General features: G+C 35.1%; 54 protein-coding genes across 128 annotated transcripts; 28 read left to right on the top strand and 26 right to left on the bottom strand.

Moving 5' to 3' along the window:
• Window positions 1-3,090: 3,090 nt before the first annotated feature.
• LOC136409929 (fibroblast growth factor receptor 3-like) lies at window positions 3,091-12,671 on the bottom strand. The gene is made up of 16 exons (XM_066391787.1): window positions 12,363-12,671; window positions 8,810-8,959; window positions 8,502-8,655; window positions 8,372-8,448; window positions 7,538-7,691; window positions 7,315-7,474; window positions 7,065-7,243; window positions 5,873-6,081; window positions 5,771-5,812; window positions 5,489-5,639; window positions 5,090-5,330; window positions 4,949-5,026; window positions 4,460-4,716; window positions 4,189-4,354; window positions 3,422-3,633; window positions 3,091-3,370 (listed from the first exon to the last, which is right to left on the bottom strand). Exons 2-16 carry the CDS (start codon window positions 8,852-8,854, stop codon window positions 3,132-3,134), a joined length of 2,364 nt encoding a protein of 787 aa, XP_066247884.1. The 5' UTR covers window positions 8,855-8,959; window positions 12,363-12,671; the 3' UTR covers window positions 3,091-3,131.
• A 747-nt stretch (window positions 12,672-13,418) lies between these two features.
• Window positions 13,419-27,037, bottom strand: LOC136410040 (activating signal cointegrator 1 complex subunit 3-like). The gene is made up of 32 exons (XM_066391949.1): window positions 26,927-27,037; window positions 26,385-26,484; window positions 26,015-26,267; window positions 25,496-25,955; window positions 24,977-25,136; window positions 24,585-24,706; window positions 23,998-24,181; window positions 23,668-23,827; window positions 22,746-22,938; window positions 22,090-22,324; window positions 21,849-21,966; window positions 21,486-21,672; window positions 21,214-21,338; window positions 20,938-21,162; window positions 20,509-20,880; window positions 20,282-20,455; window positions 20,056-20,225; window positions 19,722-19,895; window positions 19,423-19,664; window positions 19,050-19,339; window positions 18,678-18,927; window positions 18,315-18,460; window positions 18,012-18,204; window positions 17,632-17,781; window positions 17,365-17,490; window positions 16,980-17,130; window positions 16,338-16,481; window positions 16,124-16,250; window positions 15,667-15,860; window positions 14,642-14,807; window positions 13,847-14,462; window positions 13,419-13,790 (listed from the first exon to the last, which is right to left on the bottom strand). The coding sequence occupies exons 2-32, from the start codon at window positions 26,468-26,470 to the stop codon at window positions 13,705-13,707; spliced, it is 6,279 nt and encodes a 2,092-aa protein (XP_066248046.1). The 5' UTR covers window positions 26,471-26,484; window positions 26,927-27,037; the 3' UTR covers window positions 13,419-13,704.
• Window positions 27,038-27,922: 885 nt separating this feature from the next.
• On the top strand, window positions 27,923-39,229 carry GTPBP1 (GTP-binding protein 1). Its single transcript, XM_066391967.1, has 13 exons — window positions 27,923-28,038; window positions 32,446-32,691; window positions 34,302-34,503; window positions 34,559-34,739; window positions 35,602-35,796; window positions 36,593-36,756; window positions 36,811-37,049; window positions 37,105-37,249; window positions 37,310-37,492; window positions 37,635-37,770; window positions 37,830-38,002; window positions 38,066-38,227; window positions 38,284-39,229. Exons 3-13 carry the CDS (start codon window positions 34,312-34,314, stop codon window positions 38,479-38,481), a joined length of 1,968 nt encoding a protein of 655 aa, XP_066248064.1. The 5' UTR covers window positions 27,923-28,038; window positions 32,446-32,691; window positions 34,302-34,311; the 3' UTR covers window positions 38,482-39,229.
• On the bottom strand, window positions 38,592-40,177 carry LOC136410055 (uncharacterized). Its single transcript, XM_066391989.1, has 3 exons — window positions 40,136-40,177; window positions 39,707-39,929; window positions 38,592-39,219 (listed from the first exon to the last, which is right to left on the bottom strand). The coding sequence occupies exons 2-3, from the start codon at window positions 39,917-39,919 to the stop codon at window positions 39,100-39,102; spliced, it is 333 nt and encodes a 110-aa protein (XP_066248086.1). The 5' UTR covers window positions 39,920-39,929; window positions 40,136-40,177; the 3' UTR covers window positions 38,592-39,099.
• Window positions 40,178-40,977: 800 nt separating this feature from the next.
• On the top strand, window positions 40,978-43,142 carry LOC136410053 (uncharacterized). The gene is made up of 3 exons (XM_066391987.1): window positions 40,978-41,135; window positions 42,534-42,729; window positions 42,791-43,142. The coding sequence occupies exons 1-3, from the start codon at window positions 41,049-41,051 to the stop codon at window positions 43,033-43,035; spliced, it is 528 nt and encodes a 175-aa protein (XP_066248084.1). The 5' UTR covers window positions 40,978-41,048; the 3' UTR covers window positions 43,036-43,142.
• Window positions 43,143-45,835: 2,693 nt separating this feature from the next.
• On the top strand, window positions 45,836-82,422 carry LOC136410030 (receptor-type guanylate cyclase Gyc76C-like). The gene is made up of 23 exons (XM_066391932.1): window positions 45,836-47,125; window positions 64,568-64,730; window positions 66,750-66,955; window positions 67,017-67,214; window positions 70,533-70,598; window positions 70,694-70,934; window positions 70,994-71,140; window positions 74,250-74,473; window positions 74,660-74,831; window positions 74,889-75,067; window positions 75,178-75,471; window positions 75,528-75,794; window positions 75,848-75,919; window positions 76,852-77,017; window positions 77,076-77,225; window positions 77,277-77,472; window positions 77,528-77,668; window positions 77,729-77,951; window positions 78,009-78,153; window positions 78,311-78,703; window positions 78,846-79,148; window positions 79,209-79,527; window positions 80,434-82,422. Exons 2-23 carry the CDS (start codon window positions 64,604-64,606, stop codon window positions 80,621-80,623), a joined length of 4,419 nt encoding a protein of 1,472 aa, XP_066248029.1. The 5' UTR covers window positions 45,836-47,125; window positions 64,568-64,603; the 3' UTR covers window positions 80,624-82,422.
• Window positions 82,423-83,912: 1,490 nt separating this feature from the next.
• Window positions 83,913-86,296, bottom strand: LOC136409996 (tetraspanin-33-like). Its single transcript, XM_066391886.1, has 5 exons — window positions 85,883-86,296; window positions 85,621-85,824; window positions 85,393-85,566; window positions 85,156-85,335; window positions 83,913-84,702 (listed from the first exon to the last, which is right to left on the bottom strand). Exons 1-5 carry the CDS (start codon window positions 85,994-85,996, stop codon window positions 84,514-84,516), a joined length of 861 nt encoding a protein of 286 aa, XP_066247983.1. The 5' UTR covers window positions 85,997-86,296; the 3' UTR covers window positions 83,913-84,513.
• A 1,147-nt stretch (window positions 86,297-87,443) lies between these two features.
• LOC136410031 (protein Loquacious-like) lies at window positions 87,444-93,353 on the top strand. 2 transcript variants are annotated; one of them, XM_066391933.1, is made up of 7 exons: window positions 87,444-87,603; window positions 88,637-88,798; window positions 89,207-89,508; window positions 89,797-89,956; window positions 90,212-90,349; window positions 91,156-91,305; window positions 91,863-93,353. In XM_066391933.1, exons 2-7 carry the CDS (start codon window positions 88,649-88,651, stop codon window positions 92,109-92,111), a joined length of 1,149 nt encoding a protein of 382 aa, XP_066248030.1. In that variant the 5' UTR covers window positions 87,444-87,603; window positions 88,637-88,648; the 3' UTR covers window positions 92,112-93,353. The 2 variants fall into 2 exon arrangements, with proteins under 2 accessions (XP_066248030.1, XP_066248031.1); XM_066391934.1 differs by lacking the exon at window positions 91,156-91,305.
• Window positions 93,354-95,668: 2,315 nt separating this feature from the next.
• Window positions 95,669-101,151, top strand: LOC136410004 (solute carrier family 25 member 35-like). Of its 2 annotated transcripts, none has more exons than XM_066391896.1 (5): window positions 95,669-96,016; window positions 98,708-98,961; window positions 99,024-99,262; window positions 99,624-99,849; window positions 99,906-101,151. In XM_066391896.1, the coding sequence occupies exons 2-5, from the start codon at window positions 98,718-98,720 to the stop codon at window positions 100,136-100,138; spliced, it is 942 nt and encodes a 313-aa protein (XP_066247993.1). In that variant the 5' UTR covers window positions 95,669-96,016; window positions 98,708-98,717; the 3' UTR covers window positions 100,139-101,151. The 2 variants fall into 2 exon arrangements, with proteins under 2 accessions (XP_066247993.1, XP_066247994.1); XM_066391897.1 differs by lacking the exon at window positions 95,669-96,016 and adding an exon at window positions 98,417-98,437.
• Window positions 101,152-102,713: 1,562 nt separating this feature from the next.
• Window positions 102,714-106,275, top strand: Hsepi (D-glucuronyl C5-epimerase). Its single transcript, XM_066391893.1, has 8 exons — window positions 102,714-103,086; window positions 103,165-103,754; window positions 103,806-104,058; window positions 104,115-104,275; window positions 104,333-104,496; window positions 104,671-104,788; window positions 105,329-105,491; window positions 105,687-106,275. The coding sequence occupies exons 1-8, from the start codon at window positions 103,027-103,029 to the stop codon at window positions 105,942-105,944; spliced, it is 1,767 nt and encodes a 588-aa protein (XP_066247990.1). The 5' UTR covers window positions 102,714-103,026; the 3' UTR covers window positions 105,945-106,275.
• Window positions 106,276-114,515: 8,240 nt separating this feature from the next.
• LOC136410052 (uncharacterized) lies at window positions 114,516-116,602 on the top strand. The gene is made up of 7 exons (XM_066391986.1): window positions 114,516-114,580; window positions 114,654-114,775; window positions 114,834-114,945; window positions 115,411-115,559; window positions 115,612-115,717; window positions 116,044-116,201; window positions 116,381-116,602. Exons 3-7 carry the CDS (start codon window positions 114,930-114,932, stop codon window positions 116,600-116,602), a joined length of 651 nt encoding a protein of 216 aa, XP_066248083.1. The 5' UTR covers window positions 114,516-114,580; window positions 114,654-114,775; window positions 114,834-114,929.
• Window positions 116,547-117,212, top strand: LOC136410054 (uncharacterized). The gene is made up of 2 exons (XM_066391988.1): window positions 116,547-117,030; window positions 117,085-117,212. Exons 1-2 carry the CDS (start codon window positions 116,685-116,687, stop codon window positions 117,105-117,107), a joined length of 369 nt encoding a protein of 122 aa, XP_066248085.1. The 5' UTR covers window positions 116,547-116,684; the 3' UTR covers window positions 117,108-117,212.
• On the bottom strand, window positions 117,139-121,581 carry PGAP3 (Per1-like protein PGAP3). 2 transcript variants are annotated; one of them, XM_066391979.1, is made up of 7 exons: window positions 121,380-121,581; window positions 121,032-121,183; window positions 120,815-120,967; window positions 120,559-120,683; window positions 120,357-120,496; window positions 117,884-118,088; window positions 117,139-117,380 (listed from the first exon to the last, which is right to left on the bottom strand). In XM_066391979.1, the coding sequence occupies exons 1-7, from the start codon at window positions 121,501-121,503 to the stop codon at window positions 117,299-117,301; spliced, it is 981 nt and encodes a 326-aa protein (XP_066248076.1). In that variant the 5' UTR covers window positions 121,504-121,581; the 3' UTR covers window positions 117,139-117,298. The 2 variants fall into 2 exon arrangements, with proteins under 2 accessions (XP_066248076.1, XP_066248077.1); XM_066391980.1 differs by lacking the exon at window positions 120,815-120,967.
• Window positions 121,582-122,693: 1,112 nt separating this feature from the next.
• RhoGAP19D (Rho GTPase activating protein at 19D) lies at window positions 122,694-284,454 on the top strand. Of its 17 annotated transcripts, none has more exons than XM_066391965.1 (30): window positions 122,694-122,960; window positions 136,460-136,522; window positions 192,082-192,129; window positions 210,211-210,342; window positions 211,416-211,661; window positions 211,780-212,133; window positions 212,357-212,663; window positions 212,716-213,160; window positions 213,220-213,258; window positions 213,490-213,809; window positions 214,482-214,610; window positions 216,889-216,972; window positions 217,128-217,349; window positions 218,041-218,088; window positions 218,302-218,419; window positions 218,762-218,848; window positions 220,246-220,387; window positions 222,429-222,509; window positions 239,553-239,789; window positions 241,110-241,265; window positions 242,394-242,542; window positions 242,734-243,043; window positions 243,138-243,404; window positions 243,469-243,595; window positions 243,650-243,831; window positions 243,917-244,136; window positions 244,637-245,016; window positions 245,519-245,576; window positions 245,687-245,811; window positions 247,431-247,568. In XM_066391965.1, exons 2-29 carry the CDS (start codon window positions 136,469-136,471, stop codon window positions 245,794-245,796), a joined length of 5,052 nt encoding a protein of 1,683 aa, XP_066248062.1. In that variant the 5' UTR covers window positions 122,694-122,960; window positions 136,460-136,468; the 3' UTR covers window positions 245,797-245,811; window positions 247,431-247,568. The 17 variants fall into 17 exon arrangements, 16 of the variants coding, with proteins under 16 accessions (XP_066248062.1, XP_066248047.1, XP_066248054.1 ...); XR_010752211.1 differs by lacking the exon at window positions 245,687-245,811 and adding an exon at window positions 284,313-284,454 and having other exon boundaries at window positions 122,703-122,960; window positions 247,431-249,726; XM_066391950.1 differs by lacking the exon at window positions 245,687-245,811 and having other exon boundaries at window positions 122,703-122,960; window positions 247,431-250,519.
• On the top strand, window positions 254,808-382,440 carry Cox10 (Cytochrome c oxidase assembly factor 10). 2 transcript variants are annotated; one of them, XM_066391977.1, is made up of 7 exons: window positions 254,808-254,818; window positions 380,199-380,415; window positions 380,475-380,670; window positions 380,903-381,098; window positions 381,154-381,329; window positions 381,614-381,928; window positions 382,226-382,440. In XM_066391977.1, exons 2-7 carry the CDS (start codon window positions 380,329-380,331, stop codon window positions 382,414-382,416), a joined length of 1,161 nt encoding a protein of 386 aa, XP_066248074.1. In that variant the 5' UTR covers window positions 254,808-254,818; window positions 380,199-380,328; the 3' UTR covers window positions 382,417-382,440. The 2 variants fall into 2 exon arrangements, with proteins under 2 accessions (XP_066248074.1, XP_066248073.1); XM_066391976.1 differs by having other exon boundaries at window positions 380,472-380,670.
• On the top strand, window positions 255,735-278,415 carry LOC136410049 (very long chain fatty acid elongase AAEL008004-like). The gene is made up of 8 exons (XM_066391978.1): window positions 255,735-255,968; window positions 268,220-268,288; window positions 271,923-272,113; window positions 273,017-273,097; window positions 274,034-274,090; window positions 277,047-277,289; window positions 277,475-277,645; window positions 277,726-278,415. Exons 2-8 carry the CDS (start codon window positions 268,228-268,230, stop codon window positions 277,918-277,920), a joined length of 999 nt encoding a protein of 332 aa, XP_066248075.1. The 5' UTR covers window positions 255,735-255,968; window positions 268,220-268,227; the 3' UTR covers window positions 277,921-278,415.
• On the bottom strand, window positions 278,555-281,777 carry LOC136409940 (uncharacterized). The gene is made up of 4 exons (XM_066391800.1): window positions 281,536-281,777; window positions 281,340-281,457; window positions 280,897-281,105; window positions 278,555-280,353 (listed from the first exon to the last, which is right to left on the bottom strand). Exons 1-4 carry the CDS (start codon window positions 281,628-281,630, stop codon window positions 278,916-278,918), a joined length of 1,860 nt encoding a protein of 619 aa, XP_066247897.1. The 5' UTR covers window positions 281,631-281,777; the 3' UTR covers window positions 278,555-278,915.
• LOC136410056 (acylphosphatase-2-like) lies at window positions 282,035-283,414 on the bottom strand. Its single transcript, XM_066391990.1, has 3 exons — window positions 283,206-283,414; window positions 282,745-282,871; window positions 282,035-282,475 (listed from the first exon to the last, which is right to left on the bottom strand). The coding sequence occupies exons 1-3, from the start codon at window positions 283,273-283,275 to the stop codon at window positions 282,361-282,363; spliced, it is 312 nt and encodes a 103-aa protein (XP_066248087.1). The 5' UTR covers window positions 283,276-283,414; the 3' UTR covers window positions 282,035-282,360.
• On the top strand, window positions 286,694-289,733 carry LOC136410044 (oocyte zinc finger protein XlCOF6-like). Its single transcript, XM_066391968.1, has 7 exons — window positions 286,694-286,710; window positions 286,772-287,020; window positions 287,129-287,633; window positions 287,692-287,982; window positions 288,071-288,397; window positions 289,084-289,248; window positions 289,418-289,733. Exons 2-7 carry the CDS (start codon window positions 286,808-286,810, stop codon window positions 289,696-289,698), a joined length of 1,782 nt encoding a protein of 593 aa, XP_066248065.1. The 5' UTR covers window positions 286,694-286,710; window positions 286,772-286,807; the 3' UTR covers window positions 289,699-289,733.
• nemy (no extended memory) lies at window positions 294,241-339,012 on the bottom strand. Of its 5 annotated transcripts, XM_066391982.1 has the most exons (6): window positions 338,773-339,012; window positions 304,128-304,351; window positions 301,965-302,173; window positions 299,607-299,776; window positions 295,166-295,289; window positions 294,241-294,343 (listed from the first exon to the last, which is right to left on the bottom strand). In XM_066391982.1, the coding sequence occupies exons 1-6, from the start codon at window positions 338,946-338,948 to the stop codon at window positions 294,320-294,322; spliced, it is 927 nt and encodes a 308-aa protein (XP_066248079.1). In that variant the 5' UTR covers window positions 338,949-339,012; the 3' UTR covers window positions 294,241-294,319. The 5 variants fall into 5 exon arrangements, with proteins under 5 accessions (XP_066248079.1, XP_066248078.1, XP_066248082.1 ...); XM_066391981.1 differs by lacking the exons at window positions 294,241-294,343; window positions 295,166-295,289 and adding an exon at window positions 297,011-297,822 and having other exon boundaries at window positions 338,773-339,009; XM_066391985.1 differs by lacking the exons at window positions 294,241-294,343; window positions 295,166-295,289; window positions 338,773-339,012 and adding exons at window positions 297,011-297,822; window positions 329,119-329,484.
• Window positions 351,130-354,183, top strand: LOC136409878 (trypsin-7-like). Its single transcript, XM_066391708.1, has 6 exons — window positions 351,130-351,282; window positions 351,578-351,779; window positions 352,987-353,140; window positions 353,468-353,599; window positions 353,733-353,846; window positions 353,979-354,183. The coding sequence occupies exons 1-6, from the start codon at window positions 351,228-351,230 to the stop codon at window positions 354,156-354,158; spliced, it is 837 nt and encodes a 278-aa protein (XP_066247805.1). The 5' UTR covers window positions 351,130-351,227; the 3' UTR covers window positions 354,159-354,183.
• Window positions 356,094-374,582, bottom strand: IA-2 (tyrosine phosphatase IA-2). Its single transcript, XM_066391966.1, has 20 exons — window positions 374,435-374,582; window positions 368,886-368,982; window positions 368,712-368,762; window positions 368,080-368,140; window positions 367,358-367,489; window positions 365,652-365,893; window positions 364,581-364,677; window positions 364,340-364,526; window positions 363,408-363,903; window positions 362,342-362,488; window positions 361,805-362,042; window positions 361,236-361,324; window positions 360,925-360,992; window positions 360,124-360,382; window positions 359,548-359,655; window positions 359,241-359,493; window positions 358,133-358,287; window positions 357,767-357,956; window positions 357,533-357,716; window positions 356,094-357,473 (listed from the first exon to the last, which is right to left on the bottom strand). The coding sequence occupies exons 2-20, from the start codon at window positions 368,977-368,979 to the stop codon at window positions 357,354-357,356; spliced, it is 3,171 nt and encodes a 1,056-aa protein (XP_066248063.1). The 5' UTR covers window positions 368,980-368,982; window positions 374,435-374,582; the 3' UTR covers window positions 356,094-357,353.
• TORIP (Torsin interacting protein) lies at window positions 377,356-379,670 on the bottom strand. Its single transcript, XM_066391759.1, has 4 exons — window positions 379,525-379,670; window positions 379,328-379,464; window positions 378,472-378,725; window positions 377,356-378,185 (listed from the first exon to the last, which is right to left on the bottom strand). Exons 1-4 carry the CDS (start codon window positions 379,525-379,527, stop codon window positions 377,482-377,484), a joined length of 1,098 nt encoding a protein of 365 aa, XP_066247856.1. The 5' UTR covers window positions 379,528-379,670; the 3' UTR covers window positions 377,356-377,481.
• Window positions 382,441-384,063: 1,623 nt separating the features above from the next.
• Window positions 384,064-391,518, bottom strand: S6k (Ribosomal protein S6 kinase). Its single transcript, XM_066391969.1, has 10 exons — window positions 391,281-391,518; window positions 389,648-389,688; window positions 388,067-388,331; window positions 387,377-387,510; window positions 387,121-387,312; window positions 386,969-387,059; window positions 386,597-386,845; window positions 386,114-386,221; window positions 385,843-386,050; window positions 384,064-385,787 (listed from the first exon to the last, which is right to left on the bottom strand). Exons 1-10 carry the CDS (start codon window positions 391,365-391,367, stop codon window positions 385,627-385,629), a joined length of 1,536 nt encoding a protein of 511 aa, XP_066248066.1. The 5' UTR covers window positions 391,368-391,518; the 3' UTR covers window positions 384,064-385,626.
• A 21,082-nt stretch (window positions 391,519-412,600) lies between these two features.
• LOC136409915 (homeobox protein goosecoid-like) lies at window positions 412,601-429,095 on the bottom strand. Its single transcript, XM_066391770.1, has 3 exons — window positions 428,600-429,095; window positions 422,311-422,561; window positions 412,601-412,897 (listed from the first exon to the last, which is right to left on the bottom strand). Exons 1-3 carry the CDS (start codon window positions 428,895-428,897, stop codon window positions 412,721-412,723), a joined length of 726 nt encoding a protein of 241 aa, XP_066247867.1. The 5' UTR covers window positions 428,898-429,095; the 3' UTR covers window positions 412,601-412,720.
• A 5,938-nt stretch (window positions 429,096-435,033) lies between these two features.
• On the top strand, window positions 435,034-455,053 carry stan (Protocadherin-like wing polarity protein stan). 3 transcript variants are annotated; one of them, XM_066391948.1, is made up of 19 exons: window positions 435,034-435,340; window positions 436,242-442,607; window positions 442,660-442,856; window positions 443,087-443,483; window positions 445,880-446,630; window positions 447,004-447,148; window positions 447,314-447,532; window positions 447,855-448,075; window positions 448,129-448,275; window positions 448,481-448,669; window positions 448,935-449,034; window positions 449,087-449,202; window positions 449,287-449,435; window positions 449,874-450,006; window positions 450,073-450,236; window positions 450,494-450,796; window positions 451,787-451,939; window positions 452,028-452,130; window positions 452,652-455,053. In XM_066391948.1, the coding sequence occupies exons 2-19, from the start codon at window positions 436,316-436,318 to the stop codon at window positions 452,683-452,685; spliced, it is 9,813 nt and encodes a 3,270-aa protein (XP_066248045.1). In that variant the 5' UTR covers window positions 435,034-435,340; window positions 436,242-436,315; the 3' UTR covers window positions 452,686-455,053. The 3 variants fall into 3 exon arrangements, with proteins under 3 accessions (XP_066248045.1, XP_066248043.1, XP_066248044.1); XM_066391946.1 differs by having other exon boundaries at window positions 449,853-450,006; XM_066391947.1 differs by having other exon boundaries at window positions 449,853-450,006; window positions 452,542-455,053.
• Window positions 455,054-456,213: 1,160 nt separating this feature from the next.
• On the bottom strand, window positions 456,214-458,700 carry LOC136409902 (uncharacterized). The gene is made up of 4 exons (XM_066391752.1): window positions 458,555-458,700; window positions 457,138-457,348; window positions 456,721-456,835; window positions 456,214-456,448 (listed from the first exon to the last, which is right to left on the bottom strand). Exons 1-4 carry the CDS (start codon window positions 458,589-458,591, stop codon window positions 456,245-456,247), a joined length of 567 nt encoding a protein of 188 aa, XP_066247849.1. The 5' UTR covers window positions 458,592-458,700; the 3' UTR covers window positions 456,214-456,244.
• Window positions 458,701-460,185: 1,485 nt separating this feature from the next.
• Window positions 460,186-462,315, top strand: LOC136409845 (uncharacterized). Its single transcript, XM_066391655.1, has 5 exons — window positions 460,186-460,301; window positions 460,750-460,960; window positions 461,235-461,470; window positions 461,525-461,887; window positions 461,939-462,315. Exons 1-5 carry the CDS (start codon window positions 460,235-460,237, stop codon window positions 462,313-462,315), a joined length of 1,254 nt encoding a protein of 417 aa, XP_066247752.1. The 5' UTR covers window positions 460,186-460,234.
• Window positions 462,316-463,287: 972 nt separating this feature from the next.
• On the top strand, window positions 463,288-472,712 carry LOC136410046 (mitochondrial enolase superfamily member 1-like). The gene is made up of 7 exons (XM_066391970.1): window positions 463,288-463,449; window positions 466,571-466,789; window positions 468,043-468,316; window positions 469,766-469,923; window positions 470,216-470,522; window positions 471,381-471,562; window positions 472,426-472,712. The coding sequence occupies exons 1-7, from the start codon at window positions 463,354-463,356 to the stop codon at window positions 472,540-472,542; spliced, it is 1,353 nt and encodes a 450-aa protein (XP_066248067.1). The 5' UTR covers window positions 463,288-463,353; the 3' UTR covers window positions 472,543-472,712.
• Window positions 472,713-473,190: 478 nt separating this feature from the next.
• centrocortin (cerebellar degeneration-related protein 2-like) lies at window positions 473,191-533,169 on the top strand. 6 transcript variants are annotated; one of them, XM_066391524.1, is made up of 11 exons: window positions 473,191-473,528; window positions 482,716-482,727; window positions 506,491-506,545; window positions 523,140-523,252; window positions 523,312-523,529; window positions 524,512-524,677; window positions 524,732-524,871; window positions 524,993-525,172; window positions 525,240-525,419; window positions 525,923-526,064; window positions 530,713-533,169. In XM_066391524.1, exons 3-11 carry the CDS (start codon window positions 506,503-506,505, stop codon window positions 531,901-531,903), a joined length of 2,373 nt encoding a protein of 790 aa, XP_066247621.1. In that variant the 5' UTR covers window positions 473,191-473,528; window positions 482,716-482,727; window positions 506,491-506,502; the 3' UTR covers window positions 531,904-533,169. The 6 variants fall into 6 exon arrangements, with proteins under 6 accessions (XP_066247621.1, XP_066247619.1, XP_066247618.1 ...); XM_066391522.1 differs by lacking the exon at window positions 506,491-506,545; XM_066391521.1 differs by lacking the exons at window positions 473,191-473,528; window positions 482,716-482,727 and adding an exon at window positions 488,039-488,123.
• A 357-nt stretch (window positions 533,170-533,526) lies between these two features.
• On the bottom strand, window positions 533,527-536,078 carry LOC136409834 (UBX domain-containing protein 1). The gene is made up of 6 exons (XM_066391640.1): window positions 535,918-536,078; window positions 535,553-535,857; window positions 534,757-534,950; window positions 534,192-534,429; window positions 533,965-534,129; window positions 533,527-533,666 (listed from the first exon to the last, which is right to left on the bottom strand). Exons 1-6 carry the CDS (start codon window positions 535,968-535,970, stop codon window positions 533,626-533,628), a joined length of 996 nt encoding a protein of 331 aa, XP_066247737.1. The 5' UTR covers window positions 535,971-536,078; the 3' UTR covers window positions 533,527-533,625.
• An 11,603-nt stretch (window positions 536,079-547,681) lies between these two features.
• Window positions 547,682-554,572, top strand: LOC136409832 (gastric triacylglycerol lipase-like). Its single transcript, XM_066391639.1, has 8 exons — window positions 547,682-547,799; window positions 547,860-548,086; window positions 550,057-550,264; window positions 550,799-550,913; window positions 551,739-551,988; window positions 553,087-553,245; window positions 553,705-553,935; window positions 554,397-554,572. Exons 2-8 carry the CDS (start codon window positions 547,928-547,930, stop codon window positions 554,553-554,555), a joined length of 1,281 nt encoding a protein of 426 aa, XP_066247736.1. The 5' UTR covers window positions 547,682-547,799; window positions 547,860-547,927; the 3' UTR covers window positions 554,556-554,572.
• A 2,897-nt stretch (window positions 554,573-557,469) lies between these two features.
• On the top strand, window positions 557,470-642,901 carry LOC136409830 (somatostatin receptor type 2-like). 2 transcript variants are annotated; one of them, XM_066391635.1, is made up of 5 exons: window positions 557,470-557,870; window positions 614,766-614,863; window positions 636,005-636,923; window positions 641,465-641,671; window positions 642,605-642,901. In XM_066391635.1, the coding sequence occupies exons 3-5, from the start codon at window positions 636,043-636,045 to the stop codon at window positions 642,801-642,803; spliced, it is 1,287 nt and encodes a 428-aa protein (XP_066247732.1). In that variant the 5' UTR covers window positions 557,470-557,870; window positions 614,766-614,863; window positions 636,005-636,042; the 3' UTR covers window positions 642,804-642,901. The 2 variants fall into 2 exon arrangements, with proteins under 2 accessions (XP_066247732.1, XP_066247733.1); XM_066391636.1 differs by lacking the exons at window positions 557,470-557,870; window positions 614,766-614,863 and adding an exon at window positions 619,428-619,562.
• On the bottom strand, window positions 616,210-631,266 carry LOC136409831 (somatostatin receptor type 4-like). Of its 2 annotated transcripts, none has more exons than XM_066391637.1 (2): window positions 631,001-631,266; window positions 616,210-617,337 (listed from the first exon to the last, which is right to left on the bottom strand). In XM_066391637.1, exon 2 carries the CDS (start codon window positions 617,320-617,322, stop codon window positions 616,468-616,470), a length of 855 nt encoding a protein of 284 aa, XP_066247734.1. In that variant the 5' UTR covers window positions 617,323-617,337; window positions 631,001-631,266; the 3' UTR covers window positions 616,210-616,467. The 2 variants fall into 2 exon arrangements, with proteins under 2 accessions (XP_066247734.1, XP_066247735.1); XM_066391638.1 differs by lacking the exon at window positions 631,001-631,266 and adding an exon at window positions 619,591-619,731.
• A 3,767-nt stretch (window positions 642,902-646,668) lies between the features above and the next one.
• Window positions 646,669-648,421, top strand: Rala (Ras-like protein A). Its single transcript, XM_066391902.1, has 3 exons — window positions 646,669-647,161; window positions 647,370-647,544; window positions 648,001-648,421. The coding sequence occupies exons 1-3, from the start codon at window positions 646,848-646,850 to the stop codon at window positions 648,112-648,114; spliced, it is 603 nt and encodes a 200-aa protein (XP_066247999.1). The 5' UTR covers window positions 646,669-646,847; the 3' UTR covers window positions 648,115-648,421.
• Window positions 648,422-649,153: 732 nt separating this feature from the next.
• On the bottom strand, window positions 649,154-655,727 carry Wdr24 (WD repeat domain 24). Its single transcript, XM_066391880.1, has 13 exons — window positions 655,595-655,727; window positions 655,105-655,221; window positions 654,618-654,734; window positions 654,109-654,331; window positions 653,307-653,520; window positions 652,827-653,075; window positions 652,376-652,664; window positions 652,102-652,323; window positions 651,817-652,044; window positions 651,639-651,763; window positions 651,292-651,463; window positions 650,981-651,238; window positions 649,154-650,435 (listed from the first exon to the last, which is right to left on the bottom strand). Exons 2-13 carry the CDS (start codon window positions 655,193-655,195, stop codon window positions 650,317-650,319), a joined length of 2,307 nt encoding a protein of 768 aa, XP_066247977.1. The 5' UTR covers window positions 655,196-655,221; window positions 655,595-655,727; the 3' UTR covers window positions 649,154-650,316.
• Window positions 655,728-656,373: 646 nt separating this feature from the next.
• Window positions 656,374-659,842, top strand: LOC136409880 (chloride channel CLIC-like protein 1). 3 transcript variants are annotated; one of them, XM_066391712.1, is made up of 6 exons: window positions 656,374-657,119; window positions 657,409-657,499; window positions 657,816-657,944; window positions 658,387-658,519; window positions 658,619-658,902; window positions 658,963-659,842. In XM_066391712.1, exons 1-6 carry the CDS (start codon window positions 656,490-656,492, stop codon window positions 659,001-659,003), a joined length of 1,308 nt encoding a protein of 435 aa, XP_066247809.1. In that variant the 5' UTR covers window positions 656,374-656,489; the 3' UTR covers window positions 659,004-659,842. The 3 variants fall into 3 exon arrangements, with proteins under 3 accessions (XP_066247809.1, XP_066247807.1, XP_066247808.1); XM_066391710.1 differs by having other exon boundaries at window positions 658,387-658,902; XM_066391711.1 differs by having other exon boundaries at window positions 658,387-659,009.
• A 3,130-nt stretch (window positions 659,843-662,972) lies between these two features.
• Window positions 662,973-681,701, top strand: DCX-EMAP (Doublecortin-domain-containing echinoderm-microtubule-associated protein). Of its 2 annotated transcripts, XM_066391614.1 has the most exons (23): window positions 662,973-663,299; window positions 664,916-665,114; window positions 666,595-666,772; window positions 668,305-668,472; window positions 669,479-669,572; window positions 673,169-673,354; window positions 673,409-673,583; window positions 673,639-673,818; window positions 674,979-675,117; window positions 675,187-675,336; window positions 676,170-676,341; window positions 676,542-676,637; window positions 676,910-677,047; window positions 677,711-677,799; window positions 678,063-678,234; window positions 678,519-678,647; window positions 679,208-679,336; window positions 679,775-679,937; window positions 680,129-680,311; window positions 680,366-680,461; window positions 680,527-680,641; window positions 681,135-681,288; window positions 681,344-681,701. In XM_066391614.1, exons 1-22 carry the CDS (start codon window positions 663,297-663,299, stop codon window positions 681,286-681,288), a joined length of 3,108 nt encoding a protein of 1,035 aa, XP_066247711.1. In that variant the 5' UTR covers window positions 662,973-663,296; the 3' UTR covers window positions 681,344-681,701. The 2 variants fall into 2 exon arrangements, with proteins under 2 accessions (XP_066247711.1, XP_066247712.1); XM_066391615.1 differs by lacking the exons at window positions 662,973-663,299; window positions 664,916-665,114; window positions 666,595-666,772; window positions 668,305-668,472; window positions 669,479-669,572 and adding an exon at window positions 672,188-672,391.
• Window positions 681,702-683,294: 1,593 nt separating this feature from the next.
• LOC136409938 (prestin-like) lies at window positions 683,295-691,495 on the bottom strand. The gene is made up of 13 exons (XM_066391798.1): window positions 691,207-691,495; window positions 688,227-688,382; window positions 688,012-688,122; window positions 686,959-687,140; window positions 686,706-686,870; window positions 686,517-686,621; window positions 685,908-686,041; window positions 685,654-685,816; window positions 685,355-685,531; window positions 685,027-685,299; window positions 683,890-684,045; window positions 683,632-683,830; window positions 683,295-683,530 (listed from the first exon to the last, which is right to left on the bottom strand). Exons 1-13 carry the CDS (start codon window positions 691,322-691,324, stop codon window positions 683,379-683,381), a joined length of 2,091 nt encoding a protein of 696 aa, XP_066247895.1. The 5' UTR covers window positions 691,325-691,495; the 3' UTR covers window positions 683,295-683,378.
• Window positions 691,496-694,034: 2,539 nt separating this feature from the next.
• APC7 (anaphase-promoting complex subunit 7) lies at window positions 694,035-700,901 on the top strand. Of its 2 annotated transcripts, XM_066391616.1 has the most exons (9): window positions 694,035-694,178; window positions 695,303-695,391; window positions 695,453-695,914; window positions 695,976-696,209; window positions 697,249-697,402; window positions 697,485-697,665; window positions 698,185-698,302; window positions 698,555-698,870; window positions 700,423-700,901. In XM_066391616.1, the coding sequence occupies exons 2-9, from the start codon at window positions 695,317-695,319 to the stop codon at window positions 700,590-700,592; spliced, it is 1,710 nt and encodes a 569-aa protein (XP_066247713.1). In that variant the 5' UTR covers window positions 694,035-694,178; window positions 695,303-695,316; the 3' UTR covers window positions 700,593-700,901. The 2 variants fall into 2 exon arrangements, with proteins under 2 accessions (XP_066247713.1, XP_066247714.1); XM_066391617.1 differs by lacking the exon at window positions 694,035-694,178 and having other exon boundaries at window positions 695,210-695,391.
• A 1,311-nt stretch (window positions 700,902-702,212) lies between these two features.
• LOC136410014 (27 kDa glycoprotein-like) lies at window positions 702,213-703,827 on the top strand. Its single transcript, XM_066391911.1, has 5 exons — window positions 702,213-702,509; window positions 702,566-702,681; window positions 702,742-703,018; window positions 703,143-703,299; window positions 703,577-703,827. Exons 1-5 carry the CDS (start codon window positions 702,473-702,475, stop codon window positions 703,704-703,706), a joined length of 717 nt encoding a protein of 238 aa, XP_066248008.1. The 5' UTR covers window positions 702,213-702,472; the 3' UTR covers window positions 703,707-703,827.
• Window positions 703,828-706,635: 2,808 nt separating this feature from the next.
• LOC136410152 (regulator of G-protein signaling 11) lies at window positions 706,636-723,274 on the top strand. 5 transcript variants are annotated; one of them, XR_010752217.1, is made up of 16 exons: window positions 706,636-706,823; window positions 709,616-709,803; window positions 711,111-711,210; window positions 711,595-711,645; window positions 712,134-712,240; window positions 712,715-712,903; window positions 713,075-713,260; window positions 713,315-713,490; window positions 713,545-713,748; window positions 713,804-714,025; window positions 714,082-714,339; window positions 714,489-714,663; window positions 714,885-715,320; window positions 715,799-716,051; window positions 716,166-721,698; window positions 721,751-723,274. XR_010752217.1 is itself a non-coding variant. In XM_066392163.1 (15 exons), the coding sequence occupies exons 2-15, from the start codon at window positions 709,750-709,752 to the stop codon at window positions 716,224-716,226; spliced, it is 2,472 nt and encodes an 823-aa protein (XP_066248260.1). In that variant the 5' UTR covers window positions 706,636-706,823; window positions 709,616-709,749; the 3' UTR covers window positions 716,227-723,274. The 5 variants fall into 5 exon arrangements, 3 of the variants coding, with proteins under 3 accessions (XP_066248260.1, XP_066248262.1, XP_066248261.1); XR_010752216.1 differs by having other exon boundaries at window positions 721,748-723,274; XM_066392163.1 differs by having other exon boundaries at window positions 716,166-723,274.
• Window positions 723,275-723,601: 327 nt separating this feature from the next.
• On the bottom strand, window positions 723,602-730,126 carry Gp93 (heat shock protein 90 Gp93). The gene is made up of 6 exons (XM_066392015.1): window positions 729,971-730,126; window positions 729,717-729,800; window positions 726,180-726,340; window positions 725,887-726,118; window positions 725,404-725,604; window positions 723,602-725,352 (listed from the first exon to the last, which is right to left on the bottom strand). The coding sequence occupies exons 1-6, from the start codon at window positions 730,014-730,016 to the stop codon at window positions 723,737-723,739; spliced, it is 2,340 nt and encodes a 779-aa protein (XP_066248112.1). The 5' UTR covers window positions 730,017-730,126; the 3' UTR covers window positions 723,602-723,736.
• Window positions 728,426-729,186, top strand: LOC136410064 (uncharacterized). Its single transcript, XM_066391994.1, has 3 exons — window positions 728,426-728,561; window positions 728,698-728,833; window positions 729,063-729,186. Exons 1-3 carry the CDS (start codon window positions 728,432-728,434, stop codon window positions 729,184-729,186), a joined length of 390 nt encoding a protein of 129 aa, XP_066248091.1. The 5' UTR covers window positions 728,426-728,431.
• A 1,509-nt stretch (window positions 730,127-731,635) lies between the features above and the next one.
• Calr (calreticulin) lies at window positions 731,636-735,764 on the bottom strand. The gene is made up of 7 exons (XM_066392029.1): window positions 735,546-735,764; window positions 735,262-735,366; window positions 733,160-733,458; window positions 732,612-732,936; window positions 732,395-732,537; window positions 732,087-732,308; window positions 731,636-732,008 (listed from the first exon to the last, which is right to left on the bottom strand). Exons 1-7 carry the CDS (start codon window positions 735,631-735,633, stop codon window positions 731,988-731,990), a joined length of 1,203 nt encoding a protein of 400 aa, XP_066248126.1. The 5' UTR covers window positions 735,634-735,764; the 3' UTR covers window positions 731,636-731,987.
• A 15,209-nt stretch (window positions 735,765-750,973) lies between these two features.
• On the bottom strand, window positions 750,974-756,099 carry Pmp70 (ATP binding cassette subfamily D member Pmp70). Of its 2 annotated transcripts, none has more exons than XM_066391757.1 (4): window positions 755,771-756,099; window positions 755,413-755,573; window positions 754,689-754,931; window positions 750,974-754,168 (listed from the first exon to the last, which is right to left on the bottom strand). In XM_066391757.1, the coding sequence occupies exons 2-4, from the start codon at window positions 755,529-755,531 to the stop codon at window positions 752,560-752,562; spliced, it is 1,971 nt and encodes a 656-aa protein (XP_066247854.1). In that variant the 5' UTR covers window positions 755,532-755,573; window positions 755,771-756,099; the 3' UTR covers window positions 750,974-752,559. The 2 variants fall into 2 exon arrangements, with proteins under 2 accessions (XP_066247854.1, XP_066247855.1); XM_066391758.1 differs by having other exon boundaries at window positions 755,413-755,583; window positions 755,775-756,099.
• A 591-nt stretch (window positions 756,100-756,690) lies between these two features.
• LOC136410081 (glutathione S-transferase LANCL1) lies at window positions 756,691-761,374 on the top strand. Its single transcript, XM_066392028.1, has 8 exons — window positions 756,691-757,002; window positions 757,056-757,220; window positions 757,828-757,973; window positions 758,122-758,269; window positions 758,590-758,810; window positions 759,271-759,382; window positions 760,570-760,716; window positions 760,889-761,374. The coding sequence occupies exons 1-8, from the start codon at window positions 756,910-756,912 to the stop codon at window positions 761,069-761,071; spliced, it is 1,215 nt and encodes a 404-aa protein (XP_066248125.1). The 5' UTR covers window positions 756,691-756,909; the 3' UTR covers window positions 761,072-761,374.
• A 77-nt stretch (window positions 761,375-761,451) lies between these two features.
• CrebB (Cyclic-AMP response element binding protein B) lies at window positions 761,452-784,965 on the bottom strand. Of its 23 annotated transcripts, none has more exons than XM_066392042.1 (8): window positions 784,731-784,962; window positions 781,297-781,385; window positions 774,291-774,365; window positions 773,485-773,631; window positions 771,229-771,358; window positions 766,955-767,047; window positions 763,881-764,012; window positions 761,452-763,539 (listed from the first exon to the last, which is right to left on the bottom strand). In XM_066392042.1, exons 2-8 carry the CDS (start codon window positions 781,363-781,365, stop codon window positions 763,316-763,318), a joined length of 870 nt encoding a protein of 289 aa, XP_066248139.1. In that variant the 5' UTR covers window positions 781,366-781,385; window positions 784,731-784,962; the 3' UTR covers window positions 761,452-763,315. The 23 variants fall into 23 exon arrangements, with proteins under 23 accessions (XP_066248139.1, XP_066248135.1, XP_066248137.1 ...); XM_066392038.1 differs by having other exon boundaries at window positions 784,800-784,960; XM_066392040.1 differs by having other exon boundaries at window positions 784,674-784,813.
• Window positions 784,966-788,429: 3,464 nt separating this feature from the next.
• Argl (Argininosuccinate lyase) lies at window positions 788,430-792,142 on the bottom strand. 2 transcript variants are annotated; one of them, XM_066391884.1, is made up of 8 exons: window positions 791,977-792,142; window positions 791,629-791,919; window positions 791,337-791,569; window positions 791,086-791,279; window positions 790,807-791,006; window positions 790,367-790,480; window positions 789,371-789,588; window positions 788,430-788,659 (listed from the first exon to the last, which is right to left on the bottom strand). In XM_066391884.1, the coding sequence occupies exons 1-8, from the start codon at window positions 791,977-791,979 to the stop codon at window positions 788,464-788,466; spliced, it is 1,449 nt and encodes a 482-aa protein (XP_066247981.1). In that variant the 5' UTR covers window positions 791,980-792,142; the 3' UTR covers window positions 788,430-788,463. The 2 variants fall into 2 exon arrangements, with proteins under 2 accessions (XP_066247981.1, XP_066247979.1); XM_066391882.1 differs by having other exon boundaries at window positions 791,086-791,569.
• A 1,176-nt stretch (window positions 792,143-793,318) lies between these two features.
• Window positions 793,319-851,157, bottom strand: LOC136410069 (serine-rich adhesin for platelets). Of its 3 annotated transcripts, none has more exons than XM_066392000.1 (12): window positions 851,038-851,157; window positions 828,187-828,456; window positions 811,059-811,250; window positions 806,927-809,414; window positions 800,036-800,331; window positions 799,736-799,982; window positions 799,067-799,662; window positions 798,128-798,395; window positions 797,758-798,070; window positions 797,551-797,699; window positions 797,251-797,365; window positions 793,319-794,062 (listed from the first exon to the last, which is right to left on the bottom strand). In XM_066392000.1, the coding sequence occupies exons 2-12, from the start codon at window positions 828,355-828,357 to the stop codon at window positions 794,017-794,019; spliced, it is 4,881 nt and encodes a 1,626-aa protein (XP_066248097.1). In that variant the 5' UTR covers window positions 828,358-828,456; window positions 851,038-851,157; the 3' UTR covers window positions 793,319-794,016. The 3 variants fall into 3 exon arrangements, with proteins under 3 accessions (XP_066248097.1, XP_066248095.1, XP_066248098.1); XM_066391998.1 differs by lacking the exon at window positions 851,038-851,157 and adding an exon at window positions 829,424-829,430 and having other exon boundaries at window positions 828,187-828,417; XM_066392001.1 differs by lacking the exons at window positions 799,736-799,982; window positions 800,036-800,331; window positions 851,038-851,157 and adding an exon at window positions 829,424-829,430 and having other exon boundaries at window positions 828,187-828,417.
• A 16,292-nt stretch (window positions 851,158-867,449) lies between these two features.
• DNAlig4 (DNA ligase 4) lies at window positions 867,450-888,504 on the bottom strand. Of its 2 annotated transcripts, none has more exons than XM_066392014.1 (5): window positions 887,994-888,504; window positions 887,005-887,387; window positions 886,504-886,949; window positions 885,658-886,448; window positions 867,450-867,615 (listed from the first exon to the last, which is right to left on the bottom strand). In XM_066392014.1, exons 1-5 carry the CDS (start codon window positions 888,455-888,457, stop codon window positions 867,600-867,602), a joined length of 2,100 nt encoding a protein of 699 aa, XP_066248111.1. In that variant the 5' UTR covers window positions 888,458-888,504; the 3' UTR covers window positions 867,450-867,599. The 2 variants fall into 2 exon arrangements, with proteins under 2 accessions (XP_066248111.1, XP_066248110.1); XM_066392013.1 differs by lacking the exon at window positions 867,450-867,615 and adding an exon at window positions 884,327-885,051 and having other exon boundaries at window positions 887,994-888,496.
• Window positions 881,117-891,261, top strand: LOC136410071 (uncharacterized). 4 transcript variants are annotated; one of them, XR_010752213.1, is made up of 13 exons: window positions 881,117-881,813; window positions 881,874-882,417; window positions 882,475-882,682; window positions 882,755-882,871; window positions 883,059-883,264; window positions 883,720-883,795; window positions 884,104-884,327; window positions 889,416-889,636; window positions 889,689-889,908; window positions 889,965-890,118; window positions 890,171-890,455; window positions 890,511-890,738; window positions 890,799-891,261. XR_010752213.1 is itself a non-coding variant. In XM_066392006.1 (12 exons), the coding sequence occupies exons 1-12, from the start codon at window positions 881,248-881,250 to the stop codon at window positions 890,681-890,683; spliced, it is 2,988 nt and encodes a 995-aa protein (XP_066248103.1). In that variant the 5' UTR covers window positions 881,117-881,247; the 3' UTR covers window positions 890,684-891,261. The 4 variants fall into 4 exon arrangements, 3 of the variants coding, with proteins under 3 accessions (XP_066248103.1, XP_066248104.1, XP_066248102.1); XM_066392006.1 differs by having other exon boundaries at window positions 882,761-882,871; window positions 890,511-891,261; XM_066392007.1 differs by having other exon boundaries at window positions 883,059-883,147; window positions 890,511-891,261.
• A 334-nt stretch (window positions 891,262-891,595) lies between these two features.
• On the bottom strand, window positions 891,596-894,611 carry LOC136409827 (nudC domain-containing protein 3). Its single transcript, XM_066391631.1, has 6 exons — window positions 894,435-894,611; window positions 893,914-894,146; window positions 892,635-892,868; window positions 892,454-892,577; window positions 892,135-892,236; window positions 891,596-891,779 (listed from the first exon to the last, which is right to left on the bottom strand). The coding sequence occupies exons 1-6, from the start codon at window positions 894,542-894,544 to the stop codon at window positions 891,662-891,664; spliced, it is 921 nt and encodes a 306-aa protein (XP_066247728.1). The 5' UTR covers window positions 894,545-894,611; the 3' UTR covers window positions 891,596-891,661.
• A 1,582-nt stretch (window positions 894,612-896,193) lies between these two features.
• On the bottom strand, window positions 896,194-902,801 carry LOC136409884 (uncharacterized). 4 transcript variants are annotated; one of them, XM_066391717.1, is made up of 8 exons: window positions 900,123-900,427; window positions 899,667-900,002; window positions 899,421-899,550; window positions 899,250-899,369; window positions 899,060-899,194; window positions 898,584-898,698; window positions 898,352-898,523; window positions 896,194-897,240 (listed from the first exon to the last, which is right to left on the bottom strand). In XM_066391717.1, exons 1-8 carry the CDS (start codon window positions 900,366-900,368, stop codon window positions 896,359-896,361), a joined length of 2,136 nt encoding a protein of 711 aa, XP_066247814.1. In that variant the 5' UTR covers window positions 900,369-900,427; the 3' UTR covers window positions 896,194-896,358. The 4 variants fall into 4 exon arrangements, with proteins under 4 accessions (XP_066247814.1, XP_066247815.1, XP_066247816.1 ...); XM_066391718.1 differs by lacking the exon at window positions 900,123-900,427 and adding an exon at window positions 902,367-902,801 and having other exon boundaries at window positions 896,203-897,240; XM_066391719.1 differs by lacking the exon at window positions 899,667-900,002 and having other exon boundaries at window positions 896,205-897,240; window positions 900,123-900,426.
• Between the last annotated feature and the right edge of the window lie 2,653 nt (window positions 902,802-905,454).

Raw genomic sequence — 905,454 nt, 5'->3', positions numbered from 1 at the left:
TTCATCATATATTCATATATCGGTTTGATTTGATTATAAATTCGTAACACATTCGCTCTAGAAGTGTTATACTTACGTCCTATTTCTGTTATAGAACACTTTTCGTACTCAACTAGTTCGTAAATTTTTAATTTTTGTTCAGAATTCATTTTAATATTTATTTATTAATATTAAAATAAAATTTTAATAACATTAACAGAACACTGACTATATAATCGTGCAACGTAAGTGTAACAGTAGTATAACAGATTAAACTCACTTTAAAATATTAAATTTCCTCTTTTAGAGTATTTTTTAGTATATAGTGATGAAAACTTTCATTTGAAGCAACAGTTACGTAATATATCGTTCCTTCTGAGGTCCCCGCAGGAGCAACGATTGTTTTATTAAAATCCACGTGAAGAATAATTTTGTTTTTGAAACCAGAGATATTGACAGGTTGGCGAGACAAATCTACACAGTAAATTCGTTGGATAAAATATCGTTAAATAACGCAGGTGTATAAAGAAAAACTGTATTACCAAGTCCAAACACTTTTTTGAAATTATTACTATACATATCATAAGCAATAGCGTATATTTCATTTTCGAAATCTAAGTCAAGAAATTCTTTCGGATAACGCTTGCTGTTAATTTCAAAGTAAAGATTTTTTACGTTTGCATGATCAAATAAGTTGTTATTTTTTAATTGATCGTTAGTCCTATCTGTTTGGAAAGCTACGAATGCAAATACCGGATTATTTACATTCCTATAAATGTTCATGATATCTAAATATAGTGTTTTTCCCGATGCATTTTTGTGCTGTATACATTGCCAACTTTTAAATACGTATTGATAAGGACCTGTAGTCAATTGATTGATAATTTCAACTTTAGTGTTATCGTCGTACTCTAGAATTGGTACTCTTAGTAAAAATTCTGTAATTACATTTTTTCCTGGATGAGGTAATGTACCATCGTCAAAAGTACCATCGGCCTTTTTACTTTTCCACCTGTATAACGCTTCGTTATCATTCTTAGAAATTAATATTTATTTTTTTGTGTTTCAGGTTTTAACTATGTACGCCTGTGCTTACAGGCGAAATTAATTTGAAACTTTGTTTTGAAGATTTTTTTCAGGAATTAACACAGAATTTTTACAAATTAATATTTATACGCGAATACTATACGGCGAATATATGTTTGAGGAAAAATATGTACACAGGGACAAAAACCACTTAGAGTGATCACCAACATAGAAAATAAATTTAAGCGAAGTTAAATTAGCTACAATAATAATGAAACACTAATCACTTACCTCAAATAAACCTTCTGAAATTAAGATTCGTTTGAAATCCTGTCACCAAACACTGTCATTCCTCGGCCATTGAGAAAAAAAGATTTTAGTTAGTATTTATTTTCGACACAGCATGCACTGCACTGTCCGGTCTCACGTTCGCCTATGACTTTTTTTTGCAATCGCCGAAATTTTTACTTTGACTCAATTTGAGATCTTCCTAAGCTTGCTACTCAGCGATCGTGTGACTTCGGGAGCCCGAACACAAACGAGACAACTTTCCGGGAAATGGCAAATAAAATCGAATTTTAAAAGTGCGATTTTTATTTGTTTTCGACCAAGCACAATCCCGTTCGAACACTCGTTACGTTTCTATTTAATTCGCCTTCAAAACCACAGGAATTTTTCTAAATGTTTTGCATTGTTTCAATCAAAATTTGATAATTTTCGCGAGCGATACAGGAGAAGACGCGGGGACGCCATTAACACTGACAGCAAGATGTTATTCTTTTGTTTCCAAGAACTTCTTAATTCAAAGTGTCACTTCCAGATGACGTATTATTGCAAATATACGTGTCGATTTGGGATCGAATATACGGGTATCGAATTTAGCCAAATTCTGTTTCCATACGAGCGGTTTATAAAACAATCTCGTAATTTTAAAACATAAATTTTCTGCGAGAACGACCTATTATGCCTATAATAAATAAAAATAGGCCTAATACATCGCAGACGGACCCCAAGCAAAAAAACGAATAACTTGAGGGAAATTTCCGTTGTTTTATTAAATAATAAAACATATGTATTTATGATATGTAAATTCATAACTACAAGAATTTTCTTAATAAAAAAAATTTAAAAAATCACGATAAATCGAAGTCCTCAATCAATCTTAAGTAACTCTCAAAAAATCCTTATTTTTTATGAACTGGATTGTAACATCTAATGTGCTAATTAATTCTTTACTACGATGTGTTCAGGTAATTAGGAATTTTAAATAATACTCACACTTCCCCACAATATCCTGCGCACTGCCGAATCGTGGAATCCTTTTTTCAAATTCCTGAATCATGTATTCCACGGTAGGTAGCAAGCAAGCTGTTTATTCGCACTTTTTAGGGGCATATCTTACAGGGATAAATAAAACATTTAATTTATTATTGTTTTTTTAATTTTAATAAGAGACCTTCTCTCTTTGATACCTTACGATTATAGTTCATTAAGCTCCGATTTTTATATGGGATCTATCACTATTATCCTTAACATTTTGTCTTAGTGTTATTAAAACTTGAGAACTTCGAGGGCCATATAATATAGTATAGTGTATCTAGCTTAAAAATGGTTGCACGTCCCAAGTGATATAATTTCATTGCCAACCGACATTACGCAACAACATGCGTCATTATAGGAATTTAAATTTCGCGCAATAAATTATGTTGGCAAAATATTGCGACGTTGCAGTTACTCAAACATTATTACATTTTTATCTAGTAAGCTACTAGGACTATACTAAATAGTAAAGAAAAAACACTTTTAAGCAAAACGTGTTTAACTAGTTGGAAGTTTAAAGTTGATAATGCGGTAAGTATTTAGGTATAATATTTACAAGTTGGCAACGCAGCGGATTTTCACCATGATGACGTACAACCATTTTTACGCTGGACATACTATATGCGACCTAATAAATTTACATTTTTCGGGAACGATAGCCGTAAGTCCTATATTTTGGTTATTTTTGAGATTTCGAAAAAATGTTACATAAAGAATTTACTTAGTTTTTTGAGGTCTATGTCGTGTTAAAAGGAAAACCCCTACTTAAGATTACCCCTGTATTTATAAATAATTATAAACCTCCATTATACGGGTGAGTGCCTAGACGGCACTTTACTTAAATCTACATAGAATTTGGTACTGGCAGCGTCAAGTTGTCTGGACAAGTCCGCAAATCTGGGCCGATCTTCCGGATTTTTCTGCCAACATTGCAGCATCACATTATATAACTGATCCGTGCACATCTCTGGCCTTTCCAACCGTTTGCCCTGCAGGACGTGAACTATCACTTGGTCGTTACCAAAGGTTTTGTAAGGGAAAGCTCCTGCAATATCACCGCTAACGACATGGTCGTAATAATGGGATAAAGCTTTACCCAAGCTGGCGATTTCCCAAAGCACCACTCCAAACGACCACACGTCCGTTTTGTTGTTGCATATCCTACTTTCAATGGCTTCGGGAGCCATCCATCGAAGCGGTTGTCTTTTGTGTACACTATTCACATACACCCCAGTCCTAGCCATACCAAAATCTGATATTTTTAGTACTCGGTCTTCGCTGATAAGTATATTTCTTGCTGCTAAATCTCTAAAACGAAAAATTTATATTTTTTCAAGGTCGCAATGGAGATGTTAAAAGGTCGGAGTTACACCAGATGATTTTCGACGTATTATGATCTTCAACAAAAAGATGAGGATGTCGTGTAACCCGACTGAATAGACGTGGCCGAAAGAATTGGTAAGAGCCGTCTAAATTTATTACTATGGACGCAGATGTATTCGCCTGAGAGGAAACTGAGGAACGAGCAAGCCTTGTTCTACACTACATTAGTACAGGGACAAAACAACCGATCCGATAACGCTCCATATGTCTTCTTTTTGCAAAACAGGGAGAAATTAATTATAAGAGAAATAATAGAGGATGAAGTGATCGAGGAATCCATTACATTTCACGTAGAGTACTTGCTCTCTTCAAATGGTTTTCAACTGAGGACTTGAAAAGTGGCTATTTTGGAGACCCATAAGAGTGACAAGGAGAAGACAGCATTTACCACTGGCAGTGGTTTATTTCAATTCAACCTTATGTCGGTCAATCTATGTAATCTCATAGGTATTTAATTCACACATAACGCTTTATACCTACCTGTGAGTGATATCTACTTTTTCAAGGAAAGCCATCCCGTTGGCAATCTGCAATGCAAAACTGCACAGTTCCCTGCTGTCCAACATTGGCTTGACATCCTCGCACATTTCCCCCGAAGTTTGGTCTAGAGGCGTTGTCGGGTAAGATTCTAACGGGGTTAGAAGGGCTAAAAAGTACAACTATCTAAAAATTAAGCCCACTGGAAAAGCCATAAATGTGTTACTAAACGACATAATCAAGTAAATGAAAAACCAAATAAATGAATACTTGCTTTCGGTTGCTGATGGAAGTCCACCGGAAGTGCTAGAATTGGGGGTAAGAGGCGCCAAACAAGCGGGTCTCATGAAAGCCATATTTTTATTCTTCACGTTATGCTTGACTAAAATCTTCAGGTCTCCTCGATCTGGCCCTTTTTTCCTCTTTGCTTTGATTACTTCCACGGGGGATCCCGGCGAGTTTGGAGTTCTCGGCGTTTCCGGAGTAATGTAAGAGTTTGTTTCTGAACTGCAAGTACTTCCCGTGTAATCGCTGTAAAAATTACTATTAGTACATGGTAATAATAGCGGGCGATCATTGAACAAAACCTCGTTGTAGGCAATGAACTGTAAATGTAGGGCGTTGATTAAGTCATTTGCTATTTATCATCAAATGCCTCAGATATGCCAACATTTATTCGAGGCTTCTTTTTACTGATCACCCTTTATAATCTCCTACAGAAGTGATTCTTTCAGGATCTAGAGCCTTCTTCATATCTACTTACTCAAAAACTAGATTGGTGTACTTTAGTTTCTCTGAGTCTGAGATAGATACAGGTAGATAGTTTTCCACCACCATATTGCTAAAACAATTGTTACTTCAGTAGTTCTTGTTCTTGCATACAAATATAAGCATCGCTTATTACTCTGGGAAAAAACGTTGGTTGTTCTCAATCCTCGTGTTTTCCTCAACACGGTTCCTCAACATCGTCAAATACGTTTTCAGCGACCCACAGGGTACTAGTTCCATAATCATCAAGTAAGGCGTCTCGTAGGTAACGCAACCGAGCAGCGTTATTATATTAGGATGAGAACCGCATTCGGCAATTTTCTTCATAACAGCTATTTCTGCTAGAAAGTCGCATATTTCTTCCGCTGGTGAGTAGTCTGAAGTTTTAAAAATTCATACATAAAGATTTTTATGAACCATACCAAACTATTAACGTGCTGGTAGCTTTACCGGAAGGATAATCTACATGGAGATAGCAAAACTGACTTTGCCAGCGTTTTAATAATTTACCCTTAATGAACCATAGGAACGTTACCGAAAGGTTTTTTAACGGCCACTTCGCAATATTCGTCTGTGGTGTTATAGATATTGGCTTTGTAGACTTTCCCAAATGCTCCTCCTCCAATCTCGTTTTTAAGAATGATCTTGTTTCTAGGGAGTTCGTATTTATCAAATTTGCACACGTTCTGAAAAAATTAATTCAACAGATTTTATGAAAGTATTTGCACGTTTCGCAATTGATAGATCTAGGGTATTCCGAGAATCGAACCCTACCCTGAAGTGACATGAATCAATTAGAACTATCCCCTTAACTCACCTCCATGAACTCCAGTGGGGTGTAATGAGTATTTATAACTTCCTTCCTATTAATAAAACAACACCTTTTTAAGGCTGCTTACATAGTGCTACATTTAAAAACTCGCCTTAAGTTTGAGACACCTATTGACGCACTAGTGTTGCTAAGTCGGGAACTATTGGTGTAAGGAAGGTACCGGTTCAGTTTGTCTAACAAACGAGGATTCTTCTTGAGTATAATAAAGAAGATAATGACAAATCCGATCAGCACGACAAACACGTATAGCACTCCCCTGGGGGTTGAGGATGTTTTGAGATCCGGTTGTTTTGGTACTGAAACATGAAACATGGATCTCATTTATCGAAATATCGTATGACTTGTATTTGTCGAGCAAAATAAAATATGTATGTCTATAGTACATACAGCGTGGCAACTTTAATTGGGATAAATTCGATGCCTACGCGCTCGAAATATTCACCGTTGACTTGGTAGAGTTTTTAAAGATGATAAAACTCATCTCTCACATTTTCTAAAGTATTTGGAGTGCTTTGCCTAATTTTATTTCTTATGTGTTCCTTGGGTTCATCCATATCGTGCGATTTCGTATTGTAAGCCTTAGATTTTCGGTATCCTCATAAAAAGAAATCAAGGGGAGTGAGATCGGAAGATATCGGCGGCCATTTTATTGAGCTTCTTCTTCCCTTCCATCGATTTAGAAAGGTTTGATTTAGGTATAAGCGAACATTCCGAGCAAAATGTGATGGTGCTTCATTGTATAATCAAATTTGTTCGGCTGGCATGCCTGGATTTACGTCACTAGGGAACAAAATGAAATAAAATCTTGAAGAAATTCTAAAAATTGTTGGCTATTCAAATTTTGACCGAAAAATATTAGTCCCATTATTCGGTTCCTTAGAATACCCGCCCAAACATTTGTTTACAAAAGGTACTAGGTGAGACCTTCTCTTATCCAATGAGGAATTACTGCTATCTGAGTTGCCAAACCACAAATTGTGTGTGATTCTGTTAAAACTGGTGCTGGAAGCAACTTTTTGCTCTGAAATCCAGACGCACAGAGGGTTTTTCGGTATTGAAGATATTCAGAAATTTTATTTGTTTTAAACAGATTTATTATTGCAAATTTTTAATTAGAATCAAAAAGTTTAGTAAATACACTTAATATTATCACCATTATCAGCGATAGCTTCAGACTTTTTTCATAGATAGGTAATTGAATGGAAAACTGAATTAGCTCTTAGCAGAATTAAGTGGCTAACTGCGTGATCCAGGCAAATAAGCAATTGGCTATGCTTACCTTGCATTGAAAATTTGTCGTGATATTCGCAGGTATCCAACATCATATCAATGAAAATGACGTATTCTTGACCAGCATTGAAAAGTCGGACTGGTAGAAAGACAACATTATTGTGATTGTCAAAGTCAAGTTGACTATGAGCGACTGTAGTCAATATGTCATTTGCAGCATTGCTGCTGCTGGAAGTTTATCAGTGTTGTCTATTAATAGTATGCAGTGAGGGAATTGAGATGTATTGAGAGATACTTACAACCAAATTTTATCAAATATTTGTTCCAAATTCTGATCGGACCGGCTATTGTTGCTCACATTGAACATTACTGCTAAAAGTCCGCTAGGCTTGATCTCGTAGGAATAGTAATCAAAGGGTGATGGTGTAACGCCACACGCGCAGACTGCACCTACACAATCTGTCAAAAAAATATATACATATGTATACACCTTGCAGTTGTATTCTCTCTGTCAATAGTAACCTGGAATTTTATAATCGCGGGTTTCTGTCAGCAAACAGCTACTATTATGCCACAGTGCCTCAGCGGAAAATTCGAAAAAATACCGACAACCGTGGGCTAAAGGTTCGGCAGGATGTGTCAGTCTCTCAATATCAGGTTGTATAACAAAGTTTCTCTGAAAGTTACTATTAGTATACAGGATGGCCTACCGAAAACATTCCATCGAAATTTTCTGTCGTATCATGTAGAAAGCAAGAAAACGCATGAATACAGCAACTTTAATTTCAAAGGGGTCATATTTCTTTGGTATAATCATTTTCCCAAGTCTAACCTCTAATCGGGGGATTTTCACCCTAAAAATCTTAAATGGAAAGAGATACTATGTTATACGTCATTTTAAATGGCATTCAATTGTCTTTTTAATGCCACCTTATTTTTTAATTTAGGATGATCAGTTATAGAGAAATTAACATTTAAAAGCCTCGTTATCGTTTTCACTTATCAATTATTTCAATTTATTAGATGTTGATAATGGCCACTATCGACCTCCATTTAGTAGTAGAGACATTATTCAAAGTAGCCTCTGACAATATTGAGCATTACTGTGTGTGTTTCATACACTTTTGACTTTAAATAGCCCTATAAAAAAAGTTCAGCGGAGAAAAGTCTGGGGAACATGCCGGCCCTTCAGTAAGTTCTTTTCCTAATACATCGATGAGGAAATGTTTTGACTAAAAACTGTTTTATAGTCCGGGCGTTTTCATACTTTCTACATTATAAGACAGAAAATCGGTGGAAAGTTTTCGGTGGACTATCCTGTATTGTATTCATAATATATTTTTCCCCAATGCTTACGTTAACGGGAATATTCCGATCGCCATAGAGCGCACTGCAATTTGTATCTATGGCCAGATCGAAGTCTGAGAAGTTAACTGAAAAAAATCAAGAGCAAATAAGGGGAAGATGTGGAATAAGTAATATTTACAAAGAGGGTTCTTCCATGAAATGTTTAGGCGGATGTATTTGTTTTCGTCGGTAAACGAATTTATAGTCAATTCGTCAAACAAAGCGGCAGATGGGTTTGAACACGAAATTCTGTCGGTTTCTGCAATGTCTTCAAAGCACATCACCAATGAGAGCTAAAAAATAGTGAAATTTGCTTTTATAATGTGAGATAATGAATGCATTAAGTTACTTCAACCAAAAACTCTGCAATAGATTATTGTTATTATGCTAAACACTGGAACTCAAACATTAATTTCTTCACTCTTAATAAATGGTGTTTATACTTGCCTCTGCTAAGAGAATAATTATCCAGAATGTGGACTTGAGGAGCATTTTTTTTTCTAATGGTCCTATATAATTAAATTCATAGCAATTCGATAAGCTACGTCCGTGAACGATTTTGAATTATGCAAGGACCAACAGCGTTTATCATCCATCCTGTAAGGAAAATAGAAATCTTTCTTAACAAGAGTATCTAAACATCAATTTTAATCTTTAAATTTGGTTAAGTGATGACGAGAAATATTATATTGATGAAAATTAAGAGATGCTAATAAGAGAGAGAAATTGTAAAAGAAACAATCATAATCATTTCGGAAATACCATTAAGGAGGATCAGAATAGCAGAATCGAGTAAATTGACCTCTGAAAATGCTTGAAATTGTGGTTACTTTAAGACTAAAATAAATTTCAGAGGAATGTTTGGTCTTGGATACTCTTCACAAGTAGTCATGTAAGTAGTCATTCCACTTAGTTCTCTTGTGAATCTCTAGTCCAAAATCAATGAACATCCTAAACTAAATAGTAGAAGAAGCTTATTGCCTATTGCTTCGGAAAAAGTCGCTCTTCTGACCAAGCTAAAAAGATGCTTTAAAGCCTTGTCAAATCACGATATTCAAATAATTGTCAAGTAAGTAGCCCTACAAATGAAATAATATTTTTCAAAAATGTTTCTTTCTCATTTTAAGTTTAGATTCCTTCACATGTCCTTTAAATTTTGAAACCACACCTTTAAAGGTAAATGACTTAATGCAACTCCAGAGGAAAAAATCGGGTTTAAATCAGGACTTCGCGCTGGCCACCTTATAGGTCCGTAACGTGAATTAGATTTTTACGGTTCCAAGGAAAAAATTTGTAACCAAAAAAAACGAATTTTGCAACGATTACGATTAAAATTAATTTTAAACAACACCGAGATTAGAAATGCAACTGATAAACTTGTATCAGGAAACAAAAAAGTGTTTGTTTTGTTTGCTTTTATTCAATTCACTTAAGTTTAACATCAAAGTCTTTTGGACAAAAATGACTGAAGCCAGACGATTCATTTTAATTAGAGGCTTCTAACAAAAATTATTCACCACAACGCCAACCTTTTTAGACCATTTTGTATCTACAAATTATTTTCATGTAAATAATTTTTAGAAGAGTTAATCCTGATTTTTTGTCTCTTTCATAAAATTGAATTTTTTTGTAGTTTCGGCAACGACAAGGAATGATTCTTTAAGAATGGGCAATTCTTGTCATATTAAGCAGAAAAAAAAATCAAATTTCCAAGGATGATAAGATACATTTAATATAAATACAGGGTGTCGCAATGAAAAGAGCCACCCCGGATATTTATTATACTGTCGTGTTTGGAATAATTTCCCGATTCCATTGATTTTTTTGGGTACATGTTTTAAAATACACTTGACGCCTGAACCAGTAACCCCCTAAGAAAGGGCGTTACAATCCTTCAGATTTTAATAGGGAAAAAGGGTTGTGTGACACCTAGTTTTAAAGGTCTTGGAATCCTCTTTACAACAGACTATGATAAAAATTCTTCTGGCGAGTCGTTTTCGTAAAAATTTAAATTTTATTTGTCATAGTTAAATTCGCCATTATAAGAAGATACCGTTTGTAACATTGTGAATAGTAGAGTCCAGTACTAGGAAATCCGAAAACATGTACTGTTTGGGATTAATGTCTCATATACCTGTGTTCAACAGAAATCGATTAAGTTAAAGGGGCAATAATTGTCAAATGCAGATCTGCAGAATCAATTCTTTTCTGTTCATGGACCCTGTCTATTATTTGAGGAAATTAGTACCATAATCATTTGGAGGAGAAGTCTGATCCTAGATCATTTCTTAATTTGTAATAAAATAAGATTGGACCAATCCTAGGTATAATTAGCCGCTTAAAGAAGTTTGGGGTGGTAAAGGGGGCCTGACCTCAACAAATACCTCCCTATAAATGTCAATAACTTTACGACCCAATTGAAATTTCATATCTGCATTAGAGAGAATTATTAAATTTCGAATATATTATTTCCTGCGTATCGATTTTTAAGACTTGTGAGCTGTATGTTTACAAAACGCCGTAAATTTTTTGTATGTTTCGAAGCGATATAATTTCTTTTATTATTCAGTTGAGTGTTAGCCGGGCTGCAAGCAGTGCGTTTCTTATGGGGGACAAAAGAATCGACGTTGTACCAGTGTTCTTGTATTCTAAAGACTCATGATGAGTTTCTAGTGCGACTCTGTTTTAATGAGTGGAAGTGCGTGTTTCCAGGGTTTGTTTTTTTCTGATTTTTCGAGTTTAGTTTGCTAAAGTAGCAAAGGTAAATGTTTGAAGATTTTCATTTTTCCATTTTGCGAACTTTGTTTTGCTCTTCTTTCGATTTTAATCTTATTTGCAAAATAAATGGCAACGTATTCGAGTTCCTTTGTTGCAAAAGAGTTACGTGGAATCGCCTGCTCAATTAGTGAGTCAAAATGGGTGTTGCCAAATAATAATTTTATATTAATAATGAGCGCCAATTTATCATCAATCGCCCGTCGTTTAATGAGTCGTGGGTAATATCTGTATGGTAACTTTTCTTACTTAAAAAAAAAAGAAAAAGTGACAAATCATCTCTTATTTATATGAGGCAAAACTCATTGGGAGCTCCCTTTCAGTAGAACACCCTGTACATAAAGTAATATAACATCATAGATAAATTCATGAGTTGATATCTCTCTGTCACATATTTGATGAGACGCAGCTAATAGCTTAATCAACGATTTACGTTAATGATTATAATCCATTATTAGAACGGGTGGTCATTGTATGGGCGGTTAAGAGTAAACGTAGGGCGTTGATTGAACCATTAGTTATTTACCATCACATATCTGTCAAATGGCTCTAATGTTCCAACGCCTACTTGAGGTATTTTTTTAAATGATCATCTCCTTATGTGCAAACAAATACTATAACATACCTATACATAATTCATTACATAGGTATTTATTTACTAGATAATGATAACTGAATCCTCCAATCAATCAATCTAGCTCTAAACTAATAATTATAATTTCATCTAATTATTGTTTCATAGCAAAGTGCTACCGATGCCTCCCTCTTCTGTATACTCCAAGAGTCTACTTAATTAATGTGTTTTTCCCAGGATGTGATATATCTACTTAATTGGCTTTCATGTCGTGCTCCTAATTTCATAATAATATAGGCGCTTGAGCTGTTTGTTTTTAATAGAAGTTCATATTACTACGGCAGAGATGATGAAAAGCTGATGAGAGTTTTACCTATTTAAATATTATCTATTTGCAAGTAAAAATAATGTCGGCGTCAATGTAGATAAAAATTTGTTATTCTCAAGGAGAATTTTTTTCAAAAAGTTATGGATGCTGATAATTAAAACAAAAATAAACATTTTTTTAAGGCAAAATAATTTTCAGCTTGGAATTCTCTTTCACGGTAAGGTGAAAACAGAGAAAAGCCACTAACTTTGGCAGCGAGAATTTAGAATGTGTACATGTACTACCTACTTAAAAATAACGAGATAAGATAAATAACATTGTACCTTTTAAATGTCTCCGATTTATACAATAATATTTACTAGCTCGTCAAAGCGACGAAAACAATCCGAAAATTCTATTTAGCCTTTATGAATTTAATACACGTGCAGTATTAAATAAGTTTTCTATGACAGCGATCACCTGTTTGTTCAATTAAATTGATATAGCTCTAGATTAAAAGCGCGTTTGATCTTGCGAAAAAAGCGTCGCGATGCGCGGCGTCCAAACTTGTGACGATTGAAACGAGTGTCGCCAAGCACGCGTTTTATGGGAAACTGATGGTGATGAGACATCGGTGCGATTGCTAAGTATTAAAAAAAATGAAGTACTGAATCGATTACTGATAATAGACTAAAGTTATAATTGCTTATCGTCGCTAATCAAGACAACAGTAAGAGTCTTTGAACTTTTGTGTACAACAATTTATTTATATTCGCCAAATTACTACAAAGATCTGCTTAAACAGAAACTAAATAACGTAATAAAGCTTTCAGAAAACTGAGGTACTCAAAAATCCGGTTGGTGAAAATGAATATAAAAACGCTGTATTCAAGCAATGAACATTAATCGGAAAATTGAAAAATGATGGATATTTGACAAAAAAAAACAAAAAATGAAAGTGCAAAAGTAAGTTTTGCATACTTCCACAGTGAGAAACACATCCGGATTGCAGAGCTAAGCCATTGCTTGCTTTTTTACTAACTTTAAGGTTTATAATAAATTTGTAAGTAGCCATAGATCTAGATAAATACGCCTCGAGATGGAAATTTCATACTAACACGAACTAACCCAAATCCATTGGCAATGTCATCCATGTCACTGCGAAATGCTAGCAATTTTGAACGACTCTTGTTGATTCATGGATTATGTAATGGTTTTTCTTGTTGTATTGAATAAATATAGAAATTCTTGAGAACATACTTCTGCGCTTGTGTCTATAGGTGTAAAACTGTATGGAACTACCAAAAATAAATAAAAAAACTATAATTCGGAATGTTATTAAATTTATTCTTTTATGAAAAAAAGTACATCTCCAGTAATTTAAACAATAGAAAAAAGTCACTTCTTTCAACTTTATGTAGATTATTTAACGACCTCCGATATTTTTCATACATTTGATATTTATTTATCCATTTGTAGTAGCAAATTTTTGTGGCTATAGTGAATAACACTTTTGATTAAAATGAAATAATTCCAGGTAAAACTGATCAATAAGTAAATATATGACGATAAAAATCATATAAATATAATAATTTATAATAAATAATAATTATTTTAATAAATATAAAACATAAAATTAATATGCAATTTCATATTTTTTAATGTTGCCTCTAGGAGCGTAAATATTTATCCTATTTTTAGATTATACGTTATCTGCTGATCCAGTCCTAAGTAACAATCACTCATAACATAGAGTATGTATTTGTAAAAACCTAAAAATAGTTAGAAGTAAAATAGCTGCCACAAAAGCCTGGGTAACACCTCTTACCTCTACGAAGTTGAATCGGAATCTCAATTTTCTTATTTCTCCTGCTGAATGAAAACTTTCGGAACACCAACTCATTTTCCATAACCAAAATAATAAACCAAAACTCTTCTTTTTGCTTATTGAACTTCTTGCTGTGCATGTTCGCCTTACTGGACCCTTGTCTATAAATATCCACGCTCAGAATATAATCCCCATCACTATTTCCTCGCACGTTAACACTCTGATTTTGATTCATTTCCATATCTAGTACTACACCCTCATGAATACTCTTAATACATGATTGAATTATTAACACCGGTAAATCGTTAATGGTTCTGATAACCTCCGAAGCTGCTTTCCTCCCTAGAGCATCTTGGAAAATATTGAAAATTCTGCCCTGCATTTCATCATTATCCATAGCTGCAAGGACAGTTACAATATTCAAATCTGTTGGTTTTGTTTTAAGTAGTTTGGATAGTTTGTCTCTTATAGACAATAGGTTTCCACAATTAATATATGGTAGCATTATTAGGTTAGAGTTGAGAGAAGTGTAGCCTTGAAGAAGCATTTGGCACAAGTATACTAGTTTGATAGTACAATCAAGCCAGTTTCGACCAGCTGCCAGATTCATCATGGCCTAAAAATGTAAGAATACTTACTCGAGGAAGTATGGAAAACAATGAAATATACATAGTTTACAGAAGTGGTACATGCCATGCAAAAACCGTGACTCGTAGACTTTATTACTAAATATCAATTAGTTATAATTTTGAATTTTTTTTTTTTATATTTTACTTCATCATAATCTTTACTTACGTGAATAATACGAATAATCTGATCTAAAACAGATTTCAAATCTAACACATACTCTTGGTTGGGCAAGTTGATATCCAATAGGTAACATTTCACCATTAATAAGACTTTTAAGCATGGGGAGTCAAATGGAAAGTTGGTTACAACGTCCAATTCTCTTGCCAATTCTCTGAAAATAAGAAGGGGAAACATGTACCCGACGAGTCAAAAATGTCATAAAATACCTATTTGATAATATAACTTTTTAATATTCTTTCTTCCTTTTGTTCACATATTTTGAAATACTCTGTATAAAATGAAAAAGCCTTACTAAGGAAATATCTTATCAAAATCAAAACTCTGTTGTTAAACAATGTGGAAATGCTATAGTTTTAGAATTTAAATTAAAATAATTAATGTTTGTTATGGTTATTAGTAGGCAATATAGGTGTCAACATACCGGACTTTTTAAATATTATGAAATAAGTTAACAATCAGATTTTCGTTAGGTACCTCGAATATTGAATAAATGTTGCATATTGGAATGTGTTCAATTAAAGAGGAACCCCTCATGTAGAAAATATTTATTATAGAGCTCGAACTGAAAATAGGTAAGTGTTCAATTATTACTATTATGTTTTTAAGAAAAACTCTTTGATCCTCAGTGTATAAAATTGTTATAATTTTATTGATTTTAATTTAAAGAAAAGTGTGCTATAGCGATGTAAATAGACAGTATAAAGGTTATTTACATAGCCCATTCGTTTTTCGGTGCAATATTTAATACGTTGAGATTTCAAAAAGTTGAAAATCGAAATAGGACATTTATCCAAAAATGCACGAATATACCAGGGAGTGTAATTTAAAATTAAAAAGTTAAATTCCAATGCACTTTGTTGAATTACCCCATATGGTTAAAATTATAGTCAACCCATATCCCAATCTGCTTCCATTTTACAACTTTTGTATTTAAGTTTTTCTTATATCTCTTGGTAATTTTGAGACAATGAGTATCAAAAATTAACACCTTTATAATAAGAAAAACATACTTATTGATGTTGTCTTCGTTGTGTCGCACCGGGAACAGCCTATACTCTTCCACTTGACATATAAGGGTAAGTAATTCGTCGATTGAATTGTAGTGCTCCATGTTGTCACTTAGGAAATGTATACTTTTGTACGAAAGATAATACTGGCAGCCGAGCAGTCCCAAGAAAGTGGGCTCATAATATCCTTTCATTGCCTAAAAAACAAGTAGAACATCTAAGTAAAAATTTGATTCGTTTTAAAAATGGAACGCGAAGATTTGATGAATAGGAAATACAGTTGCTATTAGATAAACCTACCCAACTTTTCACTCCGTATTGAGGTAAGGAAATTGTGGTACCAGATATTTACATATCTATTATGTAAAAAATTATCTGATTGCAACTGTATGATTTAGCTCCGCAACACTTGGAACAAAATATAAAACAATAAACAATTAAGAAAAGTGTATTCACTTACATCTTCTTGTATTACCACGCAATCATGTTGCTTCAATGTATCCACAACGGAATCAGCCAGATCCTTCACATATTGAATGGGATCCCCGTTCGCATATAATTTATAATAAACTGGATTTGCCAACAAACTGAAACGAAGCAACATATGTAACATTCGCTTAAATATCCAAAAGAACTGCGATAACAATCAACTGAATAATGCATAGACCACTTACCGTCTAAAAAAGAAAGTTGACTCAATAAATTCCACTAACTGTACTTTGGTCGTAATATTCCCATTCGCTATTTCAGCGTTCACGTGATCAGGTAAGGATTCTAGTAAATTGGATTCCACAGGGAACGGCTCAAATAGAAATTTCCTATGGACAATAATAAATTGCAGTCTTTCAATCGCGACATTTCAACTTCCATGAATTGATTAGATAAACTATAGAGTTTCGACACATATAGGAGTCGAACCATAAAGAAAGACTCACGTCTTGTTATCATCTCACCAGAGATAGGTAATTATACAATGGCAGCTAATTAAGGAATAAATTTGATACGAAATGAGATAATAGGTTTTGAGAAAATCTCTCAGACCCATCAATTACATGACATATTATTACGTGCATTGCTTGGTGCTCCTGATTTTAACGCAAAAAGTGAGCCTTTGAGAATTAAAAATTTGGATGAGTATTATGAACTACTACCTAAAAATCTTTCATTTTATTCTATACTTATGGAATATACTCCACAATTTGGTTATTTACTGTTATAGATCTTTTTATGTACACAGTTGATCTATTTGTTTCTAATGCCTTGCATTATTAAACTGTTTGCAATACGCCACAAGTTTATACCAAATGTATATTTACCTGTAAAAGTTTTTCTTGTTCTCTTGCACCATGACGCAGGCAACGCCGCTCGTATCAAATTGTGGTCGACCCGCTCTTCCACACATTTGAATTACATCAGTTATAGGCATGTCTACATAACGTTTGGTAGCTGCATCGAAATATTCAGTTCCTGTTAATAAAATTTCAATATCATTCGATGCAATCAATAGCATCTTCGAATTATATAGATTTAGTAAGTTTTTCAGCTAAGGGAAAATGCAACTGCGTTTCTTCTTTTTGAAGAATGGCAGATGTTTCAATCTTATATTAACTCTTTCTCAAAGCTATGCACGCATTTTCAAGGGCACTTTCGCTTCCATATCGCATTATTTAGTTAAATTATTTGTGATTTCAATTTACTTACCTTTAACTATTACTAATCGTGCAGGGAAATTAACACCCCAAGCAAGCGTAGCTGTGGCTATAAGCACTTGAATTTTTTGGTTCACATAGAGATGCTCCACTAAATTACGATCGGAATCACATAAGCCTGAAAGGAAGCCAAAGACAATCAATTTCAAGTTGAGTTTTTCAATAAATAATTTCACTGAAAGAGAAATGATTTTCTCAAGAAGAAAAAGAATTTAATCTGTGAAATATTAAATTAGAAAAATACGTTTTTATCCTTTACCTGCATGATGCATTCCTATTCCAAAAGACAACAATTGCGATAAATCCTGGTCGATTAATCTTGCTTTTGCGTCTTCTAGTTCGTAAGCATCGCAATGAAGCCATTTTTGAGGATTATTTTCAGATAAGAGGAATTTCATCAATTCGTAGCCTGAAATTGGGCAAAAACAATATACTAAAACTTATTCACACGGAAGTGACAATCACTGTCGATTTTGTTGAACTACATTTCTTATCAATATTTATACGTGGCAGAAAGGGGGAATTAAATATTCAGAAAGTCTCAAGATTTTCTGAGATGTTTATAATCTGGGGCGACAAGTTATAAATATTGGAAATACATAATCTATATCTGTGAACCAAAATAAACATGAAACTGACCTGTTATTCTTGTCTGTTTACGAGATGACACGAAAATCAATGCTGAACTCTCAGGTGCATATTGACAGATTGCCTGATAAACTGATTTGTTCATGACCGCCATTCTGGGACAGTAATGCTTCACCTCGAAGCCTTGGAGATGTATCTCTAAAGGCACAGGCCTCACTGCCGAACTGAAGTTAAAAAGACCACGCTACGGAAGTAGGAAATAATTGATAAAAAATATAGTAAATTAATTCAAAGTGATATAGTTTAAGCAATTAACAGAAGATGGCATCTAGATGTGTTTTAAGATAAACTTACCTTATCGCAGTTCAGCCAGAAGGCGAGATCTCCAGGATTAGCCATAGCAGTTGACAAACCGATTATTCTAACATTGGTATTCTTTTTGTTATTAATGTAGTTCATTCTCGATACAATCACTTCTAGAACTGGCCCTCTATCCTCCCCTAAGAAAAAAACATGAAGTATTATGAAGTTGTTACTACACTTTTTTATTCTAGGTAACCATTTAAACATTGACTGAAATTTAAAATTGTGTAAGTTACAGAAAACAGTAAATATTTCTATGTTTTAGTGTAAATTAATGACATTAAATAGCATCCTGTTTCATATTTAATAAAAAGTAAAGTGTTTTTAAATTCCTAAAAACACAGTGTAACTTACCCAACAAATGAATCTCATCGATAATCATCAGGCCCACCTGTTTAACAAAATCTTTCTCGGTCCAATTCCGGCTCATGGCGTCCCATTTTTCCGGAGTGGTAATGATAATATTAGCCGATCGTATAAGTTCTGAACGAGGGGTCACATCTCCGGTAACTTCTATCACTCTTTTATTAATTTTTGCAAATTTATCAGACCAGTCTAGTAGTCTTTCACGAACCAAAGCTTTCATTGGAGCAATGTAAACGACCTAAAATTACAAAGAATTGTCTTAAAAACGATTAATAAATCGCATAGTATTATTCATAATGTAAGAATCAAAATATCCTGATATTCTAGATTAAGTCTTTATATAAGTATCATTTTACTTACTTTTTGATCGGGATTCAATGAAAACATCCGTAAAATACACAATTCCGCCACTATAGTCTTTCCTGATCCCGTTGGAGCCCCCAAAATAATTGGAGTGTCTGTATAGTAGCAAGAGTGAAAAACCTGACTTTGAACGGCATTGAAATGTGTAAAAGAATACAAGTCCTCATATGTTTTATTCCTTAAAACCCGCTTGGGTAGGGGTTGCAAATCTAAGATGTTTGTCTGATAGGATTCGGAACTGAAGAGTTTTATATCGGTTAAGTCTAAAACCAACACTTCTTCGGCATCTAAAAATGAAATTTCGCAATTAGCAAATAAAGGCAAAACCATTTTTTTCTAACTTATAAGGCACGTTGTATGAGAAACTTACACATGAAGTTACTGTTGACAACTCGAATGAAATATTCCAACGATAATGGTTTAGTTAACGGCACCGTAAATACCAACTCGATAGGTTCAATCTCGCTTTGGCACATCCTGCGTGTAATTACAAAAGATTCTGTGTGATAAATGGCGTCGTGTGTGGGGTCTTCGACCCATGCATAGTAATGCTGGGCAGAGCCATGGATTTGATTGTCCCACTTGAATGCTGGCAATATTTGTAATTTAATGCTAAAAGACGAGAATCGTTAATTAATCTTGGGGATTCTAATAAGTTCCAACGCTTACCGAATGACGCCATCAGTAATGGGTTTGATTACGTATTTTACGTCAACAGTTGGAAATACGCTGCAATAATGTTTAACTCTATTGGCTAGATGGCGAGTTCTAAATAAATTTTCTAATTCTCTATCGGTCATTTCTTTGAGTTCGTCCATGTTTAGGTTTAAAGCTTCCATTACTCTATAAAAGAGCAATATTTAAAACATAGTAAAAATAAATTTAAGGAGCACTATTTTGTTCAATGATTAATTAAAAATAATTTCGCGTTTTATCTCGAGCATCTTGAAATGTTAAAAAAAAGCAGTAGGCATGACAGATCTACAAGAAGCAGAATACCTACCTGTGTGAATCCAAATGCGGCATCAATTCCTTAAATTGCTGAAGAGGATGTAAATGGTCCCACATCTGTTGCTCTAGCATTTGCGCAAATTTCAATGTCCTGGATACTTGAAGCGCATAGTTTCTATCTTTGGCTATTTCGAATAAGGCACGCGCAAGTCGCACTACAGTCTAGAGGCGCAAATACATAAAAATTAATTCATTAATAATAAATTTAAGAAACTTACCTGCATTATATATTGAGTGTCTGAACTTAAAGAAGAGACTCGTATCGGAGCTCGACTAATGTTTGCTTGAATTAGACATATGACTTTCGAGGTGGTATTTGCAAAGTCCAGAGTGATGTTGTACTCATTATAGTCTCGCAGTCGATCGAGTTCTTGTACTTCGTCCATTCTAACCTGAACGTAAATTTGATGCACTACAGAAAATATAGAAAATAATAAGATACAACCTGTATTTGTTGAAATTCCGACGCCTCACTTAGTAGTTTCAACAAATTAGCCTCGGAAATGTGTCTATTAAAACGCTCGTAAAACAACTCCATAGTTTTATGGGAGATGTAATAAAAACTGGCAATGCGCCCAAAATTTGTTGGTCTCAATTCACCTAGGGCCGAATCAAATCGTATCAATTGAGATTTTTCTAGGATGGAGGCAGCGCTATCCAGTTGTGCCTGAAGGAATTGATTGAACTGTAGAACATCAAAGATTTCCTTGAAAGTCAGCCCGTAAACCAAGGGATTTTTTTTTATTCTACAGAACAGGAAAGTGTTGGTCAGCCATTCCATTGCTTCTCTTAAGTTCGAAACTGTGCCTAGCACGATCTAAATAGGACATAGTCAGGAACTTTTTATTTTTATCAAATTATTGAAGTAACGTACCTCTGCATTTAAATTATCAGGAATGCAGTTCAAAAACTGACTCTCTATGGGAACTTGCGATAGCATAAGTCCCATATATTTAGACATGTTAGCCATAGTGGTAATCATAATGCCATGCCCAGAAGTGTCGTACTGTGGCCGTCCTGCCCTACCGAAAATTTGCTGAACATCTAACATGTCCATGTCAACGAACGAGGATTTTGTTGCGTCGTAATGAAGTGTGCCCTAAGGTATGTTATAATTAACTGTGTATTTAGATTTTCTTGTAAAAGTTACCCTTATAATAACAGCATGAGCAGGCAGATTCACACCCCAAGCTAATGTGGTGGTGCAAACTATAACCTTCAATTCCCCAGTTCTGAAAAGATGTTCTACTTCTAATCGATCGGACCTCACCATTCCTAAAATATCGCTGTTCTCAAATAATTCTCCATGCAATTATAAGAAGTTAAAGAGTTAAAAGAAATTGAATCGGTATACTCAAACTTCAAAGTCTATGGAACGTGAATTGCTGAAAATTTTTAGACCTTAATTTGCAAATAACTTGCCTGCATGATGAATACCGAACCCTTGCGGTATTAGATAGCTTAGATCATTGTTTTTGTATCCCGATTTATTAATCCTTATCGTCTTTTCCGGCTCGAATTGCTTAAGAGTGCCCTTTTCTTGAGCGACTTCAATCAGTTTTTTGGCTACCGATGCAGTTGCATTTCGTGACGTAACAAAAACCATCGCCTACAAAACCATAATTATAATTATTTTAGAAAACATCATAAGATAAAATACGGGAAAGGGTATTTTATTAAACCACTTTAATGTCCTGATCTACACTATAAGTAAGGTTGCTATAGAAACACTGTAAATTCTCATTTAATTGAGACTTAAGCCCTTTTGCTTTGTCACAAACCTACCTGATGCCCATTTCGGATGAAATCCTCTACTTTTTCGTAGCATACCATATCCATGATGTCAGCCTCGTTTCGCTTTTTCACTCCTACAAAGGTGGTGGTTAGTGGTACTGAACGGAACCTGAAATTATCAAATATTCCTAAGAAAATTCTCACATTTAGTCAAGACTAAATTGAAATTGTTTTTACAACTTTTGTATTTCTTTACATTTTTCTTCTCAGAATTTCATTATTTCTTACGTACCTATTATCAAAGAAGAACAATCCGCTTCGAGTGTTCACCTTAAGAAACTGGGCCACGTCTAAATATCCTGGCAATGTAGCTGAAAGGGCAACGATTCTAATCATGCTTTGACTGCTCACTACTTGTCTCAAAGTCCTTGCCACTAGGGCCTCGATTACAGGTCCTCTCGAGCCATTTAAAAGATGAACCTCATCAATTATGAGCAGTTTTACCAAACCTACCACTTCAGAATCAACTAAGGAGAAAAAGAGAAGACATAACTGTCAGTACAGAAAGAAAATTTTGTTTCCTGGAAATGTGTTCTTATCAAATTTGAAATATATTAGATAAATGAGCAGTAAGTCTAACAAATAACTTTTTAAAATCGCTTTCAATTAACAGTAATATCAGAGATCCTTGATTTCCCGACTGTACTTTTTATATATTAAAAAAAAAAATTATTTAGATGAAGACAATCTTTGTCACCAAATTGGAAATAAAATGGATTAGTCGTTATGTAGATATATTTAATAGGCCATCCACAGTGAATTTCCCTGTATAATACTTGTATATAGTAAACGATACGAAGTAGTGTTCGACAATGCACTTACGCGTTTTCCATACTTCCGAAAAATATAAAAACAGCAGATAAAATACGAAAATAAATCTTTACGTACCTGCTCCTTTCCGGGTAATCACGTCCCATTTCTCTGGGGTGGTTACCAGCATTTGCGTCTCCTCTATTTCTCTTTTGGTTAGTTGCATGTCACCTGTACATTCTTTCACGCTTATCCCGATTGGGGCTAGTTTTTTACTGAAATTAGCTACCATTTCGGTAGCTAGTGCCTTCATAGGACAAACGTATATCATCTTAAAAAGAATTTCAAGAGAAAACGATTAAAAATTAATACAAAACATACAGGCTGTTTTTTTATGATTGCGAAAAATTTTAACCACGGATTCTACATCGAAAAATAATGCCAGTTTGTTATATAAACCATATTCCGAAAATGCTTCGTTGAAGAAATACAGAGTGTTGAAATTTAATTAAAAAAATGGAAATTTACAAATTTCTCCAAACCGAATAGATATTTTAATGACATTTTGTAGGTTATCTTTTATTAACAAAAAATTACAAAAGCTGTTAAAAATAATTTCTTCTTACTTCAATACAAGAATCTATCTTCCGACGTATTGATTGTCGAATCCGCTCAAAAGTTCTAAGCGTATGTCGAATTGTCTCACAAGATGCTATAATACAATTTTTTAATCCATCCACGTTTTCAAAAACTCGAGGGTTTTTTTCTTCAGACTTGAATGAGGAAATAAAAAGTTATTTTTAATTTTGGAAAATCCAGTGCCGTATTATTAAATTTCAACACCCTGTATTTTTCGACGAAGCATTTTCAGAATATGGTTTACATAGCAAACTGGCATTATTTTTCGATGTAGAATTCGTGATTAAAATTTTTCGCAATCATTAAATAACATCCTGTATATGTAACGTAAATGTATGTTTAAATGGTCTAAAAAAAATTAAAATATTGCCTTATTAAATTTGCAAGTTTTAAACCATTCAGCATTTATAGAAGAAGTTACCTTAAAATCTGCTTTTCTAATTACATTCCCCTCCATATGCGAACGAATCTGATGCACAATACTCAAAAGGGCAATATTTGTTTTACCGGCACCTGTAGGAGCGCAAACTAACATATTTTCATTGGAATTATATGCAACTGGAAATACTTCTGATTGTATCCTGGAAGCAACAAGTTTATGTGAAAAATAAGAGATAAAACAAGAGAGTAAAATAATGATAATGGAACAACAGTTGCCAAAATCAAGATTCACGTTGACTTTATTATTTTAAAAGTGGCATGTATGCTAAAATCAATTCGAACATATTTTCTAAACTTAAATTGTACTCACCTGTTGAATTCTTTTATATCCTTAAAGACGAGCTTTCCCAACTTATCTAGTGAAGACACTTTGATCCGTTCGATATCTTTTACGTCACCTTTGCTACCTCCGGGTATAGTAAATTCGGCATAGTCATTGGTAATTCTTTTTTTAGCATTTTCAGGTTGTAGTATGGATATTCCGTCATATTTACCTAAATTATAATAAACAAGTATAACATAAAAATTACAACAAAAATAATCTGTAAGTTGGATTTATTTGAATAAAATTTAAAGAACCTTCAATTGTCAGATGTATACAGGGTATATCAGAATCCTTCTACCAATTGCTTACTGTAGGTTCCTATGACCAAAATAAGGTATAGGAACCACAGTAAGCGGTTGGCAGAACGATTCTGATACACCCTGTAGATAGTAATATGTAATGTGCTTCTGAAAAGCATGGCACTCAAATTCGATTTCTTTTTGGTTTCAAGACAAATGCATTGGTCTAAAAGAGCATAATATAATTAAATATTTTCTATTTTTTATTATAATACTTGTCAAGAGTCTTAATTCATAAAGTGAACTTTTATTTATAATTTTTCTAATACTTACTTGTAACCATGTGATTTCTTAACTGATCGTGAACATGGGGATAGTCCTCAGTGTTTAATTGTGAAGTTGCCTGTTTCTTGAATAATGGTGTGGTTTTGGCTACTGAATATTCAATTTCCGTCCTGAAAAAATGTGTAAAAGTGCTGGTAACAACTTTCATTAATATTCGAGTTCAATTTGTAATTTTTTCAGTCACATAAGAGAAAATGAAAAATATTTTACTATTTTAAAAAATTAGATATTTCAGACTAATGCAGATTTTCTACCACGTGCATAAAATTCATAAATATATTCTTTTTTCCAAATTGTTTACAATCAGGAAATCTGACTTATCTCAATAGGTAAGCAATTCTAAAGAATCGCGTAATGTATAAGACAAAATCGACACTTACTGTTCATGCTCAGTGGCAGATATTTTATTTTTATCCTTTTTCTCAATTTTTCTAAGCTTTTTAAGCAAGTTGCTTTCCTTTTCTGATTGAACAGTTACTGTACCAGCTATCACGGCATCGGAGGAGTTTTTAGGTTTTACCGTGTGGGTGGCTTTAGGAGCTAATAGAAAAAATATCACATGAAACTCTTCTGTCACAATATGAAATGTCCCATAAATAAATAGACAATTTTTCAGATGAGTCAAGTAAAGACGAAAATAATAGGAAATTGGTGGCAGTTCTATTTCTAAATTAAATAAGAGTTCTAATTTTTCTATGATTTTCAATGCAGTGCTTTGTATATCATTAGCTCTATCTCCAATGCCCCTGAAAATTTGTCAATTTATTTGTAGAACACCTGATATATTCATAGTTTTTGACAGCTCTTCCATGTAGTTTAAATCAGAAGAAAACATCAAATCTTGACATCCAATGGTGTCATAAAACAGTCAATAAACATTTATACACAAGCAGACTTACCTCTGCTTACTGCACCATAATTAATTTTCTTATGTCGATTTCTAACAATTTCTGTAATAAAATCAAATACATTGCATCCAAATGTATCTATTAAATAAGCCACCACTTCATCGTCGCTCCTATCTGAGTCCAATTGCTCATGCACTATGGCCCTAAACTCATCATAACTATAATTCAGCATAGAAATTTCATGGATTTGAAACATAGTCTCCAGATCATAACTGCTTTCATCCACACCATTTTGATGTAACTCTGGGATAGATAAAAAGGACAAACTATTTTTCTCCCCCTTTTTTAAGTATTTTTCAATATCTGATAAATCATCTTGAAGCGGAATGTAATAAATTGGATTTAATGGTTTAAGAGCTTTGCAGGGATCTAAATTTAATGGACTTGAACTTGACTTGTGGCGTGGTTCAAAATAGCTGTTGGGTAAACGTTCCACAATATTTTCAATGGCCTAGAACAAGTTAAGTATCTAATCTTGTATGGAGGATGTTTTCTTTATACATTACCTACCTCATTAATATGTTCAATAACAGCTGGTGGCAATCCAGAAAAAATATTACTTTTAAAATCTTTTTTCTTATGGCAATTCCTTAATATGTTTACTATATTACTGTATAAGACATTCTCAAATGGAATGTCATTATTTAAATCACCAATTTGTCTCTTCACAGCCTCTTGTAAATACTTTAGATAAATTAGGCCCTTCGCCACCTCAAAATCAGCACTGTACTTAAATGTATTCTCTATACTGTTATATTCGCACCTACAAATATGATATTGCTGTGGTACTAAAGCAAACTCTGATGTTAAAAAAAATATAATTACAATACACTTTTAACAATTATGGTACTACTTACAACCATTTCAGATTAATACTTACTCTGCAAATGTAGGGCAAACTTGTTCTGTTTCCTTCAACTGTTGCAGTCCATGGAAGTCTTTAAAATAATTAGATGAGTCACTCATTTTTCTGTTGTCAGCTGCAATACATAAAATTGAAACATATTATTGCTAAAAAGGTGCAAGACATATCAATGTCAAACAAAAATTGATCAATATCAAAGCTCTATTTTAACATTTTTATAGAAATAAGCTTGTTAAAGTTAATAAAATATTAATAATTTGGCCCTAAGTGGCACTAGATCAATGTGCTAGTAGCTTTACCTTGAAGATAATTTCAATGAAAACCATGAAACTTATTTAATTCAGGATTTTCTAGGATATTAATTTCTTGATAAAGTTGTTTGGTTCCTTTTAGATAAGGGATTTTAAGTAAAAGTTGACAGTAGAAAATAATTTGACCCTAAATAATTAACTAACGTTTCCTTTTGAGTAACCACATATATTCCAAAAATTTAAAAATATAAATAACAATAGTGAATCAGTGCATTAGTGGCTTTTGGAGGTACTTAACAAACCTACATTTCAGGAAGAACGTTCTCGGAAAGATGTGGATAGCTTATGTTGGTCAATATGTGGAAACAAAAAAACACCAAAATGTTAGGTCTTTAGATATAAATAGAAAATGTAAATTTATTCTCTTGTATTAAAGTTCAATTTCAATTTTCTGCTTTCAAAAGCAAAGAAAAATAGCTTATCTCTGAAAATACTGAAAATTTTCACTTCAATTTAAATCCACTTGACTTGAAATTGAGGTTAAGTCAGGGGGGTTGAAATCCTATAGTTGCCATTGATATGACCGTCGAGTAAAGAAATATGGCAACATTAGGGATAGGTCAACAAGATACCATTGTTTTTTTATGTTTTCTTAGATCATTGACGCAGAGACCTTTATAAGAAGTGACGATTATCTCTAGAACATACATCCCATGGATATTATTGTCTTGATAAGATTGCCAGGACCTTGATCTATTCTTTTCCTGGACACGACAAATGTCTAACATAGAAAGTCAACTAAGAAAGTAAATTTTTGGAGCTCGGACATGGGGTGTGAGCGCTGTTTGTCATTTCCAAATGCGTTCATTGCTATTTGGTAGTTTCCTTTTCAGGTTTTACCCGGAACACGCTTATTGGAAAGAATTCTCTTATATTTTGTAAAGGAATAAAATACTATAATTACGAAGTACATTAAATTTTGAGGTGATGGTACCTTTTATTACTTTTCCGGGGAGCGGAGTACCCATTTTGTACCTGAACGGTCCTAGAATGGACCACCGGTGTCCATTTTAGAACCTAAACGATCGCCAATCCATAGTTGAACTTGAATTACAGGGGTCCATCATTCAGATCTGGTCTGTCGGGGTCCTCTTTCGGACTTGAAATATTAATTGCAAATTATCGAATGTGATTGACAAAATCGGTATAATTAGTGCGTCGTTGCCATATTTTATTTGTGGGATTACTAAATTTAGATGGATATACTCCTTAATATTGATACGATTGACAACCCCCCAACTTGACAAAATTGGACACGAAAATTCTGACAACATGGATGTTAAAATGTCAAAAGTCAATCCATAATTAAATAAAATTCCAGCTGCTCCTGGGATCAGCTGCAGTTTGTCTTTAAAAAGGTAAAATTTATTCGTTTATTTTTTTATTTCATTAAATTTTTACAATAATAATTACAAAATGTATAGTTTTTAACGATTTAATAATGATTTTGTTGTATTTGTGTGAGAACAGAAAATTCTACCTTGATCTAGATGTGGCTAAGAATTTTGAGGTATTGAGGAGTAAACTAAAGTGTCATTTGATTGTAAGGTTCTATTTGAGGAATTGAAACTGAAATTAACTATTAGCAAAATATATTAAATATTCAATAAATTGTACAAGGTGGTTACATAGGTAATAACTATTACTATCTAATCATCATCTAAACATATGTTAAAGTTTGTAAAGGAGAAATTTCAACTGTATTCAATCAGCAAGGTCTTCAGTATTGTTACATAAACTCTTGGCTCAAACTTGCCTCAATTTCTGCTGTTCATTGCCCACCACAATCTATGTATGATTTTAAGCTCAAAAGTTCATATAGAAATTTACAATGTCGGACAAAATTAGAGCAACTTCTTAATTTCTAATTTTTTTATGTATGATTAAGTCTACATGTTTAAAACTATTTCATATAAATAACCCTTTTTGTGTTCTATAACAGATGAGATGAATGGGTTAAGGCCTTAATTAGGTTTACAACGTTATTGGTATTGCTCAGTCCCTAAGTGTATGTTTTGCCTTGGGGGAACCCAGGGGATACTTATTAAATGACCTTCCTGCTCTTCATCCCGTTTCCTTTCTAGCACTGCTGACAGGCATTGCTTCAAAAGAGGAGTGCTTTATACATACATATACTTTAATGTATCTCAGGATCTGTGCTGCTGTTTGTGAATCTCCCCTTCCTCCATATTTATCATTGCCTCCATATACCTTCCAATAGCAATTTTCAGATTTCAATAGGAGTTTCACACAGATTACCTTGTTAAATTCCTTCATACAAATGCTACCGTGTTTTTTTTCTCAGACTTGCTAATTTTTGACATCCAAATATTGTGTGTTCCGAGTTATCTGATTTCCCACAGAACCAGCGCTTGTCAGTCTCCTACTTACTAATCCTTTTCAAAAACCAGCGAAATCTCCATGTCTCAATTTCGCCCATAGATTTTGAAGAATTTTTTGTTTTATTTTTGAAATGTGATGTTAATGTTAGATATTTAATCACTATACTTGGCACATGAAGAACACTTTTTATTTTCTACAATAAAACCCAAATAATTTTAAGTGGTTTGGATTTTATCCCATTTCTTTTCAATTTATTCCAAATGAACAAATATGTAATGTACCCTTATGCTACAACTACGTGCATTGCTATTTTTTGTGATACACTCAACATAGGTAAAATTCTGATACCTTCTATTTTTAAGTAAGGGTTGTCTTGTGTAATGAAAATTCCGCCGCCTTTTCTTTTCGCCACTAAAATTTGAGCATAATTAAGTTTCGCTAAATCAGCATAATTGCAATACCCCGCTAAGAGATCAATCTTGCTATTTATCCAAGGGCTACTCTAACAAGGTGAGCAGTAATTTAGCCGATAATACCTTTTTGGCTGTAGTACGCCTGGGGGACTAAAATTTAAGAATCCTGCAACTTGTAATCACCTTTTTTCAAGATCTCTCTCAGATTCTTCTTCATACTCTTGATCAAATTGTCGCGTTGACTTCGTCAACCTAGTTTCTCTTTTGTAAACCTGATTCACACGATTAAGATGACTCTATAATATTCTTATTTTTCTCATGATTGAAATGTTAAAACAAATTACTGAACTACATGAAACTGCAGCTGTGTGTTGAAGCAGAACATATTTTTTTTCGTCATAAGAATGAATTTATTACGAATTTTTGTCATTCAAAAAACGAGGTTGAGGGACCCCCCACTTGGTACTTCTAGTAATCTTAATTTAAAGCGTCAAACCTCTCGAATTCAACTGTGTAAACGTTACCGGAGAGTAATTAGTCATGTTTGTTGTGTTCACTGTCTGTTTTTCTCTTTGTCCTTTTCTTTTTTCATGGGATTTCCCCACCTTACCTCTATTGAATGTTGAAACCTAGTTTCTATTCAATCCGAATAGAACTACTAAATGTGATTTGACGATAGAGAAACCAAATGTGTGGTGCAGCTCGAGGGACCAAAATTATATGATCCGGCTCGAGAATCAAAATGTATGATCCTTCCCGATGATCAAAATGTGGTGCATTCACAAAGTGGCAGCCAAAATAATTATGGACTGGATTTTTGACTGTACATACAATGCAGATGAGTAAATAATTCTAGCGTTCGAAACAGACTTCCAAGAGAAGGCTGTCAATGGAGCGTTGCTTACAATCTGTCCATGCGGAAAACCAAATGCAAGAAGAAGCAAGGGAAGGTGTCTTAGATTAGGGACCGGAACAACGTCCTCTAGCCAATTAGCAAAAAAGGAAATCAAAGTGTTATTTCTGCCCAAGGAACGTTGCCGCCAAAGTCAATATCAAGTATAAGAAATTTGTCTACAAAGAATCTCAAACAACCTCCATTATATTTATACAGTGTAATTCAATTTTTTAAGTATTTTGTGTATCAATGTTAATTTTTTTAATAAAGAACGTTTCGAAATATTTTGTAATTTATTGAATTTGATTTCTTTTATTTCCAGCAGTCATTACAGTTATTAACAAAAATAGGAGAATACAGGAGTGGTATTCCTGGTACACATACACCTGGTATGTTATATAAAATTTTCTACCCGGTATTTGGAAGGTTAAAGTGGCACTATTTAAAATAGTTTCCTGAGTTTGCTGTTCCTAGATTCATTATAAGTAATCTCCCGACTGTAAATGAGTCATTTGTTTATTTCTTTTTTCACGGCCCATTGTTTGTAGGAAAAGAAAAGTAACGCCTGCTAATTTTCTAACCCTCTTTTATTAAATAACTAGTGTTTCACATATTAAATACTGTACATCTTTATTCGCACAGAATTTACTCGAACAAATCACAAATTTTAGGTTGCAGGAATCGCACCGCCAGTAACCTTCGTTATCAGTTCTGCGTTTTTATTACAATCATAACTAAATATTAAATAATTTACACTGGAACCAAATAATTCCATAATTATATATTAACTAGACCTTAATCAATTAAAATAAATAATCGATAATAATTATTACAAGTGCAGGTTAATCACAAAAATATAATGAACAATAGTAAACAATAATAAACAATAACTACTCGGTATTTTATACTCTTAATTAATTTATAATACTATTATACTATTATAATTTGCATGTAAAACTTTGCATAAAATAATTAAATTAAGTAACAATTATGGAATTTTATTTTTTAGCTACATTATAGATAGATACATTATTTATTAAGTTAGATAGAAATATAATTTAATGATAAATATGTATGTATGTGAATATTAATCAGCTAAGTATGCAAGGTCTCTTCAGTTTAGTATATATATTTTTAAAAAATGCAGGGTGTTCCATTAAAAAAAGATCGAATTTGAGGCTCTTGAAATGTGGGAAAGTTTGGATATTTTTTTCACATTTTGTACAAAATTTCTCGAAATTTGATAGAATTTCTCTGGTAGAATGATAATTTATTTGTAACTGGACAAGTTTTCAAATTCAATTCAATTAATACTATATGAGTTTATTGAGAATTTTAAAAAGCTTTTTTATCTTTACTGTAAATTGAATGAATTAAAAAAACTGCTAAAAAAATTCATATTTTCTAATAACAAAAAACACATAGTCAGAAGCAGAATTAGTATCCGTTACAAAATATGAGATATTCCATTTTAAAAAAATGTGTTCTTGTCAAAACATGGTTTTCTAGACTAACCTGTAACTTCGAAAATAATAATTCATCAAAAACTGAATAACTTGTATATTAAACTTTTTTTCCAAACCTTACGGTTTTTGAGATAAGATAGTGGGTTATCTTACGTGGACCACCTTGTATCTATGAATGAGGGCTCCCTGCTCTATAACGGGCCTTCAATTTCGATTGCTGGTTTAATTTTTGTTCCGCTGTCTACACGTAAATAAGTGTTTCATTGTAATATCTCACAGTTACCTATTGATGTTTCATTGCGCAACTTGGCACCATAACTAATCTTTTCTTAAACAAGCGAGAACACGAAACTATTGCATTCCCTATTCAACTATTTCATCATGAATCTATTAGCATTACATCAAATTAATCAGAGATTAGATTCTCAATCTGAACATAAATCCTAAGTTTTGTGTTTAAAATACCTAAGTTAAGATTGGACAAAATTTTTATCTCTAAATAATTTTTACCTCATAATGGCATCAATGATGCAATGATTATTGAATTTGGGTTATTGATCTATAGTCAGAACCCTACCTTAAGCACCCATACTATGAATTTCCTGTTACTAATGTTGCATCTAAACTTGAACGTTTCATTTGTTTCAGAGTGTCCTGCATTGAACTCGTTTCGGGAATCAGTTAACCGTCATTAATGTATTTCCATAAATTAGGAATGCACTTGAAGAAAATCAAAGCTTCCAGTTCAGTGATCAAAGTGTTGATGCAGTGCATGCCACCACAGACACCATAAACTATAGTGTTATTCGCGTCTATTCACGAAAAGATCCATTTTTATACATAAGCTTGTGTGTTTGCTCTGTAGAATTGAGAACTTTCTGTTGAGTTTTAAAGGTAATAAGTTCTTGAAGTTTGTTTTTTAAGGGAGAGTATTTTTAAGTTTTCGTCATTATTTGAGGAAGTTCCATTTCGGATTTTCAGCATTCAAATTGAAACAGACATAAACTTTTTGTAAAATATATAATTTCCATAACGTTTTTAATAGTCAGACAGGTCATCTTCTAACCTCCACAGGAAACCACAACAAGTTGATGGAATGTTTCCGTCGAGGCGATTTAAAGAGGCTCTCTAGGAATATTAAAAAAAATCAAATCTATTTTTTTTTTTATACAGGGTGCAACATAGGATGAAGATATTTCAGCGAAAAATAGTACTTTGCAAAATAATAAAAAAATGCTAATAGACCCATGGTCAAAAACGCCCATTTTCTATATATATATATAACTTTGTTATACATTTTTTGAAGAGCATTTTTTAATTTTATTTAAGAAATTTGATTAAATGTCACGAATAGCTTTAAATAGTTGATGAGTGAGCCGGGCGATTATTTTTTCCTTACTTTCTTTACATTCTTAATTTGCATCGATAAATATTTTAGCAAATTCTACGAAAACTATGAAAGATACGAAAATACTCCAGGGGACCGAAAAGCAAAAGAATTGAAGAAGAAATTTAAATTTGGTATCAGAATTCATACGGGGTGTTTCAAAAACGGGTACAAAGCATAAAATAGTACATGACCGAAAAAAATATAACACCCTTTATGTAGTTACCGGCGATTTTGCCATTTTGTTGTAGAGAGTCTTAAAGAAAACAGGTGTATGAAATTTCAAAAATTTAACTCGAGGCATACGTGAGAAAAACGCAAAATAGGAGAAAAAATATTAAACTTTGCCACTCGTTATGTCGAAAATGGTGCGTTTTTGACCGTGGGTGTGTTAGCGTTTTTTATTTTGGAGAGTACTATCGCCCCCTGAAATATCTCCACGATGATATGTTACACACTTTATATTTAAACAAAACTTCTATGTTAAAGGGCTCATACAGGTCATGGAAACATTATTTATTGTACAGGGCGGCTCAAAAATTAAGAACTTCCAATTCTTTTATTTTCTTTCACTATTTCACAAAAATACGGATGTTACTAAACAGGCTATCAGTTTTTTTTCAACTCAGAATAACATCGATTACTTGGTAACGGATATAAAAAAAAGCCCCAGGTCAATACGAAACCAAAAACTACTACAACTCCACCACCCTTCAAAAAACTCATTGATTTTTTTACATTTTTGTATACCTACTTGAATTACGTTGAAGAGAATATCCTATCAATCTTTATCAACTTTTTGTGGATACTCGTCGAAGACCATAAAATAGCATATGTTTTTACAAGTTCATAACTGTTTAAATTTGAATGCTCATATTCAATATCTGTAACGACGCTCCTTGTACGCATTAGTACATAATTCAATGTGTTTACATTTTTTAAAACAATTCTATTCTGATATAACGCGATACTTGCGATAACATTTTATTGGATATTTTAGGTTTTTAAATGTATTTTTATCGAAATCCCTGAAGGATATCTGTATTGCTTTCTCGGTTGAATTGCATGTACAATTCGCAGGTAAGTATCTTGAAACTCTACTTTTTAATCGAAACAGGTATCTCGCAATGACCGACTCAAAAGAGCCACCCCGAGAATCTCTCAGCTCATTTGTAGACAAAACCAGCGTCAAATGCAGCGAGTATGACAAAATCCTAGGCAGAAGCGTGTTGGTAGCCCCCACTGAAGAACAATATGACTTACTTCTAAAAAGACTAAAACAGCAACTTGGGGAGGGCAGGGGAGAAGTAATTCTCGAAGTATGTAGTGTAGGGCCTAATTGCCCAATCAGAAGCAAGAATACTGGATTTCCAGATTGGGGCTTCTGAGGATGGCAGCGATAGCGGGCTTTTGGAAGATGAAATCGAAGCCGCAGTAGCCACTTTGCAATCATTGGCAGACAATTTGAGCTGCAGCTGTGTGAGACTCAGAGAGAGGAAAGAAACGAGGGGTGTGGTCGTGCAGTATTTGATTAGGAAGGTTTTGGATCAGGCCGGTATGTTTTAGGGGTTTCCCTTTAAAGTGTTTATTAAGTTTTTAATCCCACGTTGTTATCTTTTTTAATTTGTTGTTGTCAATTTTATATTTTACAATTAGATAAGGGGTAAACACGATAATTCTAATTCATATAAAAAATGTGTGTGAAAAAGTGTTTTTCTATTAAGTTGTAAATTCGGTTAAGCTATATCTTTACAGGATCATAAAAATGTTTTCCAATTATAGTCAAAACAAATATTGCTTGTAAAATGTACATTTATCATATCATGCAATTCTATATAAAGTGCTCTAATTCTCAAGGATCGCTGTCGATGGGAAAATTTGATAAAAAATAAAGATTCCAGAATAGTATTGCCATTGCAAAATTTTATATAGTTTTCAGAACAATGGGGAAAAACCAAAATTCTTTTTAAAAAATTTAAACTGAATTACGGTGAAAGTCCCAATACAAAATTTTGCTCATTTCTCCAGCTTGGCTTAATAGGTTTTTCTATAAGATAATTTTCTAAGACTTCAATGCGACCTTTAGAACTAATAAGAATTAAGACACAAAACTCTGTTGTATCCGAGCTCATCGGGCTTATGGAAAAGCCTATAGCTCTGAAAATGTTATATTATACATTCATCACTTGGGCATAGATTTGACAGAATTTGGGTGTCTATCACAAGTCAATGCAATTGATAGTGTTAAGGAGCTAATTAAGATTTCAATTCATCAAATTGGATAATTGAAATAGGCGAACCTCATCATGCATGAATAGGTGTCTAACCTGAACTACCAAAAAATATCTTTTTTAAGCCTATCTACTGATGGATTCTACTCCTTTGATGTTTCTAAACGGCCTTCCTGTTCGATCTAGATTTCTTGGAAATCCGCGTAGCTGTGGTGGGAAACGTGGACGCAGGAAAATCGACCTTATTGGGAGTGTTGACTCATGGCGAACTTGATACTGGACGCGGTACTGCCAGACTTAAGCTTTTCCGGCATAAGCATGAAATGGAATCAGGAAGAACTAGTTCAGTGGGAAACGACATTTTGGGGTTCGACGAAGAGGGTAATGTAATCTACTTTCTATTAACTTTTATTTTTCCCTTCAATGTTTCTCATTTGAACAAATCATAACAGAGGCATAAGTGCTATTTACACTATTTTTAGACATAAATTTGCGTATAGGAAAAATTAGCACCAAGTTTGGAAAGAATAAAGCGTCCAAATAGAAATGGAAAGACGATGCTGGACAATCCGGAGACAAGTGGTTCTCCTTATTGGCTTCATCGGGTGTAAGCGACCATAAACAAGCGTTTTAACGCTCAAAGTTTAATGCGGATGAATATAAATGTAAGAAAAGTTAACAGCGAGTCTGCAAAAAAATAGAGCGTTTAAGTAAAATTCCATGTCGCCAGGTTGCCCAACATTCTCTTTCCATTTCCATTTTGAACGTTTTATTCGTTTGCGAACTTGCTACTAACTTTTCCTACATTTATTTTCACCCATACATAAAGATCGGACTATTGAATGCTCTTTATTTCCAAAGAGTTCCTGTATCCATGGAGAATTTTCATTTTAGGCCTCTAATATAATAGGAATAAAATTTAAAATAAATGCTTCATCGGTTTCAACCCCTCTATTATCCACAACTTTTTCTTCAAACTTATTGTCATTTACGGCATTTGCATAAAATGGACTTGACCAAGTACGAAACAGCTGCCTTCAGAATTTATTTCATGTATCTTTATTTTATTCAAACAGCGACTGACATGAACAGCTTCCGATATAACACAAAAAGCTTCTGATTTTCAAGAAGAATTATGCAATAGAAATAGTATTTTTAATCTCTATTACATTCATAGGCAATGTTGTTAACAAGCCTGAACACGGCTCTCTAGACTGGGTGAAAATATGCGAAAGAAGTTCCAAAGTAATCACTTTTATTGACTTGGCGGGACACGAACGGTACCTAAAAACCACAGTGTTCGGTATGACTGGACACGCACCCGATTTCGGAATGCTCATGGTAAATATCAGCCAATAATCTCGCCACTTACAAGTATACATACCGTTGTTCCAGGTGGGTGCCAATGCTGGGATAATAGGCATGACCAAGGAACATCTAGGATTGGCTTTAGCGCTCTCTGTTCCAGTATTCGTGGTGGTAACAAAAATTGACATGTGTCCGGCCAATGTTTTGCAGGATAACTTAAAGATGCTGGTGCGCATTTTAAAATCTCCAGGATGCCGCAAAGTTCCCGTCATGGTGAAAACCCCAGACGATGTCGTCCTGAGCGCCACTAATTTTGTCTCAGAAAGGTACTTTTCGCAGGCGAGAATAAGTGCAAATTTTAGTTGTTGTTTTGCTTTAAAGGTTGTGTCCAATATTCCAAGTTTCAAACGTCACCGGCGAAAATCTCGACCTTCTAAAAACTTTCCTCAATTTGTTAACCACCAAGATGGAGTACCACGAGAATGAACCTGCAGAGTTCCAGATAGATGACACTTACTCAGTTCCAGTAAGTTTGTGAAGCAACCGAAATCGCCAAAAGCTAATTTGTTTGTGTTGGATTGTTTAGGGAGTCGGGACTGTAGTTTCAGGAACCACTCTTAAGGGTATTATTAGGCTGAACGACACCTTGATGCTTGGCCCGGATCCGTTGGGACATTTTGTTCCCATTTCTGTCAAGAGCATACATAGGAAAAGGATGGTTGTTAAGGAGGTGCGGGCGGGTCAAACTGCCAGTTTTGCATTGAAAAAGGTAAGCAAGTATCTCATATAAGAAATTGAACCTTCGAAAACATGCTTTATGGTAACTGAATAATTCTTATCGTGAAAATAAGTAACCATTTCTTATGTTTTTGTTCAGACTCGGTATATCACAATCTATTATCGCATTTTAGGTAAAAAGGTCTCAGATTCGTAAAGGCATGGTGATGGTCTCGCCTGCTCTAAATCCGCAATCTTGTTGGGAGTTCGAAGGAGAAATTCTAGTTTTACATCATCCAACTACCATTAGTTCCAGATATCAAGCAATGGGTAAATATAAAATATAAAATTCTCATCATCCAAAACTTTCTCGCATTTATGACCGTCAGTTCATTGCGGCAGCATAAGACAAACGGCGAGCATAATGACCATGTCTAAGGAATGTCTACGCACTGGAGACAAAGCCTTGATTCACTTTAGATTCATTAAACATCCAGAATACATGACTCCGGGCCAGCGAATGGTGTTCAGAGAAGGCCGAACTAAAGCTGTAGGCAATGTGGTATATCTGACACATATTTAGCCCGTGTACCCCAATCTTTAAAGTTTGATAAACACTTTTAAGGTCCGTCTAATAACACAAGCTTCTCCAAGTCATCTGGGCGCCAAAGCCAAGCAGAGTAAGCAGCAACAAAGATACGGTCAAGGACAACAAAGACCTAAAAAAGACCCCGAACCTCTCGAATCGGTGGTGGATGTGGAGGAGAAGGAAAACTTTTTAAACGAGGTGAATCCCCTCGTATTTTGACTTTATTGCTTATAATTTACGAGTGTACTTTTCAGGTTTCTGACATAGCCGCTTCAAAAACCAACAACACTTTTGAAGGAAGTTCTGACAAAAGAGACGCGCAAGGATCGAAGAAAGGACGAAGCAGAAGAGGCGGTAGAGGAAAACCAACTAACAGTAAATCATCCGTGGATGCACCCGTGGTTACGTCGCCAGTGCATATCGCTGCGCGGCCCATCGCGCGGGTACAGTAAAAAATCTTCGATGGTAACAACCTTAAAGTCCCTATATGACAAACTTAGGCTAGTCAGAAATAATTTCTAAATCATACTTTCATGTATTTCAATATTTGTCAAGCAATTAGTTTGTATTAATTGGTTTTATTATACAATTGTGTTAAAATATGTATTATATTTCTGTAAATTTCTTTCTACAGGTATCATAACCTTTGTAGCACAACAGAACCACTCAGCTTAAAATTTGCAGCGATATTGCATTGTTTACGCCCCACATTGACAGCATTTTTCAACATCGTTCTGAGCGTCAGCTCACGCTGGACCTTATAAATGAGCGGTTAAATTTTTGGCAAAGCCAGATTTAGTGGTTTTATTTTACCTGGGATAAAGTAGAAAATAAAACGTTTTGGACAAACATTTTACAAGAATATTTGCGATTATTTAATAAATTTTTTTTTACAATATATAGCCCTCCTTCTATGGTTACGTAACCCTCAACATTAGCTATTAGTTGTTTGCAAAGGAAAACATAGGCTGAAAAATATCAAAGCACCGCCGCTCGAGTGGTTCTGTTGTTTGTAATGTGATTTGAACTTGTCTGAATCAGATTCTTAGTTAATTAAAGCAATGTAAACCTTAGTCACTTTCAAGCTCCTCTTCGTCCTCCTCTTCTAATGATGGGGCCAGTCCTGTAGGTGGTAAAGACAAGTCTAATTGAATCTGATTAACTGAGTCGTCATCAATAGATCGTTGGACCTGAAATAATTTTAATAAAAACAGCAAATTGAAGATAATTTTTCCAACTTAATATATACATATATTATATACAACATAAAAGGTGATTCACAGCTGATGGTAGCCATAGCCAAGACTCCTGTGTAAAGGTTTGATGGGGTTAAATGCAAAAGGCAGAAAGTTTGCTTTTAGGCACAAATGACTTAAATTACATATTAAAGACATTTTCGTTACTATTACTTTCAACACTTGGTAAAAACAAATTCACTATATTTTAGTGCTTGAAAGTCCCATTGTCCTGCACCAGTTTTTGCCATTTACTTAAAAGCAATAAAGAGAGTTTTACACATTTTCCTCCTAATCCATGCACGCATTTTTTACAAAATCTTTAAATTTCATTATTTTAACTTTGGATTCCTAATTTTATAAAATCATGGAAGAATGAATTTAAGAATTTTGTGCAAGGAAATTGGTGTGAAACAGTTAAAGCTGACAGTGTTTTTTTTACCTTCTTTTTTGCTTCAACTGCTTTGCTGGCTTCAGATTTTGAATTGCGGCCATTGGTTTGATTAACCAGACTTTGTAAATGCATCCACTCCAGATCTGTCTGTGTTATTTCAGTATCTATTTTGCGTAACATTGCAGCTAAGCCCTGTTCTGCCAACTTCAATTTTTTTAAATGCTCTAAGTCCGGATTCGAACTGTTTTTAGTGGAGCTCATGAGTTGAGCACTATATTTAAAGTAATGTTAAAATTACCAAACTGAGGATTACATTTAGTTAATAGGACCACGTCTAAAAACTCTAACGAAAGCTGTCTCTGTATTCTACGGTATTGAAGATTAAGAATACATATACGTGGATGTAGTTTAAGTTAAAAAAGCAACCTACAGAACAATTTTGAAAATGTTAAGGGATATTTAATAAAAAATTATTACCTAAAAGCCGAACACAAATTGCACAAACAGTTAATGATGACCGACGTCAGGTGGTTGGATGTCAACATTGTCCTCAATTAGAGAAAATTCTTTAAAGATTTTTAAAGTTTTACGTCATCAGGTATGCACCTAATAGAATGTCAAGTTCCTGAAGTATTTCTAAACTGGCGTTGAGAATAGCTGGAAAGAACATGAACTTAGCCTTTCTCATTTAGTTTTTTGATTTTATATACAGTAAAAATTCAACAATTAATTCAACATTAATAAATATATGTAATAAAATAGCTCGCAAGGCACAGGGATTTAATTTTCCGCGTATTATTATTACGTATTTTCTGTGGCGTTACACCTCAAATATAGTTTCGCCAGGACAAAAATCGATGCACGTCTAATACTAAAATTCAGCGGTGTTGTCGATTGTATAACTAATTCAATATTTCTTATATAATATACAAATACCATAGGAAAATAGGTAAGTCGTAATGTCAAAACGGACAAACATACGGAAAATTTGGCAACACCACACTATGTTGTTAACATTATTAATATTTCCATTATTTATGTTCATGTTAAGGTTAAATATTTTACTAAGCGCTAACGGGTAGGTTACCATTAGGTTCAAGTACTATATATAGTTGCAGTTCACTCACACAATTATTGTTTACTTAGAGACGAATTCCTTCTTAAAAACTTCATATTTTGAACGTGAGGGTTGGCAATAAAATCACGTGGTTTATGACGTGCATCAGTTTTAGAACTGGACAACTCAGACGTCTCAATCACGGATGTCAGTTTATTTCAAAATTTTAAATTTTTTGTTATGATTGTTCGAAAATAGTTTTCGTTACAATTGTTTAATTAGTAAATATTAACGTTATTAAATATTTGTTGCTGTTTTAAAGTTTAGCTAAAAATGAATATGCAAGACACAAACGAATCAAATAATTTATTTTCGCATGACGGCTGGATAGTAGCAAAACATGAGGAAGGAAGCATTAAGGTATTAACATTTTCAATTGGAAACCTACAATTTAATTATTTAGACGATTTATAACGAATTAAACAAATGTTTATTGCTACTATTTGTATTAAGTTGTCTGTACTAACACAATGAATAAGTAAGCCATACACTAATGGTGCTTGGCAAGGATTCAGTGGACGATTAAGAAGCACCCAAATTGGGTGATAAAACTGCTTGAAAATTTGGAACTTAAGAATCGGCAAATTTTGTCTCGACCTTCAAGCAACTTGGTTCTTTGATTGTCAATGAATCATAGGTCAATTTTGTAGCCCATGTCTAAGACTGCTTTTAGTAAATACTTAATAAAGGATAGGAACAAGAGCAGTAGTACTTATTTTTAATCCAATGTAAGCAACGTCAAATAACAAAAAATAAGGCGTTTTCGAGCAGAAGATAGTTGCTTCAAAGGAATAATTTTTCAGAACACAACACTAGTCCATGAATATTGGATAAAATGTATAATCTAGTTAATACTCGATAAACATTTTATTTTATAATCTGGTTTAAGTATTATTTTGTCACTTATTTTGTAAAGGAAGAAAATACTCTACATAAATTCCATCCTCTAATAGGACTCTTCCTCTTCTTGATCACTCCCATCTTCTATTTTATTTGTGCTTCTACAGTAGGGAAACGCGTTTTTCCACTACCACTCATTAACGAACCAATGTAACTTGTTGCTTAGAGTTAAATAGGTGTTATAAAGCCAAAGAAAAAATGAGGAATCTAAGAATATAAAAGTCTTTGTATCCTACTTTATCCTTTCATGTTGCACATGTTGATACAACAAACCATAAACCTATTATTTACAATTTGAAAAACACTCACTGTTTGATGAGACAAAGTGAATTAAATCCCAACTTTTTTTATCTAATGAAAAAATTGAATTTTGACAGGATTATTGATAATATACGATTAGACACCAAAAAAAATACAAACATAAAGAAACGGCCTGATCTTGTTCTAGAAACTTCGGTCATGCACGTGCATTCACGAGTTATATACATAGATAAAATCTGTCAAACTGTGATACCTGTAAATCACAGTCCAATTCACTTCCCTTCCCAAACTTAAGAAAATACTCGGCAGCAATAATATCGCCTTTAATTCTGAAAAAATGAAAAACCTAGGTTTGCCAAGATCTACTAGTTAAGGGCGATAATATTTCTACAGTGACGGTAATTTCGGCAGCTTTACCCGACAAATTTCTTTACAAGTAATTTTTAAAAACATTTAAATTGAACTTAAGTAATGATCTTAATAAAATAAAACTCAGGTACAGTCATAGAACCGTTTTACCGCGCTTTTTATCAGGAATTATTACGTATTCCTTCATTTTATTGTACTTGAAGTATTACTATTACTATTATGGTTTAGATTGCTTGTGATGCTGCAAATGAAACGCATAATTTTAACAAAACCAGCTATAACTGGGTAACATTGACCAGTTCCAAGATTGGCAAATATGCTAGTAGTACTAGCCAGAATGAGAAGGGACCAGAAAATAGGAATATTAAAGCTCATTCTAAACAATTAAACAATAATTTTGCTGACAGTTACTACACTCAGAGACGTAAGTTTACAAGGTTGTTTCAAAAACGAATACCCAAGCTGTTAATCTTGTGCCATTCAAGAATTTTTGTTAATTAGAGATTTACTCAACTGCAAACCACAAAATGGGTTGTCTAAAAATTTCATTTTATATGGCACGCCCTTTCGGAAAGTAATGCTTTGTGCCAGAGTTACATCAATCCAAGATAAGGGAGATTTTCAGAGATTCATAGTAGATGATGGGACTTCAGCCATTTTGTGCATAGCCAAGAAACCATCTTTAGAAACTTCAGTTCAAGAGAGGTACTACATAATAAGAGTAGAATAATTACTGCTAGTTCTAATTAAAAAATTCTTCAGGGTGCCTTTCACTGAATCTGGACTAACCAATAATCAAGTACTAATAAATGCATTGGAATCCCGCTTTAAGGAACTTAAGATGACTTATAGCACCTCCGCATTTGATCAGACCTGCTTGGGTTTGCCTGTTGAGATAACCGCTTATGTGAATGAATTTAAGGGTAAACACTTTCTGTTTGCTGACTACATAAGAAAGATTCCAGAAGCTTTTTATATGCAATTTATGAAATTTGTGCTCGGTATTTATGGGTCTAGAGCAAAGGATGTTCTTGGGAAGAAGTAATAAAATTGATTTGTTTCTAAAAGAGTATTGTACCGTCTGTGTTTATGTTTACCCCTCAGACAATGAAAAAAAATTAAAGAAAGAAAAGTGGCAAATTTCGATCTTAATTAGCCAAACAAGATAGAGAACGTCTGTTGTTACTAACGAATAAAAGAGGAAAATAAAAAAGAAAAATTGCGAAATTAGTAGAAAATATAATTTTCAACCATTACCAATAACGGTACAAAAAATCCGCCTGTGATTCAAAAATTAGCCATCGTTCTTAAATTTAGCGGGTGGTATGGTGCTGTTATTTTATCAATAGCATGAAAAGTGTTTAGTCACACATAATAGTTTTCCTGTGTCTTATTGGTAGGTATATTGTGTATCAAGTATAAACAAGAATGTGTTTATAATTATAATTGATCATATTTTTATTTCGGCCAAAAAAGGTGTCTTCAGCGTAATTAAGCACGCCCGTAAAATTACTCTGGTCAAGGTTGAACCATGAGAGAAAAAACATGTCTAAAATAGTACATATAACCCTGACCCTGGCCCTTGCTAATCCCACTCGCATTTCTCCTATCGGAAGACATTTTGATGTAATTTTCTATAGATGTCCCGGTTCGCTTGTGGGCAAAATATAGATGATACATTTAGATGAATTTTTATGTATCCAAATTTGACCGCTCCGCCTTTGTAAACAACCAAGTGTTATCCATGCTTACTGAACAAGAGGCTCCACATCGGTGTTTTTTAAGTAAAATCTATACACTTTCTTGATTTTACGCCTTTTTGATGCAAACGAAAATGACGCCAATCTTGAAAAATGCACTAAATTAAATGTGAACACTATCATGGAGTTATTAACGGTTTGTGTGAGAACGACTTGGAATATCAAAATGATTGTTATAAGCAGAAGTCTGGAATGGCAATGAGAACCTCATTGTCTTCCATACTTATAATGATTTTTTCATGGGAAATTTTGAATTTAATCACGTCTACAATTATGTAATTATAATTTTAAACCTTTAGTGTGATGGAGGTATGATGATGATGCTTTTTCAATGTGCGAGCAGAATAATAGTCATTTGGATAGTTTTGTTTATCATTTAAGTTCGAAAGATTTTGATATAAAATTTACAATTGATAAAGAACAAAATAAAATCTTTTACAATTTGACGAAAGCAAAAGAAATTTATAAATTTATAAACAAATGTTTACTGGAAACTCGCACGGGCCGTTATTTGAATTATAACTCCAACCACGCAATTATTGTAAAAAGGGGATAGTAAAATGTCCAATCGGACAAATTAAATATGTTATAAACAAAATGTGAGAATAATTTTTACTTCGTTCAAAACTTACGAAGACCAAATTACGAAAGGAAAATGAATACAAAAAATGTCATATACAGGGTGACCATTTAATAGCCCCTCAGGCTCCTGTGAGTTTATTTGTGATTTCATAAAAAAGAAATTATGAAGATGTAGATGAGGTAACGGAGGTCTCTACAGGGGATCCTAAAAAAGTGGGGGATACTAATAATAAATGAATACTTACTAAAAGCATCTATCAAAAATCCAAATTAAAATATTTCAAAAACGATCAGAGGTATCGACCGTGACAAGTATATATATTATTTAGTAAGAATTATTTGAGAACAGGAATTTACATAAAAAATTATCTAGGGCACAAAAAAGATATTATATTTTTAATGGCTTTAGGACTACTAGCTATGACCAAACCAACAAACAATATGATAGGTATAAAAATGAATTATTCTTTACGTAGATATATCTTCTGAATATATTTCAAGTTCGAACGTTGTTTTGCGTTAGGGCTTGGAAGAACATTATTTTCGTCCTGTAGCTAAATAGTTTTAATATAGAGATACAGAGATTCGCATTATTTTTGCCTTACCTTACTTACTGTCCCTTCTTTATTTTCATGTACGAGTAGATAAACCTTGTCGCAGACATTTTGAAGTGAGCAACCTATTTTTTCGGAAAAAGAAGTTTCATCATTTTTTCCAATGAGCCTTTAAACTGCCTTTTCACTGTGTTCAAACTGCTTGTGCAAAAGGACAATGCGATGCGAAAAACACTGCAGTGGAAAAAAGAGGGAATAACTGTGGAGTGGAGAAATAAGCCCTTGTAGTATTTAGTGGAAAAAATTGTATAATATTGTTTTGCCATTTTTTTCTATTTTTGTAGGCCAATTCCTTCATGGATTCCCGAGATATTGACGCCTTTGGAAATTTTCATGCGCGTACTATTATAGCTGTTTTCAACCAGATAACGGGCAGCCGAATTTAGTGCCTCTGCCAGATGTCCATTCTATCCCTCCCAGAAAGCCATGGTTGGAGAGACAAGGTTATCAATAATCAAGGTGAAGAAAGTGATCAGCGTTTTAGGAGACATTAACTAGGTAGGTGGGGAAGGCAGCTATATATGTGGAAGTAATGATAAGTAAGGAAACGTAATAATATTTCCTTTATGATGTAAGTAACTGCAATTATTGGTGGTTGAGTTATCCCTTTAGAAGTTGGAATAATTATGCATGAGAGCGCGTACGTCTGTTCTCAGGTCTGTGGAAATTTCAGCGCGCCTGGCAAGAAGCGGCCCCGCCTTATTTTTAGATAGGTTCCGTCGATGGACCACCGAATAGAGTGGTTCTTGCAGGTACTTAAAAAAGTCGAAGACACAAATCAAATAATAGACTTACATCTGGCGGTCGCAGGCCAAAGTTTCTCTTTGATCCTTTACCGACACCGAGAAGTACAAGAGTTCGCGGTTCCATAGTAGGATTAGTCAGGCAGCAACAGTGCTCGCTACCATGCCCGATAATCGAGTAATCATCATCAGCTTGATTCGCGTTTGTATTTGCTTTCAGTTAAACAAGATGTAGACACCGGTTCTCCGAGAGAGGTTTAGAAGGAGAAGGAAGACAGAAATACACGCATTCAACAGGCGAGTCGGTGAGTACAGTGCAGCAGCAGTAGCATGCAGCTTGACGATTTTCGTACCGTGGTTCGAGATTTTAAAAACTGTCAGAGACTGAGTTGTTTAGTCCGTTTCGTATCTACGGAGAATGTATATGTACGTTGTACGTGTATAGTCGAACTTGTATAATCGAAAACTTTCGAACTTCCACCATTGCGGCAGGAAAACTCGCGTTCACACTGAACCAAATTGAAAAAATATTTGAATTGCCATTGCTTGGCAAAAAGTTAACCTTCCAGCCATACATCAGTGTTGTAAACTTTATGATCGTGGTGGTGTTTCCTGATAATAGTAATAATTATATTCTATATTTAGTTTACACGTAGTGTTATTGAATATTGTTGATTCAGCTAAATCATTTTCCAGTATCATTGGTCCAATCCAGGCAGTGTTAAACCTACTTAAAGCGTACCTGCTCAGATGTACAAAAATAGACTTTAGAGCCAGGGACAGTATGTGAATAAACAGCAAAAATACGAAATTAAAGGAAAGTGATATTTTGCTATCAAAACTAACACTGAATTAGAAAAATATTAGTGCTGCCGCAAACATCCGCGGAATCCGAGTTTAAATTGAAATACTTTATCGTTCAGTGCAAATAGTGAGCGCAAGTTAAAAATAGAATCGGTTCGCGAGAGTGTTTTGAGATCACGTGAATACTTAACAATCTCCACACAATAATCCAAAGAAGAAACGGCAAATAAGTGGAACTTTAAATGTCAGATGTTCCATGAGGACTTTGCAGTTTTTTCCACACCAAGTTTCTTCGCACGGAACTTTTAATACACATGGTGAGTAAACGTGACTTTTGCGCACTCTTCCAGGGATAATTTTGTTTCCCCTTTCAGTCATAGCGCTCCTAGTTCCATAAAGCCCTTTTCGCCAATTAATTATCCTCCTTACATTTGAAAGCGCGCTCAGTTTTTGCATGAAATCTCAACTCCAGAAGATTTCTTTTGTATCTCCGGAATTACTTTTTTTCGCTTTTTTTAATTCGTAAATCTGATTTTATTTAATCGCCAGATGATCCGTAATATAGTAACAAAGTTTATATGAGGTAGTATTCAGCAGAATCCACTTCCGCCGTTTAACTTTAGAACATCCTGCATCTATAATATGCTCCCATTACCTTATAGGGTCCATTATTAAGTGCTCTGCATCGATTGGTAAAAATAGAATTATTTTTAATTGACAAAATTCCGATATATTTCAGAGATATGCGGAAAAAATAATATTTGTGTTTATCTTTTGCGGATACATCTTAGATACTTCTAATCGCAGAGGCACAAAAAAACACCTCTCAAGGCACTTTTTGTAACGAATCAAAATTTGTTATCGTTATTTTACAAGCACTTAAAATGTAAAAATTAGAGTGCAATTCTTTTTTATTGCAGTCGCCATACGAGGCGACGTGCGTAGCCTACGTATGCCTCGTAATGTACGTCGCTGTACGCCTCATAACATACGCCGCTGTATGGCGCGACGTACAGAAATACAGTTTGATTTAAACCTTGCTTGGAAGCCTAGGTAATTTTATACTTCTGCAAAAACTTCTCGTTAAAAGTTCCTTTCAAATGCGCATACTTGCATAACTTTGTAGCGAATTTATTCGGTTTTGCTCACTAGCTCCTCACTTGTTCTTTTTCTTTATCTTCCACCATTTAAAGATAATGACATTATTTTCTTTTTTTTTTCGTCTTTAAAACTGAACGTTTCTTATGCCAATCAGCGACAAGTGTTGTAGGTATGTACCTAAATATGTATAAATCTTTTAGACCCCAGGCGGAGGTTAAGGAAACAAATCCATTATTGGAACTAGAGTTAGAACTCCGGCAATTATCGCGCCAACATGTTTGCTTTAGCCGAGTTACAAGAAAGCACATAAAAACTTCTTTAATATTGACTCAGTCATTTGATTCCGAGAGGCGGGTCTTTTATTGGACGTATTGGTCAAATAAATCACAAGTCTAATGCCTCGGATAATTTGCTTCGATCGCTTAAATCGTCGGGGTTTAAACCCCATTCTTAGAATTAAACTTGTTACCGAATCAAAAGCTGAAGAGATTAAAAACCATTTTCTACTACATCCGATACTAATCTGCACTGGCATTGTCTGAAAACTAGAAATGGTTATGTGCACGTATGAATGGTTTACATACGTATGTATGTGTGTGTGTACAGTCAACTTTTCACACCTTAATTATATCGAAGCAAGTCAATAGTGCTCTTGAATTCAAAGCCTAAAGCTTCGATGTAGGTATTTTTAAACGCATACAGACCTCTATAAGTAATAAAAAGTGAAGAAACAATTTATTTCGTTTTGAGTTAAATCAAGTTTTTCTATACCGGTCTTCGATCTTCGCTTCCAATGAGACTGCCGGAAATTTTGAACAAAAAGCGTGAAGAAATCGCTAAATTTGAAGACAATATCTCAGGTTTGATTGATCTCTTCATTCTCATTGAGATTTAGTAGTTTCAAACCCAAAAAGTTAAAGTGGTTGAGATCTTTTTTTTTTCAGTTAATTCAGGTTAGTTTATACTTTTCAATTTCCACTTCCCTACTATTGTGCTTGAAAAATCCAAAGAGGTAAGAAATCAGTAAGTCCAATTCGTATTTTCATGAGTTTCAAACTTAAAATTCGAAGAAGATTTTCAAAATATTTTTATTTAATTTTTGTCACTTTATTTTGGTTTTCTTTATTCATTTACTTTTGGCTCATAAACTACATAAAAGGATCGATATACAATATTTTGTTAATGGTTAATGTAGTACTAGAATCTGACGTAAATTAATCTGATTCAAAGTTGTTTTTAGATTGAGCAAACCTAACTTAGAGGTAGAACATTTTCTGGGATGTAGCGCTCATAAACTGTAAAAGTAAAAAATTTCAAATATGTATGTATAAAGAACATACATGATGTAACAAACCATCATGGATATATTTCAGAGGGCGATAGTACTCTGTAAAACAATTAAAAAATGTTAATAGACCCATGATGAAATATGCATCATTTTCGATATACAGGGTGGCAAACAATAACAGTTTTTCTCATATTTTGCAGTTTTTTCACGTATGCCTTGAGTTAAATTATTGAAATTTCGTACTCGTACTCGTACTACTTAAATGTACTATTTTCTTTAAGATCCTTTACAACAAAATGACAAATGCTTTAATGACACTTTGATAAGACAATAATTGAATTTGATACCGATGCGCGAAATGAAATAATATACAGTGTGTCCAATATACAGATAAACCAGATGTCGAAAATTTTCCTGGAATCTTTCAAATTCTCGTTCGTTAAATGACAGTAAACGATACTCTTTGTTAGTCAATAAATGTCAGCTATATTTGTGACGTAAGTTACGAGTCTTTGAAACAAAAGAATACCCGATTATGCGTATTAATAGTTCCGTATTAGGAACATCTTATTGGTCACCGCGCTAACACTTGACTGAATCATCTAAGAAACGATACCGGTACAAAAATACACATAAAGGTACGAGTCGTAGGGCGAATGATAACAACGATCTGATTGCCTCCAAACATTCAAATAATTTTATACCCTTTTTTGCAAACTTCCAGCTCATCGGTCGAACCACGGTACCGATGCACCACAGGAAATAATATAGTATTATATATATGTATATAGTATATATGGAACGTGTTCATTTTCAGAGTATTGACATACTTGCAGTTCTTAAAAATCTGCCGGATCTTTTGTTAGTGCAAGATGCTTTCAATCTCAAGCCCTTTGTAATAACGCCATGATTTTTATACAGGGTGGCAGTTTCACGTTTTTTCTCATATTTTGCGTGCTTCTCACGCGTGTCTCGAGTTAATTTTTGAAATTTCGTACACCTGTTTTCCTTAAGATCCTCTACAACAAAATGTTAAAATATCGTCGGTGGCCATATAGAGAGTGTTATGCCTTTTGAGGCTTGTAATATTTTATGCTTTGTACTTTTTTTTAAACACCCTGTATGATTTCTGATATCAAATTTAAATTCTTCGGTTTTTTAGCTTTTTAATCCTTGTAGTGTTTTCGTATCTTTCACTATTTTCGTAGAACCTGTAAAAATATCTATCGATGCAAATTAAGAATGTGAAATAATAAGGAAAAAAATAATCATCCGGCTCAGTTATCAACTATCTGAAGCAACTCGTAACATTTAATCAAATCTCTTAAAATAAAAATAAATTTGAATGAAAACAGAATTATAAATACTGGGGAAAATATCGTTCTACTAAGATGCAGGACTTTGCCACTCGCTATATCGAAAATAATGCGTTTTCGACCACGGGTCTATTAGAATTTGTTTATTATTTTACAGAGAAATATCGCTTCCTGAAATATCGCCATAATGATATATTACACCCTGTATAAAAAAATAAATAAAAAGTGATTTTAATTATGTGTTCCACTCGGCGAAAACGCAAATTTGCAACTTTTCCGCCTTACGAAAACAAACAACTATTTAAACTTGATAAATAAATGGTTAAACATTATAAGTAAACAAAATCATTATCAAAATCGACACACGGCACATAACCGCGAATCACTCGGAAGATTATTCAGCATAAGCCACAGTAAATTTTAATGTGAAATGAATTATCACTATCAGTAGGTACATTATATATATGGCGAACCCCTTGCCACATAATATTTTTATAAATGGTGTAACACAGTAAATGAATTATTATCTTGCTTTAAAATTAGAACTGGAATTGGTGTATATTTTTAGGAGGCTGATAAGATACCATATGCGTATCAATGCTAAGTTAAATCGCTTTATTATAAGATTCATGTCTTGCTGTGTGCAAACCCACTGCGGTGTACTTAGCAGGCCACAAGATTATTTAACACTCTGGTTATTTGCTTATTATCTCCTTGAAATATGATCGCCAATCGTGTTATGTTGATTATAGAGGCGTTATAGCAGTGAAATGAGAAACAAAAGAACTTGACACAATTGGATTGGTTCGCTTGTGAGTACTGTGACTCTCTAATTGGTACACTAAAGAATCATGAGATAATCAAGAAGATGTTTGAGTTAGTCGAGGTTGTAAAATCATGTCAACAGGCAATGGAAGGGATATTATTTAACTCTTGCTTGATAATTTCTGGTGTAGATTATCACAGAATAATTCAAAATATTGGCGAGATGAGAAGCACTTAATAGAGTATTTCAAGATGGTGCTAAATTCAGTACGTCCACTTAGAACGATTATTGCATGAAAAGGACTTCAAATGATTGCCAAAAAGGTGCAACATTTTTGTAAGTTCAAGTTGATTTCATAGTTACACTGGGCGATTCAGAAATAATTTGATAAATTTCAGTTAGTGATTACTGAGATAACATTGCTTGCTATGAATTTAGAGCCCAGATATATTTACTTTTACCTCACAAGTTAAACAAATATCTGACAATAGATTATAACGTCATCAACGGATCAATGACAAATCGCAAAAAAACACATTATAATTATTAAATTTTATTGAGACTTGGGTACTGTTTTTATTATCATTCCGCAAAAGCAAAAATAATTACTTTCTCTGTCGACAGGCCTTGAGGGGAAATATTATTTTTCCTAATTGATAACAAAATTTACGTTTAATGAGACAAAATAGACTTTGCTGCCTAAGCAGTAAAAGTGGCACTTTATTGCCTAGGCAGTAAAGTGTCATTACATTACATTAGGTACCTCATTTAAATCTTTCTCTCAGGAAAAGCTCTTTAATTTGATGGTAAATTTTGTGAACAGGATTTTTTACAGGCAAATATGTATGTATTTTTTAGGGAGACATTTTAGAAGCATTAAAATCTTTCTGTTTGAAACAAAATATACGGATGAATTAATGGCATTGTAATCTAAAAAAAGGGATAAACTTCTCCGTTTGTTTGGACTCTTGACGGCTCCCCAAAGGCTTATGTATTTTAAGATAAAATTTTACTTCTGAGGTAAATACACCTTTGTTTGTTCATATAGTGCTATTGTTGATAATAATAGTTTACCTAAACTTTATTCACTACATGTCTAAATATACTTTGCACGTGAAACCGAATTACCAGTAGGTAACAATGTTTAATTAATCATTTGGAGTAATTACTGTATTTACGAAATCTAGCTGCGTGTAAGATCAACGAAAGCCGTCAAGCAATTACTTTCGAACGTGGTGAAGTTGTCGAGTAGAACAACTACAATCGGAGAAGTTTGATTTTATACTATATCCGTAGAGAAGTGATATACTTGCACACTGACATCGAATGTGAAATATGTAATTTGGAAATCACCAATTCGCATGATATGAACTTTAATTGATTCTAAATGCAGATCTGTTGACGATTTTTCATTGGTTTGGTCGCAATTTCAGAATCAGCATCTTGAAATTAGCGTAAAAAAAGCCAAGACAGTAAAGCCTTAGCTGCCTCCCTAGCTACTTGTTAACACGAGGGATTATAAATAGATATTTGTTTCGCCAGGCAAAAAAGTAGCAAATGTACTGCCGCAGTGGCCTTTATAGCCGAGTCGGAGACGATGGTATGAAAGTAAGCTAATGCAGCAAATTTGCGTTTTTGTGGAGTAACATACATTGGTTTTTTCCGGTTGGAGCCCGATTGGGTACTCCGATTGTTACACATGGTTTCTTCTCCGATTGTTATGGGTTAAAATCTGTTTTCATGTGATTTTTGTGTATTTACACTGTTTGAATACTTCTGCTTCTACTGCCTTTAAAACCTGTTTGACAGTCAAAAAATACACTTAACAGCCTAGTTTTTCTGTCAGGAAAAGATCGCGTTTTTGCCAATTGAAGAAAAATGCTATTAGCTACGTACGTTCCAGGGGCGTATTATACGTAAAATGATGGCAGAATATGGAATGTTAAAAAAATATTAAAAAAACAGCATGTTAAAATGTTATTTTCTGGTACCAAGAAAAATATATCCTCAATGAACCTCAATAATGACTTGTCACGAATCGTACACAAATTTGCCTTGATGGGTTTACCTTATAAAATGTCCTAAATGATTTACATTCCCAGGATTGAAATTGATCATTTACTCCCTACAAGTGCCAAGTGGAAATAACACTTAACATTAGGTCAAGTACATGTTTCTGAGAATACTATCCACCCTATAAGCATATGCGCTTGTTATAAGATCCATAATATGCATCATACAAACTGCAAACTACTTCCCCTCCAAATTATTTTAATGGCAATAACAATAGTTATTATCGAAATGATTATTACCATTTATTTATGGCAGACAACACCTTGTAAACAAAAAGCAGTTAAAGATTAAGTATGCACCTTTATCGTTTAACTTGTGAGAGTCCGACTATAGTTTCATCTATTTAATTCCAAAGCAGATGGCTCGTTTTAAATATCTTGGAGCGATTTAAACGCGCGCTGGTTGCTAAATACTAGCAAATATTTATTCAATATTCATAAGAATGTGTATGTATATGAGTGGATAACTCCTTGTCTCTATTTATAGAAACACCCTGACCATGAACCAACCTATGTAGAAATAAGATTACCAAACGTTTGAATAATATGCATGTATCTAGCTAGTGGCTTGTTTCAGAAACTGTCTTGGGGCTCCTCGAGTTGGATATGAATATTAATGTCATGTCGCCATATGGAAATTAACGAAATGGTTGTTCCATTGAATTCCAAAGGAAATGTTACCAAAAGCTAGAGAACTAAAACAGTCGCAAGACATACGGTATGAACCGTTAAGTCATAAGCGTAGCCTCATCGTGGCGTTCTCTGTCTAGTCTGTAGGTACCCACACACCGTTTGATGGAAATCTTACCATTTTATTTATTTTCGTTTATAAAAATAAATGGATCTCAGAAACCGGTACCCATAAAATGCCATCGGTTCTATTTTTAGCTCTGGTTGGGTATTTTTAACCACTATTATGTGCTCATTCAGCACGGCGGATGAGCGGGTCGTTCAGATGCAATGCAAGAAGGCCGTTTTGATTCGAGTGGTACTAAGTAGTCCGAGAATGCCATAAATTACTCATCGAGTTGGTTGAGGATTCTGCGGACATTTGGTACTATTTGCAAGCGTGCGAGGGTACCAGAAGTATTGAGTTTTGTAGTCGTACCCCTGGGTTGGCTTTAATTTCGTTCTATTACTTTTCTAATTAATTAATTGTAAAAGTTATTTAAAAGCGACTGTTTAGTAAAGATTAAAGATATCAGATTATTATATTTCAGCAGACAAATATCACAGATCTGAGATTAAATCAACAACAGAGTCGTACTTTCCATTTTCTTGTAGGTAGGTTGTCAAATGAACTGCAAAACGCCATATATAACTTTTTGCCCAAAAGCAAACCAAAAAATAAACTTTCTCTCTCGTATTAACGCGAACATCGTTACATGCTCAGACCAATAAAAAGCATTTTATGCTTTTAGGAAACCTAATTCCAAATCCTTAGGTGCTTACAGAATACACATAGTGCTTAATTAAAAATAACTTATACCGTTGCCCTCCAAAATCGTTCCAAAATCTGGATTTTTGTTATTTCTCAAAAGGCCTAATTGAGATATTTTATTTATAAAAAGCATTTAAATTTCAGCTTTGCGTATCCACAAGATATTCATATAAAAACCTATAGAAACCTATAAGCATATAGAAAATTGATGTGAGGAAAGTATAATAAAGTTGAGGGTGTGGGATTATTTGCATTAGTAAAAATTTATATAATTCGCGCTGTATATTCTCTATTATTTAGGATTCATACTTGAATTGAAAAATTTTTTTGTTAATGTTTCTCATAAAAGATTTGTCTCTCAACCATTCTCTATTTGTTGACTAAATAATATCGTAATCTTTCTAATTTTAACCCATGTCCAGTACCGGCCCTATGGGTTGGAGGGGCGAGGTTGGGGAATGGCTCAAGACGACGAACTTTTCTGGTCGACGGTTTTTCTTGGTGGTAGGGGGCGGTGAAAATTTCGCGCATGGCGCAAGACTAGCCAAGTTCGGTCCTGACCATATCCACCCATGTCTTTTGTGATCACCTACGTATCAATGGCTACATCAACTAATCAGTAAACGTGCCATGCTCTTAAATATATTCCATTTTCACAAATTATGACAAAATGACATAAGGTACCACTATTGTTCGAATACCTCAGGTACCTACTTGTAAAATTAAAAAATATGAGTTATTATTAGACTATCTGGCCTGTACTGCAGTTTGATGCCTCTTCTTGTAAGTAAAATAGTGTTAATTAGACAAATTTCAAATCATAAGTATGTTCAAGTAGTTTAGGTGAAGTATCCAGGCATCCTCCTTCAGGGAATAATAGAAATTGCTTGTTGACTTAAAATAAAATACTATACTAAGTAATTCACCATTGAAGTACTGACATCGTTACTGGCTCACCGCTATCGGTAATTTGATCTATAAATAAAGTCGATTACTATTAAGAGTACTCGAGAGAATTCAAACCCACTGAAATTTACTTTTCTACACTGTTTAAACATACATATTGTAGCGAAGGCCAGATTGCCAGCTTAAGGTTTCCCTAAATTTAAGGGAAAACTAGTGGTAGACATATACAATTTTCTTCATATTAGAGAAAACTTTGCACAACCTAAGAACACTGGATTGAAGACTGTACCAAATTCACCGCTCTAATGCGAATTCTTCGTCTTCTAAACCTTCAAACAACTGAGATTTAAAACAATGAGAAGGACGAAGTGACGCGAATATTGACAGTTTGTTAAAAATTCATGTAGTGACGAGACGTGCGAATACCAAGCCGCGGTTCAATTAAAGATTGTGAAAAGTGACAGATACAGAACCGTTTAAAGTGGTGCTGGATAGCACCATGACGAAAGAGAAATTATTGGAAGGACAGCAGTCACACACAGATGCCGATCTACGTGTAATGAGGGAATGGCTAGAGAAAGAAGTAAGACCAGCTTACCATGACATATCGAGATATGTGCCAACGGTTAAAAGTTATTGGCTGCAATGGGATTCTCTTGAATTGCAAAATGAGTTAATCATTCGTAAATAAGAAAGATCGAATGGGAAAGCCTTTATTTATTAGATAACAGTTCCTAATCCTCAGAATGGAAGTTTACAGCAAGAATTTCATGACAGGTGTGATGGTGGTCATTTTCGAGTTATTCGAATCGGTTTTATTGGATCAACCGTAGTAGGAACCTAGCGGAATGTTGCAAACGATTCGAATTGTATACGTCGCAGAAAAGTCTGAAAACTCGATCAGGAGGAAGAATGACCCGCTTAACTGAATACTGAAGTATATCAGCGGCAGCCCCTGGAAAAGAGTAACAGTAGATGTAGCAGATCCAGTTTCTATAACTGAATCCGATACCAAATGGGGCGTAGTCAGAAGTTATACCTTTACCAAACAAGGAAGCAGATGCAGTTGTGGAATTTCGAATTCGCAATTTGAAAGCATTTAATGATCATCCAGGGGCGTATAAACATATGAGAACAGGCACCTGAGAATTCCCAGGTGATTAACGTATTTGAAACGATTCGACATCGTTCTGAAAATATCTCGCTAATGTCTCAGATTCGCAACGCAAAATAAGTCAATTTTTGATATTGAGTATTTTCCATATTACAGTTACCGAGATATTTTCCTCCAAAAGTTTCTTAGAAACTCGAGAAAAACTTTGCGTTTCAGTAATGCCTAACATAGAGGATAGAGGAACTTAAGTTTCAAAGCGTATTTTTTTAATGACATTTTTGATTCGCAGCAATTTGAAGTGACTAGTACCTTAAGAATGAATTTTTTAAATTAATTTAATTTGCAATTTTACTAGTTTTCTAGTAGCTTCAATTTCACACTTTTTTTATTTTATTTTTTTTTTTTCGAGAAATTGTTAGTTGTCGTGTTTCGAAGAAAATTACGATTTTGTGATAGAGATCAAACCCGACTAAATCTAACAAAATTAAAATTATGTTTTTTAAGGGTGTTCCAAAAATTGTTGATAAAGAATTCCATGGAAAAGATTGGCAACAAGCACTGCAACTCAACTTATTTCATAAAATTAAACAAAAAATGTTCAGCATCCAGAAGTCACATATATAAATCTGGTGATTACGATGGCCAGTGTTGAAGGCAGTTATTTCCACGACTTATTCATCGATTTGGAAACGTTTGAAAATTTTCATCCATTTGTCCAGAAGTGTCTATACTAAAATGCGAAGGCACTCTATCATGCATAAGCCACGTTTCGCGGCGTAATTGTAACGGCAAAATTTCCAGTAGCTTCGGAAGAGTATTTTGTAAGAGAAACAAATAAGTTGCGCCGGTCAGGCGGCTTGCTAAAATAACTGGACTTTCCAAAACCGTCCAACAGTACCTGCCCACACATTTATTTGAAACTTTGTGTGGTAATAATGGGTTACTGGAACATGTGGATTTTAATCCGAATATTCATGGCTGTTGTGAAAACTCGTGATCCGTCTCCTTGCAGAGCGAATTTGAAATGCATGGTCCCGTGAAAGTAAATATTCTGATCTAAGATGAAATTTAAAAATTCATCCTTGGCTCTAAGTCTTGGGTAACAGTTTCTTTTATCTTTTTTGTAAATTTTATAAATACAGAAGATTATAAATATTTCATATGAAAAATGAACATGTTTTGGTGTTCTAGACTCCCCTGTTCTGTGTCCATTGCGTGGCTAAGTGCACCCTGTATAAGTAAACGATGCGCAATAAGTTAAGTATTAGACGCTGTAGTGAAAAGACGTAATACAAGTACAAATGTTCTAAATAGTTCGAAGCCTTGTTTGTTATATCTATTTTTAAGTAAAGTTTGAAAACTACAATGCATAAGGAACGCACATGCTTCTTAAAGTCCTTAGTAAATCATCATTGTAATGAAATTGTCAATGAAACTAAAGCAATCAAAGCCGGTCAATAGCGCGCACCCAATCCAATTTAGCCGATTCAACTTAATTTAAAGTGGATTAAAACAGTGTTTATTAAATTTTATTATTGTTTCACACGTTGTACCGGCATTTATCTATCAAGTGGTCTCGAGGAAGTGTTCAACAAGCGGGCCAATTTATTTCATTTGCATACGTATTTACGGTTATCTTGTCTTTTAAGTTACCGTTCAAATAGGCTACGTATTACACTTCGGGTGACTTCATAATTTTCTGTCTGATGGTGATATGGTTTCGATTAAATTTCCGGAAAATTATGAAGCGCTCGTAATATCGTCTCTTAATTCCATAGCAGGTCCTAATAAAAGCGAACATTTGAATCCGTTTGCTTGAGATTAAAGGACATATATTGACTAAACAAGAGAGTTCTATGGATATAGTGGAATTGACTTGTTTCCACAACTGCCTGATTACCAAACATGCTTCGATTCCCGAATAATCCTAAACTTCTCGAGCGGTTTGTTTTCCACACATGAATCACTGAAACACGCGATACACCCACGTCGGACTCCGGCTGGCTGGTCTCTAGAATCCAGCAAGTTCGCATAAGGTCGTCGCGTAGGGGGTTTACCGTTTTTCGCAGCAATATACCCTTTTTCACTTAACAGAAGCATCCATTAATTGCTTATCATCTAATACTACATGCTTTACAATATTTACCTAGCATAAAAGAAAGTTTTTTTTTTTGGTGCAAAAGTAATAAAAAGTGTACCGATTACTCATACTTTATTCAAAATTGCTACGGGTAGTTGTCGGGATGAAAAGAACTTAATATCCAGAGATGATTAATATCTTAATAACTTAATACCCAGACGTGATTGGGAATCCGTTCCAGTCATGCATGCTGCATGCACTGGATCACGTGACGTTCGGTTATAAATGCGTCTGCATTCAACTAAAAGGTATGGAATTTCAATAAATCGTCTGATAGTAGTAGTTTTGTTTGTGGTAAAACGGGACCTAGTTATCCAAAAGTGGCATTTTTGGACGCTTCTGAATGTAGTTGATGAGAGATTTAAGGTAATCCAAATTTCCTTTCTTCTTCCTTGCATCTCTACAGTAAACTTGATAAAAACAAATAAGATAAAAATCAAACGAAAATGTGAGAAGAAAATGTTTGGTGGTTTTTGAAAAAAAAAATTTTTTTTCGTTTTTTCTACAGGGTGGGTCACTCTTGCCAAGATTGTAATTGAGATTTCCAAAGGGTGACATTTGCAAGATTGGTTAAATTGGGAAAAAGTTGTGTATTTTAATGCTCATTTGGAATTCACTTTGGAACTATATTTATCTGTTATGGTTAACAGTCGTTTTAGGAAGCTATAGTATCGTGAATACCATCAATTAATCAATATTGATAGATTTTTTCTATATTTTCTAAATTCTTTACAATCACGGTCAATTTTGAGTCACACTGTGGGTATAACGTTGAAATTATTGCCGATTTTCGCTTTTTCAAGCTATTTCACTAATTTTAAATCTCAAAATGCCAATGATTGGGCATGAAATTCTGCCCAAATTTACGCATTCAACGAAATTTTCATCAACATCAATAATTCCGTTAATCTAATAAAAGATATTGCCCATTTTAATGAAACATATGCTAATTTATTGCTACCAATTGCTCCATGCCATGCCAAGATATTAACGTTAGTTACGTTTGTTTTTTTTCTGAACAAGAAATACAGGGTATTTCCTAAGTATGGTCCGTATCTTCAGGGCACAATTTCTTATGGTATTTAAAGAAAAAAGTTCCGATAAACATGTGGCTGGAAACGCTTATATTCCAAGATATAGGGTGTTGAAAATTAAAAAATATATGTTACTATTTGAAACAAATTTGGAACAGTTCATGTATAGGAACAGTTATTATACATTGGTAAAGAGCTGCATTTTCAGTATAAAGTCAATTTTTATCTGCCACCAGTGGCGTAGTTAGACGTGAGTCGGCCGATGTTTTAGTCATAAATTGTATAACACCAGTGGATTTTTTAACGTTTTTATTATTTTCGGACTCTCCTAACATTTAACAACAACAAAGGTCTCTTGATTATTTTGCCTAACACTAACCTATTCTTAGAAAACAAACTTATTTATTTAATTCAGCTGCAAGAAAAATAAAGGATAAGTATAGTACGCATTTTTTGTTGTCTTAGTTACTTGCTCGGCACCGAGATTATTGGCTGTTGCTAGTTATAAGTTTTAAACCAAAACTATGGATTAGATAACAAAATTCGAAAATGAACAACTTTACTAACATTGAAATGACTCAGATGCATCGACTGGTTTACGCCACTGGCGACAGATAAACATCGACTTTATACTAAAATACAGCTCTTTATCAACGTACAATAACTGCAAATTTAAGAACGTAGCATTGACTGTTCCAAAATTATTTCAAATAATATACATATATTGTTTAATTTTTAATATTCAATATCTCGGAATCGTTTCCGGTTTTTTTATAGTAACTTTTTTTTAAAAAATACTATAAGAAACTGCGTCTTGACATTGTGAACCGTATTTAAGAAATACCCTGTATATTGAAATTTGCAAGAAACATTCCTATCTAAGGCTATGATTCCCCTGGCAAATAATTAGCACATTTTTGTCAGTCTACTCGTATGTATACTGTAAATCGGAGTAACCTCATCGAACCTAATAGAATCATTGCGTATTTAATGAATAATTTAAAAGGGTCTGGAACTTATTGTCTCACGCTGAATTTTTATTTTGCCACTGGCGCTGAAACAACTGTCGATATATTGTTAAGATATTACAATTTTGTTTTTGCTTGAATTCTTAATTGACATTATCAAAGTTAATCGTGAAACATCTGTTTTATCGAAAGTATATTTCTTGAAAATGCTTTGTTGATGTGCCACATCGTTTGCAGAGTTTCTGAATGTTCATAGAACTCTTGTTGCTATCTTTACTTACCAAGAAGAAGCTTATTCGGTTTTAACATATTTATGAGCCTATTTATTTTGAGACAGTATCTGTGAACGAGAAGTATTCACCTACGTAAGTAATGCGGATTAATCGACGCAAATCCGGAAATGTATAAACTAATGACGTCCATATTTATTATCTGAGTAAGTCTTTATTGCAGGATCTGGACTTTCTTTGCCTATCAAAAACGAGGCCACTGAAATCATTTATCGCTTATACTTAAATGAACAAAATCTCATATTAATTTTATACCAAGAACTAAAAATTACCATCTCCTGCGCAATCATTCAACATAGGATGTTCTAAGATGAGAGGAAAATATTTCAAGGGATGCTTATTTAGTTCATTTCCAATAGAAAATGTCATATAAGTAATGGTTTCATTTTCAACTGTGTTAGAGATATTCGAAAATGACGTTAAATATTCGTAGTTTGCACACAATTTATTGTTTCGTGTATGGATTGTCATAATTCTTATATTCTCCTTATCAATTCTTCTCTGAAGTTGATGGATTGCGAATACACTTGAAATATTAGATGATCTCAAACGTAAAAATCCAGAGATGCGAGGTCTGGGCATCGCAGGGGCCAAAAGGAAACGAAGAAATTAGCCAGTTACTCTCAAAGTTTGATAAACTCGACAAATGTCTTACGATGGGGAAGAATCTGTCGGTCTGGAAATCGACGTTGACACGGCCTAACAACTTCAAGTGCATTATCGTTAGAAAACCCGTGTTCGCATATTCTTCGTTAGTAAACATTATTGTAAATAAAAACATGCTTACTTTACTACTGTTACTGTTTTAACTTGATCCATTAGAGATAATGCATGGAGACTTTATTTTCTTCAGTAGATATGCAACAATATTGTTAACAGTCAAGAAAACCATAAAATCTGAATATCTCCAAAGCAGTTGAAAACCGGACCGTTCATTATATAATATTTTTTTATTGGAAATGAGCTACATAATCATCCCTTATACCATTTTTCTCTAGTCATAGAATACACTGTATACTACTTTTGTACGTACGTGTTTGTGTACCTACGTGTGCAACTAAATTTAGCCATCCATTGGGTTTACCTGATGGGTAAAACCGGCAAAATTAATGTGCCGCTAATTGCAGTATTCAAAAATTAACTTAAAGAAAATTGAACGACTTAACACGTTTATTATTAGGTATATTTAACTGGTGGCTATTTATAGCATTGCCTTAAGTAAATTTGTAAGGTCAAAGACGATTACTTTATATAGTCATTACACGGTTAAAAACAATTCGTTCGTACTTGTGAAAATTTTTATTACTGTCGTTCGGTCGAGAGGTAGTGAGTTGCACTTTTCCAATAAAAATCCATCGCTATAGGCTTATAATAAGTATTTTATGTGCGCTAAATTTATCTGATAATAATGGATAAATAAATACAGCCGGTAATGCAGGACTAATATCGGAGAGATTGTAAATCAAGTGACGTATAGTAATTTTGGAGCTTTGGCAAATGCACAACGTGAATTCTGAATTAGGCGCTAAATAGGACAAACGTTGGGCTAACTAGGTGCAAACCTGATATTTTCGATTGTTAGATAATCCAAATCCACTTCCGGCACAACCGGAAGTGTGACGTCAATGAAAATATTTTAGATGAGGTCGCCCCAAAGCTCTTACCAACTCACAAAATTTTCGCAACTTTGCAACATTCATAATTTTCCCAAAACGTCTAATGCCGGTTTTCGGCGGGACACCCCGTATGACTGTTGAAGATTTTTCGAATATTTCCGGAAGTAGTTGGAATTTTCTGAAAATGTATAACATCATCTGATCTAGCACTAAAATGCGTAAGTCTGCGTCAGTTTAACTGACTTTTCATCTGTAGTTTATGAGATCGCAATGGCGAGGATAACTTAGAAGAGGGACACTTTGGGACGTAAGTTTATGTGAACAACCCTTATTTTTCGCACAAATAAAGCAGTACTAAAGGCTTGCATAAGAGAACGTCTTATATGGCATGGGTGTTTAACTTTTACATGCGTTTCTGAGACATCATGCAATATCTGCTCAAGGTGATTAGGTCAAAATTGTCCAGACGTATTTCAGTTTATCAGTCAGACTTCTAAGATCACGCAATACACATTAGATACCTATTTATATCATTATTCTTAATTCGACAGAACAACAATAACATGGTCACTGATGATAGTGGTTCAAAACAAAGTGGGTATGGCCAATGGTTTTCACGTGGCTAAACTCGTTCGGACCCAAAATGGTTTCAACCTCCAACATTTTTAAAATGAAGAGATTTGACGACTTTATAGTGCAATTAACTGCAACAAGTGCAAAAAAGAGACTTCCCCGGGGGAACGAAATTGTCGCAGAAAATTGATGCTTGAATGGAAGGAAACAAGTTTTGCCATTTGCCCAACAGGCTTTTGAGGAAAATCGAAAAACTGGCCAGTTACACAACTTTGATAGGGAATATCGATTATTAATATTTTCTTTATTCCATCACTGCGCCTGCAATTTTACAAGTTTCTTCTGTTTTTCTTAGCTGATTAAATAAGCGCAGAAGCTCTTCAGCTCGAGCGATCTCGTCCTCATGGCCGTTTCGAAATAAAATCTCATATTCCAATCGATTCTTTACTTTACTTTAATTGGAAATTCTCGTGAAAAGTCAAGAGGAATAATTGTACACCGCGTAAGCACAAAATTAAAGAATCCGGTGTACTGTAAGATAGTGTTACCCGAAAACGTATGGAGACTTTACATAGGCACAAAAGATCTCTGCATGGAGCGGTCTCCTGATGGCTGTTTCGAAATTATGTCTAATGCTCCAGTCGATTCTTGACTTCACTTTAATTGAAAAATCTCGTCAACACCCAAAAGCAATCGTACACCGCGTAAACATGGCGGCACAAAATTAAAGAATCTCGTGTACTCTAAGCTATTGTTGCCCGAAAATGTATATAGGCTAAACACACACACATTACCATTTATTTATTTGTATAAAACAATGCTCCATCCGCTTAATTACCATTCTACAATAGACAACGTGTCGCGTTAGGTCTAAAAATAGACTGGAACATAATAACCTTAAGCTATTAATTGTCGATTGTGATTTGTGGGTTTTAAAAAAGGTAGATGTTTAGCGAAACATGGTGTTGGATGACGAATAGTCTCGATGGTAGATGATTGTAACCCGCCTATAAGCATAGGGTCAAGGTTGGGATAAAGTCAGAGGCGCGCGTGAGTGACTCTCGCACTTTCGAAGAGTACCTGGCTTGTAATTCCACCGGTACGATAAACCTAATTTCCTACTATTGATTCTAGGTGTCCCTGGCACTATAGTGAAAGGGGAGCCTGGCCATGCAACTAGGCCTGGCTTCTCTGCTGGTCACGCTGCTCCTGTGTTTCTCCGACGCTGACTCCGTCCTTCCCGAGTGGGATCCATCAGTAGCCACCCAGAGCTCCTATTACAACGATTCTTCCAATGGTAAGATTGGAGAAATCATTAACCAACAATTTCGCTTGTCCCCGGTCTTTAACACTCACTTCTCCACCACATATTTCTTCAAAAATAATGTAGGAAGTCTTAAAAATAGATTATTTTCTAAGAGACTCGCGCTTTGAACAATTTTTGTTAAAGCCTAAAATATCTGGAAAATGATCGAATTTCCTTTTAAGTTTTTTTACTTAATGATTTTTGTACTTTTAAAAAATGAAAATATCTCCATTTTAAAAATGTCTTTAAATGTCAAGAAATCACTGTAAGCCCCGCCAAAACAGGCAGAGATCTTCGAAAATCCTAAAAAAATCTCCATAGATCTGCAACAAATTTCCGAATTGTCTAAAAATTTAAAACATCAAGATCAATTTTTGAATTCTCTTTGATGTGTCTTGGAAATATTTAAAACTTTTGAATATTCTTTGAACGTTTCTAAGTGCGATAATTTCCTAAAAATACTACTTTTAAGGTCTAATTTTCCAATCTCTTGAAAGCATCAAAAAATTCCTTAGAACTCCATAAAGGGTGTCTAAAAATTAATTTCTGAGCAAGCAGGGAATTAATTTTGAGACACAATTAATTCTACCACCAAAAGTAAACCAAAAATCATTTATGTATTTTTTAAAATTTTTAAAATGTGTTTCTCGAAGAAATTATACCTATGTAAAGCTTCAGAATCAAAATATTTTTGCAAACCAATTTTTAGAATAGCCTAAGAAAAAGAGTTTATTATTGATTTGAATAAATTTGTTCTTAATGAAGACGGAATGTTACCCAATAACAAGTGTTGTTATCTGTTGTATTTATAAAATTCCAACACAAGTTACAAAAGAAATAATAAGCTATGGAAAAAAAAACGATTTTTTTCTACAGCTATAGCTAAATAGTAATTTTAAATAGACCATTATTGGGTGTGTTAAATGACACACCCAATTATGGTGTGAAGTAAGTTTTCTCGCCTTTTTTTCTAAAGCAGTTGAATAACAGGCTAATAATGACACGTGTATGACTCATTATTTACCTAGCGATCTAATCTCCCACACTGTCATCATCCTCGTTTTTTTTTTGTTATGGTTGTCACAGAAATGATTGTCAAGTGAAATATCACCATTACAATAACTTAGTTCACAACTTTGGTGTATAATGTACTATTATTTGCCCGTTGCACGCACGCATTTGAACAAAATTGCTAGTATTTCTAGCATTTTTCCCTGAAAACGTAAATTTTTGATATGAATTTTTATGTAGGTTCCCTTAGGCCCAGCTGTGTAAGCAAAAGTTGATTCGTCTGACAGGTACTTAAACCATTCTATATGAATGCCATTGTTGTCAAATTAATCTCATTTATGACAGCAATGGTTTTCTTATGGAACGGCTCAAATACCAGACGGGTTTAGTAAGTTAGCCTGAAACGTAATTGTACAACTAACCTACCGAATATATTTCGCCATTGTATCTTGCTATTTTAGGTAAAATATTCCCTTGTTAAATTTACGTTGAATTACTACAAGAACTTCCCACGGCTTCGTATTGGTATCCACTGCAACGAGGCAAAACAAACACCAACTGCCTAGTGGGCATTTTGGTGACAACTGCATCGAATTTTGTAGTGTGACTTGTGTGACTTACGGGACCGGCTTTTGCGCAACCGTCAAAATCGGAGGAAATGAGTAGCATTTCGTACTCGTTATGTAATATCCTATTATTTGTACGTGTGCGGTAAGGATTTTAAAACACGGTATTAAAGCACAAGTTTACAAAACGAGAAATGAAGAGTAGGGACCCTACCTAATGTTTTTTCCCACGGTTTCCCGATATTTTAGGTCCAATATTCCCTTGTTAAATATATGGTGAAACACTACAAGAACTTACAGTTTGTCTAATTTTAATTAACAACAATTTGTGAATCATCTTGGGGAGAATTGTTGAATCATGGCTTAAGCTTGGTTCACCTAAATCCGACCCTGGGAAATTTTGTCGTCATCAATGCTTTAATTTATGTTATAGAAAATTACAAGGACGAGGATGGAAAGGTCTTATCTTCAGTTGCCGAAGACGAAACCAGGGAAAACCTCACCGTGGGCGACCTCAAACGAGAACCAATGGCGGGTAGGGTAAAATTGGTACTTGGCTACTTGACGGCCGTCAAAGGAGACCTTAAGGAAAGGCAAGGCCTGGCGATTTCTGGTGCCATTTCAATGGCGGTAGAAGAAGTATGCATACAGCACCACGTTTTTATATGTATAAATCGAGAAAACAAATTTTATTTTATAGATTAACAACGACAGGTACCTTCTCCCCAATGTGAGCCTGGAACTGAAATGGAATGACACCAGAGGTGACACAGTCTTGGCCACCAGGGCCATGACCGACATGGTTTGCGAGGGGGTGGCCGCCTTCTTTGGCCCCGAGGGATCCTGTTACGTCGAAGCTATAGTATCGCAGGCCAGAAATATACCGATGATCAGCTACGTAAGTTGTTTATTGATTTTGCAATAAATTTTTCATTTCGCTCGCGGATTACCTCACAATGTCAATCTTGAAAAGCATCGCAAGGTTTGCAAATTGCTGTACGCAAAGCCTTGATATAAATTATTGAAAAGCGGAGCAGGTTTTAACCAACATGTGCAGAGAGGGAAAACGTTCTATTTTTATAAAATGGATATGCAAGATTTATCAAGTTATTGTTCGGTTTACTTTGTTTGCCTCTCCGGATGGCGCCGTATTATGAATATTTAGAAACGAGTGTTTTTAAAACTTGGGTTTACTCTTTGTTCCTGTTAAACTTTCTATCAGAATCACTTCCTGCAAGCCCATATAGTAGATTAATTGTGTAACTAATCATATATACGTTACCGCCTGCATAGTTTCCATCCAGGCCGTTTCGTTAACATTCAAAGGTATTTCTTCACTTTTAGAAATAGCCTTAGCCGCATCCCTAAAGTAGTATGTACTCTAGGGTGTCCCAGTTGTAAATGTTAAAAACTAAACGGAGAATAGAATATCTGATTTTGAGCCAAAATTTGCTAAGAACATGGGTCTGCAAACACGTTGTCACCGAGATACAGTGCGTCAAAAATTAAATAATTTTATTTTCTAGTGAACAAGTGTATTCTAAATGAAATAGAAAATTCATATTTGACACCAGGGATAGTGCCTGACACACAACAAAAAAATTGAGAGACCTCCAAAAAAATAGCACCCTGTAGAAGTTTATAATGGTTTGATTGGCACAACCGTGAGGACTCTCAAAAGTACCCAACAGTAAAAACTTGAAGTAAACATCTCAAAAACAGTAGGAGCTGTAATCGAAAACCACTAGAAATGATTTAAACACCCTGTATCTCAGTATTGAAGGGTTTAATGCCTTACAAGTTTTCAAAAATCCACAAATTTTACGTCTAATGTCAGTACAGAGAACCTTGATATTTGCGACCCGGCAGTTGTTGCTAAATACCAAAAATAGTTCCTGTGTTACTTATTGAGCAGTTTTGACCTTTGAAAGCATCTTAAGTGTCTCCAATTTTATGTCAATTTTATTGCAAAAATATACAAATATTCAAGTTAATAAATAACAAATTCGAACGTTTGGCAATATTGCTTCACTTTTGACTGAACTTTGCGGTGTTGCCGTTTACTAAACCCCAAACCCAAAACTAGGAATTTCTGGAAAATTAAAAGTCAGATAATCTTCATATTTTTTAGTAATTTTCAAAGCATCTGAATGAACTCCAGTTTCATGTTAACTTTTTAAGAAAAATAACGAATAATTAGGGGAATTAAAAATGAATTTCAAAGGAAACATTGCAAACTCTTAAGGCTTTCATTACGATCGATACTTTCCGGAGTGGTACTGAACGTTTGTTGATTTTTTTCAGGACAGGATCCCTGGAAAAGTTTTTAAAATGTGTGTTTTCTTTCATTTTATAACAGACTTGTCATAGCATTATTGACAATACACTGATTTTGATGGTAAACTCTTGTCAAGTTTGTTGGTGCCAGAATCTCTTATAGACATTCCAGGGCATTTAAACTTATTCAGAGAACTAAAGCTAACTGTCAACGTTGCGATTATCTGAGTCACAGAGACATTGGAGTCACGACCTGCCTTGACCGTGATTAAAAAACAAGAAAGCGACGCGGTGTTGCCAGTTCATTTACTGAATAATAAAGATACCTTCCGGGAGCCTAAGTTTCCCAAAATTTTGAGTAAAACCTATTAAGAAAATAGAGAAATCCAAATGCATTAAAACCAAAGGTCAAGGAAATTGTCACTTTTTTTATGTTTATCTTGCCTTATAGACAGTGCGATGTTATCACTTACTTACTTTCCGAATTCTAGACAGAATAAAATATGAAATGCGTCTATTATAACTCTGTGTCTATGTTAGTTTGACCTCATGTTATAGTCTAGAAAATAAGCATTGGCCATGACGTGACACATTGCATTTTACTTGACATCCATTTGATTGAACAGCTTAGCAAGGACAGAAACCTGCGACGTCACGGTCAATAAGTATTTTGGCTGTACACTCTTTTTCAATTTTTAAAAGTATGAGAATTAAAAGTAAATAATGTAGACTGTCAACATTGCCATTCCATACAGTTAACGAAAAATAAAAGATGGTCACCGTTTTGCCGTTTATCGCACATTTTCAAGCCTTTGCCAGAGATTTAGAAAACTCTTGAAAATACCCAGATTCACATATTGATAAAGGTTCTCAAATGATCTTATTTAACTGAATTGTATTACGTCAAAATGTCATGATTGGGACACAGAAAACATATACATAAAAAACTGGCAACATTGGCAGTATGTTGACGGATGCGACGACGTTCAAACTATCAATGCAAGCAGGTTTAACTGGACGTGTTTAAGACTAGATTGAGCAAAAGAAATCAGAAAATTATCAAATAACCCCGCCATGAAATTCTTCAATTTTACAATAAGCCCAAAACAATTTTGATGTTCAAAGATATCAGCTTAGACTGATTTCTCAAACATTATTTTTTAAATTTTATCTTTGGGATAAAATACACGACTGAATGCTGGCTCAGGACTAGGAAGCCACCCAATGGCAGTGGGTGAATTTAGTCCTCCTAAGGCATCCGGTCATCATAGCATAATACAATGCTGTAGGAAGGACTGGACACAGTGTACCGATCGTTGAGCTGAGTATTCATCAACAGCATGAGGAACGTCCCTTAAGTTTAGAGATGGGCAAACGAGATCTTTATTTCAAACGTGGAAAGAAGCGACTACAGCGTCGATAAAGTCTTTAGATCAGTGAATTTAACAACTTTTCTACTGAAAACGTTGCAAAATATTTTCTAATCTTAAAATCAGGTTGGTTCTAACGCCTACAAGATGGAAAAAAATTGGAACCGTTCCCAGATTTTGCCAATGTTGCACCTCAACTGTAATCAGCAGGCGTTAAAGTATTACTTGCGGCACTTGTTAAGTAAATACCCAGATATCCTAATCTCAAAATAAAGTTGCTTGGCACAGGAGTCTTCAAAATCCGACTGAACATGAGTATTGGACTGTTTACGACTGTTTGGAAAATTCATTTATTGAAATCGGCATTATTGCGTTACTCTAAAGAAAACAAAGAGATATTGCTATGCGAGAAGCCATATTTTATACTGAGCCACAAGACGATCGCTCCTTTTCTAATTCCCACTTTATAAGAGACAAAAATTAAATATATTTTCTTGTATTGTTGCATTTACCTTAAATTGTAATTTTTTTAATATAGCAGTTTATTTATATATAATTATCTTTTTCAGAAATGTTCAGACTATAAAGCCTCAACCATACCAACCTTCGCCAGGACTGAGCCTCCAGACACCCAGGTACACACTAGTAATCACTAAGCCCATCACTAAAGCACACCGCGATTTCAGAATTGTTTGCAAATTTGTGTTTTAGTATCTCGACGATATTTCAGGTCACCAAATCCATAGTTTCCCTGTTAAACTATTATAACTGGAACAAATTCTCGATCATCTATGAGGAGGGTTGGGATACGGTAGCGCATTCCTTGGAGAGACAGGCAGAAGCTCGGAACATGTCTGTGCAGCATAAGAAGAACGCTCGTGACCGACACAAGTGTTGCGAACAGAACTACAAGTGTTGCCAGACAGGGTTTTGGTACGAGTTCATCCAGAGCTCGAAGAACAAAACGCGAAGTAAGCACGTTTGCTTTTATGGCCCAGTGTATCAACATTCTAATCTAAGATTGTTTCAGTTTACGTTTTCCTGGGCACTTCAATTTCATTGGTGGATTTCATGGATACCATGCAAAGAGCGCAGTTGTTTGAGAACGGGGAGTATATCGTGATTTACGTGGATATGAATACATATCTGAAGAAGGAAGTTCACAAGTATATTTATAGTAAGTAGAGGTAATCATCTGACTAATCATGTATTACTGACATCGTTAAGGCTTTAACTTTTACCAATGATCATTGGGTTAAAACTAACATGTGGAGTCTGTTCCTAGATTGTCATTCTGTGTCATTTTGACAGGAAACTGAAACGATGCATTTAGAAAACGGTAACTTTTATTTTTCTTTTGCAGTATGCTCTAAACAAGCATGCAACAAATGAAGAATAAGAAAAGCATGTAACGTTATCAGCACATAATGCAATAGTTATTAAGAAATATCTCCCGTATAGACACTCAGAACATCTTTGGTCAGCCTGTTCTCCAGACATAACCTCGTTAGATTTTTTCTTTGAAGATACATAAAACAATCATGTTTAATGACTTAACCTTGAAACAGAAGAACTAGATAGGAAAATTCTAGAACGTTTTGATTTCTTTGGATTTCATAATATAACTCACGACAAAATAAAAAAGGAATTCGAAAATTTCGGTTTTTTCGAAATAATTAAGAAACCAAAAATAATTTTCTATACTTTTGAACTGTTAAATACTTGCTTGAATGCTCAACCTTTCTTTTATTCAAGTAAGTCCATTGACGAGATCTCCATGCAATACACCTTTATATTGGACACTGGCCTTCGTATTACTTAATATATTTATTGTAAATGATGGTAAATTATTGTGTATGATGGTGGTTTGATTGACACTTTTATTGTGTATGAGGTGGATTGACACTTATTATAGCATTAGAGAGTACAATTTCAGTTTTGTGAACGGTTCAAAAGTGATGCATAGTATTCTTTAGCAATAGTTTTCTCCTTTCGAAGTAATCAATTAGAAGAATTCCTTTTGCCTCCCAAAAAGCTACATCACCTTTCAGCTGATGGAACGCACTTGACCTTTTTCGTTACCGGTTCTCCGAGTGCGATCCATTGTCCTAATTACTACTGTACTTTTTTTTTTTAAAAGGCCAAATGCGTTCCATTAGCTGGAAAGGTGATGTCGTCAATTTTTTGGGACGCAAAAGGAATTCTCCTAATTGACTACCTTGGAAGGAGGAAAGCCGTTACTTGAGAACACCTACCAAAACAAGCGACTTATCAAACTACTTATGTATTTTTTCAGGTGTATTTACGTGTATTTATGTGTTCTATAGGATTTCAAGAAGACCAGTTTTCTGACTTACATACTTTGTTCCAGTTAATCGTAATGTATCATATAAAACCCAGCACCGAAGCAAGATACTTCGAACGACCAGACTTAGAAAATTAGAAAAATGTGTTTTTCAAAAAGGGCTTTTTTTTATTTTCGAAACCCATAAGGAACACAAAAATTGATAATGGTTTCAAAATCCAAAACGCTCTACCTAAAATGTATGTTCAAATGTCGTACTGTAAGAGATGCTTCAAATATTATCCCAGGCAGTGCGCCACGTAATAAATTAAGGATTATAGGAGAAATTTGGCTTTTACCGATTTACACTGTCTTTCTATTACAATAAGTAAAAAATGTAGGCCTGTTTTTTGCTGGAAGTGCGAAAAAATGGGGACTTAGCAATTTATTAATATATACAAGAATAATTATGCATTTTAAATGAGAGTCTAAAAAAAAAGGAAAATTTAGCAACAGTAGTTTTACCTCATATAAATAAGAAACGATTTATCACATTTTGTTATTATTGTTTTTTTTTTAATTTAATAAGAAAAGTTACCATACAGATATTACCCATGACTCATTAAATGACGAGCAATTGATGATAAATTGCCGCTCATTATTCTCATAAAATTATGATTTGGCAACACCCATTTTGACTCACTAATTGAGCAGGCAATTCGACGTGCCTCCTTTGCAACAAAGGAATTCGAATACGTTGCCATTTATTTTGCAAATGAGATTAAAATCGAAAGAAGAGCAAAATAAAATTCATAAAATGAAAAATGAAAAATGAAAATCTTCAAACATTTACCTTTGCAACTGCAGGTGAAACTAAACTCGGAAGATAAGAAGAAGCAATCTCTGGAAACGCGCACTTCCACTCACTAAAACAAAGTCACACTAGAAACTCATTATGAGTCTTTGAAACACAAGAACACTGGTAAAATGGCGACTCTTTTGTCCCCCGTAAGTAACGCGCTGCTTGCAGCCCGGTTAACACTCAACTGAATAATAAAAGAAATTATATCGCTTCGAAACATACAAAAAATTTACGGCGTTTTGTAAACATACAGCTCACAAGTCTTAAAAATCGATACGCAGGAAATAATATATTCGAAATTTAATAATTCTCTCTAATGAAAATATGGAGGTTTAATTGGACAGTAAACAGTTGTTGAAATTTATAGGGAGGTATTTTTTGAGGTCAGGCCCTCTTATGGCCCCAAACTTTTTTATGGTATGCCATTCCGATGCATAACCATTGTACCGGCTTATAGAAGGCTAATTATATCTAGCATTAATCTAATCCTATTTTATTACAAATTAAGGAAATATGTATACATATAGAATCGGACTTCTCCCTTAAATAATTATGATACTAAATTTCCTTAAATAATACATAGGGTCCATCAACAGAAAGAAAAATTGCTTGTGATGATTCTGTACTCATTTGACAATTATTTTCCCTTTAACTTCATCAATTTCTGTTTGACATAGGTATATGGGACATTAAACCCAAATAGTATATATTTTCGGATTTCCTAGTACTAGACTGTACTACCCACAATGTTACGAATGGTATCGCTTCCCCATTCATCCGAGCATACGTTCTAACCATGAGTTTCTGTCGTCTAACATTCAATGTATATTCACCTTTAATTACAAATGGCTTTTAATATTTAAACCCCGAAATTTATCTTAATATCTGTTGCAACATGCGGCTGAAATGTATAATATCCATTTTTTTTAATATTTAACATTTCTATTGTCATCTCAATATGTGAGAAAAATCTCGTATTTTTTTGTAATTTGATCACCTCCAAGAGTGAACGCAAGCGGTCTATTTTTCCCTCCGGATTTTTAAATCGACGCATCTTACCGTTCTGTTTCTTCTCTGTGTCTGACTTGAAATTTCACCTTTTCGGCTCACTCATTATTAGATATATTTTTTTGGTACCAGAATTCGATGAATTGGAGAAATACAAAAACTGCGCAGAACTGTCGGACTACCATAGCCTCATCAATCGGGTCAAATCGCTCTTCGTGGTGGTACCCACGGCGCCAACGGAAAACTACAAGAGCTTTTCCGAAAGAGTACGAGATTACAACAAAAAGGAACCGTTCAATTTCATGACATCGCAATTTCCCTCGGAAAATGGGAAGCTTTTCGTCTCATTCGAGAAAGTGAGTATGGTAGAAATACTTAAAATATAATACTACAGAGACGACGTAACCGAACGGTCTGTAAAAAGCATGCTGCCTTGACCAATGATTGCATCCCTGATAGGTGTAACGAAAAATGATTCCCTTGATCTTCATGATCAGAAATTTCCTTCTACTACATTCTTTTAATTGAATTAATATTTTCAGTTCGTCAGCATTTACGCGGCCTATTTATACGACTCAGTGAAACTGTATGCCTCAGCTCTGCATCATTTGCTCTCAGAACAACCAAATCTCGACGAAAATGCGATTCGAGAACTATCAAGCAATGGGACTAAGATTATCGAGACTATCATTAAGATTAATCAAACCTATCGAAGCAAGTCATTCGTCTTATTTCCTGTAAGCATAGAGATTTGAGGGGTGAATGTTACAGGTATAACCGGAGCTGTGATAAAACTAGACAAGAACGGTGATTCCGAGGGAAACTTCTCAGTTCTCGCCTACAAAGAATCTACCGATTTACTGTATTTGGGAGGCAGCAATAACTTTAGTTGTTCGTTCCACATGGCGCCCGTTGGCCAGTTCTATCAGTCTGAAGAGTCTGCAAATCCGGTAAGTAAGTACCATATCTGTCACCCTACTTTCCTACTGTTGTTTTAAGTTATTAGTACCTAATTACGCTTGTTGGTAACCAAATTTCAATACCGAAAGCATGTTTGCAGCAATACAAGATAAACCCAAACACTCAAATTAAATGGCCCGGAGGGAACAAGCCAAATGACGAGCCTAGCTGCGGCTTCGACAACAAACTCTGCCAGAAGGCGGATACGCACAGAAATAGCATAATAGCAGCAGGAGTACTGGGTATCCTGCTATTCTGCGCCATGGTGGTCACCGTTAGCATTTACAGGAAATGGAAAATCGAGCAGGAAATTGAGGGCCTGCTGTGGAAAATCGACAGAGATGACATTCACAATTACTTCGAGAGAGATAACATGGTTTCTAGTCCTAGTCGAGTAATTTTTTAAAATAATTTCGAAGTGAATTTAAGCGGTAACAAATGTTCTTTCAGTTAAGTCTGTGTAGTGCAAGTGTGACATCGTACGAATCCAAGGGCGGTTTGCAAGTGTTCACGACCACCGCGCAATATCGCGGGGTAGTGGTGCGCATCAAGGAATTGTCGTTCTCCCGCAAAAAGGACATATCTCGGGAAGTAATGAAAGAGATGAGACTGCTGAGGGACCTGAAACACGACAACGTCAATTCGTTCATAGGGGCCTGCGTCCTGCCCACTTCGTTGTTGCTAGTCACTGATTATTGTGCCAAAGGAAGTTTATATGTAAGTGCTGGGGACTGGAAAGGGTGGTTTTGGAATCATTTTTCGTTTTTCAGGATATTATAGAAAATGAAGATATTAAGTTGGATAAGATGTTTGTTGCTTCGTTAGTTCATGATCTCATTAAGGTAAGTTTGATATTGGTTGTTTATCTATAGTCTATGTTAAACAACGACAATTCATATTTTATGGTGCTACAAATACATCTACTACATCACATCTGAATAACTTCACATTTATCAATTTCCGAAGCGCTGCTTCGTGTGATTACTGCAGTCACATGTCTTTATATAAATATACAGAATTTAATATATCACCATGGAGATATTTCAGGGGCGAGAGTACTTTGCAAAATAATAAAAAAAATGTTAATAAACCCATGGTCAAAAACAACTATTTTCGATATGCAGTGTGGTAAAATTTCACACTTTTTAAAGGACATTTTCAACAATTTTTATAATTTTGTTTTTGTTTAAGCTTATTTGTATTTAAAAAAATTTGATTAAATGTTACGAATTACATAAGATAATTGATAACTAAGCCGGATAATTATTTTTTCTTTTACTTTCTTTACATTCTTAATTTGCATCAATAGATACTTTTCCAAATTCTACGAAAATGGCTATCAACCATTTAGTCTTTCTGCACTTGTAACAAAAAGTACTTGGATCTATATATATATAGTCATACATAAAATGCGAAGAAAAAAAAAGCTCCGACAGAGTGGTTGACGGAAAACGGAAACAGGATTCGGGTTCAGAGTAAACCAGTTGTGACGATCGTTTTTGCATCTTGCTTGAAATTGTTGCAGTCTTTCAATTATTCTTGTCATGTGTGTCCGTTCATAGAGTAATCTTATATTTTCTGATGTAAAATAAGTGATTAACGTGTATCAGTGTAGTTTCTGGACACTCTGTAGTATCTAGAACAATAGATATCGCTTGATTCTTATTCCTTCGGCGCCAACCATTATGAAGAGTTATTAAAAAAATTAGAAAATTGATTTGTCGTTGTTTTAACAACTGAATCTCCATAACTAAGTAAATTATATTTTCACCAGGGAATGCTATATTTACATAATTCCATGTTAGTGTGCCATGGTAATCTCAAGTCATCCAATTGTGTTGTAACTAGTCGCTGGGTGTTGCAAGTGACCGATTTCGGGCTGATCGACTTACGTCAATTGGCCGCGTTGGAGAGCGAAGAGGAACACCAAACTTATAGAAGTAACATTAATCATTCCTATACAATTAAAAATCAATCTCAGCACTCAAACATATTTAGATATGTTGTGGAAAGCGCCCGAACTCCTTAGGGATGGAGAGCTCTGTGCTCGTGGTACCCAAAAGGGAGACGTCTACGCATTCGGCCTAATACTGTACGAGATATTGGGCCGAAGGGGTCCTTTTGGGCCGGTGAATACTGAACCGAAAGGTAGAATTTGTAAACTTTATTTATAATTATTAACTTAAAAAACTCTTTCAGACATCGTAATGTCAGTAAAAGAGCCCAGAGAAGGTCAGCCTCTGACGAGACCGGATGTTGAACTCCTCTACGATTCAGAAATTGGCTGTGATGGATATGTGTTAGAGGTGATGCAAGAATGCTGGACTGAGAATCCCGATTCGCGGCCCGATTTTTCTAGTATTAGATCTAGGCTTAAGAGAATGAAAGACGGAAAGTGAGTTCTTTTCTGCGTTCAAACGGAATGAAGCATTGAGTTCTTGTTTTTAAAGGAGTAAAAATATTATGGACCAAATGATGGATATGATGGTGACGTACGCTAATAATTTAGAAGAGTTGGTGAACGAGCGGACGAGATTATTGTACGAAGAGAAAAACAAAACAGAGGATTTGCTCCATCGAATGCTACCCAAGTTAGTAATGCAGTCCTTCCTGGCCTTCAAATCACAACTGACTTAAATCACTCTTTTTAGGCCCGTAGCGGCTAGACTTACGAAAGGATACGGCATCGAACCGGAATCCTTCGACTTAGTTACGATATATTTCAGCGACATAGTAGGTTTTACTGCCATGTCCGCGGAAAGCTCCCCCTTACAAGTAGTTAACTTTCTAAATGATCTCTACACAGTATTCGACAGGATTATCAAGGGCTATGACGTATACAAGGTGGAGACCATCGGCGACGCTTACATGGTGGTAAGTAAGGATTCACGTTGGGTCAAAATGCTAGGCAACAAGAAAAAATTTACTAAGGTGTCCGGGTTACCCATACGCAACGGGGACACCCACGCTGGTGAAATCGCTTCGATGGCCTTAGATCTGCTGGCTGCCGTCAAAAGTCATTGCATTGCACACAGACCAAACGAGACTTTGAAACTTAGAATAGGAATACACACAGGTAAATCTGGAGGATCCAAAATCATGGTTAAAAGCTTGAGCTCAATGTTGTATGTTTCAATTTGATATAAAGAAGGTTCCAATATATGCCACGGTCTTCATTTTTTTACATGTATTTTAAAATAACACTTTAACCTCCACGCGACATTCCATTTCAGGTCCGGTGGTGGCCGGTGTAGTCGGACTGACTATGCCGCGGTACTGTCTTTTCGGTGACACCGTCAACACGGCCTCCAGGATGGAAAGCAACGGCGAACCTTTGAAAATTCACATAAGTATGCAGTGCAAAGAAGCGTTGGAGAAATTAGGTGGTTATATCATCGTGGAACGGGGCCTGGTGAGCATGAAGGGCAAGGGAAGCGTGAGGACTTTTTGGCTTGAGGGAGCGACGGAACAAGCCGTACAACCGCGGGAAGTGGATTTGACTGAATTGCCTCCGTTGTTCTGTAGACCCCGGAAGAGTCCGAAGCTCAACACCGATTCGCGACAACCTTCGATTATTGGAGGGTTCGGGGGGTTGAACAGCAGGAGGCATTCATCCGTCCCTAGAGGTGAGTTTTTTTTTCAGATAAATTGCTCAATAGAAAACTAAAAAGGGCGCATTTTCATTAATTTTTAAATTACGGGTGGAGTAGCAATTTCTTCGATTTTTGTAGATGCAATTGACATTCTTTTATATCTCTGTTCCTTTAGGCGCCAGTGTGGACATTGAAAGCTCCTCAACACTCCAAAACTATAGTCCCTTAGTGCAACCGCGTCATTTGGCTAAAGCCATCAGAAACAACTTGCACGTACCGGACTCGGTGGGTTCAAAACTCACCATAAATTCCACTTTTGACTGCCAAACTGCCGAGTCAAACGACGAACGAGCCCAGAAGCCGCAACCTAGAAGAGTACTGTCCAGTATAGCGTCTAGTTCCGAAGAACCCTACAAAAGTGTCAGCGGTTTGAGTAAAGTACGAGAATCAAAATCGTTGGATTTATTGCCATTGAATGGTAAATCAATATAGTTAGGTAGATAACATTATTTATAATAATCTTTAAATTGTTATTTAGTGCACCAAACAAACAAACCCATGGACTTATTAGATGCTTTCCTGAAAGGCAAGAAGCGATCGACGCGCAGCTTGGATAATTGCGACAAATGCGGTGGAGAGATCCAAATCATAGCAATACCCAAAGACAAAATGGTGAACAACAATTTTCCAAATGGTAACTTGATGAACTTGGCGCAGGAGGAACCATACTGTTACGTGGAGGATGCAGAAGTGCCGCTGTTGAACCCGCCGAAGATGCAAAACTCGGTTATAGTGAGACGCAGAGGTGGGAGCGACTTTAATGATCTACCAATTAGTGACTGTTCGAAGGCCAAGTTGTGAGTAAATTTTTTGATGATTTGAAGTAAAATTTTAAACAATCACCGGGACACATCGATTTTGTTAGGGAGGAGGAACAATTTTTATGTAGAATTCGTTACGTTCCTTTCGACCCCCTACTTTTTAAATATCTTAAATGTTAAAGAGGATTAAGTGAAACATCATTTTAAAGAGCTTTTCATTCTCTACATTTGCAAACATCTTGTTCATCGCCGCGCCAACATTCGATTGAATCACCTACGAAGTGAATCGATACGACCTGCCTTTTGTATAGGTCCAGCTGATCGGTCTTAGAAACGAAACATGCGATGTTCCCAGATTTAGTAAATGGGGGAAAAATTTCCAAATCAAGGCAGCAGTTTCATTATGCGAACATACTCCAACGGAATAAAAAATACATTTCCAATTACAAAGAGAACTTAATCGAAAAATAAATCAGAGATTTTTCGAGAACAATACTAACTTAAAATTTCATACGTTATGTTCATAATTGATATAATACAAAGATGAAGCCACTACCAATCTTAGCATTTTGTCTCAGACTGTTAAAACTTACCAGTTTGGGGGGATGAATAATGTGATCTAATAAATTGAATTCTTTTATGATCAATAGCCATAAGCAATTGTGTCGCGATTCTGTAGAGGAAAAACATTCTTCATCAAATTATCCAGAATTCGTAATTTTTATTAATAATATGTTTGTAGATAGTGTACTCGACATTTAAAAAAAAATATCGAAACGGCACTGCATTGAGAACCGAGGACATTTATTGATAAACATTTATTTGAATGACTGAAGTTTTCAAATTGACACCCTGTATATATATACATATATCACTTTCTTGCGGTTTAACGCAATCAAATCGACTTTTACCTACTTTTATAATTTTTTATATTTATTTCAGAACTCATTCACTAGACGCCTTGCCAACGATGGAGTATCAAAACCGGCTAGTGCCGAAGAGTTCGTTTAAAAAATGGTTGGCAGGAATATTCAATGCCAACAGCCTTAAGGCCAGTAACACCAACCTAAAAAAGGGCGTTTTGAGTGATTATAGTAACCTGCAGCCACCCGATAAAGAAAGTATGGTTTAGGATACTTCGTTTCCAAAAATTATTGCCGTGCAATTATTATAACGATATTCTATGGAATTCTTTGAAGTGCCAGATGATTTCGAGATGGACAAAGAATCCAGTTGGTTAACTATTTGATAGATACGTCAATACACAGAAGATGGTGTCCTACAAGGATTTGCCTGCTACTAAACATAAAAGACCTGCCAGTCCGAATCCGCTTGCTTAAATATAAGTGACTCCCGAAAACTGTAGAACTTGCGATTATACTGCAGATAGTCCATTTTCTTATTTTAACTAGAAAATTCGTATTACTATTTTTTTTGTTTTTCTACAAGACTATGAATGTGACGTATATACGTACAACGGGTCTCTCAAAATAAGTATACATGTAGGGCGAGGGTTTCTCAATTACCATATACCTATAGAGTCGGATAAATATCTAGTTTAGTTTTCATCGGTTTCGTTCACTTTAAATTCATTTAACATGTGGACAAAAAATAATTCGTAATTGAATGATATTGTTCATAAGGCCCCCAATATGACCTTTTGCGAGAATCGTTATAAACAGGACGAATTCTTCAGGGATTGTAGACACGTATCTTTCCCGTCTTAAAAAATAAATATTTCCATTTATTTCTCTATTATTACTTAATCGGCAAAGAGACCTATTATATTCAGATTTCTTTTTGTGTAAATTATTATTAGAGAGACTGCACGAAAATGTAACAGTGTGCAATGAATGAAAATCAAGCAGATATATCTTCATTTTCAAGCACTTTATATTTGAAGATGTGAGCATGGTTCGTAATCAATTAGTGTGTGTAAGAGGCTGTGAAAATGTGCTTTTGCATTTGTTGTTGAACTGCACGCAAAGGTTTCGCTTTTTATTAAAAAAGAAACAACATCTGCGAAAGCACAAAGAGATATAATGTGTTATCTCATTGTAAATAATAATTTTATGACTTTTTATTAGTAAGCAAGGGTTGTGCGAGGAGGAGCGCTCTAAACCCTTAAAAATTTCAAGCCCTTAAGCATTTCAACTTATGCCGTGTGCACTGCGTATGTATTATTATAGTTATTATCATAAGGACGTTATGCTACTTCTTGAATTTTCCACTGGTCACTATATAGTAATCGTGATTTTAAGAAATTAATTTGTAAAACCTGTCTCGTGCATCATTAAACGAACATTTTCCGATGTCGCAGGTCTTGAACCAACTTTTTTTCATATTTTGTTTTTCTTTATTATTATACAAAGTTCCGCATCATCTTATGGCGGATTACGTATGCGCGAGAAGGAGCCCAAAAATCAGCATGAGTTTGAAGGTTGAAGATTTATTTCATTAACCAAAGGTTCATTACCACATCCAGCAAGATTCTTTTAATGTAAATGTGCCATCATAACTTAAGTCAGTGTATATGTATTAAATATTATATCTCTCTGTACAAACTTATAGACGTTTTACCTGGATTTTACCGTGCATTTTTGTTAAGTGGTTGAAAACTTTTATTTCGGATTTACTTTGTTTTTGTTTAACTTTTACGTCGTTATAAAGCATTAAAAATGTGTCTAATCTTTATGTGATACAAACATATAATGTTACTGTTAAATAGTGTAGTCAAACTATTGGTTAAAATGTTCGCCAACGAATTAGTGTCAACTGTATATAGTAAATATGGATATTTGTAATTATTAGATAGGCGGTTCGTATGAATAAAATACAAGCAACATTGGAAGTTGTATAAGAAAGGCTGATAAATAGCTTGTATTTTAGTCATGTTGGTCAATGGTTCAAAAATTAAATATATTTATTTTAGACGAAGATTTTTATTTCGGATACAAATTCCTTATGCAGATATCACTAGTTGAAGTGGAAACATAAGGATTGTGCAAGTGGGAGAAGGACAGCATAAAGTTTTATAGGCCTGCGACAAAAAGCAACGAAGTAAGTTGAGAGACTAGCGGCTGAAGTGAGCCGAATAGTCCAATGTTTTGCTAAATCCCTCTGTTTAGATTAATCGTTTTTTTTTTCATTTATTTACATTGCTGCATTTTGCTCTGATATATTTTTTTTAATTCCATCGCAACGAAATTGATACGATCCTAAACATCGGGGTGGGGATACCGGCCGGATTGATCCTGCTTGCTTCATTGTCGGTCTTTGTCGGAGACATATTAAACCTTGTGCAAATCCTTCTCCCACTTGCACAATCCTTATGTTTGGCTTGAACTGGTAATATACATAAATATTTTAATTATATATATATATCTATTTCTATATTTCCTCATTTATTGCAATTATCTGCTAAAGATTAGATTTCATATTATATTCCTTCAATATGCTTTGCCAATCAGGCATGACTATTTGTTTCAAATTATGCCGATTGGGAGATTAAGAGTTTTTGTGCCGTATGGGTGAACCATGTTAGTGATTTATTCAGAGTGAATCCCAGAAAATTTATTTCTGTTGAGAACGGAATTGTTATCCTCAAAGGGGAAGGATTCCTTTAGAAATTCAGTTTCCTCCTGTTAGTAAAAGAAACAGTAATTGTTTTCTACGGATTGATTGCCAGTTTTTTTATAGTATCCATAGAAAAAAAAAAAGTTAAATATAAGAAATATTCAAACACAATTTTAACCATTACAATGCTGTATTGCTGCATGTTTAAACCAATGCTTCGATTCTATAAGCATTTTATAAAATGTTGCCGCATTTAACTCATTTTGGCACAAAATTGACCTTCTTCCTTTTTTTTATGTTATATTTTAATAGTAGTAATTAAGTTATGTTAAGCTTTGTTAAAGAGTATTTTTTCATTTGAGATAATAAAGCCCATTATTTATCTTTCTATCCATCAGTAATTGGGAATTCTCAGACTTGTACTTCATATTATCATTTATCTTTTATTTTTACTTAGATACTCCACCTTTTTTCTACTTTCTCAGCACCAACTGTATACAACGTCGAACACCTTCTAAAAGATCCTGGAGATGCAAGTAATACAACTGCCATTTCTCATAACTTAAGAGTAACCATCAAGTTGTCCACAAATAGTGACAACAGTAGAGAGGATAGAATAACCCCGCAGTCTGCCTCTCATCACTCTGGATTTGATTGTGCCCCTGAAATGCTGCTGCTAGGCCGAGAATGATGTAAATCCAATTAGAAGTGTTCTAAAGTTACGTTCGGTGTCAGGCACCCTTCCGTTGTTCGTGATTACAACCTGTGGTGGTGAAACAACAAAAACTGTGCAACTTAATGTAGTTTTCACCATCCAACACACAATTGAAATAACAATACAGATATTAGAGAGAAGATTCTTTATTTTGAATACATTAATTTAATTAATCAAATACAATTAACAATAAAAATTACTTTATCAATTAGATTGAATTATAATAACGATTTACTAAAATTAAAATCTGACATTAGCACTTCCCTATAATACGTTTACATTTTTAAAATGCCTAGAAATATAAAACTTCGAACACACACGTCAAGTCGTAAAATTATAATATTAGTCAATATCACAAAATCTTTAGATCTTTGTGTTTATTTGTAATGAGTTTAGAATAAAATATATATAAATAATAAAAATCATCACGATCTACTTGTCTGTACTTAGGAGCAGGAAAATGTGTAACCATACTGAAAAAGAAATTGCCTAAATTTCATAATTCAAATTTCTAAAGCATTTGGCACATCACGATTTGAAAGCAGTATTGTTCCTAAAGTGGCAATCATAAAAGCTGGCAAATCATTGAAACCCTGCAGCATAAACTTACAAACAAGAAGCTTACCTTAATCAAACATAATTCACAGATACATTATACATGATATATGGATTACATGCACACACACAGATTAAAATGGCAGGACATCATATTTACAGATATACCCCACGTTTCAACTGGCCCATCTTGATTTCTGCAGTTCAATTTGCCCTTCCAGTGTCTTGGACAGGTAGATTACAAATAACTGGGAGAGAGCTGCGCCCAAAGCTATACCAGCAATAGTGTACAAGTTGCCTTCGGCCCAAGAACGGACAACTTCTATGCAGCCTGAAGTCCAAACTTTTTTACCTGCCTCAGCAACCTAAAAAGAATTCAGCAGAATATATCCACAGGTGTTTATTATTATTTACAGCGCGAGAACTCTTCCAAACAAATTAATATGTATTTCAACCTTAATACGTCGATTTATGATTCATATACCCAAATTAAAAATGCTTCATTTACTCTGCGCTCTCTCTGCCATGAATGAGCTTTGGCTATGTTTTTTAATCATATGGATAATCTCAAATTAGTTTTAAGGTACCTATGCTACTTTAGTACTTATAGTCGTTAAGACGGCGTTGATATATTAATTTAGCTCGTAAATTCTGTAGATGGGGATTGCATTCTAACATTGTGACTTTTGGTAGGAGATGATTGATATAAACCCAGAGTAGTAATTGATAAATTTGATCATCTACTGGAGGAAAAATTTTTCTTTGATCTTTTATGCAAGCATGCCATTTCTCTTAGTCCTATTGACTACCTAACTCACCGATAAAGTTTGTACTCCATAGCCACACATAATGTTCACTAAACGTGAACTCAGATCTGTGGCATTCATACAACAAGAAAATGGTACCCCACAATGCTCCACACTAGGAGAACTGCAGTTAAAGTACTCATTTTTGGACCAATCCATATAACCTTCAGAACTAAGACCACAACATTTAAACTAAAATATAACAGGAATTTAAGTAACAAAGTTGTCATTCACAATAAAACAACTCACTTCTTGTTGAGCAAAGTCAATAAAATTTTGCAAATCTGGATCATCTCTGTAAGTGTGGATAATCTGATCGGTAAAGTTTTCTTCCAACACAGTTTGCATTCTGTGTGGAAATACAAAGCCCAAAATGGCAATGCCCATTTCAATTAAAAAAAATATGAGTAAACATAAAGAGTACTGAAAATATTTTCTTTTAAACACTTATAAATTGCTTTGAAACTAATAACTTACAAATTTGAGCAAACAAGTGTTTTCTCTAAGAGCTCCAACACAACCAGCAAAACTTACTATAAAAATCACTCCTCCCATAAGGACCATGACTAGGGATATATTCAATATAACATCATAAACAGTCTCTAGTTTCACCCACCCAGTTAGTTGCCATTTATCAACAAAGGCATACAATCCAATGCCTATTAATAGGCCTCCAAATAGCTAAAGTAATGATTTTTTTGGTACAATCTCTCTCAAAGTGACCTAAGGAAGCACTTACCCAGAAAATGAAGTTTAATAGAAATATCAAATATTTTACACAAGGACTAACATAGGTAAAATTGCTGTTTGGTTGTCGTCTGTAGTAACCCCTTCTATGATTACTCGAAGGCATATTTGATAAGATACTGCACAATGGACAATTTTGGGGTTACTCTTTCATTAAAAAGTTCACTGTTCTTTTAATTAATTGCTTATCCTTCCTGATGTGTTAGCACTTGAGTTGGGAACCATAAATAGAGTTGATATTGTGTATTATACAGATGTTTAACAGGGCAGAAATACTGTTTATCTGAGTGAATCAAATGGTAATTTTAAATTTTAGTTACGTTAACAAATAACGAAAAAATAGTTAATATATAAAATATTCGAAGAAAAAAGTTTATGTTGCCAACAAATTTGACATTAGCTTTGTTGTTTACTTTGATAGACGTAATGATTAACGTAATCATTGTTTGTACTTAGTCATACTCAATGCAGTGCTACCCAATAAATTCGAGATGTGGCAACATAGGGGAAAAAGTGGTGCATAATAATTGTATAGGTTTGATTGAATCAGCGATTTAATTACACATTTCGTGCATAAGCCATTTTTTTAATTAATAAACATACAGATTTGTTTAAAGGGACAAATTTAGGCAGAATTGTATACAAAAATTTCATTACTACATTCAGATTTAAGAAAAATTTAAGTATTCATAACATTGCATGTCTCATAAGGTATTTATTGTAAAAAGAATTACCAATAGATCCACAGAGGTGTATTCGTAAAATAAGCACATGAGGTAATTAATTTAAAATGAAACTTATCATACAGAGAAGGAACTTTTAGAGCTAGTCAAGTACGTGTAATTAGAATCTTTGAAACGGTGAGTTACACAGTTGAATTTATTGATTTCTTTAAATTAATTTTCCGTGAGGAATAGTTTAATAAGTTCGGAATTTTTACCGTTTACGCAAAAGCAGGTACAATGATAAATATTCACGTTGGGACTACCCTGAATTTGCAGTCTCAGAGATACCACTTCGTGCCAAAAAAAGGTAACAAATCATAAACATAAGTATACACATAAAAAATGTAAAGAATCTAAAAATTTTCTGGGAAAGTCTCAACAAATAAAAATAGCGAAATTGAAAATTTTGTAAAAGCTACACTGATGATTCCGCAGTTAAGCTGTCTTAGTCAAAATTAGATGTTATTTATGTTGAACTCGCACAGTTAAAAAAGGCAGGCCATTTAGGCGTACCGTTACCAATACCATATTAATCACAACATACCAATTGAAACACAATTAGAACTACCTAAACTTAAAGATAATGTTGTGACATCCGTGACCAATGTTGCCAGTTTTTTGAAAATTTTGGTTTTTTTCTGGCGCAGCGGCGTCATCTACCGAGAAATCGCTGAAAAGTGCGACAAAGAGAGTATAATACATGTTAGCTTCGAAGAGATGAGATACAAGATACGATTTTTAATAAGACAACTGCTATCTTCTTGCTCGTTTCTTCTTGTGTCTGCTTACACTTTATAAAGTTGATCTGGCAACATTGGCAACACTGATTTTACCTTCAACTGCCTGGAGAAGTGTGGAGGGTCCATTGGTATCTAGTATCGGCCATTTCAGGTTCTCAACTTCACTAACACTTAATTAAAATTAACGTTTGTTAGAAACTATTTGCATCGTCTCTTCGACAGCACGATTCCCAGTGACTGAAAAACTGGTAAGGACATTTGGAGCAATAATTATTAATAAACGGCACTAGGCACAGTACTCTGCCATGGGGAGAATTGGAGCGTGCCTCCCGGCACGGGTCATTTCATATTGTTGCATGCCATTTGTAACTTTTTTCTGAAAAATACTCCAAGAATAACTCAACTTGTACAAAGGGCAAACTCTACACACTTTACATTTCTATAAATTCCTCATCCAACTATTCTTTCTGCAAACCTGGAAACTGGAAGTGGAGAAATAGTACTTTAAAAATTCAATAGATGTTTTTTGTAGAATGAAATGTGCATACCATGTTCCGGTCTACTTCATTTCATTTGTATTTCATATATGTCCTTTTCCCCAAAAAATTGATAGTAATGTCAACTCAGTAAAGTGTGTGAGTTGGATAAGTACATTGCAGTATCATTATTTTTGGGTCTATTCCTCTGTAAATTTGGTAATAACATTTACTCACAACTCAACACGTTTTGACTACCCATAAATAGATGGGACGAATTAGTGTCATTGAGGCTGAGTAGCCCATTAAGATTAGCTGACATTGATTAACATTAAAGAAAAAGTCCACCACCTTTGGGTGTGAACCAGTGACCAGCTTTCCAGGCTATTGCTCTGCCAACTGAGCAATAAAGGCATATTGCTTCATTCAGTATATTGAAGTAACCTTTTTTTCATAACTTAGGTTACTTTCAGTTAATAAGTCATTATTATTTAGTCAGTCAAAATTTGCCTGACTTAAACACTTTGCCAAGTAGATGTAAATATACATCAAATTTTTAGGAAAGGGAACATGTGTGAAGTATTGTGTTTTCTGTATAAATGCATTTTCATTCACTAAAAAGTTCCTTTTTTGTAACTGGAAATGATATTAAAATTAAGCTTTCTAAATAGTATACTGAGTAAAATAACAACTGAAAATATGTCATCTGCTTAACTATTACTAATGTGCCACTATTTTGCTTTTACAATGAAACTCTATTATCATTTACTTTTTTTACTTATTAAATGAGAACTTGTTTCAATAGGATAATTACTTAATGCATCCTGTCAGCCACATGCAGCAGCAACCTGGAATGCCACCAGTACAACCTCCGCCAGGAGGACTTCATCATCCCCGTAAAACAAAACCTGTGAAAACCATGCAGCTCCAAAGTGAGAGGTTAACTTTAACTGAGGAAGCTAAACTGGTAAGGGCTTTTCACAATATTCAGCATACTTACTATGGGGTATCTAGAAAAAAGTTAATAATCAAGTGCAGAAAGTGATGTTTTTCTGCATTGCCACTGAAGTTAATGGTCAGATGTGGATTACTTTTCCACACTAGAGCAGAAAAATTGTATTTAACATAGATAAAGTGCTCAATGCTGTACTCAATTAGCCAACATGCATCAGCTGGTTATAGGACGTTGACTTAACTTTTATCTCAATTTATATAGTTTTTACGCAATTCATAAAATTACAAGTAACAAAATTTTTATGAATCTATGAGTTTCATGACCAAAATGGATAAATAAATTCCACTTTGATTATCTGGCTCACACATATTTCGAAGCAAATAAAATTAAAGTTTCCATTGAGATTGTTACTTTCTTTAGGTTTACACTCCTTCAGACGTCAATGGGTCTATGAACAAGACCCCGGTGTCGGTCTTGCAAGAATTGTTAAGTAGACGCGGGATCACGCCTAAATATGAGCTACTTCAGATTGAGGGAGCCATTCATGAACCAGTCTTCAGGTATAGAGTGTTTTTGAACTCTGACTTTCTAGCTACTGGTACTGGGAGGTCCAAAAAGGATGCTAAACATGCTGCTGCAAAAAACTTACTTGATCTTTTGGTGGGCAAAGTAACGCCTGAACAGGCCAACCAGACCAATGGGACTCCTGGGGCTGCTGATATGTAAGTGTAAAATTGAGCTTTTATTTTTTTCATTAAGTGTTACTTGTCATCTATTGAATTGTCTTGAAGCATTGGAAATAGTGTTGTTTTGTAAACATCAATTGCAGATTGTAATCTGAATTTCGTTTCAGGAATACGCTAGAACATAATTGAATTTAAGTTTGGTTCTAGTTATGCGTATACTCAAAGAATACAACCGAAAGGATATATTTGATTAGACTGAATATTTTAATGTTAAATTATGGAACATCTTTTATAATTCACTATTAGTTAAAGTTCTTTTGATAGAACTGCCCAAGTGGTGTCTCCATATGATGACAAAGTCATGGGAAATCCAATTGGTTGGCTTCAGGAGATGTGTATGTCTCGCCGTTGGCCACCACCGTTGTACGAAATGGAACATGAAGAGGGTTTACCGCACGAACGTCAGTTTACCATTGCTTGCCAGGTATGTTAATTTAGCTTATATCTTCACTGTCGCTTTTCAAGAAATTATTTGTAATATTTTGATTAAAGATTGTTGGTCTGGTAGATATTTTCTTACCATAAATGTATCAAGAGCTTCATCTGTAAATATTGCACTGTGTCAAACATTAATTATTTATAGGTAACTTATGATTGATATAATGCAATTTCTTCAACTATTATGTGTACGTCTTGTTACGTTCTAACCGTCTTAAGGATTATTTTTTATGCTCTTCAGGTCTTAAAATTACGTGAAATTGGTACCGGAAAATCAAAGAAGCTCGCAAAGCGTGTCGCTGCCAACAAGATGTGGCAAACTTTGCAAGACTTACCTTTGGACGGGAACAATTTTCCAGGATTTGATCCCGATGAGGAGGTATGTTATTTCTTGGTATTGTCAACTTGACATAACAATGATTTTTTTTTTAATAAATGGCAAATGCCCTTTGCTTCCATTTTAACGAGTAACTCTCTAACGGTATTCGATATTTTCATGTTTACAATTGAGTATGACCCATACTCTAGGTCGTAAACGAATGGCTGTAGACTCATACATGATAAAGCTCCCAATGAACCGCTCCATATAAAGGTGTTTCATGGCTATTGGAAAATTTTTTTAGGAAATTTAGACAATCGTTTTACGGCTGACGAATACTGTCGAAGCATCGAGGTAATAATTTTATTATCATGCGAGGCGAAATCATAATATATTTTCGAATTACAGTTGCATAGCTTCCAAAAATCGATACACATGTTTTTGTTATTTAGAACCACATATGTTGGTTTTTATTTTCGAAAATTAACAGATTTTGCTTTCATCAATTTGTCGTTTAGGTTCGTCGATAAAAGAGAAGAGTATTTAGAAGTATAGAGGGTGGTTTAAATTTCTCAGCAAACTGATATTGCGCTTTCGAGTTATGTCTAATTAACATTATGTGGTTGATTTGGCCAGCAGTTTAGATATCTTATGTGCTCGGGTATTTTGCTGTTTTTCTGTTATCCTGTGTACATAAAACAATGCAGAGTTGAAATGATTTTTTAAATTAATTTTCGGTTTTTTTCTTTTAATTTTTTCACCTATAGAAACGGGATTTGTGTATTTTTTCACTAAATTCAACAAGTTTGGAGAAAAGCGCAAAGTATCTTAGCACATATTCATTTCAATTTCATGTATTGTTTTAGATAACGGGAAAAGCGGGTAACCTTACGCAGCGTTACGCTGGGTTGAAAGACAGCAAAATTCCTATTCTAAACAACCAGCAGTCGCAGAAGGTGTCCCAATTCCATAAAGCCCTCAAGCAGTCAGCGGGCAAGAAACTTAATGACTTGCAGGTAAAGATGCAGATATTTTGCTTTTTAAAATTCTTTACTTTCAAGTATCTCAATCTATAGTTTTTGTATGTTAACAAGTTTTTCCAGATGAAGAAATACAAACCGAAGAAATCTGGGGACTACGCTTAAAAAATACCTTGTATCTCAGAAATGAAGTGATTCCAAATATTTATTTATACGGGCTTTTTTCATATTTAGACCCAAGGAATATTTCACTAAATCTATATTATATATTTAGGAAACACCTTGTGTAGGTACAACCGCTGAAATATGTGATTCTATTGTCCAAAAGCGAGCTCACCGTGCAAATAATTGACGTGACCTTAAAAATCATTTGCTGAACAATCAACGCAAAGCTTTTTTTCTATTAAACTGCAATCACCCTATTTTTATTATATTTCTATCAATATTACTTTCCTCACTTCTTAGGTAGTGCTATTTTATCAATCAAAGAGTGTTGCTTTTAAAGAACGGTTCAAAAGAAAACTGTTCAAATATCCATTGAGCTCATTACTTACCATACTAATTAAAGTTATAAGCTACATTTCAATTTTCAGACTGTCAATCTTGCTGGCAAGGACTTTAGCTCGATCCAATACCTGCAGGACATTGCCGTCGAGCAAAATTTCGAAGTTACCTACGTGGACATCGAGGAAAAATCTGTATTTGGTCGTTGCCAATGTCTGGTGCAGCTCTCCACTCTCCCGGTAGCTGTTTGTTTCGGTATCGGCAAGTTGCCCGCAGATGCGCAGGCCAACGCCGCCCACAACGCCCTGGAATACCTGAAGATAATGACCAAAAAATGAGCTGATTCTGCTTCGAGTTTCTATCCGGACATGTCCGAGATCTTAAAAATTGCGCCTTTTCAACCGCAAGATCTCCCAGCACAACGTTGCTGGGAATTTCACAATTTTTTGCTTTCTTCTCTTTATAGATTCATTTGACGGTTCCGTGCCGACTCTGGTTTAGGCGAAGCGCTGGCGACAGCGTTTTTTCATGTGTGTTGTTTTCACGGGCCTTAGCCGTTTGTAGTTTGTGCCGTTTTAGAATTTTCACTATTATTTTGAGTCTTAATTTATTTGTAGTTTAAATCTAATTCCGTAAAATTTTTCTGGAATTTTTTTCATTTTTATTGCGACGGTAGTGGATTATTTTCAAATAAGACTCATTTCTATATTTCAAAGGAAAAGCACAAATTGCGAACGGCTTTGGAGACTCAAACGTAACCATATGTAAAGGGAATGATAGCGTGTATTTTACAAGCTATACTTTGCATAGAATTAGTGGTTTTTTTCGAAATAAAAGCAAACTTTATTTGTTTGTCTCCGAACCCCCTAATAATATGCACTACATAAATATTGAAATAAGGCATAAACTAGTATTTTATGCTCTTTAATCTAGTAATATTTAACGGTGTTTATTATGAATATAATTGTAGCTTTGTTCTAGCCTAATCTGTAAAATGCATAGGCACTAGCGCGTATTCTAATTATATCGTGACGTGTGAGATGTAATGGAGCCCCAAACTACGAGATATACAACTGACGTATATGATGCGTAAAGGGAGCATTTATTTAATGCAAAGTATAGAGGTTGTACCCCATAATAATAATAAATAGTCATCGTAATTAACATATATGTCAATAAGCGAAGCAATGGTCTATTGATGCTGTGTAGGCCTTTATCCATTGGCGCACACTGACCTTCGCTCAGAATTCTACTTACATTCACATTGTTTGTTTCCCTAAAAATTAGGTTCTACATTTTTAGATGAACTTGATGGCCATAGACTAAAGGTGAGTTCCTAATCAATTTGAAATTGAAAATTTCTTATATACATATCACAAAAATTCATTATTAAAGAAGTTATAATATAATATGATGCTCTGTTACATTTAATACCACCGATAACTTTTTAATATTGACTTTTTCACAAGTGTGTATTAAATGTTTTCGGCTTGAAATTGGCTAAGAAACACCCTTAGACTGTCTATGGCCATCGAGTTACGGGGATTGATGTGTATGCTAATTAAATTAATAAATATCAAGGTTTGCGTTTTATTTTTATCTCTAAATTTCTCATATCCACTTGAAAGGAGTCCTCATTCTGTATCTTACAAAATTTCAGAAAGACTAATTGATCAGATATTTAGAATGATCCGAATTGATCTAAACATTTGTGCCTGATTTCCAATTCTATCTTGTTTAAATGACTTCTTTAATGATTAGTAGATACAGTTAATATTTCTTGTATCTAAATAAACCCATTTGAACATTAAGTTTTCAGCAAAATGTGTAAATAAATTAATCATTATTTTACAGAGACAACATAATTGGATTACCAACGTGGAAATTGAGGAAACTTCATTTGAGGCTGAGTGAATAATTGATATAAAAGGCTCAGTAGATGAGCTGCATTTGCAATCATGCATCTCTATAAGAGAAACATTTGAACGCCTGTAAGACCAAAGCTGCATAAATAATCATGTTTTTTGCTTAATAATATTTTTTCCCAACTCGATAAGCACTGCCACATCAATTTATATACTCAAAGAATCTAAATTGAGTCAAAAAAGTGGTGACCCAGAAGCAGTAAGAAGTAAATGAGACGGCTTTGTAAGTAAATATAATTTGAAAAATGTATATTAATAAGCATATAGGGTGTTTTTAGTTTTTTTTTCGTTTTTTCTTCGCAGTTCCTCTATTTGTAATATATTTTTCACATTAACTGGCTCTAAAATCCAATTCGAAAATCTACAGTGTGACGTTTTTTTAAGAATATAAGCGTTCGAGGAAAAATATTGTACCTAGCACATGGGAAAGTCTATTGCCATCAATTGCCTATGGAACTCCGCTTCTCGTCGTTCGATTAGTTGCATTGATTATGCCATAAAGTGCCACAGGGCTTTAAAATATGCGTGACTCAAACACCTATCTATAGTTGGATTCTTAATTGGCGAAGCGTCTGATTTTGCTACGACGTACTTTAAAATTTTGCTTGCATTTTAATTTCTAACATTTTAATTCTTTCTGCTTGTTTGGCTTTAATTCGTATGATCAGGGAACTTGAATGGGACCTGCTTATTAACACCAAATTGGGTTGTATCTAATTTATTCGTCTTCATTTTCTGTACCTTTCCATTCCATATATATTTATATTTAATTTATACCTACAAACCAAATACTTATACACTAATGCATTTGAGGCTACTCATTTTCAAGATCATCTTTCGCCTAGAGTGCAAGAGGCGAATGGTACACTGGTGGCAAGTTTTAAACATCAATCACACGTAATTGTTATAAAATACTAAACAGTAAAAGACGTAATGTAAAATCCTTAAACTTACTTGTCGCTTTTCTCTTTGTTAAAAAAAAAGTATTTTTTCCATACATTTAATCATACGTTTATCGGAGTCTAAATAATTATGCTAATTTCCGCAGATAAAATGTATTTTCTTTGTATTCCGAAAGAATCCTGCAACACAGATAGCTTCCGCATCGTGGCCTAGTTGTCATAGTTATCCTGATCCAGCATCATGTCCCTAACCTGGACATTGTTGTGTAATATTATTACGCACGATTTGATGCTTCATTACACACAGTTACCCGTGATTGCTGAATTTCTGTTATGCGCTATCCTTAAATTATTTGAAATTTACTGGCATAAAAGTGGAAAAACAATTTTATTTACAACTATAATATTTATTTATAATTTGGATTAATTCTTTAATGATGTTTTTTGATATCTGCCATTTGAAATTTTTAATGCACATGGATAGACAAATGTGAATCTAACCGAACGGTAGTTGTTTGCCAAAATGTTGAAGAATTTGAGCTTCAAAACAATAAAGTGAACAGAAGACCCGTAAAAACCTTGCGAGTAACGTACAGTAGAAGAAGCGAAGGTAGGTAATATGACATTTTCCAACCTGTTATGAGTATAGTAATGTCAACATTGCATATACGGTTGTACATAATTAATTCACAAATTTACGGCAGATTCGCTATAAACGGCTCTGTACATTTTAAACGAAAAAAAAGCAGGCCTTAAAATAATAATATCTAGTTAAGGTGGGTTTGAACATTTTAATATTTTGGCGCTTATCTTACCCTTTGTGCTCGATTACTTATAGCATATGTTTGAAAGAAAGCAAACCATTTATTGTCCAACTGTATTTCTAAGAATACAGAAAGAAAATCTAAACATTCTCCACATGGAAAAACAAAAAACAGTTCAGAGTGCACTTGGCAAAGCCGAAGTTTTCCTCCTGACAATGTATGAGATTGAAAAGCGTTTTGCGCACCCGCGCCACGCGCCTCTGGTCAACAGTGTGTATAGTTATAATTAGTCATTTCTCATTTTCGTCTACCGCTTGTGGTACAAGTGGAAAACGCCAGACTCAGTTCTCTTAAAAATTCCGATCCGAACATTTCTTCATCACGTTTTCGGCTATCACGAATCGACAATGAACCAAACTACGATCCGCGATGTTTTGTCTATTGCAAACATTCACGCATAAATTCTAATCAAATAGAGATTGTTTAAGCAACCGCACGTTTATACTCCATTTTTCAATTTCAAAATGTTAAGCATATATATAAACGTGGATTTGTTAGTTGCCGAAAGGTGTCCGAGAAAGGCATGTAGCTGATCCACACTTAAGTTACAAAAGTTGCAACATAGTGAGGAAGCTTTCACACGAATTTTAAGGTAAGAGCTTTTAAGTTCCATTCATAAATTTAACGCGTTAATGTTATTAAAATTACACAATATTAGGTACGCCAGTAACCTGACATGAACACGCGTTTATGTATAAACTTACGCTTACGTAAGAACATCAAATTACAATGAACCGGCACTTTGATTGCGATGAAACTCTAATCATGTCGAGTTGTAGCGCTAACGTATGGTTGGCGTTATCATTTCCACAAAGTAGGTAGTATAAAACTATCCATTTGTTTTATTCTCCGAAGAGCAATTTGACCATAGTAGAGTAATAGTGTTCTCTACTACGGCTTGAGTATGTTATTATTTAAAGCCTGACCTGCCTGACTAAGTTAATGGTGCCTGCGTCCTCCAATTCACTCCAACGCAACAGTGTACAGATTTAATCACTATGTGAGTGGCAAACGGAAATTCAAAATGTAAATAACGAAAAATTATAGGATGCTGGGCGCTCATTTTCAAATTCTGAAAAATCCAAAATGTTCACATTCGCTCCAATTAACCCAGTAATCCCTTACGGTTTTTGAGGTTCCTGTACTGACCTTCGAATTGTTAATACCCTGTGTAATCATATACAGGTATGACCAGTTCAAGTAGAAACATAGGAACTGTATAAGTAAGAAAAGGACCGCACAAGATTTAGCATACCTCCGACAAAGACCAACGAAATGGGTTTAGAGATGAGCGGCTGACGTGGGTGGAGTCAGTCCAGTATTTTGCCAGATCTCACCGTTCCAGAATATTTACTAATATAAGTTCTAGTGATGGATTAATCGTTTTTCCCATTTATTTACATTGCTGCATTTTTGTCTGATATTTTTAAAAATTTCCATCGTCACGAAGGCAATGAAATCAATACTAATTTAAACACCAAAGTGGAGATGCCCGCCAGACTGACTTCGCCACTTCGTTGTCGGTCTTTGTCGGAGGCATATTAAACCTTATGTGGTCCTTCTCTCACTTGTACCATCTTTATGCGCCCACTTAAACTAATGATACCTATATATATCTGGGTGGAAAATTTAGACAGATTAGACGTATCTTTTACTTTTTTTCCCATGAAGTAAAATCTTGCTCAGTCCCCGGTCTTCCGACGACCGGGGATTTACCAGGGTATAAATTTATGAAATCACGAAAAAGTTTCGTCTGAAAAAAATGAACTGGGACCCAGAAAAATTGTCACCCTGTAGATGTATCAATGAATTGCAAATACCGTCAATTTTATTTTATATCTCAAGAATTGTAGGTGATATAAGGCAAAAAAGCAATTGACCTTTAACCCTCGGCATGTTAAAGCTTTGAGATATGGGAAACCAATTTACTACCTTTAGATTTCTTCATAGTCAAACAATCGGTGATTAGCGGATTAGTCTCCTTTTTTCGGATACCCTATATATATCATGATAATTAATAAATCATATTAATATTGCCTTTAAAAATTACAATAAATATTTTCAAATTTTCTTCTATCTGCTTCACCTCTTAAATTCTATTGAATTTTCGTAGTTCTAAAAACTTGAAATATTGTCAAAAAGAGAAGATTACCTGGCAATTCAGATAATGGGGATAAAAATTAAATATGTAAATAACCTTATCATCTATAAATAAATGCAATATAATAGAAGCAATTGCAATAGGCCTCCGGCTTATGTACATGCCCGGAGACTATTTCCAATTGTATTTTGATGTGCTGTTAAAGCCTTCGGGATATCCTTTGTTATATGTAAATAGCACAGAATAGGACAATAAATTAAAGTTCTAACAACTTTATCTGGAAAATAATATAATTTCCATGGAAACCTAAAGAGTAACAATTCACGAACCCTTATACTGTGCGTTTTTTAACACTCAACATGGAATTTCAAGGTAGATCAAAGGCGATGAGATAGATAGGTCTTAGTGTTTCAAGGGTTATTCCCCGCCTACTGTGAGGCTTTTTTAATGATCACCCAGTATATTAGTTGAAACATAGCAGCAGTGTTCTTAACTTTTTGTTATTTAGTGTTTGTTGCATAAGAAGTGAGCAAGATTTATACAATTTACAGAAGAATTAAATTTTACAGAGTAATCACAGTTTTAATGCTGCTATTCAAGGAGTCAGTGACAGATAATTGACACTGACAAAAGCTACATGTGTAAGTGACCTTTATGTCACAACTGCTACAGCAAAAAGTAAACGTTGAAATTGTTTATCAAGTTTAATTTACAATTAGGCACCTTTAGTTTATAAAAAAGGAATGTTAATGAGTAATCTAATGTCACCCATTAACTCCACATATAAACAAACTGCTGGTATCAAATCTAAAATTTGTCTTAAAGTGATGTTAGGAGTGGTGTGAGTATCTAATGAATAACCTCCGACTAAACAGTGGCTGCTCCCAAAGCAGGAACATTTCTTACCCAAAGGTAACTAAACTGCTTATAAGAAGTTTAATAATTAACAACTCACCAAAGTGAGTCTAGCAAACTCTCATCTTGTTTCTGGACTCCCAATATTCTTTTTATATAATGTGATTCAACCACAGAATAGCAATATAGAAATGCTGTGTAGTATCCTAATGTGGTACTTACTATCGTTACAAAGCTATGACAACCACTGCAATTGTGCAGTGGTTGTCATAGCACAATAACTGCTAAATGTCTTTAATTAATGAAAAACAATATTTTTTCTCCTAGATTTATAGCTATGGACTTCATTTGCGGAGGCTTGGCGGCTAGTGGCGCCTCTATTTTCAGCAACCCCTTCGACGTCCTCAAAACCAGAATGCAGTTACAAGGTGAATTGCAAGCAAAGGGGCAACATGCCATCCATTACAAAAATGCATTCCATGCTGGTTATGTGGTGGCCAAAAATGAAGGCATTAGAGGGCTTCAAAGGGGCCTGGGGGTGGCGATGACTCTCCATGGGGTCAGAAATTGTGTTCGATTAGGTATTATCTTATTTTCTGAAGGCAAATCTGACATTCTCCTCTTACTATTTTGGAACTTTTAGGCTCGTATCAGACCTTAGAAAATCATGGATTTCTCACTGACTCATCAGGAAAGACAGTATTATACAAGAGTGCCATAGCTAGTGGAGTAGCCGGGGCCATAGGGGCTTTTTGCGCGAGTCCCTTATTTCTTATCAAAACGCAGCTTCAATCGCAGGCTGCGGAACAGATAGCAGTCGGGCATCAACACGGGCATAGAGGAACTATTAGTGCGATTACGAAGATTTACTATAAGTATGGGGTAAGTTTTGGTATTATGCTTATATTTCATAAATGTTCTATTAACAACGGACATGACGATCTCACCTTTCCTTCCAAATCATCAGTATTTTTCGTTTTATTTGTGCGATTCCGTTCTGTTTTCTTCTCAAATAGACTCATGACTTCCAGAAAATTAGTTCCCCATTGATCCTGACGAATGTTGCCCCTGGCAACAATGGTGGGTAGTGTTTCCACGTACTTTCAGACATGTAATTTGAAACTCTTCAAATTCCTTCTCTGTAACAAAACTCAACCTTTCCGTTCTTTTTGAGGACTCACTCACGCATGTGTTGATACAGGGAGTATCGTTTCTTTTTACACTGCGAATTGGTATTTTTTAGATAAAAGGTTTATGGAGGGGCGTGAATGGTACAATAATCCGAGCCGTGGCAGGTTCCTCTTCCCAACTGACCACTTTTGCAATATCAAAAGACAAACTTAAAGAGAATCTTTATTTACGAGATTCGCCAATGCTTACATCGCTGGTCGCCAGTATTTTCAGTGGGTTCATACAAACTATTGTGATAAACCCATTCGATGTAGTTTCGACGAGGCTTTACAATCAAGGTCTTATATCCGACACTTCCACAAGAAAAGAAATACTTAATTAGTTTGATTTTCAGGAGTCGACGCCAATGGAAAAGGGCTGTTTTACGCAGGGGTTATAGATTGTTTCATAAAAATGGTGAGAACCGAGGGTTTCGCTGGATTTTATAAGGGAGTTGTTGCAAATTATATGCGACTGGCCCCTCATTCGCTCTTCTGTTTACTGTTTTGGGATATACTTAAAGGTTTAAAAGTGCGGTACATTGATGGAGGAGCAAAACGATCGTTGCTGATAGAGCAGAACCACTAGCAGTTACTCCTCACGTTTAATAGTAGATTGATATTCACCTATGATATATCATTTAGCATCAATCATCTATGACTTGTTGACTACTCAGAATAGAACACGTTTATATTTTTATTAATTTAAATATTTTAAATATATACTGTGTAGGTACTTATATGTGATACAGGTACCTAATTACATAGATATAGAGTTCCTCAAGCTAGTCCAGTTGCACCAGTATGGTTCAGGTACACCCGATGATCATCTAGGCATCCCAGTTATAAATTTCAAAATTTATTGATGAAGGAAGATCTTATTTTCAGCAAATTTAATAGGAATGTGGTTCCATAAACGCCTTGTTAATACACAGGGTATTGAAAATGTTTCGCAACTTTTTATTCCATACGATATACAAGATAATGGGTGATAATTTTAAAAAAACCTCATAATATAAACAGTATGCCGCCTCAGTTGGTACAGAACATCTACATGGTGATCGCTGTTAAGAGACAAAAAGTTAGGAAAAAATAGATGAGGATCTGGTTTAATCAAGCACCCTGTAAGTTTTCAACACCAATTGAGGCATATCATTTATATTTGTAAGGCTAAAAATTTCCCCAAATTTAAAATGACAAGATTATCAGTTTAATTTTTATAATTTACAACTGGAAAGCCCTATATATATATATATAATGGTCGAGAGAGAGAAGAGAGCCTTTGATGCCCATAATGTTATATTGTGAAAATAACGTGACAATGAATTGATTTTTTGTGATTATCTATAGTAATCAAGTTCAAATACAGGAAAATTTCATTTAAGTCCATTTAATCTTAATTAAATATTAAAAAACCACAAAGACACATTGAAATACAATTTTCCAATATAGCAAAAGATATGTGAAATTATGGTTGTGATTTCAAAGATGTAAATTATGATATTAAGGGCTCCATCACTCATTAAACAATCAGTGATATTATTGCTATTGTTAAGCAAATATTTAGTTTAAGATTTATTTATAAATAAATTATTTTAAATACCTAATAGCTGATATTTGATCACCTTTTTTGTTATCTAGGTATTCTTTAATTCTTGTATTAATAATTTCCAAGTAGGATGCGTTGAAGGATCTGGAGTTTCTTGGAAACAGAACTTGGAAGGAGTCCGGAATAGCTTCGGGATAGTAGAAGTCAATGCCCCATTTAGCCCAATAAGTAGAAGTTATTGTCCCATTGTCTAAGGTTTCCTTATGCCCTGTTCCGTTACTTTTCTTGCAGGTCAGCGTAGAACCCTTATTTTAGACTGATCTTTTATTTTTCGACGGTTATACAATTCAAATAAGTAAAAATATACAGGGTGTTTAATTTAAAATAAAAAAGGTGTTATACCTATACTTACAGTCTAGCCGGAAGTGCCACTAATTTAAAAATATTTTAGTTGAATGACCCCTATCGTGTTTACTCCAGTATCCTCTGTATGCCCGTATGCCGAGCTTAAGTCTAAAAGTTTAATTGGATACTTCTACATGCATCCTGTTCCCGTTTTCTTAGCACAAGTAAGACCTGCAGCCTTTTCTTATTCTAATTTCTCAATTATTTTATATATAATTATTTATTCCTTAAAATTACCTGCATTTGCAGCCAAGTTGTGACCCATACGAATGTTTAGCGACCAATTAAAATACAATTTGTTACACGCGATAAATGGTGCACGCATTCATTTAAACATAAATCTTAGCCAAATGATTCACAAATGTTGGATTGCAGGAATCGCACTGCCAGCATCCTTCGTTATCGGCTTCTACGTTTTTATTTAAATAATTCCATAACTAAATATTAATTAAACCTTATTCAATTAAGATAAATTATTTATAATGAATATTACAAGTACAAGTTAAGCACAAAAATATGAAGAACAATTATAAACAATAACTAGTAAACAACAGATGCGCGATTCAATGATTTAAAGAAGAAATTTACATAATCAGGTTGGGGGTCGACATTTTGAACCTTTATTGTAATTTTTTTTAGTCATCTTTGATAAAAATAAATTAAATATCGAAGTCTTGGGGTAACAGCGAGCCAGCATTACGTTTTTGAATAAAAATGACCCTGGAGCCAAAATGGATCGTTTTTGACCAAGGGTTTCTTCGTAAAAATTGTTCACCGCAATGTCCTCTACAACCTTTTTGAAACACTGTACTGTCCGTTTTTTAATTTTGAACATGAAACTTTAAGGGGGATCAAATGCTATGAGATATCAAACAAAGTAATTGTTCGTTTTCTTAGTATTTCAGGGCCAGCGCAGTTGTGTTCAAAAAGTAATGACGCAGTCCTATTGAACTACGGCTTTTTTCATGCAAATTTACGCCTTATACCAAAAAGGATCCCAGATCCAGATCATTAATAATAAAAAACAAATGATTTAATTGACGCCCTACGTTCATAATTCACCGCCTACTGCGAGGTTTCTTTATGATCATCCAGTATATTAGCTGGAACGTAGCGGTTTACTTAACTTTATTTTAATTCGAAATGTTTATTAATGTAGATAATAGACAAAGATTATACAATTTGCAGAGAAATTGAATTTTACAAAGTAATCACAGTATTAATGCCGAAAGAGTGGAATCCGTTGGTTGCTTAGCGCTGCTATTCTAGGAGTTAGTGACAGATAATTGACATTGACAAAAGCTACAAGTGCAAACGACCTTTATGTCACAACTGCTACAGTAAAAAATAAACATTGAAATTGTTTATCAAGTTTATTTTGCAATTAGACACCTTTAGTTCATGAAAAAAAGGATTATTAATGAGTAACCGAATATCGCCCGTTGACTTCGCATATAAACAAACTGCTGGTATCAAATCAATAAATTTTCTTACATGAAGTGGTGTTAGGATGTGAGTAACTAATGAATAACCTCCGACCAAACAGTGGCTGCTCCCAAAGCAGGAACATTTTTTATCCAAAGGTAAATAAAACGTCCGCAAGAGCTTTAATAACTAACAACTCACCAAAATGGCACTATCAAACCCTCATCTTGTTTCAGGACCCACCAATATTCTTTTTTATAATGAGATTCAACAACAAAATAGCAATGCTCTTTTTAATTTCCTTTACGTTGTTTGCAATTGTCGTCCTTTATTCAATGTGCAATACTCAGGCCTCAAATTTGCAAAGTCCCAGAGATCAAAGCTTTAATGTGCTTGAACTGCAAAGTGTTGTGGATATACACTGTGATATTAATGGCGAATATTCAATTGGGTGCAAGAAGGATGATCAAGAAGTGTATGTTCCCGTCACCTTCTTGAAGAAATATTTTGAAATATATGGTGAACTGAGCAGTGACAATAGGTTCGAGTGGTCACATAGCTATAGTAAGGTCTATCACCCAAAAACTAATTATGACCCTCGAGGTGTTTATATGTACTTTGAGAATTATAATGTTGAAGTGAGGGAAAGGGTGAAATGTGTAAGTGCAACAGATGGAGTTCCAGTTTCTACTCAATGGGAGAGTCAAGGCTATTATTACCCAACACAAATTGCTCAGTTTGGTCTATCACACTATTCCAAAAACCTGACAGAGCCTGAGCCTAGAATTAAACTTGTCGAGGATGCAGATGAAGTGTTGGCACAATGGTAACTTTTTTGTAATATTCTATTTAGTCACTTAAATTGAAGGGTTTTTAGGGCTGTACCAGAATCAGCAAATTTGCAAAGAGGTTTTACTCAGGGGGCTAAGACTAAAGTCTTACACTTCAAAACTAGTGAGAATTACAATGAAGGGATCCACTTAAAAATGGATCATGTTTTAAGCTTTGTTTTAAAAGTTGATTTGTTATTGAGTGGCAATAGTAGTTTTACTGTTGCTTTACAAAATAGGGAAAATAAGGAAGTGTTTTTTCTTCACTACATTGTCAGCGATATTCTCATTACAACTGAGGTAAAATTGCTTTGCAATTTCATTCAATAATGTACTGAAAGTTTTTTGCTCAATAGGGAAGTAATATTTACCATGGTATTGGGTTAATATCTGAGTGGAAAAGATTAACAAGGGATTTAATAGTGGATCTGCAAAAGGGGTTGAACTATCTGACTAAAGAAAAGTTGAGGCATAAAGTGCCAAAATCGAAATTAAAAGTTGTGGGTATAACATTAAGGTAAGTGAAAGAGTAATATTAATGTAGTTTTGCTTTTAAAAAATTTTGTTTTTATAGAGGATCTGGTTCATTCGACAACTTAACAATCTCATCTTCTGAGCATATGCAACAATTTTATGATGCTGCAGAATGGTTTGTTAAGAACCAGGATTCTGAATCTGGAGGCTGGCCTATTCCTGTGAAAAGGAAAATTGCTGCAGATTTTGTAGTATTAGAACCTGGTAAGTTAGATGTTGCTAGGCAGTATCAAATATTAAATCAGCCATTTAATCTAGCATTGAAAATTGGAATATTTAAAACTCAAATATTACTTTAAAAATCATTAGCGCAGAAAGAATAACATTGTATGATTAAAGAGAAAAAACTCTATATTACTGTATATTATTGTTGTTTAGGTTGGTATTCCAGTATGGGGCAGGGTCACGCAATATCAGTTCTAGCGAGAGCATTTCATCACTCAGGTGGAGATCAACGATATCTGAATACTGCTCTTAATGGATTAAAACCGTTTAGGTAATAAAATAATCTACATTGTTTAGGTGTTTCAACACTAACGTAACTTTTGTTTTATTGAAAGGCTGATGGTTCAAATAACTTACAATTATATCTTGATATTGAGAAACTAGATAACTCTCTACTCATTTTCTATTGTTCACCTGAAAATAATTTTCTTTATAAAGTTTTCTAGATATTATTCAAAACCTGGTTTTTTAATCTTTTGGTAAATTAGTTATCAAGACAATTTCCATAAAAACGACAAAATCAGAGTAAAGAATTGGTCAATTTCTCCATTTCTGTATAAATTATCTTATTATCAAAGCCATTAAAAAGTATTACACATGTCCTAGAAAAGTTATTACTGTCCCCTAATAGCCAATTAATTACTTGCAAAATGTTATTACCACACTCAATTATTCAAATGCAGTGAGATGACTTTCTGCACTTGTTAGGTAAATACCCGAATGTAACTATCCCCTATTTAAATACCCCCTCAATTAAACTACCGTTTTTTTTTCATGAGATTTTTGTATACTGTAGAAGTCTGTATTTCAGAGTTTCAGCTGCAGACGGTGGCGTTTTAGCCACTTTCCTTAATAAGTATCACTGGTATGAGGAGTACCCCACTCAACCAGCCTCGTTCGTACTCAATGGCTTTATATTTTCCTTGTTGGGCCTATATGATCTTCTGAGTATTGCTCCGGTAGGGCAAGCCCAGGTATGACAATTTATTCAAAAATAAAGTATAAGTAGGGTTGTAGCAACAAAATAAGTAGATTTTGTAGTAAAGAAATATTTAATAATTTTCTCTTTCATAAAACTTGTAATTCGTGTCGTGGTTATGATTTACTGCGGTATTCGCCTAAAAATTGTATGAAAAATGTTGACAACATTCCCTAAACTTTCACTTCAGGAGGCCGAATTTCTCTACAACCAGGGCATAACCACCTTAAAAAATATGCTACCGCTCTTCGACATGGGCAGCATGACCGCCTACGACTTGCGCCATTTCACGTTGGGCATAGCGCCCAACTTGGCTCGATGGGACTACCATGCTACCCATGTTAATCAGCTACTACTCCTTGCCACCATTGAGGACGACCCGATTTTCCGCAAGACCGCCGACCGCTGGATCGGTTACATGAACGGTAAGCGAGCGGATCACAATTAGCGAGTGTTCCGACGTTGCCCTGTGTAATAAAATCGTTGTGTTGCCCTGATGTTGTTGAGGGCGAAATGTTGTTGAAAGTTGTAGGGGTCATGCAAACCCTTGGAGGTTGTTTATATCGATGAGACATATCGGATTTTTGCTTTCGTTCGTGTAATAAGAATGGAGCGTTTTGGAAATAATGAAATAAACTACAATCTCTATCTCATTATCTGCCACGATCTTATAAATCCTTATTTTGACATTTTTACGATTCTGAAAATAATTAGTTAAGCATTTCGTTTCACTGAATGGTTCATCACCAGAATTGGTTGTTATTAGTCTGTTCCATTATTTCCGATATGCTCTGCGTTTGCTACAGAGTTTTAAAGAGTCGTTGTTCGTAGGTTACCAACCCAGTCAAATAAAGTCTAATGGTTTAATTTCTGCGATTAAATGTTTTCGATTCGGTTGTTATTAGTATTGCGAACGAAAGAAGGGCAATACATTTCGTTTTTATTACAGATTTACTGATACATTCCATTGTTTTCTATCGAAAAACTATGAAGTATTGTTTGCATATTTTTACAGGGTGGCTCATGACAAAATTTTCATACGTTCCTATATTGTACTATGGTAAGTTTTGAACAAAAAAAGGACGTTTGAACATGAGTCTAGAAACTCTTGCCCATCCATACATTTTTCGTTACTCAGTTATAATATTTTTAGAGACCCGTTCTCTTAATATTGAAGATTTCCGACCTATATTTAAATTTATTTGCTGGTCAAAAGTGGATGACACCTTGGATTGACTGCAAACATGGATTGTTGTTAAGTTTTATTTTCAGCGGTGATTTGAAGGGCTTTCGACCGTGTTTGATGCCTAATTAGGTAATGCAGAACGCATTGAAGGAAGAACTCTGCTACAATCATCTTTTTCTCTATATATATTTTTTATTTTCTGGTAAATCTGTTTGGTAGTATGAACTGTAACCTAGTAGGATCTCGTTTAATTCTTAAAAAAAAAATGACTTCGTAACTAACTACATTTAATGTTTAATATATACTTGAAAACATATTCATGCAAAGTTGGTAAACTCTTCTTACTTTCTACAACTTGCCCTTGAAATTGTCTTCCTCATCGTTTTGTGGTAAAATGCAAATCAATTATTGAAAGTCCTTCAAATCATTCTACATTTTATTTTACCGGTATTAAAACTTGTTTTTTTATTAATTAATTTACATTATCCATCCATTCGACTGTATACAGGGTGATTAAATAGTGTGCTGCAAAACATTTAAATGAAAAAGATATATGAGTTTCTCCCGACCGCCGTGGTAACTTGAGTGCGAATCGGCGGCTTGTCGAAATGCTTAGTCGATGCTTGTCATATAGTAAATAAATCAATAATATAAACGAACATATCTGCAAACACGACTATGTGTTATAATGACTCTTTCTTGAAGACTGAAACCCAACAAATTTTCCACTGTCGTCGTTTAAGATTAGTTGCACTCACTGACTCATTATACGGACCAACTATCTTTGTCCTCCCAAGCAGAGTAGAACCTCTAATAGCCGTAGAATTCTAAAAGAAAATTCGTAGTGATTTTGTTTATTGGAGCGTATTGCTCGAGATCAGAATAGATGAATAGTGGACTACCAGTGAAACCGGAAAATGCTGAAAGTTATATTTAATTTGTAATAAATGTTTGCTTGTTAATATATGAGGTGCAAAAGAGAAAGTACCAGAATAGCCATGTACAGAGTGTCCCAAATTCGATTTTCAACATGGGAATCTAGCGTAACAGGACAGTAGACTAGGTCCCAGATTTTACTTACTAATCTACTTTTTCTCCTGTTTTATGCGACATCTTTAGGTTTACAAAATTCTATGATCATCTTATTTTTGCCTCTCTGCAATGGGTTCTTTTCATTTTCTATTTTTAAATTACAAATCAGTTTCGCTAATGCAAGAGGAAATAAATGATCTACCTCTATTGTTAGATCGATTCACCACTTGATATAGCTCTATTGAATGTTTTTCATATTTGAATAATAAGTAATAGTATGAATTTATTAATTTCCATTAAAAGCAAACGATACATTTAATATGTCGATAAAAAAACTTTAGGAAGCAATAAGCCGTGTCATTGCAGGCATTTGCATAAAACATATACAGTTTAGGTTCGAAAATACCACTAAATAACAATTCAAATTGATTAGAAATGAAAATGTAGTATTGTATGGATAATGTACCTATAGAAACTTTTACTTTTTTCTATAAGTATATTATTAATTCTGGCGGTATCAGTGATAATTTGATTGCTGTTTAGATATGCTGTTAGGTTTAGTCCTACTTCTAGATGTATCCTAAGTTAACTTTAGGGGAACCTATCTCACCGGGTACTTTCCACGTGAGCTTAGAAGAATTAAAATTTGCTATTCAAAAATCGAAGTTATTAAAAATTTACTTATGGACATATACAGGGTGTATAAGAAATAAATACGTGAATTTTTACTGGTGATAGAATTTTTCAAGGGCAACAACTTTCCTTAATCAAGGTAAAATTTTAAATAGTTTTGAACAAAATTCACTGCCCGGCATCGACCTATTCGACTGAACGATAAACGACTGTAAAAATGGTTGGCAGGTTTTTGTACTTACACCGAATTCTCAACGTCTGAAACGTGTTATGATTATTGGTTTTTTTTTTTTTTTTTTAATTTTACTTTTTGTACAGGATAAGGGTACAGTTGCCGTTGTTTTAATATTCCCCATATTGTCCAATGATATGTTCTGGATCGAAATGCTAACCTTTTCGTAGTAGTTTCTGGCCGGAGTTCAATATTCTCAAGAATTTCCTACTCAGTGTTTAAAATACCGCTGGAATGTCGTTTTCTGTATTCATGAGTTGAGGTTTTAAACATAGCGTAATCCCGAATATATTGAAGCACATGCATAAAGGGCGTTCGTTAGGATTTTGACTACTTCAGTACTAAACCAATGTACGTCAAACTGCTGAAATTCATCGATGTTGCAAATTGCATGAATAATTTAGTATTTGTTATATGTACAATATATAAATATACATTCTGTGAAATTTAATAAAAATGATAAACATACTTCTCTGGCGGCATTCCATGGCAACAAAGAGCCCTTGTTGCTCCTTTCCCGTTCAAAATACTCCAATAAGGAAACAACAAGCTCCTTACACTGGCAACTTAACTGCTTTGGCATATCGAAAAACACTAATAATAAACGTGGGATATATTCACACAAGCTTGTATTGTTAAAAGAACGGTTTGTGATAAAGAAATCACTAGTAGAACGGGAACTTTGATAGAATATGGAGAAAAGTTGGATGATATTTAAGTAAATACAACCGTCACACAAAAAGAAAATGGTGGAATGGGGAAGACATAACGTCAAGTGAACAAATGTACGACAAATTTGGCTAAACTGTGCTCTCTTGCCAACATTGTTGTTGATATTTTTATTATTTACAATCATGTTTAATTTAAATATTTTACTAAACGTTAGATTATTATTAGGTCTAAGTACTACATACATTTGCAGTTCATCCACACAATTATTGTTTACCTAAAGATGAATTCCTTGTTGAAAATTTTTCATATTTTGAACGTGAGAGTTGGCAATGAAATTACGTGCTTTGTGACGTGCATCGGTTTTAGTACTGGACGACCTATATCTTTTTTATTGCTTCTTACCTTGCGGTAGCAGTAAAAAATTAAATGGCGAAAATACACTTTTTGGCTCTAAATTTTCTCACCAATCTCCAATAAATGCAAATAAAGTAAAGTTGATGCAAAATATACCTACACTTGGTGAATAAAGTCTACTTTTAGAAAATGTATAATTTCAAATAATTATGAGAGTTGATTAAGCTCTCAATGCTATCATCGACATATTTCGGAAATCGACGGCGACTTCGACCGGCCCAGTATCATTCATTTTTGATACACCCCGTATTTAATGTTTTTTAACGTAACTCCCTGGCATTGATTTTCCGAAAATGACTTTACGCAACGGAATTTTCGGAAACAAAACATTAATGAGTTGTTCAAATCTTCCGGTTTCACTGGTGGACTCGTAATAACATGTCGTTGCTGCACATGCTTATGACATGAAAGTAAAGTCGCCATTGATAATCATTGTATTTAACCACTATACAGGTATCATCAGTTCAAATGGAAAGATAGGGATTGTGTAAGTGAGAGAAGGACCGCACAAGGTTTAATATATCTACGACAAAGACCAACAAAGTGGGTTGAAAGACTAGCGACCGATGCGGGCGGAGTCAGTCCAGTGTTTTGCCAGATCTTTCACCGTTCCAGAATGTTTACTATATAATATAATTTTTAGTGTTGGATGAATTTTTTTTTTCTTCATTTATTTGTATTGCTGCTTTTTGCTTTGATATTTAAAAAAATCCATCGCCACGAAGGCAGCGAAATTGGTACTAATTTAAACATCGCAGTGGAAACGCCCTTCGGACTGACTCCGCCCACTTCATTGATCTTTGTCGGAGGTATACTAAACCTTATGCGATTCTTCTCCCACTTGGACAATTCCCCTGGAAATGTTTCCACTGGAACTGGGAATACCTGTATTTCAGCATTATTAAGTTTGACTGAAAGCGGATCAATAAGCAGATTTTCCCATGAAAGTAAAACCTAGGGAATAAGTATTGACTAGGACATCGCAGGCTTTCTTCTCTATGAATCCATGTAGCTAAAGGGATAATGATGCCATAGTCGATGCATATTTCGTAGACCACTCTTATTACCATTCTGTTGACACACTGTTGTATTGTGATTTTCCAAATTAAATATATGAATGCTTGACAATGTTTTCCTATACCTATGTACGTATATGATGTAAAATTATCCCAAAAAAGAAACACACTGAGAGTCAATAATAATGTTAGTAATCATATAATAGAGTGAGTTAAGTTGACTTGTAAATTTGGCTAAGTAAGCAGATTTCCTTGAGTGGTTTGGGTGGTGGCGGCGTTTCAAGTTGTAAAAGCGTTACGTTCGTTTTTAGGCGAAATGGAGGATAGCTTAAAGTACAAGTTAGACATGGTATTATCAATAAATATGATATTTTTACACTCGCGATCAGTGGGATTTGTTCTAGTCACATTCACGATGTTCAGTAAGCTGGGCAATACCTAAATTCAGGGAAGTCTATTCTTAAATAAGCAAGGGACTTGTGTGGATAACCGAGCAAAGGAAGGTTTTCGCGCTAAGTTTAAAGTTTTTACACAATTATTAATTTTGACAAATTTTGAGGGAGATTCCCTGTCGTGAAGTACGGCAAAAAGTTAATATTAATATCTATCTAGGGTTTATTATATCTATTATATCTATATAGGGCCTTTCAACGGGACGCTCGATTTTTAAATGTTAATAAAACAAGTCGTATGTGAGATATCCAGTCAGTATTTTTTTAATTTGAAACAACATTTTATGGCATTAAATATGGAATATAACGTTGTTCAAATGTCCTACAGGGCTTTGCTTGGAGACACGTGTTCGGAAGATCCAATTTTCGATGATCTTGCCTCATAAATCTGCCTGAATCTGCTGGGTTTCGTTTGTAAGGTTGACTTTTAGGATATTAATTGTGTGCGGTTTATTCGCATAGACTTGCGATTTGAGATAGCCCAAAAGGAAGAAGTCTAAAGACGTTAAATCGTATGATCTCGATGGCCAGTTAACGTCGCCGCCCCGCGAGACAACCAAGCCCTCAAATTGCTGGTATAGAAGATTCATCGTGAGCTGCGCTGTGTGGCGCGCAGCGGTGTCCTTTTGGAACCACGTGATATCGGTATATCATCCAATTTAGGCCACAAGAAGTTTTTTATTTTCCACACGTTGTTCAACACTATAACAGTCCATGTTGATTTGCCATACACTACTGAACAATTTACAACAAATTCGACAGATGTTGTAATAACATGGTCGCGATAACCTAACAAGTTTGGAGCGTCCCTATTGAAAGACCCTTTATTAGTACCGCAAAGGTGAATATTGAACTAAGTCATCCCCCTTCGGCCAAAACTGGATTTCTCGAATTCCATTTTACCCGATTAGGACTTCAGGTATTGCCCAGTCGCATTGCTTGGTACTTATATAATTGTACTCTTATCTAAATTTCAAATAAATCTCCTGTTTTATATTTGTGCATTTTAATTTTTAAGTTGTATTTCTTTACTGGACGCAATAAAATTCACCGCACTAAGTATAGGTACATAAATATGTAAAATACTTAAGAAAAATTACAATACTCCTGACTGAAACAGAAATGATGAATCTGCACTTTATATAGCTGAATTTAAGTAGTTTTAGTAAATCCCTCAAATAATCGTATGTTATACAAAACAGGAGTATAAAATATGCCTGTTGGTTTTGAATGTTTTGCAATCCTTCCAAAAACATACCATTACTGTGCAAAATGCAATCATCATAAGAGCTTACTAGTAGTAAGAACACCTTGCCATTTGCCATATTTCTTACCTCGAATTTCTGTAAATTAAACTTTCTTTAAATTTACTAGGCAATTTGTTGTGTATAGTATTATTTAGGACTAAGAAGTTAGCACCCTCTCACGTTCCTTTATTTATTTATTTATTTATTATGCGTACTTATTGTAATTATTATGCATAATTTATTGTCCTAACTATTTTTGCTCCATTTGCCGGTATCCTCAGGGTCTGAAATAGGAACCTTTCGATACCACAGTAGTATTGTCCACATTCCGGGATATCAAAAATTGTCTAAAGTTAGATAGTGCCCAAGTTAATAAAGTTCTTGGAAAAAATCAGCGTTATTGTCAAGTTACAACTACACATTTGGGCGTATGATGCAAAACTATGTCCTGAAGTGGCAAAAAATGTCAATTGAGTTTTTTAACCTGTTTCTGTATTACGCTTTGCATACCAAGTTCATTACGAAATATATCCTTTAGAAGCGGGAACGCAAAGTAAAAGAAATTTGCATAAAAATATACCAAGATTGTTCAAAGGATAACTACTTATTTAATACTTTGAACTTCAAAAATGAATGCAACTTCTGGTGGGCACAATGCGAAACTAAAAAAGTAAGTTCTAACAGTAAATTTTCCATGCGCTTTGGTCATGCGCTGTCACTCGCCTCCTCGAGATTTAATAGGTATATGACATTTCAGATTGACTTAAGTACCTATGACGATTAATGCAATTTTTGATATCCTGGTAATTATTTATCTCCAGCCAATAGTAACATTATTATCAGATGCATTCCCGTCCCGTTCTCGCTGAAAGCTGTAGGAGAGATAATTTTATAGGTGCAATATTGTATTTTTATTTCGCTGAAGAATTGTTGAAAGAAAGTTTTAAAAGAATCCTTATACTTACCAAAAAAATTCAAGTGACTGTGACAATAAAATTAAGACGACTTAATCTGATTCGTTGTTTTATTAAGAAACCCTTGGACGATCGTTGGGTTGGTAAGTAGATTGTTGCGATAACATTTGATTCGTTGAAAGTGTCCAGAACAGTCGATCACGTGATCTTCTGGATATAAAAAGCCTGAGAGGAGGCATTTCGCATTCAGATCAAATTTCAGCTCACTGTTACGACTAACGAAAACCCAACAGGATTGGAGTTGCTTTGACGGTGAGAAATGAAATTCAGCACCATTGCTTGGGCGTTCAAGATACGGAAATTGGTTTTACTGATATGTTTTAGTGATGGACTAATCATTTCTTTTTCATTTATTTACATTGCTACATTTTGTTCTGAGATTAAAAAAAAATTTGTTGCAGGTATATTAAACATTGTGCGGTCTTTCTCTCACTTGCACAATCCCACTTTAATTGGTGATACTAGTATACTATCCGAAAACGCCATGCAACTCTTCAACCTAAACGAAGATTTTTGACTTATTTTTGACACATTGATAAAAATGCTGTTTTGACATGTTAAATTTCAAGACTCTCGCCGCCAATATGGTGCTCCTATGATGACAAAAAATAATTACCGGGTATTCCCAAATTTCCTAGGCGAATTCATCAACAAGCAATGGACCAGAGCTAAAAGTTCTGCCAGCAACAACTTGAAATCGATAAATAATCCCGACCATCTCGTTGAGGAAGAACAAGAAACTTTGCCAAAGGAAATTGATTATTTACCTTCAGACAAGAGATCCTACTTACGTTTTAAAAAGGATGGTTTCAATGCTGGCAAGTCCAGAGAGGATTTAACCAACATATTGAAGAATTACAACGAGGAAGTGTTGAAGAATTTCGTTGCTAAAGTCGACAAAAAGCAGATGAAGAACCCTTCTTGCTTATATAATCAAAGCGAATTGGTTAATTATGTGACTAAAATTATAGTTTCTAAACCAAAATATCATATAAGGCATTGCAAATGCCAGGTAGGTGATAGAAGGGATTCTGAGGTTCCTGGGGTAAGTTTGAGGGGTTGGAAAGAGATTCTCTCAAAAATAGGCTTTACGTACTGGATGTAATTTTAATAAAGTGAATTGCAGACTTGTTCAGTAGCAAAACTCAAAAATCAGAAAAATGGCAACAAAAGTGCGAGTGGCGATACGATTTTGAGTCAGAAACCTATTGACCTTAAGGCGTCAGGTAAAAGAAACACTAAAGATGATTTAGACTTTCTTTGCAAATCATGTTTTTCGATTTGTTTTCGAAAATTTAGCAGAACATGTTACAATCAAGGTCCAAACAAATCCGTGGAATCAAATTGGATCTTCAAGCAATTGTCCAGGAAATGAGTCCAAAACTGGAAAAACCGTAGACACACAAACGTCTGCTAATGAGGTACACTTGCGAAAATTTTATTTTTTAATATTTCATTTCTTTCTAATTTTTTTTCGAGACGCTGCTAAAAATCCATCAATTCAACCCTTCTAAGAAAAAGAACGAAAAGAAAAAGGAGGCAGAACCTATTTTGTCGGACACAACAGTTACGGAAATGACTTCGTTTTCAGGTTAGTAGTATTGATGTTAGTCATGTAGATGTAAAAAAATGAGTGATGTGTGAATAATATATAACTTTCATAACCATAGGGTTTTTGCCCACATCTCTATAAACCTCTCTTCTTGCTCGTTGGCTATCTCTTTTTTTTGTTGTTTCTGATTTTTTTATTCGGAGAAAAACATTGGTATCTCTTCAGTTTTCTGCTCTGGTTCTTCACTAGCTTTGGTGTGACTTGGTTTTGGTTTCTTCTTGCACTGTAAGTAATGCTGTCATATCTTGCATTGCTTTACTTCTCGCATGCCATAAATAATCATTATCTCTAGAAGGATAAGTTTCTGTTTATTAGATGAAGATTCTACTGATACCTATATTAAAAAACTTTGAATTACCTTCGATCATTAGTCGCCCCAATAAGAAAAGGAAATTAGATGATTTTGAGCCTTCTTAAGTAACTAAGTAAACTTCCACTTTCCAGACGGTAAAACCTCAAATAAACAAAATTATTTCAAAATAAGAAATGAGACTCAGAACAGACGAAGCACTGAACCGAAATCTCGACACACTGCCAAAGAATATGCATATGAAAGTGAATCTAGACGCCAAGGAAAAAAGGAGGACTGTCAGGTAAAGAAAGTAAATCATCTATTATTTTTTATATCATTTACTACTTTGTCAGACTTTGCCGGATTCAGGTACAGCAGCCGAAGTTTCCCCTTGTTCCTCTAAGGAGGAATCCAAATTAAGTTTCAAAAAAGATGTTGCAGCAAAAGGAGATAAAAAAGGTAATAAATAGAATATGACTTAATAAATTCTTTCCTTAAATTTATCTTTCCTATTTGAACTATGGAAATAATGATATGTATTAATAAACTTTTTGGGAAAGAATTGCATTAGCTCAAGAAATTTGCAAAAAAATGCGGATGGCCTCGCGTCCTTTTTCTCATCATTTCACGTTGCTATAAGTTTTGATTACAATGATTACAATAATTGATTTACAACAGCCATAAATCGAATGAATTTGAGGCGATGAGTATCGATTCATCTTGGTTTATGGATATTCGATAAATGGTCGTAACTTTACTTGCGTGTAAATGAATATTTGTTACAGCTCAAGGTTCACCAAAGAACGCAAAAAGAAAAATGAAAAGCAAGAAAGAGATCATTTGTAACAAATGTCGACGGCTGAAAAGGGGCTACGATAGCGGTGGTCACAATAATATCATTGTATCTAACTATCCGCAAAGCCATGGAACAGTGCTCATAAAGGTGCATATATCAATGATATTCATCCTAACAGAAGCATTTATCAAAAAGCAACTTATATACACAGCTCCTTTTCTTTCATTGATTAATATACATGTATAATCATTTCATTCTTCTTCCGCATCTATTTGTGTGGTGTCGATGAAAAGATATTTCAAAACGTCCTTTATTATTACATGTAGATGCAAAGCAAAGACTCAACCCGGGAATTCGATAGAATCATGGCCGAATTAAACTATCAGAAGAGTGAGATTGAACGACTAAACGATATGTACCAGAAGATGATAAAGAGCAAAGAATCACAAAAGTTCACAGGGAGTAGTAAGTATAACAGTAAAAAAGCATCAGACGCCTCCCCCTGTGGGTGCGGTCGCGGCTTCAAACCAAACAGGGCTCCCTCGTGATTGCGACCCTCGAGCTACAGGATTACTTTCGGCAATCTACAAGGACGACAAACGTCCCAATTCCATCCAACGAGAAGCCAGTATGGAGTCGAAAAAGGGGCATGTGAGTTTACTCGGAGACACGCCCATGGCAAGCAGTGACGAAGATTATTACGAAGAAGGGATGCAAATCTCGAAACTGCAATCACAAGCTAATGGCGTGGATGCAGATATTGAAACTGACACCAGTGAACCGCAAATGAAGGAAGCGAAATGGAAGTTTAAGAGTAGGGTATTGATGTGGCTGAAAAAGTCTTGGATTAACTTGAAACATAAGAGTGAGGAGTGTAGAAGAAATTGTAAGGGGAAGGAGGCGAAGGTTTATATTAGTCAGGTGTTCAGTTTCTGCCAGAATACCGCTAAGGGAGCTGCTATGGGTACCTGGAAATGTAAGTTTTCATATTGTTTGTGTATTTATTAAGGTATTACATTTTCAATTTTAGTTGTTAAGAAGAAGTTCCAGTGAGGCTTAGGACAAGCAATAAATGAAATGAGTGTTAATAAAAAATGTGACTAGTTTTATTCATGCGCAATTTTGTAGGTACTCAATATAGTAACAAGTGAACATTATTTCTCAACTGCACATGAGAACACTTTGGTAACATAACATTTTTTGAACAAAAACAATTGGCTCCACTTTGGTCTTTTCAGTCTTTTTCACCGGATTTTGGATCGGTACTTGTCGGCGGCTGCTTCGATTTCTGTTTTCCTCAGATAACAACAATCGTCAATTGCAAAACTGAAAAGATATAAATAAGTGTCAAATCACCAAACAAAGAATCCAGCAGAGCTAATCCAACAGCATCATCAGGATTAGTTTGGGGCATATTTTGAAGCAAATGGCAACACAGCCTTGTTCTTTTGTTTTTAAAGGTTTATGCTAATCTAAGGGTGGATTATCTAGGAAGGGGTATTAATCTAGGATGAGAAATAAAAAAACAAATTTGCGAATCAAAAAGTGTATCCGGCATTAAGTACTGGAGTGTGGAATGAGGTGATAAACCTTTTTTTGACAAATTGCCTTCTGAAATTTTTGATTATAAAACAAAATCAACAGAATTTTGAAAGGTTCGACTTGGGAACTTTAACTTAAACACTCACTTGTGCATTAAGGGTGGAGTTTCAGATAGAAAGCCTCGGATCGTCGAATTTGTTGTCTAATAATTATTAACATTTTCCAGACATTTGTCAAGTCAATAATTGTTCGATTCTTGTTTGGGATTGCTTAGAATGTAATCTTACCTGTATATCAGTACAATTAATGGTGCAGTGGCTAAATGCCATAAGGAATGACAGTCGAAGATATAAAATATCGGCGGTTGGTCGATGATTTCCAGCAAAAGAACCAGCCCAGTCATCGCTACATATACCGAACATTTCCACACGTAAGGTTGTTTGGTTCGTTTTAAGACAGCCCAAATAAACCAACAAATGGCTGTTATGGTTCCTACAAGTAATTATTGGCATTGTTTGAGATCATCCTGTATTTTAATATTTTTTAGGATTTTGCACGATAGAAATTCCAGGAAATAATTTTTTAATTAGTAAACTAGTGAAAGCATAATTGAAATTTGTGTACCAAAACTTATCAGCAAAATCTTGCGTGATTGGCTATATGTCGGTTCGTCGATGTCCTGCTAAACTGCATTTAAAATAACTACTAATCAAGGTTAACCATCAGGCAAAGTGTCTATCAATTACAAAGGTGCTTTAAGCTAAACTTCAGTTTGAAGAACACTTCATCTGCCAGTTAATTGCCAATAAAAAGGTGACAGATTTTGACAGGATATTGAAAAACCGGTTCTCATTAAGGTATTTTTTATTATCAAATTTTCTGATTTAGCAGAAGCAACAAGAGGGAAATAGGAATAGAAAAAGTGGCAGCTACTAGAAGTTTGAACCTAGGGGGTGGATGTTATTCTCAGTTCGTTTTAACTGCGAACGGTGTGCAACTCTACCGCTTCGGCAACCTCTACTTGTATGTGAGGCGTTATTCCCACACAAGGTAACAGAAATAATGAAAGATTCGAACTGAACATATTTATATTTTCACTACTACTACAATACGATTGATTGGTTTTGGTTGCAAACGTATGTCGTAACTTAATTCATATACTTTTATATATAGACAATTAACATAACAAAATCAAATGTATATTTCTAAAGCTTGAATTACATTTGGCGAATTTACTGGCTGTTGGTTTGCGTATTTTGTACCGACGACGCTCTATACAACACATATGTAACTTACTTTGCAACTGTGAGTAGTAAGAGGCTGTAACTCGCCAGGAACTAGCTATTAAGTTCGCTCAATGTACAAGACTCTTTAGGATAAGTTGATGACAAAGAAAAAAACATGAAAATTTAGTCTTTATTAAACAACACGCTGAATGTGTCTACCGTCTGCGTGAAAACCTTTTAAAATTCTTCTAACAAATGCCCTATCAAAGAAACGAATATACAATACGTCGGTTTATATTATTTATATCAGATGCTGTTATTTATGTAAGGCCAAATGAAGGAATACTGTTAATTCATCATGATGCAGTTTGTTGAAAGAAAGGCAGCACCATTTCTCGTCTATAGTGCAGCGATATAATTACCTGAAATTAGATAAACAAAACGAAACACCTACTTTAGTAATTTTCTGTTAATCTTTCAAAAAACATTGATTTTATTAATCTCGTACCACTAAATGCCATCCGCACAAAGATATTACTTCGTCCACACGCTGACAGCACGCCTAACCTCTTGAGTACTTTTTTGCCTGGATGCACAAGTTTGTTGTATTTTCATTATCAGCTCCTCTCTAAAGTTCATGGGATGAGATCACACTTTAGCTTTCAAGTAACTTAAAACTTATAAATCCAAAGATGTGAGGCCTGGGGAGTCTGGAAGCTCTCTGATGGGACTATAACGCCCATGCCGCTTCCCAAGTAATTTTCAATCGGCCACATAATCAACTGCCTACGACTATAAGCAGAACATCCGCCTTTTAATCCCCCAATTAATCTCACATATAAATATATGATATATTTAACTTAAATTCGGTTTCTCTATGGAATGTCAGAAGCCTGTTAGTAGAAACCTTGGTATAAACTGACGCACCCTGTTCAGTATGTTTCAAATACGAGCTTCATCAGAGATCTTGAACACAGCACGGTATACACAGATACATAAAGTAGGATTAAGTTACGCAAATTGTAGCCCAATAAAACGTAGCATTGAGATGTAAAACATTTGAAAAGTTCCGGAATAAAAAAACTTATTATTTCATTACAACTCTTGCAAAACATTACTATTTTCTAGGCAGTGATAATTTAATAACACAGGATGTTGCAACTTAGATCCCAGAATTAAATAAATTAAGGAATTTTTTACATTTTACAAGTGGGTGAAAATTACCTTGTATTGTTGTTGTTTTCAAAAAATTTTAAAGCATTTTTAAAGCTTAAATCTGTGTATTTTAACGGCGTATGACGCATTTAAGGATATTTGTCCTCTTAAAACAAAATATTAAGTATCTTGAGCCTTTTCCATTATGATGTTTGGTAAGAAACCAGAGTTCTAATTTGCAATTAAAGTGATTTAGGTTTCACCTAATATGCTGATCTTTTGAGGCATAGAGAGTAGGTATGTGGCATTAAAACAAGAATTTCTTGTTATTTTCAATAGATACCAAAATGAATAAATCATGGAAAAATTCATTACTTACCAACTATAACATTAAGTTGCATGTTATATTCATAATCAAACCTTCCCATACTCAAATACGAAGTGTGGTTGGCAAAAAACGCCAAGAAAAAAACAGTTAGGATAATATGCAGAAATTTAGGAAGGATATATCTAAAAACCCTAAAAATTAATATTATTAAATAACTATAAAATATATGCAGCAAATGGTTTTTACTACTCACCTGATTTGCATCACATAGCAATTAACTAATACTATAGAAAAAGCACAGGCATAGTCTAATAATTCAGTCAATGGAAAATCCCTGGCATGGAATATTGCTGACCAGAACCAAGCATTACAACATATCTAAAACAATTATTAACAAATTTAAAAAATAGACGAACTATCTGATGGATTTCTTTTTATCCTTTAAAATGATGAATGATAGTTTCCTTTACTTATTAAAGTCTGCCAACAATGATATATCAGTTTCTTACCAAACAAAAACCAAACCACAACCAGTACAATGGACTATCTGATCTCACTTGCCTATGGAACTTTTTGATCATCTTCAAGTGGACTAGTAAATTTAACAAAGAAAAGACAAAAGAAGCTGGTTCTTGAATCCCAAATAACCTTATAAAAGGCCACTGTAATAGTATTTTATTGTAGTTTAATCAACATTTATGTCTTCATATTGAAGTATTTAATTACTTTTCCATGAAACTGTGGAGTTTTCCAGTTGCGTTGGTGAAAGGAGTCCACTGTTTTCCACATACAGTTATATTTACATTCATCCAAGCAGGACCATGCTAATGTTTTTAAGTGAATTGCTTGATGATGGTCTGACACAAAAACTGTTCCATCTATAAGTAACATAAGGATTTTATATATTGGAAGATAAGAAAATTAAAAATGAGACTAGACTAGAATGTTTTACCATGTATTATTGAATGAAAACTCTAAAAGTCTTGAAGGAAAAACTTCTTAGAAATCGTGTAGCAATGATTACTTTTTTTGTATTTCAAAATTTACTTAATTATTGAAATTAAACCCTCTTACCTTCTGAACAATTTAATATTTGGCACCTATCCAAACATCTTTGGTAAACTGGAGATCTGTCTCCAATTGAGGCAAAAGTCACCCCTACCACCACAACAACTAAATAAGTTATTATTTTTAACATTTTGTTAAACTCTTTAATTTTAATTTTGAATGCCGAAGTAAAGAAGTTTGTTTACGTCCAGAATCACAACACGATCCAACGTTCTAGTATTATTGTCACTTTTGACAGTAAAACAGCTGTTTTTATACTGAAGTGAGGTGAGGCGGGGTGGCAGTGATAAAGAAATAGAAGAACAGAACTCGGTTTAAAACCTTTTCTTAACCAAAAAAGTAATATTTTTATTAAAGTAATAATCAATTCAATTGTGGTACAATTACGATCTAACCATTTCCAAATAACAATAAATTTCTTTACAACTTAAAATAAGTAGTGTTTCTTTGCCATCTGTTGTAAAGGAGCACAGGTAGACTTCAGTTTGAATTATTAGGCGTGAGAGGGCAGTAGCGATAGAAACACACACAGCCTTGCAATTTTTGATCACTTTTCAATTAGGTATTGAGTCAGTTTACATCAGATGATCCTGTCGAAAATCTGGAATAATTGAATCGGTTTTTACAGAGTGGCTTTCTTTCGCCTTGTTAATATACATCAAAACAAGTTATGATTTAAACATCAATTGACCTTTAAATCATATTAATAGGTTTGTTCCAAACAGCGAGGAAAGTCTCCTAATGTTTGCGCGACTCTACAAAATCTCTTTTTCAGAATATGAAAAGTGTTTAAAATATTTTCTGGCCTTATTTGACAAGGTATATGAAATAGCATTAGTGCGATTTTTATTCGATGTTTCGGTTTTATTTTCTTAAACACGAACAAAGATGTTAATTTTTTTTCGCATCTATTGAACCTGCTGCAAGACCTATCACAATAAGGAAAACAATCAATGCATTATGTAAAAAAATAGTTAAAAAACATAAATATTATGCGTCTTTGTTATATACAGTGTTTCCTAAATATACGGAACAAATTTAAAGGGATAGTGTTTGGGTCAAAATGAGAAAAAAGTTCATATGAATATGCGTGCGGAACCACTATTGGTCTTTTCGAAAGGGTTCGATAATCGTTTAGAAGAAAATTAGATTCATATCTATAGCTGGTGATGGTCATTTTTCATTTTCCACAGATTCCTAGAAATTTGTTGAATTGTGAATGCATTTCTGTGTTTGCGTAAAATAGCAGATGTAAACGTGGTTAATACAATCTTAAAGCGCTCCCATCGCCATCTTTCAGTTCATGGTTTGCGTTCACACAATCGCGTTACCGTTGGTTGTGTGAGACAACGACGTGTTCCGAGCGAGACGCGAGTATACGAATAATCCGAAAGCGCTTTTGCCGATTGTACCGATGACGAGCCTCTGTTCGTTGCTCGCGCTGTATTTCTCAATTTAAATCGGTTTTTGATCGATTACGCGAAGTGCGAAAATTACATTGAGTGAAACTGTTGATATATAAAGTGACCAGCTGCCAGGAATGGATCCAATCATTACGGCGAAACTTCTGTGAGCTGCTTTATTTCCGTGAGTAAAAAAGCGATCCGCTTCTCTTCTTTGGTTATGTTCGGACGTGTGTTCATCGTGAAGGTGTCTTTTGTTTTTTTGCGCCATTGTCATAGCCGTTGTCTCATTCTAAGATAGGGCAGTAAAAAGAGATGGCACACTTTACGTATGTCAACACTTTGTCGGAAGAGTGTTAAAAACCAAAACAGCGAACATATCCGGATGATGGTTGTTTATATCATCGGACACAAAAGAAGGTGAACTGAAGTGATTTCGTGTTTAATACACAACCTGAGTGTCCATATGCATCGGAAGTACTGGTTAGTTATTGTTTAATATAAATCTGTTATTCTTGTGAATTCCGGCAATTATTGGTCAACAGGTAGTTTGTTGTTTATTTTTCAGCCGGTCATTGGCCCTTGGTGTTTTAAAACTGTTAAAATCTCTGCAATTCCCTTACTTTCTGATCCTTATATTCGTGTCAGTTAGGCATTAATTAATAATAATTAGCTATAGGTCAGCATTTCATTGGGTTTGAGCTGAATCTGATCTAATTGTAAGTCAGTACAAAGTAGGTACCTATCAATCAATTGAATTGATTCACATGTAAGGCAAAGCCTCCAAACTGGTAAGAGGTGGAGTTTAGGCCTTCTGGAATCTCTTCAAGCTCTAGAAAGAAAACTCACAGAAATCCCTTGAAAAAACTGACTGGTTTTACTTTGAAGTTGGACTTCAGATCATTTTTATAAAAGTTATACAATTGTATATAGCAACTTTTTATAACATGTTGAATTCAGTATATCTTGCTATAATAAATTCTCAAATTCAATGGAGTGAGATTTTGTGACCTAGCTAGCCACATTATTGGACTATTTGTCCTAATTTAGTGTTCCCCAAATTTTTGATTCAGGTGCATTGCTACAACCTTTGCAGTATAGACATGAGAGCCCCATCCTGTTGGCAATACAGCTATGATAATTGGTTCAAATGTTGCCTAAATATTCGGGATCATTTATTTTCTGAGATCAGATTATACTCTTAGATTTCTTTATGTCCAAAAACTGTATGGGGATGAACTTCCTTCAGGACATCCTGTTGAAGGGGTCTCTTGATTTTTTATATAGTAAATAGTGAAGTTATAATTTAATTGAGACACTTAGGTGGAGTTCCAACATTTAGTAACTTTTATGCCCCATAGGTGAGAACCATTGATACAAATATTTAATAATCATATATTTTTGAAACCTGCTCAATATTTAAAGAATTTAAGATAGCATTGTATCGGTTACATTTAACATTTGTTACTAAATTTGATCACAATTCAATTTGCTGAGAAAATTTTCCAAAGAATATACGTAAAATAAGAAAGATGTAATTGCACTCAGAGAGACACTTCATTGGATGCCCCTACATAATGTGTGCATTTGTTGTGAAATTTTGAGTAGTTACATGTGAAGCAAAATTAATACTTTTGAAGGGGCTTCTCTAATATTTCACTGGTTCCATACATGGTTGATACATATCTGTGTGAGCTATGTCACATTTAAGAAATTGTACATTTCTGTTTGTCCTAAGAAATGTCTCATCTAAAAAATCTGTAAACACCATCAAGAAATCATTTGAAAAAATGCAAAAACGTATTTAAATGACGAATCCCAAGAATCATTAGATAGAAATGATAAGAAATCTAAAGAAATTATTAGAAATCCCAAGAAATGCATACATGTTTCCTGATAACCATTCTTGGCGGACAATCCTTGCGTCGAAGAAATCTTGGGAATGATTAATGATTACCAAGAAATACCTGTCTTTTGAGAAATCACTGTAAATTTCGTCGAAATTAAAGAAATTATTGAAAAACTATAAAAAATCTAAGGAAATTAGAAACCCCAATAAATCTAAAGACTCATTAGAAATCACAAGAAATCTAAAGAAAACATTAGAAACCCTAAGAAATTAATCCCTCTTTCCTCGCAATCATTCGTGTCAGAAAATCTTTGGAAACCGATGAAGTCGTGGAAATCCTTACCCTTTAGTAATTATTGTATAAATTATGGAAAGCTAAGATAACCTTCAGGTGTGTATATGCCGGGTATATGAAAAATCCTTCAAGTTTATAACTGGATTTTTGGGGTTGGATAGGTATGCTGGTCAGGTAGATATGCTGAACGGCGCAAAGGCGAAACAAGCAATACCAGAGTGCTGAGCAGAACGAGTTTTATGACGTTAATAGGTTAAAAGCTTGAGAAAATAGGACAATTATTTAAAGAAGTTAGGTGACGACGTCAGTTCTAATCATGCCGTCTAGCTTACTTGCGGCAAGTACTTTCCGCCAATAAACTGTTCATCTCTAAACGCCCCTTTAGATTCAAAATAACCATTTAAATCAGCTTCCTAGTCCATATTCAGAACTATTTCTTTTTAAAGAGCAGCGCAAGTTTATGTATTTTTTATAGACAATTTCTGTCCCATCCAACTTTATATTCATAGTATAATAACTTTCATGTAATTCTACCTCACAGGTTTCCGCCACAACAAAGGAATCATTATGTGTTATTATTTTACCAATCAAGGTCGGAAATAGTAAATAATAAAAATTAATGCTTGAACACTGTTTATAAGCCTCCGGCAGAGCAATGTCGACACATCGGTCCCCATCGGGTCAAGGATTGCTACACTTTGGGAACGTTGATGATGGTATTGTAACGATATTATTATGGAGATGTCGCCTGTGCCTACCAAAGAATGCTAAACAGGGATTACTCATGTTTGGAGGCCCATGTATAGGCCCTAAACACGAATTTCCTTTATACGAGGTGGTCCCCACTGAATAAGCCAAATTTTATCTACACAGTCTTTCTGCAAATACATTGCAACTTGACTAAATTTTCCAATTTCACTTCTAGCTTTGACAGTTTTTGATATATTTTTTTGAGGTTTTCGCATTGAAAATATTCATGTAGCGTGAATCCATTAGATGGATCAAGTAAACCCAACACCAAAAAAATCGACGTACTAGTTAATGTGGAAAAAATATGTATTGAAAATCTTCTGTTATATTATAATTTACAACTGATAAGATTAATTTTTCATTCAGATTTAAGGCAGTCAAAAAATAATTCCATAGTTTTTATTACTTTTTTTTTCATAAAATAGCAATAATGATTTTTAGATATTTTGCCGCAGATTACTTCCAAACGTATTGTGAGGCGATGTGATTTCTTTGGATAAACGTTACTTTTTGTTTTTGTTCGTATACATGAAGAAGAAACCTGAAATTTATTTTGTTATTTTGTTAAAATGTTCCCGTTTTTTTTTAAATAAAATATAATTTTTTAATTGGCAGTTTAAATTTTTAATTTTGTATTTTTTTCGAATTAAATATCATAAAAACTTTCCATTTCACTCAAAAAATGTAATGCCTCACAATTCATAGCCAAAAAAAATTATTGGTACGCCGGTTTTTTTGTTGTTAAGTTTAGTTTTTGCATGTATTGAATGATACTTTCCATAGAGTTAGATATTCTTTGACCCTCTAACTCTTTTGTAGGACGGCACTGACCAGTTCTTTACGAAGAATCGAATTCGCTGTCTAATTGAGAAAGTTTTTCTTTCTCTTTATTATGCTGTATAACTGTCATCGTTTTAGAGTTATTTGCAAAAGCATGATTTGAATGTATCAATCGTAAAAAATAATGTTTTACTAAAATTTTGGAACTTTTTCTTTTTTTGTGGATAAACATAATTTTTAATTAAAAAAAAACATTTTTTTTTTAGGGCTAAGTACTAAAACACAGCATGCAGATATTGACCAGAAAACATTGCTTGGTATATTTGCAAATAATTCTGTAATAGAATGGTGTCAGTTATATAATAAAATGGAGATATGGAAATTGTTTTAAATTAAATAAAGAATTATATTTTCGCAAAAGAAATAGGGTGAATGGAGAAAATAGAGGGCAACAGCGGATCCGAGCTCTTGGAAAATGTCCTATAGATTCTAATAATTTCTTGATCGGTCTACACCGGCTAAACCTATATGAAGATCCTCATGTAAATATTCTAATTAAATGTCTCAAAAACTGTCAGAGCTATAGGCAAAATTATAAAAAATAATTGAATTGTATAAGAAATTTGACTAAATCGTAATATGTTTGCAAAAAGACTATTGAGGAACTCTTCTCGTTATGTGGGGATCATCCTGAATAAAGTCTTTCATATACATAAACAACTGGCCATCACTTTCAAAATGCGAAGGCGGCAGAGAAGTTTCTCATCATATTTTCGGGAGTAGACTTGCCGAAATATGAGTCTGGAACAATAAAAAACTGAGGAATTACGAAACTGGTGAGTCAGTGGAAAATGGCACATACAACGGGGAATTGCTGTTTCTTAACGTTTGTGTCGCTTGTGTAAACCATGCAGATGATTAATTGGTCATTTCTCTGATGTACGTTGGCCTGAATTTTCGGTAACACTTAGAGGGAACGCATAGAAAAAATCTTTAAGTTAAATAATTCATGTGTGTGTTGTTTTCTGTTGTGACTAGGCTGCAAATCAACTGCCCACGTAAAAGACATCTATTAAGATGATAAATTAAATTTAGATTGCCAAAAGAGGATTGTTTAATGCGGAACCAACTGTAATCGTTATTAGAATAGCACGATCATGAAGAACCGGCGTAAAAGCGTCATTTTCTATTTTAGATTGTTGTTACGATGCTGAATGAGCACATGTACTTACCGTAAGAAGGTAATTTGGTATATGGAGGCTTTGATTGGGATTTAACTTAAATTGATTCAAAAGTGGGTTAATGTCTAAAGTAGTTTTTGGCAAAATTATTTAAAATCCGGAAGGGAATAATGAAAGTATTATTTGTTTATTGATAGTCTTTATTTGATAAGTCAACAGCCTTCGTATTATACTTTAAAGCAGTTTGAGATGAAAGAGGTAATTGAAAAAGAATCTTGTTCTTCTCAGAATTTTGATTGGAGAAGTATAATGATAGGCTGAAATGTACCAAAAACGGTTGAGCTTTAGCCGTTTTAAAGAAATACGGTTTTTGGCGTGCATATTTGAACAGTCGTACCTCGGACAGGGACATTTTTCGACCAAAGTTTATAGGAATTTTTTTCATGTTTCCAGTCGGGAAATTGACTCACAAACTTTAAATCTAATTATTATTATTATATACCATAAAGAGCTACTTTAGGATGTGAGATTTAGTGAATGATTTTGGTCTTATTACGAAACTTCATTTATCAGCAATTTTTATTATCTACCTTAAAATACGTTTGTAATTATCATTATTCTGGAACAAGCCGACTAAACAACAATTATCTAACAGAGTCAATGCAAGTAATTTAGGTAATTAGTCCCTCACATTATCATGACTCACCCCCTAGAGTTGTGTGTGTATATAGGCGAAATGTCAGGTGTGTGTTGTGACGAGTGAAATCCGGTTATTTCGGTCACTTCTCGAAATAATAATTATTTTTAAAATTGGCTTCCACCGGCATAATCTCCAGTCTTTTTTTCGGTTGAAAACAATGAGCCCATTTTATGTAGTTGTCATGTCGAAGCCGAGATGAAATTTTTTTATTCGAGACGAGAACACGAACAAAATCGCCCGGAACGAGGTTACCCAGTTTTTCTATCATCCGCGATGCATTCCATTCTATGCAGTCGAGTGCGGTTACATCATTCTTGGTGCATTTTTACGACATTGTGTGTGAAACGTGCGTTGATTTGCGGATAATGTTATCTAGCGCTTGCGGTTTGGGTCTTAACGTCCGGAATAGCGGCGACGGTTGTGGTGGAGAAGGGCGATAGAGCTGGCTTCCTGGCTAAGGCCTCGGATTTGGATTAAAAAAGTAAGATTTTCATTGGTTCACCTAAATTACTTAACTACCAAACAGTCGAATTTAGCCCTAGAGGTACTTTTTTTTAACGTAACATCTTGTATAGTGCCATAATGCCAGATCATGGAAAGCCAAGACAATCTACTGAATTAGATTCACTTATATTTACGATACAATTGCATAATGAAATCTTACATTGTAGTAATATTCTCCTAAGAATATACGACATTATAACATCAACAGTCATGAAACGTAAAAGAAGTTTTTCTAAACTAGTTAAAAAGTGTAAAGGATGTTGTAAATTCAAGGGAGACCATTGGGATATTGCACTTAAGGGTTTTAAAGAAGTTTTTATTGAGGCAAAGTTGGGCAATCTGATGTTCATTTAATGCAAACTAATTATCTATTTCTGAACGTTTTGAAAGCATTTCGGGACAACATGAAATTTTTAAAAGTATTTGAAGTTTTGACGTGGCGATGCGATGACGTGAGAATCATCGGCAAACGTCAAAATATAATAGATTTGTTATTAATTATAGAATAAGAAAACTGAAAAAAAAAAGGTTTAATTGTAATCTATTTATGCACTGCAATTTGGTATTAAAAGGTTAACAACAATTATTTCCTATAACGAAGTTATTTAAAAGATATTTTTTAATGAATTTGCCAAAACTATGGATGTTTAGTAGTGCACAAAAATAATACCATACTCGCATGTAAACAGTATCATCCCCTCGGGAAAGTTGCGTCATTCGCTTCGCTCGTGACGTAATCTTGGAATGATCACCGTCATTACATGCTTGTTTGATAATATACTCTGATTGAACAATATTATTCAAAAATATATTTATTATTATCCAGTTTAGGATCACTGCTGAGATCACTATAGAAATAACGCCGTTGATCTAATTCTATACTTTAAAAGAAATGTAGCAGAAGTATTCGACTGCAGATTATTATTTTTCTTTCTGAGTAAGAAACGTTTTTGAAGAACCTTCCAGTCTTTTAACTTTTCATGACTATAGAAATCAAATATCAAATACATCTTGTAGAAAATAACCGTTTCCTACTCGTATGACTTACTACACACGCCTGTGGTTGACATTCAAACCTCAAATTTTTTGAATAACTTTTCATCCTCGTTATATAATATACTATTTTGCACTAATTAAAGTTGATTACAATTTGGGTAATTTACGGGTCAAGTATTCGGATAAGTAAAATCTATTTTCTTGACTGGATATGCCAACAGAAAATAGTGACCTGCATATCCTATTTTGAAAGTCGATACGTAGAACTGCAAAACTGCTTCAGTTTTCATTGGGTAAATATTTTATAATAAAATATCTGTTTACTATCGAGTTTATTGAATAATAAACGCAGTATAGTTAATTACTGAAGGTCAAATGCATTTCTGTTTTTGCTTTTCTATTGAAGATAATTGCCGCAAATTTATTAGTTAATTAGATTAACAGTTTGATAAATTCAGTTATTAGCATACAGTGTATTTATTTGTAGTTTGTAGCCAGAAACGCAATGAAAGCCAATTTGCAAATATGCTTTGTTTGTCTATTAAATTAAAACTGATAAAAATTAATATGGAATGTAGTACGAATGCTTTGAAAATAAATCAAAACACGCTGGTCACATAACGTGATGGAAGGCATGTGAGTACACTTAGTTGGCACACTCATATTCGTGTCCTAAGTACACTCTTTACATGCCAATCATATAGGGAATTTTCATTTTTTTGCAATGATAGAAAAGTATATTGTGAACAAATATGAAAACTGTTATTTTCGGCATTAATACTTAACCTAAAACTATTCAGTGCAGGCTATTGTTTTTTTGGTGTTTTAATTCTATCAAATTTATAATTATGTCAATAATTAATTAATTATTTTCTATATTTTTTTGAGGGTTTTAAATAAATTCTATCGAGATAGTTACCACAATTCTTAATATAGAAATCAACAAGACTGAAACCAAACTTTAGTTAGCAATCCAACTACTTACAATGTAAGTATTGGCAAAAAAGTAAATTGCAGTCAACGCCATAGTATAATCATTTTATGAGCGAATTCAAGCAAATAGAATTGATGTCACGGTTTAGAATTTTTCAATAAAATAGTAGTACTAGATGACGCCTACGATTGGCGTGGGATTCTGGCATTGATGATGATGAGGAGATCTTAATTTTACGAATTATTCGGACCGGGCTTGCGAATGCCATGTATTAACTCGTAACGAAATAGCATGTAAGTGCGCTTTTATCCAGAAATATGCTTATGATAAAAATAGACTTTTAGGAACATTGAAAAGCATGTTTTTTGTGTTGTAAACTAATTTACAAAATTGATCTTAAATAATTACAAAAATGGTTGTGAATGGCATTAATGAGGTTTCCCTAAGTGTCTTTTTAGAGAATTAAATGTCTAACTGTTCCAGTAGCAATTCGAGTGATTAAGCAGTATTTATTTATTTTAAATTCCATTGCCAAGACACTGAGATCGGATTATTAATATAAAGTGGAGTAACAAAGATAAACAAATAAAGCCTTGATACAATTTATTTCGTCTTCAGCTCTAAATTGCTGATGATAAACTAAAGGACTGAAAGACAGATTTTTTATGATGTTAGAAGCAGGAGCTCTAGATATGGGTAATCGTAAATCTTCCTTGGTAGATACGTACGTTTTCCGGTTGGTGCTTGTTACAAAGAGACGTTAAATCGAGCAGAAAATATATTCCATATACATATACTTAACCGTATTTAAAACTGTGGTATTTTTTAATTGACTGATTCGCTAATCTATGAGGCTTTGTTCGTAGTTTTCCGCACAATTACATGGTTCAGCAGTAGAAGGCCATAGCGATGAACTCTACATGTTGGACAACTTTGGACTATTTTGATATCGTTTGTTACACACATATATGGTATTTTCGTAGTCCACATTTTGAAAGTTACATGAGGTCTATCAACTTGATAAAGTCGTTGGGTCTGGAAGTGCGCATCTCTTCATATAACAGTATTGATGTTCCATTTACCTTATCAAGCGTTGATCTGATTGGACTCGGGGGAGAAATCGTTAAAATGTTACCTATTTTCTAAGAGCCTTCTTAGACCGGGATTGGAGGACACCGAGTTAGAGACTGGGGAATATATTATATCAAGAGAGCTATATTTGGTGGTACATATATTTTTAGAACTCTCATTGGAGCTTGGAATTTTTGGTTGTATGTCATCTCTTAATAAGAGATATTCGATTGCACTCTTAAGGAGACACTGGGGAACCTTTGAGTCAGCCTAAAATTTCTTCCAAAAGTTTTGTTTGTGCCTCTTTCCGTCCTTCATTGCAATATGCCATTCCGTCCGTCATTACAGTGTATCATGTCTCGTTGTGTTCATGCAGACATCGAACATAGATTTGTTCAAACCGGCTAGGAAACCCTCCCAGAAAGGTACGAAAATTCTTCTGGGTGATTCATATTGCAGATTTGTACTCGAAATGAGTAATCAGCTTGCCCAGAAAGGTCCTTGAATCGTTCTGAGGCAGTTTCCTGGCTGGTTAGAACAAGCCTAATATATTTTTCGTAAAAAGTCACATTGGCTAAACGCCTGAATACGCTCTTTATAACTCATATATCGGTTGCCTCGTTCGACTCACCCATTGGAAGTTGTGAAAACAGAAACTTTATTTATTTTAGCGTGCCATCGAATGATAAGAGTGAGCAAAAATGTGTGACAAAATCATTAATAGACTTGGCTTTTTAGGATTTTATCCACGTTTTTCTGCTGTGATTAAATCGATGTGTCTCGGCGGAGTGAAGTTTCTGCGTAATGTACACATGTTTTATGACCAAGATGTATGTCCGTCCTGAAGCTACCATATTCCACGTTATGACCGAAGAACTGTTCGTAGTGTTTTCGCAGAATGTTCTCTGTCTGTTGGGTAGCGATTAACATAACACCACGATGCGTCACCATTGCTGATGTCTTCGGCGTTAGGTCCGGCTGGGTTCTTGTTTATGTGACCACGAGTCACCACGAAGATTAAAGGCCGTTTTACACTATAGCGACACTTACGCAAAGTTTAAAATTTAATACTTTGAAAAGTAATCAGGGTATTCACACTAAAGTCAGCAATGATCCGATCGACTAAATACTGATACGACAAACGACTACAAAGATAAAAATTTTCCGTTTCAGTTTTCTAGAGTGCCAGAAACCTCTTGTTGTCTTGAGTCAACGTTTGCAGGTTTGCTAAGATACTTAATCACCCAGTGAAAAAATATGTTATTATCTATGTCAGTAAACGCTCCATCTTGAAAATTAAAAACTAATTAATTAACATGTTTGTCAAATAGATGACCGTATGTTTTCGAAATGGTATTTGGGTAACGCATGAAACTCGGGAGAAACTATGGGGAACTTCAAAAATGAAAGTACCACTTGGTGGGCAATATGCAAACATGGAAAAACGAGTGTTACTGACATTAAATTTGTACATCCACGTACTTGCACTATGTGATTTGTGACTCGCTTTGATCGGTTGGTTTACTTTTCGCGGTGTACTCATGTCAGTATCTCATTTTCCAATACTTTCTTCGAATTTTTTATGGCCCTATAGTGCGTCGTTCTCAGCAACTTCCGCTGGCTAATCATACTTTCTTTGGCGTTAGAACTTTGAGTAGAGATATCTTCTCGACTCACGTGTTTTGCAAAAAATATGTAGTTTTTTAGATACTTCATAATCTTAAACTACAACCGCTTATCCTGTGTACATCTAAAACTGATTCCATCACAACTTGATCTTCACTCCGAAAAAAAAAATGAAAAAAAAACAATCCAAACTCATTTACAAGCTCGTTTTACAAGTGAAATTAAGTGTCTCGATAAGTGGCATCATTGACTGATATTAAGTACGTGTTCCGTTTGATTTACTTAATTTAGGCTCCAACCATAAACAAACATGCCAAGAAAAATTCTGTTGTTTGTATTGTAAGCGATAGTTAACTTGTCTGTGGGTTTATGTTTGAATTAATTTCGGCCGGCTGCGCCAGCGGAAACAATTGCCCCTCGTTGTCAGTTCGATCAGTTTTAGATCAGAATAGGGCGGAGGATTGGGCGCGCTTCGGGTGTACCGGGCCCCAAAACAAAAAGTGACAGTGAAAGTGTTTTATGTGACAGGTGGCTGTGCTGCACTTCTTGCAGGTATATGATCATATTTTGCAAATGTGAACTGTGGATATATGAAGCTGAAAATCGCATTGAACCAATTCGGACTAAGCAAGTATTATAGTAACAATAGTAGTCATAGTAATGCACATTAAGAGAAATTTTATCGCTATAAAATTTCTCTCAATCTCTACGAGTCAAATAAATTAGTAGATTCTCACACAAAATAAGTAGTATTTGGTTCATCAAATTCTCCTCCTAACATAACTGATCTGTTGAAAATGAATTTTTTCGTCCCAAATCGCATTCGTGTATATTTCCCTAAAATTTATCATAAGCAAGAAAATCTTACATTTTTGGTTTTGGACGGTAAGAGGAAAAACTCGTAAGTTACCAAGTTTTCCATAATGTTTATTCATCTTCAAAGAGCTAATATTTTTTTAACCTGAAAGCAGTATACAAATATAAAATTTAAAGACAATTTTCAATGCACTGGCCATATTACATATGAATATTCCTTAATAGGATTTTTAAGCCATTTGAGTTTTGGTACTTTAGCAAACTCAGCCAGGAGATTTAAATTGGTCTAATATTTGATCTTTCGAGTCTCGTGTCTTCATTTAATAGGTCAACGAACACTTAAATTGTTCTATAGTAGAACATTCATTAATTATCATTTAGCATTAAATTGGCATTTAGAGCTGCTGATGTGAACCAATTTGCGAAATGATCACTAATGGGATTCTCACTAGTCTAAAGATTGAGAACTTATTTTATTATCGAGTTTATGATATTTTCTCCTGTTAGTGGTTCGCCACCTGCTGCGGTTGCCGTGCTCAGATTTCATGGAATACTCACTAAAACTAAATGAACTAATTTAAGTATACCTCTGCTCTATTCGAAGCTGAACAGTCTAATTCGTTCCATCTTCACATGTTCGATATATACGCTTATAGATGACCAAAACAGACAACACACGTTTTAATTTCACATAATTGACGCTGTTACCGTGCATTAGGTGGACGTGCACTTAATTAGCTATTACGTTTCACTAGCCATTCCTTGCTGTTTTCGTTCGGTAACGGTAAAAATAGTAATTACTTAAGTATTTCGGTGCATGCCAGTTGTTTAGATCAAATTCCCGTAGTCGATCTAGTAGCCACTCAACTGAGACTTAATTCCCGAATATTAATCTTAATTTAAAAACTCGCAAACAACAAGAGAATTCTTTGTGGAACGTATTAATTGGATTTAGCACGAAGATTTATATCGTTTCATATATGGTTTTCGAAGAGATGGCGCTAAATATTGACACAGTGTGGTCTTAGAGAAGATGGCGCCACAGTCGTTCACTTCAGTGCCATCTCTGTTTCGAAACCTACATTTTGAACTTTCTCCAGTTTCTCTGTATCTCTTTTAACGTAATTTGAACTCTCGTCTCAATAACAATAATTAATCCGTTGCAAATCTTCCGTTTGCCTATATTAGCTCTTTGTACGTCTACCTACGTGTGTAGTAAGTAGCATTAAAATACATGCATTAAGAGCTTAATGACGCGGATATGAAAGCAAAGCAGTGAGAATAGAAATTGATATCTAATGCTAATGTGCATATAAACCCATTGTAAATTGATGCTTGTTTTCTATCGGCGATAATAATTTCTTTTCGCGGTGAATAAGATTTTTCCTGATTCTTTAGATTGCAATCGTGAAATTGGAATTGATAATTTGCCCTACGTGTGTATAGAAAACAGACAGTCATGTCTCTTTAATGCCAAGTTACTTTTTTATTTGTGTTGCTTCCCGCTTAAAACTAAAATCATAAATTCTAGTGAAAGATAATTATTGTTGTTTGAATCGAAAATAGGTGCAGCTTTGCGTACGCTAAATATGAAGTTACGTCATAACCCGAGAATACATGTTTTCGCATTCCAAGAATTCAAGAGAGAATTCCGGCAAAAACGCCTATCATAACACGCTTTAGCTGAAGTACAAGTTTACTGGACAAAAAGGATTGATTACCCCCAAATGTATTATTGGAAATTTCTATTTTCGTCCTATGCATTTCACGACAGTTCAAGGCTTCGCTTCATAGATTTTATTCGTCACTTGGAGGGTTTATTTTATTAAAGCCTATGCAGTGTGTAATTTACTTTAGTGATAATGAATTCTGAAAATTGATCAGTCAGCAGAATTATAATTCCACTGCTACTATATTTCTGGTTTTATCCAATCATTAACAAATTTTAAATAGTTTTTAGCGTGGTTTGGAAAGTTTGTTTCATAGCAATTCAGAGACGTAGATAATTTATTTTAGTGATACATTTCCTAGCAATAATCAAGGATTGCAATTTTATCCTTCCTCATGGCTACGCCTCTGGATTTATCCAATAAAGGAAATCATAATAAGTACGAATTTTTGTAACGCTATGAACCTTCTGTTTGCCGCTAAACCTTTTCTACATTTTTGTTTTCGTTTCAGAAATCACCAATGGAAGAAAATGACGACCCATCATCGGACGTTCCAAACGCCCACAAATCTCAGGTAAACTTCGTTAACATTCTCATTTCATTAGACGCTATGAGGCAATAGAGACAGTGGCGACTAAACTGAAACTGAGCATTAAATTGCGTTGTTAATCGTATTCAGTTTGCCATGACTTGGAAGATAAGGAAACATAATTGCGTAGGCGCAACTCTGAAAATTAACATTGACCAAGGAACAAGTGGTTATACATATTGTACGAAACTCAAGTCCAATGTCACACCCACTGTGTCTGAAAATCAAAACAGAATCTATTTCGGTTTATTACCTGATGCAAACTAGTGAAAGTTACAAAGTTTTAGCCATGGACCCAATTTAAAAGAATGTGGGAGTCGATTCTTTAAAAGGAGCTAAAGGCAACTGCTCCCGAAAATTCACACCTCAGTGCCGTAAAAGAAGCCCAAAATAAATCTATTTTTGGTTGGGTGAAAGTTTGCTTTTGATAGCAAGTTACGACGTGTTGATGCATTGGTCATGAACTTGTTAGTGTTTTTCGGAACTATCGTTTGAATGCTGATAAATGGCAGATATCAAGCTCATTTGCATGCCCGTTTGTGATTTACGATCGGCCCACGGCGTAAAGCAAGACGGGAGCGCCACGAGCATTTTTCGAATGTGTGCAAATTTAACGGTGGTGCCCATTATGATTTTTACGCCACGCCGGCAGATGGGTTCCTACCATTTATCATCGCGTCCGAATTGTACCGTTACGACGTCGAGTTAAAGGTACCACGGTCAGCGGAAGAAGAAAAAGAGAAAGGCTTTTGCGTATGGAAATGAGTGTTTTGATGCGTCTTCACCTTGGTCTACACACCAACGAGGAATATTTATTCACGCAAAAACTTTTACTCTGATTTGTGCAAACAACCACCCACCGTACAGGGCAAGTTTTTGAGCAAAGCAATAACACAAAAACCTCTTTATAATGTGACATCATTACATTGCAGGAGAGGAAAAGTTGCATTGATTGAGATCACTTTGAATTGCTTCGCTAAATAAGCTGAGAACAAAATTTAATGTTTCCAAAATTTTAATTTTTTTCGAATATTTTCGAAAGTTATTGAAATTTTTCAAATTTTGAAACGGTATATTCTTGAACGCCAAATTTCCCAACATTCCCTTAATTTAGTCGATTTTTTATCTTTTATGGTTACCAAAATCCGCATGGTTGATCACGAGAAACAGACACCCTGTATAGATATACGGAGTGTGCAGGTATCGAAATATGTACTTCTAATTTGACAACGCAAATCATGTTTTTAGTTTCATTCGCGAAGGCCGTAAAATTGAATAAACAGTGATAATAACCACGCGTTTCTTAAGTGTTTTTGTGGGAATCCCACTGCCAAAATCTGCACAGAGCTTTCTCAGTGGAAGCGAGGTGTCAGACGTGTTTTGTTAACATTGTTCCAACAATGGAAAAATAAACAAAAATAAAAAGAACAGAGAGTAAGGCGGAATACCCAAATGTTGTTTTAATGGTTCGCCAAGTTCGACATGCAAACGGAGAATCGGCACTTGATTACAAGATAATTTAGTGTCGAAGCAATGGGCATTGTTCTGACTTTCTCGAGGAAGTTTAATGTTTCGCGATCTGCGAAAACTTTCTACCTAATTTCGGCTACATAAAAGAAAGCATATCTGAAATTGAGAATAAAAAACAAAGGGGAATAATGCGAGAGTAAATTTTTTTAAAGGGTCAGAGAAAGTTGCTGAGTATCATGCCCCAGTGATTCAAGTTGCCAAATTTGAAATGCCTACAACGGGAACAGTTCCATAGGGACCGAATCTTATTTTCAAAAAAGGACAATAAGAACCAAATAAACAAACGGCAGCCATCGAATCATTTTCCACTTTATGATCTGAATTTTTATTTGTTTGTCGTCGACTATCTCGTTATCTGGTTCCTGGTCGCGCTTTCTCGCCTCGTATCACCCACACGTGTGCCTGACCAGGTACAATACAATCTGTCCCGGCTTGCAAGACGCGATCTTCTTCGTCTGCGCTCATTAGAATGACTGGTTGCCTACGCCCACGTGATAACGTTCGGTTGTTATATTACATGAAAGCGCATGCGAAACGGTATCAGTTCAAAACAATCGAAACAAAAGTACTCTATGCTCTTTTGTTCATAGTGTCTAATTTAATCAACACCTACCCCGTTAGAGACCATCGACTCTTGATAATAGCCCTTTGATTATATTGTGAGAGGTCAAGAGTAACTTGCAAATGTGACACTGTGACAACTTGACATTCAGCAGAAAACTTTCGTCGACGGTTGACCTCTTAGGGTTGTAGTTTGTGAAAACACAAAGATTACTCTGACGAAAGTCAATAGCAGTATTCTCAATATAAAAGTTCATATCAATAATTTTCATTTTTTAAATAACAGTCTGAGGATTTATGCCTTTTCGAGACTTATATTTTCTAAGTATGGCAACACCTTTCGGCACATCCTGACGGTCTGAGGAACCTGGTAGCCTCAAACAAGAATATTGATGTCAATATCCGCGAAGGTTCTTGGAGTCAGAATGCGATTCTCTTTGAAATTTTACATTTGTATATAAACCACGGTGGAAAGTTTCCTTATTGCCTCTAAATTCTAACCAACCTGGACGCTGCGCGTCTGGATAAACAAGCAAATCTCTCGACAGTAACGAAACACTTTCCACGTCGGTATATAATATATTATTGTCGTGATTTAGCAGACAGACATATCTAGAGTATTATCTAGACGTAAGAAGATAAAACTACAATCTCTATTGGAAAGAAATTTTGACTGAGCAAAACCTTACCTAAATATCCCGGTCAGACGTCGAAGTAAATCTCATGTGGAACGCTTTATTATTTACGGCCGAGGAATAAAGTGCCCGTTCTTTCTCTTTTGTCAAAACGGTGCGTGGCATCCATTACAAACAGGCCAAGCCATTGTCCCAGCTATTTTTACATACAATGGCGAAATGGCACAAGCCATAAATCTCGCTCCGAAAGTACTGTTTAACGTGGTGTTGCATGGATGCAGAAAAATACCAGATATTTCGCGGTTTAGCTCTAATTAATGTTTGCCCAACAGCGCTAATACTCAGTTTTCGGCACATAATTCGACCAGGTAACGAGGCTAATTTGGCAGGGCATTAAGAACACAATCAATCCCGTGTGTCAATAAACATCAAGGTGAGGCTGAATATTTATTAGCTGCTTTAGTCTAAACATGCCGTTTTTTATGTAATGTTTACGATTAATCTTCTATCTGATAGTAGTAGTAATAGTAAGACATTTCCTTGAAATTCTGAGTCAGATGTATGCATGCGTAAGGCATGCTCACTTTCATGGTCAAGATACTTACATATATTAAGCACATGTGTGATTGTTTCACATTATATATTTATCTGATCGTTACAAATAAGGTTTTCTTCGTAGATTTTTAGGATTTTTGTAGACTTTTAGAAAAATAATATTCTTTGAATATTCATATGACAGCTCTCCATGGAAGGTTCCCACAGCGCGTGATTGTTTCGGGCCGAGCGAGTCTGTCCTGTCAGACCGGGATCGATACATTTCAAAGGAGGGTTTTGATTCATGCCAACACACCACTTTCTACGTATTTAATTTAACGCGCGTAGATATCTTCTATTTCGCACTTCACACTTTTTAAATTATCCACCCTATATTTTACAATTACTATGATTAATTGAACCATACTTTTGATAAACCAGAAAATTATGTTTGTGTGTTACGAATGCCAGTTATTTTATCTCAAATGCCAAATGCAATTAAACCGCACTCGTTTGCAATTTCCTAACCCCAATAAATATTCATGTTGATCTGACCTTTGCCTGTCATATCTTTCCAGATTATTTAAATTAATTTCTGAATAAAAATTTTAATAAATAAAAGCTTTTCGGTCTTCGATAACACGTTGAGGATGTGTACTCGCTCTGAGTGCCCGGCCAATCCCAAAACGAGTTTTTCACATTTTACGAAACGTCCCGTCATAACAGCAATCAGCCCGCACCATAACGAGCGTTGTCAAATAAATCCGTTGGGCAAAGAGTGGTACCTCTATACCCGGTTCTGCACCGTATTAGTAGCCCGTCGAGTGAATTAAGTCCCGCATAAACCCCATTATTTCTCGTCACGTGACAATTACGAGTTAGTTGACAGCAGTCCGTTACCCTTTGCTATAAAACAGCCTGCGTTACGGTCGCCCATTCGGTTGTAATGCTTATTTTACGATGGAATTGTTAATAATAACTACTGTTACGTTGTTTTTGTGCCATATTGAAAATGCTTCTGAAAAGTTAGAGTAACTGTGAATTATACGCCTCTATTCTCCCATATTACTTTCACTCTGATAATAAAAGCTCAATCAATAACGTGTAATTGGGCGAGAAACTTACTTACGATCAGGAGGTCGGTCGGGAATCACACGTGTGGTTGGAACACGGGCCTGTTTGTACTATTTTAAACGTTAATGCCTGGGGCACGTGGGAACACGGCCGACATTGAGCAATAGGACCATAAAACGGACACACCATGAGCGTCGAAGACCTTTGGACTCTCAATGTGGAAAAAATGTACTTATGTATTTTTAAATATTTCATTAAAAATACAGTAGTGCACCATCTCGTTGACACCTTGTTCTATCGTGAGGAATATCTGGATCATCTGCGTTAGGAAAAAAAATTAAAAAACGGCTATTGCAAGCATTATATATGAAACTTGAGAAACGTAGATGAAATATAGTTTTCTGTTATTAAGAATTATGGTGATAGGCATATTTACATTTTAGAATTCGGACGTTTTAGATGTTGTGCCAAGGTCAAGAAATTTCAAACAAAGAGATCGTGAACATTTATACTATCTGTATATTAAAGTCTTGAAAATTTAGTGAGCATACCGGACGAATAGGAACATGAGCTCATGTCCGGAATGGATCTAACTGGTCGGTTGAGGACATTGATCCAGTTTCTGCACGTTTCTACCGTTTGTCATCCTGTCAATAGTTGATACAATAGATACAATCGGGGGAAACATTGCCGCCTGACTATATCTTTTCTTGTGTCCACTGAGTCGGTCGAGTTTTAGCCGACATAATAGCAACATCGGGCGAGGTTTTATCAAAGAAATCGTCGAAACAACTTCTGATGTGGAGGAGATATATTTATGTTTTGAAATTTGCCGATTATAATCAGTCGACTGTGTAAAGAAAAAGATACATTGGGCTGACAGTGTTTTTACCGATTGTTTCCAAGTCTATACGTAGCTTTAGGAATCACTCCAAACCGAATAATGAATAACCGTCATAAATGTTGACATCGTTCGGTAGAGTCAACTGTTGACATTTTTGTGAATAACATGCTACTTTTCAAATACTTTAAAATGGGAGTTGACGTTACTTTTTTTTGTTCCAAACTTCAAATAGTTGCACAATAGTTGTACAATGTTTACCTCTGCCGAAAGGTGCCATTACCACATCCCGCATGTATGTTGGCAAGAAAAGTTCACAAAACTGTGATTTATTGTAAAGATTCATTAGAAAATGTCTTTAGGAAATCCGATCTAACCTTAAACGTAAATAGAAATTACCTTTCTAGTTCTATTGAGTCTTTCTTTTACCTTACATCTACATCGTCAGCACAGGGGAGTTGGGTTTCAAAGTGGATGACACGGTAAAACGTATATGAGAAGTCGGGTTTATGCAGATAAAAGGGTAAGTGAGTCGATCGTCTGGCCGGTACGTGGGAACACAACACATCCATGCTAACGGTGTCGTGGGCGCAACGGCCATAAGTCGAGAAGGACCAGCGAGTCTTTCGAGAGAATCTAAAAAAATTGTCCGTTCGGGCTCGGAGGACCAGCTCGAGAAAAACCGAAGTTCCTCAGCCTATAGCTTTACAACAAAGAAGACAAATATCGATAATCGCACTCGCATAGTTGCACCTCCTTCCATTTAGCTTTGAGCTAGCACGTACTTGCCTAAGACAAAGACAATCACCTTTTTCTACGTAAGATAGAAATGTCACGCACCAAAGAAAAAATCGGAGAAAAACGTGATATATCCGAAGGTTCTCATTTCGTAAGACCTATAATTACTTCAAGCTAGATTAAACGCTTCTAGGGTCTATTTTTCCCCTATAATTATATCGGTACACAATGTTTTTGTTTGTTTTCTACATGTTTTGGATTCGTCATGCACGTTATTGTGTTTAGAGGAAACAACATTCATATCTAGCAATTACTGTTTTTGTTTCAAATCCAACAAATCGGCGCACACACCTCGAAAGAGTTCTTATGCAATGATGACAAGTGCAATTTTAGAAGCTGAGTCCAACTGCAGCGTAAAATGCGTTTTCTCCTTGACGACCATATTGGGGCGGAAAGTGAATTATTACCGTTGAATCATCCCGAGGGGACATACACACAACAGGGCTTTTATGTATTTTCCCCTGATTTCATTCTAATATATTGTTCATACAAAGTTTACCCTGCGAAAGCAGATTATCTGTGTGAATCGAAATAAATGTGACACATTCGGCAGATTGTTTATAAACAGCAGCGGTCTTGAAAAGTGATTAATGTCCGAGATATCTAAAGTATGTGTTTGAGTGGCTAATCAGAGGCAATAAACGTCTTGTAGAATGTGGAATGTGTAATATATGCCTGTTTTGGGAGATGTTGAAGCCCAGAATTGTGCTGAAATACAAGTTTTCATGAACTATTAGCTGATGCCACGCGATAGCAATTATCTATTATTTTTACTTTTTGTATTAACAAAATGAATTATGACACTTTGCTTCTTCCTTCACTATGTAAATAGAATTTGTTAGTCGTTAACCAACTCTTCTTCCGAAAGATTCTCTATAGACAAATTTGACCGTAAATTTAATGGTATTTCGTTGGTTTAGGGAGTAATACAAAATTGAATTTCTCGTTGGATCGACGTTTCGCATTAATTTAAAAACTTCCTCAGGACTATCGACACAAAATGCAGAACAACCATCAAATATGATGTAAAGGGGCAACCATTAAAAAACCACAAAAGTGAAATCTATATTAAAAGCATTCTATGGGTTGAGCACACTTACTCTACGAGGACTTCCTTATGTATAATCTACCGGTGACAATTCGGTGAGCATCAGTATCCCAGAAGTCATTTATGTTTTTTTATTAAGAGAAGAACTCATGTATCATAAACTTAATATAATAATAATTTAAATATGTCAGTTTATAGAATTTAAGGCGGTAACATTTGGATGTTTATTTGTATTAAAATGATCATTTATTAACTGATCAGGAATGCGTAAGAAATTACCTTTCAATACCCCTTTAGATAATGTTTATTTTGATGACTTAATCATGAAGATTCTGAAGAGCCATGCTAACATAGGTTTAATCAATTTAATTCAAAATTGAAATTTATTATTGAACAAAAGATTAGTAACAGAATTCCGTATTTAAGTGTATTTATTAAGAACTGAAAATCAAAGGATTTTGACAAGCTGATGTGAGAAATATATCCTCTGATAGACTATTAAACAATCATTTTCTCCCATCCGTTTATACAGGGTGTTTCCTAAGTGTTAAGCAAAAATTTAGAGGACTATACTCTGGGTAATTTTAAGAATTTTTTGGTCTTTGACGATTTTAGGAAAAATGCTTTGTTCCTTAGATACAAGGCCATAAATGTTTATTGACTAAATTTTTTCTTTTTTATTAAAATAGTCAAAATAAGCGTAGCAAAATAGTGTGAATCTCGAAAACAACACTAGTACACACGTTAAACGTCATTTAATTTGAATACGTTTCCAAATGTGTCACATTTCATTTTTTTTTTAATCATGAATGTCTATACAAACGCTGAGATGACTGATATGTATTTCATGTATGAACTTGCCTATGGAAATACCCTGTATAACAACACTACATCTTTCTCTATTATGCTAGCGCTGAAAGAATAAAATAATAAAGTACAGTTCAGAACAATTTGTAGAAGAAAACGTGAACAAATTCAAACAAAAATTCGTTGAAATTGATTTTCTGAATCTTTTTTGCATTTTTCTTTTATTTATCAACTCCTAAATTACAGTTCTTCTAATAAAATCGGATTTTAGGCGTCGGAATTTGCTTTGAGGTTGTGTTCATTTAGTCAAGTTCAATCAATCAATAAGACGAAATATTTACCTTCTGAAACACTTTAAAGCTCTCATTAAAAATTTGCTACAAACAGTTGACAGATTGGCGTGAATAGCATTGAAACATATTTTTTCAACGCATAATTTAAATAGTAAAAAGCGCGATTAAACCACTCTCACTGACGATGACTACAAATTAATATCTTAACTACTTCTCTGGTAATAGTAAATTAATAAATAAGTGGTTGGAAGCGGCCACTTTCGCACGACACTTTCTAAATTTGCCATCGCGTCCATAAAACATACCAGTAAGTAATCTTATATAAACAATCACTAAGTATTAAATTACCTGCTTGATTAATTAATGTTTATCACCTAGGTGTCAACGCAATTCCTGCTGCACTTAAGCAAACAGAATTATAAACTCTTCGAAGATTGCATATCGTTTAACCTGTGCTAGATAGGGTGTTCCATAGTAAACTGCAGAGATCGGTACCTCGGAAAATTAATGCTTTTGGAATTTAGTGTTTTATTTCATTTTTTACGTTTTTATTTATGCAACGTAAGTATTTTTAAAACGTGATCCAAAATATAATGCTGTTTAAGTACTCAACCAAATCAATTCTTAAAACGTCCCTTAAAACCCGCCTATTATTCGTCCCTTCTAACAGACATTTCGTAACTGCTCGAATTCTCAGCAGGGGATTACGAAGGTTTTATTTATGGTCTCGAGGGCCATTTCATCGCACATAGTTTAGTCCTTCGAGGGCAGACGGCTTGGCGCCTTAGTTGGCGCCCTAACAGTATAAAAGCTACTGGCGAATAATAGCTTTTTGTCATGTCTTATTCAATGAACTTCTAACCCTCTATAAAAACGACTGAAAGGGGCCGTTATGTGTGTCTTTGGTATATTAATGACGTATTTTGATTTCCTATTTTATCTATAAATGCATATTCTTTCTATTATGATTATTCAGGCATATGCACATTTCTTCGATAACTCCCGTTTACACATCATAACTGAATTAATCTGAAGAATTCCTAAGCAATTAGAATTCTAGCTACTACATATTTGGCTTTGGCTTATGAATAACGTAGCCCCTGACAGTTCTCGTACTTCTGGTGTTGTTTTCGATTACGTATAGCTGAAGTGAATAAAAATTTATCGATTCGATTTCATTGATCCAAAATTGCTATCTAAAATAATTGATGATTAATGGTGTACGATGAAGGATTATCTCTAGAGAAGAGCAGAAGAGAAGATTTTAAATAATCAGTGTGAAGGGTAGATGAATACATAAAGCAAGACCATGTGAAATTTAGACTTCAAATAAGGGAAATTATTGTATTAACTAGTATTTTCCGGTGTGTTTTATTTGCTTGAAACATTATTTCCTTTAGGAAAAGTAATTAGAAATTGGTCTTAGTTCAGAAGTTGGCGTGAGTAGACTGAAAAAGCAGCACCTTATTTACTATAAACGGGAAAACAAATAAGATATAATTAACAATAAAATAAAGCTTTTTTTATTCTTTCTCCAGGTAGTAAACACAACGTCCAATCAACAGACATCAGAGAGAGCATTAGTGTTGTTGACAAGAAACGGGCGCAATTTAAAATCGAAAGAAAAAACAAGGTGGTAGAAATTAAGAACATAATCTCACGATTAAAATCGCTTAATTAAAAGTAACTGTTCCTTAATTGCCATTTCACGACGTGCATCGCGTCGAGGTGTTACTACGAGATAAGTTTAAAATGGTAATTGCCCACTTTTATCCGTCAGATAAACGTCGGAGCCTCAAACACAAAAATAAATAATTTAGTCACGGTTTAATTACTCTTTGGACTTAGAACGGAATCGCTCGAAACAATTTTCATAATGATAATCATGGAAAAAGGAGAGTCGACACATTGAAAGTGAACACTTACCGAGTTCGATCACGTCCAAAAGATAAAGCTAATACCCCTTTGTGACCCATACTGTAACCCTTTGAGATCGTGTTTCACATACAAAACCGTAGATTACCGATCGCATTCAGAGTCATCGTTATAATGTGGCTAATTCGTTCCGCTCTGGTGCCGGTGAATTATTCAATTACTTGCTGCAAATACGGCATCGTAAACTCGATGGAGATGTTGACTTTTGATCCCAGAACTGACATAATGTACCAGAAATATTAAGCAGCTGAAGATATTATCTCGTTATGGGTGGGAAAAATGCATTAAAAACCCGGGTTACTACCGACTTTCTATCTATCATCTATATCCTCTATCTTCCCTCAATTTTCCCTGTCAAATATGGAGAAATCTAGGGAGTTATAAATCCCTGGTTTCCTTATTTATTTCTTCTATAATGTATGTACAGGGTAACGCCTTTTCGATGGATTTATAGGGTCTATTCAAAACGGTAGTAGATAGATGAAATCTGATTGCACATTCTCGGGTCCGATTTCCAACTGAAATTGATGGAATTTCTTCGTTTTGGATGTACAGGCAGTTTTTGAAGACTCTAAGAAGTCATTCATTAGACAGAACATATTACTCGTTTGACTAGGGGCAATTTCCAGAGCATTCTCTTTCTAATTCATTGCTGCAAACAGCTTCATGGCTTAGATCTCGGCCGGAATGATGAAATAATCGAATGTCACCTCTCAGTTTTTCTCATATTTTTTTAACATGAAAATTGAACCAATCTGGAAGGGTTGTCTAAGAATCTTTTTAGTAGCTTTAAATTTTTCACTAGATACATTTCATCCAGAATTATCTTGAAACAAGCTATTTACGTATCGAAACTAAACAACAGAATTTCCGCAATATTTTGTATTGCTATATTGCTATTTATATAATAAATATTTTCAGTTATATCTCACAGTTATGCTCGATATTCCGGACTTATTTCACCCGCCTTTATTTAACTTTCCTTCATTATAATAGCCTGAAGTGCACACACCACCTTATTGCCACACCTGTAGGGTGCACGTATGTATACCTTTAAATAGACAGTCTACGTTATTAACAGTACGCCAGAGGACACCGAATTAGCACACGGGAGGGAAACAGGGCGCACCCTGTCCCGCAACGCCCAGAAACGACAAGTTTTGCCTTGACCTTTGCCTGCTGTTAGTTTTAATGAATCTAGCGAAATGGTGTTGTAATCTTAAAAAAAAAAATGAAATCTTGCCTGGAAAATTAGGTTTTTCCGTTCACGTTTTATTGACTTTCCTTTAAGCAATAACGGCAACAAGGTCGGGCTGGATTTATGTCCTTTGGGTCGTAAAACGTCGTGACCTATCAAATATCAGGCGGTAACCTTCGGGATGGGGTGACATGAGACCTTCGTGAAGCGGGTTTGTATGTGACAGACGCGCCCTTTATGCTTGGGACCGACTTTGCTCACTTAACCTAAATTTTTGCTATTAACAGCATAGTCGCGAATTGTCTTAAATGGATTTACTAATGAACTCCTGACACACAGAGAGCATTGGCACCGTTGTTATTCCAGTAAGCAAGGTAATTTGCCAATGCATTTGAACTATGACCCCGATTTCCGTGTAATACCAGTACCACGTTTGCGTTCACATCTGGAGTATACGTGTCTAATTGTTTTCATTCGTGTGCCAAATATGGAGGATGGAATTTTGTTGGTACCTATTGTCTTAGTCCACTCATTTACATGATAGTTGACACTTTGCTATTACTACGGAGTGGAATTTCTACGTGGAAAAAGCCCCTATATGATACGAAGTCCTGTTGTTCATTAAGATTTCCGTCTCAGATTACTTGTACAATTTGATTCTCATCACAAATTTTCTAATCTCACGTATTCATCGTATGCGGCACTAAATTTTAACATTTGAAGTTTCCTTGATTGTGATAGAATCTAGAAAATTCTGTTGGTGTGGGTGCACCGAAAAACACTTCGAGATTACTTAACTGACGCATTTTTCCTAAAATTCGTGTTCTTGGCTTGTAATTTTTGGAAGAAAATTGGTATAATTTTGGCATCTTGCCGTCACATTTGTCAGTCGTTTACTTGAGATCCAACTGGTCATTTAACTTACTTGACAGCTTAAGTCGTTAAGGATATGGTCGTTAAGGATATCGGGCACTTACTTTTCGTGGAAATGTTGAAATCTAAGACGTGCGGTGGCCACTAATTCATACTATTAGGATAAATCTGATTTAATTGTGTGACCCGTCAAACCTCATTATTTCCATTCATATTTATTTCCATGCTTCCATTAAAACTTACTGTATTAAGAAAAACATTCTAGTTAAGCGTAGTTCTAAAATTGGTCCTAAAGAGAAGGTTAAAAATGCATTACAGATTGCCTTTGTTACCGATAGCCACTTCACGTTCACCATCATATCAAGAAAATTATAACATACTGACTAAACATTAGAGGCATGATTTTTACTTCTCGATTTTTAGCTGCGATACAAAACTATCTAAGTATTTAAGGTACAATCCAGACAAAAAGTGAAATTATGATATTAAAAGTTTCCTTTTTTCGTAGAAGAGATATTTCTGAGAGAGATTTATTAAACAGAAATGTAGGCAATAGTTTCATAAAAGAAATTATGTTTTATTATTCTTTATCCCTTAACCATCACCCGGGGTACCTTTAGGGGTATTTGTCATAAGAACGCTAGTGTATAGCGTCATACACTTGCCTAAAATAATGAATGATCTATACGGTGTCCCAACATGGACTTTCAATATGTGGGCACTTCTTGAAAATTACTAGACACGATGTTGGTTAAATGAAGTCAAAATTTTTCCTTTTCGAAACGAGTGTTTTCATAAATTATATTCGAAACTCCAAAAGATAACGCGTCTTCAATCATAACATCAACGGTGATGTTTTATTTGATCTTCATTTCCGTGTGAATCGCGAGCAAAACAGGAAGGGACGATAGGGGCATTAGATCGCTGGGCAAATAATAAGCCATTTGTGTGTCATTATCAATCTGTAATTTATGCATTTAATTTATATTTTAACCTGTTACAATACATGAAAGTTTTGTATTTGCAGCATTATTTGTTCCACTGTTAGTAAGGTTTTTGGTAGAAAATAAAAAAAATGATCATTATAGTTCTTTTAGACATGGCTTTAATTATTATATCAGCGTTTTACGATGGATTACCTAACGTCGGCGGGCAGAAGAAGAGTCGTAAGATGACAACGACGTGTAACCTCAATTGCAAACTTACGTAAACGTTCTTTAAGAAAAAACTTGACAAACCAATTACCGCCCTGCACTTTCTCCTGCGGCCCTCCCGTAATAATCGATCCACCCACGTACCGGAACTTGGTTAAGTACATACCGGTTCGTTGTTAAAAACTATCGACGTTTTTGCCTGTCACAGAGATAATATCGGCGACACCGATTACCATCCAACAATACCATTTCGAGCGAGAAAAATCGCCATTAATAATACGTAGGCGTCCATTTGCATTCGCATGTCATCTGTAAAGTGCACGGAATCTGTTTCCGGTATCGAGATATTCAATTATTCATTTTAATCGGTTGTAGTGGTCGACTTTGTTGACCGAAGATGCTGATAATTCTGCGCCTTTTTTTGAAAAAAAAAAACACGAGGATTGCGGGTACATTCATGGCCGCTTGATTGACATTAGTTGGCCTCGTTTTCGCGACCTCCTGCCTCAGTGACCTGACGTTTTTGTCTAAGGGGTGTTTCACCGATAAGCTGAACACAAATTCACCTTCAAACTCGTTTTACTGTCAAAAAAATTGCGCCACAAATTTCTGAATAATCTGATGTTGAAGGTGAACCTGTATCAAGTTTCTCCCTCTTCAACGTGGCAGAATTTACACTTATAGATGTTGCAAGAACGTTGGTTCGTCAGGTGACATCCACTTTACAACTTTTTATCAAAATTTAAGTTGCCTTATTTATAAAACTCGTTTCTTAGTTTTTGTGCCTGGAATTAAATTTGAACAAACCCTGACGGCGTCAGCTTTATTTATTTTTACGCTGTACCCTGTAGTAGCAACAACATTCACAAAAAAAATTTTAAATCACGCACCTTTCGTCAAATTCACATTGTTACTGAAACAATTCAATAAGCAGTTTAAAGTAATCCGACGTGTTTTACATAATTTTACCTATTCGAAAATTCAATGAGAAAATGTCGATTTCAGTCCTTAAATTAAGCCCTTAGTCTATACAGAATTTTAGGATTTTTTCCTTTGCCGTGAAAATTGACAGTCATGAATTACACGCATTGAAGTGAAGCCGTAAATTAGTTTTCAGTAAACTCCACAATTTCCTCTCCTGAATAATTGGTTATTATTTAAAACGCAAAACAAAAAATATTAAAACCTCATGAACCACTACCTGGAGAGCTGTTCATATTTTAAATACTCATTATAAAGTTTTGAAAGGAACATGCATTTTGTAGTGCTCAGTAAAACGTATGGGAACGTTAAGGCTCGTCAGATTTCGTGTCATTCAAACTTGCCTGATTGCCTAAACGTTATTGAACTCCTCAATGATACAGGATAAATCCTCTATAATTTCCGTTATCTGAACAATTTTACTATGTATTTGCTTTCAAAATGTGTACCTAACTTAGGATGTAAATTGAAGTCGTAAATTTCTTAGCCATCAGGAATTCAAATGTTTTTAACGCAAAGAAGAAAGGGGGGCAGCGAAGAGATAAGGGCCATTAGGAGATGCCGAACTAACGTTACTTGATCTCTTTATGTTTTAAAGCTTTAGTTACAGCAAATTTTCGGAAAGCTTTCTTTACGTGAACGTTTAAGCCAAAGTATGAGCTTTTATAGTCGAAATGAAATCGAGGGAACCTGTGTGGTTTGATGAGCATCAAATGCAATTCAAGGTTTCAGTAAGTGTAAACACTTTTTTGACGGTGCTTTTTATTGTGACTAAACAAAAACCTCGCTGTAGGCGGTGAACCGTAAATGTAGGACGTTGATTAAACAATTTACTATTTACCATCAAATATTTGACTAACAGATGAATTGATCACAGACGTGCCATACATTTGAATACCCACTTAAGGTGTTTTTTAATTATCACCCTTTATTAATACGTCGCTACTAATCTGAACTTCCAGGAAATAGTTACGGTAACCATCGAAATCAGTGTACATCACAGTTCTGAAATTTGTGATAATATAATGGTAGCCCATTGTTTCATATAGCGCTTGATCAACAATCAAAGAGTGTAACTAATTAAAATTTGTAGCGAAATAGTGCAGAAGTTCTTTTATGAACTGTAAATAGGATTTGAACGGTGGATTTTCTCTCTTCGCACACGAGCTCTCTTGAGAGTTAGCGGCTTGAGCTGCTTGTCTTCGTTACATCGTCGCCATTTGTAATGCAATGATTGATGTTATTAATGAATAAATTGGCGAATTTTATGCTGTCAACAACATAATTTTAATCCCATTTCTGAGGGCAAACTACTAGACGCTTCCTGGTCGGGAGGTTCCCGGATCGCCAATTACATACCGGAAGGATCTTTATACAAACAATCGGTATGTTAAGTACACAATTTATACATTTATCAGATCTCTACCAGAGCCGACGTGGATGCGAACGAACATTAATTTAAACGATAAACAGGACATTTAAAAAATCGACACGCACCATCGGCTGGCGATTTTTAATCGGTACCACCGGCCGTTCCGTTTTGACGTAATTAATCGTTGAGGTCCTTTTCGGAAACGGGCGGCCATTGCGGTGTCGAAAACAGACGCGGACCGAGGTCGCCCCCACGACCAGATAAATGGGCTCAATTATTAAATAAATACGTCGGGAAGTACTGCTTATTACATACATAAATGCGTTGTTCTTGGGTGGCGTATCGGGCCATTATTTCCAGTCGTATCGCTTTTTTGAGGGATATTAATTGAAGCCCATGCAGGCCGTTCGCAAGGATGCTAAAATGTCAAACCCAGACTTGAAATATTAATAATGCGAACGTTCTCTTTCGCTTAAAGTGTTCGCAGCCATTTCTTAATAAACACATTAAGCTGGTAATACTAAAACGAAAGATTTTCTCGCTTCTTACAAGGAAGAAAAAAGCTGATAATCCTCAATTCTGGTTATATTTTACGACGAGCATTAGCATATTGTGGACGTTGTAACCGACATGGGAACACTGGTCACGAAAGATATGCGCATTACGTTCAAATGAATTGCTTGTAACTCTCTGACTATTTACCTACCGCAGTTTGTGTCCAGAGGCTTAACTAAGGAACCCCTCCGTCGGCTATGCTCTGAAGAGATGTTGTATCTTGTTAACACATATTTTATTTTGAAAAATCTTGCAAGGCTGTGTGGAGGCCATGGTCAGACATAAACGATGATATGGTTTCTGAGAATCTGCATATTTTGGACAACTCGGCGCAATTACCAGTTCAAAACTTAGAAAAAACGAGAATCAATATATTTTTTTGAAGATACAGCCAAAACAATTAGCATAAACTTTTAGTCAGACGCTACGAAATATTTAAAGAGTTAATTAATTGCACCATTTGCATCTGTAGTTTGGAAAGTATCCACGCTCGTAGGAAAACATATGACGAAGAGTCCCTAAACTGCTGAGTAAAAGCTGGAAGAACGTAACCTTCTTCATTGAATTGGTAGGTTTTTGTGCATTTTCAAGGAAATCATAGAAAAAAAACACTTAAATTTCTATGGTATTGGTATACGTTTGAGGGTGTGCTTTTTAAAAGCATAAACTTTTGACTTATTTTTCATCAAATTTTCTAATTGATGCACCTGCTGATCAACGGTGCAATAATAGAATAATGAGACATGTATACATATATGGGAAGATAGTATCATTATCTCGTGTTTTTCCCAAAAACATCAAAATCATAAAAAAATAAGCACATATTTTCAGCTCTAGTTATTTTTTTATCTATCTGTAATTATAAAAAGAATTAATTTACGCAAGGCGGACAGTTTATTTTTTGACAAAACATTACCGGCTAGTTACGAAACCACTATTTTCAGCTTTTATTGCACCCTAAATTTAACACCTAGAAAACAAAGGTAGGCCTGCTTTTGTTGCTAATTATATTTTTTATCGGTTTCGATTGGTGTTCTATTTTTTATTGACAGTTTGATTGTATCGGCCCATAGATGATTGATTGGTGTTGGGTCGTCGCCTCCGTTATCCGACCCAATCTTGCCGACATTTGGCCACGAACAAATCAAACGTGTAGAAACATTGCCATCACGCTTTTCAGGAAGCCACATACTGAGAAATATCATCTTCTTAAGTGAAAAAAGGAATAAAAGGTTCGAGAAACTTGTTTACAGTTATTAAACCGTTCAATAATTGGACTCAATACTCATCAAAACACAACAATCGATTACACCATCGATTACAATTTTTCAGGAATAAAAGCTCAAACCTTTGCTTCGTCCAGCAAAAAGAAAATGGGTGGAGCCATCGAGCTCGCGGAAATAGTATATTACGTACGAGGTAGTGTTTCAATATAGTCGGGAGATTCTATAGTTAACCTCGATGCTGGACGTCTCGGTAAACCAGAGAACCTCTCCTAGACGCACAGTGTGGAGGTTAACTATAGAATCCCTCGACGGCAAGGAAACTTTCCATAGTGATTCGTATGCTATTTTATTTGCAATTATAACATGTATTTATATTTTGGATTAATTGTATAATAAGTTATTTGATCTTTTTTATCTGTTGTTTAAAATAACTATGTAGTTGACATCGGCAAATAAACGACGTGAGTCTAATCAAAGAAAAAGGTGAGCAAAAAGTAAAAAAATTTGACGTCCGAAAATGCTCTTAATGGCATATTTTGCAGAATAAAGCAAACAGAAGAAACCACAAATGTTGTAAGCTAGTATGTGTAGTTTGTTCGGCATAAGGCTAGCAATTAATTAAAATAGGCTAGAAAATGGGGACGAGAAATGAGGGTGGGAAGCAGAGGTATGTAATATGACATTTTCCAACTTGTAATGGTTTTATCAAAGTCGACATTATATCTACGGTGGTAAATAAGTTTAAGATTTAAATTTACGACTTCACTCATCAACCTTCAAATGCAAAAAAAGACATCGTTTTTATTCAGAAGAAATAGAGAATTACTGCATCAAAAACTTGAATCATATTTACACAATCCGGCAGACCTGTATGTCATAAAATTTGACGGGATTTAATGTTACTAAACGTTTCGTGCATAAACGACAAGACATGTGTTCCTTCAAAAATTTTTTAATTCGAATTTAAAATACCCAACTGAATTCCGATGAGTGATTTATAAAATGATTTTTTTTATTCACGTGTTTATACACGAAAGGAAATAATTGTTTGTGAGCTACCAGAGTATTAACATTCATTGTTTTATGGATAATTATTAAGCCATTTACTTGTTTTATAAAATCAAATTAATTTTGCGTCAATTTAGATATTGAAAATTTAAAGAATATATAAAAAATGGCTGGGAACCACCGTTCAGTTCTTGTCAATTTTCCATGTTTTCATTGAAATACAAAATTGTGTCACACGAGGTTCGAGAATTGGGGAAAGTTGAAAAGTGACAAGCAAGATTTCTAAACGGTTCGCGAAATTTCGATAGAGTCATACCAACGGGGCCTTAAGCACAGACTGTCGAAACTCTTATAAACACCCATCGAAAAGTGAAACTATTGCGTATAGCGGAACGCACTGAGAAATTACCAACGTTTAGAAATGTTTTGACTAGGTATCTCCAGTCTTTTTTACATTATTCGATAAATAAGTCAGTGATTCCTTTGATCTCAACTAAAACTGTTACGTTTGCTAACGTAAACATGGTTTGTTTCGTGATTAATCTTTGACAAGGGCTTTGGTTCATGATGACTTTAAATTAGGAGTAATTATTGATGTCAGTTCATTTTCTATACGGCATACAATAGTTCTAATGTTGATAACAATTTAGAGGTGACAGGCCACTCGCTTTAGTTCGGGTTAGTTTGAAACTCCCCAGTATTTGAATCCCCCAGTATAGACTTTATCACGAATTTAAAAATCTGCAAATTCTCCACCAAAACTGGGACTTACCAACTGAATCTAACAAGTGTACATCGGGTTTCGAATTAGTTTCACACTAATAATAAATCACAATTTTTTTTTCCATAACTGAAAACAAAACATTTCTTGATTTGGTTGTGAAAAGTAGAGTTTATACGTGAATATAAGCGTTGAAGTGTCGATTGAAGCAATTTCTGATTTGAAGATTTCCCGGTGGTGAATGGTTCTTCGGGTGCACTCGTGCATGCACTTAAGTAAAACTGTTAATTCAAAGTGATGCTACAGACTGATGCAAAGTGTAAAACCTGATCTTTCGTTAGCGAAATAAGCTAATCCCAACCGACACTTTTTCTTTCCTCGTGATTTACGATTTGGTATTCACACTTTCCTGTCTTAAAACACGTGAAATGCAGCAGATAAAACTCAGGAGGTGTCGAAATTCGCACATAATCTTCACCCATTCTTTGAACCGTGTTTTTTTTCTGATAGTGCCATTAAACAGCAGTAAAACATATTTAATTATCGTGCGCATATCTGCGGCACCTGCATTTCTTTCATATTCAAAAGCGATAATTTAATTAAAAACGTTTCATTTTCTGTTTCAGGTGAGGACTGCTTTCAATTTCTATCAGGCGAAAGCCCAGTGAATATGAGGACGGTAAGAGCATTTTTCTTTCCAATTCGAAGCCCGCATGCAATAACCGCAAGTTTAACAGCCAAGAAGCCACAGTAAGCTCGTAACAATAAATTGAAGAAAGACTATAGATAACAGGCAACGTTTTCCACACCGTAAATGCCCCTTATCTAAGACTATTATTGCCGCTTTCTGTTTGTGCAAACTTTCTGCTTTAAAAATTTAAATGTTGCGAGTTTCAGGTTATTATTTTCGTGTTTCGATCGTTTTAATATACAACTAAAAACTGGCCAGAAATAGTGGCCTCTCGAGGGAATAAATGGGATTCAGATATTTCACTCGTGTGTGCGATTCAAAACACACAAATTAAGAAGGCAATTTTCGGATTTTATTCAACGGCCAACGTAAACAACGTTGGAACGTTTCGCCAACGTATATCTCTTTGCAATTTACAAGTCGAATATGTAAACAAACGATATAGACGATTTTTAATATACATCGTAATCGGGCGAGAGGAATTTCGAGCAATTACACTATAAATTAAGCGATTTAATCCTTTTTAAAATGAACGTCGGGTTAAAAAATTTTTGCCAACGTCAGTCGGGAATTTATCGCTATTTATATCCCGAATTAACACTACAAATGTCTGTATTACATTAATGATTATCTTACAGACTTTCGATCGGAGATTAATTATTGATAAGCAATATGATTGTGAGGACAAAGTTGGGAAATGCATCATGTGTTTTGAATAAGACAGCCATAGTGTTTACCAATTATTGCATAAATTCAAGTTCAAATATCACATTTTATTGTAAGTTGTAGATAATAGTTAAGTATTTACGTATTATATAACTAGGTTAACCGTCATCTTTGAATAAATTATTCGCTGATTTAAAGAGTTGGGAGGGGCTCTCATATGCAGTTTTTCGCTAGGATGTCTCATGAAATGATACGAGGTGGGCTTAAATTTGAAAATTAAAATAAAATTAAAAAATACATATTATATACTATACGTATATAATGTCTTTGTAACCAGAAAGTGAAATAATTTGGAAATTCCACATACTAGATGTGTTGCCAACCTGCTGTGTAATTTTAAACTTCATTTATTCGAATATGGAAACACATTTTCACTTCGTTTTTCAAACTTTAACAGAGTGGGTTTTTTAACGTGCAACACTTTTCTACGTGTTAATATTTTAATACGATGTTGGCTTCTGTTTTACTGGAATTAAAGCTGTGAAACTAGGCAAATGTTACTTCAGCACTACTAACTTTACGCTAATAAATCAGTTGAGCTAAAAAAAATTGCGAGAAATCTTACAGACTTGAAGATAAATGCAGTTTTTGTCTTTTTGTACCCATTTTGTGTTGAAACTTGATAATGCCATCTTCAAGTGATGTACAAGTATTTTAAGCATTTAGATAAGAGGAGCTTAAAAGTTAAAATTCAAATTTGAAGACAAATGAATTTTTTAGGTTTTTTTCCAGGTTTTTTGACTCAATAGGACAACAATAAAAATTTTAACACGCGAAATCCTATTTTTTGCGTTAAAAAACTCATTTTGTATATAGACATGCTTCTAAACCAGTTTTTTTTAGAAAAATGTAAAAAAGCAGCAATTTGTAGAAAATTTAAACATGAATCTGAAGGTAGGAATGCTGCTAGCATAAATTAGTGGCATATAATTTTTCTTTTTTTTCTGAAAAATTTGTCAATACAAAAATCACGATCACAGTTCAGGTTCATCCTGATGCATACAAATTCTGAGATTATGTAAGTCTCTTTTTCTCTCTCTCTCTATCTCTCTCTGCGTCCATATAATATAATATGAGAAGTGTTGGTTTCGTCGCGCTAGACGTATGAGATCATTGTGACGTCATTTATTTCGATTTCGCCACCATAAATTATTGTCATATTTGACAAAAAAAGGGCACACAACTTCAAAAAACTATACTACGTCGACAGCTTTCTAGGGAGTAGGTTTTGATCTTCTGCGCGATGTTCATAGACAACTGAGGTATTGGGGAAATTCATGAGATATACTACGTGACAAAGAAAGGTAAACACCCATTAAAAACCATTTTATTTTGATAATTTTTTGCATGTTGACTTATCTTAAAAAAAGAAAGAAATTAACAAAATTTCAAGTTTATCTGTTAATTTTTTTTTAGTTTCCATGGGTCGTTCCTTAAAAAAATAAAATTTTGTTTAAACATTTTTGTTCACATTTGCATCGCAACTTTTGTGAAGTGTGTTGCAATCGGTCATAATTTTTACTCATTATGCCTAGAGTGCGTAGAATTGAACAGATCCGTCAGCTTAGTGACTTTGAGAGGGGGCGGATTGTTGGGTTGCGCAAAACAGGTCTGTCGGTCAGAGAAGTGTCTAGAAGAACTAGCAAATCCTTAGGAACCATAGTGCGGTGTTACCAGGCGTGGACTCAGGAAGGCCGTGGGCACAGAGGCAGAGGCACTGGGCAACTCAGAGGAACCACAGAGCGCGAAGATCGTCGATTGCGACTTTTGGCTCTTAGAGACCGATTTAGCAGCAGTCGAACTATTGCAAATCAGCGGTTTGAAGAACATGGGAATAGGGTTGGTATGCGTACAGTATATCGCCGAATACGAAGTTTTGGCCTTTTGTCCTATCGTCCACATTGGGTGCTGCCTCTCACTCGCGAACATCGATCTAACCGCTTACAATGGTGTAGAGAGGGGATTCAGTGGGACCAAGAATGGACTCAGGTGATCTTTAGTGATGAATCCCGCTTCTGTCTGGGGATGAACGACGGTCGGGCAAGGGTGAGAAGGCGACGGGGTGAAAGGCGAGATCCACAATTTGACAGAGAGCGTCATGTCCACCGTACTGTAGGCGTTATGGTATGGGGTGCTATCGCATATGGTAGCAGGTCACCCCTAGTTTTCATTAGAGGCAACATGACTGCCCAACGCTATATCCAAGAAGTGTTGGAGCCATATGTGATTCCATATTTTCGAACTATCCCGAACGCTATTTTCCAGCAAGACAATGCTAGACCTCATGTTGCTAGGCAAACAATAACGTTCATGGATCAACATCAAATCAACCGTTTACCCTGGCCACCTCGATCGCCGGATCTGTCTCCTATTGAACATGTCTGGGACATGATTGGCCGCAGACTGTTGAATTTACAGCACCCTCCACAGACTTTAGCAGCCCTTACTCATGAAGTTCAGATTGCCTGGAATGAGATACCTCAAGAAGACATTGACAATCTTATTAGATCCGAGCCCAGGCGTATCAATGAGTATATAAGGAACCGTGGATGCTCAACACACTATTGAAAAAAAAATGAAGTTCTTCCTCTGATCTTGCTGAAAATGTAATCATTGAATAAGTATGTGGTATTAAACACGTACAAAAAAAATTATCAAAATAAAATTATCTTTAATGGGTGTTTACCTTTCTTTGTCACGCAGTATATATGTATATGACATCAATGTCAAAGTAACGCAACAATTAATTTGTCAGAATTTTCGACGTTTTGACAGGTCATTTTGACATCAGATGGGGAGGAGTAGTCTCCGCAGTTTCAAGAATCTTTAACTTAAAGCGCAATTAAACCCTTCTGCCGGAGGTAGCCCTTTCGCTTTTCATCGCCATGTCCTGCAACTGGCCGAATATTGGTGCCTTAGGTTACAATATCGCCTCCTCCATTTCCTGCTGCCTCATCTGCGAGGCCGACGTTCAGCCGAACACTCCACTTATTGTTGTTCGGATCGCGGTGCTGGAAGCACAAGGCATAGTGCGTTCCTGCTGCGCGATTGCCCGCTCCTTTTTACGCTTTTCAGTTGCGAGTTTGCCTTTTTGGTTTGAAAGAAATACTTTTTGTGCTTCTAGTGATTTTTTTGTTTTTCCTGCATTTTTTTAATTAAGAGTTCTGTGCTTTTTTTGGATGTGTCTGAAGTGGATGAGAACAGGTGAGTGATATCTGCAGACTTTTTTCTTGTGGGTTGTGAAAGAATCTTCGTTATAGAAATCTTCCATATTAACAAAATGAGTATATAAATAAATGTATGTATGTACTTCATTCTAATGATCCCTTACGAATGTCCGTTTAACTATTTGCGTAGGAGATCACATTTGATTAAATTACCAGTCAAATACCGCGGAATTTCTCTTCCTTAATTGAGTGAGGTTGCAAAAATAGTTTTTTTTGCCGGATGATGATGAGGTGATGACGTGAAAGGAAACGATCTCATCTTAAAATTATCGACGATCTTTATCATAATATTAAATGTATGAAAGGACTTATTGTGTTGTTGTAACGAGCGTCCCAAAAAAGCTGGTTTTTAGAAAGGTAACTACACAGGGTCTGTCTAAATATTGAACCTAAAGGCGTTTAATTATTTCAAGGCCTTGTTGCTACTATTTATGGTCATCTTTTTCTGCTAGTTGTTATTGTTTGTTTACATTGTATTTGTATTGTGTTTTTTTTTCTTCAGTGTTAAGCACGTTGTTTACATTTCACAAAGGTGTTTTACCCTGAAATTGAGTTGACTTTGATAAATGAATGTCTCTTGTGAATATTATTTAGTTTTCGTGGTGGCCTTTGAAATAAGCAATGAGCTAGTGTCCAAATGATAATATATGTATAATAAAATATGTAAGTACATATTTTTATACCGATTTACAAATATCTTTAGCGTCGTTTTAGTTGTAAATAACATAATCTACCAATTTCTTTCAGTTTAATTAGGTTTGCTTAACTATAATTTCTTTTAAAGAAGACGTTTCATCTAATGTACATGTTTGCAAAAGGATGTCATATAACATGCATAACAAATTTGGGAAATTCTATTTAGTATTTAACATTTTGAAAAAGGGAATATTTTCAAATGATATGTTTGTTTTTTGAACTTACGCGGTTTTTTTTTCATAAATTCATTTAAAATTATATAGTTGAAGTTTGTTTTTGGAAAAAATGTGCCAAAACTGTGTAGCATTTAGGAGATATTTGACGGTTTTTGGAAACACGAATTTCAGAATTTCTGATGATGTGGGCAATACAATTGTAAGATTCGTATGTGCAATTTTGTTAGAGACAGGTATATATTCTAGGATATATGGGTTTATCATCCCGAGATACCTCTTATTTCAGTTGTCATTTATATGTTTGAATATTCATACAAATACGCTAAAAACGTTATATCATCTTCAAAGCTTATTTCTCAAGTATTACCCTATAGGAGTGCAAGGCGCTGAAAACATTAACACAGTTCTAGACTTTTATCGTAAATCATTTAGTAAATTAAATAAATAAAAACTAAAAGTACAAGCAATGCAACTCCTTATTGGTTCATTAAAAAAAAATTCTTATCGTTTTATCTTAATAAAAATAAACGATTTAGTTTTATGAATTTAATCTAGAGTTCCATAATATCTTCTTAGAAGTTTAATAGACATTTGGGAAATTCCATAAGATATTATTTATAATCAATTTAAAAAATTGATTTTTCGAATTTTCTTAAATGTATCAAAAAAGCTCTTCATGTGAAGAGTAATGAATCAAGGGCGTTTAGGCTATTTTGTGTAAGAATTTTTAAGATTTGCCTAATTTTACCTTGCCTACATTATTTTGTAATATTGAAAGATGAGAGGTTGCGTTTAAAACTCGCCTTAGATTATTCAATTTTTTGTTTATCTTGCTTTTAAACAATATACGTCTAGTGAAGGGAAATTTTAATAAGAAATTGAGTAACCTAAATCGAGCTTTAAATTCATTTATTGTATGTTATGTATTTCAGTACTAAAAATTTCCGTTTACACATTATAATACTTAAGTCTATCCCCGAATGTCTTGTCCCACAACTTTTATTACTGGCCGGATCGCGCTACTACGAAATAAAATTGGTGCAAATTATTCATCATGTTCTTTGCAGAACCTCCATTAGATCGCCTGTATAATGTTAAATTATGATCGATTTCCCTGATCACATCTACTGAATGTGAATAGAAATAAAGTACGTTAGCAAAGTATGAAAACGGCAGCACAACTTGACCCTGATTTTATAGGATCGTGTGAGAGTGAAAACGATTTTTTTCCACCCAACATTTACTAAAATTTCATTATCATTATATCAAAATGATATGTGTTTGTTAATCTTGTGCTTGCCCGAGTTGTTGTTTTTTTGTTTAAAATACATTTCAAACAAGGTCTAAGATTTTAAATAACGTTTTTAACATGTTTTAAAATTGGTTATTAAAAAACACTTTGTTTTCATAAAAAAAATTATTTCAAGAACATAGGGACAAGGACTATTCACTCGGAAATATGATAGAACGGCAATTTTTTATTATTTTGTCCGATCAAAATTGCCTGGTTGTTTAGCTGATAAATATTCGAACAAGGAAAATATATTTTCTGTGTATCTACTCGGAAACTAAAATTACAGAGGTCGTTTATCGATTATATTATGTTGCAAGTGAATCATCTTCCCATTGAAAGGCGAAACGACAAGTACGGGCCATGTTTGAACGCTTTAAGAATACCGCATTGGCTCAGCTAACTCGTGGGGTTGTGGTAAAATGATGAGGTAGAAGAAGTTCTTAAAGCTTTCGAACTCTTATTCTCAACACCAAGTTCGGAGGATTCGTTTGCTGTTTTTTGCCACGGTTTTGAAAATGCATTGTTGACATCTTTAAGTTGACATCTAAGCATTTTCTAAATTTACTTTTCTACTTTTATATCAGTAAATTAACAGTGATCAGCTGGGACACGTTCATAGATTGACATGTTACCAGGACAACCACGGCGCGGTGCGTGTGTTATATGTGTTTATTACAGATTCATGTTTTAAATGTTTTATGTTTAAAAAACAATAAACGGTTTCAAACCATTAAAAACAGATGTTTTATTTAAAAAAACATGTTTTTTCCAACTCTTATGAACCCGTCACGTTTAAGATATTCTTCTTACTATGTCCATATCACGACTAAATAATCAGGGCTATATCGAAATGATAATTTAAATGAACACATTACGATCTTTTTTCGGGTTTTAGTGTATCCCATATCGAGGCCCTCGTTCCAATTATAGCAACACTAAATTAAATTTAACCCGCGCGAAATGAGTAAACCGATTTAATTAACGAATAAATTCGCCGAAAATACATCACGCCCTGGAAATTTACGATCTCGATATTGTAACGGCGATTTTGTATGTTGTTTAGGCAATTTTCTAAACAACTTTTAAAAATAATTCGCAACGACTGAAAACATCTGTTCGACGTGAAAAATGCGTTTTAAAATAATAATCAGCTCTCTCCGTTCGCCACTGGCTAATGAATATGTTACTTAAAACGGCAATTAATTCATATATGCTCTGATAGCTTTATCAAGCATGCCCATTAATAAACATGTAACATATTTTATCTAACTTAGTTACAATAACATTTGTCTAGATTTACGCTAAAACTCCAAATAGGTAGTCGAATTCGCCATAAACTAGATTCTAATCGATACAAGTATTTAATATGCAATATGTATGTTTCGACACATACACACCGAAAACGGATAATTGTCGGCCTTGGTGCATTTACAAATTTACATGCTAAATTAAATATCTATCGGGGTGGAATATCGTAAAGCCATAAATATTCTCGAATTTCAATCTTTGTCGCATTCAATACTGGAATTCCACAGATTCATTTTACAATTTTTAATTGGCTTTAAATGGATGTCGAGTGATTTCATCTTTCGGTATCGGAATGTAAATATTATTCAACTCCAAATCGAAAGAATTTTTTGTTTGTTATAGTCGTTTATTTGGAGAACAATCATTCGAATATTTTTGGGTCGTCCAGAGGTCGCAGGGTAAACGTCTATTTTTTCTCAGCCAAATCAAGTGGAATCTGCAAGTTTAGTAGTCGTTGCCAAAGTTATCTGTTGTTGGAAAGTCGTAAATAAATGAGAACAGTCCAAGTACCATTCAATTTACGAGTAAATTGGACTATTTAGTGAATCATCCATCCACTGGGCAACTTTCCATTCCATTCACAAATTTGTGCGCATAGTTTAATAGCCCTATTAATGCGAAAGCGATAGTTAATATATACCCAAATTAGACATATACAGGGTGCCGTTATTCGAGGTAATCAGTAGAACTTTGTTCGAACTTATAATCGACTTCAAATGTTAGTTTTTCCTCTCGTTCCGTTTGCCCCTAGCAAAATATGGAGAGCAAGTTTTGCTCTATTCATTTACAGTCTAGACGAGCGAACACAAACCAACGCATGCACTTGTCTAGTGTGTACTATTTTCTGCGCGTTGGGCAACGCATGCGTTTATTTTTTGGCTGCGTTCGGCTCTCCGAAGATACATCAAAGTATACTCTTCGCACTGAAGAGAACCGTTCATCCGCTAGGGAGTGGACTAACAGTTGAGTTTCACATCTAATTGATTGGTATAAAGGTCAAGACATATCTCTGGAATCCTCGTGATGGTATACATGTATATGAATTTTAAAAAAAGATGTTTGTTGTGATACTGTACACACGAGGTTTAGAATGAAAATAAACAAACGTACACATATCTTTGTTGCGTTTATTGACCAGTGTGGTCAGGTGGAGGAACGCAAGAATGCGTGCGGAAACCCTTGCGAAAGAACGCATTGGGTTGTGTCGGTTCGCGTAGTGTGTACCCCGCTTAAAAATGAAGTTTTGACGTATCCGAAGTGTCTCTTTCCTCTCACATTGTGAACGTATCTAGAAGCTGCACTTAAAGCTGCAAAGTTCTCAGCTTACGGTGTACGCACACCTATTAAATTAAAGGTCAGATACCCCTTGATTGTGTAGATCTTCTACTCTGCCAATCATAATTTAGTTTACATTTTAGCAGTTTACCAGCAGGTAGTATCAGCAATAAGTAATCTAGATAAACGATTTTCAACAATATCAACAAAAATTGAAATCCACTTGATCAGGAGTGGAATCATGGTTGAATTCTCTGTGTACGACGCTACCCAGCGATTAGAAGAATTTGTTCAATAAATTTTTACCAGGGATAGAGGGGCACTTCGTTCCAATCAGCGCCCATAAAGCGGACGCGCGGGCTTAATCTCCTTTTGTTCCCAAGTAGAAAAATTGAAATCTGCCACTAATTAGCGCAATTAAGATGGGTAAGTCATGCCCACTGTCAGGTTCATGCGGGACTCGCATACAAGAGATTATTAGAAGAGCTCTCGTTAACCTTGAGACGTTCCAACGTACTTAAGGCGCCATGACTCGATATCGTCCCGTAAACGTGAAAGTGTCAATCAAAAACCTATTTTTAATGAGAACAAATAACCATTTAATGGATCCGGTGTGACACCTATACTTACAAGTTATCGAGTTTTTGTTAAGTCACAATAGAAATACACATAAATACATGTTGAGATAAGGGGACAAATAGCTGAACGAGTGAAAGGCGAACTAACTTTCATTCATTGGATGGATTGTATTTCCTTCGATTTGTTGTGGTTAGAATTTCAAGCTTTGGCTATTTAAAGACGACTTAATATCGAGGTTTTTATTTTTATTAATTATTATGGTTGCTTTGATAAAGGGTTATCATCTTGGTAGTAATGTTACACGATAAGTACTTGTAGGCCGATTGAACCCATTATGAATTATTAAATGAATGGGAATGATAATTTTGCTAGGGAGAACGAGAACCGCCTGAAGTACAGGTTGCGCATTTCACTTCAAAATATTAAGGTTATTTATTATAATATGTATGTTCGGAGTGCGTAATAGCTATTTGCCTAGTAACAAGTGTACGAAAGTGATACTTTACCGGACTCTGACCGCAGCTGATGGAACCGCACGAAGCCGAGAAAACTGATTTTTGACCCTGGCAAATGTCACTTTGTTTTGCGTGCAGACGTTGTTGATCGTTTGGAAGGCTTGAGAGGCATTTTTGCGGTTTTAGACCTGTGTCAAGAGGAGAAACTTTGGTAAAAACCTTCTTCGTATCTGTTATTTTCAAGTTACAAAGCTGTAAAACTAGGAATACGGACTCACGGTTTATTAAAAACTAAAGTTCTTTTCATAATATAAGTTGCAACTTGGTTGCAACTTTCTGCAAGTTAGTTAATTTATGCTAATTTCAAAAGTTGCGATGATTTCCAATAATATCGAAAAGGGGAACGCGCATAACCTTTTATATAATTACGACGCATCACTTTTATCGAACGTGCACGGATTACCTGTTATTCCTTGATCTGTTAATGTAGCGTCCGCGGCAAGATTACCATTTTACCATTAGACTCTGTGGTTCAAGGTTAATTTATTCCAATTGCATCCTGTTATAGGCCTAATTCTAAAGACATATGTCTTATATGGCGCGAGTGTTAGCTATCTGTTAGTTCGTTGGTAACCGCAGGGTTGTAGGCGCATAACTGGTTATTCTATTACCTGTTATCTTATCGCTAGATCCCATGTCAAATCTGATACTCTGTAGCTCGTGGGTGCTCACCAAAGGTGATGCGAGGTAATGAATTAACACGTTACGCGCCTGAGCTCGCGAACGGCGATCGGATCACGCGATGGTCAACTGATCGATCACGCGTTGCTCAACCTCCGCCATATTGCCCAAATACCTCACGGTTGAGGGTATTACGTGCCTTGAGGTGTGACCTTAAGGCAATGCAGATGTATTAACCTTGGAATAACTGGGTGACCGGGACCACGTGCGTGATCTCCCGACGGGATAACAGGTAATGGGATATTCAGTTATTCACATGCGTCTGCGACCCTGCGGTCACTCACGAGCTGCAGCTTATCAGATAGTAACACCCCCACTTTAGTTAACGTTTGATAGTTCTTTGGAGTTAGGTCTGTGAAAATGACCTGACATGAGATCTGTCAATCGGATAACAGATAGTACGGTAACCGGTTATGCGCACGAGTCTACGTCCCTGCGGTCAGCTCACGAGCTATAGTATATACAGTAGTACTCTCCCCATATTTGACATTTGCTGGATTGACATTTCAACTTAACTGATGTGGTGCGCTTGCAAACAGCGATCGGAAGACGTGGTTACCTGACTGATTTGCTTTATACACTCACTTTCACATGAAATGCACCACCCAGTAATAATAATAATTAAGTCTTGTAATTTTGGCAAAATAATGCTTCATAATAGAGTATCAAATGATCAGACTTTCAGTAAAAAAGAAAGAATGCTAGTGGTTTTTTTGTCATCGACCTATTAGATTTTTTATTCAATTGTAAATAAATAAAATAATATTTACATGGAAATGTCAGTTTATTTTGTTGTTGAACTGTGAACAAGACATCTCAAAATGCCCCCAGTGAGGCAGCGTCGAAATTTTTCCCACGTTTCGGATTTTGATAGAGGGCGAATTATCGGCATGAAGGAGGGTGGACTTTCTTTTCGTGAGATTGCCCGAAGAATGAATCGGAACCACACCACGATTGCGAGAATATGGTCTTCGTGGTCTGAAGAGAGGGTTCAGCGACATCGTCCAGCTGGATGTCCTCCCCGTAGCAGCAACGCACGTGAAGATCGACTTCTTAGACGGATGGCCATTGGTGATCGATTTCAAACAACAATGTCTGTTGCAGTAGTTTGGATGGGAGCTCTAAATCGTCGGGTGTCGATGGCAACAGTTTACAGAAGAATTTCGTCTTTTGGCCTGCATTCATATCGCCCAAATCTACGACTGCCACTAACCGCCCAACACCAAGCTTCCAGATTGGCCTGGCGTCAAGAACGAATTGATTGGAATCATGAGTGGAACAATATCGTCTTCAGTGACGAGTCGCGATTTTGTTTATGGATCAATGATGGTCGTAGAAGAGTCAGACGATACCGAGGTAAAAGAAGAAATTTGCAATTTTCTGAAAGGCGCCACACAGCTTTAACACCTAGTGTTATGGTCTGGGGTGCGATATGTGTTGGCCGAAGATCTTCTCTTGTGTTCGTTCCAGGCACCCTAAACGCACGTCGCTACATTGACAATGTTCTGATGCTAGTATTAGTACCTTTCATGCAAACTTTACCAAATGGCATTTTCCAACAGGATAATGCAAGGCCACATAGTGCGAACATTACTGGAAGATACCTGGAAGAAGCACAATTGGAAATACTGCCTTGGCCTGCACGGTGACCGGACCTATCGCCCATCGAACATCTTTGGGATATGATGAGTCGCAGTCTTCGAAATTTACCGAGGCCTCCAAACAATGTGGATGACCTACGACATCATCTTGAGGTAGCATGGAATGAAATACTCCAGGAAGATATTGATCATTTGTTGCAAAGCATACCACGAAGAGTACGTGCTTGCATTGCCGTACGAGGCGATGTCACTCATTATTAATTTTTCCATTATCAAATGTTGTATCTTTTAACTGAAAGTCTGATCATTTGATACTCTATTATGAAGTATTATTTTGCCAAAATTACAAGACTTAATTATTATTATTACTGGGTGGTGCATTTCATGTGAACGTGAGTGTATCTTTTATAGCATCTTTGGCTAATTCAGCATCGAATAGCAGGTAGTTTTCAAGGAAATCCAATTTAGCATTGATATTAGGAAGATTTTGCTCTTGCATTTTCTCAATTATTCCATAATTATGATGTGATAAAATCTGTTGAATTTCAAGTTACTTAATTAATATATTTTAGTATCGTGTCAATTCGTGAGTGAATATTGAAAAATGTGGAAGTCTAAAAACTACATTTTTCTTAGAAATAAAAAAGAATGCCTTGACTTGCCGGGAAGAGAGACCGTTTTATAACAATCTTATTTGTTTGAATGTACGCAAAGTAAATCTATTGCTTAATATCCGATTTTAACCATTCAACATTCGTTCTTCTGCCTGCCGGTTCTTATACCTTCCTCTCTCTCCTCTGGAGTTGGCTACCCGGACCCGGGGAAGCAAACATCCAGGCGTCACCACGTGGAGGTGTGGACAGGCCTTTAACCCCCTCACTTTTGACGGTCTGGGTTGGCGCAATACCATATAGGGTGCTTTATATTTTTTTGATTAAAATAATAGCCTTTCTATCCATTTAAATGCTAATTATTTTTTGATCAAAGCAATTTCTTATTCAAACTATTTTTATTGCTACGACAACTGCATATTGCTAAATCCCGGACCTTTATTTAGTGGATCCCATTTTTCTAATTTTAGTAACGAATCTCCGAGTCTGACCGGTATTTTTTTTCTTACATTTCGCACATTTACGGATCATTTTCTGCTATTTGTGTACAATGTGTTGGTATACAAAAGAAGCCTTTCAACCTATTTTCAGGATGTTACGGCCGGTGATTGAAAGCTTTCAATTTTCAAGTCACCGATACGATTTCGAGTATTACTCATCGGTCAATAAGTGAAAATTAGCCGGCTGAGGTGGTCCTGCGGCTTCGCACTTGTGTATCTAAAATTTATGCAGTCGCTAGACTTAAACACAATCGACATATTTGTCGTATTACGTGGACACTCGTTATACTAATACAAGCAATAAAAATATCACTTTATACGCCCACTTGAACAGTTTTTATTACGCCGTACACTTCTTCATCTCCAAACAAGTTTGGAATAATATACTAACGCTTGTATTACGACGTAACTCGGCTCGTCTAGATTGATGTACCGTTTGATAATGTTCTAGTTTACTCGACGTAAAGGTACGTCTAGTTTACTCTACTATGAAGGTACGAACCCACGAAAATAAGCGCGCGTTCCTAATTTGATAAAAAGCGCGGTTTAAATTGCTGTTTAATTTATGTTTTACCAGGAAGTTCAACGACTTTTAAATGTGCGTATTTCACGTTGACTTTTACTGGCGGTCGACCGCATAGAAAATGGCCTTCTCTAATCTAATAGATAGACAATGAACGATGGATGAATCTGGACTTTTGATTAGCTTAATTCGAAACTTTCATTTTCATTACTGCCTTCTATTAATGCCAATTCGGTACAAATTTGTTTAACGATGAAACGGCAGATACGTATTAAGTGCAGTTGATTGATTCTCGATATTAGATTTGTATTCTTTTTTTTAAATTTCGAAGTAACCTTTGTGTTCTGCAGCTAATGACGAGAGAAAGATGGAATCGTCTGACCATGAAATTTCTGTTGTCAGTTCTACCATTGTTGTTATTTCATAAAATTTTACATGGGTCGCACTCCATTTAACTCTGTACGCTGAAAAATGCAATTCCATACTGACATTGATCAAAAAAACGTTCCTAACTTGGAAGAAAAGTGGCAAACAAGAACCATTATTTACAACCGAAAGCTTTTAACTATTTTAAATTTCAAAATTCTAATTACTCTGTTCACGTTTTTGTCGCTGTGTTGTGTTATATTCGTTAGTAAATTGATTCTTGTATGTACTATTTTTATAGTAAAGCATTCTCCAAGATAATTAATTTTAACTATAGTCAAGCTTATTTAGAGATTTTTGACTGGGGGCACTTATGTTTCAAATACGCAACTATTCCTTCAACTTAGCAATAAGTAGCTAAATGTCTTTGACGCAACAATTATTATTGTGAAGTTACTATTGAATTAACAGTAATTTCTTTTATTTTTTTTAGGTGAGTGCTGAATTACCACGTAAAAGAAGGAATACGTGTAACCGCACGTACAAGTTTGTAAGTAGACCATTACCACACCAGAAGTGTTTACTTGAATACTTTTACCTTTAAGATCCGTCTATTAGGTGTCTGTAGGAATAGTACATTTCCATATGGTCAGTTTACACAGGTCACATCAGTTTTTTAAGGAAATTTTACTAAGATCACTTGAGTTTCTAAAGAGATTATTTAATTCAGATCAGTTACAGATCAGATCATGTAATATCATTCAGATTACTCGAACGAGAACTTTCGGTTACATAAAATTTGCCAAGATATTTCTTTCAGGTCAGTTTAGGCTTCTAAAGTTACAGATTAACTTCAAATAAACGTCCAGAAAAAATGAATACTAAAGTCCCAGTTCAAAATCGGCTCATGCAATGTCCTTTAGGGTAGTTCAGTTCTAAGGGCTCATATATTCAGGTCGTTATTTCGAGCCCCTCTAGGTTTTTGAAGAAATTTCACTCAAATCACTTCATACTAAAATATTCAAATAGCTTAGGGCTTGAGGTCCTCGGTGAGGTCAATTCTGATGTCGAACTAAAGTTGACGTAGAGTGTTGGCTTATTTCAAATTTAAAATTATATTTTATTCAGGTCATTTACGTTTCGTACACTTACGTCACTTATGTTTCTAAAGACATGTCATTTAAGGCAGCCTAGCCATCGAATTTCGCTTCATTATAGAAATCTACTACATAGTGGGTTTTTTTATTGTGCAACATAAGATTTCATGTGCTAAAATTTTAGCTCCATTTTGGCCTCTGTTCTACTTTAATTAAAACCATCATACTTGGTAAACGTTACTAAATTTACGTTAATGAATTAATGGAGTCAAAAAACTTGCAAAATGTAAACAAAAAAATTTAATTCTCTAATTTATGCTGTTCGGAAGTTTCGATCCTCGAAAGGGCAAAAACTGTCTCGAAATGTCGAAAATTGTTGACAGTCAAGATGAGTAATGTAATATTAAATATTCTTAAAATTTTGAGGAGTATCTGTACATGCAATAACATACAGAGCGTTTCATTTAAAATAAAGCAAGCTGAGATTTACTTGAAGAAATTTTGGGTAAATTTCCTTTGGTATGCCATCAAATTTTCAGATGTGTAACATTTGTAGTTTTTCGGTCATTTATCGAGGCAGTTCTCGAAACACCATCCTGTCCATGTATTATCCAGTCTTAGTATAGACCGATCTGTTTTGGTTTCTAAGAAATTTAATTCTAAAATAGAGAGCGATATATAAAGCAATTCATTTTTTTTTCTTTTGAGTGGATTGACGGACTCTCACAGGATTGGATGCGTAACGTTGATTATTTATTTTCATACCGAATCAAACAGTTCTGACACCTTCAGATCGGGGCATTAGCCTTACGTCAAAGTAGGCACCTAATTCATCGTCGGACTGAGGCATTAATCATTTCCACACAGATAGAGCCCCGATGGCCAGTGGAAACAGGAACAGAAAAACAATCAAAGCGATTCTCGCATCTGTCTTGTCTATTTTAATTTCCCGCTTCTACGTCAGCAAATCAGGAATAATAAACAGACCAGAGAACGTTGCAAAATAATTCTCACACGGCTCAATTCCATCTCGTAATTAGGCAACTTTATCTAAACGAACGAGACTCGCGTAATTTCTAGTTCGAGCTCCGTGAGAAGCGGTTTTTTGGTATAAATACCCGTTAATTTTGCAATACCCGTCATTAATACCGAAACCGATTTATTTGTTCTTTGAGTCATGCCCGAGTTATTAACGCCGAAGATGGATTGTTTGTTTGAGTTATTACAGAATGGTTTCGCTTTCTTTGGAAAGGCGCAGCTTATGAAGTAGCAAGAACGATCTTAATGCCACGGCAGAAGAGTTCGTTGGTAGTTTCTTCGCAATCCATAGACCGAAACACTATTCTATAAATAAGCGTAGATCCAATGATAATTCAGAGTTCAAATGCCCGCAGATATTTCGTTTTATCGGCAGCAATTAGTCACGAAGTCCAGTGGCTACGCGGCCAGATCGGCCGAGATTAGCCACCCACCGCGGGCTCTATGTCAGATCTACTACACTTTGAATGCAAAACGGTGGTTTTGGGTAGCGAAAACTATTGGATAATGCATTGTTTTAGCACCTAAGTACTAACACTTTTTCACACTTATGAGCTCATCGCAAGAATGATGGCAGAGAATCGAAAGTTTAACATACGAGAAGAGTATTGAAGGTAATGTAAAAAAAAAAAACAAAGACTCGTGATTGCAAAAGCTGCAATTGGGGTTCATATATCAATAAACATTTTCATAACAGGTGTGGTCATGACCATGGTCAACTTTCGCATTGCGATTGCGAGTTTAGAACAATATTCAATGAAAAATATTTGTCCATTAGGGTGTAGATGGTAATTGTGTGTCGTTGATAAGGGAAGGTAGGAATGTGCTGCAGGAAAAGTTATGATTATAAGAAAATCTTTGCAAAAATCCTGCTACTGGCAGTGTTAATAAAGGACGCTTTAAAGACCACTTCCCAAATTTGGAAGTGATCCCTGACGCGTTAATGTTCATTTGCCCTCCTACCCTCCACCTCTAAAAGGGTGATACAAGTCCAGGGTGTATTGAGAAGCAATTGTCTCTGCAAGTAATGTTTTAGACGCTATAATCTTTTCCGTTTGGAGATTAATTAAAGAGGCATCTCTTTACTAAGAATAATAAGACCATTTTAGGTTGCGTCCTGACCTCGCCTTCGTCTTTTTAAATGAGATAGATGGGGGACTCTTCTCTGGTATCGCTGGGTCAGAATTCTCTAATTGCATTTAAACCTGAAGCGTTCCCATTCTAAGATGAAGTGTAGAGAGTTCCCCGAAGTCGTCTACTTTTTCGTTTGCTATTTTTGTCGCTCAAATTTAAATTAATATTTCGACTATTTGAGGACATGAAATTTAAATTCACATTATGAATCCGAAACAAAAATTACCTCACGGCATCTTTTGTTTAAAATCGCGATGAAAGTAGGCTCAAATCCAACGCTTGGTAGGCGATAACTAAAAATATCGGAAGCTTCGAACACGAGACCTTAAAGCAGCAGGGCCGATCTGACAGTACCGTAGGTGTGGCTACTTTGTTAGTCCAAGACTTATCGACCGGTTCGGTTCACTATCGACCAGTAAATCGTGTAATTGCCCTGAAATTACGACCCGAGATGACGGTTTAGTGGTAGATTTAGATTTGTTCTCCAAATTGCGACACTGCCCCGGCGAATTCGGTAGTACCGGGAACTTTTAGAAAGCTGTGATAATGAAACAAAACAGAAAACACTCACAAAATGGGCAATAAATCGCATTGGGGCGATTCAATCTCGGTGTCGAGACTTTATTTATTATTTTCCGCTAATTGAACGTTTCGTGTCGATCCTGATTAAACGTATTGTATTTAACTTGAAATGTTTTCGTGATACCTCTTTTATTAGGGCAGCAGTTTCTCCAGACACGATGTATCTTTCGGTACGGGCCATAAAGTAAATAGAAACCGTTTTTAATTGGGATTCAATTTCCTGCTGCTCGCAAATCGGGCTTTCTTCTTCTGCATGAGTTACGTGACGTGGAGTGAATTTGAGCAAAATGAACCGGGATTGGATTTTACCCGAAGTAGGTACCTCTTCGGTAACAGCGATTATCTGCTTTAAAATTGTCATTGTCAGTTATTTTGAAATAATTAAAAGTAGTCAAATCGAATCAGATATTACTTGAATATACCTGCGTATCACCAGAAACAAACACCAAATTAGATACAGTAATAATTGTTAGTTGTTTACGTACGATAAATATTAAGTTATATATATGGTTGATTACTGCTTGTCCACCATCGGCTTATGCTTAATCACTTTGTCAATATTATCTTGATATTGAAATATAGCATCTTAGAGTCGGGCAATATGGCAGCCTATCACAGGCTCATTAAGAGACACAAAGCAATAATTAAAAGGCTATTTATTATATTTGAAGTACTCAACGGAACTGCCACTGACACCATTACAACTATCAGTGGCATCTTGGGTGAAACATTTAGATGGGCATTAACGTTTCATTGACTGTGATATTTGAATTTTAATTACGATTTCCTTGTCTGTATATAGGATGGATCTCATTCTTTGAATGTATTAAGTAAAGAGGTGCAACAAGTTCTAAGATTTTTTTTCTTAACTTGGGTCCGCAATTGGTAAGTCATGTTCTCGCGTATCCTCAGACAATTCACTTTGAGACTTGAAACGTAAACAGGTTGTTAATATTGTAGACAATTGTAGGGAATCGTACGGTGGTGCTCTGCCGGACTGGTCATAAGAAATCTCATGTAAATTTTGCTACTCTCAAATATTGGCTTCCCTATTGATTTTACACCAAATTTGACTTACTTCAAGGTCTCCATGTGATGGATTTGCACACAATATTTGTGTGTTTTCTCACGTTAAAACATTGAATATTCGATTTAAAATTATGCGATTTTAGTACTTTACAATGATTCCATACGTAGATACAAGATTACAAGGGCTGATCACGAATCGAATAGATGTGATCACCCGCACATTTGGGTGCATTTACAAATATGCAGTTGATCATATCTATTCTATTTAGTTCAAAAATATCAAATAGCCGAACGACACACAAACAAATGACTACGAACAGCAGTCTTTGATAATTATGATGGATTGAGCAATATCCCAAGCATTTTTACTATAAAAACTCATTGATAAATTATTGTATGTAAATTAGCGTGATTAACGCAGGTTGAAGACAATTAATAAACGGCGTTACATGTGTCGTTCAGAACGTACATGCCTACATCTCAGAATATATGAATAACTTTCATTAAAATGCCATGAATCAACTTCTACACTCGCCCAAGAAGTTAGTAAATAACCGTATCAATTACCCTCGCCGGCCATAACTGATTAATATTATATGATTGGACAAAACAATAATACATTGTAAGCAAGTGTGTCTGTATTTGTCTACTGCAGACTAGTTGTACTGGTACTCGGTACCAGAGCATAAACAATTCTAATGCTATAAACTTGTCAATCTTCAACTGGTCGAGGTCGAATCGTAAAACCAGAAGCCACTCGGCGGCAACGGGTTAATGAAAACTAATTACGCCATTTGCTATAAATGATTAGCCCTGGGAGGTTGTACTGAATAACTAACGTGTGGCTAAGGGAATAGCTTCTGTGAATGATAAAGAAGTTTCTCTACGTTAAGTTTGTGCGTTCAAGATGCAGGATGTTCCAAAATGATTGTACAAGGTTTCAACGGGACGTTCTACGTTAAAAAGCAGTTGGTAATAGGTCTGAAGTTACCTACAAAAAGTTGATAATTGTTGAATGAGATGCAGGATGTTAAAGATGAAAAAAATCTTGAGCATTCTGGCCGTTTTCGAGATATTTGCAAACATATCGAACAAACGCAATTAACGCGAAGTAACACTTAAGTTTCGCTGTGGCATTTCAAAAGTTTCCAAGGGTACACTTTTTCATACAGTACAAGCATGTCATGTTAAATGCTACACCCATTCTATTATAATATTTTATATTAATTTTCGGACACCCTGTATACGATAGCTAAAAGAACTATCCTAGGTCTAATGAGAGGTCACAGAACTCGTTGAACTGAATAAACTTGAAATGTAAATTTTTTTCAAGACTCGTTTCAAGACCATCTTCCCATGTTATTTCTTATGATAATTTCTTTATTGACCCGCTAAAATTGATAATCTGATTTTAGTCACTGGAAAAAGAAGTCGATTCTGTATGTCGTTTAAATACCGGAAGGCACCTAACGCTCAACGATGAGGATCTCTATTGAATTTTTAATGAGTAATGAAAGTAACATCCATTCAGATTCTCAAATCTAAGAAATAGCGTTTGGGCAGCTCATTTTGATGCTTTAGCCGTAGGACACGTTATAATCGTCAGCCTTTACTAGGAAAAAGAGACACTTAAAAAAGGATTAGTATTAAGCTACTAAGAGGAACACCGCATACACATATGTATAATAAACCGTTTTCAGACTTTTGAACAACCCTGTATATATATAATATATTGAAAGAAGGATCTTAAATAAATTAAAAAATCTGAGCCAAAAACGACCTGCCTACCTGACCGAATTATCGCCTCATGGGTTGACACTGCATAAAGAAACCATTAAATGCCACTTACGCAGATTATGCGAACGAGCGATGCATTTAGGCCATCAATTGACACACAAAGGGCATCGTCAATGGTTCTTCGGTCTATTGTAATGCGGATGAGCCGTAAAAACAACGCGCTTAAGAACTGTACCGCGTTGGTGTCGTGCATGTGTAATCTTATGAGGTTTTGGTGGTTTCAAGAAGGTATTAACCTTAATCGTGAGTTATGAGCAGTAGTAACTGTTTAAGTTTTGAAATCCAGTAGATGCAGCAGCCATAAAGAACTATCGGTAATTTATATATTCTGGAGAAACGCCAACATCACAAGTCGCGTCATTTATCTTTCTGCTTGAACGAAATACGAATATAGACGGACTGAGTGAACGTGTGCTAAGGTTGGTCCGCGTCTCGTTTGATGAATCTATTGAGGCTTCATTTCTCGGGACGTGGAAAATCTGAAAAATTTCCTATACAACTAGAAAACTAACGGAACTAATGAGCCGTAGAGTGCCGTTGCACTTTCACTTTTAAGCGAGCCTGTCATCCGGTGACGATCAAACGAGCGGCGGCATTATATCACTTGCAGTTAAAAAATGTTTCTGTAATAATTGAAAGACGCCAATTTAACTTAAAACATGGCTAATAACTCCATCAGAGAGGTATCCGCTTTGAACGCTCATGGTTTAACATAACTTCACGATTCACTATCCGGATTCACGGTTTGTAGTTCACAAACGTCTGTCTAGCGTGACTTCGTGCTAAATTTTTAAGCTGTCAGTAAATATCATCACTTTTTTTGAATGATAATTTGAGAGTCTCAAAGAGAAGTAACAGAAAATTTCACTCGGCTGTCAAGGAGATTCATACATTCAACCGCATAAAAAGTGGGTTAAGTGGCCGACGTTAAAATTATTGTTTGGTTTGGAATGGGATAAATGATGTCATTTTATAGCATGGTAATGAAATAGTATCTGCTATTCTTGGTTCTGAGTCAGGCGCACTGTAGAACCCTTAGAGCAGCGAAAAAAATATTTTAATGGCTATATTATTTTAGTAAAACTGACGAAGAAAATATCGAGAAAATAAAACGTTTTTGTATGAACGAAAAATTTCTTTTTTAGGCACTTATGAATAAGTATTTTCGGTTCTTAAGCGATCTTTGATGATTATTCAATTACTTGGACGTAGTTTTTGGAGATTATTGAATAATAGTAAATCTTGACTTTTTAGATGTTGTTTCTCTTCGAAGTTGTTGGATATGCAGTTTTTGCAGCAATTTTTATAAGTATTGTTCGAAACTGTAGAGGAATTATTAGAATATATAAGAGTAAAATTTAAAAGATATTTTAGTTGGAGAGGGGTTTTTATTTTTTTGCCAAGTATTTTTCGGCCATAACTTTGTTTTACTACAGAGTTTTTTCTCATAAACAGCTTCGAAGCTTTGGAATTATTAGTCCCATCCCATAGCTTTTATGAGTCGGAAACAATTTCTTCTTCTTTAAACGGGTATATTAAAGTCATGTCCGTCAGGAGATTTTCAGATTTTTTGAAGGAATTTTAAAAGCGACAGAAAAGCTTAAGAGCATGTCTATTATGCAAATGCAAGAAAATCAATTTGAGTTTAACATGGTTTTTGCAAGAGGTAAAAGGGAACAACAGCGTTGTACCACTTATCCAAAATGAAACTACGAACTCTTTGTAAAATATCTGGAAATTGCAGTTCCATGTTTTTATTAAAAACCAAAATAATGTTCTGCTTTCTAAGTTTTTGTAGACTTTCTTGTGACTCGTGTTGTAATGATTGTAACTTGATTTTTTTCTTAGCATTTCCATTATGTTGTCTCATTTCCTATTTTTTTCTTCTTGATACAGCGTGGCACCTCGCGTGTACAAATTGCCACAATTACGTAAAACCGTCTTTAGTCACGCTCATCTAACCCAATAGATCGACCGGGTACGCGTTCCGCGCATTTACTAATCCGTAAATAATCTGAATCCGAGTAAACGGTAATCGTGAATAATTAGTCCTCGTACCAGGTATTAAATTATTGTAAAACCGATACTTTAAGTTATTAATGTGGAGAGAAAGGTGCGTGGGATGGGGCTCCATAGCGCACTCGGAACAATAAATTCGAATATTATGCATTCGGGAACTCCCTTCGACATTAGATGCCTATCAATTACCGCCGAAGACCAACCCTAATAATAAAATATAGAAGTCACGGTTAGGAGTTTGGTGTTTACACCCCGCGGGCCCACGCTTTTGGTTAGTGGGTCAAGCATTTTCGGGGGAATTTTTATGCGGAGATTTAACGTTGGCTTTGTTTGTTTCAGGTATGTGGAAGACGTGTTAGGAATAACTGTAACGTAAATCAAATATATCGGGTAAGGGTAAGTGTGAACGGAAAGTTGCCATCTTCGTGAAGGAGGACATCTAAAACGGTTCTTTCAATGTTTTTCAGCTTTATCGTCTTAAAAATGCTGATTGATTGTCAATAAACTAACTAACTAGTAGTTGACATGGAAATTGGGCAAGTGATAGCTATTATTTTGTTGGAAAATAATCTATACGTTCGGATTTCTAAAAACCTAAAAAATGTCATAGAACAAAGGTTGGAAATTTTTGTGTTACAAGGGCATATGCAATTCATGGTCAAGAACTCAATGTAAAGCACAGGATTCGGGGGATAGAATTTTAGGACATATGTATATTTGAGGACGAAACACGAGACGCTGTCGTTAAAAAAACATCACTATGCTTTGTTCATTTTCTTATTAAAAATGCGTCAGCAAAGCTCATGGAATCTTGGAAAATTAACAAAATATAAGAAACTCAATTTTTTTTTGCTTTGAGAGCAGCCAAATAAATATTGGCGGCAACTTAAATATGTCACGAAACATAAAATTGCTACATGTATAACCCGAGGAACAATTTGTAAACTTCACTTCGCGAAAATTTGAACATTTCCCAACTCGACTAATCTCGTGGATGTCGAGATTCTCTGGAAAATAAATGACGATAGACAAAATATCTCGGAAACCAAAAAAGAATATAGACTTCAAAAATCACGCTACAGTTACAGAACTTAGAAGTTATACACAAAATCGGTTTAAGAAATTTGACCGTGTGACTCAAGATTCAAAATAGTAATACATTAGACGTTAGAATATGCAGTCGGGCATGTCAATTACTGCGCAAAAAGTTTAAAGTTTACATATTTGAAATTAATCTTGAATTGCAGAAAAAATAGTATGTGCAACTTGTAGGAAAGTCATATTCTTGGCCTCTGATCAATTTACGTCGTCGGCCGAGAATACGTTACTTTTCCTAGTAGAAACACAATATCTTATTTATTAATAGTGTTCTGAGATTTAGTTGAAATACTCAAAAGATTTTTAGAAAAATATTTTCCCCAGGTGAATTAATTTTCCTTGGTTCTTAGGATTTGCACACATTGTTAAAAAATTGGTCGATAATTTTCAATGCATTAGTTATACAAGGTGTCAATTTGAAAACTTCCCATTTCTGTTATTTCGAAACGGGATAGATTTTTTAAATATCACCGAAATATGTAGATTTTGTTATTGAATGGGAACAGCTTTTGTGTGAAATTCATTAGGTCTCTTTCAACACTTTACCTCGCAGAACTACCCTCTTAAATATCTTAAATGGTAAAGAAGGTTAAGTGATACATCATTTTAAAGGACGTTTCATTCTCTATTTTGTTACCTCATTTGTTGCATTCGACTTTTGCGTCATCTAGTTAGGAATATTTGACCATTCTAAAATCATTTTTCCTATCGGTGTTTTGATAGCGTTGAAACTAAGATTTTTTTGTTCAAATATGTCTTATGATTAGAAAATCGTTGTAATAAATCAATTTGCCATCAAAAGAAACGATGCATTAATCACTCAAGCAAACATTTATCAATCAAAATATCTATGTAGAATATGTATTTTTTTATTTTTGTTTCCAATGAAATGCCGTTTCGATAAATCTTGATATTATCTTGCATAGAAAATATTATTTATTTACTTGTGGTACTGGTCGATGTTAATAGCTATTCAAATCATTTAAAATTTATTCTGATAATTCGTGTGTTATTGTGAGTAATTTTAAAAATGGTATACGCAATTCAGCAAAAAACTGAATTTATTTGTATTTATGGGGAGTAAGGAAGATGCGCGAGAACAGCGAAAGTTTTTAATGCTAGAAATCTTAATTCTAATGTGAGTCACGGATACGTTTTGGACTTAACACACAGTTGAGAGTTGAAGCATAAAAAAATCAAAATTAATTCCTGAAAAAATCTTCAAAACAGTTAAGGTTTTTAGTTCAAGCACAGAGGCATGCGCAGTTGAGATGTAAAACACAAAAAAAAATTATGATCTTTGAAACAGCTCAAGTTCCGATTCTATTCTTCGGTCGCGTCCAAAGATGATCCTAAGTACTTTCCACAAGAGCCAAAATTGCAAATAATGTTGACTTTCAAGTAAAATTCTAATTAAATCGTTTTTATTGACTTGACAAACCTTAACTGTAAACCACAAGAAACAATAATTAGAACTGACCTCCGAGCACCAAAAGCCTGAGCCAGAACCGCATCAGCAACATCCACTTTCACTCACAAAATGACAGTTAACTGCCACTCATTTTCACTTACTAAGTCATGGAGACACTAACGACGACCCTCACTAGTCTTTAGGACACAAGGAAACCCGATTATCCCGATTATTAGTGCAGCTAGCATTACGAACGTCTTGTCCATCGCCACCGCTAACATTCGAGTGAATCATCTACGAAGTGATATCAGTACAACCTGCCTTTTGTAATGGTCCAGCTGATCGGTCTTAGAAACGAAATATGCGATGTTTCCAGACTTAACAAAACAGGAGAAAAGTTTCAAATTCAAGGCTGCATTTTCATTATGCAAACATACCCCAACGGAATAAAAAAATTATTTCCTATCGCAAAGAGAACTTGATCGAAAAAAAAATCAGAGGTTTCTCGAGAACAATATTAATTTGGAATTTCATACGTCGTGTTCATAATCGATATAAATATAAGGATGAAGCCACTACTCACCTAAACATTTTGTCTCAGTCTGGCAAAACTTAACAACTTGCGGGGCTGAATGATATATGTGATCTGATAAATTTAACTCTCTTACATATATCTTGTTTGTCGTGCTACCAACCACTCGACTGAATCATCTAAGAAACGATTTCGGTACGAAAAGGTACAAGAACACTTTACAATCTGCCTTTTGCAAAGGTACGAGTCATGGGCCGCACGATAACAATACGATGGCCTCTAAATATTAAAATCACTTTACACCTTCTTTTGCGAGCGTACAGCTCATAGATTTAGCCATGGAAACGATACGCGAAACGAAATAATATACGACGTGTATGCTTGCGGAAGGACATGTAAACAATGACAAAAACCACTTAGAGTGGTCACCAACTCAGAAAATAAAATTAAGCGAGGTTAAATAAGGTGCAGTAATCAAACACCGATTACTTACCGCAAATGAACCTTTTGGAATTATGATCCGTTTGGAATCCTCTTAACAAAAACTGTCACTTCTCAGCTATTGAGCAAACATGTTTCAGTTCTAATACTATTTATTTTCGACACAGCACGCACTGCACTGCCCGGTTTCACGTCCGCCTATGGTTTTTGTCTTTTCAATCGCCGAAATTTTTACATCGATTCAATTTGAGCTCCTTCCAAGTATGCTACTCGGTGATCGTGCGATTTTTAGCCGTTTTCAACCGAGTGCAATTCAAAAAAGATAATATCAAAATTTAGCAAAACGACATTCCATTAAGGACCGAAGAAATTTATTAAATTGATAAACATTTGCTTGAGTGATTAATGCATCTTTTCTTTTGATGGTAAATTGATTTATTACAACAATTTCTTAATCATAAGACGTGTTTGAATAAAACAAATCTTAGTTTTAGCGCTATCAAAACACCAATAGGAAAAATGATTTTAGAATGGTCAAATCTTCCTAACTTGATGAGGCAAAAGTCGAATGTAACAAATGAGGTATCAAAATAGAGGATGGAAAGCGCTTTAAAATAATGTATTACTGAATCGCCTTTACCATTTAAGATATTTGGAAGGGTGGACCTGGGGGAGGTAGAGGATTGAAAGAGACACAATGATTTCTATACAAAAATCGAAACCCCTCGATAAAAAAATCGACGTGTTCTCGCGATTTTTAAAAAATCTATTCCGTTTCGAGATAATAAGGGTGGAGAGTTTTCAAATTGTATATAGAATATACAGTAGTATAATATAGTAAATGTATATAGAATATTGGTTTCTTGTTGTTATGCTGGATCAATTATTGGCGAATTTCAACCATAATTTGCACTAGTGCAATTTTCGAGATAATTTCTCCCGTCCAGATTTTTTATAGCTTGTCATATTTTTTATAATTGTAACACAAACAGGTTCGTGACCGTAACCCACCCTCTCCTGGTCATGGACCTGGCCCACCAATTTGAGACACGCGATACAGAAAAGCTAGATAAAATCTGTTTTGAAATTCAGTCGGAAGTGCTATTTTGTTCAACTCGTGTCATATCTAATTGGTTACATAAATAGCTATTATTTTTATGTACTTATCCCTTTTAGTTTTCGGTAGGTACATGCTTTATGTAATTGTCAAGTCGATTAGAAGATAAACACAGGATACCACCACGACTCTGAATCCGCTTGGAGAACATTAAAAAAAATACCAGGTGGTTCGGATAAAGGACAAGATTTGAAATACTCTCAGCTGGCAATCAGGTGCTATATACTCCTGCTTATTATCGGACGTAGTCTTATTTTAGCAATACAGGTGATTTAATACGAAACATAATTAAAATCTAATGACTCATTAGCGTATTTTCTTCGCCTTGCTAACTTTATCCAACCACGAAACAAACAAATTATTGTCGCTTGCATTACTGAAGCAATGCTGGGCATGTACTGTACCTAGCCACCTGATTTCGAGGTTTCGTGACCGACCGAAGTGATTTATATTGCTTCCCCCATTTTCCGTAATATTATCCCAATACAGAATTGAACGGACAGGTGAAATGACTTTCAATGATTGCCGTTACGAAACCGAAAATGGCACCGATTTTTATTATTAAGCTTAGTTCTCTTTGATTAGACCGCCATCTTAATTACATCTACAGAGATAGTTTTGCGATAAAAACGATTTAAAAACTTTCACTTTTCGTCACTTAGAGCGTGATTGACGCGGGCACATTTCCATAATTCCCATGAAAAATCTCGACCATCCGCCTAGGTATTCCCATAAGGAGACTTGTCGGCAGACCAGTTTCGAAGCCGTTGGACTTATAGGGTTTACGCGCTAAGGCGGATCGATGTAATTATTTGTTACGGGGAATTGAGTCTGTTCATTGCTGCGACAAGTCTGTATGTTTGTCATTTAAAAATGTTGACTGCCCTGGTACTAATTCCAAACATATTTTCTAGTTTAGCGAGTATCAGTTTTACATCGAAGTTTTTGGTTGTTTCCTGCAGCTCTTTGATTTTTAGCCTCAATTAATTATATTCCTACATGTGTGGGATTTGGCAGACATTCGAAAATACCCCGTTTTGAATTGTATATGTATGCGTTACCACGGGTATCACAAAAAAGCTAAAATCTGCCAATTTTTGACATTTTAACATTCGATATTTTTAGCATAATTTCGGAATTTCTAGGACATGTTCGAATCCCTGGTGTGTCGGGGGTTTATGGTCTTGTCAGGCTCATGTTGAAGCGAAGTCTTGCAATAATGAATCTATCTGGATTTGACAAGACACCAACTAACCTGAACCAAGCCAAATAATGACTTTTGATCAGTGATGCTATTAACAACGATTTTTGGTATTTACTTAGATATCGCGTTTAGAGACGCTTGATTTCGATTGATTGATACCTGCTGCGTGTCTCTACACCAAGGTCGGTTCATTGTAGGCCATTCTACAGTAGATTTCACAAATTCCCTTGAAGTTTATATTTGTTGTCGTTTGAATTCAAGTACAAGTATTACATAAAACATAAGCTACAAATGCAGAAACGAGCAATGAGGATGACCGTCAGGCTTGTGCAATATGAACTTATTTCCCAAAAAGAAATTTTTGTTATTTTGGATTGGGCCTATAAAACTCTGACTCATGCCCATATAAATGGTGATGGTATGATACTTTTTGGTCGGTTTCGTCGTAAATCGGTACAATTATTTTATTAATCACGATAATCCAGTTTTGTGACCAAGTCATTAACTTGCAATTAAAGCGAATAGAAATCGAACTAGATTTGTTGTTGTCTAAAAACTGGACCATACTTAGTGGCAACTGCAAAAAAATGGGAAGACTAATTAGCGAAAAGGGAAAAGGTGTAGTACTGTTGCATGTCATTGGAGTGAAGAAAGTGCGGGCGACATGTTTAACTTAATTTAGAAAACACCATTAATTAGCTGCAAGAGCATTACACGCCTTGACTTGCTAATGCGTTGTTTTGCAGATTGAAGAAAAAAATCCGCAGTTTATTGAAGCAGTAATTCTTGGGGTATCGTAAAGGCAAGTTTAATGTATCGTATGTTGAATCGACTGCGATAATAATAATAATTCCGTCGAGGCAGTGCAACCGCATATTCGACATATCCGAATGACAAAAGTCCATAATTTATTGGTTGCTCGGTCTTGGCCACAATCTGTTAACGGTACGAACGGTAAATTATTCATGTAATTGCGTGTTTGGAAAGATATATGTTAATTATTAATAAATGCTGCTGTCAACCCCGGGTGACAAGCTTGAGGAAAACGATAAAATTCTATCTTAATACTGAATTTGTTGAATTCGCAATTGGCTCTCTAAAACTCCCACTTAGAATATTCGGTAGAAAGTGTTAACCTTTGGTGGCGTAGTTCAATTAGCCTTTCGAAATTTTTAAAAAATTTATAGAATCTTCAACATTATGCATTTTTTTGTCATTATAGGAAATATTTTAAAGTTAAAAATGTTGCATATTGCATTGTATTATATTGAATTGGGCTGGTAACAGTTCTCCATTGCGATTTGAGGTCTATTGCTACCCACTCAATGTAAAGCGCCCATTTTGCTTTACTTGAGTCGTCTCTCAGTACGTTCAGGTCCCTGGCGAACTTCAAGTAAGGCCTGCGAGGTCTTATTTAGGTCGTGTGGCCCAATAATTGCTCTTCCGAACACATCAAACTTTTCTCTGGCAATCGCTGGATATTGGCACAGAACGTGCTCTACGGTCTTTTCCTTACCGTCAAGACATGGCCGACATTCCGATTCCTCGGAGATGCTCATTCTGTATAAGTGGGCCAAGCTGGAATGTTGGAGCGGTGTGGTGATTAAACCGTAAATGAAAACTCTGATGATCTATTCTTATTTAGGGGGGACATCGTTGAAAATGTTACGTTAAAACACTAGTAATGTAGGTTCTGCTTACAAACGAATGAGTTGTAGCTTATAGAAGTTTGTAATTGACTACTTAAATAAAGTCATGTCGATCTTTTTTGAAGTAGTCAACATCAAGTTTCCTTAGTTGACAATTAATTCCCAATAAAACTTTTACTTGTATTTTAAAGGTACTTTCTCAACAGTGTTCCTATAGAAACACGGATTATCTAGGTTTCCATTTAAGGTTGATACATGGCGCCCGTGAAAACCGCTTTTTAACTGGTATTTTGCATGCTAAGAAAAATCTTACATGAAATTTAAGGTTTTTACAAAAAATGCCTTGATACTGCCTTTTTTCATGGTTTCAGATTTTTGAAAAATCATCATTCAAACACTCGCACGCTCGCATTTGCCCCTGTTTTAATCGAATGCGCATTCCTTACCGTTTTCAAGATTATGCGAGACATGATAAATTGGTATGGGGAGTCAACAAACCAAAGTTTGGCAAGCTTTGGTTTGTTGTGTTGTAATTTTCCAAACTTGACCTAAACGAATCAATGTACCGTGAGAAACCGGGTTTAGGATCTGAACGGATACCTGGATACCTTCGCTAGAATCGTTTTCTATGTCATAACCTGAAAGGAAAGTCGCCGTTTTCGAAATATTGAGGTGATCCGTGACTAGAGTAGACCTGGTTTTTGTCCACTTCAGTCAAATAAAGTTAAGCAACACAGCAACAGCATCAGGACAAACAACGGTTTTCGCTCAATTAAGCTTCAAATTATGCAAACCGTGCATTGTTGAAATGCATTCTTCGCATCTATTATACCGTACAATTCGACACTTCATAAATCCGAGATCCTCGAAGGCTCAACGATCAAAATGAATTAATAATAACAGGATGAATAATAACTTCTCGGGGTAGGAGAGTGAGCTGACATCTACACAAAGCCCCAGTCCATTTTCTCGAACAGAAATCACTCTATCCGCTATACGGGCGATAAAATCTATCTACATAGATACGGCACGACAAGTCGCTAAAACGAATGTACGGCTATTAATAAATGTCAAGAGCGCATACCTCGAGAATCATTTAATATGCAAAATAGAATTGAGTAAATGTGGAAAAGGCAAACTATTGAATAACCAAGATAAATTAGCTGTTAATAGAGCACAAATATGCCCATTTACGGGTTAAAGAATTAATACTTTACGGCCGGATAGTTGCGCAAAATTTTGCTGTTTGCATGTGAGGAAGGTTCGATTTAACGCGAGGTTTGACAGTGCTACTTGATGATAATAAAACTTGCATCGTCTATAAACGGGCGCATTCGGGGAACAGTAGCAGTGGTGTATTATAGCAATTGCGTTTCGCTTGCAGCGGTAAAATTTATTACACGAGAATGCTGGAAGTTTGAACTTTGAATTTTCAGAAGATCAAATTCATAACTCCTTGTCAAATCGAACTGTCCAGATAAAAAGCAATTAGCGAATGTAAGCTTCTGGTGCTGTAAACGTCGACCACTGCAAATTAACGTTGACATTTCCTGAATGCGCTCAACGTATTTTTTTTTATGTTTAGAAACCAGCACAAGATTATCCGACTTCTTTTCCTGCACTGAAATGAGAGTGTGAATTTACCGGTTCTTCGTACTTCCCCTAATTCCCATCTCCAAAATGACTTTATTCTTGTTTACTCCATTCTCTTTCAACCAGTTTGATTTGTTAGTATCTCCGAACGAAACTGTGACTTTTAGAAAAGCTAAATCCTCCAGATAACTCCTGAGCGGACGCCGTCTTCAATCTGGACTGCTTCTGAGCAGATTGACATCTTCAGAACCCGAAGGAACCACAACGTAACGAGAAACATAAAATCGACGTAATTAGCCGTTCAATACCTTAACGAACGTTGGCACATTTAGCATCGCATTGTCCGATGACTATCGGCAACCCCTTGCCGGGCCGGTACCTAACGGTACCTCTTACTGACCCGTATTTTTTCATATAATCTGATCGTTAGGTCCTTTATAAGTAGCACCATAGCTGCAACAGGAAAGCAGCCATATTTATTGCGCTCCAGCAACTTTTTTGCATCGGCCAGATCGTGCGGGGGAGATAAGGCAAATATGGGTTAATTACAAGGTGCGTGTGTATGCGGACGAAGGGAAATTGAATTAGAGAGTATTGGGGCGTTAAGAGATGGTATGATTGCGTGTCATGTTTGATTTTAAGGTTTTAATAAAGTGGTCGCGTGTTACAGTAAACCAGCCTGAGAGGAATTCTACCGCGTTTGAGAAGTAATGAGCGATAGAAAATAAGGTCAAGGGGAAAGTTAAATCTGTAGTTTGATATTGTTATAAAATACTGAAAATTGGAATTACTGTTAATGCTTGACTCTTCTCGGAATTAATTTAAAACAGTTTCGCGCTAATATCGGCTAGTTCAGGTTTGTTTGACGAACTTCCGCTGTCCAGAAATATTAGGTTAATTGCGCGAGCTTCACGTCAAATCAAACAGCTTGAAAATCAAATGAAGCCGTGAAGCTTTAATTTATTTTTGCTTAGAAAGGAGACTATTTTTATTTGAGTCTTTAATGGTTTCGCTTTTCTCTCAAAATGAATGCCCAACATCAAATGCAACATGACACCGCATGAGCAAAACACACATATTAAGTGACATGATTTCTAAATTTCCAAATAAAGCTTTGCACTTTATAACGTTTATTGCCTTAAAGGAGCTAAGATATTAATTAGCAGAAACATCAACAAAAGTAAACATTCCAATAAATCTGGATAAATTATGGATTTACTGCAACGTAACTAAACTGATGACCGCGGGCGTTAAGGCCGGAACGGGACACCGCTGCCTCGTCTCGTTCTCGATCCGTCTTAATATCTAATAATTTTATTACTACTGGCTAGCAGTTATTTTATAATAAATTGCAATATCAGGTTACACGGAATAAAATGAAATATTTATGAGAGAAAGTGAAACAATATGGATTTACGGCAGCAACAGCAGCAGTTTGATTAGCCGCAGACGTAGGTATACAAACGATCAGACACGATCATCAATTTGCATTATGCCGATAATGTTTTAGTCGAAAATCACAATTTCTTTCTAGGGGACATCGAATTTATATTTATTTTCACCCTGTATGTGAACGTTTTGAGACGTAGGAATCTGCTTTGCTACCCTTAAATTTTTTTAAGCTCAAGGGGTTTGTGACTAACGCATTGGCCTGCAGTTTTGGGGATTTCCCTTAGATCGAGTGACTAATATAATACGATTTTTCACCGGCAAATTAAAACGGATTCCGCAGCAAAAATTTCTTCGTTTTTAACATAGGCATTTTACATTGACCTTTATATTTAAATGGTTAATATTGGGGCTATTGCTGTTGACCTGGTTCGTACGTACATGCAAATGGAATGTCAATTCCAAGGATCTACCGTAAATAATAACAACAATTAGAACAATAACGAGGCTCCAGCATGTTCTAACGGCTTTATAATTATCTCCGCAGGGATCGCGGTCCAATTGATTGAGCCGAAAATCTGGCGTTCCGTCGTGAAAATACCAATCATTCTCATTACGTAATTTCCCTGAGTGAAAAATTGGAGTGAGAACAGTGGCGGGGAACGTGCAGTTGCAGACGAGTCGTCAATGAGCAAAATTGTGCCCAATAATTTGCGCAGTAAATCACGTTTCCTTATAAGTCGCAGACGTCTGTTGACACCGACAAGTCTCCGACTGTTTAGCATAAACAATTTCGATCTCCGTTGGTAGGCCGTATCCATCATCGGGTTCGATGGGACCGCTATGGGCTTTTGCAATATGGAAATGGCGACCTCGATGATGGATGGTGGTTTTGTCGCTGCCAGACACGCATCGCTTGAATTATTGACCGATAGGAAGGGTGCGTGCCACGAGAAACGAACATATTCTATTTTCATCATCTAAAATTAGTACAGAGCGGCAAAAAATATATATCCTAAATAGCCGATTTTATCTTCGAAAGTTTCAAAATTTCGGATTTTTAAGTACACATTAGAGTTTACGACTTTATTGTGTGGCGACATGAACATAGGCAGGATAATAAAATACTTCCAAAGCGGCTTACAACACGGGAGGTATTGTTCGAAATTTGAAAGTAGTGGTCATAAAAATTATGTAAATCAACTCGTTTCGGACATTTTATAACCTTGACTGAGGACAATTATTCAAATCCCGCATTAAAAATCACATTTTTTTCCAACTATTTTGGAACGTTGACCTACATTGTGATGTCTGATAGACGTCTAGTCGCGTTTGAGGTGCAAACGCATATTTTCAAATCCCACGTTAAAGTTGCGTTTTATTTTTGTGCCAAATTTTTAAACGTTGTTCATATAGTTAAAATTCTCAGAATTCTACGTTATTACATTAAAGAATTTCTCCCACAGTGGTGAGGCCAATTCTTGGAAACACGACACTAAAGACCAAAAAGGTCAAAATGGTGTATTTTGACCTCACCATTTTGTCGTCAATCTATGTTTTAGTCGAAGAAGTAAGGCAAGATTAAAATTGACTTGTTTAGTTCGAGAACCACGTTCGTCTGAGTTCTCGAGTCGAGAGTATAAAATATAAAAAACGAATAAAGCACCCGCTTAGATTTGATTGTAAAAAAATCTACACCACGTGACCGAAAATGCGTTTAGCACAGTTCTTCGAGGTTCCAGGTTTCGCCTATGGTTCGCCCTGCAAAACACAGTTTTCCGGTCTCGTAACGTAAATAGCTGTTACCATCTAGATTTTTTTTGTACTGCCGCTCAAAAAGTGTTTCCGCACTAATCCGATACATCTACAAAATAAAACTGATTATTAACGCAGCGAAACGAACGATGCTGATGACCGCATTTTAGCGTCCATCAACAAGAATATGTGTTTCCCAACATCATCACATCAACACCAGAAGAAAATTGTTTAGTTTACATGGTAGAGAATGTTTCTATTCCCATTCTTAACAACTACTAATCACTGAAATAAATTACATTGCCATTAGCGTCGACCTAACAGTATTCCAACCGTTTGAAGACCCAGCATATACCTACGAATGTAGTCGACATAATCTAGACTCGCGGATTGTTAATTAGCTACGAGCGAAAGAACTTGCAAGAAGACGAAACCCAGAACAAAGCACGACTCTGTATGTGATCTCGGCCAGTCACGATTGAACTACACTACAACAACAATAACAACGGTTCAATGAGTAAAGTAGGAAATTACTCGCTCATCTATTACGAAGGATAATCTATTTTTGATGCCCTAAAATTGTTTTGCTGTTTACCCACGGCCCCAATGAGGAGGCTCTGTGGGTAATTTTCAATTTGCCTTTAGAAAACGAGTTAGTAATTTGTATTCTGGCCGGGTAAACTTGGGTATCCGGCAATAGTTAAGCAGGAGACAAGTATAACGGACACGTTGCTTTTATTTTGCAGGAAATACTCCAGAGAGCGCAGGAAACACAAGCGGATCGCAGATTTCCGGTGAGTATCATTTTCCTATAAATGGCATTCATTAATTATTGAATATTAGAATTCGGAAATGTTGCACGACAGGTTAGAGATGGCTCAATTTCCAACATGATGAAATTGTGTTCATGAGTTTTAAGCAGCCGGAAATTAGGTTCATCTTGCTAGGGTTTCCTCCGTAAATTCAGACAGATTTTTGTGCTAGATGTGATTTAACCAAATTTTGTTTTGATACATATAGTTTTAAGTGAACGGAACCTCTTTTTTCGGAAGTTGAGAATCTGAAAACCAATACTGATGATATCCTCTTCTAACTCTCCCTTCAAAGTCTGGAATTTAAAGACACCGGAGTTAATAAGTTTATTAAACAACACTTCAAAGAGCGAGTTGTCGATATGATATAGATAAAATTTATAAGAAAGCTCTATACAGCTTTTTTATTAAACAAATTTTTTTTCAATTTTTCAAGTCTTAAAATAAAGAGGGGGAGGGGGGGGGGGGGTACATTTTCGTAGGAAGTACCTGCAGTTTATCTGGTAGATAATTTTCATGGAAACCCCGAAACTAAGCTACAGTCTGCCTTTATTTCACGATTCCATGGATATCGGTCCTTAGTATCAGTTTTATCTCTTTTTGACGCGTATTAGAGTTTTTTGGCATCCTCATATTGAAGAAATTGCAGTGATAAGTACCAAGTGAGTGCTCGTACCCTCTATTTTTAAGCACAAAATGAGCAATTTTAGGTAGATAATCTAAAGGCCATTGACATGTCTTTTTGTCACAATTATATGGAAATTGAACTCAAACGTTTATTGTAAAATTTAGTATTTATTTGCAAGTGAGTAGCAGTTCTATTTGTTTATGCAATGAGTGTAAATATTAATAAACATTAGAATGTTTCTTGGTCAAGCTTACGCAGAACTCGTACGCCAGATACGTTTTAATATTCACCAGGTGAAAAAAAATCAACGTTTGGTGACACGTTTGTCTGCGGTCTTTTGTAAGACTTCCAAATCGGTTTTAATTCGATTTGAGCCGATTTCGTCCTCCACAGGTCGTCGGACACGTTACACTTAAGTCCAGTTTAGAATCTTGATCGATTCCCCAGTGAGGTTTTTGTTTTCGTTTTGTAACGGTAAACTGGGATTGAGTTTGGTCTGAAGTCGGTTTTGGTTTAATTCTTCTACTGGAGAAAATCAAATAATTTGAAGACAACATTTCAAAATTCGGCATATTTGGGATTTAACCCGATTTACATATCCGAGATAACACCGTATTATTAAGTATAACTAATGATGTTTTGTTGCTTGAGGAGAACAATAATCAGTCATGTCGTGACTAATTTTATTTAATGAGAACATGTACCTGATTTGAATAATTTACGAAAATATAACGTAATATTCGGATAATTTTATCTTTGGCAAACACCACACGGTAACAAATTCAAGAAGTTAGAAGTTGAAACTTAGATGAAGCAACACAATCCCGTTCTTTATACGAGTCACGTACGCAAATTAACAATATGCCGAAAAATGATTTATTGAACAGTCGATTCTGGTTTTATGTCCTTAAAAAATAGGCACACATAAAAGTCAGTGGGTCAGGTCAGTCCGAATGGTGATTTTTATTATAACGAATAATAATAGTGTTGTGCGGTTATTACGGCGCATTACCTAACCCTAAGCTAATCAAAATATTTTCATGGTACGATCTGGAAAGCGTCTAGTCGTATGCGTCATCCTAAACTTTCCAAGTTTCCTATTAGTGTACGATAAACGACACGTTAATGCCATATTATTTTATCATTGTTTTATTAGTTTTGGCAGCTTCGCATATTGACAAAATTCGGTCCAAAAATACTCTCAATGCATTCAGTAATAATTCAATTTGAGCGCATACATCTCAGAACGCATTACCCAAATTTTCCATACAACAGCTTCACAATCATTGTGACCAAAGTAGGCGCAATAGCAATTTTAATAATTATTACAATATAATTTTATGCTTGGATTAACTTACAAAATTGATAATAATAATTGTTCATTATTCACGCACCAGGGTCCTTGAATACGCAAATAGTTTCAAACTATTAAACTTTGGCGGCTTTATTTTCAGTAGTTATCTATTTGCGTAAGCCGTGTCGTAGGACAGCAATAGTGGCCCAAAATGTGCAAACACCTTTTGTAATTAAGTTGCACAAATAAGCTTTTTGTATTTTCGCGGAGCACAGCAAAAACAATCTTTCAGATTTATGATTCCGATGATTGGGGAAATTAGAGATTCTTTCCTTTGAAGCTCTTTATTTTATACGAATGCGATGCGGTAATTTATCAACTTTTTAGAAACCCCTGTAGGGAGGAAAGTGAAAGAGGAGTGATGCATTAATGCTGAGTGACACATCAAAGAACAAAATTTTCAATGTGCGGGCAAACTTATCTGCCAGATTTGCATCAAGGAAATATTTGTCCTCTCGGTAAACATTAATGATTTGTATTTTTGAGTTGTGGCCGTGGTCATTTAAAGATAACAAACAATTATTGTTGTTCCGAGATGTTCGCATTAGACATTTATGCCCTGTATATGATGATTTGAATATTCTCCAGGACGAACTTGGTGTCAATCTGTAGGTGTGAGAGTTAATATAGTAATATTCTGGAAATTTAACCCAAGAGACAATTTCCCTGGAAATTGAGAAATTCACCAATGCTGGACTGTGATTTCATCCTTTCTACAGAAATTATCTTGTAGATATAGTTATCTAGAGATTAATGTAGGTACTGACTCGAAGAGGAAATCCAAATGAACCTCAGCTCTTGAATTTCGGCAATAAACGTATATACTACATCTAAGCCATAAAAAAAAACCATACTCTTTCCTGTGGTTCTCGGTTATAGCTAGGCGGTGATATATCTCTGTATAGTTATATCATGTTTATGGTTATTTCATCAATAGTTATGTAACTTATTTGGAATTAATTGTCTTCTTCCTATATTTGGTAATATGGTTAAAGTGAATGTATTTGGCAAGATCGTCAAAGGATAGTCGATGTTAATCGGGTCAGGCTAAGATGCTATATAGCGTGCCGCCCTAGATAAGAGCGTTAATGTATGGTAAGAAATACAATGTTTGAGAAAAACATTTCAAAAAAAGGTTTAGACCCCGAAGAACGTCAATATAAAAATGTCAACAGTTATCGTCTAACTCTACAAATAACGTAAGAAAACAATAGATACATTTTGGCTATTTAACACGTTTACTGCCGATGACCCAATAGTTGAGTCAAGGAGACCCTTAAGAGAAACCGATGACTTAACTGTTGAGTCAATTGTTGCGACCCATGCAATAGCCATTATTTGTTCGACTTTCGTGTAAGGATGAGCATCTTTTGTCGGGCTTTTAGTAAGGTATAAACTCGTATTTCCCTTTGTCGATTTTAGATTTGTCCATAATCGCATAACGCACGGCGGACGTTCGTGCTAGAGACATTTCAAGTCCAAAACAGATTGACGGACGAGGGGAAAACGGGTTCACTTAATCGAAATTGAGCTAAAAATGTTTAAACAATCGATATAAATTTATCCAATACCCAAACGAAAGCTGTAATATAACACTTATTATAACAATTGTAAAAGAGTCCAAATTGAATTTCTTTACAGTTTTTCAACAGGTTATTTTTGCCAATTTACGGAAGCCACCTACGCGTTGGATAATCTGGGCAGTTGCATGAGTATATGTATAAAGCACAATTAGCGGAAGTAAACAAAAGTGCCTAAATATTTTGTCTCAATTAAAGTGCTTTGGATTGCTTTAATGCGTTCCTCTTATCCTCTCTATTCCACCTAATGTATTGCCGTATTTTAGTGAGATGCATTTTCAAACCTAAAAATAGTCAATCAAAAGACTTGTTTGTAACGGCGAGGGCTATTATCACAACCAAAAAATGTTCAACAATCTACACATTACGAGCATACCTTTCATACTATGGTAAATATATATATATTATATATATATATATATATATATATATATATATATATATATATATATATATATGTTTTATTTAATTATAAGTTCATACATACACATAGGAATTTTCAAAGATTTTCTTTAAAATAGTCTCTGTGAATTTTGAAAATTATCCTTAGGAAGACCGGGGTATCATAGATATCTTGATTGTGTCGTATTATTCATATGATTGACCACTAAGTACAAGAATTCTGCATGATCTTTTTCGTTGTTGTTGAGGTTGTTACAATAAACGGCTGTTGGCCATCCAGTAGTTTTGCAATGCTCTAATTTCTAGAAAGCTCTAATTGGAGGCGATGAACCCAAAAGTGGCAACTAAGGAAAATTGACCAGTTAGCAATACCAATTAGGTATGAAGAAATGAGACTGAAAAGTCCGTTCTTCGGTTCATTGTGACAGCATGATTTGCTTTGCTGATAATTTAATTTAATCATCAACTCTAGGTTCTTTTCCAAAGTTCGATGAATTCGTTTGACCTATTCATCTTAAAATTTCAAGCTTTTGGCGTTTCTCCTCATCATTTTTTATAAATACCTCTCAGTTTTATTTGAAGAAAATGTGGTGGATAAATGGTGAATTTGATATAATTTGTTTGAAAAATTATTCAAACTTGTATTATGTTTTGCAATGTCTTGTCCTATTTGATGGATTAGGTTAGGCCCTACTGGGTTGTTCCAGAAAAATAAAGAAAAACCGGTATTCTTTCGACAGTCCATATTTGTTCTAGAAATTTGAGATTTTAAAGTACAAGGTTCGCAACCACGTCTTGCTCATCTTTCACGTCGATCTTTAATTTTATCTCAGCTTCAATTGTAATGGTATCTTGACCGTTACACTCTTCTGGTTTACAAAAGTCACAAGTTACAAAATTGCAGTTGTAAGTCACAACACCAATCATTACTGAAATCGCAATAACTATGATCCACCTAGCGTAAATTGATATTTATGGCCATAATTACAGGCGAAAGCCCATCAATTACGATTCCTCGCTACTATCCCGAGTAGACACCGACATTTGCCCAACAATTGACGCGAAAATGAGATGGACGATGAAGAATTACTTCCAATGCGGTGATTTACTGGAAAATTTATTCTCGCATCTGTCAGGTACCACCACACACAGGCAGTGATTTCTAATCGATAAATTACGACCTACGTGGGCCTTAAGTAGCCACCCGGTCACCATTACTGCCATTATCTACGCATCCATCTTGGAAGATTCATTTCGCTATTACGATTGTCATAACAGCGTAATCTTGGGGCGATAAGGGTATCTTCACCAGCGCTAAATAGATCTGATTAGAGCGTGATCACGTGATCGAATCAGAAAGAAAATTTTGAAGGTGCGTTAAGCCCACTGGGCTTAAGCCAATTATCCGTTAAGAAAGGACAAAAACTTGGGTACCGACTTGTGTGGTCCGTTATTGGGCACGTCCTTATTTAGTACCGAATCGGCAATACATCCATAATCTCATAATTGTTGTATGTATTTTTTAAACGGATGCGCGTGCAGACAATTAAATTGTTTTTTCGGCATTCTAACTCGTCGGATTTCGACCTTAAAACGGCCAGCACATATTGCGTGGGTCCCAAAAATAATTACGTCTTCATGCAAAAGTAATTTTCTCACAGCCAGTGCGTAGGAATCGCTTTGTTTATAAAACGATCACCGTATATGAACCAACCCGTCGATCGAATCGGTTTTTTTCAACAACCTCGCTCTAATCGAAAGTTAATAAGAATTGTGCAGGCTGCATTACAATGGCTTATGGAGATAATTTGTTATTATTAAATTTATCATGAGTCGGGGTAATGTAATTTTTCTTAACGAGCCTTTAGCTGTATGAATTCCCATGAGTGTGCAAGGTTTTTGAAAAATTTGCTATCATGTTTCAGGGTGTGGCTGTAAGTAAAGAGACACGAGAGATAATTTTTATGACGACGGCCACGAACGAATCGAAAATTGCTTTGAAGATAACTGTTACTTTCCACTTGTTGCGAGTTTCAGAGTGATATTATCTATTTAGTAAGTAGCTTCGGATAAATTCGTGCTTCCACTTAGGTAAATGCGCTAAAACTTTCCTCACCGGAAAAGTTACACCGATGCACATTTCGAATTTTGAACCAAATATATAGGGGTTTCAAAATTGTTCCGCATTTTTCGAAGATTCAACACATATTAACGGCTTTTATTTCTCCTTACCTTATGTTAAACTGAAAATGTTTAAAATGAGTTTATTCCCGGTTGGGTTATAGACGCAGGTATTGATAATGTTGTGGAATTCAAATATTATGAAAACCCCTTTTAATTTATCTTGTACATGAAACCATCAAATACGTGCCGCGATATCGTCCAGAACCCTTAAATGGCGTTACAATGAAAGTTCTAATATATGCACGTATCCAGTTATAATCTATGAAATTAATAATGAAAAACGCAACAGCTGCTCCAAAAACAAAAATTCGCCGAGCATGTCTCTAGATATCGACCAAAGCCACGAATGGCTTTACAACTATAATTTTGAATTTACCAAACCAAATATGGAGAATTGAAATTTAACTATAATTACGGATGGCATTTTCATTTACCCTGCCTACGGGATAAATAAAAATGCCATGTAAAATTGCCATAAAAACCTTTTTTTACGACCAATACTGTAATAATATTTTGTAATATAAATGTTTAAGAAAGCCTTTAAAGTACGAGCAGCGTATTGCAAAACACAGCGCAGCGGAGTGTTTTGTAAGGCGCCAGGACTTTGAAGGCTCCTATACACAAATATAATTTTTTTTTTAAATTAAAATAGCGTGAAAAAACGTGTTGAGACATGCCTAAATTCAGAGTTCTAATATCGTTTGCCTGGTGACCATACATGCATCTTAAATACCGTTTATGTATGTGTTATGTGTATGTAGGGTGTATGTATATGCCTCGATTATGATGCATGGTCTACACCAGAGTTGACCTGGTGTAGATCCTGGCTAGGCGTTCGGACTTCTTATATTTTTTGGAAGAGACAAAAATTAGTTGATGCTGGCTCCGGCTTTGCGACCCAATCGTGGCTGGGGTGTTCCCGCAGATCTGACCTCACCCCGGCATCACAATCGTTTAATCTTCTGCAATTGCTCGTAGTGAGGTACATATGCGACCCTCGCATCGCGCAAAATCAATCTTGAGATTACTCTGAACAGTCGCGTTCCAAAGCATTGACCTGGGGATGCTCCTCCCTCCTCCCTCGGTGGTGATAGTAGACCTTTTTGAACGCTAGATGAAATTTGCTTTGCGTTTCGTGACGGACATCAGAGCCATTATTCTTATTCGTATTCAGAGGGAATTTCGACAATTTCAATGTCAAAAGCTATGCGCATAAAAACTCGTTGCTAAGTTAATTACGTTGGTCGAGTCGAACGGGTGGACGGGTGGCGACTGCAAATCGTCACATTAATCCATCGGGGCTGTCAGAACGGACCGAAAATTTGCGTCATATATCGTCCCGGTGCTCGTTACGGCCCAGCAAAAAAGTCCGTTCCGACGGCCGCCTTCCTAAAATGGTCGTTTGGATATGAGGTGTTTATTGCTGCCGGAATTTATTGGCGGATCAGCCGTCGTTAAAATTAATTTCCTCGACCGTTTAATCTGGTTTACGATTTGCCGTTTCCGGACTTTTAACTCGAAATGGTCAATTTACGAAGTAGACATTTAAATGCATACGGGACATTCAAATTAGAAATTATCCAAATCTTGAAAATTTTCAATAAGCACGGATGATTTTCTCGCATTTTATTTGGATTTTATTTATTCGTATTAAATTTGGAGTGTAACGGTGGTATTGACAGACCCAGGGTAGTGACCGAAAAAATTCAACAGTTTTTGCGCTGTATGATTGCTAATATACACTTGATGACTTGCATTGTGCAAGGAGTCCGTTTCTCAAGCCCAACCATGGGCATCTCGGTAACCATAGAAAATACGAAGTCGGTTGAATTGGGGTCAAAATTGGGCAACTGGGAGTTCAAGAATGTATTGTTTCAAAGTTAAAAAAAAATCCAACTAATAGTCAGGTTTTGGTTCACCCTGTAAGGAGGTTTTGCAGGATAATTGAATCCAAATTATTTGTGGATATAAAACATGCTCTCATCCGCTATCTTTACCATTCTTCCTCTAATGAACTGCGCCATAACATTATATTAACTTGCAGATTGTAAACATGAATTTGTTTTTCTAAATGTTTGTATCATTACCTCTGACTTCCGAGAGGGAAGTTTTACCATTGGACTCGAACTTTTATTGGTGGTCAAAACTCTCACTTTAAACACCCTTGTCAATGTGTGGCAAGAAGCACCAAAATGAAAGACCAACATGATCGATAATGATCTTACTTAACCGAAAATCTGTCGGCTTGAATATGGGCGAAATGAGGCTCAATCTGATAAAGCCGCACCAGATTGCGAGTTTTAATTAGCCCAATTTGCGAGACCCCCGTGACGAGAGCACTGACTAGAGGTGTCTATTGTTCTGTCCGTCGTTTAACTCGGGAATGTCGAAAAAGCAATTAAAATAATTTATTGTTTATCATGTTGCAATGCAAGGGACTTTCACAGGAAAGGCAAGGTTGCCGGGATGTCGCGCTTGTCTTGCGCATTGCACGTCGCCTCCACTCGGCAAGCATTGGCTTCTCTTTGTCGCCCCTTTCGGGGACTTTCCGGTAGATATCGCTACTGTGCCGACAGAAAAAATAACACTGTCACGGAGTGGGCAACACGTTCACACGTTCTTGTGTCTTGGGCAGTGACGATTGTGTCTCGATTGACATTCTCTAGTCGATTAACGGTAGACAACGACAAATTCTATCTGATAAAGTTTAACCGCGAAACACATAGTTTAGCAATCCTAACAATATTTTCATTTCTTCCTTTAGTTCTGCCTCTACAATTTCTATTTCTTTTGACACCGGCTGTCTAATAATCCTATTATGCACTCTCGTTCCTTCTGTCTTAAGGACGTTATACCTGGAAACGGTTCGTGCAACTAGGGCCCCTGAGGGGTGTGGATAGGAAGGTGTGCCATGTTTGTGGCCCCTCTGAGGTCTGAAGAAGAACTGCATGTTTTTCCTCAAATATCGGACGGAACGTATCTTCCTGTCCTGCCACTAAGCGCTATTCTATACTGATGACGTGATCCTGATATCAGCCCTAAGAGTTAAACCGAGATTGTGAACCTATTGATTTTAATTTGGCAAAATTGGAATACTCCGGTGGTGTAAAAAATTATGAAGATATAGACGAAACTAGGAAAAAGAACAAGAGTGAAAAGATGGTGAAGAAATTTCAACATGCTTTGAACATCATGATACTATTCACTTACCTTATACTATAATTTGCAACAATTGGCACATTCAAGTTTTAAAACAGTGGGTGTTAAGAGAGGTGATATGCTTGAACCGAGCAGGGCATATTACGAAAGCCACTTCTAGATACTTCCTTGAAGAAAAGACAAGATAATAACTTTGTCCAGGAACTGATATTGGTAGAGCAGAAAGTAAATCATGATTAATATATTGACGAGTAATTATCAATACATTTTACTTCTAGAGCAACTATTCACTTGATCTTGATCTACATTCAGCCATCCAGATATCGAAAAAAGACCTCGGAAGAGACAGTTCAGCAAAAGGACACACGAACCCGTTATGGGCTGGATGGGGTCATAAGACTTGTGATTTATTCAACATTTCTTTTCGCTGTTTAATGATTTTCATTGAGTTGAAATTTTAATTATAAGAGATTAAGTTCTTGTAAGTAAGTATGTTAATTTTATTAGACTAACCAATGTCCAATTACTCATGCCTAGGCATATTTCAAATTCGTACTTGCATACTTAACTTGTTTTAATGTTTAGTGGTTGAAATTTTTATTTTAATACAATTTCTGTTTCCAACGAGATATCCATGGAAATATCTTCATTTTTTCAGAATGTTATTTATACATTGCGGGAAATAGAAACTTTCCTATTCCAATTTTAAGTTGTTTGTTGAAGTTTGTTGATTGTTTTGCAGTTTTTATTTGGTTCAGTTTAACTGTTTATTCAATCCGGTTCGTACATTTGGTACAATTTTATCATGAGATTAGTTCAAATATTTAATTATGTAGTTAACCGTCTACTGAATTAATGTGAATTTCTCCGTAGAATATTGACTTCTAAAGCTTTAGCATGGCGAGGCTCTAATTTATCAGTGTATAATAAAAAATATCTTGAAATGTACTAACATTGATAAATTCATTTTTTTTTAAGAAAATTGAAAATAGGTAGGTATCATTCCTAACATTTGCATTATTAAACTGTAATTATAACAATTTGTGTAATAGGTAATGGTTATTATTAATAGTGAATTAATAGTAATAGTGATATGTATTTTAGAGTATTTTATTGAAGGCTCCTAGATCTCAAGTAAATTAGTTCATACTAATTAAATTTTGTAGCGTTTTCTATTTACATATTTAGTGCAGAACTAGTGTGTTATATTGCCATATTATTGCTATTGACTTTCAGTAGATAGAAGTATGTTACATTTCCATTTCTTTTCCTGATAGAAAATAGTGTTAGATCTATACAGGGAGTTCGTTTTACGAACCCCCCTCTATTAGGATCTCAGCTGTTGAGAATACGAGATCAGTTAAATTGGGGGAAAATTACGCAAGTTAAAACTTAATAAGAATATGCTTTCAAATCGGCAATTTTGCTAATACTTTTCTCAATATCCGTGAAGAACCGAAATTTTTGTTTTTCATCTAGATATCCGATTATAAGTAAAATCCGACTTCGCAGCGAAAAACGATAAGAATCAGTTTTCCACGAATATAACGAAAAGTATTGGCAATATTGCCAAGATGAAAACTTATTCTTATTAAGCGTAATGTAACCAACCTTGTATATCTTAAGATAAGTGAGATCCCAATGGTAGGCGGCTTCGTAAAACGGACACCTTCTAAATTGCTAAGCTGCTTTGGATATTTTCCCATCATTTGTACTTGATGTGAATAAATCTCTATTAGGTACGACATATTTTATCACTGTATAGTGAAGTACTCTTAACTTTTATGTTTCTGTTCGTTTGGTAAAAGTAGACAGTATAATATATCTAAACTGGGTACTACGTACTTAAGGATGAAATTCACTCCGCAGTGGTATGGCAAGTCAGAGTTAAAGGTGCCATTTAGTTGTATGTGTTTTATACGTATCTATATTAGGTCAAGACACTTTATCAATACTTAATTGAACATTTTTTTACTTAAGCACCGTGAAAAGTTTTTTAATATATTTGCGTTAGTCCTAAACAGCTGGAATTTCCCTTCTTTTTTCCTAATATGCTGTTGGAGTTGAGTATATGAGTGGTATATTCATCAACATATTTATTTATTTGCTTAAACTACGTAAATCATTTTCAAATGTATTTATATGCAATTTCAGCAGCATACAGCTAAAAGTCAAAATAAAAGAGCAGAGTATATGACGAAGCGTGCGCCACTTTTGCCTATGTGAAAAGTTCTACTGCGACTGTAACAGACACATAACCTGATATGATCTTGCCATTTTGAATCGGAATTTTTTTTTCACGTATTTACCCGCTCGTCCTGTCCGTCTTAGGTATCTGATACTTTCCTTTAATAGATCAAAGTTCTGGTAACTTTACCAAGAAGACGTTTTCCAATGAAATGGCCAATGCCCTGCTTCGAGTTCATTTCCAAGGAAATTATCTCATTGGTAAGGTTACCAGGAGTTTGATATATTGGCCCTTAGTGCATTGTTCCAGTCCCGCCAAACTTCGCTTTTTGTAGCAAAAAATGCGCCAGACGTGGCATGTTCTTTTAAACTGTCCCAGGCGTGCTATTATGGACGGAAGCTCATTACAGCTCCATACCGAGACTTGCTATAAACGGGAACTTTAAACAAATATCTGTGTCTACTTATGGTTACCCTGTATAGACAGAGACGTGGAACGGCACAAGTCGCGTTCACCTCGACCAGACGGCTTGGCGACATCGCCACGGGCCTGCATACAAATAAGCCTCCGATTATTTTTATTTTATTTATGTAATAAAGCTTCCAAACCGATCGAAAGGTAATTAACTCTTATAACAATATTGGTTATAATATGCAAATTGCCGCACGGACGGCAGGGCATTCGAATAGCAACATATGACGAAATCATTTGGAGGTTGTTATATGTAATTGTTTGGCTTTCGCATTAATTGACGGTTGTTTATTGTCAGGAAGAATTTATATTAATTAAATGAATGTACCGAGGAAGAATGATACGTTTTATATATGCCATGGAATATTTAGGGTGTACCATTGAAAACTTTGCACCCGACTTGTTTCAAACTGCGATTAAAGTTAAAAGTAAATTAAATTTTAAAGTAGGTACAGGCTGTGCAAATTACAATGAAGTTTGAGATGGTTATGTGTAAAACCATTCCACTTTCAATTTATCAAAATTGTAGCCACGGCCACCCATTTTTTGCCTAATTTTTATTTTTTTTTTACCTTAAGCTTTTGGAAAACTACATGTATCTAATTATTATTGAAATTATGACAATATCTTAGAGAACAATGCATGGTTTCAACAAAATGGGACACCTCCACATTTTACAGTTTTAGCTCGTCAGTTTCTTAACGAAAATTTTCTAAATCAATGGATAGTAGGTCACTACAGATCTAATGAATGGCCACCCAGATCACCTAATCTGACACCCCTCGATTTTTTTTGTGGAGACATTAAAGTCCAAAATGTATGCCACTTAGCCGCAGTCTCTTGGAGAACTCAGCCAGCGTATCGTTCAAGAATGTCGCCTAATTACCCCTGAAATTCTGAGCAGTGTTCGTCAAAATGTTGAACGTCGTTTGTATTGTTGCATGCAAATAGGAGGTGGATATTTTGAACAGTTAATTAAATGATTAATACAAAATTGTCTTTTATTTTATATATCAATGTATGAATGATTTGAATGGTAAAGATTCTAAGGGTTTTCTTCAATCTGGATAATTCCTAATCATCAAAATCAAAACCAGAGCGTTACCTCTTAATTTTTGAAAGCATTTTTGTAGACAGTTTTTTGTCTTTGATATGGCCAAAAGCGCAGCTGTGCAGTAAATACCAGAGACGTTGTAGAAGTCGGTAATAAATCAAATGTTTTACTAAATTTCATCAACATAAAATAAAACAAATCTTTACAAAGGTTGAACTTTGCGAGGTAATTGTAATGCTTTGGTACTCTAAAGATCAAATTATTTAAAATTGAAAAGAGGCAAAGTACATTAACTCAATAGTATCCAGAGGCATGCAAAGTGTCTATTTAAGACTAAAATATAAAAATCATAAGAGACTCTAATTCCTCGTAAGTGTATTCTTCAATTGCTGTTCAATAAATAATAATAATTGTTACGCCAAAAGACTTTTGAAAATGGCAAAATTGGGCGTTAAGACTGAAAGCTAGAGGCGTACCAGCCGTCAGGCAAGAAGCAAAACTTTTTGTTAATTTAGTTAAAAAGTTTTAAAAAATCAAACTGTCGGTATAACAAATCATTCTGTGGTATGCAGTAAAGTTTAGCTTGGTGTCACATCTAAGTATTATTCTTAAATATTATTTCGAAGCTGGAAGGGAAGATTTGAAATTTTATATCTTAATACAAGAAAAACCAAAGTCAGGCGTGCAGAACTAAAAATTCTCTAAAATTCACGTATTTGTAAAAAAAATATATTTTCGCCAATAATACGAATCACATGAATGAATGTTTGCATGGTGATATTCCTAAATATATTTTTATTTGGTTAATTTATGCATATAAACACAATGAAACCGTTTTTTTTTCGTTCAACACTATAAAAGGATTGAAGTATAGTAGTAAGAAAGAAGACATTGCATATACCATTTGTGTCTTGTTGGTACTGTTGAGCAATCGGCGAACACAGGTTCCGGGAATTGGCGACTTTCTATGAAATCCCAATGGATGATGTGGTTCTTACTGTTTTTGTTTTTGTTCCTTTTTGGTCATCATAATATTAGGTCTACCCTCTTCTGTATTTTTTCAATGGAAATTAAACCACAATGTATCGTTACGAAAGGAAGTGGAACTTAGTTTTTAAGTCTCATAATTTATATAACCGTTGAATTCATGTTCTTTTTCACGCAAATGTTAAGACAGCTCTAAAACTAGGTACTTGGCAACCTTCTGGGACTTGAAATTTGTGACACACGTTCAAGTTACCTGACAGAAATTATTATTCAAAAAAGCTCTGGTCGGTCGACGCACTTACTCATTCGTGAAACTATAGCACAAACAGCAATTAGATCCTCATCCCACGAATCTATTTTCATTTGAACTAAGACCCAAAAAATATCGAAATTAGTGCCAAACCGATATGAGTTATCAAAACATCCGACCGATCGATACGATCGTATTTTCGCCGGCTTTACTAGTGGCAGTAAAAGATTTTCGACGTCTGCGTCATCTGGAAAGTAGGAAAAACAAGATTTCCAGAGCGCTAGAGGTTGAAAATGAGAATGTGGACCTCCGCTGAACCCGGAGAGTGCATTTCCTCCTTCAAACCTCCTCGCATAAATCCAGCGATGCCACAAATAAATTACGCGAATGTGAATATTCGCACTCGTCGTTTCAGTAAGCGGTGGCACATTTATTGCCGACCATTAGTCAAAAAGTCAAGAATCGGGCCGACATGAATTTAATTGCTGGGATAAATTACCTTTTAATATGTCGACTATGCGACCTCCGGTATATTTGGATAATCTCGTGTGGTGCATCAGCAGAGTTAATTATATCGAAATGCCCCTCTTCGCGGTTACAGATGGTCTTAATAATGAGTTATTACTGGGCAGCTCTATTTTTGACTATATCGACCGCCATAATTTCGGGTGGCCGAAGAGTTATGGAGACCATAAGTCTTTCCTTGAGCGCATTAAATTAACGTGACACTCTTGGAATTGCATAAACACGGACCATTTTAAATCCGAGTCCGTTTGCAGCTAAATTTATTACTGCGTTCTAAATGACGTAAATTGCCGCGAATTTATCAAATTAATAGAAAATAGGGAAATTGAGAGATAAATCTCACCTCAGGTTTTGCGAATTGAGAAAACTCTTCATACGGACTCTGCCGTTTACTTCCCACGCTCTTCAGACCAACGTTAGTGCCGATTGGTCTGTGCTATCACGTGAAATGGGAACTCTGGACAAGAATGAGTTTCTACTTGCCTAGCAGGACTCTCAAAACATCTATCTGATCGTGATGTCTTATGCCCCACCTACGTTACTAAAGCCGGGTTCGGTATTTAACGCTTAAACCGCCAAATTGATATTTAAAAACAATTAATTTGAGAATAGAGAAAGTGAGTTAGAGATATTAATCTATTACTTGATGATAGCTTTATGTATTCTCTGTAAATGCAAAAATTTAGAGGCAGCAATGTACCCGGTGCAGGAATCAGATTTCGAACAAGCGGAGCTTAGCTAGTGATCTTGTAGTTCAACCTAAAAATCATTTTTGTGACCGTCGTATTATACAGGAGATAATGTTTGTAATTTCAGTGACCCGCCTCGTACTCGCTATTAAATTGTTGGGAATGTAAATGACAGACACTTCAGTGATATACAGAGTGTTCCAAAAAAGTCAGGAAACAAAAAGTGTTAATTTTGTTTGTTTTTATTTTATCAACTTAAGTAAATATCGAAGTTTTTTAACAAAAATTACTCTGGAATCAAAACAGCAAATTTTGACTAGGAGCCTCTATGCAAAAATTGTCCATTGCAATGTCCTCTATAAACTCCATAAGTTTGAGACAACTTTCTAGGAACATCCTGTATATTGATTGAGGAATGGAGTGCACCAATGCAGTATTGGCCGTCGACTTTCCACGCCTCGTATTAACAGGTCTATGGGAATTCACCCTTATTTTTTTATAATATATTATATTCGTCCATTATGTTGTGCGGTTGAATCATAAGTTTATAACCATTAGCAGCAATATTCAATTGATCAACTGTTTAAATATTCACATGAGATTTTAGGAAGCACTCGATAACGCAGGTACGGATCATACTCTAAAAAATTCCAAATTTAAACTATTTCTCGCAGACAAAATGAAGCTTCTTTATTTATGTTTATGTGTGTATATGTGTGTATGTTATATTCGAAGACACCACAGTATCTGTATGTATTTTGAACGTTTTAGCCTCGGTTTTAGTATTTTTTTTATTCCGTGGGGGTTAATTTTTTCATTTGTACTCATACTTGTTCTTGTGAATTATAAGAGTATCTGTTATGAATCTCTCGCAGTACAGGAACTATTTATGTCATATAATTAATCCCACTGAATAAAGAAAACAACAACACAAAACTCAACCTTAATAAGCTGTTTGATTTAAGTTTTATGTATTTTCAATTGATTTACAACTGTGAATATCAAAAAATCAGAAATTACTTAAGTTTCCTATGAATGTGAGGGTCATTACTTTATTTAAGAATTTCCACTAAATTATTTATCGTTTTCGTTAATAAGGAACCAAAACAGTGATTTTTTTAATCTACACTAAAGATTGTATTTTTGTGCGACGTCAAGCAATAAACGGTTGATCGCCAATTTCGGAATCATTTTATTTCTCTTCAGTCAGACCATAAGTGTGAATGAATTCCGACATAGTCAAAATCAGTAATTTTTATTAAAGCCCGATGTTTGTCACTGAGAAAATGTTTACCGACCATATTACAAAATATGTTTGCTGTCGTGTACATACATTATCCGTTGATTAGCTCTTTGACTTGATATCTTATCTAGAAGGCAACGTTGCCGCTCCATTAAAAAATAACTATATGTGTTTTTTTGCACGCGTCCCTTTAACAGAAATATCTTCTCGGTTCGTTTTCTTCACTACGTCGATTAAAAACCGTTATTGCCACTGTTGTCTATAATAATCTGATGGATTAACTTACTAAAACTATTCCATTGCGGTAAAAAATATACGTTTCTTAGGTGATGTTGCATCACTGTTAACTATAGGTGTTGCATATGACAAATTGATAACGTTTTCCCAAACAGGTATCACAAATGACTTTTTACGTGAGTAATGTGAACGGAAGAAGGAAATATGCAAGTATTTAGTGACAGTAATAACGTGCATGAAAACTATCTCGCTGCCTGGCAAAATAGTAAAAACGTATGGAAAGCAATTATTGTGATTTGTGTTAATATTAAATTGCATAAATGTGTTTACGTAAAAGTAATGTTGTTTTCAGTGCCCCAAAGGTGTTACCTAACTTAATTTTACTTAAGGTCATTTCTCGAAAAGATGGTCGAATACAGTATAGTATAGTATAGTATATATATATATACACTATATATAGTATATATAGCATAGTTCTCTTACAGGTATTAAGTATCTGTGTTCTTTTTTGAAAAGTTTGGTTCCTGTCTAGACCAATATTCCAAAGTTAATCAACCTTGAAGTCAAACTAAACGGTCAGGAGTTGATTGTTATCTTAAAAATATGTATTCCGTATTTTGATTCGCAAAGATCGATTAGACAATGTTATTGAATGTAATTTAGTTTTAGAAGGTTTCAATGTTTTATAAATTTCAGTAATGGTTTAGGGGTAAACTGTCTTTAGTGTTTATGTTTTTATCTGTTTTTTTTTTGATATTTCACTAATGCGTTGCACGCCTCTAATTTCAATTTCTTCAAATTGATCATTTTTTCCACTTCAGAGAGGCATTTAGGCGTTGTACCTAATAAAAAATTATGATATCCATTTCGTTTTTTGGTTCCTAAGAATTTACGAAAAATTGAGATACTGTCATTTCAGCAATAAATAAACAAACCACCGATTTCGGTTTCCTCAACATACTAACTTTTCGCAATTCAAAGAGATAATTTGAGGGTACACGTCCCCTCAAAAAACATACAAATAGCATGGTTTTTTCTCATAACTCAAACCTTTGGCCCTAATATCTCTAATTATCAAAAGCAGTGTAATATATGTTCCTTTTTTGTTACAGATCAATGCAACCGGTATAGTAGCAGTTCCCCGAGGGAGCAAAGGTCCTAGAAGTCTCTATCTGCGACGCTATGGGAACAGCTTCGGGTTCACCCTTAGGCATTTCATCGTATACCCCCCGGAGTCTATAGGCGTAAGTATTCAAAGATAACACAGATCTAAAAATAAAATTTGATGCTGCTAATGCAAAACATAATATAGCATAGTGCACTCGATAACATTATTCAATTAAAAGTATGTACAGTAGTTTTGAGGGATTAAAATTCAGTTATCGTTCTAGCTAAAGAGACTTATTTTAATTTCTTTGCTCGGAAATAATATTACTTTTTTGCAAAGATATTAGTGGTTTCTGAACTAAAAAGATCTCTTAAATAACCAACTAAATGTATGGAGACTCTTTGTACACAGTTCCAAGAGTAGATTAAAAAGACTTTGAAATCCTTTACTCTTTTCTTGAAGATGATTTCAAACTTGGTCTTTCATGAAAGATAAGAATTTGTGAATTTATTGGAATGACGTAGAATCATCAGCCAGGGAGTAGTTCGTCAATGTTATAAAAGTCAATATCTGTGAATTTTCGAGATTTACGCTCCACATTCAGGAAATGCTGGGAAATTTGAGAAAATTGGAATGTTATAAAATAATATCAAGATCCATTACATCAGTAATTACTTGGGCAAAATACTAAAAAAATTCTTATAGTACGGAACAAACAGAGTTATTTCATCAAGCCCTAAAGTGAGGATTTCCTAAGAAAGTGTTATCATAATATAGCGGATGCTATATATATTATTTGCTCGTGCGTTTTAAATTCATGCTGTTTTTAGTTAGTGATAGACAAGATGATGAGGCCGTGATTAACGTTGAAAAGTATTATTGAACCCATATTACGGCCGTTATATTATAGCCCCGCTTTCCTAGGAAACCCTAGCTTAACAAAAGGTATGTAAGGGTTAAAACGAGGCTTTGTGTGTATTGAGTTTCTAGAGTTAAAAAAACTGTATTCTCGTGTCTTATCTCGAAAAATATGCTTACATTTATGAAAATGCACGTACCGTTCAGAACAATCATAACGAGCATATTAATTCAAAAACAATTTGATTTATTTGACACCAAATTAATTTAAATTAGTCTAAGCGGATAATTTAACTATTGCTGTGTTCTTGACGCTCTGTTTTTCTGTGGTATTATGCAACTTTTGTTTAGGACGACGATGGCAGACATGCAGCCTGCGGGGCGCTCAACGCGCCTATGGACACCATCTTCGTAAAAGATGTCCGCGAAAGAAGCCCGGCCAAACAGGCAGGTCTCCAACGAGGCGATCGGATAGTAGCGGTCAACAATATCGTCACTGCTGGAAGAACTTACCAGCAAGTGGTGCAACTTATCAGCAACAGCCCTGAATATCTTCATCTACTTGTCGTACCAAAAGAGGAAGACGTACTCCAAAGGGTAAGCATTGCTTTAAGACTCAGATCCTTAGTTACTCAACATGGTTACGTGCATTGTTTTAACGAAGAAATATACAGATCCCTTTTGTATGTATACCTTACATGACCTTAATTTTCAGTTTTTCCCGGACACGGCATACAATCCCTTATCTAACCAAACAGTGCCCTATCAAGAACCACTACCTCTCGATAGGGTGAGCGCCAAGCAGATTCTCACTCAGAGAATTGCGCAACAGAGGGCAATAGGTCCGCAGGAGTTTCGTGTCGACGCCGCCTCTTGGCGCTACCTGCACCAGCCGTACTTTCACGAGTACCCCGGCTATTATCCGCAGGGGGCGTTGTTGCAGGCGAGGCCGGTGCGCTCGAATAGGCAAGATTTCTCCAGAGTCGCGCATCAGCGCAGCGCAGAGAGTGTCCTTGATTCTAGGAGCAATCAGCAGGAAATTTACGCGGAGATACACCAGCCAAATGAGGTTAGAAAAGGTTTTGTTTGTCAGGTTCTTTCCACTAAGTTGGGATCTCAGTTCCACTCTAGATTTTTTGAGTCATTACTGTTTGTTGAAAAATCATCAAAACACATCAAAAGTAGACAAATAATTGACGAAATACCATATTTCGTTTTTCGTTAAATTCTCACATAACACAGTTCTGTTGATGAAAATATGATTGACTTGACTATGCTTCTGTATTAAACAGGTACAATATCGTCAGAAATCACGGGCACAACCCCAGGTGCCTCTCTATCGCAAAATGGGCCGCCGAGCGAGCGAGGGCAGTAACTTGTTATCAAGTTCCGAGTACAGTGGTCCCACTTCGCTGAACTCCGAAGGCGGCAGCTCTGAATATTACAGCATGAAAGCAATGCATAATGAGCCCTATTACTTGCCATCAAATGGCGAGAGGCTGAATATGGGGATTCCCGATGGCGGGTGCAGATTGCGGAGTTCGGATGTTGCGACGAGGAGAGAAAGCACCAGCTCACTCGCCTCATCCATTGCGGACAGTAAGTATTAGTTTTATCATGAGACTTCATAATTTTGGGTTTTCAATTTTAGGTAGCAAAGACAGTATAACCTCGTTCGGATCAAATTCGACCCTAACGGGACACGAAATCGACGACTCGGCGCGGATATCGCGAGTGCGACAAAGTGTACGACAGAAAGAAGAGTTTTTACGGACACCCGTGCTGCGTGAGTTCCATAGCCGTCCGAAGAAACTCGGTCGACCTGTTTGGCCACCAATCGAACCGATTCGGTCCGATAAACAGTCGAAACCATTAATACTTGGTTCAGTGCACGGGAAAAATGACGAACACGGTGCTCAAGGTGGGGCCACGTTCAATGGGGGCGTTCCCGACTTTGCCATGCCCCCGGCAGATGCTCATTCGCCAATGGGGAAAAGAGGTGCAAACCAGGGTGTGCGCGAAGCAGAGACCGCACCCTCTTTCGAACCAGCAGACGTCAACGAGACTGCGCGGCAGACTGTGGCGGAAGTCAGGAGGTAATAACCTCAGATTTATAGTTAGTAGATATTTGTTTTTCAATTTAGTTTTATTCCAGGAGTGTAATTAATTATATTTTGGCGTATTTGTTGCCCATGTAAGTTCTTGTAGTGGATGATGATTTTATTTCTTATTGGTGGTTGTTAATTTTGATTTATATTTGTGTTCTCCATTTGTTGGGAGTTGATAAAAGATCTTTTGCGATTTGCCGGGTGATGCGTGCTGTTTGTACCCCCATTATTAATTTTCGGGCAATATTTTACATCTTTAAAGCTTTCCCGCATGCTCTGGGTAGATAAACGATTTACTAAACAAAAATTTCAAATAGGATGAATCCCATTTTCCAAAACGTCCAAAAGAAGGCCAAGGAGTTCGAGAACTATCCAGAAGATACGCGAACGCACTTTTCACGCAGTGAATTGGCCCGATTGACGAAAAAAGTGCTCCTTCCGAACGTTACTGAACGAGCGCACGAATATGAAGTAAAAACCAATACTAACGAGCGGAAAGAGGTCACCAATGAAGAGCAGCGCAAACCAGTTGAGCTGCCTGAGCAGCCGACAAGTCTTCCGCCTACTTCGACGTCGAGCGCGGCGATTTCGGTACTGAAGAGGATTCAGAGGGATAGTCGGTCGCTGGACAGTTCAGGTGAGAATTTTGTGTAATTTTTGTTCGTCTATTGGGGAAAGGGTTGTCACTGTATTAATGAAAAATGATGTAATCTCTTGTTAAAGCCGTAATAATATATGCTAGTTGATATTTATCTCAAAATTGAATTGATCGAAATGTTTGTGCCCTTTCTTAATGCACAACCTCTCGCTAGAGTCTCACACGAAAATAAATTGTTTTTGTGTAAATGTTCTGTTAAAAATTCCGCCTACTCAGAATATCGGAAGTCGGGTGGGAAATTCTTATTTTTACTACGTGATACAAAGCAACATTTTCCAATCGCCCATGGAAACGCAACCTACCCATTGAAATGGGAACTCATCTGTTGTGTGCTAAGGATGCCACAAGCCTAGAAACTCTTAGATGTCGTTGTCGAGCTCTGACTTAACAGTTGAGATTTTGGATCGGACAATCGAGAGATAGATAGGCAAAAATCCGGCTTTTAAGCCTTTCATCCTATGCAAGGAGACAGTATGTCAAATTTCAATGACATTCTGAGGAAAAAAATAGTATGGAAGGCTGTACACACTTTTCTAAATTAAGTATTTGGGATTAGTGACTTATGACAATGTCCGACTTCGGTGACAACCTATATTTCCCACCTGTATATAGTGTACACAGTTAGATTAAGTCAGTGACACGAACGATTAGGTAGCAACAGTAGCATCTACGAGCCGCTAACCAGTCTGACCAGGCAGAGACTCTCCGGAAATGTGCTAATTTCCAGTGGGAGCAAATACATTCATTGTCCACCACCTGGAACCGAACCTAAGACTACAGGTTAGAAGCTCGAAATCGGTGTAATCTTGGGTGCGACTTAGCACTAACAAAGTCGATCGCGTATAATATTCTAATCGGTTGTTGTTTAGATGTTTATTTGTAGTCTTGTGTATGTTGGTTTTCATTGAGTAACAAACTAATACCTAGTGAAAACAGTAGATTGGAGGCAATCAGTTTGGTACTGTGAAATTCACGGTAGATTCCTTTCTCATGGATTTTCAGGGATCACTTAATTCGAAGTGTCAAAGCAAAAATTTAGCAGGTGGTTAACCAGAGGTCGGGAAACGATGCACACCCAAATTAATCTCAGAATCTTACCTTGAGTGCGCGTTAAAACGTCAATGTGTACAAATTATTTTGAATTAAATGATTGATTATAAAAATTAACCACCGTCACCCATCTGTGACAGACATAAACCATGGAATGCTCATTATCTATGAAAGATTCGCCCGTTGTTTACGTGCAAGTTGGTTCATTAAGGAAACGTTGGATACCTACAACTATCTTGGATGACGTACAGTACGTCATTAATAATAATAATGGCGATGTCCGAGGCGCGGAAATAATTTAGAATTTAGCTGATTTCCCGCCTAGGCCACTTCCTACGCCTCGGGTCCAGTGCGAAGTAACTAATGACGCTACACGCTCAGTTTCATTAACGCTATCGTTTCGACTTACGATGCTATTTAATGCTTTTTAGTTATCTTGAAAAGTTTTTGCATCCTTTGCCTCCGGTTTTAGTTTGTTTCCACATGGTAGTGTACTGTGATATTTATAGGCAATTCCGCAGTTTTCTGGGGGATAAAATCACTACAAGTTAAATCATTATATCTTTGTGTACAATGCAATCTATTGTCATTTTAATGTCGTCGACGATGAACCTTTTATTGATTATTAATATGTTACGTCGTCAAGTTTATCATGTAGTTGTCTTCTTTGGTTAAAGCCGTTCGAATGGCAGTCTAATTGGCATAGCACCACATGAGCATAACAAAAGAACTCTGAATCATGGGAAATAAGAGGGGCAATTTTCATAGTATGTATGATATGCACTTTGCGTCAGGTCATTCGAAAGCCGTTTCTTTTTGAACGGTAAACTAAAAAACTACAATAATAAATATGATTCAATAAAAACAAACATATATGGGTAAATAGTCTAAACCTAAAACAAAATGAAATAATCTAACTTTGAGATACCAAACAAATATTTAATATGTAATCACGCTGTACTTGTATTATGTAATGTAAGTAATTAACATGAAACTGACACCTTGCCTTGGCTGAACGGGGAACCCTACACATACAAGTTTACTTATAAAACCAAAGGTGTAACATGAAGTCAGTTAAACTATCAGAAAATTACTAAGTAAAATGAGTATGAGAACTTTGGCACATTTGTAGTGCGAGCTCTCAGAGGAATTTAATGAAAAACTTGAATTATATCATATTATAATACGCCAAATTCTTACAGTATGCACACGAAAATGATTGTACTATTGGCGATACAATGGCTATTGCGCTAGTGCATTGAAAATATGTCGTTAGACTCACATTGCTGAACATTTGTTGTCGTTGCTGTTATTTGTATTACTTAGAAACGTACATATATCTGAGATGTACGTCTTAAACCTGTAAGAAATATATTTCATCCCCCTACGTATATTCAGTAATACTGCAGAATGGAAAGGAAATATTATAGGGACGTGCTTACTTTAGGTATTGTATGGCATGCATGCAGATAATTATGGAGTTGGCTGTATTTCAGATTATGCTAGTGAAGTGGAAAAGAGCAAATGTTCATAGATGTTGACGATGCTTGAGAATCTTGAGATAATTTCTGTCACATAAAATTATTTCTAGTGATACAGCCTGTAACAGTGACAGTGAACTATAGTAACACTTTCTGAACTATCCTGTATTTTTAATAGTATTTTCAGTTTATAACCTTGGTACATTCTGCATCTTTTCCAAAATTTGAAATAGCTCCTGAGATATTTACTATAAACGAAAAATGATAACACCCTATATACTATTTATGTTAGTATTTTTCGAGTAACTGTTTGCGAGTTCCCACAGCAAAAATCAACACTTATTTGATCACCATCGACACAATCAAATTTTTAAATAACTGAACTCCCCTCAAGTATGTTAACACTGCGGTCCAATAACACTTAGCATATGGTTTCTAACATTATTGAATTTTTCTCACAGCCTTTGGATTGTTAATGATAATTTTTTTTTATTACTTGAAAACCAACGTAACTATTACAATTTCAGATGTTCCCTCAAATAATGAACCTCAGCAATTCAGAGCCAGATCCAACTCCGCCGAGTCGTGGACAACTGCGATTGGAGATAAAGGTAAGGTCCCATTTGTCAAGCAATTCATTTATCAAAATCACAATAATAATCATTTTCTTCCATTTGTATTCTCAATATTTATTTAATGAAGCTGAGCCAAAATCTCTTCGTTAATACTCCGCACTACACTTTCTGCCCGAACTGCACTCTTTCAGACTCGATAACCGCCACTCCACCGCCCCAAACGCCGATTTTCTTCCCCGCCCTTTCATGTCCCTCCCCACTTATCCCCGAGTCCGTTCTACAGATCCAAGCGCCGCCTCAATTCCCCCCTCCCGCTATCTCGGTGACCCCTCCGCGACCCCACACTCTGGACTTGGATCAACCGGAGAGGCCCGCCAGAGGGCACTTTAAATTGACATCTGACGGTTCGTCCTGTGAGTGTTATAACCGAGCAGGCTTTGTGTGATGTGATTGAGATACTAATTTGCTCCATTTTGTTTTGTTTGTATCAGTGATAAAAAGTATGTTCTGAAAAGACTAACCATTAATGTCAATCGTCAGCTAACTGACAATGACATTGATAATATATTCGAAATTAATAATTTAGTTTTCCGTTTTAAAAGCACTTTATATTCCAAAATGTGGTTGCTTAGATTTGTAAATTTATAGGGTATCTATATAGGAACCAGCTGATACTTTATTTTTACCGCCCTCTTTAGGAGACTATAGATGCGACGATAGGATATAACATGAATTAACCTATTAATTGATTCGAACAGTTACAAAAATTGAATAGTGGAAAAAGGTTAAATAAATAAATTCTCATTGTATCTAAAACATGGATAATAAATAAACGAAATTTGAATGTCTGACAATGTATGTTTGCGCTTGAATTCTCAATACTCAATTTATGTTTTAACCGTACTGTGCAGAATGTTTGTCAAAGACACATACATATATGCATTAGATAAGCATGCTGCCAACATCTTCGCACAAATTCCACTATTACCTAATCGAGAGGTATTCTATTTGTTCTAATTTCTCATGTTTTTTCCTAACTCTTCATATAACTTCTGACTAAATGCATTGCCTTTCTGTGTATTAACTCGCTACTTTTCCTTCTAGCTAACATCGAGCCTATTGTCGTTAAGCGAAGATTACAGAACAGACTCGGTAAGTTCTCTCTTAATTAGACGAGAAAATTTTCGTACAAAAGTAGAGCATTGACGATAATATTTCAGGCATAAGATTTTTTGGGCCCATTAGAAAGTTTGTGACAGTTTGTGTTACATTATCCATTTTCTATGTTTGCGTCTTATATTTGCAGTGTTAATAATGATTTATTTATGAAGTTTTTTTAACTTTTCTAATGTTTCTATGTCTTAGGTTATGATGATAGAGCTAAAAGGCCTGAGTCGTACCTTAGGGCCACCAAAAATGATCAGAATTCATTTGGCAGCGACTATAGCGATTACGAGGAGGTAACGCCCCAAGTTCTCAGAAAGTAAGTATTAACTATTCCCACATTGTTTTTGTTACTTTTATGTTATAAAGTACTTATTTTTTAAATTATCATATTGTGGTGAAGGGGAACTTTAGTTGATTAAAGCTTTATATGGGCGTATTTGTATCTCTGTTTTGTTAAGGCACTTCTTATTTATTTACCGCCGTACCGCTTGTAGCTTTTGGGTGATATCCGAATTCTTGGTATTTTCTACCGGCTAAGATAGACTTTAACATCCATTTTAGGTCAAGAATTGCCACGTTGCATTATTATAATTAGTTTCAAAATTATTTCTGGAGAGTTACGCCTGAGTAGGTAATGGTTTTTTGTTTCTGTCTGTAGCCGGTATAGGAAATGGCATCCCTCCCCGTTCCACGGGGACATCGAGCAGCTGCGCAAAATGTTCGAGGACGCCGCCTCATCTAAGGGGTGAGAACCCGAGTGTCCGATTTTTGCCTGCTTTCGCTGCTAACACTCTCCTTTAATTTAAGGCTCCTAACACGAAGTAATATAATCTAGTCCAATAAAAGTCATTCCCCTTACTTTTGGAAAAGAATAAATAAATTCCCATTTATACAAAGCAATCTGGTGTATTCGACAAAAACTATTGAACAGTTCGGCGGAAAAGGATAATAAACCACTTGGAAATGGTTCGGAGTCATTTAATGAACATTGTATCTCAACATAAAACTGAAATGCGGTTTTTCTTACACTGTACAACAGTATGGGTCCGCAGCGGCTAAGTTTGGAAGTAAGGGGGGTCCATAAATTAAAATTTTCCTTTTGTCCTTTCAAACTCAAATATTTGCTCACTTTTTACTTTTTTGTTTATTATCGGACAATATAGTAGAATCGCATATATTTCCAACAAATTTAAATATATTTTTTCTTGATAATTTGCCTTAGCTTTACAAGAAATTAAAAAAATAAATTATGCATAATATTAAAAGAAATATATTTTGCCAATTTTTACATTTAATATTCAAACATGCTATTAGGACACGGACATTTGCAGCAAGAAAAACAAATTTATAGTACGGAGTTTGGTATAAAACCGTATTTTATATTATTAGGAAAACTAATTATCACTTTTTTAATTTTACAAACTAAGTTGTTTATACCTGTCTGTCTCTTTAAAATCCCAATAAACCGACACTCGACATTTTGTATTTACCCAGACCGATATAAAATCGGCGACATCACTCTCGGATACCTCAATAAAATGTGGACGGAGAGGATTTTTTTCAGACAAACCCAATTGGCGCCGATCGCAAACTGACCGTTCTAAAAGTCAACATTTATCTTATGTAAGAAGCGAGAATTTACGAGGATCCGGTTAAAGGTCCTTTTATTGCACACTGGAACTCATATCTACTTTCGATAAATATTTTTTTAAAGTAAATCATTCTCCAAGATTTTCAAATTATCTTATGCTGCTTTGAAATAACAAATTGCATGGAGATGCCTTTTCTACTAACATTTCACTCTACATCTACCCCATTTAATACTAAAGACAATTTGTGGCGAGGCATGATGATTACCAAATTATTTTAAGAGGAAGTTTTAGCTGACGCAAATATGGTCGTTTGTGTGCCTATATACGACTTGTCTTTGGTTTGTTGCACATGTCATATGTAATTTAGTGTTCGTTGTAATAACAAACATAAACCACCGAAAGATCATCGCCCGAGAAAGCGAATCCGCATATATTTGGTGTGTTTCACTTAACTGAATCCCGCACGCATATTTAAATGCAAATTATTATTTTTCGGAGAAATGTTGCTCCTCTCTCTGCGTTTGCATTAAATGGTGGTTTGGCATTTTAGCGGCAGCGGCAGCGGAAATAGCAGCAACAGTTCTCTGGATAGGGACAAGACGACCTCCAGTCCGGGAACCGGGTTCAAGAAAGAGTTTGGGGTGATTCGTGAGGGACTTGTCAACTGCAAGATTTTGGAAGTCGATGGAAAGGTAAGAAAATAGTGGGATATGGCCTAGTTTGGGATGAACTCTCAAGATTTGTCCATATCGCTCGTATTTATCACAAAACAAAACCAAAAGCGACAACATTCAGTCCTTATAATTTGAGCCTCATCTCAAACTTTACAGTATATTAATTGTTAATGTCAAAATAGTTCATTTGCTGAATACAGCATTAAACTTGCTTAACCCTCATCAAACATTTTTGTAGATTACGAAGATGTCTAATTTCTTTAATTTTGCGGAATGACCGCTGTTTTAGTATAATAATATATTTGTACCGTAATCCGTAACCGTAGTCCGTCAATTTACGTCATTGCCCAAAAGTGTTAACACAAAGATTATTTTGATAAAAATAACAGTGATTTTGGAATTCTTAATTTCGCCACATCGCCATACTAACTGATCAATAAAGTCGTAAAACTTTAACACTATTTCTTTAAAATGTTATTGTATAAATATACACGACGAGGTTATCTAATGCAAGGATTCGACGAAATTCGATGAAGCCGTGATTTCGCGGAAAAGCCTTTCCGTTTTGACGTTTTATTTTCTCTATTTTGCCATATTTAAATTGTAGAAAAAATACGTAACCGGTTGTAAACATATTTTCAATTAGCTATATCCTTATGAGGAGCAACTCATTCGGGAATTTGGAAGTAGAGCTTTTAATTTCAACATGCAGTAAGATTCGCATGGAACGCAGTGAAATGAAGTTCAATTTTAATATTCCTAAAGGGATTGTGAAGTAATATTTCTAGATTTTTCGGTCTAGGTTACTCCAAAGGTAACTCCGAAGTTGTTTTACTCAAATCAGTGCGGGTTTGGATAAATTTTCCACGGCTTTCTTTCCGGTTGCTCGAAACATAAATGAATGACAATGCGGTTTCGTTTATCTGTTTAAAAGGAATGGTTGAGTGACGCCTTCTATCCAAGTGATGATATTCAATAATCTGGAAGAAGTGAATGTATAATATTATTTTTGTTGCTATCTCGTCATTTAGTGTTCTGTATTTATTAAGTGATTCTTCTAGTTTCTATTCGCATTTTTGTCATCTTGGTATGTAGGACTATGAAAAATTCTCTTGAGATTAGATACTTAAAATGTTTCTTTAGACTTTCACAAATCGCTCTTGAATGCGATCGTTGAAGGTACATTTCACAATATTTTCGGTTTATTTTCTGAAAAAACAACTTTGAATTTATCGATAAAATAACGGGTCTCGCTCGAATTTCAAGTTTTAATTAGAAAGATTGGATGAGAATTGTCCAATTGGTAAATTGCTACAGATATTTTTAACCAAGACGGACCAGTCATATTGAATTTTTCTGGATAATTAATAATAATCGGGTAATTTACTGATTAAATATTGGGACAAATAAAATATATTTTCTTCATTGAACATTTTACAGCCTTTTTAATAATAACCTTTCGGCATTCTTTAAATTTCTCTTTAGTTTCGGTCATAAAACTCTTCAAATAGAATAACAATCGCACAAAGAAATATAGTCACAGATAAATTCCATTGTTACGATTGTTACGATATTTGCTCTTACAGGTCTAAATAACAGAGGTGGATCAAGAATATAGTTAATCCCCATTTATATCGAAGTAGCTAAATTATTTTACAGTAAAAAAAATTATAGATACTGAAATTACACATTTATGGTTCTTGAAACAAAGGGGCTACTTTCGTGAATGAATTAATATTTATTTGATATGTGTGGTACAGATAAAATAAAACCGCTTAGGAATCATTCATGCTGCCACTGCTGGCTCATCCTTTAGTTATGATGCATACTGGAAGTTACTGTCATTATTACAACCTGTATAATTAATTGTATAAGAAAATGTGCAATTGGCTCCCTTGCGTAGGAATCAAAGATCAAAAGGTACCTAAGTGCGGCTCTGGCATTGTAAAAATTTCTTAATATCTTTGAGGGTGTTTGAAATGGTCATTCAGTTTCAGTATCAACATTTCGCAAGTCGCATGTTGAAATTAAATTAGTTCAATTTCGTGTTTTTTTTCAGCGTGCAGCCGATAGGTCTTGGAAGCAGGTGACCATGATCCTGAAGGGTCCGAAATTGTTCCTTTTCAAAGATAAGCATCAGGTATGTTAATTATAATTTATTGTTTTCGTTACATAATACGTTATTATTGCACTTGAATTTCAATATCCATTGTATGTTATTGAAACTTCAGAGGTTTTCCGATAGTCTTTCTGATATACATTATGCCTTCAAAGATCCTTTAGAAACAAAAGATGTACAATAATTGTTCTTACTGCAGCAAGTCTTATTATCGCTAAGGTTGAATTTCTGCACCACTAATGATTGCAGTGTCTCTACCTCGACCCAATTTCATTTTCATATGAATATGCGAGTGCGTTATCAATTATTATATACCGCGATGACCATGATATTTTTGCATTGCTTTCCGTTAAGTTTTTCATTTTAAACTTGTCAAGAAGTAGTATTTCCTTTAAAAGCGGTGATAACGTATCAAATTTGGAAAAAAAATGCAGGAAGGTACTTTAATCTGAATAGGCTTGTGATGAAAATGGGTACTAATTAGCCGAACATTCCAGTAGTAGCTGTAAGTTAGGTTTATTTGATTTGAATTTCAGACAATTCTTAGGTTTCTGACCTTGATGGAATACAAACGTTTAAATTTATGTAAATCCTGAATGCTCAATTAATATAAAAACAAGAGCATTAATTGAGTAAATCTTAAAAAGTTGAAGTCCGAAACTTCCTATAAAGGGTTATTCAAATTCGCTGATCACCATTGAAATATCCGTACATGTAAGAGATGCAAAGTTGCTAAAAATTTTCACCAAACACTACCGCCAAAAGGTAAAAGCAAGCCATGTTGTAATCGCTGTAGAGCCTTTTGAAGAAAATAAAGCATATATTTTGCTCATAAATGGAATCCTTAATCCAAAACCTCAATCACCAACTCGATATGAATTGTTTGAAAATTGCGCCTACGGTCCGTTTTTCAAGCAATTCCTTCCAGCAAGATAATTTCCGGGGTAATGAGAAATTTCGCTTTGCTTTTCTGGGTTCTATGGAAATGATCTTGCTAGCAACGTTTTAAAGTTTAAAAATCGAGCTTTAGACTTTCAATATTTTTATCCCTTTGTTAAATGTTGATTACTGTTATTTGCATCACTCAGCTGTATGTAATGTGTAGTTTATTGTGGAACTCATGATGAATTGTGAAAGTGTCCTTTTCAGCTATCACCTACTTCTTTTAAATTAAATGTACTGCTCCCCTATTTTGCAATATTTCCTGCAATCAGTTACATTTTCTTGAATTTTTTGACTAGTGAGAAAATAAAATAACATTTTTTCCCATTTTTCCATAGTTTGCAAATTTTTATTGCCTGATTTGTAATATATGATTTTAATATTAGGTGTACAACTTTGCTTCCGCCGTTTTTTTTCCGAATTTCGCGATTTTATTGTAAAAAACTAATTATACCTTTAGGATCCAAAGTATTGTCCATCGCTGGCCACTACTTTCTCCCATCTTTCGGGCAGCATACGAATCCCGTGTTGAAAAAATTGGACATCTTTTGAAGCGATCCACGATTCTATCCAATTTCTTACTTCTTCATAAGACCGGAAGTGTTGGTCAGCTAGCCCATGTGCCATGGATCGAAACAAGTGATAATCAGAAGGAGCTAGGTCAGGAGAATATGGCGGGTGGGGTAGGACTTCCCATTTCAATGTTTCCAAGTATTTCTTGACCACTTGCGCAACATGGGGTCGAGCATTATCGTGCTGCAAAATCACTTTATCATGTCTCTCGTTGTATTGCAGCCGTTTCTTTTTCAATGCTCGGCTCAAACGCATTAATTGGGTTCGATAAAGAGCACCTGTGATTGTTTCAGTTGGTTGTAACAGCTCATAATATATTACGCCGAGTTGATCCCACCAAATACAGAGCATGATTTTGGAACCATGAATAGACGGTTTGGCCGTCGACGTGGAAGCATGGCCGGGATATCCCCAAGTCTTTTTGCGTTTGGGATTATCGTAATGAACCCATTTCTCGTCCCCAGTCACAATACGATGCAGAAATCCCTTCCGTCTTTGCCTTGCAAGCAACTGTTCACAAGCGAACAGACGCCTGTCAATATCTCTTGGTTTCAACTCGTACGGCACCCAATATCCTTGCTTCTGAATCATTCCCATGTCTTTGAGGCGTTTTGAGATTGTTTGTTGAGTCACTCCCAATGATTGTGCCAATTCTTGTTGACTTTGACACGAGTCTTCGTCAAGTAATGCTTCCAAGTTCGCATCTTGGAAAACCTTCTTTCTTCCACCGCTATGTTGGTCTTCGACGTGAAAATCACCGTTCTTGAAGCGCTGAAACCACTCACGACATGTCCTTTCACTAATAGTGGCTTCCCCATAAGTATCTGAGAGCATTCGATGAGCCTCAGCAGCAGATTTCTTCATATTGAAGCAGAAAAGTAAAACCTCCCGCAAATGACGAGAATTTGGCTCGTACACTGACATTTTCAATTGCGAATAACTTTATGATGAAGACACAAATAGACTAATATTTTTATGAGGTTATGTTAACAGGTGCCCAAGGCTCCTGCATGCCCACATGGGGTTATTTATTTCGATCATTACTTACCGCTACATACATCTATTCAAAAACGGCGGAAGCAAAGTTGTACACCTAATATAATTATATTTGTTTTGGCAACACTAACGTCTGCCTACAAACATGATAATCGATTCCTTAGTTTGGAACCTTATACGACCTCAAAGCTCCATCCTCTTGCCGGTTTACGAAATCGCTAAATCTACACAATCAGAAAATTAATTTTACTGTATAAGCGTAACACACGTGCCCATTCTAAATATACCAATTAAAACCTTAAAAAAGCGTTGCTTTAGGATCGGCAACAATACGCATACCTTAAATTTATTCGAGTGGTAAATATTTATGTTTTACTGGGTCTCCAGTTCAAATTGTTTCGGAAACTGATTAATTGTTGCTGTTTAGGTGTGCGGAATTCGAACGGTGTTAGGTGTAAAGGTCAAAGGACATTAGGTTAGACCGGTACCTTGTGGATGTAGATTACAAGGTACAATTAATATAGCAATTTTTTTCAATTATTGAGCAATTAAATAATTTTTTCCGTTGTCTTAAGGTGAAAGTGTGTATTTATGGTGGCGTCCTCAAGCTTTGCAGCAATTGCAGCAACCGTGGCCATCCACAATAATTCTGTTGTTGCTTGTGCAATCCCACAACTGTTATTAATTAGTCGCATTTATGCATTTCCTGAACATGTGGAGAAATCGGTATTGGACAGAAAAACGGACGTGGCAAAAATATTTTCAAGGAAAAATCAAATTTGACTTGTAATTACGAGTGGAAACAATAATTATGTATGTTGTTAGACTATTACTCCAATGCATTGATAATTTATACAAAATATTACAGCTCAGTATCGTAATATACTGATAGGGGCCAACTCTAAATTCTGTTCAAATCAACTTTAAATTTAAATCTTTCTCAATAAACTGATTAATTACACTACCATGAAGATTTCGTTAGGCTAATCTGAAGTAATTCCGATTAACTTGAATTAACCAGCTTAAATTTTTCTGGAATTATCTTTCAGTTTTTAAAAATATTTTAGAGAAAATTTCCAACTTGGTTACTCCTGATTCCCTTCAGCTTTTGTTCGGCAGAAGTGCCCTAAAATTTATTAGTTTGCTAAAGATTTTCTTTTTCTTGCTGCTTGAAATCAATTTCCTGTGTCTTGAAGTGTTCATGATATGATCTTGAGTTTGGTTTTGTTCCATTCCTTTTCGTTCTATTCTCATTTTTAATTTATTTCGTTCCTCTCTGCTACTACTCAAATTTCTAAAGAAATTCTAGAAATATTTTCTAATTTAGTATCGTTTAGTTCTTGCATCATTTCCTATTAAGCTACAAGTTCCTGCAATTTCCTCCCTTTCCTCAAAACTACCAGGGGTTATTCTAAAGACGAGAGCTGCTCCTAAGGGATGAAGCTGTATCGAAATCGTTAATAAGCTTAATTAGCATATTGAAAACATTGAAAATCCTTCTCTCAATTTTTTTCAAGGAATCAATTATTTGTCATACGCATGAGAGATATGATCAAAATTTTTTAGATGTAATATTAATACAAACATTTGTTTTGGATTTTTCGTAACTGTTCAAAAATAGCATATTAAGTCATAATTGTTTAATTTTGACGGCACATAAGTGAAATTCACATAAATTCTTTCTAATATTTATATATGTTTAGAACGTGTCTACTGCTAAAATATAAAAGCTTAAATGGGAAAAAAAAACTCTTTTTTTTGTGAATCCTAAATGTGAGATCTAAATCCAAAAAAACTTAAATTATTAGCCACTCTACGAATTCCAGGGAAATGCCATCTGTGGCACTGTTAATTTTAATTCTTAAATCTTACTCTATCTTTAGTCAAAATGATCATGGCAAAAGATTTTCTAGGAGATAACTTATTAAATAGTGTTGGTATCTGGATGTTTATTTTTAGAATAAACAATCTAAGTCTTCGTAAAATAAGACTGAATTACTCTACAAGTAGCAACGTTTAGTCTATGAATATTATACTGAATAATGATTTATTGCATCAAACGCATTGGAAAAGTCTAAAAGAATCAACATCTCAACATTTTTCTATGGCACGATTGGAGAATATTACCAGTAACATTTCCTAAGACATATAAATGTGCTTCAACTCCTAAATCGGAATTGACTCTCCGACAAAATGACGTTAATCTTTTCAAAGACTATAAATTGCAAACAAAGCACTAAGTATTGTGAGTTGATTAAAGCTTTTAGAGTCAGGAATCTTTGGTCGACTAGTAAAAATATTTTTTGCTAGTTTTGGTTTATGTAAGGTGTGGCGAAAATATTAGTAGATTCATGAAAAACATCATTTAAACGAAAGGAGCCATTAGTATTTTTCTTGCCAACTGCATGGTTTCTACGTAAATACTTCATTGTCGAAATTCGTATCACTCTGTAGTATAAGCTCATTGTACCTTAAATCTTTTTTCGGATATTTCATAAACCATATCAACAGTGGCAACTTTATAGCTTCCCAGACCCAACGGTCGTTCTCGAATTTGAGACAGTCTGTACATACAGATGTCATCATATGAATTGTTTTGATCTCAGTACATCACTATTGCGCCAAGGCCCTCCTCAAAGTGAAACAAATCGCCAGAAGACGATTGATTTATTAATAATTAATGCCACCGTGTGTTAACGATGGGCGGAAGTTGCGGCCATATTGAGATGTTATTAAACGCTTAAACATTCGCATATTAAATCATTCTGACACCCTGTATAGGCAGGCCGGCTTGACGCAACACCGTTGGATGTTATCACGTCCCGTCGTTTGTGCAAATCCTCATGCTAATTCCTCGTGTGGAAGGTCTTCGAATCCCTTTTGAAAATTATTATTGAACAAAAACATAATAATGCGGATAACTGTTTAATGAGGCCTGTTATATTATATTGGGATGAAGTAAAAACTATTTTTCTTCGGGGTTATGTACCGAAATTAACGAGCGTCAATTGCAGGAATTAACGAGCGGTAATTAATGTTATGATGGTGGCTTTTACCGGCACTTACTTTTGGATTCTGCCTTAAAAGGACATGTTCGCACGTTTAAAGTAGGATGGCTAAATTTAGTATTTTTCGGCGGCGAATGAGCCACTCGTAAAAGAAAGTCATGCGTTCTTATTCCCAATTTCATCCAAATTTTCAATATGCCTCCTAGTTTTATTCTATTTGGTCTCAAAAACTATTCTATAAATTCTTGTTTTTCATATTTACCCCTTTCATAGTTACATGAAAGAACAATAGACGCTATTTTAGATTTAATTTTCACCACTTTAGACTTAATTTTATTTCTAAACACTGAATTGCAAAATCGCATAATTCTACCCATGCACCAGCAATGTGTGTGTTAATTAATATCGCATTCTCAAGTTCTTCATTACGTGGGTCACATAACGAGGAATCTAAAGCATTCGAATGCTATAGCGTTATGCTAATTACGAAATATTGTTGGTGGAGTATGGAATTTTTTTATAATTTGCTTTTCCTTTGGCTTTGCACCTGATAGTAACGTGTCTGGGTGTATAAACGACCTAAAAAAGGCCAGGAATAATGATTAAAATTGCCTTAGTTCTATTAGTTTTTTTCCATTCAAATGGTACTTTATTAAGATGACAAACATTCTGTGGTGTTAGTGTTATTTAGTCAATGCTATAAACATGCGGTAGCCCAATTTGAATAAATTCCTGAGTGTGAACGTCAGGTTTAGATTTAATTAGTAACGTATCAGTTTGCGTTCAGGATTTTAACTAGAAAGAGAAAATTATTCTTCTTTTTCTGAAAAACTTTTTTGTTTTTTATATATAGACCAAAAAAGCACATCTTTAGATTATCTATCTAATAGCATATAATATACATGCCACTTTAAGAGTTTGTTATAATTTTGAAATGTAAATTTTCTTATAAATTCTACAAACGATATAGTTATGTCAATAAAGAATTAGTGCAGACTTTTTTAACAAAAATCCTAAATAATTAATCTCTTTGTACACTGTTGAACAGAGTATTTTCCATTAAGAAATTAAATAATTAAACACTATTTTTTTAACTCAATGAATATTCTGACTAGTTTTAACGGAAAGCTTTTTGGCAAACACAGTGTGAAAATAATAGATTTACCGGATGTAAGAAGAAGTGTTGTTGTCATAGTATAGCACTGACAGCCTTAAAAAAAACTTTTTTGATAACATCGTAATCTCAATTTGGTAGAAATTCTTATCAAAAATCAGTGACGTTTCTTAAATAATGACGTATGATTATTACACCCTAGAACTTTGTATCTTGCTATCGGGATTTTCAGACATTTGAAAATTGTTGACTGTATGGCATGCCAGTAAAAAGTTTTGAAAAATAACGAAAATATCAAAAATTCATTTTTATTTAAGAGTAACGGACCGAATTCTCAGATCAGGTATCGTTATATTATCACTAAATATTAAGGACTTTAAGTTATTGTTTTGTGGTTAATTTATTTGTACGTTTATCCCTTAAGTTACGCCCATGTACATCGGCACTTATTTAGAGTATTTCATTTGGGTGCCTATTTGTACTATTGTTGTACGATCTGCAATTCGGCGGGTCTGCAATACTCCAATAAAAGCGACTTATATATAGATATTCACCTGATGGCTGCGATTTATGATGTAAGGCCTACCAGGAGCTCTTATAGGCTATAAGAGCTCCTGGTAGTAGTGCGCCCCTGGTTGAGGCCATTCAGGTTTAGCACTTAAGGAATGAGTGAAGTAGTTTTGCTCTCTTTGACCAGTGGCTCTAGACATGTGATCGTAAACATGTGGTTCCCAATCTGCCCAGCTAAGCAAACTCCCACTTCATACTTAGACCAATTTTTGTCATTATTAAAATAAGTGAAAATTAATACAGTCCACTTTCGTAAACCATATTGTTGTTTTCATGGTTTCGTTTATCAAAGGAACCCTAAAACTAAAGGAGTTTGAAAAAAAAACATTTTAATTGCCAAAAACCCTGATTGAAATACTAAAAATCGGGGACTCTTTCAAAGACATTGATAAAAAGTTTCTTACTATTTCACTGGATTTTGTTTAGAAAAAAAATGTGTGAAATAATTGCAATTTTTGAAAATGTCAAAAACGGTGTTTCATTTAAATATTTAAGACGCTTTTGAAAGAGTTGGATAAATTGAAATTGAACATTAGGCTTGTTTTTGAGCGATTTTTAAGTTTCTATCCTCGGAGTACGTTACTGAAATAGCCCCGAAAGATCCCCGGAGTACGTCCCTTTGTGAAAAAAAATCCAGCTATTTAAAATTGGCATAAACCTGCTTTAATAATTTGAAAAGAAAAAGATTGTTTCTAAATTGGTGATGAGGTATATTTCCATAGTATTAATTTATTTCTAAAATATCCTATCATCACGGTACGCCAGTGATGACACCTGAAAATTGAATGAACTTTCTGAACATGAATAGAAAAAGTAGATTTTTGTGCTCTCTCATTGCAACTTTTATTATACAAACTGGTTTTATAAACAGCTATTTCTATATAAAAAAATGCATTACCTTTTGGGATCATGTACCTACGTCAATGGATTCTGAAGATTTTATTTTCAAAAGAAAGATGTTCAAATTTTGGACATAAGATATATAGTACGTACTTTTTTAGGTTTCACATACTTTCAAGAAATTCTCGTTATTTCCTTTGATTAGTAGACATTCTATAGCTATAATCTGTCTTTCTTGCTTTCATTAGATTTAGTTGAATATTGATAAATGTTTATTACGGGCGCGATACATGATTTTATTGCGAGTTTAATAAGTTTATTTATTCTTTTAAGGAAATTTCTGATAGGAATTATAACATACTTTCATCAGGCATCAAGTGTAACCTTCTTTTTGCTTTAATTCTAATTTTGCTGAGATTTCTAAAAATGATAAAAAGTGCAGTTTTTTTAAAATTTATATCGTTAAACTAATTCAGGCGCCAGACTTAACAGCTGGTATCATCGTACCTAAGACAATACCTTTATTCGACCATCTGTTTCAACCCAATATATGCACAAGTCGCAATTAATCCTACGTTACATACAAAACGAAGAAAGGCAGATGTTAAACCATTGAGTCGTCAAGAAAACCTGGGGGGTCAAGCGCACGTACGGCACGTTGCTGCCCAGGAAGGGAGTGACGCATCATCAACAAGCACCATTTGGCACTACCATCACCACCACCGAATCTCCCCCCTGGTCGCTTGCTTGCCTGATTGACTGACACTCGTCGCGAATTATCCGAACCCAGTGTTGTTTCGCGCTAGTAGTACCATCAAAAAGTAGTACCAGCGCCGCCTACTTGGCGCGTTCGCGGGTCGTTCATTAACATTTAGCACTTGAAAATCTCGTTATGGAACCTGTTATCACGTATTTTTAGAAACAACCCCGGAGAGTTGTTGCAGAGTAGTACCGCGACCTGCCTTAATGCCACGTGAGTGCGCATCGCGTTTGTTTTGATTTGGTGCTGTGTTGCGTGGTCAAAGTCGAATCGTGAATTTTCGTCGCTTCAGCTGTATTTAGTTTTTGAGTAAATGTTGCTTAAAAGTGGTTTTTCCGACACGAGTGACGAGTGACATGTTGGCACCTCGCAGTATGTTGAGTCAAAGCCATCGTAGCAAATCGGGTACCGTATCCTGCATCCCCTTGCATGTGAACTTACATCTGTCCACACTAGGGATTTTTCCTAGGAAGTTGAAGAGATGGGGATCTACGGGATCTTGGGTAATGCTCACTTTAGGTTTACAAAGTATATCCGTTAAGCGTTACCCACTATGACTATCTTAGAAATTGAGAGAGATACAAGATCTATTAAATACGACAAAAATCATAATTTTTGATTAACATTTAAAAACAATCAAAGTATTATTGAGTTGTTACTAGGTTATTACTCATCAATATTAACTTTTTTTTAAATACAAATCTGTAGCTGAATATAGAGGTATCTATAGTTATTCATTTGATGCAAACTTGATCCACCAACGCAGTAGTGACACGCATTCACATTAACCTAGAAGAGTCTCATAAAGTTTGTTAAGATAACAAAAAATACCTAGGTCCCTACTTTGAAAATTTTATGATATATTCGTAAGACAAGCCTTCTAAAAATAACGTCAAAGTGGGATCAATGAATAGAGATAAAAAAGATTTTGCAAAAACGCAAATAAATAATCCAGGAACATTTTTGGAAAAAAGTTACTATTGATAAGTTATGAAACCAATAATACTTTAGCAACATCGTTATTGTATATGAAGAAAAAAAAATTACTATTTTTGTCTCATTTAACCTACCTTATATCTCTTATAGTTGTTGTATAGTGATACCACTTAAAAGAAATACTTTGTACCCAATTGTCCAAAAATTCCAAAGGCTAAACTGAGAGTAGTATCGATTTGTTGAAGTTTTATTTCACGTTGGTACTCAATTTTTTTATCTTTTTTGATAATTGAAATGAAACAAAAGCAAATCACTTCCATTAACTTTTAAAAAATTTTAACTTTTTAGGCAATCTAATCAGTGGTATCTTAAAAAAATTATAACACGTTTACGTAGGTATACACATATTATCGATATTTGTTAAGTCACCTTCTTTACGGAGGAGTTAACAATACAGTCTCTTCACTGCTGGTGCCCCCTGTTTGGAAGGGTTCCTCTATAAACATCTGTCCTCAAACGAAACATTCAACAAATCATTCACTGTTTCTTCCTAGCCTGCGTAAATATGTTTGAATAAAAGTCCAGGTGTGACTGTTAGAAATGCATGTTAATCAATTAGTTTACCGTTATTATTTAAAAACCTTGTAAAGATAGAAGAACATTTTAAATAAAGAAGGTATAAAATGGAAAGAGAGATATAGGCTTAGTATAATTTTAGACCGAATAACCTAAAAAAAAAATTGGGATCCAAGGTTTTTATTTTAAATCGAATCCCCTTTATATTGTTGCATTTCCAGATTTTTCGCAAATTTTTAAGATTTCGTTTAAAGTACCCAATGTAAAATTGATATTAGAAATTTGGCACTTTTTGCAATTTTGACAGTCATAACCCCGAACGGTTCGATGGCAAAATAGATTAAATATATAAATAGCACTAAAATAAAAATAAATGGTATGCTATCAAAACACGTAAACGCAATTAGCATTAGCACATATTTTACGAAGTAACCCGTAAAATATATGGTAACGCTGACACGCAAACATTTTATGTTTTTACAGGGTGTCAGGTTCCTTTTTACTTTCATAAAATGTTTTGTGTTCCACTACTGAGAATCGATTTCTCGAGATCTATTATTTTTTTAAATTGGGAACTTTTCGGTCGTATGCAGTTCATCCGTTTGTGTCATAGTTTTACGGTAGGTTTTGTACTCCAAAGTTTCTAAACCGGAATAGAAATTTAAAAACTTTAGATTTATTCATTAGGAAAATCGAATGCATTATTCATAATTTTTTTGCAAATAACTAAAAAATGGCTGGTTATATAATTAAATTACACAATTTTTTAAATTGAACAATGAATTGAAATTCCGACGAATAATCCTAAAACGGTTTGTGAATATTAAAAAAAAAATTAATTATATTTTATGTATTTTCCTTTATTTATTTTTTTGTTATTATGGCTAAAACATACGATGTAGAAGAGGTTAATAAATGACGTGGTTGAATTCTGCGTCACAACATAATCTGGGAAATATTTTTCACTTTTCTGAAACTAAAAAGCCACCGTACATAACGGCGGTAAATGGTTGAATCAACACCCTAATGCTCGTGGTTCACCGCCTACTTCGAGTATTTTTCAATATTCACCTGTTATTTTGCACTAATTGATATTACATTTAACATAAAAAGTTTTTCATATATTTTCTAATGACAAACTAATGTTAATTATTGGCTATGTAAGGCTCTCACTTTCATAAATCCATACAGTACCGATAATATGAGGATCTTAGTTAATTTAGAACGTGTAATTACTGAACGCTAAATTTAATAGCCTCTTGTGAATACACAATTGATTGTGAAAAGAGCGCGATTGTGACAGCAGTTGCTTTGGAAAATTTAATTAGCAATTAGGCAACGCTTTATTCACGTTATTTGCAACATTTTTAACGCAAAAAACGCTTTTTTTTTTATTATTGCTATCTACGTAGATTGATAAGTTTATAGCAGCATCTCTAGTCGCATAATAAGTATAAGTCTAATCTCGTAACATTTATATAAATCACACGTGTCATACTTTAAATTTTCAGGTATTTTTACTTTTCATTTCAATTTAAAAACTGAGGAAAAAGTGATCTTGATCTTACCATTTGTATTTTTGGAAGATATTAAAAACACATACTTTTTTACGTTTAATGTGTATGTATGTATGTATGTATGTATGTATGTATGTATGTATGTATGTTTACGCTCGTTTTACTAGGCTGATTGTCCATCATTAATATGTATTTAAGAGAGAGTTTGGTTTAAAATACTTGAAAATGTGCTTATTTAAACTGTTTGCTCTGTTTTATAATAATAGTGCAGGAAATTATACTTTCGATTTCGGTCATCTGCTGCCGAAAGGCCGGATGTTTGACTTCACAGTCAACAATCAACTGCAAGCTTAGAACGGACTTTAATAAGATGAAATGAGTTCAATTAGTCAAAGGTAAGGTGATGCCCTATGTCTTCAAGGTGTTGTATTTAGACATGCTCCGTATGCAGTAAAAGCTCTAAGAAATTGAGATTGAAATTCATATTGCATCCGTTCACTGTATTATTTTGATTTAGAATAAAACTAAATCGCGTTAAAGATATTCAATATTATACGCAAATATCGCTGTATACTTATCTTCAGTAAAATTTTGCAATTTGCATTATATTCTCGCTTATAGAAAAAGTGCATTTTACTACACTCATTTAGCTATGAAAAGGAGTGTAATAGTAAGAAGCATGTTACCATCGAGACGAGTTTACGACCGAGCCGCAAGCGAAATCAGTTATTTCGTCGAGAAAAGTAACATGCCTTGCTTTCGATTATTGTACAATGCTTTTTCTGACTTACCCAGCTCGATAACATCAAGAGAATAAGAACTGCATGGGCCATTTGATCTAAAACTTATTGAAGTTTTACTAGAAATACAGAATAGAATAATTTGAGAGTATAGATTATTCGTATTAAAACTCCCTACTTCCAAATTTGTTTTAAATTCAGAACAGTGTTTCACAGGATCATCTAAAACGTTAAAAATTTTAATAAGTTGGGTGATAAGTTCGCAGCGATATGTGAGTTTTTAAGTAAAAACAGGCATAGGAAAATTTGAGTTAAAATTGGTACTTGAGCACTTAATTCCTTTAGCGGACTTGTCGCTAATTCTATATTACATTTACGTTCATTCGCACTCACCTGCTAAAACGTTTTAAAAATAAATTTGAACATGTTAAAAATTTAACCAAAAATTAACATAAAGCAAATGCAGGAAAAAAATATATGTATGTAGGTATAAAGAAATCTTTGAAAAACTAAATTAAGCCTCGTAAATCTTTGTAGTTCTTCTAATTTCATCTGAAAATTGGACAATAATTATTAAACGTCCACTCAAAAGTCGACTCTGAAAAAATGCAGGAAAAGATTCGATAAATGAGACGTTGTGAAACTCTAAATAAATCTTTTTTAAGCTAATCTTCATCATGGATGATTTTATGTAACATATCAATTCTCCTCCTTTCTCAACTCTCTCTTGTTTTTCGATAAGCTTTCATGTTTTCATGAGAAACACATCGACCATGCAAATAACCATTTCAACAAGTACTGCGCAATGATTTAGAATTTCAAATATTTCAAAAATAAAATAAGCTCCAAACACACATAAAACTGCTTAATGATAATCCTTCTTTAGTGCACTACTTCCTGATCCATAAAATGGCATGGCGGATCGCAGCAGTACGATAACATGAAAACGACTATCGCTTATCGTGCAAAGCACTCATCAGCACCACTGTATACCTTGAAGTGGCATGGGCTTAGCTACTTAACAATAGCAGATAATTACCGTTATGACCAAATTTATCGGACTAAGGTTTCTTCTTTATCGTCACTACAATTGTTTATTATTCAACTACGTATACAATTTTTCTAATATACCACCTGTGACATATACAGGGTTTACCTAAAGTTGTAGTTACTGCGTAAACTCAATAAAATAATAAATTTTGCAATAAAGTTCTGATCCATACATTTTTATTTTTAATTGTGAGATTTTATGTAAATTGAAAGTGTACTATCTTAAAAACTTCCAGTTTACATAAGGCATCTTGCAAATAAAAATTTTAAAAATTGAGTCTATCAGGCTTTTTAAGATTCTTGATGAAAGTCGTAAAAGTCGTAGCCTAATCTGTTTAATGCGCGGATATGGTTAGGAATTTTCTCTTGCTGTACTTAGTCTACAACAAGTTTAAATAACTAATAAAATACAGTTTGCACAGAAAATATAATGCCAGATCATTAAAAAAAACCTAGACGCAGGTGATGGCCCGTAAACGTAAAATTTTGAGATTTTTTTTTCAACACTAGTTAAAAATAAATTCATTATTTATAAATTATTACGCTTATTCAAAAATGTTCTGTAAATGATCTCTATCGTTTACCAGAAATATATCAATAGGTGCCCCTTGAATTCAAAAAGCTATAATTGAAAAACCTAAAACACTCGATGTCACTTTTAGGACTTAATCACAAATTCCTGAAATGCCCGATTTGGCCGCGAAAAATTCCAACGGCCCTCGTTAACGCAAAGAATGGCACGACCACAATTTGAACGATTGGCTCTCGAGAATTTCCTAATTCCGTCAATTAACGGATACTCGAATTAATTGGCCGACAGGTTTTCGCTATTGTTACTTTTTCAGCCAATTTTGAGCTTGGAAAGAATTAAAACTGCCGTTTTTAGATTGATCTGCCAGGGCAAAACAAGATTGGAGTATATGCGCTGGAAAACATGATTTTGTTTTTCATATAACTATTAAATTTTGATTTTACACTCAACGACCATTTAAAACATACTTTTTGTCTTCAAACTCTAATAGGTGAAGAGAAATTGCTTATTTTTCGATCACTTTCAAAGGAATGTCGAAGTCTGTTTCTACTGCGACCATAAAAATCCGCGTTTTTACTGATCATGTCGCCCCCTTCTTCCCCGCTTCCTTTGTTTGCTTAATAAGCTTGATTTTTTTTGCCTACCGGTAGGCCAAACAGTTTTATCACCTCTCTGCACAGTATAATCTCCTCTTCTATTCTTACTGTCGGTAGTCTTACGTTACCCCATTTTTTAACAAACAGAACAGCTGTTTTCGCTCATTGTACTTTATTTTACTTTATTTTTTCTATGTTCTACATCTTTCTCACACCATTTTCTACTTCTTTCTTACACCATTTTCTACTTTTTGTCTACCTTTCTCACACTATTTTCCACCTTTGTTCCCTCATCTATGAACCCGGTATCAAGATTACGTGATCTTTCACATATGCCTAACTGTATATGTCCCTCATTCCCTCTAATTTTAGTATCCAGGGCAACCTTATATAGTTCCATATATTACTGTTACCACATTTCTGTAATTTATGCGTACGAAATTATGTATCTTACGTAGCAGAGTCTAATATTAATTGGCGAGTCCAAATTTCATTAAACATACGTACGACAATTGAACATACATATATATATGAGCAATCAAAATGTCTGTCAATTAATGGCACACATTAAAATGAAAGAAAAAATGAAAGTTCGTCGTAGAAATATCGTACGACTCATCGACATATCATCAGTGAACTTTGGACCAATCAGTTAAGACCAGATGTGGCATATACACGGCGGAATGTAAATATAAACTATACCAAGAATACTCAAGCTTATTCCTTAAAGAGGGATGGAATAATTATTAAGACATAAAGATTTAAGATCATAGAAACCTCTATCGAATGCTCTCAACGATAGCAAGGAGAGAACAACATTCGAGATGTGGATTTATTACCGATTTCTAGCAGCTGGATGAACGAAGATATGGGTAACTCTTCCATGAAAAATGACTGTCATAGAGAATGAGAATTCTGCAGACAAAATTAGAAACTGTCCCACAGCTGGCAATTAAATACAGTCTCATTCCATTATTTTGCGAAATATTGCTTTAAATTAATTTTAGTGTGTACTTTATATTCATAAAGTAGTGGATAAATATTTCTGATATAATGTAAAATACCATCAGTTAATTATTAATGAAAGTATCTCCTCCGTTAGTTCGTAAATCTTCCGAATTGGTTAGTCTTAATATACAGAGCACGAAACGAGCTGAAACACCCTGAAAACCTCCGATTATGGACAAAAACAAGTAGGTGCTCTTTAGCAATTATGGCCAAGGCCGTCGTCCCTCTGATCGCCGATCAAACGATGCACATCGCAATCATTTACTTCGTTTTTTCCATCGAAGACCCGCGCGCACCTCCGATTAAATCGACTAAAAATACGGGCAGTAGGTATTTCATGCGCATTCCCCGCTGAAAAGGAAATTGCGCGGATGTTTCGCTTACGCCAGAGCTGATTTATCGACCCTTTGAATCCAATGGCCTTAAGTCGGGCGGACGGGAGGGCCTACTCGTTACCAGCCTGAGAGAATGGTTTCATTAACAACGACTATAAGAGAAATCAAATGAAATATAACGATCTAATTGCACCGATGTAGATCGGTAATCTGGTTTTAATTAAAACCCACCGCTGCACACGTATTCAGCGCCGGTCAGAGACATATTGGAACCGACCGTATCCGTCCGATATTCATCTGTAATTGGCTATTTGCTCAGGAGAGAGTTCAAATTGTAGCTCTCCAACTGAATGAGACTGGTAATTGGTGCAGAATCTGCAACACTGCACATTTATAAACGTCAATTAAGTCTATTGTTTCATAGTGATAAGGAATATTTTAACTAATAAAGCGATAATAAAGCTTGAATTGTTCTCTCAACCATCGCCGGCAATTAAAACATGTTCGACCGAATCCTTCAAACTTACAGCAATCACGTGGTAAAATTTCTTCAAAACAAAACTTTCATTTTTTTATTAAAGATATCGTTTGGCCTTGTTGGAGCAATAACACACCGACTAATCGTATTTACTATTGGACGATGTTTCCAACGCCTGCGAGGCGAAAAAATTCGCGTCGGCATTCATTCATGACATTGTCGTCGGCGATAAGTCAATTTACATGTAAACATAGCCTTAATTAACATTTTCTGTATACAAACAGTATTTTTTAAGTAGATATATCTGTCATAATATAGTGTGAAATATATAGATATGGATGTGCAAAGAAGACTTCATTTAAAATAAGAACATTTAAGTTCACAGAATAAGTTCAGGTAATATAACTCCATTACTGCATTTGACGTATTTAATTAATTCTATCATAGATTTTTCTTTTTATTTGTTTTTATATGCATTTTTTTAATTTTTCAGAGCCCTCTTGGTTCTTCAGACATCTCCCTGGACCAATCGTTGGCCTCCGGAGTAGACATGCGCACCAGTGCGGTGCGTGTAGCGGGCGATTACACCAAACGAAAGAACGTTTTACGCATGTCCACGGTAAAGCCCTGCAGATCCGAATTTCTGATACAGGCGGAGAGCAGTGAAGATTTCGCTGACTGGGTGAAGACATTGCAGCAGCAAGTGGCTGTTAGTACTGATGCCGAACTGGTACGATTTATGACGTTTTTTTGACCTCAGAATTCATAATAAGAGCTCTAAGATTCTGAGCTTTAAAGAAAATATTTTTATGGAGGTTATGATAATTAATTACTAGTTGAAGTAAATAGTAATAACAATGTTAATTCTACAGTGGCAGTAAATGTCTAAACGTTATTACGTCCGATTACAAATATTAAGTGATAGATGACGATGGAACAGATTGAATGTTCAATTTTCGGTCATTTTGTTAGGGTTTAATTATCCGCAACGTTTTTTAAATGTGACATATCCTATTTATTGTTGGATTTTTGGAATTGTTTCAAAATTTTACTCCCATACAGCGTAGATTGTCGGTATATTATGTTCGCCTTTTTTCTGTTGTAAAGGACTAGCTCTGCCTTGGCAGGAACCAAACTGTTTTATTGATATTTAGTCGACTGGAATAACAATACTTTATTTTTGCACTAATTCTTTCTAGAGAAAATGCTATAGGCGTTTTGGTCGGCGATTGGCGGACGTGTGATACCTCAAATTGGTATGTTCTTTCCATGTTCCACTCATCGACTTAAATAAGGATATATTATACCAATTTGGACTATCAAATGCATACCGTTTGCCAGCCAAAATCGTCTCAAATAAATATTTCGCATAAATGATTATATTTCGATTTTTAACTGTTGCTCTCAAAACCCCGTTTTCGAACAAAATGTCTCCATAATATGTTTAAATTTTGAAAAATATCAACTTGTGTTGGAAATTTGAGTATTGATTCATTTACAGAGTACAACTTTTGTTGCCAGTAGTTTTTCCCGATAATTATGCCTTAACTTATTATTGTCACCTGGCGTAAGTTTACTTCCCAAACAATAATAACATAAATTACCACACGTACTTTAGCCGGATTTATTTTTAGCATCAAAAATTCGCAGGTTATTTGGAATTGTATGCGAGCATTAGCTTACAGATAAATCCGCATTAATGCGATAAGTGTTTTATCTTTACGCGAGCTCTTAAGATTTATGACATTGTTGCCCCAGTCGGTCCAGGGTTTTCTTTGAATAATGTTTCCGTATGTGGAGTAATATGTAATTTGAGTGTATTTATTAATGATCAAGTGAAATGTGGATTAATACCATGGAAGTGGTTGTTGATGATTATTTGGTTGTGCTTTGGGTATGTGAAGTTTTTTGCGATAAGGTTTATCAGTTATTAATTATAACGTGGTTCTCAGATGATAATTAGTTATGTTACATCAAATTTTAATGCTGGAGTCTTCTGACGATATATTAGGTTTTAGATTTATTATATTTTCATGAGGTCTTATTTTAGGACCATTCCGGTAGCACACAACAAGCCGTCCCACAATTACATCCAGCGTCAACAACAATCCAAGTCCAAGGCAGTCATTTGTCGCCTCAACCATCGGCCAAAAATGGGAAATCATCGAGTTCCAGTCGGAATAGGTCTCCGACAGGCCAGTCACCTGTAGGTTGACTCTTAATTTAGAATTTCATATCACCTTAGGTGGAATTTTCAATCTAGAAACGATTTTATTTTCACAAAGTGGATCACTTAGAGAGTTTGCTGCAGTAATTGAAATTTCTTGTTTTCGACCATATATTTGATCCGGGTTATTTATGTCTAAGGAGCTTCTTGTTAAGCTGGATTTATGAAAGAAATTTTATCTTTAACATTCATTTTAGTATTGGTCGGAAATTTAGTAGTAATTTTAAAGAAAGATGGTCTTTTTAAAAACTCCGTAACTCCAAAAATAGCTATCAAATCGAAATTGTCGTTTGACTCTTGGCAGCACTTAAAAATATTTTTTATTTTAACAGGCTATATGTTTTTTTTAAGCTTTCTCTATTTGTCTTTTCAGGTTTTAGTATTTGCCTTAAGGGAAATCAGAATTTTAAATAAATTGAAGATCATTTGCTAGGCTTACAATTAAAGTTGTAATTGTAATTGAAAAATTTAATGCGAAGGAACATAAATGCCATTAATTTTTCTGAAGATAAAATTAAATTTCCTTTATAATCGGTGCTAGATTATCACACGAAGTTAATTTTTTGCTACGTTAATACTAAAATAGATACTGAAAATAAGATTTCTTTTGTAATAAGATATTGGTATCAAAAGTGAAATTTAATATCAACGTTTTTAAGCTCACGATTCATGAAGTCTTATTGCCTATAAAAATTGAAAAAGAATTGTAGTGAAAGATACTTAAAAGTTCATTACTGGAAGTTCTAGAGTTACCTTCAATTAATCACATTCGGATATAATAGATCAGTCCTAACAACTTTGTCAAAAAGATAATACTCATTTAAACGTTGAAATGAAAACACAGTATTGGTTAGTTTCGTGGTTTCCATGAAAATTATCTTTCAGGTAAAATTGTCAGCACTTTGACCTCGTGGCCCTTAGAAATGCTACAACTTTAAGGAGTACCAAATGTACGGTGAAACAGTAGCTTAAACGAAATTTAATTTTACCTTCAGAAATATTAATGGCATTTATGTTCATCCGCACTAGAGAAAGCCTAAAAAAAATAACACATTACATACTTATATTGCGATGTTTATATTCAACACAGTTGATTTTAATATTTAGGTCAGCAAGACCAGGAAACCCTCACACCAAGAGAACTTGGTTGCTATGACCAGCCCGAAAAGCAAAACGTGGAGGGGAAGAGTGGCAAAACAGTTCAAGAAGTTCAACCAAGGGGCGAGTTCACCATGTTCGCCCACTGCACCTGATGGGTAAGTTTTGCAAGTGCAAAGTTGTTGTTACCTATATAAGCGGCCGTATTTTAAGTTATTATAATATAAAATAGTTACAAAATGTATTCACTTTCAGTTGTCACCCTGTATGCGTCAAGCAATAATAGAATTTTTCCGTATATTTCAAATCTTCATTTGGAAATATCCAACAGTCACTTTTCTAATTCTAGATCGACTTTCGGTGTTCCGATCGAGCACTGCATCACCTCCCACCAAAATAGTTATTTACCGCGTTTCGTCGAGGTGTGTACCGACATAATCGACGAAAAGGGTCTCCAAGTGATCGGCATATACAGGGTACCCGGCAATAACGCCTCCATGACTGCTCTCTCCGAGGAGATTAACCGCAACTTCGACGAAGTTCCGCTGGACGATCCGCGATGGAACGACCTCCATGTGGTCAGCAGTCTATTGAAGGCGTTTCTAAGGAAGATGCCCGAAAGTTTGGTTACTTCGGCACTGTATCCCCACTTTATTAAGGTAAGTTGGGAATGAGGTTTAACACTGAAAGTATAATTCCCCTTGAATGCCCGCTCTTACGAGATTTTTACCGTAAATATGTCTTTTCTTTTAGGCTGACAAAATCGAAGACCATAAATTAAGGTTAGAGGAACTGAGAAAACTAGTGCGAAATTTGCCAAAACACAATTATCACACTCTGAAACACGTGATCAGGCACCTGAAGCGGGTGGCTGATAATTCGGACGCAAACAGGATGGAGGCCAAAAACCTGGCGATAGTGTTTGGTCCAACTATAGTCAGGCCGGAAAGCGAGACGATGGAAAGCATGGTGACTAACATGACCAATCAGTGCAAAATTGTGGAAAGTTTAATCGCCAATGTACGTCCATCAGTATAGTAGATTTGTACAGTGAACATCCAACTAATTTAAATGTAATTTCTAGGCTGATTGGTTCTTCCCAGAAACCGACAATGAGGCTGTTCTGGTGCCTTTAGCCGTCCCTGATTACTGCGATGACTTTGAAATGAACAACCATCAGGCATTATTGAATAATATTAGCAAATATGAAGGTAATTTATGAATTTTCAAAAAATTAAAAATCTGCAAAACTAAGAAAATTGCAGCTTTAAAAGATCAAAAGGAAAAGAACGGAGCCCTTCTTTCATCTTTATTTACGGCTGCTCATAGAAAAGTGATGCGAAAACCCTCGAGAACACACCATCATGAATCGATTAAAGACGAGCCCACTACTCCGACTAATCAAAGGACCTTTGACCATTTCGGCATCATAAGTGAGGCGGATAAGGTGAGTTTTTGCTTGAAAGTTGATGTTGAAATGATCTAAATTTCTGTATTACTCAGTAAGTTTATTTGTCTTTTCCGTTTCCTAGACGTCCGATCGAGGAATGGAAAGTGGCAAAATCAACTCAATTCCGCCTTCGACAGATAGCATAGAAGTTCCGAATGAAAATAAACAACAATCAGCGGCAGAGAAAAATTCGTGGTTCAACTACAAAACTGACCAATCCGATTTTTCTAGGCGGATCGAGTTATTTAAGAAGGAGACAGAGGCGATGTTACAGAAACCCAGGATAACTGAAATATCTGTGGGTAAGTCTACAATAACATGAAATATTTATTGTTTTTAAGTAAATGTAATTTTTCGTATGACAAATTACATTTTATTTAATAAAACGAACTTTGACAGGATGTGTATAATTCCTAAACGTAATTTCTGTCATATTCACAAGTGAAATTGAGAAATTTCAATATTGTTCTTTATGGTTAGGGTATTTGTCAAGATGATTCATGGTAATGTGTTTTAGAAGTCTGAAAAATAAATCATTTTACCAACATAGTTTGTATAAAAATCACAAAATGATTTCTATGGTAGTATGCCACTGTTTTTTGTTTACTCCGACATATATTTAGATTATTGTAATAGACATGTGAATGCCGTGCAAGAATTAAGGGAGGTGACTATGTATTATTTTTTATATTACAAGTGAAATAATTATAATTTGTATAAGCAAAACAATACATTTTCCTTAATTAGCATTTTCAAATGTTGTTCACAATTCCTTGTAATAACAACTTTTTTGTTTGATCAGATCCGCGTGGTCCTCTAAGTTCCTCGGCAAGCAACGTAAACACCACTTCGCGTCTTGTAGTCAAACCGCATCACGATTACCTACTGACCAAAACGCACTCGGCCACCAATGTTTTTTCTCGCCCTATTCCCTCACTTAACCGCAACAGTCTAAACTCCATGGACCCTACGCAATACAGCACTAGTAGTGAAGTCACCCGGCATTCTTACGGCGCCGTGACCAATAACAGCGTTGGTACCAGAGCACAGGGTGACCTCAGTAGTAGTTTCGACACCTCCAGGTACGGAATCAGGAGGGGGAGCTCAGTAGAGAACATGAACTCAAGTGCGTTGGATTTGAACTCAAACGGAGGTTTGAAGAAGACTAAATTTGAGAGTGAGGTAAATGTTTTGTCTATAAAATTGTAGTGATTTTCACAGAAAAAATTGTACAGGGCTATATCTTGAATTACAGAAACTTCACGTTTGTTTCCAAATCATTAGTGTCTGCTACAATATAAGAGCATCGTAAATAGTTAAAATCAGACCAGTTTGGTTTTTTATTGTATCTCTCTTGTATATTTCAGACTAGAATGAGTCGATATGTTTTCCATGGTTTTAAAACTACAGGACGGTTGGTTGATGTCTTGTGATTTTATTTTTAAGGGGTATTAATACTACCTACATTAATACCCTATAAAATCAAAAATGATGTAATTTTGCTTTTTGTTGATTTGGAGGGAAGTGTGAAACTTTTTTAATTTAAAGATTTTTAGAGGACTGATAATACTAAAGATATTCACTGGTGCGAAGAACCTGACATTCTACATATAACTGAATTAAACGTTATGTCTAGAACTCCACGTTAACGGAAATTTTATATATATTTTTTTCTTTTTCCTAGAACGACGGTCAAAGAAGAGGCTCCCTGGATTCGTTACACAAATTACCCACGGATGACGGTAAGTCGATAAAAAAAGCTTTCGCCCTCTATTTCCCTGTTCACGTGCGTCCCCAAACGCATAAATTAGAAACGTGTGTTCGCACTTAGATTTATTGTGGCACTCTGTAGGCGCAAATGCTCAAAACTTGGCACCGATCCCCGGTTGGAGGCCTGTGCGGCCTCCCTCGGCGGCACCGCAAAGACCTCCCCGAACCCGACAATTATACAATCGTCTCTAAGTTGCTAAAAATAAGGTAGAACAACGACCCGCTGCGTATTACACGTAACTTGAAGTGAGATTTATTGGGAAAACTATCAAGTTTGTGTGTGTTATTAAAAATATATAATATTTTAAATCTTTAAGAACTAACACCTTTATTTTTGTATCGTGAGTCAGAAGTGTGAATTGAACATACTACTAGACTAGAGTTCTAAAACACATCAACTCCATTTTTGTTTAGATCAAGTCCTTCATATTATCGCGAATGAAGTAGAAAGCTAATAAAACAATTTATCTCCCTATATCGTGCAAATAGTGTCGGGAATAGTATTTTCCTAATGAGTGTGGAAAATAATTTTCACACCTGTGACGCACTTATTTTTTGTATGACTTTTGTAATGTGCTTACGCACGTTACCTATTTTTTGTATATAAGAAATCATGGTTCACAAGTGAGGTCAGATAAACTCTGCTGGTACTTAACTCATTCCATAAAAATAGAATTATTGCTGTTAAATTAATTTTATTTCTGACAGCAATGCTTTTTTTATAGGATAGTTCGAGTCCCTGTCAGGTATACCTAAACCAACTTAGTGTCTTTCTATTAAAATTGATTTAAAATTATTGTTTCCCATTGTCTCACTTCTGCTTAAGCAACTTGATATTTCTATTAGCGATTTCGACTGAATGATATTCACGAAATACTTACTGTCTATTTTTGTGTCGATTTGAAATCAAGCAAATCTAGAATTTTGATTTTACACAGTTAAAAAAGACCAAGCGTCTATATTTTCGATAATGTGTTACTAGTCTCGCCCATTATATCTGTAGGATCGACCTACAGTGGTGAGGTAGTTTAGGTGTGGTTCATGTGCCACATTTATTCTTTATGCCTAATTTATCCTTTTTTCATTAACAATCTATGCTCCAAGAAAATATTTCTTTAAGAAAACTGATCCGATTTCATTAATTTTTTCGATACTTGGAAGGCAATTTTATTCGCATTGTAGGGTATGAAATGGTGTTTTTGACGGTTATTACTACTTAGAATATACAAATACAGTTAAAATATACAGCACAATTAAACATCGTGTTGCGTCGGCTACATGAGATGTATATACGGATGCGGAGTATTCTGAATAATTTACGCATTGTAGAGCTATAAAAGTATACATATGTATGTATATGGATAATCTAAAATCCAATTATCCGCAAAATTTACAAATATTTCGTATACTGACCCCAGTCGAAATCGCTAAGTGCTTCCGTCCAGCTAACAAAAACACCAGTAACTTGTAACCCCGCATAGCAGTTTTCTCGATATTTAACTAATGTTTGACAAAAATAACATTGAAATTAAATAGACAATATCAAAAATCTTCTTATATACGCACAACTATTAGAAAATATCTTCGTTCGGACTGCAAAACATCGTACAATTAGAATTTTGTCTATTAAAGGATTCACAGTCCGAGTGGTGATAGGTTATTTCAGCACTCACAGTAATATCAAACATTTTTATAGTACAAATGATCGAACACCCTTTCAATAAAAATTTCACTTTTTTTACCAATATCAATTAACTTAACTTCTGCTATTCTCTAAACTATGTCTTAATTACCAAAACTCCGATAACGAATTATTCTTATTCTAGAATCCCTCCTGAGCACGATGACGAAACTCATAGATCAAAAACTGAAGGAGAAATCAACGGATGACATCCCGTACGTAGACGAACCGTCTCCCGAGAAGCCACCAACAAGAGCGATCAATGAGATCAAGGAGAGCAAACCAAAAACTAACGATCTCTACAAAAATCCCAGCCTGCATAAAAGCCAATATTCATCACTTAAGCTATTCAAACCGACGCTGGACCAAAGAAAAGAACTGAAAAACGAACTAACTGAGAAAGAAGAGGACACTAAAGCATTAGAGAGTGACGTGCCCGACAACGAGAGACACATATCTCTTACTCTAATTGCTCAAAGTAGAGCCGGTTCGAAACTGAGACGTTCTGAATCGCTAAATAAGCCTGAACGAACAATCACTCCGATCAGCGGCAAAGTCAGACGCAGCGAGAGTCTGAAACGATCAGATAGTTTGACCAAAACAGAGAAAACCGAAAGCAACATCAACAAAAGAAGGGAGATATTGGCGTCAGGGAGACGGTTGAAGGAATCGACAAAAAATAAGCGCAAAAACGGAATGCCCGATCGCTCGATCAAAAGGAGACACACGGTGGGGGGCACCAAGGACCCGGACAAAGTCACTTACTTGATGGACACCAACAGAAACCAGGAAAATGACCCCAACATCGAGAACAACAAAGACAAAGGGATTAGGACGAGTTCGCCGGACTTGAGTTCAACGCGCAGAGAGCGCTTTCTGTTCGAAATTAACCTGATTGGTCCGGATAACATGGTGGTTGCGCTACGGCAACACCTGATTGGCTCGAGGCCGCAGAGTTTCCCGGAATCGAACGTGTTCAAGATGCCTCTGGAATCTCATGTGTGACTCTGTGCAATAGGAGGGCGGTGCGACCATATTCGGTATTCTAAAGAATGTGATATTAGGTTTTAAGGTGGGCGACAGGTGAAGAAGCGTTCTGGACGATGTTTTAGCGGCCAAGGACGGTGTTTTAACGGTAAACAAGGCCTCGATGGGAGTGTGTATCATAGTCCCAGAGGGGCCGCTCCTGAATCGTGACGATTGTTTTTTTTTCCATTTCATGCTCCTCGAGTAGCGAATATGGGCGGATGCGTTATGGTTTCGGGTCGTTTTAGGTTTTTATAATTGTTGCAGCTTCCAAACACACATAAAATGTCTGCATAACAATATCAAAAATATACTACTACGTGACGTTTTGATTTTGAGTCATCTTCAACATTTTTTTAAGCAATTTTCTGTAATTTAGCGAATTTGAGGCATAACTATAATAAATTTTAGTCTCGATAGTTAGCAAATATTTTTACGAATGCAGGGTTGCCAATTCTAATAGATACTAGTGGCAATATGGAAATTCTGTGTGAAACACCCGATAAAATTTTATATTTTTTAAACGTATCAAAATCCGCGTTTTAAATGTTTTAGAGATATTCACGTTTCAAATTTTGCAATGCCTTGAATCGTAACATCTATACAGTTTGAGTTTGTGCCAAAATGATCATATATTCTCATCTTGTCAATTGAAGACTTGGCATTGTCAAAGCTATTGATATTTTATGTGATAGATGTCAAAGTTTAGGTTAGTTCAAGTGAGTTCAAAAACTAGAAATATTACGGAAACTAAAAAATATACAAGGTAGAAAAAAAGGGTTGGGAACACCCGAATATTTCATTAAAAATATATTAACGTTTCTTATTGACATATGTCAAAATGATGACATCATAATTCGTTTTTTTATATCGTAAGATTCTGTGAATCCTTGAATGAAAGATCTTTTAACCCTCGGGGCAGGGCGTCCATATTTAGTACATAAATGGAGGCGCCGGATCTCGCAGACTTTAATCAAAATGTCTTAAAAACGCAGGCAAGTTCAACTTTAAAATTTGTTGAGCATGCACTGAGACGCAAGATAAACAGCTATTTAAATCGTCCGACGGCTATCGCCTTTGACAGAAATTTGCCGAACAATAATTGGCGCGTCAGGTCTAAAAAACCCGGAGCCCTGCCCACAGGGTTAAATCTTATTACGCATGTAAAATTTTAAGTGACTTTGATTCTCTTATTTTATGAGTCAAAATACTTCAGAATTTTTTTACAATATAAAAATTATCTCCCAAATCACTATACTTGGTAACCACAATAGTTACCTTTTAAGAAACAATATACTCATTTTCCCTTTTAAGCTATAGTTTTGACAGTTACTACTACTATATCTTTAGTAAAATTGAATTCAACCCGAGAAAAATAACGCACCCCGCTTAGTTACTATCTTAATGAAGGAGAAGTCCATTATATAGTTCTGGCTAAATAAATTTATTTTTGCTTTATTATTTTTCTACGCTAATGGGTAAATTGTTATTTAGATTTCATCTGCGGAATGCAAAACCTTGTGAAGGAATTCAAAATAAAATATTAATTAAACAATCTGAATAATATTTTCATCAGATTAAAACTGCGCATTTATTTGTTTATTATTATTATTTCTATTCTTAGCTCGCTTATTTAAATTGTATTATTGTGATTCTTAAGATAATTCCAATATTCTGAGCAATTACTGAATTTGTGATACATGCAATGATAGTCCTATTTAATCATGCGAACACTTATTGTAAATAACCTTATTATTTTTATTATTATTATTATTATTATTACGTTGGTCTAAAGTCTTATTAAATAATTATTTCGCACTTAGGTTGTTTAAATAAAATTTATCTTCTATTTGTAGCAGTATGTAGATATGGTATTTAATTAAATTTATTTAGGTATATCGGTATTATTATTATTTAAAATAATAATTATTATAAGTTTTGAACGGGGCAATAAAGTGAAATCGTCTCAACGAAAAATTGTCGTCTGATTTGTATAAAATGATTTAAACAAGGAAACGCTGTCGACTGTTACAGAGGCGGGGCTACTCTATTATAGGCTGTTAGTGTCTTGCCTGATGTTATTGTTTTCTTAGTTCTAAGGATAAAATGTGTATGTGTTGTTGTAACTTGTGACATTTGTAAATACTGAATTGATAACCGGATATTTTGTATATAATAATAAAGATTTTCAGATTATGCACTCACAAATTGAGCCTTATTTCCCATTTCTTCTGAGGAAATATTTAGATCTAGATCATCGTTTCCGAAAAGGGCCATTGCTTGCCTTCTATAATTTGGAATTGTATCTGTTCTGATTTTTATCTCCTTTGGAAGACTTACAAAATTGTAATTACGACCACAATAACACAAAATCTTTCTGCAAAATTCTGCAAAAAGTTGCTAAGATATAGGAGGCTATCTGGTCATATTAATCTTTAAACTTGTATTTGAGAATCACAATTACGAACTTCTTAATTAAGTAGTTTGTGTAATGATATGCTACTATGAGATATTTTAATTGCACCTCTTAAAGGAAGTAAATGACGATAATGAATAATTAAAAAAGTGAATAACGCAATTTTTCAAGTAATGTGCGGCGACGTTAATGAGTCCTAAGGAAAATTACTGTTCATGAGTAATGTATGCATGTCTAACAAAATATCACTAATTTTTCTTAATTGCCGGAATTATTAGGAATCAAGGATCAAAATGGCTTTGCCGACTTTCAGAGATTTACAAAATTGATAAACTCTTTTTTTTTAACTATAGTAAGCTCAGATTATTGAATAGATATTACTAGCTGATCGATGGAAAGTGTAGATGTTATAATTACTATTAATAAGAAAACAAACAACTTATGCAACAACAAATCACGCATAAAAATAACAAATATTTCTATAATAGTATGTGAATAAAGAACACATTTTAAACATATGCTAGCGTAAAAATGACTTTAAAGAAGTTAGGGGACTTCTCACAAAAAACTCGACGGTTGCCACTGATCGATTGGGAAAATTTAAACTTTTGAATACTTTTGGTTATTTTTTTTAATTGCGATTATTTAAAAAGCTTTTTAATTCGTTTTTATCACAAAATAAATTTTGTTTTAGTTTTTGTGTATATTCTGTATATAAAAAAGAAATCGGAATTTGCTGTTTTCGACTCTAAGCTCTTTAACCACAACGTCTTTATCAACGATTGGCTATCATGCTTCCATAGCTTAAGGCATTGACATTGACATTGAATCAGAAGACGAAATCTACATCAACTGGTTGCTTTTAGAAATTTATTAAACATTTGTTATTAGTTGATTTAGTATGCGTTCATCTCAAAGGGTTCTGAAAATAATTCCAAATTTATTCTAAAAAATTCTAAGTTACACCCAAATCCTTGATGTTTAAACCACCTCTAAAATAAACTTATGACATTTTATTTCCTCTGAACTAAACTATGCAACAAAATATCACACTGCGTAATATTTTCGTACTATGGAAATATTGCGTAAAATGTGGTAAACGATTCAATTAGTTTTTCTTGAGATAGTGATGACTTTACTTCAGCCGAAAGTTGAACTTGTCGCATGAAAATCAATGCGATTTCTAAGCTATTTAATTTAAAATTTGTAAAATATTTTCTGTTGCTCAAAATTTATTCACGAGAGGAGTAGCCAGAACTACGTGGTTTTTTTTAAATATTAATATATTGATTATTAGGAATTATGGCAATAATTGAAACCTAAATCGCACGTAAAAAATTCTGCATGCTTCCGGAAATATCCGTTACTAACTATTAGCATATTGTATAGATTAACTTCATTTCGCGAATATGTACTGTAAAACAACTTACGACAAGCTTGTAGAAAGAAATATGTTTCCTCTTCTAGCTCTAGAAAAACCACCCTGTAGTCAAACTAAGCAAGAATGTTTATAAATACAAAACTGACTGCTATTAGTGACGATTAATTCATTCTTATTGTTATTCAGTGTAAAATCTGTGTAGTATATGTAGATGAAAAGCCTGACTTGATTTAAGAATGGACCACCCAAAGACGACAACTTCATTATTTTGCAAATGATGGGTATTTTATAAAAAATGTTAAATGGCTATTATTTATACAGTGAATAACACTCAGATAGAATTTAATTATAATGCTGTAAACAAAATAATTTTGCCTCTAATACAAATAACTGAAAAATAGTTTTTTTAAATCTACAATTGAAATCAAAATACAATTGAAAAAATGGAAATTGTTAAAAAAACAAAAAATATTCAATGTTCTCAAAATAATAATGCATGTTTTTTTTTAATAGAAAATGTAAATGTCAAGAAGTAAATAGCATTTGTGTATTATAATTGTTTAGAAATTTGCAATTTTCTACATTTGATTTCACAATAATATGTTTCAGTAAAAAATGAACAATATGACCAATTTAACCTATATAAATATTGTTCGATAAATATTTTCTAACAAACTTTTTTGGGTTGGTGTTATTTCAGTTTATATTTGAACATAATTTCGAAATAAAGATTGTATATTATTATTATTATCATTATTATGATGATGAGTATTATTATCGCTAATTCATCCACGTTACCGTGGGCAACGTGAAAGGTGAACGCGTCGCTTTATAAGTATTCTTACGTCGCGTATGTAAAATCTTGTCATGTTTTTACAGTTGCAGACAAATATTTCTTACTATTCTCTTACTCAGTGTATAAAAAATTCTATATTTTCTTATAAAACCAAAATTGGTTTACTATGTAGAAATGATACTGATTTGGCTTTAATAAAAAATATAGCAGTGACCCAAAATCAAGGAAAAATTGCTCCATCAAATAAAAAAAAAATAACACTTAACGTTAATGTTGACTTGAACATACTCGCAATGTTAAATGTTCTTCGATGTAGGTAGATATCTTTGTTTCGAGCTACACACATTGCTAAACGACAATGAAACTCAATGTCGTCCGCACAGTTTAATGATCTGTTTTTGAAGATTGCGCGGAATATAAAACGCTAATTATCTAACAATAGACAAAAAGGGTGGACGTTTACTACGCTATTCTCATTGAGACTATATATTATAATATTATTGTTGTCTTCCTTGTGGAAGGATTATTCCTTGCGGAAAGATGAGGTTTGTTATCATACGTTGTAATGTGAGAATGAGTTTTTCCGCAAATATGTTACATTGACTTTTTTGATAGAATACTTTAAACATAAGCTACATATCTCAGCCTACGAAGAATGTAGTAGTAGTTCAAAAGCCACAACATTGTACACAGGGTTAGCAAAAAAGCCAGTTTGAAAACATGATATTGCTCATTCACGAATTTGCCGATAATGTGATTGCGGTCAAATTTCGTCAATCGTGCTAATTGAGTTCCGTTTTTCAAGTTTGGAATTGTAATGAGTTTTTTAGCGTAAACGGAAAATTTAAAATAAATGAATTTTCAAACGGATGAATAATTCATATGAAAATGTTAGAATATTTTTTATAAACCGTTTTGTTCTCCAGCAAGATATTAGTGCCCCGAGAAATTGAATATATAGCAGACGAACGTTCTGTTTCACGTAATATGTATGTGAACTAGCGTAATAAAAAGTAAAATGTCAGCAATTTTCCAAAAATAATATAAATTTGATGTTTAACAACTTGTATGATCCCAGTTGCTTAAAAAAACTACAGCATAATCTTCCCTTGTTGGATGTTCTTGATTTAGTTTAACAACCGTTTATGATGTCGTTGCTTGACAATTTTCAGATTGAACGATAAAAATGGGTATTCATCATATTATATATTAATTTCATGACCTCTTTCCAATAACGAAAGAACTCCCGAGGATCAGGATAAAAAAATTCAGGCATAACATCGCGGAAGATCTTAAACAAAAAGAAACTAACAAACAAACGAAAAACAGTTAACAAGGACAAAGAATTGAAAATATAAAAAGCTGAAAATACAGAAAGCCGTGGGCATGAACTAGCGTGCAGTAAAGTACCCCTGCTGCAGCTATTTGGAGTTTACTTAATTAGGCATTTGCGGTCTTCGACCTTAATTTTACTTGTTTACTATTACACCTTACTTGTTACACCCTACTTATTACTTCACACAAGAATAGATAAGTCCGGTTTCAACAATTATTTGATTCTTAGTTGTAAAAACCCATGTCATTAAATTTTTTAATTTTGATAAATTTAATTAAAAAATATGTACATTTTTAAACAATATTGTCGAATTAATATTAACGGGAAGTACTCTGAGTAAAATTGAGCATATTTCCATTTACAAAATCAATTAATAAACGTTCATATTTGAGGTATTATTTTAAAATCTGATGAACCAAGAAGCTTTGAGGAAAATTTAACAGATGAACTTATTCGACTAAGTTAAAATGACAACGGTGCTGTTTCTGATAATTGCGTTGATATGTTATATGTATATAATTATTGTATTACAGTAAATAATGTTAAATATCAATATATATATATATACATGTATCCGGGTTAAGGACTTACCACCCTTGTAAAATCTTTATTTCTTGGCCAATTTGGACGTTTTTTTCTTAATGAGATATTCAAAATATGCATTTGTCCAGTAGGTACCATAATTCTTCACCCATAATCATGGCTAACTGCGTGAATTTTTATGGGATCAAATTTCAAAAAGTGCTATTAATTATATTTATTGTAAATGCTAATTAATATATTATTATAATGCTATTAATATATTATTAATAAAAAAATTTCAGGATAAAGATGAAAAAGTAAATTCTCAATTAGAATGACCTAAAACCCACCTGTACCGATTTTCATTTTTCTATTATAGCAGTTAGCCATGAATATAGGTGAAGTCATCGTACCCACTAAACAAATGCGCATTTTAAATATCTAATTAACCAAAAAAAAAAAAAAAACGTTAAAAAGAAACAAAGATTTTACAAGAGTGGTAAGTCCCTAACCCGGACACATTGTATATAGGATTTTGCTGAAGATGCAGATTGTGACATGGCTGAACTGAAAATCACAAGCTATTTCTAACTATATACTTCTTAACAAAAATTTAACTAGTAATAACTTGCGATTTTGCGTTCAGCCATGCTCCAATCTGCATTTTTAGCAAAATAATTTTTAAAACGAGTTTTAAAAATTTCGCAACTATACACAATATACTTGCACCTTCTGATAAACCGGCCAAGGAAAAAAATAACAATTCATTTTTACTTTTAAAGTTCTCCTTAAGCATACAAAATTGCTGCTTTTATATATTCAAAATTATTGCAAAAAATACGAAAAACCGCAGCATGATCATAAAACAAATTATCAACATATGAACCGGCGCTCAAAGTGGGGGCCCACTAGTACGATTTAATATAAATGTAAGCTTGCATTCTCGACGCAAGTTTTCTAATCGTCAAAGTGCGATTGTACTCTTATACTGTTTGGCTCAGCAGGATTTATGCTTGTACAGAGCAATATCAATAATTATTTCATTACGTCTAATGTCAGTTGTTAATAATAGTTGAATTTTTGTTGCTATATTGTTTGTAATAAGTTGAAAAGACCACAAGTTTGTGCGGATTTTAATCGGGTGTTTTTTGGAACAAAAGTGGCTGTGATTTTTGTTTGACTATAGTATTGTTGTGTAATTTGTTGGTAAGTAAGTACTTGTTTAGTTTTTAATATTGATTCACTATAGTCTTAGTTTCAAGAAAAACCTGTATTAATTTTAATGTCCGTTAATGAATTCAGGCATTTATAATAAAATTTTGCAACACAAATTTCAAGTCATGTATTTTTTATGTATTTTACGATTTTACGTAATCATTAAAACTCAAAATAATATTTCACTGACTATAAAATGCTAAAAAATTATTCTTAATCATTATTCATTTGTTCTAAACGAACTGTAAGTAATGGATTTCCTGAGATTTTTTGGTCTTTCGAGGAACAATTTATATTAATACAATATTGTTTTAACTAATTTGTCAACATTAAAAAATAGAAAATTTCATTGTATTTTAAAGATTGTTTTTTTTTTTCGTATTTGCGTTTTCTTTTTTCCCAAAGTTCAAATCATGTTTTAAGTATTTGCGTTTTATAATTGATAGTATTCATGTTATTCAATTTTAGAGTTTGTTGACATCACAGTGTGTTCAAATAGAAACAATTATAATTTCCATCTCTCCACGTTTTTTTCCAATTTTCCGGTTATTGATTTAAAACTAAGGCCAAGTGTCTTTCCACCTTTTATGCAATGTTATAAGATATGCAATTTTATCTCAGATTCTCGATAAAGTGTTTAAGAAGGAATAACACTTGATATATTGTATAACTTATTTAAAACTCAAAAATGCATCGAAAGATTTTAAAAAATGACATAACATGCATGTATGCAAATAAAATACTTGATATATTATTAGTGTATTAAATGCTGCATTTCGTTCTGATTTTAAAGATATAAACTTATAGAACATGTCGTGGCAATATTATCTGAAACTGTTTTCTCGGACTTAATAATTCTGTTTTTTAATGATTGTAATGATATATTTTATGTGGCATGTGTTCTCTCACAGATTTCAAGAACAGATGTTCTTAAAGTCAAAGAAAACGGTCAGACATAACACCACAAAACCTTGTGATACATTTCTTGATCTTGTTTGGTCACAGTCTTAGATAGTTTGATAAGTGATTTTGGCACGTGTTTCAAACTATATTTTTCCTACGACTAGGGAAAACACGTAAGATTTCTTTTCAATGCTGTATAATTTTGTTCCAACTTATTAAAAATTACACCAAAATAAGTCAATTACATAGTTAAAAAAAATTAATTTTTGTGTGTTGGTACTAAATTTCATAGATGTCAAAATTTTATAGAAGATAACATCGTTCATTAGAAATTTTATTCTAGAAAGATGCAATATCATCATTCATAAAAATTGTATTTCTTAATTCGCGTTAAAATACTTGTCTCATAATACTATAAACCATATATCAGAGTATTACGAGACAGTATTAAGCAGCATTAAATAATATTAAGCACGTAGCATGGCATGGGCTGACCACTCTCATTGAGTGCGCGTCTTTTAATGAATTACCGATAATTTTTGTTAAACGGCAAGTATTTTTAAATTGCAGCTAATACCTGCAATCCTGGTCAACAGCCGACTAGTCGTAGAGCGCGTTTTTGCAGGAGCTAGTTAGTTTTTCATGTTTGTTTTTAGATTTAGTTGTGTATTGCGTCTGATGTTTATTGTCTTGTGATAAGATGTACATAAGTGTTTTTTTCTATTGCTTAAATAACCACCCAGTCAGTGACCATGAGTCGCCATTACTAATTTCTATAGAAACGAAGAATCTGACCCATTCTCTATGTAAATGGTTCTATAAATATTAGTTTGTAGTTTAAGTTGAAAGTACATTGATCTAAAATTATCTAAAAAATTTAACTATCTAATCCGATTCAAAAACAAATAAATCGTATTATCATTTCAAGTCATCCTCAGGAGGCAATAACTCATAAACTACTCCATTATTTGGCCGGGATATTATTACTTCACATGCAACACAGTATATAAATATCACAAAACTGACCTTTAGTTAATGGCAAAATATTTACAATTAAATCAGGTAGATTTATGTGATACCTGTTTATGAGCCTATGGAGTGCGTGTATTGCTCTGAGTATATTTTAGGTGTAGCAATAATAAGTCTAAAATGTGTGTCAACGACTATACAAGTTAATCACTAAGGAAAATGCATTTAAATTCGAAAAAATCATCGACAATTGCATGGTTAATAATTAACAGGTCCGGATTGCTGCTTTTGCTATGTGGAACGCGGTAATGCAATATGTTCATTGCCTTTTACTTTATATCGGCAACAAAAATCTGACAGATGCCTGTAATTACATATTACTGAGTTGTTCATTCCAACGCGAATTTTTGCGATTATGGAAACCACATGCCGCTGATTACTACTGAGATGTGGAAAATTGATTTGGCATGAGAACTAGGCATGTATCGCAAAGATTGTATTTTAGATAGGATATGAGATTTGAAATGTGAATGAAAAAATAAATACGTTTTACTCAATCATACATCTATCTGAGGAACTTGATATTAACTTTACAGCAAATTCTCTGCTAGCTTTAATAAGGGCCAAAAAACTAGATTTTTGATTTTTAGTCATAAAATGGAATACAGAAATTTACTTAGCCTCTTTACAAGGTACAGAAAAATCCCTAAATCTCCGCATTATGTTTTTATTTTTTGGATTTCTTTTATTTTATTATTTTATGTCTTTGAATTCTTTCATAATTTTGCCCTGTCATTTTCTCCGTCTCTCTTCGAAATTCTTAATCCCAATCCAAATTCTTATTAAGTCAGCAATTTTTTTGTTGGGAGGCAACTTCATAAATGGCTAGGATAATATAGAAATAAAAGGAACTTTTTGATTAATGTGAATCTGTAATGCTTAACGCATTTTCCGTCCTTTTAACACAAATCGAATAAAACACCCCATTTGTTGTGTTGATGATACATTGAATGAGAGATGCTTAGTTTATTCAATTTGACAAAGCCAATTGAAAAGGTTTATAATAAAGGCTCATTCTCCATAAAATAATTTAACTGTAAAAAAATTCCTTTTTTTTCTTCAAAAATGTATAACCAAAATACATATGTATATGCATGGACCACCCAGATTCGCCAGCGAATGCTTGTATAATTTCAATAAATATAGTTTTGTTTATACTTTTAAAATCAATCAAGGTGAAACCCAAAATTTTTTATATAAACACCGTGCTATAATTAACATACCATTTGAATTCCCAAAACTTGCATTAATCGCCTATGAGACTTTTCATTCATTGCAAGTTTTCAATCAATCGAAATGTTCGATTGTTCTGGGAGTGTATTTGGACACTATTTGATTAGTCATTGATAAAAATGCTCATTTGCGAAACCTATTATACAAGTGCATAAATAACTCAAAACAAGATTTCTTACTGCACGACAATGACCTGGAAAAATCTTTGTACGGAGTATTCACGTTCTCTTTATCTAATGCGAAACGTACATGTACGACACCTTTTTTGTTGCCAAATATTCCACTTAGCCTGTACCTGGTGCTTATGCACTAAAATGCAACTTTGTGAAAGGGAATAATTTTAGCTGTAAGTCCAATAAATATGAAAATGTCACATATTTCCTTTTATACATTCGTTCATGGTACACAATAGTAGGAAGATGTTACTTGTTGCAAGAATTTACAAAACAGATAGTGTCATCAAAAAAACAGGTTCTAACTGTTTTTTTTTTCAAAACACATACAATGGGCTATTTGGGTTAGTAGTCCTTTTGTGGTTCCGAGATTGTCGTTAAGAAATCTAGACTGTTATGAACATTTGAATTATCAAGGCAACGTGATAACGTTAGTACTACATACTGGTACCTAGGTACTTTCGTACATAAAATTAGTTTAAATAAAGGTAATTAAGTTGAGAAGTAAAACGACATAAAATGTCTTTTATGAGCATAAGATAACGCCTTTATTGTAAGAAAAGTCAGATGAAAATTATATGGTACTTAACCACAAGCAATTTAATAATTTTAAAAAGTGTGGCAAGTGTTAGGATTTTACAGAAAATTTGTTATTAATAATGATATAGCCTTTTAATATACATATAATATACTAACGGGTTGTCATTAAAAAAAAATTCATAGTAAGCGATAAACCAAGTATAATAAATAGAATGTTTAATAAAGAAATACAAACCACGTGAGATGAAAAGGAAAATTAAAATTTGGAAATAAAAATGTACGCTAGTTTGAAGCAGAAATTTTGAGCCACAGAAAGTTATAAAGATATCAAGAAAAAGTGTAAGCAACCAATAAGGTAATTAAAGAAGTAAAAAGGGAAGAACATTAGAGGGGAAGAAAGAAAGTTTAAGTCTCTCCTGAAAATAGACTCCTATCTCGTCTACTTCAAATACTTTAAAACATGACATATGTGTAAAAAATTACAAACAGTACAAGCAAGGCAAGAGTCCATATGTATTATGTACCGTTTGCTTGCAAGAAGTACTCCAATAATTTATATGCTTAAACGGGTATATGAAATTCAACAAAACTGATATCCATAAACAATTGAGTCTTTTCGACATTTAGATTGTTCAAGTTCAATAATCTAGTGAGAAGTAACTATAATGCAATATAATACAACCAAATCGAAATAAACATCAGGGCAAACAAGTTGATTCACCGCGAATGGTCAGGCAGATTCGACCTTAACAGAACTGGTCAACGAGGAATTTTTTCGAAATCATGATCAGAAAGGACCAATTACCGTTTTTTTTTGCGAACAAGGTCTCCAGTATAAGAAAGAAATAGCCGGAAGTGTCTGATTTTTGGTCTTCATATTTAATTTATTAAATTCAAGAAATTTAATTGTACAGGATCAGCTATACTTGTCTGTGCGAAATCGGTTGCATTTAGAAAAAAAAAATCTTTTACGCCAGTATATAAGATGTTATAAAGTTAAAGGAAAATACTTTAACGTTAATGTCTCTGGTCAAAAATAACGTTACTTCAGGTTAAAAAAGCACGCAGAAGACGGTAAACAGTAGGGCATAGTTTAAGCCAGTTACCGTTTATCATCAAACAGCTGACACTGACAATAGATAGAATGAATGAATTTATTCAAGTTCTGTCTCTACTACACTACTTTTACATTACGGAATAAATGTCAGAACACTTTAATTTATTACAAAGCTATCACAATTAAGAAGAGGTTCACAATAGGTTTTGATTCCAAAAAATCCACAGGATTTTTAAAATTTTTTTAAATTATATTTTTATAATATTGGTACCACGTCTTTCACTATAGATAAAAATATTTCCATTCTAGTTAGGAACCTGAATTTTCAGATCAAAAATAAATTTTACTTTTTAAATGCAGTAATTTTCCTAATGGTCATTCATTAACAGCAAATAAGATAAGTATCAATTAAATATAGGGTAATTTAGTGCAATCAGACACCTACATCAGAATAGAAAAGTGTGCTATAATAAATTCATTCAAGTGCGAAATATAAATATTGTTTCGTTTTTTTATAACTTCTATATGCCCACAATTTCTTGCATTCTTCAAATTACATACTTATAATAGCAACGAAAAGTAATTGCTTTAAATTACTTATTAACGACGTTTGTCATTATTACGACATTAAATGAAATTGTTAGAAAAATATATACTTTTGGGCAATGGAAATTTATCTAGTTAGTTAATTATCTTTTGTAGAAATTTCGAGAAAATCAATATAATAAGATATGTTGACGATATTCTATATATGCCCCGTGAATTTCCAATCCTGACAAACGTAGCTAATTATGGTAAGTATTGCGTGTCTAACATTAGCATAGAAATGGTAATATAACCCCATCATTTCTAAGTACCAATTACGCAAAATGGTACCTGTCACACACACATATTTTATCCACTTTCTTCCAATAAAAGTTCAAGTTCTCGTTGTTTCCTAACTATTCATTAACAGCATGAATGGTGTCGCGATTGCCTTTTGGCGTTTATTTTTTCAATTGTATCTCAAGTGGAATTTCTGTCTAACAAGAGACAATAATTAATTATTTTTTGAATAATCATCGTTCATTTTTATTAAGAACATATGAGATTTAATTACTGTTATATTACCAATTCACATATTCGCACAAAAAAATTTTAATGAAAAAAAGTAGATGTAAATCATATTTTTATCACCAATTTTAAACCTTTCTTACCTTTAGATCCAGTTTTATACCTTTAGTTTATATTCTACCCGAAATTAAACTCAAGATTGTAAAAGATAGTCAATAGAATATGTGTTAAATCTGGACCTTAAACTTCAAATTGGGTGTAAACCTTGGCTATACAATTCCACCTTAGCTTGTCTACCATAAATGGACTTAACTCTTTATTTTTAGAATTTCTTCAGTCGTCAAAGTCTTCAGAATATTTTAGTGATCGAAGGGTTTCCACGAATGAAAATTCCGATACCTACTTTAGAAGATCAGTCAAAATTACAAATTTACAACAATTTTTATTTACAATCAAGGATGTCTGAAGCAGTTACACAGTAGTAAACATTTCTAAGAATCGATCGAAATATTTTTGATATAGGTATAACATAAACTAATCCCTTTCGCGTTAGAATAGTAAATTCGGGTAAAAAACAACAATAGTAATTATTCAGGTGAAAAGAAAATCGTTTTGAAAAGTGCTGCCGTCTAACCTTGACACGAACTAAACTACCAATAAAATCAAATATTTACATAGGTCATTAATAATATTATGTGGCAATCAGTGCATGTACCTGACCGATGTCCAAAGAGAGAGGTGGTGCAAGTGGTGATTTATCACCACATAGTGAGTGTTAACGATTTTTGTAAATTTTGAAGGTTGGAAGAACCGTTCTATAGATACATGCTAGAGCCTAGAGCATTAGTTACAATCAGCCTAGAAGTTTGTTTTTTAGTCAGATCTGGTAAGTCAGAGCTTTGTATACTTCTAGGGGGACGCTTTATGCTTCCAAAAGAAAGGAAAGACATGTATTTTAACATATTAAGTATCTCTCTGTGAAAAGATCTTACAAATCCCTATTTTTATTTTAAAAATAAATTTCTATGCTGTCGAAACTCCAAATTTCTGAATTGAAAAAGTGAATAACTTAAATTATTATAAGTTAAATCTCCTTCCAGTGAAACATTTACTATAACATACTATAATAGGATGATTTATTGTTATACTTTTCAAGTGGCATTATTTTCTATTATAGATATCCTCATAAAACGTATAGGAATTTTAAAAACCCTTTATAGTAGTGCTTTCTCACCTTAGAGTCCTAAAATAGCGATTTTTTTCAATTTTTTTGACTATTTGGCTTTGAAACGACTAGATTTCGGAAACTGTAAAATTGGTGGGTTGCCATGACTTGAAAGAAGATGACATTTTCTCTATATGTATAAAAAAAACTCATAAATGTTTTTCTTTAACTTTAAAGATAAATTTTTGTAGAGAGCCTGCTCTATAAAAATTGCCTTTCCCTTTGTTGAAATTATATCTTTTCACATAGTTGGGAAAAAGAACTTTTTCACATGAGAAATGTGTGAGTAGTGCCTATCTATATATTTGCTTGATCTTTTTTGATTCACTTCCTTTATGCAGTTTAGGTGTCGACATGTCCAAACAAAAAGATATTTTCACACTTGGGGAAGTAACAAAGCTGCGTAAAAAATCCCATTTTCATTAACTTTATAATAAAAATTTAAATTTTAATGAATTAATTTTTGATACTTTGTTGCTTCTAATTATTTTTGCGTAAAAATTAATATTTTTAACTAATTTGTTTAAAATTAATTACTTATAAACACATATTAAGGTTACTTATAGTAGTAATAAATTTAAAAATCAAAAAGAATTTCAATTAGTGCAGGCACTGACGTAAAGAGAATTGTATATGAATAGTCACATAGACATTTACTGATATCCCTTTTTCATGACAAATTAAAGACAATTATTTTTTATTTATACCAAGTATCTACAGGATATAATATCTCGTCATGGAGATATTTTAGAGGACGATAGTACTCTGCAAACAAATTTTTAAAACGCTAAAAGACTTATGGTCAAAAACGCACTATTTTCGATATACAGGGTGGCAAAGAATAGAGTTCCGTATCTTAATGGGACGAGGACATTTTCAACAGTTTTAATAATTTTGTTTTCGTTTAGATTTAAGATTAAACATTACGAATTGCTTCAGATAGTTGATAATTGAACTGGATGAATTTTTTTTCTTATTTTTTTTACATTTTTAATTTGTATCGACAGATATTTTTGCAAATTCTAGGAAAATGGTGAAAGATGCTAAAACACTGCAAGAAACCAAAAGTTTAAAGAATTGAAGAAGAAATTTAAATTTGACATCAAAACTTATACAAGGTGTTCCAAAAAAAGGTGCAAAGTATAAAATAGTACATGGCTCAAAAAAATAACACCCTGTATATGGCTACCGGCGATTTTGACATTTTGTTGTGGACGATCTTAAAGAAAATAGATGTATGAATTATAAAAAATTTAACTCAAAGCATATGTGAGAAAAACGCAAAATATCAGAAAAAATGTGAAACTTTACCACCCTGCATTTAGATCATGGAGTTATTCCAAAGAGCTTGAGATTGAAAGCACCTTGCACAAATTAAAGAACAGGTACACTTTTAAAAACAGCAAATATGTCACTACTCCTAAAACGAACACGTTCTATATACATGGATATGTATACTATAGTTTTGTGTGGTGCATAGATACCGTGGTTCGACGGATAAGCTATACGTGCATGAATAAGGATGTAAATATATTTGAAGGTTTGGAAGCCATCGCATCGTTGTTATCAATCATCCCATGACTCACATCTTTATATGTATATTTTCATACCGATATCGATTCCTAAATGATCAACCGAATGGTAGCGCGGCGACAAATAATATATTCATAATCCGAAAGTACTAATACACATAATACATATTTATTGATAGAAAAAACATCCAACAGACATTTTTGTCTTGTTCGCTATTGTTATAGACCTTACATTTTGTTGTGCATTTATGATTATAGATCTATTAGCATTTTTTATTATTTTACAGAGTACTATCACTCCCTCAAATAATACGATGAACAATGGGCAATCAACTAATAAATTTAATACTATTTCATACATACGTTCGCCACTTTCAATCAGCCCCCGTAGCGTAACATAGACAAGTAATAAGAGAAACCAATTTTAAAACAGCTCGTTATGGCATTGAACAGACATCCTAACAATTTAAGCAAATTAAAAATACTATCGGTATATTGAATATAAAAACAACATATTTTATAATTAGCTATTTGGCTTGAATAGAAGTTTTTGGAATAGGTTGAGTAGTATTTGGAAATAGTTGCCAACAAGTTATATGTACATCGTTTTTAATCATACTGCAACTGTCTTTCCGATGTAATTGTCCTAATTCGTGTCAAAAGCCAAACAAATTAAAATCTATCAATTAAATTAAAATAATCCAAAAGTATAAACAAGAAAATAATTCACTTCACACATAATAGTGAGAAGCATAGTTCCGAATCGATATGTTCAAATTGAACGGGACTGATGTATGTAAATTTTTTTTTCTATAAAAATCCACTATAGGAATGAGTTTTAAATGTTCTGTTAATTAAATTTTAAAGCACACCAGCACCTTCTTTTATAGTTTGACGGAGCCTTGAGGTCGAATTTATGACGCCTTAATTATTTAATACGCATTAAATTTAACTCACCTTCAATATCCAATGAAAAACCTTGTTTTCGAATTTATAATTATAAATATTAAATTGTATGTGTTCTCTACATTTGATGCGATTTAAGATCTCTTCAAAATCTGGAGGAAATATAGAAAAACTAATATACGTTTCCTACGCTCGATTTTAAAGAAAAAAATAATTGGTACACACTAATACTTATTTACACACAGCAAAGTCTATATGAATTTCTACGCTAATGTAGGTTCTTTTCGAATTTAAGAGTGCTCTTCTACTATCTTTTTGATATTAACTTGTAACAGATTATATCGAGCTTCGTAAGACTTTGAACTCCAGAATTTTGTAAATTCAATTTTCCTAACTTCTGCTAATAGCTTTCATTGCATTTTTATAACATTTCCTTTAAAATTATAATATTATTCGTTAGTATCTCATTTCTTCTTCCTAATATTTTTATTCTAATCGGAATATTTTCTTTTTCCTCCTCGTTTTGGCTTACCTTTATGATCTTTAAAATTACTGTGTTGATTGGAAATTATATTAATTGGAATCCGAGTATTGGTGAACGTTGTCGGAGTTTTCTAAATTCATTATTTGATTTATAACCATTTTCCTATTGAAATTTTGCTATTTAATTTTCATAAACGTCATAAAAATAAATTTTATAAAGTTAAGATAATATTTATCTTAACGGGACTTCAAATGGTAAGGAATGTGATAACGTCTTCAAAGACATCAATTTTATGATTTTTATAATTATTATCATTATTTGAATCTGAGTATCGTAGGATGTAATTTTTATCTTATATCGAGAGAAAAGGGCTATTGACCATTTGGTGTTTCTGTCCTTTTCAAATTATTAGTTTTCTGGCGATGTAGAATCATATGTTGAAATCTTGTGTTCAAATTACTGAAATGAAATTTGAAAACCTGAATTTTATGGAAACCTTTGAATTACTAAATAGCTGGCATCTGTCAATAAGAAGAGTAATGATGATTATTATATATATAATTTGTATTATGGTAGAATATAGCTAGAAACTAAATGACCGCAATAAAATAATTTAATTCAATACATATCATGTTTTTAATTAAATCAACACTCTCGATACCCGTTTAACACGGTTCGTGCGTTCTACGAGAATCAAATTAGCAAAAACACTTCAACCAAATAAACGCCATTTTGCAAAACTAACGTTGCTTCAGTTCTTCACTTAAATGATTAATAATCTGTTAAAAAAAGAAATGCGCCATATAAGAATCGTTTTAAAAGTAATTAGCTAATTTAACTATCAACACATACTTAATCCCCTTGATATGAAAAGCCAAATTATTAGGTTAATGTCTACTTTTTGTCACTTTGTGTCTTGATATTCTTTTGACTAAACAGCGTCTATGTAAATAAGTCTGCGAAAATTATGAAATTTGGAGATTAATAAACTCGCGCTTCGGATTTATACAATTTTAGGTATTTTTGGAGGGATCCAAAAAGAAACGGAATACTCCGATTACCAGTCTTCTTAAATAATGCAAAAACTACAATCAATCGCAAAAAAAAAAAAATCAAATATTATAAAAACAATTTGTTGTAAGGAATTAAAACCAGATTTCATATATCTTTCAAAATACAATAGACACAGGAAACATATTTTATGGGGTGACATATTGAATTTTCAAAGTTTTCAGCCAACATTCAAATCACTTTCTTGAGCATGTATATATTTCTATCAACAATTGGCACTTTCAATTTTTTAATTTACTTTATACTTTCCTTCATAATTGTGAACTAAAAAAAAATAAAGGTCGATACTCATCAAAATGCTGAATTTGCTGATACTCACAATACAAGTTTAATAGGATATTTAATTCAATTCCAGGATACATGAATCTGATAACATTAGATAAAATTATATATTTGTAATTGAAAGATATGTAAAGTTACATTTTTGAGAATTTTTGAACAATTTTGTATATGGTCGATAAGATGAATTAAAACAAAAATATTACATTTCTCATTTTCGTAATCACCGCATCAACCGAAACGAAAGTAAGTTCGATTTTTCGGTAATTAACATTGGATTAATAGGGACATTATCATATAATACGCATATAAACGATTCCCAATGCATGCAGTAGAAGCTACCTGCGTGACCGTTTTGCAATGAAAAATGTGCCACGCCGAAAACTCCTGCTAAGAATTAATTTGATTGCTTGTTTCTAAACTGACACCTTGTTTCTATATAAATTAATGCGATATTTGCACACCGGATAATGATTGAAATTCTTTTTAAGAAATTGTCCACGATGGAATTTTTGCAGAATTAATGGCGCGAAATATCTGCTCGATACTGTATTTTGATGGAACGTTAGGTAAAAAAACTCTACGAGTCAGGAAAGAAGTAATCGGAAAACAAAAAATAATAACCTCTAAATTAGCATTTCACGCAGTTGTGTGATTTATTAATTCCGCAAATTAATTATTCATTTACCTATCCACTTGACATTAGTTGAGGCCTTCGAAGAAAAATAGTTAAATGTTTTTCTTCTTATTATTACAGATTCAAAGATGACTCAGATACTTCATTATATCTACCATGCTTACCGAGACCTGATGGACAATAAAAGTGGTAAGTCTTATTAGCTATTTAATGACTATTTTTAAATATGTGTAAAAATATGCTGTACTGAATGGTGTAAAACGCTATAAGAAATTGTTCAAAAATCATGAATCCAAATTTGCCAGTTTTCCTGAAATAATTGAACATGCAAAAAAGTCAGTTATCAGGATTTAGTCAACCAACTTTAAACGTTGATTCAACAATTGATGTTTGGTCCGAATTTAGAATTCGAATCTGAGCGTGAGTATGCATTGAGTGTAGATTTGACATTTCCTTTTTATTTAAATGTTGTAGATTCATCACACTCATTACAAAACCTCATAATTCACCCATTTATTGTCAGTCCAAAGTTATCAGATTTTCTTGTAAGGAGGGAAAAATTGTTAGATTGTTGAAAAGTTTCTTATTAATTTTATCAATTTATACTTCAGTATTCCAACCGACGTCCTTTACTGGACATAAAATTTTTACAACTACAAATTTTAGTGGAAATGATTGTGTCATGTTAATACTTGTTCAAATACTTTTACCGTCCCAAATTATTTTATAGTAAATTTTTTTAATTACGATTATTTATATCTTAATAATAACTCTTTCTACATACGTGCAGAAAGTAACTATCTTCTGAATGCATTTAAGATCAGAGGTATATTTTTCCGCATGCAAGCACTTTCTGCACTCATTTGCATCAAAAGTGACTCAAATTAGCTCCAAAGTAATGACACCGTAAAATTTCTCTTGAATACCGGAGCACAGAATGTGCAACTGAACTGTATCTGTCATAAATCTATCGAAAAGGAGCCACCTTGAAAAACCAGGCCTTAGAATGGCAGTGACAAGATAGATTGGTGAACAGAAGCAACGTGTTTTTCTTTGCAGTAAAAAATTATTGAAAATTCTTCTCTTGAAAGTCGAATTGAATCTTTCCTTGTGGAGAATTCGTCTTGAAATTACTGAATTCTATTTAACCTGTCAGTAAAAGTAAAAGTAAAAGTAAGTAAAAAATTTTTTCTTTCCATTCTGCAAGTTCAGTAAATATAAAAATCATTATAATATCAATTTACGATAATAGGAAATAAAATTCTATATAATCTACATTCTCTACGCAGACCTGCACGATCATGTGAAAACTCTTTCTTCCGTCAATGACGATTTGATGGGAAGTTTCATTTCCAAAAAAAACGTAGAGAGTCAAGTGAATAATTTTCCCCACAGATTTTCTTTATCAAATGATGTAAAAAGACAGAATTTTGGTCTTATTATAGCTTTCATTTCTATTTTGTTGGTAATAATAGTATAAACTAGCAGATATGCTAAAATATTGAAATATCAGTTTACAAGAAATAATACTTGATTTCTGCTCTCAATATTGTTCCTGAATTTGTTGATATATATAATTAGAGCATTTCATTTACCACCTATTTGTTCAACGATAAAAAGACAACTATTTTATTATAAAATAAAAATAATAAGCACACTAACGTGTGACACTACGAGTAAAAAATTCTACATAGGTGTCATAAATACATAGGATTTAGTTAGGGACAATCTCCGGATATAACTCATGTTTCGAAAATTCATATGGTTGGAATAAGAAAAAGCTCGTGAATGTGTACTCGTGATTTTTCATTCCAAATTGTGTTTATGCATATTAGTCCTAAAATGTGTCTATCATTTTTAATGCCCATGTTATATCACATAAAAAGAATATGGTTCGAGGCTCAAAACTTACCGGATTTTGCTTCGAAACGCTGATTAATATCTAAATTGTCTTTTTCTGGTACATACTTTCGATGAATCACTAAATAGTTTTTACGACACAACACTCAACTCTGGATTAAACATTTTTTGGTAAAAGTACGACACCGACGCACCGGAGTTTTACCGGAAAACACGCATAACACTACGTTGTGAATATGTTTATGCATTTAAGTCTTTTTGTCCGATGTAAAACGCGAATTTTACACGAAAAACTAACGACGAAAATAAAGTTATACCCAGGTTTACAATAATGGCGCCAATACTAAAATATGGCTGACAGCATACAGCCCTGCGCAAACGGCTAAGCTGACGCATCCAATGCATCATGGCACACTAGATGAATTTTGCAGCGATTTATCACAAAAATTAGGAAAACATCGCAGATTTAGGAATTTAATTTTTCTAGTAAATTTCTTTTAATTATATTGAATTACGTTAAATTGGGTTTTATAGGGAAAATTTCAGGCTTGCTGATGGTACTGGACCCATTTCAGTGTCCGACAGGAAAGCCAGAAAATAGCCTTAATGTCGAATTTTTAAAAATTCGCTTCAGTTTGAAATTTCCTCCCAGTGCATTCATATTTTTCAGATTCAGTGGGCCATATATTGAGAAGCTTTGGGAATTTTTTTAGATGTTTTCTCAATTCTACTGTATGAAAACTGATAACTATTGCTCCTTTCGACGAGCTGAATCCCGCCACCTTAAAGTGAATCACTTCGTTCTTACCGATTTTCAGTGAAAGTTTCTTTCCTTTGATTTAGGAATTTCTCACCGTTTTATGCCGTCTACGCGATTTCCGGAATATACCCGTTCCAGAATTTACGCTCGCCTTTCTTCCGCTTTAAATGACAGAACCATTCTAGGTGGACAATGTTGTCAGATCTATAACATTTATTTCTCCTCTCTCTTTAGCAACTCACGCTGCAGTGTTTGCTTTCATTAATTGACGAAAAAATCCTGTTTCCGACCCAATTCAATGTTGCTAAATGAAGCAAAACTCCCCCTTAGGCGAAATGATATTAGATCATCTCTATAGGGGATTGAGACTGGTGCTTGGTTTGTGGTGTAGTACCTCAAATTGGTATGCACTTTACCGCCTCTACTCATGGAATTAAATGAGGATGAATCATACAAATTTAGAGTTCAAAACAAGAAAACGCCATCCAACTCTCCATGTGAGATCGCATTTGAAATTTCTGGTACTCCCGCTCCATGAAATAATTTGTTCATTCTTATTTAGAATGAAATTTAGGAGCAGGACTAAAATGTAAATGATCTTAATTATCGCCAATTAGAAATATAAGACTTACAAAGGTCTAAAACCATCAACAATCGACAAATATCGATGTTGTCGCAACTTAATCTGACTTGAGCAATTAACTTAAATCTCTAATTTTTAGTTTTTTTAGATATCTTCGGAAGTACTTGGAAAATTCAAATTTTGAAAACTGCATTTAGTCAAGCGCTAAATTATGCAATTTGCCTCCGTGTAAACTTCTTCGCATGTCCTCTAATTTTCGAAATCCCAATGGAGAGTTTAAAATGTTTTATAGATGCCGACCCTAATGCATCTTTCTTAAATTTGAGTAATTGAAACACTCTATACAGGGTGCAACATATCATTATGGAGATATTTCAGAGAGCTCTGCAACATAATAAAAAAATGCTAATAGACCCATTGCCCAAAAAGCGCCATCTTTCACATACAGGATGGCAAAGAGTACTATCGCCCCCTATAACATCTCCATGGTAATACGTTACATTCTGCATATGAGTTCTAATTTTCACAGCATTTACAGACTCATTGAAGTATTTTCATAACCAGTTCAAACAAAATGTTTTTTTTTCAACTTCTTAAATTTACAATTGTTATTGTTTCAGATCAGAGAGTAAAAGACTGGTTCCTCATGAGCTCCCCTCTTCCGACGTTATGTATATGCATCACATACGTTTACATAGTAAAATCTTTAGGACCCAATTTCATGGAAAATAGAAAACCGTTCGAGCTGAAGAAAGTATTAATCTATTATAATTTATTTCAAGTGATGTTCAGCATGTGGCTTTTCTATGAGGTAGGTAAAATTATTGGGTTCGTCATTTTTTCCTTCGCAGTGCATGGAATGTGTGAGTGTGTTCTCATTTTAGTAACTCGCAGCTGGGGCTCGAGGTAAAATTGCCTTATAATAATAGTCCCAATTACGCTTATCTGAATTGTTTACTGACAGTTTAATATGCACTTTGCATGTATTGAATAGAGAAAATCTTGATTACTATCAAAAAATGTAGACTCCCTGCTTCCTCAAGGCATTAAGTACAGGAGGTAACCAATCTCGTAATTTTTACTCCGATGCATAATAACCTATAATATTATACATCAATGTTGTAAAGAACATTATTATGCCCCGAACGTAACGAATTTAAGACGTGAGAGTCATAAGTATTTAACAACCGCGGTATATATACGATGCCTTCCACTATTAGATTTAACTAAATTTTATAAAATCACAATAAATTTTGCTAAATTAAACATAAATTGAATCCGAAACACAAAAAGACAACACATCTAGGATGATAACATAATGGTGCCGTTTCATTTGACATTAATTTCCATGGCAACCATAAATAAACCAGCAATGGGGATGATGAGCCATTGCGAACGATTAACTCGCTAGGTAAATAATGAGTCATACACGTATCGTTATTAACCTGTTATTCAACTGTTTTAGAAAAATCCTTGTCAACAGACTTTACAGTCATTCAGAACATCCAGTAATGGGATATTTTATATTTAGGAATGAAAAAACTAATATGTATAACATTTTTTTAACTTGCTAGCAATTTGCTAAAAATAGAAATTACTTACATTTGTTACCAAAACCGCAACTAAAGACATATCGTCCACTTTATTATGTTCAGATGTAGAGAAATGAACTAATCTAAATTGCATTAATTACCACGATTTTTCTTATGTTTAGGCCTCGGTTTCGGGCTGGCTTAATCACTACAGTTTAAAGTGCCAACCAGTGGACTATTCCCCATCACCACTAGCGATAAGGGTAAGTATAGAGTAGCACAATTAATTTTCTTTTCAAGCTCAGTTAACTCATTCAAACTGACCACCAATTATGAGAATGTACTCAATATTCCCTCATAAAAATCAAATTGCAGTATTTTTATGGAATTTTATAGAACTCGCTGGGTTTCTTCTTGCAATTTCCCTAAGTTCCGAAAAGTTGCAGTACTGTAACTTTACCAAGAGGATAATATTATTATGATCGGCGTAAACCTCTTACTGGACGACGCTGTGTTAAAATGTTAGACACAACAGGACCGGTCAGTGGTCAGTGAGCAATTTAAGCGTGCCGCTTGTCGGAAAACAAACCGCTCGAGAAATTTCATTTCATGTCAATTTTAGAAAATTCGAGAAATAAGTAATGAAAAGGGACAGATGATAATGTTGTACCATTATTTCATTGCTTTTTATCGTTGAGTTTTCGCCATTATGACTTGATTTTGATTTATTATGCTGGTTATAAAATAAGGATTAATTTAGCCATAAATCGTTTCTACTCAGAAATAATGTTTAGGATCAAACTCTGATAGGTTTTACCGAAAAAATTATGATCGTAGAAGATAAAGAACCAGCCACTGTTCTGCGTTTATTTGACCTTTTCTTTGGCATTTAATTATCCTCCTGATAAAGGTACGAGGACATTAATTTTTCAGTCAGGAAAGTAACCATAATATGAAATGTAAACATTAGTTGATTAGTTTTTTCGTTTGCGAAAAAATTATCTTCCATTTAACATTAATAGTGCTCCCTTTTAGTAGTACCCGCTTTTCATCAATTTCCCTGTAATTTCTTTCTTCTAGAACTCACTTCCTTCATACATCTAAAATGTGTGCAGCGTAGCATAAGGGAATAATAAGTACATATGAGTAAGTACAGACCTATTACTATTTGTGGTTAATTTTGTTTCTAATTTTTATAGATGGTTCATGGATGCTGGTGGTACTACATCTCAAAGTTCACGGAGTTTTTCGATACGGTAAGTGTTGAGATTAATCTACACCATTTATCCTCCCGCATGACAATAATAATCCCAATAATGTAAATGACTATAAACTTCATGAATTTTTTGCATAATATATATTCAAAGAAGAAATAGCATCCAGATAAATAACAAGTGAATTCTAAGAAAGAAGAAACAATAATAATTAATTAAAACAATTAGAATTCGCCACTTGTTACTCCATAACTCTATTTTGAAAAACAAACATTACAACAGTCATGGCAACTGCAAATAGAATATATAATTAATTCAGATATCTGCATTTTTCAATTGGAGATTCGAAGACGTCGTCCCTCCATTAAAACCTTACGCATACATCCATAGTGCGTCCTTGCTAATTATTTAAATTAGACGCTCGTAAATAATTACGTTGAAATATATGCTTCATGCAACAATTAAAATTATGAATTTACAATTATTAAAATTTAAAAAAAATAGTCTAGATAGGACTTTAGTTGGTGACCTGGCCTGGGCGATTGGACCTCAATTAATTATTTCAAAATGTAAAAGAATATTTGTTACGTGATAATTTCACAAATATCTTGTGACGGTAACTACGCTAATTAAGCAATATTATGCAGGTAGTAATTACCGAGTTTTGCATTTTAGTTATTTTTAGTGATTTCAGTTATTAAGTTGTATTGGTAATTGAAACTAATTATTCATATGACGACAGAGAAAGTGAGAAATAAGAACATGTGCCAACAAAATATCGAATACTTTTAGATGTATCGTATATGATCTTTGCTTGATGATATGATTAGTCAAGACATTTATTACTTATATCTGTGATCTTTGTTGTTTTGTTCGCAAAATGTTGAAACAGCAAAGATGTCAAAGTTAAGTACCATGGCACCAATTTATAGGTACCCATCCTTCCAACTATATTAAAAACAGGTAATTCGTTCAGGTTGGTTGATCCACGCCATGGAGTTAATGGTGGCCGACGACGTAAAATTTAGCCAGCGTTGCGAGCAAAACATCCTATATTCGTCAGAATTCTTTTAGTTATTTTCAGAATTTTGCAATTTTGGGTAAATTCTGGATTTCTAAATCGTTCAATTTGGATTGCAAAACACCTATACTAATTTAAGTGCAAACATAGGGATTGCGAGAGTTGGAGAAGGACCACACAAGGTTTAATATGCCTCCAACAAAAACCAAAGATATGGGTTGAGGACTAGTGGCTGACGTGGGCGGAGTCAGTCCAGTCTTTTGCCAGATCTCTCGCCGTTTGAGAACTTTTGCTAATAAAAATTCTAGTGATGGATTAATTTTTTTAATCCTTTATTTACTGCTGCTTTTTGCTGTGATATTTTTTAAAAAATTCATCGCCGCGAAGTCAGCGAAATCGTTATTAACCTAAACATCAAAGTGGAGACGCCCGTCGGATTAACTCCGCCCGCTTTGTTATTAGTCTCTGTCGGAACCATATTAAACCTTGTGCCATCTTTCTCCCACTTGCACAATCCCTATGTCTCCACTTGAACTGTTGATACCTGTATAACTTATTAGAAAAAAACGCAGGAACGTCTCCTAAAGGATTTTTTTTACGAGGAAAATTTTCAAAGGCACCCGGCCTATTGTTCTGACGGCCGGGTAGTGCAGGATTCGCCGAAGCGGGGGTACCTAAGAACCGACCTCCGACCCGAAATTGTACCTAGAGGATTAGCTTATTTAAAATTTTTTGCGATTTTTGAAGCTCCTAGACCTCTTCATACGTTACGAAATGCCTTGATTTAGGCGATAAAATATCAGCAACACCATATATTTCCAAAAATATTTTTTGGTACGTTGTTGGTAGGTTTTTAAGACTTCTGGATCTCTTGATGTACTAGTAAATAGCGCAATTTTCACTGAAAAATGCTTACGTAATATAACATTTTAAAGACTAAATTTGTTAGAAATATGATTATGTGAACAATTTGTATATACAGTTGTGAGATTAATTATTCGTCTACTAGAGTTACTTTCTAAAAATCGATTATAACACACACTAAATGTTGTGCTTCATTGAAAATGAGCCTATATGAAATTAAACTATTCAGTTTTTATTAAATTAGCAGTAAAATAATTCTCAATAATTATAAAAATTGCTTGAAAATAATAATGGTTTCAAAATCTAAGCCGAGTAAAATAATTTGTCCGCTTTGCAGAAGCAACGAAATATTTATTTATTTATTTTTTTTAATTTTTCAAGATAATTTACAGGTATTATCTTGAATACCAGAGTATTGTTTACTATTTTTGTAAAAATGCAGGTTAGTGCAAGTTACTTATAAAAATGGGTCGTAAATCTTCTGAAGTTTCTTCTCACATGCTTCTTGCTTTCAGAAATGCTTAATATTTAAGCACGACCTATATTGGTGGATATTCTGCTTTCCTCAAATTATAAAATGATGCCTTGAAAAATGAACTATTCCCTAACATCTTTGTCTTAATAACTGCATTGGCGTAGTTGCCGCGTATTATTTATTATAAACTTTTAATCTAATTTATTACAAATTAACCTCCGCACAATTGAATGTTTTTTATTGCACTTAGGGCTAAAGCCACTGTATAGTATATGCACCCATAAACTTTGCTGATGGAAGCTCATTGGCGTACGCTATTTAACTCTATTTAGTATATTATATTTACTAGACTTTTATTGAAGACTATTCCAGTTCTAAATCCATTTGCACTACTTCTCCTAAAATTAAACCTAATGTAGACTTGTAAATTCGCCATAAAAAATATATTATTGTCCAATAAATTTGTTCCTTCATGTTTTGCTGTCTGAGTTCTATTGTACAGATATTTAAAAGATGAATCTGCAGGTTGATTAAAGGGCCTGCAGAGCCATCTAGTATGACTCCCTCATTAGCATTCTCTATTTACAGCTCATCATATTTTGTTGCATTCATACTTATAACACAAACTTTCCTTTCAGTTCTTCTTTGTACTGCGCAAGAAATTCGACCACATCTCCACTCTGCACGTGATTCATCACGGAATAATGCCAATGTCTGTGTGGTTTGGAGTGAAATTCACTCCTGGTGGTCACTCCACCTTCTTCGGTTTCATCAACACCTTTGTGCACATTATCATGTACAGCTACTATTTGATCGCAGCTTTGGGACCTCAATACCAGAAGTACATTTGGTGGAAGAAGTATTTGACCACTATTCAGATGGTAAAATTTTGTATATAAGATAAAATGCATTACAGTTCACTGTAACTAAGATAAACGTGTACTTGAATTAATGATCTTAAGGTTAGGGGACCTCTTTACAATATGCTACACTGCCTCTAGGCGGTATCCCTGATATGCTGATTTTAACTTCAATAATACTTTACTCAAAATAAATTTTGTGGCAGATTCAATTTGTGTTGGTGATGGTGCACGCCTTTCAACTGCTCTTCATCGATTGCAACTACCCCAAGGCTTTCGTGTGGTGGATTGGAATGCACGCTGTCATGTTCTACTTCCTGTTCTCCAAGTTCTACAAGCAGACTTACAAGAGGTCGAAGAACCAAGTTAAAGAGATGGTAAGTTACAGCATATCCAGTATTCAAATAATTTCTCCTAACCAAATCAGTCTATAATATTTATCCCCTTTCTTTTGTAGATGAACGGAAATGTGGTCAACAGCACATCAGCCTCGAATAGCAAAAGGGAAATAGGGATTTGTTTCCCGACCCAAACAGAACTCTACGAGCACACCAATACGAAACCCATGACCAATGGATACACTACTTCCGACAACTCCAAACTTCGAAATAGGGCGTTTATAGATCGAGAAATCAGCGTTGAGAGAAAATAGTGCCTATAGTGACTCTGATCTAAAGACATGCCTATTTTTAATTTAATTGTGTCATTAGCACTTTTTTAGCCTGAAACATCACTGTTGTTTTTTGTCTATATTGGTGAACGAATTACATTGTCTTAAAACCTTTCCAATGTTTTCAGATATTGTATGATATTTTCTTACATTTTTTAAATTAAATCTCATTTATTTCAGCGTTAAGGTTCAATATAATGCTATTATGCAAATGTCCAAATGTGTACAATGAAATATAGGAACTTGGGTGATATTGTGTGTTTATAAAAGAATGTAGGTATTATATTATCCTGCTTCTGAGTATAAAATATTTTAGGGATATTTTACGGTTTTATTGTTAAATCTGTAGGTAAATCGGTAGATATATGAGTTCTTACATAAATTATAGAAAGTTATAATTACAGTGATAAGATAGAATAGGTTTTATACTTCGCAAAATTGGATATTTTGTACTTTGCCAAACGAATAAGTTATTCCTGCAAATAAAAATACCTTTTGTATTACAAGTTCATTTTAAACCTAAATTAAGGATTCCAACGAAATTGTACAGTTCACTCTTCGTTCTGCCCACGAATCACTACTGTTAAAGGGATGAAAATAAAACCGGTTTATTAAAAACTACATGAATCAACCAGATCATACCATTTTATTAAAAAATAAATAGCAACTTGAACACGAATGGCACACACGCTCTAAAACATTATTATACAAACCTAAATAAAGATTAAAACTACTCTTCACATAATCAAAAGCAATTCACATTTAATATTTCTTAATTTTTAATTAACATTATAATTACACAAAAACTGAACAAAGATATTCGTTTTCGAGACTTAACATCAATAAAAAAAACTGTAGAACGTAATTAAAATAGCTTTTCTCTTGACTGGCAACTGCAATCGGCGTATGGTAAAGTATCATATTCCACGTTCCGTAGCTAAATAACTATTCAAATAAGAATGAACAAAATCTCGACTTTATCTGTAAACAGGCTCCGAAAGTAGAGAATTCCTCTCGGGAGAATTATCCCTCGAGTTTGGAAGTGATGTCGACAAATATTTGACAAAATCCCCATTAGAAACGAAGCCGGAACTAGTGCTTGACGATCTGCTATTATTGGCAGGAGACAAAACCACTGTTTCGTTTCTCAAACCGGAGCCTAAAGAACTTTGATACTGCGAAATGGGATTGGCCAATCCTGAACCCAGCTGAACAGAATTAACAGTAAATCGTTGAGGCCAAACATTAGAAACATTTTCTGGTGATAAATTAAATTTTGAAGGAGAAACAAAATTCCTCGTAGGAGATGCTGGCCTGAATGAGTGATTAGACATAGTCTCTTCCTTAGGGAATTGGTTGAAATTTTGAGTATTTTGAATAAAAGTGTCCCTGGGAGAAAATAAATTTGAACGGTTTAAATTTGTAGTCATAAATGGCATCTGATTGATATTGTCCTGAGTGAAAACAGGCTCCGTTCTAATAAACCTCGGAGATATGCTGCAAGGGCTATAAGAGAACTGAGACTTTGCAGAGGGACTAAGAAAGGGATTATTTATAGGTGAATTACAATGGCTCTTTGTCCCGTTTAAGGCATCAATATTTAAGTCACTGAAGTGCCGGTTAATATCAGCATTTTTGACAGTATTGTTGAACTGAGTAAAGCTACCCTTTAAGGGAAAGTCCTTATTATACACGGCAGTCTTGTAGCTCAGTCTTGAAACGTTAGGATCATCTGAATCACTTTCATCATTGTTACTAAAACTATTGGCAGTCTTGTGAAGACGTTTAAAGTGAAATTTAGTTGAGCGTTTGATATGAGACTCAACTACCATAGAACCGTAAGAATATGACAAGAATGAAGCACAAAACAAATGTAAAGTATGGAAATACAAAGCTACATCAGAGTTGTAGCGAGTCAGAGATACTAAGGTAAGAATCAACCAGGCAGTCACATGACTTAGCTTTGAAAATGTATTGGTTTTCATTAATTTTAAATTAAATAAGAGCTCGATAATAAGTCCTGTGAAACTTACAAGTAACTGAGCAGAAGCTTGAGCACTTAATGTTCGAGGTAAATACCTTAAAAAACTTTTAGGCCCAAGAGTTGACTTAGAATAATTATAAATGCTCTTATAGATATTTATTGGCAGTGTCAAATTAGAAATTGTATATTGAGGTATCAGGGCTTTTACTTTTAAAAAATCTAAACCACAAAAAATTCCTAAACTAACTAGTGATAGTAGCAGCAAAATAAGTGAGGAAATGTTTAATTTCCATTGAAGTTGTGAAAGAACTTTTGGGTACTTGAAGTTCTTTAGTTTGTTCCCAAATATCCAGGCATTCTGTTTTCTTATAGTTCTCTTCACGGTTTTAGAGCACCGTTTGCAAAGACCGTAACATTTTTCCAACTGTTGCCTAACACAAAAAAAAGTTGAATAGTAAAAATGTATTTAAATACCCAATTACAATATTTTTCATCTGTGGTATGTTATGCCACCCACCAAATCTCATAATATATAGCTAACATCATAATAAAAATGTAATAATGTGAATAACTTATGTTATTCAAAATCCAAGACAGTATTAGAAATAGATAAGTTGATAGGGGCCTTCAATAAATAAGAGACCAAATTTGAAAAATAGTTACGGCATGTTAAGTCCAATTCAAAAATTCTCTAAAAAGTAATTTCTGTTTTTCTCCTTTTCTATTTTTAAAAATAAAGCCAGGAAAGTATTTCAAATTTTGAAACCTTTAAAACTGAATTGATTATTCAAATATGTAACTTTATTCTCACTTAAATGAAATTCTCATAGTTCTTAAGAACAGACTGGTAAGCTTTGAATTTGGAACACCATGTACATACAAATAAGTGAAGTCATAAATATAATCAGTGATGTAAACAATGTTTTTTCTCAATAACTTGCAAAGGGAAAATAAGAAATAAAGGAGTTACTTACTCAAAGTGCTTAATTTCTTTATCATAATTTTCCTCAACTAAGGGCTCATAACTGGCTAGTTGCAGCACTTTAAGTTCTTGATTTCTGTTGCACAATTCACATAAACCATTACTATAAGGTTTTGGTGTTGAACTTTTATCTGGTGTATTAAACTTGAGGTTGGCAGAGCTGTTGTGTTGGGCAGTAATAACTTTATTATAACCTCCATCCTAGAGAAATGATACGAATACAATAAAAAAATCGCCAATATTAAGCAACAACCTAATTTCAAATTTTGGCATAACCCCTAAAACTTTTCAATGAGGGCTTCTTTACTGAAAACATTTTTTTTTATGAGTTACTTTTGAAATTTTTGTTAAGCCCCTGTTAATAATGCAATCCACCTGCATTGTGGAGGTATAGCTGCAACATTGATATTTAGTATGTAAACTTAGTTTAGGTACCTTATTAAATCCGTTGTATTGGAAACAGAAAGGGCACTCAAAACTGTTGCGATCTGAGTAAAGCACTTTGGAATTCCGATTGCAGAACCAACAATTAACAGTAATGTGAAAGCCACTTCTAAAATTAACACAAACAGTTAGTCAAATATTGCATTAAATGCCCTTTTTGCAACAGAAGATGCAATAGTATACCTACTTGTGTATGAAATAGATGTTCAAAAGTACTGAATAAACCACTAAAAAGGCAATTGTAAATAGAAATAAAGAGAAGATGTCTGATGGAAAGTCCATTTTATGCCTATCGATTTAAATACTGCCGCACGAGCTAATATATTTTAAAATTAATAAAAACAAAGAATAGTGATCCACACAAATTGGCGGCATCAACGTGCCGTACCGTCATTTAAAACACTTACATAACCTTAAAAAGCTAATTGACAGAACAAAATAGGTATTTTTTATAGGATGCAGCAATCGTATAGGTAACGACCATGTTAGTCTTGGCAACTATGCATAATTTTTTTAACAGTAGTGCGATACAAGTCAAATATCCATTTATGAATCATTTGTATATGTATTTATTGTCGATTTTTCATTTACAAGCAACTGTAATACCACGAAAAACATAATAATAAAAACATAATAAAAACTGTGCTCAGGGTAATATTAACAATTAGTATTAGTATTGACGTATCTTTGTTACTCATACATTTATTTGTAAAAAATAATAAAATAAATTATATTGATGAACATCTATAAACAAATAATTATACCTATTATAGATTTTATAGATAGCTGCACGTTTAAGTGCCAAAGGGACATTATCCTGATAACTGTGGCGTTAATTTTCATAACAGTAATTAAATTAAAGCATATTTTTGGGCTATTTCTTTGTTTCCATGAAATTCTCTTCTAGGTAAAGTTGCAAGGACTTTGATCTATTAGCCCTAAAGCAGTATAACCTTATTTGTTTTACATAAAAATGCATACTTAATTTAATAAAGACATTACTGCAAAGTTACTAAAACCTAATGCCAAAATTGGTGTAATCAGGTTTGGCCAACATCTGCCAGTTGTTGAGCTCACACCTCTCCACGTGGCTTCCAGGGGAGCCCGTGTTAGACAGCCAGTAGACCCTAAAAATAATTTCTTAGAGTTAAAACTTATTTTAAACTGTAAACCCCAAGAGAGAGGAATTTTTATTAAAGAATAACAATGCCAACAATGATACGCAAATTGTTTCGAACCATTCGATAAGAGTGTAAGCGCATTTCAATTGATTTAGTCATTTTCTTTGAAGTTACACAAATAGCCTTAATAAAAATCTGCGTTTTCGTCGCGGATTTATTTCCTTATTGCTCCTCTATTTCGTGAATACAGTTTTTGATTAATATTGATCACTTACACCTGTTCCACGCGAGATTTAGGGCCTTGAAGTTTTCCAGAAACAGTTCCTTTTTTGGTGTTTTTTATCCATCCAGCCACATTACGTTCTTCGCACATATCCTTGCAATATTTAGTGAAAGAACAACCTGGAGCAGGAAAAAATAATGTTTCAAAAATGCAATAATCCAGCCGAAGATGAGAATTTGGAGATATAGGTGCGGTATGAATTGTATAGAGCGTTCAAAAACGAGTGGCTAATCTTAACTAACCCAAACTAACCCAATCTAACCCGAACTAACCTAAATTAACCTGAATATACCAAGGTTTACTTTTAAGTTACGTTCTGCGCTCTAGGACCCCTCCTAGTAATCAATAAGTGACCATAAAATTTGCTGTACAATAAAGCGAAATTATTTAAAAAAAACTTAAAAGGGCACCTTGGAATCACTCAAAACCAAAAACACAAGGACAAACCCGAACCTTGCACTTTCCCGAAAACTTCAAACTCCACTGATACATTCGGATCTATCACAATCATATTTCCATCCATCTTCGTGTAAATCACCGAACTTTACGTTATTAAGTCGGTATTAACTTGATTTAATTAATATTAGAGTGCTAAAGTTTAATAGGTGGACAAATCGTCGATTGATTGGCTTCGACGTGCAACTTTCTAATGCTAAAAAAAGTCTAATGAGCGTAGTTATAATTAAATCAAAATATCGCGTCAAAGAGCGATGTGATTGAAATGTCGTCACGAATTCCTTGGAGGCGGCCAATTTTAAATTGAATAGTGTATATTATTCTATATTCAGTTTTTGTTTGTGATCTCGCATTTAAGACTTTTACACTCCTCGAATTCGTGCGCCGTCATGGATTAGTCTTTTTTTTAGATCGTTGTGCGTAAATTATTGAGCTTTTGAGCTCCTGCACCCTCACCTCCAAGGGTGAGGGCTACACAAACGACCAAGCCAAAACTAACTTCGACGATTAATAAATATAAATCTTGTATGAACTCACGAATCCAGATTTTTTTATCATCTATATACGCATACACCTACGCGAATAAAAAAATAATGAAAGTGCGAATTCATTATTTTTATTAAATCAGGTTTTTATGAGCTAGCAGCTGATTGTGGATTTTTTGAAACGCAAGTTCCAATTCTTTTACATGCATTTTTCAATTAGTCGTATTACGAAGTTAAATTAATTTAATTTAAAAAATCCAATTAATAAAAATTAAAATTAATTTTAATTAGTTGTAATTAACAAGAACTCAAATTTAAGTTAAAAAAAAAACGAAAATCCCATTTACTTTCTAAAAGATTCCGAACAGCAAGAAGTTTCTTTTAAAGCACAAGTTTCAGTTCCTTTAAATGCATATTTAATTTAATCGCCATACATGATTGAATTAATTACAATTCATTCAGTTGTAATGAATTAAATGTATTTTAAAATAAATTAAATTAATTTTGATTAATTGAAATTAATAGAGGTTTACGTGGTTGTAAAACGGAGGTAAACCTGAAAATTCTTATTAAAAAAAATGAACATTCTTTAGCTTATTAATGTATTCAATAAATGAAGGACTAATATACAGGGTGTCCCGAAATTAAAGCACCATATTTAAACAACGTAAATTAGGTCAAAAAATAACACCAAAACTTTAAATAAAACAATGTCGGAAAATGCTTCCTTAATGAGGTATGCCTCTTTAAAGACGTAACTCTGATGATGGTAATTTTGAAATATTTCCAAAACGGTGCAAGATAACTTTATGAAATTTGGTACGATTTTATACCTTATAAGCCTCAATTGACTGATGTGGCTGAATGGAAATTATTTCGTCAGAGGCGTGCTGCACGGGTAGTGTCGGGGTTAAAAAATGCTAGATTTTTTTTATGTGCCCCATTTTTTAGTTGCTGATGCAAAATTATGAAACCATATACGCTTCCAGAAAAAAAAGACACTCTTGGTTCACGATGCTAGGACGCTTCGTTTTCGAATAAAATGAATTTAAACATTACAATACATGACAAATACAAATGATGCTTAAAGCGATATTTTATTAAACACATCAAAACGATTAAACAATAATAAAAAACGAACAAGAAATTTAAATGACGCACTTTCAAAGTAAGTTTTCAAATAAGTTTCCGTTTTGTTGGATACACAGTCTAGATCGTTTTTTTATGCTCTGGGAGGCACGGGAAATTTGAAACGTATTTTCTTTTATTTGATTAGCAGCTAAGTTGATTCTATCCAACAGTTCTTCCCTCGTGTTTATTTCTGTGGCATAGATTATGCTACACATAAAGCCCCAAAAAAAATAATCCAGGGGATTAAGGTCAGGTGATCGAGGGGGCCAGGTTATTGGACTACCTCTTCCTATCCACCTGCCTGGAAACTTTTCATCAAGCCAATTTTTCACGTTATTTCCAAAGTGAGCTGGTGCCCCATCTTGTTGATAATACATTTGCAATCGGGTATGCAATGGTATATCTTCTAATAGGCCTGCCAGCTCATTTTGAAGAAAATGTAAATAGTGTTGTGCTGTTAACCGGTTTGGAAATACAACTGGTCCTATTAATCTATTTCCTATGATACCTGCCCAAATGTTGACAGAAAACCTATGCTGAAAATGTGTTCTCCTTACGACTTTTGGATTTTCATACTCCCAATAATGTGTGTTATGGATGTTAAATGCTTTGTCTCTCGTAAAACTAGCCTCATCAGACCACAAGATATTATGTAAAACATTTTGGTGATTCAAAACCCACTGGCAAAAATTCATCCTAACTGTAAAATCTTCCTCTCGTAAGTCTTGAACCCTTTTATAGTGAAAGGGATGCAATCCCTGCATCCGAGTCATTCTTCCTATCTAAAAATTAATATTCGAAATAACTGTTTATCTGTTGTTATTTTAACGACTGTATTTACGATCGATTTTGGTATGTTTGTAATGTTTTCAAGCGTTCTTAGAGAAATTTGAGGATTTTCTTCTATTCGATTAAGCACATCCTCGAAATCGTAATCTACTGTAGGTCTTCCTTGGCCTCGAGAACGTTGAAAAGAACCACATTCGACTAAATTTCTATGTACTCGATTAAAAACAGATCGAAAAGGTATTCTTCTTCTCGGGTACCTCCTTCTGTACTCTTCTACGGCGGCTCGCGAATTACCATTACAGAACCCATAAATAAAATGAATATCGGCAAGCTCCCTACTTGAAAATTTCTCCATTTTTCACTAACAGCTTAATAATGACACAAAGAAACTCCCCAACAGAATAAATATAAACATCAAATTGACAGTCAACATTGTTTAATATTTCGTAGCCTACTATTAAGTTTTCACAGAAAGTAAATCATTTGTATTTGTCATGTATTGTAATGTTTAAATTCATTTTATTCGAAAACGAAGCGTCCTAGCATCGTGAACCAAGAGTGTCTTTTTTTTCTGGAAGCGTATATGGTTTCATAATTTTGCATCAGCAACTAAAAAATGGGGCACATAAAAAAAATCTAGCATTTTTTAACCCCGACACTACCCGTGCAGCACGCCTCTGACGAAATAATTTCCATTCAGCCACATCAGTCAATTGAGGCTTATAAGGTATAAAATCGTACCAAATTTCATAAAGTTATCTTGCACCGTTTTGGAAATATTTCAAAATTACCATCATCAGAGTTACGTCTTTAAAGAGGCATACCTCATTAAGGAAGCATTTTCCGACATTGTTTTATTTAAAGTTTTGGTGTTATTTTTTGACCTAATTTACGTTGTTTAAATATGGTGCTTTAATTTCGGGACACCCTGTAGACCGTGAGCTGTTGTCTTTCTCTTTGATTATGTAATTGTATTGCATAAAAATTTGGTCGCTGGAAATTTGTAATTATCTCTGACAGTGTCAGTTGTCTTTGTCAATTTAGCTTGTAATGTTGATGTTGTGACTAGTTGTCAAAGTTTGTTGATTTTATTTCAGGTTAGTTGAGATATTTATATCAAACATTTTTAAATAATTTATTTGTATATTTCTAAAGTAGTTTTATTTTTATTGAGGTTTTAAGAAGTGTTTTAGAATGCTCAATGTTCAAATAACTAGCAAAGTGAATATGGACTTGAGTGAAATATCAGATCCTGCTCAAAAACTAGAGAAACATGAAGTGTTGTCCTCTTCCTGTTTCGATGCAATTTGTCGTACATGTTTAATTTACGGGGACCTTTTTGCCATAACTGAGACACATTGGGATGGAGTAAGTCTAGAAGATGCCATTGGTTCAATTTCTTTACAGGTATGATCACACCTGAGGCTGAGGTCACATCCTTTTAAGCAATACTTTCATTTTTTTTACTTATAAGATTGTAGTTATCAAAGGAGTTTTTCACCAATTATTTTTCAGCTTGAAATCAAGGCTAATTTACCTAATAAAATGTGCAAAGATTGTATAAAAATGTTGTATGGCATCTACAATTTTATTCAGATGTGTAAAGACTCTGAAAAAAATTTGAATTTAATATTATTGAGTGAAACAAGCGAAAACAATTGTGTAAAGTCTGAATCTCACTGTGACATCTATAAAAACGCCGAATTAAATGAAATCAAAAGTGACAGTCCTAAAGCTGAGCTAGATTATAATGCAGAAATTAAAGGAGAAGAAGGACAAATTAAGGAGGATAGGTTACAGTCTGTAGGCACTGACAGTGATATAGATGGCCTGACACCAATTGAATCAAAAGTATCTAGTGATGAGGAAAATAAATGCCAACCAGTAGAGAAGAAAGGTTATTTGAGTAAAATTAAAGTAAAAAATAAAGCTCGGTTGAAAAGAATTGCCAAAGCTCAATTAGTCAATGTCACTTCTGGAGCCAGAGGCAGAAAGAAGAGGGATTATGTCTTCAGGAAAGGTGGCTTAAACATTTTACTTTGTTATCGAAAAAATAAGCTCAATGTAGAAATTTTTAGGTCCCCCATACAAATGCATAACCTGTGATTCTTCATTTCAAAGGCATGAGGATTTGAAACAACACAAACAGATAACAAAACATAAAAAATCCTTAAAATATAAATGTGAATATTGTGAAAGAAAGTATGACACTAACTGCAAATATGAAGAACATGTGCGGACTCATACCGGTGAGAAACCAAATGAATGCTCCACTTGTGGAAAATGCTTTAATTTTAAGACTGATTTAAAAAGGCATATGGTAATGCATATGGAAGTGAAGCCTTATCTTTGCAGGTTTTGCAATAAAGGTAAATTCCACTATTTTAGAGTCACTGTTTTTAATTCCTTCATTACTTAAATTTTAGTTCTGGATTCTTATTTTTTATAATCTTGCAGGATTTGCCAGAAAACAGTACCTGATGGATCACGAAAGAAAACACACTGGCGAACAGCTGTTGTGTCCATTTTGTGGCAAAGGTTTCCACTCATATTCTACCTTAACTTATCATGAGAAAAACCATAAAGGTCCTGATGGACTTCTCAAAAATCTAGCCAAAGACCGATTGTTCAAGTGCAGTATGTGTGATAAAACCCTGCTCACTGAACACACTCTTAAGGCACATATTTTACTGCACGGGCCCAAAAATTTCAGTTGTGAAATTTGTGGGAAAACGTATATTAGCAATAATCGCTTGCAGGATCATATGAAGTTGACACATCAAGGTAAGTAAAGATGCCAATTTCAGTTTATTGTTCAATTTTTTCTATTTATGACGTATTCGGAAACTACTGCGTGTTCCCGTTCGAAGTTCAAATTTTCATCACACAGTTTTTAAACTATTATGTTAACCTTAAATGTGTCAAGTTATAATTTGGTACTATCAAAATATGGAGTACAGAAATTACGAACCATAAAGGGTCACACTAGGGTGACATAATATTTAGCTTTATTCCTGTGCAGAATGACAGAAAAGTAGTGCTAGGGGAGATCAAAGAATCTTCAAGCATGAAAAGTTGTCCCTGAGGAAATTCTCATTTAGTGCAAGTCTCCGAATGCGCTGTAAGTTTTTGCCTTTGATGTAGTTCATAGTTTTGGAAGTTTAACTACCAATAAGAGCGCTGCTAAATGTAAACAAGTCTAAGAAAGGGAATAATAAATCATTTCCTCAAATTGAATGTATGTCAGAATGACTCGTTTCCTCAGGTTTACATTATATCTGACAGATGTCGTGTTCATTTTTGGAATTGTCAACTAGACTTTGACTTGTCATTATCTGTCAAAATAGTGTTGTTCACAAGTCATCACATAATCTAACTGGCGTGTCAAAATGACATTGGAATTTTAATAGGTCAAGGTTATGTCCCTGATTAGGGGCATACATTTACTAGATGTTTTTGTATTTGTTTAGGCATTAAATTTACATGTCACCTTTGCAATAAAGAGTATAAACAAAAGAGTGGACTAGAGGTGCACATAAAATCTCATTCCGGACAAAATAATTATCCATGTGACGAGTGTGGGAAGCAGTTTGCCTCTAAAGGATCATTGTATCAGCATAAGCGGGTGCATACTGGTGAGTTTTGCTATAAAAATGTTTAAATAAACTTGAAATTTACTTTAAAAATATAAAATGATTTCTTATACGAACCATTACGAAATTCGTTCTCTTTGGAGCTATCGAATTTTTACGTTTCTCCATATACTTTGAGACAAATAATATGCATGTATATTTCTTAACTTAGGGGACACCAAGTACCAATGCAAAGAATGCCTTCACATTTGCATCAACAGGCGTCATCTAGAAAACCATTTGCGCACCCATACAGGAGAGAAACCATTCTCCTGCATGTTTTGTGGTAAATTGTTCGCACAGAAAGCGAACATGCAGGCGCACATCAAGATTCATACTGGTGAAAAGAACCACGTCTGCAAATTGTGCGGTAAAGCCTTTTATGATCGAAGAGGTCTCAAGAAGCATATGGATGTACACGAGAAAAATGGCGAGTGTGAGGATGGTTGTTGAAAGGGGATTGGTTATAGTTTTGTGTAAAGTGTAATGACGGTATTATATTACTGAATAAAATGATGGATTTTCTTTTTTTCCTTTTACCATTCTTGATATATTGGTGTATTGTATTTTTGTGTATATTAATTCGTAAATGTGGAGAGAATTAAATGTACTTTTCTTGGCAACCACGAAATCTTCATTTTTTCTCTATTCCTCCCCATTTTACCCATGTAATAAAGATATATAAAATACATTTAAGTTGCATTTCCAAAGTCGGCGAGATCCGTTAAGGCTCGAATAGCTAGTTAAAATACATTGGAAAATATTTGACGTACGTACAAGCCAAGATCTAACGGAGTTGTAGTCGAATAGTTTTTCTTGTGCGTACAGTGTCTAGATTTAAAAAGTGGCTCTAAAAATACTTTCAATAATTCATCCTTATTCTCCATGTGTTATAGAGATTAAACGCTGAAACGAGAAAAAAACAAAATATAAACACATAAAAATGTTTAATACCATAGTTGCCTAGATAACATCCAGAGTATTACTTTATCCTACACACATATAATATATATTAACTTAATCTTATATTTTCTACTAAAGATGTAGGTGTACGTTATTAAAAATTAGACATTAATTTGGCAAAATTGTTAGGCACAATTACCAAACTACAAACAGAAATTGGTAGGTATATCATATTTAACACTTAGGCAGATACATATCTTTGATCTCGTCAGTTTGATTATGTTGTGAAAACTTTTGTAAACATTAATTTTACTTATTAGCTGATGGGTAGTATGTTTAAATCTTAGGGCATACTATTACTAATGAACAACTACGCGCTATGTCGTTCTTAAATAAAGTTCAATGGCACAGCTACAGATTATGCAGCATGTAGTAAAATTAACAATAGACCTAGGCATATAAAATGTTAACAGAATATATTTAAATAGAGCAAACAAGAATATGACTTTGACTTGCTTAAAGTCTACAACCACCTTATAAATTGGACCTATACATAAACCATAAAATGGAGCGTTTTTCCATAAAGTGAGCATACACTGTATCCTAAATTGATTGTACATTTACAGGCATGTCGGCTGGCATAAGAGACACAGAATCGATTAATTGGGAATGATTTTAGAGAATCTTATAAGAGATCCCTACCCATTTTAAACTTTCTTGTCTTCTGTAGTGTTTAAATTGGCCAAAAATGGTCAAGAAAACCTTATAAGGGCACTTTTTCCAAAAAATAATTCTTTCCACATTTGTTTTTAAGTTCTGTGGGGTGATTTTGTAAATTCTTATAAACGCTATCCCAAATATATACATTTTTGGGAAAGTGCTTAACAAACCTTTTGAATGTTGTACTTGTAACACCATTACCTCGTTTCTATTGCGCAAAATTCGGCTTCTTACATTTTTGTCGTAGTAGAACATTTTATCCTTTATCATGCAAAATTACTACTGTAAGTGCCTAAATTGGTTTGTACGTGAAATGCAGGACAGTGTATATGGTAGGACTCAATTTCAAATAAAAAAGAAACGCAACTGCAGCAGCAATAATACACTGTATAGCAAATAACTGAGTACATTATGTAATTAATTAATTGTTGTACAGTGTAATTAATTGTTTATTAGTAGACAGTTTCCCTAGAGGAGTTAACCAAGTAAAAGGCAGTTTAGATAAATACATAACTATGCGTTATCACTAGTTCAAATGGAAACACAGGAACTATACAAGTGGGAGAAGGACCGCTTAAGGTTTAATATGCCTCTGACAAAGACCAATGAAGTGGGTTGCGAGGCCAGCGGTTGATGTTAGCGGAGTCAATCCGATTGATGTCTCCACTTCGATGTTTGAATTCGTTCAAGCGTTTCGCTGTCTTTGTGACGATGGAAAATTTTAAAAATATCAGAACAAAAAGCAGCAATGTGAATAAATGGAAAAAACGATTAATCCATCACTAGTACTTATATTAGTAAAAATTCCGAAATGGAGAGAGGTCCGGTAACCTTGGACTGACTCCTCCCACGTCAGCGGCTAGCCTCGCAAACCACTTCGTTGGTCTTTGTCGGAGGCACATTAAACCTTATGCGATCCTTCTCCCACTTGCGCAATCCCCATGTTTCCACTTGAACTGGTAATACCTTTATACCTATATACATGATTATGTGTCTTAAGTGTCTTTCATGCGATTGATTCCATCAGTAAAACTGATGTGCTTACGATGCGATTGCTGTAGTAGCGCTTCTGTTTAATATAAAATAGAGTTCTACCATATCCTCCGTCTTCGTTTGTACAAATTGCTCCCGTATAGATGGAGGGACTTTATAGAGAAATTTAATCTGAAAAACTTTGACGCTTGAAGTAGTAATTATTTTTTGTTTTGTATAATGAAGGGCAAGACGCTCCACATCCTACTATGACGACAATTTTAAATGCCTCATTTTGTCCTTTAGAAAGGTGATCATGGTGCCAACAAGTACATTGTTGAAAAGGTTTTTAAGCGCTTTTCAAAAATTCAAAAATTTTCAATGACGTTCATACAAATTTGCAGAGTTATCACACAAAACTTAAAAACAAATGACGATAGAGTTATTTTTTCTACGTCATCCCATTCTACGTAAATAAGTGCCCTAATAAGATTGTGACTTGCAGTGATCAACTTTTTTCCTTTTTTTTTTGGTAAATATAATTTGTAAACCAGGCATGATTTTCTCATTAAATCCTTTCAAAGATCTCCTTACATGTAGAATCAATTTGGGGCACACTGTATATAAATAATGCACATGCACTTGAACACATTATATTTTAATTTTCTTCTTTTGATTAAATAACAACATATCGTTAAGTATGTTTCAACAGATTATATTTGAATCCAATACGTAAAACCACACCAACTAATATAGTCGGCAAACGATAAAATTTACCAAAATGCAACTTCTATAATATAAAACCCTCAAAAGTATTATTTTGATTTTTCTATAAGCGTCCTACAACTTTTTAAACAACGACTCACCAAAATTTCTAAATGGGACTCATATAATACTCAATACAACTCCTCTACCTCGGGCAAACGCAACAGAATTTTATGTAAGGTGGGGCCTGTAAAAAGCATTAGTAGTACTTATATGTATATCTTACAGGTACTAAATAGTGTATATGTATGCCTTATAGGTACTAAATTCTAATTCAAACTACCATTTATGTTTATGAATGTCTAATTGTATGTTCTTATGACCTAGAAACATTCTACTTTATAGACCAAGTGTTCTATTCGCACCAGTATTCTCTTGGAAGATTGCAGTCGTTTTAATTATTTTTGAGACTTAATACAAACTTTTTCCGTGTCCTAAGAAAATAGAACATTGGTCCATACTTATTCCCTTAATTTAATTATAATTGTTTATTGTTTGGCAGTTACATATTTGGCAACAACAATTCATATGAAGGTACTGCCACCAAGTTAACTACATATGCTAATTTCAACCGAGTTACTCAAGATGAGTTCGACAAAAAGGCCAAATTTCAAATTTCGCTTATCTCTTTTTCTGTTTAATAGTAGCTTTAGTAACCTGTCGATGAGGTGTCCTTCCCTACCTGTTGACAGCCATTTTGTTCAATTAAGTCGGACAGTCGTACACCCCATTAGCTTATCAAATAGCGCAAGGGAAAAAAATCTAGTTTAGCTTGACAGAGTAGTCATAAATCTGATAACTATAGCAAATAGTAGGCACATTGCTGAGTGCTCTTCACTGGATTGTGCTAATGTGGAAGCCTCTTAGATTTCGTTCTAGAGATTAGTACAGTAGTTAAGTTGTTATGCGTTACATTCGGGTATATACAATATTTTATTTCCCACTAACTTAATCTCGATTTGAAAGGTACACAAAAATGTAATGTAAGCAGTGGCGAAAACGCTTTAATACATTTCAAGTGTTATTTGCTGCTCTTGAGCTTCGCGTCGATCTATAGTTTTAAAATGACGTCTGGTTACTGGTTCTTTAATAAGTATATATCGTGACATTAAGTTTAACAAAATGACGGCTGACAGAGTCAAGGGGAGTTGTTTGACATATTGTCAAAGTTCCTATGTTAGACTATATTGTCTAGTGCTTTGACGTGGCCGCATGCGTAATTGAGAGATTTTTCCTATGAATTGTTGTAGTTATACTTACACTTACACACCTATTAATGAAATAAAAATTTTTCGCATCTGAAGTATTAATGGTATATGGTTTGGTCGGGATTGGATTATCGGTTACTATGGAATAAAATAAGGAAACGTTGCGCAAGCTTTAACAGTGCAATACAAAACTTGTTTGACAGAAGAGAACATGTTTTAACTCGATGTATTGGTACTACGATTTAATTAGGCTTCTTGGCCATGAACTACGCTTGTTGTAAAGACTGGTTTCCTTTTGAGTTCAATGTGTGAAATAGATTAAATATTAAGTATAGACATTTTCTATTTTTTGTTATAGAATGCACAAAGCGACTGAATGAACCTTAGAATTTAGTGATACCATCAGACCCCACCGTGATTGTTCAAAATCGTTCCGGCTCGTTTGAAGCTTCCGTTATGACTGTCGCGTTCGATTCCGAGGCTTTCGCGCACAAGGGCGCTTCGTCCTACATGTGGTCTGCTATGATGGTCTAAAAATGACACGAGACATTTTAGGATTTTATCTAGAACAGGAGATAGTTTTATAGCGCCGTATTAAACTGCTCACAGAAGGAGGTTTTTTCGAACCTCCGATGGTGTTTTAAAGCCGCGAGATACGCCGAAGCAAGGTCTGTTCGTCATGCAATTGCGCAGTCCCTTCACTGTAATGTCGCCAATGAGCACTTGTTGAATCATATAGCTGAGCTACAGGCAAAACCAGATGTCTGCTACAATCGATGTTCTCTTTAAGTGTGAATTAAGAAGTGCGATTTGTTGAGTACAAGCAGAAGAATACACTGCCTCGGAAATTCATTGCAAAATTAAATACTGAAAACTGGTGTACATGGTGTGAACCATCTAGTCCATACGTTTAACCAGGCCTCCAGTAGCGACAGACTTGCGTCCTTGACCACCTTCGTTATGGACACCGGTTCGTCAATTTTTTAATGTCCTGCAGCATTCCCATACATTATCAGAAAGCTTACATCGTAGATATAGCTCTTTTTGCGATAAATTTCCGAAGCGGTTCATCTTTCTGCTTGCAAGAAATAAATTATACTTCTTAATCCATACATAGCTGGAGTATGCATTGTAGCGTTACAACTGGGTATCGCGCTATGACAGAGGCACAGTAGCTACCAGTAGCGGAGGTTGTAGTGGAGGGGCTGCGCAGTTGCGCGACACGCAGACGTGACTCCCACGTGTCTCGCGTGTAAATTCATGGTCACATTCTGATACGAATGAGGTCAGCAGTAACAAGTCATTTATTTTAATATGAGTTGTGAGTTTTTTCTCAATTGACATAAACTTACTTTGACATCAGCTCTGAGGTTGTTGCTGCGCACCGCAAACGAGACCAAGATGACCAAAGCAATGAACGACGCTCCCAAAGTATTGATCACGATGGCCTCTTCCTTCCATTCTGAGTAGGTGTCCCTGGAAATATGCATTGTGTCATTTATGTACAGCCATCGCCTTTTGCTGGGAAAAATTTATACAACAGTAGTTAAAACTGCCAAGGGCAGAGCTACTAGCTTTTTCAGAATTTAATAACAATGTAGGAACAGGTTCCACATATGTTGATATTTAGTCTATATGTAGTATTCAGCTACATGGAACATGTCCCTCGCTGTAGTAGATATTTTTGGGTGCCAAGTGGGTCATGCAAGGGAGAGAAATATCATGCAAAATTGGTCAAAATACTCCACAATCTGTTATTTTAGAAATCTAAAACGATTTGCAATAGATTGCCAAATAACCTAAGAGTACATTACTTACAAACTCTCAAATATCTATGCAGTAATATGATATAAATGAAGATATATCGTGTGAAAATGAATGGTGAAGAAGGATGATATTAATAGCTGTTTGGTTTCGAGTAGTCTTTACTGATTTACTTCATGATTTTTATTTAAATAAAGCATCTCGAAAACAAGTGGCGTCTTAACGCATCCTCACAATATGCTTTGGAAGCCACTACTATAATACAAGATTAAAGCAAAATTACAAGTTACATTGAATGCTAGAAACAAACACGTGCAACATTTATAAAAAAAAACAAACTAAAATTAATACAAACCTTTGACGGGACAGTGCCCAAGAACTGGACACGCGAGTGATGCCAAATTGAATACCCTGTGTCCTTGTTTACATATATTTAATAAAAAAAATATCCAAATAAATTGTATTTCATTTGGCAACACTTTGGCATGCCGCGAGACAACTGACCAATACAAAGTGGACCCACACTATAATTTTTTTGTTAATTACTTCATTTACAAATTCTTAAATTTGGACCACTTACTAGACAATATTTCCATTTTTCAGCATAATTTTTATTTTATTTTTAAATGAAACACTCGTTTTTTAAAATATTTTTTAAGCCAGCAGACCATTTTTCTATAATAAAACTATTTTTCGTTTCTTTTTATTTTAAGCTTTGTTACGGAATGCTCCTACGAGACGACACTGTGCTGTACTCGACGAGATCGCTTCGCCAGATTTGCCTGTGACGATGATTTATAGGTGGGTAAACAAACCGTTCGAGAAGTTTTGGGATTATTCAGGAATCGAAGAATTTTTGGGTTATACAAGGTGACAATTTGACTGGTGATGTGTTATATTATTGGTTTATAAACGTGTGATTTAATTAAAAGTAGTGTACTGAAATCAGTCGAATCTGAGCGTGAAATAGTAAAAAATAAGAGACATTTCAAGTGATAATCGAGATAAAATTTTGAATTTGATGCCTTTTCATTTTTAAATGCGACCTCGTTTTTTACAATTTTTCACAAAATTATAATCGAAAACAAATACAAAAGTTTCCCAAAGAATCATGCATTGCACAGTACAATTCGTTCAAATTATTACAAATTTGCATACGAAGAAAGCAAAATAATGACCTGCAGTGCGGATCCGCTTTCTGTTGTCCTTCGGTATACCTACTTAGACAGGACAACTAACACTTTTCTAACTCTACCTGAAGTAACAAACGAAGAGAAGCAACAGATAATAAGAAAAACTCGTATTCGTAGCAGAAACTTTTATTCTATAGTCTTTTGAATAAAAGAAAATATTTCTATTTTAATATGTCTTCAATAAATAGAGAAGTAAACTCTAATGGGGATGAGTTCTATGGTCATGAAGGATTTTTCTCCTTATAATTAGGAAAAAGAGAGCATTAATTTAGGAACGGTTTATGTGTTGGTTCCTTGGTTTGGAGTAATACTAAATTTCTACGTTCACAGAAGTCACCCCAGTCGAAGTTTTTGGTCACATACGCACGCAGTGCGTCTCATAAACTTTTCAGCCAAGTGGAAAAGTGCCTAAATCGCAATATAGCTAGATATAGAAAAATACATACTCTATGTAAAAGCAAAACATCAATATAAAATATAAAAACTACTAGATAGGTAAATGAAAAATTTACAACAACAAAAATAATAATATAAGTCCTAATGAACACTTAGACAATAATGAAAAATATAATTTTAAGTATAAGAAAGGCTGATATAAAATGAATGATATAGGCCAATACTACAGTAAAAGCCCGAATTACTACATATCTAGTACGCAAAAATTCAAAATAATTGAATCGTCAATAAAACCTAACTAAAACGACTTAAATAAAGTCGCACCTTACAGGCTACGTAAATGCCTCCATATACAGAGTGTAGATATGCAATTCGTTGTGATGATTGAAAAAAAAAACTCTCCTTACGATCATTTAAAGCGCAATTTCGTTGCAAAATTGATACCTAATCACTTATTGAACATTCAGTACTTAGATATCCTAGAAATTATATACAGGGGGCACGTCTACAAATCGCCCGAACGAATCAAAATGTGCGCCCGGTATCTGAACTCGTCCCTTTGCAGGATGTAGCCCACCACTATGGCCAAGGCTACGAGGGACACGCCGATGGTGTTAAGCACTATGCCCTCTTCGTGGAAAAGCTGATAATGAGGCCTGGAGAGGGAAAGGACAAAACAAAATGGTAATGGTTAAAATGGCGACAAAAACACAAAGGGAAATATAAACAATGAAGTGAAATTGTCAGTCAAGTGGTGCCGCACATATGAATTCTGAGTGCGAGGTATAATAAAAGTATAAATGTGGTGTTGCGGTAAAAACAATAAATTGTTAAATTTTATCAGGATAATAGCGATTTATGGTGGCAATAGAATAACGCGCGGCCTCGACTAAACGAAAAAAAAAACACCCGAAGGAAAGTTGCATGTATAAACTGGTAAAATTAAAACTATATCAAGCAGCTGCTATAAAATTGTTCTATATTAGGTACAGATCTGTAGCTACAGGAACACACCATGATCAGGGCAACAAAGTGACGAATGTAATAGTTATAAGGAAAAAAGAGACCCGCAGATACAAGATGCTCGTGATTTTGTTACACGCATAGGTACATGGGTGTGGTAGTAAGGACCTAAATTTTGAGTTATTAACAAAATTAGGTGGGCAGAAAGACCAAATGGTCGAAAACTTTTTTCTCTGTAAATAAAGATCATGAAAGGCATTAGTAAAAATATGCAAAAGACCCTTTTTTCGCAGAAATATGGAACATTCAGAAAGTTAACAATTTTTGTTTGCAAAACAAGGGCGTATCATATTAATCGTTTAAAATTTTAAAGGTCACATCAGTGGGGACACCACTGGTGAAATTAAAAACATTGTTTTTCCCTTAAAGTATATATCTCTACGCCCATTTTACGCTCTCCAAATTTCATACAAATATTTAATACGGGAATGACCTTATTAGGAAAAAAAACTAAAAAATAATAATTTTTTAGCATCTTGTATTTCGGACACGAGGCGAAACTGGACCCTTGTTCTTATAAACTTTTTTTCTTAAAATTATCCAAAGATTCACCTCTTGAAATTTTGACATACTATTATAAACACCCTGTATAATATACAAGTGAATGTAATATATAGGGAAATGTCAAGCTTTGCCACCTGATATATCAAAAATGCTGCGTTTTTAATCATGGGTCTATTAGCTTTTTTTATTATTTTGTAAAATACTATCGCTTCCTGAAATATCTTCATAACGATATGTTATGAAGATATTTTATATAAAATATATGTAAAAAATTACCCTTAAGACACTGTGCTTTGTGAGGTATCCTTCAAAAACGTCGAATAAAACTCTATAGCTTTTGTATTCGCAATTTTTTTGTAACGTTCAGGGACGGACTCTAGGCCCTCACTATAGAATTAATTAGAGAAAGACGGAATTAATTAAGGGTCACTCGTAATCGATATATTTTTTTAACATTCAGTGAAGCTGCTTTCCTGTTTTTGTTTGGATTAACTTAATGCAATAGTTGGCATATTGCCCGAAACTTGTGTCATAAAAATCGGTAACATAACACGGCAATTAAAGCTCAAGAAGAGCATGCATTTACGAATCGTGCAGCATGAACCATAACAACAATAACAATATAAAAATACGTATCATGCCCAAATCCCGCGTTCAGAACCGTGAACAAGCAAGCGAGACTTTCTATTTCGATAATTAGTCGCAACATTTACTCGTCAAGTATCCTTATCGAAATAAAAAGGAAGTTTTCAATCACGTTTCCTTGCCGTCATATTTTATCCAACTAGTAAAAACTAAGACAATAATAATGAAAGTGTAAGCGCTTAGATTAAACTTTCCTTTGCAATTCTAAACACCGTCAGTTGCAACATCCGGTATAAAATAAGCTTTTTCAACTTATGTGTGTACTTACCCGAGGGTGAACAAGGCCTTTTCGGTTAATCCGGTGACTGCAGCAGCGACGGCGAGGACGAACGTGGTGAGGCCGAACGAGGCGTGAATGGGGACAAGTGCGGCCCTGAAACCAGCAGTGGCGCCCTCGCAGCAGAGCAGGACTAGGAAGCTGAAGAAACCCACTACGAACTGGAGGAAACAAGGTAATGTTATGTAAACGCAAATTTCGTGAAAACTAGGTAGGAGGAATTTGGCCAAATTTTAATTTGAATGCTCAAGTAATTTCAATGGTAAACTGATATGGAACAGGGTATAATTCTTCGGAAATCATACGGGAGAATGCAATTCATATTGTTATTGGAACTCCACAGTGGCTATCAACTCAAAATCAGCTCCAAATTTTAAAAAAATTGTTATAGCTTGAATGAATGCAAATGTATGTCAGTTTATTTTCATTTTATTCTCTTATTTACATTAATTTACTTGCAATCTTTGCAACCTTCAAATTCGACAGTACTGAAATACGGTGAATCCTTTTCCTTCTTAAAGAATTTGATAGGTAAATTTATTTCGAAATTTGATAGTTTTTTTGGTAATGTTGGGATCAATTCGTGATATTTTGAGATATATTAATCTCTCTAGTGCAACAAACTCATGCTCAATAACTTTTTTTTAAGTACACTCCATTAGCGATAAACACCAAATACCCTAAGACTCCGCAAATATATTTGTGTAAAACTCCTTCACCGGGGATTATAGCCTTCATTATATGTTCTTCAATTCATACACCATTTTAATAGCAGCATTTGCTCTTTACTTTTAAAACATTTCATTAAAATATCTTCAAGTTTTCCAGAGCAATTCACAAATTTACATTATTTAAGACACCGAAACTTTCTTTAACGAAGAATGTTTGCAATATGGTTTATACGTAGAGCATACTAGAAATATTTGCGACGTAGATTAAGGTTTTGCTTACTGTAATTCGGGACACTGTATTTTGTTACCTATTAGCAATGCATTGGTAGCATTCAGCGAAGGAACAGTTATGTGAGGTAAAAGTTAACAACAAAATCGACATCATCATAATTAACATGCCCACGCTCATAATACATGAAGATTATAATAAGCCTGATCAACTGCACCAGTCACATTATTTCCACTTGAAAGTTGGTTTAAATCTAAAACAAAAAACGATAGTTTCTACTTGGAATGTCCATTATTAACAAAGGTAAAATGAGAACAATGCAAATTGCCAAGTAACGTTGCGCTACATAAGAAATAATCCCCGGTAGTGGTAGATAGCATATAATTTTGTTTGATCAGGCTGGAGACAATGATGGGTGACGATTTTGGATATACCTACACAAATAGGAAAAACTTTACCAGCCAATTGCGGTCACATAAAAAGCTCTTGTTGCGTTTAATATATTAAAAAATTAGAAAAATCGTCATGTAACAAGCTAAAAGTTTAGCATTTTACGAGCATGTAATTTTTTTCCAACTGTAATCAGTATTTCAAAATGCTTTAGTATTTGTTGTAAGTCATTTTTATAGATTTTTAATTTACAGCACCTTCAACATCACAAAAAACAGGTACTAATGTGAGCCCGTGTCTGAGAAACCAAAAGAGATGTTGCAATCCATTTGTACAAAATCTTAAAGCATACCAAGACAATTAATTAAATCTATTTTTTACGGCAATTTGCGATTATTTGAAAACAAAAAAATCTAAATTTCGAAAGTTGTAATAAAAATAATGAATAGTTCTGGGGCTTTTGCCAAGAGCACACTTAGATCATTCTGAACACTCTCTACCATACAAAATAACCGTTCCCATATTATTCATTCGTTTTAACATTTCACGATTTGCGAATTTTCGTGTGTAGAATGTTCCTTTTCTAGTCACGCCCAACTTCAAAAGGATATATAAATATCAGACCTGACGTGTGGAAGTATCTTTGAAGCCTACAAGAAAAATTAAAGGTTCTTTAAATACTGAAATCATCTGGGCATTGCCTAATACATACCAATAAGGTCCTTGTGATCTGCTATTTAGAGAGACTTAATTTTAAAAAATGTCCCTGCGCTCAAACAAACTAAGCCAGGGGGTACGTGGGATCACGGCTCGTTTTTATTAACGCGGGCGGAAAACGAGCGCGAAATTTTAAAGCCATGAAAGCATCGAGATCAACACGGTACAGTACAAATTGGATCAGAATTATGGTGTTAAGCAAGTTTTCAGTCGGGAACGAGAGGCGGCAATATACGATAGATTTAATATTCTCTATGCCCTACTAACTTAGATTTTGTAATAAAAGAAAGACGTTTTGCATGAGTTTAAAAGAGGGTGGAAACGGTTGAGATTAATGCTTACTTGAATGGCAAACAATCCCATCGCGGCCAATCCGATCCAGCTGTGCAGAGAATAAAAGTTGGGAATGGGCGGTTGGGCTAAATTGTGTGAGTCCAACACTGCTAGAAATCCGAGCGCCACGCAGGGTATGGCTAAGGCATGGAACACTGTATGGAGCAATTTCACGTAGATTCTCTTGCAGCATCTGCATATCCTGTAGAGCAGGATCGCTGAAAGATCATGGAAAGTGCTTAATTGACAACAATGCAAGGAGATAAAAAATACGTTCTGATAATGGAGTTAAGATTTTGGTTTGCAGGACTAACATATTCGATCCTTGAAGATTATCATCAGTTTTTCAGTCTGCGTGTGAATAATTTATGAAGAAGGAATATCAAATCATACTTGAAATCGCAGCTACAAGGCGACCCAAGCAATATTGAATAATAAACTCTTTCACTTGCAGGTTGGTAATTTTGTAACGTCGTTAATTATTCAATCCGCGACCTTCATAAGCGCTCGCAAGAGCATGTAATAAATCTCGCGAATTTTTACAAAAAATAAGTGGGTTTGCTTAAGTGACGTAACAAGAAATAAGCAGTATTCAGATGCAAGAAGGTTCGAGAGAAACTGCACTGCACTGGATTATGTAACCAAATTTAAATACTGGTCTTGTCCGACATTAAAAGATCTGATATAATAGGTGAGAGAAGTTATATGTGCATCCTCGCTAGAGAATGGCCGATTTTGCTGGTTAACGCTAGTAGGTAGTTAGCAGTTTCTAGAAACATTATCGTGGGTGCAAATTACCTCAAGTAATCCTTGCAGAGATATTATAAAGTGGTCATTAAAAAAATCTTAAATAGACGTTCAAATATTAGACTCATGTCTTGGATAAATCCATTGTTTAATCTGCTGACGATCATACAGTCGTGGTCATATAAATAGAACACGCGAAAGAAAAATTCTGTTATCTGTAATATTCCATTGATTTTGTTCAAATTTTGTATAATGAAAATTCAAATCAAAACTCAGTTTACGTGTTCGAGCAATTTTTGAAAATTTAGTTTGTAAAGTGCTCTTCAGGGCCTTAAAAAAACCTCTGTTTTGGAAACTTTTTCTGTGGTGGAAATGTTTTAATATGATTGTAATAATCTTGTAGAGGGGATTTTTCTAAGTATACCCTGAAAGTTTGAACAAAATTGAATCACTAATAAGGGAGTTACAGCCTTTTAAAATCGCCGAAAGTAACGATTTTCAAGCAAAATGATGAAATCGGGTCATATATGAGAATAGAATATTACGGATAACAGAATTTTTCTTTCGCGTGTTCTATTTATATGACGACGACTGTATGTTTGATGATAAACAACGAGTGCTAATCAAAGGCGCGTTTGTTTAACGACAACGGGTTGTAAGTGTCAAAATAATGTCAAAACAGAGTGGCGACATCTCTGAGGTACAATAGACTGATCAAAAATAGCGCCATCTCTATAGACAAATTTAACAAATTTCACTTCATGAAGTTGCGGTAGGCGGTAAAATAAGCCAGTCCCACATCTTGTAACACTCATGTAAAGTTGATGGTAACAGCCGGTTGAAATAAAACTATTGTATTTATGTCATTCACGATAAACAGTAATTACATCTGCACGAAGTATAATTGCGCGTCGCGTGACCATCTTGTAACAATTCTTTTAGAGGTTTGGCCATAATGGAGTAAAATGAATTAATAATGAATTTCTTGTCGGAATTGTTTATCCCGATTAGACCTTTCTAGGCGTTTTCCTTTCAATACAATAGTTTAACAAATATTGCAAAATATCTGAAAATCTCTCATTTTTTTTCAGCTGTATATCGATGTAAAATATAAATATATTTTCAACGGGAGAGATTCAATTCAAATGTGTTATAAAATGTCGTAAATTTTCAGAAATTCCGTGAGTCCAAAAAATCTAAGTTCAATTTTTAATTCAGATACGCACGGAAAATTCGCAATGTATCCGAATTCCTGAGATCAACAAGAAAATGTGTGAAAAGAATGCTTGAATGCCTAAAAATTCTAAGACACTCTTGCCAAATCTAACAAAAAAGGAATCCAACTTCGTCAAAAAGATCTGATTGTCCCAATTTAAGTATATAGTAGTTTTTTGTAGTTTTTAGTGAATACAGCATGCAACTTACAGAATCCGCTAAAAGTGATGAATCCGGCCACCATGAGAACAGGGTGTAGATTGAACTGCTTCACCGGGTCTTCCCTCCACGCAAATCCGCCCTTGTACTGTATGACCCAGAATAGGGTGAGGCCCAGGGATCCCAGCAGTAAAATGCTGGCCAGGACCACGACCAGGGTGTATTCAAACCAGCTGCCGCAGCCCCATTCATTGTCCTCTTCATAGTGTCGATGACTGTGGAATACAAAAGGATGGAATTAATTTAAGTTTCCTTTTGGTTTTATGGCTGATATGTAAATTACTGAGGTTTTCATCAGTGAATTTAAATTTTGAAAAGTGTAAAAAGTATTAAATTTTAAGCTCCAACGATTCAAAAATTGTTTTAGATAGTTATTGGATATGCTGCACGGCCATCCTCTATAGAAAACATTGAAGTAGTTAATTGAAGGTGTCTCACAAATAAGTTAGAAATACTGAAGTTTTTTGAACCACTCTGTATACATAGACTTCGTTATTGCTATAGTGTGGGAACATTTGAAAATGGCGTCAAAACTTCCTTGCATGCCCATTGGCACAAACACTATCGTGTTTGAAACTTCCCAAGGTTGGTTAAACATGCAGGTATCCAAGGTAATACTTCTGCTAAAACCCTGGGGGAATTTCCACCAGATGGAAACATTTTAGGTAAATCCATAAACGGCAAAGCGGATGCCTGCCTATAGTTTCCTTTTTTTTAATCTTTTTTCATCCTTTTCAAGCTACACCCGCATATGCGTATGTCTTCGAACTTCTGTCCACAACAAGAGTCGTCCTTTTTGTTCAGTCAGAAAAACAGATAGGAGGAAAGCTAATTTTACGCAAAAACTGGCTCTTCCCGAATGGTAGCTATAAAAATTATCGTATCTTATGATAAATGTGACGATAGGTTAGATCTGCAATGAAAACGGGCCTTTTGCCAATCAACGTGTCATAAATTTTTTCCAAGACATTCTTTGTTAGTATGGAAGGTATTTTCCTTCAGCTTTTCTCGAGATGTTGTGTGTGATGGAGAAACTCGTGAAAGTTTCAATTAATCAATTTTGACGTGAATTCAATATCCCTTATTATAATCCCGGACATCCAATAAATTGAAGCAAATTTCAACAAAATTGATCTTTTTTTTTACGAATATTGCTGTTTTATGTTAGAGCATAATTATTGCAAACCACTCATATTATTTACATTCGACGCATATAGTTAAACAATTTGTTAATTAAGCCTATAAATAACCCATGCCTAAGTCTTAAAAACAGAACAAACGCATACCGTTTCATTAAGTTGATAAGATTTGACCTTAGTAATTAGTTGAAATTACACCATTGACGTGCGGTTCGTTAATTAAGTTTTTGCTATTTAAATAAAATATTTAGCAACCCAAATTTTCCATCGTCGATGATCTATACAGTTTCACTTTTATTGTTTTGTAACGAAAGAATAAAGGCAGAACCATTGGGCGTGGGAAACCATTCCATCGCCATCCCAAGCGTGGGCGGTTTGATATTACTATAAAAAATTACATAACAAACAAGCGACAAATAATTAGAAGTTTTAATGAGCAAAATTCAAATATTTACCAAGTAAACTATTATGAGTCCCATTTTGTTATTTATTAGAGCATTGTCGATTTATGGAGTTAGTCACAGTTGCGTACGACAGATATGACTTGTAGGCACTTAAAATACCTGTACACGTACACGTGGTTCGGACAAGGACAAGGCTTGTAAACCTTAACTGTGTTCGTTCCCTTCATGCAGAATAAAGCTACACACATGTCCGTCACTACAATACAACAATGCACTTTTGATTGGGTGTTTGATAGAGAAACGCACCCGTTTCAAACACACAACATATCGCGGGAGAATATTAATAGACTGACTGTACTCGAAAGTACAAGTAGAAGCGAATTAACATTTCTGATGTGAGGTCACATTTTTAGCGTCTATGCCATCAAGGATACGACTTGTAATGGTTTATTTTTGTGATATAGAAGAACAATCATTAAATAATTAATACTTGGTGTTGTATGCTGTAATCTCCAGATTTGGTGCCATGTGACTAGTATGAGATCAACATAGAACGTGGAAATACCGTCTGTCTTCCCTAAGGATCAAATCATCAAATTAGTATGCGATAACTTTAAACTACAATCACTATAGACGCTTAAATATAGTATATAAGTCAATACTCGGATTTTGCTTCAACTTTTAATGAAGATTGTCCTCCTTTTCCAGCAATTAATTTCGAAAAGTCAAGGTCTACACAAATTGATCATGATGATAATTTCCACAAAAACAATGTACATTTGCAGACTTCACTGTCTAAAACTATTAACTCTAATTAAGAAGTAACTTGAACGTAAAGACCAGCATATCAAAGTAGTTGAAATCTTTACATTACAAGATAGATATAGACTAATCAGGATTTTATGAAAATGCCATTTCCGTTCCTTAGGGCTGACTAGTAAGATTTTTAAAAAATTCCTACACATTTTTTTCTTGCATTTTTATTTTTTACATTTGTCTTGCATTTATTTTCTTACACTTTTTTGTTGCTTTTTTTTGTTATACTTTTGTTGCTAATTTTTTTCTTACACTTTTTTCCTGCTCATTTTTTGTGCAATCGGGCCCACTTAAGAGGCAAGGTGCTCGTAAAATTCACTGAAACGACTACGGACCAAATCCAAAAGGGCCTTCCAGTGGATGACCAGAGAAGGTGCGCAGGGGGAGTGATACTGCTATACTGAAGCCTGTAAGGACTATTAAAGAGAACTAAGGTGCAGCAAAGGCAAGGTTGGAGAAAGTTTATGGGAAACGGATCTGTTATGGAATGCCCTAAGCTTGCTAAATTGTTCAGAAAAATAAAATCAGTAAGAGAGACAAAGAAACAGGGCCGTGAAGCTGTCCTTCCTGACGGGGGTCCAATGCAGCACCACTGAATAAGGACGCAAGAAGGGGGAAGGAAGTCATCAAATTGTTTGTGGGTGAGTTCTCCATATCTTTAAATTTGACATCTTTTCTAATTAAAACGTTGGAAAAAAATCGTCAATTGGCCGTCGAATACGGGCAGCAGGAAGTTGTTAAGCCAAGGATACCTTGCCAGAGCTATCCAAGGCTTCATGGAACAAAGGAGAAGTTGGTAATGAATCAAGAACTTAGTGAGGATTCTCATATGTGCACGAGAGGAATCCTCATACCATTTCTTATGAGTGTGCAATAATACGTCTTAGACAGTGTTTTCGGGGGCGTATTTCTACTTCTGGAAAAACGTCCGTTTCTTAAATGGGGTAATGTTTTTGCTTCATAGAATGTCAGGATGTTTTGTGTGTGTGGGGGGGGGGGGGGGGTAGTCCACGTGGTGTGAAAAAGAGTAAATTGGGGAGCGAAAAGGGTCATTTCACTCTTCCTAGGTAAGTACTATTAGCAATCAAAAAGACCTTTTTATTCAGAATTTTCAGATGATTTTAGAAGAAAATTTCATAAGGATTTTCGACAATTACCTTACTATACTAATTTTCCTTGTTTTTTCATCAGCTTTCAAGGCTTATTTGAAGACTTTTTGTCCATTATGAACTAAACTGTAAATTGTTGATCGGAATGTTTTAAAGATGTTGAAAGGATCTAAATTGATCTTGGATGAAAAGTCTAACGTATCTACTTAGCTAACATTAATTAAGAAAACATTTTTGAGTTTTTAATATGGCATGAGGTATACTTTTAAATATTTATCTTTGAGAAATCCGAACTGAAGATGATGGCAAATTTTAACAATTTTCACTTTTATAACATAAGAGTCAGCTTAAAAAAAGATTATGCCGAATCGTGAACAACTCATATAGGATACAGTCGGCAGCAAGATATCAAGTAACAATGAAAGTTCTTTAAGATCCAACAGATCATGCAAAATTAACTGATTACATTGCTAAGAATGCTGAGAAGCAATATTTTTTTTCCACTGCGACTTCTACTACACTACAGTTTAAATGTTTTCAAGACGATTCAGCAGATAGTTTCACATTGACAATAATGAAATTTCAATATTTGGATCGGTCACCGTTTGAACTAAGCTCAGGTTAGCTTAAGATGTATAAGGAAAAAACATAAAAATTGTTCGAAGACAAAACATATTATGGAATATACATAAGTTTTCTTGAAACCAGGGACAATATAGCACGATAATCTACCTATTCAAAGCGAATGAAAAATATGGGATCAAACTTCTAGGGATTATTCAGTCTAACAGTGAAAATCATTTGAGCATAAGAACCCATGTTCGGAAATGTCTACCTAAGGCGTTACGGCTTTATGATGCTCTAAGACAGTTATATGTAGAAAAATTTTTAGTACGTCTTATTTTAATTTGTTTAAACAAACTGAAACTGCAATACTTGTTTAAAATGTCCTTGAATTGGAATGAACCTGTTAAGTAATTTTTATTTTACTTTAGTCAACTTTAGTTTACTTTAGTCAAGACTGATAACAGAAATTCTGGATCGTTAGTTTAACACATTAGTTCGGACAACATTGGGTCGACAGAGGTGACCCAACTTTGTGGCCTCTCGGGTCGCCCGATCTAACACGTTTAGATTTTCTTTTGTGGGGACATGTAAAGTTTTTAATCTACAATATAACCAGTGGACAAAGAGCAAGACCTTATTGCACTGTATAATCCTACCTGCAGCCCTTAAACTTCTAGTACTTTTACAAGTAATAAAAGACCTAAAAGAGAAAAGGTACGAAATGAAAAAACCCACCAATTTGTTATCTGAAAAAGATTAAATTTTTAACTGGCTAAACAAACCAAAGAAACATTTAACATTCCTATTAATGTTCAAGGTGAATTGCCATAATATTTTTATGTTTATGTGGATTAATTATTTTCACGTTGCCTGGTGCCATTATTTATTATTATCTTATGCAACGCCATAAAGTGTGTAATTTTTTACAAGGCGGGCAATTTAACGAATCAACGAACACTAACTTTGAGGTTGAGGATCCTGCAGCGAGGTTTTCAACAGAAAAGGAAGACATCGTTTTTAAATGGCATTGAAAAGATGCACTGAAGAAAATAATTGGAAAAGCTCTTAATCTGACAGCATAATTAAACGACTATGCAACTCTGCTATGTAATTATTTGAGGAAAGTCGAGTGAGCTTAAATGCGAAATCGGTACTTAGCTGAGCTATTGTAGTATTTCCTGACACATATATAATTGAAAAATTTCTCAACTTCTTGCGTGACTCGAGAGAATTATTTGTTTACGGATCTTTATAGCCTTTTGCTCTTTTCGTTTTGATTAATTTTGCTTTTTTCGAGCCGTCCGAGTTCTTTCTTAACATCGAATTTGAATAAGTGGGCACTCGGTTTAAGCGATCGGACTGACAAATACCACACCGTATAAATCAATATTACAAGAGTAAACTGAAATAATAAATTAATAGTAAACTGAGGAGCGCCTCGGGCAGTTCTCGCTCTTTCTCGCCTTATTTAACTTCTTTCATAACCAATCAAGCACGAAGGATCGTTGAACTTAATTTCTTTACACAGGGAATTGTTTCCCTGTTTAAACCTCGACGCATAACGGCTGCCAGGAATCGCTTTTCTTTGTTCGCTCAATACCTGATGATCCAAATCAAGCAATTTGAATGGAAAACAATACATCAAAAATTTCCTTTTGCTACCTAATTTTTTGACATTTCATCGTCGATATCTCGGGAATTTTTGGCAGAAACTTACTTAAAATACACCAAAAAAAGTACATTTTCGGACTCCGAGGAACCTAAAGTTGGGGCTCCAAGAGGGGGTTCTCACGAGCGAACCCAACGTTGACAGAAAAATGCAGTGTCCCACCGCTTGGGAAGTTAAAATATCATTTTCTCTTCCGCCCAAATGAAAAATATGTATCAACGATTCAAGGTAACTTGCGTGCATATGTTTGTGTTTTAACAGGAATTCATTACCACCACCTTAAAATTTCTTAAACCAGTTTTACAATATGCCGGCACTATTGCCAAACTACCGGTAACGCATTCGGAGGCCATAGAACAAACGGAAAAAATCCCCAACTCGAATGAATTAACATGTAAAGCAACTCGGACGACGATTACAAAACCGTGGAACCTGCTGAATATTAAAGCGTTTAAAGGCCGAAAGTGGGTGCCATATTTACTAAAGACACAGTTAAGCTTTCAGAAAGAGCAACGCGAATTGTGCGTGTCGTAAAAGGTCAGCAAATACCACAAATAAAGATGGTTTAGAAACAGAAGAAACAAAAAAGGAAATTGTCTGTAGCAGTTTCACGTAGGCACAAAAAATTTTAAATAATAGATGGCGTTAAAAACTACGATTTATGACGAGGGACATCTGACAGCTAGCTAATAATTTGACACAAGTTTTGACAGCTTCTACGATAGGTGGCCTTAGATTCTATCCCTTGCCCCCGGAGTAATGCTACATTTTATCAAATAATTAAATCAAAATGTTAGCTCCAACTTTGTTTAGTTATGCGATAGATGGGGCTGGAAGCTATCCTCTGCTCCTAGGGGTAACAACAAAACACGTAATAAATGAATTAAACGTCGGCAGTCGGCTAGCATGAAATCGAGGATGTCGTGTTAAGGGGATGTTGCCTGAGGCCAAGAATTAAACAACAAAACTCTTTGGAATAGTACCCGTTGTTGTCGCTGTCAAAGATCAACGACATTAAATTAGGCAAGCAAACTAGAAAGGCTGCATTATAAAGTAAACCGACAATAATTTGAACCATTATCCCACACTCTAGTCGACATTAAAACACTGGTTGTTAATTGAACTAATTAGAGGGAATTAGGAACTACCGGAGGTTGTCGCATCCCATTCATTCGTTGTGACAATGGTACGTTTTTGATGAGTTATAGCACAAATTTCGATGCATAACAGAATAATGTAATATATCTTTTTTGCCCATGTCTGTGAATTTGATATCTCTTTTATTACAAAATAATAATTTTATGAGGTTGGGAACGGATTTCTTTTAAATAATACTTTCTCTAAGCATTCTACTTGAAGAGCAATGCGGTTTCCTTTAGTAGTAACATTAACTTGAAGGTTTATGACCATCAGGACATAATTCCGGATTTTTTTTAGTTCTAGGTATCGAGGATTTTAATTAAACTAACAAGTGTCTAGCGTGAGCTAACCCAGGTCAAGTCAGTATGGGAATTGCAAAAGTGTGATGTCGAAGATAGAGAAACAAAGCTACCGCACTCGGGGTGGTAGGTATCCGGGCGTAATTTAGCTTTTACTTTACCGTGTCTGAGATGAAGTTAGTAAGGGGAGGGCAAGTGAAAAAAAAACTATTTTTTTGCTGTGTCTCTTCTCTACAGGACACGATTTAAACACATCATGTCTTGGGGAAAAACCTTTGTTGAAATTAAAAATTTCAGAATTACTTCACTCAGATTATCACAAAATCTCGCACTTATTTACCATTTGAGAGGAGAAACTTTTGTTAAAAATTTCTGAATTATTTCACTCAAATTATCACAAATTTTCGCATTCATTTGCCCGTTGGGAGGACAAACTTTTGTTAAAATTAAAAATTTCTGAATTATTTCACTCGGATCATCACAAATTCTCGCTCTTATTCACCTCTTGGGAGTAGAAACTATTTTTAAAAATTAAAAAATCTGAATCGTTTCATTCGGAGTGTTACATATTTTGCACAGTTATCTGCCTTTTGGGAGGTTGTTACAGCTTCTAAACTCAAAATTGCAACGTACGGAAGTGTGTTCATGAACGGCTGAGGTCTAGCCGTGATATCTCGTGGACGGAAAGAGATGCGGAGGGTGCAAATTAGGAAAAAGCATTCCGATTTCTTTATTAAATTTCTAATGTAAAAATCGTATGAGGATCAAAATAAGACATTAAATAGACGTGCACTCCTTTTACGAGGAATCAAAATTTGTGGTGGAATTTTCCGTATCATTCAAAAGATACAGCACATTTTTTTCTTACTTCCGCCATTTCATCATACCTGAATTTCTATAATTTCGAGTCAATATTTCTTTTGAATTTTTCGCCAATAAGTCCTCTATCTGGTTTTAATCATTAGTATTTTTATTTTTCTTTGAAAACAATGCAATGGCCCCATTAGACGTCATTATGTTGAACAGTTTATGTGACTGAATAATGATACAAGGTGAAAGCTTTATTCAGAAATATATAGGTTGATTTCTGCTAGATCGTACAAGAACTTAAAGGAAGTTCATTTAAGTTTTTAATTAATGAATGAATTATAAATCAGCGAATGTCCAAAAAATAAACAATAAACCTGAACCTTAAGAGGGTTTCCATGATAATCTTAGTAGTGGGCATCCTGCCTCGTAACATGTAAACCAGATAGACCAGAGTCTAGATAAACTGGTTTTCATTCAATCTTGTCCATCTAGAAAACGTCTTTCAACGTCTCACGACCATTAAAAGAAGATTAGTTCTTCTTCGTCTAGGTAATAATAATTATTCCTCTTATAGGATGGAAAACCTCATACATAAAAAATACTATAACGAGCAATATTCTCAGAAAGCTAATCTGCAAGAAACTGTTAATTATGCTCAGCAAATAGAGAAATTACTGTATGTTAACAAATATTCAATTTGTAAATGGAATTAAATCACCTTTTAGCAAAGTGCATTAGTTTTAGTTAGGTCAAAATTCATTAAGATTCTACTATCGTTCGTTGGTTTGTTTCACGTGTCTGTTAACGGTAGCTGTCGTTTGGTCAATCGATCTTCTTGACCCAAATCGACCTACAAGATACATCGATGCCTGATTTTGTTAGTACATGTTGGTATAGACAGTATTAGAAAGGATTACAGTATCAAATGGTTGAGTTTTTTTATTTAGGCACCACTGGTAGCTGAGAGTTTCATTGGTGGTCCACAGAGTGCCACCCATCCGTGTCCAAGTATGAGATTCTTGAAAACGGTAAGAGGTGTGAATCCTATTGTTTATAATATTCATCAGTCACACGCTCCCGAGTTGCAACAGCCAAAAAAGACCAAACTTTACTCTTATTTACTTTATACGCGATACTTTCAAACAAATCGCCCTATAATATATCAAATTTACTTATCGCTTTACCGCATCCCTGAATGCGCCCAGTAGTAAGAATGTTGGGTTCAAAATTCAAGATACGAATCCCCCGAGGCTGCTTTTTACGTCCATCCAGGAAATATAATTATAATCCTTCTCAAAGTTCCTTCCGAAGAAACGCCATAATTAACTTAAGGTTACAGTTACTTACGATGGCCGTTGCTAGCAATCCAAAATCCAATATGGACAGAGGGATCCCTCCATTTTGGGTAAGTACTTACCTAAAAATAAAAGAGTTGCATTAAAAAATTTAGTCAACATTCACACATGGAAAAAATACATACTTAAAGTAATTTTCAGTTTAAACTCGATCGCTTTATTGAACTTTTGATTCCATGAAAAACAAGTTTTGCGAAAAATCCGATATCTACTAAAAATAGAGCTTTTCTCATTGGATTCCAGAGTTTCATTTGCGCTTTGTTTTTCCAAAGATTGAATGATGAGTGGGCCCGTAACCTTTGCAAAAGGACTAAATACAAATGTCTCGTTAAACGTTTTTCAAAATGACCAGCCCATTGGTTTCCCTACCTAAAATACCTGCCCATACATGGACTTTTTGTAGCATTTATGTATGACCTTTCCTGAATATCTGAGAATTTTCATTCTCTCGACGTCTATAGCAATTATGTTTGATCATAGATGCATTCAAGAACCGAGTTAGGCTAAGCGTGCTTAAACGATTAAAGTATCAGCTGAATTTTTGTGTCCGATTGTTTATCGGTTGGATCAACATGCCAGCGGAAAAGTCCGATTTTATCATGGATGACGAGAAAAACGAAATGAACTTTATAAAAACTGCATGTCTTGTTGCTTTACTCCTTAAACTACGCAAAAAAAAACAAAAAAAAAAGAGTTACTGGGTCCATCATATGGTATCACCCTATATTATATGGTTATCACCCTCTATTTCACAGGACTAATGCTCGAGAATCGTTCATGTGCGCTTAGCCTAAGTCTAGATGCGCATGGCCGATTTAAGAGTCGGTCACCAAGGGCAATACATTTATACCTGAGCGCGTGTATGAACGATTGAAAAATTGGGCGATTAGAAAGTCTGAATCCAAGGACAGATTTCCGATTCCATTGAGATAGGCCAATGCACCCACGTCTATAGTTTTTAATGGAGTCACAAAAGCCTAATTTTACCCAATTTATGGACACCTATCGTGAAGTGGAATAAACAAAATACTGACTTAATTTCTTCTTCTTGTATTGCTTCATTTAATGTTTATTCTTTTGTAATGTACTCTTATGCTATCCCTATGTACCTCACCATTTTTTAACAACATACCCAATACTTTCTTTGCTTGAAAGGCTGTCGTATCTGATTTTGGTATGTTATGAAGGGTGAAATCATTTTATGCAGGATATCGAAACTTTCGATACACCTTTCTGTATAGTCCAAAATTTTTTTCGGATATTTTCATATTTTTTCAAAAAATTGGTATAACTCACCCTTTTTTAGCGTTGGAGTGATTATAGGGTGACTCCAGTACCTCTTTTTTTTCTTTTTTTTCTTTTTTTTGTGTAATTTCGGGAGTAAAGCAACAACACACGCAGTTTCTGTAAAGTCCATTTCCTTTTTCTCGTCCCCGATAACAAAATCAGCCGATAAATAATCAGACAGAAAAAATCGACCAATATTTTCATCATGTGCGTTTATGACCATCATATGCGCTTAGTCTTAATCGCCAAAACAGATTTTCAGAGGTTAAATTGCAGCGACTCGCAATCAAATTTTTTTTTAATATTGGTTTTCGAGGATTTGCACTTTCACACCAATAATTATTCAAAAAATGTATTTGACTTGTTGCCACATCATTTCCTTTGTCGAATATGGAATTTCTCGGGGAATTTGAAACAACTATAAAATTTTAAAGTGACCCGAATTGTTCTGATTTTTTTTCAAAATTTTCAATTTTTCAATGTTTCAATTTTAGTAGTGGCCAAAAATCTAACCGAACCTGAATTCGTTTTTGAACGTAGAAAATTTCCAAACAACGTGATGAACTGGCCTGACTTTCTTTTAAAATTTCAAAGTGGTACAGGTGTCTCAAACGCATTATGAAAACTTGCCCATCGAAATCTAAATGGACTGTTTGGCTTTGTGCTTATTTCCGGACTGTTGAAGAACTGTTTATCCGCATAAAAATTTGATGTAAACTCTTTTTCAGAGTACCCAAACCAGGCTCGTTTTTCCCTAAAAATCAGTTCATTTCTATACTTTCACTCCTCTGAACGCTGAACAGCTGACTACACCAATGGCCAATTGGCTTTAACGTGAAATTGCTGTAAACACAAATAACAAAGCTCGAGAAGAAGTTTCACATTTAAGACATCTACCATATTGTGTTTCTGCATGTCCTGAATAAATCGCAGGCTTTTTAATTATTATTAGTGGAGCCTCTGATCTCCATGTGCCGTTTTTAATAAAATGCTGTTGGTCGCACATCTGTTAAAATTTTTTTATTTTCTTGGATGGCGGAATCTATGATTTTCTTTTAATTTAAGGAGATTAGGCCCATAAAGGTAGCCAATTTTTTTCAAAAGCATGCTCCGGTGCACAACACATTAGCTATTGGATTTGCATTTACTTATGGAGGATACTTATTCTGCTTTTACTTTGCGGACATAAATTCAAAGAAAGTCATAATATATAGCTGCTTATAATGGTAGCGAACTTTTTCTATGCCATACCATAGCACTAGAACCTGGTGAAAATGCACTTCAAGGGGGGTTTTGATGCTATCACGATCCCATTAAAATTGCATTCACGTATTGTGTCCCGAATACTTTCTTTCCTCGATAATCAGGCGAGAAAAGATGTTATAAATTGTCGGACAAAGGAACGTAAAACTGCATTCACGTGTAGTTAGGCAATTTATATTTTCCGTTTATATTCTTGTGACTCTATTGAATAATGACCTTCCCGGTCAATTTATCAATTTAGGCAATATACAATGTTCACAATGTTTTATATGGCCATTTTACGGCACATAAGTAATTTGTTTTGCCTATGATTACTTCATAGAATATGGGTTGATAACTATTATAACTTGCTCTTCAATAGTAGCCTTCAAAATAGAGGGTCATTTCTGATTTGATCTAAATTTGATTCTCAAATCAAGTTAACAACAACATTGTCTAGACCATTCTAATTGAGCTGCATGCGGCGATATGCATCAAGATCTCTATCTGTTTGATAATGCCAAAATTAAAGAATAACAGTTAAAGGACAAGTAGAAAGAATCGGACATTTTGCTGCACTCAATTAGAGAGAAGGGTCCAAGATTTTATAGAAGAAGTGAGAGAGAACACCTCAATAACAGACAAAGGAGAGACAAAATGAACTTCAAATCCTTTATGATACGAGAATTGGTGAGCAGAGCAAAGAACAATAGACACTGTTCAAGAAGCGTAAAATGGAATAGCGTAAAGACAGGGAACGGAAAACCTGGAATTAAACCCTTGGGAGTCTTTTTCGTTCCAAAAACTACACGATTTCCCACCATGAGGGCCCCCTTTCCTGTCTCAAACTTGAATCAAAAATCCTGCTTGAAGTGGAACAAATTGAAGGAGAGAGAGTAACCAAGAAAACAAAGTAGTAAAGGATGAAAATAAAATTGTTGCAAAAGTAAAAGCCCTTCGGAGGGAGGTAGAGCTGCGGTTAATGGTAAGATGGGAACGAGATAAATGGAAAAGGTACAGCTGATTTAAAAAATGGTAGAGATGGAAACTATAAATAGGTATAGGTAAGAGACACAAGATGAGAAAATAATGAGATATAGAACAGAAATGATATGTCTACGGAGGTAGTGCTCCCGAATAGGTTTGCATGATAACGGTAGAACGGGCACTATATGAAAACAAGAAACCAAAGAAACAATAAAAGAGAACAAGTGAGAGCAATAAACAAACATTTGTAACAAAAGAGAGTAGAAAAAAGAAAATGGGAGCAACTGGGTAAAGAAATAATGGCATAGGAAACAGGGACGGAAGGAAAAAGAACTGATGGAGATAGTCTAGGTAGAGGAACTTTTGGATAAACCCTGCAAGGGAGGAAAATTAAAATTGTATTTTTGATTGGTGAGAATAGTTAGGTAAAGAAGAAAATGAGAGGAAAGAAACAACACAAATCAATTAGGTATAGAGAACAGCATGCTGAAGAGATAAAGAAAAGAGAGAACTGAGCAGATAGTCGAACTGGTGAAATTGGATTGATGAAATTCAGAAAAAATTTTTAAAAATGCTTCGATTAGAGAAAAAATTGAGGACTGAATTAAAATGGTGATCATGTGGAGAGGAAGACTGGAAACATGTAGAAAGCTGGAGGAAAATTAAACAATTACAAATACTATTTAATATGAGCAACAAGAAAACAATTTACGTAATTAAATGCAGGAGCGAAAAAGTAATGGTGCAAGAACAGGGAACAAAAGTGGTGATAACGTAAGAGAAGAAGAAAAAGAGACTAAATTGGGGCCGTAAAACAATACAAGAGACGACAAACAATCTAAACCGCGATTTTTATTTTGAATTCATGTTATTGGATTAAGTCCCCTTCAAGGCCATTTCAAGACAAAATTAGAAGTATCTGGACCCGTACGGATTTAAACTAGCAGTTTCACTAGCTGAGGCCTGAACCTAAAACCATTTTCGACCCAAATTCATCGACCTCCTACTAAAAACTGCCCTCCATTCCTGTCCTAGTTATGCCACCGCTAATTAACAAAGGCCGGGCCCCGCACTGCATTTGCTCTGCCAGTGTAATAACGCTGACACACTGTTCAGCAAATATTTAAGTACGTTAAGCCTCGAAAGTGGGCTTTATTAATCCGACCTGACCTTTAAAGCCGATCTTAGGTACTTAGAAAATCAACACGTAAAATACAGTTTCTAATGTGAGAGAAGCTGAATCTCATTCTGAAGTGATTGCATGGGTTCACGTGAAATCCATGTTGGTTTCGGCTATTAGCTGTAGATCCTCGAAAGTGCAATAACCAGGAGATTTAACTTCTCGAGAGTCATTCTAAAAAGGAAGTCAGTTTTTGTTTAAAGACAATCGTCATTGTGGAATCGATTACATATTTACTTGCGGTGAAGTACACAAGCACCTGATGTACACTGGTCAGTTCTCCATAGTAATTGCACTACCTGATGTACTAATTATGACTGAATCATGAATGAGAAAATTAACTTAGTCACATCCTGTTTAATGCATGCGTTCATCACTCATACATCGGATGAATGTAGAGCAGGTTCCAGAATGAACGCAATTAAAGTTTAATTGATTTAAATATTCAGGTTGCGAGAATCGAAAGATTTTTCATTGCTTTGAAGGTTTAATGGTTAATTTGGGAGATTAGGACCTTTCTAGGAACTAGTCGCGTATCGTCTTAGTTTGCAGATTCCTGTCTGATCATCGAAGTAGAGCCACGTCAGGTGTGGTTAGCCAATGGATGGATGACCGTAGAGAAGACGATCTTCTGCATCACAGGAATTTCTCTCGGGGAAAAAAAGGAATAAACGTCAAAGACGCAAACAACAGAAGAAGGAGGAGGAGGAGCAGCAAAAAGAGAAAAATCTTTTCCGACTGACGACAATATTTCCCCTCAGGGAGACAGTTTCTCCGGATCGGAGAAAGAGTTCTTCGAGGTTTTTAGTGGATAGAGAGGCACCTCGGCGAATCCCAATCCTACCCCGGCCCACGGAATGATCAGACTCGGGGTTTTTTGTGGCTTCTTTCGAAGATTTTCCTTATGATAAAAAAGGCCCCTTTTTTTAAGAGGTTAATAAAAAGAGGTCGAGATTAACAAAGGATTTAGGGGTTTTTATATGTACACTATAATTCATCTAAATATTGAAGAAGTTAGTCATAACGGTGTAGGTACCACAAAAAATGGGTCAGAGATAAATAAACGTGCATTACGCGGTTACTTACAGTGGTTCAAAATGATGCTGAAAGGTTAAAATCAAAATCACCATTAGCTATGTAATCTCTTAGGAGCTCTATTATTGTACCAATAAAATTATCCATGCTCCACATTCGTTTCTCTTCTTTTAAAACATGTTTTATTATATTTTGCCATTTTGAATTTTCAATGTATTGGACCACTGGATGGTTTATCAGACATGTTTGCTGCTTTTTTGTTTGTCTATGATCATGAGTAATTTCTTCAATATTTAGTCGAACTATAGCATCATAAGTCTAATATATAATATTTCTAAGGATAAAGAGGTGATAGTTTTCCGGGTTTTCACAACTTTCCTTACAACACACCATTTTTTATATTGAAATTTTCATTTAATGCTGGGAAATTGTTCCGTATTCACGGCTCGAAAAGAATAGTCTGTAAAGTGAAACGCCTCAACTTTCGAATCTGTTTAATTCTGATTTTATTCGAAATTTGATCATATGAAATTTAATAAGTGCATTGAAAATAATCAATACACATCATAATGGACGTTTCTGATTACCCATTTTTTTGTTCTCAAAGTAAATGCCTCGAGCGGTAGAATCCTCACCGAATATGGTAATTTGTAAAAAGGAGGCTCAAAGTGATTAGTGTCCCTTCCATAATTCTTATTATTAGTCTCAGATATACGGATCGATCTCAGGATAACGGTGAAAATCCTGATTTGACTGGTATATCTCGAGATTTTGGAAAACACCTCACTCTGAACAGCCCAGAAGTTCTTTTAACGTCTCAGCTATATCTCCCATAAAGAACTGGCTTTATATGAGAGGAGAGGGGAGAGGGGGCTGAGGTCGGGCGACAGCCTAGGCCAGCCGACCAAGAAGGGCGGCGAGCTTTTCTGGTCGGTGATTTTTCTTGAGGGTAGGGGGGCAGTATTTAAAAATTTCGTCCAGAGCACTAGCCTCACTAAGGCCGGCCCTGCTCCCATGTAAATCATCATTACTGCTTTATGAAAAAAATTGGAAGTAGTATGCAACCTTCAAAGCATCAGCAAGTTTAGTAAGATGTTAAACTCCAAGGAATTTGATATATTCAATATTAGCTGCGGAATTGATTTTACGCACAGTGCTTGATGGGAACCAAACAGACGTCTTAGGCTGTACCTGAAAAGACAGGCCCTTTGCCCCCTCAGATGCTAGGAAGACTATATCATGGACAAGCAATATAGTGTCGAACTTCCACCTCAATATTATTGATAAAGATAAAAAAAAACAAAGGGGTCTGAGCACCTTTTGAGGAACCTTGGGAAACTCCGAGTTCAATATTTGTGATCCCTGCAAAGTTGCCATCGATTGTAGTGTACTGCAGCCTTTGTTTTAAACACGAATGCAAAAGCGTGAAACTATCATCAGGAACATTATACCAAGGTAGTGAAATACCGCATTTTTAGTGCAGAACTTCTGATGAATTAAATTGCCAATGCTGAACCCTAAAGTTTTCATTGTTAAACATTTCTGGTCCCATTTACTTCCTCTTTGTTTCTGGTTGAAAATGTTACCTTCAAATTCTTGTGTAGCAATAATTCATGCGAAATTGAAATTCTTAAAATTGTATTAAGCACAACTGTTTAATAAAAATAGTTCTTTTACCGTTAGTTTACGCTATTCATGGTCGTTCGGTTCATAATCATCGTAAGGTCAACGAAAACGGAATAAAATACCGCAGATATTGCATTAAAATCCAGTATTCAATTGTCTGTATTCACACGCCTTAGATAGATTATTCTATTTGATTCTTTAATATGAAGAAGTACAAATGTTTACGAGAACTTAATAGAGGACGCAAGGACCCCATCACACATACAGGGTGTACCATTGAAAACTTTGCACCTGACTTATTTTGGACTGCGATGAAAATATTAGAAATTGTTGCGACACGTCGATTTTGTGTTCGAGGGGGACACATTTTAGCATTAAATGCAGATTCACCAAAAAAAACCTTTCACGGGGGTGCAATCAACTTTAAAACCTTAAATAGCACTGTAGGTCGAGTGACACCTCATTTAAAAGGGCTTTTAATTCTGATTGTCCGCATGTAATATTTTTTCAATTTTAGATACATTGGAATTTGATTAATATACATCGAAAAAAAAAGATTTTTTGGATTTTTTCACTCAAATTAAATTGTTGCTAAATAAACCTGAAAAATAGGTGGTCGTGGGTGCAAATTTGATAAATTGAAGGTGAGAAGGTTCCACACACTGCCATCTCAAATCCAATTGTAATTTACCCAGCCTGTGCCTACTTCAAAATTTGTGGATTACGTTGGTTTATTATTTAACAGGTGATTTAAAGTTGAAAAAAAAGTCACGTGCTGGCAATCAAAATTAAAAACTCTTTTAAATGAGGTGTCACTCGACCTACAGTGGCATTTGAGATTTTAAAGTTGAATGCACCGCCGCGGAGGGGGTTGTTTTTATGAATCTGTATTTAACGTTAAAATGTGTCCCCATCGAAAACAAAACTGACGTGTCGCAACAATTTTTAATAATTTGATCATAATTCAAATTAAAACTGGTGCAAATTTTTCAATGGTACACGCTGTATATACATCCCATCAGACATTTCTTACCTACTTACGTTGTTCTACAATAACTGTATAACTTTAAATTTGTATCGTACAATGTCATTAGAAGTAAAGATTGATTGTTATTTTTCTATTATAAATTCTGAATGCTGCTTCCTTCCAAACACTGCAACGTTCAAACAAATAAAACAATAATTTAATCCCGGCACTTGTGTTAATGACAGATATATTTGCACATGGTTAATTGTAGTTTCTTTAACCACATGCGAACAAGCTGTAAGCTTTACTACACAGACTTTGCGTGCATTCCGTACGGTACTTATAAACATCGAAATTCGTTTTAGTAGTACTAGTATATACCTTCATTGCAGTAGACATTGGATAAAAAAACGGCAATTGCTAATTTATATTATTGTTCTTTGTTATTTTTATCATTCGTTAAAAATAAATTTTAGCAAAATAAAAATTCGTGAGCAGGAAACAAGAATTTTATACGTTACTTTTGTGGAACCCTGTATTATATCACACTCTCCTTGAACGTAGCTGCTTAAAAATGTATATTAAATATTTGGTCTGGGACAAATAGTAATTGGGAGATATAGAGGTGTGTAAAAAACAAGAATTTTATGTGTTACTTTTGAACTACCCTGTATTATACCTCCTCTCTCCGGGGCACGAAGCCTAGATTTTTCAGTCACCAAATTTTTATCCTTCCACCTAGCTGTACCTGAGAATTCTGGAGAGAGCCTGATTTGGGACATCTTGATGTAGTCCCTTTAGGACGATGGGTATTGGGCAAGACTATCTAGCAAATTATACTCTTTAAATTGCACCAGGGCAATGCGAAGGTATCCCTAACCTACCCTTCAGTTTAATAAATGATAGTACTACGGTGTGAGCAACAATGATTGAAGTGTTCCTGCTCTATGCTGAAATTCGGCTTCAATACTTTTTTCCACTAATTGTCAAGTGCAAGAACTAAGATGTCCAATCAACTGGACTCGAGTCGTGTACTTACTAGTTTCTCGACCTTTTGAGAAAGATTTATCTATTTTCGCTTAAAAAAAATTATTTTTAGGGAAATAAATTTTTATTTAACGCTCTTGCAAATTAAATACAAATTCAAATTATTCAAATAAGTTTAGATCAAGTTGTTTACAATCACAAATTATAATTACAATTTATAATAAGTGTTGGAAGTGCTTGCCATTCTGCTAGAAACACATCTTGACACGTCTTCTCATATTTTGAAAGACTACAGTCAGCATTGCATTAACTGTTTCAGTAATGGCTTGTCACAATTTCTCGAAAGTATGAAAAGTTTTTGTACGCAGTATTTAAGTGACCAAACACAAAACGATCCAGAAGTGTCAAATCCGGAAATCTTGCAGGTCATACATTATTACTAATGAATCTCACCATAACATTGCTTTAGAAATTTTTTAGATGTTCAATCAAATATGAATAAAAAACGATCTACACGCATATAATTAATGACTGTTGTTTGACAATGGATAAACGAAATTATGATAATCTTTCAACGATAACTCTACCATTTTGATGAAGCGGACACTTAAATCATTGTTACTCACACTGTACCTGCACACCGCCCTAGTGTGCCTACTGAAAATACTGAAATGTTGTTGAATTTGTCAATTTTTCTTAAATTTCTACAATTCCGAATCGTTAATCCATGTTACAGTTCTAAGTGAATCTGTATTTTTTTACGTATGCCCACATTTCATTATGCATTCTCTTCCTTGAGGAATTTTATCCGGGCGTCAAACAGTTGTAGCCTTTCAACAGTTGATCCTTTTTGATCGCGATATGCATTTAACTGCATTCTCCTCAGTTTTATGTTCATTTTAAGTCACAAGTCAATATCCATGCGATGTACCCTATTATTGTCAATCAATAAGCTCGTTGGATATATAGAAAAGTTTTATTGGCACGACTAAAATAGCCCACCAAGTGCGAGTAAAATGTATTCATTATAGACGTGAGAAACGCCCGTTTTCAGCTAACTATCCCCTTACTGTTTATACTATACACAGAGATTTTAAAATAACACGTTACGTAAATAGCTCTGGATCGCGTACGCGCATTTTTACGTAGATTTAAAGAGCTCTGAGTTCATTCAGAAATCTTCATTATGAAGTACCCAAAAGTTTTTCATCAACATTCTGATCTGATTCTTTTAATATTAATAAAATGCGCCTATAGTTTATACGGGGTGTCCTAAATAAAGTGAGCTCCATGGGGATTATGGAAAGGGTAAGAAATACAAGGTGACTCAAACTAAAAAAAAGATGCCCATTTTTTCCTCGCTCGGAAAATATTCTAAAATTAAAAATATGTGCATAAGTTGTGAGAATATGAGCAAAAAACTAAAAATTGTGATTTTTAAAAATCATAAATTATGAATAAACCGTTTGAGTACGACAACGCTCACTGACTGATGGACAAGTGCCAATTAAATGATCTTTTCAGAATTTTTCCAGGCCTTCTAGATTTCGAGCAATTAGCTCCAACTTTGTTATTTCTTATGGCCGCCATATTGGATTTTAGTGGCGTCGAATAGCCAATAGAAAAGCTCTAACTATGCATGACAAAAGTGCCTTTGGACCTATCAAAGTAGAGAAATACACAAAAATATCATTTTTCCTTAGCAGGCTTAGAAACAAGTGCTCAAAAACTGATAAGAAAAAATTTAAAAATAAGGTGGCATTGAAGACAATTGAACGCCCTTTAAAATTATATATAACATGATACCTCTTTCTATTTAAGGTTTTTTGAGTAAAAATCACCTCGCTAAGAGGTTAAACCAGGAAAAATGATTATACCAAGGAAACACGACTTCCTTGAAATCAAAGCTGACCGCTTCGATCGTTTTCGTCCTGTTTATATCGTCAGACAGAAAAATTCGGGAGAAAATTTTCGGTAGGCCACCCTGTATTTTATAATAATTTTTAACGCAAAGTTTAGGTAAATCTGTAGTTAAGAACTAACAAATTTCTAAAACATTTTGCAATGTCTGCATCAACAGAGCGATTTTTTTCCTGGTCAATAATTACATAACTTACGCTTTTCTTATTGTGAGCAGTCTAGAGCAACCTTACCGCTAAGTTTCACTATCAATAATAATTATCGTTATAATAGGTAATTGTAATATGCATGCAAACTTTCATTTGCGGCACAAATACCCGAGCTAATTGGCTATGCTTAAAATATGCAGGTCAGTTTATATAAAATAATAGTTAACCATTTTCATAACTGCCCAAGTTAATCTATATTCAGCATATGCATGGAGACACTCTTCGATATGTTCACATAATTAAAATGCTAACCAGTTATAAAAACTGGCTATAGAATGTTGTTTATTATGTTCTAAATGGCTTTAGTATAGGTATCGAAAACCGGAACTGATTTCGATGTTGATTTGGAAGAAGCTACACAATAAGCAACTTGTATTTCGTGTATCATACAATTGATTGCTTGTCAATGACTATTTTGCGGCAATACTTCCTACGACGTCTCATCTCCTTGAAGGGTGATTTGCACAGGCCAGCACGGTCACCTGATTTAACCCCTTGCGACTAGTTTTTATGGGGCTATCTAAAATCGCTTGTTTGCAACGATCGTCCTAAGACTCTGGCTCACCTCAAGAACAGCATTCCTCAAGCTGTCGTTAACACACCAGACAATATGCTGGAAAGAGTTGAACGAAACTTCTAAGTTCGATTACCGCAGAGTATTGAGAATAATGGACGCCACCTGCCTGATATCAGCTTTAAAACTGTTTAAACATAAAATCTAAATATTGTACCTGATGCTGTTCAAAGAATTAAATATATACTTGCATTATTTTATTTTATTTTATTTCTAAATACCCTGCCCCACCCTCCCTATCTAATGTAATATCAAACGTTTAATCTTTTTTGCAGTTCACCTTTGCACGGGAGTTGCCACTTTGAAGTCTTGTCATCGAAGGATCAGGATCAATTCGATACATAATCATTAGGCACTCTCTAGCGTCAGCGGAAATCTCCAAATATGGAATCAGGGGAATAGAAAGTTCGAGAGGAATAATGAGTAAAAAATACGGGAGTCTGTGGGAATCCCCTGGGGTACTGCTTAGAGGACTCTCAGGTATGGCACTTTTACTCTATCCAAAGAAGTCTCAATTTTCTCTTAGATTTTGATGAAGGGACTTTCCCAGATCCCGCAGGGAGTAATTTTTCTATGGCCCCATTCAAAACAGCAGAAACCTCTGATTCAACTCTTAAGTCCAAGTGTCTCCAAGTCCTCCTCTTAGGGACTCAGAAGGGTAAGTAAAAGAACTTTCTGAGTCTGAGAAAAACCAAAAACTAGTTTTTGCCACAAAGTGGTAAATACTCCGTTAGAAGTCAAAGAAATCAGAAATCGTGTTCTCACTCTGATGGTTAAAAAAAAATTATATTTGCCACAAGTGCTAATTTAAATGGTCGAAAATCTCTTGAAAACTCTTCTTATTGATATTACTTTCGTTTAAAGCTGCTACTTTAGATCCAGTATTGATACATAATCGAGAAATGAAATCGGTGTCGAAATGAAAGTGAAGATCAGTTTACTGGTTTTAACAGTAAATGTACTAGAACCAAGAGTAAAACATAATTAAGTGCAATTATTGGTGCCATTAGTTACACTCCTTAATGCATTTGTAATTACCCAGATCGCGTATTAATTCCTCTTTTACTTGCTAAGCTGAGGATGTGATAAAAGAGCATTAGGTCATACGATGACGCTAGCAGTGCGTAAGAGTTTGCATGAAATACACTGCAAAAGTTATAATATCGGCTTCCTTAGTTCAAAATGTAGTCTTCCAACCTCCGTACACAATAAAATAATAATATCTATTAGGTTGTTCGGAAAGTAATTTCGTTTTTTCCCGACAGAGGATTTAATGGTATTTTTTTGCACTTAACCTCACACTTAAGCCATATAATTTTTAAATGCTTTGAGAGCTCATATAACAAGGCTTGTGTGTGAAACATTTCAATTAATTCTACGCAGTAGTTTTTGGTTGGTGCCCTTTTAAATATGGAGAGCGATAAGCAGCATTTTCGACATATCCTACTGTTTTACTACAGAAAGGGTAAAAATGCTGTTCAAGCCAGAAAGAAATTGACCGATGTGTATGGAGAAGGTGTGTTGACAGTACGCCAGTGTCAGAACTGGTTCTCTAAATTTCGATCTGGCAATTTTGATGTCGAAGATGCACCACGTTCGGGAAGGCCGGTTGAAGCTGATAAAGACGCCATAAAGGCATTAGTTGATGCGAACCGTCGAATAACAACACGTGAGATCGGATTGAAGTTAAATTTATCGAATTCAACAGTTTATGACCACTTGAAAGGCCTGGGATTATCCTCGAAGCTCGATATATGGGTTCCCCATGTTCTCACAGAGAGAAATCTGTGTCGCCGCATTGACGTCTGCGATTCGCTTCTCAAACGTGACAAAAATGATCCGTTTTTGAAGCGCATCATTACTGGGGACGAAAAATGGGTTGTATACAACAACGTCAAACGCAAGAGGTCATGGAGCAAAAAAGATGAATCGACTCAAACCATTTCCAAAGCCGATATTCACCAAAAAAAGGTGATGCTGTCTGTTTGGTGGGATTTTAAAGGAATCGTTTTTTTTGAGCTTTTACCGGATAACACAACGATTAATTCGGAAGTCTACTGCCAGCAGCTGGACAAACTGAAGGATGCACTTCAACAGAAAAGACCCGAACTAATCAACAGAAAAGGTGTAGTGTTTCACCAAGACAACGCGAGACCTCACACAAGTTTGGTCACTCGCCAAAAGCTTTTACAGCTTGAATGGGACACAATGCCACACCCACCATATTCTCCAGACCTGGCACCATCGGATTATTATTTGTTCCGGTCACTCCAAAATTTTTTAGACGGTAAAACTTTCATCTCAAATGATGAGGTCAAAAACCACCTCGATCAGTTTTTTGCCAGCAAAGACAAAAAATTTTATGAGCGTGGAATTATGCTACTACCAGAAAGATGGCAAAAGGTGTTGGACCAGAACGGCCAATATATAATTTAATAAAGCATTTGTTTATTATACGAAAACTGTCATTCATTTTCACATAAAAAAACGAAATTACTTTCCGAACAACCTGATAGATAGCTTTCAAGTCGAGTTTCAAGCTCTGTCACTGACCCAATTACCCTATCCAACCTGCCTTAACGTATTAATGCATGGTACCCGATCAGGTATCACAACTACCTGATATACGGTTATTTCTTACTGAAATTTCTACAGCATTACACGTGAAGACATTAGAGATAAGCGAGAGAAATCGATAGTGCTAACATTATTAATTGTTTCTGCTCAAAGTTTTGACAGTTTCTGAGATAATTAGATCAGGTTCTATCAGGTCGAGAATAGTTGAATATCTTGCGATATGTTGAATTTTAATTATTTAAATCTGAACCGAAGAAACCTCCCGTGGGAACTTAGAAAAACAAACAATCGTGAAACTTTCTGTACCTCAGGAACGCTTCCCCTCGGTCTTCCGCATATTTTGCGGCTTGTGCACGTGAAGGGTGTCCTCGAGGGTGTCGCATGTAATTTTAACAAATGGGAAAATATACGTGTGTGTAGCGTGTTTTTCGTGCCACCCAAACGTTTATATCAAAAACCAATTGGACGTGGATTTTTTACAACATGTCGGAAATTGTTATTTCCCTAACGTGTGCGGAAAACGATGCTTTCCCGCACGCGACTGCGGCCGCATGAACCAGAGCGATAATTCCCAAATAGGTTCCTGTCTTAATTAATCATAGGGAGAGTCGCAAAGCGCGTTTACTCGTAGGTTTATTTAAATTTTGTAATTTTATTATTTCGTATTCGCTGTGGCTACTTCTGCGTGCATGCTCAAAATTTCAAACTATTCTTTGCGGAAAAAATCCCCTATTTAGCCACTTTCAGGAAATCGATGCAGGAAGGTATCTCTCTGGGGGGTAAAACAACAAATGAGTTTATTTCTCGCGCGTGCGACAAAGTGCGCTTTTCCGCACGCCATTAGAAAAGAGTGCTTTTTGGTTTTAAAGCACAACAGCGTCAAATGCTGTTTTGCAAGCGGAAATGCACCTTTTCCTGCGCACAGATATAAAAGCCCTTCTGTCGAATGTACACTCCTGTTCGTATCTTTTCACGACAATCGTCCGCAAGACCTTATTTTAATACCGCGTATAAATGGAGGCCGAAGAGAAAATGTCGCTCTCTTCAACAGATCAGCCGCTCTCTTCAACAAAGCCAACTTACGATGAATGCATCTTATTCTTCGCCATCTTGTTCCGGTCCTAACGACTTCTCCCTAAAGAATCCTGATCGATTCAGGCACCAAATTTACACTCGGACACGCACAAACGTAAACCAACAGGTAGGACCAAAAACTCAACACTCGCGCTCTCAAAAACCAAACAAAAGGCGACGGACGAGCTGTGGGCCACAGTACGTACTCGCTTACGTAGTACTGGCGGTGGTACTGGTGTTCAATGCGGACTCCGAACAGGTACAGCTGGGCCGCGAATGGAGCACAATTTAATAGAATGGATTTTATGATGGCGCGCGTTCTCTGACGCTCCGACGATGCAGAAGAAAGAAAGCGGACATGGACATGGAACGGTAAAGAATGCGACATGGTATAGTATTATAGATGACTATATGGCATATTGGTGTAACTAGGTGATGATTATCTCCCCCTGTGTTGTCCAGTTGCGCGTGCATATGGTCAGTTTTATTGCATTGTAGCGTGCGTTTAATAGGGCAGTAACCCTTTTTTTGTTTGTGTCTCCTATGATTTTTTACCCCATCCCGAACAAAAAAAAAATCGCTCTATCAGTAGGGGAGAGCGGGGCTAAGACAGTATAGTAAGATCTTTTAGAGGGCATTAGTGAGCAAATTTGAAGTAATCAAAAAACGAAAATCGCTGTTAGATAGCTTGAGGACTTAAGTGCAATTTCGTCACAGATCATTTCGCCGTAAATCGTATGCTGCTGAGCTATGGCCGAAAAAGTAAAGAACTTGTTGTACTATCTTTACCCTCACCATCGGAATAAAGATAATAAACCTTTCTTAACGCAGCAAATGAAAGAAAAAGTAAAGAAAAACATATTTTTAGTGATTTTGAATCATTGAAACATGTTTATTTAGAGTTATTTAGAACGATAGACGTGTGTGCGCAAAGTTTCATAATTAACTTTGAACTGTTTTGCAGTTTTGAATATCGAATCACCGCATTTTACTACCTCAATGTCTTTAGATAGTTTCTTTATCGATTGGTGGTGTTTTTTGCTTATAATTATGCACCATTATGTTTAAAAATTAAAAAAAAACAATTGCTATTTTTATCCCACAATCACATTTTACTCATTTTCAATGATTTTGACTAGAAAACAGATGTTTTCGTGGAAAACAAACATTATAAGTGCGTTCAGGACTCTATTTTACCTTTGAACTAACTTACCTTATTAAATTTGTAACATGAATCGTGCACAAACAAAACGATTAATTCCATCAAAATCTTATTAGCGCAATTTAATTGATATAAACCATTTCGTAACTTTTACAAATGACGGCACAGAAATTTAAAATTATATCTGTCAACGTCGACGATGAAGGAAACTCTATTGTGGTAATGGCGCCATCTTTCGTCTAGCCGTTTAGCTGTCAGACTGAATTACTGTCTTTGCTCCATCTTCCCCTGGTGCATAAGTTAGCGTTGACTGTTGAGGTCTAGAAAGGCTTTAGCCAAGAGGACCTATACTGCGAAAAAAATCTTTGCATATAACTGTTAAATAAATACCGCGATGTTAGCTATGCTTGAACGAGAGGTCAACCTCGCTCATATAGGAAGAAACTAAAGTCTAAGAAATATCACTTAGAGTAATCATTAATACAGATAATAAAACAAGACAAGCTAAATGCAACAAAAAGAACTATAATTTCTCGGTAAATTAGAAAATGGATTTTATTGGATTTCACTTTCTGTGCCTTTTTCAAGGTTCTACTGACAAGTTGTTACCCAATGCAGTACTGGCTTTATGGGGGGAGGGGAGTTGAGATTGGACGATAGGCTTTCCTGATCGGCGGTTTTTCTTGGGGGTAAAGGAGCGATAATTAACAATTTCGCTCAGGGCGCTAGACCTGCTAAAGCCGGACCTGACGAATGGTAATAAGGGTTTTCCTCCGAGCCCTTGGTAAACTTAGCTAGTTTTGACTGGGAATATTGTGCAATTCCACCACTCTAACAACTGTTACTAGTGTGTAAGGCATTATTCTCAAAAAATAAATGAAAGAATGCACGATATGCCTTTTAATTTTAGAGCGTTCAGTATACGCTAAATCAGTGACGGCACAATTCTCCAGAAATTTTTCGACTTTAGGTTTTTAATTTTTTCATGGATCTTTCTTAAAAATGCTGTATGCCCCTATATTTGCTGGATTAAAACGCATGCTTTGCAATTTCCAGGAAGCCATTATAGCGCTTAATATACAAAAAGTCATTAGCGTTACTATCATAATGTTTTCAGACCCAGCAATTTTTCAAAACTTCTCTCATTAATACTTTTTTTTGTCCCCTACCACAAAATGCGTACAATACGCCTATGGCTTTTAGTGTGCTTAAATGCAGAATTTTCACATAAAGCGCACTTACAGCACCACACTCTAGAGATCACTGACCCAGCAAAAAGAATTAGGTGACGTATATTTGAAAATCGTCCATAGAAGCAAATAATCTGATGAATACTGAGATGCCTATAGGCATTTTTATGGAGATTCGTTTGCAGTAAAAGTTCACAGCACCTTAATAATTTTCAGTCAAAGCCCATTTATATGGGCCCCGTGCATCGCGCCAAACTGCTCGATTATATTATGTTCGCCACTGGTTTAATTAACTATCTACTCTTAATTTTTAATATCCCCATAAACTGACTTAGGCTCCGTTTTTCAAGCTCCTGGCAACTTTGCCAGAATGATAATTTCTATAAAAACGATGAACTCGCAATAGGGCATGGTAAGTCTGGCCATTTGCATGAAAATGATCTTGCTGGCAAAGCTACCAAAAATTTGGGCAACGGAAATGACTGAACCATTGGCAACTTTAACGGGAGCATAGTTCCCCTGAAAATGGATCACCAAATCAATGACGAACGTCTATTTTCATGTTAATAGCGGCTTTATGATACCGCTGAACTTGGACGAGCATCAATAATGAGCTCTAAAAGTTTTAAGCATCGCATTAAATTAACTTTTTCAAGCGATCGGAAATTGTCTCATTAGAACAATCAAGAACGATTCCAGCTCTCAGAACTGCAATAAATAGATATCTGAGATAACGACTTTGTTAGCATGGAATTAGCGATAAACTGTCGCAAAAAATCAACAGGCGCCTAAAAGAAAAAACGGAAAAAAGGAAACTACGACAAAGTGCAAGTATAAAGAGATAAACTACCAATCTTCAGCATTTTACGAACTTTTTAAGGTACTTTCAATGACCTAGGTGAATTGGATGCAGCATAGTCTTTTAGAGTTTCGAAACTTGTTCGCAAATGAGACACTAATTCATGGCGGTGAAATTACAGGAAGTGACGTTACCATAACCCCTAACTGCGGCTTGTCTGGACCGATTGTGACATTAATTTATGACAATCTTCCTGTCAAAAAATTGCCTCACTTTTATCGCCGACAATTGTTTGCTACATTCAGTTCTTCTGGAGAGATCACTGGGTACTTCCCGAACTATTTATCTAGGCACCTACTTCCTACATTTATTGCCTATTTCCGTAATTCGTCCAGTATCATTTACACAAATTATTTTTAAGGGTGTATAAGACGGGGGTTAAAATTGCGCATAGAGATAAATTGTCACTGCATCTTCTGTCACTTATGACCGGTTCTTCAATGTCCAGTTAAGGAGCGACAGTTGGTTAACAATCAACCGTCAGATGGAGTGCTTTTCAAATGAAGTTAAAACTTGACCAACAGTTGAAGTGAGGACAGCTGTCTGAAATGTATCCGCAATTAGACACACTTTGACTGATGGTTAGGTACTCTTGATTGACAGTTACTTTACATGTGACTTTAGCAGGGCATTGAACAAAACAGCCCTAGTCGTTGAAAGGCCGGTTTCATAGGTCAACCTTAAATTGAAGGAATTTGGCATACAGGGTTAAACTCAGATGGTCTTTTTACATTGGCTCGCTGCAGTTTAAATTTCAAATTTATTTTCCTTTGACCCATAAAACTGATGACCATTGGCATCCACGATTTTCAACTGCAAGTTCTTAAGGCCCACATTAAGGCGAAGGTATCTCTTTTTTTGGGTTCAATAATACTAGAATGATATTAGATGTCCCTTTTTAAGTAACCGCATTATTGGGTAGGAAATGTGAGGTTTTTATTGTTTTATATAGCATTATTTTGACCTCCCCATTACGAACTGCTACATCACATTCAGGACACCCTGTATATTAGAAAATATTTTCATAGGCCATCTAAATACCTATGAAGATTTGCCTCATAGATATACACAAAAAATAATGTAAATACGGGAGCGTGAAGAATCTAAACCATTCAGAAACGTGGAAACCAGCATGGGAACCATAGGTTGTCCGATGACGGTAATTTTAATTGCATCCAATAACTGGTATAATTTGATGGTTGAGTTCTGATATAGATATGTTTTTATAACGCACGCATTGTAACCGACAATTACAGCACGTTGCAGCGTGCATAAAATGGCTTTTAAGGAACGCGCGGCATCAAACGCGACACGCAGTGAAGTGCTTTGCAATGCAATTACTACTAACTACGATTTTAGGCGTCGAGGACTGAGGGCTATGAATTTGGCAAGGTGTTTGAGCACATCAGAATTGAAATTCTAATATTGGTTCAAGCAAAATAAGTGGATGCTACCAAATTAGCGCTTAATAGCGAGACGCCTATGGCGAGGCTTTCTGAACCTGGTGATGACCTCTAGGAACAGAACTTCAAACTTCTATTACATGTGAAAAACAATATTTGCGTTCGTAGCTATATATCTAATGGATGTTTGTATCCAGTAATTGTAACACAATTAATGTTAATAAAGCTGTTTGGGTTGAAAATTGAGTATGTAGTATTCCGATTCATGACTCGTTAAAAAAAGTATATATATATTTATTTTAATGTTTGCTTACTGATCGCGACATCTAAACTCGAGTGGCTTAATTAACCTTAACAATGGTATAGTTTCCTTGTTGCTTGGGAGTAAAGATTAAGTGTCCTACTGTTAGATGGCACGACCAGTATTACTATTTTAAATTTACATATATTTATATTGCGTTTAGTAATAAACAGGGTGATTCAAAAAGTGCCAGAGCGAAGATCCAGAAAATTCATTCAGCCTCAGTCCAAAATGTAACATGTATAAGTATAGGTCTTCTAATGAATGTTTTCCCACTACTAGCTCTAAAATACTCTTTATTGGGAGTTTTGAATTACTGTAAAGTACGTTTTCATGTCATTTTTCTGAAAGCAGGTAATTAAAAATGAAATAATGTCACACATATGATTTACTATTTACATAGCGAGCTAAATGGCCACAAGGCCATCATCACCTATTGCTGTATTATTTATGGTTGTCATGGAATATGAAACGCCACCGTTAATGTTATGATTCGCATCGTCTTTTTACATTTTCAATTCAATTTATGCGTATTTTGGATTAGTTTATTGTAATTTTAAAAATCTAGTAAAATTTAGTAATTTAAAAACTCATATATATATATACATATATACCGCATTTATGAAATACTTAAGATTCTCACGTCTTAGATTCCTCAACACTGTGCGCTTTCGTATTCAAACGTGACATTCGGGCCATAATACTGTACTTCACAGTCCTGGTGTATAACATACTATTATGCCCGGTTTGATTATAAAGGGCTCTTTATGATACCTACATACTGTTTTGCGACCAGAAAGAGAATCTCATTATACTCCTACTACTATAAAGCATGTGAATTTATAATCCTGTTAAATTAAAGCAGGTAATATTGTGATTTCTGTGAAACTGACAGAAACTAAATATTGAAGGCAGACATAAATTTCTTTTAACTGCTGTTTTTTTGACTTTTACATTATACAATTACTGCAGATCTATATCAAAGGCTGCTTCTTTAACGTAATTTTTAATTGAATTTGGTTTTAAACTGATAGAAATCAACTTATTCCTTGTTAAAATATAATCTAATTTTTTGGTCACTGCAATTTAGGTACCATAAATGAATATGAAGCTTGGAAAATTTAGTTGATCTATGTCGAATAGATGATTATGAACTGAATTATTAAAATGACTTTCAGGATTCTAGATTCTCCGTTATGTCTTCTCCAGCCGCTCCAACTTTAGTTTACCTAAGGTTTTACTTAAATTCTTCACTAAACTTCTATCACGGATTAGAACAAAACGTGGGGGTCGACGTTGTCTGCTCCACGGTCGGAAACGAGTCATTATGCACTTGAATGAGGAAGAACGACGTGATATGCTAATGATTGGGCAATGCGCATTGCAGCTTAGTTAGGTACCATTCAACGCCAATTCAAAGAGAATGGCAAGTCATAATTAGGTATTTAGTCACAGACCAACAGCACCCATTTCTAGAACGCAATTTAACACTTTATTTAGAGAAAGGCATTGCTGAAAAAATGTTGTTGTTTTGGAAATATGATGGTTTCTGCTCATGAAAAGAAAAAACACTAATGATATATTATTTTGAATGGTTCTCTAAATCTGTAGAAGCCAAATTGGATTGCAAGCTAGTACGAATTAAATCACTTATGGTCATGGCTCCCAATTATTACAAATAATCATACAATTTCTGTAGTGCTCGATTACATGAATCACTGAAGTTATATGTATATTTACTGCCATGGACATAAACACTTTCTTGCTATTATATTTGAATAGATTTATATGGTATTTTCATCATTTACTCACGTTTCACTAGAAATTTATTTAAATTTCCTGTATTAGATAATATTTGAGATTATTTAAAACACTCATCAGGAGATAGCCACCTGTCTTTTATCCAGAACAGACAGTAAGCAGTTCCTATTGTGTAACAAGTAATTACAATGAAAAATTTAGACATAAGAAGGCCCCTAAGTAGTTGCATACTTACGTTATATCGATTAATAACATAATTACATATTACGTTGTTTAATTTAAATTTTACATAAATGTTTGACTTTATTTTTCTAGCCTATCATATAAAATTCCTTTTCTCTGGCTATTTTTAGAGGATTATCAATGATTATTGATATTGATTGAAGTTTTACTAATAATTATGAGATCCATACTAATGAATAATGTAACAAAATCGAAATCAGAAAGATGTATCAACAAAGCAAGTATACGTTGTAAGTTTAAAAGTAAACCTGCTTGCAGTTATTTCATTGATTGCGGTTATGAGGAAATAAAATTGAGCACAAATTCCTCTAAAATGAATGGACGGTGACGTGTCGATTGTCATGATTTATAACTGAGCAAACAAACTGCTCGAGAAGTTTGAGAATTATTCGTGAATCTAAGCGTTTTTGCTATATAAGGGATACTGCTGTTGACTAAAAATAGTGATTAACACCTGTTCAGAGCGCTAGACAACAATGCGAGGGCAAAAATGTCTTCGGACCGCAACAGCCTTAAAACATTTTTTCTCATCCAGCTGATTTTTATAGAAAAGGAATCCGGAATCTTGACTCACGATGGGAAGAGGTTTTGGAGAGTGAAGATGATTATTTTGATAAATAAATAATATTTGAAATATTCGTTTACTTTATTTTTTCCTCCTAAAAAAAAACGACAGGATTTTTTGCGGTACCTAGTAGTTGTAAGCCGATTATATGACCGCTTAAATACTGTTGGTACACCCTACATCAAGGGTCACGTCAAATTTAAAATTTTGAATTTTTCGATTTATTTGTTTTATACGTAAAAAAAAACTTGTTACCCTTATCCTGTCCCAAAAATACTTTATGTACCAATTAATTACCTACTATCGGTTAAAAAATTAAAAACATACAAAATGATGTTTCATCATCCGATCAGTAAAAGCGCTTATAATATTCTTTGTAGGATCACAACCACATAATTGTTATATTTAATGTATAACAAAGGATACCGTAAATATTGAAAAACAAGAAGGTCCTACAAAAAGGTTTATAATTGGCTTCAAATTCCTGATCTGCTTACCTGCGAAGTGGCTGGCATAAAAATGCTCAGTTTAACCTGGGATCCAGATATACCTCAAGGAACGTGACCGCTTCCAGATTCACAATACCATTGTGTCTCACAGTAAAGTTACCTTCTTAGACATCCTATGAAGGTCAAATTATCAATCATTTTGAAAGGGGATCAATCTACCCCTACAAGGAAAAACACAAAAAAGTATCACAGGTGTCGGATGTTGTGCACTATTCTGGGTATGGTCCTGACAGGGGTTGATTGAAAAAATATGAGGCCACCTACCTAGTACCTTAATCATTCTACCTGTCTCATATATTAGTGACCATTGTTGCCCGGAAACATAATTTCCAACTATTTTAATTGTATTGTAGTTATAAATAGCACAATAACAACAATCCTTTAACTAAAATTAAAGCAAATATTTTTGAGGTTATGATAACACGAACAAAAGACATCTGGGAGACTGCCGCCAATATTATCATCCCGTCTCTTTCTCAGTCGTACAACTTGGAATCCTCAGACAAGGATAGATAAATGACTTGGATTGCTCGGCTCCAAGGACCAATCCGGTGTTACATATATTGACCTCTTTATCTGGCTTTGGTGTTGACGTTTTCGTATTTTGTCTTACTTACGGTGACCAAGTGACCCACTTATCTTCAGAGCTTTCTCTTTATTAAATAGAGCATCCCCTTAAAGAGGCGCTAAAACACATGACAGTGGAATGTGTGGAATGCTGATATAACCAGTTTTTGGAAACGCCTTCGTCCTTGACCTCGATCTGGCGCTCGCAGCACTTCTTCAAGGTCGATTGAACCGGTTCGGATTGGAATTTGTTGTCAGTTCTTGGTAGCGCCATTTTTTTTGTTTTTAAAGTGGCACGAGCATTTAAATATTAAAGGAACTTTATAAATAGTTTTAAATTAAATTCTTAGAAAAATAAAAGAAGTAAACATATAAAACCTTATATCACTGGAATCAGCTTAGAGAAGGCTATCTCATGAGCACATAAAATACACTCGTTCCAGAAGTCTAAGGAATATTTTCCACTTGAAGGAATAATTATAAAGTAATCAAATATTAACCAACCGATAGGTTCGTACCCAATAATTACCATGAAGTTTCCGATGTAAATCACCCCAAAACATGATGGTAGAACTAAAAAGAAAGTAGTTCGTGCGGGAATAATTTATGAATTACTACTAGAGTATATGCGGGTGAACGTCCCCTTAATCCCGTTCTATTTTCTCCCCAAACATAAAAACGTAATACTGGTTAAATATACACATTGACAGTCCGGGCTGATATATTGATAACGCAATAAAGGAAATTACCGAATATAGTTGGAAGAGTGACTCAGCTAAAACCTACCACAAATACTATTTCGATCACTATAGGAAGGGATTTTCCGTCCCCTTGTTTCCTATTTATTAATGATGTATTTGTGCTATCGTTAATGTATTATACAATCGACAGAGTTCTCACAAAATGAATTTTTTATACTCCAGCGTAAGAAAGTACTTTTCCTCACGCAAGCCTGGTCTCGGAAGTTACTCTCTCCGCGCTTTAATGGGGATCTAACACTAAAGAGTATTTTTGCTGCACTAGGGCACATTTTCTGACATTAATTTTTGGCACTTGTTAGGTAAATAACTGTTTTCACAAAGAAATTATTGACAAAGACATACCTTTCAGCTTGAGCCTCTTTTTCCTTCTCCTCCTGGATGTTTACAGTGGTGGGTGGTGGGGGTAAATCTTCCAGAGGTAAGTTGTCTTCAGGAGGGGTGGGGGGAGTTTTGTCGAATTCCGCAATGGGCGCCTGCGCGTTTTGCTCCGGCATGGGCGAAACGGAGTTGCTTTCCATTTTTGTCACGATCGCACCCAGTTTTACGATAGTTTCTTTTTTAAGATATTAAATGCACTTTTCACTTAACACTTTTATAAGAAGAGCCTGGAACAAATAAGAGATGTTTACCTGTTGTGAAGATATAGAATAATATTTTGTGACGACTGATGACGATTTTGGGAATTTTTAAGTTGAAATTTAATTTGGGGTTTCATCCCTTCAGTTTATTTTATTAATACAAAAATGCACCAGTTTGAACCTGACACTACTATAACGATACCAAAACCCACGATTTAATATTCTACTTTGATTTGATTTCGTCGTTTATATAGAAATGATCTTGCTGACAAAGTTATTGGGAATTTGAAAAATTGGCTCTTAAGCATATTAAATTATCTTGGTGCTGTAACATTAAATACACCTTATTCTTAAGAAAATATAGGAAAATGTCCGGATGTCAAAAAGTAATACATAACTCACAAGATACCTCAATTTAGGTGAATTGCAATAATTGTTTATTATTTGCGTGAATTTGATTGAAACTTTTGAAGTTCTCTGTATATTTACTAAGTATGAAGGAATGTCATTGATAAACAGCCCAGAGACAGATATGCAATTCAAATTGATATTATTTCAGTTCAGTTGTGCTATACCTAAGATAATTTAACAATTAAATTTTTACGACTCACCCAGTATACAAGTATCAGTCATCGCATTATCCCAGAATCATTCGAATCGCACTGAATCGCATTGAACAACACCCAGAAAATCGTAACAACAACACTCATCACTATCGAAATTTCTCGTAATAAAGCCTTTTCGGCACTGTCGAATAGCGGTACCCACCGACGACTTGATGGTACTCGTAGCCGAGAAGTACGTTCGCCCGCAGTTAGTGTAAGTACCAGCTGGGCAAAAAACTATGGTAAAAAGCCAAGAGTAAAAATATATGGTTGTTTTGACGGAAGATCGTCTGGCCCTCGCTGCATGGAAATAATAGTAATTAACGACGGACGCTGTTACAACACGCGGTGTGTAATAATACGAGTCGGCGTGCGTGTAATTATGCCGTTTCGGTCTCCTGGTTGGGGTTAAGGTGCGTGCCGACCATTAAAAGGGAGACATGGTTGTCCAGGGTCAGAAAATACGCTTTTTTGTGACAGTATGGGTATTCAATGATATTTAAATACGACACTTATGTATATAGAGTGAATACGGAAAAGAGCATTTAAAAATGACCTCATCTGGTGGCGACCTATACAAGCTGGTCCCTAAGGGTATTCCGATATTTAAGGAGCCGATTATCTGAATTGTTTTAAGACGAAAATGTTATATAAATATATTGTATAAATGTATAAATGTATTGTATGTATTTGGAAAATACCAGTGGCGTACCCTCCATTCGCATATAAGAATTTACATGGTAACCCCTACACATGTCTATGGTTACAGAATTTTTCTTTAAAAGAGAGGAAATGTACCGTTTGGACTTCTGTGTAAGTATACCGAGTTTCAAATAAAATATCTTGCTCTGTTTTGAAAATACAAAGAAAAATATTTTATTTTTCTTAATATTCTACATCCTGTATTTCGGAAACGACCCATTTTAGGACATACGTTTATATAACAATTTCGTCTTAAAACAATCCAAAGAATCAGCTCCTTAAATATCGGAATACCCTTAGAGATCATCCTGTATAGTATACAGGGTGGAAAAACTGAAAATTTCAATCAATATGAAGATCGGCGAAATAAATCTTTTCACAGTGTGAAAGTTGATCCAAACTGAGGTCTGTCAAAATTTTTAAATCGCCAATCAGTGTCGCCAAAAATTTCATTCTCACTTTCACAGGTTCGTAAAGGATAAGGATCCAGGAGACCAGGAGATTCTAAAGTTTTCATACATTTCTTTTTCAGGTTATTTGCTGATTCTCCCCTCAAACGAAACGCCATTTATTCATATGAATTCATTCTTTGCGACTTTGCAACTTTATTAGTTTTCGATATCCCTTCACTATCAAAAAAAGTTATCACGTGCAACTCACGAGCGTAGTGAACGTGTTAATGAATACATATTTTCATCCATTTGACTATTAAAAAATTGTTACATGCTACATATAAAAGCGATTATTAATGATCCACTTTAACGCTCAATTTTTCAGTTGCCTTACTTTAATGCCGATTTTATTATAGGCAGCCAATAATGCCCAACAGTAACAAACGCGATATTATTGTCCTACTTGATGGTTACTCAACGGACAGAGCTGGATTATAAAACATTCAGTTTTGTCATTTATATTTCTGCTTTATGTGATGATTCTGTTCCTGTCATCTCTTTTGAACTATTGAAGTAGTCAACCCACATTCTTCCAGCAATACTCCTATGGATGGTGGGTTGCGTCCACGAGCCCCATCTAACTACTCTTTGAAATTCACATCCGGCATTAAATTTTCTTTAAGAACTTTAACCAATAGTTATCGTCAGCGGAAAAATATTGTAACTATTTCGTGTGTTAATGACCGACCAATATTGGTTAAATAAGTATAGGTTGCATAGGATCGCGTGTTAAATATCTAGTTTATTACACACCATCATTAATACTCTTGTTCGATAAATTACCATTATTCCATTTGTCATTGTCACAAGCAGCAAAATTACATTAGCCAAATCATCGGAATAAAAACTATATCGGTTCTTTATCCGTTAAGTTTATTACGACCCAAAGGAGCTTCTACTTTTCTACATTTCAGGCAATAATTTATACTTCCATTCTGTGTTCGCAAGGGCCTGAGGGCTTACCCTGAAAAATTTACGACCGTAGTAAAATCCAATCACAGAACACCTGCATGGGATCCCTTACATACTCTAGTATAGTCTTTTTAAATTTTTACGTACGTCCTACTTTGGAAGAAATGGAGGTAATCAGCTCTGTTTTAGCCGTTTTTAGATTATCTAATGTATTAATCAGGGGGCTTAATGAGTTTTGCTTTGTCGGTAGACACTAATATAACTTTCGACGGTCTCTTAGGTAGCCGCCTTAATTTGCAACATTAGTGCCAGACCAAATTGGATTTACGAAATAGACTTGCTGAATGAAATAGATTTACAGATATTTTTCTGAAACTCGTTTGAACTAAAAGAGTTGTTGCCGATTTCGTGACATCGAAACGACAAGACTAAGAGCAGCGATGAAACTGTTGGCAAATCACAGATGGTGCTAGAATAGAAGTGCGACGTGGCGCTTCCGATATCTTACCACTCTTAACTCCGCACCGAAGGTAAAAGAGAAATTCGCAGAAATACAAAAATCATGCTGAAACCATGGATTTTGCTTAATAAGGCCCAATTGTGCAAATTTTAACAGGGAAATAATAGAATATTCGACAAGTTTGAGACCTAAACAGTTCGAGTTTAAAATTAGGGTGTACAACTGGGCCTAAGGGTTAAACCTAGGGATTCTCAACTTTAATTGGAGTTGGATTCCACTGGTTAATCTTAAAATCTGGTTTACAGAAAGTTATGAAACTAACCTCATCCAGAATAGTTATTCCCGAGAATAATCTTGTTAATGAGGTACATTACTATTTAGAAATAAGTTTATTCTCCCTAAAAAAATATTTTAGTTCCAAGAAAACCACAATGATTTTCATGCATTTGGAAGAAAATATTCAAGTCAGGTGTCAGTTTATTTTCAGCAATTTCGCGAAGGCTTCTAGTGGGAAATCTCCTCAAAGAACTTAAACTTTCATGTGCCCTACTTACTCTGTTCTTGTTTAAATAGGCAGAAATGGGACGAATATAAGAGAGTTTGGGTCGTTATTCTGGAAGAAATCTCCTGTCCCGGAAGAACAAGGCAGAGGGAAAAGGAAAAAGGCTCGTTTTAGAGGCACGTTGAGACCGTGTTTTGATGATACTGGGAACGTACAGTTGTTTTCAGTAAATTTAGACATTTATAACATGTTTTGCTTGAAATCTCTGCCTAGATTGCAAAATTGCATAAAGATTTTCACTTCAAACTAACTTTATGCATGGATGAATACGAGAACATCGGTCAGATTTACTAATTTAAAATTTATGTAAAAATTAGAATTTTGTAACGAAAAATATGTTATAAGCTGAAGGTGATTAATGTTTCAGAAAATTCGATTTAAAATTTAACAAAAACCCACGTTCAACGCCGCATTGTCTTTAATATTTCATGGCATCTGAAGCTCCATTTTACCCCAGAATCCTTTTCATTTAAAGGGCCGTAATTTTACCCGCAAACTTTCACAAAGGGGAAGGTTGGTAAACTTTTCTCGACTGCTCTGTATCATTTATTTGTCAATTAAACTCATGTCCTATGCATTGTAGTTTGTTAAAAAATCGATTGTATTTTACAATGAGAACGAAATTCAAGTTTCGTGGCTAGGCGAGGTTGTTCTTGCTGAAGTGTTAATATTGCAAATATAGGATGTATCTTTGAACCTCAGTTACTGATAGATTAAAATTGATACATACAGAGAGTGATGTTCATGCATGTGGGAAGCACAAAATTCGACATCAGCATTAAATCACCTGAAAAAAGTGAGCTGAAAATGAGATCATACTTTGAAGGATTTTTTGAAAAATTGCTTGTTGTATTGTTTCCGCAATTGCTTTATCCGAATCTGAGATACAATAAATTAGAGATCACCTTTAAACTTCTCTGAAAATTTAGCTAAAAATTGGTTCAAGTTCATAATCGTGAAGTTTTCCTAAAAGCGCCTGAAATACCTGTATGAAACGCGACATCACCGTTAAATCGGTTGGAAAGAATTCGCTGAAAATAAATATGCAGGGTGTTTGGAAAAGTTTGTACAAAACTTAAGAAACTGAATGTAGAGTCAAAAATAGTAAAAAAAATCCCTATAAATATCGGTCCGACAGAGCTCCATTACTGAGATATGGCCCTCCAAAGGGGCCACATCATTTAGATATTTGTTAAAATAACTTCTTTTCTGATTAAGATAATGAAATGAAAATTGTAGATACATTACAGTTCCTGCAAGAGGCCCACATCGATATTCTCGCATGGCCTGCACGTTCGCCCGACCTTTCACCTATCAAACATATCTAGTATATGATGGGTCGAAGGTTGGGAATGCTTCTGAACCCTCCAATGAACCCACAACAGCTATGTAATGAACTACAAGTTTCTTGGTATGAAATCCCTCAGGGCGTCATAGATCATCTTATGAAAAGTATACCCAGGTGAACCGTAGAATGTATTTGTTTAAATGGAGGGGCGATCCATTACTGAATTTGGATTGTATAGGATATGATTTTTCCAATAAAAACATTATTAATCGTTATTTTTAACATCATAAATATTTGCAAAAAATGTTTGGTTTAAAAATGTTCACTTGTACTGGGTGATGCATTTTTTTTGTCATACAATATATAAGCTAAAGTCAAATTCCTAATCAACCTCCTTAATAGAATACCACGTTTCATTTACACTCCATTCAATATTTGCCTAATTTTTATAGGCACATGTGTGATAAAATTTTTCTGTTAGGTCAAAAATGCGTGTGACAAGTTAACTTTACCGCATACGCTCCCAAAGAAATTATTCGATGCAGTTTTCAACCTTTGTCTCATAGTCTTTTGCCAAACCAGTATTACCACAGCTTTGTTAGAGAGTTAACGACCGTCAATTAGAGTCAATTGTATATGAGCAAAACCGATGAAACCAAGCCTGCACTGATATATTCAAAAGCGTACGTATTTCTCAAATCAGTATGCCTTCGCCTCTGTAGTATTTTTAATATCAATTAAAAATCTTGCCTATAGAAGGAATGGTCAAAAATATCACAACATAAAATTAATTAGTTTCCTCTATCTAGTGAACGGGCCCTGTAACATTTCGGATGTCTAAACCAGTAGACCAAATGAATATTGTCTCGGCGTAGATTACGAAACGACGAATATTTGACATGCCCCAGCACTCCGGTGGGGGACTAGTACTCGTAGGTGTAAACAAATTGAAACCAGTGGCGTCGACAAAGGGCGTTTAAAATTGATTTTTTGGCGTTATATAGTTAAATTAAGTCATTCATAGTTTTATATGTACACTTTTCAGAGAATTAACTGTATTATTACAAGCGTATTAACTTGATAGGTATGTATTTATTTAAAATAATTATTCACAAATAAAAGACCTGAATGTATCAGTTAGATGTGGCTTTTTGGAAGCCCTTTGAAAGCCATTTAGAAAATAAAGTGATGTAAAGATGAATCCTGCAGAGGCTAGTAGACATAGGCTGGAAAAATTGTGTAGCTCATAATTTTGCAAAAAGAAAACGATTATCACGTGTCACCTTTTGTTGCCACAATAATTATTTGACCGAGCACCGATAGTGCCTCCATTGATGATGAGAATGATGAAACCTATATTTAAATTGAATTAAAAAATAATATATACCTATTAATCTTATTTGTTATAATAACTCAGAAAATATTGTTTTTACACCTTTGTCCTGTATTTCTTTAATGTATATCGTAAGAGGTTTTTTCACAGTTTCAACTGATAATAAAGATACTTTACAAATCGTAACTTCGCTCTCGATATAGCCATAAAAAGATTTACAACACAACGGGAGCAATATGTGTGAAACTGTCAACATGATATCAAAATAAACGTTTAAGAAACGAGAAGTGGCTTTAAACATGATGAGAACAAATCCATTAAAGCCTTTTACCACATGTGTTATTCATAATTTATAAAACAACATTGGAGGGATCGGCGGGACAGATCCGTATTTCCAATTTTAGACCGAGAGAAAGAAGAGAGTTTCCGATTGGCTATTAGAAAATATGGAAAGCTAATTTTGAAGAATAAAATTCTAAAAAAATTGGAACAGCGTTTCAAAATGTGCTTCAGACTTTTTGAGGGCTCTTTGAGCTCTAAGTTAACTTAAACATGCGGAGATAATCTGCTTCTCTTATGGACCTGAAACTATATATTTACTCCTAAATGGATCGTCCAACTTGGTAAACAACATGTGGAAAATAGCACATCATCCTCTTTAATCGTTCTTTGATGTTCACAGCGGGCTGTATAAATAATTTACCATTATCACCAACAATGCTAAAGTTAGACCGAAATGCTAATGGCATTGAACCCGCGAGCGACATATTAATTTCTTCCTGTAGGTAACTTACAAGGCATAACTCCCCCTCGGGTTAACTGTGACTAACTATAAACAGACGTGTGTTTGTTTTCGATCTGGAAGGTGTATTTTCTGATCTATAAATATGAACCGGATTGTGGTTTGGATAATTTACTCAAAGCAAATTAACTTGAAGATTATTTTAGCTTGATTGACTTCTTAATTGGATAGCTAGCGCAATTTGGAATTCATTGGTGCGGAAGGTCTATATTAGTAATGACAATTTTTCAAAGTATTTTTCATATTTCATAGTTATATCAAATTGTTTGCTATAGGAAATGCGTTTCGGTAGTTAATATTTCACATTACGTATTCCTTTATTGATAATCATTATTTTCATAACTTGAAAGATGACTCCATTACATTACTGCATTTTAAGCAACTAACACGTAGAATTTTCTGTTAATATACACGACTATGTTAGACTTGACGGATTTTTCACTGTAAAGGCTACTGGTGCAAATGTTCTATTTTGGTATTTGGTAATTGGTCAAAGCTTCCGATTTTCTAATATCTTATAGGAATATTTTCGCATGTTCCGAAATGCGACTCCACTGTCTCCATTTCTTAAATAATCAGGCTAAGTATATTAGAAATTTTATCGAGTAAATCCAATATATGAGGGATTGTTAACTCTGAAATTCATTGGTGCAGACCATCTCTGCCTGCAGATATTTTAGTTTAATTTTGCTTACAATTTTTGTTGGTGTTTATGCACGATCTCTGCTTAAAGTGAGTAGCAAAAGTAAAATGGTGTATTGCAAGATTCCACGATTGATAATTAGTTTCAAGTACCACTTATACTAATTAGCACACTTGTACTTGTTTGAAAGTTATTAAAAATATTTTTTTACATAACCAAGGGTCATCCAGGTTTTGATTTAAGCTTTAGTTTACACAGCTCCTACATGGCGGTCATAGCGAAAAAAACACTAGACCTTTTGCATCTTGCGTGCTAAGAAAATATATCAATAATGTTTGTTTCGCAATTCGATAATGCAGTTTACGAAAAAAAAAAAATCGAAACAGATATTCAGTTTTTCTCACGTATCTACGGAGCGGCTTTAAATAGATAATCTGGCTCAGTTTCATTGAATTCGTGTCTCTTATCGTTTTCTATATTTCCATTCTTAGGCATGAATGCATGGGTTCTTTTAAATAATTTTTTGTTGCCACAGGAGGATTATTTGACTAGTTGTTACTTGCACAAATTTTCCGTTTTTGAAAAATATTTTCTTATGTTCTCCAATACGGCTCCCAACTCTTAGCTACGTTCTCTACAATCCAAATGCACTAATCAAGTTGCAAATTAATTAATTATTAATTATGCACAACGATTGAGGGAAGTTCAAATTTCACTAGTGCAGAATGTCGATTTCAGCGGTTCCCAAAAATCATAGTAATTATAAACTATTCTGGAAAAGCATGCTTGTAAAGGTTACTACAATGCGCGAAATGCGAAATCCGAAACCTCAAAGCCAGCTCGACCTCAACAAAGGCCATTAAGTAAAGAATAAATAATATGTCATTATGCACATCCGGGGCGAATACCCCTTGCCCCTTAGAGAGTCTGTCTCTGTCGCTTTATTTACGCAGAATTCGACTATATTTGTTCGCGAGTTGACATTTTCGGCCTTTGTGTTGATGCTCATCAAAGTATCAACTTCTGGGCATCAACTAGATTTGCATTGCATGGCATTGATCCCTTCCTGCCATATTTTTCAGTTATCTTTATGTTTAGTACTTTTAGCCTATAAACAAAACACAAATAACAACCCCACCCCTTACCGTTTCCCATCCGCCGCTCCCTCCATGTTATCCGGATGCGGTCGCAGCTTCCTCGCTCATCTGGATCCCCGTTTCTAATCCGTTCCGCTCAATGAAAACTCGCGTTGAACGCAGATTTACGAATCAACGTAGGCTGAATTGATGCGAGTGTCACGAAACAATACACTGTCGAGGAGATGTGTCGTTGTCGTCGTAAACAAAAGGCGTCGCTATCCCGCCAAACGATGCCGCTTGGAGGACCGAAACAACTGCCTGCGAGCATCCAGCCAGCCGGGGTGTGTTGATTTTGTTGTTCTTTCTTTCCTCCTGCTGGTGCTGCTGCCGCCGCCGCCGCTTGCGACGACGTCGACGCATGAGACGCCCGCGTCGTTGGGACGCTGGGTACGCGCGCTTTTTAGTTCCGTCTTCCCCATTTCAGAATAATTAATGAAAATTAAAACGAATCGTTTTTTTTTCACGACAAAATGAGACAAATTGTTGATCAGTGGAATTTGAGCGTTACAGCCGGAAGATGACAAAGGAGCTCTTTGACGAAAACTTTAGCGACCGCTGGTTTAGAGGTTTGACCCTGTGGAATTATATACTATGGGGTAAAGTCAACATCGCATTGTTGAAAATATTTTGGGTTGATAGAACAAGATCGAATAGCGACCGAATATTGACGAATTTTGAAAAAGGCGTGTATTTCCTTTTACATAGTATGTAAACATCAGCATTCAAAAACGGATTTTTATTATACAGGGTTGTATACGTTCCGACACGGCTCAATTACAGGTGAACGAAATAAGCTAGAAGATTCTAGTTGAACTAGGCCTACTAGATGAATAGAACAATCAAGGGGAATTGACTTATAACAATTTTTGGTAAGAAACTTTCATTAACATGATTTCAAATGGACCAAGTTGATTTTTGAAACGGTCTTGGGAGTACTTGTTTAGCGCCATTTAATTATTAAATTCTCATTTGAAAAAGTCCATATGGCATTCATTTTAAAAGGTACGGTATATACCATTTTGGTCTTGTTGTTTTGATAATGATTACATATTAGAACCGACGCCTCGTCATTTGCCTTGATGTTTCTATCCACATAATCTCGTGAATTTGTCACATATACGTATATATGTATATTACGTAATTATCAGAAACGCCCATTTCCTCTTTTTCAATCAGGTCAAGTGCAGATGAGTTTGATAAAGAATTCCATAGCGTGAAAATGATAACCATTACCACTATGTTTTACCAGAGTGATAATGTTTATTGCATGCATGATTAGGAACGTAACGGAGGAGATGATCCGTAACAGAAACACGAAAATTTCAGATTTCATCATCTTTTGCGTCATATTATTTTTTGACGTTTTCTATTTTCGTCAGTATCTATGCATATGAGACTATTTTTTTAATACTATTTAACAGATACGTTAAATTATTATTGTATTATTTGTTGGTACCAATCCGTAAATGTGCATGATTTTGCTCCCTAACTTGGGAACAGCTACAAAATTTTCTCTTACAAATTTAGAGAATTTTGCCCTGTATTCAAAATTTGTCTGGCATGCACTAAACTGCTGGAATTTTAAAAATTTCAATTTCAATTTCTTCGAAGATAAGGAAGACATTTGAAATACGGGAAACGTTTTCAAATTGATGCATAAGGGTATTTGAGGTCCTAGACGTTGAGCAAGAAAACTACTTCATGATCGGCAAAGAGAGCATATTTTTTCCTCAGCTCTTCCCCTCCGCCTCCTTGTCCCACTCCCATTCTAAGCTCTTTTCAGTCTCAGCAACTTTTCCATCCTCACTCTCAGATTGAGTGCATGTAATGGATCAATGGCAACTTGTCTATGAGCAAGGAACCAACGAGAAGCAGTTCATACATAGAGAAGAAAACAAAAACTGGAAATTTGTAAAGCTATTTCTAATGATAAATATCCACCGAATTAGTGATATGATCGGTGAGATGTGAACCGTTTCAAAATTGAGTATCAGATTATGGAAATTGTTGATCTTGCCTCGGGACTTTTTTCTGCTGTCGCGCACATTGCCTTTGGTTAATGAATAATACAGGACTCTAGCAAGAATGATTTTGGAATTTGCATCAGGAATGAATTCATTGAATAATCTTATTTCGTAGTATGGTGTTTTCAACAACTTTGAATAACTTTTCCACTAACCTGAAGTTCATCCAATGGTATTTAAGTTATTCTGCATATTGGGGAGTTTTTTTAGAGAACTTTAGCGAACGAGGTTAGAAAGGAAACTATAATAAAACGTTTTAGGACACCGATTTCTAGTTTACACCAAGAAATATTTAAGGAAGTGCACCGCGTATATAGAAAAAATTAACTGAAAAATTTTAAATGGAACTTGGAAAGAAATTGCCGTTAGTTACTTTTTGAAGGGTTGAAACATGGACACATGGGAACATGACTTATTCGCAACAAGAGAATGAAAATTTGGGCAGTGAAGCCCTTTATCAATGTTAGAGATTGTTATTCACCGCAAATGGTATATTTAGTTTATACGGTGTGAGAAGGTATGCAAAAGAGGCATAGAGACAATACTGGAGGTAGACAACACTTCGAGAACTGCAGACATCGACAAAAAGAGACAGAGACGAAGAATGCCTTTCCATACGCTTAATCTCTCCCAATTTTGCTATCACGTGGCAGTATTTTAAGCCCCACTACCTCGATGAAAATTAAAACTAGAAATTGGGAATTTCAGAGAGAAATCCACTTTCCAATACAGAAAATCTAAATAAATAGCGTGACGAATCCCAAGGCAATCGATAATGATTTAAACAGAATATTATCCAATACCTCCGCCAATAAATATGAGGTACCTCTAGGGCGGAGAGGTTCTGGATTAACGAAAACGTGCGTCCTTTCGTCACCCGAGTATTATTTTTGGTACACTTTGTTGCAGATGCGAGATATGATATCTAATGACTCTAGTTTTCCAACTGCTTTCGTTAATACGTATCGTCCAATATCCGATTTTGATGCCTCCAACAAATTTCCTCTGCATCACATCATATTCCACTACACAGGTACCTTTAGTGACGTTCTGTGGTTTTCCTGTGCATATTACTAAACATCTTATTCCATGCCAATGATCCTATTTAATTAATATTAATCCTGTTGGTGGTATGTATTACACACAATCAAAATATTATCTCTGATAAACGATCATGTACTACTGCGATTGATTGGCAGACGATACTTATAAATACGAATCACACTAATTCGCTTTTGATTACATATAATTAAGTGGTTCGCTCTAGTGGCTGCCGCAAAGTGTGAGAAGAAGTACAATGATGAAATGCTTCAAGTGCCACTGTGTCATTTTTATGAGTTTGGTAGTCATATGTGAGTATAAGTAGGAATTTCCAGTAATTGTAATCTATTTTTATTTATAAAACAGTTGTTATTCAAAGCTTAGACCCTTCAAAACGAAGACACAATTGCGGAATTTTCAGAGTTTTATCTCAGATACAAGGCATGAAAATGTAAAAAAAAATTAAAGTGGCATTAACGCAAAAGTTGCAGAAAATAAGCTTAAGGATGTAAGTTCCCAGTAGCATATTGTCGTGTACTTTTTGTCCTGTAGTGGAATTATACTCAACTGCATGTGTAATTGTATTTTTCTACCCCTCTGTTCCAGGCAACTCCATTCCTAGGTACTTCGATCGGCATCGCATATTTCGACTGAACTATGAGAATCCGCTCCGCATAATCGGAGGTAGTCCGGCGAATATCGAGGATTATCCTTATCAAGTGCTTCTGATGATCGACGATCTGCCCAATTGTGGGGGATCCATTATACAGGAAAACTTTGTCCTTACTGCTGCACACTGCATTTACGAGTAAGTCTGTCTGCTTTAATCAGCATTTTTCAGTACCTTCCACACCTTTAAGCAGAAAGGTACCTGCATGATCTTCTAATACGATCGTTTCCTCGGGGTGTTAATGAGATGCGCAACGTGCTTTGGTGACATCACTATTTCACCAAAATACGTTGTCAAAATAAAGAATATCCTTAACAAAGAATATTGTTGAGATATTTTGAGTCTCCGTAGAGAACAAGAAATATACACTTCTACAGAGTAGTGAGAATTTTATTGAGTAGGTCCTTATGGTACGAGTGGGAAAAATGAACTAACTTACAAAAACTAAAAACCAGGCCAATGCAATTGACCTGCCAGCTAAGGTTCTTAGAATTAGACCAAAAACACATGTGCTAGCAAAAAGAAAGAACTTTCACCAAGGACTACCCCAGTTTGACATCATAAATAAAGGATTGTCAAATGAGTTCGCATATGGCCCTTCTTAAAAAGAACCCAGAAAATCTCTAAATTCTTGCAACATGAACAAAAGGCAAGCAGAAACAAAACATTTAAAGTATAAGCAGTGTCGCATCATAATTTCAACAAATATTCTATATGACAAATATATGTATGTATGGTTTGAGATTCATTGCCCTTCGCCCGTTAATTCACCTTAAAATGGTTCCAAAAAGTCTACATTTTGCTCTTCTTTTCTCCACAGAAAATTAAATGGTCCACCTTTTAATGGACCCCTGGATACAGGAAAGAAAAAGATTGCACCTTTTAGCTTTGCTTTCGCTTAAATATTCAACAGATTTTCAGCGTGAGGCTTTTAATACTTGATGCCTGGAAGTTGTCGTGTTTACGTGTTTACAGGGCATCGCTGGAATTACCCCTAGAGAACGCTAAAATATTGGGTGACTCATTAGAACCGTGTTGTAGGTCTATAACGGTTTGCATGCGGCTAGAGATAGTAATAATTAGGACAATTGAGTTCTAAGGTAATCAGTTATTATTATGTTATTTGTACAATTGTGCGTGTTTCAATTAGAGGAAAACTAATTTTATGTGGCAGAAAAATTTCAAGGCGTATTATTAGCAGGGCAAGCATTACATTATTTTTTTCGCTGGGGGATAAATCGGGTGATCACGGAAGCCATTTCACCATTTACCGGGGACGCACTGCCATTGGCTTTGACTTTATAAATCAAGTCCTTTTTATTAACTAACACAATATTTGTTTCAGTGTGGATCCCCACCATCTGACCATTAGAGCGGGATCAGCAAACAGAACCACGGGAGGGCAAGTCGTTAGGATTACTTCCGTTTACTATCCAGATAGTTTCAATATCGACACCTACGACTATGATGTAGCCATTTTGAAATTGGAAACGCCCTTAGTAAGTCATTCTTTGATTTAAATGCTGTTGCAAATGTTATTGGATCTACTTTAGGTGGATGAAACTGGAGATCACAATTATTCTTTTAATATTCTATTGATAAGACCTGCGAGAGCAATTAACCTAAAACTTGAACGAACTTTAACAAAACTTATAAAATAGAATGCTAACAATTTAAAAATATTTCTAGAATAGTTGAACTCAAGTGGCCCTGAAGGTGGTAAATTCTATGGAGGCGAACGCGAATAGGTCATTCGCTTCTGTACGATTTAACATCTATAAATGCCTTACTCGTATTTTATATTTAAAAACAACAATTTTAATCAGGTTCTCAATGAACAAGTAGGGACCATAAATTTACCTAGCCCAGACTACGATATCGAACAGGGAGAGATTGCCATAGCAACTGGATGGGGTCAAACAGATCCAGATGATTCCACTCTGCCCGTCATTTTACAGGTACATAAGAAAAACATTACCGACTCAAATATTTAGCTTTACCCACTTGCCACATTAACGCACAATCAGTTGCAGCCGATCAAAAATTTATATGCGTCAGCACTCCTGATTTGCCTACTTATCTTTTCATTAGAAAGTGGAACTTCCAGAAATTGTGACTCAAACGTGTAGAAATTATTACGGGTCGCTTATCACCAATCGAATGTTCTGTGCAGGTTACAAGGAAGGCGGGAAAGATACTTGTTCAGTAAGTTCAGAAAATATGAGCTAAATACCTCAAAGGTGTCTTCAGACTCGATAAAAGATCCTCTACTTTTCATCCAGAAATCTTCAATATCTGGGTACTTTTCATTTTCAATTTTTTCTATCTATTACGTAGGGCGACTCTGGTGGACCTCTGACCGCCAACGGTTACCAACTTGGAATCACCTCCTGGGGTTCGGACAGGTGTGCACAATCGGGTTCTCCTGGTGTCTTCACCAAGGTAGCTTACTTCAGGGAATACATCGACGATATTCTTAATTCTGTCGATCATAGCAAAGTTATTTTTAATGAATGATTGAGTAATAAAGTTATCATTGAAATGTTAATTGAAATCTTGTTTTATTTGAAGCGGAAACCTCGAACATAACGAGTGGGATAATGCTTCATTGCTGTGGAATAAGGACTAAGTAAGGGAACTTTCCACTGTGGTTTGTATGCTATTTTATTTACAATTCTATGTATCTATAACTTGAATTAGGTCTATAATATATTCTTTGGTTTGATACCTGCCCTGTAATATTACTAAGTAGCATGGGTAAGTCAGCGACATAATTCTAATCAGACATTAGTTCCTTGTTCAATATTTTGAGTGCTAAGAAGGCTCTAATAACGTATTTCGGAAACCAAAGAAAACTGAAGAAACCTTGAATCTTTAGCCTTTAACCTGGACCAAAATGAACAAATCTATACGTAGCAAAGACTCAAAAAGAAAAACTTAAAATCTTTATAAAATTTTCTTTTAAAGCGCTGTGGTATCTTCACCAAATATAGTAACTTCTTATAGAATAAAGGTCCAAAATAAATAGCGACCTTCCTACCTGTCGTTAGGCTCAGATATTTACTCAAACATCGTCCACACCTCGTGTAGGGTATCGGTGAAAATCTGGATTTGTCTGGTATATCTCGTAGCAAAAAAGGCCCCGTGAAATCATTCCTTAATTTCAGTCTTAACATCCCTCTCACAGTTCTTTTAACGTCTGAACTATGTGTCCAATTTAGCACCTGAAGGGCAGATCCTTCAACTCCTCTTCAGATGCCATCAAAGCTATATCATCGGCAAAGATTATAGTGTCGATACCCGGAGCCCTCACTTACAAAGGTAGAAGAGGACCGAGCGCCAAAGTTTGTGGAACTCCATGTCGAATATCCATGATCATTGAAAAGTTACTATCAATCATAGCGTACTGTTGCTTATGTTTTAAATACCAAAGCAAAGGCTATCTTAAGTTTAGGCACCAAATTAGAACGAGAAACACAATCAAAAGTCTTCCACAAATCGCAGAAAGCAACATCGGAGTAACGCCCCATTGTTAAATGATACGAACTTACATTTAAGACTTGACTATTTACCTACTAGTTTCTCCTTTCCTTAATTTTTTCCTGGATAATTAACTAATTTTAACTTCTAAAAATTTTATATTCTCATGTGGTTATGGTTGAGTCTGGCCAGACATTCTTCTTCTAAATTTCCTAAATCTTGACTAAATAAGGACTGCATAGGTTGGTTTTCTCTGACGTGAGTTTACACCTGAAATATTCAAAATTCTTCAGGTTTACGCGGCAACCGCTCCCTTGCAAAAGCTTCTTTCTAAAATTTAAAATCTTTACTCCTTACCTCATTGCAACCCACTATCATCAAAACTACAATACTTATTATTTCTCAGACAACTTAACGCTGTCTTCCTAGATGCAAAGACATATACCGGGTGGCTCATCGAAAGGAAAACAGACGCTTGCTTGTGCCAATGAATTTTCTTTTATCGATAAACGCTAAGACACATCAATTTTATTTTTATAGAGGGAGAACTTGCGATAAAATTCACCTCCTAATTGTTTCACCCTGTTGCGCAGTGACCGCAACCCCTAAAATGCTACTAGGGGTGATAGGGTAAGTGATACGTCATTTAAAAGGCCTTGCTTCCTTGAATTCAAGGCAATATATATTTTTTATTTTATCAGGGCGTTTTAACATTATTTAAATTTAAGTTGCAAAACCGCATTTTACTAATTGTAATAAGAACTAGTTTCGATTATGATTTTTTTTAAGAATAATATTAACAAATAGTCTAAACGTTAGGAAAAAATTGAACTTTATCTGTCAGGTTTAAACTAAACGAAGTTGCCCCCCTTAAAAATAGAATTGACGTGTCTCGACGTTCCGTTTTCAATGGGCCACCCGGTAGAGAGGGAACAGGGGAAGGAAATAAGACATAAATAACAACAACTAATGTGCTGTATACGTACACAGAAATACATTACACTAATAGTCTAATATTTTCAGATAGAATCAGTACACTGACCTCATTGGTAACATCAACGACATCATAATTTTTAATCTCCGTAATTTGACAAAATATACTTGATTATAGTTAAATATATATCATATAATATATTATATAGCTTAGAACATCTGCAATTATACCATATTCTTTAAAATTCCATAATAATTACGTCTTAAGTACTAAAGTCAATGCGTCGAGGGACGGTCGACGAACGCCGGCGACGGTGCAGATTGTCAGGGACTCTCGCCGGCCTTCGACCGCGCGTTTTCTTTTTCTCAAATGGTCGAGAAACATAACCGAAATCAGTCTGGACACTTTGTAGCAAGCGTTTTTATTGGTTAAAGATTCGGTGTGAGTTGTTTTTAAGAGGCTGGTACATTAAAGACAAGCCACACGGTCACTGAAGATCAAACGTAAGGGCAGAGGAACGGAGAAGTTTCCCTCCAGTTATCGTAAAATGGTACTTTAATCGGAGGGAACGAGTGAGATTTGAGATTGTTGTTGAAAGCTGCTTACGATATTAGGCTCTAGTTTGATAAAAACATGGATAACAGTAACACCCATAATAATTGGTAGAATAATTTGAATAAATGTTAACGAAACCATATTAAAAACTTTTACGAAAGCACAATTCGCTAGTAGTAGATGTCTAATGTTCCTTGATGGCACCTTCAGTTTCTGAAGATATTGAAGAGGCAGATAACTCCAATTGTGTCTACTCACTAACGACTGTCACGTCTCTTTAAAATTTCTAATACTCTTTGACGAAAACCACATAAAACTCTCAAAATGTAAATATATATAATCTCTGGGATAAAAAGCATATTATGCTTCGATTTACGGGGAACCTGATAGATTCTACTAGATATGTAGATAAAAGGGAAAAACCGCGGAGAACTTAAAAACATCATGGTCTACATTCTTCTAAGCCCGAGTTCGAGGCCGCTGCCCGAGACTGGGAGATAAGGCGTTTAGGCCTCGGTCTCGAATCTGCCACGTATACACACAATGTAATTTAGGCTCGGAATTAAGCTACCCTCAATATATAGGGATGGAGATGGAAAAAAAAATTTGCTATTGAGCGTGGCTTATTGTCGGAGCGAAGTAATTAGTAATCTTTAAGCCGTTAACTGTTGCCTGAGTCGTGTTGGAAGAAAACCCGGAGACACTACTGAAGACAGTCACTCCGATTCTGCTTCAACGGGGGTTTATTTGTCCAGAGGGGGTTGCGGAAGAGGCGAAGGCTGCGGAGGAAGAGCTTTCAAGATGGCGTGGACCTCCTCCGCAACTGCTGTGAGAACGAATTCAAATTGCTGTTTCGTAGCCACCTAAAAATAACTCACGATAAGTTTTAGTTGGTGACCCAAACCTACCGGTAGAAATATACCATTCTCGGCCTTTGATCCCGCAAATGTTCCAGTGTGGCCGCAATATCGATCTCTTTAGCCCCCTTCGCCATCCGACTTAGAACCATATCGATGAGGCAATACGTGCCGGTACGTCCGGCGCCATCGCTGCAGTGTACCACTATTGGGCAAGATCGACCTCGGTACGATTTATTCACCTTTCGCCTGAAGTAAAATAATGCTCACGAGGGTCCCCTTTAAGATCCTGAGGTTACCTGAATTCCAAGAGAGCTTTGGTTGATGCTGGTACTCCCGCTTCCGGCCATGAGAGGAAATGAAACTGAGTTACCGTTCTGGTCTCACCAGTTTTCACGTTTTTCAAGTAGAAGCTCCTCACCAGGTAGTCGTCGCACCAGATGTGCTCGCTTACCAAGTGCACTTCGTAGATGTGGTAAACTTCTGAACCTTTTGATAGAAGGGAAATCACGTGAGAGCTAAGTGCAGATAAATTAAAATGCAGCGTGTGTGTTAAAGGACAGACATAGTTGTAGCTTGATAAAGACGGAAGAGAAATAATGAGAATTATATGCATCAGCTCAGCATGAGGGGAATAAAGGAGATTGGGGAGATGGACTATCTACCTTCTTCTGGCCAATAGCGATGACACATGGCAGCTCCCCCTTCGGTGAGTCGCGAAAGCATGACGATGACGACTGCGCCCTGTTCCCAAATTAATTGCCAAAAGTCGGGGGCTGTTTGCGGAAGAGGTCCTTGGGTTGCTATATAAGCTGGATTTCTGTAAAAAAATCGATAGTTCTATATAAAATTTCATGCTTTGCGTAGTAGTCATCATAAAGCCGTCACCAATAGGGGCATAGGCGTCAATCCCAAGCTAGCTCTGGACTGCCCAGGCACTCTTCTCTACATCTTGTAGACAACCTGTCAACCCTCCATTGTAGGAAAAAATTCGATATGTTTCGATCTATTCTTTACGGGCGTGTTCGTTTTCCATAAATTGTTTGTTGAGAACCAGATTATCGGATATTTTAAGGAACATATATTTGTCTTTAAACTAAAGAAGGGTCTGCACTGGATCGAGTCTGCAAAAACAAGACGAAGGTCATCGCGACTTAAAGAAAAAACCAAAAAATATGGCCAACGTGAATTTCGAAAAAAAAGGACAATCGATATGGGCACAGTGGTCAAGCAGGAAACAGAAACCAATAAATGCTGTGGCGTGGTGTGTCCAATTTGGCTATGGCGCAGCGCGGAATGACGAAATACTGGACGAAAAATCAGAGCCTGTGAAAAATTCTTGAAACCCTTCAGTGTGGTACCAAGAGACATCTTGCCAAGGTTTGCAGGCTGGATAATATAGATTTCATCGAGTCTCGAGGATAGAATGAGATGGAGGAGAGGTTCGACGCTCAAGATGATCAGGGATGACTGATCCTAGTGCGACAGCAAATGGGCGACACCAGTGGTGGAAACAGTGAAATCTAGCTGCCAGTCACGGCTTTACGAGATCTATGAGAGCATACTCAACAAGTAGCTAAAAGGGGATGTGCACCGTAAATATTCGCTAGGGAGGTGAGCAAGTCATTAAACTTGCTTTATACTGGGCATACCATCAGTTCGAAGTAGAGGAAAAAAACGAAGCTGAGTTGACTACTTCAACTGCTAAACACTAAAATTTCCATAAACACTTGAGATAAACGAATATTTACTTTCCATGCAGCATAGCCTCACCTGGGATCATGATCGGTAATACTTGAAGCGTTGATATAATCCGATGCACTGGCATTAGAGAGCTCATTGAGCATCACCCTAGCGTGGTCATAGGGCACAACTTCCGGGTACCGGTTCTTGCCTACATTTTCTTTCTTCAGTGCCACGGAAGTCTCACATGGCTCAGCCACGTATGCGCACAGAGCCACCCATTCCTGATCCAACCTATCCTTGTTCTTTAGGTGATCTTCCATATAGCTCAATACCATGTGTCCTTAGAAATAACACACTTACAGTAATAAGGCAAGTTTTTATTGCAAATAAATACCTGTGGAAATATCCATGTTGTGTAGCGCAGGCTCCTCGCTCCATGAAGACGTGCTGGACCGGCTGGAGGGGCTCTGTTCTGATTCACGGGACAATGAAGTTATTCGACCTGCAGTCAAAGATATTTAGAGATAATGTGGCATTAAAAGTATTTCTATCGTTTATGGAAAACAAATGAAATTGATATTTACCTAATAAGTGCTCAATGTGATTCTTTTGCAAGACGAAGTTGTCCAGCAGTGGTGAGCGGGAAAGATGCTTTCCGCTAGTGTTATGTGTTGTTTACACATGGTCAATTTACTGGCTGGAAATACGTACTGCCAGTAAACTTGTTAAGTTTAAACCACTGGAAAATGTTTCCGTAATTCCACTAGTAAACTAGCCACGTGTAAACGACGCGTTAGGCAGATACTACAGTTTTCATTTAACTCGCAGTTTACGTGAAATTAAACGAAAATTTACACTAAAGTTTGGTAAAACAAATAAAGTACTCCTTTCGCCAGCCCAAAGAAACGCCCTCTTGTTGTTTTCTCTCTCGTCTAACCTAAACTCACCTCACTAACCCAAACCAACTTACCTTTATCATGCGTAGATCCCTCAGTGGATTGTCCCTTCGTGGCCATTCTCGCCCTACATAAGTCCTGATAGTCTTTGCTGGCCTCCGTGTCGGGCCTGGACAGTCCCTGCAACTTCTCCTTGGACTTCACATGTCGCCTAATGAAGGAGAGGATGATGGTGGCCAGAATGAGGGCGATAAGAACACCGCAAACCAGCGAGACTACAATCAGTTGGTTTTCTTGGTTGATTTTCATGAAGAAGACGTCCTCCATCTTGTCCTAAGGGATTAAGGATTGTGTTGAGATTGAATTCTTCTGCTGTGAAGTAGGGTTGTAGCACAATTGTCTGGTCAAAATGACTGCGAAGATTTTTAGCCGAAGCAGACTAGTAAAATTATACAAGGTGTCCGGAAATAACGTTGAAATATTTTGGGAGATGATTCTAGAGATTGAAATAATAGAAAAAGGTCTTATAAATATACCCCAAAAATTTCTTGTTAAAGGCGTTAGAACTCTTTAAGAAACAATTTTTGGGGTGTGTTTATGAGAACTTTTTTATTATTTGAACCTCTAGAATCACCTCTCAAAATATTTCAATGTTATTTCCAAAATTTGTATTTGCCTATTTCACTTATCCGAATATTTTTCAAATGTACTAGTCTGTATCACGTACATATATCTTTAATAATGAGAGAAATGGTGACATTCACATAATTATATAAAATTTATTAATATTGACCGGTAATTTATCGTCAAATTTTCCTAGGCTGGGCATTTGCCAACCCTACTGTGTACTACAGGGTGGCTGCCTTACGCCTTACCTTATTGCCGATGCCTACCGAGGTGATCTCTAGCCCCCATAACATGTCCAATTCATCCTTCATATCTCCTGAATCAGAAGAGAAAATTAAAGTGATTTCTATCTTTAAGTTAAAAATTTGGCCAATTGCGTGAATTGGATTTTTTCAGTAAAGCTATTCTTCATTTCTATGTTTTTTTTTTAAATCTGAAATGTTATATTGCATATCATGTAAAATACATAAAAGTTTAATATGTACTTAGGTGGGAAAAATATATTAAAGACGAATATTGCATTTGAACATATATTACTTGCATCGGTACCATAACTTACCAATATGTCGGGCGACATCGCCAGCATCAAACCCTCGATTATTGTTTGGTAGAACCCTGAATGACACCGATTTGGCCCCCGAGTGAACTCTACGATTTTTGATAAAATAATACAGAGAATAAAATTTATTGTTAAAAATATAAACATCATGTTTGCCGACATATTTTCAAGAGGAAATATCCTACAGGATCAAGTAACAAAAATATGATCGACTAAACCTCTTTCGTTGGATCATTAGCAGGGTCCATCTCTCTTTATCTTATGAAAATGTATGGCAAAAAGTGAATCAAAAATTTACTGGGTACGTTCTAGACTTAATTGATTGCCTAAACTGTAACAAAGGAAGGGTTGACTATAGGGATTTCAAAAATGGCAGGAGATCAGATTTAATTTAATTGAGAGTAAAATGTGGCAAAAAACTACCCACTCAAACATCTTCCATATTGAAAATTTTGAGATATTTTTGAAAAAGCTAAATTTCGATTTTTTTCTTTGGCACTGGACCTACTTATCGTAAACACCGTGTATCGACATAATTCCAATTACACAGAAAAAAATCGTGTACTTACAACGCATCGGTAAAGTCTTTCTCCTCCAAATGCAGCAGATTAGAGATCTTCGAAATGATTTGCATGCCCTGTCTCCAGTCCCTCACAGAGTCTTTAAACTCGACGTAAACATACTGACCATCCCCTTCTTTAGAGCTCGAACGCACCCCATCTGAGAAACCTGGGTTCGGGTTCACACCACGAGGCTCTTTCTTCATCATCGACGGGATAATATCATTGGTCGATATTTTATTAGCGCCTAAACCGTAATAAAGTGCTTTTTACTACAATGAAGCGTAAAACACTCTTCTGTGCTTCCAAGAGAGCCTAAAATAGGGATTTTTACGAGGAAATTTATTTATTTCATAGTGGCCGAACAGACCCGTTTGCTCTGTGTTGATTTTTAGTCGATAAATCGAACATTACAATACATAACGTTGTAATGCTGTTGCTAAAGAACCTTTTCAGACTCTAATTAGGAATTTACCGTTTACTACTACAGTTTTTTCCTACTGAAATTTATTAATTGCTAGTTCATCATATACTTAGATTTTTTACCTTTTGAAGCTGGTTCCGTTATAGCCGGATCAAAGGGCGGTCCGGGTTTCTTCACATCCAGTCTTTCAGGCCGTTTAAATCCCATATTGTATCGGTCCCAGGCACTCAAATCGTCTCTCATTGCGATTTCTCGGTCCTGCTGGCTTCCTAAGACACGCAACAGTCGTATTTTAATAACGACGAATGCGCTGCCTCCTAAACATTACTAGACAGCTCTGGTTAGAACGGTTAAAATTTTACTTTATGAAGTGGATGACCCTAATGGCCTGTTAATTAAACGGAACCAAGTCGATTTCAAGGGATAAAAATTCCTGCCGAAGTAATGCTGTGAAGCGATCCGGGGGGGAGGGGATCCAGGGTGTAGAGAAGAGAGGGGGTTTTGGTCGGCATTCGGCTATAACCTGTCTGTGAATCTCACACTACTAGATCAATCAAGATCGTATCATCGACAATTTGGTGTGCTTAAGTACATTTCTCCAACCTCTTTAAAAAAAAAAGAGAAAAAAATTTAAAAGATATGTCGCGGGAGAGGTATGGATGCAGGTAACCCTTATTTGCTGACCCTTAAAGACCCGAATTTGTTTGCTGATAGCTATGCAGCAGCAAAACTATGCTGCACATTTTCCATAGATTCCTTTCGGCTATCATCTGGCTTACGAGCCAGCAAAATATTTGAGGCGATCCGCAGAAAAATATAGAATTTTTCAGGGCCGTAATTAGCCCAGTTTCGGATCGATCGGCTTTCACGAAATTTACTTACAAAATAGAGTCTAATTTTAGTTGCAGTCGTAAATACTGATCAGCAAAAGTTTCGGCGGGTCAGCCAACTTTTAAATGCATTCGATCTCTTTGGGCTAATAAATTAGGAGTGTTCAAGTAAAAGGAGATAGCAATAATTTCTGAAATATCTCTTTACTGATTCCTGATTTACAGTTTGTTGGGTTCTCGCATAACTCAGACTATTATTCGAAATCATATTCTCACGAAGGTAGTACTGCAGTACACAGTATCGTGTAATTTCCACATAAATTTATATGCACCAGAACGATAATCGTATAAAACTTACCAAAATCCTCAAACCCCTCCGGTTCCGACCCACCCTCCGAATACAGCATTGGCTTCCCCTTCCATTTGCGGTTGAAGCTCTCGTCCTCCTCTTGTTGTTTCTGCTTCAGCTCTCTGAACACCTCGTTTCGCGGCCCCAAAAACTCGAACTTTCTCTCAGTGAAAATTTCCTCCGGGACACCGCTCCCGTGCTCTCCAGGCATGGCTTCGTCGTCCTCATCGAAGTAAATTCTGGGTTCCGGCAATTCTTCGTCCAAGAGCAACGAATCCCGAGACTCCCAACCATTTCTAAATCCATCCGGAGTATTGTAAGTGATAGTGAACCTTTCATCGGGTCCTAGTTGTTGTGGAAGGTCGTTACGGGATTTCATGGTGATCAAGTGTCTCAATAAAACCTCGTTGTGAGGTTCGTCCTTGGATCCCGTCAATGTGATCATCTTGGATAGTTTTTTGTAATTAGCTGGGCTGAGGTATTGTTTTACTTCTCTAGGAGACATCTGTAAAGAAATGATGAAGTTCTCTTGCGTTATTACATTCCCGAACGTAAATAAAATGTCACTTTATTTAACTCCAATACATTTTCCCTCAGAGATTAGTCTTTTCCTGTCGCCGAACTATTGTGCAACGGCCCAGCGGCGGTAAGATGGAGACATCGTCATGTCACTCAATTTGACACTTTTACTGACATCCATCAACGGCAGCTGGCAGTCACGGTCGTTAAAAACTTTGTCTGCCGCTGATGGCATCATTTATAAAAAGGCGCTTACTAGTAACTAAAATAAATAACATGCGTGAACGTGTGAAGAAAACGTTTAAATTTTAATTGAAACTAAAATAGTTACGATTGCCCGCCAAACTGCACAAGCACGTCAGAAAAGGACCACTTTCATTGCTCACGAAACAATATAATAGTTTTCAAATTGAAGCCTCTACCTGCAGCTGAGTGAGCAGCTTAATCAGCGGATACATCTCTTCCTCGGTGACATCTTCCAAACCTGCGTCATTTTCCAGAAATCTTTCTCTGGGCCCTGCGATTTCGCTCTCGTGTTCATGGAGAAACTCCATGGAATCTGGTGTGTCCTTATCGGTGTCAGATCGACGATATTTTGGAATTCCATATCTAAAAGTAAAATATTTTCGAGTTGTTTGGAAGGTGACGAATAGAGCGAGTTACCGTCCATCGAAAAAAGGTGTTACGGCCCTGCGGCGCATCTGCGGTAGCCACGTTCTTTTGGACACGGTGTATTCTAGAAGTGGATCTGGTATGTCCACTAGAACAACATAACATAAGTGAAGCGAATAGTGGTCTGAATCGGCTAATAGAATATCTGAATAAATAAGGTCAAGAAGACGCTTTTCTCGCAAAAAAAATTGTCGTGGGCCAAAAAGAATAGTTGTTTCCATCAAAACCATTTATTCGCAGTACCTACCAGGTTAATTTTATGTGACTTTTTATTTTTATTGTTGAAATTATATGTGTACTTTATAATAAAAATGTGAAATGTCAACAGGACAAACGTGCTTAAGCACCCCCGACTATAAATTTGCCTAGTTGGGCCAAATTCTCTGTTAAGTACACTTAAAATAGGGAAGATTTGAAAATCTATTATTTCTAGTAACAGTGGTATTACGATAAGCATTTTAACAATGATCGAAAAATATTATTTATAAATAATTATAGGTTTCTTTAATTAGCACATGGCTTAGGACAACATCTAACAGATGTCACTAGAATAAACTGCAACAATAATTACCAGTAGGAGTTACATTTTTAATGCTGTGTGGGATGAATTCACATCTATTAACATAATTAAACCTAAAGTTTGGGTCCATAATCGTAAAAAATATCAATTATGGATGTTTATGAATGTCAGTTCCTACGATAACATCGCAACCCTCTTTAATAATTAACCACAACTTTGGTATGGGTAAGCAAACTTACCTCATCCAGACTTCCTACGCAAATGGTATTTAATGTGGCTATCTAATGTTTTCTTTTTGTCCCGACATTGAAGGCCCTCTTTTGATTCCCTTAAACTTTTAAAGGATTCGTGGGAGTTCTTACGTCCCACTTCGTGGCAAACTAAATTGGATTTATAAAACGAGAGCTATTTAGCCCTCGAATGAACAATGAGGGGACTCATAATAGAATGACAAAGTAGGCACTCTCATTATATTTCCAGTGCTGTTAACTAAACTTGTATTTAGCAGAAATGATAGCCCAGATTTATGAAATCTCACTTACAGTCAATTCCCTTCCCAGGTCCCAAAATTTTCCTTCTTAATTCTTCTTGTTGTCTGGACTGTTCCATTGGAGGGTAGTACACCTCGTCAGCGAAGTTCGCATGGGGATTGTCCACGCTCGGGGTGTATTTAATGATCGCCACTTCGTGGGGGTCCAGCTCTTCTTGACCCTCCATGGCCCGTAGGGCCCCTTCCAGATCATTATCGGAGAATTCGATACAGGAGTCCAAATCGAAATCCATCCTAAGAAACCAAAAAAAAAAAAAAGGATCTTCGTGATGTGTGTTGGAAAATTGTATGAATCAAGGTGTTATTTTGGTTCTTAAAGTTCACGCAAATGACTAAGTTTAGCAACTGATTATTACCACGTGTACTTCTGCACCTGGTAATAAAGACACCTGTCTCGTTCAAAGTTTTCAGCCGATAGCAGTATTGTTTGACCCAATTAGCGTGAAACTAACCGCTTCGAAATGACGTCTTTTCTTGCTCATTAGACAGATAGATATCGTCAAAGTCCAACAAAAATCGATCCGTTCTTATTTTAACCTGGAAAATTAATGATCCCACCGAGCTTTAGAGCAAAATGTTATATCAATGACGCAAAACTAACACAGATAAGGATAGGCGGTATCCAGCCAGAGAGGATTTTCAGATATTAAAACAGGAATCAGTTTGAGAATGATTTAGGGTTTAGAGGAACATCTATAACGAATTTCAATACAGGATGGTCCAAAAAGTTATAAACTTCTATAAAGCAAAATTAAAAAAAAATCTAGCAGGTCAGTTGAAATAAATGTATTTTTAAATAGTAGAAAAAATCTGGAAAAATTTATGTCTTGAAAATTATATTGTTTAAATGTGCCCCGTTTCTGTTCTGGAACTCCTCAAGTCGACCTCTAACATTTGTGATAATTCAGCGGAAGTGTTTTCAGTTATGGCCTCGCTTTTTAGAGTTTCCAGAATATCGAGGTGATTGCGGCAGACTTTACTTTTAATGCATATCCGTAAAAAAATCGCAAGAAGTCAGGTACGGGCTTCGGGGCGGTCACTAAATGTCTCCTCTTCGCGAAATCAACTTCCTAGGGGAATGACTTGAATGACCGGTGAAGTCCGATTAGAAGTATAGCAGGTGGCACCTTCTTGCTGAAACCAAGTCTACTGAGCTAACAATAAAATATAAATAACTTTTGGGCCGCCCTGTATAATGCTGGCATAAAACGTTAATAGGGTCAATTTTTCTCTGGATATTTGTGTTGGTCGAAGAAATGCATAACAATAACCTGAAAACCGATTTCGAAACCAGACAAATGCTCTGTTAGCGATTCCGGTTATTAATGATGAGGCCCCTTCCTCTATTGAAACGCACTCGCTTTGGTAGAATGTTATACAGGCGATGTAGAGGTACCATGTATAATATTTAAATTTTAACACTATCTATTGTCGATTTCTGCTTGATTTTAGCTGCTTGTAGGAAAGTACAGGAGTGAGGATCAATGGCAAGTGGAGTATCAGAACCCTTGATCAGAAACTTCTCGATACACCTTATCGTTTGCGCAAACATTACTTAGACACTTTGCAATTACCGCATTGATACTAGTGACTTATCGGTCAATTATATTTGACTAATGACTCGATCTTTCGACAACCTTAACTGGTTTAACATTGGACATGTTATGTGAATATTGGATAAAAATGAAATATACTCACTCCTGTCTAAGCGCATATAGCATCCCCTGAAGTCTGCATTGAGTGTAAGAATGGCCCCAGCGATACCCGAGGGCGAAAAGTCTTCGTAGTTCCTTGCTCAGGTCGTGTAATTCTTGTTCCGAGAGACTGTATCTAATAGAAAGACACTTTTTATGGTCTGGTTCGTTTTCAGTTTGTCAAAGGTGCCAAAGAGGACCTGAAGGCGCGTAAAGGTCTTAAGTTATGCAACAAGCAGTAACACATGGCAACACAAAGGTTTCTCATAATAAATCCCACTTTAATCAAGAAAGATTGGTTCAAATATTTGCCTTGTAGAAGAAAATTTTACGCCTTAAATGATACATAGTATATCGGAAGGAATACAATAAGAGATTCGACCTTTCCCTCTTTTTCTTTTCTGCTAGATTAATAGTGTGGGCCGGCATGACTTCGAAATTACATTTCCGACTGACTGGCCTCAGTTTCTCTCACTTAACAGAAAAAGGCATTTTTCAGACACACATGGAACTAAAACACCCTTTTCGCAAATGTAAGAAATAGTGGATTTATGGGGATAAGCCTGTGACATTTTTATAAGGCCCTAATAAATTGCGAAATAGGTTCCGGTCAAAGTACTTAGAGGAATAATTACTACAATATAATACATATTACACACCCTGTTAATGTTTAAAACATTAAAATTCACGTTAATGGCGGCTTGAAACGATTATTGTTTTACTTACCTGTAAATGCTTTCCTCGTCATAAAATCCCTCTACAGGCAAGCATTGCCCAAATGCGAAATCTATAATAAAGACCAAGGAAATATAAAATATAAATTTATTATAATTAACTCCCCGAATACCACCAGAACTTTTTTAATTATTGACAAATTTAGGAATAAAATTTAAACTTTGAACACGGTGTATCTCTTAAATCAGCGACAATGGTATAAGCCATATTGAGCTCGACCATAATATTCATAGATACGTTCTTTTGGGAATCATAAAATGATCATTCATTTAATTAACTGTTAATTTAATCGTGATTGAGTAATTTTGGGCCGCAGCCCAATCGACACGCAACAGGGGCCCTCGAGGCGTTAAAATGCAAATTGCCTTAAATGTCTCCACTAAAGCAACCCTCATATTGTTAATTACGATTATTTCCACACTAACGCGTGGGCTCACATGCTCTCTGTATAGCACATTTAATTAGTAATGTACCTGTGAAATTCGAGAGTAAATTTTTTTATAAAAATATGATTATTTCCCTACAACGCCATATCTCTAAATTATGTGTTTTTTTTTAATACAAGTGAGATTAAAAAAGTCTAACAGGAATGGAAATAAATCACAATTTATCCAAAAACTTACCATTATGGCACCATTCGTCTTCTTGGCAAATCCGCTCGCTGAACAGACACCCTATGCAGAAACAAAAAAAAAGCCTCAATCATCAAAAAACGGATTGTTGCAAAATTATTTTACTTCATTTCAAGTCAAATTCTAATTGACCGTCATAATTACGTGTTTGAGAAAAGTACTGACCAACATTTGCTTCAGCCCTCAGTCCGGGAGGGCCCACCACAGCTAGAATGAGCAGCAGCAATATAATTCGCAGTTGTGGCCCTGGCCACGGCATGGCCTGAAAGATTGTTATTACGCCATTTCAACATCGAAAAAATTACAGAAGGAAAAGTAAAATATATTTTGTTAATTTCCATCACATGACGCTAAGAACATAGCAGCCGCGGTCAATGCAAACGCAATTTTGCTTTGATGAGCAAACTGAAATTTGACTGAGCGACACCTATCGGATGTTGTCCTAAGTTATTATCGAAGTTATTTAAAGAAAACTATTACTACAAATTACATTACGGAGAACATTTCGCATGAGAGATAAGGGGCTCGAGTTTATAAATATCGATGTTTCAAATTATAACATCTATTTCCACTATAACATCGAATATCGATTTTATGTGTCATCGTTTAAAATCACCTGAACTCAGCTCAACTCATCTAAACTTATTTCGGCTAATCTCAACTCATCTCAATTGATCCCATACTAAAGTTATCATATTAGGTAAATTTTACGTTTCGTATTTACCTAATACTATTGAGGTAACAGTTTGGAACTCTCATTGTTATACGTTTTGCAGCGCTTTCTTCGAAGCTTTAGCTATATATACCCTATTTCCATCCAGATAGTTACCCGTGACCAGGAATAGACTATTTTTACACACGATTTTTAAAACGCTTTTAAAACCCCCCAAGGTTGCCTCTCTATTAGCTCACATTTCCATAAACTGATTACAGGGGAATTATGGCAAAAACGTTTACATCTCAAAGCGAATCAATATTCTCTCGTCTAATTAGACAGCTAAACGCGGGCCACATGTGTCGCAACATGGAAACTCCATTATTTGCACCAAAACGGTCCACAAAACTCTAAATTAGCTCTTTTTAATTCACCCAGAAATAGCGCCGAGCTCATTTTGCATTGCAAATCCCGATCTTGTACAGAAAAGATCTCCTGTGAAATTTACCAGCCCACACGTTATTTTCGCGGCTCCCTGGTTATCGATTTTCGACCCAGCTAAGATGACGATCTGGATTAGAAGGAGGCCTAACAAGTGGTTTTAGGACAGAAACTCAAGTGTTCCTGAAATTTAAACAGACTGTTTATCTGTTTAATTACGGTCGACAAAATTCGTTCCCTGAGGGGCTGAGATGACTCCTTAATGAGGCAGGCAATCTGAATGGTCAAAGCAGTGAGTGCTCTCTACACGGGGATTCATAAGACTCAATCTTACTAAGCGCCCCCTGTTTCGTCCACTTTTTATCATCATGGCTGACAACGAAACCAAAGACTCCGAGTAAGGAGCTCAGGATAAACCTGACCAAAGCACAAGACATGAGACAGGTAGCTGTTGCGAGGAAGAAAAGAAAGGGGATACTTTCACGAAATGCCATTGGTATAAGATAAATGAAGTAGGGGAGGCTGGACAAGGAGTGCGGGAAGGGAGGTGGGGAGGGACTGGACAAGATCCATTTTCCTCCATGGGTTGGACTGCTTATGAGCTAATGAGCTTCAATCGTGCAAGAAATCATGCACTCTTCGAAGTAAAATAATGATAACCCTTCTGTGTGTGCGCATGTGTTATTCATTAATTTCATGTGATAAAAGATGGCAAGGGCCACGGGGGATTCGCGACCACTGGCGAAAAAAATTGAAGAACTATAGTATCTTCAAAAAAAGTGAACAACTAGATATTATAGTCTTGAATTAATCTTCACTCCTCGTGGAAAAAACCCTCCATGCGGAGCGGCATGGATGGTATGATCAGACTGATGAATATCGGATAAATTGTACGATGAAAAGGCTCGCACTCCCCATTCAGTACATTGGTACCAAAGAACAAGCATAAGATGATGATGAGGAGAGAATGGGTAATTTTTGATTAGTTCTGAGACAGAGATTAGTAGCATAGTCCAAGACCGTCGTTCCGAACAGACGTTAATCTGTTGAGGCGAGTTTAAAGGCCGAATTATCAATCTGCTGCCAAGTTAATCTTCAGGCTCATTTCCATAGGATAGCTTAATAGGGCTTAGGTATGAGTCTAATTTTTGCGGAGACATTTTTTTGAATATTTCCAAAATGCAAAAGATGAGAATTCAAGGGAGAGGACTCTTTGCCACTTGAAACGCTGAAAGTCGTAAATTCGTGGAGCGAATCATTTCTAAGATGCACGATCATTTTAACGCCTATTTTCGACGATCAAGGCATCAACGCCAGTATCGAGGTTTAAGATAGTTGGGGTCACCAAGATTCATATTTGAGGCTCTACTACTTCAATGGAGCAGCATTTCGAAATTTTCCAAAGGGAAGGGGTACGTAGCAAGTTTTTGACAAAATATCTGTAAGTAATACCGACTTTGAGAGCCTAATTGGGGTTCTATTAAGTTCCCCTAAACTTTAAATTACACTCGTCAGCTCCAGACACTCGAAGCTGTGAGACGCTGACCTAAGCTAACCTGAACAAACGCACGACTTACACAAGTGCGACAAACACTGCGCCACCAAATGTCGCCACTAGTTTGCTGCGCTTGAACTAACCTAAGCTAACCTGAACAAGCGCACGACTTAGCCGTGCCACCAAATGATGCCACTCGTTTTTTATATCTGAATTAACTTGTTTAAACCACTAATCTAACCTTAACCAACTTATTTAGAACACTAAAAACATCTGTCCATCAAGACAAGGCATTCTAGTGGCCATACTGGGTTGTGCGACTGAATAAAAATGTCGCTAAAGGCAGATTTGGCTTTCGGTTTTTTTGCTTTTTCGGCCTTTTAGAAGAGCAAAAGTTTAATTTTCTTATCAGGATCCATTATTTACTTGGCTAAACTGAATTTTATGTCTGTCTCATTTCCGCGACTCGAGTTATCGAGTGGCACCTCTCGGTGGCGCGACAAAGCGATCCGGCTATGAGCGGTTTTTAGATTGTAAGGAATATATGGAGGAGAGATCTCGGAGGGCTTTAGTGCAGGGCATGAATCTTAATGCGGTGCAAATTGGTGGTGGAGTTGGTCCGTGCAAACAACCTTGTGAGCCGTACATCGTAAAACTAGAGAACTGATGTAAAGTTCACAACGTGTTACCAGCCCACGTATAGCACTTTGAATCTAGGATATGCACACTGCATATTTTATAAACGAGGAGCATCACACTTGGAATGAAAAAACGAAATGTGACTGAAAACTGAATAGGGATTGGAAGCGTCCACGGGATCTCGCATTGATTTAGCGATTCTCCCTATAAATCTCCAGCTCAATGTGGCATTTATTTAACTATAAACTAAGATCTATATTTCCTTCCTAAGACCTTAAGACACGTAACGTGGGTAGGTAATAACTAGAATTTTGGCTCGCTGGGGTGACCGGGCAATGAATCCTCTCAGTATGGCAGCATGAACCATCATGAGCAGCCGCTATTGAGAATAGCTTTGCCCTATATTTTTTTACAAATGCAACGAATCAATGTTAATGCCCCGCATGAAAAAAGTGGGACACTTATCTTTAATGCATTTGGCATGATTAGTTTGTCCGGATCTATATTTTACTTTTTATTCGACGTGACGTGCTTGCGATTCGGGCTAAACTGGCTCCGAGTATCATCTCCATTTCAAATTTCGTATTGTGGAGTGTTTGTGGCATTGAAAACTGAAGAAAAACTGATGGAAAAAGCTTACCTTTGATGACAATAATTTACATTTTTTAATGCCACCGGGGATTAATGGATTGACGCAATTTGACGGACTTAATCGGTGCCTGTCAAACAATGAAGCTTCATTGTCATTATCATCTATTGTCAAGTGGTAAAATTGTCACCATGTGCTTTGATGAGATTAAAGAGAGAAAGACAGAGAGATGTTTACGATTGTGATCAATATTTCACGCGATCCACCCATTTAATTTTCGTAGATTTCAAAGCTGCAGATAACACGGAATTGCGCTTCTATGATTAGCGAGTAAAGTGCGAGCGAAAGTGCGTTTTGCATCCTCATGTGCGAGTGTAAAAGAAGCTGAATTTCGAGGTTTTTTGGTATGCACTCAAGGGGAAAAACGCGCTTTATTGCAACATTTGGTGCCTAAGGACCGAACTGGCTAAGCCTGGCTTAGGTATAGTCCCGTTATTCTATGCTATTGAATTGGCACCTAATGCTAATACAGAGCGTTCTAAATTTTATTGGAAAAAAATATTAGTTTAAACTATATTCGAAAAACGCTTGGTTACAGAGTATACAGGGTGTTTCAGATATACAGAGTGAGTTGTAATGGACCCGACACAAAGCAAGTGCGGGTAAGGGACCTCAAAATGCGACGATTTGTTGAATTTTTTCTACGGTTAATGGTTGCGGAGATATTGGCCTCTGAAGTTGGCTTGTAAATTTTTTAAAAACCGCATATTTCAGTAATGCGTCATCACAACGCAACCAAATTTGGAACATGTTCTATTTTTATCAGCATCTTTAATTGATAGAACTGTGAAATCGATAGATGCTCAATAAAGATTGGATTATGGGTAAGGTAATGCGAAAAGAATTGGGATTTTTTAAATCTGTAAAGTAACTAACAAACGGACAATACCATTTATAGCAAATTTAATTCTGAAACTTTTATTCCCCTTCAAAATTTGTCGAAAATCTTATTATTTTTGATAAAATCGCAGTTTTGCGGAATACAACCAGTCCAAATTTAAAGGGATTACCAGCCAAAAACGCTGCGATTTTTGAACTTTTTTCTAATGCAGTTGAAAAACACGGCGATAACGACACATAATTGGCTCATCACTACAATTTCGACATCATCTCCACTGAGTTTGTTGAAATGAATGAATCGTTGATGTTATGATTCAAGACGCGCTGTCTTTTTGAGTTTCGAATTTATTTTACGCTTAATGTAAGTAAGTTTATTATTTTGTTTTTATAAATTCTAGTCAGACATAGTTGGGAAAAAATTCTCAACTGTTAAATACTTATGCCTTCGGGTCTTAGGCTCCTCAGCGCTGCGCGGTTAGGTATTCAAGCTTGACGTTCGGGTCGTAATGATGTATTTCACAAGCTTGGTCTATAAAGTGTTATTAATGCTCCTCTATAACTCATATGCCATGATATTTCCTTAACGAAACATTTTTCGAATACGCCTTATATAGGAAACTAGTATTGTTTTGCTGTAGAACATGTGGTTAAATTGCCGCAGTTGCAATTCGGGACACCTTCTACACCTTATGGTCGATAAAAATATGCGAGATGCGGGCTAAACTGAAGCCACTTCACTAGCAACAATCAAAAAAATCAAAAGAAGAACTACATCTATTGGGCATGCACCCATCTGCTTGATCAAAATCGGTAATAGAGCCGTTGTCCGCAATTGTGCAACAAATTACCGCACTCTTCGAGGCCATATTGCAAACACACGTTAACTTTATGAATGGACAAGCCCTCAAACAGGTGGGTGTCTTAGCGCCAGCACCAAATCATCCCTGCTCCCCTGTCGCTCCTACATCTAGCTCAAGTAAGTGAAACGTACTCACCAAATGAGTCCACAATGGAACTCAGAACATTCTATTCACAAACTATCGCAGGTTCCCTTTAAAGGGTGGTCTCGATTCGACGACGACCAGCCTGTCTGGCTGTTGCGAGCATTTTGGGTGGCGTCGAGGGCGCCGGCGTCGGCGTGCGGGCGTCCGCGTGGGCGCGTCGATCGATTCACATCGTCGCCGGACTGTGTTGCGGGGGTCGAGGTGTGTTTGATTTACATCAAGAACTAAAAAATAATCCCCGCTCAATGGGAAATGGAATTTCCTTGGCTTCAATCAGAATTAAGCAATTAAGTTCGCCGAATTGTCTCCCCGTTTTGATATCATTAAGCCGATTAAGGAGAATGTGATTTTCGTTCAATATCTATCAATCAGCTTGTGACTAAAGAAATAACCGAACTATTGTTGTAATGATTGTGGTTTTTAGAGCCAATTTTGCACTACTGATTATACAGGGTTTTACAAAAGTTAGGTCAGTCCGCCATAGATTCGTAGATGGGGTGTATCGGAAACTGCCTGGTCAAGAGTGCTTTGAAACAAATTTTGTTTCGAAGTGCCGCGAATTGACCAAGGATTTTTGGTACATCCTGTACTTAAGTGCCTGTAACGTTCGTTAGGGCGATTTTCACTTCTGGCGCTCCTGGATATACAGGGGGTCAAAGTTCAAAAAGATGCCCAAACTGCAGGAAAAGACGTTTGTTTAGGGTAGATTTTGTCTCGTAAAAAAGTTAGATGAATTCTTCGCTTTGGAACACAATTGAAAGTAGTAGTACACTGTACATTCTCTTCTCCTACTCATCTACGGTGAAAAATTAACGCGCTTGAGAGTTGTAGGATCCATGCGATCTTGGCACGAATGTACCTAAAAATTCAACTTATTGATCATAACAAATTGAATCAGGAAGCCGAGTTTGAAGGTGTTAAATCACTCGGCACAAGTCATATTAGTCCTAATAACGTTTTAATTGCTTCACTGGTTGCAGATAAAACTACGTTTATTAATAACCATTTATCTGCATGCGTGGGATTTATCTCGACGCTTCAGCTGGTCGATACAACAAACGAGTCCATAATAAAATTATGCCAACACAATGATTATAATATGTACCAAAGGTATTATGATGAATAAAATATTCACCAATTGGTTATTTACCCACATCAATTATTATTCATCCGAAAATGAATGTTGCAAATTAAACAAACAATTTTCTTGAAAATTGGGGGGTTGTGGAACATTCGCATTAGCATGGCCGGGGGGGGGGGGGGGGTGCCTTTCGCACCCCTAATTTGAACAGTGCATGGTTTTTCTACTATGCGTGTCTCATTCCCGGGACGCTCCAGATGAGGAACTTATTGTGTTGCCAATCCTGCCTCACAAGGCCACACGACAAAAATCAGCGAAGATTTGGATGTACGACAAAACGACGCCGAAATTTAGATGCGCAAAAAGGTGTGCGACAATGAGATGAGGGATTATTTGGGCTCAGACCCTCAAACTCTTTATCTGGGCAATCGTCCAGTCTTGGTGTTGTATTAATGTGCAGGGTTAGTCAGTTACGAAAAGGGTCGGGTTATTCAATTAATGCATCATTTATTGTTATAATAAACATGAAGGCATCCACATAATGCCATGCTTGTGATTTGTCATGCGTTATATGTATACCGTCCGCGTTCTTTAGTAATGTGTCCTATTGTCTCTGGCATCCGTTTGTCATACACATCCTTTTGTCGTGGGTCCACATATCCCCGTCCAATTCTCGGGCGGCCAAATTTACACGTGCTTTTGTAGAATAGCTTTAAGAAAAACTGCGAATGTGAGTCGAAACATCGACCCTTTCTTATATAAGATTACGTGTTCATCATCATATGCGAGTAGTATGAAAGATAAAACATATCATAATGGAGATATTTCAGGAGGCGATAGTCCTCTCTCAAAATAATAAAAAATACTAATAGACCCACGGTCAAAAACGCAGCATTTTCGATATACAGGGTGGCAGTTTCACATTTTTTCTCATATTTTGCGTTTTTCTCACGTATGGTTTGAGTTAAATTTTCGAAATTTCATACACTTATTTTCTTTAAAACCCTCTATAACGAAATGTCAGTATCATCGGTAGCCATATACAGGGTGTTATGTTATTTTGGGTCATGCACTATTTTATGCTTTTTAATTTAATACCAAATTTAAATTCCTTCTTCAATTCTTTAGCTTTTTAGTCTCTTGCATTATTTTCGTATCTTTCACCGTTTTCGTAGTATTTACAGAAATATCTATTAATACAAATTAAGAATGTAAAAGTACTAAAAAAATAGTCATCTGGCTCAATTACCCACTACCTGAAACAATTTGTAATATTTAATCAAATTTCTCAAAATAAAATTATATCCAAACGAAAACAAAATTTAAAAAACTGTTGAAAATGTGCCACCCTGTATATCGAAAATGGCGCGTTTTTGCCCATAAGTCTTTTAGCATTTTTAAATTATTTTGCAGAGTACTATCGCTTCCTGAAATATCTCCATAATGATATGTTACACCCTGCTTACAAGACGCTAATAATACCAAGCTTTCAAGTAATTAGCTCTCAAACCAATATTATGCAGACCACAAAAACGTGTCACAGTATCCCAGAACGACATGAACAAATAATTTTACCATATATTACATAATATTTCCGATGTTTTTAATAATACAGGGACAATGCGATATTAACTTTTCTTCTCAAAACGACCTGAGAAGTCACGTCCTAATAAGTTTACTAACAGTCAATCAACGAGGTAGAGCAGCATGTGGTATTTTTCATAGATGTAGGGAGCTATAAGGTCAAGAAATTAAAATCTCATATAATAAATCTCATGTAATTTATTAATGTGAAAGATTTTGGGCTTAAAGAATTTCAATTACATTCAATAAGAAAAATTTATTAAGTACTTTCACCATAATTTACATCCTTTCATTTTGCAACAATTTAATTGGCATTAGTGTAAAAACTATATAACTACGTATATACTTGTAAAATAAATCTTCCCTATTCGCTTTACTCGGGCCGCACAACTAGGATTGTCCCAGATATCCTGGCATATAACGGCTCAAACTTATCATCTCTTCCGATATCATTCCACAACAGCATCAGCGTTTTCTTCAAGTACGAGTCCGACTCTTCGTCGTCCGGTAACTTGTCCACCTTCACCGTAAACAATAGCAGAGCGTTTGAAACCAGCGGATTGTTTTCGTCGCAAAAATGATGAAAAGCTCGCGCGACTTGGCCTGGGACTTCTTCCAAGTGTTCGACAATCATTACTCCCGAATTTACCAGAAAGTTCCTGTACTGTGAGATTACCTTTCCATAATCCGCAATTATTTCCAATGAATTCAAAGCGGAGCCTTGAATTTCGATTGGGACCTTGTCACAGTCGGTCAGGTGACAAACGGCCACGCTTTTGATGTTGTTCAAAATGCGTTTCATTGTGGATTCGCTTTTGTGGTTATTTTCATAGAGGAAGATGATGGTACTTGGCTTGTGCCTATATCGGATTTCTTCTATGTTAAGACGGATCCTTCGCCAAAAGTCCTCTTCTTGGTGGGTAAATTGTCCCTCCATGTGTTTAAATTTATTGATCAGTTCTTCTTGAGTAGTTCTATTAGGTTCTGGATTCCCCAGGGCAAACCTAACAAAGACCTCCAAAATCCCTGGGGAATATAATAGCGTTATGATGACCAAAACTGTGATCCAAACAGTAGCTGTAACAACGGGAAATACTTATTATTATATAGAAATTAGTTTTCAAATGGGGAGAATACGTGTGGAAACCCAAAAATTATTCAAATGTGGATGCGCGCTGTTACTATTACACCAACTTACCATCAATTACAACTAATTTTGTCATGCATGGATAAATCAATGCTGCGGAATTTTTTTTCAGGGATCTTTCCTAGTCATTCTAAATATGTTTAACATTAATTTTCTAGGGAAGGCTTTATATTTCTTCTCTAATGTGGCTACAGCATAAAATCAAAGTCTACTTACGGATAATATATTGTTTAATATGTGTTCCATCGGGTATAGTCTTCGTGTGGGAACTATTTTTTTGCAATTGTAATGAGTTTGATTCATTCAAATGATCTGAGTTATTTGATATCTGTGGAGAGTCCTCATCTGAGAGATTTGACTCACTTTCGCTGTCACTATCTGTTGTATTACGACGTGGAAAATTCCTTTGCCTGATTTTGGCTGGTGCTGAAGAAGGGCTTAACGACTTACCTTCTAAATGTGGTGAATAACTGAAATCACAATATTATTTTGTGGCTCAAATAAAAGAGCTATGAGCGTGTGATGAAAGTATATTTTTTGATATGGCAATCTCAAGCAAAGTGCAATTGGATGCAAAAAGGAACTTTAGTTGAATTAAGATGTGGTTCAAATGAATGACAGACAAGAAAACTTGGCTTGGGATGAAGGTGTGGAGTTCAGATATATCCCTGACTTTTTAAAATAGTCTTCATAGTGAAATTGGCAAAACCAATGTTAGGACATGCTATTGAAAGTTATGAAAATTTGGAAAATTTAATGGTTTTGAAAAAATAAGAGGAATAGTACTTGATAACCTTTTTCATCCAGGTTGTCATATGAATTCAGGAAAATTTCTGGAAAATCTGCAAAGTTTTTAGTGCATTTCTCACAATGCCAGGATCTCTTAAAACTTTGTTTCATTTTTTTTTTAATTGAGAATAATGCAACAACTTCTACTCATATATGACTCCTCAAATTGTAGAACATGATTTATAGATTGACAAATTGAGGTTTATTGTTTTAGTCCTATTTACAAATAAATTTGATTTCATTTTATGTTCATTTGGGAATAAGGGTTCATATATATTTATACCTCAAATAGTTACACTGATTATCCTTTTCTACATGTGGTATAGGGCTTTCAATGGAACTCTCATCACGCAAACCCTTTCTTCCCTTCACAAAACGCACAGATGTTGGGGTGCTCGACGCTCCAGGCCGGTCAATTCCCTAAATATACAAATTTGTTTTTGATTATAAATTGTTCATTTATTAAGACAAACACAGTACCATTGTAGAAAATTCGTATTATACTACTAACAAGATAAAGTATCTCCTACAGAGAGGAGATATATTTATGGAATAAAGGGTTTTAAAATAGATACTTTGAAAATAAAAAACAATTAATAAACCTCTCAAAATAACCTCAAAATCATAAACATAAACAATATAAAAAATCTACTGTTAGTCATTACAGACTTCTAAATATAATACAAATAATAGGCCAAAAAGGCAGAAATAATGCAATGCTACAGTGCGGCAGGTAATCACTTGCAAGTTTTATTAGATTTTAAACTTTAAAGAAGCCATGAAGTAATGATGTTCTAGTCAAAACTTGGTTATTTAACGGTGTTTTCTTGATTTGGATGCAATAAATTACAATGAATTAGTTTTATAAAGATATACAATGCGTTTTTTAACGAGTTGTAAAGGATTTCATGTGTTTAGGTGCATTTTTTAGAACTTTGAAAGATTTTTTTTGTGTTGATCTATTAGTGTAAAGTCAGTAGCATTGAATTAACATCTATCAAATTTCATAATTCTAGATTAGACTTTAGACGCCTTCACCATAGAAGCACCAGGTTAGACGTTGTCATATTTCCAGTTAGTGCTTGCATGTTTTAATAGATATATTCCACATCTGTAGTGGCATAACCTCACTAGTCAAGGTCAACCACATCTAGTACCAAAATGTTTAGTTTCGTAATTAAAAATTAATTTCTAAAAGAAAACCTAATAATCGTTCTTAGAAAGAACATTATTCATTAACACCGTATCACAAAATGTGCCTTTAACACTTCCAATAATCAGATAATGTCAAAACTATTCCAGGTCCATTTGCGAATATGTAGGAACAATTTCACTTCCTTACACACAATTAAAAACTATTTGTTTAAAAAAGTAAGTATTTAAGCAGCTTTTTAGTATTGTGGGACTGTTGTCATTGCGATTTGCAGCAGCATGTTAACCTTTTTATACCAGCCAGCAGTTACGTGAACCAATCAAAGCAGAATGCGGCTGTTGAAACTGTAAATTTAACTCAGTCACTCCCAAAAACAAAGTTAAAAGTTGAGCCGGCATGGAAACAGACACCTTCAGCCGACAGTTCAAATATACTTCAGGAGTATTTAAAATTGTCTAAAATAAGGCTTACAAGTAAGTTTTATTACATATTTTGGGTATGTACAAATTGGTCCAAATTCAAGGCTTATCATTTGACAGTTTTGGCATTCACAAGAGATCCTTTAATGCTTAAATTGTGGTAAATTCTAAAGTATATAACTATAAAAGCAACTTTTTATTAGGCATTAAACATTGTATCAACCCAGCTTAAATTTAAAATTGCTATGAATTGAAAAATATTAATCTTGAATTTTTCTATGATTAGCATTGGTAGTTGTAACAACTATGGCAGGTTATGCTGTTGCACCTGCCCCGTTTGAATGGATGACTTTTGTCTTAAGCATAACTGGAACAGGGTTACTGTCAGGGGCTGCAAATGCCATTAACCAATTTCATGAAGTTCCCTTTGATGCTCAAATGAACAGGACTAAACAGAGGGTTTTGGTTTGTGGTAGACTGACGTAAGTGCTAAAAAGATAACATAGAACCTGCACTAAAAACACTTCATGTATTCAGACCTCTGCATTCAATAATGTTTGCTGGTGGAGCAAGTCTTACTGGACTTGGAATTCTCTATTTTGGAGTCAATAGTCTGACTGCAACATTGGGAGTCATGAATTTGCTGTTGTATACCTCAATTTACACTCCATTAAAACGGGTTAGCATTTTGAATACTTGGGTAGGATCTATTGGTAAGTTTTTGTTGCCTTTATAATGAAAAGTGTCATTTCAACTTGATTGTATTAGCATGAATTAATACAATACAATTAGAAATATCTATTTCTGAGCATACAAGCCATACTTAATATCTAATTGTAAGTTTCTTATTTACTTTCGCCCATAACATTGAAACACTCTGCATGAATACTGTTAATTCCTTTAAGAATAGTTTAAATCGACCCTAAAACATATTTGCTGAAAACTAAAAGCATGCAAAACTTTGATAACTCCTGGTATAATATTCGATATTTAACAGTGGGCGCAATTCCTCCGTTAATGGGTTGGGCAGCCTGCGCCAACTCATTGGGCCCCGGAGCTTTCTTAATGGCCGCCCTATTGTACAGCTGGCAATTTCCCCACTTCAACGCCTTGTCGTGGAACCTGCGCCCGGATTATTCCAGAGCAGGGTATCGCATGATGGCGGTTACCGATCCGGCCCTCTGCAGGAGAGTGGCGCTTCGGCATACTGTGGCCCTTCAGGTGTTTAGTATGGCTGCTCCAATACTGGAAACCACGAATTGGTGGTTCTTGGTGGGGGCAACGCCACTTAATTTATATTTTATTTATTTAGGTGAGTGAGTGCTTTGAGAAGTAAATATTAATGCAATTTCGTCCTCTGTGAGGTCTCTAATAGGTAATTACAATGTGGGGTTCTTCCACAAATAGAGGGGACTTACTTTTAAGAGGAAATAAGACTAAAAGAATAAGAATATTTTCTATTGGTACTTTTCTAGTAGCAATAAAAAAAGGAAAGAACTGTCAAATACAAAATAAAGCAGGAGCACATCGAATATATTCAAAAATTTACTATATCTTTAGTTGCCATTAAATACTTTTCAAAATAGATTTCAGTGAAATTCCATTTCAGCTTATCAATTTTACAAGGATTCATCGAGTGCTACATCGCGCAGGCTCTTCAGGTACTCATTGATCCATTTACCAATTTTAATGGTACTTTTTCTGTTAAACAAGAAAAAGTGGTTCGTTTTTGAGGATAAAACCAAAACTAGTGACGATGCGCAAACAAGTGATAATAACAGTGATGTACAAAATGTGTAAATAAAGCAAAGCCGATTAATTTTTTTGGTGTATAATTTATTTTTTTTGTTACAAACATGTTGCCCTACTTTTAAAAAATATCATTATTAAAATTTGAATCGCATCGCTGCACGCCCCGGCGCACGATGACGTGATAGAATCACTATATTATTATACGTACATATAATATTTAGGTCGCAAACCAATTGCACTATACTTAAAAAAATTCACTATAACCTATTAAATTATAAAATCAGAACAGAAACACAATTCTTTAATTCCAAGCAATAATAATAATATAACAGTGAAACACTGTTGCAGACCAATACCATATCAGGGGTTTGAATTGAACACGATTTAAGTCTGTTAATAGACTAATTAGAAAATTATGGATCAAAATGTTATTGTGACAATAATTCACACATAAAACACACTTAAGATCGTCACTTCCTTATTATTATTATTATTGTTACTGAAACGTAATCTAAACAGTCGCCATATAAGCAGGAATAAAACGATATTAATATTGAATTTTTATTAAATTAACACAACCCAAAATAAATAATTTATTAACGCGCTTAAGTAACGTGTGTGATTCCACTAACAAACGTAGAAAATAAGAAGAGGCGTGTGAATGAGTATCGGAGGGGCAAATTTCGAAGAAAAATGAGAAACAACATTAAGGGCAATCTATTAATTTAGTTTCCTTTAACATCAAGTTATTTTCTAGAGACATGAACAATGTGACCAATACTTGCACTATTTCAACGGTTCTATTATGGAAATTAGCTTGCTATTAAAGTTGACCTCAGCATCACTAATAGTCTCGTCCTCAGAACCACTTGTGATGTTCGCAATGTATGATACAGTGGAGTCGCTAAGTATTGAGACATTTAATTTAAACATCGGTCCGCAAATTTTGAGTTTTTGAGATTCTATCTTAAAGTGGATCTCAATGCTATTTTTTCTATTATTAGATATATCTAATCATATCAGAATTTTAATCTGTAATTCACATTTGGTCTTCAACTATCACCAACTGGGTTGGCATCTCGTGTTCACTACAAATCTGAACTTAATATTTGATAAACTGTAGGAGTTTTGAGTTAAGATTTGAGGTCAATTTTCAGATTCCGACTCCCAATATTTTGGAAACGAAATGACTGCGGTCCTGCAATTATAGTGACTTTTTATCTTTAATTTATTCGCAATATTTAGAATCACATCTTTGAAGCGCAAGTTTAACTACTAAATTGATGCGTTTTCTCTCAAGAATCTCGCTCAAAGAAATGTTTTTACTAAAACTTACTGCGAATATGTGAAATAAAACCGTTCTTGATACTCAGGAAAAAACAAAATTGGCTAACCAGAATAAAGCAATATTGGCTACTTTTAGTAATATCCATACGAGAGTGCTGGATTAGAAGTTGCAGCCGCACGTCGCGTAGCACGCCCACAGATTAATCATTTATTAATTTTCCTGAGAATATACAGGGCGTCTCGCGTCTTAAAGCGGCTAAAAAGAAAATGTAAAATTCTGATGGCGAGTTTTCGCTGTCATCAGATATAACTTAAATGCATTTCACCATAATTAACTCTCTGTATTTCTATATTATTTGTTTTGGTTTTAAGCCGGTTTTACGAAGTGCCTGGTAACTATGTGAAAAAAAAGGTTTATTTCCCTATATTACTATTACCAGTACACTATAAAGGTATCTTTCATAACAAAAAATCCTTTCCTCTGCTTAAATTCCTACGAAGAAGACAAATACCAATAATCATAATAATTAATGAAATTCGTAAAATAAAACGGTAACAGAATAAATAACTATTAGTAGTGGGCGCGACAGATGCTGAATTGGACTTGGTATTACTAAAAAAAGGACCAAAACGAGTCCTAACTCTAACATACTACTTATAACTAGTAAAAGTATATGTTTTAAATAATGCTCGAAAAACATCTATTGGTGTCCTACTAATATCAGTCGTAAAGGTTTTTTTAGTATTGTTATTATCATTATTGATGGTTATACAATCACTATAATATTGTTATAGGCAAAGCGTTCGTACAATTTCGTGGTAAATTATATCGGTGGTCTAATGACCTCGTTAATATAATACCTTAATAAATTTCGTGAATAACAGGTCATTATTAAAGTCGGAGTTGTGAAAGAAATGCATAAAGTTCTAAAGAGAAGAACTTCGCAGGTGTTAAAGGGAAAACTATAATGCCGCAACCTGTACCTTTTATCTTGGGTAAGAGAATTTTTGTTTGTCGGAAGTCTTCCTGGCGAAGATAAAAGGCCCGGTTAAAGCTTTAAATAAAAATGGCCCATGAAAATCTTATCTCAGAAAGTACGGCTTACAACTGGAAGGAAGAGGAAACTGAAAAAGAAACTCATTGAAACCGAAAAGAACATAGAAGCGTTCTCACTTGCTAAATTTCAGGAAATTTGAAAACAGCACTTCAAATAAAGCTAGTAGACAATTTTTTACTTTAGCATATAGTTCAAACACGAACAGAAACTTTCTAACACAACGAGGCAGTGCAGACGTTCTCCCCATAATCCTAAATAGTGAATCAATGTGGACACATACACTCATGAAATTTCAAGGCAATAAATTTCTTTAATGAAGAACTCAGTTTAGTAATATTTAACTTTCTCCATTTAGAGTAATCAGCAACACTTGCAATCAAACTGAGAATTCCCAACCGTTCCAATAATCCCTAGTTATGGGCGTTAACTTCAATTTTAATTTAAAAAAATATTTGTTCAATTAGGAATATTTTGAGCCTCTTGCATTTAATCAAAGCTCCGGGTCTTCCCTACTTCATATAAGCTTATTACCACATTGTGTTATAGAATATCATTAAAATTTTCGGATATCCTAAATACTGCATACCCTCAACATTCATTATAGTTTTTTTCCAATAAAGTCCTATTATTCGTTGTTCGTATTTCGTTACCTTATTACTCACTCCGCTTCCCAAACGTTTCAATGATGCATACATTTCTGCACCCAAAATTACAGAATTCCGATAAGACCACCGATATCGCCGCCTAACCACTCGGACCTACCCAACTCAAACTGAAATGACATCAACCTCTTAATCTTCTACAACAAACCAAATATACGGGTCTAACATCATAACACGGATCCAATTCAGCATCAGCGCGATCATAATAAACAATACAGATTAGATTGAATTGAACTAGAGTTGATCGCGTACTATACGTGCGACATGCCGCCGCCCCCGCCCCCACTGCTCACCTCCATCATTTCGGGGCAGTTATTTTGGTGAGGATAATTTGATCGCCGCACTATTGGGATGCCGAATTGCGTCCTTAGTGCTGAACCCCCCATGGCAGAACTGTGTTGATGGGGTCCACCTAAACGGCGACATTACACTGATGAAGAATAACAATTGGAACAAAGCGAGCTTACCTGAAGGATTCTCGAAAGTGGTGTCCAAGAATGTAGGCACGCCGGTGTGGTGATTATGGTGGGTGGAGGTGGAAGGCAGATTGGGCATGTTGAACCCAAACGGGTGTTGGCGGTAGGAGGACCCCAACAACTTACGGGGTGAGCGCGACTTTGATACTAGTGGTTTGTACATGTCTTCTAATATTGAGGGAGCCACGTACGTGAAGCCCTACAAAACAAGGGTTCATACAGAATGAATGTCCAGTGGTTAAAATCTGAAAGCAATACTCACCTCAAAAATCATATTGACACTTTCACTTAAAAATGAATCTACAGGTGAATCCACTGGAGTCTGTTTGGTAAACTTGGGATCGAACTGAGAGACGTCATCTTCACTTGACTGAAACGCAAAAAAATACAATCAATCTAACAGATAACATACAGAACATGTCGATTTTGTTCTCGAAGGGGAATAATTTTGATGATAATTTACTGCATTTTTTTCACCCTCTACTCCACAGAGTTACCCTTTAAAATATCTTAAATGGTAAAGAGGGTTAAGTAATAGATCATTTTAAAGGGTTTTTCATTATCTAAATTTTGGTACCTTATTTGTTACATTCGACTTATTAAATAATACGCTACTGGTGTCAGCGTTATTAAATTAGGCGTCTTGAATCATTCTAAAATCATTTTTCTTATTAATGTTTTTATAGCATTGAAACTAAGATTTTTTTATTTGGAAATTACACTTAATGCATAAATGTATACTTACCACACAAGGCTTATACGGCGGTTCTATCCTCTTATTTAAGACATCTTCCCAGTTGATGTGTTTGAAAAAGAGGTGTTTTTTTATGGCTTTAGCGTCGTCCGGCGGAGCCCCCAATCGATCTTGTGGTTTTTTCTTCAACAGTCGCCTCAAAATGTCTTTCATATCGGTGGTCATGTATTGCGGAAAGGTCAATTTGCCACGTAAGATTAGCTCAATGGTGGCCTTGCGACTGCCGCCGTGAAACGGAGGCTTTGAGAGAAAGAAAAAAATAGTTCTACCTGGCATTCTGTGCAGAGTACCTGGGATTTTGCCGAATCGTCAATTGTTGCATCTCTACAGGCATTTGCAATACAAAATAAACGCGCAACTTACCGCCCCTGTTGTCATGTCATACAGCAATGCTCCTAACGACCACCAATCTGCCGATTTCCCATGTCCTTGCCGTAAAATAATTTCTGGGGCCCTATCAAAAAAATTCAATAAATCACTCAAAGATACTTCTTCAAGCACCTTGCACTGCCTACATATACTCGATGGTGCCGCAGAACGTTAATGTCCTAGTATTGTCCTGTATGTGCTCCTTTGATAGGCCGAAATCCGTCAGTTTCACGTGACCCTCGTGGTCCAGTAAAATGTTTTCGGGTTTCAGGTCCCGGTAGATAATTCCTAAGCTGTGCAAATGTTCTAGAGCGAGGATGATTTCAGCTAAGTAAAAGCTGAAATTGCCGACCGGGAGTTAAGCGGGGTTCAGGCCAATTTTTGGGCACGTTCAAGACTTACGCGGAACAGTCTTCCATGAAAATGCCCTCGTTTTCTAAATGCGTGAACAGTTCGCCCCCGTTCAGGTACTCAAGAACTAGGTACAATTTTCCCCCCGTTTGGAAGGCGTAGTTTAGTTGCACGATGAATGGATGCTGAAAACGCGGTTTAGACTTAAATAATATAACTCCTATTCAAGATGACTGAATACAATTCTCAGTTTAAAATTTGCCTAATTGAATTTTGGTTTAATATCAAGTATACAGATTGTGATACAACCTTACCATAGAAGATAGCATAAGTTGGGCTTTTAATTCCAGTACATCATATATCACCACTTGAGAAATTTGAATTTCACTTTGATTTTGTAAGTGACAATAATTTATTACAATAATTAATAATAAATAAATATAATAAAATAATAAATAAATAATTAAATAATTTACAATAGACTGAAAATGACCCTGTAGATCAACAAAAAACAGCCTAAAGGATTTTTGACTTCGCAAATACTTTTGAAAAAACGCTCGCAATTACTATCTAGATTTAATTCTGTGTTTTTTACTGTGGTCGTTTACGATTTAAAACTAAATGAAATTTAGTGAAACCACAATGTTTACAACAACAAATAAAATCTATGTTGGTTCCACACGTATGAAATTAATCAGCGAACTAATCAATTCGTGCAATACCTACATAAAAACTACTCACCATAACGCTTTCTAAAATATTCCTTTCGGCCTTAGTATGGGACACATCCTTTTGATTTCTAACTATGGACGCTTTTCGCAGCACCTTCATAGCGAAAATCTTTCCGGAATCGGTACCAGTGCGCTTTCGGCACTGAAAAACCTTGCCATAGCCGCCTTTCCCCAACACCTTAAGTAGATCGAAGTCTTTAGGCGACATTCGTTCTTGTGTGGGGTTGACGCTGGCCTCGTTTATTTCCAGGGTGTCGAAATCCCCATCGGTTAAACTAGAAATTGTTATTCCAAGTAAAATCTTGTGTTTTATGAGTATTTTATGAAAGAAATAATTCACCCTTAATGAATCATTTTTTATGCCTTTATCATGAGAACATTGATGAGGGACCCTATGAATTTGATAACAAATCATATCAAATTCAGAAGATATGGCAGCGAATTGGGTTAACTGCGCTTGGAGTGTTATAAATAATTAATGTAATAATATACAAAATTTGTAGGAAACTTTTTAGAAAAAACAAATAATTATGTGTTTAAGTTATTGACTCAAAAAATTTCATATCAAAATACAGGGAAAGTGACATCACTTTGTATATAGAATTATATCGAAACACAGAAAATAGAAAAAAATAAACACTAAACCAAAAGTTCCTTAAAACTTTCAGAAATTGAAAAATTTTAGAATAGTAGTATCAAACATTTACTAATAGTTATGACTTAACCAGTTGACAAAGAACAACTATCTAACACACCTCTGTAATTGACACAAACACTTTAACTGATAGTTACCCTAGAATAGATGTTACTTGACATGCAGCATAGGAGGGCATTGACAAAGCTGTAATTATCCATTTAATGGAAAAAATTATATAAAAAATAGTATTGAAAATCCAGTATAATTCCTGTACAAAATTTGTAATTTCAAAGCGCCCATTAATAAAACAAATTGCGACCCACATCATTTTCTTCCCTCATCTATCATTCTATTTCCAATATATACATAAACATGGCAGAATTATTAGGGAAATGAACATGTCTTGACATAAAAAGCGGTCTTACAATATCAGATTGATAACCATTGTTTGAACAAAATATTCAATTTGCTACTGACATCGAAATTAAAACGGAAAATGGAAAATCATTGTTTTATTGTATGAAAGCAGTTACTCGTATTTTAATTCATTTTTAAATCGTCCATGAACAAAAGCCTTTTTAAAATTACAATTTAAACAATTAGAAATTTGATCAATTTAATCTATAAGTAGGCTTTAGATAAACCTAAATAGGTAGCTCCTTGATATCATTTCTAGTAAGTAGATTTTTAACAAGCAATGCTGCTTTAATTGTTTGAAAGCTGTTAAATTAATTGTAGAAATAAAATAACCCATATATTACTGTAATATGATTGCTTGAAATTTGGGTTACTATAAAGGTCGTTTCGTTCTCTCGAAAATTAAACATAAAAGTAAAAACAATTAAGTTGGTCATAGCAAAACTGAAGAACTGTATAAAAGAGCATATTATATAATAATTAACGGAAGGGATTAATGATGATTAGTAATGATTGGAAATTCGTAGTAATACTTACTCAATAACTTCATTAGGATTAGGGTTCTCATTAATGGCCCCCTGAAACAAAAACAAAATAATTAGTACCACCAATAATCATTAGAAACCAATCTTTTCATGACAAAGAAACGAATTGGCTACCAAATATTTCAATTTAGGCTTTATCTGAGATTGACCTCAAACTCCAAATATTGGCTAAAATTTTCAATAAAAATGCTTCAGAAGCAAAAAATGATTTTGACGAAAACCAGTTTTAAAAGCAGTCATTGGTGGATTCCTTGGACTTGGCAATATAAATTGTGGCAACTTTACCACAATTTATATGTTGAGCTAAATTGCTTAGAAATTTAAAAATGTAAGATTAAGATTAAGATTTAATGGAATTTAGGTGAGGATTTACTACAACCAAATGAAATTCTACAATCAAGTTACTTTAATTATTGAATACTGGCCATGTAGACTTCACAGTTCATTTCTTATTATTAAATAATAGCCTTCAACAAATTCAAATAGCTTCAATAAAAGCCTTTACAGAAAATTTTTGAGATGATATTATAGGTTCTTTTTGGCTTTCCTCAGATTGGCAAGAAAAATAGAGTTCCTCAAATCTCAATAGATTGCCCAAATTTTTTAGTGAATGCTCTTTATAGAGATGATAGTTCATCATCAATTGCTTCCTATGCTGTGATTTTTTTATGTGATTGTCATTAATGCCATTCCCAATTTCAGCATTTACAATCATATTGAAGAAAATGGTATTCTCTTTCAGTCAAATAATATGTAAATATCACCTGATATTTAACTGTACCTCTCATTGGTTGAAATTGGCACAGTAATAGAAATAAAAATTGATTAAATAACATGGAATAGCAGCACACAATAATGAAAACAACAATTAATGAAACGATGAAGGTTTGTAAATAAATGCTTGTAATTCTATATGTTTATATTCTGAATAACAGGAATCAGAAACAAAGAATTATGAACAACATGAAAAACAAAATTTGTAAATCTAACTTTTTGATTCACCTAAACTAACTATAGTGAAGTCTACAAGTAATAGGAGTTTGTAAGGCCCAACTTGTATCTGGCACCTTCTTGTATTAATCCTCTAATGTGTCCACATAATACCACACTTATTTTACACTGAAATATGTAGACAGGATGACACACAATAGTTGAGTGTGTAAGTGAATGTGTTAAGACACTACTCAATTTAATAAAATTATAAGAATGGATTGAAATTGTCTAAGATCTAGGGATGCATATGGTCAAGTATTACAGAACCAAACCTAGGCATCCTTTTATCTATTATAGTACTATTATTACACAGGTTCCAAGCAAATAGTTATTCATCTGAGGCGTCCTCATTAGGACTAGCTTAAATGAAAATAGTTTACACTTTCCTAAACTACTTAAAAATGATAAAATGTATCACTAATAGAGTAGGAATTGATGAAAGAAGATATCAAGGATAAATTGGAAAAGTAGGAGAATGTGATTCAAAAATTCTATAAAACAACCTCTTTACTGAATTAATAACCTTGCGTGTGCTACTTCACTTAATAATACATAAATATTGAGGGCAATCTGTCTTCCATCAGTGAAAATTGAGCGATATCTGCAAAAAATGCAAGAAAACGACTGTTTACCTCCGTGATCTCGATCTCATTGTCTGAATCGGAAGACAATTCCACTGTTTCAACGTCGTGCAGCTCGATATCAAATACAGTGGCCATTATTTCGATTTTGGTGTAGTTTAATGCATTTATATTATTATTCACACACACTTCTTGGTCCGAAATCAGGAATTTAAAGCGTGATTTCCTCTCGATCTTACGAAACGACACATTCAACACGACACTACCAAATGAGGTTAGATTTAAAGGTTTTTAAAACGTCGTCCGTCAGATACTAAAGTGACACTGGTCACCGTAAAATGACGTTTGCGAATTAGTGATGGGAGCAAGGTTTTTTTTTTAGAGCAGTTCGAACACTTAGAACAACGAGTAACCGCTCCTGTCGCTCCTTTATTGAAACTATTTTATGAAAAACTGTAGGCTCGGAATGAATACAGGAGCAGCACACGCGCTTCGATGGATAACGAATAAGGCGTTGTAGAGCTCTCTTCATATTGCTGATCTCTATGTACTTTAATTTTTTCATTGAGTGCGAATAAAGAAAGCATGCGCATAGAAAGGCACAAGTCAAGTGGTAAGCACACCGGTGTGATAATCAGTATGGTGAGTATCCTGAAAATAGGTGTAAGTGCTTTGGGGTTCGTTGGGGGTCGTACCAGAGTTGAACTTGCCATGCAAATGCCAGTTTAGCCTTTTTTCTCACAATGTAAGATCTTAAGAAATACTTCTTTTATGAGAACTACTGTGTAAAGGGGAGGTAGCGTTTCATTAATTTAGAATAAACCAAATGCTTAAACTACTCCCTCTCTCTCGGTTATTCTCCTAGAAACCTTCCCCTTCCCACGAAATTGAAAATGGCCACCCTAGTCTTGTTGCGGGTGGATAGCACTACACCTTGTGTGGTCGGTTGCGTTGCAGGTGTGATCCTCCTTAGGTGGGGCGCCTCCTCAGTTTTCATATTATAGCAACAATTATGCTATACTGAAACAAAGCTCAAATTTTAATGCATTGAAAAGGAATTAGTGTATCCACGCTCAAGTGAATGCCACGGCTCCATGGGCTCAAATTGGAGTTGAGTTCATTCGATTGTGATTAACAGAGAAGGTCTCTTGACTTATAATATGAAATGGGCTTAAAACATTTCGAGCCTTGTGCACCACACTCTACGCTAGTTTGCAGTCCTGATGTAAAAGAAGTAATGGAATCAGTTTAATTGAAAAATAGTGCTTTTTGATGTGTCAACACATGGGCAAAAGCACACTAACACACTCTCTTGCTTTCCCGACCGATCTGAGTAGGAGTCAAACGATCCATGATCTGCAGTTGCTTGGTTAATCACTCTCACCAAAATTCTTGATGTTTTCTTCGATACTCTCGTGTTCTACACGGATGGACGAATTCACGTTAACCACGAGAGATAAGACTGGGCTCCGTGGAGGGAACTTTTTCTGCCGTCTCAGGACATTAAGGAAAGGAACAAAATTAGGTAGAGCTGAATACCGTCGGATTACCATATAGACTTTTCGCCTATCTATCAAGAACCTAGACACCCCCCTCCCTCACACATTTGCTACTTTCCTCCCCCTTCGTCCCTCCCTCATCTCCCCTCATCGACCACCTGTACTAAGCACAAATCTAACTAAAATCATTAAAATTCCATGAATTAAGCCACATAATAAAAGAACTTCCATTACATGCCAGTTTGAACATCAACCGTGACCGACAAAATTTTGGAGTAAACGTAATTCTATAACGCTCAATACGGAAGCTGAAATTACCACTATACTCGTTGGCAGTTGCCGCTTTAAAGCCGAGATTACAAATAAGAAATTGTACGAGAAAATTGGACCTACGTCAAAGACTGGGCTAGACTGTCAAACACACTGCCTAAAAAGAATGCGGGTTTGATGCGACCATTGAGCGCGGCTAATCAACCGTGCGGATTAAGGGCGGGATTATTTTCAACCCTTGGTTTAATCTCGATATACACATCTGGTACTTTATCTACATCTGAGGCGTAAACAGACGCTCTATGGGAGTATTATACACTGTTAAATCGATTTTGTCACAAACACAATGTGGGTGGGATGAATTCGATATACCTACTTATTTGATAAATGGTGGATATCAATATAGCTGGTTTATTGGAGCATATACAGGGTGTTTCACAATAAGTCTTTCAACTGCTTACCGTAGGTTTCTACGAGAAAAATAAAAAATCAAGTTCATAGGAACATGGTTCCGTTTTGGTTTCCTGCCTGAAATACAGGGTGATAAAAAATTATTTTTTTAGATTTTTTCTAAGTTCATTGCGGCATTAAATATTTCAGTGAAGATTGGGAAGCGTAAAAGAGGTGTAAAGACAAAATCTTTTAAGGGGGAAAACAGGTTTTTAATTTCACCAGTAGCACCCGCATAGATGTGACCTTCAACATTTTAAATAACAGATATGATAAGACACTGGTTAAAAAATGAAAATAATTTTCTGAATGCTTCACATTTCCGTGAAAAAAGGTTTCCTGAGTATTTTTTATAATATTAACCGTTTTCGTGGAAAAAACAAAACACAACAATCTGCGACTGAGAAATTGCGTAATTCATTCGTTTAACGCAATAAAAACTACACCAGGAATTTTTCAAATAGTGCGAGATGATATGAGAAAAAGGGCCTAGGCGTGCATCTTGCAGGTGGAGGGCATTTTCAACACCTTATTTAATTGTTCTTTTACAAGTAATGTAATGTCCCTAATTTAGTTTTGTATAATAGTTTTAATATTAGTTAGCAAATAGTATTTTTTATGTGATTTTAATTTTCAAAAAAAACACATTTAAAAAGCAAAAATACATACAGAGTTCTTTTCAGGAAGATGTTAGCTCTCCATTGATGTGTCACAAGAGGGATGGTCCCATTTAATTATTTTATGTTGGGGTGCGTAGGATTGAAAGGGTGAGTAGCAACACATTCATTTATGCGTCAAAAAGTGCCTTCCAAAAAATAATGTTTTTGGAAATTTTTATACTGCAATAGTTTTTGGGATTTTTTGAATAGACAGTTTAAAAAAAAAAACCCTATATAATAAAAGCCAAGAGACTACTAAGGGTCATGACAAATCCGTTTTTAAACCTTCGTTCTTTTCCCTAGAAAAAAAGCAACACTTCGCGAAAACCACGTTCCTCCCATCTACACATTAGTGAGATATTCCGCAAATGAAACATTATTAGAGCGATTTTCTTAGCTTATTTTGGGGATGATAAAAAAAAATTTGTTGTGTTTTTTTTACCTTTTGATACGCTCAACTTAGAATTTCATCACGGAGCTATTTTGGATTATTAAAGTGTTCAAAAATGCAAAAAATTGCACTTGAATAATGTCTAATAAAGCGTCAATCGTAGACTAATCATCCCCAGATTAGCGAACCCTATATTTTGTGTTGGTTATCACGTATAAAAAGTCTTATCTCATCCCATCTAAAGCCTTCTATTGTGGGCCAATTCGACGATGTCGATGTTGTAATCCTTTTCTTAGATTTTCCTCGAATCGTTTTTTAATAATGCGAAATACCTGATCGTAAGGCTTAGGACTGTTCTTTCTCCGTCCTTAATCGCTCCTAAGGAACATGGACTTTTTTTTTATAAAGAAGAGTTGGGTAGGAGAGATTTGAAAAATAATCCCGGAAAGGCGCAATTATATTTCGATTCGTTGAGAACCTAACAAACCATTAAAGTTTGCCTTTTAAACGACAATTTACACAGGGTAAGTTAAGTTTTTGCGATGTTTAATGAAGCATCTCGGAAACTGGCAGAGTTATGAAAAATTGTTAAACGGAGAAAGAATTTCAATTTTTGGGGACCAATTTAAGTCTACTTTTGTTTCAGTTGTTTCTGTGTTCATGGCTTACTAGATACTTCAGAATAACTATATTTTGTCGATTTCTTTAACTCAATTAACTCGAGTTATTGGTTGTAGCAGAACGATGTAAAGATAAAAGTTGCAGGGAATCTTTTCTTAAATGAGAATCAGCTTTTTTTTCTTTTGCAATTTTTGAGATATATTTACTTTTTTTAATGGGAAGGTAAGTACGCTTTCTTATGGACTTTAAAAAGAGCCCTTCCTAAGTTTTAAAAAGGTATCCATAGCCAGATAGGTAATTTGTAATTACATGAAGCATCTAAATGCGATCATTGAGAGCCAAAATTAGCGAATGTGGCTAATTTCTTGGTATAGAAGTCGGAACGAGACCCGAAAAATTCGCTACGTGTTTTATTTCTTATAATTTTTGTATTTTCACTGCTTCCCTAGAATGAACAATAACTCTCCTAGCTCAACCCATAATATAAAATGTGGTTCTCAAATGTCAAGTAAACTATGAACTTTAAAAAAAAAAAAGTTGTTAACTAGTCCCGTAAAGCTGCAATTTTTCCCCATTTAACCGAAGTTCTGCTAGTTGATGAGAGATCTCTTGCCTAAATATTGAAAAAAGTTCAGTCTATATACCAGAACAGCCTTCATCAGAAACTACCTGCAGATACTACCTATGAAAAGTCACTCTTTTATTTAAAGAAACAGGCTAGAATTACCAAGCTATTACCACATTACACGGTAAGCTGTTACGGGATAGAGCTTTTAAATTTACGTTTTTAGCCGATCGCACCCCACCCATTTCCCTATATGCATTGGGCTGTGTGTGCAGACCTAATTTATATTTTAGTGGAGCAAGGAGCATATGTGAATGGATCATATAACGTTTCCTATCTGCTAATGGATTTACAATTTACATATACGGTGTATGCACATATTGTTTACAGTTTCTATATTATTTTTTCTTGCAAAAGCCTTTTTTAAAATATAGCTAAGAACATATAAATTACACAACTATTCAACGTGAATGCTTAAGAAAACCAAAGCCATTATGTTTTTTCTAATGGTACAGATAAGTGTTTTATTGAAATCTTTCGGTCAACAATATACATATTTCCAAATTTTATAAAGTAGTAAATCAAAACATAATGCCTCAAAATGGTGTAAAATGTTTGCTCTCATGAATAATAACGATTATCAACTATCAGTTTCTTTCAACATTTGGGTTGAAATTATCGGTCATCTTACTGGACTTAGCGTTCTCCCACAAATAATTAATCGTGAAAAGCACCGGGGGTGTTTTCAGGACGATCTTCATGAACATTTAAAATACTTTGATGTAAGGACCAGATAAAAAAATGTGTTTCATACACCACCATATTGTGCTCCACTATACTTTAGTTTAGTTATGCGTGAAGTTCGGGCAACTACTACTAGCCCGAACTGACCGTTGATTACAAAGTGCGCATGCACCGCATGCATGGCCTCCCAGATCACCCGATATGAATACTTTAGTATATATAAAATACTAGCATGTAAAGAAAACTATCGGATCTCTGGAGAGTAATGAAACACTTTTCACCTCGGAAAAAACTACTTCAGCCTAATTCTTCTAATTGTGCAATCTTCCCGTCCAGACTCGGCCTCTTCTCTTTTCAATTCCCAAGAATACCGCATTGAAGCGCAATTAGCCCTCTGCAACTATTTTGGCATTGAATTGAATTTTTCAAATTGGCTAGTTCTTAAACTGAAGACATTTCGTCGTCTTGCCCAATATTCAGGTGTCAGATTCTTGAATTTGGGAAGTAGAACACTCTCTGGAAATTCGTGCGTTCTCGATCTTGATAGTTCTCTATCCAAATAATTTTCTTTAAAGTTGGCTCAAACGGCCCATCAAACTCCAAGATTTTACTTACCATACTTATCATTCTCAACTGGTACTTCTTGCAGGAACATATGAGCACGATCTGAACGTACCAATTTTCAATACCTTTTACATGTGTAATCTACTTCCATAATCCTATAAAGAACCACGTTTTACGCTCTTCGATGCATCAGCTATTCATTATAGCTGCAGAAATCTTAATCCTTGGTGTTATTTGCGTAAAATCCATATGCCTGGGGCCAAAAAGGTAATAATAAAGGTATCAATCGAGGGAGGGTAAAACGAAATTAATAGGCGTAAGAGAAGATGGAAACCCTATAGAAAACGTATCGAGCATAAATTATCTGAAGAACTTGTGTGAATGCGGTGTTTGTAGTTCGTGTTAGATGCGGTCCTATAAAATCCCTTCATAAGTACCAAAGAAAAGGGACCGGCATATTTAAGAATTAGCCTTTAGGTTAGTATTAAGATGTTGAACGCCGAGTGAGTGAATGCTTTGTCGATTTCACTTACATTCCTGTATGATGGGCCACCCGGCAACAGGGATTACACGATTGATGCTTAGGATTTTTTTTAGATTTAGAAACTTGAAAATATGAATAAATGTGGCAGAGAATGAGGGTTTGCAAATTCTCTAAAAATATATCAAAATTAGTTTGCAAGTAAAATTAAAAAGTTGCCTTATTTCGGATAATCGAGAAGAAGCTCTATTGTTTACGAGAAATAGTTTGAATTTGGTATTTTTAGCGTTTACGAAGAAATAGGTGCTATGAATATGTAGTAAGCGATAAAACTAAACATTAGCTTGAGAATTATCGAAGACTACACCAGTGGCGTTCGTGCCGCCATTCAATGGGATATTTTTAATTAAAAAAAGTACGCCGCTGACTTTTTGTTAATACGAATATACTTTTTTAATATTCCATCAATTCTTAATAAAACAGGTCTCTTAGTATTTTGTTGCTCAAGTAGACGTTTGCAAGATAAAAAATAATTTCTCATTCTTGTGCCTACTAAAAAACCAGTATAGGTCTTCAAGTGCGATTTTTTTTCTAATTCTTTAGAAGAAATTAATTAAATTTTGTTTTAGTAGAGGTAGAGAACATGAAGATAAATGTGCGTGAAACATGCCTCATCGCAAACTAATTTTTTTCTTCCAAAGTATGATTCTGTTAAATTAAAATAAAAACTAATTTCTCTGGAAAACGGTCCATTCTAACGAAATAAAATAAGAGGATCTTTTTTACTTAAAAATATTTGCAATTCAGTAATTTGATTTCAAAAATTAAGAAATGCGACAAACAAAAAAGTTAGGGCGACATTTACATAGGAGACCTCTTGTATGTGACATCCCCGACTAAAGTTTGCAATTATTAACACAAAAAAGTTTTCCTATTCCAACTTATTAAAGTGTATTGAATTTCATAACTTTAACGAAACCTGTTTCGAAAATGTTGCGAAAAACCGTCTTCAGAGCTGCGCCTTTAAGAAGCAATTTTTGGCATATATTCATAAGAACTATTTTTATTATTTTAGAATTAGCTCCTAAAATAATTCGGCGTTATTTACGAGGTACTCATGACGGAAAAAAATTATCGAATTTCCCATGCAAAACTGAAAATTTAGATATGGTTCATACGATATCTGCATGTTTAAACTTTAAAATTCAATTTTCCCTTTGGTTGATTTATGAATCTGTACACGAACGACTTCATGGAATAAGCCTAATTCCCAGAAATCTGCAACAGCAGTGCGGGAATAAGTAATACCACCGCAGGTGAAATAAGTAATATCTAAAGTATACGTATATGAATGCGAGAATAAGAACATATCCTCTGCTAAAAGTCGCCCCGGGATATGGGATCAATCCAGTGACGTAGAAATTCAGGTTCCACTCCCAAAGTGAATATTTGAGGAGTCGGTTTAATGTAAAACGCTTTTAAGATATGCATCAAACGTATGTATTTGTTAACGTCGAAGTTATTCGTGTTACTCTATACTATAGATTTTTTGTTGACGTGGAAACAGGGACTTGCCGATGGTCCATTGGTGCCCATCCATGGAAACTAGGCACCTGATAAAGTCATCAGCAACATCTGAATAGTTTCGCCCTAAATCGTTTTTGACGGCAATCAATCGAATGATAGTCTAACGTAAATTGTGTTCCAATCAATTAACAATTAAAACGAAAGCGAATATATTTGTTAAAAGGTGTGATAGCATTATTCTATTCCGAATAAAATTGCCTTGTTGCTCTATATTCTACGTTGACCCCCGTCTCTGTTTGCCTCTTAAATATGCCACCCGTATCCGCATTTAATTTGAATTTTATGTGGGATTTGCCTTTCTCAACGAAAACAATGATATTAGCTGCTTTTGCTCTTGCTCCCTGTAATGATTATTAGCTTCGGCAGCGGAAAATTCGAGAGTTTCTTGAATTTCTGCACTTTAATCTGGGATTTGGGAATGATGGAAGAAATGGTCTTGGGAATGGTGAAAATTGGGTCCAAATTCTTGAGTCGTTGAATTTGCGTCATAATGATGCGTGTTTCTTCACTTCCCAAATAGCAAAGCTCTGCTTGACCATGGAGTATCTTCATTCTTCAACAATAAGTCCGCATCAGCAGAGCTGTAATGCAGAAGAGTGCCATCATGTCGAAAATACATTTTTTGTCGTACATTAAGTGGAACATCTTCCAATTGGTTTTGTAAATCATTCTGTAAAAAATGTAAGTACCCTTGACTCGTAAGGTTACCATTGAATATGAATGGATCGACTAATTGGCGAATTAAATATGTTGATTTGCGATTGCGATAAAAATGTTAAACTTACCCTCGTATTTATGTTAGGGTTGAAAATAGGGCCCACGTATATAGGATCTTTTATGCTTATTTTGAGTCACCCAATACGTATCTGAAATATTGGTACTTCCTCCTGAATCACCCTGTATATGTCAGACCGGAGATTAATGCCTTACATATGAGGAACATCTCTATTGCTACATACTAATGGAGACATATTTTATCATTAAACGCCTTATTATCCCTCCAACAAAGAAATGAACAAATTTTACCTACTCTGAAATCTCATTATGCCGGGAATAAAGGGACCTCCGGACGAAATAATTTGGTTCGCGTCAGCTGTCTTACCACTTAACACCCTTCTTAAGTCACGCCCAGGGCGTAGGCTTTGGGCATAAATGCTTTATAATGGAAAACAAATACCTAATGCGGAAATAAACGAAAAAGATTTAAAAATATTAATTGAAGATTACAACTATTTATTGTTTACTGCATTTTCTTCAAACATATCGTTTGGCAAAACCCGATTTTGCCTTAAAGTAATGCTACAGACGACGTAAACCTGTGATAATTATGGTCCCGGGGCGCCTCTGATCGCAATCAACCCTGTTTCGGTGTTAACGGCCCTCCCCCTTATAATGGACCGTGTTGTCTTATCGCTCGTTATACGACAATGGCTTGGATGGCACTTGACTACCACGGACCGATTTCAGTCTATTGTTCCGAGTTGGACTTGCCTTTTATAAGAATATGAGCCTGACAGAGGCACTCTCGGCTCCATTTCACGCCGTTTTATGAGCCCCGATGATAGAAACACAACAGGGGATCCAATCAAATTATTTGCTTTTCCCCCTTTTAGATCGTTTTAAAATTATTAAGTGCTAACGAGATTTAGTTATTGGAAATTGATTTTTGAAGAACGTTAGAAAGTGACGGTCTTCTAGTATTTATTATGATGGATATTCAACTACTCCATTAGGAGCATTGGAGCGTGTTCAGACCTATTTTTTTTCTTTTTTGCATTTTATGAATAATTATTTGTGTAGAGATGTAAGCAGGGCCGGCCTTAGCAAGTCTGGCCCTCGGGCGAAATTTGCAATTACCGCCTCCGTCCTCCAAGAAAAACCGTCGACGAAGAAAGTTCGCCGCCCTTCCTGATGTGCCGCCCGAGGCTGTCGCCCTACCTCGCCCCCCATAAAGCCGGCACTGGATGTAAGGGTTTTTGTCTCTAGGAAAAAAAGACCACATGGTTGATAGCCATTTTCTCTAAAAATGAAGATTCTATACAGTGTGTTCTAGAAATAAGTGCCATAATTTAAACAAGTAACAGGACTCATTAAAAACAACTTTTGTTAAAAAAAATTTTAACTCACATTTACTCCCGGTATTTTTATCTCTTAAAACCGCTCTATGAATTCACTCTCTATGGATTACAAAAACATCGAAGTACACACTATTTTATGAATGTTTTATTATTGTAGTTTTTTTACTAACCGTGATTCAAGCTCGATGTACGAGGCCCGTATTGTTTGCGACTGATATGTGTCGTTTCTGTTATTGTGATAGCGTTTGAAGTTATTGAAAAATTTTGGCATGAAATACGGCATTTTACAAATAATGAGTACACTGATATGGTGCTGGTTTATGGGAAAGCCCGAGGAAACTCAACATATCAGGAACCAGGCAAAGAATTCAGTAGGTACCTACAGGAAGGATCCGAAAAAGGATAACCAATTTTAAGTGCCATAAGCAGGTAGCGGAATTGTGATAAATCTTTTAATAAATTAAACTGAAAAACTATACCTTTTACACAAAAAATGCATTTAAAAAAGGATGTCCCTTTGGCGAGTTCTATTATTGATTCAAACTATGGCACTTATTTCTGGGACACCCGGTATATAGGATGATGGTTGTTGAAAATTGAAACATCGGATTTCATAATGTTCTTGAACTCCATATTTCGTAACTTTGCGCCTATTTAACTAGCCTCTTGTTTTTTATTTTTTACCGAGATCTCTATGGTTGAGCTCCAGAAGCGAATACGCTGTATGTGCAGGATGTCTGTTATTTCATTATTCCCCTTTCTTTTCGCTCCATGTAGTCCCGTTCTTCATTAAACGACCCTCCTATCCAGATAATCTCACTCCTTCAAGAGCTGGAGGTTACTCCCGGAGGAGAAAAGCGATTTCGAAAACGCTGAGCCTAAGGGTCCCTCTCTTGCATCGCAGCACTTGCATACCATTCACCATTCCCAGGATATGAATATGTCCGATTAGTCGGAAATGACCTATGAGGATTCACATTCCTGCCTGGAAGAAAATAATGGTTAATAGATGTGAGTTAGTAGTGTTTATTGTGTGGTCAGATTGAAGCTGTCAAGAACTCTCCGCGGAGGTGGAGAAACCAGCATAAATGCGCAAACTGACTCCTCTTCGCACAGAGATCTCATCCTCCTTCAACACCTCCTTCCTCACCACCTTCAACACTTTTGCTGCATCGATGAGTGAACTAATCGATGCAACTGTTTTGAGACTCACATCTACCAGGGTCCACCTCTAATTACAGATTTAATTAACACAAAAAGCGATGCCATGTTTCCATTTATCTAACAATTTCAACGTCTTTAAAACAACTGAGCCAATGCATAGTATTACCTAAACAACGCTCCACATTTTCAAATACGTCCGTTTTACGTTGAACCTGTTTTCCAAAGAACCATCCATTAAGTACCCCTGCGGGCGATGGATAAAGTAATTAGAGCAATGAGCATCGGCTTTGAGCCGTTGCTACGGATTAAAGCTGTGATGCTAAATCCGGCTTACAAACTGCGAAATAAACTCTTCTAAAGCTCTCCAATCACTCCCGCTAAAATAAAAGTTGCAAATTAAAAATATTTGTCGGGGAAAGTCTTTAGTCCTTTAAGTTGTACCTAAGGACGTTGCAAAACATCTAGTACCTACATATTTATGGCTAACAGGTTACCTATACAAGGTGCTTCCTAAGCACGGTTCGTAATTTCAGGACATAATTTCTTGTTAAAAAAAAGTTGTTAAAAAAAAAAGTTCCTATAAATATTTAGCCGGGAACGTTTAGATTTCGTACAGATACAGGGTGTTGAAAATTAATAAAATTTATTAGTATTTGAAATAAATTTGGAACAGTCAATGTACAGGTATAGCTATGGTATGTTGGTAAAGAGTTGAGTTTTTAATATAAAGTCAATTTTTATCTGTCGCCAGTGGCGTAGTTAGGCGTGAGACAGTCGACGTGTTCGTTATAACATGCAGAACGCCAATGGATTTTTTAAAACATTTTTATTATTTTTAAACTTTTCTAACATTTTACAACAAAAAAGTCTCTTGATTTTTTTGGCTAATACTAACCTATTCTTAGAAAAAAACTGATTTATTTAATTCAGCTACAACACAAATAAGAGATAAGTATGATATGCATTTTGTGTTGTCTTAGTTACTTGTTTGGTACCGAGATTGTTGGTATTTTGCTGGTTATAAGTTGCGAATCACAACTCTGGGTAAAATAATAAAACTCGAACATCAATAACTTTACTAACGCTGAAATAACTCAAATGTGTCGACTGATTCAAGCCAGATATAAATTCATTTTATGCTAAAAATTCAGCTTTTTATCAACCTACAAGAACTATTCCTGTACTTTAACCGTTCCAAATTTATTTCGAACGATAATACATACTACATATTTTTTAATTTTCAACATCCTATATCCCGGAATCTAAGGGTTCCCGGCCGCATGTTTGTTGGATTTTTTTTTCTTTAAACGCCATAAGAAATTGTGTCCTGAAGCTACAGACCATACTTAGGAAACACCCTGTATATTGAACGCAACAGGGAAATAACACCCATTTAAAGAAAGTTTGAAAAGAAGAATGGTACGTTGACTGGTAGCCCAGATCAATTACAGACAGTTTAAGGACACAATCGTTAATCCTGTATTTACAGACGGACGTTTCAGTATGAGACCCCACACGAAGGACACACCTAAATTTGATTCAAGGACCTTTTCCTTTGTAGGTTCACAGTGTACAAAGAAGGGACATTCGGCTCGGTACAGTAGTTGCTTGTCAGGAAGCGTGTTAGTTTTGTTCGCAACTTCTAATTCTTTAATAAAGACATGTTTTAAATCTACTTAACATTGGTCGATAAGGGTCACATTATTGATAAATTAATGTGGGAAAAACGCGCAACTGATCTAATACTGCTACGAAGCCTCGCCAACCCCAACTGAAAGGGAGAGAAAGTTGAAGTTAATTTTTAGGGCCTCCCGGTAATTAAACGGATTTGTTTGTCTAACGGGGTACAAAAACGTTTGGACAATGTCTCGCCGCGGTTCAATTATCTTCAATTAATGATTAAGTAAATTAGAAATTAGGACGACCTTTCCTGTTGACTTGAAAAACATTACTTTTGTGTAACTTTTGAGGACTCAGTTATTGAGTTGAAACAAACACTTGGATGCTGAACTGCAACCACAGTGAAGGTACATAGATTTTGAGCGAGGGGGTTAACATGGAATGACGATTTGATTAACGAAGAGACGGAATACAATGAGGAGAAAACGATACCGTCACAAATATCATTCCTTTCCTAATAAGCATGCAATAATTTTTTTCGTAACAAGTGCGGAAAGTCGTTCTTTCCGTCAGGCAACTGTCGTTGCACGGACGACGCGAAGCGGAGTTCAGGCAACCAGTCAAGTGCCAGGAGAACACTTTCCGCAATATTTGGGAACAATATTTCTTTTATGTTGTGACTTCAGATATTGCGTATGACGGACACAGTATCATTGAGGAAATCTGTGCAGGAAAGTAACTGTTAGTGGCTCTTTACAAAATAATACCTGTAAAATGACACCAACACTCTCTTCGCCGCACTAGTAATATTTGTTTGTTAGGCATGTTTATTTTTCTTTTTGCTTAACGTCCTACGTCTTGACGCTACGTCTTATAGCTTAACATTACGTCTTACGGCTTAACGCTACGTCTTACGGTTTATTAACGAAATTGCACTATCAGCTTTAGAGTTTTGAAGATGCAGCTTTGGTAAGCACCCTAATTCCTTTGGTATATCTGTTTCGTTGGGCGAGCAGTCGACCTAATGCGACATATTCCCAAGATCATTTTCATGGAGACGAAGAAATGCTTTGAATTAGTTTAATATTTGCTATGGAAAAGGACGTTCTTCAAGTAAAAGCGGTACAACTTGGACTTACCGAGGTGTGGGAAACCCTTAGATTCCGCGGAAATCTAATAACGATCTAAGGAGAGTCATTTCCAAGTTGATAACCGCCACGCGGTTCTTATTTTAACATGTCCAATTAAGTTTTTCGGCGTTCGCCATTTTCCTTGGGATAGCGGGTTAATGTTAGCAAATAAGTTATTTGCTGTTAAATGAAATGTTTCAATAATAACGTCATATCTAACCCTTTCATCGGTTAGCAGAACAAGAGGCGGCAGCGCCGCGAAGCGAGACACCACCCGGGGCCCCCTTTAATTGTATTAAGTTTTACCAGACTTGAATGAAATACAAATATTGACGAAAGTAAAGCGGAACGCGTAACCTGGAAAATAGACTAAGAACGTTTTCTTTCCCATTCTTAAGTAATTATTGTTCTTCCTCGTCTCGTCGCCGCTCGTTTAATATTTCAATTTCTAGTTAATTCGACCTAGATATTTTAATAATTAAACGGGTCCGGAGCGTGGGAGACGAATAAGGGAAATAAATAAGGGTTGTGTGCGATGTTTGAACTTCGGCCGCTGACCATCGAACAAACAGAAGAAAATCTCTCTTAAAGTCTTACGTGGAAATTTAGTGCGGACCCATCACCCGCCAGGTAACAAAATGAGAGGTGTTTGCATTGGCAAACAGCCGCAAAAATTTCACGGCAACTTGATTTTAAATTTGGGGGGCGCAGGCCTACTCGGCAAACACTCGGAATTTGTCCACAGCTGCCGTTTGTTGTCACACACGCCCCCCAAGGGGCATTAGAGTTTTGACATTTCTCCGTTTTATGCTGCAACACGACAAATTGCCATTTAAGATGTTTGCTGTTGGCAAATATTTAGGCACGTCTCTTCACATTCGATATTTGCAATAAGTTGCCAAGTATATGGGGTATTCGTTTAGGTATAGAATTAAATTGTCGAGTGACCCTTAAACCTCGCTTGAATCGAGAATTTTTGGAAATATGACTTTTAAGGGATTTTCATCTAGAGTCGCGTTTACGTAATCTCAAAAAGTCGCATTTGGGGGCCTGATACCTCGGAAATGACAGGCGACGTGATCTCCACTATCTTTTGCCTACATAATTAATTTAAGATATTACGTGAGGTAATTTGGACCATGCGTTCCCGAGATACCGACTGGCAACCAAATTTGGAAAAAAATCCAAAAGCAGTAACTCTCCTTTGGAAACTTTTAGAAAAAAAGTTGCAGGGTATTATTTAGTTTAAATGAATTTACTAATTTGTTCCTATATTTAATTCACTCGATGTAGCAAATCTTTGGCCATGCAAGTTGAAAAATCTTTGTCTAGAGGCTCCTTCAGAAGCACAAAAATATATCAAAGCTACTTCGTATCGTGCATACAGTCATAGATACTGGATCCGTTATTTTGGAGCATTACACAGGGGTACCCGAACAAAAAAAATCATTCTAGTGAGCCTAACTGGGGTCACCTCAGGATACTAAAGACTTTTCCTGCTGATGAGGCCACATTTCTCAAAGTTCAAAATTTAGTGCAAACGCTTATTTTCATGCGTCCGGAGGTAAGGTACCAGTGACGCTTTTATTTTTAGGTTCTAGGGCGTAAAAGTGCCATTTCACGCGTACACGTGGTTGTAAGCAAAAAGGTGTAAAAAAGCATTTAATGCAAGGGTCATTTGAGTGTTGAATTCATTAAGTATTATTTATTATTCAGTAATAAGTAAATATTAAATGAAATTTTTCGATACACAGATTGACTATTTTCCGATCAGTACAGCGATTCTGGTAACTAATAGTGCTAGAAAGTCGGTTGAATGAGCAAACATTTGCAGTTTTTAGGGAACAATAAGCAATTTAAATCAATCTTAAAAACTCTGATACGTCTCGCTTACTGCCCCAATGCGTTCTTGATAACTCAACTGCACCCCTTGCCTCGCGCACCCGCTGGAAGCAACAAAAGCAGCAACTTTATTTACTTTAACGTATCATCTGAAGCTAATAGCGAAGTAAAATATGTTAATGGGATATGTGTTTCTAAACGATTCGAAACCACAGAAGTCCCAAATTTTCGTATTTTAAACACTTTGAATCTTAGACACACCTTTATGGACCCGTGTTTATATGAACTTTTCCCTGTATTTTTATATAAATTTCATTTTAAAGTTGGTTTTATTGCACTGAAAAGATAATAATAGGAAAAAAGCAAGCATCGCTATGAAAACCTATTATTTCCGCGGAACAAAAACTGCAAACTGTGGTCCTTTATCGAATCAAAAACAAGACGTTATGACGTTATTGCGCTGCACCGCCGAAAAACTGTAAGTTTTAATGTTACCTAAACAACAGTTTGCTTTTCCGACGATAAAAGAATAAACAGAAATTGCGGCTGCAACGGCTGTTGGACCGTATATAAAATTCCATTTTTAAATTGACTGATATAAGTTATGCAAACATTATATTGTGCATTTTTGAGAGGCCGCGCATTGTTTCCCGGCAAAATGTTCACCGGCAGTATTTTTTATTGCAGCTGTGTGACCAATTCCAGTCTAAAAAGGGAACTAAAAGGCATTTTTCAACAATTATAATAGCGCAATAATGCTTCCTTGATTGTAGTGCCGAATGCAAACGATATTCTATAGCATAAGGATGCATAATATATGTACATCTTTCAGTTCAGGTTATTATTTACTAAAAATAAAAATTGTTTTTTTCTGCGATTGTTCAAAGAATAAGAACAAGAGTAAACAAAAATAATGTAGCCTGAAAATTACAGACTGTAAACTGTGAGCAACAACGGATCGTCTGCGCGCGCGCGCATACTTTACTCACTTACAAAGAGATGAGTGCGTAAAGTGTATCTTCCCCGCGCCATTAATGGCAACTTTTGCGAAATTCACTTTTCATATCCTTAAGACGGTGTGCTACCGCCATGGGCTCATGGTACCAAGCCGTTTTAGGGCTAGGCGGGCATAAACGATTTTCGCGCATTACTCCCTTGAAATACAGGGTGATACCTTTCAATTTGTTTATATACAGCATGTCTCACGAATCACGGCGCCACCCTCATATCTCGGGAACCGCTTATGCGATTTATTCCAAATTTGGTTCATATGAGTACCTTTAAATTACGATTTTGATTTGGTCAAGGTGATTTCCTTTTGCTATTGGCGTTGTTGACCAAATCAAAATCGCAATTTAAAAATACTAAAATGATCAAAATTTGTAATAAATCGCGTAAGCAGTTCATAAGACACGCTGTATATATAGCTCGTTCGCATCAGCAAAATTTACAGGGTCAGCCACACTTTTATGTAATATTTGTTTTTTTGTCTACCTCTGTGATCCGGACGTTTCTTGGCCATTAATTAGCTGGATGGAGAAGGGCTAAACATTAGATATAATCCCTGTAATGTTTTAGTGGCCGAATAGTAGCGCAAAGAATTCACATTTAATCACCATTGACATCGCTTATGTTGAAAATTGTGATACTGGAATAATTCGATTAGCAACATTTTTCTTTACGCTGATAAGTGATTGTAAATCTGACTTCTTCGCAACAGAAACTTTTATAATTTCTGGAAATAAATGTTTTTTTTTTTTAATAATGTTTTGCATTATACAACAAGAGTTAACATAAAAAAAGTCGCTAACTCGCAACTAATAATGATAATTGCAAACAACAAAATAAATTATTAAACCAATCAAATAATGCAAAGTCCATCATTGACAAAAAGTTTACACCATTTCTGTTTAGGAGGGCCGATTTTAATTAAACGGCTCGGCTCCATAATTAACGACAATAATCATAAAATGTTGTTTTAGCAAAAAACAACAGAGCCACGTAATTAGGGCCTTTGTTGATCGAATTTACGGTCAAATGGCTTAAAATATATTATAGCAAAACCCGCCGCTTATTTGTTATTCATTAACGATTCAGCCCGAATATCTGCCGCATCAGGAGACCAACTTTAAAGCAATTAATATCATTACTGAAATCAGTTTCTCTTTATTGGCATTGTGATGCTATTTATTATAAATACGCAAAATTACATAAAAGTCTAATTAGATTCGAGAAGGGGTTAAAGACCTAGCCGCACCTCCCCGTGGTGACCCCTGAATGCCTCCTCCCTCGAATTCACGAAATCAGCCCCGGAGAAGGGTGAGAAAGGAACCGACGCGGAAGACAGAAGGAACGACCTATTGCGTCATAAGAAACCAGCTCCTGGGGCAAACACGACAGGAAAGGCTACAGCAAGTCAAGACGAAAAAACAAAGGGATCAAACACCTGAGGACAGCCATACAGGTATGGATGTCACAACGCAAAAAAGAAGCGTCTCAGAAGAAAACGCAAACATGCAAGTACAATTTCCATGGCAGAAGAAAAAAGCAAACATTTTTGTCGGATGTACGTACATATCAGTATTGGTAACAATACGAGATAGGGCTAGAAGAGCATAGACAAAGTGATTGGAAGGAGGAAGAGTGGCGTTGTCCCGCAACTTGAAAAGACAAGAATCGAGCATGGGAGGCGCGAGGCCATCACGAAGGCTCCCTCGATTACACGAAGGGCGAAAAGAAGTACAACTTCAATGAAATGATTTAAAGAGACAGTAAATATTCTAAAAACATAGCAGATGAGGATAGCGCAGAATTACCGAACAAAGGACTAGTGAAGTAGACAGTAGTTACTCGCAGTTCTTTTCGATGCTGACGATATATCCCTCAGGGATAATTCGGGAGTTAGAGGAGGTTCTTTCATCTCAAGGTTTTTAGTCTGTAGACGCTTCGGTGAATTCCACACTTCCCAGCAACTAGGACGCCAGATCGGGTGTCTTTTAAAGAGTTTCGTGGTGACAAAAAAAGTTAGACTTGAAAGATGGGAAAAAAGGCCAAATCAAGATTGGCGATATACAGTTTTTTTAAATATTAATATGGCTTAAGGCATCTGTTGAATTCTGAAGAAATTTTTCAGAATTTTTTATTTTAAGCCTTCAATGCTGAGTCATCTGATGGTTTTAAGCATAGTTCTGTTCATTTAGAAAAAAAAATCCTGTCTAAAGAATCTTGTGAAATGTATGAACTCCTTATCTTGGACACCTTATACATCTTTAAACTTCTTCTTTTGGGAAGAGATTTGCACCTCAGCAAAACTCATCTAAACAAGGCTTCAAAAACGTCCCAAAAATACATCAACGAATTTATAAGTTTCTAAGTCAAAGCGATTGCAACGTTATTCTTTAAAAACTCTCAAAAATTGAGGCTCTAAACCAGTTTATGAATGTCACAAAATTTACAACAATTCTGTACTGAAAATTCAAAGTTTTATATCAACACTTTTTTATCTTTTGAACAGGAATTTCCACTTCTTTAATATATCTAAATCTCTTAAGGAAAATCATGAAAAAGCTCCTAAAAATACTAAAAAACTCCATTAAAAGAGTTGAAGTTTAAAATCTATAAGAAAATTTGAAGAAATCGCTGAAGACAATTTGACATAACACGAATAAGCGAAATTCTGTGTCAAAATTGGCTTCATGTTCATTTATCCAGACTTGTCGAAGTGTCCACCGTGTTCACTATCTGAATCGCGGAAACTTGAAGTTGTGGAAGAAAAATGAGGCATGAGATTTTTAATTTGAAGGAATTCGAGTTTCTAGGTTGACTTTCAGGTTTCAGTTCTCACAAAATAAATAATACTTGAACTATGTCAATTCTTACGCAGATCTAGAAGAAAAACAAAATATTAGATGGATCGTACTTGATAAAAATTTTATTATCTTTATTTACAACAATATTTACTAAATCTAAGTATATTATATATAATATATATTTCCAGTAACATCCAACAGGAAAGATCGCAATTCAATTAAATATGTATAGTACAAGAGTTTACATGATGTGAAATTTGTATAGAAATCAAAGAGAATTTCAGTCCTTTTATGGTAACCGGATATAGTAAGTTCAAAGACTGAAATTCTAAATGAAAATGCCAAATACACATTATTTTAGAATATTTATACATTGGTGTATTAAGAAACTAAAAAGTATTATATTTCATACTTAACTCTCCCTCTCTCTTGCTCCCATTCTTTCTCGCTCTCTCTCTAGCTCCCTTTCTCTCTTTCTGTCTCTCTTTTAATAAGTAACATCTATTAAAGATAATTGTTACTTACATATGGAACACATCAAAAAGTTAATTTAGTTAGTAACCTTACATTTGTAACGAGTCGAATAGGAGTTATAGGGCCTTAAGAGGAATAGGACCTAACAGCGTGAAATAACATTTGAAAGGTCAGTAGTAGATTGTATAATAAAAAGTTAACATCAAATTACATTAAAAGTAGTTTAAAAAGAGTTATTTACATTTCGTACATACATCACAATATATACTATTTACAAAATAACAATTGACTAGATTGCGGTAAAGCAACGTAAATAAGAATAATTATCATAAGTGCCTTATATGCCCAAATGATAACTTAAATTTTAATTGAGCAGTATCTGCAAGATATTGGCTCTAACATTACAATATTTGGCAACAGCGAAACGCGTCACTCGTATTATGCAATAGAGGCGATTGCGGTTGATGTAAACTTGGGATATCTCTTTGTTCACTTGACACGGATAACAAACTTGATAAGCATACTTTATTGACCCATAAAACCGAGATGTGTGAATGTGCTGTGTTATGCGATGTTGCCACTTGACAAATTTTGCAATGCTAGTGTGTGTTCACATGAACGTATGTTTAACTCCAAGGCGAAAGAAATCGAAATGATAAGAAGAGTTAGTTGCAGGATGATAATATAACTATTTCCCTGGTTTTTGAATTGGAATAACTTGTACCGAGTGATCCAAATCGAATATACTTAATCAATTTGGGACATCAATATTACACAATGGAATTAATATTGTTAAATGTCAAATGAAGAATGTCAAATATCATGTGTCATTTTCCGATTGGACGAAAGTAGCACAGAGTTTTGTATTTTAAATAACAAGATACATTTTTTAATTCAAAATCTGCTGGTAATTATTTTTTAAATGATTTAATACACTTACCTTTTTGTCAAGACAATTGTCCGTTCGTACATATTTTATGGAATTTAAACTTTTAATTCGTCCCTGGTATACGAATCAAATTTCGAAAAGTTAATCACGATTGCTTTATTTTTGGAGTATTCGTGACAAAACAACGAAGATACCATCCTGAGAAATCTATTTTTCACAGAAACAAATCGGTTTAGTCTATTTCTCAATTCGACTATTTGAAAAACAAAAACAAAATATTATTCAAATAAAAAAAGTGGCTTCCATATGGCAATCTGAAAGTTAGCTTTAGTGGAAAAAGAAAAACAATGCACTTAAGTTGTCGAACTTATTGTTACATACGAGTACATATTCATAGTTTTTTCTCAATCCTCCTTTTAAAATATTTAAAAAGAAGTTAAAAACCTTGAATACTGAAATTTAAATGCAATATTTATCCCTTCCCACGTAAAATAAATTATCAAAGCAATAAAAATATATGACATTTTTAATACAAAAAAAAATCTATAAGACAGAGATCTTTAAATGAATAAAATATTCCTGAACGCACATTATGCGTACAGAATTGCTCACTTAGTTCTTAAAACAATATATTCAGAAATTGAAACTTAACGTTTAGGCCACCTCTAAATCGGACGAATCGTCCTCGCTAAACTGCTGCGCAGAAGGTGGCGCCAAGATACGTTGCGCATCAATACTAGACCGTGAATCCTCTTCTTGAATCTTCCTTAACCTCTCCTGCTCTTCTCTTTTCTGCTTCCGCCATTTCGCCCGTCTATTTTTAAACCAAACCTGGAAATAAATGATAACGGTCATAATACATTAATCGAGCAAATTCAGACAGTACTAATAATAATTAGGAATGGATAGAGCAACTTTGAGGAGAACAAATATTTTTTCATACTCCCAATAATTTTTTTTAATGTCATTAAACGAAATTATTTGATCTGTCTTCGTTGGAAAAATCTAATTGGAGAATTGTATTTGAATTTTTTATAGAAAACATAAACCCTCTCATAATCCAAATTTTAAGAAATCAATTTTATTAAAATTGAGCTTTAAAACTGAATGAGGATAACCTCCATTTTCAACACGATAGAACTGCCTTTCACTTCGCTCTGCCAGTTAGGGCGTGGCTAAACTTTGATAGGACCAGGTGACAGAATGGCCAGCAAGACTACCGGATCTGACACCCCTCGACATCGCTAAATGTACGATTTATAATAGACCTAAAAGTATTAATCTGAAAATATAGAAACTCTATTATAGGAATTTGAAAACATACTTTACTGCTATTTCACAATAATGCGACATGATTTTAAAATTTATTAACATAGCTTTTCATTTTAATAAATTAATTATATTGAAAAATAATTTATTTTATTCACACACAGTTTTCGCTGTAATTTGTGAACAAAACAACTAATTTCACATCATTCGCCATCGCGAAATATGGAATTTTATGCCCTTTGCAAGCCTGTCTTGATGTTAAAAATATTGTTTTCTTGCGTAGCTTGCAGTTTCTTGACATTTTTCTAATATAATTGGGTACTCATGTCACAGCAAAGCCGATATGCGACGAAAATCTAAATAATTTGTTTTAATACATGAAAGCACTTAAAGAAATATGATTTCCTTAATTCTACATTACGTTCAATAATTATGCAAAACCGGTGTTTGGAGAGGTGTGAGCCCTCATGAACACATTTTCTACACGTGACTTATTTTTTACGAGCCATTTTAGCTGATGACATAGAGATCAGAAAAACAAAATAAAGTGGAACAGAAAGTGGTTTTGACGATCTCCTACGTCTACTTCTGGTCCAGAGACAAAAACCGGTGTTTTCAGGTAGAAAAATTTTACTGAAAGTGCATACCTTCTGTTCAATGGTAAAAAAATCCGTATTAGCTCTCTGAAAGTCAAATTACAGGCTCAAACATGTAAGTTATCGAATCTGAGAGCTAATAAGTTGTCTGTGGTGTTAAAACACCACATGGGTGGTACCGGAATGTATTGACAATTGGAACCACTTGAAATGCCGCATTAACACGGCTGTTTGTTTAACTTTTCGCCGTCCCATCGTATTTGCTGGGGAATTTTAGCTTTTAAGTAGATAATAACTGCTCAGGGATATTTTCGTTGCATAATTTATACAGCAAAGGCATCAATTAACAATATGATCAATTAATAGAGGATTGTGTTTTGGTTTTAACGGCAGTCGTTTAAATGGGCCCGTCCAAAGAAATTACAAACACACACAATAGAAAGTAAATGTCTAAATTAAATATTGGTCTATCGTATATGTCTATATACATTTCTATCAAGTAAATATGATATTAAATTAAAAGGTAAGTACGTAAGCCTTTTCCTGGCTGGAGAAACACATACATGTACAATACCTTTAAGGTACGAAAATACTTCAAAGAAATTGGCACTATTTCAATTGATTTTTTATTTTAAATAAATGTTTCATCATTTATTTCATTTTATTTTTCTTTCGATTACTTTCGACTCGTTCTATATTATCAATTCAAATGCGTTTCTCATAACATTAACTAAGGAAATTACTCGTGAATTTAGACAATCCGAACAAGTACCCACTATTTTCTGTGCATGTTTGAAATAATGTTTTATCCTCTTTTTAAAATAGCAAACAGGCACAAAAATATAACTTAAGCCCATTGGAGATTAAAATTGAATCGTAAAATCTCCGACCGAAAAAAATATATTTGACTCAGTCGAATGTGTGTTTTTTTAAAATAATTAATAGAAATAAATGAAAAAAAATTGCACTTTCTCCCTAAACCTATTTGTTCAGGAAATAAAAGATCGATCTAACCTGAACTAACTTTATACTCCTTTCCACTCTTTTCACTTATAATCTCATTATTGAAGTTTCGCGATTGAATTTAACGATGGGTAGTTCGCTGGATTGGCAATTGCCCTACAACCCTGGGTGAAAACAATCATCTGGGATAAACGCTCTTTATTCCATATAGTTTCGCATGTGTTTTAATAATCAGATTTTCCTCAATCAATACTCGAAATTGAAGCATGGTTAGCCCTTTCGTTCGCCCTTTGGAAAAACAATCATTCGATGTGCATTATCCTGGCTTCGATTCGGCGAAGTAAAACAAACACGACGGAGTAGCGATTGTGTTTATTAATGCGATGATATGGGTTGTTCCCGAACAATGGCCCCGTATTAAATATGTTATTGTTGGGGACTAAGAATCGGCCCCATTTAGACTACTCGCCCCCTTAACTCGGCTTAATTGAGGGGTTATTTACGTTAAAAAGTGGTCGTTGAGAGGGTGCGCGGGAGACGTGCCGACACTTTTATACTCTTCAACGATAATGCCTCTTAAGTCGCTGCTTCAGGGCTCGGGGGTGAAATAATCTCGAATACATTTTTGCCGAAAAATCAATAGAAAGTCGCTTTTTGACCGTGGCTTCACAGGTTACGTCATAATCGTATGACCCACTTCAAAAATGACATGCCTAGAGTATGTTTACCCAAAATCGATGGGTCGAGTGGCTAGACAAGAAAACCAACAAGCTTCCGATTTTTATCCAAATTTCTATTTACACAATGTGTATTTGCTGACCACTACCGATTAGTGACTTTTTCGTTAAGATATGCGATGTTTAAACAATCATGGGTGGCAACCACTCTACAGGACAATACGGGTAATCTTAGAAATGGAAATGCGAAGATAGATTCATTTGTGACTAAACAGATTTCAGTGGCGTATCGCACCTGCACGATAATTCTAAGTACTTTTTATACGTCCATACATAAAATACAATTCTTCCCATGACCCCTACAAAAGTAAGCATAATATAATATGACCAACGATCAGTTTATTAGGTGCTGGAAAGGACCGTCCTTGGTTGTTTGATAATATTTTAAATTATCATTAAATTTCTCTATTACGTTTTCCAGCATCCTAGGGGTAATATATTCTATTTCCTCTAGTATTCTCTGTCGTGATTCATTTAAATTTGCCTGCTAGTAGTATAAATTTTTTTTTGCAAAGGATACTATCGAAAAAAAATCTAGAGAGCTCAAATCGGGAAACCTAGCTGGTCACTCAATTCCACCCGTCCTTCGTGTCCGTCAAGTAGGAAATATCTCTTTAAGATTCTGGTTTTGGCATTTAACGTAAAATGGGGTGGGGCCCCATCCTACAAGAACCACGTGTTAAATTACCGTCGAAGAATATAGACCCGACTATTTTAGAATCAAAAATTCTAGCTCCAGTCTAAATTTTTCTGGTGAATATTTGATATGGTGTTCTTTCATCCATCTCGGTTTTTGGCCCACCCAATATGAACTATTTTGTCGATTCACATTTCCGTGAGGTATAAAAATATTATTTCCAATTGTTATTTCCAAATCTAGATATAGGGTGTGGCTCATGAACGTTTCTTAGCATAAAATGGATAATCTAAAGTAGCATTTAAAATACGAAAATTTTTGGCTCCTACGTTTTTTTGGACATCATATACGCTCGAATATGTCATCATTTTATGTCTTGATCAAAATGTGACAAGCACAGAAACGGTGATAGAAGTATGTCGCTGCAAGAAATCGTTTTTTGCTGGAAAGACATTTTTTAAGAACACCTAGGGGTTCAATAAGTGGGAATTTGAAATTGGAAGAAATGGATAAGCTAACGAAGTCGCAGTTTGACTTCACCTAGGGTTATTCATTGATAAGTTTTCGCAAAACGTTTCTGTAAATCAACCACTAAGATTCTTATTCGCTATATATACATTTCGTCTTCCATCGGTTACCGTATTTAAATTTAAGGACGCGGTCCCAGCAAAATAAATACAGGCAAAGCAGTTTAGTTAGTTTAGCAAATGGGGCGAGTGTTTTCCCAGACTCTAGACGGATATCGGGGCTCGATTTAGGCGGAGATAAAATTATAAAATAACCGAGAATAACAAATCCGAAGGAGATATTCATTTCGATTGTTTTTCCTGCTTCTCCGCGAGGTTCTGCAGTGATTCCTAGGACTTCCTTTAGGCTTTGGGAAACAAAAGTCTACGTTTTTCACCAATTTTCGTGGCTTTGGCCACTCGTGCATCTTGGAGGATTTCTTAGGAAAACACTAAATGGGAATATTACTTGACAAATACATCAAGAAAATTATAGCTGAAGAGATGGACATCACGTAAGTGATAAAAAAGTGCAATAAAAAACTTAAACATTTTGTATTTATCCGCTAGCACTCCATATTCATTTGTACCAATGTTTCTGGGGCTCTGTAGATGAATGGATGCATTCAGAGAAGAGAAGCGCTGAAGTGTTTGAATACGCCCAATGATTTCATAAGTATAAAAATAAATAAGTTCGATAGATGAGTGTCCATTGTTTATCCGCTGCAATTTAAATCATTGCGGTGGTACGGCTCACAAATAAGACGTTACAATATTTTTGATTTCCCTTAAATTAATTTTGAGTTTAGCGAAAATTGATGTCGTGCTCATAATTTGCTTTAATTAACGTCGTATCGCAATAATAATACACCTATAAAGTACTAAAGAAAACTCGCTCAAATGGAAAACGCGCCCCATTCTTCGTTCGTCGCGAAATAAGAGTTCCAGGGAGAAAATCTAAATTTATAATTAAGTTCGCGGAGGTTTCGAAAATAATCAAAGTTAAGCGGGAAGAAATGAGGCACATAGCGCAAACGAACTGAAACATGTAAATCGCGGAATAACTCGTTAATATTCTTTTATATTTTACGATTGAAAAGATACCGTGTATTATGAATAGAGGCATATGTTGCGTGCTGTAAAATGAGGTTTACATATACCTAGTCTTTTGTCGAAACTGTGGTTATACAAAATTTACTTTTAATTACCACGAGACTAAACCCATTTCCGAAAACCGAAAAAATAATCCTCTAAAACCCACAAAATACGTTTCATAATTTAAAATGGCGCCCTCGCTCTAATTCAATTAAGTTTGACCGGTCCGCGTCGGCCGCTGTTTCAGGCGGCAGTCAGATTATTCTATTACCGAGTATCAACATCGGTTCAGGCTAATTTTGTTTAGTCTCAAAACATTTCATTGTTTCGAGTGGATCAAAAATTCAACGCGATGTTAATTATTACGGCCCGAAAGGGGAAGTCCGACGCCGAATCGGAATAATCCGCCCCGGGCGAGGCAAAGCAAGAATCCGACTCGACTGCGCCAACTAGAAAAACTTTTGACGAATCGAAATTCATCGTTCGAATCGGTCCATCGATTTACCGAGGGACTTTAAAGTTCCGAGCTATCAATAATTCAGGACTAATCTGTTTTAGAGAAGACCTGAAATTAAGTCTTGGTCTCGGTCTCTGTCATGAGACTGTTCAAAAAATTTTTACAATACGCAGTCCATGGATACATAAATCGGTTTAAAACTAGTAAGTAAGCAACTTTGAATTTGAAATCAGTAATGAAACAGTTTTCTTATGACTTCGCCTCATTCTATTGCCTTCACCCCTTGACTTTCCATAGCGGCAGTCCTCTTCGCAACGGTAGGAGTGGAACTTCAAGAGAATGTTTCTGGCATGAGATACTAGGAATTATCCAGAAGGGAAAACAAACCAACGAAAGATAAGTTATAAGAAAAATCAATAAAATTTGCCAATCACCGCAAAATCAAAGACCGGAAAACTTCGCTAGAAGTCCCGTTTCTGTGCAAGCACATCATCCACATCAAGTTGTCTGGTCTTGATCAATCGGTCCAAAATGTTAATGAAAAAGATATCGACTCAAAATGGAATAAATGTTCATCATGTTTCCGAATTGGGTTTTCCTTTGTGGTTATTAGAGGAAATGAAAGCCGAGACCGACATTTAGGAAAATAGATCTTAAAAGGGTCACTATAGTTCTAAATGGATTATTGGCTTCAGACGGCAAATATTTGCATATTATCAAAGCAACAGAAGTTCGATTAAGCCGTCCTAGCTATTTAAGTACATTTCTGAAAAAATCAAATTGATGCCGGCGTATACACAGGGTCGTCAAGATAAAGAAAGACTCAACAGCGAAACTGAATATCGACAAAATAATATTCAGTTTAAACCCAACTTATATCCAGAACATTTTAAATGCAATTATCGCTCTTATGTCTCCCCTCCGGAGGACGGGCCAGGAGAAGTTTGCTCAATGGCCTCCCTGTAGGCCCGATTTCAAGCCATTCGACTTCTGGAAGTATTCTCCGGACAATAATAAAATTCTTTATGCAAAAATATAAGACAATTTGAGTGAAGGAAAACGAAAACTGGTTGTGCCTCACAAAGGTGTAGAGCTCAAGTTTTCCGGGATCGATCGAGCCCTTTTCCGATGACAACGCGTTCAATTCCGCATACATACACATGCACCCAAATCTTTCCCGTTTGACATTTATTGAAACAGACGGCACAATGTTGTACGCAGGTATATTTCCGGAAGAGCGGATTGATGATGGCGTTTCTCGATGTCGGCGAGCGACACAGGATCCGCCCTCTGCCCGGTTAAATTGGAATTATTTCCGGTCGGATGAACGAATCGCGCGCCTGGTAGCTTCACATCAAAGACAAAAGTCGTTGCGCTCATAAAATTCACTTAAAACTGCTTTGTCGCTGCGAAAATGAGCGATCTAATTGGTATTATTCGACGGGATAAAGCGAAAAGCTGACGATAATGAGCGACAACAAACGGCCGATATCATTTAAAACGCGCCGGGCTTTGTTTCGGATAAATTCGTACTTACTTTGAATGATTACAAAAGCTTCCCTGGCGGAAGGGTAATTATTATTGGTGCTGGTTTGGTTGCTTTGTGTCGCCGATTTTACACGTGATGTTTCGAGTTTGATATTTAAATACAGACAAAAGGAGAAAACAATAAAACGTGTATTAGATTAATGGCACTTTTGAGAGTGGAACATTTAAATAAAACCGAATAATTTTTCTAAATGGAACTGTCACCATGGAAATTTCGGGTTTGCGAGCGGAAACCTTAAATTGTCCAATCAAGCAGAATGTTGGTCCTTTTCATAGCTTAAAATTTTCGAATTTGAGTGTCGCTTTGGTGTTAGTTTTTATCTTAGAGCTAGTTACACACTCACTCCAAGTTCCACTGTAGCGATATAAATAGAACTGTTTTCGTGAAAAATTCACGGTTCTTAAAGAAAAACTTAAAGATCCTCAATGAAGCGAACGCAAGCAAATCCAGTTTTTCATGTAGCCTTAATGCTACAATTTGTTTAAAGATATTGTACCTGCAAATCTTAGAGCTAATTACGCACTCGCTCCAAGTTTCACTATAGCGCTCTAAATGAAATTCTTTTTATGAAAAAATCATTGTTCTCACAAAAGACTTCAAGTTCCTTAATGAAGCGCATGCGAGAGGATCCATTTTGCCATGTGGCTTTAATGTTATAGTTTATTTAAAAATGTCGTCCCTTGAAATCAATCTTGATTAGAGTTGCACTCTGGCATCAAATTCGGCTGAAGAGAAGGAATCCCCAAGCTTAAATGGCTGCAATATGTTGATTATATTGGTATTTAGTTGTATTTTGTCGAAATAAATTTAAGGTCTCCTGAAAGTTTTCCTTACCAGAGTTGAACACTCAACCCCAGCTTTGCTAGAGCCCTCTAAATTGTATTGTATTATGAACAATTCGTTGAGAAAACTTTAGGGTCTTAACCCTTCTTCATAGGCTACATAGTTGGAGGTCTCAAATGGCTAGGAATTCAATCAAAATTTCAACTATACCTCACAACAACTGTAGAAACTATAGAGTCCAAAGATATGTGGCATTTTCGGACCAGTGTTTATATGAACATTTTCGCTATATCGCTGAGAGGATACCCCTATGTATTTATTGAAGGAATTCCGCAACCACCCTGCATAATTTTTTCAATTTTTATTAAAATTGTTAGATATTTAGCTTCTACAGAGAGGTTTCTAAAATTTCGAGTGAAGCTTAAGACGCTTCAGGAAGTAGGGAGATTTGGTGATTAGAATTTTTCAAGAATTCACTATCCCCTTGGTTTTACACATTATGAAGCTTCGCCTTCAGTCTCCTACAGGATACGTTACTGTAGGTATTAAAAAAGTCTGATGCCGCGTTTTTGCGCGAGTTTACCGCGAATAAGCGAAATTTGAGAAAAAATTTTTATATGTTTTTGGGCGGGGATTTATATTTTTTCTATTGAAACCACATAATTTACATACTCTCAAACCAAGCGGAAATTTTGTAGCCTTATCAGAAATAAATCGACAAGAAGATATCAGATACCTTACAAGTGAATCGTGTTATTTACATAAGGGGCGAACTAATAAAATCTCGGGCACCCCATTTGCGCGGCTTTGTGCCCCGGGAAGCCCCAACCGCATACGCAAATTAGGATACCGAATAAGTAAACAGCCATTCTTCTTTTTAATATGAAAATCGATCTCCGAATCCCTATTATTTTTCCAATCGAATTTAAATGCATTAGTCCCGGGGAAATCTTAAGCGTACACAAGGAAATAAAGGAAAGCAATTTATCCCCCGGAGATAAGTGATAGAAGAGTTATACAATATTAGAAATACATAGTTGCTATGCACCGATTTGTGACCGGCTTGGATCGATAGGGCTGTTCTTACAGATAGCATTCGACTAATCAAATATAAAATAACTAGGTAATTAAGATAATTTGGGTAATGTAGGATGAGATACATGCACACACTAACACTGTGTACATAAGAGTTTCTATACCGGGTGTACCGGGTGACAATAAATTGCGATGCTTGGACTTACAGACTTGAAATTGCTCCTTAGGGGGTTTTTGGACGCAGGGCTCCAAGCTACCTAGTAGATGGCGCCACATGCGCCTTACCAAGGTACAACAAATCTACCTAACTTTTCTTTCCTTCACTGACATTGAAATCGTCGGTACTGATGAAGAGTTGGGTCGATTTTTTGTATCTCGGTAAGACGCAGATGTTGCCACCTATCAACTAGCTTCAAACGAAGATTCTCTAGAATGGAAATAAGCAACAGGCATATTTCGCTGAATCGCTCGGTCGTTTTATCCGCTAACGCGCTTTACTAATTTGCATCAATGTTTCTGGGACACTCTGTATAAGAGCATATAAAACGAGTTTACTCTATGTACTTCGAGCTTTATCGCCAACGCTACCGCGCCCAGAATACCCTTCCGGGAATTACCTCAACGCGTTCCTCTTTCAGGTCCACCTTGAGGGCGAGTTGTTCGCGAAGTACCACGTCAGGATAGTGAGTCTGCTCGAAAGTGGCCTCCAGCTGTTCCAGTTGCTCCTCACTGAAAATGGTCCGATGGCGGCGTTTCCGCTTGGGCGGTTGATGGTGGTGGTGGCCGGCTGAACTTGCTAAAGAGGCGGCTTGGGAGGCGGCTGCCAATGCGTGTACGTAACCTGGGTACAGACCTGGGTAGGCCATAGCTGAAACAATAGGGACGTCTTTAATGATATTAAGTTCGGTTACAGTTTACGTTCTCAGAGTGCTCGAACTCAGGAACGCAAGAAGTGCAACAATCATTGATGACTGATTAGGAGCAGAACGTTGAACAGGAAAAAAAACACATGAAGCTTGAATGTAAATATCGTCTAGGAGGGATTTTCCTTTCATAACTCTTTACTATTTTTCCAACCCAAGGGGAAGGCACAATACTCCAGCCTCGTGGCTGCCCACGTTCCGAGCCCACGCTTTAAAAACCAATAAACCGAAAACAACGGCGAAGAAACTTTGGTTTGTAAACAAAACGAGCAACATAAAAGTAAAGCTTTTAAACAGAATTCCCGCAAGATTAAAATCGCCTTACCCAAAAAAAAAAAAATCCCACAATTTTTAACTCGCTTATTAGGCCGTTTTTCTCGACTTAGAGCGGGTCGGTCATGCATGCGGAAGTTCGGGTTTTTCAGCCCTCGGGCTTTATAATCTCAAACTAAAAAGCGCAATATTTTTTTTGGAAATTCTCCAGGGAGTTCACGGTATTGATTTTTAACCGAAGACGTGGTAGTCAAGGAATCACAGTTGGATTTTGATTAATGTATAGATGATTTTATACAGGGTTCGCCTTTCGGAGCTGGCACGACCCGTATACGGAAAATTACAAATTTAATGTATTTTTATTTTGTGGAAAAAGACCTGGCATTGTAAAAATATTTTTAACTTGATATGACTTCTAGTTATACCGGAAAATGACCCTTGCTTCATTTTTTTTAAATGGAACATGGTAGTTTTTTTAGTAAAATGGGTTTTGTATTGAAAATAAACATACGTTTCACAATACAACATAGTACCGATTTTCAATTGTTTTTGGATTTATTCTGATTTTTACAACTTTTTTGACACTTGCAGAGCTTTACTTAAACTCTATTATTTACAAAAGTAGCTGACATACATTAATGAAGTAAATTTTAAATTACTGGAAAAGTGACGAACAATTAAATAATTAAGAAAAATATTTAAAAAAGCTTTTGAAAACAATTACTGAAATTTAGAGTTTTTAAATTCAAAATAAGTCATTTTTTTCAAATAGCACATTACCATAATTTTTGCACCATTCAATTAGTAGGAAAAAAATGAACAAATACGATATATATCATAACTACCAAAAATTAGCATTTTTTGAGTAAATAGAAAAAAACTGTTAACTACTTTATACTGCATAGGTAATAGGGATATTTTCCATGATGACTTCCGGCAAATAAATGGGAAATAAACTGATCGGCAGTATCAGTTCTTTGATCTTACAAGGGAACTATTGCTACATGACCTGCTTTTGAGACAAATGTCGATACCATCTTTTTGGATCCACTTGAAAAACAGATTATTTTTGTGGATTTTTCTTAACCTTAGAACATCCCTACAGACGAATAGTGTTTATTTTCTGGTTTATACGAGTAAATCCACGATGCTGACAATTCTGTACACATTTTTAGAGTTTCGTGCGTTGAAACGGCCTAGAGTTTTTTGACACCGATTGTCCTTATCTCCTTTCTATTCTTTGGTCAACAGATACGACATCCAAAGGGACACTAATTCTTTAACAGCCAATCCTTCATGCAAAATTTCTTGAATTGAAGTCTTTGAAATCCCCGATGATACTTCAATCTCGCCATATGTCACATGTCGATCTTCCTTGATACGCCTGCGTACAGCATTAACGTTTTCATAGGTGATTGCCGTTTTTTGGTATACCTGTCCTTGGATCGTCGCTAAGATTCATCCGTCCACGTTTGAATTTACCATACCGACGAGAAATGGTCGACTGATGTGGCGCTTCATTGCCGAAAACGAAAACCAACTCGACAACACATTCTTGTTGAGATAGTTGCTTTGGAAAGTTGTAAAGAATTACTGCGCGAAAATTTTCTCGGTTTAATTCCACTGTTCGAACAGCTTGTCAACTTTCAAAATTCGCTGTATCTACAACATTATACATGTCGCACTGAAACTTTGGATTTTTAAGTTAACTGAAGATTGAAGTTGAGTTTCATTAATGACATTTGAGTAGCGCCGCCATCTATGTTCCTGTATGCAAAACATAAAAGACAGCTCTCGTACTCGTGCATCAAATAAAAATGTGACCTTTAATACGTTACGACTGTTTCCATCACGTGTAAATTCACGCCAGCTTAAGTATTTTTACGTAACACGTCTTCAACTCCCTTACAGAACCGTTCGTATGGCAAAGCTTTCTGAGGTGTTAACTTTAATATTGGAGGCCTCTAGTTTGATATTTACGTACGATTTACCGAATGGATGTCACAATATGGAAACGTTATTTGTTTATTTGCAATTTGCAGAAATTTACCATTTTCAAAAATATTGTTCGTAAACCATATTGGCGACATAGCGTTTCACAATATGTAAAACTGATACATAATAGTTTAATGGGCCCTGTGTTTGTTTTTAATTAAAAAAAACCAAGGATTCGCTCAAATTCAGTTTAATTATGGTCGACAATGGCACGAAAACAAGCCCGATACAATATGTATATGTGACTAATTCAATGTTTTGTTTATTTGCGAACGTTTCCAAAAATATTTGCTCAGAAAACTGGAAAAAATGCTTTTATATCCATTTACGTCAATTAAATATTTCCACAACGACGCAACTGGCATTAATTAAAAATATCATAAATCGTTAATTCTGCGTGTGTTGCACATTCTCAGCCGTTTTTAACTGAGTAATATTGAAATTAGTTCGTTAATAATTGAAGAAATACATTATTTTCTAATGGTATTTTCGCAGCGTCCCTGCCGTTGATTCGCGTGTATCTTGCGAGCGGCCTCATAAACATCAATGCATCCCCTAGAAAATTAAATTAAACCCCAAAAAGAAGGGACAAAGTATTCATAACTGACCCGAAGTCAGAGTAACCATGGGCGAAACAACAGAATTAGTATGTTCGTGCCTCGGGATGGTAATGAATTAATGATGGACTTCTCCCGAATCTTTTACCTACGCCACTGGCGCAAAAACGAATAATTAGAAAACAAATTTTAAAACTGATAGAAGAACATCGATTGAAGAAACCGAAAAAATCAATGAATGAGGCGGAAGGCGCAGAAGGTGCTTTTACCACGTATAGGCTTCAGGGATGGGTAAGTTACAGCAGGCCCGTCGCATTGACACAGCCAGGTCTGTTGGGGTGTAACTCCTCCAACCCAATGTTGTGCGCAGCTAGATTGGTTGTCCACCCCTTTTTAACACTCATGAAAACTGGATAATTCGCCAACCAGTATCCAGATGTCCCATGAGATGCTGGCGTGGCCTGCCTCATGCTACTTGGACAGTTATCCAGTGATTCAGGAACATGCGCTTAATCAGTCTAAGATGGAGTGTGAGAGTTGAGGAGGATGAGCCCTCTCTTTCTCGGTATGCGGAGTGGAGAGGCCTCGTCCAGAAGCCTCTCTAATTTGCTGGAGGGCCCTTCTGATGAATGAATTGAATGCAAGGAGACCTCTCCGTTAGTATCCCCTAAGGGGAAATAGGAAATTTTGACCTTTCCAGAAATTCCAGAGCTTCTGGGACTTCATGCAGAGTTCTACGAGCAGGCACAATTGAGGGCTACTTGATGGTGGATGAACTGGGGGCCAAAAGAGGAAGGAATTTTTCCGAAGGGAATTACATTTAAGATTCCGTGGCCTAGGCGCATGCGAAGCTCCCTTCATTGCATACCTCCTCAGGAGGGAACACAATAGTGCTAAGTAGTCTCTCCTCTGGCCAACCACCGTAGGTGGAGTAAGTTTTATAGATAATTTTTTCGAATGGAGAATACCGAATTTTAGACGGTATTTAATCTTCTGTATCTCAAAATTACGACTCGTAAATCTCGGGATTTTGCTTTTCCAAAACACCGGGACTTTAATTGAAATATCCATGATAAATATAGGAGTCATATCTCTCTGGTCGTTCAAGTCCGGCCGGGGAATCCCAGATGATAAAATCGGACCCGAGTCTCCCAGCTGTTCAGGCACAAATAGTGCCGTATCTATTAGAATTTTCAATGCGTTTTCAAAAACATTAAAAAAAATAGACTAAATTTGGTCATCTTGGGATAAATGTGCAGGTTATCAAACATATTTGCAATTTATTATATTGCAAGCGTTCTAATGCATATTACAAAGGTTTATAAACTTTAGGGCGCCCTGTATAAGCGTTAAAAAAAGCTTTAAAAAGCGAAATAAAAAATTTAACAAATTATGAACGTCAGCCTTATAAAAATACACAAAGCAAAAAATATTTTGTTCTGAAACTTTTGCATTTTATATATGTATGTGAAAAAACAGTTCGCTTCGTATTTAGATGCGTTATAACTAAAAAGTTATAGCTTCATCTTTCTACAATGAATAGATCTTATACTATTTAAGGAAAACGAAATTTGTAATGTTCGTTTTTTTGCGAATATCTCCAGAAGAATTAGAATTTTTTCCAATTTTAATGCTTATTTTAAACAACAATTAAGTTGCGCAATTTTGCCCTAATTTAACTGATCGCGGGTTTCTTTGAATAACTTTAATTTAATGCTGGAACTCGAAAAAACTATATATATATATAACCTTTCGAAAGTAGTATGATTACTATCGGTACCAAAACTTTTCGTTTAAAAAAATAAAGAAACCACATGTGTAGAAACCTCATGGACAAGAAAATACTATGGAACTACTTTTTCCTTCATTGATTTGAAAGAAAAAAAGATTATTTTTCTTTGTTATTTTTAATAATTTTTCTTACTGGCAAAACTATACAAGAACCTGGAATAGCCAGATCTCACGATACAAGAAGTTAAAAAAATGTTTCAGGTTTCTAAGCATTTGCTTTTACATCTTACAAAAAATGTGCTTTACCTCCATATTCTTGGACCATATAGCCAGAAAACGAAAACACCCAAAAGATAAAGATATTTCTAAATTAAGGTAATTTAAATTATGTGCGCTTAAGGATCGTAATTTTACCATCCTGAATATTTTTACGACAACTATACAGAGTGTCTGAAAGTTTTTGCCTAGCAAATAACGTTCTAGCTTGCATTTGGTTAAAAACGATAAAACTTCTAAGTAATAATTAATATTCTTTATTACATCAAAATATAAGGAATCCCGCAATTTTATCATTACAACAAGCTAGTCCCAAAAATTCTATTATACTTATTCTATTAAATTTTAATACACCTTGAGTGTTCTGAAAGGGGGATATATGCAAAGTAAGTCTAACAAGAACACAAAGAGCTGTGAAATAATAGCATTAAATAAAAAACTATAATTTTTTAAATGTGGTAATCTGTATATCTTACAATAAAAGTAGCGTATAAAAGAGCTCCCACTGAAACTACGTCTACAGGGTGTTTTTTAATGAAAAACGCAGGATTGAATTGTAGAAAAAAAATCGCTTTATTGTTAGTTCAGGTTAGTTCAGGTTAGTTGTTAAAAAAAAATTGCAGTTCAATTTAATTGTAATTTTTGCCGTCTAGAAATTTTTGGAACTTGCCCGCAAAGCTGGCCTATGGAAACTTTGCACAAAAATAATAACACCCAGTAAATTTTTCAATTTTCATAATTATGTATAACTGAAAATGTAATTTTTCTACTCTTTAGTATGTTTTCGTATCTTGTATCATTTTTCAGACTAAAATTAAAATCGAAACTAATACTTTAATGCAGCTTAAAAAAATTCAAAAGCTCAAAAAAATTTAATAAAATAGGGTTAACACTATAAAATCTACAAAAATGGTTTGAAAATTACTACCACTAATCAGGATACTCTTTAAAAAACATCAGAATTGTTTCTCAACACCCTGTATTTCGGAAATGAAGCCATCCTAGACATAAGTTTATAACAACGTTTTTTCTCGGTTTGACCCAAGAATATGTTTAGAAAATGTTGTGTACTTACAATACTTAGGAAACGAGGTTTTATATTTATACCCCCATTTTATAATTATCTGCGTTCCGTTTAATTTTGCACTTACCCAAAAATTCAGCCGATGATCCAAACCCGGCACCGGTACTACCGATATGTCCAAAACCAAAGGCCGTTGGTTGACCCGCTTGAAAGATCGCCGGCGGACGAGGATTTAGGGCCGTGGACACGGCCCTCGGCCGGGACAAAATACTGTCAATTGTGAACAAAGAGGCACCACTCGAAGTCGAAGACGATGTCGCAGGACAGTTCTTCCTGTAAACCGGCTTAAAACCCTCATGCATCTGATTAAGAAACATCAAATGCTGCGGCAAGACGGCCGCTTGCGGGCCCGACGTTTCGACCATTCTGTACTCCTCTTCAGGGAAATCTTCCGGGCCGCTGGACTCACACCAGTCCAACTCGCTAACTTCGCGTTTTACGTTAGTCGCCAGCTTTACGACATGAACTAAACCGGACAGACCGAAACTGACGGAGATTAACGGTTAAAATTCGAGACGTCCTCAAAAGAAATCGAAGAGCAGAACGCAGCTACGCCTACTGGAGTTTTGATTGGTCGTGGATCTCCAATAGAACTAGAGTCGGAGTTTACAGGGGGTGCTTTTATGGAAACTTTACACACTGAGGGGTATTTCACTGAATTCCATTTCGTCCCTTTGTGTCATACTGCTCGCCGGGGCGTGCGAGAGGTAATCGGTTAGTTATTTAAATTATGGGCATTAAGCTTTCGCCATATTGTATTATGCGACTATACGGGCATTAAGTAGATGTACTGCTTAATTCGTTTTTTGTCAGGCAGGACAGGAAGGGGAAAAATTAACTGACATACATGTTATACACACATACCTAAGTACTTACATACATTGTTCGTGCTGAAATGACATGTGTGCTCATTTGTGTTTTAGGGATTACGTCGTATATTTTAAAGCTTAAACGGCTTAACGACCAATTGCACCGTTTGTCTCAAGCCAGGGCCGGGTGTAAGGGGAGTTGGGAAACTGATCCGTATATTGGATGTTCATATAGCAACAGCCGCCCGTTATTTTCCTATATTAACGGGCAATAAAGGATGATTTTACCGCACGCAAAATAAAGATGCATGAATCACTGTCAAAAAACCGTTGACAAACGTGTGTTAAAACCTTTCACCGCGTGTGTGCATGGCAAGATTTTATCACACTCTAATACTCAATTCGACTTAGCAAAAGTAACAAACTTGCGTTCGCAGGCAAAATATGACACTAAATACGTGCGAAAGTGTCCTTATCACACTCAATTAATGATTGAACTCTGGTTCGCGTTTTCCGTTAACTTGCACCAAGCGTGAGGTAAAGTATCACTTTCCGCACTGCTTGGGTAAATAACCATTTAAGACAGCAGCATACTGTGAACAAGAACATTAAACAAGATTTTTTTTAAAATTCTGTAATAACTAATAAAGCCCATTTTAATGCGTGTTAAAATGCTGAAAGGTACGACTTTTCTCATTTTTTTGTATGTAACAAACTAGTAATTTTTCCTTGTCTACTTAGAAAACATATCATCCCTCATTTCGCCGTTTTGATCCATAAAAATATAGACACGTTTAAAAAAGGTGTCTGGCTATTATACTCAAGACGTCTTATAAAAGGTTGTTTACTCCTTTCCAAAATCTTTAAGAAACTGTTTATGAGAAATAAAATGTTTCTAAATCCCCTTTCTTTAAGATCTCTGCACACGATGCAAATCAAATATCTTTAAATCTTTCTTCCGTATGTCTAAATATCAAGATTAACTCAAAACGTGGTTTTTGTCACTTCCACATGCAAAGTGGTCAATCTAATCCTCGCGTTGGAGTTAAGCCACCTTGTGGGCTTCTTGAGAATATGGGGTAAAAGTCTGTAAAGCCTCTACCACACTTATTTTCTTTATTTTGTCCTTCGGTTATCTTTTAGCCATTTAACGCTACCTAGGCGAAGAGGACTGATATGGATGGAACAAATGAGCAGAATTGTTCATAAAGTTAAAAAAAATTCAACAAATGCCATTAAAGTTTGTTCCTGAAGATTTTACACTCACCTCGCATCGTGCTACATACGAGGCACTCCACTTTGCCGCATTTCATGTTTGGTAGCATGCAAGAGCCGTAAGGTCAAATTATTACAAAAAGCCCTAGCTAAGACATGAATTCGGAATTCCAATGCCAAAAATAGATTATCACCAACGACATAAAAGGCGCAGTTCAATAAGAAATTAATAACCTTCGGGACGATTGAAGTTCGTATCTTCACTTGAACGGTTGGAATTTTAGCACCTGAGCTAAATGTCAGGGAGTTACGTGGGAACACGACTCTCAACGGTCACTGTGTAGGACTATATGGAGAGCGATCAATTCAATCAGTGCTTGATTTCTCCTTGTGCTGGAAAAACATTTTTTTTTTTAAGTTTAAGTTCAATGTTTCTTGCATAAATTCAGTCCATCTGTGGCCGTTTGCTTGTGGTTCCTCAAAGCACTATTTATAGAGATATATGTATTACCATCAGTATAACAGTGGCAATTTATTGCAAATGGCCAGCGGGCTAGGGGGCAAAATAAATATCTTTTGGCAATATAGTTTACACAACCCGAAAATAGATTTCTCGTGTTGATGATACCTATCTTACTGGTGCAGATCCCCTTGAGGACCAAGTTATCAGTCCGCTATTAACTTAAAAGATATCAAGCTGGTTTCCATAGAAACCAAAGGATCTAACCAATACCCTGTCTCCATTTCAAGGTATTCATGGAGATTAATCTGATGTTAAAGTTAACAGCTCATTAATAATTTGAGCCTTAAGAAGACACTTTCATACATTGTTTGGACGGCATGAGAGAAGAAAGGAACATAAGAGAGCGCAAGTTCCTGCAAAAAAGTTCCTACCTCATTGAAATTAAAAGAATTCTGAAGACAAGAGACGAAGTAGAAATATAAGTAGAATATAAGTAGAAATACACATATTATGCCTTCTAGGACATTTTCGCTTTAAAAATCATTCTTAAAATGAATCGTCCTATGCGTCTCATGCTACCATGACTTTGCCATGCCATGAGCGTCATTTCCATATAAGCATAGTCATGCAGAAAGTTCAGAATCTTACCAATACCGTACAGTAAAGTTCATTTATTGTGCAACTGTATATTCAGCCGTCGTCGAGGTCTGCTAATCGATTTGGGTGAAGCACGCAGGATTAAGGGGATTAGTGAAGGAGATGAGAATACTCCGCCTCGGCCAATAGTACGTATAAATAATGTCTGTCAAGCTCCGCCTCATTCCATTTGCTGGTGGGAAATTCACAGATGCGGACATACCTAAGTGACAAAATGCTGGGGATGCTATATGGAGATTATGAGATTATATAATTAGGTAATTAAGGTAGTTGTATGTTTAAAACGGTATATGGTTTAAGTTATAGATAGCGATGGTGGATACAAATCAAGCATTTCATTATTGAGTAACCCCTGCAACTACAGTTATCAATAACAGAAATTTTATGGTGACTAAATCTGTCATGTGTCATAAATAAAATATGTCAATGTCTGCGGGTCAAAAATGATACAAATGTGTCACAAATACATGATATTTGTGTCTGGAAATTCTCGTTTGAATGTATTTCGTACATCGACAAATCTAGATATTTTTAGTACACCTGGATCACGAGCACTCATTACATATCAAACACATTACGTGTGAAAAATTAATTCACTATCAGTTCGACGATAAAAATTTGATTTTTCGGTATTAAGAAGCAGTTGTAACCACGGTAATACTTATTGATTAAATAAAATTTTTATCAAATATCTGCTCTGTTAATCTTCACGAATAAAAAATTATACTGTACAGCTCTAAATTGTACTCCTCCTGTTAACTTTTTAACAAATAATTATTTTTAAAAAATTCAAAAACAGCATTAAATAGTACAAAAAATACCATTTTTTGAATTAAATTTTTTTTAAATGTTTCTTACGTCACCAGTGGCGCAAAATGACCGATTTTTGAAAATTGAAATATGAGTCAAGTGACATCTCAAATGAAGGCTTCCAAAAGTATATACATTCAATGGTGTACTGCGATTCAAAATTGACTGATTAGTTTTTGAAATAAACAGCTTTACATTTGGTAGAAAATATAATCCAAACTCAGTTAAAAAATACGTAAACAATGAAAAAACTTGTTCGTTGATAGGAAATTGGTTTCTTCAATTTTATACTCACAGACAGTTTTTGGTTAAAAAAAATAAAAATAAATAAATGAATAAAAATAACCAAAGACTGTTTGTGAGCACAAAATCGAAAACAAACCAACTTCTCATCAACAAACAAGTTTTTTCATTGTTTACCCTACTATTTAACTGAGTTTGTATTGTATTTTTTACCAAATTTGCAGCTGTTTTTCTCAAAAACTAATCAATCGATTTTGAATCACAATACACCATTGAATGTATAATAGTTTTGAAAGACCTTTAATTTAAGATGTTACTTGACCCATGTTTCAATTTTCAAAAAATCAGTCATTTTGCGCTACAGATCACGTAAGCGATATTTAAAAAAAAACGTCAAAAGATAGTAGTTTTTGTCCTATTTAATACTGCTTTTGAAGTTTTCAAAAATAAGAATTTATTAAAAAGTTAACAGGGGAGATGGACAATTTAGAGCTACACGGTATATGTAAATTCGGCATAAATATATATGTGTTGCATTTGATCCTTGAAATCCTTATTTTAATATGAAGTCCCTCGAAAATTGTAGACAATTTTTGATCAATGTAAAATATGTAGATAGAAAAAAAGCATTTCATGCACCATATGTACTCGCGTTTCTTTTTCGAATTCCATTCATGCATATTGCTTTTTTTTGTCAGAAGTCAAATCTTCATCAGGCATCCCCGTCCTGATGCTCTGTCCTGTCGGATGGGTATTAGTGTGGGATTTGCCGAGGCGTTTACCCACTAAAAACCTTGGAAATGAAGAGAACCCCCCTTCCCCGACCCGGAACTCTCCCTAAGGGGGGATTTTATCCCTTACTGACCCGACACTGACGATATTATTATCGGCAGTGTCGGAGAAGATTTTTCTTTTTGCTGGGAGGGTTTCGCTGTTTTCGTTTTGGCTTTTTTCATATGGTTTCTGACGTGTGTGTATTTTTTGCCCGAGGGTCGGGTTTTCTTTTTATGGTGATAGAAAAGTCGCCCTTTTTTTCTGCGGTCGCCCATTCATTCATTTGCTGCTAACCAGAGCCCACGTCACTCTACCTAAGTGATTGGATGGAAACCTGTAACTCAATGTGATACGCGGCTAGCTAATGCCTGTTATTCTAAAGTGAATCGACAATTTTCATTGCATTTGGTATTTAACTAATAATTATTTTGAGTTCTCATGGAAACAATTGTAACTATAGAAATTAAATTATAATGTAGAGAGCTCTAATACAGAACGCTATTGTCTACGAGTACCCATTTCTTTTTGAAAACGCGACGTGTTCCCACCTCATCAATTTCTGTTCAAAAATCTTGTGTTGATTAATTTTGATTTTGTCTGAAAGTGTATCTTGCAAAGACAACACGCCCGTCTCGTGCGAAACTTGCCGCGAGCGTTCTCTCTCATGTCTTACCTGACAGGGAGCGACGTGAGAGAAAGTAGCCTTGAAGGTTTACTCATTAAACACTTCGGACATACCTCCGTCATCAGGGGGTAATGGAACCGCTCTTTTGAGTATATGTCTCTGCCTCGGAATGGTAGTCGTCTATACGGTGCTCTGATTGATTGTGAAACTCTTCTCCTTCCGTCTCTGTCGCCTTCATCGCGTCCACGGTAAAACCCTCAAATTTCTGTCATTTATCTCTGGAGTCAAACATAATCTCAATTATGTTAGCATTCACTTCCGCGTCTAATGCGAGATTCAAATTGATCCGCTGACGATGCCCTACGGGCAATAAAAAAAGCACTAGGAGTCCATAATGGTGTAACAAAGTCACCTTACCACACGCATTTGCCAGTTGAATATTATAAGGTTCATAAGGGTGGTAATACATAACTGCGTTTCTTTAAAAACGGAAAAGACCAATTTTAGTAGAGTGCTGATAATTGTTTGCTACATACAGATCCGAATCGTTGCTCTATTCACAAATGGTTTTATACCATTGGTCAGTAGTGGTCAGGCAATAACGCGTGTTGTGTACGACGTCAGATACTTTGTCTGATCGGTAACTGGTGGTATTGCGTTGATCGGTTATAAAATTGACTGTGACGAAATAAACAAAAAAAAAAGGGTTTTTCTTATAAAAACCGGTTTAACTTGTAAAAAACCCAAAAACCCACAGTTTGCCAACTCTATTAATACTTTGCATGATCGAATTGCTCCAAGTACACCGACGTAAGCAGTCGAAAGAGTCTTAATACTGACAGCGTTACAGTTGACATAGCACCCGATTTCTTTGTCACAAGTGACAGATCTTGAATGGTGACGTTGATGTGTTTTTCACAATAAAACAAGGTTGGCTTTTAAACTTTTACAAATTAATTGTATTTAAGCATATTCTAAACTCCAGTAATGAGAAGCCTTATTAAGGTCTAAATTTAACAGTGAAAGTGACTCCAGAATACATAGAAATATTGGGAACTACTGAAGATCTCAAGTTCTTTCAGTAATAGGCCCCTGTGTTCAGTGAAAAAATTGGCTTTAGATACATTTTTGTGTAGTGTTTGTGTGAACCTCAGAAGTCAATGTACTCCAGTTTTTTATAATGAAAGGAAAATTCCTGTAATTTAATGATATGTAAGTAAGATTTATCAAAATGATATTAGCAAGTTGTGGTAGTAATTTTAATTAGTTAAAAAGCATTTTTGCTAAAAACAACTTGAGTTAAGGATATTGAGAGAGTGCAATTAGTCCATTCTTCCTTTGATAGGAATTAATTTGCATCTGAATTTGTGTGCTAACACAGGAAATAGCCTGGGAAAGAGTTAATTACAAGAACTAAATCAAGTAAAAACATAAATGAAACACTGCATTGTACAATTGAAAGCATTACTAAGTGCTTAATTGATTTTTATAAACAAGGTAGAATTAAAAGTGTACTCCACAAACAGGTAGTTGCTGTGAAATACAATATCTGCCAATAAATCTTCCTCACACAAGCAATTTTTAATTTCAAACTTATTAATTAGATGATCTAAGGGTTAACCATACAATTTGTAAACGTTCAGATTTTGTTGGCTTTATTGCTCACTCGTTAGGTATATCATTCATGAACAGATCACTGAGATATTTTAATGTATAGGTTTGTTGTATTTTCAAGTATTTCTGAGGTATTTTGGTGCACAAAAACTTCATCAGTGACTACTCCTTACTCATTTATAAATGAAGAAGAAAGGAGCAATTTGTGCAAATTATTTCTTTTTTGTTTTCAAAATCGACAATAAAAAAGATTTATGAGAGCGTTTTTATTTAAATTGAGCAAATTTATTATAAATTCAGTTGTAAATCTAATTTTGTCTTTCCAAGGTCATTTGGTTTGATACAAATAAAATGCCCTACTGCTGCCTTGGAAAAGGCAGAATTTGTCCAACATTTTCAGAAAAAAAATGTTTACCATAACTTCAATGAAGCAAAAAACAAAAATCAAGTCATATATTTTCAACTATAAAAAAGGTGACTAGTCCAAATATTTTTTCAGACTCTATGGATCTGCTGAAGGAACTCAATTCAACCATACATCGATCTCCATCCCTTGATCATGTACATTAAAAGATGGTTATCTTTAACACTTACATGATCAAATGTAAGAGCACTCCAGTTTTATTCACATTTTTTCTTTGGGCCCTATGTTTTCAAAAGAGCCAGTCATATCTTCTACTAGTTCAAGATTCAACACTGCCTGGAGAGATAATTTTCAATGCCTCAGTTTTTCGATTAGGCTCAGAGAGAATTTATACAATAGATGTTAAAAATTCTGCCCCATTTGTTCAGTCACTTATACACGTTGATTCAAAAAGTGGGCAAGTATCTTTGCGAGAACGGATCCACTGCAATGGAATATATTATCCAACAGTATTTACGGTGCACATCGAATCAACTTCTAAGAGAATTCTAGATGTTGATTATTATAGCTCCCCTTTAAGAATTTTTATAACTGGTGAGAGCTGCAGTGAGCAAAATTTAGAAAAAGAAGATTATTTTGAGCATCAAAAACAAGAATCTCAGGGATTTTGGAATCCGTTTTCTCATGTGCGTTATTCCACCAAAAAACGAATTGCTGAGGCAAGGCAATGGATTACGGAGACCTATGCCTCATTTGCTATACCAACCGCTGGGAAATGGGAGAAAATTTGTTTAAGACAATCACAATTCGTCAGTTCTATAAGAAATTTCCTTCCCCTCACTATATTAAAACAATGCTCCATTAAATATCACTATGTGAGCGATGATAGATTTGAAATAGAACACATTCAAGGTGATTTGGTTGCCAGCAGAGATGTTTGTATCATTGAACCAATGTGGAAAGTTTCCATATTATTCACCACAGAATGTGAGAACACCAATTTACTAACTGCAGAGCACCGCTTGAAAATTATGTATTATCATCAGCAGTTTAACAACAACACTGATATTGCAAGAAGAATAAGAAGGGAGCTGAAAAATCAATCTCCATTTTTTGAGCAACATTTGTATGTGGCCAATGTCTTGGAGGAATGTGAACCTCCTGTCATAGTAACTACTGTTAAAGCTAGAGATCCAGAAAACAATGCAATCACCTATTCGATGACCAGCTTATTAGACTCTCGGACTCAGTCGATGTTTGACATCGATGAAAAAACCGGAATCGTTAGTACTAAAGTTCAGTTAGATAGGGAGCTAGTGGATGTGCATTATTTTCGAGTCACCGCATTAGATGATAGTTTCCCACAAAGATCTGGAACTACAATGCTTCAAATCAATGTCCAGGATGCCAATGATCATTCTCCTGTTTTTGAAATGAATGAATATGACGCTAATATTAAAGAAAGCGTTAGTGTAGGTACAACAGTTATTACTCTTAAAGCCACAGATCAAGACGTAGGTAAAAACGCAGAGGTTGAATACTTTATTCAAAGCATTAATGGAGGAGGTACATCTACTGGTGAAGAAGACAATCAAGCTTTTAAATTTGATTCCAAAACTGGCGTAATTACAACTAGAAGTATGCTTGATCGGGAAACTACGGAAATATATACGCTTATCGTCGGAGCGAGTGATTTGGCAAGTCCTCAATCTGCAAGAAGAACTGCATCTGCTACAGTTATTATTAATGTTTTGGACGACAACGATAATTATCCTCAATTCACTGAAAGGACTTACTCAATATCCCTTAATGAAGATAGCAGTTGGAGTGATAATCCCATTATAGCTAATATTAAAGCAACGGATGCCGATCAAGGAATCAATGCAGCCATACGATATGCCATAATAAGTGGTAACACGCAATCACAATTTGCCATCGATAGTCTTACAGGAGATGTGACTTTGGTTAAACCTTTGGATTATGAGAATTTAAGAAGCTATCGCTTGGTTATCCGGGCTCAAGACGGAGGAAGTCCTGCTAGATCTAACACTACTCAATTGCTTATAAATGTTGTTGATGTTAATGATAATGCCCCGAGGTTTTATACATCACTTTTCCAAGAAACTGTGCAGGAAAATGTACCTGTGGGATATAGTATATTAAAAGTGCAGGCGTATGATGCAGATGAGGGTCCAAATTCCGATATAAAATATACTATGGCAGCTAGAGATGCTGGTGGGGCTAGCACTGAGAATTTGCCCCTTTCAGTAGATATGCAATCAGGCTGGATTACCACCACCAAAGACTTAGATAGAGAGGAACAATCTAAATTTATGTTTCAAATAGTGGCCACAGACCAAGGAGATCCACCGCAATCAGCGAGCACTAGTGTTGTAATAACAGTTCAGGATGTCAATGACAACGACCCAGTTTTCGAGTCTAAAATCTTCGAGTTAACTGTAGCAGAAGATGATCCTCCTGGAACTCCTGTTACTACGGTCACTGCAACAGATGCAGATGAAGACAATAAACTCCATTATGAAATCACCAATGGAAATGTTAGAGGACGATTTGCGATAACATCGCATAATGGCCGTGGCCAGATTACTGTAGCGCAACCTCTAGATTATAAGCAAGAAAAGCGTTATGTGCTTACTGTAACTGCTACGGACTCAGGGGGGCGCAGCGACACAGCTACTGTATACATTAACGTCACTGATGCCAACAATTACGCCCCAGTGTTTGAAAATGCCCCATATTCTGCTAATGTGTACGAAGATGCTGTTGTTGGAACCACAGTTCTTGTGGTAAGTGCTACTGATAGCGATGTGGGGCTAAACGCCCAGATAACATATTTCATAACCGATGACAGCAATACTTTTACCATAAACCCTCAAACTGGAGCTATTACCACCACCAAGAGTCTCGATCGTGAAACTGTTGCCGATTTTTTGCTTACTGTAACTGCCCGTGATGGAGGTAAACCTTCTATGTCTGACACTACAGATGTGGAGATAATTGTAACAGACGTAAACGATAATTATCCGCAATTTAAACAGTCCGCTTACTCTGGGAGTGTGCCTGAAGATGCAGTAATTGGAACTTCGGTAGTACAAGTTATTGCCACCGACTTGGATATAGGATTTAATGGGCGAGTAAGGTATACTTTGAGCGAAAAAGATCAGGAGGACGGGTCGTTTGTCATTGACCCAACCAGTGGAGTTATACGCACAAATAAAGGTTTAGACAGAGAATCTGTGGCATTCTATGAATTGGAGGCTTATGCAATAGACAGAGGATCTCCAACTTTAAGCAGTTCAGTTCCAGTTACAATTAGATTGGAGGATATCAATGACTCTCCCCCAGCTTTTGCTTCTGATAAAATCGTTCTTTACATCCCTGAAAATAGTCCTGTTGGCTCAACGGTCGGAGATATTTATGCTAAAGATCCTGATGAAGGGGTGAATGCTATAGTTCAATACTCAATCATCGGAGGAGAAGATGCGCATAGTTTTTCTTTAATTTCTAGACCAGGCTCAGATAAGGCGGCCCTATTAACCATGGTGGAATTGGATTACGAAACATCTAAGAAAAAGTACGATTTAGTTGTCCGAGCAGCTAGTCCTCCTCTGCGCAGTGATGCGCATGTTGAAGTCATCGTAACAGATGTTAATGATAATGCCCCAATTTTAAGAGATTTTCAGATATTTTTTAATAACTTTAAAGACTGTTTCCCTACCGGACCAATTGGAAGAGTTCCGGCTTTTGACGCTGATGTTTCAGATAAATTGCACTATAAAATTTTATCTGGAAACAATGCAAATTTGATTGCCCTCAATGAGTCTACTGGAGGTCTCACATTATCACCTCAGCTGAATACGAATGTACCGAAATTAGCTTCAATGGAAGTTTCCGTGACTGACGGTGTGAACGAGGTTAAGGCTGTAATGCAACTAATAGTTAGACTAATCACCAAAGAAATGCTTCATAATTCCATTACAATTAGGCTAAACCAGATGACAAAAGAGGCGTTTCTTTCACCGTTATTAGGATTTTTCATTGACGCCTTAGCAGCAATTATCCCCTGTCCAAAGGATAATATAATTTTATTCAGTATCCAAGATGACGTAGATGTAAATTCAAAAGTGTTGAATGTAAGTTTAAGTGTGCGGAGGCCTGACACTACTAAAGAAGAATATTACGTGCCTCAATTAATACAAGAACGAGTTTACTTAAACAGAGAGGTCTTGGCGCGATTGTCTACAGTTCAGATTATGCCCTTTGATGATAATTTGTGCGTTCGAGAACCATGCTTAAATTATGAGGAATGTCTGACAGTTTTGAAGTTTGGGAACGCTTCTGGATTCATACACAGCGATACTGTATTATTTAGACCAATATACCCAGTGACCACATTTACTTGCCAATGTCCAAAAGGGTTCACTGGATCACGAGAGCATTATTTATGTGACACTGAGGTTAATTTGTGTTACTCCTCTCCGTGCAAAAATGGAGGCACATGTAAAATACGGGAAGGTGGCTATGCATGTATTTGCAGCTCGAATTTCACTGGAAGCAGTTGCGAAATTAAGCTTGATGGAGATGTATGCAGGCCGGGTACGTGCAATAACGATTTCAGCACGTGCAACCCCAAACAAGGGAAAAACGGGGATTTTGTGTGCGAGGATTGTGCATCTCATGCGGATAAAAATTTATACTCTGCAACTTGCCAATTGAAGACCAGAAGCTTTACTAAGGGATCATTTTTAACATTTCCCAGCCTAAGACAAAGACATCGATTACATTTAAAATTAAAATTTGCCACACACTCCCAAGACGGTCTATTACTGTACAACGGTCGATACAACGAACAACATGACTTCATTGCTTTAGAGATTGTTCACGGAAATATCCAGTTTTCCTTCTCTTTGGGGAGCTCTGTTACCAAAGTAGTTGCTTCAATCCCAGGAGGTGTCTCTGACGGTCACTGGCATTCTGTTATTGTTAGTTACTACAACAAATCAGTAACTTTGTCCATAGATGACTGCGACGCTGCTTTGGCTTTAAAGTATGGGCGTGAACTTGGTGGTAAATGGGCTTGCGCTACTTATGCGGAACATTTCCTGGAGGACCGGTGCGCATCTTTAACTGAAACATGTCACCGATTTCTGGATCTGACCGGCCCGTTCCAGTTAGGAGGATTGCCTTCTCTCATTTCAAATTTCCAGATAAAAAATTCAAATTTTCAAGGCTGCATCTCAGATTTCGAAGTTGATTATGTTTACGTGGATTTGAACTCATTTGTCACTAATAACGGAACAACCTCTGGTTGCCCTGAGAAGAAAGACTTCTGCAGAACTAACCCTTGCAAAAATGGCGGGACTTGCATTGATGGATGGGCTATGTTCAGATGTGCTTGTCCTGAAGGGTTCGGAGGACACGATTGTAGTGAAAAAATTGGACTTCCATGGCATTTTTCTGGAGATGGAAGTTTATCTTTTAATCCCTTATTAAGGCCAATTCAATTGCCATGGTTGAACGCTTTATCATTGAGAACATTACAAGAAGATGCCTTCCTGATGTCAGTTCAAGTCGGTCAGAACAGTTCAGCAGTATTATACCTCATTAAGGGCGTTTTGACCTACACTTATAACGGCAATACATTATCATTAAATTCCGTTACTATTTCTAATGGAGAATGGCACCATATCGAGATATCTTGGATTGGTATGGAAATACGGTTTTCTATAGATTATGGAGAATATGAGAGCTCTATGGCTTTTTCTGAGAAAATTCAAGGATTGTTTGTGGGCAAAATCCTTATTGGAGGACCCGACAATAGTTATGCGAGCGTTAACGCTGACTACAACTATTTAGTGGGCTGCATCGAAGACGTAAGAATAGGAAATAGAGAAACCGTCCTAGTTAGACCTACAACCAAAGACAACGTCGAGGAGGGGTGTGTCTCATCTTCGGAATGTCAAACCCAATGTCCCTCTGAAGCTCATTGTGTAGTAAATTGGGGCAAATCTCGTTGCGAATGCACAAAAAGTCATGTGGGACCTCTATGTCTTCCCGTATGCTCAGTTAGTCCCTGTGAAAATGGAGCTACTTGTCAAGAAAACTATTTAAATCGGAGAGGCTACGAATGCTATTGCAATTCAACTAGTTACTCGGGGGAATACTGCGAAATTGAACATTCCCAACCATGCCCAGCAGGTTGGTGGGGATACCCCATATGCGGCCCTTGCGACTGTGATGTTAGTATGGGGTATAATCCTGATTGCGACAAGCAATCTGGAAAATGCCATTGTAGGGAAAATCATTATCGCATTGAGGGTTCCATGGAGTGCATTCCTTGCGATTGTTATACTGTGGGTTCAGTTAGTAGCCAATGTGACCGCGAAACTGGGAAATGTCACTGCAGAGATGGTGTTATCGGGCAGAAATGTGATTCCTGCCCAAACGTGTACGCAGAAATAACCCTGAAAGGGTGTGAAGGTAACATTGTAAGTAAAATTGTCTTCATTACGTTGATTTTATAAATTCTTAGTTGTGTATGATGGATGTCCGCGATCGGCAGCAAATTCAATTTGGTGGTCCAGAACCTCCTTTGGAAAAGAGGCGGTGGAGGCATGCCCTAAAGGCTCTCACGGAAAAGCATCGCGCAAATGTGATGAATTAAACGGATGGCTTGAACCTGATTTATTCAATTGCACGACAGATGCATTCGTTGAACTTCGAGAGCAGGTAATTTTTGTTTATGTAGTAACATATTTTGTTATTATTAAGGCAGATATAAAAAAAAACTTTTTTTACCATGGTATCGGGTATGAGTATTAGGCACATTTTTGTTCAATCAGTGTTTAACATTTACTTCAAATAAAGAGTAAAAAAAATAAAGTCCCTCTGGGGAGTCTGAACACTGTCTTTTCAGTTTTCCCTTATTGTTTTTTCTTAGGTTTTGACTTTCTTTTTAGCTATCCAAAATTGAAGCTGGGGATCTATCCCTGGACTCATTTGTTGCAATTAAACTAGCAGACGACCTCAATAAAGCCACAAATATTACCAGAGATCTATTCGGAGCCGATGTCTTAATCACATTCGAATTAATTAAGGAGCTCTTCAAATACGAGTCTCATGTCCATGGCTTAAACCTCACTCACAGCCAGGACAAGGATTATATTGGCAATCTGGTTCATACACTTAGCGTAATTCTATCATTTAAATATAAATATCATTGGGACATTATTCATGAGATGACAGGACATGGGGTGGACGAGGTGCTAGGTTTTATGGAAAACTACATAATCGTTTTATTGGAGAGTCAGCATGATACCTATACTAGTCCTTTTGAAATTGTGGCCAGGAATGTGGGTAAGTTATTAGTTGCAGATACATAAGGGAAATATTTCTCTTTTTTTTGTTAATTGAAAATTGAGTATACAAGAAATCTATGGATTCTTAGTTATACGTTTCAATTTTAAATGTATAATTCTTATTTCAGTACATAAATCTATATTTTTATATGTATACAGGGCGTCAATTTGAAAACTAACCACCCCTATTATCTCGAAACAGAATATATTTTTTAAAAATCGCCGGAACGCGGCCCCCCATATCCTTCAGAGCTATTTTCTTAAATACCTTAAATGGTAGAGGAGATTAAGTCAAACATGTTTTACGATTAGGAAATTGTTGTAATAAATCAATTTACCATCAAAAGAAAAAAATGCATTAATGACTGAAGCGAATGTTTATCAATTTAATACATTTCCTCGATCCTTAAAAAAGCATCTATGTGAATATGAACTTTTTTATTGTTTATTTGTATTTGTAATGCAATACCGTTTCGATAAATTTTAATATTTTCTTTCATGGAAAATGTTATTTACTTACCTGTGGCACTGGTCGGTGTTAATATGTATTCCAATCAATTACTTTTAAAATTTATTGCGATAATTTGTGTGTTATTGTGAGTAAATTTAAAAATGGTATACGCAACTTAGAAAAAAATTGAAATAATTTTTATTTATACGGTGCAAAGAAGATGCGCAAGAGAAACAGCGGAAATTTTTAATGCTAGAAATTTAAATTGTAATGTAAGTCACAAATACTTTTTGGATTTAACACTTAGGTGAGACCTGCAACCCAAAAAAATTGAATTTTAATTAGTGAAAAAAACATTTTAATCTTCGAAACAGTTCGACTTTTGAATTAATTTCGACTTGAAGCTGAGACGTACACGGTTGAGATCTAAAACGCAGAAAATGTTCTTAAATCTTCCAAACAATTCAAGTTGCAATATTATTATTCGACCCCGTTCGAAGATGGTCCTAAATACCTTCTAGGAGGACCAAAATTGCAAATAATTTCAACTTTCAATTAAAATTCTAATTACGTCGTTCTCAGTGACCTGATAAAATTGAATTGTAAACCACAAGAAAGAACAATCAGGACTCACCCCCGAGTACCAAAAGCGTGAGCCAGAATCACGCCAGCATCATCCACTTTAATTCACAAAATTATAGTTAAACTTCACTTACTAAGTTATGGATACACTAATAACGCACCTCATGAGTTTTTCAAACAAAAGAAAACCCAATTATCCCGATTATTAGTACAGCTCGCTTTACGAATATCTTGTTCATCGCCGCGCTAACATTCGAGTGAATCATCTATGAAGTGATATCGGTACAACCTGCTTTTTGTAAAGGTACAGCTGATCGGCCTTAAAAACGACACATGCCATGTTTCCAGATTTACTAAAATAGGAGAAAAGTTACGAATTCAAGGCAGCAGTTTCGTTACCCAAACACACCCCGACGGAATAAAAAATACATTTTCTATTGCAAAGACAAGTTGATTGAAAAAGAAATCTGAGGTTTTTCAAGAATAATACTAATTTAGAGTTTCATACGTCGTGTTCATAATTGATATGCATATGTAATAAAAATGAAGCCACTACCAACAACAACATTTTCTCCAGGACAGTTAAAGCTTAATAACTTGGAGGGATGAAGAATATATGTAATCTAATAAATTTAATTGTTTTATGAACGATATCCATAAGCGTAGTGTCGCGATCTTGCAGGGACAACATGTTCTCCACCAAATTGTCCAGAATTCATAATTTTTATTAATAACACGTTTGTGGATAATGTAGTACTTGATATTTTTAAAAAAATCTTGAAAACCATTAGAATTGTAACAATTCATCTAAATAATTGTAAACACAAATAAACAATAAAAAAATTAATATTCTACATAGATGTTTCATTTCGAAGATCGAGGAAAATTATTAGATTGATAAACATTTGCTTCAGTGCAACAATGCATCTTATCTTTTGATGATAAATTGGTTTATTATAACAATTTCGTATTCATAAGACATATTTGAATAAAAAGTCTTAATTTCAAAACTATCAAAACACTAATAGGAAAAATTATTTTGAAATGCACAAAGACGCTTAACTTGATAATGCAACCGTCAAATATAACGAACGAGGTACCAAAATGTAGAGAATGAAAAACTTTTTAAAATAGTGTATCATTTAACCCTTTTTACCATTTAAGATATTTGAAAAGGTGGCTCTGCGGGGTAAAGAATTGAAAGGGGCCCAGTGAATGCTACATAAAAATCGTTCCCCTTCTATAACAAAATCGATGTGTTCTGGCGATTTTAAAAAATCTATCCCGTTTTAAGATAGTAATTGTGGGAAGTTTTCAAACTGACACCTCATATAAAAAATGTATATTTTCAAAATTTTTAGTTTTGGGCTTGGATATAGTGACCCCAGAATCACTTTACGGGTACGAACAAGATTCGCCATTACTTCCAAATGGACAGTTTGTCACAACTGAAAGTGTGGTTTTACCTGACGTGTCTCATTTCTTCCAAGACGGACATTTACCGTCAGTTCAAGGGCCCTTAATCAGTTTTCCGAAATACAATAACTACCTCTTCGATAAAGCAAAATTTGACACCAATTCGAAAATATTCATACCTTTATCCTTACTTGGAATTAAAGTTTTGGAACATGGAGAAGTTATAACAAAAAACAGTTTACCGGTTGATGGAGCGATTATCAGCTATATTCAATACAAAGAAGCGGGGAATTTATTACCAAACAAATATGATGATTCAGTAGTTCGCAGATGGGGTGTTGACGTAACTGTAGGATCCCCTCTCGTGTCGGTAGAAGTTTTAGTTCCAGAATATGTCGATGTTAGAGACGAAACTAGTGAAGATGTCTTGAATATTAAACTGCCCAACATAACTTTATCTGATGAAAGGTGGACGAAGAAGATTTTCGTTGAACCTGAAGTGAAGACCCATGAAAATGACGCACATTATTTGAGGACAAGAAGAAGTCAGTTAGCGAAGAAAGAGTTGGTTTATAAAAGTTTGTCGGGAATCTCATTGAAATCGCCTATTAAGATACAACTGTGGTTGAACTCCAACAGTACCATTTTCAACGAAAGGTCGAATCCGCAGTGTGTCCACTGGACCACGTCTAGAGGGTGAGTTTTGCGAATTACGATTGCAATTTTATATTATTGTACTTAATGTATTGCTTAATTTATGCTTAAAGCTTCTTATGCAATTTCTAAATTTGTTTAATTACATTCTTGGGCAAGGGTAAAAAAATGCGTGAACTCGAATTCAATATTATACAACTTTCCTATACAAATTTTGATTTTCACACCCCTAGTCTGAATGGCGCCTGAATAGTTTTTCTCTTAGTTTTCCCACTGTCTTTTTGTCATTCTCGAGTTGTTTCAGATCAGCAACTTATAGTAACGTAAAATTATTCCAAATAAATCTAAAAATGTGTAACATGTCTGTACACTCACCAATTTTTTGTTTCTAATGATATATTAATACTTATTTCAGATTTGGAGAATGGTCCAGGGTGGGTTGTCGAACTGAATTGGACGATTTTTGGTTCGACAAATCAGAGCACACCCCTATTATTATAAATTGTAGTTGCCATCATTTTACAACATTTGGTGTTCTTGTAGATACTATTGACATAGAGGTAAGCTAAAAATTCTTTCCAGCATTTAACTTGAAAGATTCATTAAAATTGTGAAAATAATCAACATTGAGGAAATTGAACTGAATTCCTCATTAAACTTATCAAAAATGATATTATGGCCCGCTGACTTCCTATATCCATTTAATGTTCTTGTATTATTTTTAGTACGTTCCCGAGCCATCGCTGCTTGAAGACATATCCAGCTACAGCTGCTTTTCAATGGCTTTACCTCTGCTATTAGCAACTTATCTTATTTTGGCGTTTATCAGAGGACTACAAACTAACTCCAATACTATACGAAAACACTTGGTTTTGTGCGTGTTTTTAGCCGAACTTCTTTATTTGATGGCGTTAAAAGCGAGGAAGTTTTTCGTTTCCATAGAGGTAAAATTTCTGGTTTACTAAGTACAAAACATATGAGTGTTTACTACATTTGATAGGTTGTTGTCCAAGTATAAGCTTAGTCGTTAATTTTTTTTTGCAAATTGATCACCCATTATTGATTCTAATAGATAAAATGTAAGAAAGTTTTAAGAGAACATTTATTTGTTGCAAAATATACGTGTGTATTGATAAATTGTACGTGTACATAGGTGGTGCATTTTAACTGGAATGCGCTGTATACTGTCAGTAAAACTAACAAAAATTCTTTCTTCTCATTCCTGCTACAGTCAGTTACTATAATTACCTATTTCTTTTCTTGCAGTTCTCATGCAAGCTGGTGGCAATAGGCTTACATTACTTATGGCTTGCTTCATTTTCATGGATGCTGGTCGACGCCATACATTTGTACAGAATGCTCACAGAAATGAGGGATATAAATCATGGCCCTATGCGATTTTATTATACAATGGGTTATGTAGGTCCCGCAGTTGTGGTAGCTTTATCAGTAGGTGTTCGAGCTCATCAATATGGAAACTATTATTTGTAAGTTTTTATTGGGTTTTCAAAACTTAAAATGTAACTTTACTTAATTTTAGCTGTTGGTTGTCCTTGTATGAAAGTGTCGTTTGGAGCTCTGTAGGGCCTACGTGTATTGTTACGTTTGTGAATCTTTGTATTTTGCTTGTATCAATACGGGCGGCATTTACAATTCAGGATCATGTTTTAGGATTTGGAAATTTGCGGTAAGTTTTTTTTAGTATTATGTCAATAATAGATTACTTTACGTTAGATTAAAATGAGAGTTTTTTTGATATGTAATTTATATCGTGTTCCATTTACTTCCTAACGTTTGTAAGTAACAAGTACTGAATATAAGGAAGTCTGAAAATCCAATAGTTTTACGAGTGTAACGTTAGTAACCGGAAACATTCGTTTCTGCCATTTCAGAACTCTTCTGTGGGTATCAGTTATGGCTCTACCACTACTAGGAATAACCTGGGTACTCGCTCTTCTAGCAGCTACAGAGCAACACCCTCTACTGATGCCCCTTCTATCAGTAGCTGTTTTAGTGCACGCTGCCTTCTCTTTGGGTGGATACTGTTTCGCCAATAATCGAGTGAGGCAGAACCTTATAAGGTAGTGTATTTTAAGCCACACGTCTTTAGATGATAAACAGACGGATAGGAAAAATGAAGCTTCAAAACTTATATTTTGAAAGAAAAAAAGGGCTCTGTTGGTTTCGCGGCATCCTACTATCGTCAGATACAGCTTTTTTAACAGCTCGAGATTTTTAGAAATAAATGCTTACATGGTTGGTGAAAAAACAGAATAACTTTTCTTCACCATCCCTTTTTTCAAATCCTATACATTGTTATTACCCACTGTCAATTTTTTTTATTAGGACGTTTATGAGATGTATGGGCAAAAAAGTCTCACTCTCCGATACGCAGTCTGTTGTTGGAGTTCCCAGCACAAGCAGTCAGAATTTGTCAGCACAATCGGTAATTATTCTGTGACAATATTTCAGTTTATTTCTTCTTTGTCTATGTGTAGCGATCAGCATTAACCTACCACTCGGGTTTGGACCCAAATATTAGACGGAATTTGGGTATTTCGACGTCAAGCACAACGTCTCGATCAACGACAAAAACGGGTTCAAGTCCTTACAGGTATGTATAGACAAAAAGTATATTAATTAACCCAATATGTTACAATATAAAGTAGTTAATGCTGCAAATCTGTTATGCTTATAGAAGTGACACTCATCTTCGACATACCTCCACTTCAACTTCCAACTATAACTCAACAAGTGACGTGCCCTCGTATTTGAAAGGTTTTGAGCGGGAAGAAAAGAAGACTCGGCGTAAAGGACGGATAAAAGGAGAGGTTCAAATTACTGATGGTAAGAAGCACTTATGCTTTAAGCTTATAAGCAATATCTTTAGTTTGTGGGATGTATCGTGAACTCAGTTAAAAAGAGCTATTTAGCATTGGAAATGGTGAGGCATATCCAGGAGAAGTTCAGATTTCAACATTTTCAATTACAATAGGTCATAACAAATACTTGACAAATTATTAATTAACTAAAATCATAAATAAATACTTATTTTTATGAGTAAACTTTTAAATAGTAATTTTATTACTCACTTCATATTGAGTTTACTTCAGCGTAAAAGCTGGAAATTCCAAATTAAAAGATTTTCGCAGAAAATAAATCTTCTATTAATTTAAGTACTTGAGCTAATCCCGGGCTTGCAGTTGCATTTGTAAGGTTAATTATGGAGATACGTTTTTATTTGATACACGTACATTCTTGCAGTTTCGCCGATTATTGTTTTAGATCGAGAACGAGGCGACAGTGACTCTGATAGCGACGCTTCCGAGGGTAGAAGTTTGGATTTAGCGTCTAGTCATTCTAGTGACGACGACGAATCTAGTTCCAGAAGGCATCACGGGCGAAGTCATATTCCAAGGTAGGTGGACAAATATCGATCACACAGGACTACAAGGCGTGTTTTACAAATCAATCCCTGTTATAGGCAAGGCTATCTTCCAAATATTACCGAACATGCACTTTCAAGATGCGGAACACCGCCATCACTTAATGTGGTAACCAACTCGCAACTCTTCCCAGGAGTAGATACCAGCTGCAGTTCAAGATGGGCTAGTCAGCTCCCCGAAGCTTACCTACAGAATACTAACGGTAAATGTAAAACTCTTAATCGGACTAAAAAACACTTTTAAAGGCAGTTTAGATTTCTAGTGGGCACAAACCGTAAACGATAACATGATATATGTTCATTCTTGTCTTCTGTTTCTTTCGTCTTATTTCTTCTGAAACAAATTTATATTATAATCACTCACCGTTCATTGTCAGCTTTAAACCCGATTCACAAACAAGGTTTTTTCTACTATATAGTAACTTTTGCCAGGAACGCAATAACACATAGATTGTTTCAGAAATTGGGCGTTGGTCTGCTGAAACTGGATCGGACAACGAACTTCAGCAGAAAACCAGCTCTCCAAATCCACTGCCACATCCGGATGTAATGCCGGAAACGTGCCTGCAAGGCATTGAATGCGAAAAGTACATAGTACAAGGACATTTTGATAACCAGTACAACAGAAATGTGCCATTTAAAGGAGACTATATGCCCAAATTAATATCACACGAGAATCTGAATTATCATCAGGACTACGACGGTTGTTCGGAGATTGATGACAAGATCCACATGAATGACAAATATTTATTTCCATATACTGGTAAGAGCGATAATATTTCTAATTAGTTTTGCGATTTTTTCGGGTCGAAAATCAGGGAATACGATCGTGTAGCATTTCAGGATATGAAGGGTTTCTGCATTATGTTTTGAATTCTGAGATCCGGGGCTTATATCATTTATAAGTCAAAGACATATTAACATTTAAGCTGTTAAAAAGGGAGCTTGATGCGACATTAGCCTAATATGATCACATATTAAATACATAGTAATATTAAATAGTGTTCGTGTGACCAACATAATAATATACAAAATGTAAACTTTCGTCTTAACTTTTTTTTAAATATTGGTTGGTAGTGTTTTAAGTTGGAATTTAGAAGCAACCCTGAACATTTATTTATATTCAACTCAAAAATATTTTTCGTTCAGTCCGACTAAATAACTATTACTGTTAAACTGAGTGAAGACTTTAAAACTCATAGGAATATGAAATTAATGTGACGTTTAGGGTGTTTTCTGAGTTCCCGCTTCAGTATCGTTTTAGCAACCACGTAAATTAACTATTGCTTTTTCATGCAACTTACGTAGAGGGTATCGAAGGTACGTCTCATATAACTAATTACTAATTGGCGAATTCAATCAAACACTCAGAAACTGACTTTTATTGAATTTTAAACATATTTATTTGTCAAATTCTGCCACTGTCACTGTTTTTCCCTGTATAAATAATTTATGTATACAAGGCAAAAACATCTTTATAATGCATGCGGTAAAACTTATTTCTGCACCTGTGCGTTTCAAGTTTTTTTGTTGCATGACAAAATTTGATTAAATTTTCGGAGATAATAGAGTTAACACATGCAATCGTAGAAAAAAATGTTGTATCTAACACGTGTGAAAGCGTTTTTACTGTACTCCATTGTTGATAGAATTCCGCTTCTCGTAATTCGGTGAACTGCAATTAATGTACGATAAAATATTACTTCCCACATTTTTGAAGTAAATAACTATTATAATTTGAGATTAATTTCAGCTGAAGAGGATCATATGCATGCTCAAGTCAACTATCCCATAAACAACATATCAGTCTCACAGGCTCGAAGCCAAGTTATATCTCCCATAGGAAATATAAATAACCCAGATTACCATATGTTTAATATGGGTTCCCGAATGGGTTCGAGGATAGGTAAGGATTAGTTACTATCTTGGTTTGGTATTATTATTTATTTTAAGAACACGGAAGTTCATTGAAATTTTCTTGTGATTTATATTAGGGTCATCACATGGGTCAGTTTGCGGCAGTGTAAGGGGATCTCCATCTCCTTTGGTTCCACCATTGACGATGATGCGTGGTGGTATGCCCGCTGAGCCTTCGTCGTAAGTAAACTGCCAAAAATACGCGTTTTAGGGTTTATCGTGTATGGTTTATGTTTCTTTCTATTTCTTGGGTTATGTGGGTTTATTAATTGCTAAAATTACATTGCATTAGTGAACATTTTCTGTAGGGGGCTGTTGCTAGGAGTAAATTGATAACATATTAAAAAAAAATAAAAAAGAAGAATGATGTTCTAACCTATTGTCGCAGTAATAATGGTTAAATCAATTTTTATCAGTCTTAATCGGAGCTTTTGGAATCGTCTTTATAATAATACACATTTACATTAGATACATTTTGAAATAATATATCATGGTAATATTAGTATGGGTCATACGTGGCCGAACAAGTAATCTATTAATTTGTAATTTTTGTCGGAATACGCTAAACAACCATTAACATTTTATTTCCAGATGGTGTTGGGAATATACAGTTAACAAATAATTAATTTGAAATAAGGGTCAGAGGTGTCTGGGTTTTCCAATCGCTACAATACCGATTGATTTATAAAAAGATTTTCCAGTTCAACCGAAAAAGACGAGGAAACTCCCGTGTGAAGCATATTTTCGTAGAACACGAACAGCAATAATCTATGTGCAACTGGCGATTTTCATCTACAATGTGCGATTTGCATGCCCGATTAGGGTATCCAATTGCGTATTTAAACGAGTAAAACATCTAATGCTTTACCCGCATTATCAATAAGTACAATATCTATAGGTTAGATAACTTAGGATCTATTTTTGACTGATGTTTAACGAAATATTGCAAGTTTTGCCATATTGCAATATTTCTTTAGGATTTAATGCTCATTCGTGTTACATGTAAGTATGTATTACACGCCCCTAACCTGAAGGCAGCTATATATAAATATTTTCCGATCTCTAATAGTATTTTAAATCTGGGGTTGACCAATAATGTGTTTAAACGCTATTCTAGCGTATCATAACTCTATGCAGGCTTTGTCTGCAAGGGTGGCTGGGATTTTAAAGTGTCAAATGTAGATATTATTTTGGTTATTTAAAGGGGTCTACCGGTTATTGTATCTTGCTGCTCAAATGCCATAGAGTAACTGTACTAGTGATCAAAATTGGGACTATCATAGGATAATATCATATTATTCGGCAAACAAAAAAATATACATTCTAGACTTGGAGATATAGTATGTCTGTGGTTTGCTTACGAGTTATTAGTTTAAGTTTAAGCTTTGCATTGACTAAATAATATTTGGGAAAAGCAATCGTGGATAAGTACTGAAAATATAGCGATGAATTATTGATTTCCTCGTAAATTTTCTGAAATTTATTTCGCTATTTCTGTATTCGCAATGCATGGCTTTAATCACTGAATCCAATCATTCATTAAATGACAACAAAATTTAATTTATAAAGTCGTTCCAATAGGTAATTATGTGCATAGGTTAATTAGTATGCTTAGAATCGACATTAAGTACATAATTTCTTAAATGACTATAGTAGTATCGTAAATTTATCTTGGTTTATAACAAGTTGTTGCTTCCCGAGTCAACTTCAACGTAATTTTTACACCACTAAAAAGTATATTTTTCATATAAAAGAAAATTGTTAAGTGAAAATACATATACCTTAAGAAAGGGATAACCTCTTATACAGAAAACTCTGAAAAAAAACGTCTGAAAGTTGTCAAAATTGCCAAACTGGCGCCGATTTATTTTTGCAAGAAAAATGTTGCAGCATCTTTTTGTATAATGGGATTTTTAAAAAAAGTGAAAAGGAAGTATTCCTTGAAGGTGTTATGCCATCGTACAGTACACAATACTTATAAGATGTATTGATAAGTAGAAACTTGGTTCGAATAAAGGGAACCAATTCTCTAGATAATATTGAACGACTCTAACGAGTGATCATTAAAAAATTCTTGCACGAGGTGCATGTAAGCATAAAGGCAGAGCGTTGATTAAGAGATTTTTTTGTTATTTAACATCACACATCTGACTGATAACACATGAATTCATCTAAGAGATGCCTCTGATATTACAATAGCTACTTGAGGTTTTTTTAATGATCATCCTTTATTTATTACATAGATTTATATATAAAGATGTAGTCAAATGTAGTGTTATACAGTGAGGTTAAAAAGGATATATAGAATTTATTCCAAATTCAAACGTTGATAGGTCTGAAGTTGCGTATTTTTATACAAGTAGATAAATAAATGAAGATAACTTAAACAGTGCCAGAAGTATCAGTGTTTGAATTTTAAATGGATTTATCGTAACCTTTTTGTCCTGATTGTATTTGAGTTGATATTGTATTCCGCGAACTAACTTCAGCAAGGTCTGACTGAAAAGTACCAATACGCCATTGGAGCTTAGGCAAAAGCTAACCAGTTGAGAATAAAAATGAAACAACATAACGAAAAGAAATAAAAAGAAAAAATGAAGAGATTATTGTAATGCATAGAACTTGCCGAGATTAGTTTAGCAGGGTACATGAATCTCATAGAGATTATCTCATACAGAGTGGTATGTTATTTAGCTATTCACATTTTTGGACGGATTTTTTTTAATCGTCCGTGACGCGTGCCTAAAGAAGCTTTTTTAGTGTATTTTTTCATAACATGTTTAGTAATTAAGGTATTTAAGATCTCATTTATAGTAGATTTAAGCATTCAAATAGATACTACTAGTTTTACTATGCTCATATGCACTTGTATTTTGACAAGTCGTTTTCTCATGGCAGCGGACCCGATGATATTTCAGATTATTATAAGTAGATAATTTATTTTATAGTATTTCAATTGATAACATGATTTTCCGTATTTATCTTCAGTTATACTATTGTATGGCTATTGTAACGTTTGTGAAATTTATATACATTCCATTTTTATACTCATTTTTGTAAGTTGTGATATTTTTAATATATTTTTTGAGAGATTAAGTACCTATATCGATATGATTTATTTAATACTTATGCTCATTAGACTTCGGGTAGGGCAACATAAAAAATGGTTTTATTTATTGTATATCGAACAAGTTTTATTGTTGGAAATTAAGAGATTCGTCAACAAAGAATACATGTGGATTTTAAAAATTGCTGGAACACGTCGATTTTGTTATTGAGGGAAAATATTTTTTATAAAGAATTCATTGTGCCTATTTCAACTCTCTAATCCGCAAAGCCATCCTCCCAAATATCTTAAATGGTAAAGAGGGGTTACGTGGTACATCTTTTTAAAGTGCTTTTCATTCTTTACCTTTTGGTGCCTCATTCGTTACATACGACTGTTGCGTTTTAAAGTTAGGCGTCTTTGATCGTTCTAAAATAATTTTCCCCATCAGTGTTTTGATAACGTTGAAACTAAGATTTTTATACAAACATGTCTTATAATTAGGAAATTGTAACAGTAAATCAATTTACCATCAAAAGAAAAGATGTATTAATCACTCAAGCAAATGTTTATCAATCAAAACATCTATATAATATTTGAATTTTGTTATTGTTTATTTTCGTTTGCAATGGAATGCCGTTTTGATACATTTTTATATTACCGTGCATGGAAAATATTTACTTACTTGTGGTTCTAGTCAATGTTAATAGGTATCCAAATCAATTAAAATTTATTGCGATAATTCGTGTGTTATTGTGTGAGTAATTTTAAAAATGGTATACACAATTCAGCAAACAACTGAAATTATTATTATTTATGAGTGGCAAAGAAGATGCGGAACAAGGATAGCGGAAGTTTCTAATGCTAGAAATCCTAAATCTATTGTGAATCACAAATACGTTTTGGACTTACCACACAATTGAGGTTTGAAACACAAAAAAAATCAATATTAATTACTGAAAAAAAGATTATTGTGGAGCGAACAAAGACGCCCTACTTGATAACGCAACAGTTAAACTTAACAAATGAGGTCTTAAAATAGAGAGAATGTAAAACTCTTTAAAATAATGTATTACTTACTAATAATGACGTAGATACCTATTAAACAGCCCAACGATACGTATTCGCACTATCAGTAGATTCCAAAATGTCCTGTTCTTTCTGATGAGTTAACATTGATTTGAGTGCTTAAAGAATAAGCAAATCACAGGACCTGCGCGGAATTGTAAAAACATTTTATTATAAATATTAAATTGTTTCCAGAGATTTTAATTCATCAAATAACTCTAAAATTTGCTGCTTTGCTTGATTTATATCTGGTTTCAAATCTTTGTAGACGCTTAATTCTTTTAACAAATTGTCCTTTTCTTCTTTGTAAGGGTTTAAAGTGTTTTGTTTTGCCATCATATTCAGTAAATCAAAATTAGGGTCTTTTAACCATGGATCCATTTGCTAGAAAATGAAAGGAAAAAATTCAATATTAATATAAATTTCAAGAAACCCTTCCTAGTTCCTAGAGTCGTAGAAAAAGTATAGTATGAAACACGTGCGCAAATCACTTATCACACTCGCAAGACGTAACGTCGCTATTCGTGTTTAGCTTGTGTCAATAAACTACCTTGCTCACGTGAAAAATGCTATTTTCGGCACTAGTTGCACAATGTACTATTCTTTAATCGTTGTATAAAGGTAATCAGGTACTGATAGCAAATTATCATTTTTACCTCAATTTTTACTAGCAAACTTTCATATTTTTCAATTTTTGCTTCTAGCTGTTGTCTATCATCATTATTTAGCTGCAATGTCTTTTCCACGTCCTGATGTGAAAGTTGTAATATGCTGAAAATACAAGTTATATATTAATAATTTAAATATATATTTTACAGTACAAAAAAGTGAAATTATGTGCAGAATTCCAAGCCTATATCACAAAGTCTTTTAATAATAAAATTGTGCGTTCATGCAATATTTAAGTACAATCGAAATGGATCTTAACTAGGAGGTACAAAGTTCGCTCATTATTCGAATTAAAGCTGGACAGACAAGAACCATCAAAACACGGCTATCAGAATATGGACCCGCTAGTTAAGAATGCTTTTGACTGTAGGGATTTGAATTATGAAAAAACAAGTATAGCCCACCTTCTCAAAGATTCGGTTCTTTGACTCAACTTTTCATTCAAGGCTTTATATTTTGAAATCAATATCTTAAGAGTTTTATTTTGCACTTCAACTTTGTTAGTCTCTGCTGAATTTTTAATCTCGAATCTTTGAATAATATCCCTGAGATTTGGTGGCATGTCGTCCATGTGGTGGAGTTTTAATTTCCTTAATATTTCTTGCATTGTGGCATCTTAAAAGGCCAAATTACATCCAATGAAAGAGAAAACCAAACCACTATGCTAAATTAACTTTTTTCAATATTTTGACACATATCATATATATAATATAGATATACTAGCAGCGTTCAAAAATAAGGCTATTACTCAGTTATAATCTCGAGAAATATTGAAAGAATCAGAACAAAATTTGGTAGTTCAAGCTATTTTAAATTGGTTCTGTGATGTTAATTATATTACAAGTAGTTGCATTGATAAAAGATTTATTCCATTTAAACTAAAAAAGTTAGGAGTAATTTCTCCCTAGATTTTTCAGAAGAGGAACAATTGTTGATATCATTAATCAATATCACTGTTGAACTTAAAATTTTGTTTTACCCATTGAGCATTTTTCTTTTGCAGGTTTTTCTGGTTATAGTTGGCAAAAGGCAAACTTAGGTATCTACACTAGTGCAGCAAAATGGCAATCTTTTTTCACTTGTTTTTGTTTCATTACAGCATAGGATGATGTGCCTTACAGATGCACATAGATATCATATGTTATATTACTATTATGGATGCCCAATTTTCTCATCTGTCAAGGGTAACCAGAACCATATGCAAAAGAATGACTCTCTTTAACTTTACCATTATTATATCCATAAGTGTAAAATTTGGTCCCAATATTTTTCAATATAATTGAGTGTTTTCACACTTTTTGGATGTGTTATATATTTTTGTAGGTAAATTTATGCATTTAATATTGCTTCCAATTTATATCATGACATTTCACTCTTATTAAATTATTTCAAATACACATAATAAAATTCTTGGAGGTGAATATCTTAAAATTACTAATAGTTACTTGTTAAGATAAGAAAATAACCATAAAATAGTTGGAAAACAAGTGGAGTTTTTTAAATTTTTGGAGAACAATGTCTCACACAGACCTATGGCTTGTTGTTGTAATGAAATTGGACACTATTCTTAGTTGAAGCTAACTGAAAACAGTGTAAAATTCTACTTAATACATAACAACCCCTACAGGTGTATAAGGCACTATTCCCAAATGTTGAAAAAAAGTGAACAATTTCCCTTCGGTAAGCTTCAACGTATAGAACATATTTACGAATAGAATGGAGCAGTCTCTACTTTCAAGTTAACAACGAACAAGGCGCTTTTCGTATTGAAATTAAAAACCACACGATACTGAGCTCACAATGAATCTAAGGAACACATACTTTCCTCATTGTAGAATGCCAATCTTGATTTGTCCATAATTCAGTAGATCTCTGGGTCACAGGACGAAGGGTCTAAGAGAAGCGGTAGTGCGATAATTTTACACTTGGCAAGTTTGGTGTGCAGTTAGTTTTTTAGTTTTTACCACTAAAAATAAGTTATCTTTTTCCGTTTGGTTTAAAAGTTTAAATTGGAGGTTAGAGTTCAATAATGTCATATGTCAAAAACGTTATTAAAGGAAAAGAGGACTGCACTGACAATAGCGCTTATAGCAATGTCTCCAAGAGATATTATTTGTCTTTTATATGCTTATGCTTTCTTTTGCTTTCTTAATTGCACTGAATTTCGACTTTTCAAATTGAAACTTCAGTGCATTCAAATTTTAACATTCCTCATTTCAACGTCGACAAATGATTTGCAACAATCGTAATTTTACTTGAATTTTTAAAACTGCTTCAGCATCCTAATCATGCAGCTGCAAATGTGATTTCTAAAACTGCAAAAGGTCCATTTAATGTGGCTCAATTTTACAGATTTTAAGAAAAATCAAAGTTTACGTTTAACTCAGCTTTTCGGGGTTAGACAGATTCAAAATCAAAATGGCGTCATATTTCAAAAAACAATTGCAGCAAAGCCTAAGTGAATTGTCTAAAACAAAACAATAATTTGTTCATGTGAAGTACTCGGCCTACTTCCTTTTTTTTCCACGAGGTGGAGCCCTTATGACTGCTTTTCTAGCGACTGTGTAGCGTGGGATTTACCCTGGACACTCGCCGCAACCGATTGTCAAAATTTTTAAAAAATCTTCAGGGAAATTTCACCATTTTTGAGGTAAAATTTTTCGGTTTAACCAACTAATCAAGATTTTAGTTGAACATAGAGAATACTTCAAATACCGTTGTCAATTTTGCTTTACTATCGTGAAAATAGATATCAAAGTGTCTCCATATCTCAGAAACTAAAAGAGATAATGGAAGCCTATTTGTGCAGACTTATTAAGTTCGTCAAGGCGATTAATTTAAAGGATTCTTTGAGTTAATTTGGCGCATAAATTCCGAAGATATTGATAGTGAAAACTCGTCGACTGGCAAAAAATAGGTACAATTTGATAATTTTTAGAAGGCACAAGAATCTTGACCTGGTTCTTTGAATGTCTACTGTACATTTTATAATTAACGACATTTGAAATTGCTCTATAATACAGGTACACATTAACGCCCCCTAATGTCGATTCACAAGAGTTATTACTTTTTTTAGCGCCACCCTGTATAAATGAAAATTAATTTGAAAAAAGCGGAACTTAAACTGAAAATTTACGGGTCCAAGTGCTTTTCTGAAAACATAATGCATTAATGTGAAAAATTAAAAGTACATTTTTAAAAATTTGAATTTTGTAAGATCAAAACTCTCCATATCAGAACAAGACTAACATTAAAGTCTTGTCTTTTTTAACTTCAATTTACAATAATTCACCGTAATCTAAAATTATCAAATTTTTCTATATCTACCTTTTCGCCCGTGTATTTTTGAAACTAGTTAAAAGTGCTCGATCGTACTTTTACCGGTGCTCGCCGCCTTAATGCTCGAACCAGTAGAAACCTTTGCACTTGTTGAATCATTTTGAGTGATCACAGAATGGTACAAGTTTTGACAAATTCATATCCAAATTTTCGTAGTTTCTAATGAACCAAAATCATCCATCCTTTTCGACCAATTTCGCGCCATACGATGAAGCATTTTGGCCATCAGGTAAGGAAACGGGATTACGCAACGTGCTTATTGATTATTAGCTTTTCTTATTAAATTGTTGTACGCATTCTCCCTTGTTTAAGGGCAAGTATAAAGGGTGTAATAATCTCCCATCTATCTTTGGTTAACATAGAGGAAGTAATGCTGCGACTACAGTATCCATAACGAAGAAATACTAAAAATGAAGGTCCTTTGGAACGATCTGGAAGAAGATTTATTAAGATTTAAAAATTCCTATAACAGCTCTTTCGTCCGCTAAACCTTCTTACATGTCCTTATTTCTGTACAAAATCCCATCCAAAATGGGCCAAATGAGAGAAAATTTTAAATTATTTTGATGTTTTCCTTATGAACGTTTCCTATTGTTCCACATACCATTTAGTTAGTTGTATTCTTAAGTGGCTGTGAGTTACGTAACGGAGAAACCTGAATACAAAGCATTTTCCAGCAAGAACATCCATCCACGACGAAACCTTAAGATCTTCTGAAGCACAAGCTAGAAGGTGCAGAGACTTACGCGACAGTTCGGTTATTGGGAAACCAACTGGACAGTTCGGTGTCCAAGCAGTCATCTGTGCCCAAAAACACTCATTCCCTGGTGGTGTTACCTTTACATTGAATCCATCATCTGTACCATACATAAATGTGGGGTGTAGGCAGTAAGTAGAAATCCTTTAATTTATGTATTCATGCAATAAGTATGGGTTCTCGGAGCCCATAGAACTGTGCTAGATCTGTAGGTCTAATAAAGTTTGCATTTTCCCATGCTATTCCCAGACCCAGAATCTCGTCGTTAATTTCCTATAGGATTCTTCCTGCGTACCTTTGCTGCTTACAAATCTCAAGCAGTTTATATTACTATGTGAAATAAATGAACACCTACATCATGAAACTTCGCAATTTTGATGCAAAAGACTCTTCATTAATTTATAGGTGTTGCAACTGTACTCCCACGTCACCACCCTCATCACTGAATCTATTCAATTATCCTCAATCTTCTCCGACACTTGTAAATACGTTTTTCCCTTCATCTATCGACTATCCTCAATACGAGTACTACAGTCACCAGATTCTTCCACCTACCAACCAATACCAGTTGAAGTTCCACCAAGATCGCAGTACTGCTACTTCAGATTTGGTCAATCATCGCTCACAGACTTTAGAATCAAGTAAGGAATGTGTATGGATAATAAGTGAAGATGTTGAGGTTTATTCGTTTTCAGGCGGGTATCCAGGGGAAAGATTTGGCATATTGGAAAATGTTCTTAAACCGCAGGATAATTTAACTTTCTGTCATAAAATAGAGAATAACTCCTCGGTTCAGTTTTCCTTTCCTGCTCCACAGATCAATAACTCTCCATACGTAAAAATCTCGAGCTTGTTTTATGGCTATTATTATTTGTTAACGCCATTACAGCCAAGAAAGTTGCATCTCCGCAAGCCTACACCAAGCCCAATAAATCATGTGGTTGATTCATTGGTAGAAAACCAAGGACAACCCAAACAGGTTTCATTCGCAGACCCAAATGAGCGACCTTCATTTAAAGATGAGAGTTCTCAAGTCAGCAGTGAATGTATTTGCAGAGGTTCGTTTTCAATGTTAAGCTCACGCATATTCTTAGATATCGATATTTTAGACGAAAACTATAAAAATAAGTCGAAGTCTAAAAAAGCTGAAGACGTGAATAATCCTGAAAACTCAGAAAGGAAAGAAAGAAGGCAAAGAGGTGGTAGAGTTACACCTGACACATCGTCAGAACACAGCAGCAGTGATTATTGCCTTGAACATTCAGCAGATAAATTGAAACATAAAACATCTTGGAAACGTAGGAACGAAAGTTCTGAAGGTTCAAGTCAATCATCAGACTCCAACGACAGCAAAGGGAATAAAAAGGGAAAAAGAGGTTCCAAAAACAAGAATGTCAGCAACATTGCTTCTGGAAACAAGTCTCAATCATCTATAAGTGATCAGACTGAATCGGGATCAGAATCCGACAGTCGATATAGTAGGTAGAGGTATAGAGGTGAGATATTCTACCTACGTTTTATTACTTTATTCAAAACTTCCACTGCCAGCTTTCCGTTGACACGGGCAAGCCCGTGTTTCCATGTTGTCCTCCTGACCATTCACTTCAGCATTGCGTTTTCTTTTCGATCCGTAACGTATTTTATTGAGCTGATGATGAAGCTCGGTGAAAAAAGGCCCTTATGGCGCAGTTATTACCTACAATTTTCATTCCACTATCTTAATTAGAAAAAAGTTATTTTAACAAATATCCAAATGATAGAACCCCTTTGGAGGGTCATATCTCAATAGCAGTGCTCCATCGGATCAATATTTGTAGGAACTTTTTTTACCATTTTTGGATCTACTTTCGCCTCCTCATGTTCTGTACCAACTTTTCCAAACACCCTGTATATCGAAAATCGATGGAGTGTATTCTCATAGTTACCCAATAGTCATAACCGTTTTTAAAATTGAAACCATCAGCTTTTACTAATATTTTTTAAAATCGGTATCGTGAAACTGTTTACGAACTTAGCGTCTATTTATATCGCAGTGCAAATAGTGATCGCATTCTCTCCGGAGTTACCTCAGATACGAGCAATTTTTTCTAATGACTTTGGTGTGATTTTCATAGTTGCAACGCTTCACACTCATCATTACTTAAGTCAAATTCAGCAAACGAGATGTAATAATTGAATCAATAAACCATTCCGCGGCAGCGATACAACGCACGTTGCCATACCATTAAGTTTTTTTTTAACTCCCAAGACAATATTGCACAGATCAATTACTCTCAAAAACCACAATTCAAATCAGATGTTTTTGCGCTATAACAACATTTGCTCTACATTGTTTCACAAACCTAACTGCTTGGTATCGCTGCGTGTCAGTATACCCTTGATTCACAAGCATCTCTGATAAACGATTTAGTACCGACAATACTAAAGCTTATAAATAGCTGCTGGAGTTGCAGGGTTACAGTGCTTCTGCACGAGAACGTGAAGCCGGTACTTCTTGTCAAAAGTTGTCGGCACGAAGGTCACGATGACGTCTACGGAGCAAAATCTCACAGTGGTCTCAGTGGACGTGAGGGACATTCGATTCCCAACGTCCCTGCAATGCGATGGGTCCGATGCTATGGTGAGTGCGGTTGGTTGCGTATAATCAGTCATGTGGTTCAAGTCACACGAATTTGGGGAAAGGTAAATTTGGACCTATTTCTTAAGTTGAGATTTGGTTCTGGTTGGCTATTTGTTTGTAACAGGATAGCGATAATCGGGTTTTATTTATATGTTTTGTGGTTTAATTTTACATCCCAAACCGTAGATGGGTAGGTATATTGATCATTTTTGCACTAGTTAGTAAAATAGGCGGTCCCTCAAGAAACGCGTGATTCGTTTGAGGGCTTTAAATTCGTTTGAGGTCTTAAATTGCGAATTCGATTAATAGGTACTTCCCTTTTCACTTCATACTGGGTGTCCAGAACCCTGGACATATGAGATTAACATAAAAAAATCAGTTTTTATTTTTTTACACCTGCGCCGATTATTCAATTGAAAAATTTTTACATGGAGATTATAGTGCTCAAGACCGGCCATCATTTTGAATTTTTTCCAATCTTCTAATTAGAGCCGTTTTGGCTCAAAACGCCTCCAAATTTCAAAAAATTTGAATTTCCCGCGCAACCGTCCGAAGCCACAATTGGTCAGAGTCAAGGTGGGAATTAAACAAATCCAAAGTTGCCAACAACATAAGCGCAAATACCCCATGTCAAATGAACGTTCTCTTTTTACTAATTTCTAAGCAATTTTTAACCTTTTTAGGAGTTAATTCAGTGAAAAATCAATGGAAAACCTGAGGATAATTGTCATGTGATCTGCTTTTTTACGTTGTTAGTGACTTTGGATTTGTTTAATTCTGACCTTGATTTTGACCAATCGTAGCCTCGAACGATAACGCGGGGCATTCAAATTTTTGAAATTTGGAAGTGTTTTGAGTCAAAACAGTTTTAATTAGAAGATTCAAAAAATTGAGGAATGACGGCTGGTCTTGAGTACTATGATCTCTACGTAAAAGTTTTTCAATTGGATAATCCGTGAAAATAATAAAAACCGATTTCCCGTGTTAATCTTCTATGTCCAGAGTTCGCCTGGACACCCAGTATTAAATATATTCTATACGTTTGAAGTAGATTTCTCATTTTTTCTTTTTTTAATTCTTGGGAATTACCAATAGAAGTTGTTCTGGTGGAATTGCACACTATTCTTAGTTAAAACTGACTGAGAATACCAATTACCCTTTATTAAGGGCTCCAACGGACACCTTTGCTAGCGAGGGTGTTCGCACGAGTCTCAGCCGAGTCAGTTTTAATTGAAATTGATTTGTGTTATTAAGTCTCGTGTGTTAATGTGCAGTGCAAAACAGACACGTAGTACCTTGAACTTTATATATCCACAATAGCATTATTTTCTCGTCAAAGAACAGCGATAATTATTATAATTTATTTCAAGCGATGATAGTTTAACTATATCAAACAATGTTACGTTTGGAAACAGTACTTGATCTTCATTATTCAATTTAGACGTATTCTTTATAAGTCAACATTATTACCCAAGAGGGCTTCGAGTTCTTGATAAATATGAGGATGAGTGGTATCACAGAGTTTTTAAAATTAATTATCCTATTCGAATGGAGTGTACATTCTTAGATAACATCTTATCTGCAAATATTTTTTTATCAATTTTGCCTCCAAATGTTTTTGTGTTTTCCAGAAGATTACTCTTTGTGTTATATAAATTCGTTAATGCAATGCGTAGATGCAAACGCTTTCGTTTTAGTCTTTCAATTTATTGGATGTACAATTTATCATTAAAAAAGGGAAAAACACTTAAAATTACTTAATGAAACATAAAAATTAAGTCTGAGAAGCTTATTACACCTTTATGCCTCATTCTAGCTCTGCGCTTAATTAACTCGAACACCACGAAGACCGGCTTAGACCTCGCCAGTTCGGTTCATCTCGACTCAATTGATCTGATGAGATCTCGTCAGTTTGGTTCACCTCAAGTCAATTAAACTGATGAGATCTGATGAGATCTAATAAGATCGAGACCGGTCTTTGGCGTGCTCAAGTTAGTTAACCGCCGACCTGTAGTCGTAGGTCGTATCATGCCTTAATCTTCTTAGATTTTTCCTGCAGCTATCAGCGTTCATCTTCATTTGTTAAGCCAGATTGAAACCGTAGTTACAAAATTCACTGCATTTTGAAGAGTATTCAATTCATCTTAAATGTGTCAATGTTTGATTAATTATCTGTGTGGTACTGTTTACCTATGATTTACCCTTATTAGCAATGTCAATCGCAAAACATGTTCAGAAAATGGTTGCTACCAGTGTTATCTTTGTTGTTTAAGAAATTTTCTAAAAAGGACTGCTCTAAATAATCTCATGGAATAATCCAATATGAAAAAGTTAAAAAAATGATTATTTCAAAATATGCTAAGTGTTGGAGATTTTTAAAAGTTTGCCACCCTCCAGATTTCTAGAAGGGTAAAGTAAAGATAAAAGTGTTGAGACACGTCGATTTAAACGTAATTGAAAAAATGGGTAATTTCGTGAAATTATCAAAAGCAGAACGAACAAGAATGAACACCCAATGTTGGATGGGAATTTATTACATTTCCAACAAGCTTTGATACCTTTCCAGATTATGTTTTACCAGTTCGACAGTTTTTTTAACAATAATTTTCCTAATATATGGATTGTCATAAAAACATAAAGTGGCCAACTAAATCTCCCGATCTTACACCTCTCGACTTCTTTCTTTGGGAATACATTAAAAGCGTGGTTTACGCGACTTCTTTACAGAATTTTTTAATATTTCGTCGAAAAATTGTAGACGCTTGTCGTAACACTTTTCAACAGAAATTATGAAAACATTTGAATGAAAAAAACATTTTTGTAGGGTTGTTTAGAAAATTTGAACATTTTTAAAATGATGTGTCACTTGATCCATCGTATTAAAAAAAAACTTTTTTCTTTCTTCGTCTTCCCCTTCCATTCTAAGGTAAATGTGCCTCAGCATTTCCATTTTGAGTTTACACTTCTAGAAATGTGGGGAGTTGCAAGTTTTTAGCGCGAGAGACCCAAAATTTATAGCTGCATGTTACAATTAGATGAACGAAAATGAAAATTTGAAACCGTATATAATTACTGTTTTAATTTTTGAGATAAAATAATAAATTTTGAGCTTCTTTTTCAGCATTCTGATCCAGACTATTCATGCGCATATGTAACCATCAAGCTCGCCACTGGATTGGAGGGTAGTGGTTTGACTTTCACCACTGGTAGAGGCACCGAAATAGTCGTCCAAGCAGTCAAATCACTAAGCTATTTGTTGCTGGGACAAGTGGTCACGGACATATACAGGGATTTCGCCACTTTCTGGAGATCGTTGACTAGTGAAAGTCAAATCAGATGGGTAGGCACAATTTCATATTTGGCAAAATGTACATATATGTTTTCGTTGCGAAATATCTGAAATTTTCTAGTAAAGTTGGTCAGAGGAAAATGGTTTTATCAAGGTACCACCTAAAAATGTCCTATATACATACTATATATATTAGGATTTTCAAAATATGATTCCATCGGGAAAGTGTTCAAAATTTAGGTTGATTTAGGTTAGTTTAGGTTTAATGATTTTTTAATGATTGTTCTGTGTAGTTTCATGGGTTATTTTAATTTATTACAAAGCTCCAGAAGGACTTTTTGTTCGAGCACTAAACGTAGGTGTTAGTTCTACATTTATAGAAAACTTCACATTTTAACTAATTTATTGTACATTAAAGCTTATTCTTGAGGATTCTAGGGTCATTCATAATTTTGGTCTTATCATGGTGAGGCATTAGGTCGGAAAGTTTATCATAACTCATATAGCATATATGAATTACAATAGACAATATTTCATAAAATTGGGGATTTCTGTCCATATAAATAAAATGTTTTGAATAGTTTTTACGACTAAATAATGATGGAAGGTATTGTAGTCTCTGAATGTAACACAAAAGCAATTCCTATTTTAATTAATCTTTTCCACAATCCTCCACTTGAGGACTAAATAAAAAAAAGGACCAATACTTTCATGTAGATGCAGGTACCTGAATAGGTTCTTCAAATAAAGACAAGGACTTACTACATGCTCATCAATTGGTATTGCACTAGAAACGAGTCATTTTAGAGGAACTATAGAAAAATATTGAAGTGCGCCTTATGACGTTTGTTTCTCGCCTTTTCGTCATAGAATATCAAGTGAAGAAAGGATACATAACGAAATGAGATATAATAATACTTTAATGACAATATGAAATGCGCATAATAGAAAATTGAATTGAAAGATTCGTGCTTATTTTTACCCTTGAATTAATGTCGTTATGTTAGGGTTTTATTGAATTTAAGATGTTCAGGACGAGTAAAAAAGTATGTGTAAACCTTGCTTAAAACTCAGTTCATAAATGTATGAATCATTGCTAGTTGTCTAGCGCTAGTGCTTTTGCGTATTTAGATACGTAAATTTTCAAGTGCCAGTAAACTGGCGCATATAATTCGTGCCTTAAAAATGCATATAAAAAACATTATTATTAATGTTAAAAGTTTTTTGGTGACACATTCACCGGCACTGCCTTCAATAAGCCAAGCATTTCTAAACAGTGACATTAAATTTTTAATTTAATTCAGATTGGTCCAGAGAAAGGGGTAACCCACTTGGCAACCGCAGCAATCATCAACGCCCTTTGGGATCTTTGGGGCAAATTGTTAAAAAAACCCGTTTGGCAATTGCTAGCAGAGTTGGACCCCGAGGTTCTCCTCTCTGTCATTGATTTCAGATATGTGACGAACTGCGTCACTAAAGAGGAGGCCTTAGAGCTTCTGAAACAGGGACAAGCTGGAAAGGAGACTAGAGTGAAGAAATTGCTTGAAACGGGATATCCGTGTTACACCACTCAAGCAGGTAAGTAGTTTTTATTTATTTCCTTTATCGATGGTTGGTGATAATGGTAGTTATTATATTAGCGACAATTAACTGATATGTAAATAAACGTGTATAACTATGTAATCTCGCATCTCGTGATGAAGAATTAAACCATAATTTATTAATTGCATATATCACTCAGCAAAGATAAAAATAGCATTTTCTGTCAATATTTAATATTTTGTAATTTATACGCTTCTAGTGTAGTCTCGAAGTAAACAAATATGCGGATATCATGTTACGTGTAATAAATTATACTAAAGCAAAAATTTCCTTAGAAAACGCAAACTAGAATTTTTCATTAACAAAAATGTTGAGAACATCTCCAAATTTACGTTTCGTTGGGGTGTTCAATCGTTGCAAAATAGCTTAGGTAGGACACACTTTGTGTCATTCAGTAATGCACTAGATCAGTCTCAGAAATATCACACAACATTCAAGACTCACTGTCTGAGAAATGCCAGAAAATTCGGACGAAAATTATTGCAAAATGGTATTACGTTATGCTGTGGCGTATTCGGGCACCCGCACCAGTGCGGATTTTATGCAGGAATATAGGTAACTTGAATTTGGCATTAATGCAATTTTTAGACGTATTTTTTTACTTGATTATTGGCTCCTTATAATGATCCATTTAATGTCGCCTTTTTAATATGTCCCGCTTATTTGAAATAGTGGCATCTTTCCATTCCGTCTTTGCCAGTAGCAGATCAAGAGGTAAATGGGCCTCAATTCAAGGAAAGTTCATGAGAGCCTGGAAGTTCTTACAGTGCTCAATATGCAGTTTACGTATCAGTGTTACTTAGCCCTTAGCAATTTTTCAGAATTCTTTCTCCCTTTTAATCCGATCTGAAATTGCGTTCGGTGCGCCATTGCTTTCACCGTACCTATTTAGTTTCACATCTTCCAATATTTTTTTAAATCTTTTTTGAAAATTATGTTCTCTAAACTCTTATTATCCCATTATTTTTTGCTCTGTTTCTCAATTGTCACACAATCTTCGACAACAAATCTTCGAAATTGCATTCAATACGCCCCTGCATTTATTATAGCTATAGGATAATTTATCCAAATATAGAGAACGTTTTTGCAGGGCTAAAAATATTTATACACAATTATGCGCTAAAGAGGTTTTTGGAAAAACAAATCTAGATCAGATTGATCCTTATTAACTGATTTTGAACCGATTGGACTGGCTGAAAATCAGCTGATGGGATCAATCCGATTCGGATAATGATTTCCGAAAAGAATTTAAATCATTCGTGGATCCCAATATTTCAAGATACAGCAATTTCCTAAGTTTACATATTTTTTGGCTCGTTCTTACTTGAAGGTGTTATTCAGGATGCCAACGGTTCAAATGAGTATTTTTCAAAATATAGAGAGCCTTTTTTTGATTTTTTACAAATGTGTTCGGTTGCTGTCTAGGATGGCTTGGATACTCAGACGAAAAAATCATACAACTGGCCCAGAAATATTTAGACTTGGGCTATACAGTGTTTAAAGTCAAAGTAGGCAAAAACTTACACGACGACATCAACCGATGTAAACTATTAAGGAATATTATAGGATACGACAAAACTTTGGTAAGTATATGCACAAAAATATTTTTATCAATCCTGGAACCAAATCTGGGTTCCTCGGAGAGTAGAGTGGGCGCCCAATTAATACGAAATTTGACCCGCAAGTTTATGTGCCTGTGGACCCTTATATTCTCCGTAGGCCAAAGCCGAATTTAATTAATTAAAACATGGCTTAAATCGACAAATTTCCACATACAATCATCAACTTAGACCGGACTTGGACTTTAACTTCTGCTTTGACCTTCAGAGAGTACGGCGATAAGGCGAATAAAAAACGCATAATCATTTAATCCAGATGGTGGACGCCAATCAAGTATGGGAAGTCCAAGAAGCCATCGAGTGGATGAAGCACCTGGCCCCCTTCAAACCCCTCTGGATCGAGGAGCCCACCAGTCCCGATGATGTCCTGGGACACGCCGAAATTGCAAGGGCGTTGAAGCCATATGGAATCGGCGTGGCCACCGGTGAAATGTGCTGCAATCGTGTCCTTTTCAAACAGTTCATGCAAGCACAAGCTTTGGAGTATTGTCAAATTGACTCAGCCCGTATTGGTGGCGTCAACGAAATTTTGAGTGTCTACTTGATGGCTCGTAAGTTGGGAGGTAAGAAAGCATTCTCTTATACATATTTACGTTTTTCTGCAGAATCCCTTTTAGATTCATCAACCTTACGTATAATTTATAGTTGGGGCTCCCACGTGTCAATGGTTGGGAGCTGAAGAAGTCATGGGTGATCCGACTTAAGGGTAACAATTTATGATGCCAAAATTGCTTACACATGTAAGCTCGCTTTTTTATTTCGGGTGAAACAAAAGTACCCTTAAGTCGGATCACCCATGTCTTCAGCTCCCAACCATTGACACGTGGGAGACCCAACTATAAATTATACGTAAGGTGGATGAACCTAAAAGAGATTCTGCAGAAAAACGGGAACATTACAGTCGTCCAGTTGTACAATGGTTAAACTTTAACAATTTTTTCCGGAGGAAGGATTTTCCAAAAAATATTCTTACAAAATCGACTTAGTTTTTCGTGATACACCTACCCCTAAAATTTTATAAATAAGTTGTGAATCTCCCTGTATATTCGTGTGACATAGCTATAACTTACTAAGCTCATTCTGTAGTATCTTAACCATAACAACCAGTTTCAAATAGTCAAATATCGGTAAAAAAAGGTTTGAAGAAATTTCGTTCATAATTGAGCATTTTGAGTCTAGCACCAAATTTCCAAATATCCCTAAAATTCCAAATATAAATTAATCTCTGTAAGAAACAAATTTCCTATTCAATTAAGCTTTTTGAGGGGTTTCTGCCACTACAGGCTGTCTCTAAATGGTCTGTACAAAATTCTAATATAAGTTTCTGAGGAGAAAATATGAAGGTTATACATATTTTTTTAAAACTGTATTTTCCAGCATTTTATTTGATTGCTTAATTGTCATTTAACGATTTTTTTCAGTAAAAGTGTGCCCTCACGCGGGTGGCGTAGGTCTCTGCGAGATGGTCCAACATTTGCAAATGTGGGACTACGTGGCCCTGTCTGGAACCAGTGAAGGTCGCGTGATTGAATTCGTTGACCAGCAACACGAACATTTCGTGAATCCATGTGTTATTAAAAACGCTCACTACACTGCTCCAAAGGTCGGTAATTAGTGTTTAAATTTCACTTCTGATTTCATCTATTATTCACAAATTAGTTGCCTAATTATCTCAAAACAGTTTCTTCGCTGAAGATAACGTCTCAAGTAAACTTGCCGTGATTTTGATCAATTAGTCACTAACACTGAGACCACTCGGTATCTCATCCAATTCTATATGGGATGATTTACGTAGCTCGTTAGAATGTTTGAGAATAAAAAAAGATAACTTCTTCAAATCTCGCATACGCCCATAGTAAGTCACAATGTGTCTAAAACTTATGGCCACATCGAAATTTCAAAAGACACACTCGGTATATTTAGACATGTTTAGAATCATCGCGCATGCGTCTTATAATATAGCATATTTTTGTTTTTTAACTGTTTCAGGGTCATAACATTTGAAAGGTCGCATTTATTGCATTATCAGGGGTCATAATCTGTGGACGATTTAAGCCAAGCCGAAATGGTTTGCAGGAATGCAAAAATTGTTTCGGCAAAATTCAAACCGTTCTTGAGACACGAGTCTAGAAACAGCGAATACTGTCATACTTAAAATGTCAGGAAAACAGTTGAATATCTGAATATGCTGCATTACGCGAGACATGCGCGATGACTGCAAACATGTATAAGTATCTCTATGTAATCTGAGGTTGTTATTATAAATGTTGATGTTATAATTGGTTTGCGATACAATAGGCAGTTCTGCCCTAGTGAAACTGTTTCTATAAGATGAGATATGACCTATTATGAGGGCAAACAAGACTTAAAGAAGATTTTGTTTCTTATCCTCAAAAATGTTTTAACAAAGAAGTACATGAACTACTCGATACTTTTAAATATCGTTTTGTTAATATTTATTTTCAGGCTCCAGGTTACAGTACCACGTTGAAACCTGAATCGATAGCTGCTTACGAATATCCCAATGGATCAGAGTGGCAATCTATGTTCGCAAAGGGCTTGTTCCACGATCCCAGAAAGTAATTTATATAAAAAGCAATGCCCTACCGCACAACCTGATTTACCTATTTTGCGATTAGGGTAATCCAAAATAGTAATGATTGTAAATATCCTTATAAAAATGTACTTGTTTTCTTCTCAATTTTTTTAGTTGGCCTACGCCAATGGGCACCATAGGCTTTTATTTAAAATATTTAGAAACAAATGTTAAATATTATTTTTGCCATTATAACTGAATTATTCTGTTCGTTTTTATTTATTTACAGTATTGACATATCGACTCTCCCATCATCAATTTCCTTACCGATTTTTTTTTCGTAAGGAAAAAGTGCCACTTTTTCATGTGTTTTTAGGCCAGAATGTTGTCAATCTTGTGCCTATTTTGACGATGGGATTTTTTAAACGTGATCTGCCCTGGATAAATAATTTCTAAAAGAAATTCTAAAAAATCAAAAAGTTCTTAAAAATTTCTTTTAGAAATGCGATTATGTTTAGACCAAATCAACACCTGTCTAAAAACAATCATAATTCCGGTTAAAATCATGTATCGTATTACAACATGCGAGAAAATGTGTAAAACTCATCGTCGTTGTGGGCAGTACCGTGACACCTCTTCCACAAATTTGATGGGATCGTATCGGTAAAAATACGAACGTAATAATTGATCAGTCTTGATACGTGATGCTCCACACACGAACGCGTAGCTGGAGAATGGAATGAAATAAGAAAAACCAGTATGTTGTCTTTGCACACGTGTTTTGCTATTGACCACAAATTTTATTCGATACCGAGTGCGCATTTTAGTATCGCCGGGTCCGGGTAGTACCTTTGCACCGGTAAAGTAATTTTCTCAGTAACACGTGCTGCGCCTGTAAGAAGTTCGTTCGGAATTTCCTTCTTCGTGCATCATACGCAGATTACTTTATACTCGATGGTATAAGACGATGCCATGGATTGGTGTAGATCTTCGAAGGATTTTGAAGGGGAACTTGAGTCTATATGTCTAGGAGGTAAGTTTTTGATTTTCAATTAAAGGTATTATTAGTCTTTTTTGTGTATTCAATTACCATATTTAACAGTTATCAGAATATCATAATCGGTAATCAGGCAAGCACGGTTATTGGAAGTAAAATATTATGCACGAACTGCATAGTTTTATGTACCTTCGAACAGGTACTATGAAAGTTAATATATGTATGCTGGATCTGATTTCCCCTTCACCCCCAGCTGTCGATAACGAAATGTTATAGTTATGGCTAGGAAAGATTCTTTTTTAACGATGCTATGGCTATCTTCTACGTGAATGATGAGCGCTGCCTTCAAAGATCGTTTTAAGTGGAACCTCCGTAAATATTTGCCACATGGTTTAGGCGATTTTTTCCAAATACATATTAACGTTTTAAAGCTCAGATTATATTGCTTTAAAGCAACCTTCTAATTGATAGTACTACCACCATTGAGGTTACAAAAATAGTCTCCACTATTGAGGCCCTAATAAACAAGCGGATGTTGCAATTGCTTCCTCATTTTCTTTGAAGCTCCTCCACTCACACACAACATAATAAATAAATTCATATGCGGTGATCAACTGGTAAGCTCCTTATATCATTCGGATAAATTTTATATTATTTATATCCTACCATCTCTACCTGGCTCCAAACAGAACTCATGTGATGTTAAATCGGGAGGACTTACCACTGCTCAAACATAATCCAATCAATTTTACTTAATTCCGCTAAGATCAGCGGCATCAACCAAAATGAATCAATGAAAACAGTTTTCCAAAATTTAGAAAAATTTGACGCCATAAATCATGAAGAGCATGATGCGTGACACTATCTAAGTGCGTCGGCTCCAGCGCTTGTGATAGTTACGACAATAGAACAATGAGGTACTGAGACGAAACTGGCAAGGCAGAGTTAGATCCTTTCCAGCAAAACAGACATCCTATGCTGTACCAGAAACCCCTACTACTGAAGCCAGAGGCGAAGTGCTTGGGGGCGATCATCAAGCATAGTAACATCAAGCAAGGTAACGTGGGAAAGCCAAGTGGAGAAAACCCCACCCTATACTAACTTTGACTGCGATGATCAGACCAATGTATCCTATGTGGTTTGATGGTCAACGAAGGAGAAGACCTGCCAAAGTTGGCAAGACTGCAGAGAAAAGTCTACCTGATAAATACAATTCAGGACAATACCGAAAGTGACGTTCGACTTCTTGTTGGGGTTGCCAGGTCTTCTAATTTGGATCAACAGAGAGACCATGGGTTCCTATAGGAGGATGAGGGATTCGACTATACAACGGTTTCCTAGGCTGAAGTTTCGATGGCAGGGCGTCCCCTCCTGACATCCCTTCTTTACTACTACTAATACTTAACGTAATAAACCGCTTTTACAATTTCTGGTTGGTTCTGATTGCAATTGCAGACAAGTCGAAGGCTGATATATTAATTTTTTCCTGTAAGACTTACCATAATTGGCAGGCAATACACCGTCCTAATTTGGTCTAAGAATGCAGGGTTATTCACCCAACTCGTTCATTAAAAGTTTACTAAGGTTTAAAAGCGATACGAATTTGAAAATTTGAAGTTAAGTTAACTTCGACGTGTATTATTTTTTTAAAATATTTTCAACTTTTTGTCACTTCCGGTTTAACCCGAAATAGCTGTCGGTTTGCTTATTTCAAATAGGAGACCCAGTATATTATTTTATTTTTACATTCTACGTAATATGTAAAACAGATTTTCTGTATGATGTCCTATACTTAGCTTTTACCGTTTTTGAGATATTTAACCTTGAATTAAAAACGTACGTCCGTAATGACCAATTTTAAAATCGCACATCTTCGCAGTTATTAAAGGCATAATCTTCATATTTTGCAGAATGTCCAATGTATAATCTTAAGTTTACAGTTTTGCTATTTATATGGCATGTACATATGTTATACAGGGTGTCCAAAATTCAGCTCCTAAAATTCACATTTTTGAAGTGGCAGAAGTCTATTTTTTTAAAGTAGGACACTACAACTTTAAATAGTCTCCAGTAGAGAATATAATTCTCTGTCTAACTGTATCATGGTCACCTATACCTATTCCAAACTATTTTCGAAATAATTAAATTTTATGTGAGACTAGTAATGCATATTCATTCTGTTAAATTTTTACTTTTTACATAGTTGGAAAAACAAATCATAGCAATTATTATTTATTTTGATATATATCTCCGTCGGGTGTTTTACAAAAAGATAAACGAAAAGCAAAGTAGGGAAAAAAATGTTATTAAAATAAGTAAAAACATTTCCATATGAAAACAGCGTACCCACTTATGATATAAATTCACCATTTAAATGCCAAAGTTGTTATTTATAGACACAATTTTTAATGCAATTCAAAATATTTTACATACAAAATAATTCTGCTTTCTTGTAGAAAAAGAAATTATATAATGAATAAGTTTACAACTTTGTCTTTGTTTTTGCTGTTTACTGCACTGAACTATCAGTTACATAAAAAGCAATATTATAATAGCATACTTTCTATATGATTTTTTAAATAAAAATTTCACACTTGTATAAGCCTATACGCAATGGTTGAGATTACAAAAAAATCAGAATTTGTGACTTTTTTAAAAGTATTTAAATATGTTCCAAGATACCGTATCATGCAATTGCCTTGAGGTGAAAGTTACACACAAGTTTTCAATAAAACATACTTATTTCATTATCTAATTAGTTTCCTTTGACATGAAGTTATTAAATAATGTAAATTATAAATGTCGAGTATTTTAAGAATAAGTACCTACTCAGTTAAGGAAAGAAAAAATTCAGTTTGCAAGTAAAGTTTCATGTTAGTAGGTTACTGTTACTTACAAAATTGACCATACATAACGGAAAAATTAATAAATCTGTTATAAATAAATGTTTCTACATTTTTTAAAAATTTTAATGAGCATATATCTATTACAAATAAATATAGAATAGAATATACTCAAAAAAAATCACGAAGTAGTTTCTGTTCAAAAATAATAATTAACAAACAATAATCAACTATAAATGTAAACACAAAATTAAACGTAAAAATGCAAAGATTCACTTTAACAAATTTAAAAAAATTAGTATTTCGCAACACCTCCTTTAGCTTCAAAGTCTTCAGTTGACGTGGCATAGATTGTACCGCCTTTTTTTGTTGCATCTACAAAAATATTTTCTCATGCAGTAAAAATAACGTTTCTGAATTCTTTTAAATTTCTGCAGTTGTAACTTTGAACCTCGTTTTTAAAAATTCCCCACAAATTCTCAATCGGGTTTAGATCTGACGATCGAGGCGGAGAATTTAATAATTTTGGCACATCATATATCAATCATTACTTTACGATCCTAGTAGTGCGCTTGGGGTCGTTGTCTTGTTAAAAATAAAAAACTCTAGCCATGTTTAGCTCTTTTAATGTAGTATAAATTATTATCGTTTATTGCCCAATCGTATTGACAAAGGCCAATTATCATATCTAAACGAACAATTTTTATTAATGATATTATTATCCCTACTACTATATTTGTTGAATGTTCTAGCTTATTCGGTATTCTGTCAGTGGGCGATTGTTAAGAAAAAAATCAAGGCGTAAAACGAGCTTAAACCTGTTCTATAGGCATGCAGTTTCGACCTTGCGTCAACCATATTACTAGCAAATAAGATAGTTATAGGTTCAGACTTCAACTATCAGATAAAAAGTTCATATTCTGATACAATTATATTTATGAATAATTAGAAACGAAGCAAACGCACCCTAATACAGGGTGGAAAGATTTAAAACAACAAATCATAACACCGTCATGATTCACGTTTCAAACATGAAAATATACGCTTCAAAAAAATATACAGGGTGGTCTACCACAATCGACTTTCCGGTGGCTAAAAGATGAGCCTAACTTATAAATTCGTTAAAGTTCCGAGGGAATGTTAATTTTGGCGGCTCGTTATCTCAAAAACGAGCAGAGATATACGATAAAGACGTGATGAATAAGATTGAGCTGTCCGAGTGATTTTATTTCTTCGCCTCGTACACATTTTATTGATTCAACTTCAACGTTAGGAAAAAGAGTTTTCGCACTGTATATGAAAAATTCAAATAGCATTCAGGGTGATCTGTTTAAAAAAACCCGGCTTAGCTGCTCGACCTCAAAAGTATTCTAAATGTGAAGAGAATGTGCAAGATGTCCTATTAAAAAAAACTGGACCTTTGGTTGTTGAGAGAGGTCAGTGAAATTGAAATTTAGACAGTCTGATATAATATTTATCCCCATCTACAAAACTGAATGAGATAGGTCCAGGCATTCGCATAACAGAAATAACACGATAAACGATGAGTTAAGATTAACGCCTCGGGCAAAATTTTTTTAAATTTTAACGATAATGATCCTGAAAAAAATTCCTGGTCAAGGATTCTATGCATGTCTTAGCTATGAATTCGACCTTAAACTCAACTTTGACCCATTTCAGCTGTAAATGATGAATTAAGTGACGATATACAAGGCATGTGTGCAAACGTTTCGACAGCACTCTTAACCATTAGAAATGTTTTGATGCTCCCTTTACTTGCAGCAATTCTGAAAAATTCTTTTCTGTTGAAAGATCCATTTAAAAACCTTTGCATTCCTGACTGATATGGAAAAAAGTGAAAGTACACATCTACCTGTTGCAAACTACAGGCGAATTCGCGAGGCAGACTGGTTCCTTTCAACTTGTGTCATGAGATTTAGGCGATTTAATCTTATAAAATCTCTTACAATTGCAAAGAAAATTGGTTGGTTGCAAAAAGGCCAATTAAACACTTTATGTGGTAAGTGTAAGAGACTTCCTAAAAGCAGCAATTGAAATGATTTATTGTTGGTAGATCAATAAACATGCTTCTAACTAAAATACTACTTTACTGCTTTTCCATAGCACATACTACTTTTCCATGGCACGTACTACTGTTCCATAGCACATACTCCTTTTCCGTAGGACATATTACTTTTCCATAGCACATACTACTTTTTCATGGTGTATATCACTTTTTCACGGTAAATGCTACGTACTTTATTACGGATAATTTATTGGTTAGAGACGTGCTTTAATCTTTTCGTAATAACATTCATTTAATATTTAACTGAAAAATCCTTTCATTGTCTAAATGAAGAAATAAACGGTGGTAAAAGGAGTGGTTTATTGTGTTTACTGTTTATTAACTTGTGAAATTTTCCACTTAATTGAATTCCTCGTTAAGATTGTTTGTACAAATTCAATATTTTCAGTCCTGACGGAAGATTGTGCAATGCACAGAAATACTGAGCTATTAGACCCTATTAAGCAATCTAAATATCGAGTAACATTCTTCACCTTGACTCCAGTTTTAACATAATAGTTTAAAGTGCCTTAGACAAACTTTAAAACATAAAACTGTTTAAAATGCACGCAGGGCATGTACCAGTAATATTTTTATATCCTGATGTAACAATCATTAGCATGACTGCATCGAGACAAAATTAGAATGTCATCAACAGTTGATCACCATAATTTATTTATCCAGAGGAATTAATCGCGATGTATGCAATAGTTATTTCTCTGACAAGTGCGGAAAGGGATAGTTTACCGTACGGCAGCATTCCAGTGCGGTGAATATGACTTTCGCACGGGTTTTTTCCTACGATCGCGTGTGTGATAACATTATTATTTGTCTTTTGTAAATTTTATTAAATTTAGCGTGCGCTAAGTCGCTGACGATAAAAAGCTTTACAGCACTCCGCACTCATGTCAGTGTCAAAATGCCCACAATATTTTCTGACATGTGTCACTTTGCTGTGCGTGCGGTAAAGCGCTGCTGTCATCTCACAAACGCGTGCACTAATCCCATTTTATCGCACGCTCGTAGGAAAACTTATTTTTTTCCTTATTCTGGCTGTATTTTGAAAATTTTCTTAGTTAAAGGTTATATTGTTAAAATTGCTAACTAAGAGTTTGACCAATAAATTTCGATATTATCAAGAAATTCCAACTAGACATTCCAAAACAGCAAAATCACTCCTCAAGCAAACTTTTTAAGCTTCAAAACGAGTATTCTTTAACCAGACATTTTAGGTATTCACCCAACGATCTGTCTCTCTTTCACACACTATAGCCTCTGATTTTCAGTTATACCCGTTTTAAAATGCAAAACACCTGGCCAATAAACCGCGTGTTTTATCAAATCGAATACATGTTACCGTGATACATGAGGAATTTGATGTCGTTGACCACAGGTATTTGATTAGAAATAAATACCCATATGGGGTGATAAAAAATTAAATAGAATGCCTTTACTAAGGGATTCTGTTCATTAGATTAAGACAAAAAATCCTATAAAATAGGCTCGTAAACACTTAGTTTTCCGGATGCAGGGTTCACTTTTACTTACACTAATAAGCCCACGGGCTCTTCAAGGTAGTCTGTGAATATGCAAATCGAGTACGGCATCTTGGGAACAAACAACATTGTTACTGGTGTGTCACACATTCTTCGTTATGGATATTTGCTACCTTAGTCCAACATGAAAACGTGGATTTTGGAGCTTCCAGCAGAATTTTCAACTAAAAGAACATAAGAAAAAAGTAGAATGTCGATATAACAGCAATCATTAGAGCAAAGAAGACTCAAAAGATCCTGTAATGAAGAATCGAAGAAAGAAACAGAAGGAGAAGGGGAGGAAGCAGTTGTAATGAAAATAAGATTGGAAAAACTGAAGATATACATATGTGAAGATGAAACTGAAGGGTTAAAAATACTACAGGGTGGGGCAGAGCAATTTGATTATTTAGAAATTCAATTTAAAAAAAGTAATAGATATATATTTAATTCTACGAAGAGCATCAAGTACAATATTTAAATTTTGTGTTTATACAGTTTTAAAGGTGATATCAGGAAGGTAGCGTTCATTATTTTCAATACATTGCGTTAATCGAACTCGGAAATTCTGTTCAACTCTTTCCAGTATATTGACGGGTATATTGGCAACAGTTTGACGAATGTTGTTGACCCAGGACGATCATTGTAAACAAGTGATTTTAGATAGCTCCATAAAAAATAGTCGCAAGGGGCCAAATCAGGTAACCGTACTGGCCAGTGCAGATCGTCTTTCAAGGAGATGAGGCGTCCTAGGAAGTATTGCGGCGAAACGGTCATTGACAAACGTGCTGCAAATACCGTGGCACTGTATAAAAACGTACGAGAACGCAAAGAGAGGATGCTAGGAACGTAAGAGATGTGGAGCAATAAGACTGCGAAGATGTGAGAATTGCAATTCGACACTGATGAGTCGTGTTCCCCTGTATTCCTTGACAAGAAAACAATATTTTGAATTCCCTCATTTTTGCTTTGGCTAGCAACTTAGCAAGAACAAGATCCCGATTTTGCGAGTATTGTAATGACAAAAATTGTCTCTCCTCCTTCACGCTTAAAATACAAGTTTGTTGAGGTCGAATGATAACAAGCAGTCCAGCATTTTGTGTCATGAAATTTCACATTGAATTTTTTTTATTGCATAGTCCCTCGAATTTTTCGGGGAAATCTTATGTCTTTGCCAATTCTTCGACTTTGCCCGACTCGAGAATACATCCGGTTCAATATAAGGAGACCTATAAGTTTACGCCAAATATCTCCTTTTGCTTTTGCGATGCGCTGCTTTAAATGAAGATACTTTATATTGCTAATAGGAGGTAAATTGCAAGTCAAGATTCAATGTCGGCTTATAATTATAAATTCAAAGAACTGCACGAGGAACACTATTGAAAGCGAATAAAATTTTCGAAAATGTGGGGTTTGCACAGCGAAGAACCTGGAGCAGACTCGAAGAGAGGCTTGAATGGGGTTTAGAAAAAGTGGAAATTGCGAAAATTTCCTGGATGTTACTGAAATCTAATAAAATCGGAAATTCAAAGGAAAATCTCCAGAAAAGAGAGACGCATAAAGGATCTTTAGGAAAATCAGGGATGGAGCTTCTTGTGTGAATACGGTGTGACTGAATCAGAGCCTGGTGGTGACGCAGGAAAGAAGATCCCAGAGGAGGCAACCTGGAAAAACTTTTTGTATTATTCTATCATTTTCTCGATACATATTCAATATTGCCCTTACATTTTAATTAAAAACTAATACGATTTCCGAGAAACAAAACCACAGTAATTAACAATACCTATATTAAGATTACTAAAAATACCCAATTAGGGAAATAAAGAACAAGTAGGTATAGAAATTATTAGAACGGGAACCTTTTTACCGGTGTTTATGTACGATTCTTCCGAATGTAGGTTATAACTAATGACCACTGTTCTCTGGTTTTTGTCTGGTATTTATTGATCGGTGTTCACACTATAATTAATGTAATTAATATAATTACTTGTTCTTATAGATGACTAACGTTAACTAGTGAAATGTGAAATAGTTAAGCATATTCTTATAAGTGTGTTAAATGATAGTGAAAAGGGAAGATCTTGGCGATTTTGCAATGCTATGTGTGTTTGAGTATGTGATAAATTTTCACCTGTTAAATTATTTTGTGTGTTCATATTAGATCATAAAACAGAAGCTTTAATATAGTGATTCACAAACTTCATTATAAATATTTATGATTTATTTTTAGGGTAAATTTAAACATTAAAACTAGCCTTAATAATGCTATTTATGATGCGATATTAATTTTCCAGAACAAATTTACTTTCTATGAGCATAAGATTAATGTATTTATAATGATCATGAATGAATTATCCTTATCAGGTTTTAATAAATGATGTTCGGTTATTTCATCGTCGATTGTATCTCCGAGTAGTTCTATTCGAGAGCATGTAATGTTTTAAAGATTAAGTAAAATGTTATTTTTACCTTAAATTAACTATTAAGTAACCGTCTTGGCACTTATATTTAGTAATATTTAGACGGCTTTAAATTTTCTTTAAATTTTTCTTCACATTAGCGGTACTGGAGAAAAATTCTTAGTACTTTTGTCGAAAACCTTTTGCCACTCTAATTGAATTCTAATAAGCATCATTTGCGCAGATGTGCATCAGCTTTCTTCAGACATCTTCCTTTCATTCGAAAGTGAATCCTTTGCAAGAAGATGTCTTCTTCTATATCGTTATTCCTGGGAATATGATTAAGTCGTTCTTTTTACTGACATTTTTTTCTTTTTTTAGGTGACGTGAGAGGTAAGCAGCAAAACACTCGTAATGTAAGTTGATTGAACATTTTAATACTGATATTATACCCTTTTTTCTCAAGCTTACGTATATTAAGGAAATAGGAACAATGTTATGTTAAAAAAATGATTCTCGGCCAGTCAGGTACCTTCGAATCTTATCACTTTTCAATCACTGGCGCACAGTTTCTCTTGAAATATAAGCTTGTATTATGCAGATGATGTAAATTGTTGATGTTCCATTCTAGTAACTCGAAATTGCAGTGGTTCGGTGTAGGTACCTATTAAATGAACCACTAAGCAGTATTTTCCTTATTGTATTTAAATTACAAATGAGATATGGCGATATCATTCATTTCCTATCAAACGCCTTTTTTGGAAAATACCTTTTTATAGGCATTGAATGGAGGGACCCTGGCTAAGCTTCATACATATATTAACCGCCTATATGTATAAAGGGCATTTCAAACTTGACTCTCACCATTGAGACTTCTGAAAGTAGAGGAGATACGAAGAAGTTTAAATAGGGACAAAATTGCATCATTCAGAGCTCAGCCAAATGGCATTTTGAAAATTCGAATTTCCCGAGTACTCCCGAAGATATTCGAAAAAAGTTAAAAATTGAAAATTTCGTTTTTATTTTTTCGGCTATCTTCGGGAGTACTCGGAAAATTAAAATGTTAAAAACGGCATTTGGTCAAACGCTAAATTACGCAATTTTGCCCTCACTTAAACGTCATCGCATCTCTTCTAGTTTCCGAGATCCTCATGGTGAGGGTCGAATTTGAAATGCCTTGTATATAGTGTGTTTTACGAATATAAAATATGCGTGTAAACAAATACATGCCACCTGCACGTGATCCGTTCAAGATGGCAGTATTGAACAGGACCGTAGTCAGTCCGTTATTACACCGCAAAATTTTTTTAAACAAGTTCTTAAGGTAACGGGTACTAGAATTTAGCCATGCCTAGTGTATTTCTCAAATGATAACGTACTGAATATTAAACGGTTAAAAAGTTTATTTTATATTCGATTATGCACGCGCAATAAATACTCTGCATTCAAAATGAAACAAGTTCAACCCTGTGAAACGCTGTCGCTCTTGTGACATATCGATCGTTCAGATGTCATTACCGACCAATCAGCGGCGATCAAGCTAGTGATCACGCGTATGCTTTGTTTACATAGATATTTTCTATTAGTAAAACATACTATAGTTTCAATATTATTTTTGTTCATATATCTTAAATTTCTCGAATTCTTTCGCAATTGTATCCTTTGAGCATTCCGACGATCTTTGAAGAAATTCTCATATTTCTAGAAGTTTAAGATAGAAACACCCAGTGAGCACTATGCTTTTTGACTTCAGCTCCTCCCTATCTAAACGAGATCATAAACCGCAATATTAAAAGCACATTTCATATGAAATAGTATAGCATTTTGATGGTGATACTGCAAAGGTTGCAGACTGGAACAATTATTATTCTTTAATATGATTTATAGTATGCCATCGAGTTTCGAGATAACAGTAAAGTACTTGGAGGAGTAGCAGCATCATTTGCCAGATAAAGTTTTAAATAATTATTAGTATTGTAGATATGAGCATTTCAGTGTTATTAAGAGTACTGTTAAAAATGAGCGAGAATGGGCGGTCTAAATGCTGTAGTTGGTAGGTATTTATTTAAATGCCACTACGGTTATCTTTTAACCTTAATAAAATTCATTTTTCATGCCATTCTCAGTTATAATTAACCAACACGAAACTCACCATGTGGTACATTGGTCGTATCAAATGAATTATGCAAACAGATTTATTTGCAAATAATACTTCATTATATCGGCTCATCGAAATTCACTTTGAAAAGGTGGAAAGTTTAGTGTAGAAAGTATGGGGCCACCAAGTACCAGACTAGTATCCACTAATACTGGACTTAGTTTTTTCCCGAAATTTTTCCAAAAACTAAAAAAAGAACATTCTACTTCGTTGATTTCGAAGAGAAATGCAAGACTTAAGCCAAGCTTTTAATCATGGCTTAAGCCTGGTTCACCTAGTCTCGATCCTCGTAAATTTTGACGTCAATAGGGATTCATTGCTGTCGCAATAACACCAATTTGATATAAATAAACTTCTAAATGGCCATTTGCGCTGATGTTTTAGCTTAAAACGCCCTATGTAAACCACTGGAGCAAAGTGCCTTTTACTCCCTCAAATGTTAATGTCCTTCGCTTTGCGACGGTTATCAAATTATTCGCAAGAGTAAAATTAGCTTTCCTCCCTTGTTATGCCAATTGCGCAAATAACTATTACCTAGCCCTCCCTAAGGGGAGGTTTTATGCATTTTTTATAGTCTAAAATCATTTAAGACATTCAACCAATTCGAAAAAAATTCGTATTCGTATATGAGCTTGAAGAACAAAGCTTTTTGTTAAATAACCCGAAAGAGAAATGTCACTTTAAAGTATCTAACTTTTACTCCAGACAATAAGGAGGAATAGCCACTCCAAAAAGAAAGAAGGAAATTTTGATATCTCTAGATCTAAATTTATCATCTAAATTCGAAAGCGAAAGTACAAGTGGTACGGAATGCGCCAATTTAATGCCGTGACAAGACAGTTCAGCTAAATATTTTGAATTGGAACCTTTGATGGAACCCTCGGGGCCCTCGAGGTATTTAATTGTCTGTAGGTCCAATCTAAAAGTGTAGATATATTTTAATTCTTGTTAAGGTTTGCCTTCACTTCGTGTCAAGTGTTGCTATCAGGCCCACTAGTTTACTGTTATTAAAGTGAAATGAATTCTTTCGAATTTTGGCAGTGACGACCAGAATATTCCATAATAGACTCCCACAGTACTAAAGGAAATAGTATGGTATGCATTAACTGCTAGACAATTCAGAAAATGTATCATTTTGAAAGAGGAACAGAAGCAGAAAACGTGTTTTGAAACGCTTCATAAAAGGTCGGTATTTTACACAATACCCCGCGATATGGATCTTTATAGTTAACAATTATGGGAAAATACCATTTCCTTATAGTAATAATTCGCTTTTTTACATAAACTGTAGTTTTGGGTCTTGCCATCAGATTAGATCTTAACATGAACAAGTCAGATTTGTCAAGAAAGAACTTTTACTTTTCTGAAGAAATCTATTTATCTCATCGAAACTGCTACTCGGATTTGTGCCCTTTACTTCCAGCCTTTAATAGCGCTAAAAATCACACATTCTGCACATTTTTTAAGGGTTTGTAACTCTTCTAGGGAGTGTAATCATCTAAAATTATTTGCTCTTTTCAGCCTAATCTTTGAGAGATACATATGTATGTAGATTTATGGACAACTCGACGACTGATGTGCGAAAAAGTAACTAAAGCTCAATGTCAGTAAATATAAAGTAATGAGATTTTATAAACTTTTTAAGTACAGTATCAAAATAATATGATTTTAGGGGTTTCTGCGAGTATTATTCTTTATCACCTCAGTATGTTTTAATGGAAAATTGTACGATATCCTGGAAATATGGTTCTCAGTTGCGAGAAGGTTTTCCATAATTCTGAGTGAAATTAGAGTGTTTAAGGACTTCTGAGTAGTACGAGTATATGAGTAGTATGAGTATGAAAATGAAGTATCTAGAAATTTTTTAGTAATATGCAATGATATTTGGGAAGGATTTTGAAATATCTCAGAAAACTACATTTCATTTTTGGTTGACACAATTGATGATTGATTGAGTACGCAAAAAAACTTGCCTAGATTTCTTGCATTAATCTGTAGCATTGGAAATATTTTTGCAAAAGTGTCTAGTTTCTTGCATTGAAATCAGCAACTTCTCCATATCACTCTCCTTTTTTCTTAAGAGCTGCTTTTTTGTTAAATCAATCTTCACATAAAAAGCCCAATAGGCTTTTAAAATACTTAAACAAAGTATTATATACTCTTTTAAGGCAAAAATATCAAATTCTGAAACTTCTGTGTGATAAAAATGTAATATATTCTAAAATATTGGTTGTTTAAACCCATTAAGTAATAATGGAATTTTTAAAAAGTCCATAAAAATAGCTCAAAAGTATCGACAATAAAAGCATTATGGATTACGCTGGTTGGTGCAGACGAAAGTAAACTTTCAGCCCCGGGCCGCAGTCGTGGGATATACTCTTAAATCCAACTTACAACCAATAAATTACACAAATTAAGATAACAAACCTGTAACGATACAATTTTCCAATTTTTAAACTTTCACATTGTTATAGTTCTCTCGATAAGTTAAATACTTTTCAGTTGCCTCAGGGTCTTTGAAATAGGCTGGGACAGTTGCTTTGATAAAGACTTTGCAATAATTATTTAAAAGCTTATTACTAAAAACTGGAACAAATATAAATTTTGATAACGGTCGTATTACTCTTAGTAAGCAAATTATTGCCTAGGCGTGTCTTGCATTTCGTCTGTAGGGTTTATATAACAAAATTTTAATTAATGCCAACAGGGATTCTGTCAATAGCTTTCTAATAGCCCATGACAATAACTTTTATAATAATATATGGTCCTGTCGGATATAATTTAATTCACAACAATCTCATTTATTTTCGTTTGGGAAAGTTATTATTTTTAGTGACATCAGAATATTACCCCAGGTAGCTAAATAGGTAATAGACAAGTATTCAAAGTTACTCCAGGTCCGTATGGTCCAACCTGGAATCGCTATCTCTAATGACGAATTAACTTCACGTGTAGAAAATGCGTATGAAATACCTGTATGCAATCCCTTTTTATCTTTCGTTGACAATCTATCACATTGTCATTAGGTGAAATTTCAACGTGAAACTTACGCTACATACAGTGAAAAATACTGCAGTTGTAGTATATTTAGTTGGAACATTGCAAATTTTTAAATTAGTTGGCAAACTAGCATCGGTTTGAATAAATTTTTCTTCCTTTATTTCGTGTATCTGCCATTGCTGATTACTTATGCGTTACGTTAAAATTAAGTGGAACCCTTAAAATCTTGTTTAAATGGAGTTAAAGCCACGAAATTATTATCTATTTATCGGGAAAATTTTAAGCTAATCTTAAAATTTTTAATGGAAAATTTTCTTTAAGTCTTTATAGTACTTTTCTGACCATTTCCCTTTAGAATTTAGGTAAAATTGTAAATTGCAGTCCAGTCTTAATAAAGCTAGAAGCACCAAATTTTGTAATATACTTAGTGGCCAAGATTTTTTTAGTGAATTAACTTTAAATTTAGATAATTAGTATAACTTTTATTGCAATCCCCAAATAATTTTCTCTTTTATTAAAGATGCAGAGTATTGAATTGACTTGGAATAGTAACTTAAAATCCGTATTAGATAGACTTGAAAAAATTGTAGTTGTAGTCTTCTTAGTGGGCATGTTACGCATTCTTCAAAAGGTGAATACCTGAGTCTCGATGAATGCCCTTCTTTGGAATCTCGTTTTTATTTTCCCATATGGATTACTCATTACTTACGTTACCCATATGGATACTCACATTTGTCACGACTCATTACATACTATCTTAAAAATTCCTTCATCCGAACGTAATATATTCGGATAATGATAATATTCTTTATATAATTAATATTAATAATTGGCAGTTTTTTTTAAAATTACATATTATGGTGTTATGCAAACTTTTGCAAATCGTGAAAGAAATGAAAATCTTCAAAGCTCTTGACACGAAATCTTATATGTAATTTCTATAATTTAATTTTTTCCACCATTCCTCTCTTTTGTGTATTTTGATTCTTTCTCCGTCACATCTATTTATCTATCTCAGTCATCCGGAAAATTTGGGTACTAAGATTTCCAGTGAATTTTGAAATATTTTCTTTATTGTCACATTCTTAGATTCCTTTTTTAAAACTTTTTTAACAATATTTTATACTTGAAACCTGGATTTTTCTTCAATCACCATTTGAGTAATGATTTTTTCACCCATGTTGGCAAGTCTTTCAGTTTAAATAGGGATTTTCTTCTTTTTACGAGTCTTTAATTCCTGATATTACGGAAATTTTTATAAAATTATTTTATACCATATTAAAAACTGATCAAAATATCAATTTCGTTAGACGATTAAAAAAGTGAAACTATTCGATATTAATGAAATTTCCACTTTTCATATCAATTTCATTATAATCGAATAATCAAATCCATGGATGCTTTTTAAGTAGAAAGTTATTAACAAATTATATCAAATAAATAATAGGTGTGGGTAGGCACACGACTACTTACCGCATATGGGCGTCCTTTAGCTTGGTATAAGATAAAAATGGAGATAAACACATTCCTATATGGTGATATCGAATAGCTAAGTTATCAGGTACTTTTTTCTTAGACAGATAGAAAGTGAACGTTTCATTCTTGTTGGTAATAATCTACTGAAAGGACTCGGTCGTTATGAGACCAAATAGATATTTAGCCACTGATTAGACATTCAATCATCCGGTTTTTGGTCTCTGAACGAATTGTTTATGTTATAACACCGGAATAATACAACGGATATTGACCGAAACAATTCCTTTTTCAGTATTTAATACGCATTTTCTTTTCGAAAGCTGAATTTGCAGTCAAATTTATGAATATTAGAAAGCAAAGTACTCATTAATTAGCGTATTTTTGAATGACAGGATAATCGTTCAGAAAAATTGAAACAGAATAATTCCTAAGGATATTTTCGGATTCATTGTTTCGGTAAAAGAGCGACAATAAATTCAATTTTTTGTGGACGAGTTTTTACATACACGACAAAAACCAGATATTCAATTTCTCTTACCAACTCATGGCTGTATTTAAGCCCTTTATGCCGATCTACAAGTTAATGAGTAAAAGTGAACCACCGAGCTGGAATTTATCAGGTTACTGAGCTAATTGAACTCACCTGTCAGCAGTATCGATAAGTCATTTTCAAAAAATTTAAAAATGAAAATACTATATGTCAAGATATCCTCAGCAAATGCAGGCTCCATTCAGAAAAACTGGCGAATATTACTTTCGGATTAATGGCATGTTCGGGCATCCGAACCAGCGCGCACTAAGTCCATCAATATGGCGGATTTCTTCGACTGTCACTTATGACATCATCACTGTCATTTGGTAACACATTTGACGTAGATAGCATTCGATGGCCATATTGCCGTTTGCTGATGGTAGCTATCAAAGAAAAATGTTTAACATGGCCATCAATGACATTGTCACCAAGATGCTGAGCAATACGGGTGATGATGTGTCTAGTATTGATCCCACAACTTAGTCAAAACTAGGATTTCTTACCTGGGAACCTATGGGGTCAACACAGAAAGGTGGAGGAGGAACTGCTGCTATCACTGTTCCAGGTAATTTAAATTTATCTTTGAAGTTCAATGATCTAAACACATAAGGGCCAATCCGTTTTCTGACATCTGAAACAAATATGCTTAATAGGAGAGCTCTGGAAGCAGACCTTGGTATTATTCAGTGCACCGTTATCAATGAAAAGTCATTTGCAGCACCAGGTAATAAAGTTCAAGTCGATTTACAACAACAAAGCCCATCTCAGTATCACGATCTCGCTCCAATTACTCGGTAGCGTTGGCTACCCAAGGGTTTTTGGAGGCTGAGCTAGATGGTTTTATGCACAATGTTACCATAACTTCTGCTGAGTCATGAGAATAGATTGCTCCCATAGTCGACGCGCGCTACGCTTTTTTTTCAACGATTCTTCGTTAGCTGATGAATATCCAGTTTCCCTAATTGAGAAAATTATGTAAAAGTCCTCAGGAAGTCGGCTCTTCACCTTATTAGTTTTCACCGATAGCTACCAAAAATCTGTATCTGTGATTTATGTGAAATGGCACGGTTCTCAACGCACGTTATTACAACGTTTTCAACACACATTTACACAACGTTTTCAACGCACGTTACCACAACGTTTTCAACACACATTAATAAAACGTTTTTAACGCACGTTATCACAACGTTTTTCAACGCACCATAGATAGAATAATGTCTTCTAGAAGTCAAAAATGTAGTGATCTGCTTAGACTATATACTTGTCATAGGCTCGGATCTTCAAGAACATGATCATTGTCTTCAGCAAGTACTTGAAAAATATCAGTTTTGGGGCTTTAAATTGAACTCGAATAAATGCCAATTTCGCTCTGACTACGTGAAATATCTCACTAGTGGGCTGAGCTAAGGTCCAGTTTGCATTCAACCTATTAAGAATCTGAAGGTGGCAATGAATGGAAACGATATAACTTTAAGTGGAAGATGTTCCTAGGTTTTTTCCGTTTTAGCACGTGAATTTAGTTGGTGAGCTTTTGGTAAAAATGAAGTTTCTAAACGAAACTCGTGTCCATCATATCTATCATTAATAAATTAGAAACCTATAAGTCCGTATCTTGAAGATCTTGGCCCTACCTATTTTACGATGCAGGCACCATAATTTGATAGGTACCAAAGAGTGAAATCGAAATTTAATAGAATGACTAGCACATTCGCAAAATTTCTGCTTGAGTTACAAATCTGCTCATCAATTTAACAAACGTTTGGCAAATTGAATTGCGATTAAAACAGATGACCCTCCCGTGTAGAAGTAAGAGGGAGAGTGAACGAATTTTACATTTAAGAAAGGTTAGTTGTAATTCGCATTATTACGAAATCACGTCGATTGTATTCGTCACGAAAGGTGATAAGAGGACTTTTTCTTTGCGAAGTAAAGATTATTTCTTCAGATCAGGAAGTCCATTCGGTGCAGTCCAGTAAAGGCGCATTTTCGAGAAAAAATTTGTTGATTTGCATAATGCGAAAGAGCTTTTTTAAAAGAAGATAATGCGCTCCTGAGGAACTCTTTCCAACGTAAGGATTTCCATATAAGATCCTAAATATCAAAGTGAAGCCTATTTGAACAATTTCAATTAACAGATCTCTTTCCTTCTCTTTTTTCTTGATTCTCTATTTTAAGGAAAAAAATTATTGAGATTCCAATATGTTACCAAATAAACGGTCATCTCCTGATATGACCAAAGAATGCAGCGTAAAATCATTCCATCAAAAAGCCTGCTTAAATATCTCATTTCAGTAAGTACATAGACAAATACTCGTTCCATCAATTTACAGCTCTTCGTTTAACGATTGTAAAAAGTTTGTGCTACACTTTACAAGAAAAATTGAAAGTTGAAAGAATTATAATTGGTTAATGATGTGTATCTTTAGTGGCAATCACAATTTAATCGCAACGGAATTACATAGGAAGTTAAATACCAAAAGATCAGTACTATTATGTACTTAATAAATACTGTTACAAAATAACTCCTGATGGTAGGACGACTTGTGACGAGATTGAAATAAAAGTGAACGGGTCTCCGACACCTTAAATAGCGAAGTATTAAACGGATATCTCATGATTTGAAGAGAATGAAAATATTATTTTTTACGTTTAAGCTAAATAAATATGTTTATCATTTATCACAATACTACTCATATGCTTTACTGCGCACGCCTGCGTCTCGTGCGCAGAAGTTCGTAGTAGCATTTCGTGCTTGCTCCATGATCTACTGTCTTCAAAACTTGTCATGTAACCTACTTGAAAATTTAAGGAAAAAATGGAAACCATAGCCCATTTTCATTTGTTTTCCTTGTTCCATCCTTTTCAGGGTAAACTCGCATATGCCTAATGTGGGACATATCATACATGTCTTCTGATATATGCCCTATATTGTGTGTGTACCTACTTTGTACATACGTATCCCTGATGAAGCCAATAAATAGAAACATATCGGGTTGTCCAACATCCTCCTTCCTTTCTACTTGACCGCTTATGAAATTTTGCGGAAATTCTGTCAACACTTTCTTAACATGTCCAAACATTCACGCAAGTACACCATTATTAGAAATTAAATTTAAATTTCATTTGTACGAGTCATTTTTTTTCTTCCCTCCATACAACGTTACCGATCACCAAGTATTAGGAACTGCGTTTTTAATCCTCATATAGGATAACTTATTCCCTGGATATTTCAGTGTTTGACTCTCTCGAATTTTCAGATTTACGATACTTAATTAAAGTCTTCACATTCTCATCAATTTCCTCATGGGATCCATGATTCGGGGGACTGGATGGCTGTTTAATCTTAGTCCGATACTGATCGATTTAAGGTGCTTTTCCTTCGTGTGTTGCCAAGTTGAAATCTGAAAAATCCTAGAGGGCAAGGATTAGTCAACAGAAGATAATAACTCGTACTATATTTATGAAAACTTTCATAATTTATATTAATTCATTTTCTCGGTTCATTTTTGCGTGGAATTGATTTTTGTCTCTGCAAAGATTAAAGGAAGTTGATATTATTGCCTGTAAGTAGACCACTTTGCCGAACGCTGTTAAATGCTTTATTAAGGTCTATAAATAAACTTGCTAATCTTCTACGGTTTCAATCTGTTGTTTGTACGTTATTCCACCTTCGTTTATTTAATCAATGGTATTCGTTTTTTTTGTACTGTGATTGTTCTTTTATTTTTGTCGTTACAATTTTCCGTTGCCTCCTTGTTCGCTCTCTTGGCACGCTTCCAACTATTTGTCCTCTCGATATTGGTGCATCAACATATATATCTGTCTTGATTGGAAATTATCTTTTAGCTTAATCAGTAGTTAGTTTGTTTACTTCTTTTAGTAATTAATTATAAGAAGGTCACTGCTTATGTCCCAAATTAATATCTGCATTAGCGCGCCCGACAAAATACTGCTTCGAGAGAGACCTGCTGCCCTGTATACAAAATCTTCCACTGTTCTTTCAACTGTAAATTTACTCTTCATTTGAACTATGGAACCAATTACTGATACCGATTATCAACGCCGGCAACGTCGTTTCCAACCCCATCCCCAACTGACCAATCGCGTGCCGAAATTCGCCCCTTCCGACGCCGGCGCCGCGCCGCGACGCTAGAAACAATTATTGCATGACGCACTACGCGAATCGTAATAGCCGCGGATCAGCTGTGGTCATTTGATTGTCGTCGAACCGCTTTTGCTCACTTTATTAATCATATTTAGTGGGATTCCGCCGCGCCAACCATACTTTTTAACAATTCAACTGCAAACGGTTTTTATTGTGCGCCTTCATTTACACAATTACCAAAGTAAAACCGCAAAGCCCTGGTCCAGTGCGCCGTAAGAACGCCATGGCATGTAGATTTTTCACGAAAAAGTTGTAGATTTGAGAAATTTTCTTCTTGCTAGGATGGACACTCTGAAAGGATTAACGGATGTGAGCCGAGATGATTTCGAAAGGAATAGAATGCTCGAAGGTAAGGAAATTAATGCATTGCGGCGACTACTAATGAAGTATGTGAAATTGAGCATTATCCGACGGAATCCGGGTCATTTTTCTCCACGCACACCAAACAATCAATCGATGTTGATCTGTGTGTTGCCATGTGGCACTACCAGAAAGGCATCACCATTTTTCCTTAAGCACTTATTATGCAATAATATGCCTTGGATATAAAATTCAGTAATAATTAATCTATTTTAATAAATTATTGACATTCCATGCTTATATTAATATACTTTAAAACTTAATTAAATAAACGACTCGGCAGCTAACTTAACGAGCCGAGTTTCTGGGCAAAACTTGTAACACGAGGTGAATCATTACATGAATGACGTGAATTGCCGCCGAAATGTTTATTTTACGGGCATTTCAATGCAAAATCCTTTAAGACTAGTTTTGAAAAATCCAAAGGATGAAAAGCAGACTTTCTTGAAGTTGGAAGGAAATATAGACTATAATCTCAGGGCAAACTACAAATGAAAGTGGAAAAATGTTGTAAGGTATTGATTTAAAAAATGATTACGGCCCTGTTTTTGTGACCTTTCCTCTATAATCTGAAAAATGCGTATAACCAGCCCAAAAAGAAAAAATAGATTATCTAACCTGAACTAGTCTATCTAGCCGTGTGTGATTTTTTCTAGATTTTGTAATTTAGTAGAATCCGTTGATTAGTACTTTTCATCAGTACTCTACCTGGTGTTTTAGAACATAGTCTTACGGCACGCGAAATGAAATATTTTACGAGATATTGATTTTAAAAAATTATTACGGTCCTGCTTTTGTGACCTGCCTCTGTACTTTGGAAAACAGAATATTTAACCTGAATTAACCTATTTAATCATGTTTCAGCGATTCTTCCAAGGTTTGATAATTTATTACAGCACAATTTCTCATCATTTTCTACGCATTATATTTCAGAAGTGCCTTAGCCTGGTTTCACAATCTAAAAAACAACTGAAAGATCTTTTTTTCTAAAGTTGGGTTCGTAGGCCAATCTTTAATTAAACTATTTTTTTCACACATGCATTAACACATGATTAAAAATTATATATTACGTTTTTCTGCGCTCTTGTAGAATATGCAGATGCATTGTGTTGCATCAATAATTATCGCTCTGATTCCCGAGTCAATAAACTTTCAAATTTAGTTCATCTGATTAAAACCGCATGCGATGCGTCCGCTATCCAAGGCAACAACGCTATCCAAACAATCAAATAAAAAAAGTGCCAATCTTTGAATAGCACCCGTATCTCTTATTCTCGAGCAACAAACAAAAATTGGCCAAAATCATGCCGAGAGCACCAATACTAAGCAATTCCTCATCAATAAAACTTTCGCAATCACTGTGATTGAATTGGCCAACCAACCACGCCTACGTCACTGATCCAGCAATCTACAAGGATCTGGATTTAATTTATTAAGTAGGATCCAAGACTTTTGCCAGACAGTGGCATAAACTAAAAACGTAAATTTTTTGAAAATCACCCTGTATTTCCTTTTGCGGACCAGAAAAAAAATTGGCAAAAGAGTCCCGAGATATCGATCTAAGCATTAGTTATGTGATTACTGATCTGATTACGTCTATATAAATATGCGTTCATTTGCCCATATTTTCACAACAGAAACTCATTCCCATGGAATAAACGTATTACACGAATGGTAAAAATCCAGTAATTTGTAAGTAAATTTGTACTTTTTAATTTATTCCCGATTTAGAGGTTACACAACATCTATAACCGCTGAATAGTTGGCATTGCATAACGAAAGTTTGAATAGATACGCTAAATTTGCTATAACCTGCCAGTTTACTTTTAGCTTACAGCGCTTTCATTTTTGGGTCAAGATTTTTTTAATCGAAATTCACTTGATTATTGCAGATTATCGAAATACAATAATTGGTCGCTTATCCAATACACTTATGTAGTACATTGCTATTTCCCACAATTAGTGTGGTACCTACTTTGTGGCACCATCCAAAGAAAGCCAAAACTCTAAAAAAACTAATCATCCTGCCTTGAGCAGAGATGGATCATTAAATTGGTAAATCATAAACACTTTCCCAACACTAATCTCCTATAACATACTAGTGCGCGTATTTAATGAGTTTTCGGCTTTTTTACCAAACATTTAGTTATCGCTTAAACTCATTGCGCTCGTCGTGCTTAGATCGCATAAAAAAATTGCCGTTTTATTGCCGTTTTCTAGAGTTTCATAAAAATGCTCAATAAGTGATGACCTGGAAATGTCTGCAAGTGCCCATTACAAGCGAAAGCTGGTGACTTGCTAGTTAGTGCAATAATAAATTGATGGAACCGTGAATGCTTAAAATATAAGCGAATGTTGTCTGATTGTCGCCGAACAAGAAAACTCGGAAATACGTTAATGCGTTTAGCTTTGGTCTCTTGATTAGCTAATTTATTTTCAAACATCATAAACTTAAACCGCCAACTTAACGAGCAGCTTGTCGGAGTTTAAGTGTGACTTTTACGTCATGTAGGTACTTTTAAGCGGCGTCTGAGCACATACACTCTGGTAGAACGCAAGTGTTGTTACGGCGCAGGTATAGCTAAATGAACTGCTTCATAAAAGTTAGAGACATGGTCAAATCTTAATAAATAACAAATAGCATGCTAGTAATTTTTTTTCGTATCACTTTTAAAGCGATAACAAATAATAAGAATAAAAAAATATGTTTATTATTATTTCACTTTTTTTTTTATATCTAATCAAAACATTGATATCGGATGCCATACATATACAATATATATATGTATATAAAGGTATTCGAAAATGTTTATAATGGCTCTCAGAAAGTTAAGTTCATGAAAACAAAACAGGGCTATAAGTATACTAGATCAAAACAACAGCATATTGCCCAATTGTTCCATGTATCCCAAAGTGTGATATTCAAACTATTAACAAGGTTTCAATAAACTGCGCAAGACCGACTTATTACAATTTCTGCGCGAAGATAACCCATGTCGACATGTAGGCATTTGATCCGTAGCCCATCGAATGTTACAAGTGTCAAGGTTTGCATTGAAACAATTTATAAGACTTACAGTAGTAAACATAGTCTCGAGACGCCTTTTAAGAAGAGTTCCCCTTACTCAAAAAAATAAATTTGCAAGACTAAAGTGGGCCAGAGAGTACATTAGTTGGAGCGAAGAGTGGCGTTCTGTATTTTTCACAGACGAGTCCAGATTTGGCTGTTACTCTGATAGTCGACGTGGTCGTGTGTCTGGATAGACCCTAGAGTATGCAGAAACTGAAGAACTGTACAAGAATTGCATTCTTTTAAGGGGAGGCACAATAATGATCTGGGGCGGAATTTGCTATGGTGGAAAAAGTGAGTTATGCGGATGTGAGAAAAACATGAATGCAAAAATCAATGAAGAGGACGTCATCAATAACATTCTGTTAAATTTTCAAGCTGATATAGGAGAAAATATCCGATTTTGGAACGATAATGCCCGAGCACATCGTGCAGCAATCGTTATAGATGCGATTGAAAATGTAGATATCAAACATTTACCGCTTCCGTCAAAAGAGCCTGACCTTAACTCCATTGAACATGTGTGGAGTATGTTACAAAGAAGTGTTGAAGAGCATCGATCACGCCCCCAAACAATGCTACAGCTTAGAAAACTTCTTCCACAGTTATGGAAAAAATTATAATAAGAGGAAATAAACCATCTCTTTAAAAGTATGTCAAAACAATGTGAAGCAGTTATACACGTTAGGGGAGACCATACAACATACTGAATTTTTGAGATGTAGTTTTTATGTTATCTTCGATTTTGCAAAAATGGACTGGAAACGTTCCCTTCCCTGAAAAAACAGTGCAGGCTACCCTTCTTGAGAGGTCCAATGCAAAAAAACTGGACGCTGGCTCGGGGAGTGGTGACCAACGAAGCCATTATATCGTCGGAAAAAATTGTCCATAAGTACATAAATGAGAAAACTTTAGGGTAATTCCGTCAGTAAAAACTAGCATGCATACAGTAAAGAAAAGTCGACAAAAGCGACGGTTCTTCATTCAGTAGTGAACAAAATAAAGAAGCCTTATTCCGACAAAGAGGTGGTGCTCCTCTTTGGCATAGAAGGAGCACTCGATAAGGTAAGAACCGACAACGTACAATTGCGATTCTCTTATGGCTTGGGGCACCCCACCGCACTTGGTACGATGAATTGAGTTGGTATCTTCTGATCGCAGTCACGTCGGCATCATCACAAAGAAATCAGGGCCAAGGGTGGATGCCTACAGAACAGCTGTTTATCCCAGCCCCTGTGGTGCTTCCTGATAAATAGTCTTTTGTGGTGGCTTCAGACTGAGAAACTGACTATTTTAGCATAGGTATACGCTGACCATAGTTGGCTGATGATGATATCACGCGCGTTCATTGGCAGTGCCTGCAACCAAATGCAAATTGCGTGTTGGACAATAAAAGGACAATAGTGTACTGAGATGGAATCGTTTTTCAATATTGCTAAAACAGAGCTACTTTTGGACATAGAAAACATTCAATTATGCGAACACTGCGGTGCTTGGGAGACATCCGCATTCCTTTCCCTACCTGGCACGTCTTTGGGGAGTTGCTTTTTTCCTCCGGGAGAAACTTATGTTTCTTTAAGGCCTAACGGCTTTTGCTCTTACTTTATTACCTACTATCAATCTATAAGCTAAAAATGTCAAAATCAAAATTTCATAAATAATGAAATCTATTCACTACGTGGACAAAATATTTTACGGTCAAGTAACACTATCAAAAAAAATCTTAGACATCTGCGTCTAACAAACTGTGAACTGCATTGTTTTAGTGGGTATAGGACTAGAGTGGATACCAAGATTACCGCCAAATTTGCGCTCAAATTGGCCTACATTCTTTAAGTTTAGACGTACAATCATGTCGCAATTATACCATTTAGAGTACATTAACGGGTTTTGTTTTTATGGGACCCTGTTTAGGTGAAAATGATTTTTTAAAATTTAGTTCTTTGTAATTCGTACGACATTTACTTTGGTGTTACATTTTAAGTTTCATAGTGAAATAAATACTATTTTTCGTCGCTTGATTATTAACACTTTAATGTTAAACAAATCGCTAATTAATGACCTCCATTGTTTCAGCGCGTTGTTATTGGTTTGATGCGACGAGGTTGGGTTTCGTAGGATTCAGGTTCTAAACCCGACCATGAGGTTTAGGACCTAACCTGGACTAATATTTCTTTTTGTAGAGGTTAGGGAAAAATGCCTTAACGCAACTCAAGTCGTGGATGGTCTAATATAGTGTGGCCTGAGTATGTGGAATTCAGCAATCTTGTGCACTGCCCATTAAAAAACCCCTTCTCCTCTCTTGACCCATGTTTCCACCCATGACTGCCGCCAGGCATTACTTCTTGTGAGGGCGAGTAGGTTTCTCTTTCGGAGTTTCGTGGCTCTATCTCCTTCACTTCTCTTATTGTCAGGCTTTTGTTCATCGTCTCAAAAAAATGCTTCCTTATGCAGAATGTCTTTTATCATTCTATTGACCACGTTCCATCTCTCTTCACATGCTTACCGTTCAGAGGCTTTCGCAAACCTGAGCTAACCTGGACTAATCACAAGGGTCGGGTTTAGGTCTTAAGCTTCATTCACCTAAACCCGACTATGAGAGTACCAATCTGTGTTCCTTGCAATGTGGATCCTATCTCCCACCACCCAGCCGACCCAACTTAAAAAAATATAGATTTCTTTTTTTTGTTTTTCTTTTCATTCAAGAACGAATTAATTAAATTTAACATTCTTTCCATTATTGAAATGGCGGTTTTAAAGATGTTGAAATTAACTATACACGTCAAGGTGGAACATGGTATTAAAGGTTTTTAAGCTATACTAACTGGGCGCGGAGAGTTCATATTGTAAGGGATACCGATTTTAACTGTCCACATTAATATCTTAATTATTTTTTAAAGTTTAATCCAAATTTTCTTTGCGTAAAGGAGTAATGAAGGTATGTAGCTACTTGCAAAATGAAAGCAGAGTAAATTGAAAACATACGAAACCGATTACTGGCTCATTTCCTTAATTATTTACTTTACTAACACTAACATAATGGTTCTAAGTTAAACACATTTTCTATTCAGGGTTATGTTTAACTAGTCAAGACGTGGCACCGATTTTGCCAATTTTTTCTGATCCATTTGTGTATGCGAAACCTTGTAGCATGCCATAACACAGCACTTTCAGTATTAGTCAGGTCATCGCACTGGACAGTATATCATTTCACACCAACTTGCATATTATCGCATAAGAAAGCTATTATACTATTATAACAATACCGATTACTTAACACATTCCTATTAGAATTTTTTTAATATGTTGTTTTTGTTTTATTTTTTATTCATACGCACATTCAACATCATATGTATAGCAATGCCGCTTAGACTAGAAAAACACATTAAACTTGAGAAAGTATCCATTGTGACGATGAAATGTAATTAAGCGTTTGATGTTCCGAAGTTTTTAGGTTTTTATCAGCTTAAAATCGTTATTTTTCATGTCGAATCAAGACGCGAATGTTTCTCTTAATTATGGCTTTCGTCTGCTCTCCCAATTAAGAAATTCACATATCCTTAACTTAAAACTATAGAGCAACTTAAAAATGACCTAAATTCAAATTTAGCGCCCAGTAGTGGTAGTAATGTGTGTAAAATTAAAATAGCAATTAACTAAAATGTGTAAAAGGTGAAGATGTGAAACGTGAGAAATACCCTTAAACGATTCCTACATAATGCCTCTTCTAAATCGCTGAGGAATAACAGTTTATTTCACATGAGTCATCATATCATTCCAAAACATTGATTAGAGATGAGTGATTGGTGTTTGATCATCATTTAATATGTCTCTTTTTAAATTTACTTTTCTGTATTGGTAATTACTCAAAGAGGTATTTGTTAGTGTTTGGTTTCGTGTTAGGTGTCCGAGCTTCACCTATTCCTCAAGCATAGGTAACCAAATGTTATCCATGCTTGCTCAACAAGAGGCCACACGTCGATCTTTATTAACTAAAATATATGCACTTTCTTTAATTTTACGCTTCTTTGATGATGGTTCCTTGGTAATGTGCAAGCATCGGCCTATTTAGTTCTGTGACCATTATCAAGGAGATGCTGGCATATATTTAATCTATGAATTTTTTAAATTTTTAACGTGGTTTTCTATCCTAAAAACTATTCCAACATTGAATTTATTTCCTTACCCTTTGATTTAGCCAAATATATCTGCTATGTACGGTATAAAAATGTTTGCATTAGATCTATTTTGGTTTTGCCTTATTAGAGACCGTTCCACGTTGTGAAAATATTATCTCTAAAACCTTAAAGCTTATGTCCTTTAGAAATTAAAATTATTTTCCAATAGGATAAAAGAAAATATGGACAATCCATCTCAAAGTTATGCGAAACATATTCATTTATGTATTATAATTTAAGTTTATGAATTTTCCAAAATATTATGCGTGACATTCATGATAATTTAGAGTATAGAGCAAGTCAAAGAGTACCCAAAGTTGGAACCCTCAGTGTGAGCCCTATAAAAAAACAAATTTTTAAGTGTCCTTGCTGTATCCTACCTTCCCTATGCCCATTTGGATAGTAGCAAAAACCATCGTTTTAATTTATACTTACAATTTCTGAGGAAATACCTCACGTTTTCTTGGAAGGCTCTAAGGGGTGGAAAATGCCTTAAACAGCCTCTACATGCGAACCTTCCAATGAAGAGCTCAAGAACTTCTAGAGGGGAGAAGAGAGGATGTCCACCTAGATACTATATAAACCAGATATTCAAAAATTATAAACTCATTTGCGTTTCTAATGATATGAATATGAACTCATATGAAAAGTTATATGTATAATATACAGTACAACACAAAATACATAGCTATATAATATTTAGACAAGACTCAACGAGACAGAACCCGGATTTAAAGTTTTTCCTCGATATGTCGTTCCTACTAGACCAATCAATGAACTTTTGTTCGAGTGCGACATAAGTTAGAAGACATTTGTAATTCGTCTCTAATTAATATATGGTACTAATAGTAGCGGTAAATCTATAGAAATTTTAAATGGAGACTGTCTATAACACAAATGACTTAATCCCAACAAGACCAGTACAGTTATTAGGTAATTAATACAAATCAAATAATAATAGATTCAAAGTTCTATTGTTCGATTTTCTGCTCCAATTTCAGGACGACAGCTGGAACGAGCAGATTCGTGATCGAATAAAATAATAATTTGCATTGTCGATAATTGCAAAGTGCAGTCAAGTGGTGCGTTATTCATTTAGCAGTACCTATAAACTGTCAGTCGTTCTGATACAGTAAATAAGGTGATGAGTAAATTTAAAGTCCGGTTGCTGTTTTTTCAAAGTAATTGTTTGCACCCAGTATCGAAAAGTTAGGAATTGATAGAGGAAAAGAGAAAACAAGAGTCTGCAGAAGCCGTCAGGAACTTCTTTACTGTCATGACACGCCAATTATTTTACATATACTTAATTCAAAATTGTTTTCTTTCTTAGGCAGCCATGAAATTCTAACGTATTGCTTCCGTATGATATCAGGGATTCCACTTTTTTCTACATGGATACTACAAAGGTTATACTAAATATTTTAATATAGTTAGGTACTAATAGCTTGATAGTACTCCTCTAAAGAATATTATTCCAAATTGCCTAACAATGTAAGGTTCTTTTGTCACAGGTTCATCCCGATGTCTTGTTTTAAGTTTAGTGGCATTGAGACTCAATTTTTTATAAATTTTCATCTGCAGGATTCTCTACATTCTAAGTTTAATATAATTTTTAAGGTCCGTCTCTTCCAAATCAAACTAAATATACATACGTATTTGTAATTTTCTCTCATTTTATAACGGACAAAGTTTACTTACTACATACCTACTCTACATGATACTCTCACGACATGTCAGTACTGATTATTATTCCTAAAAATTTTATTTTTTATTGTATTGAAACTTATGCTGTTCTATATTCATTAACATCTTTTACTTTATTAGGAATGCTCTTATTCAAAATGAGAAGTTAATTGGAAGCTGTAAAAGTTAATTATGTATTAGGTGTACAACTTTGCTTCCGCCGTTTTTTTTCCGAATTTCGCGATTTTATTGTAAAAAACTAATTATACCTTTAGGATCCAAAGTATTGTCCATCGCTGGCCACTACTTTCTCCCATCTTTCGGGCAGCATACGAATCCCGTGTTGAAAAAATTGGACATCTTTTGAAGCGATCCACGATTCTATCCAATTTCTTACTTCTTCATAAGACCGGAAGTGTTGGTCAGCTAGCCCATGTGCCATGGATCGAAACAAGTGATAATCAGAAGGAGCTAGGTCAGGAGAATATGGCGGGTGGGGTAGGACTTCCCATTTCAATGTTTCCAAGTATTTCTTGACCACTTGCGCAACATGGGGTCGAGCATTATCGTGCTGCAAAATCACTTTATCATGTCTCTCGTTGTATTGCAGCCGTTTCTTTTTCAATGCTCGGCTCAAACGCATTAATTGGGTTCGATAAAGAGCACCTGTGATTGTTTCAGTTGGTTGTAACAGCTCATAATATATTACGCCGAGTTGATCCCACCAAATACAGAGCATGATTTTGGAACCATGAATAGACGGTTTGGCCGTCGACGTGGAAGCATGGCCGGGATATCCCCAAGTCTTTTTGCGTTTGGGATTATCGTAATGAACCCATTTCTCGTCCCCAGTCACAATACGATGCAGAAATCCCTTCCGTCTTTGCCTTGCAAGCAACTGTTCACAAGCGAACAGACGCCTGTCAATATCTCTTGGTTTCAACTCGTACGGCACCCAATATCCTTGCTTCTGAATCATTCCCATGTCTTTGAGGCGTTTTGAGATTGTTTGTTGAGTCACTCCCAATGATTGTGCCAATTCTTGTTGACTTTGACACGAGTCTTCGTCAAGTAATGCTTCCAAGTTCGCATCTTGGAAAACCTTCTTTCTTCCACCGCTATGTTGGTCTTCGACGTGAAAATCACCGTTCTTGAAGCGCTGAAACCACTCACGACATGTCCTTTCACTAATAGTGGCTTCCCCATAAGTATCTGAGAGCATTCGATGAGCCTCAGCAGCAGATTTCTTCATATTGAAGCAGAAAAGTAAAACCTCCCGCAAATGACGAGAATTTGGCTCGTACACTGACATTTTCAATTACGAATAACTTTATGATGAAGACACAAATAGACTAATATTTTTATGAGGTTATGTTAACAGGTGCCCAAGGCTCCTGCATGCCCACATGGGGTTATTTATTTCGATCATTACTTACCGCTACATACATCTATTCAAAAACGGCGGAAGCAAAGTTGTACACCTAATATTTACAACATTCGCCCGAAACGAAAGCTCCAAAAAAGATCGCACTCGTCCTTTTTTGGTCAGTTTACAGGTTTAACAAGATGACTGATGTTTTGTCCCTGTATAATTTTTTTAATTGCCACGTCACGTACTTAAAAGAAAACTATTTTGTGGGAATTATTAAAGTTTACTACTTGAAAAGATCAAAATATTTATTCCCCTAAAATATTTGAATATTTTCTTTAACAACATGTTAAAAAAAAACTTAAAAAACTCAAATATCGCTGGCAAAAAAAGTACTTGGACAATTTACGTGAATCATCATAAACATGCATAAACCTGCAGAACGGTCTACAATTTTATTTCAATGCATAATTTTATTAGTGCATGTTGCACTGGTAACGTATAACTTTATTTGACGTGATGGCCCCAAAATTACGAGGAACAAAAGTTGAGGAACTAGAAACTATAATTAAATTGCATAAAAAAAAGAAAACCTGCAGAGAAATCAGAGAAACTGTCGGAATACCACGTTCTACGGTTGAATACATAATAAAAAAAATACAATAGTTCAGGACTTATAGTAAACAAAGTGCGTATAGAGCGACCTAAGAAAATATCACCAAGATGTGGGAATTTTATTCTTAACTCAGTAAAAAAAAATCTGCGAGTTAGTACTCCAACTCTTTCAATTGATCTTTAGAGAGCTTCTCAAATAGTTGTTACCGCCGCCCAAACTGTATGAAATTTTTTGAAGACAAAAGATTATCATGGACGCATAGCTAAGAAAAAACCATTTATTAGTCAAACCAATAGACAAAAACGTTTGAATTTTGCCAAAATTTACATAAACAAGACTCTGGATTTCTGGGAGAAAGTAATTTTCACTGATGAAACCAAGAGAAATCTTTTTGGAAGTTATGGAAACTATCGCGTTTGGAGAAAGCCCAACACCGCAATGAACAAAGAAAACTTGAAGCCTACAATGAAACATGGAGGAGGTTCGGTGATGGTTTGGGGATGTATGGCTGCTGGTGGAGTAGGAAATTTAACAATCAATAATGGAATAATGGATCACTTTCAATATATTAATATTCTAAAATCACATTTAAAACCCACTGCTGCCAAATTAAATTTGGGGAATAATTGGATGTTTCAGCAAGATAACGATCCAAAGCATTCTTCAAGAGTTGCTAAAGAATGGATTCTGTATAACACCCCCAAATACTTGCAAACATCCTTACAATCATCGGATCTTAATCCGATTGAGCATTTGTGGCAAGTGCTGAAAAAAACAATGGTAAAATACAAAATTTCTAACAGAGCTCTGTTCGTTGAACAGTTATAATGCGAATGGGCAGATATTCAGCCATCTATAACCCATAAGTTAGTTACTTTGATGTCGAATCGTCTCCAAGCAGTATTGGAATCAAAGGGTAATCCAAGAAAATATTAATTTTTTTTCAATATGTAGTTGAAGCTGTTTTCTCCGTTTGTCCAAATACTTTTTTGTCACCTATTTATAGGACATTGTTTAATATAATTTTTTCATTGATATATAATTTTGTCCAAATACTTTTTTTACTAACTGTACAAAACGGAATTAAGGGATTGTTCGTCGGGGTTGAAGTCTTGTCGGTAATACATTGGATTGGGAATATTCTCAATGTTGTTAAAATTTACCTTACAACCCGTGCATGGACTTATATATGAACTCGTCTTGCGTATCGTTACGTATATCATGGTTGTTTGAGCACTATATACTCAGCAAAACCACTGAATCACAACCAAATTTCAAAGCCCAATTCATTAAAATCTTAAGCTAGTCCTCCATACCTCCACTAACAGAACAGGCGTAATACTGCTGCTAATTAGAATGTGATAACGTGATAAATATAGTTTCTCCTGGGTATGCCAATTTGATATGCAGCGCAGGTCGTGAAATACCGATGAGGCGGCATTAAAAATGCGTGCCAATCAAATTGTAAAATTGCTATGATCGTGAGCAAATAAATTATATATTGTTTTCAGACCTCAGATTTTACTAACATAAATATCTTCCATTTCAGGTGAGAAGGAAAATGCTACATTATTCTAGTTACTGCACATTTTATATCGAGCATGGTAAGTGTGCGCACCTAACATAGATCGCGATATTTAATAAGGTAGTAATTGTTGTATGGCTAAAGAAATTTTCATTGCTAATTGGTTTTAAAGTGCATTTTAAGGAATTTTAAAATTATCGGAACAACCGAGCTAAAAGTAGTGTAAATTTAGTTCCGGAATGCAGTAATAGTTTAATAATTTTTCCTTAAAACTCATTATTGGAATGCCAGTATCAACACGCCATTAGGAAGGAATACACGTTAATTTTTTTTACCAAGTCATCGTTCATAATTCGCATCAAACTAATCCTGTAAATTGCATCGGCTAATAAATAAGATATCGGCTATTGAAACTATCCAATTTACAACTGCCACAATGCTTTTGCAAATCTACCAATACAGAACCATTATCAGACTGTGAGAAATTGCTATCGCAATAAAAACTTCTTGACATTTAACTATTTAACGATGAAATGGTTGAGGTACACGCCCATGCACCTTGCTGTGCAACTTCGATTTAGAGATTGAGTGCATTATTAGGAAAAATCACGAATTAGATGTCAGATCGGTCTGAGAGTTATCGCTTGGGTACAATAGTGCGGCACAGTTTGTTAGAGGCAAATTTCATTCAGAAGGAGAGCAGGTATATTCTTCAATAGGTCAATAGAAACAGCCCTGAATCAAGTATATTTCAAGTAAATTTTTATTGATCTTGGTTTGGAAAATGAAATATACTATACCTTTCTTCATAGAAGTCACAGTGGGGTAGTTTATTGGTGGAAGTAGCCGAAGGACTCACAATTTGCAATTCAGTATAGCAGGTTGTGCATGACATTTCAATAGAACTCCGTTAGGTATACAGACTTTATAAATATTCAAAAAGGCAATTTTCGACCATATTCAGCAGGAATAGTGTTCCGCAAATTTTGTATGTTTATTCATTAGTGGGTAGAAGTGAAAATAAACTATTAAACAAGAAATCTCGTATTTATGGTCTCTTGACATATCTTACGCCATTCCTACTCAGTGTAAATAACAATTTATTGTGACATGTATATACGTAATATATTATACTTTAGTGTTGTTTTATGGCTGCATGCCTATAGTTTTGCATAAAGTATTTCATTGAATGCTTCCTTAGTTGTCTATATGATGGAGAAGGAGTAATTAAAGACGATTAAATTAATTTTATTTACTTTTCTTTCCTACTTTTAATTATGAATAATTTCTCTAATTTAGAAACAAAATACTCAAGTTTTTCGTTATACATACAGTGAGCTCCGAAAAGATTGGCGTAAATAAATTTCAGTTACACTATACACTTGCTTGCCACTTTTAGGAACAAAAATTGCTCTAGAACCAAAACGGCTCTTTTTCGAACAGGGGTTTATATGCAAAAATTTTCTACCACAATGTCCTCTATAACCTCCCCAAGTGTGGTACCACCTTTTTGAAGCACCCGGCATATATCAGTAACTTAAGGTTTTTGAAAATAACTAGAATCGTTTTCTCTTATTTTGATTTTAATATATGTGTTATGTATTTTCTGTTATAAAAGTTCAAATATATGGAAAATATTGAAAATGAGACTTTTCGAAAAATGTCTGAAGATTTCTAAAAGGAAAGGTTTCTACTTTTATCCCTTTGGGAATCACATTGCTTCTACAAAATATATAAAATAATCGTCTCGAAGGCTTGATTTAGTCAAAAACTTTGGTATCACTGATTCCTTCAAAAGACATGTGTCCTGGTATTTTGGCGACTGGGAAATGTGGGATTCACCGAAGTATCTACCCACTAAGAACCTCGGAATGAAAGAACCTCCACTTACTCTGAAATTGTCCCTAAAAGATATATGTATCGTCAGAATCGAAGAGGATTATGTGTAGTAACTACTATCTACTCCACTCGTCTTCTGCTGGTTGATTCAACACTCTTCTCACCTGTTGCATTTTTAGGAAATCTACTGACTCTTTAGATCATTTTGGTCCCGTTGTACTCCTTTTCAACCTTCGTGTAATCAAAGAGCCTTCGTGATGGCCTCGCGCCTCCCAATGCTCAATTTGTATCTTTTCAAGTTGCGGGGCAACTCCACTCTTTCTCCTTCCAATCTTTTTGTCTATGCCCTTCTAGTTCCGTATCGTATTGTTATCAATCTTGATGTGTATATACATTCGACAGATATTTTTGCTTTTTTCTTCGTCCACGGAAATTGTGTCTGAATGTTTGCGTTTTCTTTTGAGATGTTTCTCTTTGCGTTGTGGCATCCATACGTGTGTGGCCGTCCTCAGGTGTTTGGTTCCTTCGTCATTTAATCTTAACCTTCTATGGCCTTTCCTGTCGTGTTTGCTCCAAGGGCTGGTTTCTGATGATGCAATAGGTCTTTCCTTTTGCCTTTCGCGTCTGTTACTTCTTTCGTCCTCCTCCGGGTTTTGTTACCCGAACTCGGGAAAAGGGCATCCAGAAGTCACGACGTGGAGGTGCGGATGGGTTTTTGACCCCCAGTAGTTTCAGGTTAAAGAACAAAATTGTATTTTCCTGAATATTCAAAGAAACTCTAATACTACGAAACTAATTTTTCTGTCTCTAACAGAGAATTAAAATGACCTATTAATAGTTTATGAACATTGAAGGGAACTCTTTTCTAAAGAAAGGGAATAATAATAAGTATTTTTTTAATAGTCGCTTTTCTTTTGCGATTTTCTTGTTAGAGCGCAGCCATTAAAATGAAATAAGGCTCAGAAAAAATCTGTAAATCTGTTAATGAATTGTTAATTGATTCTTAATAGCAATTTCTATTAGCTGTGAGCTACTTCCAGAATTCTTAACGTTTGTTATGCATGCGATTTTTATGTTGGGTAGATATAGTTTTTAAACCGTAATGAACATAACGACCTATAAAAGAGAAATTGTTCGCATACAGAAGAATTGGGCTAAAATTAAAATATGTATATTCTAATAGCGGTAATTATTATTGGCCATTGATTTTCTAAAGTAATTAATATTATTAAACAATGGGGAAAGACCTACTCCCATGCACAATAATGACCCACAATACGGGTAAAAACGATTTGAAAAACGATTAAGTGTGAGAAAATATTATAGTAAATGAGGTAATTGGAGTAAATTTTATTAATATCATCATGAAAAGCTAGCCTAGAATTACAAAAATATTGATAATAATTATCATAATAAGGTGCAAATATATAATTAATGATTTCTTACATAAAAACTTGAATACATTAGTAGTAAATAGACTTCGATCGTGATGAATTGCCATAACTGCCTAAGGTATTCAATCACATGAAAGACTACTGAACATAACATAAAATCATGCGGTGTGTTTTAATGTAACTTGCATATGACTATCTTACAAAGATCGTGAGAAAAAAGTCGAGCAAAAAGAGTGGCGAAAGTAGCTCTCTAAATGAATAATTTGGCAGCCTCCAAGTTAAATTAGGAGAACTTCTGCATATCGGATATAGGAAACAGAAACAAAGAACCTAAAGACCGAATACATTTTCTTTTCACAACTTCAGTTGTAGTCAAGTCGAATTAATACCGTTTTGTAATATTCTTAGTAGAAACGTAAATATTTTCAATTCGTTTGTGAAATATGTGCAGAGTTAAATATTCCCTCATGTTTTCTAAAGTGATGACTACGCTATACAATCTAATTTGCCTAATTGTTACGGAAATTCATTGGAGCATTTGGTACGTGACGGCCGAAAAGAATCTTAAAGGGATTCAGTAAACTCGTCCAGATGTTTAAAATGCTTCACAGTTCTCAATATTTTGGTGCGAAATAACATATTATATAACTAGTGCAGAAAATAATACTTTTCACACGAGCAAGATAGTAGTCTGTTGGCACAAGTCAAAAAGGAGTAGCTTTTCGCGATGTGGACCTCATCAGTTTCCCCATATACTTCTCCTGCGCCATTATGAATATTGGAGGCAGGAGATTATCTCCACAACCCCCATTCCTTCCTGGGAGGAAAGTAGGATGTAGGGGTGCATAAAGTGTGTTCCCTAGGTGTCATGTTGTCATGATGCCACAGATCATATTTCGAATCTCGTGATCTTGAGGCTCAAAGGGTTTCGTAAGAAAATCATTAAAAGCTTACATGAGAAAGTAGCTATTTTTAACAGTTTTTGCGATAATGACCCGTAAAATTTTATATTCTTATTTCACCCACCTCAGAATTCAGAAGCTAACTGACACAAATCTTTTCTAAAACACTTAAATTGCATATTTCTATTCTCAGATCCTGCACGTTTCTCACGTAAATCGTGCGTGCCTTCAATGCCCTTTCAACAATAAAATCATAAATATCAGTCCTGTGAAAAGCCAGTTCTGTCTACATGGCCTGGATGTCCATACCATTGATCAATTTGATGCTCTTTGAAATCAATGTCTTCCATCAATTAAGTTTCAATATTTATTTGTAATGGTAAGTTTAGGCTCTTTTAACACTACAAACTGAAGCGTTAACATTTAAGTAACATTCACGACTTTCTAGTAGAAATAGGCACACATTTTATGACCAGAGAAACATTAAAAGGTGATTTTAATGGTGATGAAATTGAGTATTTGAGATGTGTTGAATCAAATTAATTTTTTTATATTTTTTTTATATTGTTTTTGTTGAAAGTAAAGTTTTTTTAAAATAAATTGGTGATAACTCTGCACCTCTATTCATTTTTCAATTATAATTTATAAAGGGCGCTCGTTATACTCGTATGAGCTCCACCACTCATTTATCTTCAGAGACATGGGGTAGATTTAATTAGGTCAAAGCTGTCCAATTTAAAGCTTATACGTTTACTAATACATTTTCACATCATTTGTGTTATCAACCATTTTCTAAATATCTTCGAACAATTGAAAATTTTTTGTACAAGTAAATGGAACCAAAACATTTTTAAGCTCATTTTTCGAGTATTTTTTAACGTTTTCAGTTTTTTTTATTGCACTAAATTTCCTAGATCTGAAGCAGTACACTGATGACATATCCCCCAGGGACGGTTCCGGTGCGTCGAAAGTCGATTCCAGAGGTATTTCGAAATTTTTTTAGTTAATAGACACCCAGGGGAATTCCACACTACCTGGCCGCCAGAACAACAGAGCTGGTGTCTTTTTAAAGATTTTCCTCATGGAGAAAAAGATATGAAGAGAAATTACGCTTACTAATCCTTTGTCCTAATTTAACCCCCCTCGTATCTCAAAAGATAACTGAAATCCCAAAGATAGTGCTCGGGAAACGGTCACCCTGTGTACACACACTACAGTTGCAGTCAACATTATGACTAATACAGCTAGGGTCAAAACTAAAGTTGACGTGTTAATTTTTTTTTTGCATAAGGAGTAGCTCTATATCCAGTGTGTGATAGACAACATCTAGCGTGTGATAAAGCAATATTAGTTTATATTAAATCAGTATATTTTTAAGCTGATTCACACCAGATATAATATTGAATCAGAGTCATATTGCCATTATCCATGTGGCGTGTGGCATAAATATGTTGTGAAGGAACGTAAAAGTGCAATCCGTGGTAAAGAAACAATTCTGGGATTGATGAAGTCACGCAAACTTAATTTCAGTGTCTGATTATAGGATTGAGACATCAAAATAGCAAAATATCGTTTCTCATTAGATACACGGGAATAAGCTAAAAAAATTCAGATTAAGATCTCTGCTGATGAATGTATCTACCGACTTGGTGAAACGTTGAATTTGCCGTGATTATAAAGAAAAACAGCAAAAGAGTAATGACACTTAACTTTATCTCCTGTTGCAATAGTTTAAAACAAACCATGGTTTTTCGGTTTAACAAATCTGAGATTTCCAAGTGATAGTGTAAACGCATGTTTTTGCAGTCCCTCATATCAAAAATGCGGGGAATCTATCTGAGCTAAAATATTTTTCTTACACAGCCAGAATTCATATTTTTAATACAGAAATTTAAAGTAATCTAAGTAGAATTATAGCGATTTAACTCAGGGTTGAAAACGTAATTTAACTTTAAAATAAAACGAATAAACAAGAATGTATTTTCACCCCGTAAGTTAAGAGCTAAAACTTGCTTGTCCACACAGCTCAGAATATTTGTTTTTAGCACTAAATTTTAAGGTGTTTCTGAGCAGAGTTGTACCATTTTAAGTTAGGGCTAAAACTTAAAAACTATTAGAGTAAATATTACATATGGGTTTTTTTGCAGGGAAATGAGGATTATCTGAGCTGAAGGTCGCTGCTTTAGCTAGCTCAGAATGTTCGATTTTAGCATGGAAATGGAAGGTATTTTGAATGAAATTTGGAACATATTTTTAATTTTAAATACGATTTTTTTTGCGAATTGCTGTAAAACAAGCAGATATGAACCAATCCGAGAAAAAGTTTCTAAATTGAACAAGAAACTTAAAATTTGGCTTAGTGAAAGTCAGTGGTGTACTACGAAAAACTTTGTAGCACTGAAGGGGCTGGGGTCCTTCAAAGATATCATCTTATAGATTTCCGAACTCGTTTTAGTTAGTTCTCAGGTGAGCTAATGTGAACTCTTAGAAGAAAAATGCATCTCAAATTTGAACCAAATATCTCGAAAACTAGGAAAATTATATAACATCCAGGCTGTTTGTTAATATACGTTTTTCAAATATGTAATGTTTATTTACAAAGTCATCCTGTATTGCGATTTTCTCCCACCCACTGAAAGGACGCAAGTTAAAATTGGAATACCCTGTAGTGAATCCCGTTTTTTGCATGACCGTTACATATCATATCTTCAAAAAGATCGTCAGCAAGCAGAACGACTTGAGCAACTGAGTAATTCTTTTTATTTCATTCACTTCAGTGAAGGTTATTTTCCTGGTTGTAATGGTAATGAATGCTAACACGTTATAAATTAGTAAAATACCGATAAATTACGGTAATTAATTTAACAATTCGACTGAGGAAGAAATATTGATGAACACGAGAAAAAAGGCTGAAAACGACGTGGCCTTTGAGCGCGTAAGAGTGGTAAAACAGATTTTGACAAGATTTCACCATAACGAAAGACCCTAAATTCAACGCTTTCATTTCTGCCTTCGCAATTATGCAAACCAAACATGGACGAAGACATGCCAACAGGAAGAAAGTACTTGAAGAGTGCATGTGGGTGATAGTTCTTCACATGTCCTTCTGGGCACTGTCATATATAATATCTATAAATCACAATTTTCATTTCGTTAGCGATGGGCTCCTTGCATGCTTCAATTATGAAATCACACTGATAATGAACATGACGCCAATTACCGATAAACCAAACCTTTATCGAAACCGTAATAAAAATAAAAACAATATCGTGAAGCCGACGAAGAAACAACAAAAAGCCACTCCATTAACTTGTCCTTTAACTGAAGAACGTAAACTTCCCTACCATTGAATGCGGCAGACAATTTTGCTTTTACCTTTACTTACCTGACAATCGGCGCAGGCATGTGCACCGGGGTACCCGGTATAGGTACCATTTGGCTACTCGGCATCAGGTGGTACTACAGTACCATTCGTTCGTTGGTCGGTGAAGGTGTTGGTGCGGTTCACTGGTCTCGGCATTGAGGGATGTTCACCGATTGACATAACACCTAGGGTTAATCGGGTTCATCTTAGAGGGAAAATCAAAAACTCACGATGGGTGATAACGCCGATTTTCCATCTACAACTGATTCGTGTGTGAATTCCTTGGATTTTTGGGATTATACAATCGAGCTGGAATGTCTACAGCAAACTTCAGGTAATACATATTTCATGTTTATATTTCGATAACAAAACAATAAAATTCTTTTATTATTCTAATAGCGGAATCATTTTTTCACTTATTTTATTATTTTCACGTTACTGTCGTATAAATTTAACCCTGTATAAAGATTATTTACATTACTCTTTTTTTAAGTAGAATATAACTAAAGAAGCAGAAAGAGCAGTAAAAAATAAACAATAAAAAGAGATAAAAATAGTATATTACAATCCAAGGGTGTAATGCCTTAAAAGCACGTGCGACATATTATGAAACCTGATACCAAAGCGGAGTGTTTTATAAGGCACAAGGATTTTAAAAACTCTTATACACGAATATTATACAATAATTTTGTATAATATTTAAGAATTAGGACTTTGTCGAGGTGTTTAAACGTGCTGGAGTTGAAATATTTATAATATGGTTTTCCTAGTAACCATGTATGCATCATAAAGCCTGTATTGTGCACGCTACAAAGTGCATAATACGTGGATTATTATGCATACGTAATAAAAAGTTTTTAATTTTACTGTGAAAATTACTCCCTTGGGTTCTTGTGCAGTACGAGCCTGTTTGATGCTAGATAAAACTGACAATTTCTGTGATTATTGTCGTAGGGTGAGAATTTTCCATTTGGTCACTGAATTATATACATATCGGAAATTTTCGAATATGACCGTTAACCTGGATAATTATAAAATGAATAACATATCAATAAGTTGACCAAAAATTTCCTGTCAAGTATTCCGACAAGTAAAATAGATATCCTTAACCAGAAATGTTACAGTCCTAATGACTATAGAGCCAAAATTTAAGTACTACATTGTATAAAGATCATTGACGAAGTTAAACATATTGGATGAGTTGTGATAAAGAGTCTTTAATTTTTCTGCTAAAATCACTTCGTTAAATTTTCGACTAGTACGGCTTTGTTTGATTTTAGATCAAAGTATAAATAACTAGGAATATAAACGATTTTAGCTACTCACTTGTATAAAGACAGTTGGCGTAGTTCGTTTCGTGGAATTGTTAAATATATCAGTAAATCTATTATAGTGTTATTTTTTTGTTAAATTCGCACCATTAATTTTTTGGCCAGTATTGGCCATTTCTTAATTAAATTGTCAATTTTATTTTTATGAGAGGAATATTTTAGCCAACACCCTTTATAAAGATCATTCGCGTAACTCGAATTAGAGATTTTTAAAAAGATTTTTTCTATAAAAATTATCTCTTTGGGATCGTCTCCAGGCATGTTTGCTTTTAGAGTACATTATCAAATTCTGATTATAGTTATTCTGATTATAGACGAAAGATGAATGATGAATGTATCAAGAACTAAAGACTGGTTAGAAAGGGAACTTGATCGCATATTATGAAATGCAATTAAAATGGAGATATTCAGGAATATTATTCCATCTTTTAAGTAATACTTCTACCCACCAGAATCAATTATAGACAATTAAGTACATACGTACTTAATCGAGAGATTATGTTATAGGGATATAATTCAAAAACGAAATACGAAGAATGAAAATACTGTAAAAAAAATGAATACTTAACTATTGCATGTGATAATCCAATTTGATTGACGGCTTGGCACTAATTACAGCTCTTATTAATAAGTAATAATTATTTTGTACTAAATATGAACAAGCAAATTTAAGTTTTAAGACGGGAGCTGAATTCATCACGTGAATTCAATTAAGAAGGTTTGCAGTAAAATAAGTTATTGTTAATAAGTTGTGTAGGTATGATGTAGTAAAATGAGTTGTTCCCATCGAAATGCTCTTACCATTAGCATGATTGTTGTTATTAAGCTATGTTAATTAGAGCAAAAAGTATAGAAAGTACTCAACTCAGCATCTAACATGCTTAAATTTGCATTTAAAGTAGATTCGGGTTGTTGCTAAAAGTCCGCAAAATCAATTTCTAGTCAATTTCGAAGACATAAAGACCAAATCAACTAAATTTAATGCAGGATCTCTGCCATGGCTCTATATTTGTATAGAGAAATCGATTTACTTGTACCTACATTTTTTGGTTTCCCTTATACTGTTGGTGTATTTTAGGTAACATGGAAAGTATATACCTATTTAGATCCATATGCCTAGTTAGGAACTTAATTTCTATTTCATATACATATTCTTCAAATAGACTTTTAATTTATTTTATCTTTACCGTAACAGCAAATAAGGAAATGCTAATCTGTCTCGTTAGGTCTTTTTTTTGATCTCGAGGAAAATTTTAAAATATTCTATCTGGTGTTCTGACAACCAGATAGTGAGGGATTCACCAAGGCGCTTATCCACTAAAACCTTTGGGTTTTCTTTTTCTTCAGTCTACAATGACCCGGAATCTCTGAGGCATAAAACATTTATTGAGGAGCATGGAGATTCGCTTATCAATTGCTTTTAGGCCCGAAATTATTATCCTTCTTGAATGGTACGTGTTCCTCTTCCTTAATCATCGCACAAATAACATTGCTACGGCGGTCCCAATTTGTTTTGTCTTCCAACACCCCGTTGATGAGGGATGTTGGAGTTCGATTGTCCACGCATTTTCAACGGGCATTGGAATATGCAGTGTCCTTCAATATCTGAAGTTCTCGCAATCCGAGCCTGATTTCCCTATTCTGTGGATGTAGCTCTTGAAACTACCGTGTCCGCTGAGCGCCTGAGTTCAGCCTCTGCTGGCCTGTAACTGAATGACCAACTACCTGCACCAAATCTAATTTGCTCTACAAACATTGCGCGCACAAACCTTGAATTTCTACTGCATCTAGATTAGTGTCTCAAAAATGATTGTTGGTTAACTGTGCTCTCTCTCAACATGTCCTTAGCACAAGTCATTTGATGATATCACGGTACTGGATGAAAAGTCCAATTACCATAACAGAATGTTCTTTGAGATGATAGTAATTACGGCAAAACAAAACCATGAATATAGGTGTAGCACTCAAATGAGTCTCATCTCAATCATTTTTGCACAATACCTTTCAATTAACTACATAATAGAAAAATATCATGCCAGAACGTATTCATTGACATTACATACATATTTAGCACGTATGTTAGTCGTTTAATCAATATGCCTTAGCTATGGTTAGGAAAGTTATCGATGAACCCGAGTCATTTCAACGGTAGTAAAGTTATTTGTTTTCGAATTTTATTATCTAATTTAAAGTTTTGATTCACAACTTATAACTAGCAAAATGCTAACAATTTCGGTGCCGAACAATAAACTAAGGCAACAAAAAATACATATCATGCGTATTTCTTATTTTTGTTGCAGCTGGATTAAATAAATAAGTTTTTTTCTAACAATATGTTAGTGTTAGGCAAAAAAATTAAGAGACCTTTTTTGTTGTAAAATATTAGGAGAGTCCGAAAATAATAAAAATTCTACATGTTATGACGTAAACGTCGACTGACTCATGCCAACCTACACCGCTTGGAGCACATAAAAATTGACTTTATACTAAAAACGCAGCCCTTTACCAATGTACGATAATTGTTTCAGTACTTTGACTGTTCCAACTTTATTTTTAATAATAATATATTTTTTTAATTTTTAACACCCTGTATCTCGGAATCTAAGCATGTCCGGCTACATGTTTAGAGAAACTTTTTTTCTGTAAATACCATAATTAATTGTGTCCTGAAGTTACGCACCGCACTTAGGAAGCACCCTGTATAAAACCTTGAAGATCAAAATCTACACACTATTATATATAGTATGATGTATGATCTTCATGAAAATAGACACTTGTATCAATCACAAATGCTACAATAATCTCCTATACATTTCTTCTAAGGTGTCCGTCCATACAATCAGATTAGCCTTAAGAAATACATTTCACAATAGAGGTATTTAGTGGCGTGCACGTATAACATAACGGGTGTTGCACCTGCAAAGAATTATAATGCTATATTAAGCTGTCTACCAAGAACCTACCGCTTGTTCTTGCAGTGCCCAGCCAGATCTCTGTTATTCGCTCGACGTATCATTATAATTTAATTAATTCGCTAGAGAATATTCGTTTGTCATTTCCATGAAAGTACATATTTCATAAATATGCAATTAAATTTGCCATTGGTTGAGGGTAATTCTGCGACATTGAACTTTTGCCCCCTAAAACGGTTATTGTGCTTAATATCTCTAATTAAATAAGTCCATAGACGTTTCCAGACGAAAAGTTTTTTTCAGACGGTGGACCGTAGATCAATACTTCCATAACATTCTGTTTGTTTCTGATATTAATTGAAGGAGAATAAATTCTGAAGTAATGATAAATAAGGAAAATACCAAATATGTCAAATGCAAAATCGAGAACGTTCCGCTACTGGTAAATACGTATTAATTACCGTCAGACTATTAAATAAATTGTGGGAATCAACAAGACTTGAATAACTTTCGTGCAAACGCGAATCCCAATGATTTTCCCTCTATTAAAGCATTTTTACATTCTTTTTATTCTTCCCATTAATCGCGTGTAAAAAAGACATAGTTAGATGAATGAACTTTTGTGCTAACATGTAACAGCACCATTAGGCTAATGAATAGATACATTAGGCAGATGACTAATGTATGGGGAGGGGACAGATTTCGATATTCATATAGGAAATTTCGAGAGTTATAGGAGATAGATCGAAACAAATTCTCAGTCTCCTTTCTGGAGAGAAATTTGGTAGAGCGACTAAATATTTTCGATCGCCCTTTTCGCTGGAACAAAAGTGTAATTTTAGCTAATTTACGTTGCTCACATATGGTTCAAATAACGTAAATTTTTATTCGCGGCACTAAGTGTAGCAATTGATAGTCGCCTTACGTAAAATGACAACTCATAAATTTAATATGCTAAAAAAGAATAAAGATATTTAAATGTTTAAACATAACTATTTTTTTTGCACGGTTGCCGTTTAATTATATATTGTTAATCCTACTAAATACTGATAGCGTTGCACCGATACCTTACAAATTCCTGCTATGTCTTAATTTTGAAAAGATGCGACATCACTGCAGATATGAAGCCTGTGACCTGCATAAAAAGCTACGTGATTTAAATCATAAATAAACGGCTCCACAAAAGATATGGAAGTTCATAAATGTTGACATTATTTTCACAGTTTGCTGATTAATGTTTTAATGATAATTGATACGTTTTCGACTATGGATTTGTTAGCATTTTTTCATCATTTTGCAAAGTAGTATCGTTCCTGAAATGTCTTCATGAAGATATGTTACACCCTGTATATAGGGTGTCCCAAAATGTCACGTCACAAATTGTAGAGGTTATAGAGAAAGCTAAAATAATACTAGTATATCATATTAAAAAAATCCTAGCGGCCTTCATTACCAACTTATTCGCTCTCAAAGTAAGAAGTTAAAAAAAGTATTTTTGTTGTAACTTTCAGGCAATTACCATGGTAACGATAAAAGTTGGGCGGTTTAAATAACTCATAGTCATGCTTATTTTCATATGTAAACGGATGTTTGATATGTCTTCCTTATACAGGAGAAGTCAAAACTTCTCATTTAAAGTAATTCATTTTTTTAGTGACTTAACGAAATCAATATTTTTTAAAATAATTTTCCTACAAAAAAGGTATACCTTGTATTATTTTAGAGAATATCGCATTTTATTATTAACATGCACCATACATGCCAACAATTTGAAATCAAATGAAATGGCAGTTTATTGTAAAAAATGGAATGTATTACAGCTAAAGTCATCAGAAATGTTCATGTCAATATTCAGTGTCATTAACATTAGTTATTTCAATAATATCATGGAGATTAACAACAAGAAATATACAGATATGCATCTAATGTTCGGACTTGCAGAAAGTAATGCTGTCAAAGCTGCTGTCTTACGGCTTAAGCTGTTCACATTGAATATATTAAGAGCGAATAACTTGGTAACGAGAGTCTAGAAAATTTGTTTATATAAAGTACTAGCATTATTTTAATCTTCTCTACATTCCCTAGAATTTATGACATGATCTTTTCGGACACCCTATATTTATCTCTAGCCCTTTCTCAGATATTTAAGCCTAAACATTCGGTGAAAATTATAGGCACTTTTTTCCTGCTTGCTAGCAATTAAAAGCGTTTTAGCAATAGACAAAAAGCTAAGGCGTATGCATTCACGTTGTCAAATCTAAGCAGATTGAAAATTATTTCGACGCTATTGTCTACTAATTCAAGTAACAGAGGGCTTACCTACACATTTCCTGCATGACTAAATAACATTCCTTCAAAGTTGTTCGCATATTACCCGCAGATAGATCAAGCTGTAAATACTGCCATAAATATTATGCATAGTTGATAAATAGTTTAGCTGTATTTGACATTTTTGGCCTAAGAAGACCACCTATACCGTTACTTAAGCAGTTGAATAAATTGGGTTACTATTTACTCCATTTCAGAATCATTAATACAGCACTGTACTACCGTTGCTGAATAGGTAATACCATGAACGTAATGTCGGCACTGATTTATAGTAGGTATCTGGGTGCATTAATGATTTGAATATTTAGAATTATATAGAGCAGAAATAGAAGATTAAGTTAATAAACCGAGTAATAAGCCTAAAATTCTGATGCCACACCAACGAATGTCTAGATGGAGTCAATTTGAAATATTTTCTAAAATAAATGAATTAGCATCTAGTGAAATTTGATTTTGGCAATTGATTGACAAGACTGGTAGGTTCGCCTTAATTTATTACTTTTAGAGGCCATGCTTTTGCATATAACTTTTACCATAATTGCACTACCAATTTTCCCAAATCTATCGTTTTGGTTAAATCGGGAAATACCTGAATTTCAATTTTTAACCTGAACTAACCTTTCGGCTATTTTCGCATATTTCTGCTGGCTAAAATTAAAATTCAAGTAATTTTCGTTAAAATCTTTATTATTATCTTCCCGGTTCTTTGAAACTTTGGTAGTAATGACTGCTTAATATGAGGACAACCTTATAGATTCTCATGCAAACGCCTTTCACGCTTAAAGCGATTTAATTAAATATTTCTACACCATCATCGTCCTTAATATCTAAACATCATTAAACAATTCATGTCCACACGATTTCGTAAGAGAAAATTAAGTGTGTTCCGGAGGAAAAATCGGTGATATTTACCAAGTTTATTGATAATATATCCGTTTTATTAAGTTAATTTGTACACTTTCCTGCCGCAATTAACCGCACCACCATTCATCTGTTCGTATCAATCGCCGGCTTAAATAAAGTGTAACCGCAAGACTATTAGTTATTTAACAATTGTGTTTGTCTCTAATTACTAATGTCCGACTTGAACAAGTGAATTGGAAAGTTCACCTTTTCTTTCAGGATTTGCAAGGGCATTCTACAATAACGCAACTACCACGGAGTTTAATATGAAGACGAATACAGATAGTCGTAGGGAAAATCTGAGAAAATTAAAGCCTATTACGACTTTATGCCTCATTCCAGATCGTCGTTTAATCAACTCGAACACCCCAAAGACCAGTTTCGATCCTATTAGATCTTGTCATTTTTAATTCGTCACATTTACTTGACCCAAGATGACCCGAACTGACGATATCTAATAGAATCAAAACCGGTCTTTGGGGTGTTCGAGTTGATTAAATGCTAGTTGGAATGAGACACAAAGTCGCAATAGGCTTTAATCTTCTCAGATTTTTGCTACGATTATATGCATTAGTTTTGATTACTCATGATTATAGGGACTACATTGTACATTAAGAGTGCTCCTACTTACACTTAAAGGTTTGGTTGAGGTGCAGCAAAAAGGAGACGATAGATGGAGTTGGTAGGATATTTACCTGCAGGTCCAATGTACTTATCGTTGATATTGCCGATTTTTACCTGCGTTTAAATGACTCGAGTTGAACCGAACTGACGACATGTGATAGGATCGAAACCGGTCTTTGAGATGTTCGAGTTAATTAATGTATTAATCAATTAAAAGTAATTAAACGCAGAGCTGGAATGAATACAATAGTAGTAGCAATTTATAAATGTTTTTGCTAGGAGTGTACCAATAGTACAACGAATTTTTGCCACTTTTAGGCGTCAAGAGGCATTACAAAGTTGTTAAAGTATTTATAATTGCCGGTATTGAAACTTCTAATCTTCGAGTATGATGCATACGTAGGGAAAAAAGGCTTTCTGACTTACAAGGTAATAAAATTTTAAAAAATAATAACAATTTCAATAAACTTTCAAGGCGTTTTAAATGTTTTTATTTTATAACAACACTATAGACTTCAAATTATCGTATACTGATCGGTCATCAATTTGGAGTGAAATGTGTATGAAATATTACGATTTCAAGGTTTAAAAAATTTCACTAAACTACCAAAAACACTTAAGAAACACTTTAATAAAGGCCAGAGAAAATTGAAAAAACGAAACACTATAACAAGACAAAGCACTACGATAAGTTTAAAGTAGTCTAACTGATTACCAATTTGGAGACATATTGGTCAATAGTAGCAGACATTTTTCTTGGATATTTATGGCACTATTATGGTTTTCAAGTAATCGTTGACCAATTGATCACCAATTTGGGATACACTATATTAAATGTAATCAATCTTCAAGGTTAAAAAAATCCAGTAGGTAAATCATTTTATTCCCCGTAATATACGGCATACTTTATCATGTAAATATATATATCTGCGGTTATTTTCCTACAAGTTTCTCAATTAAAATTTATATGTTGGTGTGCACTAATTTTTTGGAGTGATCACGAAAAATAAACACTAGCTTACGATTACACTTCCAATCATACGACTGAATTTTATTGAAGAATACATTCATTTCAGATCTACACCTAGCTGCGGAATTGGGAAAGACTCTGTTAGAACGAAATCGAGAACTCGAAACTCTGCTGAAAGAAAAGCACACTACCATCGAGGATCAGAAACTAGAAATTGAAGTAATTAACAACATCCTTCGTCTATTTTACCTCTATAATATTTTTTCTTGCTCTCTCAGTATCTTACAAAACAAACAGTTGCTCTCAAAGAAGTGAACGACTCCCGGCTGCGCATATACGAACAATTAGAAGTTAGTATTCAAGACCTTGAGAGAACGAACCATCGACTGCAACTTGAGAACAGCTCGCAAAGGAAACACGTGAAAACCCTCAAAGCAACCATCGAGCAACTCGAAGCGAAAAATGAGGAACTTCAAGGGATTGTCGATGATCTTAGGTAAAAAATGTTCATAAAGTAATTAATGCCAAGTGGCATCTATATTTAGGGTACCTACTTGAGAGATAAATGAGGTTTTATTCACTAAACTGAAATCGTATATTGTACATGAATATTTTAAGCATATTAGCATATTATTAGATGAGCATGTAATGAACTGTCATTCCCGATTGAGACAATTGTGTTATAAGTGAAAAAAGTTGTACAATCGTGAGCGGATGATGCTCATTATATGCGAGCAAAATACTATACTTTGTCAACTGCTAAGCATCTGTACTTCCAGCAAATTAACTAAAAATTCCTATTTTTATGTTGTCTACCGCCAAATCCCAATGCATAAGCAAGCTATAATGAAATTAAAATTTCTCGATTTTCCAAAGATGTTTTTGTCTATTTACCTGGTATATTTCTAGGGTTTCACCGATTTGCACATAATTCATTCCGAGTGGAATTACAAACTGATTACGTTTTAAATCACTAAGTTATTTATCTAACAAGTGTGGAGTCATAGTTGTGGAGCTTTGGATATTTAGTGTTTATTATTATGTCTGCCGAATCGAACAGATGCAGTGAAATTCATCTGTTCGAGTAGCTAGTATAATGAAGAAACAAGCGCTATAGAGCGTGAATGATAAGTTCATCATTCAAGCTCGACAGAATTAATTGCACTGGAGGGTTTAATAGGTCATATCATGTGTTTAAAAATAGATTTAAAATGGCTATATTTTTTCTACATTTTATAAAAGCCTTTTTGACTAAATTTGGAAAAATTATGCCAAGACGAGAACAAGTAAATCATGACTTCACGTTATTTTTGAAAACTGACGCTTCTTATAAAATGGAAAATGAGCCGTCAATTTTCAAATTTAAGTAAAATATCAAGTTACTTTGCACTACTTAGTCAGAAAGTTAACACACGACCGCATTTGCGTTTATGATGACACTCTTTTAACTTAAGTAAAATAATGCCATTTTTGTTTAGATTACAAATTGACATACTTAAGAAAAAAATTGGACGAAATAGTGAAATAGGATTAAACAAAAGTGCCACTCAAAATGAAATACCTGCGCTGCGCCATGTACAACGAAGAGAAAACGATGAGTTATATGCAGCAACTTCACCTCAGAGCCCTCTCCAACCAATCAAGGTAGAAATTATCATAGTGCCTTGTATACACCTATTAATAACATAAGTATTGTAGACTTCATCTCCTACATCACATCGTAAAAAACGACTTGAATCGCCATTCCTTGAAAGTGAATCAAATTCAGAATGTTGCATTGACGAACCAGATGAGGAGAATAGCATGGAAAAAATCGCCCAGTTATTGGCACAAGTCAGGTTAGTTAGGAGGATAAAAGAGATTTAAGAAGTGTGATAAAAGTCACCTAAGTAACACGATTTTCCTTTGCTGCCAGTTAACTTGTGAGGGCATTTTATCCCAACATTATTTCCATTACAGGGAAACCAGAGCACAGTGCAGTAAGCGAGAACGAGTAATTGCCGAACTAGAAGACCAACTTGCAACGCTAGAGCAACAGAATCAAGCACTAGAAAATCAAGTGTTCCAGCTAAGCCATAGAGGGGATGATCTAAACATGAAGAGCATCAACGAGGAGCTGATCACCATGGATGAAGTTAGGTAAGGTGGAGTAGAATCTATTGGAGTCCTAATTTCTTACATTAGCCAAATTGTGGTGTATTTTTAGGGAAACCAGGGCACAATGCAACAAACAAGAACGGATAATTGCAGAATTAGAAGATCAACTTGCAACTTTGCAGCAGCAGAATCAAAATCTAGAAAATCAAATGTATCAGCGTAGCCATAAAGGGGATGACCTTAACATGAAGAGCATCAATGAAGAATTGAATACTTTAGACGAAGTTAGGTAAGGACTGGAAGCAAATTGTATTATTTAAGGACAAGAGCTGTTATCAACAAGAAATGTTATATGCATATATTTATCGAAACATAATATACAGGGAAGAGCCAAATAGGGCATGAAAAATGCTCCCACTTAAAATGTTACCAACTCATTACATGATTATATCCTGTACATGTTATTGATAAATGGATAAATCTGAAATAAAACTAAAAATGATGATGTCCCTTGTCATGTTCCTGCTAAAATTCGAGAACATTCCCAAAAACACGAAAAAAGGAGCAAAAAAGCTCTTTAAAATATGTAAGAAAGCATGATTTTTCAAATCTTCAACAGAAAAAGGAGGTTTGAAAATTTTTTTAAGTACTTTTAAAATACGTATTTCGACAATTTCGAAACTTTTCCCTACAATGCAAATATTTAAGTGCGTGTAATGACAGCAGTTTAAGTTATTCATTAATTTTCAGTAGTTTTTAACGTAATTCTTCAGCCTTAAAATTACATTTCAGACAAGGCCAAGTATGCAGTAAGTGTCTACGAACAGCAGGCGAAACTTCCGAACTGAGTCTCCTCGAAGAGACGGACCAGAGCATGTTGGAAGCATTGAACAACATGCGCGTGTATCGTTCCTCCTTCCACATAAACATTCAGGTGAGACACATGCTTGTCCGGCACCTGGGGTTTCTTAGTATGTCCGAATGCTTCTTGTAAAGAGTACAGCCCGGTGTGTAGTTAATTTTATTGGTGTTATGTGCCACTTGCAGAACGATGTCTATTATTTATTTGGGCATTATTAGATTAATTTCATTTGTTTGGTATTGTTATTGCAAGTACAATTACAGCGTTGCATGATGTTAATTGAGGCTTTGGTGATGTATGTAAATAGAGTATTATTACTCATGTGGGAATACATTGGAATGAAATGTCGCCATTTTTCCAATAGCTTAAACACTGATTGAATTTTTTTTTGTTATTTGGTATATTTTGCTCTGACGCTTTAGACTGACCCTAATTTAGACCTGTCCTTTTAGACAAACTTCATTTTAGGGCTAAAAACTAAATAGATAAATTTATCATAGATTTTAATCTCTGTAAAGAGGTTTTGCAACATTTCGTTTGTATTATCCCGTCATCGCGACGGCCATTCATACTTGCCACGTCATTGTTCTTATTAGACATGAAACTGATTTTATGACACTCTTTCTAGTCACTTGAGCACAATTTTGAAAAAATCACTTGGTTTAAATCCGCTAACCTTGATGTCTGTTCACTTTGAAATTTTTATTTTCGTCCGCACGCTCTCATTACATGAAACTACCTTTATGAGTGATTTGGTCAATCAAGTACTCAGTAAAATGATTCTTGATATTCCATAGGTTTAAACTTTTATAAATTTGAATTTTGAAAATAACGAATAAAAAGTTTGCATTAAAAAATGTTAGAAGTAGAAGGACCGGCGACATTTTTGAGTCTCACTGTATACGAACTTTATCATAAATTAAGCTCTAACCTCGAGAGAGAAAATTAATTATCTGTTATTGCAAATTAATGGTCTGATATCCTGTATACAAATCAGGTTGAATGTTTTTTGTACCAATATTAGTTTAAGTTCTCATTTTCCTGTGTGTAAACATAATCCCAAAGTTATTCTCTGTTTGTTCCGTTATTAGTGTGTTTTGACTATTCACGGATTTTTTTCTTAATTTATTCGCCATAGGTTTTTTCTAAAATATTACAAAAACTGTTAAATGTTGCAGTAAGTTCCAATTCTCTTGTTTGTTTTTAGCCCTAAAGCACCCTAGTTGGAACTTTTTAAAATCTAGAGTACCTGCCAAACTAAGTTTCATAATGTTCCTTTAACTGAATAAAATGCTTTAACAAAATACAACTCGTCACTTATTTACTTTAGTAAAATTCATGGTTTCACGCTGTAATCAGGACTCTGCACTTCTCGGTGCTCTTCTAAATAAAACGTAAAATTACCAAATAAAATTATATGGATTTAAAGGTTAGGTTGTCGAATACAAAAACCGATGCAAGTAATAACGTTGAAATTCAACGGCGTTGCCGGTCTTATGATTAATTCAGCATTTTTTAATGCTGCAGCTACTCGCTCCAAATGACGAAATGAATATACAATCCATGAACTTTAATAAAAAATTATAAACTCACCTCTCTGAAGGCATTCCATGGCAGCAAAGGGCCCCTTGTTGCTCTTTTCCCAATCAAAATACTCCAATAAGGAAACAAGCTTCTTACACTAGCTATTTAGCTGCTTTCGCAAATCGAAAAACACTAATAATAAACGTGGGATATATTTACACGAGCCTATGTTCTTAAGAGACATGTTGTGGTAAAGAAATCACCAGTAAAACTGGAATTTTGATAGAATTCGGTGAAAAATTGGATGGTATTTAAGCAAACACAACAGTCGCCGCAAGATAAAATGGCGGAATGGAGAAAGCGTAACGGACTAAATATACGACAAATTTGGCAACCTGCGCTAGTGCCAACATTGTTAATATTTCCATTGTTTATTTACGTTCATGTAAAATTTAAATATTTTACTAAACGTTAATGAGTAAGTTATTCTTAAATTCAAGTACTAATTGCAGTTCCTCCACATAATTATTATTTACCTAGAAACGAATTTCTCATTGAAAATTTTTTGTGTTTTGAATGTGAGGGTTGGCAATGAAATTTCGTTGTTTATGACGTGCATCGGTTTTTGTACTGGACGACCTACACTTATCTATACTAAGTGTTCCTAAAGAAGGGTTCTTCACTCTATTTAGCCACAGTCATTCTAAGTAAAAATTTTATTTTTATGTTTTTCATAAATTGGCCTGTTTGGTTAAATGTGTCGGGCCACGATAAATTTAATTTTTACCAAAAGCAATCTTAACTTCTTTATTTTACAATACAAAGTTTCCCATTAGAAAAACTGGTGTAATCATGAATTTATTTTCTGTAACTGAAATTTTAGTGTCATTCCAAATCTTGAAAAAGCACCTGAAGTTTTTCTACTAAAAATTATGACTTAATAACTAGTTTTAGAGGTTCACGTAATACAAGTCTGGAAGTTGAACTCAGGAACCAGCGAATTAGAAAAGAATTCCTGAATTTAATTCAAGATGCCAAATGCTTTGTCAAGCTTGGTCTGTAAAATCGGTCGCAAACAATAGATTTTTAGGACTATAAATCAGAAGCCCTGAGGTCACATGTCGCAAAAAAATATCAAATTATGTAAATATCGAAGGACAGAAAGTACAGTTCTTACTTTCAAAATTATGTGTCCGTAGTATAAAGGTATCATCAGTTCAAGTGAAAACAGATTATGCAAGTGGAAGAAAGATCGCCTAAGGGCTAGTGGCTGACGGTGTAGGCGGAGTCTGTCCAGTGTTACCAGATCTCTCACCGTTTCAGAATTCTTACTAATTCAAGATCTAGTGATGGGTTAATAGTTTTTTTCTTCAATTATTTACATTGCTGTTTTTTGCTCTGATATTAAAAATTTTCATCGCCGCGAAGACAGTGAAATCGATACTAATCTAAGTATCAAAGTGGAGACGTCGACCGGACTGACTCCGCCCACTTCATTGGTCTTTATCAGAGGCATATTAAGCTTACGCAGCCCTTCTTCCACTTACACAATCTTTATGTTTCTACTTGAACTAATGGTGATACCTGTATAATTTATCTATACCTGCCGTTTATATTTTCAACAAAAAATAAAGTTTTATTTGAATGGAAAGGCTTTCATTTTTTCCATGGATTTTGAAATTCCTTTTGGGATAATAATAGTTAGTTGGTGATGGGATAATTGTTGGTGAATTTTGAAATGGATAAAAACCATTTCATTGTTTTTAAATCATTTATACAGTGAGGTTTTTAACTCTAAAACTTTTGCGTTTTTATTCCAAAATCACGTTTTAAAACTTAAAGTAAAATTTCTTAAAATGACTTTTTATAGATCTATTATTTACATTTTACACATTATGACTTAAACTTTCATATTACAGCTCGCAATAGGAAATTATAATAAATAATATTATAATAATCTTCATTCCTACAGATATACAATGCTTCACTATTTTCACACTAATTTTCCTTATTTTCCCATAATTCTCTATTCCTATGTAGCATATCCTATATCTCTCCTTGAAGCTTTTTGAATTATTGAAGCATAAAATTTAACATTTTTTAAGTATAAGAGTCAAGTAAACTCTTTTCAGCGTTAGGGCAATGTGGTTTTTATTTCTCTATGCTCATTTGAAAAGATCTATAAAATAATGAAATAAAATCATTTATGAAACCTCAGTTTTTTTAAATTTTTGAGAACGTTAATTTTACTTTTATTCCTACAAGAGTTACATGACGAAATGTGAAAAAAATGGAGTTGTAACATCGGGAAACTATTTGATATTAGTCATATTCAGTATGCTTTTAATTATTCGGTCAATTGCCATAGTAAGCCACTATTCGACCACATTCCGAATAATTACGTTTATTTTAATTTTGTATATCTTCAGATAAAAATATAAGAAAAGTGGGAAATGAGGCAACTCCGGACATGTTTGTTCAAACTTTTTTTATTTCGACCCGTGGAATACCTGCTTAAATTGGTGGTGCATATTTCCGAATTATTTTACATAGTGTGGCCCATTAAAAAAAGGGAGGGTATGTTAAAAAAAAATACTGTATTAATCCGGCTCTGGAAAATTTTAAATTGTTGGCACTTCGCTGTGTTCGTACCCTCGAACGTTTAACCTACCAAAAAGTATAAATTCACATGGTTAAAAACTTTTACGTTCCAAAAGATACATACGAAACTCCCTGTATGTTAATTATAAACGCCTTGGGCACTTTGCTAATAGGCAGAGAGGTTTTCCTGCTAAAAAGCTACAACATACGAAATATAGGAAGAGATTTGAGATTCTCGCTGGTCTATGCGGAGACCAGAAAGATAACGCAATCATAAATTTAGATTTTTTTTTCTTAAGCACTACATCCAGAAAATACATTTTATTCATGCTCCTGCATATTCTAAGGAGATTCAAAATCTTCCCCAAAATAAAGAATATTTATTGATTATTTTTAGCTGTTAAATTTGTAAAAAAAAAACGCTATGGAATGTATTTGTGATTAAGCTTCCCTTAAGGGTTACTTATCGCACTTTTTCATCTCAAACTTGGGCATGGTCGCTTATTAAATCAAACGCTTAGGCCTAATCAGACAAACCGTTAACATCTCATTTCAAAAACATCACTAATATCTCCTTTTCCCTTTTTTTTTACAGGATCAAGGCGAAAACCAATCATCCCCCATAGCAAGACGAGAAGGTGAAAATCCCTATCAAATCTTAGTTGAAAAATTCGAAGCTCTTGAAAAAGCACATCAAGGAAGTAGGGCAAAATCAACAAAATCGGATCAATGTTCATCTCAAGAAGAAATGCAAATGTCCGGGGAATTTGCTCTTAGCACTAAAGACACCGATGAAGAAAGCGATCACGGCGGTAGTTTAAGGGGCAAGCAACATAAGCAAGCGAGGAAAGCATTTTCCACACCCACGGACTTTTCAGAGGCTGAAACCAGCTCGTCTGGGTTTGCTGATGAAACCAGCAATAAAAGCACGCAAACAGAAGAACGAGGAAAGTATCTGTGCACGATCAGTGACGGTGAAAACTGTAAGTTTAGCATTTATGATGATGCCTGTCCTTTAGACACGAGATTCAGAGATAGGCCAGATTATAGAGATTTGTTCAAAGACATTTTTAAAGTCTTGAAAAAGGCTGCTGAAAACAAAGCTGAAGGCGAAGAACTTCCTTTATTGGATGACAGTACTAAAGCCATAAGTACAGAGCCAGCGGTCGCTCCTTTGAGCCAGCAGCTGTTGGAGTTGATCGATGAGGATTCACAGAGCATTATGTCTTCGACAATGTCGGAACTGTCCATTCAAAACGAGACAACTACTATTGTTGAAAACATAGTGCAGTCACAAAATCAGCAGATTCTTGAGGTAGAACCTTCCACAGCTGATGGAAGCAAGCCAGAATGCGTGCTTACGCCGTTGGTACGTCAACCTCTGGAATATTTGTCCATGGAAGTCCGGAAACGCTCTTCTTCAAAACGCAAAAATAAATACTCTGAAAGGTCAGACTCTCCAGTGACTCACATAATAGGCAGCCCCAAGATTACCTATGCGAGTAGACCCAATTCCGGAAGGAAGAAGAAAGAATCTAGAAATAATCCGTGTGGAATTGAGAACGTCTGGAACGGCAATACTTTGCAATTTTGGTCGAGCAATGACAGAAACCTTTCTTCACCTACACCCAGTCAAGGCAGTGGAAAAAGCTGTTTTGAATTTAAACCCAGCTCTGCTTCGCAAGATTTGCACAAATTAAAGAAGTTGGACATGACTTATGCTGAGGTTCTAAGGAAATCGGATTCGAAGAAACAGGAGTTGTATAAACACCGCAGGGGCAAATAAAACATTAATTTAAATCGCTTTAACAAACTCTTAACGCATCACTAAACTATGCCGCAATTTTGATGCTAAAAAACTTCTAAACATATTTTCTTGCTAACCTATTTGCTGTGTTGGACATATATTTGATACAGCTGTTTCTGTTGTAAAGTCATTAATGCCACCGTTGGGTCGAGTTCAGTCAGTAATATGAATTGATGAGTGAAGAAAAAAATACTAAATTTTGCTATTTCAAATACCATATGTTTATAATATATATCATGAAATAGCTTACTTATGACACTATTTTTTGTATTTCTAAGGGTGCTGTAGAAGAAAACATTATTTTCCTTAAACTTTTGCTAAAAATCTAAGATCATGAGCTTTTTAAAGTAGCTACAATTAAATTAAATTTATGATTATTAAATGCAAAAATCAATCAAGCTAGACATTAAGTTTTAAAAGTTATTCGGTATTAAAATGACGGCATACTTTTAGTGATCCGATAATTTAGTTCTTGGGTTTATAAAAAAGCTATATTAGTAAATCACTGAAAAAATCTTAACAGTATTTCTCTTATGGATTTCCGAAGAACTTAAACACAACTTGACGTCTAAGTTCTCGATAATTATTCACTGATGTATGTTCCTCTATGGAATATTGAGTTAGGTATATATAGATTTATGGGATTTAAGACCACACTATACAATTAACCATTGATTTACATACATCCACATTATAAGGATAAGTTGAGTGGCTGTATATATTTCTTGTATTATTTCGGTAAATTTGGGAATTTTGTCGTATGTTGTCTATTACGTTGTGTTAGATATATTTCGTTTTTAGATGTACGAGTCACATGTGCCAATCACCAAGTTTGATCACGAATATAGCTGGGTAATAACATAAGCCAAATTTGTGCATGTACGGTGTTGCCATTTAATTTTAATTTTATTTGGTCAGTTTCCAATTTGTATCATTTTCTGCAGTAAAAATTAGATCAAAAGAGCTTAAAATTCTCCTTTCAACTTATGAGAATTCGTTTTTTTCTCTTGTCTAAACATGTAAGTATCTGCCACCAAATAATCAAAAGCCCGGTAAACTTAAAGCTATTTTCATTCGGTGAAAATTTAAATACAAATTTCGCTTTCTGACCCGGAAAAACATAATTCGGTTAAGCTACAATATTGTATTATAAGCGTATTCCGTATATTTAGTCTGATGATATTTAAACGTTTTGTATGAAATAGTAAATAGGGACATGTTTGTGATTAAATTATTCGAATCGTGTTTGAATTTTTTATTTCAATCTCCTTTGCTGACGAGTTATTGTTGAATTTCGAGGCATATAAAATGGCACCAAGCTCAAATTCTTATTTTCAAATCGTTTCGAATCTTCACCAAATTTCTTTATTAACTGATGATTGCCCGATTCAACTGAATTTGCTGGACAATGCCCCCATAGATAAATCTATAACGGTATATTCCCAATGAAGATAACCTCGGGGGGGCTGACGTGGTATCGCTAAATCACCAAAAGACAATCAAAGATAGATTTACAAAATAGAAAAAAAATTGATAATTTAATATTTTGACGTGTTTTTAGTTCTCATTTTCCTTTTCAGGGTTTAGTTAGATAAACACAAGTTTTGCAAAAATTATATTTTAATGGTATGATTTATTTAAAGAAACACATAAAAGTTTAAGTGCATATCCCATTTAAAAATACATAATCCCAGACTATTTTTATGACTTCGATACGATTAATGTAGCAGCAGGAGCCAAACCTAAAACAAATATTTAATATATTTTTCTACAACTGATTTCTGGGGGCGAAATATGATGACTGATGAACTTTGGTCCAAAAATTAACAGTTTTCGAAATACACTACGTGAAAACAAATTTTTTGAAGTTATTTTGATATTATTTCTTTTGCAAAAAATACAAAAAGAAAAACGTTTACTTTCTTTCCACACTAACATAATGAGAGTATTTTGTATTAAGTCGTATTTTGCGGCTTAGTTTTACTTTTCTGTGCATGTGATTGTATAGCACATAAACAGGGACAAATCAATAACCCTTACCTAAGGTATCTAATGGTTTGTCATAATCTTCAGAAGTAAAAATTTTCCTAGGAAAGCTAGTCATCAGCTTAAATGGACCTTCCCCATCAGTTCTATTCATGTCTACATAAAGCCTTACGGCTGATAATGGTTCTTTGGCTCCAAAATTTTGCACCAGCGTTCTACCTGAAATTAAACAAAAACAAAAGTTAATCATTTTAAAATGTTTATTCTTCCTGTTATGATACCATCAATTAGCCTGATTTGCAGCTTAACTTCACTATAGTTGGTAGGAGGTTTCTTTTCCACAGAAGCTGGAGGGAGTTTCTCAGGAACTGATTGTTCTTGTGCACCACCAAATTTTGCTTTTCTCGCTAATTTGTCGGCCTCAATTTGTTCCATAACCCTCTGCCTAGCCTTTCGTTCATCCTCTTTTTCTCTCCTTCGTTGTTCAACTATTTTCTTCATTTCCAATTCTTCGTGTTTCTGAAATTAGAAGTTAATATCTCCACCACACATAAGTCGTTTTTAAATCAACATTAATTATCACTTTCGACTCATTTTTCATCTATTACGTACCTACAAAGATTTATTCATCTACCTACATGCAAAGTTTCTTTATTTGTATTGCCTTTAGTTAAAAGATTTTATAATAAGTAGTTAACATGTGTAGTACTGTTTATTTTTTGAATAAATGAATTTTAATTATAATCAATGTTACTTACAAACTTTAGGTAACTTGATAATTTCAAGACTTTGTGTTACCTTAAAGTCAAACCATTTCTGAATATACTATTCATAAAATACACTAACTTTTTTAGCTTCAAGCATATCTTTTCCTGATTTTATCCTGTTTTTCTCTCTCAGCCGAGCTTCCTCCTTTTCTCTAAGCTCCCTTTCCATACGACGCTGCTTGAGTTTAGCTTCAATTTTTGCTAATTGTTCTTTCTTCTCTTCTTCGGTAAGTGGTTTCTTCTCTTCAGTGGATTCTGAATAATTATCATGACCTAAAGTAACATATTAACCGTTGAACATTGCTCTTGAATGATTAGTACTAGTATCTATATATTAGTAATGTAATAATCAATAGAAAACTTATCCATACAGCTAAACAAGTCCTGAAAAGCCACAAAAAAATATTCATTCTTATTAATCTTAGGGGACTCACCTTAGTAAAAAAAAACATATAATTTAATGGTGATAAAAATGTTTTTAAAATACATTCTTAAATAAAAATTAGTAAATGCCTATCTAGCAAATTATTTTATTGAAAAAACTCTTTGATACACATAGCATTTACTTTTATTTGGATATGACACCATATTTCAGATTGCAGGATCATTTCTGTAATAACATTGAAATAGAACCTAAGATCTGGTCATTTATAATTTTAGCTCAATTATTGATATGGGCACTGCAAGACATACTGCTAACATTTAACTGCAAGCTAATTTCCATAGAAATACTGATAAGAGAAATATATCTTAGTTGGACAGATTTCTGGCTTCTATGGAAATCAAATTGATGTTATAGTTAACTAGGTGAATTCTCTGATTAAGTAAGTTGCCAAGTCTCCAGCATGTAAGATACTACATTCTGACAAACTTACCTGTTTTTGAAGCATGAAATTCTACTTCATCATTAGTTTTAAACAGTTTTCCACAATCATCACATTTTATTGACTTGGAAACTGGTGCTGGGGCAGATGACTCTAAGCCAGAACTCTCAGCAGTAACAATGGCAGGATCTAGAGAAGGGCTACCTGTCGTACTGGAGGTCGCACTATTCTCTTGTATAGAAGGTACATTTTCACCTTCGGATGGAACCAATGAATCCAACTCGGCTTCATGAGAGAGCATCCAATCCATAACTATTTGGACATTTTGGCTTCCAGTCTTTTGCACTGCCAGTTCTCTGTAAAGTTATAGAAGAGCTAAGTGGTTTATAACATTACTTGCGTGGAAATGAACTTACACTTTTCGTTGAGGAAAACCCATATCAATTAAAGTACCTATTACACCAGACATTGCCGGTAAAGTTTGGGTAATATCGATGATTGGCTATTTCAAATCCAAACAAAATTCAGTGCGAATTAAGAAAGCCGACGGTAATGTATCCTCTAGCTGCTCTGCTATTATCTGTGTTGTATCGAATGTTGCTAAATTAGTTGAATAAAGCTAAACTGAACATTAAAATATTATTATTGTTTGTCAAATTTGGGGGATATTTTCTTTTCCTTTGACGTTGACAGTAGCGCCACTGGTTGCTTTGACGTATACGTATGTTTGAAAACATCGCAAATGTGATGAGTTTGATGACTAAAGCGCGGGTATTTTGAATATTTGAATTAAAACACACGAACGTTCCTGCCAATTTATGTTTCTATTCTTTTTACTTATTAGTTTTTAAGCATATATTTTTCTTATTGCCATTTTATGTATATTTCTAATACCACTAAGGTAAATATTGTGACTTACCATATTTCTTATAAAAAGCGTTTTACTAAGTGCATTTTCATTCTTCTCTACTTCAGGTATCATATTTGCAATCTCTGATTAGTGCTTATTTATTTCTTATATTCAATGAAAACTAGTTCAGATTCCTGATGTTCCTTAATCCAAATGGATTAATCCAGATCAATTCATCTGCAATCCTTAATTCCAGATGAATTTTGGAGCTGTACCCTCATTTCGTTTCGAAGCCTTGCTTATCACATATCGATCGTTGCAGAGACATCGATCGTCAAGCACCGCCTTACACAATTTGGTGGGAAACCCAGCAGACAAACGTTAGTTACACTTCGGGGTCAGGTTATCTTCATAATCCCATAATTATATTTTTGAACGAGTATTTCGGGTTTGGAGTATGTCCATCAACAATTACTTACATAATATTTAAACAATACCCAAAGTTAAACCAATCATCGACGAAACGATAATGGTTCATTCGGACTTGAAGTATGAAAACAACAAATTAATTTGCAGAGCTTGTGTAAAGGCGGTAAGCTTTAATCCAGCCGTGGTTTAGAAACGGAGGTGAAAATTTTATTTTTTAAATTAACTGAGAGATAAATTCAATGTAATGCAGCATATTAAAACCGCAGTTTATCAAGAGAATTTTAAGACAGTGGTAAGTGGGGTACACAAACAGCAAACAATATGGCGGACTCACACAAATTGAACAAAAATTATTTTATGTTGATTTGCGTCATGTAATGGTTTCTTTCAATATCCCCACTTTTGAGGCCAAATTATAGCATGTTTAGGACTTTTTTTTTTAAATACATAGGTTGAGATGTTCCGGTGGAATCGACTTTATGCACTTTTATTTACTATTTAATTAACTACATACGAGTCCAGACTCATTGATATTGGACCAAGCACAAAATACAAAGTTATGTTGTTTTTAGATTTAAATATTAAACAAACTATAAAAGATGAGAAACAAAACCAAGTACAATTTATTTTGTTATTATTTGTTAACACGTTAAGGCTAATTTTGACAAAATATTCAATTACTTTTAAGTATTAAAAATAAAAACGTAAAATTTATTCTGGCATACTTAACTTGGACCATATTTTAATTGAAACTAATTTATTGTCTACTATTGAGTGTAACTTTGTTTTTATTTTAAAATTGCATTAATGCGACGTGACATAGTTTGTACAAGATTTTGGTAATACTCTGGTGTAAAACTGTCCCATATTTCCCTTAATTTTATTTTAAATTCTGACAAATACCTAACAAGACCAGTTCGTAAGGCTTTTTTCATGATGTGCCACAGTGCTTCAATTGGAGACAGGTCTGGACTCCTAGCAGGCTATTCTAGCAAAGGTATATTATGGTTTTGAAGCCAAGTTTTAGTAATTTTGGCCGTATGGCACGGAGCACCATCCTGTCGACATATAAAATCTCCTTCGGACGTTTGTAGGTGTTCAATTGATGGAAACAATTCCTGCTCCAAAATACTTTGGTACTTATTAGCATTTACTGTACTATTAATAAAGCGAAGACGTCTAACACCTTGACACGATATACAGCTTCAGACCATTACTGATGCGATAAACTTAACTTATTTTCTGAGACAATCGAGGTATTCCTCTCCAGACTGCCGAATAATTCTACTTCGTGGATCATCCACATTTAACTCCAATTTTGATTCATCAGTTCATGTGATCGAATTCCATTAGTCTTCAGTCCAATTTATTCGATTTTTAACCCAAAACAATTTTCTTTTAATTTATTTTTAAGTTAATAATAGTTTTTGTTTGGCCTTTAAAAACATAAACACTGATTTAAGTCATAAGTAAAGTTGTGTTAAAATAACGTTTACCTTATAAAAACTGTATCCCAATTTCTCTACATGGCGTAAGTAGGTGTCTTTAGATATGGTTTTTCTGATAGTTTGGGACCATTTTGAAACCAGCTCCCTTGACGAAATTCGCCTGTTTTTTAAAAATAATACATTGTAGAGTGCAATGATCTTGTTCAGTGATTTTTCTAGTCCGTGTTTTTCTCAGCTTCTCTTCTGTATTGCCCTCTTTTTTGTAGAATTTAATAATATTTCCCACTGATCATTGAGGCACATTTAAATTTTGACCAATTTGGTGTCCTGACACTCCATTTTTATGGACTGAAACGATAGCTTATCGCAACTCTTGTGAAATGGACTTATCATGAACCATTTTTGCATACAAATAATTTTATATTTGAGTTAAATGTTTACAATTATTGTTTGTTTAAAAACTTATTCTGTATAAAAATGTTTTCAAGTAAAAAGTTATTTGGGCCAAAATAAAATTTTTATCTCTAAACTGCCACTTTCAGTCTAAGTTAAATGCGACGGAATAAATTATATGCTTTTATTTTTTATGCTTCAGAATAATTGTATATTTTTCAAAGTTAGCCTTAACGTGTGAACAAATAATAACGAATTAAATTATGCTTGGTTTTGTTTCTCTATTTATTATAGTTAATATTTAAATCTAAAGGAAACATAACGTTGTACTTTGTGCTTAGTACAACTTTAAAGTGTCTGCGCTCGTATATACATACAGAGTTTATTATTGAAAACTTTGCACCCGCCTTACTTTGAACTACTAGTGAAATATTAGAAATTGCCACAACACGTCGATTTTAATTTCAAGGAGGACATATTTTAGCGCTAAATGCACATTCACCAATGGAATCTCTTTCGCGGAGATGCATTCAAATTTAGAAGACAAGGAAAAAAAATTGGAAGCTCCTTTGTTTTTTTTTTAAATAGGTAACAGGAATCAAGTGACACATCATTTTAAAGATCTTCAAATTTTCTAATTAATCAGGCCAAAATGTTGTTTTTTTAAATTCAAATTTAATTAGAAAATGGGTCATTCCATGAAATTAGCAAACGAAGGTCGAATAAGAAACATCGCTCCTGTATGTGAAAAATACAAAATTTTGGTATGGTAGATTAGAGAATTTGAAGTCTTTTAAATGATGTATCACTTGAGCCATCTTTACTATTTAAAAAAGACGAAGGGGTTTCCATCCCTGTCATATTGTTCATTAGGGGTAAGAACTTTTTTCGTTCTTTATTATACGTCTTCCTTCCAAGGTCGACGTGTCTCGGCATTTTTAACTTTCTTTGCTTTATATTTCTAAAAATCTTGAGGGTGGTAAGTTTTTAAAAATCCACCTGATATGCTCCCTACACAAGTTATTGAAACACAGTTTCCTTTAGTAAATGATTTGATAAGAACTGTTTTTGTTTCGGAACAGAATGCCAGATGCACCACTTGGAGTACCTGGTTAAATGTTGCTTGTATATTGTGCTGGTCATTTCGAGCGCTTCAAAGCGATTACACTAGACCTTTTTGAATCTTACTCCGAGGCAATTGCAATCTGCTAAGAGGTTGTGAAAAGAGAGGTCAAAATTTGTCATTTTTTAAAATCACACTGCAATTTTATAAACAAAGCTTTCACGAAATTTAAAGAGAAAAATCTTGTAGAAATGATGAAAGTAATTATGTTTTTTAACATTCCTATAAACCAGGCGGTTCTTTAGGACAAATAATTTTTAATAAACTGACTGAAATTTTAAATAAAAAATTCAGAATTTGAACTATTATATCAAATGTAACACGTTTTCAAAAGAACCTGTGTTCATAATCTTTCTATAGACGCAACTTTTTTTTCCTAAGTTGAGATATGCTCTAATCATTAATTTACAACTTTCGTTAATATATAATTCCTCAAATTCACAATGAAGTTTATACATAACGTTTTTTATGAATTCATTTTCATTTTGTGGTTTTGGTTTAGTACGCTTTGAACGCAGTATGTTTTCTGTCGTAAAAATTGTTATAACATTGAATTTATTTCCTGCTCGTTTAATTTGATGTGATATAACCGCTATGTATGGTATAAAATAGTTTGATAACTTATAAAATTTGATTTTCACTCTGGTATTAAAAGGGGAAATTTTTGAGCAAATTTTTAAAAGTAAATTTGTCGTAGAAAACGCAAATTTCCAGAATGCTGGATTCCAGAATCTTTGACAAAAATTCACCTATTATGAAAAAAATTTAATTGATATGATTTCCATTTTTTATTCTCTTCAACCTGGAAATTTCAAAATGTTATTAAAATATTCGTAATTTTTTAGTAGAGGATTCAAAGAAGGCGTTATGTTTTCTGATTTTTTTTTTCAAGTTTAATTTCATATACTGAGTTAACGTCTCATATCTTCATTATGCATAAATATTAAAATTTGTATACAAATAATATTATTTTGTATTGCGTATTGATCGTTCTTTGTGGTACGACCTATGAGCTGTACTTTTACAATAAGGTAGGCTGTAAAGTTTTTTGTATGTTTTCGTACCGATATCGTTTCTTAGATGATTCAATCGAGTGCCAGCGCGGCTTTAAAGACGTTCGTAATATCGAATAAACGAATTAATGGGATAATCGTGTACGCTTTTGATTCAAAGACTCGTGAGATACGTCGCTACTCTCAAAACTTTGTTCTCCTTTTGCGATTAAAGTGAAAGTTGTGGTGCTCTGCTGTTGGCGTTAGAAGGAGGGTTCCTTCCTCAAGGCTAAATAGAACAGGGTCTCTATCCGTGTTCTCTTATGTTAAATTGTTACGTTAAATCTCTGTTTAACATGGGAAAGTGCGATAGGATCTAATGGCTAGGGTCTTGCAGGGGGGAGGGGGGGGGGCTACTCTGAGTGAAGAGAGGTGTGGTTGGATGATCCCAGGAAGAGGATAGGGAGACGGGAGTAGAAGATCGGGGTAAGATGAGTTTATGGTTTAATTTAAAAAGATAGGTTCTGATTGTTTCTTTTTTTGGTTTACAGGTAAGTTTTGACAGGTCATCAAGAACGATGTAATTGACAAGTTGGGGCGATACGAGTAGAAAATCGAGGTAGGTGCAAGTAGTTGTTGAATACCTAAGTTGAAACAGTTCTTTTTGACCTCCAAGTATATCTGTTGAGTTCGTTGACTATCCAATTTATTTTTTTTAATTGCATTTGGGAAAAACATTGTATACACAAGTGTTGGAACGGTGGGGGGTGGCAATAGGGGTTCAATTGCCATCTCAGATTTAGAAAATAAGTCGTTCTCACACAAACCATTAATAACTCCATGATAGTGTTTATGTTTTTAAGTTTATTTCTAACAATTCAAAATGTTTTCTCAACTGGAACATTTGTAAATAAGCTAGAAACGTTTTCGGTATGGCGCTCCTGATAACAGGCAGCTTGTATTTCCCCTTGCTGGACATATAAATTTCGAAAATTTACTTATAAATTTAGGACGAGGAAATCATAATTATGTGCCCCGTCAGCCACAAATGTGGCTATAGATTGCGAACAACGAATGTAATTTTGTTCATAGAGAATAATAGAGGTGCTTTGGATGAAGTATAGCGCTATTATTTTTATATAGATTTGTCGATTTATGCAGATATCATCTGAAATCGCTCAATAAATGCATGTTCAGGGTTTCTAGTTATATTTAAAATGGCAACCGAAACGGATAAGGCTGAGAGGTAGTCGTATGCAGTTTAAAAATGTATTTATGTTTTATTACATTGCAGAGGAATGGATATATATTTTTTTAAATAGGAACGTTCCATTTTAAACTTTGCTCGATAGTTCTCAAAGCAATTCCAAACTCATATTGAAATTAAAAATTGGGACACTTTTTTGAGTATCATGTACCAAGAAATAATTCATTGCCACTAATTTCCATCACATTTATGATAACTTGGCAAATTTTTGTAGACGTCATATCGTCTTTTCGCATTTTTTAGAAAGGGTTGAAGAACCCTTTTCAACAGTGTACGTGCTATTGTTATTTATAGGCGAGTAGGCTCATAACTGACGAGTCGATTGACTTTCCTATGACATACTTTCAAGTTTTGCTTTAATTTTAATGCATATTATTATTGGCTTTGACATCTTTTATTTGTTTATTCAAAAAACAACTTTAAAAATAAAATTTAATTAAAATATTTATCCATGTAATGCGCAGAACTACGAACTTATCAGATTAAAAATATCAAAAGTGGCAATATGTTATTAAGGATGGTATCAATTAGAATGCGTGTTTGTGTTTAGTCAAATGGGTGTAAGTCAATTACCGTATTGCTGAACGTGATCATGCTTCGAATAAATAACATACAAAGTACACCTCTATAAAAAATAAATAATCGTTATTATTATTTACGTCAATATTCAAGCAATTGTATTACATGGTTGCTTAATTTTTCATATTACACAAATTACATATTCATGTGACCGAATACTATGAAATTGGTTCATTTTTTAAAAAATGGTGTAAAAAGAATCAAAGAATCGTGGAATTCGGCTATTCGGAAAAAAAATCCCAAAACCCTGGGGACTGTAGATTTGATTGCATTTATAAATTAATTAATTTATGGGGAAACTGAACAAAATTCGACTAAAAATCAAGAGAGATAAAATTTAGGGAATAGATTGAAAAATTTAAGAAAAATATTAAATTTTACTAGTGCCATGCTAGAAAAATTTTCTAAAGGATTTTATAGATCAAGACCTCAGAAAATACACTATCCGGTATAGTAGTTGGAGGCAATCTACTCTCGTATTAAACGGCACTTATTACCTAATACGCATATAAAATTTGAAAGCTTTATCTGCTGTAGATCAAGCACAATAAAATAAGAACCTAATTTTTTCTTAACTTTCAACACCCTGTAACTTCGCTACCAATTGAGATCAAATACATGCTTATGTGAACTTTTTTCTTTATTTTGTACTAGAGAATACATACATCCAATAAAGCCGTGCAATTCTGAAACACACTGTATGGTTGTTATATATGTCAGATAGGTATTTCTCCTAATTATTTGTGTGAGTATGGCAAGGTGCACCAAATATTGAAGAAGTGCACCGAGTATAGTAAAGTTACTTTTCATTACATATCGAGAATAAATAACTACTTTAACTTCAATTCTGAATTAAAAATGCCCTTTTTTATGAATTTGCTGAAACCAAGCTTCTGCCGACAAGAATTTCGTTGATAGTTTTTATGGGCAGCCTTGTATGACAATGTATCACTTTCAGCACTTGTTATAAAAATATACAAAAATTTTATGGAATGGAATTTTTTTGGTAATGCTGTACTGGAAGGAAAAGATAGGCATGGCTGCTTTTGGAATGAAAGTGCTGTATGTATACAGGGTGTTCCACCCCAGCTAGAACGTTCGATAGCTCCCAAACCAATGGAGATACAAAAAACATTATTTCATAAAATGTGTTTCGATTTAATTGCTGCACATTCTAAAATTATTTTCAAATATGCCGGACTTCCGTTTATACCGGAAGTTGACACTAACTTACTTATTTTAAATGGAACACCCTGTATATTATTACGTTTTTGGATTCTATATTCAAAATGAATATCAGTTTATTAAGCATGTGGAAGCGTTAATTCGTACCATTCACAAGTTATTAGACAATTTATAAAAAATTTACGTATGCATAACTGAAGAAAAAGTCCAAAATCAAGGAAAGTAAAAGAGATAAAATTTTGGGGTTTCTTTCATTTCAAAAAGCAGAAAATAGACTACTACAGCAGCTACGAATTTTTTATTTATTGTCTAAAATTCTCCAAGTAGGCGTACGTACAAAAAAAAGCGTCACTTTCTAAACTAAAATGTAGTTTAAGAGTAGATTGATGAGCAGTTTACATATGACAAATGTTGACTAAACTATAATTTAAGCGTTCATTTGAAAATTACATACCTAATCTTAATTAACTACAACCATATACATATATCGTATGGTCATTACGCAGGGTTTATCAATGAAACTCATCAGGCAATATTGCTTGTCAACTATAATTAAAATTGACCCATAAGGATTATTATAGAGGATACTGTAACATTTACCTATCAGGTATACCTACAGGATGTCCAGAATTTTCATGCCCAATTAATAACTTCTTAATAGTTAAATAGCTCGAGCTTCCACATTAAAGCAAGAAAATGCTTACGACTTTAAAATCTAAAGAATTCATTGAATTGTATCTCACGAAAAGTTCTGTAGCCGGGGCATCTTTTTTAAATAATACACTCTGTATATATTTTTTTATTTATATTTTGAATACTCGAGCAAACGAGGTATCACTTTGACAAGTAGGGCCTATTTAAATTATTCATATTTTGGAAATGGGCGTGATTTATGAAATCTATTGTTGAACTTTGCAATTGATTTATTTAGGATACCTCGATCTGTAGTTGAAGCATTATATGTTAAAAGGGGAACTTTCGTGACCATAACCTAATGTATCATTATCATTCACATTTTTTGGTAAATTACCTCCATCTTGCCTGATTTTATGCGTCTCCATTATATACACTTATAGTTGAAATTTTATAACCAAACTGGTCTTCCTACAATGCAGTCATTTATATGCCACTTCATGATTAAATTGGATGAACCTAAACCTCTCGGCCAAGGAGTACCAGTTTCAAGGAACCTTAATAGCAGGTGCTAAACATGGTTAATTTTATTACGACATAACATCAATAGATCTGTGATCATTAAAACTTTAAATTTATTTTTATGTGGGACTGCAGAAATCAGCAAACGTTATTGGTGCAGTTGTTTATCGTATTCGCCAGTCGGTTGGTTAAGTTAGTAAAATAATATTGGTTTGACGTGAAGTAATAGTGCTCTATATTGAAGATAGTATTGTAGTAGGTGCTCAATGGTCTTTGTAGTATTAGAAAAATTAAATAAGTTTCAATGGTATTTATTACTCCTAATACCAATGCTTCAATTTCCATGACAAGTGTTAATTTATTGTGAGCGTTTTGGTTTTGCTTATTGCTATTGATGTGGGCTTTGTATCTTTGTATCAAATTGAAGTTTTTCATTTTAAATGATTAAAAATATGCCTAAATTTATCAAAAAATCCCAATAAATAACAATTAGGTATAACAATATTCAGCGTGGGTCTTGAAAAACTACCGCAGAATTGCATGAAATCTAAATGAAATTTAATGTGAATCTTTGATATCTATAAAAGTCATAATTTAAATTATTTTTTAAAGTTTAAAAAACGTAATATGAAAAAATTATGTTTAAAATGATTTAATCGATATTTTCTTTTACTGTTCAGTTCCTACTTTTATTATAAAGAATTTTTCCATATTATAATGTTCAATGTTTATCAGATTTTCAGATTGTTAACGTTTGACTTACATATGTAATTTTAAGCTTGTACTCTGTTATATCATCGTTTCTTGTTTTTCTATTATAGATTTATACCCTATTATTTTTCGGGTTCCTCATCACTCAGTTAATTAAACAAGCTGCGATACATTGTATAGCAATTTAGCTTAAGCTTCATATTACGCTCATAAAAGGTGAGATTTTAATTAAAAACCGCATGAATTAAGGTGCTGGAGGATGTTATAGATGTCTAAAGGTAGAAATAGTTCATGAATAGGTTAATACTCACTAGAAGGAAAATAGGTTCAATCGGGGAGTCCTCAACTAATGTCTGTAAATTCCTCGTAAGATTCCTTATTCTAGTCCGCACCATTTCCTATGAAGAGAACTATAATTAGTATTATTCTTCCCCCAACTATTTCCTCATCACGTCCACAATTCTCAGCGACACAAATATCTACATTCTTATTTATCTCTAACAATCAAGACGAAAGGCAAAGGTGTCACATTAAGGTTTTTCTTCCAAATATCAGAAAGTGTAGCTCTGAATTGTTCAATTAAGCATCTAGCTTTTTATTTTGGCGATTACTTGGTCTAGTATGGATTTCTATCACAAATGCGTGGTTTCTTACATTTTTTTTCGGGCCTTGTGGTGATCTGTTTTCGAAGCACTCTCTCGGGGAGGTTGGAAGGTTTGACATCTCTTAGGAGACCTCGACTAAAACTGACATGATGAGAAATCACGACTGGTTTTCTTTAGGTCCTCATTTCACTGTCTGAAATCTTGATACTTATGACAGTACTTTCAACCTTGGCACTGATAAAAGGACGCACTCTACTACTCAGCTGACCATTTTGTGGCCCGCATTCGCAGCTCTTCAACTTTCACACCGGTTATGCCCAACTGACCTTGAGTCTCGAATTGTTGCCATTGAAACACCAACCCCGCGACCTTACTCTATAATTAAGAACGATTCATATAATCGGAGAAGACACAGTTTGACCGTGGTCTGATCAAATATTGGAACATTCATTTTGCTTGATTTGACCGTCCGCGTTAATGTGAATAAACAAAGCCAAATTAATGTTACAATGTTTGATCTGACCTAACCCGAACTAACGTCAATCGTGACTTGATCGATAATATGAATCGTAGTTAATTGCTAAGGGCACACATAATTAAAACGAGGGTTCATTTCATTTCTATGTACCTATTTATGGCGAAGTTTGCCTAGACAAAATTAAATCTCATCAACGGTGTTTGGATGGTATTTGTAAATTAAATGTCATCGTTCTCAGAGACTTCGCAGCCCTTGTAAACCAAATATACACAGAGTGTTTGAGACTAACACATATACCTTAATCCCGTATTCTACGACCGGAAATAACCCTAATTCACTATACGTATAAGCAATATTTCACTATTAGCACTTTCGTATCCAAAAACGATGCGTCATACGAAAAAAACGAAGAGTTTTTTTTCAAAAGTAAAAAGTCCAATGATTCAGCTACACACTTGAAAAATCATTTTTATTTCCCGAACAATCAGTAGCGTATTATTTTTGCCCTGTCTTTTATAACAGCCGAGAAACGACATCGTGTCCAAATTGAATATTTCTCAAAAACGTCTTATATATCGAAAAAAAACCCACCCTAAAATTTCACTTAGAAATTGGACTTGAAAATGTGCAGTCAGATTTCCTATATCCATTACCGTTTTGCATAGACTATAAATACTTGGAAAAAGTACCACCCTCTACAAGAAATTGATTAATCTAACGTTGGCATACAGTGTAACGTTAAACTTTGTTCTCCATCTTTTTGAATTACCCTCTTAACAATAATTTTAAAAATAGTTTTCATAAGACTCTAAGAACTTGTATTGAACTTTATGACTCTTTTATATTTCACGCAATTCCCTGCCAAGGCTTAAAAAATTATATAATAGGACATTAAATTAACTTATTAAATTAATAACAGAACGTTGGATTTAGTTCTACTCTATATAATCTTATAAATTTTTAAGGGAAATGTAAGATCTATGACGGAAGTCTTCAACACATTCATCATCCAGTTTAATCTATGCGCCAGATGACCTTTACGCAATGATTAACCTTGTATCATAGTGTACCCTTGTACCCCAGGTGAATAATGTTATTTTTCTGTTATAAACTATCTCATTAGTTTTAAAATTTAAATTTTAGTGAATAAAAATATAGCAAAAATTTAGAATTTATTTGATGTATCAACTCTTGAAATACACAGACTGATAATGTTGAAGTTCATTGTCATTTTTGGAGGGATCTTGTTAGTAAGTGCAGTGGTGTCCTATGGTCATGATTTCAAAAACGTCTGTCCATCATTGGAAGATTACAAGACTATTTATACCAATCAAAAATGCAGCTATAATCCCAATGTTGGGTCTTCTACGGTGAGTTTTCTTAATACATAAGTATCTGCTAAATTACTGCTTAGGTTCGTAGAAAAAATAATACGGAAGAGGGAATTTGGGAATTTGTGCTGACGTAACTATTAAATTAAATCTTTGAAGAAAAATATTATTATGATTAACCAGTCCTATGTTTCAATCAACTCCATTAAAATTTGGGAGGGGTGGAACGCAATTCTAAAATTATAAATCGAACAGGAAATTAAGAAATTTCTCTTTTAAAAATAAACTCTCCTGGGCCATTAGTAATTTATTGTCGAGACTCAATTTATTTTACGATTCAAAGAAAGGGTATTTAATATATGTAAGTTTCGATGGATATTTTTATCCATAAACACTGGACTTGTTAAAAGTAGTATTTTTAACAATCTCTCCTACCTTTAGATTGATCATTTGTCTTTGACACGTGCTAATTGTAAATATAGCCCAGAATTAAATTGGTTTCAATAATTGATACGAAAGAAGGTTTTAAAAACTAACACAAAAAATCTCATTTATTATGGCTTCAAACATTAGATATGTTTATATACAGTGTGTCCTAGATTTTATGTGGCAGCAAATCAAAGCCTCTAGCTCGATACGAAATGCTTTGAAGGATGAATAATATTTTGAGCCCAAAGTATTAATAAAAATAGGGAAAACTTCTAGCTATTTGAGATAAATATCAAAAGATATAAATAATGACTATTGAGAGAAAATATGAGAGATACTGACAAATGAATTTAGATATAATAGTTATTAAAGAAAAAACTTTTCTTAATAATTAAAACTGAAATACAAAATATGAATTCAATATAGCCACCTACAACCCCATTATGTTTGCCCTCAAAGTAGCATGTTAGCCATTTATCCATAGGCAATTAGAGTCATTAACAAATTAACGCTATTCAGAACGGGTTTAACTTCTTGCATTACTTACAAGGTATCAAATATTGAATCGGTGTATAATCATGTATAACCGTATAACCGTTTTTTAAGAAATTTTAAGCTATTGATGTCTGGCGAATTGATCCTGAAAAATTATAGTGTCAAATATACTATTTGATTTTTAACATTTTTCAATCTTTGATTATTAGAATATGGAGGATCCATTCTATTAGGTAATTCAGATTAATAAAAACCTAGGGAAGCGGTTACCAATATTTCCTTTAGTTTACGACATCCTGAAAAACCTTTTCAAAAACCTGAACATATTTCTCTTGTGGTTTATGTGATGTGTGTTTTTTATGGCTTTCCGCTATCTTGTCAAATCTTGGTTAAAACATTCTCACTAAAAAGGAATGAAATTTGAAGAGGAATGACGACAGAATTTATTTCTTCTATCCAGATCAGAAATTAGTTCAACCAAATGCATATAAGGTATATAATTATTCTTTCAAGATATGTTTTATTATTTCTAAGCCTAGAAGTAATAATATTCTATTTAGTTACCTAGTTTATTTAAAGTTAAGAATAGTATGTTACCATATATGTATGTAAGCGTACAGATATTTAATGAACAAATCTACTAATGACGGCGATTTATAATCGAGACTGTTTGACGCCTGAACATAGCTAAGGCGTTAATAAAGTTGAGATGATTAATTGCTTCTTAATATACGCGTTACTTACAATATGTTTCCGTCGACTGCATCGTGAAAAACCAAATAGAATAACATTTCTATTTTAAATTTAAAAATTACTGTATCAATAGGATTTATACATCTATCTAAGGCTGACAACCTCTATGTCAAAAACTGACACTATCATAAGGGACAGATACTGATCAAGTGTCAAGCAAAAGTGTTGTGATTTGTCAGATGCAAGAAGTCATAGCAGTAGTTAATCGCACCAAACCAATTAAAAATGCGCGCATTAACGAAAAGTCATGATTTAATGAGTCATTAATGAATGATTTTGTATACACCCAACGAAATTTGTTACTATTTCAAAACTAGTTTCAAATTTTTTAGAGTGATATTGCACAAAGATATGGATATCAATTTGAAGGTCATCCTGTTGTTACTGAAGATGGGTACATTTTAAACCTTCATAGGATTTTACCACCGACTAATAAAACGTCAAACACCATAGGTGAAGGGAAACGACCACCAGTAATTATTTTCCATGGATTAGGAGGCAGTTCAGCATTTTGGGTGTTGCAAGGGAAAAAATCACTTGGTAGTGTATAAGTTACTGAGCTTAAGCATTAATTAGTCATAAATTATATTTTTAATATATTTGCGCCAAACATGGGAGTACGTAGCTATAGATCTATTTATAAGCTGTTTCCAGAAAAAAAATGTTGTGTTTTGGCTAAAAAATTAGGTGTTACTTCATTTTCCTTCGGCAGGTTACCTTTAAATAGATACTGACGAACAGAAGTCTAAATGTTTTTACTAAGGGCATACTTTACACTAAAAATTAAATTTATAGTTCCACACATGGTAATTTAAAAATATATATACATATACCAACGTCCCTTTTTTATCTCAAAATATTTCTGGATTTTTCATTCAATTTAGAAGAAAAAAAGACCGTTTTTCGGTAAAAAATAAAAGTTATACTGTAGTTCTTAAATGGAAAATTAGATCATTTCTGTTTTTTACTTTTAGTAAATCCTAGATTTCGCAACTGGGATATATGTATGTAGTATTATGTAATACGCATTAGGCGTATTTATAATATAGTAAAACATATACCGAAATATTTTAGCATTCTTTCTGGTTGACAACGGATTCGATGTTTGGCTTGGAAATTTCAGGGGTAACTATTATTCTAATACTCATGTAAGACTGTCGCAACATAGTAGAGAGTACTGGAATTTTGGGTAAGTACCGTACATTTTCGTTCTTTCCAACGAGAAATCACAGTTAAATATCCTGCATTTCAATTTACACATTCACAATGCTGACATTGCTTCCAGAAGCCTGGAACTGGCTTTCGACATGACTAATGATATGGAGGGCATTCAAACATAAAAAACCTTTTGGTTTACAATGACGAATAGGTAATGCGCCCACTGTATTTTTCATTACACTCAATAAGAACCAGACATTTAATGATACGCAATTATGTAATTGTAATGTAATTTAGTTAATGTAACATAGTCATTAGTAACTGATAAGTGTTCTCCATTAAAACAAGAACTAACTAATTAATGCAAAAATGTAAATCACTCTAATTTATAATATGAAGAACATTCCAGGGTTCCGTGGTAATTGCAAACTAGACAGTTTGCAACTTATCTGCATTTTGAGTTCAATATAAGCAACTTTATAATATTATGCATTTATTCGTATCGCAAGAATAGATCGATTATGGGCAGTGGCTCAAAACCCTATTTTACCCTTAAGATATTCTTCTGGAAACGAAACTTGCATTAAAAATGAATTACGACTAATAGAAAATTTATATTGCCGAGACATTTTTATTTTGAACTGTCTCGTTGAACCAAAATCTCTATGGATAAAGCTAGACAAATCCTACAAAATAAAGTTACATTTACGTGTTCGAGCAATCTTCCATCATTCCATTCTTTACCAACCTTTTATATCTTGTTAATAATCGCTGTTACCATACTTTATACTAGGATGTAATAACATTTTAAGCTCTAATAAATAGGTAATTTTGAAATACACATTTCATATTTCAGATTTCACGAGATGGCTATTTACGACTTGCCGGCTTGTATAGATTTTATATCCAAGACGACAGGTGGAAAGGGGAATCTCGCTTACATTGGCCATTCCATGGGAACAACGATATCGTATATTTACTCAATAATCAGGACGAAACATGCCAAAGAAAATCTTAGAATGATTGTTTCTCTAGCTCCGGTAGCTTATCCGAAAAGCATAAGAGGACTTTTTAAATTATTGTCTCCAGTTACCCCCATTTTATCAGTAAGTGCGTATTTATTGATTTAAAAAGAAAGCAAGTCGAACAATGGATCATTGTGAAAGTATTTCATTATCCAGAAAATTGTATTAATGTTTAAACTCAAAGGTATTATTGTACGTTTTGATTTTATTGACACTCAAATGGACGTTTGAAGCCCTTAATTGAAATTTGGAATGGTTCTAAATATGTAATTTATTTTTCCAAAGGGAAATGACGATATTAAAACGTGAGAAAAAAAAAGTGCATTTCGATTAAGAACTAAATATCACTCATATTCTAGAACTTCGAACAGGGAAAAATATAAGGTGGAGTAAGGAGATTTTCAGCATGTACAGGGTGAAACATTTTCTTTGATTCTACGGGATCGAAAGCGTGTGATTGAGACGAATACGGGAGATTGCTTCATTTTTTTTTAGACTATTCGTTACATTTTGTCGGTTTTGTAAATAAGAAAGGAAATTAGGGCTAGCAAACATCCTTTTGGAACACCTATTCGGACATACTCTTTGGGTGAAGTGATGACATAGTTTACTGTTACGAACTGTGTGCGGTTCTCAAGATAAAAACGTATCCAGTCTACTCCAGTTAATAAAATTATTGTGGCAGTCAGAAAGAATATGGTTTATCTTGAAACATTTTGAGTCTTGTTAGGAAAATGTTTTCGAATATTTTGCTTATTTGATTTCAGAGAGCTCTGGTTTTTTAGTTTGACATATGTATGTAAGGATTCGCCTTTTTTTATAATTAGGGTGATTTTTTTAATGAAAAAGGATACTTGCCGGTCTGTGGGCTAAAATTTATTACATAGACAAGTGACCCTTTCATCGCAAGCAGTCATTGACGAAGCCAGGGACGCCATCAGCGCCCCTCGTGTTTTCTTCTGTGTTCATATTGGTTAAAATTCTGTAAAATATTTCTCAAAATCTCCCATATATCAGAAATCATCAGTTTTGAGGTACCATATAAAATGGTTATTCTATCATTTTTGGGTTGACTTGGTTTGATTGCGTTTCCACATTTTTTAACACCATGCATATTTTTTATGAGAATTTTTACTTATTCTTACTTATCCAGGTTTATAAGTTTTTCTCAATTAATAGGATATTCTCAGACTCAAGGGCCAGTACGCTATTGCTCAATATCACGAATTGTTCAAGGGGTTGATGGCAGCCACTTGTGGAAAATACCCTTTGGTTATTTCATGTAATGAAATTCTTAGTCTGGCTACGGGAGCATCAGACATCATTCAGTTTCAACCGGTATGTAATGGTTTAACGGTATGTAAAGTGTGGAAAGTGATACCTTACCGCCCACTCATTGCGATAATGGACGGAGTTTGGTTAGATATCGAGTGCAGTAAGATTCTTTCACACGTGTTAGATTAGCACAATGTTTTTCTTGAGGGTGCATAAATTAGCTCTATGTTTTCTGATGTACTGTAGTCTGCATAAGACGCACAAGTGCGGTAAAAATTTTTCCGCATCCATGTAAATTGTCACGGCTACCTTATTATCTATTAAGACATTTTGTTTTGTAAGTAACGTTGCGCGCGCTCGTAGGAAAAAACTGTTTTGCGACTTGTGATCCAAAGAATTAGTAGGTGTTATTCTATTGTGTTTAAGTAAGTTGCACTTTTCGCACTGGTAAATACACACTCGATGGCTTAAATTCTCCGATGGAAAACTTTGATCCTGATTATCACTTAAATATTATTTTAGGAAATGTTGCCTGTATTCCTTAGTTACTATCCTAGCGGAACAAGTCTGCACACTTTAGAGCACTTTGCTCAGATGATTGTAAGGGGTGGGCAATTCCAAATGTTTGACTATGGCCCATTAACCAACATGCGAAAATATAACAACCAGATTCCACCTGAATACGATGTTAAGCAAATTCAAGTACCTGTGCATTTATTCGTAGGGTCTTATGATGCTATAGGAACAATAGAGGTATATTTACTATAAGGACAATTTGATTTTGTGGGGGTTATCAAAAAAATAATAATAATGAGGGAAAATACGTAAAGATTACTTTTAGCCCATATAGTATTAATAATCATATAGGAATATATCTATTTTTCCATATTTAAACCTTTAAAACTCGTATAGGGTAACAACAATTGTATCCCACACTTCGTTTCTTTCAGCAATTTTCTTACTATTTTTTAAATATTACTGCGAGACCTTCAAGCTAATCTTCATTTGAATCTTAAAGTAAAAAAAAAACTCCAGTAGTCAAATTAATAAGAAAGGTAGTGAAAAATACGCTCTTTTACACAAAAATTATAACATAAAAGTATTAGTAATAGATCCAAAGTATATTGTCTCAAGTGACAATTAATTTATACTTTTATATAATATACTATATAATAATTTACATGTTACGTTGACGTATTATGTATTTATTTTAGGATGCCGCAATATTGTTCTCCAAGCTGCAGGGTGCACGATTTAAGACAAAAATAATGAAATACATTCTTCCTTATGCTCACAACGACTTTTTCCTAGCAAAACATCTGGAACCATTTCACGAAAAACTTTTAGATATAATAAAGGTTGCCATCAAATAAATAATATTAATAAAACTTTTATTATGTTTGTTTAATTTTTAGTAATTCGGTATCTACAATATTTAACAAAAGGGAGTGAAATTTACGTTTTCTTTATGACATTTTAAAGCATTAATATTTCGCCCAAAAACAGTAATTATACAGCATGTTTTATAAATGACGGTAAAAAATTTCAATATTTTCTATTTGCATATATTCTAGCATAATAATCTTCAATCCATCGTTATAGAAATACGGAATTTAAAAAATCTTTATAGCTCTCAAAGTTTATGAAATAATTTTACAAAAATATGCCAAGTGTGGAAGGCTTTGCATCGCGAACTATTTTTGCAAATAATTCAAAAAGTCTCATTAAATTAAATAGATGATTGGATTAAAGTTAAATCCAGTTGATTTTTTGCAATCATTTTGGCACGTCTAAATAAGCAGACCCCACCTCAACCGGAACTAGCCTGAACTATACTCCACATTGAGATAAAAATCTCATAAACTCTAACTTTAACTCCCTGCAGCACGGAAACGAATGCCCTAAGGTGTTTAGATGAGGAAATGACGTTATTTTTGATTAAGGAATTATTGACCCGATTTTGGCAAATCGTAAGATGGCCATCATCATCGTATATTTAGTCTGATTCCAAAGGTCAAACCGATGAGTAGCTTACACACAGGAGTGTCTCGGTGAAATAGATCGGGGGCAAAAGTTATGCTGACCCCGGTCTACTTTTAACAGACAAAACCGAGGCACCAAAATAAACAAAAACACAACTTTTATATTAACTTTTTATCAACAAAACAATTTCGAGATCACGTTCGCACTGCAAATTGTTTATTTGGAACAAAACGAGAACAGTACATTTTAAGTTTCAGTTTGGTTTTTACAGTCCACACCGGAATCTCTCCGTATTCGTGATGTTAAAACAGAAATGTACGAAGATTCTGTATTATATGGCTGATTACTAGTATATTTTGCTAAAATTAAAACGAAAAAGAAGGCGGTATTGGTTTTGGGTTGGACCTACATTCGCAAAGATGAGCAAGTCATGGGCAACCTTAAACGTAGGACGTTGATTAAGTGATTTGGTAATTTACTATCAGAGGCACACAACTAATTTATCCAAGACAAGTCTCTGATATTACATCCTTTACCAATTTATACGTTGCTTCATCTGTTCACTTTTGCTTTTTGTTTTACTTTACTTTTGCAGTTGGTACTAAATGAACATTCACGAAATATGAGGGAAGTTTTAGTTTCGTTTCCACGTCCACACTCAAACGATGTAGTTCGCAATGTAGCGAGCGAAACAAAAACCTTTTGATATTTACCAACAAGAAATAGAGCTTTAAATTGTGACTGAATTTGCAAAAAAAAAGCAGAAATGAGTCATGAAAGTGACCGAAATATTGTCGTTTTGTCGTAAATTTGTTTGAAAAACATGAAGTTCCTGTTTTGATACTGTTTTGTTAGTTAGTATCGACGTATGACTTTCCTGTATTAGTATGTTATAATACTATTTATTCAAGGTAAATATATTGAAGGCTATTATCCCCGATGGAAAGTTTCTCTGTCGGGCACAATATTGTTTTGATGCGATTAGCAAGAAAGTTATTATTGCATATTTCGCCAGTCCGTACTATTCGAAAATTAACTTATTTAAATAATATCGTTCATAAGAGGTTACGTTTCATATATTTTAACTCCAAGTGTAAGTACCTAAATTGGTTTCAGTTTAGTCAAATTTTCTTAGTTTCTAAAGGATTTCTTGATGTCTGATTTGCCTTTATGGTCTCGATGAATAACATACAAATCGTTTTGAAGAAAATTTCTACCCAAAAAGATATAATCTAACAATGACAGTACAAACGGTAATTTTAACGCACCTACAGCAAATTTTTGGAGTTCCCGAATTTGTCATAAATTAGGTCACATACCAAAACTCACCGTAATGCGACATCGGTGGCGCTGTGGGTTGGCAATTTATTATCGCGTATAATAAAGCACTTTTAGTCATATGGGCAATCTCCATTAGAAAAGTAATTAAAAAGAAACTTTCAAGAAACTAATAGAAAAATTATTATTTGCTAACGGAAATAATATTTCTGCGTAATTTTCAAATTATTCACCTCGACATAAGCACATATGTATATTGGCAAGATTTTGAAACACAATGAATATTTTTTCTAACCTGAAATCGGTGGTGGAAATCGCCAATTCAAAATTCCATTAGATACGAATCGAAATGGTGAAAAATTCTGTCTCCGCAGCGACGCACAAAGTGACACGCTTAGAGGGAGGAAAAGATTACTGGTAAATTTCCGCGGAAATATTTGACCAAGACGGATAAGTCATATCGAATTTGTTAGAACATTTTAAATTTGACTGTCAACTTCAATAATGACAGAATCAGCGATATATGTTACGTAAATTATATTGACAGTTGTCAATTTAGACTTTGTCATATACTTACATAATGACAGGTAAGGATTTCTTGCAGGAGAAAGCAAAAATTGAGCACGAAACTGCATTGTGTTCCTACTTCCTCGCTACATTGTTAAGGATAGCCATTTTTTTCACTTGTCTAATCCCACAGACAAGCCAAAGTGGCAGCAAGCTTGATTGCAAAAAACAAACAATTCCAATTCCCATGTTATTCACTGTTTCATATGAGGTCTAGATAATGGGGAATCTGGAATGTTGTTTGGATGTGACTGATGCAGATCCGATTTTTAATAAAGAGTTACCTTCTTTTTAAATTTTGCAAAAATAAATGCCAGTGGAGGTTTGCAAATTGTACCAGGAACCAAGTAGCAATTTCACAACCGGAATAAGTAGTGAGAAAAGTTTCCAAAATCTCCTATAACCCATAAACTAGAATCTGAAAGAAATATGCCCGCTATAAATCATCGAGAATGTATACAAATTGGAAGTTTCACTATGAATAGCAACACTTAGCAATAATAACAATAGACAAAGCAACTTCCAAACCGTTCCAAAAATCCCATATTTAGAAGCCAACGCAATGGAGAAACTGTGGTACAAGATAAGAAATTTTTCAATCCATAAATTAGCTCCAGAGAATCAACAAATATCTGGATAGCGCATGCCTCCCGAAGTTTTGGAGAGACACGTTGCACGAGAAGACGCCTCCTGGTAAAGAGCAGTTGCGAACGTTTCTCGGAAAGGAGATTTTGTGCGTCGGGACGCATAAAACTCTGGCAACTTCCAGTTTCGTAAATCTTGTGAATTTCATTTTCCAGAAACTGTAATTTGTGAGCAGGGACTTTGCAGTCAAGAGTACCAACTGAACATTGCATCAGGTAGGACGGATTAGACACCTTTAATTTTATGCGGAAATAATACCTCTTTATTTCACCTTTGGCTTTATTTGTCGGAAAATATTAGAGACAAGATTGCTCTCTCACGGGGTATCTGTGGCAACTTGGTTACGCTATAATACTCACTGTCATAATATCTATAAAGTATCAATTTTATGTTTGTTTGGTGATGGAAATAGGTATGCAGAAAAGATTAAAATTTAATTTAAAAAACTTGAGCTTCGTCATTTTTTTTTATGTACGAAGTTGTTCCAATCAATAAAGGGTTGATTGATGGCTTAATCATCAGCTAAATCATTGCTCCCCATTTTAAAATGTTTTATTAACATATAGGGTTCTATGTAAACTAAAAACTTAGCACAATTTTAAGTAAACCAAAAATTCTCCCAATCTAATATTTATACCGTTTTCGAGCCACCCCACAGTAAGGAGTTTGAAAAATTGACTATTTTTTCACCATCTACACAGCAATTTGTTTCGAAGTGGTATAACTGTTAATTTAGCGGTTGAATGTATAGAATGGTCCATATTCAACTCTTACCATTTAATAACATATCGGAAATTCTTAGAGATACGGCGCCGGTGTTTTGGGTTTGGAAATTTTGGAAAAAAAATGCAAAATCATATTTATTAATTTCCAGGATTATTTTCAATTGTGCAACTAGTGCCGAAAATATGATTTTTCACAAGAGCAAGACTGTTTGGTGACAAGACCTGAAGTCAAGTTACATAATATTTTACGAGTGTAATAATTAATTTTTTCTGATGTTTTACACAATACTTTTTCTGCCAATACAGAAACCATGGTCTTGATTCCATTTAATTTGGTTTCAACTTATTCGAAATTTTACTAAATTGGAATAAGTTAACTATTAAATATTGAGTTTTTTGTTGTATATCAATTTATATGTTTTGAATTTCAAAATAACCAAATTCAATAATTTTGAAATATTATGATGATGTTTAAATACATGATGGAACTAGAAGAACATTGTATCCTTCTCCACTGAATATTGAGAATTTAACTTTTTTTAGGTGTAAAATTTGATATTTCCACAATGCAATACTGCAAATTTTCCAGAAATTATCGTAAATTTTCATTATACTTTTTCACAATTACAGCGGTACTTTACACTAGTGCAATTTTCCTACTTCTCCTAGTAATGTTGTAAAGAACTTAAATATTTTAATATTTCGGGCGTATTCATAAAATCATTTTCTTAAATACTATTCGCGCAATAAATATGAATCTATAATTTTTAACAACTTTACTCTTATGCAACTTAAACTGGAAAAAGCATTTGTGCATTCATTTGTATCCAGGTAAATGTTCTAAAATTGTCGATCATTTTCATTGCATTTATTACATACATACATAATGGTTTTGCGGTCAAAAAACTGCCTTGTTTTTAGTAGAATGCCAGCAATTGTTTGCTACATCTAGTTCTTCTAAACCATTGGACTAAATAATAGGTTTCCCTGATAAAAAGAAAGGAATGTTCAGGATACTGGAAAAGGAATATTGTGGAATTTTTAGATACATGTTAGTTCAAGTTATTTGAATCATAAGAAAAGAATTTCAGTTAGGTCAGATTTCTAGAAAAGCAGAAAGTTGAAACAATGCAGGTATATTCAAGTTAATTCTGTAGGTTAATTGCGAAACCATGGAAGTAAAAAAAAATAAATTAGTTGGGGTCAAGATTCAGGAAAAAGAGAATTTTGGATAAACCAAGTTTCCTGAAAAAACAAACGTGGATTAGCTCATTATATTCGGGTTTTTTTTTTCAGATATATTTGAAACCACTACAATTTTTTTAGAAATAGCTATTTTTTAAATTTTAAGCACTGATATATGCGAACCAATTGTTATAAAAAATATATAACATTAAATTATCTCGATGAATTATAATATATATACATAATATAATATAATATAATATAATATAGTATAATATAGTATAATCCTGTGTAAACCGGGTTACAACATCTTTCAATTCCTGAGATATCGACACGTAGTTTTTTTGTTGTTTATTTTTACAATTTTTTAAATGTCCTAAAATCAAGATGCCAATTAATCTAAGAAAAGCTTTGGAAAATTAGGAGTAATATCCTAAAATTTTATTAAAATTTATTAAATATCACAAGAGATGTTAATAAATTAGCTATCAATATCCAAGAAATGCATAATGTATCCTTAGATACATGAAATGACTTCAAAGCAAAAAAAATATGAATTAAAATTTCATCGCGTAGGGCTCAGTTTTGCTTGATTAAAGACAACTCTTTACCACAACTAGAATTTTTTTAAATAAAGTTTTTACCAGAAATTTTCAAAACATTTTGTTTCTTGGTATAGCAACAATCGGTAACCTTATAAGTTTCCAGAACACTTCACTGCAGAAGCGTTGTTAGCTCCAGAATCGTTTTCTGAAAATTGACAGTTAATTAAAATATCTTTTTTTGAACACTTTTATTCACGTCTAATAAGAAAATTTTTTATTTTACATTATAAATTGGAAACGCAAGAAAACGCGAATTAAAAAACACTTCCATATTTCTTGGAGACAAAATAAATATTCCGTTTTAGCAGATAAGCAATTAACAAGGCATCTTGTCTCTCACTCGACTTTGGAAGTCGGGTTTTAATCACCTGTTAATCTGCGATATAATTTAAGGATTTTAACTTTGATTCCCTACGAATCCTTGGGAATAATCTAAAGTTAGCTTTCTATACCTGCCGCTTTAAGAGCAACTGCCTATTGATAATATGTAAATTTATTTAAATGTTAATTTAAAAAAAAAGATGTCTCTTTAATAATTTTTGAATCGATAATCATTCAGTAATCTTGAGTAATTAAACCAAAACTAAATTAAGACACTTTATAACAATAATCATTGGACTTTGAATTTTCCAACGCAAAGTTTAAAATTTATTTGTACAGGGTGTTTTTTTAACGTTAGTTGGGTTGATAAAATGTGTTTTGCTGTTTTTTTCAAATACAGCATAGATAAAATTACTTAACAGGTATAAATAAATGTAAAATTTATTCCTACGAGAAATAGTGCAAGTTTGGAGTTTTTAGCGTTTACGCAGAAGAAGATACAACGAGTTCCATTTTGTAATTTTATTCTTTACTTCATATTAGTTGTATCTACATCTGTGTAAACGCTAAAAATTCCAAATTTAAATTAACAACTATAGTCATTATTTATGAAGATGGTTTAGTTGTTTTGTAGCTGACACTACCTATAAGGTTGTAACAGGAACGTTCAATAAAAATGTAGACTTTAACGGAAAAAGAATTGATGTTTTCTTTTGTATTCCTCAAGATCGAGTAACGGGAAAGTTTATAGCATGGTTTCAAGAGAATTTTTATTAAAAGTTTCTGACACAACCGAGAAGACAATGTCAGCTGAAAGACACCACCTGAACCACCTTCATAGATAATAACACGTTATGTAATTTTGACTAAAGCTCTTGGAAAAGAAAACAACGAAATACATTAAAATCCCTATGGCTCATGTTTAGAAAACACCTGGTGTATAAAGAAATATTCACCTTAAATTACTTAGTGTTTAACTTGTTTTTAGTTTCTTAGAGACACTTTGTTTGCCTCTGGGGTCCCACAATGACTTTACTGTTGGGCATTTTATTAGTGTCGAGAATCCTAAGATTAGAAAATACAAGTTCCGTGCTTTTTGGTAATGAAACTGAAACGGCTTTATGTGAATTTATTCAACATAATTATAGCTGTACAAATCAGAAATAATTCCATTCAGAACTGGAAAAAGTTTACTAACTAATGACAGGTCTTCTCAAGTTGATATCTTTTTTTGTAGATTTTTGCATGAAAATACGCAAATAAAAACAAAAAATTCCATGCTCATTAGAAGTACAAATTTTCTCATGTTGACTGACGTCTTTCATATATGTATATATATATTTAACATAACGAATTGAATCGCCCAACTAAGCAACACAAATGTGAAAATGATCCTGTTTATTCCACAATTTGTTAGTTGTAGGAATACACACCCGTTAGATGTATTCTGGGGTGGTAGAATAGGTTAGCAGGAAGATGAACTCTCACATTACACTACATAGACTGTATACAACTATCATTCAAATTCCTCCAATATCGATGGTGACCAACATTGTATATTTCCACACACAATTCTTACATTTCCGTGTGTTGAATATTTTGTACCTACACGCTAGAAGTATTCCAAATAAATATTTGGTAACAATAATTGATTAACATTTAAAATAGATTTATTATTTCCAATAAGTAATCTAGATAAGATTAGATAAGTCAGTGATGATGTACTAAAATACACAATGAGGAAATAATTTATGGCCCTATCTATAACCAAATGTAAGTCAACAGCCAATCATTAGCGTGAGAATTTTGTTTTTCCTTAATGTGAGCTAAAAGATAAAGTTGATTCAAAAATTGGTTATTTTAACTGGGAGCTGATAGTTAAGAGGTTTATATACATATGTTGATTGAGTTAATTATGTGTATTTTATACTGTCTGAGTAGATCTGTTTGCCATGTGTTGCAATGTACCTACTGATTTGCGGCCGTTAAATCGATCATTACAGTACCTGATGCTGTAATGTTGCGCCAAACAACCTTACTCGACTGTTATTGAAGATTGATTCATCGCAGCCGGTTCCACAATTATATTATTACTTTCTTACTGAAATTACATTTTCCTCTTTCTGTGACTGTAGTAAGTATTAGTTTTAACCTAAAAGTAATTTGATATATTCAATTTTTGCATTTAATTAATGTCAATAGTCAACCTCGTAAAAATATTTCATTTTTATCAAAGAGCTTCTTGTTTTGAACAAAATTATCTTAAAAGTTTAAAGTCTCAAAAAAGTTTAATCGAACGCGATCCCCGAGTTTCGCCCCTAAGGGCATCATCAGACGTAAAATCTAAAATAGCTTTAATAAAAAACCTGAACCAATAAAGCGATTTAAAATCGGGCTTACACATGGCTAAATTACACATACCGAGTTACGTATTTTTATGTTGGCTGATTTAGATTTATGCTTTCCCTGGTTGTTAAGAAGTTATTTGCCAATATCACTCTCGATGAAGGGGTCAAGGGCTATGAAAAATTTATTTAAGCCTTAGGATTTTCACCAACAAATACCTAAGGTTCGTAAAAATCGCAATATTCTCTTTTCGTTAATAAACGAATTACCCGACAAAAACAACAAAAATGGGATACCGTGTATCAACTATTTTATAACATCATTCACAGCAAATACCAGACTAACATCTAAAATTTTATGTTTTATGTTTTATCTTGGAAATATCTCCCTATGACTGATCAGAATTTTAAAAAACTGTAATATCGTCGTAGCGTGCAAAACGGGTAACACCCTTAAAAGGCGAATAGTGAGGACTAAAAAGAGAGAACGGAAAGATTATCAAAATCCGGAGTTAATCGTCTTAGCTGCGGTAACTGCTCAACCACATATGTGGGACAGTCGGGACATAAAATTTCGGTCAGGACTCAAGAACATTTCAAATGTTTTAAAAAGTATAAGGGTCCGGACATACAAATAAAGGACTAAGTTAGCCTTCGCTATTCGTTTATTGTCTACTGGGCATGACTTCCCTAACCACGACAAGGCGAATATCGTCCATGAGTATAGAAATGAGAAGAAATTAAATATCTTGAAGAAACTGAAAATTGGTTAGAAAATGGCCGAGAAAAATTTCATTTGCTTTAATGTGATCTTTAATTTGTTACCACATTAATGAAATGATTAGCTATTACACTTTGGAAATCCTGTATTTATTCTTCAAGCAATAGACATATTATATCAATAGGATCAGCCAAATTCCCGAGACAAGATTACCAACTTTGCTGTTTACATAAGAATTTCGAAATATCTAATCTCAGCACCGATAGTATCACTTAATCGATACCAATTTAGCATATAAAGGATGGCTTGGTTCTAGTTTTTCCTTTTCTTTGTATATCTAGCCTGCTTCCTATCCATTTTTACACATAAGCAAACACAGAGTGAATATCAAAATAAAATACTGATAAAACTATATTTCTGTAGCACCAGGTATGATATCGAAATTCAGCCGAACACGTCCCGAGCTATGGGATTTCTCGGTAATTTACAAGAATGGCCTTAGATTTTTTTTTAGTTGTGCATTGAAGAAACTTCACCAAAAAAAGTAGTATTGTTACCAATCCTGTAGTAGTTTTCTTGAATTATATGTGAAACTGAAGATAATCCTCTAAGTTAAAGAGTGAACCTACATACATTGTATATCCGATATGATATCAGAAAGAAGACTGGGCACACCGTTTTCGAGATTTTGAATTTCAATTTAACATTTTCATAATTCCAAAATTAACCTGAACTATTTCATGATATCAAAATAACCCGAACAAACTTCAGTATCATCCGAAATTTTTCACTAAGCTAATCTAACCTAACTTTTTCATGATTTTAGAGGAAACAAAATTTATGCCAATATTTTCATGAATTCGAATTAACCTAAATTAATTTGAATTTATGTAATGTTTTTAAAACTGCCTAGATATTCATCAAAAGTTTTCCACAAACCCAAATTAACAAGCTACTTTTCACAATTTTGCAATCCTCCGCGTTAACATGATTTTCGTCTAAAATTTCGCAGAAACTAAAATTTATCTGAATATTTTCAGAAATTCAAAGTAAAACAAGCTATATAGTGAGGTTTTAGAACAATTTTAACCTGAATATTCGTGATTTTACCAAAACCAACCAAAACTTATGCTTTAGATAAATATTACGTTAGTCATGTTTGCTAGAAACTTAGTTTTTTAACAAGACTATTTTTTCGAAAACTTTTTGTAAAGTTTATTAAAATGTCGAAAATGTTAAACTAGAAAGATATTTGCGTTGTTATCTAAGTTCTAGCAAAAATTCAAGATCAATCGCCTTGTCTGCGCTGTTTTTCAGACGAGTTTAAGTTTGTTTTAAAGGTTCTCTTTATTACGCCATAAAATCGTCGAAAACACAAATTTCCAAATAAATTTTCCAAAATAATAAAGAAATTTCTTCATATATCCACGTAATATCACTGTAAATTTATTACCAGAACACTAAAAAAAATTAAATAAACAAAATGTATGTTTAATTTCTATTATTTATCTAAGATGCTCTATTTTCAGCTCGCGATTATTGAACATATATATTTTTGAAGTATAATTTTAGCTCGTCATTGGAAATGCTATTTATCTTAAATATATTGTTGAATTTTTAAAACCCGTAAATGCGTAGCTTTTCTTTGAAAGACATGATGCAGAGTGCTTACAAACCGAAACCACATTTAACATGTGTAAGCACTTCGTTTGGGATTAATTCCAGATCAGTTCGATTATTTGCACTATTGATCATAACATGGTCAGAACGGTATAGTAGCCGTGATAAATATTGACCAGTATATGACTTATCGCCTTTTTTGTTGTGATTAATTTGATTTAATATATCAAAATAGATGCAGACCTATTATATCGTGCCAAAGCATATTTTCTTAAGTTTACTCAGAAAGTAGCTTTTAGTGGAACAATTCGCACTTGCTAACAAAAGCATATCTTGTATTTATGTGAAAATAGCTAATAAGTTTTGCACTATCTCTTCCAGAGAAAGAAACAATACATCTGGATTTTGTATCAAATCATTGTTATTACAGGGACTAATAGTATATTGTTCAGTAGGCTTATAATGAAAATTGTCATTCCCGATTGAGACGTTTGCCTCACAAGCGAAACGCGTGGCGCAAGTTTGCTGAAGACATAATAATGAACATTATATGCGAGTACAATAGTATATTTTATTCAGCGCTATGTATTCGTACTTTCCACAAATTTACTGTTTGCCTTTTAAAGTCAAATCTCAATGCATAAACAAGCCACAATTAAATCAACTTTTCTTGATCATGATTCACGATTGGTACAACTATTTCTTTTGTTCAGAGGTTAGCTTGTTTTTTGGCATCTTTCCGTTTTTCTGCATTTTCTTCGTTTTTTTTTATATCTTTTACCTCCTTGTTTTCCTTTAATTGTTTCAATTTGCTAAATGAAAGTAATGAAAGTTATAACTTCAGCTCCTCCAGGTATTGTCCTTCCTTTTGATTAAGCCGGCATGTCGTTTTTTCATGGTGTTCATTCAAATAGTTAAAAGAAATTGGCACTTTTATTGTTGTCCCTGTGTCCCTAAGACAATTACGAGGTATTTTACCTGGAACTATATTCCGAACCCTCCCGATATTGCTAAATTATGCCTTCTGCCCCATCTTTGATAAGGATTCGCAAACAACTTATAGCGTTTAACAGTCGAGTGCCTCGACAGCACTTTCTCCGAAACCGCACCTACCCCACTTGATTTATTGAATAAAAAATGTGGTAATTCCTCTCGCCCCAACCGACAATACAGTTGAAATTTTGTAAAATAAATATCCCTTTTCAACGGTTGTTGGTTGGAATCTTTAGCAAAAAAGTTGCAATAACAAGGTCCTATATACATGGTAGTGTTAATCATTATATTGAATAAATATTGCTCATTCCGAAGTGAATGAGGTGTGCATTATTTTAAATAAATCCGCAATCCGAAAATGCTATCCACACAGAGTAGGTATATTTAATAGAAGAAAAATAGTGTGTGCAATTAAATGCATGTCATAGAACGAAAATGAATAAACAACAATTACTTGTTTGTTGATTATTCACGTTTGTTATTATTCAAAACAGAGTCCCGTGTGATAATGTTTACTCATAATTATTTTAATTTATATGTAAATTTTTAAAGCACGTTTTATTTGCGACTCTAGAATTTGTGTTTCTAACTTTACTTGGAAGAAAGTGTCAATCAACGTTTAATATACTGATCGTATCAGGTTCCGAACAAAAATAAAATTTCTATACCTGCGCAGCTTCTATCTCCTGGAGTTTCCGAGATCCCAATGGTGAACCTTGAACTTGGTACTGGAGAGGATGCCTAAATTAATGAAATATTTTTATGTTTTTTTATATATGCATTTTCTCTTATTAACTCTATAGGAAAACTGAAAAAAATGCCCTTATGATTTCCTAAAAACATAACTTGGGTCTTGTACTTGAAAATATTTAAAATATATTTATATTTTCTAGATACGTTTGTTAATAACTACGGGGAAAACTTGGTGAGTAGCCTTCATCTAAATAAGTTAGTTTATTTTTGAAAATCTTGTCCCAAATCTGGACAAGACAGTTGATTGAAACCCTTTTGAATCCTACAGAAAAGAAAACGATAATCTTACCACAGCAGATTTTTTTTCTCCAAAGATACTGCAGGATTATCAAAGAAATACGTTCCTATGCAGTGTTCGAATACCATTTAGTTATTAATAAATATTTAATCAACACTGAAACATAATCAAATTTTATAGCATAATTTTATTAGCACTTTCAATACGCTTATAAAGCGAGAAATATGACTGAACTATAGGTTTTGGTTAACCCAAATTGATTTGTGTGAACTCCTACAGAACAGTAAGCACGTACACAATGTTAGGAATTCCGAAACACAAATCTTTCCCATAATATTTATAAACTCCTGTCTAGCAATATGGGAACTTCAAAGTTGTTAATATAAGTAAAAAAACTCGTTATATGTGTATATACAGGGTTTACGCTTATGAAGTATATTTAGTGCGACGAAAACGAATACTACCTTTCTTTAATATGTGTAGGTAGGACCCCTAGTCCGGTAACTCGATTATAAAACATTTATCTCGTAGTGTCCGGGTAGATCTGTTTATCTTGTGCTGTACTGTGCTGATTTGCGACCTGTAAATCGAATATTAAAGTACCTGATACTGTAATGTGGTTGCTAAGCAACCTCGTCGGACTCTAATTAAGGATCTAACATTTGAAAAATTGCAGTTGGCAAGGTAAAGATAATTACCAAAAGTAAGATAGTATGTATGTACATAAGTAAAAGTAATGTCAAAACTAACTTGCAAATCAAGAGAAAATTTATTTATCCAATGATTCTACCGAATCATTGTTGCCCAAGTGTTCTGAAGGATTAAAAATGATTATATCCTAGACATATTATTTTCCGGCATTTGACCTATACAAAATTCTTCAGTGGATTCACTGCAGGTGACATATTTTTTGCGCTATAGAGAAGATGAGCTAAGGGGCCAATTTAGAAGATTAGTATATTATACATGTATATCAAGAGGTTAAAGTAAGTGTTTTAATCCCGTGACAATGGAGCTAGTTAAGAGATTAAAGGACATTTTAGTCATGAAGCATACAGGGTGTATCATAAATAAGTACATTAATTTAAACCAGTGAGAGACCTCGTTAAGGGCAACATTTTTTCTATGTTCTACATTTTTCGAAAATCACTTTTTGATTTTAAGTTTTCTTAAAATTTGTGATGCGCCAATGATTGTTGTTGTTTTCCAAAAAAAAGGGTCAAATATTGAACTGTTGCCGTGCACACCTTTATCAACAAATCAAATTTATTTTGTATCGAGACCGGTTATTTTTTACTTTGGGTATTTAGGCACATTAAATCCGTTGAAAATGGTTAGTTTTTCAAATAGTAAATACACAGATATGATTTTGGCTTACGACACCTCTGGTGAAAACGCTGCCGCAGTTCGCAGAATCTGCTTACAAACATTTCCGAATCGTCAAACTCCTAACAAACGCACTTTTGTGCATGTGATTCAACATCTTCGGAGAATTAGATCAGTAAACTTTGTATTACAAATAAAAAAATAAATAATCAATAATCATAACACACTTCAAACGTTAAGAATTCGGTGTAAGTAGAAAAATCTTCCAACCTTTTTTTGCAGTTGTTTATCTCTCAATCGAATAGGTCGATGCCGGGCAGTGAATTTTGTTTAAAACTATTTTAAATTTTTTCTTGATAACGAGGAGCGATCGGAAAAAAAAGTATTAAGGAAAGTTGTTGCCCTTGAACAGTTCTATCACCGGTTGAAATGAATGTACTTATTTCTGATACACCCTGTATACAGTATTTTTTGCACTTCGAATTGTAGGTATTATTTTCACAAAAAGTAATGTTGAGTGTTACATTCCATGTTGATATTCTAAAGTAGCAGTCAGGTATTTTAACGGTCAGAAATATTACACTGAAGATAGAAACGCTGAGAAAAATCAGGTTGTGTAAGAATGGGACTCGATGCAAGAAGTTCTCTTATTGCTTTTATTTTAATGAAAGCTCTCTCTCTGCAGATTAATTCCAGTCAATTGGCCGCTTTTTCTTTTGCCATTTAAAACTTGATTTAGCGGACTGACAAGAAATAAAAATTTTAAATAAATCGCCTGTACCATAAACACTGGCCCACAATACGTTTATTTTTAGTAGTGGCAGTAGCAGAATCAGCTTCAGTGGGCACGTACCATTGCCTCGAATTATTTCCAACCATGAGTCCCAAATATTTCAGAGAAGTCTTAAAAACGCTACATTTTTCCAAGTTGTTAGTTAAGTTTGCTTCCTGCAATTTATCCACGCACGTCCTAAAGCTCCTTAGAAAAACTCCTTGAAACAAACTTCTTTAAATTTTATTCCTCAGATTTGCAGTGCTCTGTGATTACCAACAAGAACACTACGTTCCAAATCCATTTCGTACTAGTTATTGTTTTAAAAGTCTAGGAAGAAATGAATATCAAAAATCTAGTTAACATGCATTATAAGGCGAATATAAAAATAAAATACCTGCATTAATTCAAGAAGGTGATATTCTATTCGCGATAGGAGTTTTATAATGTAATAAAATTCGTCTATTTAATGGACATTCCCACTTTATAGGCTTTCGATCTCCGAGAATAGAAAACGTAGTTTTATTAAACGGGCATCGTAAACCTGAATAAGTGCATGTATAATAGGTTTGATATGGTCACATTTATTAGACTAATACTCATCTTTATCCCCTTTTTAAACGTTCAATTATACCTGAAAAAAAAGAGAGATATGATAAATTAGTGTGAGTGGAAATTTTTTGAGTGATAAATGAAAAGGTATTACTTTGCCTGACACTCACGGTTATCAACGTTAAAGTTGCGGCTTTAACGGAGGAAAAGTTTTATTGTTTGGACGGAAAATAATATGTTTTTAATAGAGAAAAACAAACGAATTGCACAGCTTCAAATTATAACAAATCGCGTCTTTATAAATATGTGAATGCATTTGTGATTTATTTACAAAAATGCTTTCACAGATTTTGCAATCAACGTGGTAATATGCGTTTCGTTTTACTGATATAAATGAACCCCCATTTCAATGCGAAATGCTCGCTTATAGATCATCATTCTCGCATGGAATTTTGGCTAAAAATAAATGAAGCGTGTCAATGAATGTAAGTACTAAAATGTAAGGGATCAAAGCCCTTTATTCCAGCCTAGAAAGTGGCATGCGTGATATTAATCATGAAGGAATTCTTCAAATGAATATAGTTGACTTATCAGAAGTCTCAATAAGGTTTGCAATGAAGTCGATCTCATTCACATCACGTCCCAATTGATGAAAATCGTTAATACCTATAGCCAAGGCGTAACCCGAAGCTGGATGTTTCTTAATCAAATTGTCATAATGTGGTTAAAGTCAACTTATTGATGTGCTAGCTAGATTAGCGGAAATAATTTACCTGTGCTGTATTTTCTTATGAATACTAGTACTGCGAGAATTTAACCATAGTAGAAGAAAAAATTCGTTTCTTCATATTAAGTAGTATCAATACAATAAAAGGGCTAAAATCTTCAGGTCCCCATTGATATTCCCTATCTTGTACCAGCTTAATGGAGAGAAAAAATGCAAATGCTACTCCAGTGGATTGCCACAAAACCTTGAATTATTTTCTTCCCAGGATGAAATAGATTGACGTTTAGAATCAATTCCAGAAGCGTAGTTCGTACCATTCTAAATACGCATGTTACCCTACTATCCTTTCTCCTATTTCTTCTTATTTGATATTATCCTTCGGTAATTCCATTTATAAACAGTGCCGTAGATATAGTTTTTTGGTGTTAGTTTTAAAGGTGTGTCCTAGTCCAGCTTTATTATGCTTACTTGTTGAACCAAATTTATCCACATATTTGCACAGAGCACGCAGCCGTGCTCTGCGTGCTCTTTCTCAACATAATTTGCATTTATGCAAACTTCCCAAACATTATCAACGATTTTCGATGCACTTGCAATATCTCTGATTTCAGAGGTATTAAAGGATATTTGAAACAATCTCTACATATTGTTTTGAATTTTGTCACGGAAGTCAGAAGGGCTATTTTGAATCGCTAATAAATACGCACACATACTTAAAGGTTAGTAGTAGTTAAAAATACATAGAAATGCAAAAGGTGATTAGTAGGGGAGGTTAGTGATTGGCAAATAAGTCTTGGCCCTGCTGTGGCACAAAAAGAGACCAAGACCAACACTACCTATACAAGAACAAATCCAAAGCCGATCGCAACTCACTTTAACGTTTTTCAACGATCAAGACTTAATCGAAAAGTCCACAACCAATACTTTCCGTGTAAAAACAAGACGAAGGCCTAGATCGGTTTAGGCTTGGTCTTGTTTTGCTCATCACTAGGGGAGATGAGGAATTTCAAGATTCCCATAGCCTTTAGTGGTAGACCTCGTGCAAACTCCCACAAGCAGGCGTTAATTGCCCCCCCCCCCCCCCAAACCTGAATGAAGGCATTTTCTCCACGGGAAAGACTACGTTTATAACATCCGCTTAGGGAGCGACAGCTGTTAGTTGACAACTAACCGCTAGATAAAAAGTTTTTCAAGCTGAAGTTTAACCAACTGTTGAAAGAAGGGAAGGTACGTGAAACACTTCCGTAATTGTCCGAATTTAATCTTCACCTGTCAACCGATCACCGCATGTCTTCAGTAACTAATCACTCACCTCATTCAAATGACCTCATAGTAGTCACCTAATCCGATGAACGAGAGATCGTAATGGTGGTCATCGCGATTTATACGAAATTGCCTTATCCACTATTGTTCCAAATTCAGCCATAAGGGAATTCCCACATTTAGTCCCAGAAATACCCTACCTGACATATAGATGGCCATTTTTTTAAAATTTGCCTATAATACAAAAACCTAACTTTAAAAAGCTTATGTTTAGAAGTTGAGAATGCTACGTCGATTTGTGTTTGTTTTAGAGCCGTATTTAATGAACTCTTTTAGAAATTTTGTGAACAAGGAAAAAATTGGACGTCGATACGTGATTCAGTACTTTCATTTAAAAGGTCTTAGTTCATTCAACATCAAAACGGGGTTGGATCCTACTCTGGAGGAATCTGATTCTTCGTGAACAACTTTAAAATATTGGGTGGCAGAGTTTAAGCTGCCAAGACGAACTTCGCAGTGGTCGACCCAATGAGGTGTCTACTCTAGAAATGATGGTGAAAATCCTCAAAACTGTACTGGAAGACCATCGGCTAAAATTGCGTAAGTTAACAGACATGATAAGTATTTCACAAAATACAGTATGTTGCATTTTGACCGAACAATTGGATATGAGAAAGCTGTGTGCGAAATGAGTGACGCGATTACTCACAACTGAACAAAAACAGTGCCATAAAGATATTTCAAGGGAGTGATGAAACATGAGTCCATCATTTCAGACCTGAAACGAAAGAGCAGTCAAAACAATGGACTCAAAGGGGAGAATCGGCTCCAAAGAAGGCGAAAATCGTTTCATTTGCAGGAAAAGTTATGGCGCCAGTTTTTTGGGACGCACGTAGGATAATTTTTATTTACAATTTCCTTAAAAGAAAAACAGTAAACGTAAAATATTATACAACTTTATTGCAACGTTTGAACGAAGAAATTAAGAAGAAGCGACCGCATTTGGCGAAAAAGAAAGTCTTGTTTCATCAAGACAACGCAACAGTCCACACTTCCGTCATCGTGACGGCCAAAATCAATCAACTTCATTTCGAATTTTTCCGCATCCACCCTATTCCCCAGATTTAGCCCTCTCAGATTATTTTCTATTTTCAAACTTGAAAAAATGGCTCGACGGAGTGAAATTTGCCGATAATGAAGAGGTAGTAGAGTCCGAGGTTGATGCCTATTTTGAAACGAAGCTTCTTACTATAAACAGGGTATTGAAGTTATAGAACGTCACTCGTTTTAATCTCAAAGGAGACTATGCTGAGAAATAATGTAATATTTTCCAAAAATGTTTTTCTTTACGTGTTAGGTCGGGTACTTCTGGGAGCATCCTCGCACCCACATACATTTTACATAAATTTTGAAGGTAGGCCTAATATACGGACACAAACTCAGTCAGAAACTCGGATAATCCAGTTCCACATTAAACGCCCACTCAAATCTCCGTAATGGCTTATTTTAATAAATGTTTTCAAATAAACATGCATATTATATATCTATGTATACAATCGACAGACAGATTTCCATAAACGTTCATAATAAAATGAGAATACACCGATCGCTATCTCTTATTAATAATATTTATTAATCTTGTAGATTTTAGCCAATCTGTTACAGAGGTAAATACAATCTGACAATATATTAGCAAAGTTGTAGGTTTAATTTTACCCTAATGCACTGAGCAATGGCAAAATATTTTGAGCTCGTCTTGATCAGAATTGATGGTCAGCACGAAGGTCTACTCTGACTTGTCAAATTCTGGCATAGAACACATCACCCTTACTTCGCAGTTACTCTCATATGCAAAACATATTTCGAGACCTTGACACGGAAAACTAGTCTAAATACTGAAACTATAGAACTGTGTTCCGCTTTGATACAGATGATGAGATTGAAAATCAAAGTGAAATCTCAATTTTACAGGAATTCTCATTAAGCTGCGGGATTAACAAAAGGACCAAACCCACTGCCTCAACACGACAAACGACGAAGCTCCGTACTTCCGGCTTGTTACTGGACGGTTATCAGATAAAGGATAAAGGCGTATAAACTCATTTGGTGCTCTATCCACTCCCGATACTCTGTATGTGCTGTTCCATGCACTCCGGAGTAACAGGATTTCAATATGGGAATGTTTAAGGCTAAAGGGAAAACAAGGACTTTTCTGTATCGCAACTGCGTTATTGATTGGAGAGAGAGATAATCGAAATATGTGGAAAAGTACAATATTGAAAGCTGCATTCTCAAGTAAAATTCAACAATATTTTATAGCCAACTAAATACCTATTACAACTATTTTGTAATCACTCATGTCGTAGAAGTCAGACACACGACTTACCTTTCATTCAGTTTACGTCGTTTCCTAAAAAGCGAAAATTTTAATTCCACTACTTTAATCTATTTTAAATAGCGAATCATTCGACGAGCATAGACACTGAACACTATCATTCAATATAGAGAAGTTTACGTCAGGAGCAAAACTAATAATGGAACAGCTCTCCTGAGGAGATGATATCCATTATATTAGAGTGCTTTGTCTATGACTAAACGTCAATGTTTTCCGAAAATTTACTAAGAGCTATTTATGTACCAGTTAGGAAATAGATAGTTTTAAGTAAAGAGTGGGGTTTTGCAGAACAAACGGAGCGAGATCTCACAATATGATACGAACTACATAACAAAACACTTGCTAACGAGTTTCACACATGATATTTTTTCAAATAAAAAAAAATGATATTTTACGTTGAACGCGTTTGACCGTACGAATTGATGCAATCGAATGCGATAAAAACACTTTTATGGGTGTTATCTACAATATTTTTCCTACATGTGCATGTGTGTTAAGTTTTTGTCTTTGGTAAATTCAATTAAATATTAGCGTACGATTAAGAGACACACACGTGCAGTAAAATATTTTATCGCACTCATGTCAACGTCAAACAACAAAAATTTTCGACATTGACACATGTCGCTTTGATTTGGGTGCAGTAAGCAGCTTTCTCAGCTCTCAAATGCGTGCGGTAAACTAGTCTACCACATTCGGTTGCTGTCCAAACTCTGCGTTACGTCCTTTTTCCTACAAGTCTTTTTTGCTCAGTACTCGGTAAATTTCATCATTCATTAAAATCAATATCATTAGTGTTATAAATCCTTATTAAAAACGGCGGCGAAGAATATGCCAAACGGGTTTTACAATTTTTTTACCGCATGCACTCGCTTTCTTCAATAGGTCCGTAGTTGGTCTCCCTTTACAGGGGTAATAATTAGTCCTTAAAACACCCTCTTCGACGGTATTAAACGACGATAGCGATGACTTTGGCAAGTAATTTTATGAGGCAAAACAAGACATTTTAATTGCACCCTCGAGTCCTTAAATAAATATTTTGTTCCAGAATACTAAACGCAGAATTACCCAAAACGAAAACAATAAGAGACCATGACCTTTTATACGGCGCCTGATGAAGGTTATTTGTGCTCCATCAACTATAACTGGACGGTTTATTGTCGGACGAAAAAAAAACAATTTGCCGACTTTATCACCGATCCCCCGCAGTCCTTCCAAGTTAGAAGAATTTTTCGGCAGGCGAAGTAGAGATAAGAGAGCGAAGTCTATTTCATTTAACTGTTTAGAGATCTCTTTTACTCGCAAAAGAGGATTAATTAAATCATCAACCTATTTAAAGCCTCAAACTGTGAGAATGAAATTGCGGATCATATTCCGGAACTCTAACACAATTTAATGTTGATTTACTACTTATAGTGCATCTGTCACAGTAAACACTTAACAAGTCAATTTCCACAAAATGGCATTTAACAAACGTTAGCAAAAATATCACATTAAACATATGATTAAAACAATTAATTAATTATTCTAGATAAATCCATTATATTTGAACGTAATGCACTTTATCAGGAATCTACTTACACTCTTTCTATTTATACGCAGTGAAATCCTTAATGAAATTCGAATTAAATTAAATGGTGCCAATAAAACTATTATTTCCCCGGAGAAATTACCAAGTTTCGTGATCCCTATTGTCAAAGCTTGATGAGAGATTCTTTATTCAATTTGAGACGGGATTATTGTCTTTTTCACCCGATATAAATCAGTTGGATCTATATCGATAACACGCAATAGCTTTGTCTCTTTTTTATTGGTTATTGAGACAAGATCGAGGACTTTGAAAGAAAAAGAACAAGCAAACAAGCCAAATAAAAAACAATAAGTGAGCACGTCACAACACTCAGCCAAATCCGTTTAATCAAATTTTGAAGTATAGCACGTCAATAAAGTATTCAAACTTAAAAAAGTTTCGATAATTTTTTTACAAAACTGAATTATCCATAGATGTTCTCAAACGTATTTTATTCGTTGATGCATTGGCCATTCATCCTCAAACATGTCTGTAGTTTAATGGGGACGTCCAGCAATAAATTGGATGCATACTTTTCGCCTACTACTTTCCATGATTCTAAAACGGCTGCCACTAATTGAACTTGACGAGGCGCTTTTCACTCGACCCTCAATTTTCATTAGTCCCCATATATTTTTTACCGGACTTAAGCCTAAAGAAAAAAATACATAAATATTTACGGTAAAAATTTTTTTCTTTCTGGCGTTTTTATGCCTTTTAGCACTACGACATGACCTTTAAATCAAGTTACAAAAAGCCATATATGATTTAAACTTATACAGGGTGATCCGAAAAGGTTGGGCCAAATTTGAGGAGGTTATAGAGGACATTGCGGTGAACAATTTTTGCATAGAAACCCCTAGTCAAAAATGAGCCGTGTTAGCTTCAGAGCTTTTTGTTCAAAATCGTAATGTTAGCTCGTTGACTCCCAAAGACATCGATACTTAATTCATTTTTACTAAAGATAACGCAAAAAAAATTATAACAAAAGTTCAAAGTGACGACTCCCATCTTAGTGACATAAATGTGTTCTTTGAATTAATGAATCGCGCACCCGTTGTAAGATGTGGGGATCTTGTCCCTTCTCCTTTCTAACGGTTCCTCTTGGGTGGCTATAGGAGTTTCATACACCAACGAGTTGATGTAAATCTAGAGGAAGAAATCCAATGGGCTTAAATTGGGACTTCGCGCGTGCCACCTGACAGGTCACCCCTGATATATTATGGCCCAGAACTGACATTCTTAAATTTTTTAGGGAGTCTCCTCTCTAGAGGCTCCTCTCTCCTAGAAGGTCTCAGTTTGGGAATTTCAATTTATTTCAAATCGTTTCCTCATTATTTTGTGGTATTTCTAACGAGGGTTCCCCCTTATTTCTAATACTCCGCGACGAATAGTTCTCTATAATTGAATTGACTCACCCGGTACTGAGAGGATGTTTAAAGTCTATCTATCTAATTTATAGTTTAATATCAGGTTTAATATCAGATCTTCCGCGGTGGTAGTTTTCAAAATGGACCTTATTTACAACTTCAGGGCCTGATTATATGAAATTGTCGTAGCATCAAAACATAGTAGCAATTTTCTGCTCAAGAAACCTCCCATGTTTCACAAAAATGTCTTGTCCATGACAGAATAAAAATTGACCCCCGACAAGACGCTAACAATGCGTGAAAACCCTCTTTTGTATAAGTAATCTTATTACACTCAAGCAATTTTTTGCAGAAGGGCCTGAAACTGAGTTGAAGAATGATTAATACTATTTATAAATGCTTCAATATACATAAGATATCTAGCTCTGTAGGAGGTACAAATTATATGGTCTATTTACATAATAATAGTCAATTTATTGCGTAGTAAAGCCAAAAAGTTACGCTTTTCAGACATCTAAAGTTGCTAATGTAAGTTTCGAACTGGATTGTTTGGAGAAAAATATTTTAGCAGTGGAGAAATGTTCGTTATACGAGATACCTCGAGATAATTAAGGGCTTTTGTATAACAAGTCCGGGCGAAGTAAAATTGAATTATTTCTTCCATTATCCCATTTGGTTGGATTAGAAGAATACCGTGTTTTTAAGTAAAGTAGCATCTCGTGTAGGTGTACAACAAATATACATTTTTAATGTGGTTCTTTTAACATCTGAACTTTTCTAGGAAACACAAAAAGCATTTTAGTGGTAAAAATCAGAATTCCTAGTTTCTATACAGTTATTAAATATCTTCCTGATATATGTATAAAACACGCGATGGTTCGCAGATTCATCTCTGCTTTTCGTGCAGCATTTCTGCCTGATTTGGATGAGCAGTCCACATCGATTGATATGTAATTTGAACATGTTTTATCTATATACATCTTCAGTTTGCACATCAATTGCACTAATCATGGAAATATGTAAATCAATTATCACTTTAAACGTTCTCCTATTTATTATATACCCTTCATGTAATAAACACAAGTCTGAAATCTGGTATAACTTTCTTACATTAAAATTTCGTGACGTGATTTTGTGTCTGAGGAAAGCTTAATGAGTTCATTAGCAATTCATATTAAAATTTGTATAGTATGAGAAGAAGTGGAAAGACAAAACTGCATAAAAATGCTGTATAAATTATTGATGAATTATTATACTCGTTAGGAGGTCCGATGATGCACCCTTCAAACTTTTTGTAACTGTACAAGTTAAGTACCTAACAAAATTCAGAACTTCACAGAAATTTTAGATATCTTGACGAAACGACTGTGACGTGTTACACATTTTCTCGCCTTTTTTTAAACAGTTAAATGATATAATGATAATTGACAAAAACATAATGACATTAATAATGATACATCGTCCCCATTACTTGTTGCCATGGCAGTGAATGTCAAATGAAGCGTCACCATTGCTATTATGATTTAAAACATGTCGTCTTTTCGAGTTAATTTATGCTTGATTTAGATTAGTTTATTGTACTTTTATCAAATCTAGGTAAATCTAGCGGTGGACAAAATCGCATATACATAGCGGTTGTGAAATACTTATGACCCTCACGTTGTAGATCCCTCAGCGCTGTGTGCTTTGGGGTTTAAACTTAACGTTTGACGCATAATAATGTATTTCACAACCTTGGGCTATAATATACTATTATATGTTTCGAAAATACATTTGACTCTATACACGTGTGGAGGAAATTTCGCACTGATTTACGTTTTTCCACGATCATGGAAGTAAAACGAGATTCAAATGCACTCCCACAAAAGAACTTCAACTGGAACAATCCAAATGCGATAGTTATGAAATACATTAGCACTAAATTAAATTTCTACTTTAATTTTCCGAATTTTCACAAATCCACAGGCGGAGGCTGATTATCGCACGCTCGAAAAATTTATTTAACATTACATGAGTGGAATTTAATTATGGGATATATTCCAACAGTCGACGTTTTATCTGTATAGGTAATGTCAAAAGTATTTCATAATTAATTTATTACACATACACCCGCCCAGTTCGAAAATCTATTGTGGGTAGATATTTATTCTGCAAGTTTTGAGGAAAACATTGTCATGTTACGCAGATTGCCATGGAATTTTGTATATACCTCCATAAATAAATATTGAAAAGCAGAAAAATCTTGGTTTCTAAAATTTAAATTTCATTAATTACTTCACGGCCATTTAGTCTGGCCAGTTAATTTCATGTAAAAATTTCTCTAATCTACTTGCGTTATAGCCCAAACATTTCTCCTCAAATGCATGGCATAGTTCTTTTTCTACAAAATGTTATACTACTTATACAAAACGCAACGCGTAGAGATAAGGCAAGTATTTTAATGAAACTTTGTAAATATATTGACAACACTATATGTATAAAATAAATGACGAATCTTTCGAGTCAACCTAAGTCGAGAAAGTCTTTAAAATTCTCATAATGTAAATCTGGTGAATTTACACACTCAGAAATTCGTTTGGTCATGCTTCTAAGCAAATAGTCGCTGTCCTCATAATGTAGTGCATCCTAGGCAACTCGAATTGCATTTCATAAATCGGCTGAAATACGCGGTGGGTTCTCCAGAGTGGTAACTTTTCTTCCTATCATTTCCTATACGTGTTTTATGAGGGAAAGATCAGGCGAGCGTGAAGGCCAAGTAAGCATATTATCATTGTAATATTGTAGATGAGCCATAGTTACACGAGCAATATGTTGTCTTGCTGAAAAATCACGTTTCCTAATACGCTAAATGTATGGTGTAGTTATTGGTCCTAACACTTCCTGCGTTATGTGTATGCAAAATTTGATCACTTGTAGTACTCCTAGGAATTAGAGGCATTAATTCTAGGTGTTGCAATTTTCACGGTGCGTAGTATATAATTGGGTGAGTTACAAGGGATTTAAAATAGAGATCACTAAATTTCCTTTAATTAGTGCCATTATTCTTTACTGATTTATTCTGACTGCTGTGTATTATTTGCACTAAATCCATTTAGGTAATTTTTTAGCCCGAAATTTACTCTAACAACAATGCACCTATCACGTTTATACAAAATGAAAGGCGATCATTAAAAAGGAAACCTTAAGTAGGCGTTAGAATATCAGAAGCACGTCTTGGATGGATTCATCTGTTAATCTGTTGTCAGTTAAATGTTTGATGGTATGTATATGGCAGATGGCTTAATCAACGTCCTACGTTTATGGTTTGTCGCGTATTACAAGGTTTTTTAGATTAGCGTAAATGGGCAAGTTAGAAGGGATTAAGAGACGAAATACATAAATATTCTTGCTTTTTGTTGTTACTATTTGTTTAACGAAGAGGCAATTATCTGTGCCCTGCTCGTTTCAGAATATGGTGATAGATATAGATTAGTTATATTTATTCTGTATGGAAGACAACTATTTCTGAATAGGAGGATTTACTCCTTTATAACACTCCCTGCCGCTAAAATAATATTCCCAATTACAGTAAACAAAGAAAGTTTTCCACGTTATCCTTTGAGTGGGACAAATGCCATTATTGCACCTTTGTGCTCGCAGTCCTCATTATAATAATTACTCTTTTAAATATAATTTCTAAAGTTTCTCCAAATGCTAATGGATAGAAATAATATACTTCGCCACTCGTTTTCCTGGTAAGCAAACGTTAACAACGGACTGAGATCGGATTATTAATGTTGATGTTTTCGGCTAACAATAATAATTTCAATAGAACACTAACGAAAACTTAAAACTAATATTTATTTAATGAAATACACGTAGTCATTTTTTGGCAAATCTATCGAGACACACATAATACACTTTTAATGAGTTGAAGTAAAACGAATAATTGAAATTGTGGATATTTCGTAGTTTCCATTATGAAAAAATAAAGTATCTCAGTAAGAATGGTTTTTTTCGGGAATATATGTATAAACTAATCCTTTGCGGATATGGGGGAAAGTAGCGACTAAATCAAGTTGAATATCTAAACCCAGCGCGGTTAAGACGGATTATACAAATAGGAAAAGACCCCATGTCCCATTAATAGGGATAATAATTCACTCAAATACTGGAAATACGCAAGTGGGAGGGGGAAATAATAGGAGAAATCGCATATTTACGGAACGAACGAAATAAGCGGAGTATAATGATTTCCTCTTTGCCTTATTCAAGAATGACACAAAACATCACAAAATGGACTCATTTGCGGCATCTGAAAGGTATTTTGAAATCCCTACAATGTAATTTTTTGCCATCGAACTTTTACAAACGTAACTGATCATTTCCCGGCACAGCTTCGTTTTTTTTTGCCTAAGTTTAATCATCAATATAAATTAACTGACTTACATTTTATAGTCTATCGATTAATTAATTTTGTGCCCAACAAACGAGTCTTCTAATAGAGGAATTTAATTAAGGATGTGTCTAGAGATAATGGGTGTAGTTTATATATTTAATCATAAGTTAAGTGATCAATAAACTTAGATTTGAGCGGCAAAAGGATTACAATTACTTAAAATGATGACGTTGTAATTATGTCCGTCATGCGAAAATTATAATTATAGCAATATGTAAATACGTACTTTCTTAGAAGAAATCATTGATTGTTGTTCGCAACCGGAAACTTATTGACGAAAAGAATTTTCGAAATCCACTGCTATTCCCTTTTTGGAGTTCTCTGGCAAGTTCGCTCATTAAATAGTATTAATATACTTATCTACATAGTTAAATCTGATTTATTGGTGAGTTTATTCTATTTAGTATACCCTTGATTCTTTAGCGTGGGCCGATGGAATCATCTTTTTTAATCCTCCAGCATGAAGCTTAAAACCCTATACGTACCTACTTTGAAATCCTATACGATTGCGAGTTATTGAAGGCATCGTGAAACCGACAGCTGTCGTGAAAACAGGAACGATAGAATATGAATTTACGTCTGGATGCGAAACCATAAATCCTTTTTTAAAGCTATATTTTTTTATTTCTTTGATCCATCGGGAAAGGAAGGAAATAATATTGAACGCTGGGGTGCATGTAGACCCAATAAATATTCTATAATAACACAAATTATTTTATTCAATAATTTGTCTGTTTACAACTTCTCCTTGAAGAACTTCATAAGTTTAAAATATTATTTTGCAAGTTACATTTTTAAGCCTCTTAACTTTTAAATTGGGGCCATTTACATTTTTATGCCGGAGTTGCCAATGAAATGCAAGACGGCTCTGTTGCATATGTAGCAGCCGTTGGAGTTCACACCTGAGAATTCCTTAAATCTCAAATTGCTCGCCATTCTCCATTAAAAGTCTACAACCCTGTCGGATCAATGCGGTTTAACTTTTTGGAGTTTTGAACGGTGAATTTCATTTCTCCAGACTCTTTAAATGTTCCCGTTCTTGTCATCACACGTGACGCAGAGCGATTTGGAGACGATGTATTATCAGCTTTACAGATTATCCAGTGGAACATCAATGAAATTCAACTCCTTTCTTTCGCTATAAACTGATTTTGCAAGTTCTCTCCCGATTGCCTTCGAATAACAGAGAACTTGAAGGAGATCAAAGTGCATGTTCATTTAAAGCCCAATTCAACGTCTATTCATGGCAAATTTCCTGCCGTTACACTTGTGGTGCAGAAACGCTTAACTACCGAATCAGACCGTTTCATTATCAACGAAGATTCCCAACCACTTGTCCCACGAAGGACGAAGGACTGTCGGGCACCTAGGCTTTGTAGCGAAGTACGAGAGAAAGACTGCTGAAAGCGGTGCTAAGAATGCAAAACAAGAAGTCAAACGACAAAAAAAGATGGAAAAAAAAGGAAATGAAACCTGGAAACTCAATGGCACCTGGCAATGGCGCAGTCACCGAACAGGCAGAAAAACCTCTTTCCTGCAGAGCTATCCTCTACTACCTACTGCGTTGAATGAAGTGGAGGTGCCTATTCTTGTATTGCACTAAATGAGGCAATAAAACACAGGAGGGCACCTGGTTCGGATGGGATACGCCTGAGGCAGTGGAGCGTTATGCGGGAACGAACTTATTGGCAATTTTGTCAGTCTACGGCACATTTTTAATGAAGAGGGATTTTTCGTGAATCTGAAAAGTAGCAAACGCACATACGTTGCGTCACAGACGGAATGAGAGCCATGACGACTAGAAAGGGCTCCTAAAATCCGTGTTGATGAGGTGTCCCGCCCTTCGCCTGAAGTAATTTGTAATGGGTATTCCCTGTAGACCTTAAGCCCAATCGAAAAATACATAAAAAGTACCTAGGACGAACCCCCACATTCGGAAGCCGAATAACGTCGACAACACCAATAATCGATCTCCGGTTGATGCTTAACGCATTCACCCCATGCGCTATAAACATAAAAAAATATATAGCCGTCGACAGCCATTACGTCGATACGAGGAAGTGGTCGACTATAAAACACTTGTTATCAACCGTCAACACGGTTGATATAAGTGAGTCTTAAATGACCTCGATCCCACAAATTTACATGTTTTTGCGTGAATTACTATCCATAATTCTATCATATCCACATTATATCTGGCCCGGGAAATACCGTGAAGGCTCGGGCAAACGTGAAATGGTTGAACTCTCTTGTGATGTTCGCGTGAAGTCGATCCGACGAGGGGAGCTGAACCGGTCTTGCATGTAAATTTCCGAAAACTTCTGTAAAATTTCGTTCCAATAGACCATCTCTGTGGGTCGGAAAATATCGATTAATCGCGATGGAGTTCGGAGGTTTCAGAGAACCCAGGAGCCTTCATTCCTGTATAACTGGATATTGAAATTGGTTGAACAGGGAAATTGTGAAAAACCGTTAAAGCTTACGAACCAGATTGCAAAATTTTTCCTCTTGCACGGCTAGCCGTTTCAGTCGGAAAAGCTCCGTTATCTAAAGCGTCTCGGCCGTTTTATATAACATAAAACGGTAAAGAATGAAAATCTGCAAGTTGGGAAAATCTGGGAAATGTGACTTTGAGGCCACATTGTGACTTTCCCTTAAAATATCATAATTCGTCCGTCTCTGTTAAAATATTTGAAGTTTCCTCTATCGATTATCTCCTAGATAGTCATTTCCTAGAATACCTAGAAGTTCCTTTAAATTCAAGTCGATTTAGAAATTTTGACGTTTCTTTAATCATTAGTCTTCGATCCTCAATCATTACTAGATGTCAGTGTCAGTTGTCAGTATTGAAAAATGTCTGCTGCACACCTGGATATTGCTATCGTTTCTAAACGAGAAATTTCACGTATTAAACGTTTGGAGTTTCGAAGAAGGTGATAAGTCTTTGGTATTTAGTTTCGAGTGTTTCGTGTACGCGCCTACTTTCTAAACCGGCAAAATTACTTCGATGAACCAAAATATGGAATGCTGAAATTTTACATATGTTGCTGTCGAAATTTCAGATTTCTAGAAGAAATCATCTAATCAAAACGGAGTGTGCTGTGTTCCTTTGTAAAAGCTTTAAAACATATAACGCTACATGGCGATTTAACGATAATGTGTTCCAGAAACGGAAAATACTGGAAAAATAATTTAGAGCTCTAGCTAAACTTTTCAGTTAAATTCCCGTAAAATTTGAACCACATTTCAAATTATTTTAATAAAATTCCATAACCATGAACCATGTGACGTAACACTTCATGCGTCATTCACAAGATGGCACTGGAGACACGCGTCACAGCGTGTGTTTGGAGTGTTGGCCACATGAACTATAAGTGCTGAGCTTGGTGTCGAGTGTAGACTTTGTACAAAACGTTATTATTAAGAATTTTTTTTAAGTTGTAATACTTCAATATTATAAATTTTTACATTAACAAAAAAATATACAGAGTGTTGATGGAAAAATAATTTTTATTTAAACTGTATTAAGTAATGTGCGTGTTTACCTATACGAGAGAAATCAGTTTTCTTTTTAGCTGACGGTATTGGTTTTAGAAAAGGTGTATACTTATCTACTAGTAATAAATGTAGAGGAAATGCGTGACTTTAAATCTGGTATTAAATGCGAAATTGATTTGAAATCCATAAACGGTATTACGGGTTGGAAGTATATGTCCAGTCAAAAGAAATATCTGACCGGCCATTTTCATTATATTGTAGATTTAGTCATAATCTCGTTCAAAAACGTCCTTTTGGCAAGGTTGCACCGACTAATTTTCGGAACTTTAGTACTGTATTTGGTAAATAGGCAGCTCTATTTTTACTATTATGTTCTATGTTCGACCCTCACACATGATCGGTTTATATCGACCAACTTATTTGAAAATCTGATAAAAGTGTCAGATGAATAAGAATTTTGCGAAGTGCAATAAATCTGGGCGCAGAAACCGTTTCGCAACCTGTCGTTGGCCAATTTAGATCTATTGATGTAAATTACACAGTAGAACGTAAAAGTACTTTCAAGTATTCAATACAGAAAAATCAAATTTTGGTAAAATAGCAATAAAAGCGAATTTCTCTGTTTTGAAACATTGAAAATGCCCCTAAAGATCTGCAAATTTTTCAAAAACTGGTAATGTTGGATCTAACATTATTAATTAAGGAATTCCCTCAAGTGGAGGTTGACGAAATCCCTCAGTAATTTTGGAAAAACGAGCTCCACGTACATATATGTTTTGATATCTTAGACACACCCTGCAATGCCAAATTTTATGTTTTATGAGCAATTTATTTCATAATCAAAGAAGGTCAATTTTCAAAATAGCTTTATGCGTAAGATGTATACCTTTACGATTAAAGTTGCATCACCAGCGACCAATGTATATTCAGAAACGAAGGGAACACCTTTTTACGACTATGAAATATCCAGAAATTGAAACACTGAATTATCTTAGTCGAATTTCCAGAATTGGGCCTCCGGTCAGCTAACAATTCGGTATATTTCAACATGATTGATTGTATTATTTTTAGCAGAGAGTGACTCACTTATTAATCCGACACACAAGAGTTTCTGTTTATCTTCGTCCATTTCCCAACTTGAGCAAATATCGATTCAATAAGTTGATTAGTTGAAATATTCATCAGGCATTTTAATTTTCCAATGGTTCGTACAATACTGTTTCTGTTTTACATAAACAATCAGTGTTTTGTCCAGAATTTTCCCGATATTTCAAGGTTGTTTCACTTTGTTCATTGATTAATCATACATGGAAATTTTGCGAAATCCATACTTTTAACAAGGTATTATTTAAATTAAATTGATGGGTTCCTGCAGTAATTTTTTACAATGTTTTACGAAGAAATAGCAATAGCTTATATATTTGAAACCAGAAAATTTGGGCACTAAGATGGTATGTGTATAAGCATTCGAAGCAATGCCACTCTGTTTAATGAAATAGTTGCACTCTGAAGGATTACCGAGGTGCGGCAGTCCTCTTTTTCGAGTTTAGCTCATTTGCATTTCATTTCACTACTTCTTTGCAATTTAACATTGCAAATTAAACCCTTTAGTGCGCTAAATTTACTACATTTCGAATTTGAAATTCCTGCTTTGATAAGATTAAAATAACTTTAATGTTTGCACTGTCGTGAAATATTTCCAGCTCTTTAAACTTGAATTATTTAATTTGAAAAGGTGTTAAATCCTCCGACCTTAAAAGATTTTGCTAAGTTTCAGGGCAAATTAGAACAACCCTCGATAAATACACATGACATTGGGTCTCAGAAGGGAGGCTCAGAAAAAAGGGATCCAATTTGCAACCCTTTGTGAAAGCGGATTACATTGTTGTTTAAATAGGCGAAATTAATGCTAACAAATGAAAACCACGTATCTTTTGGAGGGTCTAAAGCGAATTATCGAAAATAAGATATTTTAGATGTTTGTGTAATTCAAACTGGAACTTAAATGGTTTTGGGGATTGCTACTATGGAGACCTAATTGATGTTACCTGTTTATCCAGATACCGAACACATTGATTGGATTCTCTATCTTCAGTGTGCAGATGACTAGGGAAATGGACTGGGGCTAGTAGAGAACCTTCATGAGGAGATAAACTGAACTTATCACAATACATTTTAGAAGCGCCGGCTATAACGAAGATAATAGGATGATATCAAAGGTATAGTCATTCTTATTATTTGGGAAAAACAACATGCAAATTGATTCAGGACGAAACTTCGATTATTTACTGAAGCGGAACAAAAACAGGTCCATTGTCTGATGACCGAAAAAATCATATTTGTTTGGGTAAATATAAATTGTACCCCATGCACGGCCTGGCATGCATGCTCTACTTCTATTATAAGCTTCAATGCCTAGGAGAATCACGTACTACAGATAAATACTTTTCATTTTGTTGAATGCGAATTTTGGAATTCGATAATGGTATTAAATTTTCTTTTCGACTATCTCTGTTACCGTTTTGAGTAATTATTCAAAATACGAGACGAAAATGACTTATTCTATGCCACTATGCTATTTATACTACAGTAATTCTCGAAAGTATTCGTACACTTTATAAAAAATTGGTTTTGACATAATAACGCTCGGCAATTTTTTTCCAGCTAGTATTATTGTATAGGGTATATAACAAAGATTTCCAAAAAATTTAAATAACACATATATTCAATTATCCGTTATAAAATCAAATGCTTAAAATAAATCTCACAAAAGTATTCATACACCTTGAGTTAAAATACATTTTGGCAAAAAAAAGGTGTTTTTGGTATTTTCTTTATCACATCTTTAACAACAATGTTTATCCTGACGTTTACCATTGAATTAATGTAAATTCCTAGTGTACTTGTTAAAATGGGGAGCAAAAGTTAAGAACTTTCATGTCGTTCAACTGTTTAATCGATTATAAAAAAGCATGAACAAACGGACAGTGTTTCCAAAAAAAAAATAATTTACTCTAAAAAAATATTAAATCTGAGCAAAATAAGAAACTTTATCAATAAAGTAAAGAACAATCCAAGAAGAATTGCATCTGCAATGGCCATTCAAGCTGCGTTACACACTCAAAAAATGTTCATCCTGAAAACATTACAAAAAATTTCAGTTCTCATGGGTATAATGGCAGAACTTCACGCCGTAAACCATTTATTTCTACGAAAAATCGTCAAAAACGCTTAGAATTTGCAAAAAAATATCAAAATGCCGGTGAGAAACTTTGGAAAAACTAATAGTGCCGATCAGCATGTAACCATTTGTTTCCCAGAAGTCATCACTGGGCTGAAAAAAATCAACCTTAAACGATGAATCATCCTCCACCAAGACGATAAAATTTTTAACACAACAAAACGCCGAATTGCTGGACCATCCTTCGCACTGGCCCGATCTAAGTCCCAACGATTTCTTTATCTTTCCGAAAATCAAGAACAGACTGCGTGGTCAAAAGTTCCAGTCGCCAGAAGAAGCAGTCAACGCTTTCAAAATCTATTGTTTCACATTCATGCCAGCTTTACATACAATATGTAAAATTTAAAAGTTAGCCCTCGTACTATATTATTTCGTATGGTGCATCGGTACTTTTATTCGATGAGCTGATGCTCGCAAAAAAGGGTGTAAAGCTATTTGAAAGTTTGAAAGTCATCGGATCGTTGTTATCATTCATCCTATGACTCGTATCTTTATTTGTATGTTTTCGTATCGACATCGTTTCTTAGATGATTTAGTTAAATGTTAGCGCGGTGGCTAATAAGATATTCGTAATCCGGAACTATTAATCCGCATACTCGTGTGTTCTCCTATCTTAGGGGTTTCTCTTATCTTCGTGGAGAATACTTCGATAAACATTAAAGCCTTTAAAAGCTATCTACTATTTTATTCCAGCGCTATATGCAAAATTTAAGACTGCTCTCCTTAATTATACCATATTCGTACGTAATTCAGAACCATACGAAGCGTTTGAGTCAAACCTTTGTCGAATGTCGAATTAAGATATGTTAAAATGCTCAAATAAAGTAGATCTGTCCGGATTGAGTTATACTAAGTTCTGATAAATGTGTCGCAGGATCCAATATATGTAATTGCAAGATATATAGAAAATCTGAAAACAAACTGTAAGTCAGAATGTTTTTTTTAATTCACCAATGCAAAAAATTGACTCAGGATCAGAATATCATATAGGGAGGTGCTTCTACGTGTGCTTGTGGGCACACAGGTTTGCTTCTATCAGCTGTATCTACACTCATTTCCAGGTTTTGCCCGAAATTTATACCTCCTACAGGATCAGCTGCTTATTCTGTTGAGATGAATTCTTCCGCAAAGTTCCGGCTTGGTTTTCTGGCAGCAAGGGTAATGGGATCCACCTGGGGCACTAAGCAGCCATTTCTTTGTGCATGTCAAAATAAGAGAAAATGGCGGAAAATGTTTTCTCAGTCTTTTTTGTAGAGCTCGTAAAGTTTCTCAGGCGTTAAACTTAAGATTGAGGCCGAGATTATTTTTGTCTATCCTCAAATTTATCTCTAGTCTCAATGCGATGATTCTAGAATTTTGGTATGCGCAATATGGCGTCGTCGTTAATTTCGTTTAATTTATAATGTTATTATCTTTTGAACATCTTTTATTTTTAGGGCAAAATTAGGTAATAAAAAGACAATGTAAACCGACCTAAGCAAAATTTCTCCCGTAAACCCCAATTTGTCGCGTGTTGCGTTGACTGGTTAAAACCGAGCATGCACTTTATGAGGTCACTCCCCTGTAAGAGTTTCACGCGTCAATAAGAATTTTGATTTTTGTTTTGGGTGATTTAAATAGACCGCTTCATTTTATTTCTATGAAATTGTGTCCATGTGATCATATAAAAAATTAAAAAAAAAAAAAATTTATCTATTGTTTCTATCAGACCCCAGCACCCTATGATGCTCTGCGTTTTTTAAAATTCGAACGTAATTACGAATAAACATATGAAAAACTTAATCACCTTATTATTAATTTGATGGGTATTATTGATTGATTGTTTCGATTATATGGAAATTCTCATTTTTCGTGATCGTCATTTCAGTCATAAAGTTGGTTTTTATGCTTTTTCCGCAAAGGTCTAGTCTTAGTTCACACAAATAAGCGTTTTTAGCAATTAGCTTTAAAAAGTTCTAATTTTTTTTGGCTGTTAGCCTTGCTTCTGCTAAACTTTTGCATTACCCTTTTTAAACGTTCTTTATGATCCTTCTCTAAAATTAACAATTAATATACATATGATAGTACCATGCTGATTTTTTTGAAAATTTTGGAACCATTCATTATGAAAATATAGACCATGGAAATAGCCCTTGCATTCCTTATCCCATGTCATGTTTTGTTATACGCGACAGTTACAGAAATGACTATTTTATCTATTTGATACGTATTCATTAATGTACGAAATGAGTTATACACAATAATCTTTAGTAACTCATGTGTTGCATATTAAATTTCATTCCAGATATATTTCCTTCCACTTCCCAACTTGCCTGGATATTAGATACCTGATTCCTGCTTTTCTAAAATCCCTCCGAATAGATCCTTTCATTATTGTACATTATATAGGTAGTATATTCACTATAGAAAAATTCCTTCTGCTTATTACATTATTCCGTGGATTTGCAATGTATCTGATTATCTTTTCAATATTCAACCTTCTTTCCATTCTCCGCCTAAATTGCTCAGATCATATCTTTCTCTTTCAATGGGAGATAGATTGTTGCAATTTTGTGAGATCCACAATCCCCTCAAATTTAAATTTCCCCCTGCTTATCCAGCCAGGTTCACAATACTTGGAAATCGGGGAAGTTTTCTCGAATTTACTATTACATTGTAATAGCCGAAGTTTAGTTACAATTTCTGATATTACTCGCTCTTTTTTGCCACGTTCACTTTTTGTAAACCTCCTGTTGTGTCATGAACGAACGCAAATGCTGAGTATTATTTAACTACGTGACCAAACTTCAAGGGATTATTCTTCGAGTAATTCTAAGACGAAAAGTTTATATAAATGTAAGCCCGATAAGGCTTCGTTTTCAAGATACAGGGTATCAGTTTTTTTAAAACATCGTATTTTCGTAAAAATCTTAATAATCCTTAAGATGATTTTGTTAAAATTTGACAGTGTCGTTTATAGTTATTATTGTTATTTATGCGCCACTGATTTTTTAAAAACTTTTCTATTTTTTTCGCATTAAGCACAGTCATGGCCACCCAGGTCACTGGATTTAAATTCGTTAGATTTTTTCTTTTGGGGGCAAATAAAGTCCTTCGTTTATAGAACTCCGGTCAACACTGAAGAATAATTAATCTAACGGATACGGGCTTCATGTAATCGGATAAGATATACGCCGGGAATATTTCAACGTGTTCGGCAATCGATGTTAAGACGAGCTAATGCTTGCATTAAGTTGAAGGAAGACATTTTCAACAATTATTTGAAGTTTCGTGTTAATTATTGTTAAATGTTTTGTTACTAAAAAAGATTGCATACCATTTATTTAAGTGTAGTTTTAATAAAACATTTTTCTTGTTTGATTTTTCTTAAATTTCCAGCGTTACCATGTGCGCGCTATTAGCAAAATGAGGCAAATAATTTCTAGCTTAAAACATTCCTTTGCACAACATTAAAAACTGTCACCAAGTTTCAACATCATCTTAGCTTGCGTCTTCGTGTTATTTAGGATTTTTAAAAAATATGTAACGATAAAAAAAGTTTGACACCCGGTATTTTGAAAACGAAGCACTACCGGACCTATGTTTATATAAATTTTTCGTTTTGGAATCACTCAAAGAATCCCTCCTTGAACTTTGGCCACGAACTTAAATGACACGCTGTATGCATACATATATACGTATGTCTAATTGGAATTATTCTGCCTATTTACCATGATGTAATGCCTACATGTATGTAATCTTCTTATCCTGCGTTCTGATCCTCTTTTATGAAAATCAATGAATTGAACTATAATAGACATAAACATATACATCGACTTTTACCCCCGCAGGCTCCATTACGTAGCACATCTTTTCATTAGTCAGCCAAATAACTAATTACCTTGTCTGCCACAAGTCACGAAACTAATAGCATCCATCAGGTTCACCATTATATTCTACACAATGTTCCCGTTATTTCTCTTAAAACGTTGCCTATTCAAATTCCATCTTCAGGATCTCGAGCTCGGTGCGGCGCCCTAAAATCAATTATCTAACCCTCCTACATATTTGACAAAACGCGTTACGCACAAGATGTTGATAAATCGCAAATTTCAGCTTAAACGACGTTTCTTCACGCTCAAAGCGAAAACTCCAATAATCATATATTTTTTTACGGTTTTTTAGAGGGAATTACGATATTAAATGGGAAACCTTCAATAGCAAATACTGCTGCAAGCTCGAAAATCAGGAAATCAATCAGCCTTAATATTCCTCTATAAATTTAAAGAATATTAGCTTCATGGCTACGCACACAATTATTATATTCTAAATTGATTCTTCTAGATAAATTTTCGTCATAATTCCAATTTCCAAGATAAATTCCCAGGAAAAGTTAAACCCTCGAGACGGAAGAACTAATATTTTTAAAAGGCCTAGCGACGTCGTTGATTTGTAATTCGTTTAGAGCAATTTTGAATCAATTTTAAGGGCGCAGCCCCTTCGTTGTGTCTTCACAACTTGTTCATTTTAACAGTTCATTTGTTTTTTTACTTAATATTTCCGATCAGCCGAGTGTGGAATCATTTTTTTATGAAAATCAGAATTGTCAATATTTCGAAATTTTCAAATACATTTAACCGTTCGAACAACAAAACCTATTTAACCAGTTCTAACTTTTTATTTATGCTCAATAACCCACGTGTATTCCTCCCCCGAAGCTCGATATAGCTTCGACAAACAACATTGACGTCCGAAACTTGGAAACTATAATTCGATCAGCAAAACATTGTAAACTATGAATTAATATGAAGGGCTCAACATCAAATTAATTATTGGTCAGAAAGTTGGGGACCCAAACAAAACCTGTAAGCTAATTGATTATTTTGTGTTGTGTAATTAGGTTTAGTGGTGAAGTGGATGTTGAGTGCGCTCAAACAAAGGAAGATAAATAGGTATACATGTCGGAAACATTAATTTAGAATAATGCAGTATGATTTACAATAGGCCCTTGAAATCTTGAATCTATATTACTAGTGAAGTGCTTTAAAGGCTGGCACAAACGGCCCGTCAACCGGGCAATTATTGTCCCTATAGATTTATGAAAACTGTATTGAATTCTTTTCAGGTAGGTACTTAATCAACCATAATACAAATTGAGTTCGTTAAAGTTATAAATTCATATACTCGAGATATACATGAATGTTCAAATTTGTGCATTCGCGCCCAGCTTTGTTTAAAAATTTGTTGCTTTCACTGAACTAATTTTGCAGCTTTCTAAACTTAATCCAGGTTAGCTCAGGTTAATTAGATGCATAATAGAACTTTTAGTCTTATTATCCGATTCTGCAACAAAATAGGGGTTGCCATTTGAAATTAAAAAGTTAACCTCCACCCCGCTCGCACAGAGGGTGGAAGAGAATCAACTTCAGCACCAATACATTTCCCCCTCAGACTGATTAAAGTCTGATACTAAACATTTCTTTATGGGGTGCCTAGTTTTCGAGATATTTCGATATTCCAGGTTAAATGTTACACAGTGTATAAGCCATTAATATTATATGTTAAAGTTAAAATTTTCATAACTCTGATTTCAAAATTTAATACTGCGACAAGACTAAAACTGCGGTGGTCGAAATTTCAGAGTTCGGTCTCGAGATATAAATTCATAAATCGCCATTATACCTGGAGGTATAATTTAAAGTAAATAGCTTTATTACAAAATTTAGTTCGTTTACGGGATTAATAATTAATAAATTAATTTTGAGTTTAGGTACTACTTCAGAGGCTCCACAACCCAGCTTACTTTCCTTGAGCGTTAGTCTATTTGAAATCGGGGTTCAAATTCAGAAACTTGTGTTGTATGTGAATGTTAAAATTTTAAAATCTCTCATAACTATTTAAAACTTTTAGTTCTTCTAAAAAACTAATAAGTTGTTCTCTAAATTTGTATAAAAAAACTCTTTAGCTAGATTAGCTAGACATAGATAAATAATCCTGATTAAATCTCATGAATGTTGCTTTCTTTGGTTCCAAAATATCCATTTAGAAACTTAAATTATACATGAATGTTGAAATTTTAAAATCTTCCACAAGCATATAAAAATATGGTATTTACATAGGGAACATCACCACAGTACTCTAACTTTCTGTTGTAATTCTCTTTGGTTTGCTCTATGACCCGGCTTAAATCAGAGCATTTGGGCTTCGTAACTTAATTCAAAATATACACAACAGTTGAAATTTTCATAAAATCTTGATAAGTTCTATTTAATAATTCGGAACATCCGCAAGACCAACAGTGCAGTACTTTAAATTTGTATTAAAATACTGTTTGAGTTGCTCTATAAATCCGATAATATCTAATAGGCGCGGGCCTTTTTGAACCGTGAAACTTCTAAAACCTTCACAGGCATTATTAAATAATTTGGTATTTACATTGGAGTAACACTGCGGTACTTTAAATATGAGGTTAAGTACTGTTTAAGCCACTTCATGGCCCTGATTATACCTCAGGGGTGTTGTTGTCTTTGAGTTCCACGCATAAACTCATAAATTTAAATAACACGTGAAAGATAAAACCCTTGTAACTTTAATAGAAAATTTGGTACTTCCACAAACCAACACTGCGGTACTCTAAATTTGGGTTATGTTGCTATTTAGGTTGCTCCGTATATAATCCAGATTAAACTTTATAAGTCTGGCTCTCCCTGGTTTCGAGATGTAAATTCTTAAATGTAACGTATTCTTAAAGTTTCTTCTAAACGGTGGGTGCTGCGGTGCTCCAACTCCAGGAACGAATTCTCTTTGTGTTGCTCTATATTTAAAGTTTATGTTCATGGGCGTAGCTATCAACGTTTCGTCGATACCAATTTTTATTCCGTATTGTTACCACTTGTTAGTTTGTTGTTGAGATAAGCTTCGATTATAATGTTTTCTCAACTTATGTTTAATCGGCTTGTTAAGAGAGGTGGAATAACTTAAGTTATATTTTGTCATGCAACGACTTGCTCACGGGTGTTTTGATAAAACATTTCTTACACGCAGTGTAAATGAGGGAAGCTCGATATTTTTATTCATTTTTTGAAGTTTTTTTTCGCCCATCAATAGAGACTGTCTGAAGTTGATTAATTACATTCTAGTTTAGAGGGAAAAAGCAGCCACCTCCGCGGATGCCTTTTAACTGAATATCACTAAACCACTCTCAGACTAATCCCCTTCTAAGAATTTTTTCAAACTTGCAACTCAAACAAAATTAAATAATTTGAACCTTCGTAAATCATTTTCTAATCGACGATCGGTACACCCCTCGAGTAAATTTAAAAGCATGCACGAGATACATTGTCTGATATATTAGACGGCTTCTATTGAGAAAGGGGTCGCTCAATCGAATCAAAACGAGAGCGAGAAATGCAATAGTCAGCAAAACGTTGGAACTCGAGATTCCGGAAAAATGCTTGAAGTCAAACTTGTTATTTTATAACGTACACAATTTATCTTTGAATCAGTAACATAAATTTGGTTTGAAAACTTTTGAAATAATATTTCATGTAACTACATCAGGTCAACTCCTGCTGTCAACAAATATGTATATTATTAGAAAATTATTCCAAAATCCAATCCAGTCCTCATAACTAGAAACTGTATCCGTATGCGGGTTGAAATGTAACGAAAACATTTTCTAAATTAAACATTTTCCGGCAATTTCCCTGTTATGGAGTAGGTAGTTTCTCCTCCACCGGTCATCGCCCTGAAAAAGACAACGATAAACGTATTTTGTGGGAAAATGCACGTTATGCCTCAATGTGGCATGACTAGCGGACGTTCTCCCTCCAAATTGTTTCTCTCTGAGCACCCATGTAGACAATTTAGGATTTCTATTTTAGATTTAGAGCAAATAAATTGGGTGTAAGCTCAATGAATATTCAATAAAGAAAAACGCTGACCTTTTTTATGAGTAGTTGAGTCTGGTTAATTTGCACTCCCATTTGAATGTGCAAAGTGCACTTTTCAATTAGATAATTATAGAACCACACTTCGTTTCTTGGTATGAAAAAATGTAGGGTGGACGTGGGATACATTACACGCTTATATGCGTGTACAAGATAATTTTTTAACCTGTTAATTATACGATTGCATTTCTGTTTCTAGCAGTGATATGAAAAAATAAAGTAAACGACTTGACTTGGCTTACTTTTCACACTCATATACGTGTGCAAAATGCGCTTTTCGGCGCACTATTCAGATAATCGCACTTATACTTCGCATGACATTCTTGTTTCTGGCAGTTGTATAAAAAAATATAGTAAGCGACTCGACTCGGGTTACTTTGCACACCCATATGCGTGTGGAAAGTGTATATTTTTAAATTCGCTAATTATAGAACTACATTTTATTTCACGCCATCCTATAATAAAGGATAGTAATAGAGTCGATTCGAGTCTCTTCACACACTCATATGCCTATGCAAAATGCATTTGTAAATCCGCTATTTATTGTTGACAACATTTCTCGTTCCTCCTCGGATTTCGGCTAGCTCTTAAAATTTTTAAATTGAATGTTTTCTTACAAACGAGAACACTTCGAGTTGATTGACTATAATACAGCTTGTATTTCAGGAAAAGCCAAAGTACTTTTACTTTGGGGTCTCGCTCTTATACTTTTAGAGCGAATGAAAAAATTGGAGAGCAAATTAAACAACTCGGGCCAATATTATCTAGCTCGAAATCACTAATTCATAGTTGTAAGGGTAATCTTTGTCCATGACCAAGACAATTAACAAACAGAAATGAAAGGTACTGTGGTTCGCTAGCGATAGAATGAGCCGTTCTAGAGAAAAAATGATGTTTTATTATGGTTTTATGCAGTGTTTTAAATAGGCAGCATTGAAAAATCGGGCGGATAGAATATTTTTTCTAAAGACGTTTGGTTGTATCCAATTTGACTAGAAAATAACACAAAAATTCCATCATAACATAATAAAAAAAGGGAAGTCCAAATTAAAATCGATTTTATTATAAATATTATTAATTTAGGTGTAGTACTTTAAAAGCTGTTTTAATAAAACCGGTTTCGGATTGACCGTGGTCGATACCTCCATATCCTGTGCCTGTAGGACTGAAATTTAAACTAATTTGTCATGTTAACTTGTTCTATGTAAATCTGGGAAATCGCTCGCATATTCTGAGGCACCCTGGATAATCCCTTTACGTTTATTTGCAGAATAAATAAGCCATGGAAATTTAACATATTGTCTCCTAAATATTATGACGGGTATTAGCATTTCTTTTAAAGTTAGTTCAGGTGGGGAATCATTAGTTCTCATGCCATATCGCGTACCTCGAGACCTTACAGAGGCGCGTCATATTCAAAATCATTCAAAATAATTGGTAAAATTATTGTTTACAAACGAGTTCTTTCAAACCTTTTTTTAAGGTTTTGAATATTGTAAAAACCAGGAACATGAGCTCCAGGAAATAATAAAATTTTGTAATAATTTGGCTGCAATTGTGGGTTAAGCCAAGGCCTAGAAATTCCATAAACCATCTTTAAAATGTGGAAATTCTAAATTTTTCGTGTTACGACAAACTTACAATGTAAATTTCCAACATTAATTTAATCCTCAAACTTCTATAATTTTCCCGGACCATAATAATTTAACTCGAAATGCTGGAAATGTTAATTTGTTGTGTAATCTAGTTGATATGCGCACTTAATTCTTTATTCAGAGCTATTTAGGAACATACACATCATATATAATATTAAGGCCAACAGCATATAATAGAGCCAATTAATTACTGCCCTGAATAATGAACGCATATTATTCCATCAAAACGTTTGTTATTTCTGATATACCTATACATATTACGTTGATAAATGTGGAGGAATACCATATCATGTCTTATTTTCTTTTCTCCTATTTTTAAATAGTTGAAAAAAACCAGAATCAATGAGTGCTTCTTTAGGCTAATATTGACGTAAGTTGATGTAATCTCACACGTTAAAAACCGATACTCTCCATGTATTTTTAACGGATTCTCTTTGACGGGCTTTACGATATTTTATCGACAGTTTTTTGAAAATTTTTCAATTCTAGAGAATAGTTTTGTAAATACCTAAACGCTCCAAAGTAGGTCGTCCATTAAGTTACCTACGTATGTTATAGCTCTTGCTCTAAAAAATTATTTTTCGCATAGAGACAATACATTTCGGACATTGCACGCCGCAATTTGCAATATAAATATTTGAAATCCCGGGAAAGCTGCGTTGTGTATATTCATCAATGGAAGATCCAGTTTATTTATATGAAAGTGGACTTTTGTCAGAACAAAGCAAGTCTACTAAAAATAAATATAATTACGCGCTAAATTTCCCCGCAAAAGCTGGATTTTGTCCTAGATTTTACTACAGAATCAGTCGTAAAAAGTGATTAAATATATTGAGTAAATTCCCAAAAATCTATTTGACTTAGAGCATGTCCTGTAACGCAAACAATTAGATCGCGTGGCGTCAAAGCATCTCATTTCCCATCCAATTTCCGTTCGATATTAAACTGCTTTTGTGATACAACCGAGCAGAGAAGTCGAATCGGCTACTAAATATCCGGTTGTTGCCAATGATTACAGACTCAATTTTACCTACTTATTGACTTCAATTTCGATAGAAGTGATACCTGAAATTTGAACAGTGAGGTGCACTACTCTACGACATTCAATGCATAACATATCATACTTCGTCTTTTAAACACACGGTATTAAGGTTCGATGCATTTTTGAGGAGGATTTTTATCGCTTACACGGGGTGATATGTTTCCTGCGGGCCATTTCACCGCCGATAAAACCTAAAAGTTAAAAAACTAATATCCAATGTTTTGACATTTTGGCGAATGCACTTGATTAAATCCCATTAAAACCAAAAATCCTATCTTCTAGTGCGCCACTGGCAGTCTGTTATCGAAATTTTAAATTTCTTCTTGCCCCCTGATAACACATTGCAATGTTTAATGCAATTAATTACTCTCCATTGGTCCATATTTTATATTTTAATTGATTTATTTTTGTTTTTAATTGATTAATTTTCAAATGACCTCAAAACTGTCGACTATTGTCGTGTGAATTGGTTAATTTTAATCGATTTACCTCTACATTGCACGCTTCTTGTTTTCTAACTCCCGAAAAGCATGTTTAACAGGTCGTCATCGAAATTCTACAAGGACTCTACTTATACTGGTTTATATCCTTTTTGTACTGACTGTACTGATTTTCGGACTGACCTTTGTGCAGATTTCATGAGTAATGACGATGGCTATGTCCCTTACTGAACGGTTGAATTTGCAGTTAAAACCGACAAGTATCCTAAATAGTCATAATCAAATAATTGCAGCATTGGTCCATGCACTCATTCTTAGACACATTAGATTTTCAGCGAAAAATGTCAATTTACCACGAAATAAGTGTTCCTGGCATTGGTAACCATGTTTTTCCGCAATAATAAACGGATTTATATCGGTGTCGTCAAGGCAATATGACCAATTTGATTATTTTTCAACGTGTATTTTAACCCGAGGTTCGCTTACTTGCTTTCAATTATTAACTCTTTTCATCAAAGAATCATTCGAATATTGAACTAACAGTGAATGTGGCAAGATTAATTACATTTCCAACGAAGACATGTACACTTTCTTTTCCATTCGGACTGGCAAAGGGATTCCGACAACACAAGAAGTATTTTTTAGAAGACATAACGTTCTTATGCCTGTGCCAAGGGGATGAAAAGATACAACGATTTTCTTAGCATAACTCTGCCTTATGGTAATTTCATCTATATGCTAACTTCATCGTCGTTTTCTTAAGAAAAAGCACTCAACGCCTGCAAAAAAATCCCTCGCGCTAATGCGTTCGTGATTTTTCTTGTTTTGCTGATGCATCGTGCTTTTGCTCGGTAACAATGAGCTCGTACCTGCAGATAAAATTTATCCGATAAAACATGAAGTCTGGTTATATTATCTATGATAAATGTTGAAGTTTATCCACGTATGAAAAATTACCCAAAGATGGGGGAGGACGGTGATGTAAATATTTTCGTTAAGAACTATTTTGTCTTAAGACAGGGGTACACCAAACTAGGTTATGCTGGCGGCCTGTCTCGCCGAACTAGGCCGCAAAATATTAACATGAGACTAACTTCCTGTGTCGACACAATTTCGTTTGGGGTATAAAAGTCGGGAAACTTCAAAGGAAATGCTGTGGCTTTCGGGTATTTTGCCAGTAGCTTTCAAATTGTAGGGCAGCAGAGATGCTTCACGCGTTACCCAATTAAGTAATAGTATTAAAGTTGACTTTGGCTATACAATACCACTACGTTACATTAGGACATATTCCAAAACTTGCGCTTTCTTCACTATTTTGCTTAAAAAAATATATTTATCATTATAATAGGTGTACAACAAGAAACTCAGCACTGAAGTTAGCTGCATTAAAAAAACATGCGTAGACTTATCCAATTAGTTCACAATTTTTAGCATGTGCGACTTATTGTTAGTCATTCCTCGTTGTCATTCAGTGCATAAAACCTGATTTAGAAATCGATGTTTCCAGGTAAAATTTAAGAATCAAAATTCAGAACTTAATGTTTTAAACTGAACAGAAATGCTGCTGAAACTGCAGCAATGATTAATTCAACTTGGGGAGATAATTCTGTTGGTGCTTCAACTGTTAGCAGGTGGTTTCGCGGGGGAAATTTTTGTCCTAAGGACGATCCACGTCCCTTTGTAGAAAAAAGTTTGAAGACGAAGAGCTTCGAACTTTACTTAACGAAAATCAATGCCAAGCTGAAAAAAGCTTGCACAATAGTTAGAAATGACTCAAGAAGAAATTCCAGTTCGATTGCGTTTAATAGGAAAGGTTTAAAAGTAAAGAAAATGGCTTCCTCACGAGCTAACCAAAGACAACAAAAATCGCAAAGTCTGTATGAAGTTGCTTTATCGGTATAAAAGAATTTTCTACCCAAAATTGTTACGAGAGATGAAAAGTGGATACTGTATGACAATTGTAAGCGTAGAAAAACGTGGGTTGATCCAAGCCAGCCATCCACATTAGTTGCAAAACCGCATATTCATGTTGAGAAAGTTTTACTATGTGTCTGGTGGGATTGGAAAGGAGTTATTTATTGCGAGTTTCTTGAACCTGGTGAAATTGTGAACGTTATCAGGCTCAAATGATCAAATTAGGTGAAGCTCTAGAGGAAGAAAGACCATTGACGGGCCACGAAATTCGGAAAGCCATATTATTACAGGTTAATACTTGTCCGCATACAGCAAACCCGACCCCCGATGTTATCTCCTTGGGCTAGAGAATTCTCCAGCGTCCGGCGTATTTTACCGACTTGGTTCCTTTTGACTTCTACTTATTCAGTTGGGTGCAGTCTGATCTACCTGGCCAGTTTTTTTCTAAAGTTAAAGATGTTCCATAATTATTTTGTCTCGAAACCACTCAGCTTCTAACGCGAGAGCATTCACCATCTACCCGATAAATGGCAAAAGACCATAGATAGTAAAGGAAATTATTTTGGTCATCAAAGTTTTCAACAGTGCCAATCAATGAAATTTAATTTCACCAAAAAATGCTCAGCTTCTATTTGTGCACTTATTAATTGTTTGCAGTCAGTGCCGCATGCCGCGGCAGTTTGTTTGCCGTTGATAAAAATTGCTGAATTCGTACTGCCAACCATGGCGCCAGTCTAGTTCAGTTTGATATAACTCTTTTAGAACCGCAAAAATCAACTGAAATTTTACCTGGAAGTTTTTCAGACACATTGAAAGGTTCAAAGAGGAGTTTTTCCATATTTTAATATTATAGAGTTCATTATATCGCTCCTAATATTAAATTGACCTCAAAGACTTGACTTGGTCAAAAAACACGTACACATAGAGCTGTAGAAAGAAACTATAACGTCATAACAGATGAATTATCTGATGATGACTACAAGTGTTCAACACGAATTCACTCCTCTCTGATTGAAATCGGAAAGGCGTAGTTCAGGTTGATACAATTAATAGGCAAGTTGAAGAAGTTTTCTTTTATCGCTCTAATCCACGAGTAAATTTAAAACGCAATCTGGAAAGTATTGTTCTTAATTTCAACTTTTAGATAGAGATTTAAACTTTCTTTAGTCTCGCATTAAGTATTATGGAAATGGTGCATCGGCGTTGATATAGTTAATACCTACCAAATGCTTCGAAGCTGTATGAATAACATATAGAGTGCACATTTCAAATTCCGTCTTCGTGTGCAATTTGCGCTTACCTTTCATTCTTAGTCGTTTGCATAACAAATCTTATAGATTTTTGTAACTAGGTCGCATACAGAGAAATCAGGAAAGTTTTCTCGCTGAATTTTATTATATCAAAAGATGTACGGACATGTCTAACATCTTGACTACGTACCTATCGAATTATATAAGTATGCTACTGAATAATTTGAGAATGCGAGTGTGTAGGAGTATAATAATATATAATATATATAATAATAAGCATATCGGCCGCAAAACAATCTAGAAAGCCGAAACTGGGACACGAAAGCCATCACTCCACAGATGGTCATTTAGGGACTCGATCTCTTATGCACAGATAATTGCTCCTGGGGGCTGTTGTTCTACCCGGCAATTCAATAACGACTCTCAGAAACTCTCAATCGATAGCCCCTCCGGAAGAACATCCACTAAACATTCAAGCACTTATTGTTCATTAATACGTTTAGATTTTAGTTCTGAATGTGCGATAGGGCATCATGTCACCTCATGCATGTTGGCACTTCCAATTCCTTTCTACAATAGTTACGATAACATACTATATAATAAAAAATTAAACTGCCCAAAAACAGTCAACAAACAGTCATCATTTGATATATTCAAGGTTCTCTATTTGGGCGAGGCTAGGCTAGTTTTTAATAGAGTGGACAAATCCAGGATCTGGTTTTTCTCATGCTCACCGGAGTACATATTTATTATGCGTGGGAGTTCGATACATTATAATAACCGCATTAAAAACCTCTAAATAGTGTAAACTGAATTCAGAAGCTGTTCGAAAGTTTGTTAGTGTTAAGAGAAAATTCTTAATGCAACTCCAGATGTAAAACCGACTTATCCACACCCTTTCTGAAAACCTTAGTCGTTCATCGTGTGGCTAAATTTAATTCCTCCCTATTCCTCAACCAATCAAGTCGAAAAGTTCAGTATTTATAATGAACCATATTTAGGAAAATACGGAGAAATTCATTGATGCAGAGCATCTATTTTGGGCGTTATCTTTTTCTAAATTTCTTCTTTTTCAAACATTTTTTTTTTGGAATATGTATTCTACCTCTCAGCTCTTAAACCAACAAAGGTTCCAACCAATTCAATGGTCTGGAAAGGTTATTTTGGGTGACCGAATTTTCCACAATATCTCATTCTTGGAATGGAAATTTAACTATGTTTTTTAATATAATTAAATCCATATCCTCTGCGCCTCTATTTGTTAATGAATAAAGTCGCAAATATTTGTATTTTTGAAACGTAATTATGAGAATATTTACATCGAAATTCCTTGTAGAGAAAGTGGTATTTCCATACTCTAATGATTTATGTTTGGTTTGCTCTAAAGGGTGTTTCTGCAAGATTTCTTGCATGAACGAAGAAGACTTCAGAGTACCACATTTTCTGGGTGGGACTGGATCTGGCAAATGACAATTTTCAGGAAATTAACATATAGGCAATAACTGTGACCGCTTTGAAAATATTCACCAACGAGCCATTAATAAAGCACCACATTTAACGAATTTTGCACCTCAATATGCATATGCAAAATGCTATTCCACCACTCTAACAATTCTCCTGTGGTTTATCATAAAGTAAATAGGGATATGATTTTGGTCAAAATTCCTGGATGGTGAATTATGTTCGTGTAAAGTGCTCTTTTCACACTTTAATACACTCATAATTTTTCTTCGCGCTCTTACATGCATATGTAAAGTTCTCTTATCATATTCTAATATTAATAATAATTCTGGTTTGAGTTGCTACAGAGCAATATTAAAAATGATTTTAGAGAAATGTCCTGGAGGAAAGTAGAAAATGGCAAAATGTCAAATTTCCTGGATGAAACAGGGGTCTGGAACTGATGTTTGCTTACAGTGTTGTGAAATATACACGTCTGAGATCCAACTTTCTGCACTACTTGCACAATACATATACTATTTCTGTTCTAATCCCTTCGGTCTAAAATGTCCCGTTGCATCGGTTCTAATCCAGAATCCGAAGGATATTATTCGTTCACCTTTCCTGGAAGAAATTGCGGAGCAACAATTCCCAATTCCTTTGACTCTATCATTCTACCACATTAAACGGCTGTTTTCATGCCTGTTTTTCATTGAACGAATTTAGAAAACTACTTGAAATCTTTCTGAAGTCCCTTGAGTATCTCCGTATCTCCAATTAAATTACTAGGATTGAACGTTTAGTGTTTAATTTAATGTTATAGAGTTTTAATTTTTCCGTTTCCTTCGCCATTTTGTCAATGTTCTGATAGATTTCTAAAATGCTTTTACATAGTATAGTTTGCATCCCTCCTTTACCGCTTCGGCAATATCTGATTTTTTTTGCTGACTTAAAATTTTTCATTCTTCACTTTCCCGCCATTTTACCAATTTTTTATTGCATCAGGATAAAACACTTTCATTTCAAAAATCTTGAGAATAACTTCCTTTGCTGTTCTCAAAGTTTGAAATGCGTAGTGATAAATTCAGCTAAAATCGTCAAAAAGCCTTAACAGTTCCTTTGAAAATTTAATTGTGAAGATGACAAACAAGATCTGCGTTGCTGAGTAATTTGAAAGTGCAAGTATGCAGGAGTATAATAACAAGCATACCGGGAACAAAACAACACAAAAAGCCGAAACTGGGACGAGAAAGCCCCGACTCCATATGTGGAGTTATTAGCGGCTCCATCTCTTATGCGCAAATAGTTGACCTTGAGGGCTGGAGTTCTAATTTTCCAAAAAAAATCAACAAGCTCATCATTTGATATATTCGAGTCTCTCCAATTTTTCATGTAATATTTAGCACTTTCTGAAATGACAAGCTTCAAGGCTAGTTTTTATAGAGCGAACAAATCCAGGATCTGGTTTTTTTCATACGTAACAAGGTACCTATTTATTATACGTGGGAGTCCAATACATTATAATAATAGCATTAAAAACCTCTAAATATTGTAAACTGAATTCAAAAAGCGTTCGAAAGGTTGTTAGTGTCAAGAGAAAATTCTCCAACGCAACTTCAGATATAAAACAGACACACACTTAGATAATATTATCACGAAGGCACAACGTGCCTCTGCTAGATCGTCTAAGATTTATTTTAACTCGAAGGGAAAGAAAATCTTATAGGGATGGCATTAGTTGACATTGGTGCACTCAACTAAGAAATTTACCTCTTAGAGCTTATTTGAAGACGATTCCTCTATGTTATAGAAAATGTGCAATTCACTATGCACCAAGATTTAGCAAACGATCTTGTCATGAGCCTTCCTACTCAAAAATCACCCTCTCCTAAAACTGCTGGACCATATGAAATCCCTTCGTTATAAATAATGGCTTAACTTAAATTTCCATTGAATTTAAAATAAAACGCTTCCTCTCAGGAAATGATGTATGAACTGTCTAACAATGCACGACTTTTTTATTCCTGGGTTTACGCATCTGTTTCCAACAATCCATACTTCAGCTGGCGCGTTTCCTTGTCCCTCAGAGGAACACGCTTTAAAAGAACTGTTGCAAATCTAAAGCGGCACGAAAAGTATTTTTATATGGTTTAACGCATTTCATTTTCATTATATTACCACGATAGCTTGACGGTTATGAAAATACGAAACGTTTATGTTTGCCTAAGTGGGGAGGATATTTTTATGTTATGAAAACGAGGACTCACATCAAGACAAATTTCCCTTGAAGGCCGGAAAATGGGTAAGGCAATTTTCTGTATTTCTTCACTAACTTCTTCAATAAAAATTCTTCACTGAATGAAACTCAGAAACTTGAGAGCGACAAAGAAGTATTATAAATGACCAAAATTCACCCGAGAAAACTTTTGTTTAATTTGCTTTAACTTGTAGAGGAAGTTTTTGAATAATTGTAACCCAGCTTTGGTAAGTAGAACAGTTTTCAGACCAGATTTTTCCCTCTTTTCCAATTTTTCGAATTATCAAAAACGTATTTCTAGTAGTATCTAGATCTCTTTGACAATATTTTGGGAAGTACCCATACCGAACATCAGTGGTGAAAAAGATCTATTTGGAGTGTTACAATTTTTTTATTTTTGTTTCAGAAAATCCTTTATTTGTCTGAGTTTACGCGTCACGAAATTTTTACCTATCCTCTACGGCTTTCCCTTTCAACCAGTTAAGTCACAATTTTCAGTATTTATGACCCACTTAGGGGATTACGTTGTAATTCGTTAGTGCACAAAATCCGTTATGAGCGTAAATATTTTCCAAACTTTCCTCTCATTCCAACTTCTTTTAAATACTATTTTCTGTCTCCTCAAATGTAATTAATTTACTCCTCCGTTTTTAAACTAATCAAAAATATTTCAAATTTTAATGGTTTTTAATCAAATTTTGAAATTTCTCACACCGAAACTCACTAACAGAGAACGTCTGTTTTGAGTTTCGCAATATTTAGAACTTTTGCCTTCTTAAATCCTTTCACAAGCAAATCCCATCCAAAGCAATGTTGCGAAATATGTCTGCTATTCAACTTTCTGCACTGTTTGCACAATACATACACTATTTCTGTTCTAATCGCTTCGGCCCAAAATTTCCCATTGTATCAGTTATAATCCGGAATGTCATAGTGCTAAAAGATATTATTCCTTCATCTTTCCAGGGGAGAAATTGCGGGAGAAACAATTCTCAACTCCTTTTGCTCTATCATTCACTACATTAAACTGCAATTCACCTACCTATTCTTCGCAGGACGAATTTATAAATTAATAGAAAATTTTGTCAAGCTTCTTGGAGTTGTAGGTTTCTCCAATTAAATTATTAAAATCGAAAGTTTAGGGTTTATTTTCGTTTAATATTATGGACTTTGAATTTGTTTCGTCCTTTCTCTATATTTTGAATGCTCTAATAGACTTTTATTTTTTTACATAGTATACTTTTCGTCAGTCCTCAGTCGCTTCCTGAGTATCTGGAATGTTTTTCTGATTTTTAAAATCCCTTGTTCTTCAGTTTTTCACCAGTTTTCCAATTTGTTGAACGTACTGTTTTTCTACAATTTACTTGATATTTGTGATACTTCACCCTCATTTCGTCACTATTAAAACTCTGGTTTTCTTTTTCGAATAATTTTGAGCACGACTTTTTGAAATTTTTCGAATTTTGATTCTCAATACCTGGTGCTTATAATTTTGTGGATAAAGTTGATTTGAAAGGTCTATCAAACGAATCAACTCACTAAGTTTTAGATACGAAAATATTGAGGAATTTCGCTAAAATCGTCAAAAAATCTACACAGTTCCTTTGGAAATTTTATTTAATATAATAATATAGTGAAAGGGCAACGAAAACGGGGCGAAAGCACCCCAATTCAACTATGACGAAAATGGGGGAGGAGCAATGAAAGCGGTTAAAATTGATGTGGAAGGATAATGAAGTATGTCCTTCAATTATCTATTGAAATTTAAATTTATGAAATGTGGAAGTGAAGTCCTAAAATGGATTGCGGGGAAATTCGCAAAAGACCCGAAACTGTAAAAGATTTCTGCCGGCAAGAGAAATTTCAGATTTTCAAGGAGTAAACGTACCCTAGAGAAAAGATAGGTGAATTAACATCGCCACAGCCAAAGGGGGAAAAGTATCCTTTCCGCACTCCGCGGGCCAAATCCCTATAGCAACACCGTCACGTTGGATATTTCCCCCCTTAGCATCATGTTTTAATATAGCAGAAAACACAAACATATCTCCGTATAAAAAAAATCTACATGCGGAAGGAGCAATAATCATAATAATCGTATCTGTTTCATGCCGACACCATTACAGCAAAAAAGGATACGTACGTTAAAACCGCGAATCGCGAATGTTAACATAAAAATAAACTTTCATCTTTCGACACAAATGGAAAAATCCCTTTGCTGCTACACCGACACATATAAATAAATATGTATGATAGCTTGCTGTAAAGGAGAGGCAAACGTCGCAAGGTATTATCCCACCTCTATGGGTTTGTTTATAGCCATTCCGACATGAAATCGGATGTTTCTGCCGCGAACTTGGCAATAGAATTTTCGGGAGTAAAGTGAATAAAATTACTAAACTTTTTGTTAATTTTTGAAATTAAACTATCTCGGGCTGGTAAAAATTACAAAACAGCATGGAAAGTGATGTTTAATTATTGCTGGTTCTCTGTAAAAAATGATCTGAAAATTCAATGTCTCAAGGCAACTATTTCCCACAAGGGCTAAAAAAATATTCAAAAAGCATTACATGGTACCAAAAGCAATAGCGACAGCAGTGCTACCCGGGGAGTGATGGTGGCGCGTACTAAGTAAAATTCCTTCGGCATTTGAATTGGCCTGTTTCCAGATTTCGCATTGACTCATTAATCCAATCTTATTGTAATTTCTAAAGAGCATTTTTCCTCCTTTCATTTTCAGTTACTTGATAAAACTAAAGTTAACCACATGTAAAAAACCTAAAATCGTATTTTCTGGCACTAACTTGCCGAAGAAGCGTTTTAAGCAGTTCTAATACTCAGCATTTCATAACATCCAACGATGCACAACAGGTCCTTCAAGGCTCCCAAAGGGAAAGTCGAGGTGACAAAAGGTTGAGGAAGGTAATTTGCCAAAACACTACAAAAAATCTCATTTAGAAAACGTCTAGTAGACGGAGATATCTGCGAACAAATGAAACAATCTGAAGTAAATTCGAACAATCCCCTCGAGAAAGGAAAAAAAACTTTAGGAAACACAAGAGCTCTCTCGGGTCTCAATAATCTTCACCCATTAAGAGTTTTTGCGTTGGAGCCCTAGACGGTACCTGTAACAGAAGTTTTCCTAACAAGTGCGGAAAGTGATACTTTCCCGCGCACGATTGCTGTTGCAGGAACGAACGCGAAGCGGATTTTAAATACTGTTGAAGATTTGTCCGCGGTCTCGCCGACACAGTGAGACCTCTTCATCGGCTAATGGAGAATGAAAAGCTTTTTGAATGGATTTAAAAGTTGACAGAAGGCTTTTGAAGCTCTAGAAAAAAAACTTCATGTTGCGTGTGACCATTTCAACAAATAACGAGAAATTTACCCCATTCTTATCCAAGAAACCTCAATTGTGGTACAAGCGCTCGTCAACAATGTTTACTGCAAATTCGATGTTCCCGTTGAGTTCCATTCTGACCACAATTGAAACTTCGAATAGGAGGTGTTCGGGAAGGTATGTGATATCATGGGAATTCAGAAGATTAGAATAACACCGATTCACATACAATCCGAAGGTAAGGTTGAGAGGTTCGACAGGACCTTGCAAAATCATCTTCGAGGTAGAAAGTAAACGTTTTTAACATATAAATCGTGAGCGTTGTGTTCAAGGTAAATAAGGAAAATAAATGTTGAAAGTAAATTCGTAGAATTTATCAATAAGTGTAAGCACCTTCACAAAAATCTCTGGGAAAGTTATATGAAAATATTTATTTTATATTCCAACAATAACATGCAAATTCAAACAAAACTCCTATAGATCTTAATCCTTGAAAAACTCCCTCAAATTAAACTAGAAGCAATTTCTCGGTCCTCAAATAGTGCGTAGGCTTTAAGAGCTCGGAAATTAGTTTACTTAGGAATTTCGTTAGGCCGATTTATACTGAAGGGAAGAGCGCATTTTAAGACATTATTTTTTCACGTACAGTGCAGCTCAAACTATGTCATACTTAACATTCTTTTTTTCGCATTAAGTACATAAATTAGATATTTATTTTACAAGGCGGAAAAATATCAAATTTACTACCACATAAAGTAAGTTTCTTCATTTAATCCATTCTTCTTTATTTAATTGTTCGAGTTTTGATCTTTGATGCCTCGCATCATTTTGAGGACAGAATTGGCTTAAAGGTATATGAAGTTACTCCTCTTAACAAATTAATCTGCACAATTAAAGTTATGAAATTTTTTTTTTTTAATAATTTTTCTATCTCAAAAATTTAAAAACCATACCTGGCCAACAAATATATTACTAGTGTATATGTTTAAATACGAATATTATTTACCTAGAGTGGATGATTATATCATTAAAAGAAAAACAATAGGGTGATTGTTTGTCTTACTTAGTAAATTTTGAAAAATGTACTTGTCACTACTTTTGACAAGCAGTGTATACCTTAATGATTTAAAAAACTATAAATTAAGATGCTGCTAACTGAATTTCTAGGAACTGAATTAGACGTTGAGTTCGGGGTCAATAATATGATCTAACTCATTTAAGTGAAAAAAACGTCAAACTTTGATGATGTATGCTTCAGGATCTTGTAAACGATAGTGGCATGAAAAAACAAGAAAAAAATATAAATTTTCCTGAATAATGCTGAGTTGGTAGGGACCCACAATTGGAAAATCTACAATTTATCATGTATAATCAATTTATAATGAAATAGCAGCAAACCATAGAAAAAATTTTTCCCATTGTGCGCAACTGGAAGTAAGTAATGTTACTTCGCCGAAATTACTGACCCTACCTATGACTTCGTCGCAGAATTTTCTCTCGCTTGCAGCGAACTTTTTACTAGCAATTTAAACATTTTATGAGGACATAAGACATTTTACTGAATATAAATCATTTGGTCTCTTTTTCTACCGTTAGACTTCGAGGAAAACTTGAAATGAACCCTAACAAGAAGTTCAAGGACACTAGCAGGAGATCCTGTTAAAGTATCCCCCAGAGATTGCGCCTTGACCCGTTTGACTTTTTCCTGAGTTCTCTCTGTTCTTTCGTGTTTCGGAAACATCGATTTAATAGAGCTGTACGAACCTGCAGTTTCAGTCGTGTCCTCGATAGATGCAAGTCCTAACGCCTCAGAAGTAGAGTTGATGCCAAGCAATGTTCACTATATTTTTCAATATCGATTATTTACTTGATTTGAGGCTAGATATGATTTTCTGAGATACTGTTTTTAGTGTGGGGAGGGATAACTGGAAAAAAATGATAAAAGTTAAAGTTCAAACGTTCAAATAAAATTTTCATCAAAAACAACCTGACGATGTAATGATCAGAGAAGGAACTAATTGAAAATTTTAATTACTGCTCCTCAATACCACAATAATATTTCCTAGCAGAAACTAGTTTTTTTACCTGAATATTATTTTTTCGAATGGTAAATTTCATAAAAACTGACCTTCATTTAGAAATTTTATTCCTAATGGCGAAACTGGTATGTTTGTTACTTGTGTGATTAATAAAGTGATAATATTTATTAAGGCTCGATATAATCTATTATTGTCACGTATCATGCTTTATATCTCTTGTATCCTGACCTGGGGTCAAACATTTGTTATCGAGGTCTGACTAGTCAACACCTTTCTTGCTCGATGTACACACAGATATTACACTAGGTCAAGTACGACAAGTTCTGGTTTTTTCATTCAGCTTCAATATGGTGTTTCCTCTTTGGGGTGGTCCTTGGTTACTTGGTTCACGTGCAGAAACCTAATGGATCGCTCAGCGGCTTCCTCCATTAGCATTACCGTTCTTTTTGGTATCTTGAAGTCATATAAACCAACACACAGTTCCCCCAGAACTGCAAACATGGCATCATTCGCATTCACGCCTCTTTAAAAACCGAAGTGGAAAGTGTTAATGCTTGTTTTCACAAACCTCTCAATGACTTTATTTTGCGTCCATAAGGCGTGAAATCCCTATCGCCCTTCTTCTGAAACGTAAATCGTCCATTTCCGGGTTTCAAAAACGATGGAAGTTGACCGGCGTGAATGGGGCTGTTAATTGCGTCCAACAAAGAAGCTATCAGCGCTTGCAATTTCTCAAAAATTCTTATCGATTTCTCGTCACCGTGTTGCGTCCAAATTCCTTATCTCAGTAAAAACTGTCCTCCATTATCCGACAGGTAAAAAAAACATTGAATAAACCTCTTTATTTTGTAGTTTCAGTGAAAACATATTGCCCAAAGCATCAACATGTTTCTGATGCTACTTCGATACTTATTGTATGTATGTCGTATTTTTTCGCCAAAGAAGGGAATTTTTTTAAACATTTTTCTGTAAATTTAATTGTTGCGACTTTATAAAATTTACTAATTTTGAATTTAAAAATCTTCATCATGAAATCAAACTGTTCCTGTCACCTCTAGCTTAAAGCAACTGCAGCTCCGTTTTTAATTCGATCATTTTGTGTTTTCTAGTCGTTTATTCTCACAATTTGTTGAAATTTTAAGGGCATGATAATGTGCCACGACAGATAATTTCATTATTGTACGCTAATATATTTGCCAGCAACAAATTTCTGAAAATCCTCTTTTTAATCAGTTTTTCATTAAACTTAAAGCGATCACGTCCTTGTTTTTGTAGTCATTCATTTTGACACGTTTTAAAAATTTTTTACGGTAAATTGTAACAGGTCATGATAGATATTTTGTGGTACAATAATAGGTCGCGAATTAGCAAATTTCTGAAAAGCTTCTTCTAAAAATATTACCTGCTTAAACTTGAAGTGAATAGTTTTTAGTAGGTGTAAAGAATCCCTATTAAAATGATATAATACTATTTTTAAAATAAAAGTAGGACTTTCAGCGTTCCAGCTTTGGAAACTCTAACGAGCACCCCGTAGTTTTAATAAGACATGATTATTCCAGAATGGATGCAAGAATATGTGAATTACATTTACATTTCGATGTACATACATTTTTCCCGTTTTATCAAGAGACTTATACAATTGGAAAAAGCTTTTGAGATGGAACAAGCTTTTGCATATTCACTCATTTTAAGTTATAGTAGAATATTTTCTTAACGGCATAGATTTCTCCATAGAATTCAATTGAGTTATGTCTTTTTTTGTGATTTATTTCGGTTCTTAACCAGATAAAGTTTTAACAACTTCGCCTGAAGGTTTGCATGTACTCCAGTGAACCATTGCACATGAACATTCCATTCGTTTCTGTCTGTTTTACAAACGCTTTTGCACAATAGAAATGAAAGACATTGTCGGAAACAGAAACTTTACTACAATGTACATGAAAACAAAAATAGAAGTACCCTTATATCACTCGTTTCAGGCCTAATCCGTACTGAATAGGAAACTCAAGAATCCTTTCGGTGAGAAATTGAATGAATCCGTACAGTTACAGGTGTCCAGATAACATTGGCTACATACGGGACGTCCGGATGGTAATCCGAATGGTGTACTCAGCTGTAAATCTAACAACTTGGCTTCTCAGATAGCTTTCGTGATTCGAGCAAACTTTCCTGACATCAACGGAACCGCATGCAAAGCATCTGTTAAATCCTGATTAAAAATACATTTCTAGAAGGCACTCGCACCAACAAACTTAACAACAGTTTACCTTTAAACACAGTTTATTAACCAGATTTGTCATATATTTTTGGCATTAAACCGAGTTTAAAGGTAAACTAGCGCTAGGTGTTGCGCCATTAGTGCAATACCTTCTGCCATTAGCACAATATCTCCTGCCATTGGTGCAACAATCCATAAACTATAGTAGATCAAGAAAGTATTTGGATTTAGAAATATTACGATTTTGTTTTTCTTTTATTTGCATAAAACTTAATTACCTACAGAATTCATAAACTTGTTTTATTTCCTGCTGCCTTGGCCCTTCATATTTAAACACATCTGCAGTCTATTGCGGATGCCCAACAATAAATTGGATGCAAATTACTTTACATTTACTACTTCCCATGATTCTAAAATGCTTGCCACTAATTGAATTTTGGTATGAGGCGCTTTTCGCTTGACCTCAATTTTCGTTGGTGCCCATATGTTTTCTGTTGAACTTAAGCCCGGACAAAAAAATCATGCTATTTGATGTTAGCCAGAAAGTATAACATAAATGACAATAGCATTATTGAGTCACATGAGTATTAATAGCGACATGTTGACGACGCAAAGATTCATTGATTCGACTATACGTACCAATGTGCATCTGGGTTGTACAGTTTTATTTACCTTCATTGATATTGAGTTAAGCGACATATAAATTGTATTCTTTTACATTAAAAATTGTATCAACTTGAGGGTGCACAAGGATTCCTCAACACATTGAAACACATCAAAAAGAATCAAGTGAAACATATGTGTTTCATCAGTTATGAATCAATCGTCTTTACTCAGTGATTTCTTTCATTCAAAGACAAAAAAAACACATTTTCGTGACCTCCTTAATTGTCTTAGTACAACATTTCTTATGTGCAGTATTGATATCGTTTCAGGTGCCACTTCCAATGATGTTCATTAGAGTAGAACTACGGAAGCCTTTGAATTTTTGGACTTCTTCAAAGCGACAATAGTTTACCAAATTCCTATTCCCGTAAGTATGTAAAATTTACGGTTCCCTAAAAATTCTATTTCATTATAATTTCAAGTGCTTATGCCTTAGACGAATTTTATTGTGCCGCACTGTATATTATGATATATGGTGTTCTTCTTTTCTATCTACTTCTTGCATTCAAATGCATTTCATTTAACTTCTTTTACCGATTTTTAAATTAGCTCTACCATAAATGAAATTTATCCCCTTTGGCAATACATAGTTAATACGGACGACAACATAAACGACCTCAACTGATATCACACCCAGCAAAAATTCCAATAAGTGCAAATTTCCCTGTGTTAATTTGTCTCTGTCGAAATGGGTTAGTCTTTTCCGAACGTTCAATATAGTAATAAAAGGCCTGCTTTTATGAAACCATTCTTCATAGCATCTGATTTATTACTTATATGACCTCTTCTCGGATATAATGCGTCACGTTTGATGAAACTTAACATTTCGGAAACCACATCCCACGTAAGAAAGACAGGTCTGCTATAATATAATATCTAACTTTCTGTGCAGATAGATTGATGTTAATTACGAGAAAAAGAGTTATGGAAATAGAGAATATCCAGAAGCTAAACTGACCTATTTTCATTATCTTCTATTATAAGTTCGTAAATTAGCATTTCAAAGTTTGCAGTTCTTAATAGGAAAATCATAGGAATTTCAGGTCAATCCATGAGAAAACGGATTTGATTATTCGATAACTTTGCCGATTACCAACTGCAAGTTCTAATACGATATTGGTAAAAAGTGATCTCATCGGATCGAGTATTTCACATTTTACGAAATTTTACTTCTAAACTCTTGATATCGAAACGCAAAATTCCGATTTAACCCCATTGGATTTTTCCTCTGAGGTAACATCATGTCCTTGTTCTGCGAAATCCCTATAGCCACCCAGGAGGAACTGTTAGGGTGGGTGATGGCAGCCTGTCTTTTTGTGCAGCTAGATCTTCACATGATACAAGGATGCGCGATTCTATGATTCGACGGACAAATTTATGTAAAGAGGTTAGAAGTCGTCATTTTGAACCATTATTGTAAATATATAAAAATTACATAAATATAGATGTCTTTTAGGGCCAAACAGAAAACATTACATTTTTGAATGAAAAGTGCTCGAGGGACTAGGAATTTCTACCGCAATGTTTTCTGTAACCTCAAATTTAGCACCACCTTTTGAACCACCCTGTATAAACTTCCTTAATATTTAACACTTCGATAAAGAGATGTTTACAGGCCTATGTTTATATGAACTTTTGAACGTTTAGTATATCCTGTTAAAATCTTTATTTGCTAATTTTGGGACACTCTGTATACCTTTAAAAAAAAATCGATTTCCTTACTTCTCTTCCAGTAGTTTATTAACATCACTAAACTCTAATCCAACAATCATCACATTTGTGTATAAAAATATCCTTACGAAAACATTAAAATGCATTATTACTAAAGAAGTAATAAATATGGCAGTAACAGGCTGGAAGAGTACCCAGTACCAACCACCATAACGCCAAATTAAAATAATAACTTCAGTCTTCTAATTCTATAATTAGTTTATAGCATATGTTTTTGCTATAGATTCATACTATGGTCAATTATAAAAGTACTACGTTTTGTTCCTTATCTGCGTTTTCTGGGCTTATGTTCCTTGCTTCACAACCAAATATTTTGCGAACATACATCCTAAAGGGCTTATCACAAACAAATAACAATATTAGCATAATCCAGGCCTGACTGTAAGCTAAAATTAACGTTAAATGTTCAACCATGATGTCGATGGAAAACCTAAAATATCCTTGTCCATATATTAAAACGGTATTGGGCAACCAACAGAGAAAATATGCAGTAATGATTATTAAACCAGTTTTGCTCCCCTCTTTTTGCTTTAACAGTACAATTTTTATAATTCTTAAGAGATGAATTAGTATTACTGAAATACCCAGTATGAGGAATGTAATAGCCGTACCTAGAAGTCCGACAGGATAAGACAAACTAAATATGCAGAATGACACAGACGCCGTTGAGACGCTCAGTATTAAGAGCCAGGCAGCGCAAATAATTAATATATGTCTTCTGACGTGAGTTACAAAATACCAATCTAAAAGTAAAATTAGTGCAAATAGCAAATTTCCAAAGTGCATTCCATACAAACTCTCCTCCCAGAGGCACATACATTCGTAACTTAGCTCATCAGTCATTCCAAACAAATTCAAAGATACCGGAATTAACAACATGATTGCAAAATTACATATACAACAATTTACTAAATACAAGTTCGAACGTGTCCTGAGGTCTACGTGTTTCAGAACAATCCATATCATAAAGATATTTGCCAAAGCAGAAACCAGAGCTACAGTTGTGCTGATGATGTCCTGGGGAGGCACTTCGGTCACCTGGACATCATCATTAATATCGAAGAATGCCACGTCGGTGGCATTGGCTGAATCCATGTTTGTTCAAAATTTCTGAAACAATGATAATATTGATTTTAATCCAACTCATATAGACGAACGACACATTAGCATCTTCATAATGACGAGATGAAGTGAATTATTGCCTTACGTTAGATCTTCAACAGAACGTGAATGGAGCCCTTTAATTCTGAAACTTCTCTCGTAAATTAACTGTAAGAAACCCTTCTACCTTTAACGGAAGCGTAATGTAGACTAATGAGAGATTGTTCATAGAAACTGCTAATAATAGAAGTCAGTCAAGTAATATTAGCATGCAAGATAACTTAAGGTGGATTGCATGAAATTACAATAAAGGCTTTGAGATGTTACAAATAGGTGTGTGATATATTTCATAACACAAACATTGAGAGAGTTGGTCGGAGTCACTTATTATAAGGAATAAAGTAATTTTATAGTTGTTTTACTATACAGGATATAACATATCATCGCTATACACAGTGTAACACATCAGCACGAAGATATTTCAGGGGACAATCGCGCCCTGCGAAATAATAAAAAAATACTAATAGACCCACGGTCAAAAACACACCATTTCCGATATACAGGGTGGCAAAATTCCAGATTTTTTCTTATACTTTACGTTTTTCCCACGTGCGCCTTGGGTAAAATTTTTTAAATTTCGTACACAGATTTTCTTTAAGAGTCTCTACAACAAAATTTCAAAATCGTCAATAGCCATGTACAGAGTGTTATGTTTTATTGGAATACTCTGTAGGAATTCTGATGCCAAATTTAATATAATCTATATCTATCTATATTATGTATAATAATATTTTACAGTTAAAATTGTTAGTACTTCCGCCAGAAACTTACATGAGAATAAAATGAAGGAATTGTTCATGGATCAGATTTGCTTAAAGGTTAGTTAAATCTGACGGTTCTAACCATCCAACAATTCAGTTTAATGTTTCTTCCACATTAGTCACCAAAGTACGTTTACTCGACCTTTTTGGGACTGACCGTTTGGAAATTTATTTTACAGCTTTTTCCACATTTCACAAAAATTATCGGAACCCCTCAGAGTCTAAGGATTATCCTACAGTTGTTTATCTCATAACTTAGCCAGGCACCAAATTTTGCACATATTTTTTAAAATTATTTATCATACACCAGACACTTTAGCCTTATCTGACACTAGAGATGATGTGAATAAATCAGTAACAAAATTAGTGTAAGTCTGAAAGATTGAAATCACTGATGTCTAATGTAATCAACTTGAACATTTTCGTGCGTTAAACATCAAGCACTGAAACCCGGAAAAGTAATAAATTCTGAAAAATTCGTTATTACTTAATGGCAGGCGAATTTCCTCCATAGATAATTATTTTAAATTCCATACTTTGAACTGTGTGAAAAACTTAATTATTTGAATTACAGAAAAAGATCAAGGAGTCTGAAGGACAACGAGAATAGGTGGAAGTGGCAATTCGACGACAAAAAACTGAAGTTAACTTGAACAAGACTGCCCTTACGAGGGAGGGCTTCCGGGTACGTCCTGAAAGAACTAGAAAAGATAAACCGGAATCCGGACAGTTTTATTGATAACAGCAGTTATATTGAAAAATTCTTTAAAAATCAACAGTGGCGATTTTGCATAAGGGATCAAGAGTATTTAAAACGGAAACTTTAATCATGAATATCCAACCGATGTGCGAAATACCTCCCCTAGTAAGGTGAACAATTCTTGCTATCCGTGTGCAGGAAAATTTGTTGCTGCGTGAGGAAATCTAGATTTGGTAATACATTTCGATGCTCTAGCGCGGAAAAATAGTTCGGAAAACTCCACATTACCCTGCTCTACGTCATTCGGCCAACCTCAATAGCACGCAGAAAAGTGCGACTTTTCTACATTTGTTCGGTAAATTATTACAAATATACAATTCTGGATAATAATAATGTTAAACTCAAGTGGCCACACATTAAATTTTTTTTCCAAAAATTGGATCTATAGTGGCCTTTACATAACTGAAGTTACAACGTATAGAGATGCAAAAAGCGAACAGTTACCGATCAAGAACCTCCATCCAAGCTTACGCAACTGAAATACTTTCGCTTTCCTGAGAGACTTGCAATTTCAATATTGCAGGACGGCAGGGAATTTAAGTGCTTCTTGCACCCAATGTGTATAAAATGTGTTTGTTTTCCGAACCATTTCGTCGGTTTTTCAAGGCGGGATAAAGTGATATTCCGTTGACGCTGAACGCGGGTGTTTCATGGTAAAGGTTTTATTATTTTTGTTCATACCTTCCTACTATCCTATCACTAATAGATCTTTTACATCGAATAAGTGCTGATATTGATTTATGCACAGAAACATCACATTTGAAAGAAAACTTGATTGATGTAAGCAGGAATATGTGAATGAAGTGAGTGAACTTTAACACTGATATGTGGTTAAATGACTATAGCCAGTAATAATTATTTCATTCGACTGAAGTACTTGATAGATATATGAATTGCAGATTGGGTTAATCTCTGAAAATGCTTATGGTTAATTAAGTGTTTAGAATCGTATATTGATAAAAAAAAAACTGTGAAATAGATATAAGACATGAAATTGGTTTTGTTTTAGTATAAGAAGATATCGTAGAGTGAGCTAAAAAAATTCCATTAAAGGTCGATAAAAAATGACGAAAACATTTTTAAAAACACTTAAAAAAATGAAAACTCGAAATTAATTTATAAGATCTAATTTCACAATTTCCATATTTACCAAACTGTGAGACTTATGTACCTGTCCAGTTAATGACGTCTGTATATCATCTGTTACGTACTGTTCTCGAGATAGAAAACTTTGAAAAAGTGTGGAAAAAAATTACAAAGTAAAAAAAATCTGCTGTCGAATTCCGCGACATATCTACAACGATCGATAATAGCGCGGGCGTACATTAGAATACAAGGCACATGTTATCAAGTAATGATTAATTAATGCTTAAATACGTTCAATTCAGGAAGCATTACTCTAAAATGTGAGATAAACAATCGTACATGCTGAGCTTTGAGCAAAATAGTGATTTCCCCACGGTTTCATGCCATAGCCGTTCCAACTAGCATAGAATAGTTCTATTTCAGCTTGAGGTGAATAGATGTAGAAACTTGATTGTATTGCTACTCTATCTCTTTTAAAGCTTCTCCGGATCTTAATTCACCTTCGATGAATTTTAAAAAGATTTTTTTTCTTAATAACTCATACGATGGGGTCTTGAATAAAATCTCTGAAAAATGAAGAAACCGATGAATAAGAATCCCAAGTGCGTGCAGACGAAAGGGTCATTATACAAACCAGAACAAAAAAGGCAAATTGGGAAACCACTAAACAGAAATCAGCAAAAATCAAACCACCAAAATGGAAAAATCGTCTTTGCAGCTGTAAGCGTAGATTTACTTTATCAAAAATGGTATAGAGAAGACACCCCCCTGCCCTCCTTTAAGGCTGGAAATCAAAAATTACTGCCAGCCCTTTTTGATCAAGGTGCTTTAAATTTGAATGACAAATAATAATAAATGACTAGTCAGTGAAATTCGCTGTATTTTACGTAATAAAAATCACAGCTAAGTGACGAAAACAAAACCGTTTCGAATATCAAATATGTTAGGGACTTATCACTATTTTCTGATTACAATAACCAATGGCCTCTTATCAGTTATGACGTTCAGCAAGTTATCTAATGTTTCCTATTTGGTACAAAGTAATTTAAGAATCACCCAATTTTATTCAGTTCACCGAGGCTCGAACCACTCAGCTACCATGCAGATCAAAGGTTATAAAATTATGGATCAAGAAGATGCTCACGTTAAGAGAAAATGAGTGGCTGCTACAAAAAATCAAACTGGCTTTGTTTTTTTTCTTATGGGTGCTATCTTGAGTTTCCTCATTGTAAAATTCAGCTTTTTTCTAATTACTATGGTGTATTACATGTTGATTCAGTCTTGAAGTTTAATAAAAATATCAAAAATCGTGGTTTTCCCAAAAATATCTTGGAAATAAGATCCATACTTTTGTTTAAAAAAGAAATTTTTGACAGTTCTACTGAATTTCGTTTAACGTTATTTACAGTCACTAAATAAGTATGAATTTATTTACAAAATGTCTTTTTCGAGTGAAAAAAATGAAATATGCTAGAAATTTATTATGCTTTGTATCGATTATTTATCTCTAATATTTCCCGGTAGTGTAATTTCAAACAATAGAAAGATACATTGGCCAGCACATTCACCAGATTTTTCCTCATCAGATTATTATTTATGGGGAACTATGATCGACTTCACTTATAAATCTGTCCCCACCGACATTAATAAGCTGCGAAGGAATATTGTCAGGACTTTAACAACCAAAATAAAAAGAGACGTCTCAAGATCAAGGAGGAATTTAAGAAAACTTATAAAGCTGTGCTTGGAAATGAAGGGTGACCTCTTCGAGCACTTCTTATATTTTTTTTATTTGTTGTTTCTTATTTTGTTATTCCCCAGGCACTCGTTACAAAAACTAATTTTTTTATATTTCCACCAAGCTGCATATGTATTATACATCGGCGTAATAAGAAAAAAGATAAAGTAAAAAATGTGAAAATTCAATATAGCGTTTATAAGAAACCACAAAGTTGATGATGGAGATGGAAAATCGAAAAGTTGAATTTCAAATGTGATTTTCAAATTTTAAAGCGGCATATTCTTGAACTCTAAATTGCGCAATTTTGCCCCGATTCAATCACCTTATATCTTTTATGGTTACCGAGATCTCCACGGTTGAGCTTTAAAAACGGGCAATCTATATAACAGGACTCTCGCTACCGGAGCTCGATCAGTGCTGGTAGACTCAGGAAATGCAAAGCGATGTGGATCGATTCCATGAACACTGCAAACTACTTGATAAATATGACACCTGCCGAAAAAATAATGAAAATATTCCCGAAGAAAACTGGGTAAAGAAGAAATTGGTATTGAACCTCTTCAGGATTTTTGGCTGTGCCCGTATGCTCGTAGACACGACGTAGCAAGAAAAAAGGTAGATGAGAAGAGCAAATGTTTGTACATTTTTGGGGGCTCCGAGATAAGTGCAGAATATATGTTGGTAGTTCCACAAACTCGTCATCTGATAATAGCTAAACATGTTATGTTTCTCGAAGAGGAAACAAATAATTCAAGAGATGAAGATAGCAAAAAAGATTCACCTATGATAGAATGTCTAAATTATTTTTGGGATACCCTATACGGGGTGTCGCTTTCTCTGTCAATATATGGATAACGGTATAATGACGTAAGTACATTAAAAGCAAAAAACAGCAAGGTGTTTTCTTCTGTTAACTCATTACAGTCCTCTTCAACTAATAACAGGTCATTAATTATTTAATTCCAGAATTAATGGAAAAACATGATAATGGATATCTACTTGTTATGGACCGTGAGATAACAATGACGCTCTTAAAAAATTAGCAGAAAGTATGTTTGTCCTGATGGTTTTAGCTACATTTTAGTGATGAAGGACATTCAATTCCTTTGAAAATGCACCCTCAATATCACCATTCGTACAACATTCGTCATACGTCACTTGTGTATTGCTTCATCATTTGGGAATCGTGTGGACTACTCTTATACCAAGTAAACTGCCTTACCCTAAACGGGTCAAAGTATTATTTAGATCATTTTTAAGGTCTATTAATTTCAAAACAGACACACCATTTTAATTACACTTTGCAAACTTGTTCGTTTTGACCGTCATTTAATTCAATTTTCTAAAATGATTAACTTTAATTTCAATGTTTTCAGTCTTGAGACAGTTTGAGGTCAACACGTGCGCACGCTTTGGAGATTTAATTGAAGAAATGGATAAAAATTAGAATTTTGTTTCTTTTCTATTTCCATCATGAAGGATGCCATGATAGCTAATCCACATGAGCAATCCTGAGTTTATGTGATTTTATTAGGTGCACAAAAAAGTGATCGTTAGAAAAAATCTCAAGTAGTGATTGACATACTAGGGACTGTTAATCTACCCTGCTTCTGTGATGTCTACCAGCAAACAATATCACCGTGGCTAAATTAAATAATTTACAGTAATTTTAAACTTCTCTTGATACAATTCATATTCCTCATCCGCTAGTCCTTTTCAGGATCCCCTGCGAGAGGCAAAAAGGAACAGGTCACAATCTTTCCCAACATAACCCAGTAACGTAGCTATTTTTTTCAAAGATGAAAATTATATTCCTCCCCTGCGGCTAATAGGTAACCATAACACACTGTTACATTGTTATCAATTAGTAAAATAATCACGGTCTCTGCAAGCTCCTACAGGGGAACTTCAGGCAAACAGACCGCCGATCGCTCCAAGTTATTCATACGACTAGTGCGTGCGCAGAAATCCTACTTCACGGTCCTTTGTCCCTTACAGTAAGACCTGCAGCCTTTTAATGAAGCATAATTGAAATTGTTCACAAATAAAGCAAATGCTCTTTATTAGAGTACGATAAGACCCTTTATACTTATCTTAGATAGTTGGCCCGTTCAAAAAGTTTTATGTGAATCCGTTCATACTTTAGAGCAGAACATACTGCCATGATTGGTCCCACAAATTATGAGGAAAAACGAACACTACATCGAAATCTCACACAGCTATCTTTATATTTAATATTTGCTTATTTTTCTGGGAGCAGTCCTAGAGACCTAGATTCCGGGCCATAAACGAGACTCACAAACTGTACTGTCCAGTGGGGTATAAGGCCCTTATATCAAAATCGACAATCAGCCCAAATGTTTTACCACTGCGATAGTTCTTTTAATATTCGATACTTGTACTTACAAAGAAGTTGGATAAATACTGGACCGTGAATATTCAATAAACTGAAAGAGCTAATTTTTTTAAAAAAGAATCTTGCAATGAAATGGTGCCAAAAAACTTACTGTATACGTTTTTTCGTGTATCGAGATTTAATGCTGCTTAATGCTGACTTTGCTGGTCTCGTTTTATGATTAGAAATTCGAATATACAGGGTGGTCCAAATTCGAGGCGTATCGTTGGGATCTCGGAAAGTATAAGAAATACGAGGACGTTTAAATTGGGGCAAAGTTGCACAATTTAGTGCCCAAGAAAATGCCACTTCGAACACGGATGAATTCGGGATACTTTCGGAAATATCCAGAAAAAACCGAAATTTTGCTATATCGTTTTTATTTTTTCCTGACTTTATTTGAAGAGGTATTTCAAGACAAACGTCATTTCATTATTGCCACTTTTTTATCAATAAATTTATCATATTTGCAATTGATTTTGAGCGTAATTTTATTTACTTAAGTATTGACAACTTATAAATAAAATATAGAAATATTAGAGCGAAGAACACATTATTATGAAAAGGCGATAAGATAAATACAGGATTGAATTCATCTAACGTACATGGTAAATGTTATAAAGCCAGACCCATTAGAAAATGCATAAGAAACAAGTTACAATACTAATAGTAGCACATTAGATATTGATAATAAGTTATTTATACATGGAAAAAATAGCGATTTTGCATAATCCTTTACAGGGGTCAGTATATAGAAATTTAATGTTTCAATACAGGGTGTCCCAAATAAATTGAATTTAGTGGTGCGTTGCTCGATTTGAACAGGCCTAGAAAAATTCTAAAAACACCGTTCGACTCGCTATTCCCAGCTGAAGGGCAAAATGAGCCGAGCAAAAAGACCAGTTTGAATGTTGCCAAAAAATCGGACATGTGTGTACTGAGCGCTCGCCAATTTGACGATTACAAAACGAATAATTTGGTAAAGAGTTCGCCAAATAGCGATTATTCGGGATACGTCGGAGACCATGCATGTGTGATTTAAATCAACCGATTTGCCATTTTTACGGGTTTGTTGCCCCGTCCAAATTATTGTTTTGCTTGGCGTTAGGTTCGTTGTATTGGTCGTGCGGTGAACTGTTCTGGTCTAAATGAAGCTGAATAACCCGAAGTTTTGTTTTCGTTGCCCCCAGCAAGCTCAACTGAGCTGACTATTGATAAAATGCATATATTGGACTATTTAAAATGCAACGTTCCATTTGGCTGTAATTGTATGGAGGAACTGTATACAATTTACTTTCTATTTAAATTTTGCAAATTACTCAACATTTCGTTTTCGCTCCAGTTCCAAGTCCAAGTAGTTGTAAACCCTTAAAAAGTTCTAAAATAAATGGAAAAAGAAAATTCAAATTTCACCTAGAGGACTTTGCAGTGTTTCATGAAGTATGTTCATTTCAGAGAGCTTCTCGCGAAATTGTGTCCCCCTACATACCACTTGCCGCCGGGCGTTATTTCTTATATATTCCAAGATAAAAGAAATATATCTACCTCCTTTTAAAAGTTCCTTTAATGTCAATGAACCAATTTTTATATTTTTCCTTTAAATTCGAGCAAACTTAAATTGCATTTTTTATCTCAAAAAATAATACTTATTATTTACAAATGGAATAAAATCGACATAAGATTGTGTATACCGATGTTCGAAAAGACTGACGTCTGATCTCTAGGCACAAATAAATCTAAACGATATTCAAAGCAGTATACTGCATTCCACAAGTTAGACGTGCTTTGAATTGCATTCTTAGCGCGATATCTCTGATATAAAGACAAGATCGGAGGATCAAAAAATTAAATATTGTGACTAGGACGACTTCACGGACACCTGAATTTGTGAGAGAAAATTTCGAAGGAAATACTTAGTGAGGACCTCACTGCGGATTCCATATTTGGGGCACTTTCCAGAATTGATGGATATGGAATAGCGTTAACTCAGAGGTATTATTTTTAACTCAAACTTCTTCCTTCAATGATATTTTTCCGTAAAAGCATGTGAGAACATACAGTATACATGTACCCTTTTTCCAACGTCCTACGTTTACGATTTACCGCCCACTGCTAGCGTTTTTAATGATCACCTTCATATTTCCATAATTATTAGAAACCGGAAGTGTGGACCTTATTTATCTGATTTATTTACCACTTTACCAGATTTTACTGATTTCATTTTTGAGTTTTATAAAAACTGAAAGAGATTCATTAAAAACTGTGTGTGTCTAAATAAACCGTGGATATCGCTTCTTTGCTGTAAGATCTTTATACATCCGTATAGTACGTGAACTTTAAATTTTTTGGTTTTTAGGGTCCTTTTTATCGATCGGCCCTGCATTTTCTGATCCGTTCAAAGTCTGACTGTAAGTTCCTTTAAAATTCTGTTAGCACGGTCCTGCTTTTTTTCAAAATCAATCTGCTACTTTCACGAGAGCAGCCCGAAGGTACATCCATAATTTGTTAACTCAAAGGTAATATAAAGGATAATGGGATAATAAAAAGGTAATATAAGGGGTACCTTAGCCTTGCCGCGGTGAGGCCATTGAATAACGCTATTAAACACAACAAGTATTATATAAAAAATAGTAAATTTTTCCAAAATGACTTCTAACGCGAGAATTGAGCTCTAAATAAAGTAGAGGCAAAGACCAACTTCTGATTTCAACAAATCTAGCTCTTTAGAGGACTGAGGAAGTATATCATTTTCATACTTTTGAACACATGGTTTCGAGATTTTCATATATGTACATATATATAAATGCTCATTTCGTATAGAGCATCGTTCATATAATTATACAGGGTTGCTCACTAGTGCATCAAAATGCGACATCTTAGTAAATATGAATTTTAGAAGGAAATGTTTTTTATTAAAGTTTTTAGTCATTCAGAGGCTCGTATTTTAAAATTATTTTCAAATGTACCGGGTCCGTCATAAAATTTGGTAGGACCAAATTATGTTTTTTTAATTAGAACTCCCCAATTTTTTTAGCATTTTCGGATTTATCGTCAAACTTTAAAGGTAGTTTATGTAAAAGGTGTTATGTAAAAAATTTACCGTTTTCGAGTTCATTTTTGTCGAGCAAATTTTTGACATAATACCCTTTACACAAACTAATCTTAAAATTTAACAATAAATCCGCAAATGGCAAAAAATTTGGAGAATTCCAGTTAGAGAAAAACATAACTTGGCCCTACCACCCTTTTATGACGAACCCTGTACATTTTAAAGTAACTTTAAAATACGCACCTCTTAATGACCAAAAACTTTGATATGAAACGTTTCCTGCTAAAACTCACATTTACTGCGATATCGCATCTTGACGCGCTAATGAGCAACCTCGTATGAACCACATTCAAGAACTTTCCAAACTTACCCACTGAATCTAATATTATACAATACGTATACCTGGAATATCGTAGATGCATAAACGAGGAAATTTTCGGCAAAGGGCAAGATCATCACCTTTTTAAAGTTATTAAATGAAGAAAAATATTTGGAGAATGTCACGAGTTGGCACGGCTTATCTTTTGGTGCAAATTCGAGTCAGGAAAGAAAGATAGATATAGGAAGAAATAAATTGCGTTGTTTGCGAAACATTTGCATTTGAGAGTATACGTGAATACAGAACATTGTAGCACCATTCGGATTATAACAGATATGTATGTCTGAGGGGATTAGAGCACAGACACCATTTCAGGAAGAAGATTAAGGCAATTTACCAAATTTTATGAATGGTTTTATAAGCATGCGTTAACATTGCCCGTGTGTTATTAACATGAAATATGCGAGCGACAACAATTTTTTAACACACGATATTTATGGCAGGGGGTTATTACTCGTATCAGCATCCACGCAGGGTTAGAGAGCGAAAACACGCAAACGTGGCCAAACCAATTTATTTTTTAAGAAAGAATTCGGAATTTTTTTACTAATATATTTGATAAATCAATACATTTCCGCATATCTCACAGTAATTTTGAAAAATGAAATCCAACTTATGAAGTCAAACGTTGACGCTTTTTTATAAAATCGATCCTTAAGACCACAGAATCGTTGCACGGGCAACTGTACCTGAAAGATAACTTCAATGGAAACCACGAAACTGATCAAAACTCTGTCTTTTTTCACTGTTTCCATAGATATTATTTTATTGGTCAAGTTGCCAGGACTTTGATTTGTTGACCGACTTCTAAAGTCCAATTTATTAGCATTGTCAATGTTAAGCCCAATAACAGCCTAATTCATATTATAATCGTAGTTTGTAGTCAAATTCCAATGAAAAAGTCTAAATGTTTTCTTGTCTCAAAATTTAATGCAAGCTTCGATTACTCAGGTTACTCGCTGATTTAAATCATTGACAGTCTTACGGTTTATACGACCAAGACCCCCAAATTTGCTTAATCTAAAAATAAACTACTTTAATTGATAAAAATTAACTACATTGATTGCTCGCTCTGGTTTAGGTCAGTGGTTCAAAAAATCAGCTGAAATCATCATCATCATCTATCACTGAGTTAATGCGGTATTAGCCACATTTGTGGAAAGAATTTGTTTATTCTTTCAGCGAAAAGTGCAAATGAGTTTTAATGGATCTGAATGGAAGTATTAATGAATTTAAATATCAAAGTAATAGTGGGCATGTTAACAATTATGAAAAAGACATTAAAATTTTTATTTATTGCATAAAAGTGTAATTATCGCTAATAAACTATCAACAATTAGGGAGTTCATATCAAAAATTACCATGTGTTTTATTGTTGCCATATCTAATTGTTATTGCTTCATAAGTATGCTATTCAAGCTGAACGCATCAATCAAGTTTTCATTAATGGATCCCAATATTTTTCACATTGTTGTCTGCTTTGTTTGAATCTAAATATGAACATCTGTTAGTTTTTAATCATTATCGAAAGATTAATGAACGGTGGAAAAGTGAAACTTTGACCAAATATTTAAAAATTGCCTAAATTATTTCAGGTTCTATAAGATATTATTTGCATATCCCCGTTTTTCCACTACTGGCTTTAAAAGACGTCATTGTTGAGTATGTTGAATGGCTGTGAAGCACGTTTTCTCTTCTTTTTTTTTTAACAGTTGCAAAACAGGTTAATAATGACACGTGTATGACTCGTTATTTACCTAGTGCAGTAATTGACTGCAATGCCGTCATCATTTTTATGATTGTTTTACTTACGATTGCTATGGAAACGAACGTTAAATGAAAGCCGCCATTAATGTTATGGTTTATAACGCGTTACCTTTTCATATTTGGGCTTTAATTTATGCTGGATTTAGGTAAATTTGTCGCACTTTTGTCCATTTTAGTAGTGCAAAAACTGGTATATACACAGCAAATATTATTTATGACCCTCACGTTTTAAATTTCTCAGCGCAATGCATTTCGGGATTTAAACTTGACTACCAAATCATATTGATGTCCTTTACGAAGTGTATAATGCATTTTAGCTTTTCTATGTTTGTAAAATAACTGTTAATCGAGTAAAAGCTCACATAAGCACATGCGAAATATTATGAGGATTGATGGTTTTCGTTTTAGGCGACCAACAGTCTCTCCATGACGTGGATGAATAAGTACTTTCCAGGTTTTAACATCATTTGATTCACATCAATCAAAGAAAATTGTGAACTATCAATTTAAAGATTTTAATTAAGCCGGCTTTCATAGATATCATTTCCACAGAATATGTGAAGTTTATAGCAACTTTTATTAAAAATCATTTCAGCATTTACATTGGAAAAGAATTGGAGAAGAAACCCTGCTCCACAGGCAGGGTCGGTCTTAGCAAGTCTAGCGCCTTGGGGAAAATTTTTAATCACCGCCCTCTCCCCCACGAAAAACGGCCGCCCGGGAAAGTCCACCGCCTTTTCTGGGCTGCCGTCCAACGTCACTCCTTAAGACCGGTACTGCCTACAGGGCACATTTTCTTAAAACTTCTACATCTATTATTGGACCTTTTTCCTATTCAAAAATCACAGAGAGAATCTAATGTAATGTGAATGAAATCGTTAATTATTTATAAGTATTAAAAATTTACGGAAAACTTCTTCAAAACGACAAATCTCGCTAGAGCTTTGGTAATTTTTTCGTGCAGATCTTGAACTAGATTTCATTTTCAAGTATAGTTTGTATATACATAAATTATTGAAATGAATTTAAAATATGATGTTTCTAGTTAGTAGGCTGAAATTTTTACATGTTTTATCCATATATTTCACTGATTCAAGGCTGCTGAAACCCCCAAGCCACGTCGATCTGACCAAGTAGAAAAACAGGTTGGTTGTTAGCCCCGGAAATGTTTAGTGGCGCATTGTCGAAAATTCAAATAAAATATTCTTCAAGATTAACTTACGATGGCGGCAGCCTATTCAGTTTCTCCAACTGAGAAAGTGAATCTATCCGCGTCTTGTATAAATGAAAACCGAATTTGTAGGTACAGAATAGCAAGCGAACTTCAAATATCCAGTAAAAATATTCTCCTCTTAGAGGGATGTGCGGGAATCTTTGATTCTCAGGGCCATCACAGCTTTACTGTTTTTACAGCTCATTAATATTCTTTTGCGCTCTAATTACTGAAGAATAATGTAGAATGATTAATTGTGAATTTCTTTTCTTTTGTGGAAGTCCGTTTATACGAAACCAACCATATGGCTTTAGGAAAACATCCAAATCCAAAGAAAATCCAAAGTGGTAACAATAATTAAATTAAATTAAATTAAACTTTAATATAACATCTACTGAGCATTAGCCTTGTGTTTGTAAGTATAACAACAGTCAACAATAAAATAACTAATAAATACTTACATAGTTGTTATAACGCAGCCATAGGTAAGTGAGAAGGTAACTTATAGTAAACCTCTTGATGCGCACATCTGAATTTCAGTTGACACAACTTACATGGCCTGAAACAAAACAGAAAATACCAAACGGCGAACCACAGAACCTCGACTACCAAAACATTAATATGACCTTTAGACTTTATAATATCTTTTAAATGGTGCCCACGCTAACATCGACCCCAGCTGCTTGATAACAACAGAGACTAGTAGTAACTACTTTCGTAACTTCTTTACCTGCGTACATCTTTTGATAAACAAGGGCAAGATTTACAAACGCATTCCCAAAGAAATTCAACTTGTCGTGGCTCTCCTTCGCGGGGCAAAAAGGCATTAAGGATTCTGGTTGCAGTGCAGCTATAGATAAATTACGGTATTATTGGTCAATTAAGACTATTTGCACTGATAATCCTGGGAATAAATTGACGGTCAAACAATACGTGTTCAAATAGATTTATTTACAGTTTAACTACAACAATACGCACATTACCAATAATTTACATCTACAGTGAGGTGGGAATGAATAATGGATATTAAAGCAAATATTCGATTTTGTTTTCCGCATAAACAATGTTCAATTCACAAAAAAGTGAATCGTAAGACGATGAGTTTAATCCAGTTTAGTGTTGTTGGTGCTTAGAAATTTTGCTGCAGCTTTCGGTTATTTTTAGCCTTCTAGAGGGAAAAAGTCAAAAAAATAGGTTCTGCGCAGGTTGGTACTACGCAGATACAGTGTCTCAGAAAAGCACTCATGCAAATTCAAAAACTCAAAGAAATAAAGAGGAACGTCTCCAATAAAAAACTGTTATACACGGTGTAACATATGATCATCAATACATTGCAAAATAATTTTTTAAAAATGCTACACACTGTAATGTGTTACGTTTTTATGGCTCATGAACTATTTTATGTTTTGTATCTTTTTTTAAAACGCCCTGTGTAAATTCTGATACCAATTTTAAGTTCATTCATCAATTATTTAGCTCAATCTTTCACCGTTTTCGTAGAATTTTCAAAAATATCTATCGACGCGAATAAAAAAAGGCCAATCTACATATCCTGGTCTGTAATCTAGGATACCGTGGCCGGGTTTCAGCCATTTTAACAATTTTATTTCGATTTTTGGCGTTTTTCATTTTCAAAATTTTAGGTGCATCTCAGGGTGTTTCAAAACTGTACGACATTACTCGAGGTGTGTATTTTCTGGTACAAAATAATCAACAAAGTTCATACAAACATATGTGCGATCTTGATCGGTAGCGGAGTTACAGGGTGTCAAAAGTTCAGAAAAATTTTGGTTTTTATTTTATTGTGTTTTTTACACCTTTTTTTTAACGAACGGACTTTTCAACATCGAAGGTTGTCCACAAAGTGGTACCTACATATTTATTTCCATATTTGCAAGCAATGACCTTGCTTAAGGCTTAATGTACTTTGGACCCTCCGAAGATTCTTGATGGCTATTTTTTTTAGCTCGAAATATCTCGTTAGTGTAGTTTACATTGTTTTTGCTGTTATTCATCAAAGAGATAACTATTAATCAAATTTCTTATCCGCGCGCTGCCGATAAATCAATTTCGGAATTCAGGATCTAATTCCCTAATTAAATTATTTCCAGACTGGTCCGGGAAGAGAAGGTACATATTAATCATAGGGTATATCCCGAGCCTTTCAAGTTTTATCGAGTAAAATCTGCATAGGAAGTTTTTTGCAAATTTTTACTTAGAAAATGGTTGAGACTAGATAATTCGATAAAGTCCCAAGACTACAGGGCGGGAGATTTTTGCTCCAGAATTATTTAACCGGAATCATTTGCCTTAAAGCAAAACATTACGAGAAATGTACCTATGCAGATAAACCTGTGTGCTAAAACTTTAAAGTTAAGGGATGAGGTTGTTTCTTGGAAAAATATGGTTACACTCCTCGTAAATTCGACGTTAAGTGAGACTTCTTAAACTTTGAAATGCTCAACAATCTTTGTTCAACACGCAATTTTAGTAATAAATAACACGCGAACTTCTTAAACAATGCTTTCACTCCGTTAGGTCTTACTGAGAAGTCCATTACTTAACCCCCCGGCCTATGGAACACGGTCCTCTTATGTGTTCAGTTGTGAACAAAAGTATGGAATAATTTTAAGAAAACTGCTTTTTTGTCGATCGTTCATGTTTTTGTCCTCAAAGTTTATAGATAAGTTAAGGTAAATATTGTTGAATTTATCATACGATATTTGCCTTAAGAATGTTGTTTTCAAGAATATTATTGTTAAAACTATTTTTTGCTGGATAAAACTATGAAATATTATGTAGTCTTGTTATCTATGAGAGCAATATCAGTTATTCAGCTTGGTTGCGAAGTGAATTTTATACATGCTATGGCAAGAAAAAAGTATTTTTCTGAAGATTCTCGAAATGGAATAGGTGAAATGTCCCGTCGTGGTTGCAACAAAAAAGATATTACGAAAACTTTGAAAGTTAGCCAAGGGGCTGTTCCAAAATTCTTAAGAAATTTAAGATTTTCGAAGATATAAAAAATTTTTTAAAACCTGGACGTCCTAAAAAAACAAACGTCACTATTAATCAACGATTCAAAAAAATATCAACTAGAGATCCTCGAAAATCATCTAGGGTCATTCACAAGGAAACTTGTAACAATACCAACATTGCTATAAATGATCGAACTATAAGACATCGGCTATTTGAAACGGGCTTGGTAGGAAGCGTTACAGTAAAGAAACTATTTATTTCAAAAAAAAAAAAATAAGAAGGCAAGAATAAAATTTTCTCAAAAATATTTGTTTTGGTCTCCTCCAAAATGGAGTACTATTCTTTTTATAAATTAAACTAAAATTAAACTTTTTGATTCGGATGAGAAAATGTATGTTCGGCGACCGATAGGAGCTAGATTTGATCCTAAGCATCAAAAATGAACAGTTAAACATGATGGTACAATGGTGTGGGGATATTTTTCACGATCCGGCGTTGAACCGTTGGTCAAAATTGACGGGATTATGGATCGGTTTCAATATAAAGACGTTCTCGAGCAACATATGTTACCATTTGCAGACGAGGAAATGCCTTTAATAAGGCGTTTTCAGCACAACGACCCAACACATTCATCTCGTCCAGTTAAAAATTGGCCGACAGAACATCAAATTACTATCTTAGAGTGGCCGTCTTAATCACCGGATTTAAATCCGATTGAGTATCTCTAGAAACACCTAAAATAAAAAATTAGAGACAAGAATGTGCCCAATCAAGATGGATTGTGGAAAAGCACAAAGAACGGTTGAAAATTCTCATTTCTCTCTGCAAAAATCTAGTTGACTCGATGCAACGTCGATGTCAGGCTGTTGTAAATTCAAAAGCACATGCTACTAAATATTAATTTATTTAATGTTCTGATTTATTTTTAATACAATCTGCAAAGTATTCCATTGATTTTTCCAGATTGTTTCATTATTTTTCATTTTTTAATATGCTTAGAAATGAATTTAACATTTTTTTGTTCGTAATATTATTGAAAATATACTTGAGTATTTGTATCACATGTGTATTTTTTAATAATCAGTGTTTTGACGTGAAATTATGATACGTTTAGAATATTCCATATTTTTGACCATCATTGTATGTATGTATTGTATATCTCGCAACTGGAAGTACGAGACAATTCTAGAACGATTTTTAATCGGTCGCAACTGTTTAGTCACTCATTTCACCGGGGATGTTCTAGTAAGCTTGTACTAGAGCTCCATAAGTTGTCACATAGTTTGTTAATATGCATCATGTTAAATACATGGAATTATATGCGTGTTTCGAATATTTGAAGATTTAGAGGGTTGAAACTTGATATGCGCCCACTTGGTAAGCACGTTATTTCTTAATAATCCTGATACCTCAGACTTTCGGGGTAAACAAAGAAAAAGTCCCATAAGATTTAGCATTGCTGGCATTTAAAATTGCGGTTTGAGGATAGTTTAAGGGGTACGAAACCTCCAGTGTAATGGAACCTGACCTTCCTTATAATTAAAAAACTTTTCTACATCGCCTATAAATTATTGAAGAAACGGCATTTTGTAAATTGCCTGTGTTAAACATCGGGGTATCCAGGATATTTACCCTGAAAAGTTCCTTCCGATCGCCCATAATTTGCGCTGACGACGTTATTAGGTGAGCGCATTTGGGGGAGGGAGACTGGAACATAAGGTTCGGGACTCACCCTGTACATGATAATACATACTTCTATAAATTCATCCACATTAAATTTACTCTTCATAATAACAGTCCATTCAAAGTTATCTTGGAAAGGAACTGATATATGTATGAAGCAAACATAAACCACGATTGTTTCGGGTGTGTTTAGTAAACCTTAAAATCTCATTTCAACCGTGTTTGTTATTCGGATACACAATAATTCATCTGTGCTTGCAATATCACTCTCCGGATATGCCTTGTGTAATTCGAGTAGATACAGCAGAGATTAAAGGCAGAGAGAAATATATTTAATTGGATTTCAAACCGTTTGTGTCGTATATGTACCGGCTGTTCAGTTAATAACGGCCCTTAGGCCAGGGAATGAATTTTTCATATACGTGACACAAGAGAGATATTGAAACCCTTCAAGTTCAAGATCGTTCCTCTGGATATTTCATCTGAGAGCCAACACTCTTAGAGTTGCCGAGATACCCACCAAAAGTGAAAAATGCAAAAAATAAGAGGTATTATAGACCTCATTTGGAAAACATCTTTTTGTACATAAATTAACTAATTCTATATAGGCTTGAGACTTACCAGTTAAAAGAGCTTGCGTACGTGTCACGAATTTCCACAATCATCATCAAGTCAGCTTTTTTGTTAAAATATTAAGTAATACGTGATGATTCAAAAATAGGGACCAAAAATTAAACGATCTCGATTTAAAAGCGATGAACTTGACAAATCTAATCAACCTAACCAGATGACCTTTGTTTCAGGAAACGACCACTCATGAAAACCTGGAGAACTAACCAAAATGGATGATGTGAACAACACAGCAAACTCAAATTGCCCGGACCACATAAATCCTTTTTATATTGTGCAAATAATCCAGACTATTCTCTTTTCCCTGGTATGCTTGGTAGGGATTGCGGGGAATACTTTAGTCATCTATGTGGTGGTTCGTTACTCGAAGATGCAAACCGTCACCAATATGTATATTGTGAACCTTGCAATTGCCGATGAGTTTTTCCTCATCGGAATTCCGTTCCTTATCGCGACCATCCTTAATGGTCATTGGGTGTTCGGTCACATTGCTTGTAAGGCCTATATGATCACGACAAGCATAAATCAATTTACTAGCTCTATCCTGCTCTGTATCATGAGTGCCGATAGGTACATAGCCGTTTGCCATCCTATATCTTCTCCGAAATGGCGAACGCCTTTCATATCAAAATTGGTGTCTTGCTTCGCTTGGTGTTGTAGCTTCCTTCTCATGATTCCCATCATCGAACATGCTCAAGAGGTCGAAGGTCTAAACGGGAATAATTCTTGTGTAATTACTTGGAACACATGGGTGGCAGACAACGACACCACATATCCCAATAATTCTAATAGTTCTGTAGTGAACAATACTCCCATAGAGATGGACATTGATTCGTCTCCAGCCATAGTGTTCACCATTTACACGTTTGTATTCAGTTTTGCAATACCCCTTACGGCCATACTATTCTTTTACGCTCAAGTTCTGAGGAAATTGAGAACAGTCGGTCCAAAAAGCAAGTCCAGGGAGAAGAAGAAGTCGCATAGAAAAGTCACCAATTTGGTTTCCAGTGTAGTGCTGGTGTACGTCATCTGCTGGACACCATACTGGGTCACCCAACTAGCCATCGGCAATTCCAGCCAGACGAACCCCACGTAAGTTTCCACATACAGAGTGTCAATTTGAAAATTTCCCACCCCTATTATCTCAAAACGAAATAGATTTTTTTAAATCGCCGAAATAATCATCTACCCCGTAGGGCTACCCTCTCAAATATTTTAAATGGTAAAGAAGGTTAAGTGATATATCATTTTAAAGGGCTTTTGATTCTTTACATTTTGGTACCTCATTTGTTAGATTCGACTGTTGAGTTATCGAATTAGGTGTTTTTGATAATTCTAAAATTATTTTTCCTGCAGGTGTTTTGATAGCGTTAAAACTAAGATTTTTTTAAAATAGAACGTGTCTTATTATGATTAATAAATTGTTGTAATTAATTAATTTACCATCAAAAGAAAAATGCATTAATCACTGAAACGAATGTTTATCAATCTAATAAATTTCCTCGGTCCTCGACAAGAAGCATCTATGTAGAATATGAATTTTTTTATTGTTTATTTATATTAGCAATGGAATGCCGTTTCGATAAATTTCGATATTATTTTGCTTGGATCATGCTCGGTTGAAAACGGGTAAAAATCGCACGATCGCTGAGAAGCATACGTGAAAGGCATATTTCAAATTGAATCGAAGTAAAAATTTCGACAATTGAAAAGAAAAAAGCCATAGGCGGACGTGAGACCGGGCAGTGCAGTGCGTGATGTATGGAAAATAAATAAGGCCTGAAATCTCCCGAGTCAATGGTTGTAGCATGACATTTTTTGTTGACTGTGGTGCCATTCTAAGTTACTGTTTATATGTCCTTTTTCAAGCATATACACTCTGTATATTATTTCGTTTTGCGCATTGTTTCTATGGCTAGACCGATGAGCTGTTTGCTCGCAGAAAAAGAGTATAAAGTGATTTCAATACTTGCAGGTCATCGTCCCGTTGTTATTGTCCGGCTTATGGCTCGTATCTTTGCAAAAGGCAGATTGTAAATTTTTTATACCTTTTCTTACCGATATCGATTCGTAGAGGATGCAGCCGAATACTAGCAAGACAAACAAGATATTCGCAATACGAAATAAGCAAATCAGCGAGTTAGTTCCAAACGAGAATTGTTTGGCAATATCTTTTTTAGTTTCCGAGATACAGCATCATTTTGATCCTTAATTTTTGCGATTTTTTGATGCCGAAAATGAAGATCCGAAAAGCGCTTTTCCAAGGCTCCACGACCTCAATGGTGGTATCCACTGTCAACACAGATTCTAGATATTTAATTGTAATTCAGGATTCAATGTTCTTATGTTTAAAGTGTCAACTGAGTGCGCCTCTAGTCTGAGCTGAAATTATTTGTTAATTTTCGCTCTTCCAGAGGCAACTCTAACGGTTTCTCAGATTTTTTAAAAGTGTCGAGTACAAGATCCACAAACATGTTATTAATAAAAATTACGAATTCTTTACAATTTAACGATGAAGTGTTCTCCCTGTAGAATCCCGACACAGATGGATATGGCTTTTGATCATAACAAAATTAAATTTATTATACTACATACATATATTATTCAGTCCTCGAAGTTGTTAAGCTTTAACAGATCAACACAATAGGTTGAATTGCTCATAAGTAGATACACAGTCAAAACTTGCTTCATATAACTCGTTGTTATTTTATGGCATTAAATTGTAAGAGGACTTGTAATGGTAGTAAGATAGTCATAATACAAATTAAACCCGTTGATGATAAAATAATTCCAATTTTTTTTAGTAATAATTAATATATTAATTAAATATTACAGCATTATTAAGTGTTTCTACTCCCTTGAATTGTAAAAAAATTTATAAAATATCGATTTATTTTTTTAAGTCATATCGAACATACATTATGGAACCATGCACGATACATTAAAATGGAACAGTACATAATTAATTAAAAGCAGTAATAAACTAAAAGTTGAAATAGACACTAGTGTTCAGTCCAGGGAAAAATGGAGTAATGGCAATATTGTAAGCCCTTTACAATATCAGAACATTCCTGGTGTGATTTTTTTTTTATTTTAGAATTTGTTTAACGTGTGAAAAATTACAATTTGAATAAATTATTAGCAGGTTTTATTCAGTTCCCACACTTTTTCCTTGGACTTTGCTTATTTTTTTAAATTATTTTCTGCCTCTGAGGGATATCCATTGATTTTGCCTGAAAGTACTAAAATTTTTATTTGTGAAATGGCAATATTGCAATTCTGGACAATTTGGTGGAGAAGACGTTGTCCTTGCAGCATCGCAACACGATGCTTATGGCTATTGTTCATAAGAGAATTGAATTTAATAGATCACATTTATCATTCATCCCTTCAAGTTGTTAAGTTTTACCAGACCGAGACAAAATATTAAGGTTGGTAGTGACTATCTTTATTATAAACGTATATCAATTTTGAACACGACGTATGAAATTCTAAATTAGTATTCTTCTCGAAAAACCTCAGACTTCTTTTTCGATCAAGTTTTCTTGGCAATAGGAAATGTGTTTTTTATTCCGTTGGGGGTGTGTTTGCATAATGAAATTGCTGCCTTGAATTCGCAACTTTTCCCCCATTTTAGTAAATCTGGAAACACGGCATGTATCGTTTCCAAGGCCGATCATCTATACCTTTACAAAAGGCAGGTAGTACCGATATCACTTCGCGGGTGATTCACCGGAATGTTAGTGCGGTAATGAACAGGACATTGTTTCACATCTTAACGGTGCACACCTCTGCTTCAAATCGAAATTAATTCGAAACTCTGGCTGTTTCGAAGATTTTCAAAACTTTTTTTTGAAAATTAATGTTGATTTCTTTTTGTGCGTCGGATCTCTACTTTGTGTTAAGTCCAAAACGTATCTGGTGACTCACATTAGAATTAGGATTTTTAGCATTAAAAACTTCCGTTGTTCTTCTTGCGCATCTTCCTTACTCCTCATAGGTAAAAATAATTTCAGTTCTTTGCTGAATTGCCTATATCATTTTTAAAATTACCGATTGTAACACGAATTATCGCAATAAATTTTAACCAATCTGAATACCTATTAACATCGATCAGTACCACAGGTAAGTAAATAATATTTTCCATGCAAGATAATATCAAAATTTATCGAAACGGCATTCCATTGAAAACAAAAATAAACAGTGAAAAAATTCATATTCTACATAGATGTTTCTTTTCGACGATCGAGGATATTTATTAGATTGATAAACATTTACTTCAGTGATTAATGAATCTTTTCTTTTGATGGTAAATTGATTTATTACAACAATTTCCTGGTCATAAGACATGTTTGATTTTTTTTAAAATTTAAATCTCAGTTTCAACGCTATCAAAACATGCATAGGAAAAACGATTTTAGAATCGCCAAAAATGCCTAACTTGATAACGCACTAGTCAAATGTAATTAATGAGGTATCAAAATGTAAAGAACGAAAAGTCCTTTAAAATGATGTATCACTTAACCCCCTTTGCCATTTTAGATATTTGAGAGGGCGGCCCTGACGGGTAGAGGGTTGAAACAGGCGCAGTGAATTCTACATAAAATTTGTTCCCTCTCGATAACAAAATCGACTTGTTCCGACAATTTTTGAAAAATCTATCCCGTTTCGAGAGAATAGCGGCAAGTTTTCAAATCGACACCCTGTACATATGTAGGTGCATTCAGAAAGATTGACACAATTGATTTTTCGACATATCCTTAATTACTTGCGGTATCATGAAATGTGCTCGAGGAAAAAATCGGCAACACGTTCCGTCAATATTAAGAGCTCATATCTCTGAGAGGGCTTGATAAAATTACATAAACTAAAGAGATCCTGAAAGCTCGTTTTAGCTGGCTTTTAAGCGAGTTCAATATCGGGCGGTGAAGTACCGCTTCGCGCACTTGATAGGTAAAACATTTTTCCTACGAGCGTAAGATTTGCGCGAAACAGGGACATTTCTCAGTTCAAAGATGTTTGTAGGTAACGAGACGATATTAACTTTCCCTTGCGTGTGGTAGAACTTTTTTCTACTCCTATACAAATATGTTGCAAATCACGTAAGGATGAGCTCTAACGGAAAATCGGCAATTAGAGGTAGGTGCGTGTAATGATCGTGCGAAATAATATTGCGGAGAAGTGTTCAGCTGGGACACGCTGATAGATTAGCATAACGATGATAACACGCCACGCGTGAATTATATGTGCTGCTTCAGGATTTTGGCATACAAATTAACCAAATGTCATCTCAGAAAATGTCTGTTAATATTGAGCGCAACTATTAAGAATTTAATCAGTTTCGCATGTTTTTGCAACTTTTTTACTATCGACGTAATGTAATATACTAAAAAAACACTTATGTGTGCGTAAAGCTTTTACCTCACGCCAATATTTAATTGGCGTAATTGAAAACACCAGAGATAACAGATATGCGCTCCTTGGAAAAATAATGTCTGGCTAAAGCACATACGAAAGTTTGCTTACCGCACTCAATTGCTACTGAACTCCGATTCGCGTGGTTTAATGCACCGCATTTAGCGTGCGGTAAAGTATCACGTTCCGCAATTCTTAAGTAAATATTTTTTCCCCAGGTTAAATATAACCTTGCATTTACTGGCGTCTTGCCTGAGTTATTCCAACTCGGCGGTGAATCCAATACTCTACGCTTTCTTGAGCGACAACTTCAAAAAGAGTTTTTGGAAAGCCTGTACCTGCGCGGGGAACAAAGACGCTAATGCCACCCTACATTTGGAAAATAGCGTTTTTCCCAAAAAGTCTAAACTTTCTTCATCGGAAAGGTAAGCATCTAAGGAGTTCAGGTTAGTGTAACGTAACAACTTTATCTAAAAGGTAGTTTGCATGGAGATCATTTTGTTTCGTTGTTTTGTATTACACTACAGGGTGTTTAAAAAAAACTGACTTAAGGAGGTTATAGGGAACATTGCGATATAATTTTTGCACGAATATCACTAGTCAAAAATAAACCGTTTTGGCTCCAGTCATTTTTATTTGAAAACGTAATATTAGTTCATTAACATCAAAAGACTTCGATATTTAATTAATTTTTTTTAAAGGTAACGCAAAATAAAATGTAATAAGGGTTTAAAATGACAACTTATTACATAAATTTATTATTTGAAAAATTTAATCGCTCACCCGACGTAAGATGTGTGGATCTTGTTGCACGAAAAGAGAGGCTGCCATCACTTCCCAACAGATCCTTTTGGGTAGCTACAGGAGTTTCACACATCAACGACTTGATGTAATCTCAGGAGAAAAAATCTTACGGGCTTAAATCGGGACTGCGCACTGGCCACCTGATAAGTCCACCTCTTCCAATCCATCGCCCATAAAAATGTTGGTTTAAATGATTCTGCAGAGTATGGGCAAAATGTACAGGCGCACCGTCATGTTTGAACCATATTCTATCCCGTGTGTATAGCAACGTATGCATTGTTTAATAGCTCAGGAAGTTCGCCTTGCAAAAAATATACATACACAAAAAAGTGTTTATTTTGTATGTTTTTATTCTATTCGCTTAAGTTTAATATCGAAGTCTTTTGAACAAAAACGATTTTGCAGCCAAAACGGTTTATTTTTTAATAGGGGTTTCTAGGCAAAAATTGTTCACCGCATTGTGCCCTATAACCTTTTTAAGTTTGGCACAACTTTTTCGGAACACCTTGTATATCAACTAATCTTTAGTTTAGGGAACTATTCAATTTTTTCAGATACCGGACTACTAGGAACACATCCATTTGTCCCAATGCGGACGAAGAAGGCGACGCCCTGGTCAAAATCGAACAACCCTCATCTTCTATTCACACGCTGGCGATGACCAGCCGCATCAACCTCAACCTGAACGACAGCAAGGACAACGTAATTATAAAAAACGGAACAGCGATTCAGGCGCAACCAACGTGCTTATAATTGATAAATTAGATAGAATAAAATAGACTATATTATACATTTCGTAATAAAAGTATGTTGTTGTGTAAGTTAAATATAAAAGACTTTATAATAATTGATTCCCGTTTTTCATTAAGGGAAGAACGAGTCGAGTTTACTCCTATTCAACTTTTGAGCTGCCGCTAAAAAGAACTACGATTCCGAAAGCAATGTTAATATTGCAGAAATCAGTCGCATGGATGTATGGGCAAATTGTTACAGTGGGAAAGCCCGTCTAGGTCAATCTCTGATCTGAGACTCGCTCTTAATGCTGGCTAAATCAATGGGACATCACCTACAGCCTAACGAGTTTCATGGGACGATTTAGAGGGATTGGATGGAGCAGACAATGGTAAAACCGTGAAACACACGCGGAAAGTCAACATTCCACCAAAATGTATCCTTTTTTTTAACAAAAGGCCGCCATATATTAATACTCTTCCCTATGTAATTTGAGCAATTTCGACGCACGTATAATACGTCAAATGTCCTGGTGACGCCACTTCCTTCGATTTGACAGCCATGGATCGGTACCTCATTTGTCACACTTGTCTCATCTCACAACTGTCACAGCATAATAAAATGGCGAAATGAGGAAGGCGTAATGTCAAAATTGACAAAAATTCGACAAATTTGGTGACACAACGCTCTGTTGCCAACATTGTTGCTAATATTTCCGTTATTTGTTTACGTCCATGTTAAGATTAAATGTTTTACTAAACATTAATGGGCAGATTACCCTTAGGTCATGAAGGATATCAAGGGTTAGCAAAAAGTAATCTACCGGTTCCTAAACCTACGCGTAACCCTATGTACATAAGAAAACTCAAAACTATAAATTGCGTCGACAGGTGTATGGGCCAGTGAAATTGGCGATTCAAGCCAAGCCATTTGCCTTCTGGTGAAAACATTTGAAGCTGCTTGTTTCATTAGTTTGTATTCAATGCAGAATTATTTTCATTTGTGGAAAGGAATAATTGATGGAGTTCAACTGAGGAGAAAATGAAGACGATATTAACAAGAGATTCAGCCGCGTGCCCGAATGAAATTAGTTTGCCGTATTACTGTATTGCCTACTCGGTACACATCCAAATTTTACGAGTTTCAGAGTAATCGCAAAGTAATAAAAGTTGAGATGGTTTTCCCGTACCTTTAGCAATATCGCTGAAGCAGACATGAATGTTCAATAAGACACTAAAAATAAAAATATTACTAGTTGCATTTTAAAAATTCACACTTTTCATTAAGTAAAAATTATGCACTTTCCCTTATTTTATTATACAAGGGCTGTCTTTTATATTTTGCATACAGAGACATAGATGGCGGCGCTATTCAAATGTCATTAATGAAACTCAACTTCAATCTTCAGTTAACTTAAAAATCCAAAGTTTCAGTGCGACATGTATAATGTTGTAGATACAGCGAATTTTGAAAGTTGACAAGCTGTTCGAACAGTGGAATTAAACCGAGAAAATTTTCGCGCAGTAATTTTTTACAACTTTCCAAAGCAACTATCTCAACAAGAATGTATTGTCGAGTTGGTTTTCGTTTTCGGCAATGAAACGCCGCATCAGCCAACCATTTCTCGTTGGTATGGTAAATTCAAACGTGGAGGGATGAGTTTTAGCGACGGTCCGAAGGTAGGTGCACCAAAAACGGTAGTCACTCAGAAAAATGTCAATGCTGTGCGCAAGCGCATCAAGGAAAATCAATACGTGACTTATCGTGAGGTCGAGGCATTAGTGAGGATTTCAAAAACTTCAATTTAAGAAATTTTGATGTGAAAAATTGGCTGTAAAAAAATTAATGTCTCATTGAATACCGCATCTGTTGACTGAAGAACAGAATGAGCTAGAGTCAATTGATGTCACAAAACTGTAGATCGCTTCAACGCAGAAAACTAATAATGTGTACAGCATCGTCACTGTTAATGCATCATGGATTTGCTCCCCTGTAAGATCAAAGAATTGACACTGTCGATCGGTATACAACCATTTATTTTGCGAAAGTTATCGCTAAACTTAGAAAAACCAACTCCAAAAGACGAATGATCTTACACCAAGACAATGCAAGTTCGCACTCAGCTCGCAAGATGATAGAATTTTTAACGCAACAAAACGTCGAATTGTTAGATCATCCTCCGTTCTGGTCCGATCTAAGTCCCAACGATTTCTTTATCTTTTTGAAAATCAAGGATGGAGTGCGTGGTCAAAGGTTCCAGTCACCAGAAGAAGTAGTCAACGTCTTCAAAATCTACTGTTTCATTCCAGCTCTATACGCAAAACTTAAGACAGCCCTCGTTCTATATTATTTCGTGTGGTGCATCGGTACCTTGATTCGACCAATGAGCTGATACTCGCAAAAAAGGGTGGTTATTTTAAGATTTGGAGATCATCAAATCGTTGTTATCATTCATCCTATAATTCGCACCTTTATGTGTATGCGAGCTTTCATAAAGAAAATGGTAGAGGGTTTGTTCATTAATTTGTTTTAACATAAGCGTAAGTTAAAAATGATGGAGGGTTGGTAACTGTGGGAAAAATGCTGGAATGTTGTTTATTAATTCTTTTTAATGTAAGGGGGGATGCCTATGACGGATTGTGTTGCGAGGACATTCCTTTCTCGATTCTTGAAAGGAAAGCAGTGTTCCAGAAACTTACGTTTGTTTTATTTATTTATTTTTTAAACCTAATCTAATATGTATATTTTTATTCCAATATCGATTCTTACATGATTCAGTTCAGTGGTAGCGCGGCGACAAATAAGACGTTCGCAATCCGGAACCATTAATCCGCATAATCGGATGTTCTCTTATCTTTAAGGGTTCTCTCTTATCTTTGTGGAGAATACTTCGAAAAACAAAGTCTTTAAAAGTTATTTACTGTTTTATTTCAGCGCTATATGCAAAACTGAAAAGACAGCCCTTGTATCATACTCCATTAATGTGTTGTTTTGCGACCAGATGAGCAAAGTTTTGAATATTTCCTTACTGCAGTTGTTTTGCCGAACGATCTGAAATGGGCCTGTATAGATCTGTCTGCATTATCTCACCCCATTGATTACTGTACAAATACTGTGCTCTATATAATGGCCACGCGCAAGATAATAGATAGACGGTTATCTCTACACTTAGTCTTAATTTCGCTGAAGGGTCTTCACACTACCATACCCGTGTTTTCGCTGGGTCACGATTGAAACATGATCAACTTCAGAGCCAATAGGAGATTCAATCTAAATTAAAGCGGAGTTATATTTTAACTGTTATAGTTGTACAAAAAAGCTCGGCAAATTTCATATTTAAATCGCAAATAGGTCGAATGTGAAGCTTTATAGTTGCCCTTTATTTGGGATACCCTGTATGTGGTCTCATACAATGACAATGCTTCTGCACCAGTGCGGTAATTTGACCGGCGAATGTTGTCTCTGTCTAACACGTTACCAAACATCCTAAAGAAACAAGGACAGTAGAAATTGGGCTACAGGTCCACATTTCGTGCACACTGATACGGGTGTTCAAATTCGTCACGAAATCTTTGGGTCGGCACGTGTCTAATTATATGTAAGAGGTCAGTATCGTTCAAGATGATGATGGAGAAAATAAAACACGTAATTTGAAGTACTTCCGGACATCTGTAAAGTTTGATTAGCAAAAAAAGGAGATGGCTTTCCGTTTTTTTATTATTGATGTTTCCCAACTCCATCTCTAGTTTACCTAGTGACGACTCTACTACTACCACTTACTCGTTAAGTCCCCTGTAGATTGAATGGTGTAGCCCTGATATTAAAAACGCCTATAACACTCATAATTAATGACGTTTCTTCCAAGACATTTGACATATATTATGACATTGTTTTGACTGTTGAATGTTTTTGTTACGTTACGGGAATAGTTACAAGTTAGAAATTGTAATTTTGATAATTTTTGTAAATTCACAACACTAAATCTCAGGTGATAACAGACACGGCAAATTTATAATTTCCACAAGTGTTTAAAAGACGTGTTAAGCGGCTTAATTTTCATAAAACATGTCCAAAAAGCCAGCTATGCAACCTGCCCTTCATAAAGTTATTATGGTTGGGAGTGGAGGTGTTGGAAAATCTGCCCTAACTCTGCAGTTCATGTACGATGAATTCGTAGAGGATTACGAACCCACCAAAGCTGACTCATACAGGAAAAAAATATTGCTGGATGGAGAAGAAGTCCAGATTGATATTCTTGATACTGCCGGGCAAGAAGACTATGCTGCCATAAGAGATAATTATTTTAGAAGTGGGGAAGGATTTCTTTGTATTTTTTCAATTACCGAAGACGAAAGTTTTCAAGCAACTCAGGAATTCAGGTATGTAGCTTATAGCTTGTGTTGAGGTACACACCCATCTTGAGTAGTGACATGAATTTGTAGTTGACAATTATTTCTATTTATAAGTTGATGCAGAGAAATGAATCATTTTTGCATTAGAAACATTGATTAGTCATTAATTAATAATTTAATATAGATTAATACTCTGTATCTTAAAAAGTTACTAATTTTTTTTGGTTCATTTTAGGGAGCAAATCCTTCGAGTGAAAGGTGATGATAACATTCCATTTTTGTTGGTTGGTAACAAAAGTGACTTGCAAGAAAAGAGAAAAGTGACATTTCAAGAGGCTCAAGATAGAGCAAACAGTTGGGGTGTGCCTTATGTAGAAACATCTGCCAAAACAAGAGAACATGTAGATAAAGTAAGTGAGGCTATATGTACAGGATGATTCATGATAGATGAATTATTATTGTGGCAACCCACAATCTTTTATAATTTAACAATAATATTTGTTGTCATGTTATTAAGCTAAGAAGTATGAGGAGTTCATGTCCTTAGCTCTGAGCAATTACTACTTTTAAACTGGCATTTTGTAAATGATATACAGGGTATTTTGCTAAATATATCTCACAAATTAAAGGGATATTTGTTGAATCAAAGTAAAAGAAACATTCCTGTAAACATGCAATTGCTCCATTTTCAAAATATAGGTGTTGTCATTTAGGAAAACAAATTTTTTTCACTATAAGCTAACATTTTCTAAATTTGTTTATATAAGAAACTGTCATTATTTTACAAATATCTATTGTTGGTTAAATCTTGGTATTAGAAACTGGAAGTTTATGTATATTAATACAAATCTATATTATGTTTGCAGGTATTTTATGATTTGATGAGAGAAATTAGAGCCAGAAAGAAAGAAGAAAACAAAATGTTTAATGGGAGAGGAAAAGACAAAAGCAAGAGAAAGAAACGTTGCACAATTCTTTAGAAACCACTAATAATTGCCTTACACTTAAGCCAGCTTTACTACATCTCAACGCCAATTTTTTAATTAATAAATGGCTATTACTGAGTAGCATTTTCTATTGAATTGATAAAATCTCATTGCATTTAAGTGTTTGAATGAAGTTATTTTAAATTAAAAAAATGGCATGTAATGAAGAAGTGTATTAAGGTTAAGATAATATTTTGTATCTTGTGAATGTGCTAGCTCTATTTATTTTTTTTTTAAGAACTAGATCATAATTTGTAATACAAGGTAGGTAATAATTAATAACAGAGCCGATAATATCTGTTTCTTGCTTTTTTCTACTATCCTAGAACATAAAGTTTTCACATTCGGCCAGAAATTCGTAAATCACGGGCAAAAAGGCTTATTTATTTTTTACTGTAAACTGTAATATTCAATGTGAAATATTATGTAGAAAACAAAAAAAAACAAATAAACATTTTTATAGAGTTTATAAGAGGGTATCTACTTGCGTTGTTCTTTTTTAATAAATCAGCTCACAATAAGATCCTGACAACTGGTTTTTCCGATAATTAATGTGGCAGTTGATTTTTATTATAAATTATATTTTTAATCAGAAGAATTAATTCAAAATGATATAGTAAGTTAATCTGTTTTGAAGATTTTCAAAATGTTTTTTCAAGAATAGATATTCAATTTGTTTCTACTTCAGGTCTGAACTGTGTGTGAAGTCCAAAACATATCTATGACTCACATTAGAATTAAGGTTTCTAACATTAACAACTTCTGCTGTTCTTACGCATCTTCCTTGCCCCCCATAAATAAAAATATCTTCATTCCTTGCTAAATTGCGTGTTATTTTTTAAATTAATCACTACAACACACGAATTGTCACCATCAATTTTGACTGATTTGAATATCTATTAACATCGACCAGTACCACAGGTAAGTACATAACATTTTTCATGCAAGATAATGTCAAAATTTATCGAAATGGCATTTCACTGCTAATAAAAATAAACAATTAAAGAATTTTAATTAAAAAATTGTTCCACCTCCATAACAAAATTGACGTTTCGATGATTTAAAAAAATCTATCCCGTTTCGAGATGAGAAAGATAAGAAGTTTTCAAATTGACACCTTGTATATTTTAAAATCAATTGACATTAATTTCTGGGACATGGTTGTGGTTCTTATGTCGTTCAACTACAAAAAACTATGCATAGAGTACGTCCTTTCAAAATGGTATATAAAATGTTAATTATAATACTGTGTTACTTTGTATTAAATAAATATAGAGGCAATTTTATATCAGGTAAATTAGCCATTAAATGTCATTAAAATTAAATATTTTTTCAATACTATTTATTTACTATAATGAAACTCGAATTTGCAAATTTTTGACTTTTGGTTCACAAAATAAAACTGTTAATTTTTATTTTTTTTTTAGGATAAATTCTGTACCACTTTATTATAGATATTTTTTGCTGTATGTTAAGAGCGTCCCAAAGATATGATTGACAATCAGTAATAGACGAATTTATCAAAGACATTCCTGTGGTATTTCAATACAAACTTGGTGTTTTTTTAATAACCACCCTTCATTAAACGTATTTCTATTTTTAGAGTACCTAAATATGTCAACAAGTTCTATACAAAAATCAACAATTATACCTTATGTATATATAATAAATACACATTTAAAAACTAGGAAGTAACTATATACATAAAATAACGAATGACCATTAAAAAAACTGCATTGAAATACGGGAGGTATATCTTAGATACATACATGTTTTGCCTATTGTTAACGTCAGACTTCGATAGTAAGTAGCAAATGGCTTAATCACTGTCTTACGTTTATAGTTCACCGCCAGCTGTGAAGTTTTTTTAATGATCATGAATTACTAGTTTGTTTATCTTTGAGTGGGTTAATTGTTAAGGTTAAATAAGACACATTACTTAAACACAGTACATTCTTACCGTGTTAAGGGTAGATAACTTAAAAAAACCTTAACCCATTATGGAACTTCACCTTCAAAGAGAATTGAAGGAACCGTATATGGCGGCCAAATATTAGCTACATTTGTCTAGCATAGTGTCATACGTCATAATGAAACAAATACAGATTAAAAAACTCGGTCATACTACTGCCCTGAGGGCGCAAGGGGACAGGTGCCCAATACGTCATTAGTTCGTTACGTATGGTGAGGGTCCTATCAATTATATTCGCATCTATGACCACATCCGGTAGGACAAACACCCTTCATAGTCAGCCACTGCTTCATATGTCCTATATGTCCACCATGAGAACATCCTCTGCACCACACGTAAAGACCTAAAAAAATGTTTGAAGATAGAAAATAATTTAAAAACACAGAAATTACACTTTTTGATACCATTATTCCTGAAGGCCCGATTTTTGAACTCTTGGTAAATTTGTGTTATTAAGGATCAATAATATAAGGGCGTATCTCGGACAGTCTACACAAAGTGCATTTCTTAACGACTGTCTGTCTGAAAGAAGCTCATATTTATTTAAACTGAAAAAACACATACTGCCAGATTGTGGTTCACAGGGTTACCGATTCTCTTAATCAATAAAAATAGATAATCTAAACGAAGTCAAAACATTGGCCAATTTCTTCATCCTCACGGAAACTTTCTTCCTGGCAAAGTTATCAGCAGTTTAAAAAACCGGGACTAATGGATGAGAGATTTATGTTTCAGGTCTAGTATTTTTAAACCTAATTTTTATCATCATAGAAACTTTGGAAATAAAATTCTAAACAGAGAAAACTGGTGATTTCTATGTTTCCTCTGTATATGATAATCTGTGTTTTTATTTAATAAATTACATCCCAATGATTAGTACTTACTTACCTCTAACTACCTGATGACATAAACTACATACTCCATTTTCTGAAGTATGACATCTATCACAAAGCCAACCCACTCTCTGTAAAGGTTTCAGACATTTTCCACAATTTGTATGCATTGTGGTACTTTGCTGATTCAACTGACTCACATTGGGCAACCAAGACGTCTTGATTACTTGGTTTGATATATCCCACAATTTATGCCTACACAAAATATCAATGTAGCCCAGTAGCCAGTGTTCTTGAAGAGATTCGCTGAGTCCTGATAAAGCTTACGTTTCTGAATATTTTCGTTTGTAAAACTGATGAAAGTACCTGTTAAATATTTCCTACTATTGCCAAGGACAATTAAAATGGAAGCGACACTTTGAAGATCGCCTAGATTTGAATAATGAATTAGTGTGTCAATTACAATGGAACTAGGATCCCAAGAAGGTTTTTGGCATGGTCTGATTTTGGTTAACATTCCAGGTAATCTATCATCCACCTGCAAAATCAAAGTAGATTTAATCAGATGTTGATATGGTAGTAAAATTAAAAACAGAAGAATCATTGTCTTGATTAATATTTGAATGGTCTCACATTCTATTATAATAACAAACATTCAAATAATGTTGCCTTGAATAACTGTATCAAAGCCAAAAGAAACTTATTGTGATTACCTGTATTGTGTGGGTGTCTTCCGCGAAATTCATACTATGGTGATGATCTGGAAATTGTTCAGGAGGAGGAGAACGGTCCAAAATTTCATGTCGGATGGGGAATGCCTCATTCGGCAAAGTCCAATCTTAAAATGTAATTTTCGCAAAATACTCGGCACTTTTTACCTACATTGCCTACCGACTTCAGCGGTCACTTGATTTATCCTGAGACCATACTGATAAAAGTCTAAAATTACTGGAGCTCCATCCAATTCAACGTCAAGTTCATTTTCCCCAAAGAAGAAATCCCCTTTAGGTAAACAACCATTGCGAAAATTTAGGTAATTCGGGAAGGCGTTGTCTACATGGTCTTCATTTTCAGTCTCTTCATCGCCCCCACTAAATTGTGCTACTGGTGTTTCACCTCCTAATTATAAATAAACTTTCATGTGTCTTCTAACTAAACGTTTACTTTATTTTCCACCTTTAGATTTTTGGTCTTCAATAATTTCCATAATACCAATACCATCTTCGTGTTTATTATTCGATTTAATAGAGTTCTGAATAAACTCCTCCCCATACATTGCCTTTATTATCTTCCATGTAACTGCTACATCATCTTTCCCAAACTCTTCGGCGATTGCAGCATTCCGTTCGCAAAGTTCTGAAACGCTTCGCCCGAACAAAGTATAACTTTTTGCTAGTTCTGACAAAATACCATTCTATTTGCTGCATTTCTAATAAAAAAAACCACTTACTAATAAAAATGCTTGCTTCCTGTTGATCAACGTTATTAGGATTGAAATTATAAATGTGACTTGTGGCCTGATGAAAGTTATCTATGGATTGGGTAGTTGAAATTTTCCGTATTAATACCACAGCCTTGCTAATAGAATTCTGGCTACTGCTATTGTTATTGGTAATGGTTGATACAACTTTTCGGCAATTCACAATTTCGCCTTTGGCATTTACTGTTATTCCTTGCGGGTTCGCTTTACTCGCTGGTTTTTGGGCGTCATTAAACGAATGGTGATATAGTGTATTATCCTGTAAGAAAAATAAACGTTATAAATGACGTTTGTTTTTGGATATAGTTTGAGACTAGGTTCGAATACGGAGTGAATCTGTTCAATTTAATCCGCATTACACAATTAAACCGCAAGCCGATTTAAGAACAAGACCATTCTTTCAATTATAACAGTCACTTACCCGGCCACTGCTTAAAAACACATTTGGATCCCCTCTCCATGCAACACCACTGGCAATATCCCGATGCTCATTAAATGCAGCATATGGAATATATGGCCTTCGTATGTCCCATATGTTAATGCTACAGTCTATGACAAGGGCACAACTGGCTATTTGATACTTGTGTTGCGGCCTCCACTTAACACAACCGATGGAGGCAATAGTGTGAATTGTGTATTCTAGAGTCGGTTTATTTGTTAGATCCCAAACCTGAAAGTTATACAGTGTCAAATGCACTCATAATAGGCATTTAACAAAATCAAAAAGACTTAAAAGGGATCACTTAGCTATAGCATGAGACACATTTTCAATTAAGTATTTGGTTGAAACAATTCACACCTACTTGTCGGTTTCAAAAATGTACACAAGACATTAAACCCCGGACACCCTAACCAGGTATATAATATTTAATTCGTGAACTGAGTATAAAACCCAATATACCTTGATAGTTTTGTCACGACTGGCCGTCGCTACCCACGTAGCTTCTGGATGCCAATCACAAGCAAAGACGGGCCCACTATGAGCCGTAAATTGTACTTGCAATTTATCTGGTTTTCGAACATCCCAGATTTGAACACTGCCATTTTCCGAGACTGCCGAGAACGTGTAAGAATTGTGAGGACTGAATTGAACGTCTCGGACACTCTCCGTATTGCTGAAACGTATAAGTAAAGTATTATTATAACGGAATTGAAATATTCTTAGATGAATGAAGATTGCGTCGGATGGTAGGTATTTAATATAGAAAGCAATAAACTGAGGGGCCTTGATGAGATCAACTAAGAGTAAATCTAATGTAATTTAAGAATAGTTGAGATCAATTAGATTTTTAGATCATTGTGAGCATTGTATGGAACTTACCTAGGAAACTTTACCTATGTAGAAGAAGAAACGCAAGAAAGTTATTGAGACTCTGTAATTATCATCGATCAAAAACTATGTAGCTAATTAGAGAAATATAATTAATTCTTGCTCAAATAAATTGTAATAAGAAATATATTCATGTTTCCTTTTCTAGATATTCATGAAGAATATCTTCTAGATAAATTTACCAACTCCTTAATAATTTGACCTTAAGTGCTAAAAAATCAAAATCCATGGAACTTCACCAAGATGATTTCAACGATCTCCTTAAAGAAACATTGAAATAAAGGCAGAACATTAGTTTATTTTATAGGTTTCCATGGAAATTATCTTTTTGATAGTAGTACCTTCAGATATTAACCCTTAATAGCATAATTACCTATAAAACACAGACACGGCGTTTTTAACCCGAATATCGAAATAACGCATCGTCCCATCTTGCGAACCAGATATTAATTTGTATGGTTCAGTAGCGTGAAAATTCACTTTATTAACTGTTCTCTTATGGTCCTGATAATCTTGCTCTTGCATGGCCTTGCCAATCCTGCTTAAGTTCCAAACGCAAACGTGGCCATTGGTTGCTGCAGTTGCGACATAGTGATCTGGGGAAAATTATTTTTGTGCTAAGAATACAAAATTTTACTCTACATGCTTCTGATTTTTTAAATCTTAATATAATTTTATGTCCTCTTATATATAATTATTATATAATTTATACCTTCTCAAATTATGTGAAATTGTAAAAATTGACTAAAACTTCAATCTCATGCCAATTTCCTATAGCATTTCTTATTATCATAAATGTTTAATGAAAACCACAAGTGTTTGAGTCAAGTAGCTATAACGTATACAATATAACTAATAATAGTTACTTAATGATATGCTTACCATCACTTAAACTCCAGGCAACATCATTGCAGGAAAAATTTAAGTTCAAGTGCTTCAAACTTCGCAAGTTACACACCTCCTTAAACCGGTCATCCCCAATTTGATAAACTTTGAAGACTAAAAAGCATGTTTCTGGTAAACCACATAATTACTGTGGAGAGGTAGATTCTTGATGAATTTTTATTCACCAAAATAATAAAGAAATATAGTGTATACAGTAATCAGCAGCTCAATTACTAAACACTGCCCATTAAAAATTTAGTTAAAGACTATAGTACTCACAATTATTACAAAGATTAAGTGAAGATTACAGATATATAATCTATTTATTAAATATAATAACTGCTACAAGTTTTTCTTGATCATGAAACGGGTTGGTACAAGGTACCCTTCTATTAAAATTTCACCATTGAATCTTTTTAATTTTTTAAAGTTTTTTACAATAAAATGAAAGCACCAAAATGATTGAAACAAAATAGGTAGTTACCATTTCTCCCACCAACTACAACCTGTGTGAAATCTCGGTTTAATGCTAGAGCATTCACAGGTCCTTCCTGAGTTACCGAAAAGGTGGCCATTTTATTATTAAGTAATCACATTGGTCCTAAAATGTGAAATTCAACAACTCAAGAGGCGGTTTACAAGCCATTGTTTAAGATCAATTTTTGAAGTCAAAATTTTGATGTAGTCAATTACGTTTCTCACCAACCAAAAGAGGTAGACCTTTAAAATTTTCAGAGGAGTAAAAAGTATAAAATCATGTTTCTATGGAAATTAATTTATAGTTCAAAGTTAATAACATATTAAAAATTTGGCCATAAGACCCAGTTTTGAAACTCCTGGCAACTCGATCGATAAGATAATCTCTATAGAAATGATGATGTTAGACCAGAACATTGATCAATTTTTACATTTTGATGGCAAATATCTTGCTGGGGATTTTATCAGAAGAATTCAGGCTGCATGATTATACTTACAACTTGAGGATTAATAAACTTTCAAAAGATAAACACTGAAAAACTTAAGAACATGCATCACTAGTTATAAAGATTGAAAAACTATTTGGTGCATATATAACTTTTTCATAAAAAATGTCAATATAAAATAATTCTTAAACTTTTATAGCAAAAAGTACAAGAAAAAATTATTTAGTTTGTTTACTAACAAACATTACATGAACCACGGAGGATTAATGTAAATACTTTGCTTGATCATCTGTGACATAACCTTAAAACATTTGATTAATTGATCTTAATTTACGTCAAAATTGGCAACGTTGGATTTAGATCATATAGTCTGATTGAATCGAAGTAAAAAATATGTAAATAAAATAGCCTACACCTGATACACGATCCAATAAAACAGCTCTAAAATTAGAAAAAAATCAATTCTTTATTGTACGAAATGGTAGTTTTATATCTGTCTTGAACTCTAACTTGGGAAAAAATACAAATTGAAATTATTTGTCACAAAAAATAAATCTTCTATGCAATTATTAAAAGTTGTTTCGTTTTATATTACACAATCGTTATCTCATTTCGATTTTCGGATTATATTCCTTTCACTTTTAAAGAGTTTTCGGGATTTGTAACGACGGCCTGAATGGCCATTTTACAATTTGCGTCATTGCCACAATTCAAAATTAGTGGATTATAAATAAATATGTTCATTAATATTAATGTTGCCCTAACCTAACAAAGTTTGAATTTTTTAACTAACTAAAAACTACATACATACATACTACTACAAACAGACTTGGGATTAATCACAACAAAGTACCCAAAACGGATAATTGCCCACATGCTTGAGAGTAATTTGTATTGTTTTGATTTAACTTCTTCTTTCCCTGTGTCAGCGACGTGAACCTCAAAAATGCAACATCTTCTGTTAAGTTTAATTGTTTTCTTGGCAAGTGTTGCAGCTTCCCACTCATCTCAGTGGGTAGACCCTCACAGCATGAAGATGGATGAAAAGGCCAAGTATAACATGAAACCTGTATTAAAAAAAACCGTCAGCAGGCCTGAGGGTGGCTTAAGCAGATCGCAAGTATCTACAGATGTTCCTTTCAATCTTTCCAATTCAGTGCTAAAAAGAATGCTAATGATACTGATAAAGTCAGCTTGTCTAGATAAAAATGATCCCGAAAACTACACTGGTGACATACATTTCAATATAAGTCCAAAGGATTACGATTTTTTAAATAATGTTGGTGAAGAAGATTTGTTGCAACCAGATCAATTACGAAGGATTGATACAATTTTTAGTGAGAGCTTTAGAAAAAGCTATATTAACATATGTCTGAAGGAAATTCAAGCAGGTCAAAAGAAACTGTACCAGTTGGTGTTTAATATGCAAAATATGTGGATACTTGGGGCAGTATGTTTGATATACTGTATGTATAATCTCATTAAAAATGATTTTTCACTTGCCTACATTGTAAAATATTTATTCATACTTATACTTATTGTTGATGCTGGATATAGATACAACCATTTACATAATGTAAGTATAATTAGGTATATGAGAGGGTAAATGACTCTTTAGGCATATAGTTGTATGTATGATATATTAATGGGGTTACCATACATTTATTTTTGTAAGTTAAACCCTTGACCAACAAGATAGGCCATTATTTGAAGCGATTTGCTGCAAAATTACTTTTTTTACATGGTTTTAGAAAAATCAGCAACTAGTCAGCCTAACTGTATCCACATATTCTTTCATTTTGTTTATGACAACTGATGATCTTGAATAGTATTTCATAATATTATTGATGGTTTTCTACTTTCAGGAAGCTGAAGAGCATAATTTGGGAGTGGTTTATTCAAGTAAATGTGATGCCAATAGAATGAGTTGGATTGAGTGGACCAAATATATGTTTAGTAAGTACTATGTTGTTGACAAATTATAGCATTGCCATACCAAATGAAATATGTAATTAACAAGATAATTTTACATAAACTGCTAAGCAGAAAAGTGCTTTCTTTTCATAACCTTCTTTCCTCATGGAAGGGAATAGTCAAATTAAAAATTATATATCTACTTAACAATTATTTTGATATGATGCTACTAAACTACTTAACTTTCTATATTTACTGTGAAGAATAAAGTAAATATATATTATGACAATTAAAAAATTATTCAATCTATTTAACTAATGACATTCTATAAAGTGTGTTGAATTGTGTCTTGTTCCAGGTCCAAGAGATTGTGAAAAGAAGACTATAACACCTTTAGATGTGTTGTTACATCAATTAAAAAATCTTATAACAGTACCCATGGAAGCAATTGGGACAGGAATGGGTACTTTTGCAAACAAAATGTTTAGTAAGTAATTTCTAAAGGTTTTTTAAGGTGAATGTAGGTGCAAGATATTTTTATATAAATTGAATTAATGCACGTTTCCTTTTGATAATTGGAACTGTGTGGTTGATAAAAAGGAATATTCTCTTAAATTTACGACGTGTGTTTAGGAAAACCTTACATAGACGGAACCAAAATTTAAATAATACAATACGTCCATTATCAGCAAAAATGCCTACCTTAGCTGTATGATTGATATTTAATTTCCTCCTGATTCTAATATTTCATTATTTTTGAGATTCTGAGATGCTAACAAATAACAAAGTGGCCATTACACAAGGAAAACTATTAATATATAACCATTTTTCGGTAAATAAACTAAATATTTTTTATACATGTCTTTGTCTACTTAGGTCCAATTAAAAAACTGAAGGATACTAACACTAAAAATGTATTCTTTTTGCAGCTGAACTTCCTTGGGGTCTTAACCTGGTCATGTGGCCTATCATGCTGATATTTGTCCTCATTTTATCGCTTTTCATGATGACAATTTGGTCAAGGAAGTCAATTGAATTTAGTCTCATTCCATTGAAAATTAGGTTTGTAGAGAACGCAGATACAAAATTGGGAAAAAACCTAATGAGCGAGTCGGTGCCTAGACCATTAGTACAGAACATTCATGTATCAGTATCTTCTAGTGCCAGTCATCCAATCGAAAGTGGTAACGATAATTCAAAACAATCTGGCGCTCGCATACCACCAGCGATTCAATTAAATAAACTTTCGTTGGAAAATAATGTGAAAGATGAGAGTAAATCTAGTGAAACTAAAGAGAAAGAAACAAGAGAGATGGGTACTAATACAGTATATATCAAAGAGAGTAAAGTAGATGAAGGTGGAGACTCTTTTGAAAATGCTAATAGATTTATTGAAGAACTGAATGAGGATAATACTTTTAATAAAGCCAACGAGAGCCATGGAGGTTAAGAAAAATGTTCTATTTATTTTTTCATATTAAGTGTGTTTTTAATCATTTTTTTAGATGGGATTTTACGTCAAAGAGTGGTTCCAGATAAAATTTAATGTTTTTGGTAAGTGAGGACAACTGCATGTGCCTGTCTAGTCGTGGATACTAAGTCAACACGCTGATAACGTATTGGACTTTAAAAAAAAACAAATACGACGCATAGTGATTGAAATGCCACAGAAAAAAATTAGTAGCAATTCTGGCATTAAATTCGACTGAAGACGTCCTTTAAGGTCATGATTTTACATTAACTTTCAGTGGTGTATTTACATTTCGCAGCGTTTTATTCGGTAGCCAAAAAGTACCAAAGAGAACGCCGCGAAAACAATAACAAAACTACTCACTTTTTTCGGCTTCGATTTTTGTGATTTTTAGTTCTAAAACCATGTCACAGTGTAATATAATTTTATTAAGGTATGTTTAAAAAATCATAAAATCATACTTAATTGTAATTGATTAGATTTGTCATACATAAATTGCGAGTAGAACTTCCAAAAAAACAAAGAAACTTTGTTCTTAAATTGTAATGCGTTTTGATCTGAAAGTAGGCACGCTTAGGCTCTCTCTTGATGGGAAATGTGTCAAGGTCAAAGTGGCATTTAAGAGCGAAGTTACTTACAACATGTATGCAATGAACAAAATTTGTTCCAAGCACTGTCGACCAGCTATTTTTGATACACCATTTACTACCAGTTGAATAGTATGTTTAAGCAAGAATTGGCGGTGACATAACTAACAACTTCAAATGTATAAATGTTTAAAAAAAAAACAATTTTATTCGCACATTACATAATATAAGGAAATCGTGCTAACATAATTACATAGTGGTTTATTTTTAAAAATAATATGATTTAATTAGACATTAAAACCAAATACTATATCTATTTTAATTAATTAGGATATACATTACGATGATGAGCTTGTGATATATGTATATTAGGTACGATGTTATTTGTGTAAAACCTGCAAAACTAATTATATTAATAAAAATAAAATCATTGTATTTTTATCGAAAATGTCGCATAATCCCTGCAGCATTCGCCTCCCAAAATACCGCAGAACCGATTTATGGTTTTGCGGAGTTTAGGCAAGCAATAACGGCCTTCTAGCCGTATAAACACAGTAATTGATTAGACGCTTTTTTATATGGTATCAATTGCCAGTGACGTGGTTTCACTCTGACTAATACAAAACGGAAATTGGGATTCATATTTTGGCTTTACAGAGCACGCGTTGTTTGAAACGTCGCCCTGTTTGAATCTGAAGATGAATTTTAAAGTAAATCTGGTCAATAGCCGTTTTAATTTTCAAACATGCAGGGTCTTTGTGCAATATTATTATATGCCAAACCAGAATGGATGATCTACCATGAAACAATATACTTCATAAATGACTATTCGTAAATGCATAATTTTCGAGATGCGGAGTCAAAGTTTTATAAAGGAAATTGAAAACTTAAAACATTCTTCGAAACTGCTCGTATCCTTTTTTAAATGAAATTTTATGAGTGTTGTTGTTACTCAAAGCGCTTCGTTTGCAGTGCGAATCTGCCAACGATTACTTCTTAAAACCAAAATTATTTCTGCATTTCTTGGTGAATTTGAAATAAAAAAAACTCTCTTGAGTTCTCACTGTAACGTACCATTTTCTAGGAATAATTTTTGTGATTTTAATCCATGATAAAACTTGTGTTGGTACGATAAAATTTCCCCCTAGGGGGTTTGAGGGCTGTGGCGTACAATATTATAAGTAGCGGTTCATCAAAAAATCACAGTTCTCAAAAGAATTGTACTTCTTTTGATGAACCACTACATACTACAACAAGATGTGATTTATGAGATTCAAGGCGTTAAGAGATAAGCCAAACTTCTTGATTTAATTACTCTTTCTTAAGCCATGCAGATATCCATACTTCGCCACTTTCCATATTGATAAAATCACTACCGATGTAAAGAATGAATATAAACTCATGCATTAATATAAATAGTTCCTACCTACTTTTTAATAATAATTTAAATCCCAGGTTACACAATTCAGTTCTGTCATAAATCATTTGATCCGCATGCGGAAAAAGCAACCTAATGACTTAATTTCATGCAAGAGTAGAAGTGTTAAAAAGTCAAAACTAACACATTTTTCATTTAAAAAGCCGAAAACCTGTATTGATATTAATTGTCGCTTTTTGTGGAACTGATGTTTGATATGAATCAGACTTAACTTACAGAAGAATAGACATTTAAATCACATTTTGGACAAAGAGCCTCAGCCCTTTTTGCTGTTCTATATTTGCTTTTCCGTACTTAGTGTTACCATTCTCTGACCTTACGCTTTATTTTTTAAGTAGCTTCATAGAGTAGCTATGGAAACTTTAGGGTAGTGACTCGACAGAGTCATTATGAAGACTCTTTGGAGTCACCGCTCTATGGTGGTATGAACCACAAAAATTGAAAACCAAAAAAATATTTCTTCGATGAAAAATAGTCTCCTTGTGCTTTTTGTCTCATCCATTTGATGGCTTTGTTGACTACTTCCCGAGCTAGTGCCTAGTCTTGTAGATCCCCGCAGGAAGGAGTTCTCCATGGAAGTGAATGTTGGGTGTTTAAGAAAAGCTCTAAGATCTCTTCCCAATTGGCAGTCCATGTTCCGTTTTTTAAAATACCTTTTTGATATAGAAGAAATCAAGAATTTCGTAAAAATATTGTAGTTACCGACACTGATTAAAAAGTTAGGGTGATTTTTTTAAAGTTCGCGAGGCTCAGGTCGCGTTACCTATTAGCCAGCTTAAAACACATATTTTAAATGAATTTGTCGGGCCCAAAAACTCTCTTAGGACGAATTTGAAGTCCGCACATCAAAAACTATGAAGATTGTTTCCAATTTGCGGAATTAAAAAAAATATAATTTAACACCCTGTAGAATGAAAACAAACAACTTTCGTATAAGGAAGTTCAGCTGAATCGCTCTATATTTTTACCCTTTATCACCTGATTCTCATGTAGAGTTTTGTTTTTGCGGCACCCTGTATAAACGCCTTATATATTACGTTGCAATGAAGACTCGTGATTTTCTGATGGCGACGAGCCAACGGTGTCTGTAATAGAAAAGTTAGAATATGACTCAAGGTAACACGCTTTTCGAGCTACGGATGATAGGAACTTGGGATTATGCAAACTAGGTAGTCGAGCTGCATGGGGTCCTAACAGAATTAATTATTACTACCATTATGACTATAAGAGGAGAAAACGTTTTTAGCATATATCAAAATTAAGCATTATCTTAAAATTGAGTTCTGGCTGTAAAGTTTGGGAAAAAGGTAATTTTTATTTTTCTAATACACATAAAAAAGTGTACAGAATTTCAATCATAAATATTTAAATATTTTTTAGATTTTGTATCAATTTTGATGAATTTTTATCAACTTTTTTTGGGCACGACCACAAGATGAAATCGAAAATCACGCATTATTTTGCCATGAAGTTGCCCTAAAACAAAGAACGTTTGTTCGAAGAAACAACGAATTAAAAATTTTATGATTTTCCAGATTGCGATGTATATTTTTGAAATCGGGATTCTAAAAATTATCCCGTTATGAGAAAATATACACGGTGTTTCATGCGGGAAAAGTACAGTCATGCGCACAAGTTTCTCATTTCATTTCATAACGGAACCCTCTGGAGACGGCTACGTTGTAATTGGAAGGTGAAGAAATCTCTTTTATCTTAATTTTTACAACATTTTCTCCAGCATTTTAGATATAAGTATTTTATGCAGTTGTAGTTATTTCTCCGTATATTATTAATTTTACATTAATGTTTCTCCGTTAGCGATAAATTATCCAAAAGCGAAGATTTTATTACTGACATTAAAGAAATTCGCTACGCCAATGTGAATCACGACTTTCTTAGAAAGGAGGCCAACCATAGCCGAGCCCATTGGTCAAGGATTTTCTGACCAATCGAAAATTCCCAAACTATAAAGCCACCCTGCTTGGAGTCAATACTCGCAGTTTTTAGAGCAACAAGTTTTAATGGTGTTAGAGTTCCAAACACGCACAGCATTAGCAATAACTATTAAGAGAAAAGATGTGAAGTAGCGTAGAAGCATTTTTACTTGTACTTGCACCAGCACGAAGCGCATGTTTAACGTTTAATGATATCTAGTTATTGCCAGTTTTTAGGAAGAATTCATAAGAAGTGCAACTTTCTCTATTGCGGTTAACGACCTCTTATCACGATTGCGGGAATACGTTGATTGAAATTAAGCCGGATTAGTGTAAATGAGGCTGTATGAGTTTTTAAGTTATTACTCCTTCCTTAAACAAAGAAAGCAGCACTACGTCCGAATAAAAAATGGTAAGTTTACGATTTTTTAATTTCTTAGCCACCGCCAAATATACAAGGTGTCTCTGAACAAAGTACCACAAATTCAACTATTTATTGTGAGTGTCAAAACATGACAAAAATTTCACATAAATATATATCGTAAGCTGTTTCGTTTTCAATATACAGGGTGTGGAAGGTTGGTTCCTGGGAATGGTTTTTTATTAATATTTTTTAAACGTTTGGAGGTAAATTAATGAAATTTTGTACTTTTTAAAATATTTTTTGGTGCTCTTTTGAACCTTTAGAAAAAAATTGCCGCATTTTTCTAGGAGCGGGTAATACAGAAGAGTACTGCTTAAAAAGTCCCCAAATTCTTTTGTACTAAACTTTATGGATGATTTTATAGAAAAAATAATAAATTCGAAGGTTTTTACATAAAAAGGTACTTTTGTTGAAAAACCAAATCTTCAACAGTTTTTGAGAAATTTGAGATCTAACAAATCGTTGGACACTATGTTTTATTAAATAAACATCAAATTTAAAATTCAGTTGGCCTTGAAATAAAACAAAAAAATCTTTTTGACATTTCCGAACATGACAGCATTTATTAATAGTTTGACGGTTTGTCGTCGTCAGGAACAGTGTTTAATTATAATTATTGTTAAACAAAATGAATAAAAAAGGATTTTAATGACGTTTATTTAATAAAACATAGTATCCATTGATTTGTTAAATTTCAATTTTCTCGAAAATACTTGGAGATTTCAACTTTCAATGAGAGTACCCTTTTTATGTAAAAAATTTGAAATTTAATATTTTTCCTATAAAATCGTCCATAAAGTTAAGTACAAAAAAGTTTGAGTACCTTTTAACCACTATCTCCTTGTATTACCCGCTCCTGGAAAAATGTGATAATTTCTTTATAGAGATTCAGAAAGAGCACAAAAAGTTATAATAAAGTACAAAATTTCATTCATTTATCTCGAAATGTTTCGAAAATATTAATAATAGACCATCCTCAGGAACCAAATTTCGTACTCTCGAAGCAGCTTTCGATATATATTTATTTTAACTTCCCGTCATATTTTGAAACCTAGCATACGTGGTTGAATTACTGGCACTATATTTAGAGACACCTTGTATATTTTTGCAACTAAACCACCAACAGTCTGAAATTGTTAGCTTGGCACTAAGGGCCAAATTAATGAAGTTCTGGCAAGTTTAAGAGAAGTATAAAGTTTCTGTTAACTTGGGACTAAGCGCTTGTCTTTCGTCCAGGGCTCCATTTTAACTTACCAGCACCTTGGTAATTTCACTCTAAGTGTCGCAAAATCGAAGTTAGACAACTTTGCCAAAATTTCCGCACCGACGATGCAAAAGGGGCACCCCTTTGATTAGTTTTTTGATATTTCTCATAGGCAAAGTTCTCCTGAATATTTCGATCTCTTATCCCTAAAATCCCTTAGGTCAGATAAATCAACGCCCTGATAACTTTGTCAAGAGGTTAATTTTTTTTTCGTTTCGTCGAAAATAACCTTCCAGGTCCACAACTGGTCTATTAGTCAAAATTTGAATATTCTCATATTGGGGTTAATGTGATTTATGAAAAACGAACATATCGATTCAAAATTTGAAACGTTCCGTAGTCTGTGGCTCCCTCTCGCATCGGCAGCAGCTCTATGCGGCAGAACGTGGAATTAACACAAGAAAATAACGTCCATCCACAAGAGAGTGTTATTTTAAGTGGCGACCCTGAAGGTCTTTCCAACGTAGTACGTAACGAGAAAAATACTAATGCGCTTAGTTTGGCGCCGGCTCCTGCAGGCGACGTCCAAGACAAAGAGGGTAAGTTTGGAATAATTTCTTGTAATTGACTAGTATTACAGAGCAATGGCCTAATTTGCGAAAATTATCGGCACTTAATCACATTTATTGACCACACGTCATGTGGCCAACGCTTAAAGTAGATACGCAAGTCTTATGTAAGGTTCGCATGGAATTTGTGGAAGACTTGACCACAGTCGAAAGCAACTGATATTGAGTAGATTTTGTTAAGAAATGTTAAAATATCGCGACTTCTACTTTGTATCCTCGATATACGCGTATCTTGCCAGGAGAATAAATAAAAAATTCCAAGTTCTTTAATTGTTAATACCTGATTTATGGCTTGTTGTGGGGACAAATTAATGTGGCGGGTAACGTAAGTTGAAAATGTTACTTAGTTGGATAAAAGAATGCCCATTCTTTCCTCTGGAAATAAGCCAATCCCACCGATAGTTAATGCTGAACAAAGATCTCTTATAGCTATCATTCATCCACATTTTATATTAAAAAATTCTCTTCCCACATCGGCTTATGATCCATTGAAGTTTAACGCTTCATAGAATTTTTTTTTAAATTAAAAAAAAGATTCAAAACAGTTTTTTTAACACACGTTTAACGTACAGTATAGGATTTTACATGTTAAATTTTTACCCCATTTAATTAAAGCTATGAAACTTGGTACATAGATTTACGCTAATTAATCGACGGAGTCAAAAAAACTTGCGAAGATCTTAAAAAATACAGCTATGTTTTTCAAATTTCTATTTTTTATGCTCCTCGTGTATATTTAAATTCTAACAGATCTACATATCACTTCAAGGTGACATTCAAATAGCAATTTTACACCCTCTGAAGAGAGACTGAAGTGGATAATTTACTTCTAAGGGCGCAAAAAATTTCCCTGATTCATATAATCAATTAATACGAAAACGCTTTTGAACAGTTCTGAATCATATTCAAAAAGTGTTCCTAAATTTATTTAAATCAATTCCAAATAACACTATTAAGGTTAATGTTGATAATAAAACAATTTTTTGACGAAACTAAATGTCCCATTTGATCCGACGCATGTTCAACTAGTGATTCATGTGTTACAGAAGAAATTAAGACGTTGGAAGCTGAGCAATTTTTTTAAATTTCCGGAAAAAAACCGGAATTGTTCTAATTTTGATACACAATCTTGTTGGGCTCTAAAATGCGCAAGTTTTTTTCCATTTAATTGACTTCGCGTTTTGCTCCCAATCTTCATGTTCTATTCGCTTTTTTGAAACATCCTGTATTATTATGAAGTTCTGGGCTAAAGAAACGAACTATAAATGCACGTTAACATTCTGAAATTTCAATCCGATTGTCACATTTCTAGTTCTCAAATATACTCAAATTGTTACCGTTTACTTGAGCACACAAGCTTTAAAAATTAATTAGGTACTTGAAGTAGTTTAAGTTCATTTTTTATCTAATTAGTTTTATTTGCAAATCGGAGGTTTTGATATGTTTCTAGAAGAATTCTCCGAAGAAGAGGATGAAATTCAGATTGTTAGCAATATAAGTGGTTACTGGCGTCAAGGAGCCAACTCGAGACCACCTAGTTCACTAATGGCAGACAATGCCAGCGATGCCACATCTATGCAGAACGCCACTTTACGCCCTAAAAGTCGTGGTGAAATAACGACAAGCAGGTAGTTTACTTTTTTCACAGTCTAACCCTATAGAACTGAATGCGCAATCTCACTGTATGGGCACCTATTCAAGTGCCATTTCTTAATAGTAAGGGAAAGTTTACAAAAATTCCGACGCCTCCACCAATTTCAAAGCAATAAATTTTTTTTATTACTTTCATCTATAATTTACGTTTTCAACTGGAAACTCCAGTGTTCTGTCTGATCTTTGATACAGTGCAAATTTAAGTGAACATTTCTCGAGTTGAAATTTAAAAAAAAACAGTTCCTTTAAAAGTATGTCCGGGATGTTACGAAAGTGGGCGGAGCTACCTGAGGAAGACGGTTTAAAGACCCTCAATTATAGTTATTATTGAGGTAATCATAGGAGATACTCGCTATAATATGATTTTCACTCAATTTGTTACTTTAATTCTTCCCTTGCGTGGCCGGCTATAAAATATTAATAAAAATATAGTTCATTGTAATTAATAAATCATCTTAACTTGTACAACAACTCCTAGTAGTTAAACTTATTTAACGATTGATACTAATTTTTATTGCGATTGTAATTATTCTGTTATAAAATTCGTAATCTTCGGATCATGCAGAACAGGAACAGCATCAATACACCTCTTCCGCATCACGATCTTCTTCTCTTTTAACCAACTCAGATTGCACTCTCGAGAAAATATTTAGCAGAAATCCGCTTTTTAAAATATATTTCTCTGTTAATTTATTTTTTAAAGGAGAAATTGTGCATTATTTTCAGCCACTGTTTAAACTTTATCGCGTCTTTTTCGACCCGGGGAAAGTGAAGCCGCGCATTGTACCAGCACGATAAGGGTGGGGGTAATAATCCCAAATAAAGATCTGAAATTACGGGATTAACAAATCAAATCGGATAGTAACGAAAAAGAATGCAAATAAACGTAGGAAATATCTGAGAATGATTAAGGCCCATTGCAACTTTAAACCTCATTCCAGCTCTGCGTTCAATTAACAGGAGCACCCCAAAGATTGGTTCTAATCCATTTCACCAGTTTACGGCAGATGGCGCGGGTAAAATATTTTCCTGCACGCCCAACATACTTGCCGTCGAATTTGCCAATTTCTGCTTGCGCTTAATTAACTTGGGATGTCCCGAACTGACGAGGTCTTACAGGATCGAAAGCAGTTTTTAGGGTGCTTCAGTTAACTAAACGCAGATCTGGCATGAGGCGTAACAGAATTTAATCTTCTCAAATCGCATGATGACTCAAAAAGTGGTTGGGATCAATTTTGGAGAAAGCAAGGTCATACAACAACAAATTATACCGTATAGTGGTTCTATCGCACGTTAAAAAAGGAAAGTTTACTCAACTAACCGGGTATTTCAATTGCCAAATTTCGCTATAGGGTTATAGTTTGTGTTTCTATTATTACTGGTCTGACCTATTAATGAATTAGATTTGGAAATGTGATTAGCTTTCGGTTTACGATAAACTAAATAGATTAGAAATAATAGTCTCATAAAGTTTCAGACTTCTGTTAATTTGGGTGGGCTTTCGTAGGTACTCAAATATCGGTTACTGGAGAGCACGCAAAGTAATTTTCTACAAAAATGGCGACATGTATTATCCAGGGATCGAATTTCGCTTCAAACCAGGAAGAGATATTGTCAACATGGAATCACTTTTGGATAAGCTTTCTCTTCGGATGGACTTGCCAAGGGGAGCAAGGTGGGTATGCGTATTGTAGGTGTTTAGAACTTTTTTAAGCACTGCCTCCAGGCCAATATATAAAAGTCCTGGTAAATCTACTGATGTGATATTTTCGTATTCATAACAGAGTATTCCTCGTTTTCATGGAAAATATCTTCATGGTAAATAATTTTCTTACGCATGACGAAAGTCATTTCTCATATCGTAAGTGTAAAATATTAGCATAAGGTTAAAGTATTGAAGATATAGTATATTGTCCCTCCCAAAGTATAAAATCATATTGATGTTACTAATCGAACGTATTAGGAGATTGAATGGAATTTTAGCCTTTTATCATATTAATCATGATGTGTAACACTCCCTCTTAAATCAATAGACATATTATGCAGATAAAGGTGGTTTGGCATTCGTTTTCGAGGAATAAAATCACATAAGAAAAAATATATTTCATGGAGGTAAACTATGGTAGACTAGTTCTTTGTTACCGAAAATCAGAAGAAATCCCTTTAGGTAATAGTCATATACTTACTGATATAGCTATACCTACACTAATCTGCATCCTACTAAAATACATAGACAGTGAGAACATCTAACTTGGAATGAATTCTGCATAATTGTTAATACTGATTAATACTGTAGAAGATCATAGAGAAATATACAGGATGGCTGGAAATCACCTTTAAGCTTTTCACCTCTGTATATTCTATATGTTATTTTAAACAATTTCTAAGAGTCTTATACCTATCTTCAAGAGTTTTAAAAAATTTTGGTATCTTAAAGTCCACATTTTCCATATTTGAAGGGCCAAAAATTACCAAATGATTTGACATATAGATAAAAGGGTTATACTTTCCCACCAGAATTTTAAATAATCCATCAAAAAGCGTTAAAGTAAAAATTTTCAAAAAAAAAACACTAGTCCGTTAATTCCGTTAAGTTATATATATATATATATCTTATGTCGCAATCAATTTGTTTTATATCCGATGTTTTATTTATAAGTAATGATAATTTTTATATTTAGGTATATTTTTTCTATGGATGGCGATAGGAAATATTCCCTGGATGAACTGGAGGATGGTGCTTCGTATGTTGTCTCTTCATATAAAATTTTTAAGGTAAGATTTAGTCGATTTCTCATAAGTAAATACTTCAGATTTATGGCGGCCCATTAAAACGACGATGATACAATTTTTTTTTATAACAATGTGTGATATCATCTATTTTTTACGTTAGTAAGTATATTGAATTCCAAGGGCAATATTCTTTTATGGTTAAACAATTTTGTTGAGGTGAAAAATATCTTTTCACGAGAGATGATGTGATCAACTAACATGAGAATGATTTAAATATTTCTGTTAAATATCATAGATCGATCGATGTGGACGTTAGTATTACACATCTTAGAATGGGTCATCATTAAAAAAACCATGCAGTAAGCGGTGAACGGTAAACGGAGGACGTTGATTAAGTCTTTTACTATTTACCATGAAACGTCTGACTGACGGCCGGTAATAAATGAATTAATCTAAGAAATTCCTCGGATATTTCAACGCCTATTTGAGTTTTTTTTTTTCTTTTTTAAATGGCGATCACCCTTTATGACGCGTACATGGATGACATCACAAAATCCCAAAAGATATTACGCAATTTTTTGGATAAACTAGGCCTAGATATCAAAGCGACCAATTAATTACGTCAGGTTGCTACCTCCGAGAGAACTTTGAAACTCACGAAAAAATCTCTGTATTATATAGTGGCGACGAAAAAAAAGCTCTACCTCCCCCCACCTCACGCACCTCCTCTTGTATTTTGAGGATTTTTTTAGTGACATTTTTAAATTAAAGCTTTAGTTATTCATATACTTTTCTTAATGAAAAACTGAGCAAAATAATAGGAAAATAGAATTTTTTTTTATGGCATTCAACATTAGGACGTTTTATCTGATATTAAGCTAAATTGGTCTGTTTTAATTTATAGAAACTTTGGTTTTAGAAATAAGAGATAACAATAACAACAATATAAATTTCTCATTAAATACATTTAAACTGTCTAGTTAGAAAATGTAAGACCTTTCTCATTACCACTGTGTCCTTCAGAATTACTGCTTTAATTAAGTAGTAAGTGCTTGCCATTATTACTCGCGTCGTTCCCTTTTCCTTTGATTAGAATTTTAAAAATACTGTTTTAAGGTGTTGAATTTTATTGCACTTTAGCCTGTTTTCAATTATAACTAAATTATGTAGAGCATCTAGGCGCTATACAAAAATTGACCCAAACATATCGTGACTGGCCGAGATTTCTTATCGTTATTACTAAGAACGAATTCACATGGCAAACGGCCGCGTGTATTAGTCCTTGTTTGCATAAGTAGGACAAGAATCTTGGGAGAAAAGTTCTTGATTTTAATATTAACTAAAATAGGCTTGGTTCGTAAATTAGTGCCTCCCTTGACCCAAAAATATAGGGCCATTAAGTAGGGCTTTGTTTTTTTTTTATTCAATGTATTGAGGCCCTTTAAGGCTCATTTAAATACTTTCCGTTTTACTCTCTTGGCTTACTGAATGTGGGTACGTGTATGACCTCTAGTATACAGAGGGGTTTGGGGATAACGAGTCGTGATTTAAACGCTATTTCGGCACGACATATTTATTTTAAACTCGGGGACATAACTGCAGTATATTGAGTAATACACATGAGAATAGTGAAGGAGAGGGAGGCGCACATTATCTCAATGGAATTCTTCTTCGTTGGACACGTTCGTTTCAGCGGAGGACATGGACAGCATATTAGTTCATCTGGCTCAATCTTTTTGAAGAAGAATACGAGAATGAGTTGAAGAATTTTGGTGTGAAATCTGATCGGCTGGGCCTAGTTAAATCGGAGAAAAATTTATTGGAAAGAGGACTTAAGAAGTCAACAATGCGAACAACATCCCTGGGAAGGAGGAAAAAAATAATGACGATGAATTGAATAAATATATTGCTGCTTGGAAATTTAAAAGGCGAAGAGATAATTTGGTTACAGAAAAATTGGGCAAAGAAGCAAACAACTAATAGAGGAAGAAATTAAAATATCCCACAAAGCACAACGAACTTAAGTACATAAAAATGAGGAGGGAAAGAAATTGAGAAAGGACAGATGAAGACAGAAAAAGACTTGAGACATATTTTTTTGTAATGCATCACTGACTTATCAGTTCTTAAGAAAGTCCTTCTGTGCTCACTTTTGAAATCTTCGTGTTTCATAATGAAAAAAAATATATATAATAATGAATTGTAGCCTCTTGTATCTCGGAAACGAAAGAACTGACCTATTTTTGTTCAATTAATACGTCCTTAAACCTTTCGCCATCAGTTAAAAAACGCCCGAATACAAACAACGAGGAAATATTTTTTTACTACTTATTGCAAAATTCATGTCCTTAATCGGTCTAAATTTTCGTGATTATAATATTATTTCCGCATAAAACCTAAATTCATACGTAGTAAGGAGTTTCTTGTGTCCGAACTCATTCCTGCCTTTAAGTGAACATTAGAAAAAGATTGCTAATATTAGTTTGTCAATACAAAAGCGGGAAGAAAATATGAATACTAATGTTACTTTCACGCCAATGTCAGAGGCCGACAATCATGCAATCAAGTAAGGTTTCGTGCCGACTCTTCACGATCATTCATATTTTTGACCCTGAGATCCCCTCCATAACGCAGAGATTAGCACAACTCCTTGAATTAAAGTTATTGCCCTACATTGTTCCAAGCAATGTGGTGGGCTTCGCTGCATATATGCGGTTGAAAATCGGTTAAGCAACATTTCGAGTTCCAGTATAAATATACTGGTAGGAGCAGATTAGTGAATTTAAAAAAAATTGTTGCCAATGTTGGATATCGACTTGGATGAAGAGACTCCTTTCGCCGTGGTTAGCGTTCCAAGAATGGTAAGCAAATGTTTGTTTTAAAATTGTTTATATTTTTTTTCCCAACGGAATTCAGGGTGAAAAGCTTGAGAAAATAATTTTTTTTAAATAAAAACTATCGATTTAATTCAGATTTCACACTGTTCGGTCTGTTTATGTTTGATATTTTTCTATTTGGTTTCACGCAAGAAATTACTACACAGATTTTTAGACGCAAGTTCGATTTAATATTACAATACTTTCTTCGCATGAGCCCAAGAGATCAAAACGAAATTGTTTTCGCGATATTCCCGAAGAAAATGACAATGCCCCGATTTCAAAAGTAGCCACCTTCATAATTTGATTTCTGAATGAAAATGATGTCCCTTAGTAGATGTGTTCTTACCTGAACTAAGAGATCGTCGAGATATTTAAAATATTTGTTATATAGATTCCACCCCCGTAGCATCGCCCTTAAGCCCTAATAAAGATTAATTTTATTAATTCATTGCAACTGCTGATAATTCAAGTATGAGTCAACATTTTTTTCGACTTTTAAAATTTTTCTAGAAATCAAGAACTTTGAAACAAGGCTAAAATCAATTTACGGTGGACTTCCTGTTTGGGTACTTTTCGAATGTCATTCTTGAATATGTATGTAACTTCTGGTCCAACTGACCTCAATACATTAATTAATCTCTTTAAGTTCCCCAGGTATAATGTCAATTTGATAAGAAAAATGTAATCATTTTTTTTTAAACAGCTCTATTTTTGTCAAATCAATTTGTTAATTTTGCTTATGGTTAATTTACCACCCAGCCAGCAAGTTATGGGAAGAAAAATGGACCTTGGAATTCTAATCCTGGAGGCCAAGGCTGGAGTAAAGTTACCAGCCGAAAAGCCTCCCTAGTGGAAAACGAAGATTCCACCCCCGGCAGTGGTTCCTCTAAATCGCCTTCAGGAAGAGTGATTCGAATTATAAATAATGCCGACCATACTGTTCAGGTTAGCCAGATTACAAAAATTAAGTAAAAAAATACAATTTCATGATATTTTCAGTGTAGAGTATTGCTAAACCTCCGCACAACCCAACCATTTGAAGAAGTGTTGGAAGACCTTGGACAAGTTTTAAAAATGTCTAATGCCAGGAGAATGTTCACGGTTACCGGACAGGAAGTGAGAAGTTTCTCTCAACTCAGACATGAATTTGCTGATATGGATACATTCTACTTGGGTATGAAATATTTATAAAAAATAGAAGAAGACAACTAACTGCTTGGTTGTAATAGGAAATAGTCCGATGGGTGGTGGTGCCAACCCTGCAGTTTTGGTTTCTCCTATTCGAAGAGGCCGATCACGAGTTACTCAAAGTGCCATAGTAGAAGACATTAGTAAACATAGAAGGTCTAGAAGTAAAAGCCGACCAAGGACAATATACGCTCCGGAAAGTGAGATAGTTCGAGCAAGTGGTGAGTAAAGCGTAAATTAGGTGAAATTTTCTTCACAATTCCTCACAAAAAGTGTCTAATTTGTTTTTTTTTCATTTTCATTTTAGATTTATTAAGTAAAAACGAAAAATTGAACATTCTCTTTCTTTCGTATATCTTCGAAAGTATTAAACATGATGTTAAAAACTCGAAAGTGTAAGCATGAATTTTAAAACTTCCTACCTCTATTAACTCGAAATGGTATAGAATTTTAAAAAGTCCCCGGACCACGTTTTTTTTTGTTATGAAGGGAGAACAATTTTTATGTAGAATTCTCTCTTAAATATCTTAAATATTATAGTTACGGAGCTTAAGTGATACATCATTTGAAAGAGTTTTTCATTCTCTACCTTTTGGTACCTCATTTGTTACATTCGACTATTGCGCTATCAAGTTAGGAATATTTGATAATTTTAAAATCATTTTTTCTATTGGTGTTTTGATAGCGTTAAAACTAAGATTTTTTTGTTCAAACATTCCTAGGAGGGGCTAAGGAGGGGTCCTAGGATTAGAAAATTGTTGTAATAAATCAATTTGCCATTAAAAGAAAAGATGCATTAATTACTCAAGTAAATGTTTATCAATATAATAAATTTCCTCGTTCCTCGAAAAGAAACATTTATGTAGAATTTGAATTTTTTTATTGTTTATATTTGTTTGCAGTGGATTGCCGTTTCGATGAATTTTGATATTATCTTGCATGGAAAATGTTATTTACTTACCTGTGGTACTGGTCAATGTTAATAGGTATTCAAATCAGTTAAAATTTATTGCGATAATTCATGTGTTATTGTGAGTAATTTTAAAAATAATATACGCAATTCAGCAAAAAAATGAAATTATTTTTATTTATGGGGAGCAAGGAAGATGCGCAAGAATAACAAAAGTTTTTAACACTAGAAATCCTAATTCTATTGTGAGTCATAGATACGTTTTTATACATCTTCAAATTGAGCGGATTTTTCCTAATTCAACCAACCTATATCTCTTCCTGTTTACGAGACCCTTGTGCTAACCATCATTATTTTGAAAACTCTATACATGTACACCTATGTATCCTGTATGGTGCCTAGAAGATTTAATAATTTTTTCATTTTTTTTCCTACATGTATGTAAGAAAATGTTTCTAAAATAACTTGCAGATTATTCTGTAATGGAATCTCTGAAGGAAGAACCAATAAGAATAAGCATTAAAGGTCTGAGGAGAACCTTCTACCCTCCCAGCCACCATGCTCCCATAGATAACTCCCCACCAGACAAAAAGCTTTTATTGGAGTGGGTGTATCCTTTATACCTAATAATAAGCATTTTCTTCTCATCATCATATGTGGTCCTTGACTAATTAAATAGGTATGGTTATCGAGGAACAGACTCCCGTAGGAACTTGTGGGTTCTTCCTACAGGCGAGCTCCTATATTATGTTGCGGCTGTAGCCATAATGTTTGATCGGGACGAGGAGACTCAAAGACATTACACTGGTCATACCGAAGACATACAATGGTAAGTATTCTTAAAAAAATAGTTTTTCTTACAATGCAGCAACTATTTCAATTTGAATGACTTCTTTTGTCGTTAATATACGATTAATTTTTCAAATTGCTCCTATTTACAATTTTCCGTAATCGATCGCATTTTATATCCTTAGTGGCATATCCTATGTACGGGGTGAATCTTAAGTAGGACTTTTCCTTTTATAACGACATAGACCTAAAACACTAAGCAAAATCTTTAGGTAACTTTATTCGAAAAGTCAAAAATAACCGAAATATGCGCGTATGAAAGAAAGCAAAAAAAAGTACGGGACTTTTTAAATAACCAATTTTCTAACAGGTAGATGGGTCGCAATGAACCTATAACATGGTCTGCGAGATCACCAGATCTAGATCCGTGTCATTTTTATCTGTGGAATTATATGAAGTTTGAGGTTTTACTACTGAAGTTAATATAGTGGCAGAGTTGCATGAACGGGTAGAAAACGCGGAAAGAAATAATTCGAAGAAAAAGATATCTTCTAACAGTGTGTACAGGGTTGTGGATAAGACGAGCGATAATTTGTGTAATTAAAATGGATGACGACAATTTCGTACACTTTCCGCCAGTCCCGAAGTGAACAATAATTAAAAGTTTGGTAATTGATTAAAACTGTCATATGCGCATATTTCGACTGTTTTTGAGAGAGAGATTTCTAATATTTTTTTGGAAAAAATTATCATTAACGCGTTTGCGTCATAATCCTCAAATTTCTATTTTTCATCAAAAACGTATATTTAACTATTTATTTACGTGCCATTTTACGATTTATTGGATATTAGAAACGGTATTTTTCTCATCAGTATGGATTTGCATCCGTCGAGAGAGATGGTTGCTTCAGGTCAAAGAGCCGGGCGTAACCGTAAGAGCCAAGCTCATATCCGCATTTGGAGCACACAGACCTTGCAGACTTTATACGTTTTTGGAATGGGCGAATTTGATGTTGGAGTGGTGGCAGTGGCGTTTTCTTATTTGGTAAATTACAATAATTCCATGCATTTGTGCTGTGCATATTTTACCTTGATTCGCTGAGAATATTCCAACACGCGACTTTCAATAATCTTGAAAGGGGAACTTTTTTCAATTTTCTCATTCAAGCCAATTTGTCCGCATGTTAACTCGCAAGTAGAACTGATATAACTTGATAAGTTGCTTGCCAATATTTAATATTACAGAATGGTGGAAGTTATGTTCTTGGAGTAGATGGGGGACGAGAGAGTATTCTATCAGTGTGGCAGTGGCAGTGGGGTCATTTGTTGGGGAAAGTGGCGGTAAGAAATTTTTATAGTAGGTGCAGGTTCTCCCGATTTGAAATGCGAATATTTTAAAAACTCGAAAAATTGCGGATTTCAATTTAAGTTCATTAGGTCACTTCAGGTTACTTTAGGTCAGAGAACCGCTTTTTTAGCTATAAATTCAATTTGGTTCACATTAGTAAACTTTTAACCGAACTAAATTCAGATTTATATTACTTGCAGGAATTAGGAATATCACCTCAAGAAGGGACACTCTCGATTCTTTTTTAAAGTAATAAATTTTGTAGACGCTTCAAGAAGAGATTAGTGGAGCAGTATTTCATCCTCTAGACGACAGTTTAATAATTACTCACGGGAAAGGCCATCTCACGTTCTGGAATAGGAGAAAAGATGGGTTTTTCGAAAGGACAGATATCTTGAAATCGGTAAGAAATCATTTGTTGTGAGTATTATTTATGCTTCGACATAATTCTTCACAAAAATACGAAAGCAGAATAGAATCGTGGTATTGGCGAGCCGTAAGAGATGGATCATTTTTATTTTATTGTGTATCAATGGGTGATCAATCACCGGAGGCTCTTGCATCTGACTATTTCATATTGCAATTTGCGTGAGGTAAAACGCTATTTTAAGCTCGAAAATGCATGTGGTGAAACAACTTTACCGCACGCTTGTAGGAAGTAGTTATTTTTCCAACCAGTCCGGAAAGTGATTCGTCTCGCATGAGTTTGGAAGAATATTTTTCCTACTAAAGCAAACAAATAGAAACCCTTTTTTTTATCGAAAACAATTTAAATACCCATAAAGACTACAGAACAAACTGTTTTTATTCTCATGGTATTTTCCATACGAAAATTAAAACCACAACTAGTTTACTTATGCATCTATGCTCGTATATGAAAGATAAATCCGGGAAATAAAAAAAGGAGACAAAATTTATACCTACAAAAAGAGTACAACGCGAGCGCTGGAAAATATTAGTTTTCACACGGAAGGAGCGTGAGGGAAGATATCGATTATGCACGGTAATAGAAAAAAAGAATTTTCGTAGTTGCAATAAGTTATTATAATTTGATATTTTATTCCAGCCTTCTCGTACCCTGATTACGTCTCTGCAGTTTGAACAAGATGGAGATGTTATTACTGGAGATAGTGATGGGTTTGTAACAGTTTACAGGTGAGGTCATTTATTTGGGAATTTTCTTCTTACGACAACCTAATCTAGAGATGTATTCCAAATATTCATTTTCGTACCAATAACTCAATGGCTTTCACAATCGCAATCACAAACACTCTGTATCTATGGTACTCTAAATCTATGTCTACGTAAATACCATACATTGTGCTAATGACAGACTTACTCGTTGAGGAAGAAAATTTAATACCGCAATATTTTCCTCAATTTGTGGTAATATATGTTAAATGGATAAATTTTTTCAGCGTTGACGCTGATGGGGCCTATTTTGTTAGAATGGAATATGAAGCCCATAATAAGGGAGTCGGTGCTTTGATAATGCTCCCCGAAGGAACGCTCCTGTCCGGGGGAGAAAAGGATAGAAAAATTGCTGCATGGGATTCCCTACAAAACTATAAAAAGATTACTGACACAAAGGTGAATAAATCTATTGTAAATCCACCTGTTATATTAGGACCGACACAGGGTGTCCCAAATAGAATTACATAAAAATTTGTTGGGAAATTTCCAAATACTGGCGAGATTCTCTGAAGATGGAAATTGAGTGGGTAATTGAAAAAAATAACAAAAATGCCATATTTCGCAGAATTTATTCAAACGGTTCGGCCATTAATAATTTACGATTTATCATTGTCACTGTGATATTCTGTAGATGCAGAACAACTCGATTAGTGTTTATGGATTTTGTCTTCTCCATGTAGTTACCAGACGCCTTTGGAGGGGTCAGGTCAATATATCCACAACGTCCTGGTAGAAATGACGGCAATATTTATATTGGAACAGTCAAAAACAATATTTTGGAAGGTTCTTTACAACGAAGATTTAATCAGGTATGTGCCTCTGAAGGGAAAATAATTACCTACTTAGAATCAGTTTGTGAAGAAACTAAGTGCATTTAGGACTGCAACATTTTTGGCAAGGGAAGACCTTTAATGTCTAGTTGGTATAGTATCAGATCCATTTTTTACTCATTTTATTCTCAGAAGAGCTTTATTACTAAAAAAAGTACTATTTAAGTCGTTTTCCAGATAGTCTTGAAGGATGTTACCGGATAGAGGACAATAAACAAAGCTCTTTCTTTTACGAAAGAATTTCAGACATTTTGACCGCAATTTCAGCCTTCATCAACATAATCCTCCTCTAAGGGTATGTCCAGATAGATGATACATTGATAGCCTGGAATACCAGCGAATAGGCAGGTCTTGGGCTATACCTATAAGAACAGAAGTTCTTTGCAGAACTGAAGAAAGAAGTAAAGAGGAAATTGCGATCGAAACTTGGGCAAATCCTTCGTAAAAAGGATGAATTTATTTGCTGTTCTCTTTCCGATAAACATTCTTCAAATTTATCTGAATAAGAATGCGATATCTCACTATGCATGGACTTCCAGATAGTATTCGGACATGGAAGGCAACTTTGGGGCTTAGCAGTTCATCCTGATGATGAGATTTTTGCTACCGCAGGACATGACAAGTATATCGCTCTATGGAAGAAGAACAAATTAGTATGGACCACACAGGTAAGATACATGTGTACAGGGTGTCCAATTTAACATAACGAAATATTTGAGAATCGTTGGAGGTTCGAAGTCGCTTAAATTAGGAAATATGTTTTCGGACTCCCAATAATATTACGTCTTAGGGTTACCTATCAGATGTTACTCAGGTAACACTTTATATACTTTTCAACGCGTAATATACAGTGTGGAAGTTTTGGATGGAACAGTCCATATAACTAAGATGTCGAACATATGCGGCCAAAACCGGAACACGTCGATTTTTATATAAAAACTCCTCCCCTGTAAAGACTGTTTTGGCGTACTTTGGGAATTTTCAAGAACTTATTTTTCAAGATTAAAGGGGATCAGGTTTTCATTGGATGACCCTGTATAATAACTCCTAGTAGGTGAAATATCTTTGAGATAAAATGTCTTTTCATCCCACGTTTCTCTTTCCAGGTTTCTTTTGAATGCGTGGCATTAAGTTTCCATCCTTTTGGGATCGTCCTAGTTGCAGGTAGTACCGAAGGGCATTTACTGATACTAAATTCAGAGTCTGGACAACTCGTAAATACAATTCGAGTCTGTGGATCTCCACTGAATTGTGTTGCGTTTAACCCCAGTAAGTGAAAAGTGATTTTACATACAGGGTGTTCCTTTAACATGAGCCATAGGCTACAAAAACGTTCAATGTATTTTGTTAATGATCTTTCGTTGGTCAAAGTTTTATCGATAAGTAAACAGGCATCCTTCTTTGTTTTGTTAGGTGATCCTATCAATAAAGTGTGAAATTCCCGTTTTTTCCATTCTCAGGTGGGGAAACCATATCCATAGCTTCCCAAAATGGAAGCATATATATATTTAAAGTTAGCCGAGATGGATATTCTTATAAAAAAGCCAACAAAATACGAGGTTCTCAACCATTGGTGCAAATGGATTGGAGCTCCGATAGCAACTACCTTCAAACCGTAACAGTTGATTACGATTTATTATTCTGTAAGCCCATAACCTCTGATAAATATTCAAATATTTTTGCAACTTTTTTCCCAGGGGATGTTAAAACCCTGACGCCGGAAAAAAGCCCCATAGCCATGAGAGATGTTAAATGGTACACGCATAGCTGCACCGTTGGCTTTATGGTGGCAGGTGAAGATCCTTTGAAGAAAGAAACCTTTCTATATTTGCTTGTTTAATGAAAATGTGTGTTTCAGGCATCTGGAACAATCGCTATTATCCCATGACTTCCCTGATTAGTACTGCCTGTAGGTCTGCTGCACATGACTTGCTGGTTACGGGAGACACTGATGGATATTTGAGACTTCTGAGGTAAATATTACTTACTACATACTAGTAAAGCATACGTTTCAGAATCAGTCATGGTACAAAAGAACAGTGGAAAAAAGTTATTTGGGTCCTGTGAAAGAATGCAATAATCTTACTATAAGGTCATGTTCCCACGTTTTTTCCAACCTTTCACCACCAAATTATTAATTTTCCCATAATACACAATTTATCCGCTTCTGGAGCTCAAGCTTGAGAATTGTAAAAGAGTCGAGGACGGTTAAATAAAGACAAAGTTAAGCAATTTAAAATTCAAGAATATACCGTTCCAAAATTTGAAAAAGTCAAATTGACCCAATTTAACTGATAATAATGTAATTTAACTGAGATCCCCAATATTGAGCTCTAAAAACGAACATCTTGTATCTACTGAAGGAAGCCGTGTTCCTACGTACCTCAGGACAGTTCACTTACAGCAACTTCTTGGTGTTTCTGACATATTAGAACCGTAATAGTTCTATGAGTGAACTAATTGCAGGTACCCTTGCTTGAGTTCTAAGGCCGAATACCATGAAGAAAAAGTCTACAGTGGTACCATCGCCTGTGCACGATTTCTATTCAACGATAGGAACGTGATCACAGTAGGCGGCAATGACGCTTCTTTGATGTTATGGCAATTGTCGGAAGAATAAGTACCAAAGCTTTTGCAACTTGGTTTTTCGATAATTAAATAAAACGTTTCCTTAGCATATGTTTATTCCAAGCCTGTGGTCCAGAAAGCAGAAGCCCACAATTTGGAACGAGTATATCAGCGAATCGGAAAGCGACGTTTTGTCCGACAGTGAGCACGAAAGCTACAAGATATACCACTTGCATTATTGAGATTTCATAGAGTTGGAATCGTGGTTCCTATAATGCGGCGACAAATACACAAATTCACACCATTAGACTTGCTAATAAAAGCAATTGAAATACAAGTTTTATTGAGTAGGTATTACGCCTACATATTTTAGGATTAGTCTATTTACCGCAAGTGCAATCGCAGTTACGGTGCGGTTATTTTAATAAGAGAAAGTATGTATTGCTGTAATATAACTAATTTATTTACACCTTCAGTATGTTATAAAAGTTTAAAGCCGAATAAAATTTCTTCCACAGCAAAGTTTCAAAATTACTTTTAATATTTTAATTTTTCATTTAATATTTCAATTTGTCATTTAATATTTTAATTTGTCATTTAATATTTTAATTTTTACTTTAATATTTTATTTTCTAATTTAACATTTTATTTTTTCAATTTATATTTTAATTTAGTATTTTTAATTTTTTTTAAATTTCAGCATAAAATTTTTTCCTAAAAACGTACTGAAATGTCCTGCTTGGTTATGACTCATTTTGGGTAATTTTTAGTATGTGGTGCACGTAATTTAGTTCAGGTGCTAATTGTTAGTACCTGTTTTACCTTCTTAATAATTAGTTTATTTATAGGTGTATTATAATCTGGTTGTTGTCGTAGGTAGGTCTAGCAAACCACCAATTATTATTATTTTTTAGAGTATTTGTGAATAGTTACTTTTTGTCAAATTAGTTTATTTAAGTAGTTGTCAAGATTAAATAAAAATAGTTCTTTACTACATTCGCGATCGACAACATCCTACAACTATAAGGACAAGTAGTTAGCAGATCTTTTTTATCGTCATCTTATCCAGGTATATTTTTTCCCTTTGAAAGCTAATGAAAGTACTAATAACTCGTCAGAGAATTAATTAGTGATCAAATTGAATGGAGTAGGTGCAGGATAGTTCAGGTCAGCGATGGAAGATGGATTAAAGTTAGGGGTTAGTGATAATATTTGAGTGAACCTCTACGTACCTATAGGAATGTGCATACGAGATTGCTCCGAAACTTTGTTGTATAGTATGGTTTTGCCCTCATGGGCATTTTTTATCCTGAGGAAAGTCTTGAAGACACCCGTCCTGGCGTTCTTAGAACCGGGTAATGCGGGATTTCCCGATATACACTAAATAACCTCGGGTAGTTTTTTTTCTTCTTATCCTACGCCGATGCAGAAATTGCCCTTGGGGGATAAAAAGTGTCGAGGGGATCTGGTTCGAGGCTCTGTAGTCTGCATTGGTACATCCTTTTCGGCTAAAGCTAAAGGCTTATTCTTTAATCCTTTGCAGTCGCGTGTCGGCAGATGGTCGCCCAAAACAATAAGACATGCATGGGAGTAACAAAATGTGTAAATGGTCACTTTTTTTTTTTTAATAGAGAACTTTAGTGATTAAGTTTTGTTCTTCCTATAATATATATTCAGGATGTGGGACAAGGGTCGGGTTAGAGCTAATTCTAGTTTTTCGAATCAGCTTTTCACAGTCCCTACTAAACGAATCAGCAAGCTTTTTATGTATTTTTTTATCGGAAAATCAAAAGTGGAAGGAGAGAACCCAGGTAATATGGTGCTACTTTTTCGGCTAATTGGGCCTTGCACGTTGGGGGATGCTTTGAGCGATATCACTCCATGAACGAATATAAAATGACTCAGATGTAAACATACCACAGCTAAACACGTTTTCGTTAGATTTCGTCAAATACGTACGTTGTAATCAAATAAAGCTTTAGTTTTTAGAACTCAAACAGTCAACATGTATTTACACAGTTTCTGCTGGGTTAGAAGTTTAAAGTTTATTTGCCACACCCGGTATTATTTAAGGGTTTATTAACCAATATTTACAATATTTACAATGCAATCCTCATCGTATAGCCAAGACATCTTATTTGCCTAAATTCGAATAGAAGACATAACAGAAATTGTTGAAGATTCAAATATGTGTTTGGCAAAGTGGACCGCATCATGCAACGTTGGGAAGGCCGTAAAACTGGACTTCGCTCCAGTGTCTGGATAAACTTTCATCAGTATTTCGTAAATCGGCTCTAAAATATTTGTGTTATAAAGCTTCGATGATTGGTATTAACACGCAACGATGTGGACTCTAAAATATGCCTGATGAAATTTATATATAAGAGGTCTTTACCTTTGCTTCCCGCTATGTAAACTGCAATTCCTAATTTTCTAAAGTTATCCGTGATTGATTTGACCATGCCGACTCCCGAGGGGTCTATGTGGCTCACCGAAGAAAAATCTAAAATCAAACATTTAAGCTCCGTGTTAATTTTATTTTGTATTCTCGCCAGTTTCCTGGTCCAAATTTTAGATTTTTGATTCTGGTCAATCTGAAAATATCGAAAATGAAGAAACTCACATTGTCAAAGATGGAGACAAATCGTCTCACCTTCTCAAAATATTTGCTGATTTTCCCTCTGCGAACAACCTCTTTTTGTGGATTAATCCCTATCAAACGGATAAGATCAGCTTTGAACATAAATCTTGTGGCGAAATTTATTCCCCCAGAATAATGGAAAATTTTTATTCCTTCAATTTCTTTTGCCTGCAATGACCGTCATCAGCTTTACTCGGTCTTAATCGTATGGAATATACAGGTATCACCACTTCAACAGTGGAAACAGGAATTGTGCAAGTGGAAGGAAGGCATAAGGTTTAATATGCCTCCGACAAAGTCCAACGAAATTGGTTGAGACACTAGCGGCTGAAGTTGGCGGAGTTAACCCGGGCGACGTCTCCACTTCGATGTTTAGATTAGTATCACTTTTGCTGCCTTTTAAACCCATTATTAATCCATCACTAGAACTTGAGTAAAAATTCAGAAACGGTGAGAGATCTGGCGAAGCACTGGACTGATTCCGTCCACTTCGACCGCTGGTCTCTTAACCCGCTTCATTGGTCTTTGTCGGAAGGATACTAAACCTTCTCCAGTCCTTCTCCTACTTGCACAATAGTTATGTTTCCGCTTGAACTGGTGATACCTGTATACAGGGTGTAATATGTCATTACGCAGACATTTCAGGAGGAGATAGTACTTTGAAAAATCGTTTTAAAAATGCTAATAGACCCATGGCCAAAAACTCCCTAAAATATCTCCATTATGATAGGTTACACCCTGTATAACAAGTACCATGAAAAATTATCGATTGATTTTAAGGTGATTTGCGCGAATGCCACTTTAAGATGATAAAAGCCCAAGGAATAATATACTTTCTTGTTATTCAAAGTGCAGGAATTTTCAATACACAAGTCATATTTAGGGAACAATTTCATAAAATAATTTCTACATATTTTTGTCATTTTTGCAGAATTTTCCAGTCGTACATATTGGCAAAAATTTAATTTATGTAAAAATTGTTGCCAGAAATTTGGTGGCGATAAAAATATATCATGGATGAAAAAGGCATTTTTTTCGCGATAAAATTTCTGCGACTGTTTATCACTGCGATTTCAATTTTTTTTTAATGAAAATGTACCTGATTTTTAATGTAGGAAAAGCGATGAATAAAATTCTCAAAATTATTACCGTTCTATATCTCTTGATGTCCAAATAAAAATCAGTGTCAGCAACTTCACCAAGAAGACACGTGTATGGTCTGAGATTGAGTATAAAAATTGACGTCAATGATAGGGCTATACCACAAATTAACCCAATATCAATACCAATCAACGCAACTGTTAAAAAAGTTCCCATCCATACTAAAGCATCGATTTTACTAAGTTTCCAGAAGGTCCAAAAATCGAGCACTTGCCAGAGCATTCCTTTCAGGGCCACTATTATTACACTAGCTAAAACTGCCTGAAAGTTATCTACCTTGATTAAATTTAATTGTTGACTTAATTGGTAAATTTACCGTTGGTAATGGTTCGAAAAATGGGCCAATCCATAGCAAAATAACGAGCAGAATTAAACATGAGACCAAAGATGCGATCTGTGATACTCCACCGACGACTTGCTGAATAAGGGATCTGGATAAAGAGGCACACAGGGGCATGCACGAGAAGAAAGATCCCACGGTATTACTGATCCCCTATAAATCGGTTATGGAAAGGATTTTCAAGTTCCAGGGTTCAATGTCTTGAGGAAAATCATCAACTCAAAAGGTATGAAGTCGCTGCGGGCAAGGCATTAGAAGTATTTATTTATTCTTACCATCGCGAGTAGTTCCTGGTTAGCGTCTATTTCATATTCGAGTTTTTGCGCAAATATTAAAGCCATTGATAAATTTATGGTATATGTGACCATAGCTATAGTGAGGCCGTCTACGATAAGGCTTGGAAGAAGCCCGAAAACTGGTAGAGCAGGTAAAGGTAGCCTAACGACGAAAAACACTTAATTCCAGCAAAAACCAGAAATTCTGGACGTAGATGTCGTATTTTTCAAAAAAATGTTATTCACAACATTACCCTGCTGGTATGTCTCCCACCACCTTAACGCCATAGGTACTCTCAAGGTTGCAGTATTTCGAAACCAGGGTTCCAATGACGACTGCTATCAACTCGATTGGTACTGGAATTGGAGACACTTTTGAGACTAATGGCTGAAAATGGAGAGAAGATCAGAGTTTAACTGAGCTTGGTACGCAAATAAATTTCTCTAGAGAAATTAAATTGAAAATTTCTCAGACCCTAAAGGATTCTTGAGACTGATATATGGCGACATAATCAGTGGCGTAGCATGGGTTATTTACCTTAATTTACTGAGCTAAAATTAACTTAAATTGTTTAAATCTAATTTGTCCTAGACTGTGGTAGTAACGTACTTACTACGAGGAAAGCCGCCTGGGTGTTTTAGTTTACCTACCACACATCCCAATGATTGTAGACTAACAAATCTTGAGTTTTCAGCCTTAAGGGTTCATAGTCCGACCGCCTGAGACCGAAAACTGAAGATACGCTACTCTTTGGCCCAGCTGGACGGTCAAGCCTTCTTTTCTTAAGCACCTCTTTCCATCACAATTACTAACTAGGTAATTCATCCAACTGAATTGAATCGAGCCTAATTTCGGGCCTTACCTTAAAAACCTCATTGTTAATAACCGACACGCTAGTGGTTATGAACGATATTATCAATGCAGCTATGTTGGCCTTGCTGATTTCGCCAAATATAGCCCAAATTGTCTGAAAATAATGCCAAAAAATCATTTTTAAATTAAAGCTCGTTTTGGAGCCTCTAGCTGCGAACATTTAAAAATCGACACCTACATTCACGTTAGTAAAATTCCCCTTAAATTTGGGAATATGCAGCCCGAAGAGATCTTTCATTTGCGATACCAAGACATGCACTGCCGCTCCTGTGGTAAATCCGCTAACCAGAGTATCAGACAGAAGAGCGCTAACAGCTCCAAGTCTGAGTACGTACATGCCCAACTAAAATCAAAAACATGATTTTTATTCTATTATATCCATCAACGATTTTGATATTATTTTGCAGATGAGTGTGGATAGATACACTTGCCTGGAATAGGGCTACTATGAACGTCACGGATGTGGCTACTTCAATTGGACTGTATCCAGCAGGAGCATCTGTGATAGACGCCTCTGTAGTCATATTATGGCTGCTATCTACTGAAAAATATGAAGGATCGCTGTATTCTAGTACAGCTTTCCCAGTCATGAGACATGCCACTGAAAAGGTTCCTGAAAACAAGGTATTTTATTGATTTTCTGGAAAATCACAAATTTATGCCAATTCGCATAACACAAGATAGGGCAGAGCACCTTGCTCAATTGAATTTGGCGTCCGGAAGCGATGGTCGCTCCGAGGAGGGTGAAGGTAGGCACTTTCGAGAAAACAGGGAGTGAAGTTGTAGCCCCGCTTCGTTTACCTAGCATCATCCCTGTTGAGGCATACTTTTCTAACGATCGCTCAATCATCGCCAAGCAACGTATATTCCGTACCCATTTCAATATTGCTCCTCGTGGACGTGTTTCTGACTGGCAGTCGATCGTTTTATGGGTACACAACGTCAGAGAAACTGGTGATCTAAAGAAAACCTGGGCTCCCACGAACAGTAAAGTCACCCCAACATATTACCATGGTAAGGCTTTTTGTTCTGCGAGTTTTTTTTTGCCAACACGAGATGGATGTAGGAGATATGGATCAGTGCCACCAATGACAGTTTTGCGGCAATAATTCCTAGGACGCCTCATCTCCTCGAGGGGCAATCTGCGCTGACCAGCACGGTCGCCTGATTTAGCCCCTTGCGAGTATTTTTTGTGGAGCTATCTAAAATCACTTATTTACAACGATCGTCCTGAGACAACAACATTCGTCAAGCTGTTGCTAATATACCCGTCAATATGCTGGAAAGAACGGAACTTCCGAGTTTGCAGTGTATTGAGACTAATAGATGCCAACTGTATAAATATAAAATTTAAATGTTGTGCTTGATGCTGTGCAAAGAATTAAATATATTCCTACATTGCTTTTTTTAATTGAATTTCTAAATAAGCAAGTTGCTCTGCCCTACCCTGTAGTATGTAGATAATTTTGAAACAACATGCCTACCCATTGAATTATGGCGAGATGTCCCAAACATAAAGTATGCTAAAACTGGAAAGAACGCCATATAAATGCCAACGACAGGAGGAACGTTTCCCAACATGGCATATGCCATTCCTAAAAGCAGAGAAACCCATTGATCTCTGATTGGTAATAAGAGACTTCAAGCATATTAGTAAGGCATCTGTTGGAACAACATAATTCATTAATTTTCAATATACCTTGGGGAATGTGCATAATTGCCACGGTGATTCCCGCAACAACATCCTTCAAGAGACTTCTCTTCCAGCTGTACTTTACCAACCAGTCAAAAGGTGGGAAAATACTAACACAAAGTCTCGTAAGCCGGAATTCCTGAAGATATTTTTTAAGGGCATCTGAAAAAAAAATTTTGACTAAATGTGAAGACAGGTACATCCTTCGTTGAATAAATAAAGAAAAATGAAGAATGAAGTAAGAATAAAAATCACCGAGGTAGCCGGGAGACGCATCCATCGACGCAGCGATTTCATGGATGAAGACATGGAGGATGCAATTGAAGGATGTTTGTGGAATAGTAACAGAGATTGTAAATGATTAAATAAAGTGGCAGAGTGCGTTTTTCAAGGCGTGGAAAACGACATGAAATCATTCTTGGGAACATAGACTTGTCCCTACCGACTCATCATGATGCAAATGGCCCGGTGATGAATCTCTCACCGGCAAATTCAGGAAATTAAGTAAGTAAATTAAGTAATAATGCACCTCCATCAAGTGCAAAATGAAACTCAGTTAACGAAGTGAAAGTCGATGCGCCAAGAGAACTTTACGCATTTTACAAAGTTCTTAAGAACTGAAGCTGAGCCCTAACAGGCTTAGGGGTACTACGGCTAAGGGGCATTTATCGTGTAGTTTATAACCAGTCTCTTTAAAGCGTAACAGTTAGACCGACTTAACGTAACTTGGATACTCTAAGTTGGAGAACTCTGGAAATCCTAGCTTTTGCAAAGAAAAGGGTGGAAGTTTTATTATACAGGGCAGCCCTTATTTGAGGGAAATGTGGTCCTAAAACCTAATCACGCCGGGCATATTACCTAAAAAATTGCCGATTTTCATGGGCGTAACATAAGGGCACATTATTGCCCTATGACGATGCAGATGGCTACATCACCATTGCCATTGCATAAACTAAAAATTTGTTAAGTAAAGATTTGAAACCTATATTAAAATACATCTAAACACTGGTGATGTTCTCTTAATAAAATCGGTGAAAATATCATAAATTTTAATACATTTATCCCTTGCAACAGACTTATTTACTCTCAGATGTTTGCTTTCGCCGTCAGACCTGCTTTGAAATCCGTGCCCACCTAAACCAACTGCTCCAGGATGTACATTATTTTGCTTTTGGCAAATATTTGTTAAAGTATAATATCATTGTTTGAGGGTTTCCAGGCATGGCGAGAGTACGGACGCGGATGTTATGATCCTTGAATTCTTTCTTTGAACTTGAAATCACCATGAAATGCTTCATCTGGCCTAATTTCAGCGAGATAAGTGCTGGCTCGAAATGAAAAGAAGACTAAATTTTCACGGGGGATGGTTTAGCTCTATGTTTTTCGAATGCCAAATTTTAGACCTAAAACAGAAGTGATCGTAGGGCTCATAAGTGTGAATATGCATTTGTCGGAATAATTTTGGACACATTCTCCATAGTTAATAAATGTTAATTTATTAACAAAATATAGAAAAATAAACTAACGAATCTACCGCACCTCTGCCTTTCAGTGTCTCGACTGCCCATTTTCTCCCCTTCCCTTTCCTTTTTGGTTCTGGGGAAGTACCCCCGCCCAAAGGGGGATTCCCGACACTCGGACATCTAGTAGCGGCGGTAGTAGTAACCTTGTTTGCAGGGTTTCATCCCGAGATGGCTCCATCAGTTCGCTTGTCATTGTTTTATTACTAATAGCATAATATTAAAACTTATGAACTACAAAATCTCCGATGAAATACATATGTATATGAAAATAATGAATATGAGACCATTTGATATTTTTTCATATACAGTCTAGACCCAGAACGTATATTGATTAGCGCATTGCTTTCTGAAAAAAAGGGTTAAGGGTTAACAGTGTTAAATTGTGATCAGATATTTTCTAATCGCTTCAATTAATTGATGAATCAATAAACAACACCAAATTGAATGTTGTGAAACGAAATAATACACAGATTTTTGCTCTTAATATATTGAAGTTTACACTTTTCCAGACAACCAGTAACATCTCATGCTTGAAAATACTTTAAGCCAATAGAGCCGGGGCGACTACGTTTGCAAATTTTGAAAAAGGTCACGTGTCCCATTTTCGGCGAACGTCTCCCTGTTGTCCACCGTGAATCACCCTGTATGCAAAGTGCAACATGTCGTCATAGAGATATTTCAGGGGGCGATAGTGCTCTGCAAAATAATAAAAAAAACGCTAAGATGCCCGTGGTCAAAACCACATCGTTTTTGATATACAGCGTGGGAATGTTTCACACTTTTTCTCATATTCTGCGTTTTTTTCACGTAGGCCTGGAGATAAATTTTTGAAATTTAAAACGTCAAAAATCAAAACAAAATCATTAAAATGGCTGACACTCAGCCACGGTATCCTAGATTACAAACCAAAATATGTAGACTGGACTTTTTCAATTTGTATTGATAGATATTTTTGAAAGTTCTGCGAAAACGGTGGAAAATACTGCAAGAGATCGAGAAGCTAAAGAATTGAAGAGTAAATTTGAATTTGGTATCAGAATTCATACAGGGCGTTCCAAAAAAAAGAGATACAAAGCATAACATGGTACATGACTCAAAAAACATTAAATTCTGTAGATGGCTACCTCCGATTCTGACATTTTACGGTAGAGGGTCTTAAAGAAAGTAGGTGTACGAAATTTCAAAAATTTAACTCAAGACATACGTGGAAAAACCGTAAAATAAATATTAAAAAAATGTGAAACTTTAGCGCTCTGTACATCGAAAATGGTGCGTTTTAGATCATGGCTCTATTAGCATTTTTTAATCGTTTTCTAGAGTACAATCGCCCTCTGAAATATCTCCGTGATACATACTACGCCCTGTATATGAGCATATTGGTCCTGCGCAGACACCCTTCACCCCCTCACAGTTTCAGGGGCATGACTAATCACGCATCACCATGTATGACACAAATCACTTACTTCGTTTGACAGCTTTATGGTAAGCAAAATCATTTCTTATTTGCTTGTGTTCGTAATACGGTCGTTCAATCCTAATCCGGCCGACTTCTTCCTCAATTTCGACAGGGGGATTCTCCATTACTTCCTAGGAACCTCTTCTGATCACTGAAACGGTTCAACGCGGTACCACTTAACTAGATTGAGCTTGTAATCGGATGATAATGTTGTGTCGGGACTCGGTAACGAATGAGTGAACAATGACGCCTTGATTTTAATTATGCGATATTTTCAGGTACGCATTCGACTGAGAAAAATGGTTATTTACTAAAATATTAGTTGCGGTTGATGTAATAAGATATAATATTTACTGAATTAAATGGCACAAGCCTAAGAATAAAAAATGAATTATCTGCTCAAAAAAAGGGTAATCCCATTAGTCCGCTTTTGATTGCATAACGCAGCAAATTATTTGGATCCTTGAAGAAAAATTATCAATAATAGCTGATTGATTTGTTTGATTATTGTCGCGTGCATTTTCCCTATTTATTGAGATTGGCAAACCTAAACCCCCCGATGAATCTCCACAGGTTCGGTGCCTGCAGGGAATTCTCCGACAAAATAGTTTTGCTTCAAACTCACAAATGGTTCCCTACATGGTTCACGACCAAGGAACCTTATTTGAACCAAGTGAAAGTCTAGTTTTTCAAGTTTTTTTAGCTTTTGCTCAGGAAATTAAAACCACGGGATTTTTTCCCGATTGTATGGCTAATTCTCGACTTTTCGGACCACTAACAAGAACCAACTACCCAGATTTTTCCCGTATATTTGGGGCATTTTTGAAGTTTTGGAAATTGCTTAATTTTTTCCGGGAGTTATTTGCGACTTTTCACTCCATAGACTTAAGCCCCAGAATTTTAATTACTCTACTGGTTGAACGGGGCAAGTTTGCGTTTTGCTTGCTGTCTCACCCCAGACACAAGGGGGGCACAGTTGGTTGGCAGTGCCGAGGTGAACTGTATCTCTTTTGTGTATATCTTATTTTTGTTCGAAGGACCACAGCTTATTTGGCGCTGAACCAATGCAGAGCAAACACACTTGATAACAAAACACTTATTTTTATTTAACTAAATGTCCAACACTACTGCACAAGTGACAAAAGTCATAACAAAGTGTAAAGTTAGGGTAAACTAGAGAACCACAAGCGACCATCGGTTATCAAGAACTTTTGACGATCGGGAGTTTTTTGGAACAGGGCAAATGTTATGTTTTAACTGAGAGCAGTATTGAGACCCTACTAAGGCTGTAGGAGTGTATGAAGAGAGTTGGAGAGGTGTTGAAGAGGCGTTGTGTGTTGTGTGAGAGACTATATGAGACTATCTGAGACTGACTCAAAAACTTAATTTTCCCACCGAATATGAACCTCATCTTATCCATATATATTTTTACCACCTCATAGTCATACCAATTAGTGTGAATTGTTAGTGCAGGGGAATAAGGATTGCTTATCAATACGGTGCTAAGAAGGTGTGAGAAAAATAATGGGTGAGAAGAGTTATGAGCGTGGGAAGAGTGTGGAATGTGTATGCATTTGGATAATGTAAACACTGCCCTTAAGGGTGATTAAGAAGGGTTTACGTTGGCAAAGAAAGGAATTTATTATTAGGTGAAGATGTTGGGTATTTTCCCAACATTGGTTATAATTTTCAGTTCAAACATTGCAACCGCAAATGCTCCAGCTACACAGGATATAAGTTGTTAATGCTCTTTCTGCCATTATCCCCACGTGGAAATAATATTAAAAAATAGAAGTTTTCATTTTTTTTCCCGAAAATCGTGCAATGGAGAAATCTAAGCAAAATCATAATGTATTGTATCCTCCTTGTAGAAAGAACATGGAGAAATCTCCAGAACTTCGATTAGCCTCGTAAATGAGTCCTACAAGGAGCAAATCTAAGGGCATGAGCATTAGAAAATCTGTTTCAATGGCCTTAGCGTTATAAAACTTCAAATTTGGTAAAGTTTACACGGATCCTAATTTCAAGACTCGCACACTCAGGGCGGTAGAAGATTTGTTTTCTGAACGTGCTATTGAGAAACTTCAAACTTCAACTTCAAACAAACTTCAACCTACAAAAAGCAGTTGTTTTTCGTTGTTTATGTTTATTTAGTAAAAATTCGTTAACTCAGCAGTAAACAGTGTTATGATTTAAACGTTATATCAAAATCTAAATGTGTTAAAAATATATTGAGATTGTACGAATGAGAAAATTAATAAAGTAATAAAATACTCTATGACCTTATAAAACTCTAACACAGATCCTTGAAGTCGATTTACTATGATTTAGCCCAACTTGCCTTAGCTCAGTAGTAGACAATTTTCAAAAAATAGGGTTTTCAAGTAAAGTTTCTCAAAGTTTTTCTTTATTATTATTTTTTCTGCAATGATATTAATTTAGCACTCTATTATTTTTTTTAGACGCTTTGTCAGCCTGCTTAAAAAAGTAACTTTTTTGTCACATAGTGTGAAATTTAGTACTAATAAAAATTTGGTTCCTCAACAAATTCTGTGCAAAACAGGTATACCCTCTAAAATGCTGAATTAAGCTCGCTTTTTGAAATATTTTTCGCATTAAAGTAAAAACGTTTATTTCATAATCAATCTGGTTTTTGATAATTAAGGCCCAGATTTGTGAAATACAATTTTATGACATTAAACAAAGTTTAGTGCCAGAAGATAAAAATAATCACACTTCTTTAAAAACCCTCAAATACAAAATTTGCTTAATTAGTGACATTAAAGAAAAAATAATGAAACAAAACTTTTAAAAAGGTTTAGCATTGAAGCCCTGCGTTTTAAAAACTTTAAAATTTTATTTAGTGCTAGAGTTTTGTATAGATCATTTAGAGACACCCCATATAATAAAAGTGTGAGTTTAATTATTTTAGAAATAAATATCAAACAGCAAACACTTCTTAATTTAAGAAGAGGAGATGTAAGTAAAGTTTATTATTTTTTATTTCTTAAATAGTTATTAGAAATTTGCATAATTAGTAGGCCTAGTGTTCTGCAAATCAAGCAACTGTTATGATGTGTTATAATTACATTTACATACCTCAATATACAGCCAAATTCTTTTCATCTCTGAATATACAATTCTTTTATTCCTACCTTTAGTATGTTGAAATGTCAAATTTTAAAATAAAAATAAAGTAAGATTATCCAATCTTATTCAGGGTATCCTAAATAAAGTGGACTCCATGGAGATTATGGAAATGATAAAAGGTATAAGGTAATTCAAATTAAAGAAAAAATGCGCATTTTTGTTCTATTCAGAAAACGTTTTAAAATTAAAAATATGTATAAGGGTTGTCAAAATATGAGCAAAAAGCTGAAAATGTGAGTTTTGGAAATCATAAATTACAAGTATACCATTTGAGTACAACACCCACTGACTGATGATATGGTATGGTAAATTTTGTAAAATTTACTCAAGTGGTTTACTCATAATTTATAATTTTTGAAAATCACAGTTTTCACTTTTTTGCTCATATATTGAAATATTTTAAATTTTAGAACATTTTTTAAACAAGTACGAAAATGCAAATCTTTATTCTACATAATTTGAATCATCTAATCATTTACTGTTTTTATAATCTCCATGGATTTCACTTTATTTGGGACATACCATATAGGTAAACTACTCTGTATAGAGTCATGAGTCAAGCATATGGACATTAAGCTAAATTATAAAAAATATAATATAATAATAAATAATAAAAAGATCTGGGTATGACATGTGAGGCCTGAATCTAATCTGGCATACATGTTAGAATAATTGAAGAGGGCCCAAAATAGATTCCTATGAGGCATCTCTATTTATCACTGCGGGATCAGTGTAAGGATAATTGAACATAAAGATCTTCTCACTATTTTTGGTAACTTGGAAATAGAAACTTCCATTCAGTCATTGCTTGCTCAAGTTTGTGTTGAATCGATTTTACATTCAGTTTCTACCTTCGAAATGGAAACAAATTTGCTTAACTTTTTACTGTTGTAACTGAGGTCCCAGCTTTTGAACCTAAAGAAGATTTGCATTTACTGGTTATTTTTCCTTAGGATATAATGCGAATATGGCAGCCACGTCCATCATAAACCAATTAAAATTGTTGCATGATCAGGAACTCTACACCGACATCATCAAAGTGGTAAGTTTTACGCATAAATTGAAAAATTTTTATTTAAAATGGGCAATTTTTTTGTTGTCAGTGTGACTTGGTTTTGACTGTAATTGATCAAAAATCAAACTATTTAACACTAGTGGGGAAGTTCCAAGTTACATTATATTATGCCAATGCATTGTACCATACTCATCAGATTCTGCAGGCGGAAAATCTGTACCGTCAAGGTCTGCATATACGAAAAACTATAATTAATAGATCCAAGAATAGCAATACTAAGCTGGCAGTGGAACCTAGCAATTTAACAAGCGATATTGAAATCAAGTATAAAATTTACTCTTGCTGCATGGCACTGAAACAGAGAAAGGCTGCGGGCGAAATTTTGCAGACCATTCCAGCTAGACAGAGAACGCCAAAAATAAATATGGCTTTGGGGAATATTTACAAATCGGGCATGGAAAGATCTGCCATAACCTGTTTCAAGGAAGTCCTGCGGGAGTGTCCGTTAGCCATAGAGGCCATGGAGAATTTACTTAAACTGGGAATCAATGTGAGTTCTGGTTTTAAGTATGTAATTATCCAAAAGTTTCATGAAGAATGCATGATTTCAGGGAATTGAAGTAAATTCTTTGGCAGTAACAGTTACCTCGGAAATCAATTGGTTAAGAATGTGGATTAAAGCTCAATCTTATTTACACACCAAAGACTATCAACATGCTCTTGAAACTTATAGAGGTTTGGATACACATGGGTTGTTGAAAGATAACACGTATTTAGCTGTTAGTATGGCCTATTGTCACCACTACATGTGTGAGGACAAAAAAGCCATAACACAATTACAACGGGTGAGTATGTTTTTACATGAAACAAGAAGAAAGGAGTGCATCAAATTGGTCCGAAGACAAATTAAAAATTCGCTCTATCGGTTTGGACCATTTTAAACAAGTCGTATTCCATACTTCTACGACTACAATAATGCGAATTTGTAAAAAGTGAAAGAGATTTATGGCCTTAGGCTTGAAAATTTGACACAGCTGTCACTAAAATGGCCGTCAATCTGTTGATGTGTTTGTTTGGCCTCGTTGCTATGGATGTCGGTAGAAAGCCGTAGAAAATAAACTTATTTCCTTATCGCTACGTGCGCAACCCGTAGCAGACAAAAGGAATAGTACGAAATTCGATGGTCTTTCGATAATGTTTTTGAGCCAATGAAACTGCAATTTTTTGTATTTTTCAATTACTCGCTTTTTTAACCTTTCCTTAGCTTATACACATGCAGGGTGACAATTTGAAAACGAATAGCATTTAATATTTCTCTAACTGTTAACAATATGAAAATTTGGCAGAACACGTGAAATTAAATATCAACTTTTGAGGTATTTATTGGTGTATTACATTAAACCCCCTGAGCCCCACGATGCCTACGGTTAAAATTTTAAAAAGCAACCCTCAGTTTTTATGTCTTTTTTGATATGGAATTCTAGCTAGGTACCATTCTTTTTCTTGCAAAATGTATGTAATTTATTTCATAATTCGATGAAATGGTTAAAACCGATTTCATATTTCGTATGGTTTTATGTAGCTGAGCCACTTGAAATAAAGGATTAATTTTTGTTTTGTATATTTAGTTAGAGGTAAAGCATAAGTAAGGTGCCACATATAAAAAATATCAACATTTGTGAACTTAGCATTGTGCTTTTCCTGCCTATGTCCCACACCATAGCGACTATTGTTTATTTAGATTTCTTAGCAACTAACGAAGGGTTAATACCTTTATGTGAAAATCCAAATTGAATCACCCTTAACAAAAAGATGTGTTAGTAATTTATTGTTTTGTTAAGCAATGATTATTAACTACCATGGCTCTAAAATTTTCCCTTTTAGGCGATAAGACTAGATCCCAACCTTACGTTTGGCCGTGACTTGCTTTCAACTCTTCTAGTACATTCTGATAATAAAGAGTATCAATGCGATTTGGAAAATTTGACGTCAAAGTTAGAGCCATCGCTTTGGTCCCCTGAACATTGGGTCGCCCTAGGTAGTTATTATATTTATTGCCGTTTCTTCTGTTGTTTGATTCACGAAGTTTGGTACCATTATCAGTTTTTGTCCTTGGACAGGGAACCTCATGTTGTTCCACAAGAAATACGACAAAGCCACGTATTTTGGACAACAGGCGTGCGTAATGGATAGTAGAAACGTCGAGGCATTGTTTTTAAAGGCCAACGCTTTGTTTCAAGTTAAAAAGTATCAAGAAGCAGCTGTTCATTGTACTGAAGCTTTGCGCATTTGCCCCTTTAGGTACGAAATTTTGTCAAACTTTTGCTGGTCCCTCTATGACGTATGTAACGTAAGTTTTTAGTCAAAAATGAACTTCTGATTTTAAATAATATTAATTTATTTACTTTGAAGGGTTGTCTTCCTTGGGTGTGAGATTCATGTTGCATTTATTCAACCAATTCTGAGTACCGACATAATGACCAAAATAGACTGCTCGTTCGAAAACGGCACATAAACCAGTATTTGTCTTCAAATTTGCCTTTCGATTTAAATCAAATCTTATATTAGTTGAACAATTCTAAATCGCCCAATACCTTTAATTTTGGCTTGAGGCAAGGTGGAAACTTAAAACTAAAACAGAAACATGACACAAATCACAGAAATAAATGTTGAACTCGTTCAGAGGATAAAGTGAAAGGATAGAAGAAAAAAATTGAATATTTTGCATGTTGGTTCTTGTCTCATGAGACATTGACTTCTCAAAACTAATGTTACATACGTTATTAAGGAACCGATCGATAAAAGTAGTTTCATTTTCAGGTATGATCTCCACAAACGATTAGTTGAGTGTTATTTACATTCCAATAGGCTGAGGGAAGCTGAATCTGTGGCTTTAGCTGCATGCAAAGAATTGAATAACAGCCCTCAAGCATATTGTGTAAGTGCAAATAAATGTGTAGATAGTATTTGTGTGTTTAATTGAAATTATTTTTGCGTTTTTCTTACTTAAAAAAATCTTTTTTAAGTCCAGAAATTTAACTTAAATTGTTCCTCCGTCAAATTTTGCTCTTTTGTCACATCCTCATAGGGAATCGCAGAGTTGCGCACTATATACTGAACGCTTAACGCCTTCATAAAACCAGCCAAACATTCCGATAATATAAATTTCCTAACTTTATATCTTTTTTAGCTTCATGCTTCATGCTTGCTTAAGGATCCCGTAGCATCCATACGAAACGTTCGACGTATTTTGGAGAAGGCTTGTGCCCAAGACAAGAACGGAAATACCAATGCGGTGTACATGCTTACTGAATTACTGATCAGGGAACAACAGTATGAGCAAGCTGTTAAGATGTTAACTAAAGTACTAGAAACACAGACTCCGACCTCGAGGTTACATCAGTTGCTCGGAGAGTGTTATGCGAATCTTCAGAAAGACGAAGATGCCTTCAATCACTATACAGTGGCTCTTCGTTTAGATCCGCAGAATCAAAGGGCCACAGAAGGTAAAAGCAGTTATACAAGGTGTTCCCAAAACTCTAGGATATATTCTAAATACAAAACTCCAAAAAAACGTAGCTCCATAAACGCTTTTTTATCCAGACACGATGTTAAAGTGTGGTATTTTTTATTAACAGTTGAACCTGCGAAAAAACCTTTTGCCGGCATATGTTAAAGGAATTCAGAACATAGGCGTAACAAAATTGTATTTTTTGAATTAATATAACAAATAAGTTTAGTAGGTACGTATTACTTTTTTTAATTAAAATTTCAATGTTTTATCATTCTCATCATCAGTGGAGTCGCTATCTATGCTTGGTTGAATAATTGAGGCAATAGAAGGTGGCACATTATATTCGTTTTCGTTATCCAACCATATTTAATCACGTCGTGAATGTCGAACCATGTTTCATCTAAATAAACTATACATCTTCCTAACTGTCAGTATTCTTTAATTTTACGTAAATATTTTCCCCGCAAACCAACTATTCGTTGTGACTCCATTACCACCATTCTTTTATGAATTTTTTTATGTTTAAAATCGCAGTCCATCATAATGGCTCGCAATATTGCTAAACAATTATAATTATAATGTGAGTAGTCTTTCAGCTTTTCTCAAATCCTTTCTAATGTTGGTACCATAATTACTTTATAAAAATTATAGATAATTCTTCGAATAATGTTTCTGTAGTCATAGTTGATCTATTTAAATTTTCGAGAAGTCCCATCCTTTACAAAGCTATGGTCCATAACATTTTTTTCATTAATAACCCGATAAATCATCGACTATAATTATTTAGTCATTACGCTTAATCATGTTACAATATTTTTAACTGAATTATGCTTGTTTTTTTTAACAATTATAAATATTCAAAATAAGACGTTGACACTGCATATGTAAGTCTGTATTTTTAACATCACTATTAGCCTCTGCAGAGTTCACATTTACCTTATTTCCTATATGGTTTTCAAAAGGCCTTCAAAAAGCCATATCTACATAACTGATATATTCAGGTCTTTTATTTGCAAAAAATTATTTAAAATAAATACATACCTACCAAGTCAATGCGCTCGTAATAATACAATTACTCTTATGAAAAGTATATATATAAAACTATAAATGACTTAATTTAATTATGTAACATCACAAATGAGCACAAAAAATTTAATTTTAAACACCCTTCGTCGGTGCCACTGGTTTCAGTTTGTTTACACCTGTGTGTACTGGTTATCGTGCGGAGTGCCGGCGCATGTCACATATTCATCGTTTGGCTTACTCAGGCCGAGAGAATATTCGTTTTGATCCGCTGGTTTAGGCATCAGATATGTTACAGGGCCCCGTCACCAGATAGTGAAGGAAGCTGATTAATTTTCCATCGTGATATTTTTTATCATTCCTTCTAAAGGCGAAGTTTTCAACTGATATTAAAAATCCTATATGTATGGAAATGGGTTTAATATTTTTTCTGCAGCTCCTAAAGTTTGTCAGATTTGCCTAATAAAAATGTTCCTAATTATTTTTCCTCAAAATTACTTATCTGAGGTTTTTATTTTCAGGCCTAAATAATATTGGAACAAGCGTCTCCGTAAGCAAGAAGGACGTGTTTTACTCGTGCGCGGATGAGAGTTGCAGTTCCAGACGTACTAATTCGGATCATGAAGCCGATGCCGAAAGTGATACCGACCTGTGGCCCGGATCTGTTGATATGGTAAATTTTGATACATAGAGGGAAGAATATATTAAGAGTGAGCACAAATTACATATTTACATAATTACATACGGATCACAATTTTGTGATCAGTGAAATATACTTCCTGATCGAAATACCCACGAACAGGGTTTTGTAATTCACGGTATGCTAATAAATTAATATTTATTATTACTCTTTTTGTATGATGTTGTTAAAACTCGATTCCTTCAATATTTTCCTCAGTTTCTAAGATATTACTGTTATATTTTTCATAATACGAGGTGTTTCAGAATTGCCTACGACAAGATTTTATCCCCTATAAACAGGGTACTGAAATTTACCCTCCCCACAAACAGCATCTATGACACCCAGTTATTGTTTATTGCCTGAAAAACGGCATAAGCTAAATCTTTTTTCGTTTCCATTTTTAATTGGCGAAGTCGAAAGTAATTGATCTTTTAAAGCTACAGGCAATGCCTCACCCTACATACATAGTTTTAAGCGCAGAATTGCTAAAAATAGTTTCTAGTGTAAAACCGAAACCAAGTTCAAATGAAACACTCAGTATAGATTTTGACATATATTTATATGGATCTTTCCATCCACGACCCTCAGGACGTCGATGACCTGCACCTGCCGCACAAGCCATGTTAACATATAATTTGCACTATTATTAGCTAGTAATAGAATCAATTTGTATATTCACTTGATAGAGTTAAGATATATAATTTTAATTCTCAATTTTTGTACTTTTGGTTGAATTAAAATAAAATATTTTTGTTAAATACCGAATTTTGGGTTAGTAATCTAAGATATACAGGGTATAACATATCATCATAAAGGAGGCGATATTCCTATGAAAAAAAAAATCTTCAATATACAACGACAGGGGTATCCTAACCTTATAAGAGGAGTCTATGTATATTTTAGCATCTATTGTTGTGCAGTTTTCCTTGAAGAATTTTCTGCGACGCGCAGAACTATTTCACCATTTATAGAACACCTATTATTAGGAACATGGCGAAAAAAAACGGCACTTCGATATGAACAGTGATAATACTGAGTAGAGCTACATTATTCTTTTATTCGATAGTATTATATCGAATTCAGAAGATAAATAGGTAATCATTAATGTTATGAAACAACTAATGTATTTCCAAGAAAACAGTAATTAAATATCTATATTTTGCAAATTGCTACCGACATAATACAGATATATGTAAGTATTTGTACAGAGCAATCCGTTTATAGAAGTTATTTTTGTACCAAGGGCGTAAAAGGTGAGTTTTACACCTTTGATGAACTGCTGGTGTAAAAATCGCAAAACGACCCGCTAAATTTATTTATAATTATTTTGTTTTGGTAACATTTTTAGATATTACCAGCAAATACAGTTAATATAAAATAGAGTAATTTCATTACTTTACTCGTCCTCATCGTATAAATTAACATTTTTGCTATCCAATAATTGTAGATATTATGCTTTTCATCTTTCTATATCAAACTTTCTAATGTTCTTCAATGTGTCTTCAAATAATTCCAGACTGCTGAACTACCACTGTTAAACGATAATTGATGTTAAATTGTTGTTTTCCGGATGCCTATGTAATTTATGATTAACAGCAGAATGACGACCATTGAAGCCTCATAAACACTCATAACACGATTGCTCGATCTTTTTGTTGGACTCTGAAACATTACTAATATGTTTTAATATTTCGGCTTTAAAGTAAAAGATGATTGGCATTTGTGGTGGCGTCCAATATGTATTATCGTGATTACTTGACCTAATGACCCGACATAACTATAATAACAGTGGAATTAACACTCACCGGCATTATCGGTCTGACCTTTCAACGTTGAAATCAAGCCAACGACATTATTATTCTTTGCAGTGAGATATAGCAATAGCGAAGATGAAGCTGTACGTGTTTTTGTTATTAGCATCAGCAGGTAAGTAAAAATGTTATCAAAACAGCCAGATCCCTTGCCTTGCACCCGCAATTTAGGCTTTTGCCTGGCTGAAATCGAACTACCCAATCATCCTACAAACTTAGATGAAATTCCTGCACTTAAAGAAAAATGCCTCAAAAGTGGAAAGCCAGACACCTATGATCGACTCAAGGTTCTTGCAATTAATATTACTTCCAATATCTAATTTGTGAGCTTCTCCCTTTCATTGCAGCTGGCAATAAATGAAACCAGATCGTGCCTTGACGACAAAATTGATCCAACCAAGGTAAAAGAAGAGTTGGAGGTTGCCAAGAAAACTGGTTCTATGGATGAGGTTTTCGGAAAATATTGCAAGAAACGAGAAGAATATAAGGAATGTGTATTCAAAACTGTAAATGTTTCCAAGGAATGTTTGGAAGAAAATGAGATCAACGCATTGAACAAAGCGATAAGTGTTGTTGAAGAAGTCGTTGCTTTTGCTTGTTTTAGAGATGGTGATCGACTAGCCAGTATGTACACATTTTAATGTAGCAACATAAATTTAAATTCACGCAAATCTTAAGGATTTGTTGTGAAAGATGTAATTCCACTAGTCGTTGCCCCTGAATTTTTTCCAATTGCATCTTTTTTTAGTGTTTGTTGCTGAAGGTGGTACTGAATGTGTCTCCTCTCGTTCCGAACAAATAAAAAACTGCATTACTAATACTTTTAAAATAAATTCCAATAATTTAAGTCTTTCAAGCTTTCCTACTGCATTGCCTACATTACGAATGGACAAAGAAAAATGCAAGTAAGTAATAATAAGACTAATAAGATTCCTCAATAAGCCAGTTAATCCTAGAAAGTCTCTAAGTCGTTATGTCAGGGTTGATGAATCATGGGTAGTCATAAAAAAAATCGCTATGTGCAGTAAATCGTAAACTGATGATTTAAACTATTTACTATTTACTATGGAACATTTGACTGACAACAGATGAATTTGTCCAAGACATTCTTCTGATATTTTAACGCATACTTTAGGTTTTTTAATGATCTTTACTGATCAATCTTTACATGGTTTATTTTAGTAAAATTGGAAACCTCCAAGAATGTGTGGTGAATGATCTAGAGGCCAATTGTAAGGACACAACTCCAGCAAATATAATAGACGCTTTATTCAAGTTTATCAAGAAGTCTACTTGCAAGAACGTAGAATAGCCTGTCAAATGAAATATGAAGCGGTAGATGTAGTTATGGAACTATTACTTGTCGACATAAAGAAATGAAAATGTTATAAGCAATACCTTGTTTATTTTTTTAAATAAAGCATTGTTCTGAGTATTGGTTTATTTATTTAAGTTTCCATTTGAAATAAGAAAATTTGCTGTGTTTGGCTAAGTAAGTAGGTAAGAAGGTACCTTTTTTTCATGAAGAAAATTTTCAGAAAGGCACCCGACCTTGTGTTCTGGCGGTCGGGTAGTGTGGGACTCCCCTAGGCGTCTACCCTCTAAAAATTTCGGGATACCTAACAAACCTTCGATGACTCGGAATTGTCCCTAGGGGTATTAATTTTAGTATCAAAGAGGTGTTAAAATTCTGCTGTTTATAACGATTTTCATCTCTATCTGAATCTTACGTCGTCCTAATGTCCTTGAATAATTCCTTCCTTTGACCATTGCAGAAATGGCATTGCTGCAATGGTCCCACTTCGTTTTGCTTTCCAACATTGCGTTGATGAGGGGTGTTCTTGCAATCTAGGCCCATTTCACCTATACGGTGAGTGCAGCTTCTGAAGCTTCCGTGTCCGCTGAACCCCTGAGTTAGGTAGTAATTCAGACGCCTACATTTACATGAAGTCCATAAGTTTAGGTCAGGGATAAGCCTTTTTGTTCACTGACCCTTGTTCTTACCCCCACCATTCTGCCTTTTCTGGGTCGTTGTTCTCTGGAAAACTTACAATTTGTTGACGATCTTCTGACAAATGTCCTTTCTCTGCTGTGTGTGGTAGGTGTTGGAGCCAATTCGGACGCCCAGAATCCCACTCGATTTCTTCAATATGATGTGGACATTGCTCACTAGGAAGGAAAGGTTTTTCCTATCCCTCTTCTCGCTTAGGATGACCGCCTCGATTTTTTCGAGGGGTATACTACATATTTAGTGAGTGGTCAGTCAGTCACTTCTCGCATCTGCGAATGTCCTCATTCACTTCTTTCATCATCCTTGTACGCTCATCTCTTAAATGACTAAAATTATGCCATTCTCGTATTTGACGGACATAACTTTTGGACATTTTCCAGCATACAAAATCGAGTCGTCCAGAATATTCCATAACAGTAGTCCCAGAACAGAATCGTGTGATATTCCCCTTACTATGTTTAAATCTGCATCTTCCGCTACTTGGGCCACTCTATAGGTGAAGTAGTCGATAATGATGTTCCTGAGATCTGTCTGTCTTTCATTTCTTTAATAAGGCAACATCATAACGCGCTCTTGATTAACGGTTCTTCGACCCTTCGGTTTTCATCCTCGCCTTTAGAGTGAGGACGAGTACTCGCCAACCTTACGCGTTTCATGGCGTCCATTGCCGACTTGTCTTTGCTGAAGAGGTACTAAGGTACCTAAAAGTACAAAATATTCTATATTATATTTTTTACTCCCATCCCCTAGATGACCTTGGTATAGCAACTCCGAGATTCTGGAGGCACGTCAAGGGTTGAAAGTGTGCTGATTCTGCATTATTAACAATCAACAACCTATTTATAAGTACATCTAAGTATTAATTATACACGATGTGTGTCTATATTCAATGCAACCAAATGACCAAAGACAATCAATAGTTAATTAGAAGAAACGGGTAATTTTTAAAAAATCGAGATATAGTGATCAGCAAAAATCTCCAAATTTAGAAGCAAAACAATGAGCGTATTAGGCTCGAACGTGTGGAGAAATCATTTATTTCCTGAAAAATTGCAGTTGCAGATCACCTTCTTAACTATGTATGATAGATCAATAGACTACATGAAGACTTTCGATTGCCACATGAATGGACATATTTCTGGTCCCTTCATCTACAGACGGCAGATGGTAGCAACAGCACTAACGACCCTTCTTTGAATAGAACTCGGCTTAAAAGGGAACAAATATGTTTCTGGGTAGATGTAGAATAGAAAACTCCATTCAAGGCCATTACCGGGTTTATGCAAGTAGGTATCTGATCAATGCACCATTTCTTATACTCCATCATTTGCAATGAACGTCCTATTTATAGCTAGGTGCAGGTATCAATTATCTACAGTGTGTACCTACGTTTGTTGAATCTCTTAATAAGAAATTAATGGCTTGTTAGAAGAAACGGGTAATTTCTTAAAAATCTGGAAATAGCGATCAGCAAAATCTCTAAATCCAGAAACAAAACTTTGAGCGTGTTACGCTCGAGCGTGCCACGAATAATGGCGAAATAATTAATTTTCCCAAAAACTGTAGTTTGCAGACCATCTTCTCAACTCTGCGTCGTAGATCAACGAAGACTTAATTGTCATGTGAATGGGCACATTTCTAGTCCCTTCATTTGCAGATGGAGGCCCCTCGGCTGTCAGTGGCAACGGTACCAACGGCTCTTTGAGCAAAATTTCCCTCAAAGGGAAAACAGATACGTTCCTGAGTAGATGTAGAGCAGGAAACTCCATCCAAGGCCATTGCCGGGTTTATGCAAGTAAGTATCTGATCAATACACCATTTCTGAGTCTCCATTATTTGCAATCAACGCCCTATTTATAGATAGGTGCAGGTATCAATTATCCATGGTATGTACCTACATTTGCTGAATCTCTTAATTAGAAATCAATAATCTGTAAGAAGAAATAGGGGAATTTCTTAGAAACTCAGAGATGGTGACCCGTCGGCCGAAATCCAAATCCAAATCCAGAAAGGAAAACTTCGCGTGTGTTACCGCTCGAGCGTGCCAATAATAATGGCGAAATAATTAAGAAACTCCTAAACGATTTTCATTCAACTTCCAGCAATTCCCATACATTTTTCACTGCAATAAGTGAAATTTTCGTTGGTCATTTCTGGATCAATATTTCCAAATCCTGGGAAATTGTGCGCGCGCCCATTCCTTCCCCGACCGCCATTACGATGCGAAATATCGAGCCGCCCAGTTGTGCTCGACGGTTTGGCAGTTAGCAATCGGGAAAACTGCATGCGGAATACCAAAAGCCCGTTGCACGGCAGCTGCAGCTGAACGTTTCCATTATCCTGGATATTTTCCCGTCGAAATCGGTGTATGGTGTAAATAACTGTGGCCTCGGATGACTTCTCACGAGCTTGATACTGGTAAGCAGCTTAGCATCGCAATTAACTTACTTAGCTGCGGCGGCATTTCAATCAGTTACACCTAACTGTGGCAGCGTGTAGCTGAACAGTTGATGCGTCACGGAAGCAACGGAGGTTTCAGTTATTTTTCATTAGAGACATTCCTTAATCGTCAGGGAGCTGACAATATGTCAACTCTCTGGTCCGCTTGTCAGGGAGTTATCGCGGAACTCCTTCATGCGTCGTGATTAGAAAAAGTACGTAATAAAGCTGATTGCTTCGGCGATATGAACTTCTTGGCGATTCAGTCAAAAACTCGTCTCCAATATCTGCACGCACATCAAAAATCATTTTAAAGCCATCGCGACCAATTCGCCGTGATGTCGCACGGGGCACGGAAACGGCAAGTTTTCCCAAATTTCCTCTCTTGTATTATGATTTTTTACGTGACGTGTGACTTTGAACGTAAATAGCTGAAGAAACCGTTTTCTAAAAATACTTCCTATAAATAAGCCGAATGTATAAATATTTAAACGCTTTGGTCTTAATAGTTCCAGATAGCCATGCTTATTCAGAATAGTTTGGTCCATACTATAAATCATTAAAGGAGGAGCATATTAGATATAAGTTGTATACATATAAGTTTGCATAAACAAATATAAGTGCATTATTACGAGTTTATTCTCTGGAGATCAAACGATCAGTCTTGGATAACATTTATTAACTTTTTCCGAAAGGGAGGAAATACGGAACGTGATAGGTCAAAAGGAGCAAATTAATAACGCGATTTAGGACCAAACAGCTAAAACATGATTAAGTCTTCATATTGAGGGGCCGTTCTAGTTTTTAGATAACTTTGTATTTTTGAAAATCTTTTACATCAAAATTTGACAGGAAGTTTTGATAGCCCAAATGGAACACGACCATAGTGACGTCACTTCTGGAAATACACCAACCCAAATTAGCCTTCGAGGTTTATAGGTAGCATTTGCTTAAGCAAAAGTAATCTTCTGTATGCAACATTTTTAGAACCAACTAAAAAAATTTTAATTCTTTAAACCGCCGCACATTCCCAATTTCCCAAAGAGATAACTTTGAAAATGAATTTCTAACTCACCCTGCGAGTTCTCCTAACGTTTTTCGGCGGAATGTTGTTACACTAACAAATTAATAAATCACAGTATACAGGGTGACCCAATTGCCATGGCTTGCCCTTACTATCTTCTAAATTCTGAGTTGTTACTTGTACGGGCCCAGTTGAAAGGAAGCCAGTTCAGCTAAACCAAGACCGGGGGAATTTAATTTCACTTGTGACACTGGGCAATGGGGTTGATTGGTGACACTTATGGAATAATCTAAGTCCCAGTGGAGCCTGATTCTTGAGATTTTGAAATGGTGTCAATTGTGTCATTTTATCAAGTTGAATTTTCTTATTAAGGAATTCGGCAAGGAAATTTCGAAATCTTTGTAAACATCCTTGCGATCCACAGAGATATCGAAGTTTATTTGCTGAATCCTGCTGACAGCATGACCTTAGCTTAGCGAGACATTTAAACTTATCCCAATGCTCTGATTTATCACATGCCGGCATTTCTCGAGGTTTCATTTGGAAAATAGCTATTGTCAGAATTGTGGATGAAAAAATTTATAATCAGAAGAAATGTTTTTCAGAGGTTTCGGTTTTGCTGGAATCTTCCAAATTTATTCTCAGAATATTATTTCTTTGAATAATGTGATGTAAGTGAAAAGATAACGTAATGTGTGCTTTTTAAGTAAATTCAAGATTTGGACTGAATTTTAAAAAAATCTCCATAAAACATATCAATATATCAATAGGGCTTTAAAGCAAAACACTCTCCGAAACTATTCACCCACTCTTTGTTTTGACGAACAACAGATAAACAACATATCTAAACGATAGATCAAGTAAGTCTATTTATGGACATTAATAAGGCATTCGATAAGGCCTAGAACAGTGGTCTACTTTACAATTTATACAAACTTCAAACGCCAAAATACCTATTTCATATCATCAGAAAGCTACTTTAAAACAGACAACTAGTAGTAGAAATTGACGACACTCTCTTTCCCTTTTTCGCCTGCACAAGGGCTCCCTCAGGGATGGCCGCTTTCACCCGTCCTTTATAATGTATATATGCCATGACATATACAACCATGGCATAAGGACAAAACAGCATACATATTGCAATACACTTACTGCACTTATTGTACTTGACAAAACGACTGAGGAAGCGGCAGAAAAACTTCGGACTCTAACGGACAACACAATGGCATGGTTATATACAGGGTATAAATAATAAAAAAATACTAATAGACCCGTGGTCAGAGATGCACTATTTTAGATATACAGAAGGTCTTAAAGAAAATAAGTGTATGAAATCTCAAAAATTTAGCTCAAAGCATATATGAGAAAAATGCAAAATACGAAAAAAAATTGAAACTTTACCACCTTGTACATCGAAAATGGTGCGTTTTTGACCATGGGTCTATTAGGTTTTTTTATTATTTTGCAAAGTATTATCACTCCCTAAAAATCTCCATGACAATATGTTACATCCTGTGTATGAAGACTAACGCCAAATGTCATCAAAAACTAACTTCCGTTTTTATTCAAATTAGAGAACGCAACCTCGAGAATCAACGCAAACCGTTTGACTAAGTAGGTGCATTTTCAAGTCACTTATGCATCTTTAAATTTAGAGTACAAATTATCTTCATGCTATTGATTTAACCAGCAGTTCATATTAATTCATTCACATTGATAGCGTGCCAAGTCTAGTTTCAACTTTCAGTTCCAACATAGATGTGGGGGTGAGTGAGGGCCTGATGGGGCGGGGGCAGAGCTCGCCCATGGAGCTCGGCTAGTGTGGCCTGCGTCTGCACGGCCGCCGAGCCCCCCCTCCGCCCTCCCCCGGCCGGCTCACACATGGAGCCTGATCACCGGGATCAACGATGCCTCAGGCCAAAAGCCTTTGACAAAGTAAGTTAGTTAATCTAAAGTCAATTTGAATTAACAGAGTAAGGTAGTAAATGAAGCACGGTTCCAAATCTCCAAATCCAAGTTCAAATTTATTTTTTCATTTATTTTCAAACAGGAATTTCAAACCAGGAAGTTCCGATTTTATCAAGCTTTGCAAAGATGCAATACAATCTACAGGGTATTCCAAACAGGTTGTACTAAACTTAAGAAGGTTATAAGGGATATTGCGGTGAACAATTTTTGCATAGAACCCCTAGTCAAAATGAGCAGATTTGGCTCGAGAGTTATTTTTGTTCGAAAACATAATATTGGCTCGTTGACACCAAAAGACTTCGATATTTAATTCATTTTTATTAAAGATGACGCAGAAAAAAATTATTATAAAGACTCAAAATAACGACCCCTAATCTGATTACATAAATTTGTTCTTTGAATCATTGAATCGCGCACCCGTTGTGAGATGTGCGAATCTTCCTGTACGAAAAGAGAAGCTGCCATCATTTCGCAACAAATCCTCGTAGGTAGTTACAAGAGTTTCATACACCAACGACGTGATGTAACCTCAAAGGAAAAAAATCAATGGGCTTACATCGGGACTTCGCGTTGGCTACTTGATAGGTCCGACTCTTCTGACCCATCGCTTATAAAAATGTTGGTTTACATGATCTAGCAGACTACGGATGAAAGGTGCAGGTGTACAGGCACGTTGGAACCACATTTTATCCTGTATACCCATAGGAATGATTCGGAAAACGCTGAGCATAAAGGCACTCTTTAGCGTTACATTTTGCTTCGCCATAAATCAGATACATGTATGCATACTCTTTAAACGTAAATTGAGCTATTTTCACAATTCAAACTCAAATATTTGTCGCCAAAGAGACGAATGAGACACCCTTTATATAGATGATTATTCAAATGTTATCAAAACGCTCCAAGATGTATCCCATAGTTTAGCACACATGGATTTTATTGCATTTATCTTGTTCTTTCACTTACGGGTAGTTTTACAGGTTCACATAAAACAAATTTGAAAATTACAGTGAGGAAACTCTTGAGTCTTAAGTTCAGCATCCTGTAAAATTTCACAATATAGAAATATAGGGTGATCATTAAAAAAACCAAATGGCGTTGAAATATCAGAAGTGTATCTTGGATAAACTTTGTTATCTATTAATGTTTAGTTAATTTGAGGGAAAATAGCAAATGCTTTAATCAACGTCCTACGTTCATCATTTACCATCTACTGAAAAGTTTTTTCCATGGTTACCCGTTACATTAATAAAGAAACCTAATATTCGGTTTAGATGGAAGAACTGGTCAAAGAAATGCAAGACACGGAATCAGGTGGTGTACCTGTAAGAAGCCAGAAAATATTCCTAACATCCATTCCCGCCGCCTTCATGGGTGAGTAATATTTATTTATGCAACATGTGGTGTAATATTTATTTTGCTACAAGCGTGCGATAAAGTAGCTTTACCATACACGTGATGGTTTACGTCAAGCCAACTGAAGTTGAAACGACACTAATCGAGCAAAACGTGCGGTAGGGTACGTGCTATTTTTAGCTGGCAAATGCATGCGGTAAAGTGAGCTTACCGCACTCTTGAAGGAAACTAAAATTATATTCTATAAACGTTTAAAGATGAAGTGTTTGTAAACTTAAAGACGAGGCAAATAACGTCTATTTATATTGTTTTAGTCTATTTTCAGTTATGCCCTCTTTATTAACTATAATCGATTTAAATGGAAACTTTAATTATATTCTCAAGTATATGTTTTTATTGCAGGTTACGACTTAATTGAATGGCTTATTATGCGTCTTGAAATTGAAGAATCAGGTAATTAATTGTCTATAAGGTTCAATTACTGTTAGACATCTTGATGTATCTGGAAAAATATGTGGATATTGTTTCTTTATTTCCTTCTTTCTTTCACCTATTTTTATTTACCGTGTGTGTCATTTTGTTCATATGACTTCCCTACCTTCAAATCTTTTTTTGTATGGCCGAGCGTGAAGTTTCTGTTAGCTATCTACAGTTTTCAATCATATTTTTACGTTGGTCCCTTATTCTTTTCTTTATAGGTTCCTTACTTTCGTGCTAAAGCAAGCATTTTCAGCTGCATGTTCATTTGATTTGACCTAAAATTGGATCTGAGTAATAGAAAAAAATGTATACTGCATGTTTCTCTACTCAAGGCTTTAAGTCCAGGCCAGCGATAATCGAGGTCGGTCCATACTAACTTTAAGATTAAAACCTTAGTTTTAGCCTGAAACTCGTAAAACCTGGTGAAAATATAAATATTTTACTTTTCTGCTGTTTTCCAGAGGCTTTAAACATCGCCAATCAGCTTTGTCAATACGGATACTTTTTTCCAATAAGCGATTCGAAGAACCTTGTTGTAAAAGACGACAGCTCGCTATACAGATTCCAAGTAAGTATGATTATTTTCGTCCACTACTAGCTTTAAATGACACTATTATTGGGTGTGATGAATAACAGGTTAATAATGACACGCATATCTCGCATTATTTACCTAGTAAGGTAATCGACTACAGCGTCGTCTTCATCCCCGTGGTCGTCGAAGCTTTTTCGGGTTTCGGATTTAATTTACGGCTAATTTAAGAAAACCTGCTGCAATTTTATAGGATCTAGTTAAATCAAGCAATGGAACAAATCGTATATATACAGCAGTTGTGAAATACTTTTGACCCTCACGTCTCAGATCCCTCAGCGCTGCGCGTTTCGGGATTTAAATCGGGTCATAATAATATATTTCACGTCTTTGTTTATAATGCACCGTTTTAAGACCACGATTCCAGATTATTTCGGTTTCAATTGTCGACCTATGCATTCGATAGAGTTAAATTCGAATGCATTTATAAGTAATCAAATATTTCTTTGTTAGTCGCCTTACTTCTGGCCTTGGCGTAACAAACCCCCCGATAATGTTGACTACGCAATTTACCTTACGAAACGATCGCTCCGAAACAAACAGAGACACGGCTTGGAAGAATACGAACAGGAAGCGTTTACAAACCTAAGAAGAAACTTATCCAACAAGTGGGACATAATTATGGCCCAAGCTGATGAACAGGTGTGTAGTGCACCTAATTAAAAAGTAGCTCTACACCCGAATCACTCTTAATTAAGTCTTTCAATGCTTCAAAGGAGGACTTAATTTTCTTGAGCATTTCCTCAGTGTTTGAAATATTTAAAGAAGCATTGTTCTCCTTTAAAACACTTTTTTTTTAAATTTATCACGAAGGTTCGACATCAAAAGGCCATGAAAAAACCTGACAAGCTAATTAGCGATTCCCAAGAGAAAGCCTATTGGAGAGTGCACCGTCCGCCTCCTGGAATTCCCGGTTCCTTAGAGCAGGTACCCGTACCCACTAGGTGTTGGAATGGGGTTAAAGCCAGGAAAAAGACAATCGAAGATTGTAAAAGAGAGGTCTGCTTTCGTGATTCTCAAACTTGTCTTTCAACTTTAAATATTCTTTTTTAGCTCGAACTGTTCAGGACCAGTTTGTATAGAACCAGAATAAAAATGTCTCAAGCCCTGGAAGGACTAGTTCAACATATCGATACTTATACGGAGTTCGATCCTCTCCTAGTCCCTCCTCAACCATCGAATCCATGGGTAAACGAAGACATCACGTATTGGCAGCTAAACGCACCCTTGTAAGCACCAATACTTAATTTCCATTCCTTGTTATAACATTATATAAAATCCAGAGTGGACATCCCCACTGATAAAAGAGTGAAGAAATGGGGTCTGTCCATGGAGGATTTACTCTTGGATCCAACAGGCGTTCAAGAGTTTACAAATTATCTACAGAAAGAAAAAAGCGAAGAAAATATATTGTTTTGGCTAGCGGTGAATGATCTAAGGCGAACTTCTCAGTCCCAAGTTTTATGGAAGATTCAAGAAATTTACGAGTAAAGGTTCCGAATTACATTAACTGGCATAAATAAATAAATTTGATGGTTTTAGAAACTTCGTGAAACATGGATCTACCAGTGAGGTAAACATCGACAACCAAACTATGGATCAGGTTTTGGAAGGAATGAAGAACAACAGCAGGTTTTGCTTCGATGCTGCTCAGGAACATGTATACAATTTACTTCTGAAGAAAGACTGTTATCCCAGATTCGTGCGCTCTGATTACTACAAACATTTGTTGATCACTGGAGTCCAACCTCTCCAAAAGAAACGGTGTGTAGTCGTTTATTTGTCTATTTTGTAATTTTTTAGTTATTTTTTTTATTCAGATTTTTCGGTTTCGGTCCTACGAAAAAGAAAATATCGACATGTGCGCAGTCAAACCAACCTCAGATATCTCAGCACCCAGGCGTGACTCCAAACACAGGAACTTTGAGCAAACGTCGAGGAAGTGATCGCAGTCTGTCAGGTTCCGCTCATGAAATTTCCCATTTTGGAGTTGGGAGCAGTAGCCATGCAGCGGTGGTCCATGAGACTAAAGTGTCACATTCTCATTCACAAAGCAACTTGAGCGATATACCCTATAGGTGAGTAAAGCTGAATATTTCAACTCAAGGAGTTCACTCCTTCCCGCTTAAGCTGGAAGTGGACACTCTGTAGCAGATTTCTTAGAAAGCCCTGCTATGCCTCAGGGTACATGAAAAGGAATCTACAACAAATTTCCTCTTCGTTTTAGAGTTAAAAAACCTGATGCACTTCCGGGGACCTCGACATCGGAAGAAGTTTGTCCATGGGATGCAACAGCAACTCCTCCGCGAACGCCGACAAAAACCCAAAGGAAATCTCGACGAGTAGATTCAGAGAGTTCATCATCTGATATAAGTGTGGGGGTAACAGAATTAAGCGAAAAGGTAAAAAACAAAATATATCTGTCTTCATATACAAGAGGCCTCTAGAGTAATCAGCTGAGCTTAATGTTATCAATTTCATTAAATAGAAAAGCTGATCATGTGCTAATCGTCCAACCATCATTACTTTAATAAGCGACCGCTTGTGTTTGAATATAATATATTTCGACTCTTACTTCCCTTCCATTAAATTCCCTTCAATTATTTGATATTATATCGTTAAGGTTCAACGTGGGTTGCTAACTCAACAGCACACATTGGATTGTGGCAAAAAGCTCCATGTGGAAACGTACGAAACACCTCGTCGTGCCTCGGTCTCAGTGCCAATTACCCATAGCAGTGCAGGAATTGAAAGTTCCCGAAGGAAGGTGTCCTCATTCGAAGACAACAGCACGTCAGCCCTAGAATCTACTGCACCCACCTTTGTGATAGCGAATGAAATAGACAATAATTTCCCGGTGAAAGCTCCGGAAAGCCTGGAAGCGAGTAGTAGTGCGAACAATAGCGAAAAAGCTTTGCAAAAAAGTCACGGCATTGCGAAAACTTGCTCAATATCGAGTGGAAACCCCATAATTAGTGTTAGTTCAGTGACGGTTGAAGTTCCGCCAGGATCCGAGTACAAATGTGACGACGGTGAACAGCATAATGTAATCTCTTTAGGTAAGTTATTGACTTAGTGCTGAAAAAAGCCTAGCTAACTTTGCCAAGAGGATAATTTCTGTAAAAACGAGGAAACTGAGACAGATCTAATAAATTCAGTGGAGATGGAAAGATAATAGTCATAACTGGACCGTTCTAAACCTTCTTTGCCTTATAAGACAAACAAGGACAAGGGGGCAAATCACTGGTGGGTCTTTTGATTTCTATGGGAATTATCTTTTAGTTAAAGTTGCCAGGACTTTGATTTATAGGATCCTTATCAGTTTAATCAAAGTTATTCAGTTTTCCCAAGGTAGGTACAGAGTGGTTAGATTTAAACTGTTTTGTCAAGAAACCCTTATTTCCAGAATGCGTTTCCATGCACTTTTTAGATCATCAATGGAAATGACTGTCATTTTTACACTGATGGGGATCCCTAATCATCAAATTGGCCCTAAATAAATCAGAATTATTTATACAAACTTTAAAATGATTTCAGAAAAGGGCAACCATGACACACCAAGTTCAAGTCACTCTGCACCAGTTTCGCCTTCCATACTCATCACCAGGCAAGAACCAAAGGCTCCTTTGGCAGAACCAGACAGCGAGTCACCTGCCAGTGAATTACCCCCTTCCGAGATAGTCGCACCAGGTGATTTAGAATCTTCCGACGAACCAAAGGAAGACAAGAAACACGGAGATGGAGAAGAGGATGAGGCCAACAATGCTGACGTGTGCCCGTGGGAGGATGAGTAGGTTAACATAATATTAATTGGTAGTAAGTGATATTATTTATGAGTCTGTGTATGGAATTAATGCCTAATGGGATGTCAGAGAGGTTCCTAATTGGTTCTGGTCTTTTCCAGGGAAAATTGCAGAGTAAATACACCGTTTGTTAAAAAGTACGCAACGTTGGGATACCTTTAAACGAAATTTATTGCCGTCTCTGTGAAAAGATAGGATAACATAAATTAGATTATGTGCCACTATTATAGTGTATTTAAATTGTGAACATAAAACAATAACTGCTGCTACAACATTGGTCTCATAAGTCTGATCACTGGGATTTGTGAGGGGAAGAAAGGGCAGCAACTAATAAGTTTTTAAGTCATCGATAGTTTTTTGAAGGGGGGCGATGTGGAAAGCATTGTCAAAGTTATGTGTTTCATTGACATGATGGATCTCATTAATTTGACGTATATAATGCGCATATATGTTTGACAAATTGCGCCCAACAGCAGCAGACGTTATAAAGGAAAAATAGATAGAAGTATTATGTTTACGTTTCGCGGTTGGGTTTGTTTCCGTTTCGCTGCGCGTTCATCGGTTTCTGTAGTTAAATTTCCCAGTTCTGTCGATGAATCAGGACTGTTGAACCAGGAATATGACAACCGTTTGCATATTCTTAAACCATTTGGAACTCTTTGATTTTGCTTGAGTGGATTTGTTTAAATGACGTACATGGTTTCTGCAGACTTGGCTAAAAATTTCATCATCGTTTTGAAAAATTTAAATGCCACAGTAATTCGTGCAATCAAGTCTTTTCATTAGCGTTTCATAAACTGGAGACGTTACATGTCCCCACGATAAGAAATCTAAAGGTGTTAGATCGGGTGACCTAGGGGGCCACGAAACAGGACCACTTCTGCCGATCCAATGTTATCCGAACTGACAAAGTTCAAGCACGACATTTTGAACAATTACTGTAGTGTCATTTTGTACAAACAAATTAAAACAAAACGTACTAAAACTCGATAAAATACATCTTTGCACGTTAAAACATCATGAGGCCGTAGCGCCTTAAGGAAACATTTCCGGACATGGGTTTTTATGCTCAAATGTTTTCTATTGTTGCACTGAATAATCCTTAGAAGTTTGATCCCATGCTTCTGAATCGCCTTGTATAAAAAGAAAATCCTTGGAAATATACAGTTTTGCTTAAACGGATCGCCCATTATATTGTGGCTTTGCATTTTTTATGATAGTAAATTAAATTTGTCATCTAAAACGACGGATATTCCTACTTGCAAAACTCAATATTGCATATCCTTTATTAATAACCCAAAAATTAAGATATTGGTTCACAATTTACTCGCCTCATATAAGATGTTTCTAGCTAGATATAAGTGGAACTTAATAATTAATATCTTAAATATATATGTCTAAAGTAACTTACAAAATAGGTAATAACGTTTACAAATAAATATATCTAAATAATCGATAAGAATTAAGAACATCAACTATGAAACTCGCACCATTAGTGGCGTATCACATGAAATAAGCATACGCCATTAAAGAAATATCATCACGTATAACTGAGTGAGCCCCAAATATGCCTGATGATACCCCTTTTCATTTTTGATGTGTTTTAGGTCATAAGTTTAGATCATCGTCTCTGGTAGGTCTAGTTATTTCAAATGCGAGTGATGGAGCGAGTAATAAGCCATTGGCTATGGCGCTAACACAATTTAATGAAACACTTTATTTGATTTAAATTGTAACGTAATAAAGTTGAAATAAAGTGGAGGAAAATAATTTGGAAATCAATCCATATACTGCAGGATCTAGAAATGCAGTTTATTGCAGCTGCATCTTAACGAAGAAGCATATCTTTAAAACGAAAGGAGATGGGTACCTATCATCCCTGCTTGCCTTGCCCTAAAAGATCTCCAAAAATTTTTGGGGGCATTGCAATAATTTATTTAGGACTTGGCCAAAAGCCGGCATCTCACGCGTTGAAAGTCCGAGTGATAGCAAATATATAGTTTTAACTGGAAGAGAAAACGATAAACAATGAAGAGAACATGTAAAGTAAATCCATTACAGGAAACAGATATTAACTAAAGTCGGTGTTCCACGGCGCTATCGCATAATAATAGAACATTTTGGTATGATAATATATGCAGAAATTAAAACCTTACAGATTTTGAGTTGATTACCATAATCTTTTGTACTATCAATGGACGAACAAATTATCAGCAAGCAAGTCTTGCGTAATAGGCCAGCAAGGCTCGCAGGGCCTAATGCGCACTCATTGAATTTTTTCTGTAAATCGCAACTTTCGAATATAAAACGTTGCATTAAATCTAAAAAAAATTTAGTGCAATTTAAAAGAGAAAAATGCCGCTACAAGGGGGGATGTCTTGTTGTGTGGCTAACAGGCCTCCACGATGATCATACTTTTCCTAACTAGGAAAGTAGAGCTAATGCAAGTCATCACTCGACTTTAGAAATTGGATTATCCGAGATTTTTAGATATGTACCTAGAGATTTAGTGTATCTGAGTGTGTAGCGCATAGTAATAAATATGCAAAAACTTCCATACATGTTTAAACTGTAAAAACAATAACATCGTAACTTTAAAAATCCGAGGGAGTATGCAGTATGAAGTATAACATCGTATTTATATGTATAATGCTTTTCGCGAGCATCTACTGAACCAATATTTTATTATTTAGGGCCACATTATAAAGTTTATCAAAATTGGGTATGAATTTGAGTTAGTAACATGACCCCACGTGAAAAAATATAGCGAAACTTACGTGGCGGTTGTATTAAGTCAGCTTCCCACGTCGTGGCAAGTTCGAGTAATTGGATTTCCCAAGCTTTGATCTGATAAGCTTCACTACGTTCTTCAGATTGAACAATGATAAAAATAATATGGCAACGTTGTCTATAATAATTAGGTGCTAAATTTCGGTTGTATTTTGTGATTCGCAAAATATTTTTATTGGCCTCTCTTTCCCTTTTTTCCTTTTTAACGAGACATTTTTGTGCAATTCTTATACCAACAGAATTCCAAATATCTCCAGATATAGTTCAAGTCAACTGAAGTCCACATACCGCGATGAAGAAATTGTTAAAATCAAAATGGTTGCAAGTGAAGAACTTTAAATGGTGTAGAAATTAAAAAAATATATGTAAAAAAGAGATGAGATGTCGACTTTACAGTGACCCAACTGAATGCTGTATCCCACTGATGGACTAACATTCAATAGTTCAATTAATGTAGATATTCAGAAAGTAATCTGTGATTAGCTGATCGGGAAGACGTGGGATCCCGACTTTATTGAATAACTGAAGCTGGCATCCCACAAAGCGAGATTCAATTCGATCAAGAATAGAAGTGACTGAACAGTTAAGAAGAATAGACTTCGTTTGTAGAATTACAGAAGCGAAAAAGCTATAAACAATGAAGAGAAATCATTGAATGCCGTTTTTATAGAAGATGGTAATTCAACTAATGCAGGCATGCTGCGACGAACTGATGGAAGAAATCCGAAGAGAAGCAAATATTATCATAAACTCAGAAGGAGATCTACCATGATGATCTTGGTGATCGTAGATGCGAATCCAATAAATAATAAAGAAGAAGAAAAGACGTATGATGCCGGCTTTACAGAAGGCAGATCTCAATTGAAGCCGGCATTTCATATTTACATTAAATTTACAGTTAGACTATCATGGACATGAATATACAATAATAAACGACGGGAGGTGTTTCATAAAAGTGGATGTGAGTTAAATCTGGCATCCCGCGACGAGTTAACGAAGAGAAAAAGCGCCTACTCAATGTAAATGTTAAATTGTCAATTCTCCACTAATTATCATTGTACGAACGTACTCGCACCGTGATAATGTAATAAGGCACAGCGAACCAAAGTACAATTGAACAATTTTCATCTCAAAATTAACTTGAACTAAGCGCCTTCTTGTTCACAACGTGGGAATCCGACTTTAGGGCTATGTCAGACATGCTTATTAATCGTAATTATGCGCGCGCGATTGAACAAACTACGACCGATTTTTCATTTAAATATTCTAATTTTTACAACACTTTTTCACATTTTTCTTAACATTTCCCAATAACGGTTGAAATCCAAACATCCCCTTTCAAATTACAAGTAATCAGACTTCACTGAGCGACAATTTCTATTTTCTCATCAGCATTGGAAGTTAATCAAAAAGGGGAAATTAAATTGGTTTTGAATTGGAAATGGACAAATCTCAATTCCAAGTGCGAATCAATGTGCATGGGATAACATGAATATGCAGTTCGTAGTAAGGAAGTGGGGCCTATTTATGTACGTTTTGAGACTCCTTTAATGTTGTAGAATGATGTTCAACAGGATGGACATTTTTACAGGAATAAGCAAAGCTGCAAAGTTGTATGAGAGTATAGAATCATAATTACTACTCGGATTTGATTTCGTGAAAATTAAACATTAAAATCAAGCTGTTGGATATTCAAAAGAGTTCGGTTATTGGTGAAAGGGGTTTTTTACGATATTTGTTTATATACCTTGCTTATTGCTGAGAAAGTTCAAATTCATAAAGTAGTGTATTACTATGTGCGTATATAAGTAACAGGAGTCATGTTTGTCGTAAGTACATAATATAGAGTATAGCTGGAGATTATAATGATGTTTTAAATACCATACGTTTAAGTTTTATGTAAGCTGTCGAATTAAACTTAACAAAAATTTATTTATTCCAAAGAATTTGCTGATTTTAACTATTGATATACAGTGTGGCCATTTTAGATAACTGGGCTTTATGCAGAATCATTGGGGCCTATTATAAACGGTGATCATCAAAAAAACTCAAGTAGGCACTTTTTCTAAGACATGCCTTGGATACGTTCACCCGTTGATTTGTTGTCATACAGACGTTTGATAGTATACAGCTTTCACCAATTCAAGTGGAAACATAGGGATTCTGCAAGTGGGAGAAGGATCGCACAAAGTTTAATATGCGCTCGATAAAGATCAAGAAAGTGGGCGGAGTCAGTCTCCACTTCAATGTTTAAATTAGTGTCAATTTCTCTGCCTTCGCGGCGATGGAAATGTTTATAAATATCAGAGTAAAATGCAGCAATGTAAATAAATATTAAAAAAAAAATACATTACTACAACTTATATCAGTAAACATTCTGAAACGACAAAAGATCTGGACATTAGACTGACTCCGCCCACTTTAACCGATAGTCTCGCATCCCACTCCGTTGGTCTTCGTCAGAGGCATATAAACCTTGTGCGGTCCTTCTCGCACTTGCACAATAGTTATGTTTCCACTTGAACTAGTGATACCTGTATAGTAAGTGACTCAATCATCGTCCTACGTTTACGATTCTGCACGATTTTTTTTGAAGATCACCCGTTATTTTGCTTCATATTTTAGTGTGTTTGCTTTGAGATGATAGCGAACATGGCAAAGATAGAGTTGATATATGTTCGGAAATTAGTTATATAGATAAATCGGTGTAAAAAAATCATAATAAGAATAGTAGTTCTTTTAAAACTGTTTCAACTTATCCGTAAATAAGAGATAATGGTGTAGAGACAATATATGCAGTTGAAGTATAATTGGCTATGCTGTATGTCTGTCAGAGTTTAAAGGGTAAGTTTTAATACTTATTATATTTTATGCCTTTAATTAGTTTCGTTAGTAGGTGATGTATGGCCTTAAAAAGCAGTTACAATATCGGTTACTAACTGTAAATAAAAGCAGTTATACAGGAGTTTCCTGCAGGAATTAAATCACCATTTAGTTGAGGCAATGCGGTTTGCCATGTCATCATCATCTTAGAAATCAAGGAGAAATGGGGTTCTCAAACCGCCGAAACGCAGCGCTCATCATGACATACGTTTGTGCTATGTTGCAACTTGACCCACCCACATGTGATAAGAATCGCTGTTACAATATATATGCGACATCTAAAGCAGGAAACCCTGTACTAATATTATGATTATTATTGTCTGAGCTGTAGTTTTCGATGACGTCAGTTTACTGGATGCTATTCAACTTGTAGCTTGAGTGTAAATTAGTAAACTTGATAGTAAATGTCATCAAAACGCATAAAAGGAATCAAAATTATTTTTTCCGCCGTCTGACTATTAACACGTTTGTTTAATGCCCACAAAATGGATCATTAATGATTCGCTTTAACGCTCAGTTCTTCAATTGTTTTATTTCAACGCACGATTTTCTCACAGCCAACTAAGTCCACACAAAAAATCAACAAACTCGGTGTTATCGTCCTACAGACGGAAACGTCTAGACTGTATGTCTTTCTGCTTCATGGCATGGTTCTGTTGCTGTCATAGACTTCGAATTTCCTGAAATATTTCCAAAAATACTCCTATGAATGGGGGACTGCGGTTTCGGGCCCCTGTTAAATTCGCGTTTCAAGTCATAAATTACTTTGTTTACGTTCGAGCCGAAATTTTATTTTCTTTACGAACCATGACCAACACCTGCAGTCGGCGGAAAAATATCGTAACTAACTCGTGTATTATAGGGCGATTAATACACTTATTGGTTAAATATCTATAAATTAATTTACTGAATGCTTTAAATTATTATTGTAATACTCTCTTAGAAAGAAAATATTACAATTGCGTATATTATGTAAATAATAGTAATGTAAAATAACAATGTGTTACATACGCCGTCGGCACTTCTTAAGAGAAGGAAGTTGCTAACGAACGAGCTTGTTAATTTATATTAGATTATTTTAGTCGGCGGCTGGTCCATGAAAACAGAAAAAAAGAATGAATCGTGTCGTACACATGCATGGTGATTCACCTGAAATTTTTACTACAAATATTAGATTACATCAACAACAATATAAAACAAAATTAATTCCAAATTACCCATTTTTGTTGTCTAAATTTCCTGGAAGTGAATATCCCGATCATATGAAGAACACGTCTTCGTTTCCTTGTTGACAATGCATTGAACTCAGTACGATACATTTAATGCGTCAAGATGAATCACCTTGTATAAGATTATTGTTAAACTTATTCGCTACGTTATTCATTAGTGATGTACATAATTTTATAAATATATGTATTGTTTATTTTTAAGAAAGATGTTAAACTTAAATGTTAAATATTTAGTTCTTAGCATTGTTAATGATGATGTTATTATCTATATGTAGATTGTAAAATAATATGAAAGTCTTTAAAAAATCCACGATTTGTGTTAATTTAACCACTAGACGGTTTCCCAATTTGAAGGCGAATTGAAAAATGTTGACCGATTTCTGATGCTTAATGGGCGTGCAACGCCTACGGCTGAGACTTCTAGGCCGAAGATGTTTTGACACGTCTCTTTCAAGATTTCCTCGAGACGTATTTTGGAGGAGAAATACAAAACTATGCACATACAAGATGAGATGTACAAAAATTTACTTTCAAAACCGTATCTTTATTCACTTGACGTGACCAAGAATTAATTATATTTGACTTACTTTGTCCATTTTTCCCTCATTTACTTCAAATAAACATACACAACAGCCTAACGTAAATAGGACACTTTATTTTAAAGTAAATAATTTACAAAAGACAGTCTTTATCGTTGTTCTAAAAACAACAAAATAATTTATCAACACACCGCACACGATCTCACATATATGCAAAAACTACACATTACCCTATAGTTCATCATGCTCTGCCTCATCTTCTCTTTCGGCTGCCTCAGCATCTTCCGATCCGATTTCATCGGAAACGTCTTCTTCCTCCTCTACTTGTTCATCAAGAGAAACACCTAGAGTTTTGCGCATCATCACTTCGATCGACTGCGCAAAATCTGAGGTCTCTTTCAACATATAACCCGACCTTAAAGTGGCGGTTCTAAAGAGCATTAAAGCCATGTCTTTCGCGTTGGGGTCGCTAGGATCGTCGCTCACTCTCTTTAGCAGCTCTTTTATTAATGGATGTCTGGGATTAACTTCCAAGGTTTTCTTTTGGTTTAAGTAGTAGGATCTTTGAGGATCGTCGGCTTTTTGATGAGCATTAGAAACAGCCAATCTTTCCATATTTCCAGTCCACCCGAACATGCTGGCTACTAGCGCACATGGGGAATCGCTTAACCTTTCAGAAATTGTAGCTTTGGAAATGTACTCTTTTAAAACATCATCGGCAAGCCATTTGGTCAGAGGTTCGTAGCTCTTCTGTAACTGCTCCAATCGCTCCTTTCCACCTTCACTCTCAGTCAAGCTAAATCCTTCTTTAGCTACATTCTGGAACTTTTTGCCGTCAAATTCTGGAATTGCTGATATCGCATATTCATCCACAGCTTCCGTTAAATACAACACTTCATAGCCTTTTCTCAACAGTCTCTCGGCGAAAGGAGACTTCTTCACTTCATCTTTGCTAGAGCCGGCTATGTAAAAGATCTTATCCTGCTTGGGCTTCATGCGGCTTACATAATCCGCCAATGAGGTTAATTTATCACTGTTTGAAGACAGGAACATCAGTAATTTGGCTAATCGAGTCCTATTTGCCGGATCTTCGATGATTCCCAACTTAATGTTTGTGGAGTATTCTTTCCAGAATTTCTCGTATTCATCTGCAGGAATCTTTTTGAGCATATCCAGTACTTTTCGAACCAACTTCTTCTTGATTACTTTAATTAGTTTGTGTTGTTGTAGAGTCTCACGAGAGACGTTCAAAGGCAAATCGTCGGAATCAACAACACCTCTGATAAAGCTCAAGAAAGAGGGCATCATGTCATTGAATTCATCAGTGATAAAAACGCGTCTGACGTACAATTTAATGTTATCGGTCTTGGTGCCATATCGGTTGAAGCTTTCTGAGGGCTGCACCGTTGGAACGTATAATAATGCTTTGAAGGTAACTTCTCCTTCGGCGACAAAATGAATTTTAGACAAGGGATCTTTGTCGTCCTTCGTCAAGGCTCTATAAAACTCGTTGTATTCTTTATCTTCAACTTCTGAAGGCTTTCTAGTCCAAATTGGCTTGCTGTCGTTGAGAATTTCCCAATCCCAAACAGTTTTAGAGACCTTCTTTGTTTTTGGCTTATCTTCCTTTTCCTCCTCAACAGCTGCATCTTCTTCATCTTCTACCGGCTTCGGTGGTTTCTCTTCTTCCTCATCTTCAATGGGTTCTTCTACAGTTTCGGTATGACTAGTCCACAAATAAATGGGGAAGTTGATGAACTGTGAATACTTTTTGACTAAATTTTTAATGGTTTCATGTTCTAAGAAATCTTTAGCTTCCGGCTTCAGCTGCAAACTTACAGTAGTACCTGAAAAACATCAATAAAAACACTTTATTATACAAAAGTAGGCAATTTTACCTCTCTTCAAAGAGTCTCCTCTCGGGTCATCCGCAATTGTGTAACTGTTTGAGTCGGATTCCCAAATATATTGGTTATCATCGTTGTGCTTGGAAGTCACGATAACTTTATCGGCCACCAAGAACGCTGAATAGAATCCGACCCCGAATTGCCCGATCATGTCGTTTAGTTCTTGTGTAGACTCTGCGTTTTGCATTTTACCTGAAAATTCATGAAAACTTTGAAATTGTATATAAGCATGTTTTTTACGCGGAATATTGGAAAGTATTGCAGAATGCTTAAAATCAAAGATGCAAGAAACTTTATTTAGGTCACACATTAGTGGAAATTAAGTAGAACAAAGTTGAAAAGGGGAGGACATAAAATAATAAAATGCGGGACGGTAATGGAATTTCGAGAATCATGGTGGGTGTGAGCAATGGCTCACTGTTATAACAATGAACCCACGGGGCTGTATTACAATTAAACAGATACATAGCTTACCTAAGAATTCTGCAGTTCCAGACTTGGCAATGGTACCCAAATTGTTAACCAGATCAGTTTTGGTCATTCCAATCCCCGTGTCGGTAATATGTAACATTCCCGAGTCCTTATCAGTCTTAATTCGAATGTTTAGATCCGAGGTTGTATCTAATACTGATTTATTTGTTAAAGAGAGCAATCTTATTTTATCTAATGCGTCTGAGGCGTTTGAGATGAGTTCTCTTAAGAAGATCTGAAGTGGAAAGTATAATATTATAGAAAATAATTCAAATTGCAGCCAGTGTTTGACTTACCTCTTTGTTTCGGTATAAAGAATTGATAATAAGTTTCATCATCCGATTGACTTCAGTCTGGAAAGTGAACTTTTCCGCCTTCTCCCGAAGCTCCTTAAGTTGAGCCACATTGAGACCGTCGAGTTTGATGGCTTCTTCTTCCCGTTTAACAACTTCATCATCTGAAAATAAAGTAGAAATAAATTTTAAAGTACCTGCCAAGAGAAATTAAAAGCAAATGTTCAAGTTTCCCTAGGGGATATCTTTAGTTAAACTACAGTAATTGTTTCTATAAAATAATCCATTATAATAGGTGTACAAACAGAAACTGAGTATTTTTTGGTCAAATGAGGCTTAATTAAGAACGCACTTATTGGAAATATTAATAATCTGTGCCATATAGCTGTGGATACTCCTGTGAAGTCTTGAAAAATAAGCTCCTTTTTTTATCGATGCGCGCAATACGTGGGAAATGAAAGTGTACAGAACTAGGGTGTCTTTCAATATCATTTTTGAATGGGTAACAATGCAACATCCTCACATCTTGATAAACTTAGTGTACATTTTCAGCCATAATGGTGTTGCAAGTAGATAATATTTCTATTCTTCCAAATGAATTCAAATTTAACTTCTACACTCACCGGCACGAAAAACGGAGCACTTGCATTTTTTTAAATGAAGATTAAATTTCAAAGCTTTGCGATGTTTTATTTTTTTAATAATGCAAACACAAGCAAAACAAAACTTATCAAACAATTTCTAAGATTGGTTTATTGATTTTTTAATTGTTATGCACAAAATTCATGATAGCTGAATTTAGCGCTAAATTCATTCCTTAAAAGTTCGTAGTTAGTTGTGGATATGTATTAATTTCTATTGTTAAGACAGCGTTAACAAGTCAAAGCAGGTTTAAAGAAGTATTCTAAGTTGTGTTGTACGTGTTTAGTCTCCAGAATAATATCTGTAAATTCTACAACAGCAGCTGCTATTGTTGCATTGCTTCAAGATGGAAGAAGTCAGCGATATGTTGCCCAACAATATCAAATATCGAATAGCACAATATATCGCATTTATAGACGTTTTCTGGAAACTGGTTCTTACACCAGGCGACCTGGAACTGGGCCCCAACAAAGAATAAACACCCGTGATGACCGTTTTATCGTTATGCAGAGTCTACGAAATCGGCGTGCTACAGCCGTAGAAATTAAGAATCGTCTTGAATACGTTCGAAATGTCAACGTAAGTGAACGGACAGTTAGAAGACGACTTGGAGAAGCAAATCTAACTAGGCGCAGACCTTCAACAGGCCCACAACTTTCCAGACGCCATAGAACAGCGCGATTTCAGTTTGCAAGAAATCACCAGCATTGAGGTGAAAACGAATGGGGTCGCGTTTTGTTTATCGACTAGTCGAGGTATAGCTTACGTTCTCCAGATGGTCGCGAGAGAGTATGGCGAAGACCACACGAGCGTTGCGGAATGTACTTTTAGTCCTAGAGTTGGATATCAAGGAGGTTCAGTTATGGTCTAGGCTGGAATTTCTCTCGAGGCGCGTACTGAACTCTATATCATTCCAAGGGGATCCCTCACGGCTGCTAGGTACATTGTGGAAATTCTCCAAGATTTTGTCGTCCCATATGCCGATTTTCTTGACGATGAGTTTATGCTAATGCAGGATAATGCTAGACCTCATACTGCAAGAATGACTCAGCAGTATTTAAATGAGGTCAACATTCCTGTTATGGAGAGGCCAGCATTAAGCCCTGATATGAACCCAATTGAGCATGTTTGGGACATGCTTGGACGACGAATCCGCAGTCGCGTTCCTGCTCCCTTAACTTTAAATCAACTTCAAGATGCCCTTTTAGAAGAATGGAACCTTATTCCACAAGAGAAAATCAGGGATTTGATTTTGAACATGCCAAGGAGAATTAATGCATTAATTAGAAGTCGTGGGGGCAACACACCCTATTAAAACTCCTTTTGAAAGAAATTGTTTAAGTTATCGCTAATTTAACATTAGTTTATATTTACGGTTTTTCTAATTGTGTTCTTTTCCAATGACAAAATTTGTATATGTATTTTTAAATTAATATTTAAATTGTTAGAAAACATATTATTTTGTTCTTATCTAACTTTTTATTTAAGAAAAGCATCGCAAAGCTTTGAAATTTAATTTTTATTTAAAAAAATGTAAGTGCTCCGTTTTTCGTGCCAGTGAGTGTAGGTTGATGCAATTTTCATTCCAGTCTCACTCCAGTATTGATCAAACAATGGCCTTCAATTATAACGTTAGAGGTGAAGAATTGAGAGATGATAAACCACCTCCATTTAAACTGTGTTTTATTGAGAAAAGCATATTAGGCCAATCCAACTTAAAAATAGGAAAACCTTTAAATATTGGTAAGAAATTTACTCTAATCAACCTTCCTAATTAATCAAAATTTAATTGTTTTAAATCCTATTCAGGGTTTTCATTCTCAAGGTTTTTATCTATTTGGATTTTCAGTTTGTAATTAACTGATTATGTACATTTCAGGGCCAATTGTGTCGGAAAAGTTTTACGACACGAGAACTAAAGATGTGAGTGAAGAGTTAGTAAGAAAATATATCGACATATTTGAAAAAGCAGAATTGTTCCAGAAAGGATCTCTACCAAAAACAGAAAATGAAAAGTAAGAGTACCAACTTGGAAACAAAATGTTTTGTAGCTATAATGAATGAATGAAAAATGAATAGTAGCAATAAAACGTAATAAGATAGTTATAGATCATTAAAAAATCTTCTATTTCTAAGTACCCAAAAGTCTCAATAGCATAGTTTTACCCTTGAGTAATCCAAAGTAATCTGTGTGACAAAACATATACTTAAGTAACTACACTAAAAACAGTTCTCTATTTCTAGGTATGGATGGTACCAAGTAACTCTAACTGATGCTGACCGAAAAGATAGAAGACTCTTTGCTCATAAAAGAACAAACATAATTGTTAGGGAACATCTCATGAATTATGCAAAAATTAGGGAATAATTATTCATTATATAATATTATGATTTTACCTTACATTTTAAATGTGCTATGAATATTTCATTGGATTCACTTATTATGAGACATTAGACAGTGCACAAATAAATAAAGAATGATATTGTTGTTGCTAAAAAGATCATATAGGGGATACTGCAACAGCAAGATTTAGTCTATTGGAAAGATTGTACTTTCTTATACAGTTATTGTTACTCACAAGAAATATTGTTTATGCCATATAAATTACATTACCACCTGTACATTCTTTGACTCTAAAAAAGCTATTAACACTGTTGGCCAAAGGGATAATGTCTGCAGAAATATAAAAATAAAGGACAGATTATTGGTTGATTCCATAAATATTATCTTCTAGATAAAGTTGACAATACTTTAATCTGTTGGCCCTTAGGGCGTTCAAATACATGTATGTACTGTGTTTGCAAGACATTTGTGTTGCTTGCATTTCAAATGTAATAATTTCTTTTCTGTAGTTCTTGTTATTTAGTTGTATACAAAAGAGACTACGTGTGACTTACCAGTTCTAGAACCTTCCTTACTGGCTCCCAGATCTGCATTTACAATGGGAGTATCTTCTGCATCTAAATCAGCCTTCGTCGCCCCTTAAAACATAACAAAATTTGAAATATCGTGGATCCAAGATCATAAGCACTTCAGTTACAATTTAAACAATAACATATTTGTAATTAAAACTAAAAGTGCTTCAAATGAAGAAATGTACTTGAATTTTCAGGTTGCAAATTGAATTTTAGAAACAATGGAAAACACTTACCGATAAAAGCGAATGCTAGGACACAAACAATAAGTAACTGCTTCATTTTTGCAGCCAAGCGAATATCCCTTTATATCATTAAAAACCGATTTATCAATTAAACTAAACACAATTTTATCACAAAATCGCCGGAACGAGCTATATAGAAACGTTGAATGCTAAATGAAGAAACGTCAAGTTTTGACATACACATATACAATTATAACTTATTCTGACCAATCAGAATGAACCACGGATTTCCTGACGTGGTGTAAAAATTATGCGTTGCGAATGAAACAACGCTGTTGCCATACCGGTACAAATGGCCATTTGTGATTGGTCAGGGGCTTTGCCGCGTAAAATCCGGGATTTAAAAACTGATAGTGCTTTCGCAAATCGATGAATGATTTAATTTGTTTATTCCATTTAGTTAGTTTTCAGTTCAGAAATGATTTTGATGGATCAAAACTGCATTTTGTAGAGATTTGTAAACAACACGTTTTATTCGATTTAATTTGAGTCAGCTATTTGTGATACGACAATAACTAAAAATACTTATAATGTTTTTCCCACAAAAATGCTCATGAAATCTATAAATTTCTTAAACAAAGTATTAACTCGAACTAACCTTTGCCTACTAATCGAGCTAACTAACGCGCTAATAATATATGATAGAGGTCCGGAAAATAGATTAAGATATTTTAGGAAACGATTGCTTGAGTTTAAGGTGATTTTTCATTTAAAGCAAAAGCCGCAAACACTTCATTATTGAGATTACAAAGTGTCAAATTTTCAAATTTCTTTAATTTTACTAGGGAATTGCTTCATATTATGAGATTAAGTTTAAATTTAGTACACATGTACAGGATGTCTCATTTAAGCGGGCCACAGGGCATTCTCTGCTACACGGTGAAATTTTCGAATATGGAGGTAGATATATAGATGTTGATTTCGTTTCATTCCAGGTATAACCATAAAAGAATTTTTGCATTTTGGCAACGTTTATTTTTTCGCAAATCAGGCATCGATCCGTGGTGACGCAATCAAAAGAAGTGTGTGACAACACTGTATGAAACAAAAAACGTAGTACAGAACTCTTACATTTATGTACAGAGTGGCTCACGCAAAATATTCTATCTTGAAAGCTGAAAGAGGTGTAAGAAAAAATTAAATACAAAAGTTTCCTTAGACAAATGAAAAATTTATTATTTCCAAGAGTAACGCGCATATATTGACTTTTTGCATTCTATACAAAATCCTAAGAATGTTATATACCATATTCTACATCGATTTTCAAGCTGTTTTCAAAATATTGTTTTTAAAATTCGATAAAAAGAGCCTTTTTATGCTATGAAAATTTGTATTTAATTTTTTTGTACCTCTTACAGTCTTCGAGAAATGGTACGGGATGGCCACTCTGTATATTAACGGTAATTGCATTACTACTGTATAAATAAAAAATGCATATTTTACTGCAGAGTCATTTAGAAGCTACCGATGATATTTCGGAACGTATTTCTGGGAATTTTTCGATTTTTTGTTTACAAAAAAATTACATTTTTGTACTTCCTACTGTTTTAAATAATATTGAAGAAAATTTTCAAAACTTTGGATTAGTTTAAACGAGAAATTAGGGCAAGGATTGAAAGAAGTATAACACAGGACCAGAACTAGCAAAAAGCGTCGTTAAGTTTAATATAAACTTTTTTATTCGCACTAAATTGAAGTATAAATAAAACTAAGTATATTTAAAAAAAGTATAATACAGCAATTCATTTTAATTTACGTAACCGTTATAGCGCCTCGCGTCCATGGTACGTAAGTGACTTTTTTTGTACAAAGAAAATTTGCATTGCCTATCAAAAACAAACAAAAAATTTAAACATCTCATTTCTGCGGTATTGGCAAAATGTTCACTATCTTCGGTACAAAAAAAACTAATAAAAAATCAGTCGAAAACAGTACACACTGATAAAGAAACACTGCACACCATAACAATATAAAAAAGTCTTTTCATTCTTATAAATTACACAACCATCTACAGTTCATCGTGTTTCTCCTGAAAAAAAAAAGGATAAATTTAGAAAAGCCACATTTCAAGCCAAAAATATTATCCCAAATATAATCACCGACTTACTTCGACTTGTGGTTCACGGTCCTCTTCATCTTCATCATCATCGTCACCTTCATCAGCGTCGGTGTCTTCAGCGGCCTTTCGCGCCTCCGCCTCTTCCTTATCTTTAGCTTCTTTAGCTGTTTTCTCACCTGCTTGTTTTTCTTTCAGACTGGAAAGTGCATTGCTGGCGTATGTGGCGTCATCGGTGATAAGGATGTTATCGAAGATGGATCCAGATTTGACCTGCGAATCAACAAATATTTGCATTAAAAAATATATTAAATTATTATTTTTTAAAGGTGTAGTTTAAAATGAAATTAATTTCTTACCTGCCAGAGATCCAAACCGATTCCGCAAATTTCGTCGTGTTTGTATAAATCAGGAACTGGGGAGTATTCGGGGTTGTCAATCTCAGGATGGACCCATTGACCTTTGTATGCGGGGTTGTCAATTTGTTTTGGTTTCCATTCTCCTAAAAACCAAAGAAGTTTCATTAAGCATTGTTTTCTAGAAGGGTCAATGCCTCGGTGACAAAAGTTTTCTTACCCTTGAAGTCAGGATTATCAATCATGGGTGGTTCCCACTCTCCGTCCATTTCATCATCCCAATCGTCGGGCTTGGTGGCGGCAGGGTCGGGGATGTGCTCGGGTTTGTCCCAGTCTTCTGGTTTGGTGTCATCTGGGTCGGGAATGGTCGCCCTGTCGTCCCAATCTTCAGGTTTCTTAGCTTCGGGGTCCTTAATCTTTTTGGGAGGGAGAATATCCCAGTCGAGTTCCAAAGAACCAGATTGTACTTGTTCGTTGTCGATGAGGACTTCGTATTTGTTGTCAGGATGGATGATGAGAGTGTAGGCGTGGGTGTATTCATCATCCTATGAGAAAAATATTGATAAAACACTGAACGCAAAGCTACAATACTAGCAATACAATACAATAACATTAACTTATCAAGAAATATTGGTTTTAATCCGCAAGTTCAAAAACGGGCTTTAATCCACGATTTAATAAGTTAATTTCCTGGCTATTTTAATGCAAGTTGTAGTTATATCTCGAAAAAAAGGTATATTTGTAAAAAAATTATCTTAAAGAACTTACCTTACATCTGATATCCTTGTTAATTAGATGGTTCTTGTCTTTGTGGTTGAGAATAACATGAACCTTCTTTGTTCCAGGTCCGCAAATATCAGGACCAAACATCAGCCTGTAGGGGGTTTCACCATGAAGGTCTTCCTCTTTGAAGTTGCAATCGAAAACTTTGACATAGCCTCCACCACAGTCGATGTTCTGTTCGTGTTTGACGGTAAATTGGACTACTAGGTCCTTACCTTCGGTGCTGAATGGTTCGAATTTTGTGCTGAGAGCGTAGAAACGAGCATCTTCTGAGGTTTGAAGTCCTATATGAAACAAGAAAAGAAGAATAAATATGTAAATTTTTTAAAGATATATAATATATCTATAGATTGACTACAAGAGAGGTATATCTCCAAAAGCTATCCTTTAGTGCTTGGTATTCACCTAAATTTCAGATAAAAATTAATTCCTAAATAATTGCCATTCAATCATAATTAAAATACCGTTCTTTGTTTTCATTAAGTCTTTGTTATAAGCATTTTTGTGCGTGCTACCTAAACAAAACTTGCAATTGAGTAAATTGACTTTCATTTGGAATAGAGCCAATTGGAATATCTAAAAATATGTTGTCTACTTATGATTTTTATAAAACTTTATATTTTACAAATTTTATACCCTATACCTGCTGGTTTAGGAAGGTAAATTTAGCCCATTTGCCACGTGGATATTTCACAGCTGCATAAAGTTAGATTTATTATAAGCCAAAAATAGAAAGAAAGTAAGAAAAAACTGTTGGTTTTTTAAAAAGACGAATGGTTTTATCATTAGTATGACTAATATCTGAATAAAAGCATTGTTGAAACCATTCAACGATCATTAATAATAGGAAAATCGTGATCATTAAAAATAATTAAGGAATGATATTGAAACAAAAAAGTACCGTTCAGACCCTTTTTGATGAGAATCCAATTAAAATGAAACTTCCTGTAGTAATTTCGACTATAAACAAACAGTTGTTATTTTACATTCTACCAGTTTTTGGATAATTTAAGGCGTGAGGTGATTAATTAATTCCCAATGTTCCTTTTAAGCAACAGCTGAAGCAATAGCTAAACCTACAAGGAAATTTAACCGTTTTTCCGTTTATTTAAATCGCTCGACTAATGGATTTTTGGTAAACAGATACCAAAATATGTACCTACAGGCTACAGATTGATTAAAAGTAAAATAATTTCACCGTAATTGCGAAAATTATTTTTCATAATTATTTCAATACATTATTAATTAAAAACCGCATTTATTTTTCATTCTTTTTCTCTGCAATTCCAATTGCCCATTATTGAAATTTTAAAAAATGGAACTGAAGTTGCTTAAGTGTGATGTTTCAGACTAATTTTTTGTTTCAAAATATTTAAGTATATTAATAATGTAGTTGGTTACTAAATAATAAATAATGAAAGGAATGAATTTCACTTGAATTACTCTGTCTTAATGTTCTATAGGTACTTATTTAGTTTTATGCTTTTTCACATACCTACTTAAATTCTGATTTGGAGTGTAACTGATGATTTCTTAATTAGATAAGTACTGTGTTGACTATTAGTGGGTCATTAACTCAATTTACTATTTGTGTATTTAGGATATTGACTAGGTTTATTGAGATCTGAAAAATTCTCAAGTAAATTAATATAAGACAAATTCTAGTAAATGAATTCTTAAGCAGGGAAATTTCAATTTGAAGTAAATAAATACCCAGACCTCAAATGGTGATCTTGTAGACTTAGTTGATTTAGGAATTTTTAAATATTATGATTATTGTATGGCACAGCCTGGAATTAGTGTATTAGTGATTCTAGAAGCTAGAAAATAAAATTTTGCCAGGTTGTGCTCTCCAAGTTATTATGTTCAATGTTAGGTAGATAACATAGGTTAGAGAATGGTTATTGAAATATTTGAAATCTCATTTGATTATACAAACAAATCTAAGGGAAAATTGAGGAGGAGGAGGATCAGTCATTTACGTTTAAAATACCCCGGAAATGCCTTGGAAATACCTCAAAACTACTTTAAATGTTTATAACAAAATACCTTACAGAGGTGCTCTACTTGATAAGCTTGACACTTACCCTGGTCATCTTCCTCGTTGAAGAAGAACTTGCCAGCTGTCTTCACAAATTTGCCAAACTCTTTTCCAGGGTGTTTGCTATAGATCCATTTTTTTTCCCATGAGTCTGAAAGGTTTGAATAATGTTGCAGCATTGAAAGCAATCATGTTTAGCTTAAAATCAATGTAAATGAAGTATTGTTGGGGATATAATAAAAGGTGCTGAAGGCTTAAGTGGCCAACCCACCCCATCAAGGGAGTCCGAGGGGCCACTGCCGGCAAACTAGTAAATTTCAACAGACTTACCATCAGAGAACTTTTCTTCGAAATGCACTTTTGCAGAAGTTAGCACAGTACACAAAGAAATAGCCGAAAATAATAAAAATAACTTCATTTTCAGGCTTTTTCGCACTTTACTCCGAATTACGAACGTCAAAGAACTAACAGAAGCAAGAGCAAAGTGCTAAAAACAACTTTCCGAAATGAATACTAAACCTAAAATTCGGTGATATCACAGACCAATGTAATACAATTGTGCTTTGTCTTTTGTATTTATAATCCCACTGATAACTCCGGCCGTAGGTCGTTGATAAACAACCGGCAAGACAGATGGAAAGCTCTGATTGGTCGGAATGATACGTTTATTTGTTATTTCATACGTGGCTGCCTGCTTTCAGGCTGCCATGACAATACACTCGACGACGTGAAGAACGCTATTTTCGAGTACGTTTACAGCTGGAGTGCTGCGATTGGTTAGAATTCGGACGATGGTTCGAAGGCGCGTATTTAAATTTACTTGCCTTAGCTGATAAGCCGGTTAATTATTATTTATTACATTTGGTGTCGAATGTATCTAATAATAATATTAGTGTTTGCTGCAGTTCTTCCCCTGCATACGTAACTTGCAATTTGCAAGCATTTAATAATATATAGGGTGTTAAGTATAAAGGCAAACTTTAAGGGTTTCTGTAAGAATCAATCTTCGAGATATTGGAATTTCTATACTTTGGAAAGCATGTAAAAACTTCATGAATTCTAACGAAAACCCTATGTCCGGGCTAGAAAATATATGTAGCAGGACACTCGTTTCAACTAACATGACTTTGATAATTTTTCAGTCTTATCTTTGTTTTTAACCATATGCCTCTTCATACTATTCACCTTATACCCTTTTGAAAATCGCGAGACGCATGTCCAGTCAGCTAATTAAGAAAGCGCATGCGTCTGGTAATTTTCTTACAACTAAAACTTGCACACACAGCTCTCCTTATTGCTACATTTCTTTTTCTTATCAGTTTTTGATATGCTTTTCTGAGCTTTATCGGCTTTCCGACTTGTTTTGAGCAACATAGTCAGCTCAACAGTAAAGGCGATGGAAAAAATTGTTTTAACGAGACAAAAATATTAAACGTGCGCTTGTGCTAACATTCTTCCCAGGACTTCATGGCTTCAGACGGTAGAGTCAAGTGGGACCATCGCTTTTCGCTCTGGCATTGCTATAGACCTTCACCTGTCTTTTTCTCGAAAAAAATCACCATATTTTTACGCTTAGTTCGCTCTTTCGAATGTCTAAGTTTGAATGAAGCACCGTGAGACGCTCTAATTTGCTCCACCGACAGGGGACTCTTTGGCGCTCTCCTGATCCGCACGTTCCTTTCATTGACCACGGTCTTCCTTGCGGGCTGTTGGTTAGGAATAATGAAGTTAAAAAATCAGGAACGCTATCTAGCTCTTTTCTTCACTATTCCAGAAACAGGATGGCTTGTTGGTCATAGGGGCCCCCTAATGAAGAGACCTGGGATTACACCGAAAGCTAGTTAGTATTAGCTAAGGTTATACCTGGATTCTTTGAAAAGAAATTGCCTCGATCTGAGGAAATATGTTGTCGGCAGATGATTTATTCTTCCTGACTATCTGTTGTCCAACAGCTCTTATGCCGGATAGCTAGGTCGTAGATCATTGCCCCTCTAATCAGCTCATTTTTATGTTCGCGGTTCCGTGGACTCTTGGATGCACTCTCTCTGATAATGTCCATCATTGGCCTGTAATTGAAATCTCGTTTTATCGTGGCGTTGCTGACATATCAAAGCATGTCCAAAGGGCAATGTTTCCCACTACCTGAGGCCTCTTTAAATGTGACTTAGTTGCATAACCCCAAGCTGTCCCTGCGTATCTCAGCTACGGTTAGACGGCGGTCTTGATGAGTGTAATCTTGTTTTTCGTGGTCACTTTCTTCCAATCGTGGAGAAAAGTTTTGCCCTTGCCGCCTTTAGTTATTGAAAAATCTTGTCTGGCTTTAGCGAGAAGTCCTCTTTGTCAGAATGAAATCTTCTTGTGACATCCCTTCTTGGACATAGCTTCAAAAGTTTTGCATCACCTTAATTCTTGGATGTTTCTATGTCGTGCAAAAAGTGTATGAAATATTTATTTATTTATAAATTTTGATTTGAAAGAAAAAATTAGAAATCAATTCGTACATAATTACTTTACCATTACATTTTAAACGATAAAAACAATTTTTAAAGTAAAAAAGAAATTAATAACGTGTATTTTCATCCCTGACATCAGTACGAACCTGAAGACGTTGCTGCATGCTTGAACAGGGTTATCTGTAAGGTTTTGAGAAATATGCTGCCATTCTTCTGCAGCAGCAATGACAAGTTCCTGGATGGTTCTGGGAGGATTTTTTCGAAAATTCACAGCTCTAGAAAGCATATTTCCAACATGTTCTATAGGGTTCATGTCAGGCTACAAAGCAGGCCAATCTAAAAGGTTGATTCTCTCACTTCCAAGGTAGTCATTTACTGTCATAGTACGATAAGGACGGACATTGTCGTCCACGAAGACAAATTTATCATCAACAGCCCTTCGCCACAGTTTAACGCATGGATTCAGAATGTCTCAAAACGTGGCACTTTCTCCCGCAAAAGAAGGCACGGGGCGAGCGTGGGCAGATCTTGTTGGCCCTCTCCAAACTTGAATTCGGCGGCTATCGTTTACCAGACAAGTTCTGGTCTCGTCAGAAAAAAATAAGAACATTCTAAAATCCTTCTTCAAAACTCTTATTGACTGACGACATAGCAAACCAGACTGAAAGATTCATCTTCTTAACGTTGAACAAAAAATAGCAATTCGAAGTATATGTCTAACTTCCCTAGAAAGCTTTGGTATGTTGCCATAGCAGGATTTCGTTGAATAGTTAAGGGTATATAGCGATTTTGTCTTTGGTTAGTCACACGCCTATGTGGTCAGTTCTAGGTCTATCTTGCACAGACTTGGTCTCTAAGTAGCGATTTCATATGCGAGAGACGTCGCTTTGAGAAACGCCCAGTCGCTCAGCTACAAACCTCTGTGAATGCCGTTCTTCCACTAAACCCACTATTTTTGAACGATCAATTTGTGGTATCATTTGGCGGTTCATTGTTAGGTTTCTTGTATGAATCTTTAATAGTTGTGCGAAATTGAAAACATACAAAAGGCAGTTATAAACTAGGTTTAATACAGAACTTCTTAAAACAACATAAAAGTCAACAATATTTATTGCAAATAAAAGATAAACAATAATTGAAAATACTTCAACCAAAAAAGTTTCGTACACTTAATTAATTTTAATTATTTTTAATTAATAAAATAGAAAAATACAATTTCAATATATTGTATGGTATTCTTTAGTCTCGATAGCTGCTTATATAGATCACGAGGCATGGAGTTGATTAAGTCATTAGTAATTTCTGTAGAATTTTTTTTGCCATTCTTTCTTTAACGCTGCTTGTAGCTGAGTTTTGTTTTGGAACCGATGTTTCCGAACTTGTCTATCGAGACGATTCCGCAAGAGTTCAATAGGATCCAAATCCGGAGACTGTGGAGGTGTTTTTAACTGATGAGCAACATTGTACACCAACTATTTGCGCACTACTTTGGAGCAATGTTTGGGGTCATTATCTTGTTGAAAGTAATAATCTTCAGCCAATTCAAGTTTCGCAGCACTTTCACGTAAATTTTGTATTAATATGTCTCTATACATGGTTCCTTTAATAAAACGAAGATTATCCACCCCACTTTCAGCCCCAGGCTTAAGACCTTCATTCATCAGGCATTAAGACCTTTCCTACCTTCATGTTTTACTGTTGGTTGCAGACTCCGTGGATTCATGTCTTCTCCTGGTTTTCTCCACATAAAATTTGTTCCGTCAGAGCGACTTTCGTCTGAAAAAATTGCTTTTTGCCAAAATTCTAATAGCTGTGGGTTCTTGCAACACTTAGATTTTTGTTGCTAATTCATGGCTTCTTAACACGTCTTCTACCATGAAAATGACTTTTTCTTAGATGAATTTTAATAGCTTCTTGATGAATGAGTTGTCCAGTGGCAGATTTCAATTCGGCAGTCAAGAAGCGGGCACTCACATGAGGTTTTTTTTTAAATTTATTCAACAATGAAATTTTCATTTCACTTTGTTATTTTGGAAGGGCGCCCTGAGTGTGTTTTTTTTCAATTAGACCTGCACTTGTAAGCTTGTTTAACATGTATGACACAGTGCTGGTCGGTTTATTAATCGTTTTAGCTATTTTTCTCGCCTAATAATGACGCACAAATGTTTCTCGATTCCTATGCTCAATTCGTTGCCATTAAGACTCATTGATTAATTTTAATATTGAATTGCTCTAGAACACTTCACTAGGCTTCGCTTAACTGATGGGTTTCGCTATTTTGTCGACTTTTATGTCGCTTTAGAGAGCTTTTCATCGAACCTCTTTTATAATTGCCTTTTGCACGTTTTCGACTTGGCAAAATGATTAAAGATGCATAGATAAGTACAGCAACCTGGTAGGTGTACCAATAATTTTTTGACCTACTGTACGAGTAGATATGGGTCAAAGTACTTCAACCAGCGGATGCTCAGTCTGGTTAGATGTATGCTGGCGCTAAAACCCATCAGATTGCTTCATCAGCATTCTGTGTTGTAAGAACTCACACAAAAAATCTAAGTACACAAACGGCATGGGACATACATAATACAACCCTCAATATTCAGTGCACATTGTTCACTCATGCGAGTAACGAGATTTGCGTGCCCATTGGCACGATGAGGTGGGCCCATGGCGTATTTAATTCCTCTACTTCCAAGGGAAGATTTAGTCTCAAATGAACCGCCACTGTTCAAAGAGCATTAAACGAGGAAAGTAAAAAAAGCCCGCTTTGAATACAAAGAGACAAACTCGATCGCCTACCTACCCGCAAAACCGAAAGTAAAAGTCCCGCGGCCAGGTACAAGAATAAACGAAAATAGTGCGCTTCTAAGCAACCAAGAAGTAAAAGGTCTCAGTGAGGGACAGGGGTAAGTGGAGACAATGGTGATTAATTCTTGTAGTTAGGTGAATTTACTAGCGCGGAAAAGTTTAGAGCATTTCATTGACTAAAATGTAAAAACCACTAAGAAGTTGTTCACCTTGACTCTTGTGAAGCCGCTGCCCGACTTGATAGTTACCTACACTGTTACGTCTTTATAGTGCATTAACGAAATTGCTGTGCTAAAGTTCAAAAAGTACTTAGCTGCAATCGAACACATAATGCGGTTATTTGTGTTTCACTCAGTAGAAGTGTTTTAATAAGTGTTTTGACCGTAAGTACCCTAAAACCGAACAAGTTCCGTTTTATAAAGTTCAACGGCGCTGCCGCAAGATTATAACTGTTAAAATCTAATAATAAACAAAAGGCCAGATACAGCTTCTCGAAGTCTTTGTCTTTTTGCTTTAATTGGCGCATTTTAGTCTTTTATAAAATTGAATTTTTGATCTTAATGGAAGAGCTCGGGTAAAAGGATGTTTGTGCCTAATTCCGATTTCCGCGCAATTTCAAACAAAAGACCACGAATTGCAATTCAAGAAACAATGTTCTTTTCCTTGCTTTATCGAGATTTTGCCTGAAGGACTTTCACAATCTATGAGATTAATACCTTTTACAATCATTACTGCCAATTGAACCCGATTTTTAGCTAGTATTTCGTGCATGTGCGAATTTGCCTTGGACAGCATTGCGGTAAGCCAATTTTATTAGGGTTATTCTTAAGTGTAAGTCGATTTTTTACTTATCAAGATCTCACTTAAGATAGCATATTTATTCCAATTTGTCGTTCACATATCTCATATAACCATATCTGGATTTAAGTGTTTATATAATATTATCAGGAAGAACAGTTAAGTGTGAGTAATTGAAATGATTTCGCCTTAACGAGTCATTGATACGCGAGGAGGAAGTTCGGGCGCATGCTCTCAGCTTTTAATTTATTGCATCAAAAACAATCAATACATATATTTATTAAATTGCATACAAAATAATATATTCCCCAAAAGCACGCATTTAAGGAGACATTGCTTGGGGCAAAATAGGGAAAAAATCCCCATATGACCATATGCCCGGAATGACTCAAATTCCGAAGTACAAGGTGTTAAGGATATAATCATCATTTTTTTTATTATGCTTACAGCTGTTTCATAACTTTACGGAGTGCCTAAGCACAACTAACTCAAAGGGTTAACAATAATATTACGCAATATCATTTTTAACTCAGTGCATTGCACATGTCCGCGTATTTCGATCCTAAAAATTGCCCAAACATCATTTTGTGACTGGATCACGTAAGAAATTGCCGTTTCGTGAGTATTTTATGTCGATAAAAAGGGAGAAATTGCAAAATTTACTGCCATACTCTGAAATCAAATAAAGTGGGTCTGGCGATTTATCAAGTGAAAACAAACAAATCGAGGTATTTGCTTCCAATCAGAATACGCCTGTCAAAGGAAAGGTAAAATCCAGCAATGATGGGAGATATTTGCTGGTCCCTGCAAAAAGATGATGATTTGGCACTTCTATTTTTTAATTAAACGTTTTTACCGTTGTTATGATGCTGAGAAAAATTGCAATTATGTTTTTACCCTACAGAAGCTTGGCAAAATATTTTAACATTTAAAATTTGGTCGAAGACCATAACTAAAAATTGGAACGCCCATAGGCCTCATGGGTTTCCATTTTTAAATTCAGCGGGGCCAAAATTTTCAAGATTTGTACAAAAAAGGGAAAATTTTAGGTAGTCTAATAGATTAAAGCTTATTAATCTTCAAAAATTGTTATAACAAAAATTCGATTTCCTCCTAAGGCTCAGTGGCTATGGAACTTTTTCGTTTCGAATGTTTCTTATTGAATTATCCCCGTTAACTATCCGGTTTCCCCATAATCTTCTCAATTCTCCATTCTATCCACTAGAATAGAGCAAACGCTAAATGGCCATTACACAGAAAAGCAATCCAAAGGAGTCCGGGGATCAAGCAGGTCACAAATTAGATCCATCTTGTTTTCTGGAAATTACTTAAAGTTGAAACACCTATTCAAAAGTAGATTGAATCAAAGCAATATCAGGCAGTGAATATTTTTTAGATTACATTTAAAAATGAATTATTTTTTGGGTCAAAACGTTTAAAAAATATATATATGTAAAGGTAATATTCACCTAAAATACCTACTAGATACGTCGGAATAAGGTCATTGGGCTCATCCAGGGAATTTACAGCAGCTGAAAGTTGAGTTTGCTGGCTGTTGGGTTTCTTAGAAATTAATTTAACAAAAGGTTATTTATTTGGGCTCATGAAAATCCGGAGATTCAAAATTTCAGTTTTCCAGCGTTAAGTCGAGCTATAGCGGTGCACTGCTGTTCCCATGCGCCCATTCAAATCCGAATGTTTCCAATTCAAGAAAAAAAAAACATTTTTTAAAATTTTCCAATTTGTGCTTACTTTTCCCCAATAACGGGTGCGCTTCTCATTTAAGACTATTTAAATATAGCATTTATGTCCTGTACAAATAATAGTCGCACAATAAATATAATGTTGTTTTAAGTAAATCAAGGTGACCATGACTTGAACCATGGTTAGTTTTGACCTTTAGTGGGTTTCAGCGACAAGAGAGCCTTGATGGTATATATTCATAGTATTTTTATGAAAATGGTCTCATAAGTATGAAATGACTAATGCAAGTGTTCTTCAATGTTTAGAAGGTGCACGGTCTTCTGAAGGTAGTTAAAAGGGTATGACGATGGTTAATGAGCAAAAAGTTCAAACATGAGTTAAACGAAAAATATTATTGCAATTTGTGAAACAAGATTCGTTTTTTTTAGTTCTTAAAAAAAATCTGGAAATGATTTAAAAAATATTGTAGGGTTATTATCATTCGGCAACCCTGTATGTTAACGTGCACTTTCATTAGTATTTGAAAAGAAGAAATTTTCTTATCAGATGCTGGACAAATTGAGCACGGGAGACTACTAATAAATATTGTAAACTTTTGTGTAAGCCCATTAAAAATATATATTTTGGCGCTCAGCATGCCATGAAGCCTTTTTTAATTTTAGTTTATTATTAAAGATATATTTTTAAAACTTGGTTTGAGTTGGGGCTCACTGGATTATAATCCTTTCAGTTTAACAAAAGTCAACATAGTAAAAATATATTCCACTCATGTGTCCTAAAAACACATACATCTATATTAAAAAAATGAACTAAATTAAATAAAAATTCAAATATATTCGAATTGTGGATATTTATTTAAATGTGTTGTACTATAAATTAAATAAAAATATTTTTTTTACCATATTTCCAGCTACTATAAAATTTATATTGGCTATATAATGGGACAGAAACATTTTTTTTGAGGAAGAAAAATATTTTCTGACATATTTTCGATAACTGCAGAAAAATTTAATTTTTTTTTTACCAACAAACATTCATTCCACTAAAAATAGCATAATTATTAAAGCTTTTTCTATTCAAGAAGAAATACTAAAGCTTCCATTGAACTAAGCAATAAGCCAACCGAGAAACCAACTAAAAAATGGCCTTTTTAATTCTTTCTTGCGTGAAGCGTGAAATGCTTTTTCCCAGTGGCAGCCCTGCAGGGTACGGCCATATGACGTCAAAATGTTAATTTTTTTTTTTACCGAACTTATCAAATTTTTGAATCAAAAGCCATTGATCGTTTATTTTGTCATGTTATGAGTATTGATTACAAGAGAATTCCATCCCTACCTGAAAACTTAAATGAAAAGTCCTGGCAGTATAAATGATTTAAGAAGAACGCCGCAATAGTGGTAGGTCTTCTTAAAACTTTCGGACCTTACAGGGTGTTTGTGAATTTTGGTGCCAGCCTGAAACAGCTGATAGATCATCAAAAATAGATTCAGTTTAAAAAACTGCCGTCGACAAATTCGTAATTTTCCAACCGTAGGATGTCAAAGTATCATTAAAAAAACTTAACTATCAAAAATTTACTGAAACAGCTTGGATGATTTTTTTGATATTCTGTTATCTGTTAAAGACATTTCATTTGCAACGTAAATTTTATTTTTAATTCAATCGGTAGCGTGTCCAGCCATACCAATCTGGATATTTTGAGATAAAAAAATTGCGTGCTTCTACCCTTCTTCAAAACAAAAATTATCCCTGCGATTTCCATTAAAATTTGAAAAAAATGGCTCTCTTAACTTCTTCTACTATGACGAACCGTTTTTCAGTAAAAAAATTACTAAATGAAATTCAAAATTATTCACTTCAGGCAGGTTAGTTCAGGGTAGTACCTACCTGGTACTTGCATATAATTTTTGCGATCGAAGCGAAATTCGTGATATGCTGATCAAAAACATTCTTGTTATTTACAACTTAAAAGCCATAAATTTCATTTTTTGAATACAATGTCCGCTGTTATTCTCAGTTGTCCATATTAACTATTCTTATTGTATGAGAGACTGTACAAATGTAATATATAAATAGGAATCTTATAAAAAATTATTTTTTAAATTGTAAATCCGTGTAGGATGCGTGACTAATTCAATGTAACAACACTTGAAAAGGCACTTAGACCATATATTACTAGTAGTAAGTAAAAATGACCGGAACCTCTACACTAATACACATTATCAGCAACTTTACACTAACACAAATTAATCACTTTCAGCCTGATCAACGATGAAAAATGGCTTCCATGAACGAAAGAAGAATCAGAGACGTTCGTGATCTCTGGAGTGTAAGTAATAGAGAAGCAGACAAAGAAAATCCAAGGGTGGTACTCGAAAACAATGTTATGGACAATCGGTCCAAACACAAATACAAAACCTTAGAGAGACATTTGAGCATGAAAAAAACTATACGGAGGAAAATGATGAGGGATTTGAGGGAAATTGGGGACGCAGCATCTCAGGAAAATCAAAGCCAACATGCTGCGTTCTTGGAGCAGATCAAAAACGATCAGCCACCTCCGGAAAATATTGAAAAACCGAGTTTATGGAAAAGGCTGACAAAGGGATGGGGTCATTAATTATTATTGTTGATATGAGGTCGAAATAGGAAAACGTTGCATTGGTTCTGTAAGTTTGATTTAAGAGTCGCTAGAATTCCTCTAAGTATTTGGTTTCAAAGTTTTGAAGGCTTCATGGAATGATACAGGGTGTTCCGAAACTGATACCCAAAAATTACAGGGTATCCCTCCATAATTCGGTGCAGATCGGTGAAAAAATTGCTTTAAACGAGCTGGTACAATTTTTGAGTGTCAGCTTCGAGACGCCCTGTACATGTTCGGATGACTGACGTTGTTAGGACTTTGCTCACAAATAATGTGAAGAGTCCTCTGAAGCTAATATCCAACATTCAAGTTTTCGCTACATCTCTTCTTATACCTATCCAAAAGGATATTTTATTTATTAAATTTAGTTAGGTAATGTTATAATAATTGCATTAAAAACCCGCTCTGCACTGTTTGGCTGCAACAACGTATGCAAATTGATTTTTCCCAGATTCTTTTTTGGTTCAGTTTATTATAAAGCTATTGGCAATTAATTCGTAACTGTGCATCTTTTTGATGCAATATTTTTCTATTTTAAACCGAGCTTGTTTTAAAATATTGTTAGTTGATAATTTCTTATATTAACATCAAAAAAATGTGTAGGTAATTTAAGTTTTGACGTGATATTTTATAGCTTTTCCCCTAGGTCTAAGTTTTATGTCTGTTCCTAATATATAGATACTTGTAGGTGGGCTGATGCTGATTTATGAAGCTTTTTGTAGTTAATTTTAATACTTTTGTGTTCGAGAAATAAAAAGGATTTGTATACCAACGTTTTCAACCCCCATTACCCTCAAGATGGACACTTAAAAGCCACTTTTATGCCTCCGCAGGATCACACAATGTTTACATCCGCATCTACTTCGCTTTATTCTTTGAAAAGTAAAAGTCTGTATGGGTACGTGGTACCTGCTTACGCGCGATTATATTAATTTATTTTATACGTGATTATATTGCCTTAAATGGTGTATTATAAAGTAATAAGAGTGTTATGTGTATTACGAATCTGCGGTTTTTATTGCATTTATCTAGAACAATATTGTATAACCTGGAGTTAATGAAAGATTTAATTTGTCAGGTACTAAATTAGGCACTGTAACCGTAACTAATGAGCCGAGTAAGCGTGGACAACCGATTTTTGCTTCAAAGCCTTCTATCGGTTAGGACCAAAAAAGAAGAATCTATTGGCGGGTGAAATTTCTCGAAAATAGAGAGAATAATGTGTCTTTGAACTTTTGAATACCCCTACCCACTGACATAGGAAAAGTACCTACTCATCGGAGTAGATTATATTTTATATACTTATGCACGTTTACTTAAATGACATGAAAGTAGGTAACCATATGCCTCTTTTGAATACGTCCGCACTTTTACCCAATGTTAATTATAATGGTATGTCGATTCACTAGTGACATAGCGATTCCCTGTACGATTTTAATATACCTTCTTCACATACAGTTGTACAAGAAAGTACGCATGCCCACTACCGGCTTTATGGGGACGCGGACTTACCCGATCGGTGGTTTCGCTGGTGGGCAGGAGGGTGGTAATTAAAAATTTCGCCCAGGGCGCCAGACTTGCTAAAGCCGGCCCTGTACATACCCCACTCGTAATATGGCTTTGATAAAAACCTATAAACAAATTTGGAGATGAACTTTAAAAAACGGCGAAATCACTTTTTTGAACAATACATTTAACCGGATTATATTCGTTTTTGCTCATATTAAAAAAATAATAATAAAATCTTTATCTGCGGCACAAAAGAGTATATGTATATCAGAAATTTAGTAGTTCATAAGTTTTTGGTATTAGAGTGTTAGGGTTGATAATAAATAATAATTGTTGTTCTCATTCGTTCTATGACTCGTAGTGATATCAGTTCTCACTCATCACTCGCAACTCAATGATAACGCGACAAGATATTCGAAAACTAAAGTCAACGTTCTTGTGTTTCAAGTGTTAACAGTGTGCTCCTTCGGTTTGAACCGAAAGCATTTGCCAATTTTGGCTTTTCCGGAAGCAACTCTGACGATTTCTAAGATTTTTTAAAGGTGTCGAATATATTATCCACAAATGTGTTATTAATAAAAATTACGAATTCTAAAAAATTTGATGGAGAAGACGTCCTTGTAGGATCGAGACACGACGCTTATGGCCATTGTTCATAAGACAATTGAATTTATCTGATCACATATATCATTCAACCTTCCAAGTTGGTAAGTTTTAATAGACTGAGATAAAATGTTAAGGGTAGCAGTGGCTTTATTTTTATTACATATGTGCAATATCAATTATGAACACTAGATATGAAATTCTAATTAGTGCTGTTCTTGAAAAACCGACTTCTTTTTCGATCCAGCCCTCTTTCCAATAGAAAATAAATTCTTTATTTCCTCGGGGTATATTTGAATCTAGAAACTACTACTTTGAATTCGCAACTTTTCTCCCAATTTACTAAATCTGGAAACATCGCATGTGTCATTTCTAAGGTCGATCAGCTGTACCTTTACAAAAAGCAAGTGGTACCAATATTATTTCGTACGTGATTCACTCGAATGTTAGCGCGGCGATGAACATGTTCGTAATGCACGCTCCAGTAATAATTAGGATATTCGGGTTTTCTTTCGTTTTAAAGACACATAAGGTGCATCATTGGTGTATCCATGACTTAGTGTGTGCAGGTAAGTGGCGTTTAAGTAATATTTTATGAGTGAAAGTGGGTGTTGCTGATATAATTCTGGCTCACGCGTTTGGTGCTCGGGGGTGAGTTCTGATTGTTGTTTCTTGTGGTTTAGAGTTCAGCTTTGTCAGGTCAACGAGAACGACGTAATTAGAATTTTAGTTGCAAGTCGAAATTATATGCAATTTTGGCACTTCTGGAAGATTTTTATTTTTTTTGTGTTTCAGGTTTGAATCATGCACGCCTTTGCTTCAAGTTAAAATTAATTCGAAACACTAACTGTTTTGCAGATTTTCTTTCAGGAATTGACATTGAATTCTTTTCAGGGATTAATATTGAATTTTTTATGCTTCAGGTCTCAACTGTGTATGCCTTTATTTCGAGTCGAATTTAATTCGAAATTCGAACTGTTTTGAATTTTTTTCCATGAATTAACACTGATTTTTTTTCAGGAATCAATATTGAATTTTTTGATGCTATAGATCACAACCGTGTAAGCCTCTGCTGCGAGTCGAAATTAATTCAAAACTGTGTTTCGAATCTTTTTTTCAGGAATTAATATTGAACTTTTTTGTGCTTCAGGTCTCAAATATCTGGTAAGTCCAAAATGTGTTTGTGACTCACATTAGAAGTACAATTTCTAGCATTAAAAACTTCCGCTGTTCTCGCGCTTCTTCCTTACTTCCCATAAATACAAATAAATTCAGTTTTTTGCTTAATTGCATATACCATTTTAAAAATTACTAACAATAACACATGAATTATTGCACTAAATTTTAACTAATTTGAATATCTATTAATATCTACCAGTACCACAGGTAAGTAAATAACATTTTCGATGCAAGGTGATATCAAAACTTATCGAAACGGCATTTCATTGCAAAAAAAATAAACAATAAAAAAATTTATATTCTGTATAGATATTTTGTTTGATAAACATTTGCCTGAATGATTAATGCATCTTTTTTCTTGATGGTAAATTGATTTATTACAACAATTTCCTAATCATAAGATATATTTGAATTCAAAAAATTTTAGTTTCAATGCAATCAAAACTCCAATAGGAAAAATGGTTTTAGAATGATTAAAGACGCTTAACTTGATAACGCAACAGTCGAATGTAATAAATGAGATATCAAAATTTAGAGAATGACAAGCCCTTTAAAATGATGTGTTACTTAATTCCTTTTGCTATTCGAGATATTTGAGATGGCGACTCTGCCGGGTAGGGGTTGAAAAAGGCGCAGTGAATTTTATATAAAAATTCTTCCTCCTCGATAACAAAATCGACAATATATACCCGCAAGAAGTGTTAACTAGTTTTAATTTGTGTTTAAGTACTGTTTTACTACTACTGTTATACTTGGTTTCCGATCAGCTGAAGGTGATTTTTGCCTAGTTGATTAGAAATTACATACTGTGTAAAAATGGGGACTAAAACTAAATACATTTCTTACGAAATGTATGAAATAATTATCAAGTTGAAACGTGAAGGAAATTCCTTTTAGAAAATTAGTAAAATTGTGTTAAAACCAAAACCTAGCGTAGAGACTGTGATAAGAAACTATCTTAAAATGTAGTTTTAGCGCGGAAAGTACGTTTAATTTATTTTGATACGATGGTAAGGAAAAATGTGTTTATACGTTTTGACAAAATCCATATTTTGTGTAGGATAAGTATACTCCATTGTATAACTGTAGGTACGGAGTTTGCGAATACTTTGCTAGCGAGATACAGGGTGTCAAAACTTACAAGTAACTGTCAATATTTAATTTGCAGTTCCTAAATTTTATGGCATATTTACATCAAATTTGAGGTGATACTAATCTTGAATGTCTTAGGTGGAGCTGCAAATCTACAGGGTGAAAACTACTTTGAGATTAGTCCTAAATTTATGTCTCAAAATAACGTCGCACTCTGTCGATTTTAACATCAACTCTGAGTCGTATCATGTACAAACTGACTGTAAAAATAATATATGTAAATCGATTGTGTTTGTTGCCCTAACTGTAAAACTTTGTAATATCGTGTTAAGAATACTAATCACCACAAACTTCAACCAATTAAACTACTGCTAACAAAAAACATTGATATAGCATATTTTTCTTCATTTTTAAGGCGTTATATTTTAAAGACGACTTAGCCTAGATTCATGATCTAATGACTATCTGAAAGACCGTTTCTTCGAGAATTAGGTACGTACGTCAATCTTCAATGGTATTTAGCTTTAACGGTATACAGGGCAAAGACAAATGCGTTGCAAATATGTGAAATTTTAACCCTCTACATTTGATATCCACGAAAAATTGTTACTAATTTTTATTATTTTTATTTTAGTGATTTCTCTTTAATTTCTGGTTAACCAGTTTTTATGGTTTTGACTGACGAGTTATTGGTGGCCGAATTTTTTTGGTTTCACCATTCTGCATTTCTAAAGGCGGTAAAAAATTAAATTACTAAAATACCGATAATAATTATATTTTTTAATGAACGTATGAAAGGAATTCAATCTCACCTCATCAGCAACCTCTATGTTGATCTCTGGCGCTATTCTCAGGAAATGTAAATAAGGTTAAACGTTTGAGGTGGAATAACTCGACTCCACGTGTAGATTTACGGTAAAAGGGAATTCACAAGTTCAAGATTGTATAAATGCTGAAAACAAAACATATTTTTCTTTCTTTTGCTAGATTTTACTTCACATTATTTGTTTCATTGTTTTGGCATTTTTCATTAATTTAATGTGTTGAGATTTTCATTGGTTCTTTTACAGTGTAGTTATTTGTATATAAGTCTTAAAAAATATGTGCTATCCTCTTTGAAACTCAATTATACCACATTTTTTAAATTGCATTACTTTCTTAGATATAATTTTTAACAAGGACAATTTATTTTTAGGTTTAATCTTCAATACTTTATTTATTATAACCCGAAGAGATCCCTCCCGAAATATTTCATGCTAATAATTAAATAATCATAATAGGTTTGTTATATAACAGACTAAAGGCAATACAAAAGGTAATTAAAATTCTTTTTAATTAACAAAAATATTTCCTATATTGAAACAACTATTATTTGCTTACAATATATTATGCTTATCCTTCTAAATCCATAAAAAAATTAGGGCATTCCAAAAATGTGACCTAATACACTTTATTACCTTTAATTTACTTAGATATCTAGGTTATAAGGCTAAAGACAGATATACTTAGGCAGTTTTACATCAGAATTTTATTTAATACTTTGGAAAACATATTTTCCAGGTCAGATGGTGAATGGGCATCAGTTTGCATTATTCGCATTACATGTAATTAAGCTAAATCAACAAAAATCACCTACCGGTCAAATGTTTTCGAAACCCATTTAACCATAATTTGATGTTAATAAAGGGTATAATTAAAGGTTCTTGATAAAGAGGGCTGAGCAAAGATTCGTAATTCACTTGAATGTTGCAACTTAATTCGATTATATGTTTACTGATGAAGTGTATCAAAGCAAGCTCAAATTTAATTCCGAACTTAGCTACGATATACAGCCAGCAAAAATAATTGTTTCAAAACACTCTTTACCAGCAAATTTTTAACACCCCCGTTATAACTGTATATTACCTACATTAAATCAGAAGCCAAGTTTCATTATTTAAACGTTTGTGCTCTTGTAATTGATACAGAATATATTAAGGTGTATGGGGGGAGTAAACTATCCCTAAAATGTCCTTTTCTAACAGTTTTGGAAGTCCATGATCATAAAACCTGCATCAAACTCACTGTTTCTGATGAAACTGATGTTACCGTTTTAAATAAATATATCATAATTTAATATTTCTAGATATAAATAATCTGAAAAAGTAAGTCTAAAACCAAACGGATCATTTGACAGGGTATGTGCATTCAGAGAATTTGCTGCGGTCGAGCGCTGCAGCAGTTAAAGCTTGAATTCGCAGACTGCTTCTTGCCTAACAAATTGACAAGCTGCTGTTATCCTATTCTTGCGAAAATTTAATATTCAGATTTCAGCTGTCTAGCGTAATACACCTTACCGCTTTAAATCAGTACCACAGCGAAATACGACCGCTGCATAAAGCATCACATCGCTGAATACGACCTTTGAGACTTTAACAACAAAACTAAAAACTAGTAATCACTAGCCAGAACAACCACACCTAGTAAAATTGAAAATTCACCTACGATCACCGTTTATATAAAGTCGTGAGATAATTATTTTAAAAAAGTAGACTTTAAAAAAATAACAAAACAACTAAGAACCGAATTGCTCTGTCTCATTTTCAATGGATTTGAACGTGTAACTTCCCCGTCCATCCAGATGCAAAACGTACTCGTGATGTTGCCAAAGCGATTTCCTATGCGACACTGTCAATAACGTGATCCCAACATCTCTGCAGTATTTGTACATGCTGCCCTCAACGTCTACGGACACAGCACTGGTGCATTCGTCGAGAATAGCAAACTGCGGTTTGTGATAGAACAAACGGGCCATTGCAATTCTCTGCTTTTCCCCACCAGAGAGGACGTCTAACCAATCAGCGATCGTATCTAAACCTCCCTCTCTATCTAACAAATAACCCAGCTGTACTCTGCTTAAATGTTCTACAAGTTGCTCATCGCGAGTTCCTCTGCGGGTCGCTTCGGCGCTGCTGTGCGGGTATGTTAACTGGTCTCTAAGAGACCCTAGAGTCATATATGGTCGCTGTGGAATGTAGAAAAGTTTACCTCGTGGGGGTTTAGTAACTTCCCCTCCAAATAATGGCCAAAGTTCTCCGAGAATCCGGAATAAAGATGATTTTCCAGAGCCATTAGGACCGCAAACCAGAACATTCATTCCAGATTTAATTTCGAATGTTAATTCTGGAACCAAGACGTCTCCGTTGGGAGTCACTAAGGGGACTTTGTCAAATTTAATTATGTTATTTTGGAATACTAATTTGCCTCCATTTGGCTTCAAGTTCTCGGAACCTGCAACCATAGTCCTGACATATTTCCCTTCATTGAGGTCGTTTATGACCGTACGCAGCTGCGTTACTCTAGAGGTGAACCCGGCCAAACGCGTCAAATCGCGGCCTGCAAGCACCAATCTACCAATCGCTTCTGCAAGTTTCACTAACATTCTCCCGTAAGTGTAATAAAGTCGTGATCTTTCACCGTGGCTTTCTTTTGCAATTTTCCCAGATAAGAATGGTATTGAAACCGCCAAAAAACCTACAATGCTGGCAAAATATCTCGCCACAAGATTGTCAATTATCCCCATAATAACTCTGAATCTCAAGAATTTCTTTAAATGGGTTTGAAGCTTTTTGTAGCTGGCAAGAAGTGTGGCTTTTTCTCTACGATTCCCATTGTAAAACGCTACTTCTTCAGAGTGAGTAATGAGGCGAGAATTAATATGTCGAAACTCTCCTTCAAGCTTTTGCTCTCCCGCGGTTAATTTTGCAGTGGGCTTCCGGAGATGTGTCAAAACTATCCCAGAGACAAATAAATATGACAACATAAGCCCGGGGGTGCTACCTCCCATTGTTGTAGAAAGTTTATATACATAAATTCCAATATCCAGCATTGGTTTTGCAGTGTTGCAATACAAATCAGTGATGGCTTCACAGAATTTATCAATATCGGTGGTGAGCAACTGATCCGGGTTGGCGATTCTATTGTCAAGGTTTGATATTCGATAATAGGTGAAATTTTTCAAGTAGTCCTCGTAAAGCCTCTTTGTCAGGTTTGTGCGCAGTCGTATTTTTAAGTCGCCAATTGAGTATTTTAAAATGTTATTTACCATGGCAACTAAGGGGAGGGTCATGCAAAATCTGATGAGTCGTTTATAGAAGAGATGTTTATCCATCGAAACAATTGCACTAGAAAAAATAGGATTCAATTAACCATCTAAATAGAATAAGAAGAGTGATTTGTTTAGAAAATACAAGGAAAGAACACGGCTATTTATTAGATTATGAAGATAAGTGCAGAAACATACAAGAATATTCAGAAAACTCCGCGGGGTCACAATTATTTCAGAAATTTCTCAAATTCAAGTGAATTGTATGATCAATGTTAAGAACGTCGGTTCTAAATTAAAAATGTCATGGAAGGTCTTAATGCTCTCCAAGACTTCATTAAGAAAAAAAACATTCTCATAAGTCTCCAGAAAGCTAATGAATTCCCAGCATTAGAATAGTTACTTACCAATTCTAGTAAGTTTTTTTAAACCTCATAAGGACTAGATAAATATTTTTTTTAATCCAAAAAATCTCTAGAATTATCCAATTATGCTTTTCAAGTTCAAATGTTGAATGAATAACTTTTTCATAGGCCAAATAGCATCAATGTATCAAATTATGACTAATTTCTAATAATAATATAATATATAATGTTTACCTTTCGATGTTTGTTCCCTGATTGATCATCCATAAGTCACACATTGATCTTGCTACAAGGCTTACAGCAATTAAAAAAAACATTCCAGATTCTGGCGTGGTCCATCCTGGAACTGTGATCTTGAACAACTGACACAGTTGAATTAATAGCTTTTTATTAACTTGCACTTTAACTTTTGTTTCAGTGTTTTCACTTATTAGGTATTTTACGTCTTCTTCTTCTTCCTCTTTTTTAATTTTCTTTCTGAAAGTAAAGAATTTGCCTGTCTTAATTTTTCAACGTAAGTGTGGAGTATTTCATTTATTATTGAGATTTAAGAAAAATGGTTTCACAATATTGTACTAGATTTTTTATCCAAAAACCAACCAATCCAGGAAAAGTGTATTGTTGTAATTTATTTATTTTATCTGCCATTCCCAAGGAAAAATAGGTCAACGAAGGAGTAGGTACATATAGGAGAGTTTCAGAACAACAAACTGATCTCTATCAAATGATTTTCAAGCAATTAAATTGGTTTTCAATTGAAGTGAGTTAAACCAATTAGTTGAAAATTAGCCAATAGGGAGTAAGCCTATCTAAATTTGTCTTTCTAAAATCTCCTTACATACCTATTTCCCACCTATTCCTGGACCTATTTGTTAAGGACTTATGGGTAAAATCAATAAACTGCAGCAAAATATTGATAATAGGTATTTAGTATTAAGCAAATACATATGTTACATACCTTTCAACTTTAAATTTTGCCTGTTGCCTTCGGAACAATATAATCCATGCGAGAATAACAGCTCCTGAAGTAGCGATAGCATTATTCCTGGTTAAAAACTTGCTGTAATTTGGGGCCATCTTTTAAATTGTAGAGGGCCAATTTCTAATGGTTTAATTAAACTTTGATCTCCTTAAAGGAATGACTAGACATTAATAATAAGGAACCTACAGTAGATATAAGCTCACACACACAATCAAAATGAATAATGAAAAGTTAAACTTTGACCACTAATTTAGGAATATATTAATTAAATGTTACTTCATTTCCTTGAAGGATTTATTGGCAGGTAATGAATAAAAAAGGGGGGAAGGTGTACTTACTATTGGCTTGGTAGAATTTGGTGGAAACTTTCCAATTTCTCTTCTACAAAATATTGTTTCACTTTCTATTTTAAATTGAATCTTGGGGAGGAAGTTATCAAATATGAATGAAAGCATAAATATACATATAGATTTATTTTCAATGCCATTTAAATTGGCAATAATTTTCGCCCACTAAAAGATATCCAATTCCATTTAATTGAAACAATGGTATAGTTTTTAGTTGAATTATTATTTATTCGTTGCTTCTAGGTTATTAAACCAAAGATAAATTACATTATTTTAATAACTTTAGATCATTTGAACAACTATTATTAGCAAGAAAATACAAATTCCGTTAATGAATGCAAATATTTAGGTACTTTTTGAATTGTAAAGAATAAATAATTAAAAATTATGAAACTTTATATTTCTTACTTTGGACCGTAGTGACAGTTAGGAGGTGACAGCTGTATGTTGACATTCGTCAACTTTTAACTCTATAAATACCAATAACGAAGAGTAAGCAATAAAATTGAACATGCGGCAATGCTGAGTTGTGCCACACGAAGTTTGACCTTGCTTTTTAAATTTCTTTATTAAAATAATGTTTTATTTGTAATAGTGTTTACTTTTATTAAATATGTATAGGTATGCAGAGCAGAGATCAAATAATAGCAAATTCCTTTGAACAAAGTAATGCAAAAATAATGTATACCTATTTTTTTTTTTTTTAATCTTGAAAAAATCACAAATACGTATTTTATATTATTTTGGCACTCCCAATATGAATATTTCTAAATACACAAAAGCAGGGCAGTAATAAATTTTAATTTGGATACAAATATTTTCTCAATTGCGCTGTTGCCATTTTAGTTCCGTTACTGGCAAAAAAGGCGTCGGGTCATTCAAATTTAAGACCTAAAAACCGGAAACAATAACAAAAACAACAAACAACAATAAATATAAACAAACCCAAATTAAATTTTCAATTAATATATTTAATTAGAATTTAATACACCGTTGAACTCGTAAACAAAACTTTTCTATTTTCCACTGTAACTGGGTACTGATAAAATCAAAATCTAAAATACTCACCAAAGCCAGAATTACTGCTGATTCCGACAAATTTCAAACGACTCTAAATTCGCCAAGTATGCAATCGCCACATCATGAAAAATATCATTTTGAAAACCAATATGATGATTATTCACAAAGGGCTGCTGAGCCGCATATCGAGAACCACACAGTAAGAAAAAATGCTTTGTAAGGTTTTGGCCTGATTCAGAATTTTTGTGTCAGATAAAGGCCACTAGCAATATTACTGCCAAATTAGCAGCAAAGTGGGAATTTACATTGGAAGAATTAAAAAGCTGGAGGTCGAGCGATTATTCAGTGTATACTGGAACTGGTGGCATTGGGCTCTTATTTCTAAGAAAATCACCTGATGATATTCATAATTTAAGAGTAAGTATGTCTCACCCTCAATTATTAATTGATTATGTATATACAGGGTGTTTAGAAATTCCTTTACCAAGCTCCATGGTATGATGCTTTGAGTCATTTTGCATGCAGGAAGCTAATTTTCTTAGGATCATATCCTATTTTATATTCTCAAACCTTTTTATGGTATACTACTGACTTTTTCCCCTTAAAAATCTGATTTCCTTGTTCAGTTTAAACAGCTTTTTATCATCTTAAATTATATCCATGACTTTCCCGTAAGGGATAAATTTAATGTGTTCTAATTTGAATTTTGTAATAATTACAAGGTAATTTAAATTCAATGGGATGTAGAGTTTCCTCAGAATTTAGAGGAGACATTAAAAACTAATATACATTTCTTATCTATTTATGGGATATTCTGCTGCCAAAAAAACACCTGGGAAAATAAAAATATCATATTTTCAAATTTGGAAATCTATAGTGATAAAAGTAGTTGAACCATTTTGTTAAAAATAATTTTGTGCACATGATAGATAAAGATAGATAGATTTCCAAGATAGTGAAGAACCTGGACGCCATTTTAAATGCGCCATGTATTTTCTCTTGAAATGTTTCTGATTAATTTTAGAATATCAGGAAAAATTACCTGCAATTGGAGCAGTTAAAAAACAAAAGAGTAACGTTTTTATGTGGCGACGCAGGACCGTTAGCCATTGCCACTGTAATATCTCATAAACTAGAGGATCGAAAAATATTTGATTTTTGTACCAGGAAGTAAGTAGGTTTTTAAAGACATCAAAATTTTTTTAAAGTATCTTCAGCAGGTACCTAAAGTAAATATATCTTAGTATTGCATAGAAATTGACTACAGAACCTATTAAGTTCAGTACTAATATACGTTATACTCATTTCATTTATGTAGATTGATGGCATTTGTAAAGGTGGTCAACAATACAAATTCTGATTTGCCAAATGAATACATGTATGGTAGATGTGGATTTTTGTATGCTCTTCTTTATGTCAACAAATATGTTTCACCGCCAGCTTTCAGCGACGTTACTATACGAAGTGTAGGTATACGGTGCAAATACTGGATGACAGTATAAAGTGGGTACACCCTATAACTTTTTATTTTTAAATGGAATTCCATGCGTTTTTTAACATTTTTGGTTTTTTAAAATATATTTAAAAATCAATTGTTAGGGTCAATTCCAGTCAAATCTGAAGCAACATAACATTCAAAATTATCAAAAAAAAATTGTAAGGTTTTGTACAAGTAATCAAAAGATCAAATATTTATATGAAGTAACAAAAAAGTGACAGGGTGAATCTACTTTCTGCTTTCCCCTGGTAGACTTTTCAAAAATATGTGTATCTAACATGTCTTCAGATTATTACGGATATATTATGTGCTGGTGAAAAATTGGCCAAACATTTGAAAATTGAAAAAAATTGCCCTTTAATGTATGAATGGCACGATTCCAAATATCTGGGAGCTGCACATGGCATATCAGGCATCATTTACTTGCTATTGCAAGCAAGAAAATACCTTACTGAGGAGGAATTGACAACTATTATAAAACCAACAATTGCCTTCTTATCCACATTAAGGTAGTAACAATTTCCATATCCCCTTATTACTATTTTACCTATACAGGATGCACTATTAATAACTTTGCACTCGACTTATTTTGAACTACATTAAAATATTAGAAATTGCCGCGACACGCCTATTTTGTTATCGAGGTAGACATATTTTATTTTGTTGAATACACCCTCACAAAGAGGGTTGTTTTGGTGAATCTGCATTTAATACTAAAATATGTCCCCATCGAAAACAAAATCGACATGTCGAGCAATTTCTAATATTTTGATCGTAGTTTAAAATCAGCCGGGTGCAAAGTTTTCAATCGTATACCCTGTACAATAATTTACCTGCATAGCAATAGGCCACGCGAGTGTGCAGTTTTTCTCTGTCCGCCCCCCTTTGCGTGTACGAGAAACAATTTTCATGGCCTTCCGCTTGATGATTGATTTGAAAAATGGTAAATAATTGATTCATTTCATTCAGGTTCCCAACTGGGAACTTTCCATCATCATTGGGCCCAGGAAGGCAAGACAAATACGTGCAATGGTGTCATGGAGCTCCAGGATTTTTGTACATGTACTGTGAAGCATATCGGGTAGGTAATTATTCTTTGTTAGGGGTTGGCAATTTGGTGCTTTTGAAAAAACTAATGATGAGTGGGAGTGGATTCTACAGGGTCGGGTAGGTGATAAGATGCAAAGTCATACAACATTTTTATTAGCCGTAGCCCAAATGACATCCTATTTATTAAGTCATTTTAAAAAGAAAAAATACCTTTTTAATGAAGTAATTGCCATCTACGACTTATGTAGGTATATTTTTAAAAAAAACGCAACTTTCGTGTTAAAACTGGAAAATAATTTCATAAAAATTTAAGAGGATATAACAATTTTATTGATGACAATTATAGAAAAATATCTCAGGAACGCCTTGTTGCTTTTTTTTGGATTTTCAATATTTAATGGATTTAATGAAATTGAGTTAATACAGGATGTATCTTAACTAGGGGTTTTCCTTTTAAAACACGATATAGACCTCAAAAAAACTAAGTAAAATCTTTGTCTTATTTCCGAAATCACCAAAATGACCGATTTATGTGCATATGAGTTTTAATACATTTCTGTATAAGACCTGAATCCGTCTCTGCATAAAATAGTAAATTCAACGTAAAGGAAAATAAATATCCAATAAAAAATTATCAGGTATTGTAAAAAGGTAAATATCATTTAATGTTTACTGTTTTTATGCAGTTTACCCATGACGTTAAAAATCAGGCGCGAAGCTTGGTTCCAGGTATTGTTTTGATAAACATTAATACCATTAAATTGAGAATGAGCTATAATCGCTCTAAGAACGAATTGGTTGATATGCTGTTGGTATATGAAGAGCTCGTAAGAGCAGAAAAAGATCTAACATGCACAGAGTCTTGGATAAGGCGAGCGACAATTTCGAACATATTTTCATAGCCAGTCCCGTAATGAGTAATAATTAAAGGTTTGGTATTTATTAAAATTTTCATATAGGCATGTTTCGGTTGTTTTTAAGATTTTAAGAAAATGATACATACAGATTCTGCTTAGTTTCTTGAAGTCTACGTCCTTTTAAAACCTACCACTTAAAATATGTACATTCTATATAATAGAGTTAATCCAAATTACAGTACGGTCAGTGTAGACTCATAACGAAACTGTTAGTATGCTTGAAGACTGATAGACATTCCGAGTTGGAAATAAAATTTTAACTTAAACTATTTTTTCCTTTCAAAATTAACTTTTTTTACAGACGTTTGGAGATAAACATTACCTCTATTTAGCAGAAAAGTGCGCCGATGTGATTTGGTTTAGGGGAATTCTGAGGAAGGGATACAGTCTGTGCCACGGTGTAGCAGGAAACGCTTATTGCTTCTTAGAAATGTTTCAGACTACTAAAGTGAGTTGTATTCCACTTTATTCTATGGAGTAATTTGAACGATGCAACTTTTGCTAAGTGTCGTTTAAATAATGGAAGTAATTTAAATAGAAAGGCGTTGTGTTAGTTACAGCAAAATGAATTGAAAACCCTGCACATAATTTTTAATTCTCTCAATTTTGTTCGTATTCAGGAAGCCAAATATCTATATCGTGCAATACGATTTGCCGAATATTGTATGGATTACACGAAACAAAAAGAGGAATACTCTCCTGACCGACCGATGTCGTTGTTCGAAGGCATTTCTGGACCTATGTATCTACTCCTGGATATTCAAGATCCGCTAAATGCCAAGTTTCCTGGTTTTACCCTTTAATAGTTGTTGGAAACTTTACTAAAGTTTGAAAGCTGTAGTAAAAATGTGTGAAATTTTGTTTTTGTCGTGTAAACGAAGCTATACACTTCGAAACAATACATATTCTTGGTGAAAGTATTATTGTAATGGAGTTTAAATTTGTATTTCAAGATTCTATCGAGTATGAATTAAATTCTCATATCTATAACTTGAAAAATGTGACAGTTTTGTTAAAGGGGCATTTATCCATCATCCTTTTAGATCATTTAACTCTAATATTCCTTTATAAGTAATCGAATACTAAAAACCTGTGTATGCATTCATAAAGGATAATAAACGTACATCTTTATTAGTAAATGAATAATTTTATTTAACCTCAACAAAAATTAAAACAAAATAAGAACATATTAAAATATTCCATTTATTTTTTTTTATAATTTAACTAATACTCATCGTAACATCTATTAAATTATAAATTGTATTTACAAATCTTTCTAACTACAACTCGCTACCAAAATAGATTCACCTTATTACAATAAAAACATGTCTACGTTACAAACTCGTTCGGTACATTTTGCTGCTGTAAGTACGAACTTGGTTTCAATTTGATTTTTTTAAACATCAAGGCTAACATTGATGTCTCGCTTATGTGTAAATATCGAAATACATTCCCTGGAAAATCAAATAAATCTAAAATTCAATTATCAAGTGAAAAATAATGACTCCTCAAATTGAATTCACAGGTATGTATTCCATAATGCGTTAAATGTACTTTGGAGAAGGTCTAAGTCGGAGTAAAGTGAGAAATATGGTATTTCTTATTTTATTTATCTATTGTATTAAACTTCATTTTCGTTGATGTTTGAAACGACAGATTTTTTTGCTTGACGTAATAATAATCATACCACTAACGCAAGGAATTTTGAAATACCTTAAATAACGATTTTATTAAGCTTTGGCGGTGCAAAAGTAGTTGGTATTTATATTAATAATCTTTGATATGTAAAAATACAATATACTATAATACATTTACAATATATACAAACCTTAATAAATTCATTTTGTACAACTTTTCTCTAATGACGCATCAAAGAAGTCAAACGTAATTATCATTGTTATTCAAATCCATAAAAGATATATCATGCTTCAGGCATTCGTTCGATGTGAGAAATTTTTGGTCAACAATACATCTAATTTTAAAATATTCACTGTGTTGAACAATTTTTATGATTATTTAATGCGTCATTAAAAATACATATCTATACAAGGCACTCTCGCAGGTCCTAACTGAAACGTAAATAAACCATCGTTAAGTGATAGCAAAACAAAACAAGATTTAAACGTTATTTTAGAAATATACTTGCAGTATACAGGGTGTCGCAAGTATGTGCCGTTAAGCTTTAATTTGCGCAGAAGAAATTCTGAAAATTCTGTCGAGATTTTAAAAATATTTCAAACGTAGGACTCGCTTTAGATTAACATTGACAACATCAGAGAATAGGAGGAAAATGAAATCTGAATATAAAACTGAAACCCCCGTAAAACTGCACGAATAGTTAACGATTGAAAGTGGCAAACATTTGTGCAGGAATACAGTAAAGGGAATGAAAATCAGTCGAAGAAATTTAACTATTAAGTTGCGAAACAGAACGGCGAAAAACAAATTAGACACGGCTTTTAATATGACAAAATAGTAAATTGTAGGGACGTGTGGGGACATGAAACGTAAAAGGGAACTAAAGAAGTGGGACTTTTATGGCACATACCTACTTAAACCCTCTTTACACATTTTTCAACAAATCTGTGGAAAACAAACTGGAATTCGACCGTAAAATACTCCAGAATGCAACTCCCAAAAAATTCACTGATCATAAAACTGCAAATATAGAATTATGTACATCGGCTTATAAAATTATATCTCTTGTCACAAGCCTTTTTCCAGTAAGACATTAAATTACACACGGTCCAAACTAAATACAATTATGCTCGTTTTTATCGTTATTCCGGTACATTAGCGCCAACTAATGTATCATTTTTCTTACCATACGTGGTGGCGAATTTCTCTTTCACCTACCAAAATTGCACAAAATCGGTATAAAAAATTATGTAACTAGAAAGACCCAGGCTTAATTAACCTACAAGACAATAACTGGTAAGACCCATAAGTTTGTTGGCCAAGTCCTTCACCAATTCCAAGCGTAAAACACGTCCCAGGTCTCCGCAGAGTAAACGATCCCTACACGTGATTTTGCTGCGCAATTTGTCTCATTCTACCTTTTGCTGGCAGTACAGTTCCTTGAGCGCCTTCAATTCGTCAATAAGAGCCTTGTTTTGGTTCTCTAGGACGGCCACCCTGTTTTCTAGGCATTTGATGTATTCTTTCTTTTTTCGTCTGCATTCCCTTGCCGCCTCTCTGTTTTTAAGCAGTCTAATTTCCCGTTTCCTCGCCTGGTCTTCGCCCCCACCTTGACCTATGCCCCCCTGCACCACTGAAATAAAAAAATCCTTATGCAACAAGCGGTGATTACTTAGTAAATGTTAAACACTGACAATAATAATTCTCAACCTGACTATTTTAATAGCATTTCATTTATTCTGAACTTCAAAAACAAAGGGTTTGTTTTGTAACAACTTGGGCTTAGTAGACACTTTTTTTCGCATATAGAAGCAGAAATTCTTTTCCATACTTTTGGGGTTAATTTTCTTTGGCAAATACAACTGCTATAGACATACGAGTATACTGTCCAAGCAATTCAAGTCTGACCACCCTGCACATTCTTCCAAGATAATAACTGGAGAACTCATTGCTTTTATTTTAGAATTTTCTTACCAGGTACAAAGAATTCTTGACCAGGTGAGTATTGAACTATCGCTCCACCCGCTGCCGCGTTGGTCATGGTCAGCGTATGAATGCCTTGACCGCCTTCCCCACTAGATATCTGTATCGCGGTGGCGGGCAAAACTGAAAAAGAGCTATTTTAATCGATTGAAATATGTGGAAAATGCGAATCGAAATAAGTATTCTATAGAACTTATTTGAAACTTTGTCTCCAAAGACACTGCCACCAAACACGGGTTGAAGCATCTGTTTTAGCATTTCTGCAGATGTAAGTCGCGACTATTTGAAAAATTTACGAAAGTGAGATGATTGTTCACGTAAAAAAATTAAATCATAACTTTGTGATCTAAAGAGTTTTTGGTAGACTAATTTACGACACACAGGGTATGGGAACGTTAGGGTTCGTAAATTTATATTTTAATGGGGGCTTACTTCTCGGCAAATACCCCTAATGGCCTTCTTCGTTAATTCAAGTTGTTGAGGTGAACCTTAAAAATCTCCATAGGGTGTATCAAAACATTCCAGGTCAAGACAGCCTTGAGCGAATCGTGTTCACCGCATGCATATCATATGTAAATTTAACCTTGAATTAGATTTTAACGAAACTAATTCAATTAAGTTACGACATTCACGTTCGCCAATCATTTTACAGCACTCCTGTCCAGATATCTTGAATTTTTGATACACCCGTTATGTTGCTGTTATCAAAACATTCACAGACTTGTCGCATGGCAATGTACTGTCATATGTTGTTAATTTAGTGATCAGTCCTCATGAGCCTAAAAATGGCAGGCGTAATGTAGTTCAATTCCAACAATTAGACATTCTCCACCAACCTAATTGTTTTCAGTTAAAAGAACATTTTCGCTATCATTTTTACGCTCATGAGGGGAAGCCGTAAGGTCCACTTTACTTTGAATTTAAAGAGAAGTGGTGTACAAGAGCCGAACAAAAGAGATAAAAGTAATACTGTTTAGACCCACACGAAGTAAGCAGAACAGCAGTTCTAAACAGATGCTTCATTCCATTAAGTATTATCAGTTTCTATTGTGATGGATATCGAATGAACCTTTGGTGTAAGTTGGAACTGAATGCACCAAGGAGAGTGCTATTAAAGCTTCGTTGATCAAAAACCACAAAGCAACTGACAACAAACCATTTTGATGCAATCGGCTCGAACTCAACGTTATTTAAATTCACTTAAGATTTGGGTGGAATCGTTCTACAGTAAAAAATTAATGTAAGTGTGACAAGTAAACTGTTCACAAAACTAGTTAAAACGACCCATCTTTCAATAATTTATCAGAGCTCGTAATTCGGAAGCTTGCGGAACGGAAATATCTTGAAAGTCCGTTTCTCAGAAGGTTATTGACGAATCTTAAAAAAATGTCATCAGTGCCATACAGAATAAAGGAAATGCCATGCAAAATTGTTAATTTTCAACCCATTGCATTTGGTACCTACGATAACGCCATAAGTCTTGTTGTAATATTATTTAATGGTTTTGATCGATATCTTGGGACGTATTTCGCTATTTTCCGTTTTTGAAATAATTAGAATAATTATAGGGTATTAAAAAATGTAATTCCTTTATTTAATTACTGTATAGCATTGAAAACGTTTTTCAAGGTGAATGTTTGTCAATGATTCTAAAAGAATTGGACTTTCGGAATCTTTTTTGTTCCTGCGAATACGCCCAAGGCCCTTCAAAACGCGAATTCTAAAAACTAACCGAAAAATGCGCCGTTTTAAGTATTTTTGTGAGCAGTTTAAATTTATTTGAGAATGACAGCAGACACTAAAACCACACATTCGACATATGATTATGATTTCAACCGAAATGATCAATGTGATTCGTACACTCAGCTGGTTTGGTCAATTATCTAACGGGTGCTCACTAAAAAAACTGGCAATAAGCGGCGAATCGTAAACGTAGGCCGTTGATTAAATCATTTCCATGCACGGTTTGCGACGAAAAACATATTTTTAGTTCTGTCAGTGGAGTCCGTATTAGTGTGTCATTGAATATAAAAAAAATGGCACGCCACTGCTTTTTCATAAAATAAAAATCAGTTTAGAATCCTACATATAATTTGGAAGAAAAAAGCTCTTTTTCGATTTTTCTGTACAACGCGCGGTTTTCAAGTGAAATGCAAGAAACCTTTTTAATGAGCCTTTAAAACTGGCTCGATCGCGCTGCCTCTTATAACAAAAGTTAATGTGCCATGATATACAATGAAACATACAATGTGTCCCAAAAGTATGGAAAAGTCAAAATGGTGCTTTCAACAGATCCAGAATATGATTTTATTAATGCACTTTTTCAGGTCAGTTCACCTGAACAAATCGTTTTTCATTTCGTAGGCCACGATAATGAGAATTCCTCCACCCAAATCACTTATTGCACGCTTATCACATACACTTAACTCTTAGACCTAATTGCATAATTGCGTGTTAAGATTGGTTTGAAGCCAAATTATTAAAATAATGTTCAACTTTCACTGCAACCTAGTTTCCATGGAATGATTAAATTAAAGCCTAAATAGTGGTCAGATTCTTGGTCGCTATGGAAATTAGCTTGATGTTAAAGTTAACAGCACATTAACAATTTGGCCCTTAGCTGAATTAGAACTGGTATTTGATGACAAACTGCTCCAATTCGTGCCATGCCTGCTGGGAAAAAAGCAAAAAATCAGAAAGTAATTTTGACAAATAAGTTTGTCAGATTTAAAACGTCATTTGAGACAATAGTTTGTCACTAACTTTTCTATGTTTGTTACATTTTACTGTCATCGGCAGCTATAAACTTCCCAATGGCATTCCTGTAAAATCATTTTCACTTGTGACAATTTAAGACAGCACTGTGAAGCGACTCACGCACCAGTTCTGGTCCAACCGAACCAGGATTGAACTGCAATTATATCTAAATTGGACTTAAAAAGTTGTGCATCTATGTTACCTCTACAGAATTGAATACTGATAGTATAAGCAGTGCTGCATAGCATGGAAAATCTTTTAACACCAAACTACCGCATTACTAGAAACTCTACATGACAACAACTGACCTGTGTGGTATGGGATTGAGTGTGAGGATAATTCACTGTCTGCCTCCGAGGAGTTTGGCTCGACCTTGGGCTCTGCGAACATCGTAACATAACCTTCAATTTAGAAAATAACTAACTGCATTACGTTACTTTGTGTTTAGAAACTAAATTTGGTCACAGCCCATTGTTTTTCCATAAATCGACAAAATGAATGACTTCTTTCTTAGATAGATGATCCCATACCACATGACTTTGGTTTTCGTTACGGACGAAAATGAGCGAAACGAATAACAGGTGCTATTTCATATAAAAATTGGTAGAGTGAGGTACAGTTGTATAAATTACGGTTTAAATTGAATATGTTAATAAATTTAACGAATCTAAACAGGGGCCGGGTAAGTCCCTCAGAGATAATGTGTGTGGTGCAGCGATGTGCAGGAAACTGATATGTACAACTCCCTAAAATTTGTAACGTTATTAGAGATAGGAAAAACTTTCACTTATGACAAAGGTGTGAAACTTCATTCAAACTGAAAATTATCCTTAAAATAATCCGTAAAAAGGTAAAATTTATCACAATGATTTGTTGGGACTACCTGAAGAGTTTTTGAAAATTAAGTTCCCATTCTCAATGCCTCTTTATTTCACACAAATTATCATTAGATATCAATTATTAACAGCATCTCTCACTGGCCGAACTAGAACAGTGTGAAAGCATCTCTCTATCATTTGTTACCTCAAAGACGATATAATAACATTAGAGAGGATTTCTCTGCTGAGATTGTTGTACGTTGCTATAAGTCTATTTTTGAGTTTCGCGTCACTTTCTTCTAAATTAAAGCGCACCTCAAATAAAATATAATATAAAACAGTTTGAACCAACCACTCAGTGCCGCAAATTATTCTTGAAATAGCACCGGTATTTTGGAGTATAAAATTTCATGGCATACGTCTTGCATGCAATAATAAAGAAATTAAAAAAAAACCTCTATCCTTTAAGTTAAAACAATGGGTTTGAATATTGGTGAATTCAAAAAATATCTGTATCTTGTGCAAGGTAAAATAATGGACTTTTTTTTTGAATTCACACTTTTCCTATACTATATACCCTGTAAGCAATCAGTTACTCATTCGTAATACATATTAGAAACGGTGTCCTGAAAAAGAAGGCAAATCTGCTAGCCCCATATTTTTTAGTATAAAAAATCTGACGAAAAAAATTCGATTCCTATTTCTCAAAGCTTTAAGATTTACAGAGTGTTAAAGGTTTAATTTAATCTTTTTTCTTCCTTATAAGTCCTATAGTTTTTGAGATATTCACTTACAATTTAAAGAATGTGCAGCTTATTAAATGCCTACATACACAGTATATTTAAAGCTTTGGAAATAAGAATCCAATTTGCTATTCCTAAATTTCTTTCTGCTCAAAAAATCTTTAGTTAGAGGTTTGATTTCTTTTTTCAGGATCCTGTAGTAAATATGTTTTTTTGCCAACATTTGAGAGAACTGGTCACTTCTTTGAAATAAATTAACGAACATATCACTACAATACAACATGCAAATCTCACAACAACCAGTGCTAATCTACCAAAACGTTATTCAAATCGTTATATTGCCAAGTGAATTATTTGCACCCAACTATCATCATGCAAGAATATTTTCCTTTCTTTCATAGTAACACTATCATAAAAAAATCAGTTGAGGGCCTGCTAAAAGTGCATATTATTGCATATGAACACTAAGGATATGATCTGTACAGGATAAGAATATACAGAGTGTCAATTTGAAACTTCGAACCCCTATTATTTTGAAACGGGATGGATTTTTAAAAAATCGCCGGAACAAGTCGATTTTGTTATCGGGGGGGGGAACAATTTTTATGTAGAATTTACTGTGCTTCTTTCAACCCTGTATCCCTGCGATTGAAAAGAAAAAAGCCATAGGTGCATGTGAGATCGGACAGTGCAGTGGGTGCTGTGTAGAAAATAAGTAGTAACAGAAATCTCCCTTCTGAAGGGCTGCGGAATGACAGTTTTTGTTAAGAGGATTCTAAACGGATCATAATTCCAGAAAACTTATTTAAGGTAAGGATGTTTGATCATTGTCCCTAATTGAACTTCGCTCAATATTATTTTCTGTGTTAGTGATCAATTTAAATGGTTTTTGTCATTGTTTATATGTCCTTCCTCAAGTATATACACGTCGTATATTATTTCCATGGCTAGACCGACGAGCTGTATGCTCGCAAAAAAGGGTGTAAGGTTATTTTAATATTTGGAGGCCATCGCATCGTTGTCATTCATTCTATGACTCGTACCGATATCGATTCCTAGATGATTCAGCCGAGTGGTAGCACGATAAACAAGATATTTGAAATCCGGAATAAACTAATCATCGAGTTAGCTCGAAACGAAGGCTCCCCGATTTCAATGGCGGTGTCCGCGGTTAACATAGGTTTTAGTTTGTTAATTATAATTTAGGAAATTAAATTCAATGTTTTTGTGTTTCGAGTGTCAACTGCATGCGCCTCTGGTTTAAGCCGAAATTATTTGTCAATTTTGGCTTTTCCGGAGACAACTTTAACAGTTTCGAAGATTTTTTAAGTATCGAGTACGTTGTCCACAAATGTGTTATTAATAAAACTTTCGAATTCTAGACAATTTGGTGGAGAAGACGTTGTCCTTGCAGGAACGTGACACGATGCTTATGGCTATTGTCCGTCAGAGATTTAAATTTATTAGACCACTTACTATATGATTTAGCCCTTAAAGTTTTAAATTTTAAGACTGGCACAGAAAGTTAAGGTTGGTAGTAGCTTTATCTTTATTATACATATATGTATATCAATTTTGAACACGACGTATGAAATTCTAAATTAGTATTGTTCTCGAAAAACCTTACAGTTCGTTGTCCATCAATTCTTCTTCAATTCTCTTTGGAATAGGAAATGTATTTGTTATTTCGTAGATGTATGTTTGCATAATGAAACTGCTGAATTGAATTTGCAACATTTCTCCTATTTTACTAAATCTGGAAACATCGCATGTTTCATTTCTAAAATCGATCATCTGTATCTTTACAAAAGGCAGGTAGTACCGATATCACTTCGCAGGTGATTCACTTGGATGTTAGTGCGGCAATGAGCAACATGTATCTGTGCACGCTGCATTAATAATCGGGATAATCGGGTTTTCTTTTGTTCTAAAGACTCTTGAGATGCGCCGTTAGTGTATCCATGACTTAGTGAGTGAAAGTGGGTGGCGTTTAGCTGTCAGTTTGTGAGTAAAAGTGGATGTTTTGCTGACGTGATTCAGACTCAGGTTTTTGATGCTCAGGGGTGAGTTTTGATTATTGTTTCTTGTGGTTTCCAGTTAAGTTTTGTCAGGTCAATGAGTACAACATAATTAGAATTTTAGTTGAAAGTCAAAATTATTTGTAGTTTTGACTCTTCTAAAAGGTACTCGGACGTGTCCGAAGAATGATATTGCAACATACGCCGTTTCGAAGATTATAAAAAAATAATTTTCAGATCTAAACTATGCACGCCTCTGCTTTATGTCGAAATTAATGCGAAACTCTAACAGTTTTGAAGTTTTTTCTTCAGAAATTAATGTTGAGTTCTTCTCAGAAATTAACATAAAATTTTTTTGTTTCAGGTATTAACTGTGTACGTCTGTGCTTCATGTCGGAATTTATTCGAAACTCTGATTTTTTTTGTATTTCAGGTTTAAACTTTGTACGCCTCTGCTTCGAGTTTAAAGTAATTCGAAACTTGAATTATTTTGAAAATTGTTTTTTAGGAATTAATATTGAATTCTTCTCAGGAATTCATATTGAATTTTATTGTTTCAGGTTTCAACTGTTACTAACGTTAGTACTAAACTTACATTATTAAATTAAAATCAAATTTTTAATTTAAAGTTCATACCTACCCAGAAAATGACCAACTTCTACCGATAATTAATATAACACACATGGTATCCTGTATTTAATTTTCATAGATTCCGCTTTTTCAGAATTTCAAGGGTTTCAAAGCTTCATTGTTAAGTTTTTAAAAAGAACAAGATGAAAGGGTATGAGAAATTTGTGTTGTATAATAATTTATATCAGGTATAATTTTACCATTGTTCCATACACAGCTAGCAGACTCCTCAACTAATATTGGTTTATAACTAAGCTTTAGACCAAGAAAATTAAATTAAAAAATGAAGAAATGAAGAAATTAGCTTTTGTTATGTAAGACCAGGCATACAAATCCATGGAAAAATAGTAGTGGGAAGCCGCAAAGAACATACCAGCTATCTCACCCCCTCCAAGATCATTGAGTATCTTACGGTATGAAGGCCGCCTGGTTAGCAGATCGTGCCTTTTCTTTGGAGATTCTTCTTCGGAATAACTCTCATCACTCTCAGGAGCTTCAACTACCTGGAAAAACATAGTTAAATATAAGTTTCACGGTGCTAACTCAACATCTGATTAAAATTAAAGGTAAGTAAATGTAGGACGTTGATTAAGCTTTTTGCTATCGAACATCTGACTGACTGCTGATAACAAACGAATTGATTTAAGATATATCTCTAATATTTCAAAACTTATTTCACGTTTTTATTTAATGATCACCCTTTATTGTAATGCGAAATATAGGGTGTTCCATAATTAATATATTACCTACAAAAACTATCCATATTCATTTTTTTTAATACGGATCTGTGTTTTTTATTCATTTTTTAAAAGCCGTTGACCTCTCTAAACTCATGATATGGTATAAATTCTTTAGTGTTAATAAAAACAGGAAACTGACAAGATACTTGAGCACTGTTTGAAGTTGTTGCTTAACATCAAAGTTATACTTGGTGTATTATGCTCAGATGTTAGTGCATATTCTTCGATCTTTAAAAATATGTGCTGTTAATTTTTTAAAATAATAATAAAACCAAATTTGACCTTTTTGAGTTTGTTTCCGAAAATTTTCGGAATTATTTCGATTTAGTTTAAAAAATCATTCAACATTCAAATGTGCAACTTTGTCTCAATTTAATCTACTCTCTGTCTCGCCTAATTTCAAAAATAATAATGCGTTAAATTTGTAATACTCTGTAGAATATCTATCTAATTTCCTTTGGAGACGTATACAGGGTCTAACATATTATTGTGGAGATATTTTAGGGAGCGATAATACTCTGAAAAATAATAAAAAATCTAATAGGCCCCTAATCAAAAACACGCCATTTGCTGCGATGTACGGGGTGGTAAAGTTTCACATTTTTTCTCATATTTTGAGTTTTTCTCACGTATGTCTTGAGTTATATTTTTGAAATTTCGTACACCTATTTTTTTCAGGACTCGCTACAACAAAATGTCAAGATCGTCGGTAGCTATAAACAGGATGTTATGTTTTTTCGATCATATATTATTTTATGCTTTGTACCTTATTTGGAACACCATACATGAATGTTGATACCAATTTAAATTATTTTTTCAGTTCTTTAGCTTCTCGATAACTTCAGTATTTTCGTATCTTTCACCGTTTTCGTAGAATTCAAAAAATATTTATTGATGCAAACTAGGAATGTAAAGGAAGCAAGGGAAAAAATAATCATCGGCTGAGTTACCAAAATCTAAACGAAAATAAAATTATAAGAACTGTTGATAACGTCCTCATACTAAACGCATGGTTCTTTGCCACCCCATGTATTGAAAATGGCGCGTTTTTGGTTCCATTAGCATTTTGTTATTACTTTGCAGAGTACTATCGCTTCCTAAAATATCCCCATGATAACATGTTACACTCTGTATAGAACAGCGTGAATGCATTTCAACAACAATAAATTCCAAGTTTTAAAAAAATACGCACTTTCCAAATCAGGACATTTCAACATCGCAGTGTCCAAGGTTAACACACTAATCCCAAACCAATTTTGCCGAATTACATCATAACACACTAAGGTACTTATTTTACACAACCATTAAATTGTGACGTAAGCTAAAGGTACGTTTATAGACCAAATATCTAACCTCTTACCTTAATAACGACGGATTCTCTATAATACACAAAATACACATAATTTCAAAATACCGGTAATGAGGCTGAGACAAATTGCCATGTACCGATGTAGTTACTTTAAGTTTTTCACGAAAGATCATGAGACCATCCACTCGAAGACGGAACTCTGGACTTTTCTAATTTCAGGCAACACTAACAATGAATGGTTCAAAGGCAATGTAATTAACATAAAATTAATTAAAGATATAAAAAGTGGCAAATGGTAACTACGGTATGACGCTCCACAGACGTTACGAGTGTTTGTTGAATAACAATTTATAACTGTGGCTATCAACGCCGGAAAAAACGTTACTTTATTGCTTTACTTTTAATATTGACGTCATAGTACTTTTGTTTACTCTTCGAAATTACCTACTGTTGGATATAGTATCAATTAACGTTATGTTGATATATTGCCGTTGGTTGATAAGAAGAGTATGCAAAACTTGTGTGGTTATTAGTTGCGTTTTCGTGTTTAAACAAAGAAAAGGTCATAAACGGGACTTACCCTTAACGTTTGCAAACTCCCTTGCGTGGTCTGTATGACGGAGTTGGGTTTGCTGACTAGAATAACGTTTCCTTTGCCGAGTATGGGTTGTATATTTGCTGCCGTTTGAATGACCGATTGCTGATTTGGTTGTATCACACTTTGTACCTGAAAATGGCAATAAAATACTTACTTTAAGTTGGACAAATAGCCCTGAATAGTACAAAGAGCATAACAATGGTAGACGCATAAAACGTAGTAAACTGCGCAAGATGATTTCATTAAAACGAGGTAATTGCTTTTTGAGCTGCTCTGTATTTTGGGTGGGAAAAATGTGTAAATAAAATATGAAAAACATAAAACCAATTGGATTTTTAGCAGCTCACTGAATAAAATTCCTTTTTACATGTGTTGACGACTTACTTTATTCCTGAAAGTGCAAAAACATTCTTCGATACCCTCAAAATATCTCAGTCACATTACGAACTTAGCCCAAAAATAACAAGAAATGCCATCATTTGTGGGTTAGAAGGGACTGCCGCTTCTGCCAGAAACGTCCCGAAATGCATAAAATCACTGGGTTTTCCGCATCTGTTTGGTAAATAATTTAAACAATGGGTGACGTCAAAGTTTCTGACTTATATAACCACAGCGTAACTCGAGTAAACACTATAGAAGACTTCTTTATTCCCAACATCAAATCGTTTTTTAGATCAATGAAAGTTCACAAAGAAATTCTCTCTCAGCTAGCTCTTTTCCTTCGACTTTATTACACATTAAGCTCTAGACAGTTTTGGACAAAAAAGCAACTCATCCACCCTACTCACCGGACTTGGCTTCATGTGACTTTTTTTTGGTCCCTCAAATGAAAAGGGATATGGAAACGAAAACGTTTTCTGGACCTGGAACATATATGAAAATAAAAAAAAAACGATATGACGGTTTTAATTTAAAACAAGACGTGGAATGTTAGTGAAAAATTATGTTTATTTCTATGTATAATGAAGAACGTTTCTTGCATACATTTTAACGTGTAGTTTATAACTATGTAGTTTCTGTTATTTTTGGGCTACCTTCGCAGAGGCAACGAGTTCCTTTTTTGGGACAACCTTCTGTTTGAATAATAGGACACTTTTCGAAAAACAATCGAATAACTCTTTTTTTATGGGTTATTTAAAATCAATCGATTAAAATAAGTAATGAATTTTTGCTGTTTTTGCTTGACTGGGTGGTTACACAAATCAGGTACACTCTAATGTTCTGTTTGTTGATTTAAATATTAAAACATAATAAACATAATTTTATTGCCGACGATATTACATAGTGACCAAGCAAATTCAAGAACAAGATAGTTGATTGAATTTAACAAAATAGACTACTTAATTGTTGAAAGTAAATGAGTAAAAGCATTTGCCCAGTAGTCATGCTCTAATTCACTTCCCGAATAGCCCATCTGACCTAATTTGTTTATACTGAGTAGCAAGTTAAAAGCCTTTATAGGTCTGTAATACGGACCTCTTTCAAACAAGGTCGTACTGTGAAAAAGAAAAGCAAGTGTTCGTAAGCAATTGCGAGCAATTGATTAGTTTTTTCTAAAAACCAGATGGTAGTGTGAGTACCAAAAGTGTGGTTTGTAAGAGGCTCCAAAACGCAGATATAGAAGACATCATGGTATCCTTTTCTGCAGCTGAAAGATTCACAATACCAGCAAACGAATCCCAAAAAATTATACCATAGAACGTAACTGATTGCACACCAGCAAACTAAAGGACTTAACACGGCCAAAAACACCAAACATAATCTCCTACATATGAGATCGTTCAAAGAGTTAAGAAGCTTCTTAATATGTTCAGCAAAGCAGATTCTGATCGAATCCGACACACAAAATTCACGTTCTCACCATTGGTACACCTTTACTTCTGGGGGTTCACATAGAGATCCATTAGCCAAGTATGCGGACATATATAGAACTGAGCAAAGTCGGTTTTTAGTATATCTAAAATTAAATTATTTTCCAAGTACCGGCGATATATTTCTCCAGCCGCTCAAGAGTCGCACGGGGAAAAGCTGTGAGGGCCATCAAATGAAAGAATCACAGAAATATCCGAACGTTTAGTTTGATCATTCGACATTGGTTCGAACGGGAAAAGTTTTTCAAAGTAAGTGAGGAATGTGGAAACGGTCTCAATCGATAAATAGTGGCAGAATTTTCATACTTCAAAAGCATTTAATTAGAGATTTTTTTGCAGGAAATCCACAAAACCGTACTAACGTAGACACAAATTACAATCACTTCCTTGCATATTTCTCTTCTGCTCAGTCCTATTTGTAGAAAAACACTTCACTAAACTCTCACATCATTTAAATACACATAACACAGATGTCGTTATTTTGCCTAATTCTTCTTCACTGTTCAGTAAAGTCCCTACTGTTTGTGTGCAGACTTATGTAACATATTACCTCATAATCTTAAGTCAATAAGTCCACGAAACAATTTAAAAGGCATCTAAAGAGCTACCTTTTATATAGATTGTTCTTTGATGTTAGGGAATATTGCGAAAATTTGTAGTAGGTACCTAGTCTGCATTATGGTCGTTTTTACTTTCACTTTTGGTCTGATATTGTAATTTCTTGCGATTTTCGGAAAATGAAAATGGGTTTTGATTCGTTTTGAACGCGTTTGACAAGTATATTCCGGTTAATATACAGGATGTTTCATAACAGTACATCTGTCTCTGGACGATTTTAAGGAAAAAGTTCATATGAACATGAGCCCATTTTCGCTTCTTGTCTAAGATATAGAGTGACATTTTTTTAAAAGTTTTTTCTCATAAATCTGTTCCGACATTATATATTTTTTGGAAATTTGGAAGCTTAAATAGGTGTAGAAACACACGGTATAAGGAAAAAATCATCCACAGATTTATCCCCTGAGTTTTTGACGTATTATTATGAAACATCCCGTATAATTAATTACATAATATACAAATATAAATATAAAAAAATAATAAGTTATATAGTCAACCCCGATTTCTCAAGATTTTTTTCGGTAGAAACTTGTGCTGATGCTTGGTAAAGAACATTAAAAGAATCCAAATATTCGGAAGGCCGATCACAAAGTGCTCTTTCGAAGAGTTTAGAAAGGCACGGTAGATGCAGACCTATAATTCCTAACACTTGTGGAATCGCCATTGTTATGATTTGGGACTACTTTGGCGCATTTCAAACTGTTCTGAAATTTACTTGCACTTTATGTCTGATTTATTATCAGTCAATGGTTAAAATATGAACTGGGCAATATAATTTAATTTGTAAATAGAATTTCGTCAAAATCCATTGAAAATTTATTTGATAGGCTCATCGAGAGTATAAAAATCTCACCTTCATCCGCTGGTTTAAAGAAAATTATGAGATATTGAAGAGTCTAGAGCGGAAGTGAAGCGCCGGTTGTCAGCTGGAGCGCTAAATTGCAAACTGAATAGCTCGGCAAAAATTAAAAAGATTATTTAGAAATACAAATGTATTTTTTTGAAATGCAAATTAAATTTCTGAAATCTCTGCACAATTTCCAAAATTTATTTGACAATCTCTAAACAGCGTCTAAAATGCAGTGAAATTAATATTGTTTCTGCTGGTTTCCATGAGAATTGGCGAAAAGGATGATTTCAATAACAAAATAAATTGATAGGCAGTAATATTTCTGTGGCATTCTAACTCAGCAATTTTTTCTGTAGTTACTAGCAATTATGACAATTATAAAATTATCTACTTACTAAATGCAATATAAACATTTATTATAGGAGGAAACGTTAATAAAAAATACCATTATTCCATACTCTCGCAGCCAGTATAATAAAAGGATTATTGTATCTGTCGTTTTTATATTAAAAATAATTACCCAATTTTTAGAAATTAAGAATCAATTATTCAAATGTCGAAAAAAAATCACTGTTTTTTAATCACATATTTAAAATTTAACACAATTTTGCATAGAATTCGTGCCTTAAGCCTGTTTATTCAGTTGTTGCATAAATAACTGTTAAAACCGTCCAAATAATATGAACCAGTCTGGCTTTATTCCATGAAGATATTTACAGGGAGATGACGAATCGTTAGCGTGAATTGACCTGATAAAGACTAAAATTTAGTCCAAATATCGGCCAATCTTCGGCAGGAAATTTGGTGGTTTCGATCAGTCCTAAACCTGCTAACCTTGCTATAAGTGATACTAAAATTTTTGCGCCTTATTCGACATATTTTCACGTCGCTAACGAATCTGCAGGAAAACAATCAACCGGCAATTATTATAAACAAACGTTCCTACTTTGCAGCCATTTAAATTGCGCCACTGAACGAGACAATAGATTCTTTATTAATTAATCATGACTCGAATAAGTCAAAAATAAATGTTTCGTTGAAGGCGATCAATTTGAAATATTGTTAAATAACCAAAATTAATAAGTATATTGTGCCGAAGGATGGTTTTTGTCGTCAACAGCAAGATGAGTTTTTAGATAGGCCAGAGACATTACTCTTAAAACGCTTAATGCAATGAGTACTACCGAAATTATTTTTAGCCTCGTAGATAATGTTGAATAATACTTTAATGGGTTACGTTTGATTGACGTCACTGGTATATGAGAACGTGAAGCGTGGCATTACAAATAATTTGTTTACATATTATAATAAAGAATAACGAAAAACTCTATAAACTCACATCTAGACAACCTGCCAAATGCTGTGGGAATAGCTGGATATCTGAGTCAAACGTGTCACGTTCCCAGTTCAACATACCGCAATTTCCACTGAATAAACTTAAACTTTTTTACCAACAAAACGGATTAAGCAATTGCTCAGAGTTCACTTTTCACGACACTTGTTTGCGCAAATAATAAAGATTCATAACTAGAATATGTGAACGATTTGAAGGCAATAATAAAATTATTATTTCAAGTATCTACTCAATGTATCATTGAGGTCTTGTGAAGAATTTGAAATATGTAAGTTTTATCATTTATTGTATTTTTGCACGGAAAAAAAATGATATAGGGCTAATCAAGATTGATAATGTAATATACGTTATTCCAACTAATTAAAAATCTTGGCTCGCCCTAGAAAGCAGATGTTTTCCCCTGTACAAATGATTGGCAGTTTGCCATTGTTACTCCCATTTGTTAGACTTCTAAACACACTAATTTGTCAAATTCGGGCACTGTCACTATTGCCATCATCAGGTTTTCATGGCGAACCAAAATTTTAAATCGGTTAGAGTAACTTAATATATGATGTTTATCTTGATGTAAAAAAAATAATCCTGGTTATACAGGGGATTGCGAGTTTGTATTTTATCTTGCTGGTATTTTGTGAAACTGTGGTTAACTACAAAAGTGATATACATAGTTCGCATTTAACCTCCTTGAGGACAAACTTTAGTACATTTTCACGCTCGATTCAGTTCTGACTGACTCAGTACTAAAAACATGTAAAAAAATTTGAACAATTCAACATTAACAATATTGCCAGTTTTTTCGTTGCTATAATGTGGAACCATGCCTAACTCTCCTAGTTTATTTTCGAAGCCCATGTCCCATAAATAAATTTATTTATTTATGGAAAATATGCAATATGCAAAATATCTGGACTTTAATATTTAAAACAGAGATATTCCGGGAAAAAATTAGTTTAATTAAATAACTTAATTTATGGGACAGTCCCTTGCTATTTTGGTTGATTCTCCTTCAGTTTTTCGTAAACTAAATTTTTCCCAGAAATTCTTTATTTTAAATGTTAAAATTCAGATGTTTTGCATAATCAATAGATAAATGATTTTAAAATTAGCGTGCTTCCGCATTTTAAAAATTTTGCTAATTTATCACTTTCTTAATTCTCATGACATCAGCAGCTGTGTTCAAATGCCTGTTTTTATACCTCCTTATGTACACATAAATAGTATGTACATAAGAACTGCCTAAAACACTTCAATTTAAACCGAGAAAACTTATGTCCAATTTGTCGATGCAACCTTTCAGACCTACAAGGCATCTGAAAAAGGGAGATAACAAAAAGAGTGTAATACCTATAAAATTGAATTACTAGAATCTTTCTCCTGAAATTGGAGTTCGCTGGCAGTGCCTGCGACACATTGTAAATTGCTTGTGTGACAATGAAACAATGGGGCACCTTCACAGTCGTTGCCGGGTGCACGTCGAGTGTGTCCAGTGAGTCCGCTGCCCGACAAACTAATGCAAAACACAACTCAATCTACTGACTAGATACACTCGACATTCGCCCGACAAAAACTGTGAACGCGCCCATGCTGTACTGGCATGAAGCTGTCTGTCGGTCTGAACAAGACAGAGCTAGTCCTTTACAGCAGAAGCAAGAACAGAGAATTCAAGCAACCTAGGCTATATGGGAAACTGCTATTACCGAGTTAGAGGTTGGGGGTGATCATCAACAGTAAGCTATGTGGAAAAAAACGTGCAACAAGACAACAGCACTAACACGGCAACTGTGCAGGGTAATTGGAAATATATCAAGTCTGAATCAGACTGAAAGTTTCCTACGACCGCCAAACTCTGGAGTTTAGTGGCCATTCATGGATAAGACCAGCTTTGTATTAAGGTTGGTGAGACTACAGAGTGGTCTGCCGGGCCACCATCTCTGCAATCAGAACCACAGCACAAGATAGGAAGATGGAGACTTACAAACAATGGAAACAATCATTAGGTGAGAAAGAACAAATTCGCGGTTTTGCAGACAGCGGGATGTAAACAAGCCCAAGATATATTGCCTGACCCAGATTCGGCCAAGGCATAATAGTGTTACTGAGGAATCAGCAATCAGAAACCTAGTGGAAGTCCGGCAGAGGAGTCCTCATAGTACAGCGTTGGAGTGTGCCATAGGTGAGCAGGTCTTAGACACAGGGTTTTCTTAGCTTCCTTTCTCCTCCAGGAGAAATTGCAAGCTCTTGAATACAATAGAAACTCTCCTTCTACATGGAGTGAAAAGTGGTGGATTGTGGAGCGAAATGGACCGTCAAAAACGTACTCACGAGGCTATACTAAGGGATCGACATTTAGGTGAAAGTAAGTCCAAAAGGTGTCCCTTAATAAATCTCTCATACAACAGATTGACTTTCTCAAAAGCGAGAGTATTATACCTTCATGGCAAATGTTCTCTTTTCGCAATCATTTCTAATCACTATGGCGCAAAAGTGTTTTTTTTGCAATAAACTCAACCAAACTTGTTTTTATGTGTTGTATGGTTCGAATGTGAACTTTTTCTTTCATGTGAGAGCCCAGTGGCACTGGAGGATTTTTCATTAATTACCAAAGCCGATTGTGGTTGAAGTGGTTGCCAATTTGTAATAAAATATCAATTTGTGCCGCCACTCCTGCGGTGTCACCAATAATAACAATTCTTGTTTGAGAATTATAAAGACGCTTGTAATTACGTTATGAGATCGCAGCTGTATATTGCAGTCTCAGAACCCAGAAACAATGCTTGAGGGAATTAGAAATTATCTTCCCTTTTTGTAGTTAATAACCGGCAGCTTCAAAAGTAATGATTTAAATAAATAAATTTTCAAACCCTTTGTGATGCGATTTCTAAGCGAATATTTTCTTTGCCTCTGGAACAGTTATAATTAACAAATAATGAGAAGATTTTTGTTAATTACTGTTCTGAAGCTTGGTTGGTAAAGAATAATGAAAAGGAAACTTAAAACGCAGTCTGGGGTCATGCAACCCCTACCTGCGCTTGGGGTATAGTGAGCTGAACAATGTTAGTAGCCGCCACCAGGTGAGGTTGGGGGTTAGTAGTAGTTCCTACCGATGATGCTATGGGACTCTCCGGGGCCGTTGTGGATAACGGATCGCACTTCTCCTCAATGGCGTCCATGGTCTACAGCCTTGCGGCGCCTGGAAAATAGTAAGGAATCATCAAGAGTAAAACAAGCAATTATGCATATTCTAATAGGCCGTAATAGGAATTCCACTGTTAAATCCTCTATATTTATTATGAAGATATTTTTGAAACAAATTGGAAAAGAGTAATAAAATTTGGTGGGGGTGATGTCAATTTACCAATTCTACATAGGCTTCTGAGTCATTGACAAACTCGTCCTTGATAGTTTTATCGGTATATTGTTTACGTAAAAATCCTGATAGTCAGATAAGAAGCTGTTTCTGAAGAAAAAGATATAGGCACAATGAATAATCAATGAAGTATATTTTACTAAATATTTCGGCAATGAAAAGCGTTTTTTCCATATTTAAATTAACTAATCGGCTGGATTTGATGTCATAATTCTGGCGATGAATCACCCTTAGATGCAAGTTGTATCTAAATATTAGTTTATTTGAAAAGCATTATCTTCACGTGTCATAGTCGTGTTGGTGTTAGAAACCAGTTTTAAATTTGTTTTACTTAAATATTTCTTAACTATTCTTTGTTCAACTCAATTTAAGTGAAAGACTTGAGTTCTTTTTTATTATTATTTAGAACCGACATTGTATTCATAGGTCTAATAAGGTAACAACTAGCATGTGGTTTGAATAATTCCAACATAAATTTGCCACCTCGAAAAATTCATTTGCCGGTTGAAAGCTGAATTAGGAGAAAGAATTGAATTAAAAAACCTATAAGATTCCAAAATTTCCACTCTCCTGACACTTTCATTCTGTGCATTTCTGCATTCCCGTGTGGGAAATGGCACTTTCCACAAGTTGGACATCCTCTATTGAACAAGCGCTGAGAGCTATTCGAGAAATGGCATAGTCATTTGGAGATTGTGTAGCAAATATTATTTTTAGTGAGTGTTGATTCTCCAAAAGGGAGTATTAAGATATTTGTCTAGTTCCTACTCTGGTGGGCATTGCAAACCGTTGTTTGTGGAACGAGGGATATTGACGTTATCTTGTTTATTTATTTTAGACACGGTGGATTTAACATTCAAAAAATATAGATTTCATATTTCCGTGCAAAAACAGTATAACACCCGCCACGCCCCATGTTTTGCCGCCTCCAATTATTCGTGATGAAAAATTCCAAACATACAGTATTACATTGTTGAGATATTAGAATAGACAGATGACTGAATTCTTATAATTATTTTAAATAGACAAACTCAAAATACAACTTTTAAGCGCCTCGCACTTAAATCAGAAATATGTACTTGTCACCTTAAACACAACAAAAACCTTTATAGCACTGAACTAGTATGTAATTTAAAGGGCTTCGGTCGATGCTAGGGAGTCCCAGATATTTAGGGAAGCCCCTTCTTAGTCTACCAAGATGCAAGTACGTGTTACAACTAGTCCCTCTATTCACTCTGCAAAACCTGACATTTAATTTAAGATTTAATTTAAGTGTTCTCGTTGAGTGTTCATTCTTGCAGATAGTAGAAAGTAGTTGGTTTCTTATAATTATTGTCAATGTACTTCGCATCATAGCAAAGTATCTGTTGAATCCACAATACTCTCATTTTTCTCTTGTGGTATCGCCGTGATATATTACATTTTCACTTCCTATTCCTAGAAGCTATGTACAGGATGTCTCGAGTTGGAGAGTTTTACTGGGTATCTCACTTATTATCGGAGTTAGGGGTATAGCGTTTTTGCAATTTTGTGTTTGATTTTTATAAGATGGAAGTTGACAGTAACCAAAAAGTTATCGCCACCTGTTTTGCCACCTAGATATAGGGTGTTTTTCGCGGTAGAATCTAGTGGCAAAGTTTGGTTTTTATTATTCAGATTTTTTTAAGGGACACCCTCTATTGGCTAGTTTTGAATCATTTGATTGATATAAAAGCTTATACAAGTTTTCATTTTTTTTTGAGAATTAAGAGTTATTTTATTTTTTTAGTGGGCTGCTAACAAAACAATTCAATATATTTAAGAATATATAAGGTGCTTCATTAAAAACACAATTGTAGCTAAGTGTGTCTAAACCATATAGTATAGAAAAAACTAAACTATGCCGCTGGATTCTGTGACTAAAACTTTATTAGAATACTTGTATAAATGAAACACTGAGGAGTTTCAAATTGCAAATTTTCCAAACTACCCTGTATGCACAATATGGTAACAATTTTTCTGTTATTGTCAACTTTTAGTTCACAGAAATTTAGCATAGCTTGGCTACAAAACACATGTCTCTAACTTCAATAATAATTGAGACATTCATGCAGTGAGGCCTCAGTGTGCTCCACTTGTTATTGAGCAAGGCTTTGTGGCAATCCATCAGTTTTTGTTATTATTTATTATAAGTCTAACCCAGCAATCAAGTACAACCACTATCAAAGCACAAACCAAGGGAGACATCCTGCAATCTTACTTAGTGAGATCTGTTATCTGATAATGATTGATAAAAGTATGGAGTTCTTGCCAAACTTAAACCCTCTCTTTGAACAGCAGTGGGGTCACTTGAGTCAAAAAGTCTGAAGGATATCAATTACACCCCTGCAATGAAACAATGATGGAGGTATGAGAGCAGTATTTACCAATCTCCTTGCTCAGCCGAGTAGCCTCTTTGAGGCATCAATAATCAACTGTCAAAGCGTATAATTAAAGTAATTGATTATGTAAATGTTATTTTAGCTTAAATTTGACTGGTTTCGGAGACGCCACAAATATAAAATTTTTCTACGGATGAAATTTGCTCTGAGGCATGTCCCTGTAGACTCAGCAGGATGACTGCCACAAGGATGCGAGTGTTTGAGGTTACAGAACAACCTGACCAACTAGATGGGCAAAACAGGGGGTAAGTGCTCGACTTGTTTAGTCACAAAATAACAACTTAAAAACAATTGGAGGAAGGTGTATTCGGCAGATTACATCAGCAAGATAACTGGCAAACGCCTTGTGTTGAACACAACAGTTCTATTGCCGTAAGCACGTATGAGATGACGTAAATGTTTACCCAGCCATTATCAGAGCGCAAAATTAGGAATTATCGGTTGTTATACACACATGCCCACAGCTACAGACATAACCCCAAAGCTGAGATTCAAAACCCAGTGTGCTGTCACTGAACGGCGTTTATTCTTGCGTTAATTTCGCTCACAATCACTTTTTGCGTTATCACAGAATCACGTCGCATTCATTTGTAGCGGGAAAACGTGCACTGCGCGAATTCGGACGCAATTCCTTTCTACTAGCGGATCTAAATTTAAAACCTATTCACAGATATGACGCCATATTCACTACCTTTTGGAGAAAAGCGGTAAAACAACTTGTCAGCATTTTAAAGGATATCAGTGGCACCTGTGAAAATTGATGCAAAGGGCTTCCTGGACCGTGTCAGCCGTTGATATTCTTCAGCTGGGCACTTACCACTTACGTATTCCTCGTCACAAGTTTGGTGCAATCGGAGTGGGTAAACTGGGTATACGTAGTAGCCACGTCAAAATTTCTGGGCGGTCGTCACGAGAAAACAGCACGAAGCGTGAGTGCGCGTCACAGAAATGATGGCGGCTAGGACGCAACAGGGTTGCCGCGCAACGGTTTGTTCGCGGTAATCTACTGGGCTTCGCGTAGGAATCTACCGGGTCTCGCGGTAGGACGTGCGAGAGTGAAAGTTTTGACGGCGTTAAATTTGCGGCTCGCTACGCAAAACGCAAACGCTGCGGTGGTACCTAACGGAATTGTCTACGTGATTTACCACGAGCAGCATTACCCTTGCCCATTCGCATTTATGTCGTTTGAACTCGAATTAATTGCTGTTAGAAATCCACACATATGACAGTGCGTTTCGCTAATTTGCGCTGAAGTCGCAACTGCAAAATGTGCGTAATTACAATCATACCATTACAGTAAAGCACCATGGTGATGTGCTAATCATTTCTCTGTGTGCCTGAAGCACTAACCACTTAACATTTTCTCCTTATGAGGAAATATCCCGGTTCGTCTGACTTGGCATGTTTTCCAGATGAGGTCCCAATTTTGCGTTAAATGTGAATTTCTAGTAAAAATCACTATTGATAGAAATATTTTATTTTTAAAACTTAGGCATTATCAAGCATTTAATTACGCATATATACGGCAGCATAATCTTGTTTTTGGTGATAACAGCCCTTGCAAATATTAATTGATTAACTGTTCATTCGCCAAAATGTTCAGAAATAAATAAAATCGTATATTTTTTACTTGATAATTTGTTGTTTATTCAGCTATCTTTCTCTTTTTGTAATGCAATGATAGATTAACAATCAAAATTTCACAAAATGCATCCACTACACCAAAAAATCATTTTTTCCCGCCACACCCGCGAAAGTAAGAATTCAGGTTTTCTTCGCCAAAATATTCAGAAACAATAATTTTCTCAGAAAATGTGTTTTTTACCTTAGTATTTGCCTTTGGATCACCAATTTTTCTCTTTTTGACGATTCTGAAGTAGAATAATAAGAACATTAAACAGAAAAAATCTCTGAACAAAACATACATTTTGGTGTAAAAAGTAAGTAATTCCAAGAAAATTACGTTATTTCTGAATGTTTTGGCGAATTAAGCTTTTGTCAGTTAACATTTTCAGGCGCTATTGCTACCTGAAACAAAATTATGCACTCACATATATGCGTAATTAAACTTCTAATAGTTCTAAACTTCGGTAGTTAATAAAACAACCAGAAGTTGAGGTGCAAAATTATTTTCTTATGAGCGTCATATTAGCGTTTCAAACAATATGATTGATTTAAACCAAATGCATGTATTGCATCCTTTATACTATCAATACTTGAGCTATGTAATACATAATTCATATTGTTACTGCGCACAAATATTCACTCGTGATCCTGTGCTCATTAGTTTTAATGTTTTATTTTTAACAACAAATAACCTTTCCAATTTATGTTGTCGCAGGAAATGAATCAATCTACTTGTTCTATGACAATCAGTAGAATTTGTAATATACGCTAAGAGTACACAACCCTGTGAAAACATTTCAGTAGTCCCCTTCGCGTCCCGCCTCTCTTTGCCCATAGTCGATTCGTATGTATCTTGTCAAATTCAGGCGACGATAGCGCCCGATTCGGGGCGATAGTTACCGATTGCCTCAGCTTTACGAGGGTTGAAATAAAAGTACTTCGAATCTTATAACTACTGGATGTAGATTATCCAATGTTGGAAATTTTTAGATTATTTCATAATTGTGAAGGCTTTAGGGTAATTACAAATAATAATACTCAATTTTTATCAAATGCTAATAGTATTTATCATGCTATTTTCTATTTCCGCCAACTGCTCATATTCAAGTATTTTGAAATTTACTAGCCACTTCGATGCAAGATTATTATTTTATTGGGAGTTTAATAAACTCGAATACTTATATATCTTCTTATCTTTTTGATAACTGACTTATGGAATGCCTATCTAGTAATTTAAATAATACAGCAAAGAACAGAGTCGGCAAAAGGCACATAATCTCATGTTGGAAAGGACAGTAGAAAGGGAGAAGGTTATCGGAGCCTCGGCATTTACGGTAGGGCACCCCTTTGGGCGCATGACGTAAGCACGTGAACATGTTGACCCAGAGCTTACGTCAGCCAGACAAACTTCTGACGTCATGCTGATTCATATGTACGATGAATATTCCTCTTACTGCGCGGCAAATGCTTTCAAATTAAAATTGCTAATTTTTGGATACTGATTATAATTTGTGCTGATTGTTAGGATGAGTGCTCTTATTTGGTAACTAATAAGTTACTCCTATGCAGTAAAACAAATTTGACCCACATGTATGGAGATCTCCATAAGTGATGTAGGGTTGGTTAAATGAGGAGCGTTTTGGAAAGTTTTACCAGAAATTCGTACCTGATTTAAAAAATGCTTTGAGTTTTATCGTTTTCCAGAAAAATAGGAAGAGGTGAATCACTCTATTTGTAGCTTCGCTCTATAGTTTTAAAACTAAAGTCCATGCAATTTTGAAGATAAAACCTTAGGACATTTTTTTACAACAAATGGGGCGACGTGTAATCCTATCATCATTTCTTTTCAAATTCTGTATAACACGAAATTTTTAAAATTTTTATAGATGACATATTGAACTCTTCCATTTTCAAAAAGCGCCAGAAGAGTAAAAATGAAACTATTGAAATGTTTGTCGTAGTAGGCTTTGAAAAGTTTTGTTTTTTATCATGCAAAACAAAAGATCATTACCACTTTAAGTGTCAACTTACAACAGTAATCTATTTTTATGTCACGCAGCATATACTATTTTAAAATTAATACTAAACATGTATCTTACGATGTCAGTATTGTCGTCAAGGTGACGTCACTTCCATTTTTTAGAGGCAAATCCAATCTTGGTTATGATGAATAGTGAGTTTTCAGGTGTGGAATGGCTCATCATGTTGCATGTAGGTGAATGTATCCCTTGAACTGGTGTATAAAACAGTGTTGTCGGTTTAAATAATGATGAGGTGACGTCATATCCGTGATAATAATGACGTCATAAAATGTGTTTGTGCATCACAATCTGCGCGTTAGAAAGCTAAATTTGACGTGTACGGACACTTTTCTTCTAAGCTTCGTTCAGATCTTATTAAGTTTATTTCAAACTCTAAGTCTTTACTGTAGGAGTATAGGTAAATGATTAGAAAGTTTTTTAATGTTTTTTAAGGTATTTTTTTTATGAAACATTTTTTTTTGTGCATTTTCAGTTTTGCAATCGTCATTCCCATTTATATAGGTATAGTACTTGCTTTTACCAATAAATTATGACGCTGTTCTAAATTTAGAGAACCTTACTCCTGAGTTGTAATTACCTATAATTATTTTTTTGCATCAAAAGGTGCTTAAAAAACAAAGTTTGTGGTCAGCATAAACTAGAGGTGTCCATACCGTCATCGTAACAATGTTTAAACCGCAAGAACATTAAGATTTACCTTAAAAAAATTCTTGCTTGATGATGAATAGTTTTGCAAGTCACGGGAATTTAATACCGACAAAAAATATTAAAGACACGCATCAGTATTCAAATAATGCCTTTATTGAAATAACACTAAAAGGTACATTTCCAGTGCATTTTATTCGCCTCATTCAAATCGTCTTGCTCAGGGATTTGATTTTTAAGCCATTGCTCAAGAGATCGAATTTGGTTTAAAACGCTGTTTTTCGCGGTTCCGCCTATCACTTGGTACTGTTCAATGCTGTTTTCGTAATTCCACACTTTCCCAATGTCCACCTCGAAGTGGGAACTAAAAGGAATTTTATTTGGACATAATTAGTGTGAATAGCCCTGTACCTACCGATCGGATGTAGGGTGGTCCGATGAAATAGCTTAATAGCTATCTCTTAGAAGAGACAAGAGTTGTAAGTCTAAAGTTGTAGGGACTATTTTAGAATTTTAGGATTTACCGGGTTTCTCGAAAAAACGCAGTAAAGTTTACCTACATTTTGGAGGGGGGAGATAATTGTTAAAATAGGGTAAATATTGGTTTAATTTATAATTTCGATAAACATTGTTGCTTAGAATTGTATATAGAACAGTTAATAATACCGAAGAAGGTCTCATTTGTAAAAACGTATACTCAGGGCCTGCCTTAGCAAAGTTGGCGGAATGTTTAATCATCGTCCCCCCTTCCCCCAAGAAAAATCGCTAACCAGGAAAGTCCCTCGCCCTTCTTGTTCTACCGCCTTGAGCTGTCGCCCAACTTCTCCCCTCTATAAGACCGGTACTAAGTATACTACTATTGCTGAACTTTTTTAAGCCGCACTGTATATTTTACTATAACTTACATTGCTAATGCTAAGAAAATTTGGACACCCTCTTTTGTACTTTTCACGTCGGCGCACCAATACTTTAAACTTGACATTGATGATTTTTTACCGGCATTTGTTTACGTGTCGCAGAGCCCTCTTCTATAGTTCTATTTGAAGTTAATTCGGGATAGAGTGCCTGTGCATACCTAATTGTTTTAAGCTCCTCCAAAGTTAAGTCGCAAACGCTAACACTTTGCTGTTCGGCGGTTGCCACCACTTGCCCAGCTAAGCGGTGCGCTAACCTGAAAGGTACTCCTTTGCGGATCAAATAGTAGGCCACATCGGTCGCTAGTATCTCATAACTAAGGGCCGATTTACATTTTTCTGGGTTGACTTTCAACGTCTTAACTGTTCCAGTCGTAATCTAGAAGAAACAGTATTCCTAGGGGAATTGCTACTTTTCTTCAATAGTGGAACAGACTCGAGACCCAAAATCATCACCTAGCCCAACAGGTCACCATATTAAAAAATTGTGTCCAACTGACTTTAAATAGCAATGCATTATTGATCACCTGTGTTGATACTTAGAAGATCACGATTAACCGATTAATCCCAATCCAACCAACCACTGCCCGTCGTACATGAACTACTGTTGAATTTATCCAAGACATGTCTTTGATATTTCACCTCTGATAGACGATAATCCTTTATGAGAAGAGTTAAATAGTTTTATATGCGATCAAAAATATTTAGTGTCAATTGCCCTAAAACTCCTATACATCTAGTGTTGATGATGACCTATGGCACCCCTGGAAGTTGGTTGGACCTTACCCATAGGCGTAGTTAAATTCTCCTATATATGGTCGGAAATACTTTGCGCCAATTAATGTTTTTCCCTAAAACCTCCACGTATCTAGAGTTAACCATGAAATATGGTGCTCTTAGGGACCATTTGAACCCTACCTAGAGGTGCAGGTACAACCCAGGAAAGTTGGTTGGACGCAAATTGTTAAGCAGGATACGATTTTAGTGGACGGTTGGAAGAGTTATAATATCGATCTTGTGTCTCGAGTATGCGTTAATTCGCATATTTCAATAATCATAAAAATCAAATTATTCCAGGGACTTGTCTCGTAATTCCATTAGCTATTGAGGAGTTTATACTACCTAATAACTATTTTTAAAAAAGTTCCCATTGTTACCTCTAAAATCGATAATAATTTATCAAAAGTGGTGAACATTGCCTCTTTATCGCTTTGGAGATCTTTATTGTAAGTAGATGGCAGACTCTTCAACACCATCATAAAGCTGCAGCACTAAAAATTGTTTTCAAATAGTTTCGCTTCCTGTATCAGAGAACATACAGGGACATGGTGTCATACAGGGAATGAAGTATGCAGACAAAGCCTAAGGGAGAGGTAAATCTTCAGCCCATTTAGACACAAATTTCGTATCTGTATAGGTCCGCAAACTCTTCGTTACTGAGACATACGCAGAGACAAACAGCTCCTTCAGTTCCTAAGATATTTACCTCAGATCTGCAGGGAAATATTTTTTCTGTTTTGTGGCCTTCGGATGAGCTGAAGAATGATCCTCTAAAGCTTGTCTACGTACTTCACCAAGACCCTGTACACCCACTTACTTGCCCAAACAGACTCCCTCCAATACCCCTAATCAACTCTAAGCTATCAGCGTTTCTTTTTTGTGGCATCAAACTGCTTCCAGTCGAGTAGCACTCGTCTATGATCACAAATTCGAACTCTTTTGAGCTAAATATGATCAAATCTTCTGCTAGTCTGCTCAAGTGAATTCCGACCATTGAGGCCCAGAACAGGAAATCGGCTGGAATTTGAAGCACAAATCAGATTTTCCACTTAAAGCTGCATCTAAAGCTCTTTGATTTTAGGTGGCCTGTGCATACCTATGAAATCTCGGTCACTTACAGCTTGCATGCTGTTCTCAGTTACTTTGGAGAATCCTAAATTGCTTGCAAGTTGGTTTCTGTTGATCGGAAATGGGTTTCCAGCCAAAGCACCGCTACCTAGAGGCATGACATCCAGGAGCTTAAAGTTGTTTTCCAATTTATCACAGTCGTTCTTCAGGCTCCAGGCATGACTAGAATATAAAAATACATTTCGTTCGGAAAGTTTCGTACTATAGATTGCCCCTTGCCTTAACAAATAGTGACTCCAGCGCACTGGTTGAGCTCTTTGAAGATGGGTGTAGCCCGGCATTAAGACATCGATTTCTTTATTCGATCTAACAGTCAGAGTTTTGATCAGTCGTAGAACTCCGTTCTTTAGAGATATGAGATTTGACTTCAACCAGAGCTTCATATCAGTCACCACCTGGTCATTCCTGCTCCTGCCTACATGCAATTTCATTGCTGGCTGACCAATGAGTTCCTTGTTCGGGCATATTGAAAACAACGGAGTTCTTCTTGAGAAGAAATATTTTTGCTCACCTTTAACCTGCGTTCGTTGGCAGTATGAATGTCTTCATCACCGCTCTTGATATCAAAGCTACCTTCCTGCCATTCGATTTTAATCCGATCTAATCCCACACAGATTTCTTCTTTCTCATTTTCAGTCAGTAAATTTATTTCTTTGAGGCATTGGGCATATGCCTGGCTGCCTTGTATGTCTTCAGCGAACATTCTTTTATCTGTGTAAAGGGAGCAGTTCAGTTTTTTTAGTTTAGGGTCCGTGGCATTGCTAAACCGTCCTCCCCATAATTTGTGCCCTTCTAGGCTTTCCTAAGGTGGAAAGTGTGTTTTCTGAATAAACAAAATGAAGAAAAAATAAAAACTTACCATTTCTTGTCGGTTTTTGTTGGAGCTCTGAAGTGAAGCACAACCGTACCTACGCAGAACGGAAAAATTATAAAGATAATTAAGCAACTTTGATGTTTATGTGATATCTTAAGACAACAACTTGGTATCAGCAAAGGTCAAAACATAATACATTCACAATGTGACTGGTAATAGAGTTTAAGCTTGAGAATAAACGAATGAATATTTATATTGTTTATTTACATAGAAACGTTACAATAAATTTTAATTATCCATTTAAAGAAACAGTGTAATTGAATGAAATTACTGTTTTATTCTAATATACGCTACTATATCACAGTCGCAGCCCACAGTGCGCCGCCAATGCAAAATTCCTTAAATGAGAATATTTCGAAACGACTCTAACGCAATTCGGCACGTCATGATAAAATTGGTAAGGAGAACTGAAATCGCCGTACTCACTTGTAAGTCACCCCTTAGTCGCAGCACACCCCCTCCCAGCCTTGCAAAGAAGTTAAAATTCCTATTCTCGTAAATTGTCCAAATTTACTAGATTTTATTGATACCGTTGCCCTGCGGCACGCCCCTGATCTTGATCACTTCGAGTCTAGAGCTTCGAGAATTGTTCTAGAACGTTCTAGAAGTAAAAAGTGAAAAACTCAGCGGCGTACTTGGCCTCGGACGTTAATTATTTAAACCATTAAGTCATAAAAATGTTGTAGATTTTATGGGTTTCGTTTCCATTCAGTATGTGCGATCAGTGCAGTTAGACTTTACAGTTGATTATATTGAGCCGCTAATTTTTTTCTGTTTTTATGATTCTCATTCTTCCCTAGTACGCCCTTGATATTGTCCACAAAGACTACGAGGCATTTTCACTTGTTCTAGAATAGGAAATTTGGTATATTTTAGAAAAAAATAATCGTTCTGTGTCTTGGATAAGGAAAAACAAACAAAAATTCGATTATCCTGATCAACAACTCATTACAGAGAAATGGTGTCTCCTTTTGCCTTTCTGACTTAGACTTCATTTATGGGGTTTCTTCGTGGTTTCCTGACTCAGACTTCACTTATGGCTCTCCTCTGTGCCTTACTATCTCAAACTTTATTTATGGCGCTTCTCCACGACTTCCTGACTCAGGCGGCACTTATGGCTTTTTTCTCTCTACGACTTTCTGACCCAGACTGCACTTATGGCTCTTCTCTGTGCCCTTTTGACTCAGATCGCACTTATGGCGCTTCTCTATGACTTCTTGACTCAGACTGCACATTTGGCTCTTCTCTGTGCTTTCCTGACTTTGACTTCACATTCAGGCGTAATATGTATGCAGTTAGGTGCGTTTCCAATAATGAACTGACCCCATAGGTTTAAACATTTTGATTTATTAATAGATAAACATCACATGACCAATAAGCAGTACATAATCACAATTAAGTTGAGAACGGTTAAAAATAAATTAAGTATATAAAAATATTAAAGCATTAAGAAAGCATTTTTCATGGTTTTATACAATATTAGTCCTAGATTATTTTATGAATCGTATTGTGCAAATTGAAATTCGCGTCAATCCAGTCATAATTATTATATAATAGTAGTTATCTAGACTCTAAAATGGGCATTATTCTTGGAAAAAAACAGAAATTAAACCGGACGAAAGATGAATGAAAAATTGTAGAGATCCGTTGCTGAATTATCTGTTTTAAGTTGTTAGAAAGTTGATTATTCCTCAGGCCATAATTAAGTTCACATGGTTATTCTTACTCGTAATAAATACTACTTAAAAGTTTTAGGAACTTACATGCTAATTAGGCAGGAAAGTAGACATCCGCAAAATCATTCCAATACAGAACATTCTCCGCTAAGTAAAATACACACCCTATAATAAGTTGAGCGTTTCAATTTCTGACTCTTATTGGTAGAAAATGATCAAGACACTTTTGTTCCTTATGGCAATTTTTCTATTTAATTTAACGAATCTAATAGAACACAGGAAACAATATACGACTCAACCCAACCACGGCGATGCAAATAACTTCTCCAACTGCCATCTGGGTTGCCTTTTAGTGTCTTGCAGTGTTTTCGGAACGGTGGCACCTCTTTATGTTTCTGGAAAAATTTAATAGTCCCTTTAGTGAAAATTATTATAAGATGAATTTTAGCTAAATTGAATGTACACAAGTGACCACTTAGAACGCGCAGAAATGGCTATGGAAATCGTTTAATAGTGTTAAAAGTTATTTCCAAATTGTTAATAACAATTCGGTGCAACGTATAAAAATGTAAACAAAAAAACATTAAATTTGAGGGATGCGAATTATGCAAAATTACTTGATTTTTCTTAAGCCGCATATTGACCAAACGAGCGCACGTACGAATGAGCGAGAGAGCGCTCGCAGATAATCAAACGATTTCTACGTTTCCGTTCCTGAGGTTGAGATGACGATGAATTCAAAACACTGGTTAAATTTCTTTGAGTTAATCCATCGCGTGTTCACAATTTTTAACTTTATTCAATTTAAAACTGTCTCGAAATCATCAAGGTGTCATTCTACAAAAAGTTCCTTGATTTTTCTTTTTGTAGGTCTAATAACAGACGATTTTCTCAGTCTCACTGACGATTGAGAAACAACATTGTAATCCAAATTTTATGACCAATATATTGTCGTGGGTCGGGATCATCTGTGAACGCGCAAAACTTTGTGCGCTCTGGTAAGGTTGCACATTACTTGAGCAAGCATAAGCAAAGGGGCATGAGCACAAGCGAAAATTAGCGAATGAATAATTGCTCTTCATCGCTCGTCTGGTCGATAGACGAATTTATAGACCCATGAAAACGTTCTGATAACATCGTTAATTTGTATATTTGAATTTTTACATTTAAACGGTCGCTTTTATAGCTTTTCGAGAATCACTATTTACGCAGTTCTGGGTGGATCACTCTGTATATACATGTAACATGGGGATCCATTAGTATTCTTTAAGCAGGATTTTAGTACCAAATTAGTATCTATTCTACATTGCTATTACAGCACCTATTTAACCATTAAATAATGAACGAATGATCAGCATCTACCTAATATACGTATTATTCTATGTTTCATGCACATAACCAATACGTTGATTGGTTTATAGAATTACGGCCATCCTTTTATATGATTGATACGTTTTCTGTTTCGAATCAATTAAAATTTATGTAGCACTCGTTCATAGGATTCCCGTCGACGCACATTCGACTCAAAATAGTGCATCAGAATGTTGTCATTTTTCTAATGTGATATCGCTAGCTATAAACCGCAGGAAGCGCCAACTGCTTAGCAGGTACAGCTCAGTTTGCCTACTCTCTGCACGAAGTTCTGTTAGGTAGTACGTCTATGGAGGTTTGATAATCGAAAAACCAGTGACGCACATCAAAATTTTGCGTTAAAAATTTAACGAAAATTGAGTGCTCCGATTCCAAAAAGATTTGGTTCCACAGTACAAGTGCGATACAGCATTGGTTTACAGAATTACAGACATTCCTTGATGATTGACACGCTTTTTGTTTCGAATCACTTAAAATGTATGAGGCACTCATCCAGTTAAATCAGAAAAAAAGAGTTTTTTTTTTAATAAACACCTCAAATACCTCTTTTGCTGTGAGGAAATAAGTACTAGCAACGACAGCAAGTATAATATTACATACGAAGATTCTTTTAGTGTTTATAGGTTAATTTGACTGTAGTAATGAAACGTTAGAACTACATATGATATTAGGAGTTAAAATCGTTAATGAAACCCGACTTCCGCAATATTCATGCTCAAAATACATAGAGTATGAGACTTGGAAATATATACCGTGAGTCGCACATAAGAATCAATAGCATGAAGACCAACCAAATTGCTTGAGAATTTCACCTAGGCCCAATTTTAAATACAATAGTGAAATTATAAGGATACAGTTATAAGCAGGCCCGTAACAACACAAACCGATAGGAGTACCAAAATCTTCCCTAAAAAGCAATAAAATTGTTAAGTATCATGCTTGGTTGGACTCAGATTAAAAAGGAGGTTTAGAATTATTTGTGAAAACAAAATTAATGATGGTTACAGGAAAACGAAACGTCGGGTTTTAAATCTGTTAATGCCACGTTGCAGAGGGCAAAAAGCCATAATGATAAAGTGTCAATAATTTTGAAATATATTTTTAAATGAAGTCAGGAAAAATGAAAACATTTTACCAAAATTTCGTTGTACCAAAGTTTTTTTTCGAATATGTCCGGATGTAGTTGAGATTTTTCCAATTTTAAACCAGCATTTTGTTAGGGTCTAAAATACGCAACTTTTTCACCATTCAACCTATTTAGTATCTCTTACCGTTTCCAAGATCCCCATGCTTTTTCAGGTTCATAATTTCGTATTGTCTTATAGTAGATAATGCGTAATCATGACCTTAACTGAGAGCAAATAATGTTACTTTTTGTTCACATTTCCTTAAGGCTCTACAAATGCTTTTTGAGTAAATTTTAATTGATTAAATAGATATTCTATGAAGAACCAATTCCTTGGCCAGTACTCCCTCCAGATCTACTTCCATGTTCTCATGTTTTCTGGGACGTATACAGGTTGTTTCAGAATCTTCAATACACACTTCAGGAAATAATTCCTCATGCCACTTTATGAAAAAAGAATCGTAAAAACATGAGTCCGCAAATGCTTCTTTGACGAAATACAAAGTGTTAAAAGTTTAATTTTTATTATGTTTTGCCCTTAGGTCGATTTTTGAGATATCAGACAAACTAATGATTTTTTTGTTGTTGAAATTTATGTTGAATAAATAATAACTAAATAAACATAATCAGACAAAATCGTAGTAAGTAACGCTAAAAAAACGGTGAAGATATTCGAAGATACTTGAAAATTTAGGTAAATGCGAGAAAATATAAGGGCGAAATAAGCTTCTAAATAGAACAAGCAATTCAAATTTTCCGTTGTTTTCGCGTGTTTCCAAATAAGTACGTAAGGTATATAGAATTTAATTAAATACCTTTTTTTAGCAACTATTCTTTTGCTCTCAGTTTTATTTCTACTCGAAAACTTCTTGCATCCGAATAGACAAAATGTTTCCCCGATTTCCGATTATTGCAAATAGTAATCTAAAACCCAATATCGACACTGATCATCCTTCACTACCTAAAGCAGAAAGCGCAACGCTCGACGAAGAGCGCGTGCGCAAGCACTGTCACGAGCACAAGCAGGGGCACTCGTCCTGCTGCGCGTGCCTGTGGCGCCGCCTAGCGCTACAAGCAGGTACGTACGCTGTCGAAATGCGATGTTGTGTCACTCCAGACTCCCTCGAGGAAGTTGTTGGACGTTGCGATTGAGCTTTGCTGCTTGAAGAAGTAGGTCTCGTTGAGGAGCTGCTAATGGTCCCTGAAAATGTGTTCAAATTAGAGATTGAAAGTAATAAACCATAAGTACGGAAAGTGAAACTTTTCAGAAAGATGCAAAATTTGGCGATAAAACACACAGGACACGTGCATGAGATAAAAGTTTAAGTATATCCGGTAAATGGCACTTTCCCGTTTGTTGAAAGACCAAAATATGGAGGTAGGTACCTTTACTACTACTTTCTTTTCTAGTACTGCTCTTCGGTTGCCTCTCCTCGCCTCTTGTTTTCGATCGATCTCTTGAACATTTCTCAGCGATGTTAGTGATTGTGGAAACAGCAGTCTTGTGTCGAATTTCCGGGAGACTTCCCAATATTCTACAAACAATCCTCCATTAATAAAAATCCCCATTTCATTCAACTTTAACAATTTTACCTCGACTCACTCTTATTGCTCTCGGTTGCCTTCTCCTCCCTAGATTTCCGCACAGGTTTCTTAAGCTCAATCCCACTGCTAATAGTTAGTTGAGTTGCCTTAGTTTTCTTTACCAATCTGGGCTTCCTCACTGGAAGTTCTACGTTGGTTGGAAGATCTTCCGAGGAGCTTCCATGAGACTGTAACAGAGCTTCCCTACTCGAGGCCCTTTGCAATCTTCTGGCCTTCGTCGATGATTTTGAGGAGTTCACATCACCGGTACCTTTTTTCTTATTTGTGGTCTCGGATACTGGTTTAGTTGCTGCAGTTGGAACTGAGAACGAATTATCTAGTGAATGAATTTAAGAGCTTGTGGGAAATGAATTAATACCTGCAGCAATTTTCCGTTCAGTCGAAGAAACCTTCTTTCGATCCTTGGATAAACTCTCCACGGAAGACGTAGACGAAGTTCGCTTCACCTTTATTTTGGCCGCACTGGCCAAGGTTGGTCTCATACGTTGCTGATTTCTTATCTCCAGGTCCTGGTTGTAGCATTTCCAGGATCTGGTTTCGGATATGGTGTCTAAGGGTTTACGGAATTCTTCTTCGTCAGAGCTCAGTCTGTTTTGACAGTCTTCAGAGGTATAACCGTTCACAGCCTGCAAACGATATGAGATTATGGTTCTCTACAAAATGGGGTGCTGCTAATCAGAAAAATCTCAATGGAGGTGGCAGGAAAAATAGTAAGTTTCGAGAGGAAAGTAGGAATATTCTCAACATGGTTCTGACGAAAAGTTATCTATTAATACTGAGTGCTCTTTTGAGACTGAAGACGGGGACCTGGGCACATCTAAAGTATCACGAGATAGGAAATGTTAGGAATCAAGAAATGTTTCCTGTCAAAATGGTGAAGTTGAATTTATATTTCAGTTTCACCTGATGGTGTCATCAACCGAGCGGTAGTGAAACTTGATATTCTTTCTGAACAGGGGGACCAAAAAGTGGTATCTTTAGTTACTTTTTCTAAATTATTGTAAAAATTGCCCACATCTGCTGAGCGTTGCTATTATTGTGTACGATTTTGACACATAAATTCCATGGGCACCCCACAGAGCTAGGTAAATTTTCTTTTTAATAGTCGATTTTTGCAATGAAGCTGTCAATAAATATACAGGGTGAGTTTTTGCTTGACTTTTTGCCATCATTTCCAACAATTCTGCCTTTTATTGATGGTCACCCGACTTTTTTCGCTTAAAATTCTTGGAGGTTATTGCGTTTGGGGGGTTGCAAGTTTCTTTAGAAAAATTATGAGATGATCATAGATACGTACCTGTAAAATCTGATCCGCTGCCTTGGTCAGTTCATCCAGAATGGTAGAATCAAAGTCTTTGTTCTGAATATGTTGCGATTTCAGCGTAGTTTTACCAGGATTCACGTTCTCATAAATATGTTCGGCATCCATTTCCTTCTCAGGTGTTGGTTTCCTAGGTTTACCGACCCTACCAGTAGGCGAAACTGTTCGTTTATGGTTTTGCAAAAGGTCGGGCTTCTGCGAGTAGGTTTGCTCTTTCGTCGTTTTCAGGCCCTTCGCGCCAAGCCCAAAGTAAGTCATTTCCGACTGTTTCGGCTGTCTCAAAACGGCTTTGTCACTCACACATTTAGCTTGCAAATTGGGATCTGGCAAGTTTCTAAATTCCCTAGATGGCGATTTGCTACGACTATTTGAAGTTGAGCTTTCAGTTTTCTTATTGACTAACTTCGACGGCACGCTCTCAATCAGTTCTTGAGGGTCAGTCGACTTTAATGGAATGGTTTTCCTTAAAACTACTGGAGAGTACTTGCTACTATTGGCGTGTATACTATATTTGTTGTAGGTAGCTTTGGGTTTATGCGGCTCGATGGCTGAATTTGGCAAGTTTGGGTTATCTGAAAGTATCATAAAAAGATCGTTAAGCAACATTTTTTGCAGGGGAAATTTTGCGGCAAAATTATAGTGTACCTTTACTTTTATTAGTGCAATTGAGATCAAATTTAAGTGTGGGTTTCTTAAAACTATTCCTCTCCATTTCGGAAATGTTTTTGAATGCCCTCATCCGACTCCAACTTCCCGAAACAACGGTGCTGGCATCGCTATCTATGCTGCTGAGATCTTTCTCAGATACCCGACTCAGCAGCTGCTGCACCTCCTTATCAGCATCGCTGTCTCCCTCATCGCTCCGAACATCCTCATAGAGCTTCTTTAATGCCTTTGGGACAAAACTGATTATTGAACCAACCTTGAATACCAAGAAATTACTACCTCGAGTTGCTGAGGAATTTTACCGACAGCCTCTTTTTGCCCTTTGAGCGTGTTGAGCACCAGTGGTGTAGACTTAAAGCTATGCAGTGAGTTTTGAGATCGTTTATATTTGGTGTAAATGAATCGTTTATCAGTCGTTGGTGGCGAGGGGGAAAGATCTATGGTGATTTTGGTGGTGGTGGTAATGTTGTTTTGCTCCCTAGTGGTGGTCATTTTCGAGCATACCGTGTGTTTGGAGGCGGAATCTTGCCTGCCAATCCGCACCACTAATCCTCTGTTTAAGATTTGTCTGGAGTCTGGAATAATTCGGGATTTGCCAATAATTATTTACACTCAAGTTGGTGAACAAATGTATATTTACAAGAAAAATGCGGATTGATGGGTCGGCATCCTACAGTTTCCATACGCACATTCCACTAGGGTGTTAATTGGTCTACGCTACTGAAGAGGTGGGAGATATCTCATGCACAAAAATAGCGAAAGGTACACTACAATTTGTATAATATGATACAATAGAGTCATACGTACACTACTTACTACTACTTCTTATTTGATACTTGTTTGGCTGTTCGCGATACGTTATTTCAGGGCTTTTTTCAAAATACAGGGTGACTCAAAAAAATCCTATTTTCGGGCAAATGTACACATGTTCGTTTTTGACATACGTAATAGGGTGTGGTCGATCAAGGTGTTTTTTTAACATATTTTCCAAAATTCTTACTTTTTGAAGATGTTTTTTCGAACTTTGATATTGCTTACATAAGCCGACATCGAGTTTCTAAAATCTACAGGATGATATTTTGGAATTAGGACCATATTTAATTAAGATTGAGCTACAATTACGGGAGATTCCTTTTTCCCTCCCTTTTTAGTTTGCTTACTACAGTACTTAAATGCAAATTTGTCCTGTTGAACAGAGTTACTACACTTAGTAAGCTTACTCTAAAAGTCATTGCCGTACCAATTAAAATCTAGCAATACCCTTAATTCTGATCTGTACTTTCCGGTTCTTACTGGCTGCAAAAGTAAACTTTTTAAATTACAGAAAACGCTTTCTTACAGTCAATAGGGGAACTTGGGGTAAGCGGGTTCCCGAGCACATTTTTGAATTCTTCGGCTGTAGATGCGCCTTTGAAAGTAATTTATAGGAATTACTGATCCATACCTTGTATCTCAAAAATGAATCGTTTCTCGTTTCGTGTTAAATTAAGACATGAGCATGGTTAATGTAAAATGAGAAAAAAATTCTAATGCGACTTATTCGCTGTATAAAAAGAACTTTTGAGCGAACAGAAAAACCCTCCCCCATCAACAAAAGTCTTTTGAATCCCTCGTGGATCCTTAATATTACGTTACAGTTATTCAATGGGGTTTAGGTAGCGAATCTGATTATAGAATAAGCTATTGCAGCTGCCTAATTCTCTATTTTCCTATTAAAAAATGCTATTAACAAAGAGAATTCCTGTGTTCAAAAGTAAATTTTTGAGTTTTCTCAATATCAAATGTACGTGAAGGTGCTTTGCCACAGAAAATATGTTTCCTTCTTTTAGGTTCATTCGACTTTCCCCTAATGCACGTTTTAGAGAGTTGGAATTGAATTGGCCCTGAATACTTTCATTGATTATTCATTCCATTTACACCTGTACAATAACGGAAAAAATGTGCTAAAATTAGTATTTGATTTTATAGTTTTACGTAAACGTTAATTTCATTCAATAATCATATAATACCATAATAATTATAATAGTATTAGCGTTATTAAAGATAATGATGTTGAATTAGTATTAACCTTGGTAAGTACATCATTAATAAAGTCTGAGCATTAAAATAGGTATTCCGAGTGTGGGCATAAAAGCATGAAAACACGAGGGCATGCATCCTATGTATTGAAATAACTGCAGTTTATTCAAACTTAGGATCTCGTAAAGCTTCTTGTAATGCGGGACGTATGAAAGAGAGAACGTTAATAATTAACACAAATTGTATTGATTGTGCTAAATAAAAACGCATGAGAGAAAACTATACAAAAACGTATATAGGCTAGTTTAAGAGTCGATAGGAACGAGGCAACCCTCCGAAATGTCTGAATCAAATGCGCTAATAGCCAACAAATGCGGTGAGAATAGAGGCATCTAGAAGGTACAGACTCAGAAGAGCGTCAAAGACTTATCCGCTCCTACATGTGGTGACCCCTGGAGCCCTCCTCCTCCTAATTCGGGTAATCAACCCCCGGAAGAGGGAGAGAGAGCTAATAAACGCGGAAGGCTTGAAGGATGGGTATTCAAAGGGTGAAACCCATTGAACTCGAAGGAGTGCCTGGTTGTGGGTTCGTCAAAGGAACGACCTATTGCATAATCAGCCCTTGGAGTGAAAGTCAAGATGAAGAAACCAAACGGGCATGACTTATGGATGCCACATCGCAAGCAGAAGCATCTTGGGAGAAAACATAAACGTGCAGGAACTATTTCCATTGCCGAAGAAAAAGCAAAAGTTTCTGTCGGATGTATACATTAGGGTTGATAATAACATGATACAGGACCAGAAGGACATAGACAATGCGATTGAAAGGAGGAAGAGTCGTGTTGCCCAGCAACTTGAAAAGATACAAATCGAGATGGAGATCATGGGGAGAAATGAAGCCATTACGAAGGCCTCTTTTTTACACGAAGGGCGAAAAGACGTACAATAGAGTCGAAATAACTCAAACCGAATCAACTAGCAGAATACGAGTGGAGTAGATAGTAGCTACTACTCGCAATCCTCTCCGACTCTGATGATATATTCCTCAGGGACAATTCGAGAGTTGGAGGAGGTTCTTTCATCTTAAGGTTTTCCGTGGGTAGGTGCATCGGTGAATCTGACCCTACCTGGCCGCCAGAACCTCAGGCTGGGTGTCTTTTGAAAATTTTCCTCGTGGCAAAACAAAGGTATGGACTAAGATAGAAGATTGTAGCTATAGCCAAATACTTTACAGTAGGTTGAAGAATTAGTATCTTGACGGTTTCACCTTTTCGAAGGGAATGACGTCTGGTTTATACAGGAAGATAGCACATACATATACAGGGCATTCTTTATTTTCAAATTTCACAGTATACAGCCACAATTTAGAAGATACCTACATCCCAAGGTTTGAATTTTACAAAATACTTTATGTCTTTTTCATGCCTGTTACAGTTTTTGAAATTCCTATTCAGACTTTTACCACCTTTGTTTTACTCTTTTCGAGCCTACACAGTTAGATTGAGCAAACCTATATGGAACTTCGCAAGGCTTTCATCTGTGGTCAAATCCCCTATAACTGTTCTGTTCATAGCTCCTTATCATCTGTTTATAAACTTAATAGTTTTTGTGCCTAGTGTGTAGGCTTAGAGATTGTCTTTCGTATGCGTCCATATTGCAGGTTTACCACGCCGGAGTTCAATCAATCACAGCCTTAGCTTACTTCACAGCCTTGGTCTTGGACTCGGCTATGTGTCGTTACGGCAGTAAATTTGCTACTTTTTCGCGTTGTAAAATAAATATTTAGGGAGTTGCAGGACGGATTGAGGCTCTACAGGCGGAGCCGCAGTGGTACTAAATAATCGCACGTGACGTTAATTATTCCTCTTCAGGTCGATAAAGATGTAGCGAAAAATGTGATTTTTGTCTTGAAGGCACTTTCTAACATCAAGCAATCTTAAATAAACTGTGGTAGTGTGTGAAATGGCGAAATGGCCAAGTTCACCTAGAAAAGAAGCTCTTACGGTCACCATCTGCTGCACTTGTTAACCCAATAAAAACTATAACAATAATTGTAATAAACCCATGCCTGATAATTACTAGCAACTTGGGTATCTTTCACGATCTTCTATCTACTTATATCAAGGTAGGTACAGTTTCTCGCTTCGATATATGTAACAGTGAATGTTAACCGCTTCCAGTCCGTGGGTACGCCTAACTGTTTCAAATTTAGTCAACTATTTCTTACATTATCATTTATAAAGACCTTGGGTGTATTTCGATAATTAAATTACAAGGCCTACGGTTAGCTGTGGGTACCTATAGAATGTATCTCAAACGAGAATCACGTGTCGATACAGAATGAGGAGCATTGACCGTTTAATTTAGCTCAAAATCGAGAATTGACAAACTTTTCTGCCATCCCCTTCCTGATTTGTTATGAATTATCGTCAATTCTAAAGAAGAAAATTGTAAATCATTCAGTGCAAAAGTATCCGCCAATGACGAATAGCACAAAAAACTTGTCTTTCTATTGCAAAAGTAATTAATTAAACTGGTTTGTTTGTCATGGTCGGAATCAATAATCCAATAACATTTATTAGCGCCTTTCTGCGTTTCTCTTCGTAAGCACATCATCAGGAAATCGTTATTACATCGGTAGCCGCAAACTAGTACAGTCAAAGATTACATGCAACATCCAGGGAATAATGTTATACCAACCACCATTACACACACCTACTTTTGTTAAGGACTGAATCACGGACACACTAAGCAATTAAAATGATTAGAAACAATTGTATAAAATAGTGTTGTATAATACAGGAAGCATGTAAGTTTATACGTAAAGGAAAAACGGTGATCTGGTGTAGGTACCTTGACCGACATGATCGCAAGTTTGTTATGGCGGTACTTCACGGTGAGTTTATTCAATTCAAAACAATAAAAATTCCAGATAAATACTATAAAATTCATATTTGTAGGAGTAAAGGATATTGCAGCTTTTGATAAGAACATTGTTATAGTTTCCTATAAAAAACCATCACTGAGTGGCTTACGGGCTGTAACATATCACCATGAAGGTGTTTCAAGGGGCGACAGTATTCTGTGAAATAATAAAAAAATACTAATTTATCCATGGCCAAAAACGCCCATTTTTTACGTGTGTTCTAAAAAAGATACAAAGCATAAAATAGTACATAACTCGAAAAAACATAACACCCCATAATGTGGCTACCGATGATTTTGACAATTTGTTGTAGAGGCTCTTAAAGGCAATCAGTGTACGAAATTTTCCACATTTAGTTCAACACATACACGAGAAAAACGTAAAATGTGAAGCTTTGCCACCCTGTATATGGAAAATGGTGCGTTTTTGACCATGGGTCTATTAGCGTTTTTTATTATTTTGCAGAGTACTATCGCCCCCTGAAATATCTCTATGATGATACGATGCACCCTGTATATTTCAGAATGCTGGAATCAAAAGGTTCTCTGAATGTTCCTAATTAATGAAAGGGATTTTATTAGAGAAAATTCAGAAAATCTTGGAAGTTTCTAACGACCTTTGGTAAGAGAGTTTTGGATGCGTGGGCTGATTTAGGTCCTTTATAGTATATTATTGGACGAGCATATGACGGCTATCGTTCTCGAAGGAAAAGTTTGCATCAGGAGCCAAGCGAATTCTCCTGAGGGGATGATGTGCATTATATACGAGTACAATACTGCTGACAAACCGCACAACTATAACGGATTTCTAAATTGCTTAACAAAGAGTAACCTGAACTCATCGTTTAAAATCTCCCTATCATCAAGCGGAATCTCTTATATTCGTGATGATAAATCTGCTGTTTCTGTCAAATCCCACACCTCTGCTGAGATTCCTAAATCCCGAAACAAAAAAAGCTTGAAACAATCATTGATTTAAAATCTACCTATCGTGGTAAGAAAAGTTCCATTCATCCTCACGTATCTTCGATGCATGACAGGCAACCTTCCTTTCATCATAAGAAAGTTCCAATTCTTCATGATGAATCTCTTGTTACTGTCAAACTAGACACTTCTCAAGAGGTTCCCAAATCATCTTCGAAAAAAGAGTCCGAAAGCGAATTGAGTGAAACTCTCCGAGTCATGATAAGAAGTCCTGTTCTCTGGAAGTCTCTTCTTCATGAAGTAAAATTTCTGATTCTTGATTAAAAATCTGGTACCAGTCACAAATTAGACATACCCAAATAGGTTCCTAAATTACCAATGAAAAAGGAGGATGGCAGAAGTGAGCTAAAAGGGACTTTTCGAGCCTGCAACTCAATTATTACGAGGTCCTGCGGACAACGGAATGTTTTCAAGAGCAAGTTCAAATCTTTCGTCACTTGAATCGCTGCGACGAAAAAGAAAAATTAGTTAGGAAAAAACAGGAATGGGAGGAGGAGTGATGGGAAAAATTTCCATTGAAGGGAACCAAAGAAGTGTATCAAAAAGATAATTTCGGACATGCATTAGATATTATTACGAGGCTTCACGAATAATGGAACCTTTCCAAGACCAAATACATCATGAGGGAGATGAGTAAGACGGATTTCCACGAGTCAGCTCGAAATTCCGCTTAGAATTGGAGCGATGGGGATATTATACGTTCATTTTTAGCCTTTCTATGGAAGTACAGAATCCTCAGGAAGACCATAAAACAAGTGGCATCCTCGGAATTTATATTACTGAAGGCTACATTGTCCTTACTAAAATTGAACTGGATGTAAAAATAATGTATTATCAACTTATTAAGAAAAGGATAACTCCCCTCACAATTCTTAATATTTGGTAGATGTGTACCTTGAACTATGCGACACTCTGTAGAAGAACCTATACGGCCTCCTCGAAAGGATTTAAAAATCATATATCAGAATGTTCTCCATTGTTTCTTTGTGTAAAAAATGAGATATGAGAAGAAAACTTGTTATTTTATTGTAATAGACCCGGGGAATGAAAATTGCCCCAGAAGGTTCGTGTGAGTGTCCCCATTTAGACGCCTATAGTGATGTTGCGCTGTGTAAGAAATATAGATAATGAAAATGATTGTTAGGTTATGAGAAAGTTAGTAGCTCCACACCAATACAGTACTAATCCCATCCCTTCACTCTAAATCGCACAAACAATCCTTAATCAAACCATCTTCCTTACCCTTCGATAAGTTCTCCATCCGCGGCCAAGTGGATTGGTCATTTTGAACCACCGTCGCCTGACCTTCCCCAAAATTCACCTTTGTCGAATACCCCCTACTCCCTTGAATCTCCTCGTCCACTATCACTCGGTCCGCCACTGACCAAGATGATCGTCGATTGTCCTTAGCTGCCGGCACCACTCGTATATTGGCGAAACTATCCGAGTAGCGATTCTCGTTGTCCGATAAATAGTCGGGCTTCTTCGTGGTCGGTCGTAAGTTTCGTAGAAGTTTCTGGAACTCCGGTAGATCGTTCGTTTTTGCTTCATCGTTTGTTTCTTCTGGATTATTTTGATATATATTACGGACCGTTACTGTGGATTTCCAGATAGTGGGACTTTCCCTAGGAATGTGTCTCAATCGTACCCCCCATTTGTTGCTATCCTCGTCGGAATCATTAAGATGAGTTTCACCTAAGTGATAAGGTTTCGGTTTTATGGGTTTATTCTTGAGAATTCCCTTTAGGTTATCACTCTCTGAAATCCAGTCTCTTTTCTCTTCTTCTGAAGGTTCGGAGTGATTATTGAAGTCTCTAGTGCTATTTACAGTCACCACGCTAAATGCTGAGGGGACTGAGTTTTGTTCGGCGGATTTGTAGTCTTCAGTGATCGCATCTGAGTTAATGTTCTCCACTTCTTGGTCTTCATTAACGCCAAACATGGTTTTTTCATACGAACTGTCTCCGAAATGCAGCATGGGAAGGCCGTTTTTGTTAAAATCCTCAGGATAATCAGTACTAATGCCAGAATTCCTGCGCCTTCGCCTAAAGTTCTGGGTAGGGGGAGGCTTCTCGTCAGTTTCTACTATGTTGACTTTTCCAGATTCTGCGGCAAAATGAACCTCAGTTTTGCAAAACTCCACCCTCTTCGCTCTTCTAATTCCATCTTCTATAAGCTCGTTTTTGTCCTTTTTGTAGGGATCTGATCCGTCGAGAGCTATTGAATGCCTTTTTGTGTCTTTTTCGGGTTCATCGTTCCAAGACAAGTCCACAATGTTGTTGTTTTTGACTATGGGTATGGTGATGGTTGTTGATTTGAGTTCGTTTTTCTTAAAGTCGTTATCTCTGAGCCGCCTATTCCAAGCCTCTTCAGACTGTCTGCTGAAAATTGAACTTTTGTCCTCCTGGCTAAAAATGCTAGTCATCTTTCGGACATTACCGTAATTGATCCCGTTAAGTGCTTTGCTAATTGAACTAAACTTATTTTCTACGTCACTTTCACTCTCCGAGTTGTATTGACCGTTGGTTTCTTTGTTGGCTCTTGTTGCAGTTGGAACCACCATTATTTCGCTCGAGCGACATATTCCGCTATCAGTACTCGATTCCACAAAAGTCTTATCTTTTAGGGATTTTGCAGAAGTCTCTTCACTGCCATGCACCTTCTCAAACCCATACGATTTCCGGCGATTATACCAATCTTCGTTCTTGTTATTGTTAGAGCCATTGGAGAACTTGGAGCGAGACTCAAGACTTCCAGTTCCGATTACAGACTTTTTGCTTTGCAGCATGTCTTCCATACCATATATGTAGGACTTCACTTGATTGTGAGCAGCAATTGCGCTTAGTTTGGAGTCTTCTTTCCCTATACCATCGTCGCTGTCTTCTTGCTTGGACATGTAAATATCATTTGCCGGAGAGCTGGTTCTACGAAGTCTTCCTTTGATTTCCTGCAAAGATTCTGCTGTTACAAATGATTCTCGTTTTGGTTTAGTTTTAGTTGCATGGTCTTTTTCAGTGAGATCGTCTAAATTATCGTCTATAGAGCTGCGCTCTATGGAGCTGGCGCTTGATATTGATTGAATAATGTTATCCAAGGCGTTTAAGTCGGCAGAAATAGAATTGTTCCTTAGAGCTGTGGTTAATCTTCTCCCCTTCTCCAACTCATCCCTCAATTTCTTTACGCTGACGCCATTTTCTGGCAAATCTGTTAGAGTAGCCTTGGAGGTACTAGGAGAACTTGCCTTCGGAAACGGCAAACTTCGCCGAACCTTGGAGTTCCTCCTCCAGCTTTGCAGCTGTTCCAAGTCCTCCAGGTCACTCTTGGCGTTGGACTCCTTTTCCGGAATTTGCTGGACGCCCTCACTACTATTACTCTTAGTTCGCGACAGATTAGAATGCGAATTCTGGTCACTACTGCTTTCAATTTCCGTAATTTCTACACCACTCGCACTACCATCGGCACTTCCACGAGGAGATACCGAGGGGGATTTTTTCCCGAACGCGTTCCGAACTGCAGATTCGTGGATTTGGTGGCACAATCTGGATACTCGGTGTAAGTTCGCCGCGGCAGTGAAATGGGCGTTCCTCAGCTGGCTATGCAGATCACTTGCGAAGGTGGACGAAGTGAAGTTTTGGGTCTTGGGGTGTCTGGTAGGAGGACGTCTGTGTGCGCTGCGGCCTACTGAGGCCTTGGATTTTTGAGACGACAGGTCTAGAGGGTTCAGAGGGAGCTGAAACGCAAAATATATGACCGTTTAGATGAAAAGTATCAGACAAACTGAGTAATTAGAATAATCTTCGCATATTTGAGTCAATAATGGCTACTATTAGTCACCTCCAGTTTGCATTTTCATTAGCATTCGTTCCACATGGCGTATTTGGCATGCAGGTAATTTCTCGTGAAACATTGAGTCAACTTCCTAATTTCGAACGAGCACACACTTGACTTCTACTACCTGCACAAATGGTCTTCTTTTGGATTCCTCAAATTGCACGTGGGGCACTTTGAATATTTTACGAGAAAATCGCTATTGCTGTTAATCGAAGATGGAGTGTAAGCTCCTTGCCAGCTAGGAAAAGTTTCGGTTACAGTCTAGTAAACACAGTCATTGTTAAGTAAACCTTTCGATAGTGTTCACTTGCAGTGGATTTTTAAATTACATTCAATGAAAAATAGCTTGCGGATTAAAATAAATAAGCCGACACGACGAACGGATTTAGTAATGGAAAGTTTAGGTGATTTACGGCGAATTTAAAGCAAAACTCGCAAGATAATTAAAAGATTAAGTAAGAAGTAAGGAAACCCGGGTTCGTTAACGTACGCCGCAAGACGTAACGTTAAGTCAAAGGAAGAATAAACATATCTATTGTGTCGTTAGCATTTACGCTCAACGGTAAGACGTGATATCTGCCCATTCTAAAATCAATAGAACATGCAGTACAGAATCTTAACGATACGTCTTACGACTTACGTTAAAAAGTGCGTAGTCTATATCCAGCTTAATGCTGGATTTATGGTTTCGTCAACGTAAGCCGCTAGACGTAGCGTCAAGGAGTGAGAAAAATCAATAAATTGATTATTTCTTTAAATTATATTATAACTTTATTAATGGCAAAAATCTTTTAATATGCATTGAGAATACCTCCAGTTCATCACGTGAAATTGCGTTTGAATTTTAATGGTTTTTATCAGATCGTGACGGAAAGCACCGCTTAATGAAATCCTGGTTGGTACATCTACGTAACGTATCGTTAAGAAGTTAAGCTAACTTTTCGAGCTCAGTTTATAGATGAAGGCTGGATTTATAGTTTCATAAACCTAAGCACGGACGTATCGTTAAGATTCCATACTGAAAGTGAAAATTATGCCGATGTTGGAATCGACAGATATCGTACATCAATCTACTAAAACTAATTTGGTAGCACCTGATAGTCCGTATAAGTCAATTTTATCCTAGAGCGGTTTAGGCTCATTTCAATCGACTGAGTATAAACAAGTTCTTTTAATGCTTACAAAATCATTTATTAATGACCCTCATTAATGTATGAGTTTTCATCAATGTATGATTTTGATTGCAACGCCGAGGTACCTAAGGATCGGGGAGGAAATTCGCTCCGTTTAGAGAGAACCAAAAATGAAAGAAAACTAAGAGGAAGAGCGGCGATTAACCCATTTATGGAAGATGGGTTAATGCAGGACAGTCCTGGATCGGCACATACGGAAGAACCACTCCAACCCAGTAATTGTCACGCTCTGAGCCATGGGTGGAGGATATAGGTCATGGAGAAGAATTTATTTCAAATACTTTTTAATTTCAATACAAATTTTTTTCTACGGATTTTTTTTTCTTTCAAAGGTTAACTATTCAACCAACCTGCAAATCTTCAAATTCCAGTCTTTTATTAGGCTCTTCCGCTTTTCCAGACCACCTACTGCTGCTTACTGTCGTGGTTTTGACTACCTGCAACCTGGATCCTGCTGCCCGACTATGGAACACCTCCAGCTGTCTACTGGCTTGTGCCTGAAGGGAACCATCTGCTCCAGTGCGGGCTCTGGAGTCTACAACCTGAAGCAAAAAAAAATTGATAACTTTCTTCTTACGTTCGCAATCTGGATGGTTTGGTTCGATTTTAAATTGTAATGGATTTTAATAATCCAATTTTCGATCACTGGAAAATTTCGATTGCAGTGAGGACGCGCACCGCGCCAATATAGAATTTTTATAGGGCAAAAAACTTAATAACTTCTCAAATTTCAATATAGAAACTTCCTCAAGCGATTTTCTTCGCTGATTCATAATGTTATAACCTATTAAAGCTCGGAGGTTGTTGGACTGGATAATTTAAATGAACCATTACCATGAACTGAATAAATCATTAAATTAATTAAGCCTGAACCAATCGGTGGAACCGAATCGCGGCCCGGTAAAAATCGTAGAAAGGCACAGATATTCACACTTACACGAGGCTATAGATTGGTACGCAATCTACGAATATCCTAGATCATATTCCTTCAGTTGCCAGCTGTACGACTTCACACTACTCAGAACGGTTAAAATGACCAAAAACGGAGTAAAACCAAATCAGGTTTGACAGCGCTGACCTGCAAGAAGAGGCAGCGCAAATTGTGGTACCTTCGGTACGACTTCCTATGACCGCGAAACACAGAACGCGCGGTACGGTACCCGTGGCTGCGTCGGGTTCCTTTCTCGGCAGTACTGACTCGAAACGTACTGCCAGTGGCCGCTGGCTACGTTGTTGCATTACAGATTGCAGCAGGAGACAATGTCGTGACGTAAGGAAAGGTGGGAAGGATATCCTGCGACTTCTTTAGTCTGCCTCGCCTGCGAAGGAGGTTTGTTTTCAATTCAAAGAAAAATCGTTCCTTGACCTCTTGATAAGAAAGTTGCGTGAGTGTAGGCAGTTTTTGATGAAGCTACCAGCTGTCAACGTGAAATTCTAATCAGTAACGATTATCAAAAGTTTTTACTTCAGTGTTATTTGCATCAAGTTAAGCCAGAACTGTTGCCTCAAATTTGATTCGGAACAATAATTAATTTCGTCATTCAGTTTGATTCATAATTTGCTCAAAAAGTTGTTTTAGAGGTGTTGCTGGATAGCATCTTCTCTTATCGATCCTAGGTACCGCTCTAAACCGATTTGAAAGCTTCAATGCGAGTACCTTGAAAATGGTAAAGCTGAAACAATGCAATTTGGAATGAAAATCATGTAGGTATGAACATAAAACCAACATAGATACTTAACATAAGGAAATATTCCGCAGCGATCTTCTATGACTTGTCGAAGGCCTTTGACTGCGTCCATTGTGATATTATACTGTGCAAAGTGGAATGAGGGCAATCTTGCCTGCCAGGTTATGACTAGGCATAATATCGTTAATGGATACAGTTCAGGTAAAATATTTGATTTGTTAATAACTAGGGCAGGTGTGCCCTATGGCTCGCTCTCGGCCTTGTATTGCCGGACTTCCCATGCTTTAGACTAACCCACAGGATGACGAACCACGCCTGTTCATTTCTATCAACACCCCTGTGACAAGCGCCTCATCTTAGGACGACTCTCTTTGTGCCTGTCGCTTCTGAAGAAGATTTCCTTATATCTGCACGATCTTTGGACTTATCTAGCTCTTGCAGACAACTGTTAGGACCGCATGACCGTCAGAATAGACAGAAATTTCTCGCTTCACTATTTTTCATTATTATCTAACTTCCTCTTGGATGACTAGCTTGAGTATAACAATAATCTAGGCTTGAAAGGTATGTATAGTCTCCAAGGGAGAAGAACTCGGCCCCCCTGCGGGCAGCCCTGCATATTCCGGCTCTCAGCGACTCTGTATCATCAGTTATTAGGGATTTGCCAGTAAGCCAAATCTAATTGTTGGTGACATGGCGATTGACGACATTCCAACGTAAATCCATCTCCCTTTGGAATGTTTACTCCAAAGGGGTGTTTCTTCCTTAGTTGTTCCCTCGAGCTGTTGTACTGCGGCAGTACGATTAGAATGTTCAGTCAATCGAGCCCAGTGGTCCTCGAAGAACCGGCTTCTCATAGTGTTTGCTTCTATGATATGTAGTCTTTATTTCTTCGATGAGAAGCCCCTTGATCTACAAGGTGTCTCGGAACATAGTGCCACATCCTGTATATCGAAAACGAAGCGGCTTTCGATAAATGTTTATATGAAGTTTTCATCATATTTTGGGAGCTAGAATAAGTGGTTGAATTTATGGCACTACGTTCAGAGACACAATGTAGATTGGAAGTTCCAGAAATCGCAGCGAAAGACGCTGAGCTCCACTTGTGGTATGATCCGGGATGCATCTGCGATGATCAGACAGATCAACTTCTGCAGCCTCGCCCACTTTAGCGCACAACAGGTTTTGATCGATAGCTAACCACAAATTACCGACCCGAAGGGGATTCCCCGCAAAAACTTGGATGAGTCGGAGAGTTGAAACTCATGTTCTAATCGAATTGAAAATGCGTTAATAAAAATGAAAAAAAAATGTCTTGGGGCAAGTCATTTTTCTTATAATTCTGACCGAGATTGACCAAAAAGTGCCAAAGAAAGGCTGTGAAACGTTCAGTTAATCCTCTTAAAATCGAACAAGCCGAAAAGTGGATTTCGTTTCTCTCAATTGAGCAGATGTGGAGTTCTGTCTTCGGGCTCGTTATTCTCTCTTACAATTTCTCATAAAATTGTAATTATCTGGACTAAATATTGACGCATAACAAGGACATATGGGATGTTTACCACAACGGGGGGTTTATACACAACGGGTATATTGTAAATTTTTGCTTGGTAATGGCTGATCTTTTATACTTTTTTGCTCATATCATCATCACTGCGTACATTATGCATTAATTCTCTGAAGCTGCCTATATGCGTGGATTTGCTGCTCCGCATAATATGCACATGCATGTTATTACAGTAGATGCCATGGTCTCGCATATTTTATAAGAACCATAGGTATACGTTTCTTTTATGTATACAGGGCGTTAATGTAATCATGTCACAAACTTAGAGAGCACAGTTCTCTGAAATAAATTATGAAAAAATTCCAATTTCCAAACTTGCTTGGTTTTTTAAAAATTCATTTACTAAAAGCAAAAATTTTAGCCGCAATTCGGTATTCCGTATCTTATTGATTTCATAACTGCTGGAGCTGTCCACCACAGTGGACTAACTGTGTTGTTTTAAACGAGCGCTCATTGATTTAGCCTGAGGTCATTCGAACATGATTGCCTGCTCAGATTCATTTTTATGAGGCATAATTTTTTCAAAAAAAATCTTAAAAACCAGGATTCTCGCAAAGAAATGTCGTTTATTAGTAAATTATTGTGGATGGTATTTTGGAAATGAGACGTTTACGAACGTTTTGTTGTTTACATTTTTTCATTATTTATCGAGAAAAGAGTTCGCAATATGGCAACATTAACACCCTGTATACAGGGTGACCCAAACTTAAAGTGCCAAACTTCACCAGTGTATTGCACTTTTAAAAATATTTTTTTAAAACTCTATACAACATTGGCCGAAACATGTTTCGTACAGAAAATACAGGGTGTCGATTTTTCTCTCCGATGCACCATTCTCGAGTAAGAAAATAAAAACCGTTCAAAGTGCAGTTTTCATTATTGCATGATGAACAAAAAAAACATAAACATTGGAAAACTAGAATTGCCTCAAAATAATTGCCTCCCGCTTCAACACATTGGTTGCATCTTTGGGCGGCTGCTCTGGTAGCCTCAGCAATATGCACTGGTCGTATAGCTTAACAACATGCTCGAACGGAAGCAATTAGCTCATCTCTGGTTCTTATGGGATTTGTGGGTTTGTTGAATGTGGGATTGAGTGATTGCTAAGAGTATGAAAAACAAGTGAATTAACAAAATCATGCTAATTATCATCTTGTTTGAAATACGTTCGGTATTACTTTGTTTACGAAATACTTGGAATGCTTAATTTTTTTATGTTTATCTTTATTTTTTTTTGTTTATCAGACAATAATAAAAACTGCACTTTGAACGGTTTTTATTTTCTTACTCGAGAATAGTGCATCGGAGAGAAAAATTGACACCCTGTATTTTCTGTACGAAGCATGTTTCGACCAATGTTGTATAGAGTTTTTTTAAATATTCAATACGCTGGTGAAGTTTGATACTTTAAGTTCGGGCCACCCTGTATGTGTTGTTCGTGTATGTTGATCTGGAGCAAAAATGCAGAAAAACTTTTCAAAGAAAATTACAGATGAAACGAACTGGCAAAAGAATTGCAATAAACGTCGTAAAGTTACACTCGATTTACTCCTTTTTGTGTAGTTTGTTGTTTGGTCTCCTAGGACATTCTTTATGTCCTGTAAAAAGCTTGTTTCTGTGATATCGATGGCGAGCCTTTTAAATTAGCTCCACTATTTTATCGTCCACATCATCGTGTAGTCTATTAAAAATAAATATTGGCGCCAAGAGAAAAATGCCCTACGTAAGTACCTCGTTCAAAGAATGTTCTTAGAATATTGTAGGAATACCATTACTGGATGAACTACGCTCTTTTTGCGCAGACATAAAAGAAAGTTTTTTTATTTAGGTATGAGTAACGAATGCAAATTTTCGAAGACCATACTCTTCTTTCGCTCACAGTCGTAAATCAACGTAGATTTATGGAAATCGGTTACAATCGTGATGGACTTTAAAATACACCGTGCCTGAAAGTACAAAAGGAGAATGCCGTATGCATCTCGTATATGTAAGCAGCCGTAAACATACCCTTTGCTTTGCCTGACCTTTTGACTCATTGTAATGAATTACACTCTTGACCTCCCGGAGTTGTTTAAAGCCCATCATGATACACACCGTGCACTAGAGCTAAATCTCGATTTCTTGGAGTTACATCACTTATCATCATTCAGTCCGTTACCTTAACAATATAGGACCGACACTGCGGCTAATGGCTGCTAACCAGACCTACTGCAATAATAGAGATATCCTTTATTGGTAAAGGATATTATCGTAAAACAATCGAGTTTCCTTAACCTATCATGAAGGCTATTACAGAGACGATTTAAGTGATGATAAAAAATGAGAACAAGAAACCGTACCGTAAGAATGTAAAAGGGCAAACGATCCGGTCATTCTGCATCGAGGTTTGAGTGAGGAGATGAGAAAATCTTTAATTATTGGGAAGGTATCATATGAAGGAAATGACGGTGTGAGAAAGTAAAAATTGAAAAATTAAAGATATGTAATAATAACATGATTTTTTTAACAAACGAAAGCCGAGCCTCTGCTTTTGTCCTGGGTGGAGTTTGTGTAATGGACATTTCACACGTTGCGTAAATCGCACGTTTCTATTTCAATAGTCCATTTCAGGACATGATTATAATGGAACAAAAATATCAATTCTGCAGTTTCAATTCATGGTCCAAAAATTCACATTTGAGTTCAAAAAACAATAGAGGGTATTTTTTTATGGTGTGCCTATCATTGCTATCTCCGAAACGGTGAGAGTTATAACTTCGATTAAATTAGATAAAAGTTGCCCCTTGTAAAGCTCATTGAGAAAACCGCTACAAGGTTGTCACATTTTCAGTGGCTTCCTAAATATTTGGAAAAACATGAATATGACCCAAAATTTCAATCTCTCGTATTTCGTAAACTGCTTGTAACAGAAAAGAAATTCAAGTTACAAAGTTTCTTAACTTTTTATTTTCTACAAAGCGACATATCGAATGTCATCGCACAGCTTTTAATAGCTAAGTAATCGTTATCAACTTCATTATTTTAAATACGGACCTGAAATTTTTATTTCATATTTCAAAAGTGCTTTTTATTCCTAACAGACCCATTTATAATTTGTTTACATTTATTAACATTTATTGCATTATTAATATTATGGACTCCTCGTTTTCCCGATATAACTCCAATGGATTTTTCTATTTGGGGAATAATAAAAGTCAAATTTTACAAACCACATCAGAGAATATGACGACTCAAAAAATAAAACTACCCTTACGTTCCAAAGCATTACACCCAGAACGCTTAAATATATCCAGAAAAAAAAATGTACGATTATGTCTAAGGGAGAATGGGAAATACTTTGAACATTTTGGATAATTATAGGTTAATAAGAAAGTAGAACATGTACTGTAGTTTAAAAAGATAAATAAAAAATAGTCTGACGATGAATTATTCAGGTCTAAACGTTAATAAATATAAAGAAATTACACATGAGTCTATCAGGAATAAAAAGCGTTTTCGAAATATGAAATAAAAATTCCAGGTCCATATTTAAAAAAAAGTTTTATAGCATGCACTTTTTATGAATATTCGATCTTGACATGCATGTGATAAACCTTTTACCTCACGTGTGGATCTAAAGATTTTATCGCACGCTAATAGTTAAATGACCTTACAGAGAACGATACAATTAGCATACCCTCGAATGGTGACCGAACTTCGCCTGGCCCCCTTCGGTTAATCACAACCAGCGTGCGGTAAAGTAACGATTTCTGCACTTGTTAAACAAATAACTATTATTTATTTTTATTATTAATAATTAGAAAGCATTCGAAGAAAATTCTTTAAACGAATATAAATCAATGCTAGTAGTTGGAGAATTTATGTAGCATGAATCATACATTTTCGATGAAATTTATATCTCAGTAGCTAAAATGTCTACAATAAGAAAGCTATTGTCAATTGGAAATCATTTTAGATGATATATTGAAGATGTATATTGTTACGGCTGGCAGGCGGCCACCGCAGGTAAAATATAGAGACAAAAAAAGGGATTTACCGTAGGCGCTCGACGAGTGATTTATTGTTTCTTATGTATGTCGAATGTTCTAGTATATTTGTTTATGTTAATGTCGCATGTGTGTAAGAAAATTGCAGAATCTTCTAGCTAAAGAACTTTTAGCTATATAAGGAGACTATTGCTAAGAATGAGGACGGTCCAAGACTAGTGTAGCGATAAGAATGAAGCGCGATAATAATATGCGACATTAATATGATTAGTACTGAAATAGTGATTTATTCGTACTTTGAGGTGCCGAATTGGAGTTGTGTTAATTTTTCTAGTAACTAAATACTGTTTAGGTGGATGGCGAGTTTATTGGAAACATCCGAACTCTGCATTCGTAACAATATATTTGTCTACCAGAGAGGGTAACATGTAGGAACGGACATGTATTTGAATTTAGTACATTTTTATGTGATACTAAACAGGCACCAAAATACTGAATAGTCTATAAAAAATAATCGGATGCGGATCATCGTTTGTATATCAAAAATTTTGAAAATCAGCAAATACACGTTTGAATATATGTATGTGGATGATATGCATGATATCAAGGTTAATAACAATATTGTTGAGAGACAAAAAAATAGAAAATGAAATCAGGGTTTCCCTTTTTAGATTAGATAAAGCTTTTTAGATTTCGCGGAGAGACAAATTAATAACAAAAATCTTTTTTTACCATCACCCAAATCCCACTTTTGTGACTAAAATTTGAAACACCCCGTATACTTCTCACACGCTAAATAAATTGCATGTAACGTTTAATATATAAAATATTTTTTAAGAATTAAATTTCACTTATGTTTCTCGTTATGAAATAGTAATTATCTTCGGAAAGGTAAATGGTCGTGACATTTGTTGTGTACCAACGCTGAAAGTCGCCTTCTACTTCTAAGCTAATATCCGTGACCGAGCTTAAAAATGTTCCTTACCGGCAATATAAATATCATTTAAATGGATAAATGTACTTAAATCATACTTATATTGCAAAATTGATATTGTTATTGTGCACATGCAATGGTTCGTTAGTTAAGTTAGTCACTGCACAGAGGCATTTTGTTGCATTTAAGTGCATAAAACAGTAAGTTCTTGTTATTGTCTTCTTCTAGTTAGTTTCAATGTTAAGAAAACTATATGATAAAGCACTGAGTAGATACGCAGAGGTTGACCCCAAACTAGGCTTACGTGGCCTCACAACCATTCACCAAGACTAATTTAGAATATACCAATTGCAAGTTAGCATGACTTACAATTAGACTCAAAAGATTGGGGGTCAAAGACTTATTCGCACCTTCATGTGGTGGAGGATGCCTCCTCTCTCGAGTCCGAGAAACCAATCCTGGAGGAGGGAGAGAGGTAACAGGCGCGGAAGACAGAAGGATGGGTGTACAATGGGTAAAAGCGGGGAGTGTCTGGACGCGGGCCTGCCGAAGGAGCGGCTTAATGCATCATCAGAAACCAGCCCTTGGGGCCAACTCGACAAGAAAAGTCATAGAAGGTCAAGACGAACGGGGCAAACGGGCATGCACTTATGGATGCCACACCGCAAACAGAAGTATCTAGGGAGAAAACACAAACATGCAGGAACAATTTCCATTGCCGAAGAAAAAAGAAAAAGTTTCTGTCGAATGTATGCATTAGGGTCGGTAATAACATGATATAAGACCAGAAGGACATAGACAATGCGATTGAAAGGAGGAAGAGTCGCGTTGCCCAGCAACTTGAAAAGAAACAAATCGAGATGGAGATCATGGGGAGAAATGAAGCCATTACGAAGGCCTCTTTTTTACACGAAGGGTGAAAAGAAATACAATAGATCCGAAATGATTCAAACCGAATCAACTAGTAGAAGACGAGTGGAGTTGATAGTAACTACTCGCAGTCCTTTCCGACCCTGACGATATATTCCTCCTGTTCCGGCATTGGAGAAGAGTCTTTCATCTCGAGGTTTCTAGAGGGTAGGCGCTCCGGGGAATCCCACACTACCCAGCCGCTAGAACACCGGACGCTGAGATTTTCCTCGTGACAAAAAAGACTCAAAGGTTGAAATTGATAGACTCGCTATGTGAGAATCAAGGAGAATCTGGAAATAATACAAATGGAACCATGAAAAACGAAAGCGAAAATGATTCTATTGTCATTAAGGTAAAAGAGATTCACATAGGAAAGACATAGCACGTGTCCGATAAGTTTTTTATGAATAATTCTGGAGAGTGGGAGTCTTATCGCACGCATGTCAATGCTAAATGCCCACAAAAAGTTTTCGCACTGATTTATGTGCGGTAAAACTTTTTACCCCACGCTCGTAGCAAAATTTCTCTTTACTTTCCCTTTTTCTAGCATTGCTTAGTTCCTAACACATTACTTATATTAGCTAATAATAGAGCGTTTTTGGTAACCTCATAATGAACTGATTTCTAACCTAATAGCTTCAATATATTTGACTACATTATGACCTTAAACAAACCTTTTAATATTTTATGCCAAAGCAATTTCGTGACAATGTACTGTAAATTTATGAAATTGTAGTCAGTACCTCTTTAACAGCGGTACATGAATCTAGATTAGGCTGTTGAAATAATTATATCAACCGCTTACAGTCTAGATTATGTATATTGATAATTCCACTTACAATTCACGACCTCGTTGTCGGGTAAATGTATGACATATTATTCAATAATTGCAGTCAGTTGCGAAATCCTTAAGATACGAGCAGACTTCTTTGCTCGGCCAAAGATAAGGAATTGGGTTTACAGTAAGTAAATGACAATAGATTTGGCCACCAGAAAGCAATATCTCCTGACCTTTTAGAGGTACAGCTGGGTAAAACAATGGGCAATTAAGAAATGAATGAGGCAGGCCATTAATGAGCCATTAGAAAAGACGACCAAGCTATTAAAAAAGACATCATGTTTAATAGCCAATAAAAATGACCTATGTATTTTTGCCTCATGTAATTATGACCGATTCTCTTACGTTTGGACTGAGCAATAAATAATTTGTTTTTTTTAATGAAGAGCTTTCACGTAAATTACTTATTAGATCATAGAGCTGCTTCATGTCCTGCGGTAAGAGTAAATAATTTGCACTACACACAGTTATCTAACAAGGATCAGAAAAGGTGCGGTTTCATCAAAAAAGCCATTTGTCATGTTTTTGCCCGAAGACGCCAAAAATGATCGTTGGAAAATGTTATAATTATTAGAATTTGTTAGGAACTCCGAGCCAGTGATACCGAAAGCCGAACAACATTTTGCAAATGGTACACGCGGAAATGTGCAGATAATTAAAATTTTTTACATGAAATTACTTGATCAGATGAGAGTTCAATGAGAAACAATTGAATTTTCAATAGACGAAATCCGCATACTACAGGGGAAACCTCCGTTTCTACAGGATTGCGCATCACCCACATCACTTTAAGTTTCAAGCGGGGGTGGAATATTTGGCAATCAAATAACTGGTCCTTTCTTTTATAACCATTTTACTTAAAACGGACTTGGAAGAGACCTTAGATAACCTCCTGTTGCAGTCTCAGAACATTCTTGGCCAGTCCCCTCTCCGGACATAACCCCGTTAGACTTTTTCTTTGGAGCTGCATCAAAATCCTGTTTAACGACTTGATTTTGTTTATCAATTGGTTGGATGGTTTGTGTAGCAGGTTGTCGAGGTACTTTGTTAAGGAAGGAACCCCGACAGAAGAATAGGTTGAAAATGTGCTAAAAACAATTGAAAAAGTATAGTGGGAAAAAGTATTAAATCTTAGAAAAACTGATATTTGAATATAAAACTCTGGATTTCAATATCGAAATATTTATTGAAACTAGGATCGGAAAGGAAAATGCAAATATACTTTCAAAAAATTGCAACTTGCATGAGGTCTTAAGAAGTTGAAGTTCACTTTACCAATAGAGTAATCATCCTCCGCACCCAATTCCAAACAGGTGACCGTAAAAAAACCAGGCGCTGTCAATGAACCATGAACGCAGGGCATTAATGAAGCCATTTGGTCTTTGCCATCAAACATATAACTGACAACAGATTAACAGATGAATTTATCCAAAGACTTGCCTCTGATATTTCAACACCTACCTGAGACTTTTTAACGATCACCCTTTATTTACCTATTAACGAATAATCAAAGTTATTATTTATGAATCTGCACTGGAACAAAGATAATTAAAAACAGACAAAACTGAGCACGTCAACCGGTGGGTAGTCTCTTTGTAGTCATTGTAGGATGGACCATCCTATTTGAGATTTTTTGCCTCTTGCCTTTGTTAAAGCGCATCGTCACCTCGAATTCGTTATCCTTCCATTCGCGAATGGGATGGTTATTGGCCTTCTCCTTATAAAGACACAACGTAAAATTCGCGTTGTGAGGCAATATTTCTTGCAAATTGATTGTGAGAAATTTGAATGAGATTTAAACTATATTTTAAATTGATGATCTTGCCAGTCTAGTTGAAACATCTGGGCTAGTTTCTTCCTCTGTCCATTCGGACACATGTACAAGGTTTGCCAGTGTACTTAGACAGCGCCTACTACTTTTACTGTATGGAAAAAAAGACAAACTTTAAAAAGAAGAGTTCGAGGGTTTATCTTCAATCGTCAAAGATTTTACGTAACACAACAGATGAATATCGCAAAATTAAAAAAGGACTCAAACCGGTAAATTTATAATGGAACACTGTATGTATTTCATAAAAATTAAATAGGTCTTTTTTCTGATTTCAAGAATATGTAACGTGTCGGCATTTGATTTAGTCCTTTTCGCGGTATTTGCATTTAAAGTCGGGATTATATTGTTTTTAGAAATCACAGTTGCCATGAATAAACAAATGGACCGAACGTCATTAGTAATTATAATTTATTAATTTATTACTTTCATCTTGGAAATAATGATATGAAATAAAGACGTTCGGTGCATTTGTTTATTCATGGCAACTGCGATTTCTAAAAACAATATAATCCCTATTTTAAAATGCAAATACCGCTAAAGCGGCTAAATCAAATGCCAATGCATATTCTTGAAATCAGAAAAAAAGGTCTATTCAACTTCTATGAAATATGCATATACGGTGCTCCATTATAAATATGCCGGATTTGAGTCCTTTTTTTAACTTTCCGGTAGACATCTGTGGTGTTACGTAACACTTTCTGGCGATTTAGGATAAACCCTTCAAAGTTTTTCTTTTTTTCATATAATAAAGGCAGTACGTGTTGTATAAGCATACGGACCAATCCTGTACGTACGTAAGCAAATGTAATCCTTACAATTAAAATATCTGTTTCATTTTATGTTTCTATGCAGCTTCAAGTTTGCTGCCTCAACAACGTCCCTAATTAAGAACAATTCTGAAAACAATCATTTAATCTCGTCCGAGGCGGCCTTTCGTCGCCCGATAATATCTAAATTACATTTTAAAATCCCCGGGCTCGCTATAAATAATCGACTTTTTAATTAGCACATAAATTGCAATTTTTCTCCGAAAGACAAATGTGAGACTTGATTTATTATCAAGATACACCGATTAAGGAGAAAATTTATATATGAATTTTCAGCTCTTCGGCGTGGATGTACCTTATAATCAGGAGCAATTATTGCATGAAACTTTGTAAGTAGGTTCCAGAAAGGCTTTTAGAAAAAAGTGTGTCAAAAATTAAGTAACGACGCTATTATGAGATTCAAATCACATGGGGCAATCTATAATATACGTGTATGTATTGTATGTCATCCAACGCTCTGCATTCTGTAACTTTCACTCAGGATTGTGTCTTATTTTGTTTACGCCGCAGATACAGAACCCGCCCACTTACTGGGATTAAAAGCTTGCTTGTTTAAGTCATGTTCAAGCATTTACAAACATTACTCTAGTTTCCCCTTAAGCATTTAAAATGGTTACATATGCATTTATTGTTCTGCAGATGTAAGTAGATGGTCTAGAAGTAACGCAACTACCAAAGGGGCAATAACTTTCAGTTCTCAATTATTCGAAATTACTCGATAACGTCGTTTCGACTCATCGCGTCACATGTCACCTTTTACTTCGCACCTGTCATCTGTCACATGTCATCTTTTATCACATACCTGTCATCCAGCACACATCATCTTGCACTTGTAACGTGCCGCCCATTCCTTGTCGAAAGGCAGACTCTCGTCACGCATATCATTGTCATTTTATCCATTATCATTTACCTTCACATTAGTTACAACTTTTCTCGGCTCTCTATTCTCAGCAACTGAGGGAAACAATGCGCTAATCAGATGTCGTACGTTCCGTTCCGTTCGTATCTGTCATTAGTCACTATGTTGATTTTGGAGTTATTTAAAATCGGCCATTATTTTAGTGAGTAATTATGATATGAAATTTTAGGTAAAGTATCTTTTGAAGTTGTAATTTGTGTCTCGCCCTTTTCAGGGTATTGGCCTTTCGCAGCGCCCTCACCCCCTTCGCAATAAGACGAGGTACCTCCGCAAGTCGTACGTAGTTTAAAACACTTAGGCAATTCTCGTCGCTTCTCCATCGACCTATATGCTTTTCACTTTCCAGTTAACTTTTGGCCTTTCCATTTTCCCCGCCACCCTCGTTAATTGTTCTGCGACGAATCCTCGCCGGTGCCCGGCGCTAAGGCGAAGCAGTCACCCCGTCTCCGTTACGACCACGTCACTTGGCCAATCGAGGTTGTTTGTGGAGCTCCTCTTGCCAATGCCGTCGACAATAATCGAAACGCTTTATACTTGTAGTTTTGTTTTTCCGAGATGTGTATTACTGTAAACAAAACTTGCCTACGCGGCTATGTATTTACACGTCAAGAGGAAACTTTATGCGAGGAACTGTTCTAACTGCTAATTCACATCCCTTGAATATCAACACGTCGCCTTTGCGGCTTTTCAGCTTTTTCCAATTAAATGTTTCCTTAAACAGTTTTGTTAATTTCCATACTCGTTACTCGATAGATTTGGGACCATTGTTGCGTGCCTATAACTTTTCCTCAGTTTAAAAATAAATAAAAGACCATACTCCAAGCGTGGGACGCCTCAGACGGTCAACGCTTCTTTGCTTTACGACGCATTTTGAATTATCCCTTTTGTACAATCATAATAATTTCCACCCATTTTGCATTAAATAAAAGCTCTATGCATAATCGTAAAGCCACTAAAATCCTGCGAATTTATTGCCGGATTTAAGCAGTGATTTTCCTCCTACATTGATTTGACTCTCAGAAGTACCTGAATCTTCTGACCTACGGATGAGGGAGATAATTTACTTCCTTTTAGTGCAATACATTGCACTGAAGCGGCTTTATGGCTTTGTGTAAAACGCGTTTTAGATATAAAATTTTGTCGTAGCTGTAAAACTAATATGATTTTATTTATAGTTGATATTATTACAGGATGACTAATATTGCGATAAATTCAGTTTTATGCTGTCCTGGGAGGAAATATTTTGTCGCTATTTTACGATTTGAAAAGCTGTATAAATTTATATTGGAACGTAAAATTAGTATCTTCGCAAAGAGCACATCGTTATTCGCCTTCTTCTTGCCTCCAACTCCTGCAGAATTTTCTGTTTGGAGTGTGAACGCTTTCTGTTGGTTTCTTCGCATTACGAAAATGTCCACTCTTATCCGGGGGGTATTTAGCAATCCCTCGATAAATAACCCTTGAGAAACGATTTAAAAAATCCATCTCATTCAGTGGCAGTAGTACGATAAGCAATGTTCTTGGAAGAAAAGCAAAGTCAATGTCACGACGGGATCTGGTATTCACGACTCGGGAACAGCTGGTCACGAAGTTATTATTAATTGACCGGATTTGTTTATTAGTAGTCGGCCTGGTTGATTAATTAAGGCAAAGTAAGAGTTGTTTTATGGCGTTTCTTCCTTTCTTTGGGCATCTCCATAGGTAACAAATGCACCGCATTACCTTTTTATGTCGGTTTTTAATCACTTTGCATCTCTAATGCCTGCGATTGAGTAATTATGTACGCTTAAGTAATTTTCAACGTAATTGCGAGTGGATTAGAGTTTCCAATAGTGGAATCGCACTCTTTTCGGATTTTTAATGCGAGCGGCTTTCCAATTTCTAAGCTTCAAGCATTAGAGTTTTAGCGACGGATTTATGAGTAATCATCTGCGATACGCATTATCTATCGCAAAAGTCATGAAAATTTCACGTCCATTATCTCTCCACCGTTAACTTTAATATAGAGGCTCGTACGAAGGCAAAATTCAGTATCCTTAACTGATTACTCTTATTTGCCATAATTTCATTGGATAATGAATAGGATCAAAACTGCACATATAAAATTACAAGAAAGCTATATTGTTTTGGAAATTTAATAATGATCTGCAAGCAAAAAACTATATTTATACTAATTTATGGTATATTCGTTCGACCGTGGGCGTTGAAAATGTTCCCTCGACCGGGCAAATTTGTTGGCCGTTTTCATCTTTTTGCTATTCACTTTTAGATCGTCTTTGTTTGAGACGGGGTCATGACTAGGCATTTAAATTAGCATTAGAGGAAGATCTGAATGCCTTTACTGATGTTATTGGGAAATAGCGAGGAAACGCGTCTGCGGGCCGAATTAGACGCACCGGCATTTTTTTGGCAATTTTTGAAGACCCGTATCATCTGCCTGCCTTTTTACCAGACGCTTTGCCAGACGATCAATGACTATCACAAGACATAGGAAAAATCACATGTCCACTTAAAAAAAATTAAGTTGATGGTGGCGCCCGAAATCCGAAACGTCGTTTTAAAAATCCAATGTTACTGTCTTGCAAAGGGCAAAAAGTCTCAACGAAGAAGGGACGGTTATTTCCTTTAATCTCATCAAATGAGCTTAGAATAAAGTGAAAATCATTTTAGCAAATGTTGGTTCGCCTCGAATATTTCCGGATCCAGTCGGAATTTTCCAAATTTTGAACGAATTTTTGTTCGACACAAAAATACACAAGTATAACGCAACTTAACCAAATTCATATCTCTTACGGTTTTCGAGATCCTAATGGTGAACAGGCAATCTGTATAACTCCGTGTGCAAAAAAAGTGAAAATTTAAAATTTCTTCCACGCGAACCACTTTCAGTTGTCGAAAACTAATTAACGATATAAATATATAATTGCTTAGATGCCAATGTGTCCACTGTGATTAGGTGAAAAGTAAAATTTCCTCCTTAGAATCAAGTTGCTTCTTGGATAAACTGGGCTTTGCCACCGTGTATCGAAACCTTCTACTCCTTTGATTCTCTTCTACACGAATCGCTCTGTGATGCGACTAAGTATCGCGACAAAATCCCTGAAACAAGCAACCGAGTGACGCCACTCGGAGGCGCAACGCAGCGATCCGTCTGCGGGCTCTTTTAAATGTAATTAATAATGGGAAATTGTAATGGTATTGCTATAATGAATAGCGCTAACGGACGTGCTCTTTGGTGATGTTATTTTCCGAAAAAGTGCGTATTTTTTAATTTATGGACAAAGTGGTTTTCAGCTGTTGATATTTCGTGCAATATTTGCTATTAAAGTTTTGTCTCTTTCAAGAAGGAAAATAGTGCAAGTGAACTTTCACGGAACCAATCCAATTAAAAGTATCCAAGTAAATACCAAATCAACAAAAACATTAATTTAGATCGTGAATACCGTGATTATCATTTATCATTTTATATACAAACGTATTAAAATCAGTAGTGAAACGAAATTTTTATTTTATACGAGAAAGCATGGTAATTTAAAGATTTTTAAAATGTACTTAGATTACTGGCCATATGCCTTCGTGGGACACATTTTTCGACTTTCACCAGGACAACGTTTTCACAACTTTAAGATCTATTACATGTAGATCTAACGCATCATAACTAAACAAGATAAATAATTTTGTAAAGTGCAATTTATCCAAACTCTATCTGTTGTGGTTTCTCAGATTCCATAGAGAGCTTCGAATTTTGACCACCCTGTACACGTAAATTATAATAAAATTGAAAATTCTATAAATTCCTGCAAGATATCCAGTTAAGGAGGTGGGCATTCTATATCTAACGCGTTGTATAGGACCAAATTGTATACCGATCTCTGCTAAAAATGGAACTTTCCCTTTATGATGATCCAATTTGGCCCACTCTATACATAGTCTTAAGATTATTGACTATGTTACATCAACTGGACCATTTATTTCTTACCTTTCCATATCGATGCGAAGCATCACGAGTGTTGGCCGACCAGCTGTCCGTTTCCAGTCTGGCTCGCTCCAGAGCACCCGTAAGCGTGTCGATTCTGGACCATTCGCGCACGTCATGGTCCCGAAACGGTGAACCCCCTGTAGAGGGTGGAGGTGCTGCTACCACTTCCATTTTCCACGAAATTCTATTGTTTATGTCGCTGCACAGTGCACAAGTCGGAACGTGGGTGGTCTTCACGCCTCAGTGTTCTTATGGATTATTGAGATCAGTCTGAAAAAAAGAAAAATCGTGTGAAATATGTTGGCTTCGAAATACAAAAAGATGGAGAATTTGCGTAGCAGATGCCAAAAATAAATACATAAGTAAACTTTCTTGTACATTCGCGAAAGGGAGAGAAACTTAGAGCGTGAGCATGAATAGTGCGGAGACCGGCCAGAACCGGTCGACTTCAGGAATGTCTCACGGGAGAACTATAGGCATGTGGGGAAATAAATACGGGCACGTAGACTGTAAACTAAGGACACATAAAGCAAAAACTATGGGCACGTAGCGGAAAAAGTAGGGGCATATGGAACGTCAACTACGCACACGTGGAGCAGAGCTACGGCACGTAGTGCCGTCTCCTTATCCTACAGGCACTCTGAATCTTTCTGTACCCGTCTTCATTGTTCTACTTTAGAATCATTCATATTTTCGTCATCTTTTGTGCAATATAACACGTAATAAATTTGATGAATACCTTACACGTTGTACACTTTTATGATTACTAATTTATTGTGACCTAACGTTTCCGCAACATGTACAACACTCGTTTATCAAACAGGTTATATGTCAACTTAACGAGCGAAAACATGAAATGGGATGACACATTTCAGTGTAATATTATTTGAACTGCAAAATCCACAAGGCGTTAACCGGGGCTTGTTAAGTCAGCAAACGAAGAACAGACAGAAGAGAGACCCTCTTCTCTGTAGTTAACAAGCGAAGAATATTATGTCCTCGAAGAGGCAGATTCTAGTTATTTATTTATGTGTTCTTTGTTTCCTTTGATGATGTAATGCTTGGCGGATGGATTTGATGATAATTAAGTATATCATTGATTGATACGGGTCCACCACCAATGGGCTCACTCAGCGCCTTGCATAGTCCATTGAATAGTAATTGGTCATAATATTTACAAACTGTTTGGTATTGGAGCTTTGACTGTCCAATTCAAATTGGGCTGCTCATAAAATACCATCACGTCTCGGAATGTGCTCAGTTTCATTTAAAAGTCGAAAGATGTTTGATGTCTACCGCCCACTTTGTCAATCCCTGACTGATGAATTGTTTCCAAAACTATGTTACCCAAGTATTCAATTTTTTGCCTGACCGACGTCCTTTGTGCGACCTGAAGACGTTTGAAGAATCGCTATTCCGACTTATATCAGAAAGCAATTTATATGCTAATTTTTAAAATAAAATTTATTCAACAATTTTTTACCTTGGAACTGCTATTGTGCGGCGGTCATTGTTCGACTCATCTCCTTTCAAATGTGGAACTCGATTATGATTTTTTACACTAAATATGTGCGCTCTTTTAACAGGGTTCAATGTTCAAAACTTAAGTAAACATTGCGTTGCTTAAACCATAATATCTGGACGATAAGTTAAAAATCTAAATTGAACAAGGTAATAAGATTTGAAATCCAAATCCAAACTGAAATAAACCTCTCGGGAAGCTCTAAAAACTACTCTAAAAGCTCTAAACGTGATAGTACTTGTATATTACATTTCGAGAATAGTAAAAAGCATATTGTAGGCGAGACGAAAGTTTGTGCCCCAGCCACAGGCAAAGTTGGTAATTTCGGCGAACGAAGTAAAATGTCTTACTTTCAAGTTGTGTACAATGCTTTTCCTTTGGTATATTGCTGTTTCGTCATAAATCTGATGAAATTGCAATCCTGCCAATCTCCAGAGATGATATTTGTTTGTATTACAAAATCCTGAAAGGGCGCATGTTGGTATCATGAAGATGATCAGCGCGAGTCAGCTGTGCGTAATTATATTACGTAACAGTGTGACAGTTCATTACATAGCATTTGCGCGTAACACCTGACTTTCTGCTATAGGTCGTTTTTTGCAGTTCGCAGGCGGAAATATTAAATTACATAAGTAACATAGAAAAGAATGATAAATTTGTAAATCAAGCCCAAAACTTCTGGAATAGTATTTTAAACTGATCTACTTGAATCGATTTCACCACGACGATGAAACCTTTTTGAATCGTATAATTCCTTGTGATGAAACTTAAGTATACAATTACACGCCCGAGTCGAAATAGGCAGGTATGGAATGGAGAAAAAGTAGCAAGAGGGGGCGGTTAAGGCAAAAACTCGCTTATCCTATGCCAGGCTTCATGCGGTCAATGCCACAAGACAAAAATTGGATGCTCTAGGCTGAGAACGCTAGAACATCCGCCATATAGTCCCGACTTGTCCTCTTGCGACTTTCACTTTTTTGGACCTCTCAAACAAGTACCTTGAGGCCAACATTTCGACAACGTCGCGGTGCTCCAATGGCTACTGGAATGTCCAAAGAGTTTATAGAGTAATGGAATAAAAAAGCTCCCAATTTGATGGGAAAAATGTAGTTCTAGGGCGGGAAACTGTGTTGAAAAATAATATATGTTTCTAAACTTAATCGAATAAAGTTAGAATTTTTTATTTAATATACCTTCGTGTTACGTTGTTGTACATTGCAGTCAGTTTTTAAGTTGGTGAGAGTTTAGAAAATCGAATTCGTTTTTTTTTATTATCTCACAACTAGTTATTTGTGACTTACGGTGTTTCTGTGCTCAGTGATTCAATTAAAGTGTCTGGCAACAATCACACGCATTAAAATTAAAGAAAAATTTGAAAATGCTTCGTAGAAATATCAGACGCCGGTTAAGTGAAACTTGCTTCAAAAAATCTCACAAAACCGATTAAAGTTTATTGTTGCGGAAATTTGCGCAACACCTCGTCAAATTAGGAAGTTATTAAGCTCGACACCTCGTAAATTGGTAAGTGACTATCTGCTATTGGTAGCGAGTTCGTTACCATCATAAGGGAATTAATTCAAAATTTATTAAATTAACTTTTGATTAAAAAAAATTGAATAAAAATCTTCCGCAGTATTACCTCGGCTCCCACAGACCTAAACGTCCATTGTACAATTATACTGGGACGTTCTCGTGAAACGTCAACTAGATTATATCACCACTATTGTCACACAATCACTAATCACATGTGACGATACGATCAATTCTACACCACACTAAAAGTTCAAACTTATCTCACTGACAAGATACACGAGAAAAAGTCACTATACTCCTCCGATCACGATTATCTTTGGAATGAAAGAATATTGAGATCATCGGAATCAGATTATCCTGGTAGGGTTTATTTAAAGCTATACAGTGGACCAAATAAATTCACGAATTTATTATGTTTATGAACAGGCATTCTCCTGTTACCTCAGCACCTAATCAGATGAACATCTTTAATTAACACACTGTTTAGGATTGCCGTACATTGCCTACAGCTTCTATTTGCTCAACATTGCACCTAATGGCTGTTCTCTTTGGTACACGCTTTAAACGAACTTCTATGTTTCTGTTTGAACTGGTCAAATATAAGCCCACGCGCTCCCAATATAAGGCAAAAACGAGTTTATTATCTATACATCAGTTTATCCATATGTTATAAACAAAGATTTAGACGTGTTTAAATGTGCCCAACAGGTGTACATGAATTTGGCCGAAAGCGACCTCTGAAAATGCCTGGAGTTTTTGTTTCGCGTCCAAGTCGGACGTGAATCAAACGCTGATTTATAGCGCCCAATCGGTTTTTATTTGCTTATTTGTTTTCGTCGTGAGATCCTTAACGTTTGGACTGGAAGATCAATAGCTAGAGTGGTAAGTTGGTGAAATTTCTGCGGTTGCAGCAAGACATGAAATGTATGCTTTCGCGATCCGCGTGAAAAAAGCGTACTTTGCGCACGCATGCGAATGCGAAAAGTCAGAATTTGCAGGTTAGGTTTCAGAATTACGATTTTTCTCAAAGCGGTTTCATCGCTTTGCTCTAATGGGATACACTGTTTTGACGTCCAAAGGGTGTATGTTAAAGTCTAAAGTCGGACACGAAAATGCATTTGCCCCAGATACATACCGTGCGGCTCTAAATTGTACCGTCCACCCCCCCTGTTAACTTTTTCACAAATTATTATTTTCAAAAAATTAACTTGCACTTAGGGCGTCGTGTCGGGCTTTTTTTAACATTGTCTTCGCCACAATAGGTAAATAATTTTTCCGTGGAGAAACTGTGTATCTGGCGAAAATTTTACAAGAGATAAAAAAGTTTCAAAATGAGGTCAGCTAGTAGAAGAGAAAAACTAAAGTCATTCATACAGGGAGTGACAAAAGTAAAAAACTTTTGTTTACGAACATCGCGCCATTTCTAATATTTCCACGCAAAAAAGACCCTGCGTACGGCAAAACGCGCCAATTTATGTAGTAAGTCTTAGTTCCAAAATTGGTGAAAATCGATAAAAGCTTTTAGCGAAAAAACTATATTAATTTGAGAACTTCGGTGCCCTATAACTGCAAAACAGAGCAACATTGGATATAGGCCAGTTTGCCTAGAAAGCGTAATTTTTCGTTAAAGAATCTTTCGTCAAGCATTCTACGCTCATTTCAGGGAGGCCCTGTATATTAGCTTTCGTAAAACAGATTTTAAATAACCTTTTTGTGCAAAATAAAGCGACTTAATTCATGCCATGATATTGGCCCGATGAGCTCCTCTGAACCTCTTTTAACCAGAGCTAGATGGAGAACAGTTTGAGAAATGGTGGATGTTCTCCATCCGTTATTCAACCAGCGCTTGAGTAACTGACCCTCCTGGATGAGTCCACTGTTTGAACAATACCAAGTTGGGAGTAGCACTTAGCAAGCATCTTTAATTAGTTTTACTTTTACTGTATTCAGGCCATTACGCAAAGCGTCTCTATGTAAAACGATCCTTGAAAATGCAAACGTATAGCGAAGTCGTGCCCATATATCACCACATTTTTGTGTTTGTCGAGAGAGAATTTACGCGCCTTGCATTGCCAGCACACAATGAGAAATATCATGTACCATTGCACGTCCACCCACAATATGTCAACTTTTTTTCATTTCGTCGATAAATCCTTTAGAGGACAAAGGCACTTTATGGCCGTTTTTTCGTTAGTTCATGGACCCGACCTAAACCGCACAGAGTTCAATGTTGTACGAGGAAAGAAATTTGTACTTGATCTGTCACTTGGTATAATCGCGGTAATACGCGGTGGGCAAACAAAGAACCACTTCAGATCGACCATTCCCACGTTTCCTTGATGAGAACCGATGCGCAACCTTAACCACCACCCCGCAGTAATTTAAAACAAGGCAGAAATATGAGTTGTATGGCGTTTTAAACCCATTTTTAATTTGTTAATTGACATTTAAAATGCTCCGGATACTCTACATCGCATAAATAACGTAAACTCCTTTAATGATGCCAGTTTGAATGGTGCTTAAGTCAGATTTTTAGTACTTTATTTTAATACACTGGTTAATAAAATCGACTGGTATTTTTAATGGTCTTGCGAAATTGGTTGTTATTCGAGGTGAAAATTGCGTAGACAACCAATCACCACTGCTTTTTTAACAAAGAATTCTGGTTTATTCGTTCAAAAAGCAGAGCTGAGGCTAAGATATTCTTACCCTGGACACTGTTTTCAATTTTTTGTTACCAGTTCCATTTCAAATTCTTTGCGGGGTTTTTCAGTTCCACCGAGTTAAAAAACGCGCTGTAGGTTCACCTAATGAATCGCTAAAAAGTTAAGCACGTTCATATGTATAGCGCAGTTTATAGACCACGTATCGTTGAAGTTAACGTATCGTTAAAAAAGTTGCATAATGCTTAACTTTTTCACGCGAGCTTCTTACGTACATGGCGGTCCAAATTCGTGGCATGTCATTGGGATCTCGGAAATTATAAGATATTCGCGGTAGGTTAAATTGGAGCAAAGCTGCGCAATTTAGTGCTGAAGAAAATGCCACTTCGAACCTGGAAAAATTCCATATATTTTCGAAGACACCTCGAAAATACCTCAATTTTGCTATATCATTTTTTTAAAAACTTTTTTTTAAAGATATTTCAGCACAAATAACACTTCGTTATTACACCATCAATTTAATTTTTTTTAATGCAGATCAGGATGTCTTGTCGTGTTTTTTGTTACCTGTTATCCTTCTAGGAAGAATGACACATAACCACCACCAAAAAATGTAGTAGACATGATTAAAATACCCTCTTAAAAAGTGCATATATGTATCACTCTCCCACGCATCTTTTTCAGCATAGGTGTGTCTTTGTTGCAGTTTCTTCTGCTCGCGTAATAGATGTTTTCAATCAATTTTAATATGTGAAATAAATAACATAAATAATTCTTTATAAAGTATGATAAATGGATATGGCTTATAAGTATAAAAAAACTCATATCTGGATAAGCAGGTGGCTATCGATAGAGTTCATTCTAGTTTTTTTAAAAATAAGTAAACAGTTGTCAAATTGTCATACTATCAAATCCTTTTAATAAATTATAGAGTTGATATTAATTAAAATAAAATAAAATATTCTCATCACTTGAAAAGCGTGACATGATAAACATCTATTACGCTTGTAATAGAAATGCTCAATTATCTTCAGAGCGCTATTTGCAAGGATGAAAAACTTTAAAAGTGGTATTGAAAATGATTTAGATTACCGATTTAATTATATTATTTAAAATGGAATGATAATTATTCGAAAGCTTTCAATTTTGGTATATAAATGTAAATTAACATGCTAAAGAGCCTCAAAAGAAAAGTGGTAATAATGAAGTGACATTTGTTTTGAAATGCCTCTTCAAATCAAATCAGGAAAAATTTTAAATTATATAGCAAAATTTCGGTTTTTTTTCTGGAAATCTCCGGAAGTATTCCGAATTTTTCCGGATTCGAAGTGGTATTTTCGTGAGCACTAAATTGTGCAACTTTCCCCCAATTGAAGCGACATCGCACCTCTTATAGTTTTGGAGATCCCAACAATACGCCTCGAATTTGGACCAACCTCTATAGTCAATGCAAATCGAGAACCGAGAATGCAGGTTCTCGCAACAATAAACGTAACGGCAAGACTCATTACCCACCGAAAACTCTGGATCACAATCAGAGAACTAACAACTGGGTGATGAGTACAAAACGCCATTTACTCTTTGATGGAAATGGCAGGGAAAACGTACATCTGTAGATTGCGCCCATTTCTTAACGATACGTTAATATTATAATACGCTACGTAAATTGATTAACTAGACTAAAGTTATGCTGTAAGTTAACACCAAACAATAAAGAGCTTTAAGCTTGACAGTAAAAAGTATGTCTATCAACACCAGTCCGGCACCAGTACACCTGTATTATTGTAAATACAGGTTATTCTAGTTATTCTGGTTTTAAGTAAAAACTAACCACATTAGACTCACCTCGATATAAAAATTAAAAAGTGTCGTGCGAAACACTTTGGGATTGAAAAACCAGTATTTTGTGTAACTCGCATCCTTTTGCGAAACTCGCTCTCCTGATCCCGCACAAATCTGCTCGTCACAGAAAAGAGTACTTTTTGCAATTCGTCACAAAAATAGCTACATTCTCCTTAATTTTGGGAAAAATTCCTGAATAAAAAATGTTTCCCACCCTAGAGGAAAAGTGGACAATTCTGCACCATTAAATGTGCGCGGAAAAGTAAGCGGTCGTCAACGTGAAAATGAAAAAGCCTTGAAATTTTTGAAGTTTTACAGCTCGGACAAAACAATTTTTTCTCGAATTTAAATTATCCAAGAATTTCGTACAAAACTCGAGACTTCAAGACAAGTGGATGTGAGAAATTCGGAAGCGTTCCAAAGAGAGAAGAAAAATCAATAAAGATTAGATGTCGGTTTTTGCACAACTAACGGGAATTAAAAGTTCAAGTCACTTACCTATAATATTACCTTGTACGGGATGCCCATGCTGGACATCCTTATCTTGGACCCGCTACATCTAATCTTAACGATCCGCCTTACGACGTGCGTTAAAGGAACTAACACATTTTTGATGATTTTGAAAAGAGAAAATGCAATTTAGCCCCTTCCTGCTTTTTGCTACTCCTTTGCCTAAAAATGCTTGTTAACGTGGTAAGCAAAAAGTAAATACCTAATTAGAAGAGTAGATAAATGCTAATATCTCTTTCGGAGAACTTCGTATGGTGTTTCTTGAGTTTAGCTCTTAAAACGTAAATGAATAAATTTACAATAATTAAGCCAAGCAATGACAATAATTACACGACACATCGCCCACAATGCGATTATTCGAGGAAGTCGAGTGTAATTGGACCTTTCATCTTTTTATCCCGCAGAAACAATCATAATTTATTGCGCTGAATACCAATCTTATTCCGACAGTTTCATTGTCCAATAAGTACCGCTTGGACACTTCAGTCACGTTGTTCGAGATTACTATCAATTGGAAGTCAGTTATCACTATAATAATGGCAGAACATGTTTATAATGAAAACGAAAATAAATACTTTTACAATGTTCTTGAACTGGAGGTCACACTTCAGGCGAAGAGGTCAACGTCGTGAACTTGAACGTGTCGTAGGAAAAATGACGGCGAAATGTCTTTGTCTACAACGTGAGGTGAGAAATAGACGTGCTTGCGAGGGCGGACGTGAAATATGGCAATTGTTCCAAAATTAGGCAGAATACATTTAAAACTTAAAATGAGTTCAGTGAATTTACTACAACACACCATATAACATCAAGGTCAATTTCATCTCCTGATTGTTTTGCCCGATCACCGTTATTTGACACCCAATATCGGACGGGATTGGGTAAGTTTCCAACAGGATTATGCCCCTCCATATTATGTTTTAGCAGTTCGACGGTGTCTTGATAATAATTTTCCCGATAGAAGGATTGGCGGGATAGGTACTATTGAGTGACCACCTAGATCTCCCGATCTTACACCTCTTGACTTAATTTTACTGTTTAAAGCAAGAGTATTATTAATAGCAGTGATTAAAAATCAGCCGGTCTCAAGTTGAGTCTCAAAATCATTAAACGATCGAATAATTGTTAATGGCTTTGAAATTATTAATCGCTCTTCAATATACGTGTTAAATACAAGACCTCTCTGCCGATTGGTTGTACAAAGATTCGCTGTAAGGCGCAGTCAATTTCTAGCAAAAATAATTTTGTAAAAACTTTTTTAGTAATGATGGAAATATTGAGATCTGACGGGGTTACAAACACCTCATCTTCAAACAGTTTTGTAACACTTGGTCTGCACGACCGGTGGGAGCAGTAGCTGTCAATGGTCAAGCCTGGCTTGAGCTGAAGTCATGATTATAGATATTTTTGACGGTACGGAGCCACATATTGCGCATATCAAGGCAAATCAAAGAAAAGCTTTCAATCATACGGCAGCAAAAAGTCAGACCAGAATTACCATATCTCTGTTAAACGATCTTTAACATCTCCTCTCTCATGAGCGCCGCAAATCAAATAAGACACGGTTTAACACAATAAACAAATCAGTGTACGCCTTAAAGTAGCTTGTTTATTTATTTATTTTTCTGCTCCATCACCGAAATACAATGGACAAAGGCCCTTGATGGAATTCGCCATTTTCAGCGGATGTTTGTTTTTAGGAATTTTATGTCTGGCTCGCTACGTTAACGACTCACAATGGCATTCGATTATGTAAAAAAAAATGTTGAAAGCTCTTTTAAGCTGATGATGGTGAGATGGACGGTGAACTTTTAAAGTGTAAATAAATACTGGGAAGCTTTGGATGAAAGTCAATGAAAAGATCAGTATGTGTTTGCCCTTGCTTGCTGATGGGTTTGCTGAACCAAACAAATGCTTTTAGTATGTTCTTCACTGTGCGGGATAATTCCATAATAAGTAAATAAGAAGGATCAAAAGTAGGGATCAGTAGAGATTCAAAAAAGCGATATCGGTTGGGGAAGAGGCTTTAAAATTAAAATAACGAAATAATATGGCAGTTTAAAGGTTACGAAACTGAACATCCATCCCTGCATTTGAGCAATTTAGAATAGATCTATGAGGAGATGAATTAATAAGTTAATTAATTAGATGAACCATATACTTTCAGATATAGACGAAGGCTATATCATATAGAATTTAATTGCTTTTCCTGATGTTACTGTTGCCATCGCCTCTTCACACATCGCCAACCATTCATATCTCAGATACATCTACGGCTCGATAGACAAGAAACTTTTTTGCAGGAACGTGTTTTAGATGTCCTACGAGCATTACAAATTGAATTAATTGAATAAAATTTTCCGATAATAAATAATAAATTTTATTCTAATATGCATAATCAGGGGTGTCTCTAAAGGGGGTTAACGATGATTTGGTTAAACTTTTCATAAATTTGTTTCAGAATTTGAAGAATTGTTGAAAATTAAATTTTTTGGACGCCTCTGAAAACATTGAATTTAAGCGAAAGTTCGAATAAACTCTTCCCAATTTTGAATAATCAGTTTGGTTTTGATACACGTAACAGAAGGTGGCTCTAAAGAGGGTTGACGGTTTGGTTTATTTTTATGCAAATTTCTTTAAAAGTTCAGTATATTTCTTTAAGATGGATCTACAAAAGTTAGGAATTCTAACTGACTTGGCCCTGGTACCTGTGAATAACAATTCTTTAAATAGCAAAATCCTCCGCGTATAAGAAGAGACGGTCTTCGCTTCCATGGCACCAGATATGCATATGCTCCACAGCATTATCAAATAATCGCGTGTTCAATTTGAGCAAGTTGAATAGAGAATTGGAAAATGGAATACAGAGTTGGAATTCGGAATCGCTGATCCATCGGTTCGATCAGTGATCGATCATTTCGACTAACAATTATAATCAGTCAGACTTTCAGCCACGCCCCCAACTCTTGGGACTTCGGATGGGCTTGGGACCTTGAACCTGCTTGAGTCCGGAAGACTGAAGGCCTGAGTCCCAGTTCTGAATCTGAGTCAGAACGGGGCTTGCGGCTTTAGTTGTTTGGAACGAACAGATGATTAATTGAACGGATGGTGCCTGCAACCTATACGTACATTTACGTTGCAGTAAATTATTCGATTTGCTACAATGGGAGAGCAATATAGAAAGGTAAATGAATGTTCAGTAAGAACAATTTTGTCTCACTTTTTAACTTTGAAGGAAGAATGTTCTGTGAGTATTCAGATGGATATCCTTTGAACTGTGGGAACACTACAGAGAACATTGGCAGATTTGTCTACTAGATCGCTCTATTTCTACTAAAAAATTCGCAAAAAAAACTAGATTCATTTGGTCACAAGCACAAGCTCCTACCTCCTGAAACAAATTTTTTTTTTGCATGGCATATGGTGAACGAGAGACTCATTTTTCAAGGTTTAATGTGTGTTGTACAAAGTTGCATGCTAAGAAATTATATTTAACACATCGAGGCTTTACGATAATTATTATCGTCAGCCAGACTGCAATTTGTACATGATAAAGTACCCTTCAGATCGATCCACTTTTACTTTGAATACAGGTACCTTTATTTCAAAGAGATGAGTTATTAATTGTTGTTAAAGATTTTTCTTGCGTACGCCTTAAAAGCAGGTTTCAGATTAAGTCTCAAGGTGCCTCTAGATTATGATACCCATATAATTTCTGCATTGTCGATAAATTGGTTGGATGCATTAATATCTTATCCTTGCAAGGTACAAATTTGGCAAGTTGTTTAAAAAAATAACAACCGCGACCGTTGGTTTTGTTTCGTAGAAAAACCACATTCCATCGCCTTAGTCGTCGATCTTAAGAATGTTTATTATCAAATCGGAAGGACGAGTTTCCAACTTTTGTAGTGCCTCCAACGCGCGACAACTACCGTTAACCACTCGTGTACTTACTGAAATTAATTTGCAATTAATTGAGGAGTTTTTACTATGGCAAATTGCGGGACATCTTTTACAAAGAATTATAGTCTCCAGTAATAAATGTTCGAGTAGTGCAAGGGACATCGACATGTACTGCTGATAGAACCGCTCCTGCAGTTACGCAGGCCCGCTGAAGACAACATCCAAGACCGGTAGCAGGAAAAGAACTAGCCGGATAAGTTTTTATTCTCTTTGCTTTTAATACACCGAAAGTGAGCAAACGGCATCCCGTTAATATGCCTTGAAACAAGGCAAATACCTTCGTTGTTGTTGGTTTACAGGTTTAGGAAGAAGAGAAGCTCAAATCACGTTAAGTGCGTTAAGTTAAGCTTAAGTTACGTACGTACGGTAAGTTAAGTTTAAGTCGAGTGCCGCAAGTGGTATTCTTATGGATTTTTTCACGTGCCAGAATTCTTTAACGCGTCCTACTTTTTCGGCCCTTAGACTCTCGAGGAATCCAGTTCCTTCTCATGGTGAATGGGGCCGGAATAAAAGAATTTAAACCCAAAATTATTGTTTCAATACTTTTTCTAGTTTCACGTCAAAACCTGATTTATTCCTTATAGCTGGCAAGTGATTTTTTATAACTTGACTTGACATACGCTGGTTAGTTGCATTATAAATCACCGGGCTTTGATTTATTGCCCGATCATCTCGGCGCTGCCGCAGTTGTTGCATTTAAATAACAGACATTTAATTGAGTTTTATTAAGTGAAAACGGATTATTTTATTAGTTGAACAGCACTTAACGAAATTGAAGAAAACTCGCTTTCGGCTACCTGCTGTTTCATTATGCCAACTTACATACGAGGAGAAGTTTGATTGGCGATGAAGAATTCGTATAACAAACATTATTTGCATATCCGAAGGCGTAAATTCGGACGGTGTACTGGTCAAAACTGAAAAAAAATGCCAACTGTTGCTTGCAACGTCCACTTTTAGCCGACAAGCGGCGTCCACTAGAAGCTCTCCACTCACATCAGCCATTCAAATGGCATATCAAGTGGCACGAGCGAGTAGAATTGTCAGATGTCAATTTTTCCACTGCTGTTGAGTGCGTTTATGTAAGTCAGAGTCTCCCCCAAAAAAGCCTACATTGCACAACGTCGAAAAGTGAAATTTCATGATCAGAACCCATTTTCCTCTCGACTAACCTGAACTTTGACTTTCTTACTGCTTTTCCACATTAACGGTTCCGTGGCGCGATGAAGTCACTCGCACAAGCAACCAAGCGGTGCCCCTCGGTGCCGTGACGAAGTGGTCCATTTGGAGGAGCAGAACTCTTCAAAGTGTGCCACTTTGACTCCATTGGAAGATAAAATTACTCCATGTTGGACAATGATGGACCCCCAGAACCTTACCAACACTGACTTGTCCCATTTTCTGGAGTGGGAGTTTAATATACCGTGCATCTCTAAATTGTCCCGTCCTTTTAACTTTATAACAAACTATTATTTTTAAAGACTCAAAAGCAGCATTAAATAGGGCAAAAAATACTATTTTTCCACGTTTGTTTATTTTTTTAAATGTTGCTTGGGTCATCGATAGCGAAAATTGCTGATTTTAAAAAATAATAATTTATTGAAAAGTTAACAGGAGAGAACAATTTAGAGGTGCACAGTATGCAGCTATGTAAGTCGGTGTTGAATGGTTTTGGAATTATACAGAGCGCCCTGGAACTATGGCACAAACAAGTAGCGGGGGCTAGAGGATGAAAGAATAGAGCAATTTAACTAAACTTGTCTTACGCAAAAGTTCCTTGCTTTCATTCTACATGCTAAAATCGCTATGGGGGTTTTGGGAGCGATTCATTAATTTAAAGTATCTGTTTCAAACTAGCGAGCTGGAAAATTACCAAAAATTAACTAAAGTAAATTTTCGAAATGTCAACTGGCTACAACAATTCTGAGTGTATTTATACCTTTTTCAATATCATCCCCTGACTCCTCTCAGCTATTAACAGATTTGCATAGCGATGACTTCAAAAATCCAACAACAAGAAAAGAAGTTGTTTTCGACTTGACCTCTCTACCCGAGACATAATTTGGAAATTAGCAGGGATTTGCGATCTTTTTTTAGATTTTTAAAAAAGTTGTAAAATTTACATAAGTTGCCACTGCGATTTTTAGGATTCCTGGACCTGAAGATCGATTACCATATCTTCAATTTGTTGAGTTTTATGCGCGAGTATTATGCGTTGAGTATTAATTCTCAACTATTGTTGTTTCACATGGCTTTGGCAGATAATTCCCGCGATATTCTTAAGGCGTCTTTATCTTCAAATTTTTCGTGCATTTTTTCAAAAATTCACAAGCTTCTTCATTAATCTTCGATTTCTGTACTGGAACGAAATATTCCATGATTTCCAAGTTAATTACACATATTCCCCAACATTGTACTTGTATGTGAAAAGTATTTATCAATTGAACAAATGGCTATGAATTATTACAATCCATCTCAAAGCAGGTACCATTATCATTAATCCATTATCCATGCGTTAATTACAATTCCCGTATGCACCAATAAACGTCCAATTTCGTTGGTTATCGCTTGTTCCCATAATAACCACATATGACAGTTACTAACTAATTGTACATTATTAACCGACCGAGTTAACAGTTATCGAGCGAGGTTTCCCTAACTAATAATATAATATAATCTTATGAGCTGAAAATAAAACATGGCGCCCGTTGGTCGTTACAAACTGTGAGAAAATATCCGTTTCGTATTAGGTTGGTACGGCATGTAGGTAAGTTGTTTCATAGGTGATTATTATAACTGTACAGCAAATAAATAATAGGTGAAAAGCTTATATTTAGGCGTGATTTCATAACTGGGTTTATTTCGGTTGTTTACAGCTTAATGAATGGTGCCCGCAGAAGGAAAGCTCAATGTTTGAAACTTTTATTACGGCCATTATCGGGAATTGTGAAGTCTATTATGGGCACGATCAGGAACTTAATGTAACATTTAGCAGACAGTGTCCTTATTATAACCGCCCTATTCCCAAAACAACATTGTGAATATTAGGCTAGAAAGACCCGCCCAGAAGCACCTTATTAAGTATCTCCCGAACCTCGAGATGTACAGTTGCGTGCAAAAGTTTCGGGGCAAAGATGATTTTATAAGTAAATAACATATAACACGGAAATCGGGAAAATTATATATAGTAACATGAACCTTGTTAAATGTACTTCCCAAATAACAAAAAGAAAGTATAAAAAGAGTAAATATTTTCCGGGTTTAAAACTATCAGACCAAATAAATTCGAACAATAAATACACATTAGAAGATATTTTATTATAAACTTAAAAAATTGCAAACCTATGACTTATTCAGTACTATGTAGCCATTCCTGTTGGCGGCCCACTGATGTGGCATAGACTCAATTAACTTTTGTATTAATTTTCTCTAACATTGCGCCATGCTTCTTGCACTTTGTCCCAAAGATCATACTTATTAGAGCAATTTACAGCTCTCGCATTCAGTTTTAGCTACTGCCATTAATGGTCAATCGGGTTCAAGTCGGGAGACTGCCTTGGCCGCTGCAGGACATGTAGGTTATTAGTACTAAACCAATTTTGTACTGGCCGAGATCGATGTTTTGGATCGTTGTCCTGCTGGTAAATCCATCCTCGCGGCATATTTAGACGGGCAAAAGGAAGCAGGTGTGTTATTAAAATATCTTTATTCATGGCAGCGATCATATTGCAATCAATTTGAACAATAAGCCCGACCTTGCCACGAAAACGCACCCCAAAGCATAATGTTACCGCCGCCGTGTTTAACACTCGGTATTTGATACCTAGAATTATATTGAGCACCTTTTATTCGTCGTCTTCCATGATTCCAAAGAAATTACTTTTTGTTTCGTCAGACCAAAGCACTTTTTTTCCAATCTTCTACACCTCAGTGCTGATCTTCTTTTGCAGACTCCAATCTTGTCTTCTTATTTTTTGCACCAATCAATCAGTGGTTTTCTAGTACTCAGTCGTCCAACAAGTCCCACTTCCTTCAATCGACGAGAAACAGTGCTGTAACTGATGTTTACAAGATTTCCATCCTGTAATTTCCGACCTATTACTACAGCATTCTTTTTCGGATCCGCGATTGCTTTCTTTTTATCAGACTATCTACACGATTAGTAGCAGTTTTTCTCGGTCTTCCCGAAGCGTGCTTTGTATGAGTATTTTCGTAATTTTCTATATTTTAATAATATTGTCTTCCGTCGTCTTTCCGACCGATAATAATGAAGCAATATCACGTGAATTTCTTGCTCATCCATGTAACTTTATAACACATTGACATATTTCTAATTGAATACGTTTCGACATGTTAACAAGATAGAATTAATTCCACCACTCACTCGTTACCGAACAATCAATATTTGCTTTAATATCTTCTCCAAGAGAAAAATAAAACCATTCTAAGAATATGGCTCGATATTTTTGAACGCGGCAAAATATTTACTTTTTTTAAACTTTTTTAAAAAATTATTTTGAATAAATTTTTAATTTGTTTACTTTGCGAGTACATTTAACAGGAATTATATTATTACGTATCACTTTCCTAATTTCGTGCTGTATGTTATTTAGTTATAAATCATCTTTGGCCCGAAACTTTTGCACGCAACTGTATATCAAGCACGTTAATTTATTAACCAATAAGATCTTACACAACAATGAAACTAGGATAAATTCAAATTCTGACGATCTTGTAATAACTGGGGTAAACTAGAGCGTCGAGTCTTTGTAGCATCGAACCTAATAGTTGTCCATAGAACTACATAGAGAGGCCCGGAATCAAAGACTAAACAAATCTGATCGAGCATAAAATATGGAAACAGTATTAATGAAGTCACGATTTTGAAAAAATCTTTACCCTTGGTAGAAATGACGCGAATCACTAAGGCCTTTATGGCGTTACATCCCTGAGTCGCCTTCACAAATATCACGTTTTTTCAATCTGAATTTGTGGAACAAAACAGAGGCATTCAGACGAATTTATTAGAATTGATTCTACAAGTAGTATAAATGTGCTATATCTAGCATTGCGAGATAAGAGCTAGACATTGCAGCGGTTTTTTTATATTATAGTTCGATGACCCTCAATCTCCTCGATAATCGCAATAATTCTAATAGTGATTTATAGGTCAAGATGGAGGTGTTCAAAGGGAGTTTACAGCGTTGAAGGCTAAAGATAGCATAATGCGAATACAGAAACTACAATTTTCAAAAAATCATCGCTACTCCTAGATATTAGCTACAGTAACGATTTTTTTGTCCCTAAAGCAAAAAGTTTCATCAACTCATAAACCTAATACAACTCATAAAAACTGCACGAGCTTTAATACGCATGAAGAAGTTACAATTTGTTGCTGATGCTAGAGATGAGCTTAAGTCTAATTTGCCACCCGGAACCTCTTCTACTATAATGCAGATTCCCTTCGGCGTTAAGTAATTTTTGGGTCTGTTTATTGTGATGTTCCTAACATCACGCTTGATGGTTTAGACCAGCCTGATCACAACAACAGTTGCAAAGAAATTAAGAAAACAGATACCGCTATTAGACCCAAACTTTCCTATCTCTAAGAAATCACTTCCTCGATGTTAAGCAACATATGGCTCGGACACAGGCGTGGTTCATGCGGGCTTTAAGTAAAGCTTCAGCATTTATCCATTTATTGTCAATAGCAATCACAAATTTATCGATAGTTTAAAGTTCATGGCATGCAAATTTGTATAAAAGTTCCAATTCAAAAGAATGTTAATTAGTGATACCTGACATGTTGTACTTCCCATAACAAACAAAGGTACACGCCAATGTACTTGGGCAGACTGCTATTAGATGCCTTGCTAGGAATATTATTACAAGAAAATCGCACATGTTACGGTATATTGGCGTTTATATGTAGAAATGTTTGCAAGTCCATGTTTGGAAATGGAGGTGCAATCGACTATGCCGGTAGGGTGCCGGCGAAACAATCATTCCTTATAAAATAATGAATGATGCATTTTCAGGAAGGAATATAACGGTTTATTTGGTTGAGATACACATACTTTTGATGACTGAAGCAAATGACAAATAATTGTATATTCAGAGCCGGCCTTAGCGAATCTGGCGCTGTGGGCGAAATTTTTAATCACTGCCCCCCTACCTTCAAGAAAAATCGCTGACCAGGAAAGTTCGTCGCCTTTCCTGGCCTGCCGCCCTGGGTCCAACCTTGATCTCTATAAGGCCGGTCCTGGTTATATTTATGAGGCGACACTTAAAAATGAGAATTTTGAGAAAACCTACATTCTTCATAACACTCCTTCTATTCGGAAATAAATATCCGATTTCAAAAATTTTTTTGTTCAGAAATAAGTTTTCAATTTGGAAAAAAATTAGCGTTGAAATAAACATGAAACGCTCCGTTTTCAAATTCTTCGCAAAAATTGGCCAAAGATTGTCCAGTAACACTTCTACAGTCCAAGAAACTTCTATCTTTCAATTCTTGAACACTTTCAAGTGAAGTTCTAAACACTTTGTTTTTTAAATAACCCCATAGGAAAATGTATAGTGGACCGAGATCTAGAGATCGTGCAGGCCATTCTAATGCACTTGTGCCAACCCATTTTTCAAGAAATCGCTGATTGAGACATTCCCTAAACAGACTTTACCATTGCCTCGCCAATGTATTGTTCCTTATAACTCCCGACTCTAATAACCGATTTCAGTTTTCTTGGTACAGTTACATAGCAAGTTGAATTCCACTTGCAATGATGTGTCACTCGATGAGGGGTGCCATTTTAAATAGTAAAGTGAGGGTAATGAAGGGTGAGGATGACTGATACAATTCTCTCTAATATCAAATTAAACTTTCCTCGAGATATCTAAATAGACTTTTTTTATTGTTTTAAATTTTTCTTCCAATCAAGAGATATTTCGAGCGGTTGATTTTAAAATGAAGACCCTGTATACTGTTACATTTATGAAGTAAACAACAACCAGTAAAGAAATTTAAAGCTGAATAAGTTACGAAGTTCAAGTTTATAAAACTAATAATGTTGTGTGCGAAACTATGCACAGTATTCTTGACCGGGAATTTCCGATGGACACCAATTATAGACCATCGTGACCCCGACTGTAGGATGGACAAATAGACTCTCCGTGCTTGGTTTGGTGTTGTTTTATTACAAAGTGGTAAAAAATGTAAGCATCTATTACAGGCTTATTAAGTTACAATTTGTTCTAGGTTATTTTCTTTATTTAACATTATTTAATAAAGCAATTATTGTCCTAACGCACGCGTGAACAAATACTAACACAAGCGTGTGTTAGTATCTTTTACGCGACGACTATATTCGTTTGTTAGATTTACTTTCGTAGAGGATTCTGCAAAAATGTAAATAACAGTGCGGTGTGACGAAAAATAATTACCGAAGAAAATTTCAATCCTATGTAGGGAAATTTAATAGTATATTTACCAGCCAAAAAACTCCCACAGAGAGCACCGTTACAGTATCATAAATCAAAATTCCTTAACGACAATCAAACCTCATATTACTTTCCAACCCATTATTACTCGCCTATACAAATTTTATGAATGAACCCATGTAGGTTTTGCCGTTATTCTAACATCAACCGCATGGACCCATCGTTGCCGTATCAAATCACCCATTACATGTTGATAGGGAATTCTGTGAAGAAGAGAATTCACTTCTAACCTAAAGACGTTATCAAAGTGAAAAGGAATGTTGCTCAATGGTCCCTATTTACATTCAGAGTATGCGTGTGGGTTGGAAAAAGCACCAGAACAGTCTGTCTCGAAATTCGATTCTCTGCAAAGACTTCCTGGTGTAATAATTATCATATGGTTGAACTTCGAACTTAAACGTATATGGGGTTATGTTAATGTTACAATTAAACCATAAAGTGGGTTTAATTCGCTGAAAGACTTATCTGGGCTTAATTTATTTTATCTGCTGGATTTGGATTTGCAATTACAAATGTCACGCGAGTATCTGGTTTTGTTGCTTTCTAATGTAGATAAGCAGTTTGCTTAAACCGATTTGCATGTGCATGTAAGATAATCTTTTCGTGAAAGAATATTTGTTAGTTAGAATCATTCCTGTGTTATGTGGCAAAAGCTTGTAAAACACGTTCCGCGTTGTCGTTACAAATATTTAAATTCACTTATCTGGTGCTCTTTTATTAAGTCTCAAATCCAATACTCAAAAACGTTCCTGATGCCATTGTCGGAAATAGCCTTTCTCAGTCAGTCATGCGCTTGAAGAGCTCTTTGAGCTAATGATTTCATGCAGAAAAGCCTTTTGAACTGATGAAGAAAAAAAAGAAGGTAGTAAAGTTGAGCTTAATCCCCTTGGACTTGAAACGGTTATTGCGAGAAAATCCCATTTTATAAATAATAAAATTAAAAAAATCAATGCTAACGACCCGTGACGCAGCAATTTGCTTAGTTCATTTTTGTACAGGGCATATAATCTGAATTTAAATGTTTTAATCAACATTAACAAGTTAGCTGAACGGACTTTAATCTGAAATGGTGATTCAGATGAGAAGCCATTGGCCTCGATAAATCATACTCAATTGGTGATTCGCGGGAATTAATCTTTTTTGAGATTAAAGGCGAAATCGTCAACAGATTAGCATGGACAGCATACAAAAATATGATGGCTAATGGCGGATTTTGGCACCTAGAAGGAGCACGTCAAGTGCGATAGAATGGCCGATTTTTTCCAGCATCATTATGTGTTTTATTGGTACATTTTGCATCATGCGGCCATTTAGCCCCTCTTGGTGCACGCTGTTTTGACCTTTTTGCCAGTATTTGAAATTAGTCTTCGATTTTTAACCGTGCAAGTCGCAATTTTGAATTTTAAATTGCGGTTTCAGGACAAGATTATATATTTCCTTACATTTCTTTAATAAAGATTCAATCAATCCGAACGTGTCTCATTTTCTGTAGAAGATCTTTCATTGCGTGTCTCGAGTTTCATTGCACTTCGTACTTATACAGTTCAGATTTTCCTCACTAGACAAGCACGTAATGAATCTCCAGCATAGCTGGAGGTGTCTGCATCTTGTATCGAATTGCAAAATTACCCATAAACTATTTCATGCTGCAATGGAAGCACGGGTGCGTGCATCAAGGCCGTCTGAAGGCTGCACACGACATCATTGGTTCTCATGTAAATCTGCTATATTTTAAAATTTAAAAATTTACATATCTACCCATATTAGAGAACATATACCATGGTCTTGGGCTTTTTATTGCACTTGATGGTATTCAACAAGTCTTTATCGTGTACGTGATCAACAGCAATATTGTGGGTACATTATAATAACAGGTTACCATTTATTAAAATGTAAAAATTGGTTTTTTATTGCCTATGATTTCTTTCTCAATGTAGATTTTTCGTTATTTTATTATACGTGGTAAGATAGGGTTTTTTACTTTTGTTTTCATTTTTTAATTTTTTTTTGTCTGCCCATTTTAAAAATTTGGTTAAAAGTATTTGATAAAGGAGATACAAATTCATCATACAAATTTAACAACTTCATGATAAATTAAAAATAACAGACAATTTACAAACATTGAGATTAAACTTTATATACCAAAGAATTTATATATTTCAAAACCTTAACAGCTCTTAACATTTTAGTAAGTATGCCAGCTATCGCTCATCTGTTCGACAACACTTAATTTTTAAAGTTCTATCATTAACCTTTTCATTCACAGTCTTATACCTAACATCAATATGCTCACTCCTTTCATTAACCTGATCCGTCTTCTTTAACCCACTCCAGTCGCCGCAACATACTCCGCCTGTGTACTTGACAAAGGTGGATCTGAGTAATCTACGCCTCTGAGTAACAAATACTCCCATCTGGTTGCTGCTCTCAATGATAACGTATTCTCATGCAAGAGATCTTTATCTGATATCGCAGGATCTGTTTCTCGTTTTTTAATTTTTGCTTTCTGCTTTTTTATCTGCTTTCACAACCAACAGCGTAGTGCCTGCCTAGTTTCATTTGATAAGTGGAGTACACTCCCTACTGCTTATTGAAATGAAAACTTAAGATTTTTGCATTTTGCAAGTCAGGTTGCTTTCTAGTCCAATTTTCATTGGGGGTATCTTATTTGAGTTTACAAAGGCGTCTGACGAACTCCCATTTGGCAGGTACTGCATCCTCTATCTTTATCGCCCAACTATCGATTGCTGCTCATAACTCAACAACAGTCTCTCCCAAGCCCAAATAATTTGGATTTCCAGTTTGTTAAGAAACAATATTCTCCACCTTTCTTGAGCGGTTTATTTGCCTAAAACTAGGCACATAAATAAATCACTGTACCCCTGTGTATTTAGCGCTTTCACATAGTGCCTTTTTGTAGGGAGCTTGTACGCTTTTCTTAACAATATTATAGAAAAATTGACATTCTAATTTATTTTAAAAATCATTAAAAATAGTAATTTCTAGTTTTATCACTGTTCGCTATTTAAAACGTGTCATTGTCTTTTTTAAAAAAGTGCAAGAAACAGTACGAAATTTGAAGACACAAATCGACAAATTTTGTTTTTTAATGTTGTAATTAAGAATTATCAAATATAAAATGGATTTTCGCGTCTTCATTGCCCTTCATTGCCCTGAAGCAAAGTAGTGTTACGTTACGTTACGTGTTTGATGCGTTACGTGTTACGGTACGTTACATATTACGGTACGTTACGTGTTACGTAGGTAACAGTTCAAATTTGCCACATACCACAAATCTATTGACAATAACAAATTACTGACCTTATTCAATATCTCATTTATCCGCTAAAACGATTTCAGCGTAGACGATGACTTTAAATCACATTGTCACCAACGTTAAAAATTCTTGGCACCATTATTTCGGAGCAATGTGAGCATTACTTTCGCGCGCTGTCCCGATTAGACTAACAAATTATTTCAAACAACTTTTGATTTCGTTCAATGTTGAGTAGTTGCTTGGCAGAAAAACCAGGTGCCCTTCCTACACGATTCGAGCACGCAGTGTATGTTTTCTTATTAAGCCGAGTAATTGAATATTACTATTCCCGAACAACACATTACTCACATTAATAGTGAAGTTATTTTATGAACAAAGAATTAATTCACAAGAGGAAAACGTTTCAAATAAAAGAGAGAGAGAGAGCAATAGAAAAAATCATATTTTGGAGTCAAAGCGAAGTGGAATGACACAGGCATCGAAGGGTTGTATTGTTGTATGCAAAAGTTGTTGAAAAAGTATCTATCTCTAGAGATTAGAGAATTGGGAAACTTACCGAGCTATTTCCATTTATTTGCTTAGAAAATTTTTAATGCGGTGTCTCAGCTTTGAAATTCTAGACCCCGAATCAGACCAAAGTGCACAACGTAGATTTAAGTTTCTCTTTAAAAATCGCATTTTTTAACACTTAATAGAAAACATATAAGATTCTGCGCTTCTGGAAGAAGGTGAACGCATAGTTTTCCAGGGTCTTGGTAGACACACTATGAGTGAATTACCGCAATTTCCCATGCAGAATTCCATAAGAAAATCACTTTGGACTAGCCATGCCACACCCCTGCGCCGTTCATTCATTCACTGACCAGTGCGATGTCCGAAATAAATCATTTTTGTAATTTAACTTGTAATAAAAATGTCATCAGAAATATGCCAATCTGCATTTTTCTTTAATGGCCAAGTTTCTTCATCGGTTTTCCTGAAGTTGCTCTTAAGTGGTGTATGTGTAACAAGCATTTCACGCATTTTTTGCCCCACCTAACCTGTCCATATTTGGCGAATGTATGATAGACAGGTTGTTGAAACTCTTTAGCCTTTCGATCCACCTCAGGGGGTAATTGTTTCTTAGTATTCTTTATCGTTCGAGTTTTTCTTTTGCAAAACTCCCGCAGTGCGTTTGTAGCGTGCATGCAACTATTCCAGTTTTGTTCTTCCACTTTTATTCCTCTCCTATGCACCTTATTTGGAAAACTAATAAACCTAATGGATGGACGAATGGCCGAGGCCATCCGACATCAAGAGAATTTTCAGCATAAAAAACTTTCTTGTTATAACTGCGAAATTGCTTTTATTGTGCGTCTAGTTCATTAAGCAAAACTAATACATTTTATACGGTCTCCGTAAACGGCAGTGGACGATAATGCGAAGCAGCAAGTGAAATGCAACAGCTGGTTACTTCAAGATGAAAGAATCGTGATTGCAATCAATAATGGACTGCCAGCAGTGCCAGCAAACCAATCAGGACTGCCTTATTTAAAGCTATTGTATAATTTGGTGATTGCGTCACGACAGGTGGAAATGTGATCATGTCGTAAAACAAAGCTGATGACCATATTCCATATCAAAGCATTGAAGAGAACCGACTTCGGTGACCATTCAAAATCAATAATCCTGCAGACGGAATAATCTTCTTACATTATCATAAAGTAATCTACCTCATAGAAATTACAGCTGCTTTGAAAATACAATCGATTTCAATGCTTCTCAGATACCATTAAGATTAGATATCATCTTTGATCTTACCAAGTCTGCCATTTGGACTAGGTATTAAAACAATAGCCTAATTTGCATAAGCCTCAGTTAAATCATAACTGATAAAAGTTGCCTTTAAGTACACTCGTTTTAGTTTTCTTGGTATTAAAAAAGTGTTTATTAGCACAGAAGCAGACACCAGCCCGCTGCCTTGCCACCTGAAAGCCCTTTAACGATCCCTCAGAGGGGTTAACAACCAAAGACACTGGAGTCATCAGTAAAGAGAGTAAAACTTTCCCTATTAATGCTTGATGATGGACCATTAATATGTATACAGCGCTTGTGAAAAGTATTACAACACGGTTGTAACTTTCATACGTCCGATATTAAAAAAAATGCTTAAACACGTATAATTTTATTTAAAAAAAGGCATTTAATGCGTCATTTTTCGATGTTCAAAATGTTCACCCCTATCCAGCTACCCCTGCTAATTTTGTATTTTCAAATGGAAAGGTACTCAGTGTAACATATCAAATGAAGGATAATTCAATAAGGAATACAACGGTATACCCAGAACTAAAATTAGATCTAGAATTTTCCTATTGCAATACTTTTTACAAGCGCCGCTTAAAATGAATAGGTGCCGAGATTGGTCCTTGAACCGCTCCGATATCAATGTTGCCCTTCCCTGATCACGTCTCTTCGATATCCACCACCTGGAACCTCGAGTTGAAATAAGTCCGAAGAAACTGTATACTATTTTCGGAATTTTCGAAATATAGTAGATTTTGCGGTGGGATGCCTTGATGTGCACGGACGGAAGCTTTACTGAAAGCACATAGCAGCACCGTGTTATACTTCAGTAAACAAAATAACTTCCATACCCCCGAAACCAATTCCAAGTTTACCCATAACTCCTGCCCCTCCTAAAATCCCACTGAGTTTCAGTCAAAAGATCATTAGTTACAAAGAGTTCAACTGTTTGCATTTCTTCATACTCCCTTGAAAACAAGTTTCACCAAGGCAATCTGAAGATTATCAGGGAAAAATCCACTCATAAGGCAAATATTAGCAAAATTTGTTAAAGAGCAAAATGCAATTTACAGTTTTTATAACAATTTTAATTAACTTCGTGCTAAGACCGTATTCATCACAACTGGATTTGTTCTTCAACCTATTCGATATATCTCTAACCTGATTTATAGTGACTGCCATGAAATAAAATGAAGAAGCAGAAGCGTTGGGTTTGAAATAGTCAGCAGGTACAGAATTGCTAATTGGAATGTCTCCAACCACAGAGCCACCCAGGAAAAAACTAAATTTATTCGGCTGGAAAGTTCTCATTTTTACTTTTTTCACATCTATAAGAAACATTGATCATGCGATAATTTGATTCAATTCTTGCCTCCTGCATAGAGTTTCTGCATGTCTTCCTAAACTTGTTATGCTATTTGGAAAGATCCAACAAATTATACTGGTTCATATGTTCATTAAGAGAGTTAAGCTGGTTCCGTATGTAAACCAAGAGATTTTGTTTTGCTATTGAGACCTCGTTTTGTAGATCTTCTCATAGAAAGCTTGAAGGTGTACATAACATTAATAAAGGTCTCAACCATATAGTGGACTTCCGAATTTTGACCTATAGAACCTCAAGGGTTCACGTCAAGACACAGTCTTCCCTGCGTTATAGGTTTAAATGTTCTCAGAGTCCCACCAATAATAATCTTATTTAACTTAAGAATTTGACATATATAGGTGCTCAGATATACCAGCCTCATCCGCACTTACTTTCTCCACATACACCTCCGAGGACACAAGGGCATTATCTAAATAAGCCCTGTTGGTTTATGCACGGATTGCGTCAGTCCAAGAAACTTCACACTTCCTCCCCCTAAATTAACAACACTCAAAATATCCCTTAATATTCTTTATATGTCTATTGTGTTAGCTGGAGACAGGTCCAAACTTTTGTTGATCAATACTCATCAGGAAAGGGTACTTCTCCTTTGGTGGTTAATGAGTAGGTAGCAACATTAAAGTTTTCATCTCTCACAACACCAACCTCCAGCAAATCAATACTCCGATGTTCATAGAACAGCGATGTGTTTTTCATTCGTGGTAAATTTAAGAACAATTCTACAGTGCGAGCAAGAATGGTTGAAGTATCTGCTTCGTCGAAATAGTGAACCTATCGTTGAAAAATTATCAAAACTTCTTTTATCCATTGTTAAACAACTGTCATAAAGGCGTACAGATAGTTTTTTACTAATATTTTACTGGAGGTCTAAAATATTTCTAAAGCAATTTTATGGAGACTGTCATTAGTAAAACTGCATGGCTTGCAAGGTCTCCGGATTTGACGCTACTGGACTATTTTTTGTTTGGTTACTCAAATACTGGATATCAAAATTGTTTACATACTTTAGAGGAATTGCGAGAAGACATTACTGAGGCAGTTAATGCAATAATCCCTGCCATGCTAATTGCAGTTTTTCAAAAGAGAGACATGTCTCCAGCAGAATGGCTAAAATTTCCAGCACGTATTATAAACTGTATTTATAATTTGTGGTTATAAACAACTAAAAACCAGCTAACCAACTTGATCCAGACTTATTTGATTGGCTTCAATTTGTATTAAATTTACAAGAGCATTAAATAAAATTTTATTTCCATACAGATTTTTTTTTTAAATAGAAATAGACAAATCTTTCCCAGAAGATCGAAAATATAGTAAGTACACCATTGGAGCCCAGCGAATTGAGAATTTTAGTTCTTGGCCTTGAGTGGAAAAAGTATTAAAGCCGAATTTCAGTAAAGAGCGGCACACTTTAATCATTGCCGCTCTCACTGTACTTAAAGTGCTTTAAATTGATAAGCTAATAAGTTGTTGAGTTTACATCAGAATGGACTAAAAATGTGTTTTACAGAAATCTGACTCGAACTGCTCTTTTACGACCGTAAAATTAATTTCAAAGCTTGATGAAATTGGTTTAAGTCAAATCAATATTAGCCTGGTTCTACCAAAGATAGACCTTAAATTTCTTTTATAAGCCCCCCGTTTCTCGTTTCTCCTAACCGCACAGAACTCGCCTTTAAAACTACATGTATTAAAATGAAACTTCAATTAGCGTTAGTTTGACTTAGACTGCAAAAGTGCCTTTAAGAGTTATGTGTTGAGGCTATGGCCAACCTTAAGGAAGACCTTAATAATTTAAGCAAGAGCGATGAACACTATACATTAACATTTCAAACAATTCGGGTACCCACCCGCTAAGTGGCGTGCTAATCACCTGAGTCAATATTGCGCAAATATCATCTACCTGACTTTTGCATTTTTCTTATTGACTTAACTGTGCCACGACCCAGTTTATTTCGGAAATGGGACCGACTTGAAACATCCGTAAACATCGAGATGACGAATCTCTTTTTGTGCCATTAAATACGCACAATATGTATCATCTCTCAAGGAGCATCAAAGCAAAATGAGGCTTTATCGCGACATAATCCCCCCATAAATTCTCTTTTACATTCGTCTTATGCAGTTATGACCAGGATGACCCGGATGTTGCGCAGCACGACTGGCCATGGGTGACCGTAAACTGCAAAAAACGGTGGGTACATCAATGAATAAACATCATTCAAAGACTGTTACTGCCCAGTTGAAACAAAAGTAATGGTGATCAAAATGCGTTTGTTATGATATGGATTGGTGTGATGTCATTGTTAAAAGCGGCAAATCGATTTTCATGTGCCGCATTTACGCGGCATGTGGTTGACTGCGTGGTCGGCGTACTATCACCCATATGGTTGACGTGCAAGGGCGAATTTTATAGGTGCAATAAAGCAAGAGCAAAATGGTTGGTACTTTTAAGCGCTACTGAAAGATCCTAAAGTCGGTCTTATGGCACCAATAAATTAGTGGGAGCCATAAACATTTAATTTCAATGAAATGACGATCTGAGTTTGGCAGGAATACTGAATTGTCGTGACGAAGCTCCAGATGCAGAATCGGAGATGCTGCATGAAGCAAAGTAAATACGTACAGAACCCAGAGAAGAGATTTCAAAGAAGAAGAAGAAGAAAATTCCAGATAATTAAACATGTAAAATATGCATTCATTCAAAAAAAAGAAAAATCAAAAAATTATTTCGGTTTCAGTTTCAAATAGGAAAATCGATTTGAACAGACCGTTGCAGTAAAACTGCACCTGAACAATAGTTCAATTGAGAATTTCCGATACACGAGGCGAATTTCATGAACCCAATGCCACGCGTTTCTGACACATTTAAAGGATTTTTGAGATAAAATTATTTTTAAATCACCCTGTATACGTCTCATAAGTGAGCTCTCCTGAACTAAGTTTTCTAACGTTGCATATGTGGAGTCGTTATTATGATCGTTGCTGATAGTTCATACTCTTGGCTTTCATTTTACAGTATCCCTGAATGGTCTATTCAAGACCCTACCACAGGTAGTAATTAAACACTACTTAGTCCAAAATCCAATGGTCTTCTAAATACGCGACGTCAATTTCTTCCAGTTACTTATTTTGTATTGTCAGCTAAACCGCGAAGAGATTTTTCAGTGTAACAAATCGGATCTGTCGACATTTTTGCTGTACAAATATCGTATGCAAACTTAGAGTAATCAGTTCAGGAGAGCAGACTTATAAGGCCCATATAGGGTGATTTAAGAGTACTTTGGTCAGCTATATGAACCACCTCCGTAACTAAAAGAGACATTTTGACTGATGTCTAGCCTTGACTGCAAGTTACATAACATGCAGTTTAACAGGGCACTGAAGAACCAGCTCTAAGTACCGGTTCTTCAATGTCCAGTTAAGGAGCGTCAGCTGTCAGTTAACAACTAACTGGTAAATCAAGTGCTTTTCAAACTGATATTAAAGCTTAACCAACGAGTTGAAAGAAGGACAGCTATCTGAAACAGCTTCGCAATTGGTAGAGACACTTACCGATAACTCTTTACTACATGTTTCTTCACATGCAGTTTTAGCATTACTGAAAGGAGTATTTATTTGTTTAGGGGTACCATAGTAGGTATTTTTTCAGATTGTATCATCCTGTATGTGTAGCTTATCCTTAATTAAAATAAGACGACTTCTAGCTGTTATGATTTTTTGGGACACAGTATACACCAAGATGCCTTTTAATGGTAATAAAGTAGTTACTTTAGTATCTGCTCTGCCTCGGTCAGATTTCGTAATAATCCATTGTTCCCATGCATAAAAGTGACCCTGTATTTTATAGACATTTATTTAGGCATTATCTGTTATTAATTTTAATCAATTCTTAAACAAAAAATAAAAATAAGGTGGAGCCTGAATAATAAATTGTCGCCCCTGGGTAATTGTTCGCCATTTAAGCACCGCCAAATTTTACTGAATTATGTCTGTGCAGAGACTAAAAGTGCGTTCAGGCACTTGATTCTTTCTTAATTTTCTGTTTTTTTAAATACATTTTAATGATCATTTAAAAAAAAAGAGCAAAAATGAGGTGGAAGCTCTTACCCATGGATAACCATTGCCCCAAAGGGGATTGGTAATTTAATGGTACTCAACAGTTTTCCCAAAAACAAAATTGCGCAAGTACTTTTAACACGCCGAAACGAATTTGGCTGAAGTTACCAAATTTCTGGTTTCAGTATGGATTTTTTGTTAAAAGCTGTTGAAATATTGTTGAACAACTTAAAAACATTGTGAATGTTTCTAGAAGAATTCTAGGTCGGATATAGCTAAAGACGTTAAACTTGTGATGTCTCTATCGTGTTTTTTGGGAAAAAATGCTAAAAATTTGTACAATATCTGTAGTTAAGCATTGTTTTATAAATAGTAAAAACCTCTTGTAAGTATCTCTAGTAAGTCTAGAATGAGTATATCCAATATGTAAAAGTTTATAAGTTTCTAGTATTATGCTATTAGAGTTAGTAATGAGATAATGACGGGCAAACTGATAGAGCTATCCTGGGATGAAGCATTGTCGAACGAGGTTACTATCGCCACCTCTACTAGATGACCAAGTGTGGGGGAATCCCCTTCTGGACTGGGGCACCTCCTCAGGACTGAAAGGGAAAGGGAAAGGCAGAAAATGGCAGTCGAGACATAGAAAGGTAGAGGTGTGGTCGAGTAGTAGTAAATTCGTTCGTCTTTCTATATTTCGTCAATGAATTAACATTTATTAACTATGGAGAATGTTCCCAATGTTATTCCAACAAGTATTATTAAAGGCGCCTTCATTCCGACTGGGGTCTTGCTTTTTTTCGGAAAAAGTATCAAAAATGAATGACTTTGAACTGCAGCGCAAACCACTCCAAATTACCCTTAAATTCTATTAATTGGAAGACCGTACGTGAAACGAAATATTTTGCCAATCCTTTCAGAGATACGCGTTTCATATATGACCGCTAATTATTGATTTATGCATTTATATGAAATAGTTGCACTACTTGCAATTCACTGACTTACTGTCCTCATTCTACCCAAAGAGATTACTTGCACCTATTCAAGTGTCAGCGGAATTTAAAAGGTAAATAAATCCTGTCTTTCAGTAGCGATACATATAAAACACTAAAAAAGCAATAACAAAAACACGGAACAGCCATATACACAATTCATTAACATAAACAACCTTCTACCAGGTTGCGAACTTCGATTGATTTGTTCGCTCTTTCAGATATTTTTTACCGCTTCAAGAACGAATTTCACGCCTGTCAATACGCACATGATAATACCAGTTAAAAGTTATCTGCTAATCCTAACGAAATCATTATGTCTGAACCTTGACTGTTTCTTACACTCTTTTGATGGAAGTACTTTTTTGGTAATATATCAATTTATCAAACAGGGTATAAGCCACCATAGGAAACCTTGGAGCCCCTTATACGAACTTAAAAGGTCTTTCCGTCGTGATGCTCAGATCTCGATTATGTATTTGTATTTGTTATGCAAAAGAAGTTTGTGAACATTTGCCGCAACAAGATCCTTTTGGCGGTTCGGTAAAACACGCGGAAGTCGGTCAAATCCCTCTCCAAAATACATTAATCCGCTTAATGATACGCTTTACCATTCCATGAGATACTAAATGTCACCATTAATATGCAAAACTATTTTTAACTAATTAAACTATCTCATAAGGCATTTTATTGCCCAAATAAGGGGCCGTAAAGGTTTAGGATTTATCGAAACGCATCTTCTGTTTCGAACGGCCGCACCTTAGAAAACTGTTGTCTCGGGCAATATTATTTGTTAAGGACAACTTCAGGATCTGAAAAATATATTATCATTTACGAATGGGGAAATTTGGGAAGATGCGACATTTTTCAGATGGTTCAGGAAGCAGCATTTTCTTAATGACGAAAACGGGGATATCTTGTGTTTGTCGCTGCCCGGAGAAGTCCTTTAAGTTTAGCTAAAAATAGGTGATAGGAAAAATAATATAAAAACGCAAGTTTGTCATTTAAGGACTCACTGAAACCCTTACAGTCCTACCTAGTATCTACACAGTAAGAAGTAGATGCTTAAATTAAATGTTAACGTATCATATTGAGTATTCTTGGGTTCCTACATCCGCAAAACGATATATTATCATGAACTCACAAAGTCCATTTCTTCGTTATAGTACATGAATTTCTATTAAAGAAATATCCTATTGACAGAAAGCTTCAAGTCACATCCAGTAATTCTTTTATTCTCTTGAATATGTCAAACATCTAACTGGACCAAACTGGACAAGTGGGTTGTCCAAGATTTTTTTTTAAATTTAGACGAAAACCAATCACAAATAATCGAAATTCCAAAAACATGCAAAAAAACTTTAGTCACGAAAGTAACGGATGTTGACTAGGAGTGACCTGAAGTGGAGAAGGGTGAAATACTCTAAAATATTGTTACAGCTATTTTGCACACGCTGGTGCTCATAACACCTTCAACTTGGACATGTGCGCCTTGTGCGTTATTTAATCCAATGTCAAGTTCAGCACAAAACAAGCAAGGCAGCTCGTGTATAAATACACGGCCAAAAGACATCTTTGGTTTCTTATCATAGCCGATCATGCCCAGGTATGTTGCTTTTTTACATATAACTAGCCATTCTGCAACCCACCCTGAAGACGAGTTCAACCGACCCCTGTTTGACCCATCATGAATGCTATTAGAGGTCAGCCCCAAAGAGAAGAGGCGCGTTAGAGATATTGGCTTTAGCTTCTTTGTAAGTGTCCTGTGACCTCAATATAGGAAGATTGTTGGATCAAATGTGTGTTTTATTAGAAATTATGTTCTTATTACCGCCACAACTGTAGCAATACTTTACCAATTTTAGACCCAACTAATCTAAAATTCGACTTAATGTTTTAGATGTTTTTACATTTTTTACACAATGTCCTCAAAATTATTCAGACAGACTAAATTAAAAAAATTTTAGATTAGCTTAGATTAGAAAGAATTAGATTAGTTGGTTCATTGAATGTGGCTTAATTTGGAAGAATGATAATTACTAAAAATTTCACATAAATTATTCATTTTTCTTTGTTTTCAATTAGTCAAACAGTCACGACCACTTCTGCTAAAATTTTCCAATGGAGATTACCCCCAGAATTTTCTAATAAGGGCGAGTGAAATTTACTGAAAATTACTTTAAAAAATTATCAATTTGGGTGAGTGAAAACGATTTTTCTGTTTATAAAAAAAATGCTAAAACCACATTTAAAATTGTTGAACTGAAACTTAAAACATTGAAATTCATTTTCGAAATTTCACTGTTAGGCTGAATTAAAATTATTGATAATTACACCCAAGTTATTCCTAAAACGTAAATATTTAAAAGGAGAATGAAAACTTGAATCGCAAGCTTTCCTTAAGGGTTATGTAATAATGCCCCTAAAAGAACTAACTAGTTCCGCAAAGACAGCAATGTCGAAGTATTTTTTAATGAAGGAACCTAGATATCTAAACATTTACAACATTTTTATTAAGTTGATGGCAATAAAAATTGCATAATTTTAATTAGACATTGCATGGTGTTGTATTCACTGTCTTTCTTTTTAAGCAATTTTTTAAGCAATTGAACAATCGATATTTTTAACAGTTTCTTTGACGATTCCTAGGAAACAATTAAGGCAACACAGCAAAGAAACTTTCTTTTGATCTATACTTCACCGAAATAAATTCATTGACCATTAGCTGCATTTCATTGCTGTATTGAAGCATATACGAGGTGTCCCAAATAAGGTGAGTTTCATAGGGATCATGGAAACGATAAGAGGTACAAGGTGACTTAAATTAGAAAAAAATACTCACTTTTGTGCAAGTTCCGAAAATGTTCTAAAATAAAAAATTTGTACTAAGGTTGTCACAGTATGAGCAAAAACCTGGAAACTGTAATTTTCGAAAATTATAGATTATGAAAAAATCGTTTGAGTAAATTCTACGAAATTTGACAGTTCTCTATTATCGACAATTGTCAATCGAATGACGTTCTTAGAATTTGTTCCGGCCTTCTAGATTTCGAGCAGTTATATCCAACTTCGTTATTTCTTATGGCCGCCATATTTGATTTTGTTGATATCGAATGGGCAATGAAAAGAACTTTTTAGACAAGTATGACAAAGATGCCCTTGGATCTACCAAAGTAGAAAAAATAAATAAAAACATCATTTCACCTTTTGCCTAGTCGATGTCACCAAAATCCAATATGGCGTCCATAAGAAGTAACAAAGTTGGATATGATTGCTCGAAATCTAGAAGACCTGGAAATTTCTGAAAACGTCATTCGATTGGCAGTTGTCGATAATAGAGAACTGCTAAATTTTATAGAATTTACTCAAACGGTTTACGCACAATTTATGATTTTCGAAAATCACAATTTTCAGTTTTTTGCTCATATTTTGACAGCTGCTGTACATATTTTTAATTCTGGAACGTTTTCTGAACGGGCATAAAAATGCACATTTTTTTCTAATAAGAATCGCTTTGCATCTCTTACCGTTTCCATAATCCCCATGGAACCCACTTTATTTGAGGAACCCCGAATAAAAAATCATTGTTTCTGATTCTTAATTCTGATATTATGATAGTTATTAATTATTGTTATATTGTGCCTACTGAGAATTTTTATTTAAGTGATCCATACACTAATGGCAACTAAGCTAACAGAAACTTTAAGTGTCTTGTGTCTTATTATCCGTCGATTTTTTTTTTCATCATTTTTATCAATCACCACAGAAGATAATCGTTATTATTAAATTAGACTTTGATGAATCGTCTAAAATTACTTTTAAATCATTTCTCTAGCATTAATAAATTTGAGCAAGTTGTCAAGGAGCAACATTATCAACAATAATCTGAGCTTTAAGATAAATATCGAAGCGTAATGGATAATGACATCAATAACAAGAATTCGGCACTGACGTAACCCAGTAGAATTAATAAGTCATTTTCAAAATGGATTATTAATTCAGTTATAAAGTCAGATAGATGCCTGGAAGTCAAATATGGCTGTACAAGGATAAGGCATTGAATAAAATTTAGATCAGGGTTTGTAGACACAAAATTGCATTTTAACCGCGTCAGAGCGAAAATCCGTTATTTTTAAATTATCATTCTGTTGTTATGTTACCTTACTAATATACGAGGAAAGGAGCGGAAGTAGAGAATTGAGTAATGACCTCGCGTTGGCTTTTTCTTTAACTTACGGCGATTGATTAAAACCAGCAATTATAATGTTTTTTACTTCATTACAAAATATTACAAATTATCTTTTCTGAAATCTCCATCGAAAGTCGAATTTGTGTCATCATTTTAAGGGAAGAAAATACTATTTTCCATACTAATTTAATCTCAATACTCTATACTGAGGCACGAAAAGGTTCTGCCTGCACTCAAGACCGGGTAGAAAAATGGCAGATAGCATGAATATTAAAAACTTTTTGGTTTTGGTAAAGACACGAACGAATGCACACACTAGACAAATAATACCTGTACTTAGTATTGTTCATGACAAAAAGGGCCAGATTTTGCTCTTTAGGCGATAATTTTTATATTCTGGAAAAGTTCAATATATCTGCACAAAACTGACATAAACGAGAAATAGGTTAGTTTGGGTTAATTTTGCTTGGCATCTAGATAGTATCCTTGAAGAGACACCATCAGAACAAAAGGACCAACAGAAGGTCTTAAAGGGGAATTCATGGACTCTCTCACAGATAGAGAGTAACAGCCAAAAAACCGCAGTCAGTCAATTGATTATTCCTGATAGAAAGAAATCGGATTTAATGAAGAAAACACACAATGGAGCAAGTGGAACTTTGGAGTTAATAAGACGTTAGACTAAAAGAGCAATTCTACGGAGTGAATCAACGTGAGAACGTCGAGCCTTGGTGTTGCAAATGTGAAGCCTGTTGTGCAACGGAAGAGTCTCGAATAGGTCTCAAATAGGTAGGTGCCCCAGTTGAGAGGGTGGCAATTCATCACCAACCCTTTTCACCGACTGAGGTAGGCAACAAATACATCTTGGTTGCCATAAGTTATTTTACGCAATAGTCTGAAGCTTATGCCCTGCCGAAGCAATAGACAACCAACCTAGTGGCAAGAGTACCCGCAAACGAGTTTTTCTGCAGTTTTCTTTCCAAGTCCCTCTCGAGGTCCATCTGGACCAAAGCCGCAACCTTGAGTCGACAGTTTTCCAGCAGGTCATAGAACTTTTCGAAAAAAACGACAACTCTCTTAAATCCACAGTAGAACGGGATGATGGAGAGATTTAACCGGATTATGGAACAATATCTATAAAAAATGGTGGGAGATCATCAGCATGATTACCCACATCTCCTATTAATGATATTGGGGCTCCATCCACGAAGTTACTGGTCGTATTCTAAAAAAGTGGTGTTTCAAAGGGAAACGTGGCCTTCAGCGGATTTGCTAGGAGTTAAACCGACTCGGAGAGCTTCGTGAATAATTTAAAAGAGAAGCTAAACGTTGTCCATGAGCAAATTAGCAGCAAATTAAAGACGGCCAGTCTTCGAATTCAGATAAAATATGGCTTGCTAACTCCCGCGATTTCCAAGAAGGTGAGTTAATGTGGTTGTACAACTCGATGAGGAAGGTGGGAAAGTTGCCCAAACTGATCCAATATTGGGAAGAGTCTTATATGGTCATGCAGGAGATCGCATAAAGTTAATCGCATTAAGATATTTATTTTTATTTTTAATTGTTTTATCGTGTTATGTTTTTTTACGTGGTCGGGTAACGAAATATCATGAAATTCCAACTGTTCCGAATGAATAGCCTTAAGAGGAGGATAATGTTAGGGAGGGGGTCGCTGCAGGTACAAACCGAAGAAAAAACGGTTTATCATGGCGATGTCGAGAGGTGTGATTTATTTCTTCTTTTTTATGTATGTTGAATATTGAATGAATATTGCTCTTATTGATGTTTGCAACAGTTTGCATGTTTTAAAAAAATTATAGAATTATTTAGAAACAGTTTTTGCTATATTAGTCGAAGCCTAGTACGGTGATAATAAGCGATATTCAAATGTGTAATAGTACATTAAGGGACAATCAGTTGACGAGCTGTTTTTACTTGCCGAACTAATACGAGGGATATGTTTTAAGTTTTGTATATAGTACTGGAATAAAACAAGAGACAGCTTTTAAAGACTTTTTTTTTTCGAAGTATTCCCCAATCAATACACTTTTGCATATGTTGGAAGCATTTCTGAAAGTAGTTATTTCACTCGTTTGTGCTTACGCAGCCCGTTCTTGATTTTCGGAAAAGTAAAGAAATCGTTGGGACTTAAATCGGGCCAGCACGGAGGATAGTCTAACAATTCGACGTTTCATTTCGTTAAAAATTCGATTCTTTTGCCAGCTATGTGCGAACTTGCATTTTCTTGATGGAGGATAATTCGTCGTTTAGGATTGATTTGTTTAAGCTCGGCAAACAAATGGTTGTATACCGATCGGCAGTAATAGTTCTTTGATCTTGCAGAAGAAGTGTTGCAGCATGATCTGCTTTTGACACACAAATGTCGCGACCATCTTTTTGGACACACTTCGAGAATGGATAACTTTTGTTGGTTTTTCTCCACCTTAGAACACCGAGACAACTGACTTTCATTTTCGGGTTCATATGAGTAAATCCACGATACATCACCTCTGACAATGCTGTACACGTTTTCAGAATTTCCTGCGGTCTAGAGTTTTTTGACACCAATTTACCCAAGCTTCTTTCTATTCTTCGGTCAGACGGACGCGGTATCCAACGGAACACTCATTTTTTTACAGGCATTTCTTCATATCAAAATTTCTTGAATTGAAGTTTTTAAAATTCCAATAATGCCTCGATCTCGCGATGTGTCACATGTTGATCTTCCTTGATGCGTTTGCGCACAGCATCGATGTTTTCGTGAGTGACTGTCGTTTTTGGTGCACCTGCCCTTGTTTCGTCACTAAAATTCATCCGTCCACATTTGAATCCTCCATATCAACGAAATTGTCGACTAATGTGATGTTTTATTGCCGAAAACGGAAACCAACTCGATGAGACACTTTTGTTGAGATAATTATCTTCGAAAGTTGTAAAAAAACTTGTCAACTTTTAAAATGCACTGTATCTACAACATTATACGTATCGCACTGAAATTTTGGATGTAAGTTAACTGAAGACTGAAGTTAAGTTTTATTAATGACATTTGAGTGACGTCGTCATCTATGTCGTTGTATGCAAAATATAAAAGACAGACCTCGTAAATAGTGTTTTCGCTGAATTCCATTATAATGGAATCAATAGAATCCCGAAATGGCTAAGGTATATTTCATTCATTTAGAAAAAAACGTTTTCCCGGGCGCACGTGACGACTTCCCCAGCGAGACGAAACGGAGCGCGGAAAGTCATGTCAGCACGGAAAAGGTCTTTTCCGTAATTTTTTCCTGTTTCCCTAAAATTTTTCAATTAAACTGATTTTTAGGATCTGGAGAAAAATAAGTGTTTTCCTGCCCAGATCAAGTTAGTTCAGGTTCAAGAGTGTTGACAAATATAAGAAAGTAGTACTTTTCCGTCCATTTAAAAAGCAGTTCCATCTCTTTTGGTGACATCTACCAACAAAATTAAAAAAATGTGTATTTCCGAAAAATCTGTGAATGGCTAATTCATATCTCAACTACACCGTAAAGTCTTATCTTTGTAGGGTCGTAAACCACATAAACGACTGTTAAAATCAATAAAGATCGCTCTCCATTTGCATAAATCCGTTAACCCATAAAATTAATTAGCATCTACTTAGTTAAACTTTGCAATAATGAAATGCCCGATTGGAGACATCGATGCTGACTTTTATAATAACCATAAATTTTGCATATCAGATGAATTAGTCATAGTTTGTGGGACGAATTTTAGACTTTTCAACGATGTATTTCGCACTGGGAAAAAATGAAGTATTAATCAGTCAGAATTCCAGTGAAACAAAAATCCCCACTCGTCTGTTAAGCCAAATATTTCCTAAATGGCAATTAAACCGCAAATCTACTACACCTCATTTAATCGCTTTATTTGGAAATAGCTTTACGACAGAGTTCGTCAGAATTTCTTGCACAATGAGACAAAATCGATTTGACGTTTTGTTCTTATGCAATGCCGAACTTCTTACTAGATTGTTGTTGAGAAATTTTTGAACAGCCGAAGTCAAACTCACCCAATAATGCAGAACACCCACTTCCAAAAAGACCATAGGATGAGCTACTTAGCCAGGTTGCCGCAGCCTCAGGGAATCCGTCTTGCTGTGACGAAATCACTAGGACTTAGGTCCGGCCCGCGACCAGTCAATGACGCCAAATGCGTTGTTGCCAGTTAAATACTCGATCGGCTGAAATTAAATTGAGAAAAAGAGGCTGTAACAGGTGTTTTGCTTTGGTAAATCTAATGGACAGACAAGTTTTCACCTATCCATCCACTTATAAAGATTTCAATAACGTAGCTGTATGGCCCAATTCAGAGGAAAACAATAAATCAGCTCTGCCAATTAATTCTGCACTTTTGCTCTTCAAGCCATTCATTCATCAAACGGCTTGAATCGCGATAGTTAAACAAAAGCTTCAGTTCGGTAACGAGACACAAAAATAAATTCTTAGGCGGTTAAATGTCAACCAGTCAGACTCAAATCGCAATCAATGTATGTATGTGAAGGCCATAAAATTATGCAAACACTGTATACAAGCTACCGAAATTGTTATTATGGCTAATGGGTGCAAGTTATAATATTATGATTTTATGAGAAAGGAGCTAATATGGTAAAATGAGTAATGAACGTGTTTAAAATGTCGATGCAAGTGAAATTTAGATCGTGGTAGGCAGCTTTCAGGAAAATGCAGAGTTGGTCAAATTTTTTTTCTCAAGTGTAGTGGCAGTGGAAGCAGAACCAAGTGAGGCTATAATTTTTTAGGAAGTAAAAAAATTCAAGGGGTACAAAATTATTTCCTGGAATCACAAGAAGCTTCATTAAAAGAACAGAAACAGAACAGAAAAAAATTCTTGAAAATCTCCAAGATTTATTGTAGATTATGTAGGGCTTCAAAAACCAACTAAAACTTATACGCAGCCCCAAATGTCTTTACGGGCGTATAAGAAAATTTTCCTAAATTTAGAAATGAAAAGAAACAAAATCCGCAAGCACAGAAGATTCTTATTCATATGCAACAACAGTTCTAAGTAGAATTCTTTCATAAGCACATACTCGATGATGTCATTAATATTGTGACAATGAATAAGTGGCCTTTATGATTGTCAGTAATAATGTTCATCCAGCAAATAAGGAATAAGAAAATAAGAACGGTTGATTTGAAGTGTCCATTAAGAAACTGAATATTATCTGATCCACAATAAAAACGACATTAGCACTAAACACAAAAATCACCAAATAAAACAACAAGAAACTTGTTTTATTGTGGCTTTATAAACGTGCTGCAACTTATTCGTTATTTTATTTCATCCTATTTCTTACGTTATCTTATTTGGTATATAAATCTAGTTTAACATCAAGGACCAAAGCTTGAACCTTATCACAAATCTTTGAAGATTTTGACTATGTAAAGGCATCCTGGATGACGTCATAATTTTTTGACAATCACAATAACCCATAGACTTCAAAGTTTGACATTTTTTAAAAATATATGAATCTTCGTTAATGCATGCTCGATAACGTCATTATTAAATGCTGCGGGTAATGGCATAAGACATCAATATTAGTCTAAGGATTTTCTCAAATATTTGAGAAAATTGTTTTCAAAAGCGCATAAGTATTCAACCACATAGTTTTTAATAGGTTTGTCAATGACGATGACGTATTGAATTCAGCGTTAATTCAATGCTTGAATTTTTTCCGATAGAGAAATTTTATGTAAGTATATACTTAATGACGATATTAATAGGTGGTTTTCACAACATAGAGAGCTGAGGTCAGACATCAAAATAGACGTAATTTGTCGACGTAAACGCAGGTTTTATGTCTTGCATCGATACGTAATTAAACGTAAAATTGTACTACCATACAATTTTGAGTTAAGGCCAACCTTACACACATGAGATGTGAAGTAAACAAGAAGTAGTTAACGTAACATATCAAATAATGTTTTGCAGTTCTTCTAGCAGCACTTAATTCAAACGACACAAATGGACACAGACATGGGCAAAGGCAGTGCCGCTCGATGTAAATCGGGGATTCACGTGGGCAATTCAATTCGACGCGACTGCGTTTACGCTTCGCGTAGCAAGCCGCAAACTACGTCTGACGTAATTGGTATCACAAGGAAATAGATCCTGCGCGTGAACAGTCCATATTCTCTACGTTTACGTGATCTGGTTGACCTAAAAACCGGATTTGTAAAATCGACGGCGGATTTGGCTTCGGTGTCAGCACGTTCAAAACTAGGCCCTTGAAATCGAATTCTATCCTGGAGTTTTTCATTCAAAACGTTCGCTGATACGCCACTGCTGCTTAAATGTGAATTCTGGAAATTTTAGTGATGGTGAATGAGACCTGGAGTGGCAAACTAGAATAAAACTAGTAGCAGAAATTGTTTTTAAACTGAATTGCGATTTCCTTTTTAAGGTGAATTTCGCTCTTGGCTTTCCCTGAAAATCCCCCTCCGATACGCCATTGATATTTGAAAGTAAATTTTGGAAATATTAGTGGTCACGACGGGGATTCGTTAAATGAAAATGACGGCAGTGACGTAACTTGTCGTGAATCCCAGTTAGGATTTTTTTAACTAAGCCGTTGAAGTAGAACTTTATCTTGGGACTCTCCTCTTAAAGCGCTCTCTAATATGCCATCGCTACTGCAAACTGAATTCTGGATATTCTAGTGGTAACAACCGAGACTTGGAGATGTCCAACTGAAATAAAATTGTATTTTTTTAAATTTTTGAAAAAGAATTTTACCTCGAGGTTTTTGCTTTCACATTCCTCCCTGATACACCACTACTACTTCGAACCGAATTCCGGCAATTTTCACGATTGTGGAGGAAATTTAGAATTGTCAAGTTGGAACAAAATCAATGGCGCAACTTGTGTGGTATCGCGGATGTAAATTTTATGAAAAATTCATGTTAGAAATCCACTTCGCCGACAAACTAAAGACTTTCAGAGACCAACGGGGAAGACTTCCTTCTATTTCCATATGTACGTAAATATTACTTTGCTACATAAACATTAATTCAACATTTGTGACGCTCTTTTAAACAACTTCCTACTCTTCCAAGGATGATATGACAACTAGCAGAAGCAGGCCAAATATGACAAAAACACACATTGCGTGAGTGATTCTACAGCACTTTACGTTCCGGAACTGTTTATTCTAGCGAAAACTGGTACTTTCAAATGTCGGTGCATAAATGGGAAAATTATATGCTTTCTGTATAATCGTGACACTTTAAAAGTGTTCAAACAATATTCTCATTAGATAGGCAAGTAGGTAAGCAGGGTCGCACAAAGCACACAAATCGGGGTATATATTTGAATCTATTTTCAAAAAATGTTTCAAACCACATTGTGAACAATTTTTGAAATTTCACAGGCACATCGGTTAAAAATAAGGAATTGTGGAAGGCATCCACCTTAAGATTACCTGCTTGAAATTAGGAATTGGTTCCCGAATCAAATCAGATTTGGGGCAATATTCATATGACTACCTTATTTCTCATAAAGCAAACACTTTATCAATTCTTACTTAAGCTCATTTGACTTGGCTCGTTGTCGAGGACCTACCAATAGCATTAATTAATTTCTAGTTTTCAATAACACTTATCCTCAAAATAGCGCGTTACTCAGGTTGTAATTTCCCTACTTGACACGGTTCATGAGTTTTTAAATGCTGCGAACACAAATCGCACCTCGACCGCACTTTCTCCTGTCCTCAAACTCAAGACCATAATTAGTGAAATGACAAAAAGCGCAAAAAACCTGCAAAACATTTTTAAATACTAATGCAAAAGCCCCATTATGCAAGCAGTTCGGAGAAACTCGGAATCGATTCAATCATCCCATGTGGCATCATCACACGCGAATTCTCCCATATCTCCCAAATCGAGTCGGCCTAAGATGGTTTGCAGGATTATAACTTATTTTTTTCCTATATCAACATCAATCTCGCACTCACCAGAATCAGTGCAATTTTCTCCACCCAAATTTCCCCCCCAAAAAAAAATATCCAGATTCCACGAAAGAGCAGTAAACTGGGCAACACTGGTCAGGTAAGAATTCGCGCACCGCCGACTCAAGAGCACCGTATTGTTGCTGTCCTGCAGACTGCAGGAAACTCAACCACAGCAAAAGTGCGACAAGACGCGCGCGTCGATAGAAATGAAATGCCTGCAGCGGGCAAGAAAAGCTGCTTATAGCAGGATGACCACGTTGCCGGATGGTGGGTGGATGCAAGATAAGGTCATCGCAGGGTAAACGCATGGGTCTTACAAGAGGTGTTGATGGGATCGCGATTTTGTTCGGAAGATGGTAATTTAGCTCTCCAATACGCCCAGTGCGAGAAAGAGCAATACAAGAAGACAGGAAACTACGGACTACATACAGGGTGTTTCCGAAATATATGGCGCAAATTTAAGGAGATATTCCTTGGGTCAGAGTAAGGAAAAAAGTTCGTATAAATATCTGTCCGGAGTCGCTTCATTTCCAAAAAACGGGGTGTTGAAGTTCGGGAAAGTATACAAATTTTCATTGTTAAAAAAATCTTATGTCGATTTAATTAAAATTGTCGCTATTTAATCACAGTATTATGGAGTATCTTCCAGATATAGAAGAGCTGATCCAGGAATTTCAGGAGCGTGCCCACAAGGCAAGTCAGAATTCTACATAAAACAGTATAACTGAATAGATACTTCGAATAGAGCAATTAAAACTGTAACTTTTCTCTCTTTTGATATTTTTTCTTATCCCGCTTCGTTTTCGAGATTAAAATCGAAACTTTTGCATTCTCTGAATAAACTTACTACAACTTAAAAATTGAAAATAAATGAAATTAACGCTTCAAAATCCACAAAAATTACTGCAAATACTTTCGACATCAGGACTATTTTCTAATATCTTGTATTTTAAATATTAAGTGTTATTTAGTTATGCACGAGGAAAATGTTTAGAATGGATGGATATTTAGTGAGTCAATTGCATCCAATATATCTCATATTCCCCATCTTTAACCCTTTAGACGATGTAACGAATCTGCGAAAAATCTTAAATTGTAAATAAGATTTAGTGCCATTAAAAGTCCCTTTAATTACCGGAATTGCAAAGATGGAAGTTTTCATTGGTCCACCCTGTACACCTTGGAAAGATTCGTAAATGTATTAGAATACCTATTAAAGTTAGATCCTTTGTTAAAGCTTCTTAAAAAAAACTAAAACCGGATGAAAAATTTACCTTCATATAATTAACATCAATTAATTCTCTATTGTTGCTGTCATGATTTCTACCAAACGTATCGCTTCATAGATCAATTCGAGCTCACATTCTTCTAAATTTGGGGCTCTTGGTGTATTCAATGCCAGTCATAATATTGTGGTGTTCACATGAACTGTCCATTGTAATCGCGAAAAAAAAGAATACAATCTTTGTTGCTTTATTTATTTATCACGCAATTAAATTTGAAAAACGTGACACCCAAAAATGGTCAGCTAGGAAGTTTTTGTAAGGGCATAAAATACCAAAATTCTATGAAATTTTCATTCCACCATGATGATTGTTAAGCTGAGATATGGGTGCAGCTTATTGGTGCTGAGACATGAACTTGGCAGTTCTAGAAATTGATGCTGTTAAAAGAGGATTTTGGGAGTCTGAGAGAAGAATAGCGGCGCCGCAGCGCTAGGAAGAAGTATGAGCATAAAAAGGTATCACGCATTAAGCTCTAATGAATTAAAGCGGCCATCCTGTTCTCGCTTTGTTTCCACTAACCCCGGGAACAAAAACAATTTTGCTTCGCATATTTCAATTGCGTGCAACACGCAACAATCTTTCCATGTGCCTTCCGGGACTGTTCGAAATCTCAAAGAACGCGCCGTACGTGGAAACCCGACTTAAGCGCGCACTTGCGATTTTCTGTCGCTACATTAACGAGCTCGCTGAACTGTATCAACGAACGTGTGACTCTCGGACTAGTTTCGAGATAGTCGCGGTTCACGTCTTGACTTGAAGATCTTGGGGATTTCAGGTACTGGCGGGTGTACGTGGGACTACGACTTATATTAGGAAGGTCAAAAACTGGACCATAAGTCGTGAGTTACTTTAAGAATGAAATTTTCGTCGCAAAAGTTAAAATTAAAACGCCGATGTGTTTTCCATGGAGTCGAAAAAAATTAATATTAATTGCCGTATTAATTGCAAACCGCCGATTGCTGCTAAACGGTTCTCGTTTTCAAAACCTGTAATTTTTTATTGTTTTTAATGTCTGCTTATAGCTGTTGTGAATGTACTGGTCAGGTTGACCTTATTTCGATAACATGGTTTACTTTTTCTGCTGTTTACACTGCCTAAAATACAGTGAACTTACGAGCGTTCCTGAAAATGTTCTTCTAGAGTAAATAAAAAAAATGTGGACATTTTTGCTGCTAATCCGGCTCGAATTGTCCAACCAAAAATGCGATGCATTATTCTTCAAAGGTAACCCGTCTGAAAGAACTAGAATAACAAGAAGATTTCCGCTAATTGGAGGTTCTTCTCTAAATACCCAAATACGTATAAATTTTCTTGATTCAGCAGGCTCGAAGATCCAAAAATTCTGTGAATATTTCTGCAAAGTTCGTTCAACCTTTTCTTCTGTCGAAGGAACGGAAAAACTTTTTTCTCGATTGGACGGAAATTTCTCATATGTAAATCTGCTCGAAAGAATTCAGGTCATAAGGAAGTTTCCTGAAAATGTTGTTCTTCTTGAATGTGTAAATTTTGTCGGTAATTGCCCCGATCGAAGGACCAAAAATACTTCCGATATTTATGCGAACTGCGAATAACTTGGAGAAGTATTAAACCTTTAAGGGCCGAGCTATTGAAGTGCTGGCAGGCTCGGTGGGGGCATTAAGCTGGAAATAGAGGCCTCAAAAACTGAGGTAGAAGGAAAGGTATCATTCATAGGCAAATTTTTCATGAAAACTATGCTCTCGATAAAATCACTAGCACCTTTCTTGTTTTTGCTTAAAGCTTGAAGTGCAGTATTAGCTACGTTCCTTTCTCCGATTCAAATTGCTTTACTGAACCATCTTAACGCTTTCAATATCTCCTAAAGACTGATTCATCATATCGATGTTGCGGTGCCTCGGTGGAGGAACGTACGTAAGTACCATTCAAAAATTTCAATGACCTTTGCCTTTAATGACGAACCACCAAACGCCACAGCACCTCGCATAGTATTAAACATTTTTATAGCCATTAAAGGGAGACAATGAATTAAATGTCCATGTTTTGCATCTCAAAGAATCGGAAATATCGCGTTCCTGACTTTCAGTTTGATTGATAAATAAATATTGGTGCTAATTGGCCTGACCAAGGGCAAGTTTGGTGTAATTAAGCTTTGTATGTGAGGTTACTTGCAAAAGATATCGATATTTTATACGTGTAAGTGGCGAAGTCTTAATTTTTCTTGTGGCTGGAATATTGTATGGTAATTCTCGAGCCAATTTAATGGTCAGCAAGTTAAATTTAAGATGCTGAAATTTATTTCGCATGAGTTATTGCTCCATCAGGGAAATTTTAACACTTCAGACTTCCAGTTTGCCTCGGAATTCGATCCGTTGCCGAATAAGGCATTATCGCAATAGTATTGACAAGTAATAATTTGCTAGGTGCGAATTGGACGTGGACGTCCATAGTAATTTTATTAATACAATTTTAATAAACTTATTAATTTTAGTCTCCCATATAAGGCAGTGTTTATTTAAGAATGAGGAACTTTTTAGTTACTTAACGCGTTCGTGAAAGGCTTGTGGCATTTGAATTTCTGGCGGAAGAGTGCGATTGTACATTTCAAACTCCAGTAATTAGTAAGTGCACAAATGGAACCTTAGCATTTTTCAGCGAATTTAAGCTTCGTTAAAAACATACTTACTGGAGATGTTAATAATCAAAATAATCTTCGTTACGATCTATGGTCTTTTGCCACTATTGAGTGGATGGTGCACGCCCACGCGATAGATGCTTAATGGTTTCGAGGCAAAATAGTTATCGAGCCATTTTCGAACGTCTTCAACCTTAGAGAACCGCTGATCAGCTAGTTGAGACTGCATTGATCTGGCTAAGTGGAAGTCGAAAGGAGCCAAGTCTGGAGAATATGCCGGATGCTGGAGAATTTCCCAGTCTATGGAGAAGATGAGTTCTTGCGTCGGGTATGCGCTCGAGCATTGTCATGGAACAATATCTCTTTCAGACTTCCGTGGCCCATAAACGGTCTTTTTCCTCATTAACTTCAATTAATTTGATTATTTGGGCCTTACAACATTCAGTTGTCACAGTTTCACCAGGTTCCAGAAACTCGTAAGAAATAACTCCTTTCCGATCCCACTAGACCCATAGTAAAATCTTCTCAACATGAATATTAGATTTTGCAACTGATGTGGGTGGCTGACTTGGATCAACCAATGATGTTCTATACTTAGGATTGTCATACGGTTTCATCTCCCGTAAAAGTTTTATGAAGAATTTTTTTTATACCAAGAGATCATGCACATGTCAACTCTTCGATTTTTGTCATCTCCGGTTAGCTCGTGAGGAACCCATTTTCCTTTCTTTTGAATCTTTCTCATTACCCGTAATCTAACTAAAATTGCTTATTAACTGTTCTACAAGCTTTTTTTCAGTTTGGCACGGATTTTCGTCTAGTGAATTTTGAAGTTCTGCGTCTTCAAGCTTTTTTTACGCCCAGACGTGGATCGCCCTCAAGACAAAAAAAATCCCTCAGGAAACCACCTTCTAACAGTTGACGCACCAACGAAATCATCTCCCCTAGCCGAATTAATAATTTCTGTAGTTTCGTCAGTTTTTGTTCAGTTTAAAACAGAACAATTCTGATATTCTTAAATTTTGCGTGGAAACATCCATCTCTTAATCACGTTTCATGCCCTAAATGACAGCTCGTGGGCAACTGACGCTTCTATCGTATGAAGAGCAACGACTAAGCCGCGCACGCTCAAACTGCGGACCAATTGGACGCATCCACATATCTTTTTTAATTCGGCCAACTTCAGTGCCCAGTTCCTTTTTGTGCACCAATTAAAACCGTCTAAACCTAGAACAATAACTTTGTATTTCCTATGAAACTTCGCGAATGTTCTGCGATATGTACTCACGTCTACATATATGAAAGTAACGCTTGTTTATATCTCATTTGCATCTTTGTGCATTATGATCTACTTTCAGATGTTATCATCCAATTAACTGCAATGTCGGACAAGGTATATTGCAAATAAATGAGTCCCCTTTAATAGCTCGTCATGTAAATTAGCAAAGTGGAAGTCCAGTTCGTGCATGAAATGGCCCGGATGTGGGGCAAGGGTAAAAGTGAAGATATGGTTGCTAAATTAATTTATTAAAACAAATCCTTATATAGCTGCTAGATAATTGCCCTCTAGTACGGCGAAGAATGTCTAATAAAGAGAAGATTTCAAAATAAAACCAGAAAGTAGTAGGTAACACAATGCTGAGTAACACCAGTGGCAGCTTTGATTGCAAGCCGTGGATAATCAAGAATAATCCCATGTTACGCCGAAGAATAAAGTAAATACAGAAAAAAATTAATAACACAGTAATTTAAGACCGAGTTTGTGAACTTTGTGTTTATTCTTTTATTGCGCTTAATCACACCCTACTGTATAATTTGTATTATTGCTTGTAGCTCAAGATGAGGGTTAAAAATTGCCCATGGACGTACCGGATCTTACTTAGTTTCCCCCAATCGGCTTGAAAGTCATAAATGCTGATGAAATTAATTCACCATTTGGAAATTACGTTGGAAGGTCAGTTCAAACGGTCGAGGAAAGAAAGGCCCTAAGTGAATCAAAGTAGGAACACACAATTCGGGGATAAAGAGACTGCCGCTACGAAAATGGTTTGATCATTTGTGGTTCCTCAAGAAAAGCAGGAATATAGTGGGCCCTTCTCCCTAGGCCACTCATTAGTCAACATTCTCGGTTGAGTCCTATTCTAAAAAGAGCAAAATTTGCAGAGAAACTGCACTTGAGCGCTTTTTCGCGTTTGACAATACGCATTTTTTAAATTTCGAAAAACAACAATTTCGGATATTTTAATGTTATTTTCGATCCGTGGAGAGAGATCTGCAAAGAACCGCAGAACTTATAATTTCATCCTGTTGGGAAATTTTGACTTGTTAAATTCAGCGCGATTCTGAAAGTAGGTCGGCATGTATTCCACCACTAACTCGGAAACTGAAGCCTAGTGATATGCAACTCACGCATTTTGCACTATCTATATTCGGATGAAGATTTGTCAAGCATCAGACATCATAAATAATAATACCATTTGAAACGGGTACTTAAAACAATACCAAAGATAAGCATCTCTAAATCTCAAGGCAAAACGATTTTAAACCTTGATCCTCGTCCGCATCTTGAAGATGGAATCAACATGAACTCCCTTGTACAGTACATTACAATGACTAAAATAAAAGAAACTCTGGCGAGTTGAAATGAACCGAAAAAATCCAACAATACGACAAACCATACATTTATCGGACTATACGTTGCGCATTGTGGCGATATGGTAGACATCTGAAACGGGTTTTACTGCATCGGCAATATTTTAACGCAAAATTTATCAGCAGATGCAGATCGGATCTCTGGAATGCTAGATTTAGTAAGGTTTGTTTCAATAGCTGTGTTGTTTTAGAAACTGAAGATAATTTTTTCCTTCGTTGTGTTTTGAGCGTCCTTATGGATTTTCAAGACTCTCGCATCTCAACAGCGCCATCCACGGGCGACCTCTAAGGCCCAAAAAAATTCAAAAACAGAAAGCAGCACTGTAAAAGTGCGAGAATTTCGATTTTTTCCTTGAAATTTCAGAAGAAGATACCTACTTTGCGATTTTTCAGACTTCGATTACTTCAACTGCTATTTCCATTATTTTGATAGTAAATAATATATGCGGTCTCCCAAATAAAGTGAGTTTCACGGGGATTGTGGAAACGGTAAGAGACATAAGGTAATTTTAAATTAGAAAAAAGATGCGCATTTTTGTGCCCCTTGAGAAAATGTTCCAAAATTAAAAACATGCACGTTGTCGAAATGTAAGCAAAAAAACTTAAAACTGCGCTTTTCGAAAATCATAAATTGTGAGTAAACCGTTTGAGTAAATTCTACGAAATTTAGCAATTCTCTATTATCGACAACTGTCAATCGAATGACATTCGCAGAATTTTTCCCGGCCTTCTAGATTTCGAGCAATTATATTCAACTTTGTTACTTCTTATTGGCGCCAAGCAAAGCATTTATTTCTAAGCATACTAAGATGAAATGGCGCTTTTGTTTATTTTGGTAAGTTCAAAGGCACCTTTATCATATATAGTTAAAAAGCATTTTTATTGCCTATTCGACGGCACCAAAATCCAATATGGCGGCCATAAGAAATGGCAAGGTTGGATATAATTGCTCAAAATCTAAAAGGCCTGAAAAAACTATGAGAACGCTATTAGATTGGCAGTTGTCAATAATAAAGAAAGAGACTTAAGAACTGCCCAATTTCGTAGAGGATACTCAATCGCGTTACCCACAATTTATGATTTTCGAAAATCTCAATTTTCAGTTTTTTGCTCATATTTTGACAATCCTCGTACCTATTTTTAATTTTAGAATATTTTCCGAATGTGCACAAAAATGCGCATCTTTTTTCTATTTTAAGTCACCTTGCGCCCCTTACCGTTTCCATAATCCCCATGGAACTCACTTTATTTGGGACACTCCGTATATGAACATATATGATGTGAATAATAATGAACTACCCCTAATGCTACACGATTTTGCTATAGGCGAAGCTCAGTGAAAATGTGGAGGAAAATGTGCCATGAGTGCATACACTAAAGCGGTACTTACTGCTTTTTACCCATGCATAAGCAGGCGAAATGTGGTTTTTCGCACTCTCAAAAAAGGAGACTCTCAAAACCTCCAACCCTCTGACAAATAGTCCCATTGAGATGGCACATATTTCTCAACCGAGAAATGTTCGTTATCGTCATAATTCGCAACCGAAATAAATGTTTACTTATTATGTTTTAATTGATTTTCGATAAAAAATAAACATTTGTCGGTTATTGTACCTATACCGGCAATCGCGAACCTAACTGAATAGTTAGACTCGCATAAAAGTCAGTCACCCAAAACGCAGAGGCGTAACAAACAGGGTCGGCGAAAGGAAACTTACAACTTTGGTCAGGCCGCTGCCAAGTGACAGACCTTGAATTTCACCACGATAAATTTTAACACCGATTTGCACCTCTTGCGTTACTTGGAAATCCTACGCACTTAAAAACTCGGACTAAGACCGGGTAATTTGTTATTCGTAATTATGAGACCGGTATAAGTCAACATTATTTTTTTTATTAAAAATATGACCTGAAAAAAAAAAGTTTTAGCTAGGTAGCCGTACAAATAACGGAACGCAGCAATATGAGTTAATTATCTGCACATAATTGCTCCTCATCAGGAAGCTTATTGGGGAAAATGGGAACGCAAATATATTATTAACAATCTCTAAAAATCGCTATTGGTTGGAGGAAACCATTACGACCTGCGCTGTGCATCAGCGACCTGCACCAACTGATAATCAAGAGTATTATTTACCTCTCAATCCAATCATCGAACCTGGCAATCGAGCCCAAATTTTCATCCTTCAGATCACGAAACGTAATTCTGCTCCCTGAAGAAGATATTTTCACTGACTTCAAAAATTTAAACATGGCATCATATGAGTTTCGAATACAAATGCCACCGCAAAAGAAAAACTAGATAGATGTAAATTCATGGAAATTGATAATGGAAAAACTGGATGGAAGTACTAGATCGATGGACGATATTGGATGCATTTAATTTTTTTTGATATAAAAGACGCATTCACTTGATGACCCGATATTATTAAATGGTATAAAAATAGTCCTCAATTCCTGAATTATTCGGATTCTCATTGACCCAACTCCTAAAAAAATAAATTGATAGGTTTTAGCGAGAAAAAAGCACTGAAGAGCAAACATCAAATTCTAAAGGACTTTACAGGGAAAGCACCAGCACTCATAAGAGAAACATGTCATTTTTAAAAAACTTGATGTACTTGTGCAATAGACTTCTCTCTAGATATTTGTCCTTCGGCATTGGAAGGCTATAATCCAAAGTTTCTTTACATTATGGACATCAGATAAGGCGCATCCGAGATCAACATAACTCTATTATTTTCGCATCATTAAATTATTGAGTGTGAAAAATAAAGTAACGAAAACAAAATTAACTAGAAACGAATGGTTGCGGTGCATGATAAATGATGATGATATGACTAGAAATACTTAATTATCATAATCTGAACAACATCTGAAAGAATATTAAATTTTTCGAAATCCGACTTGTGTAACAGAGACAAGCAAAAAGGTTAATTACCAGGAAATGTATGGGTAATTCACTTATCAAAAAAACTTTATTTGGCTCACCCAGTAGAATAAAAAATATCTTCATCGACCTCATGCGCTCTGCACTACACTCTCATTACTCTTTTGACTCTAAGTGTACTTTCCGAACTTAGTAATTCTGAAAGTCAAAAGTAATATGTCATCAATCAGCTGCTTTTGATATTTCATCTGGCATTTAATTTTTGTAATAATTTTTGTCAACAAACAAGGGCAGTGATTCAATGTTTATTGTGAGGATTCCCCAAGTTTTACCGATTTTGAAGATATTCAGGATCGGAATGTATATTCCTCTGATAAGATAACTGAGTCACACCAATTTCCAAGAAAATGTCTGTTGTTAATTCGCTTCTTACTAATGGTAACGGGTTAATAGTGAGTTTTGTCATCCTAAGTGGAATTGTTGGGTTGAAACTACTATCACCCGGAGTTCCCATTCAGGGTTTGGTTTTTGTTGCCATTGCTTTGTTTGTGTGGTTCGGGTCACTGTGTGTTACCTTCACTGGTTTGCACAAATTGCTTCAAAGAAAAGACCCTGTTTCAAGCAAAGGTTTTGAAAAGATCTTGCAACATGTAGGAGTGACATTAACTAAAGCCTCTGTGGCAAAAAGGCCTATAAAGGTCAATCTAGAGAGTATTAAGAAACTCACTGCAGACATTGACAAATACTTTATTTCCTACTGGTATTGCAGTATTAGCGAAGATCCAAGCTTTCCTACTGAAACAAGAGTTTTCATAGAAGAAGTTTTAAGTCACTTATTAGACACCACATTCAAAGTAAATCCTAGTTCTCTTATTCAAGGATTACTAAATGTGTTTCTCAAACATCTGAAAGAGTTTCGTAAAAGTTTAAAAAGGAAGGAAAAGTACCACATGTCAATTGAAGATTTGTATAGGTAAGGTGGTTATTTAAAAATTAGTAATGTATGTTAGCATATGATATTTTAATTTTCAAGGTATTCTCACATCTGCAGCATCACAGGATCAAAAAATTCAAGAGAATACTTTGCACATCACTCAACAATCAGTCTACTCTGCCATTTCATTAATTCAGAACTGTGGAACTCTCTACCATGCCATATTTTAGTTTCAATATTAGCAAGAAAAATTGTTTCTTATTTATTAAATTTGTTGTCAAACCCAGAAGTTTTGAATTACATAATTTTAAATGCGTTGATAACAAAAAAAGAAGAAGACAGGTTGAATTTGAAGCAATACAGCCGCATATCAATTGTTGAATTTTTTGATATTTTTGACACAGTAAAAAAAGATGAGCCAGAAGAAGCAAAGAACTTGGAATCGCAGAAAAATGTGAAAGAAGATGAAGAAGAGTTGCTTAAGAAGACAAGAGAGTTGGAAAAGAAAGTTGAGAAAGCTTCAATTGAACACAAATTAACAAGGGACACAAGAAAAAATGGTCAGAATATAATTAAGGAGATACCTGAAGAAACTGTGGTTGTGAGACCCAGAAAGCAACATAAAATGGCAGATGTAGATGTGGTGAGAAAGTTTATATATTATTCAAAGTTTTTTTTCATTGAGCTGCCCTGCATTTAGGATGGACACCTTGAGAAATCCCCCAAAAGGAGCGATCCAGTTAAAATATATGAACCTAAGAATACTATAAAAACAAAAACTTGGAGGGATTCTAGAGATCTGGCATGTGTGTCTCTTGGCCAAGACCCACTAGATATGTTGGATGGGATCTCAGATAATGGAGGCAGTAAAGCTACTTCAAAACCAGGGAATTGGGACTCTACTACAAGTAGGCATAATAATAATGATAATATTAGAAAATTTGATTGTCTTGCTTTCAACAATTATTTTTTATCTTCAGATTTAGCAAAATCGGAAGATGTAAAACATGACTCTCCCCCAAGTAGTGCCAATTTATTTACTGATGTCATTCACATGCCAACAATGGAAGGCTTGAAGACAACAATAAAACCATTAAGTAAGCTCATTAATTATTATACACAGAATTTCATTCATCTGTCAAATTTGATCTGGATGTTAAAGTAGAATTATGGCATGGTTGATACTAAAGCGAAATGTTGACAATCATAAATAAAAAGTATACTTAATAAAAAAATTATTAAAGGCTAAAGGAAGAGCGTTAGTCAATATTCAAATGTTTACAGGTGATGCCACAGAACGAACCTTACACAACATCAAAGATCTTCAGGAGGCAACAGTCAACAATGCGTTACACAAAATCGGCGATTTCCAGGTAACTGGTGATAAGCAAATTGAACCCCTCCATTACTTACACTACTTGCCACCAAACACTCTTCTGCATTCTTCTATTCTGTCAAACACTCAACGTCTTCTATATGTGCAGCCGGAGGTACGTTTTTCTTTTCCCTTTTTTGTTTTTTTTTTCTATATTCGCTTGCATGTTGCGTGTCGCGCTTGAGGTAATCGTATATTTTGGGTATACCACTTTTTAAGCTCTTTATGAAGTTTTTAGCTATTAAATTGGTTTGATTTTTTTTATTTCTAGGTCAGCATATTTTGTGATACATCACTTAGTAAGCTTTAGTTTTATATTCCTTCAGGTAGAGTTTAAACTACCTAATGTATCTATACATCTTGTACCATATATTTTGACATGAAATTCCTCGTCAAAATCGTGTACACTAATTTCAGGGCACCCTGTAAACCCATTGTTTTGCAATGTTTGAGAATCATGTTGCTACAGATTTACTTATTGAGTTTTCTCGTACTACATCGAAATTTAGGTCAAAACTTGTATTAAAACGTTAATAATTAAGGAATACTGGATATATTGTCACATTTCAGGACGAAGCTGCTGGAATGGTTGAGGGAATATTAGATTTTGGAAGAGCTGGTTTTCGCAAAGGGCTTCGTTTAACAGGTAAAACATCGAAATCTTTTTATTACCATTAAATGTATAGTGAGTTAGAAGCAAAAATAAAACATTGTAGTTCGTAATAAATTTTCCTATTGATATTTATTTTATGTTACATACTATTTGTATCTTATGGAGCCTAATGTAAACTACAAATTAAATGTATATTAATCTTGGAATCTCTATCTATCCCATTTTTGCATATGCTGGGAAGATATATCACAGTTAAATTTCCAAGGGTAACGATATCCATTTAATTCATTTAATCACAACGATGTTAGGAAATAATAATTTACATCGATCTCTATTGTTAGGTCTCCAAGACAATATCGAAACGGCCAAATCAACTTTATCCACTAGTTCCGCAGCAAAAACTATGACAAAGTCTGTTCGGGGCCATGTCAAGAAACGATTAGAAGACTTTAAAAAATCAGACACGGAACAACAGGAGAAAACCAGTTCCGCAGAGAGTGCTGAGTCTATTTGGATTAATCCAGCGCAAATAGATTCCCCAAATTATGATGGTCATATCTTATTGGTAAGTTCTATTTCAGTAAATTTACTATTTTGTCGATACCTTTAAACGTAGTTCTTATCGATGAACAAATAGATACTATAAATTAAAAATTACAGGTATTTCGTGTATCAACTATATTTTTAACGAGTATGTCGAAATCTTTTGCGACTTTAATAACGAGTAAGTAGGAATTGTTTATATATCTTTCCGAAAGCTGACGAGCATTTTTTCGAGCATTATTCTGACAAAACAACTTTAATGCAGCGCTATGTCTTCATATATAAACCCTCTATCTTTTATCTCAATACAATTAAGATTAAATCTGCGACAGTAATCTTCTAACAATCCTTGTCTTTTCATACTTCCATCCGTAACAATCAAATTTGTCCTTTCATCTATTTGTCCGCAAACTGTACCCCTATAATATCTGAACTCCAATTCATCTTCCAACGATGTATAAATAACTTCTGTGTTGTCATCGTTGATGGTTTTAAATTTATCAAAATAGGCAATGTATTTTTCGAAACTTTTCTGATTTGGCATTTTGATCATTTGCCCAAAACACGGTTGTTCGTCTAAATTTCTGATAATTTCAAAAGTGTGTTTTAATGAGTCTATTGTTGAATCTTTGATGTAGCTGTCCCCGTATCGGTCCAGTTCGTCGCTCAAGCAATTTTTTATGTTGTTGCCGAGGCAATAAACTTCCTCTGTTTCGTATCCCAGTAGATTGCCGTCTTGGATCACCCTAGAAAATGCTACTAATCGGGATGTTTATGCATAGTAGAAGTGTGGATTAGATCATCAATGATATTTAATCAATATGGATGTTTTTTCTTCGCTTCAATTTTGTGCTTTCTGAACAAAATTTTTGGTTCTGGTTTGCTTAAATACAATTTTTGGTGATTTATAGTTACTCTTTTTCTTTTTTTAATTCCATATGGTCAAAGATGTGTGCTATATTAGAAAAGTACGTAAGTCATTTTCCTATATATTGGATTTTATGCGAAATACCAATTAGTTTAAATTAAATCAAGCATTTGTAAATTAATGCTTATTTAGATTGGAAAAACTGTCAGTATTTCAATATCCAGGAACAAATCGATTTTTTTATAATCGATATATGTATATAGAAACGCAAAACTTAAATTTTTGCCACTATTTACCACATATGAAATTCATTGTATTAAGAGATATTTGCATTACAAATAAATATGACCGACCAACTGCATATCTATCTAAGATGGACATAAGGTTATATGTAGGAATTCAATTTTCAAAATACCATGAATAGCAAACATGCTCAAGGCAATATAAGCAATGTAAATAAGGCAATAGAATTAAAAATACACACCTGTATAGCCAAGATACATCAACGACATCATAGTGGCTCCTTTTGCTACAAAGTTGTTTCGCCTTCGCATTATAATCTCCCACCAACACAATATCAACAGTATCATCCATTTTATAAAGTATGCGCCCACCGGCCCTCTTAACCAAAGTCTCAATATCATCCCTGGATTTTCCTTCTTCATGATTAAATAGATGAAACACGTACCCTTCAAATAAGTCCGATATCTGGCGTGTATCTTCAAATTTCACCACCTCAATCGTTCTTTTCTTCGTTTTGCGAGTTTTGATATTTATAATCTCATCCAATGTAATGTTTCTTTTATTCATTTTGATGACACTGGTGTTTTTATTTGTTAGTTCCAGCAACTCGTTCATGGTCAGGCATTCTGAAGGAGATTTGTCACTTCGAATCGTTACAACCCTTGGAAATCTTAAGGTATATGAGGTTTTGTATGATTTGTCATTAGATCTGATTAATTCTGTCGCTCGAACTACAAAAACCAAAGTATTGTCAGGTTCAATGTAGTAGTTAGGAGTCTCTTTGCCAAACACTAGAAAGGGGCTGTTAAATTGATTGTCGAAGACTCTGCCTTCAGATTTTAGCTTTTCGTTTAGCATGTATAAATCATCCTCTTTAAGTCCAGTACTGACTTTTCCGAGCGACAAATAAATTGGTTTGTTTCCTTCAGTGAAACCCGATTGAACTCCAACAATAAACGAATTTAGCTGATCTGAGGTGGAACTTGAGAACTGACCTCCCATTACTACTAAATCCATATCGTTCATTGTATCCTGAAAAATTAAACTAAGAAATAAATTTAAACTAGACTTTCTGGGTTATTATTACTTGAAAATATTCCAATTTCATTTTATACCAGCCAGAATTTCTGTCACCGTATTTATATGGGGATTCTGGATCTTTAACAATAATCCCCTCTCCCTCGTTTGTGACTACCAGGTTAAATTGATCAATAATTTCTTGCCTTGAAGATGTTTCTGTAATTTCGCTCAAAAGTATCGTGCCAGGAATTGTTTTTTTGAAGACAAGTCGCAGTAAGTTCACCCTTTCTCTTAAAGGTCTGTTAGTTAAAACTTTATCGTTAAACAAAACCATGTCATAGACGCAAAAACAAGACTGGTATTTCCCATTCTCTTTTAATTTTTTTACATCCAATTCCATGCCCTTAGAACCATATTTATGCGTGTTTTTATTCCAAAGCATCATCTCTCCATCTAATATTATATTTCTAATATTGTCATGAAAAACATCTTTCAATTTTGGTGAAAACACACCTAAAATATTCATAAAAAGATTAAGAACATTTTTTTGAATATGCCTTATCATTACCGTTATAATCTTCAAATGTTGCACCAAAATGTTGTGTATAATTAAAACCATTTCTAGAGAAAAATTTAAAGTTTCCATTCTCCATATGCATCTGAAATCGTTCGCCATCAAACTTGTCCTCAATATAAAAATGTTTGTGTTCAGTAAAGTGTTTTTTGAACACTACCGTATCTACTCGTTTCGATAACATGGGTTTGAATGCTTCAAATATCTTGATACCAAGTTCATGTAGATTAATATTGACATCGTAGAGCACCTCAACTGTCTTCTTTAAGCTTGTATTTGACGCGAAATAACTTGCACCATCTCTGTGGTAACAATTTAATATTTTGTTGTCATCAATTCCTAATTTCAGGCTTTTAAGTAGTATGCGAATTATCCATCTAAAACACATATTATATCTCATACAGGATAAGAGTTGCTAAACCATAATAATTTAATGAATTTATTTTATGGCAACTAATACCTCCCAAATTGAGATGTACCACATTAAAAGCATACCACTTTATATATATATTTAGTATGAATTATCTTATGTTAAATATAAAATTTGCAGGCAGTAATGTAGAACTTTTCAGGAGCTTAATAGAAAAATAACTGGGCAGAATGTTTTGACATATAACCAACTATTTTTTTAATAGGACACCTAGTATATTATTTGAATAGATGGGTCCTTCGGGCCAATTTCAAAACTATGAGCTACCGAGCTATACATACTTATTATCACTTGGATTATAGTAAATTAAAAAACTCTTGCTGATACAGGATTAATGTACTACATAATAGGTACATGTTGTGTTAGTTTTGGATATGATTTACTATGGAACATATATATTTTCATATATATCTAGCCAAAGACATTAAGTACATTATGCCTATTAAATGCTATATTATCAAGAGTGTAATACTGTAATTATAAATATTAATGTTGGATTTAAGTTGAACTTGGGCTTAATTTCAGCACACATAACACTTTTTTGTGTACTCACCGTGAATCATCAGCTGAGCATTTTCTAAACAAACCCAATAAAATGTCTTCCACCTCAGCTGCATTGGGACATTTTGCTATCTTATCAAGGTTATTATTCAACTCTTCAATACTTAATGTTGTCTTTCTATGAGAAAGATATCTGCGAACAACCGAATATACAACATCGCCGAAATCAGAAGCCTGGCCTGCCATTAAATAAGACTTTATTAAAATGTCTTTGTCCTTTCCAGGAGGAAGTGCTAACGTTCTGATTAAAACTCGGGCTATTTTTGCCTCCTTCATATTGTAGGATGCTCTTTCGCGATCATGTTTTGGGATGATTAATCTTATTATGGAAAAAACGTGTTCTTTAGAGTATTCTCTGCGACACTTGGAGAATAACGTTTGAAAAATAGCGGGTTTTTCTGATTTTGAGGCTTTCTTTGCGGATTCAAGGGCGTCACATAAATCGACAAAATTCATATTTGTCCGTTTTTAAGTATGAAAGACAGGAAATGACGATATATTATCTTCGTTTAAGTCTAAATAGAAAACATTTTAATTTGTATTTGTTATGATTATTTGTAAAGATTTATAAAGTATTGACATTTACTCTCTTTTTGAAAGTTTGTATGTTAAAAACAACTCATGTCTTATTGGCAAGTCATGAAGTAGAAATTTGGCAACGCCGATAGTAGAGCTGCGTTTTCATAACAATACATAAATAATTAAGTATGAACCAAGTGATGGATTTCAAATCAAATTTTACTATCAAATCTATTATATTATTGTAACAATTATACCTCTTTTAAGTAATTGAAGAACTGAATTTGGATGATTCTAAAGTTATCATGACGAAAATAGATACTAGATATATTTGAATTGACCTAAGGCCTAGTTAACTATTATAGCGGACAAAAAGAAAAAAATAGTGGAACATATTTTTCGAAATACTATGGATTGGCGTGTTAACATGAGTGGTATTTAATCCCATTAAGGTCATTAAAATCTATTCATTTTCTGCCTTAATTCTAAAATTACTCGGGATCGGCCGTGATTCCACGTACCCTCAGACGTTAAATTTTAGTTGAAAAAAACCCAAACCTTTTTTTAGAAGTACCCGAAATTCACTGCTACATCAGTGTGAGCAAAACCTATGTTCCTACACACTTCTTTACTGCCCGTTTTCGATGCTTCTAAATGCTATTTTTTGATATCAAATAAATTTTTCCTTAATTGCAACTTTTGCACTTGACCATTCTTTGCCTCCAGTAGTGATGGTGAGGATTCTTGAAAATAGGGCATTTGCGGCGATAGCCATATGACCAACGTCTGCCTAACACAACTAATGATCTTGCAAATGTCCCAAAATGGAATGTTTCTTTGTGGCAATATAAACGAGCGGTTCTTTTTGTGATTACAATGGTCTTATTTATTTCAGGAAAAGGCCCCAAGCAAACCTGCTGTTGACGAATCCCAGATTGCCAAATCAGACGACTTTCCTGTACCATCAATATCCACTGAGGACACTTCGGAAACAGACAGTCCTGACCCGGAATACGAAGACACTGCAGATCTCGCTTCCAGTATTGCAAAATTACGATCTCTTCTACAGCAGCGGTCATCTGAGTCCAGTATATCAACGCCTGCACTTAGTCCAATGTAACAACTACTTGTTTTACTTTATACAGAGGAAGAGACATAATTTTTCTAGGCCCGATGATTACATACAAAAGCAGATAGAATCAGAAAACGTTTCAGATATAGAGCCTATTGAGCTTGACGGTATGATGACAAACTTCTATAAAGTGTGTACCAAAACAGCCACTGGGGTGTTTTCCAACACTCTCAACACCATAAAAACAGCTCTGCCGAGCAGCGTCGCAGAGAATTTTTATACTGTTGAGATGTGGAATTTCAAGCCACAACTTGAGGTCTGAGCTTGTTTTTTACATAAGTTCTCATATACTAATTGAACTTAAATTTAAAGGATTCCGACACTCTCATCCGAATGAAAAAATTGCTGAGTGAACGTAAGGAATACTGCGTTTTAGACAAAGAAATTGATGCTGCGTACGACGCGTTGGACTCTGTAGATGTGTATCAACAATCACCAAAACTTTTGCCCGGCTTACAATTTGAGGGTATAAATAAAGCAGACGTTTCTTTTAAAGTTTTAATCACCCGATATTTTAGACGAATTAGACGATTTAGAAGGGAAAATGCCAATCACTAAAGCTGTTTTTGACATTATTTGCGAGTTATTAGAAGACGCGAATTCTTCTATTATTCAGGAACCTATAGTTAAGGGTAGCCTGCTGCTATTTGGGTCCGTAATTGAGCAGCATATTACAAGTTTTGTTGACAAAGGGATGGACCACTTAGCCAAAAATTTAGTTACCATTCCAGAAAAGATTAATTCAGAAGTGCTCTCCATGGATATAGAAAATTATGTTTGTTGTATAGAGAAATCTATTCCTGGTATACTATAACATGTCTCACTGGTATTTGTTTGTGTCATATATATATATTTCAGATTCTTTAAAGTGTCTTTTAGGTAAAGACACTTTCAGGCAAGCATTGAAGCTGTTAATTTCCTCGCTGCAATCGCCAAAAGTCAACCAAGACGTTCTTCTGCAGGGTTTCGAGTTAATTGTCATGCTGCTTATTGAAGAAAGCATACGTGGATCACCTCCAGCCTCCGCCTAAGCTAATTCCTATACCTAATTAAATCTGTTATGCTTCGTTAACGGAGTATCGAAAGGTTTTATTGGGCGTTGGTCTAAGACTTCTGTGAAACCTCTAACTGATAATATTTTTATAGATATATTTAACAAATTAATAAGATACCTACAAGACAAAGAGTTAAGTACCAAAGCAGTATATTAAAAATGTAGTAATTATTGTTAAAATCTGACTTTATACAAAGAGTGATAATTAAAAAACCTCAAGTGTGAGTTGTAGCATTAGAGATATGTCTTGAGTACAATCATCAGCTGTTAGTTATTTAAAATGTTTGATGGCAAACTCCAAATAGTTTAATCAGCGTCGTACATTTACGGTTGATCGCATACTGTGAGCTTTTTTCATTATCACCTCATATATTTATGTTTAGTTTTATATGTAGCTTTTACTGTTTTTTAGCTTTAATATTAATATGGTGCCATATTTGACAAAGATGGACGAAACTTACATTAGCATTCTGTGATGAATTTTTACACTTTAGGTTGTATTACTTTTAATGTTTTAACTGGCAACTGTAACATTTTATTTTCATAAACAACTTTAAAGAACATTAATATTTCTTATTGTTCATCCTGCAACACCTTCTCTTAATGTACTATCCCTCTTTACCATACATGTTAGGTAAATAGCTATTTCCTATTCCTCTGTTACAATATGATTTTTGCCATCTATTTGACTAAACGGATATATAGACGACTCTGATTAGATAAACTGATATTGGATTGGACATCTAACGTAAAAGTAATTCGCGAGATATGAATACCGAACAACAACAGCTCACTTTTAGATAGACAAATTTATTAGCTGTGGGCAAATCAATACAGCAAAACAACAATATTATAATTAATTTAACAATTAAAAAAAAATTATCAAGTAATCTACTGGTCACCTTAGAAGTAGTGACACTCCTTGCAAAATGCCGAAATCCACTTGAACTCGTGTCTATTTAAACGACACCTTATTCGGGTCAAATGGCCCTGAGAATGGACATCCCTCAGCACTCCATGCTTTCTGCAAGAGTTTCTGCTTCGCCAACTCGTCCGAAGTTGGTAGACCTAATCTGTTGAGATAAAGGACTATCGAATATATGTATATAATCTTGCAATATTATATTAATATCTGTAAAATTCTGCGAATGGTAAAGAATGTCTTAAAAGGTAAAATGGTCTCAGTAAATTTTACAAGGGCACACATGGAACGATCCGGCAGAACCGCGATAAGCGAGATCTTGCAATAGACTTGAGTTTATTATGTTATATCATTAGTAATGACAAATGGTCGTTGACAAAGTATAGTCTTATACTCGCGTATTATCGCTGCACTCGTTTTTTGGTCTTCCACATACTCCCATGTAAAACATTATTTATATTCGTAATACAATAAATATTTCCGGTTGGAAAAAAATATCAATTTACCTTTCTCTTTCGTTATTCCAAGAGAGTTCTTCTATTTTAGCTTGAACAGTTTCAGGCAGCTCGTGAAATGGCCTTGTACAGTCTAGTTTTGAGATATCTAATCTATTATGACAAAAACATCTTAATTAAACCGGATACCGAATCGGAGACAAACCGACTGTTAAGGGGACACAATTACACGTTCAATCAATACTTTGCGGCGTCCAAATACTAAAGGCAAAAAAGATCAAATGTTTACGAAGGGTTATTAAAATATCTCACCTAAACCCACATGAAAGACAAATGTCATGCATTGTAAATAGAATGACCAGCCACTTACCTTGCCTCTGAAGTTAATAAACAGTCCCACCATCTTTCCTTGAGCTTATCTAAATGAATTTGAAGTTTTTGCTTATCCAAAGACCAAAAGGCATCATTACTTTTACACAATTGACACAACTCCCCTAAAATACACTTTTGACTCACTGTATAAGCCACTCAAAAAAATCGATTATACTAACCCTCAAAAAAGGAATCACCTTTCAGTTTAACTGAAACTTTTTGAGACGAAATACTGACTTTAAGATCTTTTGAGGGAACATTTTCAGGAATGATCACGATTACATCAACATCTCCAATTGATTGTGACCAACAGTAATTTTCAAGTACAGATCCATTGTAATGTTCCGATATAGAAAACATAATATTGTGGGACTTAGTGAGATTTGGTTGTACTGAGGCTTCTGTTAATGCCTCTAAAAAGACGTTTATATGATAAAGGGGTTGGTTCACATGCCCTGGATCGCAATAATCTTGGTACCCTTCTATAAACCGGATATTATTGTCTATTTCTGTCGAAAACAAATGTAATTTTTATTTATACTTCACTTATTAATTCATACACTTCTTCTACATTAAACAATATAACTCATTGAAAGTGTAATTATCGGCATGTACAAAAAAAATTAAATATTCAGCCAGCGGATAAATAAAACCTCTTCTCGCAACAAGTTACATTTACAGTACATACACATATAAGTCTTCCAGTACAAAATCCGATGTACGTCGTGATGCTGGAATTCAGCGGTGGTACCGGTTGCATGATAAATTTAGCATTTCTTATACAATATGCAGGGTGTCTCAAAAAAAAAACGGGTAAAGCTATAACTCAATTATTTATGAACGGATTTTGATGAACTGAAAACGAAATAAAATTATATTTTTTAGACTATTAAGTACCGTCAAAGTTGATTTTTTTTAACTCAACTTTTCCTGTTTCAGGTGTCAACTTCAAAATTTTAAATAGAAACTCCATATATTTTTTTAATGACAAGTTAACATTAAAACAATTTTTAACTGAAAAAATTGAAAAATTTGAACAATATGATACCTTAGCTGCCTTTCCATGATTTTTCTTACAATAAAAAAAAATAAAATAAACATGCATTGAAGTGTACCAAGACTTTAGCAAGGTGTTAGTTTGTCCACTATTAGAATATTAAATTTTTTTGTACATGCCAATAATTATATCTTTGACTGATTGTATTATTTAATGTAAGAGAAGTGTATGGGTTAGGCAATAATATATGTTTGATAGAAGGATACCAAGACTATTGTGAGCCAATGCATGTAGTGATTATATGTTATATATAAACCTCAATGCACCCCACAAATTTTCTTGATACTTAATGGCAGTACAGTTATTCTTAAGCAGTTGATCAAATATGCTGAACCAACTTTTGAAGCATGGTAACACAACTGGGCATACTAAGTCTTTTCGCGTGAAAATGTAAATGTTACCTATCGCCATATTGTCGACACTATTAATAACCTCCTCAGGAACTATTCCTTCAATTGTGATAACTTCCTCCTCCACAATAGCTTGTGGAATCTCATTTTCCTGTAGTATCTCAGCTTCATCCTGGTGTTTTGGCCTCCATTTAACATAGGCACTCTTTACAAGATGTTGTGCAAAGCCTTTGGGCAGACCTAGCGCTGAAGTGGAATCAGATGTTTCTATATAAAAGTCGGTCCTAAAAATATTTAACAAAGAGACTTAACAATACTGGAACTTGACTTGGAAATTGGGTAATAGGTAGTTGTGTGTCCCAGGACATACACATACATTTAGAGGGTATTAAGTAAGTCGCACCACTATGGTGCAACTTACTTGAAGACTAAGACTAAAATATGGTGGATTTAGTCCTTAATGTCTAGAAGAGATTAATGCCAAATTGCCTTATTGTAACTTTTGTCATTTTCAAGTTATTTTCAGTGAAAGTTTTCAAATTAATACCCTGTATATTGTACAAGTTATAAACCTTCTACGAAGGAATCCAAATATGTGGTCCAGGAAGAAGGGTAATGTTTTACAATCAGTGAGCATCTGAAGAAGCATATCGTCGTGAATCTGAGGATCGCTCTCACACATCTTGTCAGCACTATTTGTTGTGTTTTGTAAAGTTTTTTTGGAATTTTATATGCTGTTTCGTATGGTTGTTGACAAAAAGATCCAAAAACCTAACCCAACAAAAGACTCAAAAGGTTATAATTCAGACATATGACATTTATTTTCCAACGCCTTCCATTATATGTTATAGGAGAAGTCACGAATCAGCAACAGCGCTTTCTGTTTCACAACACTTCTATAATCGTAGAAATTGGTATTAAAGTGACCCATTATCTCAAAAAACAATAAATATGTCCTTTTGGTTAAAAGATGTTGACGATCGCGAATGTAGTAAAGAACTGTTTTTATTTAATCTTGACAACTACTTAAATAAACTAATTTGACAAAAAGTAACTATTCGCAAATACTCTAAAAAATAATAATAATTGGTGGTTTGCCAGACCTATCTATGACAACAACCAAATTATAATACACCTATAAATAAACTAATTATTAACAATTAAAAAGGAACAAGTAAGGAAGTAAATCAGGTACTCACAATCAGCACCTGACCTAAATTACGTGCACCACAAATATATTAGAACTTTATTTGTGCAGGTTTGTAAAGCTCATAGAAGAGATTCATTTGAGCTAAGCTCTTTTAAAGGCAATTCTGTTCTTTTAGTTGCTATAATTCAGGTCTAGGTGGCACAACCAGTCAAAAAAAATGACGTCAAAAACTATAGCATATTGATGCACTTTTTTAAAATCTAATGTGTATTTTTTCTTTATAAATTGTTTACTAATGGTAAACAATATGGCATCTTTTTTCCACTGCTAGATTTGATAAAATAAAATAAACTTGGCTAAATTAAACAAAAAATGCAAAAATACAAGGAATTTAAGTTTCTTAAATAAATAATGAGCAATAAATCTGTTATTATTAATCTTTATTGGAAACCAGGCGAGAAAACGTACTTCAAAATCATTCAAAACACCCAATAATATTGTCTTTTAAAGAGTGTTTTAATTACTCCTATGTAATAACTCTTATGTAATATATATCTCCAAGGAAATCTGGATGAGTGATAGAGATACATTTTGGCACAGCTTAAGGTGCATAGAACAATGAAAATTTTTCAAATCATTTTCACGATTCGTACTAAAATTTGATTCTTTGCAAACCAGAGGTGTAAATGTCAATTTTGCTCAGAAAAAAAATAAACATTGAGTTGCTCCGATTTCAGCGATATTTGGCACTGCAATACACGTACAATAAAGTATTGATGCGCTAAGGTTAAAACTTGAATCGGGCAACTTCGTTTTTTTAATCTGAAAAAATGTTATGACCATCACGAAAATTTTTGACCCACAAGTCGAAATTGTCCAATTCGAATTTTGATCTTTGCATATCAATGCTTTATTGAATGTATACTGCGGAACCAAATATCACTGAAATCGGGACATCTCAATTTCACTTAATTTTCTTACGTGAAACGCCACAAATTTTTTGATGACCAAATTTGCGCAAAGTTGTATTTGCAATTTATGCCTTTGAAAACAATTTTTGTAATTTATTCAGTATTTTAAGTTTTTGGATCAAGAAGTTTCCGTAAAATTCTGGATTTTTTGGGTAGAACAGACGGTCGATCAAATTTTCAATTTTATTTTTATTTCTCTAAGCATTTCCTACAGTGAATCGTAAACTCGGAAAAGTCTAAGTCATCACATATATATATATCAGAAAAACAAATAATTTTTGAAATAAATACCTAAATCAAAAAATATCCAAATATGAACCTAAATTTTACCTAATTTCCTCATTTAACGTATGTATAATTTATTTTGGGTAATTTTTAGGTTTTTCCTTGCTTCTCCTTCGCTTCCTTTGTGATGCACATATCAAAATCTGATCCAGCTAGAGCTAGAGTTATTACGCAATATTCAAAACTGTAAGTGTAACTCGTGGTAGCAGTAAGATCTGGCAAAGTTCCGTTAAACTCAGCCAGACTGAATTTTGGGAATGGAGCATTTAGACTTATGTTAGCGAAACAGGGAATATCCATAATAACTGAATCAGAACCTTCAATTTTTTTCTCACAAAACTTATCTTTGTTCCCTTCAGGGCATGGAATCGTGCTCTTCGCGCAGGTAGTATTGAATTCTGCGCATTCCTGAACATCTTCCTTAGCTGCCATGCACATAACTTCATTGAACGTTGTGCATGTAGCCATAGTTCCTGGAGGACACAATTTCTTGGCACTGTCACTGCATTTCAGCAACACCGTTACAGGCATATTAATCTGTCCATTGCTTTCCATAGGTTTTTTGTGAGTGTACACAGAGTAATTCCTTCTAAACCCTTCATCGGTCTCCAAAAACCATTCATAGTTGTCGTTCAGCACACTCCGATAATCATTGGAATTTGAATATTCTTGACAAATTTTATATTCTGGACCTGCAACCGCCATGGTGGTGACACAGTAAGTGTATTTGGTGTTGGGTGCTGTTTCATCTTTGTCCAGGAGGTTAACGTCCAATGTTACATTGGTAAGACATGGTACGTTGACTTCGGCTTGTAGTTTGTCTTTGAGAGTGGAATTTTGGCATAAAGGATCGTTTGCGTCTATGCAAGGCACTGTGGTGTTAACGCATAAAACTTTGTTTCCACCCTGTTCGCAGGGAGCTGGTTGTGTAGTGGTGGCTGCACAGAGGACTGTTCCATTTTGGGTGCAGATCTGGAAGTTAACGAAGACATTTATTAGCTTTTAATCCATAGTTATTAGAATTGCAAAATTGGAAATTGACGGTTTTACGAAAACACGTTCAATATACAGGGTGTCCGGAAATAAGGGGGATGTCTGAAGATGGTTTTCGCACTATATTCGAAACGAATTAGAGTATGCATTGAGATGAACGAATTTCAACATTTGTTGTGAATAAGCGATAAATCCTTAATAATATTAGCCTTGTTCTTGCTGGGTAATAAACAAGTATTTCTATTACAACCCTTTTTTCTGGAAAATGTAATATCCTAACGAAATGAAATAAAAAGGCCTTTTTTAGTTAAAAATATTTGCGATTCAGTAATTTGATTTCAAAAATTAAGAAATGTCAAAAGAAAAAACTTAGGGCAACATTAATGTAGGAGATGCCCTGCATGTGACGCCTCTGACTAAAATCTGCGATTATTAACATAAAAAATATTCCCATTCCAACTTATCAAAGCATACCGAATTTTATAATGTTAGCGCAAACTGTTTCGAAACTATTGCGAAAAAACATCTTCAGAGTTCCCCGTTTAAGGGATTCTAGCCCCTTTAAAAAGAATCTTTTGGGGTATGTGGGTATGAACTTTTTTCCAATTTTAATCTCGAGAACCACCTACTACATTTCGGCGTTTTTTCCAGACACCTTGTAAAATTTCGTTTGTTGTTGGATCAGTCAGCGAATAGGAATTGTTAGTTTTGATTGAGTATTATATTTCTCAGGTACACATAGTCACGTCCCTGTTTATTTTTAATTAAATCGACATAATCTCAAATTATAAAACAAACTTGAATTAATTCACTAAAGAAGAGAACCGTCAGAGCGGCCTGTTACGCGTCTCATATTAAAACAAATAATCCATTTATTATCACCTCATAACAATAAGAGTGCCACGCTGCCCGGACCGTGGGAGCTCTGCATTAGACTAGATATCATTATCGGAATCATATTTTCGAGTATACGATCATATTTCAAGTTCCTTAATAAATAATTTTTTGCTTAAATAATAAAATGCTGGGCTACTGTGACGAAATTTCAATCATAATTTCGAACAAACATATAGTCAAAATGCGTACTTACCGCTTGTGTCCCTTGTCCACACATCTTATTGACGTCACCTTCGCATAAAGTTAGTATGTTGGCCGGCAGCTTTATTTCCTCGATTTTTTTATCAGGTTCCTGATTATAATAATTGACCACATTATAGGGGCGTTTAAGGCCCAAGCCATAGCTGATGAGATTCGATGCCATGCTAATGATGAAATAGTCAATTTCGCACAATTTTAACAAACCAATGACTTGTTGTCCTTACTTGTAAACCAGCATTCCCGCCACAACATTACCGATAGTGCTGGCGCTAAAGAAGCTGCTTTTCTTTGCAGGGGCGTACCCTCCAAATCCTGATCCGCCATAGCCTCCAAAACCTCCTAAGATAGATGAAAAAATGTGTTTTGTTTAAAATTACTTTGTAACCATATTTTGCAAAGCAAACAGAAATTTATAATGTAGCAGTTGGTTAATTGATTTACCGAAAAAACTGTTAGTTGGAAGTGTCCTTCGGACTAGACAAGAACGTTCATGTATTAATTAAATCTATCTAGAAATTGCTGAGAGCATTTCTTTGCACGAAGTCTGATTAAATTCTGTTCACTCGAAGTACCTTTTTGTTTAATCAAGAAAATTACCGGAGGGAAGTGTCCTTTAAGATGGACACCGAATGTTCGTAATTTAACTATATGTTGCAAGTACTAAGGACATTATTCGCTCTAAATTTACACGTAACATTACCTCCATATCCTCCCATGCCACCGTATCCAGGGTTGAATCCTCCAAACGACTGTTGCTGGGGATGGTAGCCTCCGTAACCACCATACCCACCATACCCCCCCGGTTGGTGGTATCCATGACCGTATCCTCCATAGCCTGTTAATCGTTGTCGCTGCTTAACTTATATTCATACAAAATCAATAAAATTTACCTTGTACTCCTGAATAGGCTGGCGGAGCCCCCCAGGAAGTGTGCCCATTATATCCTGGAGGAGCAGCGTTCTGATGGTAAGAAGGAGGCGCTGAATTGGTTTGATATCCAGATTTCCATCCTAATTAGGAGAATGTAATTGCTATAGCATTTTTGGTTGTTAAGTTTCTACCTGACGCCGGAGCATTATTCCCTGCTTTATTTTGTCCCTGAACATTCCATCCAGGTGCAGGTGGCTGAGCTCCTCCTGGAACAGCCGATTGCTGAACTTTGGCGGTTTCCTTCTTTATCTGGCCTTGGTTCTGGAACAATACAAAGAAGGAAAATTGCGTACAATAGTGAACTTCAACTGAAGTAAGAAATTGGATGTAGATGAAATGTTTCCAAATGAATTTAAGTTACAAAGAACGTTGCCTACATGATTTTGATATCCCGAAGACCATCCCTTCGCAGGAGAATTTTGCTGAGAACTAGGTTTTGATCCTGCACCGCCCCAAGCAGGATTACTACCATCTTTAGCGGATAATTGCTGATTAGCTCCCTTGATTCCAGAACTATCCCATGCAGGGTTTCTCCGATTATTATTAACGTTACTTCCTTGTCCAGCAACATTCCACCCATTGGGGCTCTTTTGCGTATTTGTATGGGACGAAGACTCTTTTTTGATAAAATCGTTGCTAGATTTTTGTGCAGTATTCCACCCTATGGGTTTGGTTTGTTGAACCTGCGAGGTCGGTTTTCTAGAGTAGTCGACCTAAATAAGTGATGATGCGTATGAGGAATGAGACATATGACTGTAACAATGTAAAATTTGTGAATGTTAGTATTGTAGGATCTAAAAACGATAAATTGCTACGGGAATATTGCTACATACATTTTGACTAGCACTCGATTGGTAACTCCCTGCAGACGCAGATCTTGTATCTGTAGGCACACTGTTGGTTCCATAATTGGTACGTGACGAACCGTACGTGCTACTACTAGGATAACCCCCACTGGAACTAGTTCTACCCCCTCCACTACCACCCCGTGACTGATTTTTCGAAGATTTTTTCGATATCGACAAGTGTATTGATACCGCCACAAGCAGGAATAAAATCTCAACCGAAGTGAACTTCATTGTCTACGTAATGGCGTTATTTTTTACCCACATTCACATATATTGCAATTTTGGTGCAGCCGCGAATGGGTACCATGAATTCTTTGAACGTGTGCAGAGAACTGAACAAATTACAGGATATTCGCGAACGTAAACAAATGTTAATTTTGTTAGTAATGCTTGGATGCTTGTCATTGTTCCGGTGTCTTAACTGCGATATTAAATAATTATTGCTTTATTTCCCATTAAGTAATGCATAAATAAAATTATTTCATGACTAAGGCAGCAATTAAAATTTAAGACTGTCTGCCTAAACGCTGTTCAAACGGATTTTTTGAAACGATCCGCCATTTCGACCAGATCCAACCTTGAATTTTTTTAGAAGGGCAAATACGGGGTTGTAGGTAACTTTTGAAAGGTACCGGATAGATATGCATATATGACTAATGTTTATCTCCAATTTACATATCTATTACGTACTCTGTATACAACGCAATTTATTGGATTATATCTTGAAAACCTGTTCAGTTGAAGTGGGGTTTATCAATAAAAATGAAACAATGGTGAGATCCTTCGTATCCCAATTATTTAGCTCATGTACCACCAACGAGCTAACCCTCATGAAGGTTCTTCTCCTGAATGGTAGCGACACTAGATGAGACTTCGAACTGTCCACTGCTTTCCAAATACTGCGAGCGAGAAGGAAAGAAACTACTACGTAACTTAGGGGTTCAGCGCACACAAAAGCTTTAGGAGCTACAAGCACCGTATAGGTAAAACGGGCCTAGATTGCAAGAACATCCCTCATCAACGGGATGTTGAAAAGCAATACGAAATGGGACCGTTGCAGTAATCCATTCCTGAAATGGTCAAAGAAAAAGAACGAATGGAGCGTGCCGCTAATCAAGAAGGACAACAACGCAATAACTCAATAAAAAAAGAACCGAGCAGAATATGCCACATGATAGGGGTGCAATAAACCCTCGTCCTTTGAAAGACGACGATAAGGATTGAATTTATAGAATTATGAACAGTAGAATTTTAACGCCTCCTCGACACTGAAGATATATCCCCCAGGGACAATTCCGGGACATCAAAGGTCGGTTCCTTAAAAATCCCAAGGTTTTTTAGTGGGTTAAGGTCCACGGGGACCCCACATTACCCAGGCGCTAGAATAATAGATCGGGTGTCTTTTTGAAGATTTTCTTCGCGAAAGAAAGTAACCGGCGCTCAAAGGGAGGACCCAGACAGTCCAGGACCAAAAATGGAGACCCATTCATCCTGGTTTTAAAGAGCGATCTCAGCTGTCGAGATACAACCGGGAAACCCCGACCCGCTAGGTATGACCAGTGAACTGCGGCGACCATCGAGACATGATCGTGGAACCTTGACCCTTTAGGTGGGATCAGTGGACTCCTATGGTCAAGGCCTAAAAAAGGGATCCCAGCTGCCGAAGTACCAGCAGGGGGCAGTAACCGTCCAGTAACTAAATCTAAGCGGATTTAAAGGCCCCCAGAAGAGTATGAACCCGGTAAGATATCACGCGAAGTCTAGTCAGAGGGCTGCTGCTCTCGTTTAAAACTCCGCATCTTGAACTTTCTCTGCTTAAAAAAAATAATGGGAATTTCTTACATCTCCCAAATGAATTTTTTTAATACATTCCGTAGAACAGGTCCCACTCTATTACATTTGCACCTAATCAACGGCCCATTACGTCCCTCCAAACCGTTGATGGACAGCTAGGGCTATCTTAGCCGGACCTCCTCCGCTGAAGACCAGAGAAACACTCGAAGTTCGATTTACTTATTGCTTATTGAAAAGCATAGATCATATGGATATATGGATACGTAATGTTTTTTTATTGAAAAAGAGGGGAGGAGCATTTGCCATACATAGTAGGAGAACTTGCTTACTCTGGCTTCTTCTCTCGACCGTTGATAATATTTTGTTGTTTTGTTAAGAGGGTTACCCAACGTTTTATGATTAGAAATAATCACCGACCCCTAACTTCTTACTTACCGGAGCAGAAGGTTTAACTTGTCCAGCTTCATGGCCACGTGAACTCGCTGAGCCAGTGGACGAATCACTCTTCCTTCTTCCCCAAAAACCCGATCCACCACTATTGCTCTTCGTTCTTGTTCTTCCACCGTAACTCCGCTTAGCCGTCGAAAGGTCGCACAACAAAAGCACAAACAAAAATAGCCCGAAACGAAGCTTCATTGCAAAGCTCACGCTATGATCACTACCATATAGAGATCACTACCTTATTTGTTTCATAAAACGTCGTCGTGCACTGTGATCACAGGAAGTCAAGAACGCGAACGAACGCTCTCAACAATTATTCTTGATAAATGAGCAAATTGCCTTCAAGTGAACTATATTTGTTGGAAGAATTTTCTTGAGAATGATTGAAATCAGTGGTGTCGCAAGGTTGGAGCTAACGGTGACTAAGTTCTACACGATATTTAATTGAATGGGTTTCGATTAAATAAACGTGGGTATAGTTGATTGGAGACAAATTAAGGTTGCCTAAGAGGTTTTCTCTTTACGTACGCTTTATCGATACAATAATGGAGTAGCAGGATCGTGATGATCGAGAGGAGCTGAACCTAGATGGCACAGCAATGATGATTAAGAATTATTCTTTTTTATTCTATAAACCTTTTTTGGTTATAGTTTTAAGAAACTGGGCTTCTCTACACTGTTCCTGATAAAAAGAACTAAAATAAATTGAATAATTTTTGCAAATTTTACGAATCAGGTGTGGCTCTATCTTTATGAAAAACAGGCACATCAAACATCCAAGACATTCGACTACAGTAATTTTTGGGCAATGATAACATATTCCTGTAATCCTGAATTCGATGGAAAACTAACCTGAACTCACCACCACGTCGTCCTTAAGCCTCAGCCTGATGTCCATAGTAAACCCCAGGAACCCAGATGTTCCAGGACCGGCAACAGGATTGCCCTCCGGGTACACATCATCAAAGTCACATCTGACCCTAGAACTTTTATTTTAGAAACATTCAATGATAATTTACTAGAGTTACCCCATTGTTTAATAGTGGTCACCGCGGATTCCAGATGGACAGCGTCTGTTAATAAGTTGCGGTGTCATGGGCAAAGATTTTGTACACACCACTAATGAATATTTGTAACATGAATCAGGAACAGTAAGGGCCTGAGGATCGAGTTCATCACGGGCCTTGTGGCATTGCACAGTGTCGTTCAGACTCCATTCACAAGCACACCTCCGCGTGCGCCCATGAAGATATGAATGAAACCATTTCAGTCACAAGACTCAGCAGTTTTCGCTCTTGGAATCTCGACTAAATTTTCGAATCATAGAAGCCCTTTTGAGGCAGGCCGAAAAACGCCCATTCGCCAGTGAACAATCGATTTACCTCACCAAGAACTCCAACTTAAGTTAAGGGTTCCACTTAAAAGTTGCTTGATTAAAATGGAAATTAGAATTCTTTATCTTCTATCAGAATCTATATCTTTAATATAAAAGAGATTTTTGTCTGAAAACGGACTGTTATCGAATATATCGTTATACAAGTTCAAAACCTATGAGCACAGTTATAAGTGTGAATACGTCCTCAAAACTTGGTAGGTCTAGTTCACTTCAGTGGTTTTGTTCCTCAACATTAATACAATGAGTTTTTATTAAACTGCGTGTGGCAATCTTTCGAACTCCGAAAATGCAATAATGATAATTGATGTTCAAATTATTTTCTCCTTTGATGTCAGGAAGCCGCAAATGAGCCTCAAACTACACCACTGTGTTCAGCTAATCGGCGATGTCCGTGATTCAAGAACTACAAAGCATCAGTTTTCCAATTAAATTTAATCATGTTGAAACTTCAATCAACACCAATTTTCTAATTTAATTCTCACATACAAGTATTTCAGGGTCAGTTCTTTGGTAATGGCATAGGTACAAGTGTGTAGATTTAATCCCTTTAAAGAGCTAAATCACTATTCTTATCGTATTTCGTACCATTTTTATTTCCATTAATTCTAGTGATTTATCGTACGGTTCGATCACTGTATTGATAAAAATTGCAAATTTTAATTTTTCAAATTTACCGAAAATTTTTAAAACACTTTTTAATTTGTAAAATGCAATAATCCGTGTTATCAAAAATAATCCGATATTTGCTGATCTAGATTTTATGTCTTCCTGGACCCATGTGAAGATATTTCTTAAAATAAGTTTTACTTCGTTACAGGCGCATTTTTAACTCTGACATCAACTTGCCTGAAATGTAAGAAAAATACGTTTTTTGAAAGCCTCTTTAAGGACATGCTTCTTCAATAATTTGAGAATATCGATTTTTCTTGATAATTTCTCAAACCAGTCGCAACTTCTAAACTTTACAACACTTTTTTGTTTATGCATAAAAAGGCACAAGATTGCTCTAATTTACCGATTTTACCTATTACGGTTATCAAAATCCCAATATAGGCGGCGAACTCAATCCACGGCCACCTGCTTGTCCAGATATGAGTTATTTTTAAATACTCGTAAGTCCTATCTATTTGTTATACTCTATAAAAAAATTATTAATGTTATTTATTTCACATACTAAAATTGATTAAAAACGTCTGTTACGCGACCAGAAGAAAATGCAACGAAGACAAACCTATGCTAAAAACGATACGTAGGAGAGTAATAGATAGTTAAGAGGGTGTTTTTTTACCATACCTACTACTTTTTTGGCGGTTGTTATATGTCATTGTTCTTAGAAGGGCAAAAGGTAACAAAAGGCAAGATGAAAAACCCAAATCCGTATTTAATAAAATTTAGTTGATGGTGGCGGCTCAAAGACGAAACGTCGGATTTCCTATTTCACGACGCCATCCTGTAAGGAAGAAAAAGTGGCAACAATGTGGTGACATTTATTCAGAAATATCTCTTCAAAAAAAAATTAGGAAAAAATTAAAACGATATAGCGAAATTTAGGTTTTTTCCGGATACCTCCGGAATTTTTCTAAGTTCGAAGTGGCATTTTCTTGGGCGCTAAACTGTGCAACGTTGCCCCAATTTAAGCAACCTCATATCTCTTATAGTTTACGAGATCCCAACGATACGCCGCGA

Source organism: Euwallacea similis, chromosome 7 (assembly GCF_039881205.1).
Source record: "Euwallacea similis isolate ESF13 chromosome 7, ESF131.1, whole genome shotgun sequence".
NCBI lineage: Eukaryota > Metazoa > Arthropoda > Insecta > Coleoptera > Curculionidae > Euwallacea > Euwallacea similis.
The sequence above is the reverse complement of the archived record's forward strand: the minus strand, read 5'-3'. Positions and strand labels throughout refer to the sequence as shown.

Excerpts from the sequence above, each read along its gene's own strand:
- LOC136409929 (XM_066391787.1), bottom strand. The coding sequence starts at position 8,854 with ATGCTCCTCAAGTCCACATTCTGGATAATTATTCTCTTAGCAGAG. Across the intron at positions 8,656-8,809 it reads TAATTATTCTCTTAGCAGAG|CTCTCATTGGTGATGTGCTT; the intron begins GCAAGTATAAAC and ends ACTATTTTTTAG. Across the intron at positions 5,813-5,872 it reads GTGTCTCAAACTTAAGGCGA|GAAGTTATAAATACTCATTA; the intron begins GTTTTTAAATGT and ends ATTAATAGGAAG.
- LOC136410040 (XM_066391949.1), bottom strand. The coding sequence starts at position 26,470 with ATGAGTGACTCATCTAATTATTTTAAAGACTTCCATGGACTGCAACAG. Across the intron at positions 18,205-18,314 it reads TCTGGCTGAACTGCGATAAG|CGTGGTCTTTTTAACTTCAG; the intron begins GTAAGTTTATCT and ends CTACTTCCGTAG. Across the intron at positions 17,131-17,364 it reads ACGATTAGTAATAGTTAAAG|GAACTGAATATTTCGATGCA; the intron begins GTAAGTAAATTG and ends TTTTATTAACAG.
- GTPBP1 (XM_066391967.1), top strand. The coding sequence starts at position 34,312 with ATGACCGACTCAAAAGAGCCACCCCGAGAATCTCTCAGCTCATTTGTA. Across the intron at positions 35,797-36,592 it reads TTTGGGGTTCGACGAAGAGG|GCAATGTTGTTAACAAGCCT; the intron begins GTAATGTAATCT and ends TTACATTCATAG. Across the intron at positions 37,050-37,104 it reads ACTAATTTTGTCTCAGAAAG|GTTGTGTCCAATATTCCAAG; the intron begins GTACTTTTCGCA and ends TTTGCTTTAAAG.
- LOC136410055 (XM_066391989.1), bottom strand. The coding sequence starts at position 39,919 with ATGAGCTCCACTAAAAACAGTTCGAATCCGGACTTAGAGCATTTAAAA. Across the intron at positions 39,220-39,706 it reads CAGTTGAAGCAAAAAAGAAG|GTCCAACGATCTATTGATGA; the intron begins GTAAAAAAAACA and ends AAATTATTTCAG.
- LOC136410053 (XM_066391987.1), top strand. The coding sequence starts at position 41,049 with ATGAATATGCAAGACACAAACGAATCAAATAATTTATTTTCGCATGAC. Across the intron at positions 41,136-42,533 it reads ATGAGGAAGGAAGCATTAAG|ATTGCTTGTGATGCTGCAAA; the intron begins GTATTAACATTT and ends ATTATGGTTTAG. Across the intron at positions 42,730-42,790 it reads CAGTTACTACACTCAGAGAC|AATTTTTGTTAATTAGAGAT; the intron begins GTAAGTTTACAA and ends GTGCCATTCAAG.
- LOC136410030 (XM_066391932.1), top strand. The coding sequence starts at position 64,604 with ATGCAACTAGGCCTGGCTTCTCTGCTGGTCACGCTGCTCCTGTGTTTC. Across the intron at positions 67,215-70,532 it reads ATATACCGATGATCAGCTAC|AAATGTTCAGACTATAAAGC; the intron begins GTAAGTTGTTTA and ends TATCTTTTTCAG. Across the intron at positions 77,669-77,728 it reads CTCCATCGAATGCTACCCAA|GCCCGTAGCGGCTAGACTTA; the intron begins GTTAGTAATGCA and ends CACTCTTTTTAG.
- LOC136409996 (XM_066391886.1), bottom strand. The coding sequence starts at position 85,996 with ATGCCTTCGAGTAATCATAGAAGGGGTTACTACAGACGACAACCAAAC. Across the intron at positions 85,567-85,620 it reads ACACTTGTTTGCTCAAATTT|TACTCTTTATGTTTACTCAT; the intron begins GTAAGTTATTAG and ends AAATATTTTCAG. Across the intron at positions 85,336-85,392 it reads TTGACTTTGCTCAACAAGAA|TTTAAATGTTGTGGTCTTAG; the intron begins GTGAGTTGTTTT and ends GTTATATTTTAG.
- LOC136410031 (XM_066391933.1), top strand. The coding sequence starts at position 88,649 with ATGCATCCTGTCAGCCACATGCAGCAGCAACCTGGAATGCCACCAGTA. Across the intron at positions 89,957-90,211 it reads AGTTTACCATTGCTTGCCAG|GTCTTAAAATTACGTGAAAT; the intron begins GTATGTTAATTT and ends TATGCTCTTCAG. Across the intron at positions 90,350-91,155 it reads GATTTGATCCCGATGAGGAG|ATAACGGGAAAAGCGGGTAA; the intron begins GTATGTTATTTC and ends GTATTGTTTTAG.
- LOC136410004 (XM_066391896.1), top strand. The coding sequence starts at position 98,718 with ATGGACTTCATTTGCGGAGGCTTGGCGGCTAGTGGCGCCTCTATTTTC. Across the intron at positions 98,962-99,023 it reads CAGAAATTGTGTTCGATTAG|GCTCGTATCAGACCTTAGAA; the intron begins GTATTATCTTAT and ends TGGAACTTTTAG. Across the intron at positions 99,263-99,623 it reads AGATTTACTATAAGTATGGG|ATAAAAGGTTTATGGAGGGG; the intron begins GTAAGTTTTGGT and ends GGTATTTTTTAG.
- Hsepi (XM_066391893.1), top strand. The coding sequence starts at position 103,027 with ATGAATAACCTCCGACCAAACAGTGGCTGCTCCCAAAGCAGGAACATT. Across the intron at positions 104,059-104,114 it reads ATATTCTCATTACAACTGAG|GGAAGTAATATTTACCATGG; the intron begins GTAAAATTGCTT and ends TTTGCTCAATAG. Across the intron at positions 105,492-105,686 it reads CTCCGGTAGGGCAAGCCCAG|GAGGCCGAATTTCTCTACAA; the intron begins GTATGACAATTT and ends CTTTCACTTCAG.
- LOC136410052 (XM_066391986.1), top strand. Across the intron at positions 115,560-115,611 it reads GAAAAAAGGAGGACTGTCAG|ACTTTGCCGGATTCAGGTAC; the intron begins GTAAAGAAAGTA and ends CTACTTTGTCAG. Across the intron at positions 115,718-116,043 it reads AGCAAAAGGAGATAAAAAAG|CTCAAGGTTCACCAAAGAAC; the intron begins GTAATAAATAGA and ends TATTTGTTACAG.
- LOC136410054 (XM_066391988.1), top strand. The coding sequence starts at position 116,685 with ATGGAGTCGAAAAAGGGGCATGTGAGTTTACTCGGAGACACGCCCATG. Across the intron at positions 117,031-117,084 it reads TGCTATGGGTACCTGGAAAT|TTGTTAAGAAGAAGTTCCAG; the intron begins GTAAGTTTTCAT and ends TTTCAATTTTAG.
- PGAP3 (XM_066391979.1), bottom strand. The coding sequence starts at position 121,503 with ATGTTAAAAATAATAACTTATTTAGTTGTTGTGGTGGTAGGGGTGACT. Across the intron at positions 121,184-121,379 it reads AATATTAAATTGTTCAGAAG|ATGGAACAGTTTTTGTGTCA; the intron begins GTAAGAGGGTTT and ends TGTTACTTATAG. Across the intron at positions 120,497-120,558 it reads TGCTATGTGATGCAAATCAG|GGTTTTTAGATATATCCTTC; the intron begins GTGAGTAGTAAA and ends ATTAATTTTTAG.
- RhoGAP19D (XM_066391950.1), top strand. The coding sequence starts at position 136,469 with ATGGAAGAAAATGACGACCCATCATCGGACGTTCCAAACGCCCACAAA. Across the intron at positions 210,343-211,415 it reads ACCCCCCGGAGTCTATAGGC|GACGACGATGGCAGACATGC; the intron begins GTAAGTATTCAA and ends ACTTTTGTTTAG. Across the intron at positions 241,266-242,393 it reads CTCCGACAGGCCAGTCACCT|GTCAGCAAGACCAGGAAACC; the intron begins GTAGGTTGACTC and ends TTTAATATTTAG.
- LOC136410049 (XM_066391978.1), top strand. The coding sequence starts at position 268,228 with ATGACTCAGATACTTCATTATATCTACCATGCTTACCGAGACCTGATG. Across the intron at positions 268,289-271,922 it reads CCTGATGGACAATAAAAGTG|ATCAGAGAGTAAAAGACTGG; the intron begins GTAAGTCTTATT and ends TTATTGTTTCAG. Across the intron at positions 277,290-277,474 it reads ATTTGACCACTATTCAGATG|ATTCAATTTGTGTTGGTGAT; the intron begins GTAAAATTTTGT and ends ATTTTGTGGCAG.
- LOC136409940 (XM_066391800.1), bottom strand. The coding sequence starts at position 281,630 with ATGGACTTTCCATCAGACATCTTCTCTTTATTTCTATTTACAATTGCC. Across the intron at positions 281,458-281,535 it reads AACATCTATTTCATACACAA|AAGTGGCTTTCACATTACTG; the intron begins GTAGGTATACTA and ends TGTTAATTTTAG. Across the intron at positions 280,354-280,896 it reads AAAGAAATTAAGCACTTTGA|GCAACAGTTGGAAAAATGTT; the intron begins GTAAGTAACTCC and ends TTTTTGTGTTAG.
- LOC136410056 (XM_066391990.1), bottom strand. The coding sequence starts at position 283,275 with ATGGATGGAAATATGATTGTGATAGATCCGAATGTATCAGTGGAGTTT. Across the intron at positions 282,872-283,205 it reads AGTTTTCGGGAAAGTGCAAG|GTTGTTCTTTCACTAAATAT; the intron begins GTTCGGGTTTGT and ends TTCCTGCTCCAG. Across the intron at positions 282,476-282,744 it reads AAATCTCGCGTGGAACAGGT|GGTCTACTGGCTGTCTAACA; the intron begins GTAAGTGATCAA and ends AATTATTTTTAG.
- LOC136410044 (XM_066391968.1), top strand. The coding sequence starts at position 286,808 with ATGCTCAATGTTCAAATAACTAGCAAAGTGAATATGGACTTGAGTGAA. Across the intron at positions 287,634-287,691 it reads GGATTATGTCTTCAGGAAAG|GTCCCCCATACAAATGCATA; the intron begins GTGGCTTAAACA and ends AGAAATTTTTAG. Across the intron at positions 288,398-289,083 it reads TATGAAGTTGACACATCAAG|GCATTAAATTTACATGTCAC; the intron begins GTAAGTAAAGAT and ends GTATTTGTTTAG.
- nemy (XM_066391981.1), bottom strand. The coding sequence starts at position 338,948 with ATGGAAAGCAACTCCGTTTCGCCCATGCCGGAGCAAAACGCGCAGGCG. Across the intron at positions 304,352-338,772 it reads AAAGAGGCTCAAGCTGAAAG|TCATCGACACTATGAAGAGG; the intron begins GTATGTCTTTGT and ends TGTATTCCACAG. Across the intron at positions 302,174-304,127 it reads CATCACTTTTAGCGGATTCT|CGATCCTGCTCTACAGGATA; the intron begins GTAAGTTGCATG and ends ATGATCTTTCAG.
- LOC136409878 (XM_066391708.1), top strand. The coding sequence starts at position 351,228 with ATGATGAAATGCTTCAAGTGCCACTGTGTCATTTTTATGAGTTTGGTA. Across the intron at positions 353,141-353,467 it reads TGAAATTGGAAACGCCCTTA|GTTCTCAATGAACAAGTAGG; the intron begins GTAAGTCATTCT and ends AATTTTAATCAG. Across the intron at positions 353,847-353,978 it reads GCGGGAAAGATACTTGTTCA|GGCGACTCTGGTGGACCTCT; the intron begins GTAAGTTCAGAA and ends TCTATTACGTAG.
- IA-2 (XM_066391966.1), bottom strand. The coding sequence starts at position 368,979 with ATGCCGTGGCCAGGGCCACAACTGCGAATTATATTGCTGCTGCTCATT. Across the intron at positions 367,490-368,079 it reads GACGAGGAAAGCATTTACAG|ATACAGTCTCTCGGAACAAG; the intron begins GTAAGTAAAACA and ends TCTTTCTATTAG. Across the intron at positions 357,474-357,532 it reads GGGATCAAAGGCCGAGAATG|GTGGCTACGAAACAGCAATT; the intron begins GTATATTTCTAC and ends AGTTATTTTTAG.
- TORIP (XM_066391759.1), bottom strand. Across the intron at positions 378,726-379,327 it reads AATCAGTGTAACTATTTGAG|TTATTCACCACATTTAGAAG; the intron begins GTATAAATATAT and ends TTGTGATTTCAG. Across the intron at positions 378,186-378,471 it reads TATTAAACAATATATTATCC|CTACTGTTTGGATCACAGTT; the intron begins GTAAGTAGACTT and ends CCGTTGTTACAG.
- Cox10 (XM_066391976.1), top strand. The coding sequence starts at position 380,329 with ATGTCAAAACTATTCCAGGTCCATTTGCGAATATGTAGGAACAATTTC. Across the intron at positions 380,416-380,471 it reads AAAACTATTTGTTTAAAAAA|CAGCATGTTAACCTTTTTAT; the intron begins GTAAGTATTTAA and ends TGCGATTTGCAG. Across the intron at positions 381,099-381,153 it reads TTGGTTTGTGGTAGACTGAC|ACCTCTGCATTCAATAATGT; the intron begins GTAAGTGCTAAA and ends TCATGTATTCAG.
- S6k (XM_066391969.1), bottom strand. The coding sequence starts at position 391,367 with ATGGCCACTGTATTTGATATCGAGCTGCACGACGTTGAAACAGTGGAA. Across the intron at positions 386,222-386,596 it reads CGCCGTATAAGCCTTGTGTG|TCAAGTGAAGATGACGTCTC; the intron begins GTAAGTATACAT and ends TTTGCGTTTCAG. Across the intron at positions 386,051-386,113 it reads GTGTCAATATGATTTTTGAG|GGCTTCACGTACGTGGCTCC; the intron begins GTGAGTATTGCT and ends CTTGTTTTGTAG.
- LOC136409915 (XM_066391770.1), bottom strand. The coding sequence starts at position 428,897 with ATGGTCGAAACGTCGGGCCCGCAAGCGGCCGTCTTGCCGCAGCATTTG. Across the intron at positions 422,562-428,599 it reads ATCATCGGCTGAATTTTTGG|CTATGGCCTACCCAGGTCTG; the intron begins GTAAGTGCAAAA and ends CTATTGTTTCAG. Across the intron at positions 412,898-422,310 it reads TGAAAGAGGAACGCGTTGAG|GTTTGGTTTAAAAATAGACG; the intron begins GTAATTCCCGGA and ends ATTTATTTCCAG.
- stan (XM_066391946.1), top strand. The coding sequence starts at position 436,316 with ATGGTTATCTTTAACACTTACATGATCAAATGTAAGAGCACTCCAGTT. Across the intron at positions 449,203-449,286 it reads ACGGGTTCAAGTCCTTACAG|AAGTGACACTCATCTTCGAC; the intron begins GTATGTATAGAC and ends TTATGCTTATAG. Across the intron at positions 452,131-452,651 it reads ATGCCCGCTGAGCCTTCGTC|TTCAACCGAAAAAGACGAGG; the intron begins GTAAGTAAACTG and ends AAGATTTTCCAG.
- LOC136409902 (XM_066391752.1), bottom strand. The coding sequence starts at position 458,591 with ATGGACAAATCAAGATTGGCATTCTACAATGAGGAAA. Across the intron at positions 456,836-457,137 it reads AGAACCGAATCTTTGAGAAG|CATATTACAACTTTCACATC; the intron begins GTGGGCTATACT and ends TTGTATTTTCAG. Across the intron at positions 456,449-456,720 it reads GTTTGCTAGTAAAAATTGAG|CAAATGGATCCATGGTTAAA; the intron begins GTAAAAATGATA and ends TTCATTTTCTAG.
- LOC136409845 (XM_066391655.1), top strand. The coding sequence starts at position 460,235 with ATGAACCAAAATCATCCATCCTTTTCGACCAATTTCGCGCCATACGAT. Across the intron at positions 460,961-461,234 it reads ATAAATGTGGGGTGTAGGCA|GTGTTGCAACTGTACTCCCA; the intron begins GTAAGTAGAAAT and ends ATTAATTTATAG. Across the intron at positions 461,888-461,938 it reads CAGTGAATGTATTTGCAGAG|ACGAAAACTATAAAAATAAG; the intron begins GTTCGTTTTCAA and ends TCGATATTTTAG.
- LOC136410046 (XM_066391970.1), top strand. The coding sequence starts at position 463,354 with ATGACGTCTACGGAGCAAAATCTCACAGTGGTCTCAGTGGACGTGAGG. Across the intron at positions 463,450-466,570 it reads GCGATGGGTCCGATGCTATG|CATTCTGATCCAGACTATTC; the intron begins GTGAGTGCGGTT and ends CTTCTTTTTCAG. Across the intron at positions 469,924-470,215 it reads TAGGATACGACAAAACTTTG|ATGGTGGACGCCAATCAAGT; the intron begins GTAAGTATATGC and ends CATTTAATCCAG.
- centrocortin (XM_066391519.1), top strand. The coding sequence starts at position 514,197 with ATGGGTGATAACGCCGATTTTCCATCTACAACTGATTCGTGTGTGAAT. Across the intron at positions 524,678-524,731 it reads GCCCTCTCCAACCAATCAAG|ACTTCATCTCCTACATCACA; the intron begins GTAGAAATTATC and ends TAAGTATTGTAG. Across the intron at positions 525,173-525,239 it reads ATCACCATGGATGAAGTTAG|GGAAACCAGGGCACAATGCA; the intron begins GTAAGGTGGAGT and ends GTGTATTTTTAG.
- LOC136409834 (XM_066391640.1), bottom strand. The coding sequence starts at position 535,970 with ATGTCTGGTGTAATAGGTACTTTAATTGATATGGGTTTTCCTCAACGA. Across the intron at positions 534,430-534,756 it reads ATATGCTTGAAGCTAAAAAA|AAACACGAAGAATTGGAAAT; the intron begins GTTAGTGTATTT and ends TTCTAATTTCAG. Across the intron at positions 534,130-534,191 it reads GCAAATCAGGCTAATTGATG|GTAGAACGCTGGTGCAAAAT; the intron begins GTATCATAACAG and ends GTTTAATTTCAG.
- LOC136409832 (XM_066391639.1), top strand. The coding sequence starts at position 547,928 with ATGTTGAAGTTCATTGTCATTTTTGGAGGGATCTTGTTAGTAAGTGCA. Across the intron at positions 550,265-550,798 it reads GCAAGGGAAAAAATCACTTG|CATTCTTTCTGGTTGACAAC; the intron begins GTAGTGTATAAG and ends GAAATATTTTAG. Across the intron at positions 553,246-553,704 it reads ACATCATTCAGTTTCAACCG|GAAATGTTGCCTGTATTCCT; the intron begins GTATGTAATGGT and ends ATATTATTTTAG.
- LOC136409831 (XM_066391637.1), bottom strand. The coding sequence starts at position 617,322 with ATGGATTCAGCCAATGCCACCGACGTGGCATTCTTCGATATTAATGAT.
- LOC136409830 (XM_066391635.1), top strand. The coding sequence starts at position 636,043 with ATGGATGATGTGAACAACACAGCAAACTCAAATTGCCCGGACCACATA. Across the intron at positions 636,924-641,464 it reads TCCAGCCAGACGAACCCCAC|GTTAAATATAACCTTGCATT; the intron begins GTAAGTTTCCAC and ends TTTTTTCCCCAG. Across the intron at positions 641,672-642,604 it reads AAACTTTCTTCATCGGAAAG|ATACCGGACTACTAGGAACA; the intron begins GTAAGCATCTAA and ends CAATTTTTTCAG.
- Rala (XM_066391902.1), top strand. The coding sequence starts at position 646,848 with ATGTCCAAAAAGCCAGCTATGCAACCTGCCCTTCATAAAGTTATTATG. Across the intron at positions 647,162-647,369 it reads CAAGCAACTCAGGAATTCAG|GGAGCAAATCCTTCGAGTGA; the intron begins GTATGTAGCTTA and ends GGTTCATTTTAG. Across the intron at positions 647,545-648,000 it reads CAAGAGAACATGTAGATAAA|GTATTTTATGATTTGATGAG; the intron begins GTAAGTGAGGCT and ends TTATGTTTGCAG.
- Wdr24 (XM_066391880.1), bottom strand. The coding sequence starts at position 655,195 with ATGGCCACCTTTTCGGTAACTCAGGAAGGACCTGTGAATGCTCTAGCA. Across the intron at positions 652,665-652,826 it reads TGTTTTTAAGCAGTGGCCGG|GATAATACACTATATCACCA; the intron begins GTAAGTGACTGT and ends TTTTTCTTACAG. Across the intron at positions 651,764-651,816 it reads TCAAGTGACCGCTGAAGTCG|ATTGGACTTTGCCGAATGAG; the intron begins GTAGGCAATGTA and ends TTACATTTTAAG.
- LOC136409880 (XM_066391710.1), top strand. The coding sequence starts at position 656,490 with ATGCAACATCTTCTGTTAAGTTTAATTGTTTTCTTGGCAAGTGTTGCA. Across the intron at positions 657,120-657,408 it reads GATACAACCATTTACATAAT|GAAGCTGAAGAGCATAATTT; the intron begins GTAAGTATAATT and ends TTCTACTTTCAG. Across the intron at positions 657,500-657,815 it reads GTGGACCAAATATATGTTTA|GTCCAAGAGATTGTGAAAAG; the intron begins GTAAGTACTATG and ends GTCTTGTTCCAG.
- DCX-EMAP (XM_066391614.1), top strand. Across the intron at positions 666,773-668,304 it reads GGTGAAATAACGACAAGCAG|GTACTCAAATATCGGTTACT; the intron begins GTAGTTTACTTT and ends GGGCTTTCGTAG. Across the intron at positions 673,584-673,638 it reads TATGGATACATTCTACTTGG|GAAATAGTCCGATGGGTGGT; the intron begins GTATGAAATATT and ends TGGTTGTAATAG.
- LOC136409938 (XM_066391798.1), bottom strand. The coding sequence starts at position 691,324 with ATGGAGAATCCCCCTGTCGAAATTGAGGAAGAAGTCGGCCGGATTAGG. Across the intron at positions 688,123-688,226 it reads AATTATGCACATTCCCCAAG|GAATGGCATATGCCATGTTG; the intron begins GTATATTGAAAA and ends CTCTGCTTTTAG. Across the intron at positions 686,042-686,516 it reads TTAACAATGAGGTTTTTAAG|CCATTAGTCTCAAAAGTGTC; the intron begins GTAAGGCCCGAA and ends CTCCATTTTCAG.
- APC7 (XM_066391616.1), top strand. The coding sequence starts at position 695,317 with ATGGCAGCCACGTCCATCATAAACCAATTAAAATTGTTGCATGATCAG. Across the intron at positions 696,210-697,248 it reads CCATAACACAATTACAACGG|GCGATAAGACTAGATCCCAA; the intron begins GTGAGTATGTTT and ends TTTCCCTTTTAG. Across the intron at positions 698,871-700,422 it reads GAATCAAAGGGCCACAGAAG|GCCTAAATAATATTGGAACA; the intron begins GTAAAAGCAGTT and ends TTTTATTTTCAG.
- LOC136410014 (XM_066391911.1), top strand. The coding sequence starts at position 702,473 with ATGAAGCTGTACGTGTTTTTGTTATTAGCATCAGCAG. Across the intron at positions 702,510-702,565 it reads TTTGTTATTAGCATCAGCAG|GCTTTTGCCTGGCTGAAATC; the intron begins GTAAGTAAAAAT and ends CCCGCAATTTAG. Across the intron at positions 702,682-702,741 it reads ACACCTATGATCGACTCAAG|CTGGCAATAAATGAAACCAG; the intron begins GTTCTTGCAATT and ends CTTTCATTGCAG.
- LOC136410152 (XM_066392163.1), top strand. The coding sequence starts at position 709,750 with ATGGAGCCTGATCACCGGGATCAACGATGCCTCAGGCCAAAAGCCTTT. Across the intron at positions 714,664-714,884 it reads TAACAGAATTAAGCGAAAAG|GTTCAACGTGGGTTGCTAAC; the intron begins GTAAAAAACAAA and ends TATATCGTTAAG. Across the intron at positions 716,052-716,165 it reads GTGTGCCCGTGGGAGGATGA|GGAAAATTGCAGAGTAAATA; the intron begins GTAGGTTAACAT and ends GGTCTTTTCCAG.
- LOC136410064 (XM_066391994.1), top strand. The coding sequence starts at position 728,432 with ATGGCCTTCAATTATAACGTTAGAGGTGAAGAATTGAGAGATGATAAA. Across the intron at positions 728,562-728,697 it reads AGGAAAACCTTTAAATATTG|GGCCAATTGTGTCGGAAAAG; the intron begins GTAAGAAATTTA and ends TGTACATTTCAG. Across the intron at positions 728,834-729,062 it reads CCAAAAACAGAAAATGAAAA|GTATGGATGGTACCAAGTAA; the intron begins GTAAGAGTACCA and ends CTCTATTTCTAG.
- Gp93 (XM_066392015.1), bottom strand. The coding sequence starts at position 730,016 with ATGAAGCAGTTACTTATTGTTTGTGTCCTAGCATTCGCTTTTATCG. Across the intron at positions 729,801-729,970 it reads CCTAGCATTCGCTTTTATCG|GGGCGACGAAGGCTGATTTA; the intron begins GTAAGTGTTTTC and ends TTATGTTTTAAG. Across the intron at positions 726,119-726,179 it reads CTTTATACCGAAACAAAGAG|ATCTTCTTAAGAGAACTCAT; the intron begins GTAAGTCAAACA and ends TTTCCACTTCAG.
- Calr (XM_066392029.1), bottom strand. The coding sequence starts at position 735,633 with ATGAAGTTATTTTTATTATTTTCGGCTATTTCTTTGTGTACTGTGCTA. Across the intron at positions 732,937-733,159 it reads ACAAGGATATCAGATGTAAG|GATGATGAATACACCCACGC; the intron begins GTAAGTTCTTTA and ends TTTTTCTCATAG. Across the intron at positions 732,309-732,394 it reads TCGGTTTGGATCTCTGGCAG|GTCAAATCTGGATCCATCTT; the intron begins GTAAGAAATTAA and ends GTTGATTCGCAG.
- Pmp70 (XM_066391757.1), bottom strand. The coding sequence starts at position 755,531 with ATGGCCCCAAATTACAGCAAGTTTTTAACCAGGAATAATGCTATCGCT. Across the intron at positions 754,932-755,412 it reads GCAAAATTTAAAGTTGAAAG|AAAGAAAATTAAAAAAGAGG; the intron begins GTATGTAACATA and ends CTTTACTTTCAG. Across the intron at positions 754,169-754,688 it reads CAGGGAACAAACATCGAAAG|TGCAATTGTTTCGATGGATA; the intron begins GTAAACATTATA and ends TATTTTTTCTAG.
- LOC136410081 (XM_066392028.1), top strand. The coding sequence starts at position 756,910 with ATGCAATCGCCACATCATGAAAAATATCATTTTGAAAACCAATATGAT. Across the intron at positions 757,974-758,121 it reads TTTGATTTTTGTACCAGGAA|ATTGATGGCATTTGTAAAGG; the intron begins GTAAGTAGGTTT and ends TCATTTATGTAG. Across the intron at positions 758,270-758,589 it reads GCGACGTTACTATACGAAGT|ATTATTACGGATATATTATG; the intron begins GTAGGTATACGG and ends ACATGTCTTCAG.
- CrebB (XM_066392033.1), bottom strand. The coding sequence starts at position 778,255 with ATGTTGAACTGGGAACGTGACACGTTTGACTCAGATATCCAGCTATTC. Across the intron at positions 767,048-771,228 it reads TGGAGGGGGTGAGATAGCTG|GTTATGTTACGATGTTCGCA; the intron begins GTATGTTCTTTG and ends TCTAAATTGAAG. Across the intron at positions 764,013-766,954 it reads CTCAATCCCATACCACACAG|TTTTGCCCGCCACCGCGATA; the intron begins GTCAGTTGTTGT and ends GCTCTTTTTCAG.
- Argl (XM_066391882.1), bottom strand. Across the intron at positions 791,570-791,628 it reads CCAACGAACGCAGGTTAAAG|GAACTCATTGGTCAGCCAGC; the intron begins GTGAGCAAAAAT and ends TGCCCGAACAAG. Across the intron at positions 789,589-790,366 it reads AATTATTATCGATTTTAGAG|ATTACGACTGGAACAGTTAA; the intron begins GTAACAATGGGA and ends TGTTTCTTCTAG.
- LOC136410069 (XM_066391998.1), bottom strand. Across the intron at positions 811,251-828,186 it reads CTTCGCATCGATATGGAAAG|GTTGTAGACTCCAGAGCCCG; the intron begins GTAAGAAATAAA and ends TTTTTGCTTCAG. Across the intron at positions 798,071-798,127 it reads TGAACGGAAAATTGCTGCAG|TTCCAACTGCAGCAACTAAA; the intron begins GTATTAATTCAT and ends ATTCGTTCTCAG.
- LOC136410071 (XM_066392005.1), top strand. The coding sequence starts at position 881,248 with ATGTCTGTTGTTAATTCGCTTCTTACTAATGGTAACGGGTTAATAGTG. Across the intron at positions 881,814-881,873 it reads TCAATTGAAGATTTGTATAG|GTATTCTCACATCTGCAGCA; the intron begins GTAAGGTGGTTA and ends TTAATTTTCAAG. Across the intron at positions 884,328-889,415 it reads ATGATGGTCATATCTTATTG|GAAAAGGCCCCAAGCAAACC; the intron begins GTAAGTTCTATT and ends TATTTATTTCAG.
- DNAlig4 (XM_066392013.1), bottom strand. The coding sequence starts at position 888,457 with ATGAATTTTGTCGATTTATGTGACGCCCTTGAATCCGCAAAGAAAGCC. Across the intron at positions 886,950-887,004 it reads AACATTTGAAGATTATAACG|GTGTGTTTTCACCAAAATTG; the intron begins GTAATGATAAGG and ends TGAATATTTTAG. Across the intron at positions 886,449-886,503 it reads TGAAATTGGAATATTTTCAA|GATACAATGAACGATATGGA; the intron begins GTAATAATAACC and ends TTAATTTTTCAG.
- LOC136409827 (XM_066391631.1), bottom strand. The coding sequence starts at position 894,544 with ATGTGTGAGAGCGATCCTCAGATTCACGACGATATGCTTCTTCAGATG. Across the intron at positions 892,869-893,913 it reads TGTCGACAATATGGCGATAG|AGGCATTAACAGAAGCCTCA; the intron begins GTAACATTTACA and ends ACGTCTTTTTAG. Across the intron at positions 891,780-892,134 it reads TGGAATAACGAAAGAGAAAG|ATTAGGTCTACCAACTTCGG; the intron begins GTAAATTGATAT and ends TTATCTCAACAG.
- LOC136409884 (XM_066391717.1), bottom strand. The coding sequence starts at position 900,368 with ATGAAGTTCACTTCGGTTGAGATTTTATTCCTGCTTGTGGCGGTATCA. Across the intron at positions 899,551-899,666 it reads CTTCGGGATATCAAAATCAT|AACCAAGGCCAGATAAAGAA; the intron begins GTAGGCAACGTT and ends GTATTGTTCCAG. Across the intron at positions 898,524-898,583 it reads GCGGGAATGCTGGTTTACAA|CATGGCATCGAATCTCATCA; the intron begins GTAAGGACAACA and ends TTTCATCATTAG.